This window comes from Equus przewalskii, chromosome 13 (genome assembly GCF_037783145.1).
Source record: "Equus przewalskii isolate Varuska chromosome 13, EquPr2, whole genome shotgun sequence".
NCBI classification, from domain to species: domain Eukaryota; kingdom Metazoa; phylum Chordata; class Mammalia; order Perissodactyla; family Equidae; genus Equus; species Equus przewalskii.
This window is the reverse complement of record NC_091843.1, coordinates 14,370,086-15,523,518: the sequence shown is the minus strand read 5'-3', so window position 1 is coordinate 15,523,518 and position 1,153,433 is coordinate 14,370,086. Positions and strand designations below refer to the sequence as shown.

The following is a 1,153,433-nucleotide window of genomic DNA, read 5'->3' as shown; positions in this document are numbered from 1 at the left end:
CACAACCGGAAATGGTAAATTCTACACACAAAAAAATCAGAAATTTTACAAATAAATAGCAAACTGATAATGCTTCTAAATTGGTTAGAAATTTATGAAGAGATTTAAACTTAATTTTTAATATGTTTATTATGTAGATACAGATATGAATTCTCCTCCCTCCTGAACTTTCTCTCTTACTATTTCTTCACCAGGCCTCTGCTCTTGTGTATAATCGTATATTAAAATGCACACCCCACACTTCTATCCTCGTCCATGCCCTTGCACACATGGGATCACTTGCTTGGACTGCCCTCTGGACAGCCACATCAAATCTTTTCCTATAATGACAAAGTGGAGGGTCATTAAGGAGTAAGATTATGTACACTTCTCATCTCTGTAACATAGAAACTTGAACTTTATTTTATTGTACTTCAATCATTTTATATGTGTATATTTTGTCTACACAATTCCAGATCAAGGAACATGACTTCTTTTATGTTCTCTAACGAAAGAGAGATTACAGGGGACTTATAAAATCAAAGCCTTTAAAAAACTCAGCAAAAGGACCATTTAAAAGCTACAATGCATAACATTTTTTGTAATATAGAAGATTATTTTTATGATACATTTTAATTCCCCCGTATTTCGTGACTTTTTTGAATGAGACACACACATACATATAAGTAAATGTATACATATGTATATGTATAAGCAAATTGTCACCCCATAATGAACTTCTGTAATGTATGGGAATATTTCCTATCATCTATTTCCCTTTCTTACTCCCTAAAATGACCCAGAAAACCCAATGAAATTAACATTAGGTATTTGTAAAACAGCTCAAAGGGGAGAATATTGGCAGAAGCTCAGGCTAGAACAGCTGTGGTGAATCAACACTAATCTTGCCCTGAATATTGGCTTTGGCGAGGACCAATTGATGAAACTTAGTCAAAGCTTCTTCTTGGTAAGGAGGGAATAGAGGCAAATTAGACCTCCAAAACATGTGCAGGAGAAGTATTCTTTCAATCCGTCCTTAGCAATTCAGAACAGCGGCAGACAGTGGGAAAGCCATGGACTGAATGTTATGGACTGAATGTTGTGCCCTCAGTGGTCTGAGCTTTAATCTCACCCATCCACAAGAGTTGACTCCAACTGAGGAATCTGATCTCATTTTTGAAATACAAATATTATTTAAAATTAAATAAATAATTCCCCCAGAATCTAACTTGAGGTAAGCAGTATAATGTGAAAAAGTAGCCGCGAACTCAATAGTGATGTGGTCCACTACTTTTTAATGTGATTTTGTGTGTTTTCTTTTTTTAAAAAAAACCTCTCCTAGAATCCTTAACCCTTACTCCCCAAACCTATAAATCTCTCCCCCTCCCAATCCACATAATTCTGTCGTGGTTCATTTCTGAAAGAGAGTAAAAAAATTGCAACAGCCTTTCAAAACTCTACAGTCTCTAATCGGATAAGATGGTGACAGAGATGTCACTTGAATTTCAGGAACAGCCCTTGCTTTCTAAAACAGCATCATTTCCACATAATACCACAAGTGCTAATGATCACCCAGAGTATCTGCTTGGGCAAGAGAAACTTCTTCGTCCTTGAGGTCATGAACGTTCATCTTTTTGGCCTCTGACTATGTCCGCTGTTCTGCCTTTTGTTCTTCTAGCATTTTCTCAGTAGATACCTAGAGTGGTATGTTGCTCTCCTTTTCCAGATCTGTTTTTCTTGATAGGATCACATTTTCTCTCTAGAAAAGAAAAATATGCCCAGGGAGATCAGCATATTCTTTTCACAGATGAATAAACTCCACACTTTGATGTAGCATTAAGTTAACAAAATACTCACTGCTTCCTAAAATATCTTTTGAGTGTCTTTTGTTAAGGAAATCATTATTCATGGCACTTGTTAAAGAACAGTAAGAGATTTTATTAAGGACTACCGTGAAAGGCGTAGGGACCACTGCAATGGGGTTTTGCAGTAGGGCAGAGAGATTGGGCTCCACTCTGAACACAACAAAGAAAAACGGGAATTGATAGCCAAGAAGCAGGGTGAAAAACTACTGAGAGCAAACGTGGAGATAAAGAGGGATTCTGGCTAAATTAACCTAATAGGATTCTTGCTAAAGACAAGCCAGGGTGATCAGACACCACCTGGGTGATGGTAGGGAATGAGAAGAGTGATCAGATATCAAGGGTATGGGATTCTGGCTAATCTGACTTGACAAGATTCGTGCTAACACTGGGCTTTTCAGGATGCCCAAGGACAGGACCTAGTCAAAAAGACCGCAGAGGGACCTGACTAGAGGTTGGTCAAGGACAGAGTCTTTATCACTTACCGTCCTGACCTGGGTGTGTATAAGCTTGAATTTGAGCAGGAGTAGAGGGTGAGTGGTGAGGAGTAGACATGCAGACTCCAAAATTCAATAGCTCCTTTCATCGATGGTGGTCACTTCTTTGTGTGACCTGACATTTTCTGTTTTCCTAAATCAGTCTGCGTGAAATCATAAAAGGTTTTGTGCCTAAATCTATACAAATTCATGACTCACATGAGCCTATAATGTATATAAGATGTATTGCAACTAAGATTGTTTCTTATTCTGTGATTTTATAGTTCTAACAATAAAGAGTCATTGACTTACCCCTAAATATCTAGTATGTGCAAGTACAATGTCTTTCGCAGAGTATATATAAACTTTTTTATTTATTTATTTTTTTAACCAAAACTGCTTTACCTTGGCAATACCCGAGAGAGTCAAATGACGTATTTTGCAAGGGAAACTTCAAAGATAATTTATGGAGCAATCCTGGTGGATAGTGCTATTCTCCTCCAAGGAAGTCACGAAACTTAGTATCGATTGCTAAGTCCAAAAGCAAAACAAAAATCTCGCTCTCTTCAAAGCAAACTAGAACAAAACAAACGCAAAGCTCTTAATGGTAGAAGACACTATTAACATAATTGTTTGGGTTTAAAAATAAATGACTCCATCATAGGCTGTTATCAAGTAAATAACCCAAAATTTTATTACCAGTATGTTTCCTCTTCATCTAGATTGAATCATTCTTGTTAAAGCTTTGACCTAACTATCATATGCCTGAGGTGACATCAGAATGGAACATACTGTCAAAACCAGCTGTCAGCATGGAGACATGGGGTGTGAAATGGAAGAAATAGCAGAAATAATCTCAGTGCCTGTTGACTGCTTTGGGAGAATTTGACTGGGCCACATCATCCTATACTGCCTAAGTGAAAAGGCTTTGTAAAAGCCATGTGCTCCTGTCTTTCATCAGTCTGTTTGACAGAAGAAGAGGAGCTAAGATGCTGAAGGAAAGGCTTCAAAGTGATGGGTGTAGGTGGGAGGGAGAGGAAAGGCCTTGAACTTGATGTTTCAGGCAGAGGTGTTGGGAAAAGAGGAGTGTTGGAGTCAGGAGCAACAGAATATTGAAAGGCTATGGCTCAAAGGATGTTTTCCAAGGGCTTTTCATCATTATTAACGGATGACTGAAATGTGTAAGGGAGTTTGTGTAGTTGGTACAAGGGTGAAGATTAAGATTTGGGGAAAAGAGTCATTTACATATGGAGTTTTCAAATCAGCTATACCAGTGAACTGCCAGCTATCCAGTCACTTGTTCTTTGTATAGGAATGGGATCTGTGTCTTCTTCAAAGTCCTATTATATTTTCTTCCAAGACCTAAGCATAGATATGTGTACACACGCACGCACACACACATACAAACACACACAAACACACACAGAGTCCTGGATATTTGGGAGTCTTCATAACTTTCATTGATATGGGGTGGTGATAGTGAATTTACTGATTTCAGAATTGTTGCTGATGTTTCTGTGATACATGTTTCAAATAAGAATCAGAATTTCTTCTTAAGCCTCTTCTTTGAAAGATCTCTAGAAAGATTTAGAGTGTTCACTTTGGTCTCCCAGCTTGGTATTTGGTCCTACAGTTTTCTCTTTTATAGGAAGAAACTCTTCCACTGTCCGAATAGCTGTCAGATGCTTCCCAGCTGTCGTGAGGAATCAAGAGAAATGCATCTGAACTTAATCTGATTTTCCTGGTATCCTTGTTGACAGACATCAAAAGGCCTGGGATGAATATCCTAATCTTTGGTTGTGCAAATATATGCATTTCTGTATTCCCCTAGCAAACTTCACAACAGGTTACAGATCTGTCCTCTGGCACTTCAACAATTCTTCTCATGGATAAATTTGAGAACTACTGCTTTATGAAGAGCATTTGGAGAAGTAAGCCTAGTTTGCAAATGGAGCATATACCTGAAACATAATATAAGATTGGCAGAATACATTTGTTGGTAGTTGAAGGCGAGAAGAACCCACTCTGAGCATATTCACAGAAGGAAATGACTTCTTTCTTGCATGTGGAAAACAATATTTTAAAGTCCTCCAACCTCCTTTATTCACCAAAACTTTGTTGAATACCTCTTACAGTATCAAGCACTAGGCGAGATATTGGGGAGAGAAAGTTGAATACGATGCTGTATTTGCCCTCAAGTCACTCATGGATTTGATGGCTGTTTGATGTTTTGTTTCTTGTTCTGAAAAATATGTGAAGGATATCTGCATAACAGGAGCAAGAGTACAATTAAAAAAGAAGAAAAAAACTCTAGATTGAAGGTTTTTTTGTTTGTCTGTTTTTATTGCTCCAGCTACTATATAGGCATCTGGGTATGAAACATGGGCATTCAATCACAGAAGGATTGGTAGAGTTACAGACCACCCTGATTTGCCCAGGACTAAGGGGTTCCTGGGCTGTGAGATTTTCAGGCTAAAACTGGGAAGGTCTTGGACAAACTTTGATATTATACCAAGGTTTTCAGAGGAAGGGATGTCTTGAACTGCTTAGCTCTTTAAATATCTTATTTTTAAACGGAGTATTCAATAAGAAGCTGATGGTTAGTCATTTTCATTGACAGAATGGCTACAAGACTGGGAGTGTATATAGAGTATAACATTTATTTTCAATACGATGTAGCTAGATGTAAGTCTAGTGATCAACAGTGAGTCCTTATGGGCAATCGTTGGTGGGAAAGCGATTTCAGTAGAATAAGAAGCAAGGCATAGAAGAGGAAAGAACCTTCCAAGGATTACCCTCTCTTGGAGTTTTCCAAATTGGTACTTATCATAATCGTTTATGAATATAAATTCCTGGGCCCACTCCCAAATTAATCAATCAGATTCTTTGGGAGTAAAGTCCAAGGATTTTTAGTTTTCACAAGCAATGCTCACTAAAGTTGAGGGATACCAGCTTTATCCTTCTTATTTTGTTTTTTTTTTTTAAATAAATCATGGAATTCTATCTAGGTCTATAGTTCTCATCCTGTCTGAGTTCTTAGGCTTTTAGGGCATTTCTAAATATTACTAGATTCGGGGGGTAAGCAAGCTTAAAAGGCTCAAAACATTAAATTGTAACTGTGAAAGATATATTAATCACTTCTTTTTGTCTTGCTTTTAATTTAAACATCCTTAGGACTCATTCTCTTTTCTTGGTGGTTCTTTAGGACTTCTGATTTCAGAGGAGAGCTGTTTACTGCCTGTACAGCTCACTCATGCATAACAATGATACAAAACCCTCCGTGTTCCCGTAAACATGAACTCTTTTTTGTTGTTGTTGTTATTTTATCTTTTGGCCCTGACTTGAAGGTACAATTTGCCTCTTATATACTCTTGGAAGAAAAACGTACTCTCTTCTCTACTGTCACAGGAACACTCAAATTTGTCTAACCATATGACTATTCAAGTTATAAAAAATGTAAAATATATACCTGGATCAAGATTTGACAAAGCAGATGTAAAATTTACACACTAATTAAATTTGGCACAGAGGCAGAGAAAATCACCACAATAGCCAACGTTAGAAAAGCGCTAGTAAATTCTTGTCCCCTCAAAATGAACGAAACCGTTGTAATGTTAAGGTAATCAAATTACGAGGCCATTAGACTGGGGTGGTTCTAATGCCTTGGTAACTTATGTAAGCAAACCAAAACCTAAGCCAGAGTCAGTGTACTCAAATCTGAGAAAATGAAACTTAAGAACAACAAATAACAAATAGTCAACTAGGTTTCCCAAATAAGGCAACTGTTTCAGTTATGGCCAATCAAATAATTTCCTTGCTTTTCTTCCACATCTTTATAGAAACTCCTCCCCTGTTTTTATAAAGCTCTGGTCAGTGGAACGCTCTTAGCCACCTTTGCATTGGTGCTGCCCGATTTGAATGGATGTGTGCTCAAATAAACTGTTAAAAATTTTAATGTGCCTCAGCTTAGCTTTTAACAATGTTTTAGGCCACAAAACTTAGGTGTGCAGGAAAACATAATTTATTTTTCCATAATTGAACATAGTTTGTATCTTAAGTGCTGTTGGCAGGAAATATAATCTTACATTTTGTAGCACACTCATATTTTAATAATCTTAAAATATCTTGTCCGCTGAACTGATTTTATGATAGATATGATACAGATTTTGCTCTATTTATTCAGCGTTTTTACAGTTCGGGTGTTTTTAGAAATCTCTTAACCTGCAATGAAGTTATACTTTACAATTCTGATGACTAATGAATTTATCTTTCTACCCCTTAAGCCAATGACTGTCATAGTGTGGTCCCCAGACCAGCAGCATTAGCGTTACCTGTGAACTTTCTTAGAAATAGACATTCTTGGGCCTCACCCCAGACCTAGTGAATCAGAAATTTGGGTGAAACTAAAGTTTGAGTATTTCTGGCTTAGGCATCTTGTGCTATGGTATATTATGGTCTCACCAACTCAATACCAGTGTTTTTCTCTCTTGAGAGATCCAGCATGAAAGAAATAGAGAGAAGATGACCAGAAACACGTTGTCATCCACATAGGTGTAATATACTAATTCTCCTCTTATCTTGAATGCTGGGACTATTTTTTGAAATTTATCATTGGAGTAGACACAGTGGGCCCGTCCAAGAGAAAATGTATCCACTATAAGTGTGTCTGCTATTCATTAACTTTGAATGACAGATCTAAGAAAGTTTTACTTTTTATCCAAAACATTGCAACTTATAAATCTTTTTCCAATGAGACTTTTGGGGTTCAAATTAGCTTAGGGGACAAGAGAAGATAAATTATTGTTTTAAAAATATGCTAGTGAAGTGTTCTTTTAGACAGTGATAAGGTGCGATACCATCAGCACGCAGCGAACAAACCCAGATAAATGATTTACCGTTTCCAAAAAGATGTGGGTAGAGGGAATACAGGCTTGTGGGAGACTGACCTTGAATTCTATCTCTTATTTTCGAAGGGATTTCTGTTTTCCATTCCATTCGACAACTGTGAGCTGCACCTCAGTGAACTCTTTAAAAAGAATATCAATAAAGATGCTTTGCTTTGCATTTGTAAGCCACACAGAAGCTACTCTTCTGTTATCTCTCACCTTCCAACTCTTCTAACTATGCTTGGCATCAGCAATAAAGCTAAGGCACCTGATACAAATAAAAGAAGCAATTAAATGGAAAAGTTTCTTTTCTCTCTCGTCCTTACTGGATAAGATATTTTAGACATAGTGAAAATAATCTCCCTGGTGCTGAGGTAAAGCAAGATGCTTCCTGGGGAAATACTATACTCCAAACCTTTAACTGATACTCAGAAACCCAGTCACATGGAAATTTTGGAGAGCATGGTGAAAGTAAAATTATGGTCTTTTTCTTTCCTGGAGATAGAGGAATAGATGGTGACTTACCACATATAGGCATAAAACACACTTTAAAAGAAAATCTAACAATATACAATATGCCAGTTTATTGCACTGCTTAACAGTGGTATACTAATAAGCGTAATGACATATGTATGCAGGTATATTTTTTTCCACCTAATTTCAGGTCAATGAAGAAATCTCCCCAAAGTTTAGATTAAGAGTCTTCAGTCTAAGAAAACCTGTGAAGTTGGAGTGATTACCCATTTATGGATGATGATACTCAAGCTCGGAGAAGTTCATCAAGTTGACCAAAATCTACAGTCTGTAATTGTTGGGTGTCAAGACTCACATTCAGGTCTGCTTAACTCCAAATGTCACACTCTTTCCACTCCATTACAATATACTGGGATTCTGGTTATTTAGAGAAGGCTTCCCGGAAGAGCTAAGGCTACCTTTTTCCTTTTCCTTCTTTCTCTTTGGACAACCTAATGTCTTGTTAATGACAGTTATTCAGAGAATCATTCTGAGATCTTGGTGGAGATTACAGTGTACAGTGAACTCAAACTTTAAACCACATTTGGAAATCACACCTGACATTTATTAGGAGCTCAGTAAATTTTTTTTAATTTCATTGGCTCATAGAGGAAGCAATGTAATTTTTATTTTTTTCTCCATAGGGTGGGATGAGACAGAGACAATACTTGATATCTCAATGTGTTTCCCTCTTTTCCTCATATGGGCCCAAGGCCTGAGAACTAAAGTACTTTTATTGAGCTCCATATATTTTGTTAATTGCGGGGAAGGCCAAAGGGGGACATTTGTACAGTGATGGATGGTAGTTGGTCTTTGGGTGGTGAACATGATGTAGTGTATACAGACATTGAAACATAATGATATACACCTAAAATTTATGTAGTGTTATAAACCAATGTTATCTCAATAAAAAAATACTTTAATAATAAGCACTTTTATAATTGAAAAAATCTCCTCACACTTCTGTGAGAGTTAGGCCTGTGAGGCCTTTGGGATTCAGCCTGCCAGCTTTTCAATATTGTAGAGAGTGAATGTTGAATGTTTATTTAACACTAATGACCCTTACTCAGGACTTCCTTTGTCAGATGTAGTTTCTATTGTATTCCTTCATTTCCGCAATTTATAACCATGTCAGTAATATTGAACATAAGAGGCTTTTATTTTAGATTATTGTTCCTCACTTGTTATCAAATTCTAATTGATTATTAGAAAATATCTTTAGTCTTTTCCTATGCATACCAACTATTATACAGCTGTTATTTCTTATAGACTACATAGCCTCTCAAACTTACTTTTGATTTCATCATTCCTGTAATTTGTCTTATACAAACAATTGTATACATATAGAGAAACTTCATATTTATTATTTTGCCTTCAAAATAATAATAGTGCAAATGACATTCATAGCAATTCAACATCATTGACTACTATAACTCCCAACTGCATACCCTAGGGGGAAACTGAAGAAAAGTATGTGTGTGTTTAAAAGCAATGGTATCAATAAATCATAAATCATATTTAAAATTTATTTTTTAGTCTCAGTCATTACATGGAATAGGGGGAGCATTTGCATGAAACCAGGCCTTTATTTTCTTTCTTTTTGGTTCCTGCTGTTTATTTTTCACTTGTAGTTATACTGTTTAGTTCATGGTATCAAAATCTCCTCCAAAGTAACTTAAATTAATTGTTGTATCATAAGTAGAACATTGCTATTAGAGGTGGGAAATACTAATCCAAATTAAATGAAGTACTGAATGAATACCAACATTCCAATCATGTAAATACGATCTAGAGAAAAAGAGAAAAAAATTAAATTAAATTATTACAAATCAGTAAAATTTACTTTTGAGTTGTTTTTCCAAGAAATACTGATGTGAATAACCACAAATTACTTTTGTTTTCCAGGGTAGACAACATGTGTTGATTTGCTGCCGGGTATCTATTCATCCATCTTCTGCTAACTGTATCCTGATTCTCCTCTGAGCTACCCATCATCCCCAACTCTCCTTCCAAGGGTTTCAGGCAAATTAACTACACTCCTAGTTCACGAGTGGATCATATGATCTGGGGTATAGCTAACCAGCATCTTGCATTCCCTGGGCAACAGCGAGTGGATCAGGGGTGGACCCACAGCCCATTGAGAACTATCACCTGGATATAATCGACATCTGTCAACTACTCCATCCAAAAACAACAGAATGCACCTTCTTCTCAAGCTCAGACAGAACATTCATCAAGAAAGACCACATTCTGGACCGTAAAAATGCGCCTTAACAAATATATGTATATATTTTTTTTTGAGGTAATATTGGTTTATAACATTACACAAAACTTCAAGTGTATGTCATTATATTTTGACTTCTGTGTAGATTATATCATGTTCACCACTGAAAGTCTAGTTGCTATCCACCACTGTACAAATGTGCCCTTTTATGGCTTTCACCCTCCCCCACCCCCATCCCTCATGGTAGTCACCAATGTATTCTCTGTATCTATGTGCTTGTTTGTTGTTGTTGTTGTTGTTTTATCTTCCAAATGAGCGAAATCATATGGTATTTGGCTTTCTCCATATAACTTATTTCACTTAGTATAATATCCTTAAGGTCCATCCATGTTGTTGAAAATGCCAAGAAATCATCATTTTTATGGCTGAGTAGTATTCCATTGTGTGTTTGTGTATATATACATGTATACATATATACGTACCACATCTTCTTTATCCATTCTTCTATTGATGGGCACTTAGGTTGTTTCCAAGTCGTGGCTATTGTGAATAATGCTGCAGTGAATATAAGGGTGCATGTATCTTTTCAAATTAGTAGTTTCATGTTCTTTGGGTAAATATCCAGAAGTGCAATGGCGGGATCATATGGTAGTTCTTTTTTTAACTTTTTGCAGAATCTCCATACTGTTTTCTGTAGTGGCTGCACCAGTTTGCATCCCCACCAGCAGTGTGTGAAGGTTCTCTTTTCTCCACATCCTCCCCAACACTTTTTATTTCTTGTCTTTTTGATAATGGCCATTCTGACAGGCATGAGGTGGTATCACATTTTGGTTTTGATTTGCATTTCTATAATAATTACTCATGGTGAACATCTCTTCATGTGCCTGTTGGCCATCTGTATATCTTCTTTGGAAAATATCTGTTCAAATCCTCTGAACATTTTTTAATTAGGTTGTTATTTGTTGTTGAGTTGTATGAGTTCTTTGTATATTTTGGATATTAACCCTTTTTCAGAGATATGATTTGCAAATACCGTCTCTAAATTGGTACTTTGTCTTTTTGTTTTGTTGATGGTTTCTTTTGCCATGCAGAAGCTTTTTAGTTTGACGTAGTCCCCTTTGTTTATTTTTTTCTTTTGTTTCCCTTGCCTGAGGAGACATATTCAAAGACATACTGCTACAACCAATGTCAAAGAGCATGCTGCCTATATTTTCTCCTAGGAGTTTTATGGTTTCAGGTCTTTAATTCATGTGGAGTTAATTTTTGTGTGTGGTATAAGATAGTGGTCTACCTTCATTGTTTTGTATGTGGCTGTCCGGTTTCCCCAGTACTGTTTATTGAGGAGACTTGTCTTTCTCCATTGTATGTTCCTGGCTTTTTTGTTGAAAATTAGCTGTCTATAGATGTGCGGGCTTATATCTTGGCTCTCAATTCTGTTCCATTGATCTGTGTGCCTGTTTTTGTGCCAGTGCCATACTGTTTTGGTTATTATAGCTTTGTAGTATATTTTGAAATAAGGAAGTGTGATACCTCCAGCTTTATTACTTTTTCTCAGGATTGCTTTGGCTAATTGAAGTCTTTTGCTGTTCCATTCAAATTTTAGGATTTTTTTATTCTGTTTTCATGAAAAATGTCATTGGAACTTTGACAGGGACTGTGTTGAATCTGTAGGTTGCTTTAGGTAGTATGGACATTTTAACTATATTAATTCTTCTAATCCTTGAGCATGGAATATCCTGCCATTTATTTGTGTCTTCTTTGATTTCTTTCAGTAATGTTTTATTGTTTTCAGTGTACAAGTCTTTCACTTCCTTGGTTAAATTTATTCATAGATATTTTTGCGGTTGTAATTGTAAATGGGATTGTATTTTTGATTTTTCTTTCTGCTATTTCATTGTTAGTGTATAGAAACACAACTGATTTTTGCATGTCAATTTTGTACCCTGCAACTTTACTGTATTCATTTATTATTTATATAATAGTTTTTTTTTTGGTGGATTCTTTAGTGTTTTCTATGTATAAAATCATGTCCTCAGCAAATAGTGACAGTTTTACTTCTTCCTTTCCAATTTGGGTTCCTTTTATTTCTTTTACTTGTCTAATTGCTCTGGCTAGGACTTCCAATAATATGTTGAACAATAGTGGTGAAATTGGGCATCCTTGTCCTGTTCTCGTTCTTAGAGGGATAGCTTTCAGTTTTTCACCATTGAGTACGATGTTACCTATGGGTTTGTCATATATGGCCTTTATCACATTGAGGTGCTTTCCTTCTATCCCCATTTCATTCACAGTTTTTATCATAAATGGATGCTGAATCTTGTAAAATGCTTTCTCTACATCTGTTGAGATGATCATGTGATTTTTATTCTTCATTTTGTTAATCTGGTGCATCACGTTGATTAATTTGCAGATGTTGAACCATTCTTGCATCCCTGAGATAAATCCTGCTTCATTGTGGTATATGATCCTTTTAATGTAGTGTTGTATTCAACTTGTTAACATTTTGTTGAGGATTTTTGCATCTATGTTCATCAGCGATATTGGCTTGTAATTTTCTTTTTTTGTGTTGTCCTTGTCTGGTTTTGGTATCAGGGTAATGTTGGCCTTGTAAAATGAGTTAGGAAGCATCTTTTCATCTTCAGTTTTTTTGGAAGAGTTTTAGAAAGATAGATATTAAATATTCTTTGAACATTTGGTAGAATTCACTGGGGAAGCTATCTGGTCCTGGACTTATTGGAAGGTTTTTGATTACTGGTTTGATCTCCTTATTAGTGATCAATCTATTTAGATTTTCTTTTTCTTCTTGATTCAGTTTGGAAGGTTGTATGAGTTTAGGAATGTATCCATTTCTTTTAGATTATCCAATTTTTTGGCATATAGCTTTTCTCAGTATTCTCTTATAATTCTTTTATTTTTGTGGTATCTGTTGTAATTTCTTTCTGATTTTATTTATTTGAGCCTTCTCTCCTTTTTTCTTAGTGAGTTTAGCTAAGCATTTGTCAATTTTATTTATCTTTTCAAAGAACCTGCTCTTAGTTTCATTGATCTTTTCTATTATCTTTTTAGTCTCTATTTCATTTATTTCTGCTCTGATTTTTATTATTTCTTTCCTTCTACTGATTTTGGGCTTTGTTTTTTTATTCTTTTCCTAGTTCCTTTAGGTGTAACATTAGACTGTTATTTGAGATTTTTATTGTACCTTGAGATTGTGCTGTATCACTATAAACTTCCATCTTACTACTTCTTTTGTCTATCCCATAGATTTTGGTATGTCTTGTTTTTGTTTTCATTTGTCTCTAGATATTTTTTTATTTCTCTTTTGATTTCATCCTTAACCTAATAGTTGTTCTGTAACATTTTATTTCATCTTCACATTTGTGACTCTAACAGTTTTCCCTTTGTAGATGATTTCTAGTTTTGTACTGTTGTGATCTGAAGAGATGCTTGATGTAATTTCAATGATTTTAAATATATTGAAACTTTTTTTGTGGCCTAATATGTGATCTATCCTGAGAATGTTCCATGTGCATTGGAAAAGAATGTGTATTCTGCAGTTATTGGATGGAATGCTCTGTGCATATCTATTAAGTCCATCTGCATATCTTAACAAATTTAAAAGAATAGAAAATATGTCTCCTCTCAGACTACAGTGGAATTAAAGTAGAAAGCAATAACAGAAAGATAGCTGGAAAATCCCAAAATACATAGAGTTGAAACAAAACACCTCTGACTAACACATGGGTCAAAGAAGAAATTTCAAGTGAAAATAAAAAGTATTTTGAATAAAATGAAAATAAAATATCAGAATTTTTGGGATGCAGTGAAAACAAAGCTTGGCGGGAAATTTAGAGCATTGAATGCATATATTGAAAAGAAGAAAGACTTAAAATCAATGATCTAAGTTTGCACCTGTGGAAACTAGAAAAAGAAGAGCAAATTAAATCCAAAGAAAGAAGAAGAAAATAAGTAATAAAAATTAGAGCAAAAAAATCAATGAACTTAAAAGCAAGAAGTCATTGAGAAAATATAAAACCAAAAGCTGTTTCTTTAAAAAGGTCAGTAAAATTTATAAGCCTCTAGCCATGCCAACTAAGAAAAAAAAAAAAAAGAGGTAGCACAAATTACTAATGATAGAAATGAAAGAGGGGTTATTATTACAGATCTTATGGTCATTGAAAGAAAAGATCATAAAGGAATATGATGAGTAACTCTGTGCCCACGGATTTGATAAGCTAGATGAAATGGACCAATTCCTTGAAAGACACAGTCTGCCAAAACTCCAACAAAAAGATAATGTGAATAGTCCTATATACTGTAAAGAAATTGAATGAATAATAAATAACCTTTCAAAATAGAAAGCACCAAGCCCAGAGTGGTTCACTGTTCTACCAACACTTAAGGCAGAAGTGATACTAATTCTCTACAATCTCTTTCAGAAGATAGAAGCAGATGGCATACTTCCTAATTAGTTTAATGAGGCCAGCATTACCCTAGTACTAAAACCAGGTAAAGACGTTACAAAAGGAAACTAGAGACCAATATCTCTCATGAACATAGATTAAAGAATCCTCAACAAAATATTAGTAAATTGAACAATGTATAAAAGAATTCAGTGATGTATAAAAAGAATTATGCACCATGGGATAAAATGGGATTTATCCCAGATATGCGAGACTGGTCCAACATTCAAAAGTTAATTAATATAATCCATTCCATCAACATGCTGAAGAAGAAAAAATCACATGATCATATGAAGAAGTGTAGAAAAAACATTTGACAAAATCCAACATCCATTCATAGTAAAAACTCTCAGAAAATTAGGAATAGAGAGTAACTTCCACAACTTGATAAAGGACGTCTATAAAAACCTACAGCTAACATCATACTTAATTGTGAGAAACCAGACACTTTTCCTCTAGTATCAGGAACAAAGCAAGGATATTTCCTATTGCTATTCCTTTTCAATATCATGCTGCAAGTCCCAGCTAATGCAATAATAAAAGGAAAAGAAATGAAAGAATGAAAGGTATGTAAGTTTGGGAAGGAAGAAATAAAGAGTCATGATATCTAAATCTATTTCATGATCCTAATTAGATCCTTGATCTAAAAAAAAATACTATAGAGGGCATTTTTGGGACAATTGGAAAAACTTCAATATGAACTATTTATTAAATATCATCAAAATTAAATTTTTGGTTATGATTATGGTGTTATGGTTATGTAAGAGATATTTACTGAAATATATAGAGGTAAAGTATCTTAATATATGCAACTGACTTTCAAAAGTTTTGACAAAAGTATGTGTGTGCTCAATGACACATAAACATGAATGAATTTATTTTGTCTTCCAACGTGGCAAAGATTAGCAAAAATGCTAATATCTGAATATGATAAAACTATATGTAGGCAAATTCATATATAACTCATTGAAAAAGAAATTTATACCACTTTCCTGGGAGGTGATTTTGTACATTTAAAAAAAATATTTCAAAATATGTGTATATACTTTGACATAGTGATACAACTTCTAACAATTTATTCTATTAAAATACTCAGAAGATAACACATAAACATACATAAAGATATTCCTTGAGAAGATATCTACAATAAAAACAAAAGAGAAAACCTAAATTTCCACCGATGGTGGGCTGGCTTTACGGAAATTTCCAGGGTTGGGCATGTGTATTAGTCCTGACCAATCAGAGCACTGTGTCTTTCCACTTGCAGTAATTGGTTCAGGATTGGGCACACCATCTTACCAAAATAAACCTGAGACTTTTGCTAGAGTTTGTGGGAGAAAAACATTTCCTCTTGTACTGTATTTGAACCTGAAGGAATGTAACCCAAAACTTGCAAGAACATGTCATGGAGAGAGACTTTTTTGAGAATGAAGCCAGCACATAGAAAAGCAGATTTAAAATATGGAGAAAGACTCATTTAAGGACCTGGCTCCATCCATAATTGAAAGTCTGGGCTCTTTCATGAAGTAACTCACTAAGTTTTTTTTGTTTGTTTTTGCTTTTTTTCTCAATCCAACTTGAGTTGCATTTTACGTCACTTGGAACAGAAATCATTCTGACCAGCTAATATTTTCAGACATGAGAATTAGAAATGTGCAAACATAAAGGATATGTAAGCATTCCTTATGTTAAGTATGGACCCATTATTTGCATTTGTAGTCAGAAATCAAAATTGCTACTAAATAGAGTTTTAAATTGACATAATCATATCCTACTGCTTTCCAGTGTTATTTTTAGTCTCTGTTTCTCTGCAATTATTTTTGTTTCAACTGTTCAACTGGATGCATCATAAAAAAGGAGTCAGTAAACATTCTCAGGTTGTTCTTTTTGTTTGTTTGACAGATATCACCAAGCTTGTCTATATTACAGTGATTCCCTCTTCTATTCCCTACTGAGTCACCTTCAGGCGTGTAGGGCAGCAATATAAACTGTAATTCACATTGTAAATGGAGTAGGGATGGCTCCAGTGAACCAAGGTGAAAATAAAAATTTCTCGTGTTTGGAGATGGAGGTTGGCATCTGAAGTATTGAGACTCTCAAAATGATTTTTTCAGTGGTTTCAAATGTTTTAAGTATCCTGGTGCTGTGGGTATGCAATATGTCATGTACAAGCTGATTTCTTCCATCTATCGGTCCTTTTTAAACTCAATACTTCATCATTTTGTGAAATTGTAACATTAAAAATAAAATGAAGCTGGGGCTTGCCTGGTGGTGTAGTGGTTAAGTTTGTGTGCTCTGCTTTGGTGGCCCAGGGTTCACGGGTTCAGATACCAGGTGCAGACCTACACACCACTCTTCAAGCCATGCTGTGGTAGTGTCCCACATACAAAACAGAGGAGGATTGGCATAGATGTTAACTCAGCAACAATCTTCCTCAAGCAAAAAGAGGAAGATTGGCAACAGATGTTGGCTCAGGGCCAATCTTCCTCACCAAAAAAATAAAATAAAATAAAATAAATAAAATAAAATAAAATAAAATAAAGTGAAGTAACATATGCCTTTGAAATTAAACTCATTATTTTCAAACTTGGCTCCTTGTAATGGTGCTTCAGGCATGCCACAATGTTTTACTGTTTTTCTTTGACTTAAAAAATGTATTTTCAGTATTTTAGTGGGTTGAATGGTGTCACCCCCTGCCAAAACATGCCCAAGTCCTAACCCCTAATACTTGTGATTGTGATCTTATTTGGGGAAAAGATCTTTGCAGATGTAATTAACTTAATGATCTTGAGATGAGATCATCCTTGATTAACTAGCTGAGACCTAAATCTAATGGCAGGTGTTTTCATATGGGACAGAGAAGGGGGAAGGTCATTTGACAATGAAGGCTGAGACTGGAGTAATGCAAGCACAAGGAACACCAAGGGTCCCCAGAAGATGGAGGAGGCCAGGAAGGATTCTCCTCTGGAAGGTTTGGAGAGAACACTACGTGCTGACACCTTGATTTTGGACTTCTGGTCACCAGAACTGTGAGAGAATAAATTTCTATTGCTTCAAACCACCAACTTTGTGGTAATTTGTTACGGTAGCCACAGAAAACTAATACAAGCATGTCTGTGAACTAACTAAGATAAACTCTGAAATCACCTACATACATGTATGATCTGCCAGATCTGGACACAGTGGAGATCACTGGTAAGTTCTTCATTTCAGGAGATCCGATTTTGTGCAGGACTTAGATATCTGGATAAAGTTTACCTTACCCTTCATAGTTAATGGAGTACTATCCGAAGATTTCACTGTAAGATGTTAAAATACTGGTATTTTGCAATCAGTCATCTCAGTGAATCAGATTGTTTAGTTAGATCTCTTTCAGATGCAAATATAATAAACAGAAAGAGAGAGGAAAATAATTTATTGGTTTATAAAACTTAGAAGTTCTGGAGTAGTGTGCTTGATTCAGAAACTCTAACACAGGCTTAGAATAAAATTCAAATTCCTTTCTTAAGAGTAAAAGCTCTTAAAATATCTGATTTCTTCCAGTTTCTTCCTATTCACTTACCTTATCTCTTTTCATTCCTCACTTTATCCACACCACTCCAGCTTCAGTAAATTTCTTGAAGTTTCTAGAATAGATTAAGTCAGTTAAGCTTTATAGCTATGTCTATTTGCCTGGAATGTTCAATCCTATGCCAATATTCCTCTTTTTGCTTGAGGAAGATTGTCCCTGAGCTAACATCTATGCCATTTTCCCTCTATTTTGTATGTGAGATGCTTCCACAGGGTGGCTTGATGAGTGGCATGTAGGTCTGCCCTCAGGATCCGAACCCATCAACTCCGGGCCGCCAAAGCAGAGTGCACAAACTTAACCACTACACTAGTCGGCTGGCTTCTCATCCATATAGTTTTGATCCTGATTCAGATGTCACTTCAGAGAGTGAGCCTCTTTGGCTAATCTATCTAAAATAGACTGTCTTTTATCTATCGCTTGATAACAAACCACCATAAAGCTTAGTGGCTTAAAATAACCATTTATTCTGATAATTCTGTCAGAATCAAGTAAGACTGTATGGGTAGCTTGTCTCTCTTCTATGTGGTGTTGGCTGGGTGGATCGACTGGGGCTGGAGAATCAATATAGCTTCACTCACTTGTCTGGAGTTTTGATGCTGGCTTTCGGATAGGACACCTCAATTCTCATCTATCTGGCTTCTCTCTTCACATGATTGCTCATCTTTTGGACCTTCTCTTTCTTGTATCTTGTTAGACAGTAGCTTTCTTCCAAGAGTGAAAGCTGAAGGAATCAGGGCTTTAAAGGCTTGTGTTTGGGAGTCCCAGAATGTCATGTTCACCTCATTCTATTGGTCAAAACAAGTCATAAGACCACCATAGATTCAAGTGGTGGGGAAATAGAGTTCCTACTTGGTGGGGATTGCGTCATGTGTGTACAGGGCTTGAATAATTGTTGGTGACCATTTTTGCAGATAATCTACCACATCCACCTCTGGCTACACCCCCCCCTTTCTCATTTGTTCTACTTCCTCAAGACCCCCAAATCCTATCCAAATATATCATCAGGCCCCAAATTTAATGTCTTGTGATCTATATCTTCTCTAGAGGGGTAAATCTCCTTTGATGTCGTTCTTGTTGATCTAGAGATTTGTGAACTAAAAGTTGGACTAAAAGTTGAACTACAAGTCAGGTTATCCTCTCTCCACACCATCATATAATGGTGAGACAGGGGCAGCCTAGCTGCAAGAGACGCTCCCATTCAGCAATAGGAGGAAGGAAGACACATAGCAGTCACTCGTCCATAGCAATTCTAAAATCCAGCTAGGCACATGTCACCCATTCCCCTATTCAAGAGAATGTTTTACTGGAGCCTGGTTCTCCTGTTCCCTGACAGTGGTTCTTCAGTGTGTTCGCGGTTCAGCTGCTTTCTCCTCCTGCTTTGTACCTCCGCAAAATTGGGGGCCCAGAGGCCTCTCTTCATTTTCATCTATCTCAATCCCATTTTGCCTAAGCTGGTAGTACTTCTACTAATGTAACTCTCTCAAAATATTCATGGACTTTTCATGTATCTTATCAGGGTTCACTCCATGTCCCAAAGTCACACTAACTTTTTTTATTTTCTCTACTTTGGTCATGTCAGGCTGATATAGGACATGCCTAAAGATTCTTATCCTTGTCTTAATTTAGCCAAAGTATGTAATAAGCATTACTTTAATTCTTCTGAATTCTTAACAAAGGATCTTATGGCCACACTATTGATTTAGTTTTTACTTGAAGGCCATTTCTTACTTTGAGAACATTTTTATAACTGGAAAAAGTGTCCTGGGTCCTCTACATTTCCTTTAAATTCTTCTTGTATATAGAGCAATTCTTTAGTTTCTCTGTCTCTCTTTATTATACACAATTACAAGAAACCAGTTGGCACTTTCAGGCTTATGCCTAAAGATCTTAGCTAGATTCACAAGTGTTGCCAAACATTCCACCTCTGTGTGTACAGGCCATCCTTTCTCCAGTCTTTAATAGTGTTCTTTTCAACACTCTTCAATCTCCATTAATAGTTTCCCACCTCCCTTCAAACCTCCACCTGTCACTCAATTCCAAAGGCAATGCTATGTGTTTTAGTTTTTGTCAAATCAACACTCTAATTCTGTTTCTGTACCAGTTTCTGTTTCACTTATCTACTACTGTAAAACAAAGCACCCCAAAACTTAATGGCTTAAAAGAACAATCACTTTATTGTCCTCAATTCTATGAGTCAGGAATTCCAGTAGGGTTTAGTAGAGATGATCTATCTCTGTTCCACATGGTAGCTGTTGGCTGGAGTGCCTTGACTAGGGCTAGAGACCAAATATGGCTTCACTAATGGGCTGAGGACCTTACTACTTCCTATGATGCTTCAGTTCTCCTCCTCATGTCTTTTCCTTCTGTCTGGCCTCTTATCCTTCAGGGCCTCTGTCTCGCCGTAGCCTCTCTCTCTAGCACGGTAGCCTAAACTTCTTTATGTGGGGTCTGGTTTCCAAGAGTGAAAGCAAAAGCTACAAGGCCTCTTAAGATGTAGGCTTGGAAGTCTCAGAATATTACTTCTACGTAATTCTATTGGCCAAAAATAATTACAAGTTCAGCCAAAATACAAGTGGGAAAATAGATTCTACTTTTTGATAGGATCAATGGCATGCTTGTAGAGGGACATGAGAAATTCTTGGCAACTACCTTGGTAGATCGGCCACTTTTTTCTATACAGGGACAGATAGTAAATATTTTAGGCTTTTATAGCCACATACAGTCTCTGTTGCAAATTCTTTCTATCTTTTTAACCATCTTTTACAAATGTAAAAACCAGATTTGATCTATGATGTGTGGTTTTCCTACCTATGTTTTAGACAATATAGCACACACACTTCATCATTCTTTCTTAGTATACTTTGCTTTATTCATTACAAGGCCCTGTATCACTCTAAAATTATTTAAATTTTTAAAAATTACTCTTATCCTCACCACAAAGTAAGCATCATGACATCAAGAGCCTTTGTTAACTGCCCTGGTCGATAGTAAATGTTCAATAAATATTTGTTGAATGAATAAATTAGTAAATGAATATATCAGAATTTATGTTTACTTTTTCTTGTAGACCTATCTTCTATTCTGATGGAGTTATTCTCAGGCTCTATATAATGTTAGGATGGCTACAAATAGCTTTAGGCCCAACACTGCCAGGTGCAAATCCAGTGGCTCTCTCAATAATTGAAGAAAATTTTTCAGGGTTTGACTGTTTCACGATCTCAACTGGGTCAGATCCTCTGTTTTGGAGCAGTTACTAGCACCAGGAAAAACAAGGTCTGATTGGTCAAACCTGACTCACGTGCCAGGGGTGAAATTATGAACATTTCCAAATGTGTGAACTGAAAGTTGGGTGGGAAGTTCCTAGAGGAAAATCATCTTGCTGGATGAATGATGAATAGATGCTTTCCAGCCAAAATATGTCCAAATCATAGACTTTTTAACCTAACATTCTTCAACTTTAGTGGAATAAAATGCTGAAATAGATTGAACCAAAGGCTGTTATATGACAAAACTTTTCTCTGCATCTCTAATTTCTAATTGTTGATATCATGAAAATAGCTTTATTTTTCTAACTTATCGACTTTAAAATCAGTGAGTTTATACTTCTTAAAAAGTATATACTATATTATAGGGGGCCGGCCTGGTGGCATAGTGGTTAAGTTCACTCTCTCTGCTTTGGCAGCCCAGGGTTCACAGGTTCAGATCCTGGGCACGGACATATGCACCGCTAATCAAGTCATGCTGAGATGGCATCCCACATACAAAATAGAGGAAGATTGGCACAGATGTTAGCTCAGCAACAATCTCCCTCAAGCCAAAAGAGGAAGATTGGCAAGAGATGTTAGCTCAGGGCCAATCTTCCTCACCCCCTGCCCCAAAAAGCATATACTATATTATAAAATAATACTGTTGTCTGCCTTATTTCTGAGACTTTTCTATTTGGTTTAACTTGAGGAGAAAGTAGTGGCAGTGCTGTTAAAATAAAATTGAAGGGCAGTGATTTAAAATTAATGAATTGATCACAAGTACTATACTTGTTTTATTAGGATTTCCTGACTCTTATCAGTTACTCTAAGTTAGCGAAGGATATTGCCTCAGTGGAGAAGAAACATCTTTCCTAAAGCAAGAGCTTTCAGTCAGAAATCTATTTTCTCAGAGAAGTTTGAAAATCCATTTTTTGACATGCTGTTTAAAATCATTATATTTTATCTGACTAGTGTCTTGAAGAGAACTTACTAATATTCGCTTTTTAAGACTTGGTGTATTGAAAATCAATTTTTAAAAAAGTACTTCATGTTTGAGCATACATTTCCTACTCTTCCCCTAACATTTGAGGCAAAATTGGTGTGGAAAACATCAGCATTTTGTCCTTTCCTATAATAGCTCTTACGTTCCTATAGTTTCAGTTATAAGCCATTTCCAGCTTAAATTTTTCAGGCCGGATAAATATAGAACAGATTCTCATATTCCAGTTTGTAATCACTTGGCAGTGTTTGCCTGTCTCCCTTGCTAGGTTGGCACTTTATTTGTATACTCTGAATTAGGTGTTTCCTCACTCAATATTAGATGTTAGTTATGCGCTTTCTCAAAGATTACATGGCTAACAATAGAAGAGCAAAGATGTGGTTACCAGTATTATTTAGAAAACATTGACTTCAAGTTTCTACCAAGCCTTTTGTAGGTTTTTCTAAGAACCTTTTTGGGAGTGTAGGCGGAGTTGACTAGATGGTACTATTAACAAACAACCACGACTGATGAAATGACTATTTCAGAACGCCTCTTTCCAACCAATTTAGAATCAAAGCTATAATTCTGAGAAATTGCATAAGTGCCAGTTATTCCATGTTGTTTTCAAGTCAGTCTGCAATATCGTTATGTGCTTGAACTCCCTCTATAATTTTGTACACAACAAAACAAGAGGATTTGTTCTCCTTCTTTTCTGTTTTGGTAAACACCAACGTTGATAACAACCAAACAAACAACAGTTCCTCTCCTATTCTCCCCTTCTTTTAACCTCTCCCCATTTAAGTAAGTATGTTTGGAATCGGGACTATAAACAACCCATCAGAAAAAGACTTTTCCCCCCTTTCTCATGCAGTGAATTACAGCACAGCAGGAGTGTATTTCAAAGCGACATGTACAGAAGAGACTGCCAAATGGTTTTGCTCTAAAGCCATACAATCTATGGACATCTCACAGTAACTTTATTTTATTTTGAGTTCTTGTTCTCTCTGTTTTTCTATCTATCTCTCGTTTTACAAAAACTAAGTCTTCCAAGCGGCCACCACAATTATGTAAAGACACAAGAAATACATTGTTTTAGTTATCCCAAGACTAGAGAGGAATTAGCAATCCATATTGATTATTCTAACTTCTCAGTCTTCTCTGAAAGCTATTTGATGGTTCCTTCTGATAGACGCCAAGGTGCCATCACTTTTCCACCAAGTACCATGCAGCTTTGTTTTTTGTTTGAGCCATCTGATCAAACCGGTTCTGTCTTCTTAGGTTGAAATTAACAAGGCATATACCCTGAGGCATAGACCGTGTCTACAACAGTGAGGCACAAACGAACTTGAACATGAGGTCAATCAAGTGCGCCAAATACATCACACAGTGATTCTAAGTCTCAGGCTGCGTCTGTAATTGCCCCTTGTTCTGTCATTAGGGCTCCCTTACAAGTCATTATTTTGAGTCAGCAGAGCTCCAGGGCGTATTCTTCCTGATGGTTCGTATAAGGTTGAATTGATAACATAAATATCTCCCAGCACAAAATACAAGGAGCAGGTATTTAGATTAGCTCTAATAAAGTGTGCAGCTGTTCAGTCTTTTTATGAATCTTGGCCAAAATAATAATCACAACTTTCAATATGGGTTCTCCTTCAGTAGCTCTGTGAAAGAGAAACTGTTTTTCTAAATGAGTGGACATACACGCTATTAGAATTTCCCTGTCTGCTCTTATCCTAGATTGTTTTTGCTGGGCCAAGACCAATGCTATCCTGATTTCATGGGATTTTGCCTTAGTCAGCACTGCGTAAAAATTATTCCATTTTAAAACAGAAGCATCATTTATTCATTTGTTTTGTGGAGAGAGGTGGTGTGAGTTTAATGTTGAAAGAATAGACTAAGTTTGTGGCCTTGAGCACATTTTTAGAAGTATTACGTTTCCTGGGAAAAGGAGAATTCAAATCCCCTGCTCAATAGATGGTAGCTGTCAGGGCTCAGAGGAGGCTTGTAGAGACGAGTGTAATGTGGATCCTTCATGTAGACATAGCCTCTGGACAAAAATAAAGTGGCAGGAAGGTTGAGGAGGGGAGACCTGAGTATTTTGGAAATACCCATGCACTCAAAGGAGGACACAAAGATGCTTTTTAAAAAGTTACCAAATGAGGTGAATCAACACATCTGAGATCAATTACTTAGCATCGGAAAGGGCATTTTATCTCTTTGAATACCTTGTCTCAATTGTAAAATGAAGGAATTAGACTATAACAGAGAAATAGTGGCTCGTGGTCTGTATCAGATTCACAGAAATGTTGCCTTTGAACTGTGCTGTGTTTTCTAAAAAACGTGAATTGGTTGCTAACTTTTAAAAAACTTCCATCATAAACAAATATCTCTATCCTGCATGGATAGAGGATGGGTTGTTAGAAAATGCGGAGCTAGTCCAGACCAATAGGCTCAAGAAACAGATGGAAAACTTTTTTTTCCAGGTCACCCTGCATGGTACTTCTCCAAGAACTTCTTTCAGGCATGAATTTTAAAAATCAGAATATGTCACCTAAAAGCCTGGATTTGTGTGTCAGTTATCCACTACCATGATAATGCTGTGTAACAACGAACCACAAAACTTCAATGGCGTGCAAAAGTAAGTTTATTGCTCCTGTGTCTGGGATGTGATGGGGGTTAGCTATGTGACTTCACTGATCTTGGTGGGCTCACACTTCTGGTTGTCAACTCGGGCAAATAGTCTTTTCTCCACATCCCTGTCTCTCACACACATCAGGCCAGCTGTGGAGTGTTCTCATGCTGATAGTAAAAGTAAAAGAGAACACGTAGAAACATTTAAGATCTCCTAAGCTGGGCTTAGAAGCTCTGGCCTTATTGTCACCTGTACGTCATTCTGTTGGTCAAAGAAAGTGACATAGGCAATTGCTTAGTCAGAGTATGAAGGCACTGTGGCAAAGGGCATAGACACAGGAAGAGGGGTCATTTTTGTTATCTAGCACCTTTTGCTTAAAGAGTCACATCAGACAATATTGGAGTCACACTTCAAACATGGCACTGATAGGTAAGACAGGATAGCAGCTGCCAGCTTTAGATGATCACACATTTGCCAGTTTGTGACAGTGCCAGCCCACTCCCTCTTAACTCTCTGAGGCTGAAACCAATGTTGGTTCTTATCTCTCTGAGAATAAGACTAAAGAGACAAAATCGTGCCATTTGCAACAACATGGACAGACCTTGAGGGCATTATGCTAAGCAAAATAAGTCAGACAGAGAGAGACACATACTGTATGACTTCACTCATATGTGGAAGATTAACAAACACATAGATAAGGAGAATAGATTGGTAGTTCCCAGAGGAAAAGGGGGTGGAGAGAAGGTGAAAGGGGTAAAGGGGCATTTGTGCATGATGACTGATACAAACTAGACTGTTGGTGGTGAGCACAATGCAATCTATACAGAAACTGAAATATAATATTGTACCCCCAAAATTTACACAATGTTAAAACCGAATATAAACTTAATTAAAAAAAAAAACAAGAAAAATATGTCTTTATAGAAGGGGAAAAATTTCAATAGATATGAACCACTGTGGGAAGGGGAGGGAGAAACGGCCAAATTTTTTTCTCATCTCAATAAAGTTGGGAACTTTATCTATAAAAAAAAAACAGAAGTAAGAGAGTAAGATTAAATACATCATTGTACTTTTGCAGTAACTTTGCTTAGGGAGATTTTTTTCCTGCTTCCAGGCCATTATGAAAAGCGGGCCAATGAGAGGCAGACCAAAATGGCCTTACAATTTGTTTCACACATAGATTGCTTCATTTACTTATGCCGTTTGTCTAGATTCTAGGGTCATCTGAGTTTGGGGCACTTGACCCAGATCGCTTGTAATTTTGAAACATTCTTCATGACTTTAGAATTAGGGTAAAACAGACTTGTTGGAACTCTTGACAAAGCCTGACCGAACTGAAAGTTCATGATAAAGTGGTAAAATTTCTAAAAGTATTCCTGTGAGAGCTGGAAAGAGCTGTTAGTTAGAATTCTTGTAGACACAGTACAACCACATGTAATTGATTTGCTCCATAAGCATTCATTTAACTCCCTTCATAGACATAGCGTGCATGGAGGATGGGCTCTTAGAAAAGGGGAAGCTAATCCAGACCAGTGGACTCAATAAACAGATGTAAAACAGTTTTCTTTCCAGGTCACTCTGGATGATACTCCTCCAAGAACTGCTTTCAGCCATGAATTTCCTCAAAATTCCTGATCCTTCCACAAAACGTTTTTATTTTTACTGTTATTCAGACTTAGGTAAAGATATGTTGAGATGTTCCCAAGTGCTCTTCAAGACTGTTCTTCATCCCTCCTTCCTATCCACTTCAGGGCCTCATTCCATTTCTTATTTGTTCCTCTATTATTCATCTTTCTCATGCAGCCTTTTAAATATGTATGAGTATGTATGTGTGTATTCGGATATGCCTGCAAAACTATATACAGTTTCCTTGCATCACCATTATCACTACGGACTCTATCACATTTGCATGTTTTGTAGGGCATAGAGGAAGACAATTAGGACAAGAAAACCAGCTGAGGGGAAGTTGAATTGGTCAAACAGGCAAGCTGTTGGACAGTTAACCTACCTTCCTGCCTCAGTTTTCTCATCTGTATAATGGGGATAATGGTTTGTAGTATAAACAGAATAGAACCCAAATCATATTATTAGTGTTTGCTATTATTATTACAAATACTATTGCTGTTGTTTCTAGCCCTGTCATTGGAGAAATTCTGTAGAAACACAAAGATAGAGTTAACATGATTTGAGCGTGTGCTTTTAGCACCTTTTTATTCCTGCTTTCCATTTGGACCCTCCTGTCTACCTGTTTTCCTATTAAGGGATGTTTCTTTGTTGTGCCCTATACTAGGGAAATTTTACTTTCCTTAAGTGAATATACTTAAAGAGCTATTTTTTTCTTCAAAAATATATATACCACCCCATTACTAGGCTTTGGGATGAGACTTGTAAGTGGTACTTCCCCCACCCCTCCATATCCTTCTGGAGTGAAGGAAATTGTTCTGTAAACTAAGGCTTATTGTTCTTCAGGCAGGTCCTGCCTGTGGTGAGCTCAAGATTCCCTTTTATAGTCATTTTTACATATGATGTCCTGGGAAATCCTACACTTTGCTGAGGACTTTATATTTTTCCTCAGACTAAGAGTCATCTGACCCTTGATGGTCTTAGTGCCAATACAGTACCTTTGCGTGGTGGCTTCACCATCATTAGCAAGGCCATTTTAACACTCTCCGTGGCAAGAACATGCAGAGAGGGATGTGTTATTGCTCGTTGCTTGGTGATGTCTGATGAGTAAATATAAGCATCGAGCTCAGTTTATGCTCCCTTAATATGTTCCAAAAGCCCTCCATCATTATCTAGAGCAGTGTGTGTTCTGAAGATAACCTGTGCAGGGTGTTTTCTTGCCAAAAAAAAAATCTATAGTCAAATGTATTTGTGAAGGGTTGCAAACTGCTCCCCTCAGAGCAATTCGGTTACAAACAAAAGAACACTGGCTACCAAGGCGCAGTGGAATTCATTAGAAGGATGAGGATGGCTCAGAACATTGAAGGTAACCTGAATTACCAGGCCTTGGGAGAGAGGAGAAGCCCATTAGCAGGAACAAAGCAGTGACACTGATTCTTTATCAAAGCAGTGGCATGAAGCATCATGGTACTGATTCTTTATCCTTGTGTCGAACTGCTAACGCGGCACATTCTTAGGAGGGAAAGCCTGAGTGGCCACTAGTTTGGGAAGGGGTTATAACCCGAGCACTCTGATGGAAAAATCCCAACACAGGCAGCCGTCCTGCTCCCCAAAGGAAAAGTGGTGAGGTATAGAGAACAGATATTTCCTATACATCTCCCTTTTGGAATATCACAATGCATGTTAGCTCTGCATATTCTCTGCAGGAAAGAAACCTATACAACCACACGTATCCTGGTTGTTTTTCATATTTATTTATTTATTTTGTAATATCTATTACCTTAGGAGAGACTAGGACTCCTTCGAATGCCCTCTGGAAATGCTGACTTATATCTCTTGGGCATCACACTTTAATCTTTGATTGGATTCCTCCCGTGCTGTATATTACAATTTCCTAATCCTTTGATAGGATTATCCTGACAATTTCTCATATTTTAAGATATCAACGACTGTAGGTGACATGGGTGTTTGCTTCCTAATCACTTTGAATAAAACAAATATTTCTAAAGATGCTGTTTTGGAACCATTCATCTTCCTTTTCTCTATGCCACTATCTTGGCCTACGATCCTTCTCCCATTTCTGAAGACTCTCTCCTTTAGAATGTCCTTTGCATTCTCTGGCTCACCTTGAGCACACTACCCTCAGCTTTTAGGCCTTATCGATATATGGCTCCTGACGAAGGCTTCTTTCTTATGGCTTTCTGTTTTTCCAGTTGTTGTTGACCTTGAGCCCTTCTTTGCGTCTCAAGTGGACACATTCTGTAAATACTGCCACTTACAAGATGGCCCACACCTGCCCTGCATCTCACTGCTGTCTCATTCTTTTGTGCATGTGTCACTTTACTTATTGACTATTTAATCTTTCTTCTCTCCAGGGTCCCTCAGTTATGCTTTTTCAGGTTGTTTCAGGATTTGCCTTGTAATAGCAAATTCTGAATTGGCAGAAACTCTGGAAGGAGAGAGAGATGATTCACAGATTTCAACAATAAAAACTGTTTACCAAAGGTCATCCAGTAGTCTTGGGGATAACTCAAAACATCAGTTTTCAAGATACAGGCAAATGTGTTCTTGACTAAGGCTTGTTCAATGATTGCTGACATATTCTACAGTTACCATTGGGTAATCATCTAGCTGGCTAGTAAATGATGATCATCTTTTATGGGGATGAGGTTTATATACATCCATCAAGCTGTTTTCAAAACTTTCCTTTTAGATTTCTTTTCTGTCAGTTTCCCACAGCCCATCTTCTGTTCTGCTCTTGTCTTTCTTTTCTTTTCCATTAAAATTGGAAAGAGACACATAAATTGGCTGCAGAAAATGGACCCTTGTTTTTTTTCTCTCCTTGAGGGTAAGGTAGTTTACTACCAACCCAGTACTTTTTTTTAAATTAACAAAGCTCCTAGTACAAAAAAAGGATAAAAAAGGAAAAGAAGAAAAGCCCTTCCCATTCTGATTTCTGACATTTGCCCAGTGACATTCTCAATTTACTATACAGTGACAGATGACAGAATTGAAAGGACTTTCTTTAGCCTTGTGCCCTGGCTTTATGCCATAAGCTCTATCTAATCTTTTCTAACAGACATCCAGGCTTTGTCTGCATCACATCAGTAGACACAGTGTTTCAATGTCACTCTTTATATTCTCTCTCTGGATCTTCTTCCAATGTGGTTCCTTACTTTAGTTTGGGACAAAGGAAGGGTTGCTGGAAGATAATGGACAAACCAGAAATAGATATGGAGAATTGGATACTTCTGACTATTCTTCACAACTCTGTAACAGATGTCATCTCTTTCTGATTCTCAATATAAATGACAGCAAACATTTAATCTTCACAACCAGCTGAGGAGGTGGAGGTGACAGAGACCTAATTAGTTGTCCCCCAATAGACATTCCCTGGATTCCCCTTTTCTTCCTTTAGTGATAGGAACCTAGGTATAGCTGGACATATGACCAACAAGTGAAAGACTACATTTCCCAGCTTCCTTTGCAGCTGCTATGACTATATGACTGAATTTTTACCAATGGCACAAGAGTGGAAGTGATATGTGCAGATTCTGGGTCATAGCATTAAAAGGAAAGTGATAACTTTTCCTTTTATCACTTGCTGCCAAACAAGCCAACCCAAAATTTAGTGTGTTAAAACAACAATAATTTATATTTACTCATAATTTTGGAGGTTGACAATTTGGACTGAGATCAGCTAACAGATTCTTCTGACATTATCTGAGCGTATACATCTGTGCTTAGCTATCAGGTTGGCTGGGGACTGACCATCAGCTGAGGTGATGAGGATGGTTGAGCTACAAGTCTTTCTTCATCCAGAGGGCTAGCTAGCCTGGGCTTGTTTACACAGTGACTGTCAGGGAACCAAGAAAGCAATTGGAATAGTGCAAGTCCTGTTGAAATCTGGATTCAGAACTCACATATGCTGTCTTTGGTGCATTCTCTTGGCTAAAGTAAGTTGTAAGGCACTCAAGGATTCAAGGAGTGGAGAAATACTCTTTATGGGAGTTACAGCAAAGTTATTCCTTGTGAAGAGGCACAGATACAGGGAAGAGTGGAGAATGGTGATCACTTTTCTAGTGTACCTCACCTCCTCCTCCTTTATTCGTTTTCCCACTGGCTGGTACATGTACATGATAACAAGAGCTTAAGAAGTATTTTTTGAGCAAAATATGGAAGCCATATGTTGAGGATGACAGAGCAACATGATAGAGAACCCTGTCCCTGACACCATAAAGCGGCTATAGTAGAGTGTTATGCTCAGCATGTCATTCGAGAGAGAAATAAACTTTTATCTTGTTTGAGTCAATATTATTTTACAGTCTGTGCTAAAGAAACTGAACCAGAAACCCAACTATGACTATACCCATTTTGCAGATGACAAAATTGAGCCTTAGAGAAACTAAGAAATTTGCCCAAAGTTACCTAGAAGATAAATAGCAGTGGCACCATTTGAACTCAGGTTTGTCAGATTCCGGAACCCACGTGTTTAAGTTTACTGTATTTGAATATTGCAACAGGATTTACTTTTACTTATTTACAGGGAGTAAAACTTGGAAGATCTGTTTTTCATCTTCAGTAGGAATTTATGGCTTCTATCAGATGAGTACAATAAATTTAAAGTCTCAATCAATTATTTTTAGTTCAAAATATATTTGTCCTGCATAATTGGAGAAAAAGATATATCTACTGGAAACTACCTGTCTATCTCTCTATCTATCTAATCTTTAAACATGTAAATATTGGTGCTTTGACCAGTCAGCTTTTGTATTTCATCCCTTGGGAGTTTATGTTGTGTAATCAAAGCCAACCTTGAATGATCAGCCAGTCAAAGAGAAAATATACAAAAGGTCAAATAATATTGGATACTATTGCAATAGACATCTCAAGTTGAGTGTGTCAAGAGACAGAAAGGCTTTGCATTTATCTTTTCTTGGGACAGAAATTACAAAATAGATACAAAATGGTACCAGCATAGCAGTCAAGCTCAGGCATTAATGGATGGTTATCTGTAACAGCATTTTCCACTCCTCTAATCAAGGTTGAGAATAATCATTTTGGGGGCTTGTGTAGGGATGTGTTGAAATTGGGAATGGAAGCTGTTTTTTGAGGTTTGGTTTTTGTCTGAGTAACAGGTAAAGGAAAGTAGTGATCCAGAGCAACCATTCGCCAATACTTTGCTTCCTTATATGCTGGACCACTGTATCGTTCCTTTGGCTTGGTCTAAAGACTTAAAACTAAATATTTCTATATTCAAGTGAAGGTTTTTCTATGTCAAGTTATTAGAGGAAAAAAAACACTCAATGCTGCCTGTGTAGAGAACTGAGAATCTTCTACAATTTCTTTCAATCCTTTGTGTACATGATGAGCTAGAATAACCTCACTGAACTGAATTATCCTTCCATGATATGGTTCAGTGAATGCCATTATATTTCAGCACAGCTTGAATGATTTTTAATGCCAAAAACTTCAGCAAGAAATACAAATGTTACAAAAATATTGAAACAATACCATAAAAAAGCCCAGGATCATAAATACTTTACTTTGCAAGGTCTCAGAGGTCAAAATAGCAATACTATGGAAAATTAAAATGCTCTCTGTGTGAGTGCCTTTCAGGGGAAGCCCCCCCCCCGCCCACACACACACACACAACAGTGGTTGACTATTAAAATGCACAAAACCATTTTCCCGTTGTATTTTAGGCTGATTATCGAAGAAAAAATAACCATTTTCCTGGAGAAAAAACTTATGGAGTTATTCATCTGTGTGTTTTCTTATTTGGTTTTAATTACAGTTTAATTAAATGAAAATTATAGCCTGTGAAAGAGAGAGATGACTTTTATGTGAATTACATCCTTAACCAAACAAAGGAAAATGATGCACGGATAGAAGTTGGCTGAGGATTTGGATTTGAACAAAGTATCAAAAACTGTTGCCTAAGAACAGAGGCTTCGAATCTGAGAAACCTCCTTTGAAAAGAGTGCTTTTGAGAGACAGTGCTACAAGTGTATGTAAAGTGAGTCGGGAGAAAGAAAAAAAACCACAACACCTCGGAAGATCTGTGCACAGAGCTCTGAAAGGTTGTTCTTTATTCATCCTGTGGTACTCAGGTGTGTGCCGGCTCCTAATGGATCTGCCCACTGTGGGTCAAATCCTTTTGTCAGCTGGCTTTCCTGGGTGATGTGTCAGCTTCAATTTAACTCAGTGAATTCATGGAAAAAGATTCTAACCTGATATTTCTAATAAAGAGAGGTGGCCCAGATGTTTGGAAATAGCAGTTTAACAAAGAAGGATGGCTCTGTGTGACCGTCTAGGGCATCTCATGTTTTCAGAGCCCTCACTGTTCTGGCAAGCCTCTTTCTTCCCATCTCTCACATATTGTTTGGGTTTCTCATTTTTCACGTGCACTTTAGGTAGCTTGCTTAGTAGAACTATAGTGGGTTCCATTATTTCTCAGCTTCGCTTTAAAAAGTATATCAAAGAGTCCCAAAACAGTCCTACTTATATGGCCAATTGAATTTAGACAAAGGTGCAAAGGAAATTCAATGGAGAAAAAGGAGTTTTTTCAAAAAATGGTACTGGAACAATAGGATATGCATGTCCAAAAAAGGAACCTAGATTCATACATTGCGTCTTACACACAAATTAACTTAAAAAGTTTCCTAGACCTAAACGTAAAACCTAAAATTACAAGACTTACAAGAGAAAATCCATAAGGATTAGCAAATCCTTGGATTAGGTAAATATTTCTTAGATATGACATTAAAACACAATCATAAAAGAAAAAATGAAAAATTGGACTTATTCAAAATTAAAAATGTCTGCTCTGTGAAAGACACTATTAAGATAAGGAAAATCTGTGGGTTGAAAGAAATATTGCAAAGCACATACCTGACAAAGGACATATATTTAGAATATATGAAGAACTTTCAAGATACAATAATAGGAAAACAGCATATTTGAAAATATGGGCACAGGTTTTGCATAGACAGTTCACCAAAGAAGATAAATGAATGGCAAAAAAGATAAATTAAAAGGTGTTCAACACCATTAATCATTAGGGAAATGCAAACTAAAACTACAATTATACTACATACTTATTAAAATGGCTTAAAAAATCAAGTATGACAAAACCCAATGCTGGTGAGGATGCCAAGCAACTGGACCTCTCATACACTGCTGGTGGGAATATGAAATGGTACAGCCACTTTGGAAAAGGGCTTGTCAGTTACTTATAGAGTTTAAAACATGCTTACTATATGGTCCAGCAATCCCATTCCAAAATACTTACCTAAGAGAAATTAAAACTTATGTTCACTCTCAAACTTTTATGTAATGTTTATAGTGGCTTTATTATTTGACAAAATCTGGAAATTGCCTAATATCTTTAAACTGATGGATGCGTAAACAAACTGTGTGGTGCATCCATACAATGGAAAACTACTTAGTAATAAAAACAAATGAACTCTTCATACATGTGTGTGTGAATGTACATCATATGTGAAAGAATCTCACATGCATTAAGCTAAATGAAAGAAGCCAGACTCAAAAGACTGCAAACTGTGCGATTCCATTTATACTACATTCTGGAAAAGGTGAGACTATAAAACAAACAACAGACCAATTGTTGCCATTGGCTGGGGGTTGGGGAAGGCTGGGGAAGAGAATGATTAAAAGGGGCACAAGAAAGGTTTTTGGGGTGGTAGAGCTTTACTATATTTTGATTGTCATGATAAGTATACAACTGTACGTTTTTTAAAACTCAAAGAACCTTACACTGAAAACATCATGTAAATTTACAAAATGTAAATTATAACTCAATAAACAAAGTATATCAATTTGTTGCATTGACATTAGTATGTGCACGCATGCACACACACACACATGCACACACACATACAGTAGAATTCTGATTTCCTCTCCAGCATCATCTCCTATTTCTCTCACTTGTCCTCTAGCCGTACGAATCACTCAGAAAGCCCTTAATGGACCTCGTGGCTCTATATCTTTTTCCTTACTCGAGGCCTGCCTGGAATGCCCTTGCTCCATTTGTCTGCCTGGTGAGCTCCTCCTTATTTTTTGAGCTCTAAGTCAAGCTTTCTGCCCTCACCGAAGCTTCCTATCCCCTCAAGACAGTGCTCCGTTATCTTTGTTCTCGTCTATTAGCCTCCCTCCATTCTTCCACTTAGAGTCCTTTCCTGTGACTGTTTGATTCCATGTTTATCTGCCCTAGTAAACAGTGGATTACTAGACAAAACTCCTCGTTTTATAAAAATTTTCTATTTCTTTAGCTCCTAGCACAGTGCATAACGTATAGTGAGTTCTCGGTGTATTTTCCTTGTGTGAACTAATGAACAGAAGCATACTTTCTTGGGAAAATATAAAATGCTTGCCAATTGTATTACACATTCATGTCTTTTTAATGTTTGCTTCCAAATTGAATTGTAAATATATAAACTCAGGTTCATATTCACTCACATGCATTCAAGGAGTACAAGACGTAATTTCTTAATAATACATTTTTTAATTTTAAACACCATCTAACCTTCACATTAAAAAAAAAAGCAAAACAGAAAAGTGAAACAGCCACTTATAAATAAGCTTGGACTACTGATGTCTTTCCATTGTTGGAACATTAACTTCGCTTTAGTTTAGGATAATAAGGATAGGAGTATGCTGCTCAGAAGCGGTCCTATTTTTGTCGTGTTAGAACTTCATCTTCAGACTTTTGGAGAGCATAAGCAATCGATTGGTATCTTTATTCGTTTGTGTGTAATAAACATAGCATGGGAAAAACAAGAGACATGGTTAGTTACAATCGCATGTGAAATACGAAGTTTATTAATTCTGGCCGTATCACTATATTATGCTTGGGAACGAAAAGAAGTTCAACATCTATTTTTGATTTGTGGCCAAGTCTCATGAGTGTACAAAGAGGTTGACAGCCCTTGACTGGTGGTCATTACTAATTTAATAAGCAGTCTTCAAAGCTTTTGCGGATACAAAGGAATCTGAAGTTACATGTGTAATATGCAACGTGCGCAAAATACTTAATTCTATTCGCTTTGAAACCTAGAGGACAGTTATTAAAATTGTATGGTGCAAATTAAAATTTAAGATTAAAATACAAGATCAAAAGAATCATTTTTTTTTTTCTCAGCGCTATTAAGGATCAGCTTTCTGAATAGAGAGACTCAATGTTCAATGTCGTGTCCTTTCTCTCTGGAGAGCCAGATTAGAGCTAATCAGAAGTGACTAGAGAAACATATCTTTCTGTATTTTTTTTCGAGTGGGAACGCTTTTTTTATTACTTTTTAATACATAATGTAATTGTAGTCACAGGGTATAAAATGCAAGTCAAATAAGAGTACGGACAATTTTGAAGAAAGAAGTGTAATGTGAGAAAAGATAAAATTTGTATCAATGACATTCTTAGAACTCTGAAAAAGTGCATCATTTCATTACATAACACACTTGCAACAGGAGTAAATGCAGACTCACATGCAAATTCACCTCTACTCTCACCTATTTATGATTTTAAAAATACACTGATAGTTATTTTTTGTGAGCCTTTATAAATGTTCCAGCAGCGTGTAGGATGAGTTATGAAGAGTGACTGGAGAAGTCAACAGCAAAACTCTTTAGCTTGTGGTTGTGAGCTGACAGCCCTAGACCTGACCACATCTCATATTATACAATGGGAGTGTTAGACATGGTCCAGGACAGAACACCTCCTGTGAATGAAAAAATTTCCATCTCTACTGAGTTGTCTCTTTGGCCCCTATACAGAAGGCGACATGGACTTAGATCCCTTTTCTTACATGGGGAAATTTCAATATCAGCATAAGTATACTTAGGGGCCAGAAAGCTCCTAAAGTTAGCCATGTTTAAAATTCAGTGCAAGTCAATAACTTTTATTTCATTGGCAAAAAGAAGCGGTCATAATAGCTTAAGCAACTCTTCTTTTTTTATTGTTGAGTTTTGCTTTTCTGAATATTCAAATCTTTAGAATGTTCTTTTACTGAAGTTTTGAGGACAGCACATGATAAACAAACTGCTCTGGGTGACTTTCCTAAACATAAACTTGCCAAGCCATAGGCAGGGTGTAAATTTTAACCTTCACCATTGTTCCTTTGTTTGTTAAACAACAAATTTTGAGTGCCTGAAGTTTACTGGCACTGTACTTGGCTATAATCTTGTAAAACTAGGTGACTATATAAGTTATTGTCTAAACCAGGACTTTTTGAGGGTGAAGGTGGGTCTATTAATGTATTTGCCCAGAAAATAGTTATAAACCGGGTGTGTCATGGGCAAACTAGGATGTATGGGCTCCCTAGAATAGTGATTATTGTCGTTCAGAGGTAAGCCTGAAGCAAAGCATGACCCTGAAGTGCTTTATGTTATTAAAAATATTACATTATATTTAGTGTGAGTTATAGCTTATCACATGGTAAGGCAGTTTAGTAAGGCAGATAGTTTGGCTCTGGAGTCTTGGTTCAAATTCCAGTGTGTACAAATTATTAGTTGTAGAACCATGGGGAAGTTTCTAACTCCATTAAGCCTCAGGATCAACATTTATTTTCTGGAGGTAACAAGAGTATGTTTACAGTAGGATGTTGCTATAATGACAAACCAAGGCATCCACGAAAGGTGCCTGGCACAAAGTCAGCCCCACAGGCAAATGTTCAATAGATGGCAGTTATTAATGTAGCATGAATTCAGACCAGGTCAACAAACCGAAATGGGAATTAACAAACTATTCTCACTGTAACAATCTAATCAAGCCTAGTGGAAAGTAGTAGGTGCTCAATAAATTCTTAATGAATGAAAGAATGAATGAGAATGGGAAATAAAAATTAAACAGAAATATTCCATAATTCCGAACTACTCTAGATAAACAGTGATTTACTAGATATTTGTTCTCACTTTAAAATCTCAAAACTAGTTTGAGTACATAAACTCCAGAATAAAAGAGGACGATATAACGCTATTGCTCTAATTCAGTAGGTCTGGGCCCTGGTTTCACATTGACATCAACTGGGGTGTTTTAAATACTGACAGCTGGGCCCCAGTACCAGCAATTCTTATTTAATTGGTTTAGGGTTGGACCCAAGCACTGGAATTGTCCTCCAAAATATCCTCATATTATTTGATTGTACAGCTAGGGTTAAGAACCACTTAGGGTTTGCACTAAGTAGGTAAAGTATTGCATTTTTTATTGGGTGCCATATTTTAGGAGAAACGGAGCTGGTACAAAGGAGAGGGGTTGTGATGGCAGAAGGTTGAGAAATCATGGCCTGGAAGGAATTGTGGAAAGAATTCAAAAGGAAATTTAGAGGGTTAAAAGCCAGGGTCTTCCTCCGCCTGACTTCTTTTGCTTAACATAATATCCTTAAGGTCCATCCACGTTGTTGCAGACGGCAAAATTTCATCTTTTTTATAGCTAAGTGGTATTTCACTATACATACATACAACACCTTCTTTATCCATTCATCCATTGATGGGCACTTAGGTTGTTTCCAAGTCTTGGCTATTGTGAATAATGCTGCAATGAACATAGGAGTGCATATGTACACCTGAAATTTATATAATGTTATAAACCAATGTTACCTCAAAAAAATTAATTAATAAAAAACAATAAAATAAATTTAAAAAACCAGAAACCAGGGTCATATACTCAAAGACATAAGATTGAAGTAGTCCAGATGGGGAGTCCACATTCTATTTAAGGTGGTAAATTATTTCATTGTGGGAATTTTGTTATGTGGGCCCAGTGTAGCCATATCTTCAGATTTTATAAGAGGAGACAGGAAGCAAGGTTTTTAAATGTGAGATTATTTCTTTTAAAACACTTGGTGGTCCAAAGTATATTTGTAGATCTTGTCTGGCTGTCATGTTGTCTCTTGGTTTATGCCAGGCGTCAGCAAACTATGGCCTAAATGTCAAGTCCAGCCTGCCACCTCATTTTGTATGGCCTGATAGAAATGGTTTTTACACTTTATTAACGGTAGAAAACATCAAAAGAAGATTAATATTACATGATTTGAAAATTATATGAAATCTAAGTTTTAGTGTGGGGTACAACCATGCTTATTCATTTACATATTGTCTATGGCTGCTTTCATGCTACAAAAGCAGAGTTAAGTAGTTGCAACAAAGACCGCATTCTCGTCATGTTGAGTGTACTAAAAAGTGCAATGATACTGTTATAACTTGACAGAATTTCAAAATGCATATTATTGTACACAATATTTACTTTACACTACACTATTTATTTACCTTTACATATCTACACTTACACTATTTATTTACTTTTTATTTGTGCATGCTCATTATATCAAAATGAGAAAAGTAGACTTTATACAGTAGGCTGAATATCTCAAAAATGTCCATGTCCTAATTTCCAGAAGCTGTATGTTACCTTACATGGCAAAAGGGATTTTGTAGATGTGATCAAATTAAGGATATTGAGATGGAGAGATTATCCTGGAGTACCTGGTTGTATCCAATGTAATCACACAGGTGCTTACAGCAGGGACATAGGACAGTCAGAGAAAGTGATGTGATGACAGAAGCAGAGATTGGAGCAATGCAAGCAAGAAGCCAAGAAATTCCAGCAGCCTCTGGAAGCTGGAAGAAGCAAGGGAAAGATTCTCCCTCAAAGCTTTCAAAAGGAACTGGCCCTGCTGATAGCTTGAGTTTAGCTCGATGAGACTTGTTTCAGACTTCTTATTCCCAGAACTGTAAGAGAATAAATTATGAGTTGTTTTAAGCCACTAAATTTGTGGTAATTTGTTACAGAAGCCACAGGAAACTAATACGAAATATCATACTTTTAAAGCACAATGAAGTGTGAATTATTTTATTATTGAATTAGGTGACCCAAATTGTGTTTATTATACAGTGACCATGCAGATGTGTCAAAAGACTACAATATCTAATGATATTACCAGAATAAGCACCCATCACAATATTCCCAATGCACAGGAAAGCAATGGTCAGGAAAATTAGAAAACTTTGCAAGAGGTTATCTCATCTCAGCAGAAATTCTTCACAACAATGAAAACTAAACTTGAAGCTGCAAACAGAGTAAGTAAACTTTGCAATGGCTCATTTGTTAACTAAGCGAGAAAAGTCACTCCCTGATGGTGTGTTAATTAAATCTGGATGATTGAAACAACGAAAGAAATGTATTTAGAAAAAACAAACTTGTTTAAGACTATTAGCTTTTCAGTGAGAACAGTTGCTTAAAGAGTTGAAGACATTTGGAGCAACGTCAATAGTTAATTATAAAACAAGGCAAACAATTTTGAGTAGTTTTCTTTAGTTATTGGTGAGTTTACAGATGCTACCATATTGCTCAATTATTTATTTGAGGAGTCAACACAAAGTTTGAAGAGACTGAAGAATTAATCTGTATGGAACATTTACAGGCAAGAATTTTTTTCAAAGACATTAAGAAAAACTAATTCAGTACCACCTGAAGTAGAATCTGCTAAGATGTGTTATAACTGAAGGTGGTAAACATATGTGTGGAATAGGAATAGGTTTAGTTGGACAAATTTACAAAGCTTGTGAAAATATGTAGTGTTTAAAGGCCATGGCTATTCATCGTGTTATTCATTGGCAAGTACTTTGCAGAAAATATTTGAATCTATCATGTGTTATTGAACTGGTAATGTCAGTGGTGAACTTCATTCTCTCTTGTGGACTTACCCATCATCATCAGTTTTGGGAATTTTTGTCAAAAATAGAAGCTAAATATCATAACTTGCCCTACTACCCGGCAGTCGGATCACTTAACAGGGATGAAATTTCATCGTGATGGTTTGAGCTCAGGACTGAGACTGAAAGTTTTCTGAACAAGAAGAATGATCTTCAACTGTTATGGAACACTGCAAATTTCGGAAATTAATTTGCTTTGGCTGAAGACTTGATAATGTTGTGTAACGAATTAAAACTAAAATTGCAAAGCAGAACAGCACCCTTATATATGAAATTTATACTGCAGTAAAGATATTTTGACAACAACTAACGTCGTTTGAATCACAAATAATGTCAAGCTTCTTTATACACTTCTTTTAGTATTAAGAGTTAAAACAAGAAGTAAGATCCTCAATCCCACACACATTTACAACGGGTATATTTCTCAAGCTAAAACTACAGATCTAGTGCATTTTTCGGACCTCAATATAAATGAAAAGGGAATTTCTATATTTCAAAATCCATTTAACTGTACAACTGAGGAGCTTCCACTTAACCTTCAATTGGAAGTGATTAATCTACATTGTAATGACATACTGAAAGACAAATACCAAGAGAAGAATCTAATAGAATTTATAAATGTCTTCCAAATGATGAATATCCTCAATTAAAATTATATGTTCATGAATTAGTATCAGTACTTGACAATACTTATCTGTGTGAAAAGACCTTTTCAAAGATGAAATTGGTAAAATCTCATTACAGATCAGCATTAACAGATGAACATTTCAACTGCTTTTTATTATAGGGAATACTAACTTTGAACACCATTTAAGTGAAATGTTATCCCTCCCTCATGTAAGTGAAATGTCATCCCTCCTTCAAAAGAAAAGAATTCCAGTCTTCTCATTTGTAGACCTCTATTACAAAACATACTCAATTATTTTTACACTTTGAATTTTGTAAAAAACAATGTGGAAATTTGCTTTTTTCTTTTATTATATTACTGACTATATAATGTTCTTGATATTGCTTCTTGGTTCACAAAGCCCAAAATATTTACTATCTGGCCTTTTTCAGAATATTTTGCTGACTGCCTATGCTGATTCATGTGGACTTGAGAGTATGTGTAGGGGTGGGAGGGATGGGGAGAAGAAGGGAGTGGGGGAGTAACTTCCCATATAAATCTAGGATGATTTCCCTGTGTAGGGAAATAAATATGGACACTAACCTAATCATATTGGAAGTTCATCTGCTCTCTAGCTGGCCTCAGACAAGCCCTGGCTGGAAGTCCTGTCCAGCCCAACAATCAGGAGTGGATGAATCAGGGCAGTAGAGAGAGAAGATGCATTTGAAACTTCAGACCAGGGGAAGTTAGTGTACTACTACTCTAAATAAATGTCAAGATATTTGAAGCCGACCTAAAGCTTCCTGCCCATACCTCCTCAGGCATTACAACTGCTGAGCACAAAGGGTTTCCAGTTCCCTGAGGATTCTCCCTGGTAGCCATAGCCTGCTCTTCCCAGTGCCCTGGCAGGCTTGAGGGGCAAGAGAATTAATGATCCCTGGGAGCGACTCTCAGCCAATGATCCCTCCAGTGGGATGACTCAGAGACACGTGTGCCACACTGATTCCCAGCTTCATCCCAGTGGGGACAAAGACCAGTAAATTGTCAGAACAAAGTATATTTTATAGGCTGCCTTACTTTCTTTGTCTCTTGCTCTTCTACCAGTGCCTACTGGGGTCACCTCCCAAATAAGACATTTGTTCTTGAATCCTTTTCTCAGGGTCTGTGACTGTTCACATATCACATGGAATCCAGACTTTTAATATTTTTGCAAAATATGTATGTTTTTTTTTTTGAGGAAGATTAGCCCTGAGATAACTACTGCCAATCCTCCTCTTTTTGCTGAGGAAGACTGGCCCTGAGCTAACATCCATGCCCATCTTCCTCTACTTTATATGTGGGATGCCTACCACAGCATGGCATTCAAAGTGGTGCCATGTCACACCCGGGATCCGAACCGGTGAACCCCGGGCTGTCAAGAAGCAGAACGTGTGAACTTAACCGCTGCACCACTGGGCCGGCCCCCCTCTATGTTCTAAAGGAAATTAAGAAAAAAATCTTGTTTACTGTAGCGTCAAAAAGAACAAAATACTTAGAATACATGTAACCAAGGTGAAAGATGTGTACACTGAAAACTACAAAACATTGCCGAAAGAAATTAAAGAAGATACAAATAAGTGGAAAGACATCACATGTTCATGGATTGGAAGACTTAATATTGTTAAAAATGGACATATTATCCAAGGCTAGCTACAGATTCAATGCAATCTCTATTAAAATCCCAATGCCATTCTTTGCACAGATGAAAAAAATATCCTAAAATTTATATGGAATCTCAATGGACGGCAAATAACCAAAACAAATCTTGGGAAAGAAGAACAAAGATGGAAGCATCACACTGCCTGATTTCAAAATATATTACAAAGCTACAGTAACGAAAGCAGTGTGATACTGGCATAAAGGGAAACAGATAGAACAATGGGACAGAATAGAGCCCAGAAATAGACCCTGGTGTATATGGTCAAATGATCTTCAACAAGAGTTCCAACAAGACAACACAATGGAGAAAGGACAGTCTCTTCAGCAAATGGTGTTGAGAACATTGGATATCCACAAACAGAAGAATGAAATTGGACTTTTACCTTATACCATATACAAAAACTAACTCTAAATGGATTCAAGGTCTAAGTATAAGACCTAAATCTGCTAAACTCCTAGAAGAAAACATAGGGGAAAAGCTTTATGACATTGGATTTAACAATGATTTATTGGATATGACACCAAAAGCACAGGCAACAAAAGCACAAATAGACAAATGGAACTATATCAAACTTAAAAATTTCTGAACATCAAAGGAAACAGAGTGAAAAGCAGCCTATGGAAAGGGAGAAAATATTTGAAAATCCTGTGTCTTATAAGGAGTTAGTATCCAGAATATACCAAGAACTACTAACTCAACAACAAAAAAACAAATAACCCAATTGAAAAATGGACAAAGGGCTTGAATACCTATTTCTCCGAAGAAGATATACAAGAGAACAACAAGCATAGAAAAAGATGCTTAATATCACTAATCCTTAGAGAAATGCAAATCAAAACCACAGCGAGATATTATCCCATACCCATTTGGATGGCTATTATAAATAACAATAAAAGCCGGAAAATAAGAAGTGCTGGCGAGGATGTAGGGAAATTAGAACCTTTGTGCACTGTTGATGGGAATGTAAAATTGTGCAGCTGCTATAAAAAAGTATGGAGATTCCTAAAAAATTAAAAATAGAACTACTATATGACCCAATAATCCCACCTCCGGGTATATACCCAGAAGAATTGAAAGCAAGATCTTGAAGACATATATTTGCACACCCACATTCATTGCATCATTATTCACATAAGCCAAGAGGTAAAGCAACAAAAATGTCCACCAACAGATGAATAGATAAAAAAATGTGGTATATACAAACAATGGAACATTTTTCAGCCTTAAAAAAGAAGAAATTCCTGTCACATGCTACAACATGGGTGAACCTTGAAGACATTATACTAAGTGAAATAAGCCAGTCACAAAAAGGCAAGTACTGCATGATTCTGCTTACATGAGGTATCTAAAGTAGTAGTCAAATTCATGGAAATAGAAAGTAGAATGGTGGTTGCCAGGGGTGGGGGAGGGGGAAATGGGGAGTTGTTGTACAATGGAAATAGAATTTCAGTTTTCCAAGACGGAAAAGTTCTAGAGGTCTGTTGCACAACAATGAGAATATACTTACCACTAATGAACTGTACACTTGAGAATGGTTAAGATGGTAAATTTTATATTATGTGTTGTTTAACACAATTAAAAATGTTAAAAAATGAACTTAAAAAAAAATCTATGTTCTACCAAAGCATTAAAACTAGGGGTGGGTGGTTGTATAATCTCCTTGTTCAGAAATATACTCTTAACATGTTTTATATAAAAGATAAAAGCAATATATACTTATAAAATTAGAACATTTAAATAGTTTTGGTAAAAATATTGAAATTGAAAATCCACATCCCCATCCCTCACCACAGTTAACTGTTATTTATGCTCTTATGATTCCTCCTACAGAAAGGAGACTACAGGGGGCAAGCGAGAGAGAGAGAAGGACAAGTGGGGAGGGGACATAGAGTGAGAGATCAATGAAAGGAGAGGAGAGAAGTTTTTGATGAAAGGCTGGCTACTAAATAAGGTCAAATATTTCTTTAAACTTTGCACCAAATAGTAATTCCATCTTTGAGTATCTTCCAGTAACAACCTATAGTTTCTACAGGTATATTTAAATGATGATGTTGTCCTGTCCAGTGAATACGCCATGGATTAACTCAGTTAATTCACCAGTAAAGATACAAATGAAGTCTGTTAACTGGGAATAGTGACTAGCACTGGAACTCTCACTATAGCTCTCAGGAGAATATTTTCATCCCCAGAGTGGCCAACAGTTTTACAACTAAGCCTATTAGAACTTATTTATTAAAACTTAAGCATTTATCAGTCAGTATTTTCAGTAGTTTTTTGCCATGTTTATGAAAGCATACCGTTGCTGATAATATTTTTCTAAAACAATCTCTGGTGTTTTTATGATTTTTTTCCTTATATTTAAATCTTTGATTTTACTGACACATTTTAAGGAAAGAATGAAGCAGAGAAATAAGGTAGTTTTCTAGAGGTGGGTTCTGCAGCTTTTAAGATGGACCACAGATTAATGAGAAGGAGCAGCATACTCACACAAAAGACCACACAATGTCTACAGAAGAGACGTGGCCATGCAAGACAGGTGCTTCTCTTGGCCTTAAGATGGTGAATGATGTCAAGCAGCTGTGGGTGATTTATTCCTCACAACAATGGGGTCAGCTGGGTCTGGAAAGTTTAGTTATTGCCAAACTGCAGGCCTTTTTGACTTCTTTTATGAACCCTCTCAGAAAGTGAACACACACCACTAGGCATTTTCATTTACAGAATTATATAGAATCATCCATGTTCCCTGTATCAGCTCCATGTCATGAGGGCCATATCAGAACCTAGGACAGAAAAAGTAACATCAGCACCCAGGTCTTCCCGAACAAACATCTCAGCCTCTATTTTCATCATTCTGGAAATCATTTCTTCTCAGCTACCCATGTGCCTCAACAGACTACATTAACTATAACCTTTCCCGCATTTATACAGAACACCTCATGACAAGATTTCCATGGATGTTTAAATCAGTTACTGAACTGCATTCCTTTTTATTTATTTTTCTCTCTAGCCCTTTTTTGGTACTAGACTGCTTTAAGTACGATTGCTTTCTATTACATTTTTCACTGTGATTGGCTAGTTTCCTCTGCTAACCTTTATTTTTCAAGTATGTTCTTTATATGGGTGCATGACGTTTTCCCTATAGAAACTGTTTTGAGTGTTCTAGCACAAGGTTATTCACTATAACCGGAGGGAGATTGAGGAAATCAAAGAAATGAAATGACTCAGTGCTTGATTTCTACAGTTTGTAAGCTTAATAACAAACCATTCAGTGTTACAATGCTGCTATATGCCTGCCAAAATGGAAAGATGAATCTCATATATTGATCTTATGTGTGTGTGTATACATAAATATGTGTATATATATATATATATATGTAAAACCTCATTATTTTTAAGAATTATTGAAAGGCAAATAGGAATTTTGGTGGAAACTTAGGAAGTATAAGGTAAAAATCAGAAAGTGCTTCGCAGAGTCTGTGAAATACTACAAAGCAGGTATGTTGAGTTATAGAAATCCAACAGAACTTAAAGGCCCGACCCAGGCTCAGAATCCAGCTGGATTTAGGTTGGCAGGTCAGATGCGGGACTTGGGAAAGCTGAATTACTGTGTATAATTATGGGTGAAATTATATTGGGGGATGAGGACCTGAATAAATGGACCAGGCAGATGGGCACTACCTTGACTGAGAGGGGAAATTTAACTCTTGGGGCCAGAGCAGCTTAAAAGAGAGTTTGCTATACAAAAATTACTAAATTTAAATTATTAAATAATTATTAGTAGTAAGTTATTTGCCCTAGAGTATTCTAGGACCTCTCTCTCACTTTGTCGTCCTTAGAATATCTTTAATAGACACTCCATTGCTCACTCATGTTTTGTGTGTAAGTGAATGATTCTTGGTAAACGTGAAGAGGGGAGCTGAATTCTATGTCTGGGTTGATACAACGCAAGGCCAGATTATACGGGAAAGCTGGAGCTCAGATAGAGGAAACTCTGAAAGTGTGGAGCACTGGGAAATAGCAAAAAGTTCCTGGAAAAACCTGAAACTTTCAGGGCTGAGGAATTAGTGGCCTCAAACCTGAGACTGTCAGTTCATATCTGGCTATGCGGAATAATTAGAAAATTACAGACACGCTGTAAATTTGGAGTTGGAAAAAAGCAAGGCCCAGATTAGAGTGGAGGGATCTTGCAGCCCTATCTTTGTGGAGTCTGGATGGTGGCGGCGGGGCTATGGGCTCACCTTCCCCTTATGCTCCTCCACCCACCCTGAGGACCCTTAGTGACTGTCCCACACTCAGTGATGTGGGCTGGGATCTCTAGTTCAGAGCCCACAGGCTCAGTGCCCGGTACCCAGGCCTGCCTGAGGCAGCTGTGGGCTGGGAGAGATGGAGATGGAGCTCTACTTCCTGAATAGTCATAGTATCCCATGGAGGAGCCCAAACTCAACTTCATGGGCCATTTTATCCATTTTATTCCTCTAGCCATGCAATGGCAAGTGGATCAAAAAGTAAGAATATGAAAATTGACCTCAGGGTTGGGTCAGGTCTCCCCCCACCCATCACAAGACAGCCTAGCTGTGAAGTGTTTCAGGAATGGGAACATTTTCCTGAAAATGCACAGAGACATGCTATGTGAGCTTTGTGCATGGTGGGTATATTTTTTGGGGAATTGCTGTGATGGAGCCAAGGATGGCTGTGATAAAGCTAAGAATTACTATTGCTTAAGGATCCTAATATCTGGGGCACTAATCTAGGAACAAACTTTGAAGTTGACAATGATGTCATCCTGATGGATGAGCTCCTACTGGAAGGGAAAGCCTTCTCCATGCAGTCTTCCCAGTGCTTGGCTGGATGACTTCTTTGCAAATAAAGGGATCACCCAGATTATCTATGGTGGAAATGTTCACAGTGTAACTACACAGTGCCCAAGGAAAACTGAGTCAGAGTGAGGAAGATGTGGGTACACTGAGTGGGATATGAGGAAACAGAATGAAGAGATGAAAGAGTACTAGCTTGTCAGAAGGAATAGAATGTCCCTAGTTTCCCTACCAGAGACTCCGGCCTTGTGATCTTCATGAGCTTAGCGGAGCCAAGACAGGTATCCTTCAGGGACACCCTCAGTTTATGCACCGTGGGTGGGTCCTGCACCTTTTCCAGAGGGTACAGTGCTTCTGCGGCTCATCTTGGACTTCTACTCGGCCCTTTGAAGCCAAAGTAGCCAAAGGCACCAAGTGTTTTCTCATCTTCATCCACCTACACTGGGACAAAGGCATTGAAAGGCTGAGTGCAGCTGGCAAAGGTGTTTGCAAGGGGATGGAAACCACCGAACAAAGAGGCAAAGGTCTTATCAGAGGTTCCTATGACTGGTATGGTGATAGCCCCTGGAGCCTGCTGATTAACCACTGATGATCTTCATGCCTAGAAGGGGACAAGGTAGGGGTGACATGGTTCATCCTGGCTCCACCTCAGTTCCTTTGCCCCACTCTAGCTGCTGTACCATGGGCCTAGAAAGAAAATATTAATTCTGATAGCTGAACTTTTTCTTATTTCTTGTCTCTAATGCCCTCCTCGTGGTCTAGTTTAAGTAACTGAGAGATTTCTCTCCTGAGTCTCAGACCCTGTTTTGGTCTTTTGTCTTGTTCTCTATCACAGCCTCATGTGAAGCCTAAGATTATAAACAGAGCAGGATTTAGGGGGAGTGTTCAAACCCATTCCCATGGGGAAGCCTGGCCACAGAAAGAGACCCATGCAGGCAGGGTGGTCAGGAATGGCTGTGTGAGAGGCCAAGACTGGATCATGGTTAAATTCAATGGTGGTCATCCAGGCAAGGGACATCTCAGGGGGGCAGAACTTTCTGGAACAACCAGGAAATAAGCAATATTGAACTGAGTTAGGACTAAAATGAGGTGAAACTAGGACTTGAACCAGACCAGTTTGACTCTAAGATCTGTACTCCTGACCTTAACAATGTTCACATTTTGCCATATTTGCTTTATCTATCGACTCATTTATCTATGCTAAACCATTTGCAAGTAAATTACAAACATCTAGCCACCTCATATCTAAATATTTTAGTGTACATATTCCAAAAATAAATAATTCTCATATACCTAAGAAAACTGGCAATTCTTTAATATCGTCTAAATACAGTCCATATTCAAATTTCCTTTTTAGTTTCATTTAATCTAGAATAGTCCCTAAACTTTCTTCTTCTTTTTTTTTTCTTTTAAATGATATTGACTTGTGAAGAGACCTGGCCAGTTGTCATGCAGAAAGTCTCCATTGTGTCCTGATCTCTCTATTTTTCCATGGTATGAACTTGTTGTCTATATCCTGTTTTTCTTGGAACCTACAAGGTAAATCTGTACATTTGGTTCAATCGTGAATGCTACTTTTGGCAAGAGTACTTCAGAGGTGATGTTATGTGCCTCTTGTTACACCCATCGGGGACCTTTAGGTTGTCTCATTTTTAATGACGCTAGCCTTGATCATTTGGTTAAAGTGGTGACCATGATATTTTACCTTTGTTAAGGTTCACTTTTGTTTTATTTTATTTTATTTTTTAAACTAACAAATAATCTGTAGGATGATACTTTGGCAGGATGCAAATGTTCTGTTCCCCAGCAACATCTCACCTTATGGGCTTGATGATTATTGTCTGAATCAATTATTATATTGGAGACACAAAATTCTGGTTTTTTATTTCTGTCATTCCTTCTATGCTTGTTAGTTTATATTCTCCTATTCTCTGAGCTTCTTCAATCCATAAAAACCAAAGCTTAAATTCTCTTGGTTCAGCAAATGCCTTCAAGGCAAAACTGAGCTTAAGAGTTCTGCTTATCAGTCTGGGCTCCTGCCTCTGTTTAATTGTGAATGAGCCTGAATGTCCCTTACTTTCTTGTAAAGTCATCAATAGACAAAATATTTTTATATTTCATCTAGAATATTTAGGGTAAATCTAAGTGTATTTTCTCCCATGAGTCCATTTATTTTTAACCTAGTAGGGTGAGCAAATTTTCTTTTTTCTTTTTTTTCCTTCCTCTGTTTGGAATTTATACATCTATATCGATGTTCTAAAGATTTAACATGCATATTTGACATAAAATCTAAAATTAATTTACATCTCTTCCTCCTTCTGAGAACTCAGACAAAAATTTTTACATGCTGCTTCCTGGTATTTTAATTTTACCTTATTTTCCCTTTCCATTAGAAATTACCTCTGCTTATTTTCTTTTATGGTGTTATGGACCAAATTGTGTCTCCCAGAATTCGTGTTTAAGCCTCGACTTCCAATGTGACTATATTTGGAAATAAGGCCTTTAAGGAGGTAATTAAGGGTAAATAAGCTCATAAGGCTGGGGCCTTAATCTAATAGGACTAGAGTCCTTAGGAGAAGAGAAAGAGACACCAGGAGTGTACAGGACAGAGAAAAAAGGCCATGTGAGGACACAGGGAGAAGATAGCCTTCTGTAAGACAAGGAGAAGTCTCGCCAGAAACCAATCCTACCAGCACCTTGATCTTGGACTTCCAGAACTGTGAGAAATAAATCTCTGTTGTTTAAGAGACCAAGTAGTGGTATTTTCTCCTGGCAGCCCAAGCAGACTAATACGTATAGTCAATGCTTTTTTAGATTTAGCAATCTACATAGCACTTTCTTTTCTCACCACTCCTTCCTGCTGCTCCTTCCTTCTGAGTTTAAATTCCCCTTCCATGAAGTGCGTCCTTTGCTGGTTCTTATAGCAAACCCATTTTTCCTCTCTCTTATTCTTGACCGAAAATTCTTTTATGTTGTCTTCATCTAGAATAATAGTTTAGCTGGGTAATAGTTATCCATAATTTATTTTAACCATTTTATGCCAATACTTTCTGGGCTCTGTTGTTGCTACTGAAAAATTTATTAAAGATATCTTCTTTTTTAAGGTAATCTTTTTCTTTCTCTTTGGACACTTTTAAGAGTTGTTCTTTGTCTTTATAGTCATTGTACCCAGGTGTGGATTTTGTTTTACTTTTCTTCTATTGTATTCTGTATGTTTCCTGAGCCTAAGGATTCTTGCATTTAGTCAGTTATGGGAAATTCTCAGTCGTAATCTTCAGTATGTCATGTTTTCCCATTCTTTGGATTCGCTTCTTTGTATACTCCTACTAAAGATGTATCAGACCTTCTCATTCTATCCTTGATGTCTCTTACATTTTATTCCAAATGTTCTTCTATGTGTGCTCACGCCTAGGCAATTTCTCTACATGTTTACATGTTTAGAGTTTCTTTACACGTTGAGAGTTTACTAAATCTCTTTACAGTGATTTTATTTGGTTTATTTCCAGAAGTTTAACTTGTTTCATTTTCAATTTTGGCAGATTTTTAAATTATAATTTGTGCCTTTAATTTTCTTTTTTCACGAATATGATCATTTCAAAATACTTAACTCTGATAACTTTATTATCTGAAGTTTTGTGCGTCTGTTGGGTTTACTGACTTTTGTTGCGGTCTATTGTTTCCTGGAGTATTTGGCAACTTTGCGTTTTGTGGGCTTTTTGTTAGAAGACCTTATCTGTGACAATTCGTCTTTTAAGGAGGTTTGCATATGCTTTTGCCAAATGCCATTAATTATTATAATTGCCCTTATAAAGTTAATTTTTCAGCTTGGTAGGGTCCAGGTCAAGCAAGTAGCTTAAATCTGAACCTCTGGCTTATGAATTCTCAAGGAAGACTTTTTTTCAATCAGAACCCAATCTTCAATTTCCTTTTCACCCCCTTGTACCAGCTGTTAGGTGGTAAGTCATTTAATAGCATCTTATTGATTTAATAACCACTTAAGCATCCAGCCTTCATTGAGAATCTGTGTGATAACATCTCTTCCTCTTCTGTATTCTCATGACCTTCAAATATTAAATCCCTCGGTTATGAGAGCAGTAGCCCTCCACACAGTTTCTATGGAGTCAGCTCACGTACCAGCCCCTCTGCTTTTCCTGTGGGAGAGCCAAATGCATGCACAAAACACATGCACATAGGTACGTTTTTTTAAAAAAAACTGCTCATTATATTTCTTCTAGAATTTCTTTGTACTTGGGAACAGAAGGTTTTTAGTCAGTAATACTGTAGAAATGGAAACCCATGGTGGTTGTTAGACAAACCCCAAATTGAATGGGCTACCTTGCAAAAAGCAAGTTCTCAGTCAAAAGAAGTGTATGCAAAAGGCTAAGGACCACTTCATTGAAAACATATAGATGGTTGAGCAAGATAATTTCAACTCTGAGATTCTTTGATAGAAAGAATATAATGTGAATTATAAAGTAAGTAAAGGAAGACATTCAGTCACTGGTGTGCTGGAAAGCAGACAAAATGAAAATAAACAAAGCCACATATTTGTTGTGCTTGCTGATTTCCATGGTGTAAATACTCTCACAAATGGCCAATTTCAAATTATCAGTGGTTTACCAACTAACTCACAAAACTCCTGAAAGTTTAATAATTGGTTCTTGGAAGCCAGGATGACCAACTCCAGCACATCACTGCATTTAATCCATATTCCTGGATAATTTTGGTGGTAGATATGGCGTTTGTGCTTTTTCTTGGTTCTAATTTTCTGTGTCCTCCTTTGTTGCTTTCGTGGTAAAGGAAAAAGAAATACAAGTTTAAATTTCAAAGTTTGCTTTAGAACAGGGACCAGCCAACTTTCTCTGTGTAGTGCTCGGTAATAAATATTTTAGGGTTTGCTGGCTACATACAATATCTTTTGCATGTTCTTCTTTTTCTTTCTTTGTTTCTTTTTTAGAACTCTGAAAATTTAAAGACCGTTCCACAGCAGGCCCTTAGCTGGATTTGATCCAGGACTGTGGTGTGCTGATCTTTGCCTCTGCTCCAGAAGCTTGTGATTATTGCTGCCTTAAAACAAACTTTTGTTGAAATTTCAGAGAGAGATGAAAAGAGAATCATAGTCTCTATTTCCTAGCTTCTTGAACCGTTTTTATAGTTATCAAACCGAAAAATTTTCGCTGGCATCCTTAAGCTGGGACAGTCTATTTTGATTCTGATTCTTTGAAATTATCTTTATAATAAATGAATACATATGTCACTACAGGGAAAAGATTTAATTTTTAGAATTTTCTTTTCAAGGTATCTTTGAAATATTTGTTTTTTCCTTTTTGACACTTTTTGAAGGCTCCCCAAGTAAACCAAAATGTTAGAGCATATGGATTATTTGTCCTTATCCAAATGCTTGAGGTTATTAATTTTTCTTTGTATAAAAATGTTTTTACATCCTTCCAAACAGGACATAAGCTTCCAGTGGTAGGTAAGACTTGAAACCCTGTGGCTTAACTACTTTCTATTATTTTAAGGACTGTAGAAATTGATGGATTATCATCAAGAAAATGAAAATAGGTTTTAGAACTACTTTGCTTAGAGAGTTGAGCCTTTCAAAGCATACCCCCTCCTCAAACACCAAGTATTATGTGGTTTAAGCTCCTGTTATTTCTGCAAAGAGCTTAAAAGACTGACTGACCAGCATGAAAAAGCAATAGAGCATTAATTGAACAGATTTGAAATAATTGAGTTCTACATGTGTGAAGAACATAATAAAGGATGTTATCAAAGTTTCACATGTGGATATACCATTCCCAAAACTGCTTATGAAAATAATAGACTTTGATGCTAAGAATGAAAAAATACATGCTTTAAAAATTCATTAGGAAACTTCCCATAAAAAATGAACCCTAGAAATTTTTCCCTTTCTTTAGAAATACCTTCTGACGGGCTGCAGCTATCAGTTTCCAGATTTGTGTATCATTGAAGCAAAATTGTTGAAGATACAGGGCATTGCACATTGAATACAGAAAAATTCCATTTCCTAACAGAAGTCAAAAATAGAAACGAGATCAAATGAGATCAAATGAGAGAAAGAGGGCAACTGGGAGAAGGAAAATGGAAAAGAAAAATGTTTTTCTTTTATCTATAAAGTGAGTCTAAGCAGCAGAATGGAGATGGTTGTCAGGATAAACAGCAAGAAATCAGAGCTGAAGGCACATTATATATATTCTTTGTTAACTGATCACTGTGCTAGTTTGTTTTAACTCAGAAATGTAGTCATCACAACTTTTCAATTGATAACTATTTTGTGTAAACTGTTATTTGAATAGTTGAGAAATTTACCTATTTTTACAAGATGAGCGAAAGCTTTAAGATACAAATCAATACTTTCGTAGTTCTGACAATTATGAACTTGGCAATCTCTTAAAAGCTCATCAAAAGATTTTGCTAATGCCTTGGTGAATACTGAGAAATAAACATCTATTCTTTAAGAGTAATGATGATAATCCACATGATGTGTATATTCTAAAGCAAAAAACAATTTCCACATGTCACCAATGGCTACCTCATAGAAGATCGTCTCTAGGTTATCACACATCAGTGACTAAATTCTATGGTATATTACTCCCCTTTTTGATAAAAGAACAAGTTAGTTTACCTTTTAAAGACTATGGCAGGTAAGGAAGGTATTCATCCATTCAATGAGCAAATGTTCAATGACTGCCTTTTGTTCTGAGCACTAGAAATAGAGCAGTGAATAGAACAAAGTCCATAATTTCCTAGAGCTTATAATCAAATGTTCTGGTCAGAGTGGGTAGGAGGAAGGAGATAGTACACAAAGAACACATATATAATACACCAGTCGCTGATAAGTGCTAGAAAGAAAATAAAGAAGATTAAAGGAAGTAGAGAAGGAATGTGGTTGTGATTTTATATGGGTGGTAGAGAAGTCCTATCTGATATAATAATGTATGATGGTTAATTTGACGCATCAATTTGCCTGGGCCATGGAGTGCCTAGACATTTGGTCAAACATGATTCTGAATATTTCTGTGAGGGTGTTTTGGACTAGGTTAACATTTGAATTGGTAGACTGAGTGAAGCAGATTCCCCTCCCTAATGTGGGTGGGCCTCATGTAATCAGTTGAAGGCCTGAATAGAACAAAAAGGCTGACCTCCCATGAGTAAGAGGGCGTTCCCCTCCCCTGAATGCCTTTGAGCTGGGACATGGGTTTTTCCTACTTTTAGACTTAAACTGAAACATTGGCTCTTCCTAGGTCTTATATTGGCACTTGAACTGGAGCTACACCATCAGCTCTCTTGGGTCTCCAGTTTGCCAACTGCAAATCATGGGACTTGTTAGCCTCCATAATTGTGTGAGCCAATTCCTTGTAATAAATCTCTGTGTGTGTGTATACATATGTATATACACACATACGTATACACACACACATACACATGCTATTGGTTCTGTCTCTCTGGAGAACATTGACTAATAGAACTAAAAAATTGCCATTTGGCTGCTGTCATAATAATAATTGATTCATGAAAGAATTATTAATGGATATGAAAAACAGTGGTCGAAAGTTTAAGGAGTAAGAGAATATTTACATAGTCTCTACGTATCTCCTCATAAGAGCCTTATCAATTACAAGGGGTAAATGCTCACTTTACAGCGGAGCATGCTGGCAGACACCACTTTAAACAGTTAGTCCCAGTCACAGGACTAACTGATAGCATGTACCGCCTGATAGGATGCTTTAAGAAGAACTTTACACCACCTTATCACCACTGAGGTTCTCCTGCCAGAAGTCCATAATATGAATCTAATAAAGAGGAAACATCACACAAATCCAAATCGGGGGAGATTCTACAAATAAGTGGACTCTTTAAAAATGTCAATCCAATGTCTTGAAATATAGAAACTCAATGATTGTTCAGATTAAAGGAGACTAATGTGGCAGGACAACTGAATGAAATGCATGATCTTGAATATTCTTTTACTAAAGTAATTATTACTGGAACCATTGACAAAATCTGAATAAAGTCTATGGATTAGAGAATAGTCTTGTGCCATTTTTAATTTTTGTATTTTAATAATTTGATATGCTTTAAAACATATTTGATATGCTTTAAAAGAACATGCCTGAAAATGACAGTGTGTAGGTGGATAAATATCACTATGGTTAAACTTATTGTAATATCTGTTGAGAATAACTACAAATGGGAGACTGTTCATATCATCATCAAGCTTACTGACTATCTGCATTTCAGATCGGACATGGCCCTGGCCTCAAGGATACAAAAGATATATGATCGGGTCATCACTTTCAAGGGCTTTAACATTTTATTTAAGAAGAAAGGATGCACATGTGGAAATTTAAATATCAATGCGAAATAACATATACTAAGTGCTGAATGAATGTTGCCTGCACATAACACCATAAGAATACCATAGATAAAGGTCTTAGACAAAGGAATGAGAGAACAAGTGGAAAAAAATAAACAATGAAATCCACCTCTGCTTAGTGTATGGAGTTAGCTAACATTTCTTTTTTCTAAGACTGTTTGTCCATATGTGACGTTGAATAATAACAATACCTGCTTTGTAGTTTAGTTGTTGCTCCCACTCTTCCCCCCACCAATGCCCTCTATGAAAGCAAGACCTGTGTCAGCCTCTGTCAGTATCATATTACCACACTATAGGTACTTGATAAAATATATGTGGACTGAATTAATGAAACTTCTGGGAAGTAGAAATGATTTTTTAAAATTTGATGTCTTAATACTGAGGATAAGAATTCATATATAATGAGGATATTCCAAGCATTTTGTCTGATAGATAATAAAAAGAATAAGAAGCTGATAGATATTACCATCACCTAATCTGACACTCTCTGCAGAAGTGTTGAAGAAAGGATGATGCTTCTAACTGTGGAAGAGATGAGTGAACAGGCAGAAAGAATGGTGTGAGCAGACTTCCTAAGGGAATGGTGACATCTTGTTCTTGCACAGTAAGTAGAAGAATTTGACTGAGATGATTTATCCAGTGTGGCAGTGGTAGTTAAATTTAGAGAGGTAGATAGACTTGTCAATTCCTGTGTTCTTAAGTGAGGAGATTGGACTTTATCCACTGTCTAGTGGGGAAGCGTTAAAGGATTCTGAGTAGCAGGTAATATATCCTAAGCATTAGGAAGATTAATTTAATAATAAAATAATGAAGTTATCAGAGATACAACAAACAGCCAGAATATTAGTGAAATAACATTTCATTATTATAATGTAGCTATGCCTGCCTACTATTAAATATATCTGAAATTTTGACATTTTGCCAATAACAGTTGTTTTTTTAAAAACCGTCTTTATTCTATATAATTATCTTGCCAAAGACTGAGGTACATATGACAAAAAGCATGCCAGGCAAATCTTGACATTGGTTTACTCTAGAAGCTAAAGTGGGTTGTGTGTAACCTCTGGCCTCCTTTTATTTATTTTAATTGTGACTGAGACATTCAGGACATTACCACCAATGACTATATTAATAACCATCATAGTTATGGTTACCTGGAAGCAACAGATATGCCCAAGGAAACTTATTACTTTATAAGAAGTTCATCTCCGAATGTCTTCCAGACATGATGAAACATTTAGGGTCTTGGTTATGTCTCAAGAGTATAGCAGGTGTATAGCAAATGGACGTAGGAAATGCAAAATTGCTACATTTCAGATGGTTGCCATAAGTCATCTGTTACATGCTGACTGCACCCATAAAATACCTCAATTGTGTGTAGTTCCTTAGGGATTGCCTTTCTTCCACATACAAATAAGAAAGAGATTGGTTTGGGAAAGTCGTAACAGATGATCAAGCCAGGTAGTTAATGTGAGAAGGATGCAGAAACTGGGAACTCTCTATCATACAAATGTTTTCCTAGTCTTGCCTAGTTAGAGGGCAGGGTCAACAGAACTGGTGGAAACTTCTGTTTGTTATATGTATACGGACCTTGTTGACTTTCTGTGTGAATACCTATTTGGGCCGAAATTATTCAGTTGGTTCATTTTTCTAAATCCACAAAATCGCACAAGCCATCTGTGTTGTATAGCCAATGGAACAGCCAGACTGGTTGGATATTTTGATGTGACGTTGCTTAGGCACCAAGTCAGCTGACTCACATGCTATGAAGAATATGGGAAACATTACTAAAAGCAACAACAAAAACCCTAGAAGTATTATATTCACATCACTGACTGCTTGTACATTTCAAATTATAATTAGAGGAAAAGTTTAGATAATAGCATTTCCTTCACTTCCATTACCACATATACAAAAAAGATGCCTGATATATCTCTCTTTTCTAGAACTATATATTTCCCTTGATTTTTAATTTCACATTGATTATCTAGAAAGAGTGTTAGAATTCTGTAATTTTAATTAATTTTTAATTCATTTCCTATACGGGAAAACAAGTAGTATATAGTAAACTCATGTTTTAATATGCATTTTCTCTGTATGAGAAAACCTCCATGAAAATAGTTTAAAGACTACCTTTTCCTGAATTCTGTTGTGAGAAGGGGACACAGCTATTTTCTGTCTATTTTAAAGGCCTCCCTCAAGGAAGCCTGTTGCAGAGGGGTCAGCTTTGCAGGACGAGGTGAGGATTCCTGGAATGCACATTTTTGGCTTGGGTAGAGAGTGATACTCTTGTAGAGGACTTAGATCTCAAGTCTGCAGTGACTGATATGTGACTTAAGAGCCTTAAGGGAAGTGATTTGTCACTGAATGTCATGTGCAACTCTTCAAAGGGACTAGCGGGTGAAATGGAGAGATATCATACAATGTCCCTTCTTTGTTCCTAAGGATACTAAATGAGCAGTTCTTCTGAAGTGGAGTTGTGGGTTTAAGACTGGTTTTACCAGTTATCTGGAATCTTGCTGAAACATCTACATGGTCATGTTTTCATTCCCTAGGAAGAGAATAACCAGAAAGCTTTTAGTTCTTACCTCTTTTGCAGGGATGGTTTTTAGGAAGCATGATTTTGTCAGTCCTGTTATTTTTACTCCTCTCTTCATAGAAGGTAGAAGGGTGGCAGATGTCTGGAGAAAGTGCAACAATCTGGCACTTATTGCATGTTATATTTCTCTCTAAAATAGTTTATCACTTTTTATATCTTAGGGGAAAATCAAGATTAAAAGAACAATGGACTCCATTTTCTTTCTATTAATCCATTTTAGTAGCTATGCATGTGTGTTGATATATCAACAGCCATATAACAGTAATTTATTTTACCTGTCTCATTAACAGTGTACAAGAGTCTATTATTGTATAAAGAGTGTATAAAATCTATAACTACATTTTGATAACTTGATTCAGTCTTGTGTTTATTGATAGAACAAATGGATGTTAAAATTATGCACTTGTAGTTGAGAAGATATGGAGTTCTTACTGATAAAAACTATATCTTCTCCACTATCATCTTGAGAATACCAGGAATTCTGCCAATAGAAGTACACTCATTTGCAATATTCAGTATTTTTTTCAGGTGGTTTCTTAAGATGCTATCAAAGCAATAATAAACACCAGGACACTTCCTTTAAGGTGGGAGTGGTAGAGCCCATGCAAAGGTATTGACTACAGATTTTGTGGTTGATGAAAGATGTCAATGATATTTCATAATCTTGTCTTTATTCCTCATTGCACTTGGAATCAAAGTATATATCTATATATACAGTCATGCATCATTTACTGACAAGAATACATTCTGAGAAATGTGTTGTTAGACCATTTTGTTCTGCAACCATCCTAGAGTGTCCTTTCACAAACATAGGTGGTATAGCCTACTACACTGCTAGGCTCTGGTACTAATCTTATGGGACCACCATCATATATGCAGTTTGTGGTTGATCAAAATGTCATTACATGGTGTATGACTTATATAATGTTTATGTCTTCTGAAACTTTGCATGTTGAAACCCTAATCCCAGAGTGATGGTATTTGGAGGCGGGGCCCTTTGGGAGGTAATTAAGTCATGAGGGTGGAGCCCTCATTAATTGGATTAGTGCTATTATAAGAAGAGGCAGGAGCTAGCTAGCTCTTCTTTTGCCATGTGATAATACAGCAAGAAGACTACCATCTGTAAGCCAGGAAGAGGGCCCTCACCAAGAACCCGACCGTGCTGGCACCCTAATATCAGACATCTAGCCGCCAGAACTGTGAGAAATAAATGTTTGTTTTTTAAGCCACCCAGTCCCTGGTAACTTGTTGTAGCTGCCTGAACTGACTAAAACAACATATATATTGACAGTCCCTCAATTTTAAACCTACTCTACTTTATGTATACATTTTTGGAGCTTCTCTTCTAATACTTAACGGTTTGGCAATGAGCCCTAGTACTTTGAGTTTAAAAGAGAACAAATTATTTGAGAAATATACCTGGGATGTTAGGAGGAATATAATTTCCTATAAAAAGACACATATTGTTCACTAAAAGGCCTGTACTATTAAGATCAAAAATCAGCCTGTGGTTAGAAGCAGCAACATGAATAAGTGAAATTTTTCTTTTTGCTGACCTTTTTGCCTGCTAAGGAAGATGAATAAGGTACAAAGAGTAGAGAGGGGAATAAAGTACTCATTTGGTTTTTTTTTTTGCACTAAATGTTTCTTTAAACAAAAGATCAATTCAAAGAAGAGGAAACATAGAATTGTTAAGACTCTCCATTTAAAATAAATGCTCAGTCAAATGAAAGAACAAAATGTGGACACTGGGCATAGATTTCCTACAATCCTGGGCAGGTGTTGGGGCTATAAACTGTGCAAGTAGCCACGTAACAAAGCAGCATGAAGCCCAGGTATGTTTACAAGGGAACATTCACATCAGGTCTTGGCAACTTGAATTTAATCTCTCCTGAGCCCCAAATGACTGATGAAAGATGATTGCTGGAGGGTATTATTTCTTGATCTTTAAAGACAGACATATCATGCAGCAATACAAGATATTCAAAAGCCACTATAGGTAAGCAGACCAGATCTTATTATGCTATCCAAACTACCTGAAGCTGGGTGTACAGATGTGGTGTATCAGCTCCCCAAGGATGTTGGCCCCACGTGGCACCCATCTGATTATGGCTATCATTGCTTCCAAGGGTTGTGAACTTTGACAAACCATGTGGTGCAATGGTCATTATTAAAAGGGAGAGTTTGACTGCCGCCTGACTTTAAGATTTCCATGATGTTTTTTCTTGTTTCTGAAGCAACCGAAAACCTACCTGGTTCTTTTTTTTTCCAATCTGTGTCCAAGCTCTTCTTCCCAGCCCTCACATTTTTTCATTCTTTTTCCTTTCCTTTCCTTCCCTCCCTCTCTTCCTCCATCCTACCTTCTTTAATTCATTCCTTCTTTGTTTCTTTCTGTGTTTTTTTCTTTTTGAGAGAGAGGAGAAGCAGTAGAAACTAAAGTTTCTTTTTCGAGGGTAAAGATGATTAATTAATATTGCACTCTACAAGTTTAGCAGGAGAGTACTCACTAAACAAAATTGATTAATACCGTAACAGTCATCAGAATGCAGAATGTTTTGCTTTCCTTGGCCTGAAAATCCTTTGCTTAATTTTCTGTTATTTCACTTTAATAACAAATCTCCATCATGAGCAGCATTTTGCTGTCCTTGCCCTCTTTATGTTTTTAGACTACATGTTAAAGAAGATAGTCATATATTACAATCAATTTTATGAATATTTTGCACTAGAATAATTGCACATAACCATGAAATAAGCTTATTTTGTTATTCTTACAGAGGAGAATAGGTTCTGGTAGATTCTTAATATTTGAGTTGAGCAGAATTATAGGGCATTTATTTTTAGTGATATGTAAATGCTAAAAATGGAAATGAGTCATATGTATTCATAAACATTAACAGTGTTTATAATATTGGCTAGTAAGGACTGTATCAAAGTCTTGATTATGTTCATAAAGATATCAGAGGAAAAAGAAAATAGCCTTGTGTTTGAGTTATATGTTTATGCTGATCAGGATCCTCAATCACCACGTAGGTTATGGAATGATTTTACATTTTCTCTTTTGTCTGGGCCCTTATTTATATTTATGAGTATAGACTTCCTTTTCCTGTTTTCCTGTCAAAGTAACTTACAGTCTCATTGTAATGTAGTGAACAGAACTAACTTGGAGGCAAGACAGTTTCCCTAATAAGGTCTTAAGCAACACAACATAACACATTTTGCAAACTCTTCTGACTGTCAAGACTCTTGTAATGCATCAAGATGAGAGATACACAGCAATTGTGTTATTAATTATGAAGAATAAAATTGCTATTGCTGAAACATAAAATACTTTGCATCTTCAGGAAAAATGTTTCAGGAAGAAATGATATAAATTTCAATTAGAGAATAAATTCCACACTATAAATTTGGTCTAAAATTAAATATTTATTTTTATACATAGCATGACTGCAAGTTTACTGAATGCAGCCATATGTTTGATTGGTTGCCTTGTCATCAAGGAAATAACTGGTTTCAGGAGGGTGATGCTGTGAATAAGTCTAGGGGTGCTATAAACAGTGTATATTTCCTATCGTAGGGCAAAGTTTGGAAAACAATGTCGTGATCATCTATCAAATTGAATGCAAAAGTTTTGATAAGCATTGGACTGGAAGTCACTCAGACTTCAAAATGTTTCATGGGGGTTAGTGTTTCTTTCTCAAGCTCTTTTTTCTCTCTACGTTGATCACTGTTTGGAAAGCTCATATTCGAGTATCTTAGCATGCTTGGATTGTCACAATGAAATATCATAGACTGAGTAGATTAAACAACAGAAATTTATTTTCTCCCAGTACTGGAGGATGGAAAGTCTAAGATCGAGGTTCCTGTCTTCCAGACTTGCGTCCTCACTGTGTCCTCACACGGGTGAGACAGAGAGAGAGAGAGAAAGAGAAAGAGAGAGAGAGGCATCTCTTTCTCTTCCTCTTCTTATAAGGCCACAGTTCTGTTGAATTAGGACACCATCCTTCTGACCTCATTTAACCTTAATTACCTCATAAAGGTTCTATCTCCAGATATGGTCATACTGGGGTTAGGGCTCCAACATGTGAATTCGTAGTGGTCACAATTCAGTCCATGACACCAGGAATTGATTGCTTTTGTTCCATTTGTGTGTATGAATTTATGTTTTCATTTACAAGAGAGGTGTTGGCACTTTGAGTAAATAGAGATCAGCATCAAGTCAAGCAAAAATCACCACTCATATTAGACAAAAATATTGTCTAATAAATAAAAATATTGTCTCCAAGTGTTGTTTAAATTCTATTGTTTAAGTGCTTTTACAGTAAGCAGGGTTTCTCAACCCTAGCACTATTAACATTTGGGTCAGATCAGGCACTTCTGTGAGGGTGGCTATGCAATTTATGAGGTTTAGAAGCATCCCTGTCCTCTATCCACTAGATGCCAGTAGCACCCTGCAATCGCGACAACCAAAAATTTCCCCAGATGTTGCCAAATGTCCCTACGGGGAAAAATCTCTCCCAGGTAAGAACCACTGTTTTATATAAAAAGTTAATAGTTTTTGAATTTTGAGGGATTATAACAAACAATAACATTCTTTGTACTTTTTAGTAACCTTAACTAATTTCTATATATAGGATTAGTTAGGCACATTGGGATTGAAGAAACAAAATATGAGTCAGCTCCAGTAACTCCCAAGCCTAGTCCCCCATAGCCGCTACTCATGTCACATAAAATAAAATCCATAAATTTTTACTGAGGCCTGTAAATATGAAGGTTTTCATGATGTGACCTCTGCTGATAGCTCTCATCTTACCTTCCACCATTCATCCCTTGCTCACTGCAGCCACCAGCTTCTCTGACTGGTCCTTGAACAACACAAGCTTTTCCCTGCCTCAGTGCCTTTCCACGAGGTATTCTTTCTTTCTAGAATGTTCTTCATACAGTTTTTGTACAGCTCCCTGAAAATTGTCAGTCAGGTTTTAACTCATATATCACCCCCTCTGAAAACACTTTTTCACCGTCCTATCCAGACACAAATTCTCACTCACGCCACTTACTATCTCTTCCATTGCTAGATTCCATTGCTATTCCTCACAGCATTAACACTATTGGAAATTATGCTGTTTATTTTTTTCTCTCTCTCCCCTTCCCATCCATTTGTACTTCTCTTGAATTTAAGCAATATGAGGGCAGAAATCTTGTCTCTCTTGCTCACACTATTATCCCAAAGACTTAGAATGTACCTGACACAAAATCGATACCTCAACTACATTTGTTGACAGGGAAATGTCTGAATAAAGAGATTTTTAGAATTACTTTTAAGGTCTATTACTACTGAATACAATATATATTCACATATATATTTGGATGACTCCTTTCTCTTTGAATGCCACCCCAGCCATCCTTGAGAAGATGAGGAAAGAAAGTACCCCCCAAAATAAAATGTTGGAAATATATTTGTATTCCTTTATCTCGAACTACTTATTGAAACTCAAGAGAGGCTTAAAGCACACAAATCCTATTCTTTTTCAAAAAACACATACTCATACCTTTGAGAATGTGTCATCTGAGATTTCAGACATACATGAATAATTTTTAGCTGTTTTTCATTCATACTTTCCAGATATGAAAATATTTTAAGAGAGAGAATATCCACATCCCCCAGCTTGAAAGGGCATTACCGATACCAAAAATTCTTGCAAAGCGGAGTAATAGATAAGAACTCCACAGAACTAGATTTTATTTGACAGTCCCGAGATTTTTTTCAATGACTGCACAAAAGCGTTAAATAGAAATGGCCTAGGGATAGGCATTGAATCAATATGCACCAGTAACTTTGTGAAATCAATTTTTTGCTCCTCAGATACAGGAAAATTGATGTAACCAATCCTGCATAACTCCTATTAATTGCCCACAGTGACAGAAAATTTATCAATTACTTATTGACTTCTTTGAGACCATGGGAAAATGGCAATAGCTCAAAAGTTAAGTGTATAATATGGAAGCTTTCCCTAGCTGAATGAAGGTGTAACGAGAAACCAATCAGATTTTAAGGTGCGTATCTCTATATTTCGTTTCACACATACATGTCTCTCTCCCACTGGCGTCTTGCCTCAGACAGTAGGTATCTCAGAGATGTCTATCAGTTAAGGTTTATGATTGAATCCCTGCTAATAACATTAGTGGTAAATATTTTCTGGTACTTACCGCATGCTAAGCATTCTGCTAATCAAAAAACACAGGGATTGGTACAATAATTGTCTTCAGATAGTATCAGAAGAAGAAACTATAAGAATGTGCTCTGCTGCAAGAAATGGAAAAGCTAGCAAACAGGAGCTTAAGCAAATGAGATTTACTTTATAAGTAACATTGCCCAGGTCTGGTACATTTGCTACATGGTGTCCCAAGAAAGACTTTGGTCTTCCTACTCTGCCATCCTTAGTGTGTGATATACTTCCTCATGTGCGACGTGAGGTACCTTTCAGGTATTATGTCTACATTCTAGACAAGCTACGGAGGGGAAGGGTGAAGAACAAAGGACCAAAATGGAATGCCAGCTGACTCTGCCCCTATTTGAAAGCTTTCTTGGAAGCCCCACTCGGGGACTTTCTCTTACTTCTCAATGACTAAAGCTAACCCAGGGAAAGTTGAGAATTAACTGGGCACGTTCATACCCAACATTAATTGGCATATATCTCTAAGGACAAGGGGAGAATAGATATTGAGTAGGTGATTTATAGCATCTGCCACTGAACCCAAGGCTAAATAAGGTAAAGAAACTTGCCAGAGCCACAAGGCAAATGAAAGGAAAGCCGACATGGGCTTTGGGCCAGGTCTATCAAACTCCAGCACTACTCTTTTGACTGTACTCAACAGTCAGCAAACTGAGGAGATAAGATTCTGTTGGTGTGTTTACTTTTCAAGTCGAAAATGAAGTTGCTTCACAAGAAACAGAATTGTTGAGTTCAAACACTTTTGGGGAAAAACAAATTTGACTTATTTGCCATTGATCAGAATAGAAATAAAATATCTTACTTAGTGATAATAGGCACAAAATTAGAAATGCAACTAATGAATTTGACACTATATCTTGTTCTGCTATAGCACTCATTTTTTTTCCGCTGTAGTGTGCATAGATATGGTTATGTGTTCTTTCTTTTTCTATTTTTAAAAATATAGTTTAACGAAATAGGTTAAATTTAATTTCTACAAATTTTTTTCCCATTGTTTTATTTTTTTTTAATGTAAAAGCTGTCATTCAAGACAACCCAAACATTCTAGAATAGAAGACAGGTTTGAACAATCTGACTGTTTTGCTGTGTAGATGGGAATTAGCTAGTCCAGGTGTCCTTTGACTGAGGGTAGTTAAGTGTCCAGTGTAGAGTTACACTGCTATTGACTGGTAGAGCCAAGGATTTGATCTATGATCTACCATATCTCTTTTCTCTTCTGTAGATTTGCTTTGATTTTATTTACTTCATTTTTTTTTATTGAGGTCATATTGGCTTACAACATTGTGTAAATTTCAGGTATATATTACCATATTTCAGTTTCTGTATAGACTGCATTGTCTTTGCCACCACTGGTCCAGTTTTTATCTATCACCATACATATATGTCCCTTTACCCCTTTCACCCTCCGCTCACCCGCTTCTCCTCTGGTAACCGCTAATCTATTCTCCTTATCTGTGTGTTTGACTTAACTCTTTTTAAAGCTCATTGTTTCCTTTATTATTTCTATCATTTTTTAAGTGTAATATCTTCCTCTTGCTTTTCTAAGTGCTCAATTAATGTTAGTTGACTAAATAAATAAATATTCAATAAGGTTATTGTTGACATATAGAATATATACGTACATATGCATCTCATGCTATCTTATGCTCTTTCTTAAACGTAACAGCTTAATTGAGACATAATCCATTTATCATATAATTCACTTATTTTAAAGTATACAATTTAAAGTATATTCACAGACTTATACAGCCATCACCATAATTTTAGAACTTTTCATCACTCCAAAAAGAAACTCCACTTCTATTACGAGTCACTCCTCATTCCCTCCCAATCCCCACACCCCTACTTCCTAGGCAGCCACTAATCTATTTTCTGTTTCTGTAAATTTGCTTATTATGGATGTTTCATATAAATGGAATCATACAATATATGGTAGGATTCTTTCCCTTACTACAGTGTTTACAAGTTTCATTCCAGTTGTAGCATGTATCAGCACTTCAGTCATTTTTATGGCCAAATAATATTCCATAACATGCATGGATATACCACATTTTATTTATCCATTCTCAGTTGATGGACATTTGGGTTGCTTCCAATTTTTTCAGGTATTATAAATAATGCATCAATGTGCAAGTTTTGTGTAGATGCATACTTTTGTTTCTCTTGGATTTAGACCTAGGAGTGGAATTACTGGGTCATATGGTAACTCTATGTTTAACTTTTTGAGGCACTGAAGATTGTTTTCCAAAGTGACTGCACTGTTTTACATTCTCACAAGCAGTGTTATAAGGCTTCTATTTCCTTTTGTTTTAATGTTGTTTATCATTAAATATATGCTTGCCTACAAGCACTGTATAAATTTTGGGGGAAGTTTTCCTGATATTTTCAAAGGAAGAAAAGGCATTCTTCTTGGAAAAAATCAAAGTTGGTCACGGGTTGGTCAGGAGAAGAGCCTGACTCAATGTGATCAATTTACCTGAGGAGTGACTGGAATCTTTTCTAAAGAGAATGTGAGAGGAGGGCTGTGAAATGCCCAAAGACGTGTTTAATGGCTCAGGACAAGATTTAATGAATGAAGACTATCTATGGTGTTTTCACGTTTTCAACACTGTAGAGTTTGGTTTAGTTATCTTACCTCAAAGAATTCCCTATGAAAAAACATCTTGAGTTTTTTAATAGTCATTAACAAGTCTTAAATATTATTGTTTGAAGTTAAGCAGAGATGGGGCCTACAAATTTATATTTAGCGAAAGACTCCAAATATGTCCTTTAAAATCCCAGTATTTTTATCATGGCTGTATGAAAACTTCCTGAAGGGAATACCTTAAAATGCAGGCTAAAATTCATTTTCAAGATCCATTCTTGGATGCCTAACCAATTGGATTAACTTAAAAGAGTGTTGGACAGAATGACATTTAATGAAATTCAAAATGCAGAATATAGACACATCGCTTACTTAGTAAAAGCCTCCAAAGAAAGAAAAACTTATCTCTAGATGCATAGAAATCTGCCAATGAACAAATTGTATGTTTGGATTCTTTGAAGTTTTAGATGCTACAAGGTCAATTTTTTTGTTGCAAGAAGGAAAAGAGCAGCAGGAATAGCAAATAATAAAAAATTTAAAATGACCTCAAAATAATTTTATAATAAATGTATAAGCAGATAATATGGGATAGTATCTATTTTTATCTATAAGTACTACATTATGTCATATTATGCTAAAGGTAAATTCCTCTTTTAGAACATATATTTTTTTCAGGAGAGAATCTCCCTTTTAACAAAAAGAGATGAGAAGTTTACTTTGTTGTCATTTTTGCAAATGTTACCACAATTTTCCTACTGGACTTCTACAAATCCATGAAGTGACTTTTGCAATATTGTGTTATTTAAGTTAGGAAAGCATCTTTTCCTCTTTTGCAATACTGTGTTATTTAAATTAGAAAAGTATCTTTTCCTCTCCATTGTTGTTTTAAGAGGCATTTCCAAATTCTTTTTTCTTTTATCAGAAGACAGTTAGGAAGATATCATCCAGAATTTTATGTCTAGCTAGTCTTCCTGCTTTTATCTATGGCCTCTTTTGAATACCCCTTTGAGGCACTAAATCCATTTAATACCTTTGCTTTGAATGCACACTAACACCTTGTTAAGTAAGACCATCAAGCTTTTACTATTTGCCAATTTTTCATGCCTTCTAATGTGCACAGGCTAAATTTCACAAACCTATTGAAAAATAATCCTTAGTAACACGATTTTAATGGTAACAAATTATACCTGTAATACTCCTATATAACATTCAAAACTCATCAACACTTAAGTTTGGGGTCCAGGATATATAATATATTCAAGAAGAAATTTAAAACAGGTATTTCAATGCACAGTCCATTGGTGATGAATGAAATACATAATGTATGCAGAAGTAATTGATTAAATTAGTGCTTAGAGGAGAGATGGAGATGGAGTTAAATGTGAATTACTTAGGGGAAAAATCCTTTTATTTAAAAGTCTTGAGACTACCAAATAATTAGCACAATCAATAATTTAAAAAGCATCAATAATAAATGCACTGAAAAAAAAGGAAAATGGCCAAATCAAGTCCAGTCACGAGATGTTTCAAAGTAAATAGAGCTTTATAAGGAAAAAAAAGTAAACGTAAATATTGCTGATGATTTCAGTGGAATTTCATAATGTGGGTTCTGTGCTCTTGGGCTTGGGGTGGATATGGGTGAAATGACTAGGCCAGAGAGAGAGAAAATTACTCGTGAGATCCTCCCACAGAGCTCCTCAAAAAAATGTTTTTGGATAAGAAATTGTTCTGCAGCTCTTGATGCAATTTCTATTTATAGTCTATTATTCTTATACTGTCTTAAGAAGTTAATTTTAATAATCTGTGTAATGAAGTTCTAAAGTTATTCTTAAATAAACCACTACCATATCCATGGTAACAAGAGATTACTTAAGATCACTGTACAGTACATGGAATTCTTGGAAGTTCTTCTAATTAAATTCTATTTTATAGATCCATTCAACTGCTGTGATAACAGGTGGTGGCTATTCTTGGTCTTTCTTCAGAAAATAATATATTTGTTAATTGTATTGTCTCTTTTTTGTATAGGGTTACCATGTAATTTATTATACAAACTACGTCACTTTTTAGGAGTGAAATGGGAGGGGCACACTATTATAATTATGTCAGAAAAAAATGGGTGTAGAGTGGGACTTAGGCAAACTGGGACATGTGGTCACTCTATGTATGAAGATTTTCTTTTAGCGAAAATCCATATTTAACTTGATTTCTCCAAACTGAAAACAACCAAAATGTTTACCAGCTGTAGAATGGCTAAATAAATTGTAATGTATTTATACAATGGAATACTGTACAACAAAGCAAAAGAACGAAGTACAGCTACATGCAACAGCATGGATGAAACTCAGACATAGGTTGAGTTGAAGAAGCAAGTTTATATTTATATGATACTCAAAATGACCAAAACTATTATGCGGTAATGAAGGAGAGCATAATACTCTCTTTTGATGAAGTATTAATAGGTAGACAGTATAAGAGGGCCTTCTGAAGTTCTAGAAATATTGGTCTGGTTGGTAATTAGATATTTATACACATATAAAAATTCACTGTCTTATGACTTGGGCACTATATTGAGTTTAAATTATACCTCAGAAAATGTTAAACAAAGGGAAGAGATGGTATTCCCAGACATATCAGAGCACTGTCATCAGAATAAGTTAAATGGATGCTGATCAGACAAAAGTAAGAACAAAAATGAAGTACGTGCTTATTTCCTGGCCCTCTGTCAGGTGAAATCCCCATATGATCCCTCCCAGAGGTACCTTTCCAGCTAATCTTAAACTTTTGCAGTGAAAGATGCTCCCTGCTCTTCACTGAATTTAGCTTTGTTCTTTCCTATTTAGGAATTGCTCATGCTGAATTCTGGTTCTTAAATATCCTTTCTCTCAATAACTGCCTGTCAAAATCGTCCTCATTCTTCCAAAACCCAGCTCAAATACTCACTGCATGATTTCTCCCTCAGTCACACACAGAGAGATTTTCTCTGTTTTTCATTTTGTACCCAACTTTGGTCCATCTTTCTTTTTTCCAGTTTTAAAATTCTCCATTCAACAGATGCATTGGGCCTTATGCTTGGAGAAGAGAATCTTCTGTTCTGAAGAAAACTGTAGTTTCTTACATAACGGTCATTTCCATATTATACCTTCTAATGTAGGTATTTTGTGTCCCTATCAAAAGTCACTCTAGTAGATTAAATACTCTTTAAAGGTAAAGAAAAGGCGCACCAACTCTTACTCATGTATACATCTCCCATAATGCCTTAGCAAGAGTAAAAATAGGTAATGAATGTAGCAAATTGAAATAACTTCATTTGGTTGAATTGCTCGAAAATTTTCTGTGGGAAAATATTATAATGGATTTCACAATTTGGTTAACAATGGGTGGCTGATGAGATTAGTTAGTGCTTTTAATAACTTAGATTTCATTGTAAAGAAAATACGCCACTTATAATTTAAGCTTTTTCCCAATAGAATGACTTCCCCAGGTTTGAGCAGAACCTGTACAAATTAAGTTAATGTAGCGCAAATGACTTCTGCTTCCCTCAGTTTCAGATACGACTCCTTCAACCATTGGGGTACAAGGTAGACAGGATCTGTCACCAAGACCCCTAGGAGGTGAACTTTTGTATGTCATACTGCTTCATTTCCAACACGCCCATGTGTTATCCTGAAGTCTTGTGCCAAATTCAGTTTGAATTAGATTCAAGTCACAGAAAATTTTTGGGGAGCTAGTTTATAAATTTTAAATTAAATGGTTTTATTTCTTTTTGGAATTCCCCTGTTGTATTATTATTTGTCCTCAATTATTATTAAGATTTGTATTAGTTTACATAAAAGATGCTGTCAGATGCAATGATAGTCTATTCTACTGTGTTGTATAATACTTCAGAATTTCTTAATTCCTCATAGTCACTGTTACATTTAGAGAGATCTCAAGTTCTGTGTATATAAAAACTCACAAATGGATAAGTAACATTAAAAATAAGAATATACCTACATATTTGATTCAATAAACAAATCATTTAATGAGTGAACTAAAATTAATTGCTCCTCTATATTTCTTGTTATGTAGATAGAACAATTCAATATATTTTAGGATATAGTCATGAAAATGATCTTTATCTGGGAATTTGGTGTTCTTCGCTTATGAAAAATATTCTAATTTTTTTAAAAGGAGGTAGATGGGAATTTCACAAAGAATACTTACTAAAAACTGTGAAGTCCCTGTCAATGAGAGATTGGTCTTGGTGATCTCTTAGAACATTTATAACTCCAAGTGTGTGAGAAGGAAATAGATAAGTGTCACAGAATTGAGATCTTTATATAAGAAGAGCCTATAAGGACTAGGATAATAATACTAATAAAAGCTCCAATTTATTGAGCACACACTATTTTCCAAGAACTTTGCTAAACAGATTTAAATTGTTCTATGATGTTCGTCATATAGTAAACACCAAGTGTGCATTTTTTTCAAATCTCAATAAATCTAAGTTGACGACAGCATTTCCAAAACTGGCCAAAAGTCCAACATCAGCCATTTTCTATTGGTAATCCTTGTTTTTTCTTTTGTAGTATATGACAACAGGACGGGCCTTGGTCTTTAAATCCACATTTGATACTTTGGCAATTTTTCTTTTCCCTGGGCCTCTGTGATCATTTGGGTGCCACCGGTGCACCACTTCATGTGGGGAAAGTCTGTCAGAGCGCCTTCACTGAGATGCCATGACTACATGGTCTTGTCTTCATTTTCACCCCAAACATAATCCTTTGCAATGTCTCTTACCTTGAGAACGTGGCTTTTCGTCTGCTTTAGGGCTCCTCTACTCACGGTATCAAGTTCCAGGATATCCAACACACTTGAAATCAATGCCTCTACTCTTTCACCTCTGACTCCCCCAGCATACATTCCATCACCACAAGCTTAAAGGCCTATTAGGGTTTAACTTCTCAGCTTTTAAAAAAAAACAACTTTAAAGGTAACTTCTAGGGAAAGGAAAGCCTAGAATTTGGGGATACAGGCCTGAATACCCTCCTGAACATTGGAGAGAAGAGGAAAAAACGATGGGAGTTTAAATATTCTATTTTGTTCCTTCCTAGTAAGTCTATAGAGGCAAGAAACAATCTGTCAACGAGTTATCCCAGCACATGATTTCTCAAGAAAATTTCTTTCTACCATACTTTACAAATATTGAATACTTATAACAACATTATAACATAGGAATTATTGTCCCATTTCAAAGATGAGGAAGCTGAGTCTTAAGAAAAGGAAGTGACAGTCCCAAGTTTATGCTACTAATAGGTATGGGAACCATGGTTTAAAGTCTAGTCTGTCTAATTGGAAAGGTTGTGTTTATAGTCACTATAGCATCCCACCTCTACAGTATCAGTACCTGATCATGAACAATTCACCCAGAATATTCTGAACACCTGTGTAGGATGTCTGCAAATATTTTTTGTGTGTGAACATAAGAGTAAAGTAGTCAACACATCTGACATCGTATGGCATGATTTAGATTAGAGTTAACTCCAAGTTCAGTTAATTCATAAAAATTTGTAAATAGGGGGGCATCAAGACCTACGAAGGTTCTGAGATTTTACCCTATTTACAAGATAACAAGTTACCCTGCCACAGTTTCATGGATGTTTCCAGCATACAGGAGGTGGCAACATGAATGGTCCTAGATTGATGTCTGCACACACAGTGGGTTGCTTTACAAGACAGAAACCCTGAGCTGAGAGAACCCAAATCTTTGATAATAGGCAGCAAGCCTTACTGTTCTTTGCTCTGGATGAAGATATTCTATCTCCAGAGGCTGTTCACCTTACAATTGTCTTGGATGTGATGGTCCAGAATGAAAGGGCCATCAGTGCCTTGCTCATAAAATGTGCACAGATGGAGGAGATCCATGGATAATTATCTCCCAACTTTACCACTAAGATACTAAATTGATTGGAAAATATGTTGAAATAAGTGGTGAATTTCCTGTGAACTCTTACTTTCCTACATCGAACTAACTGGTGGCTTTGGAGTTGTATAGACACAGCCTAATTATTGTCTTTTCAGTAAAGTGTACACTTATGAGAGCAAAAATTCACAATGTAAATCCCCACAAATGTCCCATAAGTAAAGTAAATGAGTGTCGATGTTTGGGTTTGAAGCAATTATTAAATGCGCTCAGTGTTGAAAACACATGCAAGAATGCTGAGGACTGTGGTGAAGAGGAAGTGTACATTCTGTTTAAAGGGAGAGGATGACTTCGATTTGGTTGGTTGTTGCCAGGTTGTCCGATTATTTAAGAGAAGTTAGAATCCAGTGTGTAAGTAAAGTCTCCCAACTTTCAAAGTAGGCAACTTAATAATTTCAACAACAACCTCAACAAAAATAGAAAACTGTTGTATATATATATATATATCATGTCATGTATCTATATATATATGACATGCAAAAGTGTGAACAGACCAGATTTTGCCTGCGACTTCTTAGTTTTCATCCTCTGATTTAGCATTTTCTAGGAGGAGAAGCAGGAGAAGAAATGGAACACAGGTCCTGGCTCCCCTAGGTCTGAGAACGCTCATATGATTTAATGGGATTACAAACGATCCAAGTAGATTGAATGTTCCCAGAGATATTCGTTTTCATTTCTACTATTCATTAATTTTACTTCTTGTTGAGCAATGCTGTAAAAAGGACCCCGTGTACAGTTTTTCCTGTAGTGTTTGAATAACTTTGGCTTAAAAGATACTGAATGCAGCAACACTTTTTAAAAGAAAAAATAAACATCATCTCTTGTTGCCATACAATTTTTCCTCCATTTTTTTTGACAACCATCAGCTACTTATGCTTTTCATAGTGGTCTGTATTTGAGAAGACAAATTCAAACCACTGGTTGACAAGACATGTAAAAGAATGGATCAATTTTGACTTATCCAAGTGCTTTTACTGAGCTGTCAGGATTAGCATTCTTCCACTGTGATTTAAATAGTGCTTGAGAGGGAGTAACCACATATTTCAGGCAAAGAACTTAGGAAAGGCAAGGATATTGTTCATTACAATGGAGTATATGATAGAGGTATTGGTCTATGTGTAGAAAGAATTGAAGATTTAGTGAGGAGTACACACATTGTTGAAAGCCTCATATTGTTTACATGTGTCTAAAATAAAATGAACTTCGTGTAATATGTATAAAGTACATATATATAATAAGCTACATATATTTTTATTGTGATTTAATATTATATATAAATTCTATATAAATGAACAAGATGAATAATGTACAGACGATCCTAGGAAACGCAGCTCCATAAATGAGAAAATTATGTTTGCAATCTGAAAGCCTGGAATTTTTCTGTCTATCAGGAACATATTGGAAGAATGAGGAGGAAGGCTATAAGGTACAGAAATTTTACTGGGAAGTGTGAAACTTGGATTCTTGTTCCAGTTTTGTTACCATTTGGCCATCTGACCTTGGGAATGGTATTTCAATTCTTCAGATTTCAGTTTTCATACATGTAAAATGAATGGGTTGAACTAACTGCCAATCTGCTAGGTAGTTGGGTAGTTGCAACCTTCTGCTATGTTTATGCTGAGGCCTCTCAGAATGCAGAGTGAAAACAGTTGATCCTTGGGCATCTAATGAAATGCCCTACAAGCCTTAAAGTCGAGATTTCAAGCGCTCCCTTGCTCCATGGGCTGTATTTATCTCAAAGATGTATTTTATTTGATCCATGTAGGGTCTTCAATTATTTAGAAGCATTTGATAAGATTGTTAAATTAGGATATTGCGTATAAAAATCTAGATTTCTGTTTTGTTTAGATTTTCTTTTTTAATGGGCAATTTTGTGTCCACATTTCTGTCTGTTAACCATTGGCAAGAGCCAGGCAATAGCTGTCCCCTTTAAATGGGGCAAGTGCTCACCCATTCTGAAATCAGGAATTTTAAGAAGCGCTGGAATAAGCATGATGAGAACAGTTCCTTTGGAAGTAAATACAGGGACATCAGACAAAATGGTGAGCAGAAGAAGGAATGGAAAATGTAGACTGGTTGGAAATGTATTCTATGAATCAATGTTAATTGAAAAAGGGTTAAATTAGAATATAGATAACATGATGTAAAACAGATTAAAAGGAAGATTGGTATAATTTAAAAGCTGAGGAAACTGAGACCCAGACAGTTGTATGCCTGATATTAAACAGCTGAAGACAAAGGCAGGATTTGAACCTATTTTTACTGACTTCTGGTCCAACTCCCTTTGCACGTCTTCTTTTTTCCTCTTTCAAGTCACCACCTAAAAAAGGCTCACAAGGGACCCTTATTGAGACTACACACTGACTGCCAGGCAGCTCTAAGTGTCAAAAAAAATGTCTATCAGCCCTTTTAGGATTGAGTTCTAGAAGAGATAAGCACTCAGAACCAAATGTCTGGCATAGAAATGGCACCCTAGAGATATTTTTTGGACGAAGGAACCATTATTTACCCCCGACAAGTTCCAACATTTCATTTTAAACTGGATGGCCCTCCTCTGATGTGTGAGAAAGGCAGACAAGCCTCATTATATCCCATTTGAAAGACGTATGTAGTGGTTGGGGATGGCTGGAGAGAGGAGATTTGCATGTAACCATAAGGAAAGCCACAATTAATTACATTAAATAATTTCATTTACTAAGCAGAGATTTTAAATTATGGGACAATTATTGGCTAAAGTTTAGGTGACACATTTATCCTTAGTTACCCAAAGTTGGCTTGCTTTCTTCATCATCCGTTCTCTATTTTGGAGTTCAATCAGGATGGAAGGCTATCTATAATGTTCTACAGAGCTTCATCATGTTAAAGACTGCTGTAATCGTGCACAGTACAGGATCTGTTGGAAGAAAATAACCTACGCTATTGAGACAGAAATTTTTATCAATATTTCTAACAGTGCCTTAAAGGGATAATGCCCTAAAACCTCCTGTTGTTTTTTCATCATGTTTTTACATTTAGGGCTGCATGGTTAACACCAATTTTATTGAAAAGAGAGGATTGCCATTTTTAAACAAATGTAATAGCATGAGGTAAGCAACATTATTATAGATTAGGGGTTTTAAAATTTAGGTATCTTAAAGTATAAACTCAAATTCTAAGGTAAGAATTAAGCATACTTAATTTTCTGAAAAAGCCAAAATTTAAGGATGGCTTAATCTATTGTCAGATATTAGCTAATTTCTGTCTGTGTCAGGGGCAAAAGGATTTCTCTCTGATGTAACAGATATGAAGTAATATTGCAGATATGGGAAAAGAAAGTATATATACTGCTTCTAGTATATTCTTCCACAGAAACAATAACCAGAATTTAATTTGCATGATTGGAATGATCTTTCCGTTATTATGCACCAAAGGAATAGCTGCTACCTTGCATCCTGTCTGGAAGAAATGTTGTACATATGAAAAAGAACATATTTCATTTACAATTTCAGTGAACATATTGCACAATATTCTTTCTTGTAACCTTATTTTCAACCTAGGTTAACATCATCATCATCATCATCACTATCATGAAAAGCTAATAAGATTCATTATTGTTATTGCAGGCTATTATTAGTCTCTGCCATTTCCAAGGGAAAAAGTTGAAGTATCTGTTGGTGCCATAGTTCTCTCATTCATTGGCTGTTGGCCTTGCCAATCTAACCCCAAAGACAAGAAACCAACCAATGTCTGAATATGTCTTCTCTTGTAGCTGCTATTTTTCTTATAGATGTTTAGTGGGAGTCGTTATGGAGCCAGAAGACTGAGAGGAAAAATGTTTTTTTCAAAATTTCATTTAATGAAAATTAGACTGTAAAACATACAGGTTTGGAACCAACTTAAATTTACATTATAATAATTAAATATCCACAGAGTTAGGGGCACTTCTGACCTGAAAATGTTGGTTGAATGCTATTAGCATAATCCTAGAGGGGATACCACAGCTAAAGAAATTTTACCAGCATTGTGGAATATCGGATCCAAAGTCTCTTTTGGTATACTTCTGATGAAAATACATGTTGATATATTAATGAATGATTTATTATATGAAATCAACCTAAAATGTTACCTATTTTTGTATTCAGAAATTCACTTGACGTTTGTTGCGTTTCGATCTTTGTAATTTAATTAAAAGATCATATTGAATCTACTCTTTGTTCTTTAAGAATGCTGAAGAATTAAATTCTGCTATGATCCAGAAGGCTTCTGTATACACTAGTAAAATATAAAATAGAGGTGTGGGTTGAGTTCAAGATGGTTTGATTAAATTTGAATGCATGTTTGCAATTTTTCAAGGTGTTTTGTTTTATCCAAGCTGCTTCACCAAACCTTACTTTATATTAGTTTATTTTGTTTTCCTGTCATGAGGATGTTTTCCCCCCTATCTTTTGACCTTTGAAATTTGCACCTGTTTTGTGGCAACCGCTTTTATTTGTATTCAACTCTATTCTTCTCCTGGAGATTACATGGCTTCTTTTCGCTGCCACATTATTTTTCTTCATCTTACTTTTCAGTTTTCTTTTCTAATATTTATGGATGATTGGCCTTCTGAATTTTATTTTGGTATTTCACACAGTTCCTCTGTTTGCTTTATCTTTTAACAGTACTTTATATGAAATATAGTTTTATTTCAAAGACATAATAGACATAAAAGTCAATTGTGACCTCAAATCCTAATTAGCCACTTATACTATGCCCATTATTTCTGTAGAGATATTCAATGGATATCTCGTTCTTATTTTCTACTGAAATATAAATTAGAAAATATACTCACTTATCGTCTTTAGATGCGTCTTTTATCCTGTTTTTTCTCACAATAAAAAAAGTAAAACAACAAAGAAAGTTAAAGGGGAGGAATAAGAGAGCAATTAATTATAAGAGAGAATGAGAAATATTGACTTTTGAAAGGCCAAGCATATTTCACGTATAACACGAAGATAAGAAATGATGAAAAATGAAATGTGGAGAAGACTACTAAAAATCTCCACAATTCTGGTGAAAACACAAAGAGGAATAAAACACACGCGTTACTCCTCTTCAGTCCTTTGTGACTGCACACAGGCTTCTGCACAGAGCTGTAGCCACTGATTATAATTACTTGAAGACTTTATTTCCAACTTCTCATCTTTCAAATGCAAATTAATGGTTTCTCTGACAAAAATAAAAGTCCTTGACACTCTCTTGAAGAAAGACTTAAGTAAAATGAATAATCAGTCAAGATGAACAGCCTGAAATTGTCAAGAAAGGATTCACAGATTCTACTTTTCCAATAAAGTAGAAGGAACCATTGGAAAATAACACCCGTTTCAAAAGAATCATTTTATTACAGACAGGTAAAATAATAATATCCAGGCAAGATCTAGTGAAAGGGAATGTCTCTGTGAGGATGGACTGATTCTACTGTCTATGATTATGCATGGTGCTGCCTTCACACGAAACATGCATATTTTCACATTTATAGGTATTTCAGAGAAAGTAAGTCCTAAAATATTATATTACCAGAATTAATGCTTCTACTGTTCCTTTCTAACAGCAGCATGTGCTGTTAAAGAAAAAAAAAGACAAAGCTTAATTTAATTGATTTTCTAGTCAGATAATTATCCTCCCAGTCTCGTCAAATGTATGCTTGGTGTTAATTTAATTTGATTGAAATATTGCAAGTTTCTTCTCCCCCTCCCCCGCAATTTTTCTCTTTTCATTGCATCTTTGGCAAATTCAATTTCTATGATTTATCTTTGTTTAGTTTCTCTTTCTATATGTGAAGTTCTTTTTTCACAAATGTTTCAAGTAAGGATGAGGAAACTTCAAAACATTAAGAGATTTCCTTCTGGTAGAACAAGCAGACGTACTTGGGAATGGCTGACAAGATTTCTCAAGCTTATTCCAATGGTCTAACAGCAGATGCAAAAATCTAATTTTTTACTCCTTTACATGCAAGCTTATTTTTACTGTGTCAGAAATAGTTCCTTTAGGCATTTGTGCACATCTGGCTCTTAAAAAGGATAGTAATGAAAATGAAAATATGTTAATGCTATCATTCCAAAAAGCCACCATTTGGTAAGTACCTATGATGTGTTGGGAACTGTGAAAGGCATTTTATGCATATTGTTTTATTGAATCCCTATGGAGTCCCATGAAATGGCTGATATTATTCCATTTTTAAAATAAGTACAATAAAATATAGAAGGTAATGTCACTTGCCCAAGATCACATAGGCAAAAAACCATTATTTTTTAAAACTATATATATGTGTGTATTTTTTGTTTTATAGTTTTTATAGATATAAAAACTAAGTCATTATGATCGCAAATCCATGCTAATTCAGCTGTAATAAGATTAAATATTTTTAGAAAAATAACCTTATATAGCAATTACTAATGGAGGAACTTCAGCCATCCACAAAAATGTATATGAATATCTTAAAAGGTGAAAAAGTTTGAATTTAAGGGTTGTATAGTTGTTATGGTTAGCTATGGCTGTGTGACAACCACCCTAAAACTTAGTAGTATAAATAACTGTCATTGACTATGCCCACAAGTTTGTGGATCAGTAGATTAGGCAGGGCATGGTAGGGATGACTTGTCTGTGCTCCATGATGACTTAGGCTTCAGCAGGGCTGACTCCATTGTGTCCATATACCAATGGCTGGACTCTTTGGTTCTTTTCCATATCATATCTGCTGGGTTCTGGAATATCCAAGATGGCTTCTCCACTCACATGTCTAACTGGGCTGGAATGGTTGAAACTCATCAGACATCTTTCTTTTCTTTATGGGACCTCTCTAGATAGCAAGCTTGGACTTCCTCACAGCTTGACTGTCTGAGTAATTGAATTTCTTACATGGCAGCTGGCTTTTCCCAGGGTGAGCATTCTAAGAGGCCCAGGCAGAAGCTGAAGTTATCTAAGGAACCAGTCTTGAAAGTCCCAAAATGTCATTTCCAGCTGCATGCTGTTGATCAAGGGTATGTGAACTTCCTGTGGCGTGAGTAGCCATGTTGACGACTTTAGCTATTTTGCCAGAGCTACACTAAAGATATCCTCCTGCCAGGGGAAATGGCCCCAGCAGTAAGAGTCTGAATCGGGCTGCCTTGGTGAAGGACTGCAAAAAGGAAAAGAGATGAAACAGGAGTTCTCACGTCAGAGATCTGTGTAGTAGAGGATGCCCCATACAGCATCCTTCAAAGATTGTCAGCTAGCTAGCCAGAGAAGCAATGACAACCACCCTAACATCAGACTGTACTTTTGTCCAGTTAAGAAATGAGATGTTGCCCTATTCCCTTATCTATCTCGACATTCCCTACAGGTGAACCAGCAGCTTGGTGGAGAGGTGCAGACCCCTCCCCTCTAGTTTCAAGACCTTATGTCAAAACTTGGTGCATGATTTACATATAATCATTTTATGTTAAAATCTTATAGTGTGGGGCCTGCCCGGTGGCACAGAGGTTAAGGTCGCTCACTCCACTTCCATGGCCTGGGGTTCACTGGTTTGAATCCCAGGCATGGACCTACCCACCACTTATCAAAGCTGTGCTGTGGCAGGCATCCCAGATAGAAAGTGGAGGAGATGGGCACAGATGTTAGCTCAGGGCTAATCTTCCTAAAAAAAGAAAAAGTTATGTGATTGAGTATGTATTTTATTGATATTTATAAATATAAATTTACACTTATTACTATAAATTTTTTATGAATATTATTTATATTATAAATTATATGCAAATATTTTTAATTCTTCACTCTGACTTTTTAGTTCACGCAACTGAGAAAGGTCAGACAAGAGTGTTTGCTTCTACTGTAGTTATGAGTCTGGATTTAGGAAATGACATAGCCTTTGGAAGTGCTGCTGACTTTTGGGCAGGTTTTATTTTGCAGGGTGTTGGGTAGGAGGCATGTATAGAGAAAGGAGTTATTTCGTAGAGAGAATCAGGTAATAGGAGCAGACACAGACTATATGAAGGGAAATAGAGAGAAGATGCCAGACTGATGACTGATTTCCAGTTCCTGATTCTAAGCCTTCGTGAGGATTGGCCTTGTTTTCTGACATTGATCGCCATTATATAATCATATATCTTTAAATATAGTTCATGTCTTTTTCCTCAGCTATACGACAGTAATGATAATTAAACACTTCGAACAAGACCTCAGGATGTCGATTGGAAATATCTGATAGACATTTCTCTAAACACGTACTTGATTTGAGGCCAATCTACTGCCTGAAAGCAACTTCTCTGAATGGGACGTGATGTGGCCAAACTACTGCTAAGATCTAAGATCGTATAATCTTCATAGAAATAGAAAAATCTCATTTTTCATTCCCAGGAATTATACCTATCAGAAACTGTTCTCTGTTATACTCTTTTAGGTCCCATCTATGATTCAAGTGGACCAAAATCCACTGAAGAGAAATTCTTATATTCAAGGTAATTGTGCTAGTTAATCAGGGAGCTGGAAAAAACCCAGAATATCTCATTGATATAAGAAAATCAATCTCCTAACTCTCTAAGCTGTTTTTCTTGTTTCTTTCCATTTGTTCCTAGATACCATTACCTGTTGGATTCCAAGGGCAGTTCTGGTATTTATCTTTTGAGGCGATTACTTTATTTTAGGCCCGGACACTGGAATAAAGCATTTTTCACTAATAAATATAATTTATTTTCATTTGGGATCTTGGGTTCTTACTAGGTGAACGCTTACTAGATTGAAATAATAAATACACTTGAGGACGGGCATATTGCAAAGCATTTTTTTCTTGGTGTTCTTGAGATGAAAGCATTTATAAAAGCATGCGACCAACGGATTTGATTTTCCCTACTGCTGCTTGTGAGCGACCTTGGGCAATTATCTCTCAGCTTGCCATGACTGTGTGTCAGTTGAACTCTAGAAGCAGGTAGAAGCTTCTGAGCCTTGGAGCTCTTTAAAGATCCTTATATTGAATCTGTTAACCTTAAGCAACAAAATCTGAATTGTGTCTCCGTTTAGTGACAACTAGGATTTTGGTACTATCGACCATTTCAGATATTAAAAAGGCATATTCCGATATATTTGACTGGCTTTGAGTTATTTTTTAGGACAGAGGCTCAGTTCCAAATGAATGTTGCAAGCTCTTTACAATGTTAAATATAGGCTAATTCGTGTCAGGTAAATAAGATATGAATGTAAGAGAGATTTTTTTAAAAGAGCCACTGATTTAAAATAAGCAGATCATAAAGCAATGAACTCATTTGATTGGCAGGCATTTGATAGACAAACCACTGATTAAAGTTTTGGCATCTCAAACACAGTTTTGGCATTGTATACATGTTTTACCTTCAATTTGCCTTCTGAGAAACGGACCTACAATTTGTGATTACAAATGTTTTGAAGTCTTCTGAGACAGTTTTTACATAATTGTAGATTATTCTCTTGCTGCCCTTACCCCATACAAATTCTTATTCTAAGTAATATAATTAGTGAAAATTAAAGGAAAAATGGATTCATTTTTAAGGCTGTATGTCTCTATATCTATCTATCTATCTGACTGTCTTTCTCATGCTTAGTTAGCACTTCATGTTAAATGCAAACGGATAATAGAAGTAGGCAGAATAAACTAGGAAGTAGCTAGTATCCTGAATTTATTAAAATTATGGAAAATTACAGTTCTATTCCCAGTGACTATATTATACTAGAACAAAGATATAGTTTCTTCTTTTATATACGTGGTTAAGGAAGAGGAGAGTCCCTCCAAATCATTTATATCTCTCTCTCTCCTGTTGGTTTTAATTTCACCTACAGTATGCATCCTGAGAATTTATAGATGGTAATTCTTTCTAAAAGGAATGAAACAAGTTCTTAGAAAATCCAGGTGTTTATCATCATTCCCAAGATGAGCACAAATAGGAGCTAGCTCATCCAATAATGATTGATCTGTTACGACTCAGATAGAAAGCTCTTGATATTTATAGAAAAACTATGAGACTAAGAGAATGAGGCTATCATACTAAGATATATGTTCTGCTACTTGCATTCCATTTGAGTATCTTTCAGGAAAAAAGCCAACTAAATACCTTCCAAATGTGTGCCATGTTAAAATTGATTTGACAAAGATATGCTTTTGCAAGTAATTTGATTACTGTTCAATACATTAACATATACTTAGTTTACTTCTGCCTTTTAAAATTGTGATTTTTGAGCAACTTAGTGAGGAGTCATAATTACATCTTAATATTTAATAAGCAGTGATATTTTTATATGAGGTTTCATTATAAGTGGGCGCTCAGTTGCATATGATGGGTTTTGTCATGTGACTTCTTAAACTTCTGCATTTAATTGTTTCATTAGCAACTGAATGCCTTAAATCAAACCTGAGATATTCAATTTTATTTAAACTTGAAGCTCTGAGAATGTTTTATTTGAAAACTTGACTTCTTTCCTTTTGTGACTCTAATTACTATTTCTTCACTTGGAATTCTATTTACACAGTAGAATGTAAGAGACTGGGGATTAACAAAATCTTGAAACCTGGCACAAAATTGTTTCAGGAAGATTTGAAGCAAGGAAAGGATTTGTTCCTCTGATTTAGACAGCAGGTAAACGTGCAAAACTGTAAAGTATATGCAGCCTAAGATGCTGAGTCAGTTTTAAGATTAATTTGGTGAAAAAAAAGTATTAGACACTAGTAACATTTCCTGAAGTATGATCTGTGGAAGGCGAGTCCTGCAAAATACTTTGATAAAAAAGATTCTGTGGTCATGTAAATTTAGAAAATGCTGATAAGATATCTCCTTTCTGGAGATTCACAAGTCCTTAATTATATTAGATGTTATGAAAAGTTTACCAAAAAATCAAAAACTATCCATATAAAATGTATTTCCCAAACCTTTTTGAAATAGAACTTAAAACATACTATTAACATCTTATAGAATAATTCCTAAGAGTCACTGTCCTAGAACATTATAGGAGGCGACAGCATCAGATAGCTAATTTACTGACTAACTTTGAGGTTACAGAGATACAGAGAAAGAGAGAGACCATCTTTATCTCTATAGAGAGATAGATATATAGATACCTACATATATCCATATATAGAGAGATAAGGATACAGACGGATAATACTGAGGTATTTTTTTAACTCAGAAATTGTCTTTAAAGGACTTTGAGATCTTTTAGAATGACGTTATTGGGTTAATATTGATAATAACAACAATGAAAATAGCTAAAATTAGTGTTCGTGCTACGCCTTGTTGATGGATGTTCCTAATTTATTAGATCCCTTCCTTATTTTGAAGGTAAGAAGCAAGTCAGAGGGATTAAGTACCTTGCACAAAATCACTCATTATTAATGGCAGGGGCAGGTTCAGTCCACAGGCTGAACTTCAGTCCACAGCCCATGGGTTTTCATTATACTGCAGTCCCTTCACCTACTGAGCTTTGGTGCCTCTCAGGGGTAGACTGAGAGGTGGGAGGGATTAGATATCCAACTGAAGTAAGGCATGGTCAAAGAGCATTGAGAAAGACTTGGAAATTTAGATAAGCACGGAATAGATAGTTAAAGGATATATTAACTAAGACTATCTACAAAGTAACATTTTAGAGAAAGAATAATTTAAGTTTGTTGGAGTGGTCACTATGATTACAAGTAATCGGTTATGTGATTTTCCCCATGGGCTTGCAAGCAATTTGACAGAACACTATGGGTATCTACACAGCGCCATTATTCCCAATCTAAGATCCGTAAAAAAGCGTTTGCAAAAGCCCCTTGGCCACCTTCTCCATCTTGAAGATAGGAAAAGGGGAAGGGAGCAGAGGGTGTGTCAGTGCTTTGTCACATTTATTTGTAGTGCACATGTATTTATTTGACTGATGTATTAGAAAAGTTAAGAATTAATTCACAGCAAGTATTATCTAAAATTACTGCTCTTGTAATTAGAAACTAAATGTTATGTTACAAAACTCAGTCAAAGCTTACATTTCTTGGCCTGGTAGAATTTAACGAATGTACTTTCCTTCAACAATTTTGTATGTTAATGTTATAGTAAAAACAACAGCGCCTAATTTTCTGATGTGTCAAATCATTGGACTGGATAACTTATCAGATACACTTCTAGTTCCTGCTTTCATTTTCTCTTGGTTATCCACATTTGTTGAAACTTTTCATTTCTCCAAATAGTTTTCAGATTGTGTTCTGGAATTTTGAGCTTTTGATTTCTCCTAATGTCTCTCTACAATGAGGATAGCTGAAAAGGGATTGGAGGAGAGTCCGGATATGTTGCATTTGCTATGGCATGTTAATTTTCAAGGAAGAAAATTTTCAGAGGAAGAGCCACTGCTAACTTTAGAACTGCACTGTTGAGTAAGAAGCTGCTAGCATAGTGTGACTGGCCTGAATTGAGAGGTGCTAACGGTGTACAACACATACTAGATTTCAAGGACAGTACAAAAAAAGTAAATCTCATTAATAAATTTTATCTTAATTACATGCGGAAACTATAATATTTTGAATATGTTGAGCTATGTAAAATATGCTATTAAAATTAGTTTCACCTGTTTCTTTTGACTTTTTGAAAATCTAGTTACTAAAATTTTTTTAACCTGCACATGTGACATATTTATACTGGACAGTGCTGCTTAAAAATTATTATATTTACTCAATGAGTTTAAAAAGTCATAATTGGGCTTAACTTTGAGGCTTGAAACATTTGGGAGTTAGACTAAATAAATTTAATGTATGACTAAAGAGGAAATTCTAAAAGCATAATTAAAAAGGATCCCAGTTGTGTATATACTTATCTCCAAATGCATCGGATTGTATAAATTAAATATGTATAGCTTTTTGTATGTTATTTATACCTCAATTAAGTGGTTTAAAACAATACAAATAATCTCAGTTTTAACTAACTATGGCTACTCCGGGAATAATGCATATGCATATGTGTGTGTGTGTGTGTGTGTGTATTAAAGGTTGCTTAATTCAAGAGCTTCCTTTAAAACAACCTAGTTCTTTAATAGAATTATTTTTGTAAAACACTTAAACTGAACCTAACTAAAATATCATCAGTTGGGTTCTTCTATTCTAACAAGACTTCAAGCTAATTTAGCAGGAGTAACTAAATCTTACTATCCCTGATTCATTTTGCTTATACTCACATTTCTTTTGTTTAGCTGGTATGGCCAAACCTAAAAATGTACCTTGTTATGTTTCCATTTGAACATCCTGCTATGCTTCTGAAATTGAGTTTATGAAAGTATAAATGAGAAAAATTATTATATTGTATTTAACTAATGTCTAGTGTTTGAAATCCCTGAAATGTTTGTGTTGGCATTAAAAACATAAAGTTTAAATTTTCCTATATGAATAAGTATGAATTTATAGACATATAAAAAAATAGACCATATCTGCTTTTTTCAAGAAATCACAAAACAAAATTCTATTACAGCCAAATTACAATAATTTTGAATTTTCCTTCAAATATACATGCTAGATCTTAGTTCCAAAGGATACAAGTGAATTTTCTGTCTTTTATTCTAGTTCTACTCTACTGATTCTGTGATGGGATTGACCTTATTTACTAAGAATAAACATATAAGAATGTGATTTAAAGTCTATAGAACTTCAAAAATGTCTTTAAATATAATAATATTTTAATATAGGTACATTATTTAAATTGCTGGTTATCAAATTATGCACCAGAAGGAAATAATTAGGATAATTTGTGTCATTATTAATTTCCCTCTGTGACAGAGAGGTGTGGAAAATAGGCCACAGAGCTACAACAGAAAAGTCCCAAATTACTTCCGCTGGTGTTTTCTCAAGTCATACGATAGCTTTGTACGCTACAGTTCAGTCTAGCCTGCTTGTGCCAGAGCAGGTTTTCCTGAAAGACTCACTTTGGCCCAAGTGACCTATTTTGTTTTCCTTTGAGTGTCTAAGGCTTTTCATTTGAAATACTGTACCTCAGAATGTGAAAGTGAGTGACGTGAACGGACGTGACCTAACCCATTTCTCCTCCTTGTTCTTAGCCTTGTCACTTCCTCTCCAAACTAGTTTCTCCAGGCCTGAAAAAAGAGAAGAATTACTGGAGAGCAAGGTTATCACGCTGGCTGGCCCCTTCCTCTGTAGCATTTCTGTTAGGCATCCATATAAGGGTTTCTGAACTCTCAGTGCAGCTTATTATTATTCAGCAAATACTCTCCCAGTCAGCCAGCAATAAACTGTACCGGGCCCCATGCTGAATCTTTTACATATATTATTTTATAAAACTCCTCACAAAAATCTCGAGAGGTAGATAACTTGTCTAAGGACATGCCAGTGGTAATTAGCTGTATTAGTCAGCCCTGTTGGAGACAAGAGATAAAAAGCAAACTTAAATTTAAGTAAGAAGAAAAAAATAAGGAGGTGATTTATTGACTTATATAACCAAAAATTCCAGAGTCACTGCTGAGTTTAGATATAGCTGCTTGATTCAAGGGGACCAAATGATATTCATTAGGACTTGGTTTCTCTGTATTGCCCATCACTGCCTTCTCATGTTTTGGCTGTGTTCTCAGGGAGGCAATCCCTCCTGTGGTGGCGTGCTGGCTGGGGCAGACAGACTGGGACAGCTTCTCTAGTGAAAGTGAAAACCTTCATTTCTAGCAATTTCCAGAAAAGTCCTGGGGCTGGCTCTGATTAGACCTATTACAGTCATGTAGCCATCTGATGTTCATAGGACAGAACGTATTGAAAGAGTTAGGCTTGGGTCACTGGAGCTGGGGTCAGGTAAGTCCTTTCCTCCAAACACAGAACTTAGAATAATGTTGGGCTGAACTCCTGAGCAAAATGGAGAAGCTGTTACCAGAAGAATAGAGAGTTAATATGGGCGGCCAATAATCACAGATGTGCGCTATGGAGGCCAACCAGGATCTGAACCCAGGTTGTTTATCATTATTATTCTCATTATTATTATATTCAAGCTCACAATGGCAATACTATACTACACTCCCTCCAAACTAAAATGTTCCCTTCTCTAAAAGTTTTGCCCACTGACTAACATCGCTTTCTTCACTAAAAAGTAGCATGTACATAGCCTGAGTCATTCTTTTCAGCAAATTAATGTGCATTTTTGCAATGAGACTCTATTTCTTTTTTTTTTTTTAAGGATTGGCACCTGGGCTAACAACTGTTGCCAATCTTTTTTTTTTTTTTTCTGCTTTATCTCCCCAAACCCCCCTGTACACAGTTGTATATCTTAGTTGCACGTCCTTCTAGTTGTGGGATGTGGGACGCCGCCTCAACGTGGCCTGACGAGCGGTGCCATGTCCGCGCCCAGGATCTGAACCCTGGGCCGCCGCAGCGAAGCGTGGGAACTTAACCACTGGGCCACAGAGCCGGCCCTGGGACTCTATTTCTTAAATTCACAATAAGATAATGAGCATCTGAGGAGCAGGAACCACCCTTTCTTCTTCTTTTGGACAGTGCACAATGCATGTAGACTAATATGAATCACAGAGCAAAGATTCTTCACATATGCAGCAGTCTATGCTGCGCTTCTGAATTTGGTAAGTACATCTTGACTTCAAAAAAATGCGAACACTTTGATTTCTAATAATTTAACAAACAAGCATCCATAGTCTTTTAGGATACCATACTCTGAAAAACTGCTCAGATGCTTAGTATCACAGACAGATGTTCTCAGAGTTTAGGTGTTATTCTCAGTAAATTTATGATGGTTTTTGACATTTATGAGTAAGTCCCAAATCTGGTACATACTTGCTATAATATTTGCAGCTTTTGAAACAAAGACTACATTAACTATTTGAGAAATAGAATTAGCTTGGTTTCTCTGTTTGTAGCGGGAAGAATAAAGGTTTCCATTCAGACAGGAGTCTTGATAGTTATGTGGACCTGGACAATCTCAATGTCACTGAGCCTTAGTTTTCAAAATCTAAAGTGATGTGGTAGGATTTGTAAAATAATATATATGAAGTGCCTAGCTCAGAGCACAGTGCACATAACTGCTCAATAATAAATGCTTTCCTCCTTTCCTCTTTCTTCCCTTCCTCTTCCTTGTCATGTAATTGCAATGATCAAATAAGGCACGACCCATATTTTGGCATACTTGCTTATACGTTCAAGCCCCTGTGAGGGACAGCAAAAGATAAATTGCAATATTAACACTGTACCTGAGTCTGACGCTCTCTTTGTAGAGCAGCCTAGCACACTGATGCTGACATATTTGTGTCAACACTCCATGACCTTGCTTAGTTGGAGACAAAGGAGAAGGCTACCTAACATTGATTAATGCCCCTGATAATTATTTCTTCAGTGTGAGTGCTGATCTCCTCTGTGAATACCACTTTGAAGCAGATTTTACTCAGATCACTTTGATGAACACTCATTGAGTGCCTTCTTCCTATAGTCGGTCTGCCTGGGCTCACGTCCCACTTTGCCCCTTACTAAATCTATGTCTTGAGCAAGTGATTTACTTTCCTCATCTGTAAAATGTTGTGATTGCAGTGCCTACCCAAAGGGTGGTTGTACAGATTTAAAGAATTAGAATGAGTACTGCTATGGGCAGTACTCAATCAAGGTTAACACTGAGCCATCATTATCAAGTGAAATAAGAAGATGAGTAAGAACTTGTCTTTACCCCCTAAGTGTTCCCATCTAATAATGGAGAGAGAGAGACATATTCTTAAATAACTCGATTGCTATCTAAACTGTGTGCTAAAACAGAGTAAACAGGGATTCCAAATATGGTAAAGAAGAAAATTAATTTTCACTAGAATTAACCTTATCTACCTGAGACACAATTATCTTTTTCTGCTGTTGAAGAAGATATAGAATGTGACTTTATTGTCGATCTGTTCTAATAGCTTATTCTATAGCGTGTGGTCTTGAACTATGTCACTTTTTACATGTACCTGTTATTTATCCCCAACAAGGTGGTTGCTTCTTTGTGACCAGGAATTCGTAGACACTTGGTGACTTGTTGGATTGAGTTAATAAAATCATACTTTACAAAGTATGAACAAGAAAATTTTGAGTTTAGTAAGCTAGACAGCTAGTGTTAATTTATGGAGTCTACAAAACCAAATTCTCTGTACGGAGACACTTATGCATCCAGGTGGCTACAAATTTTGCTTTTTTGAGCTGAGCTATTAAAATATGCAGCAGCTGTTTCTCAAGGAATAGCAGCAAAGCTATTGTTGTTGAATTTGCAGATAGAAGTAATTCTTAGGACATTGTTAAGAAAATATTCTGACATCATCTGCAGATCGGCAAAATAGCATAAGTTTGAATCAGGTAGCCCCAAGTTGAGATTCTGAGTCCACCCACTTCTTATCCTTGGAAGCTTCGACAAGGTGCTTAGCTTTTCTAAGCCTCCAAACCTTCTTCTATAAAATGGGGATGTAATAACCACCCACTTGTAAGAAGTGAATGTTGCAGATAAAGGATTTAGCCAGTGTCTGTCACGTAGCAAGTGTACAATAAATGGAAGTCATAATAATGATAGTCATTTATTGCTTGGGACAATCATGTTCATATTGTCTATCAGTTCAGAAGTAATTTTCTCCATAGGAAGATTAGACAGGTTTTGGTCCTGAGAAGAAACAATGTTTGTCCACAAATGACCATTTTCCCTAATGTGTTCCTAACTGGCTCTGAAAATTACAAAATAGCTTAAATACTCTGAGGGGATAGTTCCATCTGTTCAATTTTTAGATCAAATAAGGAGTAAACCCAGATTAGAAAAATATATGGAGCACGAGGGACCCAGTAATGTCTCCTCTGTAGTCCTAGTGCCTGTCTTCTGTTTTATGATTAAATATTAAATTTTACAATTTTCGTCCTTCCCCAGTTTGCTATCTATTACTAATAACCAAAAGAGCATAACCTAGAATTCAGAATGAAGAATCTGGAGCCATTTGTTCAGTGTGACCTTGGGCCAGTCATTTACATTCGATGTGCCTCAGTTTCCTCAGTGTTCTAGAAAATGAAGACAGTAATGAAATCAATCTTCTAGAGTTGTTGCAGGCACTAAATAAATTAATAGATCTAAAGCCTAAAAATAACACTGAGCACACAGCAAGTGCCATAAACTCTCTCTTCCTGAATGTAATCTATTTTCTACCTGACATCTACCCGTGATATTTCTGTACTGCCTTCACAATTTTTCCATACCTACAATATTTCCTTAAATCAAATTACTTAGCTTTACATTGAGGATTTATAGCTATAAAATCATGAATTTTATGTGCTTTGTATATTTTTATCATAATACATGAAATAAATATATAACTTTATAAAAACAGTTGTTCATGTATTACCCAAAACCTCTCACATACTACCAGTATTATGCACATTTACAGTTTTGTGCCACTTTTTTGGAGCTTCAAACTCACCCAAAACTATCTATTTGCAAACTAGGAAAATACATGTGTTGAGAGAGAGAGGCACAATAAATGAAGCCATACTAATTATAGCCATTTTTTATTAAGGTCAACTTATGTTCATATTGTTTATCTATTCAGAGATAATTTTCACTTTAGACTAATTAGACACTTTTGGTCCTGAGAACATAGAATGTTTGTCCACAAAAGACAATTCATATACAGAATACACACATACGTATGTATGTACAGTCATGTGTGGCTTAACAATGGGGATATGTTCTGAGAAATGCGTTGTCAGGTGATTTCATCATTGTACAAACATCATAGAGTATACTGAAGGGGAACAAAATTTGCCACTCCAAAGTGTGTCTCTGTAACATAAGGATCATTTTATGCTGATTATTTTTAAGAAGGAATAGACTCAGTAACTTTTTCTTGTTACCTCCCACTTAACTGCCTAAAAGAATTCAGAGAAAAAAAAGAATCTGTCTCAGGAAGTGAGCTATCACCTTAGCATAACATGAATAGGTAGTAGATATGGAGGAACCTAGAAAAGCCTTTTGGGCTCCCCTCTGTGTTTTTCTATTTCTCTCTGGCCAAATAAGCATTTGTTTGCAAACTTGCTTCTTTTCACCTGTGAATTGCCTTCCTTCCCTCCGAAGTCCCTGACTCTCCCCTCTCCAAACATCTTCTTTGTCTTTAGCCAAGGATGGTATTTAAGGTGAGGGCTTTGGGCATTTTGGTGAGTTACTCAGTTCTCCTGGGTTTCTCCCATGTATACATGTTATTACACTTTTGTTTGTTTTTGTCCTGTTTATCTATTTCATGTCAATTTAATTCTTAGACAGCCAGAAAAACCTAGAAGAATAGAGAAAAATCTCTTCCTCCTCTACACTACTTACACAAACCTAGATGGTATCGACTACTACATACCTAGGCTATATGGTAATCTTGTGGGACCACCATTGTATGTGTCATCCATCGTTGCCTGAAACATCATTATGCAGTGCATGATGCTATCCATATGCATGTACATATGTATATACACACATGTGTATGTGTGTCTATATATGTATTTAGGTAAATATATATAGATATGGGTATAGATAAATATATGTATTTTGATTAGTATATATAGATATTGATAAATATATAGATATAGATAAATATGTATAAACCTATGTAGAGAGATAGAGAGAAAGCTCTAGTGAGGCCTTAAAGAATGCAAATAGTGAAGAGATTAGGGTGTAATTTTCTTTGTAATGTTACATTATTCATATCTAAAATAGTTTAATATTTGCGTCTACATGATGAACTTTAGCAATGGTCCTGAAAGCACTCTTCAATGGTGATAAGGTACAGATTTATCCTCTTAAATACTTAGCACTATCGTATCCCATCTGACCTTAAGAAAATGCCAAGTAATTCTCTAGAAATAGAACTATAAAATGGTAACCTCTTAGAATGACAGCTCTCTCTGTAAAGGATCTCCTAATCATTTACATTTCTCAGTAGAAATCAATAGCTAACTATTGTTTAATTGGTGAATGCGGTGTGGCCTAATCGTCTTGATGAAGTCCTCCTTCCAAGAGGTTTATCCCTTGGGATGACAGGAATGAGCCTCAGGAATAAGGAATTAATTGCAGAAAGATAATGAGCATAGTTTCAATCAGGCTGAGGGGGAGAGACAATGGGATAGAGAACTCAAATCTCAAGGTTCTGATTTATCTACTTTATTATTAATTAGCACAAAACATTAATGAAGCATGACACCAAACTAGATACTGTACAAAAGATACAGACTGAACTTATTAGCAGAGTCAGAAAGCGACAAACTTAAAACCGAATCCTGGTCTCAAGGCTTTCATTTAGAATCTGAGAAGGAGAAGTGCCACACAGTGTATATAAAGATTGAAGATGTTTTCTAATTTCTTCCTTTCCATAGGCAGCGCCTTCCCCTCTTCTTTGGTCTGAGTGGAGGTTCACACCTTTATGTCAGACGACAGAGGTAGGCATTGTCTCCCCAAAACACCTTAACTTGCTCATGTTACAAAACAAAACAGGGCCAGCCCCTGAAGCCCTAGTAGTTGAGTTCAGCACATTCTGCTTCAGTGGCCTGGGTTCAGTTCCCAGGTACAGACCTACACCACTCATCTGTCAGTGGCTATGCTGTGGTGGCAGCTCACATACAAAAACAGGAAGATTGGCAGCAGATGTTAGCTCCGAGCGAATCTTCCTCAGCAAAAGAAAAAAACAACAGTGAATAAATAGGCAAACAACGAGAGAAAAAACCATTCTCTGATGTTACCATTTTTCTTTTTAGACAAGTAGGTAAGTTCAGACAATTCATACTGCCACTTAATGGGCACCTTCACTTAATGAGTATGGAATCTTAGGCAAAGTAATCTCTCGAGGTCTTAGGTTCCTGATAAGAAATGGTGATACCAATGCTTACTTCATAGGGTTGTGTTTATCTTTTAATTTATGTGGTAAGAACACTTAACATAAGATCTACCAGCTCAACAAATTTTTAAGTCCACAGTACAGTACTGTTAACTATAGGCATAACGTTTTAAAGCAGATCTCCAGAACTTATTCATCTTGCATACTGGAACTTCATACCTATTGATTAGCAACTCCCCATTTCCCCCGACCTCCCCCCAGCCCCTGATATCTGCCATTCTACTCTCTGCTTCTATGAGTTTGACTATTTTATGTACTTCCCAGAAGTAGAATCATGTAGTATTTGTCCTTCTATGACTGGCTTATTTTACTTACAAATTCTTCAAAGTTCACTCATGTTATTGTGTATTACAGGATATCCTTAAGGCTGAATAATATTCCATTGTATGTATATGCCACATTTTCTTTATCCATCCACCTATCAGTGGACATTTAAGTTGTTTCCACATCTTGGCTATTGCGAATAATGCTACAATGAACATTAGGGTGCTGGTAGCACTTCAAGATCCTGATTTCAGTTCTTTTGGGTGTATGCCTAGAGTGCAATTGCTGGATCATATGATCATTCTATTTTTAATTTTTTGAGGAACCTCCATACTGCAACACTTTGCATTCCCACAAGCAGTACAGAAGAGTTCCCTTTTCTCCACATTCTCATCAGCTTTTATCATCTTTTGTCTTTCTGATGATAGCCATTCTAACAGTCACAAGGTGATAATTTCATTGTGGTTTTGGTTTGCATTCCCCTGATGATTATAGATGTAGAGCACTTTTTCATATACTTGTGGTCATTTGTACACCTTCTTTGGATATTTGGGCTTGTCATTACATGGCCTTTACCATGTTGAAGTACATTCCTCTATACCTTATTTGTAGAAAGTTTTTATTATGAAAGGGTGTTGAATTTGTCAGATACTTTTTCTGCATTTATTGAAGTTATCTTGTGATTTTTGTTGTTCATTTTATTAATGTGGTGTATCACATTAATTGATTTGCAAATGTTGAACCCTCCTGCATCCTAAGGCCCTCTTGAACATGGTGCATGATTCTTTTAATGTGATGTTGAATTCAATTGGTTAGTATTTTGTCGAGGATTTTTGCATCTATATTCATCATGCATATTTGCCTGTAGCTATTTTTCTTGTGGTGCCTTTGTCTGGCTTTGGCATCAGGGTAATGCTGGTCTGAAAGAATGAGTTTGGAAGTGTATTTCCATTTGTTTTGGAAGAGTTTGAGATGGATTGGGGTTAAGCACCACTGAAGCCATCTGGTGCTGGGCTTTTCCTGGTTGGGAGGTTTTTGATTATTGATTCAGTTTTCCTACTAGTAACCAGTCTATTCAGATTTTCAGTTTCTTCATGAGTTGGTCTTGATAGGTTGTATGTTTCTAGGAATTTATTAATTTTTTTTTAGGTTATTCAGGTTGTTGGAGTATCATTGTTCAGGGTAAATACTTATGATCTTTTTTATTTCTGTGGCATCAGTTGCAATGTCTGCTCTTTTATTTATTTGGGTTTTCTCTCTTTTTTTCTTAGTTAGTCCAGCTAAAGGTTTGTCAATTTTATTTATCTTTTCAAATATCCAACTCTTAGTTTTGTTGATATTTTTCTATTCTCTATCCATTTATCTTTAATCTTTATTATTTCCTTCCTTCTGCTAACTTTAGGCTTGCTTTCTTCCTCTTTTTCTAGTTCCTTGAGATATAATGTTAAGTTGTTTATTTGAGACCTTTCTTCTTCTTTTTTTTTCTTTTCAAAGATTGGCACCTGGGCTAACAACTGTTGCCAATCTTTTTTTTTTTCTGCTTTATTTCTCAAACCCCCCGCCCCACCCCTGACACATAGTTGTATATCTTAGTTGCAGGTCCGTCTAGTTGTGGGATGTGGGACAACACCTCAACGTGGCCTGATGAGCGGCGCCATGTCTGCGCCCAGGATTCGAACCCTGGGCCACCAGAGCGGAATGCACGAACTTAACCACCCGGCCACGGAGCTGGCTCCCCCTTTCTTCTTTTTTAATAGAGAAATTTATTGCCATAAACTTCCCTCTTAGCACTGCGTTTGCTGCATTGTGTAAGGTTGTTTTTTTTAATGGTCTTTTTTTGGTGAGGAAGATTGGCCCTGAGTTAACATCTGTTGCCAATCTTCCTCTTTTTTTTTTGCTCCCCAAAGCCCCAGTACATAGTTCTATATCCTAGTTGTAAGTCATTCTAGTTCTTCTATGTGGGATGCTGCCACAGCATGGCTTGATTAACAGTGTGTAGGTCTGCACCCAGGATCTGAACCAGTTAACCCTGAGCTGCTGAAGCAGAGCACATGAACCTAAGCACTCAGCCATGGGGCCGGCCCCGGCATTGTGTAAATTTTGGTATGTTGTATTTTCTTTTTTCGTCTCAAGATATTTTCTAATTTCCCTTTTGATTTCTTCTTTGATCCACTGGTTGTTCAAAAAATGTGTTGTTTAATCTTCACATATTTGTGAATTTTCCAGTTTCCTTTCTGCGACTGATTTCTAGTTTCATTCCATTGTGGTTGGAAAAGATACTTGCAATGATTTCATTGTTCTCAAATTTAAGATTTGTTTTGTGACCTAACATGTGATCTATCCTAGAGGATGTTCTGTGCTCTGGAGAAGAATGTATATTTTGCTGCTGTAGGGGGGAATGTTCTGTACATATGCTGACACCAAAATGTACAGGAAAAAACACTTCTCTGTTTTCTGTCTATTCATAGAATATTTATACTCCAAATGTGTGTGTCCGGCAGAGGGGAGGGGCATGTTCTCACACCAAGCAATTCTGTGATACTAGCTGGATGTCCAAGAATTTAACTCGGTTCTGACACTATCGACCTAGAGTTAGCATCAGATCCCACAAGTTAAGGGCTCAGTCCCACAAGACTGCTCCCCTCTCACTTTAGATGCCAATCACAAGTCCAAGTTGTTATCTGTGCTTCTGATCAACCAGGTATAAATCGGAGGTTCCCATGACCTCCTCCTCAGGTTTGATTAATTTGCTAGAATGTCCTGCAAAACTCAAGAAAGAAGGGCCAGCTCTGTGGCCCAGTGGTTGAGTTTGGTGTGCTCTGCTTCAGCGGCCCAGGGTTTGCAAGTTCAGATCCTGGGCATGGACCTACACCACTCATCAGCCATACTGTGGCAATGATCCACATATAAAATAGAGGAAGATTGGCACAGATGTTAGCTCAGGGCTAATCTTCCTCAGCAAAAACAAAAACAAAACAATACAAAAACAACTCAGGAAACAGTTTATGTAGTAGATTACTCACTTATTATGAAAGGATGTAACTCAAGAATAGCCAGATGGAAGAGATGTATAGGGCAAGATATGGGGGAAGGAGCATGAAGCTTCTATGCTCTCTCCAGGAGCACCACCATCACAGCACTGCCATGTGTTCACCAGTCTGAAGCTCTCTGAACCCCATCTTTTTGGGTTTTTATGGAGGCTTCATTACATAGGCATGATTGATTAAACCATTGGCCATAGGTGATTAATTCAACCTCCAACCCCTTTCTCCTCTTTGGAGGTTGCAAGGTGAGGCTGAAAGTTCCAATCCTCTAATCATGTGGTTCATTCTCCTAGCAACAAGCCCCCACCCTTAGAAGATTTCCAAAAGTCATCTCATTAACATATGTGGTTCATAAGATATGTGATTGAAAGGGGCTTGTTATGAACAACAAAAGACACAAAATTTTATCTTTATCACTCTGGAGCTCTTTCAGGAACTGGAAATAAAACTCATGCTGCTGTAGCTCTTATATTGGTAATTGCAGGGGTTTTAGGAGCTATATGCCAGGAACTGTGGACAAAGACCCAAAAATATATATCTTATTATATCACAATGTCACAGATGTCATCTATCCTGGAGAATGTTCTGTGTTCTCTTGAGAAGAATGTATTTTGCTGCTGTAGGGCAGAATGTTCTGTACATGTCAGTTAGGTCCATTTGGTCTATAGTGTTGTTTCAGTCTGCTGTTTCATCATTGATTTTCTGTCTGGTTGTTCTATCCATTATTGAAAATAGAGTGTTGAAGTCTTCTACTACTATTGTATTGCTATTTCTTTCTTTCTTCTGTTCTGTCAATGTTTGCTTTATTTATTTAGATGCTCTGATGTTAGTTGCATATATATTTATGATCGTTATGTCTTCTTGTTGAATTGACCCTTTTATCATTATATAATGTCCTTATTTGTCCCTTCTGATAGTTTTTGGCTTAAAGTGTATTTTGTCTTATGTAAGTACAGCTACCCCTGCTTTTGGTTGCCATTTACATGAATAATCTTTTCCCATCCTTCACATTCAGCCTATGTGTGTCCTTAAATCTAAAGTGAGTTTCCTGTATATAGCATATACTTGAATATTTTTTTTTCGTCTATTCAGCCATTCAATGTTTTTTGATTGGGGAGTTTAATCCATCTAAATTTAAGGTAATTATGGACAGGAAACGATTTACTATTGTCATTTTGTTCCTTGTTTTCTGTTTCTGTTGTTATTTTGTCCCTCTTTTGCTATTTTCCTTTGTGTTTCATTGACTTTTTTGTATTGATATGTTTTTATTCTTGTCTTTTCTTTTTTTGTGTAAATTCTATAGGTATTTTCTTTGTGGTTACCAAGGGGCTCACATAAAATGTCATATAGCTGTACCAGTCTATTTTAAGTTGATAATTTCCATTGCATGCAACAACTCTACACTTTTACTCCCCCAACCCTCTTTAAGTTATTGATGTCACAATTTATATATATATTTGTACTGTGTATCCATTAACATATTTTTCGATTATGGTTACCTTTAATACTTTTGTCTTAGCTTCTATACAGAATTAAAAGTGATTTACCCACCACTGTTACAGTAACACAGTACAGGCATACCTTGGAGATACCCCAGTTTGGGTTCCAGACCACTGCAATAACGTGAATATTGCAATAAAGTGCATCACACGAATTTTTCATATACATATGTACAAATAAAAGTACATATAAAAGTTATGTTTACACTATACTGTAGTTTAAGTATAAAATACCATTATGTCTAATAAAATCAACATACATACCTTAATTAAAAAATATTTCATTGCCCAAAAATGTTAACCATCATCTGAGTCTTCAGCGAGTTGTGATCATTTTCCTGGTGGAGGGTCTTATAAGAAACACAATATCTGTGAAAGGCAATAAAGTGAACTGCAATAAAATGAAGTATTCCTCTATTTTGTATTTATCTATATACTTTCCTTTATCAATGAGTCTTATACTTTCTTATGCTTTTGTGTTACTGTTTAGTGTCCTTTCATTTCTACTTGAAGAACTAAATTAGTATTTCTTGAAAGGAAGGTCTAGTGATGTAGAATTACCTCAGCTTTTGTTTTCTGGGAAAGTCTTTATCTCTCCTTCATTTTTTTTTTATTTCACAATAGTCAATTTTCTTTTCTTTTCTTTTTTCTTTTGTTCAAAGCTATTCTTTTCTTTTTTTCTTTTTCAGGTGTACATCATTATATTTCGATTTCTGTGTAGATTACATCATGTTCACCACCCAAAGACTAATTACAATCCATCACCACACACATGTGCCTAATCACCCCTTTCACCCTTCTCCCTCCTGCCTTCCCCTCTGGTAACTACCAATCCAATCTCTGTTTCTAGGTGTTTGTTTGTTGTTGTTTTCATCTTCTACTTATGAGAGAGATCATACAGTATTTGACTTTCTCCCTCTGACTTATTTCACTTCACATAATACCCTCAAGGTCCATCCATGTTGTCACAAATGGCTGGATTTCATCATTGCTTATGGCTGAGTAGTATTCCATTGTGTATATATACCACATCTTCTTCACCCATTTGTCCATTGATGAGTACCTAGGTTGCTTCCAAGTCTTGACTATTGTAAATAATGTGCTGTGGTGAACATAGGGGTGCATGTATCTTTATGCATTTGTATTTTCATGTTCTTTGGATAAATACCCAGCAGCAGAATAGCTGGCTCGTATGGTAGATCTATTCTTAATATTTTGGGGCATCTCCATACTGTTTTCCATAGTGACTGCACCAGTATTCGCTCCCACCAGCAGTGTATGATGGTTCCTTTCTCTCCACATCCTCTCCAACACTTAATTGCTTCCTGTCTTGTTAATTATAGCCATTCTGACAGGAGTGAGGTGTCTCAATGTAGTTTTGATTTGCCTTTCCCTGGTAGTTAATGATGTTGAACATCTTTTCATGTGCCTGTTGCCTATCCATATATCTTATTTGGAGAAATGTCTGTTCAGATCTTTTGTCCATTTGTTAACTGGGGTGTTAATTTTTTTGTTGTTGAGATACATGAGTTCTTTGTATATTTTGGATACTAACCCCTTATCAGACATATGGTTTGCAAATATCTTCTCCCAATTGTTAGGTTGTCTTTTCATTTTGTTGATGGGTTCCTTTGCGGTGCAGAAGGTTTTTAGTTTTATGTAGTCCCATTTGTTTATTTTTTGTATTTTTTCCCTTGCCCAGTCAGACATGGTACTTGAAAATATGTTGCTAAAACCAATGTCAAAGAGCATACTGCCTATATTTTCTTCTAGAAGTTTCATGTTTTCAGGTCTTACATTCAAGTCTTTAATCCATATTGAATTAATTTTTGCATATGGTGTAAGAAAATGGTCTACTTTCATTCTTTTGCATGTGGCTGTCCTGTTTTCCCAACACCATATATTGAAGAGACTTTCCTTTCTGCATTGTATGCTCTTGGTTCCCTTGTTGAAAATTAGCTATCCATAGAAGTGTAGGTTTATTTCTGGGCTCTCGCTTGTGTTCCATTAATTTGTGTATCTGTTTTTGTTCCAATACTATGCTGTTTTGGTTTCTATAGCTTTGTAGTATATTTTGAAATCAGAGATTGTGATACCTCTAGCTTTGTTCTTTTGTCTCAGGATTCCTTTCGCTATTTGGGGTCTTTTATTGTTCCGTATAAATTTTAGCATTCTTTCTTCTATTTCTGTGAAGAATTTTGTTGGAAATTTGATAAGGATTGCATTGAATCTGTAGATTGCTTTAGGAAGTATGGACATTTTAACTATGTTAATTCTTCCAATCTAAGAGCATGGAATATCTTTCTGGTTCTTTGTGTCTTCTTCAATTTATTTCAACTATATTTTCTGCTTTTCAATGTCTATACATTGAAAAGTCATTCACCTCTTTGGTTAAGTTTACTCCTAGGTATTTTGTTCTTTTTGTTGCAGTTGTAAATGGGATTGTATTCTTAACTTCTCTTTCTGTTTCCTCATTGTTAGTGTATGCAACTGATTTTTGTATGTTGATTTTGTATCCTGCAACTTTACTGTATTCATTTATTTTTTCCAGAACTTTTATAGTGGATTCTTTAGGGTTTTCTATATATAAAATCATGTCATCTGCAAATAGTGATAGTTTCACTTATTCTTTTCCAATTTCAATCTCTTTTATTTATTTTTCTTACCTGATTGCTCTGGCTAGGACTTCCAATACTATGTTAAATAAGAGTGGTGAAAGCGGTCATCCTTCTCTGGTTCTTGTTCTTAGAAGGATAGCTTTCAGTTTCTCTCCATTGAGAATGATATTAGCTGTGGGTTTGTCATACATAGTCTTTATTATATTGAGGTACTTTGCTTCTATGCCCATTTTATTCAGTTTTTATCACAAATGGATGCTGTATCTTGTCAAATGTTTTCTCTGCATCTATTGAGATGATCATGTGATTTTTATTCTTCATTTTGTTAATGTGGAGGATCATGTTTGCTGTTTTGCAGATGTTGAACCACTCCTGCATCCCTGCAATAAATCCCTCTTCATCTCAGTGTAAGATCTTTTTAATGTATTGTTGTATTTGATTTGCTAGTATTTTGTTGAGTATTTTTGCATTGATGTTCGTCAGTGATATTGGCCTGTAGTTTTGTTTTTTTGTGTTGTCCTTATTTGTTTCTGGTATCAAGGTAATGTTAGCTTCATAGAATGAGTTAGGAAGCATCCCCACCTTTGCAATTTTTTGGAAGAGTTTGAGAAGGATAGGTATTAAGTCTTCTTTGAACGTTTGGTAGAATTCACCAGGGAAGCCATCTAGTCCTGGAGTTTTAGCTTTTGGAATGTTTTGTTTACCGTTTTGATCTCCTTGCTGGTGATCACTCTGTTAAAATTCTCTATTTCTTCTTGATTCAGTTTTGGAAGGTTATATGATTCTAAGAATTTATCCATTTTTTCTAGATTAAGCAATTTCTTGGCATATAGCTTTTCATAGTATTCTATTTCTTGGCATATAGCTTTTCATAGTATTCTCTTATAATCTTTTGTATTTCTGAGGTGTCATAATTTCTCCTCTTTCATTTCTGATTTTATTTATTTGAGCCTTCTCTCTGTTTTTCCTGGTGAGTCTAGCTAAAGGCTTGTCAAATTTGCTTATCTTTTCAAGGAACCACCTCTTGGTTTCATTGATTTTTTTCTATTTTTTTAATCTCTGTTTCATTTATTTCTGCTCTGATTTTTTTTATTTCCTTTCTTGTGCTGATTTGTGGCTTTGTTTATTCTTTTTCCAGTTCCTTTAGGTGCACTTTTAGATCGTCTATTTGGGATTTTTTTTGTTTGTTGAGGTAGGACTGAATTGCTATAGACTTCCCTCTTAGAACCACTTTTGCTGTGTCCCATAGATTTTGGCATGTGGTATTTTCATTTTCATTTGTCTCCAGATGTTTTTTGATTTCTCCTTTGATTTCTTCATTGACCCAATCATTGTTCAGTAGCATTTTGTTTAATCTCCACATATTTGTGGCTTTTCTGAATCTCTTCCTTTAGTTGATTTCTAGTTTCATACCTTTGTGATCAGAAAAGTTGCTTCATGTTATTTTGAATTTCTTAAATTTATTGAGACTTGTTTTGTGGCCTAATATGTGATCAGTCCTGGAGAATGTTCCATGGGCATTTGAAAAGAATGTGTATTCTGTGGTTTTTGGATGGAATGTTCTATAAATATTTACTAAGTCCATCTGGTCTAATGTGTCATTTAAAGAGAATGTTTCCTTATTAATCATCTGCTTGGATGACCTATCCATTGGTATAAGTGGAGTGTTAAAGTCCCCTACAATTATTGTGTTGCTGTCTATTTCTCCTTTTATGTCTGTCAATAATTGCTTTATATATTTAGATGCTCCTATGTTGGGTGCATAGATATTTACAAGTGTTATATCTTCTTGTTGGATTGTTCCCTTTATCATTATGTAGGGCCCTTCTTTGTCTTTTGTTACAGTTTTGTTTTAAAGTCTATTTTGTCTGATATAAGTATTGCTACTCTAGCTTTCTTTTCTTTGCCATTTGCATGGAGTATCTTTTCCCATCCCTTCACGTTCAGTTTGTGAGTGTCTTTAGGTCTGAAGTGTGTCTCTTGCATGCAGCATATATATGGGTCTTATTTTTTTATCCAATAGGCCACCCTTTGCCTTTTTTTTTGTTGGAGTATTTGGTCCTTTGACATTTAAAGTAGCTATTGATAAGTATGTACTTATTGGCATTTTGTTCCTTTTTTTCTGAGTGTTTTAGAAGTTCTTCTCTGTTCCTTGCTTCTTCTCTTGCTCTCTGCCTTGTGGTTTATGGCTTTCTTTAGTGTTATGTTTCAGTTTTTTTCTCTTAATTATTTGTGTATTTATTATAGGTTTATGATTTGTGATTATCATGAGGTTTATATATAAGAACCCACGTATCTAGCAATCTATATTGAGTTGATAGTCTCTTTAGTTTGACTTCTTTCTAAAAGCTTTACTCTTTTACTCCCCTGCTCCAACATTTTATGTTTTTGATTAGATATCTAACCTTTTTTGGGGGGTATGTTTATCCATTACCCTCTTATCATTGAAATAGGTAATTTTAGTGCTTTTGTCTTTTGACCTTCATATTATCTTCATAGGTGGTTGACCTGCTACCTTTACTGTATTGTTTTTCCTTTATCTGTTGTTTTATTTGCCTTTTTGTTGTTGTTGTTGTAATTTTCTTGTTTCTATTTTTGGTCTTTTCTTTCCCACTTAAACTTCCCCTCAGCATTTCTTGTAAAACTAGTTCCTTGGTGATAAACTCCTTTAATTTTTGCTTGTCTAGGAAACACTTTATTTCTCCTTCCATTCTGAATGATAAGCTTGCTGGGTAGAGTATTTGTGGCTGTAAGTTTATTACTTTCAGCACTTTGAATATATCATTCTCCTCCCTTCAAGCCTGTAAGGTTTCTGCTGAGAAGTCAGTTCATCTCCTTATGGGGTTTCCTTTGTATATCACTAGTGATCTTTCTCTTGTGGCTTTTAAGATTCTCTCTTTATCATTAATTTTGGACATTTTAATTATAATGTGTCTTGGTGTGGGCCTTTTTGGGTTTATCTTGTTTGGTGCTCTCTGTGCTTCCTGTACCTGGATGCCTGTTTCCTTCCTTAGGTTAGGAAAGTTTTCAGCTATTATTTCTTCAAATAAATTCTTGCCACTTTGTCTTTCTCTTCTCCTTCTCAGACACATAATACAAATGTTAGTGTCCTTCATGTTGTCCCAGAGTTCCTTTAGATTGTTCTCATTCTTTTTAATTTTTTTTCTTTTATCTGTTCAGCTTGAGTGATTTCCTCTAGTCTTTTGTCCAGCTCACTGATCTGTTCTTCTGTATCATCTACTCTTGAGTCCTTCTAGTAAATTTTTCACTTCTAGTATTGTAGTCTTCATTTCTGATTGGTTCTTTTTTATATTTTCCAATTCTTTGTTGACATTCTCACTGAGTTCATCCATTTTTCTCTGAAGATCAGTGAACATCCTTATGACTTTTTGTTTGAACTCTTCATCAAGTACATTGTTTGTTTCTGTTTCATTTACTTCTGGGGCTTTGCCCTGTTCCCTTGGTTGGAAAGTGTTTCTTTGCCTCCTCTTTTTGCCTCTTTCTCTGTGCTTGTATCCATGTGTTAGGTGGGTCAGCTACATCTCCTGATCTTGGAGAGATGGCCTTATGTAAGAGATGCTTTATGAGGCCCAGCAGTATGCTTCCCTTTCATCATCTGTTCCAAATGTTCAAGGAGTGACCAGGTGTGGACTACGTGTGTCTTTCTGTTGTGTCAAGGTTTTCTTGCTACAGGTTCCCAGGAAGGCTAAGCTATCCCCCTTGCTGGCTGGTTGAAATGTTCTGCTGCATGTGGCTGACACCCTTCAGTCTGGACTTTTCAGATTTATCTTGTTCCTTTATTTGGAATAATTTCCATGTTTCTTCATTTTCATTGACTCTCTATGTTGGAGTCTGCACATTAGACAAAACAGTCACATCTCTTATTCTTTATGGACTTGTCTCATACAAGAGAAGATCCTCACCCATCAGTCTGACCAAAGATTCTAGGACTCTCAGGCTTTTGTGCTTGTCCAGTCTGCTCTCTTTTTTTCTTAGTGGCCCTAGGTGTCTAGATTTTGCTTGGTCCCATCAGAACTCTTAAATAAGCAAGGCTGAATCCAATTCCTGAGGCAGCCCTCAGATAAGTTGGGTCATTGGATGCTCTGTCCAGCTCTTTCCTTCCCCGAGGAGAATCTAGAAGCTGGAATTTTTCATCTGACCACTCTGTGCAAAGCCAGGGGGAGTGGCTACAGTGATTATCAGCCTGAACCACCATCAATGTTCTCACTGGCCTCTGGTAGCTAGAATTTGCCATGTCCCATAAGCACTCTGAGAGAAGCTAGACACAAGCCAGTTCTGGGAGGCCCCAGAAAAGTTGGAGAATTGGGCACACAGTGCATCTCTTTCCCTCCCCAGGAAGAAACTGAGAGCTTGAGTTTTTTGTCACAATCATATGGTGCTATGCCAGAAGTAAGGATTTTGGCAAGAGGATGTTTCAGATTTTCCCACCAGCTTTGGTGTGGCTGGGTTTGTGCTTATTTGGGGTGCAGGAGCCTGTTAGCTAGTTTCTGGATTTCTTAAAAAGGGAATCTGTCCAGGTATTGTTGTTGAATCACTGTGTTTGTTGGGGGAAGGAGGGTCCAGGGCTTCTTATTGCACCATCTTGCTGACATCATTCACCATCATAAGATGCTTTTGAGAAGGAAAGGAGATAGTAGAAGAAAAATTCTTAGCACTTGGCACTGCACATGTCAAACAGTCAATAAATAAATGCTTATAGTGATATTATTAAAATATTATGACTGCCATTTCAGTCCACGTTTCATGTTAGGCTGTAGACAGTGAGAACGTGCCCACAATAAGTTCTGAGCAGCCAAGGGCAGTTGAAAATAGTATAGGAATGGCATGAGTGACCAAAGTCATCTATAGTATAAATTTGCCTGTACACACATATCTGGAATCAACAGCAGAATGAGAACATTAGACTAACATTATAATTTGGTAAATATTTATTAGACGTTAACTAAATTACTAGAGGTTGGAAGGAGAATAAGACAAGGTCTCTTCCTTAGATGAATTTACATTTTAGCAGGAGAGAGGCATATCACCAAATAACTATCATGTAACCTAATCAAGTGCCCTAGAAACACACAGGATTAATTCTTAAAGGTGGGACAGAGAGAGTCAGAGAGAACTAAAAAGCAGGAGTTTGCCAAGTGGACAAATAAAGGAAGGATATTCTAGGAAGAGCAGTGTCATTGTGGAGTGAGCTCTGAATGACTACAGCTATGTGTGAGTGTATGCCTTAGAAGTGAGTGTGTGTGTGCATGTAAGGAGTATCTAGAGATGAGGTAAAATTTATTTGAGAAAGGTCTTGAGTTTTCCAACTGATATAATCCAACTTTTGCTTAGAAAGTAAACTGTGATAGAAATGAAAACAATGCATCAGCAAGAGGAGAGATTGGGGACAGGAGCTGAAATATTTTGTGTATAAATTAATGCTGGATTGAAGAGAAGAGAGGAGGAGGTTTTGAATTTGGCAAATAGAGAGTCATTGACAAAGTTTTCTAGATAAATGTCAGGGAATTTCTGACAATAGTATCCAGAGGCTTAAGGAAGTAAGAATGAGTAGTCTGTGAGAATATTCTATTCATGTAAGAAGTTTTATCATCAAAAGAGGCAGAGAAATGGGGGTAGGAAGCTTGAAAGTGAAGCTGAATGGAAGAAAACATTTCCTTATAAGAGACTTGTAATGTTTGTAGACAGAAGTAAAGAGATAAGAGGGAGTCAGGATGCAAGAGAAAGCAGCTAATTGATGAAGATTCAAGGAGTAGAACAAAAACAGTAGGACAGACGTCAGGCATGGTCTTGGAAGAGATTAGGATTAGCTTTTTCTCTAGTAAATAAAAGAAGATGAATTAAAATGTTAGTAAGAGTAAACTTGCTGACCTTTCCTATTTTTTTAAATTTCTCTTTGGATAAAATCGATGTGATGACATCATGAACTTTCGACATATAAGACAAATGGGCTACAAAGTCATATGGATGTGGATTACAAGGATAAAGATATTTTAGAAGTGAGGGAAAGAAACAGTTGGTGTGGATCGTGGCTTGTGTTCCTCTCGTACTCTCAGCAAGAAGCATCGAGTCATGTGTTAAGTCCAATTTCAATTACATAAGCCCCAGAAAGTAGCATATCTACATGTCCTACCTCTCCATGGTCCTGAATTACTTTTATATTTTATTAAAGTTATGAGATTTATCTCCCATATTATAAGGATACCTCGAATCTCTTTTATAAGCTCACGGATGAAACACGAATATACTAAGGATGTTTCAGAAACAGCATAGATATGGGAAAGATGAGGCCATATCACTGATTACTTTTAAATGATCAAAAATTAGAAGAGATACCACAGGCATTTGTGTGCAGTCTGGACATCTCGAAGATAAGAAAAGGCCTTTAGACTGTAGCAGGTGTCTGCCACAGAGCAGTGGCAGCCTGAGAGAGCACAGAGAATCTGTGACACTCACAGCTTTGAAGGCTGTTGTATGTCACGGTTTGCTTCAGCAATTCAATAAGTCAAGTTCAGAGTCTCCTAAGACTCTTTAACTCTCAGCCCTAATTTGTTCCTCTCTGTGGTGAAATTACTCGTAATGCTAAAAGACACAATCCCCTCTTGATATGGTCACGAATTGACTAAATCCAAAAGCCAACATAACTGACATGAAGTTTAGCACTGTCCTTTCTAAGAGACTAAGCTCCAGTATAAATCTCTAGACATGGAAAGACACAAGAAAATTATTTTTCAGAGTCTCTGATTAAACATGATAAATTAGTTAAGTGCTACCATGGAGATTTGTGCTGTAGAAGGAGAGTTCAGAACTCCAGTGAGAGCTTATTGGAGACTTTAAGAAAGGAATAAATTGCATCTGAGAGAAACTTACACTTCAGCAAAAAAATAAAATAGACTACAAGTATTTGTAGAGATGTGAGAAGCTATAAATGGGATTTTGTTTATTCTGAAAATGTAAGTGGAGGGCCTTTGTTTTGTAGGGAGTTGCAAGATGACATTCCGAAGGCTGGAGAGAAAGTTTGACCACTAGGTAGACAACAGCATTCTCCAAGTACAAGCCCTCCAGACTGGAGTCTGGCCTATTTAAAATAGAGGAATCACAACACGCTTTGAATACGGTCATGTTATGTGATTCCTTTTGCTTTCAAGAGGACCTAATAAGGTCACTAAATGAGAATAGACGCCCTTCCTCACCTTTTCCTCTCCTTTATCAATAACCTTGAAGTGGCTTTTTGTAGCTCCCTTTAGTCAGGACTTGAAATGCCCCCCCTCCCCAAACCCAAGTCTTCCTTTCCCATAATAATGAAATGGGAAGACATCTCTTTGTTTATGAACTTTCTACACAGATGAAATTCTTGTTGAGCCACAATTGGTAACCAGAGCTGAAGGCTTGACGATTAAATCCCTCAGGAAAATACATGAATAAAAGTAGAAATGTTACGGGCTGATTTTTTGACTAAACTTCTGCCAGCTCTTGCAATGTTTTATGAAGAGATGCTGGCATATTCAATAAATCTCAGCTGGCTATTGTCCAGGAGAAATTATCACCAGCCTGTTGAAGGATCTCTGGCTTCTCCTTAGGAAAGGGAGGGGAGGAAGAATCGTTCTGGTTCATTCTGAGTTGTGCATTATACATTAAATTAAAATATATGTCTCACCCATTTAGCAGTCTGAATAATAAAATCTGTATACAGCTGCAACAACTCTGCTCTATGCATTTTAATGACTGATTTGTGAATATACCAGAATTATAGCTGCTCTTCAAATATTTTCCTTTTTTAAGAAGTCACAAATCCCTCCCTTTAAAAATGCACAGACAAACACTTTATAATCTTTTAATAATTTGTACTAAAGAGTTTTAAAGCCTAGAATATGTGGAACTTATGTGTTTTAGGACCAGTAAATATAATGGGCTTGTCAATATGGTATTCAAATAACTGTCAAAATATTTGGAGTGTCTCCAATGAAAGGAACCTTACTTGATTTCTGCATTCAAATGAATTCTAAGTAGAAAAAGTGATATACAGTTCAAAAGGAAGCATTAGACTAGAAAGCACCTTTCCATTTCTCTAAGGAATTGTGATCTACTGCTCAAATAGACTTTTAAATGGCTGCCGAGTGTTCAGGCTTCTCAGATGTTCAGACTCAAAGCAGTTTGAACTAGTTAAGTAGAGTCACAATTAGAATTGTAATTTCTTTTCTTTCCATTTTTAACCAATTGTGAAGAGAGTTAATAAAATTGAGAAATGAACATCTGCAACCTTTAATATGATAACTAGTTCTTGGAAGACTGAAACACTTTATTAACTTCCAGAGGTTGTTTTTCTAAACATAATGCCAGTTTTGATATAAGAGCTCTGCACTTTTTGTGTGATGACCTATTAACCATAAACCAGAAGATTTATCAAATGGGTTCTAAAAACCACGCGATTTAGACTCAACTTACAAGAAAAAAAGGACACGACAAAGGTAATAATATAATATCCTCAATGTTTTGTTGAAACACAAAAATATCTATTAGCCAAGCAACCAAAAGTTTAGGATGCTTATGACTGATGCAAGGACATTCTCAGTGATTTGCCATTAATTCAGATGTCCATTCTTACATCGGAAACAAGTCAGTAAAACATGAAGGTGTATAGGATCTTTACCAGAGCAAATGACCAGAAGGAAACCCCTTTATTGTTTGCTCATTTCAGCCTCAAATAACCCTCAGTCTCTTCACAATGCACCCCGGGATCTCATTTCACAAAGCATGGCTTCAAAAAAACCAATTTGAAGATTTTTAGAAGCTGGAAAATAAAGTTTTATTTCTGAATGTATTAGTGGTTTGTAACACTGCAGATTCAGGTTTCTTTCTAAGCAGTTTTTTGCATCTAAAGTGATCTAAATGTTTGCTATGAAGATTAATTTAGAAAAGCCCATTTGGAATTGTTGTCCTAGAGCAGAGGTCAGTAAACTTTTTCAATAAAGGATCACATGGTAAGCAATTTGGGCTTTTGGGACCCTCTTTGTCACAACCGCTCAACCTTGCCACTGCATAGACAATCTGCAAACATATGTACGTGGCTGGTGGATTTGGCCAGTGAGCTGTTCTAGAACAGTGATTCCTGATTGATGTTCCTGTGTGTTGGGGAGGGAATTTTGGGAAATTCATTGGTGGAGAAAAGTTAAGAGAATCTCTACTGGAAATTTTCCTCTTTTTTCCTTTCAAGAGTTAACAGGAAATCTTTTTTTCCTCTTCTTTTTTTGGGAGGAGGGGCTGAAATAATAATTTAGTGGGGTCTGTAGTTCATTAAAAAATATGCAAAAGGGGCCAGCCCGGTGGCGTAGCAGTTAAGTTCATGAGCTCCACTTCGGTGGCCCTGGGTTCACTGGTTCAGATCCCAAGCATGGACTTACACACTGCCTATGGAGCCATGCTGTGGCAGCTGTCTCACATATAAAATAGAGAAAGATGGGCACAGATACTAGCCCAGGGCCAATCTTCCTCAGCAAAAATAGGAGAATTAGTGGCAGATGTTGGCTCAGGCCTAATCTTCCTCAAAAAAAAAATATACACACACAAAGTCAGAAATTACATTTAAGGTTATGTATCATTAACATCTATAATATAAAATAGTGATGTCCAATAAAAATAATGTACAACACATGTGAATTCAATTTTTTTAGAAGCCACATTAAACAAAGTATAAAAGGGTAAAATTTATTTTAGTAATATATTTTATTTAACCCAATATATAAAGATATTATCATTTTACCATGTCATCAATATTAAAAATTATTAATGGGATATTTAATATTTTTTGTTCAAAGCCTTTGAAACCCAGCATGTATTTTACACTTACAACTTGGACTAGTTATATTTCTAGTGCTCAATCGCCACATATGGCTAGTGACTACCATATTGCACAGTGCAGGAAAAGATCATATAATACATTACTTATACTCACTGGAATATATTTGACAACAAGGGAGGTAGAACATGGGACAGATTCATGCTCTCTTTCTCTTTCTCCATAACACTGAGCCTGGCAGCAGCCTAAAATATCTTCACAACACAGCATTTTAGGAAGTCACTGCCAATCAAGAGAGCTGGCATTTAGGATGAAACCTCTCTGTCAATGTATATAGAGACCATAAAGTGAATTCAGCCACATAATTGATCATTTGAAATCTCAGAACTCACTTCAGCAGTTATTTTCTTTTATTTGTCAACCAGGGGTCAACAATTTCAATGCCAGGAGAGACCAGAGATAGAAATGAGAGAGTCCAGCTGGGAGAAGACAGTAGAGAGTCATGGGCCCATCTGTGGCACATGGCAAGTATATGCCGTCCTCAAAGTATCCACATTCCCCAAACTAAACACTGTCACCAAACAAAACACATCTGCAAGACCACCACTGGCTGGCCAGACTCATTGGTTTGCAGGCTCTGGGTATACACACTAAAGCTTAAAGATGTGTCACTATTCCAAAAGAATTAACATGATTGGATTGAAACCCATCAATACTTGTCTGATCTCTGCCAATTGTTTTCTCAGGTGCTTTGACCCCAGACTCACCTCTCTCTCTGCCCTTCTGTCTTGCAGGGTATCCTGCTCACTTTGCTCAGAGAGACTGCCCCAAGTTCCCTTTGCTCGCCATTTCTCTTTACCACCCAGGAAAAAATGCCCCTCTCTGAAGCCCTCCCAATCTCTCATGTTCATAGCCGTGCAGATCCACAAAGCCGAAATTCAAAACGCTCTGAAAATGAAAAGCTTTTAAAAACTCACCTGGTGATAAAGTCTTGCCTGATCTGAACCCATTTATCAGCAAAACCGACTTCATTGGAGGTGACTCTCTTTATAGGTCTTTATTTAGCTGACAATTGTGAAAATTCATAGTGTAGAAATATTAACGTTTTTGAATATAGGGGCTGCCCTGGATCCCACTGGGATGGTTGATGTTCATACCATGTTATCTTTCTAATATCAGAAAATTCTGAAACACATCTGGTTCCAAGGGTGACTTTCTTAGTGGTCTTTATTAGTAGTAGTAGAAGCAGTAAGAGTAGTAAGTTGCTATTTAGAACTAAATATGCTCCAAGTACTTCAACATATTTTAACTCCTTTATTCTGCACAGCTACCTTATTAGTTAGGTATTATTATTACCTTCTTTTATAAACGTGAAAAGTAAGGCATAGTGGAGTTAGGTGACTTGCCTAATGTCACACAGCTCCTAAGTGGCACCACTGAGTAGTGCCAATAATCAAACCCAAGCAGACGGACTTATAGTCTGTAGTCTTCACCGCTGTCCAAAAGTGCCTCTCTAGGTTTTTGCTATGGGTCCCCCTCATTTGACACTTAATATGTGAATGTTCTGTCTCCTGAACTAGAATTCCTGCTCCTTGTGGGTAGGAATTGTCTGCCTGACACTTTCCACCTGGTAAGGGTGAACATAGCACTTATAGCAAAGAATCAATAGATTCAAAAGAGAGTTCTGAATTTCAGGAACTCACTACAGATTCTGCAGATTGTGTTCCCTTTTGTTCTGTCTTCTGCAAAGCTTATTTAACTTTGCATGACCTGACAGTTATTAAACTCTGCCTCCCTCAGTGAAAATAAACGCAGGCACAACCATATATGCTAACACTTCAACTACAATGAATATGAGGTCTGCTTCTGGTTCCCACTTATTAAATGTTTACTCTGAACTATGCACTGTGTAATAGCTATATATGTCTTATTTTAATTTATCCCCTACAGTTTCTGGGGAGGTGCTGTTACTATTCCCATGTTGCAGACGAGAAAAATCAAGATTTGGAGATGTGTGACCATGATGCCAGGAAGTGATGAAATTGTATTAAAATTTAGGTAGTTTGACCCCAGAGCCCACAGTCTTTTTTCATTGCTTTGTCTCTGGCTGTCTTCTGAGACTACTTTGTAGGATGTTTCTAGAGTTATATTTCTAAGATGCAAGTCACTTTTTAACTTCTGTCTTCCTTTCTATTCACATTTCCTGCCACTCCAGTTGCATTGGAGGACCTGACAATTTCCGAATATTTTATCCTCCCACCATCGACAATACTCATTAATCCTCATAATGATATTATGGGTTTGTGCTATTGGTGTTTCCATTTAACAGATTGGGGAATTGAGGCTCATACATGTTAAGTAATCTTCTCAAATTTACCTAGATGATTTGTGGCTGAACTGGGATTCAAGCACAGGTCAGCAGATCTAAAATCTCACATGCTTACAGCCCACGTTATCCTGTCACTTATTGAACTACTTCATACTGTTTCATCACTCTCAGAACAAATCACCGTTATTCAAAAAATACTAAAATAATCCATGGAACTTCTTTTAATTGAACTTCCTACCTGCTGACTCAGTGAAGAAACATGACCTTAATCGAATATTCTTCTTGGATTCCCTAGGGGTGTATTTTTGGTCTTTGCATACTATATTTCCTATATGCCCCTGATAAGCCTATACATTTCATTTTCAAAGCTAGAGCCTTTTTCCTATTAATCATATTTATCAGCAAAACACAGTCAAAGTCATTGAAATAAAAACTAAATATAATAAGAGGACAAAGGTTGAATAAAAATGTTCTGGACAAAAGCCCTTTGACTACAAATGGATGCCAGATTGGGAATGTAATTTTCCTTTAAAAGTGATTAATCATAGCAATCACCAGTAAACAGTAAAATATATTCATGTGTCACCTCTTTATACGTTAAAAAAAGATCAGATCAACCCAGCACCAACTCCTTCTGTCTAACTGTTAGAATATTTTTTTAAGAACATCAATGTACTTTTTCAAAAAAAGAAGACCTTATGAGCACTTTGATTGATTGGAAGTTAAAAAGAAGAGGAGGCTTTTTCATTTCCTTGGGCTTAAGTCCTGTGAGGATGTCTCCAGATCTTCAAATAAGTCCCTCCGAGGGAGAAAAACTCCAGCTCTTACAACGTACAACCTTGGTGCCTGGGGACTGCCTGTCACCTCATGTTGGAAGTATTTGGTGAACTATGCAGATCACGAAGATTGGGTAATAAAAACTCACCATCATCCAACCAGGGAAATCTATTACTCACCTCTTCTATTAATAGAGTTAGAGCTTCCATTTCACACTGCAAAAGGCTCAGATTTATTTTGCTTACTTGAATCTCAAAGCTTGAGTGGGCTCCGATTTGGGAAATGTAAATTCTGCTTCCCTTTAAACTAAATAATAGTTCTATTTATAACGCTTGTCATAGCCTTTACACTCCTTTTTTACATACAAAATGCTGCAATGCATATACTTACTCGAATGTTTTTAGTAGAATATGTTTAGCACACTGATTTATTAGAAAATAGGAAAAAAAGAACCATGCTTGCCTAGGGGGAGGGAGGTGTTGCGGAACTGTTGCCCATTCTACCTACTTATAAATGAGAGGCAAAAATCCATCCTGTTCATTTGTAACTTCACGTGGAGTCTTTCTTTTGGTTGAGCTGTTTGATTTGCTAGTGGAACCGTGCTGAGGATTCTGTTTTAAGACAGTTCCATTTCTCAGGATGCCTCCTACCTTTTGTGGATCTATCATTTAGAAAAATGGTGAATAGCAGTTTAAGCAGCTAATAGCCAATTGCAGTTCCCATTTTTATCTGTGGAAGACAGTTTCTCTGTTAAAATGGTAACAGTCAAATACAAATCTAACCTAACCAGCCATTGGGTGGCACTGTTGCTCCACTGAGTTCTTGATTAACGAACATTTCTCTTATACTAAAAAAAGGAAAAGAAATGAAGCATGATCGTGCCTTAAAGAAAGCAGCATTGTTTAAACAGGACAATTGGCTTTCCTCTGTTTCTTTCAGTCTTTCTATCCGCTAAACACCCTTTGACCCAGGAATGACAAGTATGCTTGAACTCAAATGCCAATATCAAGTGTTTAATAGATGCTAGCTAGAGCCCAGTGTTGAGAAGGATTCTGATGCCCTAGCTAAGACAATGGGGAGAATGTTATGGATTGATTAACAATGTCTGCTGTGGGTACAGATATTGGAATGGTGACATACTTGCCATTCTTGCTTTAGCCTACATTTTGAACTCTATATACTGAGGACCTATGGTAAGAATAAATTCTGCACTACCATAGGGGATAGTTAGAGAAAATATAAGTGGAATATAAAAAAATGTTAGAGTAATGACAGATGACATGTTGAGGGTCACATTACTGGAGCATATATGACCTGAATTATAAGTGTTCTCTTTTCTTGCCTCACCTAATTTAGCCAGAGTTTTGAAGATTATGAGAAAATAGTGTCATTACCACAAGGAGATTAATAGATTCTGGCTGATTGGTGCTAGACGATAGAGGCCAAAAAAAGATGTCTTCATCACAATATCACAAACCTCAAAGCCCAAACTATATACTCATCTTAGAGTTTAAAATGCTGTGTTTATTTGATTTCAGATCTATTATGGTTTTAATATTTACCATGAAAGAACTATGACTGCCACATATGTGTGATTCTATGAGTACATGAAACTTTCTCTACCTCCTATAAAAATCTTACAATATTCCTTGACACTGGGGTATTTATCAAATGGGCTATGCAGCAGAGTTTTCTATGATAATGGAAATTATCTATATTTGAGTTGTGCAATAGGGTAAGAATTAGACACGTGGCTACTGAGCACTTAAAATGTAGCTAGTGTGATTGAGAAACTGGATTTTTCATTTTTATGTAATTTTAACTATTTTAAATGCAAATGTAAATAGCCAAATGTGGCTACCAGCTATTGCATTGGACATTGAAGATTTAGCCACTGCAGAAATTATTAATACTGAGATTTGAAAAATACACAGCCTATCAAACCAGATGGCCCTTATACAAGCATAATAATGCCCAGTAAGGATAGTTAAGGTTTATTAAGCATTCACTACATGTATGGCACTGTACTAAACATTTTACATATTTGATCTTCCCAACAACATATGGGGAAAAGCTTTTATAACTATCTTGGAGATGAAGAAATTTATAGCAAAGTAATAAGCACTAAAATAGAGACAGATCCCCAACTGAGATATGTTGGCCCTCTGTGCTGGCTGATAGTCTGGTTTCCTTCCAATGAATATGGTTTAGACATGTATTCATTGTTTATTTAGAAAGGGGGTTGAATCTGCGGTTGGAAAGGGTAGAGGAGGATAGCAGTGGCAGCTTCAGGCCCACTCTGCGAACAAGATCCTCTTCAGAAAGCAGTGTGGTGGCCAATATGTTTCTTGGAAGCCCCGTCTTCCTCCCTCCCGTCTAAATAGCTCATGGAAGGATTCCCTCTAACCAAATAGACCTCCTTCCTGGGAGGATTGCTAGCAAATACAATTTCCTCCAACTCATTACATTTTCAGCATTGTTCTAATCTTCTTTATAGATAAGCCTCCTGGGCAATCGCCTATACCTGGCTCTGAGGGGATCATACAGCTAAGGTTCTGCTGTGGCCAGAGGATGGCAAAGCTTTACTCTTTGGGAGGAAATCAGTGATGGCTTCTGGGGTGAACAGAATAATGCCCTCCCCACCAAAGATGTCCACGTCCTAATCCGCAGAACCCATGAATATGTTACTGTACATGGTAAAAAGAATTTGCATGTGTGATTAAGTTAAATATTTTGAGATGTGATGATTTTCCTGGATTACAGCAGGTAGGCCTGGTGTAATCACAAAGAACCTTATAAGAGAGAGGCATGGGATCAGAGAGGAGGCAATGTGATGATGGAAGAGAGAGAGAGATGAGAAGATGCTTTCCTGATGGCTTTTAAGATGGAGGAAGGAGCGAAGAGACAGGGTATCTAGGTGGTGTCAAGAAGCTGGAATAGGTAAGGAAACAGATTCTCCCGAAGAGCCAGCAGACCCATTTTGGATTTCTCACTTCTATAACTGTGAGCTAATAAATTTGTGTTGTTTTAAGTAATTAGTTGCGTCAGCAATAGGAAACTAACATGGCTTTTAGGGAGACTTTTGAACAGTCTTAAAGGATTGATGAGCATTGTCAGAGAGACAGGAAGGGTGTTCCAGACAGAGGAATGAGCAAGTTCAAAGGCATGCAGCTCCCAAGAAGCACTCAGTGCCTGAGAACAGTGTGTATCTCAGGTAGCCTGTAGCTCAGCTGTGTTTCAGGGAAATAAGATGCAGAGCTCTCGTGCCACTCCCACAACTCTGCGGTTCAGGAAAGGGAGCCTTCCAAATTCACAACTGATCCCTAGCATTATGAAACAAATGCTAGGGCCAAGCTTTCCTCTTCTGGACCACACGTAGACCTCAGGAGTCTCCTGTGGTTTTCTTCCATGTATTTCTCTTCCCACAGAGATCAAGAGAAAAACCCATAAATATGTGCTACAGGAAACGATGAAGGCTCCAGAGCAAAGGTGGCCATTAAAAATAAGAAAATAACTTGAAAGAGAGAAAGCTACTTCTGTTACCCTTGTTATTATGTGCCATCTAGTCGGCTCTGACTCCAGGTGACCCTATGAATAAGTGATGTCCACAGTGTGCTGCCTTTAACAACCCTACTCAGCTCCTGTAGACTCGTGCCTATGGCTTCCTTTATGGAGTCAATCCATCTCATATTTGGTCTTCCTCTTTTCCTGCTGCCTTTTGCTTTTCCCAACATTATCGTCTTTTCCAAAGAATCCTGCCTTCTCATGATGTGCCCAAAGAAGGACAGCCTGAGTTTTACCATTTTTGCCTCCAGCGACAGTTCAGGCTTAATTTGCTCTAGGACTCACTTGTTCATCTTTCTGGCAGTCCAAGGAATCCATGGATCACTCCTCTAACATCACACTTCAAATGACTCAATTTTTTCCTGCCAGCCTTCTCACTGTCCAGCTTTCGCACCTGTACGTAGTAACTGGGGATACGAGGGTGTGGATAATCTTGAACTTGGTCCCTAAAAACACTTCCTTAGACTTGGTAATCTTTCCTAATTCTTTCATTCTTTCATTGCTGCCCTTCCAAGTCTCAGTCTACTCTTGGTTTCTGGGCTGCAGTGTCCATTTAAATTGATGACTGAACCCAGGTAAACAAAGTCTGTTACCTTGGATAGAATTTTTTGCTAGCATTAGGAAGTGAATGAGAAGAGAGAAAATGATCAATTTCAGATTGGACAAAGTCTCCTAAAGGAAATCTTTTTTACCCTTATAATGTATCTTGTCCTTTTTTCACATTTATGTATGTTTTCTAGCGGGATAGTGAAGAGTAAAATTAGTTAAGTGATTTTTTTCTTAAGGAAAACCTTTTTTCCCTTTTGGAAAACTTTTTTGATAATCCAGCTGTCTTGGGGGAGAAGCAAGTTCTACAAACCTGGATGCATGAGCCCCAAGTTTTCAGAAGCATATGAAGGGGCTCAAGATGCAGGGAGAAGATGAACAGAGAGGAGGCCAAGAGGAGATTTTACACTTCACGATGTAGATTTCTTGTCCCTAGACATCATCAGGGAAGAGTCCAAATGTCATGGAATATTTGGTGGGTTTCTTGTAGCACCTGGTGAACGTAGTGAGCTCTACATCTGAGATTCTTCTGGAGAGAAACAGAAAGCAAGTACAGACACAAGCAAACAGGCCCCATGGACAGTTAGGTTTTTGCAACATTTGTGATTTTTACACTTTATCCAGCGACTTCTCTCTGCATCCATGACACCATCTCTAGTTTGTTCAGAGCTCCCAGGGAATTGGTTGGTAAACAGGGCAGGGGCTCAGGTGAAGTGAGGGAGGTGAGTGAAGCACTTGCCTAGCATGCAAAATTTAAAGGACACAAAAAATTCAGTAGTTAGGATAAATGATATTTAAATACAATACTTTTAAAAATAGAAATTAATGTGAAAAAATCCACAGTGCCATGCTCGAGTCTGAGGCAAAATGAAAAATCGGTAACACTGACCCTGTCTTTCTTTTAAAGTTTTGACGTCACCATGAATTTTCCATTAACTTTGATTTCTTAAAAAACAGTGCAATAAAATATTCTTTATCTTGATTGTTGAGTTTTTTGGCATCTCCTGTCATGGATGCTAGATGGTCAATAGCAAGCAGGGAGGTAGGAGGCCGAGAAAATTAAGAGTAAGGATTCACCACCTAAATTTGGTAGGTTTTCTAAACTTTATTATATATCAGCTAAGTATGGTAGGTAAGAACTGATTCTTTTAGCCTCGTTTGATGAGGAGAACAAGGCACAGTGTGGTAAAACGTTTTGTGTGATGAGTCAGCGCTAGAACGATGTCTTCTTAATTCCCAGGTCTATATTATTCTTGCCACAGTTTGGGTAATTTCTTGGCTGACATTTATGATTTCCTTCTCTCTTTCTTTTATTACTTTATTTTCGTGGCTGTTTCTAGTTTGTATAAGAGTGGGAATGTGTAAGGATGTGAATTTAATTGTCTTTTTTCTTATTTGCCGATGTTACTCTCACTCATATGTAAAAGCAGAAAAACAGTTGCTGCACCATTGCTTTGCTATTTGCACTATTGCTTTTTTTGGGGAAAAAATTCTTGCCTACGTTTAGTCCCAACATCTAAACACAAGAGCTGATAGATTCTGGTAGAAGTCATCATTTACATTTTGATTTAATTATAGTTTAATTAGGATATCTTCCATCGGCATTTTTTTATTTTATTTTTATGGATAAATGATTCAGTAATGAATTATAGATAGATAGATACAGATAGATGGATGGATAGATAGATAATGAACAGTGGTATGTGTTAAATGTCTCAATTTAAATGAAGGTTACTTTTTGTTTTTCCCAAAGTATTGCCTACTTATAAAATATCAAACATTAGCTAGCAAATGCTGTATTTATGGATGAATTTGGGGCAATTTTTATTATTCATACTTAATATTACCTTCCCATGATCTAATTTTTAATGTACGATTCAGTCCTGATAAATATAAAAAAAAGTAAAAATAATAAGAGGAGAAATTGCTTTAATGCAGTAGCATATGAGGGTCAAACTGTTTATTTTTCTTTGCCCATAATGCGGATGCTTCAGGTAGCTGAACTCCTGCTGGATGTGTAATGATGAGGAACCTTTGGACTGAGCCTATGAAGACACAAACAGTCTTCACAGAGACTAAGTAGGAAAGACCCTATGACTTACGCATGCTGGGCGTGTTCAGAAGATGACAATGTGATCACAGGTCAAGGAGAGGAGGAATAGATATGCCATCGAGGAAGATGACAGCTGGGAGATATGACAAATCCCAAGTAACTAGCCAAAAGGCAATGAATGGGAGAATCCACCTCTAAAATCTGGCTTTGGGTTTAGGACCATGGGCACATGCTGCTGGCGAGATAACATACCCCCTTTACACAGAATCTGTTTACCTGCGACAGTGGGGTACTGATTGCCTTGGATCTAGAAGAAACTAAATGTTTGTGTCATGTTTGCACTTCACTTGAAGTGACACAGCACAGTGGTTAAGGACACTGAGTGCAACTGGAACGTCAGCTCTTTCACTAACCAGTTGTGCCTTTGGCTAATCCGCCTAACTTCTCTAAAATGAGAGTGGTGACAGTAGTTTCCTCACAGTGTGGTGATGGGCATTAATTGAGATAATAGACTTAGAGGATCTTCCGACAGGGTAGCCAGAGTGATATTCTAAAACATCATAGACACAAGGCCCCTCTGGAGCTGACTCTTGCCTTGCTGACCTGACTATGAGCACTTCCCTTCTTTTACCGTGTTCTAGTCCCTCCGGCTTTTTAATTTTTTTCTGTTTCTTGCACACACAAAATCATTCCTACAGCAAAAATCTTATGCTGACTGTTTCTTCCTCTTGAATATTCTTCTTCCAGCTGTTTACAGAGGCCTCCCCTGACTGCTTAACTAAAACGCAGTCTCTCTCCACCCCAAAGTGATCTCCTATTCCTTTACCCTATCTTATTGTCCCCACAGCCACTATCTGAAATTGTCTATTTCTTTCTAAGAGAGAAAGAAATTTATTTTCTGTCACTATCCCCTTTGCTTCTTTAGGCATGTAAGCTCTGTGTGAGCTTAGACTTCACATGGGACCTTGTCTGTCTCATTCGACATAGGATGCCCAGTATTTAGAATAGTGTCTATAAGTAGGCACTCAATTAAAACTGTATTGAATGACCGAATGAATGAGCACAAAGTTTATTGTTCAAACAAGACTGTCTCTTATTTGTTTCTGTGTTGGTGATACTATTTACACAAACGAGATGGCAAATTTGAGCCTTGTAAGTGTTGTTCAGTGGCTTTGCTCAGTGTAATTCCTCCCTGAGGTCCAGGGGGTAAGGTCCTTTTTTTCTGAGGATTAGAGGACTATTTGCTTTTACTGCCTGGAGTATGTCCTGTCACAGTTGATCATTTGAACTTTCATGGTATTCAAGTGCTGATGTGGCATTTAAGATCTTAATAGCAAAAGTAAAAAGAATATTTACATAGTTCATAAAAGGACACCCTATGCTTCCTTTCTGCATTTTACAGCACCTCATCACGGTGGAGAGTGGATTCAGTGATGCACTAAGTTTTATATTATCTCCAACTTGCACCACAGTTAAATGACCACCCTGGCTTTAAAACTTCTTGAAGCAAATCACCCATTGCCACCAATACTAAGATGAAACTTCTTTTTTAAATCTCAATAAGTCCCCCAAATGTTATGCAAATTGAAAAATACTCCTGTCAAAAGACTGTCAGATAACACCTCTTATTCCCAAGGACTATTTGTAAGCATACAGAAACATCCAGAAAGAAGTAATAAATTGTTCTAGTGCACTGTTCTGGCAGCCATTAATAAATCAATATGAAGGGGAGTTCTGAAGGGCAAAATGTTGCTGTCGGTGGGTGTCCGATTTAATTTTGCTCTAAATTAATATTTCGAATATGATAAGTGAGCTGGCAGGAACAGATTTCATGATTAATTCTATGGAGTCAAAAATGCTTTGATGGCACTTTAATAGCTCCTCACTGATCTAAAAGTGCCTGAAACAGGCTCACGTGGGTAAGCTCACAAATTGCATGATAATGTGGATCCCACCCAAGGAGGAGATTTACTTTTTATTTTCAAATCTCTGGCGTACCTTGGGATAGACGTGTTTTATCATGCAGGCAGAGACGTTTTTATAGCATTGTGAGCCATGGCTGAATGATGCATGTGGAATAAGTGAGCAGAAAGTGCCATTAGAACCCTCCTGTAAGTCCTGCCTCCCTGAAGCCACATAAATCAGCTTTCAATGGAATCATTGCTCCCCTCAAGATGAGGATTCCTAAAATGAAAAAATTCTATTTCAAAAGAACCAGTAAGATACATACAACCTGAGCTCATGGATGGGAAACAAGAACAGAATCTGAGCATTTACTTTGGGTTCAACACTGACCTATAACTGTTGCTAGCGTGATAGGCTTATCGTTACGTGAACTGGGGTGGCTACCACTGAAATTTTGTTAAAAGTTTATTGAGCACATTAAGAATTTTGCTACATGATGTGACATGAAGGATACAGGCAACAGAGTCTTTACACTCATGGAGTTTATATTCCAGCGTGTGAGGGAGATATAATAACACCACATACGGAAAGGCTGAATGAAGGATTAAATAAGTGCTTTGGGATCTTATGGGAGGACAGAATTAGCTCTGTCTGGGGACTTCTGTGCTTCTTCTCATTCTTAAAGAATGAGTAAGACTTTGATGGGAGTGCACAGGTATTTTAAGCAGAGAAAATGAAGGGGAAAAGCATAAAAGGGTGAAAATTCTTGGCATGTTTGAAGAATGATAGGTAGTTCAGTATGACAAGAGCACGGGGGTTAGGGGACAAAAAGAGGCAAGACTGGAAACTTAGTTTGAAGCCAATGAAGGGTTTTAAACCTGATGTTAAAGTGAGCCGTATTCTTGGGCAGTGAAGAATCAGAAATGGCTTCTTGAGGAAGTAGGATCATGATATACACTTTAGAAAGAATACTGCGGAAGCCATGATTATGTTGGGAATTACACTGAAGAAATCGGAGTTTCATCCCTAACCCAGATTTCTGCTCCTCCTGGGATTAGAGGTCCCATTACCTAATATATCTGGAAGAGTAAGTTTGTGGGGAGGCTGATAAGTTTCAGCTTTGGCTAAATTGCATTTCATGACCCTATAGGACATTAGAGGGACCTCAGAATTCATTAGCAATGCAGATGTATGGATGTGAGCTCAGATGAGATGTCTTGGTTGTAGATATAGGTTGGAGATCACCAGCTTGGATGAGATCATGCAGGTAGAGTGGGCAGAGTAGGAGAGAAGACGTCGTGGTCTAAGCCTTCAAGAATATGAACATTTAGGGATGAGCTAGAGAAGAAAAGATCCCAAACAGAAGGAAATCAAACGTGAGGCAGCATTTCAAAAAATAAGGATCAGCAGGGTTAAATATTATCTAGGAGTCAAGTATGAGAAGGACTAAGACCTGTCTATTGGAATAAGCCACAAAGGGAGTTAGGTGGTGGCACACCCATAAAGGTTTGATATAAGTGGAATCTAGACAATAATAAGTAAAAGAAAGTGTGGGAGTTAAGAAGTTGTGAATATAGACAATTTTTTCATTATTATGTTAACCTTTGATCAAAAATATTGAGTCTCCTCCTCACCAGAAGAAAATCCAAACTTGTTACTTTCATATTCAACATTTTTAAAGCCTTTAGCTTAAGTACAGTGTTTTGGGAATAAGCTAAAGCTGAACTGTCTGTGGTCACCACGTGTACCCTTCCTTTCCCTCAAATGAGGGGTGCCTCATGCATGAATTGTGGTCCTTCCTGCCTTGTGAAACTGTGGGTGCTATAGACAGTTATTAAAGTGGAAAGAAATTTCTCTCCCTTAGCAATCATTTTTACATCTACTAAGGGTCCCTTGACTTGAAAGAAAGCTCCTCATTGTCATAATCAATCAGTGTTTATTAAAGAGTTCATGGAATTATTTGCAAGACCCAGTAGGAGAAAATAAAGAATTGGGACTTAAGTTTGACTTGATATGTGGGGTTTAAAAAGAAATTTCTTATCCTTAAATCATCAAAGTTGTCAAACCAGACTATGTGAGAGAGATTTCCTTGACATTCAATCATTTTCTTATTTTCTTGAGAATTTTTTTTGTTGTTCTATGTTTTAAACAATTTAATTTTCTTTTGTCTTGAGCTGAACATTAAAGATTTGGAGATTTGTATTCATGTTTGAGAACTTTGGTTGTAAACTTAGATTAGAGCATTTTATAATATAAAATGTCACCAGCATATTGATCATTATTAGTTCAAGCTCTTTACTTTAAAAAGAATATTTGTTCTAGAGAATTCTACAGGGAACACCTCCTAGTAAGCCTGGATCCTCCTCATAGGTATACCAAAACTTACATTACAATTTTCTTCCATTAACTTCCAGACAGGTCACAAACAATACCAAATAAATGTTCTAGCATTCAAGTGTGTATCTTGAGGCTCCCAATGTGGAGACGTGTCTTGGGACTAAAACTAGTCTTTATGAGAATGTGTTGTCTCTTCTATGTGGATAAATAAAAATAATAAAAGGGAAATGATAAACCAATTCCTTTATTTAGATTGTTTTGAATATAGGCTAAACTTTGAAGTTGGAGATACACTCATTCATCTTTATAGCTCACCAATGCCACAGCAAACATGAAGGAAAAGCATTCGCATGTTTGCTGTTTTTCCTAGAAGTCTGTGTAACATTTAATTTATTTGATGGTTGAGTAAAATGTGGGTAAATGCACATTTGCATTTTTTTTTGTTTTTTTACGTGGGAGTCTGTTTTTTTTATAGGGAGGAAACAAGAAAAGCTAACAGCTTTGATTAGGTCACCCACACTTAATTTTCTTTTAATCTGTTCACTTATTTGTTACCTTTTTCTTTCTTTACCTTTGCCATTTCAAATTACACATCAGTGAAGTTTAAGATCATTTATTCTGCATTGGCATTAAACTTTGGCTATTAATATTCATTGAGATCCTTGAAAATTGATTAGTAATTAAGTTCCAAAGACTTATCTGTGAAGCTGTTCATTCACTCTTCTTTTGTTTAATAGTCTTCATGTACATAGCATCATTCACTTATTTTCTCACTCCTCTCTCAAGGATCTCCCAACAAATTATTGCTTAACAAACTCGTGTATTTTTGGCTTCACTGGCATTTCTAAGCTGTGTAGCTATGAATCTCATATCTAAGTTTGTAAATTAATGGGTAAGGGAAACATCCAGGCTCATATGAATGAATCTCTTTTTGTGTGCTTTAGATCTAACAAAACTGAAGTTTAAAGATGAAACCTGTTTTGAGGATCAGATGTTCATTTAAGTTGGCTTTGCCGGTTGACAAATCCTGCCTGAGATGCAAGTAATGTAGGGTATGTTCCAAGTCTTCAAAAGCATTTTGATGACTGAGATTTCTCCATCCAAGCTAATAAATTCAAACGTTATATACAAGACACTAAACCCAGCCACCTCCATCTGGCCATTAGCCACGTGGAATACTTGTTTCTTCAGTTTTCCAAAGTTGTTCAGACTTAGAGACGCTGTCTTTTCCTAGAAAGGTCCACAAGAAACTGAAATGTCAAACCAGAATGCTAATTTGTTAATTTACCTGGAGAAATAGAGCTATCAGGAGGTCCAGATATTGTTCTAACTTAGCACATTCTCCCCTTTAGGCCTTGGGGTATCAGGATAGACTTCACAATCATCTCCCAAAATTGCATGAAAAATTGTATGCGCATATGCAAACCTGTCCCCCCCCCCCCTTGTTGAGAGGGCCACGGCTTTCTTTGAATCTCGAAGAACCCATGCAGTAGGCGAACTGCAAATGAAACCAAATTCTTGAAGATTTCTTGACAAGCATAGAACCAGAAAAAAGGAAAGTCATCAGAAAAGGTAAATGTTTAATGGTACTGCCATTATATAGTACACTTTCCGGGGCAGACAGGATCCCTGTGCCCAGCAGGGTTCCTCCTCCCCAGACAGGCTTTCATGTGTACCCCAAGTGTTTGGTTTTGAGGTATATCTTCTCTAAGGCTTCCATCGCTGATCAAGTTCTCTTCTGTTCCAAAGTCTTTCTTGAGGTATGTTGCCATCCTTAATCTAGTTAAATTCAATTTTTTCAAGCCTGAGAACTCTTCCATATGTTAAAGGTGATGTTATTAGCTGATCTATGTTATATTGGTTTTATATTTTCAATTTCAGAGGACAATCTTTATTGTCTTATTTATACAATTTGGCAGTTAGGTGAAGACAAATCATTATAATCTCAAGGTACTGGCGGCATGAATATCAAGAGTTTTATTCCTTTAGATTCGGAGGCAGCTCCTGTTGTAATTCATTTATCCTTGAAGGAAAAAAATCCAGCTTTGATCAACTCTACTTCACATTTTGAATTTATCTATCCAATTCTTCCTTGAACAGTCATGCCAGATGATTGCCAAGTTTGGCCTTATAGATTCACTCTACTTTATGTTTGTATTCTGCTTTATTAACTTCTGATGTCTGAAAAATTTTTTCTTCCTACTTTCATTGGGTTTATTATGCCATTCTCTTCTCTCTTCCTGAGATAATGTTTGATTTCTTAGCATTCGGCCTTTCTTCTTTTCTATTATATGTATTTAAGGTTATACATTTTCTCAGAGTGTGGTTTTAGCTACATCCCATATGTATTAATATGCAGTATTTTTATCATCAAGTCCAAAATATTTTCTAATCTCAATTATATTTTTTCTCTGATTTAAGGATTATTTAGTTCATTTCTTAATTTCAAACATATAAGAAATTTTTAGTTATCTTTGAACTAATTTCTAAGTTTCATTGTGGTTAGAGATTATGCATGTAGAATTTCAATCTTTTGAAAGTTTTTGAGACTTGTTTAATATTTCAACATATGTAGGTTTACAAAAATATAGCCTGTGTACTTGAAAAGTATATCTTACAGTTGTTGGGAGCAGATATTTATCCGTAGATCAAGAATGTTAATAGTAATCAAATCTTCTCTATCTCTGTTCACATCCTTTGCTGCTGCTTCTATCAATTACTGAGAGAAATATTAAAATCTCTTAAAGTGACTGTCAATTTGTTTATTTGTAGGTCTGCCAATTTTTGCTTTATAAATTCTCCAGATTATGATATCAGATGCATCTAAGTCTAAAATTTTAAATCTTCCTCATGAATTAAAACTTTTGTCATTATGTGGCGAAACTCTCGTCTCCAATAATGATTTCTGTTTTAATATGTATTTGTTCATTATTGGTATAGTCATCTTGGGTTTCGTTCCCTTATTATTTAAAAGATCTATCTTTATTCTATTTTATATTTCTACTTATATGTCTGCTTTCTTAGGTTTTAGAAAAAAGATATAATTTGGGTTTTTTAATTTTGCAATTGTCTTTTAACTGAACATTTATCCATTCATACTTACTGTAATTGGTAATATTTTATTATCTGTCTCTTTAAACATGACAGGCACGTCGTTCAAACCTATATCTGATAATTACAGTATCTAAATTGCTTACTGGTTCTTTACAATATCTGTTGTTTCTGCTGGTTTTCTGTCATGTTGCCTTGTTTCTTCAGATCTAATCATCTTAGACTGCTTGATAGTCATTGCCCTTGAAAATTATTTGTGGTGTTCCCTCAAGTCTAATGATGTATCTACATACCTCCAGAATGACTCTGCCCTGCTCTAGCCACCACCATGTCAGGGCTGGTGTTTCCTTGGCTGACTCAGTCTATGTATTGTCTTGGTTACAAATTCCCATGGGGTCGTGTCTATGCCCACAGTTCTAAGGGATTTTTTCTCCTTCCCTACTTTTTTTCTTTTCTCCTGCTTTGCTCAACACCAAAGGAAACATTTTTAACTCTTGTTTCCAGAGGGATGGTTGATCCAAATAACCTAGCCTGCAAGAGATGGAAGCCTGCAAATTCTTCTCAATGTTTCAAATATATGTGAACAGTTAACTTAAAGAATAAGATGCTAGCAGACATATTTTGGTGGAAGAGTGTGCAGGGATAAAGGTTCAGAATTGAAGTAGAATCTCAAGAGCCGAGAATCTCAAAGTCAAGACAAATAGCAAGCAGTTTTCATCCACTCGAATTCTCTGAGTTTTAAAATAGCACTGTAGAGGACTTAATTTCTTTCTTTTCCTTTTATTCTGATTAGTCACTAAACACCTGGGGCAGGAATGGGGAAGAGGAGGGTGTTGTTTAACTTCCCAGGTCACATTATTTTCTTCTTTTATGTTAATAAAAATCAGAGTTTCATCAAAATTAAAAATCACACATGTGTATTTCATGACTTCTCAACCTCAGCACTATGGACATTTTGGGCTGGATAATTCTTTGTTTGGAGGGCTGTCCTGTGTTAACGATGTTTAGCAACATCCCTGTCGTCTGCCCACTAGATGCTAGAAGAACCCTCCACTGGAAGCTGTGACTGCTAAAAATGTCCCCAGAGATGTCAAATGTCCTCATTTGGGGGGAGGGACAAGATAGCCACCAAGTGAGAACCAATATATCCTAATATTAAATAAGTGAGTTTTTGTAGGAGAGTGAAGGTTGGTTTTTGTCTTATATTTGTAAAAAACAACCCTTGCTTTAAGTGAAATTGACCAGTTTTTAAATTTACAACCTGAACTGTGAAAATCATAGGATTCTCATTTGCAATGATATTTCTCCAGGGAACACGTACCTGGTTTTTCCTTTATTGTTGAGAGGATCATTGAACTCATTCAAAGTACCTTAGGTTGTCCTTCCTGTAAATTGTGACCCTTCCTCAAACTCCAGGCCCTGTGCTTGGTTCACTGACTCAACAGCCGCTCATGGTCACTAAGTGCAGAGCATGGTGCCAAGTGCTGAGCATGCTCAACAAAGCTGAACACTTGTCCAGGTGGGTGTGCTTGCTGCAATTTTCTGCTGCTTTATTGCATAAGTTTTAGTCAAATGGTTAAGAGAATGAACCAGGAGTCTTTCTGCCTGGGTTTGAACCCTGGTTCTGCCATTTACTAGCTTTGTGATTGTGACCATAGGACATAATCTCTATAAGCCTCAGTTTTTTCTTTATAAAGTAGAAATAATAATGATATGTATCTCATGAGGATAAAACTAAGTAATCATTACAGTGTTTAGAACTAGTTACTGCTGTATGAATGGCACCTATAATATTTATTATGTCTGCTTTTTAACCTCTCTTATGTCAGCTGAAATAACTTGTTTTCTGTATATTTGTTAGGACCTTATCATTAAAATAGAAATCATGTAAACAATTGCAATCATTTAAATGATAAATATAAAATTATCATATAAATTATTTTTATATTTTAAAATTATAATTTGTGAACTATAGAATATATGTTATAAGTATGACATTGGATGCTTTATTAATTGTTAAATATAGGACTACTTTGAACTAATAATTTTGTTGCAAGATTAAAATTACATCTTAAAGTGAAATATTTTGGAATACTTGTAAAAGTGAAATTGATATTTGCATTATATGAAACTGTTTTGAAAATTTTCTTTCAATTTGCCGAGTTTTTTAAATTAATATATCAAAGTTACACAAAAGGCCAGGAAGAATTTTATAAATACTTCAATTTTAAGAATAACATTTTCTGATCTTTTTCTCATATGCTATTGAGACACTTATTATCTTGGATCCTAAAATCAGATAGAGAAAAGGAAAACATTTCTGTAAGGTTTCCTCACATTTATAAAACACTCTCTAATCTGAATAGTGTACTACTGGATACGGCAAATGATGAGATAAGCACATCCCATGAGTCTAATGCTACTTCTATATTGCTAATCTTTTCAAACAGAAAGTATGTTTCTCTTCCTAGGACTTAAAGCAGGCTTAAAAATATTTCTAATCTCACTTCTAGTTTTAACATATTGGAATAAAAACTGACAGTTCCCGACTTGTTGTACAAAAGTTTTAGGAGAAAAACAAAAAATACAAGTGCCTATTTAATGAAACCAGAAGTCAAACAACGTTTGAATAGATCAGGAAATACTACCAAGTGCAGTAAATATCACAGATAGCTGTGAAATAATGGTGAGAGAAGACGAAAATGGATGCAGGACTCAGACAAAGCCAAAAGTGTACTGTTCTCTGAAGTAAGGTGCACGCCCTGTAACAACAAAACCCCTTATGAACAGGAAGGACATGATGAAATAATGCCAATATCTCCTGTTAGCACAGAGTCTCAAGAAGCTAGCTGAGTTTGAACAAAAATCACAGGGACTTACCAATTTTCAGGAAGTAGTATATCAATGAATGGAGGAATGAGGAGACAAATCTTGCATTGTGAGAAGTGCCACACTGCCAATATGGGGTTGTTGGGAAGAAGTAAATATTAAAGGAATTCACAGTATGGTCTTAGTACATAGGATCTTCTGCTAGTCTGTAACATGGCCCTGGCCTCCTTTCCCCAGTGAATCTCCTTTAAGCAGATGCTCTAAGTAGTCATGTCACTAAAAGAAACCATAAGAATGACCTTTAATATAAATAAAAGTTGTCTATATGAAGATAATGGGAGAAAATAGGAAAAAAATAAAGGGAAAAAATGACAGATGAATAATATTCATTATAAACATGTTGTGATGGGACATGTAAAAATTGTGAAGAAATATATTTATATTAAAAATTATGGCATCAATCAATAATATAAAATAAAAATCCAAAATAGATTTTCAAGAGGGAAGATAAAAATATGTCCAGACAATAGAAAGAGATTAAATGTAAGCTGGTGGAGCTTGGGAAACAAAAGGAAAGGGGGAAAAATCACAAAGACAGATTGAAAACAGTGCAAAGAAGAGATACTGCTGAAAACTTATGAAGTACAAAGACCACAGAGTCAAGTGAAACAAACAAATAAAATGGAATAGAACAAAGAGTTTTTAAAAACATGTTCGAGAGAAATTTATAGATCTTGAGCATAGGCAAAGGAGATGCAACATTTTTAAAACTGGTGTTCTGGAAGAAAAGAATAAAAATAATGGGGCAGGAAAAAATATATGTCTATTAGAGAAAAACCTTTTTTAAATAAAAGAGGACTTAAATTTATAGTTTAAAAGGTTAAAATGTGTATCAGAAAATGTTTATCTAGAAAAACTAATACTAAGACCTATTGGATTTTAATGAGAAAGAACAAATCCTTTAGGCAATTAGACAAAAGATTGAGTCACAAATTGGGGAAGAAAGTAGTGAGTAATCAGATGTGCCTCATACTCCCCATGGCAAATCTTAACGCCAGAAGTCAGAGGTGCAATGTCTAAAAGCCCACAGAAGGCAAAATGTGCCCCAATGATTTTATGTCCATCTACAATGTCACGCAAGTATAAATATAATTAAAAACTTATTTGAATTTTCAAAAACTCAGGGACTATGCATTCCATCAGTACGTATTAAAAAATACGTTCTCAAGGAAAAACCTAAGGCAAAGATAAAATTAATGAAGAAATTACAGTAAAATACTGCTGGTGAGCATTGAATCCATTTAATTCTAGGACTAAGTGTAAAGAAGTGTGGAGATCATGGTTACAAAACAGAATGTAAATGTTAGAAATCCTAACAAGATGGATAGTTATCTTAACATAGCTGACCTGCGGAGGGGATGGTGGAGAAGATGGTGATCAGAATACTGATTTCTTCGGTTTTTATAGAGGTAGTATAGTACAGCAAATGGTAGTCAAAAATCAAATTTGAGACTAAGCAATCAAAGGATGGAGCTATAAGTATATTTAAAAGTTTAAAGGTAAACATGAAGAAAAATATTATCTACTAAAATTGAGTACAAGAGAGTTTGGAAAAATAGTAAATCTTTCATTATACATGTGAGGAAGTAGTAAAAATTACCTTAAAAATAGTAAATATTGTCATATACTTAATATGATATAACCTGTGTTGTAAAAGTAAGGATTAGTGTTTATAGTTATAAACTTTGTATTAGCTATAAACTTTAAAAATCATCAGAAAAAAACTATAAAACAAAAATTAACAAAAATATTCATGAGAACTGAAAGCATAACATAAAATTTACTGATACATATATTCTATCAAAAAATGTAACTTCACAAAATTTAGCTATTAAAATGAAAAGATGCTCCAATTGCATCAAAAGAAAATTAATCTGTAAACTATATATAAAAAAGTATGAAACCAACTGCTTCAAAAGATTAAGAATAAAAAGATGACCAAAGATATTCCAAGCCAAGGCAAACCAGAAAGCAGTGTTGAGATGTTAATATCAAAACAAATTGAATTAACATGTTATCCCCCTGCCAGAAAAAATCACTGAAGAGAGTCAATGAAGGGCACCTTATCATGAAATAAGGTTTAATATAAATGAAGATGTGTCAGTTGTGCAAATCTACATATTAACTACCGAATCATCAACAGTAATGTAACAAAAGTTACAGGAAATACAAAGAACAGTCAGGAGCACATTAAGATCATATCATTTTAATTTGCTTGTCTTATTCTGACATACAAGTGATCAAAAAATAAGTAAGGATATGAGAGATCTAAATCACATAACATTTAATAATATAGATCTAATTGATTTTCATAGGACTTTATACCCAGAAATCTAAGAACATACTTTCTTTTCAAATATACAATGAAAACAATCATAAAAATTGATTTTATATTAGGCCTTAAAGAAAAAAAACCTGAGTGTTTAAAAAAATAGAGCAAAAATTCTTTGATCACAATATAATAAAGCTAAAAAGTAATAACTTTACTTACCAGATAAAAGAAAAACCACATAAAAATTAAGAAAATTAAAACTCCCTCAGTAAATTTTTTGGACCAAGCAATTGAAACTGCTTCAAAGAAGCAACTGAAACCAAGATTACAGCATATCTAGAAAATAATGATCATGAAGATATCACATGGGAAATAGCAAAAGCCATGCTCAGATGAGAACTCACAGCCCTGCACACATACTAACACAAAAAATAAGTAAGATAAAAATCTAATTGGAGAAGTTAGAAATAAACAAAATAGCTATAGAGAAAGCAAAAGAAAGGGAGTAATAAGCATAAATGTCAAAATTAATTAGGCAAAAACCATAATGTAGAGAAACATTTAACTGAAGATAAAACAAATGGAAAAGCAAAATAAGACATTGAGAAATAACACAAATGGAGGTGAAAGTAACAGAAGTATAGAGAAAGAACTTTTCTTAACATGAAAGGGCAAAAAGAACAATGGAAAAAAATCTTAAACTTCTGTAGCTTTAAAATACTAAGAACAGATCTAGTCAAACAGATAAATAAAAACAGGTAATAAAATAATTAACAACATAAAACAGGTAAAAAAGTAGTCATGTTTTCTGCCTCAGAATTTTTCTCTGCTTTGAGATAAAAATAATATGTCATAGCCTTTGTAATATTTTATTTGTGTTGCCATCTGCAATTTGCAAGGTTAAATTTTAGTATTTTCTTTTTGAGATCTTACCAGTGTTATGAATAAACTGACAAATTATATATATATATATATATGTATATGTATATCAGACAGAGAAATGGCCTGTAATACTACCATTTGTATCCACGCTCTGCAAGCTCTTGTATTACACTATTTCTAGGGCTGTTAGACATCTCACATCCCACTGATGGCTCCTCAGCATCAATTTACAAATAATTCTAAACTATAACTTTAGCACCAAATGGATCCATTTTCTATTCAGTATTACCATTTATACTTAAGGTGACCATAAATAATTATCCTGGGACAACAGGTATAAATGGAGACTGTCCTGGTTTACCATCCCATCCTGCTCACTTTACTTTCAAAAATATCTTCACTTGTTTGATAAATGATGTGATCATTCCATTCATAACACTGCTGATCAGATAAAACCACACACTGAAAACTGGAGAAACTCCTTACACCTTACTGTCACCTCATTAATTGAGATTGGAAAATCCTTCTTCTGTATGCTGCCACACTCTGCTCTTCTACCCATGGCAGACATAGTAAATCAGCCACAGACTCTTTTCCACCTATCTTACACTAGGTTTCAAAATCCTATTCAACACACCATTTTAAACAACTACTCTTGGTCAAAGATGACATGAGTTTTCAGGGCTGGCCTGTGGGCATAGTGTTTAAGTTAGTGCATTCTGCTTCAGTGGTCCAGGATTTGTGGGTTCAGATCCTGGGTGCAAACCTACACCACTCATCAAGCCAGGCTGTGGTGGTGACCCATATACAAAATAGAGGAAGATTGGCACAGATGTTAGCTCAGCGACAATCTTCCTTACCAAAAAAAAAAGAAAAAGATGACATGAGTTAAGAAATTCTTTTGTCATCCTTGTGTGATATATTATACTCTACTATAATATCTTCAGTTAAATGGGGTTTAGTCCAGGCTATTTAAATCAAAGTATTTATTGAAGCCATACCACATTTGAGGCTTTAAGAAACTAATTTTATTATTGATTTTACTTTAGATATTCAAAATTAAGTTTTGTTTTTATCAAAGGATATACATAAACTTTAAAGTACTTAAGTATACATATAGTTTTATCAAGTATATGCATATAATTTCTCTATAAGACATTTTATGAAAAATAACCTAAGAGATCTAACATTCTGAGAGTAAACATTTGCTTCACTTCCTCTCCTCTCCCTCTTCTCATTAAGATACCCCACGCTAACTGTGCTTAGCGTCCCTCAGAAAGATTTTTTCTTTTACCCTCAGAAGAGAGTAGAGCTCTAGTCTCCTGCTGGAGTAGGGGAGATCCGGCAGTTAACTGCTTCATAAGCAGCTTCCTGTTTTGTGTAACACCTTCATCACCACTCCCAGGATTATGTGGTGTAACCAATTCCTGAGCTTTTGCAGTTGTGAAGTATAAGTTAAGTTGGTTTGTAGATTTCTTCCTTGGCAGCTTAGTAAGCAAGTAATTCTATGTCACTTACCATCATTTATCTGCCTTTTAGTTTCCAAAGTGTTGGGGCGTCCTCCCCCTTTCCCATTATCTTTATCTTTATGGCTTTAGGCATTAAAAATCATTTGCTGTCATTCTATTGGTTCTTGGAGAAAAACAGAGATAAAAGTGTGTATTCAATCTACCTTCTTACCTGTAAATCTCAACCTTGATTTTTAAACTTTTTTAAAGGTGAGAAACCCTTTTAAAAGTACAGAAGGGGGCCATCCCGGTGGGGTAGTGGTTAAGTTGGCATGCACCTCTTTGGCAGCCTGGGTTTCACAGGTTCGGATCCCCAGTGTGGACCTAGCACTGCTTCTCAAGCCATGCTGATGTTTATTGGATGCCACATAAAATAGAGGAAGATTGACACAGATGTTAGCTCAGCGACAATCTTCCTCAAGCAAAAAGAGGAAGATTGGCAACAGATGTTAGCTCAGGGCCAATCTTCCTCACAACGACGACAACAACAAAAAAGTACAGAAGGTTAAAATGTAAAACAGATATAAGTAGGGATGGCCTGATTTTAGGGGGAGAGTTCTGGACATAATCCTGCTTTATATGTTAACAACCTCTATCCTTTCCTTACTATCTCTAAAAAGTTTCTATGGGCTAAATGTAATTTATGTATTTCAAATCAGTAATTTTCAAAAATAAGTTAGCAAATTACCAATAACTTTAAACAATTTATAGTTTAGTAGGACTAGTAAAATAAGCACGAGCATATTTATAATATAAGATAGAGTAATATTAAATCATTAAAGAGTGAAAAACAAATGATACATAGATTCAATGCAATCTTGATAAAAATCTCAGCAAGTTATTTCTTGGATATCAACAAACTGATCTATAGTTTAAATGGAGAGGCAAATGACCCAGAATAGCCAACACAGTGTTGAAGGAGAAGAACAAAGTTGGAAGACTGACACTACACAAATTCAAGACTTGCTATAAAACTATAGTAATCAAGACACTGTGATTTTGGTGAAAGAATAGACAAATAGATCAATGGAACAGAACAGAGAGCCCAGAAATAGACCCACATAGATCTAGTCAACTGATCTTTGACACAGGAACAAAAGCAATACAATGGCGTCAAGATAGTCTTTTCAACAAATGGTCTGGGAACAACTGGACTTCCACATGGAAAAAAACATAACCTAGACACAGACTTTACACTTTCACAAAAACTAACTCAAAATGGATACAGACATAAATGCGAAAGGCATAACTATAAAAATCTTAGAAGATAACATAGGAGAAAATCTAGATGACCTTGGGTTTAGCGATGCCTCTTTAGATTTAACAACAAAGGCACGATCTATGAAAGAAATAATTGGGAAGCTAGACTTCACTAAAATTAAAACTTCTGCTCTGTGAAAGACAGTATCAAAAGAATGAGAAGAAAAGCCATAGACCATGAGAAAATATTTGCAAAAAACACATTTGATAAAGGACTGTTATGCAAAATATACAAAGAACCTTGAAAACTCAACAAGAACACAAACAACCTGATTAAAAAATGGGCCAAAGACCTTGACAGGTCTTTGTATAGATGTATGTATAGATGTATAGATGACAAATAAGCATATGATGCCCCACATCATAAGTCATCAGGGAAATGCAAATTAAAACAACAACGAGATGCTGCTACATCCTTATTAGAATGACCAAAATCCAGCATAGTAACACCAAATGCTGGCTCTCATATATATATGAGAATATATACATAAGAACAACTGTATGAGGAACAGGAACTCTCATAAATTATCGGTGGGAATGCAAAATCATACAGCCATTTTAGAAGACAGTTTAGTAGTTTCTTATAAAATTAAATAAACTCTTTACCACATGATCCAGCAATCATGCTTTTTGGTATTTAACCAAAGGAGCTGAAAATTTATTGAAAACAAAAACCTGCACATGTATGTTTATAGCAGCTTTATTCATAATTGCTAAAACTTAGAAGCAACCAGGATGTCCTTCAGTAAGTGAATGGATAGATAAACACCCAGACGATGGAATATTACTCAGTTGTAAAAAGAAATGAGCCATCAAGCCAGGAAAAGACATGGAGGGACCTTAAGTACATATTACTAAGAGAAACAAACCAATCTGAAAAGTTTACATACTGTATGACTCCAACTGTATGACATTCTGGAAAAGGCAAAAGTATAGAGACAGTGAAAAGATCAGTGGTTGCAAGTGGTTGGAGGGCAGGAATGATGAATAGATGTAGCACAAAGGATTTTGGGAGCAGTGAGAATACTCTATATGCTACCTTAATGATGGTTACACGTCATTATACATTTGTAGAAACTCAGAATGTAGAAAACCAAGAGTAAGTCATATGTAAACTATGGACTTTGGGTCATTATGATGTGTCAATGAGGTTCATAAGTTGTTAACACATATACCACTCTGGTGGGGGATGTTCATAATGGGGGAGGTTATGCATGTGTGGGGGCAGGGGACATATGGGAAATCTCTGTACCTTCCCATACCCATAAATTTTGCTGTGAATCTAAAAGCTTTAAAAAGTAAAGTCTTAATTAAAACATTACAATTAATAGTCTGAAGAAAAGAAGATATGGTGGTTTAATTCCTGTGACTACATGATTAAGAACAAATGTCTAGCATATCACGGGGGCAATTTTAATAATAACCAAAAAACAGCTGCCTATATAAATATTCTTTATTCTTTGGTACTATGCTAATACATACATATATATTTACATATATATAACATTATATAGTACACTATATGTTGTATTATATTACATATATATGCTATGCATACTATGTGTATATTTTAGTATATACTATATATATATATATTTTATATATATATATATTTTATATATATATATATATTTTATATATACTATATATGCTAGCATTCTCTCAAGGACTAAAGAGGTATAGTTAACATTAACATGGAAATATTTCTTTTAATTGATACATTAACTTTAGGTTAATTAAACGAGACTAGAGTTAAGAAACAAAACTTCTGGCTATTAGTTATTTGGATGTGTACTGCCCCCAAATAATATCAGCTCAAGGAGAAAAAGGATCTGGTCCTTTCAATATGCCATCTTCAGTTTCCACAAATTTCCTTGAGTAATAATCTACTGCATACTCTTTTTTCTATGCTTCTTGTCTAGTAAATACATCAAAGTTCTTAGAATATAGTAGCTGTAACATCATATGTAATGAAAAGCATTGTTCAATTTCATAGGATAATCTCATACTTCATATCTAGTTATTTAAAACACAGATGGGCAGATGGCTTGGTTGTGTAATATGTGAGAAAATAAGCTGCCGGCAGATATTAAAAATGGCTTGCCTCTCATAGAGATTCATTCCACTTAACCACAAAAGAAAGCCTATTAATTAGACTTTTGAATCCCATTAAGAAAAACAAATACCAATACTTAACTACTCAAATATGACATGATGGAAAATTGCTAACATAATTAGATTTTTAATAGTGTTAATGACTCTTGTATCTTATTAATAAGAATTAAAACTAATGTAATATTATATGAAGAAAAATTGCCACTGTATGCTCTTCAACAGGGAAATGTAGCACGATTATGTCTATTTCCACATGAAAGGTTTTAATTTTTATTCCCTTGCAGTTGGAATATAACTCACATGTTCCTTGGCTTAATATATTATCCCCGACATTATGTGACAGAAGGTCCTACAAGTACACCATTTAGGTCTGCGGTCTCATTAGAGATCCTAAGTCAAGCATGATGTTGACTCTGGATGTAAAACTATCCGTATAAAACGTTGAAATGTCTTTTCCCTGCCCTCTTTCTCTACCTTTTTGCAGATTATCACTCCTTCAAAGCCTTATTTCACTGCTTTCAATTTTCCCTTTCATTAGCCAAATTACATTCACTGTTTATGCCATGCAATTTGTCATTTTTGGCATGGTCTCTCCCTCTTTAGTTATTCCATAGACGTAAAAAGCATGTTTTAGTGTCCAGTGAGTATGTCTCATCAATTAGCTAATAAACCAATACTGTTTATTTAGCATCTTCATGTCCATCATGTTGAAAACACTGAGTGTCACCAGAGACATTATTGAGGAAGGACATGATCCTTGTACTCAGAGAGGGTGTTTATTTGCTCAAATTATATAAATATTTTAGAAAGTTTTTTTTTCTTACAAACTTGAAGGTGCAATATTCATATTTCTATGAATCCCTCCAGCTAGCTGAATTCGCTATTCTAGCTGCCACGAAGACAAATGGATGTTGGTTTCTAAACCAGGAACCGAACAGAACATCTGAGAAAATAACCAATATTTGAGACAGATGGCTTGCCAACCAACTTACAAACTGACCAAATACATACAGATTATCAAAAATTCAATGGAATGACTTATGATGTGACCAAGGCACACCTCAGAGATATTGTGGGCTCAGTTCCAGACCACTGCAATAAACTGAACATCGCAATAAAGTGAATCACATAAATTTTTTGGTTTCCCAGTGCATGCAAAAGTTATGTTTAGACTATGCTATAGTCTATTAAGTGTGCAATAGCATTATGTATAAAAAAATATACTTACCTTAATTTAAAAAATACTTTACTGCTAAAAAATGCTAACCATCATCTGAGCCTTCAGCGAGCTGTAATCTTTTTGCTGGTGGAAGGTCTAGCCTTGATGTTGATGGCTGCTGACTGATCAGGATAGTGGTTGCTGAAGGCTGGGGTGGCTGTGGCAATTTCTCAAAACAAAATAGCAATGACGTTTGCTGCATTGATCAACTCTTCCTTTCAGCAACTATTTCTCTGTAGCATGAGATGCTGTTTGATAGCATCTTACCCTCAGTAGAACTTCTCTCAAAATTGGAATCAGTCCTCTCAAACTCTGCCACTGCTTTATCAACTAAGTTTATGTAATGTTCTAAGTTCTTTGTTGTCATCTCAACAGTCTCCACAGCATCTTCACTGGGAGTAGATTCCATCTCAAGAAACCACTTTCTTTGCTGATCCGTAAGAATCAACTCCTCATCTGTGAATGTTTGATCATGACATTGCAGCAATTCAATGACATCTTCAGGCTCCACTTCTAATTCTAGATCTCTCACTATTTCTACCACATTTGTAGTTACTTCCTCCACTGAAATCTTGAACTCCGTCACAGTCATCCACAAGTGTTGGAAAGAACTTCTTCCAAACTCCTGTTAATGTTGATATTTTGACCTCTTCCCACGAATCATGAAAGTTCTTAATGCTATCTAGAATGGTGAATCCTTTCCAGAAGGTATTCCATTTATTTTGCCCAGATCTATCAGAGAAATTACTATCTACAGCAGCTGTAGTCCTACAAAATGTATTTTTTTCTTTCTTTTTTTTTTTAAAGATTGGCACCTGAGCTAACAACTGCTGCCAATCTTCTTTTTTTTTTTCTGCTTTATCTTCCCAACCCCCCCGTACATGGCTGTATATCTTGGTTGCAGGTCCTTCTAGTTGTGGGATGTGGGACGCTGCCTCAATGTGGCCTGACGGATCTGAACCCTGGGCCGCCACAGCGGAGCACGCGAACTTAACCACTTGGCCACGGAGCCAGCCCCCAAAATGTATTTCTTAAATAATAAGACTCAAAAGTCAAAATTACTACTTACTTCATGGGCTACAACGTGGATGTTGTGTTAGCAGGCATGAAAACAACATTAATCTTGTTGTACATCTCCATCAGAGCTCTTGGATAACCAGGTGCATTGTCAATGAGCAGTAATGTTCTGAAAAAAATCCTTATCTTCTGAGGAATAGCTCTCAACAGTGGGCTTAAAATAGTCAGTAAACCATGCTGTAAACAGATGTGCTGACATCCAGACTTTATTGTTCCATTTATAGACCAAAGGCAGAGTAGATTTAGCATAATTCTTAAGGGACCTACGATTTTCAGAATCGTAAATGAGCACTGGCTTCAGCTTAAAGTCACCAGCTACGTTAGCCCCTAACAAGAGAGTCAGCCTGCCCTTTGAAACTTTGAAGCCAGGCATTGACTTCTCCTCTCCAGCTATGAAAGTCCTAGATGGTATCTTCTTTGAATACATGGCTCTTTCATCTACGTTGAAAGTCTGTTGTTTAGTGTAGCCATGTTCATTAATTATCCTAGCTAGGTCTTCTGAATAATTTGCTGCAGCCTCTGTATCAGCACTTGCTGCTTCACCCTGGACTTTTATTTTTTTAAGGTTGGCCTTGAGCTAATATCTATTGGTAGTCTTTTTATTTCTTCTTCTTCTTCTTCTCTCCAAAGCCTCCCTGTACATAGGTGTATATGCTAGCTGTAGATCTTTCTAGTCGAGTCATGTGGGATGCCACTTCAGCATGGCCTGACGAGGAGTGCTAGGTCTGCACCCAGGATCCGAACTGGTGAAAGCCTGGGCCACCCAAGTGGAGCACTCAAACTTAACCACGTGGCCATGGGACTGGCCCTTCACCTCGCACTTTTACGTTATGGAGATGGCTTCTTTCCTTAAACCTCATGAACCAACCTCTGCTAGCTTCAAACTTTTCTTCTGCAGCTTCCTCACCTCTCTCAGCCTTCAGAGAACTGAAGAGAGTCAGGGCCTTGCTCTGGATTAAGCTTTGGCTTGAAGGAATGTTGTGACTAGTTTGATCTTCTACCCAGACCACTAAAACTTTCTCCATGCCAGCAATAAGGCTGTCTCACTTTCTTATCATTCATTTGTTCACTGGAGTAGCATTTTTAATTTCCTTCAATAACTTTTCCTTTGCATTCACAACTTGGCTAACTGTTTGGCTCAAGAGGCCTAGCTTTTGGCCTATCTCAGCTTTTGATGTGTCTTCCTCACTAAGCTTAATCATTGCCAGCTTCTGATTTAAAGTGAGAGACGTATGACTCTTCCTTTCACTTGAACACTTAGAGGTCATTGTAGGGTTATTAATTGGCCTAATTTCAATATTGTTGTGTCTCAGGGAATAGGGAGGCCTGAGGAGAGGGAGAAAGAGAGGAGTGGCAGGTTGGTGGAGCAGTGAGAAGGGATACAACATTTATTGGTTAAGTTCTCTGTCTTATAGGGGCATGGTTCAAGGTGCCCCCAAACAATTAGAATAGTAACATCAAAGATCACTGGTCACAGATAACCATAACAAATATAATAAAGAAAATTTTGAAATACTACGAGAATTTAAAAAATGTGGCACAGAGACACAAAGTGTGCAAGTGCCCTTGGAAAAATGGCACTGATAGACTTGCTCTACTCAGGGTTGCCACAAGCCTTCAATTGTAGAAAACGCAATATTGCAAAGCACAAGAAAACAAAGTATGTCTGCATTTACTCTATCTCAGTACTGGCATGTCACTCTCATGTGATTCTATCAGCTGGTAGACCTCTCCTACTCAAAGGATGGTCCTTGGGCTGGCAATGTCAGCATTACCTAGGAGCTTCCGGTAAGTGCAGCATCTTGGGTGCCATCCCAGAGATTCCAAATCATCATCTACAATTTTACAAAATCCCCAAGTTACTCTTATGCACCGTAATGTATGAGAAGCACTGAACTGTCTTTTCTTGAGTAAGGTGAAAATTTACTTTCACTAAGAAAAGGGGAACTGATAGTGATCCTGTTCGGATCACACTGAGAGTACAATGTTTATCTGAAAGCAATAATTTAGGCAGTGTTGCTAGAAACTGAAGTTATTTAGGAATAAAGTACTCAACATAATGAAGTAATTTGAAAATATATGGGGCTTTTAACTCTGACTGTGCATCTAGAATTGCCTGGGGAGCTTTTAAAAATATCAGTGCCTGGGTTCCACCTCCAGATATTCTGATTTAATTTTTCTGGGGAGTTTCCTGGGCATCAGGATTTTTTAAACATTCCCAGATGATTTTTATGTGCAGCTAGGGTTGAGAACCACTGATAAAATATGAGAAATGGTTAAGATAACTTGGGTTAATTAGTTCGAGGAAGAGAAAACTTATGTGGATAACCATAGGACAGATTAATTTTGTGTAGTTCCAGGAAACAGGGTTGGACTAAGGACAGACAGTAAGGATTGAAGACCAATATGAGAAGAATTGCAGTAATTTGAGCATATGAAACAAAAATGGGCATCTTTGAGGGCACCTGTTGAGTTCAGGCAGAGACTGCATAGCCAAAAGGTTCTCAGGGACACCTTAGAACACTCATGCATTTAGCATTGGGCATTAAATCAGTGGGATACAGGATTGTCAGACTACATGATAATAGAAAAATAGTAAATACGTTTAATGAGCACTTTCTGTACTGGGCACTTTATACAAATTACCAAATTTCATCTTGATCACAATTCTATGAGCACAGGTCCTTTGACACTGAGGCTTAGAGAAAAATTAATTACTTGCAATTACAAGTTAATGAGTAACAAGAACAGGCTTCAAACCAAGATTGTCAAACTCAAAGTCCTGTGATCTTACCCCCATACAGCTTTTACCACGATGCTCATGGATACTCCATTTTGGGACTTATGTGTGCCATGCAGCAATCACTATACTATTTACTTAAAGATCAAATTTAATGGCCAGGGTGGCTTATCTAAGCAAACTCCTATTAACGTTGGAGAATTTTTTCCAGTTTTACTGAGAAATAATTGACATACACGCATAGAAGTTTAAGGCATACAGTGTGATGGTTTGATTTACATATTTTGTGCAATGATTACCACAGTAGGTTCAGCTAGTATTCATCTTTTCGTGTAGGTACAATAAAAAGTAAAGAAAGAAGAAAAGAATAAAGGAAAAACAATTTTCTCCTTGTGATGAGAACTCTTAGTGTTTACTCTCTTAACAACTTTCCTGTATATCATACAGCAGTGTTAACTATCGTCATCGTGTTGTACATTGTAACCCTAGCACTTATTTATTTTACAACTGGAAGTTTGTACCTTTTGACCACCTTCCTCCAATTTCCCCTCCCCTCAAACCCCACCTCTAATAATAGTAAGTTTGATGTCTTTTTCTATGAGTTTATTTTAGGTTCTATATAAGTGAGATAATACAGTATTTCTTCCTCTGTCTGACTTATTTCATTTAGCATAATGCCTTCAAGGTCCATCTATGTTGTCACAAATGGTAGGATTACCTAGTCCTTTTAATGGCTGAATAATATTCCATTGTATATATATACCACAGCTTCTTTATCCATTCATCCATTGATGGACACTCAGGTTGTTTCCATGTCTTAGCTATTGTAAATAATGCCGCTATGAATATGTGGGTACAGATACCTTTCTGAGTTAGTTTTTCTATCTTTGGATATAGTCTCGAAAGTGGAATTGCTGAATAATATGGCTGTTCTATTTTTTTTTGAGAATCCTCCATATTGTTTTCCACAGTGGCTGTACCAATTTACAATCGTACCAAAAGTACACAAAGGCTCCCTTTTCTTCTCATCCTCACCAGCAATCGTTATCTCGTCTTTTGAAGATGGTCATTCTAACACTCATGAGGTGATAACTCATTGGAGTTTTAATTTGCATTTCCCTAATGACTAGTGATGTTGAGCATCTTTTCATGTACCTGTTGGCTTTTCATATATCTTGTTTGGAAAAATGTCTATTCATGTTCTTTGCCCATTTTTTAAATTGGATTATTTGGGGTTTTTTTTGCTATTGAGTTGCATGAGTTCTTTATAGGTTTTGGATATTAACCTTTTATCGGGTATATGGTTTGCAAATATTTTTTCTATTCCATATATTGTCTTGTTGATGGTTTCCTTTACTGTTCAGAAGCTTTTCAGTTTGATGCAGTCCCATTGTTTATTTTTTATTTTGTTGCTTGTGCTTTAGGTGTCATATCCGAAAAATCAGTACCAAGACCCATGACAAGGAGCTTTATTCCTGTGTTTTCTCCTAGGAGTTTGTTTCATGGTTTCAAGTCTTACATTTAAGTCCTTAAATCATTTCAAGTTAATTTTTGTAAGCAGTGTAAGATATGGGTCCAGTTTCATTTTTTCACGTGAATATGCATTTACTGAAGAGACTGTCTTTCCTCCTTGTTCAAACTTGGAAAATAGAATGTCTTTGAAAGAACAAGCCTGGGTTAAAGGATTGAGAATCTTAATTAAAATAAATAAGTAAACAGAAGAACAAGTAATAAAACCAGGTAATTTGCAATACAGACACATTTTGTTATAATTCCTTTTTTTCCCCCCCTGCTGTGATTGAAAGCATATTTGTTTTTACTCTCTCTTTTTTTAAAAATTGTAATCTATGTTAGTATTGCAGAGCTAATTATGAGTCACCCAAGTGTAACCAAGGAGTGCTGAGGGCTCCTGAAATAGGACAAAGGAAATTCATTAAGAAATAATGTTGAGCTTATGGTTTCAACAGGTCATTAGAAATGCTAAACCACAGAACACCGTTGCCTGAGCTGATACCAAATTCAGTCATTTATCAGTCCCAGGATTCTGAACACGTGGTCGTCATCGGGCTCCTTAGCCCCCAAGGAAAAAGTCAGCTCATTTCCACAATATGAGTCTAGCGTTAGTATTCCATCCTTTATATAAGAGACACCAGCCGTATATTTCCTCCATTTCAAGATACCATGCTCAATATGCATGTTAGGAGCCTGGTAGGCTGGGAACCTTCAGTTTTCAGCTGGAATATACATACCTTAGGTGTGAACTCAAGTCATTTCCTCCACTCTATTTTCTCTGTGAAAGTACACTGTGGCCTGGCTTTTGTCAGCCATTTATATGAGAACTTCTTAATAACAGGCAGGGTGTAAATATCTGCAATCAAAAGGTGACTATTTCAGTGTTGTATTCCAATAATTCCAGGTACTCTTACTCAGAGTCATAGCAGAGCAGAGCAGAGCAGAGACAACTATTACTATAGGGAATTTCCTGGGTGTATGAGGGGATCAAAAGACATTTGTTTCACATCATTTCCATAAAAAATATTTTTTTCTGAACAGTCCAGTACCACCAACACTAAGATGCAGAGGCAAGGAAAACAGTAAACTTTTTCTATAAAGAGCTAGAAAGAAAATATTTTAGACTTTGTGTGCCATACAGTCTCTGTGGCATATGGAGAACTCTGTCGTTTTAGTGCAAAAAAGCCATGGGCATTATGTAAGCTAATAGACATGGCTGTCTTCCAATAACAGTTTATTTATGGATAACAAATTTTGAGTTTCTTATAATTTTTACGTGACACAAAATATTCTTCTTTTAACTTTTTCCCCGACCATTTAAAGTGTAAAAAGCATTTTCAGCTCATTGGGCCATACGCAACTCAGGGGGCTAGCTGGATTTGTCCCACGGTCCACAGTTCGCCTGTACCTACTCCACTCTCGTAAGCACTAGATGAATTCCTAGAAGAGTAGACCTCTGAATTTAACTCTTTAGATTGATTGATTGATTGGTTTGTTTCTTAATTTATTTGTTTATGTCATGCTGCTACCTATATACGCCTTCCCAAAGAACTTTAGAGGTAAGAGTGCATGGTAAAATTCTCACCTCCCTTGAGTGTGACGTGGTTTTGATTCTTGGCCAAAGCAATAAGACATATAACGTGGTAAATGACTTTGGAGTACAAGGGCCTGAATTCAAGGCACTCCCTGACCACGTGACTTTGAAAAATTACTTTGTGTTTCTGACTCTTAGATTCCTCATCAGCAAAATGAGAATAAGAATTATCAGAAAGTGAGAAACAAAGAAGTTTCTCTGAGTAGATTCCTTGTCATTTCTGGAGTGCTGTACAAAATGTAATTTGTTATTATTAAAAGTGGAAATAATATTAACTTACATTTGTAACAATAATAATTAACAATTACAGATCCGCCTATGGGCTAGGCTTTTTTTTTTTTTTTTTTTTTGATGAGGAAGATTGGTCCTGAGCTAACATCTATTGCCAATCTTCCTCTTTTTGCTCAAGGAAGATTGTTACTGAGCTAACATCTGTGGCAATCTTCCTCTGTTTTGCGTGTGGGACACTGCCGCAGCATGACTTGATGAGTTATGTGTAGGTTCACACCGGGGGATCTAAACCTGTGAACCTCAGGTTGCCAAAGCAGAGCATGCAAACTTAACCACTATACCACCGGGCTGGCCCTTAGGCATTTTTTTTAAGGGCTTTACATGTATTGACTCATGGAATCCTTACAAGAACCATATGAAATGAGTGTTTTACTCATTTTTTACTTTTAATATCCCCATTTTACATATTTGCAAACTAGGGCACAAAGAGATTAAGTGATTTGCCCATGGCCTCACAGCCGGTAAGTGGCAGAGAATGCATTTGAACCCTGCACTCTTGTTCCTAAGTCCACACTCTTCGCTGCTACATATTCTATTTCATATTATGGTCTAGTCATGTGCCACACACTGTACTAACCATTTCACATACGCTGTGTAATTGAATGTCCACAAATAGCTGATGATGTAGACATGGCAGCGTAGTGGTTCTGTGTGTGGGCTCTGGAGTTGGGCTTCTTGGGCTCAGCTTTCTTCTTCCCACCTCTGTGTGACTTATCTCTAAGCCTGCTTTTACAGGGAATGGTAATAATAATAGGTACCTTATGAGTTTGTGAAGATCAGATGAAATATTGGACGTGACATACTTAACATAGTGCTGGAATATAATTTTATATCTGTTCTTTCACTCACTTGCTCATTCATTCATTCATTTCTATTTCTTCCTCATCACTATAGAGACAAATTTTTGAGCATGTTGTTCAATAGTAGAGTTAATTAAAAATTCAAATAATGCAAGCATATATTTTATTTCCCAAATTATGGTATATGAAATATCTGGAAGTAGGTTAATCTGGCCACTTAATTGAGAATATACTAATATGGAGACTGATATAAGTTTTGGTTTAAATAGCTAGTTTCTTGTTGTGATACACTCCTGAAAACCCAGTGACAGCATGCATGATGTCTACAACAGTTTGCTGATTTTGACCTTGACAGACAGAGCACTTGAAGGATGTCTACCTTGAAGTTGAGGACTGAATGTATTGGTAGAAGCTTTCACTATCTGGCTTATACTTGATGATGTTATTTGAAAACAAATGACTATTAGTAATAAAAGTTTTAGCATCTATGCTAAAGGTATCTATGAAAAGACAAGTTCTACAATACATAGGAAATCTTAAATGTATTTCTCAACATCTTCCATAGATTAACATGATTAGAATTTGCAAATATCTTTGAAAAACATCTGGAGTAAAATTTGGAAAAGAGTAGGGATAGAATCCGAAGATCTCATCTCCTGACCCCAGTTGTTTTCTGTTACCACATGCTGTCTCATGCATTTAGTGATTCTGCTTCCTTGAAAGCCCTCAATATTTCAGATAAAAGATCAAACTAAATGTATACATCATTAAAATATTATAGGGCCCCTGAAATAAAGAGGTCTATGAGATTTATCTTTTTATCACACTTTAAAATAAAGCCTTCATAAGCTATTAAGCAGGTGTCAGCCATTTTTATGAGCTCTGTTTTATCAAAGGAATTCAATCTTATCTTTTATTTATGTGATGTATTAATTGATAGGAAAGATCACTTATTTCAACTATTAGATTCAGCTTCGTAAAACTGACACTTTTAAAGAATACTAATCAAGTATTGCTCCCATATTGGCGCTCGGCTCTTAGCGACTGGTTCTATATCTGAAATTTTTAATTCTATTGATAGGAAATAAATTTTTAAAAATCTAAATACCAGTTTGACTGTCTGACTCTATGAGATGAGCTTCTACCAACTGTAGCTCTCCTCTCCAATAGTAATGCTAATGCCAAACTGGATGAGGGAGTAACAAGGCCAGTCTCTGAAGCAGTGAAAAAGAAAAGTATTTTGCCAAGAGAAAATTCTCCGAGAGAGAAAGGAGGACTTTAGATAGAAAATTGCAGACATTTATAGGTTATTCCTCGAGGGAGTTGTGGAAGTTATTGTTAAGGAAAGACAGCAGACTTTGGACAAGATACAAATATTGATCCTTTAACTGAAACAGTGGCTGAACCTGTATCCTTGCTCGTTACAACAGTCACTCCGAGCGTAGAGAATTCCGACGCTGTCCCTGGTGCTGTAATTTCAGTTTCTGACACTGCAGGTGGAAGCATCATCAGGAAATATAAAAGCGAGATGGATTAAAGGGAATTAAATTGGGAGACTGAAGTGAAAACTAGAATGTATAATGCATCTTTTGCAATGTTACCCCTGATGTCTTTTTTCATTTCATAAACACGATTTTTGGTATCTAGATTTTTTAAAAGTTAATTAGTTTGACTTGTTCATCTCTGTGCCTCTTTATGCACAACATAAATTAAAGTAGGGTTATTGCCATATCACCGACTCATTTGGTCAAAATATATGGCTGAATTGGATCATCATTCAGGTTGGAATAAACACTTTAAAGCCCCAGCTGGCTTGTTTACTGATGATACAAGTAACAATGCAAATGTATTAACATGTCGTAGAGGAGACATACCCGTTTTGTTGTTGTCATGTCACCCAATTGGAAAAGACACAGGAGCACTTCTGATCAGTACACATCCATTCCTTCATTCACATGGTCTTTACCATAAGATTATGATGTGTACAGCTCTGAGTCATATTCTGTAGAAGGTGCAAAGATGAACATAATGATGAGCGGGGCAACAGACATAACCAAGTAACTCTGACAGAAGTTAAATATGATAAAGACAAATATGCTTTTGTAACCACAAGTACAGTAAATGTTGTGTATGAGGAAGTTAGGGTTGCTATGAGGTAAGTTTGTGGCTCACCAGCTGCTTATAGGAGGAAATTAATTTCTACTGTGCTGCTCTCTTTAGGGAAGACACCTTGATTTTCCACAGTCTGCATATCTTGGAGCTGGTAGGAGATGTTGACGTTTTTAATTCCCCTTTCCACTGCCAAACTATTGTTTTGGGGAAAGCCATTCTCACATGAGGCTCGTGCTACCTCACTGGCCTTTAACTGAGTGTGATCCCCCAACCTCGTATATTTTGTGAATTGGCTCCTGCCTCAGTCTCCCCTTCTACTCCAACTGCTGTCAGCTACCTCAGATACTTCAAACACTTGTATGGCCAGCTACCTGAATTCCTGATCTTTTCTTCTCCAGAGACCTTCATTTCCATTCTCTGTTAGTCAATCTGTGGCTAAACACCGAAATGGTGTAATTGTTCAGAAATATCTTATCCCTGGAATCTTAAAAGTTAGTGGCACATTTTTTCACAATAACCTCTCTGTTTTCCATTTTCTTAGTACCTTGATGTTAATACTCCTACTGTTTAAATTCATCACAACCTCCAGTTCCTAGGCTCCTCCTAGCTTTAATGTCTTCCCTAGCCCTTCTAGACCTCTCGATGCATCACTTCAGCCCCTCGCCTAGATACTCAAATCTCTTCCTCCTCTAACCATAGTCTAACTTCTGCCCTATAACTTAACCAGATTTGACCCTTGAAGGGCCACATTCAGTAGACACATTTGGGTCCTTATCAAACATACACTTTCTCTATTATTTAACACTGATGACATTGCCTGTACTCTAAAATTCTCTCTTACAGATTTTTTCTGCTTGACTCTCTCTTTTCTGACATTTCTTCTCAGCCTTTCTCATGGGATCCTATTTTTTCTTGATATCTGCACACTTTATCTTCTACTTCTACGTACTCTCCTGATTGATCTTGCCAACAGGCACAACTTCAATAGCCTATAAATTAGTTACACACAAATATGTATTTGGCCTCAACCTCTCTCTGGATCCAAAATCATTCTATTCAATTGCCATGATATTCTCTTTAGGTATATCAGCCACATCATTCCGCAAAGAAAATCCATCATTTCCTTCATTCTACCCCTAAATGTGTCTTATTCCCATATTCCCGATCAGCAGAAGTCACTACAATCCAAACATCATTACCTAAGCTGGAAATGTGAGTCACTTCAGATCCTTCCTTTTTCTACGTGTCTCCACACAGCCAGTCTATCAAAAAAGACCTATGGATTCTTCTTCTTCAATATTTCCTGAATCTGCCCACTTTCCCTCAACTCCCACTCCCTCAGTTCAAGTTATCTTCTCCTGCTTCAAATATTGCCATAGTTTCTTAAGTTATCTCCTAACTCTAATCATTACTTCTCCTGTCTGTCTTCTGTACTGATTACTATAAAACTAATAAATAATTAGCTATTATAAAAATAGTACTTAATTCTGTCCATCCTTTCTTTAAATCCTATAATGATACCATATAGTCAACAGGATAAAGTCCAAACCTGGTGTTTTCACATATGAAGACTGTCTCTTTCACGCTTTCATTTCTAACTTGTGTCATCTCTTGTAGCTCCCTCCACTCCCAGATACCACAGAGTCTTAGTCATGGAGAAAAATAGGATGCTCCTAGAAGAGCCTGGCTATCTCCAGTGTTGTGGCGAATGGGCTCTGGAATTGGATTCTCTGCGATAAAATCCAGCCTGTTTGAATTTGGACAAATTGTTTACTTTTAATCCTTTATATAAAGATGATAATAGTAAATGCCACACAGTTAATTGAGAGGATTCAAGGAAGTGTCCTCCATAAAGCACCCAGCATAAAGCCTGACTTGTGGTTGCTCAATTAAGGTAAAAATAACAAAGAAATTTCCTCCTATCTTGATCCAAAATGTTCTTTCATCCTGGAGTGTACTAACCAAATTCTGGGAAACTCAATTCAAATAACTTTTTCTCTAGGAAGTCTTCCATGACCACTCCCTGATTCCTCAGGTTCTCTTCCTTCTTATTCCCAAATTCATATAAACTCTCTCTGTCTCTCTCTCTCACACACACACAGAGACACACACACAAACAACACATCTATTATTGCACTTGTCACACTGTATTATAAATATTGTCTTCAGTCTTCACACACTTTCTCCTGGACAGTAGCCTTAACATGGAGATCTGCATCCCCACTGTCCAGCACTTTACTAAGCATGTTGCAGATGGTTGAATGAATGACTACGAGCATAAGAAACAGAGCAGTTCTTTTAGATAGTCCAAGTCAATCTGTACATATGGACTAAACTTGAATGTAACATAATAAACATAGTTTATGTTTTTATTTTCATGTTGTCATCTATGTGGTTCTAAATTCTTACAAATTTCTCATTAACAAAAGATGAACCTAAGCTAAATACATGTTTTAATGCTCTGTTTCCTTCTGAGATGTTTTAGGTTTAATGAAACCTTGAGAAATAATACTCATTTGATAATAACAAAACAGTCTGGATTATTAAAAAATAAAGGATAACAAGGTGGTCTGTTGTAACGTGGAATTACATCAATGAACTTTGTTGGTGGTGGTGCCATGCCGTTGATTCCAGCTCTTCGCAACACTGGGTACAGCAGAGCTGAACTCTGCCTGGTCTTTTTGTGTCATCCGCTCACTTTCTGGCACTATATCAGACAATACTCTACTGTTATTCATAGAGTTTTCATGGCAAATTTTCTCGGAAGTGTGTGGCCAGTTCCTTTTTGATAGTCTGGAAGCTCCACTGAAACCTGTCCACCATGGGTGACCCTTCTGGTGTTTGAAATACTGGTGGTATAGCTTCCAGAATCACAAAAACACAGCACTGCCACCGTATGACAACCGACAGACAGTGGTGTGGTTCCCTGACTGGAAAATGAACCCAGGCCGTGGAGGTGAGAGCGCCAAATCCTAACCACTAGGTCACCAGGGCTGGCTAACGAGCTGTTTGTGTTATTTCATGATTAACCAATAGTTTTCTTGGGTATTTTCGTCTTGGCCAAAAGATAATACTTTCTCAATCCTTCTCTCTTATGCCTCAGTGATGCTGAGACTCTCTGGGAAGCAGAAAAGCCAAGGTCATTGAAAATAGAATGAGATGAGGGAAGAGAACATTTTAATACCTTTGTGTTCTTTCCTTTACACAAATATTTATAAACTGTCTGTAGAAAAGCAGATGCCAACTAAAAGGCAGGCTTAGTTGCAATGTCCTCCCGTCATTCTATTTTCTTTTGTTTAATTGAGAAGGAAGATGAGAAAACAGGATAGGCTCTCTACTATTTCATGTGGTATATCTGGCAGCTGGAGACTAGCAGTGGTTGACAAAATGTTCAGTTAATTGAAGCCATGTAGTGGATATTGATGAGCTTTCTACATTTAATGGAGAAATAAATCTGCTGCTAGAGAAAAAAAATACAAATGGCTCTTTGGCTGATATATGTCCACACTATCCTCTTCAGGCAAATCAAAAAATAGTAATTACTTTCCCAGATATAATACACTAATGCTGAATTGCACTCTACAGAGCATTTCAAGTTTAAGAAAAATAACAATATAGCTTATTCCTCGATTTTTAACTGTTAGATACAATGAAAACATACTGAAATGAAAACATTTAATTCACACTGCAACCTGTTGGTGACAGCAAAGTTACACAAATTCTAGCATGGAAACTTACATTCAAATGAGACTATTCAAGCTTTCAAAATATTTATAAAATAATGGATAGTACAGGAGATGTTTATTAAATGTAGCTATTATAAATACATTTAAAACTCTGGTTACTCTTGTTTATATACTACTTTGGACCTACTGAGATTTTAAACATAAAATGGTTTAGATAAATAAAAATTGTGGATATTCTCATAAAATGCCCTGTTCCTTTCAAAAAAGGGAAGCATTTACTAGCTCATAAGCAATGCCATTTATCAAAGAAAAAGAATTTCTAATGACACTAAAATAGTGGGGGCTGAAAGGCATTAGTATTAACTGTATTAAAGTCATTATAGTGATATTTTAAAAACTCACAAATTCTCAAAACTATCTTAAATACCTTTAATTTTGTCTATCTGGAAATACTTGCTGTCTTAAATTTAACTGGTTAGAAAGTATTTATTTGCCTCCTCTTTCCCTTTCAATAAAACCAGTTAGGAAAATTTCTGCCATTACACTATATGAAAACCAGGCACCAGGCTCTCAGTTACAGGGCTCAATACAATTTGTGAATATAAATTATTTTGATTGTATTTAAAAGTTATAGTAGCTAAAAACTCTCTCCATTCTAGACTCTGGTCCATTCTGTCTACTATTCTCTGTTAAATTTCTCCTTTATCTGATTTCCCCTCCACTGTTGTCTCCAAAACTTCTCCCTGCAGTTAGAGGATCTTTCCTCCACACCATCTCTTTTGTTCTTTCCTTTCTTAAGGATATTTTAAAGTTCATATCTTCATGCCCATCCCTCTCTCCTCCATTGCTCAAGCCTATGTCCTAAACAATTTTCCAGGCACTGAGAAGTAGCATGAATACTGTAAGAAATTATAGGAAGAGTCACAGAAAGATTTCAATTCGAGGTATAACTGATTGATTTCCAAGACTTCCTGCATCTCTCTGTTGAGAATGATTCTGAGACCATGGCCTGGTCTCAAGGGGGAAGGCTGCTATAAACAAATACCAAATTAATGTAGGATGGGATATGCCATCCTTAGCAGAAACACCTTGTGGGTTTGTGAAAATACAGATTACTGGTCCCACTCCCCAGGGAGTATATGATTCAGTATATCTGCGGTGTGGTCCAAGAATTGGGACTTGCTACATGTCAGAATGATGCTGATGCTGCTGGTTCAGGGATCGCACTTTGAGAATCACTAATCAAGTGTACTGTTTCTTGCATTTCTTTTTAAAAAATCTGTGTGTGCACGCACTTGCATGCCTGCACTGTGTTTCTTAATCAGGAATACCTTTGAGTGTCAGAATAGCTTGAGGATTTTAAAAAACATAACTGGATTCTGTCCAAGAAATTCTAATTTCATGTATCTGGTGTTAGATATTCATATAGGCATCTATGCTTTTAAAATCTTCACAGATAATTCTGTACACCATTAGTTAAGATCTATCCCTGCAGGCAGATATTCTGTCTATTTACAGTGATATGCACAATGGCCAGCATATATAAGGGTTTTGTATGAGTGTGATTTCATAATGTTAATATAAGAAAAGTCGTTAGTAAGAACTGCGTTTCAAATATCAGCAAAACATCATAGAAGATGCCTTGGAGAGCATCGAGAAAGGGAACAAAAACAAACATAGTGAGTGACTGTGTCATGGACTGCTTCCTAGAAGTGAGCGGCTAGATCAAGAGGGAGCGTGGGGATTTCATGAAGAGAAAATAGTGTGTTCTAGTGAGAAATAGCACTGTGGCTTGTAGAACTTGACAGTGTGGCTGGATCTGTTGTTCAAGGAAACTGTAGGGGGAGTATTATCGACATAAGTCCAAAAATATGAGTAGGGGCCAAATCATGGTGGGTCTTGTAGGCCATGTTACAGAGCCTAGGCTTTTTCTTAAGAGCACTGGGGATCCAGTGAAAGATTCCAGATGAGGAATATCACATTCAAAATTTCATTTTAGAAAAATAATTATCTGACCTCAGTACAAAAAATAAATTTGGAAGCTGACGTATCTGGAGAAAAGGAGACAGGTGACGAGGCTATAGCAACAATTCAAGAAAGATGATGGAGGCTTCATGAAGCTTCAAATAATATCTGGCTTAATTACTAATAATTCCCCAGTGCTTATAGCAGAGTGCCTGGCATGGAGTAGGTAGTCAAAAGAGTTTTTTAAAAATAAATGATTGGCTGAATTAGAGAAGTAGAAGTGAGGCTGGAGAAGACTGGATGGGCTAGGATTTCAATTATATTCATCGAGTAGAATTAAATAAACCTGGTGATTGATTGGTTTGAGGAATGAGGGAGAGGGAAGAGCTGAGGGAGAGTGAAGACATATGTATTAGATGACTAGAGGGTAGCACTGGACACTGAGATAGGGATATAGATGAGAGAGTCCATTTCAAGGGAGTGGGACTGGTTGGGGTGGCAGTGACATTGAAAAATTGTGAATGTAGTAAGAAAATCAGAAGAAGAAGGTACCACAGAAGCAAATAGATGAGTGCTTAATGAAGGAGCAAGTGGCCAACATTTTGCAATGGTACTAGAAGGTCAGATAAGATAAGTGGTGAAAACATCTAGAGGATTTTGGAACCAGGATATTGATGACTTTGGCAAAAATTCACTTGTGTAGTTGTGAGGTCATTTTGCAGAGTTGTGAGAGTTGAAGTATGATTGCTGTGAGAGTAAACAGCTCTTTCAAGAGATTTGGCTGAGGATGGGAGAAAAAAGATAAAGCCATAGTTGGAGAGTAATATAGTCAAGAGAGCATTTTTTTTTTTAACTCAAGTTGAGCTGAGTTTGATCATGTTTACGTATTTTTCCAGGTTTATTGAAATATAATTGATGTATGACATTGTGTAAGTTTAAGGATACAGCATGATAATTTGATACACATACATATTGAGAAATGATTACCATAATAAGTTTAGATAACACATCTATTATCTCACATAATTACAATATTTTGTGTGTGTGATGAGAACATTTAAGATCTAGTTTCTTAGCAACTTTCAAGTATATAATGTGGTATGGTTAACTGCAGTCACCCTGCTGTACATTAGATTTCCAGAACTTATTCATCTTATAACTGGAAGTTTTCACCCTTTCAACAACATCTCCCCATTTCCTCCATCCCTCAGGCCCTGGCAACCACCATTTTATTCTCTATTTCTACGAATTGGATTTTTTTTCTTTTAGATTCCACATATAAGTGAGATCATACATAATTTGCCTTTCTCTGACTTATTTCACTTAGCATTATACCATCAAGGTCTATTCATGTTGTTGCAATAGGCAAGATTTCCTTCTTTTTTATGGCTGTGTAATATTTCATTGATATGTACTACATTTTCTTTACCCATTCATCTATTGATGGATGCTTAGATTGTTTCCATGCCTTGGCTATTGGGAATAATGTTGCAATGAACAAAGGGCAGGGTTCAGATATCTATTCAAGATAGTGATTTCATTTCCTTCAGATATATTCCCAGAGGTGGGATTTCTGGATCATATCATGGTTCTATTTCTAATTTATTGAGGAACCTTCATACTATTTTCTATAATAACCACACCAATTTACATTCCTATCAACAAGGCACTAGAGTTCCCTTTTCCCTACATATTTGCCAACCCTTATATCCTGTCTTTTTGATATTGTAGCCATTCTAACAGGTGTAAGGTGATACTTCATTGTGGTTTTGATTTGCATTTCCCTGGTGATTAGTGATGTTGAGCATCTTTTTATGTAACTGTTGGCCATTTTGGATGTCTTCTTTAGCAAAATGTCTATTCAGGTCCTTTGCCCATTTTTAAATCATATTATTTGTTTTTCACTATTGAGTTGTGTGAGTTCCTCACACATTTTGGATATTAACCTCTTGTGTGATATATGGTTGCAAATATTGCCTCCCATTCCATAGGTTGTCTTTTCATTCTGTTGATTGTTTCTTTTACCATGCAAAACTTTTTAGTTTGGTTTAATCCCACTTATTTTTGCTTTTGTTGCCTACGCTTTGGTGTCATATGCAAAAAATTTCATTGCCAAGACCAATGTCAAGGAGCTTTTTTTCTATGTTTTCTTCTAAGAGTTTTATGGTTTGATGTCTTACATTTAAATCTTTAATCCTTTTCCAGTTAATTTTTGTGATAGTATAAGATGGGGTTCAGTTTCATTCATTTCCTTGTCAATATCCAGTTTTCCTGGAACCATTTATTGAAAAAAATATCTTCTCCCAATTGAGTATTCTTGGCTTGCTTATCAAGTACTAGCTGACCATATCTGCATGGGTTTATTTCTACGCTCTCTATTCTGTCCCATTGATATCCGTGTCTGTTTTTTTCCCAGTACCACGCTCTTGATTACTATAGCTTTGTAGTATAGTTTGAAATCAGGAAGTGTGATGCCTCCAATTTTGTTACTCTTTCTTAAGATTGCCTTGGCTATTCATGATCTTTTGTGGTTCCATATGAATTTTAGGTTTGTATTCTCTGTTTCTTTGAAAAATACCATAAGAATTTGATAGGGATTTCATTGAAAATGTAGATGGCTTCAGATATTATGGACATTTTAACAATATTAATATTTCTGATCTATGAATATAGGATATCTTTCCTATATTCATTTATTTGTGTCTTCTTCAATTTCTTTCACCAATATCTTATACTTTCCAGTATGCAGATCTTTCACCTCCTTGGTTAAATCTATTCCTAAGTATTTTATTGTTTTTGATGCTATCGTAAGTGAGATTGTTTTGTTTCTCTTTTAGATATTTTATTGTTAACGTATACTTATGCAACTGATTTTTGTGTGTTGATTTTGTCTCCTGCAACTTCACTGAATTCATTTATTATAACAGCCTTTTGGTGAAGTCTTTAGGGTTTTCTGTATATAAGATCATGTCATCTATAAACAGAGACAATTTTACTTCTTCCTTTCCAATTTTGGTGGCTTTTATTTCTTTTTCTTTCTTTACTGCTCTGGCTTGGGCATCCAGTATTATGTCAAACAGGAGTGGTGAAAATGGGCACCCTTGTTTTGTTTCTAATCTTAGAGGAAAATTTTTCAGCTTTTCACTGTTGAATATGTTGTTAGTTGTGGATTTATCATATATGGCCTTTATTATGTTGAAATATGTTTCCTCTATACCCAATTTATTGAGAACTTTTATCATGAAAGGATGTTGAATTTTGTCAAATGCTTCTTCTGCATCTATTGAAAAGATCATATGATTTTTATCCTTCATACTATTAATATGGTGTATTGTATTAGTTGATTTGCATATGTTGAACCATTCTTTCATTTCAGGGATAAATCCCACTTGAATATGGTGTATGATCCTTTTAATATGCTTTTGAATTTGGTTTTCCAGAATTATTTTGAGAATTCTTGCATCTATATTCATCAAGGATATTGGCCTATGGTTTCTTTTCTTGTAGTGTCCTTATCTGTCTTGGTATCACAGTAATGCTGGCCTCATAAAATGAGCTTGAGAATGTTCAGAGTCTGCTACCTCAATCCCAAAGCTCTCAGGAAAGCACTTTTGTCTGTGCATGGATGCCAAAGTACTGTTGGAGGGGGAGTACGGGAGGGACATCTTGGCCATTTTGCTGATGTGACTCAAACATGTTTAAATATTAATAGGAACAAGCCAGTAGAGAAGCAATGTTTTACAATTCAGAAAGAGATACAGGTATGTGTGTAGATTTTTAGCAAACATTCGACATAATTCTTCTCTAAAGTGGTCTATTTCTTTTTTGCAGTAGTAGAGAAAGATCAGAATTTATATGATAAATTTGAAGTAAATAAAAAAGTTGGTAATTACTACTGTGGTAAATGGATGAGAGAGCTGACTCAGGAAACAGAAGGATGAGGGTGGGGAGCAGTGTTGATGGTTCAGTTGGGATTGCAGACCAGCATCCATAATGATTACAATATATTCCAGTTTGCTATGTTGACCCAAGCCATATTCTCTGAGCATGCAAGAGAGTTAGATGTAAACATTGGAAATATTACAGTGAAAATCAGTTGAGAATATTTTAAGGGAGAGTCTAAGTGGTTGATGTGAAGTCTAAGTTGAATAGGAAAGGAAGAAAAAGGTCTCGGATGGAGCCGACAGAGAAGGAGAAGTTAACGGGTTAAAGGTCCAGGAGATCTCAGTGAGTGAGAACAAGTGTAACATGACTCATGCTAAAGTTGGAAGAAGAAAACACAAAGGATTGGAGGATATGGAGAGAGGGAACTTCTGAATTTAAGAATTTGCAGTTTGAGGATGTGTTGCGGGAAAGATCAAATTTTAATTTATATACACATAAATCAACAGAACTCTAAACTCCATGAAGGAGAGGGACGGTATTATAGTCAATATTCAATCAATATGTTGAGTCTTTTCTCTCATTCATCTCAATTAAAGCACTTAACAAGTTGAACTAGTTTTTCTCCTTCAGGACCCTGAGTCAGTCAGCATCTAGAGAAGCCAAAAATATATGAGCTGCTCTGTGCTCTTTGGGAGGCATAAGTGAATTTATAAGTGGTTACCAGATGGAGATTGACAAGCCCTGATGATTTTATCTGTCTGGGTAACTTCTCTATAAGATGTAGCACAATACTTTGTGTACACAAAAGAGTCTGTGTGATAACAAATATTTGTACATTGCATAATACTTTCTTAGGCTTTTTCTCATATATTATCAAGCTTGATTTTTACAGAAAACTCTGTAGAGGTATGTACAATTTCATTGCTATTCAACAGATAAGGAAAATGAAACATATACTATTCAAGGATCTTATCCACAGTCTCAGGGTTAGATAATGGCCTAGCAAGGCAAAGAAACCAGATCTTCTACCATATCGTCCAAAGCTTTACCAAGCCTTTTAACACTGTAAAATAAACATCTGCTTTTGCTAGTTCCAAAGGAAATTTTTGTTTGGTTATTCATGTTGCTGCTCTTGAACTAATTGAAAACTAATTTAAAATTAACATACTCTCCTTCTAAAGGTGACTTTACAAGATACTTTTGGGAAAAAGATGTGATTAAATCTAGATGCCTGGGGTGGGGCCAGCCCTGTGGTCTAGTGGTTAAGTTCAGCATGCTCCGCTTTAGTGTCCTGGGTTCGGTTCTCAGGCATGGACCTACACCACTCGTGGGCAGTCATGCTGTGGTGGTGACCCACATATAAAATAGAGCAAGACTAGCACAGATGTTAGTTCAGGGCAAATTTACCTCAGGAAAAAAAAATTCTAGATGCTTGGGTTTCTCCCTCTCTGTAGCAATAATAGAAGAATTTATCAATGTTGTAATTCCTGGGCCATAAATGCCATGTGAAAGTAATGTAAAGGGAATCTAGAACTTACTATTCTGTTTCCTTCAAAAAGAAAGGACTTCTCCACTCATATGATGGAAAGGGAAAAAAAGATAAACAGATTGAAAGGCCTGTGACAAAATGCCATAAAGGAACTGGACTGATTCACTAGCTCTTGTATTATTAGCAAATCCAACCCATCATCTCACATGTAATTACATGAAACCTCCTCTCATTCTCTTGTGATGAAACAAGATACCATACAATGGATACCACACAATATAATCTCACCTGTTGAATTGGCAATTGTTGAAATCAACATTTGACTGTCTCTAAATTTGGATTGCAAGACATTTAGCAACTGTAAAGCAATTGTAGGTAGACTGACGGATAAGCGTCCACGGTGTGTCAATTCAACCTGTCTCTGATGATAACACATACTAGGCTACCTTTGTAAGACAGACACAGACCTCTGGCAGCCACTCAGATATTAAGGAACCAGAAGGTATATGAAGTGCTTGGATAAACATCAAGAAAATTGAGGTTTCTTAAATGGACAAATATTTCTGTGATTCTTATCCATAATCTGAACTGTACTAGTCTCATAAATTTAATACATCATTCTAATATTAATATATTTATTTTATCCATTCATTAGAAGGTTAAAGTGGGAATTTCTAGAGAGAAACAAGAAGTGCATGGCTGGGGTCACTGATGTACAGATACCTTTCTTGGCTATGAAGGGACAGGAAGCAAGTGGAATAAGTTGTTAGAACATCGTTTCACATTCATTCAACAACAAAAATATCTATCGAACATTTTACTATATCTCAGATACTGAAATATGCAACAGGGAAAAATCAGACAAGATTCTTGTGTTAAGAGATGTTAATGCCAATCTGTAGCTCTTGGACCTTTTAAAATGTTTTAAATGGTAAGTCTCAGAAAACAAATTACAAGCATCCTAATACTGGCAAATTTCTCCTGCTGGAAAATGCCCTTTATTTCATTATAAGAGCTAAATTTGATCATTTATTTTCCTAGCATTTCAGTAGTTATCCAAAAGATGAGTCCCAAACCAGAAAACACAGGGGTTGGCCCAGCGGCATAGTGGTTAAGTTCACACATTCTGCTTCAACAGCTCAAGTTTTATGGGTTTGGATGCCAGGTGCAGACCAAAGCACCACTCATCAAGCCACACTGTGGCAGCATTCCACATGCAAAATCTTTCTCAAACAAAAAGAGGAAACTTGGCAATGGATGTTAACTCAGGGCCAATCTTCCTCACCAAAAGAAAAAAGAAGAAAGAAAACGCAAATTTCACATGGTAACCATATCATCAGATATTTTACATAAATGCAATATTTTGGAATTTCACAGAGAAAATGCTTTCACTGATTAGGAAGCCACATAAAGCTACCTTTTGTTTTAATGACATGCCACTAAATTTAATAGTCCTAATATTTTTGTACATGATTTCCCTCTACCTGGTGAACTTCTTCATTGAGACTTTGCTCAGAACTCACCTCTAAGTCTTTCTGAGAACTTAGGTGGAGTTAGTTATTTCCTGCTCTGTTTCCTAGATCTTAAGCTCTGGGAAGACAGTTGTGCTTAGTATGGTCCCAGCTGAACAAATCAAGAGAAAATGTATATACTACTGATACAGCACTATTCACACTAGAGTTATTATAATTATTTCTATGAACATCTACACGAAATCTCTGGGCAGACACACATTATCATAAGTAAGTGTATAATTAACTTTATAAGAAACTACTTGTTTACAAAGTTGCTTACCATTTGGCATCAATACGAACAGTGTATCAACAACAAACAACAGAGTTCCAGTTGTTTTCCATCCTCTCCAACACTTGGTATTTTCAATGGTACTAATTTTAGCCATTCTAGTCAGTGTATAGTAATACACCATTGTTGTTTTAATTTGAATTTCCCTCAGTTAATGATGCTGAGCATCTTTTTACATGCTTTGTTTTCTGTTCCTTTGGATAAAGTTGCAATAATTTTTACCAATTTTTAAATCAAAGTGCTTGTCATCTTATAATTATATTGTAAGAATGCTTTGTATATTTAGGATAGAAGTTCTTTATCAGATATATATGTTTTGCAAATATTTTCTCTCAGTATTTGGCTTGCCTTTTCAGTTTATTAAAAGGATCCTTAGAAGGGCAAAATTTTTTATTTTGCCGAAGTCTATTTATCAATTATTTCTTTTGTTTTTTTTTTCTTTTTGCGTCTTATTTAGGAAATTTAAGTGTAATCCAAAGTCACTAAGATCTCCTATATTTTCTCTGGTTTAAGAGATTCACATTTATGTCTATGATCCATTTGGAGTTAACTTTTGTATATGATGTAAAGTAAGGACTGAGATTACTAATTTTTTTTTGCATATAGATATTGAGTTGTTCCAGTACAATTTGTTGAAAAGACTATCCTTGCCTCATTCAATTAACTTGGAGTGTTTAAATAGGCAAAATCACTTCCTTTATTCAAAATGAATTTTTTGTAGACAGCGTATAGTTGGATCTTGCTGTTTTACCCAATCTGACAATCTGCCTTTTAATTGGTGCATTCAAGCCATTTCCATTTAATATTATTAACAATATGGTTGAGTTTAGCCAGCCTTGGTGGTCTAATGGTCAAGATTTACCACTCGCACCATTGTGGCCAGGGTTTGTTTCCTGGTCAGGGAACCATATCGTCTGTCTGTCAGTTGTCATACTGTGGCAGCTGTGTGTTGCTGTGATGCTGAAAGCTATGCCACCAGTATTTCAAATACCAACAGGGTCACCCATGGTGGACAGGGTTCAGCAGAGCTTCCAGACTAAGACAAACTAGGGACAAGGACCTGGCCACCCACTTCTGAAAAAAATTGGCCCTGAAAACCCTATGAATAGCAGCAGATCATTGTTTGATACAGCCCCATAAGATGGGAGGATGGCCCAAAAAGACAAAGAAGGGTTCTGCTCTGCTGTACACAGGCTCGCTAGAAGTCAGACTTGACCCACAGCACTAACAACAAGTGGTTGAGCTTAAATCCACCATCTTGATATTTATTTTCTATAATTTGTTATGGCTTTTCTTTGCTTCTTTTTCTTTTCTTTCTGCCTTTTTTTTTTGACTAAGTAAATTCGCATGATTCCATTCTATTTCCCCTATTGATTTTTAGCTATACATATTCATGGGTTTTTTTTTAGGGTTTACCTCTAAAATTTACAATAAACATCTATAACTTACTACATTCTGCCTTGTAATAATATGTCCCTTCACGTAGGTCATATAAATCATGCAACAGGATCCTTCCATTTTCTCTTTTTTGTTCTTTGTCTTCATAAACTTTAGTTCTATATAAATTATAAACAGACGTCTAAGTTGACTTTTTTTCTTTCAGGACTTTGAAAGATGTCTACTTCATTGTTTTGGCTTCCACAGTTTCTATTAGAATGATGCCATCATTCAATCTTTGTACTAATATATGTAAAGTCTTTTTTTCTTTGGTTGTTTTTAAGATTGTCTTTTTATCATTGGTTTCCAGCAAAATTCATTATCAAGTGATTGTTGTGGGTTTTTAAAAAGTGTTTATTCAGCTTTGATCTTCATGGGTATACGTTTTATCATATTTGGAAAGTTAAGGGTCATTTTTTTCATACATATTTTTTCAGCCCCCCCCACCACCCCGTTTTCCTGGGAATTTAATTATTTGTATTGTATATTATTATTACATGTATTAGATGTATTATTATATGTATTATATACATCTATTAGATAGCTTGATTTTTTTTTAATCCTTTTTCTCTCTGTCCCTTATTTTTAACAGTGGCAATTGTTATGTCTTCAAGTTCTCTGAATTTTTTCCTTTGTCCATGTCTAATCTATATGATTTTTTAATTTTTTTTTTGCTAATATATTTTTTTTCTTTTCTTTTTTTTTAAAGATTGGCACCTGGGCTAACAACTGTTGCCAATCTTTTTTTTTTTTTCCTGCTTTATCTCCTCAAACGCGCCAGTACACAGTTGTATATCTTAGTTGCATGTCCTTCTAGTTGTGGGATGTGAGATGCCACCTCAACGTGGCCTGACAAGCTGTGCCATGTCCACGCCCAGGATCCGAACCCTGGGCCACCACAGCAGAGCTCACGAACTTAACCACTTGGCCACGGAGCCGGCCCTGATTTTTTAATTTTATATATTATATTTTTCATCTGTATAAGGTCCATTTGGGATCTTTTAGATCTTTCTCTTCTTTTCCAAAGTATATTCATAATATATGAATACAATATGATATATAATGTATATTAAATATAAATAGTATACACACATATTATTCCTAGCTCTGTCTACTGAGAGGGCCTAGAAGCAGCAACATCCCATTTCACAATGAGCACACCCTGTTCCCAGATCTTAGTTTCTAACACCATTCTCCCATAAAAGTAACCAGGGCTTCTTGGAAAAATGACTGATTTTAGGACCAGGGGAGTGGATATACAAGATGAGCATAGAGCATCCTGTGGTAAAAAGTAGGAAGTGCTCAAAAATCAAAACGATGGAGGCATGCCAAAGGGATACAGGAGCCAGCTAAAAGGTCTCCCAGTGATCAAAACTGGAGCCATTTGAGAAAAAACTAAATTACAGTATTGAATAAATAAATAAATGGGGGAGAATAGACACATCTCCCATACAGAAGAATACTAAATGATTCATGTGGATATCTACCCATCCCTTAAGGGTATAATGCACACAGTGATTTCTTCAAAGAAATGTAGTATGAAAAGCTGGAAAAAAGAGTAATTTTATAGTGGAGAAATGTGACAAACACTACCTCAGCTAAGTGATCAAGGTTAACACCAACAGTGATAGTCAAGTCGATAGTACAAAACCTTGATATGATGCAATGAGAGTGACACTTCACCTCTGTAGTGTATCTCCTACAACCCACGTTCTTGTCTACCCATGAGAAAAACATCAGACACAACCAAATGGAAGGAATGTTCTGCAAAATACCTGACTAGTACTTATCAAACTGTTAAGGTCATCAAAAACAAGGAAAGTCCAACAAATTGTCAGTCTAAAGAATTCTAAGAGACAAGATGACTAAATGTAATGTGGTAGCCTAAATGGGATTCTAGGTCAGAAAAAGGCCATTAGGTAAAAACTAAGGAAATCTGAATAAAGTATGAACTGTAGGTAAAAATAGTGTATTAAAATTGGTTCGTTAGTTGTGACATATGTACCATAGCAATGTAAGCCGTTAACAATAAGGGAAACGGTGAAAAAACAGGGAACTCTGTAACATCCTTGCAGCTTTCCTGTAAAGTGAAACTATTTTATAATAAACATTTTCAAATAAAATATGGAGACTTTATTTGGATCCTGATTCATAAAAGCATATATATATATATATATACACACATGTGTGTATATACATACATATATATGGATAAATATAAAATATGAAATGTATATATACATAACAAGTATATATCTATATACACATAAGTGCATTACAAGACAGTAAGAAAACATGCAATAATTAACAATAATTTTCCAAATCAGCATTCAAATTTTTTGATTGTATATATGCATACACACATACATTATCTCTATCTATTTACATAATCAGAGGAATTTGAACACTTATTTGAGGAATTATTATCAATTATTCTCTTTGCTGGCTTCCATAATAATAGTACTATAGCTATGTAAAAGGAAGAAAATGAGTATTTTCAGGTTATGTACAGATAAAATGATAGGACATCTGCAATTTTCCTAAACCAATCTTGTGTTGGGTATGGCAGATAGGATTCAGCGGTGTTAGAGACATAAAACATGACTGGTCATGTGCTGATGATTGTTGAAACCAGTTCATGAGAACACAGAAGTTTTATATACTAATCTTTTACGTTTCTATATATATTTTAAAAGATCTAATAAAACTTTAAAATTAATCCAAAAGTGAAAAAAAACCCCAAGTAGGGAACCTTGCTTTACTGAAGATCAAATCTTGATATAAAGCTATGATAATTAATCATTAAATTAAAGATAAATCAATGTACCAGTGGAACAGAATAAAAAGCTCAGAAATAGGTCCATGCCTATATGAACACTTGTTTGACAATAAAGATGTCTTACAAGCCTCATAACATACAGAAAAATCAATGCCAGGTGAATCATGAACATAACTGTGAAAATAAAAACAATGAATTTTTAGAAGATAATAGGATATCTTCATGACTTCTAGAATAGGAGAAATTCTTAAGTAACACATAAAAGGCATTAACCACAAAGGAAAAGATTGTTAAACTGACTACACTATAGACATGAATTTCTACTCATTGAATGAACCAATTGAAATTTAAAATACATTTATTTGACAGAGAACTAATATCCATGACAATAAAGAAATTTTCCAAATCAAGAAGATAAAGATAATCCAGTTTTTAAAAATTGGAAGAAATTTAACAGATCTTTCACAAATATAAAAATCCAAAGAACTAATAATTATGAAAATGCTCAGTGAAAGGCAGATTAAGATTTCAGTGTAATACCATCAAGAAAAAAATCTGACAACACAAAATGTGGTGAGAGTGTGAAAGAACAGGGACTCTCATACACGGCTGGAAGGAGAGTAAATCGGTACGTTTGAAAACAATGTGGTATATTATTATTTATAATGCCCAAGCCATATAAATAACTCAAATATGTACCTACAGTCAGAAAACTATATAAATTGTGATATATTAAAAAAATTAAATACCAAAAAAAGTTAAAGTGACATGGATACCTTCAATCTTGAATGTCAAAAATGTAATTTTGAGTAAAATGGAAGCCATAGTTTTTCCATTTATATAATGTTAAAAAATAGGAGAAATTATATTGTTTAGGGAAGCATAGTTACATAAACTACTTTTTAAAAGGCAAGGAGATAAATAGCATAAACATCAAGATACTGGTTACATATAGGTGAGAGGGAAAGCACTACAAAGAAAGGGCATGTGGGGGATTCTGGCCTATGAAGAATACTTTATTTCATTACCTAGGTGATATTTACATGGACGTTTACCTTACGACAATTGGTTAGGTATAAATTTATATGTTGTGTATCTTCATATATGTGTATTTTTCATGAAATGGAAAAATGTGAGAATAACAAAAAAGGAATTGGAGACAGAGAGTTTAAGGAGGTTTTCTGAAAAGGGAGTAGAGAAATGGAACAGTACCTGGAGGAGTAAATGGCATCAGAGAGGAGATTATTTTTAGGATGGGAGCAATTATATCATGCTTTACATTGGTAGAATTTATTCATGGAACATTCCCCTTTACAAATGGATATAACCAGGGACGTTCAAAGGGTTCACTTTTATGCATCCTCTATTAGGCTACATGAATATGGAAATGATTTGACACTCTGAAGCTGGTGTTGATATAGCCTTCTAAAATAACTCTTTAGATAGGTGGTATTTTTAAATAAATTGTCACTAATATTTTTTCTTTTTATATCTCCCTACCACTGTAGGGGGAAACCCAGAAATACAGACGGTTGATAATTATAAATCAATCAGATACATATACATATATATATATATATATATATATTTGTGTGTATATATATATATACACACACACACACGTATATATATGTATTTTTGTTCTATAACTGAAGCATATTGTATCACTTGACAGCTGAGTAGAAGGAGTAGGGTGGTGGGGCACATGGAATTAATTTCCAGGGCAGGAAATGCAATCCCTTTGCCCATTAATGGATCCTCATCCTATCTCCCACTCTCCCCTCCAAAAAAGGAAATGGGAGTTCTACATGACATATTTTCACGTCTATGAGCAAGATAACCTTGTAAAACCTTTCAAATTGAGGAGAAAAATAAATAATTCACATTAAAAAAAAAGTGTTTTAAAAAGGAAATGTGAGGCTTTCTCATTTATTCTCAAATACTTGGTGATGGACAGAGTATGTGCTGTATTTTTTCTTTGTTTGTTCTACTGGAGCAGCTCATTCCACACAAATTTTTTATGGGCTTGTAATTCTCTTTTTGCCTACTTCAGTGTAACCTCCTCCTTGTTGTCTTCTCTGTCTTCAACATTCTTCCTTTAAATAGTCAAAATTACTTCCTTTGTTGGTGTCAACACATCCTCTCTTCTTTCACTACCTTGAATTCACATGCATTCAATGCCTCAACAGTTCTTAATATTTATTGGGTAATATTTAAACAGTGAAAAATTTCTAAACATTTCCTTGCAATTTTCATAATCCAAAAATAAAGATGTGTCTGTATTTCGAATTGTTTGTCTCTTTACTAGGAGTCTTTGACTCTGATCTTAATCTGTGTTTTATAACATTATTTCCCATATACAGCTCTCTTGACGTTATATTTGGAAAGATACCATAATCCATCTTTCTCCTCTAATTTACCCATAACACTATTTCCTTTTATTGCTTAAAAGGGCTCAGTATCATTAACAATGGGATGCCTCTTATTTACAAAGAATCTTTATTTTAAAAACAAGACAAAACTATTCTGATTTGGTTACAATGACCACATGGGACAGCAAGTATTTATCAGAGTAGGGAGCCTATTTAATCTTAATCATGTGGACAACTGTGAATTCATGAAATACCAGAAAGTTAAAATTTCTTCAAAGAAGGAAAAATGTAAACTTCCTAAGAATGAAAGGATTATTCACAGGCATTGAGAATACAAACTGCCTTCTACAAAGAGCCACAGAGCATTTCCAATGCACTATCATATATGTTTGATTATACTGGGCGTCTACATGTCATCAGCCAGGATATAAACAGAGTAAAACTTGATATGATAAACAGAATATTGCAATCCAGTCATGATGAGTTATTTGAGAAATCAATAGGTCTTTCCTGAAAATAGCACAGGAACTGGCAATAGGTAACGATATTACCCAAAGGTAATCCTAGCAAAGGAGCACATTAGTTCCTTCTCTTTACATTAATATTTCTCTTTTTACATAAGATCTTCAAACAAACATAAATGAAACAAAAGCAGATTTTAAAAGGATGTTCGCCTTTTACCCTCCTCCTGACTCTCTAGTGAGCTGACTAGTAAAATCTAAGCATTAAAAAAATTCCAGTGGGGATGAATTGATCCACTTCTGACTGAGACTAAAGTCACTTTCACCACTTCAGCAGATTAAATGACTGTTTATTGAATTTGGGGTCACTTGACAGAAGCTGTTTGACCTCAGGTCTTCTCCATAAGCCTCTCTAGCTGTCTGACAGAACCAGGGAGAATGCCAGGATAGGGTCTGTGCAATTGGGTGATATTTTGGGGGAGGTAGGTTTATTTTACCTGATAGTACATGCTGGATAAACTAAAGGTGCAATTTTTTAAAAGCATGTGTTTTGGAGCGGGCCCCATGGCCTAATGGTTAAGTTCAGCATGCTCCTCTTCAGCGACCCAGGGTTCGGTTCCTGGGTGTGGACCTACACCACTTTTCGGTAGCCATGCTTTGGTGGTGACCCACATGCAAAATAGAGGAAGATTGGCACAGATGTTAGCTCAGGGTGAATCTTCCTCAGCATAAAAAAAAAAGGATAGGTTTTAAAATCAGACAACTGATTTTAAATCCAGGTCAATCATTTCCAACAAATATGACCTGAAGCAATCCCCTAATCTGCCTAAATCTGTTTCTTCATCTATTAAATTTGAATCTTCCTCAACTTGAATGGTTTTTAGCAGGATCACATGAAATGCTATATGTAAAGCTTCTAATTTGGTGCCTGGCCCAATAAGAGTGTTGACCTCCATTTTCTTGGGGTCTGTTTGTTTCGTTTCCTTAATACAAAATGTATATTCCTCCTGTTCCTGTGCTAAACAGTGTCCTTTTCTGAATAAACATGGCTCTTTCTTTCTGTAATTAATGCTCTGACCCACTTCCAACATTCAGTCTAAATGTCTACCTTCTCATCTTACCCAGAAAGACCAGAATTAAGTCCAGCTTCTTCTCCCATCTGCCACTGGTTCTCTTATCATATCCATTGCTATCTGGTGTGTAAGAGCCAGGGCAACAAATCCAAATATTGCCCTATGATAGTCTTGGCTCTACTTCTAATTACCTCTAGGCTCAAGAGGAAGAAGTTATTTTTTCCGTAGGGCTTCCTGTATGATTTTATTGGCAATTATTACCCATTATGCAATAAGCTCGATCAGCTTCCTGTGGCCCAATCTAGTAATTGTCGTGGATCAATACATCAGAAAATTTCCTTACAAGGAACAACCAGATAGCTGCTTACAAAGGCATTATCTCCAGCCTCAATTTAGTGTAGGTGGGATACTTTCCCATATACACTGCAGTGTGAAAATATGTCTCATTGACGTGGCTATTATTCTAAGTCCAAGACCAAAACACTACTGAATACATTTCTTGCATCCTTCTAATGTCAGTACATCTTCATATGCAAAGTGAAACTGCAAATTCCCAAGTGATTAGCATGCACTTCCCTTCTTCCCATTTCTATTGAGCTGGAAATGGAAACCATTCCAATAATAATCTGTTGCATAAAAGCACAGAGTATATATTCCATAGCTACAAATCAAAGTTATCACCCTCTTCTTCCTATGTCATTTGACCCAGGCAAATGTAAGTACGGGATGCTTTGCCAACTCTTCTTAGTTTTAAGTTCCCTTCTTTGGGATGGACTCTACCATTTGCCCTTCTTCCCATTTAAACTCTCTTGGGATGGGTCTCTTGCAAAGAAAATTACATTGTGCCTGCTAGAAATAAACAGTTTTAATTTTACCTCTTAATCTTCACTTTAACTTTCATCTTGAATTTCCCATTTTCAAGTATCTGACTAAATTGATTTGATGCTTAATGCTTGCCAAATAAATAATGAGGCTCTGAATGAGTCCATATGTAATAAGGCAAGGATTTCATTATTCCTAACATCGTAATAATCAGGCAATGATTAAATTATTTCTAACATTCTTAATACCGATGTGAAAATATGCTGAAGACCCAGAACAATTTAAGCCTTCCCACCATGTTTGTATCAAGCATTTCTGTTTCTAGCAGTTTATCACAATGTTGCAGGAAGTGGTCTGTAAGGGTTTATGCTAATGAAATGGAAAGAACTCATCCACAGGTGTCCCCCTTTATCTCAGCTACATCTTTAAAATCGTTTACAAGTTTCATGGTAACAACCCTAAGGACCACCAGCAGGAATGCTGATTAACACTTACTGGGGGGAAAAAAGACTTAAATAATCAAACAATTTGCAAATTTTAGAAACCTAGGCAGATGTTCAACTTATGGTTATGTTGTGGATGGATAGGGGGGCAGCTCTGAACTGAAGAGTGTCTGCCTGCTCTTCTTCATTTGGGGTAGAGAGAGACAGACTCAGGTATATCTTCCAAACAAGGCGACTCAAATCTATCTCTAGCATAACTGGCATTCCTTCCAATATACAGAAATCAGATGATACCCATTGCATCCAAGAGAGATGCTTAACTCAGATCTCCGAGTTATGTTTGTAGTACATTTGGAGTCTGACAGTAGCACCACCCAAGAAATGATTTGCAGCTTTAATGCGTGCCTGCAGGATGGCGATATTGATGAGAAATCTGTATTAGAGCACCGTGAATCATCATTAAAAGGCATTTAAAATTGGCTTGTAAAATATGGCTTTTGCTGTACTCTGTGCACTCTCCTGGAAAGATAAAGTAGTGTATTAAAATGATGATATGGATGTTAATAAATATGAAGTCATGGCTACTCTATTAGATTGGAATATGGCAAAAAGAACCCCTACGGTTTACTCTGGAAGTTAGAGGTTCTGTTTTTATTATTGAATCCATAAAAGGCATTTTAGGATGGTCTGGAGCCAAAACATAACTTTTCCAGCCACTAAGCTATCCACTGGTCCAGAACTTTAATTTAAACAGACAAAATGATCTATTATTGTTTCTGTTGTTTGTAACTCCCATTTGTGGATTTTATTATAGTCTGGGAGATTGTTGATTCTGGACATCAAGTGATTTCAAGCTGTCTGAATCTATAATGTGAGGACTTCCTGAACTGCAACCAATCCTGCATTTTTCAGCAAAAACAGCTTGGAGGTGTGAGGGTGGGGTTGAGCGGGGGGGTAGCTGGGGGGAGTAATACAAACCTGGTATTATTCTGGGGGAAAGATGCAGTGCACTGAGATGTACCTAATTCTCATTGCAGTCATTGTACATCAAGATAATTTATATTTAGTGATCAATCTAGCATTTAGTATGTGGCATTTATCTTATTAGAGCCATCAATTTAATTATATGTGAAAACATTCAAATTAGCAAACACATGAAGGAAAACTACTTGTGCTTGGAAGAAGATAAGCTTATATTATGGTTAATGTATTTATCCATTAATATAATCATTATGTAATTTAAGACATTTACTTTCTACCAAAGTATCTTGCTAATGTGCGTTAAAACGCCTGTAGTTTTCAGAACAGTTTCTGGACTTAATTCTGCTGTCTTTCCATGGTTTACAGTATCCAATTCTCCTCATTCACAGTTGTTTAAACATTTTCAAGAGTATATGTTTTGAAATTATATTTAGCCAGAATATGTTGCTGATTGTTATTAAAATATTTATTTTTCTGGAATAAATGGTGTTTCTAATTTACATAATAGTCTTAAAGGATGCTGGATGTCAACATCCTAACTGTGATCTGGCTTCAACAAGCAGCTGAGTGAATCCTTTGGGATTTAGAGAACAGCCATATAATATTTATATAACATTCCATATTGTGATCCCTTCAAATTGTTGCTAAGGGAATTTTTCCTCACCCTTACAGGGTGTATCCATTCTTTTTGTCTATCAATTGATCACCCTAACTTTTACTCAATATGTCATTAAAAAATCACTCTTTGACAATGAACTTTACCAAAACTAAAATCTTAAAGTTCTCCTAAAGATACTTGTATCCATTTCATATTGACATTTGTATACATCCTCTTTATATGCATCTATTAATTTGTTAAATCAAGTCCTGGATACTTACAGGGATATTCTATTCTCCATAACTTTGCACTATAAGTAACTAGCCTAAGAACTGGATGTCCTTGAGTCAGTTCAGAACTAACCTATGAAGAAGCTTTCTGCAGCATTTGATATTGTGAATATTCCTTTTCTTGTTTCTCTTAATTTGGACAACACCGTTCTCGCAGCCCTCCCCCTATCTCAGTTTGTGACACTCTAGGCATTCCTTCTGCTCCCTTACAGGATGATGTTCCCAGAATCCTCTCCTGTTTATCTCCTCTTCTTACTCTGCACATACTCCTCACTCGGGGATAACTGGCAATTCTCTACTGGATCTCTCTTTTTCTTACTTCTCTTGTTAGTTGAAGATCGTTTTTCTCCATTAGTGTTCTCCTTCAGTCAGTCATTCCTCAAATGTAAAAAGTCTCTAACTAAATTAATCACTTCTCTTCTCCCTGACTCTTTTTCCTCATTCCTCATCTTTGTCTTGTTATCTGTAATTCCCAAATACATCCAAATCTGTAAATCTTTCCATTGCTAATAATCCCATTACTATTGACCTTGCCCAGATCTCATCATTGCTTGCTTAAACAAGTGCATGGATTTGCTACCTGATTTCCTGACCTTTATTCTTAACATTTTCTTGACTATTTTTCATATGTGTCTACAGTTACCTAAAATGATTTTTGTAGTCTTTATTTTAAACTGTCTGTAACTCATGATAGGATTGACTTCTTTCTCTTCCCATTACTCCTTCCTTGGTTAGGTCTCTTCTGGTTTTCTTCGTATGTCTCCACCTCTCCCTTCCAGGTCTATCCTGTGTGCTCCTCTACATTTGCCAATTCCATAAATGTTGGTGTTTCACAGTCTCCATCTTTATCCGTATTTTCCTTTCATTCTATTTCCTCTAACTTGGGCAATCTTAAATACTCCTAAGGTTTCTATGACCACCTCTTTGCTGATGAATCTCAAATTTGTGTGCCCAGTCCATATTGAATATCAACTCCCTCTCAGATATCTATCCCTATTTAAATATTCCACAGGAATGTTTCTTCCAGTTAACACGTTCAATACTGAACTCATCATTTTCTTCCAAAGCACAACTCCTCTTTCTGAGATCCCCATCAGAATGAAAATGTAATCAGCCACTGCTAAGCCAGAAATCTTGGTATATTTCTTAACTCCTCCTTATCCCTCACTTCTCACACCAGTAAGTCCGGTCAATTCTGTCTCCTAAATATCTCTCCAAACTGTACCTACTATAACTATCCTATTTTAGATACTCTTATCTTTTACCAAGATTATTGCAGCAGCCTCCTGTCTTGTCTCCTTATCTCCAGTTCTACCCCTCGAGCACTTCTCTATATATAGCCAGAATGATTTTTCTAAAGTACAAATATGATTATGCTACTTTTATGCACAGGCTTTTTCAGATATCTATTGCCCTCAGAATAAGGTCCAAACTCCCTAACATGGCTTAGAGAATACTTCACAGAATGACTCCATCTCTCTCTCTTCAGCCCAGTCTCTTCCCCCCCACAGCTTTCCACTCTAAGCCCTAGTCAGACTGAACCGCTTTTGGGGACCTGGACTGCACGTGCTCTCTTTCACCTTGGTACAATAGATTTATATGTGCTACTTCCTCTGCCTAGTGTATTCTTCCCCCCACACCCTCTTAATGTTTTACTCTGCTCGTCTTTCAAGGTTCAGTTTAAAGAATATGTCTAGAGCTCTTTCTTTGACCTTGGCAAGACTTGGCTAGGTGCCTTTTTACTGTTCTTTTAAAACACCTTCTACTTACCTCTGTAACAGTACTTGGTCTATCATCGTGTGACTGCATGCTGCCCTTCACTTGACTGTGAGTGCCTTGACAGCCATTCATCAGAGCTCTGCCATTCATCAGACAAAGCACCTGGCACAAAATGGGTGCTCTATAGGTGTTTGTGGAAAGAACAAGGGAAAGTGGGTAGGAAATATGATTCAGATTTCTAATTATTTAAAACTATGATTCTCCCTCATTGTCTTTGAGAGAAAAGCCAAGGTCCTTAGATATAGTTTGGTTATTGGCAATCTTAGCTCCTACCACACCCCGTGGGTACCTGGCTTTTGCTTATAAACGAAACATACAAGTCCTCAACCATGCTATGCTCTCTCTCATGCCTTGAACCTTATCTTTCCTTTTTTCCTACCTGCCTTTTATATATGATTCTAGATTCCCCTTAAATGCCACTTCCTCTGCCTCTGTAGGGTGCAGTTAAGTGCCTAGTTCTTAGTACTTCCTCTACTGCCCTGCACACCTTCCTACTATAATCTTTATTTGATTGCCTAGTAATTTGTTTATATATGACTACACCATGAACTTCTGGGACATAGCATGGAACTTAGCACCCTGGAGATGGTGAGTGCTTAATAAATACTCATTGGATCAATGAAACAGGAGGGCAATATTTTGCTAAGGGAACATTAGCAAACATTAATGTTCACTCTAGGTCTAATCTCAAACCACAGATCTTATCTTTAAGATTAAAGTAAAAGAGAAATCTAAGAAGATGCCCTTAAAAATAACAGATGGCATCTTATCAAGAAAGAAAATCTTTTGAAACTGAAGACTCCCTAATATTTATATAAGATATAAATATTAGCCCTAACCTCATCATTTGGGGTATCATTTCTGAAATACTCATGTATAAGACACTGTGCTATTAGTTTAAAACAATTTATCTCATTTAATTCTAACAACCTTAAGAAGTAGATTCAAGCATTATCTTTTATTGAGAAGGAGGAAAATTAGACCCAGAGTAGTTAAGTATCTTGCTTAAGGTTTCTCTGTTATTAGTAGCAAAACTAGGACCTAAGCTCAGATATGACCATCTCTACATTCACTATACAACACAGAATTTCTTGGCTCAAAAAAGGCATCGTGTTTTCTAAGGGATAGAAAAATTTTCTGGCAAATAATTTAAGATATGATCCCCTATGACCTAAGCCCCAACCCTTATGTATAATTATCTTTAAAACAACAAGTGAAAAGAAATTTCTATGGTTTGTACACACTCTGAAGCCTGGTAAGCTGCAGTTACGATGATAAAGACAAGTATAGACCAAGGAAATTACAATACTTAACTCCTTTATAGTGCCTAGAATAATGTGTCATTTCTCCTAATTAAAATTTGTTGAATTACTGAATAAATAGCACAATAGGACAAATATTATACAATACCTCCTTGGAAAACTATATTTCAATTGAAAAAAGAAAATCAGAAGTGGAGTAATGGATACAATACAGGCAATTGTTCTAATATCAAGAGGAGAGTGAACTAGAAATCCTGCCCATTGTCAGTACAGAAGATGGTCTATGGATCATGGATAAGACTTCTGGAGACCACAACTGCCCACCAAGTATATCTAGGAGGACGGAAGTGTTAAGTACACTGATAAAGCAAGGATATATCAGGCTATAAAAACTTGCGTTGGACAGGGATGCAGCCCTTCTAGTGTAATTGTCTTCAGAGCCTTGTCAACTTTCTTTGCTGCTGATTGGTTCCTCACATGGCACACAAATGGAGAATTGGCGGATATTCATTTTTAGGCCACCATCTGGCAATTACATTTTGCTGAAATCACTTCAATCTAGTAACAGAGGAAGCACTATCACATCTCCAAATATTTTACTATGGCAGAAATAATAGCAGTTGGAGTTGTAAGTAATAAAAGCTCTGTATTACAGAAAGTAGAGTAGAGGTTACCAGGGGTGGGGAGGAAGGGGAAATGGGGAGTCATTGCTTAATGCATACAGAGTTTCTGTTTGAGGTAATGAAAAGTTTGGGTCATGGATAGTGGTGACAGTTGCACAACATTATGAATGCCACTGAACTTTAAGCAAAAAATCTTTAAACTGTTATATATATATTTTACTACAATATAAAAAAATTAAATAATGTAATGTACTCCCAAACTGTTGAATTGTACACTTTAAATGGGTGAATTGTAGGGTATGTGAATTTTATTTCAATATTTCAATAAGTTGTTAAAAAACAGCTCTGCATTAGTTTCCTAGGGCTGCTGTAACAAATTACAACACACTGGCTGGCTTCAAACAACAGAAGTTTATTGTCTTATAGTTCTGGAGACCAGAAGTCTGAAATTAAGATGCTGACAGGCGTGTGCTCCCTCTAGGGCTCTAGGGGAGAATCTTTCCTTACCTTTTCCTAGCTTCTGGTGGCTCTGGACATTCCTAGGCTTGTGGCTGCATCACACCAGTCTCTGCCTCCGTCTTCCCATTGTCTTTCCCCTTGCAGGTCTTCTCCTCTTCTGTCTCTTATAAGGACACTTATTTGATTCTGGACTACTTGGATAATCCAAGATGATCTCATCTTGAAATTCTTAATTACATCTTCAAAAACTCTATTTCCAAATTAAGTCATGTTCAGAGTATCTAGAACGTGGATATATCTTTTGGGAGGCCACCATTCAATCCACTACCAGTTCCTATCCTCAGTGAGCATTTATTGTGTGGCAGGCACTAGTTGCTAAACATTCCTACTTTAACCATTTAAATTTCAAAATAGTCCAAAATGAAATAGGAGTACTATTGTCTACACTTAACAGATGGCATAACTGTGACCCACATAGGCTAAATAATTTGCTTGGGGCCAGCCCAGTGACTTAGTGGTTGGGTTTATGGGCTCTGCTTTGATGGCTCGTGGTTTCATCAGTTCGGATCCTGGGCATGGACCTAGCACCACTCATCAAGCGATGCTAAGGTGGTGTCCTACATAGCAGAACTAGAAGGACTTACAACTAGAATATACAATTATAAATTCTGACTAATATTAGTTATTTCTGAGAAATATTAGCCATTTTATCTGAGAAATAATAGTTTAGATCTGGATTTGGCCAACTTTGATCTTAACCTCTCCCTGAAAATCTCTTTCATCAAGAACATAAATGTCTGGCCCTGTGGCCGAATGGTTAAGTTCACATGCTCTACTTTGGTGGCCCGGGGTTTGTGGGTTTGGCTGCTGGGCATGAACATACACACTGCTCATCAAGCCATGCTGCGGTGGTGTCCCACATAGAAGAAATAGAATGACCTCCAACTATGATATACAACTATGTGCTGGGGCTTTGGGGAGGAAAAGAAAAGAAGATTGGCAACAGATGTTAGCCCAGGGCCAATCTCAAAAAAAAAACCCAACAAAGATCATAAATGTCATAAGCTGAGATTTATAGATGTGTAAACAGTGCTAATTATACAATTCAGGGGACAAGGAGAGGTTTTGTGTTACAAAACCTTCAACCAAGTGCAAATCTCCCACTTCTGACGTCAGCTTTAAATGACATAGTAGTCCTGCCTCTCCAGAAAGATGTCCAAAATCAAATCTATGTAAGTGAACACTGTGAAAAAGAAATAACTGGAATAACAGGAGTTGGGTAGTCTTTTGTTTTTTACCTAAATCACTTTTTATTAAGACAGCTTTTGAAAGCCATTTCTGTTAAAATTTACTGCAATGGAGAAACATGATACCACAATTACTGTATCTAGAAGTCATCTTCAATCCTGAGGAAAATACAGGATATTCAGGGCCTGGGAGTATCACAATTTGGTTACTCCAAAGTGTCTTGTCACAAAAGATGAATGATGGCTCCACTTATCGATAGAGCACTTAGGAGCTCAGTTTCCACCACACTAATATCCAAAGGAGCAGCCTTCATACTGTGGTTTTGTATTTCCTCCATCAGTTTAATTTCCTTGCCTTTTCAATTTTACTTTCTGACTCTCTAAGTTAATTTTCATTACTTCCTTTGGTCTTTTCCAATTAAATCTCAATTTCATGATCTGTCTCATGTTGCTATCCACTGGTGCATTATTTAGTAACCAACTTTTTCCCCCTAGTTCATGGCTACAGAACTAGTGACAAAATAGTGCTGTTATTTACAGAATCAAAATGTTTGCCAGACAGCATCCTTCACTTATCTAGTTTTAAAATCGTTTCCTGAGCATTTCATATGTAAACTTATGGATTTTTTCCTTCAAGTTTAAAAGACCATTACTTAAGAAGAAAACAAAGGCAAGAAATAAATTTGTTTTGGAATAAGGACAAGTGATTAATGATTAAGGCATTGGCGATTTTGCTGTGGAAAACTTACATATGTAATCTAGAGGATTTGAAACTTGACCAGATAATCCTTATGTTACGATAAGATAATTCCAGCTTCTTAAATTTCAAAAGACCACTGGAAAATAAATAATCTTTTCTCATGTTTTACAGGGAAAACTATTTGCAGGAAAAGTTCTGATTCAGGTTTCCTAAGATTGGTTGAATGCATTTATCTGAATTAATGAGGAAGCCAACTAATAGTAACAATATCTAGTATTTATTGTTAGAATGCTCCAGAACTTTTGCTAAGTGTTTTTTGTACATTATTTCATTTAATCCTCCAAGGTAAGCACTATTAATATTCCTTTTTTTATGGATGAAAAAACTAAGGCGCAAAGGAGTTAAGTAGATAATTTGCCTTCAGTTGCATAGCTGGTAGGTCATGGAGCAGTGATTGGAGCCTTGTTCTGATTCCCTAACTTAGCTTTTAAACCACTGACAGTAGCCCCACCTAATAGCCCATGTTTCTTCAGATTGTAAACGGTTCACTTGGATGGCTGCAATTAAAGTTTGCTGGTGGCAGCTTACATCCCCGTATGGATGGAGATTTGTTTTGTCCCTTGGTCTGTGAATGTCTCCTCCTTCCTCTCTTTAGAAGATGGACACCCTTAAACACATTTCTATGACAATTCTGTGACACTGTCACATCTGCTAACATACAGATTTGTGTTTACACTTCCATGACTGGCGATCTCACTGCCATGAGACAAAACCACTGCGTTTCTGCAAACTCCCTTCTCCCTCGGGCCTTGGTGTAGCAGTCCTTCCTCAGGCTAATCTCCAGTCACACAGCCTTGGCCACTAAAGACAGGGAATTTTTGCCTGGGTTAGAATGGTGGCATTGGGTCTGTGGACAGTGAAGAATGAGTCTTTCATGATTAAGTATCCTGAATCTCAGCCAGCTTCTTCGTGTAGACCCCAAAAGAGAATTTGGCCTCAAGTAAATTCTTTCCTTTCCAAGTCTCTAAGTTCCATGAACTTGGGCTCTAGTTTATGAAACTTTTCCCTAACTTTCATTATTTAGTATGCTGGGAAAGCCAGAAAGATTTTGCTCTGTTCTAATGCTGGTGTTTGGCTGACCTACAAAGTGAGCACGAGTCACCTAACAATGATCGAACCAAAAGATGACAGATATGTGGAGTGAGAAAAACTCATGAATCAAATCCAGTTTTAAGCAAAGAAAACAGTTTACTGCAACACATTGGCTGAAAATGTTCATACTAAAGGTAGTATAGCTTATGGTTCAGAGATATCTGTCCACTTTACTCTTTGATTATCTCAAGTGCCAAAAATAAGTGTCTAGTACATGCTAAATACTAAATATTTTTGTTGAATGAATTTTATTGTCTGAATTTCAGGGATTTGTAAACTGGGCTTAAAGCCCTCCTCTTTCACTAAGTATCAGTGTGAACTTGAGCAAACTAAATCACTTTTTTTGGCTTCCATATCCCCATCCATAAAATGGGAAGTATAATACCTTCCTAACAGGGTGGATGTAAAAACTGTAATATAAGGCACAATCTTAGAACAGTGCTGGCTTATGAGAAAGTGAACCTTGACCAGTAACTACCATCATCATCACCCCTATTGTTACCATTGACCTTATTAAATACCACTACCATGCTTGTCCTTCCTGTTCTCTAGGCAAAAGTAAGAACAAAGAAAATGCTATGTCAATGGCCCAAAACCATGGGACTGAATTTTTGGTTTCTTTAATGATGAAAAAAGATAGTTTATTAACATATTAATACGTGATATTTTCTGAGTGCTTTCAAACTTCTAAAGACTGAGGATGTAAGTATCCCTATCTCTGCCCACATACTACCCCTTCTGGAAGGGCTGCAAGGCTTCAATTTTGGGCTCCTTTGCTTCACCAGAAAGGAAAGGTTTATATATCTCACGAGCTGTTTTAAAGCTAACCCCTCCCTAGATTTTTCCCAGAGAGGGAAAGGGGAGCTTGGGATGGGATGGAGAGCATATTCTGCAAGGAAATAGAAAAATGATCTGTCCTGAAGAAAACTTGGAGGGTTTCATTAGTTTCCAAGGCCTGGGGCACAATTATATCTTTGTTTTCTTTTGTAAAAGGATTCCCCGCATCTGGTTAATTGACACATCCATCACCTTACATATTTATCACTTTTTTGGGGTTTGGGGGTGAGAACATTTAAGTTCTGCTCTCTTAGCAAATTTAAACTATATAAAAGAGTGTCATCACTCATAGTCACTATACTTTACATTATATCTTTTACAATTATATATTTAGTACAGGATTTCTCAACATTGGCACTATTGACATTTAGGACTGGATAATTCTTTGTTGGAGGGGAGGGTGCTGTCCTATATATTGTAGGATGTTTAGTAGCACCCCTGGCCTCTACCCACCAGATGTTAATAGCATCCCCGCCTCCAACTGTAACAACCAAAATGTTTCCAGACATTGCCAAATATTGCCTGAGGGACAAAATCACCATAGTGCTAAAGCGGCAAAATGCTTTCAATGTATGTACCTCTAGAGGATGGAATCTCTGGAGCCCAGGAAAAGATCACTTAGCTTTCACAACTGGTCAAGTTATTTTGTATATATGGGTCACTGCCAACAGTTAGAGGTGAGTAGGAACTATACGTCCTCACCCAGGCTAGCAACACCATCAGGTGTTACGTTTCAATGACACCCAGTCAAAATCTGGCACACAAGCAAATGTTTTTAATAACTAGGAGTATAACAGTCATACAGCCTCTTCCTTATGCTCGGTAAAGACTTTCCATCCTTTTAGACCCTCTGAAAAGTCCCATTGTGTGAAAGATTCATTTCCACGGGGATACAGCTGGATCAGCAAGACTACTGTTTGGATCAGGCCACAAATGCCTTCATTTTCAAGGGAATACACCGTCAAAGGACTTCCAGATCTGGAGTAAGAATCCAAGGCATTAAAGTGTTGAGTTTATCAACAATACTTTTCAACAAAGTGTTCTTTACAAAGCCACTTTTGTGGCTTTTCAACAACCAAAGCTCATTTTTAATATCGTTTATGCCAATGCATAAACACTGTGGCGAATTTATATAGTGATGTTTGAAGCACTAATGGAGCCTCCTCTGAAGTGGACACAACTCATTAAGAACCTTTAGGTGCTAATGAAACACCTGGAGTATGGATTTCTGATTAGGGTACCCCAAATGTTATTCAACTACTCTTACATTGTAGACGAAAGTTATTTTAAATAAACGTTCCTCACACAGTTGATACTGATGCAGTGAAAAGAAAATTAAGATCACTGCACCCAAACTTGAATAAAAGGAGTACCTCTGGGCATATTGGGTCAGAGAGACCTGGAGACAAGAGGCCCTTCTTGAATGTTTTTGGAGTGGATAAATGCTGATATTCAAACGTGCCTAGATTTCTTCTCAAACCTAGAAGGTAGGACCTAAGTTGCATTTGAAATCAGTAAGAAACAAAAGTATCTTTATATAGGGGAAAGATATATTTCTCATCTGTCCAGGGTGACCCAACAAATCTACACTTGTTACGTGGGTCTGCTCTGAGTTCTGTATTGTGAAGTCTAGGTTCTTTGTACACCTTGATAGCCTCCAACTTCACGATATCTTTCTTTTCTTTACGATAATTAGATTCTTTTGGCTATTTCTTAAATGGAAATTCTAGTTCCAGCTGTAAAATTCTGTTTTCATTGTAACAAGTAACTTGTAATGACAGAAAACAGAAAACCTTGCCCCAAATGGTGTATACAACAATTGATATATTTTTGTTTTGCCTGGCATTTCAGCATTCAAGGCTGTATCTACATATGCCCGAGAAAGCCCTATAAATTGAGATTCTTGCAGAGAGTATGAAAGATTCATACTTTTTCAGTAGCAGATGTTTTTGTGTCACCTCTGCAGATATCGAGATTTCCTAAATCTCCTATAATTATTGATCCAATCTATTATAAGGCATATTATGAGAATAAGCGTGAAATTTGGCGCTTGCTTTTACTCCAATTAATAATTCTGAGCTGGATTTGAACATTATTTTCAGCCAAACAGTACTTACATGGGACTTTTCAATTTTGTTTGCAATATTGACACATTGGAGTAGAGATCGAAGCTTAGTGCCAAGACTGGACTCTCACCACAATGAATTATTTTCTGTTCCCCTAACATACTTGCTTCTAAATTTTTTGTCTGTTTGCAATGACTTTTTTTCTACCTGAAATGAGTTTCTTTGTTTCTTATTTTTTTGGTTATTTTGTCTTTATCCCACAAGATCACTATCCTACTCTGCCCTTTTCACCTTCTCCAGAAGTGGGGGCTCCACTCATTGTTATGTCATCCCCCCTCCCATGAGCCCTTCCCTTCACTGCTGAAGCTGTCCTAAAACCATTTATTTTCCTGGCTCTTTCTGCACCTCACTGCCAGCTATTTGGAGTCAGAAAATATGCTTTAGTCATTACTGCATTCTTGGAAACCAGCATAGTCTATAGCATAAGATGAGCTCAATAAATATATCCTGAATTGACATGGAATTAAAATTCCATTTTTCTTTTAATTTGCATATTCTGATACTTTGGAATTACTTGGTGCTCTTTAGTTTACAAAGTAAGACATTTAGGGGAAGGCAGAGGGAGAATCCCTTTAGGAAAGCAGTTGTAAGGGCATTAGACTACCTTCACCAGCCAGCTCTGTGTGATAGGGCAGATGGCATATGGTGGAACAGGCTTTGGGAATGCTGATATTGGTGAGGTGTGACACAGAACAGAAGGTCGAGGGAGTACAATAATAAGAGACTACGGGCATACCTTGTCTTATTGCCCTTTGCAGATAATGTGGTTTTTACAAAGTGAAGATTTGTGGTATAGGGGAGGAAGACAAATCCTCTACCTACTCTAGGTCCTTCTGACTGGCCTACGAATTAAACTGACGCAAGACAGGATAACAGAAGAAAATCAAACAACTCTTTATAACATGAATACACTGGAGAAACCCAGGAAAGCTGAGCAACTCTCCAAAATGGTTGAGGCTGCCAGCTTAAATACCATCCTCAGCTAAAGACAAAGGAACAGATGTTGGGAGTAGTGGTTTGGGACTTCAAAGGGGAGGAAGGCAATTCACGTGGAAATGGAAAAGCAAGTGTTTTGTAAACAGAACTTTGATAAGAGTGGGCTTAGCAAGGATCCTCACAGTCTATTGATACCCAGAGTCGTCTGTGGTGATGACCTGTCCTGGCCACGGGACTTTTGTTTTAAATTTCTTTTAGGCAGTGAGGGGGGGAAGCCAAAGTTTCTTTCAGAATCTTTTGTCCTTAAAAATAATCAAGGCAAGATAAAGAAACACATTTTGGGATGGCCAATTCTGATCCCCCACAGTGGTAACCCTGCATCCAGCAAGTCTATCGACGCCATTTTTCCAACAGCATTTGCTCACTTCATGTCTCTGTGTTGCATTTTGGTAATTCTCAAAATTCAAACTTTTTCATTATTATATTTATTATAATAATCTGTGATCAGTGATCTTTGATGTTTCTATTGTTATTGTTTTGGGGGACCACAAACCATGACCGTATAAGATAGTGAACTTAATCCATAAATGTGTGCGCTCTGACTTCTCCACCTACCTGCTGTTCCCCTGTCTCTCTCCCTCTCTCCCTCTCCTGGAGCCTCCCTATTCCCTGAGACACAATATATTGGAATTAGGCCAATTAATAACCCTACCACGGCCTCTAAGTGTCCAAGTGAAAGGAAGAATCACCTTTCTCACTTTACTTTTCATTTGTTTATTTATTTTTTGCAGTGAAGGATTCACCCTGAGCTGACATCTGTTGTCAATCTTTCCTCTTTTTTTTCTTCTCCCCAAAGCCTTGAGCACTGCTGTATATCCTAGTTGTAAGTCTTCCTAGTTCTTCTATGTGAGCCGCCACCACAGCACAGCAACTAACAGATGGATTGTGTGATTCTGTGACTGTGAAGAGAATCCGGGCTGCTCAAGAAGAGAGGGTGGAACTTTAACCACTAGGCCATCAGGGCTGGCTTGCATGTCTCTCACTTTAAATTAAAAGCTAAAAATGATTAAGCTTAGTGAAGAAGGCATGTCAAAAGCTGACATAGGCCAAAAACTAGGCCTCTTGCATCAGTTAGCCAAGTGTGAATGCAAAGGAAAAGTTACTGAAGGAAATTAAAAGTCCTACTCCAGTGAACATACAAATGATAAGAAAGCAAAACAGATTTGTTGCTGATATGGAGACAGTTGTAGTAGTCTGGATAGAAGATCAAACCAGCCAAAACATTCCCTTAAGCCAAAGTCTAATCCAGAGCAAGGCCCTAACTCTCTTCGATTCTGTGAAGGTTGAGAGAGGTGAGGAAGCTGCAGAAGAAAAGTCTGAAGCTAGCAGAGGTTGGTTCATGAGGTTTAAGGAAAGAAGCCATCTCCGTAATAGAAAAGTGCCAGGTGAAGCAGCAAGTGCTGATGTAGAAGCTGCAGTAAGTTCTCCAGAAGACCTAGCTAAGATAATGAATGAGGCTGGCTACACTAAACAACAGATTTTCAATGTAGATGAAAGAGCCTTCTATTATAAGATGTCGTCTAGGACCTTCATAGCTAGAGAACAGAAGCCAAAGCTTCGAAGGGAAGGCTGACTCTCTCGTTAGGGGCTACTGCAGCTGGTGGCTTCAAGTCAAAGCCATTACCATTCAGAATTATTCTAAATCTACTCCTCTGCTCTATAAATGGAACAACAAAGCCTGGGTGACAGCACGTCTGTTTACAACATGGTTTACTGAATACTTTAAGCCTACTGTTGAGACTTACTGCTCAGGAAAAAGGAATTCTTTTCAAAATATTACTCCTCGTTGGCAATGCACCTCCTTACCCCAGAGCTCTGATGGAGACGTACATGAGATTAATGTTGTTTTCAAGCCTGCTAACTCAAAACCCATTCTGTAGCCCATGGATGAAGGAGTAATTTTGACTTTCAAGTCTTATTATTTAAGAAATACATTTTGTAAGGCTATAGCTGCCATAGTTAACGATTCCTCTGATGGATCTGGGCAAAGTAAGTGGAAAACCTGGAAAGGATTCACCATTCTAGGTGGCTTTAAGAACATTTGTTATTCATGAGAAAAGGTCAAAATATCAAGATTAACAGCAATTTGGAAGCAATTGATACTAACCTTTATGGATGACTTTGAGGGGTTCAAGATTTCAGTGGAGCAGGTAACTGCAGACATGGTAGAAATAGCAAGAGAACTAGAATCAGAAGTGGAGACTGAAGATGTCACTGAATTGCTGCAATCTCACGATAAAACTTCCACGGATGAGGAGCTGCTTCTCATGACTGAGCAAAGAAAGCCGTTTCTTGAGATAGAATCTACTCCTGGTAAAGATGCTGTGAGGACTATTGAAATGACAACAAAGGACTTAGAACATTACGTAGTCTTAGTTGATAAAGCAGTGGCAGGGTTTGAGAGATTGACTTCAATTTTGAAAGAAGTTGTCCTGTGGGTAAATGCTATCAAGCATCATCACATTCTACAGAGAAATCTTTTCTGGAAGGAACAGTCAATCAATGCGGCAAACATCATCATCGTCTTATTTAAGAAATTGCCACAGCCACCCTAACCTTCAGCAATCCCCTCTCTGATCAGTCAGCAGCCATCAGCATCGAGGCAAGATACTCCACCAGCAAAAAGATTATGACTCACTGAAAGCTCAGGTGACAGCTAACATTTTTTCGCAATAAAGTATTTTTTAATTAAAGCGCATTTTTTTCGACATAACGCTATTGCACACTTAATAGACTATAGTATAGTGTAAACATAACTATGTTTTCTATGCACCAGGAAACCAAAAAATTCATGTGACTTGCTTTACTTCAATGTTCACTTTTTTTGTGCCGTGGTCAGAACCAAACCCGCAATCTCTCTGAGGTCTGCCTGCATATTTCATGATATTCAGTAAAGTTACTAAGTTCATGCAGGCTAAAATTTATGAGATTTCTTAGGAGAATAGAATGAGGACAGAGCTTCATGTCCAGACTTGATGCAGGGTTCCAGGGAATGTCTGTGGAAACACAGGCCTGGAGATAGGGGGACAGTGAGAAAGCAAGATGGGGTAACTGCAGAACTCTATGCATTTGTGCGTGTGTGCATCATACACGGGAGCCTGCATGTGTGTGATTAGTAAACACTAGGAACACACACATTTTAAAGTTTAGAGCATTCGAGCCAATTTTCTGAAATCTCCCGGGGACAGAAAGGCTCCCAATTCACACAGGTTTTGGATACATCACTTCTATTATCTCTTTTGATTTTCACGTTAACATAATGAAGTAGGCACAAACTAGTCATTGTTATTTTACAAGTGAGGAAATGCAACTTTGAGAGGTTAAACAAATAATAGTAATAATAACAATAATAACAGAGGCAGAAGTATGTGCCAGACATTGCATGCAGGCTGCGTTATCTCATTTAATTCTTTTGAAGAAAACAAGAGTCTCCTGCTATTACCGTACTCACTTTACAGCTGAGGAAACGGAAAGGTTAAGTTATTTCCTCAATGTCACACAGGAAGTAGTAGACTGAGAACCAGATCTGTGCAATTCTAAAGCCTCTATAATTAGTCACTATGCTATTCCACACTAAGCTTATGAATCTTAAAATCCAGTTTGCTTCAGCATTGCTTTTTTCCTAGTCCATTTTAAACAAACAAGTAAACCAAAAAAAAAAAAAAAAAAAAGAAAGAAAGAAAAGAAAAGAATCCAGGAAATGGTTTTACCCCCCATTTTAACATTTGCTCATTCATTTTAATCTTGCTCTATCACAACAAAGGAGTGCGGAGGTTCCAAGCACAGCCCGTAACTTCCTCCATATTCAGAGCCGGGCCCTTGCATGCCATCAACTAGCCACCTGCTCTGTTCATTCTGCGTGATCACAGACAGCCAGAAAGCCTGCTGTTCCTTCACCTCCTCCTTCTTTGCATTTCAAGAGTTTCAGGGTGCCAGCAGACAGGAACTCAGCCCTCCCACCATGTGCTGAGAAGGTCACCATCCCGTCCCTCCCAAACGGTGAAAGTGAGGTACAGGGAGGAGGAACAGTTTTCTAAAGGTCACCCTGAGCTGGGAGAGGAGCCCTGGGGAACCGGATACCCTGCCCAGCAGGCCCGCCTGCCTCCACCTCAGCTCTCCTCTTGATTTTCTAGATAAGAGAACCAGTCATCAGGCACGGGGGAGACGGGTTGTAGCATTTGATGATAATGGTTATCACTGGAGGAAACTGGAAAGAAAATTTTTATCGGCTAAGCAATTCAGGCCTAAAAATATTTCAGAATGGTCAGATTTTCTGAGTTCAGTTAGGAAGAATTCTGCTCCCCCTCCCTCTTCAAAACTGATCCCTACCAAAAGAAGGAAGCTCGAGGAAATCGCTCAATTTACAAATTTGTAAATAAATAAAAACCTAGATAGAACATGGCTAGATTTTCTTTTCAGAAACTGGTTTTCTGACAGCTATAGAATTAAAATCTCTTTACCTAGGAAGATGGGGTAAAATCTACGTTTTACTAATCCTTGGTTTCTTAATCTTCAGTTATTTCCTTTCCTTCCTTACTTTTGTCATATCCAAGTATGGTTTCTCTGTTAATGTTTTAAGTTAAGTTACTTATTATTTTTCTTTAAATTGATAAAGTTTTAAAAGCTTAAATACTTTCTTGATTATGCTTCCAATATGCATGTCCTAAAATCTTCTAATACACATTATATAAAAACGTAGTTATTAAAATAAAATGTTTGTTTATATAATACCTAAAACCATCTCACGTATCACCAGCAGTGTACTTCCCACCTCTTAGACACTGTTTTCTAATTATTAGGCTGGGAGGGGACAATAGGTATAATTCTACAAGGCTTAAGGAAATGTATTAAGGATCATGGAACAGCTGTGGTCTCTGACAGATGTTATTTACAGATAATATACGGATATGTGTGCATCGTCTTTGGTCTCTTGATGGCAATGTTGATTATTTTTACAGTAAGGCATCTTTTTTCACCAAAGCAGAGAGGCGGATTTAGAAAGTAAACCAGGGGCTGGCCCTGTGGCTGAGTGGTTAAGTTTGCATGCTCTGCTTCGGTGGCCCAGGGTTTTGCTGGTTCAGATCCTGGGTGCAGACATGGCACTCTTCATCAAGCCATGCTCAGGCGGCATCCCACACAGCACAAGCAGAGGCACACACAACTAGAATATACAACTATATATGGGGGGTGGCTTTAGGGAGAAGAAGAAGAAAAAAATTTGCAACAGATGTTAGCTCAGGTGCCAATCTTTAAAAAAGAAAAGAACGTAAATCAGGTTGCCCTCTGTTGTATCAGCAGTCTGGAAACTGAGAAGGAAAGTCCCTTGTCAGCTCAGAATTCCTTTCTACATGTATTCCTTTTACTAAAGATATAGACAATGTACCTCATTCTTAAATAGGATTTCATGGGATCATACCTTATTTACTTAAGACTTACATTTTCTCTTCCACATAAGAGGTATCTATCTCCCTGTTCATAGTCCTGCTTCTCTCCTGCTTACAGTGCTGACACATTGTATAGTAAGAATTATCCTTTCTCTAAGAGAGGTCTGGTCTTTGCCCATGGCTCCTGGGAGATGAGCTCTAGGCCGTTGGAATGTCCAGTCTGTTAAGAGGGTCTTTGTTTACCTTGGGTCTTTGGGCCACACTGGACAGTCTAAGGATGTGATTAATGGTAAAGGCTTCAGGCCGTGTGGTATCCTCTCCGCTTCTGGAGGGGCGGGAGACTAAAGGGTAGGTACACAGGCAGTCAACTATGTCTATTGAGTCCCAGTAAAATCTCTGGACATCAAGGCCTGGTGAACTGCCCTGGTTGGCAATACTCTGTGCATATTGTCACACATTGCTGGGATAGGTAACTCTGCCCGTGATTCCACTGGAAGAGGATAATTGGAAGCTCCACATTTGGACACTTTCTAGATTTTGCCCCATGCATCTCTTCCATTGGCTGACTCTAATTTGTTTCCTTTCACTATCATAAAACATAACCATGAGTATAGCAGCTTTCAGTGAGTACTGTGAACCCTTCTAAAGAACCACTGACTTCAGGTTGGGCACTGTACACACACGATGTCCCCTAACAACACAAACATAAAAAGCACTCCATCAATATTGAGAGGTGCTGTAAAATCATAGTTGAAGAGCTTTGAAGTCAGATACACTGGCTCTACCATTAACCAACTGTGTGATCGTTGACAAGTTACTTAATTTCTCTGAGTTTCTTTTCATAAAATGGGAATAGCACTATTTTGCACCTTCCAGGGTTGTTGTGAGAAATCACTAACAGTGCTGTGCTGAGCCACATTAGAACGTGAGGCAAAAGGAAAGATCAGTAATGCTGATCTAGTCTTTGTTTAAAATTTTTATATTTTGTTCATCATGGATATTTTGTTAATATTCATTTTCAAAAAGTACTGCATTAAAATATTATTTATCTTCATTACTAAGTTTTGGATGGCCCCTCAAATTTTGCACTTGAGGTGACAGCTTCACTCACTTCACCTTAGTCTTGGCCCTGGGGAGGATTAACAGTAATAATTAAGGTAAATTACATAGCACAGGGCCAGTACCATAGGAACGTTCAATAAATAATATGTAATTGTTGCCGATATTATTATTGTTGTTGTTATTGTTAATTTGGAGAAGATTTTGGAAATTTAGCACTATGTTAATGGGAATAAAAAAATCATAACTATGTCAAGGAATTGAGCAATATGTTCGGTTTAAAAAGAAAGATCAAGAGCTTATTCCCATTAGCAACCTGCCAAGACCGGGCAGTGTACATGAGTGTGAGTGCTTATGCATTAGTTTTCTAATTTATAAAATGAGTAATGCCAGTGAATAAGTTGGAGGCTCTTTATGAATGTTAGCTTTATAAAAAGATGTTGAATTTGTAAAGATTATCTTTAAACAAATAGCACATTCAGTATCAATAAATTGAAATGCTCATGAAGTATGATCTTCTAGTTAAATGGATTTGTCCTGAGAATTTCTTTCAGTTTCAGCTTCTGCTATTGAAAAGTCATAAAACATATTCATTAACTTCCCTGCCATTGTAACTGAAGTGGATAGAGCGTAACAACCTTGTGGCACTGTTGTGGACGGTCAGGTCGTTGGTTCAAAATATTTGAGGTGTTAGAGACAGAGCTGTGATGTTTGAACCTAAATTCCTAAGAGAAGATAGCTTTTTCTCTCACGACTTGGATCTTACTTTTGGGGGAGAGTAAATAAAAAATAAATTCCTGCTGTAGTATTAAAAAAAATAAGTTTATGGTCTTTGTTCCAAGTTCCTGGTACACAGCTCCCCAAATGCCTGGAACTTACTCTTTTGTGTGTGAATGACATGATTCACGGCAGGGGTGGGGCTGGGGGGTCCAGATAGCTTCAGCATGAGGGTACCAGTCACCAGAAAAAACAACCAAGTGACTGGAGAGTCAGAACTTTTAGCAGCACCTACCCATCTTGGTAGGAAAGAGGCTAGAGATTAAGTTCAATCAGAAATAGCTAGTGATTCAATCAGTCATGTCTATGTAATGAAACTTTGATAAAACCCCTCAATGCCAAGGTGTAGGAGCTTCTGGGTTGATGAACACTTGAAGGTGATGGGAGGGTGGTGTGCCTGGAAAGCACCCAGAAGCTTTGGATGTCCTTCTCCCCATATCTTGTCCTGTGCATCTCTTCCATTTGACTGTTCCTGAGTTGTATCCATTATAATTGACCAGTAAATGTACGTAAAGTGTTTTCCTGGGTTCTGTGTGTCACTCTAGCAACTACAGAACCTGAGGAGGGTGTCATGCCCAGATTTATAGCCATATGGATGGCCCCTGGGACTTCTGAGACTGACATCTGAAGTGGAGGCAGTCTTGTGGAACTGAGCCCTTAACATGTGGGTGTGTGCTACCTGCTGACAGTGTTAGGATTTAATTGTTGGACACCCAGTTGGTGTCAGAGAACCATACACTTGCTAATATAATTTAGTTGAGTTTTCCCTTGTGGAGGTTCTTCAAATAGTTGGTGGTTATTCTAGTTTTACAGCTGCATAAATACGTTGGTATGGCCAAGGCTTATCTCTGTTTTCCTATTATTTCTATTGATTCCCCAAAGTAAATTAGCATTTCAGTAAGGCTTTACAATTGCAACAACCGATGAAATTCACATAAATAAAATCATCACATCTTTTAATGTTGTATAAATAACCAGTTTATTGGATGCTTTCCATCAATTAAATTGGTATCATTTATGCCAAGATGAGATATTCCTACTTCTAAGAGACCTATACAATATGTTAACGTATAAGTACCCATGAAAACTAAACTCAAGAAAATGGGAAGGAAAATTGAGAAATGAAAGGGGTATATGAAGTTTGACCCAGCGTTACTCAAAATGTGATACTTGAACCAGTGGCATCTGTATCACCTGTGTCCTTGGTAGAAATGCAAATTTATTGGCCCCCTTCAATTTACGGAATCAGAATCGAAGGGATGGGGTCCAGGACACTGTGTTTTAATAGCTTTCCTGGTGACCCTTATGCACGGTATAGTCTGAGAACCACTGCTCTCTATTTAGTTTAGTCAAATGTAAGTTCAGGTGAGTAAATCAGAGGTAATGAGAAGCTCAGATTAAACAGGAGGGTGATCAACTGTCCCAATTTGCCTGGGACTGTAAGGTTTTCTGAGATGAAGGACTTTCAGGGCTGACACTAGGTAAATCCCAGGCAATCCCAGACAAGGTAGTCATCATGGTCAAATCATTCTGTGCCTATTTTAAAAGCTAGACTGCCTTGCATTTCATTTCGTCTCTGTCAGATATCCTTTATTCCCTGACTGATTTCCCTCAGGCTCTGGGCATGACCAAATTAATATGCCTATCTTGTGGGTCATAGATTTGGGGAATTCAATAAGGTAGTTAGAGTTGACATTTTGTTCTTGCCGTAACTGCTGGAGTTTGATTACACTAGAGTGTGTGATCCATAACTTGCTTCTCTACTTAATTCTCTCTCACTTCAATGTCATGTGTGTAATAGGGCTCAAAAAAGGCAGAAGCTGGGAATCATTTTAAAGTTCTTGAAAGTCACTTAAAATTTGTTTATTTTGTTTCATTGTCTGCTTCTATTTGTTCTAGTCCAGGTTATTATGAATCCCTCCTTTTGTTTCCTGATTGAGCAGGTATCTTCATTAATAGTATAAATTTGCACTTATGTCAATGAGTTTCAAATTTTCAAAGCCTGTGTTGCACATTGATTTCAATTGTAGAGATTGCAACAGTACTGCAAATGTCACTGAGAGTTGATTAACAGAATTAACAGCTACTAGTAATTATGAGTGCCATGTTTACTTTGTGTGGCTTTATTTTAATGCATACTTTGAAAGCCTGTTTCTAAGGAAATAGAGTAGAAAATGTTCCAAAGAAATGAGTTTTATCTTTTGTGAAGTTCAAAGCAGAAGCAAAACAAAACAAAACATTTAACAATTTCTGTCTGTCTCTAATGAAATCTAATGGGTTGGTGGGTGTGTGTTTCTTCAAACATAATAACTCTGGACAAATTATTTGTTTTTAATGTCATAAAAACCCATGTTATATTACTTGGCTTTCTTAAAGCTCTTACAATGAAGACTCAATTATGTTGCATTCACAAACAATTAGGTTTGACTATTTGAATGCAAACTATTGTTGCCAACATTTGCAGCATTTTTTAACCGGTAAAAACATTCTGTTTTGTCTATTAAAATACTCATTTTGTAAATTGTTTTTCATGTGATTTAGGCTGTAGCACAAATGCTTTCTCTCTCTCTCTTTGCGGCTAATTTTTTCCCTGTTTATCCACACAAGTTACTGGATAAGTACAATGAGTTATCTCTGATATATGGGCTTTCTCTACTGAATCACTGACTCAATTTCAAGTGTCCAGTTCAATGGAGGAGTCATTTCTCAAGGCTTTAATATGCCCATTTGGTAGTCCTTGAGTAACTTCAATCTTCGACGTGTGCCAGTTTGTATGCTCTAATCCATGGCCATCAGTAGTGTCCTCCTCTTAGAGTTTGGTCTGGCCCAGAAAGCAGGGTTTTGTTTTATTCTAGGTAAAATTTTAAAGTCATCACATATGATTAAAACTAGGTGTAGTCAATTAACCGCCAAAAATCTCTTAGGAAAATGATATGTTGGAGACCAACATACTATTGTTTCAAACCTAATACAACATACTATTGTTTCAAGTTCAATAATACTGTATTTTTTTCCTAACCACGGAAAAGATCACTTGTTTTCCATTGAGCACCAGATGAAACATTTGGATCATGTTCACTGGTCATGATGAGCACAACTACATATCCTCAAAAATTAGGAACAATATGAGAGGCATGTCTATTAGAACCACCTGAGGAAATAAGATTCAATTCTCCCATCTCCCATCTCCCTCCCACTCCACGCCTACCTGAGTTGAGGGCAATGGCAGGCTGACCTGCCCCCTACTTAAATTGTCATTCATTCTCTCCCCTTCCCTTTACGGTTCCATTCCTTTCTCGCTCATTTAATTCTCCCTATAAGCCTTTAAGAATGAGGTCTTGTTTTTCCTCTCATTTGACAAATAAGCCTAAAAAATGTTGAAAGACTGCCCCAGTCACTCAGAAAGTGAGTAGCAGGGCTGATATCTGAATCTAGGCTTCCTAACACTGAAGCTTTCACCTTAGCCCCTGTGCTGTAATGTAAAACATGCTCATGAGTAGTTTGCTTTGGTAATGTCTAAGAGAAAAAAGGACCAAAAACAGAAGGTAGTCTGGCACCCTGAAACATACATCCAGTGAGAATTAGGTCACTAACAGTCTTGTCACTTTTTTGCTGCAATAGTCTTACATATATCTGCTAATCATGTACCTTGACTGCTTTTCATTCTATTTCTTAAACCCTTGGGGCTAGGTTTCCAATGTCACATCTTTCCAATTGAGAGCAAAGTTTTGACATTACTATGGCCCTGATATTGGTTGAAAGAAATTCTTTGACAGTCCTTGCCAAGTTCAAACCAATGATGGAATGAAGGTCTTATCCACGTGGCTTTGTTTATTGTAATATATTACATTCCATTGGTAATTTGCAAATTGGAGAGACTAATTTACTTGTATTTTACAGGATGCTGAAACAAATTAGGCTAACCAAGATCTTTCAGTTATATCAATGCTAGCTATAGCCATCTTTAGGTGTCTTATTAATTTTGTAAGCACAAAAGCCACTGTGAAGTTTTCCACGCCACAGTTCAGCATGTACGTCTGCTCCTTATCTAAGGTCTGCTTTCCAAGTTAGAATGCAAACACAAATGTATTGGGCTGCACATTATATTTGGGGCTTCATAATGTAAGAGGTATGAATGCAATGATTCATAAACTGAAATACAAGCTTCTAAGCCATCAATGAACTTTGAGGGTATTGCAGAAACAAAATCTTAGGGCTTCTTGGTATACCAGCTTTTTGCTTCATTTTAAAATCATTTTTTTTAAAGAAATGAAAATTTACTAACCTTTCACTCAACACAAAATAGTGATGAGATCCTAGTTCATTTATATTCAGCTGGAGTAACATATTTATTCAGGTGCCAGATGTAGAGTGTTAATGGATTAAAGTATATGGGCAAAGTGGGCATTTGTACTGTAAATGTTACTTAAGTGAATTTGGCCTGCAAGAGTATTATTGATTTATTTTATCTAATTTGGTTTGTATTGCAATTCAAGCTCAAGATTGAGGGTTGAAGTCATCTATCTTCTATAGGTGAAATGACTTCAAGTCACAAGGGAACTAAACTAAGTGAATAGGAAGTCTCTTGCTTTGAGGAAGCAAAGAGAGTGGAAATGATTTCCAGGGAGGTGGGGGTCTGGAGAGGGAAGTGTTGTTCTCCTGCCAAGGACACTAGGAAATCACATTCCACCAGGAAGAAAACATGCAACCACCACTCAGTGAAACATTTTGATTTCCCTGTCAATGTTAAAACAATATCCTCTTAATAGCTGAAGAGTGGGACTTTGCAAAGCTAGGCATGGAGCTTAGCATCGATCACTTAGTAAATCAGCAGAGCAGGAAGAAAGGTGCCTTATTTTAGCTGATGTACAAAGCACCCTACTGAGTGTTTCATGTCCGCTCCTCAGTTCTCCAATTGTCCAGGCTTATGAAGAAAGAAGAGAGCGGCTGGTGAGCACAGAAGAGCTTAAGTTCTCTTTTAATCATTTTTTTTTGAAGCTGTTATGAAATTGCTGAATACTAAATTTCTTGTTGAATGATTGACCATGAATGATGAAAACTATAAACTGTGTAGTGCCATTAAACTATTATGAGAATATCATATTATGTGGCTCTAATCCCCATAATTATTATAGCCTGAATTTACGATGAGCATAAAGAAAGAGAAGGCAATAAGTATTAAAAAAAATAAAGTTGTAGGAAAACAAACGACTTTGGTACAATTTGTTAGTTGGGTCCTCTGACACATCCTTGTGAAATAAGGAAGGACTCACATCCTCTTCAATCAAGGAGAGGGAAACTGAGGCCTAGCGAGGCATGGTGAGCAGTCCAAGGCCACCCAGGGCAACTGTACAGTTTTTCAGGTGGAAAAGCAATCTCGCACACCTATCTTTGTCCCCCGGCTCCTCCGCTTCTGGAGTTGCAGAGAGATCTATTAATTAAACAAAACAGTCAGACAGCTCCCCAGGAGCCTTTGGATCTGAAGTCTCTAATGACTCCATGCAAAATGTCCCAGACCCAAAACATCTGTTAGGGAGATATAGTCAAGTTCCACTCCACGGTCCCAAGTTAACAACTTACTTTGTTTCCTTTTATTTTTTTTAAGTGCATAGCATCTGTCTATGTATTTCAGGGGACAGACCTTACTTTTAAACCTCAGCCAGAGAACGTTATATAGAACACTCTCCACACTTCACTGTATGTGCTAATTAGAAGCTTCTTACACAAGCACATAAATTCATTTATACACTGATGAATTTTCAGTTGCCAAATAGCTCCCGTGAAAAGGCCAGAAAAGTAAAAATAGTCAGTCTAATGAATTTAACATTTATTTTTATGCAAGCTTGGGTAATTTTTAGAATTGTTTTCTTTTTGGAGGAATGATTTGCATGGGCAATGCATTTGTTTTCTGAGACTTTTGAAATACTATTTCCTGGAAAAGCAAGGCAAATTTTCTTGATTGAGAGGCATCCAGCAGATATGTGGAGTTAAACCCCAAAGACTAGAAGTGAAAGGAAGAGAGATCACCCGTGGCTCACACATTCGCAAGGCCTGGGGCAAAGAATGAAGAGTATCAAAGAAAACATAAAGGTGACTTAGGATTTCACTGCAGCGTGGGGTAAATTTGTCTCCAGTGCAAGCCCTGCAGCTGACAAAGAGCAGTCACCCAGTTCCCTTTCTGTCGCATCCCTCCAGAGGGACAGAAGGTAAATGTCGGTCTTATTTCTCCAACAGAAATGCAATTTCATACGATGTCCCTTTTAAATCTTTCCACTTTTTTCACTTTCTTTTACTTCACCCTCATTAGATACACGAACACATGCGTGTTTATCTATTCCTCCATCCGTCCATCAATCAAGTATGTGCAGGGGCTTCCCCTTGGTCTGGCACTGCTCGGTGCCAGAAGTCACAGAAGATCACTGTCTCATGAAGCTCACGATCTTATGGGGGAAACATATAATTAAAAAGTAAACAAATCCTTAGTAAAGATAAATATGAATAGAAAGAATTGTTAGCCTATAAATATGATAATAAAGAATTATTGGGAGGAACAGGGGTCCTTAGGATAAGAGATTGATGATGAAAAGGCCTCCCTAGTGAGATGAGTTAAATTACTTGACTGATGGGAAGGAAGTAACCATGCAATACTTTGAGGAAAGAATCTTCCAGGAGGAGGGGAGGACAAATACAATGGCCTTGAGGCCAGGACAATTTCAACAAATGGCATAGAGTTTCAAGTATAGTGATCGTATGTGGACTCAGTGGAGTATGGTACGAAATGAAGGCAAGGAGGTGAACGGGGGCTAAATCATGAAGAATCTTATAGGCCATAAAAAAGCACGTGAATTTCATTCTTTATTTAAACTTTGATACAGTTTTCTATATCACATCTATGTGGTGAGCATTGCACCAAGCACTTTATAGAAGCTATTTCATGTACCTTCACAACAATCCTAAGAGGAATACAACAATATTATTTTGTGGATGAGAAAATGAAGACTCAAAGAAGTTAAGTAAATTTCCCAATGTTATTTAGCTAGTAAAACGTGGAGCCAAGATTCCAAGCTGGATCTAGCTCCACGGTCCGGGCCCTTGTCTACTCTCCCCCTTCACTCCACTTCTCCTGTATCCTGTTTCCCAGAACTAGCTGGTATGCTCTGCACATAATGCAGGTGAAGCATACACAAAAGCAAATATCTTCTGAAATGGGAGACCTGAGATGCTATGAGCCAGAAGAAACTGCCTGTGAGGAAAAGCAGCATCAAAAATGACAATTAATGGTAGCTGGATTCTGAGTGGTCTCTGCTAAGTTGTCTCCCTTACTTCATTTTGCTTTCTCCATCACAGCTAGAGTGAAGATTTTCGTGATGTCCAGAAGTCATCATTATATATCTATAAATACGTTATATGTATTACATTAAGGAAGACTGCCTTAAAAAATGACCAAAGAGGGACTAGCCCCATGGCATAGTGGTTAAGTTCACGAGGTCCGCTTCGGCCATCTGGGGTTCACCAGTTCAGATCCCAGAGTGGACCCACACACCGCTCATCAAGCCATGCTGTGGCAGCATCCCACATACAAAGTAGAGGAAGATGCACATGGATGTTAGCTCAGGGCCAACCTTCCTCAGCAAAAAGGGGAAGATTTGCAATAGATGTTAGCTCCGGGCTAATCTTCCTCAAATAAAAAAATAAATAAATGGTCCATGAAAATTTCTGGACCCACATGCTGTTCCAGAACCTTGTAGTTTCCCATCAAGGGGGGCAGTCTATTTCTCCTCCTGGTGAAGATGGCAAGGCCACTGAGATTCAATGAATAGAATGTGGCAGAAGAGCTGCAGCAAGACTCGTGAAGCTAAGCTAGCAAATTTAATACAGCCCTTTCTCTCTCACTCTTTTCTTTCTCTCACTCTCTCATACTCTCTCTCTCACTCACTCTCTCTCTCCTCGCCTTTAGAATTCAGCAATCACTTTGTGAGGAACCCCTGCCACATGGAGAAGCCATGTGTAGTTGTTTCTACTAAAAGCCCCAGTTAACGACTGAATCCACAGATAACTGCCAGAAATATGAGGGAATGAACCTTCAGATGAGTCCAGCCTCTTACTTTCAGGCCACCACAGGTGATATTCAGTGGAAAATAAATGAGAAATACCCACTAGGTTTTACCCAAATTACAGATTTGTGAGCAAAATAAATGTTACTATTGTTTTAAGCCACTAATTTTTAGGGTAAACTTGTTATACGATCAAAGCAGTTGAAACACACACACATACACACATTCTTTGAATATGCCATCTATATATATAAACAAACATACATAAGAATTAAAAGTAGCTTTTAGGAGACTATCCAATTAATATGAGGAGATGATATATTTATTTTATTAAAAGAGGTAGTGTTGAAGTTAGACATTGATTTGAAGTAAACACCATTTCCTACCAGGGGTGGCCTTCGGCAGGGTAGTTAATCTATCTAATATTCATTTTCTTGTTCTATTAAGTAGAGACAATAATGGCTCCTATTACATAAGATTGTTGTGTAAGATAAATAGGATCATATTTATATATTTGTTAGTACCGTGGCTGGCACATAGTAAATACTCAGTAACTGTCACTATAAGATAAAATTTAAAGTTATTATTATTGTTATTGCTCTATCATTGGGCATGGTCCCAGTTTACAACTTACATCTTTTCCTCCAGGAGTTCACCTAAAAAGATTTCATTTCTAAGTGCCACCCAAGGAGTACTATTATCTAAATAGCTTCTGAAGCATGTGGGAAAATCAGAGCTGTGGATAATTAGAGGTCAGCTGATGGGGTCCAAGAAAAGATCTTTTACAACATCTTAAGGGGAAAGAGAGCAAAAGGCCTAGAAACTAGAAAATGTTCTTCAAGGCAGAGCAAATATACATATTTTCCATGAACTTTATCCAGTTGCGAATTCAATATGAAACCCTAGAAATATGAGTGTCAATGACATTTCTTACCAATTAAATTTCATCTCAGCACAAATCAGATGGCATAAATCAAAGACTTTGAGGAAAAGAAGGTCATTTTCCATAAAACTGTGTTTTCCCCTCTGTACAAACGCCACCTTTCAGGGTTATAATTGTATTTTATAACAATAGGGCCTATTGTCATGAGATATCATAGCTTAGCCTTTTTTGTAGAGGAGTTGTTGCTGATGATTCAATATTATTCCTTCCCATTTGCACTGCTTTGACTTAACATGTCATTTCTTACAAAAATGAAGGTAAATCCAGATAGTTCTGGAAAATTTGATTGGTTTACTGGTATCCTGTTGGACTGGGAAAACTCCTAACTATACTGTGTGTAATGGCATGCTGTCACCTGTCACTTGCTGAAAACATAAAATTCCCAAACATAGTGCTACCGACCTCTATGAATCCAAGCCGCGTCTACATTTGGCCTTACATACTGCACCATTCCTCTATGGTAAGTAAGAGAAAAATCCTCCGAGTCTTTTATTGAATCCCTGGTGCCAATTGTTGCAACATTTAGTGCAGACACCCTGGTTAGTAACCTCTGACCATAAAAAGGGCAAGAGGAAGGAGCAGAGGAAACCTAAGGCACTGTCTAACTTGGCCTTGGAATGGTAAGGTTGAGCCCGGCACTCTGTGAGCACCCTGTGCATCTGGCTGCTGTTGTCCACTGAGATGCCACTGAGACCCTCAGCACTTAACTCCCCCACTTAGAAGCTTCATTGAGTGGCAGGAGGGAGTTGTTCAAGTCTTCACTAGTGGATGCAGGAAACGTCTGAAATCCAATCAGATTTTCCAACTTTGGGGAGAGTTCTCACCTCTGGTTAGACAATGCTGGATAGATGCTTGATCTTTCTTATGAATATTCTTGTTCACTCCTACTCATTCTCCAGTAAACATTTTTTGCTCCCCTCTTACTCATCCTCCTTTCCTTTTTAAACCTTATCTTCCACCAAGCTAGTTGATTGTGTTATGAGGAATCACAGCACCTTCTCTTTGCTTATATTATCACAAATATCCTACTTTTATTGCTATTATCTTGATCTGTCTTCTTCACTAGACTGTACACTCCACAACAAGAAAGTCTGTGTCTGTCACTGCACCCACGGTCTTCCCTAGCACACAGCCTAGCAAAGAGTAAGCACTGAAATAGTGAGCATTAAAAAGAAAATACATAAATGAATGATGTTACCAGATTCACAGGACATTAAAGTCCTAGTAATTGGATGAAGCATATCCATGGCTTCAAAAATGAAATTACAATTTAATTGAAGGAACAGTGTAAATACACAGTTGGTATTTAATAACAAGCCCTTAAAACCATAACATAACATAATATAGAGTAACGGGTGCACTGTTGGTCTCCTTGCCTGAAATCTCTTGGCTTTCTCATTAGCTCCCCAATACTGTCACAAATCTAGAATTCATAGGAATTAAAGGAAATACTGCAGTAGTCTAAATTATGTGCATTTAAATTCTAGCCTTGCCTTATATCAGCAGTGAGCCTTGGTTTCTTGTCTCCAAAGTTGTGCTAACAGTTTGTACCATTTTAGGAAGATTAGATATTATATACACAAAGCACCTAGCACAGGGGTCAGGATGTGGTGAGTATGCATCGTATAAAACTCTTCTTGAGAGCAGTACTGTATTCTCATCTTCACACACTTTCAGTGATTCCCCACTGCCAACCTAAAGAATAGGATTATTTTGCTTGGTATTCACGAGTCCCACGGTGGGTTCCTTCTTTTCCAGCCTTAAATGTCGCTACATTCCTCCTATTTCAGATTATCCATCCAATTGTCCAACTCCCTCTTCTCCAGTGTGCTTGGAACCTTCAAGCTTTTGTGCCTTTGGTTCTGCTGCGTTAACACGCTGGATGATTATTTTTTACCTGCTAAAATTTCTTTTATGATAAAAGGTCATATTGAGTAGTGTTTAAGAAGATGGACTCCAGATTCAGTCCACTTGGGTTCAAATCCTAGCTCCTTCATACGCATCTGTGACCTTGGGTGACTTATTCAACATCTCCATGCCTCAATGCCAGTATATATAATTGGGATAGGAAAACATTAATCTCCTAGAGCGACAAAGATTAAAAGAATTCTCATATGTAAAGTACCTATAACCGAGCGCATGACATGAAGCAAGCACTGCATGGAATATTGGTTGTTATCCTGATCATTATCATCAACACCTTTTTTCAATACTTCTCCATAATTCTTTCCTTTGTTATTTGTCAGAGTATCTGCTCTTTCTTTGGTGATATACTAACATTTCTCTCCTATCTTCATTACATAACTTGAAAAGTTATGTTTAATATTAGAGTATATAGCTTGAATGCTTACCACCACCATAAAATTCTGTTTCTTTAGGGAAGAAGTCATAATGCCCTCTTCCTCATCTCTTTTGGCCTTAGAAGAATGTTTTCTCAAATACTCTACACCAGCTAAGTGTGAAATGAGCAAGAATGCATGTGTCTGATTTATTGTTTACTTCTTCATCACCTGTGTTCTTGTATGAGAACAAGAGCATCAACCTTGTCTGTCACTGCTAGAGTCCCAGAGCTTAAAACAGTGCCTGGCACAAAATAGGCACTCGGGAAACATTTGTTGAATGAGAGAAGTGAATGAATGAATCAATGAATGAATGGATTAATCAGTAAATCAAGATATCCATATTTGAGGTTTCTTTTTTTTTTTTTTTTTTGAGGAAGATTAGCCCTGAGGTAACTACTGCTAGTCCTCCTCTGTTTTGCTGAGGAAGCCTGGCCCTGAGCTAACATCCGTGCCCATCTTCCTCTACTTTATAGGTGGGACGCCTACAACATCATGGCGTGCCAAACGGTGCCATGTCCGCACCCGGGATCCGAACCAGCGAACCCCGGGCCACTGAAGCAGAATGTGCAAACTTAACCACTGCGCCACCAGGCTGGCCCCGGAGGTGTCTTAAAATTCTCCCTTAATGAATTAGAAAGCATGTGCTTCAGCCCTTAGTTCCCTGTGTATTTCCACACACAACATGCTATGTGTATGCAGAATGCAAAATTGGAATCATTTCCAGAATTAGGATGTAAATTGGACATGTGGGCAACTGCCTGACTAGGCAGGGAGATATTTGAACAAAAATATCTTGCCTAGAGAAAAGCAGGTGGAATTTGCCTTTTCAACATTTTTGTGCCAAGCCAGATAATTTACTTCTCACCTGGGAACAATTTCCTTCCCGCAGCCATAATGTGAGTTTCACCACAGCTGTGGAGCTAAACTCAAAGTCAAAGTAGAGATTGCTGCGTCACTTGCTGGGAAATGACTTTTTAGTTTGAGTCTGCGTCCTTGTCTGGTGCTTTCTTATTTGTGTTTAAAAACAGGGACTGAAGAGATGAGCATATCTGTTTCTTGAGTGTACAAGTAGAATACGCCGGAAGGAATTTGTGTGTATTTGTGCGTGTGTTTGCGTGTGTGTGTGGGGGGGGGGGGGGCTTTAAATTCCTGGACTCTTTATCATGTCCCAATACATGCATTCTGACTTCTGTTTTTTCAGCCATGAAGCAGTAGCTGCATCTGGAGGTGTGAATTATACATTTGAGTTAACGGTATTTAACAGAAACCAACATTTTTTTTTATCTACTATATCCAAAATTCCAAGACAACCAGGCTGATCAGTATGACGCTGGTATCTTCCACCTCCTCTGTTCCTTCTCTTCTAAAAAATTTTCCATTCTTAGCATCAGATAGTTAGGCTGGAGAATAAAATTAATTGCTCTCCATACTGCCTTCTCATATTGCTATTTTTTTCCTCCTGATATTGACATTTCACTAGAGGAGCAGAATTTTCTAAGTTGTAATCTTAGTGATAAAGAGCAGGACAAGGTTAGACTAGGGGTAGAAGGAGGAATGTGCACATTTTTTCATGTCAAAGTCATGCAAAGAGTCACTAAAGTTCTCCAGTGCTGAGTCAGAGGCTTTAATAACAGCCTCCAGTTTCCAAAGGCCATGGAGACAGTGGCATGACACGTGGGCACAGACGGGGACAGTTGCCTCAGGCATTCATGGTTATGTTATGCCAGTCCCAGAAACTGAAATATGACAGAGAGAGAACAGTAGAAAGATGTTTTCCAACATTGCCTGTGAGTAGGTAAAGAAGGCCTGCAAAGGATGATTGGATATTGACGTGGGATATTCAATATACAATTAGAGATCTACTCCTCTGTATATTCGAGACATTTTGGTCTCAGGAGTCTGTTTTTTTAAGAAAATACACCACATGTGTAATACCAAATATGACCTATTAACTTAGAAATTAGTTGGCCTAAGGCCAGAACTATAGTAGGGGACTATCAAATAGCTCATCTTCAGTTGCAGAAGCTCAAAGTACAAGAAGACAGTTGAAGAGACCTCCAAAAATAAATTTCACATGCCCGAAGGAGATGCATGAGCCTTTAAGACAGAGATCTGTGCTCAGAATCTAGGAGTGCCTTTACCATGCTAGCCTCAGGTCACTTAAGAGTGAAAATAAGTGACAAAAGATAAGCTCTACACAATAATATTCAAGATCCTCCTGTCCTCACCTGACTCTTCAGAAGGAAAGGTAAGTGGGAGCAGTTCAGAAATGTCTTTACTGTATAGAATCTGGGTATTGAGCATAGCATAAAGAAAAGAAAACTAACAAACCAAAATGACACCACCAATCATAATCTAAAGCAAGGATTGGCAGCGCTTCTTTTCAATAAAGTTTTATTGGAACGTAGCCACTCCCATTCACTTGAGTATGGCCTGTGTTGCTTTTCCACTACAATAGCAGAGTTGGACAAGTGTGACAGGGATTTGGCTCACAAGCCTAAAATATTTACTATCTGGCTCTTAAGAAAACAAAAGTTTGCGATCCCTGCTCTAAAAATATCTAGAGGAGTTATGTTGCCTTACACAATGTATTAAACGTTGGAGGCAGCAAATGGCAACCTGTAAAAGCCTCCTAGGAATTGTTTTATGACTATAGGACATAAGGAAAATGCAAAATGCATGTTTGGGATTCCTCATTGGCAATAACTGAAGTCATACATGGTTTCTAGTTTCATTTGCTTACAGTAATCACCAAAGTAAGTATCGGTCAGCTGCCTCAGGCTCAATTAATGCTGAATGAGATCTTTTCTTAGTTTTTACCGCCGTCAATCCCTGTCTGATGATATTTACCATTTGTTCTTCCACCATTTTCTTAAACCCTTCGAGCTGCTGCAAACCTCACATTTCAAAATACAACGTGCTAAGTCTGTCTTTCATATGTGCAGACGGGCCAACTATCATATACCTGTTGAGTGTGACACATGAGTCACACTCTTCAGCAGAATATAAAAGGCTAGAAGAATGACTCTCATTGGCTGAAGGAAGAAAATATGCTGAGAGCATGAAAATAATATACTTTGATAAGAGAGTTTGTGTGTGAGATTGTGCAAAAGAGATTATTTATGTATTCAGGAATAGTCATGTGGTGCATAGGGTTTTGAAGGAAAGCAGATTTTGAAAAGTTTTGCTATAATTAATCAACAGGACTATATCTTTACTATTTCTTGAGGGCATAGATTTAAGAGGTTTTTAAAGTATTTTGGTTGTTGGGCTGGGATAATTTGAGTATATCCCATACACCAACTAGACAACAAATTCCCTCAGCTTCTGCAGGCTGCCTTGTCAAACGGGGATTAGGTCTATATATACAGGGTTATTAGGAGAATGCCTCAGAAAATGTATGAGAAAGCAGTAAGTAAGCTGATTTTTCTTAACACCATCTGTTATTATCATTGCTCTATTTACTGTGTTGTCATGGCTAACCGTCAGAAAGTTTTCAGTACAACCTTGAATTAACTTGACGTGATTGGGTCTCACTTCAATCACCTCCTCATACAAAAGACCCCTGATAGTGTTCTGAGCAAAAGTCTTGTCATCCATAGAGCTAGGACTGGAAAATTACATGCTTTAGGCAAATAAAGGGAAAAGGACAGCATTTCCCATCTCTGACATGACTTCACATTGTCTTTTGAAAATTTAAGCCCCAGGATACATTATGTGCTTTCTTCTTTGCACCTGGTCATACACCTTTTAGTAAATGCTTGCTGTTAAAATGATAAATGGATGCTATTAAAATACTTTAATGCATAGTGTACCAAAAGTGCCTACTTAAAGGCTAGTTTCCCTTCAGAATTTTGAAGAAGATGCCTTCTCAGCTTTTCTTTCTTGGCACAATTCTTAAGAGAATGGGAAAATCTTTATGCCTGTGTTCCTCTAAACATCCACCAGAGATAATGCTTTATTCCTGTAAAAGCTTCAAATGGCTTTAATTAGATATTCTTAGTTAGTAAATAGCTCACCTCTTCTACTTCTTCCTCCTTTCCCAAAGGGTTGTGACTTTGGCAGAAGGTGAAGTGACATGGATTGTTTGTATCTCATGCCCTTTCGTTTGGCTTTTCCTGCCATTGTTTTCAGAGATGAGATTCTGTAGTGCACGTGATTTCTGGATGAAAGATGTGCTAGTTCACACATTTTTTAAAATTTCTAAAAGTTTATGTTGGAAACAAAAAAAAGATTTTGAGAAAAGCCAATAAACACAAAAATCAGTGATTAACTGAAATTTTTCCTGTTTTAAAATATACCCAAGCCCAGATCTCTGGAATTATATGAGGACAAAGGTGTTGTGAAGACTCACAGGTCTACCTGTGTGTTCTCCTTGAAATTCCCTTACCCTTGATACTGTATGTGCTTAAATGTATTTGTAATATCAAGCTATAAGGTAACCAAATTTTGGAATTTTACTAATTTTGCTTGGAAGGCACAGCCACTTTCCCTTAAATAGCAGAGTAATTTTATCAGTGTTAATCAAACACAATTTTGGAAGCCCCAGATGAAGAGACCATCATTATAGATTGAGTGACTATGTGGAACATATAAAGCTAATGCTCATTAGAGACACAATTGTTAATAGTTTTAATTAGTCATTAAAAGCTATTTGGTGTTTGTATCTAGCATTTGCTCTCATTTGAATGCTTTTCCAGAATCTATGTACAATTCTCAGACTACAGTAATACAATACTAAGATAAACTGAATCCAAAGTGATGATTCATGTATAAAGTATAGCTTTATTCATGGAAACAAAAGTTTGTACTTTATTCCTTTATTTTCTTCATTTTTCTGGGGAAAATATAGAAGTATACTTAAAAAATAGCAACAATTAATTTTCCTCACTAAAAGCCTGAACTTCATAATATTTTTGCTTTCTCTCCAAATTTATACTTCTCAATTTCAGTTTTAATTTGCTAGAACAACAAAAGAGCAAAATCTTCTACTTTTAACAAGTCCTTCCTATGTGCCTGAATAGCAACGAGCTAGCAATAACTTCTTACCTTTCCTACAACTCCCATTGCCAAGTATAGGCTATTTAGAAGTTGGTACAAAGTGAAAATACATACCTGGTTTCCCACAGGCAATCGTCTGAAATGCCGTCTATCATTTGTAATTTCTCTGACATTATTTGGTGGTTATGATTTATCACCTTGCCACTGCATGAGTCAGCCGTGAAATCTCCATGACTCAATGGCACATAACAAAAGCAATCAGGAAGGTGACATTTGAATGAAGGGTTGGTGGATGGGTTTGAACATGATTTCATTAACTTAAAGAACTAAGGCAGAGTAACTCCCCCAACTTTTTGAAATTTTATAAAGTCAGCATTTCTATTCTTTCTCTTCATTAGTTAATACCTCTGAACTTGGGGAAAATTACCATCAATTGGAGACAAACAACAAATATAAATTTATGGAGAGTGATGGTATGGATTTATTCTTATTTTGCATTTAATCTTATACTTTTCCATTGCGTTCAGAATAGCCTTGTTGTAATCTTGCAAATAAATTTTCTACTGCTTTTAAATTTCCTTGCTACCCACATTATTTTTACTAGGTGGTAAATTGTAGCAAAATGAATTTATTCTTTCAATAAATATTTATTGAGCCTGTATTCTGTGTCAAGCATTGTGTAAGACAATGAGGTTGAAGCAATGAGCAAGGCAGACACTGACTCTCCCTCTCAAGGAGTTTCCAGTCTGGTGAAATGAGTGAAATGGGTCATATTTACTTTTCTAGGCTAAGTGCCATTAAGCTTGAGTGGGAAAATACCCATTTTCAAGTCTTAAAAAATATTTTTAAACAAGCAACTTGACTTTGCAGCACTTGAATATTTATTTCAAGCTACAGCTATCCTCATATGGAAAAGTAGAACAAAGCTTGGCCCATTGACGGAATATGACTGGCCATCCGGGAACCTGCCCCCTTTTATCCCTGTGGACTCTCTACTTTGACAGTTTATATTAAATTCTGCTTCCTTATTTTCCAAATAATATTTAACCTCTTTTGAGCTAAGAAGAGAAGTACTGGGTGAAGTTCTTAGAAAGTTTCGCCACTGGAACTCAGTTTATCAGTTGTAAGTATCATCTAACAGCATTGGCCAGGAATCATGATATGCTTGTCATTGCATCCAAAGGAGATAGAGAAAGAAAAGATAGAATTTTCAGAGAAAAGTCAGTGTCATTAATGGAAACATGACTTAAGCACAAATTCAAAAGGAACCTCCTTCAAACAAGAATTGTGGTTATTCACTTTGCAATTAGCATCACCTGGGATAGTGTCTGGAAGAGAATGGCAACAGTAATACTGTCTATTCTTTCTTGAAAGCGTATTGGGTGTCAGGCATTGTGCTAAATATTGAGTGAGAAGTACTGATGAATTGAGTCTTTATTGTACAGAAATAGTAGAGGGGCATAAAAATTAGCTGACAGAACCTGCAGAGGTTAATATAAAAATTTTGGAAGAAATTGTGCCAGCCTCTCACTTCTCAGGAGGGAAGGATGCCAGACACGAAGAGAATAGACAGTACTTTGGAATGGTTTGCACCTTTTCAACTATAAGTAAGTGTAGCCAGGAACTCAACAGGAAATTGATTAAGAACAACTGGGCACTCCTGGCACAGCTAGCCTAAGCATGCTCCATTCTTGGTTGGCTTCACCATAGGATACCACCTCATGGAAATAACATCATAATGAAGAAGACACAAACAGATGAAGTAAACAGTTATTCTGGATGTAGATACATCTTGCTTTACCTTTAGGAAAGGTCTAAAGAAGAATTTAGAATTCAGGTTAAGAATTAGGTCATGAAGAGAAAATATGATTTATGTACAGTATACAAATGTAAACTTGAGCCTAAACACTAGAGGAATATTCCTGGTACTGATCAGTTGCTGTTTTTCTCACTGCTCAGTATATGGCATTAAATCATGAAATTATTTTTTCAAGTTGCCTCACCCAGTCTACTTTTGGATTGGGTCTTAGGGAGAAAGCTTAGGAAATAGAAACTCAAGATTGGGAAAAGTTTGAGGTGTTTGCTTTCTTTTTGTGTTGGGACAATGTTTCAAGCGATCTGTCTCTTCAATCATTCCCCCTGGTATTACGTCAAAGGGCTGGGCCTATCCGTATCAGGAAGATTGATTAAGGAACCAGCACCAAGGACTTCACATGGATTATTTCATTTAGTCTTCAAATCAATCATACAATGTATAAATGATGATTCCCATATTATTGATGGGTTAACTAAGGTTTAGAGAAGTTAGGTGACTTGTTCAGGGTCATAACACCTGGTGTAGTGGCATCAACTTTGTATAATTCAGACTTGATTTTAAAGTGAACCATGAACAGATGGCCAGAAATAAGTAATAAGCAAAGGTCTTAAGACACTGCACCTGGTTTCCAAAGGAGTCAAATTGATTTTTATCACAAGTAAGGAAGGGTTAGGAGAGAAAATTGACGTTGGTTACCAGATGCTTTTGGTTGGATAGAAGTTTTAGCATTAAAGATAAAGTGACTGAAGACTGAGACAGAAATTCAAGGGAGAAATTCTTGGCAGCACTAAGAGGAACAGACCTGTCAGGGCAAATAGGGATCTACAGGTTTTGGGGGGTTTTGTTTGTTTGTGTTTTTCTTCCAGGCAACTGGCTGTAGAATACAAAATCGTACCCATAAAATCTTACATGTCAGCTGTCATCTCATCCAACACCACAGCCCCCTCACTGTTCAAGATGTCCTGCTAATGTAAATGTAAATGAGACTGAAGAATTGGTTCTATAAATCGAGCTCCTGATGAATTAACCCCTTTTCCCTTCCACAGTACCTTGTGCTCAAGCCCAAGGGTCCATTAACTGAACACATAAATGGAGCCTCACGACCCTCAAAATCTACTCTGCATGCTGTGCCCAGATGCTCATGGTGTCCTTCCTCTGTGCCCACATGGAAATCCTCCTGGCATTTAAGATCATCATGTCCCTCAAGCCTTCCTGTCAGAGAGAGAAGAGCCCTAAGAGAAATGCTGCAGATCAGTGAGTTGGTAAACCAGCTAAGGAAACAGTGTTATAGCCCATCAGACCTCTGAAAATATCCCACTTTGAAGATGTAAGAATGAGAGCGACCCATCTGAATCAGGATCCAGAGAAGCATTTGATGTGTAGGCAAGATGAACTTTTTAAATGACAAGAATTCTTCACTTCACATTCTGACCTCAGAAACAGCTTTCAAACTGAGTTTCAACACCGAGGCTATAAATTATAGCAATAAAATATAATATGGCCAAAAATTATTGAGTACTTATGTGCCTGGTACTGAGCTAAGTGTATAACACGTGTGGTATCATTTAGTCCCTCAAAATCTCCATAAGAGCTTGGTGGTATTTTTATTTCATTTTGCAGAAAGGAAAGAGGTACAGAGAGATGAAACACCCTGAGCAAGATTATAGAACTAGTTTTACAGCCAGATTCAAATGCAGATCCAAATGGCTCCAGAGCCTTTGTTCTTCAAACATTAGATCACACTGCTTCAAAATGAAAGCCAGAAAGCGACACACAGGAGGTGGGTCTAAAGAAAGCAACACTTCTGAGTACCTACTGTATGCTGGGTGCTCTATCAAGAAAAACATTCATAATAGTAAGTGTATGCTATGTGTCAGCAAAGCCTGTCCTGGACATGGTGGGACTCAACTCATGAGAGAGTCTGGTGAACTTCTCTCAGGTAAGGTTTAGTTCTGGGAGGCAGAATCTGATTCTGATTGTTAAATAGTGCTAAATTTATCCAGAGACAAAGCATTAATCAGGAAAATGGAATGGGAAATGTTCTGTACAAAAAATGACAGCTGCAGCTTGAAGGAAGAAAACAGAGAGATCATGTGTAATCTCCTGTGGGTTTTCAAATAAAACACTGGGCTCAAAGTACACGTGGAATAGATTTGATAGAGAAAAGCATGTTAAATTTTGGAAACCACTAAACAATAGTGGGCTATAGGGGCGTGAATTGATAGGCTTGCTTGAAGCATCAGTACATTGAAATATTTGTGTTATTTAACAGTAGACTGTTATTCTTTCAATTTTTATAAAAGAACTACAATTGACCTTTGAGAAGTCTGCTGACAGGAAAACAGGTATAAACTGATGGTTGGCCTTATCAAGTTTAAATATTTGAAAAGGTATAATTCATGCAAATGTTTAGCCGTTTTTTTTTCATTGTGCAAGGGCAAAACCTGCCCAGGCTGGTATTTACTTTTCTAATTAGAAAAGCTTGAGTGATGTGAACAATTAAGATAATACAATACCTTTACAAGATAATTAATCTTTTCTTTGTGATTCAACCTACCACATCCCAAGCTGATAATGTTATTTACATCCCAGTTAAGAGTATGTTAGAATGTAATTGGAGCCATTTGCTTTGACCATCAGAGGAGGAAAGATCATGCAATTTGCATCTCATATATCTAGAAATTAAAACTGAAGGACTGACCACTTGACACCACGGAAGTTCCTGAAATGAAGCCTGCTGAGCTCAATTTGTTGTGGCGGCTAAATGAATCCGCTCTCCAATTTGAATGCATGATGAAACTCCTATTAGGACATTGCACTGTAATAATTGACAACATAATGAAACTGCCAAAGATGAAATGCAAATATCTCTCTACTGACCCTTCAGAACTGTGTTCTCTACTTAGAAAGAAGCAAATGCCTTTGCCAGACAAGAAACATTCCCTTTATCCTACCTCCCCTGTATCCATCAGGGAATGCTGAGACATTCTTTTGGAAACCCATCCTTTAGAAGCAACAGCTGAGAGTTAGCAGCAATAGTAGCTTGCAGAATTTGGGACAGTATTAGCAATAATATTTGAAAACCACTACTACTGTCTTCTATCATCATCATTTTACAAAAGAAGTATATTTTTAGCACTAAAAAATTTAGAAGGATATTATCTCAGGGTAATAATTTCATAGAATAATTTAGCTTCATGGGTAAACAATCAAAAAAAAAAAGCTTTGATTTTTTCAGTTTTGTGAGTTTTGCCTCTGATCCACGAAAGCTTGATTAGGCATCGGCACTGATCTTTGGAAATCACTAATCTACATACACTGGCTCTTTTTTTGTTTTGTTTTCTCAATTAACCTCTCGACCCATTATAATTTGGCCTCTAATCCTTTTAGGATGCATCACATGTAACATCTTCAGTTGCTGACTCTGTGGTCACTTGTCTCAAAAACTGGAACTCTCATCAGTATTTGACACAGGGAATCACTTCTTCCATCTTAAAGAAACTCTCTTCCTTTAGTTTCAAGTACCTCATGCACTCTTAGCGTCTCCTCTCTGAAGTCATCTTTTTCTCATTCACTTCTGCAGTTTCCTCTTCCTTTATTGTTGAAAATTTTTGTTTTTCAGGGTTCTGTCTTAATCCCCTTCCTTCCTTACTCTGCACACTCATCCTGGGTAATCTTTTTTACTCCCATGGATTTAACTAGGCACAAATCTTGATATCTAGGCCAGACCTCACTTCTGAGTATCAGATCCATATCTCCAACCATTAGACATTTCCATTTGAATGCCGCAGAAGCACTTCAAACTCACCAAGTCCCAGACTGAAGTCATCATTTCTCCCTATCCTTTTGTGATCCCTGACTCTGTAAGGAGAATTCTTATTCTCCCATTGTCCAAGTCACAAACCTACATATCATTTTGACTCCATCACCAAGGCCTGTTATTTCTACCTCTTAAGTCAGGCCGTCATTACCTCACGCTTGGATACCTTCTATAGTTAGCTAAGTGATGTCCCCACTACCATCTTCACCAAACCATTCTTTTTACTGTAACCGGAGTGTGTTTTTAAAGCACACATCTCATAATGCCACTAGCTGCCAATGCTCCAATGGCTCCCCATTTCCCTCTAGATTGGGTCCAGACTCCTTGACTTGGCTTATAAAATGCTGTACCACTCACGAGCTGTTCCTTTCTTATAGCTCCATCTGATTGTCTAATTATCCACAATTTCTTTACCCCGCCTTTCACCTGCACTTAACATTAGACAACATTCAACATCGTTTCAAATACATTGTTGCATATATTATTATAATCAATGCAGTGATTTTTATTTCTCCTTACTTAAATATTTTTAGAGACCAGCATATGTATTATATAAAATTATTATGAGGCAATGAAATATAGTGGTTAAGAATGTGGGCTTTGAAATCACAAACCTGGATTCTAATCATGACTTTCCTAAATAGTATCTGTGATATCGATCATAATAGTGAGCTACTTCAAGACTCAATTTCCTTATAAGTAAAATGGGGATAATATTACTATGTTTTCCTAGAGTTGCTATTTGTATTACATGAGATAACACTAGTTAAGTGTTTAATACAATTGGGCCCATAGTGTTATTATAGTTTTTGAAGTGATGTCTGAAGCATTTAAACTACTTGTTGCAATATTTAATATTCTCCCTACCTCTTCATACTTATTCAACCTAATCTCTCCTCACATACTAAAGTAAGCCTTGTCTATCATTATCTACCCTGGCCAGTCTTGAGACCCAAACAGGCAATATTAATTCCTTCCTGTTTGGGCTATTCTCCCATCTAGAATGCATTCTTCCCTTCCTTCTACTTGGTGATTGAAATTTCACTGATCTTCTTATTTAGGTGCGTTAGTTTACATTCTTCTTCTCCATGAAGCCTTGTCAGATGTCCATTGTTCCTTTGGATTTTTCCTTTCTCAGAGCTCCTCTGATAATTGGTACAATAATACACACATTGTCTTAGTTCTTAAAATACTTCGTTTGCATAAAAAATTAAGCCCCTTCTGCTCTCTCAGCAGCATCTTGTGCTTGTCTGAGTACATACCTGAACTGAATTTCAGAGTGGTCTCTGCAATGCACTATTCTTTTCCTACCCTCATCCCCTTAGCAGATATTTTCAACTACTATTTCTAGATCTTTATTTTAAATGTTACTTGTTAAGGATAATATTGCAATTTCTTCTCTTTTTTTAAGCATGAAAAACAAGAAATGGTATGCTTAAGTATGCTGGTTTTCTTTTACTTAAAATTTAAAATCTAGAGTCTGCAGTTTATCCCAAAAGAAAAATTGTACACTGCTTCTTGAATCTTACCTTCTTTGGATATTTTCTAGATTTGTGATTACTTTCTAATTTTCAAAAGTTTTGCTCTGTCTGAAACAGTTTTGCAGGTGTCACGCTTTCTCAGGAAAGATAGCTCTTTATTTCCTTACAAAGATGACAAATGCAAATCTGTATCACAATACAATTTTACCAAACATCATAAATTCTCACATCTTTCCTCTGCTCCCCTTACTATGGTAGATGGATACCCTTAGCAAGGAAAAGTTGAAGGGAGGGCTACTGAGGTGACAGAATGTGAGAGAAAAATTTTCCTGCACTATTTTCTCTTAAAATTCTGGTTTTAGACAATAACTCACATCTGCACACTGGAATGCAAGCCTTCCTTCACATTCTCTCTACACAAGTCAGACATTATAAATTTCTTATTTCTCTCTCTAAACTGCCCCATCTTCTTCTTATTCACCATTAATATTTTCTCTCCCGAAAATTGGCCTTTGGGTAGCATTTTGCTTTGCATCAAAACCGGAAATCTAATCAAGGAGGATCTTAAATATCATGCAAATATTCACTTGGAATAGACATTTTTCTCTTGCTTTTTGCCAGGATTGTTTATGGTTGGTTTCAAAAAAGATTTGGGACTTATCATGCTGTGGACTAAAAGCATTTTTCACTTTCTGCCTCCTTCCTTTATGTGGAAAGAATTGATGTCTTTGAAAATAAAGAAAGGAGATGCACCTTTTTGGTGTGGGTTTTATATTATACAGTTCTGGATTCTGCACTATGTCCAAAATGACAAGGAATTATTTTAAATGTCAGCTTCCATGAAGAAGCTTGGAGGAGTGTGTATGTGTGTGTGTGTGTGTGTGTGTGTGTGTGTGTTGGGGGGGCTGGTGTGGGGGCAGGGAAGAGAAGGGGCTCTATTTTCCACCCAACAATAGACAAAGCAACATAAGTTTGTTTAGTTTTACCCTTTTATATATTGATTGACTCCCTCTTAAGATTGTCAAAAAAGAGTTCTGCAGCAAACGGTTTTAAAAGCCCAAAATAGGAAGAATAATTTCAATTAATCAAAACAGCATGGGATATGTTGTATGTGACTGAGAATGCTTTTTATACAAGTTCCCTAAAAAGAATTTGCATTTTGGATTTTTCAGACTGAACTACTTAAAATGTGAACTGAGTCTGCTACTCCTGTGGGCATCTCCTCTGTAGTTGGCTTAGTGATTACTCTGTCACTTCTTTAATTTCTATCCTTTAATGAGGACATGCAAGTGTGCCTATGGAATTTTCATATTAATGTCAGAGTGATTTAAGGATGGACTATAGTGTAAAAGAAAGAAAAAAAGTCCCTCTTCCAGGTTCAGCTTTCTATTTAATTCTGTGGCTAGTGACAGAGCTGAGAGCCATATGATAGGGAGATTCAGCTTCTCCTCCAGGCGTCTCCTCTGGGGCCTTTGGGATAGAACTAAGCACAGCTATCTATAAACCAGCTTGTCCATCTCTGGGCCACCCAGCATAATTGGAAGCACTGACTCTAGGCCAATTCACCTTTGGCTAGGAAGGCTGAAGTCAGGGCTTCTAATAATTGCATCTGATTACTGCCTCCAGTTTGAAGATAGAGAATGAAGCAAAATGGATGAGCATCTCCATCCCATGTGGAGTCAGTTGAGGGCAGTAATCATGGAGAAAGAGATCTTTGGTTTGGTTCGAGATTCCTCTTTAATTTCTTTAACGAAACAGGGGAAATGTTTGATTTTCAAATGTACTTAGCTCTTTGTTATAGGTGATCCCATGTACAAACAATGCAATGGGCAGGCACTGCATAAGTGATGGCCTTCAGGCCATCAGCATTCCCTCCTTCTTGTCACAGAGAAGGCTTAGCCAATCTTGTATTGATAAATATCAGGATGACATGTCAGATGAATTATAGAGTTCAACGTAGATGACTGCAATGCTCATGTATGTGTGCTCCATTTACATTAAAATACTCTTTAGTATTCCAAGTGAAAAGAACAATAAACTTGGGCTTGGGTTTAAACCATTTTTGTGAAAGTCTGATCCTTGTATGCAACAGTAATAATAGTATCCTATTAGCAAGGAGCGAATTGTATTTAAACAATAATTGCAGACAAATGACGTGTAAATCAATATATGAAAAGGCATCAAGCTGCATACACTATTGATTTTCTGCCATGTTCTTCTCTAGGTTAATGCTCTGAAAATATGATTTACGGTGTGGTTTTAATGAGTCGCATTCTTTTGGATATGATAAAGTTTAATGGGAGTTAAAAAGGTTTAATTCGAGTAGTACTGAACAACTTGAAAAATGCGACTCTGAGCCTGCCCTGATGGCCTAGTGGTTAAAGTTCGGCGCTCTCATGGCTTCGGCGGCCTGGGTTCGTTTCCTGGTCATGAAACCACACCACCTGTCTGTCAGTTGCCAAGCTGTGGCAGCAGCTCACTTGAAAGAACTAGAAGGATTTACGACTAGGATATACAACCATATACTGGGGCTTCGCGGAGGAAAAAAAAGAGGAAAATTGGCAATAGATGTTAGTTCAGGGCGAAACTTTCCCTGCCAGAAAAAAAAGTGACTATGAAATTACCCCAAACTTGACGTTGTTTTAGAGAAATAATAAAGATGCACATGGAGAAGTACATAACTATCCTTTGTTATTTTGGAAACAATTGCTAATTTGTAAAAAGTGATGCATTTTTTTAATATGAAAAAATTTTTGTTATTTTTGATTTTTAAAAATGACTTTAAAATATAAAACAGGGCAGGTGCTGCGACACAGAAGGCACTTGGTGTCGAGGTAACAACCCTGCACCAGGGGGGCCAAAGAGCAGAGGAAACGTTGTTTGGTCTGCACATCAATAAAATTCAGTGCGGAATTTGATGTGATCTGAACCCGTAAACTAATTTATGAAATTCTCAGTATAATGAATACCCTTGTCCAATCAGGCATAAAGGCTGAGATTTTTACTAATTTTGAGACAGTAGAATGTAATATCAAGAGCAGACAAAGGAACTGAACCATGCTTTAACACCAGAGATTAGCAGAAATCTTGCGAAATTCTCAGTCATTAAATTTGTATCTTTTAATAATTTCTACTGCAATCTTAAGGTCAAGAAGACTCCAGTGACATCTGGATTGAGTTGTGTTGAATTAAAACGTGTTGATACTTCACCCTATTAAGAATTATAGACAGAAAAATCTTTCTCTCTTACAACATAAAAACTAAATTGTACCTGTTTAAGGTATACAAATGAATATTTGAAGTTATGTAGTTTATATTCATAACAGTACAAGAAGATGATTAATATGGATTTACCATCATTTCAGCTACTAACACCTGGTCTACCTGATAACAACTCTGGTAATTACACCTAAAAAGTACTAAGTATGGTCACTGGCCTCAAGGGAAAAACAGACTAGAGTTAAAATCAATTTAAATTTCTTTATAATTCTGTAAAGTGGTAAACTGATTTTACAATAACATGCCTTTAGGTGACCTTCATTACACTGACTATAACATATCTTTTTCCTTAAACCAATTTTTAATGTTTTAAGATGTGTGCAGTGTAATTTCATGTATTAACACTAAGAAGAAGAAAAGAAAGCTATAATTAATGAAAGTTATTACAGAGGAATAAAAAGAGACAAAACAGTCCTTACTGGCGGATTATATGATAACAGATATATTGACTCTAAGAAAATTTATAGATAAAATATTAGCATTAATTAGAGAGTTCAATAAGGTTACAAGGTCATATATGTCTATGTATAAAATATACATATACACAAAAATCATCATTGTTCGTATATACTAGAAATAACCAATTAGAAAATAATAAGAAAGAGATTCTATTAGAAAAAAAGTAAAATGTCTGAAGAATATAGACTATATCTAACAAAATATGTACAGGAACCTTATGGAGCAAATTATAAAGCACTTCGGGAACATAAAACTCTTAAAAATCAGTACTTAAACTCAAAGTGATTTCAATCAAAATCACAATCCAGTGTCTCACAACATATAACAAACCAGTTGTAAAGTTTATATGAAATAACACAAGATGGAGGAGATGCATGTCTCCCTATTTCTTCCACTGCATTTACAGCATAAAAACCTTGTAGATGATATATAAAACAAACATTAGAAAACTCTGAAAGGGAGAGAAGATGGTAGACTAGTTAGGAACATCAGGACCTGATGAACCACGTGCTGGTGTTCCTAGCGTTTTCTTTTTGCCTCATGTATCTTGGACTGGATGATGAAGAAACTTTTAACCTAGAATGGGAACAAACAATTTTTTTTCCTTTCTCTCTTTATTGAGGTAGAATTTACATAACAATAAAATTCACTAATTTTAAGTGTGCAATTCTATGAGTTTTAACAAATGTATATAATCATGTAATCATCGCCATAATCATGATTTAGAACGTTTCTATCAACACACCCAAATCATGCTTTGGATGCTATTATAAATGTTACTTTTTAGATTTTCATTTTCAATTATTCACTGCTTATATATGGAAATACAATTGATTTTTATACATTGACATTGTATCCTTTGACCATGTTAAATTATCTTATTAGTTCTAGCAGATTTTCCTTTTTTTCCAAACAAACTTTTAAAAGCCCCACAGAATGTTTGCTATCTCTAGCCAAAGGAGTAGGAAAGGGGCAGCAAGGCAGACACTTTGGGACAATAACCACCCAACCACCCTACTGCAACTACACAGCCCAGAGGAAGCTGTAGCCCTAATCCATTCCCATAAACCATCAGAAAAGGAAAAAGACTGGCAAGACTGGCAAGTTTGTGGAACAACCTCCTAGAACTCTCATCTGTTGCTGATGAGAGTGTAAGTCAATTTAACCACTTCAGATAGTAATTTGACAACCTTTACTACAGCTGAAGATGGACATACACTTTTATATAGCAGTTCTGCTTTTAAGTGTATCCCTAGTTAATAACTAATACACATGCGTAAGAAGACAAGTGCAAGAATATTCTAACATTATTGACGTGATGATTAATTTTATGGATCGACTTGACTGGACCGTGGGGTGCCCAGATATTTGGCTAAACATTCTTTCTGGGTGTCTCTGTGAGGGTGTTTCTGGATGAGATTAGCATTTGTATCAGCGGACTGAGTAAAGCAGATATCTCTCCCCAGCGTGAAAGGGCATCACCCAATCTGCTGAGTGCTTGAACAGAACAAAAAGGTGGAGAAAGGGATAATTCACATTCAATTCTCTCTGCCTGACTACTTCAGCCAGGACATTGGTCTTCTCCTGCCTTTGTACTGGGACTTACACCATCAGTGTGTGTGTATATGTGTATCTATCTATCTATCCACCTATCTATCTATATGTATCTGTATACACACACACATGCAACAAAATCAATCCTATTGATATAGGATATATATATTACATATAATTATATATTATATATAATATATATATAATGTCCTGCTGATTCTGTTTCTCTGGAGAACCCTAATAGAATTGGTATTAAGTTTTTTAAAGGGAGGATATAACTATATCAATCCCTATCAACTGAAGAAATAAATTTATAAAATATATTAAATATTCTTTTGTATGAATATCAGTTACAGTAAAGTAGAACTACATAGATATATGTCTCAAAAACAACACTGAGTGGAAAAAAGGATGAGTGTAAGTACAGGATATTATTTACGTAACACACAAAATGAAACTTTATCTTTTTATGTACATATCTCTCTGTATATACGTATCAATATATGATATGTTTATTTATCATAATGTGTATAACAATGAAAATAAACCAAATTTAGGAGGTAGTAGAAGAGAATATTATTAAGGAGTGTTATTCAGAGATCTTTACTTATATCTGCAAAGTTTTTTTTGTTTTTAAAGATTGGCACCTAAGCTTACATTTGTTGCCAATCTTTTTTTTTCTTCTTCTTCTCTCCAAAACCCCCTAGTACCCAGTTGTATATATTCTAGTTGCAGGTTCTTCTAGTTGAGCTATGTGGGATGCTGCCTCAGTGTGGCTTGATGAGTGGTGTTCGGTCTGTGCCCAGGAACTGGCGAAGCTCTGGGCCACAGAAGCGGAGGGTGCAAACTTAGCCACTGGGCTACAGGGCCGGCCCTGCAATGTTTTAATTCTTTAAAAATAATAAATGGAATTTCTAAATCTGTGAATAGTGAACTTAGATGCTAATTTAGGATTGCTCCCAACCGAGGACAACTATAAAGCATGGACATGATGCAAAAAGCAACTTTTTGAAGGCTATGGAGAGTGAACAAAGTAGGCAGACTCTGACGGAGAAGGTGTGCATAGAATAGGAGAGCTGAACCAAAGAAGGTCTAGGCCTTCTAATTTTGAGGTGGGTCTAAGCACAATCAGTATACTGTGGGCAGTGCGGCAGGACCCTGGTGGAACCATGACAATCGGAGAGAGTGACAGACTCTCAGAAGATGAAGAACTAGCGAGGAGATCAGCAATTCTGTTTATCCACATCTCTGACTCTTGAACCAAAAATTTGTGAAGCAGATACAAAGATGTTCAACTAAAGAAAAAAGACCTGAATTAAAGTCAGAGCAGTTTCCCATGAAATCGTGTGAACAGTTCAAGTCCAATCAGTATAACAACGAATAAAAAAATAAAAGAAACTATACTCATAGAAGAAAATAACAGAATCCAGAATGTCTAACACTTAACATTCATACTGTCCAGGATTTAAACAAAATTACACAAAAGATAAAGAACCAAAACAAAAAACAAAACAAAACATATTCACAAGAGAAAAGAAAATTAACCAAGTTCAACCCTGAGATTAACTAGATATTGGAAAGATCAGACAAGGATTTTAAAGCAGCTTTTATATCCTAAATGAAGTATGACAAAATATGCTCACAATAAAAGAAAAACAGGAAATCTCAGTTGGTAAATAGAAACGTTATCTGAGATTAAAAAGGAAAAAAATCATTGTATGAATTTAACAGCTGAAAAAGATGACAAAGGAAAGAGTAAATGAACTGAGAAACAGAATAATAGAAATTATCCAGGATGTCAGAGAAAAAAAGTTGAAAAACATGAACCTGAGACGTGTTAGATAATATCAAATTTCCAGTAGGTGTATGCCTGAAATATCAGAAGGAGAGAAAAGATTGAACAGAGTAGAACAAATTTTTGAAGAAATAATGCTTTAATATTTTCCAAAGATGACGAAAAAAAAAGTACCAATAAAAGATGCTCAACAAATACAAAGAAAAAAACACTAAGAGCTTATGCCTTATGCTGAGGCACAATACAGTGAAACTGCTGAAAGCCAAATGAAAGAGGAACTTTTGAGAACAGCAAAAACAAACAAACAACAAACTAAACTTATCTAAGCAAACAAATAAACAAAAAACCCCCCCCAAAACATTGCATGTGGGGATCAAGGATCTAACAACTGACTTCCATCAGAAGCCATGGAGGCCAGAAAGGAGTGGAAAACATTAAAGTGCTGAAAGAAAAAATTGTTAACCTGGAATTCTAGATCCAGGGAAAATATCCTTCAAGAATCAAGGTGAATAGACATTTTAGATCGAAAAAAATTAAGATAATATGTTACCGGCAGATCTATACCACAAGAAGCTCGAAAGGAAGTTCTACAGGATAAAGGGAAGTGACATGAGATGGAAACCTGAATCTTCATAATGAAGGAAGATATTAGAAATAGTAAATGTGTGAGTAAATGCAAAAGTCCATTTTTTCTTTTTTTAAAATAAATCGCACAGTGGCCTAACAGGAAAATTGCAACATTGTCTTTTGGAGTTTATAACATAGTATAACAACACAATTTTAAGATTTCTATATTTACGTGAATTGATAAAAATTAACTGTAGATGAGATATGAAAAGTTAAAAAGTATATTGTAATCTCTGCAACAACTTAAAATGAAAATAAGCAGAACTATGCCAACGTAAAAATTAAAATGAAATTTTAAAAAATATTAAAATCCTAAAAAGCAGGCAAGGAGAAACCAAAGACCAAAGCAACAACAAAAGAAAGGAGACAGTAGAAAACAAATAAAATGGAAGAAGCAAACCAAGAGTAGCAATAACCACTTTAAAGGTTAATGGACCAATTAAAAGGCAGAGATTGCCAAAATGGTTTAAAAAACACAGGACGCAGCTACACCCTGTCACAACTTGGTCTGCTTGATTATTTTACAACCATTGCTTCACACAGTGATTGTCAATTATCTCCAACTCCCAAATGCTACAAAGGCTATCTAATATGAATTAGCTCAATTTTACTGTGTATCTGGAAGTAATAACCGGCTTCATGTTTTCTTTTATTGTTCTTTCTTTCCTTTTTTTTTTTTCACTCTCTCTAACGTGTCATCCCCAGGGTGGAACATCTCCAACTATTTTATGCTTTTATGTTTCAATTGCCAGAAGAGAGCTCTGAGCAGCCCACCTCCAAGCCAGGGTATCTTTAGTTTTTCTAATTTTTCTTATTTTGGTAAAATACACATAACATGGAATTTACCGTCTTAGTTTTAAATACATTCTTAATGTTGGGCTGCCATCATGACCATCTGTCACCAGAAGACTTTTCACTTTGTAAAACTGAAACTCTACACCCATTAAATAATAACCGCCATTCCCATCTTGCCCCCAGCCCCTGGAAACCACTATTCTACCTTTTGTTTCAATGAGTTTGACTAATTTAGATACATCATATAAGTGGAATCATAATGTATTTGTCTTTTGTGACCGGTTTATTTCATTTAACATAATGTCCTCAAGATTCATCCATATCAAAGTATTTGTCAGAATTTCCTTTCTTTTTAAGGTTGAATAATATTCCATTGTATGTGTATACCCCATTTTGCTTATCCAGTCGTCTGTCAATGGACACTTTGGTTGATTCCACATTTTAGCAGTTGTGAATGATGCTTCTGTGCACATGAGTATACAAATCTCACTTCAAGGCCATGCTTTCTTTTGAGTAGATATATGTAGAATTGGAATTGCTGGACCAAATGATAATTCTATTTTTAATTTTTTGAAGAAACACCATACTGTTTTCCACATGGCTTTATCATTTTACATGTCTACCAGTAGTGCACAAGAGTTCCAATTTCTCTGTATCCTCACCAACATTTATTATTGTCTCTGTATGTGGTTTGTTTTTTTTGATAGTATCCATCCTAACAGGTTTGAAGTGGTATCTCATTGTAATTTTGATTTGTATTTTCCTAATGATTAGTGGTGTTGAGCATCTTTTCATATACTTGTAGGCCATTTGTATTTCTTCTATGGATAAGTGTCTATTCAAGTCCTTTGCCTATTTTTCAATCAGATTCTGATTTTTGTTGTTGTTGAGTCTTAGGAGATCTCTGTATATTCTGGATATTAATCAGATACATGATTTGCAAATATTTTCTCCCATTCTGTGTGTTAACTTTTTACTCGGTTGATAGTGTCTTCTGATACACAAATTTTTTTAATTTTCATGAAGTTCAATTTGTCGATTTAAAAAAATTTATTGAGGTCATATTGGCTTATAACATTGTGTAAATTTCAGGTGTATATTATTATATTTCAGTTTCTGTATAGACTGCATTGTGTTCACCACCAATACACTAGTTTTTAATCCATCACCATACGTATCTGCCCCTTTACTCCTTTCACCCTCCCCCCACTCCCTTTCCCTCTGGTAACCACTAATCTGTTCTCCTTAACCATGTGTTTGTTTGTCTTCCACCTATGAGTGAAATCATATGGTGTTTGTTTTTCTCTTATTTCACTTATCATAACACCCTCAAGGTCTATCCATGTTGTTGCAAATGTCACGACTTTGTCTTTTTTAATGGCTGAGTAGTATTCCATTGTATATATATATGTATATATATATATATATATATATATGCTACATCTTCTTTATCAATTCATCTGTTGATGGGCACTTGGGTTGCTTCCACATCTTGGCTATTGTGAATAATGCTGTGATGAACATATGGATGCATAAATCTCTCTGAATTGTTGATTTCCTGTTCTTTGGATAAATACCCAGTAGTGGGATACCAGGATCATATGATATTTCTATTTTTAATTTTTTGAGAAATCTCCACACTGTTTTCCATAGTGGCTGCACCAGTTTGCACTCCCACCAGCAACGTATGAGGATTCCCTTTTCTCCATATCCTCTGCAACATTTGTTATTTCTTGTCTTGTTAACTATAGTCGTTCTGATGTGTGTGAGGCAATATCTCATTACAGTTTTGATTTACATTTCCCTAATAATTAGTGATGTTGAACTAATTGCCTGTTGGTCATCTGTATATCTCCTTTGGGAAAATGGCTGTTCATGTCCTCTGCCCATTTTTTTTTTATCAAGTTGGTCATGTTTTGTTGCCAAATTGTAGGATTTCTTTGTATATTTTGGAAATTAACCCCTTGTCAGATACATAATTTGCAAATATTTTCTCCCAGTTGATGGGTTTTCATTTTGCTGATGGTTTCCTTTGCCTTGCAGAAGCTTTTTAGTTTGATGTAGTCCCATTTGTTTATTGTTTCTTTTGTTTCCCTTGCTTGAGTAGACACAGTATTCGAAAAGATACTGCTAAGACCAATGTCAAAGACTCTTTTGCCTCTATTTTCTTCTGGGAGTTTTATGGTTTCAGGTCTTACATTCATGTCTTTAATCCATTTTGAGTTAATTTTTGTGTACAGTGTAAGATAATGGTCTACTTTCATTCCTTTGCACATGGCTATCCAGTCTATTTTTTTCTTTTGCTGCCTGTTTCTTTGGTCTCTCTTCTCCTTCTAGAACTCCCACAATGTGTATGTGGGGGAGGATCCACTTGATGGTGTCTCACAAGTTTCTTAAGCTCTGTTAACATTTCTTCAATATTTTTCTTTCTGTTCCTAAACTGTGATGATTTCCATTACCCTATCTTCAAGTTCCTTGTCTTTCTTCTGCCTGGTTGAATCTGCCTTTTAATCCCTCTAATGAATTTTACACTTCACTTATTGTACTTTTCAGCTCCAGAAGTTTTTGGTTTCTTTTTATGTTTTCTCTCTCTTTACTGATAGTTCCTTTTTAACCATACATCATTTCTTGACTTTTTCCATATCTTTCTTTCATTCTTTGAGCATCCTTAAAATAAGTGTTTTAAAATCTTTCTCTAGTAGATCTACCTTCAGGTCTTTCTCAGGGACAGTTTTTGTTGATTAATTTTTTTCCTTTGAATGTTCCATACTTTCTGTTTCTTTGTATGCTGTGTGATTTTCTTTCTTTCTTTTTTTTTTTTTTGAAAACTAGACATTTGAATCCAATAATGTGTTTAACTCTGAAGATCATATTCTCCCCCTTCTCTAGAGTTCACTAGTTTGTTTTTGGGGAGGGGGAGTTGTTTGTTTATTATTTTTGTTTTTGTTTTTTAAAGTTTGGTACCTGAGCTAACAACTGCTCCCAATCTTCTTTTTTTTGTTCTTTCCTTCTTTTTCTCCCTAATCCCTCCAGTACATAGTTGTATATTTTAGTTGTGGGTCCTTCTAGTTGTGGCATGTGGGATGCTGCCTCAGCCTGGCCTGACAAGTGGTGCCATGTCCATGCCCAGGATCTGAACTAGCAAAACCCTTGGCTGCCAAAGTGGAGCGTGCAAACTTAACCACTTGGCCACAGGGCCGGCCCCGTATTACTTTTGTTTTTTGATTGTTATAGGCAGTCTCTGTGTCAAGGATAAGTCTGAGTTATAAATATAAGGTCTTCTTGGGTCTTTTCTGGGCCTGCACATTTCTCTGGCCAGGTGTGGTGACTTTCTAAATTTCCCAATGTAAGCAGTTGCTTTTAAATGCCCTGGTTAGCCTTTAGGGCTCAGATTAAATCTTACCACATCACAGAGATGTTTTGACTACGACAGTAAGTTCCCTGTTATTCTTTGTCAGACTCTTGCTTGTTTCCCTTAAAGCTCTTATAACATTTTATATCTGTTTGGTTTTTTCCTTTTTCTTTTTGCTCTTTTACACAAGAATGCCAACTACATCAATTTAGGGACCACATCTATCCAGTTTATTTTTGTTCCCAACACCTTGTTCAGTTCCATGCATACAGTAAACTCTAAATGAATCTTTACCTAATGAATTAGCGAGTAAAGATAAACTAAGAAATGCAATCACCTCATTGTCTAGAGAGGCATTCGAGGAGTAATAGGTAAAATAGATTCAGAGGCTATTTTTATTTCTTCAGATACATTTACATATTTATGTCAGTCAGGATAGGTTAGGTGAGGGCTGGCCCAGTGATGTATCAGTTAAGCTCACGCACTCTGCTTCAGCGGCTGGGCGTTTGCTGGTTCAGATCCCGAGCACGGACTTATGCACTGCTTATCAAGCCATGCTGGGTCAGGCGTCCCACATACAAAATAGAGGAAGATGGGCACAGACGTTAGCTCAGGGCCAATCTTCCTCAGCAAAAAGAGGAACGTCTTACATGTAACTTCTGTTCGCATTTTATTGGTCAAATCATGTTCTTGTATGGCCATTCTTAACTTCAGGAGGGTGAGACAGTACAATCCTACCATATGTCCTGAAGGAGATGGGAACAAGGTAGCAGTGGGATAGTAGTAATATCTGCCACACTGAACAAATTGAATAACATACTCTGCAGAGTTAATCCTTCCATTTCATCCTTGGAAAAAGTGCTACTATGTGCCCTGAGAGATGTGTAGGGGAAATAGATCTTATCCAATCTCCTACATTTCCTGTGGTCACTAAAAAACCATTGAAGTACTGCTGAAATAATGCTCACCTCAATTCTGCAATACATAACAGTTAAGTGCAGTACAGAATCATGACATAATGAGTAATATCACAAGTGAAGGCTCTGTGAAATCAACCAGATACGTGCAACTCATAAAGATTGGAGTTTTCATAGAAAAAATTAATAATCTGTGTCTTCCACTTAATTTTGCTTTGAACCTAAAACAGCTCTAAAAAATGAAGTCATTTAAATAAAAAAAATTACTAATGAAAACAACTAACAAGAAAAATAATGAAACGACCTACAAAGAAGAAGAAGAAATAAAGACCACATAGCAGGTAAGGAAAATTGAATGAATAAAAGTTTATATAGAATAGGCTTCAACAATAGAAGACAGTACTATACTTAGTTTGGTGCAGATGTCAGATTACATAGCAATGGGCAGGTTACATGGTAGTGGAACTGAACGACCACAAAAGTAGTTGGAATTGTGTTTTGTAATCAGTGAGAAGTCACTGAAGGAAAGATGGGGGAAACATCATGCAAAGCAGACTTGCAAAAATTGAGTAATTTTCTCCAACTCATTTACCTGGAAGTGGACGAGTTGGGATTTGAAACAGTGGGCCTAACTGCAAACATCTGTGTCCTTTACATTGTGTCTTTATATTGTCTTAGATTAAAGGAGAAGGAAACTAAAGAATATTCTAGAAGTTCCATGATAAAGGAACCGAAGGCAGGCCATAGGAATATAAAGAAAAAGACATCTCAAAGCAATGCACAACTTGATAATATATTCAGTCATTTCTAAGAAAACAAAAGTTAACCATACTCTCTGTAATAAATAAAAATGTAAAGGAATTCCCTGAAATGATTCTCTCATTAACTGTAGGTAATGAATAGCTGGAACAACACTAATTTATTTCTGGATACACCCACAGGCATTAAGAACTATTTAAAATATTTTTGCCTTCAAAGCATTCTCCATAGACTCAATTAAAAACTACCAATACAATTTCTACTAGTACCGGGGGCAGAAAGTTTTGCAGGTTTCCATAGAAGTAGCCCCTAGGAAATAGTTTTGTTTCTAGAGACCAAAAAAGTCTTATCCAAATAACTAAATCTTTCTTTTGACTTTACTTTTTTGAGTTCTGTTTTGAATGTGTCTATAGGTAATACGTGTGTGTGTGTGCAGAGAGAGAGAGGTAGAAGGATGGAGGAGTGATAAATGTAGAGTCCATATACATACATACATATATATATATATATATATTGCCCTTATGTAATCTTTGCAATGAAAGTAACTTGACAGATTTCATCAGAAGAATAAAATGAGCCCAGTAGAAATACAGTTGTTGTTGCTTTTTTTCATATCATAACTCTAAAATTGCACCCTGAATGCTACTTCCTCAAATAATGTGATGAGAGTTGGGAGATCTGAATGCATGGCTAACATTTAATTGTGTAACATAGCATAAGCCACTTTGGGGTCTTTAGGTAACACTTGGGGAAACCAGTTACTGGCAATCGTGAGAGGAAAGTACAGTTGAACTGGGTAGTCTTTAAGAAATCGATATTCTAAGATTTTATAATATTTATGAATCTAGATGCCAAATAAAAATAATTGTTGAAACATATGGAGATCTTAATATGTGCCGGGCACTGTTCGAAGCATTTCATATCAATTTATATCAATTGACTCATTTTATATACATATATATAGTGGCAATCCCATTGTCTTAGCTCGGGCCGCCACAGCCTGGGTGACTTAAACAACAGAAGTTGATTTTCTCACAGTTCTGGAGGCTGGAAATCTGAGGTCTGGTGCCAGCATGGTCAGGTTCTAGTGAGAGCTTTCTTCCTGGCTTGTAGATGGCTGCCATCTAACTGTGTGCTCACATAACCTTTCCTCAGTGTACACACTCTCAAAGAGAGAGAGCAAGCTCTCTGGTGTCCCTTCTTATAAAGGCACTAATATCATCACAAGGGCCCTATCCTCGTGACATCATCTAAATCTAATTAGCTCTTAAAGGCACCATTTCCAAATACAACCACATTAGGGGTTAGGTCCTCAAAATGAATTTTGGAGGAACACAATTCAGTCCATAGCACCCATGAACTAGGTACTATTATTATACATATTTTAAAATTGGGAAACTGAGTCACAAAGAGCTTAAATAACTTGATCAAGGTCACATAGCTTCAAATGACACAACTGAGCATAGTCAATGCTCTTAAAAAAATGTTGTGGTACCTCTCTGAACCTATCTAGTTTTGAAAAGATGTACGTGACAGAGATATACCAGCTGCTTCTCACTCATATACCTTTCCTTACATTGGCAGGAAAAAGTAAATAATGATAAAAATTACAAGTTCATAGATCTGAACTGTCATAGAGTAATTTCAAGTTGAATTGGCACAATTCATGATTTGAGGCGTATAAACCTTTTTAAAACACGTATTTGCATTTTTAGAAGACTTACTGAAATTTCTAAAAGAGGTAAAGATCGAGGACTAGAAATAATATTAGCACCTTTGACTAAAATTCTGTTGCTTGTTTAGAGTATGCTGGACTATACAAAGAACCTTAGATTTTGTAACCGAAGAGGTTTTGCTTGAGAATGACTAAAATATCAGGAGTCTAACAAGAAGAGCCAGGTTGGAAAACTGAGGAGCAGGAAGAGAAAGTTTTCTTAGTGTGACGAAGATATTTTATAGTTTGCTGCTTTGCAGAAACTTCAAGGGAACTAAGGATGTAGAATGGTGGAAATATTTCCCTAGGGATCACCTTCAGAATAGTCAAAAATGAAAATCTGGAGGACTTATCAGGCTTTCTTTAATCTGATATCAGTAAGAGGAGAGCCAGCATCTGAGAATGTTTTCCTAAAGGAATTATATCAGAAGAGCCCAATTAGCCAGTTTAAGGGTAAAATTTCAAATGGTAAGAAACACTGAGGATGTCTTCCTAACTGGGTTTTTAAAACATTGTCTAGGTATAGGAAAAATAACTTAACTTGTGACAAAAAGTGGAGTTTCTGCTAATAAGTTTAAGAGTGAACACATTTCTCCATCAATAAGAACCTACTGGGAAGTGGCAATTTCATGTTGCCTGATTTTATTCTGGAAAGCATTTGTCTTCAACCTCTGCTCAGAGTCCCTAATTCTGCAATAGAACAATAATAAATAAGCCACTTCAAATTCACGTACTCAGAGCCAAAATGATGCCAACATTAGGAATATTTGTTTATTATGGTTTGAAATATTCTGAAAGTACTGTTTTGCCTATAGTGGTTGACAGAAAATAGAAACTAAAACTTCTTCTTAACAAATATTAAAAACAAATTAAGCTCCTAAACATGATATCTAAGTACGGTAGTTTTTTCTGAGTGTGTGAACTTTATAAAATATACTTTAAAATTATGTTAGAAGCAAAGTGTTATAAAAGATCACCTAACAAACGAAAATTTTCTTTCTGGTCAGTGACATGATGACCTTTGGATTGCCTGCTTAGAATTCTAATAAGTTTGCTTGGTGTTCAAAAATCATCAGTTACAGGGCCTACTTGTTTTGTGATATAAATGGGGTACATAAGTTTAGATTTCAGCCTTAATTCTTTGAAAGACTTTTAGAGACACTTGATTTGGCTGTAAGTTGATTCTTTGTTTCTGGTTAAATATGTAAGTCAAACTTGATGAGACATTGAGGAAGTTTATGACTAGGAATTAATTTATTCAGATCCTGATAGGCAAGAGCTTGTGGGGACCTGGAATTGGCCACCCCAAGATATGTCTCTTTGGAATCAGTATTATTTGAAGCTGATTGCTTTTGATAAACTGGGACAGGGAAGGAGGAATGGAACTTGCCCTTCGTTAGCACACATTTACATTTGTAAGGTAAATCTCTATCTGTAAAAGGCGCCTCCCTCTCTGTACCAGGAAGAAGAAAGGAGATGACCTTCTCTCTAGAAACTCTTAATCAATACCAAAGGCAAGGACTTAAATCTGCATTTTATTATGCTTGTCTGGTAACCTCCTGTAACTGACTTCCCTCCCCCTCCCAATGTTGGCATTTCTTTAAGGATTAAGCATCTTTCCTTAGGCTAGGAACTGATTGCTGAGCTCACCTGTGACCACCCAGCTCCAGACAATCGACTTGCCTCCTGCTACGCCCACCGAGATAGCAGACCACTACCTGCTGTGTCCATCAAGCACTGTGCCCACAGGGCAATCTTGTGACTATTGTGGGAGGGACTTTTCAATCATATGTGAAACACCCCGTTTGGGGGTATATAACCACTCTGTGCACCCCACTTCTTCGGTGCCCTTTCTTCCTTCGGGAAGAAAGGCCCCGGGCCATGGTTCCTCATAAAGCTTTCTTTAATTTTCTCTTGCTATTCTGTCTCATGTGAATTTAATTCGTTCTCCAGCCAGACAAACCCCCATTTGGGAAGAGGAAATGTCTTCCTCCCCTAGAAGCTTCTCTCAGCTAGATCCTATGTTTGTGATAATTCCTCTTGGAAACTCAGTTGTTGAAACAGAAAGTCATTTTTAAAGGTACAGTTGATAATCTATGTAGGGAAGTCAGAATGGGCTGTTTCCTTTAAGCATTGATGATTAAAGGGTGGAATTCAAGGCTTTTGGTGTCTTATATACTAAGCATACTTTCTTAATCATGTATTTGAAGAAAAAAGTGAAATCTTTACAAAAGAACTCAGGAGGCTGACTGACATTGTATATTTGTGCATTGATTTTTCCTTCATAAGAAATGGAAGGAAATAAGAAAAACTTTTGATAATAGAATAATAGAATGAAAAATATTTTGTTGAATATGTATTTTTGCAAATACTTGATTATAGTCTTATCTGGAGAATATTAATCATAGCTACCAAGAATAAAGCATATTAAACATGAGATATTTCTTATGGAAAGTTCTTAGTGAAAAACATATGTGTGTATATATGTAATATATACATATCCATATATTTATTCACATAGATACATATTTATACACGCAAAAACTTAGTTTGGAATGTCATATAAAGAGTTTTTTATTTGGTCCTCCCAAAAGCAATAAAGCAATAAAAGCTGCAGATTGTAGTTCCGAAATATTTCAAAGGAAGAGAGTGATGGGGTTCAGGGCAGGCCGCCCCAAGATGTGCCACTCTGGTGTGCAGACTATTTCAAGCTGGAGACAATGAAGGCCCAAAAGTCTCAGGAAGAGCATCTGACCTTCCCCCCCAAACTGCCTAAGGGACTTTAACATTGAAGGCCTGTTCCAGGAAGGAGCTCATATCACGTGATAGCTATAGTGTGATGTAAAATAGGTGTGATAAAAGGACACCAACAAACCCATTTTTTGGGCCTAGCAAAACCTATTTAACAAACATTTGCATTCCATCTCTATGTAAATTGTCTTCCTCCCCTTTGAAGTCCCAGATCACTATGTCCTCCTTGTCTGTAGCTGAGGATACTTAAACAGGCAGACTCACCCAGATGGCTGAGTTACTCAGTTTCTTCTGGGTTTCTCCCACATATACACGCTATTAAATTTTCTTTGATTTTCTCTTGCTAACCTGCCTCTTTCATTATTTGACCAGCCATAAGAACCTTAAGGAAAAGCGGTGGGGGAATTCTCCCACTTCCCCCGACGAGAGCATTTTTGGAAGGGACTTATTCAACTGAATCATTCTTTTTGCTAGTAATAATTGATAACTTTCCTAACTGAATATCACTAAAATGGATTAGCTCTTTGCACGACACCTAGTAATTATCTCCTGGAAAATCATAAGAAAGCACTTCTCACCAGCACATTTTCGTTTGTCCAAATAATTTAATCAGAATATAGTTAGGAAAATAAAGTGTTCAAAAGATCGAAGCACCAAAATTCTCCCTTAAGTATTTATTCTTGTGATTATGGGCTAAATAAGATGTGCTGGATGCTAAGCTTGCGACATTAATCCATTTTCATGATTTCCAGAAGTAGGAAGCCATTTTCAGGGCCGATAAACAGTTTAGAGGATGTGTGTTTGCAGATGCTGGGTCTGCTGATTTAGTGATGCCCTCTCAGGGATGTGAGTTGTGGAGCCCTGGGGAACTGTCTCAGCCTTGGATGTGCCATTAAACCAGATGGCCATGCACAAACAGTACTTGGAGTAAGTACTTATAACTTAGTAATGCAAATGCAATTCTAGTAATAAGCTTCTCTAAAACCGTTCTTGGAATGCATTTTAAATAACAAATGTACTTACAAACACATCATTCTCCCTTGAAAAGAGCTTCAGGGAAGGTTTAAAGGAAAGAAGACTGGGAGTTCATGATCCAGACAGCAAATGGGGCAAAAGAAGAAATACCATATTTAAAGAAGTTTGTGTTTATTCATGTGACTAAACACTCTTGTTTCTGCTCAGTTTGGCATTAAAAAAAAGCAAGAATTTCATTCATTAAAATCAGTGTTAACAAACAAAACCCACCCGAGGAAATTTTAAAGATCTTGTTGGCTTCATTCAACAATTCACCAGTTGAGCAGTATCCCATCTAGCATACAGAAAGCTCCAAAGAGCTGTAAAAAGTGAAAGACTCTTTCAGACAGAAGTTGGCAGGACAAAGAGGTTGCTAGCAAAGAGTAGACTGTTTGTGGCAAGGTCACCTTCTTTTAGGCCATGGAAGGGGTCTGCCAGGCAGATGACCTCACTAGTGCTGACCAGGTGATTCCAGACTGACTAGTAAGATTCCACTCCTAGGGGAGGTTGAAACTGTAATTAAGTTAGGTATTAAGCCTTTATTTGGTGATGTGGAGCTTAGAACAAGTGACTCCATTTTGGGCCTGTTGTTTCTTTTTTAACGCCTTAGACATCTTGCAAGTAGCATGTGGGGCTTATAAAGAATCACAGTATATTTGATGGAGGCAGAACAATACTTTTTAAGACTAGATTATTTTAAAATGGATTGTATGTGCATCAAGAAAGATGGAAATATTCACAAAAGCCTTTTCCCGTTGGTTATTTGAAGATAAAGGAAGGGAATTAGAAAAGGAAAAAATATAGAGAAAGGGGAAAAAAACATGAAATAGGAAAATGCACATGGTAAAATGTTAATGTGAATGTAAAAGAATAGATTATGTAATTATATTTATAAAATTACTGCAAATATGGTATTAGACAAATATTTACATTAAAAATGTTAGAATTGACAAAAGCATTTATTTCATCAGGTGATTTTATTATAGATTTCTTTTGCCTTGAATTTCTGTTTTGTTAAAATGTTCTTGCAATAAAATTACACCTTAAAAAATTAACACGATCAAGAGAATGAAAAGACTAGCCATAGACTGGGGTAAAATGTTTGCAAAAGGTTTTTAGGACTTTTAGGGCAGTGAAACTGATCTGCATAATACTATGTTGATGGATATGTGCATAGGGAGGGAAATAATTTTCCCTCTACTCTTCTAGGTTCTTGACTTTTATTACTTCCTGTAATAAAAAGATTAATAGGAGGGGCCTACCTGGTGGTAGAGTGGTTGAGTTCCCACATTCTGCTTCTGTAGCCTGGGGTTTGCCAGTTTGGATCCTGGGCACGCACATACACACCACTTATCAAGCCATGCTATGGCAGGCATCCCACACATAAAGTAGAGGAAGGCAGCATAGATGTTAGCTCAGGGCCAATCTTCCTCAGCAAAAAGAGGAGAATTGACCCCAGATGTTAGCTCAGGGCTAAACTTCCTCAAAAAAATAAAAAGATTAACAGGAGAAAAACAAACAGAAACTTAATAACATGTATACCTCTTGTATACTTGGGAGATACCCAGGAAAACTGAATAACTCCCTGAAATGGCTGAAGCCACCACCTTAAATACCATCTTCAGCTAAAGACTAAAAAAGATGTTGTTGGGGAGGAGCCACTTATGGGAGGTTATCAGGCAAAGCACAGTAAAAAAAAGGGCAAGGTTGTTATGCAGATTTAAGTCCTTGCCTTCTCTATTGATAAGCATTTCTAGAGATGAAGTCCTTCCCTTCCTCCTGTACACAGAGGAGAGACATCCTTACAAATGAAGATTTCCCTTATAAATGTAAATACCTCTTACAAAAGGGTGACTTTCACTTGGTTTTCAGAACTTCTCCCGTATCTGCTGTTTTTTAAAAAATAACCAGCTCAAAATAATCCTTATGCCAAAGAGGAGTATTTTGGAATGGCATATTCTGTTCCCTCTCACATATCTTCATATCATTGTCCGAACCTGTAGAATGTACAACACCAAGTGTAACCTGTATCGTACACTATGGACTTTGGGTGATGATGATGTGTCTATGTAGGTTCATCAATTGTAATAAATGTAGCACCCTGGTGGGGGATGTTGATAATGGGAGAGGTTATGCATGTGTGCGGTCAGGAGTATATGGGAAATCTCTGTACTTGCAGTTTTGCTATGAATCTAAAACTGTTCTCACAAAAATTAAGTCTTAAAAAAAATTAACATGACAATGACATGCCTGGAATCACTTTGGTAAATGCATTATAACTAATTCCCTTTGTTATCTGGCAAGTTGTAACAGCAGTCATCCCACAGAGAAATGTACATATATAACTGCCTCCTGACTGTTCTCCCGTTTCCACCCTTGTCACTCTGCAGTCTAGTTTCCTTACAGCAGGCAGAGTGATCCTTTTAAAGCGTATGTCACAACATGTCACTGCTCTGTTCAAAACACTCTAATGGCTTCCCACCTCAGAGTAAAATCCAGAGTCTTCCATAACTGCTATGCAATGTGCAGCCTGCCTCCATCCACCACTTCTCTTGATTTCACCTACACCTGGCTCATTCTACTGTAGCCACATTGGGCTCTTTGCTGTTCCTTCCACACATGAAGAGCACTCCTGCGTCAGATCTTTGCATTTATTGGTCTCTCTGTCTGGATCACTCTTCGCCTTCACACCCCTGCCCAAGATAGCCCCATGGCTTCCTTGATCATTTCATTCAGCTCTCTGCTCATGTCATGTCCTAATGGACACTTTTCCTGAATACCCTTCTTTTCCGATTATACTTTATCACCTTCCTCAGTTTTATTTTCCTTATATTTCTTCATAGTACTTATCAGCAAGTGAAATATTACATTGCAGTTTTTGTTGATTATCTATTTTTTTCCCCACTAGAATCTAAGCTCCCTGAAAGCAGAGGCCCTGTTGCTTTTGTTGCCTGCTATATGGCCAGAGACCAGCACAGCTCTTGGCCCTTAGCCACATATAAGAAAGAAGTATATTTCTCGTCCACCAGATCTTCCCCAACCTTAGATGTGTACTTTGCAAATAAACTGCAGACTTTCAGTTCAGCTTCTTGTCCTCTTGCTCATCCTTGAATCAGCCTTATCCACTGGACTCACACCATTTCAGGAAAGGATTTTCTCTTCCTCCAATTCCTTCCTTCCTTTGTTCATTTGTTGCTTCCTTCATTTCTTCTGTTCTTTCTTTTTAACTATAAAACTTATCAATTTTTTCTCATCCTGTTACTCTTTCCCATGTCACATCTCCTAAGATGAGATTCCTTGTACTTATAATGAAGACAAGACGTAATTTTTATGAATGACTGTGAGTAGCACACTTATGTTTCCTCCCTCTCAATACTGTACAGCTTTTGCCGGACCTGGCAAATACACTTGCTGGAGGGGCAAGTGTGTTGATGGTGGACCAAGATTTTGCTTTGTTTACATTTTTCATGCAAACACTGTTTCTTTTAAAACTTTTTAAAGTTTACACCTAAAATTTCTACTAAGAAAATTATTTCATGTAAATTATTTTTTCTTTTGATTAATTTTTATCTTCATTAAAGTTGGTAGATGTACATGCTTGGAAGCCAAATATTATGAGTTCCATTTCTAATAGAATGGTGACTTTGATACCCCAAGTAACATATAAGTGTGCTGGATAATCTGTAACAATAATATCGAGGAACTAGTAAGAAAATAAGAAATCTTCTGATGCTAAAAATGAAGCAAAAGCAGAAGCTATGAGATCTATATATAACTTTGGCACCAGAGGGGAGGAAGGACTATTCCTCTGCCCTCTAGGTCCTTCTGGCTAGTCTAGGAATTAAATTGACATGAGACAGAATAACACGAAAAAATCAAACGAAGTTTAGTGACATGTATACATGGGAGAAACCCAGGAAATCTGAGTAATTCACCAAAATGGCAGAAGCCACTACCTTAAATACCATCTTCAGCTAAAGACAAAGGAGGATGTTGGGGGTAGTGGTTTGGGACTTCAAAGGGGAGAAAGACAATTTACATGGAGATGGAAAAGCAAATGTTTGATACACAAATATTGCCCACGCCTTGTAAAGACAATGAGAGATGGAGAGGACTTTGATTAAATGGTCCTTGCTAGGTTGCTCCCTGTCTATCACACCTAATTTATATTATACCACGGTTACCTTATGATATTAGCTCCTTCCTGGAACAGGCCTTTCTATCTTGAATTCTTTAAGGCAGTCAGGGGGAAGGTCAAAGTTTCTTCCTGAGTCTTTTGTTCTTAAAAAATAATGAAGGGCCAGCCCAGTGGTGCAGTGGTTAAGTTCCCACATTCTGCTTCAGCAGCCCGGTGTTCACCGGTTTGGGTCCCACGTGTGGACCTGAGGACTGCTTGTCAAGCCATGCTGTGGCAGGCGTCCCAGATATAAAGTAGAGGAAGATGGGCACAAACGTTAGCTCAGGGCCAGTCTGCCTTAGCTAAAAGCGGAGGATGGGTGGCAGATGTTAGCTCAGGGCTAATCTTCCTCAAGAAAAAAAAGTGAACAAAAAAATAATAATCAAGCCAAAGAGACACATTTTGGGGTGGCAAATTCTGATCCTCCACAGTACATTAGAGATGTTTAGTAAAGTGAATGAAAAGTTCATTTTTTGAATGAAACAAATATTAATTCTGAGGTTTTAAGGGTAAGAGAAGATGAAACAGATATAAATTGCACCATTGTCTTAATGTTAAAGTTAAATTTATATACGTTCAATTCTCTGCTACATTTGCTTGATCTCACCCAGGCCAAATTCTTATTTTAGAAGTCCTGCAGCCTTTTGTGTACTCTTTAGGCAGATTTATGCAGGTAAGATTGATGCGGGGTCGGTGAGCCGAGGAGTCGAAAGAAAGATTTCTTAGACTCTCAAGATCTGGCAGTAGTGCTCTTTTATTTAGAGAATAGTGTGGAATAGCATGGGGACAGGACCCATGGGCAGGCAGAGCCGCTGCGTGGGGACAGGACCCACGGGCAGTCAGAGTTCCTGCTGCTGCCCCGAGTTGAGGGTTAGGGCTAAATTTAAGGCATAGGTATATGATTCATCTCTTTACAAGACAAAGGAAAGAACATGAGAAAAAAGTTAAAATGGTATCAGTGCAGGTGGGGTCTGGTCATTGAGTGATCCCATGACTTTTAGACAAGAATCAAATCGGATTAAGTAAAGGTTAGAAAGGTTAGACGCCACCACCCTAAACCAGTTACATGAGATTGCCAGACAGCAACCAACTTAAGTTCTTGCCTTCCCCATTAAGAGCTTCTAGAGATAAGACCATTCCCCCTTCTTCCTGGCACAGAGAGGGAGGCATCTTTACAGATAGAGGTTTCCCTTAGAAATGTAAATGTTTCCCAACAAAGGGGCAAACAAATTCCACTCCTTGGAGCCTGAATCTCATCTGTAGTTTTAAAACTAACCAGCCTAAAAATCCTCATCATAAATCGTTTTAAAATTAAGCAGCCTAAAAATCCTCATCAAGATGTCTGTAAAATAGTATTTTCTTCTCAAAGAGATAAATGAAATCTTTTAATCTCTTTCTTTGGCATGTAACCGTTACTTGTATATATCATTCTAAAATCCTTAATCTCTATTGAACCAACATAAAAGGCAGTCATTTCTTAATTGTTTCTGTGCTTCCCTGTACATTTATGATGTAATAACTTCTTCCAAAGCTAAAACCTCCCCCCTCAGGAAAGTGTCACATTTCACAAGAAAAGTGGGTTTTCTAGAATGAGAAACAATTGCCTAATTAGCAAAAGAGTAGAGGCATGTCAATTTCAAGGGTAAATTCTTATTGGATGCCAGATCATAAGACTGGAACATTTGCATCTCGTCACGGCAGGTTTCCTTTGTCTATTTTCTCTAAATACCATTCTGTTCAGTGAGTTCTGTGAGTTAAGGTATATATTTTCATAAACTGAGATGCTATTTATGCTCTGCCCCCTTAGCTGACAATGAGCTATCTGGAAGTTAGAGGTTTGTAGTCAGTCTCTGAATTGCCAAAAGCTATAGTCCCAGAAAGAAGCTAAATATAGTGGTAGAGATGATAATTTATCAGAGTGGCTGAACATGTAGTATTCAAATCATTTCTGAATTATAATATATTTAAATGCAATCCTATATCAACCAAAATGATGACAAATCATGGAGCTGTAATTTATGTTCACTAATTTAGAACCATACATTTAAGCAAATTCATTTACAATAACAGTTCTACTTAAAATAATACGCCACAAAAGGACGATCAGCCAAATAGTATCGTGCAGAGAGGTTACTCCACAGAGGCATAAAGTATTGGTTCATTACTTATACAAACAGAATTCACTGAGATGGAAAAATGATTACTACTCGACAGAATTATTTTATTCCATTAGTTTAAGGTAGTATTAAACATAAGTTCATAAGTAGTGACTTGCCAGATGCTTTTATTGGAACAGTTGATTTGTTGCTTATTTTGAGCACTGATTTTTATGTGATTTTAAAGATCAGTACAAGTTTTGAAACAGGACACACTGAAAAAATTTTAAAACATTTCATAGTTATATAATTTTTTTAATTAATTAACTTTATTTTCATCTTTACTTACATGTTTAAAAAAAATAGGTTACTATGAGGGTGATGTCTAGCCAAAATGCAATTGAAAAAATCAAAACATGAAATACAAATTGTTTGCCAATTTGGGTTCTTATGCTTCCCAATTCCATTTGTTCTTTCTTCCCAAAGAAGTAACATTTGTTGTAGAAAACAGATCTGTCAAGTCAGTTTACTGACACCAGTATTAAAATTTTAAGAACTTTTTCTTTTTACTAAAAAAAGAGGATTTAAGTAATTTGTGTAAAATTATAGGCTCACTAGTATATTTATAAAACTATTTAATCTTTAAGATACGAATAATATTAGATCAATAGTCCAAACTTCCATGCAATGAATATGTTTTCTACATTCTTATAGCTTATATGTATTTCATTATGAAAAGAATAACATTTTAATGTTAACTTTTATTATGAAAGAAAATAGAGATGTGTCACAACTAGTTGCCCCAAGGAACTCAAGGTGGGTTTGGAAGCATATAACTGCTTTTCCAAATTGTTTTTTTCCTTTTGTTATGTTAAGGACGTGCAATCACCCACACCCTGAACCAGACCAAGCCTCAAGTGAGAGCTATACCTATGACCTTTGCCTTATTTTTAATGCTAATATATCTCCTGGAGGAGCTTAGCCCTTATTACGGTAACCTGCAGTGTAGGTGGAAGCATGTTTTCTAGCTGAGCCTGCGCAAGCAAATACCCACCTCTCCCTTTTGAATATTCATTGCCTATGTGAAATAAATGTCCCTGCTTCCCTTTGTTTGGGAACACCATGACTCTGGAAATGATTTCACATGGTCTCCTATTTGTTTCAAATATACCTTACTTTGTGACACAACTTCTGGTGGAGAGTCTGATTTAACTCTTCAGGAGGGAACTCACTTTGGTTTCAGTAACAATGGGAGATTTAGAAACGTTTGGTCACTGGTCTTTGCGGAATGCATAACCGAATAAGGAGACTATAACTGAGCACTTTGTCTTTCCAACTTTTACGATGTTTAAGATGCACCTAGGGTGTTTGCTAAAAATACTGAAATCTCTGCTTCTCAGCTAACTTTCCAAAATGAAAAGTTCCTAATCAAAATGGGAGGAGCAATGCATGAATAAAGCCAGGATTGAGGTGAGGGTGGGGAGATCTGAGAAGGTGAAGAAGAATCAAAACTTGTGTGTAGACATTAACAAGTAGAGGAGCATTAAATGGGGACGGAGTGTGGGCTCTGAACACAATTATGAGCTTGCCTATTTCTTATTCTGGACTCTACTGAAAGGTAAAGAACTCCAAGACCTGGAAGTACAATGACAGTTGTTAGTGTATCCCAGGAGGAAGAGTTAAAGTGTGGTGGATGGTGTGCTGGGCATTCCCAAGACCACTCTCAGACCCAATAATTCACTAGAAGGACGCACAGAACTCCAAAAGCTGTTACACTCACAGTTATAGTTTATGACAGTGAAAAGATACAGATTAAAAGCAGGAAAAGGAAAGATGCAGAGTGAAATCCGGGGTAAAACACACGCAAGTGATTTCTGTTGTCCTTTCCTAGAGGAATGGCGTACGCAGTGCTTAATTCTCCCAGCAACAATGTGTGACAAATGTGCTAAGTGTATTGGGGGTCAGCCATGTGAGCCAGCGCCACCTGTGTGATTGACCTGAGTTATTCAATCTTCAGCCCCACAGAGGTCAGATTGATATAGAATGGCCCAAAGCCTCAGCCACACAAGAACGGATATTCACCATAAGCCACATTGCTAGCATAGCCAGCATGGCCCAAAGCATCAGGTATACCCAAACATTTTTACCTGGCAGGATGTTCCAAGCCTTCAGAAGGGTTACTTCCAGGAGCTGGTCAAAGGCCGGTACTTTCTTTAGAATATGTGGGGTTGAGGAACCCAGGCATCCTGAATTAATCCTTTACTGCACAGACGGTGATGTCCTGAGGGAATAACCAGATCATGATGGAGCCTGCTAAGCTTTACCAAACATACCAAACATCGTACAACAATTTTTGATGTGGCAGTGACCAATAAGGCCAAAAAAGAGAAAGCACATCTACTTCTTCTGAATCAACTGGGACAGAAATACTTGAAGTTTCATAATGGTTTTTTTAATTGTATTTTATGTTTTGAAAAGGGAGGAATATGTGAAGAGCTCACAATCCTAATGACATTATGAAAAACATTTGGTTTTCTGATGCCTTAAACTTCTACAGTGGTGGTTCTGACATATCACAATGAATGTCTCAGACTAGAAGAACATTTACGATCAGAGACCAGTAGTTAGATCAAGAGGACTTTAAAGTGAAGTGAGAAAGGGAGAGTACGTGATGCCCAGAAGGAACCTAAATCATTCTTCCTCTAAATATCTGCCTGGCTAATTCCCCTAGCCACTTCAAGGCTTTGATCAAATATCACCTTCTCAATGATTTCTACCTTAACCACCTAATTAGGCTGAACCCCAAGAAATTGCTATTTTTGTAAGTCAAAAACAATTTCATAGGGTTCAGTCTACTATGTGACTGCAACAAACTCTCTCAACTCCTGCTCCCCAGCGTTCTCATTTCCCACTTACCCTGCACGACTTTTAATTATTTTTCCATAATACGTAACCTCCATCTGAAATACTATATAAGGAAAATTCATTGAATTTGCTCTTTATTATCCATCTCACTTCTGCTACAAAGATACATGAACATAGAGATCTTTTTTCCTTTAATTTACAAATGTATTCCAAGAACTTAGAAAAGGGCCTGACACAATGTTACTAAATTACTATTTGCTGAAAATATGAATGAACAAATGCTATCGCTTAGAAAGCAATAAAGGAGTTATTCAATCACCTATTTAAGAGTGGGAAATATTTGGAAGCAATTCTTAGATATTCTGCACTGGAATGACCTAATTGCTAGCAGCAAAATTCTATAGTCAGATAAAGGTTTTGAATCCCATCCCTGCTGCTAACAAGCTCTGTCAACTTTGGGCATTCTTTTTTAAAAAATTTCCCTAAGCCATAGTTTGCTCATCTTTACAGTAGGAAAAATAATAGTGCTGTTGTATAAAACACAACTCTTTCTGTTCTGTCTTACAGACTGAATAAGACATATCTTTTTATTAAAAGAGAAGAGCTTTTACAATTAAAACCAATAGGATCAATATGGGTATAGAGAAAAAAATACAGCAATAGGAGGTTATATATTTGTTCAAAATATGATAAGCAATGAGGGCCAAGGGAATGTAAACAGAATGCAGCAAGAAGGAGGGAACTGAGTAACACAAAGAATGACTCAATGAGATTCTAAATGTTCCTTGCGCGTGGTAGAAATGTAGATTTCTACATTTCTAGAAATGAAGACAAATATATGAAAATTTTAGCAGCAGAAAAATAAAAATCATGCACTTAGAGTAACAAAACTCACCAATTGTAAGATGGAAGTGACCTAATTTAAGAGTAATTCTGGTGGAAAAGGGTTTATGACTTTCAAAGATCTAAGCCAGTTTTAACTGTCACCATGGCTTTCAACTGGTCCACCAAATCTGTTGCAGTGAAATTTCTTTTTTGTTTTATATTGTTTTGCTGCATCACATCTTCCTTTTAGAGAAGCTCTTTTAGGAGTATCTTGGTGGGAGTTAAGCCTCCTTAACCTCTAGGATGCAGCCAGGTAGTAAGGAAGATATTTAGGCTTGAATAATTGCCCTCGGAGAATTTTTGAATCTTGAACAAGAGGTACATGACGGTTCTCTTTGTTCTTTCCCATCTTCAAGGCCTGGTTGCCAGCCTGCCACTGATTCTGAGAATCTCCAATATCTTTCAAAAAAATTTCATTTTTTGTTTAAGACAGTCAGTCAGTTTCTGTCACTTGCCACCAACAACTCTGACTGCTAGATGTGATTAGTTCTAGATGTAGGGTCCTGAACTGAGAGGTTACCAGGATAAGAGACTTACTGTGATAAAACCAGGCAAACCAATGTGAATTAGACCCTATCTGGATGCTACAGTTTAAGAACAACATTGCTTCCTGAATCAAGTTACCATCGCTCTGGACTTGAGTTTCTGTCAAGATGATTGAGTAAATAGTCAGAAAATTCTCCCACAATAAAATATGTAGATGAAATATAACAACTAGATAAAATCTAACAACATCCTCTCAAATGCTAAGCTTGTGAGAATGTAAGGAAATTTCCCAGTGGCCCAAAATAAAGAGATAGCTCAAAAACTCTGGAGTAGTTAGCTGTGATTTGCCTGGAGGTGTTTACCAATCTTGGTAACCAAAAGGCTTGTCTTTTAACGGATAGTTGGAGGCTGAAGAGAAGGCCTGGTTCGGGGGGTAATGGGGAATCCATGTAGGAGTTGGAATTGACAAAGCTGGGAATCTCAAATGGCCACTTAACCTAATGAAAGGGTGGAAAGGGAAAGAAAATGTTCTCCACACTGCAAAGAAAGATAAGACAACTTAGCTATTTTGGCTTGAGCTCTCGACGGGGAAAAAAAATGCCTCCCCTAAAGATATGCCCGCATGCTAGTGTGTAGTTAAAACTTCCACTTCCTTTGTAGTCCTGAAAACTTCTAAATGAGTAATCAACATAAAGAAGTTTCAGGTTGGTAGAACACGAGGATGCTTGGCGGGAGCAAAAACAAATTCTGTTCTGAGGGATGCTCTCGACCCAGGCTGCACAGAACTCCCATGGGTTAAGTCTGGGCACTCCAAACTTACAGCAGTATTAGACCTCAAGGATCTTCAGATAACAGAATTATGCAATAAGGATGTAAGAGAAATATTCTTAACATGTTTAAAATAGGAAAAAGAATCACACCGCCGTTTTTGAAATGAGCACAGATATATTTGGAAGAAAAAGACTTGAAAAAATGTAATAATTTAAATTAGAAAATGCAACGGATAGGTTAATGGCAGATGGGACAAAGTTAAAGACATGTTTAGCAAATTGAAAGACAATCTGAAGAAATAACCAACAGTGTAATATAGAGAGACAATGCGATGAAAAATATGAAAGTGAGGAACAAAGAATGACAAGCACTAACATGCATTTAATTAGAATTTCACCCAAATGCACAAAGAATAAAGAATGAAGAAGGGCTAATATTTGATGAGATAATGGCTGTTTTTTTCCCAATTTGTTCACTATCAAGCATCCTCTGATTGAAAATTCCAGTAAGTCCCCAGTAGGCAAAATATAAATAAATCCACAGCAAACTTATTTGGTTCTCTTACTGTTCTAAAGCTTCTTCTGGATCTGCCTTCACCACACCCAGCCAGTCATATTTCCCACTAGTAATAACATGCACACATAGTTATGGTTACGAAAATTTGCTTGTTAATATATATCATTATTAGTGTTTGCTAAAAATTTGCTTCTTCTTAGTATGAAGTGCTTTTTTTTCTTCTCTTCTACTTGTCAAAATCCTATGTATTCATCAAATCCTTTTTCACAGATCCTACACTGATTATTCTAGTAACACTGATCTCCGTTCTCTGAAGTCCTATTATACTTACATAATGCAGCTCATTCATTCATTCATTCATTCATGGTATTTATTGAGAATCTGCTCTGTACTAGCTGGATACTAGGTCCAATAATAAATTAGACAGAAATATTCCTTGTCCTTAAGAACATTAATATTCAGCCAGAATGACGGTAAAAATAATTAGAATACAGTGATAAAGTATAAATAATAAACTGCAAAATGAACACATATTAGGATAGAGTGGGGAAGGTAATCAAATATATGGGTCAGTGACAGTTTCCTAAGGGAAGTAATATTTCTGCTTATACATGAAGGTCAAGTAGAATTATCCAGGCTCAAGTATGGATTTAGGGTGAAAACAGTAGTAGGAAGATTCAGGCTGTGGGACTAACATGTTTCACATTTTTAGAGGCTTAAGAGGTTATGAAGTTCTAGAAACTAAAGGAGTTTAACATGGTTATAGCGTAGAGCATAAGGCAGAGAGTGGTGATAGATAAGTCTAGAGTGATGGGCTGGACAGGGTGTAGATCTGGGCGGGCCACGTAAGCCATGTTAAGAAATTTCAACTTTGTCCTAAAAGCACTGGAGAATCATTAAAGGATGTGATAGGCGGAGGTTATGTTATTGTATTTCTGCATTAGAAAGGTGCCTTTCGTTGCCATCAGGAAGACAGATTAAGGGAAGGGAGACTAGACAAGTACTGGACAAATCTGCCAGACATTTGGAATGCTTGATCACTTTTCTCTAATGTTTAGCTGTATGTTTATTTTGTCTCTCCAGTTACGTTATAAGCTATTTAAGAGCAGAAACCATGGCTTATTATTCTTCTCTCTCTACCAAAACTTTTAAGTCATCAGTAGCAGGGCCTCATAAATATTTGCTGGCTGACCGAGTCTTTGGATGGAGTTATTCAATCATTGAGGATTTGTAAAAATAGCCGGCAGAAGATCCAGGATGAAATTCTCCATAGTTCAGTTTTCAGGGTAGTACTAAAAATGGTACTGTGATGCAGAGTTCTCAAGCATTACCTCCTCATAGTGGTCAGAATAGTGAGCTATAAACCTGATGATGAAGAATGAACCAGTAGTTACAGCAGTAATCTTGGCTCTAGGGCAGGAAGTCAATGCCAGTGACAAATTGCCAATACATGACAATTTAAAATCCAATAAGTGAAGTTAACAAAGTTGCTTTATAGCTCAGTGGACTCATGGGTAGGGCTGGAAGCCATTTTCATCCTGTATCATCAGGCTGGCTGTCTTATGGGCAATATAAATAGCAATCTGGCAAGGAATCAGGATATTTATTTTGAAAATAAATGATAAGGGTGTATTTAGGCTATGTCTGTATGTTCAATGGAGCAAAAATTAGAAATGTATAAAGCTGCTCATCCTTTTGAAGGAAAAGACAGCAGGGGCTAAATGAAATTGAGGATCTTTTTTAAAGGATGGGAAATCTATCTCCTCATCCAAATAGTTTCTGTCTTCAATTTTGGGAAGTGATGAACATAATTCCTTCTGAGATCCAACCACTGTATTATTTCTTGAATTTTCTTTGGGTAATTGCCCACCATGAAACTAAATCCAATTTATATTGTGTGTGAAATTTTACGTGAGGATTAAAAAAAGTTTTCCTGTGAGAGCTAATTGTGAGTTGTTTGTTTTTTACAAATCTAAGCATGAAAACCTTTCAACACAAAAAGTGCTTTATCTAGCATGATGTGTTCAATTTTAAAAAGTGCTTTGGCTGGTATGATGGGCTCATAAAGTAAGCTGGAGCTAAAGATTTTTATATAGGGAGATGACAAACTAAAACAGTGACATACATTACTTCCCAAGAAGCTTATCACAGGTGTATTTCATAAAAATAGATAATATTTATTGAGTATATACAAATCTAAGTTTTGTATTAAACATGTTATTTAATTATTTCATGTTCACAACAAAATTATGTAAGAGGTGCTATTATTACTCATATTTCATAGGTAGGGAACCAATACTCAGAAGGTTCAGAAACTTGCTCAGTAACCCAAAGATTTGAATTCAGGTCTCAGAATCTAGAACTGATACTTTTAACCACCACACTAGTTAAAATCATAATTAAATGCTCCAAAGAAAGGAATATCACCTGTATTTTCCACCCAGTTGGGTGGCAGGCACCATTGTCCTCATTTTCCACCAATGTAGAAAAATGATTATTGGGCACAATTGTGTAGTGCAATCTGCTACCATTTCCAAAGGATTTTTATCTAGCTCTTAGAAACATTAGGTTTAGAGTTCAAATTTAACAAGAGGATGTGATATTCACCCTCTTGTTTTCCTGAAGCTTTTCCCCATGCTTTTATGGGTTTGAGTGTCTTGCCCATCCCCCAGCTGCTACAGGTGCTTCCACTAATGGGTCACATCTGCAAACTTCTTTGGGCGACTCCTCCTCAGCACTCAAAACCAAAATCTCTGTTGAGTCTCAAACTGTAGAATTCTCTACTTTCTACCACACCCACCTTTGCCATCAGCCTTTTTTCTTCTCTTATTTGTTTTGACTGTCTCCAAACACATTTAGATTCTGTTATGCAAAGTCGTTGATCTCAATTCTCCAATTTGCCTCTCCCTAAACATGTCCTAATTTTGCATTACACATATACGTGTACACACACACAAGTGCACACGCTCACTCTCAAAGAAGGGCTAGGCTGATAAAGCCTTCCTTCTTCCTAGAAAGTAAGCGAGGAGAAGACAGTTTGCATGGTCAAGGACAGAACACGCTCAACTTCTTACTAAATGTTGTTACATTTATAATAATATCACCACTGAATCTTTTGTGTTTTTTGGGATATGTGACCAAATTTTGTGCAGATAATTATAACTTTTTTCTTTTTCCTTTATGCTATTTTATATCTAGTCTATTTAATATTGCTCACAATTCCTAGAAATATCATATATATTGATGGTGGGCATTCTTGGCTTATGTTTTTAACGAAAATGTCTCCAAAAGGGTGAATGTGTGTTTTTACGTGACTATGACAAGCATATTGAGTCCTATTTTACTGTATGTCTTATCAGAATGAGTGTTAAATTTTATAAAATACTATTTTAAGTTTTGGTACAGTTAGTTAAGTATACACCTTTAAACTTTTAATATAAACATTTTCTAATACTGAACCATCTCACAGCCTAAGGCTGAATCCTATTTACAATTCTTTTTAATAGCTTCTGAATTAACTTTACTGATGTTAAAGTTAACTAAAACTCCCTCAGAGTTTTAGTCTTGATATTAATAAGTGAGCTTTGCTTGTATTTCTTGTTCCTCCTCCCTCCCTCCCTCCCGCCTCCTCTTTCTGTCTTTCTCTCTCTCTCTTTTTCTTGAGGCTATCTTTGTTACACTTCAGCATCATAGTTAGCATGGCTTTGTAGAAAAACCTAGGAATAATTTATTTTAATTATTTAAAAAAATTTTTTAATGATCTGGGGCAGGTTCCTGAAGATTTGATAGATTTCAACTGTGAACCAATCACAGCCTCATAACTTTTAGAGGGATCGCTCTTTGACCACATTTTCAATTACTTCTTGGGAGACTGTACGGTCTTTTGCTACCTTCTGAGATAAATTCAGAAATCTACACTTCCCTTCAAAATAACTTCACCTAAGCTTCGTGTATTGCAATTTAGCATTTATTTATATTTATGCAGCTGGTTGAAATCAGTATCTACAACCTTATTTCTTTACCTTGCCATGCTACAGACCCACTTCCTGTAACTATACACATCCATGAGGGTCTTTCTTTAACCTCACGTGTAAGCATTGGCATGGGCATTGAGGTCCAGGCATGTTCCCCTGGCTTATCCACTCACTCAGAACACATCTCTTCAAGTATGAGATTGTTTATTTGCTCCTTCAAGGTTGTGCCATATACAATGGTAACCTCTGTTCTAAAAAAAAAGTTTCATATTTTTTTTCCTACACTCTCCCTTGATTTGGTTCAAATTTTAATCTTCATATTTTGTGGTTGGGGTTGTAATTTCCTAGTTTCACTGAAAATGGGGTTTCCTTCACTCATTTTGTTGCTTTGGTTTTTCATTTGGGGGTGGGAGTTGCAATAGCAGTGTCTCTCCCTATTCAGTTTTAAGCAGAAATCTCAACTATCCCATTTTTTTTTATTGCACCATCATTACCTAGGTAAAAAATTAAAGTCGCATGTTTGCTTCCTCCCTAACTGCCCCATCGTCATATTATATTAAAAGGAGTTAATCATCACAGAATGGTTTCTATGTAGAAGTTGTTTTGTTAAATTCTGTGTGGGCATCAAGTTTAACCCATCCCACCATCCTTCACTTCCCTTAGTCTCCTCCCCTCTTCATGAAGAAGTTTATCTTGTGGGATGATTTATATTGACACAAGTAATGACGATATAAGGCAAAATGTGAGAGAGGACCAAATGAATGTGCTAACGTAGGATGGAAAGCTTGGGGAATGGAGAGGCAGTGTAGGAATGAACTGTTCTTTAGAAGATGGATGGAATTTCAACAGGTGGTGCGGACATCTCATTGGTGGAAAGAGCTGGCACAAAGGCACAAAGATGAGGAAGAGTGTAAACTGGAGACTGGCTGGTCCCCCAGAGCAATTTCAGGGAAGGAGGAGGTGATGCTGGTGATTTAAGGAGTAGTAACAAAAAATAATCTTGATATAGCCTACTTATTCAAGAAACTGAGTGGTAGCTCAAAGGAAATAAACCTCACATCCAATCAGTTGCCATATTTCACTTCATTGAATAAAGCCAGCCCTTCTTTTTCTTCTCCACTGTCAATATCACCAACAAAAACAATAAAAATCATAAGAGCATGTTTTTTGAAGTCTCATTGTATGCCAGGAACTGAGTATAAACCTTTGAAGTCTCATTATATGCCAGGAACTAAGTATAAACCTGACCTCCAGTATCTTATTGATGTCTCCTAAAACAGTGCTATACAGAGGGCATTCTCATGCTCATTTTGCTGTTGAGGAAGTTATGGCACAAAAAGGTGAAAGAACTTGATCAAACTGCAAGCCACGTAAATACGTTAAGGATGGCGTGGGTCAGGGTAGCTTGTCTATAAAGCATGTTTGTATTGACTACACAATTCTACTTCCACTTTGGCTCAAAGAAATATGTTTCTAAAATATTACTTTCTGATTATAAATGCAACTCACTCATTTGGGAGAATTTAGGAAAAACAAAAGTACACACACACAAACTAGTAAAATTATAGCCTAATTAATTTTTAAGGTTTTAAAAAAATTTCCCTTCTTTCCTCTAATTTAACTTTTCAGGGCTAACTATTGTAATAATAGTTTGTAAGCCATCCTTTGCTTCAGCACATATTTACACACGCATGACTTCACCCAGCTTATTTTATTGACCACTAGAATGTTTTAGACATATTTCCAGGTCAGTAGATTTACCTCATTGTTTTAAAAATTTCTGAAGTATTTTGTTTTAGGATCTACAATTGCTCTATTAATGGATATTTAGAGATTTTAAATTTTGTCTTTTTGTTGTTGTTGCTGTAATGAGCTTTTTTGCGAACATAATTAAGTTGCTATATCTAGTCATTTACACTACAATTCTATGGGCAGTTTAGTGCTAATGGTTTTAGTATTGCTCAGTTTGTTGGGCAGTAGACGATACACATTTATAACATTGATAAAGGGTACCACGTTAGACTCAGTTGTGCAATTTATCACCCAGCAAATGACTATGAGAATACACGTTTCCCTATTTTATTACCCACACTGGGTGTTTTAATCTTTTTAAATTTTTAATCTCATGAGACAGGCAGAAAAACCTATATCATATTTTCAAGTGGTTAATATTTTTATATGTCCACTGGTTATGTGAAATTTTTATCCTGGAATTTATTGTTTATAAATTTTTTTCCTTGGGATAATTGAACTATTTAGAAGTTGATTTGAATTTTATAAATATTGACCTTTGGTCTTTGCAGATGACAAAATATTTCCCCTATTTAGTTATTTATGTTATAATTTTGTTTATGGTAATTTTTAATGGAAAAATACTACATTGTTATAATTCAAATCTGCTAATTTTTTTGTGTGTGGATTCTGAGTTTTGTATCATTCTCCTCTATTCAGCTAGTAAATTTTTTATATCTAGATCTTTAATCCATTTAGCATGGATGTTTAGATGTGTGTGGTATAAGATAAAAAGCTAATTCTCTTGCCCACTAAAGATCGTTCAATAATTCTCAAACCATTTATTGACTAAGCCATATTTTCCCACTGATTTGACATCCCATTTCCATCATACACTTTGTTTGACTCTATTCTGACTTATTTATTTCACTATTCCTATGCCATTAGCATACTCTTTTAATCATAGAAATTTTTAAGAATATTTTGATATCTATTGAGTTTTTTATTCTTCTTGATCCTTTTTTTCTCAAGATTTTCCTCTGCCTAACCATCTCCTTTGTCTTGTATTTTGTTTTGCATTCTTTTTCAACTTTTTCACTTATACGGCAATTTTTCAGGTCTTGTCCTGGACTTCCTTCTCTATCTCTACTCTGTCCATCTGGGATTTCATCTACTGAGTTTAGGAGAAAAATCCACTAAAAAACTACTGAGCTGCAATCTCCCTTTGACATTAATAAACTTCAAATATTTTTATGTAACCCTGTCTCATCTTATCTGCCTTCTTGATATTTCCAACTTGAAGCCCCACTGGGATGTCAAACTCAACGCATTTAAAACCAAACTCAGTGATCTCAAATCTCCTTCTCACTTCCAGGAACCCATGCACAATAATATCTTGTTATAATAATACAGGTGGGACATTTTTAGGACCTAGGTTTCTGATTTTTAAATGTCATCACTATCATTATAATGAAGATAAATAACCCTTCACTATGCCAGGTACTGGATTAAGTATTTTACATACATTCTATCCTTAATCCTTGACTCTTCCCTATCGATTTTTTGGTATCATCCTCGTTTTATAAACATCTTAACTGAGGAGGAGAGAGGTTAAAAATTCCCTGCCAAAATCATACCTAGTAAGTGGCAGAGCTAACATTTATGGTAAATCTACGTACCTCCTCAACCCTTATTTGCTGTACAAAGCTGCCTCATGTTGGTTGTGGTGGTCAGGTGAACAGGACCTTGGAGAGTGACAGGATGGGATGAGGTTGGAAAGTGGTGGTTAATTTTATCAGAATCACGTCGTAGGCTTTTAAAAATTATTCATTCTTCTCAAACTTATGAGATTCACTGAATAAATAAGTATGTATTATCGCAAGATTTTCTAAAATATCTGCCATACTTATATTGTTCAGAAAACAAGTCTAATTCTTAATAATTAAATACTAAGTAAAATGCCTAAGTAAAATGGTCTTCCCTTATTTAACTTAAAGTAACTACAGATAACTTCAATCATTGCATTTTTTTTCCTCACTGTAATGGCTTGACTATGTCAAGTTTTAATATATATAAGATACATATCAAGGACATAATATATTAGACAAGTACAACTCTTCAATTTCTTAACTTTTAAGATACATAATTGTTCCACTATGAAGACTTAAATGAGGATTGTCACTTTCGTAATTAATTCTTTTTGTTTCATCCTTCTTACTAATTGAAAATAGGCTTTCAATATAAAATGCTTTGAAATTGGATGAAGAGACAGAATTGGAAATGAACTTAATTAACTACAAACTGTCCACATCCATCAGAGTTTGACAGTGCCTCGGTAACACACAGAGTTCATAATTTACTTGAGATCTGCTGTAATGCATATTCCATAAATTGCCCAGAAGCCATGCTCACTGTGCACAGAATTTAGTGCTGGGCTATGAAGTGCACTGGGAGAAAATTGTCCCTTCAACACAAACTATTTGGGGAGGATATACTTTAGATTTGCATTTAGGCAACTAATAAACTTTTGAAAATAAGTGCTTTGCTTTTTTGCCCTGATAGAATTTGACATAGGAATAAAAGAATGTTTAAATGTATTTTCCAGCATTTAAACATTATAAGGGGCATGGTTACGTCTGTGTGTTTTGTTACAGAGTCTCAGAGAGTCAGTCTTGGAATATATTAAATATTACAGGTTATAAAGAAAAATTTCTGTCTATGTAATTCCATTATCTCCCTCTTTGTATTATAAAAATAATTTTTTAGATGTTCAAAAAAGAAGATACTATTTACTGATTAGAAAATTGGTTAAAAATACTTGTTAGTATTTTGCAAACTGTCTTTTATTTCTGGTTTTCAAGGAAGAAAAATATATAATTATCCCTGTTGAGGAGAAGAGGAGAATAGTTGATAAAGATTGTGACATAGATTTGGCTAGACCACATTACAGCACTATTTTGGCCAAAGATATCTATAATTCATACCCAACAATCATTCTTCATGTGCAGATATCCTTAGCATATACTCAGTTTCCTGTATTTTCCAACTACTTAACAAATATAGATGGCCACCATATTATTATCAACCGATTTCAATTCCTGAACACATAGAATGCTTAAAAGAGGAAGAGAAGTAACATTTATTACATGCCTCCAATATGCCAGTCATAAAAACCCCACAAGATTATTATTGTTTTTGATCCCTGTGCAAGAAATGTTGCAAGTATTTTATGAGTTATAGGAAAAAGTCAAGAAGAGGCAAGTCAGCCATGTTACATAAATGCCCAGCTCATATCAATGCATAGATAATTTCTGGTTTCTGGAAGAAATAGTAGTTGGTTAACATAATCCTTTATTGGCCATGAGCTGATCACAGAAATCTTACATGGCTATACAATATCTCAGAAGAAATGATTCTCAAGTCAGTGCAACAAATAAAAGTGGTATCATCACTGACCTATGTTTACCCACATGAAAATCTGGGCAGTTTTGGGTAGGAGTGAGTGGTATGTCTGAGAGGGTAGGGATCAACTTAGCTATTGGAAAGAACGGCAGAGCAGAAGAACACACTATTGTGGGTGGGGGGGAGGGGAACCCCAAAAGACCCATCAGATTTTTTTAAATTAAAGAAAAAATCTTATTCTAACGAAGTTGCCATTTCCTCATTTTTAAAATGCATTAATCCTCCTGAAGGAAGGTAAGATTTACTAATAATCAAATGCAAAGAAAAAAAGCGCATCAGTATATGTTTACGTTTTATTTATTGTTTTTTTTCTAATAGGAGAATTTTAATCTACTCAATTTTTCTACTGTTAAGTGGAATAAAACTTTAGGCTGATGGCTAGAAAAGGCATTACAATATTTTTTTCCTTTTTACAATCTTTGAAAAAATTATAATATTGAACACTACTTGAATGGAACTGAGTCTTTGGGTATAAATTTGGGCTTGATAAACAAAAAAGTAATGGACATACATCTGTGATTCCAGAATCTAAGACATAAGATGTTGCTGATTTGGGGGACGAATGTGCAAGAAAAAGTAGGAAATGTTTCCTCACAAAGTAAAATTTGTAAATAATAAAAGGGCCAACTATGAACCAAATAAAATCAACTGGAGTTGACTACTAAAAAGATAAGATTGACCAGGAAATTAGTAATGAATAATCATTATCATATAGAACTTCCGTCCAAACTAAAATAGTTAATATAAAAATCTATCTAATTCTAGTTCCTTCAGTCATTCATATGAATATTATGTGACACATGGTTATACAAATGTGTATATCTCATTTTGTCATAAGACAAAAATATATTTGAAAAAGAACTAAGACACTTTAATGTACAGAAAATGTGAGGACTAGTGATATATTATAACTAGAAAATCAAGAGCCTTTTTAGATTGTAACTGACTTATTGATGGCTGAAGCAAGAAAGGCAATGTGTGATCTCACATAAGTAAATAAATTTAGGGGTAAGGACACTTTCTGAAATGGCTTGAATAGGACAGCTGGGGTGTCACCCAGACATGGCTTATAGCTTCTCTGTCCCCAGCATTCTTTTGTGTTTTAACGTCATGTGCAGCCTATAAAGAGTGGCAAGATGAAGACAGCATCTCCAGCCCATATGGTTTCAAGGACAAAATTATTGGGAATAATTTCTAACAGTGCCTTTGTTAGAAAACTCCGACCAAACTTCAGTTCTGATTGAGTCACATTTCATTTCTGATCAACTACTGAGACCAGAGGATGGCTGTGTGCTGATGGCTTAGACGGAAGCAAGCCCCAGCTCTGGACTGGGAGTGGTGTCAGTCCCAACCCACTGCAAATGTTCAGATTAGAGGAAGGTGGCTTCTCAGAGAAAATCCAGGAAACCTCTCTACCGGTTGGGTGAGTTGGTGCTGATTGTGAAGATATGTTCTTCAGGACTACTCAGAAAATATGAGTGGCACATATCCTCTTCAATTGCAGCAAGGAGATTTGATGGTTCTTAGAGAAGGAAACCTTACAGCTATTCATTAAACAAATGTTGTTGGAGTAATTACTGTGTTGCCGACGCAGCCCTAACCTCAGGAAGGCTACAGTCTAGTGGGGTCCGTGGCACATGGTTCAGCTCACTTCCACCACTATATCACCCCTCACAAATAACTACTTGCATGAAATTTTTCATAGTCCATTGTGTCACCTAGAAACAGAGCTCAAGCAACATATAAGCAGTAAACAAATGTTCTGAGTATGAGGAAACTAATTTATACATGTATCTTCAACTACAATTTAAAAAATATAGGATAAGAAGATAAAGAATGATACTAAATTATTTTTTGTCCTGTTTCAGAAGTAATGCTTGTATACCCTGATAAATTAAAGGTCTATAAAATATAAATGTGTATTGTGACAAATTAAAAATATTAGGGAAATGCAAATTAAAACCAGAGGATGATACAGACCTATTAGAATGCCTGCAATAACAATAATAAAAAAAATCTGACAATATCAAATGCTAGTGAAGATATGAAGCAACTGGAAATCTTATACATTGCTCCTGGGTGTCCAAAATGGTATAAACACTCTGCAAAAGTTTGGCAGTATCTAATAAAATTAAATGTATTCTTACCTTATTACCCAGTATTCTCACTTAGCTACTTACCCTATATAAATAAATCTTTTGTTCAAGCAAAAACCAAATACAAATGTTTAACTAGAGAGCAGCTCTACTCATAGTTATCAAAAATCTAGAAAGAACCCAAATGTTCTTTAAAGGAGAATGGATAAGCAAACTGTGGTACACCTATACAATGGAATACTACACAAGCAATAAAAAGGAGAAAACTATTGATATATGCAGCAACATGAAAGAATTTCAAATGCTGAGTGAAGGGCTAAGCCCCAATGGCTACGTATTCTATGATTCTATCTACATGACCTTCTGGAAAAGACAAAACTATAGGGAAAAATAATAGATCAGCGATTTCTAGGAGTTAGGAACAGAGGGAGTGTTTGACCATAAAACAAGGTGGGATCCATGAGGGATTGTTTAGGGTGATGGAACTGTTTTGTATTCTGATTGTGGTGGTGAATACACAAATCTACACATGTTAAAACTTATGCAACTGTACACCAAAAAGTCTACTATATTTATCAAGAACATGCAAATTAAAACTGCAATGAAATACCACTTTACATCCACTAGAATGGCTAAAATTAAATATACAGACAAAACCAAATGTTGAAAAGGATATGGAGGACTCATACATTGGTTGGAAATCAGTGTGGGAGTTTCTCGTAAGGTTAAACATACACCTACTCTAGGAGCCAGCAACTTCAACTCTAGGTATTCACAAGAGCAAGGAAAACACATGCGCACAAAAAGACTTGTACATGAATGGTCATAACAACTTTATTCATAATCACCTCAGAAATATAATACTGTGCAAAAGCAGCCAGGCACTGATGAGTATAGACTCCATGATTCTATTTATATGAAATATAAGAACAGTCAAAATTAATCTACAGTGATATCAAAGAGAGGTTAGCTCTGCGCAGAGGAATTTACTGAGAAGGGGTGTGAGGGAACTTTCTGGGGTGCTAGAAATGTTTTATATCTTGATTGCTTTGGTGGTTACACAGATGCATACACTGTCAAAACTAATGGAACTGTTCACACTTAATATCTGATTTCGCTCAATGTAAAATTTACCTCATCAAAAAAAGTTTAACATATATATGATATCATATATCAGTGAGAAAGCTATTACTTAGGCCAAATAAGAAAATTAAATTGTGAGATGGTCGTTGACATGCATGTTTTGTTGGACATTCAATCAGTTTTTAATTTTTGTTTTAAAGTTCATAAGCATTGAAGATCCCCATTCATAGATTCATAAAGATCTATTGTTGCAAATTGAAAAATTATATAGAAGGGTAAGAAGTAACAGATAAAAATGTGTCACCCACACCCCTACCCATTTCCTCACTCTTCAGATGAGCGATGAGCAAGGTGTTAGCAGTTTGGTATATATTCTTTCTGAACTTACAATGTACCATCAACTAAAGCATCAGATCTAAAGCCTTCAGCATATTATTCCAGGGCAGACTACATGGCACTGAGATTCCTTCTCCAGCCTCTCTTGTTACAGTCCCCTAAGGGTCCTATTGCTCCAGTTACACTTGACTCCTTGCTCTTTCCAGACTGTCTTACACTTTGTCTTATTGGTCCCTTTATTGATGCTGGTCTTGTTACGTAGAGTTTCCTTCCACCCCAATGGTCAGTTGATAAAATCCTAATCATCCTTCAAGAACCAGCACAATTACTATTATTTTCTGTGCCCTGTGTAACACTTGAAGTTTTACTACATTACTTCATTTGTCTCCTATTTCAAGTGTGTATCATTCTCCCTGTACTGTAAGCTCTTTATTTATTTCAGCTCTTTTGAGATGTAACTGACAAATAAAATTGTCAGAGTGTATGACATGATGCTTGATATATATATATATACCTTGTGAAAGGATTCCCCCTGTTAATTAACACATCTATCACCTCACATATTTACTCTTTTTTTGGTGAGAACATTTAAATTCTACTCTCTTAGCAAATTTCAATTATAGAATTCAGTGTTATCAACTATGGTCACTACATTATACATTAGATCTTCAGAACTTTTTAATCTTATAACTGAGAATTTGTACCCTTTTACCAGTCTCTCCATATTTACCCCACTCTCCAGCCCCTGGAAACCACTTTTCTATTCTGTTTCTAGAGAATGTAACTTTTTCCTCCCAAGATTCCACATATAAGTGATACCATGCAGTGTTTGTCTTTCTCTGTCTGGCTTATTTTGCTAGCATAAAGCTCTCCAAGTTCATCCAGTTGTTGAAAATGACAGGATTTCCTTTGTTATTAAGGCTGAATTCCATTGTGTATATGTGCATTTGTGTGTGTGTATATATATATGTATCACATTTTCTTTATATATTCATCTGTCTGCGGACAGTTTGTTTCCATGTCCTGACTAAGAGGTATCTGTACATGGCAGTACAAACATCTCTTTGAGATAATGATTTTGTTTCCTTTGGGTAGATACCCAGAAATGGAATTGGTGGATCCGTATGGTAGTTATATTTTTAATTTCTTGGGGAAACTCCATACTCTTTTCTGTAGTGGCTGTACCAGTTTACATTCCCTCCAACAGTGCACAAGTATTCTCCTTTCTCCATATACTCAGCAGCATTTTTTATCTCTTACCTTTTTGATAATAAATATCCTAATAGGTGTGAAACAATATCTCATTATGGTTTTGATTTGCATTTCCCTGATGATCAGTGAAGATGAGCATTTTTTCATTTACCTGTTGGCCATTTCTTTATCTTCTTTGGAAAAGTGTCTATTGAGGTTCTTTGCACGTTCTTTAATTGGATTATTTGGGGTTTTTGCTGTTGAGTTGTATGAGTTCCTCATATATTTTGGATATTAACCCCTTATCAGATATGTGAGTTGTAAATATTTTCTCTCATTCCATATATTGCCTTTCATTTTGCTGATGGTTTCCTTTGCAGTGCAGAGCGTTTTAGTTTGATGCAGTCTTATTGGTTTATTTTTGCTTTTGTGGCCTTTGCTTTTCATGTTAAATCCAAAAAATCATTGCCTAGACTGATTGATATCAAGGAGCTTACTTCCTCCGTTTTCTTCTAGAAGTTTTACAATTTCAGGCTTTATGTTCAAGGCTTTAATCCATTTTGAGTTGATTTTTGTGTATGGTGTAAGATAGAAGGCTAGTTTCATTCTTTTGCTTTTGGCTGTCCAGTTTCCCAAAACAATTTATTAAAGAGACTATCCTTTCCCCATTGTATATTCTTGGCTCCTTTGTTTCAAATTAATTGACCCTATATGCATGAATTTATTTCTGGGCTCTCAATTCTGTTCCATTGATCTATGTCTGTTTTTATTCCAATACTATTTTGACTACTATCTCTTTGTAGTATATTTTGAAATCAGGAAGTGTGATGCCTCCAGCTTTGTTCTTCTTTCTCAAGATTGCTTTGGCTATTCAGGGTCTTTCATGGGTCCATACAAATTTTAGGATTGTTTCCAGTATTTTTGTGAAAAATGCCATGGGATAGGGATGGCGTTGAATATATGGATCACTTTGGGACGTATGGGAATTTTAACCATATTAATATCACCAATCCATAAGCATGGAATATCTTTCCATTTATTTATGTCTTCTTCAATCACTTTCAGCAATGTCTTATAGTTTTTAGTGTACGGATCTTTCACCTCCTTGGTTAAATTTTATTCCTAGGTATTTTATTCTTTTTGATTCTATTGTAAATGGAACTGCTTTCTTAATTTCTCTTTGTGATAGTTTGTTGGTATATAGAAATGCAAGTGATTTTTAAATATTGATTTTGTATCTTTCAACTTTACTGAAATTGTTTATTTCATTCTAACAATTTTTTGGTGGTGTGAGTTCTTTAATTACATGTTTATCACTCATTAATTTGTCTATGCTTCAGAAGTACATGGCAGGGGACAGCAAAACTACAGCTCATTGCCCAAATTTGGCCCACAACCTGTGTTTGTAAATAAAATTTTATTGTGACACAGCATGCCAGTCATTATGTATTGCTTATGACTGCTTTTCTTCTACAATAGCACTGTTGAGTAGCTGTGAAAAAGATTCTACGTCTTGGGAACCAAAAATAGTTACTCTCTGACTCTTCATAGATAATGTTTGCTGATACTTGGTATAAAGTTTTGCACGTAATGGGTGTCTAATAAATGCTGGATGAAATTTGCACATGGATATTCTGTAGCTGATATCACGCTAAAATATAGCCCAGAACTGAGAATTTTAATGACCCGATTGTTTTTATCACTGTAATGCCAAATCCTGTTGGATCGTTGTCTGCCTCTGTTCGGATATTTTATTTGATTTTGCGCAGGCAGTCTGTGTCTGGGTAGTGGAGGGGAAATGGCAATAAAATAGAAGGCAGAATTATTTTCGCCATGCCAGTTTATATTGGCATGAAGTTACCTCTTCCTCCATAAGGAAATGTTTTTAGGGGAAAAGTTTTATATACCATTTTATGTAGATGCATCAAAAATGTTTTACTGGTTACTGTCACAACAACCAAAAATATGCTTTGAAAAAAAATGCTTGTGCTGACAGGAAATACTGCCAGAATAAAAATCATGGTTATGATCATTTTCGTTACAGGAAGAATTTTGTTTGTGCCTGATACAGACCTTAAAGTTTCTCAAAATGCTTCTAGCTCAGGTTTCCATGAGGATATCACTTCTTCTTTGAAAGAGTTGAAAAAACTATTCATGTAATATTTTAACTACCAAGAAGTGGCTAGAGTTTACATCTTGAAACTTCGCTTTCTAAGATCAACCTTAAAGATATGTTTGAGTAAAATTCCTAGTTCCTGGAAAAGATAGCCAAGCAATAGCCTTGTCTAAAGAAGATTCTAATGAGATGAATTTTTACACTTGAAGGGGGAGTTTACAATTTGCCTTCAGAATTTTCACTTGTAGATAAAACTTACCTAAATCTGGCCTGAGCACATTTGATTATTTGGAAAATATGCAACTACAGTGAAATACAAAGCCTCTGGGTTTTGAAGACAGAGGGCAGAGTCATGTCAAATCCTACCATATATTAGTATTTTGTTGTTGTAATATCATCATTGACCGACTTCCCCAAGTCACAACCACTCACAATAAAATGTAAAACAGAGATAGTAAAACTCATTTCATGCTTTTGTTGAAGGAGTTAAATAGGAAAACATAAAGAAAAATGGCTAACAGGTCTTGACCATTATAGGGAATCCATGTATGTTGACAGACTAAAGAACTAAGGTCTAGTTTAATGATCTCATAGAAACATTTTCAGATATGGTCCCATTAACCATCAGGTAGCCAAACTGTGTCACTTCCCCTTCTATTTGCAGATCTCAAAGTTTCAGAGAGTATGAAAGCCTTGACAATCATCTGTTGCCACCAAAATTACCATCTAGACTGGCCTTTTATGGATAATTAATCGTCATTGCAAATAAAGCCTACCAAATTAAGTTCTGGTAATAGTTGGACACTGAAGAACAAAGAGCCATCACCAATTTACTCTTCTAAAATTACCTTGCCTACCTTCAGAAGTTGACAACTTCCAAACTGAATCTTGAATAGCTGTAACTTCAAGGAGAAAGAACATCTCCTTCATTACCAAGCCCTTAGGTTAGTGAGGTTCTGTGCCTTCACTTCTCCTTTATTCATTTCATATTATTCATTGCTTTCAATTAAACTAGCTGGATAAAGCCCTTTGATGGTTCTTAATCATTTCATTTCAAAATATAAGTTTGCTGGCCAAGCACGTTTTCTAGAATTCTCCCTCAAAACCATAAACTAATTGGATGTTTTAAATTTAAAATGAGAAATGATTAGAATTGCAATAAGGTAAACTTAGGAGTAGGTCATACCAATACAAGTACCTGAATGTGTCATGCTTCTGGGAAAGACCTGAACAAATTAAGATTTAAACCTTGGCATTAAGGGGAAAGTCTAGATTTCAGCACTGTGCTTCAGAAATCTTAAAGCATTAAAAATAATAGTTGCTGGAAAGATCGTCTATGAAATGAGAGACTTTTCACACATCTCAGTCAGGGGTCAAACACGCCAGTGTTTCTAGATAGTAAATTTACCACGTGTGGCTAGGTATAGGAAAAGAGTTATAAATCTCTGTTGAATTCAGTTGAGTAATGTCACTAGAAAACACATGAATTCCACAGAGGTGAAAGCTAAATTACCTTTCCTTCTTAATCAATGTAGACATACAATTGTAAACATGGCAGCCTTAAAGTTTCTCTTTTTGTACTCGACAATTTATTAGTGCCTGAATTATCTGAGTAAATGACTTTGTTTCTTCAAATCATGAAAATTTCTTCCGAAAAGCAATCCCTTTTTATTAAGATAAGGAAAACTTAGGCTTTTTGTATTTGTTTTTTAATTTAAATATTTGTGCAGGTATTTGTGCTTCTCCAAAAAAGTATAGCTTATGCAATTTTGAAGTTAATCCATCAATAAATTATAAATTAACACAATATTATTATAGTTTATGTGACGGGTGTTTAGGCAAGCCAAGACTTTGCTTGGACAAATAAGTTAAGCAAATATAAAAATAGAGCTGAATAAATGAGAGTTCTATTTTCTGGAATAACCTCTCTTTCTGTGGTAAAAGTGAGTTGTAGTGATTTGGAGAGGTAGATGTGAGCAGAGCTTCAGAGAGGTAAGATTTCAAAAGTGGGCAGAATTTTTAAACGGCAGAGAAGGAGTATGTTTGAAGGACTGGTTTTAGGCTAAAGGGGCAGCATGACCAAAGAGGAGAGACAGTTTGGGGAAAGGAGGAAAACTGTTTGGAGTCAAGTTGTCAGGCAGAGAAATAGTAGAAGAAGATTACCAAGGAAGAAGCTGAAAAAGTGGGCAGACACTTAACTAATGTGCTGAGGTGTGTCAGCAACTGTGACAAAATATTATGTTTGGGGATGTTACCCAAAATTTTAACTATTAATTTTGGAAGAATCAAATAGCCGTTAAATGTTTTCAAGTCTAGTGTATTATATCTTATTGTGTCCATTTTGTAAGCCAAGAGAATTTAGATATATGAAAGTCCACTTAAACTCTTGAAGCATTTAAGAAAAATATTACGGATGGAAAATTCTCACTTTTTAAAATCTTAGAGCAAGTATATTTAGGTAAAATTACAATTGCTATCACTTTAGCTAACATATGCTAGGTACTGTCGTAGAATATACACAAGCCTTTTAGTTTAAAATGGCTTTTTTGGGAGGGGAGAATCCACAAGTTATATCACCATATGGATGAGAAGAAAATCATACAACCATGATTTTAAAATAAAGGAAAATTACTCTTCTCATTGTTGGCTTCTCTTATATGAGGGTACACTTTCTGAACAGCTCCCTACAATGTTTTATCCAATTCTGCTCAAGAGAATCTTTATTTTAGGCTTCATCTGCCTACATAGGGAACACACATTTGCTCTATTACGTAATCCCTAAATGCGTACGCTTCATCCCAATACAGCTAAAACGGGTATGGTGAGGCATTTTATGGTCAGATTTTACTCTACACATCCTTAATCATACATGAATTATTTCAGCATATAGAAAACACCAGAAGTGATCATGTGGTAAAAAGAAAAGAAAACGCCAGCACCTCTTTTATCAGGGAGGGGAGTGGGTGCCAGTATCTACACCATATTGTCTTGGTAAGGCTATCGCTTATAGTGCCTATTCACCTGATCACAGGCTATAGGGCAAGCCAGATTGCAAGTACAGTCATGCACCCCATAGTGATGTTTCGGTCAACCACGAACCCGCATATACAACAGTTGTCCCAGAAGATTAGTACCTTGTAGCCTAGATGTGTGTTAAGCCATACAGTCTAGGTGTGTGTAAGTCCACTCTATGATGTCCACATAATGACAAATTGCCTAATGACACATTTCTAAGAATATATCCCCATCGTTAAGCAACGCATGCCTGTATATGCATTCCTTTCCCATGGTCACAGATATTGGGTCTATGATAGGTCCGTGAAATAAGGACAGTCAGTAAAAACTTCCCTGGGATTTGTTAAATGAATCCAAAGAAAGCAGGGTTCTCTTCTTTGGGGATCACAAACTATAGCTGCCACTGGTCATCTGCCACATGTCAAATGGGGAAACCTGCCTAGAATGAAGTCCCTATACACAGGGAACCAGCCAAGAGAAAGAAAGAGGCCAAATGACATTGCTGGAAGCCTTTAATCTTGTGTTAAGCCAGCTTTACCTACCCATGCACTTCCTAGATATGGAACCCAATAAATTCCCTTTTTTATTAAGCTTATTTGAATTAGTTTTATGTTACTTAAAACTGAGCCCTGTAGTACAGGGCTCAATTCATCAAAACAAGTTAGTAAAATTTAAATACCTTTAAGAAAAACCTCATTCTTTATCTCTTTTTAGTGATCAGAGAGACTAGATCCTAAAACATTTATTTTGTTGTAGTTAGTAAAGTATCTGGGTATGAGTCCTTGGAGGACATGGCTTGCAAAATTCTGGGGAGAAATCAGATAATGTGTAATAAAGCTAAGTGAACTTATGAGAATCAGATGGGCATTTCTATTCTACAATTAAATAAGTATTTGCCATTATAAGCCTGTCAATACAGTCAATTTCACCTGTTACCATGAGACATCAGCCCTTTGTGATTTCATTAGAGTGTAGGTCAATGGGGCCTCTCTATAGAATGTGCTTCAAGGTTTATATTGGGGTACATAATTGTATGACACCGTTCTCTAAATAAGGTCTATCTGAAATGTTTATAATTAAATCTCTTTGGATAGACAACTCAAAAAACTTCTTATAGGAAACTTTGCTCACAAGTACCAAGTTTATTCAGGGCTCCAATGCATTGTTTAGAATCCACACTGCATGAGAGGAAAATGGAACTGTTTTAAAGGATTTGTTGGATTTAACCTGAATTATCAGATATATAGATGTTTTCTGAGGATGGCTTTGGAAATAACTAAGCTTTTCAAAATGAGTGCTTTGGAAAGATTTAAGAAGATTTGGTAAATACATATACTTGATGCGACTCCAGAAAATTCGAGACAATGTGGTTAACAAAGATTATTTATTCAATAGGCTTCTGTAATACTTCTATGCCTTTCTAATGGGAATTATTTTCATAAAGCACTCTAATGACATACAGTCTTTGCTGTTATCAGGTTTATATTTAAAGGCTTCACTTTTTTTTTTTATTAATGTTATGATAGATTACAACCTTGTGAGATTTCAGTTGCACATTTTTGTTAGTCGTGTTGTGGGTACCCCACTTCCCCCTTTGTACCCTCCCCCCACCCCCCCCATTCCCTGGTAACCACCGATCAGATCTCCTTGTCAATACACTAACTTCCACCTATGAGTGGAGTCATATAGAGTTCATCTTTCTCTGACTGGCTTATTTCGCTTAACATAATACCCTCGAGGTCCATCCACGTTGCTGCGAATGGGCCAATTTTGTCTTTTTTAATGGCTGAGTAGTATTCCATTGTGTGTATATACCACATCTTCTTTATCCAATCATCAGTTTCTGGGCATGTAGGTTGGTTCCACGTCTTGGCTATTGTAAATAATGCTGCGATGAACACAGGGGTGCAAGGGACTCTTGGGATTTCTGATTTCAGGTTCTTAGGATAGATACCTAGTAATGGGATGGCTGGGTCATAGGGTATTTCTATTTTTAACTTTTTGAGATTAAAGGCTTCACTTTTATACACCACATATGCCTTAGGTATTTTTACTATTTCCATAATTTATTAACTATTGGATTTCTAAACTGCCATCTATACTGAATTTGAGAAGTTACAATTCTCCAGCCCATGTTGGAGACTTGCCAAATTGTATTAACTTTAGATGAATGGGATCTCTACTTTCTTGTGCACCAATTGACGATAGTACGTTCTAAGCACCGTATCACATAAAGTAGATGACAGTGGGGTGATATCTAGATGCAGAAGCACAAATATGAATAATGGAACTGAAGAATCTATAATAAGTTACTGCAGGTGGTGACTCCAGAGGAAGACAGTTCTGTGTAAAAACAGCAGCAATTAATGACACATGAAAAAAAAAGCAGAGAAAAATTCCTTTGTCACATCTAACAACCTAAGTCACCAGGGCTATAAAAATATTAAGTATTTTAATATGCATTATGAATTTTAATTTTTTTCTAATATCCTTGGAATGCTTTAAACTAACTTTTTCAGAATAAACTTGAAGGCTAATTCAGTTTGGTCCACGATCTTATCCAGGGGCAACCTTCAGTGCCGTGGAGTGAGACAGAGATAAATTTGAATTACCATAGAGTTAAAAACACAATGTGGAGGAACTTAGCTCCACGAGTGATCAAGTTTACCTATTTGTTAAAAGATAGTTATAATGTGTATTCCATGGTTAATAGTTGTAGTTGTGAAAACTGTACAAGACTATAATATCACATAAAAAGGACAGCTACAACACAATTCGTGTCTCCCTGGTAGAACTTATGGGCATTGCTCATACTTTTGGGACTGAATCTAATCTGAACAAACTTCAGTGCATGGAGGCAAGTGGATTGTAGATCTATGTTGACAAGAACCAAACAAACCTCACTGTAGACAGGAAGACCCTATCTGATCAGTTATCTGTATTGCTTTAATGATTCAGATGAATGGGTCATTATGCTAGTCATCTACTCAGTTTAAAATAACTCCACATACAGATATGTTACTTAAACTTAACTTTGCAGATACTGAAGCTTTATCAAGAACTATCTAGCAGAGTGAATGGAAAAAATGTCTTTGAATGACAATTGCAAACCTCAGAAAATTCAACATTCTCTCATTAAATCAAGTCCATTTTATTTAAATAGACTTTCTCAAAATAAAATCTAACAAAATTAAAAATAACAACCATCACCATCAAAGCTTTTTCCCCTTCTCATGTCTACTGTGGCCTACATCTGATAGACATCACTTCTGCTCATATTCCATTAATGAAAACTAGTCCATAGGTCCCCAACTTAATCATAGAAGGGGCTGGGAAATGCAGTCAGTCTTCCTGGGTGTCCAGTAAGAGGAAACAGGATGACACAGGTCTACAGAGATTCTGCAACATTGTATATTAGCGAATGCTTCCATCATCTTATGACACCAATATTCTCAGAGATACTTTTATTCTTTCCAGCTCAGAAGGAACTCTTTTTAAGAAATTGAGTGTTTATTGAAGTTCATTAAATTGGCTAGTGATTTCACTAGGAAGTTTTTGCCTAGTTGTTTCTGTTTTACACTCATTTAATTAGATAAGGTCACATAGTCTCAAACTAAGCATCACTCTATACATCATTGTTTACATACCTCTGATCTCAGTTTGGTTCCCATACCTCACTGGCTTGTGATGGTTTTCGTGGAATTGTTATAAGATGTAACTTGATGCAGGATCAGTTAATCTCTACTTCAAAGTTCAAACTTCCCTGACTATAATATTCAAAATACAAGGCAAATATTTCTAAGCAATCATGAGTCTTCCCTTTGCTCTTCAACATACTCAATCAGACACATCTCTTCCAGAATTCTTGAAGACTATTATGAATCTTTACTGAGAATTTTCACTGAAGAGATGTTGTAGAAATTTTACCCATGGCTTCACGTGGAAATCTTCCTAAAATTGTTTTTTGGTCCCCTCTTCCTTTCTCTGGTTTAACTCGCAGCATACAGTAACAATCTCTGCTTCTCAGTGTCTTCGGTCTCCTAACCACCTTGGTTGTCTCCATCTTCACCTTTCCTCCTTCCATCCTTTCCCCAACAATACTCCAGCACCATGCTTCTGACAGGTGAACCACCTGCACATTTTTCTCTTATCATTAAACAACAGTTAATTGACTAATTTTACAGCTATTTGACAAGCTGTAACAGAAAACAAATGTATCTTCAATGAAATAAATTGCTTTTTCAAGTAAAATTTCACTGAGCAAGGTGTTAAAGTATTATTACATGGAACACTCTAAAGTGTAAAATTTGTTTCATCTCTTTTCTTATGATACCAGCTTGCAAAAGATGCTGGCAAATATTTTCCTGTGGAGGATTTCACCACTTCCTAAGGGCATTCTTATTTTAGCCAGTATCACTGCTTAATGCTATTGACCTTTCAATAACACCCATCATGGAGGAGTTTTTTTTTTCCCAAGATGCATTTCATTAGGAAAAAACCCTCAAAACCATGTTAAATATACACTTTTGTTCATGTGGGCTTGTTTGCTAAAGATTTGCACAAGCCAAGTTTTTCTTGTTTTTGGAACCTCTTAGATTACTGCCTGTACTTTATACTTGAGAAACATAGTCTTGTTAATTTTTCAATATTTAAAATTTTTTCATTCACTGATGATTTATAACTGATTTGAAAAATATGTTCAATTGTTTTTTCCTTCTATATTTTAACAGGCTTATGAGGTCTTTATCTGAACCAGTATATAGTGGTGTACTGGATCTTTTTTAATAACAAAATGATTAGAAATTATAATCTATCACACATTTTTTGAGCTTATAGTTTCTTGCACATAATCAGTCATACATATGTAATAGGAATGTTTTTATTACCATCTTTACTATGAAAAGTAAAAATGATATGAAATGTAATAAAATAAAAGAAGGAAGAGGACACACCAAGGGGTCAAATTTATGTTTTTCTCCTATATCCCTGAATTGAATAACTGGAACACAGACCTCCAAAATGTGCTGTGAGTTGACTGGAGTTAGAAACTTTTAATGACAGCATGACAAGCATCTGCTTGTAGGTGAAAAAAAAGCTGCACACAGCAGTTGCCTCCTTATCTACAACTGTTACCTGTATTTGGCTAGGGACACCCTGGGGGTGGGGCTGGTGAACCCGAGGAGCAGGAATGCAATGGAAACCAGTATATAGTGATCTCTGGAATGAAAACTTGATTTAAAAAAGACTCTCAAGAATAAATACCTACATGATATTTTAAATAAGCATTATAACTATCATAAACAAATATTACTGATGAACTAAACCATTCATAAATGTTCAATCTTCGGGATTGTTATATAACATAGACTAAAGGTGGCCAGTTTCTTTTTTCTTTAAGTGTTCTGTTACTTTTACGATCCCACTTTCCTTTCTTGTCTTTCTGTGATCATGAAACGTCTATGGCAACCAAGGGAGGATGAAATAAAAGGTCCTTTATGTCTTTCTAATTCACCAGCCCTAAAACAAACATCTTGAAAACATTTCTTTCACAGTGAGGGATTAATTCTAGCAATCAAAACCCACCAGCGAATGTGTCAAACACAATCAATCCTGGCATTTGTGTTATTACAACGTCAATATGATACCTCTGTTGTCCTAGAAAAGTTAAACCATCATTGGGATTATCGATACTGGTACTTTGCTTTATTTAAGAAATTGATTACTTTAACGTTGCAGAATGGAAAAATAAACTTCTTGCCGATCAATAAAACACTATACTCTCCCGTGCACTCCTTTTTCCCCTGATAAATGCTCTTGATAAGTGCTACTTTTTACTGCTTGCCTAGCTAACAGATTCTACATGTTAGGTTTGAGCAGCTGTTGCTGACACACTGTTCCATCCTAAATGTCCTGTTTCCTTTTCAGCAGTTCAACAACAGTCTGGGTACCCAATCATGTGCTGAAGGCATAAAATTATTTTGATAGGAATTAATAGAGAATACTAGGCAGCAGATGATATAAGCCTGTCTGAATCATGCCTACATTTTAAAGAAAACAAGAATTCTTAATGGGAATAGTTACAAGGCCAGAGAAACTGACCAATGAACATTACCCCCAGTACTTCATATCACCTAAAGATGACATGGATAAGTAAAACTTCTAAAATTTCAAAAGCATTGAGCCATTGATTCTAAAGTATGGCATGCTATAAGCTCACTCCTCTTTCTAGTGTTAGCCTCTGTACATGTGTGTATAATGTATATATGAATATATACTCACTCTATAAATAATCTAAAATCAACAGTATTTGTTTGCCTTAATTTTAATTAATTAATGCCTTGTATGCTTCCTAACATTATATATTTTTCTCCTGTAAAATTCTTAATCTCATGAGATCAAAGGCTCTGTAATACAAGTGGTCTTAATCAAATCAACATGACTGCATGTTTGTTGAATGAATGAGTGGGCGAATAAGCAAGTGATGAAGGAAAACCACATGGTAGACCCTCTAAGTAGAAAAGGTAAAGTGTAATTCTTCATCTCTTCTAAAAGTTAACAGCCATTTGGAGGGCAAACATTAATAACAAACTAAAAATTAAATAATTCAAGACAGTGACTATGCTGTAACAAGGCAAGGATTCTGTGCCAAGTGAGTGGCACAGACCATTTTTAGAATAAAGATTGAATCACCAGGGGCTGGGCTGTTTGAGGAAACATTTGTGGAGAACATGGAACTTGAACTTAATTATTCAAAAAATGTCAGTTGAATGTCTGCTACGTGCCATGTACCATACTAAGCGTTTGACAGGCATTATTTTATTTAATTCTCACATATCCAGGAGGTGAGTGTTGTGATTGTCCTATTTCACAGGAAGACTGAGGCTTAGAGAAGCTAACAACTTGCACAGAAATAGGAAACAGTGAAGACAGGATTCAAAATCAGGTGTTGAGACAGTGGACCCCTTTGTTCCTACCTGTTATCCTAAGTGTCCTTCCTAACAGGGTCTCAAAGAAGAGATAACATATGTAGATGAAAAGGGAGGGGCAATAGGATTACAAGCGTGGACACAGTAATTCACATGACAACTTCAAATACTTAGGAAACCAAGCGTTGACAGCCTGGTTATCTTAAGGCTGCCTCATCTTGAAATAATGAAATGATGATGATGACTACAGTGTTTTTTTGAATTCGTTCCATGTGTTGGGCACTGTGTTAACCACTTTATGTGTAACGTCCCATTGATGCCTTACTTCAGCTCTGTGATTTGGTAACAATTTTAATTATAGCAGCTAGTAGGGGGCCTTCAGGGCCAAGTTAAGGGGCTTCTCTTTCATCCTAAATATAGAGAGATTCAAGATTGTCAAGCAGTAGAATGATCCAATAAATCTCATCAATATTTTGATGTCACTATTTTATTATACATATTTTTAGTGACTATTAGTGAAATTTTATAAATATGATGCTTTAGTAACAGTAATCTACTATGATTGGGCATACTGGATTTTTCATGTGTGAGAATGAATACGTGCATTTGTGTGTGTTTTGGCGAGAGGAACAAAATTCTCTGAGAATCTGAAAGCAGAGATTAATTCAGAGACTAGAACAATAAGGCAAGTGTAAGATGATAATGGCCTGAAAAACACTGATAACATTAAGAATGGAAAAATGAGATTGATTGTATACCTGGAAGGAAGGATTAAAAAAAGTAAAAAACTGAATAGATCTTGAGCCGAAGAACATAATGAAAATCATTCTGTTTCAAGTTGGGAGAAGAAAAGAAACTTCAAATATATCAATTGGAAACTGGCTGCTGTAGCAATAAGAGTCTTTCTACATACCAATTCCCCATATGCTTCTTATGGCTTGAATTTGGGTGCTTGCTTTTCAGAGCTACACAGACTCTACGGGAGCTCTCCAGTTTCTTACAGGAATTTCTCTTGCCCAGGACCTGATTCAGGACATGTGTAAATCCTGTCTGTTAGACAGGACTGTTTGTTTGTTTGAACCAATTTCTCAGTCCGAACTAAACCAGTGAACAAGGTGCAATGGAAGTCTGTTTTCTCCGTGGCTTCTCAGAATGCATTGTAGCACCCAGAGCAGCTGGCAGGGAGGAATGGAGCAGCATATATTCTAATATGGTTAACTTATTCTAATGAGCTGCATTCTCTAAAATCAGACTTGCTGATGTTGGCAGGAAATAAATTTAACTCCCCCGCACAAATAGATGCAAAGCTGAATTCCCTGATACATTTCATTTTCTACAAGGTAATCAAGATTCATAAAACTCCTATTTAGGATCAGGGCATCAGGAAGTCAATGTCCTTGAGGGAAACAAAATCTTCTAACGAGAATTGCATTTCAATGGTGTTAATCTCACAGGATCTGATAAATGGACACAGTGGAGTTGAATCTTATTTGGCTTCATTGTCCTTTCTTCTTTTTTGCCATACATTTCATTCAACATCAAGGTAATCAACTACATAAAATCTGCACTATTTGTTTCTGGCCCAGAAAACACTACTAGTGCCCTTAATCAAAAAAACAGGGGATGAAGTTGATAGCACATTATTTGCCAAGGTTATCAACGTCTTCAAAATTATTCTAAGTTCTTAAATCTCCCTTTCACGGCCCAAAGTCAAATTAACACCTCTCCTCTCTCCACTTTCCCTAGAACTTCATTAACTTCAAGACACAAAGTGATGAGACCATCCCAAATCTATCCTTTCCACTGTTCCCAGCCCCCAAAGCACTATCATCAATAGCTCCCTGAATAACAACCCCTTAAGGAAAAGCAGAGTTTGGGTAGCAAAATGAGCGCTAGTAAAGAGAAGGCTGAGAATATGATCACATATAACTTTCAAAACATGACATACTTTCAACTATTCTAATAAAACTCTTGCTGGGGCCAGCTCCGTGGCCGAGTGGTTTAGTCCCCACGCTCCGCTGCGGTGGCCCAGGGTTCGGATCCTGGGCACGGACATGGCACCACTCATCAGGCCACGTTCAGGCAGCGTCCCACATCCCACAACTAGAAGGACCTGCAACTAAGATATACAACTATGTACAGGGAGGTTTGGGGAGATAAAGCAGGAAAAAAAAAAAAGAAGATTGGCAACAGTTGTTAGCTCAGGTGCCAATCTTTAAAAAAAAAGAAAAGACACACAATGCACTCTAAACAAGTCAAGGCTCTGAGACATCCTGTGATGTAAGGACTCCTGTTTAGCCTTATAAAAAAAAAAAATAAAAAAAAAACTCTTGCAAAGTCCTGAGTACATGTCTGGACTGAGGAGCACTCAGAACTTCTAGGACAAGCATTCTGAATTGAAAGGCAAGATTAATGACATTAAATAAATCTGCCACTTGTATTCGATTGGAGACAAGTTTGCATCACTGAAATGAAAACAATTAATGGCACATTTAAAATTCTTCCATTCCATTGGGAAGAAAAAGCTCTGCTCAGGAAGTCAACTCACCCTCTTGGATTTCATGGGCACTTAGGACACTGGGTGCTTTACGAAATCCACTGTTTGTAATTTTGAAATCACCAGTGCTTGTATCTGTGATCAGGCAAGTGTGAGATGATAGAGGAAAGGACTATTTTGGGTGATCAAAGGAGTAGTAGTAGTTTGACAGGCATGTAGGGAAATGTGGAAGTGAACTATGAAAGGCAAAATATATTGACTAAATATTTGGTTATGGGAAATATAATTTCTTATGTTTTGATGTATAAAGAATTGATCTGATGAGATGGTGGTGTTTATAAATGTGTTTAGTAAGGGTTTTACCATCTACTCTTAGATATTAGCCAGAAGACAGTCAAGGTGAGATATATTGTCATTACCCTTGGAATAAAATGCAGAATCCATTCCATGACCTGTAAAGCCCCATGTGAGTGATTCTCAACTGATGTGTAGATACCATTTCCAGGGATCTGATTGAATTGGTTTTAGGTATAGTCTAGGCATTGGTATTTTATTTATAAGTTTCTCAGGTGATTCAAATATGCAAAAAGGATTGAGAAACATTGCCCTCCCTAACAGAACTCTTGATTCTCTCTCTAGCCTTATATTCCCCACTCCCACAATACTCCACTCATCAGTAGTCTACCCAAATTTAGACTAGGCCAAGCTCACTTCCACCTTAGGATTTTGTATTTGCTGTTTTGCTTGGAATGTTCTGACATTGACCACTACTTCCCTTCACCATTCCACACCTAGTAGATAGCTACATGGTCAGCCTCTTCGAATATCACCTCCTCAAAGAGGCCATTTGTAACCTATGTCTAATCTAAGATTTCCCATCTCCATCACTCTTTGTCCCATCAAACCCTGTTTTATTTGCTTTATGGCATTAGTCACTATTGGAAATCCAGTCATTCCTTTCCTTGTTTACTCGCTGACAGCCTTCACTACAAACTAGAGAACATTGTCCCTGTCATTCTGTTTACTGATGTATCCTGAGTGCCTAAAACTGTGCCTGGAACATAGGCATGTTCATTAAATATTTGAGGAATGAATGAGTGGATGAAATATCAACTGAAAAAGACAATGCATCGGAAAAGCATTCTTGACCATGAATTACATTGGTCAGTAAATGCCAATGCCTGCCTTATATTACAGAATATATTTAATCTCCTTTCTACTTACAGTATTTTTCTTCCCTAGGCCTTTCTTTTAACTTTCTCAAGCAATAAGTGAAACAGACTTTGGATCAAAGAATATGCAGCACATGTGCCAATGACCAAAACAATTTTCTATCAGAAAATTCAATCAAGGCTTCTTTAATCAGGACATAAATCTTTCAGACACACATCACAGAATATACCACATCAGACCATAACTGCCTTTTTTTTTTTTGCTTTTTCCCCTCATCCATTTTGCAATTACAACCTCTCAGTGATAGAAGAACAGCACTGAAGTAGCAGAGAGAAAGCAATGCCCTGAAAAAGCAGTTTTAAACATGATGAACTTGGTACTTTTGGTTTATCTCAGTCTGCAATTTCAGCTCTCATGGGACTCAATGAAATGGAATCAGGCAATGTCGATCAATAATCTGAAATTCTGTTGTAAAGGGTATGGTATTAAAAAAACATTAAGAGCCAGAGACTGTCTCAACTCTTCCTTCTTCTATCAGCAACACCCTCATTTCTCCCAGGCCTATGGAATTTTTTAAATGATGGTGAGAACTCTTTACTGTTTGCATTCCCTATTTTCCTCTAGCCCAGGGAGAACACTTAATGAGAAGAGGCTCAGTTTATCCCAATCAGTCTTTTCAGCATTTTCATACACTTGTCTTAAAGAGTGGCCACAGGGAATTGGTTGTATTGGCGATAAACATATTCAAAATGATGAAAACCTGTAAAAAGAAAAAGCTTATCAGATAGTATTTTTTAGTATAAATGAATAAAATCTTGCTATTCAGGGAGATTTAAATGGAAATATTTGATTATCTTATTTAAGCTAATTAAATGGATAAGTTTCTTTTGTATTATTTTTTGAAATTTGAAGAGTTTAGAATAGGCAGTGTTAAAAATCATGAAAGTGGAAGTGGAAGGTACACAGAAGAGACATCATATTCCATAAGCTACAAGAAAATTGGCTCAAAAGATCTCTTAATTGTTCCCAAGAATGATGCATAAAGTTTTCCATAATGTAGCCAAACTATGGAGTTGATGGCCAGAAATATAATACGTCCAACTCCGAAGCCATGCATTGACTTCTGGATGGGATACCAAAGCCATAACAAATGTTCTTTATAGGAGCATCTTATATAACATAAGAACACTTATAGAAGCATTGTTCTACTCCAAATGTACAAAAACAGTGACTTTTTTTAGTTTTTTAGTACATATAATTTATTTTTATAAAATGAAATTCTACTGTACATTCTGTTCTGCTGATCGCTTTGAAGGTTTTTTTTAATTTAAAATTTTAATTTTCATGATTTTTTCAAACATCCAGAGATCCAAATACTCATCACCTAAATTTAACAAATGTTGCCATTTTCCTATATTTTCTTCAAAGGATTCTCTCATTTTTCAAATAAATGTAAAGTTGTAGATACCATTTAAACTCCATCTTGAATTACTCTCCCCTACTTCTCAAAGCTAACCATTATTTGGAGGTTATAGGGTATCATTCCCATAATTCCTATCATCTATCTTCTAGGTCTCTTAATTCCTCTTTCATGCTTTTTATCTCTTTGTCTCTGTGGGCAGTGTTTTGGGTGAATTCTTCAATTACTAGCTATGTGGTTTTGAGCAAGTTCCTTCACCTCTCTATACATCAGCTTCCTCATTTGTAAAATGTTGACAATAATAGTGCCTCCTACCTCTTGGGGCTTTTACAAGATTGAGTCACTTACAAAGCATTTAGAAAAGAACCTGGCATAAAGTAAGCATATATAAACCTTTGGTAAATTAAATTACTCAATAATCTATTTCAATTCATTATGTTTTTCTTTGTCTCCAAACTAGAGTTTATCCCATCTATTGTAATTTTCTTTGTAATTTTAGTATGATTTTCTTCATTGCCAATATTTCTAATTGGTTCTTTTTCACATCCTACAATTGTTGTTTTATTTCTGCCTCTGTTTCCTTCACAAATTCTTGTCCTTTTAAAATGGATGTTATCTTTTCATTTACTCATTTTATAGATTTGTTCAGAAGGTTCTATGAAATTTATTTCATCAGGAATAAATTCCTATTTAGATTTTTGTTTGTTGGCTCTCATGTTTTTTTCACTTTTTTATTTTACTTTTTACTTCTTTATTTTTTTTTGCTCTACTCCTTCCTCAGCTTCTCCCCAAATTATCTATCTGCCCACAAAACCTATGTTAACAACTTGGTGTATCCTTTTCATATTTTGCTTAACACACACTCACACAGATTTTGGGACATATTTTTATACAATGACACGTATCTATGTTTTGTGGAACACTGGTAGAAAATATTAAGGGATGTTACGTGAGAAAAGTATCCGTAATCAAATAGTTTGGGGAAACACTGGATCAAACAAAATTGAATAGGTTTCTCTACTACCAGACTTCTTAGTTTGTACACATTTCTATGATAAATGCACTATTTAGTATTCATCCAAGTCATTTGACAGCAGAACTCTTTCTTAATAGGTAAATTCATATATTAGTATTATGAGGAACAGACTTTGGGAAACACTAACCTAACTCTATCAACAAGTATCATTTTCTCTTTAACTATAAATTCAGCTTTTGTCCATTTGGCGACCAGACACATTCCAAATCAAGGGGCCGAGAAGCCATTCTATTAACTCGACACCAGCTATTTATTTTGCATACATAACCTGGGTTCTTCTCCCACTGCCTGGTAACCAATTCCCTGCCTAAAGGATCAAGTATCTGTCTTGGTTTCCTGTCCTGGACTTTGACCTGAATTGTCTTTCCAAAACCTCAGGTACTGACCTGAAACCCAACCTTTTACTTCATGTCCTTTTTAAATTACTCTCTCATTTTTGTGTGACCCAGAATACAAGTTGCTATGGTATCCAGATTTTCATTCTCAGTTTACCTCTTATCAATATGTAAATTAAGAAGGTAGTATAGGATAGATTACAGAAGAAAAATATAGAATGTAAAAGGAAAAATCACAGAGAAGAGAGTTTTGATTTGGGTATTTATTGAAGTAGGGACATAGCATGAGTTGAAAGGCTGTTCCTTTTTATCTATCTTTAGTGTTCCTCATACACTTGATGCCAAATTGAGTGGGTGAACATATAAAAGCATGTAGCATTATGCTTGTGCAGTGTAAGCAATAAATGTTAATTCATGTTCCATTCTTCAAGTAAGCTCATAAAACCAGGATTTCTTTGTTTATAATATGAAGAATATCTAGGAAACATAGTGGGAAGACATAAAAATGTGTGGTACTTTGATGGATAAATTCATGTCTCTTAAAACATAATTGTACTTAGAAGTAACCTAATATACCCCCAAATAACATGAAAACTAGAATTATCAAGTGTTCCAACTCTTATGGATCCCATATTATATGCCAAACACTGCACTAGGTACCTTACATACATATGCTAGGTAATAATCACAAAAATCCTATGAAGTTGCCCAGGGTCATATAGCTATTACATGAAAGTGACTAGATTCAAACCCTGACAGTTGGTAAAGTAGCCCTTATTCTACTCTCTGTGCTACACTTCCTCCATATCAACTGTCACTTAGTAGGGAATATGTATTTAATATAAGAGATTTGTTAAAATAAGTGGAAAACAAAAACTAAGAGGATATCATATCACCTTTTAGTCAGTAGACTATGCCTCTCATCTCATGTTGTCTCCAGTCTCTACAAGAGTGACTGCATCAGACATCTAGACAATTATTTTTTCAGGAAAATATAAATTCAGATTATATTTTAAGTTTGCAATTTTGTATGGTCAATAATTTCTGTAGAATGTCCTCTTAAAGCAAAGGAGAGATAGAGACTCTAGAAAATTATTTGAGTGGAAGGCAAATACTTTAGATGTATTGCAGAAATTGAAGTCAATAAATACTCAAGAGAGTAATTGTCAAAGAAAGGGAGAGAGAGGTGCAAATGCAGTAAATTCCAAGAAATAAAGTCTGGTCAAACACAAAATATATTCCTCTGCCAAGAGTAGAATATTTCTGACCTCTGAACATGAGAGTCATGACTACAGGGAATCAAGAATAATAAAAAAGGGGCCAGCCCCATGGCCAAGTGATTAAATTCATGCACTCCACTTCAGCAGGCCAGGGTTTCACTGGTTCGGATCTTGGGAGCGGACATTGCACCACTCATCAAGCCATGCTGAGGCAGCGTCCTACATAGCACAACCAGAGGCACTCACAACTAGAATATACAACTATGTACTGGGAGAAGAAGAAGGAAAAAAAAAAAGAAGATTGGCAATAGATGCTAGCCCAAGTACCAATCTTTAAAAATAAAAAAGAATACTAAAAAAGACAAATAATAATTAACTGGTAGTGAAAATAATATCTCAGTGGTAATTAATTTACACACAGAAAAAAGATCACTACAAGTTCTGCCACAGATGGTGAGTGAACAATGACTACTGAAACAGCCTGAGGATGCAGCATTAAGTTTTTGTCATCATTCTTTAAAAGACTGAGGATGAAGTAAGAAGGAAAATTGGAACACTGAAGCCTTGCACTCCACAAGAGTGGTAGAAAGTCATGTATTCCACAAGATTGTTACTCCTGCATGATTATATCCACATATAAAAGCTAGTTGAGCTGTCTTCAAAATGATCAATAAATCTGACAGAGATGCATTTGCCAATTATTCCCAATCAATGCAAGAAAGAATATGTGTTTGAATAGAGCAAGCAAACAATCACAATTCCCTTCTCTCCTGAATACCACAATTACCTGTAATTTTTCAAAACAAGTCTTAATTCTTTTTCAGCCTCCAACAAGTGTCTTTCATTTTGTTATTCATTAATGAAAAATCAATATGAGGCCAGCCTGGTGGCTTAGTGGTTGGGTTCACACACTCTGCTTCAGTGGCCCGGGGTTCACAGGTTCTGATCCGGGGTGCAGACCCAGCACTGCTGGTCAAGCCATGCTGTGGTGGCATCCCTCATAAAATAGAGGAAGACTGGCACAGATGTTAACTCAGGGCGAATCTTCCTCAAGCAAAAAGAGGAAGATTGGCAACAGATGTTAGTGCAGGGCCAATCTTTCTCAGACACACACATACACACAAAATTTAATGTCAAAATTATAGAATTTTAAAACTAACAGTTACCTAAGAAATCATCTGGAGTCTAGATTCTAAACTAACATCCTCATGAGGAAATCAAAACCAGCTCAGGCTGTGACTCATTGACGGTTATGAAGTCAGTTACTTACTGGGTCCTCAGTCAGTCCTCAGTCAGCTTCTTGTGTTATATTAGAAAGTAAATTAACTTATCATTCAATTGGCTAGGGCTAATCTCTCTCACCCTCACCGTCTCCCTGTCTCCCTTCCTCCCTCTCTACCCCTCTCCTCTACCTGCAACACAGGAAATTAAAGGACACAGGAAAGGAAACAGAGTGAAAATAATTTTTCCAATGCTTTTTAAAATCTTACTTTGTATGTATACAAATCCACCACAGTCCAATTTCTGTTGGACATCTCTTGCACTATATTCACGTTTAAATAATTTACATATATCCAAAACATAATTAAGATACGATAACAGTTATTTACAATTATTGAGATACCTGTTTACTTCTACATTTAAACCTGCATGTAGTTTAGTTTTGTTTAAAGTGTGTCCACATTCTATATCATGTATATGAAATAAATGTTCAAAATGAAAAAGAAAAAGAACATAATAATGCTATCGAAAGTAAATTCAATCAAAATAGTAAAATTTGAAGAGATCGTCTCACACAGTGATATAAAACAGAAATGGCTTGAACTTGAGGTGGAAAAAAGTAGAATTTATCAAACAGTTCTCACCTTGGGGGTCAGTTAAGGTTTTGCACATGGAATTTGGAGCAGTTTGGTGGTTTATGCTTGGAAGTTGAAAGTCAGTAAACCCTGGGCTCCACATGTTTATCTCATTCTGCTTAGCAGAGCAATAATGGTAATTCCTTGGTAGTATCTGACTTGAATCTTTTGACATATCTTGAACTCTAGTTCGATATCCACTACGAACATCAAGTGATCACTTTTTTGCTTCAGTTTAGCAGCCAACACTCTCTAAAATCAATTTTCAGAAAAAGCCATTTTCATATCGTAAATTCATAAGCTTTTAATTTACATTGTAAATTTAATTGTACAATATCTTGGAAATTTTTCACATTCCTTTTCTCCGTTCACTTTCTGAATATTCGCTCTATCATTCTGCAAGCCAGACATTTAGAAAGGCCTCACACTCCTTACATGTCTTCTTGTGTTTTGGAAAGAGTTAGACAGTTACGTATCTGTGTCCATTTGTTGTGTACCAAAACATGGAAAATGAATAGTATTTTGCTCTTTGTGTTCTGGCAATGTTGTATAAATTTAAAATAAAAAAGTATATTTAGTTGCTTAATATTTTCTTTCTTTTCCTTCCCAATGCCCAGCACATACAAAACAAAACAAAACAAAATACCAAATAAACAGAAAACGTCTTATTGAGATAATAGTTGGGTGAACTCATTTCTCTTGTCACTGTCAGATGCAGCCATATCATTGTTTCCTATATGGAAGCAAACTGGATTTCCTGGCTTATCAGTTGCCTGGTTTTACAGATGTTTTTTGCCTCATTTTTAACTCAGCTGGGGAAAACACTAGTTTTCTAAGCTTTTCTTTTTTCTTGGACCCATGATAAAAATAAGTCAAACACATCTGAACAGCAATGCTGTTAACAGAAATAAAGTTAATCAAGAGAGTTTAAGGGTTTTTTTCTGCCTAGTAAATATTAATAATACACACATTTTTCTTCTTATGAGTGCAACATCACTCAGTCATTGTACAGACTCAGTGACCTGAACAGGGAGGCATTTGATATCAATAACAGCTCAAAGTGGTTTGGCCAAATTTTCATGACACCAGGACACAAGTCAACGTTTTAAAATACAAAACCAGTGTTCTTGCTCTGTCCTGTAAAGTATGAAAATCCAACTGCAACTCGTTTCTTGTTGCTGCTAAGCAATCTTTTTATTTATCTCCTGCTAGCTCCTCAGTATGTGTTCAGCCTAAGCTATTGCAGACCTTTTCTCTTCTCCTCTGGGCTCGAATATCTCCTTGCTCTTCTCAGGAGGGGCTCCCAGCCCCTGTGCCTGGGAAGGCTGAGTTCAGGAGCTTCCGCTTTCATCTTTGTCCCAACTCAGGCTGTCACTCTGCTCTTACAGCTTTCATCTTTAAGTCTCAGAAAAATCTTCATCTCATCTTTTTGTGTCTAAAGTCAAACCTTCTTTTCTGACCTCAGATTCCATCATGTCCAAACTCCAAAGACACTTTGTTACCATTCTAACCCAGCTGGTTTTGAGCTCAAACTCTCCCTTTTACCTGGATCTCTTCTCTGGGCTTCACGCACAATCATACTTTCCCTGATGTTCTCCTTCTCATTCTCTTCTCGCGGTGTGTGACGCTCTGCAGGGCACATTTCCTTTGAAATTCGTTGATAATGGTTCCCTCCTTTATTAATGACTTGTCTTCTTTGCTTGCCCAAAATTCTTCTAAGAACTGTATATAGGCCCTCTTTTTTTTCCTATTGGATATGCCCTAAATATCAAATTTATTTTCTGATGCCAAACTCAACCTCACCCAAATCTAAATGTGTCATTCTTAGTCACGGCAGCTCCAGTTCACGTCCCTACAATCGTTCAGACATTTCAATTTTCCGTCCAAATCAACATACAATGATGGTTCTATCAAGTAAAGCACCTAGTTTATAATTGCAGTAGTAAATAGGCAATTTACTTTTTATTTGGTATTAACTCTATGATTTTAATATGCTATGTACAAGTACGCCTCGGTTTCTTCCAGTTTTGAACTTCTGGGTTTTCTGTGGGTATAATTACCTTCAAAAGGTGACACAGTTTTTTATTTGATATTCTTACACTTAGCCTAAAAGCAATAAAGTGTTCTTGGGCATAATGAGGTTCAGATCCTTCTAACCCTGTAATTCAATGATTCCTTGTTTCTCGGCACTATATACTTAGGTCTGAATTTATAAGATGATTAGATTCATTTAAAAAAACCCGACAACTTATTCCTAAATCCTCAACTCAGAATTATTTATTTTTCACAATATATTTAAACAAATAAGAGATGCATTCTGGCAGATTAACAAACATCAGTCAATTACTTTTCGAGAAACCACACTACTCTGGAAAATAAATAGTTTGAGGATAAAAAGTTAGACACAAAAGTTTGTTCATGAAATAAGAACTTTCACTGATGATTTCTAATAGATCTATAATTCTTAGCTCTATTTTTCTATAGCTTCATCATATACACTTATTTAATACAAACTACATCCTTTCCGTAAGGTGATGCCTGAGTCCTATTTTGACCCCAAAGTTCATTGTCTTTCAGTGCTTTACTTTGGGGGACTCCCTCAGATGCTTTTCATCTGTCATTTCATTTAGAAGGTTTCAAAAGGAGTGTACTTGGTTCCAGAGTCAATGGAGGTCTGCCTCGAAGCATATGGACAAGGACGTCTCCAGCACACTGGGAAGAGTCCTACAGCGGTAACTTGTCTACCCACCATCTTCTGTGCCCACCCTGCCAGGGAAAGCCCCCGACAGCTCAGCAGGTATTTCGAAACACGTTATTCCACAAAAGTTTACGTGTATTTTTATAGAATATTCTTCATTACTATATGCCACAAAATGCATAAATTTATCATATTAATATAGACATGCAAAATTTCTTTTTTACAAAAAGAGTCCCTCATAAAAGGTAGACTTAGACACCGAAGCATGATCTTAACTTTTCTCAATTACAGCTCAATCTAATCCTTGTCTTCTCAGCAGGTTTAAATGTGGAATACTTTTTAAAACTTTAATTTTTACCTCATCTCTTTATATCTGGAATAACAATTAAATGGAATTTAGGATTTAAACAGACGCATAGTGTTTTCATCTCAGTGGGCAACGTGCCCTCATCATCTACTTTTGTCATTTTTCTCTTTTTCTGTCCTCCCCAAATTAAGTCTTCATTCTTTGCAATCTATTGTATTTCATAATCTATACTCACAATTCAGAACTAAAAATCATGGCCTTACACTGATGATAGTTATTTCATAGCTGAGTCATGTTTCTCAATGAAACTATTATCTAATTTAGGATGGAATTTCTCTTATACATTGATATCCTCTAGGCATGAGTATCTTATTGAGCTTGCACAATATATTTAAACATGTGTAAAGCACCAACAGTAATAGGTAACTCAACAAATATGAACAAGTACACACTTGTACTCCACAAATGTCAAGTGCTGGCCAAATCAATGGTATGAACCCATTGTTTTGACCAAAAAAAAGAGCAGAAGCTTGGATTCTATAAATCATGACCTTTATTGGCAACAAATGAAGATTTTATTTTCACGTTGACTTTATAGCACAAAAAGGAAAGAAATATAGGCATACCTTGGAGATATTGAGGGTTCCACTCCAGGCCACTGCAATAAAGTGAGTATCACAACAAATCAAGTCACATGAATTTTTTGGTATCCTAGTGCATATAAAAGTTATGTTTACATTATACTGTAGTCTATTAAGTGTGCAACAGAATTATGTACAAAAAACAATGTACATACCTTAATTAGTAAATACTTTATTATTAAAAATGCTAACCATCATCTGAGCCTTCAGTGAGTCAAAATCTTGTTGCTGGTGGAGGGTCTTGCCTCGATGTTGATTGCTGACTGATAAGGGTGGTGGTTGCTGAAGGTTGGGGTGGCTGTGGCAATTCCTTCAAATAAGACAACAGTGAAGTTTGCCACATTGATTCTCTCTTCCTTTCATGAAAGATTTCTCTGTAGCATGCAGTGCTGTTTGATAGCATTTTACCCACAGCAGAACTTCTATCAAAATTGGAGTCAATCTCTCAAATACTGCCACTACTTTATCAACTAAGTTTATGTGATATTCCAAATCCTTTGTTGTCATTTCAACCATCTTCACAGCATCAGTACCAGGAGTAGATTCTATCTCAAGAAACCACTTTCTTTGCTCATTAGTAAGGAGCAACTTCTCATTCGTGAAAGTTTTATCACGAGATTTCAGTAATTCAGTGACATCTTCAGGCTCCAATTCTAATTCTAGTTTTCTTGCTATTTCCACCACATCTGCATTTCCTTCCTCCACTGAAGTCTTAAACTCCTTAAAATCATCCATGGGGTTGGAATGAACTTCTTCCAAAATCCTGTTAACATTGATATTTTCACCTCCCTTCCCATGAATCACAGAAGTTCTTAATGGTATCTAGAATGGTGAATCCTTTCCAGAAGATTTTCCATTTGCTTTTCCCAGATCCATCAGAGGAATCGCTATCTATGACAACTATAGCTTTATAAAATGCTTCTCTTAATAAGACTAGAAAGTCAAAATTACTCCTTGATCCATGGGCTACAGAATAGATGTTGTGTTCACAGGCATGAAAATAACCTTAATCTTGTGCATCTCCATGAGAGCTCTTGAGGGACCAGGCACATTGTCAATGAGAAGTAAAATTTTGAAAGGAATTGTTTTTTCTGAGCAATAGGTCCCAGCAGTGGGCTTAAAATATTAAGTAAACCATGTTGTAAACAGATGTGCTGTCATCGAGGCTTTATTGTTCTATTTATAGAACACAAGCAGAGTAGATTTAGCATAATTCTGAAGGGCCCTAGGATTTTCAGAATGGTAAATGAGCATTAACTTCAACTTAAAGTCACCAGCCGCATTAGCCCCTAACAAGTCAGCCTGTCCTTTGAAGGTTTAAAGCCAGGCACTGATTTCTCCTCTCTAGCTATGAAAGTCCTAGATGGAATCTCCCTCCAATAGAAGGCTCTTTGATCTACATTGAAAATCGGTGGTTTAGTGTAGCCGTCATCACTAATTTTCTTAGCTAGGTCTTCTGGAGAACTTGCTGCAGCTTCTCCATCAGCACTTGCTGCTTCACCTGGCACTTTGATGTTATGGAGACAGCTTCTGTCCTTAAACCTCATGAACCAACCTCTGCTAGCTTCAAACTTTTCTTCTGCAACTTTCTCACTTCTCTAGCATTCACAGAATTGAAGAGAGTTAGGGCCTGGCTCTGGATTAGACTTTAGCTTAAGAGACATTGTGACTGGTTTGATCTTCTATCCAGACCATGAAAGCTTTCTCCATATTAGCAATAAAGCTTTTTTGCTTTCTTAGTCATATGTTCACTGGAGTAGCCCTTTTAATTTCCTTTGAGAACTTTGCTTTTGCATTCACAACCTAGCTAACTGTTTGGGGCATGAGGCCTAACTTTTGGCCTATCTTGGCCTTTTGACATCCCTTTCTCACTGAATTTAATCATTCCTAGCTTTTGATTTAAAGTGACATGGCAACTCTTCCTTTCACTTTAACACTTAGAGGCTACGGTAGGGTTATTAATTGGCCTAATTTCAGTATTGTTGTGTCTCATGGAATATGGAGGCCCAAGGACAGAGAGAAAAACAGGGGAATAGCTGGTCAGTGGAGCAGTCAGAACACACACAACATTTATCGATTAAGTTCACTGTCTTATGTGAGCACATTTCAAGGGACCCAGAACAATTACAATAGTAACATCAAAGATCACTGACCACAGATCACCATAGCAAATATAATAATAATGAAAAAGTTTGAAATATTGTGAGAATTACCAAAATATGACAGAGAGACACAAAGTGAACAAACATTATTGGAAAAATGGCGCCTATAGACTTGCTTAATAGAGAGTTGCCACAAACCTTCAATTTGTAAAAAATGCAATATCTGTGAGGCACAGTAAAGCAAAACACAATAAAATGAGATATTCTATGAATGTCTTGGCCTATGAAGAAGTATAAACATAAGTCTTCTTGCTTTGAACAGACACAGTCTTTCCTTTCATCTCTATACAGATTTACGACGTTGGTATTTTTTCATTGTCTGTCCCGGTACCTGTCCAGACTCATGGGTATGCCGAACCTCAAGAGATTCATTCAGGTCAGTGTGAGAGGGGTGGTGGGAACACATCTGCCGAGTGGAAGTAAAACAGAAACAGACCAGATGGCAGGAGTAATGAGAGTGAAGAACAGAAAGGAAAATTCCCCAAAGATCTACCAATGGCATTACTACACCTGCTGAGAGAAAAAAGGACTGAAAAGGGACTCAGCATGGCTTCCGGACATCTGAATGAGCGGACTCAGTCAGGGTTACTCTGCAAGATTAGATTTAGAGTTGGTTAGGAGTGGGGAAGGGATGGAACAGGAAGAAAGATATGGACATTTTGCCTGATTTCTCTTTCAAGAACATTTCTCCATCTTCGGAAGCTACAAATATTTACCAGCAATTAATATGCCTCTGGTGCCAATCAGCATAAACTCTGTAAAAAGCAATTTTTTAAAAAAGGCTCACCACTACCACCACCAGCAATAGTCTCTTGCCTTCACTGAAGCCTTCTACAATTTATAAAATAGAAAGAAAATAGCTTATTTAGTTTGCCACAGTCTGCAAAAGTGAAATGAAAACATTCAGAGATTCTAAAGATGTTAAAAGATTATTGCTTTTGCATCATTTACTGGTATAGAATTGACAAGAAACAGGGACTTTCTTAGTTATTTTACATAGAAACAGTAGGTCACTGAAGTAAAAGGCATCACATATCTTTTTTATACTAAACCATTTAGAATATGTAAAAGTAAAATCTTTAGATCTCTTTTCTCTATCACAAGGAAATTGCTAATACTGATGACCAGTACTGTTTTACAGAGAACAATAAAATAATTTGAACATATATTTCTATATGTGTATATATGTGGGAAGGAAGACAATTCCCAGGAAAAAGAGAAGAGAATGAAGAGATAAGCCAAAGCAATAATCCCACTGCTCATTTATCCCTGAAATTTGAATTATAAAAACTTGGAGTGATATAAAAACTGTTTTCAACTTTTTCCCCTTTTCGTTTGATGAGAATGAAAACAAAATGCTATTTTACATTGAAAAATATGCTTACAAAAGAAGTTTGAACCAGCAGGCATTATTCCAGTAATTACAAAAATTGGAAATGAATAAATTGACTGAAGAGTCAGGGCAGAGGGTAGCAGGGAGATGAAAGTTACCTGCTGCCTGCTCGATATAGAGAAATAGCATTATAGCAAGGATAGTGATTATATCAATTTTGTGCAGACACACACACTCACAGACACACACACACACTCCAGTTGGCCTAAGGTCTCTTGAAACCATTTAAAATTAGCTTCCAATACTATTTATTTAAAGGCATTTCTTATCTTCAAAAAAATCAGCAATGAAATATTATCTTGTGATGACTTGCAATGTTATCCCTTACAGCAGAAAGTAAATTTTGTAAGAGTTTAGTGTAGTTTATAATTTATCTTAGGGCTTCCTAGAGTAAATATTAAAATTTGGCATAGCTGCAATTTGATGGAAAGGGCAGCTTGACAACACTTTTTTATGCTGAAATTTCCCTAATTCTATGTTGAATAGGGAGGCTATCATAGAATTTGAGGGATTTCGCCAATATTTCTGATGCTTGACCTACATATTGAACAGTATGTTTTCATGTTCCTAGTGAGTTTTCCCAAAATACAGGGCTTCCTTTTCTGCCAAACTAACAATTCTTCCCCAAAAGATACAACTGAATGATACAGTGGAACTAAAGATAATGGTATTTGTTAGAAATACAAGTTTCTCATAAACAGAGCAACTGATATTTATTAAGTATTCACGATGTATCAGCCACTAGTTTAAGGGTTTTACATGTATGACATCATTTAATCACACAACGACCTCATGATGGAGATATTATAATCATCCATATTCTGTAGGAGAAGAAACAGACAGAGAAGGACTAAGTACTTCCTTGGGCTCACATAGCTAGAAAGTTGCAGAGCTGGATTTGAAGCCAGGCAGTCTGGCTCAGCAGCTTAGGTTTAACCATAATGCTACCCTGACTTCCAGCCAGGACAGCCCTGATACTTAGGAAATACCATTCTAGTGTCTGACTCTTCCGCTCTGAACACAGGTTATATCTCCAATGTTGATCGAAGACGTGACATCAACAATTCATGAATATAGTAACTCAGTTAATATTTATTATTAGAGTCATAGCCATACAATAAATGACATGCAATGAAATGTTTCTAAACTAGCTAAAGACACATATAAGACTTAGATTTATGAAACAGAAAATAAAAGTTCATAATAATTTAGTACAAAATATAATATAATTGAGAAAATAAAACAGTTTAAAAACGAGTAGCAGAAATACATAAATAGCAAAGAATTGTCTTTATTTAGCAAAGCAGTTTGGAAAAATAAATAACCCATATGCTTGCCAGGATAGACTAGCTCTGAGGCAAAGAGACAACATTAACTCAAGTGTTCTATACAATCAAGTAAGAAGAGTTTTGAGTTTCCCAAGTCCATCCATCAGAGAGGGGTGAGGGGACCAGGAAAAGAGAAAGAGAAGGGGAGGAGAAGACTTAGTTTCTACCTAGAATATGACTAGCAAGAAATTCCTGAAGGTGGAAATGGCTGAAGGACTTTTAAAATTAGGACGTCTATTATTCAATTTTAAGTTATCTGCATAGTAACGCAACCATCCCCTGACCTGGCCTTATTACTCTAAACAAGTGTTTCTCAAAGTGTGATATTCAAGTGTGATATTCTGATCCACAGTCTCAGCTTTATGCAGAACTTTGTTGGAAATGCAAATTTTGGGGGAACCACCCAGATCTCCTGAATCAGAAACTGGGGATGGGGTCCCAAAATCTGAGTTCAACAAGCATTCCAGAGGATTATAATATGTGCTAAAGTTTGAGAACTTCTGACCTAAACTTAGTAAGAAGTCTGCTGTTTCCTCAGCCTTGTGTAAGTGGTACTTCAGGAAAAGAAGAAATTAGGTCACAGTCCAGCAGAGATGCCATGAGCAAGGAGTGAGATGCAAAGTAAGGAAAAGAATTCACCCAAGATCATGAAATGAGCCAACAGCAACGAAGTGTTCAAATGCATGATTATTTGTCAGTCCCAAGAGACTCCACAGATGCTGTGAGAGACACTGAGTTTACCAGATTCTGTGGGATAAGGATTTAAGACAAGTTTATGAATCTTAAATGATGGAGTGACTAATAATAAATAGTATGAAGATTTGGGGAGTAATGCATAATATCTAACAGTTATTCGGGAAATTCTCTGTTTGGATAACTATTTATTCATAAATAAAAATAATTATCGATTTCCTTTTTGTTTCATTTAAAAAACACCTAACCCATCGGAAAACAATTTTGTACAGGAAGAGTTTTTGAACTTAGGTATCACTCTGAGAGAGGAAGTAATTCACACACGGGTAGGTGGCTTCTTGTGCTTAGTTTAAATTTAATACAACTTAATAGTTATAGGATTATCAGTATTTTTTTTAAGGTATTGAAAACGATGTGTTGTGAAGCAGCCCAAAGAGTTGTTCCAATCTGGGGAGTGTACAAATCTCAGTCATCGGCTAGGGAACCTACCGAGAGGTTTGCCTGTGGGGACCATTCTAGATTGTGGATAGAGAGGTGTTGAGAAGCTAGAGTTGTTCTTCATTGGGCCGCTGGGATGGAAAGCACCATATTTGATTAGAGCTATTTATAAATGTTGATAGAGGTAGGGAAGGGGGAGCAGGAATACAGTCAAAAACTGCAGTAGGATATGTGGAAGGTAAGATGCGCTGTATTGCAGAGATGGACAATTACTACACTGAACAGGATCCATACTACCGTCTTCTCATAACCGTCCCTTGATTTTCATCTGAAGAATCAAATGATAGAAAATACAACTCAAACTGACCTTTGCTCGCCTCTCAATCCTTAATCCTCTAGAAGAGCTAGACTTTACCCCACTCTACTTCCACTTGCCCCACACACACATCCAATCACTCCCCAAGGAGGTTCGCGACTCTGGTCGAGACAATCAGGTCATCCTGTTTTCTAGTGACAGTGTTTGGTTCCGGGATTCAGGGATAAAAATGCAATCCAGCCACCCAACTGGAGTTCTGAGAGTCAGTTCTAGGGTTTTGTTTGAACTATTGGTGAGAATAAAGCGCTTTTTTCTGCTGAATTCGAGCTGTGAGTGTAATGCCTGGATCTCGTGGTTGTTGTTTGGCATTGTAAGGGGGCAGTCTATTTGAGAACAGAGCCAAGAGACAGGCGAGCAAAGAATGCAGAATGATAAACAGCTCCTGATTGCTATTAAGTCCTTTGATACAGCCACACCCGAAGTTAAAATTCTCATAGCACATTTCAGTTTTGTGAATAAGAATATATTTCCTTATTACTTAAGCCAATTTAAATTGAATCTTCCAATATTTGAGAATGAAAGAAACCAAACTAATATGTACCTAGGCCCTAGAGTGAGAAAAGAGCAGCAAAACCATTGACAGGTTGATTAGAAAACATGTAATACTGGGCTCCAAGAAATGTGGGAAGAAGTCTGTTTTACTTAAATTAGGCTATGTGACTAGAAACCTATAGGGTTGTGAGCACAGATTTCTGTGTTTGCTTATTAGGGATTCTTGAATACACTGCCTACAATGGCATGACCAATGTTGGGCTAAGTGGGAAATATCAATGTCCCAGTTCTGTAATATCCATACCTAAAATCAATAAATTCTCCTGAGTTTCTGCAAGCCAAGTCAATAGTTAGTACTTTATACTTTACTCCCAAGAACTGAAGAACCACGGCTGTTGAAAAGGGAATCCTAATATTAGTAACTATTGCGAAGCTTTGTCTCCACCCATTTCTGTTGATTTTCACTCTTTCAACACACACTTATGACTGCTGTCAGCAAGTAACTGCAGCTTCTCACCTATAGGCTTTATCTGGCATCCTTAGCTCAAATATGGGGACGGCCTAAAGGCTTAGGAAGTAACAGCCCCCAAGAAGCAATGCCCAAGCAATGATGGAAGGGAACAAGAGGATAAATGCCCCAGCTTCCTCACTGTTGGAATGGGACAATTCCAAGGCATGTTCTATTCCATCTCCCAGAGGTGGCAGGCTTTGGCCTCAATTATTAACAATGCAATAACAAGTCCCTTAACTCAGCCTGTTTTGGCTGCTTCCCCTTCCATATCTCATTTTGCCACTTCCCCATCATTGCTTCTGAGATCACCTCAAAAGTGAATTTCTCACTCTCAAATCCTTGCACCCACATTTTCATTTTTTTATTAAAAATAATTTTCCAATCCTGAGGTTTAATATGATTGCATTTTTTCTCTATCCAACAAACCTTATTCGAATATTGTGTGCTCTTCCAAAGTTCTGGAACTTGGTCTTTGTAGATAATGAGCAGATATTCAATTAAAGAAATTGACAAAGCCAGCTTGTATCTTTGCAAAATCATCCAAAAATATTTTCTGTAGTAGAAAGATACATTCTTTCCTGTAGATAACAGCAGAAGAGTTACAATAAACTAACACAAACTTTGCTATCAGAAATCTGTAAAGAAATTGTCAAGAAACCGTAGCATGAAGTTTAATAGCTTGTGAACCATTACTTGTTTCTAGTTACTAGTTTGGCTGGTAATTATCTGTTATAGGACCAAAAAGAGCAGAGCCTGCTGAATTCCCAGTTTCTAGGAAGTTGAAAAGAAAATCTCAAAGGAGTAAAAACCCTGAAGATATCTATGCTTGAAATAAGCAGAGATTTGAATCTCTGTTCTCGGGAACAGTAGGTTAGATCCTGGGTGGGAAACATTCACCATGGGATAATAATAGATCTAGCAACAGGCAGAAAAAAATACATCAGACCGGAACATATTGCCCATAGGAAAAGATAACAATCTTTATTGGGCAACTGGGCATTAACCAGTAAAACGCTCCCCCACTGCATCCTCTGACACTTTGTTAATATTTTACTTCAGTTTCAAAATAAGGGCAAATATCATATCTTCTGCAAACTGAAAAAAATAATAATAGTAAACATAGTAATAAAATCTAATTCAACAGCCAATGACCATTCTACTTTCCACTTCGTAATTCCATTACACTCATTTTTTTTACTATCTGCCCTCTCTTTAAATTGTCAGATTGATTTGAGATTCAATGAAAATCTCATTAAAAATATTTTTGGAAGCAATCCAGAGAATGAGAAGGAGAGAATGACCTGTAGGTGGTCTGGAATGCTCCGGATACGGTGCTGGTACAGACTTACACTTTCTGAATACAGCAGCCCCTGATCTGTAGTTTATACACCTCATTATTCCTGGGAGTTGCATGACACATCTGTCCCATAAAAGAGAAGAGAAAATCTTAAGCTTGTGAGGTCTACATGACCGTTTCCTTCAGTCATCAGCAATAAAGTTCCAAGACTTGCCATAGTGATTGGCCCTGACCCCAGGGTGATCCCAGGCAAGGTTCCAAGCTGAAACTCTGCCTTCTTACAGTGACTGCATTGAAAACACAGTGTGTGTCTAATAGGTTGGCTGGATCAGCCTTATTCCATAGCTTGCAATGTGTGTATATGTGATAAAAAAAGATGAAAGAGCTCCAATCTAAGTAGGAAATAAATACACAGAGGGACATAGTTCACCTAATTCACATAGCCTCTGCTGGAAAGTAAAAAAAAAAGTAACTATTTCTCTTTTTACTTCTATAAATTATATTGTAGCACTGCTATTCACTCAATACAACACGTGCATGTGCACACAAGCACACACCTGGATGATTGTAATCCAAAGCTAAATCCTCTAAAGAGAAGGAGAAGAGGTTGTATTGAAGTATAGAAAAAAATGTTTTTAAATTGGTTAAAAAGAAATTATGGGACAATCACAAGCTATTATAAATTGGCTCTCTTTTAAAGGACATGAGGCATAAGAAGTTATGGGTTGTCTAATGCAATTCCTCGTGACTGAATTTATACTCTTCAAGATTGGGCAATTTATACTCAAGGACTGTGCTTTATCTTTTATTCAAAAGAGACTGGAATTTTTTTCTCATTTTAGAAATGGAGAAAATTAGTCAGAGAAGGTAGTGTTCCCAGACCGTTATCTATCGGGAAAACACACACATATATACAATTCTTGACCCAACTGTGGCGTAATTTTTAGCACAAATGTTAAAGTGAGAAGTTGATGTGTTGTTTTCAGAATAACTAAGTTATCTGGCCAAAACAAGATACACCTGGATTCACTCTGGAGCTGGTAAAAACCAACTTAAAAAAATTTTCTTAATGTCAAACACATCTTAGTGTTTAGCATACTTAATTCAAGAACTCTCTAGATTCTCCAGGAACTGGAACTTTAGTTATATAATTAATTCTACTACTCTTCACTGAAGCTATCACATAATGCTGATTTCCATTTAGCATGCAAATTCCCACCCCCCCCCCCCCAAAGGCAGTAAGGGCCATATGGAGAACAACAGCTTTAGGAGGTCACCATCTTTGAAGTCACTTCAGGTTCCCTTTGGCAGAGATCTACATGAAAATATTTTCACAAAATTTATCTTGTTTAACTTATATGACTCCTTATAATACATCATGTTTCTTTTTAAACAGGGTCAACAAGACACTCGGAGATGTTCTTGATAAGTTACAGTCTCAGCTTTCTATCTTTCCTTTGCATGCTTTTCCTCTCCTCTTCCACCACAACTCAGATATTTTCCATTTTTCCTGTTTTAATAGTGTTCTTAGTTCTTAATATTTCAATGTAATATATCCTCTTGGAACAAATACAAAGTAGTCTATTTGCTACTAATGATGTCATTGATTATTTCCTGGTTGTCATGTAATAGACATATTCCATACCTTATCATGTTATTTCTGCAGTATTTCTATTTCTTCCTATTCTGTAGCTCTACTCTTTTCATTTTATCCTTAACTCTCTAGTTGCTGATCTTCAGTCTCCTTAAATAACCATTTTTCTACACTTTCTTTTCATTTTAATTTTTTTTATTATTGCAGTAGCATTGGGTTATAACATTATATAAGTTTAAATATTGATATTTCCAAATGTTCTGACTTTAGTAGAAGGCTTCTACTTTGCTGCATTCTGTCTGGGACCCTAGTTGACAGAGGTCCACCATCTGGAAGGTTGCTGGTTTTAGTGGTAGGGAGAGGAAAATTAAGGAGTTGAGCACCAGTCATTAAAAACTTAAACGGAGATGTGAAACACACATCACTTTTGCTCACATATCCATGGCCAAAGCAACTCGTAGTGCCACGATTTCAGAGGATAAAAGTTTAGGAGAGCCAGATAATTGTGAATAGAAGTAATGTCTACCATAATTTCCCTATGAGGTAGAATACTCATAGTGTATTTTATAATTGTAGTGAAATCTTTTAGTTTTTGACTACTAACCCCATTCCTTCCTTCTCAATAGTACCACAATTATTAACGGGGGAGAATTTTCTCTCTCCTGTTTTGTATGACCTTACACGATGGATGTAAAAGTGAATGGATCCTCCCTCATACCCTAGAAAGCAGCCAGACACAGAACCTAAGCTGAGTCAATTAGATGATTTTCTATAGGACTTGAGGTCTATGGATTGATACAAAACCAGGATGAAGGATGGAAAAATCATTCATTCTGACAGAGCAAGCTGACTCAACTGTTGTTGCTACTATGATCACTGCTCTGGTTCCCCTTCTGGAGCACTCTAGAAATCTCTTGTTTCTTCTTTCTAAGCCAGTTCCACCTATTATTCTGTGAACTCCCTCATAGCCTTTCAATATGTTTCTTTGCGTAAGGTAGTGGAGTTAGATTCTGTTGCTTACAATCAAGACTTATACACACTACTTACAAATTATTCTGAAGGTATGCTGGGAGCAATTATGGTATCCAAATGTGAAGTTGTAGGATACATGTGTCATTATATAAAATTTATAGATAAGATTCAGAAATAAACTAATAACAGTGTTGATATTAATTTATATAACTTTTTAAAACAATGCAGTAAAAGATACCAAGAAACCATAAGAAAGCCCACAAGAGTCTCCTAAAGAAGTATGAAGACTCCTTTGCTATAGGATGCTTCAGCTCAGATTGCTTAGCACCCAGGTTAGAATCAGCTTAGTGATAATAGGATAAGCACTTCACTAATGTGATTCTGAATGAGCAATTTTCATATTAATGGCTTTCTCACTGTATTAATGAAAACACAATTTGCCACTATAACGGGGACATCACTTAAATTAGATCAAAATTGCTAACATGAACAAGGCTGTTAATAAAGCATAGCTATTGTATGTGGCTAATGGTTTCCCTATTGTATTAATGCTCTTATATCCCCAAATTTGTATTACATTAGAAAAAACTGCCATTTTATTGACTGCTTGAGAATGTCCCTTACTGTAAGTGCAAGCCATTGCCATCACATTAACTTTGCGTAGTGCTGCCAGTAGCTGAGCAGAAATAAAAGAGAAAAGAAAATTCCACAAATTGGAAATAACAGTAAGCATTCTTCCTTAACCTGGGACTGTTACACTCAGTTGTCTGATATAGATCATAAGGTGCTGAAGAGAAAGAAAACACTGTAAGGAAAAGAAAAATTTAAACACTAGAATCACATGCAAAATGTTACATTTTCTTTGTCTTAGTTTGCTAGGGCTACCGTAACAAAGTGCCACAAATTAGGGGGCTAAAACAACAGAAATTTATAGTAATCTCCCCTAACCAGAGGGGGATATGTTCCAAGGCCCCCAGAGGATGCCTGAAACTACGGATAGTACCAAAGCCTATATATACTATGGTTTTTCCTATACATACAGACCTATGATAAAGTTTAATTTATAAATCAGGCACAGTAAGAGGTTAACAACAACAGCTTCTCTTTGGCATATCCGAATTGCCAGCATCAATACTCTTGCACTTTGGGGCCGTTATTAAGTAAAATAAGAGGGACTTGAACACAAGCACTGCGATACAGAGACAGTTGATCTGATTATGGAAGACGGCTACTGAGTGACTAATAGGCAGGTAGCTTATACAGCGTGCACACACCAGACAAAGGGATGATTCATGTCCTGGGAGAAACAAAGCAGGCTAGCACAAGATTTCATCACGCTACTCAGAACGGCGTGCAATTTAAAACTTATGAATTGTTTATTTCTGGAATTTTCCATTTGGTATTTTTTGGACCGTGCTTGACTGCAGGTAACTGAAGCTGCAGAAAGAGAAACTGTGGATCGGGGGGACTACTGTATTTTCTCCCAGGTCTGGAGGCTAGACGTTCCAGATAAGAATGTAGAGATAGCGGTTCTTTCTGAGGGCCATGAGGGAAGGATCTGTTCCAGGACTGTCTCCTTGACTTACAGATGGCCGTCTTCTCCCTGTGTCTTCACTTAGTCTTCCTGTTGTATCTATCTGTGAGTCCAAATTTCCTCTTCTTGTAAGGATGCTAGACATACTGGATTAAGGCCCACCCTAATGACCCTCATTCTAACTTAATCATCTCTGTAAAGACCTGATGTCCAAATATGGTCACATTCTGAGATATTAGGGATTAGGATTTCAACATATGAATTTGGGGAAGGGGGACACAAATCAGCACATAACAACCTAAGTTTTAATTTTCCGGGCATATATAAACATGTATCTATGAAATGTTTATATGTAAAGTTTAGCACAGGTAAGATTGCCGGGTTACTTATAATTATTTAAAGGGTTCTGATTTGTATTGTATACAAATATTCCCAAAACTAAACTTGCACATGAAACAAGATTAGTGGCAGTTAGCTCACCACTGATCATATAGCCAAAGCTAACTGAAGGTTAGTAAGGCAGTAGAAATAGCCACTGTACTCTATGTGTACACAAGAAGGGAAACTTAAAAAGAGGAAACACTGAAATGATAAGTGGCGTCATCTCTGTTATTTGTGTTGCCAGAAATATAACTTTTTACTGGATTAAATTTTTTTTAAAAAACCTCCCCATATTATTCACTAGGAATTATTAAAGATGGTCTCACTACTGCTAGCTGAGATGAGGCATGGATTTCTAACAAAATGTAATGCCTGATAATATGGTGCAGACCCAGCCTGAGCTTTGAAAGGAGTCACTTTCCCTTGGGAGGAAGTAAGTTGTATTGATTTGGTTGAACTGTCTTCATTCATTCAACAGAACAAATACTTAATGAGCACTTAGTATGTGCCTGATGCTCTTCTTGGTGCTGGACAAAAGGAGTCAATAAAGGTCCATGCAGTAGGATCTATTAAATATTTTAAATAGATGCTGATATTTCTTCATATTGGTAGGATTTAAAAGAATCACCACAGGACTATTTGGTTAATTTTAAATATGTCACCAATGAAATACACCGTTTGAAAATAAATTCATGAGACTTAACTGTTATTTAGCTAAAGAGACCATATGTCTTAAATATTCCAATTTCAAGTATTCTCTTCCATTCTATTCTAATAAACTTTGAACTATCTGAGAAATCTCAATAATACTGGTATTTAATATTTGAAATCTTGTAAACGAAGGCAAAATCTAATTTCTGCTTCAGAATGAGTTGTTGAATAATCATCTTTCCTCAACACCTTTTTACATAAAGCCATGAAAGATGAAATCAATAATTAAGAGTCTTTAAAACAATTTGTTGGGGCTGGCCCTGTGGCCAAGTGGTTAAGTTCACATGCTCCGCTGCAGGCGGCCCAGTGTTTCGTCAGTTCGAATCCTGGGCACGGACATGGCACTGCTCATCAAACCACGCTGAGGCAGCGTCCCACATGCCACAACTAGAAGGACCCACAACTAAGAACATACACCTATGTACCGGGGAGCTTTGGGGAGAAAAAGGGGAAAAAAAAATTTGTTTTAACTCTTTTCCCTCTAATGTTTTATTAGTTCCAAAGAAAGTAAGAAATGAAACAGCTTTTAACATTATTTCTTTTCATTTCTATTGTTTTATTTTACATAAACAAACTATGGATGTTATCAAAGAATAAAAATGGCACACAAACAACACCAGGATGAAGAAAAGAAATGAGAATTTTAGATGACTTGAAAACTGAAAAATCAGAATAATCATAATAAATTAATTTTATAAATGTAGATTTTTCAATTGATTTTCTTATATTTTCATATAAATCAATAGCCAATATACATCTTCTTAGTAATACAATTGATTTTTAACAAAATTTTCATCATTAGTACCTATGGAGAATCATTTTAGTGTTTTCTTCGTTCAACAGGAAAATCTTGGTTATTGACCAGACTCAGTAACTTGTACCAACTTATATAAAACATTTCTAATTTGAGAAAACTGAATGCAAGCTGTTTAATTGTGAAGTGATATAACGTAACATAATCCTCAAAGCATGTACTTGAATATAGTACATATGTATTTGCATAGTAATGAATCCACAAAATAAAGTATAAGGAATTAGGTGAAAGCTAAAAATGAAATAAGATATTGCCAGCAAGAAAACATGTGGCTGCATCCCATTAAATTTAAATGAAAACTCTTCCTTTGAAACTCATTCTAAATGCATTTTTGTACTTAAAGAAAATAGTATTTGGGGAAAATATTTTCTAATCTTAGGGTATAACAGATTGTATTATATTGCACTTTATTCCTGACTGGAATAAGAATCTACAAATGTCTTAAATAATAATATTTTTCATTTACAAAGTCCTTCCTTTCACAAAGCATTTTTGTATGTAAAATGAAACAAATGAAATACATTTACTGAACATTTATTATATGCTAGGAACTTCCTTGGCCTTTTACATGCATTACCTCATTTAATCTTCACAACTCTGTAAGATAAAAACAATTCTCAATTTCTAGATGCGAAAAATCAGGCACAAAGAGATCAATAACTTTCTCAAAGTCACACAACTAGAAAACATAGAGGAGAGGGTTTAATCTTGGCAGCCTCTCTCCAGAGCCGGAGTCCTGAACCATCAAATTGTGTTGTCTTTGTGTGCTGCCGCTGTTGATTCTCGGGAAAAGCCTATCACATTGTTACGAGTTGATATTATAATAAACTCTTTCAGGGAAGTTTTGAAGCTTCTCTGTGTCACACAATTAATATATAGTAGAGCCCACTTTTGGCACCAAACCTTGTTCGTCCAGATTCTTGACAAAGTCGCCTATCTAGATAGCATGGCCCTTTCTTCCCTCATGCTCAGGGCTCAAGGTACGAGTATCTCCTTAAAAGAGTTCATCTTCTCCAGGTCCTGAACTTTGAGACCTGTGTGATATACACAGAAAACCATTCCAACCCTCCAGAATCACTTTAAGGCACCTCAAATTTTATGTGAACATACAACAAAGGGATGCTTTGTACCATCTTAATGACACTAAATACTGCACGGCGATTGTAAGACCCTTTTCTTTGTATCTATACACGTCTTTGTTCCCTACCCGCAGGCCTTTCAGAAATACATTTTTACAAAGCTTGAACAGCAACCTGAGTAGTAAAAGTGAGGTATCCAAATATATGGGTGCTGACCATGTTGGCAATTTCTATCTTAGTTAAATATCATGCATCTATCCATTCATTCATTCAACAAATATTTATTAATCTAAAATGTGAAGGCATTGTTCTAGGCACTGGGTTTACAGCAGTGAAAAAGTAGGCAGAAATCTCTACTTGCATAGAGCTTACATTTTAATGAGAGCAAATGGATGATAAACAGAAGAAACAAGCGCAAACTACAGAGTGTGAGAGGGTAGTAAGTGCTAAGAAGAGAAACAGCAAGGTGATGCGATAGGGATTCCAGGCACGCGCCACGGCAATGTTAACTAACGAGATGAGTTCACTTCCTACTGCTGCATAACAACTTACCACAAATGTATTGGCTTAAAAGCAACCCTTATTTGTTATCTCACAGTTTCTTTGTGTAAGGAGTCCAGGCATGGCTTAGCAGGGTCCTCTGCTCAAGATTTCACAAGGCTGAAAGCAAACTGCTGGTTGGGCTTCAGTCTCACCTGAAGGCTTTACTAGGTAATAATCTTGAGTTAATTTCCTTGCAGCTATAGAATTCATTGCAACTTGCTTCCTCAAAGCCAGCAATGGAGAGAAACTGACAGTCTCTGCTACTCAGAGTCTCTGACTTCAGAGAAGGCCTAGGCCCCTTTAAAAATCTCACCTGATTGGGTCAGGTCTACACAGGATAATCTCCATTTTGATCACCTCAAAGTCAACTGATTAGAGACCTTAATTACATCTGCAAAATCCTTTTGTCTTTACCATTTAATACAACGTAGTAGCAGGAGGGCTACCCCATCACCTTTGCCATATTCTGTTGGTTTGAAGCAGATCATAGGTTCCACCACTCTCAAGGGAAGAAGTTATACAAGGGCGTGATCACCCTCAGCATGTCACCACTGGTGGTCAGGGAAGGTCTCACTGAAAGGTAATGTTTGAGCCAATACTTGGAAAACATAAGGTGCAGAGGCATGTGAATGAGACAGTTTATAGACAGTAGGAATAATATGGATAACATTCTTGAGGCTGACACTTCCCTTGTGCATTCAAAACAGCAAGAGGGCAAGGCAGCTGGATCAGAGTGAGTGACAAGAAAGATAGGAGGGAATGGATTCAAACTGATAACAGAGGGCACATCATGCAGGGTTTATGTAGGGTTTTGGCTTACTGTACAGGAGACAGGAAGCCATCGAAGTTTCTTAGCGCAGGGGTGACAAGATCTGTCTAACCGTTTTAGGAACATCATTCTGGCTGCTAGTAGACAAAAATGGTAGGGGTCAGAGGGGAAAGCATGGGGTCATTTAAAGGCTATTACCATAACGTAGCCGTGCACTACAGTAATAGTGATGGAGGTGGTGATAATTGTTAGTTTCTGATATATTTTGAAGGTGAATACAATAGGGCTTCTTAAATGATTGGATATAGGAGATGATCGAAATAAAGGAATCAGAGCTGTCATCAAAGTTTTTTCATAAACTCTCTGTTGCAACCATTTTGCTTAAATTCTCAACGCATCACAGTATGTACTATCAATATGACATCATCTAGGATGTTCTCTTTGATTACTTGGCCAAGTGAGTTTCTGCCAGGTTTCTTTACCATAAAATGACTTTCTTTCTCTCCTTTCCATTCTCTACTCTTTGGAAGAATATTACTAAGTGCAGCTCACACTCAAGGAGCGGAGACTTAAGCTCTACCTCATTGGGGATGGGGTGGGGAAGATTTCTTCTCCATGGAGAGTTTTTTTCATCTTCCATTTATTTATTCATTCAATCATTTATTTATATATGTATGGATTCATAGATATTTATTTTTTGCTTTGTGTACCTTGTATACCTTGTGTATAAAACATATTTTATGTTTTATAATCCAAATACTACGTTATTGATTTTATTGCTGAAATTGACCCAGCTTTAGCTATCAGGAGAGATTTCAGGTTTATTCCTGTGTGATCCTAATCATTTTGGTTTTTTGAGCTCTTCCTTACTTTTGAGGCATTACTAGATGCTTCAGGCTTATCTTACATATTCCTTGCCTTAGCTCTAGAATTAGCCATTTCTCCAGTGAATTCTAGTTCTTTCTTGGAGAGAGGTATTAGAAATCAAGATCCCTAGCATTGGGTGCTGGGTGTGCTTGTTGCTACACAGCACTATTCTTAGTAGGAACATATTTTGGAACAGTATACATGCCCATTTACAGTGGATTAATTAAATATACGTCATAAATCCATAGAAAATGGAATACTATGCAATCATAAAAATAAGGAAGCACTATGATGCTATGAAATTAACTTCAGAATATAGCAGTACATGAGAAGAAAGTAGTGTGTGCATGTCATGTTATATATGCACATGTAAACCATTGTATAAGAGGAAAGTAAAGAAAATTAGGCATATGTACAGACACACACAATATCTAGGAGAGTAGTTTCTATGGAAAGGAAATTAGTTTCTACGGAAAGGAAAACTTGGTAACTATGGAGTGAGAGGAGAGGGAGAATTTTCACAGTATATACATTTTTACACCTTTTGAATTTTAAACTAATATCTATTCAAAAATGTCTTGGCTGGAACACATATTTTTTATGTGACTGTACTATCTACCATACCAAGATATTAGGCAAATAAGAGGGGACAAAATCATGGTCTCTCAGATATCATTCTTGGTTATCGTTATCATCTCTCCAACTAAGCTGTACATTGTTTTACGGCCTGCGCTGCCTTAATTTGTTTTCATGCACATCTCAATTCCCTTCTTCTGTATCACATCTTCTGTGAAATCAGGCCAATTTAATTGTCTTGTCTACAGTAGGCAATACATTTTACATTTACATTATCCAATATGACTGGTATCCTTATAAGAAGAACTCACATGGGGAGAACACCATGGAAAGATTGGAGTCATGCTGCCACAAGGCAAGGACCTACCAGAAACTAGCAGAGAGACCTGGAACAAATCCTTCCCTAGAGCCTCTAGAGGGACATGGCCCTACTGTGCCCTTGATTTCAGATTTCTGGCTTCCATAACCGTGAAACAATAAACTCCTTTTCTAAGCCACCCATTTGTGGTACTTTGTTTTGACAGACCTAGGACGCTGATACACCATCCATGCAGCCATATTTTTGTCCCTCTCTTTCCTCATTAACCTTGTTAGATGCCCAATGGTATCATTACTTAAATAGCAAAACAAAACCATAAACATTTCTTGAGTTTTACTCAATGCCAGACACTACGCCAAGAGTTTGACATACACATTATTTCATTTTATTCTTATACAGACCTGTAAGACAGGTTACTATTATTATGCAGATTTCAGTTATGAGAAAATAAGGCCCAAAAGTATAAAGAGCTTCCCTATGCTCGTACGGGTAGAAGTAGGACTCAAACCAACATCTTTCTGACTTTACTTTCTAAACTCTATGTCTGTGACTTTTTTTAATCATGCCACATAACTAAGCATTTACTTACATATTTTTTTGTATTATTCTCAAGATATTTCCACATCTCACACCAAGGGAAATAACAGCTAAAGCTTATCGAGTGCTTCTTATGAGCTATGCAGTCTGCACTTCCTCTTGCTAAATGTACTTCTTACACCGACCCTGTAGGGTAGGTTCTAGAATTCTATGTAGGCTCAATTTGCAGATGGGGAAATTTAAACATAATATTTTAAACAGCTAACCTAAAGTCAGGCAATGCCAAAGCCAGAATCAAACCCAGTGGTGGGACCCCAGAGTGTCTACTTCTAAGTGCTACACTCCACCAACTTCTTAGTGGCATCTTTGAGAACAAGGACCAAGTTTCATATCTCAACTGTTTCCTTCTAGATCTACCACAAAGCTGGAAAGATAATAAGTTCTAAATAAATTTTTTTCACGAAGAATAGAAGAGAATCCCAGGGAGAATGTGACGAATTGCTTGTGTTGCTTCCAGAAACCAGTCTGGGTTACTCACTACAAACGGGCACAGATTGCCTTTTCTCTCATTTGAGAGTTTCCTCCCAACCTGGTGTAACATTCAGCAAGTAATACCATTTAATCAACACTAATGGTTGAGAGCCTCTGCAAAAGTTTTCTTTTTATCAGGAGAATCCTTTTAAACAAAAGGGGATTATTCATCTCCAAAATGGATTTAATGAAGCCAACAAATTAATCTTTACAGACGTTTTTACTATGATATCACCAGGATAAATGAGAAGATATCATAAACATTTTAGAAAGGGAAGGACCTATTACAAATTTTGATATTTGCACAACAAATTGATGCTGAAAACTAGATAGACAATTGTGAATATTCCTTACTAAAGTGTGTGTGTGTATATATATATACTTTTTAATTGCATTCTGTAAGTATGCTAGCCCAAGGAGAAGAAAGTGTTAAATAAGTATTACATAAAGAAACTCAAGGTGCATTTCTTTCATCCAACTTTTCCCCAAGAAAACTTTTTTTAATTACTATAGATGTGACTCCCATGTACTCCCTAATTTCATTTTTAAGCCAACGGGAAATTCATTTCCTACTGTTGTTATGAAACCTCCAAAGTTAATTACTGAAGATAGTTGGATTATTTTTTGCTTATCTTTATTCTGTTGGGACTATATACCATTTGCATGTAGCAATGTAGGGTGAGTTCACTTCCGACACAGTCAATTATATAAGTCTATCAACAGCTATTTTATTATGGGAACAATAGAGACAGACGGCTCGGACTCTGTGATGAATGTAGATTAGAGAGAGGTCACCCTGACATACATAATTAGTTTTGGAATGTTAAATTAATAGGTAGAATGCCCCTAAGGCAACCATACATTAAGGCTGAAGCTGCAGGATCTGGAGTCCAGCTCCTGTCTGCTGTTGTCAGCACTGTCACGGCTCAATGAACTGCTTGTGAAATGGCATAAGGTATTATGGCAAAACTAAATGGCTGTAAAAACAAAATTTGCATAATACTATGGTCATACTACATATATTTTCCTTCAGAAACATTTGCGCAGCTAAATTATTATGCAAATTCTTAATAGGGGGTTGGCTCAAACAGATAAATCCCTGGGCGCCTTATGAGAACTAAATAGATGTTTACACAGGGGTTCAATAAACAATCGATGATAATATTCAGAGAAATATTAAATTTCTGGTCTGTACTTGCTGTAGATATCAGCTTAGATTGTGAAGGTGAAATAAAAGACATTTTTTTCCAGTTATAAATTATTCGTTTTTCCATCCACGTATAGGTGAACACTAATATCTGTGTAAATGTTTATTTCAACTTTATCACAACCTCTGAGAATTCAGTGAATACTCACCCAGTGAAAGCTTCAGTGTTTCTAAGTCTGCCACAAAACTATTAGGTTTGTGTTTGCTTAATTTAGGTAGCTTTGGGGTACAAGTTACAGATCACCCAAGAGACTTAATGACTTGAACCAATCAAAGTGTGTAGACTACACTTGCCAAGAAGGCCAGAGACAGGGAATTTCCAGGTTGCTCTAGCAGCTTTGTGATGCAAGCAAGGACTCAGGTGATTTTCGTCTGTCTCCTCTACCATTATCAGCACACTGGCAGTGTTCCACTCTTGGTCACAAGAGCCATCAGTTCTGGGTATCACAGGCGGACACCACCAAATCTGGTGGTCATTCAATTCCCTGGTAAAATACTAAAATGTAAAATGTTTTTAGGAGATTAAAAACACCTCAGCAGACTTCCCCGAGCATTTACTTGGCTATAGATTGGGTTCCTTGAATAAGCATGTCCTAGCTTCAGGAAAAGATGGGAAAGTGAGTAACTGGCATTTTCAACCTGTTTAGTGTGAGAAAGGCTCTATCAACAAAGCGAAGGTAGATGTGATGGGGTAATGGTGGAGGGCAATGGCCAACTGGTATACAGTCAGTAATGTCTGCTCCAGCATCATGCTTTGAAATTTATATCTATAGACGTGCAATATGCTGGTCTTTCAACAATATAGACACCTACCTAGTTAGGCACAGAAAGAAAGACTATGAAGCGTCAACCAGATAGAGGTTGTCATTTCTAAATGTTCATTTCAACTTTGTCACAACCTCTGAGAAGTCAGTGGATACTCAATCAATAAAAGCTTCAGTGTTTCCAATGCTGCCATAAAAATATCAGGTTCGTGTTTGTATAATTTAGGTTGCTTTAAAGTGCGAGTTACAGATCACCCAAGAGAGTTAGTGACTTAGACCAAAAGAATCTGGTCCAGGCAATTTTGAAAACAAAAAAAAAGCTGGTCATTATTTTCTCAGAGATAATGACAGTAAAATAAAATGTCACAGAATAACTATCCCCCGACATTACATAATGCCAAAGTAAAACCAATTATTTATTTTATAATCATTATTTTCTGGAAAATAAATATTGGAAAAACACTGAGGTCTTTTCAAAAGCTGAAGACTCTGATTCTATAGTAACTGAATATGATGGCGAAGCATTTCATCTTATACCAAATGATTGATCAACTACAGATTTAATCCTTCCATAATATATATCTCTCAACATTCACGCTACTCTAGTACTGTATTTATTTCAATTCTTTCCCTGTTTATAAAATTTTTAGACTAACTCCTAATTCCCCCAAGTCTTGCTGATCTCACAAAACCTAAATGATCCCTAAGTTAACCACATTTTTCTTAGCAGAGATGAAATTGTGTTTCTGTTTTTCCAAGGAGAGATATGCAAGATGATTTATGTGTGTATTCAGCAAACAGGAAATTAAGCAGCAGCATTTTTGATACCCTGCGTTTTGTTCCTGACCCATTGGGTAACATTCCACCAAGGGCTACCACTCACCACAAAAAAATGAAATTAAAGAAATCCGTGTTGCTTCTATACACAGGTGTGATAGATAAAGCACTTAAAATGTTATTATGCAGAAGATGACACTGTTACCTAATTTTCAAATCTGCATGTACAAATATAAGGTTTTTTTAGTGGAAAAGGCACAGCTGGTCCTGATTTTCTTCTCAGCAAATTTCTATACTCTTTTTAGACAAACAGAGTCCTGAAATGCTAGATCCAGGTTAGATTTCCAGATATCAGAGTTTAGCATAAAGATAGAGTAGTACTGATCTATAAGTTGCAGAGCATGAAGTAATATTTTAGCAATAGTTCCCAAAATAATAGTGAATATTGAAACTAAAGACTTATAATGTAGAATAAGTCTCAAGAAAGAAAATCTGTACCTGTAGGCACACGTACACAAACAAAGGTAAGACATGTGAGTCACAAGTTTTCACTGGACAATCAAAGGTGGTACTTAATGACATGGCTCAACACATAGCCCACAGCCCATTTTACGAGGTTCCTATTACCACATATATTTAGGTGAGGAAGACAGCACTGACGACTCAGGTGTCACTGAAGAAAATAAGCTTGACATCATCTATAGAAGACACCTTCTTTCTTAGTAATCATCAGAGAGAGTCTGCCTCTAACTTGCTTACGTGATTTTCTCACTCATTGCAGGAATGGGTTCCAGTCATGCGAAAAAGTATCCAACAATGGAGAGCAGAGTTAAGGAATATAGTCCCATGGTAATTCAGAGAAAAAGGATGTCAATATTGTATCCTTCCCTTTATCATAGTTTTTGAGACCAAGAATATACAGGAGCAAAGTTATGACACACAAGGGGTTTTCCAAGAGGCAGAGGAGCAAATGCCTATAACTGTTACAAAATGATTGTGTGGGTAGAGAGAACCCCTTGCTATGGGAGACCCATGGTAATGTCTTAATTCAATAGGGCACAGTTTACAAGAAAATCATTTAAAGATTAGAATTTGCACAAGACACATACAATCTAGTGCCACTGGACTAAATGTGGCCCACAGATGTCTTATGTTTATCCAGTGCAATGTTTAATCAAGCTTTGAGCATCTCTAGTCAGAGAGCAAACACCATAGCTCACAGAAGGTGCCACCTGGCCTCTTCCCATGTTTAGGTCAACCGTCTGGCCACTAAAGGCATTTGAGGTTCCTCTCCTATTATAGGTACATGGGTGCTTCTGATCTAGATGGAATCAGCGTTCATGGCTTGGTGAGTAGAGTGCAGAATGGATTTCTGCCCTAATTCACCCCTTTTGTGCAGTTTATGATCCTCACAACCATACATAATGTCCATCTATTTTATCAAACCATGAATCTTCAGCTAAAGGATTTTGTCACACTATTTTCTGCAGTTTTGAAAACAATATATTTTCCCATTTTCTCCATATAAAATCATAACACTGAATAAATCTTTTCAAAGAATAGAACATTCTCTATCCTCCATGAAATTCAGATATGCCCAACCCCCATCACACCCTGTTAAGAATCACTAATGTAGAAAATGCATTAGGAAGATAACTCTAAATATGTTAAATCCTTTTTTCTTGACTTCCACAAACTTGTAATTTTTTTGTTTGCCTCAATGTAGTTTTTACCATTAGGTGCCATCTTTTTATTACGATATGTCTAGAGAACATCTGACCCTGTTAATCTTGTTGATAGATCCAAAGGGGCCCACAATAACTGCTCGTTGTTGCCTTCCTTTCCTCCATTAGCACATCATGTGTTACTACAACATTTGGGGATATCTAGTAAATTTAACACTGTTTACAACATGCAGCTGTGTTTTCTTCCTAAAAATAGCAAAAGCAATTGCGAACAAGTCCAAACTACAAAGAAAAATTCTTATGACTACTAATAAAATGCACCTATTATTCAATAGGAAATAACCCAGTTGAGGGTTCTTTTTTTTTCTTTTCATGATTGATCTCATTTTCTATTTTATAGTTTCAAGAAACTAATGGAAAGCTTTACAGAACTGTTTTTTCTCTACAATCTAGATGTTGCTAAGATTCTCATCAAACGCAGTAGGTTGATGACAGGTACAAGGAAACGACAGACATTTAAATGATCCAAATTATAATTGGTAATTAGCTCGCAAATTATTCCTGTCTTTTTCAGTTGGAAAGAGGACACATTTTACAGTTATGTAATCACCACAAAGAAATATAAATATCCTGTTTGGACCTAATATTCATGTGGACTATAACTTACAGTTGCTGAAAATGTGTATTTGCCCATATACAATAGAAATATATATAAAAGGCATTTTAACAATCTTGAAAGGAAATTTCCTTTTAAAACTTACGCCATTATAAATAAGGGTCCTTGAGAAAAATTCTGACATCATAAGCTATCATTATAAATGGTTAGTTTTATCTAGAACATCTCTGTACTAGGAAAATTTCTTTTTTTCCTTCTTCATGATTTCAGCAACTGTACATATTTTTCATTTTAGTCACGATTACATGCTAATCAAAACTAGCAATATAATCTAGAGAGATCGGGAAATTAATTAGGTACATCGCATTTCTATTCTGTTAATCTTCTCTACGTCTTCAGCTAGGGAAAAGGAGCCCATCACTGACTGATAAACCAAGGAGATTCTCTTTGCTTTATAGAAGGATCTACTACAAAGGCTGGCGATGGTTTATAAATCTTTTAGTCCCGTCCTGACATAGCAACACTCCAATGCCGACCTTGAAGTGGAAAGCATTGTACTCTGTGGAAATCAAGTAGAGGTATTACCATATTAGCTGATTTACTTACCTGTTTTGTGTATTTTAACCGGGGCAAACGGGAGGAGGGAAGATAAGGAGGTGGGACTATTAAAGCTACATGGAAGAAGTGGCAGAAAACTTCAAAGGATTTGAAAAGACGCTTTGTTACCATACCACTTCTTTTTTTCCCTCCGTATTTCTTTAAATTTTTATTTTATTTTTTAGTTGAGATATAGTTGACATTTTAACATTGTACTAGTTTTAGGTGTAAACACAATGATTTGATATTTGTTTATATTGCAAAATGATTACTGTGATAAGTCTAGTTAATGTCAATCCCCAAACATAGCTACAATTCTTTTGCTGTGATGAGAACTTTAAAGATCTACTCTCTTAGCAACTTTCAAATATACAATACAGTATTGTTAACTGTAGTTACATTACAGCTCCAGGACTTAATTATCTTATAACTGGAAGTATGTACCTTTTTACTACTTCTAATTGCAAACAATTTGAATGAAGACATCTTGGCAAATCTGTCTGCTAACTTCAATAAAATGGATCTAATCCATAGGAAAGTTTGAAACATAAATCCAGGTTGTTAACTTTTAATTTGAAGGTGAATGTTTCAAAAGGGAAAAGGACAATTTTTTCCTTCCAAAGTGATCAGAAATATCCCAATAATCAAAGACATTCCTCTTTCTAAGTCAGATTAAAGAACTAGGAAGTCATATTACAATAAATAGAAAAGATGCCACAGGTGCACCAGAGATTCTTGAGAACACAGTGAGTTGAGTATAATAATTCTCTAGAAGTTTGGATAATTGGTTTGAGTCATCTGGAATCCCATTGTATGCCACTGGCTATACACATCCCCAATAAAGGAACTAACGTTTCTTGTTATTAAATGCTGACTGACGGGTATCTGCATCCACCGTGTGCTTTTTGTTCTTAACCAAAATACATGTTAAATTTTCTTTGTCTTGGAAATATTTACTTTAAGAAACTGAAACAAGCATTTGCAGTTTAAATGAATTACCATTCTAGAAATAAAAAAAAATAGAAATTTTGGAAAAATCTATTTCAAGAAATCAGGGCATAGGGCTTATATTTAATAAAAATGAACACCATGCTGTCATTAGCTATCCTAAAATGCAGTTTAGTGTCTTTAAAGTGGTTCTCAAATACCTCCCATTCAAACGATTATTAGGAAAACACTGATTTCAATCACTCATGAGTCTGACGTGCTATAGATACATTTAGGATAAAAGAAGTGGTACGTGCCACTGAACTTTACACTTAAAAAATGGTTAAAGTGGTAAATTTTAGGTTATGTACACTTTACCAAAATAAAAAAAAATAATTATTAAAAAAGTCATGTGACAAATATTTAAGGTGAAATAGCAGTTTGAGAAATTATTAGAATCAGTTGTTTATCATGTCTCATTTCTGGGAACTGTCCAAACCATCATCTTTCTATAGTTATCTAGAGGTCTATAGAATCTCTGAACACTGAAATGGCAATGATTATTATTCAAAACATAGCTTCAAATTTCACCATCTATAGCAAGCTTTAGAGAACTGGTTTTCACATCCTTTTGTTTTTGTTGTCACTTCCTATCCTGCCAATAGCAATTATATGGCAGCAGTAAATTGAACACAGAGATGTTAAAGCTTTGACAAGTTCATTTCATGTTTTTTTTCCTACAGTTGTACCTTCTTCAATTGAATTTCCTCCAGAATATAATAAAATTCTGAATCTATGTCCGCTTCTGAAATTGGGAGTAACTTTGTTACTGGCCCTGAGAAATTTGTTCTCCATTTAGAAATGGATCAGCTTCACCACTTGAACGTGGATGTGAGCAACGTTCCAATCTTTAGTCTGATTTTCCTAGAGACTATTTTTGCATTGCCAGGATAGGAATGGCCCACAGCAGTGAATTTATGCCTCTATAATGAATATGGTTAGTCCACAACCGCATGCCAAGTACATGTTCATATCATCTTTATGACCCATGTAATATGTCACGGAGCTACAGGCTGAAAGGAAACTAATTAACCTTTAATGAGATGAGGACACTGTAGGACAGTTGGCACTATGGAAGGGCTACAATTCCCAAACTGAGACATTCACCTGGGCTCCATGCCACTATAGATCTACTACCTATGTTTGGCACCAACTTTCTCTACACTGTTTTCCAAGTCTGTCCACAAAAACCAAGCAAAATAAGTCAAAATGTTACCCAAGGGGAGCTTACCCAGCTGGGTTGATATAGGGAATCTGGAAATAAGTGAAATTTCTAATATAGCTGTCCTCAAAGTCTTCTCTAGTTAAAGGAAATTATACACTTTGTAAGCTCATCACAGATCATTCTGCGTTAAAGGACTTTAACCATGCAGGTATGAAATTAAATGAACACTCTCAAACCAAACAGTAGCATTAATATGCTCACTCTCATCACCTCGGAACATGACACATTTTTCAATATGTTTGATTCATATTAAATTTCAATTGAAGATAAAGGTTCAGTGAATTGATCTATACCCAGTTTCCAGGATTCACATAATTACTGAAATTACAGATACAGAATTGGTTGTCTGACAAATGTGCAAAAGAATAATGCTCACAAAGTGTTTATTAATGTTCTGAAAGTTAAGAGAGAAATCTCTTTGGAATTGTTTGACCTCCATTCTTATCATACGAGTTGACAGTTATTCTAGAAAGAAAATACAGAGCCTGTAAAACATCTTTCTCTTCATATTGATCTTTCCATTGAATCCGGACAAGCATTTTTATCCAGTGGCACATTAATGTGGCAAACACATTTATCTGGGAAGGAGTAATGATGTCATCTAGGCTTCTCCACAATCACCTGTTAGATTTTCCACATGTGAAAAGGGAAAACTCCATTTCTTTCTCTTAGCTCAAATCAGGCTGCAGTAAATTATAGTGAATTAATGTCCTTCCTTTTATTTATTACACTTAAGTAAGACCAGTTCTCAATTATTCTTGTTTGTAAACTGCATTCATGCTATGTGATGGAATTAAGATGATTAAGGCCTTAAATTCTATAGACTGTTTAATGTATAAAATAATGATGTTACCTCATTATTAGTGACTCATTTTATGCAAATTTCCTTCTCTTATTAATTCTAGTATTTTCTCAGGTCTAGTTTTGAAGGCCACATAACCAATAATTTGTTTTTCCAAAAATAGTCTGCTTTGCTGATCACCAGAAATATTGGCTTCTCTGGAGTTTGTTTAGAAGAGTGGAAAAGCATGACAAGACACTTTGGTTAAATAGTAGAGGAAACATGCTAACAATTTTAAACCAGTTTGATCGTATCTTTAGCATCAGTGAGTTATATGGAGGGAGGAATTATGATCTCAGGATGAAATAGTTTGTACTAGTAGAAGAATTCAGGAGAATCCTTCCACTTCCCATCACCACACACACACACACACACACACACACACACACGCACAAAGATGCTTTTTGTTGCTTAATGGAAAATTGCCTAGTAAATGGGAGGGGAAATTTACTGACTATATATTTTATCTATTTCTTAGGAATATAGACTATAAGAGTTGCATGTAAAGGGTTCTGAGAAGTCACCTGGTTCAGTGGCTCTCAAACTTTAGATGTAAGAATCACTCAAGGAGCTAGTTGAAAGTGTAAATGCGCTAGGGCCCACCTCAGGAAATTGTGATTTAGTGGACCTGGGATGAGATCTAAGAATTTGTTTTTAAAATAAGTACCCAGGTACTTTTGATGCAGACATTCCATGGGTCACTGAGAACATCAGTCTACTACCTCATTAAAAAATATGCGTTATCAGTGAGCCAGCAGCAGTCACCAGCCATACAGCCAGCAGCACTGGGGGCCTGTCCTGCCCACCTGTGAGCTAGCAGCAACTGTATGCCACCAGGGCTTGCAACCAACCACCTGGGAGGCCTGCGTCACCCATGACCATGCTCAAGGCAGTCATGCACTGATGGGCAAGACAGCCAGCCTGTGCTGATGGCTTGCCCCATGCACCAGTGAGACCATAGCAGTCGTGTACCCCCAGACCTAACAAACAGCTATACCAGGGGCCTGCCCCACCCAGCAGTGAGCTTGCAGCAGTCATGTGCCCCTGGAAACTGCAATCAGCCACACAAGGGGTTTGACTCACTCCCCAGTGAACCTACAGCAGTTATGTACCACCAGGCCTCACAGCCAGTCATGACAGGAACCTGCCTCATCCAATAGCATGTCCACAGTAGCTGCCTATGGCCAAGCCTCTCAAACGTCTGGCCTGGGGGCCAGCCTTGAATACCTGCACACCCACAGCAATTGCAGCCCTGCCACAACAAAAGGGTACAAGCAGGCCACACACAGGATGCCCTCAGAGCATTTGGCATGGGAGAAAAGAGGGGAGCATACTGCTGGGAGCCACAAGACATCTCCTATAAAGGATCACTTTTCCAAGATTGGGAGGTGTAGCTGGTATACCTAATACATAGAAATAAGCACAGAGAAGTAGATAAAATGAGGAGACAGAGTAATATGTTACAAATAAAAGAACAGGACAGTTCCTCAAAAAAAGAACTAAACAAACAAACAAAAAAGATAATCTACCATAAAGAATACAAAGTAATAGTCATAAGGATTCTCATCAAACTCAGGAAAGAATAATGAATGCAGTGACAACTTCAACAAAGAGTTAGAAAATATAAAAAAGAACCAGTCAGAGCTGGAGAATACAATAACTGAAATGAAAAATTCATTAGAGGGAATCAAGAACAGAGTAGATGACACACAGGAATAGATCAGTGATCTGGATGACAGAGTGGAGGAAATCACCAACATTGAACAGAAAAAAGAATAAAAAAAACAAGGACAGTTTAAGGTACCTCTGGTACAACATCAAGTACTCACACTGTAGGTGTCCCAGAAGGAGAAGAGCGATGCAAAAGGATAGAGAACTTATTTAAAGAAATAATAGCTGAAAACTTCCCTAACCTGGGGAAGGAAACAGATATCTAGATCCAAAAATCACACAAGAGTCCCAAGCAAGATGAACTCAGAGAGGCCTACACCAAGACACATTATAATTAAAATGTCAAGAATTAAAGATAGAGAATTCTAAAACCTGTAAGAGAAAAGCAATGAGTTATGCACAAGAGAACTCCCATAAGACTATTGCCTGACTTTTTAGTAGAAAACTCACAGGCTAGAAGGGAGTGGCACAATATATTCAAAGTGCTGAAAGGAAAAAACCTACAATGAAGAAAACTGTACCTGGCAAGATCAGAATGGAAGGAGAGATAAAGAGCTTTCCAGACAAGCAAAAACTAAAGGAGTTCATCAACACTAAACCAGCCTTACAAGAAATGTTAAAAGGACTTCTTTAAGTAGGAAAGAAAAGGCCACAAATAGAAATAAGAAAATTATCAAAGAAAAAATATCACTGGTAAAGGCAAATACATAGTAAAGGTTGTTGATCAACCACTTATAAAGCTAGTATGAAGGTCAAAAGACAAAAGTACTAAAATAATCTATATCTACAATAAGAGGTTAAGGGATACACAAAACTAAAAGAGATAAAATATGGTATCAAAAACATTAAGTGAGGGCTGGCCCGGTGGCACAGCAGTTAAGTTTGCATGTTCTGCTTCAGTGGCCCAGGGTTCGCTGGTTTGGATCCCAGGTGCAGGCCTACGTTCTGCTTGTCAAGCCATGGTGTGGCAGGTGTCCCACATATAAAGTAGAGGAAGATGGGCATGGATGTTAGTTCAGGGCCAGTCTTCCCCAGCAAAAGGAGGAGGATTGGTGGCAGATGTTAGCTCAGGGCTAACCTTCCTTAAAATAAAGAAAAAAAAAAGGAAAAAGAGGAAAAACAAAGAAATGAACAAACCATAAAGTGTGTGTGTGTGTGGGGGGGTGAGCCCTACATAAAAATGTAGGGCTTTTAGAATGCAGTCAAACTTAAGAGACCATCAACTTAATATAGACTGCTATATACATATGTTGTCATGATGTACCTCATGGTAACCAAAAACCAAAACCTATAATAAATCCACAAAAAATTAAAAGAAAGGAAGCTAAACAACACTAAAGAAAGTTATCAAATCACAACGGAAGAGAGCAAAAGAAGAGGAAAGAAACAGAGAACTACAAAAACATCCAGAAAATAGGCAACAAAATGACAATAAGTACATGCCTATTGAAAATTACCTTAAATTTAAATGGACTAAATGTTCTGATCAAAAGACATAGGGTGGCTGAATGGCTAAAAAAAAAATAAGACCCATATATATATGCTGCCTATAAGAGACACATTTCAGAACCAAAGACACTCACAGACTGAAAGTGAAGAGATGATAAAAGATATTCCATAAAAATGAAAGCAAAAACAAAGCTGAGGTAGCAATAAGTATATCAGAAAATATAAACTTTAAAACTAACAAGAGACAAAGAAGGGCACCACATAATGAGAAAGGGAACAATCCAACAAGAGGATATAACACTTGTTAATATCTATGTGCCCCACATAGAAGCATCTAAATACATAAAATATTAACAGACGCAAAAGGAGAAATTGACATTAAGACAATAATGGTAGGGGACTTTAACACCCCAACTACATCAATAAATAGATCATCCAGACAGAAAATCAATAAGGAAAACTTGGCCTTAAATGACATATTAGACCAGATAGACTTAATAGATATATACAGAACATTCTATCCAAAAAAGAAAAAAGAAAAAACAATACACATTCTTTTCAAATATATACGAACAGTCTCAGGATAGATCACATATTAGGCCACAAAACAAATCTGAATAAATTTAAGAAGACCAAAATCATATCAAGCATCTTTTAATATCACAACAGTATGAAACTAGAAATCAGTTACAAGAAGAAAGTTGGAAAAGTCTCAAATATGTGAAGATTAAATAAAACGCTACTGAAAAATTATTGGGTAAACAAAGAAATCAAAGGAGAAATTGAAAAATACCTGGAGACAATGAAAATGAAAAAATAACATAACAAATCTATAGGATACAGCAAAAGCAGTACTAGGAGGAAGTTTATAACAATAAAGGCTTACCTTAAGAAACAAGAAAAATATTAAACAATCTAACATTACACACAAAGGAACTAGAAAAAAGAACAAACAAATTCCAAAATCAGTACAAGGAAGGAAATGATAAAAATCAGAGCAGAAGGAAATGGACCCTAAAAGAACAACAGAAAAGATCAAAGAAATGAAGATCTGGTCCTTTAAAAGAATAAACAAAACTGACAAACTTTTATCTAGACCCACCAAGAAAAAAAGAGGGAAGGCTCAAATAAATAAAATCAGAAATGAAAGAGGAGAAATAACAATGAATACCACAGAAATACAAACGATTTTAAGAAAATACTATGAAAATCTATATACTAACAAATTGGACAATCTAGAAAAAAATGGATAAATTCTTAGAACGATACAACCTTCCAAAACTGAATTAGAGAAAATAGAAAATCTGTATAGACCAATCACTAGTAAGGATAGCAAAACAGTAATAAAAAACCTCCCAAAAAATGAAAGGCCAGGACCAGAAAGCTTCCCTGGTGAATTCTACCAAACATTCAAAGATTTAATACATATCCTTCTCAAACACTTCCAAAAAATTGAAGAGGAGGGGATGCTTCCTAATTCATTTATGAGGCTAACATTACCTGATTCCAAAACCAGACAAGGACAATACAAAAAGAGAAAATTACGGGACAATATTGCTGATGAACATAGATGCAAAAATCTTCAACAAAATATGAGAATATCAAATACAACAATACATTAAATGATCATATACCACAATCAAGTGGAATTTATTCCAGGGATGCAAGGATGGTTCAACATCCACAAATCAATCAATATGATATGCCAAATTAACAAAATCATCTCAATAGATGCAGATGAAAGCATTTGACAAGGTACAGCATCCATTTATGATAAAAGCTCTGAATAAAATGGGTATAGAAGGAAATTACCTCAACATAAAAAAGGCCATATATGCAAACCCATAGCTAACATCATACTCAATGGTGAAAAACTGAAAGCTTTCCCTGTAAGAACAGGAAAAAGACAAGGATGCCCACTCTTTCCACTTTTATTCAACATAGTATTGAAAGTGCTAGCCAGAGCAATTAAGCAAGGAAAAGAAATAAGATGCATCCACATTGGAAAGGAAGAAGTAAAACTGTCATTAGTTGCAGATGACATTATTTGTATACAGAAAATCCTAAAGAATCCACCAAAAACACTATTAGAAATAATAAATGAATACAGTAAAGTTGCAGGATACAAAATCAACATACAAAAATCAGTTTCATTTTTATACACTAACAACAAAATAGAAAGAGAAATCCAGAATACAATCCCATTTACAATCACAACAAAAAGAATAAAGTACCTAGGGATAAACTTAACCAAAGAGGTGAAAGACCAGTACACCGAAAGCTATAAGACATTGTAGAAAGAAATCAAAGACACAAAGAAATGGAAAGGTATTCCATGCTCATGGATTGGAAGAAGTAACATAGTTAAAATGTCCATATTACCTAAAGCAATTTATAGATTCAATGCAATCTCTAACAAAGTCCCAACAATTTTCATAGAAACAGCACAAAGAATCCTAAAACTCATATGGAACAACAAAGGACCTCAAATAGCCAAAGCAATCCTGAGAAAAAAGAATGAAGGTGGAAGTACCACACTCCCTGGTTTCCAAGTACTCTACAAAGCTATAGTAATCAAAACATCATGGTACTGGCTGAGAAACAGACACACAGATCGATGGAATAGAATTGGGAGCCCAGAAATGAACCTACACACTTATGGACAGCTAATTTTTGACAATGGAACCAAGAATACACAACAGAGAAAGGAAAGTCTAGTCAATAAATGATGTTTGGAAAACTGGACAGCCACATCCCAAAGAATGATGGTAGATTGTGATCTTACACCATACACAAAAATTAACTCAAAGTGGATTAAAGACTTGAATGTAAGACCTGAAACCATAAAATTCCTAGAAGAAAACATAGTACACTCTTTGACATCAGTCTCAGCAATATCTTTTTGGAAATATCTGCTCAAGCAAGGGCAACAAAAGAAAAAAATAAATGGGGCTACACCAAATCAAAAAGCTTCTTCCCAGCAAAGGAAACCATCAACAAAACAAAAAGACAACCTACCAATTGGGAGAAGATATATGCAAATCATATACCTGAGAAGGGGTTAATATCCAAAATATATAAAGAACTCACACAACTCAACAACAAAAAATCAACAACTCAATTTAAAAAATGGTCAGAGCATCTGAACAGACATTTTTCCAAAGAAGATATACAGATGACCAACTGGCACACAAAAAGATGTTCAGCATCACTGATTATTAGAGAAGTGCAAATTAAAACCACAGCAAGATATCACCTCATGCCCATCAGAAAGGCTGTTACTAAAAAGACAAAAAATAAGAATTGTCGGAGAAGATGTGGAGAAAAGGGAACCATCATACATTGCTGGTGGGAATGTAAACTGGTGCAGCCACTATGGAAAACAGTATGGAGATTTCTCAAAAAATCAAAAATAGAACTAGCATATGATTCAGCTATTCCGCTTCTGGCTATTTATCCAAAGAACATGAAAACACTAATTCAAAAAGATATGTGCGCCCTATGTTCATTGCAGCATTATATACAATAACCAAGACTAAGAAACAACCTCAGTGCACACTGACCGGTGAATGGATGAAGAAGATGTGTTATATATATATATATATATATATATATATATATATATATATATATATATGATGGAACACTACTCAGCCATAAAAAAGATGAAATCTTGCTATTTGCAACAACATGGATGGACCATTATGCTAAGCAAAATAAGTCAGAGAAAGACAAATGCTGTGTGATTTCACTTATATGTGGAAGATGAAAAAACAAGAACAGCAAGAAAGAAACACATAGATACAGAGAAAAGACTGTTGGCTACCACAGGGGAAGCGGGTCAGGGAAGGCAAAAGTGGTAAAGGGAGAAGTTTGTATGGTGATGGACGGAAACATACTTTTGGTGGTGAATATCATGTAGTCTATTTAAAAGCCAAAATATAGTGATGTACCTCTGAAATTTTGATAATGTTATAAACCAATGGTACCTCAATAAAAACAATAACAAGCAGATAATGAAAATTAGAAAAAGAATATGGGTTCTGAATCCTAAAGTGAATATGGCATAAGGAAATCTCGGAATTAGATTGTGGCAGAGCCCTTTGCCTTGAGGCTGCTACTAATGAAGACTGCTGGGGATAATGCTGATTTCCTGGGAGAAGCTACATAATTTGTATAAACCCAGCAGGCATATCAGGAGAGAAAAGATGAAATCCAAACTTAGAGATACTTCTCTGAATGAGAATTGTCTGACCCCCACCAAGGCTCTGAAGCAGGAAAGGACAAAGAGACTCCTAAATGAAAACTACCTGTGGGGGCCGGACCCATGGCCAAGTGGTTAGGTTTGGGCATTCCACTTTGGCAGCCCAGGGTTCACTGGTTTGGATCGTATGCATAGACCTAATGCCACTCATCAAGCCATGCTGTTGTGGCATCTCACACAGAAGAACTAGAATGACCTACAACTAGGATATACAACTATGTACTGGGGCTTTGGGGAGAAAAAAAGGGAAAGATTGGCAACAGATGTTAGCTCAGGGCCAATCTTCCTCACCAATTAAAAAAAAAAAAAAGAATAGTGATAACCTAGAAAAGATGACCTTAAACTATACTTTAAAAAAGAAAACTACCTGTGATGAGGAAAATGGTTTGGTGGTCTGAGAATAAAACAAGAATCTCCGAATCTGTAGAAGAGAGCGGCTAATAGTGGATTATCTTTAGGACCCCTGTGAGTAGTCAAGCGATTGAATACTTCTCATTTTGAAGCACGTCTAGCCCTTCTCTCCTTTCGGAGGGTTTAAGTTCCCAGGATTTACAGATATTCAGGAAAGTGAAATGAGGCCTAAAGAGAGAGAACTAATGCTCTCCCTGCTAATGAGGACAGATCAAGGATCAAATGATTATTAGGAAAAATGAAATAAATGTATTCCTGGTTTATGAAGTAGGGCAGACACGGTACAGAAGACTAAAGGAAGAGAGGAGTGAGCCTCACTTTATTTTGCTCTTCTTTTCTACTTGGTAATTCACCAGAGGAAGACAATGACTATCAATTTTGGGCAAGAGGAGTGTCTCTAAGAATTCTAGCAATATATTCATTTTAATAAAATTTGATTACCATAGAATAATTTTGAGTAATTTTATAGTTTGTGATACAGGAATTTTACTGTCACTTAAAGTGACATAAGGTAACTATCAAATCCATTTTTTAATAGCATGGAAGATATTTTTACAAATTTTACAAATTTAATCTTCCCTTAAAATAATTTTACAAATGCTGATAAACACACATCATCAACTGATCATTGCTATGTTTTACCAACTCTCTTGGTCCAATAAATCAAAAACATCAGAGTAAATTCATTTTTCTTCTTTCTCGTTACAAAAACCACTCACGTTAAAACTTAACCTTTACCTGTACATTTATTTTTCTGCAAGTTATTTCTCTATCTTATAATTTATCTTCAACAGAAAGAAATCTGTTCTCTGTTTCTCAACATTTTCCTCCTACTTTACCTCCTTGGTCTGAACCACTGTCTGTGTGTTTATCTTCCTTATATATTTAATGCCTCTTTAAACACAGTTTGATTTATTTTCCTTTAAATTAAATGTAAGGCATTTAATTTCTACTTTCACAAAGTAAAATATTACATTCTCCCTTAAACTTGGAAAGAATGTCAGAATATGGTTTATTCATTCATTTATTCAAAGAATATTTATTAAGCACCTACTATGGACTACACACATTCCAGTTGCTATAATGCTATTAAAGCTATGGTGCAAAATATCATCCCAGAACTCAACATTTGACCACAGAAAAATACACACTAAGCATGTATTATTAAAAGGATATCAACCAAAATCCAACCTTTCTATATTAAGATAATGATGAACAAATTTAGCATTGTTGTGAAATCTATTTCTGATGACCTATCATTGTTATATTTGGCAAATTGCATTAAGAGTAGAGACACATTCCCCCCACCCTCAAATAAAAAGAAAGAAAAGGGGAAAAAAGGAGAAATTCTCAATGCCTTCATCCAGTTAATTCCATCCTACCAAATCTTTCACAAGTAGCTTTGGTGAGAAATGTCTTTTTCATTAGGAAATCGTTCTGAGAAAGCAAAATTAGTTTTTGTATAAGCAACTAGAATTATTTCCTCTTGTGTTCTATGATGTATTATACTGCAGAATTGCTTATAAACAGGTTTTTGTAAAATCAATAGCAGTTTAAAGAAAACTAAAAGTACCTAGCCATAAGGTACTTTCCAGACTTTCATTAAAATATTTTGAAAATACGTTTTCCCTACAACTTTTATTCTTCATTATCTCCTAATTATCCCTCAAGACATGCCTGAGAAAAACTTGTATAACTCTCATCTCTTGACTTCTGGGCTTCAGACAGTGTGAGATGTTACGTTTATCATTATTTTTATTGTCACTGTGATTATGTCTTCATTATGATACCTGAGAAAGCGGAAACTAAGTTACACTGCTGTACGCATAACTGCTAGTACATAATAGTGGCTCTATAATTGTTTTTGAATGAAATGAAGTTTTTAGAAAACATAAATATGTAAATCATATATTAATATTTAATATATATAATACATGATGTATAAATATAAATTTCTCTTTCAAAATAATCACTGATAATTTGATTATGGTATAACCTAAGAATGTTTAGGAGACAACAAATACATAGTACTATAATAAATATAAATGTATAACATATTTTCCTTAAATTATCTATTTTATTAAATTATACATATCCCCGTTTTGTTTTGTTTTGGCTTAGTATTTGCTTGGCATATCTTTTTTATTGTTTTGATTTCAATCTATCTGTGTAATTATATATAAAGTATATTTATTGTAAAGAGAAAATAGTTATCTTGTTATTTTTTTATCTCCTTAAAAGAAGAGATTATGGGGCTGGCTCAGTGGTGTAGTGGTTAAGTTCACACACTCTGCTTTGGTGGCCTGGGGTTCGCAGGTTCAGATCCCAGGTGTGAAACTATACACCGCTCATCAAGCCATGCTGTGGTGGCATCCCACATACAAAAAAATAGAGGAAGGTTGGCATAGATGTTAGCTCAGGGACAATCTTCCTCAAGCAAGAAGAGGAAGATTGGCGACAGATGTTAGCTCAGGGCTAATCTTCCTCACCAAGAAAAAAAAAGAAAGAAGAAGAGATTAGGATGGAGACACATGCAGAGAGGGAAGACTATGTGAAGACATAGGGAGAAAGCTATCTATAGGCCAGAAAGAGAGGCCTGGAACAGAAGAAACCATTCTTACCAATACCGTGATCTCCAGAATTGTGAGAAAATAAATTTCTGTTTTTTAAGCCATCCAGTCTATGTTAGTTAGACAATCATAGCAATCTAATACAGATTAATTATGTCCAGTTGCACAGTTGTGCTCCATGTGATGTCAGCCAGGGTTTCAATCACATAGGGCTCAAGTGGGCTCATGTGTCCAAGATGGCTCAGGAACCTAACAAGTACATAGTGCTGTCAGCTGGTAACTCATCTAGGGCTGTCAAACAGAGCCTCTTTGATTTCTCCTCCATATTGCCTCTCCACGTGACTTGGGGTTCTCATAGCATGATGGCTAGATTCTAAGATGTAAGAAATGGAATCTACCAATTATCATAAGATCTAGGCTCAGAAGCATTATTTGCAGCACATTTTATTCATCAAAACCAGTCTCAAAGCTAGCTCAGATTCAATGGGAAGGGAAATAAGCTCCACCTTTTGATACGAGAGAGGCAGCTATGTTCAAGAAGGAGAAAAATTCTTAGAAGCCATCACTGGAGAATATACAGCACAGCACCCTTGATTTATTGCATTCTACCATGAATTTGGACTTTTACTACTTCCATTTCACTATATTAATGCCTTTAACCACCCTCCTAGCCTTTATGCTATTATTGTCATATATTAATCTTCTATGTATGTTAGAAACTCTAAAAAATATAGTTATTAATCTGCCCTTAGTATGTTTCATATTCACATATTTATACTCACTTATTCACATTTATTCTTTCCAGGGTTCTTCGTTTCTTCCCGTGGTTTCATTATTCACATCAAATGATTTCTTTCAGTCTGAAGGACTTTTTTCGTATTTCCTATAATGTCCATCTGTTGGCAATGAATTCCCTTGGATTTTGTTTGTTTGAAAATGTGTTTCACTTCTTTTTTTTTAGATTAAAGAGTGGCACCTGAGCTAACATCTGTTGTCAATCTTTTTTTTAGTTTTTTTCCTTCTTCTCCCCAAAGCCCCTGAGTACATAGTTTTATATTCTAGGTGCAGGTCCCTCTGTCTCTGCTACGTGGGACACCGCCTCAGCATGGCTTGATGAGTGGTGCTAGGTCCACACCCAGGATGGGAACTGGTGAAACCCCAGGCTGCTGAAGCGGAGCAAGCAAACTTAACAACTTAGCCACAGAGCTGACCCCTTAACTTCATTTTTGAAGGATATTTTTGCATGGATAGAATTCTGAATTGGCAGGTTTGTTCCCCTATATCGACAGATGTTATTTCATTGTCTTTTGTTTCTACAATTACCGTTGAAAAGTCAGCTGTAATCTTATTAGTTTTGCATTTTTACATGTAATATGTTCCCTATCCCAGTTGTTTTAAAATTTTTTTCTTTGCCTTTAGTTTTGAGAAGTTTGACTATTTTATAATTAGATATGACTTTCTTTTTATTTAACCTGCTCAGGGTTCCTTAAACTTACTGAAATCTATTTTGACGCTTTTATCAATTTGGATAATTTCTTAGTAAGCATCTCTTCAAATAATGCTTCTGTCCTTTCTCTCTTCTTGGACTCCAATTTTATGCATACTAGTCAAGTTGACTACATCTGACGTGTCTCTTATGCACCGGTCTGTCCTATTTTCTTTTTCACTGTGTGCTTTAGTTCAGATATTTTATTACTCTGTCTTTATGTTTACTAATCTTGTCGTTTTTGGTGTTCAATCTACTATTAAAGCCATCTAATAACCTCTAAATTTTAAATATTGCATTTTTAAATTCTAGAACAAGGTTGGCAAAATACAGCACATAGGCCAAAAACAGCCCACACCTATTTTTGTAAATCAAGTTTTATTGGAATACAGCGACGTCCACTTGTTTATGTATTGCCTATGCCTGCTTTCACACTACAGCAGTGGAGTTAAGTACTTGTGACAGAAACCATGTGGTCCACCAAACCCAAAGTATTCACTAATTGGTGCTTTACAAAAAAGTTTGCTACTCTTGTTCTAGAGTATCCATTTGTTCTTTTATATGGATTCCAATTCTCTGTCAAAATTCTCCACCTTTTCATTCATTTGGTTCATCTTTTCTTCAGTTATTTTAACATTTTTATAATTATTTTAAAGTTCTTAACCACTATCTCCAACAACTGAATAATTTCTAGGTCTGCTTCTATTGTCTAATTTTTCTCTTGATTTATAGCCACATTTTCCTGACTCTCCTCAAGTCTCAACTTTTAAGAAATTATATTCCAGTCCTTGCTTATAAAACAACAATAGTGACTGAAGTAAACATTACTTTTATCCAGAAAGGATTGGCCCTTTCCTTTATTAAGCACATAGTTTGAAGGGCCATTTGCAATTCAAACAAATTAACCTGTGTTGTGCCCAAGATTCTCCTTTGGTAAGACAGAGTCCACAAATGTCTCAAGGGCAAGCTCTGGAGTGTGTTATAGTATCTGTCCTCTAGTGGCACTTTTTCTTCTAAGCACCATTAGGTGGCACTATCCCTTCTTTCACTGTAGCCTTCCCTGGCTTTTGGTTGATATCCTGGTATGTTGCTGCCTCTTCTTCCCTGAAATATCGCCTTTGGAGGTTTTGAGCTTAACTATTTAGCTTCCTACCTCATGCAGATTCAAAATCTGGGAAAAAGATTCAATGTATTTTTTGCAAGCCCCTTCCTTTAGAATAACTTTGATGCTGAAACACTTTGAGACTGGGAGTTATTTCACTGTGCCTTTCTGGCCAGCCCCCAGCTTTCTGCACTACCTTAGCACTCAGCAAATTTCCTGTTGAAAAAACCAGCACCAGTACCTTGGGACTCCTCTAGATTTTAATTTGTCATGCCAGACAACATGGCCCAAAGTCTCTTCTGATTTTCCTTTTCCCTGTTAGAGTTGTTCTGCCTCTAGTTATGGATCCTCAGTCCAAGAACATTCCTCCAGGGGAATAAATCCAGTTTATGATCTCAACTAACCCAGGAAAGCTCTTCCTTCTCTAGAATTTAATTCATGTCATCTTGTATGGTTCCACGGCTCCACAATGTTTTTAGAAGTATGATTTTTATAATTCACTCATTTCTTTCAGTTCAAATGATCACTTCAACCTACTACATCTTACTTGGAAGTGGAAATCCCAAATTAAATATAATCCTAACTGCTATATTTAAGAGCCTGAACACTATAAGCTCCAACTTACCTTTCTGCCTTTCCCTATTACTGCTCCCCAGCTCACATGCTATGTTACAGCAAAATTGGATTTTTTAGTGTTTTTTTAATAACACACCACATTTTTCTTCCTCTGAGTCCCTGCTCGTGCTGGTCTAAGCAGCCTGTGCCTGCTGTAATTCGGTATGTTCTCAAAGTCTCACTTTAAAATCACTCTTTTATGCAGTCTTTTCTTAAATCCTTAACTGGCAATGATCCTTCCTTGCTTTAAAACACTTTCAGATGTATTTTACCTTCCTTACAATACATAATATTTTCTCTTATCTTCTCTCTTTTTATAAAAGAATTAATCATCTTATTCCCCTCAACAGGCAGATTATAGATGCCTTACACATAAGACGTAGGCTAGTCTTTACAAGTAAGGACTATGCTTAACTCATTTTGTAGGTCCTTAAATATTTTGCACATAAAAGGTTGAGAAGGGACAACTAATCCCTGACAAGTCCTATTCCCTCATGACTGTCTCTGCCTCTGTGCTAAGCAGAGAATCGCCATTTTTAAAATGGCTTTATTGAGGTATAACTGACTTACAATAAACTGTACACATTTGATGAATACTCTGACAACTTATGACATAAGTACACACCCATGAAACCATAACAGCAATCAAGATAATGGACATACCTATAACTGCAAAGTTTCCTCATCTCCCTTTGTAATCTCTGCCTCCCACCTCCAAACCCAGGCAACTACTGATCTATTTTCTGTTCCTATAGATTTATCTGTGGTTTCCTGAATTTTATATAAACAGAATCACACAATGAGTACTCTTTTTCTTTGGCTGGTTTTACTCAGTGTAATTATTTTGAGATTTATACACGGTGTTGCATGCTGATGCATATTTGGATTGCTTTCACATAGTGATTATTACAAATAAAGTTATTATGAACATTCATGTACATGTCTCTATATGGACATGTTTTCATTTTTCTTGGGAGAATATCTAGAAGTAGAATGGCTAGATCATATAGTAGATATATATTTAATTATTTAAGAAGCAGTAAACCATTCACTTTAGAAGGATTTTACCCTTTATCACCAGTTTATAAGAGTTCCAGTTTCTCCTTTTCCTTGCCAGTACTTGGTATAGTTAATCTTTTTTATTTTAACTATCCTAATAGGTATGTAGTCATGTCTCATTATAGTTTTAATTTGTGTTTCTCTAGTAACAAAAGATGCTCAGCAATTTTTTGTGGGATTATTTGCCATCTATTCATTTTTTAACAAGGTGTGTACACACACATACAAACACACATAGCCACTGTTGATTAAACCTTAATTAGTTCCCTGACCCAATATTGGCCAGACTGCCTAATTTAGGAAGAAGGATTTGGAATTTAGAAAGAGAATTCATCTCTTTGAGTGACTGATAATATAAAATGTTATCAAAGACACGGTGGACAGCCTTCTTTCTTTATAAGTCTTTGAAGCAAAGGAAGCTAATTTGCAGAGAGAATGAAATACACACCTAGAGAGAAGAAGAGAGATACAAAATACTCTTTCAATTCTACGTATCTTTCTAAATTCCAGTTCCCATCATTCATGAATCCCAACTGTTTTCTGACTTCAGGCCTCAGAAAGTGCAACTTTCTTCTTGTTGACTTAACCCAGCTCCAATTTTCTTCTGTAATTTGCAACCAAAGTTACTCAAGAAATGCTTGTTTAATTCCTTAAACATCTGTATAGTGTTGGCAGTAGGTTTTAAAGATTTAATGATTATTTCAAAGCAATTCAAACATGTATTCTTTAGTAAGGTGCCATATTTAGCAAGTATAATTTCGCTGCAGGTAAATATACCATACTTCATTGTTTTCATTTCTAGTTTATAATAATAACCTCTGTATATAGTGTTTTCACAGGATTAATGGCTGGTTGGGGTTAATGGCTCTCAGCTATGCCATGGGCCATCAACTCTTCTCAGTTGGCCATTAATCCCCAGGAAATGCCTTGTACCTCAATCATTATGGTTTAATTAGGTCATTAAGAAGCTGCCGGTTAATTGCTACATTACAAGCATCAAGAGATGGGCAGGTGGCTACAAATACCAGAAGAATCACAGCAATCACAAAAACAGAAAAAAATGATTCATATGTATATGTGTGTGTTTGTATGTGGAAGATAATAATTAGAGAATGCTTCTGTGTTTTCACCTGATAATTTTCAATGAAGATGTTTATATAATTACAAAATATTTTTGAATGAGAAATATAATTGTATTAATAATCCTTGAAGAAGATATCGAGTTTCAAATTTTACAAAGAATAATTGACTAAAAATTTCCCAAGTGTGATTTTAATATCGTAGAATTGGAATAGTTTCAGATCTGGATGTTCCATCAACTAGCTACCCTAGCCTCTTTACACACTTTGTTCTGCATCTCAGTCCTCTCATCTGTAAATTTGGAAAGATGGACTAAAATTTGGGGTGTTCTGAGATTTTTTGTTAAAATTTAGCTATTGAAAAACATATGTAAGCTAAGAAAAATTTTAGTCTTGCATTAGAAATATGAATTATATTAGACTTTCATTGAATCCTGTTTATCTTATCTCAAATTGAGAATATAAAATTATAGTTTTCACAAATCATTAATATCAAGAATGAGTTTTCACTATATATCCTAACATATATTAAAAAAATAATAAGAGAATATTGTGAACAACTTTATATCAATAATTTTAGCAATTTATATGAAATAAACAAATTGCCTGAAAGATACAAACTAGCAAAGCTCTCTTAAGAATAAAGGGATAGCCAACGTAAGTCCCATATCTATTAAAGAAATTTAATTTATGGTAAGAATTTTTCCCACAAAGAAAACTCCACAACCAAGTGGCTTCACCAAACATTTAATAAAGAAGTTATGTTTATTCTACACAAACTTTTCTAAAAATGTATATCTAGACACATGCTTTTATAATCCCCTTCTTTTGGAAGAGAATTTTTATAAGAGAAGAGTTTAGTCATCAGTTTTAATTTGATAAATAAGATACTTCAATTTTGACACCAAGGCTCTGAACTTGATAGAATAGCTTATGCTTCCTTTCAGAATAAACTTATTATTAAATAAAGAGAAATACTTAATATCAACATTAAGAAAAACTGTGCGTGAACTTCAGGATACAAGCTACTGATACCACACAATATAAAAAAGTTGCAAGAAGGGATATCTAATATAAAATTAATATAAGGAATTTAGTTTCTCATAATATGACACTACAGGAAATTATACATGGACTGTTTTTCTAAAAGACATAATAGATTTTGAGGACTAAATAAGTAACTGAGCAAATGTTTAAGGATAGAGTTTATTTTTTTAATGTAGAAACTAACATATCTTGAAGCTAATTTAGTTTAGAAACATTTATTACATGTTCATTATCTCATAGTTGAGAATTTATGCTGGGAAAACAAGATGAAATCCAACGAATTTCTTAAAACTAGATTGCTTTCTCTGTCCACATTTTCCAAATGGCACAGTTCATTGCATTCTTATTCATTAAACAGAACTGGTTTTTGGTTGTGTATTTTACAGTTGGAAACATTTTGTGCTCACGAGACCATTACTCTACACACGTCTGTAATGCAGATAATAATAACTGACAATCTCAGGACCAGAGAGAGGGCAAACACATTGGAAGGTTTTTGTTAATTAGTTAACGAGGCCATTAGAGCAAAAGTGTATCTGAATTATGTTTTTTTAAAACTCAAAGGAATAAGAGTTCTACATTTTTTATCCTAGAAAAGAGTTCAGTCTAGAGAACAGATCAGCCTAGTTGGAAATCTATTCTATGATACCAGAATTTCTCCATAGTACACTACTCTCAATATTAAGATTTTAAAAGCCAAAAAAGCTTTGTATTTGGGGAAAGGATGGGTGGGAGATGCCATATCCTCTTACTTCCAGTGTATCATGATGCTGACTTTGTTTCTGCATTCTCCTCTGCTAGAATGTGCTCATTCATTCATACATTCATTCATGCAGCCAATATATGGGAACCGCCATGTGGCAAGATCTGTTCTAAGTCCTGGAAACACAGTGGGTTACAAGACAGACTAGGCCCTAGTGCTAATGGTGCTTATATCCTAGTAAGAAAGGAGAATACAATGAATAAACAATACACTTTCAAAGAGTTTTAAGTACCATTCAGTGAAATAAAGCAGGAAGGTTACATTATTTAGATTCGGTTATGAGAGAAGTGCTGTTAAAAGCAGTGCCATTTGAGCTGGGATTTGAATGGGCAGAAGAAGCCACCCCTGTGAAGATAAGTAGGGGAGAATATTCTGAAGTAAAGTGGAAATGAGAAGGTAGAGATGGGTAGAATGTAGTGGATGAGATAGGAGCAAGATGAGGTGAAATCAGCAAGGGCTTTGTAAGCAGCTGAGGAGTTGGGGCTTTATGCTAAGTACATTTGCAGGCCATGTGAGAATGTTGAGCCAGTGGACATAAGAGCACGAAATTGCAGAAGAGGTCAAAACAGACAGTACAGATTTGGGAGTCATTGGCATATAGATTGTAATTAGGATCATGAGATTGAATGAAAAATGTAAATAGAGAACAGAAGCAATGTTGGAGGAAGTAGTCAAGAAGATGTGACAGTTGATTGACCCAAAAGCTGGACCTGGGCAATTGGAGGCTCCTCATCCCCTCCCATGTCCTTGGTAGGTGCATTCCACTTGCCTTTCCCACTCCCAGAAGCTGCCTCAAGGACACAGCTTTGAAACAGTAATGTGATGAGACTATCTGGACTGTGTACGAGACTGAGCCCAGTTAACGCCTCTAGATAAACTTTTAAGATTCTGGCAGGCAGGTGTGAACATCTACTCATCTTGTGGCCGCCTGAGACAACCTTCATAAGTAAATTCATTGCTTATTAAGGCTGCCACCTACCAATCTGGAGCGGTCCACCTCTTTCTTCAGTCTCTCCCTGTCCTCTGTGTACAGGGGCTGGTTTCAGATTACGCCTGGGAAGCTTCAGGGGTTACAAAACCACAGCTGGGGAGCCAGCCAGGAGACCAAAGAAATGAGCCTTGGGAAAGAGGCATTCACAGGGGAGATCCTGAGTTTGCCATCAATCTATACGTGAGGAGGAGTGGCCCATATGTTAGATGCTTGTGGACCACCACATGAGTATAGGGACATCCCCAAAGCGCCAGCTGATCTAATGCACTTGTCTGAGGAACTGCGCATAGCACATTGTGGCAAAGAAAGAAAATGAACAACTGCCACAGTGGGCTGGGCTCTACTGTGGGCATTTCGGCTGGCCCCTGATGCCCAGCTAGACTTTGAAGCTCAAGCTAAAGAATTGGAAGAGCTGAGGTTAGAGAAACACGTGTGGTTGTCTACTACTCTGCTAACTTCAGGGCTGGCAGACTAGGTGGGAGGGAAGGATAATAAGTTAGAGACCTAGCATGCCATTTTGCAAAGCTAGGCAAGCACAAGCTGCCACAGATTAAGATCTGAATGCTTGTGACATAGCCTGATTGGGACACTAAAATGTAGAATGCCTGGGAAATGATGAGAATAAAAGGAAGATATTCTGGTGATTGATGAGGACACGGGCAGAACAGCCCATGCCATCAGACCCCTAATATGAAGGAAAACAAAAGTACCCTGGCAGTGACCCCAGCCAGTGGGGCAGCCCCCACTAAAGGAAACGTTCATGATGAGAGAATATACTTCTGCTGAGCTTATTGATATAGCTGCAAGTTCCAGCAAAAGGCCAGGGAAAGTATCCAGGTATGCTTAGTGTGGCTACAGGATCCAGGGTAGCAATGGCATTTCTCTAAATGGGCAGGAGGCAAAGAAAATGAGCAACAGCATCACACGTCTTGCCCTCCAGTGGGGTCTGCCTGGCACTCAGGGGTTTGAGGTACACATTCCCGTATTAATTGGATTATTCTACCTGCAGGGAGGCTAGGCCCAATGAGGAGGACCTCTCTGGTCATGCAGAAACCTGGAAATTTACAGAGAAGGTAAAACAAATCCTTCGGGAGTTGGAAATGAGACAGGCAATCTATGCCCCTGTCTTTGAAGGCCCCGATCAGGCCACATTCACGGCAGGAATGAAAGTTAAGCGACTCCAGTCTACTCCCAGCACCTGGTACGGGAAACTGATATCCACGCTGAGCCCAGTTGTGAGACAAGATATTTATGATGTTGGGCAATCCATTGCTGATCTGAGGGAAACTGACAAATCTTGGGAATGGGAATGGGCTACAGGAAAGACCTGAGATGGAGAGGAAGCTCGGAAAGCCAAGGAGCTATCCCAATAGGCTGTAAAGGGTCTGGTAAAAGTAATCCAGAAGCAGGTGTAGTTTGACCTCATTGCTGCTGGGACCCCACCTGAACAGATAGACCTACAATACAACCCCATGTTAGCTGGCCTGTGGAAAGCCTTAAAACCTGGATAAAAGTTCAGACCTGCCCCATCTGCCCCTACTGCCCCTGATGCCCTGGCCTCCTCCAGCAGAGGCCTCACGGATGCAGTCCTATTCAGGGTAGTGCTTCCTGCACTCCTGGTTTAGGATGCAGGCAAAGACTACCACCAGGTGAGGGCTGTTGGGGGCAATCAGAGGCCCCATTTTGAGCTCAGTGTTCATTGGTCCTGCAGAAAAACAAAGGGTGATAGCCCTAGTGGATACTGGAGCTGAATGTATTCTAATACGTGGTAACCCTCAGAAGTTTCGTCATCCCCTCAGCACCATTAATGGGTATGGGGGCAAACAGTTGCGGTTAGGGAGTTCCTTTCAACCCTGCAAATTGGACATACTCCCCTCCCCTCCCCCCTCCAATAATACAAAGTTTTTGTCTCTCCAATACCAGAAAACATATTGGGCATTGCTATCCCACAAGATCAAACTCTGTCTATCAGTGACTTCTGCCTCTAAGTTAGATTAATCAAGCCAGTGCTGAGAAGAAATACCAGCTGGGAACTGGTAAGCCTGCCACCCCCAAGAAGAGTGGTAACTGTCAAACAAGATAAAATTTCCTGGGGGGAATAAGGAGATAGGAGAAACTATCCAAGAACTGCACCGGGTGGGTATTGTATGCTCGGCCCATAGTGCTTTCAACAACCTCGTATGGCCAGTAAAAAAGCCAGATGGCTCAAGGCAGATGATGGTGGAATATTGAGAACTGAACAAAGTAGTGCCCCCCATCCATGCGGCTGTGCCCAACATCTTAGATACCTTAGCCACGGTCCTATGAACGTACCATGCTGTGCTGAACTTAGCAAATTTCTTTTTCAGTATACCCCTGGTCAGTGAGTTACCAGATCAATTCACCTTCATGTGGGAGTGACAACAATGGACATTTTAAGTGCTTCCCCAAGGTTACCTGCACAACCCCACCACATATCATGAGATCGAACCTAAGAGCTGTCCCTGTTCTCTTTCCCCACATCAGTAAAATGGGCCCATTATATTGATGACATAATATTAACACGTGGAAGGCTTGCCTCTGCTGGAGGACGCTCTGCAGGCTTTGCTGGAACATCCGTGAGGGAGAGGATGGGCAGTAAAGCCACGAAAAATTTAAGGTACACGTCTGTCTTCTTGGCAGGGATATACCAAGTATAGCCTACTGCTAGTAAGTCTGTTCTTTCCTCTAGATTTTCATGTATTGAGGGAGTCTGAGTATATTAAAGTACGCCTATCTGTTGATTTACTTGTAAAATGCAATTAACAACACCTGCCCTAGCTACATCAGAAGATTATTGTGAGAGGGTTAGAAAATGCTTTGAAAATATATAAATTGGTATAAATATGAGATAATATTAATATTTAATACTTGACATTTTCCATAGCACAGTCGCTTACAAGAAGTAGGGCTTAATAAATAATATTACTATGTTTCCCCAAGATGACCCATAAGATATGATACTTTAAAAAGAATGACTAACAGAATTTACCAGTAGAAGAAAGCGAGGCTGCAAATGTCTCCAGGTGTTGCAAATAGTCATTATGGACGACTGCGGTTCACATGCCACATAAACACATGAATAAGTAAGTAATGTTCTGTCCAAATAAAGTCTGTAGCCAGCTGTAATTTTAAAGAAATAAACTCTTAAAGGAATAACCAAACAAGACATACTTTATTTTAATTTTCTCTTGCTCAGAAGGGAATTTTACTCCAACGCATAATGAATGAGAGTATTTCCCAGGTCACATTGATTTCAGTACTAAAATTACAACTCAAGTTATACAGGAATTCATCTATATGCTGTGTCTTTACCCAAATTCAGTCAACTACCTCTTCATCTACGTTTCTCAAGGTTTTCTAATCCTTTGTGGGTGGCAAAGAGCAAAGTTTTATATAGGCAAGGCCAACTAAGATTAAGCTAAAATGAGGTGCCAGAATTTTCGTTTTACAAGAAAGCAGAGGTAGGAAAGTCTCTCTCAACCTCCCTCTTAATCTCACTGTAAAGGGAGTCAGGGTGCTAAGGGAGAGTAGGAGTAGAGACTGTGGGTGTTGTCTTAGGTCATTCTGTGGGACTTTGGTTTTCAATGCAGGTTTTGCTTAGAAGGTGATAATCCGCTAATTATTCCTTTAACAAATAATTATTGACTATGTGCTATCCTTGTGACTCTCATCAGGGACAATTTTGTGCTCCTTCCCAGGAACATTTGGCAATGTCTGGAGACTTTTTTTGTTTTCACACTCTGCTCACTATAATTCTAGGGGGTAGAGGCCAGGGATGCTGCAGGACAGTTCTGCATCCCCCACCAGCAAAGAATTAATGAAGCCTGAAATATTGATATGCTGAGGTTAAGCTGCTCTCTGCTAGCCACAGTACTAGCTGCTAGGTTATAATGATGAGCAACACTAGACATAAAAGCATCTTGGCTTTATGGCACTTACAATTCATTTGAGGGGAAAAATCCTTATTCAAATAATAGTCTAAAATGTATTTTAAAATATAAATTCTGATTACTGCTTTGAGAGGGTAGAAGATCACCTTATGAGAGCACATACAACAAGAGGATTTGACCTACTCAGGAAAAGCAGTTACAGTTTAAAAAAGTAACTAATAATAGCTAAAGTATCAGAATGTTTTAGTAATATGCTTTTTTTCTGAATTTATGACTTCATGATTTTAATCATGTCACTACTGCTCAACTGGCTTTTGAAATATTTTCTTTGGTTAGGGTAATAAGATTGTATATAATCAAAAGCTTATCTTATCTTTGCTATGGCCTATAGTTACACATCCTGAATTTAATATGTGGTGGTAGAGAAAATGTTGAAGATATGCTTTAGAGATAGGCTGCCTGGTTTTTGCTCTAGACAGGACTTGTCAACATAAATATATTTATATTTGTATAATATATATAATATACATGATTTATGCATTGTTCTACCTTAGCATTTTTTAGGATATTGGCTTTTTGTTATTCTCTTCTCATACAGAAGTCCAGACCAAAAGACGTGATCTTTTGAAGATGTTAATTGGTTTTCTTTTCGACATGAAGCAATTACTATTCTTTGAGATAATTCATTACATTTTCTCATTATCCACTCATTTCTTAAGCCCATCAATCTGTTTTTCAGATCCCTGTTTCTACCACAACTATTTTATGCAGGATCTTAAAGCCTCAGGTCATATTTACTTGTCATTCTTCTAAATTATGGGCAAAACCAATTCTTTCATGAAATTCTCTTAGCTCTTGATTTTTATTATATCACCATTTCTTCTTTCTTGTACTCCTTAGCCCATTCCTTCCCTGTCTCCCTTCCTGGTTGTAATGCCTTTTCCTGCCCTGATATGTATTCAATCTATGTACAAAATTCAGTCGTTAACAACTTTACTCTCCGGTTCATACAGAACTCACCTACCTCTGTGGTTCATACCATCTTCTTCTTGGGGTACTGGAAACACAAAGGCACTGACAGAACCTGTCTAAATATCTAAATATTTAATATTCAAACCTATTAATACACAAGTAAACTTGGATGCTAAAGCAACTCAACCTGAAATTATTCACACATTCTTAGTTGATCGTCATTAAAAACTACATCTCCAAACTTTATAACCTTCACCTTCAAGATCTTTGCAGTGTCCCAAATCCAACATTTCCATCAAAGTCTCAAAACCGACCTTTAAAAAGAAAAAAAAAAGTTTCCTCATGTGAAGTTGTCTCTGTCAATTAGATTCTTATACATACATTCACCAAAGCTACCACATCAAGCCAGTCATTCCTATTCCCATGGCCACCTGTCCAGCGGTGGTCTCATGATTTCACATCTGACCAATTGCATCTTTGTTTTAACTGGTAATCTTTATCTTTGTAAATCACTACTTCCTCCTCCCAATAATTTATTTTACACATTGTTGACAAAGTAATCCAATATTCCCCAAACACTATATCAAATACAATAGTTTCTTCCTCAAAAGTTCTTCAGTGAATTCTCTTTGCCATCATAATAACGTTCACATTTTTTCTTTGTTCTACATATGCCCTCATACAAATCTTCCCCTTGAAGTTTTCTTGAACACATTTTTCTTTAAATTTCCTTGCAATAATCCTTCTCAGAGACTCCCAAAAGACTTTTGGAATACAGTTCCTTTATGATTGCTCCTTTCTCTATATTTATTACACATACCATGTACAGTATTTGAAACTTCATTAAACTATCGTATACTATTAATTGTCTTTGTTCTGTTCAACTCATTTCTCTCAAATTAGATTGTAAGATCGTATGGATGGGATGTAGGCTTTAAACTCTTTAAAGTTTTCTTTTAAAACATTTTCTCAGGGCCAGCCCAGTGGCATGATGGTTGGGTTTGCATGCTCTGCCTTGGCGGCCTGGGGTTCAGGGGTTTGGATCCCAGGAGCAGACCTACACACCATTCATCAAGCCATGCTATGGCGGCATCTCACATGCAAAATGGAGGGGGACAGGCACAAATGTTGGCTTAGGGACAACCTTCCTCAAGCAAAAAGAGGAAGATTAACAAGAGAAGTTGGCTCAGGGTCAATCCTCCTCACTTGCTGTCCTGCTCCCCCCCTCCCCCCGCAAAATATGTGAGGGACTATTAAGATTAGAAAGTGTCAAAACAAAAGAAAAAACATTTTCTCTTCAGCCTCTAGCCAATGCCCCAAGTCTAGTGAGCATAGAGAATATTTGGTGACTATGTTAATGATGCTTATTGCTTATTACAGGAGGCAAACTATTGCTCACTATCATATAATAACACATAGAGAGAGGATAAAACAATAATTTTAAAATGTAGAAACATTTTTAGTTCTAAATTAATTTAATATTTGAAAGATTCAATAGTAGGCAACCTTTACTCAATAGTGTTGTAGGCTCATCTCAGTTTGGCATGATATATTAGGCTTCCTTTGTTCTTCAGGGAAATAGACTTCAGGATGAACCAATTTCAAATATAAGCACAGATTTATTTTATTTCCTCATAGAAAACAGCTCCATAAAATACTTAAAGAAAAAAACAAATAGTGTTCGGTGTTTACGTATTTTTTCTCTATACTTTCTTCTTCCTTCAAATTTCAAAACCTAGTAGAATTGAGATATTCGTAATTTTGTGACAGCCACATAGTATATAATTCTTTCAGTAGAACTTCTATCCATTCTTCTTAAAGCCGTACATATCTGGAATTAGGAAATTAGACTCACTGGTATAAACTCGGGGATCAAAACCCCTTATAAGTGCCAAAGCATTCATATGAGACTGGCTTTTTCATTTCCTCACTAAGGATGTAGAAGTATGTTCTACATCCTGAAGATGATAGGCTGAGTCCATGTATGGCATGGATGCAAGCAATAGTCAGTGGACAAAGAAGTAGGACATAAAACCACCTGAGTTGGTTGATTAGTGTGCTGTAGGGAGAGGAGCTGATGGCTGATTTTTCTCTTTGCTTCTGATTCTGCTCTTCCACAGCCAACAGCATATGGACATTATTTGCTAGACTATTCTGCCCATGCAATTTTTCACTTTGATTCAAAGAAATGAAAACTGATACTGCTCTCCCCCACATTGATAGGAAGAAATTAATATGATAGTGAAAATATTGCTGATTCCAGGGACATGAAACATCAAAATGTCTCTAAATTTCAGGTGATTACTGGTCATTATAATGAGGCCTGAACTTGAAATTATTTTTAAAAGTGAATATTGAGAACTATTTGGAGGAAATTTTAAATAGATGGCACTAAAGCACCTTTATGAAATTACACACAAATCAACACTTGCAAAGTCTACATATCTTTAATTATCATTATATTCTATGTTAAGTTCAGAATATGGCAAAGAAAAAATTAAGCATGATCCAAAATGAATGTGTAATGGTGACAGCAATATTTATGTTACTGTCTATGAATACATCATTATGGTCTTTTGGATAAACCAGATACCCAAATATAGAAGCAAATTCAAATAAAAAGAAAAAATTTTAAAAACATATGAATTGGGTTATATTTTCGAGTGTCATCAATTGTTATTTGATAGTTCAATAACAATAAATTATGTTCTTACTTTGTAAGATAAGATTTGGTAAATCAAATCTCTATTCATTCATAAACTTTTCATCGCCTTCTTATAGAGAATCCCAATGTACAGCACTATGCATTTACTGCTATTTAACTTAAGATGTTAGAAAGTGAGCTTTATGAAGACGTTAATGTCTAGCCATAGTGATAATCAATTATAGGTAATACAGATATCATCAAATATCTAAATAATTTTTAGTACATATCATGAGCTTAGTCCTTTCTTCATTTATTATTAACGTATTACTTATCCTTTATGAGTACTTCATTTCTTACTTACTATCAATTCATTTTGATGTGTACTTACAGGGACTGCTGCAAAGTTAAGCTTTAAGTTTGCTCTGTGTCCGCAAGCTTACTTCATTTCTATAAAACATATCTGTTCCCAGAAACTGTGAGCAGTTTAAGCATAGAAACTAAGTGATATTCATCTTTTTATGCCTACAACAGCAGCTGGCACCTGGCAGGCAATGGGTTAATGTTTGAAGAATGATCAAATGTGTAAACTAGAAATTTAAAATAAAAGTTGGCAACCAAGAAGTTGTCGTGGGAAAATTAATTTACAAAATTAAATTTGTTTATCAGTCCAATGTGATTTTTGAAGTAAAATTTTTCCCATTTATAACTATGAACTGGGGTTCCAAAAATTAAAATCCAATAATTACTTTAGATGTATATTTTTAATGATTTTATGAATCATTAGTGATTGTGACAAACATATGTGGTTGAGCATACTTATTAAAATATTTTGTTAGTGGAGGGTATGCACAAAGATCTAATTACAAAGATGTTTATCACTAAATTGTTTATGGTAGAGCATAATTCCAAAGAAATGTGAACGTCAATAGCAGAAAATTGGTTTGATAAAATCATGCTTAAATATTAAAACAAAAATTGCCATTTAATAGCATGAAAAATGAATACTATATTAGATAAGAAAAGTATGACAAGATTATATGCATAATATAACCCCTTGTTTGTAAAAATAAAATCTAGATATAATTCCAATAGGATAGAAGAACAAACTCAATGGTAAATGGAAGTTTTCTGTGGGTAAGGAAATAGCGTATTACTTTTTGTTTTTAACCTTTTGCTTTTTAGCATTTTCTATAATAATCCTATAATAAACATATGTTGCATTTTTTAAGTGTTACTTTTTAAATTGAAAAAATGACCACTGGTATAATGAAAAGGTTTATTTTATGTGATTACATAATTCATCAGAAAGTATTCTGTACGCAATTTCCATATGATTTTAGGAAAAATTTCTTTTTAATTTGCTTGCTTATTCTATCCTTTATCACCTCTAAACTAAGCTAAATTTCAAGCTAGATATTAGATTTTCTCAAGTTGAGTTCTCAAAAACAATGTAAAATTCAATCTGAAAATCAAATAAATTTAACAGAGTATTTTACTTTATGCCCAATATGCCCGAGACACAAAGACAATCATATGAGTAAGACACAGCCTCTTTCCTTAAAGACTCACAACTAAGACAGAATAAAACAAGTGCACTTAAAAGTATGGCAGAAAAACAAGGGTCATCGGAAAGATATGGTTTTAGATGTGACACTAAGGAATTTCTAAATGTTTGCCAAGAAAGCTCTAAAATACAAAACACATCCAGGAAAATCACAAAGCATCAGGAGCATAATATTATAAAAGATTATATTATAATGACACCTCCAACTTATTTCTTTCAGGATAATTACAAATAAATAAAACACATTGCATTCTGTTTGTTAGTTTAATGCTTTCCGCAGTTTCACTTCCCTTAAAACCACACTCGTGGCTATTAATGGATTATTCTCCTCCAGCGCTAGATCAATTAGAGGAGCAAATTGGAAAAAGGCAGGATGTAAATCAATTCTTTTTCGAACACAGAGGGCAAGTAGATGAACCAATATACATCCCCTAAAGTCTTAGCAGCAAAATAATTTCTAACTCTAGGAAGGATATTTGGAAAAAAACAGCATAGCTTCGATTTAATACTGACTTCCGTTTCCTTTAGATTTTGTTTGTCTTTGATAAAATACTCTGACGCATTTGATTAGCATAATTTTAATAACAAAAATTTTGAGAATTGAATGGTCATTTCTGAATGCTTATCCACGAAACTAATAATAATTATTCATATAAACTAAATGAGTAATTCATCAAACTTATAGTAATTTTACTATACCACCTTCAGGATATATTATGCTTAGTAACTACAAAGTAAATATTTAAGTGCAAGTAGCTGAGAAGACCAACCAAAACTGGGAAATATTAAATCTTTTCCTTAGAAAACTAACCAGCTTTTCCTAAGGTACATTGAAAGTTCATCTTGAATTTGTCATAGGTCAATGAATATTAACCACTGCTTGTTTTTCCCCCACATTGTCCTATTTATCCTTATATTTATATGAAGCAAGTTCTATTTCCTAGTTGTATAATTGGAAATTACCCAGCTGGACAAAGACCAGAGCTATCTCAATGTTGTATTCATCACCTAGAGCACGGTTGGCCTTCAGTCAATGTTAAATATTAATAACAATAAAAGCTTCCGTAAGCAAAGCCAGACAAAGCACAGGGGAATATGAGCAATCACTCATTCCAACACCAACAACTTCACCCCGATCAGGAAAGATCATCCACAAGAGAAGAAAGTAGAATTCCTCCTCCCGTTCCAACCCCCTCCCTTTGGAGTTAGCAGACTGCATTATGAGTTTTGTAGGGTATCAACTACAAGATCTAAAAACCCTCTAGGAAATGAGTCGAGACCACTTGAATTAGATCTCTCAAAGTCCTATATTTTAATGATTGTTGTTTGTTTGTTTTTAGACACAAAGGTAGATTCTAAGTTGGGCCTGGCTTCTTAATTTTGCGCCATTTGCTCCATCACTCTTAGATCAGCAAAGGAACAGAGACTAATGGTCATTATATGAAAACTTAGCAAAAAACCAGCTTCTACAAAGAGCTCCATTTGCAGCCTGGCTCTTACATCATGATTTCTAGGGTTGCCTTCTAACAACATATGGGAAAGACATTAAGTGTTCCTGAACTACCTTGGCGAAACCGTAACTGTCAAATCTCTAGCCGAATATCAAGGACTATATTTGGCAACCATTAAATAAATGAGTAGGTTTTGGCAGGATCAACAATTCTATGCTCTCTTTCTTTAGAAAAAAACAAAACAACAAGTTCAATAACTTCTTTAAATAGTCTCAATCCATATAATAAAAAGTATCCTTTCCTATAATTGAATTGTCATTTTTTCCATTTATTTTCCTTGATGTTGTCCTTGTTATTTTCTATTGCTATCCTTCAAGATGATAAATGGAAAACAGAAGGCTTGCACTAATTACTGTACCATAGTTGTCTTTCACTCATGTTAACTCAACATGGCAATACCTTGCATCTTAAAGGCTAAATTCATTCCACTCTTTGCTTCCTGACTTGTTACAATTCATATGGAAGCATAATGTGACAACAAAACTCCAGCTCTGAAACCCCATAGTGTGTTAATTAAAGAATAGTGCAGGGAAGTAAAAGATCATCTTTAAGGATCAATTGATTCACTTTTTGGTGATCAATAGACATTCAGGGGTTCTAATCCTTCATAGACAACACCCATGTACACAAGAAATCTGGCACCAGTGGACTGTACCAAATATAAATGAGAAAAAGAAATCTGACCTCACAATTTGGTAATATTTACACAAATTACACATTCAAGGTAGTAAAAATGAATTGTTCCTTTACGCTGGATATCTCACACAGTGAGTATTCTTACACTTGGACTATATCACATACTGAATATGAAACTACAGGTTGTGCATGAAAGTGAACACATTGAAGTAGCTGTCCCTAGGCTATGACAAACTGGCATTGCTATCTGGGTTCTATCCTTTGTGCAGACCCACATGCTGTTACAGGCTCTGGGCAGCTGCTGTGCAGAGACCAAGCAGGCGGCATGGAGAGGAAAGGTGGTCTCTCGACCATCTGGTGATCAAAGACCCTTGGGGGGCTCATATTAGGTCACAAGCTTCTCTGCCACCAGATGACAGGAACTTGGCCAAACACTCTTTTTTCATTTCTCACAGTCCTCTTGAGGCAGCATGTGGGGTGTGTGGCTATGTCCCTGTATATGCATATTTGGCCTTTTGCAATCCATTCTCAACAGAGCAGCCAGAATCATCTTTATAGAACATAAATCAGATCAAGTCACATTACTGCTTTCCCACCGCACTTAGGACAAAATCCAAACTCCTTTGCTTACCAGACCCTGCCTAATCTGGTTTCTGCCCAATATCAATTTCTTTCCACATCGCTTTCCCAATGGTTTGTTAGGCTCCAATGTCTCTGACCTCCTTTCTGTTTCTTGAATAAGCCAAGATTTTCCCCATTTTTGAGACTTTGCACTCTCTTTTCTTTATGCCTGGAAATTGTTTCCCCAGCTTTTGGTACAGCTCTTACTTCTCATTCTTCAGATCTTCACTCAGCTGTTACCGCCTCAGGGAGACTTTCTGTGACCACACTCTCTGAATCACTCTCCTGGAATTATTTGCCATCTTTCTATATATTTTCTTATGTGCTTACAATAATCCACAATTATTTGCTTTTAACAATTCGGGGGAAGTTTTGTTGTTACTTTTCAGGTGTTCCTACCAGAATGAAGCTTCACGAGGGCAGCAACCATCCCCCTTTTCTTTACTGTTATATCCTCAATTTCTGGCCCTTAGCAGTGAGTCAAAAGATATGTGTTTTGTTGAACAAATACATGAAGGGATAAGTGACTGGCTGAATGACTTAATGGGAAATAGCGACCAGTAGTGTTTGGATATAATTCATAACAATCATAAATTTTTTAAAATTAAATTTATTATAAATCCCACTTTCAACTAAGAGTTGGTCTATCAAATAAAGCCAGTTTTTCCCTTTTATATTTATCTTTCCTAGAATTTATATACCGTAATTAAGGAAGAAAGAATGTATTATGTTGAGCACCTATACATTAATTGTTATATGTACACTATTTAATTAAACCATCTCAACCACTCTGTATGGAGGCATGGTACATGGGGACACAGAATGCAAGATGTGTTAAATATCTAGATGCTTCTACTAATAATTTACTACTAATTTATCATTATAACGTTCAGATTCAAGCTTAAGTGTATCTAACTCCTTGGGTTAATTTTACATTATATCTTGGCTGCTTTTATTGCCAAGGATAAATAACATCAGGCAGACTCTGGGGAAAGACTTAAATCAACTTAAAAACTTCTTGCTATGTGGATAAAAACCAAAAGGCATGCCATGACGCTGATATGTATAGTCAAATAACCAGTGAGAAATAAAACCATTGGGTGCTTTATAGCATCCTTCAGCATAAGTTTTTGAATTTTTTAATTAGTTTGTTACTATATCAAGTAAACAGAGCTGAAAATAAATGTTTCCCCAAAACTGGACTATATAAGCTTAGCCTACTAAATTATGCTCTAATGATCAGAAAGGATGAATTCAGTGCTAAGGAAATATACCACAATATCAGGGGATGTTTTATTTACTCCAACCATCTATCCAATTATCAAATCTATATTATTTCTTAGTTTTATTGGTTATGATAATGAAAAATAATATTTGTTTATCATAATGTCCTATGTTATCTTAAGTGAGAATAAGAGAATTTCCCCAGGAGAGGGACTAAAATTCCCTATCAGTAAGAACTTGTTTTACTATGTCACAAAAGTTTAAGTTTCCTAATAACTTTTTTTAAGATGACTTTTCTAAATAAATCATTGTTAGAAATACATTAAGGGAGAAAGCAAACCTATGACCAAGATAGCTTCTTTCCTACATATTTTAAAATCTGGAATAAGCCAGACACAGAAAGAAAAAAAAAACCATAATAATCATTTCACTATGTATATGTATATCAAATCATCATGTTGTACACCTTGAATGTATACAATTTTATTAAAAAATAAAATGAAAGTAAAAAATCTGGGTTGGAGCACAAGGAAAAGTAGCAAGAGCTAGATCTCCAAAGAAATAAAAAGATTCAGACTGAGGATAAACAGAGAGCCCGATATTCTGTTATTTTGCAGATGATGGAATACCGATTCTCCATTTCTCATCAGAAGTAGTCGTGGGGAACAGAGCACTTCTGTAAGGGTGGACCTCCAAAAATCAGCTCCCCCTTAAAAGCAATGGCAAAATCTATCAAAATCAACTTTTTCAAAGCTCAGGAAATTAACCAAAGACTTGAAACAATCCGAGGGGCATTTATTCAAGAAAAATGGCTGAAAATAGTAAGAATAAGGAGCTCTGTGGTGTTTTCATTTCCTCTATGCACATACTCCTTCCCATAGCTCTGTGGTAGCCTTGAAAACCAAAAGCTTTGCATCCAAGGTAGCTGTGAAAAATATCAGCATAATCTTTGCAGGAAACAGAATGGTTCAGAGTTTCTCAAAAGTCTCATTTCCAAATAACTGTCACTATTTTGGCCCTCCTGGAAGCTCCCTTGAAAAGTCTCATTTTCTCATAAGGGCTTATCTTTATTTGACCTTATTCAGTGGGCAAAGCCTCATCCCAAGGGCATCACTACAAAACCATCAGTAGCAGTTATTTAATACTGAGACTGCCTAAAGGTGTGATACTAGTTCGGGCAAACAAGAGGTTAGCCAAACACATAAAAGGAAAATCTGAGGAATGAGATGCCCATGAGTGACTCTGAAAATCTCCAACATCTTCCTGGGGATTTAGAAGGCCATGTACATGTGCACAGATGAGTGTGTGCCTAGGAAAGACCAATCAAGGCCATAATATCTTACTCTGGCTGGCCATGACTTCTGCATAAGATGAAGGGAAAGGCTAAGGCAGAGTTGTAAACTGTTGGAGCATTGACAGTGTGATCACACACACAGACCTCCTTGGCAAAAGGTGAGAGATGTATTGATTTAAAGCATTTAAAGAAATTTCTGTCCAATCAGTAGCTGACCACAAAGCTACCTGATCAGTGACTTCAACGGCCACATATCACAAAGAAAATAACCTTTAAAAAATTACTTAATGAAAGTCACTAAACAAATGAAGAGTAGCAGCAGCAGCAACAACAACAAGAAGAAATTGCAATAACAACAAACCCCAGGTGGGTGGGGAATAGTTGCCTAGGTGCCACATTATATTATTTTTGATAATAAATTATGAGATGAAGACAGAGGAAAGTATGGTCCATACACAGAGGAAAAAACAGGTCAATAGGAATGTTCTTGAGGAAACCCAAATATTGAACTTAATAGACAAAAACTTTAAATTGCTATAAATATGTTTAAGGAATTAAAGGAAGCCATATGTAAAGAATTAAAGGGGGCCAGTCTGGTGGCATAGTGGTTAAGTTTGTGCACTCTGCTGCAGTGGCCTGGAGTCCATGAGTTTGGATCCTGGGCATAGACCCACATACTGCTCATTAAGCTATGCTGTGGTGGCATCACACACACAAACAGAGGAAGATTGGCTCAGATGTTAGCTCAGGGACAATCTTCCTCAAGCAAAAAGAAGAAGCTTGGCAATGGATGTTAGCTTAGGGCCAATCTTCCTCGCTAAAAAAAAAAAGAAGAAGAAGAATTAAAGGTAAGTATGACAATGATGTTTTACCAAATGGTGAATATCAGAAAAGAGATATAAATTCTTTTGAAAATGGAAATTCTGGAATTAAATAGTATAGTAACTAACATGAAAAATTCACTAGAGGGACTCAACAGCAGATTTTAGCAGCAGATAAAAGCACTGACAAACATGAAGATAGGTCAGTTGAAATTACTGAAGCTGAGGATGGAAAGAAAAAAGAAGAAAAAAGCAACAGAGCCTCAGACACTTGTGGGACACCATCAAACATACCAACATATCCATAATAGAAGTCCCAAAAGATAAGAAGAGACAGAAAGGAATAGAAACAATATTTGATGAAATAATAACCTAAAACTTCCCAAATTGGATGAAAAACTTTAATTGATACATCCAAGAAGCTAAAAATACTTCAAGTAAGATAAACTCAAAGAGATCCACATCCAGCTACCCCATAATCAAACTACTGAAAGAGAAAGACAAAGAGAGAATCTTGAAAGCAACAAGATAAAAGTTATTCATCACATACAAGGGATCCTCAATATGATTGAGAGCTGACTTCTCACCAAAAACCATGGAGCTCAAAAGGTGGTGGGGTAACATATTAAAATCAGTGCTGAGAGAATAATAATGTCAACCAAGAATTTAATATTCAGCAAAACTATGCTTATAGAATGAAAGAAAAATTAAGAATTTCCAAGATTAAATTTTAAAAAAAGAACATGAGAGATCTTGTCACTAGTAGAACTGCTATACAGGAAATACTCAGGAAGTCCTTTGAACTGAAAATGAAAGGACACTAGACAGTAACTTGAATCCACACAAAGAAATAAAGAATTTAGGAAAGGCAACTGCATAAGTAAACATAAGGCATAGTATAAATGTATTGTGTTTGTAACTCTTTTCTTCTTCTACCTGATCTAAAATATAAGAGCATAGAGTAATAGTAATACAACTGTATTGATAAGGCTCTATCACACAAAGATATAATTTTTATGACAATAATAGCACAAAGAAACAAAAGCTATTTTAGAGAAAATTTTTTGTATTCTATTAGAATTTACTTTGTATTAATCCAAACTAGATTCCTTTAAGTTATTATCTTTAATTTCCAGGGCAAACACTAAGAAGAAAATAACTTTAAAACGTAGTATAATAAATAACAAGATATTTAACACAAAAAAAGGCAATATGGAGGAATAGAGGAACAGCCACAAAAAAGATTAACATTTAGAAAACAATCACAAAAAGGGTAGCTACAAATTCTACCTTATCAGTAATTTTATTAAACATAATGGATTATACACTACAATCAAAAAGGAGAGATTAGAAAAATATATAACAACAAAAAACCATAATCCAGTTATATGCTATCTACAAGAGACACATTTTAGGTTCAAAGACACAATAGATTGAAAGTAGAAGGATGGAAAATATATATACCATGGAAACAATAACCAAAAGAGAACTTGAATGACTATACTAATATAGACAAAATAGACTTTAAAGAACATTGCTACCAGAGAAAAAAAGGATATTTTATGATGATAGAGCCAATTTCTCAGGAAGGCTAATGATTATAAACGTATGTGCACCTAACAACAGAGACCCAAACCAAAGGAAGCAAAATCTGCCAAAGTGAAATGGAGAAATAGATGATTCAAAAATAATAGTTGGATATATCAAAATCCTACTGTCAAAATGGCCAGGACAACTAGACAGAAGATCCTTGAAGGAATAGGAGACTTGAACCATGCCATAAATCATTTAGACCTAACAGACAGCTCTAGAACACTCCACCCAACAAAAGTAGAATTCATATACATTTCAAATGTACATGAAACATTTTTCAGTAAACACCATACATTAGGCCATAAAAAAAGCCATAATAAATTTTTTAAAAATTTAAATCATTCAATATATGTTATCTAAACACAATGAAATGAAATTAGAAATCAATAATAGAAATAAATTTGGAAAACTCAGTAAAATGTCAAAATTAGACAATATATTCCTATATAACCAATGGGTGAAAGAAGAAATCACAAGTTATAAAATACCTTGTAATAAATTAAAAGAAAACACAGCATACCAAAATACTGGGATTCAGTTAGAGCAATTGTTAGAGGAAAATTTGTAGATGTATATGCCTATATTAAAAAAGAATAAAGGTACCAAATTTTAGCCTAATCTTTTACTTTGAGAAAGTAGAAAATAAGAGCAAACTAAACCCAAAGAAAGTAGACGGAAAGAAATCATAAAGATTAGAGAAGAAATAAATGAAATAGAGAATAGAATAATAACAGAAAATCAGCAAAACCAAAAGACATCCTTTAAATAGATGAACAAAATTGGCAAATCTTTAGCTACACTGAGCAAGAAAAGTAAAAATCAAATTACTAAAATTGTGAATAAAGAGGAGACATAACTACCAATACAAATTATTATAAGGGAATACTATGAAAAAAGAGATTGCTAACAAATTATATAGCCTAGAAAAAAATGACAATTTATGAGAGAGACACAAACTACTGAAACTAACTCAAGAAGAAATAGAAGATCTGAATAAATGGGCCTATAAATGTAAAGAAGTTGAATGTCACCAAAACCTCCTCAGAAAGAAAATCTCAGGCCCACACAGTTTCACTGGTGAATTCTACTAGATAATGAAAGGATAAATAGTATCAATTTTCCATCAAAACTTCCATAAAATAGAAAAAGAAAAAAATCATCCCCACTCTTTCTATGAGACTCTGATACTAAAACCAGACAGAGGCATTACAAGAAAACCTTGGACTAATATCTCTTTTGAATATAGAAGCAAAAGTCCTCAAGAATATGCTAGCCAACTGAATCAAGCAAATCTAAAAATGTTTATACACCATGACCAATTAGAATTTATTCCATGAATGCAAGGTTGGTTTAACATCTGATAAATCAATCAACGTAATACACTACATTAACAGAATAAAGGCCATAAGCCACACAATTGTCTTAATAGATTCAGAGAAAGCACTGAAAAATTTGACCACCCTCTCAAGAAAAAAACTCAACAAACTAAGAATAGAGGGAGATTTGGACCTAATAAAGGCCATCTACAAAAAAACCCCAAAAAACCCACAGTTAACACTATACTTAGTGGTGACAGACTGAATGCTTTTCACCAAAGATTAAAAACAAGACAAAGATGGGTCTGTTCTCATCACTTCTGTTCTACATTGTACAGAGGGTTCTAAAAGGTCAATTAAGAAAGAAAAAGAAATAAAAGACATCCAGATAAGAAAGGAAGAAGTAAAAGCTTCTCTATTTGCAGATGACATGATCTTGCATTTAGAAAGTTTTAAGGCAACCTCTAAATTGCTATTAAAACTAAGAAACAAGTACAGCAAAGTTGCAGGATGAAGAACCAATGTAAAAATTCAATTTTATTTCTATATACTAGCAATGGACAATCTGAAAATAAAATTTTTTTTTTGAGGAAGATTAGCCCGGAGCTAATATCTGCTGCCAATCCTCCTCTTTTTGCTGAGGAAGACTGGCCCTGAGCTAAGATCTGTGCCCATCTTCCTCTATTTTATATGTGGGACGCCTGCCACAGCATGGCTTGTTAAGTGGTACATAGGTCCACACCCGGGATCTGAACCAACAAACCCCAGGCCGCTGAAGCGGGACGTGTGAACTTAACTGCTGTGCCACCGGGCTGGCCCCTGAAAATAAATTTAAGAAACAATTTCATTTACAATAGGATCAAAAAGAATAAAATACTTAAGAATTTAACAAAAGAAGTGCAAGAATTGTACACTAAAAAAACCCATAAAACTTCGTGAAAAAGCTGAATGAGGATCTAAAGATATGGAAAGACATCCCATCATCATGGATCAGGCTTAATGTTGTTAAGCTGGCAATACTCCCAAATTAATTTTCAGATTCAACACATTCACTGTCAAAATCCTAGCTGCCTTTTTTGCAGATAATTTTTAGCTGATTCTAAAATTCGTGTGGAAATGCAAGAGAACCCAAACAGAGAAAACAATCTTGCAGAAGAACAACAAAGGCAGAAGACTCACACTTCTCAATTTCAAAATTCACTACAAAGCTGCAATAATCAAGACAGTGTGTTACTGGTATGTATATAGGCATATGGGTCAATGGAATAGCATCAAGAAGCCAGAAGTAAACTCTTCCATTTATAGCCAATTAATTTTTGACAAGGATGCCAAAAAAAAATCAATGGGGAAAGAATAGTTTTCTGTTTGGGTTGATTTTTTTTAACAAGTAGTTTTGGGACAACTCGATATTCACATGCAAGAGCTGAACCCCAACCATAGGCCATACACACAAATTATCTCAAAATGGATCAAAGACCTAAATTTAAAAGAGAAAATTATAAAACTCTTAAGAAAAAATGTAGGAATAAATCTCTGTGATCTTAGGTTAAACAATGGTTTCTTGGATATGATGCCAAAAGTAGAAGCAAAAGAAGAAAAAAATAGATAACTTCGACTTATCAAAATTAAAATCTTTTGAGTTTCAAAGGACAACTTCAAGAAAGTGAAAAGGATAATCCATACAATTGGAGGAAATCATATATCTGATAAGAGATTTATATCCAGAATACATAAAGAACATTCCAACTCAGTGATTAAAAGATAAATAACCCAATTAAAAAATAGGCAAATAATTTGAATAGACATTTCTACAAAGAAGACATACAAATGGCAAATAAGCACATGAAAAGACATTCAACATCATTAGCCATCAAGAAAGCGTAAATCAAAACCACAAGGAGATAACACTTCACACCCACCAGGACAGCTATTATCAAAAAGATAACAAGCACTGGCAATGTTGTGGGGAAATTGGGACCTCATACATTGCTAGTTGTAACATAAGATGGTGCAGCCACTTTGGAAAACAGTCTGGCAGTTCCTCAAATGGTTAAACAAGAGTTATCACATGATCCAGCAATTCTACTCTTAGATATACACCCAAGAGCAATGAAAACATACGTATACACAAAAACTTATACAGAATGTTCAAAGCAGCATTATTCATAATATCCCCCAAATGTAAATAACCCAAATACCTATCAACTGCCGAATGGATGAACAAAAGTGATGTATCCACACCATGTAGTATTACTCACCAATAGAAAGGAATAAAGCAATGACACATGTTATAACCCGGATGAACCTTGAAAACATTATGCTAGGTGAAAGAATTCAACCACAAAGTTCACACATAGCCTAGAATGCCCATAATAGACAATTCTACAGAGGCAGAAAGTAGATTAATTGTTGCCAGGGCCTGGGGAGAAGAGGAGTGAGAAGTGGGTGCTAACGGGTTTGAGGATTTTATTAAGGGGGGATGGGAATCTTCTAAACTTAGTGATGATGGTTGCAAAACATTGTGAATATACTAAAAACCACTGAACTGTACACTTAAGGGTGTCTTTTGTGGTAAGTGAGTCATATATCAATAAGGCTATTATTTTTTTTAAATGTAGTTGTGGGATATGAGTGGGACATGCCCGTTTTCAACTGGCAGCCACTGAAAGAAGGTATTTCAACTGGCATCGGGCACTTTGTTATATTATCCTGAGGTGCAGTCCCCTATACTATGCAGAGGGGTATGGGGTACTCCTCCCTACTAAAATCAGGGCTGTGATCCGAAGTAGTGATGATGAGTGACTAAAACCCAAAATAGGTCCACCACAATTATTAACAACCTCTCCTAAATAAATAATCTACATGGAGTAACTAAGAAAGTTGAAAAAAGTAGCTATGTATGCTCATGTTTATCACTGATATTTCTAACCCGAAATTTGTTTGTGACTGTGCATGATCAGTCTGAAGCATAGGAAAATCTTGTCATTGGAGGAGTGGAAGGTCTCAAAATGGTAGAAGAAAAATGAGTTGTTATTTAATTGTAAAAAAGGGAATTCAAATCAATAAGATCTTTTGAAAATATAGCCAATGTAGAGAGAAGGCAACAGAATTGTATATTCTATTGGAACATATTATACCAATGGAATATTTTGCATTCTTTCATCTCCAGGAATGAGGGGCACCAAGAACACAGTGGAAACAGTACCAAGCAGTGCTGTTTAAGCACAAGTTTGTCAGTGCGTAAGTCATTCTCTGTTGTCTTGGTGTTAGGAGCCCCACCCTTAAGTAATATCACTGGAGAATAAGCACTTGTTTCGATGAAGTCCATATTAATTAGGGTCATCCTAGTTAGCTCTACTTTGGAGAAACACTTGGGAAGAGTTTGGGAGGGAATTATAACTCATGAATAAAATAAATTCACAAAGAAAAGCATTTAAGTAGTGTGCATAAAATGATAAAAAGTATTTGGGGCAAAAATACATCTTGTCACAGAAAAAATTTGTTTCTCTTAATGATTTTGTCAAAGCCTGTGTTGATAATAAACAATCTAGTTGCACACCCACATTTTTGCATCTTTTAACTGACTGTTATGACTAGAAAGCATAGTAGACATGCAAATGGAAGAAGTTTATTTTCCTAACAACCTATGTGAGTGAATTTGGGATTGAAACATCCCAAGGAGTATAGCAACCTACTTCTTGGATAGCACTCCCTGTTCCAGCTACTACCAAGAGCCCGCCTAGGAATAGAATGGAGAACCACCTCAACCACAGGTAAAACTTCTGAGTTTGCTTATGATGACCTTCCCTAGAATTTTGTAGCTACAATATTGTTTATTTGTGCAATCACAGTGCCTTCATCACCTCTTCTCTACCCTCACCCATCATGCACCCATCTAGATATACGCTTAATAGAGGCTACAACCATCTTTATTTCATTCATCTCGCTAGTCTATACCTGAAATGGAGAACATTGCCTAAGACATAGGTTCAAAATAAACTTTTATATAATTAATAAATGCTTAATAAAAAGAGAAAATAATAGAGGATAATTATGTAACCTAAAATATGCCTAGAATTTATTTTTCTTATATTTCTACTTCCTATTATATTTCATTCCCATGCTTTCAAGACTGGAATTTTATTACTTTATTGGTGTTTTGATAGTTTATTTTGCTGAAAAAAATCAAAAGTGGATGTATTGATTGATTGTCCTACCCAACTTCTGAGTTTTTTTGTTTTTGCCCTAAAAATGCTAATGTACTTATCCCAGGTTTTCACCCTTGAACTACTTTTCTTTTCTTTGCTAGGAGATTTCATCTTTGTCCACAGTTCCAATGACTGTTTTCAATGGGTAGGTTCTCAAATATTTATCCCTAGCCCAGAATCTGAGTTGCAGATCTGAATGTCCACCCTGTTTATCCATCCTAGATGACCATAGACCACAAACATAGCATGTGCACATTTAAACTTATCATTTTCTCTATGAACTGGTTCTCCTCTATTGTTTGCAACATCTGTGAAGTAGCATTATCTTCTTCCCAGTAACCTAATTCAGAAACCTAAAGTGATCCTGAGTAACTTCATTTCCTACACTTTCTCCCTGCATACACTCAATCACAAACTCTTGTTTATTTCATCTATCCCTTCTTATTTATTGCCATGACAACTACCTTAGTTCAGAAAAATCACCATTTTCTTGTGGGTTGTGGCAGCATCCTTAACTCATAGCCTGTCCTTTCAATTCACCTCCCGCTCTGTTGCCAGAATCACTCTGCCAAAATACAAAACTGATTGTGCTACACCCCTGCTTAAGATACGGCAATAGTCTGCCTCCTTAGCAAGACATAAAGTCCTTTATGATCTTGCCTCACCTACCTCTTCAGCATGTTGCTACTCTTTAATATGTTTCCCATTACCAAGTTAGTTCTTTTTCACATCTTTTAACCTCTGCCTCAAACACCAGTATCTCACTTCCCTTCTCCATCCCTCAGTCTTTCTATCAATCATAGTAGCTTCATGCAACAAAAGGTACGTGTCCACCTCAGTCAGCCATTACAGCCTCTCAGGTACCCAGGCAGATGGAGGCTATGCACAAATGTGTATACCTGTAGTCTCATCAGTGGTGTAAGAGAACACAGCAAATCATTCTCTGCTTCTTAAACCCATTGCCTGGAACTGATTCACACACAACAACCCCATTTATATTTCATTGACCAGTGCAGGTCCACGGCCATGCTGACTTCAAAGTGGGCACAGAATTGCAACTCATCCATTTGTCTGAAAGGCACAGAGCCAGGCGTTTTATTTTTTGTATTGTTTTAAACAGTACTAGTAAAATCTCACCTTTGCACTACACTCATCCTTTAAGATTTAGATCAGGCATCAACTTAATGGGAAGCCTTCTTTGTCCATTTGCTTTTTTCTGCACATCTTTCTCAGAGCATGTATCAAACAATTGCAATTGTAGATGATTTGTTTTTGTTATCCTCAACTGACAACTCCATGAGGACAGAGGCTATATTTTATGTACTTCCAGTTCCTATGTTGTGTGATGTCCAGGACAGTGTAGGTAGATAAATATTTGTTGAGTGGATGAATGAATGAGTGAATGAGTAAATTTTAATCAGTTTCTGGAGATCCAATTCTGTGAAGAAGCCTGGTCCATCAGGACCCTCTTTCAGAAGGGTGCTCCACTTTATCTAAAGATAAGGTGACTCAAATTGAACCTAAGGCGAATTCTAATATATCACATCTTCTATCTAAAAAAAATTAGAGCTGTGCATATTCTTGCAACCCTCCTCAGATATGATTTCCTCTGAAGCCTATGTATTTCACTCCATCCCATAATGGTAACACAAAGGAAAACTGATTCTGTGAACTCTAAGCCTTGTAGAAGATTGTGAAATCAATTATACGATAAATAAAAATGAAAGATTTTGTCTAGGAGATTGTTCGCTGGGAAAATAGGTCAGGACCTAAGGAATTATTTTTGTTTACATCACTGAATTGCAATGATTAGAGGAGTATGGCAATACAGAAATAAATAAATCCATTATTAGACACATACAAACCACACATAATTACTGATTCATAATTTGGGGGGTGTTGTTTCCCACCACTTTGGATACACATATCTTATATTCTACTGGGTTTTAATCTTTAAAAAAAAAAATAAAGGGGCTGGCCCCGTGGCCGAGTGGTTAAGTTCACGTGCTCCGCTGCAGGCAGCCCAGTGTTTCGTTGGTTCGAATCCTGGGCGCGGACATGGCACTGCTCATCAAACCACGCTGAGGCAGCATCCCACATGCCACAACTAGAAGGACCCACAACGAAGAATATACAACTATGTACTGGGGGGCTTTGGGGAGAAAAAGGAAAAAAATAAAATCTTTAAAAAAAATAAAAATAAAATAAAGCTTTCCTCTTGTTTAAAGGAAATATGGATGAAACAAATGTCAAGTCAGCCCAACCTAACTAGCTAGTGACCAGCAGGAATGAGTCTTTGAGAATCATGAACTTTACTCAAGGGCCCCTTGGACCTATGGCCAATACTTTCCATGAACGCATTCTAGGACAGAGCTGTGGGTGACCTGCCATGTACTGTTTTCCTACTAAATTTCACTATAGATCACATGATTCAACAATGTATAAGCTTCAGAATGAAGTGAGTTTTTAAAAGTCTGTGTTAAGTTCTGATTTCCCAGAATTAGAAGATCTGAAAAATATATTCGTATATTTTTTTCAAGAATAAAATAGCAGTCAGTAGCTAACTTTTTGAGTGGTTATTCTGTACCAGGATCTGCATACTTTATCTCATTAAATCCTCATTTTGTTACTATTTTTATCCTTACCTTGCAAATAAAGAGAGGAAGGCTGGGAAAGTATAAATAAACTGTGTAAGGTCATACGTTCTGGAACCCTCTAGTACTATATCATTCTGCCAGTACTCATGATATTTCCAGATGACTTAGATGATATCTCAGAATTGAACAAAGGTTTTAATTTCCTCATCATTTAAATCTGCTACTTTAAAACATTAAGTGTAGGGATAATACTCTGGCAATGAACTCTTGGTTTTTTTGACAAAGTCTGGCCTTGACCTATTGTGTTTGATTAGCACAGTGTTTTAAAAAAAGGTTTTTAATGCTTTGAAGTTGAGATGCCATTCATGCTCCCTTCCCACGCAACCACTCCCTGTTGTCACATACCTCTGTAAGTTACACATTATTTTAATAGCCTCTGAAGACATTTGAGTTTATCATATCTCCTGACACAATAACATTTTCACCCACATGATCTCTTTGGTTCCCCTCTTATATTCAGTTTAGTCTCTGACATAGTCCTGATTTCACTGGCAGAGCCCATAATCATCCCACCTTTTCCATTTTTAATAAAAATCCCCTTTACCTCAAATTCTGTTAACATGGTCATAACACATATTCATTTAATGTGACTCTTTTGTAAGTTACATTGTAATATTAATAGAAAAATTGTGTTAAGAAAAGAGAAGCAGAGAAAGCCAATCTCACAGAATGGAATTTCAGACTGTCAGGTTAATGGGCAGTATTTTGGCAGATATAGGGCTTTCAGTGGTCTCCTCAAATCCTAACTTGTTGGAGTCCATTTCTGTATAAAATACAGCCCAGAAATGCCCACAGTCTCATTGTTGACCTTTGTCTGTTAGGTTAATTTCTTCTACTAATTGAATTATTTTGATACTCTTTCCTTCAGCTAAATTGAAAACAGAAATTGTACTGAATGATTTTTCTACTCATATTTATAACACAGGAAGAATTGATGTTTTATTTTTGCCTCTTTTAAGAACTCTGACCAGTTGTCAAAAAGTAATATACAAGTAGTAATTAATGTGCTGTAATTTACTTACGTATAATTCAACTTGTTAGCAGAATTCTAAAATTTTATTGGAAATTTTTATCTTTTAGGTCTACATACCATAAAATAATGTCAGAGAAAGTGTAGAAAATATTTATCAATACATGATTTCTTTTTTGTTTGTTTTCTCTATGTAAAGTAAATGGTGGGAGAGCTAATTTGTTCTAACTACCTTATTGGAATGTCTTTGGAATATTTTTATAATCTGTAAAAGATGTATCCTACATTCCAGAGAATGATCATATCATAATGAAAACATTAGCCTTCCTGTCAGTTTTCAACTTTCTAATCTTTTAGAATTTAGATCAAATTCTCTGCTTGAATTGACAGTCCCTACCTAATCCCTCCAAATTCTGGGAGCTTTACATATTATCATTTTAGCACTTAATGGAATATAACTATACACAGTGCAGACATAAATTCAAAATGCCTATAATTAAACAGAATAAACTCATTTTTTAGGGATGTGCCTTCATACTAAAGACCACTCAAATTACTTGAGGAATTTCCTAAAGAGTAATCAAATATTGTTTGTGATACATGTTTTTCTCAATTACTTAATGTGCCTTGTTTGAGGGGTATTTGCATCTGAAATATTTACCTTCCTTGCAATCACTTATTTAGCTAAGGAAAAATATATTACCTGTAATAAAGTGTCTAGGAGCTAAATAAACATTCCTCTCTCTCTCTGGTCAATAAATTTAGGAGAGCAACTTTTAAAATTCACCTGACTCCATTAGTAGCAGTCAATCAGCCTAAAATTATCCACAGATTATTAATGCATCATTTCAAGCCAAAAAGGGCTTGATTCACCAGGAAAGTGTGGGTTTATTGGCACGAAATGGCTCTGCTAACCAAAAACATCAGAGTCATTATTATGTAATAATAATGTTGATTGGACTTAGAATATTCTGGATTTTAGGAAAGGGTGCGGAGTAAAGTGTCCTGTGCCCCACAGAATCAGTATCCTTTCCACTTCTCTTCTGCATTTGTCTACATTCAAAGTGAGGGTGCTCATCCTTACAGGATATGATTTAGATACTTTAATAAGGTGTGAGTGAGATTTCAGCTCTGCAGTGGAAACACAAGAATTTCCTTCAGTCTAGTACTTGATTTGGTTTATTTGTGCTTCAATAAAATCCACAAATCCTCACAATGCTATTTTCTAAATTTCTATTGGATTTTTCAAAGCTTAGAGAAAAGTTCATGAGATTTTCAGATTAACGTAGCTAAATAGAAATATTTTTATTGATATATATTCTGAAGATGTTTCTCCCATGTGTATACTACTTAAGTGTTTCCTGATCACTCATAGCCAAAGTGGCTTGAGTATTAGAGCCGACAAAGTGAGAAAATAGAAAAAAAGAACATATATACATTCAATGTGTGTGTATCTATATACATATATATATATATGTATACATAAATTTGAGCTTTATAAGAAGCCATTATTGTGCCATTATTGGAAGGTTTTTATTGAGTATTTTTTTAACCTTCTCCTTCCTTGAAGACAGGAAAAAATATCTATATATATAAATTTACTAATTCTGTAAATTAATATATAAGTATATAATTTATTATATATAACTTACTAATATATACTTATTAAATATATTTGCTTATATTTACTGAGATATATATATATATATATATACATCTTGGTAAAAATACTCATGCCTGAAAGCTGACAGCAAATTACAATCCTCTAAAAGCATACAGATAGCAATCAAATTAATCTTCTTAAAATATTTCCAGTCACATTCCTTCCCTGTCGCCAAACCATTCATGGATTCCATTTACTTAAAAAAAAAAAAAAAGTCCCACCAACTCCTTACCCAGACATTCAAAGCTCCCCATGGTACATGCCCAACCTCTGTTGGCAACACTTCCCACTCTGTCCTTCTCACACAATATGCACATCTTATTTCTTATTTTTCTCACTCTATTCTTCCTTCTCAAAATGGCCATCCCTGGCTTTTTACATGTCTAAATTGTACCTACCCTCCAAGGGCTAGCATAAATCCCACTTTGACCAGGAAGCCTTTCCTGATTTTATCTGGAGGCGCTAATTTCTCATGCTTCTGAACTACCAAAACATTTTATTTCTGCCTCTCACTACACTCATTACTTTTTATTTTGTATTGTACTTGTTTTCATTATGAGCCATTACCTTCTTTAAGCAAAGTCTGTATCTGAGCATAATTGACCTTTGTATTCTTCACAATGCGGTGCATAGTATGTCTCAACATATTTTTGACTCATGCAAGGCCGTAATAGCAGAAAAGTTACTATGACAACAACAGTCATGATTACTAACATTAATTGAGTAACTTTTAAGTGCAAAACACTGGGTTAAGAACCTGTCACTCACCAGGGAGAAACTAAAGTATATAAAGTATAAAAATCAATTTCCTTGAATGTAAAAATTCTGGGTATGTGTCTGTCCAAAATTACCACTAAATAATTTTAGGAATGATCAACAAAAAGACAAACGCTGTTTCTTTGATTCAAAGTGAGTACTATAACATTGTGTGCTACTTCAATGATAGCTCAAAACCCTAAACGTTCCCCACTTTTTTATAGTTGGGAAGATTTTCTAAATGATATACATTTTAAAGAAAAGATCATCAATTTCTGATGCTGTTCACAACCACAAACCCTGAGAAGGTGAAGGGAATGCTGTTAAATGCTACTGAAGCTTAGAAAAAGTGTTTTCAGACCTCATTCATTTCCTCTGTCAGAAAGGAAATATTGTGTTCAGACAATAGGAAAAGAAACTAGTAATAGAAATTGCTGCAAATTCTGTTTGTGTTGATCCTTCAGATTCAAACCTTTCATTTCATGGGCTGTGGCCGTTAAGAAGAGAGCTGGGCGGGCTGGATTATTCATTTCTATAATTAAAGAGATACCCAGTCATTGAAATATAATGCCCTTCTCTGTGACTGACAGCCGCTATGATTGGATGTTAGCAATGGGCCACATGGAAGATGAATTCAGGTAATCTCCATTTTTTTTTCCTCCTTCTCTCAGAAATGCCTCAAATTGACACTAATTTGATAGTCTCAAATCCCAGAGCCCCTTGGATACTGAGAATGGAATGTAAAGAAATTCTCCTTGGTGTCAGTCAGTAACTTTCTCTTTTCTTTGGGTTACAAAAGGTGATTGACAGGAAGAGAAGGACTGCTCAGTGCTACAACAGAGAGGAACCTGAAAACTGCAGTAGCAGACATCTGCTGTGGATTTTTTTTTTTCTAATTGGGACCAGTGATGATGAAGAATAGATGATAAGAGTTCATGGGCAGATGAATAACTTTAACAGCCATTGTCAAAGTCAGATGGCACAACAGAGAAGCCCCAACTAAAATAAAGCCATAGATCGCTGAAGATATTTCCCTTATTCCCTTTATCCATTCACTTAAGATAAGATTAAGGATAAAAGGTAAAAATACAAAGACACCTACTCTGCATTTTTCATTGCCTAGGACTTCCCCATAAAATATATTATCCCCAACCCCTTACTCTGTGCACATTGTAGTTGAGTAGTAAATACGAGCTGAATAAAAGAAAGAGAGGAAAAAACAGAAAAATATACTCTTCCTCAAAAACAAAACAGTAAAGCAAGTTGCCTATTTGTAGTATTTTAAGTGAACTGCAGATGACCTGAAAGAGGGCACACACAAACGCATGCTGTAAGTGCCAGAGATGAATACTCTGAGTGGAACAGAGACGGCCACTGGAGCAGAAGTAGATGCAGCCGCTGTCAGCACTCATTGCTCTGCTCTCGTCAGATGAGTTTTTGCGCACCAGCCCAGATCCAGCCAGATCTCAGGCGCTTGATTTTGCGTTGCCTTATAGTTCATTTACACTTGCAGCATTATCTGGAAAAACTTGCTCAATACCTGTTTCAAGGAATATACATTCAGTAGCAACAGGGCAACAAAAGCAGAGCAAGTGGGCAGGTATTACAAAAACACTGTATCCAGCACTCTAGAAAGCAGTTTTACCCCAAATAGCACTTTCCAAAGACAAGAAAATCAAAGCAGAAAAAGAAATATATTATATTACCACTAGTTTAGAATTCCAATTAATTCATTACCTAGCATAAGCATTCGAAGAGGAAATCTGAATTATATACGCTTTGGAATATAAACTCCACATGTTTTCCCTGCCCTCCTGTCAGCACCCAGAAGACTTCCTAGTATATATATAGCTGGCTTACGATTATTTGTTGAACTAATGAATATGCAAAAGTATTCACAATGCTGGGCCATCTCCCAGATATTGTTCGGAGCTCAGATGATCCAAGACTCACCCAGAAATAGAAAACACCCTGGGCACTTCCAGTTCCACACTGGCTTCTACATATTTCCTACTTGATTGCTTTAGAAAATCCAAGCAGGGCTTGTTTAATTCACAGCAAGTTTTGCAAGTTGCTAAAAACACAACTTCAGCTCAAACCCTTGCCCTTTTCATCTTCACTATCTTATACAATCTTATGTTACATGTTCTTTTATTACAAAGGCTTCCTTTTACACCCTCTGAGGAGAGAGTATGCATGAGGAGTCACATTTGAGTTGCAGATACCACCTGGATGCAGTTCCTTTGTGCTATTGTCTTTCGTAGAAAATAGCCTGTCAAGTCTGCTAAGAGAAAGAGTTCAAGGTCAAGAATAGATTCTCCAGCTTTGCAAAGATACCGTTCCCCATCCCATGGGTAGATCATCTTAGTATAGAAAGAACAAGACTGTCAGTAGTGCTGAAATGACATTCTGCCATGTACCAGTTACACCAGCAGGTGACCTTCACAGGGAAAATGTATACCCTTCATTCACTCATTTACTCAGCAAATATTTTTAGAGCATTTAGCTCATGTAAGCTCTGTGCTGTGACCTTGGTTAAAGAAGAGCATACACCGTTCTTGCCTTCAAGGAGCTCACAGTCTAACAGCGGAGATGCAAGGGTGATCCTTGGCCAAATTCCTCCTTATGGGACAGAAAATGCTGCCCAAAATTGGCAGAGGAAAAAATGACTCTGTCGTTCTCCCTACCCGAAAATGACGATGAAAATTACAAAGCATGTGATTATTCATTTTAACTTAGTTACAGTAATTTCTGTGTGCCCAAACATTATAATACAACATAAGTAAACAAGTACTGCAAGAAATATAACATATAATGCACCAAAGTTCCTATTAAAACTCTGTTTATCCAAAAACTATTCTTTTGCTCTATTTGAATGTTGCCATTAAATATTAGTCTTCTCTTGGGGCTGGCCTGGTGGTGCAGCTGTTAAGTTTGCACCCTCAGCTTCAGTGGCCCCTGATTTGGATCCGGGGTGTGGACCCACACACTGCTTATCAAGCCATGCTATGGCAGGTGTCCCACATATAAAGTAGAGGAAAATGGGCATGGATATTAGCTCAGGGCCAGGCTTCCTCAAAAAAAATTAATAGTCTTCTCTTTGTTAAACCGGCCTCAAATGAGATGATGGAATCATGACTAGATTTTATCACTGCTAGTCATTCTGCCCCAGGGAAGGTATTCAGACAGGTGAGAATTTCTCCCCCTTTTGTTTGAATTACTCACCTGTGTCACCCAAATCTTCCAAAAAAGGAAAATAAAAAAAAGGCAGAGAGCCTAACATTGCTTACATTTAAAAATTCCTCACTGGGAAAGGACTAAAACTAATGCTATTTGACTTAAACACTCTTTATTATCACTCACAGCACTTAATAAATCAGTCAACAGTAGAAAAATGCTTTGACAAGTTCTATTTCTTCATGACACAGAATTGCATCTCATTACTCATTATAAAGAACTATAGAGGCGGGTTCAAGATGGCGAGGTAAGAGGACCCTGAACTCACCTGCTCCCCAAACACACACCAATATGTGAAACAACTTCCTCTGAAGAAAACTTAAAAACTAGCTGAGAAACTCCTGGGTGAAGGAGAGAAGGCCTACACTGAAGCGGGGAGGTGAGGCTGGGGCACAGTCTAGCCAGAAACCCCAGCCCAGCACAGCACCCCACAGTCAGGAGGGAACTCAAAACCCTGAGCTACTCCCTGAGGAGGGAAAGGTTTGAACCCCTGCATCAGGCGCCCCTAACTTTTAAGACCTGCACCTGAGAGACAAGCCCCTAAAACATCTAGTTTTGAAAACCAACAGCCGGCTTCCATGAGACCCCCAAAGCTAGAGAGATGGGAGAGAAGAATGGGCGCCCCCGGACTCCTCTGCTCCAAGAGGCAGAGTGGAGGCCGCTGGTGGAGGGGTTCCTGGCCTCGTTGGGGAGGCCCATTTACTGGTCTCCGAGAGTGGGCCTGGCGGGCAGGCATCTGACTGGACACACACTTGAGGCCTGCTGGGGAACTCTGCAGGCCCGGAGCCTGGCGGGCGCCGTCTTTGCCTTGCTCTTGCCCTAGGATGCCTTTTTTTTTTTTTTTTTTAAAACTCTAGGCTTTTTCTTGTTGCTTTCCCTGTGGACGTCATCTCTATGTTCTCCTGAGCACTCCAGAGTGCCAGTATCTCCCAGAGGGGGACTTTTACACGCGACTGGCGCCCTGGTTTTTACTTCTGGTGTCCCAGTCTTTCTAGCTGCTGCTCCGGGGATGTCCCTCGATTGTAGGCTCTGCTGGGCAGAGGGGCTTGAGTTTCTGGGTCCCACAGAAGTGTAACAAGGGAGAGAGTTCTGGGCAGGCTACCACCTCTGGACACTGCACAGACAGCTGACTGAAACACCCCCCCAGTTTTTCTATTAAAGAGACCTGTTTGCTTGTCCAGAAGCTTTCACCTGAATCTTAAAAAAAAGAGAGAGAGAGAGCTCACAGATAACAGAGAACAAATTGCTGGTTGCCAGAAGCGAGGGTGAGAGGTGGGCAAAATGAGTAAAGGGGGTCAAAAGGTACAAGATTGCAGTTATAAAATAAATGTCATGGGGGTATAATGTGCAGCATGATTGACTGTAGTTAATAATACTGTATTGCATATTTGAAAGTTGGTAAGAGAGTAAATCTTAAAAGTTTTCATCACAAGAAAACATATTTTGTAACTCTCTGTGGTGATAAATGTTGGCTAGACTTACGTGGTGATCATTTCACAATATATACAAATACCGAATCATTATGTGGTACACCTGAAACTAATATAAAGTTATATGTGAATTACACCTCAATTAAAAATTTTTAAAAAGAATTGTATTTAGGCTTAACCCAAAGAAGAGAGTCACTTCTGATTTCAGCAAGTTCTCCAAAATGGCAGGCGAGCAAAAAAAGTAATCAAAATCCAGTAAAGTCAGTGCTATGATTGATAACATACATAGTCCCATGAAAGGAGCCTCAAATCCTGCCTTCTCAGGGCAGCCTTCCAAAAGAAGGTCATTGCTAGGATGAATCTTTCATGCTGAATAGGAATTATCCAGGAGAAGGAGAGAAGGAAAAAAAAAGGAAAATGATTCAGAAAGAGAAACAGACATACCAAAAAATAAGAAATTGCATTAAAATCTAACTCAGAGGGAAGAAAGACTATGTCCCACAATGGGCACTAGAAGAAGTTGAATTTAGCTAAAATACATATTAAAATGTAAGTTGAGGTATGTGCGGAGGTGGAATTAGGGATGACAGTAGAAGGCGCAAAAAGTTAGACAAAGAATAGAGAGATAAAATGTTCAATAGGTTGATAGGTGGGAAGCAAGTTTGGCCAAGATCATGAAGGATGTTATAAAACTTTGATATGAAATTTGAACTTGATCCACAGAATGGTGACCTACGAATAATTTTAAAGCTTCTCAGATCTATGATTGAGAGAACCCACTGTGACTCCAGTGTGTAGAAAGGGCTAGAGATGTGATAAGGGTGCAGACTGGAAGGAATCAGGAGGTTCTAACGCTTATTGAAGATAGGCATGGACAGGAACTGACAGTTTTCAAAACATTTAGATGACTGAGATAAGATGGAAGGCGAGGGGAAGGGATGAATCAAGTGTGTTTTCAAGAAGAATGTTACTAAAGGTTAATAGTCCTCTGTTAAAAAATGTCCAAGTCTAAAAGAAAATATATTATTTTTCTTTTTTAGAAAGTATATTCTTTTTTTTTTTTTTTAAAGATTTTATTTTTTCCTTTTTCTCCCCAAAGCCCCCCGGTACATAGTTGTGTATTCTTCGTTGTGGGTTCCTCTAGTTGTGGCATGTGGGACGCTGCCTCAGCGTGGTCTGACGAGCAGCACATGTCCGCGCCCAGGATTCGAACCGACGAAACACTGGGCCGCCTGCAGCGGAGCGCGCGAACTTAACCACTCAGCCACGGGGCCAGCCCCTAGAAAGTATATTCTTATAGGATCTTATCTAAGCTTTGCAGCATTCATTTCCCAATAAACAAGACTTTTCATAAGATAAAAAAATCTTAGACTTATAAATCCAACTTCACAAAAAAGGAGAATAAAATTAAACATAACCCAAATAAAATAAATTACCTGTTTATTATTTTACATGTTCTTAGCTATCTATACACTTGTTCTTTTTATGTAATTTAATAGGTTTATTAAGGTATAATTAACTACAATAAAATATACCCATTTTTCATTGAATAGTTCAATGAGTTTTGATGAATATATACTCTCAAGCAAACACAACCAAAATAAAAATATAGAACATTTCCATTACCTAAAAATATTCTCTCTCTTCACTGTCAGTCTCACCACCGCTCTCAGACCCAGACAGCTACTGATCTGTTTTATGCCACCTTAAATTAGTTTTGACTGTTATGGGATTCCACATAGATAGATAGAACCATACACTATGGACTCTTTGTACCTGACTTCTTTCATGCAGCATAACGTTTTTGAGATTCATCCATGTTCTTAAGTATATCAGTAACCTGTTTCTTTCCTGAGAAACTGAGTGTTTCATTGTATAAATGCACCACTGGTTATTTATCTACTACTCTGTTGATATATATTGTGGTTGTTTCCAGTTTTTGACATTATGAGTAAAGCTGCTTGTACATTCACATAAAAGACTTTTAGTGGATATATAGTTTTTCTCTAGAATCCTCGTGATTATCTAGTTATATAATAATGCTACTTGGGAATAAAGACAAATGCACTTCTCCCTTTCAACTTTGTACACCTCTTTTAAAAAATTGCCTCATTTCACATCCTGAGAACTCCTGTGTGTATAATATTGGATAGAAGTGGTGAGAGTAGATCTGGTCTTTTTTCCTAGTCTTAGAGGGAAGGTATTATTATTGATTTTCAATTATTAAGCCAGTCTTGCATTCCTGAGATTAATCTCAATTGGACATGATGTATTGTTGTTTTTGTATTGCTGGATTCAACTGGTTTATATTTTCTTAAGGCTTCTGTGTATTTGTGCTCATGAAGAATATTTATCTTAATTTTATTTTCTTACAATTTTTTGTCTGGTTTTGGTAATATGATGATTCTAGCCTCATAATGACTATTTTGGAGTGTACACTGGACATTTTGAATATTATACTATTGAGTGTCTGAACTTTGTTGTCTTACTTTAAAGAGAGTTGAGGTTTGGTTTAGTAGCAATGAAGTAACCTGAAGATGACCTTTTACCTATTTAGGATTTTTCCCTTTCCTTCCTCCCATCCATTCTTCCTCCCTTTCTTTCTCTCTTTCTTTTTATACATTCTTATGGAAGGTCTAGAGTAGCCATTACCCTAGAGTTTTTTATTTTTAACTACTACTGAGTCATCATCTTTCTGGGATTTCTATCAATACCTCAGTTTTCCAAAGAGGTCTCTCAACTCTGATTGGTTAGAAATTTAATATCTCCTGGCTAAGTGTGAGCTCTAGACATCGTTCATCTTTCAGCTCCCTGGTAGTTCTTTGCCCAGCCTCAGGGAGATTCACCCTACACATTCACAGTTTAGTGTTCAGCAACAGATTCAAGGGGATCCTACTCTGCGCTCTTTTTCTGTGTAGTTCCCTGCTCTCCAGTACTCTGCCTCACTAATAACACCTGCCTCATTTTCCCTGAAGTCCAAACACTATGTCCTCAACCAGTAGGGTCACTGTCCTCTAGCTTGGATTACCATCTCTGAGCCACCATGTGGAAAGTTTTGGCAGGCAGAAATCTAAGGCAACGGGAGAGCTCACCTTATTCATTTTGTTTCTTTTGGATATCACACACTTGGCTAATGTCTAAAAAAAGCTTTTCATATGTTTTCCAGTTTTCTTATGTTTACAGTGAAAAGTCAAATCCAGTATTAGTTACTTCAACATGGCTGTAAGGAGAATTCTATTAGTGTATTTGTATTACAGAAAATATTATATTAGATAGAAGAATGCTAAATGATGTCACGCATTTCCAATAGACTTTTTAAAATAGCTTCAGCAAATTTGCACATTGTAACTCTTACTCTCAATGTCTCCATTTCTTAGAAAACAATTATCTAGTAACATAAAGTATTTTATTTTTCTGGAAGTTTTAGTCATAGGAAAACGTAAATTACAGATAAGGTGAGTTTAAATTTATGCGAGTTTTAAGAAAATATTTTTTTCTAAGTCCAGTCATTGAACAAGTTTACTAACGAATTCTCTGTGTCAAGAAACCTATGTAGGAAAGGGGGTTACAAGTCGCAGCTGAGATCTGGCAGAAGGTATGGGGGAAAAGAGAGCTGATGAAATGTGTAGACTGACAGGAGTGATGGGTAGTGGGAAATCTCACAAAGCACCAATCAAACCCTACTTCAAATATCCAATTTAAAAACTTGACGGATAAGAAAACTGTTTTCTTTGTGAGTTTTATAATCAGGTGAATTTTCCTTCAAATATTATAAACAAACAAACATTCTTTTTTTTTTTTAAAGATTTTATTTTTTCCTTTTTCTCCCCAAAGCCCCCCAGTACATAGTTGTATATTTCTCGTTGTGGGTTCTTCTAGTTGTGGTATGTGGGACGCTGCCTCAGCGTGGTCTGATGAGCAGTGCCATGTCCGCGCCCAGGATTCGAACCAACGAAACACTGGGCCGCCTGCAGCGGAGCGTGCGAACTTAACCACTCGGCCACGGGGCCAGCCCCACAAACAAACATTCTTGAACACACGTCTCAAGGATGTAGTTTCCATGTCCTCTTCCATGAGATGACTGGTGAATTAGTTTAATCATGGAATTAGGTTAGTGTAAATGCTAGGTTGACAGAACATCATGTAAGTGATATACTTCTCGAAAAATGTAGAAACGATAAAACAACTCAAAAGAAGGATGGGGAAGTGAAAAGTAGGGAGGGATGGTAAGTTCTTTGATTACCTAATCTTTATTAGCCCGATGTTAAATTAATTATTTTAAAGCTGATAAATCAGGAAGTGGGATCATAAGCCTATTTAAAATAAAAATAAACACAAGGAGAGATAAATTATTGACTAATATCAGGTGGTAAAAGAGAGAGAAGAAAAGGGAAAGGAAGAGGAAACACTCTAAATTTTATCCTTAATTTTAGAATGGAATAGAAATTGTTGAGAGAAATAAAAGACTGAAGGTCTTATGTAAAGTTATAGTTACAAAAACAAAACAAGAGAAAATTATAACTTTCTAGATGTCAGAAGATTGTGAACAAAAATATTAAATAAAAAGCAGACATAGTGTGAGACCTTAAAAATATATAAAAATAAAAATTTAGAAAGGCATAACATTCTATAGCAGGAGAGTAAACAACTTTCATATCCTAAATGATAATGGGCTTTATCCAATTATTATGAAGGAAAGTGATGTTCAGATTGGATCAGAAAGCAAATCCAAACACTACTTTTCATATAATTAGATACATCCAAAGAATGTAATTCAGATGAGGTGGAAACAAAAAGGTGGACAATATATTCAAATCAAATGCAACCAAAGCAGAATAATGACCTTAATATCAGATAAATTGGAATCAAGCCTAAAAAATATTGAGAAAAATAACAAAACTTTATAATGCTAAAGATTGTAGTCCATGATGAAGATGTTGTAATTATGAAGATCTGTTCTCTAAGTAACACAGAATCAACATCGTATAAAACACATATTATAGAAAATATAGAGAGAATTAGACAAAAACCAGTAATGACATCAAAATTCCTGAAGACTATAATGCGGAATACATATTGAAAATTTCCAGTAAGATATTAAGTTTAGAACGTATTTTTAATTTTTAAGAAAAAAGCTTTCTCGTGAAGAGGCTCTCGATCTAGAAAGTCCTACCTAATTCTATCTAAACCTTCCCATTCTTCTTGAACCAGTAGGTTCTCACTTCTTTCTTATCGATAAAGGCATGTCATGCCTTTCTTGTGTTCTAGGCATATGTATTCATTTACCGTGTTGTCTCATTGAGTCATCACAAACCCCTATGTGGTATATACATACAATGGAATATTATCAGCCTTAAGAAAGAAGTAAATCCTGCCATTTGTAACAACTTGAAGGACATTATACTAAGTGAAATAAACACAGGACAGACACAGGAGGAAAAATAGCACATGATATGGCTTATATAAGAAATCTAAAATGGTCAAACTCATGGGAGCAAAGAGTAAAATGGTGATTGCCAACACCTGGGGTGGGGGGTAGGGGGATAAGGAGACGTGTTAGTCAAAGGGTGCAAACTGTCAATTATGTGAGATAAGTAAGTCCTAGAGACATATTTAGAGTCCTAGAGAACTATTAACTATGGTTAATGGTGTAAGACTGTATACTTAAAAACGTGCTAACAGGGTAGATCTCATGTTAAATGTTCTCACCACACACACAATAATAATAATAATGAATAAAAATGGTGGGAGGAAACTTCTGGAGGTCATGGATATGTTTCAAGCATAGACTGTGGTGATGGTTTCGTGGATATATACTTAACTCCAAACTCATCAAGTTGTATACATTATATATGTACACCTTTTTGTATGTCAATCATACCTCAATAGATTAGTTTTAAAAAATCACAGATAAAATAAGGAAACAAATGAGGCTCATAAACACTTATTATTTGCTCAAAGTCACCTTGCTGGTAAGTGGTAGAACCAGGATTTAAAGGCAGCTGTTCTAAGCCTCAGTTTACCTCTAAATCTATTCCAATGTAAATGGAAATATCCTTTTTCTGAAATCACATAGCTTCATAGATTAATAAATAGAATTTAAAATATTAAGTATATATGTTTATCTATTCTATCACCATGTTTGTGTGTTTAACTCTTCTCTATTTCTCCATCCCAGCGATTCCTCCTTTGGAGAAAGAGCTGTATCTCACATTTTCTTTGTACTCATCACTGTAGGTGAAATAATACTATCTACTAACTCAGAAACTGAAATAGTAAATAGTGTTCACATGATTTGGAGAAATATGAGGTTTGTGTAGGAATTCTTGCTTTTCATGTTATAGTTCTGGATAAATTGATAGCATAAGCAGGAAATCAAAAGACAAAATGTACAAATTAAGCATCAAAGCTTTCTTTCACACTTACTTTCTTCTCAACTTGCCTTCTTTCCTTCCTTCCTTCCTTCCTCTTGGTCCCCATTGCCCAAGTTCATCACCCACCAACTGACAAACATGTGTTGGATAAGCACACTTTTTATTTGTATTTTATCCTGTAAGATGATTTTTTGTTTTATTTTGAATAAACGGCACATGCTATAAATCTTCCTCTTTTTGTTTACTTTATCCAGCACTGTTTCTAAGATACATCTATGTAGCTGTGTGTATATCTTTTTGAGTTTTGTTTTTCTCCAGTGCTGTACAGTATCTCTATAGGATCACGCATTTTATTATCGGCTCTCCTAAACTGGACATCCAGCCTTTCTCCAACTCCTTACAACCACAAACATCACTCTGAAGAATAACCTCATTTGTGTGCCCTTATAGACCCATAGGAGAACTTCTTTGGGACATAGGAGTGACATTTGTACGTGATATGGCATATATAAGAAGACTTAATTTAACAAAATCAGTTAAATTAAATCATACTGCTTTCAAGAATGATAACCGATTACACTTGCACTAGTACAGGAATATTGTTATAACCCCATGTGTAACATTCCAATTTTTGATAACAAAAAGAATATGAAGTGACATCACATTGTTCTTTTCCTCCCTCTGAAAGATATTCTCTTAAGATAAAACAAGGGGCCGGCTCCGTGGCCAAGTGGTTAAGTTCGCACGCTCTACTGCTGCAGCCCAGGGTTCGGATCCTGGGTGCGGACATGGCACTGCTTGTCAGGCCACATTGAGGAAGCGTCCCACATGCCACAACTAGAAGGACCTGCAACTAAGATATACAACTGTGTACAGGGGGGGTTTGGGGAGATAAAGCAGAAAAAAAAAAAAGATAAAACAAGATCTTTGATATCATTTTTTACAGGAAACACAGGGCATACTTTACATAACTTAGAAATCCAGAGGAAAAACTGTTCTGTTGTGCACTAATTGTTTTATCAGAAATAGGCTGTTTTACAGCTAATTAGGGGGTCAAACATGGATATGCAACTATATCAACAATTTATTCTGTATTGCTACCTTTTAAAAGAGCAGACAATATTCAGCTCACTCCTAATTACATAGGAGACTGAATCACAGTTCTTTAAATGTAGTAAAAAAGAACAATGTGTCAAAGAGGGAAACCACTCCTTGACAGTCTTATATAAAATATGACAGAAAATTCAGCCTGGTTTAGGATTTATAAGAAAATTATCCATAAATTGCATTAATTAAAAACACGCATTAACTATTGTAAAATTAACTGTTGAAAGGGGGGAAAACATGTATCAATTAAGCTTGAAGAATTTTTAATTTTCAAATCTGCCCAAATATTATCCATTAATAGCAGTTCTGAAAAACATCTTTTTGAAAAACAATGATAGTGCTGCTGAACTAGAAATCCACTTTTTTCCCATAATTTCTTCCTTAAACATTTAATAGATATAAATAGAGTTCTAAATTATCAGTATAATTCATAGGTAAATATATCAAATTATTTCATCATTAATATATACCTGATTTTTAAATGGATGAAATTGATTTTTGACCAGAAAATTACCGACCTTTAAATATGAATATTTTATAATAGTAATTTATCTTTTCTTCACTGATGATAGTATAGCTACATACAATAAACAGAAATCTCACAATCTCATTCATCACTGCATCTCCAGTGTTTATAATACTGTTTGGTATAGAGTTGATTCTGAATAAATATTTATTAAAAGAATATATTTTAATATATTTTTCTGGTATCCAAAGTGTAATGGGTTTAGAGTTAGGATTTATGGGTTTTAGTTTGAAATCATTCATTTACGGTAACACTGAGGCAAAATAGACTCAAATTCTGTGTGATCAACCTACCTTCTGCCAGGCAATGAGGTTATTTCAAAGCTGTTCTGTTTTCATAAGAGAAATGGTCTGGCTCCTTTAGTAAAGCATATTTTAAAAGAAAGAGCTATTCAACAGAAGGCAGTTCCATGAAAGAGCTCCAAGCATGGAAATCACCTGATTGCTTTTGAAAGGAATAATCTTAAGAAATAGGATAGAGGTAGGGCACATGAAGGCTTCAGACAGTAGGTAATAAGCAGCCTTGGGAACCTATGAAATAAATCTAAAGCAGGCTCAGAAATGAGAAGAAGGTAACTGCATTTATCTAACTACAGATGTAGTTTAAGAGACTTAAAATGGGGCATTGCAGTTAAGAAGAGGTTGAGATCTGAAATCACTGCTGGGGTAAAAATTACAGCTCCATCTCTTCTGTGTGATCTTGGGCAACATTTTAACGCGATCCTCATCTACAAACTGGAAATAATAATAATAATATTATCAACCAATGTGGGTTATTGTGAAGATTGATAAGTTAATGCATGTAAATTTCATGACTTGTTAATAGCACTCAATAAATATTAACTTTTATCATTGAAATATTCTAGCTACCTTTTAAGACATCAACATTAACACATTGTGTGTATATATATATATATATGGTAGTATATTTTAATTTCTATATATTTTAACTCTAATATTCTCAAACAGCATAATGAAATGGAACTTGCATTTTAGAGAACTTGCATAGGAACTGTGTGTTTATAGTTGTCAGACTTTCATTCCTTAAAAAAGCATTAGATTGGGATAAACCACCTTAAAAGGTCCCTTGGTTCCAAGGGCATGGACTACCGTACAATACTTGAACCACTCGTATTATATTCCAAAAACAAAGATCATGTGCTCTGGATCATTCTGTCTTCTGAAAACTAAAGTAACGGCACGTTCAAAGCAATATTTTATGGGAAACCACTGAGATCCTGATGAGAAAATACATATATATATGAATTATTTCTTTCTCATTATCTTTCTCCATTAGTTATTTTCAAGCCGTCAATATATACAATGTCCAAGTGGGAATTGTTTATCGGATTCTAAAATCTATTTATGCATTTTTCAGGAACTACCAAATATCACATTATATTTTCTTTTTTATTTACCAAATGCTGTCTGACACATCTCCTTCTATTTAAAAATCAAAGGCTCACCCAAGAAACTGCATCATTCCCTTGGGCGAGAATATCTGTGACAAATGTCCCAGTACTTGAGCTGCAGAGAGAATTAAGAATGCATTAGCTATTTAGCATTCCATGAGTGACAAGCATACTCAGGCCTCAATGTTGAACAAAACAGAAACCGTAGCATATAGACTTTAGGATCAACTGCGTCTCTAGTTTGACATTGATAGCAGTTATGGGAACATACTGTAGTGTTCTTGAAAAATAAGACCCCTTTTCTGATATGACATTTATCTGAGTTATAAAATAAAACAAACCCCTCAAAACAGTGCTATACTTATTACAACCTTTCTGGAGCAGTATTTAGCAACATGTATCAAAAGGCAAACATCTGGATGATCTCTGATCTGAATGACCATTTCTAGAATTTATTCTAAAGAATGAGAGAGGTGAACAAGGATATTCTTTAGAATGCAATTACAATCCTAACCACAGCAAAAAAGTGGAAAAGATGTAATTTTTCAATGGGTGAAAACTGATTAAAATAACTATAGCAATTCATGCTAGAAATACTATGTAAGCAGTAACAATTATTTGTGGAAATACATGTATGTAATTATATGGACAATGCATACCGATACACAGAAGCATTTATGAATTTTTTGTGTGTATCTATACTGATTTGCAAAGATGTTTACAACATATCTGTAACATGAATCACCCAAAGTTTTTTGCCTTTCTGTGGTATTGTTTTCTTCTAAAAACCAATTACACTGTTTCCAGTATCTGTGTGGTAAACTGTGGAGAATCCCAAATTTCACCCCTTGTCTATACAAAGGCCATCTTTCCCTACTCAGGTTTTTTGAAAAGCAGGAAGTTGATTTCGCTTTGCTTCTGAATCAGTTTATACTGCAGCTTTAAAAAATTTATTTATTTAATTTTTGAATATTTAATATATTCATAAGCTTAAAATGTCAAAAAATACATGAACATATAGTTTTTTGTCATCCTTTAACTTTCAACTTACTTTTGTCATTGTATTTGAAGTGAATTTCTTGTAGATAGCATATTGTTAGATCATGTTTTTTTATACACTCTATCAATCTCTGTTTTTTAATTGGCATATTTAGATCATCTACATTTAAGGTAATTGGTATGCTATGGCTTACGTCTGCCATTTTATTATTTGTTTTTTGTTTGTTTCCTCTGTTTCTCTTATGTTATTGTACTGTGGGTTATTTTTTTATTATTTAGGATTCATCTTGATTTACCTAGAGTGCTTTGGAGCATAGCATTTTATGTAATTTTCTTAGAGGATACTTTAGGTATTATAATATATGAGATATCACAATCTACCAGTATTGACACTTCACAACCTTGAGTGAAGTATACAAACCTTACTTCATTTAGGTTCTTTTATCTGCCCAACTTTTAAATTATAATTGTCTTAAGTATTTCCTCTATGTAAATTGAGCACCACATCAGATGATGTCATAATTTTTGTTAAACTATCAAATTTGATTTAATAAACTTGTGAGAAGTGGGTTAATTTCTTATACGTACCTCTTTTTTTAATCATACCAATGTTTTTCTTTTTTCCCTGAAGTTCTAAGACTTCCTTTGTTATCATTTCCTCCTGTTTAAAGAACTTCCGGTAGCCATTTTAATAGTAGATTTGCTAGCAATGAATTATCTTAGTTTTCCGTCATCTGATTTCCCCTTCATTCCTTTAAACATATTTTTTACAGGATATAGAATTTGCACTTGACAGTTCATTTCTTCAGTATTGGGAAATGTGTTCCACACTGGGCATCCCTCCGCCCCTTCTTTTAGTCTTCAGGCTCCTATTCTATTCACAATAGTTGTCTCTCAATGATTACAAATTATCATATCTTTATGCAAAGCAATGTGTCAGAGGTCTAAAGCTCTCCCTTTGGTGCCATGTACAGAGAGCCTTGCCTTTGTCAACATAATGCTTACTGGGACTCTTTCCTAAACAAGACATCCACCAGTACATAAGCTTTAAGTAAGTGGAAGCCTGGCAACCAACTTCATAGCATTTATTTTCCTGTTTTGTATGTAATAAATTTTTATGAAGTTAAAACTGTTGCAATAAAATTGCATTTAAGTTAATTTTAAAGCATTTATGTGTATACTGGTATATGCATATAAGAAATCGCAAACATGGTTCTCAATTCTTGTGATGCATTAAAATAACCTGGAGCAATTTTGAAAAAGGCTGATGCCCCTAGATTTGGATTTAGTTTGTTTGAGAAAGTCTCAAACTTTGTGTTCTTCCATTCACAAAGGTTGTAATCTCAAGTAATCTTGGATTCCTCTTGTACCTTCGTTTTTTATATAACTAATTCCTGTATACGCTTTTGTGGAATTCTTTGCAATATCCACTTTTTCTTTCTGTATTGCCTAACACTATGCTAATTCAGACTCTCATTAACATGATGATGGAGTTGATGATAATGATGATGGTGATGGTGACGATGGTGATGGTTATGATTATGATGATGAAGTTGATGATAATGATGATGGTGATGGTGAGGATGACGATGATGGTGTTTACTAGAATATCATAATAATGGCCTCTGATATAGTCTAAGTTTTCTCATGGCACCAGGTCTATAACTGAAATGAGTAATAGGTACTATTAAGTGAAGATTCCTAATACACCAAGCATTGTGCTAGATATATTGTGTTATCTAGATTGACAAAAACCTTTAGATATGTATTTTATTTTCTTTCCCATATTACAGTGGTGGAACTGAAGCACTGAGTAATTAAGAACCATGTTTAAAAATTGCAAAATGATGAGTAAAATCCAAATCTATTTGATGTTGAATCGTCTTCCACTAAAACATTCCCCCCTCTCACTCATTCTCATTCTGTATAGAGTACTCCTTTATGTTAAAATTACATGCTTCCTTAGTCTTCTCTAGTCTACTGCATGTTCCCTGAGGACAGGAATTTTATGTATCTTTCATACAAAAATTGTCCTGTAAATTTTGCTGACTTTAAATTATTTATTGAAATTTACATAATAGAATACGAAGTAAAGTTTATTTGATATTTGCACCCTTAATTTCCTATATTTTCTGAGGTTAAATTTTTCTTTGAAGTAAAAAATGATCCTTCATCTTCATTTTATTAATTTGCTTAGAATACTCATTATTTAAATGTGGTGTAAAGATAAATGTCAGCTCCTGCATGATAAAATCTCCATGATTCCAAATTAGTGAATGAAAACATTATGAATGAGATTATTTAACTGCCAAAATTGACCCTTCAAAATTAAAATTATCTTATGTGGATATTAGATGCTTTCGATATAGCCTAAGGCATGTATTATTTTTATAAGTGTAAAAAATTACTTTAAGAATTGGAAATACAATTTTGCATCTATTTTATTATTCTAATTATATGTAAAATATTCACAGCAAAAGATTGAGAGGATATGGTACTGAAATGTTACGCACTTATGGGATGACAGGTGATTTTTTTTCTATTTTCTGTGTTTCTGTATTTTTAAAATTTTTTAAAATATATTTTATAGTTGAATGGAAGATAGAAAGTATATTTTTAAAAGAGCAGCATATTAAAACTAATTACATATTTTCCAATGAAATCAAAGGTAAATATCCCAGGAAAATCAAAAGAAGTTGATGATTTCATTTTTTAAGGATCACAAGCAAACAATAGGAATGAGAGCCAAATAAATTTTATCATCAACTGAAGAATGTTAGGATTTTGACCAAGATGTAGAAAGTTTCAAAACATTATAAATATTGAAACAAAGGAATGATGAATAAAAGGACAGGGATAGGTCCCAAGAAATATCTCTTGCCATCCTATCTGAACAGAAAGTTGCTCAACCAATCATAGCCCAAGGCTCTACTGGGCGACTATTTGTTTGGAAGAAGCTACAGAAACACAAAAAACAACTAGAAAATCTCAATAAGCATGCTTTGTGAGACAGAGGAGGCATATCTAAATCATAATAAAACTATTGTGATATATGTCACCTAAAGATCTACACTATTTACTAATAAGTTTAACCATTTTTCTAGAAATAATGATCTATTTTTATTATTCCAGGACACATATTAGTATAGAATAGATAAAAATGCTGAAAAGAGATTTTAAAGACCAGCTCATTAACAGTTCCCTGATTATCTAGCAAAAAAAAAAATACAAGCATACCAATTATAAAATGTTCATTAAGTAATTTTGCAAATATTTGCTGAGTCCCTGGTGTGGATAGGGAAGGTACATGTTTCTGCCAACACCCTACAGCAGAAATCTTCATGCATACGAAAAACTGAAAGAAAGCCAGCATAATGGAGCACAGTGTGAATGAGAAAGGAAAGTTCAGTGAGCTAAGACCTGTAAATCATGTTCAGTAGAAAATAGTCATGGGACATAATTCACATTTTAAATGATGTATTATGATAAACTCATGTAATTGGGGGTGGAAGGAGGTGGTAGGAAGTATATTAGATAATTTGCTCAAGTTAGGGAGGGGCCACCATTTGAACTCAGCTTTTACTTCATGCCGCATATTATCTTGCCTTACCACTCTACCAAGCTGTTGCTCTATCTCTCATAAAGGGGGTACTATGCTTGCCTCTGTGGACTTGAAGAGTATACATGAATCTTAAAATTCTCTTTGAATTTGTAATCCAATTTGAATATGTAGACATATGGCTAAAGTGATACACAATATTACACACCACCACAGTCATTCTATGAGTAGTATGGTCCAGTTCAAAGGATGTCTTCATTGAGGGGAGAAGACAATCTGAATCAGTTAAAACTAATCGGTCCTATGGTTTTAAGAAGAAATATGTTATAATTATATGACTGCACATACACACTCATGTACATGGACCCACAAAGATAATCCAATATGGATTATCTACCTATCAGTGGAGAAGACTAACACACATTTTTCAAATATATAATGATGTCCTTTCTGGTCTGTTTCTTGCCCTCACTAAAGTCATGTCCCATGCTTGAGAAGCATGTTTATAGATCTCTGGCTTCATAGTCACAAACTCAGCCACTGTCTCCCAAAGCATTGATACTTTGCATGATTTCTGGATGTCAACTGGCTGGGACCTGACCTCCACCAGGAATCCTGCCACTCTTCTCTCAACCAAGGTTTCCAGCATGAACTCTCCCACCTTTCTGAAAAGCCTTCTCTTTGGGTATTCTCTATTACAAGAAAAAATATCCTGCCTCCTCTCAAAAAAGCAGCTCTGTTTACGGAGGGCATGAGGCAACATTTTGTGATCCCCTGAGGCAAATAGAGCCCTATCGCTCTACATTTGTATATCTAAGAGGGCTGTGCCAATGACTCCTCACAAGATTTTGAAAGCATAATAATTTAAAATTTTAATTTATTTTTTTAATTATTTAAAAAATTTTATAACAAAAAGATTAAAAATCTACATTATATTACACATACACATAAACATGTCATACTTGACAACTTCATATGATATTATATACAGAATATAGTGATAATGCATAGACATTAATACAAATAGTGGAAAAAGACCTCCCTGTGTCAAAATCATGTTAAATTATTTTTAACAACACTATATTTTAAACACTATAGGAAAACCAAGTAAAAGGACTAACCAACAAGGACTTACTATGCAATTAGCAAGTGTAATTAAGAAAAGATTGGAAATTTTAAGTTCTCATGAGTTATTAAAAATAACCTATTTCAGTAAAGATAATGTATATGAGGTGCTACAACTGTTTGTAAAATGCAGGATCCATGTTAGGTTTTGACGGTCCTGGATGGTTGAATCAAAATGGTAGTAAGACTAAAGAATCTAGAACTGTATGATAACGTACTAAACAAAAGGAAATTAGAGACCAAAAAATCAAAAGGGAAAATGTTTAGTAGATGAGAAGAAAAACCCCCACAGAAATATTATATTTTATCAGTATTGAAAACCAAATGGTTTGGGCATTTTAATAATCAGTGACTAAGTGTAATTTGGGGGGAGGTGGTTGTTGATGCATGTTATAGACAATCTTGAGTAAGTTTGAGAATCAAGACTACATCCCAAGATCCAATTGCTTTCACATAAAAAACAAAACAAAGAAAAATATGCATTCAGCATTATGAGTTCAAATCTAATAAAATTATATTGGTTTGTAATGGAAAGCAAATACACCAGTAAGTGGAAAAAAATATGATGTCTATATTCATTTAAAATGCATGTCATCTGTTTTGTAAAGATACTCAGAGGTATTTTTGTTTGCTGTCTTTTTTTCCCTCTTTATTAAGCCATTTTAAACAATTACCTAATACTACTTTTCATTCAACTTAAACACGTAATAAAAATTGGTACATAGTGAAATTTAGGTCATATTTATACTTGAATTGATTGAAAAATCATCATGTTAGAAGAATAGCTTAGTATCATCCAGCTTGCGATTAATACTATCACGCAATAAAAATCTTGAAATGTTCATATTATCCTTAGTGTTATGGGTTCAAGACCTATGCAAACGTAAATATTCAAACTATAGGCAATAGAAGTTAGAAGCTGAATTGAACATCTGTGTCTTTCCTTGGGTGAAACCTGGTGATGGAAAAGAGACAAAACTTTTGTTTTATAAATGTCTTTGACTGTCTTCACAAAGGAGGACTCCCCAAATATAAAGCAAGCATAGACGTTATGTTGTTGGCATCATATAGAAATAATATGACCTACTACATGGGCATATTAAACCACCAGCCCCAATGCACACACACACACACTCATACACACATACTACCTTTGGGATAATATGTCCTCTTTACTTGTTTGTATTTTGGACAAAATTTCATTCTTTATTTTTCATCACTGTATTTTGCAGCATGCTCCTATTGTGGCTCACCAAAACTAAGCAATATTTTTAAACAATGTTTTATAACTTTAGCTGCAACTGTCACATGTTTTCAGATAACAGGTTAAGGATTTTATTCAGGCAAGAGAGAATAAAGCTGAGATGTTAGAGGAAGAAAAACAATCAGATTTTTTTAAAAAGAGAGTTTATCGTACAACACAAACAGCCTTAATTAGGGCAGAAACACCAGATTAGAAGGCTCTGCCATTAGAAAGCAATCTTGAAAATAAATACAAAAGTAAGTACCTAACACGTGAGAAAAACCAAGATGTGCTGGTGGAGAAGAGACATTGAACCAAATGTAAAGTCAGTCCTCCTTTCTCATTTGTTGGTACCTTATTCTTTAAAATTGTGTATAGTAAGAGTCTACATACATTTTCATTCAAGTGTTCATTCAATATCTGTTAAATATCTAAAAACTTTGAATCAAGTGAGTAGTGGGGAGGAGAAATGAAAAGGAATCGCTGTTGGAAAGATAAGACACTAAACACGTATAACTCATTCTGTATTGAAACCACGGAGAAGACAGCAGACTAAGTGCCAAAACAAATACTAGAAAGTGAGCACTAAAGGAGGTTAGAGGAGAGAGTGATAAACGTATATTAGCAGAGAAGACTTAACAGGAACACGATCTTGTAAAATGTGGTTAAGAATTAGGTTTATGATTAGTGGAGGTTTTTCTGGGTAGGAAGTCCAGCATAAGCAGTGGCACGGAGGCAGGAACATGCTAAGGAACATTACGTATTTGGGTGATCTTACAGGATGAGTTGTATTAGGGAGTGCGAAAGATAATGATAGGAGGAAAAGAAGTACCGAGCATTTATTGAGCATTACTATGCACCAGACACTTTACAAATTCTCTCAATAACATCATGAAGTCAGTACTATTATCTCCATTTTATTGAAAGAAACAAAAAACTAAGGAGATAAATTTGAAATAGCTTAAAGAAACTTTCATAAAAGGAAATACTATGTGCTGTGTGCTAGGTGAGATAATCTGCAGAGGGAAATGCAGACAGCTAAGAAAGAAGAGAATATAAATTGGGAAGTAGGGACAATACACATTTTGTGATTTAAATTTCATTTTTCATAGACCACTGACTTTTTAAAAACTAATCTGTAAAGTGAATTAAAGAATGCCAGTCTAGGAAAATTCTTAGCTTCAGTGAATAAATTCACAATATTAGCACTGAACGGTGAGAAAGCAAAATTGCTTCTCTTTTAGGTAAGAGCATAACTCATTTGATATAATTTTTTAAAAAATTTCATCCACCATGCAGATGCAAAAATCTGCCATACGGATTCTACTGTCTGTCAGTGGCCAAGTCGGCATTATACATAAAAAGTCACTTAATTTTCCTCAGAAATAAAATGAGAGAAGTACAGAGGACAGAAGAACAGCTGGACATACCTTATAGTGGATAATAGACTCGGTCACTCTTTTTCTTTGCTCGAAGTTTGTAGAACTCTTAAATTCCTCAATCCTTTCTCTTTCTCCCTTTCTTTCTTCCTTATTCTTTCTTTCTCTCTTGCTTTCTTTCCTTCCTTTTATTCTTTATTCTTTTTTATGATTTGGATGCTGGTAAATCATACTATAGAAAGTGCAAAGAACACAAAAATTATTATGCGGTTATAAAAATAAGAGTGTAAAAGCTGGTAAGGATCTGAAGTAGATGCAGGGTAAGCTTCAGCTGAAGAACATACAATTAGTATATACAGATTTAATTTTTTAAATGTATTAGTGAATAAACGCAAACTTGAGGAACAGGGTACAGGCATACCTCGGAGATGCCATGGGTTCCATTCCAGAATACTGCGATGAAGCAAATATTGGAATAAAGTGAGTCACACAAATTTTTTGGTTTCCCAGTGCACATAAAAGTTACATTTACGCTGTACTGTAGTCTATTAAGTATGCAATAGCATTATGTCTAAAGAAACAATGTATATATCTTAATTAAAGAAATACTTTGTTGCTAAAAATTTCTAACCATCCTCTGAGCCGTCAGCGCATTATATTCTTTTTGCTCATAGAGGGTCTTGCCTTGATGTTGATGGCTGCTGACTGATCAGGATGGTGGTTGCTGGAGGTTTGGGTGGGCTTCCTCACCTCCCTCAGTTTTCATAGAATTGAAGAGAGTTAGGGCCTTGCTCCGGATTAGGCTTTGGCTTAAGGGAATGATGTGGCTGGTTTGATCTTCTATCCAGACCACAACAACTTTCTCCATATTAGCAATGAAATTGTTCCCTTTCTTATCATTGTGTGTTCACTGGAGTAGTACTTTTCATTTCCTTCAATAACTTTTCCTTTATATTCACAACCTGGCTAACTGTTAGGGGTAAGAGACCTAGCTTACGGCCTATCTTGGCTTTGAACTTGCCTTCCTCACCAAGCTTAATCATTTCTAGCTTTTGATTTAAAGTGAGAGACGTGTGACTCTTCCTTTCACTTGAACACTCAGAGGCCATTGTAGGGTTATTAATTGGCCTAATTTCAATATTGTTGTGTCTCAGGGAACGCAGAGGCCTAATGAGAGGGAGAGAGACAGAGGAACGGCAGGTTGGTGGAGCAGTCAGAACAAACACAACATTTATTGATTAAGTTCACTGTCTTATATGGGCATGGTTTACATTGCCCCAAAACAATTACAATAGTAATATCAAAGATGACTGATCACAGATCACCGTAACAAATCTAATAATGACGAAGCTTGATATTGTGAGAATTACCAAAATGTCACACAGAGACACAAAGTAAGCAAATGCTGTTGGAAAAATAACGCTGATAGATTTGCTCAACCAGGGTTGCCACAGAACTTCAATTTGTAAAAAATGTATTATCTGCAAAGTGCAATAGAACATGGCATGCCTGTAGTTTAGCTAAATTTGTTCTCTTATTTGGTAACTATGGTAAAGAAAACAGAAAAGACTTTTCTAAAATTGGATTTAGTTACATAGTATCCATGGTTTTAGGGCCCTGCTTTGGTAATTTGACAAGTTTCACTTAGAATTACAGATCTGCTGAAGGAATTCATGATCTTACATAAGGTGAAAGAAGTTAGTAATCTTAGCCCAGTACATGGATGTTACAAAAAGTAATAGTAATGTCAATCTCAAATAAAAAGATTTCATCTGGATCAAGTTCTTCACACAAGTGCTGTCATTTGGCAGCTCTCAGCAGCATCTTTTGGCAACTATTAAAATGTTTCTAATATAAAGGTAAAAATTTCGTTCTAGGTTATACTCTCTCTAACTGCTAATTTTTAACATAAAATATATGTTTCCAGTTTTCAAAAATGTTTCCAATAAATCAAAGAATATGCGTGAAAAGGAATTATTATTTAGAATATAGAATACAAGTCACTGATTTATCTGAACATCTCCAGAATCATATGGGTAATATGAGATTGAGCAATTTTTATTTTAAAATAAGACATGTATTAGGCTGAGAAATATTAAACTACAAATTTTGTGGGTTTAAAATGGAATAAGGCATGTCTACTTCTGGTCAAGATGAATAACAGACTAAATTTACTCTCCTACCTGAATCAATGAAAAAAGGGAAAAGAAAGAAAAAATATTAAAATGGCAGTTTTCAAGACTGGGCACCAGACCCCCAAGGACTGTGATCCGTGAGAGCTGGTAAAGAATTAGATCAGCCCTGTGTTGACCCCAGCTTACAGCCTTGAGAGTTTCTAGGCCGTGGTGCAGAGAGCGCAAACTCAAGCAAAGCCCTGTGGACTCCCTGCACTGAGAAGATGGAGATGAAAATCTGGAGAGACCAACGTAGCTGAAGTTCATAGGACAGAGAACCAAAATGGAGAGAGTTGCACGGTGAACTCTTGAGATCCATAGAGGATTTCCTCCAAGTATTCAGCTGAGTATTATGGGAGGAAACTACCCAAGGTTGGAGAAAGAACCATTAGAAAGGATTAGTGAGGACAGTGGCACCAGCCTCTGGAGAACAATATAATTCAAGGGGCACTGGGTGGATTACATAGAAGAATCTGATTCCCTAGTAAAGACTAATTAAGCTAAACATATCTTACAAGCAAGAATGAAAAGGATATCAAACTATTTCTAAGTAATTTAATTGCATTCTAGAACAAAGCTCAAAAGTATATATAGGAATATAAAAATATCCAGCACGCAAGAAAGTAAAATACACAATTCCTTGTGATTTTCTTTGTGAGCAAAGATTACCAGCCATAAAACAAGTATCAATAAATTTAAAAGGATTCAAGTCATACAAAGTGTGTTCTCTGACCACAATGGAATAAATTAGAAATTAGTAATCAAAAAAGTCTCTGGAAAAATCCCCAAACAATTGGAAACTAAATAACACGTATATAATCCATGAATTAAAGAAGAAATCAAAAAGGAAACTAAAACATAATTTGAATTGAATGAAAATAAACACATAACCTATTAAAATTTGTGGAATGCCACTAAAAGAGCTTTTAGAAGGTAATTTATAGGACTAGCTACCTATGATAGAAAAGAAGAAAATTCTCAAATAAATGACATCGTTTTCTCTATTAAGAAACTAGAAAAAGGACAAATAAAACCAAAAAAAGAAATAAAATAATAAAAATCAGAGCAAAAAAAATAATAAAATAGAAACAGAAAGACAATATAGAAAAATCAATGAAACAAAAAGCTGTTTCCTGGAGATTGAAAACACTGAAGAAGTTTCTCAAAAATGAAAGGTTCCTAGCCACAGTGATCAGGGTAGAGGAGAGAAGATACTTATCAATTTCAGGAAGGAGAGAGAATGACATCCTGACAGATTCTACAAATATTAAATGGATAATAAGGAAATATTATGAATAATTTTGTCTACAAATTGTCAAGATAGAGGAAATGGACACACTCCTTGAAAGATACAAACTATAAAAGCCTATTCAAGAGGAAACCTGAAAATAAATAAGGTCACGGGGATGTAATGTACAGCATGGTGACTACAGTTAATAATATTGTACTACATATTTACCAGTTGCTAAGAGAGTAGATCTTAAAAGTTCTCATCAGGGGGCTGGCCCCGTGGCCAAGTGGTTAAGTTCACGCGCTCTGTTGCAGGCGGCCCAGTGTTTCGTTGGTTCGAATCCTGGGCGCAGACATGGCACCGCTCATCAAACCACGCTGAAGCAGCGTCCCACATGCCACAACTAGAAGGACCCACAACGAAGAATATACAACCATGTACTGGGGAGCTTTGGGGAGAAAAAGAAAAAAAAGTTTTCATCAGAAGAAAATAAATTCTGTATGTATGGTGACAGATGTTAGCTAGACTTAGTGTAGTGATCATTTTGAAGTATAGTCAGCCCTTAGTATCTGCAAGTTCCGTATCCACAGATTCAACCAACGGCAGATTGTCTGCTATGTTTATGATCCACAGGTGGTTGAATCCATGGATTCAGAACCAACAAATATGGAGAGCAGACTAAGAGACTTGAGCATCCATGGAAATTAGGATCTGCAGGGGGTCCTGGAATCAATTCCCTGCAGATTCTGAAAAATGACTGTACATACAAATATCAAATCATTATATTGTACACCTGAAACTAATATAATGTTGTATGTCACTTATACCTCAACATAAAAAAGAAGAAACTTGAATAGATTTATGTGTATTAAAGGAATTAGATTTGTACTTAAAAATCTTTCTACAAAGAAAATGCCAGGCCCATTGGTTTCTCTGGTAAATTCTACCAAACGCTTTTTAACACAAACTTTTCCAGAATATTTAGAGGAGGAAATACTTTGTAAGTTTCTTCCCAAGGTCTGAATTACCTTACAAAAAAGAAAACTATAGACTAATATTCCTCATGTATACATACACTAAGATTTTTAAACATCTTTTAACAAATCAAATCCAATAGTATACAAGGCATAATACATCATGATCAAGTAGGGGTTATCACAAGAATACAAAGTTGGTTCGACATTTGAAAATCAGTCAATGTAAGTCACCAAATTTGCAAATTAAAAAAAGAAAAGCCTTACGATCATCTCAATTCATGCAAAAAACAAAACAAAACAAAACAAAATCCAGTTTGCACCCCTCATAAAAATGCACAGCAAACTATAAAGAAACTCCCTCAACCTGATAAAAACTATCTATGTAAAACCTACAGCTAATATCATACTTAACATTAGGTGAAAGGTTGTATGTTTTCTCCCTAAGATTGAACAAGACAGGGATTTGTGGAATGTACTGGAGGTTCTAAGCCAGAGCAATAAAACAAGAAAAATAAATAAGAGAACTTCAACTGGGAAAGCAAGTAATAAAACTGTTGTTATATAGAGATGACATTATCATCTATAAACAATATTCTAAGGTATCTACAAAAAAGCTACTAGAACAAGAAATTAGTTTGGCAAGATGTCAGGCTACAAATCAATACACAAAAAGCAACTGCATTTCTATATAATAGCAACTGGAAATTGAAATTTAAAAAAATACTCTCGAAGAGAGAATCAAAATTATTAAATATTCAAGGTTCAATATGACCAAGAAATGTGAAAGACTTATCCAGTGAAAACTACAAAACATTAGGGAGATGAATTAAAGACAAATGAAGAGAGAGATATATCTTGTTCATGAGTTGAAAGACTTAATATTGCTAATATGTCTTTTCTCCCCAAATGGACTATAGAGTCAGTGAAAACCAAAATAGCAGCAAATCTTTTGATAGCAATTGACAAGCTGGTTCTAAAATTTATATGGAAATGCAAAGAATCTAGAGTTGCCAAACAACATTGAAAAAGAAAAAAGTTGGATGATTAAGCTAACACTACTTGATTTCAAGTCTTATTGTAAAGCTACAATAATTGATACGGTGTAGCCTTGGCATAAAGAGAGGCATATACCTCACTGGAACAGAAAGGAGAGTCCAGAAATGGACCCAAACATATATGGACAATGGCTTTTTTATAAAGAACAAAGGCAATTCAGTGGAGAAAATACAGTATTTTCACCAAATGGTGCTACAACAATTGGATATTCATACATACACACAAAGACGTACTCTGATCCATATTGCACACCATAAATCAAAATTAACTGAAAATGCATCATAGACCTAAATATAAGTTCTAAAACTATAAAACTTCTAAAATAAAATATAGCTGAAAATCTATTTGAACCACTCAAAGATATGTTAGATATGACACCTGAAGCACCATCCATTAAAAAAAATAAATTAAATAACTTGGTTTATTTAAGGTTTCTTGGTATTCGAAAGACATTCACAGGAGAATCAAAAGACAAACCACAGACTGGTAGAAAATATTTGCTCAGCATATATCTGATAAAAGACTTGTACCAAGAATATATTACCAACTCTCAAAACTCAATAATAAGAAAACAATACAAATACAAAAAGTGGGTAAATTATTTGAGCAGACGTTAAACCAAAAATGATACATGAATGCCAAATAAGCACATGAAAAAATGCTTAACATCACTAGTCATTAGAGAAATGCAATTTAAAACCACAATGACAGACGGTCATATGCCTTTAGAAAGCTGAAATTAAAAACACTGAACATACCAAGTGTTGGCACCATGTGGAAGAGGTGGGATTTTCATACACTTCTGCTGTGAATGTAAAATGGTACAACTACTTTGAAAACAATTTGACAGTTTCTTAAAAAGTTGAATGTACACCTATTCTATGATCTAACCATTCCAATCCCAGGGATTTGTCACGAGAAAAGAAAGCATAGGCCATATCAACACTTGGACAGGGATAATTATAGCATCTTTTTTGGAATAGCCAAAAACGAGAAACAACAAGTGTCCATCAATAGGCAAATGGATAAACAAATTGTAGTGTATCTATAAAATGGAATATTACTCAAGAATAAAAAGGAACAAAGTATTGATTCATTCAGCAACATGTCTCAATATCAAAATAATTATGCTGCGTGATAGAAGCCAGACCAAAAAAAAAGAAAGCTAAATATTATGTGATTCCATTTATTAAAAACTCTCAAAAATACATACTCATCTATAGGGATAGGAAGCCTACCAATTATTGCCTGGGGATGCAAGAGAGATTGCAACCAGAGGGAGGCATTACAAAGTGGCAAAGAAAACTTTTGCGGGAGATGCGTATGCTCATTATCTAGATTGGGAGCATGGTTTCACTCATCAACTCATATCAAACTGTACTCTTCAAATAGGTGCTGTTTATTGTATGTCAATTATACCTCAATAAAGCTGTTAAAAAAGTTGCAATTTTGGCAGTTTCATACGTTCAATCTATATAAACACTTCATTCTATTTATTCATATATATATATTTTGAAGGAATAGGACAGGCTGTATATTTATGATATTGCTTTGAAATTGCTTTGTTGCTAAATTCCTATTAATTCATTTAATTGTTCCACATATATTACTGAGTGTCTATTGAGTGTCAGAAATTCTCTGTGAAAGCTTTTTGCATTGTTTTAATTTTTTTTTTTCACGTAAGCTTCTTTTTAAAAGCTTAGTACAGAAAAATCATTCCAACTAATTTAGCATTCTGGTTACTTGTAAAACGGCCAATCTAAGAAATTTAGAATTAATAGAATGATTAAAATAGTGGCCTTGTAAAGATCAGTTTTATTCTTCTACTCTGTCAATATCCTTGATGTTCTTAACAAAATTACTATACAACTTTTGCAAACGTGTAGTTCTGTGACCGTGCAGCCACTTAAGACAATATTTGTGAAATGCCATAGCAACTAAAGAGAAAGGAGTCAAAGCAGATCATTTCATTCTCTGGCTTAACAAAAATATTTAAAGCAGTTAAGTGACTCGAGGATTAATATAATTAAGCAAATCATTAATATTTTAAAGTATTATCAGGAGAGCTAATCATGTTTGAAAACCTATTGTCCAACCTAATCACCCTCAACAATGAAATGATCCAGCAACAACAGCAAAACATACAAGAAGTTGTCTACACCGATCTCTGTGGTTTCAGAAAATTTTATCAACTTAAATCATTGATCGTTAACTTCAGAGGTCCTTGAGAAAGTCATTCAGAAGCCTTTATGTGCTGATAATATCACTTAGGAAACATATTCAAGTTATCCTAATATTGAAAGCAAGGTGACTCGCAGCAATTACAGAGATAAAGTGGACACCAGTCACTTTAATAACTTTTGAATGAAATATTAATCAGACCATTTGTAAATATTCAGAAAAGAAAGTGATGCTTCTTTGGTGGCAATGTGGTTCCACTAAAACTAGTCAATACAGACTAACTTTGTTTCTTTTCCTAAATTGTCTACCTGAGAGTGATTAAGAGAAAGCATAGAAACCCCTGGATTTTAGTAAGGTTGCTGTCCATGTTTTCCACCCTATCCACGTGTGTAAGATAGAGGAATGAGGCTTTGGTGATAGAACATACTAGTACACTGAACAAACAGGATCTATGTGATGCAATCAGAAAGTATCTTTATTTTTATCTCTCTGGTCCTTTAAACTTACTCAGAGAGGGTACTTCCACTTCCGTAGATGAAAACTCGGGCAGCTCCTTGACTTTTCTGAACCCTCCAGGCCAAATAATTTTGCAGCCACTTTAAGCTGCAAATATACACTCAATTCAGAAATGAAATATAAGTTCACATAATAATAAAACTTCTATATTTGATTCAAAGTAGCTAAAATAATCTTCCCTCACTCAAAGAGAACATTCTAGGTGGGAAGCCGAGGAAAGGGACACAGTCCTTCTCTCTTCCCCCCTATCCTGCTTACTGCAGTTTTTTTGGCATCGTTAAAGTCAAAGTAGAGAGAGAAATGATATATCAGACAGCAGGAAAATCCTTTCTTGTCTCGTATGTCTTAAGATGGTTTCATGTTTTTCAGACCTGGCAAATGTTGAAAAATGCGTCTTCCATGAATGCTTCTGTGGGTTCTCCAGAGGCTCACAATGTAATCTTTAATCTGCATTTCCTAGATAATGAATGTTAATCTGGTTAGACCAATCCCCCCTTAGTCTCTGGTTTCCTGGTTTGTTTTAGGTAATACACTCTACCTAGACTTTCACTATTGGAGAATTAATGCCCCTTCAGGCATTCGTCTTGGAAATGTTTTTAAATGGCTCCAGTCCTTCTGTTTATCTCTGCCCCTGACTCCATCTCCATCTCATTCATTTTCTCTCTCTCTTTCCTGTGCACATCTGACCATGGAAAACACATACACATTATTTGCTCTGTGGGGATGCAGGCAAATTGGCAAATTCTAGAGCAATAGAAACTCCTCCTTTGTTGTGCCACCAGCTACGCGACCTATTTCCAATCCTCTAGATTTCTCAGACAGAAGATCTCTTAACTGCAGTGGCTTCTATCAGGCTCATTCCTGTATAAATAAATAGGTTCTGGTACCAGTTCCAATGTGTGGGAGGGTCCCACACCAATAAGCAATTCTTGGGACACCAGTTGGGTGTCCTAGAATTCAACTCAATCCTGACACTATCTTCCTGGAGATAGCAGCAGATTCCACATGTTAAGGGTTCAGTCCTACAAGACTGCCCCACTCCACTTCAGACGCCAGTCGAAAGCCCAGGTCATTATCGGTAGGTACTTCTGACTGACTGGCTATAAGTCAGAGGTTCCCAAGACCCCCTCCTCAGGTTCAATTAACTTGCTGGAGTGGTTCGCAGAACTCAGAGAAACATTTTACTTACTAGATTACCGGTTTATTATAAACAAATGTAACTCAGGAATAACCAGGTGGAAGAGATGCAGAGAGTAGGGCATGGGGAAAGGATGTGGAGCTTCTGTGCCCTCTCCAGGCACCCCACTCTCCCAGCATGTGCACATGTTCACCAACCTGGAAGCTCTTTAAATCCCGTAGTTTTGGATTTTAAAAGAGGCTTCATTACAGTCATAATTGATTAATTCATTGGCCATTGGCAATTGATTCAACCTTCAGCCCCTCTCTCCTCGCCAGAGGTCTGCAGTGGAACTGAAAGTGCCAACCCTCTAGTCACATGGAACCTAAGCCCCCATCCTTAGATTCTTCCCAAAAGTCACCTCTTTAACATAACAAAAGACACCTTTACCACTCTCATCACTTAGGAAATTCCAAGGGTTTTAGGAGCTCTGTGCCAGAAATGGGATGAAGAACAAGTTCGTATTTCTTACTATAACTCATAATATCACAATAACCTTCTCTATTTTGATTTGTTTCACCTCATACACCCCTCAGTTCCTGTGGGGGTGGAATACACTGCTCCATTTTCCAAAAAAAGTCATCTCCTGTCTTCATTTTTGCCCCTTTTTGTAACCTCAGTGTGATTGAAAGATTTTTAAGAGTTAAATCCTTTGAAAATGCCAGTCTGTGTAGTTGTATACTGTTCTGTCTTTATGTCTCAGTTGAGATCTCCACTTTAATATCCTGATAGAGTATGTAGTTGTGTAACTATACCACCACACACAGAACACTAATTACTGGATCCACTTCCATCTGGAAGGTGTCTCTAAAGGCCTGTGATGGGTAGCTGTCCTGTTCAACATCTGAAATAAACACTATGGATGAAGATAGTAGAACCTTGTTTATCAAAGCTTTAGATGTCAAACAAAGTTGCCTAAGATAACAAATTTATGAAACTAATGAGATAAAATTTAATCAAAATAGGTGTATAATTATGCATTTAGAAACAATAAACCACTTTCCTAGAGGTGGTAGAAGAGGGAAGATGTCTGGTGGCAGTGAGTCAAGACGGCTGAATCCCAGACAGCTCCATCAAAACATAGTGCCTAATTTGACAGGCTGCTTTAGGATTATCTCTTGTGTTAGACTTTTCAAGTTGCAATTCAAAGAAATCTTGCTCAAATGGCTTAAGCAAGAAAGGGAATTTATGTCTGTAGTAGCTGAAAAGTCCAAGGATAGGCTTCATCCTCAACTGGATCTAGGTGGTGTGGGGGATCTGTTTCTCCCTACTGCTCACCTCTTCTTTCCTCTGTAGTACTTTATTTCTTGGATAAAATGCATATAATAGCAAGATGGCCACCTGTTACTCCAAGATTATGTCTGTGGTTTAGCAATGCTGATAGAAAGAGAGATTTCTTTCCTCAATGGTTTCAATTTCAGTTTCAGGTTAGCTCAGAAAAGCCATCTTGAGTCATATGTCGGTCTCTGAACCAGTTGCTGTGGCCAGTGGTTGAATTCAACTCCACCTCAGTCATTTGAACACAAGAATGACTAAAGGAGGCCCTCCCCATGGCCAAGTGGTTAAGTTTGCGTGCTCCACTTTTGTGGCCCAGAGTTTCACTGATCCTGGGTGTGGACACAGCACTGCTCACCAAGCCATGCTGAGGTGGCGTTCCATGTAGCATAACCAGAAGGACCTACAACTAGAATATAGAATGATGTACTGGGGGCTTTGGAGAGAATAAGAAAGAAAGAAAGAAAAAGAAGATTGGCAACAGGTGTTAGCTCAGGTGCCAATCTCTAAAAAAAAAACAAAAGAAGGGAGCATTGTCTTAAAAAAAAAAAAAAGCAAAAACAGAAAGAATGACTTAAAGGACAGCAAGGATGGATAGCACCCAAAATGAATTCTAGATGTTGTTACCAGAAAAGGAAGAATGGGTGTTAGGTAGGCAGGAATGAAGCTCCCTACAATATCTGGACACGTTGTTTTTAAAGAATTTGACAAACTGTTATGAGTTAAGTGAACTATGGATAGAATTATAAAAGATTTGTAAACCATCTCACATAAGAAATTAGTGAAGGGGCCGGCTGGGTGATGCAATGGTTAAGCTTGCATGCCCCACTTGGGCGGCCTGGGGTTTACCAGTTCATATCCCAGGCATGGACCTATGCACCACTCATTAAGCCATGCTGTGGCAGGCATCCCACATATAAAGTAGAGGAAGATGGTCACAGATGTTAGCTCAGGGCCAGTCTTCCTCAGCAAAAAGAGGGGAATTGGTGGCAGATGTTAGGTCAGGGCTAATCTTCCTCAAAAAAAGAAAAAGCAAAAAAAATTAGTGAAAATGTCATGTTCTGCTTGAACTAGAGAAGGGTGGGGCAAAGGGTGAGGCAGTAAATGAGAGCTGTTTTCAAACATTATATAATATTTCAAATACTATATAAATCAATATATAAAATGGAGATTAATCTGTCTCTAGAATGCAAAACTCAGACTAAGGGTTGGAACTTATAGGGAAATTTATTTTTATATAAACTTATTTTACAAAAATGCATAGCAATGTCAATCAATTGAAATAAGATCTCTCACAGGCAATGTATTTCCTGTCACTAGTAGTACTCAATGTAATGCTTCAATTATTTAGTTCAAGCAGTGTAAGGCTAAAGTTGTAGTAACAAATTCACATTTACTATTCAAAATGGCAGAACACGAAAATGAACTGGACCACCCTGCCAACTTTGTCTCTCCTAGCGACATGTAAGGACAGTAATAACGCTACTTTCAAATACAGGAGTGCATATTTTCTCACAAACATCATTTTGCACTAAAATTTTATACATTGTTCTAACTTTTAATATTTTCTGCCCTATAATAAGAAAACTGCTAATTCAGACTTAGCTTTACTGAGGCTAAATTTCACAATTTTATAGTTGTAATGTTTTTCTTCATTTATTCAGAAAACAAAAGTTCAAGAAGGCAAATAGTGAAATAGTGAATTTTCCTTATGATATTAGGAATCAATTTGCTAAGCAGAATTTTGAGTGGGACGAACTCTGCTCACCCCATTCAGTAGGCATGACTAATGTTTACTTATCAGCCTCTTCTCTTGTTCTAATTATCTATTTATGGGTCATCATTCACTAATTTGACTTGTGGAGGAGTTTTGAGTGTAGGAGGCTAAGAATGGGTCTGCAAATTCAAATTCAGTATTCTTCAAGAGCCTTAAAAATTAAAAGCAGTCTTGTTTTTTTTTTGATTTATTTATAAGCAGTCTTTTTTTTGCATGTAAAGAATCATACTCAATATTAAAAAAATCTACAGGTAGAACATTTTAAATTATTTTTCTGTGACATCTAAGAGGAATAAATTCTTTCTCTTTATGTCTGAGTACACATACATACACACACACGTGTACACAGATACATACACACTTATTCTTGAAAGTTGAAAAAGGAGTAATTTAATAAAAATAAATAGGATGAAGAATAGAGGAAAGAAAGAACATGAGGCCTTCACCTGGACTAGAACTATAAAGTCATCAGGATCTGTGCTGTCCAAGAGGATTACATTTCTTTATGTGTGTATGTGTCCATATGTTTACACACATAAATTTATGAACATACTACTATACATAGTTCTTTCACAAATATGGGCAATAATTTCAGAGGAAACTGAAATTAATATACCATATTAGATATCCTAATAATGGCATTTACCACACTCATAATCCCATCCAGGCAGCCATGTTTTTACCACATAAACCTCATCTCACATGCCATGCTGATGGATCTAAGACTGGGCAATACACCCAAGAAAAGCCAATCTATATCTTGCCTGTGACCTATGACAAGGCTATTGTGAATTAGCCAAAATTCCTTGGGCCAATCAGATTTCCTCTCTTGGGAATTTGAACTAGAGGGAGTGGAGAGAGTTAAGCAGGAAGAGATCTGTAAAGGGGTACTTCATGATGAATTATGGCAAAATGAAGTTATTATTAAGCAGAAAGATTAACTGTTATGGACTGCATGTTTATGTCCCCGTCACAATTCGTTTGTTGAGACCCTAACCCCCAATGATACGGCGTTAGGAGGTGACAGTCTTTGGGATGTAATTAAGGTTAGGTCAGGTCATAAAGTGGAGCCTCCACAATGGGATTAATGCCCTCATAAAAAGAGGAGGGTACAAGAGCTCTCTCCCTCTGCTCTCTGCCACGTGAAGACACAAGGACAAGACTGCTGTATGCAAACTGGGAAGTGGGCTCTCAACAGACATCTGGATCTGCTGGCCCCTTGATCTTGGACTTCCCAGCCTCCAGAACTGCCAGAAATAAATGTCTGATGTTCAAGCCACCCAGTCTGTGATATTCTCTTATAGTAGCCTGAGCTGATTAAGACAATGACTAAGACAAATCAGCAGAAACTCAAAATAAGTTTATCGATAAGAGGGTAGGAATCAATCATCTGTAGAGAGAGTTGTAGTATTCAGAAAGATACCATGGAGAAAGATAGAGGGGAAGTTCAGCCCTGGAATTAAATTCAAATAACATGCTAGTTCGAGTTCAGGTGAATGCCCAGCATTCTCTCTTTTACTCTTTCCTTATCATATTATTTACCTTAAATTCTTCATTCTTGCAACTCAAAAATATTTTTTAAACTTATCGAGTCAGCATAAATAAGCGGTTAAGAGGGAAAAAAATAAATTAGAGTTCAAATTGCAGTTCTCCTCTTTACTAACCATGTGACCTCAGGCAAGTTACTTAATTGTCAGTGGCTCAGTTTCTCTCTCATTTCTTTTTAAGTCAACTTTATTGAGCTATAATTTACCTAAAATAAAACACACTCACGTTAAGTGTACAGTTAGATGAGTTTGAAGAAATGTGTCTATGTATATCCATTGTAACCACCAGCACAATCAAGATATAGAATAGTTCCTTCCTCCAAAACAGTAGCCTCATTCCATTTTGTTGCCAGTATCTTGTCTGTCTTCCCCAGACACACAGAAACCCCAGCCTCAGGCAAACACTGATCTTTTTTTCTGTCAGTTACATTAATTTTCCTTTTTCCAGCATTATATATAAGTGCAGTCTTACAGAATCTTACAAATTCATGCATGTTGTACATTCCTTTTTATTGCTGAGAAGTATTTCGCTGTATAGATATGCCAAATTTGTTTATTTAGTCATGTGTTAGAAATTTCCTTTTTTTCCTGTTTATATTTTGGTTATTAATAAAAGGCTACTATGGACATTTGTGTACAAGCCTTTTTGTGAACCTATTTTTTTCATTTCTCTTGGATGTTATATTGAGAAATGGAATTCCTGAATCGTGCATGTTTAACGTATAAGAAGCTACTAAACAATTCTTCAAAGTGGCAATGTATGAGAGCTTCACTTTATCCACATCCTCACCAATACTTAGTAGCATCAGTCCTTTTAACTTTTAACCATTCTGGTTGAGGTCTACTCATCTCACTATGCTTTTATTTTGCATTTTCCTGAGAACAAGTTTGAGCATTTTTCAAGAGCATGTTGGCCATTTGTATGTCTTCTTTTGTAAAGTGTTTATTTAATTCCATCTATTTTTAAATTGAATTATTATTCTTGTAATTATAGAATTGCAAAATATCTATAAACATTCTGGATATAAGACTTTATTAAATATAAGTATTACAAGTATTTTCTCAAACACTGTGACTTGCCTTTTCATGTTCTTAATGGTGTATGTTAATAGCAGTGTTTTTAACTTTGATAAAGTCTAATTTATAAAATTTTTATAATTTCTGCTCTTGGATCCTGTAAGAAAATTCCTTGTCTAACCCCAAGATTGCGAAGATTTTGTCCTAACTTTTATTGAAAAGGCTACTAACCTTACATCACTGAAGTATCTTGGAATCTGTTTTTAAAATCAATTGGCCATATATGTGTGAGACTATTTCTCAACCTTATTCAGTTCTATTAATCTTTATTTCTATACTTATATCAATACCACACTGTCTTGATTGATGTAGCTTTATTATAAGTCTTCAAAAACAGGTCCTGTAAGTCCTTTAACTCTGTTTTTCATTTGCAAGATGATTTTGGTTATTCTAGGTCCTTTGTTTTTCCATGTACGTTTTAAAATAAGCTTACCAATTTCTCCAAAATCCAGCCACAGTTCTAATAGGAACTATGTTCATACTATAGGTCAATGTAGGGAAGTCCAAAAGCAATGAACATGAATTTAGTCTTTGATTTTTCTCAACAATGTTTTTTAGTTTTCAGTGTACAGATATTGTACATGTTGTATTAAATTGATTCTTACATATTTCAAGTTTTTGATGCTATTTTAAAATATATAAATTACATATATGTGGCTGTATGTGTACATATACATATACATATGTATATGTATATATATCTTTGTTTTATAATTTTTCATCGGTAGTATTTAGAAATACAGTTTAGTATATTTACTTGTATTTTTTCATATTACTAAATTCACTTATTAGTTCTGATATCTTTTAATTTTTGAAACTTCTTAGGATATTCTCCATAAATAATCCATATTGAATGATGATAAAGACAATTTACTTTTTCCTTTCCAATCTGGTTGACTTTTAGTTCCTTTTCTTATCTTATTGCAGTGACTGGGCATCCCAAACAAAGGTGAATAAAAAGGGAAAGAATAGATGATGTTAATTATTATGAATAGATGTTGAATTTTCAGACTATTTTCTATATTGATTAAGATGGTAATAAAACTTTCCCCTTTAATTATGTTAATATGCTAAATTCCATTGTTTGTTTATTAAATATTAACTCAAAATTGAGTTCTTGGGATAAAATCCTCTTGGTCATAATATATTGTCCTCTTCATATATTGCTGGATATTCTTTATAATATTCTGTTAAGAACATTTGTGTCTTAGTTCATGAGAGATATTTGTTTCTCCTCTTCTTTCTTTCATGATGTCCTTTTCTGGTTTAGTATCAAGATAATTCAGGCTGTATAAAATTAATTGGGCAGTGTTTCCTCTGACTTTATTTGCTGAAAGGACTTGTGAAGTTTTGGTGTCACTTGAGGTCATTTCTTCCTTGAATGTTGAACTGACAGGTACAGTCATCTGGGCCCATGGTGTTTTATTTTACTTGTAGGAAGAATTTTTTTTTATTGTAAAATCAACTTCTTTAATTGACATATGATTATTTTGAGTTTTCTGTTTTTTCTTGCGCCAGTTTTGGTTATGTGTGTGACTCCATTTCTTAATTCATAAAATAGGGATAATAACAGTACACCTTCATGAAGCTGTGAAGGTTACATGAGTTCATACATTACAAATACTCAAAGCAGAATCCGACATAGGGGAAATATACCCATGCACAGCTATTAGCTATTAAAATACAGTAATTATTATTATGCACTGAAGTGAGATCAAAAGCACACAGGATACTCTATTATTCAAATCCTGAGAAGTAACAATTGTAACAAAAAACAACAGTTACTTAAATCTATTGAGCTTGTGACATATCTCTGACTCATGAACAAATTGTATTCCTAATAATTCCAATGGAATGCCAAGTTAAATCATTAGAAACCATTTCAAATAAATAAATTGAAAGTTTGAAAGTCTTGTGTAAGTAGAGATTTAATATGTCCTTTGTATTTCCAATTCTTAATTTAAAAAATATAGATATCACTGAGACATGGAGTTTCACACATGATGTTAAGACTGAAGACAAAGAATTATACAACAAATGCTTAATGACAGTGCTTGATTCATATAGAATTGAGAATGCTCTTGGTTACTAGCATAAAAGCATATTAAAGTGACTTAAAAAAATGCAACATATTGGTGTATATAACTAGAAGTTTAGAGTTACTGTTCGCTTCAGAGTTGATTAATCCAAAAGTTCATTGATTTCTTCAAATTCTCAATTTCTTTCTCTTTCTCCTAACTGTCATATTCATCTTAAAACTAGATCATAAGCCAGCCCTGATGGCCTAGTGGCTAAGTTTGGCACTCTCACTACTGTGGTGGCCCAGGTTTGTTTCCTGATCACAGAACCACACCATCTGTTGGTCAGTTGCCAAGCTGGGGTGGTGGCTCACATAGAAGAACTAGAACGACTTGCAGCTAGGATATACAACCATGCACTGGGGCTTTGGGGGAAAAGAAAAAACAGAGGAAGATTGGCAACAGATGTTAGCTCAGGGCAAATCTTTCCCTGTAAAAACAAAACAAAACAAAACAAAAAACTGGATCCTAAATCCTTTCTTCCACATTGAACAATTCTTTCCTTCAGTTTGTTTAGGTCAGGGTTAAAAAATATACCATCCTTGAGCCAGTAATTGCCACCAACTGAACACAATACCCTTAATAGTTCAGGCCTAGGTTCCTTAACAACCTCCTGCAAGCACAATGCTGTTACCATGACTAGTTTAGACTACACAGGGTTCCCTGTTGGAGATGGAATCAATTCCATAAGTTACACTGCAGTTATATAATGGCATAAAGGTGAACTAGATGTTGTGTGTATCATTTACAATATCCACTATTCTTTATCCCACTATGACAGACACTGCTATTTCCCCCCATATTCCATTGCTACCTTCTTTCTTAGTAAGAGAATACTCATATCTTTAGCCATGTACGTGGCCACATTACATAGTTACTCTATCTTCCAGGCTCACATGCAGCTAACTCTGTCTATATGGTTAATTTCTGGTCAAGGAAATGTCATGTGCAACTTCCAGAATATGTTCTTAAATAGGGAAAATGTTCACCTCATCTTTCCATCTTCCTGAAGTTTGGGTATCAATCTGATGGCCACAGCTTGAATAACCATCTGGACCATGTTGAAGATGGCTGAGTAACAAGGAGCCACCCCTGATGGTCATGGAGCTCGAATCCTGCCCTGGATTATTTAGCCCCAGACTTAATTTTCATGAGGGATAGAAATAAATTTGTATTATTTTATTTCAGTCATTATTTATTTGAAGCATCTAGGCATTTATAGATAAATGGAATCTTAATTTATACTTAATATTCCAAAAATTAATGTCTGGATTATATTATTGTACTTTTGGAAGACTCATCGTAATAGTATTAATTGATTGGAACCAACATTTTGGGGGTGTACATCCCAAAACTCTATATCCATAGTTCAGTAATTTCCTGTAGCATTTTTAAAGATTGGCACCTGAGCTAACAACTGTTGCCGATCCTCTTTTTTCTTTTTTCCTGCTTTTTTTCCCCCAATCCCCCCAGTACATAGTTGCATATTTTAGTTGTGGGTCCTTCTAGTTGTGGCATGTGGCCTGATGAGTTGTGCCATGTCCGGGCTCAGGATTCCAACCGGTGAAAGCGTGGGCTGCCAAAGCGGAGTGCGGGAACTTAACCGCTCAGCCACGGGCCGCCCCAAGTAGGTTTTTTAGTATGAGAAAAGTCTCTGACTTTCCTGAGGCAAATACCTGCAGGCTATTAGCGACTAAATCTTTCCGGAGTTCAGGATATACGTTAGCCTATGTTTATTTATATATTAATACTTGCAAAACCCACAAAAAATGAACTATATAAGTAGGATGTCTTTCTGTTATCAAACCTGAATGATAGCTATAGGAAATCAGTGAGTCTCATTTATTTACTCTGTTCATTCCTTTGCACTTCTGTTTTTCCAGACTCCTTCATCAATTTCACTTTAGTTTATCTCAGTTTCTATTTTTGGCACTGGGATATACTGATGCTTGTTTGTTTGTCTCCTTACCTCCCCCTCAAATCCCTTCCCGCTCAGTCCCTCTGGGAATACTCACACTTGAGAAAATCCATCTTCTACTACCATGAAAACATTTATGGGGGGCCTAACATAACTGATCTTTATCTTTATCTTGCAAGTTGGAAAATTCAGTTACTTTGGCAACAACTCGGGGATTAGCTAGGTGGTCCAAGTTTAACATAGTAGAAAACTATCAAAAACACTTTTGTTCAAGATGTTCAGACAGTTAATAACAGAACTTCTACCCACGGAAAACAAAGTCCCCCAGAGAGGAAGCGACGTCCTGAGCCAAACTTTACGACGCGCATTCCCAGGAGGGAGGCAAGGGGAATGCGGTCCCCGGCTCAGCCTGGCTGCCTGGCCGCCTGGCTGCCTGCAGAGTGGCAGTGCAGAGTATCATTGCAGCGCTTTTTCAGGGAGTAATGTGCTGCACTGGTTCGGGGCTTTGTCTTTATTCACAACACCTTCGTGTGTGTCTCAGCAGGGGGTACTGCACAGTTGCCTGCCAGCCTGTCCTCTTTGACTATCTGCCAATTAAACCGAATGCTAACTCTCCATGAGTGAGAGAGAGAGAGAGAGAGAGAGAGAGAGAGAGAGAGAGAGAGAGAGAGAGAGAGAGAGCAGAGAAAGGCACACTGAGATACAGAGGAAGAAAAACCACGCAAAAAGGAGGGGGAGAGAGAGGGGGAATAAGGATGCTCTCCAGCACACTCATATGTTAGGTCTCTGTGCGAAGGCGGAAGGCTGCAGGAGCGGCATCAGCAAGCTCTCGGGCAGTGATTCTAACTATTGCCCATGAACACCGTGGTCAGGACGACTTTGAAGAGGCGATTTATTACTTATGCAGAGAACACTCTAGCTCTGCTAAAACTGGGAGTGCAAACACTCCCTTGTTTTCTAATTTAGAGACTTGCATCTTTTCAACACTCAATACTATCAAGACACTGCTACTACAGGTAAGACCCAGTTAAGATTTATCTGTTTGTGACATTATTCTTTAACACATTGTAATCACGACTACTTTTTAATGTAATGACTAATATATGTTGATCTGCTTTTTCTTTTTCTTAATTATTAGTCTCCCTTCAAGTAAATAATTTTGTAAGAAACCTGCAATTAAATGAAGGAACAACTACTAAATCTTTCCTAGGAGGAATCTACATGATTGTTTGTATTTCATGAGCTCTGAGTTCATGGTTGGGAACTTGATCTAAAACTGTGATCTGAGATGAAATTATAATAGATGTTATTTCTGACTGTACCAAATTATTCACTATCATTTGTAGAAGTCATGATCCTTCCTTGCCTCCAGTGTTGTGCGTGTATATATGTGTTGTAGTTATTTTTTTTTTTTAAACTTTTACAGTTTGGGGGAACCAATGATGAGGCATGTATAACTTGCAGAGTTTGATTAAATCATTACGATGTGGGGTGATTTACTCATTCAGAAACATGTGCTGTGGTAGTCTTACTGATAAGGTATTATCACAAGCATATTTGTGTATAATTAACAGGTAGCATAAATGTGTGAAATGTTTGTGATATTAAGAGAAAATGCAAGGGTGTTGATAATTCATTTACTATAACGATATCATTATCTTGTTTGTTTTTATTAAAATTTACCTTTGCTTTTATAACTCTGCTCCATCTTTACTTGTCACTATTTTTTTTATAAGATTAGCTCTTAGGTGAGGTCACTCAATATTGCTGAGAAAACTGTAATCACAGAAACATACTAAGAATGTGTTACGATTCCATAGAGAATATAGGAGCGATATTGTCAACAGGTTTGTAAAATTTCGGTCTGCTGAGTTTTGACAAGAGCATCTTGTAGTATTCGTCACTTGTAACTTGGATTACATTCTGCTGTCACATTCAGGTTCCCAATAACTTAGAAGTCTAATTACATTCCTGTATATGATCAGAGCTAAAAGCACTAGAAAATTTTAAGAATAAAGTCAGTTTTTACTTGACATTTTAACTTAAATTAACCCCAATTAATATATATATTTTCTATCCTTGTGTTTCTGTAATGGTCTTTGTGTTTACCGTATTTTATATAAGAGTTGCTCCTAATCAAATTCCTTCACAAGAAGTATTTAAATGGTAATAGTCTGGAATCATTAGAGTGACACTTGGTAGTCAAAACGATTAACTCTTGCATACAATAAAATATGTAGCATAAGATTAAAGCAAATCCTAGAGGAGCACATGTTTAACAGTAAAGTATTGTGAAAATAGAATCATTTGCATGCAAAAATACATAATTCATTGGAAGACTTGTGATTCCTGTGCATGACTTATTTCATTTTCCAATTTCACTTACAAAAGGTTTAAATCCAGGGGGAGTGTGTGTAAAATATTCAACTGACTGAGGATCTGAAAATTAAAGGAGGAAAGAATTATGGCTGCAGTGACTTTTTTAGGACTGTTGGGAAGTTGGTAACTGGCATGAATGTAGAGAATTCATTTTAGAGTTCTCCTAGGGTGCACTGAAAAATCAAGAAAAATTGATGTGGAACATACGTTAATATGCAAAAATGTTCAGAAGAAAGAGGTGAATGATGAAGGAGTAGAGAGGAGGTTTATGGTCTGTAAAGGGTAAAATATTTTCAGTAAACATAGAGTAAACTCTATATTCTTTCTTTTATGACTGGCAAGAAAAAAGAGGTATCAAGAATACCATTTCTCAGGTATGGATGAAATCCTAATGACCGAACATCAGACTGAAAAATAACTGCTCATTTTAACTAATTACCATATTTGAATATTCAGTTACCAAAGTTACATCTTGCCTGAAAGATTTCCTGGAATTATAAAGTTAGAGAAGTTACTTACAAACTATTTAGATTTTTAAGAGTTTGTTAATGTTCATGTTTTTTTAAATTCACATGACAAATGAGTTTTCCTTTCTTTCTAAGGAATACATATACTCAAAAAATTGGTATATGTGCTTTAGTTTTGAAACTTTTCAATATTAGTTTTAAATTACTTACCCAAAATTGTATAGACTAGTCATCTCTTTTCCTTTAGAAAGAGAAATGTTCTAGATTTTCTTCTTTGAAATACTACAAAAGCACCATCTTTGTATTTACCTGCGTCAGAGCAATATGCATAATTATGTGATTTATAAACATTCAGCATCGTGCTTATTTTGTCCTCATTTCTCCAAGCTCTCCAGTTTTTCCGATTGTGTAAGAACTTTAAAAATGTTTGATAAGAGTAAATTCATGATTAGTGTGATTTTCAGGACCTTGGAATTTTAAACTATTCAGAGAGAAACTTTTTTTAATTATAAGAAATATTCATCCTCTTAATAATACTTTAAAATCATTATCCTAAAGTTGCCCAAAACATATTATCAGGAATATTCCCTGCTCACTATTTCTTTATAGTTTCAACTTTCTAGTTGAGAAAGTTTGAAAAAGTTTCCTTTCAGTATCATTTTGTACTGAGCTGGATCACAATTTGGAGGTTTATCTGGATCTTTAATAACATGAGATTAGATGATATAGCCATTATTACACTTTCTGTGACATTTGTTGAGGTTTAATGTGGCACAGAGTGCATTAGCTAAGATGGAGCTTGGTTACGTTAGTTTTGAGGCTTTGGCTGAAGTAACAATAGTCAAAACCAAAAGAATTTATTTCCTTGTTATCTGAGAGGCGTTTAAACTTTGGTATCTGCATGTATATTACATAAACTATTTGTAATTTGTTGAAATAGATTCTGTTTTCATTGATGTGGCATTGGTCTACTGAAATGTTCCCTCTTGATTTTCTACAGGAATTTTGTTGTAATAGTTCTGGAGTATCACATGAGTCTTTCATTTGAAATCATGGACAGTGTCTCTGAAATTACAACCCACCATAATTCCAAGCCCTTTTCATGATGACTTTAGTACTGAAGCATGAATAGAAAGAGCTACAACTAAAACATTCTGAAATAACAACAAGCAACGCTAGGTAATAAGAGACCTCCAGCTAGTTTTCTGGTTCAGTTACTTCACTTAAACATATTGCTACACTGTGGTATGGATCCTAGAAATCAAAGCTCCTTGCTGATATGGTTGACATGGTAGAACCGGCAAGTAACAGCTTCCTCATGCTACCCCCTGGCACAAGTTAATACTGACCCTTAAGAAGAATTTTTTGGACTGAAATAGTTATTGTATTTTAAGTTATCTAAATGTACAATATAAGAGTCTGTCCAGATAAGTTAAGAATAATCATAATTGTAAAAATGCTGATTGGCTGTTTTGAAGTCAATTGCAGTCTACATTTTAAAGGTGATGTTACAGAAACCTGAAATAGTTGTAAACATCCAACGTAAAAAATCTGATCTCTATATTCTTTTAACCAGATAATTAATAATACTTCTATGCACGTATTACACAACCATCTTTAAAAATATAGTAACAGGTGCACTCTGCTTTAAAGAGTTCTGGTATAGGAAAACCTGTTCATTCAATACAATGCTAAATTACAGTTTTTTATTAGCTTTAAAGTATTTTTCCAATAAGCCAGTCAAAATAATTTTTAAAAAACAACCTTATTTAAATACATTCAAGACCATTAGTTTTACTTAAAAAATCGTTTTATTCACACCTTTTTAGAAACCTAACCACCAGGCAAAGTGAGGTAGATTTGCAACCACAGTTACATGAGTTTGTGTGTGAACTCACAAATGGAAACAATCCTAATTTTAAAACAAAGTGCCCATTATTTACTTTGCTAAAACTGTGTACATGCAAAATGGCAAAACTGTCTTAGTTTATTACAATAGTTTGTGTGTTATATGATAGCAGTATACCTAACAAGGTAAGTGAACTTGTACGTATGTAGAAGTTTAAATTGTTAGTTTTGTAGTTTATGAAAGTTGGAGATTAAAGAGTTTTCCTTATACGAACTTTCTTTATCAGATTAAAGGATTTCTGACATTTCAGGAAAGTTCTGTTCAAATTAGCTCCTAGTGTTTTCTTTAATCTGCACAGGCAAAACTTAAATGCTTTAAGGTTACTCTTAGAAGCTTACAGATTCCAATTAATTAGTTTCTGCTGATGGATACATACATTGTAAATAGAAACCATTGGGTTCCAATAGAGAGATTAATTCAATTTCTACAAGAGAAGGCTGAGATCAATATTCTCTTTTAAGTATTATAAGAAAACATACTAACCATTAGGCAATTATTTAATGAAGGCAAACTTCTAGTTGTGATTAAAAGATTATATCAGCACTTCAAAAGAGAGCGTATAATGCTTAAACTGCGTTTAACAAACATGAAATGTGACTTGGGGTCCTTGAAAATTGATATTATTCCAAAGATTCTTTTACTTTTTTGGAATGCAAATAATAATTGATTTTTCACAGAAAATATTATAAAGATAGATTAATTGTCATGTAATTCAATTTGTTATTATTTCGTTCAAATAGTAATCAGAACATCTAATTTTGTGAAATGAGGGAAAGACACATGACGAGCATTTTAGTAAAACTACTTCAGTTTAAAATATCACCTTACACCCCTGTTTGCTACAATAAATCCCAAATCATATTTGAAGAATACATTTCTCATCGTCTTGAACACCTATATAATGTCATCACCGTATCTTCATTTTTTAAAATCTAGGTCTTCTAAATGATGTTTCATTTCCAGCTGAAAACATGTGGTAAGTCCAGATGTTCAAACACAATCATTCCCCAAAGGCATACAGTTACAGGTTTATTCAAGGATGGGTATGTATAAATATACACATCAGATCCCTAATTTAAAATTAGAACACAGGCTGTGAAGAGCATAAAAATGATAAGAGACCACAGTTGGTTGTGTAAATTCCTTGTTTAAGTGAAAATGCGCTTTCTACCCCATCAACGTAGCACATCTGATAGAGTCAATAAATTCTTACAAAAGTGTTGACATATATGTCAAAGGGTAGGTAATAGATACGACAAAATTATCTGAGTGAGAAATGTGATTTACCTGGTAACCCTATTTTAAATAAATTTTCAATGGTAGCATTGGTCCAGTTGGGAAATTCTAGTGTTCAAAGGGTTTAAAATGATTCATTCCTCAACTAATTTACAGTGATTTAAGGCATAAAGAAGTAAGTTGATTATAGGAATAATAACTTAATTGTTTTGATTTCCTAACACTTTATTCAAACCTCAAAATAACAAGAAGAAAATCTGAAAGGGAACTTCTTTCCCTAAGGAAAGCTAGCAATTGCTAGCTAAGGATATTTATGATGCTTTGCTGGCTAATTTATCCAGACATATAAAACAAAAGCTAGTGGTACATGATGGAACAATAGTGAAAACAGCAGACAGATTTATGAACCATAGGGCGACTCTCCTGGGACTCCCCCATAATTGAGTTCTTTAAAATTATGCATTTCATTGCTTTATATTTCCCTTTTTCTTTCTATCGTCTTTTTATAGTCGTATTTCCAAGAGTCTGAACAAGGATAAGAAAACTCATCTTCAGCATTTTCTTAGTTCAGAATTTATTATGCATGTTGTAATCAGATCTCCCAAACCACTCAATAACTTTCCCTCTAGTCCAAGCCCTGTCACCAAGCCAAAACTGGAATGACCAAGAAAAACTCCACTATCGGTGACTGGTGCATGGTGTTAGTTTCCACTTGTGTAGAAAAGGAAATAGATTCTGTCTGGATGAGGGTCATGTTATAAGAAGCAAAGTCTTACAATCGAATTAGCCCCTTGATTTAAATTCATCTTACGTCAATCTTTGGCCCACTCTACCTAAATTAATGGAAGCAAGTCTTACAAAAATGGGGGAAAATAATTGAGTCTACTGCAAAATTCCATACAAGGGTTAGAAGCATATGGCTAGTGTAATAGATACAAAATAGTCTTCCTTATTTCTAATAGAATGAGGTGAAGGGAAGGAAGAAGCCAAACAGATTGAATAACTGCTCCCACTGTCTAAACATCAGAGTGAGTAGGCCCTTGGTCAAGTTGTTATTAGAGAAGTATTGCCTGAGCAAAGGCAACTTTCATAATACCTAATAACTATTACTACTGCTTCTGATATTGCTGCTACTAATACTCATTATTTTACCATATGCCATTCTAGACACTTTATATGCATTATCCAATTACAAAAACTGTATGAAATCAAAACTACTATTCCTGTTTAAAAATGACCAAATAGACTTGTTTAGGTTGAATACCTTGCTCAAGGACTTATGTCTCCCCAAACCTGTAACCACTAGTATTTGATATTTACTATTTTACTCTAGGAATCTGCATATTATTTAGTAGGAGTTAACAAGATACACAATAGCTAGTAGAAAAACAGGAAGCAATCATAAAAATACAAAGCTTAAAGGGTTTTAAAAATTTACAACTAGTAGGGGCCGGCCTGGTTAAGTTCGCACGTTCCGATTCTCAGCGGCCCGGGGTTCGCCTGCCCAGATCCTGGGTGTGGACATTGTGCTGTCGTAGGTGTCCCACGTATAAAGCAGAGGAAGACGGGCATGGATGTTAGCTCAGGATCAGTCTTCTCCCCCAACCCCCCCAAAAAAGAAAAAAGAATTACAACTAGTAAATCAACTTTGGTAATCAATCCTTACTAGCATCTGTACTGATTTTCATTTCTCTTTTCTAGTCTATTTTTTTTTTACAAATCTGCAATATATACTTCCTAAAAATGCTGAAACTGAACTGAGTACAATTTTCTTTTTCATTCTCAGAATTTATAAAGTAGGTATTTTCAACCAAATTGTCTAAATTATGGACATGTCAAACATCAATGTTATGTCCTGTCATAAAAATGCAAATAGGTTCTCCGTATTGTTCCTTAGTGCCTCTAGCCAAAAGCAATGGATCTACTTGCGACCTTTAAGTCTGGCTGGTTCATTGGCCAAAGAGTTACTGCTCCTGCAAACATTCTTAAGATTTGAAACTGGTACCATCTGTGCACTGTAAATTGCAACAGTCTGTTACATTTCTTCAGTCAGGGTCAAAGTAACCTAGTCAACGCCACTCTTCACTTCAGATATTCCCACTTGAATTCCTTTGGAAATCAAGGACCTTGATCATTACAAATTATTAGCTGAATGATCTCAATTCATTTCATGAAGTCATTTTAAAAAATTATAGATGATATAGAATTTACAGATACTTTACTCATTAAAACTGCAATGTACATCTGCATTGTAATTATAAATCATTGCCATTGTAAGTCAGCAAACTTTATGATGTTTTTTATGGGAGAGAGTCCAAGCGCTTGCCTAATTAGTCCTCTCATTTAAATCTGACAGTTTATAGCCCACTCTACTTAAAATAATGGAGGTTAAGCCTTACAAGCCTTCATTTCACGTAACTTTTCCCCAGTCTTTAGTTTAGAAACACTTGTTTTGTGTATTTGTTTATTTTGTTTTTTAGTTTGAATAATTAGGTAGATAGATAAACAGATAAGCGTCTCCACATAGAAACTCTAAGATTTACTGATTTACTTGCTCAGAATGAAGTTCAAATGCTATCATAAGTATCTGCATTTGGCAAAATTCAGAAGGTTTTTCTACATCTAGCAAAATTTAATATATTAAGAGCAAGAATTAGAAAAGGTCACAAGGAAGAATTATATTTTAAAAGTAATTCCTAACTTTCTTAAATTTGCTGAAACTACATTTAGAGTAAATCAGTGCCTTGGAACAATATGAGACATTCTTGCACTAAATTGTTTTGAATCCTATCATGCAACAGTTACTCGTATGTTTCAGGGATTATCAAAATTTAGTCTTCAATTGTGTCTATGTAGATTTCTTTCCTCTTTTTTGGTGAGCTAGCTTATTGTAGTCTTGCTCTTCTTGATCATTATTATCAGAATTCTTTGTAAGCATGTTTGGAGGATACGTAGGCTGATTGAGTAAATGAGCACTTAGCAGCTACACTTTCCTTGAAAATTAGATGAAACAGTACTACCTCTTAGCCTTCGATGCTGTTTTGACAAGGTGACAGTAGCCACAATTCTCAGCTGTCATCATGTTAAGAAACAGGAACCAGTTGGTTATCTGTAGATTTCCCACCATAACTGTGGTTCCAAACAAGCATGGAGGCAAGCAGCTGGAGCTGTGGGTCCTAGCCAGATTCATCAAATATGCACATCAAGGATATACTAACAGTGTTTGGCTATGATTCATGTGTGTATATGAATCAACCGAATGTTGGCTTAAAATGTTGGTTTAAAGATTAATGATAAAACAATAAAATAAAGCCATTTGGAGTTATAACCCAAAGTATAAATAAATATCCATTATTCCATTCTTATATAAATAAATTATTGAAAAACAATGGGAGAATAGGCAAATCTCCTGTACAAAAGAATTCTAAATAGTTTATGGAAATGCTCAGCCCTCAAGAAGGGGGAGCATAACTTTCCATTCCATAAGTGTCGGATGCTCCTAAAGACTTTGTTCCATAGAATACAGTATGGAGAGGGCTGGAGGGCAGAGTAATTTTATAGTGGAGAAACCTGACACACGCTATGTGAGCTGGTGGTCAAAGTCGATATCAACAGTGTGTCAAATAAAAACAAATCCAGACTTAGATAAGGAGAAACTTTATTCAAAAAGACTTGTTCATAGGGAGGACACTCTGATCTAACGCATCAGCAAGTGCCTCGGAATCAAACAGTAAAAGGCTTTTCTTTCATGGAGTAAGGAGGGCTGAGCAGTAAGTCAGGGAAAGTTGGGTGTTTGGGGCTGGATTATGTTCCCCACAAAATTCCTATGTTGAAGCGCCAACTTCCAGGACCTCAAAATGTGACTATATTTGGAAATAGAGCCTTTAAAGAGGTAATTAAGGTTTAATGAGGTCAAATGGATGGGCTCCAATCCAATCTGACCAGTATCCTTATAAGAAGAGGAAATTTGGACACACTATGAGACACCAGGAATATGCACATACCGAGGAAAGATCATGTGAGGGCGTAGCGAGAAGACAGTCATCCGCAAGCCGAGGAAAGAAACTTCAGAAGAAATCAAACCTGCCAACACGTTAACCTTTGACTTCTAGCCTCCGGAACTGTAAGAAAATTTATTTCTACTGTTTAAGCCACAAGTCTATGATGTTTTGTTATCATAGCCGTGGCAAACTAATACATTGGGCAAACGAGGGGGAATAATGACCAGGGGGATTTGATAGGAAATGTGTCTTACTATGGTCAGCTGATTTTCAGGCAAAGCCAATAAAGGGGACATGTTCTGTATTTTAGTGTTTGCTCAGGCTTGAGGGCAAGCAAAGTTCAGGGGTCTGTGGAGAGGCGAGAAGCCTGACAAAAGCCTGGTCAAAACAAAGCAGAGGGTAAGGAATGGGCAATTGTGAACACTTGGTCATGTGATGTCATGTTGATACTATGTACCCTTGACATGATGTGATGAGAATACACTTCACCTTTGTTGTCTTTTTCCCAAAAACCCGTAACCTCAGGATAATCATGAAAAACAAAATCAGACAATCTCAATTGAGGATATTCTACGAAATACCTGACCAATATTCTTTAAAACTGTCAAGGTCATAAAAAACAGGAAAAGTCTCAGAAACTCTTGTACTCAACAAGAGCCTAAGACATGATTAGTAAATGAAATGCGGTATCCCAGATAGGATCCTGGAACAGAAAAAAGACATTGGGTAAAATTAAGGAATTCTACATAACATATATACTTTAATAAGTAGTACTGTATTGATATTGATTTGTAAACTGTGACTGATGAACCATCATAATGTAAGATGTTAGTAATAGATAAAACTGAGTATGAGGTATATGGGAATTCTGTTTTATCTTCACAATGTTTCTGTAAATCTCAATCTATTCTAAAATAAAAAGTTTGCAGAGAAAAGCAATGATAAGTAATAACGAAGAATCTCAACAATAGCCCATTTCAAACAACAAGGCAGCACAAATCCATCATTAAAAAGTTGAAATATTGCTATGTCTATTATAAAACATGATTCAACTACCACTTTAGGGGATTGTAGTTTTGGTAGAAAGTAAAGTATTTCTGCATTGACCAAATTCTATGAAAGTAACATTTATTTGCTTTATGCCAAGTGCCAATCAATGCAGAGATTAGAATGCTAACTCATGTGCATCCACTTCTAGAGCATCTTTTCCCCTTGTCTCCAAACACAACTTCACTTGGCCTGGATGGCCTCCTCCACGCAGGCCTTCACAGATTACCCTCAATGACCAACGTATTCAGGCCCTTTTTTGGCAGAGTCCCTTGTTGTCCTCAATGCTAAGCCTCCCTCCACGTCCTCCTTACTAATTGACTCATCTATTACTCTACTTATTTAGAAAATTATTTTTGCATTCTTGCAGTACACATAAGACTAATTGCAGTCCATCTAATAAGTAGCCCACCTTTTCCCTGTACGAAATTCCAGTAGCAGCAAGAACAACGTCTCTTCTACATAACTACTTTTCTTGTACTTTACTCAAATAAAAAAGTCACTTTTTGGGGCGGGCCCTTTGGCCGAGAGGTTAAGATTGTGCTCTCTGCTGTGGTGGCTCAGTGTTTCACCAGTTTGAATCCTGGGCTCGGACATGGCACTGCTCATCAGGACACGCTGAGGTGGCGTCTCACATGCCACAACTAGAAGGACCCACGACTGAAAATGCACAACTATGTACTGGAGGGCTTTGGGAGAAAAAGGAGAAATGACATCTTTAAAAAAAAAAAGTCACTTTTCTTTCTCCATCTGATAGTGTTCTCTCCATGTGCGAAGAAATGAATGCCAACTTTGTTTCTAAGTGTCAGGAAGCATTGTCTCATTGCGGTATTTGCATTGATGAAAATACTTTTATGAACCATTGTTAAATCAGAGCTACCTCCCACTTAAGAAATCACCTTGCAAAGATACTGGAGAAACAGCATTTGTGTCTATTGACTTGAGAATTTTATCACGCTCTTCACTTGGCATTTGTGTTTAATTCTGACTAGCTTTGAATTTTTAAAAAATCATTTCTCCTTTCTTAAGGATAATCAAAAAGGGAAATAAGAAGTTGACTGGGCAAAAGATAGTCATTTGATTTTACTGGTTATTTGTCATATTTGCTGCTCACTTCATAATTAAAATCTGATTGCCAGAGGAAAAAACAATAATCTCCCAAGAATAATAATGTTGTTATTTGATAGATATTTTTGTTCTTTGAAAAATGGATTCGTGTTGGCAAGTTTGAATTATTACAGCCATAGAACTTTATTTTTCCTAGGTTCAATAATTTAATGTGATTAGCCTGGAAAATTCATTTGGAAAATGAATATAATATTTCAGTAACTCAAAAACATGATCTGTATGTATGTATTACACTTATAGTTTAATTAGGAAACTAATGAGGTGCGATTGGCAATCTGATTGGTGAGGAACTGGTACAGTAAGTTTCTATTAGCAGACTGGAATATTTCTCATCGAGCTCAGCATTCACCCAACCTCAGAATATAGGAATTATTACATTGGACACCTGCCATCTTGGCCTTTGGACACCATCCTCCTGCAAAACCACCAAATTAATTATAGCTCAGAGTAAGGGAGTGGTACTGGAAGATTCAACTACTTGTAAGTTTACCTTAGAAGAGCAAACTCTGGAACAGATTAAATGTGGCGATTACTTAAATGTAAGTGAGCTAATTAACAGAAATAAAGTTTGACTGATACATAGACGAAATTTGTTTATTTAGCTAGAATTCGCATTTTTATGAGTGTGTATGTATATATAATACATATATATTTGTAATATACAGTATGGTTGGTGAACGGAAGAGACTCATTTTCAGTGATAGTAACTTTGTTTTCCAATCAGAAATATTTGTCACCTCTCTAAGCAATTCACAAACTTGTTGATGTAATTATACTGTGACACATGTTGTTTTCTTTTAGCACCAGTGCGCTTCTCATTATTTATAGCAAATTCATATCTTAAAGCATTTTCCACGCTTACCTGCCAACTGTGTGAGTCCTGTTCCCACGAACATAAATTCTAACGATAATTCTATCAAACGCAAAGCTTGAATTGACAGAATGAATCAACAGTCTCATTGTTTGTTTTGAATAAAACCAACATTCCATTGTTAGATTTCTTTTTTTTTTTTTTTAAAGATTTTATTTTTTCCTTTTTCTCCCCAAAGCCCCATGGCACACAGTTGCGTACTCTTCGTTCTGGGTCCCTCTAGTTGTGGCATGTGGGACGCCGCCTCAGCGTGGTCTGATGAGCAGTGCCATGTCCGCGCCCAGGATTCGAACCAACGAAACACTGGGCCGCCTGCAGCGGAGCGCGCGAACCCAACCACTCGGCCACGGGGCCAGCCCCCATTGTTAGATTTCTTTTTGATATTATTGAGCCAAGTTCAATTATTTATAAAACAGTGGATTTTAAATCTAGTCAATAAAAGACTTAAGATGGATTTTTATTTTCTAGCTAAAAGCCAGCAAATTTGTCTAGACAATAAAGCCGGAATCAGAAATACCAGTAAATGTACCAGTTTTTACTTACTAATGAAGCTAGTGACAAAAACAATGTTAGTAAACATAGCTACCATGTACCAAACATTGTATGGTTTACCATATTGTTGTAGTTTGCCCTCTTAAAAATCCTGAGTTTTTATTGCTGCAGTTTTTAATGATGAAGATTAGAGTCCAAGAAGTTTAATAATTTGCCCAAAGATCCAAGTACAGTGTGTGCTGAAACTGAATTTGAACCTAGGGCAGCCTGATCCAAAGACATGCCTTTTGTTGTTTTGCTGGACTACAATTTAATTACCTAGGAATGAACAATGCTTTACATGGAAAAGAAGGAAAATTGATGAAAAGGGTGTGAAAATTAGTTTGAAGTGAAATGAAATTCATTGTAAAAGAACAATGTTGGGTCGTCATTTCTACATTGCAAAGTAACAGAATACTCTGATTATTTCATAATAAACTGTTTTCCCCAAATGACTGCTGCTATAGAAAAAGAAGTACACCTCTCCTTTAAAAAATATGGTATGTAAAATTGAAATATTATCAGGTAAAAGTGTCACTTTTTCTATTAGATGCTATATACTATATATAATGATGTATTATTTAGAATTATATATGTACTAGGAGGAATTTTTTTTGTGGAATTCTTTCTGTGTAGTAGTAGCTTAGATCACTAACTGCTTGAGATGGGGGCAGGCAAATTAGAAGGGGAAGTAGCAGAGAAGTTCAGTTAAAGGCAGATTGAGCCAATTGAAGATCAATCCAAAACGAAGGCTTAGAGCTCTAAGTAGATAATGTAGATCAATAGAAAATATGATTGGACTGTGAGAGGTGTGATTTTTCAAGCTGCTTTTCAGGAAACTATCTATTGTGTAAATTAGTATCCCTGAGTTTCTTTCTTTTTTTTTTTTTAAAGATTGGCACCTGAGCTAACAACTTACCAATGTTTTTTGTAGGCTTTTTTTTGCTTTTTTCTCCCGAAATCCCCCCCAGCAGATAGTTGTGTACTTATAGTTGTGGGTTCTTCTGATTGTGGCATGTGGGATGCTGCTTCAACATGGCCTGATGAGCGGTGCCATGTCTGCACCCAGGATCCGAACCAGCGAAACCCTGGGCCGCCGCAGCGGAGCCCGAGAACTTGACCACTCAGCCACGGGGCCGGCCCCCTCCCTGAGTTTATTTCTAAAATGTTTGTTTCAGCAAACAATTGAGCACCTATTGTGGTCAAAGTAAAATGCTAGGGGCTGATGATATAATGGTGGACAGTCGTTTAGCATGTGACGATTAGCCGCTAGTCAACCCACAGTCATGCATAACCCAGTGTTGACTGAATGATTAGAAACCCCGAAAATGGATTATGTCAATACACTGATCAGGGCTGCAACAGCCCAAATACCAGGTGCTACAGAGGTCCCACCTTACCTAGTCATGGAGGGTGTGTGAGTTTAAGTTATATCTTAGCTATAACCTAACGGACGATTGAGACTAAAGCACCTTCATCTCTAACCCATGCTTGGTCATCTTACAGAAATTCATTTCAGATGCAACAGCGTTACTTAACAAAATGCTTTCTCAAAAACTCTTTTAGAGAATGAGCTTGGAGGTCTGGGTTTGATACACTCTGTTTCTTTCCAGCTGTGTGTTACATTGGACACACTTTTGTTTCCTCTTCTTTAAAATAAGGATAATAATTGTGCTTATCTTATAATTTGGCGTGAGAATTGAATGGTGTATGTGAAATTCTTGCAGCAAGCAAATGTCACCAAAAATTATTACACTATATTTACATAGAGTGAACAGTTTTCAAAGAGTAGTTGAATAGAGTGATTAGCTCCTTAGGTCAATGATTCATGAAGAAATAACAGATGACCTCACATATGAGAATCATACACACACAAAGATTAATCTTATTTTGAATGTGAAATCTTAAAGATATTAAATGAACTAAAATTCATATGAGACCTCAATCTTTAGAGAAACTGAGATCACCTTACTTTTCATTAGTAAAAGCAAAACTTTCATATTTATATCTTGAAGAGCATTATAGAAGGCATTTTTTCATTGTTATTTAATACGGTTCTTGGAAAATGAACCATCCATCATTTCCTTTTGACTACAGTTAAGGTATTGAGTGAAAAAGTGTGAATACATGAACACAGCATGTTTGTTCCAAATATCAGGATCCCAAAACAGTCAGACTTTAAGTAACTAATGGAGAAACTTGAAAAGTCTGTAAATTTTCCTTCCATTTAAAGTCTCTTTGCACACACTATGGATTTTTATAGCTCCAGAAAAATATATGCATTTCCATGCTGATATAGGCTATTCACAAAGCTAAATTTCATGAAATAATGTGAGTTGGAAATACTTTTCTCTAGCAAGGCATCTTAACCTAGGGCTCATTATTGATCTAGGTTCTGTCAGTGGATGGGTCAAAGTGTCTGTGCACAATTATAAATTGTCCTAATACTTGATAGCTATGTACTCATGCACATTTTCTAGTTTTTGGCTTTCATCAGATTCTAAGACAGTGTGACTTTGAATGGTTAAGAGCAACTGTCATAAAAGACATTTCACAATTGCATCCAAATAAATGAAGTTGTTTGCCATAATGCTTTGTCTTCTGCCTTTATTTCTTCAGATGTATGATATTCTTCATCAATCCCTTTCACATTCAGAGCTTCAGGATCACTTCATTCTAGAGAATTCACAGGTATCTCTCTGGAGTCCCAAGTTTTCTCTCAAGCATCAGCTAGTGGATAAACATCACCAACTGGATTAAACTCAATTGTTCTAAGACGCCAGAGCTCATCTTCTTTCAGACTTGCCTTCCTCATTCTTATTAATGGAAAAAACTCCTAAATAATTTAGCATGGAGTTTTTCATATGCTTACTTATCGAAATAACTCGTCTTTCTTTAGTTGTGGTGATCGCTCATGTGTCCCATAATAAAATGGGACGATGGCATAAAGATGAAGTTTTGTTGACAATACTGAAATTACTTGAACTAGATTCATCATGAGGGCTACATTGAGTCAAATTTATATTTTGAGGTCCAGTACTTTTTTTAACAAAAGAAATACACGTTTGTTACACATTTTCTTAAAAAATCCAAGTAATACAGGTGGCACCATTGTTCATTTCATTATTTAATCATAAGAAATAAACTGTAAAGTAGCCAAGGAGGAGCACACAGAATGTCTTATTTGAATGAAATAGGATTAGTTAATATACTAGTCTGGGTGGGCTGTATCAGTCAGCATTTGATGCGTAACAAACCACACAGAACTTAGTGGTCATTTTTTTTTTCTCACAAGTCTGTAAGTTGGTTGGTTGTTTCTGCTGATCTGCTCTAGTCATGGCTGGGAAGCTTGGGCCTGCTTATGCATGTGCAGTCACCTGGCCAGTCAGCCAGGAGTCGACTGGTCTAGAATGGTGCTGGCTGGGATGACTCAGCTCTTCTCCACATGGTTTTCTATCCTGTGGTAATCTAATGCAGATGTGAACTCATGGCAATAGCTGGTATCAAACAGAAATATAAATATGCAAGTTCTTTGTAAAGCTCCTGCTGGTATCAAATTTTTTTTTTTCCTGAGGAAGATTTGCCATGAGCTAACATCTGTTGCCAATCTTCCTCTTTATGCTTGAGGAAGATTTGCTCTGAGCTAACATCTGGGCCAGTCTTCCTTTATTTTGCATGTAAGTCACTGCAACAACATGGCTGAGGAGTGATATAGGTCCACACCAGGATCTGAAGCTGCTGAAGCAGAGTACACGAACTTAACCACCATGCCATGGGGCTGGCCCCTGGTATCAAATTTTCTATTGCCCAATTAACCTAAACAGTTAACATGATCAACCCAGATTCTGTGTGGTCAGGCTCTATCAAAGGGCAAGGATGCAGAGAGGGCATTAGTTGGAGCCATCAATGCAATTAAACTACCACAACTCAAGTTATGCTATAGTAACAGATGACTCCAAATCTCAGAATTGACACAGATGACAGAGATTTCTCTCCCTGCTATCATAGTCACTCATGAATACAACCTGATGGAGGCTCTATATTAATTTAAGATAATATGCAGCATTGTTTTTAAAAGAAATGATTGGAAACAATCTAAATTCCCATCATGGTGGGACTAGTTAACTGAATTGTGGTGAATCTATTTCATTGAGTATTATGTAGCTATAAAAATTATTTAGGAAAAAATGCACTGATATGCCAACATTTGTAAGACATGTATTTCAGGAAGATGCATAAAAAGGTGAAGAATATGTTAGCCTTGGCGTCAGAAAGGACAGGAAAAAGATTCTATGCACGTACACACACGTGCAGAGGCTTCTTGGGTGTTGATAAAAACTAAAAATGGTGGGATGGGAATAAGTTGGAAGAAAGCCAGGAGTCATAGGACATCTTTTCAGAGAGTATCTTTTTCATGCTTTTTGAAGTTTGATTCATATAGTTTTATTATTTATTAATAAATAAGTAAAAAACAAATTATTAAAATAACAATAGTCGTAAAAAGGGAAAACCAAAGAGCATAGATAGTTGCCAGATATCTGTATTCTAATCTTGACCTACTTCTTACGGGTGAGAACTTTATCAATTTACATAACTGCTGTAAACTAGAGTCTTCCTAAAAGTAGGGATACCAATAACAATATCCCCCCCAATAACTGTTGTGCAATTTAAATGGGAGGATCCATGTAGTGCACTTAGCTGGTGTTTGACGCATAGTAGCTGCTTAATGAGTTCAATATTCTTGCTGCCACCACTGTTCATTTTATTATTTAATCATAAGAAATAAAGGGTAAGGTAGCCAAGGTACAAGTCAAGTGGATTTCCACTGACCATGTTCTTCTAGTGGAAAACACTAGAAAACTCTCTCTTTTTAATGCCTTGCTTGCTATGTAACCTTTGCTCTCTTTCTGACCTCTTCCCATATCAATATTATTGAAAGGCCAAAATCAACAATTAAAACGCGGCATACACATACAGTAATCATATTCTTTAACATCATGATAGAATTCTCAGTTACTCCTTCCTTATGTTAGCTGCTTGAAACAAATAAATTCAAGAAATTTCTCCTTGTAGAGAAATCAGTGGGATGATAATTAAGATTTCTAGTGGAGGGAATTTGGGCTTTTTTGTTTGTTTTTGGATCTCGGTGGTTTCAGATGTTGCAAGTGTTAAATATTATGGAGTCCTTTGCTGAAGAGAAGTCTTTAATTTTTTATATAAATGGCCACATCAACTTTTCATTTTAAAGCTTGTGCTTTGAGGACTCTTGTTTCATTAGTCTAGGAAGATTTTTTTCGTTGTTTGTTTTAGAAAATGGAAGTATCTTCCCCTCAGTCAAAAAAATTCAACATAGATTATCAAATAACATCAATGGATCAGTGTTAATTTTGTTAACGTCAGTGTGAACATCGGAGAAAATATTGTTAATTTTAGAGATGGCTACCAAAGTTTTATTGAGGAGGGCAGTGCCCAGGATTTGCGTATACTATATTATACTACGTACTCACCTCAGCCTGCAAAAAACAGGAAAATAAATGTAATAAATTCTTGATAATCATTGAATCTGAGTGATATAGTAATTTTGAGGCTATTTTTAAATTTTCATAATGACTTTTTTTTAAATCTAGAAAAATTCTGTACTCAGATTAATTCACATGTATCATTTTTATTTGAGTGTCAAAAGACTCAACCTTGAACTTTTACCTGATGTTTTAGGGATGTGATTTATGACAGAAAGCCATCTTTAGAACTCCAATAATCAGAATCCACTGAAAGGAAAAGCTTGGTTCTACATAAACATGTTGGCACAAGAGTATGCATTTATTTACTTTATGTTCAAATAAAAGGGTAAAAGAAAACACAAGCTAAGTTTTAGCTCTATTGAACATTTTTAGTTTTTCAAAAAATGTCTTTTCTTTGTCCTTGTACTGTCTGGCAGAACACGCTCTGTTGGCTGCCTCCTGTGTCAGGTTAATGACGTGTCCTTCAGCAGGGTTTTCCTAACTACCCCTGCCATCCCCCCAGTACAAATATGTTTCACGTATTTTTCTTTTAACAGCATTTACCATATTTTATGATTATTGCTTGTTATATTGCCAGCACAGAGGTGTGCTTAACAAATATTTGTTGAATGAGTAAGTGAATTAACATAGAGATGAATAACCACTTCTAAGATCTGGGTAACCCAAGGGTGAAAGCTATGTCTGCATATTTCCAGTGCTCAATGGTTCCAAGTATATAGAATCATTTAAAAAATATTAGATATCGAATCTTGACTTCTCAAACATGAGGGCACTCAGGTAAAGCTTGAACTACTCCAGGAGGCGGCCACATCATAATGGAGTTCTGCTATGGCCAAGAAACTAGTGTTTTAGTTCTGTGCCCAAGTCTGAATTTTCATGTAGACAGTCTTGTACACAACAGGTCAGCCACATACAGTCATACCTCCCGGCTCCCAAAGTATTCTTCCATGTGGACGTCTGTGTTTTACAAAGGGCAACTCCGAATCAGATCATGTTGATTATGCTGGCTCGTTCTGGTTAGAGTAAACACTGACATAGGGAAAGATGGAGGCAATCAACCAATACTTGCAGCCTAAGATGTTTCATGCATAAGCATCCTCAGTCTCATTGTTATGTATCTTGTTAAGAGTAAAATGAACATGGGTATAAACAAGGAAAAGAGTTTTACGCTTACTCCTTAAAAACAGAGAGAATGCCATGTAGAACGTAAGCTAAGAAACTTCAATAAATAACCAACAGTACATATCTTTCAAGGAAGAATTCATTGCTTATTAATCACAAACCAGGTTCTATAATGGTTTATACTTGTTCCAAAGTCCTATTTTTCCAACCCCCAAGTTAGCAATGTTTTTTCCTAATTAAATTGGCTTTCTTCCAGCATGCCTCAGAATAGTCACCAAGATTTATTCTTCTTATTTTTTTCCATGTGGCAAAAAATATAAACAGCAGGTATAAAGATTTTCCTTCAGCCATACTTAAAATTTTAACTGAAAGAGTCCTCCTTGTATTAATGTATTACAGCCTCTTGACAAGATAATGCTTCTCTGATGTTGTGTATCTCATCTAACCTTTTGTCTTTGTCAAGAAAAGAAAGATTCTTTGTGGAGATATCTCAGTTTAAAAGAATACAGTTTGTCTTTTTAACAGCAGGTCAGAGAGTTGTGGCATGCTATGTGCTGTATTTTGGCACAGGCACAGGCCACTTAAAATGAAGTGCTTCATTTATAAAGTAAGAGGAACACGAGCTAAATTTGTGTTCCTAAATGCAAACAGAGAAGTCAAATAAAGGTTTTAATTCAAGTAAAAAACCCCAACTTGCAATGTTGTTAGGTTTTTGACAGTTGCTGATTGAATTGGCCATCTTTCATTAGTCACAGGAAGAATTAGAGCCTTTCTGGAATTTAATTTCATCAGTGATAGAATCAGCTGTTGTTTGTCCTTAAGTATGCTTGACTTGTTCCTCTGATTAGTACTAATCCTTAATATTCTATTCTTACTACAATCTTAGTGTAATAGGAAACTACCCAGTTATAATTTCACTTACAACTTCAAGAGGACCACTTTTATTTTCATTCTTCATGGCTTCTGAAAAAAAAAAATGCCCTTTTAAACTCAATGAAAATTAGTGGACCAAACCTATACTCTCAAAGAAATTAATTTTCCCAAAAAACAAAAACTAAATGTTTATTATTTTTGCAGAATTCTATTGTCCCTCCTATTCTGATTCCTCTTCAATTAACATCAAAATTATGTTTGTCTTATCAACTCTATAAAATCGATATACTGTGTTTCAGTAACATATTATTTGAACAGAGTTATCAGTATTTTAAAGTATTTTTCTTAAGCTGTTCATCTAAGAGAGTAAGTATCTTTAGACAAGTGTTTCATTTACTTTTGTGGCAATTAGTCACTTTACTGCTGTCATTGAAAATTAAGGCACTTACCTTTTAAATTTACCAAGCAGAAAAATGACTTGACATGGCATATATCCTTTATTCTAGAAAATGTCTACATGATTGTTTGGAACATAAACATACTTTAATCATCAACAGTTATCCTCTGTGGCGTACCTAGGTGGGTAATAATACATGGAATTCTAGTAATTCTAGCTTTGCATTGTTAGTCTTGATTTTAAAATGCTTATTATTGTACTATAAGTTCTTTCACCAATCTGGCTCTGCCACTCCCTTTCCCTTGATTTTACTCTCGTGGAGTCTAAAGCTTAGAGTTGCAAAGAAACCCAGTGATTTTATTATACAAGAAAAAGTTTCAAATTTCATTATTCTTTAAGTGGATATAATCATTGAGGAAAGTTTAAACTATTTTCCCTAATGAAAGCCTTTTTTTTGGTCTAAGGTAAAAGTTTAAATGTTGTTATTAAAGATAAACCACTACAACTAATGATGTGAGGTAACATTTGTGAAAACAGATTATCTAAAATCAGATTTAGATCATATAATCAGCTTTGGAACACATACCATCTTGTAATGTTGTAAGTTCCAAAATATGAATACTGGGAATCTCTTTATAATCACTAAATTCCTGCTAACCTAAAATAGTAGGTGAGAATTCTCTGTTCATTTGAGTGTTCTGATTAAAATGAATTTATTCTTCTAAATATTAAAATATTATGAAATACAAAGTATGCCACATCTAGTTTTATTTTTCTTTGGTAATTCAACATATATGGTTTATATATATAATAATGTAGCATATTTTATATATATATAGTTTGTCTTCCTGAACATTTGTACTCTAAAATTGCTGTGAGCTTTCCAGCTGTTGGTATTCTAGATAAAGAAGACATTGCTCTTGTGAATAATTATTCCGTGTATGGTTACTATGCATATCCTAGGTTGACACAATAACAGTCTTAGGAAATGGTAAAGACCATATGGATCATCTAATGCAATTACTACTCTGTTATATGGCCCTCTTTAAAATATCTTCAATAGTCTGCCAGCCAAAGCCCCAACACCTCAATGATAGGTCTGTATCTCCCAAGGCAGCACAATCCATCAGGTTACTAGAAGTTTCTTCCTTGTAGCAGGCAAAAATCTTCCTCCTTGTAGTTTTCACATGTTGGTCCTTTAATTTTATCTCTATATAGACTACTACCTCATTCTTCACATGGTAGGACTTCCTGCATGCCATGTCATTCGTTCTCCCCACTGCTCTGGGAGGGAGGTATGAGTGTTACTACTCTCTGACTAAGGACATGGAGAAGCAGAGCTGTCGGGTTAATTAATCAAGCCACACAGCTGAGATTACACTCCAGTCAGTTTACTTTCCATCCAGTCTTCTTTTCATGACACTTGTATTTTTCTTTTTTCTTATTTGAATAGAGCCAACAATTCCCCAATGAAATTCTGTATTTACGGTAAATAGGTTTTATGGCATGGTTTTGGTTTCCTTACCACCTCGACCAAGTTCCCTTGAACAGTTTGTGTTGGTCTCTGGCTTAACTTGTATCCCTTTATTTTCTGCCTTCCTCTCTTCATGCTTCCCTCCAGCCTTCCTATAAATATTGGTGCAGCAGCTACTCCTTGCTCGGCACGAGGCATAAAATAGTGAATAAGACTGATATGGTCTATGGCTTCATGCAGCTTACAGTCTAAAGAAGAAGGTAGATTTTTAAATTAGTTGTAACAAGTGCAGTGAAGAAAACAAACTCAACACCAGGAATAACAGGAGGAATTTTTATACATTTGGACAAAGGAGATGTTAGGGCGTGCTTTCTTGAGTAAGGACATTTCTTCACTCTTCAGCTTTAGCTTAAAATTTCAATGATTTCCTTAACATCTCACTTTAAATCTCCTTTAGGATGCTTTTTCCTAATTTCCAGTCTTCCTTCTCTTTGTCTCCATTTCTACATCCAACCACATTGCAACTTAGTTAGCCTGGGCTTAATGCATTCTTTATATTCATAGCAACTACATATTTGTGTCGTAACTCTGATGAAAATAAACTCAAGATAAATGTTGACATTTGCTTCCCCAGTAGAACACAGGTTCTGTAAAGAGGCCATGCTTATTCATATTTATAAATGCAAGTTTTAGTATGGTGTCCAGCATATAGTACGTACTCAATAAATGCTTTCCTAAACTGAAATAATAATCGATCTTTAGTAACATCCTTCGAACATATCCAAACCAACCGTCTTTCATCTTATGTTTTGCCGTCTTTACATTCATTTGTTCAGTCAGTACTTACTGACCATTTACTACAGGCCAAGTAGAGTGGTGGGCACTGAGCAAGATTGTTAAAGTCCCTGCCACCATTGAACTTACTTATTTTCTGGGACTGCCAGTCTATAAACCTTAGAAACTCCTCTACAGGCTTATAGTATTTTAGGACATAATCTCATTGTCATCATATTATTTTATAATAACTTCTCAAGTTACGTTGATCAAAGTTTTATGATTCCTAATTTTTTCTTGGATTTCCCATAGGAACTTTCAATGTAGAACACGAATATACATAGTGAGAGAGGGAGAAAAGAGAGTGTGAAAGAGAGGGAGAGAGTAAGTTCAAGGGTTACAAGAGAAATACAGTACACACACACACAAACACTCACAAAACAGCTGGACTGTATCAGTTTCCTTTTGATGGTCTTAACTATAAAGTTAGGTTTTATGGTTATGAATATAGAGAATAACTAATGAATGGAGACTTGTATTACTTCCTACGAAGCCTCTCTAAATCTGCACTAGTGCTCCCTGTCAAAGCTGGATCTAAGCTTTTGCCTGCTGAGAACATGACTTTGTTCTCATTAAGTATTCCCCACCACCAGTGCACGTGTTCAACATAACTTTGGAAAATGAATCAAGGAGACTTCTAATGTCGGGTTTTAATCAATGGCCAATTCATTAATAAAATATCATGGTAGTAGTTAGCAATATCAGTCTGCCTGGTCCTGCAGACTTCATATCCGCGTCTCTATGTTTGGGTTTCATGCATTTGCATAACCTGCCCCAGCCTGGTGTATTCTGTGCAACAAGCTGTTTTCTCCTCCTCAAAACCTGTTTTTGAAAAAGTGTTCCATGGGGTTTGGGAGCATCAGATATTTGAAATGAATGGTGCAATAAATGTTAGTCTTTTTCTTTCCCCTCCATACGTCATTACTAGGAGGGTAGTAAAACCAGTGGGACAGGAGTATATGGGTAGTTAGGCTATGGAAGCACATGGACCTCCACACAAGTGTTCTATGAGAAGCCAAATGTGATCTCTCCTAGACCATGGGTAGGGCTTCCATTCCGTGCAAAACAATATTCTGTGATTACAAAAAGAGCTACTTCTAGCAAATAATCTTGTTTAATGGAAAAGCTATGTTATAATCCCCCAAATTCCAAAATAATTATTAGAAAATGCAAATAAATTGCATAGGAACAGAAGAATTGAATATTTTACTAGGAAAAGTAAGGGTTTTTTGTTTGTTTTTTTTTTGGTTTTGGTTTTTTTTCCCGCTTGATATATTGGACAAAATTTCTTAAATGATTATCTAAGTGAAAATGGCCAGGGGTGTTTCATGTGATAAATTGGTAAAATATTCATTACTGGGGAACAGAGTTAAAGAAAGATTTTGTGAGCAAGACACTATGTGGTAAAGTTTAATATGTATAAATTAAATCTTCTACTTGGAAGTATACTAATAAAAGCAATGAATTAAACATCAGGATCTAGAGATTTGGGTTTCTTAGTATGGTGTAACTCTATTTAGCAAACCCTAATTTGCTTAACACTGATGCTACCAGTAAAATTAATAAGTGGAAAAAGTTATCCAGAAAAATCCAAGTGTATAAAATATTAAACTTTAAAATTTAATAAAGATATAGTACCATATTCAAAGCTGGAAGGAAAAGAAACTTGATAATTTAAATGTGTCATGGCATTATTGCTATTTGAGACACAGGAAAACATGTTACCAATGTAAAAGGGTCAGTCATGCTTTGCAGACCATACTCAGCAAGAATGTGTTCTCAGAAAGAAAAATCTCTCATTTATCTGCCAAAATTTTGAGATTTTTAGGTATTGCATTTCAAAGCCATCTAGGCATAAGCCATATACTGGTATTGACTACCAACGATAAAGTGAACAATTTCACAATATATTGAAGACATGAGTGATAAATGTGTTATTTTCCTTTTTGCTCTCCAGTCAACAGAGTACTTCTTTCTTACACTAGAGGTTTTAATAAAGTATGCGGGAAAATATCGAAAGCTATTTAAATGTCAGGCCTTGTTCTAGGTGCTGAGGATACAAAGGTGACCGAGATAGTTGTGTATTCAGCCATTGTGGAACATGTACTCAAAGGAGACAGATAAAGAACAATAAAATAAATAAAGTAATAAGTGATAAAAGAATAAAATGAAAAATGGTGTGATGAAAGATAGGATGTGCGTGGCGGAGGAGCACCTATATCAGGTCACTTTTCTGTGACCTGTAAGTCCATATATACATAGGAATAGCAAATCGAACCTTTTGGTTATAGTTATTCCCATTTAATTGGGACTTAAATGAACTAATTTGGGCGGACTTTCCATGTTTTTCCAATTACAGAATTGATACATCTAAATATGATATTGACATATTATAAAAAATCCCGGAAGTCCAATTCTGATGAAAAAAAACTGGCCCACAATGGATATCCTTGTACAGATCACGGTATACATTTTGTTTTCTAGAGTGACCCCCCCTGGTGCTTCTTTTTAGGAACCCATTTTCAAGCAATTGCATTATTCTTAATAAAAGCATTATCCACCAGATGCTGAACAGACTGAGAGGGAATGTTATATCTGTTAAAAAATTTACAAATCAGAAAGGTGCTTTGTTATTTTGTTTGCTTTTTGTTGTTGCTTTTGTTATTAAGAGAAAGCATGACTTTAGTTTTAGAAAGACTGAGTTTGGAAGGAAAAGAGACATTCAAGAAAGTTGAAGAGGTGGGACAGGATAAGGCAAACAGGACCAGACAAGGATTCTAAAGTGGGAGGTTTAATTCTGGGAGTTATCCATATGTTCATATATATATCTCAGTTAAAAAAAAATGAGTCAGGTTTGTGCGGGCATTGGTAACTATTAAAAAGAGAAGTCTATTGGGGCCGACCCTGTGGTGCAGCAGTTAAGTGCACACATTCTGCTTCAGCAGCCCGGGATTCACTGGCTCGGATCCCCGGTGTGGACATGGCACCACTTGGCAAGCCATGCTGTGGTAGGCGTCCCATATATAAAGTGGAGGAAGATGGGCATGGATGTTAGCTCAGGGCCAGTCTTCCTCAGCAAAAAGAGGAGGATTGGCAGCAGATGGTAGCTCAGGGCTCATCTTCCTCAAAAAAAAAAAAAAAAGAGAGAAGTCTGAGAGTGACAGGTGCCAGATTTTAGGGGAATTAGTGATGAATAAATTGCAAGAAGAAGGAAATGGTCCACGGAGATCACTTTCTTAGAGAAGCTTAGTGGTAAAGACCAGGATTCCAGTGATGGAATGACCTAATAACCCACCATGTTGCATCTGTTTTAGACATACATTTTTAACATCATTGGAATTGGGATACACCATAAAATTGACAATATTTTATCATTAGAATAGATTTTTTTTAGTGAAGTATGCAATCACAGTGGGTCTCATGTTGATGGTCTTTTTAAATTTGATTAAACAATTATTCTGTCCATGGTTAAGTACAATGACTCGTTTGGGAAGCTTTGAGCAAGATAATTAACCTTCAAGAGGCTGAGAGTCTTTGTGTTAAAAGCGGAATAATATAAAAGCAATTCATGGAGTTAGGAAGGCCAAATAAGATAAATATAAGATAAATTATGTACAAGTGCTTTGTGAAATGCAAAGGGTTACAAACACACAGAGATACAATCATCATCATTAGTCTTCGACTAGAGAGGGCTTGCTCTTTGGCTAGAGGGCACAGTATGTTCAAACAAGGAAACCTGGATTGATTGTGCTGAAATTATATGAAAGCATCTATCAGCTTCCACTCATCATATAAGGCACAACAGAATGTAGGCAAAAAGCAAATTAACGCACGAGGTTTTTTCCCCAAGCATAAAGGTACGGATTGAGATTTTAAGGTTAGTTCCTAAATGTAACCCACTGATAATGGAGCATACCAAGTCTGAGCATGTTCAGTCATTTGAATAATTTGATTACACCCAATTTTATAAAAATGTTTTTAAATTCTCAAAGTTAAGTGAGACTTTCTTTTGCTCTATAGTCCTTCCTGGGTATTTGACCATGGTCTCTAATGGAAATTCCTTTTTTTTTCTGGTTCCCTGTACTATCCAAGAAAGAGAGCTATCACTTCAAACATAGTCTTGTCACCTGTCAGAATCTCATACCGCCTGAAGATGTAGTGGAAGAGATAAAGAATCTGACTCTACAGTTTCCAACATCAAAATGGATTGAATGATTGCAGGCACAAACGGCAGAATTAAGAAACCTTACTAGGAGACAGCTTTAGTTTGAGACCTCAGGCAATCCACTTAATCTCTCTCCCTCTCTCCCTCACTTAGACACCCAATCTGTAAAATAAGTTTTATGATTTCTATCAGCACCTGTGGTTATGAAGTCACAGGGCATATATTTTTGTTGGTTAGAACATAATCTGCATACATGCTTGCATAAAGGATTTAGGATTTGGTTAAAATCAAATCATATAAAAAACAAATAGGTTGAATATTTGTCTATATAACTGAGTTTTCCACAACAATGGCATTGTGGTGACCTGTAATCTGTCATGTTTCAACTAACATCCCATGGACAGAGAAATAAGGAAGAAATAGAGGCAGAGAAAAGCTCAAGTACATGGAGGAGAACTTATCGAACCGGTAGATGCCTCCCTCTGTTGATTGAAGCGTATGTGAATAAGTACTAGAAATATGGTGAACACTGAATATGTACTAGCTTAGGAAAATGAAAATGTATTTGGTTAGGGCCCTCATTAATACGGAATTAAGGGACATGGTTCTTATAACAGCAGAGGATTTCTGTGTTATATTTGCTTCCTTTATCTTGCAATTTCTAAATATTTTGTGGCATCAAACCTGGCATTTTATGGTTATTCCCACATTCGAAAGAAAGCAAACATGATGCCATTTACTGGAAATTCCTAGTAAACTTTCCTTTTTGTGGCCATTCCTCATTCTCCTTGTTCCTTTCTCACAGATGCCACTTTAGAGATTCCAGTTGTTGCTAATAGAAGGTTAAGGTCATTTGTTCCTCTCCCATTGCCAGAAAAGGTCTTTTTCTGCTGCTTTCATTAGTAAGGCTCTGGCATTAATGTCTTTATATTTCATAGAATATTGAGAAATGTCAAATACAATAAATGGCACAGTCTTTTAAAGGAAATCTCTATTTTCACGATAGACATTTAAAAACATCGATCGTGGAGTTCCCTGAACAGAACTATCTTTGTCAAGCGTGTTCTTGTCCAATTCTTTATGGAGTTCTCCTTGCCAGAAAGCCTCCCTAAATATCAGTTGCATTATGTCACTCTCTACCTCAAAAATCTTTCCTTGCTGTTCATGTCTACATAGAATAGAGTCAAAATTTCTTTCCTTTTCAAGACCCTGCTCTTATCTCAACTCAAGCTTCCTTTGCAATGGTGTTTTTCTTGACTCCTGTGAAATGAAACCATGGCTTCAGCCAGACTGGTGTCATCATGGAAAGAGTAGCCGCTACTTTTGGAGCACTTAATGTGTACCTACTCCTCACATAACCCCATGAATTAAGTATCTCCATTTTAAGGTAAAGGACTAAGAATTTATAAGAACTAATTAGGTAAGAACTGAGAATTAATCCATATATGATGCCAGCATCTGTGTTTCTGCCTACCAGGGTAAGAACAGTCAACAAACTGTGCATGGGAAATGTTATCTTCCTTCATCTCTACTGCCCATCCAAATCTCATGCTTTATTTCAGTTCTAGTTGCAACCTTCTGCAGATAGCTAAAGATGGGCATCTCAGTCCTTGGCAGTCAGTTTCTTATACCTTAAAGTGTATACTGACATAGGAAACCTCATCCAATCTTGTGATGTCTCTTTGTGATCTTTGTTTCCTTTTATGGACATTACTCCTTTTTGGTCTCCCACTATCCACTCACTCTGGTTTGGACAGAAATGCTCTATTTTTTTCTGGGAAACTAACCCCTACCTGTGACTCTTAAATTTTGTCTTCACATGTAATTGACTTCATCCTCTGGTCTAGGTGTGAAGAGGGAACTGAGATCTGTTCAATGAAAGCGTAAATTTTCCCTAGAAACAGTGGTTGATTCAAGGAAAGACGTGTGGCATAGTTAGAGCCAACAAAGCGCAATGAGACTTCTCTCTGTAGAGGGGAGTTCTCTCACTCTACTGGGACTGTGACAGTAGGAATGATATGAGCCTGGAATCTACTTGAGCCCCCTGCCTGAGACTGAAAATAATGTAGCAGAAGGTAGAACAGAGATATAGAAGAAAACTCATCTTGATAACAGAGTTTGAGCCCCTGGATCAAACTTCACTTGAAGCTGGACTTTGGATTTTTAGTTACCATAGTCAGTAAATTCCTTGTTTTGTTTAGACCAGTTTGTGCTGGTTTTCTATCTCCTAAAACTGAAGACCTAGACCAGGGTTGGCAAGTTGAATAGCTGCGACAGGGACTGTACGGCCTTCAAAGCCTAAAATATTTATTTTCTGGCCATTTATTTTAAAAAAGTTGCTGACTCTTGATGATCACTTTATAAAGAATTAACGTGCTTTTTCTGTTTTCTTTCTGCACGTTGACTTTTAAGACATCCTTTTAAACACATCTCGTAAACATTCCCTTTAAGACAGGAATCTAAATATCTGTTATTTGAGTATCCCCTCCCACTTTTCACCCCCTTGCCACCCTAATCATAATGCTTAGCATTGTCAATAAACATCATGTGAATTCAATACATATTTATAATTCTGTGCTTTGCAAAGTGTGATCTGCATACAGGAGCCAGTCTGTGAATGCTTTGTCAGTGTAAAATAAGCATAGAATTAAGAGAAGGCATTTAGAAAGTTTAATAGCAATTTGATATTTATTTGTCTCCAAGTGTGTGATCATTTTTCCCTAGAAATTAATTTTATTGCATTTTACAAAAGTATTATCCTGCAGTGGAATGTGGGACAATAACTAGTTCTTCAACACAGATAGTTTGAGAATCACTGTGTTAAATAAATGCCTGAATACCTAGTTATATTTGAATACATATATGTGTATTATATACTATATATATATAAAATATATAAAATATATGTACATATTTCCTTCCTGGGTCCTGAATTTATTAAGGACACAGTTATATTTTATTTCTTCTTGGATTTTTCTCAACATGTGTTTCACCGTCAAACTTAGTAGGCTCTCTATTCTTATTTACAGAATTGAATAAAATTACAAAACAGTTGCAAACCGGAGGGAAGGATTGTGCCTGTGGGGTTCTGTTTATTTGATGCTGTATTAGAAATGGATCTTTGCCTCCCAATGCAAGAGGTCCAATTTTCTTTTAGAGATTTATTCCTTCTTAAAATAGCCTCAGTGTTCCCTCGGGGATCCACATTTCCCCCACTGATTCATATGGTTTGGCTGAGGCATTATTATCTGTTTCATGGGTAGTTGACATAACACAGGGCTACAGCCGTTACCATATTAGATTTCCTTCTCCTCAGTGATTAGTTCAGGTATGGGCTGGTGAATGAAGTCTGTAAATTAGAGCTTCTGCTGGGATTGCTTTGGCTAAGAACATGAATTGTTTTTGAATGTTGGCTGTTTTATTTTCTATTGTACTGTTGATTCCCAAATGGTATATAGCCCCAGGAGATGCTGATGCTCTTCTTATAACCTCAAGGGAGAAACTCTAAGGGAATGAAAGAAACATGTGGAGGTGTGTAGGGTTTAGTCAGAAGAGAAACTGAGTCCTTGACGACATTCACTGAAGCCCCTGAATAAAGCTTCACCTGAAGCCTTCCCAGCCGCTGTGCCTTCTAAATACGTGAGGCAATAAATCCTCTTTCCGTGTTTGTTTGTTCCCCTTAGCCAGGTTCTTTTGTTTATTGTAATTCTTTCCAGAGAGAAAGCCCGGATACAGATACACAGTTTAAGGTCATATTTAAACTAGCATTTCTTGATAAATAACTGCTTCCTATTGAAATAAAATTGAGGTAAGAAACCTGGAACTTTAATCCTTTTCATATTGTTGAGTTGTTAAAGATGAAAGAGTGGAACTTTCATCTTGAAAAAAAAATTTATATGTAGAAAGTTTTTATAAAACAAAATAAATTGATGATTCATGCGCGATAAGCACCGGAAGGACTAAGAATTCCTGAAAAGACCTTGGAAAAATGGAACAATACCTTAAGTACTTCTTTTGCTCCTTCTAATCCAGCTACATATATTTTTAAAACTGTGGTTGATCTTCTGCATTATCTAACCTAATGTGGTCAGAGTCTACCCATTAGTCTTGAAAACTCAGATTAATGGGTAAACTCACTGACAAGCTTTTCTCACTAATTGGATTGATATTCCATAGAAAGAGCTTTGAGGAGCCAAGAATTCTCATCGTAATGATCACAAGTGGACATTTACTGAGCCTGATTTCTGACTGGCTCATAAGCTCTTTCTATACTTATTTGTATGTTGAGAAAACATAAATATAAACACATACATACTTGCCTACGTCCTAGGTGCTCTTCTAAGTTTTCTAAGTAGTTACGTCCATGTATCCGTATATCTTCATGCCTATGGATGCATCTCATTTAATTCTGTAACCACTCTAAGAAGTGGCTACTGTTATTAGACCCATATTCTAGAGGTGGAAAGAAGACACAGAAAAATTAAATAACTTAAGTAAAATATTAAGGTCATGAGCTACTTAGTGGTTTGAATCCAGTCTGGCTCTCAAGTTCCTACTTAAGAACCTCGCTATCCTGCCTATACCATTTGTATGGAATGAAGGACTCGTTTTACTTTCTTAGAAATAAGTACAGTCAAATTGTTTCTGGAGGTTCAGTCCTTGCTTTCGCGCTGGTCTATATAAGTCTGCACATTCTAACAGGCACACCTTTTCAGGCTTCCTTCCCAAATTTAATTTAATACTACTTGAAGACAGCAACTTGATTCATAGATATTTTTGTATTCCATATTGTGTGTGTGTATGTGTGTGTAAGTGGCAGATATTCAGCAAGTATTCAGAATTTAATTGAGAATTTCGTTGCTTGTTTGGGTGGTTTTTGTATTATTATTATTATAATTTTTATTTTGGTAATATGTACATGATGGAGTTGCACTTGATTGATTCAGAAATAGGCACACTAAAGGATACTTAAAGATCAGTAACTAGTTTTGGAGAATAATGAATTTCTAGCAGTGGACAAACTCTCAAGTCAGAGAACCTTTTGCAAGCTCTCTCTTAGAAATACAAGGAAATCTGTTCCATTAAAAAAGTTCCCTGGTGCTTGACAGATAAATTCTGAGAATCTCTTGGAAGATCTTACGTTTACTTGGCTGCTGACATTAAAGATTTTGGTGCTTCTATGTATTAAGGATCACAGACGCGCACACACACAAATAACTATTGTTATATGTCTTTTCTGTGCCCCCAGGATATCCATAGAAGCATAGAACGAAAACACTGACAGCCCACCTCATACTAATCAATGCATGCAATCCAGTGTCTCTGATGTTGACAAATTGGCTCTGGAAAATAGCCCTTGTCAGCAATATTACCTTCAAACAGGATGGACGATACAGACTTTTTGAGTCTCCTATAGAAATTTGGCCTGGAGCCCACAGTACAAATTGACAATCTTTTCTAACAGTTTCTAACTATACAGTGGTTTGGGACTTAACGTAATTGCACTGTAAGCCTCAACTCATTTCTAATATGAGCCTTAGGAAGGTTGAAATCCTCATCTTACAGGTGTTTATATATTCATCCCAAAGCAAAATTGTTAACTCAGCATTATGGCTTAGAACGTGAATCTACAAAAGCCAGAAAACTCGACGTCGCTGCTCCCAGAGTGATTATAACTCAGCCCCTTGCACTTAAATAGCTTTTTATTTGATCAGATATAATCTAAGCTGGCTTTTTTCTCAATATTTACATGAAATAAATTTCTTAAAATGGAAAAATGGCTAGTTTTTAATTTGTTTTTACAAATATATGCTAAAATTTAGTTGGCCAACAGCTTTTTTAAAGCTACGTAATTTGATGAGGAAGGTATAAACAGATTTTAAAGTTACCGGTTGCTGGTAAAGAAGGATGAAGTGGAAGAAAAAGTGGTAACATTTGGTATATAATCTTCAGGAAACAGAAAGTCCATATTTTTCTTGGATTTATTCTAACAAAAAATTTAACAGTGTTCTTCAAATTAATGGAGGCATGAAAGTAGAGAAACTTGTAAAAAAACGAAGAATCTCTGTATGCATAGAGATTCTGATTCATTTGATCTAGAATGTGGTCATTAATTTGCATTTTTATAAGCCCTTCAAATGATTCTGATACAGGTGGATTAAGTAATACTTCCCTAACTCTACTCTAGCAGATAACAATGTAATCACTTCTGTTGTCAAAATTTATGTTTAGTATACGTAATCACACAGACTAAAATGGATCAGGTTATAAACGCATATATATATACATGTATCTATACATATATAGAGAGAGAGAATGAAAGAGTGCTACTTCACTGCTAAGAATATTCTAGAAGTCATAAGTTATACATCTCAATTTTCTATGTTAACATATAGCATCTATCCAGTAATTAAGAGTGTTAGGTACACCTAAAGTCCTGACAAAATTAAGATGTCATTTTTAATTTTGATAATGGAACTTATGTGCACGGTTATACAATTTTTAAAATTTTTTTAGGGGGGAAATGAGAAAGGTTCCAATGAAATAATTCACAAATGAATATCACCTCTTGGTTTTCTGTGTTGTGAAAATGTATCATATAGAAGGAACTGATTGTGTGAATTCTCTCTTAGGAGAAAACATCAAATGTCCTTAAGTCTCAGGAACACCATAAAGTAAGTGATTAAGTAGATCTGTGAGTATCTTGTCTAGAAAAGCCAGAGATTTTTCAGGGAAAGTGCTCATGGAATAAGACTTGTAACTTCTTTTGTTGAAGAATGCAGATGGTAGAATTGCACTAATTGCCAGCAGAGATGTACAGTTTTTGAAAATGAAATTGTACTCTCATCAGGCATTATACATATTGAACAAGAAAGGAAAGGCCAAAGTGGATAATATTCTTTTGAAAACTGCTGTATAAGCTCTACAACACATTATAGCTTAGCTGGTAAGTGCTAAGAGTAGTATTTTGCATAAATATTCCACAATATTGAATATATTTTTCTCTGCCTGTAATTAGGGCTCTGATTTACTCAGAGAAAGAATAACTATGAGGTAATAATTAGAATGCATGCCTTGTAATTGCCAGAATATACATCCAGTTTCTTGATTTAAAAAAAAAAAAATTAATCACCACACACACACATACCCTACCTACTTAAAAGAAAGCACAAAATGTTTTTAGATAAAATATTAGCTACAAGCATGTGACTTTTATAGATTTATTGAATTAAACATGAATTTGTAAAAGTTATTTAAATTTCGTGTCTGTACACACAAGTACTAAATATAACTGTGGGACAGGTAAACTATTTGAAACCAAATTATTATATGCAAAATTCTTGGAAATTTTTATTTTATAATCCAAGTCAAGCAGCATCAGTTCGGTCAGTGCTCTCTGCTTTACACACAGTGCTAACATTTGAATACATTTTTGAGCCCTGCAGGCAGTTAAGTGTCTTCTGGTGAAACATTTGCACAAGTTTTTAGGTTTTCACCCCTGCGTATACTTTGCATGTTTTCCCTCTTGGGGTAGAGACCGAGCAAATCCAAGGGGAAGTGTCTAAATTAAACCAATTGTAATTTCCTTCGAAGTAAATGCATGTTAATGATTCAGTGGCTAAAACTTAGACTGTTCTGAGAAAATCAAGATGTGCTGGTAAAATGCTTTGCGCCCTTGGGCTGTGCTGGATTTTTCTTTGTATCTCCAAACTAATCCCCATGGGGAAGGGGAGCCAGAAACTATATTTGATATATTTTACAATGTCATAAGTAATGAAATGTGAAGGTTGCTTGATTTTCTTATTTGGAAACCCATCTTTCTGAAATGAGAATAAGTTAATTTTAGAGTTAAACTACCCATTCCAAGAATTGAGTACTTCCTCAAACATTTCTCTATCGTTTAACTCATTCACCTTATATATGCAAAGTTATTCCTCATACTTCCATGACCCCTGTTATAAAATCTTACATTTTTATTCTTCTTTTAATCACTTCTAAGAACTTCCACCTCCACCAAATAATGTTATACTAATTAACAATGCAGTTATACACCGCTTTACGGGGTATAGTGTATGACTTTTTTTTTTCCCAATATAAAATTAGGACAATTTGGAAAGTACTATAAAGTATATATGAATATTAAATCATCTAATTTATACCACCTAGCACTCAGTAATTTAAAAGTGTTTTCCTTTTATCATTGCGTTGATCCTTTTGATTACCCTGCTGAGTAGTTATTAAAGTAAATTTGCCACTAGTTGGTAGATGATAAAATGAAGTACACGATGGCCAAGGACTGTTCAGTCATGAATTTGGTATTAAAAAAAAGGTGTCTTTAAGACAGGGCCAGCAGCTTTCATTTGATCAGATAGATATTTAATTCTGTTTTTGAAAGTTAGATGCTGCTGGATGTAATATGCTACTTTTGGTCATAATCGTGACTTTGGGTGAAGAAAACAGTGACGTATGTGAGGACCTGCATATAACTTTTAATATTGTAGTTTTAAATCGAATTGTTCTCTGATCTGGCAAAGAGAAATAGAAGGTAGAGGAGGCTGAGGGGGAGGAGGGAGAGGAGGAGAAAGAGGAAAGAAAGAATTCTAATATGGGCTAAAGAAGGATGCTTGAATATTCCATATACCTTATTTGATTCGTATAGGGTTATGTGAGCAGCATTTAAACCTTTCTAGGATATATTTTGCTATTATGCCTTATTGGATTAGGTATATCCTGAATTTGAGTGAACTTTGAGAATTAGAACCCATAAAGTCTTTAAATGACTACTCACCAAGACATAATGAGATAATATCGTCCTGTGAGAAGTCTGAACTTGTTTTGTGATATATGAAATGTCAGTCTTTGAGAAAATGTAAAGATGGAGTAAGAATGCAAGTAGGTTCTCTTGGGGTTGGCCCCGTGGCCGAGTGGTTAAGTTCGTGCGCTCCGCTGCAGGCGGCCCAGTGTTTCATCAGTTCGAATCCTGGGTGCGGACATGGCGCTGCTCATCAAGCCACGCTGAGGCAGCGTCCCACATGCCACAACTAGAAGGACCCACAACGAAGAATATACAACTATGTACCGAGGGGCTTTGGGGAGAAAAAGGAAAAAAATAAATCTTTAAAAAAAAAAAAGAATGCAAGTAGGTTCTCTCTATACACTTTAGTAAATGTTGACGATAATGATAATAATAATAAATTTTAAAGAGGCAGCAGATTTATCTGCAACTTAAAAGGGACTACCAAAACACTGCACTGGGTGTTCTGTGGTAGTCACAATCCTCAAAGATAGGCAAATTGCCAACATGTCTGTTTGCACAATATAAGCTGACACGCTGTCCACTGGGACGAGGGGTGACCGAGCTGGAGACCACGTTGGCTGAACCTCGTCACCCTTTGCCAAAAGAAAACAACGAACTGCTCAACCTCAGAGATTCAAAGCCTCTTTTGATTTAATTCCAAAATCAGCTAAGCTCTTTGGCATAAAATAAACCTTTTCCCAGGCATTCGGTAACAACAATCATTTCCCAGGTTTGTTGTAATCATAATTCTCCACAAGACCTCAGTAAGCTTAAAAAGTGTTTCCAGACCTTTCCTGGAGGAACAGGCTTTTCTCTGTATTCATTCTGGGGAGAGCATACCTGCACTTGTCATAGGTGGTTTTGCATCTGAAAGTAGTAAAGACAGGCCTATTTTTTTTCCTTTTCTTCTTTTTAACACATTCATAATGCTCATCTTTCTTCCCATAATTTAGAGAATTGCAATTGCTTCATTTCTAAAGCTGCTCTTTAAACAAATCCAAATCATGGGATTCTGGAATTTGAACCTCTTTTATATATTTGGAAAATATGCAAATGAAAGGATTGGTGAGCTTGCGTTACAACAAAAGTGAAATAAAGTCACCAGCCGTGAAAACACAAGATAAAATGAACAACAAAGGAAGCAATGGCAGGGCGACAAAGAGAGAAGCTGAAGGAGATTGTGATTATTTACCCTGGCAGAGAGGACAGAGCCACGAATAATGGGATGCTGAAATGTGAGGGGGAGAGAGAATCCTGATAGAATGTGGGTAAAAAATGTTCTGACAGAGAGAATTGGATTCAGAAGTACTGTCCTAAGGGAAATGGTGGAAAATCCATTACTCAGGGCACAGGGAACAGGACAAGACCCAGCCCTGCAAACTGTTGCGGGTGGTATTCTGTATCAGCTCCCTGGGGAAGGGAGTAGAGAAGCTTTTGGAGCAATCTTATTTCTGTCACTGTTTTTGACCAGTTTCAAGTAACTGGACCATTTTTAAACCAATGTACCTGGAAAAAGTGAAACCTAGGGAACTTATGATTTCAAAAAAGAGGGGAATATATGCCGTGCATTTACCATGATTCATGAGTCCAGAAACAATTATCAGGAGGATGCGAAGTAGAACAGTCATGACTTGAGTCCCCGTGGACTGGGCAGTGCCCTGGACCTGGAGGATATATCCAGATGTCTCTAATGAGCTTGTCTCCCTCTGCTGGAAGGGAATTATCTCTGACACAGATAACCGCTCTTTCAATTGTAAGAAGTTTCCCTGACAAACAGGAGATCCTTTCATAAATAATAGGAAATAAAGACCAAGAACCATTTTTCTCATTACCTCTATTCCCCATAGACTGTTTCTCTTGAATGATTTGAAACACTGTAGTAGAATCAAATATTTATATTAATAAATGTAACCTGAAGCCCCATTCTGATTTACCTACCATAGCTGCAAAGTTGAAAAGAGTGTGCACTAAAAATGTCTGATCAGATTCAGGCAGACCAGGGTAGAGGAGGAATAAGGAGGAGAGAATACCACTTGTTGCTCTGTGACACCCAGCAAGTGTCTTAGTTTCTCTGAGCTAGCTTTGGCAATATTTAAATATATTCGTGACTATCTAAGAGGACGTTTGAAACAAGTAAGTGTAAATAAATATTTGACATCACTATTAACATTTAGAAGGATTTCAGCAACTGATATTTCCAGTTTTAGAAACCTGCTCTCAGAGGTTCACTATAGGATTTGTTTGAATGTGTCTTGTCAACTATGTCTTATGAATAGTTCCTTCTCTAGTTCCCCGTTTTATTCATCTGTAAAATTAGGGGCTAGGAAGAGAGAATGTGTCATATAAGATATTCCAAATTGTTAAAAGATCATACTCCTACACTTTTGGTGGCAATGTGAACTAATATCATAAATTTGGAGGATAATTTGTCGATGAACAAAATAAAAATGCGTATATCCTAAGCCCCAGCAGTTCTATTTAACCATTACTGGTCCTTTTGGAGCCTTTAATATTCCTAACTATACTAGAAATAAACAAGAAGGGAATGAATTCAGTAACATTCCCCAAACCTAGTTGATTGCGGAGCCCTTTTTTGGCAAAGCATTTCCTATGACAACTATTCAGTGGAACATATTTTGGGAAAAGCTCATCTGGGGAGTAGGCAAAATTTGTGGATGAGAATGGAGGAACTCACACTTACAAATTAGCTTCTACATGCCAGGTTCCCTGGTAGGTGGAAGAAGGCGATACAGTGGCATTCAATAAGAACATGATGAATAAATGAATGGATGATACTGTCCCACTTGATCCTCATAACAATCTTACAAAGTAGGTATTAGTGCCATTTTTTAAAGTGAGGCTGCCAGGGGTTTAGTCATCCTAGCAAAATTCAGCAGGTCTGAGTGGTAGACTCAGACTTCCATCCAAGTGTGCTTCTCTCTCCTCCTCGTTCTTCTCATTATCCCGTACTGGAGAAGGAGGGCTGCTTGGGGCAGTGGGAGGCGGGGAGAGAGAAAAATTCTACAGTCCTGAGAGACTGTCTAAGGACAGTCAAGACAGGAATTTATAAATCCATCAGTGGATTTCAAATGATGCACATAGAGTTAGTCTTCAGTTTTTGGTATACTTTCGGAGAATATTGCATCTTCATGAATGGAGGAAAAATTTACATCACATAGCATTTGATAAACACAGCCAAGTGATAATTCTAAGAAGTTATAAAGGCTGCAAAAGTCTAAATAGAAAGGAATAAATGTTCTAAGCTTGTTAAACGCATTTAGATAAACAAATGGGTAACATAAGACTAGCAGCCATTCATTCAGTACCCACTTTACCCCAGATGGCTATCTTGCTCACATTCTGTCAGACAACTTGCTAATAAATAGTTATGCCTCTGCATCAGGGATAAGCTAACTTAGACTCAGAGAAGTTGAGCAACTTGCCCAATATTCTTTAGTAAATAAACTGAGATTTGAACCCAGCTCCAGTGAGTTCTAAGGTCCTTATGCATTTTATTATAGCGTGTAGTTATATGGTGGAGGGGAAGACCCTTCGAAACGAAAGTCATGGAGTGCCACTTGATGTTAGCTACCGTGATGTTATTACAAATTGAACTTTTGTGTTCTCAGGTGAATAGGTTTGAAGTGTCACCTGGGTTTTCAATGTTTGTAGTAGGAGAAGGTGTATGGGTGTGTGTGAGAGAAAGAATGCAGGAGAGGGCAAGGGAGGGGAGGGAGAGAGATGGCAAGAGAAGGAGAGGAGAAGAGAGGGTTCCATTTTATAAGAGGCCATTTATCATGCATTGTTAAAGTTAATTTTGGAGGGAGATGGCCAGTGACCCACTCTGTGAAAGGTAATAAATTAATAGTGGTGGATTTTCAAAGCTGGAATCTCTCTTTTGTTAATTGTGGGCATTTCATTCAGAAGTATATCATGCATCCCGGCTCCCACATTTTAAATTAAATTTCCTTATTACTTTTTAAGTAGCTTGTCATGGATTATTGAGTATTTACTGTATGTTTATACTGTAATTCTCTGAAATGACATACAGTAATTGCTTTAGCTACTGCATCTGATGTCTAATTACTGTAAATGCATGTAAAGAAGTAATTAAATGGAAAAAATAAACTTTTTTTCATAACTTCATATTACAGATGAAGCAGAGGATGTTGGTTCTTTCTCTGGTTTTGGTAAAAACAAATGAACTCACATGCAAGCCAAATGATAAATGAGCTACAGGGATAAGTTGATCTAAGAAATGACTTGCTCAGAGTTCTAGCTAAGTTGCATTGGAGATGGCAGAATGACCCTGAACCTGAGCACAAGCTGTGAAGTCATGCTGTCCCTTTGCATACCCTAAAGACAAGTCAAGGCTTTCACTGTTCACACGTGTTCCTCTTCCACCTTACAATTCGAATTCAGAACGCCGCAGGACCTCTCAAGACATTTTGCATAAAACTGGCCTCTAGAAATTTCTAGTCCAATTGCACAGGGAAAAAAAGCCCGTTAAAAATGTCACCAAAGAATCATTTTAACAAATATTTAATTGAATTTTGCAGCGTCTGGTCATTTTTAAAGTGATTTGCAAATCAGCAACCTCTCAGTTTTATGGATGATGTTAACTATTAAGAGCACGATGATGAGAGAAACCTGGAGTAGGAGTAACAGGGACAAGGTCTATTTTAACATCAAAAACAGCAGCACTGGACTGGTTAGGCAATGCCCCAAATCGTCAAATGGCCTTCTTCCACGGGAAAAAGAATCACAGCAGGATGAACGTAAAGCAAGATCCGAAATTAAAGACTGCATTATTCCTCTCATCCTTCCTAGGGCAGGTGAACACAGAGGGGCATTTTCAACCACTGAGATAATAATAAAGGTAGACACAAAGAGCCCATTGCAATCTTGCTGCTGTAAAGTTTAAGTTGATCCAATCTTTTCCTGACCTTTTGAATTGCCAATTGGAAAAACACGCACAAATGGCCCTCAGCTGAGAAGCATCTCAGTGAGACTTCCAGACAACCTGTGGTCATCCCCTTGAGCAAGGAGTTTGAAAAGGGACAAGATCCGTATCCCGCCTCTCAGAAGGGGCAACTTTCCACTCAGTGGTTTGGTCTGGAAGTGTGTCCCATCCTGCTGTCAGATTCCTACTGGACTCCATTATTTACCTCCCTTTTGAGCGCAGTGGAAGTATTCTGTTACTGCCCCCAGGTTGGCAAATCTGACACTACAAGAAGCCAGTAGTCTGAACTTAATCAATTTCATTAATGTGAACAAAGTTGGCTTTTTGCCTCCATTACAACTGGGTAAAATTAATACTAAGAGATCAAAAGAAGGTGTCCCTTGGCTACACTAAAGAATAGGAGTGGAGAAGGGAAATCCTTGGGATCCTGTAGCAGTGCTTGGCAAAATTTTAGATTTATAATCCTTTCTTCTATTGTAGATGCTCATTATATGAACTTTAAAAATAGCCGGCAACCAGTTGTTCAGCTTTCTCTTCACCAGCCCCATTTTTCAGTTCTCTGAAGTAACCCTTTGAGGCATATTCTTGGGAAACATATTTTAAAAAACATGCATTTTTTCTTTTCTTTTTTTTTTAAAGATTGGCACTTGCGCTAACAACTGTTGCCAATCTTCCTTTCTTGTCTTTCTTTCTGCTTTTTTTCCCAAATCCCCCCGGTACATAGTTGTATATTTTAGTTGTGGGTCCTACTAGTTGTGGCACGTGGGACGCCGCCTCAGCGTGGCCTGATGAGCGGTGCCATGTCTGCGCCCAGGATCCGAACCAGGGAAACCCTGAGCCGCCTCAGCGGAGTGCGCAAACTTAACCACTCCACGGGGCCGGCCCCGCATTTTTTCATTAATTTATTCACTCACTTATTTGTCTGTCAGTAGGTGTATTCATTTATTCAATCAACAAATGTATTTTTTCCAGTTTTATTGAGAAATAATTGACATACATCACTGTGTAAGTTTAAGGCACACAGCGTCATGGTTGATGGTGTCAGCCACTGTGCTGGGAAGCTGATCATATTTTCTTTAAGGCCAAGTCATAGCAGCTCACCTTCCCCAAAGACATTTGATTAAAAAAGTCACCTGTGAAAAGAGGACCTTCTGGATAATCTCTCTGGATAGACTTGTTCACATATTTCCCTTCTTCTGTTTGTTAGGAAATGGAGTTAAGGAAGTTTAACTTATAGGTTCAATGACCATAGGGACATGTCAACACTAGGGTAGTCAATATTCTAGCTCATTATTATCTATAGTTTGTCAGAAAACGAATATGTACCTTGAATTTCTTAAAACTATGTGAATGGAGTTTGACGTATTCATCTTCATGGCAGGAAAAGTAACATTAGAAAAATAATAATAATTGCGAACATATATGTCATGATTTCTGGTGTTCTTCTTGACATGTATGTACTGAATTATGTGTTATTATTATTACCGCTTACAGACAAGGAAACTGAAAGAATGATTCAATAACTTATGCAAGGTCACACAATGGTAGCAAATGGCAGTGATGTGATCTGAAACTAGGCAGATTAGCTTCACAGCCTGCATTCATAACCACTCCATATTGGCCCTGGAGATATGACCTAATAAAATGAGACCAACCCTGTAGAAGCAGCACCAAAAGAACCAGGATTTGGAGTCAATAAAGGTGGTAGCTTCAGATTTACATGAATCTGAGAGGCTTAAGGATAGCTACTATACGTTTTTTCTCCTCTGACCATCCCTCTTTCTACACCAGCCCACACAGATCCACATTAAAAAATATTGTCTCCAATTAAACTAAAACTGAACTTCCATCATTAGAGATTAGTTTCTGTATGTTAAACTATAATACGGTTAATGATAAGAGTAATATGTTATGCATTTTAATTTAGGATAAGCTGATTTTGAATTATTTTGATCCAATTGAACCAGCATTACTGAACATATACCGGGTAATAGCAACTGTACTAGGATCAGAGTGTGCACAGAGGAGATTAGGTGCACCTGCAGAAAACTCACACAAAGACAAAACTATATCTTTGCAATCCAAGCTTTTGAGGATTCCACAGCCTCACAAGGATCTAGGTTAAGTCTATGTGTCTGAAGAGGAAAAGTACTCAACAGACAAGCAACATGTTATGTGATGTGAATAGAGCAAGTCTCATTTTGCTTGGAGATGATAATTGATGGGGGTGGAGGTCGGGGGGATGCTTCATAGAGAAGGTGAAATCGGAATTGATCCTGGAGACACAGATTTTTGTCAGGTGTCAGGAAGTATTATCATGGTTGTAAGTTCTAGGAACAAGGTTAGGCTGAAGGCAAGGCTGGCACAACTCCATATTTTCATTGCTTCTCTGTGTGTCTCATTGTCTTGTTTTCATAATGGTTTGATATGTTTCGGTCTATATTAGTCAGGGGACATTTGTAGGTAACAGAACTATTTTAGCTATGTAGGAGTCAATTAAGTGCTTATGGAAAGGATTAAAAGGCTTGAGAGCAAGCTCCAGGATGGACCTCCGAGATTGACTCTCCAACAACAACACAGAGCTGGCCTGCCCAGGGTATTGTTTCCCCTGCAAAAAAGGAGGAGCTGGGGAAACATAAAACTGCTGGTTCCACCTTAGCTGTAATCTGGGAATCAGGAGCCTGATTCCAAACTTCTTGACTTCAGAGTCATGCCTTGCCAGCCACTGCCCACTCAAGCCAATATGGCTTTCTCACTGCCGTTCTTCCTAAGAACTCAGTTCTGAAAGTCAAGTTTCACAATAGTGAACCTAACTGGCAGAACCTAACTAGGTTCTAGAACTTACATCTAACTAGGCATCTAGAACTTTCCATGCAAAGGAACCTGGGAAATGTGGTTTTTACCTTTGTAGCCTCAGATGTGCAGGAAGAGTCAAGAAAAGGAAACTGTAATAGATGTTAAGCAGCTAATCTACTCTATCTGCCACATCATCACTTTCTGAGAAGTCACGATGTCAACATATTATGTTAAAATAGTTGAACAGTGGCTACTTTTGGAGAATCTCTTCTAGACCATAGGGTTGGAGGAGAGATCTATAAAATAGTGATGTCACATGCCATAGCATACATTACTAATTGATCTTTGGACTTTTTCCACTGAATTCCATTAAGCAACCTCCAAATACTTTTCAACCAATTGCCCAAAAATTGCTCCCAAAGTTGACACATTAGATAAAAATCCATTTGACATTTCTGGCCAGGGTTATGGAATATAGAAAGACAAGCCAAAGGCAATCAAAAGATAGCCAGATAAATTGGGGGTGCTAGAAAAGCAATAGATTATGCTGTGCCTCCCCACAATTTTGTTTAAGGCCACCCCAGGAAGAATAGTTTTTGTTTAAACCACTAAAATTATTTATACCTTCCTCAACCAAGGAAGATTATTTTTGAGATCTTGGCTAGAACTTTCTACAGCAGTAGAAAAAGTGGCATTATGACCTAGACAGAGTGACTGCATCTAACTTAACTACGCCTGCATAATTGCTGGCAGTGAGCTGCATTCCTGCAATTAGGGCTCTTCAGCCAGGCTGGCAGCTGCCCAGAACAATGCGAGTGCATTCCATTGAGCCTGTGGAGAGAGCAGGGGATGGGCCACATTGTCAGGCCTCTTTCATTTGAGTTACAAGGGGAGCCACGTCTGGACCATGTGGATAATTGTTTGTTTGCTTTTTTGTCACATTTGGAACCAATGTAAATAAACCCAATCTGTAAAAGAGAAAGCGAAAGCCCAAAGCACCTGGAGTGTTTTGATGGTAAACTGAAAGCTCGTTGGCAGCCATGAGGGAGAAAATGACAAATGCCGCCCTAGTGGGAGCAGGAGAATGGATTGAATGGGCGCTCCCTGATGATGCTCCATTTGTAATTTTCTTGAAAGATAATAAGGACCCATTAAGACACAGTCCCTGGAATGGAAGGAAAAGGTGATCGGCATTGGAAATGTTACTTAATTGCTACTTATGAAATACAAAATATCTACCTTTAAAATATGAGTTGGTGTTAAGTCATTTGTTTAAAAGGGGAAATAAATTAAGGTGTTTGTGTAGACATAGAATGGAGATTTGTAATAAAACAAAAAACTCCACTTGTAAGAAGGTGACACAGCCTGTCCAATGCAGGGTGGTATCTCCAGTATTCCTATCCAGGAGGGCCTGGGCCCAGGAGCAGAGAGCTGGCTGATGAAGAGTATCAGGCGCTTATCTCAGAATAGCATTTGCAGAGCTTTTTATGTAAGATTAAAAAATGAAAAAGCTCTTGGCCCTATAAAAGAAATGGAAGAGAGAAGTTTATGTGAGTCACTTTTCTCCCTTCTCCCCTACAACTGAATGTCTTTTCCATACTGCCACTGCTAGTGGCTTTTTAGTCCTAGATAGCTTGAGAATTTGGTAAAATTGCAGATTGTGCCAAGTTTATCTCCATAAGCCACGGCCTGCCATTTTCTTAACCTTTACCCTCTCCATAAGAAAGCCCATTCCCCTGTGTCCTTCCTATACAGAAATATCCAGCCCATTTACTCCCTGCCTTCATCTCTCATAAAAGAGTCTGTTTTCTGGAAATAATCAAATAGCACTTCTTAGTACCTTCTTGTGAATTTTTAACTGCAATATTTCTCTCAGAAGCATCTCTAGTGACAGGAACTGTGATTGATAAAATTTTGTCTTTTCGTATTCTCATTGGTGTCACCTATTCCCTCTTTCCCTTCCACAAATAGTTTTGAGCAAATATACCATACGCTAAGGTTACAGAGAAAGTTGAGATGCAGACACCATCTTCAAGGAGATCATAAGCTAGTGGGAAAGAGAAATCCATGGTATAGTGCAATAGGTGCTACCATTCAGGTTGAAGTGAGTGCTAAGAGAGGGGATCGAGAAAACACTTTCCCCTGCCTCGGGGCATCTTCCAGGAAGTGACATCTGCACTGGAGCTTACACTGAGCATGGTTAAGGCAGTGAAGAAGAGAAGGGTGCGTTTGTCAGAAGGAACTTTGGATGTGAAGGTACAGACACCAGAGGGAGTAGTCTCATGAGCAAACACTGCCCAAACTACCTGTTTCACTGACAGCCCAGGGCTGCTGTGATATTAGATTAGATGAGGGCTGCGTCAGGAATGGAGAAGGGTTGCAGATACCTTCTTGAGAAGTCCTGACTTTGTTTTAAAGGTGTTGGGAGTCCACTGAAGGATTTAGAGCCAGGGAATGATTGAAAAACACCGTTTTGATTCTCTCTCTACTAGCACTCATGTCGGAAATTCCTGCCATCACATCTCCTTGCTTGTACAAAGAGGGAGTTATTTCTGTGGAGCAACAAGTGTCACCAGACAACAACAGAGGTGCTGGACTGATGATTTCTGAGAAACCCTGTGCAAAACAAGGTTAAACCAATGTCTTTACTACAGAACTGCCTTTATTGTGCTAACAGCTATGGAATTACTCCAAAAGGGGAGATTAAAAGGGAATGGAATTAGAAGAATTAATTTTCTGAGAAAAACACTTTGAAAGTCATTCTTTCCAGGACTCCTCTTTAGAAACCCAAGTGCTTTAGCTAGAATTTTTAACCTGTTAAAACTGAGATTCTGAAGGGGAACTTTTGTGTTTTAAACTTGTAAAGTTTTTATACAAACCCAAGGAGAGAAGGATTCATATAGTGAATCTCTGTATACCCGTCTCCAGATTCAATAACTGTCAACATTTTGCTACCCTTTCTTCATTTATCACACTCTCTTCTCCACTTCACTTTGTGTTGTTATATACTTTAAAGTGGTTTGCTCCTCAGGAAGCATAAATGTCTGGTGGTCTCACTTTTATGATGCAAAGATTGACCCTTGGTTCAGGTGGCTGTTGCCCGATCCTTCTATCGACAAGTTCCCATCAATCTTTTAGTAGTACTGTTTCATTTAGTTATAGCACTAATATTTCATTAGTGGTTGAAAACTAGTGATTTTTCTCTATCATCTTTTCTATAAAAAAAGATTTTATTTTTTTTATAATAAAATCTATAACAAAGATTTCCCAGGCGCATCTTACACATTCCTTGCCCTAGATTGGAATCACCCATTTTTCCTAAGCAGTCCTGGTTCCTTTTGTTCAGTGACCTCCTTCCAGGCACAAGAGAATGTTTATTGGCTTCTAGTTTCCTATGTTGCCCATAAGCAACCTTTCAAAATTCTTATTATTAGCTTTTGGTTGATCGTTTTTGTTTCTTTTGGCAAAAATAAGAAGATGTATATCCATTTGCATTTTCTAACTTTCTGCCACGAAAGTAGCATGGTATGTTCAGTATTCCACCCTTTGTTTTGTTTTCTTTTCTTCGCTTGCTAATATATCTCCATATCGTTCCATGTGGCTACATGGAGTGCTTCTTTATTCATTTTCAGTTTCCTAGTACTCTGTTTTCTGGATAGTTTATTTAATCAATCCCGTCTATATAGACATTTGGTATTATTCCTATCATTTGCTGTTGCTAATAACACCACAGTGGATAACCCTGTATATAAATCATTTTCTATTTTTTTCAGTATGACTTTGGGTTGGGTTCCACAAATGAGGATTATTCAGTCAAGTGGTATCTCCTATCCAATTTTGCTAAATATTTCCAGATTCCCTTTGGGAAATCCTTGGGTATTATGCCATTTTGCCTTCCTACCTTCAAAGTATGAGCAAGCCTTTTCTCCTGCAGTTGCAAAAGTGGAATATGTTGTCAACTGAATAGAAATTTGGTGACCTGATGGGTGAGAAACGGTACCTCATTGACTTTTTTTTCTTATTTTCAATGATCTTGAGCATCTTTTTTTGTGTGTGTGTGTGAGGAAGATTGGTCCTGAGCTAACATCTGTTGCCAATCTTCCCTCCCTTGTTTTTTCTCCCCAAAGCTCCAGTCCATAGTTGTATATCCTAGTTGTAAGTCCTTCTAGTTCTTCTGTGTGGGATGCCATCACAGCATGGCCTGATGAGTGGTGTGTAGGTCCACACCCAGGATCCAAACCAGTGATCCCCAGGCTGCCAAAGCGGAGTGTGTGAACCCAACTGCTACACCACTGGGCTGGCCTCTTGAGCATCTGTTTATCAGAGGGGTCATTTGCTTATCTTCTTTCTGAAAAACTGCGTGTGTGTAAGTTTTGGGAGAGAGAAGTTTCATAGAGGAGGAGGAGAGAGTTAAGTTTAAGAGTATAGTACCTTCACACCTTCAACTGACACTTTTCTCCCTGCCATTTACATTGGAGAGAAGGCTAAATAGGGGACCCTCACCTCAAGGTGGAATCTTAGTAACTAGGCAGCAATTGAAGGTTACCAAATCCTTTCAGAGTGCCATGTTTAAAGAATAAGATCCCTTAGGTGAAATTGTCCAATCTCTCCTCCTTTTTCTTCCTCCTAATTGTTCTTTCTCTTTGACAGATCATGGAATTTGAAGGCAGGATAGGTCCTTTGAATCCTTAAAATCCAATGCCTTTATTTTACGGATAGACTAGACTGGTGACCAGACTCTTGTTCTCTCCCTTTTTTCATTTATTGAAGTGTAGTTGGCATACTATATTATGTTAGTTTCAGGCATACAACATAGTTATTTGACATTTATATACATTACAGACTCTTGGTCTCTTGATCAGTTTCTTGTCTGCATTTCCCCAGTGCCACCTCTTCCCCTCATCTCCACAATTGGGTCTACTGGTTGTAATAAACAGTATTGCTTAGTTCTCTTTGGGTTAAATGAGAAATAGGAAATATAAACTTCTCTCTTTCCTGGGATGGTAATATTTCCTATCCACACCCAGTTACATTTTCACACCTCTTTATGTATATGAACCATTAAAAATGCCAGTCCTCTCAATTCTAAATGCCAGCTATTCCTACATCGTCTTGTGTTTGTCTTGTCATATAAATTGCCCTTCATTCAAGAGGAGGGGGTCAATGAAATCTACTTACTGCTTTTCAATGCATTGATTATCACGTGCTGCTAATTGTCAGAAAGAACCAAGAACACCTTAACTTCTTTCAACTTTATGAATATGACAAATATAACACTACTTAGACAAACCACATCTTTTGGAGGATTAAAAAATATGGTCACTATACTTTAGGAGATTATGATGTAGTTGGAAAGATGACGTATCTGAAGGCAGATTTTGTTGTGCAATGCAGAGGATGCCTGTCATCATGAATGCTGCCAAGTTAATGGCGATCAATGCAGAGCCATATAAGGGACTGCCAAGTGGAGAGTGTAGGCTAAGGAGTTAGACTTCTTGTATTTAAAATCCAGCTGCATGACTTATTATACCTTTGTGAACTTTAGTTTCTCATCTACAAGTGGATATTAAGCAGAATATTCACATTTTAGTGTTCCATGAGGCTTCAATAAGAAGAGCTTAGAAGTGCCTCATAGTGAAAGCTCAATAAATGTTAGCCATAACTCTTAAGGTGGCTTAGAGAAGTTTAAAAAAAATATGGGAGGAAGGGCACCTGAGAAAAATTGTTGGATTCAGTCATTAGCAAGTCTCGGGTGACTTTCAAAAGGGCAGTTTCCGCCAACTGGAAAGGCAGGAAGGCAAAGTGCAGCAGGTTAAGCGTAAATAGGCAATAAATACTTGCCATAGAGAAATCAATAGAAGCAGAAATCAATAGAGCCAAGGAAGTTCATCCATTTGAGATACTGAAGAGTGAAAATAAAATAATAAAATAAAGTCAAATGGTAATGTGATAAAACAGATTTTCTCTCTTCTCAGGAAAGGTTAATGCTTAAGAGTAGAAGGCATTTAACTGACCGGGGTGAGAGAGCACGGTTTGGCAAGACTGACGGTGCTTTAGGTTAATGCCATAAGAGTCTTAAGTGAAACTAGAAGGAGGCTCGTTCTTAAGAGCCGCGTGCCATCAGATTTATATCCTGCAGGATCAAGGGCATTTTCTTACTAGACAGAGTAGCTTCCCACTATATCTAAAGCTAAAGGACCGTAAAGAATTAGGTGACCCCGACTAAAGGTTGCGCAAAGCCGTGGCATTAATGAATTAAGTTGCAGGACCTTAAAATGTGTTTAGCTGTCATTTGAACAAATGGTCTTAAGTACAGATTAGGCCCCGTATGGCCTCTGCTGGGAATGTCACTGGCATCACTATGTTCATTGAGGATTTCAGTAGGGAAGAAGTGAGGATGGCTAGTACCAAATATGACCGTTTGTGCCAACATAGACATATTGAAGCAATATAAAAATAATTATCTGTTTAGTTTCTGGCTTCAGTACAAAAAGTAGCCTAGAATATAAAATGTCATGTTTACTCTTCAGCAACATTTTTCTGTCCTTGCAAAGAGTTGAGAGGTTTGGGTTATCATTTTCTTTAATGTCAAAGTCCTGTTTTAAAAGCAATTATAAAATACAGTAGCAAGCAGATGTCCATTCTTCCAGGCTGTTGTGATGAGTTCAAACAAATCTGTCATAACAATTGTATTAAACTATGTAATCTGCTCAGTGAAGCAAGTAAAATATACCAACACAGACAATAGCCAGAGGGTCATGATTACTGTAGTTATAATGAGAGAGTTATAATAGCCTTGCATGGATAAAAATGTGAGGTCCTTGGAACCAGATCATAGATAGCATTTCAGTTTACCACTGGGGAATTTTCTTAACCTCTCTGATTCTTAGTTTCCTCCTCTCTGAGATGGAAATAATAATCCATAATATTCAGATTGGTGAGATAATTAAAGAAGATGAATACAAAGTGCCTCACATATTATGTAGCACATTACTTCTTAAGAACTGCTATAGATCCTTAGTATTACTTCTACTGCTTCATTTACTTACTCTGCAAATTTTAATCTCAACTCAATCGAAGGGTGCAAATTCCACGGGGTGCCGTCCAAAGCTACTTTTGAAAAATCCTTTGGGATGGTACATCATTGAGGACAGACACACTGCCTCCCAGAAGTCCAAACCCAGTTCTCTCTCCAGCTCGGGGGTAGGTGACTAGTCCTCTGGTCAAGTATTGGACATCCTGGCTGGAGGAATTGGCTCACATATAGTATAAAAACTTATCAGTTTCTAGAAAAGCATCATACTCAGGGAGCTGCACTTAGGAACTAAGACTGACTGAAGAAAGGGAGATTTACATTCCCAGTTTACTCATCCACTGGAGTCAGGCCGTTAGCAAGCTGGCCTGTGTATTCACGTGCATGACAAAACGTTAATCCCTCTTTTCTTGTTTGAGCATATGTATTCAAATTGGCAAAAAAATTGTGAGAAAATACCGATTTCTGGTGCTTTGGCTGGTTGAAACAAACAGGACTGGAAACATCTGGCAACTAGACTCATAAATTCAGAAGGGTCGTTTTGTGTATGTCCCTGTTTTGCATCATGTTTCAATTATTAGAGACAGGGACATCTACTGAAAATTTAAAAAGAAAAACAAAGGGGATTTAAAATCTTTTATAGGCCTCTTTTCAAGTATGGCTGAATATCTAATCTAAGTCCTTTATAATTGAAGCCTTAGCCTTAAATGTTTTCTCTGATTTCCAAAAATGACTTTGCTGAATTTCTTTGCCTCCTGAGTAGATCTGCTCCTTAGAAAACTCATCTGCTAAAAGACATTCCTGTGGAGATAGACGTCCAAAAACAAAAACAGTAAACGTTAGAGGCATTTTTCCTGCTAAAGCCCCAGAGGCAACAATGTTATCTCTAAATCGGTAACACAAGCAAATTAATCTGATTTGCATGTCATCTGAACAGAGAATGGTTTTGGATAGCTCTGGATAGTGTAGTTAAATGTTGGCCTATAAAGGAGAAGAGAAAGTATGTTTAAATAATTTTTAATGTAAAAGAGTAAAAGTAATGGAAAATGTACAGATCTTTCTTTAAATAAAAAGTATCTACTGTTCTATCACAGTGATATAATACATTATAAAAGTGTACAGCCTAACTTGATAAAGCAACGGGCTTAAAACTCTGTTTTTCTGGAAGAGAATATAACTTCGGATCTTAAACATTCTCAGGGATCTATAACAGCCATGAAAATATTCATTGGTCACTGTACCTAGAGCTTAAAATAAGTCACGAGTGTGGGTGACCGATGAGAGCCCTACACATTTTACCTTGCGCTGTGCCTGCCTACATGTTTAATTTATGTAGAGCCCTTTTGGGAATATTGTCGGTTTTTGCCAAAGACACATTTTCGAGTTCAGCATGTCTTTCATCAATGTTATCACTTAAGGAAGTGGTATGACTGTTATATCAATATTTTATATAAACATAGGTCATTTCTAGTGACAAAAAGAACTTTAATCGCTGAACCTGAGCTTCATTTGATTTTATTTATCTGAGGACAGCTTAGTATTCCATTGAGTTTCAAACTGGATTTAGTTTTTCACATATAAACATCTTTTAAAAAATCACTTTTTACCATTTTCCAGATTGATTCCCACTATCAGCACCCCCACCTCTTCTCTCCTAAAAAAAGGTTTGTTACCAGGCGAATTGCAATCTGCCTTTGTAAACAAAAACAAATTTAATAATTAAAAAAACACATTGGTGGGGCTGGCCCAGTGGCGCAGCGGTTAAGTTCACACATTGCGCTTCTCAGTGGCCTGCGGTTTGCCCGTTCAGATCCCGGGTGCGGACATGGCACCACTTGGCAAAAAAAGCCATGCTGTGGTAGGCATCCCATGTATAAAGTAGAGGAAGATGGGCACGATGTTAGCTCAGGGCCAGGCTTCCTCAGCAAAAAAAAAAAAAGGAGGACTGGCAGTAGTTAGCTCAGGGCTAATCTTACTCAAAAAAAAAAAAATATATATATTGGCCCAGGGCTCCTAATGTATTTGCTCCAAGAGAGAGAGCACTAGGGAGAAGTCTTGCTTCCTTTGATGACCTAATCTCAGAGGTCATGCAGTGTCTCTTCTGCTTTATTTTATTGTTGAAGGCAGTTATAAAGTTCTGCCCAGCTTGAAGGGGAGAAAAAATAGACTCCACCTTTCAGTGGGGGAGTGTCAATCTTACATTGTAAGAAATGCATGTGGGATGGGTTATACATTGGTCCAGGCTTTTTTGCAAAATACAATTTGCCATCCCAAGGACCCTAGCTTGCTAAATTTAAGCCCTCACTTTCCTTCTTGGCTGTTACCCTTGTGCAGTGAACAACCTTCGTAATCATACATGGCGACTTTACTTAGGGGGTCAAGAAGGCCTTTGTTTGATACCACTTATCCCACTCTTTAGCCACATGATTTAGGAAAGTTATTTGCAATTTCCAAATCTAAATTTCCCTACAGTATTGCAGTGAAGATTAAATGAGGAAATATATTGAATGTGAATAGTATAATGCTCAATATAAATTTCCTGTTACCTTTGTATGTACAACTCTATTAGGTTGAACCATATGAAACTGCCATCTTTGGAATTAAAAAGGACCCAGTATTGTCAATTTCGTATGGTCCAACCTAATACATTTTTAGTAGATAAATAATTGGTAAAATATTTTATTTTGTTAAATCATGATATCCTCAAATTGCATAGAAAATGTGTCTTAAGCTATTTCTGACTTTAAATAGAGACTAATAATGAGCTTAAGTAATACTAGAAAATAAAATAAAATAAAAACTGGTTGGAGGAATTGCTCATTTGCCTTTTAGTTCCCCAAATCCATTATGGATAGGATGATCCATAATTCATAAGCGTGTGAGAGCCTCTTCTATTATTATCATGTTTTTAATTGGGCTGAGGTTGATAGTTTACATGTTGGTTAGACAAGGAGAATCATAAATTTGCTACTTTTTTCTTGTCTCTTTTTTCCCCCCTAAACTTAAGTTTCCAAACAGCTTACTCTATTCTTGATTAAAACTTTTGCCTTATCTACATCCTTTTGAGATCCGCCCCTCAATGGCTAAAAGGCCAATTGTTAGCTCAGTTTTCCCTGTTCTGGGCATCAAGATTTGAACTCATATCTTCAGAAGTGACAGATCAGCCCATTAATCTGTTGTACCTTCCCTGGCTCTCTGCCCAGTTTTGCACATTTAGAATGATTCATAGTATTAAAATTTTCTACATTATTCAGCATTGGCAATCCATCATCACAGCAATTATACACCTAGCCTCCCATCAGTCCAAATGGGTTTGGATAATGAAGCTTCCCCAAAGCCTCTCCATTTCAAAACCATGTTAAAGAAAGGTACAGAATTCGCAAAGCCATATTGGAAGCATAATATAAAGGCAGGAAGCTTCTCTCTCCTGTAAGTTTTTTTTTTTTTATTTAAGAGCAAGAGGAAGAAATAAAATGCTGTCTGTTGTCACTTCTTGAAAAGAAAAGGATAAGTAAGAAAAAAATGGAAATAGGGAAAAAATGAAAGGTATCGTTTTATTCTTACTTGATACTTTGATGTTTCTGTTTACATTGAGACATTATCAATTACTTGAAGAGTCATCTTTTGTTGTTGCATTGATAAGGTGACCCATCATCAGTGAACAAAAGAAATGCCAAAAGAGTCACATTGATTCATTTAGGGAAGAACAAACGCCCCCTGAAAGTTCAGAGTCCATCATGGCCGGTTCTTGGTGAGGTTTGTCATATCTGTAGTTCTCTCGCTCCGCACTCTTTTCCCACAAAGCATTCTCAATAATTAGATAAACAAATTGAACAGTAATAATTTTAGTCAGTTACATTTAGGGTGATCATACATTAAACTTGCCCAGAATGTTCTGGTTTGCTTCTGTTATCCCAGTAGCCTATCTGATTATTACCCCTTTGCACTCTCAAAATTATCCCAGTATGGACAATAATGTATAAAATATCCCCCTATCCTTGAAAATTATGTTATCTTCTTACATTGAAGCAGAGAAATAGAGAGAGAGATCCATTCATAACCAAAGTAGATTAGATGTCTTCAGTTAAATGGATCTCTGTATTGCTGATAAAGAATCATAAAAATAGGTTTATCATAAGCAAAGAGGATTTATAATAATATTTTAACAATCCACTCAAAAATTAGTAATGAAAGGACAAGAGGTAATGTTTTCATTCCTTTGACACTACTAAGATACAATTAATGAATAATGCAAATCACAGTTAAATAGTCGCTGAAGTCAAACCCTTTAGTTAAAACTTTTCCTTTCTTCTAATTACTGATTGATATTTCCATTCTCTCTCTAATAACCCTAGCAAATGACCTCCAACTCTATTTGAATATTACCGGTCACATGGAATTTATACCACTTCTGGAATTCTCCTAGGTAGCTCTAATTAGTAGCACATTCTTTCTTGTATTGAGTTGAAATCTGTGTCCCCATAACTTATATTTATTATTCCAAATTCTACATTCTAGTCTTTTTCCTACAAAGCAATCCTTAGAAGTTTGAAGTACTCAGTCATATCTTTTAGGAGTCACTCTTCCTGGTTGAACACCTTATTCTGACTTTTTTTTTGGTTTTCCATTTTTCTATTCTTTTTTTCAGTGCCACTGGATGAGATTCAGTTTGTTAACGTTTCTCCTGAAATGCCATACTCAGCTCTACAGATGGTTTTGTGAAGCTTAGGTGATAAATTTCTGTTCAGGTAGCAAAGTGTGTGTGATATAAAAAAAGAGTTACTTAATAACATTGATTTCATATTACAATATTCTAGCCTCAATGCTGAGAATTTCATATTAATTCTTAGTCAACACTAATTCTAAGAGGTGATTATAGCAATTTCCCTGTTATTTTTGTTGTTGGTGCCGTCAAATCAATTCCAACTCCTAGCAACCCTGTGTACAGCAGGGTGGAATCCTGCCTAGTTTTATACAACATCCTCTCACCTTCCAGCGCTATATCAGACAACACTCCACTTTATGGCCAGTTTTTTCGGAAGCGGGTGGCTAAGTCCTTCTTCCTAGTCCGTCTTAGTCGGGAAGCTTTGCTGAAACCTGTCCACCATGGATGACCCTGCTGGTATTTGAAATACCGGTGGCATAGCTTTCAGCATCACACCATCAGGCAGCAGCCACATTGTGACAACCAACAGACAGGTGGTGTGCTTCCCTCACCGGGAGACAAACCTGGGCCTTGGCGGTAAGTGTGCCAGTATCTTAAATACTAGACCGTCATTCCTTATTATACAAAAGAGGAAATTGAGCTAAGAGAAATTAGATAAAATGGCTAAGATCACTCATGTAAGAAGTTACATAGAATATAGGACTCAAATCTAGATCTGCCTGGTTCTAAAGCTCAAACTTTTAACCATCCTCAACTTACACACATTCTTTTTTCAGATTGAGTACGTTTCCATTAAATTCCTTATTATTAGAATGATTAGGTTTTCCCTTTTTTTTAAATCTTGTTAGGACTTTTGAATTTAACTTCTCTCATCCTGCATATTGGACACCTCTTGTAGGTTTTTAATTTTTTTTTTTTTTTTTTTGCTGAGCAAGATTTGCCCTGAGCTAAGATCTGTGCCAGTCTTTCTCTTCTTTGTATGTGGTTTTCTGCCACAGCATGGCTGACTAGTGCTGTACATCTGCACCTGGGATCCAGATCCATGAACCTGTGCCGCCAAAGTGGAGTGTGCTGAACTTAACCACTGTGCCATGGGACCGGCCCCTCTTGTGGCTTTTTGTCACCTGCACATGTGTTCAATTTACTGCAAATGTCCTTATCCATATTCCCCAGAACCACTGGGAAGATGTGGAGAAAGTTAGAAGACCATTTATAATAGTGAGAGATGACGAGTATCTGGACAAAGACAGTATCAGTGAGAATGGGTTCCACTGGGTTGGTACTGATCAGGTATGGAAGGTGAAAGAGGCAGAGGGGCCAAAGCCATCTTCAAGGTTTATAAATGAGATGAGGTGATGCTGATGCCAGCAACAAGGAATAAAGGAGGCACAGGCTGGTGATTGTTAGACAAACTCAGATTTGAAAGAGCTGAGGTTCAGTGCATGCAAGACCTCCAGATGGACATCTTCAGGATGGCGGTGGCCATGTGGGGTGATATCGGTCTCATTTAGGACTAACTTTATGGTTTTATGGGTGGGACTGAAAGTAAATTCTTTTTTTCCCTCCAAATAAGTGGGCTTTTGCATGCGGAAAGCAGACCCTTTGGGTATGGGTCAAACACAAACTTTAACATCCTTACCTTTCCTTCATAGGGAAGAGAGGGTTACAGTTACTCACCACGCCAAACCGAATGGCTCAAACCAGTAGCAGAACAAGATTCATTGGCAGTGGGAGTGGAAGGGTGGCAAGATGCTACTGGGTCCTTCTTTCTTCTGGTTAGGAGATAAACACACTTTCTCTCATCAAGCTCAACTGTAGCATTATGGTGGGCACATCTCCTGTTGTCACCAACTTCCTTGAATAGAGAACCACTGTGTCTTGTCTCTTCTGAAACCACTGGATACAGTCTTATCTTTTATTAAGAAAGGTCAGACTTACCAGTCACAAAAAGCAAACTCATCTTTTTATGATCTATAGCAAAAAAGTCACATTCTCACATTTTAAATGTAGTGTCATCTGTACTATAAAAATGTTAAATTAGCCAAACTTCAGCTACTTTGGGGTGTAGGACGTTGACTAAAGAAAACAAGTCTCATTCAAAGAGATATTCACTTGGAGGGTCTGGTTGGGGGATGTGGAGCGGGGGTTGATCTCTAGAGGGAATTATTGTAATGTTCCTATACCAAAACAGGGACTGCAGTTTAAGAAGAAAAAAAAAAAATCCTGGCTGGAGATAAAGATGTAGAAATACTTAAGAATGTTTGAGATTATCTGGAGCCATGGGACAAATGGAACCAAGTAGGGTTGGAAGAAAAGATGGCAGATAATATAATCCTGGAAGATAAAAAATTGGGAACAGAGAGAAGAATAGGAGTGATGAAAAAATAATAAAAGAGAAAGAAGTTGTCAGAGAAGTAGAAGCATCAAAAAAAGCAAACCTTATTAGTCAATTTTGACAGGCCTTTTTGATCCTCGCTTGCTAAATATTTCCACAGCTTCTCTCTTCCTTTTTTTTAAAAAAGATTTTATTTTTCCTTTTTCTCCCCAAAGCCCCCCAGCACATAGTTGTGCATTTTTTCAGTTGTGGGTCCTCTTCCTTTTTTTTTAACTAATGAAAAATTTCAAACCTTAACTACAGTTCTTTTTCTTGTATAATATTGACACAAGCAAAAATGAATTAAAAGAGAATAAATTTGAACTCATATGTTGATACATTCTTGCATTATCAACCCTAACTACTCGTGTTTTTGGTGTATCAAGAGTTTCTCATTTTAAACCTTCAGTTTTTCAAAATAAATTTTCAAAATAAATTTGTAATTATAGCAAAATGCTTGTTAAAATATACCCCCAAAAGAAAAAAATAAATGCAAACACAACAAAGACATCTCATTTATTTTCACAAATCTATATTTCTTTTAAGACACTCTCACTAAAATTTCCAGAAAATCCAATGAAGGATCTGCTGGAGATTTCAGTGATGAGAGATTAGGGACAAGTCTGAAATTTCAGCTTCTGAAGTCACAACTGATTTTATTGTAAGAAATTTTAGATACAATTTTAGATTTAATTTAGAATTATAAGAGTTCAGTTTTTTATTGAAGTTGAGAAACATTTTGATAAAAACAGTATTCCATAGAAGTCCAAGTGACAATTACGCGAACAATTAGCTCTTGCGTTGTCCCACACAGGCAGCTATGAGCCGTGCAGTTAAATGGTGAGCTCTGAATATGCCACAGCTGCAAGTGCTGCTGGCAAAGCAACCTGCTTTGTATGTAGTTATGTTTACTGGCAATTCTTGAACTGCCATAAACAAGGGAATAACAACCGAGTAGAGGGCAATGTTTCAGCGTGGCAGGGTAATTACGGAAATAGTGCTACCAATAAAGTATGGCAGCTCACAACTTCATATCCTCTGTGGAAGGAGGCTTGCGGGGAGGGAGATGGCCATTGAAAAATGGAGGGGGCAAAAAAAAGGCCTTAAGTTTTGGTTTTGTGCCATCCTTTTGTGATGTTCATGCCTTTCCCTTTTTTCACCTGGCACCTCCAGCTGGTGAGGGATTGGGGAACATTAATCTCTAAAATGAACGGTCATTCAGTAGCAGTGGGCTACGCATAAATCACCCAGTTGACTCTCAGGAGACATAAAGCTATTTTCAGAAAGGTCACCTTAAAATTTAGCCATCATTATGTGAAGAAAGCAATCACGTATGATGTTGTCAGCAAATGAAGGGACATTTATTTGCCTATAATAATAACTACCTCATTGAGTTGTCGCTTGGAGACAAAATTATGCAACACGGGCAAAATAGTTTATTTAGTGAAACAAACTAAAACAATTACTCTTTAATGAAACAAACTAAACATAGTAGATGTACCTAAAAGGTAGTTCACAGTAGTGTGGGAAAATCATTTTGACTTGATTCTCTTCTCTGTCACTTATTTTGAGCCTTAGTTTACATATTTGGCAAATGAACCTAATAATATTACACAGGATTGTTGAGAAAATTAGAAAAAATGTGAGTGAAATGCCTAATACATTTTATGGCAAGTAATCGGGTCCCCATAAATGAGAGAGGGAATAAAGAAGCGAAGGAAGAAAGGAGAACTGGGGAGAGAAGTAATGTCTGTGTGCCTAGATGGTGTGCCTCTTCTTTCTTTTTTAGTACCATAAAAGATCTAACGATACAGAACTGTTTTGGGGTAAATTGTCATGAAGAGAGTACATTAACTCAAATTGTAAAGATTATAACAAGCAGAGATTCAGAGGAAAATATTGCAAATCGGGAAAAGGACAAAATCTATGCCACCCAATCACAAAATTCCAGGCCTACAAGGAGAATGGTGGTAACCCTGTAGGGCACGAATAGGCAATTAGCATGGGAGGAGGAAGGTTGAAAACTGCAGAGAGGTCAAAAGATGAAGGAAAGAGTTTGGATGTAATTTGGTAAACAGAATATAAGGAGGCAGAAAAGGTTTGGGGATAGGAAAAATCAAAATGATACCATAGGAGAGATTTTGTTTGGCGAGAATGTGAAGAATGAATTATGAGAGAATCTGAAAGCAGGCAAGGCCATTTATAAGAGATCATATCAGGGCCAAAGCTCACAATTGTGATGCCTTTGCCAAACCCTTGAAATCACAGGCATAAAAAAGAAAATAAATACGAATATTTATGCCAGTAACTAAAAGTTAATATTTTTTATTATAAAAAGCATTTAGAATTAAACTTGTTGAGATCTAAATGTGAACAATATAGATTTTTTTTCCATTTCTCTTTCAGTTAAAACATCCAAGTGGCTGTGTCTTACATATTTATACTAAATATGTAGTAACAGTTTAAGAGAAGATACAGAAAAGTCACACCTCAAAATGTGTTTAACTGTAAACACAGTTATTAACAGATATCAAGGTTATACTAAAAGAAATTGTACAAACATCCTTCATTTATCTCTAGGGACTTAAAAACTTTTGTGTTGGCTTGAGTTTCTTTTTTTTTTAGGGTAAGTAGAAGTAAATGCTGACACATCTTTGCCATGTGACACATGGCATTCCTTTGCTTTTGTTTTAGCTTATTTCAGTAGTTCTCAAATATTAGGGAGCTTAAAATTATTATAGAGAGTTGTATATACAGACTCGTGTACATTTTGTAGGAGATTTAGGGGATTCTCAAGAATAATTTTGGCCATAAGGGATTTGCAGTACTCTAACTTGATAGCATAACCTGGATAGGTGCCATTGGCATGTGATTTGAAAGAATTCAGAAAATAATATTTAAAAATTCGGGGCTTACTTTGTAGGATAACTTGTAGAGTATAGGCCATTTTGTATTCGAGATTCTAGGTGAATAATGCCAGTACTCTATAAATGTTAATTGATTTTTTAAAAAATTCATCAAATATCCTTATGTGAATGCTGTGATATAAATGTAAAGCAGAGCTATCAGGTTAGAGAAGCAACGTTGTAAAATAACTCAAAGTCGCTGAAGATGCAAGAATTTAAATATAAGAAATGGATCCTGCCCTAGGAAGGAAACAAAATGAAAACCAACTCAAATTGCAGTCTCACTACAGGTTTTTGGTCACACAAACATTAGATTTCCTGCTTGATCCTGAAATTTCCCATTTGACACAAATGTATATCAAAGCAGATTAGTGTAGATAGACATCATATTTCTTTAAAGAAGACTGGCAAAGGACTTAATCCTCAAGTAGCAAGTTTGAAAACACTAGTTATTTTGTTATAGCCTATTGTTTTTGTGTAATTCAGTGACAGTTTAGCATTGATACCCACTGCTGGCCTTATGTTCGCGCATCTGCTGTGTGAAGAAAACATTTTTCCCTTAAAGTAGCATCCGCCATACTAATTGTTTCCCCTTTCAGTTCATGTTAAGCATTAGATGAGCAATTTGTCTCTCAAGGCATGTACATGAAATCATGTGACTAAAGCAATGGCTTCCTTTTCAATAGGATTCAAAGAGTTTGTTTGTGGCTCTAGGACACTGTGATCACCTTCCATCTGTAGTACTTGTCGCTATTAAATCTGACCCAAACTGAATCTATACAGCTCAAACGAAGCAGTTCAAATATGCAATACTCCATCAATCGACTCTTCTGTCTACGTGACACCGATGTGACTGACTAGGATGAAAATTATCTGTTACTTGTTTGTGTGTCATATAGACACCATTAACAAGATACAACTATGACATTCCTTTAAGCATTTTTATGTTTTAAACTCCTGAGAACCATATTTTAGAGCATTTCTGAACTGTTTCCATTGTCATTTCTCATTTGACTCGTATGTTGTGTTTTCCTTCATGTACAAACATTTGAGAAAGTCCTCATTATCTTGTTTTGTTATGTAACTGCATTCTGCTATGTTCACATACTGTACCAAATACGACTTCTGTCCTGTGAAATTTGTTCAGACTTTGTGACACAATATTTGGTCACTTTTGTAAATGTTCTGTCTGATCTTGAAAAAAAGGTACACCGTGCAGTTGTTGATTGCAGTGTTCTATATTTGGCAACTAGGTCCAATTTGTAAATTGTCTTGTTCAAATTTTCTTTTAAAAGAAATTTTCTTTTAAAAGAATATTAAATATTCTTTTAAAGAATAGCACTGTTTTGGTCCCCCTAGTACTATGAATGACCAAAGACTCTAAGCCACCATTTTCTGCTTGGTTTCTAGGCCTCTCAGCACCACCACTCCCCACCTCCACTGGCACAGATGAACGCAGAGGAGAAAGCCAAGCTTACTGCAACACAATCCCTTTCTTTCTAAGATCTTGACCCTTCAAGGTTGGCTGCTTTGGCTACTCAAACAAAGATTTAAAGAAAAAATGTCTCTTGCTTTTGTTCTATTAGAACAGATGTGTGCAAGATATGTTAATATCCTTAACCATTTATTCTCTCTTCCCTACTCCACCTTTTGGGTTAATGTTTACTTTTGATTCTTCATGTATTTTAAAGGCAACAAGACAGTATTATTGTTTGATGCAATCAGTATTCATTTAGATTTATGTATATGTTTAGTCTGTTTATCCTTTTATGTTCTTTACTTCTATCATTTCCCTCCTTGCTTCTGGGATTATTTTCCTTCTGTCTAAAGAAGTCTTTTTAGCTTTTCTTTTAATGTAGGTTTATGATTGACAAATTCTCTCAGTTTTTCTTTTTCTGAGAACACCTTAATTTTACCTTAATTATTGGAAGGATATTTTCACATGATGGCAGTTATTTTCTTTCAGCACTTTAAATATGTCACTCATTTGTCTTCTGGTATATATCCATTTCTGCTGAAAAGGCAGCTGTCACTCACCGTGTGCATTTTTAAAGATAATGTGTCTCTTTTCCTTCAATTGCTTTTGAGATATTTAAAAAATATTCTTTGGGTTTTCACAAATTTTATGATGATGTGGTTAGGTATGGATTTCTTTGCGTTTTCCCAGCTTTAGTTTATCGCCCTTTTGGCATCATTTGCTTGGGATCTTCCTTCAGTTTGGGACACTCTTGGCTAATATTTCTGTAAATATTGTTTTGGTCCTATTTTTTTTATGAGATCCCAATTGTACTGCTTTAGACTTTCACCTTTCTTAAATGTCTCATGTTCTTTTCTGAAAGTTTCAGATTGTTTTTCCAGTCTTGAATCTAGAAACCTATTGACCTCGAGTTCATTAATCATCTCTTCTACCTTTTATAATTTTGTTGTTAAACTCATCTCTCAAATTCATGGTTTTAGTTATTCTACTTTTTAACCTAGAATTGTGATTTGATTTGCTTTTATAAATACCAGTTTGCTAGTAAAATTCTTTATCTTGTCATTTATTTTCTTACTTATCTCTGCTATTTTAAAATCTATATCTGATTATCTGGATCACCTGGGAATCTGATTTTATTGGTCTTTTTTCTCTTGGTTTTTGGTCATTTGTTCCTGTCTACTGGCCATTTTTCATTGAACGTAGCAAAAATTGTTTAAGCTCCGGATTTTATCTTTCCAGAGAAGATTTGCTTTCCTTTTGGGAGACTGTTAGAGCAGGGATAGGTGACCTTCATCAGTTAGGGACTGAGATCACTCAAGGTTGAGTTTCATTCTTTGTGACATCTGGTTTATTTCTGTTTTGTCCTCCTGACTAGCATACAACTCATCATGAGTATTGACTAAATGCCAACATTCTTTCCCATAGCTCCTCCTCCTTCATGATCTTTGAGTTCCAATTTTGTCTCTGGTTCTGCTTAGCTTTCTAGCCACTTAGGAGCCACTTTTTGTTTGACTTACTAATTCTTGCCTCATAAATAAGAATCAGCAAATTACTTGAGGTAAAATCAATAAAGAATAGCACTGTTTTGGTCCCCCTAGTACTATGAATGACCAAAGACTCTAAGCCACCATTTTCTGCTTGGTTTCTAGGCCTCTCAGCACCACCACTCCCCACCTCCACTGGCACAGATGAACGCAGAGGAGAAAGCCAAGCTTACTGCAACACAATCCCTTTCTTTCTAAGATCTTGACCCTTCAAGGTTGGCTGCTTTGGCTACACTCGGATGCTCTCAAACAAAGATTTAAAGAAAAAAGTCTAGGGGCTGGCCTGTGGCCGAGTGGTTAAAGTTCTGCACACTCCACTCCAGTGGCCTGGGTTTGTGGGTTTTGATCTCAGCATGGACCTGCTTCACTCTTAAGCCATGATGTGCAAGCGTCCCACATAAGAAAAATGGAGGAATATTGGTGCAAATGTTAGCTCAGGGGTAATCTTCCTCAAGTGAAAAAAGAAGAAGATTGACAGTGGATGTTAGCTCAGGGTGGATCTTCCTTACCAAAAAAAGAAAAAAAAATTTTTTTTTAATCTGGATTTCATATTTATTCTTAGTAGATGGATACTGACCTGTATCAAACTACTTCATAGTAATGAGAAATGGAAATCTGCCAAATTCCTAGACAGAATACAGGCTCATAAGAATTATTTTTAGCCATAGCATAGAGGAGAGGCTAAAGAAGCAACAACGAAAAAGTAGAAAAGGGGGAATAAAATAGAAAAATAGAAAAAATATTTCTTCAAAATATATTTGTGGTAGAAAAACTTAATCCATGTTAACTTTTGTCAGTCCTTGGATGATGATTATGCATCAATTTTAAAAAAATTTATGTCCAAGGCACCATATGAAAAAGATAGATAGGGAGAATTGTGCAAAGCAGGAAGGAATTTCCAGTCTCTAATTCCCAAAGTTCAAGAAAATAATTCCCCACGTATATATGAAATGTTTGTGTCAGTTCCTAGACCTGCTAAGCCATTTTGAATGAAGTGAAATAAGATTTATTGCTACTACATCTCTGAAGCTATAAAAAAAAGAAAAGACAATTGTTAATTTTAGTTCGATGTAATTCTGAGTCAGAAAAAGTTACCACTTTTGTTTTATACAAATAAATTTAACAAATCACTTATTTATATTGCCTAAGAAATACAGTAAACATTAACTCATTTAACAAAAGAAGAAACAGTTACACTTGAAACTAATATAATGTTATATGTCAATTATACTTCAATAAAAAAAGAAGATAGTTAAATGCTATCACAAATTCAAATAGAGGTGACAAAAATTTGAATCACCTGAAACTATATTTATTTGGGTAATGCTAGAGAAAACATTTATTCTTTCTCCTCTAACACACTTTGAAAGCAGTAGTCAGACTGGGGAATTTAAATGCCATTCTCTACTAAAAGGAATTGCAGCTCCTTAGAGAAATGGCTAATTCAAGTGTAGGGCAGAAAACAAAATAAGTCTGGAACATATTGTCATACCAGAAAGCAAGGAAGCCTTGATAGACTATTAGGGTCTCTTCAAAAAGGCTGAGTAATCAACCTGAATAGGTTCTTCTAATCAAACATTCAAAAATTTGAGCATCAGTAAGAATAACAACTGGAATATGTCTGCATCCATAAGTTTATAATGGTACTAAATACAAAAGCAAACAAAAACCCACTGTTCCTTTTTGTAAGATGCTAGAGAACAAACTCAATATTTTGAAAACTGGCAAATGAAAGAAAACAATCAAGTATTTTTCCTGCATTTATTATGTAAACTGTGCCTCAAGGTAACCAAATAGTTGATAAGGGAAGAACGTTACTCTTTGCTCAAGTATTTCAGCTAATAAATAAATAAGAAATGGTAAGATTAAGATATCACTATTTTGCAAACTAAAATGAAATCATTGATCTAGGCAATGATAATCAATGATTGGTAACGTTTCAAAAAGACACATTACATACTTCTAGATGGAAAAACACATATGTAATTTTTCATGGGAGAAAACCATACTACCTATGATGTAGTCTTACCCCCCCCACCCAAAATCAAACCTGAATCTCATCAATCCTCTAGATATAACTTAATTACCAATTTAGAGAAAATACAGGGGACAGAGTTACCTGCTAACTCTGCAAGAGGACACAACAGGAATATCCAAACTGTGGGAACTGTATGGGAAAACATTCTGTTTTATGCAACAAAAATGTATAAGGAAAACGGAGGGATAATCTATATGTTAGGAGATGATTAAGAAACCTATCTGTAAACAGACTTTATTTAGATCCTAAACGTAAAGGATTAAAGTATCTTAATAAGAAAATTGGGGGAAAGTTAATATTGAGCAGATATTTGATGACATTAAGGAATTATTATTAAATTATTTTAGGTATAATATTGGTATGTAGTTATATGTTTTTGATGAGTCCTTATCTTTTATGTATATAAGATGACATATTTACAGATAAAATGATATATTTTGGATTTCCTTCAAAATAATCTGTAATGAGAGGAATTTGTAGAAATATAAATGAACCAAAATTGGCCATGAGCTCATAATTGTTGAAGCTATGTGATGGGTACATGTGGCTTCATTATACAATTCTCTCTACAGTATGTCGACATGCAAATAATCAGAAGAAATATGACACTATATATTATTTTAAGCAAAGTAATAGGTAGGAGGCATTTAAGAAAATAATTTGAACAGCCCAATTTTTCTGCAGGAAACAGATCTTGCATATAAAATTGCTTTTCTGAAAGCCTTACATTTGTCATTACCAAGATCGTTTTCATAAAACAATATGTCATGTTGTCTTGAGTAATCCAGTTCAATAAACATGGGCAATTTATAATCCAAAGGAGGGAGAAACACTTAGACTACTTTACTACCCACAAATACTCTAATGGGGATCAATCACACCCAATTAAAACACAAGGAATTATGAATCTTTAATAGGTTTATCATGAGATAATTCAGCTGTTAAGTCCTCTTTAGGTTCATGCTAGGCAGGCTCTCTCAAGCTGGAAACTAATCATCTTCATGACATCATTTTCAAAGAGGCTTTGCGATTTTTGTTTGAAAAGGGCACAAAAGGGCTTTGCAATTTGCACCAGAACTAAATTTCTCATGTATTTACCTGAAACTTTCAAGCACTGTGCTGCTCATATGCGTCCATGTTTACATTAAACAGAATAGTTTTGATAACATGAATTAATGACTCTAAATAAACTTAACCACCTGACTTTTGTATGGTATATGTCCCTTTATTAGCTTAACCTAACCCTTCTCCATGGCCCTCACTTAATCTAGAGGTCATAGTAGAAGCTACTGCTTATTAAAAATAAAACTAAAATGGCACACCAGATTTGAGCCTTTTCTCCTTGATCTCTGTAACATAATGGTCGAGAGAGCAGACTTCAACATCAGGCCTTCTGGTGTGACATCTTCTAGGTGAGCAGTCTCAGCAAGCTCTCCACGCCTACTTGTCTTCATCTGTAAAATCGTAATAGCGCCTTCTTTGTGTATTTATAGTGAGCGTTAAATGAGATATTAGAGGTGAAGCATTTTAAACAGTGCCTAGTGCGTGAGTGCTCTCAGTAATTGCCTATTCGTGTAGAAAAACAGTAGTAGGGTAGGAAAACAGAAATCTTTTCTTCTGTGGCTGAAACACATGATTTACAAAGACCACAGTAGAATGATGCTTTCCTTTTTCATACTCTGCCAGGGCAAAGCCTTCCCTTGCCCTGTGTGTGTGTGTGTGTGTGTGTGTGTGTGTGTGTGTTTAGTGTGTTTGGTGGGGAGGGTCATGTGTGGACATACAAATGCATCTGTTGCTTATTGGTTTTGAAATACTCTGAGAGGATGGAAGAGAAGAAGGAAGGTTCTAGTCATATTGTTTTTGGCAAGAATATTTTCTTCTATACTTTTTAGGTCTTCTCAACATTTAAAAGCAACTTTTTGCAGTGTTAAGAGGAATAGTCAAGGAGTCTTGTTTGAAACAGTTTGTGGAATCCCAATGGCCACCTCCTCTTCATTGAAGTTTTCTCTGCATTGCTAATTTTTTTCCACAAACGTCTGTTTAGAAAAGATTTTTCTCCTAGCTTTTCCTTTCACTCTAGCTATGGCATATATTTTTTGTAATATAATTATACTTGTATAATGAGTATAAATAAGTCATTAAGATTCACAAACATAATGCATAATTAATTGATGTGATTACATAAGAAATGAGCACACAGAATACATATTTGTATGTAAGTCTATTCAACGACCCTAGGCACTAAAAACTCTAGAGTTTAGTTAGCACGGTGAGAAGCAACCCCACTTATTGATGCCTACAGCCAGATGCAAGATGTTACTAATGAAGAAATTTCTCATACTGTTTCTACAAGTGTAAAAAGTTAGTAGTTTTGCAGGTGCCTTCTAATTTTAACAAATTTATAAAAAAGGTATAATGATTTTGTGCAGTGAGGTGATACTCTAATTTTAGCCTGAGATTATCACCAAATTTCAAAACAGTTGATAATTTTTATAAAAGATCTATTCTGATGTTTTATATCAAGTCCAAATTGCTTTTGTTTCTCAAGGAGATATATACTTAAGGTAGTTTGTTAATTTCTGAATAAGTCTCCCTTTTTTTTTGTAATCTAAGAAATAAATTTCTACACTCATTTTTTCATTCATTCATCTATTCAAATATCTACTAGGCCCTGTGTGGTGTGCCCACGTATGTGTGTGTACCAACACATACACGTATCTGCACCCTCAAGGTCTGGATATGTAATGGTGAGTATGGCTAATATGATATATGCTTATTTATCATATTTCTTTTTTCTTGCATGAAACCGTGAAATAAGATGGACCACTTAACATTGTATTCAAAATACATTTTGTTCTGTAAGTACAAATAACTCTTCTAAGAAAAGTCATTGGATCATATTGTAAAGTCTCTTAAACTCTAATAACAGGACAGATGCTTAGGCAAATGAGTCACTTCCGTAGTTTCCCAAAGCTTAAAAGATTTATAGGAAACAAAGGCTCTACTTTTTCCATCTTATGTTACAGTGTATTACAAATACAAGAATGGAACAGCTCCTTCTCTCAAGAAAAGCATTTAAGTTTCTCATCCAAAATACTGAGAAATACCTTTCTCAGTCTCTGGTAAGGTACCCTGACTCACTCCTCTTCTTCTGGAAGATGGAAGAATATTGTTTTACTGATAACAGTTCTATAAAATTGACTTATTTGAGGTTGCCTGTTGGGGTGGCTAGAATACTGGCCTTATAAACCTGGCCCATTACTAGATATCTGGCATCATCTGGGCCAAGGGCCTAACTGTGCCCCTTGTTTGCTAAAGCTCTGCCCACACTTGCTAAAATAATTCCCTGTATCCACCATGGAACTTCTCTTGCCTGCTGCCAGAAACAAGACCTTCTGTGTACCTGTTTAGACTTCTTTCCATCATTACTTTTAAGTGAATTTTACACTATTTGTACCACCCTGGAAGATATTTCCCTCTTTCAACCTTAGCTAAGCCCCTAGTTTTGACAGTCATTATCATAAATTTGTTCTACAAAAAACTTCGAAGCAATCAAAGGTAAAAGATTGCCACATACTTTGTAACTCTGGGATAAATTTATAGGGGTGTGCTAAGGCTTATGCTATCGTGCCAGACCGCCAGGTTGGAGACCTAGCACCACCACATCCTAGCAGAGTGACTTTGGGGAAATTACCTAAATGTTTTGTATTTCAGTTTTCTCGTCTGTAAAAAGATAGATAATAATAGTGGTTAGCTGATAGAATTATACGCGCTTAACGTAGTGCCTATGCATAAGAGCTCAAGAACTCTTAGTGTTATTGTTAGGTCCAGGGGTAATATTAAAAATATGTAACAACTTGTATGGGCAGGCATTTTCTTGCTAGGTTTGCGTGATAACTACCAAGGGCACCAGGTCATACTGTGGGGTCCATACCTCCCCCCTGGGGGGAAACTTGGAATTGGGGCTGAGTCACAATGAGATGGCAAGTCACAAGGTGGCACCAGAGCAGTGCATACTAGCTGAGTAAGCCTTCTGGAGTATCTTGAGGGAAGAAAGAGAAGTACACTGAAGGCAAGAGTGTGGGGGGCACTGATTGAAACAGGTACCTACCAGTCAGAAAGGATCCAAACCACAGTGCTGGCTCCTGGAGGCTCATTGCTATACCTGTAATTGCTGAATTGAGAGGATTTCTCATTGGATTGAGAGGATGTCTAAGGATGAGTGGGGCTCAGGGTAGTGACTAATCTGACCATACCTGAACACATGTGATATATCAGCCTTGATCATTCCCTAAGTTCTATTTATTAAGGCCATCATTACTTCAAAACAGACTTTGGGTCTCTAGTGTAGAATGAAAATTAGATACATAATGTGGACGACACTTAGTTTATTAATCCTTAGTAATTGGTTAACTGCACCGAAATCTCATTTGGATATACATGCTTATTTTTTTTTTTAAAGATTTTATTTTTTCCTTTTTCTCCCCAAAGCCCCCCGGTACATAGTTGTGTATTCTTCGTTGTGGGTTCTTCTAGTTGTGGCATGTGGGACGCTGCCTCAGCGTGGTCTGATGAGCAGTGCCATGTCCGCGCCCAGGATTCGAACTAACGAAACACTGGGCCGCCTGCAGCGGAGCGCGCGAACTTAACCACTTGGCCACGGGGCCAGCCCCTGGATATACATGCTTTAAATCCTATTTTTCTCCTGTAGTAAAATAACAGTCCTACAATAGGATGTGTAGTTAGATACTTTCTTTTTAAATATTGAAGAGAGTGTATTTAATCTTGAAGAGAATGATGGGATATTCAACTCAGAAAACACACCCATTTGGTTATATTAGCACAAACTCAGAACAAGCATTCATATGTAACCTCTGGCGGTGATAAGAGATGATCTAGGAACAAAAACTCTGAATGAAAATGCATTGTTTTCTGCTTCAGTGCATTTGTGCCCTGGGATAACCAGAAATAATTATTGAAACAAGCCTCCTGTTAATAATAATTACACTTCATTCTATGACAACAAGAACAAACAGCAATTATCTATAATTTCTCATTTGCAAAACGCTCTCATTATGCTAAGACTTCTTGTCTGTATTTGATAATATTATGTTATGTGTGTTGGAAAAACTCTATACCTTTCTTTTTTTTAATGTTTCAAACTATACTGTGCAATACTTGATTGATACAATGTAGGCTTAAATGATTCCTGTTTTAAGGCAAAACAGCTTCTTTGGGCAGCATAAGTTATCGAAGAAATAATGTCTTTTGGATTCCTTCAAAGAAGACAAAATAAATAGCACTTGTTCCTATATCAGAAAAAATTGGATTAGGAAAAGAGAAATAGAAATCAACCAGGCTGTCATTACAAATAGATTCTTAAAAAACTTAATATATATGAAACTTAATATATATATAAATGAAGAAGTATTTCCATTTTGATGCCTTTTTACATACTGATATGTTATCTTACATTCCTACTTTGCATAATCCTTAGTCTGCATTGCCTCAATAATTATGTACTTAACTTGAACACAATAATTTTATTATTCTCATATTTCTTCATGTGCATTATTGCGTTTATCTTGATAGATTATAAGCTCTTTGAGGAAAGGAATAATTTAATTCCCATTTGCTTCAGTTCTCCTCTATATTATTCAAATTAGTGGTTTGAATAACAGTTTAAAATTTTATGCTGCGAGTGGCTGTTTTTCAAACAACCAACTGGCTCAGTGGGTTGATTATTTTACCACACTGAGCACTAGTTTCCTCACCTAGAAAAAGAGAGATGATAATAATACGCAGTTCTCATGGTTTCTGAGAGTCTTGAGTGACATCACACGTGCAAAGCATTTAGCACAGTGTCTGGCACAAAATTAAGCTCTCGCTCAATACATGCTGTGATTTTATTCTCATAACTATACTTATGTCACGTTCTCTAATACCTAAGTCACGTTCTCTAGTTTCATTTTTATGAAAGACCAAATTGAATTAATTCTCCTTGATCCAGTCTAAAGCTAATACTACCAATGAAGTCTCTTAAATGAGCTCTGGTTGTGTAAGTAGCACTATATATAGACATAGTCCCAGTTTGAGAGTGACTTTAGATTTGAGAAAATGAAAGCAAACTATACTACTGGAAATATGAGTCAAGATTTCTGTCTTATAGCTATATTACTTCTTTGAAGAATGATGTAAGTTTTGGGCTATTTTACATGGTCCACACAATGTTGATGTTATATCTTGAAATCTGCCAAAGTAAAATGTTGCGTATTTGAGTTATGAATGAATCCTATTTGCTTCCTCCCTAGAATTTGGTTCCCAGAGCCAAATAAGCTTGGGCAATTTTCCAACTGATCAAACTAATTTTCAGTAGTATTGGCAGGCTACTTACTTCAAAAGTGAGGTACTATCTAAAATAATACCAGCTAATCTATTTAGTCCCCTATTCAATTCATGAAAAACAAAACAGTCTTAGATTCTTTATGTAACAAAGCATTTTCTTAAAGGAAAATAAAACTTTGAGTTAGAAGATTATCCTTTGGTGTTAATTATTGCTTGTTTGCTTGGAAAGTTTAATGCTATGGCAGAATTTCTTATAATTCCCGAAAAGGTAAGATCATTCTAAGAATATTTTAAAATCTAGAATATAAATTTAAGGTACCCCAAAAATGGCCAGGGATGGTTCAGTTACAGTAAAGCCTTGCTAATTCAGATGGTCTGATGGAAACTGCGCTGAACTACAGGACACTTTAAAGAAAACATAGATGTCTTTCTTTCAGCTATAACCAGCAGGTCAAAATAACAATTAATAACATAGTTGGTTAACGGGCTTAAATAAGGATTTGAATGCTGCATGCACTTAAATGATTGCCTTAGATAAGACCTAAATAAGTTATCTGCAACTTGTTTATAGGGATCATTTGGCCAAAGTTTCCTTCATAGTGAAGGAGATAATATAGTCAACTCTTATTTTCAAGCATCTTGAATTTATAGAAATAGTAAACATTTTAGAATAGTAAACAATAGTAAACTCTTGTCAATTTGGGACTTGGTGCTCTATCTTACAGAAAATCCAAAAAGTTCACCAAACCTGATCTCCATATTTAGAAACACTAATTTTATGCATCTAATATTTTTTTAAAGCAAATAAGAAACCAATATGTATATGTGATAAAAGAAAGCTGCTTTGTGCTAAAATAGAGCCCTAAAGTCTGAAATTTGATTCACTTTTCTTTCACCTCTCCTAACATGGTTTACATGTTTAATGCTCCAGGACTATAATTTAAGAGACCACTGGGATTAAAAACATAGCAATATTCTAGGTAAATATTTTAATTTCTATAAAATCATTTCAAGTTTGGAAACATAAGTAATTTTCTTTCCTTAGAAGCTTGATAGCATCATCAGAGAAAGAAAATGTGTGATGAGTTGAGAAGGCAAAGATTAAGAGAAACAATGTTTCTTTTCAAATAAAGAGTACCCAGGTTTAAAAAATAAACACAACTGAGTTTGAAAACTACATGCTAGTGCTCATAATTATTGGGTGGCGAGGATGAAGACTTTTGTGTTAATGAATGTGATTTATAGCCAGATGTAGAGATGTAGCTCCATTATCATGCCGTAGCACATCCATCATACGGCTGTATTGGGGTACTGCCTTTTAAGAGCTCTCTTGCACACACTGATATCTGTGGAGCAATATACCCACTGAGATGTCATGGCTAATGGTCAAACTGGAGAGTTTGTGAGTTTGTTTTCAGTGCTTAAATGACCAATTCTCCCTGGGACAAGCTGCTTCAAGGCCCCAGCGTGGAAGGAGACAGTTCTTCAGGATTTTGTATTGATACAATCACAGCTAATGCCTGCAGGGTGTCAAGGGTGGGCGTTGCACACGCCATCCCACAGAAACCTTATAAAAGCGCCGATGCCGTCATAAGCAGCCCCAGGTGCTGCTCTCATCCGCATTTTATGGAAAATGATGCTTCTGTTAAATTGGTCACAGCAAGGTTGATCAGGCTAGTGACTTTATTAGCCATTTTGCCTGTGGCTTCTGCCCCCTACCTCCTGCCACCAAGGCACGGCCCTCCTCCAACTACTTGGAAAAAAAAATGTAATTCCAGGCATAAATGTATTACTGGTGCATTTGCCCCAAGGGTGAAAAGAAACCAGAGCAAAAACCAACCTAAGGACCTGAAGATTTCTATTTCTGCTTTTACCTTTCTCGCTCTGGGCAGTGTTTGCTCTCCCAGACCTTAAGCTGTCAAGGTAAATTTGAACAATTTGGAAAATAAGAGGGCAATGTTGAAACTGGAGATAAGTTTAAAATTTATGAGAAGTTAACTTCTAATACATTTTGTTAAATTAAAAAAAACTTGAATATAAATTGGAGTTACATATCTACTTCTCAGCCAGGATTTTAAGGTATTCATCAAGGGAAGAAATTTCTTAAATTGGGAAAAGATATATTCAGACCAATTAATAGTCCTGCTAATGACATATATAGTAACCCCCAAACTTGTTCTCTGAGCAAAATGACTGGGAAGTTTTATAAAATGTTTTGAGGAATGACATATTTGGCAGGTCTCACATCCGTTTGTCCTTTTGTCCTCCCTGAATACGACTCAGCCCAATATTTGATAAGCAGCCATTCTGAGGCCTGGAATCAGCTGGCCTCTGTAGAATGGCAACAACAATAGCTAAACATTAATTGAAACTTGAATTCTTTACATGAATTATGTCAATAACCAACATTTTAATAAATCTGTGAATAAGGTAATATGGGTATCTCTACTTTCAAACTAGAGTTTAAATGATCTTCTGAAGCTCACATAAATAGTAGTTGGAGATTTGGATATAAACCCAGGCAGGCTGACTCCAGAGTCAATGATCTTAAGCTGTATGTCACCTCTCCCTGATAGGAAGATGGGGTGGGGGGTGGTGGTCTCCTCACTGCAGATGGGTTTATCCCCCTCCTAGAGCCTATATAATCTGTTAATCAGATGTCAAGGTCAGCCTTTGGCTGTGTTCCTCAAGACATACACATATATACACATGTATATTCATCACATATCATGCATCTCTATATATTATCTCTACCATCTATTGCATGTATTTAAATTTAAATATTTATCTTTCTCACTTATATAGTGCTGATAATATCTTATTTCATGCTCGTTTAAAAAAAGCAGAAAGTATATTTTTACTCTCATTTTAAAGGTTAAAAAAAGTGATAGCACAGAGAGGATAAATGACTTGCCTACTCATTTCCCAGAGTTTCATTGTCAAATGGTTGATTTTCCCTTAAAAAATACACTGGGCTGGCCCGGTGGTATAGTGATTAAGTTCTCGGGCTCCACTTCAGCAGCCTGGAGTTCTGGGCCCAGATCCTGAGGGTGGACCTATATACCACTCATCAAGACATGCTGTGGCGGCATCCCACATACAAAAAATAGAGGAAGATTGGCACAGATGTTAGCTCAGGGACAATCTTCCTCAAGCAAAAAGAAGATTGGTGGGCTGGCCTGGTGGTGCAGCTGTTAAGTTCACAAGTTCCATTTTGGTGGCCCAGAGTTCACCAGTTTGGATCCCAGGTGTGGAACTACGCACTCCTTGTCAAGCCGTGCTGTGGGAGGTTTCCCACATATAAAGCAGAGGAAGATGGGCACAGATGTTAGCACAGGGCCAGTTTTCCTCAGCAAAATGAGGAGGATTGGTGGCAGATGTTAGGTCAGGGCTGATCTTCCTCACCAAAGCAAACAAACAAACAAACAAACAAAACGCACACACACACAAATATGGGGTCTTTCAGAATGCTTTCTAATTGTTATTAGCAGAGAGTACTGCTTTGACATTTCCTTAAAGATTATGCGTGAGATTAGCCAAAGGGAACAGAGGATGCCCTGCATAAACTAAAGGTTTGTGTCCTTCAAGTACGGTGAATGTTATTTCAATTTCCTTCTTTTTCAGGAACTATACGATCTTCACTAATTGTTTACTGATGTGCATAGGGTAACAATTACCTGTTTTGTAATTAATTATTTCCCCAATGATTAGACTATCAACCAGCCTAATTTAAACCTGCCCTTAATCCTTGACCAGGATACAGATTATTAGAATGAGTTTACACCAAATATGTAAAATTTACGTTACATGTGATAACAAAATATTCTGACAGATCAGCTTGGTTGAAACCATCATCTCAAGTTTCCATGCAGTTAAAAACCTAAATATCTTATTACTGATTCAGAAGAAGAAACATTTGAAATATTTAGAATTCCTGAGCTGAAGTTCACAGTCATATCATCATCTCTTGAGATTAATAAATGATTTTGCACTTGCTGCTGTCACACCGTGTCATAGTAATTTATAGAGTTAGAATCTTGGAAAAATTAGAGTTCAGGGGTTTTCTTTTAAAAGGCAGAGTCTGGCTCTTCTAATCCTTCACTCCACAAAGATGTTTCTTTTAAATTGTTGTTATTGATAGAAACACCTCCTACTAATTGATACCATTGCTTGTACCACTTTTCTTTCCAAATAAAAAACTAAATGCACACACAGCGAGGATCCCAGTCGCAATGTATCTTCTTTTTACCTTGTCTTTATATCTTTCCATCTGACTCCCTCCCAACCATGCTTATGTTGATGCTTTCACTTTTAACTGTGGATATTCAGTTTTAATACAAAGGGAAAACATTCAATTTAAAATCGGTATTTTCAAAAATGCAAATTTGTTCATATTGTTGTTAATCCATTTTCTTAATCTAAGCAATTTTTCCATGTCCAAAAAAAAAATAGCAATGATGGCCTGGTAGGTATTTGGAAATTAAGGACCTTTTTAGTTTTGTTATTCTCTGAATCCCTTGTAAATACGGAAACATTTCAAGTTTAATTTAAAAGATACAGTAGTGGACTGTGCACAGGAAAATATTTTTCACAACAGCAATTATCCTGCAACTAATTTGCTTTTAGAGCTTTATGCCTTTAGGCTAACAAACAATCTGAGTTTGTTTAATCTTAATTAAACTTTTCTCTCAAAATTAAGTTGCTCGACTGGCAAATGAAAAATGTTTTCCCTTTGGACTTGTACATACATGAATTAAAACACAGGATGCTTGAGGAAGACTGTCGCTGAGCTAGCATCTGTGCCAGTCTTCCTCTATTTTGTATGTGGGATGCTGTCACAGCATGGCTTGATGAGCAGTGTGTAGGTTTGTACCCAGAATCCAAACCAGCAAACCCCAGGCCGCTGAAGTAGAGTGCACGAACTTAACCACTATGCCACTGGGCTGGCCCCCAAAACATATCTTATTGCATAGATATTAATTTGCATTTCTGGTTCAGTTCTTTTAATATATATGGCATAAGTTTACTGTTGTCAAAATGTTACTAGTTGTGAAAGGGGACAGGGCAGAGCAATCAGAACACAATTATAAGTGCTTAACACTGTTCACTGAAACTGGAAAGTTGTACTACATTTCATTTCTCTGGAACTGAGATCATATCTTCTAGAATTATCTGGATGAATCTCTGTTATAGACCCACCATTCAGCATCAGTTCATATGTCTGACTCTCACTCTCACTCTTTCATTATGACATCTTTGTGCCCCTAAAATTTAGCTCAATAAGGTTACAAAGTTGGTATGAAATAAATGTTCCCTGAATGAATAAATGAATTAATTAGCCTATTTGTAAATTTTGTAGAACTTAATAAAGCTACACCTGTTGATTTTTATCTCATGGTTTTGCCATAATACTGATTATCTAAGCAAGTTATATTACCCCAGACATGGTTAAATAAATGATGATAAAAGAAAGCTGACAATGCTTTACATGACTTATGGCAGATTTTTTTTTTATCTTTGTTCCTGAAAAATCAACCAGATCAACCATCAAAATTACTGGATGAAATTCCAACAATACTTCCAAAGGAATTACAGTGAATTTAATGAAGTCATTTTAAAGTCCATTTGGAAATAAAACAGCTTGTAAGAGGAGCAAAATATATATTGTTGACATTACGTCAAATATAAAAATCAGTGTCTCAGGATTGATAGCTTGACAATATCAAGTTTGACTATCCAGGAAGATGCATGTCTCCAAATTTATTAATTTTGTTTTAATATCCTTCAGTAAAACTCTGTGGTCGCCTCCATATAGGCCTTGGATCTCTGCTAATTTTGTGAAAGGTATTTTATGTAATTTTTTGCTATTGTTTATAGTCTTTTATTGTATTTTCTAATATTCTGATGTTAGTATGTAATAAAGTAAATTATTTTGTTTGTATTTTTTGCCAACCAGTCATCTTACAGGTATCTCTTTTGGATACTTTAGATATCTAATAACATGTACAAATACACATTTTGTTTCCTTCTTTGAAAGAATGAGGGCTTTTCTCCCTGATTTTACCTGATACATAACATGGGCTAGAAATTTTGAAATATTTTTAAATAATAAAGATGAAAGAGAATATTCTTGTCTGGTCCTTAGCTTTAGTGAACTTGCTCCCAGTGTTTCAGTGTTGGGTGTGATATTGGATATGAGTTTCGTTAGATAATCTGTATTATGATAAGGGTGGATACATACTAAGAAGTTTTTTTTCATTAAGGATCTTATCAATTGCTTTTAGAGTCAGCTCAGTCAGGCAAAGTTTTCCTTACAATATACTGTGATCAATTATATTACAAGTCTTGAAATTAAATATTCTTGCATGTTAGGGCAAACTCTTCTTGGATATGATGAATTCTTCTGTTAATACATTGGGGAGTTCAATTTGCTAGACTTTCACCTTTTTGATTTTCATGTTTATAATTATTATTGGTTTGAAGTCTTCTGATTTTGTGCTCTCTGAGATTTTCTTATCAGTGTTATGCTCAGTGTATAAGACACATTGGAAACTTTCTCTTTTTTTATGCTCCAGAGGGCTTATATATAAAAAAGACATTACTTGTGTTTCAAAAGCTCAAAAGAACAGAGCTATAAAACTGCGTGGACCTGAAGCTATTTTGGGAGTCAATTCTCTCACTGCTTTTCTCAATTTCTTCTCCGTTTATTGGTCTATTCCATTTTCTACTTCTTGAATATATGTTAGTAATTTATGTGTTTGAGATTTTCACATTTGTCAGCTCCCCATTTTCCCTAGCCATTCTTATAATTAAGGAAAGTATTTTGCATTCTGATAGCATCTTTTCCTCCTTCTCATCTCTCTCCTTCTGTTCTCTCTCCTCATCATCATAGAGAACTGATATTAAAATTACTGATTCTTCATCACTACCATTGTCAGCAGAAACTGACTTTGGGATCTCTGCCAGCCACCATGCACCATCAGGAAATATTTCAAATCCATAAACCACAAGTATACAGCCCCATCGCATATGCATGATAACATGCCAGCTAAAATGTTATTAACTTAGTCAACACTTGGAGAGTTTTTTTACATATCTGTAAACATCTGCTCATTTCAAAACACTTTTAATTGATCGAATATTTATCATTATGTGTAGATGTGCCACATAGCAGGCAAAGTCATTGAAGTGTACCACAGTGAAGATTAAGAATTCCAGTTACACTCAAGAATTATTATACAACAACTGAAATGATTGAAATAATGATCACAGGGGAAATGAAGGTATTTCTTTTGAACTATGTAGACACATATTTGATCCCTTTGGTAGAATTTCTCCTAGATCGTTTCATAGAAAATCTAAACTTGTAAAAGGATTATATTAAAAAATTAATGCTCTTTCTTTGAAAGTTTTTTTTCCTTCTTCTTCCATATACTAGGCCCTATTCTAGGTGCTGAGAATAAACAGAACATAGTACAAAATAAAGTCCTGCTTTCAGAGTTTATGCTAAGGTAGATGGAAACAAACAATAAATACACAAAATAAGTGTCAAGCAAAATAGTGTAAGGGGACAAAATGATGGAGTGGAGAAGGACCTTGTTTTTGATAGGGTGGTCAAATATATTTTTCCAATGAAGAGACATTTGAGGAGAGACCTGGAAGAAAAGGAGGAAGTCATGGACAAATTGAAGGAGGCACTTTCTATGCAGAAGAAGCAAAGCATCAATTTGGGAGAAGGTCTGGTGTGCTTAAGGAACAGCACGAAGGGAGGTCATTGTACCTGAAGCAGAGTGAGTGAGGATGAGGAGCCAGGAAGCTATATCGGAACAAATCATGTGTATCCACATGGGGACAGATCATGTCAGGCTTTGTGGGTCCATGATGAAGCCTGGGAGTGACATTTGAGTGTTATGAGAAGTTGCTGAATGGCTTTAACACCCTTCCAGAGTTCAAAACTATAATCCTGTGCGTACCTCAAGAAGAATCATCTACCTGCAGATAATTCCCATGTTGATGCAAACAGCAATAAAAAATATTTCCTTTCTTTTTCTAGAAGTAGTCATAGAGGGTGGATCATCATCTGTCAAGGAGGGTGGAAATGTAAGAAATAAATTCTTTGAACTGGGTGGACTCAAAGAGTATTTCCTACTCCAAGATCTTATGATTAGATGAGCCTGCACACTTCATAGCCCTCTGACAAGATTATTAACTCTTACGAAGTTTTGCAGACAGCAAGTAAGGCAACATGGAATATTGGCATAAAGAAAAGGACGTTAGGCTCAGACTCTGGAGATTTAATTCGAGTCCAAATTGTACTTCACGTCAATCGTGGAACATTGGGTATGACTTGTTTCCTTTTCCAGGCCTCCGCTTCCAAACAAGAAGTTTTAAAGTAGGTAAATTGTTAGGATTTTTAGCAACACCAGAATTCCATGATGTAATACAATGCCCATCCACATTCATCTATGCCCAGTTTTTTCATTCCCTTTTCCTCACAGCTTGTGTTCTGCTTGTTCTCCCTGTAAACTCAAGAAAAAGCTGACTTCTAAGCAAGATATTATTTAAAGCATAGCCAGCAATTAATACCACTTATTTTCATGATGTTTCAAACTTATCAAAAATTCTATCACCTCATTTCCACATCAAAATAACTCCATGTCAGGGCTGGCCCGGTGGCATAGTGGTTAAGTTTGAGTGCTCTACTTTGGCAGTCCAGGGTTCGCCAGTTTGGATCCCGGACACAGACGTACACTCTACTCATCAAGCCATGCTGTGGTGGCATTGAACATATAAAATAGAGGAAGATTGGCACAGATATTAGCTCAGGGACAATCTTCCTCAAGCTAATAGAGGAAGATTAGCAACAGATGTTAGCTCAGGGCCAATCTTCCTCAAGCAAATAGAGGAAGATTGGCAACAGGTGTTAGCTCAGGACCAGTCTTCCTCTTCAAAAAATGTATATATATATATATATATATATATAGAACTCCATGTCATAGTAGGACAGATATTACTATTACTTTTTAATAGAGGAGCAGTTTAAAATATCAATGCTAATGGGTTGTTCAGCGTCACAAAGCCATACCTATTAAGTGAGGGATGAAACCTGGCTTTTATTTAAGCCTTTTTATGAAGGCCCAGCTCTGACTGAAGTAGAATAATCATCGAATCCTAAGTAGTCTCCTCTAGACATCTGATCAAGATGTAAATGGGGAAAGCCTAACTCTTATGTTTCATCTAACTGGTAAGAACATGGGAGAATGAGGCCAGAGAAGGATATTCCTTAGATTCCTGTATCTTATTAAATAATGGTTACCTTAACTGGTAAGAACACGGGAGAATGAGGCCAGAGAAGGATATTCCTTAGATTCCTGTATCTTATTAAATAATGGTTACCTTAACTGATCTGTCCTATTGAGTTAGGTTTTTTTCTACATGTAAATTGCTTTTCCCACTAGGGCAGTGTTCGCTTTAGGTTTCATTCTCTCCCATTTAATATTTCGGCCAGAGAAGACAACATGTGACTCTGGTGTTTAGGTAAGTTATGGGAGTTAAATATTTCACAGTTCATTGTTACACCAAGACGTGTGTCATATCCTCTATAGTATCAGGTATTTTCTTCTTCCCAAAGATGGCATTCTTGTTTCTTGTCTTAAGCAGGTTCCTTATTCTCCATCAGTGTGGTCGTCAGAGCACTGTCTTTGTCTGATAAAACAAAATCACTTAAGAGCAGATGAAGCTGTAATTACAATCAGAGTTCACACTTGCGGGAGATGAAATAAAAATTAAAAGTACTAACTTTGTGACATTTTGATTATCTGGAAATTTTCCCAGTCTGACAGATGACTGTAGGGGCACACGGCTACATTTAAACGTAGAGACAAGAGGCTCCTTGTAAATCAAACAAAATTGTTCCGGACTGGGTTTCGCATGTATTTGCTAATCCTCTAGTTCTTGTGGAATTCTAGATTTTGATTAAAGATTTAGTTATGAATAAAGGACATTTTTTGCTCAAATTATGCTTGATAAAATGAAAAAGTAATACTTCTATGTTTTACAATGAAAAAAAAGAAACAAGTCTATTTTCTAAGGAGGAAGAGGAGTGGTACAAGTTTCCAAGTTAAAAAATTTACATGTTCCTGTTTATTTAAGAACATGACAAACCGAATAACAAAGTCCTTCTGCTTCACAGGTGGCTCTTCAATTAAGACACCATTGTGTTCAGTATTAAATCAACATTCACGGAGTCATAGTCACTTTGTTCACATCCTCCAACTCACACAGCAGGATCTTCTGACATTTTTCAAACAGAAATGATACAGCCACCAGTTCAGTGACTCCAAGAGCAACCAACAGAATCCAGACTTTTTGTAAAGGAACAAAAGAAAATCGAATGCAACTTCTCTCCCCAGCCTTCTTTTCTTCAACTAAGCTTTAATGAGGGAGTGATAGCATGGTTTGGGGAGAAAGGACCAGAACATCTAAGAACCTCCCCTTCTTGGCGGCTCTTTAAGAGAATGGGGCAGTCATACTGACCTCCCACTAGTTCAGTGCCTTCTTTTTTAACATGGCGGATTATTTACTATTGAGTACGGAAAAAAAATTAAGTGATAATTGGGAAGACAAATTAGAGTGTAACACAGCATTATACAACTATAAAGTCAGGCTTAAATTTACAATCCATGCTCGTTCTATCAGATTCTTCTTTAAGGCTTTTGTCACATTCCTGTTACTTCACAGATAAAATATACAACCATAGTAATTGTTTTCTGCTGAACTCAGAAAAGAAAGTCACATTTGCAGAAGGAGACACAATTTTTTTTCTATTTTATTTTTCATACTCTAAACGACATGATTTAGTAAACTGAGTATCTGTTGAGAAATCAGATTTCAGGTTCAGCTCAACTACTTCCTATTGGACACCTGGGGCAAAAACTTAATCTTTCATGTCCTCATTTTCCTTATCTTTAAAATGGGGAAAATAATATCTGTGACATGAACTCCACAGGGAATCATGGGGAGAAAAATCTGTGACAGTCCTTGAGCAGAGAGAGAGGGAGAGAGAGGGAAAGTTAGCCGCAATTATCTGTGGAGAAATGAGACAGCTCTGGCAAAAGCATAGTTGTGAGTCACCTGAAACTCAGAAAAGCAATGATAACAGTAGGTATCATTTATTCAGTGCTTACTCTGTGCTGGACTCTATGCTAAGGGCCTCCCATGCATTTCTCACAATTACTCTACCAGGGGGATACCAAGGCTGAGAGAGGTTAAATAACTCAATGAATGTTGATACGTTAATATGGCTCAAAACCTAGTTTGTCTCTCTCCAGAATTCTTTAAATCACCTCCCTTAACCTCTTTAATATGTTTGCCTCATTTGTTCTTTCAGCTCTTCAGGGTGATCAATGTTACGTAAGAGTTGCGTACAAGTGACTGGCATGGGACCCTCATTTGCCTCTGTAAATCATCTATTAGAAAATCACAACAACTGAACATTTGTATATGCCTGAAAAGATGAACTGGAAATAAGATGACTAAAAATTAAAGAGTGCTTATTTAAATCAAACCAACTTATACTCTATCTTTAAAATGAGCAGAATTGGGAGGAGGTAGATTTTAAGTATTTGATCAAAGCCGTGCTACTCAGCCCCTGCAGAAATGGTTAAAGAAGAAGAAATTTTTTAGAAATGGAAGCAGAAATAAGTAGTAGGGTATCTTCAGGGACAGAATAATCCTTACATTACTATATTACACAGTTATCTAAGTTAATTTTTTACTCATTGATAAAAAGAATCACTTACTGGATGTAATCTCAAAATCTTCCAGATTTGTTTCTTATGTAGAAAAATCAATACCTTATGTTGGATTTACAGTCTAGGCAACTTTTTTCTTTTTTAAATCAAATTAGTGAGTGAAGAATTTGTCTTCTTTTCTTTCATTAAGGAAAACAAAGAAGGCTTTGAGAGTTGTAATGTTTTAAAGTTTCGTAATTGACTTGATGGATTGTGCTTAATTGATTTAAGGTCTGTACTCATAGTTGGGCTGGAAAGGTTGCACCAGACAACATGTTGGGAGCTAAGTGAATAGAAAAAAGCTTTGTCTGCGGGGCTAAGTATTTGAATGCAAAGCCAGAGGAGGAGATACTTTTAAAGAAAGGATTAGAGTTAACTTTTCTAGAAATGTCTTTTATAAATGAGTCGTTATTATTGGAAGTTCTTTGTTTTATAGTTAAACAACTGCTGAGCAAATTTTACAGGTTAATTCAGACCCTGGGAAAAATAAATTAACTCCATTGGACTTCAAATTAATTTTTCATTATGCAGATTTTTGTTCTTGGCTCTTTTTTTCCTACCAGTCTTTATATACCCTCTTAATGAAGTATTTCACCACCCTCTTTTCTACTCTTCCCTTACGACAGTGAGTCAGACATTCACAGCTTTCTAGTAGACTCACTTTCTCTGTATATTCACTTAGTGCCAGAAACTCAAAATGGAAAACGGAACTCATCCTGCTTCACGCACTTCCTTTTTCTCCTATCTGGTAATAGCAGCACTGTTCTTTTACACATATAGAAGCAATGCTGTCAGCCCGTCACAATGCTACTAAATTCCCACATCCAGTCAGTCATAGGTTTCTTCTTTATCTCCAAACCAAAGTGAGAACATTATGACCTTTCATGACAAACTCTTCTGAGATTAATTCCCTTAGAAGAGCAGCTGAATACATCTTCCCAAGGTGGAGCTCTGATCGGATCACTACTATATTAAAACAAAACAAAAAACAAGTCACTCCTAGCAGCACCATCTATTTTCTGCTGAGTAATGGTCAAAGTATTGATATTCAGTGCATCCTACGATCCACTTTAATCTCTCTTATCTTATCCAGCTTTCTTTCTCACTCTTTGTCTTCACTCACCACATGCTCACTCACCAAGAATGAAAAAGGTGTGCTAGGGGTCCTCAATAGCCGCAGGGGTGATAAGGGTGATGGCGAAAATGATAAGGTGCTGGTACAGACAGAAGTCAACAGAATTCTGGGCCCCAACTCTGGCTTCAACCAGAGCAGCTTCTTATTTATCAGACTTATAAACTGAGCTACCATTGCAGTTTTCGTCTGGAGAATTAAAGTTTTAAGGATTGATGCTTCTGACAAACATTCATAGCTAGTATTTCCAAACCTGATGCCTATTGCTTTGCTGTCCCTAGGTGTTGATGTGGGCTGATTTCTCTTCCGTGAAATCCCTTCCACTCCCATAGCTACTTATAAAAAGAATAGCCAGCATCTATCCAGTCCAGACTCGTGATATTTTTTTCCGGGAAGCTTTCTTGAATTTTTCTCAGTGAACTATGAAAACTTCCTGCTCTGAACTTTTAAAGCAATTTGGATGTGTCCCATTCTCTCTTGTACTCAGCATGTGATGCAACTCTCTAAGTAATTTATGACCAGTTATGCTTGGAGAATCAAGAAAGTTTCCATGAGGTGTTTGCGTTTTTAAAAATACCATTTCATTGATAAAGAATAATGTTATAAAATTAGATATGTGCAGTAATATCTTAATATTTTACAATCCTTTCAAAATACATAGAAAGACAATAAAACTTAACATCAGAGTCAATAAGAGGCTTTTTAAAAAGTGTTACATTTTCTAGGTTAGTAATTTATTCCATATAACAGAGAAACCTGGAATATATTGATTAGGGTTTAAATCATCTGTTTCATTTCTTTTAATCATGCATTTCATTTCTTAAATTAGAGTAACATGATTTTTCTCTCTATTCTGCTGGCTCAAGCAGCATATGGCCACCACCTTGAATGGATCAGCATATCCTCCAAGTGTTCTCTGGAACTGTTCCTTCCTTTTGACATTCTTGTACAATTCTTGTTACTTTATGTTCTAATCAATCCATGCTGGCCAAAACTGCAATTACTATTAATCAATGTGCGTATTGACAGAGATGGAGCAATAATGAGAAACTGCTGATCGGTAATAAACATGTTTGGGCCACATTTTATAAATAGCTTGCAATAAGGGAGGGCTGGTCTTATTGACTAATTCATAAATGACTTACAATCTATTTTCAAGGCTTAACCAGGCAAGAGCATTTCAAAACAAACAGAAGGGTGGCTATATTTCTAGTGAGAAAAGCAAAACTTTTGAATTATTATTGAGAGCACGAGTGGAATAGGGGTGCAGTGGGGGACAGGGAATGGACATGAGGACAAGTCAAGGTTTATGCAACAATAACACAATGGTACTTTTACTCAAATTTGTAATTTCAAAACTGGCCTCTAAATCTGGTCTAACTTTAATTTCCTATCCAGCAGTTAGGCCTCATTTAGTTCCAGGAAAAGTTGTCTTTTCTTATTTTTAACTGGTTAACTTTTACTTACTCCTCCTACTTATTTGTTCTTAAAACCACTATAGTTTTAAATTTGCAAATTTTGCTTAATGTATCCTTTTTCCCTCTTCCTGTGTATCAAATCCACCATAAATGTAAAACTTCACCCATATGTGGTCTGTGTGTGCCTAATGCATTTACTCTTTTTTCTGTGCAATTAGTCTAATACAATAAACTTGCCCATTCTCTAAACCCTTCATGGGCATTTTAATAACCTCAGCAAGACAAAAAACTAATTGAGGGCAAGAACTAGGTCTTAAACTTCATTCACTTCCATATAGTTCTCAGAAATATACTAAGCATAAAGTACACTCAAAATTACTTACTAAGTGATAGACCTTATAGCTAAGATTGGAAACTCAAGGCTTACCGGAGCCAAGTATGTAACGTAAACGAGTAAAATTAACAGATGTATGATATGAGAAGGCAACTCAGCTTCAAAACTAGAAAGTCTTTGCAGGTGAATGGGGGCAGTGGTTGCATGGAAAATATGGATCCTGTCTCCAGACAGTAGCCACTATTCAGCTCTAATTATTTGTTGCTGGAAGAAAACTTGGACCCAGTACTATGAAATAATGTAGTTTTTCCAGGGAAGCTATTGTCAAAATTCTATTAGAATTTCTTAATTTAAAATTTAGGCAATTATTTCAATTTAGTCTATCATAAAAGCAAATAAATAATTAGATAATCTATTGATTGCCTCTGTCCACATCCTACCAGTTATGAATGTCAGCTTTAGGGGAAACTAATCTTAATACATTGTTAATATTAGTGATTTTAAGTTCTAGAAGTTTGTATGTATGCATATATAGTTGATAGTTCAGTGGATAAATGTGCCATTTTCTTAGGAGAAACCAAATCATTCTGTGTACTTCCAGTTTTCATGTTGAGAGGTAAACATATTTTGAGTTAAAATGATAATTTGCTAAGAATATGCCATAGGATTTATTACTCTCTCTTCTACTGAGGAGATTATTCTCAATTAAAATATGTCTAGTTAAATTGCCTTTTAGGACAAAATACAGAACTAAACAAAAAAAGTTTGCTAACATAAATTTGGAGAAAAATTCTTTTCATTAAATTCTCTGGTAAGCTTTGGAATTACCAAGATATTCTTGCAATGTTTCTCAACCATCCGATTTCCAGATTTTTACTACTCTGTTCCAGCCATAGGTGAGTGAAGGGAGTGAAGTACAATGAAAGGAGACCTTAGAACTATCAGTATGTGTTTGTAAAAATGGAGAAATGTAAAGATAGAAAGAAGCCTATGACTCCCTGCTTCCCAGTACTTTCCCATCAATTGATTAAAGAAACAAAACAAAACAACAACAAAAAAACTATCACACTTAACAGAATAGAAAAAACGAGATGAAATTAACCCACTGTTAAGCTATTTAAGCTTATGTAACCCACTGGAGCTGTTGAAGGGTACAAACTTATTTTAAGCATCCTCAAACACTTCTTTTTGTTTGGGTATTACTTGCTTAGAAAGTATGTTTTTAAAAATGATAGTTAAAAAGACTCTAAATGAATAAGTTTGTACTGTACCAAAAGGAACCCGTTCGAAAGAATTAGGTGGCAAAAGGCATATCTTTCTCTTAATAGGTGATACCTTTACTATGATATATGCTGTCTGGTGATGCACTATATTTACTTTAAATGAAATTCTTTGATGCAGTGTTTCTTTGATTTATTAGGTGGGTTTTTGATTTAGTAGGAGACAGTTTTGAATCAGATGGTGAGGTTGATTTACTAGAGAAGGTATTTGATTTGATAGATGATGTATCTTCTTCAGTATTCAATAAGTAATGATTCAATAGTGGATGTCTGATTTGGTAAGTGAACTATTAGATTTGATTTTGATCTATTTTCTCAGTAAGAGATACATTTATTTTAATAGTTGATGTATCTATTTTAATGTAAAATGTGTCATATTTATGACTCCATGTTCTTTTTTCCTGCACTTGTGATTTATGAATTTGACTACTAATATATATGTTTCAATTAAAGGTAATATGGAACATTCATTACATTCTACCATAGAGTTAAAGTATTCCAAAGTTATCTGAAAATTTTTCCTCTTTCCTGATAAGATGTTTGCAGTTATTAAGGTGATAAAATAAATCTCAGCTCAAGGAAATATAAGCATATCGTGGCAGAAACACAGCATGTGTGTGTGTGTGTGTGTGTGTGTGTGTGTGTTTTGAAATCAAAGTTAAGTTACATTACAAATTTAGGTTAGTAAATGTCAGATCGTCCCTTTTCCCTTTATCCCCCCAACAGTGGCTACTCAAGTTACTGTTCTGTTTCCATCTTCTCTAATAAAGAGCTTGCTGGTGATTTTCTTTTTATTTACAAATACGGATTAGTTATGACTTGGTTTAGATTTACTTTCAGGTTTTCTTAGCATCATAGCTTAATTTTCTGAACCTTAGAGATTGATAAATGAATTACTATAAATTTCAGACAACAATTCTACTTGACATGTTTTTGAACCAATGTTCATAATATTTGCTTAAAATATGGCTCGCTGGATCTGTGATTAGAAAAAGTATACACTTCTACCACGTGAGCTGAAATATACGATTTGAAAGAAGCAAAATGCCTGACATATGTCATCTTGGTGCAGAGTTTCCTTTAGCTTTATCCTTGTGAATGTGCTATCTAGGTGGAAGTCTACCTGCAGTTGGTAACATCGAGGAATCAGTCTTCTGCTTTTTTTCCTTTTGAAAGATAAACAATATTATTTTAGGAAAACTCCAGGGAGTTTCAACCTGGGCAATATCACCCACAAGGGATTGAAACCGATTCTTGGTAGTGGTGGTGGATGGAGTCTTGGTCTTTCTTACTCATTTAATGTATAAAGAACGAGTATATATACAACACGTAAATAGATACATAGCTTATCTGTGTTGTCAATATTTCATTAGGTGAATTGGAGACTAGGAAAAATGTCAACAAAGGCTCTTTAGAGGGGCAATGATGAAGAAAAGGTTAAGAAATACTGTTATAGGGGATTGAAATATATTTAAATATTCTATGATTCACTATATGTTCAAATACTAGATTATGCCACATAACCTGAGCAAGACGTGAGACTATAAAGTAGATGGTTGATACTAGTGACAGAAAAATCTCCTGCAGCCTCTATATTTGTTTCTGGCATTTCTGTGCCATTGGAGGGTGAGCTGAAACCTAATGGGACTCCACAGGGAAATCACATGCTTCCTTCTGGTCATTTAGGCCACTCAAGCCTAGAGCAAGGGGAATGAGCTATAGAGGGTTCATGAGGAATGGGAAAGGGGAACATAATCACATCCTAACATTTGTTTATAGTTTCAATGGTGCGCCTTCATGAAGCCTATTCAGCCCAGTGCTTAGAGAAATTAGCTTCATCTCTAAAAAACAATCTGCATTTTCTTCTCAAAATAAGAAACTTACTAAGACAGATTAATATAAATTAATATAATACATTTTATTTCCAGGGGAAACAAGTTATCTTTTCAGAAGGCACTTTTGAGTGGCGCTTTAGCCCCTTCTCTCCCAGCTAATTCGTTGTGTGGACCATTTCCCTAAATGACTCTTAACAAGTGTCCAGCCCACATCTCTCCACCATCTTCCTCCAACCTCTTACCTACCCTTTTCTTCACCAAGTAGCTCTAAACCCATATTAGTATGTTAGTTGTGCTCTGTCATTTGGTTTCTTCCATTCTGATCCTCTATCCATTATGCTAATCCCACAGGCATGATGAAAGCCCCCAGTGGTGCAGAACAAAAGCAGAATCTGCCTCAGGAAGCCATAGAAGGAACCGTGGTGGACAATTATACTTTCAAAATTTTGTCAATGTCATACAAACATACCAATACCTCCTGGAAAACAGAAAAAGCAATCGGCATGCACAGTTATTCCAAACAATCTTCCACATGCCCTAAGCATCCCCTAATCCTTGTCCCAAAGTCTCTGTTTAGGCTGTAACAAAGTCCTCAGAGAGTCCCTCCATTGAACTTCTCTCTATTCAAATCATACCTCTCCTTAAAAGACCTCCTCAAGTCCAGTCTCCGCCAGGAAATCTTCAGTGACTAGCTCTTTAATTTCTGCTTTTAGGAGCTCCTTCTGCACCTACGTAGACTCCAATACAATTAAGTTTTCCACAGACTTCTAGATTTATTTATGTGGATTTTTTTCCATCTTATTTAGATTGGGTATTTCACAGGAAAAGATCGTGTTCTTTTCTTTGTGTGTGTGTGAGGAAGATTGGCCCTGAGCTAACATCTGCTCCCCATCTTCCCCTTTTTGCTTGAGGAAGATTATTGCTGGGCTAACATCTGTGCCAATCTTCCTCTACCTTATGTGGGATGCCACTACAGTGTGGCTTGATCATCAGTGCTGTGTCCGTGCCTAGGATCTGAACCTCCAAACCCCGGGCCACAGAAATGGAGCCCACAAACTTAAGCACTATGCCACTGGGCCAGCCCCAAGATCGTCTTCTAAAGATGTAAGTTAATTTCACAAACAAAGACAGTAAATGAAACAAAAAATATTAGGAGGTCCTTGGGTAAGACACGTTGCAGCTAAATGTCTCCTCAGTATTCTCACTCGCTATATTCTCAACCATTCTCTAGGAATAAATTAGGGAGATAATGAAAGAAAACTGTGTGAGAAAAGACAAGTTTGCAAAAGGTATGTTTAAAAAGCAAAAGAGGTAGATGATTAAAACAAGTAAAGCTGAAAGTCAGACTAAATTATACACAGTCTTGCTATGGTTTTGACATCCTTCCTGCCCTTACTTTTTAATAGTATGACAATTTATCCAGTTTCAACAGTAGTATTAAAATGTTGTACCCATGAAATGCAACCACAAATGAGGCCTAAAAGTTGAAGGAATTTTGAATTGTCAAGTAGTGCATGGATCATTAACCATTTGCAGGAAGAGAGGGTCCAAAAATAGATTTTGACATAAGTCAAGTCAAGAACGTGATTCCTGAGCTTGTTCTGAAGACTCTCTGGGCTATTTAAAGTATCCAGATGGAATAGATTTTACCAGTTCATTTTTCTAAGCAAAGTCATATTTCTTGAAGGACAGGAATAGTAAAGGGTGCAGAGAGCAAAACGCCAGTTTTACGTTACAGTGAATTATTAAGACGTGACATTTACAATTTAAAATAATTTTAAAGATGACTGTTATGGACTGAATCGTGTTCTTCTACAATTCATTTGTTGGAGACCTCAGGACCTCAGAATGTGACCATATTTGGAAACAGGGCTTTTAAAGAGGTAATTAAGTTAATATGAGGTCATTAGTATGGGCCCTAACTCCACATGACCGGTGTCCTTATAAGGAGATTTAGACATGCGGAGAGACCCCAGGGGCTCTTGTGCCCAGAGGGATGACCCTAGAAAGAGGCAGCAAGAGGACGGCCATCTGCAAGCCAAGCAGAGAGGCCTCAGAGGAAACAGCAGTGCTGGCACCTACTTCTATTGTTAAAGCCACCCGGTCTGTGTGTGTGTGCGCTTTTTTTTTTTTTTAATGACAGCTCTAGCAGACTAACACAATGATCTAGAAAAAAATTCTGTTGCAAGCCTGTTCTAAATATTAATCTGAATTGCCTAAGTACAATTATGCTAGCATCAAATTATTTTATCTTTAAGGGTTATTATGGTTTGAATATTTGCGTTCCCCTAAAATTCATATTTTGCAATTCTAACCCATAAAGTGATGATATTAGAAGATGGGGCTTTTGGTAGGTAATTATGTCATGAGAGTAGAGCTCTCGTAAATGGGCTTAATGCCCTTATAAAAGAGGCCCTAGAAAGATCCCTTGCTTTTCTGCCCTGTGAGGACACAGCGAAAAGATGGCTGTCTATGAACAGAAAGTGGGCCCTCACCAGACACAGAATCTGCTGGCACCTTGGACTTTGCAGCCTCCAGAACTGTGAGGAATAAATTTCTATGGTTTATAAATCATCCAAAGTATAGTATTTTGTTATAGCAGCAGAAACAGACTAAGACAAGTGATAACTGAAAAAAATTGGTTTTTTTGTACAGTCATTTAAAAAGTGAGTTCTATATGTCTTTAATTTTCAAATATTTTAATTTAAAATGTATAGTTAAAATAATTTCCTACCCATGTCTACATCCTCACTATAATAAGAATGATTGAAATGTGAGGAAGCCATGAGTTTGGGAAGTATCACATATATGTAGATAGGAAGTTTTAGCTTTTCCTACCAAAGAATAGTTACTTTTATGTGGAAGTAGATTAGGCATTTTATTGATGAATTGTTAAGTTGCAATATTTTGACTGTTGTTCAAGGTATATTAAAAAAATTGACCATTGTCTTCCAGGAACTTAGAAGTAAACAGAAAATTCATTTTAATGTTGAGGGTGCTTCCTGCCCTTTGAAAATCAGAAAATTGTTCAGTACAGAAACCACTCAATAATTCTCACAAAATCTATTTCTGTTAGCACAATTAGAAGCATGGCAGATTTAAATACTACTTTGCAATGATTTGTCCTGCATACGTTTGCCTTCTGCAGGAAAATATTTTTTACTGCCACTGACCTAGTAGTGCCAGTCATGACCTAAGAGCCAACATCTCACGTAAGCCACCAAAACAAAAAAAGAAAAAACCGAACTCAACATGGGCTAACACCCACCCACTCACTCCACCCTCTGTCTTTCATTCAACAAATATTTTTTTTGAGACAGGCCTACTGTGTGCCAGTTAGGAAAGTTATGCTACAAAAGTAGCAAAAATGTCTGCCCTCATGGAGCTTAACCTTTTTTTTTTTTTAAAGATTGGCACCTGAGCTAACAATTGTTGCCAATCTATTTTGTTTTTCTTTCTGCATTTTCTCCCCAAATCCCCCAGTACATAGTTGTATATTTTAGTTGTGGGTCCGTCTAGTTGTGGCACTTGGGACTCCACCTCAGCGTGGCCTGATGAGTGGTGCCATGTCCGCGCCCAGGATCCGAACTAGCGAAACCCTGGGCCAACGTAGCGGAGCGTGGGAACTTAACCACTCGGCCACGGGGCCAGCCCCAGGAGCTTAACCTTCTGACGAGGGAAGACAGACAGTGAAAGGTAAACGTGATATGTGCAGTATATCAGAAGGTGATAAGGGCTGTGGAAAAAATACTTTAAAAATAGAGCAGATATAAGGTCTATTAGTTAAAAAAAGTAGAGCAGAATAATAAGAGGAGAGGAGAGTATGGGGAATCTGGCAGTTTGCAAATTTAAATAGGATGATCAAGGTTGACCTCAGTAAAGTGGTGATGTTGGAGTGAAAACATAAAGGAAGTGAAGAGAGCAGCTCGTAGCTATCTTGGAGAAGAGGATTCCAGGCCCAGGAACAGCCAGTGCAAAGACCCTATGGAGGGAAGTAGCCCAACTGTTTGAGTAAGAGCAAAGGGGCCATTGCGGCTAGAATGAAGGGAACCAAGGAGACAGAGGTAGGAATGTGATTCAGAGAGACGAAGGGGTGGGGTTTGGGCAGGGGGAGCATGTAGGGCCTTACAGGCTGTTCTAGGAACTTGGGCTTTGAAGCAGAGTGAATTGGGGGAGCCATTGCAGAGTAAGTGAATGGTGTGATACGATCTTACTTAGAGTTTAAACTCTGGTTTTTCTGTGGAAAAACAGACTCTGGTGGTGACAAGGAAAGCAACAGGGAGACTAACAGATAGATGACTGCGCCATTCCTGGTGAGAGATGGTGATGACTATGACCAGGGTGCTAACAGGCTGACAGTGAACGCAGTGTTGAGTGAAAAGTGTTGAGATTCTGCAGAGACACACACACACACACAGATATAGATAATAACCTTTTTTCTTCTGCTAAATTTTATTATGAAAAATCTGAGTGTAAAGAAAAGTTATAATAGTACCATAAATATTCATTACCCAGCACCTAGATCTAGCAATGTTTAAGATTTTATTATATTTATCTTTAGGAAGTATTTGAAAGTGGTAGACATCACACCTCTTCATCTTGTCATATTTCAGCATCAGAAAATTAGAGTTATGTACTATCACTTGATATCCAGTTTATTTTCAAATTTTATGGATTATTCCAAAACATCCTTTACAACGTGTGTTGTGTATGTGTGTGTGTGTCTGTGATTCTCAGTCAGGATCTAATCCAGGTTCACGCTTTGTATTTCAGTGTTAAATCTTTTATAATTTGAAAGAGCTGTTTGTCATTAGGTTTTCTATAAAATTAGAACGTTTGTCTTATGGAAAATTACACACGTTAGACGTTCCTAGTTGTTAACAGTGGTATTATTTAACTTTTCCTGTATTTCCTGTAAATTGGAAGTTAAATTTAATGTCTTGGTTAGATTCGGATTTAAATATTGTTGGCAAGGAGACTTCATGTGTGTAGCTATGAGCTTGATAATGTAACGTATCAAGGAGCACATAATGCTGAATTATCCAATTATTAGAGGTGCTAGAATGATGTACAGTTAAAGGTCACTTGAAACATTCCTTTATTCTCTGTTGTTACTTTATCAATTTGATGTAGTTTGATTATTTTTTTCTTTCAATTTTAAGGGTTTTTTAAATTTTTATATTTTGAATGTATAAAACAGTTTCATGGTTCAAAAGTCAAAACTACACTATTAAATATACTTAGAGAATGTACTTAGAGAAATCTTGCTTCTATCCCTATCTGCTTTACTCTGTACTCTTCCATCCATATAAACCAGGGGCTGACAAAATTTGTAAAGGGCCAGAGAATAAATATTTTAGGCATTACTGGCCATATGGTCTCTTTGGCAATTACTCAACTCTGTTAGTGGAGTGAGAAAGCAGCCATAGACATTATGCAAATAAATGGGTTAGGCTGTGTGACAGTAAAACTTTATTTATTGTAACATGGAGCGGGCTATGTTTGGCCCACGGGCCGTAGTTTGCTGAAGCCTGCCGTCGCTAACCATTTTTTAAAATTAGCTTCTGCCTTATTCTTCCTGTGTTTCTTTTTACATCTTATTTTTCTTCCTTAAACAAAAATGGCATATATATACACTATTTTGTACTTTTAAAATTTTGTTTAAATCACACAGAAAGGACACTAACACAATATTCATGGATGATATCTTCCTCGTTCTTTTTTAAAACTATATAGTACTTCACCGAGTGAATGTACTATAATTTACCCAACCAATTTTTTTTGGGCATTTGAATTGTTTTCAATCTTTTACTGTTACAAATAACAGCTGAATAACCTTGGCATATGATATGATCAAATATACGTATATATTCCCAGAAGTAGACTTATTGGGCCAAAAAGAAACATATTTTTGGGTCTGTTCAATGTTACAAAATTCCTTTTCACATAGGTTGCACCACTTTGCACTCCCAATGTCAAATATATGAGCATGCTGGTTTTTTCATAGTCTTGCCAACAGACTGTGCTGTCAAGCTTTTGAACTTTTGCCAACATGATACATGAGAAATAGTATCTCAGTGTAGTTTTAATTTTCATTTATCTTATTATGAGTGAGACTGAACATCTTTTCATACATTGAAAAGCCATTAGCTGTTCTGTTTCTGTGAACTGTCTGTTCTCTTTGCTCTCTTTTTTTATTGGGTTTCAGCATGTATTTTCAAATTAGAGCCAACTGAGTTTCCTAACAGATTGGATGTGGTGTGAAAAAATAGATAAATTAAGTATAACTCTAAGATCTTTATATTGAGCAGCTGGAAAGATGAAGCTGCTTGGGTGTGGGGTGGTGAAGGGTATGATCAGAGCAGGGTTGGGTCATCAGTCAAGGGACTGAGATTTCAGTTTTGGACATTGTTGGGTTAAAGCTGTCTATTAGACATCCTGCTGGAGAGATGGAGAGGCATAGGGTGTATGAGTCTGGATATGGTACAGAGACCTGTAGAGATGGAAAACCAGGAATCACTGGAGTGGAGATGCTAGTGACTTCCATGAGACTGATGAGGTCACACAGTTAGTGTGGGTAGAGAAGAGAAGAAAACCAAGGATTAAATCCTGAGTCTTTGACATTTAAGGTTAGAGAGAAGAGGAAGCTCCAGCAAAGCATCAGTGACAGAGAAAAACGAGGAGAGTATCATGCCCTGAAGCCAAGTGAAGAACTTATATCAAAGAGAAATGAGTGACCACGGCTAATGATAAGTCCAGGAAAATGTGGATTGCTAATTCAGCGTTGACAAGTTGGAAGTTCTGTTCTCCTGGAACTCACTCTAGAGCCTCAATTCAGAGCCTTCTTCCTCCACTCCCAATTTTGCCTGGCTGCCTCTTTTGTCACCTTTAAAATTGATTTGCACAGTGAAACCTTTCTAGACTCTCAGAATAGCACATGCCCCTGTTATTTGCTCTCTCTGCCCCCAGAATTCTCTTATATAGAATTTGTTAGTCTCTCCTGAAGCCATAAGTCTTTTTCTGACACTAGAATATAGGTTTCCTGAGGGCAGGAGCCATGCCCCTCTTCTTTACAGCTGAATTCCAAGGTGACTTTGTAGCTGCAAAGTACTCAACACATATTTGTGGAGTAAGTGCCATTATACCTATGTGTACCTTTGTATTCCATCCACACACATGTAAGTTATGTAAATGGCCACTCTTATTTTTATTCATTTAGTACTCTCAAGACCTATTTTTCATAAATAAAAAATATATATACCAGATGTTTTAATGATGGTAATATAATGCCATTTTGGGGTAAATTGTATGTTGGGGACATATTGGTATCTACACAACACAGATGGAAAATGATGATTTTATAACTAAAAAAGGGGTCACGAGATAAGACTAAATCTTCTGTGTACAGCTCATTTTGAGCATAAGTAAGCATCTTTCTAGGAAAAGTCCGTATCAATCTCTCTGGAAAAAAATAAAAATTGTTTCATACTCTAAAATGACTATTAGTGAAAGGTCAAGCACATAGACTTTGAAAATCAGACCTATTACTTGACCAAAGCATTGCTTCTTTTGTAAATAAGCTAGTAATGGTACCAAAATCGTCCAGGTGGTAAAATCTGACCACTTAAGGGGTTATAACAGATCAATTTTTAACTTAAAAATTACATAATCCTAAAATTCCCAATTTTGACTGTGGATAGAATAGTGTTTTAGGGAGTGTTGGAGGAGACAGAGGTAGAGGGATGTATGACAGTGGTTATATGATGTAATGCCATGAGGCTTTGGAGAAAGGAGAGATTAATGTTGACCGGGGTGGGAAAGAGGATGAATTGTGTATTGTAGGTGTCGTTTAGGACAGGTAGGGCCACCTCATTGATTTGCAATCTGTACAGTTGCACAGGGCCTCCCACTTAGGACCCCATGCTTTGTTTTAATGCTCTGCTGTTGCCGCTTTGAAATGCTTAATAATACCTCAACAAGGGGTGCTGCATTTTTATTTACAAATTGTGTGGCCACTCTTGAGGACAGATGATTGTAGGAAGAGTCACTGTAAGAAAGTTAAGAAAATATCATAAGCAGAGGATTGTAATTGGATTGTGAATTCAGTTTTATTGCAGTAAAACGTTCATAGAGAAGCAAGAGTACTTTTCAAAAGAAAGGGAGGGGTGTTAGTCCTGAACTTCAGCAACATAGTACAGCTCATTTCTCTTTACTCTCATCTGTCACCTGTCCTTTCAGGTGCCAGCTCTTTAGTTCTAAATTCATATTGAATTTGTGAAGCTGCCGTTTATAACATCTACATCTATCTATCTATATGCATTTTAATGACCGGGTTCTGATTTACACAACTTGATCAATGCTGTAGTGCTAACGTCTTAAGGACTCCGGATTCATTTCATCGTGAGCTAGTTATGCAAATGAAATCAAATGACATAGGAAGAGAAAGGGAGAAGCAAAAGAAACACAAAGTCCTAGTAGCCCATATTAATTGCTTGCTGTAGCTCTCTTCTTTCATATCATATCCTACCCAAACAGACTTGGAACTTCCAGACTTTTCAAGGCAATACCGTGATGTCCTCAACCAAGCTTCTAAATGTTCATTAGTAATTGTGCATAGTCAGAATTACCATGATGTGGCTAATATTCACAGTCAAGATATGTTCAACTACTATAAATCTTGCACACAAATGTAGAACAGTGAAGAAACAACAAGGGTGTGATATCCTTACCTGGAACATGACAGATGTTTCTCATTTTAATAAGAACTGACTTGTGTGCTTATGTCAGAGTCAGTCTAATTGTAGCTCATCTTAAAATTTAAATAATTTCAGACAGTTTCTGTTCACTTCAGATAAGTATTCTCAGTAATAGTAACACAGTGCACACTACATTCAGACCTATAAATGTCCATATACAGTGGCATGACCCAAAAAGAAGCCCATTTCTCGTCAAAAGACAATAATGTATAGTCAACTGATCTTTGACAAGGGAGCAAATGCAATTCTATGGAGAATGGATAGTCTTTTCAACAAATGTACTGGAACAGCATGTAAAACAAAACGTTCCAGACACTGGCCTTACACCTTTCAGGAAAATTAACTCAAAAGAATCATAAATCTAAAGGTAAAACATGAAATTTATAAAACTCCTAGGAGATAACACAGAAGAAAATCTAGGTGGCTTTGGGTTGACAGTGAGTTTTTAGATACACTACTGAGAGCACAATTCATGAAGGGAAAAATTGATAAACTGGACTTGATTAAAATTTAAAACTACTCTGCAAAAGACACTGTTAAGAGAATAAAAAGCCATAGACTGGAACAAAATATTTGTAAAACATAAATCTGATATAGACACATATAGGACTTCCATCTGAAATATGCAAAGAATTCTTGAAACTCGACAATAAGAAAAAAATTAACACAACTAAAAAGTGTGCGAAACCTCTCAAGAGACACCTCACCAAAGAACATATGAAAATGGAAAATAAGCATATGAAAGGATGATCAACATCATATTCCATTTGGGAATTGCAAATTAAATAGCAATGAGACACTGCTAGACACTATTAAAATGGCTAAAATCCCAAACAGTGACAACACCAAGTGCTGTCAAGGATATGGAACACCAGGAACTCTCATTCATTGCTGGTGGGAATTCAAAATGATACAGCCACTTTGGAAGACAATTTAGCAGTTTGTTACAAGACTAAACACAGTCTTACCATATGTTAAAGCAGTCACGCTCGTAGGTAGTTACTCATAGGAGTTTAAAACTTATGTCCACATAAAATCTTCTACGTAAGTGTTTATAACAGCTTTATTCGTAGTTGCCCCAAATTGGGAGCAGCCAAGCTGTACTTCAGTAGCTGAATAGATAAATCAACTGTGGATGTACATTGTATGATATACCCTTACAATGGAACACCATTCAATGATTAAAAGAAACGAGCTGCAATTATTTGATAGAGCAATGAAAAGACCTGGACTAGCCTTAAATGCATATCACCAAGTGAAGAAAGGGCTACTTACTGTACTGTTCCAACCATGTGACATTCTGAAAAAAGGCAAAACGATAGTGAGAGTAGAAAGATGAGTTGTCACCAGAGTTCAGGCAGGAGAGGGGGGAGGAATGAATAGGTAAAGCACCGGGGACTTTTAGGGGAGTGAAACTATTCTGTATGACACTATCCATCTAACTATCATTGTGAATACACAACATTATCCATTTGGCAAAACCTATATAATAGACAACACCAAGAATGAACTCTAATGAATGTAAACTATGGACCGTGGTTAACAATAATGTACCATATTGGTTCATTACTTGAACAAATTACCACACTAATGCAAGATGTTAATAATAGGGGAAAGTGTGCAGGGGGTTGAGAAGGAGAGGGGATGTATGAGAAATCTCTGTACTTTGTACTCAATTTTCTTTAAAAGTAAAACTTCTCTAAAAAAATAAAACCTATTCATTAAAAAAAAAAGAGTCATGGCAGTCTTCTAACAAAAGTACTTCTTCAGATTGATTATTTAACTAAACATCATGAATTTTAGTGGACATAATATTACATTTAATTCAAAAATTATACTGTTAAGAATTGAAAATATGCAAAGAAGGAAAGATGTATCATGGTGTAGTTGAAATACCAAAAAAGTTGAGTCAGAAACTGGAGTTTTGACCCTAGCGCTGTAGCTTATTAACCTTTTGCATTGGTTGAGTCTATTTATCTCCCTGAGCTTTATTTTCCAGGTGCACAAAAAGATCCATGGTGATGCAGAGGGTTTTTCCAGGAGAAAATGGCCAGCAGGCTTCAGAGGAGGTCTCATGGAGAATTTGCCCAGCCTAGGAATTTGCCTTTCAGGCTCAGAAAAATGAACATGTGGATGATGGCTCCTCTGCAAGTGATGTATAAATGCAGACAGCCCCTTTATCATTTAGAAAAGGAAATAACCATTTAGACTTGGGATCTTTCAAAGCCCTATGACAACTCAGTTTCTTCTTATAGGTAGACCTTCAGAAAAGTAAGTCAGTGTCAGAAAATTTCTTGGAGGATAAGCTTAATCAGACCAAAGAGAGTTCAACAAATTTAGAGTTTAACACTATCAAGAAAGAATGCCCTAAATTCTCCACTTTTCATTGGGAATGGCCTTTCCAAGGGACTGGATACTCAAGGCCTTTTAGCTAAAGGGGGGTCCCCATAATTGTATGGCCATATCTGTGTTGCCTCTGCAGTTATCTTTTCCTCAGATTTCCATAGCTCTCCAAACCTCCTTTTAAGTAATATCTTATTTCTTTAGATTGGTGACAATAACTTCAATCAAGAAGGAGAGCTTTCCTCTCTAAGGGAGCTTTTGTGTATCTAGGCTCCTGTGGACTCTGTGCTGATGGAATTGTGTTTTAAGTATGTGTCCCCCTATTTGACTACTTGGGTTCAAATCTTGGCTCACATTCTCTACCACTTGCCTCTTCTATCTATTAGACCTTAGGAAATATGCTTAACTTTCTAAGTCTTAGTTTTCTTGCCTTTAAATGGTGATAGTAGTAATGACTATTTTATATTAATTTTATAAAAATTGAATGAAATTATGCAAACAGAGCACATAGCTCAATTTCTGAAATCAATTAAACATTCAATAAATATTTCCTGTTTTTATTGTTAAAAAGCAAGCTTATTTCCAAGTTTTTGGGGATGCTTTACCTTTCGTCTTCAAGTAATCAATCAAATATATGACTATACTCCTTTGCAGGAAAATTTCTTTGGAATCAGCATCTAAGGTTTTGAGCACCTTGACACTTCTTGAAGTCCATGTGGTTTAGGTGGGGTTCAAACCCAGTTTCAGGGTAAAATATGTTGATTCATATGGTACGAAATATGAGTCAGTCGACAGGTTAAAATTCTCCTGGCCACCGTGGATAGAAGCTTGCCTCAGGCAGCATGCTATAATAATAAGATGGGCAAGCAAGAAGACAATCAAAAAGAATTTAGATATGGGAGGATGAGTTTGAGAATAAAACCAATGGAAAGTAGAAATGAGTATTGACTAGCATCTGAACGTTTCTATCAAGCCATGCCTGAAAGTAGTTAGGCTTTTCACTTAGATGAACCAACATTTTTTTTTTTTCTTGAAGTAATTTGGGTTGGATTTTCTGTTACTTGCAAACTAAAACTCCTTAACTGATGCAGCATATGGCACAGGGCTTTTTTAAGACTCAAATGAGAGAACACATAACAACACTTAGTAAACTGGTAAAAATGGAATGAAATACATAACAGTGTGACACTTTTCCCATACATTTTTGTGCTGTCATCATTTGAAAGTATAATCCTTCACAATCAGAATATTCTTAGTTAAATGAAGAGAAAGAGATGTGATGTTACTGTTTCTCACAAAGCACCTGCTGGGCTGGTGTTTCTCCTCCTGGTCAACAGGCCACAGAACTGAAAACCAAGCTGAGGAGGGTGTAGTGTGGTCACTCCCAACTCAGGTGTGAGAAAGCAGTCTCTTGAAAGTAGGAAGAGGTGAAGAGGCTGGATCACACGGCAGCAGAGTTCCTGTAGCTGAGAATGTTGCAGCACTGCCTCCTGGCACTTTGGTCTACTTGTGGATTTCAGATGCCTTGAGATAACATGGAGACGGACCACATACACAGCTGGGGCGAATGAGATGCACTCTTGAACAAAAGGTCCCCTGACTGTAGAATTATGTTTCTTACGTTTTTCTTGTTTTACAAAGTCTAATTCTATTTCCTATGGGAAAGGGACAGTATGTTTATATTTAAGTAAAAAAGCCTCAACCAGTACTTCTTTGACGTTATATGACTCACAAGAATTATTTGTGGTTCTGACTAAATGTATTTGGAGATTTCAAATAGTCACTAACAACACTTGTAAATATTTATTATAAAATATCACTATAACACAGATGTAGAAAATATAAATATGTACGTGATATTTGTATGTATACTTACTTCTAATCTTTTAAAAATGAATTTTTTTTTTTGAGGAAGATTAGCCCTGAGCTAACATCCACCGCTAATCCTCCTCTTTTTGCTGAACAAGATTGGCCCTGAGCTAACATTTGTGCTCATCGTATTCTATTTTATATGTGTGACGCCTGCCACAGCATGACTTGATAGGCGATGCATAGGTCTGCACCTGGGCTCCAAGACTGCGAACTCTGGGCCACAGAAGCCCGGGCCACTGAAGCAGAGCGTGCAAACTTAACTGCTACGCCACCGCGTTGGCGCCTTAAAAATCAATTTCAAATTTCTCTTTTATTAAATGTAAAACATTTTAAAGTTTGGAATAGTTTTTAATCTATGATATTATCTTCATTTGTTTGTGTGTAAAGAAGAATGTTTGCAGAGGCCATTGTGAATCTGAGTAGTAGAATTCCATAGCTCATTTTCACTTTGCAATACCAATGCTCTATTTACAATTTTTGGACCAATTTTTAGTCTAACAGCCTTTCCTCAAAACATATTGTATTTGTATATATATATATATATATATGTGTGTATATATATATATATATAATTTCCATCTCATCATTTCTATCATCAATTTTATGACTGTATATATTAACCCCAGTTAAATAAGCTGTTTTGTCCAGTTTTACTCTTATTAAATATTTTTCACTTAAAAATACTCATTTGAATTAAAAATGTACCCTGAGACATTAGCACATTCAAGTAAAAATGGCCTTGAAGAGTGACCACATCAGGAGTAAGTAAACAAGTAGTTAATGCCAAAAGTTTTCCCAGAGGCCACTTAGGTGGAATAAATATGTAGGGTGACAGAAGAATGTTTGAATGAGAGACTTCTATCTCTCTTTTTCTTTTCTAGTTCCTTTTCATCTCTCCTCCTCATTGCCACCACGGTCCCCATGCTGAACCTGGCCTTCGGCAAGCACCATACAGTAGTGCCTTTTGCTCCAGACTTAAACAGCTCTTTTCCTGTTAAAATCTAGTTATCTCTGTGTCCTTCTCTAAGAACCTTGCACGAAAACACATGTGATAGCATCTCCAATTAATTAGCTCACATAATTGTGTTAATGGCTTAGGATTTTGTTTGTTTGTTTTTTTCTTATTTTAAAAATTGTCTCCTGGGAGTATTTGTTTTTTGGAAAGGGGACTCCTGGAGACTTGAAGACAATACCATAGATTAAATCATGACTGGTAGGAATTTATGAGGCCTAAGAGAGAGAGAGAGATTATGAAAGCTCATGGGGAAGGAATCTTTTATAACATTTCTCAAATTGCCCCAGATAGACAGCCTTCCCTCGTTCACACATAGGATAGATCCTAATGCAAAGCTACTAACCTTTTTGATGCTGTTACTCACATCATGAAGTCTCCACGATGTAAAAAAAAAAAAAAAGAAGAAGAAAAAATAAAAGTTGGAAATAAAATGTGAAGAGATGATTAATATCTTTGTCTTTTGCAGGAATTCATGGCTCAGATACAGGGTCACTGAGATTTCAAACCTGGTACATTAGTAACAGCACAAGACAAACAAAATACAAAATAGACATGACAAATTTGATTTATTCCAGGCAGAGATTTACCAACTGAGGATTAGCTATTGTTATATGAAATTATAATTGTTGCCATCACATATTGGAGAAGATAAACAATCTCTTATTCACTTTGATTTTCCATGTCTAAATTTAAACTGGAAAAATGCTTTCCATTTACATGGATTTAAAGGTTAAATCCTATGACCAAAGTAAAAATAAGCAGGAAAAAATGGAGTTTGATTTAAGTAGTGTTGCTAAACCTCCTCCATGTCATTCCAAACGAAGTGATTCATTGCTTGGTTGTGAGTCAAGACATTTGATCATTATCAGATTGTTTATTGATTTATTTCTGGATTAAACTGTTTTTTGCTGCATGCAAGACCAAGTTCATTTAAATGAGGTCAAGATCTTAGCTGGTCCCTGTACGTGTCTCGCAGTTTTCCTCCTTCAGATGCCTTCTCTCTGTCAGATGCTTGTCCTTGGAGAAGTTTTTGCACATTTCCCAAGGAAATGGGAGGAGGGATTTGCTGAAAAGGTTAGTGGATGAATCAGTAGTTAAATTATCTTCAAATATTTAATAGGCCTCTAAGGTATTATAGTTCTCTGTGGATCTGTTTGACTGCTATTATCAATGTTTGGTGGCTAATTTTCCTCATCAAAGAAATGGAATCTTTGCTGGCCTATGCAAAATATGCTTAAACTTTCATTGTTGACATTTCTGCTGGTGGAATAATCAATGTGATTACTAGGATTATCCTTGGCTATGGCTAAGTGGACTCAAAGTACCAGTTAAATGACCAGGATTTTCTTCAAAAGTTCAAAACTTTTAAAACACTTCTCATATAAAATGTTCAGTGAGGCCAATCTCAGTTAATAAATAATATGTAAAAAATTAAATCAGTGAGAAAAGCTCAAAAAATTTTTGATTTAGGCATTTAAAGGAGTATCAACAGTAAAAACCTGTTTAGTCAATACGTTTTAGTCATGAAATATATTTGATAGGCACACTAGACATTAAGGTACACGTATGTCCCTTTCTGATAGGGAGTTAGATGGGGTTAGTGAAAAATATTGTATTAGCTATGATTCTTATGGTCAAAATGATAGGAACCAAATTCAAACAAATTTAAAAGCAGAAAGTGCAATTTATTGGCTGATAATGTCCAGGAAAAAGTAGAATAACCAACCCAAGTGTAAATGCAGGAGTCCTCCTTGGTGCCAGGGACCCCGGAACCGGGAAACCAGATGCCATTGATATCATCTCAGCCTCTTATATCTGCTCCTCTCTTTCACTACAGACCAGCTTTGTCCAGATGGTAGTATCAGAAAAGAAACCACTCTGGCTAGTTACAACAGAAAGATGTTTAGTACATTTATTAAATAGCTTATGGATGGAGGTTGAAATGGATAAATGATATTGAGTAATCCACAATACACATATAGTCATGAAATATGTCTGGGATGTCCTGCGTTTACAGTTTAGAGATGCAACTATTAGAGATTGACTCAGTGCTCTTGCAAGTTTTAAATTCCCAGGGGAGGACCTGAGAATTCACTTCTTCTTCTCTTGATATGAGCTCTAGATCAATCAACTCTGGTCAGAGGAAAGGGTCATTATATACAAAAGACTCTTTCCTGTGGTGAAGATAGGGACCATAGTTGCCGGAAAAGGAGTGCTGGGTCAACAAACACATAGGTTTTCATTGTGTGTCTGTGTGTGTATGTATATATGTACGAATTTGTATCTATATGTGTATATGTACGTGAATATTTAGATATGCAAATACCTAAGTTCAGATATACTGTAGTGAATAGTAAATGCTAAGTAGGTGATAGTGTTGTTAGAGAAATTTGGAGTTCGGAGTTTGTATAAAAGTTAGGCAAGAATGTTTTCTGCTGCTGAGCCTTCAAGTTGTGTATTTCTCAGGTAAGGGTCAGAATATAAACAAAGGTGCGATTTGGGGATCATAGCTGACATTTCCTAGAGGCAAAGAAGAATGGGAGAAATTTTGGAAAGGAAAGCTGGATCCAGATTTTACCAGTCCTTGAACTACTAGGAAACTTAATGTTCTTTTCTAAGTAATGTATTATTCATGAAGGCTTTAAACACTATTTTTGGAGGTTAATCTAGGAGTGGTATGAAACACAAATGTGGAAGAAAACAGATGCAGAAAGACTAGAGAGGCGAAAAATGCAAGCATTCCAGGGATGAATGGATGCAACTGAACTAGGATAGTGGAAGGAACAGTGAAAAAGATGAGATAAGTGACAGTTCTAAACATTTTGTATTTATTTCACATTTTTGGAAAATGTATAAAACTTCTTAAGATAAAGGCACATCAAAATAGCAGAACACAAATTCCTTTTTTTTTTGGTGAGGAAAATTGACCCTGAGCTATCATCTGTGCCAATCTTTGTCTATTTTGTATGTGGGATGCTGCCACAGCGTGGCTTGATGAGCAGTGTGTAGGTCCTCACCCATGAACCAAACCTGCGAACCCCAGGCAGCCAAAGCAGAGCACGTGGACTTAACCACTACACCACTGGGCCTGCCCCAAAACACGACATATTTTTAATGCACTAACACTCTATATTGCTACATACACTTAATAAAATGATATATTTAAGTTTGGAAAGCCATGGAGAGTTAGATAAACCTAATTTTCCAAAGCAAAATTATGCAAGTTAAATTATTGAACAGGAGCTAACAAAGCTTCCAATTAGAGAGAGGGGAAAGCAGACTCCCTAGAAATTGGCTAGGTAATCAATATGCCAACGTACCATTTCCAAGGAAAGCAGTCTTAGAAGATGCATAAAAAGTCGTAATTTGTAAGGTATTTTGCCTGGCATCAGAAGGAAGACTTGAAAAGCTCACATTTCCTAAGGAGAAAAAGGCTAATTAGATAAGGAAGACGTGGAATTAAATAGCAATGTTCCAAAAGTGTTGGCAACTACTCCCATTGCTTGCTTTCCTTTTCTGCATAAATGGACCTGTTTGAAGATGGTTTTACCCTCACATCAGTCCGAAACATATTTTTGCCTCAGCTTTATCCCTTGCTATTCACCATTCAAATGGCTGTATGCATTTTAGGGAAAGTCTAGTAGGCAGGAAGCAGAGACAGCTGGCGGAGAAACCATTCTCCTTCCTTCCTTGACTACCTTAAATTTACCTTCCTGATTATAGGAATTAAAATTCAAGATGATTTGTAACAGTCATTTTAATTGTGTTTTACCACTCTTGCTTTTTAATGAGAGTTAGTCTGAAATAAGAAGATTTGTAACAGCCCTGTTTCTCTGCTTTCTTAGAAGGATACACATGAACAATCAATACACAGTAATGAAATGGAACACTTGAGTCGTGGATTTTTCAGATTCAAATTTCACTGAGAGCAAAGGCAACAAGAAAAGTTTGCGATCCAAGCATCTCTAGAAAACAGACATGGTGGTATATTATATAGCAATCTTTCTAAATTCCCATGGGCCCACACATTGGCGTGTTTACAAGGAATTGCTCTTCAAGTTAATTCTGTAGCTATGTATCTATGTCATTTACTTGACCTTCCTTGAAAGTTATGTCGTATTCCAAGTTTGATTATTTCTAGTTTATAACTACAATATCTTACAGTTTTATTATGATCTTTAAAAGTGTATCTGGAAAAGTTACATGGCTTTCTTTTCCATATTACCCACGTAAGAAAGATATCTGAATGCTTTTCAATATAGAAATCATTCACCTTTATGTGAAATGTTAATTAGTGCCTATAAAACAGTAGTCTCATGTGTTTATGATTTGCTACTTTAAAGCATTCATTGATGACAAATTGCCCTTTATTTATGCTGAATGCTGTTCTTTTTCGTTTGTTTCCCCTCAGATAAATTAAAAAATATAATCGTGGCCTCCAGTATTAAGTGTAATTCAACAGCAGAGAGGATAAGTCTACTTCTTTTCTTTTCTTTTCTTTCTTTAGCTTGGTTCAGAATATAAATCGCAAGAGGCTTAAAGCCTCTGTTTCAAATGGCCTTGCTTATTCTCGGCACGACCTTGAAATAAATTTATTGTTTTTCATTTATATTTAAGGTCAGATGAAAGATAAGCTAGGATCTATTGCACTGGCTGTAACAGCCAATAAAATATTTCACCACGGTCTGGGGAATACCCGGTACCTAATCAGAAAAAAAGTGTGAATCACAGTCTTTTTCAGAGGTTACCATTTTGTATGACATATAAGCCTAACATAAGAAAATCACTTATATTCTTATGCACACAGCTAAAGTTCGTATGATAGAAGATAATAGAATGATATAACAGTTTAGGAATTCTTTAGCTGGACTGGCTGGTAAATTGGAGAATTACAGCATCTTAATGAATAATATTCATTAAATGAATATTTGTGTTAAAACTAAAATGCTCTCACTAATAAAAGGGCCAGTACACTTCGTTTCATCTACATCATGGATATGAATAGTTCTAGAACCAAATTGTGTAAAATGGATGAGGCAAAATCAGTGATTAAATACCTCCCACCAAATGCCCTCTTAATATTACTCTGTAGCACACAGATCATGTAATAAATAAATTCAATCAATTTTCCTCAGAAAATTTCTAACCTTTGAAATCATATTTGTCACATATAGTTTACATGCAAAAATTCACCAATTTTAATCGTGCAATTTGATGTGTTTTACCGAATATATACAATGGTGTAGCTCCCACCACAGTCATGATATAGAATATTTTCATTACCCCAAAAAGTGCCCCGTGCTCTTTTGTATCAATTACTCCTCTCATTCCTTATTATATACTTTCTAGACGCTGAGTTTTAGAGCTTTGCATTTCTTAGAATGTCGTATATAAATAGAATCATACGTATGTAGTCTTTTGCTCCTGGCTTCCTTTAGCTAACATAATGCTTTTATATTTAGCTGTGTTGTTGTGTGTGTCAGTAGTTGTTCCTTTTTTTCTGAGAGTTACTCATTGTTTAGACATATATTTTCATTTCAATAATGAATAGAAGTGGTAATTGTGCACATTCTTGCCTTGCCCTTAATCTTAATATGAGGCTAGCTATAGGTTTTTAGATGTCCTTTACAAGGTTAAGGAAATTCCTTTCTATTTCTAGTGTGCTGAGGATTTTCATCATGGATGGATATTGAATTTTGAAAAATATTTTTCCTGCATCTGTTGAGATGATCATGAGAATTTTCTTCTTTGTCTTTCTGATATGTTGAATTACATGTATTCCTGGAATAAATCTTACTTGCTTCTGATTTCTTATTGTTTTCATATATTGCTAGATACAGTTTGGTAAAATATTGTTACAGATTTTCATGTCTATGCTAATGAGGTATATTTGTAATTTTCTTTTCTTGTAATGTCTTTGGTTTTTGTTATCAGAGTTTTACTGGCTTTCAGGTTTTCAATGGCAGCAAAACAGTTATTATCAGAACTTTCTAGATTCTGTTTTTATTTCTACATTGAGCATAGGTAGAGTAGAAAGAAGTGACCTCCTCTTCTGGATTCTGGAAGAATTTGTGAAAAATTGGTGTTATTTCCAGTCTTGTGGGACGGATTTTAACTATAAACTAATTTCTTTAATGACCTTTTGTGGTTTGTGCTTGCAAAGAATTTGTCCATTTTATCTAAAGCTGTCATATCCACTGGCATAAAGTCATTCATATACTCCCTAATTATCCTTTAATATCTATGGGATTTATCCCTCTGTCCCTCTTTCATTCCTCATATTGGTAATTTGTGCCTTCTCACTTTTTTTTCTCATCAGTCAGGCAATTGGTTTGTCCATTTTATTATTCTTTCAATGAACCAGCTTTTGGTTTCATTGATTTTCTCCATTGTCCTTACCTTTTTCTTTTATTTTTTTAATGCTTTTTGATGAGGAAGATTGGACCTGAACTAACATCTGTTGACAATCTTCCTCTTTTTTTTTCCCTCCCCAAAGTCCCAGTATATAGTTGTATATGCTAGTTGTAGGTCATTCTAGTTATTTTATGTGGGACGCCGCCACAGCATGGCTCGATGAGCAGTGTGTAAGTCCACACTCAGGATCAGAACCAGTGAACCCTGGGCTACCAAAACAGAGTGCGTGAACTTAACCACTTGACCATGGGGCCGGCTCCTGTCCTTACCATTTTCTATTTCATTTACTTCTGCTGTTATACTTATTTTCTTTCTTCTGCTTACTGAGCTTAATTTGCCCTTCTGTCTTAAGTTTTTAAAGTTGGGGTCTTAAATCATTAACTGAGCCCTTTTATCTATTCTATTATCAATGTCTAGTGCTATGCATTTCCCTCTGTGCGCTGCTTTTCCTGCACTCTACAAATTCTGATATTTTATGTTTTGATTTTTGTTTAATATAACATACTTTCTAATTTTCCTTTTGATTTTTGCTTTGATCCATGAATTATTTAGAGAGCATTGTTTAATTTCCAAGTATTTTGGAGATTCTCTGAAAATCTTTTTGTTATTGAATTCTAATTTAACTCCATTGTAGTCATAGAAAATATTTTCTATGATTTCAGTCTTCTTAGATGTATTAAGATTTGTTTCATGGCCCAGAATATAATATGTCTTGGTGAATATTCTGTATGTACTTGAAAAGAATGTTTATTCTGCTTGTTGAGTAGAGTGTTTTATAAATGTCATTGGGTCAAGATGGTTGATAGTACTGTTTAAGTCTTCCACATATTTACTGATTTTCTGTCAATTACTAAGAAAGGCATATTGAAATTTCCAACTATAATTTCCAAGTAAGTCAAGGGAGGTTTTACACTGAATACGGGAGAACTGGATGTGAGAACTGGGTCCTTCAAAATGTGAATAGGAATTCAACTGGATTAACTGCACAAAGGGAATCTTAGAGGAAAATACATGTACATTAAAAGTTAGCTGAAAAAAATTACAAAATTTTACCCATTTTATAACTACAGCTATCTTTACAAAATGCTTTTGTTCATAAAAAAAGAATAAGGAGAGATTAGAAAAAATGGTATCTGAGGTATTCATGAACATTTCTTACTTTATTATTTTGTTAATGCTGCTTTAATGCAACTTGTATAATAGAAGAACAATTAAAATTTAGATTTGGTATTCTAAGGTAGTAAGTATCTTGATGTATCCAGAATTTAATTGCAAAAACAAAAACAAAAAACCTTTTTGTGGAATATGCATTAGGTCTGAAGAAGGAGGAAACTGGGAGATTTGAAAGCTTAACATTATGGCCAGTCCATGAAGAGTCTTGTAGGCCTGCTAAGGGCTTGAGACTTTATCCTGATGGCAACAGGAAGGAATCACTGAAAGACTTCAGGGAGTGAATGATGGCATGATATATGGGATTTCTTAAGACCACTTTGGCAGGAAAATAGAGGATTGAAGGCAGAAAGCAGCAATTAAGCATTTAGAAGTTCCTGTGATTTCACTGAAAGTCAATAAAAGTCTAAATAGGAGGGGGTTGCCCAAATTCAGGGAAAGATTTCTGAAGAAAATTCGTTCTGGGATCATTTGCAGGTGAATAATTAGAGAGGAATGTTCCAATAAATTTAGGATTGATGATAAGTCGCACTAGAAATCAAGCTATAAAACGAGAGAATCCTTATTAGGGAAGAGGTAAATGCTTTGTTAGGTTTTGAATATATGAAATTTGAGTGGCCTGTGGAACTTCCAGGTAGAATTCAGTAGACGGCTAGAAATAGACCTTTAAGGCTTGGCACTGAATCCTGGAAATGGGTGAGATTTTTTCAGAGAGGGAGAAAAGTGGTGAAAGATAGTTTTCTGGATGATAGGATTGGGAAGACGTGATGAGGAAGGGTTGAGGCAAAAGACACAAATGTATACCACATTGGCCACATCATGGTGTTTATTTTGTGAGCAGGTTAACTGGCTCTGTTTAATGAGCAGCAAAATTTTACCTAATTCAGCTCATGCTATTTTCTAACCAAGATGAAATAAAATGAAAAATCTTAGGCTTACATTTCTGGAATCATTTCCAGTTTCAAATAGTTTGGCTTACATTTTGAGCCAAAAGTCAAAGAGTTTTTTTCCATTTCTAATTACAGGGCATGATATAATACAATTTTCTCTAAATTAAATCTATTAATCTTGATCTTACAAGCCCTCTTCCTTTCCCTCTCCTGCTCAAAAAGACAATTTTACAACAAAAGTAGGTATGAACCTGAGGGTTTTCTTCTTTGGGTAGCTGAATGATCTAATTGGATGAGCATCATTAGGTTTAAGAATTCATAATTATTATGGTTTTTCTGCTGAGTGACTTTCTTTATTTCAAAGCCTGTTAGAGAACCCAAACTCATTCTCATATCCCCCTCATCTCCACTACCTCATCAGAACAGATAAGCCATTGTTGAAAATGCTGAAGTCAAGAGCACATTGATCTTTCACAGTAGAAGCAATTTCCTGTGCTCAAAAACTTGTAATGAGATTTAAAAAATACAAATAAATCTAATATATCCATAGTGGAGATTACAAAGTTGGATAAATGCAGACAAACGGCTGTTTAAACTGTCGTAACTTTCTCTAACATCCTATTGTTAATTTGCCGGCAGGTTTCTATACTCAGGGAGTAGAGAGGATCTGGGGTAAATTTGTACTTTACCTAAAATATAGCGCCTGGAGCTGAAATGTATACATAATTGACTGTCATTTGAAAAGGGAAGGCCCTGTCTTTTATAGTCTCATCAATATTTTAGAGACTAATTTTATTTCAAAATGTGAGAAAAATTTGTTATTTTTAAGGGCCTAATTTTCTAGTATTACAATTTGTTCTATGAGAATACTCAGGACCAATTTTTTCCCCCTCAAATAGAAGACATATGCTGTTCTTTAATTATTGAAAGACTTCTGGTCTATTAAAACCTTAAGAAAAATTTTAGATTGTCAACTTTGAAGATTTTCTTTTAGAAATTCAGCAATCTTACCACCCCCTACCAGTAATAATATGGCTATAATCAGATCAGAGATGGCAAAACACACCATCCATGCTTCAAGTTATCACATGCTTTTCAATTATTTCATATTCAAAAGAACATGAGGAAGCATGTTCCTATTAAATGTGTGCACTATTTAGCCACCCTGCCCCACCCCCCACACCATCTGTTTCATTTTATTTCTGGTGGGGTTATCACACTTGCTGAGGCCTTGCCACTTAACCACTGGGCAAACGAAGTTGTTTCCTTGAGGGTCTCTCCTTTTTCTTTCAATCTGTTCACTCTACCTGACATACCTCTTCCAGGTTAATATTCCCCAAAAGGCTGTCTTTGATTATTTTATCAGGACAAGGTGGTCTGCCTTTCCCCAACTTTGTATCTGGAAACTATGAGAGAGAAATAAACATTCTAACTGAGAGATAAGAGACTAAATTGGCCTAGGACTGAAACAGTAAACAGATGATTATTGATAGTCAAAGGGGAAATATATATATTTTATTTTACATTCAAACTTATTGAACTCCTCTTCCCAAAATAAGACATAAATTCTAATTTATTTAACATCGTGCTCTAGGAAGATTTTAGTACTGAACAATGATAGTTAAACTTCATTTCTTACTTCTGCTGCTCCCGCCCCCTGTCCGTTCACTAACACAGCCTTCCATTTAACCATCCATCAACTCCAGGAGTTCTCTAAATACTTCCACCATTCTGTCCCTTTGCTCATGGAGGGTGGTGTTGTCACATGTGTTCTACTTTGCAAAAGCCTGTGTATCTGATAAGATAGCCCTCCAGTATTTCCATGTGTGCTCTCTGACATCATCAGACGGAAATAGCAGATTTGTCTTTTTGTGGCTTCCTCGTCATCAGTTTGTGCAAACCTACAAGCTATAGCAAATTGTAGCTCTAAACAGAAGAGGAGTAAAGATCCAAGGCAACCTCTGACAGTACTCATTCGTTTTATTCAATAAACAGTTGAAGGCTTATCACTTTTATGATCTACAGTAAATGTACAATGCCAACAGTTACTGAGCTCTTGCTTTCCCTAAGGCACTGTATTCAGAACTTGACATGCATCCTAATATTTTCGTTAATCCTCAAAAAACTCTCAAAGGTAGGTGTTATTACCCTCATTGACAAAATAGGGAAACTAAGGTATGTAGAGGCTAACAAGTTTACCAATGCTGCTCAGCAAGGAACTGGAGGGTGCCATTAAACACAAAGCAATTCTGCCCCACTGTCACACAGGTCGCACTTTTTATTCATGGGTTGGAGTAACAAGGACTTCCCAAGATCACTACGGTTTAAGGCACAACTGAAACTGGGTACAAGATCTCTTGAGATCTCTGTTCTTTTATTTTTTGATGTTTTTTTCTTAATATAAATTATTCAATTTATTGAATATTTAATTACTGAACAATAACTTAGTGAATTATTCAATTCTCTGTTCTTTTCATGACTCCTCACTGTCACAATGATGTCCTTCTTCAGTCAGTGATTTTGACTTTCATTGGTAAGTTTCAGCCAAAAAAAAAAAACCTGTGCAATCTTGTATCTTTTCAAAAGTAATTCTCTCTTGCTTTTATGCCTTCACCCAACGTTCTAAGTGCATAAAGTCCTCCACTACAAGTCGAGAAAAACTGTCAAGGTACTAGCACTCCAATAACTTTATAATGTAATATTACACAAATCTGTGTCCACAGCTCTATTTATTTAAAGGAAGTTGCTTTGTTTGAGCTTTATTGTGTTTTTAAGCTAAATGAAACACAGAAAGCCTTGATTTAGTGTACAGCATGGGTTTGCCAACACTACTTCAAATTAGACCTGCCAGCTAACCCCTATTTCTCACCTGTGAGTCTAACAAATAAATTATAAATGTTGGCACAATGTTTATATTATTATTTTTATAGCCCACAATTTACAACCCTGGCTGTCCTTGAGAGGCTCGTGTGTTTGTTACACAGTCTCCTCCAGGGACGATTCATCGAATGGCGACTCGACATCTGCGCTCAGGGAAAACTCAGGCTCGTTCTACTATATTCCATTTCCCAAGAAACATTACTATTCCTCATTGATTGTGTACAGAGGATTAATTATGCTGTCACTTGGTGTATTTACCTCCTTGGTGGTTGTGTTGGCTCGCTGACTTTAAAACGGTCAGTAGACGTCCTGGGGCAGAACACATTTGTTTTATAAGCTGTCTCAATGCTGCATGCTGCTCCCAGACAGGAGCTGTGTCTGTATTTCCAAAGTACCAATGGGACAGGAAAAGTCTTCATCAGCTGCTTATTTTGAACTGTTCAAGAGAAACTGAGTTGATGTATTTTTCACTAAATTAACTACTCGTTGTTCACAGTGATTAAGAGAAAAAATATCCAGGCTTGATTCCCAACTTTACCAGTTATTGGCTCTGTGAGTCAGAGTGGGCGAGTTACTTAAAGATTCTGTGCCTGAATATCCTCAGCTTTAGAAACATGGGTAATAATGTCCACACCACAGAATGAGGAGAGGAGTAAATAAGATAAAGCAAATCACCTAACAGAACGTCTAGTAAGTGACACTCAAAAATGTAGCCGTCATTTTTATGCCATTATTATTGCACAGGGCTGCTGTGTAGGGAATCCATAAATATATAGTCACTAGGGCAGTGATTGTAAGCTCTGTTCTTTCTTTTTCTTTTTTAATGATATATCTAGGAGCTTAATCTCTGCTTACCAATTTATACAGTATATCTACTTTCTTTTCCTCTGGCAGCAGAAATAAGTGACCCCCATTCAAAATATTCCTTCTTGGGCATTTTTTTCCTTCCCAGCACCTGCTGTAAAGACTGTGCTCAAATAATTGTGAGTTTTACAACTGTCTGAAAGTAGGGCAGTGATTAGCCTTGAAATATGATTCTTTCTCTCCATTCGTATCACTTAAGTGAGTTTCTTTGGACATTGCCCCCATCATCAAACAAATTTATCTCCCTCTCCCCAATACTGAAACCAACACTGGGATTTCTGAACAGCACAGTAATGTAATAGATCTTACCAGCTGGACCGTTAGCACCGTAAGCCCCAGAATGCATGCCATTTCATCGCTTGCCTACAGTCCAGCAACAACCTTGTTTCCCTTCTCTAATCCTTGCCTTGCAGATACTAGTGTACTCTTTTTAAAACTATAAATCAAACCACATCACAATCCTATTTAACATTGATCAATTCTTGCAACCACAATGGGAAAAAAACCCAAACTCCTTAGCACCGCCTGCATGGCCTTCCCTAAGGCAGTTCCGGCCTTCCTCTCTGATTCAGTCTCCTGCTCTTTCTTCCTTGAATACTAGGTTCCAATTTCTTTGATCTTCCTGCTTTTCAAAGGCACTAAGTTCATTACGGACCCAGAGTCTTTGCACTTGAGTCTTCTCCTAGAAGACTTTTTCTCAGGTCTTCGAATACCTTCCAAAGTCATGTCTTCAGGTTTCTGCCAGCACATCCTTTCCGTTGACATACCTTCCTCGATCATCTTCCTTAGAACAGCTGCCCCTCTTTTATCATTCCCATCCTCTTACTCTGTTTCTCGTGGTACTTATCACTATTTGTGATTTTAATGTTTTTTGTATTTATTTATCTATTATCTGTCTCTCCCACTGGAATGTAAGCTGTAGGAAGGCAAGGATTTTTACAGCCCAGAGCATAGAACAGTGACTAGATCATAGCAAATATGTAGTCAAGAATATGAATGAGTTAAAAAAGAGCCTATCATGTATTAACTCAGAAGTAACCCAAACATTTATTATTTCAAACACAGATAACAATACATTTTGTCTTATAGTTAGCTTGCTTTTTTCGCAAGAGTGGCATCCATTCCATTTATTGTAATTCACCTATTTAATCATGCATATATCATTTAATGAATAAGCCTTTTATTATAGAAATATATTTTATCATGAAATCCTTTAAAAATCTGCTAGATGAAAATTAAGAGCCATGAATCATTTAAATCACTTCAGTATTTTTAAGGTTATATTATTCACCTATATAGTACCAAGAGTCTGACCTACTATTTTGATAAAAGTCAGTGAGATTCCTCTTACTGAAACAGTATTTTTACACTACCTGAGTTTTTAATATACAGTTTTGAGATTGTGAAGTGTTGTGACTATGATATCTTGTCAGTGTGGCCAAATTTTAGCTAGGACTTGGAGTTATGTGAAGTAAAAAAATAATTTGTATGTAGTTCAACACAGTTAGCTCTGGGCCAGATAATTAGATCATACCATCCAAACATGGAGATTCAGTATAAGTGAACTTAAATCAGCTTTTGAGAACAAACCAGTAAAACAAAATGAAATTTGTATTAAACTTGAGACCTTAAACTGTGGATATTAGAGTCGATTACTCTCTACTGTCCTGCTCATGCAATCATCTTGACATGTAGAGCAATTTAGTACTCTTTCTAGAAGTTATTTTCCTCCAAGGTTAAATTACAGGTCTGTCCCTTTATAATATATTCATTACAGTACATTTTAACAGGAAACAATGCAATCCTTAGCAAAACCTTAAAGAAAAAGCTGCTTTCACTAAAGATTTTGAATAATATACCCAACATTTTGGGAGAATGTAGATTTAGATGTGTCAATATGCAAACAGTTTCATAGAAATAACATCTTCAGAAATAATTATAATGTGCTTAAAAATAAGAACTACTTCCTTACAAAAGCTCTTCCCCTCCCCATGAGAGATGAATTGAAAGAATGAAGGAGTCTCTCTTTTGACCTGTTGCCCTTTATTAATTATCTTATGTATTCCCACATCCCAGGAAAATCTTCCTGGAGATTCTCAATGTTTACTAGGTGAGCCTGCCACTTCCCCTGTACCTGATTACAACATGCCTCTCTCCCTAACCTTAGGAAGAGATGCACTGTCCAAGATCTGCCACCAATTGTCAGTCTTCTCCCAACATGGTCTCCACTTATGTCTCTACCATGCAATTTAGCATTTAATGAAATGTCCAATGTCTTCAGATGTATTTTTCTTTATTCTCAAACTAGATAATCCACATTTTAAAATGTGTAACCATGGTTTATTAGTATTTTTTTTTTTTAAAGATCGGCACCTGAGCTAACAACCATTGCCAATCTTTTTTTTTTTTTTTCTGCTTTATTTCCCAAAACCCCCCCGTACGTAGTTGTATATCTTAGTTGCAGGTCCTTCTAGTTGTGGGATGTGGGACGCCACCTCAACATGGCCTGACGAGTGGTGCCATGTCCTCACCCAGGATCCGAACCCTGGGCCGCCACAGCGGAACGCGCGAACTTAACCACTCGGCCACGGAGCCAGCCCCTATTAGTATTTTTTAATTTTTTAAAATATCTAGCATAATAAAGATCTCATTGTAGACACTAATAAAACAAAAAATCATAAGTATATTCAATCTAGGTCACAGTACATGAGTCATCCTTTATGTTGGAATATCAAAGGAAGGATTCTAAGTTTTGTAATCTTTGACCACTTATTTTAAATCACATAGTCCCAAATTCCAAATCTTACTTTTTAAAAAAATTTCTCCATAGTCCTTATCATTATTTTGTTTAGTTTATATTTTACTTATTCACTTTGAGTATTGAAAATCTTCCCCAGTGGAATGTAAGTCCATAGGGGTAGAAATTTTTGTTTAGTTTTTTCACTTTTTTAACCCCAGTGACTAAAATAGTGACTGACACATAGAAGGTGCTGAATAAATATTTGTGGAATGAGTGAATGAATGACTAATTTCCATATTTACAGTCATGAGAATTTTATCAATGCACTCTACATTATTTATGGAAGAGATATATATATCTTCTTAAGTGAGCAAATAAATGAGCAAACTTTTGTGATAAGATCGTAATGTCAATAATACGTCCCAATATATTTACTCACTAGTAATATGCATATAAAATATTTTAATATTTTGGAAATCAGACTGCATCTTAAAATTCACATATGCATGTAATGTAGTGATGTTTTAATTATTTTTCTCTCTATCGAAGCCTGTTAGTCTATGCTTTGTATGTAAGAATTGAAGGACTGTGATCATTTGCTGTGCATTGACGATCAGTATTGTATCATAATTTTAGCTGTGACTGTGGTTATTGGTAATTGTAACGGTCAGCACGACTGACAGTGGTAGTATGAAGTAGGTCTGGTGCACAGGGAAGGCACTTTCTTTCTGAAATTTTCTCACCAATTCAGATAGCTGCTCCAAGATACTTGCCACATTTTGCTACTTAACACAGTCCTGAGAGGTGGTTATTTTCAGGTGATGTTAGTTAAATAGAAAAGAATAAACTCAACTTTTATTAACTTTATTTGCATATTCCTTTTTCCCCCAGTTTTATTGAGATGTAATTAACACACAGCACTGTGTAAGTTTAGATGTACAGGATAATGATTTGACTTATATTGTGAATGTATATTTCTTTGAAAAAGAAAAAAGCTAACTAAACAGCAGTAGGTCTCTCTTACATTTAGTAAATTTAAGTAAAACATCTGTAAGGATGACAAATAAAATAAATAGAAATATCCATGTATAAATTTCTAGGTGTAAACTCAAAATGCACGTCTTGGCTCAAATTCAGTGAGGTTTGTTGTTAGATGGTAAACATAAATATCATTTACTGAGCACTTACGATATGCTGGGTACTAGGAAAGGTGCTCTTCATTTTGATTTCTGCTTTATGGGTGATGAGACTGAGACTTAGAAAGGTGAATAACTTGCCCAAGGTCATACTTACAGTCAGCAGTGGCCCTGGGATTGGAATCAAGATGCGGCTCCATTCTGCTTTGAGTCCTTGTTCTCTCAATTACAGTGCTGGCTTCATTTGAGAGCAGCTTCAGGCAAGTCCAGTGGAGCCTGCCTTCAGGAGCAAGGCCAGCTTCATGGACAAGCGATCTGCATAGTTGCCCAGATCCCCGCACTTAAAAGGGCTTCCTGCTTGGTTTAAGGCTCTGCTCTTGCCATTTTGAAAATGGTAATAATTTTGAACAAGCAGCCCTGCATTTTCATTTTATACTGGGCTCCACAAATTAAGTAGTCAATCCTGTTCAGTAGCTTTAGTACAGGAATTTCACAGAATAATTCCACCTTGGTTATTGCTTATTGAATTATTTTCCCTTTGAAAAAGATATCTAAGCAGACTAAATTTTCCCCCAAATATGGATTTGTGTTAGTCAACTCTCCCTGTAATCCCATTTCCAATGGACATAATCTCATTATAACTCTACCAGGCAAATGCTCCTCAGCGGCTCTGTTTTAGGCTTGTCAGTCCTGAGGTCCCCACTTAATGTCCACCTGTGGATTAACTCAATTATTTTTTTCTTTTTCAGAAGATTTATTATAGGGTACTCTCCTTCCTCAGCCAATTTTCTTCTTCAGATTATGTCCAAGGCTGTTAATTCAATTGTTTATTCAAATAGGAATAAAAAAATAATTGCAAAGGTCATGCACAGCCACCTGTTCTAGGTTCCAGCACACTCTCCAGGGAGCAACTGCTCCTCAACCCCTTGATCAGAAGAAATGTGCTAACCCAGTGCTGCACTTGCTCTTGTAGTTATTCGTGTTATATTATTTATTTCCTCTCTCTTTTGCCATCTAGAGTTATTATATGCTTTGAGTTGCTAAAGGGGCTTTTACGAAAGCAGGAGAAACGCATTTATGTCATATGGAGGCTGCATGCTAATTACTAATCTGGCAGGGTGTAATAACAATACAAAAGCATCAGTGAAGAGAAAAAATGAGCAGAATATGCAATTATTTTATGAAAGAGTTTCTTTCCTGGAGGAAGAAATCTGCACATTTACCATCTGCAACAAAGGAGATGTTGAACGGCAGAAGTGAATTACCCCAGCTCTGTATGCATGTGTATATGGAATAGGATGAACTTAAAATGACATTAAGTAATTTTGTTACTGTCGAAAAATAAAAATAAAGAACACCAAAAGGCATGACTACTATAGTGAACTCCAAAGATGTATTTTCAAAGTTTTTTCAAAGGACTACAGTAATTCCTTTGAAAAATCACATGTAATGTGAAGTAGTATAAATTTTCCCAGATTAAAAAAATATTGTATAGAGCTTTCATTGTTCTTCATAATGCATGTGAACTGAACAACTGCAATATGCTGTAAGGAAAAGGAATCGGTACGTTACCACTGCAGCCTAAGAGAAAGTTTGTTCCTAACAGCACATTTATTGAAGAAGTTAAATAATCTGGACAAGATCCCTGGTCAGCTTTTAGTTAGTCTTATTTTAAGTGACTATAGAGTTCAAGGGTTTTTGTGCCAGCTTCAAAACTAATATTGAGTGCTTACCTTAGTTTCTGTAAGCCCCTTTCAAAGACTTTCCAGAAGACTAGTTACGTCTCTCCACCCAAAATTGCCATCTAACTGGGGAATAAAAATATTACTTCAGTAACACAATCTAGTATTTCTCTACTCTTGGAAGTCCAGATTTGTTGTTTTTTTTTTTTAACATTCAGCATGCTAAATATGGATATTCTTTTAAAATGAGAAAGAATGCACCCTTGAAGATATGGGGACATAAACTTGTACTGATCTTAATTGCTTTGTGAATTCCAACACCCAGTGGCATCACGTGTTGCATCAGCCTAGACTTCTCACAGAGCTTCAGGGAGCGGTTCAAAGATTACGTTTTAGTTTGGGCTGGATGCCAGAGCAATGATTAAATTAACAAGGTTGGAGGACAAGCATGTTTAGGAAAAAGAAGTGCATAAATCACATACACTATTGTTACCCGTATGCTTTCTCTTGAGGTTATTTCTGTCTTCAGTTATGCCTTACAGGGAGTTGGTTATTTAATTCTCTGTGATTTTTTGTTTTGTGATAAAAAAAAATATTTTAAATGTAATTCAAGTATTAACTGTATTGAGTAGATGTCTTTAAGCTCAGCTGTGAGTGACCTGTGATGTGGTCACGTCAGAGAAGTCTTCTTTTCTGTCCCTTACAGACTGTCTGCAGGCGACATCAATTTGAAAGATGTATGAGGCAGAGTTGAAGCGCATCACTGATTCTCTCCCTCTATTTGTAAGCTTTTGGAGGACATCCAGTCTGGAGGGATTCAGTCTATTCAACTAGATTTTTAAAGTCACTAGTACAGATTGCTGCTTATTAAGCACACAGTGACTGAAAGAGGCATGTGTTTGTCTTATTCTGTTGATTTCACGATGATAGAATAAGCAGAATGCACATGCACCATTAGGCAGTTTGAGAGTTTTCCTTATAATGTGAACCTTTTTATAATTGGATGATTTTTTAGTATGCTCTATTATATTATTTTCATGTTCCTCTACTTTTTTATTGAGTCTAGTTTATTGCAAGTATATCTTGTAATATGTTTAAGGATGAACTCTTTTCCCTTTTTTCTCCCATGTATCTGGATTATTTAGCATCTTACAAATAATACACAAGTCTAAGTGTGATTCGAATTTCAGTATTCTTTTATTGACCAAGCTTTACGTTTAGTCCAAATTCATTTTATTTAAGACAATGGGTTTCTCAAGAGGATGCTTATGAATCATGCCTAGACTAATGATAAAGTGAAAGAAAGTGAAGATCTAATAACTGTATTCCTGTTGATCTTCTGCACCAATTCCTGATTTCTCTCCTCTAGTGTTTTCTTTTGGAACTAAAAAAGGATCATAGTGTTTCTTACAGGAGAGGCATTGTTTCTTTTCTGAATTGATGAACTTCAAGGCTATTAGCGTCAACAGCCACATCTAAATTGTTTTGGTCCCCAGAGGATTCACCATGGCCTCCTTCTTCAGGCCTTACCTGCTCTACATTATGATGTTTCTAGTCAAGCAGTTCAAGTCTTCGTTCTACACTTTGTTCCTCTGTTGGTCTTTCATAATAGATGTTTTTCATATATAGATGTTTCAAGGATGTTTATGATTACTTTATTAAGCAGGACTCACCTCACTCCTTCAGTCAAAAACTACTTTTGGATACCAATAAAGACAATTTAAATAATTTATTAATGTATTTATTTGGAGCAATACAACTACTAAAACTTGGGAAATAACTGTTTTGTCTACAATAAACCGTATTTCCGATTATGTTCTGTGACTATCACATGCTGATTTTTTGGTAGGAGGTTAATTATTAAACATAATCAGAAGTTAACTGGTGAAAACAGTGATGTAGAAAGACTTTGTTATCCTGCTTAGTGTAATGCCACTTATTTTGTTGTGGGTGAAGTTCATTCACATGAGAGGTTTTAAGCTGTCATGTCATAATGGAGGAAAAAAATGTAGTCAACACCTAATTTCTTTAAATATTCATGATCTTTTAACGTACAATGGTCTATCTCTGTTGATTATTTCACATATTCTGTAGACTCAGAAATTATCTTCCTTTTCAAGTTAAAGGGCAATGGCAACATGTGTTCCAGTGAAAAACAAGGTATTTAACAAGATTATTGATTGAGAACTGAGTATTAATATATTCTAAAAACCTTTTACCCTCCAGACAAAAGATTCTTTGCCTGCATTACTTTATTTGATTCCTAGTAGAATCCCATGACAGCTGGATTATTGTCCCCACTTCACAGAAATGCAGACAAACTCATACACGTTAAGAGGCAGGGTCAAATCCAATGCATATTTGTTTGTTCTAAAATAGTGCACTCATTAATGAGCAACATAATTGCTGATGTGTAATTTAATTTTGATATTTTTTATTGTAAATGTAATAGAAGAAAAAATGTTACTCAAAATAAAATTGACCACTGCTTAATGTTTCCGTCACGGAATCTTCCCCTCTCTTTTCATCTGATCTGTTCACTCTTTTAACAAATCTTCTATATTCTCAACCTCATCTCACAGCTCATTTCTACATCATGGCTTTCCTGGTACATTTGTCACAGGAGATCAGTTTTTACTCTCTTACCGATTCTTAGATCACATTCCCAAGAGAAGAAAGTTGATAAGCTCGATTCATATTTCAGAATGATGTCACAACAAAAGTCATTGCTTAATCTATTATTTGGTTGCCTTTGAGTCACATTTATTCTGGGTTGTGTCAACTTGGACTGAATATGGTGGATCGTGTGTCAACATTGCTGTCTTAAAGTTACCCCCTCAGCAAGTCTCTGGGATGATCATGGACACCTGGAATAAGCAGTGGGCACTTGGGGGTGGGATGGGCAGCTGAGGGCTGCATACCTTTCTTGATATTTATCATGACAAAATTTAAAATAGTCATCTTTTAAAATAATAAATTGGAAAGACGTGTTATTGTTAGGAATGGAAATGGCATATGTTTCATTCAGTGCTCACCTTTCATTTGGTACTAAGAGAGCTTGCACGGCCACTCAGATAAACTCAATACAAAAAGCTCTCAAAATGGAATCCTTCGTAATCCCTGAAAACTCTCTGGGAGCACTTCTGGATGAGGAGGCTTGACTGTTGCCTGTGCCTTCTTTCCTCTCTACAATTTAGATTCTTAGTTGAATTTCTTTAAGAGTGCTTTAAGAATTTCTTTAAGAATTTCTGTTAGAGAACACTTTAAAATACAACTACCTTATCTTAGCTATCCTCTACAAACTTGACTTTTGCAGCTGAGGAGCAGAGATCCAGAAAGGGAATCAGCTAAGAGAAGGTCATCTAACTAGTTAGAGCTAAGAATTCAAATACCTTGATTATCAGATTTGTTAGTTTTCCTTAAACCACACTGCTTCTGCCCAAAGCTAAATTTTAAAATGTTTGAATAATATGGACATAGCTATTATTTAGTATGTTTGCAAACAAGGTGAATTAACTGAGTATTCTGTTTTCTGAACAGATTTTTATATCACTTCCTTGGACTGTTACTTTTTAATATTTAGAAAACCATGAGCTATACTGTAATGAAAACTGAATCAAACTTATTTTGAATCTTTCTTTGATTCAGAAGGAACCCTTGTGAACACCTTTGAATTCATATAGTTAGAAAACTGGATTCAATCTATGCATGACCTGGAAGCAGTTTTTGATTTAAATGAATGCTGATTGGCTCAGTCTAATCAGGCTGCTGTAACAAAATACCAGAGACTGAGTAGCTTATAAACCACAGAAATTTATTTCTCACAGTTCTGAAGGCTGGGAAGTCCAAGATCAAGGTGCCAGCATTATCACCACGTTCTGTTAAGTATCTTCTTCCATGTTCATAGCTTGCGTCTTCTTGCTGTGTCCTCATGTGATCGAAGAGACGAGGAATCTCTATCGGGCTCTTTCATAATAACATTAATTAATAAGGTCGCACCTCCTAATACCATCATCTTTAGGGGTTAGGATTTCAACATATGAATTTGGTGGGGACAGACTCATTCAGACCATAGCACTGATGTTATCTTACTTGTTATTCATCCTTTTTGCATGAAAGTGCAGAAAGTCCCAATTCTGTAGCCTCTGTGTATCTGTTCCATTGGCTCGTTCCTCAGCATCGATAGGGATAACATAGGGAAGAAAGTGAAGGAATACAGCAATTTATTCCATCAGCTGTGCAGGCTTCTGCTTTCCTGATTCTGGGATCTACGGTGGGCTCCACGGGCACTTGGAAAAGTTCTTGGCTGATCTAGGTCAGTAAATTGGTTCAGCGACCCAACCTTCCTTGTTCACTTTGCATTTTTCTCTCTCGAAGACGAGAGGTATATTAATACAAACAAATAAAGCAAAACTAAAACTGTAGACCAGCATTATTCAATGGTAATATAATGTGGGCCACAAATGTACTTTTTAATCTTCTGATACTCACATTGCAAAAGCAAAAAGGAACATAAGAAATTAATTTTAATAATATATTTGTCTAGTGTCAAAATGTTTAAATTTCAATGTATAATCAATGTAACATTATTAGGGAGATATTCTATATTCCTTTTTTCGCATTAAGTCTTTGCAATCTGGTGTGTGTTTTACTCTTACAACACTTCTCAATTTGAACTAGCCTTATTTCAAATGCCTGAAAGCCAAAAGTGGTTCATGGCCGCCATACTGGATAGCTCTAAATTCTCTCTTCCAATCATTCCCTGAGGAAAGGGAGTGGAGATGATTTCATCGCGTTCATTGAATACGTTATCACAAAGCCTTACAATGACAATTTCACATACAGCAATATTTATTGGAACTTTTCCTTAAGATATATGCAAATCTTTAGCTAAATGAATGCACATTGCTAAATTGTTTATGATAGGAAACTACACAAATATAGACATACCTCTTGTAGTTTTAATTGAAAAGAATAACTAACATCTATATTTTTCATAGTAAATATTAATAAGAAGAAAAGAAAACAATATTATCTTAAAAGAAGTTAGAAAGCAGCTTCTAAATTGTAATTCCATCTGTGGGTATTAATTTTCCTTTGTGCCAACATATATCTTATTCTAAATGAACTACTGTTCACAATTTTAAAAATCTTTTAAATTTAAGCATTTACCATGATAACCAGTTAAGATGAGAAAAAAAGCAATATGCAGGATAGATATGTAACTTGATCTCAGCTTTGTAAAAAGTATATGTAAATGTACACAAAGGAATCCAGAAACATGTGCTAAGTTTCTAGCAAGTGTTTCCTCTAGGTAATAGGATTGGAAGGGCAAGGAAAGAAACAGTCAAACTTTTCTTATTTTGTGTAATTTTTTTGGTAGTGAGAGAGTTATGCAAGTTTTTACTTTTTTGTTTTGATATCTTTAAAATTAGATAAAAAAATCTAAAAGTGGATAATTCATTTTTTGCCATTCGTTTTATTGTTAGCATTACGTTGTTACCATATTTTTTGTCATTTTGCTGCTCTGTCCTAAATTAACTCTATTTCTGAGGCTATTGGAAAAGTTCAAGCAGATGCTGTGAGTGTCCCAGCCTATTCAGATAGTCCAGATAGTGGAAGGATCTCTTTTGCATTTATTTCCACATATTTATACCATGTAAAAATAGTGTAGTAACTCCATAGTATTTTCAGTTCTTACAAGCTTTGGAAGGACTGGAAACCACTAAAATCACCATTAAAAGGATAACAGTTTAACAAGCAAGACATCTCATTCAACAATTGATTGTGTTCAAAGTAGATTCACTTTCTCTTAAAAGGAAGCTAAAGAGAGCCCTTGATTTTCTGGAGAAACAAAGAGCTTATGGGTATTTTAAAATATTGTGAGCATATTATATTCAGTTAGTGATAAAGAAAACATTTATATGATATGAGTTTGTCACCAAGGGTACAAATACTCCTGGATTAAAACAACAACAACAACACTTCAAGAGGCCGAGCCATGAGAGGATTGGTTGGAAAAGCAGACTGTACTCTTCAAGGAGAGTGGGAACCCAGAAACTTAAACAGATCACAGGAGCATTTAACTGCCTTTTCCCTGAGGCCTCTGCTTATCTAGTAAATTGGGTTTAGTTGCCCTGCTGAGCTTGGGGAGGAAAGTCAAAGTCAGAGCCTGCCTCCCCGGGCTGGGAGTCCAGAGGAAGACCAAACCCAGATTAAACTGGAACCACAAAATACCACACCTGCAGGGTGAGAGGAAGAAATGTTGACCCCCATCCCCAGCAATGAAGATGAAGATGCAGGGAGAGTATCCGTCTACCTAAGTAGAGCAAGGAAAAAAACAGAAAAAGAAAAGAAACGAAACAACTCTTGTGTTGTGGCTGCAACTGGTAAGTCATTATAAGGGTTTTGTCTTTTACTCTGAATGAAATGAAGTCTCTTGAAGATTCTGATCTGAAAAGGGATAGAATCTGAATAAACTTCAAAAGTATCTCAGAGGCTGCTGTGTTGGGGACAGACTGTAGGGGGAAGGGTAGATGCAGAGAGGCCAGACAGTGGCCATTGCAGTAACTTATCAAGAGAGGAAGTCCAGACTGAAGTGATAGTGGTGGAGGTGGTGAAAAGAGGTCACATTCTGGACATCTTTCAAAGAGACAGCAGTTAGAATATTCTGTCTGTTTGACTATAGAGTGTGAGCAAAAGGAGCACTTAACATGAAAATAATTGAAAATACACATTCCCTACAATTCAGCAATCCCAACTCTAAAGTATTTATCTTAGAGATATTCTTACCTACATGGACAAGGAGACAGGTACAAGAATATATGATTCAGAATTGTTATTATTGTTCATTTTGTTCCCCTCACCAGGGCAATAGATAAACACAATGTGATATATTTAAATCATGTAATACTAATAATTAAAGTCAACTAAATCTAAGTGTATTAATGTGGCTGAGATAAAAAATAAGGTTTGGTGAAAAAAACAAAATGAATAAGTACAGGATAACACTCTTTATGTGAATAATAAAATCTGCAATCTAATATTGTATATTGAGTACAAATATATAAATTTCAAGAAACACGCAAAAACTTGAACTGGAAGGATATGCACAGCCTCATGGAAGTGGCAGATTTTCAGGAATGAAGGAAAATAAGAAAATAGAGATGGTTATATGGACATCTGTTATAATACTCTATATTCCTCTGTGTTTTCCAGACTTTCCTAAAATTGTTCAAAGGCTTGAGGCAAAAAATCTGTTTAAAAGAAAATTTTAACCAACAAAATCACAAGTCACTTGATGAACATGGATATTATTTTATACAAAGTTAGTTCCCATGCTTGTAGATACTCAGATTCTGTTCAATAATTTTGGCAAAAATTTATTGAGCACCAAGCACCGGCAAAGCAGTATTCCAGACATTGAAGGGATAGGATATTATCCAAACTCCAAGAAACACACAATCAAGTGATGTTTCCTGTTTTTGATACAATAGAGTTAGAGTTTCTCAAATGAGAAAAATAAGAGAGTAGCCAGAGTAAAAGAGGTATGTATTTATTCTGATTGGAAGAAATTCTTGAAGGAGGGGAGAGGAGGAGGGCAAGTGCATGTGAAATGAGGTTAGAAATGTATTCACTTGATAGAACGAAAACAGAGAGGTTGCTGATTCCACAGAATCACAGAAAGAAAGCGAAGCATTTCAAGTAAGTAAATGCAATAACTAAAACAGGGAGCAAAACAACTCAGAACTGAATCTCAAGCCTAACCAGCCTAGCAGAAAAAGAGTGTATTCTGCAATTTTTTTCCAACAGGAAAGTTGAGTTGCAGCACCTGAAATTTCTGTCATTCTTAAACCTTAGAAGTACCTATGTTAAGCTTATCATAATTAAATAAAACATGAAATGTTAAATAACATATGTGTGGATACATTATGTATGAAAACACTACTATACATTATGTATGAAAGGTCCACTATGCTACAGAAATCTAAGATATGTACTCAGTTTTACAAATGCATTTATGGGAATCTAAGAATAATAATGAAAGCTGTCTTTTAATGCACACTCAAGGCGATGCATAGTAGAAATTAAACTATTAAACTACTTCTAGGCATTATATTATTGAGTTTAGCCTTAAGAGGTTGTAGGCACTAATATGAACCCCATATTACAGATAAATAGCATGAAGCTTAGAGAGAATAAATGAGTAGCTTAGCTAGTAAGTGGTTCTCCAAGGTTCTGTAATCCAACCATTGGAGCTTCTACAGCTATAGGTATCTATGCTCCTCCCCAGGATGGCAGTATAACTTGGTGGTTGATTTTTAATTTGTAATCAGGGGGATCTGGATTCACATTCTGGCTCAATGACTTACTAGCTGGGTTACTTTGAAAAAGTTGATTTTTCTGTCTCCTATTTCTCATTTATAAAATTATGGTTATACTAACTACATTAGAGATGTAGGAACATCGTGAAAATTAGAGAAGTAATGCATAGCTTTAAAAGAGTTCCTAATGTCTAGAGAACATTTTTGAATTTCTATTATATATTTTTAAAAGTTAGCATCATCAGGTAAATGTGAAGATACTGGTCTTTCTCAGGTTGACCTCTCAAATGAGTCACTGTTAGGACACAGGGAAAAATTAGGACACTTGCCTTGCTGAATATCATTCTGTCAGGAATAGTTCTGTCACTATTGGGGTTGAAGTACATTCTTAACACATTCAACATATTAAAAATCATATTAAAAATCTAAGTACGACTAATATTCTGGTATTAAGAACAGATGAAATTTTGATTGCTACAACTGTCTTTTGTAGATGTGAACAATTGAGAGATCATTATAATAGCATTTTTGTTCACATATTTAATCATTCATGGCATTCCATTGACCACTCCACAATATTAGAGTGTGACAACTGATGATTTCATTTTTCTGTAATTAGATCTCAATTTTTTTCTTTTCCTTCTTTACCTCATCTTCTTTGTCTGGGCTTTTGTTAAAACCTCACAATTATTGGAGAAAGATACTTTGTGAAAGTATAGGGGAGCTGTTACCCAATGGTCCATATTTAATGCCTAATGAAGAAGAAAATAATATTCTTTTGAGATATACTAGTCGAATATTTTATTGGATTGAGAGTAAATCGTGCTTTCCAGATGATCCTCGTTGTCACTGTACACAGAAATTATTTTGTGAAGTATTGTTTTTTTATTGGTGTCCTCATAGTCATGTGATTAAACATTGACTTCCAGTGTTCTTTCAGAAATGCCGAAAACAATAGCCAATTTAAAACTTGAAACACACACACTCTCCTCTCATGCTCTCTGTGTCTGTCTCTGTCTCTCATGCCTTACCTATCAAATGAGCACACATTTAATTAGGCCTCAGTTAGCTTTTCTAAACCAATTTATCTCTCACTGTTCCTTAAATAAACTCTTTATGAAACTAGACTGTATGTATGTAGCTGTCTTCACAAGAAGGGGACAAGTTTGGAAGAGTTGTAATCTACTCAGTTTTACTCAAATATGTAGATACTCAGTGTAGTCTAAAATTACCATTATCTCTTATAAAATAATCTTGGTTGAATTAAAGGTAAAATCATTCATAAATTCAAGCAAAAGTGCGCTCTTATATGATTTTAACTCACTTTGCTCTAAAAACCTCACATTAAAGCAAGCAAGCTACATTATGACCTGATTATGAGAGTCAAATCTTAATGCCTCTTGGAATAGATGTTCTCATGAAAATAAGCCATGGAAGGATGAAAATAACGAAACTAAGAGAGCATTGAATATATATTAACAGTTACCTGATCTCTCCTTAATCCCTCAGTGTTCAATTCCTCGCTACTGTCTTCTGTGTAAAGTTCCTGAAAAACAACAAGGAAAAGATATTCCGTTTCTAAAAAAGAATTGATCAAAATGGATCACAATCTTAAAATGTGCTATTAGGGAGAAAATATAGCGCCTAGATAGGCTATGTTCTCTGAAATCTAATAGGGATGGATTAAAATCCTGGTGACTCATTTAATAGGTCTCTTGTTTTCCTATCTTAATCCAATTCAAGACCCAGCTCTGCGGGCTTCCTTATTCACAAAGCCTTCCACACGGAACACCACAGGCCCATCTTCTTCTCCAAAGTCCTAAGCACTTATTCTTAACTCATTTTTATTTTATATATAATATTGATCTTTACATGTAACAAATATACTGAATTAATTAAATAAATTTATATATATAATTTAAGTTTAGGCTTTCCAACTAGACTATGAGCCACTTGATGGCAGACAGGGTAATGTTCCTCCTGGTGACTGGTAGAATGCCTTGCACAAAGTTTGTATTCGATAAACATTTGATTTCTAAATTGATAGAGCTGTTTAGACTCAAGAGAGAAGATTAAAACCACTGACCCCAACCTCATAAGTTTAAGAGAAGCAGAAGAAATGTTGATGTTGAATCAAGAGCAGTTTCAGTAATTGCTGTTAGGATTGTTAAAATTGGGATCTAAAACACATCCCCAAATAAACAAGTTTACAAAAAAGCAAAAATAAAGGAAAGTAGGAAGGAAAAGAGAAGATTATGACTTAAGAACAATATTAACCAATATAGAGCTGATGATTTGATCCAGATCAAAGAATCCTGCCTAAATGTTTTCAATGTTAAGACCCATTCTACTTTAACCCATGACTCAAGCTTTATGTGTTAGCTTTTCTTTTGTTCCCAAGGGAAAGAAAAAAAGTTGTGCAAGTGCTATTTTCAGGCTGAGGAACACACACTTTTTAAAATGGATTAGCATTTCCAAATTATTTATGCCCTATCTACTTATATTGTTTGTGCCAGATATCCAGATTTTACATCTGAATAATAAAGAAAAATGTGTATTTTTTGAAAAGTTGAAATTTTACTTCAAAAGTGGGAAATTGAGATCATTAATGACTACTCTAAACCTTTCTGCACATTTCAAATAAATTCACACTCACAGCTTGAATGTCCTGTTCTACTCCTGTCACGGCTGCTCCTTCAGCCCAGACGCTTTTTCCTTGCTTAGTCCACAGCACCCCCCTCTCTTTTGCCTCAATAACGTTTATTTATCTTTCAGCTCCCCTTTCAAATGTCACTTCATCAGAAAAAACTCCCTTAGTTTTCTCTAAGCCAAGGTCACCTTCCTTTATAATAAACGCTTATAGATAAATGCTTCCTTCATTTGGAACCCTTATCTAGTTGCTAAATGCAGGCTCATTTGGGTGATAATTTGATTTATACCTTGCCTCTACGGTTAGACTAGAAGCCTAGGGAGTGATGATGAATCATAGATATTCTTAACCACACAATGTTAGCTACAGGACAAGGTAGGTGCCTTTACTGAGTAATAAACTGGAGTGATTTACTTGCAGCTATAAATTAATTTTTAAAGTCCTGCAACGTCTTCATTTCGATGTGGCATATGTTCTGTGAAAGTTCCCAATTATTTTGGTATCAGATTCAAGATTGATCAATATTTTTTAATTTGTCTTGAGTAATCATTTGTTAAATTCATAATCTTTGCTTCCTTTCATTTGAGCAGGCAATAGATCTTCTTACTTTATAAGATTAAAAAAAATTTGGATAAATTCTAAAACATAATTATCTGCTTTGATCTTTACAACGTATGTAACAGCAAATAAAATTTTTTATTAACATTTTGTTCTGTATCCAGCATATAGCATAGTGGATAAAAACTTGAGCTTTGCAGTCAGACATGTCTGAGTTCTGATTCTGCATGACCTAAAGAAGGTTCCATAACTTCTATAAGCCTCACTAACCTCATGAGAAGTGAAAATATGACTATCTCACAGTGGTGTTGTGAGAATTAAATAGTGTAATATGCATAAAAGTCCTCACAAATTGGCTGGCACAGAATGAGCCATCAGTCCATTTTAATTGATTATTACTTATTAGAGCATCTTAAGAGGGGAAAGACTGAATGTTATTTCTGTGCTTCATAGATGTGAAAACAATCACATATTCCAGTTGAAGATACATTTAAAAAATATAACATACAAAGCACTAACTCAGATAAGCAGAGTACCTTCTATTACACATCTCTAAAACCCAGACCACCTTGAGATACTATAGCAGGGGCTGGCAGACTTTCTCTGTAAAGGCCAAGTAGTAAATATTTTCAGTTTTGAAAGCTATAGAGTTTCTGTCACAGCTACTCAATTGTGTTGTCGTAGCATGAAATCGGCCACAGACAACAAGTAAACAAAGGAGCCCAGCTGTGTCCCAATAAAATTTTATTTACAAAAGGAGGTAGTGGATCAGACTTGTCAACCCTTTCACTATCTGAATATGTGTGTCTCACTATATAATTGTACCACAGGTAGTCATTTAACATTTGTATAATACATTTCTGCAATAACACTGAAACTTTAATGGAACCAGAGTGCTTAAAAGGTAACCTTTAAGAAATATTAATGCATATTTCAACCTTTATGCACATTTGAATACATGTAATTTCTAACCTCAATTGTGAATTAGCTGTTTACCAAAGACGAGATTTATTTTCTTCAATGGCTGTGGGTAAGTCAAACTTATTATTGCCTTTCACTGTGGCATAGTGCTTTGCAAATAGTAGATGCTCAATTCATATATACATAAGAGTAAAAACTAATAAAAGACTCGCATTTGCCTAGATACAATCTTGCTCATGCATCTTTAAACTCAATTGGAGACAATATCAATTAGTGCAAGGATCCTGGGCTTTCAATCCAAACATGTCTATGTTCTTGTCCAGATGTTCATCTTGCTGGCTGTGTATCCCTTGATAAGTTCCATTGTGAGACAAATAATAATATTTACCTTAAAGCAATGGCTGTCAATCAGCAGGCAGTTCTGCCCCCAGGAGGCATTTGCAATGGTCTGGAGACAGTTTTGATTGTCACAACTTTGGGGGAGGGGGTTGCTACCAGTATCTAATGGGTAGAAGCCAGGGATGCTGCTCAATGTCCTGCGATGCAAAGGACAGCCCCCTCTCCCTGCAAAGAATTATCCAGCCTCAAATGTCAATAGTGCCAAGTTTGAGAAACCCTGCTCTAAATGTTTGTGTGAGGATTAATTCATACAGCGCTGTAAAGGTTTAGCAGAATGCCTAGCTCAATAAATCTTAACTATTAATAAGACCGATTTCTGTTGACTGGTAGAAAATAAACACTTAAGCAAATTTTGAATGAACACAAACATGTATAAAAATAAATGAACTCTCCATGCTAGAAGCATGTTGATGCATTTATTTGGATTAAATAATAAAATTGATACCTACCCATGTATGTATTGACATCTGGATTCCACATGCTCTTTGTGAGCCTTGAAAGGTTTTGAATGAAACTTGCCTGTTCTGTCATTGTCATGGTAAATGTTTTATCTTGATGTTAATATCTAACTTGCTCTAAATTCATGTGGGAAATTTGAAAGTTCTATTTCCTATCTTAACAATCAATGACAACTTAATCAATGCTGCTAAAAACAAGCCCCAGTTCTTATGTAGCAGGAAAGTAAACAAGCTGGAGAATTAAAAGTGACAGAATTTTCACATCAAGAACAGAGAGCATACTTCTGTTTGCAGCTAGCTAGCTCTTCTGTGATTGCAGCCTGAAAGGTTCCATCTGCTTGGTTCTTTCCTCAGGGGATTGAAGCACCTTGAAAAGGATAAGGGAACCTGAGCATTCGAAAGCATTCATAATGTTTCATATCATTAGGTTTAAATTAAGTAAATAACAGAATACAAAACTGGTGATATATTCTGAGGTTATGCTAATCAGAACTTGGGATCTCCAGCACTCTTTTCAGAACCTTCTTCCCCAGCAGTAGTCCCGCTGCTTCTTCTTTCACCTGCTTCTAGATGCAACAGCAGGAGGAGGCAGCCATGAGGAAGAAAAATCTCTGAGGTGGTACTTACCAAACAATAACAGCAACAAAGTATGTACTCCTATCTTGAAGCTCATGTTCTTACTCAAATGCAAGTATGAGTCAACAACGGTTTACTATCAGCAGTGAAAGTGGCTGGGATTGTGCCAGTCTCCCACTGCATCCTGGTAGGCAAATTCACACATATAGGTGTCAGTTGCTACCAAATGGGTGAATCCCGTTGGACTGATGGGTGACGTCTAAGGGAAATTGGACTGTTCATGCCCCACCTAAAAGGGTTAGTGAGTATTCAATTGCAGTTATTTTTGGCCATATAGATCCAATGTTGTCAGGTCTCCTAATTTTTTTCAAGAAAGCCGGAAATCTGAGTGTTTAAGGTTAGCATAAAATGATCAATCAATGAGACTTAAATAAATATATGAACAACTAAAAGTTAATGTAAAATGGTACAACCACTTTGGAAAATTGGCGATTTCTAATGAAGTTAAAGATACACCTATCATATGATCCAACAATTCTACTCCTAGATATTTACCCTACAGAAATGAAAATATATATATCTACAAAGAATTTATACAAAAATACTACAGCAACTTATTTCTCATAATAGTCCCAAACTGGAAACAACCCCACCACTGCTCTTCAAGTCATTGTTCAAATGGCATGTTTCCTTATTCTCCTCTAAATATGTTTCAGTTTTGTTTGCATTCTGCTTAGATGGACCTTGAATCAACTACAAGATTTTCAATGTGCTTTGACACCAAAGAGCACGATGAAGCTGATCTCTGCTTTATGTTCCTTTCTATGTTTCTATAGATGTAGTTAAAGAAGATGCTAGGTATTTTGATAGTTATATCTTTCCATTGATTCATATTTTTCCAATGATTCATATAGAGCATGGTTTCTTATATAGTTCAAAAGCTTTTATATCTGCCTCTGATAGACCGTCATTTTTTATTCTATCCTTGTACAAAAACATTCTTTGTTTTGTTTTGCTTTGCTTTGTTTTTGCTCAAATGGCATAATGCAGTTCATTTTAATCTTGTTGAATTTGGTTTTTCCATTTCTGCAAGCTGTTTAACTATATGGAAACTGTTGTTGAGAGGCAGTACTTTTAGGAGCACCAACATTGTAATTATTTCCATCATGACGGACATATACTGTATGCTAAGTGCATTTCTGTTAGTTATCCCATATAATCCATGAAATGGTAGATGCTCTTTCCTCAATTATATGTAGTTTTATAGATGATGAAACTGATGCTCACAATGGTTAACTCACTTGCCCAAAGACACGCAACTAGTAAGTGGCAGAACCAGGACTGTATTCTAAGTCTACCAATTTCAAAGTCCACTCTTAATCATTATAATATTGCCTATCTGAAATCTGAAAATAATTCCTTCTGTTTATTCCATCCATTGGTAAAGTGTAGAGTAAGACGTGGGTCAAAGTCATAAAGTAATAAGAAGGTTACTCTTGGGTGACACACACATGTATCAGTTTAGCTTAAGTAAGATAACACTACCAATTAAATTTATAAAAAGGAATTTCGCCCACCTTAATTTTTAAAATTTTGTCCAGAAGGATATAATTAGAGACTTGGACAAACATATTTGGACTTCAGCATAACATTTATGTCTATTTACAGTTTCAAGCCTTGTTCTAGTAAACTCATGTGGCTATGCTAAGACACTTTTCTTTCCACTCACATTGTCACATTTCTGAAAGTAGGTTACATCTGAAAATTAAAGTATACCTTTAATGTGGTAGTATTTCTAAGGCTGGAGTTATAACATGATGTCTTATTGAGGAACTAGAGTAACCTGTCCTAGAATCTTTTGAATGCTAAAGGTCACTCTCTGGTCTGTGGTTATCAATATTCATTTATTTTGTTTCTTTTTTCTTTGCTTTTGAGGAAGATTAGCCCTGAGCTAACTGCTGCCAATCCTCCTCTTTTTGCTGAGGAAGACTGGCCCTGAGCTAACATCTGTGCCCATCTTCCTCTACTTTATATGTGAGACGCCTACCACAGCATGGCTTGACAAGGGGTGCACAGGTCTGCACCCGGGACTTGAACAGGTGAACCCCAGGCTGCCAAAGCGGAACGTGTGAACTTAACCACTGTACCGCCAGGCCAGCCCCAATATTCATCTCTTTTGCCTGTTGAAAATCAGAGCTGCATTTCCCTTTTCAATTTTCCTGCATCCCTCTTCTTGGCCCTTTATTCTATATGATTAACTCAATACGGAATTTTCAACCTTATTTGTTAAGTTTTCTCACTTTGGAACGTAGTAATCACAAACCAGACACAAATTCATCTAGAGCAGAATAGTTTACATGGACAGTCCCCTCAACGACCTCTCTCAAGTGTTTCTTCTACTCTTGGAATGCTATGCTTTTGAAAAAAAAATCTTTTTACTTTGTTAGGCCAAAACACTTCCTTGCTTTGTTCCTGTAAATATAAAAACCTTGAAAGATCTTTTGTTTGTCCTTGTATCCTTGTAAACATCAGCTCTTTGGATTTCAACTTTCCCGACCTCATTTTTAACTCAGAAACTTCCATTTGTCTGTATCCTTTGCACACGTACCTTAAAAATCTAAGGTTAATACAGATTTTCTTCTTCAACAATGTTTAAGAGCAAATACCTGGCATTTTGGAGTATTTATGGGTTAGACATTCTAAGTACCTTGCAAAATTTACCTAATCAGTACCTTGCAAAAATTGTAAGTTATTTACCTCTGTTTGACAGATGCAGAAATTGAAAGTTTAATTTGCTCAGGTTACACACCCATTAAAAAAGCAGATCTGATTCATCGAACTCCAAATCCAGCTCTTAACAACATTCTTGCCAAAATCTCACTTTCTGTCAACTCCTCTTCTACCTTCCTACCACCTTGCCAGACTTCCTCCACTACAGAATAATACCTACTTTTCCTTTCAACTTTAAAAAAGAATTCTGAAGATTTTGGAATCATATGTTCCTTCTTTAAGCTGGTCATATTTGTCATCTAAGGGACAATTCAATAGTTTTTACCATATTGGTATTTAAGAAATATTCTTATAAGAAAATTCACGTAAAATGTAAGATTTATACCAACTTTTCATATTTCTCCAATAAATTGACCTGATTCTTATCCTTTGTTAGAAGTCAGATATATATCACAAAGAAATAGGCTACAAGGTGCAATACTATAGTTTACTAAAGAGATGCATATTCAAATACTGTAAGAGTTGGTAGAAGCGTGGGGTGACTTCCAACTGGGCGGGTGTTAGCATCATGGAGGAGCTGGTCTCTTCCTTCACTCTTTGTAGCAGAGATCATAGTTTTCCACCAAAACCCATTACCTTCTCTCCATATAATAATAGGATTCTGCTGGATACATGGTTAGATTTAATTTTCCAGGCTCCCTTGCACTTTTTTCTTTTTTGACCATGTGACTAAGTTTTCTCCAAGGGAATATAAACAGACGTGAAGTAGCCTCCAAACCAGGGCTTTTTAAAAAGCAACGAGTCTCTTGAATGTTCCCTTTTTCCTTCTAATGTCTGGATTTAAACAACCAGAAGGGCCTGGTGGGGTGTCACAGCTAGGAAAGAAAAGGAGCCTGGTTCTTGAATCAAAACATGAATAAGATCTACAGCAAACCAGGAACACCTGCCTTGTATTGTAAATGAGCAAGAAATAACCTTCTATTATCTTAAACCACTGATACTTGGAGGGGGAGGAATCTGTGATGACAGCTTAGTTTATACTCTTTCAAACATTTAATAAAATGTATCTACCAACTTTCATGATTTTATAACTAGGATGGTTGGGGAAAACTGTGTTCTAGGGGGCCCAGCCAAAAAATATTATAAAACATGCTAATACTGTGGAAGAGATAGTGAGCTCACAAATGAGAAAGTGATCAGTTCTGCCTGAGAGAGTTTCCCAGAGCAGAAGACTTGAAGGATGAAGGTAAATTTTCAAAGAAGTTGGAGAATGACAATCTAGGAAGTGAGAATAGTGTGCATCAAAGGCAGATAGTGGCCTGTTCCTGTGAAGTTTAGTTTGGTTGAAGCACTTGGCACAAAAGAAATGAAGATGGACCCTGGAAGGAGATTAGGATGGGGAGTTAGACTGAGGCAGATCTTGAAGCACTTTCAGTTCCATGTGTGGTGGGCAGAATAATGATCCCTCCAAAGATATCTATGTCCTGATCCCCAGAACAGTAAATATATTAGGTCACAAGGAAAGGTGGAATTAAGGTTGCAGATGGAATTAAGATTGCCAGTCAACCGACCTCAAGATAGGGAGATTATCTTGTATTACCTAGATGAGCCCAATGTAATCACAAGGTCACAGTCCTTAAAAAAGTTAAAGGAGGAGGTGACTATGAGAAATCAGAGAAATGGCAACAGGAGAGGACTTGGCCCCATGGTGCTGGCATTGGTGACAGAGGAAAGGGCCATGAGCTAGGGAAAGCAGGTGACCCCTGGAAACTGGAAAAGAAAAGAAAATGGTTCTTCCCTAGAGCCTCCAGAAAGTACTGCAGCCCTGCCAACACCTTGGCCTTGGCCCAGTGAGCTCTGTGTCAGATGTTTGATCTACAGAAAATAAATTCGTGTTGTTTTAAGTTGCCACATTTGTGATAGTTTGTAATAACAGCAGTAGGAAATTAATACCCTGTCCTAAACCTGTCCTTAGAGAACAGAACAGCATTGGGATTGGAATTGCCTCAGAGCTTGAAAGAAATGTGCAAAATGGGTTAATTGGGCAAGACCAGAAGAAGAAAGTCAAGGGCCTATTTTAACAGATCAGACCTCAAGTAAGATGTTGCAAGAGCAGAAAGAAGGAAGCAGAGAGGGAGAATATTCTAGGCAATGAGAATACACTTAGTTTTGGGCCCTGTGACATCCAGAAAGTGGAGGGGAAATTGCAATGCATTTTGAGGGCAATGTATTGTATGGGCTTATATAGGAACAGGAGAATAATTCAACCTGGGGATACTTTTCAAGATATTGTTAACAAATATTGGTAACAAACCAAGAATTTTGGTTCTTGTTCAAGCTTCTGAAGCGTTTGTAAATCTCTTGGTGCTTTCCCTTCCGCATGTTATTTTATGCAGAATGCAGTTGTAGCTTTTCTCTGGAAATGCAGGCCTATGTAAAAGTGACATCTTGTGTTGCTTTGATGCATTGCATTTCTAGTTTTCTCTGGCATGATTCCTCTGTTCTGGAAACTCCCGCTTTTAGTTCCTTTACTAAACAGAAAACGAAGACTGAACTAGAATCTCTGCAGTGTAAGGGATATGACTTATGATATAAAAAATGTTGGGTTATTTTCTATCTTATTTACAAATTATATGATAGAGACAGGTAAATCATTCCAAGGACAGAATTTATATAATCCATTACATTGACTTGGAGCGGATTCTGAAACTGAGAGAGAAAAGTTTGATGTTTAAAAATTAGATTTTGCAATTATTATGAAAAGGCCTTAAAATAGAAAATCCATTGATTCAAAATGGCTTGGAACTAGCTGATTTTCTAGAAGCTACTTTCTGGAAATGTTATTTTTTGTCACTAATAAGGCCCTTGTGGTCCCAGGTGTGAGTATATTATTCTATCTGTTGCTATAAATTGCTTTCACTGTGGCGTTTGAGTGTCGATGACAATTATATCAAAACATGCCAATTCATTTTAGTTAGGCCACAAATAAGATGCTCATCCATTGAGTAAATAAAAAACCATACAAAACCCCAGAGAAATCTATGTGATCAATGAAATTAATCTTGAGGGTGTTGATGGTTCCTCCTTACAGTTAAAAAGCTGGTATCAGAAATGCTAGGGAGGGAAAAAATCTTTTCAGTGTTTTGCTAAGGATTAAGTTAGTATGATGAAATCTAGAATAATAAGGAACAGAAAAGAATATATGGTAGAAAATGAAAAAGAAAACTAAATGAAAGGAACAGCATGGGCATATGACCACCTCAGATGAAGAGTAAGAGAAAAGCCCCAAGCTTAAAGCTAAAAGAGAAAGATAGGTCTCAAATCCCGAATAATAAAACCAGGGGACTGCTGGGAAGAAACACTCTGCAGAAGAAAGGAAAGGTGCTTAGATCAAAGATAGATGATATGGAATCTTAAATGAAGGGGAAAAAAATGGTTGTCAAAGAGAAAGAAAACCACAGAAGCTACAAACCTAGTGTCGGAGAACGTGATTACAGATCCCAACCTCAGGATGAGAATGAGATGGAAAGCTGTAAGGGAAGGACATAGTTTCACTCGTATAATTCACCTAGTAAATTGCATCATGTACAAACTCATCAGTCACTCAATACCTACAGCCCCAGCAGGATGAGTGAAATACCAACTGTTTGATGTGCTAAAGGTCAGATGGGTTAGAGAATCAGACGTCTGGATTTGAAGCCAGCATTTGCTTTCTTATGTGATCTTTTCAAGTTCCTTAATTCTTCATCTTGTTTCCTCATCTGTAAATTGAGGACAATTGCACCTTCTTCAGAAAGTTATTTTGAGGGAGAAGTGAGATGAGGAAACCTCCTTGTCCCTGGTTGACACTAAAACTTCAATTAATAATTTCTTGGGGGAAAGGCAGGTACTGGTTTGAATTCTTTCTGCCCAAGTAAATGGTAGAGATGTAAGGGACTAGTAAGAGAAATAGAATCTAAAATTGCTTCTATATCACTTATGTGGAGGAAGGGAAGACAGCATCACCACCATCACCCCCATTTTTGGTAGAAAAAGCTAATCAAGGACAATAGAGAATTGAGTTTGAGGCAGGCCACTAGGCAAAAGGTAAGAGTTTTATATCTTTAAATATTTTCCTTTTGAGCATATAGAAGTTGTGATAGGAAAAATATGCAATTGCCTTTGTTTCAGGGTTAACCCTACAAGATCAGGCATCATTTACCGGACACAAAGTATGGTCTGTGGGCCACCTGCAACATTGTTCATTGTGATGCCATTTCAAACTGTGAAGTCCTGGAGTCACCCAGACTTTCTGAACAAATCTCTAGGCATGGGGCCCAACAATCTATTGTTTTTTAATAAGGAGGAATAGGTTTTGGTGGTGATTGGGTGGTATTTTTGGAAAAGAGAGAAAAGGGTTGGCCTAGGGCCAGTTGCTGAGATCTCTCCTGGTGATTCTTTGTTTTTTCTTAAGATTGGCCCTGAGCTAACATCTGTTGCCAATATTCCTCTTTTTTTTTCTTCTTCTCCCCAAAGCCCCACGGTACACAGTTGTATATTCCATTGTAGGTCCTTCTAGTTCTGCTGTGTGGGACACTGCCTCAGTGTGGCTTGTTGAATGGTGCTAGGTCTGCACCTAGGATCCGAACCCGTGAAACCTTTGGCCCCCAAAGCGGAACGTGCAAACTTAACCTCTCAGCCACAGGGCTGGCCCCTCTCCTGGTGATTCTGGTAACACTGTACTGCCTCTGTACTAGTTGTTTTCAGCAGCCTGTACTTCCCGTAGCAGCAAACTGGATTTGGGTTCTTGGCAAGTTTCCTCAACCTTTGCAATTACATACATTGGTACAGGAGGTGACTACTTTAGCAGGGTCCAAATATCTGTTTGATACGGCTTGTTATGATACTTCCTACTGGAAATAATGTTACCACTACAGGGTACAGGACAACCAGGGTGGGTCCATGGAACAGTTAATAGGTAAGGCCAAGAGGTCCATGGATTGAAGTGAGGTATATTGTATTATTAGAGAAAGGCAGCTGATGGTAGGAGAATTAGAATATGGGATCAGGAAAACTTCATCAGCAAAGATTCAGAAAACTAAAGAGAAGTAAGAAAATAAAATAGAGTTTGTTTAACCTCCTTTCATTTTATGAGCTGTGTTTAGATCAATTCAAATACGTTGGACAGATGGAAGAAAGTGACCTACCACACATAGTTCACACCTGGAAAATCTCTTGCTCATTTCGTAGGCTTTTTATATGTGTCTCTAACCACTCTAGAATCTTCAATCACCACAACCAGCCCACACAGAGATGATCATTTCTTTCTTTGTCTCATCACTGTGCCTTGTACTTTGCTGTTTGTTTCATGCCCTGGAAAATGGTGACCCCTCCCTTGAAGACTGATGCTAGGTCTCATTCATCTTTATACCCCTAATTCTTAGCTCAGGGCCTCGCACATGATAGGAGACCAAAACATATTTGTTTAATGGCTGAAGTTATGGTGAAAGAAGTTGAATAAGTGTTCTCTATTTTTAAGGAGGACCATTTTAGTAAGAAGGTAAAGGCAAGTACACGAATTACTATGTTATAAGGCAGAGTAAGGTTAGAGTCCTCAGAGATTTCATCTAATTAAGGGGATTTCAAAAGGCTTCACAGAAAAGATGGTGCTCAAGATAGGACTTAAGGAATTAATAGGTTTTCAACAAATGGAGTGTGTTTGGAGGAGAACAGTTATTTCAGATAAATGAAACAGCAGGAACAAAGGTAGAGGCAAAAACTCAGGGAATATCAAGTGAACAAAGCCAAGGCTATTCTGATAGAGTTCATTGTAGGAATGGCAATTCGATTTTATCTCATATACCATATATGACAACCGGTAGAGGCCCCCTGTATTGAAAAGAACTCCTTGGCTAAGTCTGGGTTAGCATGCAAGAATATCATAATCAATAAAAAATAGTTGCCATGGACTCAGGAGATTACAACCTCTGAATCAAGGCACTTAAAGTCTACCATCTCTATATAACTATGAGAATAGTAACATTCTTTCCACCACTTATATTGAGCATCCAAACTAGATACTGAACATATACAATGGTAACCAGGAAAGACCATTAGGACACCTAAAAAAATTAGTCATATGGGGAATCTAATCAATAAACAAATATTTTCACAAATAATTGTGGACCTGTCCTAAAATGAGAGTCTGAGGTGACATCCCTAGCCAAGTGATCTTTCGGCTGTTACCCAAAGGATCTCTCTCCCTAGTTGGGACATAGGAAAGCCAGTGCTCCTTGACATTTATTGAGTGATTCAAGTTCTGAGGCTCCTATAGCTTCTGTGTCAAAGTTTTAGATAAAGACTGGGATCCTCACATCTCTCTTTTTTAACCTATCATCCTCACAATTAGTTAAAACATCTTTGATAAGTAGACACAAAGGGAGTACATTTTCTTAAATTACTAGTTCTCATAGTGTGGGCCCTGTGCTAGCAGATTAGTCTGACCTGGAAAATTGTTAGAAATACAAATTCTTGGGCCCTAATAAACCAGAAACTATAGAGGTGGAGCCTGGTGAACTGTGTTTTAGCAAGTTGGCCTTGGTGATTCGATGTACTTCCCTGGAGTAAAATACACACTTTGGGACAGGAAGAGGGTTCTCAGAAAGGGGGAAATTCCTCCAGAAGAGTTACTTTCCCAGTGACAAAAATGCTGTGAAGATGTAAACTAAACTCCTTATTGACCACTTTTAAGGCACAAAGGGTTTGATGGCAACATATTCTGAGACATAACTGTTAGTTGTTAAAGAAGCAGGTGTCTGATGGATGCTCCATTTACTTTTTGCAGTATCCTAAGAAATGTTATTGGTCTTTAGGAGATATTGACAAATCATGACTGCTATCTGTAAGATAAAACAGGGGTTTTTCTCCCCCACTTGAAGTGTATTTGTGTGTGTTCACTTTCATAACATTCTCAAAAAGGTGAAGAAAAAACACTTCTTTTTTTTCTAAGATTAGCCCTAAGCTAACAACTGTTGCCAATCTTCTTCTTTTGTTTTTTCTGCTTTTTCTTGCCCAAATACCCCCAGTACGTAGTTGTATATTTTAGGTGTGGGTCTTTCTAGTTGTGCATGTGGGATGCCGCCTCAACGTGGCCTCCTGAACGGTGCCATGTCCGCGCCCAGGATCGGAACCAGCGAAACCCGCCGAAGCGGAGTACGTGAACTTAACCATTCGGCCATGAGGCCAGCCTGAAAAAACACATTTTAAGAAATTCTGTTACAATGGATATAAGAAATCACTACAGTACCCTGAACTGGGCCCCACAATGCTTAGTTCAAATGGCAAACTAAGATGAAAAATATTACAAATATTTTACGATTATAAACTGAAAACTGCTAAAGATACCTTCTCCCTCAGTAATGTTTTGTGCTTTAAGAAGGTAGAAAAAGAGAAATATTTAAGTTTTGTTTGACTACAGTACTTGGGTCCTGCGAAAGGTACTGGTTATGGGTAGCAAACTCTCCTCTCTAGAAAAGCTGTGAGACGTACAATTATTAAAGACAGCATGAATGTTTACTCTTGGTTTATCAGTGTCATCTAAACCCTTGCTACTCAAAGTGGCATCAGCATCACCTCCAAGCTTGTTTGAAATGCGGAATCTCAGATCCCACCCAGACCTACTGAATCAGGATCTCCAGATTAACATGATCTCCAGGTGATTCATATGCCTATTAAAGTTTGAGAAGCATTGAAACACTTGCATTATCCAAGGGCAAAACATTGACTGGAAAATTTTCTGATATGGCAGTATTTAATTCCTATAGGTGGTGGAGTTCTGGTATCAACCCAGGCTGTTTCTACATGTTAATCTAAAAAAGGAGGATTGAGGGGGAAAAAAAGGATAATGCAAACACTGGCAGCAGAAGACACTCTAGAGTTCAACATAAAATGATCGACAGATTTCAAAAACCCAAATCACTATAAGTAAAGGTGTTTGAAAATTGTTTATTGACGAAGAGTAAGGGATAACCACTTGGTCCATAATGGTACAATAGCTCTGGTGTTCAGAGCTATCTTATATAACATTTCCCGTTAGAACAGAAGTCTAAACAAATTCCTTTTGCTAAAAAGAAAAGCCTTAGAAGAAGAAAAAAGATAACTAATTATACCTGAAATTTGCACAATGAACTGAGAGTAATACACCTTTGAAAATCAAAGGATTATTGCAGCCTATTAACAGTAAAGATGTCTACTGTACTAGAAAAAAATTTTAATTTTTAGAGTTTATGACTATGCTAATTCCCCAAACAGATACTTGGGCGACATTTATGGTAACTGAGGAAAATTTTCTCTCTCTTTAAGCACTGGAATTTGCATTTTCTAATGTCACATACATGGTAAAACATTGTCATGGAGGGAGTAAGTTATTCAGAAGTAGATTTAACCTACAATAATATCAACACTTTCATTTCAAGCTCATTGATTTTTTTTTTACCTTAATGAGTACTGGAATTAGTAGAGTACAAAAAGCTCTATATCGGTTGAAAATCTTCTCACAACTCAATTTAATTTAATTTGAAAATAGCTGTTTTACTGTCTCTCAAACTAAATTTAAGAAATCAAACAGAGCATTAACATGTTAATTAATAAGAGGTTCAGTGGGAAGGTAGGAAATGATTAGTTGCATTACGATTCCTTCAGATTTTCTCTAGGAAACTCATTAAAGGGCTCTTCAAAAGTGCTTTTCTGAAAAGATGACAAACACATGGCACATGTTCTTCACAAATCTCAAGGTGTAAGGACTATATCTGGCTTCTCTCCGCAGTGTAGAGGCTTAGAGGTGTGTTCAAAACGGGAGACTCACCTCAGTGGCATTTAATAGGTTACATACAGCATGTCCCAGGCCAGGCACATGCTCCAATTTGGGAGGGAAGATCAAACTCAATGCAGTCAATGCAATGGGGAGCCATTATCTTTGGGTTCACCAAGGAAGAGATGGTCCATGTTTTTCTTCTAGGAATCAGAAATGAGATGAGGAATTCTCTAAGTGACCTATATTTTATAGCTCTTTACATTTGGCAGAAAGTTTCCGTAAATATTAACTTATTTGATCTCAGTCACTCTGGTAACTGGGTGGGGTGAACATAGTTCCAAGAGGAAGCAAAGTGCACTCAAAATGGTCCAAGCTCACTTTAGCTTTCTTGTTGTATGTGTTTATAAACTTGAGCTTCTTTCTCTTTGTCTCACACTCTTTCTCTCTATACCTAAACATACATTTTCCATAAAGTACTTTAGATGCTTAAACAAGTATATACAATTCCAGATAAAACATACTTTAGATATCAGGATAGTAAAGTAAAAGAATGTCCGTTATGAAATTAGTACTCAACATACCAAAGACTTGTGTTCTTGCTAGAGGAAGACCCCAGGATTGGATCTCGCCTTTGTACCACCCAATGGAGGAAAAAGAATAGTAGCATTTAAGCAGCGGTTCTCAAAAAGTATGGTCCCCAACCAATAGTATCAGCATCACTTGTGAATTTGTTAGAAATGCTAATTTGGGGGCCCCACACAAGACTTAACTAAATCAGAACCTCTGAGGGTAGGACCTAGTTGTCTCTAGTTTAACAAATTCTCTAGGTGAATCTGATGCCTGTTCAAACTTGAGAACCACTGCACTGTTGAGTTATTCGTAAGATAAAAGCAGTTGAGCACTTACTTATGAGAGGATTATCTCCATGAGATAAGACCTTTACTATTTGGTTCACCTTTGCATTCCTACCACATGTGACAGAACCAGGCATATAGCCCACACTTCATGCATTCTTGTTGAATCAATAAACTATTCCTCAAGATATCTTCTAAAAGCTCCTGTAAAGTGGGTACTGTTTAATGTGGCAAACAAATTTTTAATTGTAAATAGAACAACACATTTCACAGGACTTTTGTAATAAGTGGAAATATAGGCATGAGTGAATAAAACATTGCATGGATAGTCAGTACCATATAAGCTGGAACAGCTAGTCTCAAACTTGGCTGTTCAAACCCGGCCTGATCATCAGAATTATCTAGAGTGGCCACAATAATTCTGATATAATAGGTCTAAAGCGGGACCAAGGAATGGGAATTTTAAAATACTCTGTAAATAATAATTTATATGTGCATATGTGTATATATATACACACACACACACATACGTGAGTATATAAACACATGCACTCCCATACACCCATATTCTGTTTTCAAGAATTATGTACTACTTGTGTATTTTAACATATAATTAAATGTACACACATATTTTATTGAAAAAATAGTATTGGCTTGTTTGAAAACAATTAAATGCAAAAATTTACAAAAGTGAAATATCCCCCACTCATCTCACTCTCAAGAAGAACAAATGTGGGGCCAGCCCAGTGGTGCAGCGGTTAAGTGCACACGTTTCGCTTCAGCAGCCTGGGGTTTGCCGATTCGGATCCCAGGTGTGGACATGGCACCGCTTGGCAAGCCATGCTGTGGCAGGTGTCCCACATATAAAGTAGAGGAAGATGGGCACAGATGTTAGCTCAGGGACAGTCTTCCTCAGCAAAAAGAGGAGGATTGGCAGCAGTTAGCTCAGGGCTAATCTTCCTCAGAAAAAAAAAAAGAAGTAAAACAAATGTTTACAATTTGGTAGTTTTTAGTAGTTCCAAGTATTATTCCTGAACCCAAATTTGCGTGTGTTAACACAAAACTAAGTGCATTTTATTTACAATAGAAAAAAATGTATAAAGATATAAATATATATCAAAATATTATATAAAATATATTAAGTAGAATTATGTTTACTTTTTTCTGACTTGCAGTTTTTCACTCAACCTTCCACGACAATAAAAAGAGGGGTAACTCATTCCTTTTAATGACTGTACGATATTCTATAACATAAATTAACTGTACTTTATTTAATCATTTCTCTATAAATTCAGTACTATAAATAAGATTATAACAAACATCTTTACAAATTTTTTGCTGGAGAGATCTTATAAATGGAATTTGGCATCAAAAGCATGAGTATGTAAAGTTAATTAAAATATAAAACATTGAATTTAAATGACTTTAAATGAAGAGATATTAACGAGAACCATTTGGAGAATGAATGATCTGAGAACCACCATGTTTGAGCGGTTGACCCGGGGGGGAGAGGAGAGGAAGGTAAGTCTTCTGGATGTTGACTGTGATCTGATTTCCTTTTTCCTCTCATCCGTGCACTGGGCAATTCTGGCTCAGAATCTATCCTCACGACCTTATTTAATATCCAAATCTCACCTTCAACATAAATGTGGTATACTTATGTTTATTTTGCGATAATTAAAAATTTACACAATATGTTTTAATATTATAAGGTCTCAAGTTAACTCTCCTCTTTTCTATTTGTGTGCAACTAATAAGATAGCCAAACTAACAAGACAGAGAAACAGAAAAGGTATCTGGAAGTCTTGACAAGCAAGAAACTAGATTACAGTAGCTATTTTACCCCATATTTTCATAATTTGATTAAAAATTTTTTCTTATATTTTAATACTAGCAAATTATAAATCAGCTAACCCAAGTTTCAAATGTTTTATGATTCTGTTATGATATTTAATAAATAAAAATTGATTTTGCTTTTATAATTTTGTGTTTCTTTAAAGGATTTAAACTTACTATTATAATTCACTATTTAAAAAAATAGAGTCCACAATATCTTTGTGTAGGGTAGTCTAGCCAATCCATTTGGAATATTAATCTTTAATGTGCCTTTTTGGGTTGATATTTTTTTAAAAAATAAATAATATATTCCTTGATCTTCCTTTTATATTAACCATGTTCTTAGATTTTTTTTTTCAGTTTAATAATCTTTAGTATCAATTAGAGAGATACATACAGAGCTATGGCAGAGTTTAATCATTAATATTCATGGCTCACTATGACAACTATAGATAGTACCAACAAAGAAATGTGGCATTTTCCTAGGCTTTGAGATTGAGCTGGACATAAATATCTACAGGATAGCAGTGCATTAAATTGATGCCATACATTTACTGTACAGTGCTATTATTTAGGAAATTAATTAAATAAATTCCTCTAAATTTCAAGCACATAAGTGGCATCATTCTGTGCTTTGCTCTTGATAGAGATTAACCAATGTAATCCTCCTGTAAAATAGATGCTATTATTAATCTCACTTTCTCAATGAGAAAACAAAGAAACAGAGATGGTAAGTAACTTGCCCAGGGTTTCACAGCTAGTAAGGAGCAGAGAAGAGACTCAAAACCAGGCAGTCAGGCTTTAGAGTTTGTGCTCTTAGCCAGTAAGCTGCCTCCCTGCACGCTTCCAAACATGAAACCTCGATGGGACAATTTAACCATTCTCTTATATCTCAAAACTTGAGCTTAAGAGAACAAGAGAATAGCAGTTGTGCAAACATCTAATCTTGATATTTTAAAGTCTGTTAAAAAAACTTCTCAATAGACAGACTGTCTAAATGGTAAAGGCATAGAAAATAGGGAAGGTGGGAGGAAACTTCAAAGAAATTGGGGTAATTTTGCCTGGGAACAAATGTAGTAATCTATATAAAAAAGCATAGGACAGAATAAATAAGACCAGACGAATGGTCTGATGATCCACAATCACAGCCTAATTCTATTTGAGGAAGGAAGATTTGTAAAGATGAGTTGGTGGGAATCAAGAAAATTAAAGTTTCTTTTCGTTCCAAGTATTATGAATGTAATAAACTTAGATGAAAATCATAAACTGGATTAGCTCTTGATGTGCAAAGTGTTCTCTTCCCACCTTTTTTGAGAAGCCATGAAATCAATTGCAACGTTATAGTGCAAATTTAGAATATACACCAAATACTCCTTTCCAACAAATTTAATTTCTCATGTTTGTATAAATAGGAAAACCAGAAAGAGCTGGCTTCTTTGCCATTATCTACCATTCATCTATTAGAAAGCTTTGTCCATTTTGCTAAAAAAGGCTCAGCAATCTATGCTCTAAAAGCATAAAATTACTGAGTGCTAAGTGGTGAACAGTGTTTAGAAACATCGTTGCATTAACTATTTTCTGCCTAACAACCTGGACCTTAGATAAAGATTGAAGTTTACATAGTTTTGATGGTGTTTATCAACACTTTGAAGTTTTAAAATGAAATGTTTCCACACCAGTTGACAAGGTTTCCACTTATGAGCAGCCCAATAAGATAGGCTGCTTTTTAGTGTTTATCCAAACCTGCAATTTTGGTGTAAAACTTTCTCTTGCAGTGAATGATGGGACTAAGGACAGGTTTAAAACCTGCTTTCCCCGCAAATTGTAATTGGCTAAAATGGAACAATTTGGTAGTATCTTATGTAGAGGGAAAAGTCAGAAATTAGACTTAAAAGTAAAAGACAAGTGGGCATGTGGGCAAATATAAGGCTGCTGAAAACCCTACTTTATATAACTTGTATTCATAACTAATGTGCCAGACCAAAAAAAACAAGAATATGAGTTTCATTGTTTTACACTCACGCAAAATAATGAACACTGAGCCAGGAAAGCTTTCAGATACTAGACTGTAAATTAGCATCTTTCACGTTTTGACCAAGCAGCAGAACTTCATACAGTTGATCATTTCTCCTTGAAACACCTTCATGACTTGCCTTCCAAGGCACCGTAAGCTCCCACCGTAAGCTCCCACACCTCACTGGCATTTCTTTCTTCGTCTCCCATGTTGGTTGCTCATAATTCTCCCAAGTTCTAAAGGTTTCAGTTCTCAGCACCCAGTGCTCTCATCTTTTTCCTTATAATCCATGCTGATTCCAGAAATGTGTATGAAACATTGTCACTTAATTAATTTGCCTAATTTATTAAAAGACATTAATCCTTTAGTAGGTAACATTTTGGAAAACTGAAGAAATATACTTCCAGACAATATTCATTATCCCAATTATCATATGTCAGACTCTGTGCAAGGCACAAGGTACGTAACATTTTATTTAACATTAATGCAACCCTGTTAGGTAAGGAGTGTGAATCCCGTTTCACAGATGACCAGTGTCCCCAAGGTCACTTACCCAGGCATAATAATAACTGGTATTTCAATACTTACTTTATGCTCCCTGCTACCTTAGCTCCTTGATTTACTTACCCAATAATCCTGTGAGATAGTATTATTCACATTTTACAGGTGAAAAAACAGGTTTATAAAGTCACTAACCCAAGATGGCAAAACAAATAGGTAGAATACTTACAATTTACTTTTTTAAACTCCAAAACTTGTTGTCTTTTTTCATGTCAGCTAGTGTCTTCTGAGGAGGCGAAGAAGAAACAATGTCTAGATAAGCTATGGAAAGACCCGGATAAGACATAGATTAGCTAAGAAAGTAGTAGGAACTAGGTAATCCAGGGTCAACAACATGACTGGAAACTTCGCCAAGTAGATTTAAAAAACCCCAAAAAACGAAAGAGTGACTATAAGGATTGAATGCTGTCTGTTTGTAATTTTGTCTGATAAGTCCACTGACAGGTCCTACCACATGTTCTCTAAGTTAAAACAACACTAATAACTACTCAAATTCTTCCATTACCATGAGAGCCATTTCTCTTGATTTGCTGGTTTTTATTCTTGATAAATAAAGATTCATCTTTAAATAATAACTGGCTTTCCTTAAGGGTTCGATGCTCTACTCTGATCTTAAGTCATGTGCTAGAACCACTGTGGTTTGCAATTTGCAAAACTAAAAAACAAAACAAAAAACTATGCTCTTTATTGTTAATTCCACTTTTCTCTTTCTTAAGGTATATTTTTAAAGTTTAATGGTATTAAAGTGATAAATTTAGCTGTCCTATAGAACTGATTGTAAAAATTGTACACTTAGATTATCTCTTACATCTAAGAAGTTCATATTCTAATTTACTCATTTAGTCATTAAATGTTTATTGAACATCTACTATGTGATAGACTCTGAACTGTAGACATTAGAGGTATGAAGAGATCCAGCATCTTAGTTCCTGCTTTAGAAATTAATGGCCAAACAATAGAGGACACAGATAAATAAGAAAATCTGAAAATAAGTATGTAACACACACACACACACACACACACACACGTATGCACACAATGAAAAGTAACAGATAAAATAAATTGACAATTTCTCATGAAATGAACTCCAGGGGTAAGGCAAACTTAAATGTTGGTTGAATAAGCAGTTCAAAGATTTTGATCAGTAAATGATCAGCAGACATCAACATGTATGCTTGGGAATAAACTCAACTAACATGATGAGCCAACAACTCAACTAGGTGGAAGAAAAATTGATAGCTTAGAGGAAGAACACAAATTGTAGCCAATGGGTCACAAGTAGTTGACAGGCCATGGGCATAAGTCAGTAATTTTAACAGAAAGGATGGATTTGAGTGTTGAATCCAAAGGGTCTGTCGGAGGACCTCAGGTGAGAGAGTGGCTATTGTCCAAGAGATCATTCAGGCAGATTTTGTAGAGCAGAGATGGTAGATAGCCACCACAGAGCATTAAACCCCAAGCACGGGGCCTTTCTGAGAAGAGGGACCTGTGCAGCTGTGTTGGTGGCATGCCCATGAAGTCTGCCCTGCTCTCACATATGGACTTATTAATTACCCTCCTCCTTTTTTTTATGGCCGCCATAAATAAAATAGCAGGCATTTCTACCCTGGGCTAGCAGCACCACGGTGCCATTGATGGGGGTCTTGGCAGGGGCCTCACACTCATGTCTGAGTTGGGTACCAATCATGTTCCATCATGGCAATTGCAAGTCTTTGAAGGTTGCCTCTCAGCCTTGAGTCAGGGCAGCAGGTTAATGGGAAGGGGAGATTGACTTCCCTGCCCCCTGCAGGGGCCCCACATCTTCCTTTTGCACACAGCTGACCCTCTGCTTAAGGCTGGGGAAGAGGATTGAGCTTTAGCTTTCCAAAACGGTTGGAAAACCTCTTATTATGAACCGTGGCAAAGAAGCAAGTAATGATGTTCATTCCTAAGCCCCTGTATTTTGGCAATGAGGTAGGATTTTAATATTATTTTACTTAATAAAAAGAAGGCAAAGCAAATGTAACAAAATGTAAGTAATCATTAATTATGGTTGGTGACACATGGGGTTTGCTAAGTTAGTCTCTGTAATTCTCAGCTTTCTTTTTTTCCAAATTCTCAATTAAAAAATAAAAGATTAAAAAACATTTTATTTAATGAGTAATTTCAACCAATTTACCTAGGAGTTTGAGGTATATATATCCTTATATTACCTTTTAGCCTTGTGTGTAGTATGAACACTCTTCCCTCTCATTGTTTTTCCACATGGTCTCACCATAGCTAATTAATTGTCAGTTAAAATATCTCACCAATATAGCAGGATTCATTCATTTATTCATTCATCCATTCCACAACTGATTGAGTATCTATATGTGCAGATACTATGAGTAAAGAGATAAAAAACAGAATTCTTGCTTCTAAAATGCTTGAAAACACATAAACTAATGATTACAAAATAATGTGGTAGGAGCATAAAAGCCTAGCATGTCATGATACTGGACAGAACTCCTAATCCACATTGGGAGAGTACAAGAAGTGTTTCTGGAAGAGGCGGTATTAATTTAGCTCCTAGGCCTCACAGGATGAGTAGCAAATGGCTGTGCATAAAGGATTAGGAAGGACATTTCAAGTAAAAAGAACTGTATACACAAAAGAAAATGGCAAGTTCAGAATGTTGCAAAATGTCTGGATTGAATGGAGGGTCGGTTGCATGTGGAGCGGTCTTGGGTGACTTTAGAGAAGGAGGAAGGCATCAGAATAAAATGGGCTTTATAAGTCTTTCATACTTTCATAGGTCTCTCTCAATCTCCCTGGCACTTGCACAAAACCTGTAATCACGTTCTGGCAAAAAATTATAGATGGAGATATTTATGTAGGTAATATATTGGCAGATACAGTGGATTCATCAAACAACATTCATAAAACTTTTGTCTAGAAGAATGGAGGAAGTCTAAATGGATCTTATATAAATCTAAAATCTTCCACAGTTTGGAAAGCAAAAATCAGAGTTACTCAGCTTTATCTGGATTGGATCAGCAATCTGGATGAAATACTTTATATTAAACTTTTCCCACACGAGCCTATCTTCTCATGATGAAATGCTTCCTCAATTTGTTCTGAGTTACTGGGAAGGGCACTTTTCCAATACACAGAATGAATCTGGGAAATCAATCTTCGAAGCATTTTGCCCTTGAGCTATCCGTATATGTGTATGTATTTATAAAAGAGAGGGAGGGTTAAAGGTTTTCTTCAGTTGTTTATTCTCACAGGATACATCCAGTATTATGGCAATGATGCATTTCTTAATAATTTCCAGAGTAACTGGCCTCTAATTTGATTGTTTGAAAGTTTAGGTTTTCCTATGCACATTTTCTTGAGGCAAGGAAATAAGCTTCTATATTTTACACACACACACAAATATTTGAATATATAGATACATACATCCATGATGCGAATTCAAATCCAAAAGATATGCCAATGTCAGAGCTTATTTTGAGAATTAGACTGTATGATTATCAAATATAGCATACACAACTTTCAAAAGAAGTAACCATTTGATCCTTGAGCAGCAACTAATTCTATGTGTCCAAATATGATAGGATGATTTTTAGCTCTCAAAACATATTCTTTGAAAAAAGGGACACAAATTTCTGTAATGATCTTAAATAAGCGTGTTTGTGAGAACCATTGCTTTGTCTTCTCAGCACACCCTTGCTGAAAACCTAAGGAGGCTTGATTCTTCTCTCTCCTAATGGTCCTTTCAGACATATACTTTATCAAATAGCAGTAGCTTAAAATACTGTCTTCAGGACTGTCAAAAAAAGTGACAATATTAAGTGATTATGTGCTGATGGTGTATGTTTCTTTGTTGTTAAAAATAAATTCATATTTCTTTTTTTTAACTCTTAACTAAATACTGAGCAGCTAATACATGAGACAGAAGTTAGACATTAAGGAATTTTAATTCTGACATTGTCTCTTGCTGTGAGGATTAAATATGATAATTCAGATAAGACTCTTAGCATAATGCTTGGTACTAATGAAATCGCGTCTTTTATGAGCCTCATGAACGTGAGAGAGAATATGGGTTGTTTTTCCAGTCCAAAGAACTATTCTGGAAGATCACTAAGAATCAGGGGTTATTCTGATATAAGGTTAGTCTTTGATGGTGTATCAATAGGATATTCTGGATCATGCTGTAGAAAGAAACAGTCCTCAAATCTTAGTGGTTTAACCCAACAAAGGTGTATTTCTTTCTCATTCCCAATGAGGGCCAGTAGGGGGCTCTGCTAATTATAGTTACTCTCGGATCTAAGCTGGAAGGCACTCCATCTCTGATGACTCCCAGAATTTTCTTGGCAAGGGGAAAGGAATATAGTAAGTGGATCATTGGATCTTAAGCCTTCAGTAAGAAAGTAACAAGACTCTTTTGGTCCCACATGACTGGCCAAAAAGAGTCACAGCCTGTTCACCTACATGCAAACAGGGTGGAGGAGTACAAATCTACCACATGCCCTAATGACGCCTACCATCCCCTTTTAGATTAACTGTGAGACCCATAACTGTGGAAAAATAAAAAGTCTTCTCTGTTAGACATTGTGAACAAATGCATCCCTATTCAGTAGGAATTTCCTAGTATTGGGGTGGGGGGCGAATTTTACTACCTACTCTCATAAGAAGTGAAAACTTCCTTATAAATGCGTATGGCTAATATCCATATTTCTAATTCCAAAGGAATCAGAAACAAACTCTGGCTAAACACCCAGTTCCTTTACTCCATATGCCAGGAACTCAGGAAACTTGGGAAGGACAAGATGCCACAGCACATCAATTTGATAATAAGGCTTGGAGAAATGTGATTTTCAAAGCTTGAACCTATCAAACTGATTCTAGTGTTTGCCAGCTCCACTCTCACATATAATTTTTCAACCGGGACAGGATGACAAAAAACCCTGCAGCAATGTGTCTGAGGTGTTAATATGGAATGCAGGTTCAGATTGCAGATGGGTTTTGTTTTGGAAGCAATGAGACTGCCACACACAGAAAGACATTTAAAACATTACCTTAAGGTAAACAAACACCACTTTTTGAGGGTGCCTCATCATTAACCTTGGAATGTTGATATGCCCAGGGACAGAGAAGCAGAAAACAACAAGATGACAGGCTATAGAAAAGGCAAAGAATACTTGTGATTTGTGGTGTGTGTGTGTGAGAGAGGCAGAATGGGGATATTTAGCAATGGAGATGAGTGGTAGCTTCAGAATTTTTGTGTTATATGGGGATCATGGCATGTGCCATCTGATTTGTATGGTAGCGGCTTGAAGCTGCATTTTTGTATCACTTTATATTGATTATCCAAATCAAAGAATGGGGGTACGTAGAGATAATGGGGTGGGGTTATGTAGGCAAACCAGTTAGTCACCCCTGAGACTCCACCACTGATGGGGATCAAATATTTTCTATTTTTCAGGCTTTCCCTTTCCGACCCCAAACAGCAAAGTAGTCATTGTTATTATAGTCTAGATATTGCTCTGAATTTCTTCTGAAATGGTAAACATCTAGATTTATTTAAAAACTATTTCTGCATTCTTTGCAATGTTCACAACATAGTCTTGAAGTAGCTGAGTGATATCTTTTTGGGTAAGAAGAAGTTGCAGCCTGTTTGTTCCCACATATGATATTGCTGGCAGGTCAGCCAAGTCAAATACTATTACGATGTGACAGTGTTGTCCTGCTGTACATTACAACAACAATTGGTATATCACAAAAACAGATTTCCTAGCCCTGGCTGATAGCCCATTTACTCCAAGTAATAGTTGATAAAACACAATTGCAAGACAGCAAGAGAATCTGGACAGTGCCTTGGAGTTTGCTAAAACGGACTTGGCCTGTGGCTCTGTGCCTCATAGCCGGCTGTCTTTTCACTACCACATTTCTTCTTCCATGAATGTTATTTATAGCTTTCAAATATTTTCAAGGATAAAGCGGCAGCACAAACAAGGCATTTTCGGTGCTACTCCGATGATGGGAGCACTCAGAGAAATAACTGTTGTAGTAAGATAATCACTTTTTCATCCTTAAGGATGCCCATTGTGAAGGAGCAGGCTGCCACTTCTTACTGGCTATTACACAGTGGTGACAATGCCTCTTCCTGCTGTTCTTTTAAAGAGGACCTCAAATTAAACCTATTACACCTTAGATCCCAATTACATGGAAATCCACAACCTTTCCGAAATGTGTCTAAGCAAAAACATGAAGACCCACTCCATTCAATATTCCTACTAGCTGGTTTAGGGTCTTGACATTGCCTAGTAAGAAGATTATAGAAATGCCTGAAGGACAATTCTGGGTCTAAAACCAAATGCCCCCACGTGCATTACAATTGCCAAAAAAAAAAAAAAATCCCTTTCATCTTTTTATTAATTGTATAATTAATGCATTCTGTGTACTGATAAGAATAATGCCATGTAATTAATTTTTAAGAATTAAAAACTTGCCTTTATCCAGCCTCATGGTCTACTTTCATGTTTATAGCTGTGAATATAAATCCTCTTATCTAATTATAACATGACTGGTTTCATTGTTGAAACAAAGCAGTTCTTTGTCCTTTTTTATTTGATTATGTAATATTTATTTTATTATATTAATTATAATCTTTCCAGGAAAAAAATAAGAGCCAAGGACTTAAAATTTTAAGTCTTCCAAAGCTTATCAGGAAAATGCCGTGCTGCTTTGGATAAGGTATGATATTTCATTTGTTTTCCGTGTCTGTTTTTGTCTTCCATGATTACCCATTCTGTTTACCAAAAGGCTCAATTAGCATTTGAATAGTGAGCCAGAGAGCAGACAGGTTGAGAATTCTTATGGAACTAATTTGGCAGCACTTCTCCTTTCCCCTTCTCCCTTCATAGCCTTTTCTTCGCCTCTAATCAAGCTGCAGTTATTAAAGCTAGAATAAAAGACCTGATTTTCCATTACATTGATGCATGCTGAACAGAGCCTTGATTCGCTTTTTCTTTCAGCAATGCTAATTGGACTCAAAGGAAATATTTAGTTTATAATAGCGAATGAAGAATTTATTTAATTTTAGGAAAGGAGAAAATCAGCAATGGAACTAGCCAATATATATATATGTTTTTCTAACTGTTCCTTTCCTTTAAGAGTATATATCTTAACGCTTCTTATAAATAACAGAGTTATTTAATTATCAATGCTAATAGCTGCAGGTTGGGGAAGTTTGCAATCGACAGGGAAAAATTTCTCATCTCTGCTTGGAAGAAAAAAAATGTAATGTGTTTGGGAAATCTGATTTCAACTATGCCCCACCAATATAAGAAAGAAAGAATTTCAGCACAACTGTTTTCAAGTACTGTTTGCACTTCAACAGCTGGAAATCTTCCAGACTAAGCTCTCATCACCAATCACTCTCCCCATCAGATAATGGGCCGGCATTGTTCATGGGACCACGCTGTTGAGATAGAACATGCATAATATTTTACACAGGAAGCATGGTTAATATTACATTAAAATGTCATATCATGCTGGTCTGCATCACTGAAAGCCTCACTTTGAGGAGGAAGTGCTCATTTGAAAAGTATGAATCACCGAATTAACGGAGCTGCAGCTCAAAGGAAGACAAGCACATTTTCAAGTGGGTAGAGGGGATTTTTGATATACCAACTTATATATAATGTTCTGTTTAGATACTACATAGAGATTAAAAGCAAATTCTCCACTTAGAGAAATGTTTGCCCCTATGTCAATGTGCAGAGCTTCCAGGAATGTTTATATTTTCGTATGATGCATCTCTTCCAATTATAGATTTGGCAGGAATCTCCTTGCCAACTATTTAACAGAAGCAAAACAAGACTTCGTTTGAACATTTACTATTTAACTTCTACCGACGTCTCAAAATGAAGCTTTCCACCTATTCTACCGATATCAAAATGCCTTATTTCCCAGAAAGTATCATGCTCTTGCCTCTGGGCCTTTGAATATACTCTTCTCTGTTCTTGGAATTCTTCTTTTCCCTCTGTGCTTGGCTTCCTTCTATTCATTCTTCACGACTCAGCTTAAAAATTACTTCCTCTGAAAGTCTTCCTTGGTCCTTTATGCCAAATCCCATTAAAATATCACACAATCACCTCCACACTATATATAACTATAGGTTCCTTAACGCGTTAGTCTAGCATTTCTCCCACACTGTGGTTACACTTTTACTATAGAATCTTTTTCTATGGCCTCTGGGAACCGGTCGACGCCTGTCTTACTCATCGTGTCGTGTTGCCAGTGCCTAGTACAATGCCAGGCAGACTGGAGTTTTGCTAAATATGTGTCGAATAAATTGATTTGAGGGAAATAAATTCAAGACTCAGTCTCACTTGGAAAGGTAAAAATTCCAAAGAGAAATTTTAGTCCATTTATTGATTTCCTTAAAAAATGGATTCAGGTTTTGATAATCTATAAAATTAAATCACCTCAGGATTTTAAATCACATTATTGGCAAATGACATTAAAAATATATATACTAGCTGACACTACTTAATGTGTCTCATATTAGTACGTATTTATTTTAATCCTTGCATCTCTCTTCTCCCTTTGTATAGTCACTGGAAACAATATTAATTGGATTAATGATTCCCAAATTAATAACTCCAGTCTGGAGCTCTCTCCTGAGGCCCAGATCCCTTTATCAAATTGCCTATGTGACGTCTCAAAGGTACCTCGTAGTCCACATGGCCCAACTCATGGTCATTCTCCCAAATACCTGGTCCCCTTCCAGAGTTCTTTTCTTGGTAAATGTCAGTATCATCTATCCAGCTGGGCAAATCAGAAATCTTAGAGTCATTTGGTTTACCTCTCTTTGCTTAATTGCTCCTATCCAATCTTATGAATCTTACCTTCTAAATACATATCCTTCTGATCTAAGCTACTTCCCTCATGTACTCCAACAGTCTCCCAAATTGATTTAATTAAATTTGTTATTTTCCTGCTCCAAGTCAATTGCAGTAAGAAAATCTTCCCTCTGCCAAATTTAAGCATTTCATCTTCTTTCTTAAAAACCTTTCATGTCATCCCATTGCTCTTAGATTTAAAATAAAACTAACCTCGCCTACACCACTCTGCAGAATTTAGCTCCTACCTACCCCTCTAGCCTCATGTTATACCACAGTCTTCATTGCTGCTTCTGCTCTAGTCACACTTTTTAAGAAGTCCTGCTTGCATGCCATTGGCTGTTTTCTCCCATGTGCGTTTGCATATTCTGTTCCTTCCACCTGTAACACACTTCCTTCATTCTCTTTCCCTGGTTAATTCCTCTTATCTTTGAGATTTCTGATCAATTTTTACTTTCTTAAGGAAAATTAATCTGTTATTTATGATTAGGTCAAAATATTAAAACATTTAATTTTCTTTTAACATTCCTTGTCGTGCCTCGGGGCTACATTTACAAGATGATTTGATTAATAATATCTGTTTCTTTGACCAGACTGGGCTCCACGAGAGCAGGGCCCATGTCCAGCACAGTATTGGCACATAGTAACCGTACACTCCATGTTTGCTGAATGAAGAATAAATAAGTGAATGTATGCCAGGTACTGTGCTAAGAACTTTAGCCGTTCAATAAATATTTGTCAAATAAATGAACTGTTCAGTAGGCTCAGTGTTTGGCAACATGGAAAACAACTAAGCATTGGACTGTTTTTCCCTTCTTAAGAAATCTATTATCATGATTTCTATGCAATCTTTCCAGGTAAATCATTGTTATGACAATGTCTGAAAAGTTCCTAGCATTGTCATCTTATGAAATAACAATTGAGCAGATATTTGTGCACCTTTCAAGTATGATTAGTTTATGAGGATAGAGAGAGCCTGAGGACTTGAAGTGAAAGAAAAGAAGAGAAGTAAATTAGCATTTATGATGTCCCCTCCTCCGTCCTTTCCTCCATACATTTTCTGATAATTCCAAAGATATTATTATCTATTCAGTTTTGAAAATAAGGAAGCAAAGTCCCAGAGAGAGTAAATAATCAGCCTATATCAGACTACCAACATGTAGTGATAGTGGAATGCAAATCTGTCTGTAACCTTCAGCCTCCACACAACTTTTCTTTATATTTCATACAGGTACAATTTGAATGGCACAATTATAATGCATTTACCCAGACAAAATCATTTACTCCTTGGCAGTCAAGTTTGTCAGTCAGTTTGTGCACGTAGCAACTATTTTCAGTTCTATTTTAACTCCGTTAATAGTAAGTAAGCCCTTGTTGAAAGTGTATTTGTATTTGTTTTTCAAGCACTATTTCTCGCTCTTAGCCTCTTCAAGATAATTATATTTGGCTAATTTGTCTCTTTTTTCAATCAAGATGAGTAAAAATAATGTTTATTCACCTTTGATATATGCTTTTAGTGGGTTGAGTAGTGTCCCTCCAAAATTCATGTTCACCCAGAAACTCAAAGTGGGATCTTATTTGGAAATAGGGTCTTTGCAGATATTATTAGTTAAGGATTGAGATGATAGCACAATGGTGGATTTAGGGTGGGCCCTAAATCCAATGACTGGTATCTTTATGTAAAGATGAGAGAATATAGAGACACAAAAAAGAGAGTGATATAAAAGTGGAGACAGAGATTGGAATAATGTGTGTACAAACCAAGGAATGCCAAGGATTTCCAGCAACCACCATGAGCCAGAAAGTAGCAGGGAGAGATTCTTCCTTAGACAATTGAGAGGGAGCATTGGAATTCTCGTCTCCAGAACAGTGGGAGAATAAATTTCTGTTATTTTAAGCCAGTCAATTTGTTGTAATATGTTATGGCAACCATAGGAAACTAACGCAGCATCCTGAGTTACAATAATCCATTTCACTTTAGGGGAGAGTCCACTTGAGAGATGCCTCTGAGATATGATGTTCCTACGGGCTCCCACTCTTGCTATCTTTTCAAAAGCATATGGGGAGCTGACTTGTTAGGAATTTTTAGTAGCTTTAAAACAAGATGGGCAGAATTCTTGGTGTCAGTGGGCTTTCAAACCAGGATGGATCTAGGAGACAAAAGTGCTATTCACCGTGCCTAAACCTTGCCATCTATTTTAAGGCAAGAATATAGATAGGTATAAGGTATTGAGTTATTTTCAAGAGGCAGCCTAAATCGCTAAGAACCTAGTTCTTTGTGGAAGACAGGAGGAAAAAGTAGGGCAGGTCATTATGGAAAAGTTGATGTGTGCATATTTACCCACTCTGCCACTTGTCATTCACTTCTTGGTCAGCTGAAACAGTTAAAAAAAATTTTTATAAAGGACTAAATAAACCATCTCTGGCATTTAGAAAAATTTCCTCTGCTACGTGTGTCTGTGTCTCAAATTTATTCTCTCAATTAAACAAAGATAAGGGTGACTTCTTTCAAAATCCATACCCATAAATTCAGGAGGGAAAACACTGCCTGAAGGTAAATTTATTCAAACCTGTGATACAGACCAAGTCTGTACAGAGCAGAGGATGTGCTGATCACGCTCTTGGCTTCAGAAGATACAGATCATTAAAGCTCCATCCTGGTGCCTGTAGCTGGGTTGTTTATTACAAAAGTAAGAATCACTAACATGTCCTCTTTGCTAGAATCATAAATCTGAAACTTCTTCTAAAAACTGGGATTTGACAACTGCGATACCATAGCTCCCCCTGCTGTTCCGATTCGTATTGTCAGCTGCCTCTGGCAAAATCATTTCATGCATTTCCTTTCCATTCTGCCCTCCTCTGACTTGTTTCTGATATCTAGGTTTCCGTTCGCTTCTTAATTCTTCATCTCACCTTTCGGGGCTATTTAGCAACTCAATGGCAATTTGAAAATCTGTTTTGTGTGATCTTCACATTAATGTCATCTTTCACTCACAGGCAGTCTCTAGAATGATTCTGCTTCTTTAAGATCATTTCAATCACTCTGCTGGACACCTTCCATCCTCTGCCTGATTCCTCTGAAATGCAGTTTCTACTTACACGGACCCACCAACTATGCAAACATCTCTGCACTCTCATACAATAGTTAAATCAACTGGATGCAAAAGAAAGGTGAATAAAACCAAAAAAGTGTCATTAAGAATTTTAGAAAATAACCGTAGAACAGCATCAAAGCACTTGCAAATTCTTCTTTCCAAATTAACACTTTATCAGAATAAGGGAGACTACATTACCACTGGCTATATTTTCATTTTTATAAAGTAATTTTTATGACTGTTTAAGGAAAGTCTGTATACAGTCATTCCCTCCATTTTTTGTATGAAATAAAGTTTTCTTCATCTGAGCCAAAACTCTGTCACTCCGGACAAATGAACTTATATATATATAAGTTTAATTTATGACTTGAGATACATTCTGAGAGGTGCCGGGAGCATGAGTTATGGGTGGTTGCAGAATCCTGATAAAGTAAGATCTAGACCCTGAAGACATTTTCCTAAGTGAAAATAATGTATACACAGGGGATAAGGAGCAAGTGTGCACTTTGACAAGAATAGATGGAAAGTTAAATAACTTTTAAGGAAGACCAAGTGGAAGGTGTCATGTGGTATTTGTACTCATCAACCTCCATGTGTGCCTTACTCACTGGATTGTACGCTAGTTGAGGGCAAACATTGTAAGTGTTTCTCTTGCTGTTTCAGCATCAGCACAAATGTGTTTGATGAATTTTGTTTGGTTGAAAGAATTAATGCATGAATGAGGACTGCAGGGCCTAAACTCAGGCAATAAATTAATCTTTTCTAGATTAATCTTGTAGGGTTTATTCAAAATGAAGTCGAACAAAATTATGATTTTAGTCATTAGCTTTCCACTAAATATTTAGTTTGTTTTGTTTACATTTCCTCAAACAGCGGGCAGTACCTTTTTAAAATATCCTACAAACTTCTTGGGATGGATATAATAAATATGTTACCAGATTCAAATAAGTATATTAGATATTCCAGAAGTCAAAACAAAACCACAAAGGAAATCATATATAAAATATTTAATTTCTAAATTGTACTCTACAAATAAACCTTTTAAAAAGTTGGTTAATAAATATTTATTAGCTAATCTTTGTGGCTTGTCTCCTTTGAGCAAAGCACAGTGCTGACAGTTTTCAAGAGTTGAGGACCTCAACTGGTGAAATAGTAAACCCCAGGGCTGCTGCTCCGAACGAGCTTATCAAATAGTGTTTCCTGGATACCCATCCCTGAGTACAGCATACTGTGGGAGATCTGCTTTCAGCTAGAGCCAAATGTGAGAATTATGGTTCTTTTCAAAAAGCAAGCATCCTAAACCCCTCCCACTGCTGCAGTGCTGGGCAAACGCAGACCTCAGAGCCCAAAGCCAATAACCAAAAAAGGTAGAGAAAGCCTAAAGCACGAGGATGCAAAGGGGCTGAAGGAGCACAAATAACTAAAACTAGACGCCTCTTTGATGACAAACACCTGGAGGCAGGCCTTTCCACAGCACATCACAGGAAGAGTGCAGCTGATAAAGCATGGCCCTAATAGGTACTTTCAATCATTGTAGACAGAGAATGCAGATTCTGTTATTTTTGCTCTCTGTCAAATTGTAAAACAACATATTCTGACTGTAAAGAACGATTAAAAATACTCTATATTCCTATGCTCATTCATCGTCACTCCTAGATGAAACTACTGTGAACAATTGCATAAATTTGCTTATAGATCATTTTTTAAACACGTTTAAGCTTAAAACATATAATCATTATGTAAAATAGCAATTTCTCTCTCTCTCTTCCTCCCTGTGTATGTGTATGTGTGTGTAGACATATGGTTTAAAAAACAAATGAGATTTTATAGCATTGATATTAATATCCTGACAGAATTAAGTGACCATTCTTACAGACTGACAAAAGACAAAAATGCTAATTACAGGGAACACAAAGACGAATTAGCAGACCCTATATGTACAAAGGAGATAAGAAAGAAGGAGCATTTGGACAAAAATTGAAATAATCTATTTTTAGTGTACTTGATTAGGAATTATACACACTTCTTAGTGAATAAGAATTTAAAATGTATATCATAACTCTGTTGGGTTTATCTATATTTTGTCTGTTTTATTTTAATACTATATATCGTACACTACACACACACACTCAATACTGTAAATTTAGTCATTGTCAATCTTATCTTTCACAAGTTGAATAGTTCTTTAACATACTGTTAGATCGAGACAACCCCACCTGATAATTACTAACAATGTTCTGATTCCTACCGTGACATGATCTGGGAAAGTCATCTGTCCGAATGTTGCCCTAACAGAGTTTATTCATGTCTGAATACGCTTGCATCATAATTATGCCAGCATTTCCTCCATTGGTGTTCCATGGAATATTTTTCCTCAGGATAGTAAGAGGGGAGCTATGGGGAAAAATGTTTCATGTAAAATAAGTTTGGGAAAGATGGGTGAAACGAAGTTTAACAAGGTTAGGAATTCTTAGCCTTGATAAGATACTAGTGTTTATTATGCATGCCAAGGGGAGATATAAGACACCTGGTCTCCTACATGAATTTATTCAAGGAGGCTTATTTTGATCAGTGGACCTATTTACGATTTCTAGAACTACTACTCAAATGGATCCAGTTTGAGAAGTGTTGTTTTAGTTCTAATAGTGTACAGCACATGTATTAAGATTGGGGTGATGAATCAGAGCATATCCTGGGAAAATTCAAGCTGAGACATATTTTTAGAGGAGGCAAAGAAAACCCAGTAACTTCTGTATTTGCGAAATAAGTCCATCTTTTAACTTATACTTTTAAAAAATGTTAATATATTAGAGCACAAATCATTTTTCCTTTGAGTATCTATCTGGAGACCAACAGCCAGAAGTTGTAAAACCCCCAAAGGTAACTTGGCAGGAATGCTAACATTCTCTGTTGTACAAAGTGTACATCTATCTTTGTGAACCAAAATATCCTTTGTATAATATATTTCAAAATGATGAATACTTTTTACTTCATTTTAAGTAGAGCATTTCTTCTAAGTTCATGGTAGCTTCAAGAAAAAAACTCATAGCTGAGCCTGAGTTTAATCACTTGAATCCATTTTGTTCATGAGTGTTAGATAACATTCATGTTTTCACAATATGTATATATAGCATCAGATATTCCTGTAAATATTTTGCTCCATTTCTATTTGGTAGTTATCCTTCTAACAGTGTTTGCTAAGTAGAGGTGTTTTTATACCTTTGTCAATGATGGTGCTGAAAAGAGAGAGACTCAGTTGGCAGCAAATCTACTTAGAATATATACACATTGCCTTTGGAATCAAAGAAATGTATTTCAATGGACAATATTTATTTTTTGTTTTCATGAATTCCTTTGGAATTGAACAATTTATCAAGTATAAAATGGTAAAGAACATGGATTCATTTCACTGCAACATTTTATAAAAATGAAATATAACCCTTTCTCAAGTAAAGTGGTAATGGCCAGCCTGGATCCGAACTCTAAAATCTGAGATATGTATTCAACAAGGTTCTCCAGAGAAACAGAACCAATAGGATATAAGATATGTATATACATATATATACACACACGGATAGATAGATATAAAAAGAGACGACTTATAAGAAATTGGCCCATGTTATTATGGAGACTGACGAGTCCAAAACCATGTTGCTCTATTAAATTTTCAACTAATAAAAATAGCTTCTGAATACAGGAAAAAAAATGAATTCCATTCATTATGATAGTAAGTAAATGAATGAATATGGGAAAAACAATCAATTTTATCATGTTCTGCTAATTTTATCTATCATGTAAAGCTAAACAAGACTCACTTATCTACTAAATGATTTAACATATATAAAGCATTTAAAAATTTTCTCATGCAATAATATTATTTCTTTACCCTTTCCCTGATAAACAAAAACAAACTCTCGAAACTGTAATTCACAAATCTGAAAAAAAGGTGTAGTAATGCGAGTAAACTATTATTTGAGTGAATAGAAAAAAAGTGATATCAGTAATAAAACATCAGCTGCCAACTATACAGCACCTACTGTGTGTTGAGGATTATAACACTCTGTTTTTCGAATTATTCCAGGGTACATTTTAGGAGTCACATCTGTTGTCCAGGGATCTATTTTTCCCTCAAGCCAAGGTGTGGAGTCAGCCAAATTTGAGCTATAAGGGTTAAAATGGAGGATAGTTAATTTCCTCAAAAGAAATATTAGGCATCTGTTACCAAAATAAGGGGATTCATACTTAGCCAGAAAATCATGATTTTACAATTTCCGACGTTTTAAAAAGAATCACTAGCATGTATATATTTAACATAATTTTAATCCTCAGCCTTCCCCCACTGGTAAAGGTCTGGGATATTATTTTGTTTAGTACCTCTTATCTTGAATTCTCAACTGCTGTCTGGATCCTCCATCCTACCGTTTTTGCTAGTCCTTTACCTAAAGCCTACCATTATATGTAGATATTTGCCAGTATTCCACCCCCTGCCCATTGTGCACTTTTTCCCTTAAACGACCATTCTGAGGCAGTCAGATTGTTGTTGATTATAATAAGGAGAGTGGACTCAATCCTACAACAGCTTTCAAAGTAAGAGTGGTAAATATTCTCTCCAGTTCTAATCTCTGAGCCATGGTTCTGGCCATTGTCCTGGCATAATGGAATCTACCCCAATGTTTTCTGAAAAAGGGCAAATAATATTATTCATTGAAGCTGAAATGTTTTAGGAAAAATTAGACCATCAGGGAAGTTTCGTTATTAATTAAATTTATAGATCTATCAATTAATTTTTCACCAAGAAGTTTTCTATCACTGGTCCAGAATATAGATTAATGATGATTATTTGCAAATAGATGTTTTCTCTTACAAAAACAAAGTAGGAAAACCAAATATTAAATGGTTCTACCTCAAGGTTTTCAAAGAGCCTTATTTATATTACTAAATGAGATTAAGTTGATAGTCAGTTATTTTCTCTAGACACATACTCGCACAACATGTTATTATAAAATTCAATGAAAATAAATTACAAGTAAAAAAAGATGGAGATTTATTTTTGAAATCTGTTTTCATTTAATACTGTCCTGCAACTTTGACGTTAGGTAGTTTTGTTTTACTAAACAACTGAAAATTGAGATGCTCTGAGGAAAATAGATGTTCATATAAAGTTGTAATACATATGTAAAATATTTTCACGAAGCAAATCAAATCTTACAATATTGAGCACTTTTTACATCCACAGTAATGCAATATTAATCACCTATTAAAGTTTGAAAGCCACAAATACAAGAAAATACTTTTTAAAACTTTAAGGATTTTAATGAAATAGTTTGTGAAAGAAGAGAGAAAAAGTATTGAATCAACATTCTTTGAATAAAGAAGACTAAAAGTGAGCATTTTTATGTGTGGCTACTAGAATGGGTCGTCACCAGAAAATGTGCTAGCTGCTTATCCTGCAGTCACTCTGTCATATCTAGGCAATGGAATTTTGATTCTTGGAACCTATAATTAAAGACAGGTATCAATGAAGAGGAATATGAATTAACTGCTGAATATTTAGGATGAAATTTTATATCTCAATGTGCATTCTCTAAGACAGTTACAAAAAGTATATTTTTGATAAAACTGACAGTTTTTCAGTTCAGCAACTTGTTGCTACTCATTGCTTCTATTTTATTCAGGTACTTACAATTATTTCTGTTATCCTGTGTAGAAAAGTGATGAAATATTTCCAATCAATATATCACTGATGACAAACGTGATATAAAAAAGTCAAAGTTGCAAGCAGATATTCAGCCTATAATTGCTTCACTAGATCTTGGAGCTAGAGACTTCACTTGACTTTCATCTCCTGCCTTTAAAAGATTTGGGGTTCTGGACTCCTATCCCTGAAGATGTTACATAATGTGCTCAATATCACAAAGCTAGTAAGGTGATAAGGACTTTATTTTAGTTCTAACCAGCACGGCAGCACATCATGCTTTAAAACAGAAACAAGGAAAAACAACAACAAAAAGCATTACACTTTATTTAATTGTTTCTTCTAATAGCAGAGCTAACAAATCAAATTCCACCTTTCCTAAAAGCCATTAAAAATTAACGAGAAGCATATAAAAAAGTTAATGGCTGATTGAGCCATAATATATTATTCATGCAATGTTGGAACTATCTATGGTACATTGTTCCCCTGAACATAGGGAACAAAACACGTTTTCTCTGTATAGAATTATTTGAGATGGCATAAGGTTGAATGAAGCATTGGTCTCATTCCAAGTAATATTTCTTATCTCATTCTATATCTATGATGAACTTTAAGTAAATATTTAACTAATTTTTACAACTGTTATTATAAAAAAGTTCACAAAGAAATGAGAGAGAAAAACCATAAAATTATAAAGAATTAAGACAAGCCACTCAGATTGTTGTACAGGGAAAAAATGCACCATCAGAAAAACAAGTAGGGATGGTACAATTTTCAAGAAAGCTATATCTCTTTCCTAATTTTACTTCTAAATGATGCTCTGACTTTTGAAAGTTTTCTTGGCTGATTTTTGACCCTGATCAGAGGAATTTCTCCTTGTAATGGTAAGGGATACTTGCTATCTTTTGAACACATACCATGTGCTGAATACTGGATTGCTAACACTGCCCTGAGCTGTGATAAATGTCTTTAGCTTTTCATCATTGTCATTAGATTATCTTCAGAACACATTATATGTATAAGATTAATCAAAATATAAATATCCCTGTAATAAAGTAGATCATGGGAAAGAATCCTTCTTATAGATAGTAGGAACATAATTGATCACATTCCTGCTGGCCTATTTGAACAGAATATTTCAATATGAGAAAGCTACCTGGATTATGCCTCATAATTTCTTTTTTGTGAAGGATAATGTGTATGCTTTTTGTTATTTTAAATTTTAAATGTTACATTAGTTCTTAAACAACGTTTTCTTTTTTATTTATCCCTGATATATCTTTGTGAAGCAGTGTTGGCCTTATTGCAAATATTCATCATTACATCTTCAAAATGAATTACTCTGAAAAAATGTTCTGAAGACTTTTTAAAGAGGCACTTTTTATTGTAATCCCAGTCCAGCTGTGATTATCTTCCCACGAGTAGCCCCTTTTCTCACCTTCATTGGAAGCAGGACTTAAAAACAATCATAAAACAGATCAAATTCCACAATGCATTAAGAAGAAATGAGTATGTTACTGAAATATCAAAGAGAGCTGTAGCCATGAGGCAAAACTTCATAAAATCCCCTTTAAAACTCTGCTTTCTCCACCCACCACCCAGAGTTGCTTTGCCCTCAAAACCATCTCATCTCCCGCTTCGTCTCCCTACCTGCTGTGGGGCGGGGCAGGGAGTAGGAACTGGAAGCCCTCGGCTTCATGCATCCCATGAAACTGCACCACAGAGGGAGAAAGTCTGCTAGCCTGTAAATTGAATCTTACAATGATATGGACATGAATTCAAATTCCAGTCCTGGCACTTAGCAGCTGCGGTTCATTTGGAAGATTTTTAATAGCTGTGAGTCTCATTGTTTTTTTTTAAGTTGTAAACGTGGAATTTAATCTCTTACCTCATAAGATGGCCGTGAGGGTTAAATGAGATGAGGTAGGTAAAATGCTCAGCATATGTTAGGCTTTCAATAAACATTAGTTTCTTTCACTGTTTAGACTGTAACGAGTAGACTTCTTTGTCTATATCCCAGGGATACTTGTTTCCTGATCCTTCTTGAGAAGCTTGTTGCTCTCGCTTTTCTATTCCTCTGTGGTCTCAGCGAGTAATCCTCCTGTTCCATGTACAGATTCTGGGAAGTCTCAGTGAGTGCTGACTGCATACAGCACTCCAACAAAAAAGCAGAAAGCTTATTCGTACCCTGTGGAGCCAGGTAAATGTTTAAGAGCCATAGGATGAGGAGGGTGACTTTTTTTTTTTTTTTTTAAAGCAGTTGACATTCCTAATCCATTGAGTTAAGTGACTATAATTCACTAGTTGTTCTGCAGGGGGTTTTGGGAGCATGGCAATAGCAAAGTTAGTTGTTTTGATATATCATTTTATTCCATTAGTTACAAAATACAGGATAAAATTTAATACAAGGTGCCCATCCTTCCCTTGTCTTTTCTTTCTTTTACTCTTGTACTTCTTGTAGTGGACATTTGCTCTTTTCGTTTGTTTTTATTTTTTTGCTGTTAGCATTCATTCCCGCTGTTTTCATCAAAGCTCCTCCCCTAGTCTAACTCCTTATGATTTGGATGATGCAAATTCTACTTGTGTCTCCAAGACTGGTATTCTGTTTGGAGCCGGCCGTTCAGACAGTTACATTACAGAAGCCATACTGGTTGATTCAGGATAGCCTGAGATCCAAGAAGAGCAAGTACAACTGTTTTACTGCTAGGAGAAAAGAAGACAGCCTGTTGAGTCTGGCTTCTTTTTCTTCGCATAATGCTTTATTCATGCTGTCGAACCCGAGGGAGGTGATCAGAAGCTGGAGATGTGCTGGCAACTTTGCTGCTGTGGAATGAAGACAGAGGAAACAAAGTTAAACAACGGAAGAAAGTAAAATTCAACCCCAGTGACATTGCATAAAGTCCTGGATCAAGGTGTACATGAAACTTCCGTTAGACTTATTTATGTGAGCCAGTGAATTCCTCTTTGTTTTTGTTTTAGCCAATTTTACTTCGATTTCTATTCCTCACGATATAAACACTCTTAACTGATCTTCCTTATCTCAATTTTTCTTTTGTGAATAGTGATTTCCAACTCATTCTTTTCTGCTCTATTCTGTTTTTTTTCTCTTTTTCCCTCATGTAATATTTCCCTCCCTCTTTGTTACTTCACAGTTTAACTTCAGTAAAATTATGAAAATAGCCCCACATGAACCAAAATTCTTAAAATCATTTATTTATGATATCTTTCCTTCCTCAAGGTCTTACTTGCCCTTTATATCTGATGTCCCTTCAAGGCCTTTAATTAATTTCTGTCATGCTTCTTAAGGGACCCTGCATGGCACCATGCACCCCATAAGCACTCAAAGTATTAATTGGAATTAATGATAATGATCAATCTCATGAAGCATTTTTAACTCTGTCCTTGTTCACCTGGCAAGCTGTGAACATGAAAGATGGGCATAGAACTAGCCACCAGGAAGCAGAGTTAATGAGCAGGGACAATGTCTAATTCTATATATTTTTAATCATGTCTATTGCAGTTAGCACTCCATTTAAATTAATAACATTAAGAGCAGAATTGGCAGTTCCCTTGTAAGATAAGTCAGTGGGTTCCATCCTAATAGGCAATGAGCCATTAGGTCATGACAGCCATATTTTTATTTGTTCTTTCTCCCTCCTTTGGCTTTTCCGTAGAAGTGCTGAAGAATTCTTTTAAAATGCTTTAGAATAATTCCCCATTCCCTGATGTCTTTCAAAAGCAGGTCACATATTGGATTCTCTTCCAGGGTATTTCATGTGGATTTATAAAGCCATTTTCATATAACCTGGGCCAACTATCTTCATTTTTATTCTGAGACACTTCTCACCTCTCTGAGATACTGCTTCACTTGCAGAAATGTGAGCTGGGCAGAAGCCAGCATGGGGAGAGTGAATGTGCATGGTCTGGACATGACATACATACCTTTCCAGGATCAGCTGGAGGCCTCAGAGTGGGATCAGCTTAATCCTTCATTTTTCCCTGTTCTCTTTCAGTCTTTGACAATGTGTATAAACGCCCATAAGGGATAAAAGTAGTTATAGTGCTTGCCTTCTCCTTAAGTGGGTTGTCACAAGGTGATCACAGGAGATGACATATATTCTTCAATTACACTTTGGGTCTTAATTTTCCATACTCCTTTGCCCTAGGCCAGTTATACTGATATAAACTACTCAGTATAATTCAGATTTCTTCTCCACTGTGTTCAATGTGATCAAATTATGCTTATTTAAAGAAATCACACAGATAGACAGATACAAAAAAGACTGGAATAAAATACGCCAAATACCGCATTTGGTTTCTCAGGGTGTTAAGCTAGGTGACAATTATTTTTTTTAATTTACTTTCTACTTTTCTGGGTGTCTATATTTAATAACCATATGTTAATTTTTCACAATAAAATTTTCAGTAAAAAGAAAACACATTTTTCACTCTGGTTCCCCGATATTCTTTTTGTTGTGTTTTGTGTTTAGAGATTTCTAAATGAATGCGCCCATCTAGTTATATACAGAACATTACCCTGAATTAACTATAAGAGTAGCACAGAGAAAGAGTATTCAGTTTAAAATCACAGTAGCCATTGCTGCCTGTGAAGGCTATGGCATAATTTTTCTTTAGTTAGAATAAATAGCATTGTTTTAAATCAAATGAAGTTGATGGGCTATTTGCTTTTGTAAAATAGGCTTTGGACTTGGCAGGAAAAGAACGAGACGTAGAAATGTAGTGAAGATTTTGGAGTGTCTGAGATCTTCCTGAACGTGAAGGGCTGTGACCTTACTTCTCTAGGAAGCAGACAAGTGGAAGATGGGCAATGAGAAAGTCTGAGATTTCCTAAGAAAATTTAGAATAGAGACTCCACCCACTTTCTTTTGACTTGAAATGCACCAAGAAGAAAATAACATAAGATCCTTGACTATCAAGAAGAGGGGAAGAATGAAAGTAGAATTCAATGAACTGATTTCCTTGTTCAGTTTTCCCTTTCAAAAATTAGTAGATAGTTACTTCTTCTCCATAGTGAATTTTAAAATGTAGTAATTCAATACAATCTGATTAACGTGCAGAGGCATGATAGAAAATTGATTTATATATAAATACATTATGTATTTAAACTGCTTTCCTAAGGTGAGTCTTCTAGTAAATCTTACCTTTGCTGAAGAACACAGTTGAAGTCTGAATGGTTGAAGCTGTGCTGGGATAACAAGGTTCATTTCGCTTCACCAATGTGATGCGATAGATATTTTATTATTTTGCTTTTTTTGAACAATTTTTGTTGGTTAATTAACATTACCCCACAAAAGTAGATAATCATCATGAAAAATCTCTGAAAGCTTTTTATTCCCAAAAAAGCAAACATGTGAATCTTGTTTGAAGGCTTTTTAATCTTTGCCATATATAAAAGCTTTGATGCTTTTTTTAAGCTATAAGGAAAAAATGACTCCCAGCTTCATGGTTCCAGAAAATGGAATGTAAGCCAATGAAAGTAAGAAAGATCTATTAATGATAGTAATATGTAATGGTGAGGCCATCTGATTGTAAAAGATCCTTTTCATTTACCATAAGATATATTGACACTCTACTTTAATCCTTGGGATACACATGCAAAGTCACTGTAAAACACTTTAGACATATGTAAGCCTAACTCTTATGTTTTTAAGTTCTTGTTACTACAGTAATGAACTTCAAATACATCAAATAGAAAAGATCAGTCACAAGCTTATACACTTTAGAAGTTTCTCTGCTAGGAGCACACGCTGGACTTACAGGGATACTTTATGACTGGTCTGTGGGGGGAGTCTCCTCTGAAACTGGATGAAATGTTAGACTCTTCTTTCTTTCATGTATTAAGGTAAAGGAACAATTTTAGTGAACTATGTATAAGTGACTATTCCCTACCGGTCACTGAAATTTACAAATTCCTGTGCCAGTGACCACTTTGAACTTTTAGTTTCTTGAAAATTGAATGCATTGACACGTTATGCCATAAAAAATAAATTTGTTTGGATTGCTCCTGGGAGAAAAAGGACAGCCCCATAGTAAACAGCATGGCTTTAAACGGACTAGTAGTGGTAAGAAGAGCTATTACTAATCAAGAATGTTCTGGAAAGTTTTTGTTTTTGTATTTGTTGTTTTCTGAAAACCACATCAATGATCGATTATTCTATTAATTTTCATAACGTTAATAAAACAATCAAATTGCTCAAAGTACCCATTATACACAACTCTGATGCTGTCAGAGAAAGTAAAACACCTTCCTTTGTGATACAGCACATTTGTAGCTTATGAATATTAACTGTTAGCAAAGAATGAGAAACATCAGAAAGAAGAGAATGACAATTTTCCTTTTGAGCTTTTAAAAGATTTCTGAGACCTCCTCCTTTTTTTCCCCCTGCCATATGAATCAGGAAATGTGATTATAATTCAGAAAGAATTATACACTTAACTGTATACTTAAGTAAGAGGTTTGACTGGGCTGTTGGCTTTGAGGTTCAAGTGGCATTTACAAAATCAAAATCATGAGACAGAGAGAACAAGGTTACCATTACTGCAGCTGAGAGACTCAGACAAGTGCCCAAGGGGAGTTAATGTGGTTAGGGTTACCCATGTTAAGCCGTATCTCGCAGAACATTCTATCTTGAGCTGTACTTCTATTTACAGGAATAGGCTAATTCATTTATGTCAAATGTGGCTTTTGGATATTCACTTTTTTTAATGTCACCAAAATTATCTCAGAGGAGCAGTTCTGACGGGTCAATCGTTGCAGATGGTAAGTGCTTTGTTAATTATACAGAAATTTAGAAACAATTGTAGAATGTCTTGCCTCAGGAGAAATTCCTCTCTTCCTGTTTGAGAGCTGCTTCCCTCTAACGAATTAATTTTGTGTTTGTGAATAGATAACAATCTCTGCCACGTGGTAGAAATAACTCCTTGCTCTTTGCTCAAATATGCAAGTGTAAATAAGCAGAGAATATCACAAATAAACAATGCCATTCTTTTTTAAATAATGCAGTGTGTGTAATTAGGAGTATGCAATTACAACAGTATATAGCTCTCAGTGTAACAATTAGGTTTTCAGTAAAATGTAATTTGTTCCAATGTAAATGTTTTTCCTCAATTCAGAAGATTCCCTTGAGTTGTTTCCATAAGCATATTTCTGCAAATACATGCCGTTGTGTACTTTGTTCCAATATATAAATCAAAGAGGACAGCTCTATTATAATAGATATGAAATTTTCAAAGTATGAGGGTTCCAATGTTATCTTGAGATAGGATAGTAGGAGAGATGACTTTCTGGGAACTGTTGACATATAAGAATGCCTATGTGGTAGATTGTAAAATAGTATATACATTTACATCTCATCATTGTGTATATATCATTATATATATATCCCTTTGCAACATGACTTTGCTGCTCTTTCCATTAAGAGGCAGAGTCTTGATCCCCACCTCTTGAATCTGGGCTGGCCTGTGACTTACTTTGCCCACTCTGGTCTAAGTGATGTTATTTGACTTCTGAGGCTAGGCCTTGAGAAAGCTTGGAATGTGGCCCTGAGACTGCCGTGTAAAGAGGCCAGACTAGCCTGTGGAGGAAGAGAGGCCAGGTGGAGAACTGAGGCCCCCCGTGACAGCCAACACCAACTGCCAGATGCGTGAGAGAGGCCTCTTGGGTCTGCTTCCTCACCCCTAACTGAATCCTGCCAATTGAATCAGCCCAGATGAAATATGCAGGTGAATTCTCCAGCCAACTAACAGAATTGAGAGAAATGACTAATTATCATTATTTTAGACTGGTTCTATGCAGCAAAGACCAGTTGAAATAGTTCTTCTAGTGTTCTCCTCTCACAGTGTTTGGCGCTACTATTTAACGAATTTTTGATTTCCCAGTTATTTAGGCAACTTGTAAAGTTTACTCTATTTATAGAGTTGTGAAGCATTGTCACAACTTTACTAGAAGGAGAAAATGTCTAAGAAAAACCAAACCTTAGTACAACAAAATTTAAAGTAAGTTAGAGATTAGAGATCATTAGCCCCATGGGTTGAAAAGTGTTCTTGGCTTACTGAGGGGAAAGGATGAGGATATTCTTCAGGGCTATTCCAGTGGTTATGGGAGTGGCAGGGTCTGATTTCTCATGCTTGCCTCAACCATACCAACTCCACTTTTATTTAAAGCATTCCTGTGTGCAAAAATAATTCCCTGACGTATAAAGTGTAAAAATACTGCAATCCAACACTTACACTTTGCAGAGAAGTGTATGAAGGCTCAGAAAGAGGAAGTAATCAGTGTTATCACTTATCCTCAGTTATGACAAAATACTTCATCATAATGATGTTAACTTGTCTGTCGCACCATGCATGGTGGCTAGAGGTAAAATCTCTTAATGATTTGCCTCCTATCTGTTTCTCCAGGCTTCTGTCTGTCTCAGTCTCATAGGTCATCAGACTTCTACCCTGAGGCTTTCTTTCCCCTAACTCAATCATGGAGCCCTACTATCATGCATGAGGTTCTTTCTCCCCACCTCCCTGTCTTGGGACTGGATATATTACTACATACTACCTCTATCCCACACCACCTCTATCAGGAAACCTTCTCAGCATCAATCCCACCCCATCAATCTAAGTTATGCTGGTGTCCTCTTCAGCATATCAATTGCCTCTTTGCACCCCAAATATGAAGTTCTACAAGGTGTGGTAACCTTGTGTTTGCTTTTCCATTATCAAAGTGTAAGACTTTGAAGACAAGAAATATGTCTTTGTATTCCCTTGTCTGACGTAAATAGAAAGCATATGACAAATACAGGTTGGATAAATGGACAGATAAATGAAGCTATGAAATTTCTAAGGGAATGAGGGGGCTCTCTTTTACCAAACTTATCAAATAAAAGATTAGCTACACACTAGGAATGTTAGCCTATTTTCTTATATTCACATATAAAGAATCAAATACAGACTCTTAGAAATATTCTCTAACGAGGCACAATTCAATTATTTTAAATACCAGTTTCTAATTGAACCTTATCTTGACCCAAACTTGCTTCTTCTGGTGTTCTCCTACCACAGTGTTTGGCAATACCATTTAAGCAGCTGCCCGGTACGAAAGACTTGGGTTTTATTCCTGACTCTTCCCTCTCTCTTAGCCATGACAATCAGGTAAACTATAGGACTAGTTGACTCTGCTCCTTTTTGTCTAGAGAATTCATTAAGCCGTCTGCACCTCCACGATGTCATTGCTGTGGATGATCATCATCTTTTGTCTGGATTATTCCAAAGCCCCCTAACTGGGCTTCAGGCCTCTGTATTCTTTAATCAATTATATACATTACAAGAAAAGTCTTTCTGAAAAACAGCTGATTATGTCACTCTCATTGCCTGAAATCTCTCAATGGCTGGAGGATCAAGTTCAAAACTTACTATGGAAATGAGTGAACACTATATATCCCACCCCACCCACCTCATACACAATCTCATCCAGTCATCTACAGTTACTTGATAATTAACTCATTTAGTCATTCATTCTTTTATACATTCAGACATCCCAGTAATAAGTACTTCGTGAGCCTGGAATTGTACTAGTTGCTATGGATTTTTATTTAAGTCAGAATCAATTTCCTGTCCTGCCTTATGTAATAGGTGGGGAGGCAAACAAGTAAATATCGAATAGTGATGCAAGGAGGAGTCAGAGTGGTATTTTAGACAGAATGAGAAGGCAAGACCTCTCTGAGATGATATTTGAGCAGAGATTTGAATGAGAAGAGCTGAGCTATGCAAATATAGGGGAACATAGAATTCCAAGAAGGAAGAAGAGTGAGTCTAAAGGCTCTGAGACAAGGTCAGACCAGCAAGAATGATTTTGTGGGTAGAGTTTACTGAGCAAGAGGCAGAGTCACAGGAGTTGGGATTAGGAACGAGGTCGGGGACAGATTGTGTAGAGCTTTGTATACCAAGTGTGACAGGAGGACTGAAGATTTTAAACAGGGAAGGTTATGAAGAGTATATATACCTTTAGAAAGATCCCTTTGGCTGCTGTATGGAATATGCATTCTGGACGGTGCAAAATTAGAAATAAAGAGATCACTTAAGATGCTGGAAAATTTCAGTTACTTTGCATAATTTCACTAATGAAAAAAAAGTCAGGAGTTAAAGAAAAGTGAAATTTGGAAGCAGAAGACCTGAGTTCAGATCCTGGCAGTAGCTTTTACCATATCCCCTGGGTCTATTATTTATTTGCTGACGTCCCCAATGTCTTCACTTGTGAAATACGTTTTAACAGAAATGAAAGGATCGAACGGGGGAAACGTGATGCGTTGTAAACTATAAGGCACTAACTAAATTTGAGTTATATGATTAAGACTGATAATTTCCACTTCTCAGGCTGCTGCATACCTCTTTTTTAGTTAAAAATCCCATGATTTTAAATTTTATGTTTAGCAATACAGACACTTCCACCAACATATATCTGGTAGGTTTTCATTACACTACACAAGTAAACTGGGAAGGTCTTTCTGGTTTTGCTTTACTAGGAAAGCTGATGGAGTAAATGGTAAATATCCCTGTAAGAGAAAAAACCCTTTAAGGAAGAATATCTTTGTCATGGGATAAAATTCAATTATCAAGTTCATTTGAAGATTTTTCCAGTTGTCTATTGCTATGTGACAAACCATCTCAAAATTTAATGGTGTAAAATAATTTAATTATGCTCATAGATTCTATGGGTCAGGAGTTTGGATAGGATACAATAAGAATGCCTTGTCTCTGCTCTGTGATGTCTAAGATCTCAGCCGGGGAGATTCATATGGCTGGTGGCTAGAATTATGTGGAGGCTTTTTTTGCTCACATGCCTGAGACCTGGGATGGAAAGATTGTAAGGCTGGACACAGCTAGGAATATTGACAGCCTTCGTGTGGTCTCTCCATGTGACAATGGCTTCTCTCAACATGGCTACCTTGAGGTAGTCAAACTTCTTACTTGCAACAAGAACAAAGTTCTCACAAACGAAACAGAAGCTGCATGGACTTTTGTCACTTACCCTCAGAAGTCACATAGTGTCACTGCAACTATACCATATTGGTCAAAGCAGGCTGAAGCCAATCCAGGTGCAAAGGGAGGAGATGTGGACTTCACTCTTCATTGCAGGACTGTCAAGAAATGTCATGTTTTAAAAGCTCTACACTGTTTCACTGAGGAAACTTAATAAATAGCTTTTTGTAATAAAAGTAAAATATATGCTAATCAAGTCATATATTATTCATGTGAAAGTCATTGAAAAGAAAATAAAGATTTCCTTTGAACTTTAGTTTTTTTTCCAATGAATTTTTTCCAATGCATCTCAAAAGAATTGAGACGGAGAGAAAAATGTAGTCCCCTACAAAATCAAGTAGGTCTGATTTTGCAAACTTACATAAAACTTTATTTTATAGTAACAATAATGTTTTCAATAATTATTAAGAAACAGCAAATATTATTAAGTAACAGCTGTTCAAAGTAGTATATCAACTTACATAAATTACACATTGAAATCGCTCAAATTTAAGAGGTACATAATCTTACTATACCCACTTCAGAAATAAGTGAACTGATGAGGCTGAGAGATGTTAAGCAAATTTTCCAACTTTATTGTTTAATGAAAATCACATAATTAATTTTTAAAAACATCAAAAATTAAAAAAGAACCAAAACAATAAAACTCTTTGAATCAAAGTTATAGCCACATGCACAAGGAAGATGAGAGTTTCTGGGAGTGGCAGCTAAGCCAATCTGAAAAAATAAGTTTCCTAGAGGAAATGGCACCTGAAATTAACCTGTTTTCTCTGAGTTTTATTGAGATATAATATGTCACTCTATAAGTTTAAGGTGTACAGCATAATGGTTTGACTTACATATATTGTGAGATGATTACTGCAATAAGTTTAGTTAACATCCATTATCTCATATAGATACAACAAACAGAAAAAGCAAAGACGGCAAAGAATTTTTTTTTAGTTAATCTTAAAGAGTAAGTAATATTCATCTCAGCAGCAGGGTAGAACATTTTAATCTGAGAGCGTAAATTAAGGAAGTGGCGAGAGATGTTACTGGAGAGGTAGGCAAGAGTTAAGAAATGAAGGAATTTATTTGTGACATTATGGATGTCAGCTTTAATGTCTAGTTAATGGATATAGCAGACAAACATGGTAGCTTGTCTTGGATATCCTGGTTTATACCTAATGTTTCAGAATAATTACTAATTGTGTCCCTTTCACTCACAGAATGTTCTGGTTTCATGTGGAACCAGAAAAATGGTGTAGTCCCTCTAATAAAAGGTATCATCAATAGTTTTTAAAAGGAGGAAAGGCATTTTGATTTGTGATTTAGAGAGGTGATTGGCATGGCCCTGGAAAGAGTAAAATTGTTAAGAAATTTCTAGGGCTGATTGCAAAGATCCACAGTGGAAATTTTGAGATACTAAATTGTAATAACAATGAGGAGAAAAGTATAGATTGCAGATATCTAGTCATACTTGTTGATTGGCTAGATTTAAAGAATAAAGGAGAGGAATCAGGCAGACCTATTTCCTAGATGTTTCATCTAAGTAACTGGCTGATCGTTAGATCTTAAACTGAGGTAGAGAACATCTTCCCTGTCAGCTGTTTTGGGTTTATTATTGGGGATGGGGTTGAAGTGAGTGATAAAAGTGATCTTAAAGGCTATCTACTTTGTATGAGTATAATGAGGTTTTGTGCAAAATGTTGACCCTAGACCAGTGGTCACCAAACTTTTTTCAGATTGTATATAAAAATTAATGTTAAAAAATAAAATAGAGCAAGCTCAAGAATGAAGTGGACTTGGTGGGAATAAAAGAAAGCAGATTTATTTTTCTTTCTTGCTCTGACCTGAAATTTCAGGTTGGTCCTTAAGCTTTCCCAGTAATTTCAAAGGTTTTAACAAAAGTACTCGTTAAAAATGTCCAGTCCAGACCATTGTTTCTTAGTGTTAATATGTCATCCAATTTAAATGTTCTCCAAACCACCTTGAGCCCTACTTAAACTCAAAAGCTTGCGGTGAGTTGGGATGAGAATGGGAGTGGGAAGTGGGCTCCCTAACGTTCTTCTTCACATCTTCCTCTGCCATGCTGCTTCCTGTCCTCCAGGGACGGGCAGAAGAGCAAGGGGAAATTAGGGCAGACAAGGGCTAGAATGAGAGCATCGTAACTTTTATCAGGGTTCTCTTGGTGAAGTCTACTTCTACACTGTGGAATCTTTTGTCTTTTAGAGCACTTTTGTCAGTTCCATTGAGCTTCCTCCCTCTAGGGCTCTCAGTGCAGTTTGCTGGTACGGGCACTGCCCCGCTGACTGTCTGTTTAGACTTCCCCTCAATGCCTGGTCTCTGGTAGAGTCTTCACAACTATATGAAGACCATTTAGGTAAAGTCCATTTCAAGACTCCCTAACAAAGGCCTAAGGGAGAAACATCTGGCCTGCCATGGTGGGAATGTGACTTGTTCCTATAATCGGATGCTATCTTCACTCTGCTACTGCAAGTCACTCTAGTCAGCCTCACTCTTACAGAATTCTTCTGAACTAAGCCCCTATGTTCCTCAAACTACAGAGGTACCTAGCAATCTCAGTGTGGTTCTTTGAAGTCCTTGTTTGATTAGAGGCCACGGAGGAAGAGAAGATACCCTAATCTTCCAATACTTCTCTCCATAAAGAAATTCTATCTACACTCTCTCTGATGGATTTTCTACCTTTCCGTCATGTCATGCATTCCTCACCTGAATAATGAGCCAATGGTTACTAGACTGGTTTCTCTGTTTCTTAGCATATCTTGCATAGCTATCTGATCTGGAATCTATTTTTTCAGGTTTTTGAGTCTAACCCTAAAGACAGTAAGGAAATTTGCATTCAATATTCTGATATATTTACTATCATATTTACTCACATGTCAATTATACAGACAACTGAACTAAGGTAATATACAAAAACTGGAGTATATTTAAGAATTAAAAGAAGATGAAAAATATTTAAAAATGTATTTAAACATTATTTAATTAACAACAAAACACTATTTTATCTCAGTAAAACTCTTAATACTTTCCTACTGATTATAAAATGATTGACTTTTTTTTTAATCTCTTGGAAAAAAATCCCTTGAAAATCTTGGATATAGTCTCCGTGATACAGTGATTAAATAGATTTTAAGTACAATTTATGTATTTATTTATTATAATTATTTTTGCTAAGGAATATTAGCCCTGAGGTAACATCTATGCTAGTCTTCCTCTATTTGTATGTGGGTCACTGCCATAGCATGGCTAATGAGTGGTATAAGTCTGTGCCCGGAAACCTAATAGGTAAACCTGGACCACTGAAGCGGAGCATGCAGAACTTAACCATACACCATGGGGCCGGCCCCCAATTTATTTTTATACTTGATATTAATGACTTCTATAACTGAAAGACAATAGCTCCCCAAAGTACAGAGATATAAAGAGAAGAATTACATGGTTGGTTGTGCTTACTATATTATTAAATCATGATGCATACCTTTCAGTTATATCTACCAACTATGTCATAATTTTTATTTAATTTTTATCTTTAAAATTTCTGTCTTTTCTTATATAGATCACCTTTTCTCATAAGTTGGAAAGGCTTACAATTTAGTGTATTTTAACAAAATGGGTTCAAAATACATGGAAACTTTTTCAAGTATAGATTAGAAGATTCTGTTTCCATTTTTGGTGTGCACATATGAAAGTTTGTGTGGTTGCAAAATCACAAAACAATCAAAAGACTTCCAAGCATCTGTTTTCTAAATAATTTCCCTTTGCGTAAGTTTTTTTTTAATAGCAGCGGTTGTCTCATTCCTTGTTCAAACTACACATCTGACTCAAAGGGCAAGATTGAATGCTCATTTTTCAAAATTATTTTCTAAGTTGCATGGTTTTGACAACCAACCATCATTAGAAATATTAAATACTTATTTCTTTTAATAGCGGTCTTTTAAAAATAAAAGCGAATAATTGTTTTATCACTGTATATTTTATTTATTTATTTTTACAGTGAGATGACCAGTGAACCTCGTGTAATACAAAAGATTCTTATAGTCTCTCTCTCAGTCAGAACATATTTTCATAATTATTATTAAGTTGTCTTCACTGGGCTGTTTCTAGAACCTGCATAATTCTAGTCTCAAATTATTTGCTTTAATAGCTTCCCGGCTATTGGACTAACTTCCAAGGGTTGTTATAGTTCCTAGACTTACTCTGGAATCTCTCTCTCTCAATTCTTGCCAGATAATCTGTTCCATTAGTGTTTAGCCTTGCAAATTTAATTTTTTTTTTCTCCCTTAAAGCTTTTCTTTCTTCACTTACTACTGTTCAGGACATGCTTTTGTGGATATGTTGTTTCCTTAATAGCTCCCTTAGTTGTTATTTTTATATGTGAAATGCTATCTAGCAAATGCATATATAAGCTAAGAAAGGTTGGAAAAAATTGTACTTTATTTATTCAACTCTACAACAAAAACGACAATTTGTTCAAATATGCATTTCTTCAAAATTTTAGCAATATTTTCAGTGCATCCGACAACACTATTTGCAAACAAAATAATGCAGTTTAATTTAGTACCAAATCATTTGCCATACATTGTCTCAGTCATTTTTACTGTGTCAGGAGGAATTAGTGTTTCCTCAAGGGAAAGATTTTGTCTTTCCTGAGGAAAAGACTTCAAAAGAGACTGAATGTTTACTTAAAAACTATCTTGCTAACTGTAATGGTGTTATTTTAATATTATTACTTATATCTCAAAGCAAAACATACATGTAAAACAAATTTCCTCTGTATCTCAAGTGACCTCTAGATAATTCTAAAACTTTCACCAATTTCCTATTAGATCTGACGATTTATTTTAACCAGTACTGTGGTTGATGAGAAGTTTGTACTTAATGAAGAGTAAACAAAGTGTTAGCGTGGTCGTGTTCTTGTTGCTGACTTGGGCTTCCATTATAAGTATTATCTTAAATTTATGGTTTATGTGCAATAATCTTTTTAAACCACATCATCAGTTTAGGGATGTTAGTTTGTTTAGAACTTTAGAGCATAACCCATAAGTCCACCTAGCATGGCCTACATAATCTTCCATGTTTCAATATGCTGAAAGTAAACAAGAGTGAGGGTGTTTCAACCACTCCCCTGGAGAACGCCCCTCTCCCCTCAGGATAACTTTATGGCACATCACATGTGATGGTCTGTCCTACAGACTGCATGAGGGCCCAGAGTCATTCCATATATTCGATATCACTAAAGCCTTTTTTCTTGTTTTTGGATTATATTCTCTAATATGCTCTTTGTGCTCACTAGCAATTTTTGTACATCCCATGGTGTCTTCTTCCATTCAGCCTGTTATAACAAAATGCCACAGACTGAATGGCTTATAAACAACAGAAATTTATTTCTCACAATTCTGGAAGCTGGGAACTCCAGGATCAAGGTGCCCACATGATTGCCGTCTGGTGAAGTTTCCCTTCCTGGTTCATAGCTGGCACCTTTTTGCTGTGTCCTCACATGGTGGAAGGGCTAGGGAGCTCTGTGGGATCTCTTTTATAAAAACACTAATCCCATTCTTGAAGGCTCCACCATCATGTCCTGCACACCGCCCTGAGGCCCCACCTCCTAATACCAATGCCTAATACCTAAAACTTCTTAATATCTTCAGAGGTTAGGATTTCAACATATGAATTTGAGAGGAGACACAACGTTCAGGTCATAGCACCTGATGTGCACACGTCACACTTTTTAGAATTTTGTTCTAGATCAAACTCCTCCAGAGATGGGGAACTCACTTCTAAACAAGAAAATTATTCTCACAACTCTGAGAAGTCCTCACTGCTGGACATTCCATCCTCATACTGATCCAAAATCTCTGTACTGATAGCTTTCACCTGCTAATCCTAGGTCAGCCAAACATGGCAGACAGAGAATGAGAACCCCTTAAATACTTCATTATTTATCTAATGCACATCATTTGAGTTGCCAAATGTTTGAATGGCTGAAATACTTATCAACTTCATCTAAACATTGATTTCTTTCATGTATTTTCAAAATAATTATCTAATAAAGTATAAATGATAGGTTAGTATTACATGACAATCTGTTCTGAAACTCCATTTCATCCCTTAATTCACTAGTAGAGAAATTTTGTAATTCTTCAGGACAGTTTTTCTGAATTGATCCACAGATATTCTGAAACTTAGATCTCTTTAGCTGTTTCGATTCAGTTGGAAAGAACTCACTTCCTCCCTGTATGGATAGTACCTACACTAAAAATTCTTCCTTCATTTCCATGACATGAATTGATGCTGTCTGTGAGGCGAAGGCTTACTCTTGAGCCTTTAACGTTAAACTGAGATCAGGGAAGACACTCAGCTGGAGGGTTTTGTTATGAATGCCATACAAAAGGTGATACCTCAACATATCATCTCAAAAACTCCCCAAATTTGCCATAATGTAACGATGGACGTAACCTGACGAGAGCCCACTGCTTCTGGAGGTGTGATTTTAGGCTCTGAACAATAAAGATGAGAACAGTGAAAGGCACACAGTCAAAAAATCCCACATATTCAGCAAATGTTGTAATTCTAGAGGTAGCAGTATTAGTGATTGTCCTTATTAAGGGTTTGTTTGGGCCTTATAGACTTCTAAAAGCACAGCATATTTTTCTGTAGGTTTTTTTTTTTTTCTTGAAGACAAACTCTCAGCACAGTGGTTTCTCATCTGGTGACCTGAGAGTGAACTCCCCAGTGGGTTTTCAATAGCTGCTGTAAGAACAGGGTCTGTTTACTTTTCATGACAAGGCCGTAAAAATGGGTTTATTCTAGTTGTGATTATATCTCCTTTACCCATTCACATAAAACTAGGGTGACCTTATGAAATGCCCCCAAACTGGAGCCTTTTAAGAGTGACAGCATATGCTAATAGCAGTCAAGGTAGGACAAGAGGCGTAAACCAGGACTGCCTCAGGCCAGCCTGGATATCTGATCATCCTATGTAAAATGTGTGATGGCCAGCAAGAAACAGCCAGCGAACCCCAGGCTTTCCACAAAAGTGCTCCCCTAACCTGACTACATCAGAATCCCTGGGCTGCTTGTTAAAAATGCTGATGCCCTGGCCTCACTCCCTAGATGATTAGATTATCTATATTTTTAAGTCCCTGGGTGATTCTGACGGCAACAGCAGTCAACTAAAACTAGTGTAGGCTCCTTCCCGTTGAAATCCCTCTACATTTGTATCTCACGGTGGAACTGCCATGCACACTTAACCTCTTTATCCTCCATCGTTTTTTTAAATCTAAGAAGCATATTTTCCACATTTTAAAATCCAGATAGATCTTAGAATTGATGGCATCTTAAAATCAGGACATCATTTTCAGTGTCTGTGCATTCATGGACTCAGTTTGTTCCCGGAGGCATAACTGAACTGTAGCCCATGGATATTGGTTTTTTCAGTCAATAAACTGTTTGAAGATCAAATGAAGGAAGAATGTGAGACCTAGTTGTGTCTGAGGATTTTCTATTGACATCCTCAGATAAAATTAAGAAAACAGAAGCATCAAATTTTACATAATGGGTGTTACCAAACCTGAAAAAATTTTCCTGGAGGCAGTACTGGGGGGCTCATTTAAGAAATGTTTCATTACTGGTGAGTTTGATGGCACCAGAGGATGATACTCTGTAGGAAAACTCAGGCCTTCATGACTGAATTGAAGAATGATTCAGAACGATTGGATACAGGGTGAAGACGTTTTAAGAATTTCTTAAAACAATTATTTACCCTAACTTTTCCTTTTAATGTGCAAGAATATGATAAAAATCTAAGTGTGGATAAGTCTAAGAGTTCTTTCAATTAAAAATAACCAATTCAGGGTGGGAGAAAGGGCAAAATGGTGAAGGAGATTAAGAGGTACAAACTTTCAGTCATAAAATAAATAAGTCAAGGGGATGCAATATACAGCATAGGGAATATGATCAACAATATTGTAATAACTGTGTCTGGTGACAGATGGTTGCTAGTCTTATCAGGGTGATCATTTCATAATGTATATAAATGTCAAATCACTATGATGTACACCTGAAACTAATATAATATTGTATGTCAACTATACTTCAATTAAGAAACAAGGACAATTAAAGATAGAAAAATAATAAAAATAGCACATTCAAATTGATAAAAAGTATGATGTTTATTGTTTATTTGCCAGATTTTTTTTATTTCTCAGTGGTACATAAAAAATGTTGTATTGTAATTGATAGTGTCCGAGACTTGATGACACATGGTATAGGCACTAGACAAAAGGAAAAAATAAGTTAAAATTTTTGACAGTTTTGCGGGCTCTTCCACTCAGGGAGTGAAGATGTAACAAGGAGCATTGTAGTCAGTTCATCTCAGCTTCTCTGTACCTCTCATGATGTGAACATTTCCTCACAAAGTGTGTTAATTCAGTGTTAAAGGTTTTTTAAGTATGTTCCTTTAAAATAAGCAAAGTAATTATCTGAAGCTCTATCCAGAATGTTCTATGTTAGGAAAAAATTAGCTGGGTGATTTAATAAATTTTCAAGGGTAGTTTTGAGGCTGCACAGACCAGAACAAGCCAATGCCTGTGTAAGACATGACTACACTGTACAACCACACACACACACACACACGCACACACACACACACAAGAAGTAACTCCACTCCCTGCCAAACTTAATAGGAGGTTTGCAAAGTTGTAAACCACCAAAAACAGCCAAGAAGAGGGCATTCAGGTCTGCATAAGTAGAACATTTGGTCCCTGCCCTCATCTTCCACAACTTTCCTCTCCAGTTGTGTTTCTTTTCAGCCTATACAGGAGAGCCCAGCTGCCAGCAGACAACAGGCTGAACGGCAGCCAGCCGCTTTATAACTGTGTTAGCCAGAAGCCCTCATGAGAAATATTTTTCCTGGAAAATAAATTATAACATGTCTAAGTGGTGCCTGACAAAGCTAAACAGGAGGCATGCTGCTCTATTGCAAATTCATCTGCAGTCTCTGGGTAGAAAGACAAATAAAAGCACTTCATCAAAATCAGTCACAGAAACCCAGGAATACCCATAGGAGACCACTAAACTCTAAATACCAATCAATTTCTCCAACTTTTTTTGTCAAACTTACAAGTCCTTTTAAGCACTGTCTTCTTGAACTGCCAGGCAGCAGCAAGCTGATGTGGAGACAGATCAGAAGGAGTACAGTTTGGGGGCCTTCTCTGACACAGTGGTTTATCTAGCTGAGGACCCTTATTGCTGAAGGGATTTTTCAGCCTTAGAGTATCAGTTAAGGTTAAGGCTAAAAGCCTGCCTTTACTTCTATATATTCACAATATCTCTGCTTGAAGAGGTTTGCCTAAATAGACTAGGAAACAATATAAATAGAAAGTGCTTTAAGAAGCTACCCTTCTGACTCAAATTTATAACTGCAACTCTGAGAGTAACTCAACATGTAGCCTGTACTTAGCGTTACATATTTTAATATTTGCTGGTCCCATAACAACCACAATTGCACTGGGGGAAGGTATGATTTAATAAGATGCTAGTCTCAGTATTAGCCTTGATTGAATCCAGGTCTTATGATGGTATTTATCAAAGTATTTATGATGCGCTAATTATGCTTAAGACACTTTGCTAGGTACAGCAGGGATGCATCATAATCTCTGCCTTCAAGGAGTTTATATTTTCATTCAGGAACCTAACAGTCAGAAGAGATGGTTTTTCTCCAGGCTATGCATTTGACTAGCTGTGTGACCATGGAAAAGTCACTTAGCTTTTCTTAGAGAAGCTTTGGCCATGCAATTTACATATAAAGAACCTCATTTTGGACCATAGATCGGAAGAGTAAAAGAACGGAAGGAAGATGGACTTTGAGGCATCGGAATATGGAAAGCTTAATCATGATGATAAGGATGGAAAGAAGTGGATGGATCCATGAAATATTTTGGAGAGAGACCCAAGAGTTCTCCCAAACATTACTTGCGAGGCTAAGGGTGTCCTATTAAATTTACACTGATTCTGTGGAGCCATAGAATGTCATTTAATCTCACTGGACATCAGTCTTCTCAATAATCAAATAGAGGTGATACCCCTATGGCCCATCTCTCTCCCAAGAATATACTAAGCAAAAACAGATAATAGGTGTGAAAATAGTTGGAAAGAAAAATTATTTTCAGATGTGCAAGGCAATATTATTATTTGCAGAAAGGTTTTCAGTGCTAAGGATCCAGGTAAGTGGGCCACTCAGCTTTTAAATGGTCTCCTCTAATAACTGCAGCCATATGTAATTTACGTAATATAAAATTAAAGACACTAAATTAGAAGAATTAGAAAAATATGACTATTTTCTTAAATGCATCACATTCAAATTAGAGAAATCTAAGGCCCAATAGCACAAGGTCAAAGTAATCTTACTCAAGCCTGACTTCAAATTGCCTTAATTTATGAAATAGATTTATCCATGAGGACATTTCTAAATGATGTTATGCTCGAGAAATATCCATGAAATTAGAGTGTCTATATGTTGATAAACTCTAATTTGGCCCAGATTGTACTAGAGTTATTAATTTTTCCCCGTGGCTAATAACAAAACATAGTTATGTTAATAGTATACAGTAATCTGATTTAAAAAAGAAGAAAATATGTGTTCTTTGCACACATATGTGAACCACTGGGCTGACCTACGGCATGACTTAGGTCAGACAGAGGAGCTCTTGTTGTATGAGTACAATTGGTTAACAACAACAAATGAAAAACGAAAGTCATTTCAGATAGCTGGGAAATGTTTTCAAGTTTCATCTTGAACAATAAAATGCCCAGTAAAGTAAAAGATTAGCTGTTCATATTTTTAAAATGTAGGACAAAAAAGGCAATTGTGGTCTGGTTTTTTGAAGAATGACTCAGCTGCAGATTTCTTAACTGTGTAAAGTTATAAATAATTCCATAAAATGGTTTCTTTCTTAAAAAGTAAAAGTTAGTAACTCTGCCAATATTGAACACATGTTTTATGACTCTCACATAGCTCTATCATTCAGAAACTCACCTGTTTTTGGTCATATAATAATATATATCTTCATACACGCTATGAAAAATCTCATAGTTAAAAACTGGCTTGGAAACAGGAAGCTTATCAAAAGTTTTATAATTAAAGCAAAATTTAAGTAAATGGTTTAAAACATGCTTCATAGACGTTGGTTCCATGAGCAATCCTCAAACCTACAAGATCTTTTTTTATGTTGTACATTTCTCTCTTAGTAGCAAACTATGCTATTTTAAAAGCACTAGAATATATAAGAATTTGATGGCAATTATGACAAAGGGTGGATTTGACATAGCCTGGTTGGTTAATGTTAATAAAACGGATTTGTTTTATAGCTGCAGGAATATTGCTCTATACCTAAATGTATGTGTAGTTTAGACTCAGAAAGATTGGAACCAGGAACTGGAAAGTCATCAGCAACCTTGTCATACTCCGAATTTCTGGTTTATTCTTTTTGTTTGTGTGTTTTTTCCTCACCATACAGTGGCTTTCTCTAATTTTTGCTTGCTTGTTTTGATTTTTGTTTTTCTTGCGTGAGAACAGGAATTTTGTTGTTGTTAACACCACTAACCAACTGACTTGAACCCCAGTGACCCAACTCAAAAATATCTCTTTAAAAAACCTTGGTTAGTCCACTGTGCGAGAGGTATGTACTCTTCTCAACTGGTTTGGCTGGGGAGGTGAGCTCATGTTGTCCAAACGTGTAGAAGCGAGTGGGAGGAGGAGAAATTTCCTAAAAGTTGTAATTGGGCTGGGCAGATGCCCAGAAATGTTCTACTCCATTGTTAATTCACCAGTGTTTATTTTCATGGGACGTAAATGTTAAAATGCTGGTGGCTCACTGCCAGAGTTATTTCTTGGTCTGTTTTAGCTTCTCTGTGATAAGTGTATTATACATATGAAAAGGGAAACTTCAAAGAATGAGAATCACATTATTTCCATTTGGGACCACGTTTGAAATGTGGCCAGTCAATAATCAACTACAGTTAGTTCCTATACATTGACGATAGTTAGTATCTGGGGAAATTAATCAAAAATAGTATTTCAATTAGCAGAAGAAACAGGATGGATTTGAATCTTTTCTTCTTTTGAGGAGATTGACCCTGAGCTAACATCTGTTGCCGTCTTCCTCTTTTTTTTTCTTTTTTTCTCCCCAAAGCCCCAGTGCATAGTTGTATATCCCAGTTGTAGGCTCTTCTAGTTCCTCTACATGGAATGCCTGCGACACCATGGCTTGATGAGCAGTGCACAGGTCCACACCCAGCATCAGAACCAGCAAACCCTGGGCTGCCGAAGCAGAGCTCACGAACTTAACTAGTCCTCTATGGGGCTGGCCCCTTGAGTCTTAAATAATTGTAGCAAGTCTCTAGAGAAAAGAAATTTTGTAAAAGAGTATTGTCGGAGACCAGGAGGAGGGGAGAAAACTAGACTTTTGTTGCATATTTCAAGTATCAGCCTAAACGGTTAACTGAAAATCAGGAACTTCAGCTCAGTTCTAAATATATATAAATCATTTCCCAAATCCTAAATAACCATTATGGTTACAGTTATCATTATTGAAATTACTCCTATGTGTGAAATAGGATGCTTGTTTACCTGCAATATTTCATAAAATTCTATGGAGTGGAGGTATATTTTATATTCCCATTTGAACGTCAGCACATTTAAAAGTTGCTTGTGAAAGGCTGTGAAACTAGGGAATAAAAGAGCAAGAATTCCAACCCAATTATATCTGAAACCAGAGCCTAGTTCTTCGCCCTGTGTTATACCACCTTCAGGTTTTTTAAATGCTTACTCATATTTTTAAAAAAATCTGTCAGATACATATAAAAGGGTTTATCATATCTATCCCTTTCTTTCTATATGAGATTCTGTTAATTGCTTCTAAGTGTAGTATTTAATGTTTAACATTTTGTCATACGTTAAAAAATTATACCAAGAGTTTTTACTTATTGTTTGCAAATGTTTTTCCTATGACTCCAAATATTATCATAACTAAGGATCATGTAAATCGATTTGTGAAATTGACGGCAAATTTAAAATCATGAGACAAGAATCATCTAACAAAAAGGTGAAAGAAAAATATTAAAGCATATTTAAAAAATCAGAAGTGTAGAGTTAGAGAAACAAATTATAAAATCTTTTTACCAGAATGTCTTTCATCTCTACGTGTATATTTAGTTGTCTTTTCTATGCATTATAATTTGTAATTGATATGGTTGGTACCTAAAACTCAAACAGTTACCTTACCAATTTTTGTTTCTAGCTTTTTAGATTTGTTCCTTTCCCTATCATGCCTCACCATGTCATTACTGTCACCTGATTTAGTTCAACAGCAGTCCTCTAAAATACTCCATCCCAGAATTAAAAGGCCACTAAATTCAGATTTCCTCTATCCAAATGGTAGTGAAGGTTAGAAAAAGCAATAGCTGTGCACAGTGGAGAAGTTGATCACAGGTATTCATTCCAAGATGAATCTTGGGACACATTTCTTCATAGGATGAGTGTGATAAACCAGAATATGATTAATATAGTGTTCTGGGTCAGGTGGTTAATGTTTGATAAATGTGAGTTAACCTGAGAAACTAAGTAATGTTAGAACCTTTCTGTAAACAGACGAATAAGATACATACTTTTGAAACACAGTCCGATTGTAAGGTGGCATTCTTACCTCACATTGCAACCTAGCCAGCAGCGTTTATGGAATACATAATGTCTATAAGCACTGTGCCAATGAGGCATCAATTATAGGTCCTTCCTTAAGAATCTTACAACTTAATAAGGAGTTGCAATTTTTGAGTAATTCTAAAATTGCTGAGACACTCAAAAATAAGTGAAATTAAAATTAATAAAATTAGTTTAGAATAAGTATGTTCTTAAAGCAGTATAAATTGTTTATTTACAAAGAATGTAAAGTACAAATGTTTATTTTTAGCATTTTATGTGAGTTTATATTATGCAGAAGAACACATGGTAAGTTAAGATGTAAAATACCAGTATTCAGTAATAAAGACAACTATTTAAAAGCAAAAGGTGAAGTAAATTAAGAATGGATGCTGAAAAGCAAAAATTTAAAGCTACCTCAAATTGAATAAGAAATAATATTTTTATAGGCAGCAAGTGAATATTTAAAAGCCATCAACCTCATCTCTTGGAAACAGATATGAACATATTTGAACCGGAGGGTGACATGATGTGTATGTTTAGTCGAGGCATTTTTGTTAACACTTTTCAACAGTTTTAATCACACGTATTCAGCAGCTCATCTAATTGCCAAATTATGATCTACCCAAATAGCCAGATTTACCTTTTATATTGTTTCTTACATAATCATTTGGCTGGATTATTCCAAAACTCTCAAAATTATGAATGATGACTTTGGAAGAATTTAAATTGGCTGATCATAAAGAACAATGCATTCTTTAATATTTATTTTCATAAAAATCACTAACTTCAGAGAATGTGTTTTAAGCAATAATGTTTTCTATACATCCTTCATGACATTTCCACCTCCTGAATATGCTTACATTATAAACTCCTAGAATGAGTGATTGAACAAAAATTTAGCACAATGTGACACTATGTAATTTTTGCCTCCATAATAACAATTTTCTAAATTGGTGGTGGAAATTGATAGACCTGTTTAATAAAGGCCTGTGTATGTATGTACTTTTACAAGCCTGTAGCTATGATTCATTTACAATTCAAGGAGCAATTGTTTCAAGAGCCAATTAAAAGGTAAACAAAAAAAATACTTCTTTTGCTGTGAATATCAATATTTTAACTAACTTTCAGAATCATTAGATCTAACACTGATATATAATAGCTATACTATTTTTCTTTCATGAATATTATTAACTGAAAGTTAGGAGAGACTCCCTAAATTAATTAATGGATTCTTTCCATTAGGTGTGTGAGTGAGCAAAATAGTCAGATTCTCAAAAGGTAGATACTCCTTGGGCTAGCCCCATGGCATAGTGATTAAGTTCAGTGCACTCTGCTTTGGCAGCCAGGTTTGCAGGTTCAGGTCCTGGGCCTGGACCTACACCACTCATCAGCCGTGCTGTGGCAGTGACCCACATAAGAAGTGGAGGAAGATTGGTGTAGATGTTAGCTCAGGGCTAATCTTCCTCAGGGAAAGAAAATTAGATATTCCTCAATATATTTTTTTATAAAATTCTTATTTTCTAAACATTGATGAAAATCATTCATTACATCCAGTGTCCCACATCTGTTAATAAAAACATTTTGAAAATCCAAATGCTACTGATTTTGGTTCACCACCACCTGCCACCTTCATCTGAGTGTGACATCGACAACCAAGTTCTTCTACTGTCAAGCTCTGTGGGCTTGATCTGGATATTGGTTCCCTAGGACAAGGCAACCTGACACCTTCTTTATGCCCAAGATAGTTAACAAAATTCCATGTATATAATATGTTCCCTCTCAACAGGGGTCTCTTCCTTTCTTTTCTTCTTTTTTTGTTTTTTGATGAAGATTAGCTCTGAGCTAACATCTGCCGCCAATCTTCCTTGTTTTTGCTGAGGAAAACTGGCTGAGCTAACATCTGTGCCCCTCTTCTTCTACTTTATATTTGGGATGCCTACCACAGCATGGCTTGACAAGCAGTGCCATGTCCGCACCGCACCCAATATCTGAAACAGCGAACCCTGGGCCGCCGAAGCGGAATGTGTGCACTTAACCGCTGCACCACCGGGCTGGCCCCTTTTCCTTTATTTTCAAATAAATATTTTACAAGTAACATTACTGAAAAATTTTTCATGGCCTAGAGTGAGATATCAAATGTTGTGCTTTCATTCCCTCCTCTTGTTGTGACATATTAAAATAGTCTATCAGAAATAAGATAGTTGAAATCTTGTAGTACCTACTGTATTCTTCCAGAGACAATTTATTTAGTTCACCATTTTTCAGATGAAGCAAAGAATTTGATACAGAAAATGGCCAAGAAATTCTCATGATCCATGAGGCAGAATTCTCTGAGTATATTTAGGAGAAGAACAAAAACATAACATCCAAATGATTGACTATCATTAAGTGTAGGTAGTATGAAGACACTAATACCCATAACATGATTACCTCTACTTTACTCATGAGGACATTGAACCTAGATCAAGGGATTTCTATCTAGATTTATTTGCCTCCTATCGAAGTAGTATTATCTGCCTCCAAATATTATATTCTTGAGTTTAACTAAAAAATGCCATGGTGAGATTTTTTAAAATAAAGCTAAGAGTAGAAAATGTAACAAACATAACAAAAATAATTTATGATATATGATATGTAGAGTTGGTGAGCTCTCTAAAAATTTATCTAACAAGCATTTAGGCAAACAGCCACACATTAGATATATAGATAAATCCCTGAAATATATATTTACTAAGAAGGAAAGTCAAAAGTCTGACAGATACCTGACTATAGATGTCGTATATGTCCTTGTCAGTTGCAAAAAAGTAAGAATGTTTTTTGTAAACATAATATCTGATAAAATATTAGAAAAAAATTTGGAAGACTGACAGCTGAAAGACATACAGATTTTCAAGTTATTCACGTTATTGCTGCTGGAAAGGATAGTTTTGAAAGAAGTGCTTTATTTAAACACTGTGAATTAGAGAGTAGGGAGAACAAGGAAGTAAGAAGTTTCCGCAATCACAGGACGTCTCTTGGGCCTGGTTCTTCCATTTCCTGTCTGCGGGACTTTGTTTCAGTCATTAACCTTTCTGAGCTTAGTTCTCTTTTGTAAACAAATAAACAAATGACACAGAATAATCATATGTTATTTGGAGACTGAATTCCTTAAGAACTTGTTTGTTCAAAACATTTGGAATTCGAGGAGAGCCTTGGCTCCATATTATAGGTATTTCTGGTTACCAGCTCAAACACCATTGTCACTTTACTTGACTCATCAGATATCAATGGCTATTTCTTTAGAAAATATTGTCTATCAAAACCCAAATCTAAAATCAACAAAAAATAACAATATAATTTATTGACCTGAAAATACTATATTGGCAATAATAACGATGTTAATGATAATAGCAAATGTTCACTGGAGACAATATTTACCAGGTTCTGTACGTGTTATCTCATTAGATACTCCCAAGAGCTCCATGAGTTAAGGCCTGTGGTCTTTATTTTCCAAGCTTCCACAGAATGTGGCAAAGGCAAGATTTGGATGAAGAAAGCCAGACTCTGGAGTCTGGGATGTGAACAATGATGCCATCCCATCTTCTACACAACCATTCTGTGGTGTTCAAGGCCTTTCCCATACTTCAAAACTGTGTGTGTTTGTGTGGGTGTGTGTGTGTGTCTTTGTGGTATGCGTGTGTTTTAGAATAGAAGTACCCAGTAAATGAGAAGGCCTCAAATATTTTTGGTACTATTCACCATTTTTCTCTTTTTATGCCTCATGCTTCTAATAAAAGAATATAGCCGAGTCCCATAATTCTGTAAGGTCTTCTGTCACACCATACCATAGGGCTCTGATTATATACTCATCTTCCCCACTCAAATACAAGCTCGTTGAGGTGTGGACCATATTTTGTTCATTTTAGAATGCCCATAATGGTTTTCATAGTGAATTCTGAACAATGTATTTAACAAACACTAGCAGCATGATGAACAGTCCAAGACATGTAACTGTTTAACTCTACTCCAAGAGGCACAGAACTACTTAGATATATCAAAAGAGAATTTTTGTATATATGCTTTATACAAAATTGACTTGCCTTCAGTGAATGAAAATCTGCAAAACTAAATTAGGACAAGCTTATTACATTACATAATTATTCTTGAATATGTAAAATCAAGTAGTTCTCAGATCCATTTTATATAATACTCCTTGTACCATTTAACATTTCTAAAACAATCAACATGGTTCCACGCTAAGAATATTTCAATGCTTAGGTTCTCTCAGAGTGAATGGTATTTCAGAATATTACAAATACTTGAAGAGGTGCTTTGCAGAGCAAATGCCAGCTTTGAATTTACAATCTGTCCTTTTAACCTCTGATCATGTCAGGGATAACAATATATTTTAGCACTTCAGTTATCCTCCCAGATAAGTAATAACCGTCATATGAATCATTAAAACATGTTAAGGCATTAAATTTCATTATAGCAGATCTTATTAGAGAGTTGCATTAGTTTGTTATCAGACTTTTTGCAATAGTAGAAAAAAAAGATCAATTCTCAATAACTCTGTACTTAAAATTGCGTAATGATGCTTATCTAGGATATGACAAACAGATTAAATAGTATTTTCATTGAGTGATTTCTCATTTTGGACTACATTGTGAGGACCCAAAAGTAGCAATAAAAGCTTTTCTTCAGACAGTTCCATAGTATGCAAATAGACATGGTGCACGCTGCTTTAATAAATGCAGCACCATCGTGATGGTTTGAGGAGTGCTACCTGTACTTAACACATCCATCCATCTTAGCATTCTTGCATTTATTCTGTTTAGAAGATGGCTAAATCTCAGTGGAGAAAGCTTTAATTTCCTTTCAAATGTCATTGGCTTGGAATGCTTTGATCATGCTGAAATTTGTCCAACCCCTGTCATGGCAATTCTCTGATGATTTCAGGCTGATTTGCTTTGTACATCAAAGGCATGAAAGGACCATTCTACAACACATGCTTTTGGCTCCACGTTTTGAAGTCTCTTGAATGCTCATGAGACACATTATTATTAGAAGGGGACCACTGTCATACACTTAAAAAATATGATGACTAGTTGCACCCAACCTTTATTTGCTTTTTCTCAACAGTAAGGGTTCTTATGTGGCTATCCCTCAATTATTTTATTATTGTGTTCCAATAAGTAGTTACTTTAAAAATATAAAAGATGATTTCTAAGATATGCTCTTATGCTAATATGTCAAATTTTAATTTCATCAGATATAAATCTTTTTAAATAATGGAAAATTTAAAAGTGAAGAACTAAAATCAACAGGTATTTGAAATGACTGATGATCACAATGGTTTACAATCCACTAGTTTCTGATCTTACATTTCAGATATTGTAATAGAAAATGTTCTAGAGAAACAGAGGCAACTCTTTGTTACTTTATCTATTTATTTGAGGATGCATGTCTTCAGTAGATCTTTGGTCCTGTTTGCTGTTTTTCTTTTGGTCATTTTCATTTGTGTGAGTGTTAAATGACCAGATAGTGAACAGAAAAAATAGAAATATGAATTAAATTTGAGTTGTCCAATGAATATTTCTAATAGGATGTTAAATTCAAAGCAAGTTTTACTATTGATTTTTATAATAACAAACCACAATGCTAGAAAATGTGATATTTTCACCCATTATGATCATCATCATCATCACCGAGCAAAAATAAGTAATGCTGGTAATAGGAGTGTTAGACTTTAGCTGTGATGGATAGATTATCAAAATAATGACTAGTGACATTAATTAGGCACTACAAGGTACCCAGCACTTTTCTACTGCTCAGTTTTCAGAACTGTCCTATGAATTAGATTCAATTATTATCATGATTTTAAAGATGAGAAAACAGAAAGGTAGATAAATAAACTGTCCAAAGTGTAACAGCAGATGATCATTAGAGCCCGTTATTTCTAGCCTTTGTGTTCTACGGTCTTCCATATAGTATATTTTCTCTTCGCTAGTATTAAGATATTTTATGATAATGTTAGATTTTAGGTTGCCTCAGTGATACTTTAGTCTTTCTCACCTAAAGATCTGTTCAAATTTGGAGCAATCCAGTCAATAATTCAAAATTTTCACTATTGAATTTTGGGGTAAAGGATGTACACTGTTTTATAAAGATTTAAAAATGGCTATAATGAGACAATTCTATTACTTAAAAATTACAGAAATAGTTACTTTCTATTTGTTTATTATTTAATGGAAACATTTAGAGCATGTTTCTCTTTTAAACGTTTTTATTGTTTGCAAATAAGAAATATATATGTACATACACAGGTCAATATATATTATAGGACATGTACAAAGTAATAGAATTTTATAGCATTGCATGTTCAAAAATCTCTGATAATTACAGCACATTCCCAATTCAATGTGATAGCCACCATTAAATCTTATATGTGCTATAATTACTGATTTAAGCCTGTATACATTATAATTATATGTTGTGGTTCTTCAGTAATTCATTAAAAGGAAATTGTTAAAGTAGTCTTTGGTGAAATGCCTGTAATATCAGGTCAGTTAATATTCGACACCTATAGTTACCTGTGCAGTGAATTATCTTAAGACCTTATGACAGCAAACTACAGATATGTCAATTGAATTATTTTTGTGTTGGTTTAACAGAAGTACAAATCCTGAAAAGACTGAGAGATCAGATACATCTAAATATTTTGGAAATATGAAAATATGAAATGCAATGTATTTTTCAAAATGTGTTAGGAAGTGAGTAGAGTTAAATGAAGATAGGTTTAAATGAAGATAATTGAGGGTAAAGAAGTAATATTTTAATCCCAAATTCTATTCATAACAATTATTGTAATTTTCCTTAAGCCTTGTGAAACGTGAATCATTGCAGCTGTATTTTAAGGTTTTATTTTATAACTTGTCTTATTATTACTAATTCCATTTTGTATTTGTAGTGTTTTAAAAATAATTTAATAAAATAATAATTCACATATTAAAATAAAGTATATAATATGAATGACCTGAGAGCTAAATGACTAACTCTTCAGACATACTGCTGAGAATTTACTGCCATAAACAAGTTGAGTACCAATCCTGAGAATATAAATGTATGTAGTGACAGAAAATCTAAACCTCAGAGGTCATTGTCCACTCCTTTTCTTTAGTCAAACTTTATGGTATCAAAATACCATGTTATCTAGACCTCCAATATTACTGAAAAATGATTTCTCACCTAACTTACAAGTTACACACAATATACATTCTATATCAATGTATATTATAAATATAGGCAATTATAATATATTTAAATTATATATTATAATATACATTAACATAATATGTAACATACATATAAATATTTTTATAATATGTTACATATATAACAAATTTGATATCTAGTACATAACTTATATCTGTAAAATCACAATATACCTTATTTCTTCTATCTTGTGGTATTAACCGATAACTGATTTGAGGGGGAGAGGTGATACACTAGATGTGTATATCTTGATTTCAGAAACACTAAAATATGGGAAAATGTTCATCTAAAAGCCAGGAACATACAGTGTATTCTCCCAAATGCAAATGCGAACCCAAATGTTTTGTTGTGGGTTTGTGGAAACAATATATTCATGTAATAATTCCTTGGTTTTCACTGCTTCTTTGAAATGAATCAATTCGGTGCATTCTACAAAATGGCAATGATCCCCATGAGTTCTGAACATTATCAAAGCTTAAGAATGGTATCAAGTAGAAAGTGTATGATTTGGACTAATTTCGAAATGATATCACATATCTAAGCTGGGTGTGCTGTGCATTTCCTACATTGTTAATGGTTTTACAACAATTACTCTGTTTCTCTGTTTACAAGGAAGCAGCCCCTCTTCATTTCACTCCCGGCTCTATGGAAATGCCCTTTGTAAGAAATCTCGATTTCGTTCCCAGCATAAATGCAAGCTGACTGGCACCAAGTCTATGAAGTAGAACATTTATACAGTATATTGAGCCAAAACAACTCACTTATAAGAGAAAAACAATCATTTCGGTCTGTGAATTGGTTTCCCATGTTGATTATAGTCACATTAAATAGAACCAGCTTTGATGTCCATGTTTAATTGTTCTCTAGTCGTCTCCTCATAATAAGTGGAAATAATACCAACTCTTATGCAAATAGCAAGAAAATAAATGAGACTAGAGCTAAAAGTACATTTCCTATACCCTGGAGAGCATTAAAAAGCCTTTTTAGAAATTATTAAATAAAGAGTCTGAAATGTCTCCATTGTATACAACCACAAAAGCCAAAAAAGTTTACCTTTAGACATTGCAATTTAATCTTATTTCTTCGTCTAAATGGTGGTCAGTGTGCAAGTGTAAATTTACACAAGATAATATTCATGGCAAGGATATAATTTCTTGTCCATAGTCCAGAACAAACCCCCATTTCTTAAGAAACCATTTATTATAAGCCTTTTTAATGGAACAGTAATAGTTACCATTTAGTGAAGTCCTATTATGTGTCTATTATACTTTTATTTGCAATACACACATTTTCATTAATTCATATAACAACGTATGCATTATTGTTCCCATTTAACAAATAGGAAAACTGAAGATCAGAGAGATTTTTATGCATTCATTAATTTAACAAATGTACATTGAGTTCTATTATGCTAACATATTTGCTAGTAAATAAATTAAACATATAAAAGTAAATAAGTTTGTTGTATTTCGTGATCTCTCTGAGCCTAGTGCTTATTGAGAGTTGGTTAAATAATAGGCTCAATAATAAGCTAGTGAGTACTTGAACTCAGCTTCCAGTGCTTTACTTCTATACTATAACTTGTGGATAAATAGAACATACTAAGTGGTTAAAGTAAATCCACAACAAAAGTCTATGTACTATCATGATTTTTATTCTTGCTGTTTCTATCTTCAGACTGTTTAAATACGCATTTGTTTCATTCGATGTAGGGTATATGTTATTTCCAATCATGGCTATGAGTGAGATATTCGCAAAGATGCAATAAATTGGTATTTGATTTGAGCCTTGACTTGATCTTGGATTATAAAGGGTGAAAAAAGTGTGTGTTGCTTTAACACATAGAGGAGGTTTTATTAATATGCTGAGAAGCTATGTACCATGTGTAAATGGAAATCTCTCATTGTAGCATTCTTTCATGGTTCTAAATGGTGCCACGACTGAGGTCATGCCATGATGTTTAGCATGGTTTGTGAAACTGTAATAGCTTGGCTTTTTTGACAGATTTTTCATTTAAATATTTGGCTCCACTTATAGAGGAGGTTGCCATCATTTGTAAGCTTTCCTCTTTTTCGTCTTGTAATCTCTGCAGGATGAAAAATGTTCTGATGCTATGGAAATTATTCCAGCACAGATGCATTTAGATTGCTGAAATTGCTTTGGGTTGTTTAAAGCAAGACATTTTTTGATTGTTTCCATGATGATTGGATGCTTCATTAACCCCTTTATTGTTGATATCCTATGGAGACTCGATATGTAGTCTTAATTATTTTAAAAGCCAATTCTTTGTTATTTAGCTGGTGATTAAAAACACATTAAAAAATGGCACAGAAAGACTATTTTTGTTCATTACCAGACCTGAAAACCTAATCATGTGGTAAGAGACTAATTTTTGCATAATTCTTAAAACAATAAGTACACTATGGTAGAAATTATTCGTGCTGCCTATATCAGTTAATTAACCAAACCGCACGAGAGAGAGTGAGATGATTATTTTCTATTAATCAAATGGAAAAGTCAAGAGTAGACACTTTTATCAGTGCTTTTAAGAAAATATCTCAGAGCGAATTCAGGAGATGAACTTAAAATATTTGAATGCAAGTAAAACAAATGCAAGGAAGAAAAACAATGCACTGACAGCATATGAAGTCAATTTGAAAGAAAGAAACAAAATGTCCACTGATAGAATTATAGGTTTTAGGGGGAAAAACTTGAGGGCAGAGATATCATGTCTATTAGGGAATGTGTGTTAAAACATTTCTCAGTAAAATATATCACACCTAATCCTTTCATAAACACGACCTGTTTACCTTTACGTTTAAAATGACACTTAAACATTTGTTTCACATTATTCACATACTGGAATCTTCCACTGCAAATAATCACTGCAACTTGAATAATAAAGGAAAATTTGATCATCCTGAATATGTGTCAGAAGAAAATGGTATATTCAACCTGGAATATAAGATTATCCCATTATGTACCAGTTGCTACAGTTGCTAAAGCTTTTAGGAGGAGTAAATCTTTAAAAAAATTTTTAACTTCAAGTTCCCACCTCCTCTGCCCGCTCACCAAAAGCTTTTCTTTCACAGTAAGCAAATGTTCTGTAAACTGTTTCTTTTTTAGCTAAAAAGCCCCCCACACACACACATTTATTATGTGCCAGGCAATGAATTCAGTAGCTTTATATATATTATCATTTTAATATTTAGCCAAAAATTTACCAGATAGCTATTATGTTCATAATATAGATGAACGGAGACATAGAGAGATGAAGGTTTAACAGTTGAGATGACAGTTGTTCTCCTCAGATTTTGTTGAATTCCAAAGCCAATGAACTAACGACTGCGCAGTACTGCTGCTTGCCTACCGAGACTTCATGCCTTCTCTTTCAGTCTGTGAGAGGCAAGGATCTAAAAATAAGATTATTTTTTATCAAACACACATTATTCATAAAAATGTCAACTTTAATCTTAAAACCCTAGTCTTTCATCTTTAGAAAAAATATCGTCATGTTCCGTGGACTCTGTTATTGATTTGACGGTTTATCTTGTTATTGTAGTTAGTGACCAAGGCTCTGTGGTAGGGTCCGGCATTGGCTCCTGTGTGAGTCGTTAATATGATATTGGATTATGTTAATATTGCATTAATTTCTTCCATTCTCCAAAGCGGCACATGATCTTGAATTCTAACAGGCAAAGGTACAAATTTGAGTTACTAAAGTCAAGCTCACCCTTTTATTTTACTGTATTCTGGTTACGCATATGGGGATGATCGAAATACTCCTTACAATTGAGATTTGGCTTTTCGTTGTTTATCTGCATAAAGGGAGCTAGAATAGTTTTTTATCTTTCACATCTGAGTGATATCTAATTTTAATTTTAATTGAAGGCATGTAAAACAACTGGCTTCTGTTAAGCGTCAATTGGATTTTATATAAAAATAACAGTCTCCATCAATAAACTGACCAGATGGCAACTTGAGTATGGGAAGGAGATAGATGGCTTTCTAAAACGAGGGATGCCCCACATAATGAGGGTCAGTTGAGAGGTGTGAGTGTGATTTGATTTGATGAATAATAAATTCACCTAAGTTACACAGTAATTGTGATGCATGAGTTTTCGCTGCAAATTTCTAGAGGATCAGTCTTACATGATGGAACACAGCTGCCCTTTCAGAGCAGTTACCTTAATCGATCATATTGGAGGTCAGAGTAGTTTAAAGGAATGGGCAAGCCCTGGGGTGGAGAGAGAGGGCACACTGTTCAAAGCTTTAAGCAACTCTGTAAACACAAACTGGAAACATTACAACAAAAACCAGAAATGCCCCTCTTCTCTCCCAGGACTTGACAACGGCCTTTTCTGCAGGGTAAAGGCATCTATTTGTCAGACAGAGCAGAGCAACACAACATTCATTTCTATCTTTAATGATCAACTATATCAATTACTTAAAGCCTTGTGACACTTCTGAGCTAAATATAAGTGCGAACATAGACAATATAAATACATTCACTGAGGTTTTGGCCTCATTTTAGAAATTATGTCTAAAAACCATTTTCAATGAATAATGTAACATTTTTAGAACCAAAAATTGGAAAATACAATGGGTCTTAAAATGGAGCTTCGTGCTTGAAATCATCTGAATTATGAGACTATATGCAGCTATTTTCTGTGAAAAGAAAAAGAAAATTTTCCAATGGGTGAAGTCAGAGTTAAAGCAAATAATGAACTGAGAGATGGAATTAACGACCAAGTAAAGACATTGCTTGCCCTACAGAAAATTCGGGAATGTGTTTGCCCTTCAGATAATTAAAAATGTAAACATTGGGAGTTACACGTTTTGGCAGTTACATGCTTTTCTCCTTTTATTAAAAATATAGAAGGAAAAATATTTCAAAGTGGAAAGAAATCCCAACTCTGAGAATTAAATTGGAAGAAGGTCAATCCTACATAACAGAAAATGAAATGGAGAGTTGGCAATCATCCAATGAATTGGATGGTATCAATCCAAATAATTTAATACAAATAAAATACTGTAATCTTAGTGATTCAAGGAACAAGCCACGATCATAAAAGCAGCATCTCATTAACTTTTTAAACTGACATTCATTAAAATTTTAATTCTTCAGTCCCACTTGAAGATCACTGTAATAGCAGAAGCCTGTGGTTCATGCCAACTCTATTGCACAATAAAAGAAATGGTACAGTGCAGCTTCAGGGCAAGTAGATGCAAAAGGACACAGTAGTTTTCTAACGTTACTTCAAGTCTTAAGAAGGAAGACAAAAAAAAAGCTTATGCCTAAATGGTATTTCCTTATATGTTTAAGATATTTTCTTTTCAGTTGTAATATATTTCTTTGGACATGGTCAGAAATTAAAAATGAATATTACAGTCTATATTATAAAACTACACGTTTCAGGTTTTCACTTATCTTTGCACTTAATTTTTAAAAAACAGCAATGGTTATAATACCAATTTTTATATGGTTATGTAAATTGAATTATTGTAAGGCAAACACCTGGGTCAAAAAATAGAGCTCTGTTAACTGCCTCAGAATCCTCTCCTTGCAGGAAAGCGACTTCTTTCCTGCCTTCTATGGTGGTTACTTCTTTGTATTTATTATTTTATCATCCAAATGCACATCTCTAGACCCTATTTTTTAATCTTGCTTCTTTTTTAAAAATCAAAATTTTAAAAATTTCTACAGTTTCCACCTTCATCGTCTTTTTCTCCCATTTAATTTATCTGTTGAAGAAACCAACAATTGGAATTACAATACTGATATTACAATATGTGCTAATATTATAACCACCAATAAGATGAAAGAAAATGGTTTGTAATTTTTATGCATATTCTTTTCGTATATGTACATTGCTAGAGCATATAGCCATTGTATATTATGCTCACTCAAGTTAAACTCTCATTTCGTTTTGGCTCCATGAGTCATTATATATTTAACGCTCACCGTCAATCTTTATGTTGATGTCTTTCTAGTCCTAGGGTTTGTTTAAAGCTTTCTCTTGTAAATTCCTAAGGACACTGTTGTAAAACCAAAGTTCCCTGAGTTTTGCATGATGTTAACAGTTCAGCCGTGCATTTTATACCTGAAGATCAATTTTGCTGGATAAAAAATCCTTTGTTCACATTTTCTTTCCTAGAGTGTCTTTAAAACAGCATCATTTTCTTCTGTCATAAAAAACGTCACTGTCAAAAGTATTGATAATCTAATTTTAACTTGCTCTTTTTTGCCTGATGCCCTGCAGCTTTTTTAAAAAAATCTTTTTTCTTCAAAATTTGCTAATTTTACTAGAATATGTTTTGGTGTATATTGCTTTGGGTCAAAATTAAGAGGCACATGTTATGTCCTTTCAAGATGTAGTTTCATTTTTTAAAAAAATTTCAAGGATGTTTCTTGTTTTTTGAATTATAGTTTTCAGTACATACTAAATTCTATTTGCTGGCTTTGCTTTTACTTCTTAAGGATTCTTGTTATCTATGTGTTGGAACTTTTTTGGGTCTATTTTCAATATTTGTCATTTTGCTCAAAAATTTTTTCTCTCTGTATTAATTTCATTTCTATTTTTACAATTGTCCTCCTCTTCAACTTTTACTTATTTTGTTTTGATTTGTTTGCTCCTGCCCTCTGGTTTTGTCTTTATTTCTGAAATGAGCTTTTGGGTTTTTTTTTTTTTTGAGGAATATTAGCCCTGAGCTAACATCTGAGGTCAATCCTCCTCTTTTTGCTGAGGAAGACTGGCCCTGAGCTAACATCCGTGCCCATCTTCCTCTACTTTATATGTGGGACGCCCACCACAGCATGCCTTGACAAGTGGTGCATAGGTCTGCACCTGGGATCTGAACCAGCAAAGCCCGGGATGCCTAACAGAACATGCAAACTTAATCCCGGGCTGGCCCCTGAAATGAGCTTTTTTAAAAAAATCTGTAATTCTTGCCTGAGTTCTGTCACAACATGATTTTTTTCTAATTAAGATTTATGCAGTTATTTAATGTTTTCTAACATTTTCCTAAAGCCTTTCACATATTTCAAAGTAGGTTCAAGTTGTAATCTGTTTTCTGGGCAATTTTTTCTGCTTATTTCACTTTCTGTAGAGGTGTTATTCTTCTCAACATTCGCTTTTTTGCCTTGTAGCAACTCCTTGTTGAATGTGACCCTGATACTTTGCTGTAGCTCCTTTTAAATTAAAATTAGTTTCTTTGAAATGTTATAAGGTGCAAATCAGTTTAGCTTTCTTCCTTCACGGAGTTCCCTCTTCCGTTATTTTTGTGAAGGGTTAAAAAATATGGCAACTTTCTTTCTGAGATTTTTCTGACTCTTTCCCCTTCTGCACTTTGATCTAAGCCCTCTCTTTTCTGCATATCTATTGTCCCTGTCCTGTTGAATTTTGCTAGTTCGCTCAGATGTTTGCCCTTACTGTCCTGGAAGGAAGCCCGGGCTCATGAAATTGCAGAATTTATGCACCTGGGTTCTTGGATTACCCTGTGGTGAGTTCCAGTGAAAACCTACTGGCTCTTCTGGTTTCTTCGATTCTCAGGTCTCTCAGAAGCCCCACTGTTTTCCTCTGCTTTCTTCAGCCGTCCTTGATATTATCCAGGTTCTCTTGTGGTTTTCCCTATCTGCTTGTGGTTTGTATTCCTGTATATTGTAAATGTTGTCCGTTTGTTTTGGATTTACTATTAGTAGCTCTGTCTGCTTTTAAATGGAGATTCAAGGAGAATCAGAATCCAAAATTGTCTCAGAATCCCCTCAGTAATATTAATATTAATAGTAAAATTAACTCCTTTTTCAGTTTTTATATATGCTAGCTATTGTGATAAGCAGCTTATTTTACATTACCTCATTTAATTCTCAGTTAGGAGCTCTTATAACCTTTATTTTAAAGACGATTTTAAGAAAAGATAACTACCCAATATCTCACATGTAGTGAGTATGGAAACAAGATTCAAAACATCAGTCTAATTAATTTTTAAATTCTTTATAACTCTGGCATTGACAATGTGTATTAGAGTCCCATTTACCATAGTGTGCAACAATATTTCTCTAAACCCAAAGTAATTTAATTTTTTCATATTTTTGCTTTAAAAAATGGTAATTCATTTTCTCACTAAACTCTAAGGGTCATACTAATAGTCAAATCTGCTATTATCATGATAGCTGTTTCATTTTTCTCTATGATACTACTCTTGTGTGTGTAATTGCTGGAATGAAGTTCAAGAGAGCTTTTCTTTTAATTTCACAAAGTTCCCTGTTCTGTTGTTTTTGTGAAATATTCAGAAGTATAATGTCTTGCTTTTATGAGGGCTTTGGCCATTTTCATATGATAATTTTAAAAATGAGATAGAAAAGGTAAGAAGTGGCTTGTACAGCCAATCAAAAGACTCACAATTCTAGTTGCTGTAGCTGCATAGGACTGAGAGACAGATATAGGCACAAAGTAGTTATTATCCAAAATGTTGCAACATTCTTCCCTAGTAACTTTTGGTAATGGCAACAGACCATGATAAAAAAGGACTATAGATCTTGTCCAGAATCCTTATCCTTTGGCATTTTATAGGTCTCATCACCACCATGCAAGCCATAGCCAGATATCTTAAGAACCGTCAAATATGCTCTTACATAATGATTTTATTTCATAAGTAAGGGAAGCCTATTCTTCCCACCTCTTCACCTTTATCCTCATCCAAAATGGCTATAAATGCATCAAAGCTGAAAATTCTCTAGAACTTTGTAACCAAAGTGATTTGGTGGGAACAAAAGAAATGACAGAAAAGTCCTTATGAAAATATTGAAACATTTGGTTTGGAGAGAAAGTGTTATTTCTATAGTCAATAAATTGAGATAAAAGCACATTCAAAATTTTGTCTATTTTTATTTTATTTTCATTCTATTTGAGGATTATTGCCTTTCTACTGGATTGATATGCATCCTAGAGCACCCTATATCAACAGGTTTCTGATAGTAGAACTCGAATATTTTTTTTCCAAATGCCTAATATTATGTTACAAGTCAAATACTGGCATTAAAAGATATTCTGAAACTTAGTCATCTTCTGACTAATGGATGAATTAATCTTCATTACTTTTGTTAAATACCAAACTTATAAAAGCCTACTTTCAATGCCTTAATTTTTTGTTTTCTTTCTCTAACACTATTTTATATAAGATGACCATATTCTCTTAATGAAAACGCAGGTTATGTTATATAATAAGTAGCTGAATATCTGAAAATAGAATTGTTCCAGAATTTTGGGATATGTGGTCATTTTAGGTAAATAAGCCTATGAATCTTGAGCAAAATTTTTACTTATTTATGGAAAGAATTAATGAAGACTACAGAATCACTGAACTACCATTTCAGTTATTTTCAGACTAAGAATATCACATGCCAAGATGTTCCCCACAAGTCTCAGATTCATTTGTAGTTGATGTGAGAACTATGCTGAGGGCATAATATAAATTATTATACCTAGAAAACCTATTCTTTTTCCGAGGTAGAAACCCCAAAAGTGCATGCCGCTTGATTGTATTATAAGATTCATAACTAGTGGATTATTGCTAATAAGCAGCTAAAACTATTCCACTTGTGTCTCCATGTTGATTAATATCCTTCAGACATATTGTCTTTTATGATAGCATCTTTACATCTTTATAACAGAAATCATCACTGGAAATTGGAAAGCAAAATAATATTATCAGGTTTACTTTCTTGTGACAGCTTAGCCACTATTCAGATGAAATTATTAATTTCCAAGTCATTCCACATTCCAAGGAGGAAGTGGCTAATTTGAATTCCCTTTAAACTTTGTGAGGAGTCTGGCAATATGATGAGCCAAAATAAACATTTTTTGGTAAAACACCTGGTTTTCACATTGATCATACTCAGTTAAAATGACATTTAAATTAAGATTTTGTTCTCCCTTTAGTTGGACTTCAGCAGTAATTGTGTCTATTCATTCACCCGTTCTCATTTCTTCAACAAATATTTTGAGTATCTCCCTCTGGTCCTGCGCTATGCTGGACACTGGCAATACCATGATGAGCACTTACAGACACAGTTTCAGTCCTCTTGACATTGACACTGAAGTGGTAGAGACAAATGTTACATTTTCCGTTGTGTAGTTATTTGATTTAAATTATAATTTTGATAGAGTATCTGAAGGGGAAGTTTAGAGTCTAGTGAGAGTTCAAGAGAATTTGGTTTTGTTGGGAAGATATAGAAACTGATGTGATTCAAGAATATGCAGGAGTTAACTAGGGAAAGACGAGAGGGAAGAGAATTCCAGGAGAAAAAACAGCATTTATTAAAAATCTTTCGGAGTCTATGGGCTCAGTTGGGTCCAGTTTTGGAAACATTGGACTTGGGATGCAATTATATTTTAAAAAAACTTCAAGTAATTAGAGTATATGAATCTAAAGCTCAGGGTGGGGTAGAAAACAATTAAAGACATAGGTGTGGATGGAATTCTTAGGGAGCACATAGACAGTGAAAAGAAGAAATGGATTATGATAGAGCCTTGAGAAATTATGACGGTAGTACCTTGGCAGAAGCAGTTGAACTTGTGAAAGAAAGAAGAACCAGAAAGGCATGAGGACCATGAGGTGAGCGTTCTGAGAAAAAAGAAAGAGCTCCTCCTTCCCCAAAGCAATGGCATCCCCAAAGCCCTGCCTTATATCTTGTACCAGCGGTCTTGTTGTAGAATCAGACAATTTTTGTATCACTTATTTATTTGCAACATTGCTAGAAATATCCCCAGGCTTCAAAACGCACTGTTGTGGAAATGCAGTGGGTATGCAAAAGTAATTAATAGAATTTGTTACTGAAGGTCTCGGTACAACTATTCCATTTGAAAATGCTATATCCTAACATGATAAGTTAGTGTGGCTTTCCTATTAGCAAGTAACAGGCTCCTAACACCCTTTCCTATTCTATGCCTATCATGGAGGTGGGCTTACTCGCTGGCCTTATTATTGCATTTCATCTGATCTGGGTTGCCCAGACTCCACATAAGATGAGAGACAGCTGAATAATTGAAAGCACATAAAACTTGTATACTGTCAGGCCTTCTTTTTAGCATCTAGTCTGACAAGATGATTCAAAAAAGTAGGATGATAAATCCTTAAGAAGGTAGGAGGAAAGCTCTCATGATTGAGTCTTCGAGATGGACAGAATCTGGTACACAAGATTGTAAATTATAGAGATCATCACTGATGTGATGATCTTAGCATGAGATGGTAACAAGTACAGCTCAGCATAGAACCTCAAAAGTGGCAAAATGTTTTGAAAATTAAAATATTTTTATTAATCCCTCATGGATGACAACATTTGGCTGGATACCTAAAATTTATATATTAGATCAACATGTATTAGTTCTTATTTTTCTATTTAATGAACATCAGAGACTAAGGTCAAGTAATATTTGCTATTATTTAAAATGATGTAATAATTTTTGTTTTCTTGGTTTAGTTTTAGCTAATTTTGCCTTGAGAAAATTTAGTTTATGACATTGGTGCTAACAAGTTTCACCTATATCAAATCATTTTCTTGTAAAACCTGACCTTTGCAGAAACACACTCAGAAAGTTAGGAGGGTTTGGAATTAATCCAAATGACAACTTAAAAAAAATGTTTCCCGATTGATTTGAATCTAAGCATAAAGTCTATATTGTCAGGTTGCAAACTTTTATACATAGTATAAAATTCTTCATTTTTTCCAATTCGTATGACAGGCACAAAATCTTTTCCCCAAGCAAAATAAGAATAAGAGTAAAAATAATCCCACACTACATACAGTCAGAAATTTCAGTATTGGAAAACTTTCCAAAAGAAAATGACTTATCATTAGATTATTCATTCTATTCCCTCAAATGTTGCTGTTTCTAAAACATTAATTTGAATGAAATGAACAGTCTTCAAAAACTAGAAAAACAATCTCAATTACATTGAAAAATAATTAATTTTTAATCTGTAAGCATAGGCCAATTAATTGTATTTTATTTTCCCAAATATTCTCTTTAAATATTGAGCAAATATGAAACATTGGTTATGGGGAGAGGGTAGCTCTTCAGAAAACTATCCTCATTAGAAACATCTTTTACAAACTCAAAACTTATGACCTAGATTCATTTAAGATATAAATGGCATCTCTTCATTCTTACATGTTTTTATATTTCTGACACTCAGCACTGTCCATTGTTAGGGTTAATAAGTGCTTGGTAAATAGGTAAAAATAAAAGCATAATGCATTAATAGTTTCTAGTTAGAAACTATGAACTTTTAGAAAAATCGAATATTTTGTTTAGACCAAAGCAGTCATTTAGGCTAGAATGATTAGCCTAATGCAGAGAAACTGCATTGTCATTTCTTTACCTTTACAAGAATGAGACATAAAGCCAGCCCCTGACTGGGACATGAGCATGGAGAGATTAGAAGTTAAGATGCTCTGGGGTCTTTTTGAAGATGGTTACTAGTGGAGAAGAGAGCGATCATATTGTGAAAGGGTGACAAGATGAAAGAAGCTTCTCTTCACAATCAAGATCAGAAAGAAAATTGAAAAAGCAATGGAGAAAGAATTTCACAAAATGTTAGGCTTACGTTAAGGGAAAGGATATAAGAAAGAGCTTTAGGGTACAAAGTAACCCTTACCTAGGACCATCAAGAATTGAGCTTGCTTACAGAGAACACACACACACGCACACCCCCCCACATACATACACACACATACATTCCATACATAAAAAGTGAACAACAATTCACAAGCACTAGCTGACATTACATTACATGATGTAAGATTTTAGGTATTGTGATAGAAATGGCACCAGTCATACCTTAATCAATTCACTGTCCCGGCATCTTACTTCTCTCATAAAATATGGGCACAGCATCTCCATTCAGCTACACAGAGGTCTCATGTTACTTTCATGTATTGCTAGTCACATTAGGGAGAGAAATCAAAGTAAAGGGAAGCAATGTGACGGCTGCAAAACAAACAAGATCAATCTTGACTTTCTTTTGAAGTCTAGAAAGAAAAAGAAGACTTGATCAATCAACACATATTTATTGAGTGAAATATCTCATTAAATCTTAAATGTTAATTTTGACCTGAGAATGTTTTTACATTCTCTCATTAGCAAATATATTTTATCTGCAAGGTCTTATGAGCTGGTAGAACATTGATTGCCAAGCGTCTTGATATATAATCGTATGGAATACTCTTTTTAAAAAATTTGGATAGTCGAGACCACTGTCTTTTATGTCTATTATGGGTAATTAAGTATTTGACTTTTCTAAGAAAAATTTTCAGTATCCTAGTCAAGGATAATAAATGAGCTTTACAAATCCCAGAAGAAGTTGAGAAGGGAATTAAGCAACCTATTCTTGAGTCATTTCCTTTTTGTACACCTTAATTATTTTAAGTTATTTTGGAAGTTAAATTTTCTCTTGCTAGCACTAGCATGCTCATGAGAGAGGCATTTATAAATAAATAGACAGTCTTGTGACTTGAGACAGTTAACGGAGTTTCCAAAGACATTTAACAAGTGGAAAATTATTTAGCTGTTGAAATGATCTGGCTTATTCTGTTTGTATTTTCAAAATTCCGTTGTATTTTCAAAATACGTAGGCCTCTTTTGAGAATATGCTAAGATGAAGTATAATTTGTCTCTTAAAGCCTGAATTTGTGTAGCAACTCAATTCAGACTTTAAAACTTGTGGTAGATTTTAAAAATTCACAGTTAGTATGGAGGAAAATTTATGGGGAAAGCAAGGGAAAATGCCTAGGAGTGGAGGGGTGAGTAATATCCATTAAAAAGAAGTGATCATCAATAGGCCAATATTTGCTGATATGAAGGGTATACTGAGCTTCTAAAAACAGTAAGAAGTGCCGAGTTCCAGTTAACGAGTTAAAATCCTTTCAAAATGTCAGAGAGACAACCTAACGAGCCTTCTCCATTTCTAATTCTACACACTAACAAGGTTAATCAAACCATGAAGTAACAGTGAGGGCTTTCACAATTAATGTTGTAAAATACATAAACCAACAGCTAATTAATCAGCCCTAAGGTCACTATATCGCTTGCGGAAAATTAGTAACAGCGAAGATTCATGACAGAGAGAGAGAGATGACAGGTCATGCTCCGTGAGTTTCAATTTTAACTAGCAGACTGTCAGAGTTATATCCAAGCTGCAGTAGTCTTTTTTTTTTTTTTAAATTTTACCAGAAGTAGAGGCTTGAATAGCATTAGAAACAATTATATTTTGAACATATTTAGAAAGTTCAAGTAACTATGTCCTTTGTAGTTTTTAACTATGAGAGGAGACAAGAAAAAAATCATTATATTTGTGTCTCGGATGCTACTCCAAATAGCATTTCATCAGCTTATTCGTGAAAGAGAAGTTGGGTTAAATACATGAAACAAGTTTACTACTGGATGATATATTTAACCTTTCAAGCATTTTAGCATAAAAACGTCTTACTTTCCTTTTTTTTATGCATGCCAATTTCCAATTAACATACCACTCAAGAAAGAGAAAGATGAGAATCAGAGAGCTGAACCATAAGAAATTAACTATATGAAAACATTTCTGTAAATCCTTTTGTTTTAGGTATAGAAACTGAAATTATTAATTGCAAACCTTATTTCTTTGGGGAGTCCACATCTGACATCCTAAATAAAAGGAAACAAAGGTACTATTTCAAGTGTATCACTATAGTACAAAATGATTTTGAATCTCCTTCAAAGACTAAGGAAAATAGGAAGAATGAGCAAACTATAAATAAAACATTGATATTTATGAGATCCTGTTAAAGCAAAAAGTAAAGAAAGTCGTGATTCTAGGGAGAAGAGATTCTGGGTCAACAAAAATAATGAAGAATCTAAGCCATTATAGTATTTGTGGGTTATGTGGCCAGAGAGATGTTACATCTTCGAAGAAAGAAAAGAAAAAATAGACAGATATGTAAAACACATATTTAATTTTTGAATGATTAAATGGTTAAGTGATAAAACGATTCAGTGAATGATTTCTTGGTTTGTTAGGTAATAGAATTGCAGTAAGAAGTTTGATTATTTTATAATCAAGATTAAGTATAGCTTTCTAATCATTTGCAATTTAAAACTATTTTTATATATAACCTATAAGGCTTTAAAATTTTTTTTTTTTAAAGATTTTGTTTTTTCCTTTTTCTCCCCAAAGCCCCCCAGTACATAGTTGTATATTCTTCGTTGTGGGTCCTTCTAGTTGTGGCATGTGGGACACTGCCTCAGCGTGGTTTCATGAGCAGTGCCATGTCTGCGCCCAGAATTCGAACCAACGAAACACTGGGCCGCCTGCAGCGGAGCACGCGAACTTAACCACTCGGCCACGGGGCCAGCCCCTAAAATTTTTTTAATATTAAAAAAGATGAGGGAGAAACAACAACAAAATGGGTCATAAACCCAGATAATCCTGATTATAATTAAAACAAAATTTAAAATAGGATGACAACATTATAGAACAATATCTAAGGAAATGTGAAAGTATCCTGAGAAGCTGATTCTAAAATTTTATAGAAATTCAAAGAGCCAAGATGTTCTTGAGACAGAGCAAACTTGAAGTAGTTAGTTTATCAAATACCAAAGTTTAATTATAAAGTATTAGTAATTAAGATAATTGGTACAAAAGTAAATAGCATACTGGAAAAATTATAGAGAATTCAGAAGCAGACCCAAATGTATAGAGACCCTTGATGGTTTTTTTTTTTTTTTTTTGGTGGGGAAGACTGGCCCTGAGCTAACATCTGTGCCAATCTTCCTCCACTTTATGTGGGATGCTGCCACAGCATGGCTTGATGAGCGGTGCTAGGTCTGAGCCCAGGATCCGGGCCCTGGAACCCAGAAACCGGGCCTCTGTAGCAGAGTGTGCGAACTTAACCACTGTGCCACAGGGACAGACCCGGGACCCTTGATTTTTGAGGTAGGTGGCACTGCAGTTTTTTGGTTATGTTTTTTCTTTGCTCTTTTGTTTCAATTTGTTACTTGTTTGATGGGAGAGAGGAAGGAAGGGAGAAAAGAGAGAGGCAGAGGGAGAGGGAGTGGGAGGATGAAGGAGTGAGAGAGGGAAGTCAGATAAGACCAAGTGCTGATGAAGATGTCTACCAATGGGATCTCTTATGTATTTCTTGTAATAGTGGAAATTAATACAACTTGGGAAAAAATTATGTTATCTGGTAAGTTAAAAAAAAAATGCACATCCCAATACTTAGATCCCTATAGATACCCCCTAGACTAGAGAGATATATGAGTATGTTCCTATACAAGCATATTTAAGGCAGCTTTATTCATAATACCCTAAAACTTGAAGCAACAGAAATGTCCACCAAAGATAGAATGGATAAATTGTGAACATTCCTACATGATGAATAGCAATTACAATGAATAAACAATATCTTTATGCAGACAGCGTGGATTTAGCTTCAAATATGATGTTGAATAAAAGTAGCAAGACAAAATAATACATTTCACAGTTGCTAAAATTATAAAGAAAAGGAATTGTTAAAAAGTCAGGCCGGCAGTTGCTTCTAGCGGGAGGAGTAGAGGTTTGAATCAAAGAAGGTGTGCTGGGAACTTCTGAGTTGCTAGTATCTTTAAATACTTTTGATCTGGGTGTTGAGGACATTGTTACTTATTTTATAGTATTTGGTAAGCCTTGAATTTAAGCTTTATAAACTTTTATGTATGTATATTACATTTTACAAAGAAAGAAAGGGTTAAAATAAAAAAGAAAAACTTCCATCTACTGCCTTTCCCAGCTCTCCAGTGTCAACAGTTAAGTTTCACTGTGATCTCCTCAAGGTGGAGAATACTATCCGTTAGTATCGTTTATCTGTTTCTCTCCGTGTGTTTGTCTTTCTGAATATACACACATATTTAATTTATAAAAAATTGATTAAACTCTGTGCACTGTCCTGCCCCTTGATTTTTCCCGCTTAGCTATCTATTGGGGTACATTCTATATCAGTGCGTAACATCTGCCTACTTTTTAAAAACAATATTATATCATTTTCTATATAGATATAGCACAATTTATTTAGCCACCTATGCATATATAGGCATCTTGGTTATATTCAGCTTTTTTTTCTATCAAATAAAGTGGCCATTAGTATAGTTTTATATAAAATTTGGTCAGACTTTGCAAATGTATTCATGGAGTTTGCATTGAGATTGCTGCCACAAAATATTCTAGTTTGATACTGTGACCAGTGTTCCAAATTGTCTTCTAAAAAGGTGGCACCTATTTACTTTTCTAGAAAGAAAAATAAGAAAGTGAGCTTTGAGACTTTTAGAAGATTGTCTTGAGACCCTTCATCTTGGCGGAGTTTAAAGACCTTTGAAACTTCTTTCATATGTGCAAATATCAGTTGTTTCAGGTTTTCAAAATTAATGATAAATCTATCTTAAAATAAAATGAGCTGCTTTTGAAAAATATTCTGCACTAAATATTAAAGCAACATGCAAAACAAAATTAAAAAAAGTAAGAGAAGAAAGAAAACATCCCACAGTATCCAATCACAGAGAAGCATTGTCAAGGGTAAAGGAACACCTTTTGCAGCATCTCCCCCAGAATATACATAGCTAAAGCAGAACATATACAGCTAAAGGCGTATGTGTGTAATGTACACACACAGCTAGGGAAGAATCACTGTAGCAAAATAGAATCATACTATATTTTTAATGTTTAAATTACATTTCTTATATTTGAGACAAAAAGAAGATATATAGAATTTGGAGGCAAATAGAAGGAAATGTTAAGGTACAGATAAATGTGAGTTTTTTCCCCCTCACGTAAGATATATTAGCTCAAAAGATCATTCTCATGTGAAAAATATCATAAAATAATAAGAGAGTTAAGGGTCTTTGTACACTTTTCAATATTAGACAAGATTTGTGATTCCCTAAAGTGAAAGGTGGGTATAATGGCCCTCATACTATTGCCAGCTCTCCTCTATACATTACCTACTCTTTTATTATTATATTAACAAGTGACAAGGTTTAAACCATTTGTGTTCTATTTCATAATTATGATAAGCATTTGTGGGGGACGCTATTATCTGATTAGTCATTCCATCTGTACCACTAATCCTTTTACCATGACATCTTCATACTTTAGGTCCTTATTTGAACTCATTATTTGGATGCCTGTTTTTTATAAAGTAGTGTTTGCAATGTTGTGCTGTAAATAATCCTACGTACATTTAAGGGAAACCTAAAAATTGTAGCGTATATGGGCCAACGGAATCTAACTCTCAGTTGTGAGTTTCTCAACAGCAAGTGAAAACTTCAATGATAATGGTAACAAAGCTATCGAAACACTTAAGACTGATCATTAAATATATTTGCAGGAGTTAAAAATCTCAAAGGAGAAAATTCTTTAAAATCTTAAGGGAGAAAGTACTAGTAATTCACAACTCCCTCTTCTCATCGACTTTTCTCTTTTCTGTTCCTGCTTTCCCAGCTGACATCTATCTATATCTATCTATTGATCTGTCTATCATTCTATCTTCCTACCTATCTATCTATCTATATCTATCTATCTATCTCTATCTATCTATCTATGCATCTGTCTATCTATAAGTATGGTATAAAGTGCTTATTCTATGTAGCTTTTTTTCATTATAAAAAGAGTTCTAGTTTTCAATGACTTTATAATTCTTCTTGGCCTTCCTACTTGGGATATTTCTTCCAGTAGAACAAGAAAGAAATAATGGTTGAAAAATAATAGCACATAATTTAAGCAAGATTACTCCTCTAAAACAGGCAAAACCTGGACCAACATATAATTATGCCAAAGGCTGAATATGAGTTTTATGTGTGTATTTTTTTTCCTGTGTAAAGACCAGCAGTAATAGCTGTCATACATTCAGTTAGAATATTATGCCAAACAATTCTCATGGGACACTCCCAAAATGACGCTAAAGTCCTTAATAAACTTGCAGTACCCTTTTGCATAAAGCTCAGATGATGTTGGCAAGTGTCTGTCCTACCCAGAGAAACTACTTTATCCTCATACGTGTCTTGGAGTTCACACGTACACACACACACACACACACACACATACACATACACACACTCCATCTCAGTGTATAACTAAATCAGAGGTGAAGTGAATCTGTCTTATTAGAAAGAGTAAAAACAGTTTTCCTTGACTCCTATTCACGGGTATAATGTGATTTCTTGAAGAATGAGATCTTAATTATTATGATTTATTCAGCATAGGAGTTCAAAGTTGTGCATTTTACATTTTGATTTGAAGATTCAAAAAGCCCTTTGCTGTGAAAAAAGCCATTTCTATGATTACTTTATGAAATACAGTTCACTTGAAAATTGAGTATATATAGCAAGTAAATTTTTGACTTTAAAAAGTGAGCCTGCCTTGCATTCTAACCTCATTTTTTTTTTCTTTTACATTTGATCCCATCTTTTCCTCCTTTCTATGGCTTTAATAAAATGGGAGATGAATAAAAAATGTTTGTGGGCCTGATTATAAAACAGTGAGCGTTTCCTGGATGGGCACATGCACATATGAATCACCGCGCAAATGGATCTTTGATTACTCTATAGCTTTATGCAAGTTATGATTTGTGATATCAGTGAGGACCAGAAATCATTTTCAATATTTTCATTGCAGAGCAGATCAAAACTACTATGGAAAAACAAGTCAAGTGTTGTGCTGGCTGGTTGCATTCCCTATCATTACAGAGCACTTTAGGAGGTCCCCCTTTATTCATGTCAGCTGTATGGTTTAATTTAAAAGTAATTCCAAGCATTTAACACGCTTCCTTCATTTTAAAGAGTACTTCTTAAAAATGAAAAGGATTCAATCACTTTTTGGAGACAGACAGAGGGTACAATATAAATGTAAGTCCCATCAGTGCAGGTCTGATGGTTTCTGATTTAAATAGTTTTTATTAAATGTGAAATGTCCAAATTACCTAATCATTGTCTCCTGTAAGATAAACACAGTTTTCCCAGGCCTTTCTCCAGAGTCTTATCTCAGAGCTGCAGGATGTCAGTTGATAATGTTGCCTTCATGTTAGACAAGCAGACAAAATAATTTGATTGCACTGCTTGCCATGTTGTTCTAAGCAGTTCTTTAAGAACTAAAACCACTTTGTTTCTGGTGGCATGACAAAGCCCATTACTTTCATTTTTTTGAACTCCTTAAAAAGCTTCAACATCAATAAGACTGCTTTCTGAGCACACTGGTATAATGTGTTTAGTCTTGTCTAGTCTATCCATCCAGGGGTAGACATAAAACAAAAGTTAGGATGATAGGAAAAATGTTTTTCATGCTGCAGAAACATGGCAAAATTACAGGTAATTACTTTTTAAACTGACAATCACTGAAGTGAGTGTTTAAAGTTAAATTTTAAATAAATTATTCAAACCTATAAACCTATATCCAAATGCTAGGCAGTAACTTCTGCACTGTTTGAATAATATTTTGCAGTAATTGTACAAACAGGGTCTATGAAAAAGTGATCAAAATAATCTTTACCAGTATTTTCTGAGAGTAAGAGTAAAATATTTTAATTTTAAAAACATTTAGTGATGTCTTCTAATTATTTTATATGGGAGAGAGGAGCATAGGAAATGTAAAAATCAACTTAATATAATTAGAGCTTCATTTGAAATAGGAGGGTAAGTTAAGTGATTGGGTATTTCTAAAGGATAAGCAAGAAGAAAAACGAGTCCTTGGAAAAATAGATTTAAAATCAAAGGTTAAGATCAATGGACTCCCACTTTGTGACAGCATGCAATGAACACATTTTAAGTCTTAATTTCCAATTTATAAAATAGGAATATGTAAAAGCTACATGAAGGTAAGTTTGGAGGTAAAATTAGATCGTCCAATGAAGTAGCTTTGTACTGACAGTAATGGACAGAAATCAGCATGGTCCCTGTCCTCAGGGAGCTTGCATTTTGATCCAGGGAGTAAAACCATAATCAAATCATTGAATACATAAATGTAAAACTGTGAAATGCAGAAGAGCTGCATGCGTCCATGAAGGTTTAGGTTAGAAACAGTGTGACGCACTTAGGGAAGTTAGAAGAGATTTCTGTGAGGACAAAGATGTGCCGCAGTTTGATTGAGTGAACTAGGTAGATAAAGGAGGGAAGAACATTGCAGCTAGAGGGATTTAGTATGTAAAGAGACTGCGTAAGGGGAGCCTGAAGGAAGAGCAAACAGTTTAGAGCGAAGGGAGAACATGGAGGGAAATGAGATTTTAAAAAGGGTAGATCATATTATACAGGACTCCGGAGGACATTGTGAGGACTTTTGCCTTATCCCTGCAAGCAAAGCCTTTGAATGGTTCTAGGAAGAAAGGTGATTTCCAATCTGCTCCTAAAAGAGACCAGTTTGAGCCATGATAGGAGGGGGCTGGGTCTGAAAATGTGCTGGAAATTTTCAAACAGCCCCAGAGCTAGTTGCGCAATGCCGGTTGTGCTCCTCATCCTTATCATCACCACATTCTGGAGAAAATTTCACCTGTTTTTCTTTTTCACTTCTTTTTTAAGAACTAGGGCTAGGACGAATGTACATGTGATTGTAATACACAATCGTAAATAGGTGCCAATTTATTGGTGCAGTGACATTGTAGGACAAATTTTTCAACAAAAGGTCCATTAGGCAGTTATTAGATTTTAAGTATGAAGGTTCTTTCTAAGGGAAAACAATTCTTGTACTCCAACACGATAGTAACTCTACTCTCATTAATTGTGAAAATGCATTATGTGAAAAACAAATATGAAATATGTTTAAATGAATACGTTTATAATTTAATTATAAGAAAAATACATTTATGCCCAAGATTTATCACTTAATCTTTTTAAACTACATAGAATGGTTGAATCGATATGATCCCATTGAATAACTCAAAACAAAAACAAAAACAAAACCCCTGCACACTGATCCTATAGCCTCCAATTCAGGAACCAATGAGAAAAATATGTGTGATAGAAATATCTGCTCCTTTGGATTCCCCTTTAAGAGATATTGCCATTCTTGCCACTAAACAACTACTCTTAGGCAAGTTTACCTAGCTTCTTTGGGATGCAGAATCTTCATCTGAAAAATGAAGGCGCTGACTGGAATGGCCACTAAGATCCATCTAAAATGGTGCTATTAGGGACCCTTTAAATTGTGATTATGACAAGACTCTCAATGAACTGCTGTTGGGAGCCAGCCATCAAAACCATCTCCTTCTGCTCATCTGAGCACCAGTACTATAAAAGAGCACTTCGGGGAAACTGCCAACAAACTATATCATAATGAATATACCTTTTTGTTCCCTCAGTATTGGTTATCCAAGTTTGAATTTTTCAAGGTATACCCTTTGTATTTTACTGGCACAAAATTCTTTGTATCTTCCATCAAATTACAATCATCAAGTGTAATTATATTATGTTTTCACACTACTGTTGATATATGATTTCTAAAATAGCAAACCTAAGGCAGGGTGTTTTTTGTTTAATCTGAATTGATGTGCACATCTGGTTAAAAGGTGTTGCCCCTGCTTTATCTCTAAGTACTTGACTAACTTCTTAAATCTGAAAGATCAACACTAATTTCCAGTGTTTACCAGCAATCATAGATGACTAGCAGTTAAAAAGCCATCAGCCCTGTCACATTTTTCAAAAGAACAGAATCCATTTCCAGATGGCCCTTCATTTGGCTAATGGACAGCCTAAGGGGATAAAAATGTCACCTGTTGTAGCTAGTCAACAATATTAATAAAAACACAAAAATAGGCAATTCATGCAATGGCAACAACCCAAAATCAGATTTATGGGTTCCTTTACTGAGTTAATTTGCAATGATCATCATTATAGCATTTTAAAGTTTCCAATTCTTTTCTGAATTGTTTAATGGTATTTTTAAAAAACACCAAAAGAGATATTACAAAATAAAAAGTTATTTTTAGAAGCTAAGAAATGTTTAAGCATTTGTACCACATAAATGAATAAATAGATTTTAAATGTATTTCTCATGTGTAAGAGAATAGTCACATAAAGAAATATCCATACGTATTTTTTGAAACTCTGGTAAGATTTGGACAATTTTACCTTTTCTAATTCATCTTCTACTAAATTACATTTTACAAACTAGAAGCCAATACAGTTCAATTACTGTTTTTCAATAGGTGGTTTTTCTTTTCCCTTTCTCTAACTTTATACAAGAGATGTCTTCCATCCGCAGTGTGTTCTCCACTTGGAAAAATCTTACTGATCATTCAAGGTCCGTATCACAGATCCCCATCTTTAAATTTCCACTATTTGCATCCATGTTTCCAGGGACTGACAAGGTCACAGGTGCTCAAAAATGAAATGCATGGATGGTGAACCGTTGCAAGGAGAGTTTTCGGAAGTCATGTTTTCAGGTCGTCTACAGACATGGTAAAGCAGAAGATGTCGAATCTAATCTGAAGGACGACTCAAAATCATAAATATATTAGTTATATTAAAGTCTTACGAAATCATTTTCTTTTAATTTGTATGGAAATTTTATATTTTAATTACTATATAATAGAGAAATGTAGCAAGGTGGTATATATTGAAAAAGTCCTCTAGAAATAAAACAAGCCAGGCCTATTAGCCTCTTCTACCTTATTTTTTCTTTTGCTTCACTGAAGTAAAACCAAGACACTCACATTGCATAATTTTCTTTTTAATGGCATCAAAATATATTACAAAAATGATGTTTTACCTACTTCAACTAATAAAAATCTTTAATTTCCTATTTTTCTGGTGTGCTATAGTTTTTCTTCTTAAAAATCATAGGGTATATTGAAAGCAAATGTCAACAATATGCATGCATAATATCATTCTCTCTTTTGACCCCTAAAGGACAGGGTAGAAGTTCAACAATCTCCATAGGTCACCGAGCAAGTCACTAACAGAGAAGTGAAGTAGCATTTTTCTTCCAGGCCTGATAATGATGCCAATGTCCACTTAACTGCCTTTAATGATCAAGAAGGGGCATAATTAGCAGTGGGAGATCTTCCCACCCGTAGCTTCACACATAAGAAAAAACCACAAGAAACTAGTTTAGATAGTCACACAGTTAAATCTACTGTGAATGGAAACAGTGCCTTATGAATTTATTGCTTTCTTTTTGATATTTGCCCTAAAGTATGTAAGAAAGTTTTCAGGGACAGTTTTAAAATTTAGTTATAACAATAGGAACTTTGGAGACAATGCAAAATTCTCTTAAATAAAGTAAGATTCCAAATCTAACATTATACAGGCAGTCGGGTGTCCTTCAGTTGGAATAAAAAAAAGAAAAACAAAAACCAGCCTCTACGTTGGCATTTTATTTTGTGAAATCTTAGAAACAGGATTCCAGGGTAACTGACCAAGAGTTTTTGCCAGATTCCTTATTGCATTCTTCACAAATTCAGCAAAAAACATTTCAAATAATGATATTTAAGTAATTTTCTAGAAATCTTTAAGGTGCCACAGCACATCAAAATGATAAGAGATCTTGTATTGAGAAGTTATATTTTTTCTACTTTTCTCTAAAATCAAAAAGTAAAAACTAAAGTTTCACACATGCACAAAAGAAAAACCTTTATAAAGCATGAAGTGAAACAACCCACATAAACAACTGAGAACAACAACATTGCAAGAGAGACTTTATGTGTCTGACCCTAGATGTTCATTTGGGAATCTACTTTCTACTTTGAGTTGGCAGAGGCCCGCGTTACCCAGTAGTGACTCTGAATGTCATATATTCATTTTTTCTGTATGCAGCTCCATAACCCACATTCAAGCCTTAAAGAAAGGGCTTGTTGGCTAAAATTCCTGTGTTCTGGAATCATCAGCAGGGATATAAATGATGGCTTCTTATCTGTTCTAAAATTGTTTACAGAAAGGAAACCATCACCACAAAAAGAATATTTAAGGGCACCCCTCTAACTGATGGTATTTCTAGATTTAGGTTTTTTTTCCTTATCATTTAAATAGTAAGTTATCAATATTGACCCAGCAAGTCATACAAAATTTAGTCAACACCAAATTGCTTAATTTTATCTTTTATCTTGAAAATCATAGGGGCCACGTAGAGTTTGATAGTTTTGAACCTCAGGTAAATATATTTCAGACTTTTATCTCTAACATACCTCTTTTTCTGAGCTGCTCTTTGCAGCAGTTTCAATCCACTGTTTTCCAGCACATGTCTTTTGTCTGTAGCTACTGTGCCTTATGGCAGACAAACTGGAGGAAAAGATTCCAACCAGAAAGAGATATACTTCAGGGTTTGCAAAACAGATAAACGAGGAGGCCAGCTATTACATTTTCCCAAAAACTTTTGGCAGTTAATCTCAAAAGGAATCAGGTCAAGAGGTGAACATATTCCCTCTTAATAGAGGGCTTAACCATAAAATGCTTTAGGTAGACTTGGTTTCTAATTACTTGTTAGTTCTTATAACTGCATTATAAAATAGAGCTTATTGTAATATCTAACACCAAAGGCTATTATAAGGATTGCATGGGATGATTCATTTAAAATATTTAGCAGATTATTTAGGAAATAACAAATCTTCAATCAATGTTAGGTAATAATTATAGTAAGACACATGGGAAATAATTAATTATGTAATATGTTGGGTGAGTATAAGGGCTTTAAGTTTTAATTACATATATAAATGTCTCTTCAGGTTGTGAGATGTTGAAGTCTCCCTTTCTGCGTAAATATCAGTACTTTAGGAAATAGGCCATATAAAATGATTTTCTTATCTACTAGTTGTGATCGATATCAGTTTTTTGAGGGAAAAAACCCAATAAGGATAGTATTTTTATTCTTAACAAGACAACTATTGCATTGATAGAGGTACGTTTTAAAAAAATAAAGTAAGAAAGAAAACATAACCATTCCCCTCTCATTTTTATGAATACACTACAATCTCATTAGATACGTACTATTGTATTTCTTTGAATAATTCAGGGACTAGCAAAAGAACATCTGTGTAACAAAGCATCACCACTTAAAATTTAAATTCTCGTAAATGAGTTAAAACAACACAGTACTACCATCAATATCATGGAATGAGTCAATTATGAAAATGATCATTCTCATTTAACAAAGCCAAAGGAAGATATTACAAGGATGCTGCCAAGGTCACTGTGAATCATGAGTGAAATGTATAGTCTGCTTTGAGATTAAATTTTGTTGCTAATTTTTACATTTCGATGGATCATGCAGTAAATACCTGGTGATAGACTTAATTTCCTAAATGCCTTAAGATGATCTTTTCAAAGACTTCGCAAACATTTATTTGCTTATATTAATATTTTCCCCAACATTGTAATTGATCAGTTCGGGGACTGCATTTATCTTATTCAATGCTGTATCTTCAGCTCCAGCATTCACACCTGGGGTGCAGTAGGTTCTCAGTAAATATACCTGTTAATAGACAAATCAATCTTGAAGCATAAAGCAAGACAAGACTGAGCAGCTGCTTCTGTAGTGCTGAGTATTCATTTTTTCGAAGGAATACGAAAATTCCCTTAAAAAACCTTAAATGAGTATGCGCAAAGGAATGTGTTACTTACTAGGGGGGATATAAATGATGAGTTGAAACTTGTACTTTGCCCCCAGGAATTTACAATACCATTGGTGAACTAACACACTACAGTAAATTATACATATATTATGAAAAGGAAAAATAAGTAGTGAGGGCATAAAAATCAACAGTGAATGAAGAAATCAAGACTGGTTCTGGGGCTGGCCCCATGGCATAATGGTTAAGTTCGGGGTACACTGCTCCAGTGGCCTGGATTCCTGGGTTTGGATCCCAGGCATGGACCTGCACCACTCATTAGCCATGTTGTGGTGGCAACCCTCATATAAAGTGGAGGAAGATTGGCACAGATGTTAGCTCAGGGTTAATCTTCCTGGCCAAAAAAAAGAGAATGGTTCTGGAAGACTAAGTAAATGAGTCTGCCAGTGGTGATAAAAGGAGAGTTGTGCAGACAAAAATTCAAATGGAAGCAAGATCAACTTGACATGGCCCCATACTGGCTGTAGAAGGCAAGAAAGATTGGAAAAAAGAGAGAACCAGAGAGAGAGAGAGAGAGGGAGAGAACGGAAGCAAAGGAAACTATGGTTTTAAGAAAAATAAATAAGAAAAGTGAGGAAGAAGGAGAAACTGATTTGGATGTAAGTGGAAAATGATGCATTTGAGGTATTGTGTCAGGCTTATTTTCTAGGATCCTGTTTTAGCTAAGTGCATTAGTGACAATTTTGCTACTATAATATAAAATGGTTAGGGGAGCACTGAGGAATGTGTAGGTGAAAGGCTAGGTAATTGAGATTTATTTTAGTGAAGAATGAGCTTTCATATTAGCACCATGCTGAATGTGATGCTGTTAAAGTTCATTATATTGTTGCCAATTATCTGACAATTTACTGGTAAATGTGACAATTTGACCTACATTTAATAGTGAGTGATAAATCTTGAGTAGGTGATAATTTTACTCTCTCATATCAATATTTGCATATAGCATGAAGTGTGTATTCCGTGGACTATATGTTTAAGTATTGACCCGTCACAGAATTACAGGCCTGCTCCTGCTGTGCAGCAGGCACTCACTAGGGGCCGAACACAGTCAAGAGTAAAATTAAGTTTACAATTTGAGAGAGAGACAGACACACATTTAATAAAATGTAATCTAGTATTTAAGTACTTCACCAGTGTAAAAAGTGACCAGGACTGGACAGAGAATAGAGAGGCATTTCTGTTGAGTTGAGGAAGATTCAGAAACCTTCACATAACAGGTTTCACTTGAGATTTGCCTTAAACAATGATCAGTGTTAGGATAAATAGAAAAAACGGAAAATATAGAAAGAAGATAATGAATAAATTATCAGAAGAATTAACATATATCATTTGTTTAATGAATGGTATGTATCAAGAAGGAACTTAAATACTAGTTAGAAATAGAAAAGTTGAAGGGAAAACATACTGTGCTTCTCAATAGGTAGAAGTGAATTATTCAGATGAATGGGATAAATCGTAATAACCACACTTAGACCTCTGGCAGGCAAGAGAAAAATGCTCACTTCTTTGTGCCTAAGCAACAGATTCCACCAGCCTAGATGTCTGTATAGGGGCTTTACCAGAAAAAGTGTCATGTTCAGAAAGCCTAGGTAACCTTGAAATTCAGTGAGGAGTGGTATTTTGCTAGGTGCCATATAACAGAAAGGTCTAGATCAATACAGTACTGCAACCTGAAGAATCCTTTTTACTCAAAGAGCAAGTGAAGATATATACAAGGCAGTATATACACACAGATACATATATGTATAAATATATAAAATATATGTATTTGTATTCATCCACATAGATATAGACATACACATCCATGTAAATGGACAAATGCCCATGTTTGTACATGCAGATTTATTTTACTCTCTTTTACAGACTCCAGAAGATTCCATGGCATGTTACACAAAATGATTTATTCCCTTATGGGGCATTTTTTCCATTTTTTTGCTAATACAGTAAATAATATGATAAACGTCTTTGTACATATAACCTTGCCTACATTAATCTTGTACCTAGTAAATATTCTTCGTTTTTTTTTTAAAGATTTTATGTTTTTCCTTTTTCTTCCCAAAGCCCCTGGGTACATAGTTGTATATTCTTCATTGGGGGTCCTTCTGGTTGTGGCATGTGGGACGCTGCCTCAGCGTGGTTTGATGAGCAGTGCCATGTCTGCGCCCAGGATTGGAACCAACAAAACAGTGGGCCGCCTGCAGCGGAGTGTGTGAACTTAACCACTCGGCCACGGGGCCAGCCCCTAAATATTCTGACATTTATTGATTGTTTTCTTAAAATCTCATTGTCTCAAATTTGGGCGGATACTAATGTTGTTAGGAACTAATAACAGATGTTTTTTTCTTTCTAGTATTTACAATTTTAATTATTCTGCAGGTTTTAAAACATTAGAAAAGCTTTATAAAGTAAATTTAATTGATAGCAAATGTCCTTGTAATGATAATAACTTCAACAGAAATGCTCTTAAGAATCAATCTCTGTATTTTCTGTGGATTTCTGATAGATGACATTTAACAATTTAAGAAATATTTCTTCTATTCTAAGCTTATTAACTTAAAAAAATCAAGAGTAGCTGTTCAATATTAATGTTATTTCTGCATCTAGTGAGATGATTGTAAGAATTTTTTCCTTCTTCAATCTCTTAACAGAGTAAATTCCATTAACAAAGTTCCAGATGTTGGCTCATCCCTTAATTCCTGGAATAAGCTCTAATTTGTATTTGTGTCTCGTTAACTTAATGTTCTATGGTACGAATCTTACTGATCTTGTATTTATATTATTTATATTTTTACATGAGTGTTTGAGTACTCAAATGCATTTCCTTTGAACTTTATTTCTGTAGGTGAATGCAGATTTTTTTATCATTTTATGTTCCAGTTTAATAACATGGATTTTTAAAATTCTCATCTCTAATAATATCTGGCCTTCATACTATTTATGGAGTGTACCCAAATTTTCTTTTTCTTTCTAAGTTTATTTTGGTGACTGACATATTCTTAGAAATCTATTAACTTCATTTCACTCATTTACTCTAGATTGTTAAATTTATTAGTGTAAATTTACACATTTTACCCAATTACTTTTTGTAAAAAGCATCGTTTATGACTTTATGATGGTAAGATTCCAAAACAAGTTATTCAGACTCATGGACTTGCATCGCTCTTAAAACGTTCTTCTTCTGTTCCCTGAAGGCATATTCATAGTTGACAGATTATCGCAGTCCATTAATTTGTGTCAGAAGGCAGATGTGTTTTTTTCGCATAAAATAATGTTATATTTTAGAGTCAAATCCAAATTTTACATTCTTTTTTTAAAAAGACAAAATAGACATTCAAAAGTTTAGCATTTGCTCCAATCCTTTAAGGGATACGCATGCTCTTCCTTTAAATTAGAAGTATGAAGGCAGAACGTTTTAAGAATCGCAGGGGAAAGCAACTTGGATGGAGAGACAGAAAATATATGTCAGGCTTGCTATTGTTTCTCCTTCCCTCAGCTCTAACAGACATTGTTAATTAATGGATTTACTAGCTATTCCTGACGTGGCTCGCAAGAGATTACTATTAGCAGGATAGGATCTTTTATTCTTGCACAGAAAGTCAAGAAAGTTAGTTTTGAGTTTCTACCACGATTCTGACCATCACTTTAATCTTGAGTAAGTCACTAACTTCCTCTGTAAAGGAGGCCATTAAAAGTTCCCACTGGAATTTGATGGGTAGTCTTGTCAGGCTACTGTAGGAGGCCAGGATAAAGCAGTAGAAGCATAGGACATCTAAATAGATTTACCACGACCAAAATTGTGCAAAATCTAACCAAAGAACACCCTTTAGACACTACTACCACCAGTCTTTCAAGTATTAATGTGTATTTTTTATTGATGGAGAGAAAAAACATATTTCAAAATATATATAAATGGGAAAGAGCTTAAGATGACCACAGACCTTATGTAAAATCAAATTCCAAGTCAGATGAGGGTGCTAAAAAATAAATTTAGATTAAAGTAGGTAAAGCTAGGAGATAAAGCATGGCATTATGACATTATTCTGTCCTAAAATACAGTGTTTCATCAAGTACATTTTTCTTTATTGTAGCTTTTAATCTGAATAGCTTCCTTTTATTCCCCACAGCCCCTCAAAATATTCTTACAAGTTCTCCTTAATATAATATTATGGCAATCTATGATGGTTATAATTTTTACCTGGAATTTCAATATCATTTTTCTGATTGTTTTCTTATCCTGGTGGAATTTTCTAAAATATTTGTTTAAGTTGCTGCTACTTCTATCTTTTTTAAGTCTAAAACCTGGAAACAGAGAATAGTGACGTTGCAATATCTGGGTTAGTATAACGTGTAGGTCCCATATTCCTTAACATTAACCATTAAGGAATAATAAAACTCCAGAGGGGAAAAGACTCACTTAAAATAGCTGGGGTTTAAAATTATATTTTGCAGACTGTTAATTTATCATATGGAGTAAAGATAAGCCATAGATAGGAAATGGAAAGTCTACAGAATGCCTCTATGTTGCAGTAAACTTAATTATACAGCACGCCATAAAATGACAGTAATATTAGAGAGGAAAAGTAACAATTTCAGATGTGCAATAGCTGCTTTTTACAAGGAGACCAATTACATCAAGCACATATAGCTATTCAGTCTCATACTGTCTTCCAGCAAGAGCCAGTGGGATTCACAGTCAAGCGGAGAGAGAAATTCAACTAAGCAGAAACCCGCTTAGTTCAGGAAAGTCTTTCCTGTACAAACCGCTGCATGTTAAGTGTGTTCATTTGCTAATACATAGTAAGTATCTAATATAAAAATTCACATTTCATCTTTAAATGTGTATGTACATGTGCATATAATAGCTTCATTCAAAACCATTATTAATGGATGGATTCTTGGCTTTTAAAGGGCTCTGAAATACTTTTTACTACATCTGATCTGTGTGTACATCACATAGAATGCCCTTATGAGGACAGCATCCTATAATGAATTTAACAGGATGAATCTTAATGTTTCTGAAGAAGCTTTTATGTAATCATGCCAAAAATCTTTCGTTAACAATATCAAGGATTATTACTGACTTTTATTTTAAATTAGAGAGATTATTATTGACTTTCTGCCTTCTACTATTATTTTCATTAATTTAAGGGAAATTAACGTAATATCTTTCCTGGTATGTTGGTATTGAGTTTCTTGTTTATTAGTTTATTAGTGTACCAGTCGCAGCATTGCTTGATATCTGTGCCTAAAGGTTTCTACAAAGAAGATTTCTTGTCACACAAATCTTGTTTAGAATGATAGCTCTGCCACTTATTATCTATGCGACCTCAGGGAAATTCTCTAAAATTGCATCTGTTTCCTTATCTACATCATTGGTATATTAATGTCCACAGGTTTTGTAATTGTTATCCAGGGTAGAAATAATACACATAAAGCTCCTACTACATTGCTGAGCACACACTAAGAAGACAACATACTGATAGCTGTTAATTCTTCTATCATCATGTACATGGTTTGCTGCACAAAAGACTGGAGTCGTAATTTCAGTTTTAAATTTCTCTGTTGATTTTGGGCAAATCAGCCTCTTTGAGGCAATGATGATATCACTGACTTTCATCAGATTATTGCAAAATCTCCAGATTCTATTAAAGAGGATATATACCTTGATGCTACATATATTGATGTCATAAAAATAAAATAAAAGCTACATAGAGTTGTGTTTCAAGAAACAGAGAAGTATGGTTGTGGCATAAAAATATCAAAGATTACTAAGTAAAATGTTACCTGGCTGAAAACATAACATCAGTGCCTTTGAGGCTAATGGAATTGGAGCAGAGGAGTTATCTAAAAGGAATGATTAGAGTGCCCTAATTCTGTGCTCATGGAGCAAAAGAGAGGAGTGGAGGGAGAGTTTAAGAGGGAGTGGCCCACATTCAGCTTTGATAGGACACAATGAATCTCCTGATAATCCTGAGGAGAAGGCACTGGTGGATGGATAAAATCTGATGCTTCCAGTGTCACTGGCAATAGGTTTCCCTCAGCTGGACCAGAACTCATCTCCCTCCTTGTTTGTTAATGCCTACAATTCTTTTGTCAGGCATCAGAGTTTTTTGTTGTACAACTCGAGGGGTAAAACAAGCTTAGTGCTTTTGACTATGTCTCAAGATAATCTGTTAAGCAAGTTCCTCACGTTATCCCTCCGCACACATGTATGTCATGGCCTATACCTAGAAACTGCCTGTTTGTAACATGAATACACTCTCTCCTTCCCTTCTTTCCTCACTCCTTTCTTCCCTCCTACTCATCTGCCTGCTCACCTTGCTTCCCTCCTTCCTTCCTAATATTTATCAGGAGAAGGAGTGTTCATTTTCTTTTTTAGGGAATAGTTACATCTCTCTTTGTCTAATATTTAAGAATGTTAGGGCTAAGGATTATATCCCTAAGTTTCTTTTTTTTTCTCTGGTAATACTTGGTAAAATGATAGACATATAACCAACAAGTGACATAATGGACAATTTGTAAACTAAAATCAACTTCCTTCTATAAATGTGAATATATGTTCCTTACGGATAAATGGAAATATTCACTCACATCTTAGAAAGGTCATTGGCCACATATGCCATGTGGCAGATGTGGTGAAGTTAAAACAGAAATAATAGGGTATTCTTTTTTGAAGACTGCAAAGTATGACAGGGTAGCTGTAGGATGACTGAGATAATTGGTAATTGTCTACTTTGAACTTGACAGTGTCTTATGCTCTTAATATACATTAACTCTAATCTTACAGCAACTCTGGAATGGTGGTGTGGTCCATCTTACAGAAAACAAAATAATCATCAAAAATCCAGGATTAAATCCATAGTCAATAATAAATAAGCAGTAAAGTGAGCATTAAAGTTATATATGTAAGTGATTCTACGATAACTCTAGAGCCAATGGAAACAAATTTTACTACCTACTTCCAATTTTCTATTATCATAGAGACATATAGTCTCTGTTTTTTGGCACCTGTAAGAGTTATTACAAAATAAAGGAGAGATAAAACTCTGAAGATATCATTGTTTTTAGATACCAATTTTTTAAAAATGGAAATCGTAACTTTCACACTTGTAGGCTATAAATTGTCAATAAGAAGAGATCAAAGGTATTTCAACGTGTTGTCATTCGAGACTTAAGTAGTGTTTTTCAGATTGAAGTAAAGAATATATCACCAGCTGTGTGAGCTCAGGGGAAAAAAATATGTAGCAAGAGTTCATTATTTTTCTCCATTTCTAGCCACTGTCCCTATTCAGGTATAGCAGCACAGATGGTGTTGTGGTAAAGACACATAACACTGTCAGGAGCTGTAACATATGGCACAAATCTGGCATTCCACATTCCCACAAGTTTCAAGGTTAAGGTAGAAACTTGTCACTTTTCTGACATTCAATTAACTTCTTTCCTTTGTTTTTACATTAGAGTATAAAAGGATCTTTTGAGATAGTTTTCCCATAGTTAACTTATTTTCATGACTCTACCTATTTTCTTTATTTCATTAACATTCATCTAATGATGTTTTGAATTATTTTAGGATATCCTGTGTTATGTCATAAGTACGTTCTGAAAACTTATTTAATTAGGAATTGAATTATATTTAAATGCATTACAGAAGATTGACAAAGGGGTCAATGTATAATGCTTTTGCAAAGTCAAAGTTATATCTTCCTTCTCGTATATGCAGTTTTCGTATATATTGTTTACCCGAAGTAAGAATGTAAATATACTTATTTTCATTAGTCAATTATAAGTTTGTTGTTGGGTATATACATGAGAATGTTCTTTTCTGGAACCATGGATCACAAAGTATCATAGGATTATGATATTCTCAAAAACAACATGATGAAAAAAATCCTACTAAGAATGAAAAGGCAGGAAATATTAGGAAATAAAGAAAAAAGTTTGAGCGGCATAAAGCACACATAGAAGTAAGTCCAAAATCACAAGATCTCCTTCCAAGATTCTTCCTTTGAAATTCAACTAAGGCACTCGTGTTCTCTCTCATGTTCCTCATCCAGATGCCCCTTCAGCACAGGGAACAAAACAGTGAACCATCTTCCAGAGAAAAGAACTCATTAGAGAAATTTAAAATATATATCTGAAATAAAAGGTATTTAACTCAAGATACTATGTTAAAGGATATTGATTAGTGTGCTTCCCCATGAAAGACTGAATAATTTTTCTCTTGTGGATGTAGAAAATAGAACGAAACAGAATGAATCTGCTTTTAAAATGAGCACCTTTGGAGTAGAGGCATAGAACTAAGCTGTTTGCCTGCAGAAATGTATCTTTAGTTTCCCAAAACAGTGAACTACAGAGGCTACTGTTTATGAGGAGCCAAGGGCTGTGCTACATTTAGGACAACATAAAGTGTCTTTCTAAATATCTCTGAACCAAGATAGATTACTAGGCAGACATGTTGTTTCTCAAATTCTGTTTCTCTCAGAAAATTGACAAAATCTGCTATATTTTTGTGGACAAAATAGGAAATATAAATGAAAGGACAGTGAGTATAACATATATATAATGATGAATCAGGTTCCAGAGAAACCTTGAATGATAGAAATAACGGGAACAAAGCTAGCAAGTTGAAATTGAAAAAGTTTCATCTACAGCCCAAATAAACATATATGGAAGCACAAACCAAAACGATTGAGTTCTTATTATGGGAGGTAAACTTAGAATCAAAAGTGTCAGAAGTGTAATATGATCACCAAGAAGTTCACTTGACTGTAGTTCACATTAATAGGGCTATTGTATTCAGAAAATGGCTTAATAGGCATTGCATAATTTGGGTTTTATTATTTCTCCAGCTGTATTCTTTACTATCCATTTAGCTTGCACTCTGGAATCCTATCACATTAAACTCTGATTTGTTTCTCAAAGAAAATGTGCTCTCCTATTTGAGATGTGGAAAGTCATTCTTGCGTTGATCCTTCAGGTTTCCCCTTAGAGACCCCATAATCAAGTTGGTTTTCCCTCTTATGCATCCTTGTTGCACTTCATACTTACTAATTCTATCCCTGATCACACTGCCTTGCAATTGTGGCCTGGCTTGCTTGATTTCCCCCATTAGACTTCAAGCTTTATGGAGGCAGGGCCATGTCTATTTTGTGATCATCATTGCATCTTCTGTGCCTAACGGTGTGTCTGGAACACAAATACCTATTGAATAAAAGTATTCAAATAAGTAAAGAGATTGTTCAGTCCATTGTGACTGTGCAGACAAACTGCAAAAGAAAGTGCTCTATTCTGAAATATTGCATGTAATGTTAAGTACCTGGCTAAAAAATATACCTGTAGGAGATGTTACCAATAGGAAGAGGAAAAAATATTCACTACAATGACAGAATAGTTACCTTTTTAGAGGAGGAAGGACTATTCCTCTACTCTCAAGGTCTTTCTGGCTGGTCGAAGAATTAAATTGACATGAGACAGAATAGAAGGTTAAAATCAAGCATATACATGGGAGAAACACAAGAAAACTGGGTAACTCTCCAAAATGGCAGAAACCACCACCTTAAATATCATTTTCAGCTAAAGGCAAAGGGAGATGTTGGGGGTAGCGGTTTGGAACTTCAAAAGGGAAGAAGGCAATTCACATGGAGATGGAAAAGCAAATGTTTGATAAACAAATGTTGATCATGCCTTGTAAATACAATGAGAGATGGAGAGGACTTTGATTAAACGGCCCTTGCTATGTTGCTCCCTATCTATCACACCTACTTTATATTATACTACAGTGATCTTAGGATATTAGCTCCTTCCTGGAACTGGCCTTCTATCTTAAATTCTTTCAGGCAGTTAGAGGGAAGGTCAGAGTTTCCTCCTGAGTCTTTGTTCTTAAAAAGTAATTAAGCCAGAGAGACACGTTTTGGGGTGGCAAATTTTGATCCCCCACATCTTCAATAAGAGAAGCATTAGAAAGGACATGTTATTTTTTTTCACAGATGAATGTACCATGGAAGAACCATTATATATGTTGCATGCAGCATCTGAAGACATAACTAATCCTAATAGATAGAAGTAATAAAGAGATGGATTCTACTTTGATACAAGGAAGTATGGTCTGATAATTAGCCTGGTCAGAAAATGGAATGAGCTTTTCTGGCACAAGTTGTTTGTCATTGGAATGGTCACTTTTGTGGGAAGAACAGGAGAAGCTCATGAATTCATGAATTAGGAAGGAAGACTGCATGGCTTTGTAAGGGAGGAAAAATCATTTTCTCTTTACCTTTCTAGGTTCTTGGCTGAGACTCCTCTGTAATAAAAGGCAGATTAACAGGAGAAAAACAAATAGAAGTTTACTCCTGTATACATGGGAGAGACTCAGGAAAACTGAATAGCTCCCTGAAATGGCCCAAGCCACCACTCTAAATATCATCTTCAGCTAAAGACCAAAGAAGATGTTGGGGACAGGGGAGCCAGTTATGTGAGGTAACAGGCAAAACAGTAAACTGATGGATGGCTGTTACGCAGATTTAAGTCCTTGCCTTCCCTGTTGATGAGAGTTTCCAGAGATTTAGTCATCCTCCTCTTCCTGGTAGACCCTTACAAATGGAAGGTTCTCTTATAAATATAAATGTCTTTTACAAAAGGGTAACTTCTATTGTACTCAGTTTTCAGAGCTTCTCCTGTGTCTGCTGTTTCTTAAAAATAATCAGCCTAAAATAATCCTAATGCCAAAAAGGCATATTTCAGGGTGGCAAATCTTGCTCCCCTTCAGTTTCTAAGACATATTTAAGATTATGTGAGATACATATCTGAGATTATGTGGAGCAACCACGCTAAAAAATAAATAAATAAATAAAGCAGAAGAAACTGGAATTGTAAATAGTTTTGCTCCGGTTGCTGTTTTTTGAGGTGACATTCACCAGCCCTTCTTGTGGTCCAGGTACTCTCTTGAAGCCTTACCATGACAATCATAATGCTTCTAAAAGTGAAGTCTTCATATCTGCTAATCTTGGGGATATTTAACTTCCCAATTATATGTCTATCTATACCTATATCTAATTTTGTGTTTTAATTGGATATTTTTAATTAAATGAAAATGTACTTATTTATTAAATACACTGTGCTATGTGTCAGAAACAGTTCAAGTGTTTCATGAATATGAAATTATTTAATCCACATGGTAGGCACTGTTTTTATCCCTAATTTACAAACGAGAGAACTGAGGCACAAAGAGGATAATAGACCTCCAAGGTCACACCGTGATAACTGGCAGCCAGGCCTCCAGCCCAGGTCCTCTTTGTAGTGGGATCATCTGAAGGAGCAGCCCTGGCCAAATGGCTACCAGAAGCTCTAGGACATTCTTTTTTTTTTATGAGGAAGGTTAGCCCTGAGCTAACATCTGCTGCTAATCCTCCTCTTTTTGCTAAGGAAGACTGGCTCTGAGCTAACATCCGTGCCCGTCTTCCTCTACATTTTTTATATGTGGGATGCCTACCACAGCATAGCCTGCCAAGAAGTGCCATGTGCACACCCGAGATCAGAACTGGCGAACCCCAGGCCGCTGAAGCGGAACGTGTGCACTTAACCACTGTGCCACTGGGCCGGGCACTAGTACATTCATTTTAACTGCTGTATACTATTCTCTTATATGAGCATCCTGATCTAAGTGTTTTAAAGCCTTTATTTTCAAACTTTATCTGCTGTTTTAGGGGTACTCTTAATAAGCAGCATATCATTCCTTTTTAGTAAACTTATCCAGTCTGATTATGTCTTTTAATTGGTGAGTTTAATCAATTTATGTTTATTTTCTTAATAGGTATTTTGGGTATATTTCTTCAATCTGACTTTGTATTTTCTATTTACACCCTTATTTTCTTGGCTTTTTTCTCTTCCTTTTGTGGCTTTAGTTAAGTTGAATCTTCCTATGTTCTCCCAAATGAATATTATTGTCTTTTCTCTGCAGGTTTAGAAAATACAGATTATATATTTCAATGCTAACTTTAAAATTTTAATATTCATGCTTAACAATATATTTTGATCCAACAAACTTTATGATTATGCAATAGTTCTATCTCTTCATAAGGACTTCAGTATGTGTTAACTATTCATTAACCATTTCTCAACAACTTAGTGCTTACTTTTTCCTTAAGTACTACACACACACACACACACACACACAGATCATATATAAAAGTCATTAGTTATTGAATATATCCACATATTCTAAAAATGTCTGTTTCAGAATTATCCTTTTACTCAATGCCTTTCCTCTGGTTGCTCTTTTCTTTTAATTAAAATCCATGCTTTAATAATTCCTTTTCTGAGAATTTATGTGATGAACTCTTAATCTTTGTATGAGTGGTTTAACTGGAGATAATATTTTAGGCTGGCAGTTAGTTTTTTCTCAAGCTTATGAAGGTATTTCTTTCATCTACTTCTGTTGCTATGGACATTTTCCTTTGGTTTAAGTTTTTTCCTTGCCAGTTAATGCCTTTTGTTTCTGGCTTTTATGATTTTCAGTTTCATTGACCTGTGCAGTTTCTCTATCATGTGTAGGTGGGTGTTTTGATTGATCTATCCTGCTCAGTACTTGGAGCGCCTTCTGAATCAGAATAGCCATGCTATTCCTTGATTCTGGAAAATCATCACCATTTATTTTGTTCAAATATGACCTCCAGTCCATTCCCTTTATTTTCTTATAAGATATATGCTGGAGACTCCATTGTATGCTCTGTATTTCTTTAATTTTTTACATAATCTTTATCTACTTGTGTTTAGGGGTCGTGTTCTAAGTAAATTCCTCAATACTATTTTCAAATTCTGTAAGTTTCTCCCAAATTGTGTCAATTGTGTCTAGAGTTTAGTCTGTTTATTCAGTTTTTTTTAAAAAAATTTATTTTAGTGATACATGCTTCTTTATAAAGATTCCTTATGATTCCTTTCCTATCCACCTGCTTTTCTTTTATCTCTGTTTCTTTCTTTCTTTTCTTTTCTTTCTTTCTTTCTTTTTTTTTTTTTTGCTGAAGAAGACTGAACCTGAGCTAATATCCATTGCCAGTCTTCCTTTATTTTGTATGTAGGCTGCCCACCACAGCATGGCTTGATGGGCCTGTAGGTCTGTACCAGGCATCTAAACCCATGAACCCCGGGCCGCGGAAGCAGAGCATGCAAACTTAGCCACTATGCCACTGGTCTGGCCTCTGTTTATTTCATTTTTAAAAATTGATATAATTGTCATTTGTCTCTTTGAGGATTGTAAGCTGTTATTAATGTGTTTTATGGTTGTATTCATATAAACATTTCATCTTGGGTAAATTCAAGTTCTGATTGGTGATTTTCAGAACTATTTTTCTTGGCATTATATTTCTTAATCTGTTTTGGAAATATGGTTGACAGCCTTCTTTTGAGTGGGAGATTCTTTGTTTCTTTCTCTTCCTTTCCTTTCTCTAGGTGTGTTTTTCCTTTCATATTAGTCAGTTTGGTGGGTGCCTCCATCTTGCCCTCCAGTGCTTGTTCAGGTCCCAGGCCTTATGGTAATCAATCCTTATGGTAATTATGGTAATCTGACTCAGAGGCAAGTGACATAAATGGCTACTGAGCAAGTGAGGAACTTGCCTCATTTCTCATTTATGAGCATGTATCCTCCTGCCTTCATAATTTCACAATTCCATGTAAGTGGCAGCCCTAAGGAACAGATTTTTAGTTTCCTCTAATAAGCATTAGGAGACCTGCTTTAAGCGTCAGGTCTGGCTCTATAAATCCATTTTCTGAGAGCACCTTTAATCCCTGTGGCCCCAGAAAAACTGACCTCTTATCTCTGCCTGATTTTGGACTTTAATCTCAGAAGAACAGATGATGTAGTCCTACTTATCAGCTTATATTTACGGCCTATGAAGAAGGCTGTCCAGTTTGTGAGGCCAGCTATATCTTTATACTGTTTTCTGTTTCTATTTTATATATAATTGTTAAGTGATTGGGGCCGGGGTTATATCATAGTGTGACTTTACTGCCTTCTCGACAATAACCCTTCTAAATCATCATTTCGTCATCTGTGCTTACCTTTGTTTATGATCATGGAGGCACATTATTTATTTCAAGATATTGATAAAATGAACAGAACTGGACTTTAAGTAACATGATATTGCTTGTGGAAAGTCAAGTGTGTATATACTATACAGTAGATTGTATAGGGAAAAGAAAGAGGAGGGAAACAGTCCTTGATGGTATATCTAGGGGCATCAGTGAACTGAACTCAAAAGGATTATGGTTTGACAACCATCTGTAGGGTGATCTAAGTGGCAATGAGTTTCAGCAAAACAACATCATCTGTAATAAGAAATTAGTGTTGTTAGCTGAATACCATTGATATTGTTGTTTGTATTTACTTTGTAAATGTTCTGGTTACATAAATGCACAAGAGTCCTACACATATAGACTCTAACTTCACGCTGAATGTGATCTTAATTAACCTATATAATAAATACAATGTTAAGTAAGTACTATATATATTTCCCTTTAAAGGGAAATATTTCAACTTTGAGTAACATTAGATTGTATGATCTAATCCTCACAATAATTACGTTAGGTGGGCTCAACGTTGATTTTGTTCCTTACCTTCATGTGAGGAAACAGAGAAAAAAGGTTAAGTTATTGTCACAAAGTCCAGTAACTAGTAAATCAGGCTATAAATCTGTTTGCAGAACTCTTGTACATAATGACTATGAAATGTGCACAGATGCAGTGGGGAGATGGGGAAAAGAAGGATCCATTTGTCAGAGAATGACTTTCTTTCAACAAAGCTTTAGCATTAACTCAGCTCGCATCTTTTCTCTGAGCTCTCCTATACATTGGATTTAAGGATAGACTGACCCTGGGCTCACCACTGCGCAAGATCAAAAACTGAGAGGGAGGAAAAGGTAAACCAAATGATATAAAAAAGAAATTATAAGATATCGAAAATCCTTAGATAATCAGTCACTCAAAATATATATTATAGTCATCCTTAAAATTGTCTGTATTATTTGCTTCTTCACTTTTTTTCTGGGATCAAGTATTTTTAGGTACAGAGAAACTTTCAACATTTCCAAGAATAACGTTGGGAGGGGGAAAACATTGTAAGTGTGATTCTGCCTGTGTGTATTTTAAAATGGTTTAAACAAAGGAGAGAACGACATTCAGGTTTTCTGAAATTAGATAATTATAAAACTCTACTGTAGAAAACTTTACGATGGCAATATTGTTTGAGCAGAAAATTAGAATTTCCTTGAATATGAAGCTAGTGTAATACTATTACAAACTCCCTTTTAATCATTAAGTTTTCACTGCTATAACCAATTTAAAATGTAACTTTTCTTTTTGGAGTTAAAAACTAATCTTACTTTACTTCAAATAAATTATTTGTCACACTTTTGAGAGAGTTTCACAGGGAAGAAAAACGTTCCTTGTTGCCTTCCCTCTTCTTTTTTAACTGAAGGAAATAATATATTTTATAAAAGTTCTGATGAGAACTCTTCAGTAATAACTATTTCATGTTATAAAACAGAAACTAGATGTTTAATATTTTTTAATATGTAAAATACTGTGTCATATCTTGTTAGAGAGGGAGAGAACCGATTGGTGGAAATATATTGCTTCTTGCATATAACTATATTTCAACTCTTTGGTAATAAGCTTAATTTAAGGTATGTCTTTTTTATTATCATTACGAAAAGTCATAATCCAAGTCCCGAATTTTGGTCAGATGGCTTTTACTTCAGATTTTTTTTTTTTTAATTGAGTTTACGATAGGTTACAATCTTGTGTGATTCAGTTGTACATTAATGTTTGTCATTCGTGTTGTAGGTGCACCACTTCACCCTTTGTGCCCACCCCCCACCCCACCTTTTCCCTGGTGGCCACTAATCTGTTCTGTTTGTCCACATTTTTAAATTTCTCATATGAGTGGAGTCATACAGAGATTATCTTTCTCTAACTGGCTTATTTCACTTAACATAATAATTGTTGCTACAAAAAGATAAATAGATAACTATTAAAATTTGGATAACAATTAAGTAAAGAAAATATAATTAAGTATTAAAATTTTAGTGAAGGCACTTGCCACAAGATAAGAAATTTTTTAGAACAATTGATATCTTAAGCATGTTCAACGATAGCTTACATTCTACTGGTTATTTAAAAATCAGATGTAAAAATGCTAAATAATAGTGGAAAGCAGATAGCACATGTCCAGCATTCAAAATTTTTTGTCTTGGAGACAGCAAATCATCACATGAATAGTATAAAATATATTCAGCCATTACCAGTAAGTCTAGGTTAAAAATATTTCCCCTCCATCCTCTTACATTAATAGGAATGTGCTGAATCTAACATTGCTTGGACATCTAAACTGCATCTGCTAGACTGCCTCTTGAATTCAAAATACGACAAAATCTTTGTATTCTCTTTTTTGGGGGGAGAGGGAGGAAATATGTGTGCCAGAACTAAGAAATACTGATGATATAAAAAATATGATTGGCAAGGTAGGAAATCACCAGCTTCAAGGTAGTCCTTCTACTGACTATGTGTTCAGTTCAGTCACCTGTTTCATTCATTTTTAAATTACTTTATGATGTTCACTAATATTAAGAAAAAATCCTAATAAAATGTAAGAAAACTATTAAGGGTCAATTATATTTGGCATACTGAGTTTAATAGGGCAGAAAATATTCACTAAAAACTGAGAAAAGAGCATTTTGCTTTAACATATAATACTTAAAAAATTTTATAGGTTATTAATAGGTGCAAGCTTTTAAATTTTTTTAATAAATGTTCTAAATACATCGACTCAATTTATTCTGTTTAAAGTAGATAGCATATAACTTCATTTTTATATGAGTTGACAACAACAACAAATGAACCATAACACACTTCCTGATAATTCTGGTTATTAGGCTTGTTGACAGTAAAACCCAAAGAGATATTGGCAGGGCATCAATTATCAGCCACGATGCAAACTTTAAAATAGAGGTTCTTCATGCTATTTTATAATATCATCCATGTATTTAAGGGCTAGTGATGCAGCATGGCAAACCTGAATATACAACAAGATAAAGTGAATTGAATTCTCTTCTTCGATATTTGTTTTGTAGCTCTTTCAATTAAGACTTTATACACACACACACACAAACACACTCACACTCAATTTTAGGAGAATCAAAATTAAACCTCTGTTGTTTTTACTAAATGTTTAACATTAGTAACATATAAATATTATATGATATCTATATTTGTATGTAAATACTGTACTCATAAAATTGGAAACATTTTTTGCATATTTAGTATGTACCAACCTTTTTCTGAACGCTTCAAATGTATTGACTCCATTTATCCCTTATGAAATGGGTAGCTTATCATTTCATTTTTAACAATGAAGAAGGAGAGTCATAAACTTGGTGTAACTTGGTGAAGTCAAAGTGCAGTTAATGTCCTAATGTATAGGGACACACGTGCGTAAAAACGCGTAACAATTAGAGTGTGTCATGAGCATACTCTGTGTTTTCTCTTACATGTGCATTCCTTCTCCAGAGTTTGGGAGTAGTCCTCTGGTACAGGGAGCAGGGACGGGGTCTCTGCCACTCTCGCCTTATCCTACAATTCTGTCTTGTTTTGTCTCCTAACTCTCTCACAGCTCCTTTCTAGGCTCCTTTTATTTAAATGTTGTGGTCCTCAAAAATCTGTCCTTCACTCTTTCTCATTTGGTTCTAATGCTGCACGTTAGATCCGCAGAACTTACTCCTCTTAGAACTGAAAGTTTACACCCTTTGACTTACATCTCCCCCTTTGCCTCACCCCTCAGCCCCTGGCAACCACCATTCTAATTTCTGTTTCTATGATTTCGGGTCTTTTAGAGTTCATGTATAAGTGATAACCTGGGGTATTTGTCTTTCTGTTTGACTTATTTCACTTAGCGTAATGTCCTCAGGGTCCGTCTATGTTGTTGCAAATGGCAGAATTTCTTTCATTCTCATGGCTGAATAATATTACAGTATATATCTGTATCTGTCATATCTTCTTTATCCATTTACCCATAGATGTTTACTTAGGTTGTTTCCATATCTTGGCTATTGTGAATAATGTTGCACTGAACATGGGAATGCAGATATCTCTTTGTTATCCTGATTTCATTGGGTTTGCTGAATCATATGATAGTTCTATTTTTAACTTTTTGAAGAACCTCCATACTGTTTTCCATACTTCCTGAACCGATTTACATCCCCACCAAGAGTGCCAAGTGTCCCTTTTTCTTCACATCCTCCCCAGCACTTGCTATTTCTTATCTTTTTGATAATAGCCATTCTAACAAGTGTGAAGTGCTATCTCGTTGTGGTTTTGATTTGCATTTCTCTGATGACTAGTGATGTTGAATACCTTTCCAAGGCCTGCTGGCCATCTGTATGTCTTCTTTGGAAAAATGTCTATTCAGTTCCCCTGCCCATTTTTTAATCAGGTTGTTTGGGTTTTTTGCTATTGAGTTGTATGAGTTCTTTATGAATTTTGGGTGTTAATCCCTTATCACATATATGATTTGCAAATATTTTCTCCCATTCTGTAGGATGCCATTTTTTCTTGATTGTTTCCTTTGCTGTGCAGAAGCTTTTTAGTTTGATGCAGTCCCAATTTTTTGTTGTTCTAGTTTCTTGTGCATTTGGTGTCATATGCAAATAATTGTTGCCAAGACAAATGTCAAGGAGCTACTTCTCTATGTTTTCTTCTAGGAGATGTGTAGTTTCAGATCTCATGTTTTATCCTTAATCCAGTTCAAGTTCATTTTTGTGAGTGGTGTAAGATTAGGATCCAGTTTCATTCTTTTGCCTGTGAATATCCAGTTTCCCTAACACCATTTATTGAAGAGACTCTTCTTTCCCTATTTTGTGTTCTTGGCTCCTTGATCAAGTATTAGTCGACCACATATGTGAGGGTTTATTTCTGGGCTCTTGATTCTGTTACATTGGTCTATATGTCTGTTTTTATGCGGGTATTGTAGTTTTTGATAACTATATTTCATAATATTATTTGAAATTTGGAAATGTGATGCCTGCAGTTTTGTTTTTTTCTCAGGATTTCTTTGGCTATTCAGTTTTTTGTGGTTCCATATTAATTTTAGGGTTGTTTTATCTATTTCTGTGAAAAATGCCATTGAAATTTTGATAGAGTTTGCATTGAATCTGTATATGGCCTTGAGTAGTACGGGCTTTTTGACAATATTAATTCTTCTGATCTGTGAACACAGGATTTCTTTCCATTTGTTGTGTCTTCTTCAATTTCTTTCATCAAAATCTTATAGTTTTCAGTATACAGATCTTTCACCTAGTTGGTTAAATATATTCCAAATTATTTTATTATTGTTGATACTATTGTGAGTGTTATTGTTTTCTTTAATTTTCTTGAGTTATTTCATTACTAGTGTATAGAAATGCAACTGATTTCTTTGTGTATTTTTTGTATCCGGAAACTTTACTGAATTCGTTGATAAGTTCTAACAGTTTTTTGGTGGAGCCTTTAGAATTTTCTGTATAAAAGATCATGTCTTCTGCAAACCGAGACAATTTTATTTCTTCCTTTCCAATTTGGGTGTCTTTTCTTTCTTTTTCTCCCCTGATTGCTCTGGCTTACGTCTTCCAGTTCTGTGTTAAATGGGAACAGTGCAAGTGAGCATGCTGTCTTGTTCCTGATCTTAGAGGAAAGACTTTCAACCCTTCACTGTTGAGTTTAATGTCACTGTGCATTTGTCATATATGGCCTTTGTTATGTTGAGATATGTTCCTTTTATACTCAATTTGTTAAGAGTTTTTATCATGAAAGGGTGTGGTATTTTGCCAAATGCTTTTCTGGCATCTACTGAGATAATCTTATGATTTTTATCTTTCATTCTATTAATATGGTGTTTCATATTTATTGATTTATGTATGTTGAACAACCTTGCATTCCAGGGTTAAATCCCATGTGATCATGATGTATGATCCTTTTAATGCACTGCTGAATTCAGTCAATATTTTGTTGAGAAGTTTTACATCTATATTCATTGGAGATTTTGGCCTACAGTTTTCTTTTCTTGTAATGTCCTTAAATTTCTTTGGTATGAGATTAATGCTGGCCTTGTAAAACCAGTTTTCGAGTTTTCTTTCCTCTTCAATTTTTGGAAAGAGTTTGAGAAGGATTTTTGTTAATTCTTCTTTAAATGTTTGGTAGAATTCACCAGGGAAAACATTTTGTCTTGGCTTTTCTTTTTTGGGAGGTTTTTGATTACTGATTCAATCTCCTTTTATGTTATTGGTCTGTTTAGATTTTCTATTTCTTCATGATTCAGTCTTGGTAGGCTTTATGTTTCTAGCAATTTATCCGTTTCTTCTAGATTATTCAATTTGTTAGCATATAATTGGTGCCAGTAGTCTTCTATGATCTTTTGTATTTCTCTGGTATCATTTGTAATGTCTCCTTTTTCATTTCTGATTTTATTTATTTGAGTCTTCTATCCTTTTTCGTTAGTTACTGTAGCTAAAACATTGTCAATTTTGTTTAAACTTTTCAGAAACAATCTCTGGGTTTGGTTGATCTTTTTTATTGTTTTCTGGTCTCTATTTTGCTTTCTTTCATTCAGATCTTTGCTATTTTCTTCCTTCTGCTAACTTTGGGCTTAGTTTGTTCTTTTTCTGATTCCTTGAGGTGTAAGATTAGGATGTTTACTTGAAATCTTTCTTTTTTCTTAATGTAGGTGTTTATCTCTATAAACTTCTCTCTTAGAACTGTTTTTGCTATATCCCATAAGTCTTGGTATGCTGTATTTCCATTTTCATTTGTCTCAAGATATTTTTTGATTTCTTCTTTGACCCACTGGTTGTTTAGGAATGTATTGTTTAATTTCTGTATCTTTGTGAATTTTCCAGTTTTCCTCCTATTATTGATTTCTAGTTTCATACTATTGTGGTCAGAAAAGATACTTGGTATGATTTCAGTCTTGTTAAATTTCTTAAGTCTTGTTTTGTGACCTATCATAAAATCTATCCTGGACAATGTTCCATGTGTACCTGAGAAGAATATGTGTTCTGCTGCTTTTGGATAAATGTTATGTATATATCTGATAGGTCTATTTGGTCTAAAATATAGTTCAAGTCCAATATTTCCTTAGTGATTTTCTATCTGGTTGATTTATCTATTGTTGAAAGTGGAGTACTGAAGTTCCCTACTATTACTGTTTTGTTGTCAGTCTTTCCTTTCAGATCTGTTACTGTTTGCTTAATATATTTAGATGCTCTGATGTTGGGTGCGTGCGTATTTACCATTGTTATATCCTCCTGATGAATTGACCTCTTTATCATTATATAATGACCTTCTTTGTCTCTTGTTACAGTTTTTGGTTTAAAATCTATTTTGTCAGATATAAGTATTGCTACTGCAGCTTTCTTTAGTTTTCTACTTGCACGAAATATCTTTTTCTATCCCTTCACTTTGAGCCTATGTGTGTTCTTAAAGTTGAAGTGAGTCTCTTGTTGGCAGCTTATATTTGAATGTTTTTTTAATTCCTCCATCACTCTATGCCTTTTGATTGGAAAATTTAAGCCAATTACATTAAGAGTAATGATTGATAGGTTAAGGACTCAACTGATGCTATCTTATTAATATTTTTCTGGGTTTTTTAAGTTCCTTTGTTCCTTTCTCTCTCTCTTGCTGCTTTCACTTGTGAATTGATAATTTTCTGTAGTGGTATGCTTTGATTCCTTTTTCTTTTTCTTTTGTGTATCTACTCTCAGTTTGTGCTTTGTGATTACTATGATGCTTACATAAATTATCTTCTAGATATCACAGTCTATTTTATTCTGATAATATTTACTTCAATTGCATACGCAAATTCCACCCTTTTGTACCCCACTTTCTGTGTTCTATATGCCTATTATCTAATGTATAGGTGGGTGAGAATCCTTCTGGAGCCCTTGGCTTATGGTTCTGGATCCCACAGCTCCCACAACGGTACTTTTATCTATGGATTGATGCCAAATTGTTATTATGGAATTCGGGATATTGGAAAGGGCATCTTATTCAATCATGTTGCTCCAAAGTCCACTTCTTCCCAGAGTTTCATATGTAAATATCTTTTGGATATCTTATGAATATACCACATGCATCTTAAGTTCAATATTCAAATCAAACTTATTTTCTTAAACATATTCTCCCTCCATATTTCTGCTCCTAGTTAATGCCATTGAAACCCAAATCAGTGAGTTGATTAGTGACTTTTAAAGTTATCTGGAGTTATTCCTGGCATATTGTCAGTCACTAAACTCTGTCTCTCTTGCTTTTAAAATATCTTTTTAAATCATTCATCCTAAAAGAGGTCATATTTTCTCACCTAAATATTGCAAAACCCTCCTAATATGTTCTGCTACCACCCCCCCCCCCATTCATTCTCTATTGCCATTAAAATTATTTTCTGGTAACTAAAAAAACAACAAAAAAAGCATTTTATTTTTCTACTTAAAACATTTTATGGTTATATTGTTTATAGAAGTAATTGTCATGATGGACAAGGGAATTTCCGAAAGGTGTAGAGAGTGTAAATATAGAATATATCCAGACTTCAGATACCATATATGCTCTTTCCTAAACTAATCTAGACATCTGTGGCTTAGGCATCATGACTTGTCACCCCTTTTCCGCTTAAAAAAGAAAAGCATACCTTGTACCTCTTTTGGCACATTACATGAGTAAGTAGAAATTTGGTGCTGAACAAAAGGACCACTCAAAATGTTGGCATTAGTTTGAGAAAGTGAATGAATCTAATGACTAGATAAATACCTTTGTGAGTCAGACGGTTTCCAATTTTCTGTTTTCAGTAAAATTCACGTGGTTGATGACTAAAAGTAATTTTTGAGATACATTATTATGTGATTTTGACATAAAACTCAGGACTTATAAGAATTGAATACCAGGGTAGAACATAATTCTTCTTATATCCATCTCCATACAATTGACCAAATTCTCAAGACTTACTTCCATAAAATGAAAATAAGCAAAGATTTGATGCTTATTTTATCAATGACATTTTTATTCATGGATATATGAACTAATTATAAAAATGTCTTATCACAGCTATTAAAGAATACAACTCAAATAAAATTTTGTTATTTTGAATAATTCTTGATTGAAATCTATAATATTTTATGTTTTACGGTAGGAATAATGATGCAGAAAGTGCAGTTTAGAGGAAAACAATATCTAGAGTCTTGTAGACATAGAAATTTCTTAAAATCAATTTTTATCATTTTTAATGGAGAATTAGGATAGAATAGACTAAAAAATATTCCAGGATATGAATATAATATCAGAAAAATAATTCTGTAGGGAAAATGGAATAGAAATATGAAGTCAAGAGGAAAAATGAATGATGTAAACTTTTTGACTATTAAAGAAGAACTGGTTCATGTGTTTTCAAAATAAATGATGATTTTCATATTAACTGTAGAAATTGTTTTGTTCAACATAGTTAAGATTTATTTTAACTGCAGTGTTATTTATAAATCCCTAGAAATTACATCTTTTCCTATTAAACTTACAGTGAAAAGCTTAAGACGTCAACTTAATTTTAGGGAATTTGTCAAGCAAAAAAAAATAAACAGAGACAGTGAAACAGAGAATCAAATCAAAATTCTTTATTTAGCTACACAGTTATCATTTTATCGTTCTAATCTTATGTCCCACCACTTACTTCTCATGATCCAGTTGTGCCCGACAAGTCATTGTGGCTTTACTGGTCTCATGGATTCTCCTTGGAATTGTGTTCCATCTCCTTTTTACTAGATGGAAACTGTATGTAACTTTTATGCCAATCACCTGACAGTCACTGTCACATTGTAGATTTAGGTTAATAAAAATAGTTACCATTTACTGAATTCATTAGATGTACTAGGCAGTGTGTGAAGCATTTGACAAGCCTCACTTTCTTTAATCCTCACAACAACCCTACTGATGATGGAGCTGAAACTCAGAGGTCTGAAAACTTATCTAAAATCAAATAGGAAATGAACCTTGTTGATTTAAATGAATAACTAAATCAATGCTTGGCTGGATTGGTTTTATACCATTTTATCTGCTTCTATGACAATGCATTCTTTGGATGTGTAATTTCTGAGAAGTAGTTCAGGCTCTGTGAACTGTTTTGCTTTCTGTTTTTTTTGTTTTTGTTTTTTAAATAGGAAGTCATTACACTTTATTGCAATTACCTGTTTAATGCCCTCTACCTGGATAACTGATAAGCTTCACTGAGTCAAGGATTATGAATATTACATTCACCATGCCCAGTACTGAACACAGTGCCCAGCACATACTGTGTTCTCAGTAATACCTGTTGAATCCACAAATGGTCCACTTCATTTAGGAGGAATTTTAATCAACCCTAGTGGTCTTAGATCTTTAGGCACCCTATTTTCTAATATGTTGTTTCACTTTAGTCATCCTTGTATCATATTCAGATATGACAAAACCTTGTATCATGTTCTTAATTTTGTCATATCTGAATACGCCTGTATTATTCCTTAATATTTCTCTTTACATTGACTACTTTTATCTCTACCCCATGTATTTACAAAGGAGATTTTTTGTCACCACTACTGATTGAGTACCTGTATTGCTGATCATAAATACAGCAAAAGCAAACACAAAACAGTGTTATTAACATTGAACTAAACATTGTCATTAGCTATGCCTAAGTTTCCTTGTCTGTCTGTTAAAGTGGAAGATTATAAGCAATTAAAGAGCCATTAAAGACAGACTAGCACCAAATTATTAGTTTCACCTTGATTTAATCAAGATTGAAACAGCGTTGAAGAGGGACTTACTTTTTCTTTGTGTTATTCTATTTAGCTCAATGGTGTGCCTATGTGACCCTAAAATTATCTTGGGTACTATACTGGATGGACCTTGTAAAATGCTTAGTCTAGTCCCTGGCACATCTTATATAGTCAATAAATATCATGTATTCAATAAATATAAATATTTATTATATTCAATAAATAGAAATATTGTTATGAATATCCTACACATTTGTAAATAATACTCTCTTGCTCCTATGGAATAGGATCAAATGGGACCCCTGTCCCTAGAGTTGTAGCTCAGTGAGACTGTCAATCCTTTTTAAGTAATTTCTGCCCACTACCACGCATGTTGTTTATAAGATTTCTGGCAAAGAAAGGCACTGAAAATTTCTGCAGAGTATTCAAGTAAATTGAAAAAAGAGTAGGAAAGAGGGCTATATTGAGTTTGATTCACTAAGGAGGCAAAAGCTACTGGATCAATGACCACCTTCAACAGAGTGAGAGTTAAGCTTGCCTCAAGATGTCACACTATTAAGCAAAGAGCAATGGTGTGTAACAATTTCTGGAAACTGAAAGAGAAGAAAGGAAATTGGACTTCTGGCAGCTTGCTCACAGTTATTCAAGAGGTGGACATTCTCCATACTTAAAACGAAATAGTGATTACAAGTTTATTGTTTGATGCAATAGATGCTGCTGAGAAATTGTGTTTAATTTCAATCATACTGAATATTCATTGAGAAAAGTTTATTAAAAATATGCAGAATCTCTTCCAAATATAGATAAAAAATAAAATGCCATACATTTCATAGTAACAAAGTTGTTCTGCCTTCTATATTTTACTAAATTTCCTACTTTAAAAATCAAAAGGCCAGAAGTATCAGGATTCCCCCAAACACTCTAATCAGTGTGAATCTCATGCCCAGACTAATTATATTAATTAACTAATTAGATTAATTAGGGACAAAATTAAGCACGAATATTTGTGAACTCATAGCAAATACCCTTGTACATAACTAAAAAGATAAGTTTGTGACCTGGGTGTGTTGAATTGTCACCATCTGTAGAAGAGATACCGTCAGAACACTTTAGAGGGTCCGGTTGAAGCTGACATTTGCAAAAGAAACTGAGTAATGAAGTTTGTTGTAATTAACAATGAAGGAGAGAAAATGATTGGAGATCCAGAAGTTGACAAAGCACACCCTATTTATCAACTCCCTGTTCAAACTGTGCCTCTCATTTAACACATAAATACCACCTGTGTCAGTGCTTTTCTCTCGAAAGCCTAAAATTGTCAAAAGCTTGTTTTCAGAGAAATCGGCAGTCTGTGCCATTGCTTTAACGTAAACGGACGAGGTTGTCCAGTCTCAAGATGGCTAATGTATATAGGGAGTATCCAGAGCACCTATTCACTGAGAGAGTGAGTCAAGTCCTTTGATGACTAATATCTGTTTTTGAAGCCTTTGAAAACTACTAACACTTTTAAAAAGAAAGCAACTCACATTTGGAATGATTATTCCTTATATTTTGAAATGACATACTTGCATTAAATTATTACTTGGTTCATGAGTTGATAATTAGGCCCGTGTCTTATTTTTGTTTGTTTATGATAGTAAAATATGCATAACATAACATTTTTGTGTGTACAATTTTAAGTGTGCAATTCAGTGTCTTTAACTACATTCACATTGTTGTGCAACCACCACCACCATCCATCTCCAGAACTCTTTTCATCTACAAAATCTAACTCTGTTCCCATTAAACAACTCCTTATACCCCCCTCCCCAGTCCATGGCAACCACCAGTCTACCTTTTTTCTCTGAGAATTTGACTACTTTAGGTACCTCATATAAGTGGAATTTCGTAATATTTGTCCTTTGTCACTGGCTTATTTCACTTAGCCTAGTATCTTCAAGGTTAATCCATGTTGTAGCATTGTGTCAGAGTCTCCTTCCTTTTTAAGGTTCAAATATTCCGTTTGACGTATATACCACATTTTGTTTATCCATTTATCTGTCGATGGATACTTGTTTGCTTCTACCTTTTGGCTATTTTGAATAACGTTGCTGTGAAATGCACAAACAAATTTCTGTTTGACTCCTTGCTTTCAACTTTCTCTGTATATCCGGAAGTAGAATTGCTGGAGCATATGGTAATTCTGTTTAATTTTTTGAGGAGCTGCTGTACCGTCATGGCTTATTTTTATCCAAAGGAATCTATACCGTTTTTTGTGTTTCTGTCCTCATCTCACTCTCTCTACATCACCCAGCACCACATACACATCACACACACACGCTCACGCGCACACTCTCTCTCCTTCTCTCCTCTTTATTCAGATTAGTTTTAGCAGGGGAGAGTCATTATAAAGCCCATTAATCTTCATTTTTCACAGCAAGATTCATTTTATAGAACTGGAAGATGCAGAAATGGAACTACACAGCACTTCGTCAGCAGCTAGGATTTCTAAATGTGATGCCGAGTGAAAATTAAACACAAGAGACCAGCCAGCAGCTCTAATAACTCAGTAATTTCTAAATAAATAGACTGAGATTGATGGAAATGAAAACAGTTTTCTCTAACAAGGGAAAGTGCGCAGGGTAGTAATATTTGTCTCAGATATGCTTTGCAGAAGGGATTAAAATTCCTGAAAGCCTCTCATTTCCCCATCAGAGAATTTGTTTCTTCTATCAGTCAAATGGTTGTTAATTATCATATTTCAAGGAGCAGCTCATTAATTCATTAACTAAAAATAACTAGATATTTATGTAGGAAGATAACACGTATAACGAATAACCTGAACAGCTCTGCCGATGTAAATTGTCTTCCAGTTTCATGGAAGTTTTGAGAGGTGATTGCATGCTGAAAGTTTATACCAGCTGTTAACTTCCACTTGAAGAATTTAAGAAATTTTGAATTTTGGAATGAAATAAATTTAAAACTACATCCCCTAGGAAAATCCTTCTCTTTCCGTTTGATCAATTTTGTTTGGCTGTTAGGTGTTGACGAAGAAAAGTACAGGCAAGGGAATAAGAAACTGGCGAGGAAAGAAATAAAGTATTAAAATGACAAACTAGGTCAAGGACCTTGAAAAAGGGAATATGGGGGAAAAAGCACCAAGAGAACTGGGGACCTTGTCTTTTCCCTCCTCAATTCTGAAATATGCCCCTAATTTCAGGAAAAAAAATACACGTATGTTTAGCATACTATTTAAAAAGCTACTGCTGAAAATTTAACTCTTTCACACTTAAAATAGCAATGATTGAGAAGTGTAATTTGTTTCTCTTTGTTTTGTTGTAAAGTATTTGCCAAAGAGCATATATGATGTATATTTATGATGAATTAAAGAATAGTGATTAAAGAAACATTAGTATCCCTTACTCAACCAAGAAATTTATTGTTTTAATTTAGAGAAAACTTGATTTACCTTTTAAATTTCATGATAGAAGTTATGAGTATGTTTTTCTAGCACTGACACAATTTCAACTCCTGTGTTTTATTTATATGTAAGGAACAAAGTTGAGGTCACCTGAAAAAGGAGATTTTAAAGCAGGAGGTTAAAACTCAATTTACGTAATCCTAAAATGCTACTTTCTCCTATCAATAAAGGAGGAGCAGTCTCCTCAAAGACGGTGACATTCCTACACTGACGTGAAGAGCTCTGACCTTTGCCCTTGTCCTCACATTTTCCTTGCTGCCTACCTCTGAAGAAAATTTCATGTGTTGCAAAGATACGTGAGAAGTTATAAATCTGTTCGGAGAATCTAGTTTAGTTTTCCTTTTATATTTCTGCAACCTTAATGGAGATGAGAATTTGTAATGTATAACTATTGGGATGGGCCCTATGCCACAGTAAAACTGAGTTTGACTTTACAACTTTCCAGTTTTCACTATGTTTGCTATGTGACGTTTGCTATGATCCGATGAAGGTGGGACATGTGTTCTCTCACCTATGAGCATACACAGATGTCCAGAACATTCTCTCATACCTTCTTTTCTAGGCTTACCTCCTCTTCCTCTTTCAGGTCTCAGCTTAGTCGTCACTTCCTCCAGGAAGCTTTCCCTGATCCCATAAGTGCAGAGTATGTTGCTGTTCCTCTATCCTCCCATCATTCCTTATGCTCCTCCGTACCCTGCCTCTCAGCGACTACTGTATTTGGATTGTCTGTTAATATAATGCGTTTCTCCTCACTAGACCTGCTAGTTTAGTAATGGCAGGGATTCCACCTGGTGTAAGTTATATCCCAATGAATAAGCTTGCCCCATAGTCGACAGCTATTTATTGTGCAATCTCATTATTCTTCTCTAAACAGAAAACATCCATTCTGATCTGTGCACGGAATTGCCTACATTTAGCATTTAAAATGTACGTTTATCAGCTTTCACAGCATAGCCACTGAGTCTAGAAGCACAGATAGACACATTTAAAAATGGTGTTATATTGTTTCACTATTTTACATGTTGTGCTTGAGAACTAAGGGATTTAGTCTACATCAATGCTTTTCAAAATTTAATGTCCATATCATGAGGAACCTGTTAAAAATGAGATTCTGATTCTGTGAGTCTGAGGTGAGGGTGGAGCTTCTATATCTCTAACAAGCTCCCAGAGGTTATTGATGCTGCTGTTCCGTGGACCACACTTTGAGTAGCATAATTTTACAGAAAATCTATTTGCCATTTTATCCTCTTTAGTTATTTCTTCAGGACACAGATAGAAAGAAATGAACAAAAAATGGGGGGAGGAGGAAGAGAAGGGAGAGGAGAAAAGGAAGAGGAAGGGAAAGAAGAAGAGCCATCCTACTAACCCAGGACAACGACAGCCACCTTCTCTTTACAATACGTCTATGTAGAAGCTTTGCATTTGGAAAAAGAAAGGCATTAGAACAACACTACCAAATTATAAGCTAAGGCTTAGACCAAAATATGCTTTTGGTAAGCATTAAGCACCTCTTTTAGAGCATTGAATACAATTGCAAACTCCTGTGTCCAATGATAGACTTTAAAATAGCAGGGATGAAAATCAATGATTAATAATAAAGAGAAAGAAGCTGGCAGAAAAAACTACATTCTCAGAAAAGAATCCAAAATCAATAAAGCAAAATTGGAGGAAAATAAGAGTTTGATGCTCTAGGAGGAGGAATGAGAAAAATATTTTGTAGTAGAACAATAGAAGGGAAGAAACCCAGGGAAGAAGGTTCTGACATCTAAATTCATCTTTTCAATATATATTAAGAATATGTACTAATTAGAAATATATAAACATGTATAATTCTTATTCAAATGTTCCTTAAATAGCCAAAAACTACCTCTTTTCTATTACTCTGGATGGTAATAATGGTAGGAATAAAGCTCTGGTTTGATTTTGAATTCTCCTGTTACTTCTTTGTATTTTTTAAGTAAAATGATAAGATTAAGCAATTAGTAAATTGAGGAGACCAACCATTTTTAAGTGAAATTCCAAATAACAATAATACAGCATAGAAGGAGAGATGTATAAATGCAAAGTAACTGCTTTAATATATATGGCTATATCCTGTCTCTATCATCTATCAGCCAGTATATTCCAAGTGTGGCATAGAAAAGGTAAATGAGTCTGGCTTGGCAATTGACTTGCAAATAGCATCACAGGCAAGTACAATTCAATGGAAATCTACGGAAGATAGACATTTCTCATTGACTTTCATTAGCCATGCATTCTGATATATGAGTGAGCAGTCTGTGCCTCAGGGTTTGGCCTTGTCTTTCTGTGGGAGAACTAGCAGAAAAAGGAAGTTTAGTAGATTCACATTAGGGAAATGCTTAAAAACAGATAGTGTTAATTTTTCCCTAAATCACTGTTTACAAAACAAGTAGAATAAATAAAGGAAGAATATCAACTTTACCATTCTCAAAGCTATGTTCCTGAAAATAACTAGCAATGTTTCAGTAGAGTAAAAATTCCTCTTCAGTGAAAGGATTTATATTTAGCCAGAATCACATGTATAGATAGGTTTTCCCTATAGGTAAGTGTTATCTATCTTTCAATCCTGGACCCTGCATTTTATGAGAATATGGTCCTAGAGTACTTTCATGATTCACATTTTGCATAAAACCAGATAAATGTTGACAAGTGAGAGATTTCTATTCACCTGCCAATGGGCCACTCGCTACTGTTATTAGTAAGAACACATTTTGCAATTTGAAATTGTGTGATAACTGACATACTTCACATTATTTTGGATTTTGCACATAAAATGGGTTTAACATAAATTTTATATTACACTATTTTAAATTAATGTAATTCAAACTAATATACACATACATTTTTAAAGACACATTTGGAGCTTGTGCTGTCAAGTATTTTATCCTCCAAACTTGACCTAATTTAACCCCTCCAGCTGATATGCTTATGTCCTTATCTATTTGTTGACCCTCTGGTGTTTCTTAAAGAAATTAAAGCTGAAAGAATTAAATGCTTCTATGAGATAATAACAAAATGCTGACCTTAGTATTATATGCTTGGATATCAAACCTTATTAGAATTGTTACTTTTCTTCAGTCTTAAATTGCTAATATAATTAGGTAGATTAATGACTTTTAAATTTTACTTCATTAGCTGAATATTCATGCATGGTTCTTATTATACATGGTGTTACCATAGTTATTTTCCTTTTAAGAATGTGACTTTTGCAGTACTTATCAAGATGATATTATTACACAAAATCTGACACTAGAGGCCTATTTAGCACACCCAATAATTAAGATTACTTGAAAATTGCTAAAAGCATATATTGCCATGAAGAGAAACATCTATTTAATAGTCTTTTCATTTTTGTTGAAAAAACATTCTATCCTTCTTACTAAAAGCTTCAGGACTCTGTAACATTATCAAAAACAATGTCGTCCCAGTTTACAGAAATAATGGATAGATATCATAAGATATCATAAGATCATAAGATAAATTATCAAATAATCCTGACAGAAGAAACAACATGTGTCTTTTTTAAAGGTTATTTCTGCAACACTCTTTAGAGTGTCTGTTTTTGTTGTTTTCTATCCAATAATGAGAAAATTCTAGACTTAAGAAGTAGCAAGTAGAAAATATATGTCTACCATCTAACTTATGGACCACCTAAATTAGGTTTCACTTTAAGGAAATCTTTTGTAGAAGAAATGGCTTAGAGATCCTTCCTATAAGTAAGCATTTTTAAAATACAAGGCCATAACTAAACCAGTACTTTGCACAATTCTAAAAACGATAGTAGTTTTTGAATTTGTATAATGAGTTCTTTAGAATAGATGACTACAGCCCTCATTTCTCTCATCTGAGAAATCCAAACTGTTATTACCACTATTAAATCTAATCATATTATGTCCTAAAACATTATTTGAATTCATTGACGTGAAGGCAAATGAACATAAAATGTTCTCTTAAGTACATTGCAGAGGAAACAAACACCCTAACCATTATTTCTGACAGAGGACAGAGCATTAAAATGCTGCTAGATGATAGCCCAGCTTGGGCTTACAGAATTAATGAAGAACAAATGTTGTAGGTGACGTTTAAGCATGACATTCTCTCTGTGGGATGACCTTCATTCTTCCTCAGTTAGCTAATGAGGATTTCTTTGTTATCTCTCTTGCTGAAGGACCTCAGGGCCTTGTATCATTATTGAGTGAACACAATGTCACCTCGGCTGGCAGAAATGTTTCGTCTCTTGTCAGGAAGAGAAGTTTCCTTATGTCATCTGGAGAAAGCACAACAGAGGGATGAGCAGTTGAGAGCAGACATTTCAATCAGTAAACTCAGCCCAGTGGAGATGTTTAGCCTGCTGAAGTTGTTCAGATCAGAATATTTAAACTCTGGTGTATCTCTTAGAATTTAGGATGTTTGTTGTGGATGAGGAAAAGTCACATTAATCTATACTGAGGATATTTCTTATCTAGTAGTCAATATTATTTGGTTAGGAGAACATCTATTTTTTATGATGTTATGCATAAATAAGTATATGGGTACTTTTGATCCCCGAATTACATTGACACAGCATCTCTAACCCAAATTCCCTTATAGATTCAGCTGATGGGCACGAAAAGAAGGAAAAGAGACAGGACAGGAGAACTATGTAACAGCTTACCAAATAAAATGCCAGCATGACATCTTCCTTTAGAAGCTCAGTTTAACAATAAGCACAACAAAAGAGCTTTGGGGAATACAAATGTATTAGTGCTGTAAAAATGAGGACATCAGAAGGTGCTATGTAAATGACAGTCATAACTTATATCAGCAAGTCTTTTGGAAGGCAGGTTTTCAGGGAGCTTAAATATTAGCTCTGACTCCTTGCATTGAAATGCATTAGGATGTAACTCTCCATGGGATAAATCCCATCATTTAACTATTGAACTTTCTCCAGTCTTCTGACTGCTATCCAGGGACTTGTCAATATAAAGCAGTAACAAATAGAAAGTATAAAATCCTTGTTTTTTATGATTAACGGCATCAAATGTTAAATGCTGAAGTTACACAAATTTTTAATAGGAAATAGCTCCATGTTTTTATTTATTTTTCTTTAAAGGATTAAATCATAAGAAGGTTTCAGCCAAGGGGTTCCATGATACAGCTCATAAAGATTTGACTTTAGGTTGCTAGAATAGCAGATCTGGCTACAACAATGTCTAACCTATAAACCTGGACAACAGAAAAACTTTCTGAGCCTCAGTCCCTTCTTCCATGGAAACGGAGACAGAAAATGTACTGCAGGTCCTAGAGGGTAAATTAAATGAAGTACAATATGAGAAACTGCTTTGGAAACTTAATTTAGGGTCTACCATTGTTTGTCAACAAATTTTGTCAATGACCTTGATGCTTCAATCAAATAGATTGAGTTGACAATTCTGGCCAAACTATGGAAAATGTATAACTCATATATAAGATTGTGCTAAGTGGCTAACTGACTGGGTATATTAATCGTGTTTCTAGCTTCTGTAAACTTGGTGCTTTTATATCTGCCGTACGTGCATATGCTGGATATGCCTCGTTCTAGACAACTTGATAATATACTTGAGTCACCTTACCTTGGCCTCCTGCCTCCCTCATCCCCTCCCCCTCAGATGTCCTCCTCCCCGGGATGCACTTCTCAAATACAAAACAATCAATACAGAGTACACACCCCCAGCCATATATCTTATTGGGCTTTTACAATTGGGCCACTATACACCTGGTCTAACCACTGTAGAGCCTGGTACCTGAGAACAAGGGCAATCCCTGTGCTTCACGGCCAGCTGACATTATTCATACTAGCCAGTGCGAATCCTGCTAACCCTATCCCAGTCATCCTTTCTCACAAAAACCACAATAAAGGTTCTTGACCACAGTTCCTCCCTCTCCTCTGTCTTGTGACCAACCAGGGTACTTCCCTTTGTGACCCCCCCTGTGGCATGGCATGCCCCTTCCTCTTGGGAACTGTGAGGAATAAACTTTCTTTTCAATGGCAGTTGTCTCCTGATCTATTGGCTTTACTATACCTTAAATTTCCTATTAATATACTATATTTAAATCACTGAGTTGTTTTTATACCTAGGTGTGGTTAAAATTACTCTAATATATTAAAAGACATAAAAAATAGTTATTTAGATAATCTGCCTTTACCATGGTCAAGTAGTCTAGCAAAAGAACTCAAGGAGTATTCTGATAAACATGGTTCAAGATATTTTTTATTTAGGTTGTCTTGCTTTAATTTTCCATATGGATATTTTTTGAGCTACTCATTTAAAATATTTACAGGTATAGGTAGGAAGAATTACTATTTTCTTTCCTTTTCACTTATTCAAAATTCATTCAGCAAATACTTATTATGTACCTATTACAGTGCTAGGCAGTGTTCTGGATGTTGAGGATGTAATCATTATCAAAACTGACAAACATCTCTATTCTCATGGGACTTACATTCTAGTGTGGAGGCAATGGCAAGATGAAGATACTGTATTTTAACATAAGATAGTGTTAAGTGCTAAGAGGAAAAGAAAAATGCAGCAAAGAGTGATATCTTATGTTGATGTTTGTGTTTCTGTGTGGGAGATGGGGAGAGTTAGAGAGTAACCAGGCTCTCTGAGAATGTGATTTTTGAGTAAGAATTTAGAGGAAGTCAGGGAGGTAGCTATGAGGATATCTGGAGGAAAAGTATTCCAGCCAGAAGAGCAGCAAGTCCAAAGATCCTAAGTGAAGAACAAGGTCAAGGATCAGAATAGAGGCTCCCATCACTGGGGCATAACGAACTGGAGGAAAAATGGGACATGAAGACAGAGGGAAAATGGGAAAGAAAAGGAAGACCAATGGGGCCTTGAAGGTAGCACGTGGAGATGGGAAGCATCTGGAGCAACTGACTGATATTTTAACAGAACTACTTTGGCTGCTCTATTGAGGGTATACTATAGGAGGTCAAGGACAAGATCAGGGAGAGTTAGGAAGCTATAGCAACCACTGAGGTGAGAGAGACCATTGTGACTTGGGCAGGAGAGTGGCAGGGGGAAGGGTACTTTGTGGCCAAATTGTTTAGAAGGAAAAATCAGATGAACTTTTTTAATAGATTGTATATAGAGTGTGAGAGAAAGAAAATCAAGAATGGCACCAAATTTTTAAGCCTGGAAGTATAGATTTACTATCCATTGAAATGATAATTTGAGGGAAGGGAGATGGATTTCAGAAGCTCAGTTTTGGCCTTATTAAGTGTGAGATTCTTACTGAAAACCCAAGGGGAGATGTAAAATAGGGAGCTTGATAGAGCATGTGAGGTTCATGGAAACACCCCAACAAGATGTAATTTGGAAGTCACTGACGTATCAATTATATCTAAAAGCATCAGACTCAATCAGATCACCTAAGGAGCAAGCTTATATGATACAGGTTAATGCATTATCACAAAGTGAACACCCATGTAACTACTACCCATGTCAGAAAGGAACATTATTAATATCCCAAAATCATCCCTCATGTCACCTGCCAATCACTACACGCTTAAAGGATATTTCACTGAGTATACTTTTTAGTTTGGGAGTTATTTTCCTTCAGCACACTGGAGATATCACTTCAAATTCTTTGCATTTCATTTTTCCTGTTGAGAAGGCAACTGCCATTCTGTTGCTCTTGTGATCAAAATATTTATTTTTCTCCCTTATGGCTGTTTTAAATTTTTATCTTCTTTTTTGTCCTTCAGATGTCACACTTTGAGGTGATTAGGTGTGGATTTCTATTTATTTCTTCTTTCTTGCATTTGTGGGGCTTTGTGAATATTTGGCTTGATGTGTTTAATTAGTTTTGGAAAATTCTTAGTCATTATCTCCTCAGATGTAATTTTTATCTCATTCTTTTCTCCTTTCCATATGTAGATCCAGACCTTCCTCTTGTGTCCTCTATAGTCTTATCTTCTGTATTTTCTATCTTTTAATCACTCCATTCTTCTTTTGGGTATTTTTTAAAGTATTTTTTCTTTCAGTTCATTAATTTTCTCTACAGCTGTGTCCAATCTGCTCATGACCCCATCTATTAAATTTTTAGTTCAGTTATTATAGTCTTGAGTTCTAAAATTTCCATTTCTTGAAGATTGTCTGCCAAAATTCTCAATCTTGTCTTTTATCTCCTTAAAATAGTACACATGGATACTTTAAACTTGGGACCTGATGATTCCAGTAACTGGGGTTTCTGTGTGTCTGTTTAATTGTCTGCTATTTCTGCTAGATTTTTTTGTTGTTTTGGATTTTTAGAGCTTTACTTGTCTCATTCCCTTGTGTGCATAGATATTATTTATTTTGTATTTACAGAATTGTTTTTAGAAGTATTAAGACCTAAGATGATATTACATTTTCTTGAGAGAATTACCTTACCTTATCTTATTAATTCATTATTTTCACTTGCTCTTGCCAGCATCTGGAACCATATCACCTCAATCACATTTTGGAGATTGCCTTAATCATTAAGGTGATTCAAAGCTGAGCTGAAATCCTGATGAGCACCGTCTTCCCTCTCTTTCTCTTACTACTAAGGTATAGTCATTTGAGACACAAACCCAGAGTAGAGAAAGATTACCTGTTGACAGATAATCTGCTGACATATACTCTATTCTTAAACCCAGGTGCTCGCAAAAGCATTACTCAACCTCTCAGCAATCCCTGCATGGATGGTAAATTCCCACAGGGGGGAAGCAATCATCAAATACTGGGCACACGCCTTAGAAATTCATCCTCCCCCGAGTCCTGACCGTGGTATCCTGGAAAATATATATCCCTTGTCCAAGCAATAATTTGCAAGCTACTTCCTAGTATGATTTTAAAATAAAGCCATTGTGGCTGAGTAGCTGATTCTGAATAACTTATTTAATCTTTTTCTTTCACTTCAAAGAAAAATTCCTTAAACTAATTTGAGCTTAAAGATATTCAATGCTTCCTGTATTTGAAAAGATCTTAATGGACAGTGTGTCCATAAATAGGGAAATCCCCATGAATTTAATTAGATTGATTTTTTAAAGCCCCATATACTTTTTGGGAATTCATCCTTTTTGAACTGGGGTCACCTGGAGCAACAGAGAAATTCCAGACACTGGCCTCTGACCTGCATTTGAACCTCAGTTCTGCCATTTACTAGTTCTTTGACTTTGATTAAATAACTCATTCTCTCTCCGCCTAAGTTCATTTATCTCTTAAAATGGGGATGGTATCATTACCTTTCCATACTACAATTAATAATACATAACGCATACTTATTAGACTCTTAAAAATAATCAGTTTATTTTCTTTAAAATGTCAAAAAAGATGCTGTCTTCTTTTGTGACCTTTAGCCAGATACTTATTTTAAGAAAACACCATATAATGAAATCCTTAATTACTTTTTGAAATATATAATCTGTTTATCTTTCATGCAAAAGATATGAACCTCTCTATAATTGCTCCCTGTATTTAAACTTCACTTTGACCCCAAATAGATGGAACATACCCTAAGACTTGTCCCAGGTAAGGAAGGAAGATGATCTGCAGAGTTTCAATTTGATCCAGAACTTGAGCTCTTAACAGGGGTTGTTACACTGAGCGTACTCGTGAAGCCTGACTCAGAGCTTTGTCAAGGCTAGAGTGGATAGGGAGGGGCATTTGGAGTCTCTACATTGTGGAACCCTCATTGCTATAATGACTAAGGAGTAGGAATGCCTCACAGAGAACACAAATAGTGAAGGAAGAAGTACCTTCCATGAATCAGAACCAAAATGAAAACAAGATAAAATAAAATAAAATATAAAATAAAATAAAATGGCCTCTGGTAGTTTCAAGTGTTCAAAGGACGTGCTGAGACTAATTGTGAAACCTCTTTTTTTATTCCCATAAACACCTCCGAATATGTATTGCCTTTCTATGACATTTTTAGCACTTTGAGGATGGTCCTTGACCTACATAGAAATTTGGGGAATAAGAGGAAACCTAAATAACCTTCACTCACTTCAAACATCACAAAGCCCAACAGATATCTAAGGGACTTGCCATATGGTGTTTGAGACTTTGTGTCACAGAAAATATGAACAGAAATTTGCTCAGCTACAAAACCATTCCTGTGTTTTGGGTACCCATTAGGAATGCATTCTCTTGCAGAATGCAGAAAATCTAACAGTGGCTCAGATAGGAGTTTGTTTTTCTCACGTATCAGCAAGTACATATGTAGGCATTCCAGGACAGATTCAGTTGCTTAGAGGTATAAGCAGGCATCCTGACTCATTGTATTGCTGTGCCATAACATCCTTAGCATAGACTTTGGGACTTCTGCTTGCTGCCTCATGACCATAAAATGGCTACTTCATCTCCAGACATCATGTCTTTACTTGAAGAAGGAAATGAGACAAATAGTGAAGGGATTTCTCCTATAAAATCTTTGCCTTTTTGTTCAGGAAGGTTGCTCTTTTCCCAGCAACTTTAGTTCAAATCTCATTGGCTATAAAGCATGTCAAATGGCTTCTCCTAACTCCTAAGAGAAGTGGAAAATGGAATACTTTTCTTTTAGTCTTGGCAGTAGAAGAGTACAAGTGGAAAGAAATCTGAGAGTGGGTTTTGAGGGTGACAACTATAGTATTTAGCACAATGTACAAATCTGAATGGAAGACTTGACTTTATATTGTCCACTATAAATTATTCTCTATATCACCCTGATATAAACTGATGGAGCATAAATTTCAACATGAACAAATACCGTGCAGAAACCTGATAACTGTTGTCCGACATGCATCATGATTTCAGATATCACTCGTGCAATAGGAGTACTGGTATTTCTGTGTGCTCTCTCTAGAACATTGCTACGTGCCTTATGCAAGAATTTGCCGTAGGTCAAATTTAAGTATGTTGAGTGTTGGGTAATCTAAAATCCACTGGTGTATTGTTACCAGCTGGCTTTCCAGTATGCTTACTTTAAATAGCTTGAAATTGTTCTCCATATGTGTGCTGTATCATATGAATATGCACATCAAAAAATGATGGTACAATAAAATAATATTCTGAGTATAATGAAATTGATTGCTTATTTATAATAGGATCTATTTAATTTTTCATTCAACTATTTTTGAAAACAAACAAAAATGTTCAGGCATAGGTTAAGCATATAAAGCTTCATATTTTTGTCCTTGTCTGTTTCATATCATTAGGTTATCACTAGCCATAAGATGATATAGTACATCACAGGTAGTGTAATCCATTGCAGTAGGCAGTATGTTAGAATGTTGGAAAATGAAGAATTTATTCATTCTCTTATTTGGCCACCTGCTATCATGTTGAAGTTAATAACCCAAGACTGAAGAATGAAAGGAAATGCAGATTTTAAAAGCAAAGAACTGTTATAATTTGTATTACTTTCTGAATAAAAGTCTGCATTAAAGAAAATCATTTTAATTCATGCAGGGTTCTGAGTCAAGGTCTGCAGCTGTTATCAGTAAGGAGACTTTCTGATGGTTAGGTAGATTTTTGTTTGTTTTGTTTTGTTTTTCCTATTATCCATTGATGAGACCCATTGTCTGATTCCCACATGCACCTCAAATGTTATTTGAGAAGCAAAGGCTTTCAGTTCAGAGAAGAACCATAGAAAGAAAGTGGTAGTGGTTTAAATAGAAATAAAAATACCAGAATGCAAAAGAATAAGTAGAAGTATATGTAAAACCTAAATGTGAAAATATATCCAGGCCACTTGCTATATTAGTGATATGATAATAAGTTAAGGACCAATTAATCTCTAGAACAGTGCATTGGGTTTAGAGTCATTCTGAAGTCACCTGAAAGTCAGTTTTTTGAAAGTGTAAATCAAAGCTGGCTCTAGAAAAAATCAAGTTTAAATCTTTGCCTTTTATTTTCCTGTTTCACAAATTGGTGGACTATGGTCTAGTCAGAAACCTATTTGAGTACATACGGTAGTATGGAGATTTCCACACTGACTTTGAGTAGATGTTGTTATTAGTGCTTTATTCTTCAAATATCTCCAGCATTAAAAAAAATCAGAAGTATGTATGCAACAAAAGAGGCTCAGCTGCTTAAAGTTTATTTTCACATTCACAGCTTTTCTAAACATTCTAAATTACCAGACCACTCTTTAATATGTCATGATTTTTGTTTGTTCTCATAGATGATACTTTATTATATTATAATTTACTTACTTTATTGTTTATTTTTACTTTATTACTTTATTATTTATTTTTGATTTATTATTTTAATCTCAAAAAAAAGTCAAGAATACATTTTAGTTACTAGTTATTAGCACACACGTCTACTATATGTTCATTTAGAGTCTTTTAGGGGACACATTAATACAATAAAGAACAGATGAGTGAGCATATGGTTTGTTAAATCCTGTTTATAATAATTAGATCCAGATCATATTTAAATAAAGGGTCAGTGGCCCATAAATTGGAAACTCTGATTTAACACTCTTTAGTGGTAAGAGGTTAGTAGCATTACTACCAGTGTGAACAGAAAAGCCACATGCTATGAAACAAACAAATCTAATTATTAAAATGTTGAAACAACACTGCATAAGAAGGTAGCATGTTTCAAAAATATGTTTAGTGCTTCTATGAAATCTTTACCAGATGGCCACAATTGCTACCAATCCACGACAGATATAAATGTATTTCTCAATCTAAGATACACGGATAGCATCGAAAATGTGTGGACAACAGTTAATACAGATATTGTGAAAACACATGTATGCTAGCAGAATAACTATGCAACTTCTTTTTTTTCAAACTTCTCATATCTTACCTAGTTTGGAAGGGTCATGTGTATTGACTTCTTAATCTAATAAATCATTGAAAACGTATTGAAGTTTTTATAGTACAGACCATTTTGGGATGACTCCTTTAGAAACCATTTCCCCAATACGTATTGGGTCATTGCAAATGTACTGAATTCCCCAAGTCTATTCTCTGAACATGGAAAGCTTTGTGATTTTAAGGTAAGTTTGTCAATATAATATGTCATGCTTTCATTGACAATTAGAAACGATAATCAGAGATAAATTCTGTAAACTACAATAAGTCAAATATACAGCAATCTATAAAGCCAAGATACAAAGGAGATAATAAAAAACTCATCTGTGGCATATTTCATGTAGAGTTTATTTTTACTTAAGGCGTCTGCCTGGCATTTGCACAATTTAATACAACTGTAATAGTAATAATTATGTTGATAATAATCATACACCTTGAATGCTTAGTATACAATAAAAGCTTCAATATTACCTTGTCAAATATCCTTCTCAGAAGTTCAATTTATCATCGGCTATAAATTTTTATTTATTTTCCCATTCCACTCTTACACAGTGCTTAAAAATACGTATGTAAGCATAAAAAAAATCTTTGAAAAAGTATGTATTTGCATCAAATTTTTTTTTGCAAATAATGTACACTCAATGCCCATCTTGAGGAATCACAGTTCAAATTAGTGTATTAGAGTCTTCAAGTAATACTCTAGAAAAAATTCTGTTTATTGTGGTCAAAGCCCAAATGTATTTTCCTACAGGACCCTTTTTTCATATCACACTATCAGCATATTCTCAAATTTCAGTGCTTTATGCAGCATAGTTGAGGAAAATTACCTTGGCTTACAAAATTTTTCGCTTATGCCTACCTTTAGAATCACTATTCATTCATCATATTCACAGCAATCTCCTAGATAAGTGTTGTTCAATTCTTCTCAGAATTGCCAGATTCGGTTTTGTATGGTCTACTTCGGTTCCAGTGAACCCTCAACATGGAAGAAGAAGCTAATAATATCCATTTTATCAGATGAATTCTAAGTCTCAAAAAATACTAACATAGATCATTGAGGCCTGTAAGTAAGGGTGATTTTATACGCTTTCTTTACACTTCACATTAAAGAATGCTACTCAGTTTGGAGGATTGCGATCATTGAAAGAGTTACCAGTAATCTAAGGACACAATAAAAATAAAAAATGATAGGCCTAGAGAAACAAGAATGAATTAGAAAGAAATCCAGATTAATAGAGGTCACACGTAAAAATTGAAGATAACACCAATGTTAGATAACTTGGTGGGAAATAGCATGAAAAATGAGGAGAGCTCACTACTGGAGGGTAAGAACACCATGGGCAATGTGTGGGAAAAGGGATTTGGAGGCGATGGTTGCCAGGGAAACTGGAAACCCAGTACATGAGACTAGTTTCTCTGATTGCCAAAACAGGGTGGAATTCTAGAGATGGACGTTGATGTAAGAGTCTTGTATTGTTTCAGTTGAGCTTAATAAGACTCATGGAGTGGACCCATATGATCAGTGCTGCAGTTTAGAAGTTAAACTGATACTGATTTTGAATTCTAATAGGAATCATAGTGTTATTAAAATAGACTAGTATGAAAAGCGGGTGTGAATGTCATTCATGACCTACCGCCTAGACTTTACCAAAGAAGGGGAAATAGGCCAAAAGTAGTTCACGGTACACTATTCAATAGCAGAAGATCCTTGAAGGAAAGGTATGGCTAGCTTATTTTGGTTACTAAATGCATTAAATGTGTGGATAATTATGGAAACTAGAGCTGCCATCACTTAAGGTCTAATTTCCCTTGGAGGCTAGGTTATTCTGGAGAGGTGGATGATTATGACTGTTTTTCCTTAGAGGGAGGACTCCAGCAAACAGTATTAATAGCAGACAGGATTTTCCTGGGAAATGTCAGTTTCTCAAGTCCTATCACCTCCACCTGTTTGTCTTAACTTCTTCCTGTTCCTCTGAATCCCCTCCCACAGCTCTTCTTAGTTCAAAGGTACTGAAAGTCCCTTAGACTTAGCATCTCTCCAATTCTCAGAAGCCTGGGCCCTTGGAAAGGGACAAATACATGGCTGAGTTGGAAATTGTGATTATGAATAACTCTCACCTTCTTGCACTTAGTGGATGCCCAGTAAATTGTAATTGAATGAATTAATTTAAAAAGTTGTGATTGGATTGCTGTCATTAGGACATTTACTTATTTCCTGAAAATGATTGAAATTCTCCTGGATCCATTTACAGAGAGGTCCAAGCCATGAAGCATCAGGTTAACACAGGAGTCCAGATAGTATCTTGTTTTGTTATTATTTTTTGATGGAACAATTCCATATTTCTCTAATTATTCGCAGACAATTTTCAAAGGAAAAAATCCTCAAATAAATGAAAACAAAGTAATTCCTACATCTGGACATGTATTCTAGAAATATCTTTTGAATTCTGTTTATCTGTGAAGGAACTGCTATTAAGTATAGAACCTTAATATTAGCTGTAATTTGAGGTAGTCTTGCCTTTTGTGAATATTTTTCAGAGATTTAATAAGAATACAGCCCCTTATTGCTAATGGAAAGAGGAAACTTCACTAAAATGAAAAAAATTTGCAATATTTCAAAAGTGCCATTTGTCATTTTCAAATTCGTCCTGGGTGTTGTATAGATAACATATATGTTTTCTTTCTTCTCATTGCCTGGATAGATCTGAACTTACCCTAAGGCTGAGAAACCAAGCAGAAGCACTTAATTTGTTCAATTACCTTCAAAATTTCAATGACATAACATTCTGGCTCAAATTGGGCATGTTATAAAGCATTTTCCTTTTTTGCTATTATAAAGAATTATTGTGGGGCCGGCTCCATGGCTGAATGGTTGAGTTTGCGTGCTCCGCTGTGGCGGCCCAGGGTTCGGATCCTGGGCGTGGACATGGTGCTGCTCATCAGGCCACGTTAAGGCGACGTCCCACATCCCACAACTAGAAGGACCTGCAAATAAGATATACAACTGTGTACAGGGGGGCTTTGGGGAGATAAAGCAGAGAAAAAAAGAAGAATTATTGTATTAGGGTATTATAATTTTTTTTGTCTTTTGTAATATACCCCTTTTCTTCCTTCAATCATGCAGTATAAAATAAATAGAAAACATTTTCATTTTATTGGTATAAAATGTGAACATATGATTTGAAAAGGTGTAGATTTCCACATAAACTTCTCATTAACTATAATAAAAAACATTATGTATACTTGTTAGTTGTAGTAGTATTGACCCCACCTAATCACTTCTACTTTTTTATTTTTAAAAGTACTTTAGTGGTCAATGTTTTATCTAATATCTGCACTTGTGGATAAAGATTCTCTTCCCTAGACTATGATGCTAATTTTAGAAATAAATTTTATAAACGTGCCATGCACTACACATGTATAAAATTCTTCTAGGCTGGTGTTAATTCTGTGGCAAGAACCAAAGCATTGATTATCAAAGTTATGGATATAGAAAATGATGAATCCAAATTTCCTTCCCTAGTATTGTTAGAAATCTAGAGATAGTTTTCTCTTGTTATCTGGCTTAACCACCATATATAATCACAGGCCAGCTTTCATAATTTTTAGTGGACCAATGTATTCACAACGTGTTTTAGCTTATATTATTAAGCAATTGTCAGAAAGGAAGAAAAAAGTCACTAAGTGCTATTGTTCCAAACTCAGTTGGTTTTTCTTTTGAATACTTCAGTTGCAATTGATTGTCTTTTTCTAACAAATGACCATCTTCCAATAGAAGAAAATAAGCACAATTGCAATCATCACTAATGTTGATTTTTATTTTAGTCGAAAGGTATCAACATTATGTGGGACAAGAGAGTAGATATTTTTAACAATGTGTTGTAAAAAAAAGGAAAATGAAAATATGGCTAAAGGGAAGTAATTAGAATTAAGAAAAAGAGAGGGAAAATATTATTGTAATAAAGTAGATATAAGCTGTGTATAAAGCTATACCCCAAAGAATATTTACTTAAAAGTTCTGATATTTTTCATTCTGAAGTATCTCTTAATCCAGTGAGTTCATATCAGCTCAGCATCTTGTTAAAATGTGGGTTGAGATTCAGTAGATTTGGGTTGGAGTCTGAGATTCCAACCAAAGACTGCTGATGTTGACGATCTGTGCCCAAAACTTTGAGCAACAAAGGTTTGGAGAAGAACCTGAGAACACAACTCAAAAATCTGGACTGCCAAACACAAAATTAAGCACAAAGATTTTAACTAGTTAAATTGTAGGGATAAAAACAATGCAAAATTTTAGGGTCCCAATAAAAACATATGGAACATAGTAGACATTGGAATACTAACTTGTAAATCTTGTGCAGTATGCTATTGAATGGCTACAAAATATTTATACAGAATAAAAAAAGGAAGACAAATGCTTGTTGATTCCTTGGAGGGTGAAACATTGAGCATGTGAATTTTATTTGAATCATTCTTAATCTGACCTCTAAAGATGGACTTCAAAGTGTAGCCTCCTAAAAAATATTTTAAGGATTTCATTGTGACTATGTGTGCAATTTTTCAGGGGAGAGGGACCATAGATTCCAGATGTCAAGTGGTTCTAGGAAAGAGTCTGAGGAGATTTTGAAGTCTGATTCCTCAGTTATCAACTTCAGGAAGAAAAGAAGTGGCTGCAGCACCAGAATCATATCTATATCTATGCATATACACAGTATACACACATACATACATATATGTATGTAGATGTATGCACACACACAGACATACATAAACATGGTGTGTTTATAACTTTCTAACATACTTAAAGAAAATCATTTATTCTTTTGTTAAGAGTCAAAATAGTTATTTTTATTTTGGTGTATTTACTATCTATGTTTCTTTTGTTTAATTATATGTAAAAAACAGGTCTGAGGCTGGCCCAGTGTCTGAGTGGTTAAGTTCGGGTGCTCTGCTTCAGCAGCCCAGGGTTCTCCGGTTTGGATCCTGGCCACAGACCTACACACTGCTCATCAAGCTGTGCTGTGGTGGCATCCCACATGGAAGAACTAAAATGATTTACAACTAGGATATACAACCAACTACTGGGGTTTTGGGGAGGAAAATAAAAAAAAGAGGAAGATTGTCAACGATGTTAGCTCAGGCTCAATCTTCCTCATAAAAATAAAAAAAAAAGGGCATATAATACGCACACTGATATTGAGGTATAAATGGTCTGTAGCTTTGTTTCAATGCGTCTGGGACAGAAAATAACTATGCTTATTATTTATATATTCTTACCCACATTGATCTGGAATTCTAACTATAGTAAGTATAAGTAAATTTATCATTTTGAAAATAATTATATTTCAGTTTTCTTTGCAAAAAAGTTATATGAACAAAACATGCAAAAATACAATTCAGAACTTGAAATTGCGTTGTCATAAAATTGGAAATAAAAAAGAGTGATCAAACTATATAAAATTTCATAAAGTGCACAAAGCTAATTTACACTTGTATATGTGATATTTCTATGAAATTTTATAGTAGAAAGTTATTTATTTAGTCACTCTAAAAGCTAGAAGAAGCAGCTCTCAAATGAACGTAGACTGTTTTGGGAAAAAAAATGAAAAAAATCAGTAACAGAAAGTGAAGTATAAGATTATCTTCGAGCATCTTTCAATCTGATGAGTTATTTCTCATTGGCTAGCCGTTCTGCATTTCCAAAGAAGATGGAATAGGAATTTAAGGGTAATAGGAGTAATTACGTGGAATAAAGGTTTTAGTTAACTTAAAATTAATTTAACAGTCTTTTAAGAAAGAATGTGGGGTATCTCAAAAGCCACTTATCGTAAACTATGGTCATAGTCTATTTGTTTGGAATTGGCAACATTTCATATATATATCATATTGTCAAAACTCCAAATATGTATATAAATACAACTTAAATACGTATTAATTTTAAGATCCCTATAGGGGACAGCCTTGTTATTAATACAGCGAAGAGCAGATGCTGTAGCATATGGCATACTAACTCATATTTATGTTAATTTTATGTAAATAGGATTTTAATACAGCAACATTAATCTGTTGTTGCTTTGGTTTTCTGATATATCACTTTACCCTCTTTTTGGATGAGATTAATGTAGGTAGTCTAGACTTTCTCAGAAAGTCCCTTTTTAGCAGTGTAAAGAGCAACGATTTACTTAAATCTTTAACACATATGTTTAAATAGAATGTCGGATCCATAAAGATACCAAGAATTTATCTAAATCTTGTTCTCTTGCTTAATTGAAACATATTTTAAAAAATACAAGTAAGGAACAATATTGATATCAGTGAAGAAAATAAACCTGAGTTTTATTTCAGCTAAATAGCTATCAATTGGACAGGTAAACCAGCCTGGAGGAAAACCCCGCAAATTATGTTCTTGATTTGGGGATGCTATTCCAAGTGTGTACACATTTCTTCTATTTTAGAAGTTAAAATATTAAATGGACACTATTTTTATTCAGGATATTCTGGTCAATTGTTTTTAAGGTCTTATCATCTGCTTTTAGGTTTGAAGCACAAAGACATAGCCAGTGTGTGTGTGTGTGTGTGTGTGTGTGTGTATATACACACAACTTATTTATAAATAAATATATTTATATTTATTTATTTATATTTACTTATTAGTAATTCAATTTTAAATAAATGTTTTTAATTGAGATATAATTGATATATCATATTAGTTTTAGGTGTACATTTTATTAGTTTAGGTGATTTGATATATGTATGCATTTTGAAATGATTACTACAATAAGTCTAGTATTTTTCTTGTGATGAGAAGTCCGCACATCTACTCAGATGGCTCCTTGCAAATGTTCCGTACAGTATTGTTAACAATGGTGAGCAAGCTGTCATCCCCAGGACTTCCTCATCCTATAACTGGAAGCTGGTGTCTCTGAACCACCTTTATCCATTTCACCAGCCTCCTGACTGCCTCCTCTGCTAACCACCAGTCTGTTCTCTGTATCTATGATCTCAATTTTTTTGTTTAGATCCCAAATATGAGTGATATCTTACAGTACTTATCTTTCTTTCTCTGACTTATTTCACCTAGCATAATGTCCTCAATATTTTCTTATTCTTACAGTTTTCAGAATAGACTTATAACACCTAACATCATCATAGATGAAAAATAATAGAGGAAATTTACCTCTTTAATTTACTCAGAGTTGTATTAACATTATACTGAAAGAAGATAGAAAATGGACTATTTGATAGTATTTTGATATTTATTACAAATTAACAGTAATTTATACTAAATTAACATATTGAGTTTTAACTTTATTTCAAATTGTATTATGAGCCATAATATAATTACACTATATTTAATGTATCTTATAATTCAAGATGAAGGGACATTTTTATTTTTTTTTTTTTATTTTTTTTTTTTTATTTTTTTTTTTTATTTTTTCCTTTTTCTCCTCAAAGCCCCCCCGGTACATAGTTGTGTATTCTTCGTTGTGGGTTCCTCTAGTTGTGGCATGTGGGACGCTGCCTCAGCGTGGTCTGACGAGCAGTGCCATGTCCGCGCCCAGGATTCGAACCGATGAAACACTGGGCCGCCTGCAGCGGAGCGCGCGAACTTAACCACTCGGCCACGGGGCCAGCCCCAAGATGAAGGGACATTTAACACAGAAAATGAGTCACCAGAATCTCACTCCCATATGAAACTGTATTGGTTTGTGATCTGGATTTGGAGGAGTCTGAGAAGAAAATTGCTTCTAATATTTGCCCGTTAAAAATAATGATTTTTGAGGTGTTTAACAGACATTGTTTTTAAAAGATCAGGTTTATATTCATGTAACGATGAAGAAGAAATACATGCTATTTCACTGTTGTGGTTTGATCAACTCAATCAAGATCAAGTCAAATCTTAAAAAAATACATAATTCTAGTCTAAGATGAGGAATTAATGTAATTTAACCAAGTATAAAGTCAATTTCCATAAGCAAAGGAAGCCTGTAATGATTTAAGCTTATGAATGACAGTTTTTGTGAGCAATTGATGGATATTTGAATAAAGACCAAACACCTTTATGGAAGAGAATGACACTAAGCTCCTAATTCCCAAATTTGTGGATAAATCCAAATTTCAACAAGTGATTTTTAAGCCTTTGGACTCATTTGTCATGCATGTAAAATCTCTTTTGTAGAAGTTTACATAAAAATGTATTTAAAATGCATGCTTAAAATGAAAACTTTTGTTATTTGATAATATGGGAAATGATGACACCGAATACTCCCAGATTAATTCTGAAGAAAATATCAATTCTCTATTAGTATGCCTAATGTTGAAATGTAAATGATGGGTCAGATTATCAGTTTATCATGACTTGAGAAGAATGCATTATTTAAGGAAATATTTGAGGCAGAGAGCAATTTTACCAAGAGAAAATATGTGCCTTATCACATGACCTCACGCTATCTTTATAGAGCAATGTTTTCCTGCCTGCCTATTCAAGTTACCATTTCAAGTGTAATCTTAGATATCTTATAAATATTGAGGTCAAGAATTGCTGCTATCCCACAAAAACAGTTTCAACTGCTAAAATTTAACTACTTTGGGAACATATGATGAGGTGTGTAAAATCTTGCAGATGGAATCCTGGGTTCTTCAAATAGCCAAGTCGGTTTTTGTAATTGTGGTAAATACTCAATTTGTTTCAAAGGATATATGATACCCTGAATTTAAGTGGCAAAGTTATCTCATCCTGCCTCATGATTTATGTAATATTTCCAGAAGTGGGCAGTGACAAACCTCACACAAAAAATGCAATTGATTTTATTTGGGGTGTTTAAAAGTTTGGCACTATGAATGCCATTCTTGTCCATGGATAGTCTTTTTAGCCTGCTGACAATAATTTTTTTGTTTTAAACAACAATCAGAAGTACCAAAGAGAATCCGGAAGTTTTGCCATACATATAATATCCTGAATGCCTGAAATAGAAAATAATTTCCTGACAGATATACATTCATGACGTTTAATTTGAGAAATGACAAGAAAGTGTGGAGAGTCAGAAAAGAAAGCATGTGTAATATCCTAAATTACTGAGTAAACGTATTGATAAATGATATACTATATGAACACAAAAATAAGAGTCATGTTGTTAAATGATTAGACATTTTATTCAGGAGAGAACCCGTCACTTTGAAAGGTTAATAAATTCTCTTTATTCTCAAAACCTGTGATTATTGGGATGTCCTGGGAATTTACCATCCAGCCACTGTGAAGGGACAACTCATGTCATCATCAGGAGAATACGATCAGATCATATATCTTTACTTGACAAGAGCTGGCAGTTTAATCTGACAAGATTCTTGCCGATGAGGACAGCTTTAGGAGTTCCACTGCTGTGGTAGACATTTGACATGTCATTGAGGACGTTGTGCAGAAGCCTGACAATAGACCAGGGCTTGCTAATGCAGTTTAGGATTGCTGTAAAAATTTATTAGAAACCAGAGACTGTAAAATTACTAGACTTCTTCAGAACTGTTTTTCTTTCCCTTGTTGAATATTTATGTGATGTTTAATGCACAGCACATGTTTTAAAACTTGTTTCCTGATGGTGTAAAAGAAGTCTATTATAATGCACATGAAATTGCACAGAATTCAATTAAATGCATGAGAGAGTAAGTAGAATGTCCACCTGTAAGCCCATTTTGACAAGATTTTTTTCATTGATGGTTTTGGTGTCTCTAAGTATAAGGAGTTTCAATAAGGGCACTTATGTTTTAAGAAACAAAAGATATTTACATTCAAGTGGGGAGTAATTTAACAGAACTTAAAAGCATGTGTGACTTGGAGTAGAGCATTCTATGTGTTTGATTTAGAAGGAATGAAGAAAAAGTCTAAACGTAAAGCTACTATTAATTGGCAATGCAATGTGGCTGCTGGGTGATTCTACCCATATTAAGTCACTAAAAGAAAACATAAAAAGGCAAAGTAGACACATTACTATTCTATGTCTGTTTCTGCAGTACACCAGATCTTTAAAAGGTATTTCCAAATAGTGATGTGGGTCAGCTAATTCCTAGCTGTAAATCAGAAAACACCATCCCTTTTCACAGCTCCTAATGTGTCTGAGCAACAACTTAAGGCAAGCAAGAATACTGGTAATATATCAACAAATAAGACCAAACTTGCCCACCCACCCCTCAGCACACACCTATCATATTGAAGGCAATCTTTTAGCTGCTATGGAAATGCAACTCTAAGAGACAGGCAAAAATATGCAGCACAAACACTTATGACTTTCAGAGTGATTCATCATGAGAGAGAGAATCTCAAGGTGACTGGTCAGCATGAAAGCATAATTAAAGGAAGAGATATATTGATTTGAAATTCAGCCACTCTACCTCCCAACTGTACTTTAGGATCTTATATGTATCTCTCACCTGATAAATCCATTGTATGATTTTTTTTTTAAACAGTTCTAACCATATTATTCTCTGCTCTCTATTCAGTCTTTTCCCAACCTCTTCAGTAAAGAATAAACCCCATTCTGGCTGTCCTCAACAGGAATCCTTAACTCTGTGTCACTTCTCTCTGCCATAAGTACCTGGGGAAAGGTGCATGAGATTATTTGGGAGGAAAGAAACATATTGGAAACAGTCTGAAATGGTTGAAAGACTGACAGGACGATCCAGCATACCTACACGGAAAATATAGTTTGGCAGTCAATCCGTCATTGCTTTATTCCCCTTTAAGAATGGAACAACATTTGCCTTGAGGATTGTGACTACTCACTGAGCTGCATTCCAGCCTTTAGCTGCATTTCCTCTGTATTCTGCAGACTTGGCACTCTTATTCCACTTCACACTAATTGTGATTGCTGACTCGTGCCTGGATGGGAGACTGCCAAAAGGGCAGGTATCCCAGAGAGACATCATTACCCAGGTTGGCAAATACCTGAGAGCCCTATTTAATGATACAATCTTATTTTTACAGCATGGGGCAGGCTTCCATTCTCACAGCATCAGTTCCTGGCCATAATATTGTTTGGCAAAAGCCTTTTATGGTCTTCTGCAAAATAAAAAAATAAACCATGGGGATATAGATCAATGGTAGATGATCAGATACCTGGGAAGAGTTGGGAAGATGGGAATTGCTTTAGGGTAAATGTATTTATCTAATTGCTGAACAATGAAACTTGAGGCCTCGCCTAGAATAACTTGAGAAATTATATACATAAAAAAGAGCTTTCTGGAGACAGCCAGGACTCCTTTTTATACCAACTTTGCTCGGATATTCATTCTGGAATTGAGGTCACTGCTAAGTCATTGAAAAGTAGATAGAATGGGTATGACAAGGGACAGAGGAACTTTTTAGTACCCAGCAGGATACACAGGACAGTCTTTATATTCATTGTTATATTTTAGTATTGCATGCTCAAAATATTAAATGTACTCTCTATTTGCAAAATCATTTTTAAATGAAATATAATACATGTATATGGTAAAAAAAAATCTAACAGTATAATGAAAAGTCCTCCTCACTCATATCCTGAATCCACATCACCAGTGCCAATCATTGTTAAAAATTATTTTTGTATATTTCAAAAATTGTCTGTGTATGAAATTGCACCTTAATATGTGGATGTATCAAACACACACAAACACCTCTTTAAAACACACAGATCAAAGCAGAGTACACATATGTTTATTTTAATTTATTTTTGTAGAGATTGTATATGTCAACACATATGAGTCTCTTGCTTTCTTTTGAATAGCTGAAGAGTAAGATGATACTCCTTGTATGGATTTGCATCAATTTAATAGTGCCTTTAAGGACATTTATTATTCGCACTTCTAAAAATGAATCATCTTGTATATACGTCTGAACATTTAAAGGAGAAAATTGGTCGGATTAATTCCTGGAAATGAAGTTACTGGTCAATTATTTTTTAAATATATGATTAAAATTATTTTTTTAAGTATGTGGTTAAATCACCCTCGAAAATTGCCCCGATTGACACCTGCAACAATAAGTATGAAAGTGCCTGGTTTTTTGCACCCTTGCTAACACTGTGTATTTTCAAACTTCATCTTTTTCAACATGATAGGTGGAAAGTGGAATCTCATTTACATTTTTTAAAGTGCCAAGCTAATGAGTGAATATGAGAACTTTAGCAACATTTTAATGTAGGTGACTCAAGCGTATCTTCCGACTGTAAAAGTTAAGAGACTCCATTTCAAACCCACAAAATTGCTCACTGTATTAGTGACTATGCATGTGATTCTATTTTAGTCCAGATTAAATTAACCAGCATATAGATTTTATTTTAATAGACACTAATTCAAGACCACCAACTGAACTTGTTGCGGATAATTGTGGTTTTGAAAATTAATGGTTAAAGAAGGGGAAAAATTTTTTTAAGAAGATTCTAGGCAGATAATTACACTCAATTTAAATCAATCTTTAGTGGGATATCTTAAGTATCTAGCTGCAGGCAGGTATTATGCCAATAGGATTTTTATAGCACAAATCCTGAAGTGCAGAAAAGTTTCAAGTCACTGAAAACAACTGAAAACAAAAAAGATTTCTTTATTGTGGAATTAGTATAGTTTTATCACAAAAGTGAATTTTGTCAATAATGACAGTATCATAGCTATTCATAAGTCTTAAGTATTCAGTCTAAAAACCAAAATACATAGTAAATATCTATATTGTACCAATTTAGTTGCTAAGCCATCCATTTAAACTACGTCAATCATGTGATTTTTTTTTTTATTCAATGATGCAGGTCAAAGTTTGGCTCCTATTCTACTTTTTCCAGACCTTTAGCTCACAAAATATACCTTCCACTTGCTAGTTAAAACTCATCCGTTGTTTTACAGATGATTCAGGAGAGACAAAGGAAGACAAAAGAAGCATCTTAACCTCTATGTAGGGCAAAACCTTACCTAATATTATTTAATAGTCTTTTTTTTTGTGACACATTTTAATTTTCCACTCCTGAGCATGTTCTTCTTGTCCTCTTTTCTTACTTTTTGGGATTCTTGCTTAAGAACAAAGCCCATATTTCTTAGAACATTCGACTTTATATTTTTAGAAGGTAAAACTCTTGCCAGGCAAGAAATGTATTGATACTTTATGTGGAAAGAGTTAGATTCTTAATTTCCCATCTGCTGTCTCATGCTCTCTTACAATCATTTCTCAAATAAAAATTCTCTCAACTTGAAGCTGCAAGGTAGGGAGGATAATCTTAAACTGCCAGTATATAAATAAACAGCTCAGGTAGAAAGAAGCCTTATATCCTAATTCATGTTAATTCCACTATTTAGGGATATTTACCAAAAATGTTTTTTTTTCATGTATACTTAAGTGACTATCTAAGGATTTAATTTCATGCTATAACTTCATTGCAAAATGCAGTGACAAGCAATGCCAAAATGTAAATATCTTATTTACACAAAATGCATTTTTCATTCACCTGTATGTCCCATGAAGAATGTGATCCAGGCTGTGGGGGCCTCCATCATATTGTCTGTTTGAAACATAGAGTTAATTTCACATTGTGAGAAGGGAAAAGAGAGATCGGAGCATGGACATTTTGTTGCATCTGTCTGGAAGTGACATACATGACTTCAAATAAAATTTCATTAGCTAGAATTCATCACATCATCTGCCTAATGGTAAAGGGCTGTGAAGTCAAATATTATGTTTGCACAGAAGGAGAGGAAAAGAGGATATTGGTGAAGACTAGTAATTTCTACAAAATTACTTTTTATAAAAAGGACATTTCCCTAAATGGTATAATGACTTATTATGAAGCTGTAGTAATTAAGAGAGTGTACTATTGACAAAGAGTTGAACCAATAGACCAATGAAATAGAATAAAGAGCCCAAAAGAGATTCCTGCAAAATTAGAACTTTGATGTCTCACAAAGGTGACTTTCCCATTAGGGAGAAAAGGAGATGCCATTCAGTGGAAGTGGAAAATGGTTGTACAAAAGGAAAACGATGAAACTGAATCCTTATTTCATACAAAAAATTATCTCACTGTTTATCAAGAGTGTTAAATGCAAAAGAAAAATTCAAACACATAATATAAAAATATAGATAAATATCATTTAGAACTTGGTTAAGGAGAAAGTTCTTACACAAAATTTTAATTTATATTAAAATTAAGAGCTTTTTTTATCAGACACCCTAAAAAAATTTTAAAAATGATAATAATCCCAAAAACTACAATAAAAATGTGAACACATTTTCAATGCACACAACCACCAATGGGAGGGTAGATTAACGTACTATAACATTTACACAATGGATTGTTTCCAGCAGAGATGTTAAGCAAGCCATGTCAACAATAGGTGAATCGTAGCAATATTATATTAAATGAAAAAATCCCAAACAACTAGATATAGCTGATGCCCTTTATATAAGTTCAAGATTTAAATATAATAGAAATAAGAAGACTTACAGAATACGTATAAATGCAATAAAACTATATTAAAAGGAAAACAAGGAAATAGCAAACACGTGATTTTGTGTTGTTGAGTGTATTCACAGATATGTACTATGTTATTAAAAGTCGCTAACTAATAAGAAGATGTTGTGAATCAAAGATTATAATTAATCCATTCTGTTAACCAAGGCACTTTAATAGAAACCAAAGTTATATTATACATAGTTTTAGGAAAGCATTTCCACAAACATAAAACAGAGGCTCTGATTTAATGAGTATTTCTGTTTAAAAAAATGGAAGTGTTTAGTTAGCCGTGAGCTCAACATGAGCTAACCGAATACCATAGTTGCATGAACGGTTAAAGTGAATTCGGTGAAATGAAGATTTGTAACATTCTTCTCAGGCAAGGTCATTTTGCCATTCACATCTCTCTACTGTAATCTCAAGCTAAATACTACGAACAGCTGTGAAGGCAACTTTTGAGAGGAGTTTTCTCAAATAAGAAACTCTTGGTTGCCATACAGCATAATAATTAAGGACATATGTGTTGATGTTTTAAAATATAAATTCAAATCTTTGTTTCAACCACTTACTAGATATATTGGACAAATGACTTCATTTCTCCTAACCTCGGGTAGGACTTCCTCCAGAAGCTCTAAGGGAGAATCTGTTACTTTCCTCTTCTAGCTTCTGGTGGATGCTGACAGTCCTTGGCTTCTGACTGCATTACTCCAATCTCTGCCTCTTCAGTCATGTTGTCTTCTTTTCTGTCATCAAATCTCCTTCTGTGTCTCTCATATAGACAGATATGATGGCATTTGGAGCCAGCTGGATAATCCAGGATAATCTCTCCATTTTAAAATCCTTAATGGATCTCATCTGTAAATCCTTTTCTGCCATATAAAGTAACATTCACAGGTCACATGGAATAGGGTGTGGATACTTTTGGGGGGGTGAAGGAGGCAAAAATTCAGTCTAGCGCAGGTACCTTGAATTAGAAACAGTTGATTTGATCCTATATGTTTTAACTGATCAAGCCAACAGTTTTAGAAAGCAAATCTATTCACATGTTATTATAATTTTATGAGAAGTTAATGCTCCACCATTTAAGTCAATATACATGGTGATTAGAATAACCAAGATTATCTGTATCAGAATAATCAAGATTATCCAATAAATATTAATGACATTAAATATTATAGTATGTTGTTTTACTTAATTAACATAAGCTTAAAAGTTCTTAGTTTTTCCCCACGTAGGCCCAAGTTAGGCTCAGACATGCAAAGAGGAAATTTATTAATTTTCTCATAAAGGAACTTGTTTTTCACAAGTCCACATTCTCACTTATTGTAGATAACTTATCCATCTTAGGTAATTGATCACTTAACTAGTTTATAAGTCAGTCTACTTTGGGTTACTACTTAGTGTTTTCAGAATCCCTTATGGTCCCTTCTAAAGGTGGGTTATGTCATTCTGGCATCAAGCTGGAGATGAAGTGGGGTCAAGTTCTGAATCTTTTGCTCTGTTTCTACAAACTCCATGGAGTTGTAACTTGGTTCTCCTGGCCTCCACATCACTTTCTGGCATCCACGAATGAACCTCAGCCCTAGGGTCTGAGGACTCTGTGTGTCTTGTCCTTATCTCAGCCTTCTTGGGTCTATCATCTTGCTCTCAGCCATGTCTATGGGGTATAAATGCGTTTTCCCATAGTTTAGACACAGACTTTTTTCTGAAGATTGGGATTTTCCAGTCTATATCCTGAGTAGCCTAAAATATAATCCTTTCTGCTCAGAAAGTCTACTGAAATTTGTGTGTTTTCCTTTTATTAAATTATTTTATTGAGGTCATATTAGTTTATAACTGTGTAATTTCAGGTGTACATTATTATATATCAGTTTCTGTATAGACTACATTGTGCTCACCTCCAATAGTCTATTTTTTATCCGTCACCATACGCATATGCCCCTTTGCCCCTTTGGCCCACTCCACCACCCCCTTCCCCTCTGGTAACTACAAACCTATTCTCCTTATCCATGTGTTTATCTTCCACATATGAGTGAAATCATACGGTATTCATCCTTCTCCATCTGGCTTATTTCACTTAACATCATGCACCCTTAGCATCACTTAACATCAAGATCCACCCATGTTGTTGCCAATGGGACGACTTTGTCTTTCTTATGGCTGTGTAGTATTCCATTTTTTGTATATATATATACCACGTCTTCTTTATCCATTCATCCATTGATGAGCACCTGGGTTACTTGCGCATTTTGGCTATTGTGTATAATGCTCAAATGAATAGGCTGCATAAATCTCTTTGTATTGTTGATTATATGTTCTTTGGATAAATACCCAGCAGTGGGATAGTTGGTACTTCTATTTTAAGTTTTTGAGAAATCCGCATACTGTTTTCCATAGTGGCTGCACCAGTTTGCATTCCAACCAGCAGTCTATGAGGGTTCCCTTTTCTACATACCCTCTCCAAAATTTGTTATGTTTTTGTCTTGTTAATTATAGCCATTCTGATACATATAATGTTATCTTCTTTGGAAAAATGTTCATATCCTCTGCCCATTTTTTGATCGAGTTCTTTGTTTTTTGGTTGTTGAGTTGCATGAGTTCTTTGCATATTTTGGAAATTAACCCCTTCTCAGATATAAGATTTGCGAATATTTTCTCCCAATTGGTGGTTTTGTTTTCATTTTGTTTCATAGTTCCCTTTTCCTTACAGAAGCTTTTTATTCTAATGTAGTCCCATTTGTTTATTTTTTCTTTCATTTTCTTTGCCTGAATAGACACGGTATTCAAAAAGATGCTGCTACAACTGATGTTGAAGAGTGTACTGCCTATATTTTCTTCTAGGAGTTTTATGGTTTCAGGTCTTACACTCAAGTCTTTAATCCATTTTGAGTTGATTTTTGTGCATGGTGTAAGATAATGATCTACATTCATTCTTTTGCATGTGACTGTTCAGTTTACACAGCATCATTTATTGAGAGACTTTCCTTTCTCTATTATATGTTTTTTGCTCCTTTGTCAAAAATTAACTGTCCATAGAAGTGTGGTTTTATTTCTGGGTTTTCAATTCTGTTCCATTCATCTGTGTGTCTGTTTTTGTGCCAGTACCATGCTGTTTTGATTACTATAGCTTTGTAATATATTTTGAAGTCAGGAATTGTGATGCCTCCAGCTTTCTTCTTTTTTCTCCGGAGTGCTTTAGCTGTTTGGGGTCTTTTTTGTTTCATATAAATTTTAGGATTCTTTGTTCTATTTCTGTAAAGAATGTCTTTGAGATTAGGACTGGGATTTCTTTGAATCTGTAGATTGCTTTGGGTAGTATGGACCTTTTAAATATGTTTATTCTTCTAGTCCATGAGCATGGAATATCTTTCCATTTCTTTATGAGTTCTTCAATTTCTTTCAAGAATGTCTTACAGTTTCCGGTGTACAAATCTTTCACCTCCCTAGTTAAATTTATTCCTAGATATTTTATTCTTTTTGTTGTGATTATAAATGGGATTGTATTCTTGGCTTCTCTTTATGCTTGCTTTTTATTAGAGTATAGAAATGCAATGGATTTTTGTATGTTGATTTTGTTCCCTGCCACTTTGTTGTAGTTGTTGGTTATTTCCAATAGTTTCTTACTGGAGTTTTTAGGGTTTTCTATATATAGAATCATGTCTTCCACAAACAGTGAGAGTCTTACTTTTTCTTTTCCAATTTGGATCCCTTTTATTTCTCTGTCTTGCTAATTGCTCTGGCCAAAACCTCCAGTGGGATGTTTTTGATTACTGTTTCAATCTCTTTACTTGTGGTTGGTCTATTTAGATTGCCTATTTCTTCTTGATTCAATTGTGGGAAGATGTATGAGTCTAAGAATTTATCTATCTCTTCTAGATTATCCAATTGGTTGGCATATAGTTTTTCATTGTATTCTCGTATAATCCTTTGTATTTCTTTGGTATCCATTGTAATTTCTCCTCTTTTATTTTTAAATTGATTTATTTAAGACTTCTTTCTTTTTTTCTTAGTGAGCCTGGCTAAGGGTTTGTCAATCTCTTCTCAAAGAACCAGCTCTTAGTTTCATTGATCCTTTTTGTTGTTTTTTTAGTATCTATATCATTTATTTCTGCTGTAATTTTTGTTATTTCCTTCCTTCTGCTGACTTTGGGATTTGTTTGTTCTTCTTCTACTTCTGCTAGGTTTAGTTTAAGATTACTTTTCTGAGATTCCTCTTATTTGTTGAGGTAGGCCTGTATTGCTATAGATTTCCCTTTTAGAAGCTCTTTTGCTGCATCCCATAAGAGTTGGTATGTTGTGTTTTCACTTTCATTCATCTCCAAGTGCTTTTTGATTTCTCCTTTGATGTCTTCATTGATCCAATGGTTGTTCAGTAGCATGCTGTTTAGTCTCCACGTATTTGTGTCTTTCTCAGTCTTCTCCTTGTAGTTCTTTGTAGATGATTTTTAGTTTTTAGCCATCTAGTCATAAAAGATGCTTGATATGATTTCAACCTTCTTAAGTTTATTGAGGCTTGTCTTTTTTCCGCACATATGGTCTATCTTTGAGAATGTTCCATGTGTACTGGGGAAGAATGTGTATTTTGCTGTTTTTGGATGGAATGTTCTCTGTATATCTATTAAGTCCATCTGGCCTAGTGTTTCATGTATTCCACCAACAGGAATGTCCCTTTTACCATTATATACTGCCCCTCTTTGTCTCATTTTTTTATCTTGAAGTCTACTTTGTCTAATATAAATATGGCAACATCTGTTTTCTTTTACTTGCCATTTGCTTGGAGTATCATTTTCATCCTTTTCCTCTGAGCCTATGTTTGTCTTTAGTGCTGACATGTGTTTCCTAGAGGGACCACATTGTTGTGTCTTGTTTTGTAATCCATCCAACCATTCTGTGTCTTTTCTTTTCTTTGAGGAAGATTAGCCCAGAGCTAACATCTGCTGCCAATCATCCTCTTTTTTGCTGGATGACTTGATAAGTGGTCCATGCCTGGGATCTGAACTGGTGAACCCTGGGCAACCAACATGGAGAGTTTGAACTTAACTGCTATGCCACCAGGCTGGCCCCTACTCTGTGATTTTGGTTGGAAAATTCAATTCATTTACATTTAAGGTGATTCCGTCTTTATGAGGGCTTAATGATGCCATTTTGTCTCTTGTTTTCCATTTGTTCTATATTTCCATTGTTTCTTTACCCTTGTATTTCTGACTGCCTTTTCAGTTAAGTGGTTTTCTCTTTGTGATTTGTGGCTCTGCTCTGATTTTTGTTTAGTACTTACCAAGAGGTTTGTATAAAACATCATAGATGAGCTACTCCATTATCTGATAGCCTCTTATCTCCATTAGCTTAAAGAAGTTCCAACCCTTTCCTCTTCCTCTTCTGAGTTGTTGTCACAAATTAGTCTTTTTTGTGCTGTGAGTTTGTGACTAAATTGAAGTGTTTATAGTTACTTTTGATGCTTTCATTCCCTTTATCTTTTTTTTTTTTTTGGTGAGGAAGATTGGCCCTGAGTTAACACCTTTGCCAATCCTCCTCTTTTTGCTTGAGGAAGATTGGCCCTGAGCTAACATCTGTGCCAATCTTCCTCTATTTTATATGTGGGTGGCCACCACAGCATAGCTTTGATGAGTGGTGTAGGTTCGTGCCTGGGATCCAATCCCATGAGCCTTGGGCTGCCAAAGTGGAGTGCACCAAACTTAAATACTAGGCCACTGAGCTGACCCATTCCTGTGTCTTTTGTGTTATAATTAAGTGTTTGCTAATCTGTTCTGATAAGAGAGCTATAATTTTCTGATTTTGTCTGTCTATTTATCTTCTTGCTCAAACCTTTGTAAACTTTTGCCTTTTTGTTTCAGGTAGGAGGTCTTCCTTCATCATTTCTTGTAAGGCAAGTCTAGTGCTGATGAACTCCCTCAGCTTTTGTTTATCTGGGAAACCTTTTATTTCTCCATTATATCTGAAGGATAGTTTCTCTAAAGAATTCTTGGCTGAAAGTTTTTGGCTTTCAGGATTTTGAACATTCTGTTCCATTCTCTCCTAGCCTGTAAGGTTTCTGCTGAGACATCTGCTGAAAGCCAAATAGAGGTTCCCTTGGAGGTTATTTTCCTCTGCCTTGCTGCCCTTAATATTTTTTTTTTTATCATTGACTTTTGCCAGTTTTAAAATTATATGTCTTGGAGATCTTTTTTTTGATATAATTAGGAGTTCTCTTGACTTAACATACTTGTAAATCCAGTTCTTTCCCCAGGTTTGGGAAATTCTTGGCTATTATTTCTTTGAACAAGTTCTCTGCTCCTTTCTCCCTCCCTTCTCCCTCTGGTATACCTAGAATCTATATGTTGGTTTTGCTATTTGAGTTGGATATTTCTCAAATAATTTCTTCATTTTTTAGAAAATCATAGTTCTCTCTCCTCCACCTGAAGCATTTCTATATTTCTATCCTCTAAATTACTACTTCTGCCCTCCATAATGTCACCTCTGTTTTTTGCAGTTTCTTGATTGTTTTTTTATCTCATTAATCATCTTCTTCATATCCAGAATTTCTGTATTTTTTTTTAATGGCTTCAATCTCTTTGGTGATGTATTTCTTCTGCTCACTAATTTTATTCCTGAGCTCATTGAACCATCTTTCTGAGTTTTCTTGTAGCTCATTGAGTTTCTTTATGACTACTATTTTGAATTCTCAGTCATTTAGTTTGTAAACTTCTCTGACTTCAGGGTTAGTTTTTGGAGAGTTGGCTCATTTTCCTTTGGCTCCAAAGTGTTACTATAGTTCTTCACAGTGTTTGATGAATTTATCCTTTCCTGGCACATTTGTGGTGGTATAGGTCACAGATTCCACCTGTCACCACTGAGGGGAAGGCAGGAGCTTTGTTTTTTGATCCTGCCCCATCTGCAGGTAGTTGTGCCGGTAGGGCTGCTCTGTGTTTGTGCAGGCTGGCCACAGCTGCTTGGCAGGTTGCATTCATGCAGGCAGGGCCTTTGTGCTCTGTAGCCAGGTCACTCTTACATGTGTGTGGCTGCTGCACTTGGCAGGGGACTGGCTGAGCTGCTGCACTAGATGGGAAGGCTGCTTTCTTTCATGCAGGCCAGTGCTGTGCTCATAGGGTGTTCAGCTGAGCTGCTGTGCTTTGGGCGGGGCATCTTCATGGGGGCTGAGTTGCTGCCACTCATGGGGAGCATTCTCACAGGCAGAGCCACCAAGGCACTGTGCTTGCTCCTGCGGGCTGGGCTACATCTCCAAAAGTGTTCACATATGGGCTGGGCTGCCCTGGCCTTCACTTGCTTCTTGCTGGCTGCTGTGTTTGAATCCACAACCCGGATCTCTGCTTCTAGGTGGGAGGGATGTACTCACCTAGTTCCACTGCTTCCTGGGGATATAGTCCACCCACATTCAGATGTATGGCTACCTGGATCTCTCAGACATTCTGTTGTGCTGTGTAGGGAATCCTCTGTTGGTTAATGAATGTCTAATTAGTTGCAATTTAGAGGAAAGAAACAGGGAACAACTCACTCTGCCATGATGCTGATGTCACTATTTGAGTTTTCTATCATAACTTTGTCCTTGCAGCCAACCTCCTTGTATCTTGGGACGTTCCTGGAGAGGTAGAGTGTATACCACTTAGACTCCAGAATTCTTATGTAGTTTAGGGAGGATATGGTGTTTATGTCATCCTCTCTTCTTGATGATTTACAATATAGACAAGGGTCAGCAAACTATGGTCCATGGGCCAAATCCTGCCACTGCCTTTTTTTGTATGATCCTCAAGTTAAGAATGGTTTTTATGTTTTTACATGATCAGAAAAATTTTAAAAAATATTTCATGACACAGAACAAGTATATATGTTTCAAAATTCAGTGCTCATAAGTATATTTTTTAAAGATTTTATTTTTCCTTTTTCTCCCAAAGCCCTATGGTACATAATTGTGTACTTTTAGTTGTGGGTCCTTCTAATTGTGGCATGTGGGATGCTGCCTCAGCATAGCCTGATGAGCTGTGCCATGTCTGTGCCCAGGATTCAAAGTGGCAAAACCCTGGGCTACCTAAGCAGAGCACGCGAACTTAACCACTCAGCCATGGGGCTGACCCCCACAAGTAAAGTTTTATTGGAAAACAGCCACAATCATTCATTTACATATTGTTTATGGCTGCTTTTGAGACACAGTGGCAGAGCTGAGTAGTTGAGACAGAGATCATATAACCCCAAAAGCCTAAAATCCTTACTATTTGGTTTTTTAGATAAAAAGTTTGTTGACGTCTGATATAAATGGTTTGCTTTAAGGACTCAAACTTTACTCTTTATATGTAAAGATAAACTTGGAATGGATAAAAATATAACAAAACTTTTTTTCTCTCAAATTATTGGCCCTTACAATTGAAAGCCTTGGTTTTCATGAATATTATCTCTGTAATACATTAACAAAAATCTAATTAAGGGCTCAAATAGCCAAAAATTTGTCCTCCTTCTCTTTATTATTCACACCTTGAGGGCAATAGATGAAGAAAATCCTTGCTATTTTTAGGTGATGGTTAAGGTTAGGGAAAAAAGAAATTGAGCGGCCCAGTTTAATATAAAAATTACCTCCACTATACCTCAGAAACAGGCCTTGGATAGCATTAAACAAAAAAATTAACAGTTTTTTTCCCTGTGCTTTCAAAACCATGTAGTTCTTTTAATATACTTTAGGGGAAATTTCTATCTGCATATGATCATATTGAACTGATAAATTAATAAACAAGATTTAATATTATGTTCTATTCAATATGAGGATGAGTAGGCAATTCACATTACAGCAATTTATTTGAAGCTGGCTAAAAAAAATTAACCTTTATGAATAAATTTAACGAAACTTGGCTTGTGCTTTACAGAGTCATACCTGCCTGAAATGATAAGAAATTATGTTTAGGTTAGAATTATACATGATAAAATTATGTGTTCATTCTTCAATTAATTGGCAGAATTTTCATTAACAGTGATAAAAATCTTGACAAATTAAGATGATCATCAAATTAAATCCTAAAGCCAAGAACTATAAAGCTTACAATCCTTTTAGTTTCTCTCTCAAGATTTTTAATATATCTCAAATTTGCTGTCCAATCATATCTACATACATGCATACATACACACACATATACATATATACACACATATATTCACAAATACATACATATATATGTATTTACATAAATAATATATATAGTAAAGATATGTCTGTGTGCATGTGTGTCTGTGTGTATCTATACCTTATATTAGCATATACACTTATATTAGTCTGCACACCTTATATCTATCAGTGGATAGATAATAAGTCATCCAATTTACACATCACAAAAATAAAGACAAACAAACCTAATCGTTAGGCTATTTGTTACTTGTTGGTACTGTCCTGTCAATTCCTACTCTTAGTGACCCTGAGCATAGCAGAGTGGAACCTCTCCAGTCTTTTTGCACCATCCTCTCATCTTTTGGCTTGATATCAGACAAGGCACTGCTGCTATTCATAGGGTTTTCATGGCCAATTTTTTCAGAAGTGGGTGGCCAGATCCTTTTTCCTAGTCTCTCTTAGTCTGGAAGCTCTGCTGAAAGCTGTCTACCATGAGTGACCCTGCTGGTATTTGAAATACCAGTAGCATAGCTTTCAGCATCACCGCGGCACACAGGCACTACAGTATAACAACCCACACATGAGTAGTGTGGTTCCCTGACCAGGAATTGAACTTGGTCCAGGGCAGTGAGAGCACTGAATCTCAACCACTAAACCACCATGGCTGGCTGTTAGGCAATAGTTGAACAAAATTGTGGTTTGAGGTTCTAAATGCCTGATTATCAAGTCTGTTTTCTAAGGCAACGTCATTTCAGTTTTCTGGGAAATATTACCTTATAGATATAGAAATGACATGACTTTTCTTATACATTGCATCCAGGTCTCATTCATCATCTGTAGAAATACTGAATCTATTATGTTTTACAAGTGTATCCTATTTTAATTTGGTTTAGGAGATAGATTTTCAGGGATGAATTAGAAGTTATTTTTCAACTTCTAGTTGACAATAAAATACTACATAGAAGTCGATCTCCAACCCTAGTTGTCAGTCACAAGCTTATTTTAATAGATTTATTTATTAAATCTATATCTCACTTTTTTTCATTCTACAAATCTATTTGAGAGAGATTTAAAAAAAGGTTTGGCAGGGAGAGAGTAAAAGAGGTGATAGAAAATAAAATTGAATTTATGCATTTATGTATTTTTTCATATGAAAAGTATCAATGTGCTTTGAGTTAAAGAGAATTGTTTTACTTTGAAAATAATTTTTCCAATTCTCTTTCCAAGATGTGACATCTTCAGTTATATTGTCCCAATAAATTGGATGCACTTATCAATACTTGTATTGTTCTTAGAGATAAAGAAAGCCAAACTCTTTCTTTAAAAAAATTGTCATTCTTTTGAATCATCAGCAGTAGCAAAAGAATTCTATGTCTTATAGAAAGTCATTGGTTAGATGGTTCAGTAAAATAGTAGTCTTTCTTGTTTTACAAAGATTTATTTTAGTTTATCATGTTAATATTTAACAGGAGGGTACTTTTAAGAGGCTGGGTAGATTCTATTTTATGCTTCATTGCAATATATACATATATGTCATAAATGATATGCTATTTACTATCATACATGAAGATAATGATTTATATAGTTAGGCTTGAGAAATTGCTACTCAATTATTTTATATAACAAAATAAATGATTTAGGAGAGTGTATTCATGTGCACGGGTATGCAGTACTGCTACGAAGCATAACCTGTGGCAGAGGTCTGGGTCTGCGTCCCAGCTTCTTGTCACTCTTAGACAAATCCATTTTCTGACACTCAATTTCACCATTTGTAAAATGCCAATTACATAATATTTTCATGATGAATCAAAATTATATCAAATATATACCATATATTTAAGTCTTAAAATGTAGCGCCCATCGACTCCTTTTCCCAACTGTTTACAGTATGATTTTAATTACTGTACTCAATTTTTAAAAAAGAACAATAATCATCATTCAATATAGCCTTTAAATTTTGACTCCTAAATTTTGTCTTGACCAAATAATCAATTATACCTGAAATCTTTCTTTTTCTTTTTTCTTTTTAAGTTGACTCATTGGAGCTAAACAATCTTAGAGTAATTCTTACTTATGGTACAATAAACACAACATTAGAGTATAAAGAACTTAGATATCCTCTAGTCAGCCTTCTTATGTAAACTCAGTTCACAACATCTATGATGATGTTTCATTCAGCCTAACATTTTGTAGTCCATCATGAAAAAGACCCCACAAGAATTCCACCCTGGAGGTTTCTATCACTATTACTGAGCCAGGAACTATTCTAAATTCCCACTTACTCTTTCATTTAATGATGACACCAATTCTATGGAGTGGGTACCATTGTCACATTGTTTTAGATAACAGATGTGGAAGCAAAACAAAGAATGGTTAATAACTTGGCCCAAGTTACGCAGCCAGCATGAGCTAAAACTTGGCAATCTGAACTGAACTGTTAAGCATTACAATAACATGGATGGGCTCAATTTTATAAATGTTCTTTGTAGAATGTAATTAAACAAAAACTATATTCCGAATGAGGTTTCACCACAGCAAAGGACTTTGCTCGTTTTGTCCTGAACACATTAATAAAGATCAAGAAATAACGTTAATTGCTTTTTTCTCTGTAAAACAGGGCAAGAATATTAATTTTGGGAGACAACCATCTATAGTTTCAACTAAAGCATAATAAACTTCCTTTTAAAATCCAGAGGGACTTTAAGAAATTCCTTCAACTCTTTTATAAGACCTATATATCTGAGATAAGGAGATGAGAATAGTGAATAGAACCCTTTTTTTGAGAGGAAAAATACTTAGTAGAGAGAGGAAATGCTGATCTGTCTTCTTTCTGGACTGTGGCGGACAGTTCTCCCATAAGAAAATTCAAATAGGAAAAATTGTGGAAAAATGCAAGGATTTTAAAAATGAATTTCATTTTTGGTCAAGTGGAAATGACTATCTGAATAGGTGTATTGAAAAGGCCTTTAGAAGTGAATCTAGTATTAGCAGAAAAGAGTGCCATAATCTGTCATGCCTGCCATGGGCTCAGCAGTGGGTACGAACAACATGAATTGCCATATATTTACCATTGCTCAATGTTGTACAACCTAATCTAGCACCTTTTAGTATTCTGTGAAATACCAGGACAGATAAATGCAGAGTCATTAAGAAATAACATGAAGAACTTGCTTCTCTATACCTATCATTCGTGGTTACTATGTAATAATAAGCCTCACTAGTTATCAGTCTTCTTTAAGAGTTTCATCTCCATACTTCTTTTTATTTTTTCTTTTTGAGGAAGATTAGCCCTGAGCTAACATCTGCTGCCAATCCTCCTCTTTGTTTGCTGAGGAAGACTGGCTCTGAGCTAACATCCGTGCCCATCTTCCTCTACTTTATACATGGGACGCCTACCACAGCATGGCTTGCCAAGCAGTGCCATATCCGCACGCGGGATCTGAACCTGTGAACACAGGCTGCCAAAGTGGAACGTGCAAACTTAATTGCTGCATCACCGGGCCGGCCCATCCATATTTCTTGTAACCCTACTTTCCACTGTCCTCACGTCTTCAAAAATACCCACCCCTGATACGTACACAGAGCATGCTAATTAAGCATCTTTGCTACTGTGCATTGGTAATACTTTTTTCACGAGAAATGAATTCTATCTATATAGGGAGTACGTGCATCTTACCTTAACTGAATCCTGACTCCCTTAGGATGTTTTTCCTATCAAATTCTTAAGAGAAACTTGCTTTCCTCCATGGCCCACATAGCTAAGGAGAGAATAGTAGCTTCAGCATCCTTTTCACTCACCAGAGCCTCTCAACACTGTCACTCTTACATCCTCACATGAACTCCTACTCCTTTCAGAGCCATAACACTCAGCAATCTGCTTCTCGACACAATTTCTTATCTATCAATATTAGAGTCATTCTTCCTTGTTCACTGAATATTTTGGTACCTGTTTCACAGTTCTTTTTTTTTAAATCACTTCAATGGTCTCAGTGTTTTAAATATGACTATGGAAAATCTGTGCAGTTTCTTATCATTTCATATCATGTGATATGATCCTTTTTCAATATCAGTTTCCCCTCCTAATGTCACATGATGAATTTTATCCTTACTCATTCTACTTCTGAAATCTACAGGCCCTGAAGTCCCAATCTCTGATGATAGCCTTCATATCAAGTTTTTGTTATTATTGTTTATTACACCTCCTGCAATCGTTCAACTTCATTAAGATCGCCAATCCCCTGACTCCTTTTCTTCTGTATATTTTTACCTGCTTTCTTAAATAGCTTAGTCTAAAATACATATGTTTTGGAAATATCCTCAATTTCTGTGCCTCCTTTATTTTTCCAATTCACCATTCTGAAAAAAAAAAAATGAGACTTTGGGTGAGTTCAACTGTTCATCTTCTCTTCAACTTCATCTGGGATGCTCAATGCTCTTAGAAAAACATCAACACCACCACTGTTTTAACAGTATCAGATTTGTTTTCTCCAGCTTCAAGGGGCCCGCAACACTGTGGAGATATTTTTTAGATTCCATGTTCATTCACAGAGAAAAATAGCAGGCATAAGTTAGAAACACCTTCAGCTTTCTGCCGTCCCATGTCCAAATTTTACAGATTCACATCCATCTCTCTCTTTTTTTGCAATTAAGATAAAAGCGATGTCCTTCCTCATCCTGCTTACTGCTCCGCTTCTGTGCTTGAACTCTTCCACTCTCGCCTCCTCAGGGACCTCACACTGTTAATTTTCTCTCTTTTTCTGGTATCTTCAACCACCTCCTCTACTGGCTTTTCCCCAAATATAGACCAAGGTTCAAGTTTTCTTTCATCTTTTAAACCAATTCTCACCAATTTTATATTCAAACTCTAATAACACTTGCTCTTTCTGTTTTATTCAAGTTTCCTGAGGGAACTGTCAACTACACTGGCTATTCATCCTTTATCGGATGTAATTGCTTGCCTTCCGAACAACTGCAAACTGACTTTATGTTTTCTACGGTACTTCAAAGTTTTTCTCAACAAGGGCACTCTTGTTCCAAAATCCAATAGACAGGTTTAGTTCTTTTCTTACATCATGTCTCGTAAGTGTTACAAATGGTTTGACCGTTCTTTTTTTTTTTTTTTTTTTTTTGCTATTTCTTAGGGTATAATTTACATACAGTAAAATCGACCCTTTAAAGTTTTGAAAGTTTGAAAAGTACTTAAAATTGTATAACCACCATTAAAGTCAATATGTAGAATAGTTTCATCGTCCTTTGAATTTTCCCTCTTGCCCTATGTAGCCAATCTCTCCCCCTACTCACACCGCTGGCAACCTCTACTCAGTTTTCTGTCCCTACAATTTTCCCTTTTCTAGAATGTTATATGAATGTAGTCATACAATACGCAGTCTTTTCAGCCCAGCTTCTTTCCCTTAACATAGTGCATTTGATAAGCACTTCTCCATCCTGTTGTGCTGTGTATTAGTAGTTTATTCCTTTTAGTGTTGAGTAGTATTCTATCGTATGGACACACCAGTTTGTTTAACCATTTACTGATTTAAGGATATTTGGGTTGTTTCTAAGTTTTACCAATTAACAATAAATCCTGTTTAAACTTTAGCTACAGATGTTTATGAAAGCATAAATTTCCACATACTTTGGATAAATGCCTAGAGGTGAAACAGCTGTGTCATTTGCTAAGTGTATGTTTAGCTTTATAAGAAAGAGTTAAAATGTTTTCAACATGGCTGTAACTTTTTGCACTACCACCTGAATATTGGGAGAGTTCCAGTTGCCCCACATCCGAGCTATTATTTGATATTGTCAATTATTTTTCTTTTCTTTTTTTCTCAGTCAAATAGATGTGCAGTGGTATCACACTGTGATTTTAATATGCGTTTCCCTATAAATTTAATGTGGCGGAAGATATTTCCATAGGCTTATTTGCTATCTGAATGTCTTCTTACTCAAGCCTCTGCTCAAATACTTTGCCTGTTTTTAAAATTGGGCAGTTTGTTTTCTTGTAAGAGTTTTGAGAGTTCTTCATACAGTAAGGATAAAAATCCCCTACCAGGTATAATATTCACATATATTTTACCCCAATCTATGGCTTGCTTTTTCATTATTTTAACAGTGTTTCCAAGAGTAAAATTTTCTAGTTTTAATGAAGTGTAGACTTCTTTTTTTTCTTTATGGATTGTGCTTTCGATGTCATACCTAAGAAATCTTTATCTAATATTTTCTCCTATGTTTTCTTCTAGGCATTTTATAGTTTTAAGTTTTACTTTTACATTTATGACCAATTTTGAGGGCTTTCTTCTTTTTTTTGATGTGTGTTATGGATTGAGGTTTATTTTTTGCATAGGAATATTAAATTTTTCTGGTATCACTTGTTCAAGACTACTATACCCTTTCTGCCTTTGTACCTTTGGGGGAAAAAAAATCAACTATATTTGTGTGGCTCTATTTCTGGACTTTCATATTCCATTGCTCTATATGCCTTTTGCCAGTACTACACTGTCCTGATTACTGTGGCTTTATCATTTGTCCTGAAATCAAGTAACATGAGTCCTCTGACTTTGTTGTTCTTTTACAAAAAAATTTTGACTATTTTAGTTTCTTTGTATTTCCATATTCATTTTAGTTTCAACTTTTCTCTAAAAATAAGACTACTAGTATTTTGATTGAAATTGCATTTAATGGATCAATTTGGGAAGAATTGGCATCTTAACAGTATTAAATGTTCCAACCAATGAATACAATATATATTTCCATTTCTTTAGTTTGTATTGTTAATCAGTGTTCTGTAGTTTTCAGTAGATATTGCACATAGCCTTTTTAGATTTATACCTAAATACTTGGTGTTTTCAGTGTTATTGTAAATAGTACTTCTTTATAATTTTAATTTTCAATTGTTCATTACTCATATAAAAATATGATTGATTTAAAAAAATATTGATTGTGTACCCTGCCCACATGCCAAACTCACTTCTAATTTCTACTATCTTTTTTGAAGATTCTTTAGGATTCTCTACAAAGGTAATCACACAATCAGCAAAGAGAGTGTTTCATTCTCCTTTTCTAGTCTGTATGCCTTTTCTTTTCTTTCTTCTTTCATAGGCTGACATTTCCAGTGTGATGTTGAATCAAAGAACCACTCCTTTTTGCAACTTTCCTTCCTTGGCTTTTCTGACACCAATTTTTTTTTCCCCCTGAAGGGTCATTCTAGCTCTAATGACACCAATTCCTATTGAACTTTTGTCTTACCTCTCTGACTACTCCTTCTCAATTGTTTTCCGTCCTCTTTCCCCTCTTTTTCTAAATGATCTTTTTTTCCTCATTTTTTCCTCCTCAATCATACATGTCCCCTTCAGTTAAACTGTCATTTAACTCTCATGATTTCCATGTACATCTAGGTCTAGTTTACTGCTGATGCAGTCACTCTTCTGAATCCCTTATCTGCTTATCTAATTACTCTGACTGAATATTAGAACTTATTTTCTCAAAGACATTTAAAATTCTGTAGGTCTAGAAAGCAGATTTTTTCTTCTCTCTCCTGTGTTTGCTGTCATAACGAATAATTCCACCAACCACTCAGCTACTCAAACTAGAAACCTGAGAATCTGGTATGATGACTCCTTTATGCTTAACTTCTATGAGATTAAACAAGATAAAGCTACCTTTTTATTTGTCAAAATGGTTAAATATTGGCAATTTTATATGGTTCCACCTAATATATTCATTCAACTACTCAGTTCTCATGAATATCTGTGAAATTAATCCACTCCTCTTCAATCCATTGCCACTACTTCTACTATGGATTTTTATCATCTCTAACTGGAATATATGATAATAGCCACTCAGCTAGTCTCTCAACTGGCCTTTGTCTAGTCTCCCTCGTGTCCTCTCCAATACATTTTTCAAAGCGTAGCCAGCCAAGGTAATATCTGGTCATGCTAGCACTCTTGGACAAACACTTCAGTTTCTCCTCAATACCCTCAGTAAAATCTAAACTCCTTACCTCTAATAGGAACCTATGTGATATGGTCTCAACTTATTTTTTTTCTAATCTCTCTTCTCACTATGCATCTCCTATTCCTCAACTTCTGTTCTTTATAGCATCCATTCTCTCCAAGTGATTCTAGTGAAGGTGTGGATGCATTCTAGAGAAATAATACAGTAGGGCCTTCACTATAGGTTGAGAGAAAATCATTTTTCCATCTTGCTTACATAGATAATAGTTTCTTAGTCAAGTAATCCCCAATTTTTTATGATTAACTTTTGTAGATTTATCTGGCATGGTATTGTTGACAGCCAGATATTATTAATAAGGCATCTTTATTTCTATCTTGTCTGTCTGTTCTATTAACTTGTGCATCCTTGAAACAATCAAGAATTTTTGGGCTTCAAGTTTTTCATCTATATGCAGAATATTATATTTTATCATCTGGTTGTTGTAAGGCTCAATGAGAATGCATATGGGAGGACATTTTATAAAATGTGAGGCTCTTTTCAAAATGCTTGTAAGTGTTATTGCCTAGTATGGTTAAAGTCCTTTCATTTCTTATCTATAAATTAATTTACTGTAAACCAAACCAAGAAAGCTGCCTATTATAATTATAAAAATTTCATACTGTTTGCCGCATTTCCATTGTAACCATGTGGATATATTTATCACCAAGATTTATATGAATTTTTTTAAAAAGAATAAACGTTGAAAGAAATTTGCATGAGTGAATTTCTTCTGTATTAAAGGCAGTAAAGACTATATACATTAAATCTAATAGGACATCTCGTCCACTCAAACGACTTTATGATTAACAGATTAAAGTAATTCTTATACTGGCACAGTTATAGTCTCAACTTTTAGCAAACTTAAAATAATAAAAATGCATGATAATTATGATTCATGTAATTCAGTACCTCAAAGATTATCTATTTATGTAAGCTCCTTCCATAGTTTAACAAAGAAAATTTTAAAGTTACTTGTTTTCACATCAACTATAAAGAAGTCTTACTGTGTCTTGAATTTTGAAAAATTAAATCAACAGCCATCCATGGCCTATGAATATTTGTAACATATTGTCTATGCTTTGCAAGTCACTTAACAGTTGCATTCTTCTAATTTTTATATACCTATACATATATTTGGAAACAATAGGCAAAATGAAGAAAGGCAATATCTAAATGTATATCCGATATTGAGCTCAAACATCAAGACAATGACGAAGAAAAAAATATCTTTATGGCAAGGAAGATTTTGCAGATAAAATTTATCACTTCAAAAGGTACCTATTTTTCTCCTCTAAATACACATAAATGCACGCCACTCTAGAATAGAACATTTGAAAGGACATTTTATAACAACCCTAGAAAAGTTGGTGCTCAATAAATATTTGTTGTTTAAGTGAGTAAATAAATGAATAAATTATCGATAACTCAGATGTCTGACAAACTTCCTTTAGAAAACCTCTCTGATGTCTTTCATCAAGGATCTTATGTTTGCATGCTCCTTTTTTGAAAAGACAAACTCTTAAAAGATCGCTAAAACTTGAATTTCATATTGTGGTCTCTCTGTCTGTAAAGGCAGACTAATCAGTCCCTCTCTCTTTCTCAAAGTCTCAAATTGCATAATTGCTTTAAATTGTGATCACCTGACCAGATGCCTGAAAATTACCTGATCTATTTAATATAACTTGTTTAGCTGAATCAATTTAATTTCCAGACCATATGTTCACACAATTATTTCATTTAATCCATTTCAAGGTGGCTTCCTCTTTTGAGCCTTGCTGATTCACCTCCCTTTGATTGATCCAGCTCTAGAATAAGTAATGACCTACATGAGAATTTTAAAATAACACTGCTGAAATATCAAAAGACACATTCTATTCATCTTCTCTGGCCAAGCATTCCAGGAATAATAATTGGTCTTTAAATTTTATGTCTTTCCTTTTTCTTTCATAGAAAATGAAAGGCTTAAAAAAAGGTATGTCTTGATCATACCTACAAGTTAAAATATGAATATTGGATTATCACTGAAGGTACCATAAATTCCAGTTAAATCAAAATATGATTCATTACATTTTCTACAGTAATTTATCAAAAGTCCCTTTCACTTTTACACGTGCTTTGTAAAGCTGAATATTTAACAAATATGACAAAAGATGATGTAATTAACCATTTTCCACTTAGATATTTAGGCAGTTTTGTTTTCTCATCTTTTCACATTAATTTGGCTTTTAAAGTTTTTTTGAATCTACCTGACTTTCAGTAGTTTTGGCTAGATTATCACGTTTTTTTCAAAATGTAATTTTCTTAGGAAAAATAATGGTGATGTGAACCACGCCATTCTGATCTGTATAAATTAAGCCCAAGTTTCCTCTTGTTCATGCTGTCCCCTTTAAGATGGTTTTTATAAATAAAGGGAAGTGGAGGGGATGGAGGGAAACTATCTCTGAATTAATTTTCCTCATTCCTAGGATCATGATTCAACCACATTAGACTTTTCTTATATGAGGTTTCCATAGCGTCAGAAAATTTATTATGCCTGTCTCTCTATTACAGATAGATAGATAGATAGATAGATAGATAGATAGATAATTAGATATGAGAATATGACAATTTCTGTACATCATTTTCTTACATGTGCGATTCTGACTTACCTTTGATAAACTCTTCTTCACTCATTAACTGGAATAGTCTAATATTACATTTCAATTATTGTTTGGGGATATTAAAAAAATAAAAAACATCTTCAATGTTTCAGATAACACATTAATTATGAAATCTTTGTATTTCAAAGAAGAGCCATTGATATTAAATTTCAGATCAGTGACAGCATATTCTTTCAAGAGGATGAAGTTGACTTCTGTAGCTGACTTTCAGTAAGAAGAACTAGCCCCAGCTCTGCGAATACTGTAACCTTACTATGCCCTTAACCCACTAAATCTAACAGATGGGTGGAAAATTCATTAATTTTCACCATGGAGTATTGCATCATCTGAGCTCTAAACAGATATGAATATGTGAGACCTGTCAACTCCCATTGATTTACCTTTCTCCCTCCTGCATATTTTAAATGCTTCTTGTTAATGGAAAACACATTTCTCAACTTGATTCCCTACAGTTTCAAGTAATGAGAAATTATTTGTTGATTGACTAAAGCAACAGATATGATATAATTTACAGGGTATCTGAAAAAATATCACATTATCTAAAAAATAGATGTCAAATTACATTAAACCTAAAGAACTGTAAGTTGTGTGATTAAAAAAAAGTGTCACTTGGGGACCTGCCCAGTGGTGCAGTGGTTAAGTTTGCACATTCTGCTTGAGCAGCCCCAGGTTCACCGGTTGGGATCCCAGGTGCGGACCTATGCACCGTTTGTCAAGTCATGCTGTGGCAGGTGTCCCACATATAAAGTAGAGGAAGATGGGCGCGGATGTTAGCTCAGGGCCAGCCTTCCTCAGCAAAAAGAGGAGGATTGGCAGCAGATGTTAGCTCAGGGCTAATCTTCCTCAAAAAAAACAAAAAGTATCATTCAGTCTGTAAGCTTAAATAATATATTTATTAATTCAGCAAGTACTGTTAAGTGCCCAGTACATACAAAATAATATAGGGTAAGAGATCTTGTCAGGGACCTATCAAAATCCTCTCACCTGGAACATTTCACTGCATATGCGCCAACTCTCAACTGTCAGTACTTGGAATTCTTTGTCTGGGGACTTTCTCTGGCCTCCCGGCTACCTTGTTACCTGTGGGACAAGCTGGACCACTATCTCCCCAGAACAGTCTTAACCAAAGACTGATGGGAGTTGATATATAAATACCCATCTCCTTGCCCCTTAAGTGGGATAACTCTGAGGTACATATTTTATACTGGGTCCCCGATTTTTCTAGCAGGATTCAGTTCATTTATCCACAACAATAACTTGCCAAAAATAAACCCTTAACTGGCTGTCTTCTCTGTCTCGACTCCCATTCCTCTAGTATTATTTCCAACGAAGACATTTCAAAATAACTACATATGCTTGAATCCTTAAATTGGGGTGGCTTCTCAAGAAACCAGACTAAGACAAATAAGTATCAATGATATAGATACAGATTTACGCAATTCATTATCATCATCATCATCAGGATCAGATCCTGGTCATCGATTCTGAATTGAATTTTAAAAATAATTCATTAAACATGTTGAGGCCACATTTTTTAGTCAGCATCTCTTCCTGTTCAAATCCCCCTAGTAAGTTTTAATAAATAAAATTATAGCAATCCAGGGAAAAAATTCATTATATCAAGGAACATGAACTAATGAATTTTGTATTGATAAATAATTTATTAGTAGAGTAGTATCTTGTGTCTTTTAGACTTTAAAGTATGATTAATAAAGAAGAATTTGTCTCAGTTTTTATTTTGGTATCCTTATATCTATAGCCAATTTCAGTTGCAAAAAACACAGTTTTGTCTTTATTTTGCTTTAAGAATAAAAATCTGCAAACTAAAAGTAGGGCTTTTTAAAATAATGAAATACTTACTTCTAAATATTTCTAAATTATTCTAATTCAATTTTAACTCCTAATTACTCTTAAAAACTCCGATTGTTTGCAGCATTAAGTATATCAGAATATTTCCCAAGGCTACAAAAGATGTCAATGAAGCAAATGAAACTGAAGCTCTGGATACTGTGCTCACATCGTTAAATGTTTTATAAAAAATTACTTAAAAATAGTTTAAGACTCAAAAGAATTTGCAAAAATGATACAGAGAGCCCCTACATACACTCAGGTACACTTCATCCAGATTTCCCTGATTATAATCTCTTATACAGCCATAGTTCATTGTTAGAACCAGGAAACTGACATCAGTATGATACTATTAACTAAAATACAGACCTTATATAGATTTCATCAGCTTTTACATGTACTGTGTGTGTGTGTGTATGCTTCTATGAAATTTCATCACAGGGTAACCATTTCCACAATTGGGAAACAACTGTTCCATCACCACAAAGAAACTATTTAATGTTATTCTTTAATAATTACATTCTTTCTCAACCCTAACTCCTAGAAATCATTGACCTGTTTTCTACCACTCTGACTTTGTCACTTTTAAAACATTATATAAATGGAATAATACAATAGGTAAACTCTTTGAGACAGGCTTTTTTCATTCAGCATAATGTCCTTGAGATCCATCCAAAGTTGTTTCAAGTATCAATAGTTTGTTGCTTTTGATTGCTAAGGAGTAACTCACATGGATGTACCGCAATTTATCTATTTAGTGTTTGAAGGACATTTGCTATGAACATTTGTGCACAGACTTTTTTGTGAACATAAGGTTTTATTTCTCTAGGATAAGTACTTAGAAGTGTATTTGCAGAGTGTACTTATGTATATTTTAGTTTGTTGTTTTTGTTTTAGTTTTTTATTTTGGTGAGGAAGACTTGCCCTGAGCTAATATCCATTGCCAATCTTCCTCTTTTTTTGGTTGAGAAAGATTGGCTCTGAGCTAACATCTGTGCCAGTCTTCCTCTATTTTGTACGTGGGATGCCTCCACAGCATGACTGATTAGTAGAGTAGGTCCACACCCAGGATCTGAACCCACAAACACTGGCCGATGAAGCAGAGTACACAGAACTGTAACCATTAGGCCACCGGGCCAGCCCCTATATGTTATTTTTTAAAGAAACTCTAAACCGTTTTCCAGAATTGCTGTACCATTTACACTCTCACCAACAATGTACATGAGATTCAATTTCTTTTCATTCTCAATATCAGTTAAATGCTTTTTTGACTATCATAAAAATCACATGATCACTCTAGAACAGTGATTTTCAAACAACCTTTGTTGTTTATGCATAAAATCACTCAGGGAGTTTAAGATGCAGATGTCTCCATTATAATTAATGATAAAAGTTACTGTTGATTGAGTCTATTATGGGCCAGGTTGGCCCTAGGCTGTTTAGTTCCCACAACAGCTCTTTCAGGTAGATTATTATTACCGTCTTAATGATAATGAAAATTAAGCCTCAGAGTGATTTAATAACTTATTGACAATCATATAGTTAAGGAGAGTGTCAGGTTTCAACTTCAGTTTGAGTTCAAAACCAAAGCTATTTCATTAAGCCATACAAAAGATAAGAGAGACTCAATGTTGCTAGGCTGTAATCATGAGTTGAAAATTACATAAGTTCATAAATAGGGGCTGGACATGGAAGAATGGCAGCAATTAATTTGGTGGGATGAATTTTTCTCTGCTAAGGTTAGTTTTTAAAATGCTGATGGCTAATTTGGAAGGTGAAAACAGTCTAGGCCCTTCCAAATACTTTTGAAATATAAAGATCAAGGCACCAAGTTGTAAAGAGTAATGTTTTGTAGAGAAGAATGAACATTTTCATTAAATATGTGTCTCAAATGTACGCAAGCCATGTTATTTCTGATATGAGAAATTCACTGAAATGATACAAATAAAAAAGATACTTTAAAAAGTAACTGAGACATGACTCTCTCTCTATTAAATTTGGAACATTATGTCTTGTAGCAAATTTATATCTTGTAGAAACTAAACTTTCTAGACAAGAGCTCCTATGAGTATCAGATAATCAAAAGGCCATAATCTCATTCAAGATAGAACATTTTTAATTGAAGATAATTGAGTTTTCTATTACTTGCCATAGTCTAAGAAATGATGCTGCATATTCGCTTAACATAACAAGCATCCCATTTAAATGACATCTATGTAAACAGTTGATGTACAGAATGATGTTGGATTTGTACTCAGTCTTTGCTGACAAGTTAGCATCTGTCCTCAATCTGTTTACAAGAATGAGCTCCCAGGTTATTGTTTGTTTATTTAAATTATTGCAGCTTTTTTTTATGGCAACAGGGAGACTTACTGGAAAATATACTCTCTTCTAACCTCAAGAATTATAGTTTAAAATACCAGTTTGTAGGCTCAATTTTTATCTAGATGTACATCTAATTTACCTAGCCTGGAGCAGTAAGGTAATATGTCACCACACAAATACATCATTCTTCTGGAAAAATACTGTTGCTTAAAAACTCCATCTCAAATGCACAATCTCTGCCCCTCCCCCCAGAATTGGAAATGAACCTTCACCAAGTCTGTCCTAACTACTAATAACCCAAAGGATATTTATAAGCTGTGTTTCCCTTCCTTTTGCTTGTGTATCTTAGATTTGTTCCGTATAGGGCCCAGGAAGTGTGGTGAAACTTGCTACAGCTGATTTAACCGGATAGAGCAGAAGCGTAAAATGTTAATCCAGCCCCACTGAGTCTTTACTCATAGCCCCCTGATGGCCTCCACTACACTTGGAAAATAGGCCCTGTAACACCAGGCGGGTTCTGCCTTCTGCATAGCTCTAGCCTCATCCCTCTCACACCTCTGTTTATTTATTTATTTATCTGTTTTTGAGGAAGATTAGCCCTGAGCCAACAAAGATCCTCTTTTTGCTGAGGAAGATTGGCCTTGAGCTAACATCTGTGCCCATCTTCCTTTACTTTATGTATGGGACGCCTGCTACAGTGTGGCTTGATAAACAGTTCGTATGTCTGTGCTTGGGACCCAAACCAAGGAACCTGGGCCACCCCAGAAGAGCTCAAAATTAACCTCTAGCCACCAGCCGACCCCTCCCATCTTCCTTTATTGATCCTGCTCTTCTCTTGGGCTTTCAAATGGGCATAGCTCTTTCCTGCCTCAGGAAACCCACACAGACATTCCCTCTTCCAGAAAGGTTCTCGTCCAAACTCCAGCTGGCCTTATCAATGCATCCCTCAGATTGACTTCCTCAGACTTCCAAATCGACATCAATATTCCTGTTATGCTCTCTCATATATCTTCCAGTTTTAGTTCATAAATACAATTACAAAATGTAATTGTTATTTGTGTGACTATTTGTTTGAAGGTTGATTTCTACAGTAAAGTGGAAACTCCATCAGGGAAGGACAAATTTTTTCTCTACATATTTAGTGCCTTGCCTGAAACCAAAAAGATTTCAATAAATCTTTATTGTGTGAATCATCTGCCTGCAAATACTTATTCTGCTAGCTTACAGGACATTTCTGAAAAGGTCGCTGTTAAACAAACTTGTGGTTTTAGATAGGATCCAAGGTTAAAGCCAGTCAAGGATCAAGTTTCCAAATGAGGTATTCATTAACTTTGAGCAAAATTGCACTATAGCTCTCTGTAGTCTGGAAATACACGTTTCTTAATCAAATTCACGGACAATGTTATAATTATTGGTATTATTATATGTTCTGGCTAATGTTTTATGTACAATGCTCAACAGAGGGATTCTCTCCGACCAAATAAATATGATTCACTACAATTTGTTCCGAAAAAAATGGTGTAAGTACTATTGGGATTAAAAAACAAAAAAAATTATCAGTGGGCTGGCCCTGTGGCATAGTTGTGAAGTTTGGGGTACTCTGCTTCAGTGGCACAGGTTCACAGGTTTGGATCCCAGGTGCAGACATACACCACTCATCAGCAATACTGCCGTGGTGACCCACATACGAAATAGAGGAAGATTGGCTCAGATGTTAGCTCAGGGCAAATCTTCCTCAGGAAAAAAAACACAAACATTATCTAGGGCAAACATTAATCTTTTATTTCATTACACTTTTGCCTTACATTGAATGTTTTACTCCCATTTTCCTATATTTTGGGCATTATGGCTGTAATTGAGACTTTGTAAATGTAATGTTACTTGCATTCTTTAAACAATGAAGTGTTTTCTTAGGAAAAAGATTAGATTAGATTTGGTAAGATATTGCTATGATAAAGATGGCTGTGCATATCTTATCTGAACAATAGATGGAGGGTAAGAAAGGCTTTGATCATTATATTTGAGTGACAAAATATTTTAACTGTTTACAAATTTTAAAGGTTCAATATGACTTGGTCCAAGTGACATTATTTATTAATACAATATTTGGCTGTACATATATTAATATAGCTTTGGTTTGATATTATTCATACTTTTCCTGAATTAAGGGATTAATGTATATATTAAAATTTTATGTAACATTTTAACCCTAAAAAATCTGTGGATACTTTAAAGATATTCTTAAAACATTACTTCCTCATGGACCACTAACAGAAAACTCAGCCATCTGGGGAAGTAATAGGCTTTCACTGACATAGTTAGGAATTCTAGGTTTCAGCATAGAAACTTGACAATCTTATGACTTAAAACATATTTAAAATATACTTATTATTGTTTAATACAATAGACATGAACAGGATTCTAAGTGACTCCAAATATATAGATTATATGTATTATATAAATTATATATATAAATGTGTCATACTTTTTATATTTCTATAGTCTCCAAGATCATGCTAGAGTGTGATCTTAGGCCACAATTTTATTATGATGTGAATATGTGATTACTTACGATAATATGAAGGCAATGCAAATATTTATTTAGGTTAATGTCATTAAAACTATTCTCCCTATCATAAAGAATGATGACTTTTTATCAAAATAAAGAGCGATTTGACATAGTCACTTTTCAGTTTCCTAAAAGAAGTAAACAAAATTAAACATATCCTTATTTTCAGTTTCCTTAAAGTACAAAGCCATACATTCTCCTATAAGAAAATAGACACTGGATCAAAAAAGTAATGGATATTTGATTTTCCTACATACTATCTATCTAAAGTGTGTAGACCTATGCAATCAATATAAATAAAATAAATTTTCCTGTCTATAACTGCATCAAATGAAAGTAACACTAAATCAGAAGGTACTTGGGGACTCTTGGAATTAGATTATGGTCAATGTGATGCATATGAAAACCACTTTATGGGACCGCAAGGGACGGCTTTGAAAAGACAGCCATCCTCCAGAACATTCGCATGTGTTAATTAGAAAACCAGACACCTCTCAAGTGGGCAATTCTATAGAGGATGCACCAGGGTCAGTAGCAGCAGGGGCTGAGATCTGTAACATTGATTAGCAACTTTGCCAAGCATTCATCCCTGGAAAGGTAGTCCCAGAGCAACTGCAGCAGGGTGGAGACCCCGCTATTATGGACGTTTTAATGATATTCAGAAAAGATAAGAGAGGTCAACACTTCACCCAACCTTCACCCAAAAATAGGGCCCCTACTGCCACCTCCACTTCCACCCGAAGAACAGGCCCTCCCAGCATTGCTGGAGAAGCCCGATGACAGATAATCAAATATTTCATCAATATTCTTGTCCTGTTTCCTACAGCCTTCGACTCAGCATGCTTCTGTCATTCCGAGTTTATTGAAAGTTAGCTGAAAATTACTGCATGTTTTTCTACCATTTCAAACTAGTGAACTTGGAGAGCACACAGCTTTGAAATTAAATTCAAGGGAGACTAGTTTTTGCATAAAAGAAAAAATATCCTAACAGGTGTAAGAAAATGGGATTTACACAAGGAAGACAGCGGATGTTTTATAAAATTTGAATTGACTCACAACAATGAGCAGTAGCTTAGGGATTTGGCTTTAAAGATGACGATGACAGTGTCATGCTGATGTGTACGAGCATCTCCCAAAAATTGACTGGCTTGTGTTTGTTTAGTAAAGATTTCCTACAGGTTATTCCAGTTAAGCTTGATAGCTTGTTAACAAAGAGTTCCTGCCCACGGGCACCTCATAGACATTTCAAGTTGTACTCAACGGTAACATAAAATTTGCAGTTAGACAGAAAACAGTCTGTTTATCAAGCCTTTCTGAGTTTCCCACCTTAGGTGCGTATTTACAAACCAAATTGACAACACATCATGTTTTGGTTCCCATCTCAAATGCCAGGACAATGCAGCAGGTGAAAATCAGACATCAATAAAAAAGACAAGTTTACCTCTAGGTGCGATTTTGCTGTAATTAGTATGAACTCAGAACGCTTCTGTCATTTTTTTGATAGGCTGATAATTCTGAATTAACATACAATGTAAAAAATGCTTTGCCACTGGAGATTTAGGTGGCAACAATTCTGTGAAGGAGAAAAAAGTGTTATTTCCAAATACACAACATTTGTTTTACATTTTTTAAACGTGTTAAACCAAAGCATGTCCAGTTTGTCCAAGATTATAATTTTGATTGGTTTTCCCTCTAAGAGAAATTGGACCCTTAAACAGAGATTGGCAATGTTAATAGACCAGTCCCATGAGAATTCGTTACCTACACGTACACTCTAAACATAAGGGTTAAATGACCTGCTATTGCTTGCTTAACATTTTTTCTACTTTGCCGAGGAAGACTGGGCCTGAGCTAACATCCATGCCCATCTTCCTCCACTTTATAAGTGGGACGCCTATCACAGCAGGGCTTGCCTCACGGTGCCATGTCTGCACCTGGGATCTAAACTGGAGAACCCTAGGCCACCGAAGCAGAATGTGCCACCAGGTCAGCTCCTTGCTTAACATTTTAATTCATAAAAATTGTCAGCATTTTAAAGAGGCTTCAGTGTAGTGGTATGATATTTTTAAAGAGAGTTAGGAAAAGAGAAAATAGCAAAGATATCACTAAGACTGAAGCTGAGTTAATAAATATCAGACAGAAGTGAAATTAGTTTTACAAGTTACTTTAAGAATAAAAAGAAAAGCAAAAAAGCCACAATACGCTTCTAATTTAAGGAAAGATTATGAAGTGGACTTCATAGTAAAGAGCACTTGTAAATAAAATAAGAATAAAAACACAATCAGACACAATCTTGGTCTAGACTCTCATGGCCATGCACAGAATAATTTCGATTTGTAAAGTGAAACTTACATTTCTAATCCTAAAATTTAACCCGTGGTCATTACCACCCTCAGCACCAACAGCATTAGCACCGTGATCATCACCACCATCACTGCTGCTTCCCGCTCATTCTCAACTCGCTCCTCAAATATTTGAAAGCCTATTATGAGCCAAGCACTTCCCAAGGGCATAGCACAAATAAAAGGTGAGTCTTGGCTCCAACTTCAAGCCTATTTCTCCTGAGTGCTTAACTACTTGTAAATGTTCTTAACTTACTAAAACTCATACGTCTAGAATTCCGAATGTGCTAAAAAATTATTTTAATAAATGGTCTTAAGCATATATAGAACAAAAAAAGGTATTTCAGTTCTTAATTAAACACATTGGTTAAGTTTATATTTTTTAACAAAGATAGCAATTGGTGGTCTTGCTTTTGAACAGAAAAAGAAATTTTTTAACTAAACTTTTTCTTTTGAGATAATTGTAGATTCACTTGCAGTTCTAAGAAATAATACAGAGGGATCCGTTGTGCCCTTTACCCAGTTTCCCCCAATATGGCAAAACTACTAGCAAAATGTCACAACCAGGATATTAATGTTTTTCTTTTCTGTTTCTTTTTTTTATTTCAGTTAACATTGGTTTACAACATTGTCTGACTTTCAGGTGTACATCATAATATATTTCAAATTCTGTGTAGATTACATCAGGTTCACCATCCAAAGACTAATCACCACCCATCACCACACACAAGTGCCTAATCACCCCTTTTGCCCTCCCCCCTTCCCCTCTGGTAACCACCAATCCAATCTCTGTTGCTATGTGTTTGTTTGTTGTTATTTTTAATCTTCTACTTATGAGTGAGTTCTTATGGTATTTGACTTTCTCCCTCTGACTTATTTCACTTAGCATAATACCCTCAAGGTCCATCCATGTTGACGCAAAAGACCAGATTTCATCATTTCTTATGGCTGAGTAGTAGGCCATTGTGTATATATACCACATCTTCTTTATAGGTTAGTTCCTTGATGGGCACCTGGGTTGCTTCCAAGTCTTGACTATTGTGAGTAATGCTGCAATGAACATGGGGGTCGTGTATCTTTATGCATTTGTGTTTTCAAGGTCTTTGGATAAATACCCAGCTGAGGAATACCTGGTAGATCTATTCTCAATTTTCTACGCAAAACTCCATACTGTTTTCCATAGTGGCTGCACCAGTTTCCACTCCCACCAGCAGTGAACAAGGGTTCTATTCTCTCCACATCCTCTCCAACACTTGTTTCCTGTCTTGTTAATTATAGCCATTCTGACAGGACTGAGATATATCTCATTGTAGTTTTGATTTGCATTTCCCTGATAGTTAATGATGTTGAACATCTTTTCATGTGCCTGTTGGCCATCCGAATATTTTCTTTGGAGAAATCTCTGTTCAGATCTTTTGCCCATTTTTAATTTTGTTGTTGACTTTTTTGTTGTTGAGATGCATGAGTTCTTTGCATGTTTTGGATATTAACCCCTTATCTGATATATGGCCTGCAAATATCTTCTCCCAATTGTTAGGTTATTTTTTCATTTTGTTGATGGTTTCCTTCGCTGTGCGGGAGATTTTTAGTTTGATGGAGTCTCATTTGTTTATTCTTTCTATTGTTTCCCTTGCCCAGTCAGACATGGTATTTGAAAAAATGCTGCTAAGACTGATATCAAGAGCATACTGCCTATGTTTTCTTCTAGAAGTTTCATGGTTTCGGGTCTTACATTCAAGTCTTTAATCCACTTTCAGTTGATTTTTATGCATGGTTTAAGATAATGGTATACTTTCATTGTTTTGCATGAGGCTGTTCAATTTTCCCAACACCATTTATTGAAGAGACTCTGCTTTCTCCATTGTACGCTTTTGGCTCCTTTGTCAAAAATTAGCTGTCCGTAGATATGTGGGTTTATTTCTGGCCTCTCGATTCTGTTCCATTGATCTGTGTGTCTGTTTTTGTGCCAGTACCATGCTGTTTTGGTTGCTATAGCTTTGTAGTATATTTTGAAACCAGAGAGTGTGATACCTCCAGCTTTGTTCTTTTTCCTCAGGATTGTTTTGGCTGTTTGGGGTCTTTTGTTGTTCCATATAAATATTAGGATTCTTTGTTCTATTTCTGTGAAAAATGTTGTTGGAACATTGATAGGGATTGCATTGAATCTATAAATTACTTTAGGAAGTATGCACATTTTAACTAGGTTAATTCTTCCAAACCAAGAGCACGGGATATCTTTCCATCTCTTTGTGTCTTCTTCAATTTCTCTCAACACTATTTTACAGTTTTTGGTGTACATATCTTTCACCTCTTTGGTTAAGTTTATTCCTAGGTATTTTATTCTTTTTGTTGCAATTGTAAACGGGATTGTATTCTTAATTTCTCTTTCTGTTACTTCATTGTTAATATATGGAAACACAACTGATTTTTGTATGTTGATTTTTGTATCCTGCAACTTGACTGTGTTCATTTATTATTTCTAAAAGTCTTTTAGTGAATTCATTAGGGTTTTCTATATATAAAATCATGTCATCTGCAAAGAGTGACAGTTTCACTTCTTCTTTTCCAGATTGGATCCCTTTTATTTCTTTTTCTTGCCTGATTGCTCTGGGTAGGACTTCCCATACTACGTTAAATGAGAGTGGTGACAATGGGCATCCTTGTCTGGTTCCTCTTCTTAGAGGGATAGGTTTCAGTTCTTCTTCATTGAGAATGATATTAGCTGTGGGATTATCATATATGACATATATTATGTTGACATATTTTCCTTTTATACCTATTTTATTTAGAGTTTTTGTCATAAATGGTTGCAGTATCTTGTCAAATGCTTTCTCTGCATCTGTTGAGATGATCATGTGATTTTTATTCTTCATTTTTTTAAATGTGGTGTATCATGTTGATTGATTTGTGGATGTTGAACCATCCCTGCATCCCTGGAATAAAATCCAGTTGATCATGATGTATGATCTTTTTAATGTATTGCTGTACTCAATTTGCAAGTATTTTGTTGAGGATTTTTGCATCAATGTTCATCAGTGATCTTGGCCTGTAATTTTCTTTTTTTGTGTTGTCCTTGTCTGGTTTCAGTGTCAGGATAATGTTGGCTTCATAGAATGAGTTAGGGAACTTCCCCTCCTCTTCAATTTTTTGGAACAGTTTGAGAAAGATGGGTAAGGTCTTCTTTGAATGTTTGGTAGAATTCTCCAGGGAAGCCGTCTGGTCCTGGATTTTTATTTTTTGGAAGGTTTTTGATTATTGTTTCGATCTCCTTACTGGTGATTGGTCTATTCAAATTCTCTGTTTCTTCTTGATTCAGGTTTGGAAGGTTGTATGTTTCTAAGAATTTATCCATTTCTTCTAGATCATCCAATTTGTTGGCATGTAGCTTTTCATAGTATTCTCTTATACTCTTTTGCGTTTCTGAGATGTCCGTTGTAATGTCTCCTCTTTCATTTCTGATTCTATTTAGTTGAGCTTTCTCTCCTTTTCATTCATGAGTCTAGTGAAAGGTTTGTTAATTTTGTTTATCTTCTCAAAGAACCAGCTCTTGGTTTCATTAATTTTTTCCATTTTTTTTTAGTCTCTATTTCATTTATTTCTGCTCTGATTTTTATTATTTCCTTCGTTCTGCTGATTTTGGGCTTTGTTTGTTCTTCTTTTTCCTGTTCCTTTAGGTGTAGTGTTAGATTGTTTTTCTGGGATTTTTCTTGTTTGTTGAGGTAGGCCTGAAGTACTATAAACTTCCCTCTTAGAATCACTTTTGCTATATCCCATAGATTTTGGCATGTCCTATTTTCATTTTCATTTGTCTCCAAGTATTTTTTGATTTCTCCGTTGATTTCTTCATTGACCCAATCGTAATTCAGTAGCATTTTGTTTAATCTCCACATTTTTTTGGGTTTTCTGATTCTCTTCCTGTAGTTGATTTCTAGTTTCATACCTTTGTGGTCAGAAAAGATGCTTGGTATTATTTTGTTCTTCTTAAATTTATTGAGACTTGTTTTTTGGCCTAATATGTGATCAATCCTGGAGAATGTTTCATGTGTATTTGAAAAGAATGTGTATTCTGCAGTTTTTGGATGGAATGTTCTATATATATCTACTAAGTCCATCTAGTCTAATGTGTCATTCAAGGCCAATGTTTCCTTATTGATCTATTTGGATGATCTATCCATTAGTGTAAGTGGAGTGTTAAATTCCCCTAGTATTATTGTGTTACTATCTATTTCTCCTTTTATGTCTGTTAATAATTGTTTTATATATTTAGGTGCTCCTATGTTAAGTGCATAGATATTTACAAGTGTTATATCCTCTTGTCACAACCAGGATATTGACATTGATAAATTAAAGATGCAGAAAAATTTCATCATAACAATCCCTCCTATTGCCCTTTTATAGCCACACTTACTTCTCTACCTGTTCTCTCTCCATCTTATTCCTAATCCCTGATGACCACTGATCTGTTCTCTATTTCTAAAATTTTGTCATTTCAATAATGTCATATAAATGGAATCATGTAGATCATATAGTATGTAACCTTTGAGATTAGCTTTTTTTTCCACTCAGCAAAATTCCCTGGAGAATGAAAGTTATTTTGTGTATCAGTAGTCCAGTCTTTGTTATTGCTGAGTGGTATCCCATGGTATGGATGTACTATAGTTTGTTTAACTATTCATCATTCAAGGAGCATCTGGGTTGTTTCCAGTTTGGGGCTTTTACGAATGAAGCTGAAAAAATTCATGCACAGGTTTTAATGTCAAAACAATTTTCATTTCTCTAGAATACATTCTCAAGAGTGCAAATGCTGGATCATATGGTAGTTACATGTTTAGTTTTACAAAAAACTGCCAAATTGTATTCCGAATAATTCGAGATTATTTGCCAAAATGGCTATATGATTTTACATTCTTATCAGCAACATGAGTGATTCAGTTTCTCTTCTGTCTCATCAGCATTTGGTGGTGTCAGTATTCTTTATTTTAGGCATTCTGATATGTGATATCTCATTGTAGTTTTAATTTGTATTTCCCTAGTGGCTAACAATATTGAATATATTTTTATATGCTTCTTTGTCATCATCTTTGGCGAAATGTCTCTTCATTGTCTGTTCATGCTTTTGCCCATTTTCTAATTTTTTTTACTGCGGAGTTTTGAGAAATCTTTATATACTCTAGACAGTAGTCTTTTGTTGGATAATTGATTTGCAAATATTTTCTCCCAATCTGTTTCTTGTCTTCTGTGTGTGTGTGTCTGTGTCTGCATCTTTGTGTGCATATGACTTGTTTTTTAATCCTTTTAATAGGATCTGTTACAAAGCAAAGACTTTTAATTCTGAAGAAATTCAATTTCTTTATTTTTCCTTTTATGGGTCATGTATTTTATGTCAAATCTAAGAAGTTTTTGCCTAGCTCTAGGTCCTAAAGATTTTCTCCTGTTTTTTTCTGAAAGTTTTATATTTTTACATTTTAAGACTGTGATCCATTTTGAGTTAATTTTTGTATTAAGATATGAAACGCACATGGAGGTTGGTTGATTGATTTACCTATAGGTGTCTAATTGTTCTAGCACCATTTGTGGAAAGGCTGTCCTTCCTCTATTAAATTGCTTTTGCTCCTTTCTCCTAAATTAGTTGGGCCTATTTATTTGGTCTATTTTTGTTCTCTGTTTTGTTCCATTGATCCATGTGTCTGTTCCTCCACCAATACTGTACTGTCTTGATTCTTGTAGCTACATACTAGGCCTTAAGATTGGATGGAGGATTCCTCCCACATTCTTCTTCTTTTTCAAGTATATTTTATCTATCCTAGGGTTTGTGCCTTTCTAGATAAATATTAGAATAAATTTGCCTATATCTCGAAAACAACTTGCTGCGATTTGGGTAGAAATTACATTAAACCTCTAGATCAATTTAAGTAAAATAGGCATATTTTCTATGTTGTCTTCCTATACGTAAACATGGTATTTTTCTCCTTTTCAAAAAGTTTTTCTTTCATAAGCTTTTTGTAAATATTAGCATGTATATCCTGTAGATTAAGTACAATTTTGTTTTTCCTGAGGGAGATTGGCCCAGAGCTAACATCTGTGGCCAATCTTCCTCTAATTTTCTGTATATGGGATGCCACCACAGCATTGCTTGATGAGTGTGCAGAGGTCACCCTGGGATCCCAACCCACGAACCCCTGGCCCAAAAGTGAAGCCCTTGAATTTAACCACTATGCCATCGGGCTGGCACCCTCAAATACACTTTTGAAAGGTAAAATACTTTTTTTTCTGGTTATTTTAACTTTATTTATAAATAAGAAAAATTCAACCAGCATTAATTTAGGGGAAGAGAAAGGGGTTTAGGAAAAAAAAAACAAAACTACGGGGCAGGAAAAGGAGTTGATGAACATCCAAAAGTGTAGGAGGAGAAAGTAGGAAGAGCTAGCCTTCCACCGTGTGCTGAATTTTCTGGGAAGATCCAGTTTTCCAACGCGTGCATGTGCCAAATGTGCTTCTGTGTCTCTATGGCTGAGGGGCCCTTCCTTCCTGCTCCCTGGCTGGTGGGTGGCCACATGACTGAGAGGACACTGTAGTGACTTTAGAGCAATCCCTGGAACCCTGTCTGGACACAGACATGGGGAGTGCCATAGATTTACCCCAATCAACCTCCCACCTTCGCAGTCACTGCAGTGAAGAAGTTTTTAACTCTCCTGTGCTAAGTCCTTTGAGAATTTCCTCACTTTCATGAGCTTGTCTGCGTTCACTGTGGGCCCAGTGGTGACCAAAGACCAGAGGTGTCAGACACACGAACCATAGGCTCTAAGAGTTTGTCACCAGGGACATCTATCCAAGTCATCTCCATGGCCCTGGGGTCTGTTGGTGAGCATGTGATCAGGAAGTCAGGAAACGTGATGCTAGAGTTGGCGCAGGAAGGGCCACAGACATTTTTGAAGTGTTTCTGACTGTACTATTGAAGTCTTATTTTTCTGTGAATACACCACTCATTTGTAAATTTCCATTAGGACAGACAAGGGACTCAATGTCAACAGAGTTAAAGATGAAAAGCAATCTGCTCTTCCAAAAATAGTATTTAGAAGCTTCATTTTTATAAGGTATTAGAGAAACTAGCACTATTCATCCAAGGTACTAATTAATTATTGTGTGTTTACTGCCAAGTAAGTATTTAAACGTCAATAGAAACTGTCTGAAGGCGAATATCAAACCATATCCACAGCAGGAATGTCATGCTGATTCATTTTCTGGCTCCATACAGATATTTTTGCTTTGGCTTACTTTGTTTTATCCTGATCATTCTGGACTTTGTAAACATGGTATTTTAAAGTACATTTGCTCTGGAGTCAGATAGAAATTATTTTGAACCCTTGTTCTACTGCAAAGTTGATGTATAATCTTAGCCAATTTACCCTCTTTGATTAGTTTCCCCATCTCTTACATGAGAATGATGGCATCTCCTTCCTGGTGAAGGAGGATCCTAATTGTGGTGATTAAATGTAGTGCTTAGCACATAAGCATTTGATCGTTGGTGCATTATTTCTTCATAAACTTACGTGAAGTGAAAGGTTATTCTTATGATGGAAGCAAGTTAAGCAATAGTACAAAATGTAATGGAACAATCAGGAAGGTAGATTCATAAATATGGCTTCATTTTACAGGTTCTAAGAAGGTCTTTAACCCCAAATGTCTTTCATAATCTTTGATCCATCTAAAATCCTCCCTTTAAATTGAAGCTCTATTTCTATTATTTTTCTCACCAAATTCAAATACTCCTGGGCAAAATAAGACATAAAAACTTGAATAGATACTAACAACATTTTATAAATTGCTTTGTCAAGATAGTTTCTACATGCAACATTTTATTATATGAGAAAAGATATGTTTGTGTTTTGAAGCATTTCTCAAGAAAATAAGTTTTGGATGGGGAGCCTTGAAGGTGAGAAACTGGCCAAAGGCAGGGGAGAATAGAACAGGACCCAAACATCTATTTGCTTATTTTCTGATAAACACGACCAAACATGAACCACTGATTCTCAACCCTCCTGCATTTTAGAATCATCTTGGGAATTAAATACGTACACACACATATGCACAAAGACACAAATACACATGCATACACACACACACACACACATACATAATATGTCAGGGCTCTACCCTACAGATTTTATTTTTTTTTAATTGGTCTGCAGTGGGGCCAAGACATCAGTATTTTTTGTCGCTTCAGCCTATCTCATGATTCTGCATGCAACTATATTTGAATTGTCCTCTTTATGAATTACAGAAATTGAATGGAGTGAAGGGTTTAGGTACATTGGAGTTGTCTCCAGATTGAGATTCAAAAGAACCAGTTTCTAAATCTGAACTTTGTGAAAATAATTTGACTTTTCTAGATTTTCTCCTCATTTGGAAAAATTAAATAATTAAAATTAAAAAATTAAATAATTCAATTGCATTTAATCCTAAAGATCCTTATTGTTCTAAAATAGCTTGATTCTAAATATCAAAGACGTTTCAAATTTCTCCTTCCTTTGGCTATTTGAATCAACATTTGCATATAAACTTAATATGACAGATTCTCCCCTGAAAGGGTGTTAGATTAATGGGTGGTTGGAGATAGTTTATATACCCCATCCCCAAAGAAAATATTTATCGGACATTCTGAAAGGGATCTGAGTACATTAGGGAAAATAACATTTCCATTCCAGATTCCATACTGATCCATCAAATCTGTTCGTCTGCTGTCAGCAGAAGTTATTGCCAGATGCTTGAGAGGAATGGCCAGAACTTTCCTGAATGCCACCAGTTAGCTGCACAAAACTTGACTGTGGGGAACGATTCTCCCTTGTTCCTCCAGATACTGCTCAGACTTTATGAACTATTAGCTTTAATTACACTTTTAGTAGTGTGGCTCTGAGAGTAAGGATCAGCTACCCTCAAATCCTTGGCAAATAAGTTATAAAAATTCAGTTGCACAATTAGCTTATCTGCTTCAGTAACGGATAAATGTTCCAATGTGTTCGAAATAATCCCAAGAAATTATTCTGGAATCAATTCCAGCATATCTCCTCTTCTGGAACTATAGTGCTTTAACAAATTTCAACTTAAAAAACATGTAGATTTTGATGTTTTGATTAGGGAATAAATACAAGTAGCTTCAAGTTCAGAGTGAATGAGTGTGAATGCATGAGGACATGTATGTGTTTAAGAATTTTTAAAAATTTTATTTGTGTTTTAATAATGGAACAAAGCAGAGATTTAGCTAAAAATAATGGCAGCAGAAGCTATACTCACTGCCAAGGGTGCTTGTTTTGGCTTCTCTAAAGTTGAAACTAGCTCAGGGCATAAACAGGCAACTTCATGAGAAATGGAGTACCAAGTCCTCCAAGGCCTAAATCAAGCAAAGATCAAGTTAAATGCTTAATAAACCTCTCAAGCAGATTTAGACAGTTTCAATATGCTAACTGTTGTATAAGATTATTAGGTAGAGAATGCAAAATCGGATCAAATCATATTAAGGCATATGAAAGACATGGAAAATGGACAAAAGCAAGAGGCAGGCTTCTCCAAATGCTCTGGACTGTACTTCAGTTCAGGCATTTAGCATATGCATTTTCTGAATGGCTTCTTTCAAAAAATACTTTCAAAGATAATTTAGACTTGAATAAAATTTCCAGTTGTTTTAGAGCTTCATAGAGGTCTTACTTTTTTTTTATTTCAGAGGAAACAAAAATTTTAAACTTCTTACAATGTCCATATATTACTGTTAAATCTGATACTGTAGAAAAAGAAACCGCTATCATCTTTTAAAGGTTTCCACCTAGTGGCAAAGTTATTATGAGCAAGAATAGGATCTCAATGATTAAAGCAGATAGGAACAGTAACATTAAGCAAATGTTTCACACTTAGTCTTTAGTGAAGTTGAGAACCAGGCGTCAAATACATTCAAGATGCTAATAACAAGTGATCCACTAGACGATGGCTTAGAATAAGACCACTTTCTTCTTTTAGATTTTTGTGCTTAGATTGCTGCCTCAATTGCTGTTAGAGATGCCATACCTCTAGGGAAACTGTAAGCAGTGGTTTGTTTTAGGCTTCAGAGAAAGATGCAGCACTTTATAAAGTGGTAATTTTTCTTTTAGATTAAAAACAAACTGTTGTACATGTACTCCGATTATTCATAGTGAAGTGCAAGTGAGTGAGGAGATATGAACTCTTGCCATTAGTAATCATACGAATTTCAGTTAAGACCACTTCTCTAGGTCTCCTATACTCAGTAAAATGAAGGAATTGAAATTAAATCTGGGACTTTGCACCAGTAGCCATGGCTCAATCTGGCTTTTTGATGTGTTCTGTTTAATCTCTAGGAGGGAGAGAAGGGGAGGGGAGTGGACTGGGAGTATTTTAACTTTTAGGTAGAGCAGGCACTCTATACGATGCCCCAGTCACCATCAGTGCCTTGGCACACTAGCTGTTTTCCTTTTTATGTTAACCATCTGGACACTGAAGACATTTGGGTTTGTGTCTCTCATTCTGGATGATTTCTAAGGTGACATCTAGATTTAACACACTCCAGAGTTATCTGGATACCATGCAAAATCAACGTTGATGGCTTATATTTATTGAGTTTTTATTATATACCAGACAATGCACATTTTCTAAATCCTCACCACCACTCTAGGAGGTAGACATCGAGCATTTCTATTTTCCCAGTGAATGAAAAAACCAAAGTTCATGGAAGTTAAACCATTTACCTGAAGTCTCATGTCAGCAAGTGGCAGGACAGGGATCCTGGTATATTGCAATCCAGAACTCAAGTTGTTACATGTTCCAAACTAGAGATATGGCATCTATATTCTATGGTTAATTGGACACTCTGTACCTTGCCTCATAGTATACCTCAATTTTGAAGATGCATGCATGGAAACAAAGAGACCATCTTTTACTTTGTGATGTTTGTTATTTCTTTGTGCCTACTTTGTTTTACACAATTGAAACATATTTATAAAAAGATAAGAGTGAAGAAAAAGGCAGAGAATTGACATGTTTTTTTATTCCCCTAAGATGCTGTGACAACTTTAGTATTGACTTGTGTAACAACATGTTCCAAAGCGCATAGAACAGAATTTGAAATTTCTCTAAAACAATTACAGCATTTGAGTGACATACTGTTATGAACTGGTCCTTTGATTGTAAGGAAGATATTTGTTTACCAGTGGGACCAACATGTTCCATTAGTCACATGATTGGATGCAAGAAATGTGGGCTTTAAATGTTTACATTATTTAGGGCTATCTCCTCTTCTAAATATGCATTTTAACAACATTCTTCATACATTGGCAAAGGAGAAAGGAGATGAAGTATCTAATATGGATACTTCCTGTGGACGGTCACATCTAAGAATCACAAATCCAGTGATTAAAATGAAAATATTGCCACAAAAATTTGCCTGTAACATGACATTCCTACAAGATATGTTGTATATTAATCATACTCAATGTGTGTGATTTGTATCAGTCCTTTGTAAAGGAAAGGGCAACGCAGTGACTAAAAATTTCACATTGCTTTTCCAATAAGATTTTACTATGTTGTTTTCCTGTGAAAATTGCTGAAGTCTTCCTTAAAACGCCAAAGAAATTCTAAGCACATTCAGGCACTTGTGCTCATTGTGTTTTTGAAATTGCTCCACACTCTGCTCTGAATAAACTGACCACTGGGGTTAATAGTCATCAAGCCAGGGCTTTCTGACCTATTGGAAATTTAGATCTTTGCTTACTTCATACTGCAGCATCCTGTGCTGGTCCTCCAAGGATTTACCACAAAATGTAGAAAGCAATTACAAACTTGGGAAGAGGTGAAGCCAGAGAGAGTAAGATTAGCTTCCTAAAATTTTCCTTTTCTCCTTTTTAGCATTAGCATTTCCCTCCACAATGAGTTAACAGAATGAGGTAGAGAAAATTCTCCCATAGTTTGGAAAGTTGAACCTCTCTTCTTGCTTAGGTGATAGCACTGACACTTCACACAGAGGGCTAATTTACATTTAATGCTCTGGAAATTAATTACAGAGAATAAAGATAATTGTAAAAGCACCCCCCATGTGCACTTCCAAAAATAAACAAACAAACCACATCATGATTACTAAATAGCCATCTAATGCTTAATTTTATGCACAGTGGGAAGGGCACCAGTAGTCTGGAAACGGATGGTGGGGAGAGAAGAAAGGATACTAATTTGAAATATGTAACAGCAGAGGCAGTTTTATGTGGTAATGACCTGCAGCTTTCCCAGCAGGAGTGGAAGTCCTCAAAGCCTTATGCATGGAATCCAAGGACGCCTTTACTAGAATTTGGGTCTAGCCAGTCAGCCAAATGATTTAAATGATGATTTGCCCAAGTTCAAGACTTTTTCTTATGCCAGTGGGTGGATATGCGGGCATAAGCATATTGCTTTTCCTGTTATAATAAACTGGATATGTCTTATTCAAACAAATTCCCCTGATTAAATTTATTCTTTTAAATAGAAGACTGAGATTCATTTGCTGGGAGAGGAGGAGTCACAATGTGATCAAGTGTGTGTTTGATATTGTTTTAGAAAATTGGAGTGTAGAACTAAATTTCTTTTAAATGCTGCAGTTAACCTCAATGGGGCAAATAAAACCCTTTGTCAGATGTCCCTCCATGGCCTCTACTTATTGGAATTATGATGCATAGAGGCCAAGAAAGAAGAGTAGCATAGGTAAATAATTTCTGTTCAAATGTCAGATTATCAATAAGGCTTTTGTTCCCTCATTTTTATTTAAAATAAACCTTTCTCCCTACTCTCACAACTACTTCTTCACTTGACATTAACTGTCTCACTTTCCTTATACTCAGCTGTCATTATTTATTTATTTGTTTATTGATGGTTTGCCCCACTAGAATGTCAACTTGATGAGGGCAGGGAATTCTGTGGGATATATCTGCAGTTCCTAGATCAATGCCTGGCGTAAGATAGCAGCCAAATATTAGATGAAAGGCTAAGCAGACTTAAACCATAAGTCCTTTATTTTACAGGATTATCACACAGAATACAATCATACACCGACTCTATTAATCAGCAGACAGGGCATCTCAGCCATTAAGAGAAGCCCAAGTTACTTAATCTTTAAAAATTTAAGAAATCCCAAAAGCAGAGTTGTAAAGCATTTAAAATGGATTGAAGTGTTATGCTGAACAAAATTAACTCTTTTAACTGAAAAAGCAATGCGAAAGAATTGTTAAGATAGGATATTTCTAAAATTTATAAAACAATCGATAGTTCACTACAGATGATAATGAAACATGGATTTAAAGTTCTCAGAGTGTCATGACAGTAAACATAACCTCATTTGTCAGTAACATCTATAGTCTAAGCAAGTATTGTTGTTGATATGAAGTACAGAGCAAATGTCCCTTCTTTCTCTAAGTCTCTGCCTTCCCTATCCTAAAAATGGTTTCAGAACTTTATTGCAGCCTACCTGACAAATCTCAGGTACCATCTCCAGCCTTCAACAGACACGTGGCAAATCTCTAGTCTAAATTTTAGACACGGGAAGGAGCAGCAAACTCTCAGATATAGCATTGGAGTAGCTGCCTGTGATATCCTGGGCAGCTGGCTTCAAAATGGTCATGTCCAACAGTCTTTTTAAAGAGTCATGTCCTGTCAAATAGGGTACATATTGGGTAAAATGTATGAGTTGATAGTAAAGTTAACTTTGGAAATTGTTTTTTTCACTCTGTAGTAGTTTCCTGGGGCTGTTATGACAAATAACTGCAAACCGGGTGGCTGAAAACAACAGAAGTTTATTCTTTTACAGTTTGGGAAGTCAGTATCACTGGGCTGAAATCAAGATATTGGCAGGGCCACATTCCCCGTGGAGGCTCTAGGAAAGACTGTTTTTCCCTCTTCTATTTTCCATTGGTGGCCAACATTCCTTGGCTTGTGGCTACCTCACTCCAATTTCTGTCTCCATGGTCACATTGCCTTCTCTTCTATGTCTCCAATTTAACTCTGCCTCTTTAAGAATGTTTGTGATTGCATTTAGGACTGACCTGGATAATCCAGAATAATCTCTGCATTTCAAGATTCTTACTTTAATCACATTTGCAAAGTCCCTTTTAGCAATAAAATGCAATATTCACAGATACCAGGGATTAAGATATGAACATCTTTTGGCGGAAAATATTATTCAGCATACCGCAGTTCAACATCTGACCCACAAAGATTCACATCCATCCAACATTCAAAATATATTCATCTCATCCCAATATCTTCAAAAATTTCAATTCATTATAGTATTACCTCAAATCTAAAATATTATCTAAATATTATGAGATCAAAAGTTCCAAATTTCATCACCTAAATAATCTAACTCAGGTATGAGTCGTAGTCTGGATATGATCTGTTTGCGGCAAAATTTCTTTCCAGTTCGAGATCTGCGAAACTCAGAAGCAATTATCTGTTTCCAAAACACAGTGGTGGGACAGGCATAGGATAACAGTTACAGACATTCCCAATCCAAAAAGGAGAAAATTGAAGAAAAAAGAAGTTATTATCCCCAGGCACTTTCAAAATCCAACCAGGCAATCTCCATTAGATTTCAAGGCCTGGGAATAATCCTCTGTGGCTCTAGGCTCTGCCTTTTGGACCCATGACTCTGGTTTCTGCATACACAGAGCTGACCTCTGTTCCTGCACCCATGACTTTGGCCTCTGGACCCAAGGATCTCCACTTGGAGTTATACTTCCTTCATTTTCTCCTCTCTTTGTCACTTCCAGGCTAAGCTGGCAGTGTTTCTGCTGGTAAAATTCTGAAATCCTTATGGGTCTCTTGTGTATGTCACTGGGATTCACATCATTAGACAAAAGAGCCCTCCCCACCTATTTTCTGGATAATCCCATCTCTATTCCATTGAGATGTTTGAGCAGATCCATAAATCATGTGCTTAATCTCTTTAAGGGTGCTCTATGTGAGAGAATACTCAGAACTTTTCATTGTTTTAAGGCACCAGTCAATGGTTTTCAGCCATATCCTTGGCTTTATATTCAGACTTGACTTTCCTATCAGTAAATCTCACAATTTTGGCATCATTTACAATCTGGATAGGCTGAGAATTCCATTTTAGCTTAACAGTTCTTCCCTCAATTTTTCTCTTTCCTCTCACATTTTACTACAAGTAATAAGAAGCAAACAGGCTATACCTTGAACACTTATCCTGGAAATCTTTTCAGCTACATGTCCAAGTTCAGTACTTACAAGTTCTGCTTTCTACACAGCTGTAAGCACGATTGTGCTAGACTTTCTGAGTCTAATAAAGAATCATCTTTCCTTTAATTTCCAGTAGCATGTTCTTTATTTCCTTCTGAGCCCTCAGTGAAAGTGCCTTGAACATCCATAGTTCTGCCAGCAGTCTGTTTAAGACAATCTAGGCCTTTTCTATCAAGCACCTCAAAGTTATTCCAGTCTCTGCTCATTACCCAATCCCAAAGGCGCTTCTACATTTTAGGAATTTGTTCAGCAGCATCCCACTCTCAATATCAAAATCTGTTTTAGTTTCCTATGGCTAATGTAACAAATTACTACAAATTCAACAACTTAAAACAACAGAAATTTATTGCCACAGTTCTTAAGGCCAGAAGTCTGAAATCAGTATCGCTGGACCGAAATCCTGGTGTCAGCATGACCACACTTCCTCTGGAGGCTCTCGGATGGAATCTGCTCCTTGCCTTTTTCAGTTTGTGGTGACTGCTGACATTCCATGGCTGTGGCTTCTGATCACATTTAAAGTTTCCCTGGAAAACCCAGAATAGTCTCCTCATCTCAAGATTCTTAATTTAATCACATCTGCAAAGACCTTGTTTCCGTATAAGGAACACTTACGGGTCCAGGACCTGATATATTATTGAAAAGAAAAATTGTGGTGTTTGACTTTTCACTCGAAATAACTCAACAAACTTCTTTTCCTCTCAGGAATGAACACTTAATCCGCACCTCCTCACTCCTCCAAAATCAGTCTTGCCCCTACCTTCCCTGTTTTCATAAATGGCATCATCGAATGATTAGGCCAAATATTTAGGAGTTATCATGCAGTTTTCCCTCCTTTACCTATTATGTTTAAGTCATCAGCAAGACTGATTGACCAGCACAAAAATCGTTACTTTACTCCTTTTCCAGTGCTACCATCCCAGTCTAAGCTATTGCCATTCTCTCCTGGACATTAGCAGTAACCTCCTACACTGTCTCCTAGCTTCACTCTCGCCTCCTAACAATCCACTTTCCCTACGATAGCCAGAATTTGATCTTTTCAAATTCCATCAGCTAATAAGTCTCCTGGTTAACACCAGTCTTTGATTTTCCATCATGCTTGGAATAAAACTGAAATGTCTTACTGTTACTTGAAATGCCCCATAGAATCTGTAATCTAATAGATTCACTTTTCTACTTCAAATGCAGGCTCTTTTCTTAACACACAGTAAGCTAAAACAATCATTTCTATTCTCAAAGGAAAGAAAATGTTTATTTCAAAGGAAACTTTTTGCACTTTAAATAATGTCATTTAATTGTATATTTTTACCTTGCCTTGTAAATAACATCCTCAAGTACTTTTTACAAGATATTTAGAAATATGTGGTTTCAATTACATTTAGATGAACCTTGTGCTTATTGCTTAATCTGTGGTGGGTACTTTACTAATATTAGATTTGGACCTACCACTGGCTTATCAATTATCACTTGCTAAAGGTGTAGCTTAAAGTTTTCATTGTCAGGTCAAAAATCAACAGTGATTTATAGAATACCTGTGATGTGTCCAAACTTACACACATAGCAATTTGGAAACATATGCAAATATATATTTCTCCTTGACTCATGGAAGCGTCTCCTTTTTTCAATCTTGTCATTCATCGCCTCAAAATTAAGACAAATTATAAAGTAAAACTATCCCGAAATAAAGTTGTCAGTTTACAAAAGAACACACACACAAAACGGGACGTTATAAACACTTTTACTAGGAGCTTAAAAAAAGCGCAAAATTTAAAAATTGTACCTTTTGCTTGTCATATTGGTACAAAGGTTAGTATTTATTGTTAACGCAAGTATGGAAACTAGAGTAATTCAAATACAATGTCCTTTCACATTGTGCTTGTACTTGCACAGCTATGCTGGAGTTATTTGACAAGAATCATCAATGCTGTCAAAATTTTCATACTTTTGACTATAGCTCTTCCATTTAGCCTAATAAAATAACCAGATATGTGCAAGAAAATTTATGTATAAGGGCATTTGTTATATCATTGTTTACAAGAATGAAAATTCAAAAGAATCTGAAAGTTTCGAGGATTGAATGACTAAATTATGTTACATCCACATGCTGAAATACTACATGACCATTTAAAATCACGATTTAGAAAAACATTTTGTGACACAAGCAAATCTTCAGGATATATAATCAAAGCAACTTAACAAACTTTATGTGCTTTATGATACTGCTTTTTTGAGATACGCACACGTAAAAACACACTTCCAGAAGTGAATGATACACACATACATACAATGGAGGTATTAATAGTGATTTTAATTTTCTTCTTAATATTTTTTCTCTTTTCAACATTTTGTGCTGATAATGAACTGTTTTTGTAACATACTTGTTAAAGAGAAAAACTAAGAAAATTTGTGCATTGTAAATAGTTAGTGGAAAGGCAAAAAAGACCCCTTCTAGTATCAGAGATGCAGAAATATTCACCAGAAAGAAATTGAATGCTCTTTTCTCTGCTATAGTGGGGGACGAAAAGTAGATAACCAGAGGCGGAGGTGAAAGACTGTGTAAGAGTTGATGATCTCTTACCTGTTATTCCAATCAATAATGCAGAATCAGAGGCCAGCCCGGTGGTGTAGTGGTTAAGTTTGTATTCTGCACTTCAGTGGCCCAGGGTTTGCAGGTTTGGATCCCAGGTGCAGACCTACACACTGCTCATCAAGCTGTGCTGCTGTGGCTGCATCTCACATACAAAAAATAGAGAAAGATTGGCACTGATGTTAGCTCAGGGACAATCTTCCTCAAGCAAAAAGAGGAAAATTGGCCAGAGATATTAGCTCAGGGCCAATTTTCCTCACCAAAAATACCTCACAAAAATGCAGAATCAATATTCTTAAAATTCCATAAAATTACACACACAAACACACACATATATGTGCTAAGTAGTCAACTGTTATCTTGTCAACAGAACAAAGCAACAACAAAATAAATCACACTTAAATAAGACTAAAAAAATATTTTGGATTAAGCCTTTTATCAAGGGGTGCTGTGAGGAAGAGAGAAGTTAAAGATAAAGATACCTCCCTAATTTGGAGAGTGCTGATAGTGTCATACTTAGAATTCATTCTGTTGGGGGAGGAGGCTGGTTTGGGAAAACTAACCAAATTTATGTGTTTAGGGAAATATTAATATTGTGTTTACGAATGCCTGTTTTGCACCTTAAAAATCTTATGAGTGTTAGAATCTGATAGTTAATCTAATAATTTAGAATCTAAAAAAGTCATATTAAAATCAACTAATTTTAAAAAATGACAATCCATTCTTATTAAAGGAGTCAAAGAAAAAGTATGATAGGCTCCAGATCCTGAGCCCTTTCTTCCCATCCTTTCTATAACCACAGTATCCTTACTCTGAGGAAGGAACTCGTACATTTGTCACATTGTATAAGTTATCCAAAAAATTGTCTTCTTTTCTTCTTTTTATGCACTCACTCAATCATATTTTATTCCTTTCTTCACTGTTTCCCCTTTTCAGAGCCGGAAGTACTGTTAACCTACCAGCTACACAGGACCACCAACTAACAAAATCTATGTTGTACGTTTTCTAGCTCCCTGTATTTCTTTAGGGATGTCTGTGAAAAGAGCTTGCATCAGATCCAAGAGAAATGGGAAAATGATACCATTAACTCAAAATTTTCTTAAATAAATACTATTATATACAGTGCTATACAACGTGTGTAAGTATTAACATTCCTAATTGTGCATTTATTTAACATATAGCATTTGTTTCATCATAAAAGCAACTAAAAACCAAAAACACAATCTAAATAATGAACACATACACATACGCACGTGTATGTTTTCAGTTTGTTTTAGATCTGGTGTCTATCGTACTTTTTCTTTGATTCCTTGAACAGGAGGGTCTAGATCAATGATTAGTTAGATCTACTGTAAATGATTCAAAGGACTCTGAAATCTAGGTTAGACTATGTCTTTGAAGGACATCTTCAACTTTTCTAACATTCCTCTAGCATTTCTTTGCACTCAGAAGTTAATCAATCAATTGCAGAAGTGTCCTGTAGGTCTTTCACATTCTTATGTCCCTTCATATCCATTATGCTTCTATTTTAATAAATGGTATTTACGAGTTAGTTCCCTTCATTCAATAGGGCTTATAGCTCTGTTAAAACAGGGAAAACTTCCTTCATCTTTGTATGCCTGAAATCAAGCAAAGTGCCTGGCATGTAATAGGTTGTATGTACTCACAGTGAATATTAAAAGAATATTTTGAAAATGTTATACAAAATCAAAACTGGAATTTCAACAGTGATGTCCCCAAATCTCTGCCCATTTACTTTCCAGAGTAACTCAGGTTTAACAGAAGGTCTTTGTTAAGCTTATTTTAAAAAGAAAAAAAGAAATAGGCTAATATAATTATGAAGAATATTTTAAAGATGTAAAATACTTCTGGAAATTGTAGGATAAATTTAAATATTCACTGCAAGCAGATGGAGTTAAATCGATTCAGTAAACTCTATTTCAGTTTACATCCTGCAAAAAGACAGCTAATTGAAAAAATTACTTTTTATATATGTTAAAAATAATCAATTGCAGAAAGAATTATTGTCTTGACCTATATGCAAGCTAAGAGTTTTTTAAAAAGCACAAATACACGAAGTATGGGAGCATGTGTGTGTGTGGTATGCACTTATGTGCTCCTAGTGTCAGAAAGCATCAAGACAAAATCTGAACTTAATTCTAAGATAAAAGTAAGGAAATAATGCAATGAATGTAATTATTTTACTTGCCTTTGTCTTGTGAATACATTTGGGAGAGCAGGAAAATGTCTGCTTGCACCTATGCTTAAATAATTCAAACCTTCCCCATTCCCTAGGTAATATGGTGTTTTTGCTTGTTTGTGAGCATGTGGCCTCTTTTCCTAGAATATAACCCAAACAAACAGATCCTATGCAATCTGTTACAGGCTTTTTAATAGAAATAGTAGATTTAAAAAAAAAAAGTGTATCCTACCAATGCTGGTAAATTGTGTAGCCAGTTTTCTACTCTATTCTTGAATTCCCTTTCACTGGGACCTTTTGATTTTGGGGACTACTATGCGGGCAACTAAAATACTACACAGATGTGGGAATTTCTCTCAATCATTAACTGTAAAGTATAAGCTGCGATTAATGTCTATCATCAAATTAGGTGATAATGTTAGTTTTCACACTTCAATTCTTAGCTTAATGCTTTAACTATCCTTATTAGGGGCTCCTAGCACATCAAAAAAGAGACCAGTGACTGGATAAAGAGGATATGCTGTGTATATATATATATATATATATATATACATACATATACACATATATATATATACATATATATATATATATAATGGAATGCTACTCAGCCGTAAAAAAGGATAAAATCATCCCACTCACAACATGGACGGACCTTGAGTGTATCATGTTAAGCAAAATAAGCCAGATAGAGAAGACAAACTCTGTATGACTCCACTCATATGTGGAAGATAAACAAACACATGGACAAAGAGAACAGATTAGTGGTTACCAGGGAAAATGGGAGTGGGGAGTGGACACAAAGGGTGAAGTGGTGCACCTATAATATGACTGACAAATAATAACGTACAACTGAAATTTCACAAGTTTGTAAACTATCATAGCCTCAATAAAAAAATAGACATCAGCAAAACAGATGATTAGCTCTCCGGTCAATTTGCTAGGTTCCAATAGTAGTTTAATTTGTTCACAATACATTTCTAATAAACATAATTGTCATTTATTTAATGAGCCTAATTTTAGCATGAACACAAAAATATGAAGTAGGTAATGTGTACTATAATTTGCTGCCATATATTCTCTCTATGCACAAGTACTCATAGGTATATATAGATATATATTATTTTCAATTGCATAAAAGGCATCACTTTATAATTCAAGCTGAATTGCCAAATTCCTTATTTTAGTCTCCAAACCATCTTTTTGACAAGCTTTCATCAGTCTAGCAAATATATGTCTTCTTAAAAAAAAATCCTACAAAAGCTTACTGTCTGGGTTTTCTTTTGACTGCCAAGAAGACAGAAAGGGGAAGATTTAAATGTCTATTGCTTACAAATACCTAGAGAGGTCATTGAATGATAAGAATTAACTGTTCTAATTTTCCTAATTGGTGTTTGCCATGTTTAACCAGCAGAAATTCCATCTTCCTACACAGAAGAGAAGCCTCTCTTATCACACAAGTTGGGTTTTATTTAAGCCAGTAAATTGTACATAATATGGTACAGCGGATTTTCTTTCCAATTAATTTGTCTTTTCTAATTGGTTTGATAGGGAAACTAACACATTTAACACTCAGGCAGATGCTTAGAATGTCTTTAGGGAATTGACCACTTCATTGCAGTTAAAAGGTGTATTATTTGGAGGCGTCAATGGATGCTAGATCTCCTGTTATGTTTTGGACCTTGGTACTAAGTTGCAGTAGGCCACAATCCCACTGTTAGCCTTAATAGGATTAGTCTGGATATTATCAAAAGAACAATTAACACCTGCAGATATGATCGCAGATGGCATCAAAGAGTAAGAGGAACTCAACTTTACAGGGCCACTCATCTCAAGCTTTTATATTGGGTGTGCCAGTACAAAAGTGGCTACAAAATTCAGGGACAATTGTCCACCTATTAGTGGTACAGTATGAAAACTGGTATGAAATTAAGTCTTTCTTTACCTTGCTTAATTCTGAGAAAAGAGCTTTTATTTGATGGTCCCCTAATAACTAGCTCTGTGACTCTAGGTATGTTATTTAATTTTTCTGAGCATAAGTTTCTTTACCTGTAAAATTGAGACCACCAATAGCACCCAGCTCCTGGGACTGTTATGAGGATTAAATGAGGTGATCCAGGTAAAGGGCATAACCCTATTCCTTGTGTATAAGTGTGGGTCTTTATTGGACTGGTGTTTATAATGTTGTCTTTAATGATTTTATAGACTCTGCAGGGAAGCTTTTAAATAAGAACTTACTAGAAATACCTTGTGCTCTTGTTGGATACCGTTAGCCTAATTTCCAAAAAAGGTTTATAATTTTAATTATGAAGTGACAGTAAATTTTATTATATGCCTTTTCAACTTTGGAAGTTCTTTTTCCCTTCTGCTAGTCTAATGTACTTCATCAACAGATTAGACATCTTGGAATAATTTAATAGTAAATTATTGTTTTTGATATACTGCTATTTCAGTTTGCTAATAGTTTGCCTCAATTTTCAAATGACATTATTGTATAGTTTCCTTTGATTATAGTACATATCTCCATCTAGTTTGTGTTTTAGGGTCTTGCCAGCCTTAGAATGAGTGAATTGCAGATATTTTGGGCTTTGCTATGTTCCGAAAAGTTTAAATAGCTGAGGAATTATCTATGTTTGACATTTATAGAATTTCACACGTTTATGAGGAAAGAGCAGGAAAGGGAAGAGAAAATCCTTGATTCCTTTTTCTGTTATTGTTTGGTTGTTTGTATGTTCACTTTTGAGTCTATTTGGGTAATTTATATTTTTCTAGAAAAATCTAGAAGTATAGAATTCTAGAAAAGCCAAAGAGGCCCCAAAACAAAGTAGGATCTAGAATCTAGACCTTTAAAAGATCATCCAACCAATTTTGATGATAGAAAATAACCTCTCAAAAGTCAATTTCTCTTTAGGTTTCACAAAGGAATTTCACATGTATTTACTAGTATCCATCTTTTTGGTCCTTCTAAACAAATTTCATGGTAAATCATTTTAAACACAGGAAGCAAAAATTTAGACAATTTAAATTCAAAATCAAAGGACCAGCACTACCTCACACCCATTAGACTGGCTAGTATACTAGCTAATATACTATATATATAGTATAGTTATAGTATAGTATAGTTATATATATAAAACCCAGAAAATATCAAGTGTTGGTAAGGATGTGAAGAAATTGGAACACTCATGCACTGTGGATGGGAATATAAGATGGTGCAGTCACTGCAGAAAGCAGTATGGTGACTCTTGAAAGAATTAAAAATAGAATTATCATATGATCCAGAAATTCCACTTGTAGGTGTATAGTCCAAAGAATTGAAAGCAGGGCCTCGAAGATATATTTGTACTTCCACATTCATAGCAGCATTATTCATAAGAGCCAAGAAGTGGAAGGAACCCAAGTGTCCATAGGTGGATGAATGGATAAACAAAATGTGGTATATGCATACAATGGAATATTATTCAACCTTTAAAAGGAAGGGAATTCTGACAGATGCTATAACTTGGATGAACCTTGAGGACATAATGTTAAGTGAAATAAGCCAATCACAAAAAGACAAATACTGTATAATTCCACTAATACGAAGTACCTAGAGTATAAATTCATAGAGACAAATTCATAGAGGTAAAAGGTAGAATGGTGGTTGCCAGGGGCTGAGGAAAGGAGATAATGGGGAGTTATTGTTTAATGGATACAAAGATTCAGTTTTGCAGGCTGAAGTTTCCGGAGATAGATGGTAGTGGTGATGGTTGCACACGATATGAATATACTTAATACCATTGAACCGTACACTTAAAAATGGTTAACATGGTAAATTTACGTTATATGTAGTTTACCACAGTTTAAAAAATGTTTTTTTAAAAATCAAATGACCAGTTAGTGACAGAGCTAAACCAAAGAATGCCTCCTAAGCTAGAGGCATTTGAACTATTTTTGAGCACCCTGAGCCTAACAAGGCATACTCCCTCCATACCTAGTCCTTAACTATATTTCCAGGGCTTATTTTTGTGTCCTTTTGTCCTTTTATATATTATAAAAAGAAAAGAAAAAAATATAAAAGTTGAAACATAAGGCCCTAGGGCAACACCTAATAATGTTTCAACACCTAATAATGTTTCTTCCAAAATAGGTTTTTATCCTATGAGAATGTCCCCTCTAGGGAGCCATGCCTAACATCCCTAACACTTCACTGTGCGTACCTCTCCTCCTTTAACATACTCACTGCATCCTCATCTTACTTCTTTATACCTCTTATCACTCCATATTCTAAATATCTGCTTGTTTCCTCTTTCCCTCTAGAATGGGAATCTCTGGAGAATCACCAATAAAAGGGTAATGACCTGAGTTCTACCTTCTATTTCTACTCTCATGCATGGATTTGAGTTGCTTCGTGGTTTGTCTTCCCCATTGGTCCAGAGACTTTTGTATACATGCAGCAGAGTTAATAAATCTCTGAGGACTTATTCTATGCAGGATGCTATTCTGGGTTCCAGGGAAATAGCAGTATAAAACATAAAAATATAAAAAGCCCCAAATCTCTGTCCTCTCGCATTATAGAGGAGATAGACAATAAAGATAAAGAAATGCAGTGCATATTATGATGCATGTGTGATAAAAGGAAAACAAAGCACGGAAAGGGATATAAGGTATGTAGGACATTTTAGATAAGGTGCCTGGGAAGGTCACACAGAGTACATGGGTTTTGATCAAAGACCCAGTGAAAGGGAGTGTATTAGTTTGCTAGGGCTACCACAACAAAATACCACAGGTGGCTTACACACAACAGAAATTAATTTTCTTATAGTTCTGGAGGCTGGAAGTTCAAGATCAAGGTTTGGATTTGGCTCTACCTTATTGGCTTCTTCTTAATTTATTAACCTCTTTAAAGATCTTTTCTCCAAATATGGTTACATTCTGAGGTACTGGGGATTGGGACTTAACCATATGAATTTGGGAGGGGCACGATTCAGCCCATGGCGGGGAGGGGTGGAGTCATGTAGCTATCAGCGGCAGAACATTTCAGAGAGAACAGTAAATGCAGAGACCCTGAGGTAGGAGCATATCTGAGAGTGTTCTGGCACCATCAAATAGGCCAGTGCAGCTGAAACAGAGCAAAGAAGAGAAATATAGCAAATTACACCAGGAGAAAATAAGGCCAGATTTTGTGTATCATTACATGACTTTCCCTTTTCATTTTGAGAGAAATGGAATACCATTAGAGGGTTTGAGCCAAGGACACATGTATAGACGTATAATCAGCCACAACCTCTCTGACTGGTGTGCTGACAATAGACTAAGGTAGAGGGGGCAATACAGAGGCTCTTGTAATAATCAAGGTAAGAGATAAGGTGGCTTAGTATAGGGTTGTGGCATGGGGAGAGGTGAGAGGTGATCAGGTTCTGGAATTTTGTGTGTATTTTGAAAGTTGAGCTAATAAGATTTACTGGCAGACTGTATGTGTGGTATGACAAAAGAGAAGATTCGTGGATGCTGAGCCACTGGAAGAATATAGTTGTCTTTAACTCGAAGGGAGGAATACAGGTGAAGCAGGCTTGGAGGAAATAGAGAAATAGAGGGGGAATTTGGTTTTGAACATGTTTAAATTTGAAATGTCTATTAAAATATCTAGGTAGGTACAGCAGTAGACAATTTCACATTCATATATATTATATATATACATATAAACACGCACATAATATATGTACTTAGCCAAGTGTAAAGACAAAGAGCCCAATAAATAATAGCTGTAAGTTATAACTACGATGATGTTATAACTATGTGAAGGAGAAAGAGAAGTAGGAAGAAGGGAATAGAAAAGAGAAATAAAAGAAGAGAGATTGTTTTCCCTTTACAAAACTTTCAAAAGACTTGATAAGAATTATGAAAATCATGAGAGTCTTAGTACTAGGTGTTCTGTTAGAAAACATAGATGTAGTATAGTACCCGTATTCTGAGAATTTACAACTTATGTCAAGGTGACCCCCACACATATTGGCTCTTGTGCTTGCCAGCCTTCCATGCCACGTGTGGGTGAGCGAGCACAAGAAGCTGTATTCTTGGATAGCTGTTGGCCTTTTGATGAAGTGAAGATACTATACTTTCTTGTCTCACATCCTTCAATAAAGCTAAATGCAAGTCGTGTTTTATTCAAACCTGTTTGTGTCCTGTGAGTCTGACAGCCAACTTCTGACTGCAGTTGTGCTGCGTCAGTAATATGAAGACTCAACAAAACTCCCCTTGGAAATCAGGAACTGCAAATTCCAGTGCTCACAGAAGCCATGCAGGTAGCATAAATGAGAGAATGTTTAAGTAAAGACCTGAAAGAAGTGGAGAAAAGGGTTGTGGCAGGCCGAATAATGCCCTCCCTGCCATGTGATCAAGTTAAGGATCTTGAGATGGGGAGATTATCCTGATTATCTGGGTGAGCCCAGGTAATCAAAAAGGTCCTCCTAAAAGGGAGGGAAGAAAGTCAAAGACAGAGATGGTGATTTGACAAAAGAACCAGAGGTTGGAATAATGAGCTTTGAAGATGAAGGAAGGGGCTATGAGCCAAGGAATGCAGATGGCATTTTGAAGCTGAGAGTGGCATGGAAGCAGATTATCCTAAAGAGAAAAGGAACAGAAAGAACACAGCCTGCCTCCAGAAGGAACATAGCCCTGCCAACACTTTGATTTTAAACTTCTGACCTCCAGAATGTAAGAGAGTAAATTTATGTTGCTTTAAGCCATTACCCCTTCTCAAGGCCATAATGATCAATTTTTTAACTGAAATTCAACTTACAAAATAAGCACCCACAAGAATAACCAAGGACTAAGTATTCAGGGTTCAATTTAGACTATTGACTTGCACTTTTCAACTACTATTAGACTATGATTTCCAGGAAAGTATTTTGCTTACTATTTTGTGTTACTAAAAAAATGTAATAAAAGGCAGAATGTCAAGCGTCCATAATTTTAAATGCCATATATAAATGGTGTGAATAATAATTCTTCCTAATAATAATGCTAATTACTTTTAGGTAAAACTGAAAAGAGGAAGGACAATGGGTCAATTCTTTGTCACTCATCGTTGATTTTCACCACCGCAAATTTATGTCTGATTTTAAGAGGCAGACTTCCTAATCAGTTATGATAAAATATTTTAGAAGTTCAACTTTCACAATTAACCATGACATATGAGTTTCCTTGATTTTCAGTATGAAATTCGCTTCTACAAATTATAATCAGTGTAAATGGGGAGAACCTTACCAGAAGGGATACATTTAAATTACTCTCTCTCTAAAATACTGATAAATTTTTAATGATATGCATACAGAACCACAACTGAAATCTGAAATAAATACATGTCAAAGAATTATTAATCAATAAAATTATCTAGAAAACTAGTCAATCTATTAACATATGACAGTTATATGACTGGCATTCCTTCCATGTTAAGCATGCATCAGTCCAAATAAAGAATCCTTTTCCTGCATTATAAATTAAGAAGGAAAAGGTAACATGAGGACTTGACAATTCTTAAGAATTTCTAATTATCATTTTCCAAATCTCCAATGCAATCCTTCAAATTAAACAGTGCTATATTTAGCTAATATTTAATCCATTTCTCCCATAATTTTAGAGGTCACACTAATTAAGATAATGCTTAAAGCATAATGTAGATTGGATCAGAAATATAAACCTGGCCCAGTGGTATACTAGCTAAGTTCATGTGCTCCACTTTGGCGGCCTGGGGTTTGCAAGTTCAGATCCTGGGCACAGACCAGGCACCACTTGTCAAGCCATGCTGTGGCAGTGTCCCACATAAAATAGAGGAAGATTGACACAGATGTTAGCTCAGCAGCAATATTTCTCAAGCAAACAGAGGAAGATTGGCAAGAGATGTTAGCTCTGGGCCAATCTTCCTTACCAAAATGAAAAAAAATGTCTATATAAACCAATCATAGTCAGAGCTAAACATAAATGCTACTCTTAGTTCAAGTTAAGAATTCCTTACTGGGAGACTTCTGTTTCTGGCTGAAAATGGAGTAACAGGGACCAGATTTACCCTCCTGCCCCAAACAACCAAAAACAAGGAAACAAACCAAAATATATGAAACAAAATGGTTTTCAAGACACTAGATAGCAGGCAATGAGGCAGAGTGATCACTGAGAGATAAGAGATAGAACCTCATAGGTTATGCCTCACATGAGAGGGTCCAGAAAGAAAAGTTGCAAGAGAAAGAACTCCAGAAAACTATAGAGGGGACCAGGGAGTGTTTCATAGAGTACTAATCAACACATTGGGGAGGAAACTATCAAGGCAGGTGAAAAAACCATCTGAAAGGATTAGTGGGAAGAATACCTGGAATACACACATGGCTGGAAACATTGCCTGTCCTCACCAGCCAGATTAGAAAATTCATAATTTGCATGTCATTGGGTGGAGTGTTAGAAGGGTCTAGCCTCAGTAGTGGGGAATAACTAACCCTAGACTAAACACCTCGCTGGTCCTGTCAAATGATTTACAGGCAAGTCTCGAAAGGATGAAACTGTTTCCAAGTAACTGTGTCCTACACAATGCTCAAAAATATATAAAGGAATACAAAAATATATTCACACACAAAAATTCACAATGTTTGGCAATGTCAAAGATTACCAGGCATACAGAAGGAAAATATGCCCCATAATGAGGAGAAAAATCAGTAAACTGAAATCAACCCAGAACTGACACAGATGTTATAATTAGCAGTAAAACCAGTAGTTACAATTTTATTCCATATGTCAAACATTAAGTAGAGACATAGAAGATATTAAAAGATCCAAATCAAATTTCTAGAGATGAAAACTAAAATATTTGAGTTGAAAAAATACACTGGATGGGCTTAATGGCAGAATAAACATTGCAGAAGAAAAGATTAGTGAACTCGAAGATTTAGCAATGGAAACAATCTATAATAAAAGAAAGAGAAAAAAGAATTTTTTTAAAAAAAACAGAAAGAGCATCAGTGAGCTGTGGGACAACTCCAAATGGGCTACCCCAGTACAAGAAACATGAAGAAAACTACACTAAGGCATGATAAAATAAAATTGATCAAAACCAGTGGTGAAGAGGAAATCTTAAAAGAAGCCAGGAATAAGAAGTCATCTTACATACAGAGTAACACTGATATGGATGACAGTAACACCTTTCAAGTACTGACAGAAAAAAATGTCAACCTAGAACGCTATACTCAGCAAAAGCATGTTTTAAAAAGTGAAGGTGAAATAAAGACTTTTTCAGACATAAGAAAGCTGAAAGAATTCATCACCAACACACACACACACACTAGAAGAATTGTTAAAGGAAAATGATACTAGGTGGAAATATGGATCTACACAAAGGCATGATGCGCATTTCAATATACGAAACTGAACACCTCCTGAGGGAACTGTTTCCAGAGTTGAATGCTGCAGGATATGCTTCAAAGTCAACAAACCAGGCCAGGCTTTCTCAGGTGTTCAGTAGTTTTGGCTGAATCACCACGTGCTTTATCCTGTATCCTGTTGCAGTTTATTGAAGTTTACCATTCAGTTATTGGCTCCTCACACTTTTGATTTCTTTTCCCTACCTTAAAGCCTCTAAATGCTCATTTATTTGCTTATGTGTTTCCCACATGTTATGCCCTTCCTCTATACTTTTTACAATATTCAGCCTAGCCATAGACTTTGCCTCAGTCAAAGTGAAAGTACTCCATTTGGCCTTGTTATGGTTACACTTAAGCTACATACATTTCTTAGTAAGACTATAGAGGAGTTAGCTGATGCTCTGTTCTCTAAAAGAAAAACTACTTCTGGATAGAGAATTGAGAATATAGGAAGCAGATGAAATAGCTAATAAAGGCTGTATAATATAACCCTGTGTAAGCTGCCCTCTTCCTGCCCTACTGACCCCATCTGTCTTCTTGATATCTGTTACACTTTGATGAAAATCTAAGGTTATCATATGGCTAATAATTGGCATGTGTCTTTAAGTAATCTTCAGTACCATGAACAGGCCCAGGGCATGTTTCTGATTACTTGCTATCAGGCCAGACAGAGATGTGGATTCTCCCACAATTCCCAACTCAGAGCAATTTGCTGGGTCAACTTTAACACCTTCTGAGGGAACTATAGTGAGTTTTTATTCAGGCAGTCAGTGTTGCAGTGTGAACAACATCATCCAATGGCTGTACCAAAGACAGTGCCAGGTATATGGCCACAGACTACTTTTTACTTTCTGGCATCAGCATTTTTTTTTTTTTTTTAGAAAGATTAGCCCTGAGTTAACTACTGCCAATCCTCCTCTTTTTGCTGAGGAAGATTGGCCCTGAGCTAACATCCATGCCCATCTTCCTCTACTTTCTACGTGGGGTGCCTCCCACAGCATGGCTTTTGCCAAGCGGTGCCATGTCCACACCCGGGATCTGAACCGGCGAACCCCGGGCCGCCAAGAAGCAGAACGTGCAAACAACTGCTGTGCCACTGGGCCGGCCCCTGGAATCAGTATTTGATGGAACAAACTTACATTCTGTGAGCAGGCACCATAAGTTTTGATGCTTCCAACCAGAGCACACTGTTCTACCACCAAGGCATATAGCTCCTGCATTCATTAACTTGGGGAGCAAGACTGAGTATCTGGCCCAGTCCCTTATAAAATTGAATAAGAGAGCCTCATGGGCTGTGTCTTGCCCTTGCTCTGAAGAAGGCTTTCTCTGTGTTCCAGCTCCAGGAGAGTTAGAAAACATGTAGCAGTCTGATCCTAGTCCAATAAGCACCTTAACAGGATGCCCAAATATGTCTCCATTATGGCCACGTGGACCAATTCTTATGCCTTTCAAGCAAGTAGATTCAGATCCCCAGCGATGAACCCAGAGCCTATGGAAACCATGAATGAGTAAACCTGCTCCCAGGAACCCCTCTTTCCCCCACACACAGACCTAAAGGGCTACACTTGGTGATTTAGTTTGAACCAATTTGGAGGGACCATTTGCAGGATTATATGTTCCCTCCACAACTGTTATTTTTTTTTCTTGAATTTTTACTTTATATTTTGTTCAAATCAGGGTGTAGACAAGGTCCACACATTGCAAGTAATTGGTTGACAGGCCTCTCAAGTCTCTCTCTCGTCCCCCCACCTTTTTTTCCCCACAATTTAGTATATTCACAGAGTTGTGCAACCATCATCACAACTTTAGAACATTTTCATTACTTGAAAAAGAAACCCCGTACCCGTTAGCAGTCACTCACCATTTGCTCCCAATCATACCAGCCCTAGTCAACCAAAAATCTACTCTCTGTCTTTATAGACTTACTTAATTCTGGAAATTTCATGTAAGTGGAATCAAACAATATGTGCTTTTTTGTGATTGGTTGCTTTCACTTGGCATAATATTTTCAAGGTTTGTCCATGTCATGGTAATTATTAGCACTTCTGTCTTGTTATGGCTAAATAGTATTCCATTATAGGGATATGCCAATTTTGTTTATCCATTTATCAGTTGATGGATATTTGGGCTATTCCCAGGTTTGGGCTATTGTGAATAGTGCTGCTATAAATACTAATGTACAGGTTTTTGTGTGGACATATGTTTTTATTTTGGGGGTGATATACCTAGCAGTGGAATAGCCAAACTGCATGGTAACCCTACAGTTAGCCTTTAAGTACCTGCCAGACTGTTTTCCAAAGTGGTGGCACCATTTTATATTTCTGCAAACAGTATATAAGGGTTCTGATTTCTCCGCCATCTTGCCAATGTTTGTTATTATCTGTCTTTTTGATTACAGCCACCCTAGGGGGTGTGATGTGTTATCTCATTGTGGTTTTAGTTTGCATTTTTCTCACGGCTAATGATGTTGAGCATGTTTTCATGAGCTTATTGGCATTTGTGTATCTTTTTCAAAAAAATGTCTATTTAGATCCTTTGTGAGTTTGTTAGTTGAGTTATTTATCTTATTGTAGACTTGTAAGCATCCTTTATATATGCTGGTTACAAAGTCCTTTATCAGATATGTGATTTGCAAATTTATTCCATCCTACAGGTTATCTTTTGACTTTGATGATGTTCTTTGAAGTATGAAAGTATTAATTTTGATGACATCCAATTTATATATTTTTTCTCATCACCTGTGCTTTTTCCATCATATCTAGGGAAGTTTTGCCTAACACAAGGTCACAAAGATTTACTCCTATGTTTTTCTCTAATAGTTTTGCAGTTTTGACTCATATTTAGGTGTATGATCCACTTTGAATTCAGTTTTGTGTGTGGTGTTACTTTTGTTGATTCAGAACATCAGATTTCACCATTAAATGGACTATTGGAATCCAGCTTTGTCTACTCAATGCTACTCTGAATGCTGGACTAACCCATATTAATTTTCATGTGGAAACACAGGAGTATCTCCAGGTCACTTGACCATCCTGGAAACGTATGACCTTTACTTGTATCCCTTCCTTGGTAACACTGTGGAAATCATTTGGTTTCCGCCTAAAATTCCTACTAGATCCCTCTTTTACCAGGACCAATAATATGGTGCATTCTACCCAGGACCTCTGATTCCTCCTGTCATCCGCTCCTAATAATTGAAGCTGTACCTGAGTGTACTCCACAGATCATGCCAGTTCCCTTATATGGTACACTGGGGACAGGTCATCAACACAGGCAGTATTTGGATTGGGTAGCCTCAGGTAACCACTAATGCAAATTCCTTCATCATAAAACAAGTTTGTCAAGATTTTTTTCAACTTTTGCACTTTTTTCACATTTATTTTCTTTTTGTTTAAAAGATACATTACTGACTTTAACCCAGTGAATGGGCATGGATAGACGGAAAAGTGAGAACAATGGTTTAAAATCACTTTCTGCAGTGATAATTCGTTGGAGATTAGATTCTATGACATCTCTCCAGAAATTACAATGTTCTCTATAATTAATCTGATAACAGATTTTATACTACACAATTAAACAAAGCTTTACCAATATCAAACCTAGAGCAATAGATGCAACTAAAGGAAGAGTCTGAACTGTAGCCAGCATAATTGCTACACCTAAGACGTTGTGATAAACTAAACACATAAGGTTTATGGTGCTTTTTCAGTACTATAAAATATTCCTATAAAAAATAAAGTAATATTGTCCTAGACAGCACATAAAATGGTATGGTCATTGCCTGTTAAAATGTCAGCTTTATTTTTTCTCTCAAGTGGTGTAGGTGGAGGTGAGGGTGTAGGCAGGAAAGGTGTGCACTGGAAAATCCAAACAGTTCAAAAAAATGGATGAATTCCTACACTATATATGTGTTTTTTTCAGTGACTTGAGATAGAAATGAGGAGGCAAATCACAGGAAAACAAAAAAAACACAAAGACTCATAATTTCTTTGTAATATTAAATCAGCACTTGAGAAATGAAAAGAATTGGTTTCATAATATTTAAACTATCGGTTTAAAAGTAAGAACAAGGAAGAAAATAAAAAGAAAATAGAATTTGTTATCCCACTGGATGATATTATTGCAAATTCATAATATTACTTAATTCATGAAATTCATTTGAAGATAAAAATTCAAACCACTAAATTCTTAATGAATAGAAGTAAAACTGGGAAGAACCCTTAATAGGCTTTAAAGCTAAACTTTAATTTTTTTAAAGTAATGTTATAACAAAAGGAAATTCAAAGTCTTAAGTTTCTCTGCACATAACCTTTGGTACAAATATAAAGCAGTAATGTTAATATACACTACACTGTACTCATTGTAAAAGCATGCAATGGTCAAGATGTTGGACCCTGAGTGTTGAAACAATACTTATTCCCGTTTATGTTGCCAAGAACAATCATCTATAAAATAGACTTCTCTTTAAGTATCATCATCTAGTATTAAATGTATCCAAAAACATACTAATTTTTCTTTTTTTGTGTTAAACAAGAATCACTAATCATTCTATCGAAAACAATTCAATACTCTTTTTCCTTGCCAAATTTACAGTGACGTATCTCTAAGAAAATTATTAGAGGATTAAAAATGAAAAGTGGTGTATCAAATTTAATGGCTACTATTCCAAAAACTTGTCCTCCAAATTCATAGCAAGGTAGTGCACTTAATGATGTTTCCACTATCACATAGCAAGGTTCCATCTGTCGTACAGTGTTTTCTCACAAGACTATGACTCCCTTCAAAATAGTATGTAGATTTGAGTCTAATAATAATTTGCTTTAGGACTAGCCTTGCTCTATATAGGTTTGCTTTGTCTGTCCATAAATAGACACAAGTTCTAAGAACTTGATATACAGAAGGTTCTCCACTTAACTCTACAATGCTGCAAAAGTGATAGGCAGTCAGTAGAAACTGTAGTTTGAATTTTGATCTTTGCCCCAGCTAGCCGTACAGGCACACTCTCTCATGCTGCTGGGCCTCGGTGGTGAGCTGCAGCTCCCAGTCAGCCATGCCATCATGAGGGTAAACAACCAATACACTTGCAGCCATTGTGTTCCCATACAACCACTCAGTTGTTCACTTTCAGTACAGTAGTAAATTACATGAGATATTCAACACTGTATTACAAAATAGACTTTGTGTTAGATAGTTTTGCCCAACTGTGGTCTAGCGTAAGTGTCCTGAGCACGTTTAAGGTAAGATAGGCTAAGCTCTGATGTTTGGTAGGTTAGGTGTATTAAAAGCATGTTCAACTTAACAATATTTTTAATTTAAGATGAGTTTATCTGAGCATAACCCCACTGTAAGTCAAGGAAGATATGTATTTGTAAAACAAAACAAAACTTTATCTTTTGACATATTTTAAGTTGAAACGCTACTTATCAGGATATATCATTTCCTTTATTTAAAAAAAAGAAAAAAAAACAGCGCTAACAAACACCAGTGTCAAGCGAAAAGGAAGCACATACTTCTGTCTTCTCAACCCTTATGTCCCCCCACTTACTCCATCGGAAAGTTTGGAAACCCCTTCATAAAACATTTAAAGGAATTGCATAAATCGAGAATCATAGCCTCTTCCTTTTTTTATCCTAAGGAATATCAGCATCCTCTTACAATAAGAGACACAATAATGAAACCCATTGCTTCTAGAAAGGGCATATTTTGATGACTCTGAACAGGTGGCAGGGAGACTCACTAATATTCACTCCACCTTTTACATGGCTTTAAAGCAATTATTGTGCGGTCCTGCAGTATTAGCATCACTCAGGAGCTTGTTAAAATGCCAATTCTTAGGTACAACCATATGCATACTGAGTTAGAAACTGTAGGAGTGGGGCCCAGCAATCTGTGGTTTAACGAGCCCTCCCGTGATTCTGCTGCTGGCTGAGGTTTGAGAACCACTGCTTTGACGTGGTGATGTGGAGAGCAGGACGAACTACCCGTGCTGTAAATCCTGGTTCAGAATCATAAACTTCAGTGTCATAAAGTAGGCTGGGAATCTTGTTCTGGAACTTCTTAGGAGTATGAGACAAGGTAAGATCCTTTTCTCACTTTTCTTATTTATAACGTGGGGAAAAATGCCATATATATATATGAAGAGTTATTTCAGGTATGAAAATAATGCAGGTAAAAGACTCTCTACAGTGTCGCTCAGTAGCAGGCTATTATTAATGATTGCTATTATTAAACTAATAATATTATTAAACAAGCAAACGAATAGACTCTGTGATTGTTAGTCCTCTTCTCTTAAAGTCTGAATCAAGTTCTCTGGTTCTAGTTCTCCTTTGCACACCCAAGTTCAGGTATTAGTCATAGAAATTCTGTTTAATACGCAAAAGTAGAAGATGGCAGGTTTCCATTCAGACAAACCAAGAGGCCTACAAGCGATTGACTCACTCAATAGATGAGTCTCTCCATGGGTCCATCTTACCTTAGAGGGCCTAGCACAGACTCTCCAAAGATGAATTTTTAAAAATTTGTTTGAAGTGATTAAAATATTAACAAGACAGTGTTCACAAAAAGACCATTGGCCAAAAGAGTTCAAGTGTGTGTGGTCTCAGAGGAGAGCAAAAAAAACAAAGCCAAACTAACGACTAAATCAGTAAAGGAGAGACAAGTCTTTATGTAGCTTAAGTATCTAGAAGAAAACTGACTCCTGAAGTTTTATTCATTTATTCATTTATTTGTTAAGGATAAATATTTGTTTTTTAAAGATATCATCACACCAAAAATTTATTTTTAAAAGTAGTTTTCCATGCCTCAAAGTCCCCTGTTTATTTAAGATTGGTATGCAGTGTCTTAGAAAATCTATTATTTTGACTTTGCTGAAACGTATCTCTTTTGCCTCTTGAAATTCTTTAAGTCACACTGCGGGCTGTTAAAGTCTCTCTCTAAGTCCCTGGGCAGAGTGTGCTAATGTAGAGCTGGAGTTTTCCAAAGGAGCTGTCACAATCTGTTGACTCAATGATCTGTTCATGACACCTGAATGCTCACAGCAGAGCCCCTTCAGCTCGCTGCTGCCACGGCTGGCCCACTGAGGATGCCGGTGTGTTGTAAGCACCCTAATCAGCCATTAAGGTTACGTTTATTAGTGGCTTCTGCTGACAAAACAGGGCTCTAGGGGAGCATGATTCAGTCTAGGCAAACTCTGACAGCTCAGAAGAGTCATAGTGTTAAGGAACGCCACATCTTGTTACAATAAAGTAAGAAAAGGAATGTTGTTCTGCTTTCACTTTCACAGACTCCTATGCCCTATTATGCAAAAAAGTTTACGAACAATGATTTCCTACACTGCACCTTCATTTCTCCCCTCTAGTAGTAAGAAGATTTAAAGTAAATCAACACTCCATCTCTTCTCGGTGTACTAAGATTAATTTCTTTGGAAATGTCACATTTAATTTGCTGGAAAAAGTCTACTGAGCAGACATAACTTTAAAAAAGTTTAATAGGCTGGCAATACAAACATTGGTAATGAAAAATAAACGTCTTTAAACTCAACTTGTGGCCCACTCCTGTGGGATCTCAGCCCGGTGTGGGGCATTTTGCCTACATGTCCCTTTGCTCCAGACAAGCTTTTAAGATGTAAAACAATGCAAGGCCTTCTATTGTTCAATACTGACAGACTTCTTTTAAACTCATATGCTCAATTTGTGTGTTTTTTTCAGTTAATGGGGTATTGATACTACACAGTCAGCCATTTTAATTCCACCTGGAATTTTAGTTACCCAATTGTTCTTGGAGCCTACCTGAAACCATTGGAAAAGCGCACTAGTTTGTTTTGTGAGAAAGATTGGCCCTGAACTAACATCTGTTGCTAATCCTCCTCTTTTTGCTTGAGGAAGATTAGCCCTAAGCTAATATCTATGCCAGTCTTTCTCTATTTTGTATGTAGGTCACTGCCACAGCATGGCTTCTGATGAGTGGTGTAGGTCTGTGCCTGGGAACTGAACCCAGGCCGCCAAAGCAGAGCATGCCAAACTTGACCAGTAGGCCATGGGGCTGGCCTCAGTTGTTTTTTTTAAAATTTTCCCCACTATTCTGTAATTGCCACGTAAGTAAGATTAATCCTACCTTGATTGATATTGAAAAATAAAACATTGTACTGGAGTAAAGCAATCCATTACAGAAGGAGTTATAACATACCAACACTATATTTGCAGAAGAAAAAATACTGGAACAAATATCCTTCACAGAACAACTCAGTTTTATAAAATTGGAAAAATAACAATGTTTGAAGAGCATATACATGCATCTGCATTTTTGGTTTGACATAAATAGATAATTGAGCTGCCATGTTTGGACAATATCACTGAAGTAATTGATTGCTGATCAGTTATTAATATTTTCATTCACAGAAGAACTCCTTGGAGAGTTAGAGAAAATACTTTTATTCCTGCTTGTTTTGTATAATGTATTGCTACATGTGGATTTGTTTCCCAATGCTCTCATTTTCACTAATGGCACGTCTGTTGAAATGTATTTCAGCCTGTCTTATCTCCCACCCTGAGCAGCTTCATGCATGGGATAGGCTAATAACTTCTTATTCTTTCCAACTTGTACAATGCTTCCAGATGAGATTGTTTGAAGCAAAATTTTTACTATGTCACTTGCTTGCTCAAAAATCTTCCTTGGTTTCTTGGCAATAAAAATAATACAAAAACTCAATAACCTGTTAATTTAGAACCTTCCATGATCTGGACTTGATATAACTATGAACCTCATTTCAAATTCTGCTCTTCATGCCCTTACAACCAAAACTGCACTTTGGCAGAAATGTCCTTGACCTATCTCCACTTAACCTACCTCCACTTAACTAGTTTATCAGATTTAACCATGTTCTCCATTCTTCTTTCTAAATACATGCCTGATATTCACCATATGTTCCTCACACGCAGATAGTAGGCTGGGTACTATTTGCACTTCCATGTCATCAATCAGTTGAGCAATATGATTACCAAGAGCTGGTTGTACCCAAAACTTATTTATACCACTGGCTAATATTTATAATTATAAAAAATTAATTACATAACAATCATCTCATAAATATGTTGAAAATGACTTCTTTTCCTCTGAAGAGGAAATTATATACTTTGTAAATTACTGATAAATTCCTATCTCCCAAAATATTGCTGTCAACTCAGTGTCACAAGATAGCTTTAAAATATTGGGAGAAAATCATAGAAAACTTCTAGAAAATCATAGAAAGATTCTGCATTTACATTTCTAGTCAAATATCTTTAGGTTTCACTTGTGACATTTTAAAGAAATTGAAAATATAATTCTAACATCTCATATCTTGGGTGTGGTTCATGCAGAGAAGGTGACATATTTGCAAGAAGACCACATACGAAAGTGGATTTAGTGGTGACAATTCTTTGGGAAAGAAATTATGGATCCTGTAGACCTCATACATATAGTGACAGAAAGAGATAAATCTAAACATGATGTAGAGGAAACTTTACCAAATCCAGAATTTTTAAGAAAACGGATCTGTTTCTACCTTTTATTATGAGCATTTTCAAACATTTTTGGTATGCGTGGTCATTTTTTATTGGAGTATAATTGACATTCAGAAAAGTGCACATCTCATAAGCGTGATGAATTTTCATAAACTGTACACATCTGTGTCATAAGAAAGAAAGCATTATTAGCGCCCCAGGAGGGCCCCTTGTTCTTCCTTTGAGCCGCTGCCCCCTCATTCTGCAAAGATAACTGCTTCCTTTAACAACATAAATTAGCTTTCCCTCTTTTTGTAATATATATCAGTTGGCTATGTTATTTTGTCTTTGGTTTCTTTCTTGTGTCGTTACATTTATGAAATGTTTATTTCCTCTAACTCTAGCTCATCTAGTGTCATTGGGGCAAACTATTCTTTGCATCCTGCCAGAGCAGATACTGGGTGAATTTAGAGAGAAAAAAAGGTTTTTCTTTGATCTTGCTTATATTTTGCATTTTATCACTCAATTCCTTGCTACCTGGACTGCTTTTGTTCTTTTTAAACCCCTATCTATTTCAAAATGTAATTTCTGTAAAATTATATGCATGACCCTAATATAATTATAAAAATGAGCACGTGCCAAAGCTATATTTAACTTACTAAGGAGGGAAGCAACAAGATGGTGAAGAGAATTCAAAGAGCAATTGAGGAACCTAATAAGTATAGAGATTGAAGGGAAAATGTTAAAATAAGATTGCTAGGTGAGATGCGAAACTGCTAACTGTCTTACAGGGTAAAAATCTGCTAGTTAACATGTAGCTTCATAATCTGTTCCCTAAATAATAGTTAATAGAATGTTGAACAAAGTTTGATCCAAGAAAAATTAAATAGTAAATAATTGTTGGGTGGGTCTGTTGGACAATTTTCCAGGATAACACTGATGGGACACACAGATGTCATATTGTCTTATTTCCTATCCATCCATCAAAGTCAATTTATATCTCACCTTCAGTCTGAAGTCTTTATGATCACCCAGCTGGAAGTCACCTCTCAGGCCAAGGAGCACTGGTAGTTCATGGAATATGTTCAATATGAACTTGGTGGATGGATAATTGTATTCTGCCACTCTAGGGGCATATCACTCCTTGAGCAGAAATGGCTAATTAAGAACATAATTAAATTTTAAATTATAGCTGGAGAAATTGCACTGTAGAAGAGAGATAAATTAGAATACATCATGGTGCAGTTAGCAGGTTTGTGTTCTTAAAACGAGTAAATATGCTGTGGGAAATAATTGATTTATAAAGTACTCTGCTTTTTCAATTTTCTTTTTTCTGTTTCAACTTTTTGCCCTTTCTTTTGACTCTGCCCTATTGAAACATTCCATGTGTGATTCTCCCTTCATTTTAGTCTTATTAAGCAAAACTTAGGGACCATCTATCTCAAGTTCTACTTTATCCATTTTCCTTCCTTTGTCAGAGCTTGGGAAGCCAGTGCTGGGGGTCTAGTGGTTAAGATTCAGCACTCTCACCTCCATGGCCTAGGTTTGTTTCCTGGTGAGGAAACCACACCACCCTCTATGGGTTGTCACACTGTGGCAGCCATGTGTGGCTGTGATGCTGAAAGCTATGCCACCAGTATTTCAAATAACCTGCAGGGTCACCATGGTGGACAAGTTTCAGTGGAGCTTTTAGACCAAGACAAACTAGGAAGAAGGACCTGGCTAGCCACTTCCAGAAAAAATTGGCCATGAAAATTCTGTGAATAGCAGTGGAGCATTGTCTGACATGGTGCCAGAAAGTGAGAGGATGGCACACAGAAAATATTGGACAGCGTTCCACTCTGCTGTATACAGGGTTGCTAGGAGTCGAAGTCAAGTCGACAGCACTAATAACAAAATGGAATAAGTGGTTGGAAAGGCTGTCTTCAGTTATATTAAGTCATGGGCCTTTATGGTCACCAGGTACCCCTCTGGTTCTGTCATCCCCTCATGCCATTTTTATTGACCACTATCCAGTGCTCACTACTGATCTTATTAGATTCTTTGGACTTTGTTATTCTCGCTCTTTTAGTGTTCACAAAAACATTCTCTTCTACAAAACTTTGTTAGACACTAGTCTTTTCTCTTTAGTTTTTCTAGAATAATCTCAATAGATCATATCATTTAGGGGAAATGTATGTGATTCATCAATAAGTCAAATTTAATCAGATGTTGTTTTTCTTGTAACTAAAAAAGTCCTGGCCTTGCTAAGCTGGTTTTGAATTAGATTATATATACTGTTGCTCAGACCTCCTTTTCTTATTTATTTATTTTGGTGAGGAAGATTAGCCCTGAGCCAACATCTGCTGCAAATCCTTCTCTTTTTGCTGAGGAAGATGGGCCCTGATGTGAGATCCCCCATTTTATATGTGGGACGCCTGCCACAGCATGGCTCCATAAGCGGTGCGCAGGTCCATGCCTGGGGTTACAAACCTGTGAACCCCAGGCTGCCAAAGCAGAGCGTGCAAACTTAACCACTGCACTGCCATGTCAGGCCAGCCCCCTTTTCTTGTTTCTTATACCTCCAAATGGAGTTGATAATGCAAGATGAGAGGTGGAATGACGCACTGTAGAACTTATCTCTTTCTCTTGGAACTCTCAACTGAAGTATGAGAAGTAATTGACAAAAATCCCAGACTCCTTTTTGAGTGAAAATCTAGGAAAACAGTTTGGTGATAGCCCAAATCTGTGCCGTGTAGCTGTATATGGTTATTTGAATTACAATTTAAATAAATTAAATAAAATTCAAATTTGGTTCATTAATCACACTAGCCACATTTCAAGTGCTCAGTAGCTACATATGGCTGCCATACTGAACAGTGCAAATATAGAACATTTCTATCATCACAGAAAGTTCTATTGGACAGTCTGACCCAAAGCATGTGGTAGATGTTCAATGCATATATGCACACTGGTGACCTCAGTTACATTTTCAGGTAAAGTGCTTCTTGCTTTTTACAGAATTTTACTTACCTGAGTTCACTAGGGATTGGTACTATCAAATGGGCTAATAAATGAGTTGGAAGAGACAGCCCTGTGAAATCTTTCAGTGCGCAGATGAAACTAAGCTCTTCTGGGAGTGAAAATGCCAAATTGAAAAACTATGCCTGAAGGCTTTATGAGGGGGCAGACATGCATCAGATGAGCTTCTCTCTAAGCAAATTTAATGTAATAAAGTTAGGTGGAAATGATTCCATCATTACAGAATAATGGGTTTTGTTTTCCTGGTTAACCACTAACAGAACAATGTTGGCTTCATTATGTAGCATTCTCTAAAATGACAAAATTTTATTGTAACTCAAAATAGTAAAAATAAATTTGGGCAAATAAATGATGAAGAAAATATTTCCATTGTGTGTACAATATTTAATGCTATGGATCTGTGGGGAAAAAACTGCACAGAGGTGACGTTTTAACTTGTTTTAACAGATTAGTCACAATTTTCCAACTAGAAATCAAGGAAAAGGCAATCCTTGTAGAGGGATCAACATAAGCAAAAACACAAAAGCATAAAAGAGTGGAGTGTGTTGTTTGAAAGACAAATAGTTCTTTGTGGTTGCACCAAAAGTGCATGATGTAGTGAGGTGATTTTAGAAATGAGTACTGTAGGGGAGGAAGACATTTCCTCTTCCCAAATGGGGGTTCGTCTGGCCGGAGAACGAATTAAATTCACATGAGACAGAATAGCAAGAGAAAATTAAACAAAGCTTTATGAGGAACCATGGCCTGGGGCCTTTCTTCCCGAAGGAAGAAAGGGCACCAAAGAAGTGGGGTGCACGTAGTGGTTATATACCCCCAAACAGGGTGTTTCACATATGATTGAAATGTCCCTCCCACAATAGTCACAAGACTGCCCTGTCAGCACAGTGCTTGATGGACACAGCAGGTAGTGGTCTGCTGTCTCTGAGGGCGTAGCCAGAGGCAAGTCTATTGTCTTGAGCTGGGTGGTCACAGGTGAACTCAGCAGTCAGTTCCTAGCCTAAGGAAAGATGCTTAATCCTTAAAGAAATGCCAAAGTTGGGAGGGGGAGGGAAGTCAGTTACAGGAGGTTACCAGACAAGCACAATAAAATGCAGATTTAAGTCCTTTCCTTTTGTATTGATTAAGAGTTTCTAGAGAGAAGGTCCTCACCTGTCTTCTTCCTGGTACAGAGAGGGAGGCACCTTTTACAGATAGAGATTTACCTTACAAATGTAAACTTGTCCTAACAAAGGGCAAGTTCCATTCCTCAGAGCCTCCTTCCCTGTCCCAGGTTATCAAAAGCAATCAGCCTCAAATAATCCTGATGCCAAAGAGACATATCTTGGGGTGGCCAATTCCAGGTCCCCACAGTACCAAGACTTAGTACAAAAGTCCTGGGTAATATGCTTGTCTTAAAGGTGAAGAAGAATAACCATTAAAAGGAATTATTTAAACAGAATAATTAATAATCTGAGTATTCTTAGAAAGATAGCTCTAGGAGTAATGTAGATCAGTAGTTCTCAATGGGGGTGATTTTACCTCCCAGGGGACAATTGGCAATGTCTAGAGCCAGTTTTGGTTGTCATGATGGGCTGGGAAGTGGCTACTGTCATCTGGTGGGTAAGGAGTAGTGTTGCTTCTAAATATCTTATAATGTTCAGGGCAGCTCCCATCACAAAGAAATATCCAGCCCCATTAGTGTTGATAGTGCCAAGGTTGAGAAATACTGATGTAGATGATGAATTGGAGGGATACTTGAAACAATAAAATCATTCAGGATGCGGATACAGTAGTGCATTTAAGGAATGATAAGAGGAATGAAAGTTACACTAATATGTTTGCTATTCTTAAGTTTGGAAAGACAAGATGATTACGGAATTAATTGAATGTTCTAAATAAAAATAAAAGGAGCCCATTGTCTCTTTTATATGTTTTGTATAACTTATAGAATGATTTACTTGCAAATGTAATATGAACTGAAAATAAAATTTAAAAAGGATATATGCTGCCTTGCAAGTAAAATTAATGGAAAAAGACATACTGAGACATTTGGATTTTTTTTAATTATAGGGAAAAATTTCATACTTTTCTAGAGAGAATATAGTTACCTAAAAGTGCAAAGGGAGTTCAGCATCAGGATTCTCCTCTATAGCATTAAATTTCATTAGAATTTGAAGGGAAATGGTATACAAAATTTCATGCCCAAACAAAGTGTCTTTTATGGGCAAAGGCAATGGAAATACTTTCAAATTTTACAAGTATGGGGACCTGGAAATGGCCACCCTAAGATATGTCTCTTTGGCATGAGGATTATTTGAAGCTGGTTTCTTGGCAGACAGGAAAGCAACTGAAAAGTAGAATTTACTTACCCTTTGTAAGAGACATTTACATTGTAAAGGAACTCTCCATCTGTAAAGATATCTCCCTCCCTGTACCAGGAAGAAGGGGAGATGACCTTGTCTCTAGAAACTCTTAATCTATCAATGGGGAAGGCAAGGACTTAAATCTGCATTTGTTTATTGTGCTTGTCTGGTAACCTCCTGTAACTGACTTCCCTTCCCCTCCCAACGCTGGCATTTCTTTAAGGATTAAGCATCTTTCCTTAGGCTAGGAACTGATTGCTGCACTCACCTGTGACCACCCAGGTCAAGACAATAGACTTTCTTCCTGCTACGCCCACTGAGATAGCAGACCCACTATCTGCTGTGTCCATCAAGTGCTGTGCTGACAGGGCAGTCTTGTGACTATTGTGGGAGGGACATTTCAATCATATGTGAAACACCCTGTTTGGGGGTATATAACCACTATGTGCACCCCACTTCTTCGGTGCCCTTTCTTCCTTCGGGAAGAAAGGCCCCAGGCCATGGTTCCTCATAAAGCTTTGTTTAATTTTCTCTTGCTATTCTGTCTCACGTGAATTTAATTCATTCTCTGGCCAGATGAACCCACATTAGCTAGAGGAAAAGTCTTCCTCCCCTAAACAAGGCTCAAAATATATACGAACAACATACCCTTCTTGAAAAGATTACTTTAAAATGATAAACATTGTAAACAATAAAACTTTAAGAACTTAATATACAAAGGATTTGTGGCTCTTTTCCTATTTGGTAAACTCAAGAATTAAATTAGAGTTTTTAATTTTAGCCATGTAAAATGTAAATCCAGTACACAGCTTGATCCTGCTATTCTTACCTCATCTATATGTGTTTGTTTTTTTTGTGTGGTTTTTTATTTTTTTTTAACTATCCAGGGATCAGCACATTCTGCACTTTATGTAGGATCCTTTTTATGGTTTGATCACTTAGAATGATAATGGTTCCCATTCTGCTGGAGTACTTGCTAAAATGGCTAAGAAATTGACTACTTGGGTCATTGCCTGCTATAATTGCCTTGCAAAGTTTTTTTTTTATATTTTGTTTCTATATTCTTATCCCTATGAATGAGGAGTCTCATAAAGAAATATGGTATCAATTGTAATTGTACTTAGGTGATGTGCCTCTGTATGTTTAAAAAAATTCCATTAAGTAGTCTTGAGTCCCTGGATTTTATTTAATAATGAAAGTCAAATAAAACAAATTATCTCTATTCAAGTTCTACTTATTTAATAACTCCTTTTCCTTGTCTGGAAGCAGAAAAATTTTATTCTTGTGCAAGACTCGAGAGATTTCATAAAAATAATGGTAATGAATGAAAGTGTTTAAATATGATCTGGAAGGGACAGTGAGGTGTTTAAAATATATTTGAAAATGACTCTGGTGTTTGTTATATATTTTTAAAGCCTGAGATTTCTTATCAATTTGGGAATACTTCATGGGATTTTGGCAAAATTTTTAATGTGTGTGTTCTGGAATTTTTAGTTATTTTACATAAATTATTAAAGTCATTTTGAAATGGTACATAAGAATTCCATATATTAGCTTTGAAAGCAAATAAAACTACATCTCTATGCATTAAGTCAAGAAGACAGAACTCACTCTAGGTTTTTCACACAGAGTTAATTTTTTAAAAAATTTTGAGGAAGCTTTATTAATGCTTGCTTGTTGTTGTAATGGCCAAAAGAAATGCTGAGTACTTGCTTTTAAGTTTTCTAGGCTAATATTACCCCAGCCATGCAGTGACAAAGTCACTAGTATATCCTGGTCTGAAGTAGACCAAGAACTTTAAAAAAATTTTGTATTGAAGTACAATATGTGTACAGAAAATTCAATGAATTTTCACCAAGTGAACATCCCTATGTCACCAGCACCCAGATAGAGAAACAGATCATTCCTAGCACCCCAATAGACCCTTTTCTGCTTCCTCCAAAAGTAATCCATTATTGTAACTTCTTACAGCAGAGAATGCTTTCATTTTTTAAAAATTTTATATAAAAGGGATGATACAGTATGTGCCCTTTTATGTCTGACTTCATTTCAATATTATGTTTGTCTCATTCATTCATACTGTTGCATGTAGTGTAGACAGTTATATCAATTCTGTGTAGTGTCCCATTATGTGAACATACTTCAATTTATCCTTCTAATGTTAATGAAGATTTGAGTAATATCCAGGTTTCAGCTATAACAAGCAATATGCTATGAACATTCTATTACATGTCTTTGGGTAAACATTTGTACATTTTTATGATGAAGCTATACCTAGAAATGGCATTTCCGGGTCACAGAGATTGCATATGTTCACTTTCAGTAGAAACAGCCAAATAGGTTCCCAGAGAGGTTGCACCAGGTTTACCTTTCCACCACTGTGTTTGAGAATTCTGCTTGCTCTATTATATCCTCCTCAACACTTAGTGTCTTCTTTCTTTGATTTCTGTATTTTCTGGGTGTCTCCTCGAGGGGTTATTGAGTAGTATTTCCTTTGGTTATAATTTGTATTTCCCTGACGGCTTTTCATATGTTTATTGGCCATTTGTGTCTCCTCCAAGAGAGAGGTTTTCAATGCAGAGAATCATTTACAAAAGTTCTAGATGGGCAGGGAAGGCAAAGAGTGGGTTTTACCTCAAATCAGGGAGCTGCTTCTGCCTCTGTCCGGGGGAGCACTCACAGCTGAGCTATGCCACTGCTTCTGGAATGGGACTGCCTCAGCTGCCGCTGGAGGTACTGAGAATGCTGGAGTCTACACTTCTCTAGCAGTGGCCTTTCTGCTGCTTTGAGAGTTGCAAACAGAATGATTTTTGTGTTACTTCTGCTTTCTAAATTCCTACCAGTGCCTCCCATTCATAGAATCAATCAGAAACCTAGGCAAGAGAATCTAGAAGTGTCATTTTCAGGCCTTCAGCACACTACCCTTCCTTCCCAGTGAAGAGAAAAGCTTGGAACGTTCAGGAAGCAAGCTGCATACTAAATGACTCTATCTGGCCCCGTGGCATTTACCTTAGCCCTCTAAATATCAAGGAGCAGGGAGGTTCATAAGGGCTATTGCCGTAGAAATCTGTATGTAAATGTGTATGAACATTTTCAGGCAGCTGGTTAATCAATAGTTTTCATGTATGAAAACAGTTTACATAGTGCTCTAGAAAAGCAGAAAAGAAAGCACTTACCCTCACAATTCTTATAACTTCTTAGTGAGTGAAGAAAAGCACACATGGAATGTCAGTGAATAACACAGAAAAATGGGAGGCTGAATTATGATAATAGCTATGAGTTTTAAATGATTTATCTGAAAGCAGGAGAGAAGAAATGACAGCTAATGTAGTTGGGCATGCAGTGTGGTTGAGCTTTATCTCAAAGTGTAAATCACGTTTGAAGAGGTAAAGGGAAGAAGAAAAAACTTTCTGGGCAACAGGAGCAATATGAGTGGAATAAAGAACACAGAATTGAGCTATGGCATCTTTACAAAATATTGAGATTCTATCTTACCTTGACTTGAAGTACGCTTTAGAAGAATATACCAGAATCAATAAACTAAAATTTTATAACAAGATTGCTGTCAACTGGGGAATCTGGAAACCACACTTCAGTAGAAATCAGGGAAGTAAGATGTTTAGCTCAGAGAGGAGAAACCTAAGAGGAATGCCTTTGACGTGTTATGGAGAAGAAAGTATAACCTTTTATTTGGTTGTTCGAAAACAAAGACCTCCTATCAGTGCACTAAAATTAGAGACACTCAGCTGTAAGTTCAATGAAAAAGAGTTTTTTAAACAATTGTTATCTAATAATGAAACATACTGCCTCATGTAGATATGATGTCTCCAGCCCTAAGCTTGTCTCACAGGAGTTGAATGACCGAATATACCAGAGAAAGAATTCCTGCAATCGGAGTAAAGAAGATGATCACAAATTCCTTTTAATCTAAAAAAAATAGTTTGGGGTAGGTAGGCTGGTGTTTACCAAGAAAACTGAAAGCTAGTTAGTTTACAGTTTAGTAATTGGTATAAATTAGTTTTTCTTACATGCCTACTTTGTGCCAGATACTATCCAGGGAACTGATGAATAAAATAATTCAGTGTTCTCTGAGTGAGAAGGAACCCTAGTCTTATAAGATGCACCATGACAAAAAATGAGTCTGAGGCAAACTAATGTTAAGAAATTCTGCATCCATTTACCCTCTTAATAATAAAAATAATTTACAGAATATAAAACACTTCCATGGCTCTGTGATATCCTTCAGTAAACAAATTTGCTTAACTTCGGTCTCATCCAATATTTTCCAAATTTATCTCAAAAAATGATCTTCTTTTAAAGTATCATATCAACATTCTGGAAGTGTTGTCCTCACAGGACTAATTTTTCTGGATACCATTTTAATTGTAATCACAACTACTGCCTATGGGAGTCTATGGTCTAGTGTCTAGTAAGGGAAATAGACAGTTATTACATAACATGAAAGCAGTGCTATAGGGTGGACGCACAGTCTATGGAAATGCATAGAAGGGCTCCTAATGCAATCTCTATGGCAGGGAAGAATTCTTGCAGCAGGTGATACATACCTAGGACCTATCAGATACTCAGGAGTTATTGAGGGAAAGGGAGGGAAAGATTGTTTGAGACCTAGGAAACTCCAAATGTAAGGGCCTACAAAGAAGTGATTTTGATACATTCGTGAAAAGCATGGCAAGTTTTTAAAGAAATGCTTCATAGAGACTTGATATTTAAAATATTAACATAGATTTGTCTTGCATCTCAGATTTTCTTGCAAGGTCGCTATAAAGGTTATTGAAGCACAGAATTATACTACTATAAGTGTGGGAAAGAAGCGTTGCGACCCTCTAGTCAGAAGTCTTTTCTAGGATGGTCTAATATGAAACTATCCTTTGCTTAAATGTTTTTAGTCTCTGAGAACACTCTATCTCATAATGCATTTTCCCCCTTATATTAAGATGAAATCAACCGTCATGTAACTTTCACCTGCCCCCGTCTGCATTCTTGAGCTGCGTAGAAGGACCTCTGGGCTTTATTACTTTAGAAGTGCCGGAGTCATTTTCTGTTGGTGATGGAATTTAAAATCAGATCTGTTTAACAGAGTTTTCAGTTGCTTTGCCCATTCATTTAATATTAGACATTTCACCACTTTTAACATGTGAGATATATCTGTATGTCTTCAAGTTTTCTTAGGACTACAATATAAATATTGGGTTTTATATAACCTTTTATTTATCAAGGGAGCATTTTGGGGATTTGGTTTCGGCATCTTTTTGTAAAAATGTTAGATCTTAGGAACATTTTCATAATTCAGCAGGGTCTGCAATGTTAATGGACCTGAGCAGCAGGATACTTGGACCACATACTATAATTACTCCTCAGAGTGCTTGTAATTTGAATTCCAGAGCCTAATGCTGGCTGGAATTCATTTGTTTTTCTTCTCTTATTGAAAGTGATTCACAGCGGCCTTCTGATTTTGGAAAACTATTGCTTTTGCTCAATTCTAAGTTGCTACTCCAAATTTAAATTAAAGTATATTAGTGGAAAAAAGATGATAGGGATTGAAAAAAGTAATGGTGCAGAAATAAATATCTTCTATGAGCCAAAGATTCTTTTAAAAGCATTTAAATCACTCAGGGACAAATTAGAGTTTTCTTTCTTCTCCTTCATCTCAGGCTTCCAGTATTTGTCTAAGGAATATATGTTCCTCTCTTGATTGAAATTAAATAGTTGAAAATTACTGAATAACTTCAAATTCCAATTTAAACATGAGATACATGAAATATAACTTGATACTTTGTGTATAAGTTGTGTGTGTGTGTGTAATTAGCATCTCAAAATTAACATGTATAAACCTTTTCTTTAAACTAGTTAAAATTACTTTGGATTAGCTTTGAACAGAATTAGAATTTTAGATATGCTGTAGTTCAGTTGAAGCAAATTCCATGATGTTATAACTGAGGAAACTGAGGCCAATAAAAGTTATATGATTAATATTACAGTTAGAAGTGGAAAATCTCTGAGGATTTTTACCTTGCATGGTTGGTGTGCTTTTTTACTTGGTGATAGGCCAATAATGTCAAAATAAATGTAAAAATATTTTGACTGTTCAAATAGTGATAATAGTTTTATTTGAATAAGTATGGGCATGTTCAAAAAAAAAGAAGAAATCTAAATTTTAAAATGAAACCTAAATATTAAATGATGTAATTCTCATTATTTCTAATTTTAGTGGTTTATTTTTTTCCCATCAGGAAAATCATCTTTTGGGATCTTACCTTATGAAGAACTTCTAATGGTAAGGACATTTAATTAATGAAAATTTTCTAAAAAACAATAACATGTTTATTGCGTGACATTATTTATATTTCCTAATAGAATGTCCAATATACAAAGAGCAGAGAGAAAGTAGATTGCTCCTCTTCTAAAGGCACTTTTTTCCCCATTAACCTGTTTTATTATTTTATAGTACTTATCACCACCTGATTTTTATTTATTTTTTATATCTGTGTTGCCCATCTTTGCCTCTAGAAGGTACCTTCTGGGAGAGCCAGAATGCTTGCTTGTGGATGAGCGTCTGGCATGTAGCAGATATTTGTTGAATGCATGCATTAATGATCAATAAAATGATCACCTATCATGTGCCAGCCACTGAAATGGATTGCTTCAATGAAACGTTCCCATTTATCCTCGTAGTAAACCTAAGAGTTAGGTAGCAGCTCCATTTTATAGCTAAGGAAACAGTCTCAGAGCAGGAAAATTATTTGCACTAGATTATGTTACTATTAAGAAGATATTGGAACTTGAACTCTTGTTTGGCAATTTCAAATACCAAGTACTTTCTTCGTTGAAGCAGTTATCCTGAAATCCAAAAGGTTAAAATGCAATGGGGAAAAAATGAACAGGAAGCTTATGCAAAGGCCAGAAACAACATTTAAACACAAAATTTCCCTTTCAGAAGACCCCACTGATCCTGAGCTATCTGAATATGATGCTGGATAATCAATGCCCTAGTTTCAACTTAGCTGTGTATTTGATGCATCTCTAGCAAAAGGAATAAAATTTTGGAAATGAAGTATGACCTGGTCATAGTTATTTAGGTACTTATTAATAGTTTTGAATCAATATTTGTCTTATTAAGTATATAGTCAGAACATTGGTTTGATAGGACAAAGTTAAAGAAAAATATAAATTTTAATTCCAAAAAGAGCCAGTTAATTTCCAGATTTTTATATTCCAATTAGAGATCATATTTATCTCAGCAATTGTCTCATTATTTTTTAATTCAACTTTTTGTTTTGAGATATTATAGAATTGCTCACAGTTGTAAAAGCTAATATAGAGAAACCCCATGTGTTCTTTACCTGGTTTCCCCCAGAGGAACATCTTGCAAAATTATACTGCAAATCACAGGTTATTGACATGGATATGTTTAATATATAGTACATTTGCATTGCCACAAGAATCCCTCCTGTTGACCTTTTCCAGCCGTACTCACCCTCTGATCCTCCCTAACGTCTAGTAACCACTAATCTCTTCTCCATTTCTAAAATATTGTCATTTCAAGAATGCTATGTAAGTGGAATCATGCAATATCTACCCTGACAGTTTTGGCTTTTTTTCAATCAGCATAATTCCCTGGAGATCCATACACATAGTGTATCAATAGTTCATTTCTCTTTATTGCTGAATAGTATTGCATGGTATGATTGTACTAGAGTTTATTTAACCATTTACCCATTAAAGGACATTTGGTTGTTTTCAGTCTTTGCATATTATGAAGAAAGCTGCTGTGAATATTTGTGTGTGGGTTTTTTTTTGTGAATATAGGCTTTCCTTTCTCTGGGATGTCTCATTATATTTTTTAAGTCTAAACAAACAGAAAGTGATTTTAAAAATTATCATTCACATGGGGCTCCCATATCACAAGAATTAACTAAATCAGGATAAGAGGGAGATGTAGAGTAAGCTAAAAAGAAATTAAATAACCGTTTTTTATTGATGTATGTAACCATCCTTACTGTTACTGTTGTTATTATATGAAAGCTGGTGTTTCTCTGAAATTAATAATCTTGACTTGTTTATTGAAGAAACATGCGGTTTCCTCATCATGTTCTCTTCCTTTGAATTTTTATATGCTGAGCATTAACCTTTGTTTATCTTGCCACTTGTATACAATGAAGTGAGTGCCAGGTTTATATTCATAGATCAATTTGAAAAGGATTGGAGCTGTAGCATTTCTCTTAAGAACTAAGGTCCCCTTCTAATTTGCTGGGGCACAACATGCCAAAATGTCAGGGTGTGTTTTATAGCATTTATTAATAATCTACATTTCTCTCATGAGGTATATTTGCTGGTCTGGCAGCTTGTCTCTACTCATCTAACCTTGAACTATAAGAAAACAAACAATATCTTGCCAAATAGCAGTATGGGAAGGAGACTATTCTAAGTAATTCAAAAGTGTAATTAAATGTGTGTGTTCATATAGATAGATAGATAGGTGTAAAGAGAGAGATATTCGTGTGTGTGCATGTATTTGTGTGTGTATATACATATATATGTATATGTATATGTATTTATATATGTATGCTACAAACAGCAAAAGACTTCTCTATTTTAGAAAAGAGAGAACTTTTCTAAACTAAAATTGTTTTAAGAGAGAACTAAAATTTTACATGTCTTATTTATATTCTATTAAGGTAAGTTGGGAATAGACCCTAGTATACATATACTAATTGTAAGAGAGAATCGGTATTTCTCTACCAAGTTTTTAAAACCACACAAAATTCAGAAATTGCCATACAGATTGCTGTTTTTTCACCCATTAGAATCAAGAAAGACAAAAATACTGATTTATTCATGGATTTAAAAAAAATATTTATTGATCATTTTCCTCGTGAAGGTTCTAATCTAGGTGGTGGGAAATCAAAGTGAAAAAGTTCTTGCTAATGGAGCTCATATTCTAGTTGGGGGAGGTAATCAATGTGCATGTAAATAAATGAAATTTTCAAATACTTCACTGTGAAAAAATAAAATAGGGTGATGGGATTGAGTGGTTAGACAGAGACTGATGATGCCTATGTCAGCTTGAGTGGTCAAAGAAACTTCCCTGTGGAGGTAGCATATGGGCAGAGACATGAATGTTAAGCAGAAGCCAGCAATGCAGAAACACAGAAGTAGAACATTCCAGGTAGAGGCAATGGCAATGCGAAGACCTTAAGATGGGAAAGAGCTGGGGGACTTTGAAAGATCCATGGATTTAGCTCTCTCAGTCTTAGAAATTAATTATCTGGAGCCTGACTTTTTGAAGCCAGAGTCTTGATGGGCAGTACTGGTCAAATGCCACCCCAACACCTAGATGTCACTTACTAAATGGACAAAGAGAATAATTTTCATGGTTGAAAAGATGTGACATATACTAGAGAATCATGCAGAAATCAGAAACTGGAAGAACAGAACACTGAAGTGATGAATGGACATGTAAACAAAGAAGCAAGGAAAATTTGAGGGAACTTTAAGCATTTCAGTTTGATTGACTAGTTCAAGGAATAGCAATGGGGCTAGGTGGCTGAAGGAGTAAGCAAAGGGAAGAATAGTAGGGGAAGAGGTCTACAGACCCAGATGTGTGTAGGCTTTAAGCTCTTGTTGGTTTTTAAAACTATTTTTGTCAGTAAATCATAATGGCTAAAAAATATGGATTCTGAAACCAGGACTCATAAGATTGAATCCTAGTACAATCACCTGTCAGCTTAGAAACTTGAGCAAGTTACTATTGTTGTTTGAGCCTCACTTCCTGGTCTCTAAAATGGTACTAATATTTGAAGTTACCTCATATGGATTTTGAAGTACTAAATGAATTAGTTTGAATGAAATGTAGAAATATTGAAGGATTTTATCTATGGAAGTTACAAGATATTGCTTGAATTTTAATGAGATCATTCTGGCTATTACGTTGAGATACAATGAGGAGTGAGAGCAAAGTTTGAAGTAGGAAAACCAGTGAGGAGGCAATTTAAATAATCTAGTTTGGAACAAGTTAGTGGCAGTGGGAAAGATGAAAAGTGGTCAGACTGACTTGTGAATCAGATGAGAGATATGAGATAAAATAAGAAGGCAAGAATGACTACAAGTTTTCTGGTATAAATAACCAAAAAGAGAGACTAGTTTTCACTGAAGTTTGGAAGACACAAGATGAAGCATGCTTAGTAGGAAAATCGAAATTCTGCTTTGCACTTGTTAATTTTGCAATGCCAATTAAACATCAAAGTGGAGATGTTAAGTAAGCAGTTGAATATTTAACTTAGGATTCAAAGTCATGAGACGGGATGAAGTCACCAAGGGAATTAATGGATCAGAAAAAAAAAAGAAGAAATCCAAGAACCAAAGATTGGGATACCTCAATCTTGATCAACGAGATAGGAAAATAACCTGAACATTAGATGAAGAAAGTGCTTCCAGGTGGAGGGAATGGTCAACCATGTCACTTACTGCTCTTGTGTTAAGTATGTAAGGCTGGAGAACTTATCATTGGTGGGGGTGAAAGCCCCATGAAAGTAGGAGAAAAATTGAAAACTGAGCAAAAAAATTGAAAATGAAGTTTTGAGAAAATTGTCTCAGTGTTTTTCTGTAAAGGAGAGCAAATAAAAGGAGTGATAGCTATAGGAGAGATGGGAATGGGAACAATCTTGTGGAGAAAGTATAGCTGATGATGAAAATGAGTGATATTCTTGAAGAGGTAAGAAACCATTGGATCTGGCTCATATGCAGAGAGCATTAGATGGGAGTGTTGACATATCATCTATTTCATTAAGATCAAAGACAGAATAAAGGGATACAGAAGTTGATAGGAAGGTGGGAGTTTTGGGGAGCTCCTTTCTAGTTGCTTTGATTTGCTGAGTGAAATGAGAGACAAGATTGTTAACTCAGAATGTAATTAAGGGAGAGATGTTGGAGGTTTAAAGAGAAAAGGCATGATACAGTTATCTATGAGGGTAGGAAACTTAATACAAGCACCAAGCAGTATTAAGGAGTCACTTAAAATTCATGTTCAGCTGAGTGGGTACACGTTCAGAGTTGACAGAGAGATGAATTTCATTGGGGTTGTGGTTTTGTCAAGTGGATATAATAAATCAAGAGATGAACAAGAGAGTTAAGGGAGTATGCTAGTGTGTAATTATAATGATTAATCATGGAAGTTAAATTACATAAGTTTAAAATGAGGATGAGAGAATGAAAAGTCAAAGGATCAGTAGATTGTATGGGTAGAAAGAATCATTGGAGTTAAGGTACTGAAGGGAGAGAGCAATAAAGAGAGTTAGCAGTGATCAGAAAGTAAATGTTTGAACTTGTGAATATGGAAATGTTACTGTTATATGTACATCCATGAGAGAACTTGGGTGAGGTAGGGTGGAGACAAGATCATTAGAGGAGAAGATTTCAAAGTACTATAAAGTTAGAATGTTGAAAGAATAATCTCCTATAAGTTGTTATCACTTAGATTTAAGACTGGAGAGGTTTTTGAGAGAGTGACTCAGAAACTAAAATCTTCAATAAATGAGGTGAAATTACATGAGGGCCAAGAACTGACTGTAAGAAGGAGTTGTATGTAGTAGTTAGTATCTGATCAGTAATGCTCTGTTCATTTCACAGTAAAGGAAGAGGGAGTAATCTGGAACTGGAGATGAGATATAAAGAGGACACTTAGCCCAACACCAGGCCCCCAGGGGTATGAGGAAAGGGAGAAAACACACAGTGATCTACTGGGAAAGCATTATTCTTAGAGAAGATCTGCGTTCCTTTGAGTGAGATGATGAAGGGAACATTGAGAGTCAAGTGGAGGATACTGGGCATTTGGAAGATAATGCACTATGAATTCCACAGAGCACAGTGGGCAAGTTTTAGGAACTGTGGAAAGCTGGGAGAGGGGGTCTAAACAGGAGATATTCAGAGCCTAAAGAGGTGAAAATGTGGGGAATGAAAGGTGAAGTTGGGGGCTTCTTACGGTGATCTGAAATAAACAAGAACAAAGGGTATAGAGGTGGTGGTCTCATAGAAGGTACAAGTGATGAGAACCTGTGGGTATCTTGGGGGATCCCCTGTACTACTTCTGAAGGTAGTGAGAGGCAGGGAAAGTTCAGTATTGTACCAACAAATCTCTCTCTTGACCACAGTTGCTGAAGCTTTCTACACCTGATGAAAGGTGGTCTTAATTTGAGTGCAAAAAATTAGAAGTTTTTAGTGAATTTCTGGTTTATATATTATTCATTTTTAAAGTTAAATAATAAAAATATTACTTGTGTTCTGATCCAGACCAATTCTAATCACTTAGACACCACATTGGGATGGTAGTCCCTATCCCAGAATTTCCCATAAAGTTTCACATGTTAAATAGGAATCTTGTTTAGATAAATCTCAAATTATTTTCCCATATTTACTTTAAACAATGGGTGGTTATGCTCCGAAGCCATCGCTTTTGTATTTAATTTCTCCATTGACTTGATTAAGCGCAATAGTTGTTCACTCCGAGATTTCGCTCACCAGGAGGTTTCTCACAACTCTCGTCGTTATCCTTTCTCTCCTCTTGGTCGTCTGGCAATAAAATCATAATCCTATCTTTTACAACATCATAGGCTGATAACAGCATGAACACACTCAGAGGATTCTTGCTCTCATTAAGCTTTTAATTTCTTTATTGACTTTAATTAAATTTTAGAGGCTTTTTGATAACAAGAAAGACACATGTTTGTATATTGGATTAATAGCATTGTATTAGTCAAATTCTAGATGATATTTTGAGAGAAAGCATAAGCTTTTCTCTTATCCTAGAATCACAAATGTGAACTTTTCCGTCTCTGAATTTCTCGCTTTTAAAGGGGAGGGACGTTCTGTTATATGAACACCATAAACATTGCACTGCTTCCTTGACAGAGCCTAAGAAGCAGTGACTCTCAAGTGAAGCTTTCTAAACAATATTTCAGCTGATTTGCTTAGTGTAAATTGTATTGAAGAGTGCCTATGCTTTTAAAATGCAATGAGGATATTTACTAATTCAATGAACAAATATTTATTGAGCACCTCCAGCATGCTATGCACTCTTCCAGGCAATGAACAGTGTTGGTGCTTGAGGGAAGAAATGTACCTGCTCTCACAGAGCCTATATTATAGTAGCTGAGATAAACAATAAACAGGTGAACTCATTTAAATAAATAATACATTTTAAAATAGTTATGGGAATCATGAAAAAAATTAAGCAAGAATACATGATGGAGTGACTGGTGGGATGGGGGTGGAGATAAGAGAAGGTGGTCAGAGAAAGTTTCCCCGCACAGCTGATAATTAAGACAAAAGAATCATTAATTTATTACATTTAGTCTTTCTCTCTTTAGTTTTGGTAAGCTCAATCTGCATATTGAGTTAAAGTAGCATATAGACATTTAAAATTAAAGCAAATGGGAAGAAATAAAGGTTTATTCAAATGATAAATCATTTCCTTTATTTTTAAAAAACACCCAAAATCAAATCTTTTAAATTATTATTTGAAGTATTTGAAAGAATTAGAGTATTGCCATAAAAGGGGAAATAAAATAGATTGAAAAGCATAGAACTTGAAATTTTCTCCATGGTAGATAATATTCTGTAGCTGCACTACCCAACATAGTGGATGCTAGTCACATATGGCTATTAAACACTTGAAATAAGGCTAGTTCACATTGAGATATGCTGTAAGTGTAAAGTAAACACTATTTCAAAGGCTTAGTGCAAAAAAAGGTAAAATATTATTTTTTTATTGATAACTGGTTGAAATGAGAATATTTTGTATAGATGAGGTTAAATAATACATATTTTAAAATTAATTTCACCAGTTTCTTTTGACTTTTTTAAATGTGGCTACTACAAAATTTAAAATTCTATATGCAGCTCTTTTTTGTGGTTCATTGTATTTCTGTTGGTCAGTACTGCTGTATAGAATAGCCAAGGTTTGATTAAGCATATTGAACAGAATTTACACCCTAGTCATTTAAATGAATTAAATGCTCATGAAAAATGACATGTTTTCAAATTTAGATGATGAAATCCAAATATAAATTTATTTAAGCCAAGATAATACTGAGGTTATATTATGTTAAAACCATATCTATTAACATTGGTAATATTAACATAAAATAATCTTTGAAATCTAGTAATTTTTTAATTCTGTTAGGAAAAAGAACCTTCTGATTTGTTGGGAGACTTGAAATGTCATCTAGAATAAGTAAGTACATTGATTAAGTTGAACAGATAATTTTTCATTCTTCATGACCTGCAGGAACCAGCACTAAAATATACCTATCTTTTCCAGGGATCACCTTTGGGTAAAAATAACTGTTAACTTTCATAAATGAAATTATTATAACTGGAAATTGCAGTAATATTTTTAGTCTGATCCAAATGCCTTTGCACACAGACTTTGGTCTAAGTGATTTAACTAGCCACACAAATTGTCAGAAAAATACTCTCCCTAGGTTGAAACAGTCCTGATGAGAAAGGGATATCTTCTGTTGTTGTTTCCAGTTTTTGTTTGCTTGCTTGTTGCTTGTTTTAAACAGCTATTTCACACACTTGTGAGGCATGTTTTAAAGGCAGAAATACTTAGATGTAAAATATTAAATGTGTGACAGAGATACTAGTTCAATATTATCAGTTTAGTTCAAGTTGAAAAGACAAATCCAGTTTTAATTAAAATCCTGATGGACATCAGCATCATGGTGGAGTGAGTTGCTCCCTTTGTCTCTTCCCTCTGAGTTACAACTAAATGGACATCCATTAATCAATAGAGGATTCCCTACACAGTACAACAGGATGTCTGCAAGATCCACTTAGCCAAACATCTGAAGGCTGGTGGACTGGATCCCTGGGAAGCAGTGGAACTGGGTGAATGGACCTATCCCCCTCCCTGGGGGCAGTGATCAAGGTCATGGTTCCTGACACAGTGTCTGGCATGACTGTAAGAGGAGGTGGTGGCAGAGGGGCCAGCATGGAAATGTTTTTGGAGTGGTGTCCCTGCATGCAAGAGTGCCCACTGTACTTGAGTGGCCCTGCCTGTGCCAATGCTCTCCACACAGTGGTGCCAGCTCAGCTCCCCCAGAACTGGGCCCTGCCCACCAAGTTCAGTGACTCAACTGAGCTGCCAGCAAGTGCAGAGCAAGCCTGCATATGAAAGAAAGTGCCCCCCTCCACCTAGCCCAGCAGCTCAGTTGGTCCCCTGTCAAGCACAACAGTTCTGCTCAGATGAGAGTGACCCAGCAGTGGAGTACAGAGGCCCCAATTGTGTGTGCATGAGTGACCCACCAAACAGCTGTGACAAGGCCATTCAAATGGAGAGCAGCCCTATTGACACAACTTCCAGCAGATGGGGTACGATCAGAAAGAAAAGCTCCTGCTCCCCAACAGTGGAGGCAGGTAGAATCTGCAACCTGATACTACTACAAATGTGCTGGCAAAGGATCAATGCATCAAACAGCATGATGAACTACAGTAACACTTCAGAGCAGAAGGAAAATTACAAGTCTCCAGAAACCAATCCTTAATTCACAGTAATTTGCAATCTAAATGACAGAGAATTCAAAATACTTGTCATAAAGAAACTCAATGAGTTACTAGGAAACTCAGAAAGACAGTTCAGTGAGCACAGGTATAAAATTAATGAGCAGAATGAGTACTTCATCAAAGAGATTGAAGCTCCAAAAAAAAAACCCAAACAAACAGAAACTTTGGATATGAAAAACACAATTACTTAGATAAAAATAATGCAGAAACCATAAAAAATAGAGCTGACATTATGGAGGGCAGAATTAGTGATTTTGAGGATAGAAATATAGAAATGCTTCAGGTGGAGGAAGAGATAGAACTAAGATTTTTTTGAAAATGTAGAAATTCTTTAGAAATATCTGACTTAATTAGGAAAGCAACATAAGGATTGTAGGTAATACAGGGGGAGAAGAGAGGGAGAAATGAGCATAGAGCTTGTTCAAAGAAATAATAGCTGAGAACTTCCCAAACCTGAGGAAGGTACTGAACTTACAAATACATGAAGCCAATAGAACTTCTACTTACATCAATGCAAAAAGACCTTCTCCAAGGCATATAATATTAAAACTGGCAAAAGCCAATGACAAAGAATACATAATAAGGAGAGCAAGGCAGAAGAAAATCTACAAAGGAACCCCTATCTGGCTTTTAGTGGATTTACCAGCAGAAAACTTACAGGCTAGAAGAGAAGGGAATGACGTATTCAAAATACTGAAAGACAAAAACTTTCAGCCACCAATCCTCTATCAAGTGAAACTATCCTTCAGAAACAATGGAGAAATAAAAACTTTGCCAGATAAACAAAAGCTAGGGGAGTTCATTGCCACTAGACCTCCCCTACAAGAAATGATCAAGGATGCACTGATACCTGAAATAAAAAGGCAAAGGTCTACAAAACTTTGAGCAAGGAGATAAATAGACAGACAGAATCAGAAAACTGCAGCTCTGTTTTAGAAGAGGATAGCAAATATATAATTATAACTTAAAAGATAAAGGGAAGGAAAGCATCAAAAGTAACTATAAACACTTTAACTCAGTCACAAAATCACAACACAAAACAGAATAACTTGTGACAACAATAACTCAGAAGGGGAAGGGGAAAGGGATGGAACCTAATGGAGATAAGAGGCTATCAGAAAATGGGCTATCGCATCTATGATCTTTCATACAAACTTCATGGTAACCACTAAAGAAAAAATCAGAGCAGAGCCACATATCATAAATAATGAGAAAACTGAGAAAACTGTCAACCTGAAATGGCAGTCAGAAAGAGAAGGGAAAAGAAACAATGGAAATATAGAACAACTGGAAAACAAGAGACAAAATGGCAGTATTAATCCCTCATATATCAATAATGACTCTAAATGTAAAAGGACTGAATTCTCCAATCAAAAGACAGAGAGTGGATGGATGGATTAAAAAACAAGACCCAATAATATGCTGCCTCCAGGAAACACATTTCAGCTCTAAAGACAAACATAAACTTAGAGTAAAGGGATGGAAGATGATATGCCAAGAAAAAGGCAAGCAAAAGAATGCAAATGTTGCCATACATATATCAGACAAAGCAGACTTGAGGATTAAAAAGACGATGAGAGCCAAAGAGTGGCAGGATGTAATGATAAAAGGGACATTCCACCAGGAGAACGTAATACTTATAAATGTATATGCACCTAACACAGGAGCACTAAAGTATATGCAGCAACTATTAACAGACCTGAAGGAGGAAATTAACAGAAACACAATAATAAAAGGGGACCTCAAAACCCCAGTTACATTAATGGACAGATCATCCAGACAGAAAGTCAACAAGGAAACAGTGGCCTTAAATGAAATACTAGACCAGATGGACTTAATACATATATAGAGAGCACCCCATCCCAAAACAGCAGAATGCACAGTCTTCTCTAGTGCACATGGAACATTCTCAAAGATAGCATATATTTTGTGAAACAAAGCAAGCCTCAGTAAATAAGGAGCTTGAAATTATATCAGGCATCTTTTCTGACTACAAGGCTGTGAAACTAGAAATCAATTATAAGAAAAAGACTGGGAAAGTGACAAATACGTGGAGACTAAACAATGTGCTACTGAACGACCATTTGATCAATGAAGAAATGAAGGAGAAATAAAAAATACCTGAGACAAATGAAAATGTAAACACAACATACCAACTCTTACAGGATGCAGCAATGGCGTTACTAAGAGGAAAATTTATAGCAATACAGGCCTACTTCTACAAACAAGAAAAGCCTCAAACAAGTAATCTTAAACTACATCTAACAGAACTAGAAAAAGAACAACAAACAAAGCCCCCAGTCAGCTGAAGTAGGGAAATAACAAAAATTAAAGCAGAAATAAGTGAAATAGGCACTAAGAAAACAATAGAAAGGATCAATGAAACTAAGAACTAGTTCTTGAGAACATAAACAAAATTGACAACCCTTAGCCAGACTTACTAAGAAAAAAAAAAGGGAAGAATCAAATAAATAAAATTAAAAATTAAAGAGAAATTACAACAAATACCACAAAAATACAAATGATTTTAAAAGAATACTATGAAAAAACTATATGCCAAGCAATTGAATAACATAGAAGAAACAGATAAATTCTTAGACTCATACAACCTCCCTAAACTGAATCAAGAAGAAACAGAGAACCTGAATAGATCAATCACAAGAAAAGATATTGAAACAGTAAACAAAACCTCTCACAAACCAAAAGTCCAGGACCAGATGGCTTCCCTGGAGAATTCTACCAAACATTTGAAAGAAGATTTAACACCTGTCCTTCTCTAACTATTCCAAAACATTGAAGATGGAAGCCTTCCTAACTCATTCTATGAGGCCAACACCACGCTGATACCAAAACTAGACAAGGACAACATGAATATGGAAAATTACAGGCCATTATCACTGGTGAGCATAGATATAAAAATGCTCAACAAAATATTGGCAAACTGAATACAGCCGTATGTTAAAATGATCGTTCACCATGATCAAGGGGGACTTATACCAGTGACAGAGGCATTGTTCAGCATCCATAAATCAATCAATGTGACACATCACATTAACAACATGAAGAGTAAAATTCACACGATCATCTCAATAGATGCAGAGAAAACATTTGGCAAGATCCCAAATCCATTTGTGATAAAAATTCTCAATAAAATGTGTATAGGAGGAAAGTACCTCAGTGTAATAAAGGCCACATATGACAATCCCATAGCCAACATCATACTTAGTGGTGTAAATCTGAAAGCCATCTCTCTCAGAATTCGAACAAGACAAGTGTGCCCACTCTTGCCACTCCTATTCAACACAGTACTGGAGGTTTGGGCCAGAGCAATTAGGCAAGAAAAAGAAATAAAAGTGTTCTAAATTGGAAAAGAGGAAGTAAAACTCTCACTGTTTGTGGATGCCATGATTTTATATATAGAAAACCCTAAAGAATCCACCAGGAAACTATTTGAAACCATTCAAAATTATCAACAACCACAGCAAAATTGCAGGGTACAAAATTAACAAAGAAAAATCAGTTGCATTTCTATACACTAATAATGAACTAGCACAAAGAGAACTCAAGAATACCATCTCTTTTACAATCACACAAAAAGAATAACATATCTAGGAATAAATTTAACCAAGGAGGTGGAAGACCTATACACTGAAAACTATATGACATCATTGAAGGAAATTAAAGAAAACATAAAGAAATGAAAAGATATTCCATGCTCATGGATTGGAAGAATGAATGTAATTAAAATATCCATATTACCTATAGCCATCTACAGTTCAATGCAATCCCAATCAGAATCCTAATTACATTCTTCACAGAGACAGAACAAAGAATTGTAAAATGTATATAGAACAACAAAAGATCCTGACTAGCCAAAGCGATCCCGAGAAAAAGGAACAAAGCTGGAGGCATCACATGCCTGACTTTGAAATTATTGTAATCAAGATAACATGGTACTGGCACAAAAACAGACACACAGATCAATGGAACAGGATTAAAAGCCCAGAAATAAAACCACACATCTATGGACAGCTAATCTTCAACAAAGGAGCCAAGAACATTCAATGAGAAAGGAAAGTCTCTTCAATAAATGGTGCTGGGAAAACTAGACAGCAACATGCAAAAGAATGAAAGTAGAGCATTATCTTACACTATATACAAAAAGTAACTCAGAATGGATTAAAAACCTGAAGGTAAGGCCTGAAACCATAACACTCCTAGAAGAAAATGTAGGCAGTAGACTCTTTGGCATCGGTCATGGAAGCATCTTTTAGCATACCATGTCTACTCAGACAAGGGAAAGAAAAGAAAAAATAAACACATGGGACCACATCGGACTAAAGAGCTTATGCAAGAAGAAAGAAACCATGAACAAAACAAAAATACAGCCCACCAACTGGGAGAAAATATTTGCAAATCAGATATCTGACAAGAAGTTAATTTCCAAAATAAATAAAGAACTCATTCAACTCAACAAGAAAATAAACAACCCAGTCACAAAATGGGCAGAGGATATGAACAGACATTTTTCCCAAGAGGATATACAGATTGAAAACAGGTACATGAAAAGATGTTCAATATCACTAATTATTAGGGAAATGCAAAACAAAACTGCAATGAGATATGACCTTACACCTGTCAGAATGGCTATAATTAACAAGACAAAAAATAACATGTTGGAGAGGATGGGGAGAAGAAGGAACCCTCATACACTGCTGGTGGGAATGCAAACTGGTGCAGCCACTATGGAAACCAGTATGGAAATTTCTCAAAAAATTAAAAATAGAACTACAATATAATGCCACTATCCCACTACTGGGTATTTATCCAAAAAACATGAAATCAATAATACAAAGAGATTTATACACCCCTCTGTTCATTGCAGCGTTATTCACAGTAGCCAAAACATGGAAGCAACCCAAGTGCCCATCAACTGATGAATGGATAAAGAAGATGTGATATATACATACAACAGAATACAACTCAGCCATTAAAAAAAGACGAAATTGTCCCATTCACAGCAACATAGATAGACCTTGAGGGAATTATGTTAAGCAAAATAAGCCAGACAGAGAAAAGCAAACACCATGTGATTTCACTCATATGTGGAAGATAAACACATGGATAAAGAAAACAGATTAGTGGTTACCAGAGGGGAAGGGCATGGGTAGGGGTGGGCAAAAGGTGTAAAGGGGCATGTATGTGTGGTGGATAAAACTAGACTATTGGTGGTGAAACAAAATAAAATAAAATAAAGCCCTTAAACATATAAAGTTTCTAACGAGTTCTTTTCTTGATAGAGCACTATAATACCCACTCTGGTAAACATTGTTTAGAATTTCCAAATGATAGGGTTCTTCCAGGCTAAATGTGGTTCTCTTTAACAATGAGTAACTGGTTGTTTGAGTATGTGTTCTTGTGATAGAAATCTCTCTTGAAGGATTATCTATTTTCCACTCTATGCTTATGTCAATCTTTTGTTCATGCTGATAAAACTTATTTATAATCTTGCATAGTGATTACTATTACTGCATAACAATTACTGCAGTACTCAGTGTCTTAAAACAGTTTCATTATCCATTGGTTAAGAATTTAGGAAATTCATAGCAGAAGTAGATTTTTTTTTGGTTTAGCGATGTCTGGGGCCTCAACTGGACTTAACATTTGAGGGTGAGTGACTGTATCACCTGGAGGAGTGTTCATTCATAAATATGGTGTTTCATTTTAAGCTGTCAGTTTGGACTTTAAGTTGGACACTTGAATGGTGCATCTACATGAGGTGTCTTCACATGTCTTGGGCTTCCTCACAGCATGAGCTTCTCAGAATGGTTAGATCCTTACGTGGCAATTCAGAGTTCCACAAGTGAGTGATCCAGTGAGAAAGACAGAAGATGCCTTGGTTTTTATGACCTAGCCTCAGAAATCATACAGTGTCACTTCTGCCTCGTTTTATTAGTTGCAAGCAAATCACAAGCCCACTCAGATTCAAGGGAAGGGGGGAACATAGACTCTACTTCCTGATGGAAGGAGTGTCAAAGAATTTTTAGACATGTTTTAAAACCATCACACACTGAGGAACAAATCTCTCTCCAGAATGAGTCCTGAAAGAAAATTATAGAATTGTAAATGTAGATACTAATGGAACAGCTCCTCTTCTGGTAGTCTAATATTGATAACTACGATTTTTATTACTGGATATTGGGAGTGGTAGGGGAAATGTTCTTTGATCCATTAAGAAATTAATAAGTATCTAATTGTGTTGAAACTTGAAAAGAGGATTTGAAATCTAAGCTTTCAGCATCAAATCATTTTTGCTTTCACTCTAACAACTGTCATTTTCCTCAAGCTTTATCTTTTTGATTAATTCTGAAAAAATGCATTAGTATTCCATTTTTTGAATAAATACCTAGATGTAATATTTTTATATATAAAATTAACCCATACTGAACGAGACTGTGATTTTTATGGAATCATTTCTTTTATTATTTAAGATTTTGATATTGATTTAGGATTATTTGCTTCCTTATTTTTAAAAGAGTCACTCTCCTAAATGATGATTGAAATTTTGTGTGCTCATCTGTAGCTTTCATGTAAATATAAGACACATCTCCAGGTTAGTCCCTCAGAATAGTCCAGCGACTACAAGGATATGAGCTCTGCTCTTAAGGAATTTCTATTCTTAGTGGAAAGATACATACAGTATATAAATACATACATAACAAAAAACACTGGGAAGTCATTATGTTTTACGGTTTCGAAAAATAGACTGAAAATAAAATAAGGTGATGTGATAGGAATGGAGAGGAGCTGTGATTTTGCTTTTAATTAGAGCATCAGGGAAGATCTCAATGGAATTATAATATCTAAACTGGAACCTAAATGACAAGACAGCAGTAGTTTTGTGAAAATTCTGGGGGTAACGGAGACAATGATGGTTAATTTTGTGTGTTGCCTTAACTGAGCCAAGGGATGCCCAGGTAGCTGTTAAAACGTTATTTCTGGGTGTGTCTGTGAGAGTTTCTGAAAGAGATTAGCATTTGATTCAGTAGACTGAGCAAAGAAGTCTGCTCGCATCAATGTGGGTGGAACTCATCCAGTCTGTTGAGGGCCGAAATGGAACAAAAAGACAAAGGAAGGGCAAATTCCCTCTCTATCTTGTTTAGCTGGAATGTCCACCTCTTCCTGCCCTTGGACATCGCAGTTCTTGGTTCTTGGGCCCTTGGACTCAGACTGAATTTTACCACTGGCTTTCCTGGTTCTCCAGTTTGCAGAGGGCAGATTGTGGACTTCTAGGTCTTTATAACCACATGAGATGATTCCTATATTGAATCTCCTCTTACATAAGTCTATATATATCCTATTGGTTCTGTTTTTCTGGAGAATCCTGACTAATGCAGAGACCATTTCAAGTAGAGCAGCCTTACTAATCACCACCATTTTTGGTCTTAAAACTCCAACCTCATCGAACAACTTGGTGTTACTAGGACATGAAGTGGTTTCACCATACCCTAGCGCTTTCTCTTTTTGCCTCTCTTGCACTTCCCTTTTTAAGCAAGAAGAAAAACAAACAAAAAATAAATAAACAAAGAAAAATGAAAACTTCTCTTAAAATCCAACTCAATTAGCAACTTGACTTTTTCTCACCTTGCAAAATAGTCACCTTCCCCCTATCTTTTCAGAATGTTTAAAACACTTATCATATTGTATCGTTAGTGTTTCTTTTGTTATTTCCTATTTATTTTTATCACTAAATGTTGAACTTGACTGGGGAAAATCTGCTTTTTGTGTGTGTGTTTCTGTCTACCTCAGTGTTTGGTACATAATAAACTCGAAAAAATGTTTCTTTAATGTAGTTTTGACTCCAAAATCAATTTTCTTATGTTAAAAGATTTCTGTTTGATATTAAATATTTCCAAGAGACTTTAGTTCCTTCAGTTATACTTGACCATGTGTTTTTGTGTCTCTGCTAATCCACTGTAGGTGGCATTATGAAAACACACCTGATAACTCCCCTGGAACAATTTTTAAACTTGAAAGAGGTTTTAATGAATTGACTGTATTTTTCAGTCAGTGATGAAAAATATCCCTTGAATGAGAAGATTAATATTTGTTAAATGGGATTTGCAGCTTTTCTAACACATTCTACCAACTAATCACCTCCTGTTAAGTGTAAATGTGTTTTCAGTGTCCTGCTATACGAAGAACTACTCAATTCATTCTTTGGTAATTATAGGTTAGCTGGTCTATTAAGAACTGTGAAATAAAAATAATAATGATGATAAAGCCATACATTTGCATTCTCATGAAAGAAAAATCTAAAGGAGGAAACATACTGCGCCCCCTTTTTCACGAAAATCTTTCATCCTAGTATCTCTCCTGTTTCTTGATCTGCTCCTTTATTGCCCACCTTGGGTTCTCTTCCTATTTAACTATGGTTCTTATCTAAACTTCAAACTTTTTTTGCTTATTTTCTCTCTAAATTCTTACTAGTTAAGAATGCAGACCCTAGAATAGGAGTGATGATAGTAACAGCCGATAACTAGACTAGACTTTGGAGTTTTTAAAGAAATTTCCTCATGTATAATATTTGATGCAGCTTTTATTCCTGTGAATCTATTGCCTGAAAAATAATGTTTTTAAACTATCTATCTGGATTTTAATTTTCTATATCATCCACCTCACTGATATGCTAAGGTTGGTTTCCTGACTGCTCTGCAATGATGCTGTATTGATACCTTCATCCTTGTGATCACATTTTTTATTTGTTCTCATTCCACTCCCCTTACAAAATGCTCCTTATCAGTCTTAAAATTTCAAATTCTACCTCTGTGAAACATTTCCTCAGCCTCATCAACATTTCCATTCTTCTCACTATATTATTAGGGGAGCTGACCAAATAAAGTTATTATATTCTGTGCTTTTAGAGATTTTCAAATATTTATAAGTAATATCAGAAATTCCTCAAAAGTAACCATCATAACCTAAAATTCTTATTGCCTAATATATTGTGCTGTATATAACAGGTATATAAAAAAGCTTTGTGGCAAATTGATTTTCAGGACAAATAGTTTAATTAAGTAATTTGGTAAACCAAAATATAAATGAAGAAGATTTTTCACATATTCTAATAAAATATAAGTATTCGTGTATTAAAATCCAGTGCCATTACCCTGTGGCACTGTAGAATTTCTAAGTTCCAATAGTCCCACTAAAATCTGCTTGAAGTCAATAGGTTTTACACAAAGGTAAAGTTTGAATAAATTAATCTTGGATTAGGAACAATATTCAAAGAACAGATACAGTGCAGAACCGGAAGACTGAAGAGCTACTCAAGAGAGATTGTTAATAACACGATGAAGATGGCAGCATAATTCTTGTTGAGTTGATAACCTTTTTAATTGGATGTTGACACATTCATTCAACTGAATTTGTCAACTTATTGAATTGCTGACCATCAACTTAGAAATTCTTATTTCAGCTAATAGATCTAAACTTAGCTTACTTGCTGTAATAGGATTTATGTTGGATGACACAGTTTTTCTTAGAAAATGGGGAAGGGGAAAATGGGTGATGTCCATTCCTTTTATCAATCAACGTTTTCTCTGATCAGTCAATGTATAATCATTGAGTACGTCTTAAGTGCAAGATTCTCATAAATGCAGATCTTATGGTATGTAAATAAAAACAAAATCCATGTAACTTTCAGCCAGGGAAAATATTTAATGTAATTAATAGAAAATAAACTTGATACCTAGGTTTTTTGGCTCAGAGTAGGATCTTCATTTTTCCAGGTGGTAAAGATTCTTCCACTTAAATGGTGTGGCTTACAGGAAGTCACATCATTGAAGCAATTGAAGCAAGGGTTAGAAAAAGTGCTGCCTTGCAATCAGGGAACTGAAAAGGTGAGGGGTGGAGAGATAGTGCCTTATAGAACATTCACCGCGGTGCAATTAAGAAGAAAAATTCTTAGATGATAATAACTGAGATAGAAATTTATTAGAAAGTATTAGAAAAATGTAAAAACTAATGATAAAGAGTCTACTTAGAAAATCAACTTTAACAAACTGTAGATATAGACAGATATTTATGCAATTAATCATTTAGACTGTATGCATAAAAGTGACAGCTCAACACAGACTGGCATAAATGATGATTGTAATACCCAGAGTAACAAAACAGCATAAAGTAGGAGATATAGAGAGAAATTTTGGCCCTGATAGGTCATACCACAGAAACAATCCTTAGAAAGACTTGCTTAAGAATTTCCAATGCTTACCTCAGAAACCCACTATTTAGCATGATTTTACATATAATTATGCTTAAATAAATAATATGATAAATAAAAATCTGTTAGGAAATTCTATCATTCCCAGCCACTTGTGTTACTATTATGATAAAATTCATTCTTAAATAATCTATCCAATAATTAAACAAGAAAGTCTGGACAGGGCAAACCTCCTTTCTCTCTATTACTGTTACAGTTCAGGTGAGAAGGTTATCTTAGAAGTATCCCTAACAGAACTTTGCTTCAGTAAGGCTTGTTTCTGTCCCTGTGCACGATATTTACACTTAAAGCTACGGAGAATATACACTGGTGTTAAAGTATTTCTGCAAGGAGCTATTAGACTAGGGTGGCTCTAATATTTGGTAATCTACATAAGACAACCAAACCCTAAGCAAGTGTCAATGCACTCAAATCTAAGAAAATGAGACCTAAGAACAACCAATCATGAGCAGCCAACTAGGCTTTCCCAAATCAGACAACTGCTTAAGCTATAACTAGTCAAATAATTTTTGTGCTTTCCTTCAGTGTCTTCTCTATAAAAACCTTGCCCCTAGCTCCTGTTCGTGGAACACTTCAAACGACTCATGGTTTGGCACTGCCCAACTCAATTCGATGTGTGCTCATATAAACTCTTGAAAATTTTAATGTCTCAGTTCACCTCTTAACACTGGAAAACATGGCTAATTATAAGATGAATTTTCCTTGTGGAAATTAAATCCTATCAGAGGGATTTTAAAAAAGGATTCCTTATTATATGCTAAATAATTTAAGCCCATATATTATTAAATGCCAATTTGTACAGTTTTAATTTCTATAGAAAATCTGAAGTGAGAGTGATCATTGCTGAATGTCAGTGAAGACTATTTTAGTTGCAAGGTACAGAAAATTCAGCACAAAGTGGTTTAAACAAAAGGCAAAATCATTATCCCTGGTAGCTGAGACTTCCAGCAATATGTATAAACTTATTAGCTGTTTGATTCAGAGGATCAAACAATGTCCCTCAATCTAGTTGCTCTCTCCAAGTCTTTGTTCTCTTTCATATTAGCTCCATTCTCAGACAGACTTCCTCCTTGTGTTTGCAAGGTGGCTGCCACCAGTCCAAGTACTGCAGGGAAAGAAGACAAACTGTATGAGAAATCTCAGTAAAAGCTGCAGAATGTCCAATTGGTTCTTGAGCCAATTACTGAACCAGAGAAATGTGAGGCTGTTATTGACCAGGCTTGACTCATGCCAGCCTTGTACCTACAAATGAAATCAGTTTCATGGGACCCACAGATATTGAGAGTAGGTGATAAATATTTCCCAAAATGAGAATCAATAAACAAAACGTACCTTAGCCACTACATGGTAGAGCTAGAATAACCTGGGTAACTTTATAAGGGAATCTGGAATAGTTTCACCTTGAAGAATGGATGGATGTGGCACTCTTTACCAAATAAGAAGGATTCAGAATCTTGACTGAGATGGCTGCAAACAGAGTTACTGTCAATGAAGATATCTCTTTTAAAAAATAAAAAGATTATGCTAAATGTATATAAACTAATAAAACTTAGAAACTTTTACTGTCATAATTAATTATACTAAATAATTACAAACTAATTTATTTATTCTAGAATCAACTATTTCCAAGTTCCAGGCAAACAGGAGAGAAAGGTGCAGATTATTTTCCTTCTTAATTATATTTTCCATGTAGGCTCTGTTTTCATTGAAAAGTTAAATTTTAAACAATACATTGCTATTGTGCCCTCAAGGTCTCTTGGGAATTTTCTTTGGTCTCTTGAACTTCAAGTTTACACAAAATAAGTGAATCAAAAGTGAATAGATGGAAAGTCTGCCAACTTGAAAACGTACGCTACACTATAGATGTTGTATCCTGAGTTTTTATTTTCTACAGAGCCTGTTAAAAATCTTTAGTGCTCAATCATTTAATTGATTTGGTTGATTTGTGTGTATTGGATTAAGGCAAAGTTGAAACTATCGCTTGTAGTGTGATTTAGCAAAGAAACATGCTCTGGGATCAAGGAGGAGAGAGTAGGGAAGGGGAGTGAAAGAAGAGATAGCGAAAGGAGAATAGACTGGAACATCCTCATATGCCAGATACGAAAGATTCAAATATTTCTTGATCTGTAGAATGTGTGAAGTGTATTTCTATTAGAATGGAAATGCCTTGCATTGTGAGCTTTCTGCTTTATAAAGAGGGCAATTGGTTTTCCATTCACGCTTCAGCCTTATCTTTTGTCATCAAAGGTGCTGCTATTTTGGTATCAGATCCTGAAATGTGATGACAACGTATGACCTTCATAGACTCTGAGTGGAATCCAGTGAGTGGTATATATGCTCCACACCTGTGTTTCTCTCAGACACAATTACTTATACTCAGGATAACTGTACATCAGCTGTGTTAAGGATGTTGTATCATCAAATGATAACGTGATCACAGCTTTTGACACTGATTTTCCTAGCTATGGCATCAGTTTTCTTATAAACTTATTACCTTCTTCTTTTCTTCCATTTTATTTTGACTGTGAGGTTAATTTTCATTAAAGCTGAGTGAAATACTGAAGGGAAAATATAGACTCTGACAACTTGAACAAGAAAAGGAAAAGAAAAGTGGCAGAAGATTTCACAACAAATGTAAAGGAAGACAAGGCAACTTTGACTATGTGGTTAAATCAAAAGCAAAGGAAATAGATGCTTGGAGACTCAACTATGAGGAAATACTGGAGTTTATCTAGTGTTCTTAAAGGGAAGTTGAATGGATCGCTACTTACTTTGCCTCAGTGTCTATTTTATTTAGCATATTAGGCAACTGGGCAATGAACAATTAGAATTGTCAGTTAATTTTTAAAAATTATGATAACTGTTTACTGGAAAAGATTGAATTGTAGATAATAAGATAAATTAATCCTTTCTGGTTCATTCATATATTTTTCTACATAATCTGCCCAAAATTTAGGAATATATTACTTGAACTTTAAAAAATATAATTCATTATAGATGACTGTCTTATTTAAGTAGATGATTTCTAAAGAACAGCAGTGTGTATGCATGTATGTATGTATGTGTATGTGTTTTATTCTTTCTTTTTAATTCAAGCAATTTTGTGTTGATGTGACTTATGATTGGGCTGGTCTAGAGTAGTGATTACCCCAGAAGAACTACTACTTTTAATGTTGAGGACAGGATTGTAAAGCCAAACAAATTCGAAAATGTCAGGCAATATATACTCTATTTCAACAACTGGTAAGCAAATGAGTATAGGTCCTTTATCCTGGAATTTAGAAGATTAAATCAAATTTGCCCAATTTTGGTACATATTCAAAAATGTCCTGTTTGTTTTATGCTTCTGGTATTTATACGATAAAAGTCTTTTCTGTATTTTGAAACAAACAAAAGACTGTCAGGCATAGAAGTTTCAGAGACCTTAAGAATCTGCAGTGACCAAATATTTAATATAATTTGAATTTTCAATTTTCCTTCTTCTCTCTGAAAATAGACTTGATAAAGTTGGAGGATTACTTAAAGTTCACATCTCAGTAATGTCATTGGCATCATTCAGAGATTTCAATATATAAAAGCAGTAATAGGTTAGAGAATACTATGTTGATATCATATTTGGCCTAAATGTGATTTTTTAAAAGGATAAATTTTTGGATATTTTTATGATTAAAAATTTGGAAAAGTTGGAAATAAAATCATTAAAGAAAATAATATTGAAAGCATTCATAATCCTGTTATTCAGAGAAAATACTTTTTATATTTCAATTTATTATGACTTTTGCATAAATACCAATTTTTTATTTGAATTGAGTTCATATCATGTATGTTTTTGTTTTTACTTTAAAATTTAATTATAATTTCCTATATTACAGAATATTATTCTCAAGATCATTTTAATGAATACACGATATTTTAGACTTTGGATATGCTGTCATTTATTTAAAATTTCCCTGGAATTTGGATATGTTGTTCTTTTTTCCATTTTAAAAGAAAATTATAAGTATCTGTGTACACTAATCTTTGCAAATCTGATCATCTTTAATATGTGTGCATGTATATAAAAGCAACTTTAAAAATGATAACTGGCAATGACTTTTTAGATACAACAACAAAGGCACAATCTATGAAAGAAATAATTGATAAACTGGACTTCATTAAAATTACAACCTTTTGCTCTGTGAAAGGTAAATGTCAAGAGAATGAGAAGACAAGCCACAGACTGGGAGAAAATATTTGCACAAGACATATCTGATATAAGACTTATCCAAATTATACAAGAAGCCTTAAAATTCAATAATATAAAAACAAACAACCCAATTAAAAAAATGGACCAAAGACTTTAACAGACACTTCCCCAAAGAAGATATACAGATGGCAAATAATCATTTCAAAAGATGCTTGACATCATATGTCATCAGGGAATTACAAATTAACACCACAATTAGATACCATTGCACACCTATTAGAATGGCCAAAATAAAAAACCTGACAACACCAAATGCTGGCAAGGTTGTGAAGCAATAAGAACTCTCATTCATTGCTGGTGGGAATGCAAAATGGTACAAGCTAATTTGGAATACAGTTTGGCATTTTCTTACAAAACTAATCATACTCTTATATGATCCAGCAATCACACTCCTTGGTATTTACCCAGAGAAGTTGAAAACTTATGCTAAAGACTTATGTCCACACAAAAATCTGCATGTGGGTGTTTCTAGCAGCTTTATTCATAATTTCCAAAACATGAAAGCAACCTAGATGTCCCTTGGGGGTGAATGGACAAATAAACTGTGATACATCCAGAGTTTACAGTATCATTCAGTACTAAAAACAAAAAGCTATCAAGCCATGAAAAGGCATGGAGCAAATGTAAATGCATGGAGCAAACTTAAATGCATAGTATTAAGTGAAAGAAGCCAATCTGAAAAGGCTATATATTGTATGAGTGCAACTATAAGACATTCTGGAAAAAGCAAAACTGCAGAGGCAATGAAAAGATCAGTAGTTGCTGTGGGTTAAGGAGGAGAGAGGGATGAATAGGCTGAACACAGAGGATTTTTAGGGCAGTGAAAATACTCTGTATGATACTATAATGATGGATATGTGTCATTAAACATTTGTCCAAATGTATAGAATATACAACATCAAGAGTGGGCTGCAATGTAAACTATGGAATTTGGGTGATTATGATGTGTCAATGTAGATTCATCAGTTATAACAAATGTACCATGAGGGTGGAGAATGTTGATAATGGGGTAGGCTGTGTATGCGTGGGGCCATGTTGTAGATGGGAAATCCCTGTACCTTCCCTTCTACTTTACTGTAAATCTAAAACTGCTGTAAAAAAATTGTATTAATTAAAAGAATATGCTAACTGGATAGGCAAAGATAGTGTCACATTTTAATTTGCATTTTACTTCTGATAGTAAATGAGAAAGGAACTTTTTTTAAAGTATATTATTTATTCTGAATTTCTTTTTTTCCTGAGGAAGATTCACCCTGAGCTAACATCCATGCCGATCTGCCTCTATTTTATATGTGGGTCGCCACCACAGCATGGCCGCCAATGAGGGGTATAGGTCCATGCCCAAGAACTGAACCCAGGCCGCCAAAGCGGAGTGTGCCAAACTTAACCACTGGGCCACAGCACCTGCCTCTGAAATTTGGTTTTTCAATTGCTTAATTTTATAATTTGCCCCATTTTCTATTATTTTTTAGTATTTTATTTTTTCAGTACCTATATTCAGTCCTAAGATCCACTGTGAAAGTTTTATGAAGACTAGATGCATTCTATTAATGAAAGAAAATTAAGTAGCATTCATATCCAATTCATGAGCTAAGTCCCCTTAGTTTTCTTGCTAAAGACTTCATTCGCAGAACTTAACCTTGTCCAAACTGTATAACATGCAATTTTAGTGGCATTGCTGAAGACAAGTCACTATTAATCATCGAGGAGATAATCTAAGGGAAGCGTCTTCAGTTGAGCTTTCTATTGCCACACATTTTCTAGAATTTCGTATTTGTTATTATATTTTGATAATGGATCAAAAAAAGTTTCAACATGAAATTGAGATGACACATACACTTTTTCAGGGTCCAAATAATTTTGACACATCAAAAAAATTCATGTAATTATATTTATAGACATGCTCAAAATACTATGGATTTGTCCAAATTATCATGGATCTGTTTTAAAAACAAACAAGCCAAAGAACTTGAGATCTTCTAAAGATACTGTATTAGTCAGCAAAGGCTGCCATAACAAAATACTACAGACTGAGTGGCTTAAACCGCGCAAATTTACTCTCTCATAGTTCTGGAGGCTAAAAGTCTAAGATCAAGATGCTGACAGAGTTTCTGGAGAGAATTCTCCTTCTGGCTTTCAGTGGGCCACCTTCTCACTGTGTCCTCACGTGGTCTTTTTTCTGTGCTTGTGCTGACAGAGACAGAGAGAGCACTCTCTTTCTATAAGGACCTTAGACCTATCAGATTAGGGCCCCTCTTTATGACCTCAGTTAGCCTTAATTACCTCCTTAAAGGCCCCATCTCCAAATATAGCCACATTGTGGGCTAGAGCTTCAACACAGGAATTTTTGGGAGACACAGTCAAGTTCATAAGTGATAGAGCTTTTGCTAAACTAGTTCATAACATATAAGAGAAAGAAGAGATTCTGAGGCACTGGACTTGTAATAAGTAAAATTTGTAAAATATCAACTAGGAATTGACATCAAGATAAAGAGAAGAGTACAATAAACAAACTTCTCTTTCCATTCATCCACAGTTCACCTCAGTAAGTGGGACCTTCACAAAGCCCTGAGTGACAGTGTATTATGGCATTTTCTCTTGCTGCTCAAGAGCAATGCAATGTAATCTAGGCAAAAATGTACAGTTTATTTTAAAAGTTATAATGTATGTAAGCATATATCAGGACTTTTCAGGAATAACAAATCTTTCATTGTGTCAAAGTAAATGCAGAAAATGCCAGTTTTTCTTTATTCTTTTCTGCTTATAATTTCTTACATATTTACAGGTTAGAACAAAATTATTTGAAATGTAGTCTCCAGGAGCCCATCTGCCACTCTCATTCTCAGACTCTGTTGGGTCAGCTCAGAAGTTTTGCTATAAGAAAATGTTCCCCTCTAAGACCATTCTAACAGATGGTTATTTTGATGGTTTTCCAGATTATTCTGTGTTTTAAAGTGAATATATTGCTGACCATCTGAGAAAGTGCCTGCTGAGAGAGTGATTTTTTTTCCTTTGTTTTTGTTTTTTTAATTTTCATCCACCTGAAATATCTATTCATGAAAACGACTTTACGGGAAACGATGACATCCCCTAAGGCAATCCCATCACATTATCTGAAGTGTAGCCACACTACAAGCAGGAGCTGATCTGGGGGCCTAATAGAGTTTCTGATTTAGCAAAGCTTGTATAACATATTATATCTCCATTTTCAGAGTAATGTTCTTCTTTCCTTCATCCACAGCTATGTTAGAATGGTAGTCTTGAAAATGAATATCTCTTTTCTCCGTAGACATTATAGTATTTTTTAGGCTAAGAATGTAATTTTTTCTGCTGCCTGCAGTCACAGTAGTTTACTGTGTATGGTTTTGTGGATTTGCCTGTGTATTTAAAATCTTCAAATTCATGTTGTTGTTTGATTGAATCATGTTATGAGTGTATATCAGAGACTGCAGTTTAGTTTTAGATATAAGCATTTTCTTTATTTTAAAGGTTCATTTTAATGTATTATTTTGTTCCTTCTTTCAGAATTAATATGAAATTATGACATTAAATGTTATGAAGTTGAGACACATGGTGTTATAAGCAAATGTAATGAGAGAAAGGACAATGATTAGCAAGGTCAGGGAAGGCTTTCTTGGGCAAAAGATTTTCCCCGGCTATCTGAACTGTGAGAAGTAATTAATTAAGCAAGGGTATGGTAAGCAGAACCAGAATTTGTGGCAAATAGTAGGCCACTATTAAGGCTTTTGAGATTTTCCTAAATAGAGGAAAAGACAATGCACAAATTTGAACAAGGAGTTACTTCATCTGATTTACATATTTAAGTAGACACTTTGATTGCTCAGGAATGAACAAAGGGTATCACGAATGGATGCAAGGAGACCATTTAGAAAGCCATTACATTCATCTGGGTGAGAGAGAATAGAAATTAGTCCAGAGAATTGGAGATGTTGCTGGAGAGAAATCAGTGGCTTTAGGAAATTTTTAGGAGATAAGGTTGATAAGACATGCTGATTGATAGGATATGGGGAGTGAAGAAGAAGCCGATATTAAAGATGATTCCATTCTGAGGGCAATCATTCATCAAATTTGGGCAGAGAGATTATAAGCGTAATTTTGAATATGTGGAGTTTGAGATGCTCTTAAGACAACTAAGTGTTGGACGTCAAATGAGAAGTCCAATGGAACTAGAGCACAGAGGAGAGAGAAATATTCTCAGTTATATATATATTATATATAAAATATATATATATGAAATATATACATAATATATATATATAATGTGTATGTGAGATTACCTGAAAATATAATACAGAGTAAATTTAAAAAAGAGTGTTAAGAAAGTACTTCAATTTACGTAGAAGAGAGATCATACTTGTTTATCATAGTTCCAAAGTAAATTAAGATCGGTAGGTATAAATTACAGAGAGGTTAATTTCACATAAGCCATGGAAGAGATCTTTCAGACCCTCACGACTCCAGGAGTAGGAAATTGGCTTCACAGGTGAGAATTCCTCATTGCCTCATATGTGATAGAGCAACGACTAGATAACGAGGATGTTTTAGGCTTTTAATGCCCTTTTTTAGACCTGATATTTCTATTATAAAATCAAAAGAAATAAAATATTTTCTGTTTTTTATTTGTAACTTGTTATAATGAATATGGATTCTTTAATTACTTTAAAAGAATAATAAAGATGATTAAAAGAAAGTTAAAAAGACAGATGTAAGGAAAAAAGAGAGTTGACAAAAGTCAATAATTTCTAAATCATAATATACCATCCATAGTTACAAAGTTAATATCACCATGCTTTAAAAAATCCCAATTTAAAACAGAGGTTTGATGACACCATGAATCCCAAGGTTGGTTATCACACTTAGAGAAATGGAGAAATCATTCCATGTTGCATTTAAACTCTATAGAGCATTTTGCAGTATCATTTAACTAGTTTCAAGTTTTATGTCCATCATAGTAATTATCCTCCCAAAAAGATACGGTAAAAATAGAGCAGTGGGAATAAGTCTGTAGATCAAGTTTTAAAAGGTGCTGTAGGAATCACATAACCCAACAAATTTGGTATATGGCACTTCTCCTATGAATTATTCATGAACAGAGGAGTGCTGAATCGTTTACTGCATTCAGCAGTGGAGTACTTCCAAATGCTGCATGAGGAATCATTGCACATTTGTGACCAGAGAAGTAAACATGTGAGAGCAGTAGTTTTTCTTTTTCTCTTTTCTCTTTTTAATGTCTAAAGAATGCTAGAGATGCAAGATGACAAGTTTCTATTCAACATCATACTTCATTGGCTGTATTGAATATGTTATTCCTGCAGAATAATACACTATGTTGTATGCAGTAGAAAGATTATATTCTTAATTATTGGATTCTACTCTGAAACACTTTAAAACTTAGTTCTTGTCAATCCATACTTTTAAACAGCTGCTATTAAATTCTTGGCTATTTTCAAAGAGGAAGAATAAGCAAAACCCATGAGAAATTGTGGGACAGGTAGTAGTGTTTCCTATAACATTTTTAATATCTGCTTTTTTGTGTATGGAATATAACATTTGCTGAGAGTACTAATTTCAAACTTTCTTCTAGTGCAGTATTGTCCAGTAGAATTATAATGGGAAACACAAATGTGAATCACATATGTAATTTTTAAATTTTGTAGCCATATTACCTACTTACAGGTGAAATTTTTTAATAATATTTTACTTTAAGAATTGCATAAAAATGTTACTTTAACATCTAATCAATATAAACATTATTTATGAGATTTAACATTTTTTTTTTTGTAACAAGAGAACACTATGCCCTTAGCTCTGTGTGCCAGGCCAGCTCTTATCAACACCATTAGAGTTGGCTAATTCCTGGTTATAAGAGGCTGACTTTCTCTTTCTCAACAATAATGATGGTAGTGATGGCAATAGCGAATAATGCGTTTAGTGCTTATGTTGTGCCGGGTACTGTTTTAGATGATTGTATGTATTAAGTCATTTAATCCTCACAACACCATTAGGTAGGTACTATGATTTGCTCCATTTTACAGATGAGGAAATTAAGACATCGGTAAGGTGAGTAACTTAAGAAAGCAACACGGCTGGTAATTTATAGAGACCAGATATATCACCTCCTTCTTACACACCCTAACATAGCTTCCCAACTGCTCTAATGTCAGGCGACTTGGCCACTTATCTTGCATTACCTTCCTTGTGATGAATTCTCACAGGCACAACTCAACAGTGCCTTGTCTTCTGCCAATGCTGAATCCCTCTTTCTTCCCGCCCCAGGACGTCTCTCTTGCCACTGACGCCCACTTAGTATCTCTGCATGAGCAACCTGGAAGGGCAGGAGAGCTAAAGCTTTTGGAGCCAATATTTAACCAGTAGTGCTAAGAGCTGGAGAATATTCTCCCTTTCTTCATCTACGTGGACTGTCCTGAAGTGTGGTAGTTCACATAGCCTCCTAGAAGACTCTCCTGCAATCAAGCAATGAGGTGTGCTTGACTTAAATATTGGTGGTTTGCTCTCCCTACATCCATGACTCACTCAAACTTCTCCACAGTTCTGCTTCCTTGGAATTGTACTCCCTAATCAGCTAGTAGTCTGCAAGCTTTTACACCAGATTTTATTTTTTGGAGGACTCAGGCAATATGGGTCCAAAGAATGAAAACTTCACCTAGATTGTCTCATCTCCTCCCTGCTTATCAAAAAGAACATAGAGGTTGAAAACCTTGGCCTTAGCAGAAGACAAACCTCAGTTGGAGTCTAGATATTGCCACTAATAAGCAATGTGACCTTGTGCAATTTATTTAATCTCTCTTACCCTATCTTAAAAGTGAGGATAGTAGTACTTACTTTAAATAGTACTATCTCCTTATCAAGGGTTATGACAATTTTAATAATGTGGTATGACTAGCACACTGACACATAATAACATATAAGTATTATTTTTATCATTAATTTCCCTCAAACTTGCTCCTTCTTCTTTTTTCTGCTGTTTGTTAGTGTTAATACCATCTAACCTACCGCTCAAACTACACATGTCTTAAAGAAATCATTGAGTCTTCCATGTGCTTCAACTCTTTCTTCCTCCAAATTTTCACCACATAATTTCTCAATAAATCAATGTTTATTTTACCTCTCAAATTTTGTCTCACATCCATTTTTTTTTAATTTTTATTTTTTTCGGGTGTACATCATATTTCGAATTCTGTATACATTACATCATGTTCACCACCCTAACACTAATTATAGTGCATCTCATCACATGTGAGCCTAATCACCCCTTTTGCCCTCCCTCCTCCTTTCCCCAATAGTAACCACTAGTCCAATCTCCAATGTTATGTGTTTGTGGGTTTTTTTTTTTGTCATTTTTATCTTCTACTTATGAGTGAGATCATATGGTATTTGACTTTCTCCCTCTGACTTATTTCACTCAGCATAATACCCTCAAGGTCCATCCATGTTGTCGCAAATGGCCGAATTTCGTCATTTCTTATGGTTGAGTAGTAGTCCATCATGTATAAATACCACATCTTCTTTATCCATTTGTCCCTTGATAGGCACCTAGGTTGCTTCCATGTCTTGGCTATTGTGTATAATGCCGCAATGAACATAGGGGTGCATGTATCTTTATGCCTTTGTGTTTTCAAGTTCTTTGGATAAATACCCGACAGTGGAATAGCTGGATCATATGGTAGATCTATCCTTACTTTTCTGAGGATACTCCAAACTGCTTTCCATAGTGGCTGCACCAGTTTGCACTGCCACCAGCAGTGAACAAGGTTTCCCTTCTCTCCACACCCTCTCCAACATTTGTTGTTTCCTGTCTTGTTAATTATAGCCATTCTGACCAGAGTGAGGTGATACCTCATTTTAGTTTTGATTTGCATTTCCTTGATAGCTAATGATGTTGAGCATCTTTTCATATGCCTATTGGCCATCTGTATATCTTCTTTGGAGAAATCTCTGTTCAGATCTTTTGCCCATTTTCTAATTGGATTGTTGGTTTTTTTGTTGTTGAGCTGTATGAGTTCTTTGTATATTTTGGATATTAACCCCTTATCTGATATATGGTTTGCAAATATCTTCTCCCAATTGTTAGGTTGTCTTTTCGTTTTGTTGATGGTTTCCTTTGCTGTGCAGAAGCTTTTTAGTTTGATGTAGTCCCATTTGTTCATTTGTTCTTTTGTTTGCCTTGCCCGGTCAGACATGGGACTTGAAAATATGCTGTTCAGACCAATGTCATAGAGCATACTGCCTATGTTTTCTTTTAGAAGTCTCATAGTTTCGGGTCTTACATTCAAGTCTTCAATCCATTTTGAGTTGTTTTTTGTGCATGGTGTAAGGGAATGGTCTACTTTCATTCTTTTGCATGTGGCTGTCCAGTTTTCCCAACGCCATTTATTGAAGAGACTCTCCTTTCTCCATCGTATGCTCTTGGCTCCCTTGTCGAATATTAGCTGTCCATAAACGTGTGGGTTTACTTCTGGACTCTCAATTTTGTTCCATTGATCTATGTGTCTGTTTTTGTGCCACTACCATGTTGTTTTGGTTACTATGGCTTTGTAGTATAATTTGAAATCAGGGAGTGTGATTCATCTAGCTTTGTTCTTTTTTCTCAGGAATCCTTTGGCTATTCGGGGTCTTTTGTTGTTCCATATAAATTTTAGGATTCTTTGTTCTACTTCTGTGAAAAATGTTGTTGGAACTTTGATAGGGATTGCGTTGAATCTATAGATTGCTTTAGGAAGTATGGACATTTTAACGATGTTAATTCTTCCAATCCAAGAGCACAGAATATCTTTCCATTTCTTTGTGTCTTCTTTGATTTCTTTCAACAATGTTTTATAGTTTTCGGTGTACAGCTTGTTCACCTCTTTGGTTAAGTTTATTTCCAGGTATTTTATTCTTTTTGTTGCAATTGTAAATGGGATTGTATTCTTAATTTCTCTTTCTGCTACTTCGTTGTTAGTGTATAGAAACACAACCGATTTTTGTACATTGATTTTGTATCCCGCAACTTGACTGTATTCCTTTATTATTTCTGAAAGTTTTTTAGCAGACTCTTCAGGGTTTTCTAGATATAAAATCATGTCATCTGCAAAGAGTGACAGTTTCACTTCTTTTCCAATGTGGATCCCTTTTATTTCTTTTTCTTGCCTGTTTGCTCTGGCTAGGACTTCCAATACTATGTTAAATAAGAGTGGTGACAGTGGGCATCCTTGTCTGGTTCCTGTTCTTGGAGGGATAGCTTTCAGTTTTTCTCCATTGAGAATAATATTTGCTGTGAGTTTGTCATATATGGCCTTTATTATGTTGAGGTATTTTCCTTCTATACCCATTTTATTTAGAGTTTTTATCATAAATGGATGCTGTATCTTGTCAAATGCTTTCTCTGTATCTATTGAGATGATCATCACATCCATTTTTCATTAACCTTGCTATCTTCATTTTGACAGGCCTAGTCCAGGCCTTTCCAGTATCTCACCATAATTTGGGATAATAGTGTACCAAGCCAAATGATCTTCCTTACCCACTCTTCTTAACACATCACAACCTCTCCTTTATTTTCCTTAGTCTTTTAAAGCACAGCCCGATTTCAACACTAATAATACTGCATTGTAATGGATTCTTTACTTCTCTATGGCTCTCGAGAGTTCGTCAACATTGGCATCATTGACATTTTGGGATGGACAATCATTCCTTGTGAGGGGGCTGTCCTTTACATTGCAGGATATTTAACAGCAACTCTCACCTCCATCCAGTAGATGGTAGTAGCACCCTCTCCCCAGCTGTGACAAAAAAAAAAAAAAATTGTCTCCAGACATTGCCATATGTCCTCTGAGGGGAAAATCATCCTGGTTGAGACCATTGCTCTAGACAGTGAGCCCTTTATAGACAGGGGTTGTGTTTTATTGACATAAATCCCTACCACCAAGGCTTATGTTGGGAGTATGATAATGTTTAATACATAGTTGAACAAATGAATGAATGAGTTTCCTCTCCAAGGTCTTCTTTTTTAATCTCAGGGCCACCCCTTTTATCTGTGCTTCCATAGCTTTTAGCATTTGACTGTGCATGTATATTTTCCCGATTACATGGTATGATATCCTTATATCCTCAGCACCCACAGAATGAATGGAATATGTAGGTTCTCAATAAATACCTAATCAATTATATTTAATTAGTAAGTTCATATCTATAAATCATTCTATGAATATGTTCAGACCATATGTTTTTCTCATTTTTAAGGTACTATATAATAAAAATTGTATTCTTTCACATTATGCAGGATTTCTCCTTTGAGGCACTTATACCAACTGTAATTAACAACTAATTGTGTACTTAATTTTTTAATATCTGTCTCGATAAGTTATGTGAGAGCAAAGACCATGGCTGCCTCTTTTGTTTTGCCTCCCAAGTGGCTAAAACAGAACCTTGTGCAGAGTACATATTCAGTAAATTGTAAATCTTTGTCCAATGAATAAATGAATGAATTAGACAAATTAATGGTGCTGCTCAATGAAACAGAAAGCTTATATACTTGGAGAATTTGGCTCAATATATGTATAAGGGTTACCTGATTTATATGATGCAGCAGTCTTTGAACCTATATTATATTATGCCATTTTGGAAAGTTTCATCTTTGTCAAATTAGTGAACAAGTAATTTGCCCCTCTAAATTACTTCACAAAATAGAGAACTTGAGGCTGTCATAAGTCGATACAGATGTTTGATATCTCAGACTTGTAATCTCCTGTAGCTCTGCATGTTCATTTTTTTCCCAGTGCTAATGAATTAGCCCACAATCTTAATTGACATATTGACCTTGAAAACTCCAGAAAATGATCTCATCTGCCAGCTTCATTATCTATGACTTTATTAGCCGAGGAAATTTGACAATAAAACATGAAACAATCATAATCAATCTACATTCTGATGCTATAAATTATACTTCTATCAAATAAAAGTAACCAGTGTAATCCCTAACACTGGATCTCACAAAAATATTTTGTTCTCATATTCCAAGTATAAAATAAATTGCTTTATTCTGTTATTGTCTGAAACTGCTTACTAACCCATATAAGTATTTCAGGGAATAGAATATTGTTTAAAACCCTAAATTTAGTGTCTTTTCAGAAATGTCCTCACAACAGAGGAAACCAGCGTGCTATCTTAAAGAATATTAAAACTAAGAGAAAAAAAATTCTCTTCTTATACACATTGCTGCGTATTTTCTTTCTTTACCATGGATTCCCGTTGTTCCCAATAGGGATCTCAATTTTAGAATATGCGGTAGACATCTATACTGTAGAAGCTAAAGCTCAAAATTGTTCAGGAGAAGCTGAGAGATGGCCTTTCATTTGACAAGAAATTGGAAGCAAAGAAATCATAGTAAACAGCCTGCAATAAAGGACTTTTAATGGAAGTATGCCGTATTTTTTTATTAACTGACTTAGAATGTTCTGATAGAAATATTATGCCAAAACAAATTTGCAAGTGATTCTAACCATGAACAGTCATATTAGGCACCTGTTGACTATTCTATACTGTGTGTAACTTAATGAAAAAGGCAGTCATTTCTCACAAAAGTGTATGACTAGGATCCTGATAGGGAGTTAAAATTACAAAAGTAATAAATTGTCATTTTAACTTAAAAGCTACCTATATTTATGTAGACGTTTTATTTTAGCTGAGAGCATCTCTATTATATATGCTTTTGTTCATATTTAGCTTCTAGCAAATATACAAGTATTTTCCCAGGACATAATATGAGTTATTATTTTATTTATTTTCATTGTCAGTTGAATCAAATCCAAATTCCCAACATACTAGTGGTCAGTCGGTCTTCTGTCTGCCTTTCTACCCTCACTCCCTTTTGTCTCTTTGTTCCTGTCTATGCAACTCTGCACAGTATGAAGGCACACGTAGTGCCTAAGCATGCAGTCTTTCTAGTTATGCTGCTTCCTCTGCCTGGAATGAAACCCCCACTGTTTGTACCCCTGGAAAACTCTTCTTTGCCTTTCAACTCTCATCTCAAGCCAACACCATCTCCTCTCTGAAGTCATCATTGACTCTTCCACGCAGACTTAGCTGCTTGTTCCTCCTCATACCTAAATCCTTTTTTGACCTTTCCCCTCCCACCATATTCACTCTAGAACAAATTGTCGGAGGTGTTAGCATCGACATCAATGGACCTGTGCCAGTTGCCCCTGTACTTATCAGACTGCATTTAGAAAATAGCTCTAATTCTTGGCTATTGTAGAGCATCATTGATGTATCAGAGCATGTTCAGAGAAGATAAGGATCTGAATGCCATGATATTATGAGCTTCTATTTCTACAGTTATAAATTGGGGGTTGGTACTGTTATAAAAGTGAAATGAAATAAAATAACACAGAAAAGTGCTTTGTTAACTTAAAAAAGGAATTTTGATAAAAGTGCTCCATGCCTGTTTACCAGCTTTACCTCCTTCTATTTACTACCCATAATCTTGAAAGGATAGACTCCCCTGGATGCATTTATTTCCTGTTTATAAATAAACTTGTAATGAAATTATTGGTTTTTATCTTTTATTTTTATGTTTTTATTTTTATTTTATATCCTTGATTGGAGTGTAAACTTCTTAATGACAGGAATTTGTGAAATTATTTCCATGTCTGTAATACCAGCACATTAACAGTAAGCACATAGTACACAGGCTTTGAAGGAATGTGAAGAAGAATTGGAGAAATTGAGTTTCCACCAAGGAAAAACATTATTGTATTCTTTCAAATAGCTGAAGGGCCATCATAGAGAAGACTGGTAACTTCACTCTGTTAAGCTCCAAATAGTAGCACAATGAAAGGTGAGGGTAGTAGAGTTCACGTCAGTATTGAGAATGTACTGAAAACTTTAAAAGAGGAAACACAAATTGCTATCCCAATATCCAAATAACCTCTGCTAATTGAAATACATGAAAGTAGTTCATACAAAAGATTATAAAATAGAAATAATTAAAAAGATATAAACTAAAAAATAAAAGCCTAACCTTCTTTCTAGAAACTGCTATTTATAGTATCATTCAAAAAGGTATTATGCACATAAGTGTACGTATATGAACATAGGTACCTCATTAAAAATAGTTTACACTGAAATTATACTTCCTACTTCTGTTCTGAACCCTGTCTCTTTTTATCTATAATATCCACTGCCAATCCCTTGTTGGTGGACATTAAATTATTGAGTTTATTTGTTAATATAAACACTATTGTAATGAGCAGTCTTGTACATGGATACTTTGAAGTATCTTGGAGACTTTTTCTAAAGATCTAATGTTAAAAGGAAACCAAAGAAGTAGACTTTCTTTTGAGGTAACGATTCGTTTATCAATGTAACTTTTCAGAGGATTTTCTTTGAGATATTCCCGCATTGGAAGTGAGGCTAGACTAAATGATCCCTAAGAACTCTTCATAATTCTAATATAATAATTAACAAATTTGTTTGTTGCTGTTTACACTAAGCAATGCTTCTCAACCTTAGCTGTATATTACAATCATCTGGAGAGCTTTTAAAAAATAATCATGCTCAGATCTCAGCTCTGATGAATTAAATCAGAATCTCTAGGGATGGGATTTGGGCTTCTTTAAAAGTTCCTTGGTTATTCTAATATGCATTCAATGTTGAGAATTACTGACATAAAGGTCAAGTCATTAACATTATTTAACAATAAGATTGAAAAAAGAATGGCAGCGACAAAGGTACAAGTAGAGAATTGATTTTATTCTCTTCTAGCAAAATGTGGGGAGTATGACAGTCATTTAAAGAGCAGAAAGAAAACTAGAAACTTAAGTAATGCCAGTATGGGACTTTGGTAAATGCTGGTCATTTTCTCGGAGGAGTTACTCCTGTTTTCCCCTTTTCTGTCTGCTTGTGCCTTACACGGAGGAGGAAAGTGTCCATATCTGCCTGCACTCTTTCTCATTGTTATTCATTGGTCCAAGGAAGCCAAGATGGGCATCTCAGTTTATTTAATCAGTGGTTCTCTACAAGAAGGTTAGGAATCATCTCTGTGTATCAGAAACGATATGTAGTAATGTCCATCAGAAGAGATTAGTAGGCTTCTGTCAAGGTAGACGCCGCAGGGTAGAATGAAACCTGAAGCTAGGTTAAGTAATTGGGTTCTTGTTCAATAAAAGTGCTTGTTTGTGCTGTGTAATGAAAGATCTTTGGTGCAATGGATGTCTGAATCCAAATACCCTTCGGATTTTCTGATGGATAAAGAGATAAGGGTGAAAGGGATTTAATTTAGAACTATTGAAAAACTTTAAAAAGATTAGAAAAATTGGTAAATGCACTTTCTTTTTTAAAATCAGGATTCTTTGTTACTTATCAGGATCGGTTATTTTTTAAAAATTGACAATACAGCTTTTTTGTTGATTTTTTTTGCCTTTTATTTATGTTTTCCTGTTTTCCATCATTAACTGACCTTTAAGACTCAGGTTATGAAGAAGATATGGAGAGACTGTTATCTCCCGGGCCATGCACCCTAACCTGAATTTAGGAAGTGATAACACTTTTGGGTCTCACGAAGTGTCGCATCACAGTGGTAGGCGAGCACTGGTGAATAGAACAAACCGCACAGCTTGCTCCAGTGTTAATTTTTTTTTTTCCATAAAGTCAATACTCACTGGTGTATCTAAGCTTAGGTTAAAAAGAAAAATTGACATTTAAACCAATTGTTTTTAAGGACACACTTTCAAAGCATATCTAATCCAAAAATTCATGTGAGCAATCAGAGCCGTGTGGATGTGGAGTAGTGGGTGGAATTTGGTGAAATATATTAATCTCAAAAATAAAACCGTTCATGCATTGACTTTTTAAAGGATTGTCCCAGCTAATTTTAATAAGTGATTATTTGAATCTATTTACTTTTTTTGGGATAAAAATTCTGTTAGAGAAATGAGAAATAAAAAAGCCCTTTTCTTTTTATTCCACTCATTTTATTTAACACCTGATAAAATAGGAGACTTTCTTTGGAGAAAAAGTAAAGTCATGGATTCACAACTTGAAGGGGTGGTCCACAACTGGGATGGAGGGAGAACAAGTCTCTTAACAGGATCTGTTTTTAAACTCCCTGCACTACATAGCACATTCAGAGCATTTTGATCCCTGGTGCAAATCACGTACCTCTTGCCCTCTCAGCCTCTTCGTTTCACATCTATGTGTCATACTCTTTAACCCTCCCTCTACTGGGTGATGTTCTTATTCACACTTCATCTACCTTTGTTCTTTCCTCTGCCTTCCCCTCCTCTCTTCCCTTCTCTCCTCTGGTTATATATAACAGACCAAGACCATTTTGTGAGTCAGAGTTCTAGTAAAATAGATTCTTGTTGAAATTAGCTTCTTGGAGTTGCCTAGTGAGCCACACGAAACAGCAGAGCTGGGAAGTAAGAACACTGGGTTGAAGCAGAAGTTCAACTTAAAAATTTGTGTGCAAGTCTTGGCAGCTCCCAAGCACTGTAGAGATACATTTTCTCTCAGCAGAAGGTCAAAGGCACAACGTAGATGACACACGGCAGTGCTGAAGATGGGAGTGTCTCTTGTTGAAAAACATTGCTCTCAGCCTCCGGATGTCGTGTGAGGGGCTGAATTAGCAATACTTTTAAAAAGAGATGAGCGTCTTGGTGAGTAACCTTCCTTTTGTAAAAAATTCAGGAGTTGGACTTCCCGTTTATCTCTAAATGAGGAAGGAGACCTTCTCCATTTTCCCTGACTAACTCTTGACTTCATTTTGGAACTGACAAGTTTAAACAAGATGAGAATCAGATTGCCTCTGCCTATCTCATTCTTTCGGCTCCAGCCGACAGTGTAATTAATGTTGCTGCGGGAGAAAGAAAAAGCATTCTTGATGAGAACATTTTTCCTGTCTTTCATAGGTACCATTCTCGAGAGGGTGGCCGGTCTTTTTGACATATTACTAGGCCAGGTATCACACACAGATGTCCTTGATGATTTTTTTGTGTGTACGCTAATTTGTAGCTAAGCCAAAACCACTTTTGTCTTTTTATCTTTTATGGTACACAGAAATTGATAATTACCATACTGCAAAAAATTAGCATCCAAGGGAAAGAAAAAAAAAATCACACACACGCTTGTGCACATAGTTTCTTCAGCTGGCTTTCCCTATAATGTATGGTTTTGTTTAGCATGTTTGTTCTCTGAATATGTTTCTTTGGGGAAATTAGCTACAACAAAGTGCTAGAGTTATACCAATAGCTATCTTGCATCTGTTATAACTAATTCCCCTCAGTTCAGTGTTTCATTTCTTCTTACCTAGACTATCAAAATAGTCTTTCAACATCATTCCTACAAATTGCAGTAGACTTCCCATCTTCTCTTGCTAGTTAGGTTTTCTGCTCAGAATCCTTCAATTTCTCTTTCTTACTTATCAAATCAATTATGAATGCCTTATCTTGGCACTTAAGGTTGTCCATAGCTAGGCCCAACATGTTTGATTTCCTGCCCTGATATTTAGATGCTTCCATCTCTGGTATCAAATTATATGCATAAGAGTATTCAGGCCTCGTCGATGATATCAGTCAACGTGATTGCTTTCGTGATTCACATAGATTTACTGTAATTCTACTCATTTATCAAGACCCAGTTTAAATGTGATTTCATCTGTATTTTTTCTTCCTCATTTAAACTCTTCCCAGTGTCCCCTAACCACCACTTCCTACCACCATGGGAACACCATCATAATTAATTTCTAATTTTTTCTGACTGCTCCTGTACTATTGCAAATGCACAATACCTTGTGATGTGTTTATTCACAGGCATATCTGTCTAGCTTACAAGAACCACATAATAGAAATAAAGTCTCTCTTTGTACCTAATATACTCACTACTTAAATAACTCTTTCTAGATATATTAAATGGTTTAAGTACTTATTATAGAGAATACATATAAAGATTTTTTCTTATGTTTATCTTTTGAGGAGCCTGAATAGATTATCATGAAAAAATTTTTACTAGGAATGCATTTGATGACTTCTATAGATGAACTTGCATTCTGTCAAGAAAACAAACCAACATCTGTTTTCAAAGGCAGAAAATTTTCTTTTTTCTTGATAGTAATAATGGGAAACACTTTAACCTCCCATCTTTTAGTCAAAAGTGGAACGGTGTTATTTATCATGCATTGATTTGTTGTCTCTAAACCTGCAAAGGTGATTTGGCTATTTACAGTCAGTGTAAGATGTTATATATGTTCAGGGCTGCAGATGAGGACCATTAGAATAAGTCCTCTGGGAATTCTTAGATGTGTGACGGAGACATATTATACAAGTATTTATGGATGCAGAAGAAGGATAATATGGCAAGATATAAGATGGCTCCAAACATGAGCTATCTTCTAGCATAATTGATGTCATAACATTATCTATAGAAATCTATGTAGAATCAAATTCCAAAATTCTTATTTTGTGATCATAATTATATTTTGAAGTGATTTCTGTGTATAATATGAATCAATATTTGATCTAGTGGGTCCTAAGTATGCTAGAACTTTTTAAGCATTTGCAAGTTGGAAAAACTGAGGAATATGACAGGCATGTAATCACTCTTTTTCACTTTGAGTTTTCATGAAATATTTTTAATGTTTATTATGAGTTTATTATAAGTAATAATTTTCTTCTGTTATAATTAAAGGAATATGCAATTGATTATTTTTTTAGAGTGTACAGTAAAAGTAATTAACATTGTCTGAGTACATGTACTCTGTGTACAATTCAGAACAACACAGGGTATACTTGCATAGAACGAGGATGTCCCATGATCCATATCAAATGGCTACAAAATATCTATTGAATGTTACCAAATCTTCAATCAAAAGCTAATTGGTTGTTACTTTTTGCTTTGAAGTATCTTAATTTTAATAGATTTTATTATATTATAAATTCATATAATAAAACAATTAACTCTAATTTTGCTAATAAATTATTTATTGAGTTAATGAAAATAATGCACTTAGAAAACTGTGTTCCACAAAGTAAACATTCAGTGAATTTTTCTCATTGCTATTAGCATTATTTATTTCAGGGGCTGACTGGTATGGCATGTAATTTATTTAACAGATCCCTATTAATGGACACTGTTCCTAAAATTCACATTGAATTTTAATTGAGTTTTCTCAGTTAAATTTTTGAATTTAATTGAGCTTTCTGATTCAAGTTGTTTGGTGAGTGAATATAATGTTCTCAATTTTTTAAATGATTTATAATAAAACTTGATATACTATGCATAACTATACTAAAACCAAATTCATTTTTCTTTGATGATTCAGGAATCACTTTAGTGTCTCACTACACTAGGTTAATTATTTTGACCCTTAGTTTCCATGCTGCTATTGGTATATGCAATTGTTAGTAATTATTTTTTATTAAGAAATACTTTTACTAAATATTTTTTTATTTTTATTAAATATCTATTTTATTTATTTAATAATTTTATTAAAGAATATTTTCAGAGAAGGAAAAGACCTTCATAAAGGTAAATAACCTAAATAAAACCTTTACATCCATCTTTTTATTATTTTCCTTTTTGTTCGAGTGAGCTTGTGATCAAAACCAAGAAATTGCCTTTTCTCAAGAGACATATAGTCTAGTGGGAGTAATGCATTAAACTAATAACCACTAAAAATTCCCATCTTATTACATCTCTCTTCACAATCAACTCACTAACTAGTTAGGAAATTAAACTTTTAGAGATTCCTCTGCTGGTTTTCACAGGCCTGATCACTACTGGGTACATAGTTAAAGTTAGTTTCCTCAGCCTGTACTTTGGAGAATGAACCATATTGAACCACATCCTTCTTGAAGTGTAGCCTTCAATAACCAACTAACTTTTCTGCTACTGTACCAGATTTTCTATAGATATTCACTTCCATTCCTGCCCCCTTTATTCTATAAACCACAGAGTTGAAAGCCTAAGAACTATATTTTCCTAAAACCATTGTGAGCATTGATTCCACCAATGAGAATTGCTTACATAAGATTTGGAAGAAGATTACAGAAGACTACTTGTTCTGATAGTAAAACGCAAATGTGTGAGTTTCAGTAGACATAAATTTTGCATCAGTCATGGCTTTCCCCAGCGAACCACTTGCCTTGTTATTACAAACAGCAGTGAGTATTTGGGGACAATTCCTGTAGAACCAGTGAAGACCTTCCCTGACCTTCACTCCTACAATGTGTTGAGCAGTCTTATCAGCACTTAATACTCTATATTAAATCATTTTCTTCTTGATATACCTAGAATAGCTTTGTTTTCCTAATTGACCACTGACTGACATGCTTTAATCATAAACGTTCAACAACAACACAAATTTTGCTTTGCGTGTGATCTGGTTGGTTAAAGGCACACCTCTATTTGGGACCCCAAGTGTATCCCTCAAATTTAGAGAACTTAAAAATTTGGAAACCTTCTTTTCCCTCTCCCAAATTTAGTCACTTACTTACTTGGATGAAATGTATTTGTCCTAATCAATCTCCTTTTCATCTAGTTTTTCTTGATATATCACTCACTTCAATACTTCAATTATGAGATTTTCCTGGCTTCAGAACCATTTTTTGGAGCTTCCTTCTAAATGTTACCTTCTGGTTGTCCAAATCAGACCTCTAAGCCATCATTTCTAAGTACCAGAGCCATCATCATCACCTACATGCAATTTTTACCTACTTTACTTTTTGTATTAATATTAGTGTTTTTGTGTTTCAATCAGAAACTTCTTTTTGTTCTCTTTTTCCCTGCCTATACCAAATTATGTCAATTATTTATTAAAAACCTGTTACACCTAAATATTTATTTTTTTATTCTCATTGTCATAATGCCAACCATTAGACAAGACAACTTCTGCTAAATAAGTGTGAATTACAATGTTTTTAAGCTTAAATTTTGCTGGAGTACCTGGATCTTACAGATACTGTGGGCTGCTGGTGCATGCAACTATAAAGATGTGAGAGAATTATTTTACTATCAGAAGAGATATAGTAAAGAAGAAAAGAATAGGAGATTCAAATATTTGTCAAAAATCAATTGGCATCCCATAGGTGGTTTTATTTGTTGAGGAATGGCTTCATTAATCAATGAGCACCATGAAGGCATGAACACTATATTTTTATTCTAAATAGTACCAAGTGCCTGGCATATAGCAGATACTCACTGAATATTTATTGAATGACTGAGTGAATGCCATAAACATAGTGTCCCAAAGGAAATAATCACACTCTAAATGATCAGACTATATGTGAACCATTACATTATTTCTGATATATTAACAAACAAATGTATATTTCTATAGAGCATTTTGTATAAGTATCACATCTGTTTATATTGCCTGTCTCTTACAGTAGACTTTGATTTACACTGTTTTATTTATCTCTATATCCCTGATGCTCATAGAATAGTGTACAGCACATAGTTGATGCCCAACTAATCCTTCTTTATGGATGAATATTTCTAGGTAGAATGCCAGGCTAAATATTATGGTATATGAGGAAAGGTTAAGAAACTAAGGGTATTCAGTGTGAAATGGAGAAGAAAATAACATAATACTTTTAAAATATTTAAAATGTTTTAATATGGAGGGGTATTAAACTTGATTTATATTATGCCATAGTCTTGAACCTGGGCCAATAGGTGGAAGTTCTGGGAGCAAACAGTACAGAGGTATGAAGTATTGTTATGCTTCCTATTGGCAATACATAGACTATTTTATTTAATTTTATTATAACTGTATGTAAGTGATATCATATTCATGTTACAGCTACGTTAATGAAATAACATTAGCTTCCATAGCAAACACGATTATAATAATTTATAACTAAATATATAATTATAAATATATTTATAATTAAGTAAAATTCAAAAATGATGTTCTCAATTGTCAGACAGCCTCCTACCTGGTAATCAAGAGACCCAGGCTCTCCATCTTGTAGTTTTTGCTCTCTCTATAGCCTTAGGGTTCCTTGCATTCAGCCAATGAATGGGGAAAAACATGGAAGATTCTGTTTGGGTGGTTTTAAGACTTAAAAGCCGTGTACATCACTCTCAGGTTGATTTGAGATCAGTCTCGTGGCCACATGTAACTTCCAGAGAAGCTGAGAAATGCAGTCAGGCTGTGTGCACAGGAAGAAGAAGAAAAAAGTTTAAGATGCATTTGTATATTCAGTCTCTGCTAGTATGTAATTGTTTAAGCCTCAAGATTTAAGTAGAGTTCTGTCTCACTCCAGAATCACCAAATTCTTACTGCCATAGGATGTTGGCATCATTCAAGTACCAGGAGCTAGTTGCATGTAACAGAACCTGGATGGCTTCCTGCCAGACTTGCGATTAGGGCCATTATCACTACCCACATGCAAATTATCTCCCCTGACTTCACTCCTTGTATGAATGAAATGCAGAGGTGGTATTTACATTAGGTATGCTCTCAGACAAGATGACCTCTAAGGTTCACATAACTTCAAGGTTAAATGCTCAACTTTGGATTCTACTTTGCTTAATAGGCAATGAAGGGAGATTGCAAGGAAGGTTGTGGTGTAGGAGGACTCGGAACACATCTCCTCCCATGGACATAACCAATTTACAACTACTCTCAGAACAATTACTCCTAAGAGAGAACCAGAACTTGGATAAAAAGAACCCCCACAACAAGGGACAGTGCTGACTAAGATGGAAGAGGCAGAAATACCTTTTTGGAGAGGAAAAAAGCCAAATTCTATTCATGACACTTCATGACAAGGAGCAATATTAAGCTATATAGGAGATCTGCCCCACCTTCCAAAGCCTGAGACAACTGTTTGCCACCATGCTTGAGGCTGGCCCCGCCCAGCTGCACTATTGAGAGAGCTGACAATAGTCTTGTAGGCCAGAAGTCTATAGCTGTTGTAAGACCCTGAGCCTAGCAACCAGCCATGCTGAGGGCCTACTCAATTAACAGAAAAATTGCAGCAGGAATGCATTATTAGACCTTGCAGCCAGCTATGCTGTGTCTCCCCCAATCCAATAAAGTGACTTAAGGGGCCATAGCAGCTGCATGAAGCTGACCCTTATAATCAGCTGGCCAGGAGGACAGCCTAGCCTCCCAGTGCACCTGAAGTAAGAGGAACCCTGACACGACAGAAGGAGACACGTAGCTCCCACAGGGGATACTCCTGGAACACTTGGAACTGGTGACAAGAAGGAAGCACATTGCTGGGCCTCATAACGCATCTCTTACATAAGGCTACCTCTCCCAGATTGTGAGATGTAGTTGATTTAACTGAAACATAGATAAAGCACAGAGGAACAGGCAAAATGAAGAGACAAGGGAATATGTTCCAAATAAGGCATGAATCCTCAGGAAAAGAACTAAACAAAACAGAGATAAACAATCTACCTGATAAAGAGTCCAAACTAACAGTCATAAGTAGGCTCACTGATCTTGAGAGAAGAATAAATGAATACAATGAGAACTTCAACAAAGAATTGGAAAACATAAAAAAAAAAAACAATCAGAACTGAAGAATACAATAATGGAAATAAAAAATTCACTACAGAGAATCAATAGTAGAGTAGATGATACAGAAGAATGGATCAGCAAACAGGGCAAAACACTAGAGGAAATTACCCAAGACAAACAGAAAAAAGAATTAAAAAGAACAAGGACAATCTAAGGGACCTCTGGGACAATGTTAAGTACACTAACATCCATATTATAGGTGTCCCAGAAGGAGAAAAGAGAGACAAAGGGGTAGAGAATCTATTAGAAGAAATAATAGCTGAAAACTTTCCTAACCTTAGGAAGGAAACAAGCATCCAGGTTTAGGAAGCACAGAAAGCACCATACAAGATGACCCCAAAGAGGCCCACATCAAGACACATTATAATTAAAATGTCAAGAACTAAAAACAAAGAGAATTCTAAAAGCTGCAAGAGAAAGGCAACAAGTTACATACAAAAGAAGCCCCATAGGGCTATTAGCTGATTTCTCAACAGAAACCTTACAGGATAAAAGGGAGTGGCACAATATATTCAAAGTGCTGAAAGGAAACATCCTACAGCCAAAAATACTCTACCCAGCAAGGTTATCATTCAGAAGGGAAGGAGAGATAAAGCAATTTCCAGAGAATCAAAAACTAAAGGAGTTTATCACCAATAAATCAGCCTTACAAGAAATGCTAAAGAGACTTATTTAAGTGGAAAAGAAAGACCACAAATAGGAATAAGGACATTATCAAAAAAAAAATAATATAATCACTAGTAAAGGCAAATATACAGTAAAAGTAGCAGATCAACCACCTATGAAGCTAATATGAAAGTTAAAAGACAAAAGTACTAAAATTATTTCCAAGACAAAAGGTTAATGGAAACACACACACAAAAAAGAGGTTAAATATCATCAAAAACATAAAATTTAGGAGGAGGAGAGTAAAAAAGTAAAACTTTTAGCCAGAAGTCCAACTTAAGAGACCATCAACTTAATATAGATTGCTATTTACATAGGTTATTATATATGAACCTCATGGTAATCACAAACCAGAAACCTTTAATGAATACACAAAAATTTAAGAGAAAAGAACCCAAACATAATACTAAAAAATGCCATCAAACCACAAGGGAAGAGAGTAAGAGAAGAAGAAAGGAACAAAGAAGAATTACAGGGATGCAGGGATGGTTCAACATCCACAAATCAGTCAACATGATACTCCACATTAACAAAATGAAAAATAAAAGTCACACGATCATCTCAATAGATGCAGAGAAAGCATTTGACAAGATACAGCATTCATTTATGATGAAACCTCTGAATGAAATGGGTATAGAAGGAAAGTACCTCAACATAATAAAAGCTATATACGACAAAACCACAGCCAATAAAATGCCCAGAAAAAAAACCAAAATGACAATAAGTACATGCTTTTTAATAGCTACTTTAAAGGTCAATGGACTAAATGCTCCAATCAAAAGACTTAAGGTGGCTGATTGGAAAAAAATCACGACTCACATATATGCTGCATAGAAGAGACACACTTCAGACTTAAAGACACTGACAAACTGAAAGTGAAGGGATGGAAAAAGATACTCCATGCAAATGGCAATGAAAAGAAAGCTGGGGTAGCAATACTTATATCAGACAAAATAGACTTTAAAACAAAAACTATAACAAGAGACAAAGAAGGGCACCACATAATGATAAAGGGAACAATCTAACAAGTGGATATAACATTTGTAAGTATCTATGCACGCAACATAGAAGACCCTAAATATATAAAGAAATTATTAACAGACATGAAAGGAGAAATAGACAGTACACAATAATAGCAGGGGATTTTAACACTCCACTCACATGAATAGATAGATCATCCAAACAGAAGATCAATAAGGAAACATTGACCTTAAATCACACATTAGCCCAGGTGGACTTAGTAGATACATACAGAGCATTCAACCCAAAACCCACAAAATGCACATTCTTTTCTAATGCTCATGGAACATCATCCAGGATAAATAACATATTAGGCCAAAAAACGCTCAATAAATTTAAGAAGATTGAAATAATATCAAGCATCTTTTCTGACCACAATGACAAGATACTAGAAATCAACTACAGGAAGAAGACTGTAAATTCCACAAATATGTGGAGATTAAATAAAATGCTACTGAAGAAAGATTGGGTCAATACAGAAATCAAAGGAGAAATAAAAAAAATACCTAGAGACAAATGAAAATGAAAATACAACATGCCAAAATTTATGTGATACAGCAAAAGCCGTTCTAAGAGGGAAGTTAATAGCAATACAGGCCTACCTCAACAAACAAGAAAAATCTCAGATGAACAATTTAAGAGTGCACCTAAAGGAACTAGAAAAAGAAGAACAAAAAAAGCCCCAAAGTAGTAAAATGAAGACTAAAAAAAAAATAGAAAAAATCAGTGAAACTAAGAGCTGGTTCTTTGAAAAGATAAACAAAATGACAAACCTTTAGCTAGACTCACAAAGAAAAAAAAAAGAAAGCTCAAATAAATAAAATGAGCAACAAAAGAGGAGAAATTGCAATGGATATCTCAGAAATACAAAAGATTATAAGAGAATATTACAAAGAGCTATACACCAACAAAATGGATAATCTAGGTGAAATGGATAAGTTCTTAGAATGATGCAACCTTCCAAAACTGAATCAAGAAAAAGCAGAGAATTCAAATAGACCAATCATCAGCAAGGAGATCGACATTAATCAAAAACTTCCCCCAAAATAAAAGTCCAGGACCAAACAGCTTCCCTGGTGAATTCTACTAAACATTCAAAGAAGACTGAATATCTATCCTTCTCAAAGTCTTCTAAAAAATTGAGGATTAGAGGAAGCTTCCTAACTCATTTTATGAGGCAAAAAGTACCCTGCTACCAAAACTGGACAAGGACAAAACAAAAAAAGAAAGTTACAGGCCAATATCACTGATGAAAATTGATGCAAAAGCCCTCAACAAAATACTAGCAAATTGGATAAAACAACACATTAAAAAGATCATACACCATGATCAAGTGGAATTTATTCCAGGAATGCAGGGATGATTCAGCATCCACAAATCAGTCAACATGATACTCCACATTAACAAAATGAAGAATAAAAGTTACGTGATCATCTCAATAGAGGCAGAGAAGGCATTTGACAAGATACAGCATTCACTTATGATGAAAACTCTGAATGAAATGAGTATAGAAGGAAAGTACCTCAACATAATAAAGGCCGTACATGACATACATACATGACCAAAGCCAATTCATACTCAACAGAGAAAAACTGAAAGCTATTCCTTTAAGAACAGGAACCAGAGTATGATGCACACTTCTGCCACTCTTATTTTACATAGTATTGGAAGTCCTAGTCAAAGCAATCAGGCAAGAAAAAGAAATAAAAGGGATCCACACTGGAAAGGAAGAAGTGAAACTGTCACTATTTGCAGCTGACTTGGTTTATATATGGAAAACCCTAAGGAATCCACCAAAAAACTTTTAGAAATAATGAATGAATACAGTAAAGTTGCAGGATACAAAATCAATATACAAAAACCAGTTGCTTTTCTATACACTCACAACAAAGTAGCAGAAAGAGAAGTTAAGAATACAATCACATTTACAATTGCAATAAAAAGAATAAAATACCTAGGAATGAATTTAACCAAAGAGGTGAATGACCTGTACACTGAAAACTATAAAACGTTGAAATAAATTGAAGAAGACACAAAGAAATGGAAAGATACTCCATCCTCCTGGATTTGAAGAGTTAACTTGGTTAAAATGTCCATACTTCCTAAAGCAATCTCCTGATTCAATGCAATCCCTATGAAAGTTCCAACAATATTTTTCACAGTAATAGAACAAAGAACCCTAAAATTTATATGAAACAACAAAAGACCCCGAATAGCCAAAGCAATCCTGAGAAAAAAGAACAAAGCTGGAGGTATCACACTCCCTGATTTCAAAATATACTACAAAGCTATAGTTATCAAAACAGCATGGTACTGGCACAGAAACAGACACACAGATCAAGGGAACAGAATGGAGACCCCGAAAATAAACCTACACATCTATGGACAGCAAATTTTCGACAAGGGAGCCAAGAGCATACAATGGAGAAAGGAGAGTCTCTCCAATAAATGCTGTTGGGAAAACTGTATAGCCACATGCAAGAGAATGAAAATGGACCATTATCTTACACCATGCACAAAAATTAACTCAAAATGGATTAAAGACTTGAATATAAGACCTGAAACCATAAAACTTCTAGAAGCAAACATAGACAGTAAATGCTGACATTGGTCTTAGTAGCATATTTTCAAGTACTATGTCTCTTGTCTGACTGGGCAAGGGAAACAAAAGAAAAAATGAACAAATGAGATTACATAAAACTAAAAAGCTTCTATGCAGTAAAGGAAACCAAAACAAAACAAAAAGACAACCTAACAATTGGGAGAGGACATTTGCAAACCATATACCTGATAAGGGGTTAATATCCAAAATATATAAAGAACTTAAACATCTCAGTAACAAAAAAAATCCAATTAAAAATTGGGTATAAGATCTGAACATTTTTCCAAAAGAGAGATGCAGATGGCCAACAGGCACAAGAAAAGATATTCCACATCACCAGTTATTAGGGAAATGCAAATCCAAACTACAATGAGATATCATCTCACGCCCATCAGAATGACTATAATTAACAAGACAAGAAATAACAAGTGTTGGAGAGGATGTGGAGAAATGGGAACTCTCCACTCTGCTGGTGGAAATGCAAACTGGTGCAGCCACTATGGAAAACAGTATGGAGATTACTCAAAAAACTAACAATAGGACTACTATACCATCCAGCTATTCCACTGCTGGGTATTTATCCAAAGAACATGAAAACATGAATGCTTAAAGGTATATGCACCCCTATATTCATTGCAGCGTTATTCACAATAGCCAAGACTTGGAAACAACCTAAATGCCGATCTATGGATGAATGGACAAAGAAGATGTGGTATGTGTGTGTGTGTACATATATATAAACAATGGAATACTACTCAGATATAAAGAAAGACAAATACTTGCCGTTTGTGACAACATGGATGGAGCTTGAGGGTATTATGCTAAATGAAATAAGACAGAGAAAGTCAAACACATATGATGATAAATAGAAGATAAAAACAGCAACAACAATAACAACAAACAAATACATACACACAGAGATTAGATTGGTGGTTACCAGAAGGGAAGGGAGGAGGGAAAGGGGCAAAAGGGGTGAGTGGGCACATGTGTATGGTGGTGGATGGGTCTTTGGGTGGTGAACATAATGTAGTCCACACAGAAATCAAAATATAATGATGTACACCTGAAATTTATATAATGTTATAAACCCATGTTACCTCAATAAACAAAAAAAGGCCATGAAGAAACCATTGAATGTTTTTAATGAAGAGAATGACTAGATGAAATCTATGCTTGAGGAATATTATTCTCTTCTGTTGCAATATACATTCAACTCCGTTAAACAGAGTGCCTGAGATTCAATAGTCTCTTTTGAGAAGAAGAGTAAAATGTTGAATAAACTAAATTAGAGGAGAATTAGTTCAAAACTATTTCACTCCATTTAGTGTGTGTTGGCAAATAATCCTTAGAAATTTAAGGACTATACCGGATTGCTACCATGGGTGATCTGTAAAATATTTATTTTAATTCCACTTGTGTATCTAATTATAAATGGTTGCATCAAAATCTGTGCTATTCTGAAATTTAAAATATCATGATAAAGTGTGTATATTTGATGAGATTATTATTCTTATATTTAATGAATAGAAAAAATGAAATTAATGTTAAATAAATATAACAGTTCTGTCCTTTCTTTGGGATTTTTGTAAAAAAGCCGATAAAGTTATATTGTTACTGATCAATATATTGCACTGAACATATACTCATCTATTTTTTCCAGTTAAGGGAGTTTCTCTATGGTAGTTGATAATATAGTTCTATTTCCACAAGAATCTTTAGCTTTATAAACTTCCCATGAATAAGGTTTTGATAGACTATTGTATTTTTGATTTATAGTCATTTATGTCTAAGCAATTTTATATATTTATATTGCCAATCTTCACAGGCCAATCTATATAATATTAGTTTTTTGTGTATAGTTTTGTTCTCAAACACTGTATATGATATTATATTGTTGCCCCTTTGAGGCTAGCAATCACATCTTTAATAATTTTATAATCCACTATACAGTAACTAATATGGAATTGTGCATTCACACAGTACACAAAAAGTACTTACTAAATGAATAAAATATAAATAAAATGTAATCATTTGTTAACATATTAAAATTAGTATATTGATGCAATGTGGAAAAAGAACCCTTGTGTTCATGTTGAACAGCCAGCTCAATTTCACTTATGTGCTAGAGAATATTTTCTTAATAAAATTTCTATTTGTGTCACATAGTTGCTAAAAGTAAACAGTAGAGCTGTGGGCAATGAAGAACTGTACTTTTTAAAGAATACAAACCATATAAGAGAAGCATTGCAACATTCGGAAGATGAGAGATGAATTATTGAATAAACTAGAAAAGTTCAATTTCTTTTTAATACTATTCTTCAGTGAATTGTTTGTGGTTCTTATCACATGGACTCCAGTATCACAGAAGATAATATTACAGCAAAATATCAGTATCTGTCTCTGTATCACTCCTCTCCTCATGCTATGTTACCCTCTCTCCCTAAATGATCAGTGCCATCATGACCCTACTTATAAAGAATTAAGGTACTTTAGGTCAGAATTCTGTAATAAGTCATTCTTAGTTCTGTTCTGGAAAATTGACTTGTGACCTGTACCCTGTAACAGTGGTAACTAGATCCCAATTTTAAGCCACTTTTGCTTAGATCTCACCACTCTCTATGCCTCCCAACTTCAGAGTCTTGAATCCTGTCTCTATCCATTATTTTCTGTCGAAGACATTGTTACCTGCTTTTAGACTTTCCTGATGCTAATTACTTGTTTTTCTACCTTGTAGAATCTCCAAATGTTGCTTCCTTCAAAACAGCCTTTTTCCATGCTCTGCATGCATATTGGATTAGCCTTTCCTTCTATATTAGAATTCCTTCATGAAGTTTATGTCAACTGCTTACCTAGATTACCAGATCTTCTATTGTGTCATCTCAATCCATATCCATGGTTATGAGTAATAAAAATTTAATGTCATCCTACTGAATCTGGACTAAAACCATCAAAGGAACAAAAAGAAGAAAATCTATGTCAGCTGTGTAATTTTGTGAAGGATGCATGGCATACACTAAATATAAATGTTTGTTATGCATAATACATACAGGGACAGACTGAAGAAAAATATTGGCAAAAAAGAGTGTGATGAGGGGCCTGCCGGTGGCGCAGTCGTAAAGTTTGCATGTTCTGCTTCTGCAGCCTGGGGTTCGCTGGTTCAGATCCTGGGTGTGGAACTACGTACCACTCGTCAAGCCATGCTGTGGCAGGTGTCCCACATATAAAGTAGAGGAAGATCAGCATGGATGTTAGCTCAGGGCCAGTCTTCCTCAAAAAGCAAAAAAAAAAAGACTGTGGTTAATGGCTTTTATTAGAGATTTGACAGAACCCTATAAATATTCACTAACTTGGTGCTGTAACATCTAGAGGTCAGAAAAAACGGGGATAGATCTGTATCCCCCTCCTTAGAAGTCCTTTAAGTGCTTTAGATCAATGTGCTGGGTGAGTGCCCGAAGAGCATACATGGTCACTGGAAACAGAGAACTGGTTGGAAACATCACCTTGATGTAGTGAAGTTCATTCGTGATCCCCTGAGCAATGTCACCAGAATGAGGGTCCCACACAGTCAAACCATTTATCTGGAGTTGCTGTCAGGTTAAATAGAAAACTAGAAAGAATAACTCAGCAGTTTTGTCAAATCCAGAGCCAACACTTTGCTCTTTTGGTCTGCTTATGTACGAGAACCCTATGGACTCTCCACTGGCTCTTGGGTCCTAAGACTGAGAAAGTAGTAATCAAACAGCCCTGCAGCGGATCACATCATCGGAGGAGTCCCTGTGCACAGTGAAGCATCTCTCCTCTTCTGGCAGTAAAACTAGGCTACTTGTTAATGACTAATAAACACTTCTAAAAAGAAAAGTAATGATAACATTAAGCCTGTGAATTTTTCAACAAAAAATGAAATATAACATTCATGGGACAGAAACATATTTTTTACAATAAATGTTAACTACAAAAAGCAAAAAGAAAGAACTGGCACAAAATAGATGACTTTAGAATTGGATATTTCAAAAATGAATATTCTATGCAAATATTGGGAGGAAAAAAAGACAGACTCTACTACAGAAAGTCTAATCAGAAAGTCAATGGAGAATGAACTTGAGAATCTCAATTTGCAGAGAGAAGAAAAAGATAAAAATAGTGGGGAAAAAGTTTATTCCCATTTATAAATAATTGGTATTCCTGGAGAAGCGACTGGAATAAAAGGAAGAAAGGCAATATGAAAGATAAAATGAAAGAAAACATTTCTCAGGAGATTGATGTTTGAACTTTAGGCATCATTCAGGCAACCAATAGATGAATGAAATTAAGAACTACAGAATGGGAAAATTGTTGTATAGAACTCTTGTTTATGGATATTCAAACAACTTAATCATTGAATTAAATATAATTGTTGAAGTACGATATAAATCTTTATAAGTATGATTAACATACTAGGCTGAAAAGCCAGAAATTATTCCTAAGAGAGAAGATAGGCGATGTTTTTAAGTCACTAGTAAGTTTTCAAAATGTTGTTTATCTACGCACATTGTTTTTCAGAAGCAGAAAAATCTATGTGGGAAGGCAAGATACAGGTGTGAGAGAGGTTAAAATTTGGGTTAGTGACTGACAGAGACAGAACACAGTGCAGGAATTCAGGAAAGGTGAATCATTCAAAGTGATCAGAGAAATCATCAGGAAAGAAATAGGACTTGAGAGTAAGTTTCCAAGTAATTTGCAGTTGAAGAGATCTAGGGGTAAATTCTGCGTCTGTCGTATACTAACTTGAGACCAGAGACTAGATATCTGATTTCCCTGGCCCTTATTTCCTTGTCCATAAAAAGGGGAACAATGAAAGTACATTGTGTCATGGGCTGTGTGCGAGGAATAAGTGACATATTGCACGAAAAGCATCTGACAGTTCTGCACATTATAAACTCTTAATAAAATTGTCATCAATATCTATTGTTTTTGTTATTCTTATTTCCTTGGTCTATATTAAAGGATATTCTGGAAGGGATTTTAGTGTAAGCTAAGTGTTTTCATTGGATGAAGCATGATATCTTGGGGACTATGAGAAGTATTTATTAGTTATAGGATATAACCATGCTCTGCATTTGAACTTCAGATGTGATTTGTTTGACTTGATGTCTTAAAAATGGCACTAACTTTTTGATTTTCCATACCTCTCTCCTTTCTGTATAGTCTCATACCCAGCTTTATAGAACCATTTAAATTGCCTCTTTTAACTTTAAAAAGCCCAGGACCATTTATTTCTATAGCATACACTTTAATTGTTTTTAAAAATGCAGATATCCCTGGTAAGTGAAGCACTTTAACATATCCCTGGTCATTTTAGAAATTTTTTATTGTAAATATTGATTAAAATACAAGACTGAATGCAGATTTTGATGGTAAGGTATGGAGGTGGCAGGTGTGAAGGAAAAGGACCTTGAAGACATTAAGATTCACTAAAGTACCCGTCATAGAAAGGGATAGATGTGTAGAAGCACAGGGCCCGGAGCATTGAGGACAATTTTTGCTTGATGTTACAGTTTCCTTTAAATAGGCTTAGGGATATATCTGAGTCAACTTGACAAGTTGCAAATTTTGGTTTTGTCATTAAATGAATAGGAGAATCTTTTCAAAGCCTTTCTTGTCTTACAAAGAGGTCATTTTGCACCCTTCATCTGAGGTCATTTACCAATGTTCACTGATTCTTGGTATAAGGATCAGAACTAGGCATCCATCAGGAATTTTGTGGCCAGAATGGAGTGCTTTCTTCAAATACCTTCTGACATTTCATTACGTTTTTAAAAATTTATGGGTATATTCGTTGGAGTTATGAGAAAGCAACAACATAAATTCTGGAGAGCTAGAGTTCAAACTAAATCTAAGAAACTTCTTGTCCAGTTTTAAACATTAGTCAGAAACCACTTCCACAAGTTCCCAGCCATTGAAATCATTATCAATCTTTTCTGTTTAAAGAAATGGAATTTATTTCCCTTCAATTGAATTTTCACAAGGAACTCAACATATAAAATAAATAAAAATTACAGCAATTTTGAGGATAGGGTGGCTGCCTGGAGTTCCTTCTCACCGTTTCCCCTCTGGCCTCAGTCCTCAACCTGCTTGGCAGCTCCGGAAAGCTACTTGAAACACAGTTTGCTAACTGTCAATATAAATTCATCTTAAAATCTTGTAGAGTTTGGGAATTCTGACCCACGAGAGAGACTGTTTTAATATTGGGTTATCTTATTTTTTAAAATTCACTGTTACACACCTTCTCTTATTTCCCTGTGATATATATTCTAGTTTGTACTCTGTTACTGACCTACTTTGAGATATTTAATAAATAATTTCACCTCTCTTTGACTTTATGCCTCTGTTTCCAACTCACTTATCAAAACACTATTAATCATACTACTGTAGAAGGAAAAAGAGCAGTTTATTTCCTTTCCTAAATCGAATATACATACATAATAAAGACATGGAAATGGAAGCTATTTTTTGGAAGATTCAACCATATCAGAAATAGGGGCAAGAGTTACAGAGAGAAATTGTGTGCACACATACCCATGCATGTGAGAGGGAGAGAGCAGGGTGAGCATATATTACTGCCCCTAACATGAATCATTAGTCTTATATGCCCGATAACACTTGGATATTTAAATACCAAACCAGAGCACTTGTTCAAAATTGGAGTCTTGCTTCAACTATCAGTTTGAGGTTAACATGGTGATTTCAGACTCATGATAACTATTTTATCCTGCTCCTGATACTTACCTGATGCCTGACCCTCATGTTTGTGTGACCTGGCCTGGAGAACGCTTTGAAGCACTATGGGGTCATGATCAGAGAAGAATGTACATTTACAGAAGATTAGCAATTGGTAAGCTAGAAGAGAAAGGATAAGGTGAATTAGAAAATGCACTTTGTAAACCATTATAATAATATGGAATGAGGTGCTAAGTGCTTGGATTAAGATAATATTAGAACTGAAAATTGTGGTGACATTTCAAAGTAAAATTAATAAATCTTAAATACTAATTGTGATGAGGAACAAAGTAAGAAATGATGTCCAGTTCTTGAGTTTGGTAGATTAAGAAAATGTCTGTAGAGAGGAAATTCGGGAGTAGGTACCAGTGTTAGTTAATTTTACTTGACATGGATTATGAACTCTGAACAAATTAATTGAACTGAGATGATCTGTCAGTTTTTGTAGATGGCAGACTTTTTCTAAAGTATTGAAACTTAAAGGTAATAGTTGAAGACTCTGACTCTGTAGCCAATCTCTGAGAAAAAGATTTGATGTAAAAGGGGAAGATGACCAAGAATGGCTGTTGGAGACTGCTGGAATCCAGTGAATTGGAGAAAATCTAGTAAAAGAAAGAGAGATGGAGGTGGGGGTGGAGGGTAGGGAGTGTGGGAGATGAGGTGTATGCTTAGAAAAGAACAAGAAAGCCTGGGCAGTGTACAATCCCTGAAGCAAAGAAAGGAGAGCTTCAGGAAGACTATGTTCAAAAGAAGGTAGACTGAGAAAAAGGCCTCAGAAAAAGCCAAGAGCAAATATAATCAATTTGTATAAAGCTTCTGCTTTGGTCAAACAGTTTGTCTTCTGCTATCAATTATTTAATTACTCATCTCCATGGTTTCATGGAGAATTCCCTTTACACTGTATCATGAGCCTTTCCTTTTAAAATACCTAAACAAAACTATTATCTTTTATAATTGATACCATTCATTAAAGTTATTAATGAACTATTCTGTAATAGGTGCGTATATTGTATTATTTTAATTTTAATTTTAATTTTCATGTATGTATGTGTATATAACTTCACTTAAGCATCACAAAAATTATTGCATTGCTTTTGTTTTATACACCAGGAAAGAGTTTTGATAGGTTGGAAAGTATAGACTTAAAATTGACATCAATATATACAAAATTATTTCTCTAAGCTCTCTCTCCCCACCTTGGTACCCAATACCTGGCTGAATAGCATGAAATATATCACAAGTCATAATATCAGATGTGTTGTTTTATCACATAATGGAAATCTCACTGTATTGTAAGTACATTCAAGGTGAGAATGTCACAGAGGGGAACACCGAGTGGACATGTTTAGGCAATGATTTATTTGTACTGAGCTAACTTTTAGGGGTTGTTATCTTTCATGTGTGCAATAGCAATTGATAAGACAGCCTTTAGTGATTTTAAAAGTGTGAGTAACATTGACCCAAATATAGTCTTGCAAGTAAGTTGGGAAGTGTGTGGAGGGAGAGAGGAGGTAAAGTGTGTGAGAACAGGAAGATGGATTTTCTTTGAAGCTGTTTCAGAATGCTTTAACCTTTGAGGTTTTGCTTGGCTTCGTTGATTGTTGCAGATGGTTATCTCACAGAATCGGGGCAATACCAAGCCCAGGCAGTTATCTGTATATCTCTCAAGTCTACTAGGAGCTTCATCAGTTGACTCCACAACGTCTTTTACTTTATCTAAGGTTAAAATTTTAGAATAAAATTCCAACTTGGGCTTTTCCATATTTTCATCCTGGGACTGGGACATGCTCTATCATTTGATGACAGAAAAGGAGAAAACATATTGTCCAACTCTTACTCCAGATGTTCTTAGAAGAAAATCTAGAATAAGAAATTTAACCAAAAATTTTAAGTAAAAACAAACATAAAGGAACTCTGTGTAATGAGAAATACTATTTGGGCAGTTTCTTAGAATAAAGTTCATGATAGAGTTAATGCAATCTAACCAATTATTGAATGCAATGGAATAAAGGATTAACTTGGAAAAAGAAATCTGCCAGTACTAAAATTGCTTTTGAGTCACTACACATTTGGAGAGAGTTCCAATATGTGTACGTTATTTCCTTACTTTCATAAACTTGTGTTTATATTTCAAAGATTGAGTAGCTATGGGATGATTTAGAAGCTTTGCAGTTGCAGTCACAAAACTTTTATAAAAAATTTTCCTGAGATTATTAACTATATATTCCTGTGATAATCATAGTTCCTTGCTCTGAAACTTGGGGATTCAACAAGATTAGTAATTGCAAACTATAAAGAAGAGTTGAGGTATATGTACCTCTCTATCTCACCTCTTCCCACTCTCTCTCTCTCATTGTGTTCCATGAACACTGTCCTTTCTCTCCTCAGCCATAGCAAGCTCTTTCCAATCTCAAGGCATTACACATACTAGTCCCCAACTCCACCTTAAATGGCTGCCTACTTTTTGACATTAGATGAAAGCTCAAATCTTCCCCTCTGTTCCACATGCAACATGTGTGCACGCACACACATACACACACACACAATCTTTTTCTTCATAGTACTTAGGCTTAGATGAAAATATCTTGTCTGTTTTTCTTACTTATTTTGTGTCTCCGTCTATTAGAACAAAGTTCGCGCAGAGCAGTAACCTTTCTTGTCCTCTCCTGGTATTCCAATGGGAACTCAATAAGCATTCGTTGAATGAATGTAATCTTTTACCAAGGCAAAGAACAGAACGGTATGCCTAGATCCCCAGGAAATGTTTTACAGTTATATCTTACTTAACATTTTCCTAATATTTTGTTCACTTTGGCTGACAGATATTGGCCGTTTCTTCATTAGCCAGTGTTAAGATGAGCTGGACATACACAGGTAAATGTCATTCCAGTGAAGACTAGCATGGAACTGAAGATTATTGTAGACATATTGCTAAGAGGGTAGCAAATTTGTGTTAAAATTACTTACATATGCTCTTTTTTAACCCCTAGGTATTGTGCAATCTGCATATTTATTATTAAATTTAGCTTAATGCATTGTTGCCATTTGCTAAATGTATTTAAATCAGTTCCTATATTTTCATGACTGAAGATAGATGTTGATATACACATGCATAGTGGGGTTGGGAGGCCAAAATACTTATTTGTGAGTCACTGCATATTTAACTATCAATGATTTGTATTTAGAAAGCATTTATATTTAAATATGTTCTATGTTAGACAACTACCAAACGCCTAAGCCCAACTGCATATTTTAAATTTTCCAAGGATAGTTGAAAGTGTAAGACAGTAATTATCTTTTTCTGATGTGTTGGTGCTATTAAAATCGTATCATGATAACTTATCATTTACATATAAATCTTGTTAAAATTTCAAAGCCCGGTGCTGAAGATATAAAAATAAGTATATTTAATATAATTGACATAAGATTGCTATTTTCCACAATTTTTCTGAAGGTAATAAGAGAGATCCACTTTTGCATGCCTCTTCAAACAGCATTTTGAATTCTATCAACATCACACTCCTTTTATCCCCAGTAGTTGAAGTCCCAAAAGAGTATCTCACCACAAAAATAACATCTGAAATATCAACTCTATGCATATAAATTCAGTTGGAAGGAGAAAACTCTTCATGACTTTAGAGATGTCAATTTTATTACAAACTGTTCCTTCTACACACAGCTATGTGAGCATGTGAGAATATGTGGGTAAATTAGTGTGTATTTCTTTCATTTTCCATTATCACTCAGTGTGTCAAAGAAACAGAAATGCAGGTATACCATAAAATACCGTAAAATCAAGAGTTGCCACAGACTATATACCTGTTTGTGTGTGAATTCTTTATACCTTAACTTCTACATTTACGGCAGAGAACTCAGGTTAACAAATGATATATAGATGCTCATTGTCCCAAAGTTAGATTGATCTTTCTCTTTTTTTCCCCTGTTCTTTCTCTTGAAATCTTACAAGCCAATCAAAAATGTCCTACCTCTTTCTCTTCTCTCTCCCACATATTGCACACACATACACGATCTTAAAAACCAAGATTTCTAATTTTTTCTTCCTCTTTTGTCTTTTAATGATCATTAGCATGATCCTCTCAGTCATTAACATTTAAAAGCATGGCTGTGTTCAAATCTATTTTCCCCTCACGTTATATATCCATTTAGTAACAATGATGAATTAAAATCCTTCTATGGCACATATGCATCCAGTTCATTACATTCTCACTATTGGTCCCTGGATTAAGACAATTAACCTGGACTGCTTTGTGCCATTCCCCCTTTCCCCCCTGCCCTGCCAATCTTTCCTATATAACTCACTAGAAAAAAATAGAGCACCGCTAAAATTATGATGCTTGTTGCCCCACAAACTCTCCTTGATTCTTCATTCCAGAAAAAAGAAAACCGTACTCTATTTTTTTAACCACACTTCTAAATCAATCAATCAATGAATCATGCATGTAACAAAAATACAAACTGAAAAATATCTAAAAAGGGGAATAAAAATTCCTCTTCACTACTATCACTTTCTTATAATACTGCTCCCTTCTCAGTTAACATTTAATAATAATTGAGATGGCATGATTCCACACCTAGTTTTAAAGATCACGTGTGTGTGTGTGTATAAAATAGTTTTGAGCATATTAAAAACAGATACTGGTATGATGTATTCACTATTTTCTTTGTAATGACTGGATGAATTTCAATTTATGTGGCCATTTTTTCATTAAAAGAGTAAACAGAGTGTTTTGAACATAGAAACCTTCTATACACTTGCTAATTGAATTGTTTATATTTTACCAATAGAAGATCAAATATTACTAAAACATTTTACTTTAATTTGTGACATTTTGGATGATTAAAAATAATTAAAACAGTTTTCTCTAGGTGTCTTGTTTACTGATAGAATCATAGAGTCTTAGACTTAATAGATGCTCAATAAATATTTGAGCCATTTAATACGTGTATGATATTTACAGGCATCATTTTAATTGATTTAAAGGACTTGGGGACATAGAATAATATTTAAAACATATTTTGATATATCTTTATTTACAGTTTGGATAAAGTTACCTTCATTGCAATATATGCTAAGTAAGGAAAAATTACTTAGTGGAAATAAAAAAATATTTTTCTTCCTTCTTCCTTTCTTCTCTTGTTACTCTTCTTATCCTATGTTCTGATAGCTGTTACTGAAGTTTAAGGATGTGTATTTTTCACAAGCCCCCTACATAGTTCATATGCACACTTAAATTTAAGGACTACTACACTTTTGTGGTATGCAGTTAACATTACTTAATCTTTTGTGATTTAAAATTATTTTTTTCAGATTTAATTGAAATCTGTCCAGAATTTATAAAGAATTGTTACAACTCAAAAACATTTCCCTGATGAATAATAATGTTGAGTACATTTCAAGTGCTTATTGGATTATTTGTATACCTTTTTTGAGAGAAATGTCTATTCAAATTCTTTGCTCATTTCTAATTGGATTCTTTGTTGAGTTATAAGAATTATTTGTATAATTTGGATACTAATTCTTTATCAGATATGTGATTTGCAACTATTTTCTCCCATTCTGTGAGTTGTCTTTTCACTTTCTTAATGCTGTCCTTTCAAGCAAAAATATGTTTTTTGTCCAATTTTTCTATTTTTTTCTAATGTGGATGAATTTTGTCTCATTTTTTTGACTAATTGTCATGACTGGAACCTCTAGTACAATTTTGAATAGTCTTAATCTTAAGGGGAAAGTATTAATCTATTACCATTAAGTATGATGTTAGCTGTGGATTTTTGTAGATGTCCTTTATCAGGTTGAGAAATTTCGTTAGTCCAAATTTGTTGAGTGTTTTTAACATGAAAAGATGTTGGATTTTGTTAAATGCTCTGCGTCTATTGAGATTATCTTGTGATTATTCTATTAATACTGTGTGTTGCATTGATTGATCTTTATATATAGAACAAATCTTGCACTCCTAGGATAAATTGCACTTGGTCATAATGTATAATCCTTTTATATATTCCTGAATTTGGTTTGCTAGTATTTAGTTGAGGATATCAGTATCTGTATTAGTAAGGGATATTGGTCTGTAGTTTTCTTTTTTTTCCTTTTTTTTTTTTGTGATAGCTGCCTGGTTTTGGTATGAAGTAATATTTGCCTTATAAAATAACTTGAGGATTCTTTCTCTATGTTTTGGAAGAGTTTTCGAAAAATTGGGGTTAATTCTTTAAACATTTAATAGAATTCACAAGTGAAGCCATGTGGTCCTGGACTATCCTTTCAGGGATCTTTAAAAATTGCTACTTCAGCCTCTCTCCTTACTACAGGTTTTTTCAGTTATCCTGTTTCTTTTTGAGTCAGTTTTGGCACTTTGTCTTTTTTTCAGGAATTTGATCATTTAACGTAGGTTATGTAATTTGTTGGCATGTAACAAGTACCTTTATAATTTTTTTAAATCTGTAAGTTTGTTGGTAATAGCCCCTATTTTATTTCTGATTTTAATAAATTGTTCTCCTTTTATTTCTGGTCAATGTAGCTAATGTTTGTCAGTGTTCTTTGTCTTTTCAAAGAATCAACATTTGATTCCATTAATTTTCTCTATTGTTTTTCTATATTTATTTTCATTTATATTTGGTCTGGTCATTATTTTCTTCCTTCTGCTTGCTTTTGGTTTGGGTTGCTCTTATTTTTCTAGCTTCTTAAGGTGGGGAAGTTTAGGTTATTGATCAAGATCTTTATTTTAGTATAGGAGTTTATTATAAGAATCCATATAGGAGTTTAAAGCTATAAATTTCTCCCTAGGCACTGCTTTCACTGCATCCATGTTTTGATACATTGTGTTTTTGTTTTCATTCATCTCTAAATATTTTTAAATTTCACTGTGATTTCTTGTTTAACACATTAGTTATTTAGTAATGTGTTCTTTACTTTTCACATATTTGTGAATTTTTCGAATTTCTTTCTGTTACTGATTTCTAATTTCATTCCATCGTACTCAGAGAAAATACTTTTAAATATTTCAATTCTTTAAATTTATTGAAGTTTGTTTTATGGCCTAGCATATAGTCTATTCTGGAAAACGTTTCTTGTGCACTTGAGAAGAATGTACATTCTGTAATGGTTGAGTAGAGTGTTCTTAGTTGTCTGCTCAGTCTATTTGTTTTACAGTGTTTTCAACTCTTCTATTTCATTCTAATCTTCTGTATAGTTTAATCCATTATTTAAAGTGGGATATTAAAGTATTTATTATTGTTGAATTGTCTATATCTCTCTTCAGTTTTGTCGTTTTTTGCTTCACGTATTCAGGGTTTTGTTTTTAATTGCAGATATGTTTATAATTGTTATACCTTCTTGAAGGATTGACCATTTCACCAATATAAAATGTCTTTATTTGTCTCTAGTAACAATTTTTGTCTTAAAGTCTCTCTCTCTCTCTTTTTTTTATTAGTGTAGTCACTTCAGCTCTCTTTCATTACTGTTTGCATGGTGCATCTTTTTGACCATTTTATTTTCTATTTTTTTTATTTAAAATGTGTTTCTTATAGATAGACTATAGTTAGAACTTGTGTGGTTTATTTTAAACTATTCTGCTAATATTTGCCATCTAATTTAAGAGTTTAATTCATTAAATGTGATTATTAATAATTTAGGATCTACTGCTGCCATTTTCCTATGTTTTGTATATATCTTACACATTTTTTGTCCCTCTATTCCTCCATTATTCCCTTCTTCTGTGTTACATAGATATTTCTGGTGTGCCATTTTAATTTCCCTGTCATATCTTTTACTACATATTTTGAGTTATTTTCTTAGTGGTTGGCTTGGGAACTAAAATTAACATCTTAAATTACGACAACTTAGTTCAGATAAATACCAACATAGTTTCAATAATATACAAACGCATTGCTCCCACATAGCTCTATTCCCCTCTTTTGTGTTATTATTGTCATATGAATTGCATCTGTATATACTGTGTATACATCAACACTAGTTTATAGTTATCTACTTATGAAGTTGCCTTAAATCATATACCAGAAGAAAAACATTAAAAACAAAAATTACATTTATATTGCTTTTCCTATTTACATAGGCAGTTATATTTCCTGATGTGCTTTTTTCTTTATGAATATTCATGTCACTGCCTGGTGTCCTTCATTTCAGCCTGAAGGACTCTCTTTAGCATTTGTTGTAGTGCAGATGATAAAATCTCTCAGCTTTTGTTTATCTCACTATGTTTTAAATTCTCCTGTATTTTCGAAGGATACTTTTGCCACATGTAGAGTACTTGGTTGATATATTTTGTTGTTGTTGTTGTTCAGCCTTTTGAGTATGTCATCCCACTGTCTTCTGGCCTCAGTGGTCTCGGATGAGAAATCAGCTATTAAAGTTATTGGGGACCCCTTGTACATAATGAATACTTTCTCTCTTACTGTTTTCGAGATTATCTCTTTTTCTTGATTTCAACAGTTTATAACACGTATAGGTGAGCATCTTTATATGTTTGTGCTACTTGGAATTTGTTGAATTTCTTAGATATGGAGGTTATTATTTATCGATGTTTTAAAAATTTTCACCATTGTTTCTTCAAATATTCTTTCTGTCCCTTTTTCTCTCTTTTTCCATTTGGGACTTCTGTTATGCATATCTTCGTATACTTAATGATATTCTACAGACCCCTTAGGCTTTGTTCACTTTTCTTCATTCTTTTTTCTTTTTGTTTCCCAGACTGGATAATTTCAATTGATCTATTTTTGAGTTCATTGACCCTTTCTTCTGCCTGCTCAAATGTGCTGTTGGAACATTCTAGTGAATGTTTCAGTTCAGTTATTGTGCTTTTCATCTCTTTAATTTCTATTTGTTTCCTTTTTATAATTTCTACTTCTTTATTGATATTCTCTTCTTGGTGAGACATCATTCTTCCGGTTTCCTTTAGTTTTTTTCAGTGGTTTCTTTTAGCATCGTGCACATGTTAGGCAGTCAATTCAAAGTGTTTCTCTAATAAGTCCAATGCCTAAGCCTCCTCAGGGATGATTTCTGTTAGTTAATTTTTACCTTTGAATAGGTCATACATTCTTGTTTCTTCATACTCCTTTAAATTTTTTATAGAAAACTGGAATATTTGAATACGTAATTGTAGTAACTCTAGAAATCAGATTCTCTTATTTCTCTGAGTTTATTGTTACTGCTTTTTGTTTGTTTAGTGGCTTTCCTGAACTAATTCTATAAAGTCTGTGTTTTCTTTTGTGTGAGGGCAGCACAGTTGTCACTCAGTTAGCTTAGTAGTCAGGTAATAAATGGAAAGAGATTTCCTTAAATGCCTGGATGTGGTAAGTCTCCTACTCTTTGTGAAGAATCTCTCTGTGTGTGTTGGAGTGTGCCTTTAGTGCCCAGGCAGACAGTTTAAAACTCAGCCTTATTCTTCAATTCTTACTTGTGCAGGGCCTCAAATACAGCTAGAAATGAGAGTATAGGGCCTTCTCAAGTTATTTCTGGGTGGATACACTGTCTTATTCATGCTTGCATACCCCTTTGCATGCATATGACCTTCTAGATTCACAGGAATTTAGAGCTTTTAAACTTCCCCTATAGACATCTTATTCTCTAGATTTTTCCTTTTAAATGTTTTTGATAAACATTTTTTTCTTTTTTTTTTTTCTTGCCCCAACTGTTTTAGTCATCTTGGACATCTGTAATATTAAATAATTGCCACTGATTCTTTTTCACAAATGCCCCTTAGGAAAAGGCTGTTTACACTGGGAGATCTAACTCTCAGTTACACCAAGTAAAGACAAGCATTGTCACTGGAGCTTTCCAGGGAATTTCCAGACAGGTCAAATAGTGATAATTCGTTGAGAATGAGGCATTGGAGGCTCTCCAACCATGTTGTGCCTCCTCCGATGGCTCCTAAGCTATTGGGTTTCAAGTCTACCACAGAGGAGAGAGGGATGGAAATAGGCCAAATTAAAAATCCGCAGTGCTCACTGTTCTTGCCAAGATTCAGCTAGGCTTTTAGATTAAACACTCCTTGGTTTTTAAAAGCCTTTGATTAGTTTCAATAGTTCTAAAAAAGTTGATTTTGATGATTTTTCTACTGTTCTCATTGAATTTATGGAGGAAAGGATTTTTTGAGTTCTTTACTCCATCATTCCTGCTGATATCCAGTACAGTATAATGTAATGTCCTCTTAAAGTAAATATTAATAATTTCCGCTACAATTAAGCAACTACTGAAAAAAAATTAGTTGATCAAGAATATTGAAATTAATTTTGGGGAAGTAAAGCTGAATCACAGGACTCAGTCTAGCTGCCCTTAGATGGAAAAAAATGAAACATTAAAAAACTAATAATCTATCCTCATATCCATTGCCACATAGGTTTCTGATATATGCAAAGAAAGTACAAAATAAGTCGTTAAAGTAATTAAATGTTTTATTTCTATGTTTCCATATCTTCAACAGAATAGACATCTTAGGCTAACTTCAGTTGTGCTGAGTAATTTCAATTAGTAAAAGTGAGAAAATATATTCATATTTTACAATGTATAATTGATGACAATTACACAAACATAATGTAATGCTTTTACCCCTTGGCATAATAGAACAGTATTGTGTAAACATCATTAAACAATAAAGCATCTTCAATAAAATTAAACATAATTTTGTTTATACCAAGACATGGAATATAAAAGCTATATTTTTAAATGAGAAGTTTAAAATAGTCTGGGATGAATTTTGAATATACTAGTGCAATTTCCATACGTGTAGGCAAAAGCAGCATGGTATATATCTCCAAATTGGTTAGTCTCCATTGTGACACAGTATATAATCATGTTAAATAATTTGTTTTAACACTGGATTGATAAAAATGAAAGCATTTTTTATTTAGTACAATAGAAAACATTTTAGAATTAAAATAATTCTAAAGCAGATAAATCCTCTAAACTAGAATGAAGTTCCAAGCCCAGTTTCTTTGGTTTCCTTTCTATGTATATTTTAATATTTTTATTTAAATTTTTTCTATATATATGATTAAAACTCTTTGGTTTTAAAGCAGTTTATTTTTGTAATTGTCTCTATCAGCATAATCAGTATGCTATGACACGTTTTTAATTTCAAATTATGCTTAGAATGATTCTTACATCGTTTTCCCTTATTGCCAGATTTATACATATAATATAGTCATGTGCCACATAATAATGTTTTGGTCAATAACAGACTGCATATATTATGGTGGTCTCATAAGATTGGTATCATATAGCCTAGGTGTGTAGTAGACTATACCATCTAGGTTTGTGTAAGTACTCTCTGTGATGTTTGCCCAATGATGAAAATGCCTAACGATGCATTTCTCAGAACATATCCACATGATTAAGTGACGCATGGCTGTATATATTTTTATTACATAATTATTATTAATTATATATGTAAATCAGTCAATAAGGAAAGACAAAAAGAATGCAGGAATTACTCTAAGTACAATGTTTATATTCTAAGTATAATGTGTATATACACACACACACACAGAAACTTTACATATCTGTTTACTGCACCAGCATTTGGTGTGTCATTTAGAGCTCTTGCCTTGGTTGCAAGAATAGAAATCAAGTTTACTTTATCTAAAATTATTGAAGGTGTATGTGGAAGCTCAAATGGTTGACAAGAGTTAGGAGTTTAGAGGAAACAGAAATGAACAGAAACAAAGGCAGATCTGGAGAGCCAAAAGGCCGGGAGCTGGAAATAATATTCTCATGGAGTAGGGAAGGAAGGAAGGGAGGAAGACTAATGAAAACAAAATGGAGAAAAATATCAGAGATATGCAATAAGATTTTCCACAACTGAAGGACCTGACTTTTTAGATTGAAAATACCCACTAAAGTCTCAGCAAGTTAAGTGAAAAAGAAATCATACTAGGCATCTCATTATGAAATTGCAGAATATCAGGGTTTGAGAAAAGATCCTAAGTAGTCTATGGAAGATTGCTATCAAAATTCTAGGGTACGTAAATAGCAGCATGGGTTATTAGGATTAGCCAAGTGACAACAGAAGATGAAAGTTGAATTAGAACTACTTTTTTGCATGTAAAAAAAAATCACCTCTAAAACACCTTTAGAGGCAGCTAATTAACAAAATAATGGGGTAAACTAAGAAGAAAAAGGAGGGGAAGGAGGAGGAGGGGGGATGGGAGGTTGGGGACAGAGCCCAAAAACCACATAATCAACACAAGAAAGATGCTAAGGCCAGATTTCGTCATTTCTTATGGCTGAGTGGTAGTCCATTGTGTATAAATACCACATCTTCTTTATCCATTTGTCTCTTGATGGGCACCTAGAGGTTGCTTCCAAGTCTTGGCTATTGCTTATAATGCTGCAATGAACATAGGGGTGCATGTATCTTTATGCCTTTGAGTTTTCAAGTTCTTTGGATAAATACCGAGCAGTGGGATAGCTGGATCATATGGTAGATCTATTCTTAATTTTCTGAGGATACTCCATACTGCTTTCCATAGTGGCTACACCAGTTTGCACTCCCACCAGCAGTGTACAAGGGTTCCCTTCACTCCACATCCTCTCCAACGTTTGTTTTGTTTCCTGTCTTGTTAATTATAGCCGTTCTGACTGGAGTGACAACATAGATGGTCCTTGAGGGTATTATGCTAAGTGAAATTAGTCAGAGGGAGAAAGTCAAATACCGTATGATCTCACTCATACGTAGAAGATAAAAACAAGACAAATAAACACATAGCAATGGAGATTGGATTGGTGATTACCATAGGGGAAGGGGGGAGGGCAAGAGGGGTGATTAGGCTCACATGTGAGGGAATGGACTATAATTATTTGTTGGGTGGTGAACATGATGTAATCTACATAGAATTCGAAATATATTGCGATGTACATCTGAAAGCTATATAATGTTATAATCCAATGTTACTGCAATTTAAAAAAATTAAAAATTTGGGGCCAGCCCTGGTGGCCAAGTGGTTAAGTTCACGCACTCCACTTCGGCGGCCCAGGGTTTCGCTGGTTCAGATCCGGCCACACTGAGGTGGCATCCCACATGCCACAACTAGTGGAACCCACAACTAAAATATACAACTGTGTACTGGGGGGATTTGGGGAGAAAAAGCAGTAAAAAAGATAAAAGAAAAGATTGGCAACAGTTGTTAGCTCAGGTGCTGATCTTTAAAAAAAAATCATCATAATAAAAAAATTTAAAAAGAAAAAAAGATGCTAAGGGAATTTTCAATTTGATGTTCAAGGAAAATCCCACAACAGCTATGCAGCAGGCTTTGGGGTACAACCGATCACAACCTGTTTAAGTATAGTGAGAGAAATTCTAACCTTTTCTAAGCAAGTTTAGAACTGAATTAAATATGAATATAAAAAAAGGTAAGCAAATGCAAAAATGAGAAATTATTCCCTTCGGAAAATGTAAAGATTCTCAAAGAATGAACTTTAATCATATTTACATTGTCATAAAAATATAAACACTGATTCAATATAATTTAAAAATATATTACAGCTATGTTGGATGCATGGAAGAATCAGAGGTATGTAGGTATGTATACACACATCTGAGGAGTGTAATAAATCCATATATATATATTCTCTATTAGGAAGTCAATAGATGAGGTCTAAAGTTGTGGATCCAGAAAGAGTGTTAAAGAATTGGAGTTGAAAGCACTTGGCTCTACGTAGCAAGATGAGAAAAAGAGGGATAGGTGAAATGGTGAGCCATTTTTAAGTGTAAGCTTGGATGCACTTTCTGACTTTTTAAGCTGTGTGCAGGTGTCATTTTGATAAAAATAAAAACTATTTTTGAACGATATTTTAAAAAATGCTTAACATCAATATTATAGAGCCCATGTTAAAAGATAAAAAAATTAAAAACCACAATTTTTTCACTTGTTATTAGAATTAATAAAAAATGTCATATTGGATACTTATAAGGCCATGGAATTGTAAATTCTCAGTCTTGCATTACCAAATAGATAGGAAAGCTTAAATTTATTTTTTCTTACTACAGTTTTACTTTTGAGATATACAAAAACTTCAGCAAAGCAAGTACATAATTAATGAATTAAACAATTCTTAAACATACAGTTCTGAAAACATTAAAGACTTGTGTAGGAACCTAGAAGATAGTGGCTGAAATTAAGGGAATATAAAAAACTACTGGAGAAAAATTAAGAATTTAGAAATTGAGAAACACATTTCAACTGCTGAATTTTGATGGGGCAATCAAGTGAATTCTAAGTTCCAAGTATTAAATATAATACCTTCACTTTTGGAGGAATGGTCTAATATAATGCATATGTGAGAACTTTGAAAAGCCTACTAATCCGGCTGCTATTATGTGTCCGTGTGTAGTTGCCAATCTCAGTGAACAAACATATTACTTCTGACATAGTTTCAATTCTGCAATCTCTGTAATATGAATTTCACCCAAATCCTCAGACTGCAGGCCTACCCAAAGCCAAACATATTTACAGGACTTACCTGAAGGGATTTAAATATGGAAAATCAAATACAGGTTATTCACGTGGTTTTAGAAAACCATTTGTATATTAAACTATTACTGTGAAATTACTGTTGTCTATTAGCAGCGTTTAGAAAATTTTGTGTTGGAATAGAACATATGATTTCCTTTTAACTCTACATTGAAAATCTTTGAATCTAGTTTAGAAACCCATTTCCCAAATTAAGTTTTAATAGAATTTTAAAAGGATTCAAGTTGTCTCTCCTGGCCATGGGTTGTTTTTCTTTTTCTTTTTTAACTCTTACATACATCTTTTTAAAAAACAATAATTCATTAAACAGCTGTTTGGTAGAAAAACTTGCTCTGTATCAAGCAATGCCCCAAGAATAGAATCTGATAAACATCTGGCACCAAGGTACCACCCTAAAAAATTTACTTCGTCATACTGTCTCTACGCAAGAAATGTTAAAGTTCTCATGATAAAATTTTAACGTGGAAATTATAGTACTTTATTAGAGGGAGCCTTGAAGAACTGACGTTTTCTCTACGTCCCTTAGACTTGCTTTGGCAACGCTTCCACCAATCCATTTCAGAGCTGTTGTCACAGTTTGTGCCATAGTCACTTGTTCAGTTACCTTTGTATGTCTCACTGAAATCACTTACCTTGTGGAAGTGTTGGTTTCTGAAATCAGCTGCTCAAAAAGGGACAAAACACTTTTAGATATTCAATAAAGAATTTCAAAGTTGTGGAGCATGAAATAATGTCCATGAGAAGAGACTCGATCTATAAAATTGGGTGTATTTATGTAGCGAATGTCTCAGAATAACACGGTAAAGGGAAAAAGCAAGGTGCAAGATGTGCATAAGACTATAAAAATATAACAATAATAAATATATTAGCATGTGTGTAAAATATAAAATAAAGATACACAGCAAATTTATGATTTGTGGTTAGCAGAAAAGGTTAGTTTTAATGAAATTGTGATTAAGAGTGAATTGGAACTATAACTTTTCTGTAAAGTATTATCTCTTTTATTAAGTATAAAAAAGTATGTATAGCCAAATAGCAATATTGACTAATTATTGTCTCTACTACTTTGTGTTTTTAATATTTTTCAAAATAAAAATTAGAGCCCATGTTAAATATTTACTCTCTACTTTGAAAAAATCAAATAAATTATTTTTAGTATCTAAAACTTTAATCTTAAAATATTTAGAAATCCTATGAGTAGAGGAAATACATATTTTAAACCTAAGAAATTACAATGGTAACTGTTCTGACGTGAGTAACTCTTTTAACAACTAGTAATGCCACCTAAGATATCACTTGGAAAATAGTGTGTTACATTTAGTTTCCTTTTGAATTTTCCTTTAGTTAAAGAAAGACAAATAGTTTAGAGAATATTTTCTGACAGGAAGGCCCTGGAGAGAAAATTGCTATGTGTAGCACACATTTAAATGATATGACTTTCCATAAAGTTTTGGGTATCTATTTATTCTTTGAATAGATAAAATAAATGCTGTAAGAACCTGTGAGCACCTGTATCAAAGAGCAATTGCTCAGTGTGGAGAAAAGTGCCAGAACTCAACTTTTCCAGCTAATAAGTCTGCCAGTGACTAACAGAATGAGGAAAGATATGTAGGAACAAATGCGATTATTATATATATTGAGGATTTTGAATTTGTTGAGAGAGATCATGATATTTGAAACCAGACACATAGAAAATAATAATTTAAGGACTGTGATAATACAACCTATTACTAAGTTAGGCTGGAAAAACATTAGTTAGAAAAAACAGAAAATTCTTATCCCCAAATTATATTTTCAAACTGTATACTTCGTAATAGTAGCTCAGAGTCAAGGACTTTCTCTTCCAGTAAAGGTGGATTAGCTAGTTCATACCAACCCTGTCACTGAAGACACTACAATCCCAGAAGAAATTTTAGAAAACAATCTTGTTAAAAAGGCCGAACACACACACACACTTGCATATATGTATGTATGTATTTACCTATAACTTCGCCAAGATCTTGGAAATTTCCTGGAGGCATTTACCAATCCATATGAGGTAGCTGAGAAGCTGAGCTCTGCTTTTGGAAAACTTAGAGTTCGGTGGCCCAATGTGAGAAATCAGAATCAGTTTGTATTGCAATTGTAAAGTGCTGTACTCTGAAAGCAAGCATGTCCTCAAAATTGCCTGGTCTTTGAAAGAACTGCTTCCCAGCTTCATGCTATTTTGGTAATTTGGAAAATCTCAAACTGTTAACAAAGATTAATAGAATTCCTGATTTCTAATTGTCCTAAATAGCTGGCAAAAGCATGCAGACAAACAAAACCAAGCAAAGGACTGATCTTTGACTAAAGGTAGCATCGTTCTTGACCATAAAATATTTCTACAAATGACTTTTCAAATGTAACGTTCAGCACACCATCAGAGATAACAAGGAGAGAGAAGACTCAAGACATCATGGGAGGAAGCAAGGCTCTTGGTATTGTTTTGATTATTCCTAAAAGAGAGAATAAGAGGTTATAACTTCCAAACTATCAGAGGGAAATACTGGGTGATGCATTATTTTCTTCTTTTTTTAATCAATGCAAAAGAAGGCAAAAGATGAAAGGCTAAAGAAACAGAACAGGTAGGACAAATAGAAAGCACACAAAATGTATGTAAAATTCTTCAGACAGAGAAAGACCAATACTGTATGATATCACTTATATGTGGACTCTAAAAGAGCTGAACTCATAGAAACAGACTAGAATGGTATTTACCAGGGCATGGGAGGTGGGGGAGATGAGGAGATGTTGGTCAAAGAGCACAAACTTCTAGTTATAAGATGAATAAGCTCTGGGGATGTAGTGTATAGCATGGTGATTATAGTTAATAATACTGTGTTATGTGCTTGGAAGTTGCCAAGAAAGTAGATCTTAAATGTTCTCATCACACGAAGAAATGGTAATAATGTGACATGATGGAGATGTTAAGGTGGTAATCATCTTGCAATATATAAGTGTATCAAATCATCATGCTGCACACCTTAAATTTACGCAATATGTCAATTATATCTCAATAAAACTGAAAAAATAAGTGTTAGCTTTAAAAAGAAAAAACCTAAATGTCCATAATTATGTTACATTTAAATGGAATAAATGTTTCAGTTTAAAACAAAGTCAAACTGGAGAAATAACAAAATCCATTTTTTGCTTTTTAAATTTGCTCATGAAAAACACATCTATAATTAAAAAGAATATAGAAAGTTTGAAAATAGAATGGAAATGGCTTATAATTGAAAACAGTAAACAAAAGAAAGCTGATGTTCATATTTATATAAGGAAACGTAGGCTTTCAGGCAATAATCACTATAGAGATAAAGAGGATTATCTCTATATATCAAAAGGATAAAAGGCTAATGCTTGAGGAAGGCATAGCAGTTCTAAATTTGTACGTAGCTATAACATGGCCTCAAAGTACACGAAGTGAAAATGGACAGAACAGAGAAAACAGGAAAATCCATAATCATAGTAGAAGATGGTAACACATGTTCAGTGTGTGAGTAGAAAAAGATGACAAAACTTGAATAAGTATATACCATAATTGAGTAGCCAATCAACAAAATTGATCCAATCAACTTTTAGTATACTTCCCCCAACTACTGCAGAATATATGTTATTTCAAGCACACATAAAATATTTATAAACATTAACCACATTATGAACTAGACATAAGTCTCAAAAATTGCAAGGGACTGAAATTATATAGCGTGTATTCTCTCACCACAGCCCAATTATGCTAGAAATTAAAAAAGAGAGAGAAAGAGAAAATTCCCATGTATTTGGAGTTAAAAAATGTCCTATTAAATAACCACGGAAGAAAGAGTAGCATGGAATTGGAAATTAGAAAATATTTTAAACTGAATAATAATGAAACACTTCCTATGAGAAATTGTGGTACACAGTTAAAACTTTGCTTAGGGAAAATTAATAGTCTTATACATATTTTTTTTTAAAAGAAAGAGACTGCATATCACTAATCGATGTAACCATTTTATGAGGCTAGAATACAAGCAATATAAAGCCAAACAAAAATAAAAGGAAAGACGTAATAAAGGTAACATTAGAAATTAGTAGAATTAATAAAACTATAGTAATAGTAGAAATTTGTAAAAGTATGTATGTATATTTTTATATATCACATATATGTATACAATAAAAAATGCTCAACTGTTTTTAATAGACTTTGTTGGTGTGCGTGAACAAAATAAAAGAGAGAAGACAAAATTAACTATTATCAGGAATGAAAAAATAAACATCACTATGGATCCTCTAGAGTAGATATCAAAAATATAAACAAAGTTATAAAAAAACTATGCCAAAAATGAGAATTTGAATGAAATGGACAATTTATAAAAATATACACCAAAATTGTCACAAAAAGAAATAGAAACCTGAATATTACTAAACTTACTAAAGAAATTGAATCAGTAGTTAAAATTTTCCATGATGAAAACCCCAAGCCCAGTTGCTGTCACTAGCAGTTTCTAACAAATAGGTAACTAGGCATGAAATTTAAAAAATACTAGTAATTCACAAACTCATCCAAAGAATTAAAACAAAATAAGGGAATACTCTCTCCTCTGTTTTTTTCAGGTTATCAAAACTTTGACACTAAAACCCAGCAAGTAAGGATAGGAAAGGACTACTGTTAAATAATTTTAGCCATAGTCATGAATGCAAAACTATTAAGGGAAATAGAGCCATATCTATACAAACAAATCAAAAGTATGCTCATTTGGGGCTTATTTCAGAAATTCACGGTTCATTTAACATTTGAAAAATCAATAAATATAATTTGCCACATTACAGAATTAGAAAACCTCACATTATCTCAATAGATAAAGAGGAAACGGATTAAATTCAGAATCTATTGACAATAAAAGAAAAAAAACTCAGCAAAGGAAGAAGAGAACTTCCTTAATCTTTATAAAATTAAGGTGGATACCTACAAAAACTTCAGAGAAGACAATTTACTTAATAAACTCTAAAAAACATTCAAATCTTTCCCTTCAAGAACAGGCTTAAGAGAGGATTCCCAGGGGCCAGCCTAGTTGCGCAACGGTTAGGTTTGCACGTTGCCCCTCAATGGCCCAGGGTTCACCATTTCGGATCCCTGGTGGGGACCTACGCACCGTTTGTCAAGCCATGCTGTGGCAGGTGTTCCACATATAAAGAAGAGGAAGATGACATGAACGTTAGCTCAGGGCCAGTCTTCCTCAGCAAAAAGAGGAGGATTGGCCACAGATGTTAGCTCAGGGCTAATCTTCCTAAAAAAAAAAAAAAAAAGATGGATTCCCGTATCATCAAAATTATTTAATTTTGCTCTGGAAGTCCTAGAGAGTGCAATCAGGCAAGAAAAAGACATAAAATGTAAAAGGATTAAGGAGGATATACCAACTTTCATTTAAGCAGGTGATATGATTGTGTACTAGGAAACTGGAAAATCTAAAAGCATATTGTTAGAATTAATAAAAGAGTTTAGCAATCTTCCTCACTGAAGATTATATGTTCTATACATAGAATACCTGATTATAATGAAAATTGATGAATAACAGCTCTATGCGTCATTGAAATGAATCTTAGAAACAGTTTTTATACAGTTCAAAACAAAGATAAACAATCATGTTTTAAGCATGCATACCCAGCTAGTAAAACGATATAAGAGGACGTAAGAATATAAAATTAAAGGCAGAATAGAAAGGCACCATGACTGGGAAGAGATGGAACGGGGAGGGCAAGGCGCTTCTAGACCGCAGGCATCTTTGCTGTGACAATCACGTGCCTAATTTTTTTTATAATAATGTGTTAAGCTAATCATTCATATTTTATAATCTTTCTTTTATGTATGTTATTTTATAAAATAAAAAGTTTTAAAAATAGCTTGCACTCTGGGAAAGGTTGGAAAGTTAGGAATATGGAAGTGGACAGAAATGAAAATTCAGCCCCATTTCACAATCAAAAAGTGCTTGATAAAGTAGCTGTGTAAAAGATATTTTACCTAAAGTTACATTCTCTAGTTTAAAAAAAAAATTATGTGCTTTCCTTCTGTAAGCACCAAATACAAAAGGCATAAGGAATATTCAAAGCTTGTCACCTTGTTTTGAGATTTTATGACTCATAGTTAAAAGATTTTTTGAGCAAACATTTTTGTACTTTATGGAAACGGAGCTGAAGTTAAATTTGTGTCATCTGGAGGAGAAAAGAAACTTAAGCATGATTTAGACTTAATTATATATATTTCATGATTTCTATAATTAGTTTTAAGAAACTGCATTGTCTTTCAAAGAGTGTTTACTACTAAAATGTGTTTTGGTTTTAAAAATGAATAAATTTAAAATAGATAATTGTATGTAATATTCTAGAAGAATATTTCTATTAAATTTTTTGTGAATTTAGAAAACAATGGCATCAGTGACACTTACTGATACTGTACTTTACAGCTTACAATATGTTTTCATCTCCCAAACCATCATAAAAAATATATAGTGAAACATTAATGAAATTACACTTTTGCTGGAAATTAGTAGGTACAGTTTTACTTTTGGCTGAGTTTGAGAGGTATATATGCTATGACTATACAGTAGCTACGCATGAGTCATTTGTCTGTTTTTAAAGAAGGATCAATATCCAATTCTCAGATGAAAGAGTCTTTTTTTGAAGATGGGGTAGAGGATGTCAAACCTAGTTAACTTGATCTATTATAAGATTATCAAAAATATAATGGATGACAGCATTAAACTATTTTATGATTACCACTCACAGGTGGCTAAAGTTTCATAAAAGCATCATTTACGGTGTAGCACAGTCTTTAGTTGTTTGAGGAGCAGTGAACAAATCTACTGGAATTTATGATATTGCAGTCACCCAAAAAATGAGATAGGAAGTTTTCTAAAATGTAAAGATCCACACAAAATATTATTTTCTCCTTTTAGAAGTCATTTGGTAATAATTCTTTTGAATCTATGTGTTAGCTACCATAGGAAAAGCATCAGAGAAAAGAGATTTCTATAGTAAATGTTCTGAGAATTAAAACGAAAATTTTATTCATGACACCTAATATTTTAACATGTTTAAGAATCGTGTTCATGGCTTTTTTGTTTATTCCTATCACTATCCACAGCTGCCTTGTCTTGAAAATTAGGCTGTCATAGCACACAGAATGTTCCAGTGCTTGACACTTGTAAAAAATAGCTATGTTTCAGATTAAGAAGGACTATTTTATAATTTCAATTTGATGTACAAAGGTCATTTTGGAATTCTAAATTAGGAGCAAAATATTTAACATACAAAATGTATTATTGGCAATGCTCTGCAATAAGAAATTGCCAGACCACCACGGACACGATTTAATTTGTTCCTAGGAATCAAGCAAATCTACTGTTTTATTCACATATAACTAATATGTATCTGCTAGATGTGTTCTGATACAATTCTATAACACAACTTTTGATTTCTAAATCATAGTTCGTAGAAGTTGCATATTTCATTAATTGCATTATATTTCATTAGGAAAAAAATACTTGCAAATAAAACTGATTAAGAAAAAATTGGATTTTTATTATGGCCATCACATTATATGAACTTCTATGAGGAAAAAGCTTATAATTTAAACGAAGAATAAAATTATCTTTTCCAAGCTAACTATATATCTTAGGGATATGATATCAATGAAAATTCATTTATTTTAGATTGCTGTATAATTACATGCTTTCTAGGAATTTTAAAATTAATCAAATGTATGTTTTCATGATACATTAATCCAGGTGATTGTCATTCATTCCCTAAATAGTCACTGAGTATATTTCATGGTGCTTTTCTAGGCGTTGGAGATAAAGTTGTGAAGAAGTCAGACAAGTTGCTTCTTCTCGTTATATTCTGAAGAAGAGAGAATAAAAATAAATAAACTAATTAAGATCATTTCAGATAGTGACAAGCTCTATGGTAAAATAAAATCATGGGCAATGACAAGGCCTGCAGGTGTGCTTATTTAGATATTGTGGTTAATTAAGTCATTTTTGAGATGTGGCAGTTACATGAGCTGAATCTTGTACTAGAAGAAGTTGGCTATACCAAGGTCTAGAGAAAGAGCTTTCCAGGCAGAGTGAATGGTGAGGGCAAAAGCCATAATGTAGGACTAAGCCTGGTAATTCTGAGGGCAAATTGTAAAGCCAGTGTTGTTGAATCCTAAAGAGCAATGGGGAGAATGAGAGGATACAAACTCAATGAGTGCACAAGGATCAGTTTGCAAAGGGCCCCTTTATGACATGGCAACAAGTTTGAATTGTGTCTCTCCATATAATGGGAAAGGCATAGTATGATCTGAGTGACATTGCAAATGCATTTGATTTTGTATGGAGAATGAATCACAGATACCAGTTACGGGTTATTATTCTGGTTTAGGCAAAATGTGTTTGCAGTAGCTACAAATACTGCAATTGTTTAAAATTATCTTTGCCAGAGGCTATTTATCTGGAAAAAAATCTCAGGAGAGAAATTGATTTGAATCTTTTTTTTTTCAGTTCCAAGTGGTTTGAATGATATGTTTAATCTACGTCCTATACAGCCTTTTGACAGTAGTTTTCAGCTTGACATAATAAAGGAAAAAATAAAGCAATGACATTCATGTGCATTTTGCCAACATTTTTATGAGAAATAGTAGTTTATAAAGGAAACTAGGTTAAGCTAAAGGGTTCTATATTTGACTTTCTCTCTTTTTTTTTTTTGTGAGGAAGATTAGCCCTGAGCTAAAATCTGCTGCCAATCCTCCTCTTTTTCTGAGGAAGGCTGGCCCTGAGCTAACGTCTGTGCCCATCTTCCTCTATTTTATGTGTGGGACGCATACCACAGCATGGCTTGATAAGCGGTGCATAGGTCCTCACCCAGGATCCAAGCCAGCAAATCCTGGGCCGCTGAAGTGGAATGTGCGAACTTAATTGCTGTGCCACAGGCTGGCCCCTATTTTTGACTTTTTAAAGAAAGAATAACAGCCTTTTTAGAGGGAAAAAAAGTCTTTCAAACCTATTATTTGTTTTATTCAAATTATGAGCTATTGCTCCTTCTCTTTGCTATGGTAAATCACTAATTTTCCTAACCCCTAGCAGATGCATCTTCAACTCAATAACTGATTAGGTAGAGGCCCTCAGACTTGTTTGAGGAAACATTGTTGCAAAGAATATTAATAGGCATGCTCAAAAAAGAGGGTCCCATTCCCACTTAAATCAGTTGAGCGTTTAATGTGGTAACCTACATCACCGTATATTTTAAAAAGAAACAATGCAAGCAGAACTTCTCACACAGATTTGCATACGGGACAGTTTTTGCTTTCCAACAGTCTGTGACCCAACCCTATCCAGCAGAACACCATTTGAAAAGGCAATCAATTCAGATAATTAATAGAGGCATAGTCCTCTTTATGAACACTGGGACTTTATTATCCTTAGGTATACACAGGTATCATTTGGCCCTTATAAGCCTGGCTAGGATAAATAAATCACCATATATATATGTATCAGTGTCAGTTTTCTACACGTGGCTTTATATGAGCTATTTATAGTTGCTTAAAGAACATACTTCCTGTTTTTGCTCAGTAGGATACACAAACTACAGATTTTTACTATTCTATGGTGAGCATGCTATCAGCATGCTTCCATTAGTTCTTCTCAATCTAAATTGTGAAAACTGGTATGCTAAATAAATAATTGCAACGCCCCTATATGGCCCTTCCCTGCATGTGGTTAGCATAATGACTATTTCACAGCTTCCTTGATTATCTCGTTACTGTGTGGGTTTTCCCTGTGGGCTATTGGGATTGACTAATATTGATTCGGAGTTGTTTAGGTTCAGTCTTGCTTCACAATAGAAGGTTGGTTAAGGATATCTTTTTGTTCTTAGGGAGACCATGATTCTTTCTAATAACAATTTCTTTACTGTGCTAGTTTGCCTTCTTATTACATAATTACTTATACCATGATTTTTACAATTTTATATTATTCTGGAAGATAAAATGTAAAACATATGTTACCTACAATGCATAGCTACCTCCATTTGTCATTCATCATGAAATGCAATCTTTTTTATTAATTAGAAATAAATAATAGTCCAAATGAATTATCAATGGATAATCAACCAATAGATTAGCAATTTTTAATTGAGGATTATTTGAGATTGGTATTATTCTTAGGGTTGATTCATTGAAGGAAAGACAATGTGTGTTACAGCCAAGCAAACATATTGGGATATTACGGGAAGTGCAAATGTTTGATAATATACTAAACACAATTATCATGATTTTTAAAACTAGGATTTTTTAGTCACTAAATATAGAAAAGCAGATAAACAAAAAGGAATACTTGTTCTGGACATTAACTTAGAACTTTCTCATTGAAGCATTTTCATAAACATTTGTTTTCAACTTTCCAACAATAAAAAAGCTTGATGGAAATATTGTTGTACTTTTATTTTGGCTTTGGCCTTTATTTACATTTTAATACTCTTAAAAACTTTAGGTAAAATCTATTATGTTCTGTTTGTCCTGCTTTGTTTTTTCATATTCAGATTTTTAGCTTAGTGCTAAAACACTTCTAATGTTATCAAGCAGAGGAAAACACTCATAAGAAAAAGTAAAATAATCTTAAAAACATAGTTTAACGAACCTCTTATTATGATGAGATGGTCTCTCCATATGTTCTGCCTAGCCTTATTACTCAATCACTGATACGAATGCCCCTTCTTCTCCGTGCTATGGCTTGTCTCTTTATATTAGTATTCAGTGTCTCTCTTCCAGAGTTCACCGTTCAAAATTATGACATATTAATCACAGACATTAGGGATGGAAATGATCTATTACTGTAGGTCACCTAATACCCTCCAGAGGCCAATCCTTCTTGCTGTATTATCCAATGCTTTTCATGGGTTATTTTAAATGACTCAAGAAATGAAGATTTCCCCTTTTCCATATTATGCAACCGGTTTCCGCATGGAATTCACTCTGCTTTGATACTCTAACCAGTTGCTAACAAGCAAACCATTTCTTGACACATGTAAAATTGCACAGATTGTAATACCTAGGGCACGTTGTGCTCTTTAACACTGTTATTAACATGTTAACAGGTGGAAACTTATTATCATCTGACTGCTTGGAGTGTGAAATGTCTTATACTCATTTCATTTTCAATTCTTTGTGGTTTATGGTTACACTTGATTAAAGGTGGTACTGTGAACATTTCAAGTTGTTTTAATTCAAGATAAAAATGCTGAGGACTACATTCAGAAATATATTAGATATTGATTCTCACGTGGCCTTAGCACTTGTCTACCCTGAATTCAAGTATAAAAATTTTGAAACAGTATGGGAAAAGTGGATTAACTTATAACCAAACTGCAGTCAAAATTAGTAAAACAGATGCTGTGGAAGAGTGACAGAGCCATAACAGAGAAATGCTAGCAGGCAACTTAATATACCGATATGTCTTCAAATACAGAAATTGAGGAGGTTGATGATGGATACTGTTCTTTTTAGGTTATAGCTTATATTCGTTTACTCTGATATTTGCAAGCTAAGTGCATATCGAAGAAGAGTGGTGACATTAGGGATGCTGGTGTAAAAGAAACATCTGTGTCTTAGATGTGCCTGGTCTACATTTTTAAAAATACCTTTTCCTGATTTCTATTTGTTTTCTGATTTGTTCCCATAACCCAAAATGGGAATGTGTCAATCAAATACCAAACAAAAACAGTACTTGGAAATAAATATAGTAATTCTATCCTAAGTAACATATAAAGGAAGCTTGTCCTTATGCCTTAAAACACTCCTTATCTTGAATATAAATAGAAAGTTGATACAGTATGTAAGCATTTGAAGCATGAATTCATGATGGTGTTATCAATTAATCCATATCTCCTTTGTTATGGCGAATAAGTTATTGTTTCATAATGGGTCCAGCTTGATTTAATCTAATTTACTTGTCCTCAGGCCTAAACATGGAGCCTAGCCAAGAGATTACTAATAGAATATGCAGAAAGAAGCAGGGTAGAACTCACTCCCCAGAAATTCTAGTCCTCTGGAAGCTTCATCTTTTGCTACAGTGAATGTGACCACATGTCCTCATGTTGTTTTGTCCTGCTCTCAAATTTTCACTCGCAAGATTATGCACTGTCTCAAGATTTCTCAAGAGAAGTATGTCTGACTGAACCCAAGGCATACGTCTCTTGTTTCAGTGTGCTGGCAAGGAGAATCCGATTTTGTTGATTTTTGTATTGATAGGATTTAAACTACCTCCCACCAAGCCTGTACACAATTGGAAATTTTCTAAAGAGGTGTGATTATAGAAAGTGGGAAGAGGTGAGGAAGAGGTGAGAAGAGGAAGATATTAGAAAGCCAAGGTGAAAATCACTTCAAACACCTATGTGTGTCAGGAATTATACTAGCTACTAAATAAAATTAAAAGGAATAAGATACTGGGCCAGCCGCAGTGGCCTAGTGGTTAAGTTTGGCATGCTCTGCTTTGTCAGCCTGGGTTTGGTTCCCCCTATGCCTCTCTGTTAGCAGCCATGCTGTGCTGGTGGCCTGCATACTAAAATTTGAGGAAGATTGGTACAGATGTTAGCTCAGGGTGAATCTTCCTCTGAAAAAACGAACGAACAAAAGAATAAGATGCCATCTTTTCCCATATGGGTATTTAATAATCTACTGTCAAAATGTATTATAAAGGATTAATATATGTTTGAAATATAGTCACAATCTGAAAACATTTAATAATTTCTTTCCTCTGGATAACCATTATTAATTATTCATTGTTTGGAAAAAATGTGAAAAGCAAGACATTTACCTTGAAAGTTTTATTCTTAATGATTGGTCATGGGATATAATCTCCTCCTCTCTACTGTATGAAGAATAATAACAGTATGTAGCTCATGAGGCTACTTTAAAGATTAAATGAGGTAATAAATTTGTGGTGCATAGAATACATCTGGCACTTAATATTAAGAGTTCATGTTAATGAACTTAGTAAGAGTTCATGTTAATAAGTATACATGTTTCCTCTTATTCTTTAGAAGCAAAGGATTTTAGAGTGTTGTTGTTACTGTCACTACTACTATTATAATAATTATAATACTATTATTTTAATTGTCTTAGATGTAATACATAGTTGTGTGAAGTTGCCCAGTCTGAGTTTCAGATTAAATTTGATAATCACTGGTAATATTTTGTAAACATTTATTAAATATCTATTCACATATAGTTATATACAGCACATTTGCAATATACCTACACAGACCCTGTTTTCTGTTATCAAATTCAGTCTACAGTAATATCCATACATAGTAAATACTCATACCTAAGTTTATAGTCTTTGTTCACTGGCTTATTTTCTGCAGTTGCCTCCCCTTGCAAAATATAAGGACAGTAAAGGCAGTCATCTATTTCATCTTTACCAGTGCCTGGCGCATCTCCCCCATCACCACACACACACACAGACACAGACACACACACACACACGCACACTCGCCAGGGCTTTAAAATCAGCGCTTATATAAGACAGATGTTCTTAGTAGGTGATTATCTTTACTTACCTTTATGTATCTCATGCGTATATTGCTTTAGAGTGCGACCTAAATATATACAATCCCTAATTTTAACTAATCCTAAAAAATATTTCCTAATTTTATTCATTCTTTACTAGTAATGACTCCTAGATCCTTTATCTTTCTACTTTCTTTGCCGTGAACTTAGTTTAAGACCTGAAACCCCTTCATTTTATACACTGGTTTCTATAGTAGCTTCTTTAACTCCAATTTCTATCATCTCTAAGTTATGATCAACTGTATCCTGTAGAAATCACTTATGAATCCATATTGTCTTACCAAAGACAGTGTCCTACATGAAATCCTCTATTCATTTTCTTTCTTTTCCTTAAACTCATTAACAAAAATTGGTAGGAAAACATTACAGGTTGTAAAACAGCATGAGGAAGAGCAGGGTACAAAAATGAGAATGCTATTGTGAGAGGCACAGAGGAGAATCCTCACCTGATTACAACATGGGGGGACATACCATATTAAGTTAGATAATAGTTAATCTTAGATATGCAAGACTTGGTCTTTGATTCAATGAAAGATTTAATGTGGTGGAAATAGTAGCAGCAGTAGCAGTAGTAGTGTCAATGACATTTATTAAAAGCTCACTTTTTGACAGGCACTTTCCTAGCACTTTGTAACCATTATCTCATTTTTTCTCTTTATAACCCTTTAAGGGATCCACATCTCAAATACATAACGTGGTTAAAACTTGCCTTGTGTTTGTAATAATTTGCGAAAGAGAAAACTGAGATTTAGAGAAGTTAAATTAAATGTCTAAGGTTAAACAGTTCACAGGTAGCAGAACTTGTGTTCGAACTTGGGTCTGTCTGATGCTGAAGCTTGAGTGCTTCAGCACTCTGTACATCTCTGGTGTGATACACACATAGAAGATATTTGGTAAATAACTGAATGATAGATAAATAAATAAAATAGACGTCTATTATAAAAAATTAAGTTCTGAGAAGAGAGAAAGCAGAAATTGAATGACACAAAGGAATGATGTGTCTGTTCTTTAGCCTTATAAAATATGAAGTAAAGTCATTTGCAAGAAGTTAAAGAAAAGCCACCGGGATCTTGGAAGTGTCTTCCTATTTAACGGTAGAGAACTAATCTATGGATGAGACTGTTGGAGAAATGTCAGGGGGTTCTGATAAGATGTGGCCTGCTCTGGCATATTTTACAGTGATGGAGTTAAAATTATGTAACAACTTGACTGGGAAGTGATTTGGAGGAGGACTATGATTTGAATGGAATTTTGCCCACTTATTCAATTTACTTGTGATAAACATTTTTCTATCCAAAGACACAAAATACTCTTATAGTCTTCCTCACTCAGAGTACTCTGTCAGAAACCAAAATATATTTTATCTATCTTGTCAAAATAAATAGAGTAAAGATTAGTTATAAAAAGTAAAATTATGTGAAAAGTTCTTTAAGATAATATCCTCAATAAATATTTCAATTTTAGCATTGTATAAATGTTAATTTATACATAAATATGAACCCTTTAAGTAGGTGATAATGACAAATTGAAGAGTGTTGTGTAGTTTAGACTGGTGAATGATATTATTAGAAACCTAATCTTTGTACTTAGCAGGAAATACTTTAATAATGATTATAGACCAAGAAATAAAGCTGTCCACATTCATTTCTAATGCTGTTATTAAACAGCCAGTGACCATTCACACAGGACAGAAAGGAACTGACTTGTCATATGAAAAGCAGTATAGTTTAATTAAAAATGGCTTGAATATTTTCTGGAAGAAATAAGTTCAATAAGTGAATGGCTTTTAAAGTGGGATTTGAAAGAGAAAATAAGCCAGCCCATAAATTGAACTAGCTTATCTCAATCTTAAAATCTTAGTATATTTAATTCTACATAATCAAAGGTGATTATAGAAAGCTAAGTCAAACAACACCTAAAATAACAATTAATATCTCATATTTAAATATATTTTTGGAAAATAAAGTTTTGTTGTTTATCGTGATAAAATAAGCTTTATTGGAAGGGTAAAGGGCTGATGAAAATTGCTGAGTTTTCATAGGCAAACATGTATTTGTCCTCTTCCATTTTCCTTTCTTTTTTTGTTGCCTTTTATGGGAAGTTTTATGAGAATTGACGAGTTTATGTATTATTGAAAGATACTTGTATTTCCTAATAGACTATAGGAAGGCTTTACCAGCTAAACTTGTTCCATGATAATCTTACCATTAAGTTCAATTTCTATATCATGAATATATAAGGTTCTCATACACAGAGCACATATATGTTCCTCACTTGTTTTTTTTTTGACATAGGTTTTTTTATGTTATGGGTACTAATAAGTAATTCTTCCACTGATTAATATTGTAATGTCAGACACATAAAATGTACATTTATTAATCGCCTCTGGTCAGAAGTGAGTTGAAAAGGATTAATTCTTGTATCATTTCTCTACATCGGCCTAAATATTTACACTCAGATTTTATTAGTAGGTTAACTAGTTGGAAGACCTTAGAAATGTGAGGAGAATAAACACGCAGATGGTTTTATTAAATGGACAATATATGATAATAAGTACCTTGAAACCATAACAATAATAATAGCTATGACTTATTTAGTTCTTACTCATGTTAAATACTGTGCTAAACATCTTTCAAATTGAGTTATTTCATTCATTAAACAATTACTTGTTGAATGCCTACCATTGCTAGATAATGTTCTAGGTGCTTGCAATATTGCAGTGAAAAAAAAGGGCAAAGTTCTTGCCTTTGTGGAATGAATATTCTGCACGGGCTCAGTACCTACTGGAAAGTAGGTAATATTTTATCTCAATTTTTCAGCTGAGAACTCTAAGTTTTCCTCAGAAAGTAAGCCACCTGCCCAAATCACATTGCAAAGCCAGAATTCAACTCATGTTTGTTTGACTTCCAGTTCCAAGCACTTATGCATTGTACTATCCTGAAAATAAATTGGCTGAGTAGATTAAGTCACCGCATCAATACTAAACTTGAGATGTTATCTAAAATGTTATCAAAATATTTCATGCATTAATATTTTGCCTTTTGAATTATGCTTTAAATTTGTCATCTCTAGTTACTCACTTCTTTTTTGAGTTTCAGGTACCTCTGCCTATAAATGATATGGGCATTCCCTATGTGTGGTGCCTTGAATGGTCAAATATGTTGACCATCAAGAGAATCTTACACTACACAGGAGCCTGGATTACAGATGGATCCATTTAAAAGAATTGCTTTAAAAGTGTAAATTTTTGTTTTCTAAACAAAGTAAATCAAACTTATTCTAAGTGATTATTAAGTGATTATTATTCAAAGGGTTATTAAAATTGAATAAACACAATAGTTTAAAGTTCTAACTCATATAATAATAAATATCAAGTGATAAATATCAAATTTATCAAATATCAAGTCCCTTTTTAGAAGAGGAAAGACAGACATTACATTTAAATAGGTGAACAGTATGAAAGGATTATCTATCTGTCTCTCTCTCTCTACCTATCTATGTATCTACTAAAGAAATTTGTTCCTTCAGCCTCAGAGAGCAAGAACTGAGTCAATTTTAGAGTAAACAATGGGTTCCATTTCTGTGTTCTTCATGCTCTGCTGATCACAACCCCAAGAATGTGGCTAGTACCTAAAGGGAAGTATTTTTTGGATGTCTTCCTTTTGTTGTATGGGCTTCAGATAGTAATCAACTGCACTCTTTAATATAGAATTAGTTAATGCATTATATTGGTGAGGGAGAGGGTCCTGAGGCCTGTTTGTGTCCTAGGCCTGAGCAATTTGAAAAGTTGAGTGTATGAATAATCATCCAGACAGCTTGTAAGAAGGGGAATTCTGGGTTTCATGCTATTTGTAGGCACAGGATGGGCTTTCCCAGGAATTTTCATTTTCAGTAAGAACTTTAGGCAATTCTGAGAGAGATTGTTCCTGGTCCCTCATTGGGTTATTAGTGGCTTTACCGAGTAAACAAAAAGGACAGGCTTTTGCACGCAAAAAATATTTTTAAATAATTAAAAAAAAGTATAATGTGACTTTTCCTTCTCAAAAATTGTTCCTAGCATTTGTGACAGTTACTTACCTTTAATCTGCTTACATTGATAGAATTCATAAACTTCAAATGTCCTCACAGACCTACGCTGTCGTTGAAATATTCTTATACTTGAAAGTAAACAGGTGTCATAAATCCTTTCTCAATAGATCAAAGTATACATACACATACATTAATAAAATTAAATCAGATATTTAGAGCCAATAAGTTATCTATGAGATAAGGAAAGAAATGCTTGGTGAGTTTTCTTTTAAATTATTTTCTAATGCTGTCTTCCTTTTACAAAGTGTTTTTATTTTTGGGTGTGTGTTACAGTGATTTTTATAAGAAATAAATATCTGGTCTTAGTCTCTTTCTAGCACCCAAAGTTCCTAAAACTCTTGGAATTTCCTAACTGATAAGAGCAATAAAGGTGAAAGGAGTGTCTTTTGTTATTCATAACACGCCCCTTTCGAATATATCTGAGTTTGTGTTAATGAGGTGACTTTTGGAAAGCCCCTAAGGAGGGGCTGGTTGCCAGGTGAACCAATCATGATTAGAGGGGCGGAACTTTCAGCCCCAGCCCTGACTTCAGGGGAGGGGAAAAGGGCCGGAGATTGAATTCAGTCACCAAAAGCCAGTGATTTAATCTATCATGCTTGTGTACTGAAGGCTCCATAACTTAAAAAGACAAGATTCAATGAGCTTTCAGGTTAGTGAACCAGAATGGAGCCACGTGCTGGGAGGGTAGCACACTCCAAACTCCACAGGGACATAAGCTCCAGTGTTCAGGACCCTTTCAGACCTTGCCCTATGTATCTCTTAATCTGACTGTGCATTCATATCCCTTAATATCCTTTGTAATAAACCAGTAATCTAGCTAGTAAACTGGTTTCCTGAGTTTTGTGAGCTGCTCTAGAAAATTAGTTGAACCCGGGGGGGGGGGGGGGGGAGAAGTGGGGAGTCACGTCACGGGGAAGCTCCGATTTATAGCCAGCTGGTCAGTCGGAAGCACAGGAAACAACCTGGACTTGTGATTGGCATCTGAAGAGAGGGCAGTCTTGTATAACAGCCTTTAAACTAACCTGCGGAAGCTGACACTATCACCAGGTAGATAGTGTCAGGTTGAGCTAAATTTGTAGGACATCCACTCAGGGTCCACTGAGAATAAGAGAATTGCTTGGTGGTATTGGAAAACACACAGTAGACAGTGGAAATACTATATTCACTGAAAAACTTTTTTAACAATTTTTTCTTTCATGGCCCTATGTTCTTTGTGTAGATTTCGTATTTTGACTCCTAAACCATTTCTCTGTCTCGTTCTACACTTATTTTTCCTCCCTATTTTCTGCTACTCTACATAGCACCTACTACTTTACAAAATCACTTGATTTTTTAAAACATATCCCCAGTTTAGATTTTCCACATTATGTTCCCATCTATTTTGGTCTCAAACATGAGTATAAAATTAAATCCCTCAAATATTATAATACAAATCATTTGAGGATAATTTAGTATTAAAAAAGGAAAATGTATAAATATATTTTATGCAAATGTGTTTAAAGTGAGCTGTTTTTACATTTTTTACTTCTTATAATTCAAATTTTTCATAAAGAATAAATATTTTTATAATGTAATTTTCATTTTTATTATAGTAAGCATGTATATTTTTAAATTTAAAAATTTAATAAAAGAATATGAAAAAATGAGAGTTCATAAGAATCTTACTTATATTTCTATTTTTGATATTTGGATGTTTTGGCTGAGAAAAGAGTAGTTTGATTCAAATGAGGATAATAGTCTCAAGTGAAGAATTTTCTTTTTCCACACCAACATTCTTTGCAGTTTTTGTAACACCTACATTTTCTTATTGCCTGCCTTATGGTTCTGTTTGGAGCCATGCCAGTGTCATAAACTAAAAGACAAAAAACAGTGCAGTGGAGCTTCTAGTAATGGTGGAGCAGATAATTCAGATCAAGCTTTCCTGCTGAAGACAACTAGAAAAATTAGACTGGAGAAATGTTACAGAAAGCAACAGATTTAATAGGCAAATATCAAGGGGAAGATTCATGGCCAGAAAGTTTTCCCCTATGGGCGTTTTTTCCAGTTCCTGAATGGGTTGGTAAGAGGTTGAAGAGTTCTTTGGGGAGCTTCTTGGGGCTAAGAGGAGAGGGATAGGTGTTCAGGGTGGCACCACAGGGGTAAAGAAAAACCAAAAGTAGAACCCAGCAGGTATTGCAGCTCAGTTTTTTATTCTCTCAATATCTAGAATTGGATTGAGGTAATCTCAGATTGCTAGTGCCCCTAGGCACCTGACAGAAGCAAATATTAATACTCTCTCGAGTAAGATTTATCATATGAAAAGTCAAATTATTTCTACAAACATTTTTTAAAAATCTGGAACCCCATGAAAATAACCAAGAACAGGAGTAAAGAGCACAACATGAGGAAAAATAATACAAACAGCAGAAGATAGAAACACACCCAACTAAGTTTCAAATGGTAAAGTTATCAAGCACACATTTTGAAATAATGATCTCACTATGTCAAGAAAATTGAAGCAAAGATTGAGTATTTGCAGAAGAGTGGAAATTTTAAAGTACCAAATGGGAATATTAGAGTTAAATAAATTCAAATGAAGAAATCATTTGATGGGTTTAACACATGTTATACATAGTTGAAAAGAGAATTAATCAAATGAAGAATAGCTTAGAAGTAAATTTCCAGAATAAAATTCTGGAAAGACAATGAATGAGAACTACAGAATAGTGGTATGAGACATAGATGATACAAGAAGGTGTAACTCTGTATTTGGAATCTGAGGAAAATTAGATAGGAAATGGGCAGAAGCAATATCAGAAGAGAAGATGGCTGAGAAATTAACAAAACTGAAAAAAGGCATCAATTCACAGAATCAAGAGTACTACAAACTCCAATCACAATGAAAATAAATTGAAACTCACTTTTGTAATTAACAACTGCTGAGGTAAAAATATAAAGATCCAGAGTTAAAAGCAACCGGAAGTTAAAGACATGCTATGTTACAAAGAAGAATAAGATTAATTATTTGGTTTTCAATAGAAATGATGGAAACCAGAATAGAATGGAATGACATCTTTAAGTGATGAAAGAATATAAATATTAACCTATAATTTGATACTCAGCAAAACTAAAATTCAAAAATATAGGCAAAATAAAGATGTTTTCAAAAAAACAAGAAGCGAGAGAATTACAATAGATGCAATACTAAAAGGGTACTTCAGCAGAAGGAAACTTACCCTCTGTGAGGGCAAGAAATTACAAGAAGGAAACACTACAAGGAAGGGTAAATATGTGAGAAAACCTAGTAGAATATTGACTTCATTAAATGTTAATAATGATGCCTTACAGGGTTTAGCACAGCTTACAATATGTAAGGGATTTGGTAAACTGAGATAAAAAATAAAAAATTGTTCATAAATTTAGAAAAAATGAGGGAAAAACTGAATATTAAAAACATTCAAGCAAAAAAATTCAAGATAGAAAGAAAATAAGAAAACAGAACAAATGACATAAATAGAGAAGATTGAAAAAGATGGTGTATGCAAAGCCACATATATCAATACATATATTAAATATAAGTGGATTAATATTTCAATTAGAAAACAAAGATTTTCAGATTGGATAAAATAACAAAATGATGTCTAGAGTAACATATCAAATATCAAGACATATTATTTGAAATGGTGAATTGTATATTATGTAAATTATTTCTCAATAAAGTTGCTAAAAAATAAAGACATGTCAAAAGAAAAAGTAGGTCATACAAAGACTAACTTTAATAAAACTCATATAGAGATATATTATCAAGCTAAAAAGAATAACTAAAGTTAAGGGTAGGCACGCCAAAAAATTTTAATTCACCAGTGATCTATAACATGTCTAAAATTGTATAAATATTTTAATATTGGTTAAAATATTAAAATAAAATATTCACAGCACAATAGGAGAAAAAGTAAGTCCACAAACATAGTGGGAAATTTTATCATATTCCTTCAGTAACTGATAGAAAAAGCAGATAAAAAATCTGTTAAGATATTTGTAAAGCATAATTAGCAAACTTGATGTAATGGATATAATGTACAGAACATTACACCCAATAACTGCAGAAAATACATTCTTTTCAAGCAAACACAAACAGTTATGAAATTTGTATAAATACTGAGTTGTTAAGCAAGTAACCATTAAGGCCAAATGGCAGAAATCATAAAGAGAAAATACTTTCAGCATAAATAAAGTATTTTATATTGAAATAAGTTATAAAATTAAATAGCAAGCCACAGTATTAGCAATTAAAGAAAATACTTTTAAATAACTCAAAAGTCAAAGAGAAAATCATAGTATAAAATAGAACAGATTTTAACCTGAATGATAATAAAAATAGCATATCAAAACTTGTGAAAGGCAGAAAAATCTTTGCTTACAGAGAATTTTGGATTTAATTGCATATATTTGAAAGGAAGAAAGACTGAAAATCAATGAATCGTGTCCTTATTAAGAAGTTAATAATTAAAACAGCAATTTAAACTAAAAAAAGTAGGAGAATTAAAATAAGATAAAAGTAGAATTGATAAGGTAGAAAGAATGAAGAAAAACCAAAAGGTCAATAAAATTGACAAACCCTAAGTATGTTATAGACAGAGACAGACAGAGAAAGAGAGAAAGACCAAATGGCTAACTTCAAGATTAAAAATTGGACAACTTCAACAGTCCCTAGAGATTTAACCATTTAAGATTCTCAAAAAGGCAAAACTATGGAAGCAGTAAAAAGATCAGTGGTTGCCAGGGATTGAGAGTGGAAGGATGAATAATTGTGGAGGAAAGAGGATTTAGAGAGATTTTTAAAGGATATTTTAGTGTAAATATTCTGTATGATACTATAATGCTGGATACAGTCATTATACACTTGTCCAAACCCATAGAATCTAGAACGCCAAAAGTGAACCCTAATGTAAACTATGGACTTTGGGTGATTATGATGTGTTATAACAAAGGTACCGCTCTGGTGGGGATATTGATAATTGGGGAGATGGTGCATGTGTGGGAGCATAAGGTATGTGAGAAATCTCTGTATCTTCTCAATTTTACTGTGATCTTTAAACTTCTTTAAAAATTAAAGTTTTAATTTAAAAAAATCCATAGATACATTAAAAAGACAAGAGAATATAATGAACAGTTTTAAAAACCATGATATGACAATATGATAAACACAGGAGAAGTAGAACTTTGAATAATCCTATGAATATTAACTAAATTTAATCCCTAATTAAAAGCCTTTCTACAAACAACATTTTTCAATTTTAAGGAAAATATCACAAAGCTATACAAAACAAAAATCTAGGCCACATGCATTCATTGGTGAACACTTTCAAATATTTAAGCAATGAATAATTCAGTCTTGAATAAAAACTTCTGGAAAGTAGAAAATAAGAAAAGAACAGCACATGCTTCCAATTCATGTAATGAAGATGGAACACTTCAAGAAAATACATTTTTATGCCTGTCTTAAACATGAATGAAGAGTTCAAATCTTAATTAAAATATTAGCAAACTTAATTCAGCAATATGTAAAAACCAGGTTTGTTTTATTCCAAAAATGTGAGGTTCATTTAACACTGGAAAATCAATTAATGTAACATATTAACAGGAAAAAGAAAAATCATATCATCTCAAAAATGTTGCAAAGAGGGTTTGATAACATTTAATATATATTCATGATTTAAAAAATCTTGGAAAACCAAGAATAAAAGGAATCTCCAGGGTCTGGTTCAGTGGTGTAGAGGTTAAGTTCATGTGTTCCACTTGGGCAGCCCGGAGTTCACAAGTTCAGATCCCAGGCACAGACCTAGTACTGTTTGTCAAGCCACCTTGTGGCAGCATCCCACATAAAATAGAGGAAGATTGGCACAGATGTTGGCTCAGGGCCAGTCTTCCTCACACACAGACACAAAAGGAATCTCCTCAGTCTAAAAAATGCATATACCCAAAAAAGTCCCATAGCAAAAATAGTACTTAATATTGAAATTTTTAAAATGTTCCATTTAAAATGAAGAAATAGCTGATATCACCAATCAACATTTTACTGGAGACCTTAACAGATCAGTAAACCAAGAAAAAGAAACAAAAGGAATGTAATTGAAAAGGAATCCTCATTACTCTTAGATGATAACATATAGATAGAAACAAATGAATACAAACAAAGTACTAAAATCAACAGAGTATTTTAGCAAGCTTTCTGGATGCAAGTTAAAATACAAAACCCAATTTCATTTCTTTATAGCTATAACAAACAAAGTGAAATTCTAAAACAAGTTCGTTTAGAATAGCATAAAAAATATCAAGTAATAAATCTAGTAGATAAAGTGCAATACATCGCTATAGGAAACTACACAATTTTATTGAGACAAATTAAATTAAATGTAAGTATCTTGATGTGTGTATCATGTTTATGGAGTGAAAGATTCACTATTGTAAAGATTCTAATTCTCCCTAAACTTACCTTTAGATTCACTGCAATCTCAATAAAAATCCCAAAGGAGTTCTTATGGAACATGATGAGCCTACACTGAAATTTATATGAAAATGCAAAATGCTAATAATCATCATCACACTCTGCCTTGAAGAAGAGCAAAGGGGGAGAACTTGCTCTGTCAGATATCAGGACTAATATCACTTTGCAGTAAAGGAAACGTGTTATTTGTGCAAGAATAGATAAATAATCAGTGGAACATGAAACACAGCATAAAGTAGATCTGTTCATATATGGACATTTAATTCAAATGTAAGTGGTAATATAGTACAATAGGAAATAGTACCTTTAACAAATGTTGGTGGAACAGTTGATGATTCATATGAAAAATAGTGCAACTTGACTACTACCTCACATCATTTATTAAAAATGAATTTCAGGAAGTTATAAGTTTAGGTGGGAAATACAACATTTCCAGAAGATAATATAGAAGAATATCTTTACAATGGACTGGGACAATGTTTCTTAAATAGGATACCTAAAGCATTAACCATAAAGGAAAATACTGGTAAATTGGCAACATTAAATTCAAGTACTTATTTTCAAAAGTTGTCATTAAGAGAATGAAAAAGCAATTCACAGAGTGGGAGAATTTATTTACAATGCATAAGTGGGTGAAGGACTGGTGTTCATACTATGTAAAGAGCTTCTACTAATTAATAAGAAAAAGACAAAAGAACCCATGAGAAAAACAGGCAAGAGGCTTGAATAAAATATTCAAATATCAAATAAAAGTCTGACGAAGTTCTCAACCTCATTGGTGTTCAGGAAAATGCAAATTAAAACCTGATGTGACACCACTATGTACCCACTGAGATAGTTAAAATTTAAAAAGTGGACAACTCCAAGTGTTGACAAAGGTGTAGAGCACTGAGAGCTCTCTTACTATGTGGAAAGCAGAACAACTTTAGGAATTCGTTTAGCCCTCCTAAATGTGAATGTCTGCATACTCCATATCCCAGCAATTATACCCATAGATACGTAGCAAAGAAGAGTATGTGCATGAGATGTGTACAAAAATTTTCATAGCAGCATTATGTAGGATATTTGGATAAGTGTAATTGTCATATGTGCAAATAAATAGAATATTATACATCAATGAAAATTGAGTACCTATTGCTACACTGACCAATATGGCTGAATCTTACGAATATAACATTGGGTGAATGACATCAGACAAAAGACTATGTACTGTGTGATAATATTTATACATATTTCAAAAAATAAGCCGAACTGGTTTTATGTTTTAGCTTCATTGCTACAAAATATAAAGGAAATATAACGTGATTATCATGAAATTCAGTTACATTTTAGAAGTTGGGAGTAGGTAGTTATTGGGAGGTAACATAGGGGTTGGATTTCCAAGTTTCTAGGTCTAATGCTCTATTTCTTAATCTAGATGGTGATTACACAGGTATTTGTGGTAGATTGTGCTGTATACTTTTGTATATGAGATATTTTACAATACAAAGGGTTAAAGAAAACAATTTAGATTCAGCAACTTCTTTCAGAAACACCTAATAGATTGCTGGGGTGGGGATGAGTTGGGAAAATGGTACGTACTAAGAAACCAGAGCTCTGGGCAAGGTTACTTCCATGAGTGGCAACATAGTGCACTGAGGCAAATTACTAGAATCAAGACATGTCAATCAGGTGTGCAATTCTGCAGAAATAAACATTCACAGCAGCAGCTCTTTCAGCACTGCTGCTCTGGACAGAACTAACTAAAAAAGCCCAAAACAAGAGAAACTAAATTTGTGAAGGCAGTTTCTAGCTTTACATTCTGTCGGGAGATGTCCTTGCGCAGTTGCGTTTGAATATCTCCCACCTGGTCTCTCCAGGTGACCATCTCTAATGTGTCTGCAAGCAGAGCTTTCAGAAATGGGATTAATTGACTTTCGTGACCAATATTTGTCTGATCACTGAGACTGTGCAATGGTGATTAAATTACCTTCTAATCTAATTGAGAATTTTCACTGCTTGTTAGCAACGCTTACAATAAAAGCAGTGTTGCCAAAAGAAATAGATAGATATTTGAAGGTCAAATAAAATCATCTGTTCCCCACAATAGTTAAAAATCTTAAAATTGTGGTTTTAGCACATCTTTCAAATCTCGGGGAGGATTATATTTAAATTTTATATAACAAGCATATTTGAAATATTTGGCCATTAAGTTCAATAAACATATTAGAAAGCGTGTTGGACGTTAACGGTAAAATATCTAATGAGGTCAGCTCCACATCATCAGCCTTTTACATGTTACGTCACCCTTAAATTCAGGCCTCGTTTTTCTATCACCGAGGCGCTCCTGTTGCTTTAAAATGGTTTTCTCTATTTTATATTTTATGTTTATAAAATCCCCAAATGATCTCCTGCATAAAAATAACAATTATTTAGTTTCTGCTCAACATTTGCTCTCCCTTTTCTCAAATTCTTATTAATGTTGCCTTTAATTTTGGAAATTCTCCTTTCTATTTTCTTCCACTTTTTGTTTCTTTATGCCATTCTTACAGTAATGAAACCACAATTTGTGTAATAACTTAATCACCTTTAATATGATTTTTATTATTATATTCAAGCACTTTTCTGATTTTATTAATTTTTTTTTCCATTTTACTACTTATGAACACCTAAGTTTTGTCTTAGACTTTCTGCCTATTGACTTTATTGTTGCCGAGTCTCAATCACTTTGTGATTTTAATTACCATTTATTACTAATAGCTACCAAATCAATGTTTACACCCCAGATAGCTGTAGTACGCACTAGATTCATATTAACACTCTACTCTACCAAAACATTCCAGAACTTGGTAACTGGTAGGGCAGCCCTTTCACTTATTTATCCCAACGTTTGTTGACCACGTCTATTGTTAGAGGAGTTTCTAAGTGATTTTAGCAGTGAGGTTAGGATACAGAAATTATTTCGGGTGGGAAGAAATAATTTCAACTAAGTTAAATAGTCTGAGAAATTGAGGGATTCCAAACTCATGAGTAACTGTCCAACATCAGGGATCAGAAAAAAGGGATAATATCTTTTATAAAGTCAAATTTATTTGAATTTGTTCACATTTTATTAAATTTTATCTTAGTTTTATTTCACCTGAAACAGGCTCATTGCCTTCCCTGTATGAGTCACTATTCTATTTATTAAAACCCCCGGTACAATATACCTTAAAGGCTGAGATTCCTTTACCAATATCATTATGATTATGATTGTTATGAAAAAATTATATTACATACTCAATGCCTTAAACCTGAAAAAAGATACAAACAAAAAGATGTCCTTTTTGTGCTATGAAAATTGTGTGTATTTGTACCTCCTTGAAAACTTCTTAAAGTATATATTCTTAAGCTATAGAATGTTAAGTACGGAATGCAAAAAAAGTTCTGAAAGTGGAGGTGAAAAGTCTTAGAGTCTGCTTATATGAAAATTATTTAAATGTAAATTGAAACTAAGTGCAAAATATGTTTTCATACTCAAATGCAGACAGAAATGTTGGTATATTTTATTGGTTTCAGAAATTCTGAATCTTCAAGACCTGCTAAACATTTATAACATACTTACTAATAGTATAAAAACCTTAGCCTTCAGGGGCCGGCCTGATGGCGCAGAGGTTAAGTTTGCACGTTCTGCTTCTCAGCGGCCAGGGGTTTGCTGGTTCGAATCTTGGGTGCGGACATGGCACAGCTTGGCATGCCATGCTGTGGTAGGCGTCCCACATATAAAGTAGAGGAAGATGGGCACGGATGTTAGCTCAGGGCCAGGCTTCCTCAGCAAAAAAGAGGAGGACTGGCAGTAGTTAGCTCAGAGCTAATCTTCCTCAAAACAACAACAACAACAACAAACAAAAACCTTAGCCTTCAGTATGACACCCTCATAGCGTAAATGGGGTTCTCAAATTTGAGCAAGCATCAGAATCTCCTGAAGGGTTTGTTAAACTTTGATAGTTGGGCCCCACCCCAGAGTTTCTGATACAGTAGTAGGTCTGGGCTCAGGACTGAGAATTTGCATTTTTAGCAAGTTCCTGGTTGATGTTTCTTGGAAGCCCACATATTGGGAAGCATGGACATATAATAATACTTTCTTTCACACCTGTTGTAAAACATTCTACAAGTTTATTTTGCTACATTTATAGATATACGAGGAAATTAAAAAGTATAGCTTGATTTAGGATTGTATAATGCTATCCTTTTCACAAAATTCTTATTTAAACCTTGACCAAACCTTTTCTGCGTTTAAGATAAAATCATTTACACAAAGCTTTGGGGAGCAATTTTATTATATTAATTCCGAGATCAACATGCTCATTGAAATATCACAAACTTTCTAGTCTCCTCACTGGAAACAACACTATGCAAAGGACAACTTATTTGGAGAACTATTTCAGAAAGAACTCCAGCATCATGAGTGATTATTATGCACAGCAGGTGTAAATGAATTATTTATCAAATATGTTTTCATTATTTCTCAGTGAAAACATTGAAGATCTTCTTTCCAAGCACTCAGTTTCAACAATCATTTGTACACAGAGCAGGTCTTTACTTAGACAAATATTTATGGATATGCTTTCATATGAAAAATGAAAGAGCTATTACAAACACAAACACTGTACCATATTTTGAAAGCATAAAGTGAATAATTAGTAAATAATTATCCCATTTGATAAACAATTTTCTTCGTTTCTCACTTTACTTCATTTTATATTTTAACATTTGGCACTTTTTTAAGGGTTTATTATATACCCCTCTCTCAGAAGAAAAAAATTAATCTAAAATCCATAAGCTGTTTATGCAACTTGACATCACAGATATTGCAATGATGAGCTCAAAATTTTCAAGTAAGTGTCCATGAATACATATGCTCAGGGAAACAAGAATTTTAAGCATCTATATAAAGGTTTTACATACATGTATGTTAATGGTATGGGATCTATTAGTGAAATAGATCTACTGGATCCTCGCTAGGATCAGCGAGGATATGTTCGTGTGAATATGCACACACACACACACACACATACTCATACAACACAAACACAGACTCTGCTGGCACAGGGTACCTATTTCTCCTTCAAAAGAACCATAATTTTCATCATAAAATGGACTTGAACTGTGTAGAGTTCAACTTTTAAAATCTAAAGAGTCAAATTACAGCATAAGATTGTGTACTCAGTGCCAAAACTGTTGACTTACTTGAAAGGATATATTAAAACAAAATGTTGTAAAGAAAATTAAAAAGTGATTTTACAAAGTTGTTTAATTTGTTGGATCAAATCAGGTTAGAGAGTAACTTCAATAGTTTCATGTCGGGAACTTGAGGGCTGTGAGACACAATTGATCATGTATGTTATCATTCTTCAAATGGAGATAATTATCTTTGAAAATGAATTTGTTTGAATCCAGTTGCCTAGTTGTCCACCTATGCTGGATCCATGCCATTTCCCTCCATGAAAACAACTGGTCATTTCAGTAGAAAAATCAATGCACCTGTTTATTTGATATCTTGTAGGGTATATTTACTCTGCAAGTGATTCTTTCACAGTTCAAATAGTTTATTGATATCATGATATCTTAACTTTTATGAAATATCCCAAACTCTCCAAGACCAAACAAAGACTGACATGGAAGGAAATTTGTTATTACAAAGATGAAGACAATTATTTACATGCCATTCCAAACAAAATGTTATATATTATTTTTGAAGAAAAATAATTAGTAATATAAAATAAAATTAGCACAGTATCAAATCTAAATACTTCCTAATAAAACCAAATTTCACGTGACATTTTATACTTATTGGAAGAGCCGTCTGGTGGCCCAGTTGTGGGCTAACCATGTTTTATCAGGTTTTCAGCACACATAATTATAGTTGAAGAAATCTATTTTGATATGTCCAAATCTTTATGATAGTAAATTAAGTTTATAACTACTGTTTCCCAAGTAAAAGAAGTCATTTTTGGAAATCTGTTTCATTTAAATGAAATATTTAATTGTTGACAACAAAGCCCTGGACTTGAAATTGCATTTTCTTTCTATGTATTGAAATTTTATAGATGACTAAAGAAGACCAAACAAAACAAGAATTGTGCATCATCTTGTCAAACTTGTGGTCACTTGTTACCTTTCTTTAACCACTAATGCTTACCATAATTACAGAAAATGAATCGAAATGCATTATTGTGAACAGAACCCCAAGGCCTTTACTAAACACTGGATTTCATGTTAGAGTCACTTCAGGTATGAAAATATATATATAACTCTTACACAATAGTTTCCTAAATTTAGGGATATTTTATTATTATAAGTCACAAATAACAAGAAATCAAGCTCTAGTCATCCTATTATATTTTATGTTGGGCTATATGATTTAAAGAATTTTAAAACATTGAAAAATTACAGTGAAAATAGATGGGTTAGAGCTTTCAAAAATGGATGTCCCTGGAATAAGAAGAAATGGATGATGCATCCTAGGAAAGAAAGGGAAAGGTTCACTTAATCAGAGCTTTCAGATTATTAAGGGACATTGTACGATCTCTAGTGTATGCCTCTTTACTGCAGATTTAAATTTAAATTCTAACCTGTGGTTTGAAGTTAGAAAATAAGAGCTTTTTTCAAAGTAAGAGGAATTACATTCTATCACATATTACTAACAAACGTTGATGGATTTCTTTGAAGATGGAGAACTCCTTCACCTATTTTTAACTAAAGATGGGGAAATAGAACCCTTTTTCCAACACACAATCTTGTGTGCAAATATGATGACATAGAGAACTTGGATTATAAAGTCAGGTAGACATCGTATAAATCGCAGGCTACCACTCGTGAACTGCCTGATTGGTTATTTCACCTAGCTGAACCAATTTTCTCTTCTGTAAAGTGGGAATAAGATAATCTTTGTTATAGCAGTAGAACACTTTTTTTAAAAAACTCAAATTTCCTAGCATAGTGATTAACACTGGAGTACTGAATAATTGTTCTTTTTATTTCTTCCTTCATGGTCTTCCTGCAATCTAACACTGACATCTGTATGACATATATTTTTATTTTCAGTCTTTTCCAGGCTGTTTGTTTTTTGTTTGTTTATTGTGGGTATTAGTTGAGTTATCTTTGCGTATTTCCAATGCCTTTTGGATATTATCAGCTCCATCTTTTTTATTTCATATTGTATAAACCTTCTTGAGTGAAAAAGGAAATAAAACATTAATAAGAACATGAGTTACATGAAAAGTAGTGGCATTTTCTAACTGTCCATTTTATATACACAGGCTTTGAAGGAGCAGCCTGACAAATTTAACTCTAAGAAAGAAAAAGAGGTTCGACCATTTTCTCACAAGTAAATTAGTTGTCCTAAGGTCAAAATACAGCACTAGAGAACTTCTTACTTTTCAATTCAGTATACTGCATGATGCTTTAAAGTGTAAAACTTAGCTGACAATATTAGTCACATTAATTGACCCCTTCTGTGATTTCAAGTTCTAAAATAAAGTTAAAAACAAAGAGTCTGAAGAAATCTGACAGTGATCATACATATAAGAAATTATTGGGGCCGGCTCCGTGGCCGAGTGGTTAAGTTCACGCGCTCCGCTGCAGCGGCCCGGGGTTCGGATCCTGGTCGCAGACATGGCACCGCTCTTCAGGCCACGTTGAGGCGGCGTCCAACATCCCACAACTGGAAGGACGTGCAACTAAGATATACGACTGTGTACAGGGGGAGTTTGGGGAGATAAAGCAGAAAAAAAAAAAAAGATTAGCAACAGTTGTTAGCCCAGGTGTCAATCTTTGAAAAAAAGAAATTATTTACTAATTCTGCATCATTCAGCCATCCACCAGACAAGTAAGGGATTTGAACAAGAGAATAATCTTTCTTATAAAAGTTAATTTGAACATTGATGTAAGTAATTACCTTTCTGGAATTATTAAATTCTTCACTGGCACTCTACTAGTGGTTGTTTGTGTTGAATTCAGAGGGGTGAATAATTTAGCGTAAATGAAGAAAATATTATGTAAAGCCAGAACATATTTTCCTCCTTTTTCGTAAGAACCACCAACTATGAAACTATGTAGGTTTTTTTAATCTTTAATTACAAGTAAAGAAATGGATAATTAATTAATGTGTGTCATATTAGGAAGGAGAAAGGGAACATGTTGGCAGGTTAAGTATAAGAAGTGTGTTTTTTCATTTCAGCGTGGTAGACTTTAATCTAAATAAGTACATAAAGGAATCAATTCCAAGGAGATTCTTCTGGAGTTCACACATTAGAGGAAAATGCTGGCTTTTTTGTATCAGTTGGTATTCTGGTAATTAAGTAATAAGACTATGTCCTGCTGTTTATATAGCAACTCAAAAATGGTGTCTATTTAATTGTCAGATTGTTCCTTGTCAAGTGTATATGGTATGGCTGAGAAGACTGGAGAATCTAAATTCATTGCTCTGTCATTTGATTGCTGCCACCTGAGAGAAGACAATTAAAGTAAATTGGGGACATTTTCCAGAGCTCTAAAAACTGACAAGATGTGCTGTTAAGCCATCCAAATGGAACCTGACACTTGATCTGCAATTTTGCTGAAGAGGGGGGAGTGTAAATCACCAATATGAAAGGAAAATCTCGATGGCTGAAGACTATAGAGGTTTTTGTTGTCTCTTGAGACTAAGAGACGAAGAGGGGACCGTAGGTTAGCTATTCAACTTTGCAAAAATGTTTCAAATCCTTAAATTGTTTCTTCTTTCTAAAATGATAAAACCAAAATAACAAACAAAAAGAAAACCCCAGAACGAACAGAAGGGGAAATGCAGAAGAGTTTTGAAGCGGTAAACAGGAAATATGGAACTTTCAATAACCTGAATACTAAAGAGAATTTTCACACTCTCTCTTTCCTGAGGAATGTGCAGAAAACTTTGTATTTGATAAATAGGAATCTATATTAAAATATTTGAAAATTCTTTAGAAATCACATTCCGTCCACAGAATTGTTGCCTCCTCTGACACTAATGCGTGCTTTGTGCATGCACATAAAGGAAATTTTTTCCTAGTTATTTTCATTGCGATGTGAGGCAAGACAATTACATGGATCCTGATGTAGGTTTTGACAGTAAGAAAATTTCAGGCTGACATCAACTGAATACTGAAAAAGGAAAGAGAAAATTCCCAGCTTTTGCCTGATTCTTCAAGATCCAGTTATTAAAAAGATATTCATTTAACATCTATAATTTGCTAAATCTATAAGAATAAACAAAATTATGAGAAATGACCACTTTGGTCTTACATCAGAAAATGAACTAAACAGTTCCTCACAAACTCTGAACTGCCGTCATTTTGACCAGAGTAATATGAAGAAGACTGCATAAAATCTAAAATGGAATTGGATTGGGGCCAGATTATTGCCTTTAACTGAGTCAAAAATATGAATTTGATTTAAGTTTTGGACAAAACAAAAAAATCACAAATATACTGTAATGTCCTATCTTGTGGTAATATTACAGTCTACAGAACATAAACGTATTTATTAATGTAAACATTTCCTGCTGTGTGTACGTCATGGTTTCAAAACTATGGTTTCTAATATGGTTGTTTCTGCCTGGCAGGTATCACTTTATAACCTTGAACATCACAGTAGACTAGAGGTCAGAGAAGCTAATGGACTCTCTCTCTCCCTCCTCCCAGTTGCTCTCAACTTAGTATCACTCCTTTCCTTCCAAAAACAAAACAAAACAAAGACAAAAACCCTGAATCTTTTGACTTAAAGTAAATGTGAATATCTAAAGGTTTCCCCTGCACCCCCTAGGAAAATCTCTAAGGGAACATACAGAAGTATCCAGAGCATGTTTTCAAAAAGAAGAAGAGAGAAACCCCAAAGTCTATATTTAAAGCAAAAAATTAGCTTATTGGGAGCTCACTCTCTCTCTCTCTCCCTTCCCTTTCCATAGATAGATAGATAAATAGATAGATAGATGAAATACAAATATCTATATCTATATATACAGATACATACACATATATTCATTTAAAAGACTGTAATTCAATGCACAGTAGGAAAAATCTGAGAATGAGAATAATCAAACTCGAAAAAACTCAGATAAATAATTGTTTTTAGTGATCAGTATTAAATATTCAAAGTGACCAGGAATCCAAAATACAAACAAAAAAAATGCAAGCAGAAGTTGTCCTGGGGCCGGCCCCATGGCCGAGTGGCACGCTTTGCTTCAGCAGCCCAGGGTTTCACCAGTTTGGATCCTGGGTGTGGATCTAGCACCCCGCATCAGGCCACGCTGAGGCGGCATCCCACATGCCACAACTAGAAGGACCTACAACTAGAATACACAACTATGTACTGGGCGCCTTTGGGGAGAAGAAGAAAAAAAAGTTGTTCTATTTAAGCAAACGGTGATAACATTGAAGAAAAAAGTAGGATTAAAAGAATCAAGATATTAAGACAAACCTATGAAAATGAGAAGATGTAGAAAGACACATAAGCATGCATGTATGCTTAAATATATATTTACGAATATTTAGTTATTTATGTACATATATGTGTATGTATTTTATCTGAGAATATTTCTTTGTGTATTTTATTTTACATAATTCTATATTTGTATTAAAATCTCAAAGGTTTTAGTGATTTTAATTATTCTACACTTTATATATATATGGTTGTGTATTTTATTTATGTATAAACTGGTGATAAAGGAAACATTGGCAATTTCAGACCATTTTTTCATCTCTGAAATATAAATATGTATATATATATATTTTTAAAAGTGAATGCCACTGAAATAGTGTTAAAAATCTAAAAAAGAATAGATTAATCAGGATCGTGGATTTCCAGATGACCAAGATTCTATGTTGGCAGCACAGTATGGTGGTCATTTCTCTATAAAATCACAAATTGTTTTGTGTGTGTATGTTTATTTCTTGTTAAGTATATATATTTTCAGTGATTTTTTTAGAGTGGTTTTAGGCTCACAGCAAAATTAAGAAGGTACAGATTTTTCCCTCATGCCCTCACACACGCATAGCCTCATCCTTTATTAACATCCCCCAGCAGAGTGGTACATTTGTTACAATGGATGAACCTACATCAACACATCATAATCACCCAAAGTCGGTAGTTTACCTTATAGTCACTCTTGATCTTGTGCATGCTATTGGTTTGGACAAATGTATAACGACATGTGTCTATCATTACGATATCCTAGAGTATTTTCACTACCTTAAAAATTGGTGCTCTTCCTATTCATCCCTCTTCCTCTCCTCTCAACCCCTGACCATCATTTCTACTGCCTCCATAATTTTGCCTTTTCCAGACTGTCATGTAGTTGGAATCATATAGTATGTAGCCTTTTCACATTGGCTTCTCTCAATAATATGCACTTGTTTCCTCTACGTTTTTCCATGGCTCAATGGCTCATTTCTTTTTAGCGCTGAATAATATTCCATGGTCTGGATGTGCCACAATTTAGTTATCCATTCATCGGCTAAGGGATATCTTGGTTGCTTCCAAATTTTGGCAATTGTGAATAAAGCTGCTAGAAACATCGATGTGTAGTTTTCTGTGTGGGCGTAAGTCTCTGACATAAGTTTTCAGCTCCCTTGGGGAAATCACCAAGGAGCATGATTGCTGTATTGTGTGGTAAGAGTATGTTTAGTTTTTAAGAGGCTACTAAACTGTCTTCCGAAGTGGCTGTACCATTTTGCATTCCAGCCAATACTGAATGAGAGTTCTTACTGCTCCACATCCTCATCAGCATTTGCTGTTTCAGATTTTGTCCATTCTAGTAGGTCTGTAGTGATATCTCGTTGTTTTAACTTGTAATTCCCTGGTGACATATGATGTGGAGCATCCCTTGGTGTGCTTATTTGTCATCGCTATATCTTCTTAGTGAGGTGTCTGTTAAGACCTTTGGCCCATTTTTAATCAGTTTTCTTTTTCATAGTTGAGTTTTAAGGGTTTTTTTATGTATTTTGGATAACAGCCTTCTATCAGATGTGTCTTTTTCAAGTATTTTCTCCCAATCTGTAGCTTGTCTTCTCATTCTTTGACATTATTTCTCACAGAGTAGAAGTTTTTAAATTTTAATGAAGTCCAATTTACAAATTATTTCTTTCATAAATCATGCCTTCATGTTGTATCTAAAAAGTCGTCGCCATACCCCAGGTCATCTAAGTTTTCTCCCAAGTTATCTTCTAGGAGTTTTGTAGTTTTGCATTTTACATTTAGATCTGTGATCCATTTTGAGTTAATTTTTGCGCACATTTGCTCTTCATTACTTTTTCTATCTTCCTTCACCTTAGCTTCCTTCTGTGACCAATAATTTTCTGCTTGAACAGCTCTGTCCCTTTAGTACGAGCCTGATGGTGGTAAATTCTCCCAGGTTTTCTTTTACATTTTTTAATTTCTTTTACTTTTTCTTGTCTGAAAATATCTTTATTTCACCTTCATTCTCTATAGATATTTTTGCCAGAAGCAGAATTCTGGATAAGCAGAATTTTGTTTTGTTTTTCAGAATTTTGAGGATTAACATTCCATTGTTTTCTGGCTTTTGTTCCATTTTTTTCTGGCTTTTTTTTTTTTATTGATAAGTCAGTTTCAGTCTTGATTTCAGTGCTTTGAAGGTACCCTGTCATTTGCCCTGGGATAATTTTAATACTTTGATCCATTTTGAGTTAATATTTGTGAAGGGTATAAGCTCTGTGTCTAGATTCATTTTTTTGCACGTGGATGTCCAGTTGATCTAGCACCATGTGTTAATTAGGTATGTTTCTCTCGTAAAGCATAGGCAAAAAATTTAGGTGAAGCCTGTCTGTCAAATATTCACAGAAATCTATTTTAATAATATTCATCCCTTTCCAAACACAAATTTGTATAAGAACTTTTACAAAAGAGAACTGAGTAAAATTTTGAACATAAGTAAATTAATATTTGTCCAGGGGTAAATAACAAAGCCATTAAAAGTTGGCTTAAAGAAATAGGGAATTTGTTTACTTACGTAACTGAAAGGTGTGTGAGTTGTACTGGTTTCAGATAAGAGTAAATTCAGCATCTCAATGTATGTTACCAGGCTCTTTCTATAGTTTGTTTGTTTTTCCTTCTGTAACCATTCAGTTTTCAGCGAAGCTCTCTCTGCAGTACAGTAAGATGCCTGACTTACAGTCTCAAAACTCTTCCTTGACAATTTGAAGTGGAATTTTGGGACTAAATTTCATTAGCCCAATTGGAGTCATTTGCTTTGTTTAGAGGTGTGCAAGGCAGTGGTTGGCAGGGCTCAGCTCACATGCTTGATTTTGGGGTTGATTCAGCCTTACCTACATGATGTGGGCCTGTAATGGGAAGAATGGTACCCTGAGGGAACCTTGTATAACGTTACAAATATCTAGAAATGAATCTAGGAAGAAAGGATAAACAATGATGTCAACTGTATGATTTTGAATGCTTATGTGTAGAATGAGCATGTGTGCATGTTCAGCAAGAAATGAAAGAATGAAAAATTAGCAATATCGCCATTGTTATTTTTGTCAGGCGACGCGGCTCTCATCTTACTAAAATGAGTTTAAAATTCATAGATTTGTTTTTGCTATCCTAAGTAAACATGTCTTTGAGGAAAGCTGACATTTATTAGTAGCTTTGGGAATATCCAGCCTTTGGTTGTGACTGGTATTGTGCTTTGCTCTCCTCATTTAAAGGTTTTATACAAGCTTATTCTCAGCCCAATTCTTTTCAGACTATTTTACTTTTTTAAAAAAAAGGCTCCTTCCTTTTTCTCCTGTAATCTGATTTTGATGCCACCCTGAGCTGGTCCAAGAATTTGTCTTTACTAAATTAGTATCAATTTTACAACAGAATGTTCTTCTTAGAAGAAGAAACCCTTTGGTTTAACATATAGCAATCAGTGTTCTAAGAGAGAACACTTTCACTAAAATGTTGCTAAATGTGCTTAAGAAGCGAAGATAATGCTGTAGCTGACTGAAACTTTAAGCGTGCTGTTGCCATGTTGATCGCGGCTTCTCTATTCCATGTGATTGCACAGCTTTTGGATGGCCACATACACATGGATGGTGATGTTCCTGTGTACCCAACCCACTCCCGTTGCCATACCCAAGATTATTCTGGTTTATGCAGCGTTCTGAGTGTCCAGAAGGGCATTACAATGCTTTACCTATTAAACAATTAAATGGAACGTTGAACTCATTGCCACTCACAAAATAAATGATTTATTCACAAAATTTGGTACATTCACTATTATTAGTAACAAATTACTTAATGCACATTTCACAACCCTGTAATCATAGCCACAGTTATCCCGCATGACTGTTGCTTGTCCAATATTACTTTAATAGAGTTCTTATCTATGACACGTCTCTTTGCTGAAATTTCTGATAGATTGTAAGTAACTAAAGGGAAACTAAGGTGGTTTTATGAAAAAATTCTCTGGGCTAACATGTCACTCATGGAATAATAACCTGGAGTGGATGACAGTTCTCACACCAGCTGCTTGACATCTGAACAGCTGCCAATGCCCTAGGAAATGTCACACCATCAGATATAGGCTCTGAGTGTCTGAGTAGCAAAAATGTATCTGGTAGAGGCCAGCACCCCAGGCCATGACTAACACCCCAGGCCCCATCATTCCGTAAGCTTGAAGCCGGGGTTGAGCTGTCAGTTTAATAAATGAATAGCCTCTTTGTTTTGATCAGCATTGTCAAGGCTTATTTCAAAGAGGGACTCTGATTCCTCTCTCAGTCTAGCCCAGCCAAAGTCAATTGGTACAATTTCAAGGTGAATTTATTCATTCTTTATAAAGTTCTGTGCGCGAATATATCAAGACAGTTGAATAAATTGAAATAAATAGACTTGGAGTTACATATTCTCCCAGTAATTGAAATAGTTTCCCCCCAATATATTTATAGTAATAATTCTACCTTTATGAAACCTAGTCTAGCTACAGAAAGGAAAGCACAGAATTACCATTTTGATAACATATTTGGAAAATGCAATTGGGGCTAATATGTTGATAAGGGCACCTGAAAGTTGTCCTTGCCTTTAAACATTCCATGTTAAACTTTGAGTAAAGTACCAGCTTTACCACTTGATAAGGATGCCTGATTAGCCTACCTTGATGTGCAAATATTTACCTTGAATTTGGTCATTTCTAAATAGAAATGCCCAAACACTAGCTCATTCTGTCTGTTTTACAGTACTTTGAATTTGAGTTACACAAATACTCAACTAAATATATACACTGAAGTAAAAAATAGCAGTGGTGTTGCTGTCCATCTGAAATGAGCAAATCTAGTTAATTTGATGTATACAATTAATTTAACATGGGTTACCTCAGATACCATCATTCCAATTTTAACAATATACAATACGTCTTACTTGCAACTTCAAGGTTCACTTTTTTGCTGTTTTTTTCTTTATTTTACAAACAGGCAGATGCTGGATCATAGTCAGAAAGGGTTACTCTAACAGAAAAGTCTCCTGATTATAGTAGAAAAACCTCCCCAATTTTATCTGCATGTGATAGAGACAGAATTAATCTCGCACACTTACAGCATGCTGTTCTTAAAAGGATTTTCAAAGTATAAAATATCTTATCTGGAAAGTTTGGTTCCCCTTAAAACCATCAGTAAGCCTTGGGAAACGCTGCAGTCTGAGGTTTTGGAAGGAAAATGCTTTGACTTGATAATGAAGGACACCTGGGAGTGATTGACGTTTGCTAACAGAAAAGTCAAATAATTGAGGTATAATGGGACGAAGGGGTTTAGGGAACAACTTAGTCCAATGCTAATCCTTTGAAAACTTGAAGCGATGTCTATGATTTTTTTTCCCCTCTGACAAGCAATCTATAAAAGTGATCAAACTGATCAACTGAGAGTGCCATTTCCCTTCCTTTATCTCTTTTTATCTCATTCTTTTAAAGCAAATTGAAGCTCTCTCTTCTCTCCATCAGTGTGCGTATAAGCTCTGATGTGTGACCCATGGGCAAATCAGCATTTCTTAGCCACTGTCTGGAACATTATTATTTCATAAAACATAAACAATAAATGTGTGAGTTACAGTTAGGCTGAAGAGATGTACGGCTTGAATCATACAAATTTCAAAAGAATGTTTTTACCTCTGGGTCATTTTTTTTAAAAAACATAGCCAAGTTGATATTGATTAGAAGTCTTCTTTCACGACTCTTCAGGATAACCCAAGAGAATGAGCTGAAGATCTGAGCTCTGATTTTAGTAGGTAGTATCTGCACACTCGTAACACATGATCAGTGCAGCACCTTTGTTGATAGTGAACAGATGTGATATCTATTTCAGGGTTTGAGCTCACCTTAAATAGAAGGGAGCCGGTGGGGCCTGGAAGGAAACCATGCTGCTTTGGATGGAGAGGCTCTCTTGTTGGTTTAAATTACTTGTTGATCATCAATAGTTTAACAGGAGTAATGCTGTTCAGGAAGAAATGGCTGTTAAACCTAAAGAACTAATTGAGAAAATGGAAATGGCAGTCTTCTTCCATTTTTTAGTCTGAGTTAAACAACGAACAAAATGACCCCTCTGAACAAAAAAATGACCCCTCACATAAACAATTAGAATGGTGTTACCTCAGGAAACCATGTCTGAAAAGATAAAGTTTCTCACTGCCCACACTTCTTGCCTTGTTTTAACATGAGAATAAACAGCTATTCTTTTCAAGGAAATTTTTAGAGGATTTTCATATAAGGATTCTATTCCTTTCCTTGCCAGACAAAGGACTTTGAATAATTTGTGTCCTGAGGCTGATGGTCATCCAGTTTCTCTGTAATGTTGGTGGAAGCATCTGCTCTCTCCAGTATTTGGAGCTCCACGAAGAGCCTCTAGAAAAGCAATCAGCAAACTTTTTCTGTCAAGGGCCAGATAGTAGATATTTTAGGCTTTGTGGTCTCTGTTGCAACTACTCAGCTCTGCTGCTAGTGTGACAGCAGGCATAGACAATAAGTAAATGAATGAATGTTATTGTGTTCCAATAAAACTTTATTTACAGAAACAGGTGGTGGATCAGGTTTGCCTCTGGCTTGTAGTCGGCTGACTCCTACTCCAGAATAAGAAACATCTCTTAATGAGAATCTGTTGTTCTAATTTACATCAATACATTAATACAAGCTATTGTTATCACCCCTTGCAGTTGAGATAATTCCTGATGAATATTTGTACTAGCCTGTTAAGCTGTTCAACGCCCCCTATTAATCTGATCAATCTACTCTTACAATTGCACGACAAAATAGCAGTCATATACTGGACCTTAATGCTTAGGTTGCATGTCACAATATAATTAAGGTTCTCTAATTTTTATAGTGGACTTACTGTGGGTTAGACAGTAGAGATTACAATGCTTTCTATCACGGAGCAAAACAAAATCAAACCATCAAATAAACAAATTATTTACATTTGCGATGAGAGTTTTATAGGATGAAAACTAGGGTGCTGAGATTGAGAATAAAGGTGCTGGGGATTCTACTGTATATTGAGTGGTTTAGGGATCTCTTACATGTTTCTCTCTACCAGTTAGGAATAAACATATGGGAAAGTGGGGCCCTGCTTGGACATGAGTTCAGTGGCAAGAAGGGACTAATAAATTAGGATATTTAAAAAAATAACTAATTTTCTGAATGGGTGACCAAATTCAAAAGGCACAAAAAAATCTAGTAAAAGCAAATTTCCTTCCCCCATGACCCCAACTACAATTTTCCTTCCTAGCTGTAATAGTACTACCAGTTTTTTCATTCATTACATGAATGAATTTTGGTTCTAGAAAATGACTTGAAAAAGAGATATACCAATTTTCTGCCTTTATTATACATGCATACATCAGCATATACAAGCACACTAGTACATTTAGAACTTTAATGATGGATGTTTCATGTATTTCTGATGGTTTGCTATTATACACAGCTACAGTGAAAGTACTAGTACTTACAACTTTACGTGAGCTATCTGTGCTAGGAGGCGATACTCCGTGGGTCTCTCAATTTTCTACATGTCTTGTAAGCAGAGGCACTGGCTGCTGTTTTATTGTGGACTAGCTTATCAAGGTATCTTGTGTGTCAAACAGCCATGGAAGATAGAGATGGTGTCTCCCTCTGGAAGGAAAGCAGGTTTAGTTATTAGTCAGCATAAAAAGATTCAAATTCCTAAGCTCAGAGTTCCTCAGTTGTGATGCAAATTCATTACATATGCAGCATCCACCTGGGCCCCTCCATATTGCCTTTGTGGGACTTGAAGGGACAAGGAGAACTGATGAAAACATGAAGTTCGGGCTGCTTGCCATCCCCTGAGTAACACAGTTCTTCGTTTCTGGCTCAGGACTCTCTAGTCTTCTGCCACTATCCATAAAACTGACAGGCTAATTGTTATCTCCAAAGTGTAGAGGAATCTCAAATTTTTCATAGTTTATGATATTCTATAGGATAAATTTCTAGAATTGGAATTGTGAGGCCAGAGATTAAATGGATTATAAATATATTTTAATAATTATGTTAACATCAACATATACGAGACTGCCTGTTTGTCTTTCTTCATTCTCAATAACAAATTGTTATTCAACTTTTGATACTTGCCAGTTTGCTATGTGAAAATGATATCTTAGTGTGTGTTTAATTTGTACTTCACAATGAGTGAGTCAAATATAAACTCAAGTACTTAAGAGCTGTTTGTATATACTTTTCTATGGAATAGTCTATTTTCATCATCCCAATTTTTCTTTCTTTTTACTGATTATTTAGAGCTCTTAAGCATTAAGAAATCAGGCTTTCGTCTATCAAACACGTTATACACATTTTCTTCCAATTTTCAATTCTTTTTTTCACTTTAAAATTTTTCTTATGAATGAGAATTTTTAAAATTTTAAGTAGACAAATTTATCAATATCCTCTTTAGGGCTCCTTGATTTGTGTAATATTAGGCTTTTCCTACTCAAAGATTATGTAAAAATTAAATTTTGCTGTTCTTTGTACTTTTCTGATTTTTATTTCGTACATTTAGATCTTTGCTCCATCTGCAGAGTATTTTCAAGCAAAGATTATGATATTTTTGAAACAACCAATACCATGCTAGAAATCTTAATTGAGATTTGGAACAAAAAAAGAATTTCCTCGAGAATAACTTAATCACACACTTGAGATAAACTATTAGCTGAATTTACTAAACCGTTAAATTAAACATTTCAACTAATTACCAACATACTATTCAATTGTAAGATTTGCTTTGGCCACAAGCCTTCTTCACAGGGGGAGGGAATCAGGACATGCTGTATAGTGAGGTCATTTTTCAGGACTGGTCTTTTGATCATCTTTTCCTCTCTCCCTCCCTCCTTTCCTTCTCTTTCCTTTCTTCCTTATTTCTTTTCTTCCATCTTTCCTTCTTTTTTCATAAATCAGACAAATCTCCCTCAAAAACAATTATTACTGCTTATGACAGTGCTGTGCATATTTTATGAACTTCCGTGTTTTTCAATCTCTGAGATTTCTTCTTCTGTGTCTTCTCCTCTTTAGTGTTTCACTGCATTCGCCTGTACTTTGTTTCTTTTCTTTCTTGTGTTCTCTGCAGATGTCCACTCTATGCGTAGCCCTTTACTGCTGCTGTTTTTCAGAAAACCTGGATCCCCTTCTGCTTTCTGGGCTCTTTTTCCTTTCCTGGTTCATTCCCTAAATAACTATTTCTCTAAAATTTTCTGGGCTATTTCCTCAGGAAAAAAGACTGCAGATAATCTTAAACTTTACCCTCTGCCCCCTTGCTTTATGGGGTGGTTTTGTTGTTTCTTTCCTTTCCTTTTTTTAAAAAAAAAAATATTTGTAATTCGACTTCCTTTTCCATGTACAGTTGCATTTATTTCATACAATGGAAAAGACTGAAATTTTGGGCTAAAAGGGAACTACTCCTATATCTTTTGTTAATTATTTTCTTTCTCTTACTCATCTCTATACCAAACAGTCTAATAAAGTAATTTATATATGTTTACTTGGATTATAGTTCCTTTTATTTTTCCTTTTTCAGGAAGCAATGTAACCTTAACTATAGGAAGTATTATCTTTGGCACTGTTTTATCATTCGGCTCACTAATTTCTGGGCTGTGTCTCTATAATAATGCTTTTTGTAATAAATCTTTAACTTATACTGTTCAAATGTACAGCCTTTATTTCAGGTCAGATGTGCATTTTCTGTTTCCTTACCACCCCACTCCTCCTCTACCCCTTCCATCCTGCCCAGGCCAGAGAAGCCCTTGCCCCTTATCACCATTGATTCTGATGAGAACTAATCAAATTTGAGATTTCATAGATTTCATTTGTTAAAAGTTATCTCTGTATTTCCTTTCAGTTGTTTAATTCCATGCAAATCTATAGGGATATTGTGGAAAACAAAATAAATAAGCAGTGAGAATATATGCTAAGTGTAGGTCTGTCAAGTGAGTGACTTTTGGCTCAATGGAATTGCATTATTTGCATCAGAAAAACAAGGGAGTTTCACCAGATCTGTAGTTTTTTGACTATGCTGTCTAGAACCTCAGTGTTCATCATTAGCGCCCCTGACCAAGTATGTGGGCTGTATATTTCTCCTTCTCTTCTTCCTCCTCTTCCTCTTTTTCTTCTTCTCCTTCTTAGATAGTGAGTTTGAGTGAGATTGCATTAACACTAATAATTTCAATTTTATGCATTCGTTTAACTCTCTCCAGCTCATTCTAAATCTGCACAGGAAGTTTTGGGACCCTGAGGTTTGGTCTTGGTTCCACGAGTTCTTATTCCTTCTGCTCCCACTAGGCACTGCTATTTGATCATCAGGTCATTGCAGCATCAACTCAGTGCAGACTTCTACTGCTACTCTACGAGGTATGAGGGTCTCTTTTGATCTCAGCAATATATCATCATACTGCCTTCCTAGGAATACAAAGCTTGACACTGTTCATCAGCTCCACATCTCCTTTCTTAGGTCATAGCATCCTACCTGGGTTTGGTGCCTCTAATCTTGTTTAATACCTCCCCATCATCTATCTTCTAGCAAGCAGTCACAGTACTTTCTTTTTCAAATGCAAACTCTACTATGACACTTCTCTGCTTAAAAATATTCAGAGACTTCCCTCACAGTTAGAAAAATATCTAAAGTCCTCACTTTGTCCTCCAGGGGCTTACATGATGTGGCCCTAACTACCTTTCTACCATCATATCCTACCATTCTTCTCGCTCACTGTACTCCAGTCGGCACTGGCCTTCTTCCTTTCCTGAACATTCCAAATAGGATTCCATATCAGGAACTTTGCATTTGCTCTTCCTTCTGTTTGAAATGTTCTTACACTACAAATAGTTTCATGTTTGTTTCCTGTTATCCCCGACTAGAACGTAAACTCCACGAGGACCATGACTTCTTGTCGTTTCCTCACTAGAATAGTGCCTGGTATATGAAGGTTGAGGAAATATTAACTGAAATGAACAGGGTTTCTCAACATTGGCAGTACTGACATTTTGGGCCAGATAATTCTTTTGGCAGGTGGTGGTGTCCTGAGCATTGTAGGATGTTTAACAGCATCCCTAGATGCCAGGAGACCCCCAATTCATGACATCCAAAAGTACCTCCAGATATTGTCAAATATCCACTGTGGAGCAAAATCACTCCTCAGGTGAGAATGACTGAAGAAGAATAAATTGGGTATTATACACTTATCCAGGTACTGCTGATTCTCCGTTGCTGCTCCAAAGCTATGATAATGTTTCTACTCTTTCTGATATATTCCTTCTTTTGGTATTCTTTTTCTGATCAATACTATCCAACGACAATGATATTATGAAATTGTTCAGACCCAAGAAAAAGTACTGGTTTGATATTTTCATAGCAGAAGTTTAAAAAAGGAAACCTTCTCATTTCTGTCTCCAAATCTGAACCATTTACTTAAGATAATCCATGATGACTATTACTTTTCTCCAAAATTTTTAGATATTTCACCACTTTCCACCATTATAAGACTTTGAACTTTCAGAATTTGCCATGAAAAACTTCTCATTTGGGTATTAATAGTTTAGTATACCTAAAAATGATCCTTCTCTAATCTCTATCCCTACCACCCCCACCCCACGTTTGAAGTTCCAGTACCTTCCTTTCCACAGAAGAACTAATTTCTCTCAAAGCCAACTTCCACTTGCCTATTTACTCTGCCTCGTATCTGAGGCGATTCTTCACTGTGCCCTTTGCTCAAGTGGCAGGAGGTACTTTATGTGCCTAGAATTAGCTTTTGGCTGATTGGGGTGATTCTGCTGAGTCAGCTTTGGTCCTAAAAAAATGTTTACTGACATCTGATCTAAATTGCTGAATTTATTGGCATTAAAGATATTAATAATATTCGTGTATTCCTTTAATATCTGTACAATTTGTAGTGATGCCATTCCTCTTATTGCTGATATTGCTAATTAGTGCCATCTCTCTTTTTTCCTTGTGACTCTGGCTAGAGGGTTACCAATTTTATTGATCTCCTTAAAGAACCAGCTTTTGTTTTCACTGATTTTCCTACATGTTTTTTTCATTTCTATTTTATTGTTTTCTGCTTTAATCTTTATTTATTTCTTTGGGGCGGTCATTTGTCTTCTTTTTTTAGTTTCTTTAGTTCAAAGGCAAGATCATTTGAGATCTTTATTCTTTTCTACTACAGGCGGTTGGTCCTTTCCGTTTTCCTCTAAGAATTGTTTTTAGCCACATTCTACATATTTTAATATGCTGTGTTTTTATTTTCATTCAATTCAAATTATTTTCTAATTTCCTTTTTGATTTACTTTTTGACTTACGGGTTATATACAAGAGTATTACTTAGTTTTGACTTATTTAGGAATTTTCCAGATAGCTTTTTATTATTGATTTCTTATTAAATTCTATAGTGATCAGTGAACATACTTTGTCTAAATCAAATTTCTAGAGATTTATTACCTACCACTGAAGCAATACTCTTTTGATACTCTGCTCAATGCCTTTTTAATGACAAAGTTCTCTACTCTGGCTGGAAAGCACAGTTACGCTTCGCAACCTGTGTGATCTCCACAGTTCTCTATGTAATTCCCGTACTCTGCCTTGTGAACTCTAGCTTCCTTGGTCTCCCTGAACTCTCAGGTCCATTTCTTCAACATAGGAAGCCTTCCATATTTCACCTGCATTACCCCTCCCTGTGTCATGGCCTGAGAACTCAAAGTAGTAAGCCAGTGCAATAGTAGGGCCCAGTTCTTTTGCTTCTTGGTCCTCAGAGATTACCGTTCTCTGTTGCCTGCTGTCCAGTATCTTGAAAATAATCTTAAAATATATTTTATCCAGTTTTTTTGGTTTGTTCCTTGATTGGAGAGTAAGTCCAATCCCTGTTACTCTATCTTGACCGAGAGACCTCAAAACAGTTTTAAATTTACAAACATGGATAAATGTGCCAGCTTTAACCATGTATGCTATTCTGACTCCGAAGTCATCAATACTAGTCCTCATTGTCTTTTCAAAGAATCAAGTATCTCCTTTGAATGAATCAAATTTCTCATTCATTTGCTTCTAAACTTTTCTATCCATTTTTATGAATCCAATTTTTTCTTTAGGGTTTAAATCATCCCTTATATCTTTGACGAAAACTTCCCTGATTTGCTCTATCAATAAGCATGCACTGAAATGATATGCTAATTTTGTGTGAAATTGTAGTAGATATCTATGGGAGTGTCTGTTTCATCACCTTTCTTCTCAAAAGTCATCTCCCTACTTGCAAGAGTATGGCTCTCTTTTTACAAGGTCCCCTCTCACTGTCCGTGTCTGATTGAACCAAAAGTACTTGACCAAAAAGCAGCAAAATTAATTACATCTTAGGAATTTAGAATTGGGATTCACTGGTAGTCAAGCATTATCATTAGGGGCTGACTATAGTCTAGAAAGCAGGAAAAAAAAGTGAGAATATTAGTATGGAGAAAGAAAGATATGTATGAGAGAGAAAAGAGGGAAGTGAGAGAATATAATGGAATAGAACAGAAGACCAGAAAAGGAGAAAGAGGGAAGTGGGAGGAAAAAAAGAGTCTAAAGAGAGAATTAAATAGTTACACAAAGAGGATCAGAGTTGAGAGTTTTGAAGAATGCTTTGGTCTTGGTTCTTTTTGAAGAATGCCTTCCCTGGCTTCCTTGAAACATCCTGCAACCCTCATAAAATGGTTTACTCTCTTGCTTAAGGTGAATCCTATTACCTATAGTCAAAGATTTCTACCTAATATAGGGATCTAAATTAATTACTAAAACATAGTCACTTGATTCAGGAAAGCTATTATCTAAAGGTAAGCAAATGCTTAGTGTCAAGATACAGACTGTATATAAGCAATCGAAATTAAAAGGAGACGAGGATCATTGAAAATTTGTATCTGAGAAAGGCTATGATCCTTGAAATTTAAGAAAGATTTCCCTAAGTGGAGAGGATAAAGAAGGTCATTCCAGGAATGGGAAATATCATAAACAAAGGCATGGAGTTAAAGCACAACAAAGAGATGAAGAATTAATGTTTAACTGGAATGTATTTATATGGATGTGAGAGATAAACTTGTGTATTTTATGAGGCACAAAGGAAGTCTTTAGAATTTGGCATTAGACCTGACGGCAATGGGCATTGTTTTGGGTGATATATTTCTCCCCCACTGCCTTGTTTTTAAACAGACAACGGCATGATAAAGTATGCTTCTAGGAAGATTAGTCTGGTAAGAAAATACTGGATTGATTAAATAGCCTAGAGCCCAGAAGGAAGAGAATGGATTAGGAGGCTGCATCAATTAAGAGACATTTAGCTTTAGGTCACAGAGAAACCTAATGTCAGAGTCTTAAGAAAAGAGAGAGACAGAGAGACAGAGAGAGAATGAATAGAATTTATCAGATCACATAACTAAAAAATCCATGAATAGAGCTGAATTCAGAAAATTACAGCTTTGAAGGCTCAAATGATGTTATTAGGGAAAAGTTTTGTCTAACATTTGTCTTACCTTGTGTTGGCCTAACTCTACAGCTCCACATTGTCACATCTGTCAGTTCCAGACTTTCCTCTTTGGGTGGAAAGATACCTAAAGGAACTCCAGCATCAATTTCTCTAAGATTCATATCTACCAGGAAAGAATGGACACCTTTCTAGACTCATCCACAAATTCCTGGGCTTCATTCTGATTAGCCAGCATAGACCATGGGCTCATCCCAGAACCTCCACTCTGGTGAGGAGGATACAGTGCTTTGTTTGGTCATATCTGGGTCATATAGGCACCCACATGACATAGCAAGATGGAACGTTTATCTTTGGTTTGTTGCTCAATGCTAGCTAGTTTATCCCAAGGCCACTTTGCATATATTATTTCATGTTTCATGATGAGGGAAGCAGTACGATTTGTAAGATAGAAATAGTCATTTACTGAGTTTTCAGTCACAAAAATATATTTAAAAGACATGATTTTAGGTTTAAGATTTTTAGTATAGTTTTGTTTTGTTAAGCAATCCAGAATACAGTGCATATGACAAATTTCTTTTGACTATAAACTTTTACAACATACATAACCCCTTGAAATCAGGAGTTTGTAAGGGAAATACTGATACTACCTTAACTCTGCTAAAGTGAACTGTGCTGCTGTGATAAGAGGAAAATGTATATTTGCCTTTGGAAGACTCATCATCTTTCCAAATCATGATTAGTTGGTGGCAGGACAATATAACACTGAATTGTATGCAAAGATAGCCTGGATTTGAAATATGAATCTTTTGCCAGTGCAAGAGATGAAGATGACAGTTGTAATCTCTTCAGATTCATAATTTACTAAGTTGTAGGCAAGTTAGCAGTGATTGATCATCCCTGGGCAGAGTGTTAGCAATTTTAAAATCATTTTATTGCATTACGCAAATGTGAAGTTTAAAAGTTTTAGGCTATCCTTATCTCTACCTTAAGCAACTCTTAGAGACAGGCTTACCTCTAAAAACTAAATGTATACAAGGACATGCTTATTGCCATATGTACCTCTACCGTAGTTTATCATTTGTATATTGCATATTCCACAGTGGATTGTTTATGGTATGAAAAGCATTCCATTGTCGTGAGGACATAAAACACTTATTACAGAAAGAAGTATGGCAGAGAACTATGGGTTTTGCTACCAAATAGTCAAATGAAATTTGTTACTGCCTCTGTAGTCAACAAAGGACATTGAGATGAAATTATTCTGGGTATAGTAGCAGGGGCAGAAATTCTGAACTTGCTCCCTATAATAACTGAGAATCTATTTTGGTCTATCATAGCAAGGGATGTTTTCCATTCAAAATCATCAAGGAAAGGGATGAAGACAGCTGAACAACGTAGATGAAAGGATTCTCAGTGATGGTTTTGTATAGGCTTCTGCTTTAATGTCACCTAGGGAAAGCTTTGTCAAACTGGTGTGGTTTAGGACATGGCAGAGGGAGTGTCTTTGGAAACATCAAAGGACTTTTGCTTTTCCCTCAGATACCTCTGTTTCTTACCATATCTCTGTCTGGTAACTGCCGTTCTTAGGTGTGATTGTGTGATGAATCAGTTTAACAGTCTTAGCTCAACCTATATCACTTTGAAAGCTTACATGAAGGATTTAGTACTGTTAGAAGACAAACTGAGACGCATTAAATTTTTTAAGAGTTTACTTGAGCAAAACTCTGTTTGAATAGGGCAGTGCCAAGCTGGAAGTGGCTAAGAGTAGTCCATGGACAGCAGCTCTGAAAGAGACTTGTAGAGAAAAGGTGGAAGCAAAGGAGGGAAATTACTGGTTGGCTATAGCTTAAAGCCTAGTTCGCTGTGATTGGTTGCCCTTAGGTTTTAATTTTATAACCTTGAGACATTTACAGGCTTAGATTTTGGTTTGCTTGCATAGGCCACTACAGCATTAGAGCCATCTCAGGCTAATGGTCTCCTTGTTTAATTAATTTAATACCACTCACTGGGGAGACTCCCTCCCCAACCCTCTACTCCTCTACGATCACAGTCCCTAGGTGTCTGGAGGAATGTAAAATATCGGAGGTAAAGATCAATTTGCTGTAGCAATTTAGGAAGTGCGGTTATCCTCGTGACATTAATTCATCCATGGAAATTAAGTCAATATCCAAGATCATGTCTGACTTAACAACAGGGAGATTTTTCACAAAGGTATGTGTGATTCAAAAATGCAATATTTGTGTTCCTTCTTGGCTTAACACATCCTGGAACAGAAAGCAAGAGACATTACTACCCAAGATAGGTTAAAGCAAAAGTTTGGTAAGGGACACTTGACAAAGCGAGAGTCAGCAAGAAGTGCTTGTGGCCCCTCAGTCTCTCATTATCTGCAAAGAGGCTCTTGAATGCTCTGCTGGGCAGGCAGTGAAGGTTAAGTTCCAGAGAAGGAAAATTGACCTGCTATTGTTTACTCTTCCATTAGGCAAGCATAAGAAATGCTTGTCAGTGAGGGGGCAAATAGGTTATTTTTGGTGTCAGATAGACAGATTAAATGCCAATTGATTGCGTGAGATCCCTGGGAAAATTTTCACTCTTTCTTCTGGAAAGAAAGCTACAAGTATTCTGGGTATGGAGGTAGGAAAAAATTCTGGTCCTGGCAAAATGATCGTTCAGGCAACCCAGATTGGTGTTTAAAGGCATTTCAGGAAAATCCTTTTCATCACAGTACTGCAATAAATTCATAACTTTCTCCCCACTATCATCCTCTTAACACAACTTGTCATTCAACTTGTGTTGTCCCTCAACTAGCGTCTGTTTGACACTAGTGCTGTAGTGGCCTATGTATGGGTAGGAGAAAGTGGAACTTCATACACAGTAATCTTATCTCGTCTATTAATATTCTATGTAGATCATGCCACACACTTTGGTACCAGCACATGCAACTTCAAAAATCCTAAGTTCTACTTTTGGTTTGTATCTGAAGGCTGGAAAAGCAAGGAGTCTTCATTGTTAACATACTACTGTTTCAAAGGGTTGTAGTAACTGAGATGTAGTACTGGAGGCTTTTTGTTTTTTACACAAAGATATTCTAAATCACATGGGAAAAAAGGTGCACAGGAAAGGAAGGTGTTTATGCAAATATGCCCATTTGCAGCCATTCTGGCTTTCAGCCTCAGTCAGAATGGAAAGCTGTGAAAGACTGGAACTTGTTTGTGGACTTTGTTTCCTTTCTCCCTCACTACTTCTGCTCTGGTCCCACTGACCTCCTTGGTATTCCTTAAAGACACCAAGCACAGGTGTGCCTCAGACCCTTGTTTCTTCCTCTTCCTTCTCCTTGGCTGAAATGCTTTACAGCATTCTTCCTCCCTTATTCACTCAAATCTCTGCTCAAAGTTCATCTTATCAGTGAGGCTGTCCTACGCTTAGAATGCAGATGGGCAGAAAAAAGATGATATCAAGCTTCTAGGCTAGAAAACCAAAAGGGTAGTAATAAAAGTTACCAGGGATACTACAGACAAGAAGATGAATAAGTTTCGAGGGAAATGATTAGAACTGGGACAAATTGAGTTTTAGGATGGTCCTCTGAGCAACAGGAAATCTAGGCGTACAGCGTAAGAGGTCAGCATGGGAGATACAGATTGGGATTTGTCACAGTAAAGAGGCAAGTTAAAACCATTTAGACACCAGTATAGAGTGAAAGAGCTATGAGAGCCCAAAACAAATCTTCAGAAAAGCAAACTTCTAATGGGTGTAACTTGAAAGAATGTGAACAACAGAAGAGAAAAGGAAGCCAACACACAGAGAAAGAACATTGAGATCCTGGAGACAAAATTAATGAGTATAGCTAGGAAAAATATCAGGGAGGAAAGATTCAAGAAGAAAGTGATAGTCAACTGTGTCAAATAATGGCTAAAAGCTGGTCCTTAAATTTGTAAATTTTTAAGTCAATGAGAGAGAGTTAATTTGTTAGAAAAGTAGTTGACAATGGAGGTGGTGGGATGACGAAGTTGGAAAAAGTTGGCGTAGCTGGAACAGTCTTAGGTGGAACAAAGATACAGGTAAGGTTGGGTATTATACATTTGGAGTGAACCCATACAGACAAGAAATATAATTTTCTGTTGCAACATTCAAATGAGAAAAAAAAAGTGCAGGGGTTTATAAGAATGGAAATTGATGCAAAACACTGAAAGGGTAGGAAGGCAATAGAGTCAATGATTTATGCAAAATGGTTCTCTAAAGAATAAAAGAATTCTGAAAATTTTAGTTCTGTTTTGTACTTACAGTTAAGTTTGCGAGGTTGAGGACCACATAAGCAACATACTATTTATTGAGACTACAGTGTTGAGTACGGTGTTGGGTGCATGTAAAGCATTCGGTATACATAATGTTCTAACTGTTCTGTGGGTGATATTCATTGGAACAAATGTGATTTTGTAGCTAAGGCTGTCTTTTTCCACTGTTTTAGGTATCTACCTAAATAGCTCAGGGTAATTAGATTATTTTATTGTATTGCTAGAATCTAGGTGGAATAGAGTCTGTGTAGCGAATAATTTTTTAAAAAATATCTGTCTCCTAATATTCAAATGTTCAATATAATCTTGTGAATAATATAATAGTTACTATGTAAAAAGCACTTATCAAGTTCTTAGTATGTGCCAGGCACTTTTAAAATTTTATTTGCATTATTTCATTTGATACATTGAAAACAACCATATGTATCCCAAGCTTAGACATGAGAAAACTGAGGCATAGATAAAATAACTTTTCTAAGGTCAATCAGCTAGCAAATGGCTGAGCAGGGATGATGTATCACATTTCATCTATCAGATTTGTCACCCCACACACAAACACCCCACTCCACACCCTGCTGCTTTGGATTGTTATAATGAATACACCTTTAGTTTGGTGAGAAACTCTTTCATTATCCAGTTCTGCAAGTTATTGGATAAATTTTGTTTGCATTCCCACCAGTTTGTTTCTAAGTTCGTCTCCTTCTAGCACCTTCTCAGATGTAACCAGCCTTGAAGTCTCCTCTCAACTCTACAAATTCACTCAATACATTTTCTTCCAATTATCTCAGGTGACAGTTTTAGTAAATATTTTGCCACTACATGATAGGTGTCCCTGTTTTTCCATTCTTCTACAATAGTTTCCTTATCAATCTCCTAACCTCTTAAGTAAGTATTACTCACTTTATACCTGTTTTCAAAACCAATGCCATATATTTTAGGGTTTTGTGTGTGTGCAGATTTTTGTATCATTCAAACATTGCCTCAGTGCTCTTTAACCACCTGGCACATCATTCAGTGACATAGCTACTCACACATGTTTGAGATGGCTGTGGGTTGACTGATCTAGGCTGCAGTTACCTGGATTTGGCTCTAGCTACAGATTGGGCCCAAGTTTCTCATCTTTGGATGAACAAGCTAGCTGGGACATCTTCTTCAAGTAATGATAGAAGAACAACAAGCAGACATGCTCAATCATAGAGGCACACTCCAGGCCTCTATTGTAGCATGTCTACTAGTATCCCATTGGCCAAAGAAATTCATGTGGCCGTGACAAGAGTTAGTGGACAGGTAGACATGTTTCACCCGTCATGGAATCATGCCAAGGGTATGGATGCATAGCATTGCTATAGGAGGCAGAAGAATTATGGCCAATATTTAATTTTCCATAATGAGAATTTACCAATAGTCTCAAGATTTATGAAGTAGATATGACAGCTAATAACTCTTATGATTCTGACTGTGGTTTTATAACATAAATTAATTCTATAACTCTTGAACATTCATTTTAGAGACTATGAACTATGGAATATAAATTAGTAAAATTTATGTCTCACTTGGTGAATTGAACTTAGAGCATACAGATATAACAGTGATCATTTTTAACGAAATAAATATTTTGATTTTGTGCTTTCACAAAATTTCAGGGATCTAAAGCAGTGTATAGAACACAGTATGCACTTAACTTGAATCTTTAAATGTCATGTATAACTTGTTTTCAATTAATAAAAACATCAAATAAACCTCATCTAGGGATTTTTCATTATTTTCTTTTCAGTGTGAAAATTGTATATTTGCATAGTAAGTTAAATGCAAACCATATGAAATTTACATTTCTCCACTCCAAGTTCTACTCCCTTGTTATCATCACCTTCTACACGCTACTGCTTGTTGTACTTTAGCACATTGGAGTTTTAAGCATTGAAAAGACTTATGCACAAAACAGAGGTATTGTTTTTAGCCAATCTTCCTAAACAAACTCTCTGACTTTCAGCGATACAGAGTTGACGTGAAATAAAGTGTCCAAGTCATCAGAAGACTCACCAAATCTTTCAACCCCCACTGCCTTCCTCTCTGCCTGAGTGGTTGCAGTATTGGCCTTCTACTGCTGGAGGCTATAATTGGTAACACTCATATTAAGACAGAACTGTTAGATTTTTAAATCCTATGCCTCTAATTAATAACTATTCTACATTAAAACTAAGATGATCATTCCCCTGAAAAGGTAAAAGCTGATCTTAGTGTGCTGTGTCTAGCTAATCCTTTGGTGTACTCCCTGCTTTTGTAGGATCACACTGTGACTCCCTGGCTTTAGGCTCAAAATAAACTCAAATCTGTTCTTGTTCTCATTGAGGCATTTTCTAATTCAAATATCTCCTGACTTCTGGTTTGCATTCTCTCAGCTATTTGCCCTAAAATTCTGGTTAATAATCTTATGAAGTGTTTTTCTTCCCAGTTTTAGTAAGGCCCTGGAGGAATTCAGTGATTTTCTGTGTCCTTTTATCAATGTTTTCTTTGCCTTTTCACAAAGCACAGTAGAGCTGGAAAAGATAACTCCAGGAAGTCTAGGGAAGGTTGCTGGCCTTCCCGGCTATCAGTTCCTTGAGTTCACAACCCAGCTCTGGAGATGGTGAGTCTGTGGTTGCTGTTGGTCAATAGGGACCACATTTTCAAAGGAGAACTGAGTGTAAGGAAACACTAAGGACAAACTTGTACCTGCTGGCGCTTCTGTATCTCTCTCTACTTCTGACCAGCAAGGACTTTCAGAGCATCATGTCTGCTGCTTCATTTCTGCTTTGCAAGTCTCTTGCAACTTTACTTTCATACATCTCAGTCTTGGAATCACACAGGGAAGGAGATTCCGGGAAATGTAGTTTCCAGTGTAACCAAGTTAGCAATAGAACAGCCCTTCACCATTACAATAGACAGAAGTTTAGGATAAATGCTCCAAGACATGAGCAAAATAGAAGAGAAGAAGATAACACTTCTGCCAATAGTTACAAAAAAAAAAAAGGCAGCGTGATGGGAAATATTGGTTAGCATGATGTATTATGTATTCGTAGGAAGAGATCTTATAATGAGATGGTACACATTCTTCTAGAATAAAGGTGATGAACATGAAAAAATGAGGGGAAAAAGTGGTGTAGTTTTCTCCATCTCCTTTAGAATGTTATTTAGATATGAGGATATACAATTATTATATTATTGTTATATTATGTAACATAGGATGCTATATGGTTTTGTGATACTTAGCTTATCTAAAATGTTTCTAACAACTTTATTTTATTTTTACATTTGCTTTTGGTTTTACCTTTTACTTTTCTGATCTGATCAGGCTCTGATTCTTGTGACTTTTGTTTGAGATCTCTTAGGGGGCTTTTCCCAAGTCTTTGAGAGTGGCCCAGGGACTTGTTCAGCTGGGTATCCTTAGTACATGGCTTATTGGCTGGCACATAAGGGATGTTTAATACATATTTTATTAATGAAAGAATAAATGAACAAATGTCAGTATATATTTTTCCAACCCTAAATTCTTATACACAATATGTCTCTATAATACATAATATGTAATTCTATGAATACTGATTGATTATATTGACTAATGACTGAATGTGTAGATCAACATCTAAGATGTAGGTAGAACCTAATTTTATTTCAAACAGATTCATTAATTAGGAATAGTTTAGGCTATTAACAACATGGATAGCAATGCCATGATAATCTACTCAACCACTACCTTTTATATAACTGCACTTAATTTTTTCTGGGATGACGTAGAAATTGATCGACCATACAAGAAAATTGGAGCAATGTAATTCAAATATTAAACTAAGTAAATATCTAAGGGAAAAAAATCACATTTGAAGCTTTGGGGAAAAAACCTTCTTCACAATATTTAATGAAACTTACAGAGTTACTTTCAATAAAACTTGCTTCTTAAATTAATTTTGATCTCCAGATATGACTGATTTAGTACAATAGAATATTTAAAAGGCTCTTGTTGCAAGTGAAATTCCAGATTTGCAATGTCTAAGTATCTCAGTTTCATAAGTGGAAGAAGGAAATGCTATATTTACATGCAACAAATATGTTTTCATAAAATCAGGTAAATAATTCCCATAGGTCCTGCCTGAAAATTCCAAACAAATTAGAATGACATATACTAACTATAATAAACATGGAAACAATTTCAATGGCATAACATTTCCTAAAATTATTGTATACAAGAAGGTTTAGGAAGTTACAAAAAGGGGCCAGCCCAGTGGCATAGTGGTTGGGATGGGTGCACCCCACTTTGGCAGCCCAGGTTCATGGGCCCAGATCCCGGGCATGGACCTACAGCACTCATCAAGCCTTGCTGTGGTGGCATCTCACACACAAAATAGAGAAGGATGGGCATAGATGTTAGCTCAGGGCCACTCTGCCTCAAGCAAAAAGAGGAAGATTGGCAACAGGTGTTAGCTCAGGCCCAATCTTCCTTACCAAAAAAAAAAAAAGAATTACAAAGAAAAATATAGGAAATAAACTTCAATCCATTTCAGCTAACAGAAAAATCATGTAAATTAAAATTTTAAAGCTAGTCAAGGAAAAACAATTAAATAGATGGATGCAGTGAAGCGGGGCTATTAAATTTTCTACGTCCATAGGGGTGTTAGGCATGACATATTATGATAAAGATTGGATTAGAAGTCAAAGAAATTTTTATTTTGAAAATGAGAAAAATAACTTACATTGTGTAATTGCTTGTTCCAGTTTTTGGCCTCCTGCCTTCTTCCTGCCATGCTCTAGTAAACTGTATTTTAGAAAAGGGCATAGTATTATAGCATTTCACAATATAACAAGATTACATGTTTGTAGAATGCTAACCATGGCATACTTCTCAACTGTTGCTTATAATGAGTTACATTCTTCTTTGAAATCTTTAGTGTATGTTTTCCTATTAATGAAACCACAAACTAAAATCTCATGGATAAATATATATGATTGACATTTCCTTTGTGCAAGTAGATGATGTAATGTTAAAACCAGGGTGAAAGGCTAATAATAAAAAAATGTATTACAAGATACTTGGGTAATGTTTGAGAAATTTCGTGTTAAATTGTAGTTCAAATAATGTTAGTTTGATAATGTCTAATCATTTCTTTTAGATGTAAATCTGGTGTATGAAAATCAAAGTGTGATCAACTATAACAAACTTAGTAATAAAGTGAGTTTGAGAAAATTATCCTGGGATTAAACCATATTAAGTTAAATTGAAAATGTAGGAATGATGTTGGGAATATTGATTTGCTCTCATTCATTTAGTAAACATGTGAGAAACCATGCTGAGTGTAAGGGAAGATTATGAAAGTCTTAGTAAATTCTTCCTGTGCTTGAGAAAATAATCAAGTGATCCTAACTCAGTGACTTTACATTTTTAGAAACTAAAGGCATACATTTTCAAAACTAATTTAAAGTGATCATTAAAGCTTTTCAAGTAACGTGAACTATCCCTTTTTTTTGGGGGGGGGGGGTCATGGTTTAGGTTTAAATGCTCTATATATATAATGTTTAATTTTATGTGTCATGGTAATTAGATATTTGGTCAAACATTATTCTAGATGCTTCTGTGAAAATATTGTTTAGATGAAATTAACATTTAAATCAATAGACTTAGAGTAAAGCAGATGATTCTCCATAATGTGGGTGGACCTGATCCATTCAGTTGAAAGCCTTAGTTCCAAAAAAAAAGCCGATCTTTCCAAAAGAAGAAGCAGATTGCCATTGGACACAATATCAACTCTTCCCTGGGATTCTAGCCTGCCAGCCTATCCTGCAGATTTTAGACTTGCTAAGCCTCCACAAGCTCATATGCCAATTCCTAAAGATCTCTTTCTCTCTCCCTGTATATCCTGTTGATTTTGTTTCTCTGGAGAGCCCTGACTAATACAGCATGCTGTGGAGATACCACAGTTGTATTCTTTAAACTTTGCTTCACTTTTCATCAAAGGCACCATAAAAGTCAGAGGCAGGTGTGTGTGTTATTTTTAGTACAATTAGTTGTATTTCCTTGGGAAAAAAATGGGTTAGGAGTTTACATATGAGTGATTTGTAAAAATTTTTCTAAGTTTCATTATGGAATTATGTTTCTTGTTTATATGAATAAATAGTGGTATTTGATAAAGTTATACTACATAGAAACAAGCAGTAATTATCTATGACAACTGCATATGTCTCATGATTTCAGATGATTTATCTTATTTCTAAATCACAGTAGTGCTAAAAGGTAAAGGTTTAAATAAAACTTTTACTGTATATAGAAAAAATAATTTTTTATAAGCATAAATGTCCTTTTTATTTTCTTTAAATCTTTCAAACACTACTTAGTTTTAGGAAAAAAATATAACTCATTTATTCTTATACTCTGTCCAGTTTAAAAATGGGTTGCTAATTTGTCCTACTTAAAAGGAAATAACAAACATTCTTCTTCAGCACTCAGTTCCACCAAGTCAGGCAGATCAAAGAAGTTTTTCTGTGTTTGAAGCACTTCATTGAAGAAAAAGTCCCAGAAACCACATGTTCCATCTGTTCCTACTTGCCCTTTCACCAAAACTTCCCTTGAATTAAAGGGATGAAAAACAACTGCTTTTGATCACACATCAGAAAAGGACATCCTAAGTAATTAATAATTTCTGTCTGAAACAAAATATTGTCATTTGCATATGTAACCCATGGTGACTTTTGAATATTCTCCTTTATTAAGTTGGGTATCCATAATCTACTTGATGAATTGCCCTGTATACTTTACAGATTTGCTACCGTAAGAATAACAAAAAAATTAGAAACTTGAAAATCTTCCCAAAAGAGAAATAATTTTTGAATCAAGACAAATTATTGAGGGCCTACTATGTAATTAACACAAAATGCAAAGTTAAATCTTCAAATATTCTCATGTCCGAATTTTATGCCTTCAGTGTATTCTGTGTACAATATAAAAATTTCTTCTCAGAGAGTCAGTGAAGCAATTATCTATCTGTCTGGTTGTCTGGCTGGCTATTTATCTATCTATTATCTATCTAGAAAGATATACTATTTACAAAGCAATACTTTAGCTCTTTTACCTACAAAGAATAGTTATTTTTATAGCTTATTATGTTTCCAACCACATAATCAAATCAAAATAATCTTTCATCCTATTTTCCTTTAACTAAACAAATCATCAAGTGCTATTATTGAAAAATTGCCTTATCATTTTGAAAAATATCAAAATTTGACATGAGTGGCTTGTATAGTACAACAACAAATAATTATTTCTCTTGCATTAGGTTGAACTATACAGTCGCTCCTGCATGGAATTGTGTTTCGCATAGATGACCAAGCTTTCCAAACCTGAGTCTAGTTCTAGGGTGGAAAAATCTTCATCATGTGCAGATGAATATGAGGTAAAAGTTTCATGACATCAATATATCATGACCAGCAGACTCAGAAAGAAGCAAAACCTGCCTTGGCTCAAGGTTCCCTTAGGTGCAAAAGGCTCACAAATGATGTTGAAAAGAGTAGTACATTGATTAATGTGCCCGCTAAAAACATGATGATCAGGCCTACTGGTTGTCATGGCTCAATCAGTGGCTCAAAACTGTTAAATAAGTTTAGTAACTCTTGTTCCTGTGTAAAGAGCAAGAAGTGTATAGAGAGTTCAATAGGTATGGCTATTTAAATTTAATGAAATAACTTTAACTGAAAGCAAAACTTCAGTTCCTCAGCCATTAAGCAAGCCACATTCCAGGTGCTCAATAGCCACAGGTGGACTGTGCCTACTGTCTTGGTCAGTGCGGAATAAAACATTCTCCTGAACCCAATTTTTTGGTAAAAAATAATAATAATTCACATTTATGTAATTCTTTGACATTTAAAAGTGCTTTCTCATATACTACTTACTATTACAAAACTGATGAGAAGAGAGTTTAGAGGTTTTATTTTGCCCTCTCAAACCTGAGGTTCAAGGAAATTAATTCTATATGGTCAGTAAAGAGCAGAGTTGTGAAGTTAGCTTAAATATTCTGATTCCAAATCAGAAGAGGTCAGTTTCTCCTGTTTTTCAACCCTATGGTTAAAGCTAGGGTAAGAGATAAATCTTAAAAAAAAAAGATCCTAAGTGTTTTTGGTAAACATCAGCATAGCATTATTTGTATATATTCTTAAGGTGGTTATTCTGAAAAACACACTTTTTTATATGTGTAGATCTTTATATTTATTAGCTAACCAGTATTAACCTTTTATTGTTATATCTTATGTGTTTACGGTACTTAGCTGATACTAATTCTTTTTTAGATCTCATGCTCAACTTAAAATATTCACTCTTTTGTCTGTGAAGGAAGTGAAAGGCAAAAAATTTTATCACAGATTTTAGCATACTATTTGTTCATTGTTTTTGGCACAATTACTGTACATGGATTAATAATTATAATTTCTGAACCTAATAATTTATGCATTAATATTTTGTCCCTGTCATGTCTTTAATTTTTGCAATTAATTGTTTTAATAACGGAAAGGTTAATTGTGCTATTCATCAGAATTGCTCGCTGTGAAATGGTAGACAAATAAGAACCTTACAGATAAAGGGCATACTTACTAATCAAGCCTGTCATTTCTTTGGAAAGTAAACTTGCTGTGACAGCCTAATAGATTTATTTAATTTGCAAAATCTTGGGGTTCAGAAAAGTTTCATCTAAAGAAAATGGAGTTGTAACAAATTGTCAAATTTATATTTACACTCAAACATATCCAGAGCTACATACATTTATCTGTGTCTAGGTTTATGTATATGCACATTTTTGCACACTAAGTACATGTATACACAGTGTATATGCTCTTATTTATTAAACTATAACCTGGAAAATGAAGATTTTGTCCTAAAAGCATAATCAGATACTCTGCCTCTTAAAATTATTAGTGAATGGGGCTGGCCCAGTGGCACAGGAGTTAAGTGTGCATATTCCACTCCGGAGGCCCAGGGTTTGCTGGTTCCGATCCAGGGTGCCGACATGGCACTGCTTGGCAAGCCATGCTGTGGTAGGCATCCCACATATAAAGTAGAGGAAGATGGGCACGGATGTTAGCTCAGGGCCAGTCTTCTTTAGCAAAAAGAGGAGGAGTGATAGCAGACGTCAGCTCAGGGCTAATCTTCCTCCAAAAAAAAAATTATTAGTGCATGATATAATAAATAATATATAATATAATTCTTATGATTATATATATAATTGATATAATTAATTATATATATAATTGATATAATTATAATAGTGAATATAAAGCTAATGAACATTATTCTTATTAACGTTCCACTAGATATTTGGAATTTTTTAAAAGTATGATGATTGGGGCCGGCCCAGTGGCACAGCAGTTAAGTGCACACATTCCACTTTGGCGGCCCGGGGTTCGCTGGTTTGGATCCTGGGTGCGGACATGGCACCGCTTGGCATGCCATGCTGTGGTGGACGTCCCACATATAAAGTATAGGAAGATGGGCACGGATGTTAGCTCAGGGCCAGTCTTCCTCAGCAAAAAGAGGAGGATTGGCAGCAGATGTTAGCTCAGGGCTAATCTTCCTAAAAGTAAAAAAAGTATGATGATGATAATTATATGTTAGTCAACTTTTCGATCAACTCTGGAAAGTGCTAGAAAAGATCATGAAGTAGTGCAATTTTCAGACCTCTAAAACGGTGATTCAAAGTTTGGTCTGGAGCCTACTGGCATGAACGTGCATTTGGAGCTACCTTTGGGGGCTGGTGCAGAGACCTGGAATAATAGTTTCCTAAATTAGGTACAGGTTTATTTTCCTTTCACAAAACTTGAAGTCCAGAAATATGTTAATACCGGGTGACTGACTTCTAACTTTTTCCTCTAATATCCTGATTACTGGCTTCACCTACAAAGTTGCTTCATACTTACAAGCTGCTCATTAGAACACCAACCATTTCATTCATATTCTAGACTGCAGGAAAGGGAGAGAATATTAATGGTACAAATACAGCTGAGGTGGCTCCTTTAAAGAGTTCTTTGGGAGGCCCATCAAAGTATTACATTTATATATGTTGATTTCCACATACATAGAGTATACACATCACTCCCCCAAAGGGACAGTTCTAAAGTCTCATCGAGTTACTACATGTTCCATAAATTCCAGGACCTGAATGTGATGTATGACCTTCCCTGTCAGAGTTGATGTTGTGTCTAATAGTTTGAGCTATACAACAGCCAACTCACTGGAGATAAAATGGTGGAGAGAAATACTATATCAAAATAAAGATGCCCATTTGGAATATGGAAAACTTTGAATCCCAATGAGCATAAATAGTATCAATTACCTGTTCTAGAACAATTCCTTAGTTAGTTCATCTGGCAACCATAGTTTGGCCCTATGTGAGGATCTTCTGTATGCTATTCCACGGCTAGATCTAGGTACTGGAGAGGAAAGTCTTGCTGGGGATGGCATAGTTCACTTCCTGTTGCTTGAGGTCTAAGCCCCGAGGATTGTTTTTTACAGATTCACATCAGCCGGGCTTGTATTGTCTTGTTCTTTTTGTGTTTTCTACTTTCCAATAAATTTCCTTTCAAAAACTTAGTCGATTTCCAGTCTGTTTGCTTCCAGTTAATTCCTTGGTTGAGTAACCACAACCAAAATCTTGTTTTGACATAGTTTTAAACCTGACAACTCTTGTCATTTACTTTGTATTTGATAAGCTCTGTTTTTAATTACCGTGATCAGTCTTTTCCTTTCTTTTCCTTGAGATTAGCCATTAAGTCAAGAGTTTTGCTCCTAAGATCCTTTCTTAAACTATTGACCCTGACAACCATGGCTTGAGTAGAAGACAACAGCTTTTGCCACTCCTTGCTAGAAGGCTGAATACCAGCTTTATCTCCAGCTAAAGCTACAGTTTTAAAGCCACCACAGGCAACCATTTCCGTTTAGAGTCCAGAAGCAGTTGGTTTTTCCGTCTTGTAAGGTTCCTGCTTATAAGATATTTAGTCCACATAATTTGCAAGACAAAGGCAGAATTTCCTTCCATCTCTGTTTTCAGAATGGTTTGCCCCACTCTGTGTATCTCTGTTTTATAAAACTTTACTAAAAATGCCAAGAAGAGAACCAGGAAATGCCAACATGTCCTTGCCATTTACCTCTGTCATCCAGCTGGTTTCCTTTTCTAAATAATTTATAAACTAACAACATCTTGCCAAGACAATCTTTACTTTCTTCAAAGATAACATTGTCTAATGCCATTTTGGGTAAAGATTCTTTGCCTTTAAACATGGGTTTTACCCTTTCCTTTGGAAGCATTGATTGTACACATGGCCTAGTATTTGGGGACAGAGAAACATGTGTTTTATTCATGGCGCAAGAAAATCTAGTTGCATTACAGAAGCAACCACTCTAGTTAGCAGTGAGTAAGTTCTTAAATTCTAATGCGTGATGGTGCCAGTTCTTAATAGAAAAGTTTGATTAATAAGGGGGAGAAGAGAGTATAGTCACCAGTTCAACCCATTCATAGCAGGGTATTCCTATTCCAATAATTCCCACAGATCTCTGTCATCCATCCAATCATTCAATAAACAGTCATTGAACCCTATTATACGTTAGATGCTTTAATAGGATTGGGAAAACAAGAATGAAACAAGATTAACAATCCTTGCCCTCAGAAACCTTAAGAGATAGCATGGGAGGTAGACAAAAATTTAATTTGAAAAAGAAATCCATGTTGTTCTAAGAAATTTACAAGAAACAAACAAGGTGCTAAGATAGTGATGATAAACATTTATCCGATGTTTCTCTCGTTCCAGGCACTTCTCTAAGTGCTTTACTTTATGAGCATATTTAACCTACCAAACCCTATGAGATATTATTATCATCTCTATTTTATAAATTACGAAGCTGAGACACACAGAGGCTAAATATGCTGCTCGCAACCTCAGTTATTAATGACAGTGTAGATGTTAATACTGTTATTTTAGTACAGAACTCACACTCTTAATCATGACGTCACACTCTTTCACCAGACAACACCCGGGGAGGACTTACTTTAGACAGAAATAGGAAAAGTGAAGGTGACATCTGAGCCAGGACCAAGGGATGAGGAGGGAGCCATGAGAAGAGTGACAAAAGATCGCTTTAGGCAAATGAGACTGCGTGTAGGAGAGTCTCAAGATGAGAATGGGTATAGTACGTTCAGCAAACTGAAACAGGCCAGTACGTTTGGAGAACTAGGAATGAAAGAGGCAAGTGATGATGGATCACATGGAATTTCTAGGCCATGATAAAAATTTAGATTCTATTCCAAGTGCAAAAGGAAGCCATTGAAGAGTATTAAAAACCATTTCATCTGCTAAACATTGCTGTCCTTTTCAAGGTGTTTTGAAATTTCTGGAATATTGTAGCAGAATGGTTCAAAATGAGACAGTCTCTAAAAACATGGCATCTGGTCATTCTATTCTTCCCAGAAAATCGAATCAACATGATTTCAAGCATTTTCAGAAAAAGGCACTTTAGGCTGAAATCTTTTCATTCATACACATCCGTCTTTTGTCTTGTGGCTTCTCAGTGGAATACATAGCCACAAATACTTCTTGTTTCTTCAATCAGAAAGAAAGAAATGAACAGATGGGAGATCAAAGAAGCAGCTGAGCAGAGAATCTGGCAGAAATATGCAGCAATTTATAGGTAGATGAATAAAAATTTGAGGGACTGGTGTAGAAAGAGACTATAAAAATGACTCCTACTTTCCATCTTACAGATATCGAGATATTCTGTGATCTTTTCTGATAGGATTTGGTATGAATATGTGGCTGAGCTTTCTACTAGATATCCATCAGAAGTGCTTTTTATTAAGTATCAAGTGTAGTACCATCTCATGGAAAAGTACAAGATTGTTGAATTATTTAGCATAGAAGTAAAAAACAAAATGAAACTAAACAAAGAAATCTTTTATATGAAGCATTATCCCTTTAGAACTAAACTTGTAGTTTTATTGCTTGGGAGCTTATTGGAAAATGTGCTCCTTTAATTAGGTCCATTCACCTTCTCCCAGATCTAGCAGGAACTTCTACCAATGACACTATGCAACAAAAGTATTTCATTGGAAAACACACTTTAAGAGCAAAAGACTGTTTAGAATATTCAGTCTAGATCTCACTAATTACTGTCTACCTGTTGTGTTGCATCGCTCTTTTCCTTCATTCACTGTTCTGTGCTGTTTTATATAGACATATTGTAGTGTCCTTTGAAGTTAGAAATTGTTTTACTCATCTTTCTAGGTCTTACTACAGCATTAAGTGTACACTCAATAATTGTTACGCAAATAGCGTATTTGTTTACAATGTAAGACAAATAAACATTCTGATCATAATGTAATCTTTTCCAGTTCTAAAATTCCTTTCGTCTGTAGCCTGCATAAATAAGGATGTAAATAACATGTTGATTTTTTTAAATATATATAAAAATAAATCAGAGATTTTGGAATCGAAGTCCATTTAGTTACTTTCCATTTCCTACTTTCATTCTTCCCTCCAAGATCTGTTTGAGTAAAGATTTTTCAGCATTTCTTCTTTAAAGCTTTTTAACATATATTCATCAATTCCCATTACACTATTTTCTATTTATTCATGTCAGTGTTTAAAATTTAACTACTTTGAGAGAAGTTTCTCAATTTGATAAAGAACATCTATTAAAAAAATACAGCTAACATAACACTTGATGAGATACTAGAAACTTTCTTGCTAAGATCAGGAACAGGGTAAGAATGTCTCCTCTCACAGCTCCTTTTCAACATCATAACAGAAGTACTACCAGTGCAATAAGACAGGAAAAGGTATACAGATTGGGAAGGAAGAAATAAAACTGTCTTTTTTTTGCAGATGACATGATTGTCTATGTAGAAAATCTGAAAGAATCACTAATAAAAAGAAAAAACTCCTGTAACTAAGTAGTGATTATAGCAAAGTTGTAGGGTACAAAATTAATATAGGAAAGTCAATTGCTTCTCTGTATACCAGCAATGAACAAGTGGAATTTGAAATTAAAAACATAATACCATTTATGTTAGAATCCCCAAAATGAAATACTTAGGTATAAATCTAAAAAAGTGTACAGGATCTATAAGAGGAAAACTGTAAAAGTTTGAGGAACGAAATCAAAGAAGAACTAAATAAATGAAGAGGTGTTCCATGTTCATGTACAGGAAGCCTCAGTTGTTGAATGTGAGTTCTTTCCAGCACGATCTATGGATTTAATATAGTCTCAGCAAGTTTTTTTGTGGATATCAACAAATTGATTCTAATTTTTATGAGGAGGTACAAAAGACCCAAAATAGCCAAGAAAAGATTGAAAGAGAAGAACAAAGTTGGAGGACTGACACTACCTGACTTCAAGATTTACTATAAAGCTCTACTAATCAAGATAGTGTGGTGTTATGAAATAATAGGCAAATGGATCAATGGAATCAAATAGAGAGCCCCAAATAGACGCATGCAAATATAGTCAACTGAACTTTGACAGAGGAACAAAGACTCTACAATGAAGAAAAGAGAGTCCTTTCAACAAATGGTGTTAGAACAACTGGACATCCACATGCACAAAAAATGAACCTAGACACAGACTTTACACCTTTCACAAAAGTTAACACAGTGTGGGGGCCAGCCCAGTGGTACAGTGGTTGATTTTGCACGTTTCACTTCAGCGGCCCAGAGTTCCCGGTTCAAATCCTGGGTGTAGACATAACACTGCTTATCAAGCCACGCTGTGGCAGGTATCTCATATATAAAATAAAGGAAGATAGGCACAGATGTTAGCTCAGGGTTAATCTTCCTCAAAAAAAGAAAAGTTAACACAATATGAATCATACACCTAAATGTAAAATGCAAAAATATAAAACTCCTAGAAGATACCATAGATAAAAATCTAGATGGCCTTGAGTTTGACAATGACTTTTTAAATACAACACCAAAGGCACAGTCCATGAAAGAAAGCGCTGATAAGCTGCATTTCATGCAAATTGTAAACTTCAGCTCTGTGAAAGACACTGCCAGGAGAATGAAAAGACAAGCCACAGACCGGGAGAAAATATTTGCAAATGACATGTAAGATAAAGGCCTGTTATTTAATATATACAAATAACTCTTAAAACTCAGCAATAAGGGGGAAAACTTGATTTAAAAAAATGGACAAAAGACCTGAATAGACGCCTCTCCAAAGAAGATATAGATGGCAATAAGCACATGAAAAGATGTTCAACATCATGTCATAAGAGAACTGCAAGTTAAAATAACAATAAGATACCACTACACACCTCTTAAAACGCTGAAAATTCAAAACACTGACAATACCAAATGCTGACAAGGATTTATAGCAACAGAAACTTTCATTCACCATTGGTGGGAATGCAAAATGCTACAGCCACTTTGGAAGACAGTTTGGCAATTTCTTGCAAAACTAACCATACTCTTACCACACCATCCAGCGATCACATTGTTTACCTTAATGAATCGAAATCTTATGTCTACACATGAACTGCACACAAATGATTCAGCAGCTTTAGTTGTGATTACCAAAACTTGGAAACAACCAAGATGTCCTTCAGTGGGTAAATCGATAAATAAACTGTGACACATCTAGACAATGAAATATTATTCAGTGCTAAAAAGAGATGAGCTATTAAATCATGAAAACGTGGAAGAAACTTGAATGCATATTACTTAGTGAAAGAAGCCAGTCTGAAAAAGCTGTATACAGTATGATTCCAACTATATGACATTCTGGAAAACGTCACTCTGTGGAAACAGTAGAAAAGATCACTAGTTCTAGGAGTTGGGAGGGAAGTAGGGATGAAAGGCAGAGCATGCAGGATTTTTGTGTACTATAATGGTGGACACCTATTATACGTTTGTCCAAACCCATGTCATGTACCACACCAAGATGAACCCTAATGTAAAATGTGGATTTTGTATGATAATGTGTGAGTGTTGGTTCATCAATTGCAAACAAGTCAACCACTCAGGTGGGGATGTTGATGGTGGGGGAGGCTATGCTCCTGTTTGGACAAAGGACATATGGGAACTACATAATTTATGCTCACTTTTGCTGTCAACAAAACTGCTTCAAAAAATAAAGTCTAGTTTTTAAAAATTATTTCCTTTGAAATACATTGAGCATCTGGAAGGGCAGACGTCTTAACCATCGGTACTTCAGGGTGAGGCAGAATGCTTGCAACATAGGAGACTCTCAGTAACTATTTGTTGTATGAATAATATATACTCTGTCTCTCTCTAGGCAATTTGAGTCACTGCTATGAAGTTTATGTCATATTTTTATTAGATATCACAGATCGTGACAATGGATAGGGATTTAGGATAACGATGTAATACTAATGAGGAAAAATGTAATTTTGTTATTTTAAAGAAAGGATATTTACATTCCCAACTAAATATGTTTTTTTTCTAAAATCATGTATATGTTTTAATTTTATTAAAGTGTCTTTTAAGTGTCTAGGAAGAGCGTCATGGATTATCTCCTTTGAAATTTTGTTGTGATAAATATACAATTTTTAAAAAGTCCTTACACATTGATATATCCTTGAATTCCTGGGATAAATCCTACTTTATCATATTTTATGTATTTAATATATTGTTGAATTTTATTTGAAAGGACTTCAGGGCTTTTACATTTAAATTATTAAGTGAAAGCAAGCTACAGTTTTCCTTTTCTTTTTTGTGTAGTGACCATCAACAGTTTTTGTAAGTATAGCATTATCTTTAAAACTCTCTTTTGATGTGCCCTGAAACATTTATATGTGCTATAGGAATAATTTACTATTTGACATTTATATGTACTAAAAGAATAATTTACTATTTGACATTTTCACTGAAAATATCTACCGAACTGTCTAGGCCTGAAAAATATTTTGCTAATATTCTATGTTGATGACACTATCCATTTTCTACTTTAGTTTTACGCTTAATTTGAATTCACTTGGGTGATTTTCATCATGCATTCTAAGTCTCTCACTTTAGAATTTTCTAATTCATTAGCATTGATTTGAATATAATATTTATTTATTTTTATTATGCTCAATAGCTACTATTTTATCCAACTTTTAAAAATTTGTAGTTGAGTTTTCTTTCTAGCATTTTTTTTTGATTCTTTCTATTCTTTTTTTTTTATTGAGTTATTGATAGGTTACAATCTTGTGAAATTTCAGTTGTACATTAATGTTTGTCAGTCATGTTGTAGGTGCACCACTTCACCCTTTGTGCCCACCCCCACCCCACCTTTCCCCTGGTATCCACTAAACTGTTCTTAGTCCATAATTTTAAATTCCTCATATGAGTGGAGTCATACACAGATTATCCTTCTCTCGCTGGCTTATTTCACTTAACATAATTCCCTCAAGGTCCATCCATGTTACTGCAAATGGAATGATTTTGTTCTGTTTTGCAGCTGAGTAGTATTCCATTGTATATATGTACCACATCTTCTTTATCCATTCATCTGTTGCTGGACACTGAGGTTGCTTCCACTTCTTGGCTATTGTAAACAGTGCTGCAATAAACATTGGGGTGCATAGGACTTTTGGGATTGCTGACCTCAAGCTCTTTGGATAAATACCCAGTAGTGGGATGGCTGGATCGTATGGTAGTTCTATTTTTAATTTTTTGAGGAATCTCCATACTGTTTTCCATAGTGGCTGCACCAGTTTGCATTCCCACCAGCAGTGTATGAGAGTTCCTTTTTCTCTGCAACCTCTCCAACATTTGTTGCTATTAGTTTTAGATATTTTTGTCATTCTAACGGGTGTAAGGTGATATCTTAGTGTAGTTTTGATTTGCATTTCCCTGATGATCAGCGATGATGAGCATCTTTTCATGTGCCTATTGGCCATCAGTATATCTTCTTTGGAGAAATGTCTGTTCATGTCTCCAGCCCATTTTTTGATTGGGTTGTTTGATGTTTTGTTGTTGAGTTGCGAGAGTTCTTTATATATTATGGATATTAAGCCTTTGTCAGATATATCACTTGCAAATATTTTTTCCCAGTTAGTGGGTTGTTTTTTTGTTTCAATCCTGTTTTCATTTGCCTTGAAGAAGCTCTTTAATCTGATGAAGTCCCATTTGTTTATTCTTTCTATTGTTTCCCTTCTCTGAGAAGGCATGGTGTCCGAAAAGATCCTTTTAATACTGATGTCAAAGAGTGTACTGCCTACGTTTTCTTCCAAAAGCCTTATGGTTTCAGGTCTCACCTTTAGGTCTTTAATCCATTTTGAGTTTATTTTGGTGAATGGTGAAAAAGAATGGTCAATTTTCATTCTTTTACATGTGGCTTTCCAGTTTTCCCAGCACCATTTGTAGAAAAGACTTTCTTTTCTCCATTGTATGCCCTCAGCTCCTTTGTCAAAGATAAGCTGTCCATAGATGTGTGGTTTTATTTCTGGGCTTTCAATTCTGTTCCATTGATCTGTGCACCTGTTTTTGTACCAGTACCATGCTGTTTTGATTACTGTAGCTTTGTAGTATGTTTTGAAGTCAGGGATTGTGATGCCTCCCGTTTTGTTCTTTTTTCTCAGGATTGCTTTAGAAATTCGGGGTCTTTTGTTGCCCCATATGAATTTTAGGATTCTTTGTTCTAATTCTGTAAAGAATGTCATTGGGATTCTGATTGGGATGGCATTGAATCTGTAGATTGCTTTAGGTAGAATGGACATTTTAACTATGTTTATTCTTCCAATCCATGTACATGGAATGTCTTTCCATCTCCTTATGTCGTCATCCAATTCTCTCAGAAAGGCCTTGTAATTTTCATTATATAGGTCCTTCACTTCCTTAGTTAAATTTACCCCAAGGTATTTTATTCTTTTTGTTGCGATTGTGAATGGTATTGTATTCTTGAGTTCTTTTTCTGTTGGTTCATTACTGGAGTATAGAAATGCTACTGATTTATGCAAATTGATTTTATACCCTGCAACTTTGCTGTAGTTGTTGATTACTTCTAACAGTTTTCCAATGGATTCTTTGGGGTTTTCTATATATAAGATCATGTCGTCTGCAAACAGCAAGAGTTTCACTTCTTCCCTCCCTATTTGGATTCCTTTTATTCCTTTTTCTTGCCTGATTTCTCTGGCCAGGACCTCCAGTACTATGTTAAATAAAAGTGGTGATAGAGGGCATCCTTGTCTCGTTTCTGTTTTCAGGGGGATGGCGTTCAGGTTTTGCCCATTGAGTATGGTGTTGGCTATGGGTTTGTCGTATATGGCCTTTATTATGTTGAGGTAGTTTCCTTCTATGCCCATTTTGTTCAGAGTTTTTATCATAAATGGCTGTTGGATCTATCAAATGCCTTCTCTGCATCTATTGAGATGATCATGTGGTTTTTATTCCTCAGTTTGTTGATATGGTGTATCACGTTGATTGATTTGCCGATGTTGAACCATCCCTGTGTCCCTGGTATGAATCCCACCTGATGCTGATGTATGATTCTTTTGATGAATTGCTGAATTCTGGTTGCCAAAATTTTGTTTAGAATTTTTGCGTCTATGTTCATCAGTGACATTGGCCTGTAGTTCTCTTTTTTCGTGGTGTCCTTGTCAGGTTTTGGTATCAGCATGATGTTGGCCTCATAGAATGTGTTAGGAAGTGTTCCATCTTCCCTAATTTTTGGAATAGCTTGAAAAGGATAGGTATTAAATCCTCTCTGAAAGTTTAGTAGAATTCCCCAGGAAAGCCATCTGGTCCTGGGGTTTTATTCTTTGGGATGTTTTTGATTGCTGTTTCAATCTCTTTCCTTGTGATTGGTCTGTTCAAATCGTCTGCCTCTTCTTGAGTGAGCTTTGGGAGATTGTAGGAGTCCAAGAATTTATCCATTTCCTCTAGGTTATCCATTCTGTTGGCATATAGTTTTTTGTAGTATTCTCTTATAATCTGTTGTATTTCTGCAGAGTCTGTTGTTATTTCTCCTCGCTCATTTCTGATTTTGTTTATTTGAGCTTACTCCCTTTTTTTTCCTTGTAAGTCTGGCTAGTGGTTTGTCAATTTTATTTATCTTCTCAAAAAACCAGCTCTTTGTCTCATTGATCATCTCTACTGCCTTTTGCATTTCAATTTATTTCTGCTCTGATTTTTATTATTTCTCTCCTTCTGCTGACTTTGGGCTTCATTTGTTCTTTTTTCTCTAGTTCAGTTAGGTGTGCTTTAAGGTTGCTTATTTGGGGTTTTTCTTGTTTGTTAAGATGTGCCTGTATTGCGATGAATTTTCCTCTTAATACAGCTTTTGCTGTATCCCATATGAGTTGGTATGGCATGCTATCATTTTCATTTGTTTCCAGGTATTTTTTTATTTCTTCTTTAATTTCTTCAATGATCCATTGCTTGTTCAGTAGTGTGTTGTTTAGTCTCCACATCTTTGTGCCTTTCTCAGCTTTTTTCTTGTAATTAATTTCTAGTCTTATAGCACTATGATCTGAGAAGATGCTTGTTATTATTTCAATTTTTTTAAATTTGTAGAGGCTTGCCTTGTTTCCCAACATATGGTCTATCCTAGAGAATGTTCCATGTGCACTTGAGAAGAATGTGTATTCAGCTCTTTCAGGGCGAAGTGATCTGTATATGTCTATTAAGTCCAATTGTTTTAGTTTTTCATTCAGCTCCACTATTTCCTTGTTGATTTTCTGTCTGGATGATCTGTCCATTGATGTGAGTGGGGTGTTGAGGTCCCCTACTATTATTGTGTTGTTTTTAGCATCTTCCTTTAGGTCTGTTAACAGTTGCATTATGAATCTTGGTGCTCCTGTGTTGGGTGCATAGATATTTGTAAGCGTTATTTCTTCTTGATGAAGTGTCCCTTTGATCATTATATATTGTCCCTCTGTGTCTCTCTTTACCTGTCTTATTTTGAAATCCACTTGGTCTGATATGAGAATTGCAACACCTGCCTTTTTTTCCTTGCTATTTGCTTGAAGTATTGTCCTCCACCCCTTCACCCTGAGTCTGTGTTTGTCCTTGGGGCTGAGGTGTGTTTCCTGGAGGCAACAAATTGTTGGATCTTGTTCTTTAATCCATTTTGCCACTCTGTGTCTTTTTATTGGAGAGTTCAATCCATTCACATTGAGAGTGATTATTGATGCATGTGGACTTAGTGCTGTTAATCTGTCACTCATTGTCTTGTTTTCCTGCATTTCTTTTCCTGTTTGCTTTAGACTACCCATTTAATACTGCAATTTCTTATGCTGGGTTTCTTAGATTTTTCCTTATTTATGATTTGTGACTCTGTTCTGTACTTTATTTTAGTGTCTACCTTGAAGTTTGTATTTAGAATCTCGTGTATAATATAGTCTATTCTCTGGTGGTCTCTTACTTACTTGACCAGTACTGATTTAGACCCTTTGCTCTTCCCCTCCTAAATAATTATTTTCATTTTTTATCCCAACTCGTCTTATTAATTGGTAGTTAGAGTGTTAAGATCGTCCTTGTTTTGGTAGTTTCCTTACCTTTACCCTAATGCTATAATTGAATATTTGCTATCCTGTTCTGGTTCTATCTATTGGTCTCCCTAGTCTGTGGATTGTGTCCCCTTTCTCTCTTTTTTCTTTTTTCAGGTATGAGATCCTTCTTGAGGATTTCTTATAATGGAGGGCTTTTAGTTACAAATTCCCTTAACTTTTGTTTGTCTGGAAAAGATTTAATTTCTCCCTCATATCTGAAGGAAATTCTTGCTGGATAGAGTATTCTTGGCTGAAGATTTTTATCCTTTAAAGCTTTGAATATGTCACTCCATTCTCTCCTAGCTTGTAGGGTTTCTGTAGAGAAATCCGCTGACAGTCTGATAGGGGCTCCTTTATAGGTTATTCTCTTTTTTTTTTCTTACTTCCCTGAATATTCTTTTCTTATCTTTCCTTTTTGACAACTTTACTACTATGTGCCTTGGGGTAGCTCTTTTTACATTGACAAATCTAGGAGATCTAAAACCTTCCTCTACACACATTTCTCCGTCGATCCCTAGATTTGGGAAGTTCTCTTCAATAATTTTGTTAAGCACACTTTCTGCTCCATTTTCCTTTTCCATATTCTCGGGAATTCCTATGATCCTTATGTTCTTACTCCTCATTGAATCCATTATCTCTTGGAGATTTTCCTCATTTTTTTAATTCTTAGTTCTCTTTCTTTCTCTGTCTGGCACCATTCAGCCTGTTTATCTTCGATTATGCTAACTTGCTCCTCTATGTTGTCTACACGGGCATTCAGGGAATCCGTATTCTGTTTTATCTGGTCCATTGTGTTTTTCGTCTCAAGTAATTCTGTTTGATTCTTCTGTATGATTTCAATCTCTTTTGTGAAGTAACTCCAGAACTCGACTTGTTTCTCTATCTTTCTCTCTACCTCATTGAGTTTTTTGATTATAGCTGCTCTGAACTCATTATCACTTAGTTTACCTAATTCCAAGTCCTCAGGACTTAATTCTATATTTTTATTGTTTGCCTTCTGGTCTGGGGCTTTTATAAATTGCTGGATGGTAGAGGAGCAGTTTTTTCGCATGGTGGTAGAATTCAGTTGCAGTTACAGCCTGTCGCCACTAGATGGGGGTCAAGAGCCGCGTGTTATGAGCTCCCCGCCTTGGGGCAAGATGGCTGTGCCCACTGGCTTTGCCGGGGGGGAGGGGCTGTTACTCACACGCGCCAGTCTGGGTTCAGATCAGTTCTGTTCTCTGGTCTCCCAAGGCCCTTGATTTATGGGGTACCCGCAGATGGAAGCTTTCCCCCGAACAGCGGGTCTCCACTGAATCAGCGGCAGGAGTCCTGGATGATCCCCCGGTCGCGTGGCCCCTCCCCCGCTCCTTCCCGACCCGCGCCACAGCCATCACAGACTCCAGGGGACGGAGCGATGTTCTCTCCTACCGTTCCAGCGCCTGCGAAGGTGTACAGCAAGGTTTATGATCTCCGCCTTCTTGGTATTATAGGTCTCTAACGAGCTGGCATTATGTTTATTCTCTGAAATTCAGTTCTTCCAATCTTTTGTTGTATTTTGGAGGGGAGAGAATCCCGGGTCAGCTCACCCCGCCATTTTGCTCTACCCCCTCCTCTCTTTCTAACATTCTTAATTAGATTCAGAGATGATTAGTTTTTCATTTTTCAGAGAAGCAACACTTTGCTTTTGCACTATTCCTTCCTTTCCTTAGATTGTTTCAATGTGTTTTTTCCCTTCTAGAACTAAATTTTCTCAATCTAAAACATTTAGCATTATGAATTTAACTCTGACTAAAGCTTTGACCACATTTCATAAGTTTCAATATGTGGCATTCTCAAAATTTTGTATTCTAAGAATTGTCTGTAATTTCAAGTTTTCAGAAATCTGTTACCTAACTGATTTAGGAAGGTATGCTTAAGTTTTTTACGTTGCTGACATTTGTTATTGATTTCTAGCTCTATTTTATTATGATCAGAGAATGTGTCTTTCTGTTGCCCTAGGCGTCCCTGAATGACTAGCTGATTTTCTAAAAGGGAAGAATGGTATTTTAGGATTGGCTCACTCTACACATACCTGGTAAAAGTATTCACCGTATCTAGTTTTTCCACCTCATTAAGACATCTGAACTCAAAAGAGCATTGAAATTGAAAAGGAACAAAGTCTTAATTTTAGAAGTATAATTTATGAAGGAATCCCTTGACTTTCAGTGCCACTCTTTCCAGACGTTGCTTTGTAATAAATTAAGTTCTGTATGCTAGATCTGGTCTACGTTCCTGATGCTTCTTGTCTAAGCCAACTAGACAGCTTGTGCTTACTACCAGATCTGACATGCTTATTGGGAGCTAGCTCATAGCACATTTCTGGATGGTCTTGTATTTTGCTGGTGTAATAAATGTTCTAGGAGAAGCAGTGCTTTAAATTGTCCTGTTACACTCAAAAGACAACCTATTTTTGTGAATATGGGTCTAAGCCTCTATAAGGCTGTCTGGTGACTTCTGTCATACTCTGCTTCTGATTCTCGTTCACACTATGATGTACATGGTAGTTTCCGATAAGGACTTCTTTCTTCTAGTACCTATCATTTACTATGCCTGCTCTTTATTTGAGGTGTATAGACCATGTTTCACAGTATAGACTGTGTTTTAGCAGAAGTAAAATAAGCTATTTTATACTCATTGCTTTAATCTAAAAAAAAAATCAATTTGAAGTGATAATGATAGCAACTGATATTTCAGAACAGTATAGTTCTTTTTCAAGAGTACAAGGTGAATCAATGTTAATTTGCACCTGAAAACTAAGTGTTCTGAGAGCCTGGTTGATTTCTAACTAGCTGACCTTCAGCCCTAGTTAGGAAAAAAACAAGAAAACTTTCTTTAGATTGTCACCAGCTTAGATATAAACAAATATTGTTCTCAGTCCACACCACCTATAAAGTACTGTTTTAGTACCTACCAAGTAGATGATTACAAAGCAAGGATTATTTTTTTTTTCATGTTTACAGAGTAGACTTAGATTGGAGGAGGAACATGTGTGGAAATGGAAATGAAAATGCTGCTCAGAAATCATGCTTCAGCAAAGTAGGCCAAGCTAAATGTTGGATTTTAATAGCACTCTGCTAATTATCCATTTCTTTCTGTCTTCCACCACTATGTACTTACACATCTCATATAAGAAGTAGAACTTTTTGACATTTCCCAATATTTTAACCTGATAAACTGAAATTACCCTTTGGAAAGCATAATTGTGAGTAATAAAAAGCTGTTATATATTTGTACTATGAAGATATGTTTTAAGCACAAGCAGGATACTTTATGTCTTAGCCGTTCTTGTGCATCAGTTAAATTAGAATGCTTTGATATGTTAATTATTTATCATTTTAAATTATGTATCTTCTAAAATCAAAGAAACACATAACCTATAATTTATTATTCATTTAGCATGAAAACGTGTCTTTATTTGGCTCTTTCTCTTCTAGGTACAGATTTTTGTTTTGATGTAAAATGAACCAACATATGGCTTCAAGTATAGGATAGAAAAGTTGAGTTATTTAAAAAAAATGCAGACACAAAACCTCTATCATTTGTTCTTCAGAGCACTTTTACCATTTTATCTATCTTAATGATGTTCTGGGCCTGTTATATTAGGTACAGATAGAGAGATATGTATGGATATAGATATAGGTCTCTATATCTATGTATCTCTCTATCTGTGTGTGTATGATTCTATTTAGTTTCTGTGAAAATAAATACAGTTGAATTCAGACAAATGCTTTAAATTTATAGCAAGTTGAGGTGAATAGAGAATACTCTATATTGATATACGTAATTAAGTAGCATTTTGTTTACTTATAAGAGGCAAGATTTTACATTCTGATCCATCTTTAGTTTGCTCTGAAGGGAACCATGCAACTAGAAAAATACAATATCCTCTACCTTAGTATTCTAAAAACAAAGAAATTATCTAACTTACCATCTTATCCCTTAAGCAAGTTAACAAGAGACACTTAGTATTAATTGCTGATGTATATGTTAGTGATCAATCAAAGAAGAAAGCAGTAAACACATATACAAACAAACGTACTTTCTAGTTAGGAATTTGTATTATTTAGGAGTATTTATGTAAAAATTTGAGAGACAAAACTGAGGAATGGTTTTCCTACATCATAGCTTCTTCTCCACTTCATTTAATGCTGTGTTGGAAGTCATAACCCTCTTTTGTAACATTATCCTTCCAGAAGAAAAGGATACCACATTTAATGAATGCTTATTAATCATGAACACCTACTGTTGCACTCTTTATGTTTCATATTTTTCAGAGTATTTCTCTACAAATTAAACTTCAGAGTTTTTATTTTTTAATTTTCTTAATATTTTTTCATTGAGGTCATAATAGTTTATAACATTGTGAAATTTCTATTGTACATTATTATTTGTCAGTCACCATATAAATGCCCCTTTCAACCCTTGTGCCCACTCCCCAAGTCCCTTCCCCTCTGGTAACCTCTAAACTGTTCTCTTTGTCCGTGTGTTAGTTTATCTTCCCCAAATGAGTGAAATCATATGGTGTTTGTCTTTCTTTGTCTGGCTTTTTTCACTTAACATAATGCCCACAAGGTCCACCAAGGTTGTTGTGAACGAGACAATTTTGCTTCTTTTATGACTGAGTAGTAGTCCATTATATATATATATATATATCACATCTTCTTTATCCCATCCTCAGTTGATGGGCATTTGGGTTGCTTCCATTTCTTTGCTATAGTAAATAATGCTGCAATGAACATAGGGATGCATAAGTCTCTTTGACTTGTTTATTTCAAGTTCTTTAGATAAATACCCAGTAGTGGGATAGCTGGGCCATATGGAATTTCTATTTTTAATTTTTTGAGAAATCTCCATACTATTTTACATAGTGGCTGCACCTGTTTGTACTCTCACCAGCAGTGTATGAGGGTTCCTTTTCTCCACATCTTCTCCAACATTTGTTGTTTTTTGTCTCGGTGATTATAGCCATTCTAATAGGTATTAGTGTAGTTTTCATTTGCGTTTCCCTGATGATTAGCATTGTTGAACATCTTTTCACGTGCCTATTGATCATTTGTATATCTTCTTTGGAAAAGCGTCTGTTCATATCCTCTGCCAATTTTTTGATCGGATTGTTTGTTTTGTTGTTGTTGAGTTGTGTGAGTTCTTTATATATTTTGGAGATTAACCCATTGTTGGATATATGATTTGCAAATATTTTCTCCCAGTTGGTGGATTGTCTTTTTATTTTGTTCCTGGTTTTCTTTGCCTTGCAAAAGCTCTTTAGTCTGGTGAAGTCCCACTTGTTTATTTTTTCTTTTGTTTCCCTTGTCTGAGTAGGCGTGGTATTCTAAAAGATCCTTCTAAGACCAACGTCAAAGAGTGTACTGCCTATATTTTCTTCTAAGAGTTTTATGTTTTCACGTCTTACCTTCAAGTCTTTCATCCATTTTGACTTAATTTTTATGTATGGCAAAAGCTACTGGTCTACTTTCATTCTTCTGTATGTGGCTGTCCAATTTTCTCAACACCATTTATTGAAGAGACTTTCCTTTCTCCATTGTATGTTCTTTGCTCCTTTGTTGAAGATTAGCTTTCCATAGATGTGTGGTTTTATCTGCGGGCTTTCAATTCAGTTCCATGGATCTATGTGTCTGTTTTTGTACCAGTACCATGCTGTTTTGATTACTACAGCTTTGTAGTAAATTTTGAAGTCAGGGGTTGTGATGCCTCCAACTTTGCTCTTTTTTCTCAAGATTATTTTAGCTATTTGGGGTCTTTTGTTGCCCCATATGAATTTTAGGATTCTTTGTTCTATTTCCCTGAAGAATGTCATTGGGATTCTGTTTGGGATTGCTTTGAATCTGTAGATTGCTTTAGGTAGTATGGACTTTTAAACTGTATTTATTCTTCCAATCCATGTACACAGAATATCTTTCTATTTCTTTTTGTCATCATCGATTTCTTTCAATAATGTCTTGTAGTTTTCATCGTATAGGTCTTTCACCTCCTTGGTTAAATTTATTCCTAAGTATTTTATTCTTTTTGTTGCCATTGTGTCCTTGTGTTGTCTTTCTGTTAGTTTGTTGTTAGAGTATAGAAATGCAACTTCTGATTTTTGTAAATTGATTTGGTACCCTACAACTTTGCTGTAGTTGTTGATTATTTCTAATAGTTTTCCGATGGATTCTTTAGGTTTTTCTATATGTAAAATCATGTCATCGGCAAACAGCAAGAGTTTCACTTCTTCATTCCCTATTTGGATTCCTTTTATTTCTTTTTCTTGCCTAATTTCTCTGGCCTAAACCTCCAGTACTATGTTGAATAAGAGTGATGAGAGTGGGCACCCTTGTCTTGTTCATGTTCTCAGAGGGATGACTTTCATTCTTTCCCCATTAAGTGTGATGTTAGCTGTGGGTTTGTCATATATGGCCTTTACTATGTTGAGGTACTTTTGTTCTCTATTCATTTTATTGGGAATTTTTATCATAAATGGTTGTTGGATCTTGTCAAATGTTTTCTCTGTGTCTATTAGGATGATAATGTGATTTTTATTCCTCATTTTGTTAATGTGGTGTATCACATTGATTGATTTGCAGATGTTGAACCATCCCTGTGTCCCTGCTATAAATCCCACTTGATCATGGTGTATCAACTTTTATATGTATGGCTGTATTTGCTTTGCCAATATTTTGTTGAGGATTTTTGCTTCTATGTTCATCAGTGATATTGGCCTGTAATTTTCCTTCTTTGTGTTGTCCTTGTCTGGCTTTGGGATCAGGGTGATGTTGGCCTTGTAAAATATATTAGGAAGTGTTCTATCTTCTTCAACTTTTTAGAATAGTTTGAGAAGGATAGGTATTAAATCTTCTTTGAATGTTTGATAGAATTCTCCAGAGAAACCATCTGGTCCCAGACTTTTGTTTTCTAGGAGGTTTTTGATTACTGTTTTAATCTCTTTACTTGTGATTGCTCTATTAATATTCTCTATTTCTTCTTTGGGAGGTTGTATGAGTCTAACAATATATCCATTTCTTTTAGATTCTCCAGTTAGTTGGCATATAGTTTTTCATAGTACTCTCTTATAATCCTTTATATTTCTGTGGTATCCATTGTAATTTCTCCTCCTTAATTTCTAATTTTATTTCTTTGAGGCTTCTCTCTTTTTTTCTTAGTGGGTCTGGCTAAGGGTTTGTTGATTTTGTTTATCTTCTCAAAGAACCAGCTATTTGTTTCATTGATTTTTTTATACTGTATTTTTGTTTCAATTTCATTTATTTCCTCTCTACTTTTTATTATTTCCCACCTTCGGCTGACTTTGAGCTTTGTTTGTTCTTCTTTTCTAAATTATTTAGCTGTATCTTAAGATTGCTTATTTGAGATTTTTCTTGTCTTTTAAGTTGGGCCTGTATTGCTATGAATTGCCCTCTTAGGACCACTTTTAAGTATCCCATATGAGTTGGTGTGGTGTATTTTCATTTTCATTTGTCTCCAGATAATTTTTGGTTTCTCCTTTAATTTCTTCAATGATCCATTGGTTGTTCTGCTGCATGTTGTTTAGGCTTCAGTTATTTGTCACTTTCCCAGATTTTTTCTTGTTGATTTCTAGTTTCATAGCATTAAGGTCAGAAAAGATGCTTGATATGATTTCAATCTTCTTAAATTTATTGAGGCTTGCCTTGTTTTCCAACATATGGCCTATCCTTGAGAATGTTCCATGTGCACTTGAGAAGAATGTGTATTCTACTGTGTTTGCATGGAATGTTCTCTCTATATATATCTATTCAATCCATCTAGTCTAGTTTTTCATTTAAATTCACTATTTCCTTGTTGACTTTCTGTCTGGATGATCTATCCATTGTATAAGCGGGCTGTTATATTTCCCTGCTATTACTGTGTTGCTGTTAACGTCTCCTTCTAGGTTTGTTAATAGTTTCTTTATGTACCTTGGTGCTCCTGTGTTGGGTTCATATATATTTATAAGTGTTATGCATTCTTGGTGGAGTGTCCCTTTTATCATTTTATACTGCCCTTCTTTGTCTCTCATTATCTGTTTTATATTGAAGTCTACTTTGTCTGATATAGTATGACAACACCTGCTTTCTTTTGTTTCTTGTTAGCTGGGAGTATCATCTTCTATCCATTCACTCTGAGCCTGTGTTTGTCTTTAGAGCTGAGATATCTTTCCTGGAGGCAGTATATTGTTGGGTCTTGTTTTTTTTTTTATCCATCCTGCCACTCTGTGTCTTTTGATTGGAGAATTCAATCAATTTACATTGAGTGATTATTTATATTGAGGGCTTAATGCTGCCATTTTATCACTCGTTTTCTGGTTCTTTGTGTTTCCCTTGTTTCTCACCCCATGTATTTTGGACTACCAATTTACTTTGGTAGTTCTCTATGATGGTTTTCTCTTTATTTATTATTTGTGTCATTCTGATTATTTGTTTAGTGGTTACCATGAGGTTTATATAAAAAATCTTGTAGATAAGTTTGTCTATTTTCCGATAGCCTCTTATTTCCTTAGACTAAGCTGATTCCACCCCTTTCCTCTTCCTCTTCTAAGTTATTATTTTCACAACTTATTCCATCTTGTGCTTTGAGTTTGTGGTTAAAATGACGAGATTATATTTATTTTTTATCTTTTCCTTCCTTTATCTTTAATGTTATAATTAAGCATTGGCTAACCGGTTCTGGTAGAGAGCTGCAGTTTTCTGATTTTGGTCTCCTTGCTCAAGGCTTTGTAATCCCTTTCTTATTTTTTCAGGTATAAGGACCTTCTTGAGCATGTCTTGTAGGGGAGGTCTTGTGGTGATGAACTTCCTTAGCTTTTGTTTATCTGAAAACGTTTTTATTTCTCCATCATATTTAAAGGATATTTTTGCTGGATATACCTTTCTTGGCTGAAAGTTTTTGTCTTTCAGAATTTTGAATATATCATTCCACTCTTCCCTAGCCTGTAAGGTTTCTGCTGAGAAATCTGCCGAAAGCATGGAAGGGGTTCCTAATTTATTTTATTCTGACTTGCTGCCCTTAATATTTTTTCTTTGTCATTTACTTTTGCCAGCTTTTCTACTATATGTCTTGGAGAATGTCTTTTTACAGTGATATAATTAGGAATTCTCTTAGCTTCTTTCACTTGTATTTCCAGCTCCTTTCCTAGGTTTGGGAAGTTCCCAGCTATCATTTCTTTGAACAAGCTTTCTGCTCCCTTATCCTTCTCTTCTCCCTCTGGGATACCTATAAGCCTTATGTTGCCTTTCCTAATTGACTTGGATACTTCTTGGAGAATTTCTTCATTTCTTTTAAGTCTTAGTTCTCTCTCCTCCTCTATCTGAAGTATTTCTATATTTCTGTCTTCCAGACTACTAATTGTCTCCTCTATAATATCAGCTCTGTTATTCACGGAGCCCAGATTTTTCTTTACCTCATCCATTGTGTTTTTCATCTCCAACGTTTTTGATTGGTTTTTCTTTATAGTGTTAATCTCTTTTGTGAAGAATTCCCTCTGTTAATTAATTTTGTTCCTGATTTCCCTGAACTGTCTATCTGTATTTTCTTGTAACTCATTGAGTTTTTTTATGATAGGTAATTTGAAATCTCTGTCATTTACATTATAAATTTCTGTGCCTCCAGGATTGACTTCTGGGTGCTTGTCATTTTCCTTCTGGTCTGGAATATTAATATATTTGTACATACTGTTTGATGGTGTGGATTTTTGCCTCCACATGGTAATAGTATCAGGTTGCAGCTCCCACCTGCTGCCACTGTGTGGGGGTAAAGAGCTATGTATTCTGAGCTCAGTGTGATGCCTGCTTGTCTCTAACAGCTGCTGCTTTTCTGATGCTTGCACATGCTCTCTGGCCAACTGGCATAGCTGGAGTGCCTGGTGGGGGGAGGGGCACTCTATTTCTCCTGCATGATCCCATGGGCATTCTCCCTCTGCCCTCATTATCTGCTCTCCTGGTGTGCTGGCTTGATGATGACATTTCCACAATAGCTTAGTCACCTCTGTTTGGGGCTTTCCCATAGGCTGTGAGGGAACTTTGAGAGTGAAGTTGTTCTTGTGGAGCACCACCCCTCTCCCATCTCCTCTCAAAGCTGTGCATCCTCCTGAACCCTAGGTCACTGCCACTGGGGGAGAGAGAGAGGAGATCCTCTAAGTTTCTTCCACTTCCTCTGGGGGGTCCAGCTCCTTTACCTTCAGATGTATGACTAGATGGGTCTCTCAGACGTCTATTGTGTTGTGTGAATGTCATCTGTTGGCTTATGAATGTCCTTTTCCTCGTGTTTTAGTGGGTAAAGTCTAAGGTAAGAGCTCACTCTGCCATGATGCTGACATCACTCCCCAAGAAAAAGTATGTGGCTATTATACCCAAACCAAAAGTAGGCAGTGACTTGTTGGAGCAGTGAGCACAAGGAGCTTGATGCGGGTACCTTGCTAGATTCCATGGGTTCCTGTCTCTTGGAGGTCACCTCCTTTTGATCCTACTTGTGCTACCATATATATTAACAGGAGAGGCATCTCTATCAGCTCATCAAGAAGCTTTCACATAATTCGTTTTCAATTTGTTAAGAGGAAATATCTTGACTTCTAGTTTAAATGGCCCACATATATACAATTCTGGAGGTATCCTGGCTGCAAAGGACACCAGGCAGGTTCAAAGGAAGCCAAATGCAGAGGGCTAGAGGTTGTTGAGTGGGAGGACAAGCAGACAGGGAAACCTGAGGGGCAGACGAGAGGCCCAGACAAAACTTCAGGGTTTTGTAATAAGGACCTTCACCCCTCTAATTCGATTATGGCTTTGAATGTCATTCTAAAGTAGAGTGTGCTGAGTATATTTTCAAACCCAAAATAGGATCAAATGATTACAAAGTGTGACTACTTATAAGGAAAATGGAACAGAATGTTTGGCATTATAACTAATTGGAAATCCAGAATAATATATTTGTCTATACCTAATGCACATTAAAAAAAAAAGTGTTTTGAGGGCCGGCCCCATGGCCGAGTGGTTAAGTTCGCGTGCCCCACTCCAGGCAGCCCAGTGTTTCATTGGTTTGAATCCTGGCGCAGACATGGCACTGCTCATCTCGCCACGCTGAGGCGGCATCCCACATGCCACGCCTAGAAGGACCTACAACTAAAAATACACAACTATGTACCGGGGGGCTTTGGAAGAAAAGAAGGAAAAATAAAATCTTTAAAAAAACAGTGTTTTGAAGATGCTAGGCTAAACTTCAAGGAATCCCTCCAGTGTAGGATTTTGTATGGTTCCAAATAATTTGGCGTGAATATTTGTGTGAGGCAGACTCTTTGGAGACTTCAAAAGCCATTTATTACAAGCTCGCTAACTTGAAGGATGTATTGAGGGTAAATCACGAGGTGGAGTGGAAAATCTAAGTGTGGTAGGCAGACTCTACAATGGTCTCAAATGATCCCTACCTCCTGACATTCACATTAAGGTGTAAATCCCTACCCATACGTGTAGGTTGAACTTAAAAACTCGTGTCTAATTAATGGAATACTACAGAAGTGATGGGATGTCACTTTCAAGATCAAATTATATAAAAACAGTGGCACCTGTTTTGGGTACACTCTTTCTTTTTCTATCTGTCTTTCTCCCTCTCTGTCAGGTGTCTTGCACTTAGGCAATGAAAACTGCCATGTTGTAAAAAGCCCTGTAGAGAGGCCCAAAAAGCATGGTGAGGAACTGAGGCCTTCACTTTCAATACCTCAGGAGGAACTGAGACTCTCAGTTAAAAATCCCACGAAGACCAAAAGCCTGTGAACAATCATGTAAATGAGCTTGGAAGTGAATCTCTCATTCCAGTTAAACCTTCAGATGAGAGTATAGTCATGGCTTACAGCTTGACTACAACCTCATGAAAGACCTTGATTCAGAGGCACTCATCTAAGTTGTGCTTGGATTTCTGATCCACTGAAACTGTCAGATAAAAAATGTTTGTTGTTTTAAGCCACTAAATCTTGGGGTAATTTCTTTTACAGCAAGAGAGAGCTAATACACTAGGCAAAAGTAATAGTATATACAAAGACAGGGAGGCTAGGATGCTAAAAACTCATGTCATTCTATAAATAAACCTGTCATCATCTTGGTGTTTTCCAGACGTGAGTAGTCTAATGGTCTTTTATGCTGGTTCCCATTCCTGCAAGAATTTTCTGCTATCTTTAATCCGTTTATAAAACATTCACCAAACTATTTTCCCTATGAAATAATTTGACTGAATGATATGGTCAAGTACTAAAAGACTATTGTTAACCTTTTAAAAAGTTCTTTTCTAAGAACAGCAATATTTTATTGAGCATCTATTTAAATCGCCTTTACTGTTGAGAAAATTGGGATTTTTACCTCCATTATATTCTTGTAAAAAGATCTCATTGATAAGAGAGAAAAGTTACTTTTACCAACATTCTATTTCTCCCATCATTTCTTATTATGAAAGATAATAATCATACCTTATAATCTAGGCCAATATTCCCTGCAGAATATATCACTGTAACATTAAGCCTTAATATTTATTACCTGTTCTATCTTGCTGCTGACAGTCGTATTAATGCTTCACTTAGCAAGTTAAAAAGCAATACCTCAGTACTAGAAAAGATTGAGAAAATTCTTTGTACACAAATCAGCTGAAAGCATAACTTATCTGTTATAGCACAGGAAGATTAAACACATGGTCATAAAATTCTCTGCAATCATGGTAACTGGAGTCGAGGATGCCTCTACTGCTTTAATAAATCCTCTAAGTATGCTTTCAATCTTTCAGCAATTCCTGACAAAGCTTGTGTGCCGTTGTTGTGAATCTGCCTACCTCGAAAGTCCTGATGGTGAATATTTCATATGGCTTACCACTTCTCTATATCTCTAGTTTAGAAGAAGCTAACTGTACTGTTTGCTCCTGCTTCTTAATACCTTATTAATCGAAGATGAATTTGTACTTCTAACCTTTAGCTACCTAGTTTCCTATTATAGAAGATAAAAATTCTATTTTTTGAAAATGATGAATGAGGTGATTATATTTCACAAATTTTAAGGCCACAGACCATTAACTGAGTCACTCTGAAAACTTGTCATTTCACCCATATGTATACACCACGAAAGGAAAGGGTTGTGTTGTAATACTGACTATTGCCAGAAAAGATCCCTTACAAACTTCATATGAAAACTATTTGAGCAGGTATGAGTTAAAAAAATCACTATAAAATTAACCCTTTCTGAGAGAAATGAAGATATTGCTCATATTTAAGTTTGGATTTGAAGTAGTTACTTTCTCTTTATTCTTAGGATCCCTGATACAGTGTCAACCAGAAAATTATCACAAACCTATATTAGGAGAGTATAAATAGGTGAATATTCTTGTTCAACTGTATGTATATCTCTTTACTGCAGATTTCTGAGCTCAGGCAAAATATCAATATTGGAACATTCAGAAGAAATGGACTTATTAGGATGCTTCTCTTGCTGGATGTTTCAGGACAAGTCATTTTACTTCAACCTGTTAGGCACTGATTCCAATTTCTATTTTGGAGATCAGGGCTTGGCATTTCTCAGTGACAATTTAAGGCAGGCAAGGAAACAAAATAATTGCCAGAGTGTCTATTAAGAAATTCCATATTGCAAGTCACCACTTCTAGAACATTATCCCCACCACTTCTTTTTTTTTTTATTTTTCCTTTTTTCTCCCAAAACCCCTTAGGTACATAGTTGTGTATTTTCAGTTGTGGGTCCTTCTAGTTGGGGCATGTGGGATGCCGCCTCCGCATGGCTTGATGTGTTGTGCCATGTCCGCGCCCAGGATTCGAACTGGTGAAACCCTGGGCCACCGAAGCAAAGCATGCAGACTTAACCACTCAGCCACAGGGCCGGCCCCCCCCCCTTTTTTTTTTTTTGTGAGGAAGATTAGCCCTGAGCTAACTACTGCCAATCCTCCTCTTTTTGCTGAGGAAAACTGGCCCTGAGCTAACATTCATGCCCATCTTCCCCTACTTTATACATGGGACGCCTACCACAGCATGGCTTTTGCCAAGCGGTGCCATGTCTGAACCCGGGATCCGAACCGGCGAACCCCAGGCCGCCCAAGGAGCGGACTGTGCACACTTAACCACTGTGCCACCGGGCCAGCCCCCACCACTTCTTAATTCTAGTTTCTTCTTATGGAGCCATCCAATTCAACTGTGAATTATAGTCATGCACTGCATAATTATGTTTTGGTCAAAAACAGACCGCATAAGCGTACATGATGGTGGTCCCATAAGATTAGTACCATATGGCCTCGGTGTGTAGAAGACAAATTACAACATCAGCTGGAACTAAGAGACTGTCAGTGTTCAAGAAGTTTTTGGATTCTTCTATTTATAATTCTAGTCCATCCCCTTGGACTAGTTTGATCTCAGGTCAAACTAGTTTATTTTGTTAACACATGGATTTTCTCATTATAACATCACTAACGTTAAGAGGGGTTTTTATTGCCAGCCTTAACCAGATCCTCTGCTCCTTTTCATTGAACACCAACTGGATGTTTAATGCTCGAATATGGCTCTCTGTACCCTCCTCCTCTTCATCTCTTCTGTTTTTCTCTGTGTCTCACTGACTTAAGACATTTTATATCTAGGAATTACACCTATTATATTTTTATATGATATAATCTATTCCATTTCTGGTAATTACCACATTACTACTCAACAATGGGCATTCTATAGAGAAAGAGGTCTTAAATTACTTTATATAACTTGATTTACCGATTATTAGATTTATTAGGTTTCTTAAAAGATGCTAGTTTAGGTTAAAATGGTACGTCAGGAAAGATTTTACAGAATCCTTGTCTTCTGTTCGGTTTATAGAATAGAATAGAACTGCTCCAAAGATGCCTTTTGGTTGCTGTTACTTCTACTAATAAACATAAAATTACAGAATTACCTGAAGAATCTGTTGACTCCATGGTATAGTCCTCCTCGGATTGGATGTAACCCTCTTATGGCAGAGTAAGGGCAGAATAAGGAGATATCTAAGCAAACTGTCCAGAATGCACAGACCTGGCACCACCAGGAGTCTTTGGGCTTTTGCCTCCTTCCAGAACACAATTTCCTCCAAGCAGCAGTGTCAACAAGGAGACCAAGCCAAGCACGTAGGCATGCACCTTTCTAGGACATTATATATGTTGACTTGACTGGTGGCAGAAAGAGAATCACCAGGTCTATAGTTCCGAAGATGTTCTCAAACATCTAGTCTCACTAAGATGTCCATACATGAACCACTTAAGTGACACTAACTGACAGAAAGAAAAATCAGATCCAACGTCATCCTTCCTTTGCTGCTTCCCCCGCTTCTAGCCAAGTTTTTGTTTAGTGTCTCCCATAGGGTGGTCTTATAATATTCCCTTCTTTATGGCTATTTTAGGCCCACACTTCTGGTTCCTCCAGCTGGTCTATCTGTTTTAATGTCCTCAGAGTTTAGATTCTGCTTATGGCAGAGACTTAGTTTCTGTACTTTAAAAAAAAGTCCATTTTCATCTAAAACATTATGAAATATATTTTAGTTTTCTCCCTTCCTCTAAATACCCAGAACGAGGTAAGCTTTACTTTATTTAGGAGCTAAAAGATTCTGGAAAACTCACAGATGCTCCAAGAACTGCTGAATAGGGCATGTTTCTTATGCAAATTCAACAAAGAAGCTTGAAATATATACCCAGACTTTATATACTAAATAAAATATTGAGCTATTTTATAACATTAAAGTACAAAAGATTGTATCTCTAACTAGCCAGATTATCTCAGATTATAAATTGCTTTCAGTAATTAATAAATTGTTGAGAGAGTTGTATTAAAATCTAAATAGAAACCTAGTCTCAGTGGGATTCTTTATGTCAAGATATAATTGCAATATGGTACAACTCAATAAGACAATAAGGACTTTGTTTATTAATTGTTTGCTTAGCACTGTGTTAGGTCCTGCAGAGAATTAAGTAATATCCCATGCACTGTGCTAAATTTTTTTCAGTTTGTTATCTGAGACCTCACAACAACCATAAGAATTAGGAGAGCGAGACTGAAGTTAAGAGTTTACTTGCTCAGTTAGTCAAGAATTTGAAACCAAATCTGTCTGCCTTCAAAGTCTGTGCTCTAATCATCACTCAATCCTGCCTGCAAAGGATTTTATCTTTGAGACATCTCACACATAGTAAGAGATCAGTAAGTACTTGTTTATTAAATAAATGAAAGAATGAAGGGGAAAGAGAGCACAAGAATATAACTATTATGTGTCCTTGATGAATATGTACAGGGTTTTAAAACCAGTTACTATAATAACAAACTCTGCCCAAGATGTCTAGATTTCATTGCTCCAACTCTAAATGTGAAGGTGAGTTAGAGGAACAGTATGTTAAATTTGACCAGTTATTTCCTGGTAAGAAGGAAGAAGAACATCTTTAAGTTGCTAAAGACATTTAATATGTCTTTTTAAAAATAAATTACATTTTCAAGCAAATGATCAGAATTTATCAAATAAGAGGGATTAAATGTTGCAAATACTCACTATGGAAATACTGAATCAAATGAGATCATCTGTTTTAGGCTAGTTCTAGCTGTGAGCGTTTTGTGGGAAAGTTTTGTAGAAGTTCTATGTCTCAGGCAAGTAAAATGCTAAGGTGTTATAAATTTGGTTCTCCTGATTTTTTTTTTTTTTTTTTGCTGAGGAAGTTTTTCCCTGAGCTAACATCTGTTGCCAATCTTCCTCTTCTTGCCTGAGGAAGATTTGTCCTGAACTGACATCTGTACCAACCTCCCTCTATTTTGTATATGGGTCGCCACCACGGCATGGCCATTGATGAGTGGTGTAGGTTGTGCTGGGAACCAAACCTGGGCCCCTGAATCAGAGAGAACTGAACTGAACCACTAGGCCATAGGACCAGCCCAGTTCTCCTGCAATTTTGAGAATCAAGGACAAAAATCTTCCTAGACTCATTCTAAGATAAAGGAATATACATCTAGCCAGAAATAAAGATACACTACAAAAGATTGGCAAAATAGAATTGATCATGACAGTGTAGTGTTTCCTAGTGTGTTAAACTCATATAGTCCTGTGGAAATTTACAGTTGTTAGAGACAAGTGTGGATTAAATTTTCCTGAATAAAATTAATTTTTTAAAATCATTTCCTTAATGCTTAATTTTGTAGTGAGAATACTGTGCCCCAAAGATGTCCCAACTCTCGGAAACTGAAAATATGTTGCCATATGTGGCAAAAGAGATTTTGCAGATGTGATAAAGTGAAGGATGTTGATATGGGGAGGTTACCCTGGATTATCCAGGTTGGCCAAATATCATCAAAAGTATCCTTATAAATTAAAGAGGAGAGTCAGAGAAATTGTGATTATTGAACTAGAAGTCTGGGTGATGAGAAGCCATGAGCCAAGGCACGCAGCAGTTCCTAGATGCTGAAAAAGGCAAAGAAATAGATTCTGCCCTAGAACCTCCAGGAGGAACACAGTCCTGCTAACACTTTGATTTTAGCCTAGTGAGATCCACTTCAGACCTCCAGAACATGTATTTGTGTTGTTTTAAGCCACTAAAAGTGTGCTAATTTGTTACATTGGCATTAAGAAACTAGTACACTTAACACATGAAAAATTCAGCGTTACATTTTTGTACTTTTAGTAATACATCAAGCTACTAAATGTTTCTGTACTCTGAGCCTTGAAGGAGAAGATGAATGAGATGACACTTTTAACACTCTTTGAAGGACAAATAAGACCAGACAGGTGACGAATTCTTTTGGATTTGTCCAGACTTCCCCAGTTTTAGCACTGAAAGTGCCACGTCTTGGAAACTCATCACCTTCAGGCAAATCACCCTACACTAGGTTGGTCACCCTACACTAGGTTGAAATTCTAAGTGAGTCAGGCTGTGTCCTCACAAATAAAACAATGATAAAACCAGCCCATTTGTTGAGGGTCTGTGTTGCATTATATAGAGAAGTTGCATTTTACAAATGGATTGTATGGTAAAGCATGCAGAAGAAAATTGAGTGTGGTCAAACTTCATCTTGAAAATTCCTTAGGACGATTCCACGTTGAAGACAGGCATATTTCCTCTCAGCAAGTCTGACACTGCCAGTTTTTCTCCCAGAGCTGCGACAGATTGTTCTTTCCCTGGTTAAGCCCCAGAAGGAATTGACTTGTGTTTAGGGAGCATGTGGTATGAAAACACATAAAAATGGCTTATTGAGTAGTCTCAACTCAGTGGGGTGTTAACATGAAGAGTTTATTTTTCTACAATCACTGCTTTCAACTGTGATCTGTCAAAATGTCCTTATCGACATCACTGGCAGTTTCCATAATTTTCTATCACTCTGATTAATTAAAGTCCACTTCAATCAGTGTAAAACTTTTCTTTCATCCTATTTAAATATCATCTTCTCCCCATGTAGACTGGACCTGAGAGCCTGCCTACTGTGGGAGGGTCAGAGGGTGGGAAGAGAGGGAGGCATTTTCTGCTTCTGAAACTTTCTCCCTTCTTTCTCTTCAAGTCCTCCTTATACCAATATGCTGGTGAGATGAGGAAAGAGAAGAAAAGAGACAAATATCTCCACTCACTTGACTGCTATGTAGTCATTTTCTCTTGGTAGTTTCCACTTCTCTGCTTAGGAAGGACTTGTCTCTAATTTGCTCTTGTAGGGCATAGGCATGAATTTGCTTGAGGTTCACAGTGGACTTCTCCACTTCTCTTTGCTCTGGTCATCAGCAGTGATCTCTACAGCTTTCTTCCCACTACAGCATTTTGGTCTAGTAGGCAGCCAACTTGGGTGAAGCGCTGGCTTGGTGGCTCCAGTCCTGCTCCCTCTGTGGGTTCTGTTGACTCCTGGAAAATATGTACCTTGGATCGCCTGAACAGTGGGAGCACAGGCTGCTCCACTGCTTTGCCTTCCCGCTCTCTGTCATCCTTTCTAGTTCTCTTCATCTTTGCTCCTGTAGTCAGAGAATTAGCACAGCCAGGTTATGTTTAAGCAGATAGCACACCTGGAAACCAAATAATAGCCTTCTGCTTTCAGCCTTCCCATTCTCTACAAGAGATTTTCATGGAACTCAATCCCTCTTGGTTTTGTTGTACAAAGAGATGAAGTAATATCTCTCCAAAAACATTGAGGTGGGGAGGGTTGACTGTGGCCAGAACAGTTAAGGTAACTCATAGTAAATCGTAAGATGGGTTTAGAATGTGGGCTACTGTAGGGGAGGCAAAACTTTGCTTTTACCCTCTTAGAGTCTCCAGTTTGGACTGAGAAATAAATTGACATAAAACAAATTAACAAGAGAAAAGCATGCTGATATTTACATGTACATGAGTCACTACAAGAAAATGAAGACCCAAAGAAGTAGCTAGTCTGTTTGTACACGTTCTCCTCAGCCTCAACTCCCTGTCTCTGATGATGAGATTTTTTTTCCTGATATAAGGAAGACATCTTTCACATGGAAGTTTATCTTTTACTTTCATGAGGAAAAGAGGAAGTCAAAGTGCCCTACTTGTACTTGCTGTTTTTCAAGTGCTTTTAGCTGAAAATAATTCTTATGCCAAAGTGGCATATTTTGTGGTGGCGTATTCTTCCATCATTCAACACTTAGCATGTCTTTGTTCTCATCATTGGGCACAAGTCACCAATAATGGTCCACACATATCATTAGTTACTACGAATCATCCTCAGTTGGACAAGATGCTCCCCCTGTGAGAGCCACTCAGGCACAAATATAATAGAATGAATAGAGATTCGTGTGTCACATGCATGCTTACTCAGAGTGTGTCCTGATTGAGTGGAATGGTGTACAGAATTAGCTAATATTTGTACTGTTCTTACTTGATTGCTCTTAAACGGAGGGAAATTCATTTGAGCATGCATATGGAAATTTGTCTAGTTACGTATGTGTAAAAGGTAAATATACACTATAGTGAAAAATAGTTTTGGAACGACCAGACTGAAAAGCAGTTATGAAAATATATACTTTATCAGTTCGTTGAATTGCTTGAGTAAGAATATGGTGACAAATACAAAAATATAGCATGAGTTATAAGTAAGTGCAAGGAATTGAAAAGACTGGGGACACTGTAGACAAAAATTTGATGTCTTTAAAAGGAAATGAGCAAGAAAAAAGAAATAGGGAAAAAAGATGAATGGAAGGGAACCATATAGATTAAAAAAAACAATTATTGGGCAAATCAACCATTTATAATTTATGGACTTTTAAAAAAATTCAAATCAAAACAAATAAAAGTACAGAATTAAATAAATGCATTTATAATATGACTAGGGAAACCTAAACTCTGGCTTCATATTTTATAATATTTAGGAATTGTTTTGTTAGATTTTTTAAAGATGGGACAATGGCACTGTGTTTCTGTTTTAAATAGGAGTCTCTATTTTTTATTAAAAAACATTAAAATATTTACTGACAAAATGATAAAATGTCTGAAATTTGCTTCAAAACAGTCAGGATTCAGAAAGGGATGGAGACATTGATGAAATAAAATTTACCATGAGTTGTTTTGGCTGGATAATTGGGAGTTATACTATTCTATTTTGGTACATCTTTGAAATATTCTATAATAAAACAATAATTATTTTACATGGAAATACTGAGTTTTAGTGAATTTTATCCCTGTAGTCTTCTTAAGTGTTGTATTACATGACTGCTAATTCTGTGCTTTTTGGCAAGTGCTTGTGAGATGGACTTTTATCCCGAAAGAAAATCAGTAGTTCTACATCCTTAGAATGGAAGATCTGAGTACAGAAAAATAATGCACAGGTAGTCATCCAGTCCCCTCCTCTCCTTCCCCACCAAAATGATAGAAACATACATTCAGAATTTTAGGTGCAGATCACTTAGTAAGCGTGGATATATACTGGAACATCATGCAAACCAGATTCAGTTATATGAGAATTTTCTGCTTCATTCCAAGATTCTTAGAGATTCAAGATAGTTGTTTTGTTTCTGTAAGATTCAGCATGAAATAAGATTAAGTGTGAATTCAGAAGTCCACACTTGCCTTCTTTAAAATCCATCACGTCCTTCTGAGAACCACAGTGTCTGTATTGTACAATGAAGCTGCTGGTTCATATGCTAAAGTGAGAATACTGAATTTAGTCTAGGTTAAGCATGAGCTTAAAAAAGTTAGTTTTTTTTAAGCTCCCTGAGATATATCACTTTTTAATAATGATAAATATTTCTAGTTTAATTAAACATCTCACTAATTTATTCCAGCCTAATCCTGTATTTCTTAGTGATATTAGGGATGAGTATCTTAGAAGGATTTAAATAGACTCCATTGGGAATCACATAACATGCAAAATAATTTCAAACTCATCTTTTCTCCATACTCTAAGTGTCTTAATTTTCTGTTCATAAATCAATATATTTAGAAAAGACTAGAAAGTAATTTTAAGCAAATTAACTAATAATATGAAAACAATTTTGATTTATGTCATGTAAAAATATCACATTGTTTATACCTAAGCATATTTTATTTTTTCTGTAAATATTTTAGAATGGAATTTTCAAATAATGTTAAGATTATTCCAGATATGTTAATAGTTATACTGTGATAAAGAAGCTCCATGGTCAAAAATACTTATGAAATACTAAAGGTGATATGTTCCTTTTAGAAAGTTTTGGCACATGTTAGCAAAATAAAGGCTTCAATAGGCCTTATAGTAAAGAAATCTCTAATTTATTTAACTGAACATTTCTCAAGCTTATTTAATCTGGAAATATTTTTTGGAAGCATATTAAAATATTTCAGAACACTAATGTTCACAGATCTCAGTTTTCAAAATGCTGCTTGAAAGCCTTCTTAGCAACATGAGCAGAGTTTTAAAATAAATGCCTAGTCTATTTTAATATGTAAGTATAAGATTAGAAATTTATAGAAAGTTAAACTTATATAAAATAATCTTTACACAACAAAACAGAATTTATATTCTACATTTAGTATGCTTTATATATTCTATTGCGTATGCAGAGATAGACCTAACTGTAGATGAAACTAGACAATGTTTCTTTTAGGAGTCCTTTTTTTTTTTTTCTTTTGGTGAAGAAGATTGGCCCTGAGCTAACATCTGTTGCCAATCTTCCTCATCCTGCTTGAGGAAGATTGTTCCTGAGCTAACATCCATGCCAGTATTCCCCTACTTTATATGTGGGACGCTGCCACAGCATGGTTTGATGTGCCGTGTGCCTGAGATCCGAACCTGGGAACCCTGGGCTGCCGAAGTGGAGTACCCAAACTTAATCACTACACCACTGGGCCGGCCTCACTTTTAGGAGTCTTTTTGTAGAACAAGTGACAGAAGCAATAAGGGAATGAATTAAAACAGAGGTATTAGGGATGGAGAAGAAAATATGGATTTGAAAGTATTTAAGAGGTATCTCAGTAGAACTTGATGACTAATTGGATGTGGGGATAAAGGAGAGAAATTACTTGTGATTGGATATTCATTGGTGTCACAAATGCACACATGCTTACAGGAGGAGAGAAGATATAGCAGAGAGATGGTAAATTCTGTCCTTGTCTTGTTGGGATTGAGTTATCTCTAACAATCAGGGGCAGATGCACAACAGTAATTAAATCTATGTCAGAAGTTCAGGGGAAAGACTGGGACTAAAGCTAGGTAAGGCATTGTCACCATATAGGACATGGTTGAACATGTGGAGTCAGGATCATTCAGGAGAAGAATCTTTAGTCAGAAGAACAACGTGGAGTATGAAATCGTGGGCAATATAAACTCTTAAAAGGTGATGTTAGACAGAAAAGGGAACTGAAGAGGAGCCAAGGAAGAAATAAAAAGAAAGAGGTCTGTGTGAGGAAACCCACAACAGTTCAATGTCATAGTAACCAAGCTGCTAGAGAGTTTCAGGAAGAAAGGAGTGATTGACTATGTCAAAAAGTACCAAGTACCCCCAATCAGAGGAATATTAAAAAGTTGCTACTAACTTTGACATTTGGGAGCTCATTAGAGGATTTAATGAGAATATTTTCAAATTCTTTGGTAACAGAAGCCAAATTTCAAGGGCTAAGGAGAGGATAGGTAGTGAGGAATGGAGATGGTGGAAATGATTCTTTCAAGAATCTTAAATGCCTTGGAGAGGAGAAAGATTTGGTATCAACTGGAAGCAGTGAGGTATAGATGGGGAGTGGCGAATACAAGCACTTGTTTGTTTATAGGTGAAAAGGAAGACAGCAATGGAGGGGGCACAGAATAATGAGGTGAGTCCTAAGGAACACAGGAGGGTATGATGCTGAAAGCATCAGTGGATAAATTGGACTTGAATACATAATGGAACTCTTAGAAGACTAGAGGAAACACAGTGGCATACAGTATTTTGGGGTCAATTTCCCTGATATTACAGTAGGCAAATTTTGTGTAGAGAGTGAGGAAGCTGAGGGTCAAAAAGAGTAATGAAGGTTCTGGATTGCTGTTGAGGAGACTAGGAAGGAATGTCTTAACTGGTGAATTCTAGGGTGATTTCACCTGTCCTCCCCCTGGGGTACAATCACGTTATTCCAGTGCAGTATTTTACCTACTTTCTTCTTTCATGCTTTGCAATTTCTTAATTTAGTGATATGTTTAGGTATTCTGTCTTCATTTTGTTTTTGGCTTTTTATCCCCTCCCTTGCCTTTAATTGCTATAATTCCACATATAGCCTGTTGCTAGGATGAGCAATATATACATATATAAAGATAGGTATGTACATATAGGACATTTGGAAAAGTGAAAACCACAGCAAAGTGTCCTTATTAGAGGAGGTGGGTGTTTTATTTATTATAAAAGTGCTGTATAATCAATATTTTTAAAAAAGTGAACTTCTCTATCTTCTTACAACTTTAATATCTTTATTGTTAGTTGTATTTTATTATTTGCCCAAGGAAATTTTCCTTATTTGCCTCAAATGAATACGCTACTCCCTGCATTGAATACAGTCTTTCCTATTTTTTTTAATATTTAGAGAGTTTAGGACACATTACATTATAATTTATTCTTTATTAATTTACTTGTCTTGTCTCTGTACAAGATTGCTAAATCCTTGAAGGCAAGTGCCTTTTGAAAAAGATTAGCTAAATATTTATCACCTAGTTGACCTTAGAAAATGTTAGCTCCTTGGTCCTTCTCTCCCGCCTGCATTTTGTCTTCCTATAGAGAGCTAAACATGGGTCCTCTCACAGAGAGGTTCTTGTACATTCCATTTGAATTGATCAAGTTGTGTTTCCCTGGAGGGAGCTAGATTTTTGGAGAAGCTGCTGCTAGCTTGCTTCTTACAATTATTACCTATTAACCTTTACTTTTTCCTCTCTCTCTCTATCATTTTATATATAATTTAGGGCTAGCTATACTTTTCTTTCCAAGTTTCTAAACCGCTTTCACTGTCTCTGGGGTATTATTCTTTACCTGAAGAATTTTCGTGGGAAGAGAACCCACCTCCCACGAAACAGGCTGAAAATGTCAATGACTCATTTTTGTAGCTCTCTTACAGCTAGGAAGCAGCCTCAGAACGTGTCTTGGCCAATTTGACACCTGATGCAGATTTCATTTTGAGATAGCAATGCTGAGAATCTACTTTGGCTGTGGGGGTAGTAGTAAATGCAGCAATATCCAGCCTCCCTAGGGCTGGCCATGACCGGAGTTCTAGCAGCAGTGCCTGGTGCTCAGTACTGTTGGAGAACTGCTGGGGTTCACACTAACACTGCTTGGGTGCCCTCATTGGACTGATGTGGTATACGACTTTCACTATGCACCATTCTCTATTTTTGCCCATGCTTTTTAGCCTGGTTCTTGAATTTTCCTGCCAATTCAATGAACCACATGGTTTTAATTTGTCTTAATTTTTTTTAATCTAAATTAGTAAGAGTTGGTTTCTGTTACTCATTACAAATAACACTGATTGCTATATCGGAGAAGTGTCCTTTTTATTTTATTTTATTTTTGTTTAAGATGGCTTGTTCCTTGTGAAAGTCTGTTTTGTTTTTTTTTTGAGGAAGATTAGCCCTGAGCTAACTACTGCCAATCCTCCTCTTTTTTGCTGAGGAATCCTAGCCCTGAGCTAACATCTGTGCCCATCTTCCTCTACTTTATGTGTGGGACGCCTACCACAGCATGGCTTGCCAAGCGGTGCCATGTCTGCAACCTGGATCCAAACCAGCGAACCCTGGGCCGCGGAGAAGTGGAACTGTGAACTTAACCGCTGTGCCACCGGGCCGGCCCCCCTTGTGAAACTTTTATATAGATTTGAGATATCTAATTTGGTTTACATCTTTATTTATTATTAGTTCTAGGTAGTAGGAAAATTGTGTCCTTGTAAGTATTATATTACAAAGGTGTAACATGGTTTTAGACAGATTGTTATCAAAGGTATATATTTCAAAATTCAGTTATTTTTGTTCATTTTTAATCTTAACATGTCACTAATAAAAAGCTAGGAGACTTTTAACACAATTTTGTATAATTAATTAGGACAAATTATAGTTCATTTAAACTATCCTCATTAATTTTTGCTTGTGCTACGGTGTTAAAATACTTTGTGGGCATTTGGTGTGCACTCTTTGCAAAATGAGGAAATATAACCTTATCACCAGTTAACATATCAAGTGTCTAACTAAATTTAGCCGAGGCTTGTCCTATTATACAAGTTCCCACTTATCCAAGTTGGCTCCCATTAGCCACTGTGCCATAATGGCTTGTGGGAAGACTGAACAGAAAATTGAATTAATGCAAGCCATTTCTCAATCATTTCTCATCCTCATAAAATGATTAAAGCTGATGTAAGAGGGCTCATTAAAACAGAAAACATTAGGCTCATTAAAAAGCCATTAAACCATCTCACTTCTCTGATTTATTTTATCATAACCTTATTTGGCCATTGTTTAAAAGTCACTGCACCCCACATTTCTTTTCTTATCATTTAGGAAATGTTATTCAAAATGTACTCTCTGGCTATGTGGCCATTTGATCTTAAAATCATCTCATACTGCTGTTGCTTAGCTTATAACTCTTTGAGGCTAGCATCTGACTATAACTACTAATTGGAAATCAGCTAACAATACCCACTTGAAATGGATTTACCTCCCAGTATTTATTTTAGCTATTCTTAAGCTGCACAAAAGTTCTTAATCTTTTAACCTTGTATTATTTAACCTTGAAACTGAATTACTGCTTATACAGGCAAAGTGAATATCCATTGATCACTGTATGATAATAACGTGATTTCTGTTAAGCAGTAGTAATTTCTATTGCCAAACCAATAAAAGATCTAACCTGGGAAAATACATCTTTATGAGGGATTTCAGTGTGTACAGGCTATACTTTAAGTACGATGCAATTAGGATGCTAACAGGTTTTGTTTTTTTCTTTAAGAATATTTCCTTAATACATCTTTGCAAGTTTAGAGCTGATTAAAACAGACTTTAGTTTAATGAATAACACAGTACATATTAGAATTCATATAAGAGATAAATACATTATAACATATACTTGCATTAGGAAAAGTAACACTAGCCAAAGCAATAGACAAGCCATGAAATTTCAGTGGCTTAACCCTAATGTCCCGGTCTGATACTGGTTTTGGTAGGCTTCATCCATTTTATAACTATGCCTTGTGGAACGTGATGGACATGTTGATGCACTGGCCATATCCTTCCTCAAAGAAGGACTCATTGCATCTAAAGACTGAAGTAGATATATAACGGCACAGCCATTTTGATATGATGTGGGACACTCTGAAAAGGCCATTTTTATTTTAATCTCTGTAGCTCCCAGAAGGAGTAAATCAAGTGCCAGCATCTCAGCTTCAGTTTGTCCCTCTGCCCCTTCTTTTTTCTGTCCCCTCCCTGCCACTGCAGTGTTCTTGATCCCAGAGGCACTACTTAAGCATCCTGCACACTAAACTCCATCTCAGAGTTGACTTCCCAGGAAACCCAGTCTTCATTGTGGTCTATTATGGTCTTTAGTGCTGCTGAGGCAGGAAAAAGACGGAGACGGAAAGGACCCAAAAGTTGTCAGATGCCACAGGCTCAAAGTGACGCATCATTTCTATTCATAGACTATTGGCCCGATTTAGTCATATGGCACCAAATGAACTGCAAGGCAGACTGGAAATATTGGAAAACGTATGAATTCTTATTGACCACAGTCTCTACCATTTACTCAAACTTAAATGTCATTTTTGACACAGTGAAAATATTATTAATCATTGTAGTTATTACAAAACCATCTTTATGTCCAAGTCTTTTGGGTTTTTATATGAAATATTTTTGTCCATTATTTTGTGATGATTTAAGTTTTTCCTTATGCTTAAAATGTTTTCTTTCACATTCATTCTTGCAGTTTTGGCCTATGCGTAAAAAAGATGAAAACTAGGGAACTGACCTTTATTTTTCTACATTGTCACAACCTAATTGGATGACATTATACCTACTTAGAATCATGGTTTAATATTTTGCTAGAGTATGACCCCCCACCCAGTTAGTGAACCAAATTTCACATTTGTGGCACAGCAAAATAATAGCTATTATCCTAATGATCATACTAAAAAAGGACATTAAAATGATAATTAAAAATTATGGAAAACTAGCCATGTGATAAGCTACAATTGTAAAGGTAGGTAGTATTACTGTCCTTATTTAATAAGGAATAAAGAAGAGGTCTTGAGAATGTTGAAAACTCACCTAACATCAGCAAGGAGTAAGGATAGCTGGAGCTCCAATTTACACCCATCTTGCTCCAAAGCCTGTATATAGCTACTGTACTAGACTTCTTGGAAGACTCATTCCCTGAATGTTTTTCTCCAACCTTCTTTCCCCTTAAAGTCATCATGTAACTAAATGCCACTAAATACTTTCTACTCTCCATAATTAAACTCAAAAGAAAGGACTAGGAGTTAGCCTAGAAAATGCATTAGTTTAGAGAAATATCTGTAGAATAAACAAATGCCAATTTTCCCTTTCAAATACTTTTGAGTCTATATTTGTGTCTTAAAGATTTTTTTATGTCCTTGAGTAATTTGGGAAATTGGTCATTTGGTAAAGGTGTGACTTTTATAAATGAAATAACACTAATATTGATATTTCCACTTACTAATACTATACTGATATTAATAACACTCAGACTGATGTTTAAACTTACAGTATAAGTAGTTTAACTTCAGATCTAAATGAATTAAGAATTGTTTCTTAGTTTCAATGATTGAAGAGTGAAGTTGCAGTTGGATGAAAAATATATACAAAGAGATTGACTATCATTTGGAAAAGTCCCAGAACACCACCAGTTCATCAGCCCCAATAATGGTGCAGGTTAACTAAGCTCAGAATAGGTATATAAAAATCAGACACCTAAACATTAGTTTTTAAGAAGATATTTTTAGAATAAAGGTGTGAAGATACTCCCAATTTTTTTCTGGTTAGTATCTTTGTATAAATGTACATGGAAATTCTGACTATAGTTTATGTTGGTCTGGTGAACATGGTACAGCACAAGAGAAATCAACTGGATGATTTCAATAGCTCCCACCTGACTAACATAGCTTCATGAATCCAATCTATCTGTTATTACAATAGATATAATAGTTCCTCTCAGGTCATCCTCTTCCCACAACTAGGCTGGAAACACTGTCAAAGCAGCTGTTCTGTTGCTCCCTTTCGAGGCTTCCATTGCTTTCCAACCACATGCTTCTACATATACAAATAACCACACACATTTATGAGCACGTACACTCACTGGTATTTAAACTACTAACTTTTGTTTGGATGTGTTCGTAACTTCAAATTGAGTAAGCTAAACTTGTTCTGGAAGGCATTCCTTCCTTTCAAGGTTTCAATGCATAATTCTTCTCTGAGCCACTCAATATAACTGTTGTGGTTAAATTGACATCACATCCACCTAACATTTATAAGCATTTAAGCTAGTACATCTTGTAAATATTAGAGGAAGGATTCAAACCCAACCGTTCTGATTACCAAACATAATCGCTTAACAGTTTTCCTATATTGAGTGACTGTTCATCTTACATCCTTAAAAGGTAAGTATAGTTCCTTATTTTTAAATTTATGGAAGAACACCATATTTTGGCATTTTTTTTCTCAATAAGCTTTTTCTCTTTAGAACAAGTTTAGACTTATAGAAACTTATGAAGATAGTTCTCAGACTCTGCAGACACTTTCTCCTGTTATAAATATCTTACATTGGTATGGTACATTTGTTGCAATTAATGGACCAATGTTGATACATTATTATTAGCTGAAGTCTGTAGTGTATTCAGATTTCCTTAATTTTTGCTTAGTGTCCTATTTCTGTCCAAGGATCCCATCCAGAATACAACATTACATTTAGTCTTTGTATCTCCTTAGGCTCCTCTTGGCTCTGACAGTTTCTCAGACTTCTTGTTTTTGATCAATTTGGTGGTTTTGAGTATTGGTCAGTTATTTTGTAGGATGTCCCTCTATTGGGATTTGTCTGATATTATCTTCATGATTAAACTGGGGTTATGAGTTTTTGGTAGCAAGATCACAGAGGTAAAGTGCCGTTTTCATCATGTTATATCAAGGGTGCATATTATCAACATGACTTATCCCTGTTGATGTTAACCTTGATCACCTTGAACACTTGCTAATGTTTGTTAGATTTCTCTACTATAAAATTATTCTGTTTCCCTCTTTCTGTACTGTACTGTTTGGGAGGAAGTCACTATGAGAATCCAACACTTAGGATTGAGGATTTATACTTCACCTCCTGAGAGTATCTACATTAATTATTTGGAATTATTCTGCATGAGAGATTTATCTCCTCTCTCCCATTTATTTATTTTTAATCATTTAGCTATATTAGTACGAACATATGGATATTTACTTCATACTTTGGGTTATAATCCAATACTACTATATTTATTTTGTTTGCACAAATGGATTTATCTTGGCCCTTGGGGCTCTTTTATTTGGCTCCTCTATATTATGACATACCCCCATCATTGTGGTCTCTTTCTTTTTTTCTCTATCCTTCCCCACCCCACCCCCGCTTCTCTCTCTCTCTCTCTCCCCCGCTCCTTTTCTCCCTCTCTTTCTCTCCTTCCCTCCCTTTCTTCTATCCTACTTTCCACTATAAGATACTGCAAATTTTCTGCTGCAGTCCTGGAATCAGCCATTTCTTTAAGGATCCCTGTGTTTTTTTTGCTGGACAATGGTATCTGAAACCAATATTTGGGCACTGGGTATACTCTCCAACTCTAATCCATTACCACACAAATATTTCTGTATTATTCCCCTGCTTAATTGTAAATTCCTACTCCAGTAATAAGAAACCTGGCTCTGGGGCCAGCCAGGTAGCCCAGAGGTTAAGTTTGCACTTTCTGCTTTGGTGGCCTGGGGTTTGCCGGTTTGGATCCCAGGAGCAGACAAGGCACCGCTTAGCAAAAGCCATGCTGTGGTAGTTGTCCCACATATAAAGTAGAGGAAGATGGGCATGGATATTAGCTCAGGACCAGTCTTCACCAGCAAAAAGAGGAGGATTGGCAGCAGTTAGCTCAAGGCTAATCTTCCTCAAAAAACAAAAAATGAAAGAAACCTGGCTCCCCACATCTGCCATCATTTACCTAATTGTTCCTTTCCAGGATACATATATAAGAGTATCAGAATTATAAACTTATACTCCCACTAGAAACAACATTATCAACTAGACTACTGTATTTATGTACTTTTTTTTGCCTTTACTTTTTATAGACTCCACTTATTTAAAAGTTATTTCAGTCAGTAAATTTCCCCCCACCTACTCAAGTGAGGTTGTTTCATACAATTTTAGTGGAGTTAGATTATTTTGTTACAGTCTGCATTACCTCCTGGAAACCCCTGACATCCTAAATGATTTTTAAAATGTTGCACATATTAAGGTTCAATCTTGCACTATAAAATTCAATGAATGGATCTTGCTATTTGTGACAACATGGATGAAACTAGAGGGTATCAGCCTAAGTGAGATACGTCAGATGGAGAAAGATAAATACCACATAATTTCACTTATATGTAGAATGTAAAAAACAAAACTAAACAGAAAAAATGTATCTATATAAAGAACAAACTAGTCATTGCCAGAGGGGAGGGAGGTAGAGGGATGGGCAAAATAGGTGAAAAGGGTTAAGAGGTGCAGACTTCCAGCTATAAAATAAATAATTCACGGGGATGTAATGTACAGGATAGAGAATATATGCAGTAATATTGTAATAACTTTGTATGGTGACAGATGGTTACTAGACTTGTCGTGGTGATCATTTCTTAATGTGCGTAAATGTCAAATCACTATGTTGTACATCTGAAACTAATATAGTATTTTATGTCAACTATACTTCAATTAAAAGAAAATGCTCAATGGATTTTGACAAATATATAGTGCCGTATATCCACCGTCACAGTCTCATACACAACAGCGTCACTACCGTAAAAAAAATCCCCTGTGCTTCACTTATGCAACACTGCTCTCTTGGCCCATCCTCTGTCAACCAGTGAATTTTTATTGTCTCTGTAGTTTTACCCTTCCTGTAATGTCATATAATTGGAATCATACAGTATGTAGCCATTTCAAACTAGGTTCTGTGTCTTAACAATAAGTATTTGAAGTTCAACCATATCGTTTGTGGCTTGATAGCTCATTCTGACAATCTCTGTCTTTAATCAGCATATGTGAAGCATTCACATTTAAAGTGATTATTGATATATTTGGATTAATATCTGCCTTTTTTTTTTAAAAGATTTTATTTTTTTCCTTTTTCTCCCCAAAGCCCCCTGGTACATAGTTGTATATTCTTCGTTGTGGGTCCTTCTAGTTGTGGCATGTGGGACGCTGCCTCAGCGTGGTTTGATGAGCAGTGCCATGTCTGTGCCCAGGATTCGAACCAACGAAACGCTGGGCCACCTGCAGCGGAGCGCGCGAACTTAACCACTCGGCCACGGGGCAAGCCCCCTACCTTTCTTGTAATTATTTTTTATTCATCATGGTTGTCCTTTGTTTCCCATCTCCACTTTTATCCTTTCTCAGATTTTAACTAAGCACTTTATATAATTCCATTTTATCTCCTTTATTTGCATATCAATTATGGTTCTTTGAAAAAGTTTTAGTAGTTTCCCTGGAAATTACAATATATATTTTTAACCAATCCAAATCCTCCTTCAAATAACACTTTATTGCTCCACATGTAGTGCAGTTAACATAGAAGAGTATATTTAATTTCTCCATCCCATTCCTTATAACCTTGCTGTAACTCATTTTACTTATCCTTATCCTATAACCATTAAATACATTATTAGTATTATTCCTTTCAACAGGTAGTTTTCTTTTAGATCAATTAAGAATAGGAGAAGTAGAAGAATTTTTATATAAATCTGTTTTGTAAAAAATGTTTTACTTTTCCTTCAATCATTTCTCTTTTGATGCTCTTCCATTCTTTATGTATATCCAAGTTTTATATTTATCTCATTTTCCTTCTCCCTAAGAACTTCTTTTAAACATTTCTTACAGAGTAAGTCTGCTGTCAATGAATTTCCTTAGTTTTTGTTTGTTTAAGAAAGCCTTGTATCTCTTTCAATTTTAAAAGGTTATAGAATTCTAGGAAAACTATACCAATGTTATGTTAATAACAAAAAGTTTAAATGGTGGAGATAATATCATGAATCAATAAAGAATTTAATCCTACTGTGGATGTTCATAACAGCTCCAGTGGTTTTTCAAGATTCTTGGACAGTTGTCTATTACTCCACGGATAGAAACTTCCAGAATCTCCTAAGCAATATATGGTACAAAGAATCTCAGAGTAAGAAATCAGAGACATTGGTCCTGCTGTGAATTGACTGTGATTTTAGACACATCATTCAAGTCTTCATGTTGAAAAGGGAGCTGGATGGAGATTATGGTTTAATTGAACTATAAAAACCATTTAAGTGTTTACTTTCTGTTTCTATACCTAAACCAAGGACAGACTAGGCTCTTTAAATACACTCCAGAGAATGACACAAATGATCAGGACTTGATTGTAAGGGGTGAAAAATACCTTCTTGGACATGTTCAAAAAACTCATTTAACGTTGGAAAGGGAAAGGGAATTAAAGGGAAAGAAGTGCACTTTAAATAAAACACAATACACTGAAAAACAAGACCTACAAACTTTTGTGAGAAAAATAATCTATAGTTTTTCCCTAATTCTCTGTGTATTCAAATGTTAAACATTTATTAAGTTCAGAAGTAGATAAAGATACTTACAAAAGAAGTCAGTATATGTGGTTTAATTCAAAGATAGAATTTCTTTCCCTTATTTCTACCTATTTATTCATTGTATTTCCTGCTACTTTTTAAGAAGGAATTTCTCCTTCTGTTCATTATCATTGAATGATGATAATTTAATTTGTGAAAGTGCAGGTAAGCATGCAAAACAGATTTAAAAATTTGTTCCAGGTCTTCTCTGAGTGTGTATTCTAGAATAGTGACATTGATATTTACTTGCAGAGAATCATGGAAATGTGTACTACAAATACAAAGCAAAGCTTTATTACTATGGACTCATACACAATAAATATTAGAAATTGTTAAATATAGGATGAGCATGATCTTTGCATTCAAAGTAATTTGGTTTAGAATCCTGGTTGTCACCTACAGTGCGAAGTAGTGGACAAGTTCTCTCTCATACCGTACCCTCATTTTTTAATTAGATATTACCATTCCAACCTTAGAGATTGGTTGTGAGGATCAAATGAGATAACTTAAGTAAATAAACCACCTAGAATGGTTTTGCCACTCAGGAATGAACAGTACTTGACTGATATGATTTTAATGGCAACAATTATGATTATGATACCTTTCACTCTATAGTTGAAAATTGCATTAACTCACATGTTAAACTAGTTTTGCCTCTATCTGTCTCAGCAGAGTGGACAAATACATAAATCTCCTCAGGAAATCAAAAGTATGTTTTCAGAGAAAGAATGCAAGAACATAGAAGAATTTCTGTTTTTCTTATATGTGCATCTTTGGCGATAAGTTTTAAATATTATGCTGTCACAATATTTTAAAGCTATGGAACTGAGAGAGATTATTTCCTCTAGCCCCACCATTCAAAAGATGAAAGAATTGGGGTCATTCATCATTCATTCATTCATTTAAAAAATATTATTGAGCTCTCTCTGAAATGCTAAGGAATACATCAGAGACAAGTAAATGAATGATTACTAAATAAATGAAGGAAGGAATACTAAATAAGCTAATAAACAAACAAATGACTCTATCCTGACTCTCAAGTATCTTATACTCTAGTGGAATAGAAAGAGATTTATCAAAACAGTTTACAAATAACTAGTCCATGGAGACTGTGATATTTTTCATGGTTCATGTTTTCATGTTTGAGGACTAAAACCAAGATTTTCTCACTTTAAGGCAGTGTCCAGAAACACTTTATTGCACAGTGCATATATTCTCAGTTTTGTTGTTTATGATGAGAGTTTTACAGTTTTCTCTATCAAATCATTTTAAATTTTATGGCTTAAATATATTATGCTAATCAAATATGTCAGTAACATTTATCATATTTGCTTGATTCCATCACAAGATGAATTGTGAAACCTAAAATCTTTCAACATAATTATTGGTGCATTTGCAATTAAATCGTTACAGTATTCCAAATGATTATTTTTACAACTTGAGTGTTCAATAAAGCTTGCATGAACATATAAATTTGTTTAATATGTGATGTATATTATTAGTTTACCTGATACATAAAAATCAGAGACTCTCGTACTGACATAAATCAAGAGTTAAATAGCACATTTACTCTTAAATACACTTTCTAATTCATATTAATAGATAAATAACATGATTACTTTTCTCAATAAATTCTGACAAAAGAGAATGCTCTAGAAAAAAAAGCATGGCCACCATAATAACAACAACCCTTATGTGTTTATTCAGCATGTGTTTCTATGCCTCCAGTCCTGGTTTAGAACTTTACATTTATTAGCTCATTTAATCTCTACCTCAGCATTTGAAGTATGTACTATTATTAGTCTTTTTATATATAAACAAAAGGAAGCAGAGAGAGTGTAAATAACTTGGCCCAGACCCCATCTCTAATTAGAATGCTACACAAAATACATGATAGGTGGCAGATCTATTATACATACGGTAAGGGTTATAGGCATTCAGAAGCAGTGATCATGGGAGTGAGAAGATGAAAATTTTCACTGGATCTTTGCCCTAGGGTAATGGCATTGAAAAACCCAGAATTTAGATGAGGGTGCATTTGTGCTGCTGAGCTGTAAGTGTAATACTATATTGGTAGATTATTATTTGAGTAAAACCATGAGGAGAAAGTCAGGATAGGATCTGTGATCCATAGAGGCCATAAAGTTTCCTGGAATGGTAATTGGTTCAATCTCAAGTAATCTAAAAAGACGTGGAAGAAAAAGATGCAAATAATTTGTTTCCTTATTGTCTGTAAGAGATACTTGCAACTGTCTCCTATCTCATCTTGTAAAGGAACTTCACCTCTATTGGATACTATTTGAAACCAGAAAATCTTCACTTGGGTTGACAACCTACTTGGGCCTAGGACAGTATGGTCCAGTACTCTCTCATGCCAATGGGAAGAAGCAGACCTCCTTCTAATATTGATAAATGGTGGTACTCTCAGTGCTAGTTTCACAGATCTACTTGGGGATTGAAAATGAAAGAACAATGATACATATAGATGCTCCACAAAAGCTACAAAAACTAGAGCAAATCAGAACTCTTATTCATCATAAGTTATTGGAGACAGTTTCATAGATTTCATTTCCAAGTTTACCTTCAAGATAATAAGTGATCAATGCTTTCCACCCAATCCAATATCAAGAACCTACAGATAAAGTATGTTACAAAGGCAAGGAGTAAAATAATGGAGAGATGAGACCAATAATTTAAACTGATATTCTTAGCTTTATGCTGCATTCATTCTAAATTCTTCTGGCTTTACCAAGTTCTGGACATTGGGGAAAAAAAAACCACTCACTGGTTTTCATTGGTGTTAAATAACTCAATCAAATCCACTTAAACTCATCAGTTGCCTTGTCTAGATAAACTTAGTGTTTAGTGTCTCATCAAAAGAAAACACTGCACAAATCCTTAATCGTCTTTTCATTTTCTGTGTTTTCATAGTCCTTTACATTTTAAGTCAGTCCTTATCTGTTTACTGCAGGGCAATACAAAGTGACACTTCTTTGATGAAAGCAGGCATCCTATTCTATATGGTGGTCATGCAGAAGCTGAAGCATTTCGGTTGTAATTTATCACCTTCCTAATATCTCTGAGGTTTCTATTTTCCTTCTTCATTTGTTATTCAGTATATTTTTAGTGCATTTCCTTGATTTTTTGTGCTTAGTATAACTAGAAATTTACTCTTATGCTTCATAGAAATGTGAGACATAAAAGGATAATTATGGAAACTTTGTAGAATATAAAGTGGTACTTAAATACTTAATAATAATTAATAATTTTGTAGCTCAGAGAAATAAAAGAAGACTTCAAGCACATATTTCCAAGTGAATTATCTTCTCTGTCTAGAGCTTTCTAAATAGATGGCACCTTTGAATTCCTATTAGGCTGAAGAGAAATAAAACCATCATAAGAAATATCAATGTCAAAGTCAGAGTATAAATAACAACAAAACAACAACAACAACAAAGCAACAAGAACAGCAATAAAACATCACTGCCTAGGTTGAATGGAATTGTAAATATCTGTTTGTTATTTAAAAATATACAAAAAACATCTTGCCTTAAGAAGTTCTTGTATTTCCTTAACACACTTTCTTTGGAAAGTTAAAGCTATTATACTGAGACTTAAAAGACATTAATATTTGAAAACAGCCATTTAGAGGCATCTGCATCATAAGAATGTATGATGAGAAAAAGCTAAAATGACCGATATGGTTTTTCTAGCCTGTGAGAGTTGGTAGCTGAAATTGGGGCACTGTGGGGGCACGCTAGAAAATTCAAGGAAGACATGAGAAAAACAGCAGCAATTTAAATGGTCACAAGATAAACAACAAGTATACCAATTAAAAACAAAGGATAATAATACCTTAACATAAAATTTGATTTACAACATCGGATCTATTTTGTTGTTCTATAATAAATTGTCAACATAGCAGAAATGCTGCGTCAACAATCTAATTCTATACTTGATACATAAATATGACAAACTTCTCAGGTGAGAAAAACAGAAATTTTTTTATAAAATAAAACCAATACAATATCTCTTTTCTACTTTATTTCCTTTAATTTAAAGAAAAAATATAAGCTTATTTGTGTCTTCTTTTTAAAATTCAGTATTTTGTTGAGGAGCATTTTGTGCAATATCTTGCACAGTCATTTGAACTCTATAAATTCAGTATGCTGTCATTGTTCTTATTTACGTCACAGAAAGGTATTTGTGCATTGTGGTAGATCGGTCATTTGAATAATGAGGTAAAGGAAAACACAAGCTACAAGCAAGTAATACTTAATGGATACTTTTAATTAGTTGGCAGCAGCTTTTAAGAGTAAAGAAAAAATAAAATCATATTCTTCTTGTACGTTGCTACCATTCAAGCAAATATTATTATGCTAGCATTATATTTCCTTAGAAATAATATATGTTTTAAAAGATGGATGTAAATATCATATTTGATGCATTTAGAAAAGGAAGATAAATTCCTAGACCCAGCAAAATGAACTGAATACATTAAAATATTTCTTTTCTCCAACTTGTATTGAAGTGATAAAGGAAGAGATTTAGGATCATAAAAGGAATAGTAATAAAGGTGAGGTCCTAATTTACTTCCCAGTTTTATTTCAACTTAGTTCTTCATTGCTATAAGGCATAAAAGTTATTGAATTTTACTATATTCACCTCACGCTGGTTTCCTATCAAACAGAATATCAGTAGAACACCTCTGCTGAGCTACCTACATGAAATTGTCCTTTTGTATGTCTCATAATCGGTGGCGATGTGGCCAAGCATCTGGCGGTGACAAGCAGACGTCTTTGATTTATTGGCTAATATCACTGCTTGTTAGTGGATGGTTGAGCAGGAGACTAAAAGAGCATAAAATCAGAGAGAATAAATTATGAAGGCACCGAACTGTGCCATTATAAACCCTTCCTTGTCACAGCTGTGACATCTCATGGGAAATGGAGGATGACAGCAACGTTCATTCTTCAAAGGGCCAATACCTTCTACTTGTGATCCTGACCATAAATAAATAAATAAAGCAAACAAACCACATAAGCAAGTCGGAACTCGAATAGGAAATGCCTTCCCCTAAGTAGAGCACTTGGGTTCCAGTATTCTTCTTCTACTTGAAAGTAGAACAGAACAAACTTGACTTCCATTAGAAGTATTCAGTAGGAGGGGTCCAGGATAGTAAGTACATCTGTCGCTCGTGCTAGAACCTGAAAAGCTCAGGAGGTTGACTTACCCCACATTACTGTTTCCTTTAGTCACCATGAAAAGCTTATTCTTATTTAAATCGGTTACCCAAGTCCTATTTTAGTGATTCAATTTAGCCAATCCGTTCCTACTACAAATCTCTGCCCAGCAAACGATTTTAAGTTTACCTACCTTCATTTACTATTTGGTGAGACAATATTCCAGAGTAATTTAAAATTTAAATTGGGTTTTTAAGTTAATTTAATCTGTTGAAGTAATTAAAACACATCTGTGAATAAAGATTTGTTCAAAATGAAGAATACTAAGAAAACAACTATGCAATAGTGGAGAGAACATACATCTTGGAGTCATTTCTGAGATTTTTGTCCCCTAATATATTACAATATCTTAACATTTAATTAAGCTTCTTTGAAATGTAACATTTGCTTTCTTCTGTATTGAGATTTTATTAGCTTATAAATTCCTGAATTTAAGTAAGATTAAATCAAAGAAAAGGCCAAGTAAATGAGTATATCGTTCATTTTCACAGACACAATTCCAGCTGCATACATTCATTAATTCATTCCAAGAGTCATGAAAGGATAACTTTTGAGTTCAATCTTTTTTTTTTTAAGATTTTATTTTTTCCTTTTTCTCCCCAAAGCCCCCTGGTACATAGTTGTATATTCTTCGTTGTGGGTCCTTCTAGTTGTGGCATGTGGGATATTGCATCAGCATGGTTTGATGAGCAGTGCCAATTCCGCACCCAGGATTCGAACCAATGAAACACTGGGCTGCCTGCAGTGGAGCGCAGGAACTTAACCACTCAGCCATGGGGCCAGCCCCTTGAGTTCAATCTTAAGCATGTCATTTACATGTTAAATGTTCTTATCACCATCATAATAATAATAAATAAAGAGGGCAGGAGGAAAATTTTGGAGGTGATGGATATGTTTATGACATAGATTGTGGTGGCAATTTCATGGCTGTATACTTATCTCCAAACTTATCAAGTTGTATTCATTAAATGTAGACAGCAATTTTATCTGTCAATCATACCTCAATAAAGTGGTTTTAAAAAATTAGTGTGTATAAAGAAAAAAATTCATGAGAAGGAATGATTGGAGGTAAAGCTAAAGAGAGAAGTTAGGACCATATTATGAAAGGATGTCTGCCATGGAATGCATTGAGTAATTTATTAATTTATAGTCTGCCCTATTTTAGAAAGGGTTTATTCCTAATTACAAAGACACACAAATACAGCAAAATACAGTAAATTAAAAGTAGGTTTAAATATTTATAAAGAATAAAGCTAATACTAAAATATAAGCTATAAGCCTCTTTAATGTTCTAAAGATTGTTCATAACTTTTACTCAAAGCTTTTTATCAACCACCATGAAAAGCGAAATTGATCAATTGTAGTTTAAGACATTTGCAACATTGCAATAGAAAAAAAATGATAAGTTTGTGGGACAGTTTTTATATTAGTTTATGATATATTCCTATTATACCACACTAAAGAGTTGAACTGAGACAAAGCAATTCCAAGGGGGTAGGGTGCAGTGGATAATTAAAATATTGACTAGATGTGCAGAAAAGATGATTGTCTTCATGTAGTCATCTCGATTTCCTTGAATAGAGTCAAGGTTGACTTCCAAGTAAGTTCAAGACTTTTCCATGATATTTATAAATTTATTTAACAAAAATAATCTTGGGGCTGGCCCAGTGGCCGAGTGGTTAAGTTCGCGTGCTCTGCTGCAGGCAGTCCAGTGTTCCGTTGGTTCTAATCCTGGGCGCGGACATGGTACTGCTCATCAAACCATGCTGAGGCAGTGTCCCACATGCCACAACTAGAAGGACCCACAACAAAGAATATACAACTATGTACTGGGGGGCTGTGGGGAGAAAAAGGAAAAAAATAAAAGCTTTAAAAAAAATAATCTTTCTACCTATTTTTAAAATTTGTTTTCCACATTAGTGCAATATATCTGGATAGGGTTTTACTCAAGTTGGAGGGTACATCTGATATAAAATGTAATAATAGATATATGATCATCTGGATATGAAAAACTCACTTTGGTGTGTACTGATGAATCCTTCTAAAAGTGGTCATCTTCCATAGAAGCTGAAACTGAGTTTAAATTAGAGGCCTTGTAACTTCTGGTTAAGAGGAAGGTGTACATTAAAATCTTGTGGCTAAAAGGGCCCAGTGGCGTAATGGTTAACTTCATGCACTTCACTTTGGTGGCAGAGGGTTCATGGGTTCAGATCCCTGGTGCAGATCTACACATTACTCATCAAGCCATGCTGTGGTGGCATCCCGCATACAAAAAGAGGAATATGGGAATAGATGTTAGCACAGGGCCACTCTAACTCAAGCAAAAAGAGGAAGATTGGCAACAGATGTTAGCTCAGGGCCAATCTTCTTCACACACACACAAAAATCTTTCAGCTAAAAACACCAACAAATGCACCTGAATCAAAAGGCACAAGTACAATTTGTCCTAATTGCAGGTATTGATTTGGAATGGAGCTGCTGCTCATACAGCAACACCTTGCAGCTTGATCCAGGAAAAGCAGGGGCGGGAGCTCTTAGCTTATGTGTGATGGGTAATAATTCTAACCTGTAAAACCAGGAAGAGCAACTATTACAGAATATTATAGATGTGAGGCTGGAGCCTCAGAATTCTGATCTTCAAGAAAGGAAGTTCTACTCTTAAAAAATATCTTGGAAGATGCTGAGTATGGAAGGTCCAAAATATACATTTCTAATATAAGAGAATCCTGAATTGGCACATGATTGACTTCAAGCTTGACTGCAAGTGCTACCAGAATATTTGCCGTGGAATGTAAACTCAGGTAAAAAGAAATTTAAAGAAACAAAGGCAATAGGTTATGGTGAAGAAAGAAAGAACAAAAAATACATTGGCGGTCACAATAATTGAAACGGAGTCTGGGTTCCATCTTGAATTCGCCTTCTAAATTCAGGCAAGACTATGTCTCTTTAAATCTCAATAATATTGTTTAACCTTCAATGTTGTTATGATATTAAATGATGTAATATATAGAAATCAAATGTCAATAAAGCTTTATATAAATGCTTATTTTGTCTATATAACCCATAGACTATTTTATTGATACAACCCATAGATAATTCTGAGCTATAACCAGTTCTCCAGATAGTTTCAGAAATGATATTTAAGATTATATTTCCACTTCCTAGTGATTCTCTTCTGTCTCTTTTAAAGGTAGGTTAATGATTGACTTCAAGGATTTACTTTTAAGAAATGTAAATTATATCTTTTCTTAGAGCAAAATCATCAAACTCTTTCAGAATTCTTTAGATTGTAGCTAACACAAGTCATTTTGCGATTTTATTGTTTTATGTATATACCTGAATATTACCAGTAGGTAAACAACAATTTTACCCATTCATCTGATTTTCAGTAAAGAAACTAATTTAAAAATAATTTAAACATACACATATAAACATGCACATGAACCTGCATATATTTAAAGATTTAAATGGGGAAATTACAAAGTTTACATTTTTTTATATTTTATACATAATACGCATTTATATATAATATTATCCCTTGAGTATGTACTAACTTTAACTATATATACTTGAGTGCCAGTCACTATGCTAGGTGGTTTATATACATTATTTTAATCAACCTTCACAAAGTACCTAAAAGGTAGATATCATTATCCCAATAGTTCAGAAAAATGAAATAGCCAGCTAATAAGTGGAAGAGCTCAGGTTCAAATATGGATCTCTTAAATTTAAAGTCATTTTTTTTAATTAAGCACATCATTCTTTTTCATAAAAAAGAATTGTATAATAAAGGATTCTAAAGCCCTCAAATGTTATTATTGCGGTAATCTAACTTTAGAGAATGCCTGAGACAGTTGTCAAATTCCGGATCTTGAATCGAGCTGAGACTCCCTGTCAAGATTTCTAGTTATTATCTGTGGAAATGTTGCTTGTTTTCAAGGTGCTGACCTTCTCCCTTAAACATTTTGTTTTGGTTTCTCAGGTATATGGAAAACTGATATGAATATTTCCTATATTTGATGTTATCCAGTATTTAATAAAATATATGGATGTTTAGTTCCTTTATGGGAAAACAAAAAATCTTATCTATAAATGGATTTTGACAACCCAAAGGGCATTCTCAACATTTTCACGTGTAATGCGAGAGTGTGAAAAATATATACCTTCAAATAACATGATTCTTTGCATTGAAGAAAGCACTGATAATGATGTGGATAACTTTCCTATCAGGCTTAACTTCTTTGGTTTGAGGTAGCACTGCAATTAAAACATTACTGAGGTGAATTCTCAGTGGCTCAGCACTAGACACTTCTTACACACTTGAGTGGGTACAAGTGTAGCCATGTGCAGCCATGTGTGGTAAATCTGTCAGAACTAACAGCAGGGGCTCTGATAAGAGTCCTCCGTCAGTAAGCCTGGTGATAGCTCAAGGTCTTTGAATTGTTATCATAACCAGCACCCAATAGTGAGACCAATATTAAGGGTCTGTTCATAGTTCCTCAGTGTGTATTTCTGAACTTTCCATAGGTTTATTCTATCTTGGTCGTTTGAAATCATGTTGGAGTACAAACCTAAGCAGAGCCATTGTCAGAACTCAAGTGCTTTTTTTCCCCCTTGATATGAGACGGAAATGTGGTATATGAAGGAGGGTGCAGGAAACTATTTTCCAAACAGAATAGCATGTTTTGAGAGGCTCAAAAACAATCAACAGACTTTGCTATATTCCATTCGTATTAGGTAGCCATAATACACGAGCTCATATTTTAGAACATTGAGCAATTAAGTTACAAATTCCTCGTGCTAGGCTTCTCCAATCCCTACTTGGACTGCTCTGCTAGCCTCAAAACCCTGTCTCTGCTCCAGCCAGATTGGCCTACTTTCTCCACCTTATCTGCATCTTGCTTGACAGTGCCTGTGGTCTGTTCAGACAATTCTGCTCTGCTATCTACACCGTATCCCTCCCGATGATGTTTCCTGGCCCAGGTCTTTAATCTGATCCATATCAGTATACCCTTGAGAAGTGATTATTGAAAATTCCTTATTCATAACTTTTACCCATAACCTAACATCATGGACTTTCTTCTGCAATTTTGAACAAAGGTAATGCATTCTTTCTCACTAGTTCCATGATTTTAAAGATCGTATATCTGATAAATTAAGCTTGCATTGGTTTTTAATGGTTATCCAGTATGTCCATAGTTTATACCAAAAATAACTCTTTAATCCAATTGTAAATAAGCCCATGCTATATAATTTCAAAATCTGTGTGTGTGTGTGAATTTATCGCCATGTCTCATTTGGTAGTTTTGCCACCAGAGCAATTATGTCGGGAGTTATAAATGCAAAAGCTTCCAGGGACCAGGAAGGTAAAATAAATGAGTGAAGTAGGCCAAGTGTTAGAAAAGCAACAGTGCAAGCTTCAGCTGAAGTGACAACAGATACAAAACTGCAATGTTAGGAAATAATAGGGAGTGGTGGGGAATAGGGAGAACTGAAGAGCACATGCACTATTTAAAGTAGTCCAACGCTGTTCAGCTCTGAGGGTTGGTAGCCATGTGTTGACGCATGCTCAGATCTGCCAGATCTGCCAATGTCATGCGTAGAGAATTTGGAGATCTGGATTTATATGTGAAATTTCACAGTCTTTTCCTATCATGGCAGATAATTTATTGTAGAACAAGCATAACACGTCTGTTGGTGAACTTAGGCTAGTAGTTTGTAAATTCTGAATATTTCATATATTTGAGGGGAGATTCTAGAATCGAGAGAATGATGAAAAAAGGGACATTTTAAAAGAATCTAGGAAATAGTTATCTACTATTACATGTAAGTTCATTAATATTAGACAACATAAAACATATGTGTAATAAAATCCTATTTCAAGAATGTTCCAACTTGTGGGAAGAAAAGGATTATAAAGAACATGAAGAAACATTTGAGGGTAAATGAATACATGCTTTATCATTATGTATAATTATAGATGCTCTTTGGTCATGGTGATAAGTCAAAGCTTCTTAAATAGTACATTTTAAATATGTACAGTTTATTGTATGTCACTCATACCTCAATAAAGCTATTAAAAAATAATACCAGTATATCACTCTTTAAATGAATCCAAGATAATATAAATACCACAGCAATTTTTTACTTGTGGAAAATTTATACTCATTGATATGCATAGATTTTAAATGTACAGTTTGATGAGTTGTACAGACCGTTATAACCAACACCCCAATCAAGACAGAGAACACATCCATCAACAGAACAAAAGTAGCATAATTTCCTCATGCTGCTTTCCAATCAAACCAAACCTACCATAGGCAGGCAGTGGTTTGATTTCTATCATCTCAAGTTAGTTTTGTCTGTGATAGTGTATCATGTAAGTGGGTTCATCAGTGTGTATTCTTTTGTGTCTGGCTTCTTTCAACTGACAATGTTTTTGACATCCATCAAGGTTGTTATGTATATACGTGGTGTGTTAATTTTTACTGCTGAGTAGTGGACTATCCTTTGTTTATGCATTCCCCTGGGCTGTTTCTAGCTTTTGGCTATTATGAGTAAAGCTGTTATGAGCATTCTTATTAAAAGAAAAAAAAGAATGTTCCAACTTGGATGATAGCTGAACACAATGATCAAAAAGTTCATAAATATTTCCCATACTATATTTGCTCTTCCAGTCTAAAATGTACGCAAAGAATATTTGAGTAGAGGGTGAGGGGAAATATTTTGGCGTATTTTTAGAATAAATGTGCTGTCTTTTTAGATCTATCATTTGTTGTTTGTATGACATTGTGTAAGTCAACTAATCTTTCCAGACTTCATTTTTGTTGTTGTTATTGTGCATTGTTGGTTTAGTTTAGTTGTTTGGTAAAATAAGGACATTGTGAAAGATGAATTATGAAGTCCCTTAAAAGAGTAAAATGTTTAAACTATAGGTGAAATGATAACATCATTTGGAAAATTATGTGACCTTCACAATTCACTTGCTGTTTGTGGAGTGTTTTAAATTAAGGGGGTTGAAGTAAACCTCTCAAAGCTCTGGTATTGTCTATCATTATGATTTAAAGGAATAATTTGGGAATTGCATGTTACATCACTTTGGAGCCATAATCAAAAAGAAGCTTCACAGTTGAAATTGACAACAGATTGTTTCACTTGTGTTTTCACTATGCATAGCATTATTTGGTTTTCCTCTTTAAAATGTGGTATGGGCAATGCATAGTAGATGGAGTGTCTCCAGTTTTAATCACTTCACTTTTCATTTGAAAAGTAATTCATCATGAGAAGTCAGTGGGGTATAGAGAGCACTAATTGCAGCAAAATATCAAGGACAGTTTTCCTCTGTCTTAATTAAACATTAATGAGTAAAGTTATTTGCAAATGCATGCTGCAGGGATGGACTTGTCTATCTACGTTTGGTAAATACTGACACTAGGTGTCAAAATAAAGCACCTTAATTGATTTATACAGGAATAGTTTAAAAAGATTGCACCTCGCTTGAAATTTCCCTAGGTCTTTATAGAGGGGTTTCTGATAAATTATTTATAAAGAAACTTTTCCTGACCTGTCCTAATTACAGGAGTGATTGCTTCCAAACTAATCAATTTCATATAAATTTGACTTTTCTTCTGTTAGTTTTGCTGTCAACATAAAGAATTCTACAGTACGTGATGAGGAATCAAATTTCCTTATACTTTCAGAAGGAATATGCAGACGGGTGTCTTTTTCCTTGATTATTGGAAATATTTTGTAAGCCTAAGGAGTGCATTTAACTGAAATTTCAAATCTTAAAATAATGTTTTAAGTAACATTGCTCTTGATACTTTAGAGTGAGTAAGTTAATATACCAAGAAAAGGCATAAAATAAATTTTTTGGCTCTCGTATTAAGTAGTTCTGTAGATATCAAAAGGAGAACATCCTAATATAGTCTTTAGTTTAGTTGATATGTAATTTTTGACCAGATTTCCTCATACTTGTCTCTGAATGATTCTCCAGCAATGTTTATTTTATTAGGTATAATTGAATAATAATTTTGAAACCTCAAAAGTTATAGTTAATATCTTAAAATAATTAACTATACATTACATTAAGTGCTTCTAATTTCTTACATAAGAAGAGAAGTTGCCAATAATGCAGTCCAAACCTCACAGCCAATTTTTCTGTAAATCAGTATAGCGATGGAGCAATTTTCAGAAAATAACAGAAACACTGTGCATACAGTTTTAAAATATCAGTATGGTATTATATTTTTTTTAAAGGAGAGAAAAAAGAAAAAAATTTCCTGCTGTGTCTTAGAATGGCTTGTAAACTCCTTCATTTACTCTGTTTGCTGATAGCACTGTTAAATTTCACTCTAGATTTTCATGAAACTCCCAGTTTCCCAAACCATATGGCTTGATGCAGATAAAATTGGCTTATGGCGAATAGTGTAAACACACTTCACATTTTTCCACCTGTGAAACTAGTGAAGTGTTATGGTGTACATTTTTAAGGTTATTAGTACCAGGTTTTCAGTGGGTCTTTATTTTCAGATTCTTTTTGTCCTTCTGGACGACTTTATTGCTACATTTGAAAATAACAAAGGGGCCATTGCCTTTATCTTATGAAGCTCAGACTTAAGAAGAATTTCATTTTCAATTTGAGACTAAAATTAATATAAGGGACATTTTATATGTATTTTAGAAAAAAACTTTAGGAATTTTTGTTTTAAAAATGTAAAATAAATCCAGCATAGTCCCCTTCACTTTCTGAAAACCATGGAAAAGCAAGAAAAATAAAGGAAAACTAACACTAACTTCATCATTGAAAAAAAATTAAGACGTATCTGAAAGCACAAAATAGAAATAGAGTCAAGTCTTCCAAAAGCAGTAATGGTCAACAATGATGATAACGGTGATGACTTTTTTTTTAAAGATTGACACCTGAGCTAACATCTGTTGCCAATCTTCTTTCTCTTTTTCTTCTGCTTCTTCTCCCCAAAGCCCCCCAGTACATAGTTGTATATCCTAGTTGTGGGTCCTTCTGGTTGTGCTATGTGGGACACCCCCTCAGCATGGCTTGATGAGTGGTACCATGTCTGTGCCCAGGATCCCAACCAGTGAAACCCTGGGCTGCTGAAGCCAAGCATGTGAACTTAACCACTAGGCTACAGGGCCAGTCCCTGATGATGATATTTTGATATGTTATAGTGAAAGGACACTCTTGACTACAGTTACCAAAAATAGCCACACAAACACAAATTTAAACCCTGACAGACCCTGTGGTACAGAATCAATTATTTCTTATTTGCGGCAATGGCAGCAGGTTCTCAGGTGGATGGTAGCAGTTTGCCTGGACTTTGGTTCCAAGCACAAGCAGAGGAGGCAGGATACTGAACAAGGAATCTCAAAGGTTAAGAGATTTTGTAAGAAAGTCTTCTGGTGGTAGAAGTAGGAAAGAAACATTGTGGACAGACAGGTGAGAAGAGATTGCAAACTCATCATCAGTAATAAGAAAAATGTTTACTTGCTTGAGCATGAACATAGCTCATCTCCCATATGTAAAAGTTGAGTAATTAAAAAGAAACACACATGAATTCTATACAAATATAATGGAGTGAGAAAGAGAGAGAGAAAGAAAGAAAAATAACCTGTAAAGAACATTAACCAGAAAAATGTTTCCATGGAACAAATAAATATTGTAACTACATTTATTTCAATGAATTAAAACAAAACAAAGCCACTTTCAATGTCATAATGGCTTTATTGTTTTGATGTCTATCATCATGATGTACTAAATTTCCATAAGCATCAGATCTGTGTCTGGATTTCCTATTCCATTCCACTGGACTGCTATCCTATTCAGGTACCAATCGCACAATGATTTAATTAGAGACGCTTTAAAATAAATATGTTTGAGTGTTTGATGTGATTACCCATTACCAAACACACACACACACATTGTATTCTTCTGTTTGAGGATTTTACTAACTATTCTTCCTAGTTTATTCTTTCATTTGAGATTTATAATCAACTTTTTAAGCTCTGGAAAAAACCAAGTGGAATTATTATTGGGATCATGTTGAAGTTATAAATTAGGGAGAATTGACATTTTTATGGTGTCAAGTCTTCCTCTCCAGGATCTAGGTATATCTTTCTGTTTGTTCAAATCTACCTTTTATGACTCAGGAGTGTTTTGCAGATTTCTTATTAGGGTTTATGACGATACTTTTTTTCTATTGAAATGTACCTTTTTATTATTTTATTGACTTAACATTTTAAAGTAATTATTTCTTTACATTTTATATCCAGCTATTCTTCCAAATTTTTAAGTTATTTTTTATTGTTACTTTTAGGTTTTCCAGGTATACAATCAGATCAGCTGCAAATAGATACTTAGAGTAATCCCTCAAAAACAATGCTAAATAATGGTGAAGATAGGAGGTGCCAAAGTCTTGTACATGACTTTCTTGGAATGCCATTAAAGCTTTGCCAATAAGTAAAATACTTGCTTTAGAGCTGAGATATCTATCTCTATATAATTATATCAATGAAGTATCCATATATTCTTCTTTTATTTAGTGTTTTAATCCTGAAAGTGTCATGTCAAATGCTTTTCTGTGTATTCTACATAGAAAATAATATGGTGTTCTTCTTTTTATTTATTAATTTACTAAATTATATTAGTCTTTCCTAATATTAAGTTACCTCTGCATTCCTAGCAAACACTTAACTGAATCACAATGAATTATGTAGTTAACATTTTATTGGATTTTATTTCCTAAGGTTTTATGTATTTTTTTCTTCAGCATTTGTAAAAGAGATTTGTCTATAGTGCTTTCTTCTTGCATTATTTTGAATATTGTAATATTTTGAATATCTTGGTATATCTTAAAATCAGTGTTTTATTTGACTTAATATGAAATATTTGGAATATTTTCTTCCTCTTCAGTGCTCTGGAATTTGGTTGGTAGCTATTGATTATCTAATGTTCATATATTTTGTATGTAGAATAAGCCTATAAAAGTATCTGGATCTAGTTCTTTTTATGTAGGTGGAATATTTGGAAATTTCTTTTATGGAAACTGAACGGTGTAAAATTTTTGTATCAAATGTAATCAATTTTGGTTAAGTTATATTTCCAGAAATTTATCTATTTTAGGTTTTTAAAATATATTTGCATAGAATTTCTCCTAGTAATCATTTATGATTTTTTAAAAAGATTTTCTATGCTTTGCATTTTTGCTTTTGCATTCCTCCTTCTCTTTCTGTATCTGTGCTGCTTCTTTAAAAAAAAAAAAAGTGAGGTTGTCTAGTAGCTTGACTTTTTTGGTCATTTCTTTTCAAAGAATCTTGTTTTTGATTTGTTTATTAGTTCCAATACTTTCCTCTTTATAACAGTCTCATAAATTCAGAAAGTGTTCTCTAATTCTCTTTTTCCTCAAAAAAATGTGCGTAAAGATCAAATTGTTTTATAACTCTTTTCTAAACTATCTGGGCTGGTATTTTTTTGTGTGAAGATATTTAATGATTGACTCAATTGACAATATTTATAGTATACTCTAGGTTGTTTTCTCTGGGGGCCAGTGTTTTTAGATACAAAATTTCCAGATATTTATCTACTTATATATTAATCATATGTTTTCAAATTTAGTAGCAGAATAGTTATTTATAGTAAAATTATTTTTATATGTTTAATTTTTGAAATCTTTGTAGATATGTTCCTAGTATTATTTATTTATGTCTTTGTTTTTTTTGGTCAATCTTGCCAGGCTTTTGTTGAGCTTTTTCAATGAACTTTTTACTCCACCAAGAAAACAAAATATTTAATTAAGTAAAATCTCAGAGAATACTGAAAAAAACTACCAACTAATGAATGGAGAAACTACTCTTAAGGGTATTCATTGGGGCAAGCTAGCACTAAATACTTGAGATGATGATTATAATTCAACTAGTAAGAACAAAGACTACATCAGATGGTAAGTGGAATTCAGCCCAAGGCACCTCTCTTACCCCTCACAGAGACATATCCTGAATCAGTGAGTTGAGCAGTTAGGATGGATTGAGGTCCTGCTGTATCTGAGAAACACTGGATTCATTGGTTTCAAACTTCTTTCCCTTCTTAACCATGCTGACCATTTCTTGACCATCTCTGGTAATAAAAGGGCCATGTCACCTGGATTTTGGATATGAAATCTCTAGTCATGCCACAAAGCCTCAGACTCTTTAGAGATTATGCATGGCACAGGACCTTTCACAATGAATAGAGGCTGTCCACCCTAGGGAGTTTCCAAGTGGCAGATCTACCCGTGGCTTTCACACAAACTAAATGATTTAAGGATCAAATTGAAGTGGTAACGAAAAGAATGATACAGATGAAAAGAAAAGTTAGAATTAGTAACGATAAAGAGAAATTAATAAATTAGCAAAAGTAGTAGAATTAATAAATGAATTAAAGAGTTGGTTCTTTAAAAGAAAATAATCTATTACCCTGATCAAGAAAGAAAAGGAGAAAGCAAACATACAAAAGCAGTGATGATTTTGAAACAATCCCTTATGAGAAGAAAATTAAAAGTATGTGTTAATTCAACTCCCCATATATTAATCTGAAAATCTGGAAAAGTGGCTAATTTACAGAAAAAAGATAAATTCTAGAACTTATACTGGAATTTAAAGAAAATCTAGATAGATCAATTCCCATAAGAAAAAAGTAAAGTTTTCAAAAGACCCTCAACAATGCTCATCTTCAGTAAAAATTTCTGAAGCTGAGTTGATTTGACAAGTTATTTCTATGAAAACTTTAAAAATTAGAAACTCAAAGACAGAAAAAAAAGAAAGCTTCTGTGTGATGGTCAATGAAACAAGTAAAAAATTGATATTGAACCAAACAGAGAGAAAACATAAAGCAACAAATAGGGACAACTCTTATTTCTGGATACAACTGCAAACCCTCTGGAAAAATTGTAATTAAAATAAAATGTAATTGAAAAAATAATATGCTATGAGTGGCTGAGATGCTTTCCAGGAGTGCTAATATTGGGAAATAGCATAGCAACCATGTTAATTGAGCAAGAAAGAAAAGTAATATTATTTTTTTCCCATACATGCTGAAGATGTGTTCAATAAAACTCACAAATTCTTCTAGCTAAAAATAAAAACTACTAGAAAGTTAAGAATAAATGGATGCATAGTTAAATAGATCTTTTTCAGAACAAAGCAAGAAATTCTCCAATAATTAATGGAGGAACACAAAAAGCATTCTCACAAGTTACTAACAAGGCACGGGCTGTCCGTTTTTGGCATTATTATTAAACAATTTTGAAAATATGAACAAATTCATTTTGACAAGAGACAGAAATGAAATATAAAAATTGGATAGAAAAAATATAAATTGTTCTCATTTGCAGATAATATGACTATATACTTTGAAGATTCCAACTTAATTAACTAAAAAACCTGACAATTGCAGATAGTAAAGACTTCAGTAAGTTGGCTGAGAACTCTAATTTACAGAATTAAAAATAAAACTTTTGTATTATAAAACGTTTAATATTGTAGTTCTATAAAATATTTTAGTATCTGGTAGTATAAAATCATTACTATTTTTATTTTTTGCACATTTTCAGGCCATTTCTCATATCTTTCCATTATTGGAATAACTGTTGGATTGTCTTGTGATGTGAGCTTTTGACTGGGATGTTATTAAATTTCTATGACATATTGAATTAAGAAAATTAACCTCCCTATGTGACTGAATCTCTTTTAACAGTCTCTTATTTTAATCAAGTGTTGTTTCACATTCCTTAGTGGAAGATTCTGCTAATATTCATATAAATCTTGCTCATTTCTAAAGTTTATTTCTCATCAATTATATTTTCTTAGAAATACTGTTGGAAGTTCAGAAAATTTATGATATTTGCTAACTTAATTTTACAAGATTATCTTCCTAAAAGTCTTTTGACTGATACTGTTGGATTTTTAAGTAAATGGTATCTTCAAATAGCAATAAATTAGATCAATACATAGATATGTTTGTGCACACGAGTATGCACAATTGAATTGGCTAGCACTTCCACAGTAATTTGTAGTAATAGTGGTGATGGTGCACATTTTTATTTTATTATTTACTTTGTTGGGAATTTTTCTAGGGGTTTATCATTAAGCACAGAGCCGGCTAGTGTTAAATACACGTTTCCATGTGTGTATGTTCATGAGCTCATGAACCCGGAACATATTCCAGCTGTCTGCTACTTCTAACTGCCTTACTTCTGTTGACACCACGCTATCAGTAGCCTACCCTCAGTATCTCCTTGGACCTTTACCTGTCATTAATGGACTGCTCCTGTACTTTCCATCTTTAGAGTCATATATATGTATGCCCATTCTAGTCTATACCCACTGCCATCAGCCTGATTCAGTCTTTTAGCCTCTCTATTTAGACTGCCAAACTCTCCCCAATGCAATCTATTGCAAACAAAGTTAGATTCACATATTGAAAGCATAACTTCCATTACGTTACTTAATCTTATAAACAACAAAATCTCATTACTCCCTATTGTTCCTGGTTCCCAGACTGTGTTAGGATACTCTGGCAAACTATAACCAGTTGTGAAGTTTATTACCAATGATTAGTTACTGATCATAATTAAAGCCTAAAATTTGTGAGTTTTTTTTTAATTAATTAAGTGTGGACTTGTGCACATAATATCACATTTAATAGCTTTCTTTCCAAAATACTTTTCTTGAGTGGAAGGGAAAGCAAAAAAGGACAGGTAGTAATGAAAACACAGATAAAATTCAAAAATTGCACATAACCCACAGACCATGTTGTCTATTTCACAGCTCCAAGTGCTGAACCATTACTGACATACTATGAGTAGTTATGGTGCTTAGGAGTTATTATAATCTACACCATTATTTGTCTTACATCCTGGATTTTTATTTTATTTTTTAGTTTTCTTTTGTTTTCATCAAAATACATGGAATGTCTTGTGCATAAAATAGTCATCTATCTTGTGAGCCTCAGCGCGCACACGCGCACACACACACACACACACGTGCACAAAGAACCACCCCATGAATCCCTACTTTCCTCCTTTTCTCAATGTTCCTGCTCTTAGCTACTTCTTTTCCCTCTACCTTCACATGTCAAATGTTATCAATATTTCAGGACCCATTTCAAATGACATCCCTCCATGATCATCACAAAATTTCTTCTTTCTTTGACCCCCAACACTCCTTGTACTCTCTTGTAGACACATTATCTGGCCTGTGTTATAGTCATTTGTGCATTTTATAACTCCCTGCAAGACTGTAAATGTTTCATGTGTATCCATCCTGGACCCAGAAGAGTGTCTTGAAATGGAGCAAAACAGATTTAATCATTAGAGATATTTAAAATGCTTATGAAATACTTGATTCTTTTCCACACAAAAGAGAAAATACAGCTTTTTCCTAATGTTAAGGTGAGATTCCTCACTCGTGTTCCTTATAATATATTTTCCAGAAGAATCACATAAATCTACTGTTATGTTAAGGTTAACATTAGGTTCTCTACATGGATGCATTATTACCATAATTATGATGACTACTCACATGGGAATTGTTAAAATAAAACAAACAAAAAGGTTTGAGTTTCTAAGTAGTATAACTCTGTTTCAAAATGAAACGAACATGTTTTCTACCAATGAACATATGCTTCTAAATGTCCTCGCAAAATAGACTTGAGCCATGTTATAATGTTGTTTAATCTGTTGAACTACCTTTTAAATAAAGCCAACTTAACAGACACTCTGTTGATGATTTAATAACCTTGCATTAAAAAAAGTCCCAGGTAGTAATATTTAACTTCTAGAATAGTAGATAATCCAAAATAAGTATTTAGTCTTGGATAATAAATTGGAATTTGTGTTAGTTATAAATATATATCTTTAAACTCTCCTGTTGATGTACTTTTGACAAAATGAGGCCACCTTCAAATAAAGCTTAGTCAAAGGAAGATATTTAAATAAGCATGTATTATTGTAATAGCAGGAGAAATACAATTTGGGTAATTATATTTGAGAATTACTACTGTAAAGGCAGCATAAAACAAAAGCATAACATAGATGTTGAAGAAAAGTATGATGTTATTTATTATTTTACCTTTATCCTTCCTTTAAATTGAATATATACACACCAATTCACAGAAGAAAATGAAGTAATTCATGCAGGGATTTACAGAAAATAACATGGTGATATTTAAGTTGAATGGTTGTAAAGTTTCAGGGATTAGAGTTGCAGTGAAATGACAATTCAAATAGATTATCTGTGTTTTAAAAATATATTTTTTTTAGATATTTAGCTCCTCAAATTCCTGCCTAAATGTCATGAAAAATGCTAGAATACATTTTATGATAACTCTGTAATTCCAGGTTAACTTTATATTGTCCTGCGTATGTATTTTTTAGGGCTAGATAGTAAAGTTTGTAGTGAATATTCTTATTTTTGATATGTTTATTTTAAAAATTTCAATAAGCATTTCTTATTATATAGAGTTGAAAATGAAACATTTATATGTGTATATTATTTCAAAAAACATTGGGATATTACTTCTGTTCTCCCCAACACTTATGAGAAAGAATATAGTTATTTTATTCCTTAAAACCACTGTATATATTCTATTCTGAGGTTCATTCTCTAGCAGTCTCTTTTTCTTAAGGAATACATTTTGAATAGGGAGACACTGTAAGTCAGATATATTGTACGTATTAAACTAAGGCAGAAACTTTGAAGATAATACAAGGAACACATGACAAGTCAGACACTGAATTTCTTGCTTACCAAGAAGGAGCTGAATGGAATTTCAACTGTTTGGAATAGTACCAGATTGAGAGATTTGGAATTTTGGATTTTTCCATATCGTATTGTTTTTACACTTAGAAAAAGTATACTCCATTTATTAACAAATTTAAAATCCAGTAGAGCAGTGGTTTTGTCATGATTGAAGGAATTCAATATACCTGATGAAACTAATTTAAAAATTAAATGCTATTCAATTTATATAAATAAATGATTTAATCCCCGTATATGTTTTAACAAACATGCTGTATGATGATCATGAGAGTTTACGTAATAAAACTAGAGTAAAGGTTAAAGGTACAGAAAAAAATTATTGTAAAATGTACCAGCAATTTGCTATCAGTGGCACACCAAGGCAAACAGGGGCAGTAGAAACAGTCTACACCAGTAGGAAGGTTATTTAGAATTTCTGCAACATGGTGATACTAAAAAGACAATTTATTTTTAGTCAGTACTATTATCCTTTTAAATTCCCTATAGACAGTGTTCCTCCTTATTGCTTGCCCCCAGGGTGAATGGCTCCCACTACACTGCCCTCACCCATAATATGCCACCGCTTGTCACTTCTGCATTTGACATGATGAAATGGAAGGAAAATGTCAATTATTCTTTTAAAACGAATATTATATACAGTGTTTCCTATTGTGAATTTATAATAATGATAATCATACCAGTTTACTACTCTAAATTCCTTATCGTGCTGCCAGATCTCACTTAATTTTAATGACTACGTGGTAAGGTGATATTGTGATTCCCATTTAAATGAGATGCATGGAGCTTAAGTAACTTTTCCAAAACCACACAGATAGTAGGTGACAAACCTGAGACTCACCTCAAAAGTCTGTGCTCTTAACTGCTACGCTCACATGTCCCATTAGATATCTGGTAAGGAAAAAGGCTCGACAAAGAAACACCTACTATGCATAGATAAAATGGTGAGGTAATCCGCAGTGAAGTACTGATCGAGCTATGCTTTCTAATTTAACATAATTAGTATTAATTATTTTGGATAGTTATCATTGATTGTTTGCCTATTATGTGCCAGATATAAGAACTTTTCCTCCAAGATCTCATTTATTCTGCACAACAACCCTGTAAAGTGCTTATTATTACCACCTTTTTACAATGAGGAAAAGATATCTACAGAGGTCCCAAACTTAAGTGAATAGGGGAGCAGAAATTTAAGTTTAGGTCCTCCTCACTTCATGGCTCATGTTCTTAATTACAGAATTGAAGACTACAAAGTAAAAGCATAAGGAAAAAGAGGCCAAAATGTTTAATATTCCTTATTTGATATACAGCCAATTTTAGATTCACAACATAGAGCTTAACATTAACTCTCATATGACCTAAATTATTAAGCTTAACTCAGAATAGAGAATATCATGTTCAGGAAAACTGTACTTACTCACAAGGAGATGCTAAGGAATAAAAAAAATCACATTTGATAGCACCTAGGAAAAGTAAACATAAAAAATGTAAGTTTCAGAGGCAATAGTATAGTATTCTTTTTACAACGTAAGAGAAATTTCTTCAGATAGTATTGTGCTGGTACCATGTTTGTCACTAGAAGTAATGATTGCAGAAATGCAATTTCACAATGTGAGATTTTTTAGAGATGAAGAAATGCAAAATTGTTCCACAGCCACACGCAAAAATATATAACAAGATTTTAAAATGGCCAGCTTCCCATTGGAAAGGGTATTATTTTAATGGGGCAGTCTTCAATATCATCTCTTGAATTTGTTTTTTTCAGTCAGGATTTCTCTTTTGTAATATTGTGGAAATAAAAAGGAAAATGGATCCATTTTACAGCCCTCACTTTGGTCACACATGCTGGGCACCCATGACGCTTTTAATAGTTACTTGTTACCAGTTGAAGAAATATTTATGATGTAAAATGTCACAATTTGCAAAGAAAATGGAGTCCAAAAAGAAGTTAATACATTTAAAGGGTCTTTTTTCACTCTTTTTTCTGGGAATTTTGTGCTCTGAGTGCAGAAAATCTGATTATACATGATCTAAACTATATATTTTAAATGCCATATTCTAAAGTAAGACTCTTCTTTGCATAGTAATGCAAGGAGCAGAAGCAATAAAGATTTTGATGAGAAGTAATGCTATGGACAAGGGTACAAGGCCGAGAGTAATTATATGATCCATGGCCTTACAGTTGTTATTTCAATCTTTTTGTGAAGATGGAGTTAACCGTTAAGGATCTCATTTTCAATTATAAGGTAAAATGTCCCTTTAATCATCTCTCCCACAGAAGTGGCACAAAATCAATGTAAACTAAATGGAGGAAGGTATTTCAAAACTGTACTAACCAATTGTAAAGTCTCAATGATGCATATTGACAGAACTCTTCTCAGGTGAAGCTTTCCCGGGGCTTAATTTAGGAAACGATTAATTTATCATTACAGTAGGGTAGTGCAACTTATTGGTTAATAATATGAATGTATTGTTCAAATCCTCGGCTTACTCATTGGTGTGTGATCTTGTACAACTCATTTAACCCTTCTGTTTCTCAATTTCTGTATCTTAAAATGGAGATAATAATATTCTATATCTTGAGGAATTATTGAAAAATTTAAATGAATTAATACTTACGAATATGCTTAGGAAACTGCCTAACATTACTGAGTTCAATGCAAGTATATAGATACATGTACATGCATACAGAGAGTGCCTATAAGTATTGGGCATTTTTATGAATTACTCCATCTAAGAATCCAAAAGCTATTAACTTTACATAATAATGATTGTATAATTTACAAAAAGCGTTATCTCCATTTTAAAAATAAACCTAAGGCTCGGGGAACCTTGTAGTTTTCTCAAATTCATATAGTTAGAAAATCTGAGCTGAGGGGCTGGCCTGGTGACATAGTGGCTAAGTTCACGCACTCTGCTTCTGTTGCCCAGGGGTTCACAGGTTCGGATCCTAGGCACAGACCAACAGCACTTGTCAAGCCATGCTGTGGTGGTGTCCCATATAAAGTAGAGGAAGATTGGCACAGATGTTAGCTCAGCAACAGTCTTCCTCAGTCAGAAAGAAGAAGTTTGGCAGCAGATGTTAACTGAGGGCCAATGTTCCTCAGGAAAAAAAAAAAGAGAGAGAAAAAAAGAAAATCTAAGCTGAGAATAAAACCTAGTTTGCTTATCTCCAAAATATATTTATTTCTCACTAAAGGAGTGGTTTTGAACTTCTTTTCCACAATGTACAGAACAAATAATAAAGAGACATTTTATACTTTGGTGGTGAAAGAGACACCCTTCTAATTGTCCCCACATGTTTGGTGTTGCTAGTATCTTCCCAGTAATGGTCACCAGCCCCTTTGTGTTCTCTCCTTTCTCTGATCCAATCAGTGGACAATTTATCAATCTCATGAAACATGCTATGAAAAGCCAAACTCAGAACCCATCCTTTCTCACCAATAGTAGGTTTTCCATAACAAAAACACTCCCATGTAGAAATGAGTAGCTATTTTTCTAGTTTGTTGCACAATCCTAAAACTTATACAGAGAAGTAAAAACAAAAATAACTGGAAACTCTGCAGTGATTGCTTACTACCCAAACTCTTACAGTTTTGAGTGATGATGTTTTACTAAGGCAGCCAGAGGTAGAATAAGCTTTGGATTACAGAATCCAATGAAGCCCCGTTAGTCTTTGATGAGCCCCTTTTCTATCAATATCATTAATATGGGAATAAGGTTTTGTTTTTTGTTTTTTTTTTTTAAATCAGTACAATCATTTCATCTGTTGTAATTTATATGATAAAAGGAATTAATTTGCAAACCTCAGTACTTTACGTATTAATAGTAACAAATTATTTGCCACACTTCTCTATATTCAACTGAGACCCTCTAATAGGACAGTAGCGTATCACGAGAGCTCTGTTGAGAACTGTTTTGTCCCATTGCCCAAGGTAATGATCTAATGATTAGCACTTTTGACTCCTAAAGAGAAACACATAGGTTCGCTTTTCATTTTGCCACTAATATTTTTTTCTTTTTTTTACTTCTCTTTTGTCTGATCTCCAGTCTAGCTGTGGGTTAAGTTTTTCTTTATGTATAACTTTGATATCTTTTTTTAATTTAAATAAGACCCAAAGGCCTCTAATTCGAGGAATAAAGGAGTCACATAGGAACAGAAAAGGTGAAGAGAAAAAAAGGGATTGAAGTAAAGTAGAAAGGAATTTGACAAGAAGAGATACAAATCTTTGCTGTTTCCTATGTTACAAATCTGAACAAATCGAAGATTAAAAATCTTCTGTGCAATTTGCCTAAAGTCCCAATTCATCCTCAGATTTTTTAACACAACCAATTTAAACACTTTCTATTATCTCCTAGGATCAAAAGAATCAATCAACATCTTCTGAAGTCTTATGGGTCCTCAATCATGCTTGCCCAAGGCAATGAAAATCAAATCAAAAGCTGCTTCTATGGGTAGGGGGTTATAACTCAATATAACAGAAAAATACCACAGTAGTAAAAAATCTTGCATAAAATAAAATGGAATTCATGCTCATTGAAGACTATCTCCTTTCGGAGATAGTATGGAGATTTTCTCACTCTGTCCTTTTCCTTCAAAGTGAGTTTTTAAAATGTCAACCTGTTATTCTTCCTGAGGCAGAAGATTCATTTTGTAATGAGTCCAACCCCTATGTTCCTAACTTCATAGAGAACTCCATTTTGATAACTTGATGACATTCAATTTAGATTCTTTTTGAGAAATCAGTATTCATTTTGAAAATAATAGTGATCATGTATAAATATACAAACCTGCATATTTACCAACCTGATTGTGTGTGTCTGTGTGAGTGTGAGTGTGTGTGTGTGTGTGTGTGTGTATGTCTGGGTGATAGATAGCAAATATATTAGGTACAATAATAGGACTGGTCAAAAAGTAGAAATAAAAAAGATAAACTTAAAACAGTCTTTCAATCTGTATTTTAGATGTAGCTAGTCTGATCACAGTAAAGGAAAGCTCTCTAAAATGGTTTGTTTGGGGTGTTTCATTGCATATCAATCTGAACTTGCTGTCTTTATTATTATTGTCTCTACTTTTATATGCTGAATATAAAATGTATTGGAAATAATTTAATAAGAAAATTTGAGATTTTTGAATCTATCTACTTTTGTGAAATGTAAGGAATCCCATATTTCTGATTGCTTTAGATGAGAAAAACTTTTCCCTCTCCCACCATCAATTCTGTATTTATTCTTTAGCTTTTTGTGATTCAAAATGGTATGCACTAAAATCTTATTATTATTAAGATTTGTTACTACTGCTTGTTATTATTACTACTTGTTGCAGGAAATAGAACAAGTAAAATATTAACTTTTGATCACTTACTAAGTGTCTATAATAATTATTTAAATTATGATAGTGAAAACTATATTTATAGCCATGTCCACGGAGTGGTTTGGGGGAAGGGGGCTCCCCCACTCTGCTCTCATACTTTGGGGAAAAAAGGAAGCATGCTGTAGTCACATGTGTCTATATTATATGCACATGTTTATTTATGTTCCTCTCAAACTTTTTTTGTAGGGGTGCCACTGTGATTTAAGCATGGACTTTTTATTTTAAGAGTCATATGTCAACCATAGCATCTACTGTCTGTGTACAACTAGAAGGAGATTCAAAATTGTATTTATTTACACTGTTTATATCCACCTCTAGAACTAACTTCAGAAATATTGAAATTGTTAAGTTTAAGAAAGTTTATCTTATTGTCTCACATATATTAATAATAGCATACGTAGTTTCTTTTAATAGAATTTGTTAATCATTTTACAAAGGGCTATATATTTCCTAACATATCTACAATTATTTGAGGCTGGTGGTGTGTCGATGATGAGGAAGAAAATGAAACAAATGCTTTTGGTAAGGACAATACTGGATCTGAACACACAGATTTAGATTGTAATGGCTAGTCTAGATTCTATCCTGACCTCTGGGATGTAAAAACTGCTTTCAGTGAAATAGGAATAAAAATTGCTTGAATGTGATTTATGAAACATCATCAAAGTTGTGGTAGCTGCTATGCTTTAAGATCTATATTTAAAGCACTGCATGCTTACCTCATGGGAAATCCCTGCTTCTCCTTTGTGAATTTCATTTCTCAAGTTTTGCTTTGAATTGCAATATTTAAACAACAAAGTGAATCTCCAATCAAATTGAATTTAATCTGGAATAACACAAAAGCAATGCTGCTAAATTCCACTTAGCGTAATTCTGGAATGATAAAAGGTCTTCAGCATTTTAAAGGCTGGATCGATTTTATACAATTAGGTGAGCCAAGCTTCAAACTACGAAAACTTACCTAGTTATAGTTTATGTTTCTTTGTTTCTTTACTCTTTTTCTCATTTTGTATTCTCCGGACAAAATCTTCTGTCTCCTCAGCCTCTGCATTCAGGCACTGAGAGACTAACTCAAAATACTAAACATAAAATAAAACCGTGGGGGCCGGCCTGGTGGTGTAGCAGTTAAGTTCATGCACTCCGCTTTGACAGCCCAGGGTTCGCCAGTTCAGATCCCAGGCGTGGACCTACGCACTGCTTATCAAACCATGCAGTGGCAAGTATCCCACAAATAAAGTAGAGGAAGATGGGCACAGATGTTAGCTCAGGGCCAATCTTCCTTGGCAAAAAGAGGAAGATTTCGTGGTGGGTATTAGCTCTGGGCTAATCTTCCTAAAAAAATAATAAAGAAGTTTTAGGGGTGCAATACTTAAAATTCACACTTGAGGTAACCTAGAACATTATTTCACACCTTCTTCTCACTTTTCAAACCAAAGCATTCTTTCCCTGCCTCTTTCTTAGCTGATTAATCTGCTTCTTCTTTCACTAAGAAACAGAAGCAATCAGAGTATAGTTTCCAGAGGTTTCCACAGCCATGTGAAGTAACATAGTAACAGCTATGCCAATAGCCTTTGCCATCCCTTCTGTTATTATGGATGAGCTGTTTGTGCTCCCAGCTAAGGCTAAACTTTTCACTTATGGATCAAATACCATCTCCTCTGGACTATAAAAGGAAACGGTGCAATTGCCACCTCTCTCTGGCATCATCAAATTCTTCCGCTCTTCTGGATTGTTTTAATAAGCATCCAACCACACTATATATCTTCTATCCAGATTTTTTTTAAAAAGTGAAATTATATGTACTTATAACAAGATTCACGGCTTTTTTCCCCTTTGCTGCCACCCAATCTCGAAAGTAATCTCTGAGCTTCTTTTTGCATAACAAAAAACTTTAAATGTATTGTCATAAATAATAGGGCATACATTCTGGGACCTTTTTGGCAGTATAAAAGCACTGACAAAAATTTGGAAATTAAATATTTTATTTAATTCTGTGGTATGGCTTCTTTTTTCCACCAGACTCTAAAGTAGAACATAAACAGTATAAATAGTGTTCTTCAAGATCAAAGCTCATAGAATCCAGACATAGATTTTTATTCATTATGTGATTATTGTTGGTAAATGATTGTAAAGTGTTTAACCTCGTGTCTTGAATTTATCAAGCATGAAATAAATGTTTTATTGATCAGTAAAAAGGAAAACATAGGACCTCATACATAAATAAAACATTGCCCTTTAATCAGGATTTACCATTCTTGAATTGCTCATTTTCACACAATTTTCTCTACATCTCAACTATTTCTTAACACAGTCATTTTTCTTCAAGTTTTAATTTTCCATATAATCACAAAACTCTTATTAGTTTGTAACTTTAATATCTCCAAAATGCTCCCATGATGTGTAAAATTCATTTGATGAACACTTAAAAAAACTGATATATTCTTTTTTGGCTAAATTCATTGGAACAGAGAGGACATTTATTATGCACTGCCTTTTTGTTTCAGATTGTACATGGCTGGATATTTTCCCTTAGTTTCATTGGGCTTGGATTTGTTGTTTTTCTTATTAAAGATAGTTATAATTTATTAAGTTGTTGGATATAAGGAAACAATAACAACAAAAAAGCTAATACACAAAACTTATCCTCCAAATTAACAACAACAACAAAATGAGTACTTTTTATTTCATTTTACAAGAGGGATAAAGATTGTTCACTTTTAATGGATGATTTGGGGAAAGAATATTCTCTTCAGCCTCAGATTTATAGCATTTCAATTTAAAAATACTTAAATGGATCCATCTTATTCCTCTTTTGCTCATTTCAATTCCCTTCAACATTAGTTGCCCTTTTTAAAATTATCTAGTTATTTCTCAATTAAAGCTAAAAATTGTTCCAACTCCTCCAACTCTTGTAAATAGTTTGTGTAGACACAGCAGTCAAAATCATGGCAGCTGGAGGAGGGGTTGGGGAGGGGCTGGAGTGAAATAGCAGCAACACTAGTGGTCATGCAGGAAACTGGGACATTCCAGGATTGGTGGCAAATTATCGTGTGCATTAGTGGTTTGCAGCATGGGGTCTGGAGCTGACTTATTTCTGTTTAAATCTTGGCTCTCCAGCTTATTAATATAGCAACCTGGGGTAAATTACTTAACTGTTCTGTATCTTGATTTCCTCAACTTTAAAATGGTAATAATAATAGAATCTACCTCATAGAGTGATTGTAATGATTAAATGACTTAATATATATAAGCACATAAAAGAGATCCTTGCACATAGTGTGGAATAGTTATTAAGGAAGCCAAAATACAACTAGGGAGACTAAAACAAAGATGTTAGAGCAATTTGAAACCCCTGGCACCTACAGATACATCAAACATTAAACATAGCCAAAGACCTAGCCAGATTAACAAAAAGCACACTGAAGACCTATTTACCTCAGTTCCAATTACTCAACACATCATGTATGGCTTTCAACAAAAGAAACCACAGAGCATGCTCAAAGGCAAGAACATAATGTGACTAGAAAGAACAAGCATCAGAAACAGCACAGACATGACACAGATTTTGGAACTATCAGACAGGGAATTTAAACTAATTATGATGTTAAGTGTTCTAATAGAAAATGTAAATACTATGTAAAACAGATGGATAATGTATGAGAAAATGGAAACTATAAGAAAGAATCAAAAGGAAATGCTAGAAATTGAAAACACTGTAACATAAATAAAAACTGCTTTTGATGGACTCATTAGCAGGTTGGTTGTAGCCAAGGAAAGAATCAGTGAACTTGAAGATAAGCCAATAGAAATTTTCCGAACTGAAATGCAAAGAGAAAAAAATGAAAACAAAACGAAACATAAAAGAACTGTGAGAAATTTTCAGAAAGTTTAACAGAAGCATAATTGGAATAGCAGAAGGGGAAGAAAAAACAGAACAGAAAAAATATTTGAAGTAATAATGGCTACAAATTTTCCAAAATTAATGGCAGGCACCAAACCGGAGATATAGGAAGTTCAGAGAAAACCAATCAGGAAAAATTCTGAAAAATCTTATCTGTAGGCATGTCATATTCAAACTGTAGAAAACCAAGGAGAAAAATCTTAAAAGGAGTCACTGGAGGGGAACAACACCTTATATGTAGAGAAATAGGATAAGAATTTCTTCAGACTTTACATCAAAAAACATGCAAACTAGAAGAGAGTGGAGTGAAATGTTTAGGGTTGATAGAGGAAAGTACCCACCAACCTAGAATTCTATATCTAGTGAAATTATCCTTCAAAGGTGAAGGAGAAATAAAGACTTTCTCAGACAAATAAAAACTGAGAGATTCATCATCAGCAGATGTGCCCTACAAGAAATCTTAAAGGAAGAGTGTCAGAGAAGGAATAAATGAAGCAAAAATAAAAATTTTTATCTTTATTATTCTTAATCTAAAGTATAACTAACAGTAACAATGTCTGGGGTGATTATAGCATGTGGATAAGCAAAATGAAAGAACAGCAGTGTCATAAGGGAAGGGAAAAGAGGATTCGGGAATACTCTGTTAGAAGGTAACTATACTACATTTGAACTGAAATAATGTAATTTGAAGCTGGATTTGGATTAGTCAAAAATATATAATGCAAAATCTAGGGAAATTACTAAAACCTTTTAAAATGAAGTACTACTTGTATGCCATGAGAGGAGATAAATGAAGTAAAATAAAATGCTAACATAAAACTAGAGAAGGCATAAAAGAAGAGGAAAACAAAAAAGAAATGAAGACCGAATACAGTGAATAGAGTATAGTTATAAACATGATAGTTATCAATCCACCTATATCAATAATCACTTTAATGTGAATCTTCTAAATACATCAATTGAAAGACAGAAGTTGTCAGAGTGTACACAAGACCCAATTGTATGTTTCTTACAAGAACTTCCCTTTAAATATAAAAACTCAGATGGGGGCCAGGCCCATGGCTGAGTGGTTAAGTTAGCACCCTCCATTTCAGTGGCCCAGGGTTTTGCTGGTTTGCATCCTGGGCGTGGACATGGCACTGCTCATCAGGTCATGCTGGAGTGGCATCCCACATGCCACAACTAGAAGGACCCACAACTAAAAATACACAACTATGTACCAGGGGGCTTTGGGGAGAAAAAGGAAAAATAAAATCTTAAAAAATAAATAAATAAAAATAAACAAAAAAATTTTTTGAAACACAGGTTAAATTTAAAGAACAGCGGAAAGAGATATCATGCTTATACTAATCCAAAGAAAGTAGTAGTAGCTATATATAAATTTCAGCAAAGCATAATTTAGAATAAGGAAAATTATCAGTGATAAAGAGAGCCTTACTTGATGAAACATAAGCCAATTCTCTAAAAGACACAACAGTTCTGTGTACCTAACAACAGAGTATCAAAATATATGGGCAAAAACTGATAGCACTACAATGAGGAATAGAAAAAAATCACTATTATAGTTGAAGACATCACCAACCCTCTTTCAGTAATTGATAGATCAAGTAGAAAAAATCAGTAAAGATGTAGTTGACTTTAATGGCACTATCTATCAACTTGATCTAATTGATATTTATAGAATACTCCATCCAACAAAATACGTTTTTCTCAAGCTTGCAGGAAATTTGCCAAGATAAACCAGATTCTGTGCCACAAAATACACCTTAACACATATAAATGATTAGATATGATACAAAATATGCCCTCAGACAAAAATGAAATTAAATTAGAAATTAACATCTGAAAGATAGCTGGAAAATCCCCCAAATATTTGGACATTAAACAATACACTTCTAATAAAACATGGATCAAAGAAAAAAGTCTCAAGAGAAATTTAAAAATATTTTAACTGGGGAAAAATTAAAATAGAATTTATCAAAATATGTGGGAGGTAATAAAACCAATGCTTAGTTATAAATTTATAGCATTAAATACATAAATTAGAAAACAAGGAAGATAAAAAATCAATTATCTAAGATTTTACCTTAGGAAACTAGAGCAATTGAAGTTAAACAAGCAAAAAGAAAAAAACCCCAAACAATAAAAATTAGAATAGAGGGGCCAGCCCAGTAGTATGGTGGCTTGGTTTGCATGCTCTGCTTCAGTGGCCCAGGGTTTGTGGGTTTGGATCTGGGGAACAAACCTACATACTATTCATCAAGCCATGCTGTGACAGCATCCCACATACAAAACAGAAGAAGACTGGTATAGATGTTAGCTCAATGACAATCTTCCTCAAGCAAGAAGAGGAAGATTGGCAACAGATGTTAGCTCAGGGTCAATCTTCCTCACAAAAAATTTAAAAAAATAAAGTGAAAAAACAGAGTAGAAATCAATGAAATTGTAAACAGGAGAACAATATAGGAAATCAACAAAACCAAAAGCTGGTTCTTTGAAAAGATCAATACAATTGATAAATGTCTGAAGGCTAACCAAGAAAAAAAAAGAGAAGACAAATTAACAGCATCAGAAATGAAAGAATTGTTATCACTACTGAGCCCATAGACAATAGAAGCATAACAATAGAATTCTATGAATAACTCTTTGTGCCTAAATTTGATAACTTATATGCAATGGGTCAATTCCTCATAATACACAAGCTACCAATACTCTGACAAAGTGAAACAGGATAATCTGAAAAGTCCTATATATATTAAATAAATTGAATTAATAATTAATAATCTTTCTAAAAAGAAAGTATCATGCCCAGATGTTTTCACTGGTAAATTTTATCAAACATTGAAGGGAGAAAAATTATCCCCTTTTCCACAATCCCTTCCAGAATATAAAACCAGAGGAATCACTTCCTAACTCATTCTACAGAGCAAGCATTGCCTTAATACCAAATCCCATATAAGCATTCCAAGAAAGGAATACTATGGATCAATGTCTCTCCTGAGCATACATACAAAAATCTTCAAAAAAGCTGTCAAATCAAATTGAAAAAAATGTGTAAAATAAAATATACACAGGACCAAGTTGGATTTATTCTTTGTATTCAAAGCTGGATCAACACTTGAAAATAAATTCATTTACTCTACCACATAAATAGGCTAAAGAAAAAAAGTTATATGGTCTAATCAATTCATTCAGAAATAAGCATTTAAAAAATCAACAGACACTTATGATAAAAAGTCTCGGAAAATTAGGAATAGAGGGACCTTCCCCACCTTCATAATGAATATCTTCAAAAAATCAACAGCTAATATTATACTTAATGGTGAGAAACTGGATTTTCTCCCTATTCAGGAATGAGGCAAGAATGCCGTCTTTGAGCATTCCTATTCAACATCATAATGGAAGTCCTACCTAGTCAATCACACAGTAAAATAACATAAAGGGTATACAGATATGAAAGAAACAAATAATGCTGTCTTTGTTCACAGATGACATGATTGCTTATGTAGAAAATTCCAAAGAACTGAACAGAAATTGTTGGAACTAACAAGTAAATAAGGCAAGGTCAAAGGATACAAGGTTAATATACTAGCAGAAAAAATTGGAATTTGAAATTATTTTAATAGCATCAATAAAAGAGAAATATTTATGAGCCAGCCCTGATTGCCTAGTGGTTAAAGTTTGGTGTGCTCTGCTTTGGCAGCTTGTGTTTTGTTCCTGGGTGTGGAACCACACCACTTGTCTGTCAGTCTGTCTGTAGCCATGCTGTGGTGCAGCTCACATAGAAGAACTAGAAGGACTTACAACTAGAATATACAACTATGTACTGGGGCTTTGGGAAGAGGAAGATATTAGCTCAGGGCAAATGTTTCCCAGCAAAGAAAAAAAACACAATATTTAGATATTAATCTAACAAAATATGTACAGGATTGTTATGCAGAAAAGCTGTCAAATTGGTCAAATAAAGAAGATATAAATACGGAGAGATAGTCAGTGTTCTTGGATTGAAAGACAATGTTGTTAAGACTTAATTCCTTCCCAACCTGACCTATAGATCAACATGATCCCACATAAAGTCCCAGAAACTGTTTTGTAGACACCAACAAACTGACTGTAAAATTTATGTAGAAACACCTAGAATAGCCAACAGAATACTGAAGAAGAAGGAAAAAGTTGGAGGACTCACAATACCTGATTTCAAGATAATACAAAGTGACAGAAATCAAGACAGCATGGCATTGGCAAAAGAATAGAACACAGATCGATGAAACATAATAGACAGCCCAGAAATAGACCCACACAAATAGAGTCAAATTATCTTGACAATGGAGCAAAGACAATTCAGTGGAGAAGGGTAGTCTTTTCATCAAATGGTGCTTGAAATATTGGATTTTCATATATGTCTTAGTCTGCTTGAGTTGCCATAACAAAATACGACATTCTGAATGGCTTAAACAACAGAAATTTATGTCTCTGAATTCTGGAGGTCGGGAAGTCCAAGATCAAGATGCCAGCAAAGTAGACTGAGAGAAAGAAAGAGAGCACAAGCTCTCTGGGGTCTCTTCTTATAAGGGCGCTAATCCCATCAGACCAGGGCCTCACCCTTGTGACCTCATCTAACCCTAATTACCTCCCAAAGGCCCCACCTCCAAATACCATAACATTGGGGGTTAGGGCTTCACAGATGAATTTTGAGAGGACATAAATATTCAGTCAATAACAATATGCCAAAAAATGAACCTAGACACAGACTTTACACCTTTTGTAAAAACAAACTCAAAATGAATCATGAACCAAAACACAAGACACAAAACTGTAGAACTTTTAGAAGAGAGCACAGGAGAAAATAAACCTAGATAACTTTGTATCTAACCATGGGTTCTTACATACAACACCAAAATCATGGTTCTTAAAAGAAAATTTTGATAATTTAGACTGTGTTAAAATTAAAATTTCTGCTCTGTGAAAAACGTTGTTAAAAGAATGAAGAGACAATATAAAGACTGGGAGTAAATATGTGTAAAACAAATCTGTGATGAAGGACTTGTATCCAAAATCTACAAAGAATTCTTAAAACTCACTTAACAATAGAAACACAAGCAACTCATTTAAAAAATGAGTAAAATTGGGAAGACATCTAATCAAAGATGAAATATAGATGGAAAATATGAGCATATGAAAAAAATGCCCAACCTTATTTGTAATTAGGGTATTGCAAATTAAAAGAGCAATGACATACCAATGAGATTCCCATGGGAGTAAGGATTAACAATTCTGATACTGCTATATATGTATACTTGAATTAGACAATTAAGTAAATGGTTGGCAGATGGTAGGAGCCACGTTCTCATTGTTTGAGTAGGAGCTTACAGATAAGCAAGGGGAAGAGTTTTGAGTAATCTATGTGGTAATGGGCTACAATTGGAGATATGAGTATGGACTGCTATTTTGTAATATAGATACTGCACATAGAAATAGTTATAGATATATACACAGGTTATGCACACATATATTTCCTTGCTCTGTCACCTGAGAGAACATAGAAGCAATAATACCCCAGTGGCAACAAGCATACTTAGCACCCAGGGTTGGCTTTCTAATACCATTTCCCCCAAAAAAAGGAACCAAGAGTTCTTGGAAAAATAGCCGATACTAGGACTGAAATATACAAGATGAGGCTGCAGCATCCTATAATTTCAGAAAGTGATGTTCTTAAAAAAGCTACAGTGCAGGTTGTTCATCAAAGGGACACAAGAACCAACTGAAGGAGCTCCCAATGACCAAACCTGGAACAATTTGAACAACAAAAATATGTAGTATTGGATTATAACTCCAAGTATAAAAAAAATCCATGAGTCCATACTTATAGAAGTTACTTATTACATAAGTATATAAGTGGGTGCGAACAAACAAATATGCAGAATTCCAAATATTTGATACAGATACTCTGTAATCAAGGAGGCAGGGCATTACTTCTCTGTAAAGGTAGGCTATGCTGAGTGATTTCCTCCAGAGTTCAGTATGGAAAGTGGGGAGAGGCAAGAGTAACTTTACAGTGGAGAAACATGACAAACTCTATGTCAGCCACGTGATCAACGTGAACATTGACAGTGATAGGTCATCTTGACGGAAGGTGTCCTTAAAAAGATGTGACGAAATAGCACTTCTGTGATCTTCCTCCTCAATATCCATAACTCTAGTCTAATCATGAGAAATATATCGGACAAATCTCAGTTGTGGAACTTTCTCAAAACAGACCAGTATTCCTCAAAATACCTGATCAGTACTCCTCAAAACTATCAGGGTCATTGAAAGTAAGGAAAGTCTGAGAAAATGTCACAGCCAAGAGGAGTCTAAGGAGACATGATGACGAAATATAATATGGTATCCTGGATGGGATCCTGGAACAGAAAAAAGGCGTTAGTTAAAAACTACAGAAATCTGAACAACCTATGGACTTTAGTCAATAATAATATATTGATATTTGTTTATTAGTTGTAACAAATGTACCATACAAATATATGGTGTTAATTCCAGGGGAAACTGGGTGTGGCGTATATGGGAACTCTCTGTTCTATCATTGTCATTTTTCCGTAATTCTAAAATTATTCTTAAAAATAAAGATTTTTCTTTATTTTTAAAAATAAATTTGCTAAGGCCTAACCACTGGAGATGCTGATTCAGTAGGTCTGGAATGAGGTACTACCCATGTCATTTTTCAAAAGCTTCTGGGACACTAGGAAACACAGTCAGCATTAAGTGGTATGGGCTAGATTGTAAGTTCAGTGAAGACAGCCACCTTGTAAATGGAGCTCACTACTTTATCCACACAGCCTACCACAGCACCTAACACCAAGGAGACAGAAAATTAAATATTTCCTGAATAGATGAATTATACAATACTGCAGTGAGAAACGGGAGTAGCTGTTATTATTTAGCGGAGCAAAAACATACTTTTAACTTATTTCTAAAGATTTTTGGTGTAAGCACATTTGTTCAAAATGCGAATACATAATGAAAACATTTTCATTCCACATAACATCTCTGTTGATATGTGCAAAATGTGTATTTGCCATATTGTGCAAATAATTAAGCAATTATCATCTTTTCTATGTCACAATATTAGAATCTCTTTTGTGTTGATGAGAAAAAGATTAAAATTCAAAATGACATTGAGAATATAAACAGAAATAGTATGCTAACAAATAAAGATATTTTAATTTTATAATATTTCCACTATGCAATAGATACTATTTTCTTTGAAAAAGTTTCACATGTTTATACACAAACTTGTAACTAAACTGTCGTCTTCTTTGCATGCCCATTTATAAATGCCAGTGCCTAGCATAGTAGAAAGTATAAAAATAAAAGCTTTTGAAAAAAGAAATAAATGAATGAATGCATGCACTGAAGATCTGGAAAAATATTTGTATGCTAGAAATGACATTCCTGCTGAATTCTGATTCGATTCAATTACTGATTATCTCAGTTTAGTATCATCATTCACATTCATTGTATGTATGTTTGTATATGTATACTATATACATATGTTATATATATTAATATAAACATATATATTTAGGTTTATGTCATAATATTATTTACAAAGGAACCAATAAACAATGGGAATAATTTTAAGTGCTTGCCAATTACAGACTCAAACATATTCTGTTCAACTCTTACAAAGCAACTGGCCAATTCTTTGAAAATACTTGGCCATAATATCTTCCTTGTTCAAATTCTGATTTGGCCATTTTCTTCATATTAATATTTCCACCAGAGGGTGCAAAAGGGAGCAAAATTGAGACTTATCTCATATTTTGTACTAAAAACTAAAAATGAAGAAAATTTGAAATTGTTGGCTAAAATTATTTTTACGTTGCTGAAAATCATGACATTTAATTGGTTCATGCAGAATGTGAAAATAGCTTTATATCCAGTTTGGAGAGGCAGTACTGTATAGTAAAATGGTTAAAGATGGTTAAAGGCAACTAGGTTTATATTTGGCTTTGATTCTCCCTGTTGGGTTTTCATATTGGGCAAGTGGCTTAGGCCTCTCTAATCCTGCTTCCTTATCTATAAAATGTCTCAGGCACCCACTACAAATTCCAGTTTCTGTTCTTCACTATGCAGAATATTATTTTCAATTATAAAATAAATTCTTAAACAGGTCTACCTTTTTAGTTTATAGAGTTAAGTAAGATTTGAATGAGACAAGCTTTTTGTAAGCATTGAATTCAGCCCGTAACACATAGTGGTAAATAAATAGTAGCTGATGTTGCCTCTGTTTTGCCTTAAAAGTGTTCTGCACCCAGTTCCACTGTGGGAAGGGGGAGGTTCCCCACACCAATAAGCAATTATTGGACACTAGCAGGGTGTTCAGGAATTCAATTCAATTTTGACACTATCTACCTGGAGACACATCAGATTACACAGATTAAGTGTTCAGTCCTGCAAGGCTGCCCCCCGACCTCTACTTCAGACATCAGTTGCAAGCCCAGGTTGTTACCTGGGCTTCTGACCTATTGGCTATGAATTGGAGGTTCCAACAACCCCATCCACCTCAGGATGCCAATCACAAGGTCAGGTTGTTACCTGTCCTTCTGACCATAAATAAGAAGTTCCCCTGGCCCCCTCCTCGGTTTTGCTTTATGCTAGAGGAGCTCACAGAACTCAGAGAAACATTTTCCTTACTAGATTACCAGTTTAATATAAAAGGGTATACAGCCACATGGAAGAGATGCATTGGGCAAGGTAGGGGGAAAGGATGCAGAGCTTCCATGCTCTCTCTGAGCATGCCACTCTCCCCAAATCTCCACATGTTCACCAACCCAGAAGGTCTCTGAACCCAGTTCTTTGGTTTTCTTATGGAGGCTTCATTTCATAGGCATGATTGATTAAATCACTGGCCATTATCAATTGATTCAACCTCTAGCCTTTCTCCCCTCCCTCAAGTTTGGGGCTGGGGTGGGACACGGAGTGGGAGGATTGAAAGTTCCAACCCTCTAATCACATGGTTGCTTCTCCTGGCAGCTTGCTCCCATCCTCAGGTGTGGTCCAAAAGTCACCTCATTAACAGTAAAAAAGACACATTTATCTCTCTCAACACTTAGGAAATTCCAAGAGTTTTAGGAGCTCCGTGCCAGAAATGGGACGAAGACTAATATATTTATTATAAATTGCAATATCACACCCCCCACATTCTCCTCCTCTCCCTCCTCCTTCTCTTCTTCTAGCTCCTCTTCCTTCTCCTTCTTGATAGTGATATTATTAGTTCAAATGGACATGCCCCCCATTAAGACAGTTTCAGGGAGATTGACAACATCTAAAACGACATCATAGCAAGAGTAGCAGGAAAATGCCTGAATTCAGCTGTAAAGCAAAATCAGATGAGGTTTATAAGGTATATTATGAACAATAGCAGCACATTAGTATTAGCCAGATTAGTGCTCAAAATTCAAAGGTAAACAATGTTGGGGCACATTCGCTAGCCCTTTCAGGTAGGAACTGAGGAGTAGTGATACAACAAGCTAATATGTGGGACCAAACCATGCACATTAATTTTATCCATTGTGAATAGCTTCTAAATATGAGGTATTTAAATGAAGTGTTATTGAACTTGAGTGTCATTTCCTCCCTTTCTGAGCTCAAGTTATAAATCAGTCTCTTATCCCCACCCTGGGAATATAAACAAAGTACACTTCGGGCCTATATTCAGCAAGATACCAGGCATGTCCACTTAGACTCACTAGCCTCACAGAACTATTAGATACCAGGGGCCAGGGAGGAGTCTTGGTGAGGTCCCACTAGAAAATAATCACATTATATATGGCACCTCTGAACTCCTAAATATTTAGCAGGTTTCTTCTCAGGCACCCATTGTAAATCCCAGATGCTTTTTTTTTCACTATCCAGGATGTTATTTTGAATTTCTAACAGACCTAAAATTTTAACTTATGATTCACAATAATTCAGATCAAATTCTCATACCTCATCTCTTATAATTATCCCCAATACTCTTTCAAATGTTTTCAATGGCCTATGCCATCAAAGATTTACTGGAGGATGTGATCCAAACCCTTTGAAAAAATATTAACCATTAATTAATATAAAAATCTTTAGTTTTCTCTCCACGAATCCTGATACTTTCTTTTCACATGTTCCAAATGGTCAAGAGGAAAACAGACATGGCTTCTGATGGCTCCGTGAAACTTGTGTGATGTCCAGTGGACTCTATGCTTATAACTCATTTATTTCATACATGTAAACTTCCTATCTGATATCTAGAAGGATCCACCCATCCTCAGCAATTAATGCAGTTAATTCTTGTTATGAATATTTGATACATGCTAACCATCCAAGTGGAGATTCTCAATAATTGGAATCTACTTGATCTTTTGAGTGCAACATTGGCCCTAAATTCTCTGGATTAATGGCCATTGATGGAGCTAAGGCCAGAATTCCCAGCATCCCATGAACTATCCTTCCACTTCCTATGGAAAAACATAATGTGTATTATGACGGGAAAAACTGCTATGGAGCATGGAGGATGTCAGGCAATCCTCAATATTAAGAAATCAATGTATCTCCTCTCTAGTGGCACAGTGTCATTTAGACAGACTCCCAACACATAGCTACAATAAGGCACTATATTTTGTTTAATGTTTGATCTATGATTAGGAGCAAGGCAGATCCACGTATACTTAAGCTTATCTCAACAAAGGATATTTAGTTGCCCTTTTGCTCCTGCTCAGAGTACAAAGCCAACTCCTTGCCAATCTGCCAGTCATCAGTCATGTTAAAACAAAATTCTTCTATTTTACGTCACAGATATTTATGGTGGGTTTTCCAAAGTCTAAAGAAGGTAGGACCTTCAGATGTGGATTTTAAGAAAACGCGATGCTTTATTAACATTTTCAAAATTCCTTCCACTCCAGACTATAATTATTTAAACAGTATTGTCTGTGAAAATGAAAGATAATGAAAAGTACAACAAACTGTACTGTGTAAATATCTGGACAGTAACCAGAAGGTTAAGAACTAGAACGAGTTTATTATTCTTTGTAATAGATAGTACTTGTTCTCCAAAGTTTATACAAATGTCATTCTCTTTTGGAGAAGTCACAACAATGCAAATATCAACAAATCAGCAGGCATAACCATGTATTCAGGTCAAAGTTACATATAGTTATAGAGATTAAAAACCTATTCTTTTAGCTATTGAAATACTACAGAATATAGTAGTGTTTAGTTAGACTACGCTTTACAAACTGCTTGATGCTCTTGAGTAGCAAGGATATTAACTTAACTAATGATCCTTTAAATGGGTATGTAAAATATAATTTAAGCTACTTGCAACATGCAGAAGAGAAGCGTCATTTGTTACTGCCAAAAATCACTGGCATGTGGAAATCAGAAAATCATTAGCCTTGATAGGAATAGCTTAATACAACAGGGAAGAGAACACATTATTTAGAGCAGTTAAATGACAATTGATGCAACCACTGGTGAAATGCAGAAAAAAAGCTGAGATGATTTAGTGAATGATAAATTCTGCACTTAGTATTTACGTATGCAAAGGAACGGAAATCTTTGCTCATTAACCAGTGCACTTAGTTTGTGAGCCAAAATGCTTCAGGCTGTAGCCCTAATTGTCATAAATGTTAATCTCTGTGCAAGTTTAATTTAGGCTTAAGAAAAAATGTTATCCTGAATGATGAGTGATTCTACATCTTTTTCATTTTCCTCATCAGCCTTAGTCAGTTTACTTAAATCCCTGCTCAAATCTTTCCTCTTCCATGAGGTCTTCATAATACTCCCAGGTAAAATTAATCTCTCTCTCCCCGACACCCCAGGATGCCCCACTATCTTTACATCTATTATAGCAGTATGCCTAATGGCATACCTCATTTAGCATTGCCTTCTAGAGTGCCGATTTTTCATAGCCGTTTAGTACAGTAGGATACTGTGCTTTCCTCAGTTTGAATGGCGCTTGCCAATCTGTTTTGTTTATGCTCTTGAATCTCTTTACCATTAACAAACTGTTTTTCAGCTGATGATGATTTCTATTTGATTCTCAGCAAATACATTGAAAGTTTCCCAAAGTATAAAGAAACATGGACCATTTTAATGTCCTTTAAACACGAGGACGGCATGCAGCAACACATGTATGAGTCTTAAATGGATGTGCACTGTGCTGAAGGCCTGCCCACTCCACTGTTTGAACATCTGTAAAGAGTAAGGTGAAGTCAGTCAATTATCTCATACTTTTATGTTAATTTAGTTTTAAATCACTGTGCAGGATCACATCTCCAAAGGGGCTGTCACGACTTTGATTTACTTACTACTCTCATTTATGGGGCTCTCTTATACTCCATTTCAAAAGGAGTAAATGGGATATGACTTTATTTGTGTAGGTATCTGTGTACCCTTTAAGACGGAGGATTTCCCAAAACAAGAATCATACCTCGGTAGGGAAATCTTAACTGGGTATAAAGGCCAAGTGAACAACAGAAATATGTGAAGAGGACAAAGTTAGCATTAGAAACAGAGAATCACGTTAAGTATTAGTGACTGAAGAGTGCCTACCTGCCTAAAGCGGGCAATAGCTATTAAGGTATAATTGACAGTTTCTACAAAATAACAGAAATATAGTTTTTCCATGCCTTACAATATTTCAAGAGAAACCAAAAATGTTTTTCAAGAGATTTAAATATATCAACCATTTAATTTAAATTATAGTTATTTTTGATATTGCACAATTCAAATAAAACACTTCTGTGGATGAGATCCAGTTCATGGGCTACCTGTTTATGACCTCTGCCATAACTATTCTTCTCTTTTTCTCTCCCTTCCTGACTTTCTTCTTGCTTTTACTTCTTTTTCTTATTCCGTCTATCCTTCTCTTCCTCCGTATATGTGTTTGTGTGTGTAAACTGTATAATCAGTGACACGCAATCAAGTAGAAAATCAGTCAGGAAATACACACACACACAGAAGGAAATGACAATATGAAAGAAAGAGTAAATTAGGACAAATATAGATGTGGTCTTGGAGTATTGACCAATGTCATAGCAGGATCATAAGTTTACCTTTAACCTCTCCAATGGCAAATCAAAATGACAAATACAGCCAGTAATAAGACTTACAAAGCTACCATCACCACAATACACACACACAAACAAAAAAACCTTAAAAACTCTACCAACTTCTGAGGGGAAGCATGGATTTTCCTGGTACTGAATTCTGAGATAAAATAAATTTCCTGTACAATATCATACACAATGTCCTCAAGAACATCTCTACAATAAATATGAGTTTTGTAGGATCACTTTTTGTCATGTTCCTCTTTGAAAGACAAATCGTATTAAATACCAAGCAATTTTTGCTGTGATTTCAATGAGACGACAAAATGATGAAAGTCAGGCACAGACCTGATAACTTGATTGATCGTCGGAGAAATGAATAGAGTACATCTAACTCAAAAGACATTTTATTCATTTTTGAATCCTTAGACCCCATAACAAAGTTTTCTGTTTGTAGAAGATGCTTCATGAAAGTGTGAGGTGAAGACATGAATTGAATCAAGTACATATTTGATGATGGGGACAAAAAAGCATCACAAATACAAGACACCCAACTTAAGAAAAAAGCCTTTACACTCTATTTGTTACAGTACAATTGCAATTTAACTTAAAAAGTGTTTTGATATCTCATGGACTTTTTATTTACACAGTTAGAAATATAGGCATACTATATATGCCGACAATTATCAGTTGTAACTGAAAAAATGATAATGTTTCATAGCAGAATGCATCAGATCATTTTTGTCATTTTTTTTTAAAGAAAAGAAGCTACCCTAGAGCATCTTTTTATTTTACATTTTTGGAGTGACAAAACAGCCTACCCTCAGATCTCTGATACATGGCCCGATCCTAGCACCTACTGAATGAAGGAAAGGCACAGCTGGTTGTGTTTAAACTACATAGGCTCATCCTCAGCGTCCCAAGTAATTGAAGCTAAGGTTATACTTGCCCAAGGAGGAAACAGCCCTTTCACTGACTAGCTGTCCAATGATACATTGAACTTTTCCTTTCTCAAGTGTGGAACTAACAGTGAGAAGGACATTTAAGCTAGAAACTCCCATTTTCAGGCAATGCTGATGCATACCCAAAGAAAGCTAATCTTCAAGGAGAAGCAAGAGAATGGAGCAAATGGTATAAAGAGGAGTGAGGGGCTAGGACACTTTTGAAAAATGGAGAAAACTAGTTCTTGCCTTTAGTAGCTCAAAGCCAACAAGCATATCTAGAAAATTGTCTGGGAACACACCCACTCCCCAACTCCCGCCATACACACACACACTCATATACTCACTCACACAATTTCAGTTGCTTGGGAAGCTTGAGTGGATATCACTTTCTTGCTATTAATTAAATTGTCATGACTAGGATGAACTTGATGCAACTATTTAAAAGAAAAATTGAAATGATATATAAAGTAGTGGACTAAAAATAATGTATGCATGTTTTTTTCAGAACAATAATTATGAGTAATGCCTACTTGTTAAAATACACAGTTTACTTATTCTTAGCACTCAAGGAAGTTGATTATGAGGTCATGGTGCTCTGCCTGAGATCAGAGGAGAGCTGCATTTATAGTTGGCTTGCTCAGCACCTGTCCTCTCTGAGCATGGAAGCCTTTCTTCATAGAATTTGTTTCAAGACTGTAGCTTTTCTAATGTCTTCTGTTTTGTAGTGTTCCTCTTCGTGTTCAGAAATTTGAAAAAGTCAGCAGTGTTTTTGTTCAACCATCTTAGGGCTATTTCCCCATTCTTTGTTCATTTTGATGTAATGCTCAGCTGAAATTAATTTTTATGATATATGTCTTTCCATTACTTTCATACTTAAACAATACTCTAGTTAGCATTAAACCTGGAATTTCCCATAAATGTTGGTAGAGATTCTTCATTGCCTGGTTTATAAAGAAGTAAATTCTTTTGTTTTGCAGAGGAAAAGTCTGCGGCAAGATTCATTTTGTCATGTTTAGAGATTATCTGCATTCCTTTTTGGATCTTTGAAATTTGTATATTTTCTAAGGACATAATTTATATGATGGCCTCTTTACATTAACTTTGGCTAGTAAAGATCTTTTTGATCTATCTACTCAAATATTTCATCAGATGTAGAAATAGTCATTCTATCAACACATTTCTTCAATTCTAAGAAAGTGGTGTATTTTCATATTTCAAAGATTATAAAATTAGCATTTCCTTTGCAACTGGTGTCTACAAATCTTGCGACACCTTCAGGCACAACAGTCAATTGTGGCAAATTTGTCATTACCTATGCAGATATGAATTACACATGGAAGGAAACTGGTGAGCACTATTTTTTTTTTGGGTCAGCTGTTTGGTAGCTAGATCAACAATATAGTTACATTTTAGGGGAAATTTGACTTTTTTATTATTTCAGATATGTCTTTATGGATTTTACACAATGTTGTAGCTGAAATGAAAAGTTAACATATGTCCAGCAGATTATCTCTCATGTGCCAAGCAATGCTACTAAAGGTGCTATTGATTTCCAAATATAACATAGATCAGGGGGTGGGAAACTTCCTGTAATGGCCAGATAGTAGATATTTTGGGCTTTGAGACCATATTGTCTCTCTAACAACTACTTAACCCTGTTCTTAGAAGAAGAAAGAAGGCAAAGACAATATGGTAACAAGGGGATACGTCTGTGTTCCAACAAAACTTTATTTACAAAAACAGGTGGCAAGCCAGATATGAGCCTGAGGCCATAGTTGCTAACCCCTGAAATATATCATAAAATTTCTAGAATGAGGAGAAGTTGTTATAACCAATGGTTTATGAAGAACTCTTACTCAGGCATTGGGTATCACTCTATCAAAAGTTTCCAGCTGAATTTCAAATGATATTAGTGTTGAAAATAACATAATTCAGTTACATAATTAATTATACTATTTCTTAGAGGACTCATTTTTCTCTGTTTGACTAAGTATCTTGTTTTGATGTTATTATTTTCTCTTTTAGTCTTTTCTTTTAAAGATTGGCACCTGAGCTAACATCTGTTGCCAATCTTTTTTTTTTCTCCTCTTCTTCTTCTCCCGAAAGACCGCCAGTACATAGTTATATATTCTAGTTGTAGGTCCTTCTGGTTGCACTATGTGGGACACTACCTCAGCATGGCTTGATGAGCAGTGCCATGTCCGTGCTCAGGATCCAAACCGGTGAAACCCTGGGCCGCAGAAGGTGAGCGCATGAACTTAACCACTCAGCCACGGGACCAGCCCCTCTCCTTTTAGTCTTAAGTGAGAAGAGATCAATGTAAATATTTTTGCAAAAAAAAGACATGCAAATTCTCTTCATTTCCTCTCAATATCCTTTAGATGCTACAATTATAGCATGCTAATGCATTGTTTGATATTCAAAGCCCTACATAACTTCTATTAAGTTGTGTATCTTTTTAACCTCGTGAAGCAGTTCATGGTCCCACTACTCAATTCATGATTTCACTGCTCATTCACTTTACCATCAATAGCATGTTTTATTCTTATGAAAACTAATACATTTCTGTTACTTCCCAGAAATCGTAATTGAAATATTTCAATCTTGAGGATATGCTACTCTGTGATTCATGTCTTGAAATCTGCTTAGCTTGCTCAGGACCTGTTGTCTCTGAACATGGAAGCTCTTCTTCATGGAACTTTTTCCCGCTAACTATTTTCTAATATCTTGAGTTTTGTATTGTTCTTCTTCATCTTCAGAAAGTTGACCACTCCTGACAAATAAAATATCACTAAAAATTGAGAGTTACATACATGTCAATAAGTTGTAAAATCTATGATAAAAATAATGTGTATAAATATATTTAGGATAGTAAAATTTTAAAGAAAAGTTAAAGTGGTATTGTTGAGATTCTCGGCTCCCTTGACACCGCTGGTGAGATTTAAAATAATGTGTTAAAATGATATGTCCTTGCTTTAAAAAAATAGGAAATAGAGACTACATAATGAATCCCTTTCCTAGCTTGTATTCTTATGATCTAAACATTAGTTATAATAGATAAAATCATTTATTTAAAAGGATGCATATTTTAAATTCAGACCTGCCAGTCTTATATTTGTTGTTCTATATAATCTTCATATTTGATATTTATTGATTCTTGGATTCCTCATGCGATGCTGGGTTAAGGAGATTATTTTCCACGATGTTCAGTTGCTCCATAGTCACTGGTAATTATGGCTCTCTAGGCCAATAAACATCTGTAGGAGAGATACAGAATGGGATCACCCTAGAAAATCATGCCTTACTAAATTCCAATCCTATTAAGTTCATATCGAGCTTCACCTCTTTTGAATTGCATGGTTTAGGAAGAAGCAGATGGAATTTCAATATCCACCTGCAAAATCTACTCTATTAGTTAGGACTCTGATTTGATTGGCACAAAAACATAGCTGAAATTGGCTTATTCTAAAAGGTAAATATACCGTAAGATGTCTTGATCTTTTATGATATTTAAGGATAGCAATATTGCTGGGCTGTGAGATGAGAGAATGAAAACTTTCTGCTTTGTCTCTCAACTTTGCTTGTCTAGATATGTTTTATTTCTATCCTGTCACTTTACCCTGCAGATGCTTCCAACATCATCTGAGATTTTGATCTTACAAGTCAAGCTCTTAGGAAGAGACCAGCTTGCTCTGAGTCTCAAGTCCAAAAATATCAGGGAAGAGAATCTTTGTCCCAGCTTAGGTCAAGTGTTGACACCTGAACCAATCAAGAGCTACCAGGGGTAGATCACGTTGTAAAATAACGGCTTCCGTTGCAGCCATGGATGGTGTCAGGAGAAGCAGTTCACAATGGAAGGATGAGATAAATACTTGAAGAAAGAGTAGGTACTATTGGGCAGAAAAGTATGTATGTGACACCATATTATTCTGTATCTTTAATGACAAAGGTATCTAGTATTAGCAAAAGGTAAAGCAGCCAATAATCTACTTACTTTGAATTGGAAGAGACTAAGAGACTTTCCCATACAATACTATATTCCCTGACAGCTAGAGAAAAATAGTATTATTAGGACACCCAAAATTCAAAACATTATCCTTAGACCTCAATCTAGTTGAATACCCATGGTTTTATATGACAAAGCTAAGAATCAAGGTCATAAAGTGATTTTTCAAGATCACATTATTTGTAAGTGCCAGAAACCTCTAAGTTATCCAACAATAAATCCACATCTTTAATTATTCTTTTTGGGACTGGAGACTTGTACTCATTCAAATATTCCCCGTGACAGGCTTTTCAAAGTTTGGTGTCCTGATTCCCTGTATCAGAATAATTAAAAATACAGATTCTACTTCCCCCTCTCCTTCCCTCAACACTAAATCAGAGACTTCATTGATTATAATCGGTGAAATTGCATTCTTAACCAAGTCCTCTGGTGATTTTTATGCATGCTGAAGTTTGAAAACTACTGCAGTTTGGGACTCCCAAGTTCTTGACAGAAAAAGATTAGTTGACAAATAATTGAAAATAATATAGCTACAAGGACAACAAAGAATACCCAAAAGTTACTGAAAAGGTAGAAAGAACCTTCTTGATCTACTTCAGATTTTCCCCATAAACTGACCTCAGTATTATTTTTTTTTCCTTATTGAAATCTTTAAACTGCTCTTTCTATATACTGAACAAGGTGGTGTTAATTTTGAAAGGTGTCATTTTAAATGGGAACCTCGAGTAATATTCATGTATCGAGTCCACACATTGCCATTTAGGTAATATCAGGGTTATTTACAAAATGCTTTTCCATAGCCGTGTTTTTCCTAACTACTGTTGCATGCATTTGGGTCATCCCATTGGACTATGTTTTATATGCGTCTTAACGTTTTATGAATATACTCTAACATTACTGAAAATAAAATACATAAACTCGTATAAATCCTGTAGATGATTTTCTTTCCAAGTTTTAAATGATTGGTCTTTGTTGTCTAATTACAGAGGTATAAAAATTTAATAGCAATTCACATGCACATTATCATGGTGTTACTTGCACTTCCGTAAATCATTCTTTCTGGAGGAGTTTAAAGATTAACTTGATATTTTAAAGTTTATTGATAGATTTCTTTATGCTATAAAGGCAATTCTTTGTGTGTTTGTTCTTTGATGCGACAATCTAGAATAAAATGAAGTAATCTTCAACTCCAAAAACATAAAACAATAAAATGCTTGAATTACTAAATCTTCAACGTTGTTTTACATCTGAAAATTATATTGTAATTTACTTTTTAATGGTACCATACAGCTTTCTGTATCTATATATCTTTAAGATTTATAAATATAGTAAGGTAAAAGTCTGTATTTCAAATTTGATGCCTAATAAAATATTTAAAAAGCATTAATAATACATTACCCTGAAATGTCTTGATTTTTATGCTTTATGTAACAATTCATTTTTTAAAAAGCTTTAGAATACTGATTTGTGGCATTAAATACATCTTTTTTTCATGCTTTAAAAAATACTTGTCTAGTCACAAACACATGAATGCAACTCTGTGAATATGTAATCAACCTTTGAAATCCACATCATTGCAATGGGAAAATTGGCTAACTCACATCTCTGTTGACATTTTATATTTGGGAAAGATTGTAAAGCGTTTTATTCTCCAGAAGATCTCAAAGTCTAAAAGCAAATTAGCAGTTGTCAATTGTGCCATCAAATGACTGTTACCCATTTTGTTTAATTATATCAATGAGAACTCAAAAATAAAATTTAAGTAATAAAAACTTGCCTAAGCAGTCCAAGTTCTTAAGACATAGGATATAATTGAAGTGATTTATGTCAAAACTAAAATGTTGTGACATGTGAAATGTTAAATGTAAATTCTATAGGTTGCTTTATGTTTGAAATTGTATTCTTAGAGTAGTTTAGCCTATTGTGATGGATGAGTGAAGATTTTTGGATCTGTCCCTTGGGAAGAGGATATATTGACTATCTGAAGAGATTGCAGGGAAACTGAGAATGATTGATTGAGAAAATACCACACATTTAATACTTGATTAATCCTTGCTTTATAAGTCCATATCTGAGGGAATATTAGTCTAATTTTTTTTTGCTTCTTTTATGGCTTTCCAATATAATCTCAAAGGCACATCCACATATATTCATCACATTTGGAGCTTTAGAATATCTCTTTAGGACTCCAGGAATATATATATAATTTTTAATATCATGGGTTATGAATAGTTTATTAAGTTTTAATGTCCAGGTTAATGTTCTTTTGCATTTCAAAAATAACATGATTATTTTGACCTTTGAAATTTCATATTCAAGTGGCATTGCAGAACATTTTTAATGTTTTAAATCATTTCCTAGTTAAATGATTTTCTCAAGACTTTGAACCTTTTAACCTACTCTGTTATAAGATAGTTTTAAGATTGTATTCAGATGCATGTTGGAGATCTCTCATAGAAAGCCATAACAGAATAAAAAAGCAGTAGCCGCCTCTCCTAGAACACCTTTCCTATCCTAGAACATCTTTTATCACACTTATATTCCCCATCAGTTGTATCCTATTAGGGGCATATGCCAAATATAGGAAAGTTTCCAAACACAGTTCATCTTTAAAATGTGATTCACACTCTTCCTGCCTCTCATTGGCTAGTCCAGGCAGGAGTGCTTCTCCCAATAACAGTTCAGTCAGCAGTCCAATACGTGCTCTTGAACATGTGTTCTGTCCTAGACAACTCCAGTAGAGACAGTAATTTTTGAAAGAGGTATTCACAGCCAACAACTCAGTTTCCAAGACAGATTATATATGTATATGTGTACACATGTGCACACGCCCACACACGCACAGAGAGTCTTTGACACCATTCATCACTGAAATATTCTTCTAGTAGAAGTAGATTGGTTTTCTTACATAATCACGTTCTGCTGTGAAGTAATGAGAATAAGTTGAAAGTGTAAATATATCACGCAGCATGGGGAATTGATACATGTATGCTAACTAGTTTTGCTACTGTTGTTGCTGAAAATCAGGAGATTCTAGTGTGTTTGTTCCTAACTGTGTCATCTGTTCCCCTTATCTTTCAAGGAAGATAGTATAAAATTGAGACCTTATTTAGAAATGATACTTAAGATCTATTCAACTAATTTCTAATTATGGTGGAATGATACAGGTTCAGCATAGAGATCATAGTGTCTGAGTGAAATGCAGAAGGTGTGGAAGTCAGGCTGAAAAGTCTTAATATCCCAGCAATGGCCCTTAACAAGCTATATGATATTGATTAGCTCAACTAACCTCTTTCAGCTTAATAATAATATGTAATATGAGGTATGTTTTGAAAATGAAGAAAAATGCTGTACATAAAGTGCTGAGCATGGTGTTGGCTCATGGTTTGTATTCCTTATGTGTAGGTTTCTTTCTCCCATTTCTTCCTCAAAATAATGTGCAAAAATGTAGGTGCTTGGCATGTCATAAATTCCTGGCATTAAATGTATATTACCTTGGAATAATTAGCACCTTCTCACACTTTAAAGTACAAATCTAAACCTAATTAGATCAGTTTTACCTTGTGAAATATAGATTTAAAATTTTATCCTTTAGTTGCTGCATTAATTGACTATATCTGAAGTATAGATTTCTCCAAATTCTTACAAAATTATACTGGTATAGCATTTGTGATCATCAACTTTAAATGATTTTCCCCTCCCCCTAAAATGATAACTGAATTAGCAGCCATAATTTGAAAATTAGAGGAAAGCATATTTGATGCATTTTTTCTGAGTGGAAATTATAATTTCTCCCATATATATGTTGGAATGCCACCACAAATTTCTAAGGAGGGTTGGTGTTTGAAAAGTTATATAATCTTTCTCCTTACTGTTTCCTGTATGGCTTCCTCTCCTTAATGAAGGAAGGGATCTCACATCCCCTCCTTTTAGCACAGGGTCACATATCATACTCTGGCATGTAATAATGTCATTTGAAATTCTAAGGCAATATTTTACATGTTTTTAAAACATATACCTGCTTTTATATTCTTTAAAATAGGTTATATAGTATTTGAACTTCCAATTTATCTTAGTAGCATAAATACAAACATAAAAAAAATTGAAAGCAGTTACAGTATTTTACATTCTGATATGCCCCACTTTGTCCTTTGCCTTGAAACATTTTTTTTCCCTTTGAGAATCACTACTCTAGGGCTTGTAGTTTGAATATGACACCTCCAACACATTTATGAATCTATCATTTCTTCCTGAACATTACAATATGGATAATGGTCTCTGAAAAGATATTTAAAGAGAAAACTACTATGGTAATTAAGGAAAATTTTATACATAACCTCTAAATGTAACTATAAGTATATTTCTTGAATGGTGCAATATTAACATGCAGTCTTGTTTTAGAAAGGACATTTCCTTTTATTTTGATTTTGAGGAACTCTGATGGATTCATCTCCTTTTCAGAAAAGAGCTCTTCTTTCATGTGTGCAAAAATTCCATATTTAATGTAATTCCTTCTTTCAATATACACAAGACTCATATGTATAATGTAGTAGCATCTATGCCATTCTATCAGAGTTTATTCTTTAAAGCAATTTGGCATTGGAATTCTCAGGCTCAGCTGGAAGATTGCTGAGTATCATTTTCTTTCTATTGTATGTTTTTATTCACATTAAACATTAAGATAAGTCTTTGGGCTTTTTAATTTCTTGTCATATTTTGCAACTATTGAGTATATAACATAGGAATTAAGCTGATTTATTACTATACTTTAAAAGATTATTTTATTTGTGATAGAATTATCAGTCAGGACAACCTTAATAATATTTCAACCCTAATGTAATATCTATTAAGTTACGACGAGATAATTTATAGCCCCTGTAGTATCAGGAAAATAACTTTCAGATATTTTACCAGTAAAACGTATTCATTTGCCGCAAACTAATCTTTTCATTAGTGATGGGATTCATGTTTGAAAGAGAATGTAGAAATCTTCAATAACATCCGGGTGGCAAAATGTGATTGAAAGTCGCATCAACACACATTGCAATTGATAATCTCCATGATAAAAACACAACTAAAGTGAGAAAGAAATCAACATAATGATAACATATTTCTTCCTGATAATTTCTCTTTTCTATGAACAATGATCAGTTAGACCAATTGAATAGAAAACAGTGGTTTTCTACTTCTGTTACTCATCAGATTGCTCCCGATTGAAAAATACATATATTTATACAAATCTAGGCTTCCACTCCTCATGAAAGAGGGCCAGGAACATTTATTTTTTTAAAAAAACTTCATAAAAGAGTCTCACGTTTGACAAGGACCGAAAATCACTGAACATTAGTTGGGTGAATGCAAGGTGTAGCTGGGCGTTGGGTGGCCTCATGGAAGCATTTTGAGAAGCATGTCCTCTCTATATCAGTAAAAATGTGGAGATGGAATTTGGATTAAACTTTTTACTTTTACATTTGCTCTCCTGTGCCCAGGCATTTGATTCAGCGCACTGTAATGATCTGGCCCCAGTCTACCTCTCTACTCCGTTCTCCTGTCGTGTCCCTATGGCTTAGAGCACTCCCATCGCCCCAGCCCTGCTCTTCCTCCGATTGGGCAAACTCATTCTGGCTTCAAGGCTTTGCACGGTTCTACCCTCTCCTGCTGTGCCCTTCCTGCGATTTCACTTGATTTGCTCCTTTGTATTGTTCAGGGCACTAATCAGATGCTCTTGCTCAGAGAGGCCACCCTGGCCACCACCCCATTACACTAAGATTTTCTGTCATCTTTACAGACCTTATCAATATCTGAAGTAATTTTGTTTGTTAATATGTTTATCTGTTTATTATCTATTATGATGTCTCCTTAAAAGGCCCTGTTTTTTAGTACAGTTGTGGTACAGGAATGCACAAGTCAATGAAACAGAAACACATGGTTCAGAAGCAGACAAGATAATTTTATAAATTTTGTATATTATGAAATTGGCATTTCAAATCAGGGGAAAAAAATTTGTACTTTTTTTGCCATTTTCTTGGTTAAAAAAAGGAAAGTTTGGGGGCCGCCCCGGTGGTGCAGTAGTTAAGTTGCGCACGTTCCGCTTTGGCAGCCCGGGGTTCGCTGGTTCGGATCCCCGATGCGGACATGGCACCGCTTGGCAAGCCATGCTGTGGCAGGCGCCCCACATATAAAGTAGAGGAAGATGGACACGGATGTTAGCTCTGGGCCAGTCTTCCTCAGCAAAAAGAGCAGGATTGGCAGCAGATGTCAGCTCAGGGCTAAACTTCCTCAAAAAAAAAAAAAAATTAAAAAAAGAAAAGTTTGCCACTTTACTTCATACTCATATGCTAGATTGTTAAAGATCATTTCAGTTTGGAGGTGACATTTATTGAGCACTTATTAAGTGAAAGGAATTGTTCCATTAATGTAATCTTCTCGACAACCCAAATCCTATTATTATCCCTATTTTGCTGATAAAGAAATTGTGATGGAGAATGATTCACCAGACTTGTAAAGGTTATAATTCTGAAGACGTGAACATTTCCGGTACAGAGCTCCACATTTTTTTAAAAATAAATTTTGATTTTTGGGGGGGATGGGGTGGGAGGGGAAGGTGTGGTGAAAGAAATGAGAATATCTTTTTAAACTGCATAAAACTCTAGAAATAATCTTACAATCAGGCATATACATAAGTATATTTATTGCAGCCTTATTTTTTAGAGTGAAACAATGAAGTGTATGGAAGACTCTAGGGCTATTAAGATGAATGAGGATAATCCATATATGTCCATGATAGATATTTTGGGGAAACAAAAAAATTATAAAACAATATATAGTATGATCCTCTTTTGAAAGAAAATGCATATAATACATATGTATATAGAAATGTATTTTATAGAACTATGTAATAATATGCACTACATAAAAATGTTCTGAAATAATATATGCTAGTGATTAAACATGAGAAACGAGAGCTGGGGGAAATGACAGTAATACTGCTTCTTAAAACTTACTTTTCAGGGCTGGCCCCGTGGCCGAATGGTTAGGTTTGAGCACGCCGCTGCAGGAGGCCCAGTGTTTCGTAGGTTCGGATCCTGGGCGCAGATGTGGCACTGCTCATTGGGCTACGCTGCGGCGGCGTCCCACGTGCCACAGCTAGAAGGACCCACAGCGAAGAATATACAACTATGTACTGGGCGGCTTTGGGGAGAAAAAGGAAAAAATAAAATCTTTAAAAAAAAAACAAACTTACTTTTCTATTTTTACTTAATCGTTTTTTCTAGGTAATTATTCACTTTAAATTTTAAAAAGTAAGGTGTGTTTGGATTATTTAGAAAGAAAAATTAAATATTGATTTCTAACTTTGTTTTTAAATTTGTAAGCAAAATATATCCATTGTTTAAGTAACTTGAAATACAATACACAAAATATTGCATATAACCAAATGAGTCCACGCTGTTCATTGAGCAATTTCGTAATGTTCTCGTCTACCAGGACTTTGCATCAATGGTAATATTGATAATGAATTTATTTCTGAAATATTCACGCCTTTTCCCTACCCTAAGTCAAATAGGAGCTAATAATGAATTAAGAAATTATAAGCTTGTGCTCATATTCTGTCACTATGTGATAGCAGGAGAATCACGTTGCATCTTTCCATCTCCAAGATCAGTAATATAATACAGTGAATTACCATTTTAATCCAATGCATTTAAAAAAGATATCAATTTTTATGGTATAGAAATGCTTGTGGTGATTTGTAATATCAAATTCGCCCAACTCTGTGCAGTTCTCAGTGCCTCAGCAAATATTTGCATGTGACAATATGCTTGAAACCCCAGTGTGCTTTCCTGGAGCAGTATTTGAATTTGGTGTGTAAGAATTTCTTTAATATCAAATAGGCCAAATTACAATCCTTCTTCTGACATTGAATTTCTCGTGTTGCAGAGTCTCCTTTTCCTCATCAGCAAAACAGTGATAATACTATTGCCTCATGGGGTGGTTTTAAGAATTAAACTGATTTATGTCTTACAATATTAGTACAGATTCAATATATAGTAAGTTTTAAATAACTATTAGTTCCCTTCACAACCCCCATGAAAAGAAACTAAGCAAGGAAACCTATACCAATTTCATTGATGTGGAGTACATATGTCTTATTCAATGTCTACCTGACGCATATTCTATAACTCACAGCTTCTCATAATCAAAGATAATAAAAGATAACAAAAATAGCTCACCCACGAGAACAGAAAATTGGTGCCCATCAATGCTGTAAGACAATATTGTAGGATTTTACTCAAAGAACTTCAGTTCAAATCCTGACTTGAAACTTAATAGCTCTGACTCTTAGATTTCTTATTTGCAAGACAGATTTGAAAGGAACTAGCCAACTCAGCCAACAGGGAGGTGACGTAATCTCTTGTTTGAGATCATGGATTCAAGAGCTGAATTTCTTGGATTCAAATCCTGGAACCTCCACTTCCCAGCTGTGTGACCTTGAGAAAATTCCTGAAACTCGCTACATGAATTTTCTTCTTTGTCAAACACAGATAATAATGTACCCTTATCATAATGTTATTCTGAGGGATAAATAAGACAATATGCAGAAAGTGCTTACAACTGCATAAAGCAATCACTATAGAAGCGTTTGTCCTTCTACTATTTTTTTTTATCATTATCAGACTGTTTTGAAAATTAAAGTGAACACACAATACTCATAATAGTATGTTTATGGTGCAAAGGGTAACTTAGGGTCATTAATTTTGGACGTCATTCTCTTATTATCTATCCGTGCTCATAAACATTACATAAGTTCAAGTGGAGCTCAGAAAATTAGGGATTTTGTGCACTGAGAAGAAACAAAATGTTTTCTCAAATATTCACATGGAAACAAATTATTGACTTAAATTGTTGAAATCATACTGATTTCAAGTACGTTATTAGGAATTTCTTAAGCAGAAAATATTTCCAGGAATTCTATGACAATAGAATAATAAATATGTCAAATAACTATTGTTAACCAGGCTATATTACTTAGCAAAAATGCAAAGTGTAGATTCCCTTTTTAAACAATTATATAGATTTTGAAGACTATTTCAAAGAGAAAAATAAAAGTTATTTTTTCCATACCATTATTTCATTGCTCTATGAAGTTAGCACATAATAATTTTTGTTTCCTTTCTACTTTATATAGAACAGAACATCAATTTTCAGAAATTTTGATAATTAGTAAATCTATCGTGCTAAGATGAAGTGTGAACAATTAGACAAAGATATGCATGCATAAATGGAAACTTTAGTTTGTCATCATTTTTCTAGATTATAGAGAGATGCCATTTAATCTTTATTAAAATTTAAACTTTTAGGACAAAGAGAAAACAATATAATCATAACTGTGACCTTTCTGACATAGAGATATTCTAATTTGCAATTCATATAACCAGCATAATTTTTACTTGTCTTTTTATAAACTTATTTAAATGTGAGTTTTCATGCCTGGCATGATCCTAGCTGCAAGTGATATTAGACAAATAAATCAACTAAAGATGATAATGAACCAAATTATTAGATATCAGAGGGTTGTGCATTAATTATATCTTTGACACTGATTCCTGATGTAGAACTATAAAGCTGTATTGTTAAACCTCAACTCTTGTCCAGTGGAGTTGGATATGTGGATGATAATCCATTACTGATTATGTCCATCTGAACATGTAGAGAAGTATTCTGTTTCCAAATCCTTAGCTCTTACTGTTATGCCATCCTACAGTCTTTCCATAATTTTGGTAGGATCAGCTTTTATAGAACTTCTTATGACTTCTAGGATGAAAAAGTTATGGAAGTACAAGTCTAATAGATGTGATAAATTGTATTTCTGTAGAATTAAAGAAGGCCAATATTCTTCTTGATGTAAGCAAAGGCAATGAAAAAGACTTCTACTGTATATTCTTACTAAACCTCAGAAGTCTTATTTTTTTCATGCGATAGGATTGCATCTTATTATGTACTACTGATCATCATTCACAGAACTCTTGACTTTTCATGACTATATGATAATAGCAAAATACAAATTATTGCTCGACATTAATGACCATGTTACCAGCTTTCTAGTTTTCCAGTCTTACCTATCACAGAACTTTTCATCTTACCATACTGAGACAGAAGTATAGCTAATATACAATATCCCTTTCTCCCCATCAATTCCCAAAAGTCATTCCATAAAACCCTAGTTTCACATAGAGATCAGAAGTAGTTTCTATGGTCAAATAATTTATGGAGATACTATCTGCTATGTTCCGCTCTATGCAGTAATATTTCAAAGAGTCGGAGAGGTCAAATATAAGGGAAGCCATTTAATTATCTTTCAGCAATGTTATTCACTTTATTAGAAATAGGAATGGTTATTTTTCAATAGTCCACAAGCTTTATTGGACCACCCACTGGGAAATATTTCCTTACCTATTTTATTTGACTTAGAAATGTACTTATTTCTTTTTTAGATATGTACTTATTATTTTTGCTGTATTCCAGCCTGATATGTTTTCCAATTCTTCACCTTATTCATTAATTTCATCTCTCAAATCAGTGACTAATTATAGTCATTCACTGACTTAGCAAAATATTTATCGATGACTGCATGTCAGGTACCCTTCTAGGCACTAAGGAGATACTAACAAAAATTGCTATCCTATAGATTTACCTTTCTACAAGTATTAAGAGAACACAAAGAAATAAAAAATTACTAACTAAATATATGATATGTTACATGATAATTACAGTAAAGAAAAAGTTTCAAAGGGGGCTAGGAAGTGTGGTAGTGATTTTCAATTTTACATAGCGTAGTGAACACTGTGGAAGGCGAGAGAGGTAGAGTGAGTCATATGGCTATCTGAGAGATGAGTTTCCTAAATACAGGGAAGAGAAAGTACAGATGCCTAGAACTAGGTGCCTCCCTGATCCATTCAAAAAATAGCAAGGAGGCCATAAAGCTACAAATAAATGGGTGAGGAAAAGTAGAAGACAAGTTCAAATATGTAACAGGGATCTTTAAGGATTTTATAGGCCAATGTAAGGATATAAGTTTTTACTCTAGATGCATTGACAAGCCACTGGAGGGTTATGGGCAGAAGAACAACATGATCTGACTTATTTTTTATCAGAATTATTTTGACTGCTGTATTGGGACTAGATTGAAGGGGCAGGGAGTGGAGGAGCAGAAACAGGGAGACCACTTCACATGCTTTTACTCTGACTAAGGTGAGAGAGGATTTTGACTTGGACAAGATTATAGCAGTGGAGGCCATGGGGCAGGGTCAGATTCCTCATATTTTCTGAAGATATATTTACCAAGATTTCATGAAAGAATCAAGACTTTCTTGAAAGTTTGAGGCTTTAATCAATTGCAAGGAGAGAATTGCAATTTTCTAGGTTGTAGAGCACATTTTGCTGGGGAAAATGATGGCCTCAATTTTTACCATGTGAAGTTTGACAGTATAACATTGAGTAGGCAGCTGAATATAAAGCCTGGAGTGCAACATAGGTAGCCAGGCTAAGAGTCTTTAGCATAGCGATGATATTGAAAGCAATGGTATTGCATGAGATCTCTTGGGGTGTTCAAATAAAGGTAAGAGATGCAAAGGCAAATCTTAGTCTTGGGCTATTCCAGCACCGAAAGGTCCAAATATAGGGAGGAATCCATAAAGCAGACTGAGAACGAAAAGCCAGTAAGTCAAGAAGAAATCCACGACATTAGTGGGTACTCAAAGCCAAGTGAAGAAAGTATTTCACAGAGGAGGAAGTGATAATGCTTCTGGTATTTTTAACTGTATTTCTGAATATTGTCTTTTTATTTTCAGTAGTTTTTGGCCATCCTCACTATTTTTATTCATAATATTTTAGAACCATACCTTACTTAATGAACAATTTAAATAAATATAATTGATGGTCTGCTATGAATGACATGTTGGCATCTACCCATTATAGACATTCCTAATAATGAAACCTTTAGAGATCTCATGGTCTACCCAAACAGACCAACAATTTGACTTTACAAAGTGCTGTAGGTGAGATTCAGAACCTGAGTTCTGCGTAGAAGAGGAGAGTGAAAGAAAGTATGAGAAAAATACACCAAAAAATGAGATGTTGCTTTTGAAGTCTTAAACTATTATGAGTTTTTCAAGAAATAAGAAAGACTGAAATGATTCCAGGTAGAGCAAAGAGCATATACAGTGGATTTTGGAGGCATGAGAGGGCATATCACATTTTGGGGACAACGGCTACCTTGACGTAGCCAGGGTTCAGGGATATGAAATAGGTGCAGAAATTGAACTAAGAAGATAAGGAGGAGCCACAAAATGGGCCTCACGTGTGTACTAGGGGATTTTTGAAAGTCCCCGTAAGTGATGAGACTTATTAAAGAATTTCAAGTAATACAAATGAAGTTTGTGTTTAAGAAAAAGGGTATTGGTAGCCTTTTTGGCGTTAAACTGATGGTAAGTAAGATGAGTTACTAAGCAGTAGGAGTGTTTCTGGGAGACTAAATACAAGCAGGGGAAGTAGGCATCTGGAGAGAGGACTGAGTATATATATATATATGTACTACATATACAGGAAGCAGAATGAGCATGGCTTAGTGACCTATTGGAAAGGGTATAAGATAGATAAATCTAGAAGATTATCAGGTCTTTGTTAGTGAGAAGTAAACTAAAGAAGGAAAAGCTTGCGCATGCATGTGCATTTGTTTTATAAATGGAGCTCTAGAAAAAAGATTAGTTCAGTATTACAAAAATCTGTGTGCGGGTCAATGGGGCATGCAGAAAATAAAACGAAATAGAAGTCTAGGATTTAAATGAAAAACTCTCTCTGGAGGTATAGAATGTGACACTCTCCGTATATAGGTGATATGTGAAGCTATGAGAACAGACTGGAACACTCAAAAGAGCATTTAAAGTGACATAAGAAAAGAGTCAATGATGAAACACAGGGCAAAACACTGTTTGAGGAGTAGTAGAAGAAGAGAAAGCCAGAAATACACCTGAGGAAGCGTAGTATAGGAGGATGAAGAACAGGGAGAGATTTTTGTAGTAGGACCAAGGGATTGTGTTTCCAAATTAAAGAATACTCATTAGTATTGTGGGGGATCAGAATTTGCCATCCCAAAATATATCTCTTTGGCTTGATTATTTTTAAGAATTAAAAAACTCAGAAAGAGACTTTGACCTTTCCCTTAACTGCCTGAAAGAATTTAAGATAGAAGGCTTGTCCCAGGAAGGAGCTAAGTGGGTTCCGCCACTTTGGCAAGTGACTCAGTTTTCCTGGGTTTCTCCCATGTGTACATGATATTAACATTTTCTCTTGTTATTCTGTGTCATGTCAGTTTAATTCTTAGACCAGCCAGAAGAACCTAGAGGGGAGAGGAATAGTTCTTGCTCTCCTATAGTATCAAATATTCTCAAGAAATCCAGGGTCAAAGAGATGAGAATGTGAAAAAATGACTACAGGCTTTTGAAATTAGGGAAGTCATGGTGACTTGAGAAATTGGTGATATAATAGCTTTTCATTATTGATAGCATTTGTGAATAAATATTAAATAAACATGTTCTTATATAGTCACTGAGAATTGCATGGCAGTTGTATTTGAGCTATGAGAGTATTTCAAGCCTGACAAACTTTGAAAAGCCTTAGTCATCCACACGCAAGAATTTAGACTGCCAAAGCCCTGGCAAGTTTTGTTATACTGAGATATCATTTAAAGGCATAATTATAGATTTTGAAAATTAAGTTACCTCAAGTGAATTCTACGTGGTACATTGCCATTGAACTGGTAGTTTGAATAATTCTTTCCTTGTTAACGAGAGTCAATCTGATGTAAAGTTAAAGTGTTTATAATTGTTATTTCATAATTTGAAAAAAAAATTCTTAAAATAGTACATGCTTAAATGTAAAGAAAGTGCACTTGAAACAATATGAAGTTATGTAAAGTACAAGTCAATCACCTTCTACAAACTGTCCATTCTTCATCCTATCCTCTCCACCCCACTCATTGACTAACAATATGAATGAACAGTCTTTTGTCCCTACAAATCTTTCTTTAAGGACGTATCTATTATCACTATCCAACAGAATTTTCTGAGATGATAGAAATATTTTAATCTGTGTTGTCCAATATGAGAGGCACTAGGCACATGTGGCTATGGAGCACTTGAAATATGACTCACGACATTTTAAATTTTTTGTGATTTTAATTAATTTGAATTTGGCTGCGTGTGGCTACAGGCTACTAATGACTAATTTATCAATATTTTGAGGTTTTATTATACATCAGGCACTGTGATAAGAAATTTAGATGTATTAATCCATCTAATTCTCACAGCAAATATATCAGATGGGTAATATTATTATCTCCATTTTAGAGATGAGGAAATGGTTATAAGAAGTTAAATAAGTGATTTAATAACAGCACAGATAATAAATTCTGTGTTGTATATTCAGCACTTACTAGTACCAGTCACTGGGCTAAGTGATTGGAACTAGTCACTATTCTAGTACTAGCACTGGTTCTAGTCAATAATCGCATCTCCCCAGTAGTGTGTGTTAGGTTACTATCTCCACTTTTCAGGTTAAAGACAAGGCTTGTTAGAGGTTAAGTAACTTGCCTAAGGTCATAGTCAGTAAGTAGTAGGACCTGGACACAACAGACTGTCAGACCTCCAAACTTGCTTTCTTCACTTGCTTTTAAATATTAATGCTTTCCTGATAAGCAACAGGAAAGTCAGTATTCTGGCTGGGTCAAAATAATCACAAACTCATTTTCTTGGACTGCCTTTCATCCCTTCCCCATCGCCAACAGCAACAAATAGCACCTTGGCTTCTAAGAAAACTTCCATCTGTTGGCTCCCCCTTCCCTTTCCTACCAACAGGGAGAGAAAAATTCTGCCTCTTAATAAGTTCCATAAATAGTCTTACATTTTAAAGAGTGTCTCCATCTACACGTGAACAGAACAGTAGAAGAGAAAGGCTATTTGGAATGTAAGTGATTGATCCAAGCTCCCTTAGGGCCCTTGTAGCTATTAGAGCACCTTTGCCTCCCCTACTTCTCCTTTGTTGAGGCCACACCTGCCCTGGGCTGATGGAGGAGATTACTTCTACTTTTAGAAGAAACGTTCCCACTTTGCGCCAAGGAGGGAAATGTCTCATAATCTTTATGTAGGAAATTTGGCCGTATTACTCCACTGACATTCTCAGTCTTCCTGACTAAATATCGCTCTTATCATAACTTTTGGCAGAGCCGTGAGTTACAGACTTGGTATTTTAATGTGAAGTTTTCTTCAATAACTTAATAGATGACATTTTACAAACTAAAAAATGTAGGGTTTTTTTTTTTGCCTTCACACACTAATCTTGAATCTCTAAAAATCTATAATTATACCAATTAAAATCTAAACATTATTGCCTTAAGAACACAATATACTGTGATTAGCTGTCATAATTCTAAAATTCACTGAGTTCAAGTCATGATTTATTAGAGTCGAACTCATTTCTTATCTGAGTTATCCTTTTTTTTATTTGATTGATTGGCCATGTTGTTATTTAGGCTGTGACAGAGCATGGAGGAAAATTGTGCATGAGACATTAATCAGGAAATTATGCATTGCTTTCACAACTGGACTTTGCTTTGTAATATTGTATTAGCTCTTAACATGCAAATTATTTTAGGTAATTACCTCATTTTTCAGTGGCCGTTTGATGGATAGAAGTTTCATGCAGATTCTTCAGTGTAATTTAAAATCTGGCGATTTGTTTCTTTTCTTGTTTATAAAAATCCCAGTTTGAATTGTCATGCATCAGACTCATGGGGCCAGCTACAGAAAACCCTAGTTGTAGAAGCTCATTCTCCCAGTTTCTTTCCACTCTAATTCAAGCAGGCAACTTGAGCAAGTGTTAGAAAAAATTTTTTAAATGTCGTCTCCTCCCATATCTAAAACGGTGCCCATGATTTGTGTTTTCGTATCATTGAAATAAAAGCTGAGATACCTCCTAGCCCACGGATAGATCACGATGCATAATTATAGTGGAATTTATTGTCTTTCTAGCCAGTTCAACTAGCAAAGTTGTTGTTTTCCTTTTTAAAAAAATCAGCCTTAAACACTAACTGAGTATTGCACGTGACAAATGCATATCTCTATTCTCCAATTTTAATACTAAATAGTTTAGCTAATATTCTAAACAGAATAGCTTCAATTAATATTGTAATATGGTAAATAAAAATAGGTAGACTATTATTATATATGTCATAATGGTAGTTGTCAAACACATATAACATATTAGAAGACCTCTGATTCAGAATTATATTAGATATATTCATATATGTGAACTTCCCAGAATATTTAGATCATTCTTTCCCCATATTTTTCAATCCAGCATGTCAGGTAATCATGAATATTTGTTGTGATCTTGTCTCTTCAGAAACCTGCTGCTGTAAAATAGCTTCCCCATAAATGTCAAGTAATGTAAAATTGAATGCCTATATTTAAATAGATTTTAACAGATAATAAAACTCTTGAGATTAAAATGGTTTCATTCAGGGAGGCAGACAATTCTTTCCACAGTGTGCAATTTATGTGTCATGTTATGTAAAATACAATTTTAAAAATACTTTTTAAAAAGCACAAATGAAAAGTGTCTATTGAATAAAAAAAAAAAAGGAAGCTAGTGTCTCATTGCAGGTCTAGTTGAAAATGTGAAATATAATGACAAGGTACAAACTTCTATTTTCTAAACACTGCTTTGACTAGATTTGCTTCCTGCTAATTCCTTTGGGGGTTATTCCAGAGATTCAAGCTATCAAAACAGAATTTTACTCACAACCTAACCTTTCTTTATTTAAGACAAAACAAAAGAATTAGAGAATTTTGACACACTATTATATGAAACATAGGAGAAAATTGCTTTTCCATTTATAGGTATGCATTTGGCACTTTATCTCTGAACACCCAGATATATCACAGCATACAATTGGTTCACCAGCACAAAGGATGTATCTTGCCTCTTGAGAGAACAGCTACTGACAGTCTTTCACTCACTAAGTATTAAAATGGACATGTACAATTAGATGTCTGATAAATAGTATTTTTTTTGGAAGAGAATTTTTTCTACTAATAAATATTCAGCAATCTCTAGTGTGGTCTGGAGATAGGAAAGGGAGGGGCAGAAACCCCAATTAGATTGCCAAAATAGTTTATGTGTGAGTGAAAACAGATCTTAAATGTAAGGAGGTGACAGATGGATTCTAAAAGAGGGGCCACATATGAGAGATGCCAACGCTCCCAAGTCAAAGACAACAAAGGGCATATCTGAGGTCAAAGTTGCACTTATTGACTTATTGCAAAGAGGGACATTGCACACACTAGGCTGCTGGACGTCTATTAAGAGGGGTTAGAAGAGTTTTATGTTAGGATTTGAGCTTGCGTTAGGTGATTTGGGGAAGGATTCAAGGAGATGGAGATAATTCTGTGATTAGGTATCCTAATAATTCTTGTTTAAAAAGCAGGAGATATGAAGAAATTCTAAAGCTGTAGTTCGAACAGAAGCAGCAATCACTAATATTAGCAAAGATTGGGGGATGTTAGGTCACTTGTTATTTGAACAACATTCTAGTTTTTACCTGAATTCAGACAATATTATGGAGTTTTTTGTTTGGTTTGGTTTTGTTTTTCTTGATTCATCATAGTCACAGAGTAATCAAGACAGTGCGTTACTGGCAAAAGAATAGATAAATTGAACAATGGAACAGAATAGAAAGCCCAGAAATAGACCCACATAAATATAGTCAACTTATCTTTGACGAAGGAGCAAAGGCAATACAATAGAGCAAAGATAGCTTTTTCAACAAATAGTGCTGGAACAAGTGGATGTCCACATAAAAAGAATGAATCTAGGCCCAGTCCTTACACATGTCACAAAAATTACTCAGATGGATCATAGACCCAAACGTAAAATGCAAAACTATAAAATCCTGTGAAACAACATGGGAGAAAATTTTGATGACCTTGATGTGGTGGTGCCTTTTTAGATATAACATCAAGCCATCATCCATGAAAAATATAATCGATAAGCTGGACTTCAGTAAAATTAAAAACTTCTGCTCTCTGGAAGACAATATCAAGACAATTAGAAGACAAGCCACAAACTGGGAGAAATATTTCCAAAAGACATATCTGATGTGAGACTGTTACCCCAAATTAGGAAGAATTCTTAAAACTCAACAGTATGAGAACAAATAGCCCATTTGAAAAATGGGCTAAAGACTTTAACAGACACCTCACCAAAGAAGACATACAGGTATAAAATAAGCATATGAAAAGATGCTGCACATCATTTGTCATCAGGGATATGTAAATTAAAACAATGAGATACCACTACACACCTATTAGAATGGCCGAAATCTGCAACACTGACAATACCAAATGTTAGCAAGGAGGTGGAGCAATAGGAATACTGGTGGGAATGCAAAATGGTACACTCTGGAAGACAGTTTGGCCATTTTTTATGAAATTAAACGTACTCTTACCATACGATCCAGCAGTTGTCCTCCTTGGTACTTACCCAAAGGATCTGAAAACTTATGTCCACTCAGAAAACTGCATGCATATGTTTATAGCAGCTTTATTCATAATTACGAAAACTTGGAAGCAACCAAAATGTCCTTCAGTCAGTGAATGGATAAGTATACTGTGGTACATCCAGATAATGGAATATTATTCAGTGCTAAAACGAAATGAGGTATCAAGTTGTGAAGGAAACGTAAATGCATATTACTCAGTGAAAGAAGTCAATCTGAAAAGGCTACATACTGTATGATTCCAACTATGTGGCATTCTGGATAAGGCAAGATCTGTGGTTGCCGACAGTTAGTGGGGAGAAATGGATGAATCAGTGGATCACAGAGGATTTATAGGGCAGGAAATTTACTCTGTATGATATTATAATGATAGATATATGTCATTTTGCGTTTGTCCAGGCCCATGCAATGTACAATACCAAGAGTGAACCCCAAGGTAAACTATGGACTTTGGATGATAATGATGTGTTGATGTAGTTCATCCTTGGTAAAAAAGCAAAAAGCACCATTCTGTTGAGTGATGTTGATTACAGGGGACACTGTGCATGTGTAAGGGCAGGAGTTATATGGGATATCTCTGTATCTTCCTCTAAATTTTGTTGTAAGCCTAAAATTGCTCTAAAAAATAAAATCTTAAGAAAAAAGAATAGCTTTTGGTTTCACTGACTTTCCTGAATGATTTTTCTGGTTTTGTTAATTTCTGCACTTTATTGTTTCCTCTTGGCTATTTGCTTTGGTATTAGTTGCCTATTATTTTTCTAAATTTCATAAGGTGGAAGCAGAGGGAATTGATTTGAAACTTCTGTTATTTTCTGGTATAAGCATTTAATGCTATGCATGTTCTTCTAAGAGATGTTTTGGCTGCATCCCACACATTTTTATGTATTGTAGTTTTATTTTTCCTTCAATTCAAAATATTCCCTACTGTCCTTTGTGTTTACTTTTTTGACTCATGGATTTTGTTTTTTTACAAGTATGTTATACTCTGAATTGCACAATAGAAATACAGTTATTTGATCTAGTACAAACAACAGAGTGCTTGGACTACATAGAATGAGGCAATAATTATTACTAATGTGTAGTATTAATCACAGGACCAACACTAAAAGTAATTTATAGTGAGTCCTCTGAACGCTGGTTCAGAAGGGAAAATTACTGTAGGAATTATGTAAATGTTATATTTATGATGCCTACAACAAGTCTTTCTACATTTTAAGTCCTTAAATGCTTTTCTTTTCTACCAACTCTTCCTCCCTACTTTATTTTGCAGTGCCAGCATCTTGTACCACACTTTGATGCAGGGAGGAAAGTTTCTAATATTTTATAAAAAGTAATATGTTCTTGAATAAATGCTTAAAAAAATAAAATCATGCACTCGTTTGTGGTAACCTCTTTGCATTATTTACACCAGGCAAACAAAATTTAAAAAGGAAAAAATACTAACACTAGGAAAGTACATTATACATTCTTTTCGAACAGTGTGGTAACTGTCTGAATATTGTCTTTGAAAGAAAGGATTTCTTAGCGTCTTGATATTTCACAAATCAATTAGATATTGGCTAATTGCAGAATATGAGTGGGAGTCACTTTTTGTCTTTGTTAATGATTAAATGGAATTATTTGTGAGAACCTTTGCTCTTTCATACGTAGTCAATATATTGACAAGCATATTGGTTGCTATATATTTTTATGTCCTACATAAATTCCTAGAAATATTCTTGAGCTTTGTTCAAGACATGGTTAATTTTATTGGAAAAAGCTTGATCCTTTTGTGTCTTGCTTTTGATCTTTGTTAGATGGGACAAGAACTACCTCTGCTCTAGGATTAATTTTTTTTCCTACTGAGGCAAGATCTTTCTTTGTATTCTAATCAACATTCCTTGAATTATGAAACTTTCCACTCTGGATAATGGAAATAGGCACTCCTCTTAGTCTTGCATGAACATCTGGCACCGTTCCTTCTTAACTTTCAGGTGTTTCTTTTCCTGGTGGTGCACAATTTCTTCACAGGCATGCATTGATCAGTATTCAACTGAATACTCAAAGGGAACACTCTGAAGATATCTGGAATTCTGTCTCTGTGTATCTCTCTCCTCTGTAGTACTCTGCCCTGCAAACTCTAGCCACCCTTGTTCGCCTAAACTTCCAGCTCTGTCTCCTCAACTTAGCAAGACCACCAGGATCTGACTGAATGTCCTCTCCCTGCACCACAGCCTGGTAACTTTCTCCAGCTGAGGCAATCTTAGGGCTTACTACATCTGTTTCCTCTCAGGGCTTGCTATCCTTTTTCAGCAAAATGTTTTTCTAGGTGCCTGTACTTCTCACTGTGTTTTTATAAAAATAAAATCACAAAATGTATGAACATGCTTTGTAAACCACAAAGGTCTATGTCGCATTACATTATTTTGTTGCTATATAAGAATCAATTGAAACTTAATGGCTGAATGCTATAGAATATCTTACATTTTCCAAGATTAGCGTTATAAATTATTTCTAAAAGTTATGTTTTAAAATAAGGAAGCAAAGGTGAATATTATTATATGATATGGATATATGGAAAGTCAAGCTAATCTTGATGGTAAGAAAAATTACTTTGTGCTATAGATTATCCTGTACCACATATCTGAAACTCATCTTAGAGGCTCAGATTAGTTTATGTTGCATGTCTAGATGTTTCCATCTCATGACTACCCTAATCATTATCATCAACTTATCATTCTTTTATTCATTTTATTTTTAATCAAACAGAACAACTCTGTGATGAAACTTCTTTCTGTTTTTTCCACTAGCAACAGATCTCTGCTGAGAAGACAGTGCAGTGTCTCAGTTTTTGCTTACTTGAAGAATACTGCTTTTTACATAATGTAAATAAATATCGAATGTCTTTTTTTTTATGTTGCAGACATATGATGTCTGGGCGTAAGACCTGCAGTAATTTGCCTTAAGGTAGGAACACTTTCATTTTTTTGTGTTTCCATTTGTTCAGAGCTACCTCCACAAAACACAACGAAGGGCTTCTTCTGAGAAAATTGACCTTATCAAAATGTAAATTATGATGAAAAAACCCAGTCGCCTTGAGAGAAACTTTTGAAAGACTATTAGATATATCCCTTCTCCAAAGCTTTCTTTGGTGTCACCTTAAATCATAAATTACTAAGATTTTGCATAATTTTCACTTATGTTCACTCAGTTGGGTTTCTTCTTCATCTGCTCCATCTTCAGACACTTAATGAGTACAGTCTAATGCCAAAAAAAAATCAAGGATTGATTTTTTAATGCAAAATAGTGCAAATTATGTGATTTACTTGCTTAATATTAGATATTTCATAAAGATATTCCTAACAAAGTCCATGCAGACAATAATAGGAAGGCTAGCATGCAAAGAAGGGTTTGAACAGCTTTACATTACCCATCGGGGGCACCTAGTAAGTGAGGAACGTAACTAGGAAGTGGAGTTAAAAATAAGATATCATAATTCAAAATATGGAGAGTTGAATTGAAACTGAGGGAGAAGATGGTCTTAGGCAGACATGTTTATTGTATTTTATGCCAAAACATGCATTCCTCCCATGCAGATTTAGATGGGTAAGAACTAATTGGGAACAAATGATGGGACATGCTGACTACATGAAATGAAAATTGATATTGGCTAAGGGTCAACTGAGCACATCCAGATCATGTTGGTTGCTTCTATTCCAGTCCAGAACAATTGGCTATTCTGTTTATTCAAGCAATTTAGCTGTGTAGGGGGTGGGTTTGTGTTAGTTTTTTGACCATGTTGACTGGATTTTTAAAAGTGATTAAGATAGTCCTTGTAAATGATACCAAACATTAAGTTGCTTTAGTATTTGCATAATGGCAAATATTTCCTTTTTGTATTTGTTTTTATATGTAGCAAATTAAATGCCAAGTCAATCAAGTGAAATAATCTCTCTTTAGAAAATTAAAAACAAATTTGAAGAGCTCTCAAAGCGTGAAACTAAATGTCCAAGGGCTATGAAGGGAGAGTCCATGCAAAAGCATGTTTGAATAGGTGTAGATTGTCTCATCAATGTTGCACGTGTCCTATTGTAAACCGTGCAGCTCAATACAGCAGGTATTGCACATCTGCGCAAAAACAGGTAAACTGGTCGAAATCAGTAACAAACTGTGGCATCTCTTCATTTAAATTGGAAAACTTTTTTCTCTCTTTATAATCCTCTTCAATAAGTTATTAAATTTTTTTTTAAGATAGATGAGTTAAAAATATGTGACTAGGAGATGAAGATTTCAATCTAAATTATAATTATTTCCTACATCTGTTCTGATACATTTAGAATGGTTCGTGCTTGTAAATTAGGTGTTAATGAAATAAAAATGTTGTAACCATGTGGAACATCAGAATTGCAGTTGACTGAAGAAGATTCTGTAAATTCTCCAAGGATGCTGTACTGCAATGAAAGCTGTTGTGAGCTACCCACTATACACAAAATTATGTCTTTGTACACTTAACTATTAAATTTAAAGTAAAGACCTAGAAATTGCCAAAGGGAAGCGTTACTAAGACCTGCCTGATGAAGACAAACACTCTACTTTTCTTACTTTGTGTTTACTTTGTTTCTGAACCAGTCAGCTGCACATTGTATAAAAGGCAGTGTTTTATAGCCTTTTAATCCACTCCATACGGATGCAGACTGAGAAATGAGCCAACTGGTCCTTAGAAGATGAGCTGGTAGCAGCGATGGTCAGCCTGGCTTGCCTATCATTCTTCTTAATATCTTAATCACACTCTGTGGGCTGTTGTCAGGCAATAAATTCTACTGCTGCTGACTAGAGGATACTGCAGTTATATTTTTGTTCAACCAAATGCCTAATTCAACAAAATTTATATCTAAATGAGATATATTTCCATCAAAGAGATGAATAAACCCGTAGTGACTCATTCCAAAGAAAGTCTTCCAACACTGACAGTTTGGTATTAGTTTTATTAAATTAATGTGAAGTATTGGAAAGCAGAATTTTAAGGAATATGCTGTATAGTACATATACCCGGTGGCTCAGCGGTTAAGTTCGCACGTTCCGCTTCTCGGCGGCCCAGGGTTCACAAGTTCGGATCCCTGGTGCGGACATGGCACTTGGAAAATTTCAAGTAAATATTATAAAATTACTTTATACATCACTAAAATTTAATTCCAATTTTGTTCTCATTGTAGTCAAAAACATCTAATTCGTGTTATGTGGAAATATTTTTCAGTGCTTCAATCTTCTTAATTGAAGGTTGCTGATTAAAATAAAAGACTAAATTTGCAAAACTTTTAAAAGAGCTTACTTACATTTGCAAGATAACTTTTTTTACCCAAGACAATTTAATTTGAAAATTATGGTTATAGTCAAAATTCCAAAATAATGTGCTAAGATTTATTTAGATGCAACACCAATATAATTTTGGATTATTAGAAATTTTGAATAATCTTTCTTAAACTTTAGTTCAGGTTGTGCATGTGTGCAGCTTTGCAAATAAAAATGTCCTATTTAAGTAGACTAAATAAAAATAAAATGTTTTCGGTGATGCATCAGATAAGAGCAAGTTGTTGCTAATTCTCATCATGATTCACGAGTTATTTTGCTGAGTAGTTTTCTCCAGTGGGGTAAAAACTTCCAAGTATATCTCCTTTTACTGCTGGACTTGTCATTTGTTCTCTATGTTCTTATTTATTTTCTTATATGCTTCATATTTTCATTTGTTTCTGTTTTTGAAGAGAATAAACATTTTATCAAAAGTAAGGCTCCAAATAACTATCCTTGTGAGATTATTACACTTTTTTTTAAATGTTACATTTTTCTATTTGTTTCTGTACTGCTATTGAAAAAAGAAAAAGTGAAAAAGAAGAAGAATTCAGAGAGTAATTATTGACTAATAAATTGAATATTGATATACGGACAGACCACACAAGTGAAAAAAATATTAAAGGCAAAGCTTATGGCAATGCTTGCTTGATTATTTTATTGTTTTGATATATGAAAACCGACTTTGATAATCTTTTTCAAGCACTTAAAGCTAAATGGAAGGATTTTAAATTATATTTCCAAACAAAGTATTTTAGAAGTGTTAATTTACCAGGGTTTTTGTGTTTCTTTCAGCTTGTGCAAGATAAAGAGATAGTTTTGCCAATGAATTATATGTAAAAATTAATGATAGCTAGAATAAAGACTATTTAATTATAGTGTTCCTTCTTTTAAGGAATTGCTAACGTATTTGTGTTGCAAAATAAAAATTGGTGCAAGTACTTAGTTTTTGACAACTTTGAGTCTTACCAAACAACAAAAATATGTTTATTGGTTTATCTGAGGGCTTTAAATGTGTAGCCCAATATTCAAATTTTCTGTAAGATGAACATTTATTTTTCCCCTTACATGTTTTTTTTTCTTTTAGAATTTGAGCCTAGAATTGAGGAGCTAGAATAAAAACAATTTATCACTTATGAGAAATTCTCACCCTAAATCTTAGAAATCTCATTTTATGATTATTTGATTTGTCAAGCCATTGAAAACAAATTCACTTCACCCCCAAAGCATTTATCCTCATTATATTTTCTTAAATATATCAGAGCATAAGAGATAATAAAAGTTGCAAGTTTTGAAGCACATAGGTCAGTTAATCTCCATTGTCTTTTTTTTTGAGGACGATTAGCCCTGAGCTAACTACTGCCAATCCTCCTCTTTTTGCTGAGAAAGACTGGCCCTGAGCTAACATCCGTGCCCATCTTCCTCTACTTTATATGTGGGACGCCTGGCACAGCATGGCTTGCCAAGTGGTGCCATGTCCACACCAGGGATCCGAACCAGCGAACCCCAGGCCTTGAAGCAGAACGTGCGCACTTAACTGCTGTGCCACGGAGCTGGCCCTCGCATTGGCTTTCTTTCTCATCAGTGTTTGCTAACTTCACATATGAATCAGGTTTTCTTACTTGATACAGATTTCTTTTACTTGTGCTGTTCTTTCAGATATTACCCTATGGCTAATAAATAGATTTGAGAGGTTTTTTTACATGTAAATAAAATCAATTATATTATTTTATACAAAAAATGACTACAATGCTTTTGCTTTCAAGTTGTTGGCTTAAAATATATTTGAACTTAGAATCAATTTATTTGCTCTTCAAATTCAAAATGATTTCAGTTGAAAAGATAATTTGAAAATTCTGAACAATGCAGTGATATCATTCACATATATATTTCTCCAAAAATTAACTTGGCTATGAGAAAAAGAAAACCCCTTTTCTACAAAGATTTATTCTTTTCATTTATGCTTATTTACTATACCTGACTACCACACCCTTTCATCACTCATTCAAATTCAAAATTCTTATTCTCTAAGAGCTTTACTGTGTTTTCAAAGTTGATTTGAACAAAATGCAACTTTTATGACTCATCTAAATGTAGCACTTCCGGAATTCAGAACCTTCCGAGATTTACCTTGAAGGAAAGTTTAACAATATAAACAGGTCACTCAAACAACAACAGAAAAGCAAACAAAAAATACTTAAAGCAACCACTACAGAAATACTTTTTTGGCATGCTATAATCATTCCAAGCATTATTATATGAATGTCTCTTAAAAGTGTATTTATTAAATTAAGAATTCACTCTGAAAGGCTCTTGAAAGACATTTTTAATTAGTTGTGGCATAATGATGGAACTGATACTTAATCATTTTTTTCACAAGTAAACATTAGACAATAATTTAATTGGCTGATTCCAAGCAAATCATTCAGTATATTTCATGTTATTTTTTTGTAAGAGTAATGGAAGTTTTCTTTGTGTATAAAATGAATCTTTGAAAAAATGTGTTCCACAATATTTAGGAAGCACTTTCTTTATGTGTATTTTAATTTTTCAGAGGACGAACAACAAGTAACAGGCATTAATCAAAACAAATGAGGGGCCGGCCAGGTGGCAGAGCGCTTAAGTGCGCATGTTCTGCTTCTCGGGTGGCCCGGGGCTTGCCAGTCCGGATCTGGGTGCGGACATGGCACTGCTTGGCACGCCATGCTGTGGTAGGCGTCCCACATCTAAAGTAAAGGAAGATGGGCACCGATGTTAGCTCAGGGCCAGGCTTCCTCAGCAAAAAAGAGGAGGATTGGCACTAGTTAGCTCAGGGCTAATCTTCCTCAAAAAAAAAAAAAAAAAAAGTGAAAGTTATGGCTACTGAAGCAGAAATTAGTAAATTTTCATGATTCAGATATAATGGCATCTAGATTAGAAAGTATAAAAATAAAAAATAAAGAAAAATAGGACTGAAAGAAAAGGATTGGTCTAGATGCAGAATTATCTTCCAATTTGAGATGACTGTCTATAAATTTCTTAAATATCTCCCAAGAGACTTTGTATGTACCTTAGTAACCTGTTGTCGTCTTGAAAGATAGAAACTTCTCCATAAATATAATTCAGTATTCTCTTTTTCCCAATGTACATTAAACATCTTTTGCTTGTTATCTATTCCTTATGGTTGAGAAGTCACGTGTCTTCCATGTAGTGGAGAAACGTTCGTCGTCTTGAAGACGGCTTTCTACTGTTCTTCTAAGCGTTTAAATAAGCATTACAGCATTTTCCTCTTCTTTCTTTTTTCAGCTATTTATCACTACTTCTCTAAGCATCTACTTACTTATTAAATAAACATATGTAAACACAATACTAAAATGCTAGAAAATTCTAATGACATCCATGTTACATACAAGTTATATTCCCAATGTGTATTTATTAGGTTGATATTTGGACCTTAGAACATATTGACTAGAAAATGAGTGGTTTATTTATTTATTTATTTTGAAGAAGATTAGCCCTGAGCTAACATCTGCTGCTCCTCCTCCTCTTTTTGCTAAGGAAGACTGGCCCTGAGCTAACATCAGTGCCCATCTTCCTCTACTTTATATGTGGGACGTCTGCCACAGCATGGCTTGCCAAGTGGTGCCATGTCCGCACCAGGGATCCGAACCAGCGAACCCCAGGCTGCCGAAGCAGAACATGCAAACTTAATTGCTGCGCCACCAGGAGGGCCCCCAAAATGAATGGTTTAAATATGTTGTTGACTCAGGTTATATGGCAAAACATTTAAGTCATAGTATACTGAAATAGATTCTAGATTTGGATTTTATATTTCAAAAAAAAAGAAGGTAAATTGTTTTATTTTTCTTCCAAGCACTAAATGGAATGTTTATATTCATTTTTAAAAAGATATCACTGAATATTATGCAAGTAATGAAATTCTAGAATTTGTCGTTAACAAAATGAGTTCAAATTTCATTAGATTTTAGGTAATGAACTAGGCAAGTAAAGGTAAACAATCCTGTCCTTTTCACTTTAGGCTGCTGCTCTGTCGTTGACTACGCTGGAGGGTTTCCTACTTTGGGTCCTACTAAGTCATCTGAAAAACCAAATCATGGTATCGGGCCTTCAATTTGTCATCATGTTTGTAATTTGTTACCCCAGGGAGAAATTTCAACCAGTGTTCTGTGGCTTCTCTTTTCAACTGTAAGCCATTGAAAACGCTCAGGAACTCACAGTTTTAGTCCATGCATGCACACTATTTTAGGAATATTAGGAATATCATAAGGGGAAAAAATAACCTAGGGGTGACCGCAAACAAACAAAAAGATGCAGAATGGTAATTGCCCAGAGAGGCTTTATGGAATGAGGAGCTATTATTTTGACTTTGGGTTGAAGAAAAATATTTTCATCTACATTGTACAACACCCCAAATCTAATGCCAGAAATAGAGATGACTGAATATGGATTATACAATAAAAGAAATAATACTAATATATGACAAAATTATTTGGCATGATTTCATGGCTGCTTTTGTTTGATAACATATTTATTACTACAGGAATGAAATTACTATGACATTTTTAAACCTCTCATGTGGACTCAGTGCTAATCTTACAATTATAAGTGATGTGAGTACTTTGGAGGTTGGCCAATCTACTTCACTAAGTTAGAGAGACAAAAAAAACAGATGTTGATCTCACCATAGGGCACTATTCTGCCACAATTCTTTTTGTAAAGGAAATGAACAAACTGAAAGAATCAGTGGGGCCTTTAAAAAAAAACAAAAATAACTATCTTTGCAAGGAGACCCTTTTTCTGTGCAATAAATACACCAGAATTAAAATTTTAGGTATGGGAATTTCAATCTTGCACAGGCTTGTTTGACGCGTTAGATAGCTGCGGTGGGTACTGTCTTCTTCCTATTCTCGTCTAGACATTAGCTTTCCCTCCTGCTCCTTGAAAATCTTTCACTGCCCATCACCGTTCTAACAGCTTTGCCATGCATGTGCTTTGATTGGCAAATGCCTCTTAGTTTACATGCAATGTTTATTACTTTTCCCCTTTTAATTCTGGTGTATTTATTGCACTTTTATCAGATATATAATTTCTCTTAAGAATTAGTAACTAAAAACAAAGCTAAAAATAATATATAATGTAAATAAATTTTCAGATTAATTACAGTTTACTCATTAATATTTTATATCATTCTTAATATCAAGAAATAATTTCAAATATGGGATTTATGAAATAATATCTAAGCCATAGGGTATACAACTATAATGTCATATACGGCATATATAAACTGGAATGTGGATAACAACCAAATATTTTAGAAAAAGCTTTAAAAAATCTCTTAATGATAAGTAACTATTGGGGCCGGCCTGGTGGCGCAGTGGTTAAGTGCGCACCTTCTGCTTCTCGCTGGCCTGGGGTTCGCCGATTTGGATCCCAGGTGCAGACATGGCCCCACTTGGCAAGCCATGCTGTGGCAGGCGTCCCACATATAAAGAAGAGGAAGATGGTCACAGATGTTAGCTCAGGGCCAGGCTTCCTCAGCGAAAAGAGGAGGATTGGCAGATGTTAGCTCAGGGCTAATCCTCCTCCTCAAAAAAAAAGACTATTATTTACTTCAAGTTTTGAAAACAGTACTAGATGACTATAAATTCCAATGTTCATTAACTAAAAAGAATACATATTATTATATATAAGTGACCAAGAAAAACAGTTTAAGTTTTCTACTGTTTCATTATCCTTTTTTAGTTTGTATCCTGCTTTCCTTCAAAATTTTGGAGCAACCCAGTGTTTATTTCTGGACCCCCCTTTTTTTTTCAGCCAAACTCTCTTACTAAGTGTCTCACTCAATTCCATGGCTTCTACACACGATCTATTTGTTACATTGCCAGACCTGATCTATCTCATGATTTTAAGATTGTACATCTGACTTAGCATCTCTACGTGGATGCCATCTCCATTAGTGTGTCCTCTAAGTTCTATTTGAAGAATAGAGCTGTCCAGTTTGATCCATCTCTATGGCTCATGTCCTGGTTCAAGCGAGCACGTTTTCTTCTGGCAGCAGCTCTTTGACTGACCTGTTTGCTCTCACTCTTGCCCCTTTACATGTTTGCACTTTCTCTTCTCTTTGCAAGAAAGTTCTTACCCTGGCTCTGCCCTTGAATCTCACCCTTAATTGGGATGATGGTAAGAACAGCTCAGATAATATGTAGGGAATCATGTTTTAAATGGCAAAATCCTCTCTAAATATTAGGCTTTATTTTTCTTAACATGACATTTTGTACACACCCAGTGTGGTCCACAAATAAATTCATATTTCTCCCCAAATCTAGTCTGTCTGCAGTATTCCCTGTCCGTGATGACAACATTGTCCACTCAGTTATCAGGAGAGAAACCTTTGGAGTCATCTGTGACACCTTGTTCATTCTCAGCCTTCATTGTAAATCAATCACCAGATCCTGAAATTAACTTCTTTAATATATTTCAAACCAATCATTTCTAATGACAACCCTGTACTCTGTAGTTACATTATCTTTCAATGAATTGAACATTTACTTGATTTTGCTGAATACGCACTTCTTCTTATCTCCTACCAAATCTGTGGTCCACATAGCTACAATCTTTAAGATCTAAATTGGGTGAGGTTACTCCATTGCTTAAATCCTTTAATAGTGTTTCTTAAACTTTAATGTGCACTGAAATCACTTGGGAAGATTGATAAAAAGATTTTGATTAGTAACTCTGGAATGAAGAGTCTGAGAGTCTGTATTTCTAGTAAGTTCCCAGTTGATGCCAGTGCTCTGTGGATGATACTTTGAGTAGCAAGGATTAGATGACTCTTAGCTATACTTAGAATAAAAACTAAAACCCATCAATGGTCTATTAATTCATACATGATTGATCTCCTTCTTGCCTTCTTTAACAGCCTCATATCATCTCTTACCAGTTTCCTCCTCAATCTCAACATTCTGCACTGCCTTTCAGTTCCTCGAAGGGATGATGCTAATTTTTGCCACAGGGTATTTATACAAGCTCTTCCATCTTTTTGGAACAGCTCTTACCCAATATTCACCCTTTTCCAGGCGATTCCTACTCAGTTCAGATGTCTCAGCTTAAATTTCACTACTTCAAGGAAGTCTTATTGGACTCTAAATATGCGTCAATGCTTCTTCTTTTACTTCTTTATTATATCCTGTATTTCCCCCTGATAGCACATATCATATCTGTGATTAAGTAATCAATTACGTTATCAACGTTTGAACATCCGTAACCCCCACAGATGTAAGTTCATTGAAGGCAGTTTCTTTTCTCTGGTTCAGTGCTATATCCCCTGTATGTAGCACAGTGGGTGCTATATTTCCTGCCTCTAGCCACATAGGTGATATTCTACAAATTGTTGTTACCTGTGATTATTTATGAAGCTTATTTTCTTGGTAGGAGGGCAGGTTTTACCAGATTTAGAATTTTGAATCCTAATGAAGGTCCAGATATAGACGCTAATGGTTTTAGCTGCTATCTGATGAAGAAAGCAAAGAACTACCTGATAGTCACACCCATCAGTGGAGAACACAATGACAGATGGGAGAGAGATCAGTTAATTCTTGGGAAATGAGCTGGCACTTGGTCTAGCAACAAATAGTAACTAGTTACTAACAGTAGTGTGATGAGAGTAGATAGGATGAACAGGGCTGGGAAAGTTAGAGTATGAAACTAAGTGGAGAAGGTAAGAGAAGAATGACATCTGGGCTGTGCTTTATTGGCTGCAATGGAGTTGTCATTATCATTCAGAAAAGGAAATCACCATAGTTCTGAGGACCAAGGAGCCAGGAGCAGAGTGAAAGTATCAATTAACCATGGGCTGAAGGAATGAGGAAGAGGGAATGGGGGAGTTTGAGTTCAGAGTCAAACTAGGAGAGAATTACTGTTGAATGCCAAATGAACACACAGTGAGACCAGAAGTATAATAGCCTAAAGGTAGGATAGTTATGAAAATTGAAGATTGGATGATAGACCAGGGATTAAGGTGCACAAGACCAGGCATCTGAGATGAAGTCCTAGGACACTGCATGACTGCAGCTGAGTATTCTGATAACCACATCACATCTCCTTGGCAACTTCACTTTGCACAACATGTGATCTTTCTCGTGGAGGGCAGAGTAAAATGGGTAAGAAGCCAAAGTGGGGAGATGTGGTGTAGGCACAAAGCACCCACACTCAGTGATCAGAAGCAGAGGTGGCTTTTATGTCAGAGCGCTCTATTTGCCTCAATTAACCTACTTTGCTCTTAGACAAATCTCAAAGGAGAACATTGCGTGGTATGCTGGGATATGCCAATGCCCTAATAAATCCTTGCACAATTTTTGAAATAAGGGAAGTTGGCCATGGGGACCTTTCTTTTCTGCTTTCAGAATTTATTACCTGTCTCCTAATGGTTTCCTTTCCAAGTCTATTGGGTCTCTCCAGCTGTCCTAAACCAGTGCTTTTCAAAAATAAGCATTTGTCAGAAGCACCTGGAAGCCACGTTAAATTCAGATTGCTGCTCCCTCCCAACCCCGACTCAGAACTTCTGATTCACTAGGAATGGGTGGAGTCCAGTAATTTGCATTTATCTAGCAAGTTCCCAGTGGATGCTGATGCAGCTGGCCCAGAGCCACACTTTGAGAACAATTGCCTTAAACTTTCTACCCTGCTACTTTACCCAAATTTGTCATTCCCTGAGGCAAGAAGCCTATTAACTAAAATCACGTGATTCCCGAGATCTGAAACATATCAACTAAAATCAAAACTGTTTCAGGGCATATAAACTCGGCAAAATTTAGTCATCTGATGAAATGATGTATACAAATGTGTGAATGACTAATATCCACAACAATTTCTCAAGCTCCATTAGATTTTTGTTAATTGAGATGGGTCTCTAATGAGAAGAACCTTAGGCAATGTGACCAAATGAAGGGGAAACCTTTTAAATTTTGAGGAAGGATTTTCCTGGGCAGTGTTAATATATTTGGTACGACCAAATTGCTGCTTCTGCTGTAGTTCCTTCCTTCACTTCCAAATCCGTATCCTCTACAAATCTACAAGTCCCTTTTTTCTCATTCCAACTTTACCATTTCATTTCCAGCAGTTCTAGTACAGGTGCTGGAATGAGAATTGCGTGCCAGTGGAGAGGAAGATCCAGTGACACGCAAGTGAGTACTTTGTAAGTTGGAAACCACCTGCGCCACGTATTTTGGTCATCAGCAAAAATATTTCAATGTTGGTTAGGATTCATCTTTCTTCAAATATTTCCCCACATTTGAGCATATTACCTTGTTTAAAGTGTCTGTGAAAGAATTATTTATTTTTGTCTAGGAACGTTGTTCAGCATGTCACTTGTTAAAAAGGTAAATTAGGCTATAGAATATTGAAAAATTACTTTCTCTTACGTCACATGGCATTTCAATGAAAACATAAGAGAATCTCCCATTTGCAGGGGTTATATTTTTTAGTGGTGTCCTATTAGGTGATTTTTATCATAATAGTAGAAGTGCTGATTGCTGGCGTGACCTCAAGAGTGAAATCTTATCTCAAATTCCCTGGCTTGCTTTTGTATCTTCACCTCAGCCTTAGGTCAAATGGCCTAAAGCTGAAAATGATAATAGACTTTAATTTTGCAGTTTAGCCTAAATCAGGGAGACAAAACAGAGTCCACTGGAAGGAGAGCTAGAAACACTCTCAAAAGCTGTCAGTTATATGTTCCTATTAACTTTGTTAAAAGACACCTTGTATTTTTAAGAGAGTAAATGTGTTTTTAGAATTCAGAGCTCCTCAGTTTTCTTATTCAAAAGGTGTTTTTAAGTACTTAAGATACAGTAAGCATTCAATGTTTTTCCCACGTTTGTTTTTCTCTTTTCTTTTTTTTTAATCTGCCAGATTTGCTTTGTGTTTCTCCTTCCCTTTAATCACAGATAGAAAAGAGATTCTGTGTGTCACTTAGTAATTCTTTTGCCAAGATATCCTCAAGCATATTACAATGGACAGGGTAATTTCTTGGATTTTACCAGTTTAATAGCTCGACCACAGTTGGTATTTGGAAAATAGAAAGGATATTCAAATTGCTGCCATAAATTCAAACTATATTTCCTCTTATATATCAGTTTCGGGGGGATTTCCTGAAACATATTAGAAGTAAGTGAGCTTTTGAAATTAAGGTTCATTGTCATTTAGTATTATCTTGGTTCATGTGAATAAAAATAGGAAAACTAGGCCTTTTATTCTATTTCAAATTTACAATTTGATTACTATGATAATGGATTTCCTTAGCAGTTTGGTTTTGTCTCTGTCATATTGGGCCCTATTGCACAAGCCTTCTTTACATTGTTCTAACAGTTTATTAAATCATGTTAAAAAATCACACTCACCAAAATATTAAAATAGACTCATAGCGAATGTATATAATAGTGAATAAGCTTGAGCCTGCATACAAGGAGCTTATAGTCTTGGTAGGTTGAATTGCAATAAAGACTTTTCAGATGACGGAATTGAGTTCATTTAAAACCAAGCATAAAAAGTTTCAGATCCCTATGTTAAAAAAGGAAACCCCTTCTCTATTTTTTGACCCCTAAAATTCGCTTTTCTAAAATGACTCATAGGCAACTGCTACAACTATTCCAGGTACTCCCGCAGCTATTCAAATTAATCAAGTTTCTCTTCCTGCTGCTCTATCTACTTTCCCCGGCTCAGCTTCTCTAACCAGCTATTCTGTCTTTCCAAGCTACTCTGACTACTCCCACTTCCCTCCAGTTGGCCTAGCTATTTCAATTAGACAAGATACTAGGATTGAGCAAGCTTATCCTTCAAGTGAGTTTCTTATTTGTGTTTCTGACTTCACCCTATTCAGGTCCCTAAGATCCTTTTCTCCTTTCAGAACTGTGGTGGTCCTGTTACTGCACAAAATTGGAGTTCTCTTGCCCCATGCACATAAACAGACAATTAATTATGGCACCAGCCATTGGGAAAAGAGATCAGCTTCATTCTGCAAGATCAATCTGCAGGGAGAACAGGGCACGTGCCCTCAGATCTGTTTCTCTGATTCAGGGTTTGGTGCAAAATTTAAGAGGCTAGGGAGAATAGGCTGGCACGCCAAAACGCTAGCAGGACAGGTTTTGCTTGGTGGGCTTCAAGCATTTATGGTAAGGTTCAAACATTTATGACAGTGTTCTAAACACTTATGACGAGGCGGGGAAGGAATTTTAACACTGGATCTTCCTGAATGAGGGACCCTTTGCTTCCGATAAGAGTCTGACTTTCAAGTTCCAGTCTTGTCCGGCTCCTTGGGGTCCCTGGGAAGGGGGATCTTTGATTCTGTGGTCATTTCAGGTCAAGATTCTTATTTTGCACTTGCTCTGGCTACATGACTTTGCAGATTTTCTGAAAGGCAATTCTTAATCACTGTGTCGATAAGAGATGGAGTCAGTTGAACTGGTCCTGGAGGGCCCAAGGTTGCATTCCCCTCCTCTTCAAAAAAGAGTAATAGAAAAGAATTAGCCCTGGAACTCTATTTCCACATGCACCTACCAAATTAAAAAAAAATAAAAAGTGATAATACTCTGATATGGAATCTTACCCTCTTCACTTCTGATTTGGCCCCAAGTTAGTGCCTAGGGAAGAAATACAGACTATGATTTGGCAATCAGTAATTTAGGACAGGGCTTTGCAAACTATAGGCTATGGTTCAGATTCAGCCCACTGCCTGTTTTTGTACAGCTCTTGAGCCATATATGGATGGTTTTTAACATTTTTAAGTGTTAAAATTTAAACACTGGAAAAATGTTTGGAAAAAAACATTGGTTGGAAAAAAATCAAAAGAAGATTATTTCTTGACCTGTGAAAAGTATATTAAACTAAAACTTTAATGTCTGTAGATGAAGATGTGTTGAAATACAGTCAGGCTCATTTATTTATGTCTGACTTACCACGTTGAAGCTGAATAGTTACAACAGATACCCTATGACCTACAAAAGCTAAAAACATTTACTATCTGTCCCTTTATAGAAAAATGTTGCCAATTACTAATGTGGAATATGGGTTCTCGCTGTCATTCACTCCTGGAAATCATTTGGTACTTAGAGAAACACAATAAAATACAACTATATTCAACCTCCAATAACTGAAAAAAATTGAGAGTGAAATTATGTATTCTAATACATGTAAGCATTGAGTACCAAAGGCTTAAAAAATATCTGTGGGGGAAAAAAGCTTAAAGCTAAGAAAAATACATATTTTTTAATTCAGAGGAGAAAGCACCGTTATTTAATTTTACCAGCAGAATACTTTAGATGGTTCACTGAACATCTGTATCTTGAAGGAGCATCATTTCAGAAATTCTGAACCTGAGGCTCCTGGTATCGACCTTCAACCAGTTTCCTGACTCAGCTCTAATAAGGGCTAACAAAAGATCCCAACTCATTTCACCTGTCAACTCAATCTCGCCCAAGGCTGACAGAACAGTTACACTATGTGTTAATCCGTACCGTCTTTGAATCAGTGCATGGCAATTTTATGAGAGAAATATGACAAAAATGAAATATACGTTAGAAATTTATTTAACTCATCTAAAATAATTCTATTGAGATAATGTTTGAAATGATCTTTGAAGAATGGGAGGTATTTTGACAGGTGGAAATGGGAATTGGAGTAATATTTTAGATGGAGGATATAGGTTGAACAGAAAGCCATTGATGGGAGGGTATGGTATGTATTTGAGAAATACAAGTATTTCCAAGTGATTAGAACACATGGTACATATATAAAAACTAGTTAGGAAAGATAGGTTGGAATCATAGCGTGGACTATCTCGAATGTGAAAATAATATGGTAAAGCAGTAGAGAGCCCCTCAAAATTTCAGGAAGTAGAGGGATATGATCAGACCTGTGCTTTAGAATTGCAGTCTCTAATGTGGTGTGTGCATAAGCAGGGCTTGGCCATCACATTGCAATGGGATAGTGAAGAAAATATTAGAACTTCTCTTATTTGTTTTTAATCTACAATATTAAAATAATGAGCTTTGTAATACTTAATATATGCATTGCTCTGGCACTGATGTTTAGTCTGTCATATGGTCCTATGTCACATATGGTCAGTAAAGCATCCTTAGGGAAGTGTGGGGATTTCAAACCAGTGGGGATGACAGTGCACCCCTTATTCCTTCTAGCTTTCAATTCACTGTTACTTATTGACATTTATGTCTACTTGGTTAGTGGATTTACGTATTATGTTATCCAATTTTAACTAAGCTTAACTTTACAAAATGAATGAATGTTTTAAGAAAAAAGTTGAAGATCATTCTAATAATTCAAGCACAAGCCATCATCAAGGAAATGGCAGTGATGCCACAAATTTAATTATAAACATTGGTCATTCACATAATAAGGTCAAACAGGATCTAATCTGTCCACAAGTTGGCTAAAAACAAATTATTAAGAGGACAATTTGGTGTATACATAAATATGTGCTATTATTAGTGATATAAATTAGTAACCATGCTTAGGAGGCAATTTAAAATAATATTTTATCTTTATCTCACACTTCAAACATATCTATTATATTTCATTGTTTCATCATGTGAAAAATTTATTAGCCCAGTGGTTAATACACAGTGCTATAAATAAATACTATTATACAGATTAGGGGCAGTCCTCACAAACCTTTTACTCTTAGGTGTGATTAATGGAAAAACTTTGGAATGTAGTAGAGTAAAAATGATAAATCTTCAAGAAGTGACTCTAAATAAAGAGAGTAGTTGAAAGATGGTTTCAGTGGCCCTGGTATGAACTGGGATTGTGGCAATTATAAAAGGAAAGGAAGTAACATTTGCCAGAGATGTTACAGGATGACATGGATGAGATGGAGAAGTCAGAGAGCACAGTGAAGCTTAATGCACGAGTGACTGATGCCTTGATATCCATGCAGTGATGTCAAGTAGAGAAGAAAAGGTGAAGTTAGGTGCACAGTAAAGTTCTTTTTTTGTCTTTATTTTTAACAGAGAATTATTGAAAAATAGATTTCCTTGTTTTCATTAATGAATTTCTTGAATAGAATCTGGCAGTCTAAGTGAGCCCTGCAAACTGAAAAGCTAACAGAAGAAATTAATTGACCTATATTTTCAGTAATGATCTCCACATGAAGTATAGAGAGAACAGATGTTTTCTGTTTCAAGTTGTGTGTGTCCCCTTTATTTCTCCCTTGTCATGCTGTAGTAAGCATTGTTTTAGCAAATTTTTAATTTTGAGAAACATAATACACACTTTTGGAGGTTGTCATTTCATGGTACTTCGTATTGCAAGACTCCCACTCTGGACTGTATTTAAAAACTTGCAAGTTCTAAGAGTTATTTTTTAGTTAGTATGTAATCAAATCAATCGCTGTACCATATATTCGATAACTGGAATAGTTTCAAACTTCAACACAAATTAACTACACACTTTGATTTTTTTAATTTCTGTTAGTTGTGTGTACTTTGCCTGTTTGGGTTGCTGTTCATATGCATACAAATAAGATCGTTTGCCTGTATGATTATGAACTCTAGTACAATATTGTAGTGTAAAACTATTTCAAAATTTCTCTACAAGATGGAGAAGTGCCTTTATCAGCAGGAAAGAAATGATAATAATTGGCCATCAGGGTTGTTTTCATATGCTACTGATTGAGATCATTGGACACTCAGTGACCTCTCAGCTCCTTTCCATAGTGGCATCCTTTAGAGCCTGTGAATGGAGTAACTGATGTTGTTTTCCTCTTTGCTCTACTTGCAAAGAAGCTTACAATGAAATGTGTGACCCCCCTCTTTTATTAGCTGAGAAGTGTCAGGTGTCACGTGTGCTTCTTTACTCAGCCTTATACTTTCCTGAACATATTTTATCTTTTTTTCCCTGAATATGTTTGCTATATTTATTATGTAAGCCATCTAAAACCAATTGTGCAAATTTTTTATATAAATGATATTAATACTTCAAACATACAAAAATGTATAGATGATCCTAGAATATTTTTTACTTCTTGTGTAATTTTGTCAATTATACTGTGGCAAATACTGATCTTTTGTAGAAACGCATAAACAATAGACATAATCCAAATTTCACGTAAAAGTATTATTCTTTCAATTTTTAGAAAAAATAAAATGTGCTTTTCCTTTATTATAAGTAAAGCAAGTAATTATAGGACATTTTCAGAAGAGATAATAGAAAATAAATAGCCAGCCTTCTCAGTGATATGTTGACATACTCCTTTTTATTCCTTTGTGTATGTGTACGTGTGTGAACTTAAAGATACCTGAAAACCCGAGTACACCATTCTTCAAGATGTTTAAAATATCCTTGCTGAACTTTCACAGTTTTGTCACCCACACCTAATTCTTTAGCACTTTTTTAAAGCAACTTATATCCATCACACTTTCCCATAGGGCCAGCTTAGTTTTCATAGTAACAGTTTTATTTTTGCATTCATGTTTAATTGTTTTAAATAATCTTCAATTAAAACTTATAATAACACCTTGTGCAGATAATTTTAGGAAATACGTAGTTGAATCTTTGTAAGAAATCAACTCAACCAGTGGAACAGATATCAGTGGGCTTATTAGAAAAAGCCTAAGAGCCGTGATGATTGAGCAGCTATGGGGTATCAGTAGGTGAATTTTCAGTGTAATTTTGTCTGTGTTTAACTGGAGAAGTAAATATTAAAATAAAATGCGAAGATCTATTGTATATCAAGATTCACCTTTATTCAGATATTTGCCCTAGAATTTACTTTAAGTTACGAACACAACTTGAAAAGCTGTCATTGATGTGAAAAATAGGAGAACAAAAATAGGTTACCAAGTTCAATTGCATTGGGGGAAGGAGGTCTACCCTTTTCTATCAACTTCTGTATTTGAAAAAGTTTACTTAATACATTTCTTAGAAGAAATTATGGAAACTACTTATTTTTCAACATGAAATATTTTAAAACAAATTGCTGTTTAGTTTTCTTTAAGAATTTGAAAATTAAATGACAAAGAAATATTTTAGATCTACAGTAGAAGGTACGTTTTATTCTTTAGCTAATATACAGTTTTTAAACTCTGCTTCATAAATTTCTAAATCTCTTAGTTTATGTATACATCTTAGGTTATTTATCTTCATCTTTCAATTGAGCATTGTTATTAACATATTATAGTTAGGGTATTTATATGTTGAATTTCTATATTCTTGCCCTGTGTCATTTACAATCTAAACATCATATAAATAGGTTATCTCTAATAGGAGAAGTCAATAGGAAACATTTCCATTTATGATCTTAAGATGACATAATTTAAAATGAACGTTAATTTGACAGTGATAGAAATACCGAAGCATATTATGTAATAATCACATAGATGAGCATATTGTCATGCAAAGGAGTCACAGATATATACCACAAATGCCAGGCAAGGTTTATTGGAAAAAACTAGAAGCAGAGAAATAGAGTGCATGTATCACATGAACTCTAATTATTTCACCATTTAGTTCAGGCATAGATGGCCAATGTGCCAGTAGATAGGGACCCTGCCCATGTGATGCTTTACATATTTATAGTTTGGGGGCAATGGGAGCCTTATGATTAGAGAGGGGTCTTATTAGAAAGAGACAGCCTCTGGATCCCAGTGGCTGGCATCCATCTGTTCTTCTGTTGAGATAATTCAGACCTCCTGAGCCAGTTCGTTATTAAGACACAAAAAGTGGAAAGGAAGTAACCCCATTCCCTAGTCCAGTCAGTGTACATTCTTCATGGTATTCCGATACCGTCTTTTCCTCTTCTAGTCCAGAAAAAATCTATTCGTGTTCTAGATTGTCAAATATGTCATTCCTGGATAATTTCATATCTCTCACTGAGAGGAAAATGTAGCAATGCTGTTATCACTCCCAATGCTATGGTTCTTCAGAACCTCTTTGTACTGAAACAATATAAAAACAGTATAAATCTTTTTACTTGCAAAGTTACCTAATATCATTTATATAATTAAGGTTAAATCATTTGTCATGACAGTGCATCATCCATTATGCAGCACACGAATACTGGCTTCTAATAACTCTCTCAAAGGCTCTAACTGTGTTTTGTTGATGATGATCACAAATGCAAGTCTGACCTAGAGTATATAGGAAAATGTGAATGATATTTTTTTCTTGTCATGTTACATTCACTATTTAGAATTTTGTAGCACAAAGATAAACAATACACTTTTCAACTATGTGTTCTCTTGGGCTCTTTAGGCTCTAATCACTGAATTTTTAGAGTATTGCCAACACTCTTGACTTCCACATTACCACCACCAAGGAGGATTGGGAAGGGGCCTGTGGACAGAGTGAGAAAAGCCATTCTGTTCACACAAGGAATGTCCATCTTTTGTCCAACATGGGAAAACCAAACTAAGAGAGTAAAGCCTGACTGTATAAAACAGAGGCAAAAGAAAACATTAATTGGAAAGGCCCACTGGATTGTGGAGCAATGGTCTGAAAAGTTTTACGAGGAGATAGGGACACACACTCTTGGAAGACCACCTACCATGTGGTGTAGATTCTATAGAGCTGTTGATGACACTGGCAAAGTGTGAAAAAAGAACACCTACTCCCACCCCACCATCACTGGGAGCCGTAGAACAGAGGTAGTACTGTGCTGGGAATATGGACAGGCAACAAGCAACACATGAGCCCAAGCTTACAGGTCAGTGATTAGACCAGTGGTAACCAAGAGATCTGATCTCATCCTGTACCTGACATGAGTGAGAATCACTCCAAATCAGTATGTCAGCACTATCCTGGTGGCCGAAGCTCACATGATTCTATAAAAGAAATACTTTGGTGAGTGATTCATTTACCAGGCTGCCCTACTGGAATTGGTGCCAGCCATGGGGCCCTGGGACAACTCTATAGATTTGAGTCCTGGATTTTCTTGGGATATCTGGTTGACCTCACATAGGTGGGGTGAAGAAAGTGCCCCAATATGGAGAAATAGAGTATAGGTCCAAGGTCCAGCTCAGGACCCTGCCCACCCCCAAACTGGCCAGGATGGTGCTTCTGGCCCCAGCCAGTCCAAAGCATGAGAGGGGCACGTCTGCTGAAAAAGGCATTCTAAAGCAGAGGAGCCGCTCAGAACACTGGCACTCATATCTCCTCTACCCCAAAGAATAATATTGTTCTGTTCCTCTCCGTGGAAGCTGAGAAGTCCCATACAAAAGATATTCAGATGCCAAAGCTTGAGGGATTCCCAACAAAGTTGTCATGCCCCCTCTGTGAAGTCCCACCAGTAAACAAGGCTTGCTCCTGCACCTAGAACAATCAACCTTTCATATAGTTTCTCACTGTTAAGTGTGAATAAACAGTCAATAATCAAAATCCATTTGAGGAAACCTCCTATTTTGGGAAAAAAAATGGGAAAATTAATTCAAAGAATTTGAAGGGAACAAATAATGAGAGAAAGCTGAATACTTCAAAATCACTATATTGACTTTACTCAGAAAAACACACACAGAAATTGTTGCATATGGGTAACCACAAAAATATATATATGTAAAAATAGAACATTCTGAAGACAAAGAAGAGCTCATATAAATAAAAAATAATAGCATAAACATAATAAAAGGAAGATAGAAAAGTTAGAATAAAAATGGGTAATATTTCTTAGAAAATAGAGCTCCAAAGACAAAGAGAAAATAAAAGAGAACAAAAGGGATAAAAATGCTATGAAATGAGAAGATTAACAAGGAGAGCCAGTGGCCAATTAAAGGGAATTTCTAGGGGCCAGCCAGTGGCGCAGCGGTTAAGTGTGCACGTTATGCTTCTCGGCAGCCCGGGGTTTGCCGGTTCAGATCCTGGGTGCGGACGTGGCACTGCTTGGCACGCCATGCTGTGGTAGGTGTCCCACATATAAAGTGGAGGAAGATGGGCACGGATGTTAGCTCAGGGCCAGGCTTCCTCAGCAAAAAAAAAAAAAAAAAAAAAAAGAGGACTAGGCAGTAGTTAGCTCAGGGCTAATCTTCCTCAAAAAAATAAATAAATAAAGGGAATTTCTATTAGAAAATAGAATGAAGCTAAATTAACAAATAATAATAAAATCTAATTTGTCAGTACCAAAGGACATGCATTTCTAGATTGAATGGAAAAAGACTGCTGCCAAAACATATTACCAGGAAATATCAGAAGAAGCAGAATAAAGAAAAACTCTAAAATTTTCCAGACTGTGAGCAAACAAAAGGTAACAAATAAAAAATACGATATTGAAAGGATTGTATATGAGAGTAGTACCAGAGAGTTCTATTTCCAGCAATGTTGGATTAATTTTTTGAGGAGCAAGCCCCTTATCCAAAACTATGAGAAAAGCTACACACACACACATCTATTTAAAGACATTAGGATAACATGAGAGCAACCCCAGGTTTCCAATAAGACCCAGAAGAGCTACCTACTAGGAGAAAGAGCAAACAGGAAATAAATCCTCATAAGACTAAAAGCTCTGATCTAGTTAAAAGCCAGACAAAACAAATATGGTCTGCCCCTACAATAACCACCTGCCACAAAGCAAAATTAACTCCTTCCTGGAGGAAGATATCCAGAATCTCAAATTACCTCTATAGTTTTTATATGCAATGGCCCATATTCAATGAGAAATTATCATTCATGACAGAAGGCAATGAAACAATAATCAAAAATCAGAGAAAAAAGTAAATGGCAATAGCAATAGGCCCACAGGTGTTGCGTATATTGAAATTATCAGAAATGGGATTTAAAGTAACCATGATTCACATTTTCAAGAAAAATGGCTGACAGAAATCAACAGAAAGAAAAAAATCGAACAAATTCTAGTACAGAAAAATATAGCTGAAATCAAGAATTTGATAAAACAGGAGATTAGACTTGCAGAAGAGAGAATTAGTGAATTGGAATAATGATTTTGAAGCAAAGAAAGGAAAAAGAGATCTATGAGACCTAGGGAAAATTCCTAGCACACATGTAATTGTCCTAGAAAGAGAATAGAGAGAATGGGACTAATGAAATGCTTGATGTTTTATTTATTTCACAAGCATTTTCCAAGAAGTTAAAGATAAGAGCTAATGATCAGGGTGATATTTAAAGGGACTACCAGAAGAACAGCTGTGGAGAAGCCCTAGAAACAACCACTCCAGACTGCAGCAGGAGGACAGGTCAGTTTCATAGTCAATGCTTCCGAGAAAAATAAAAAGTGAACTCGTACATTGTACTGAATGTATACGTAATGTGTCTATATTGACAGTACATTTATTCTAGAATTTTTGGAATAGAATTGGAGAAAAGAATATACAAAACTAAGCAAATTAAATGAGTCAATTTTTTACTCCATGGAAAAAGAACTAGGGGCCAGCCCGGTGGCACAGTGGTTAAGTTCGCACGTTCTGCTTCGGTGGCCCAGGGTTTGCCAGTTCGGATCCCGGGTTTGGACATGGCATGCTGTGGTAGGCGTCCCACACATAAAGTAGAGGAAGATGGGCATGGATATTAGCTCAGGGCCAGGCTTCCTTAGCAAAAAGAGGAGGATTGGCAGCAGTTAGCTCAGGGCTAATCTTTCTTAAAAAAAAAAGAATTATATAAAGAAAGAAATGTCACCATCTATGAACCACTGCTTTTTCTGGAAGAAGGGGGAGAGAAATGTGTTTGAGGACATGATATACGAAAAGTTAACTCCTTATATTCCTTAGTAAATAGTCCATATTGAACGTCTAAAAATAAATAATAGCAATATAAGTACACTGTTTTAAAGTATGGAAGAAAATGTGAGAAAAAGGAAAATACTTGATTTTTGTTTTATTTTAGTGAAAAGGAAACATGAGGGAAAAAGATACAAATGGAGTATGCTGGGGAAACAAGATCTCGGTTGCTCTCTAAGCTTTGTAGTATACATACAGCTCCTTTATAAATAGTAGTATATGTTTATGTAATGTATATATATATAATATAGCATATATAGTATATATTATAAACTGAACTACAGTTTATATTTATATATAAATAGTATTCTCATAAAATAAAAAGTAAAGTAAGAAGAAATAGTATTTCGAGTTCTATGCATTGGTAACAGGTAAATGTAGGATTGCATGCCAGCTGTTTCACTTTCTGGCTGTGTGACCTGGGCAGGTTAATTAACTTCTCTAAGTCTCCGTCTTCTCCTCGTAAGTAAATAATAGTAGCCCTTGCCTTGTCTGTTTTTCTGAGGCTCAACTTATACAAAAATATTAGCACCTTGTCAGGCACATAGTGAGTGCTCAATAAGTGCTAGTTATTATAATCAGTAGATTAATAGAAGCAAAATAGAAGTGATTGTGGTAATATTAGGAGATAGAGTTTATTTCACCTGTTTAACATTAACTGTGTGCTTTGCAAGCAAGTTGGCAAATTAATATCTAGTAAAAACTGTAAATATGGTTCATGGCCAATGACTTTCTTTACTTTCCTCTTTATGCCTCCTTTCTCTCAATTAATGGCACATAATCTTGACTTTGTCTACATTTCAACCTTGAGCATTCTTTAAACTGGCAATGCCGTGTTCCAGCTGTCCCCTGATGTCTATTCTCTGGAATTTGTAAGTGGGCTGACATCTTTTGTCTTAGGATTGGGAGAAAAATTAAAGAGCTGTACCAGTCTGTATCTGTAACATCACTGATTTTCAACTCACATGTAGCTACTTTCCACACCCATTTTCTCTTTCAGCCACATTTCTTTGGTTAATAGTGATTAATGTAAAGTAATTTTAAATAAAAGTTTAAGCAAAACCCACAATATCAAAGAAGCGCTTGAAGTAATGTAATTGTTTCCTTTATTGCAAATTTTATTTTAAACCCTCCCAATTATCATCTTCAGTGACAATATAATCAGGACTTAATGCTGAGTTGCTGTTAATTTTTAATGCTACTTATGTTGTTTAATACAGTGTATAATTTGGCACTGAATCTTCTAGTAGGACTAAGCTTTGACATCCTCTGCAATCATCCACTGAAAACGAACATCTTTAATCAATTAGCCCCCTCCTGCATTTCGTCTTAGAATGTATATAGCAGTGAAGATTGTTTAAAATTTTGGAAAATTTATAAATGAGACTTCACTTTTAGAAAAACAAAAACAGAGGCCAGCCCAGTGGCGCAGCAGTTAAGTTCACATGTGCCGCTTCTCGGAGGCCCAGGGTTCACTGGTTTGGATCCCGGGTGCAGACATGGCACCGCTTGGCAAGCCATGCTGTGGTAGGCATCCCACATATAAAGTAGAGGAAGATGGGCACGGATGTTAGCTCAGGGACGGGCTTCCTCAGCAAAAAGAGGAGCACTGGCAGTAGTTAGCTCAGGGCTAATCTTCCTCAAAAAAAAAAAAAAAAAGACAAAAACGTTAGAAAGATACTAAAATTTTCTCCAAAGATTAAAAATATATAGTTATAAAATATTATAAAATAGTATATTTCTGAGAAGTCATTATAAAGTAATCACTTCTCAGCAAATTTTTAACTGTGGACTTTTTCTGTTAATCAAATGATGTTACTGGCGTCTAATTGCTCTAAATGAAGCTGAATATTTAGAATAAGAGTGTGCCCCTTTAGAGAAAAACATATATAATGGTGAAATCATAGTTCATTTAAATCCTCAGGAGAGTTTTTACCAACATGGTGGCTGGGAACTAGCTTTCCTGGGACTTTGACCTTGAGTTAAGGATGCATTTGTTAAAGCTTAGCTTATTAAGACAAGCTGTTGTTTTCAAATGGGTACGTAGCTCCCATTCCCTTGGGAATATGTAGGTGCCTGTCTAGTCTGGATTTCAAATACCAATAGAGAATCATAATTAGAGTATAGCTGCAGTTTCATGAATATTCAATCACTCCATAAAAAGAATTAACTTGAACCATAGATCAATTACATGAAAGTTGATAAGCTCCTTTAGCAGGTACGATATTTTCAGGGAACAAATTCAGGTGCAAAAGAAATGTCATTTTCTTTATTTTTTTCTATAATTCAAATTAATCATTCTGTATGATAGCAGAAAATTTAATATAGTGCAGTTTTTCTCAGTCATTTTAGTTTTAAACTCCATCATAGCCTGCTCTCATCTTTTCTTCTCTCATCTTCTTTTCCGTGAGATGGAATGTGCAATCCAGGGTTGGTGGGTGGGGTGGTTTCCATGACTTGCACAATGCTATGGCCTGAAAGAAGTCCCCAGTACCACTTTTTCATCCTCTGTGGCGTGACTCATCCACTGGTCCTTGTTTTATCTAATTATGAATGGTTGATATCTGCCACCAAGAAGTCCATGTCGCCATTTGGTCACTAACTCTACTGTCCACTCTAGCATCAGAGGATCAATCTCGTGGTCCCAACTTAAGATCTGTTTGGTATAATGCAATCTTCCAAGCTGTTCATAACCATACAGGAAAAAAACATGACTGCTCATTGCAATATATTGAGTTTATATGTAGGTTATGAAAGTCTCTCTCAGACTCTTTGGATGGCAATTCTGCTATTTTCTCTTATATTCTGAATTCATGGGGGACTCTGTGGCTTGTGTGCCTGACAAAAGGTGAAGTACAATTCATCTCTAATCTTTATTTTATTTATTTATTTATTTTTGAGGAAGATTAGCCCTGAGCTAACTACTACCAATCCTCCTCTTTTTTCTGAGGAAGACTGGCCCTGAGCTAACATCCGTGCCCATCTTCCTCTACTTTATATGTGGGATGCCTACCACAGCATGGCTTGACAAGCGGTGCCATGTCTGAACCTAGATCCGAACGTGAGAACCCCGGGCCCTGAAGCGGAACATGTGCACTTAACCGCTGTGCCACCGGGTCAGCCCCGCATCTCTACTCTTAAGTCCCCAAACCCATCTGGAAGTTTTATCCCACTCCCTAGCTAACCCTAGATGTCCTATAGGATGCATAGCTTCTGATCGATGTTTAACCCTTGTACGTTCTGCTCCAACTCCATTCCCTCTCTTGTAGGAGTTTGTTTAGTTGGAAGATGGCAGTGTCAAGCAGAGTAAGAGGGGAAAACAAAACCAACAAACAAACCCCACAAGTCTGCCTTGTGTCTCCCTATATCACAGAGCAACACTTCTTTGAAAGTTATGCTCAGGACTAATATCCTAGGAGTGTGATGAGCTTTGATTGAATGTTTTAATTAGAAATTTCCCCATAATACCATCACTGATGGAAATTATTATTTAAAAGCGAATACAACATTCTAATACTGCCAATAATTGTAATCCATTCAATCACAACCTTAAGGACATCAAATGTCATAGCAATTGAAAGTCAGGAAAGTGAGGAGAAAGAAAAGAAAGTGAGGGATAAAGGAATGCTGGAGCCCCACATCTTATACTATTTAGGCCCTGGTCTCTTCATGTTCTATTTAACCAACATTCATACAATCCACAGTCGTCCTTCCGCTATTACCAATCCTGTTTCTTCATATCTATTTACTTGCACTGTCCCCTTAACTCGTTTACCTGTGTTCCGCTTTTTAAAGCTCAAGCATGGTGCTTTGTATATACAGGTCTGTTAATACATGTCTGTATCATCGTATAAGTGAATATTGTATAAGTGTCTGCTCAATATTGTATAAGTGAAATTTTATTTATTTAAATGTTTTATTATTTAAAATACAGGTTGCAAAGTTTAAAAGCAATTAGCTTGCTGGTGTGTTTCAGGTGAAGAACCTGGTTAGAGTCCTTTTGGCAAAAGTACAAGGTGTAAAGGGTGGTTTGGAGTTGAGAGGCAAGAACAGAACACAAGTAAGACTGAGATTAAGATGGTTCATAAGTCAAGATTAAAGCCAGGAAGCAGGTTCAAGAAAGAAGGATTTAAGGTGAGAGTCAATAACTCAGAGGGGCTCTGTTTCTGATTAGACTGGGCTTGAGGAGATCACTGGTTTGGCTCTGTTGAGCAGTGTAACATGGTGATTAAAAATATTCCAGGGGCCCGCCCAGTGACACAGTGGTTAAGTGCACATGTTCCGCGTCGGGGGCCCGGGGTTCACAGGTTCAGATCCAGGTGCGGACATGGCACTGCTTGGCACGCCATGCTGTGGTAGGCTTCCCACGTATAAAGTAGAGGAAGATGGGCATGGATGTTAGCTCAGAGCCAGTCTTCCTCAGAAAAAAAAAAAAGAGGAGGATTGGCAGATGTTAGCTCAGGGCTAATCTTTCTCGGGGGGAAAAAGGTATTATATCTGTTCGTTCTGAGGTCAGCCTGTCCTGTACACAAATCCTCAATTACCCCTTCTGACTTCGTAAACATTTCCCAGGTTCCCTTTCTGTAAAATAGCAATGTTAATAGCACTTACATAGTAGGATTCATAGTGAAGCTCATGAGGTATATCAGAAAACAAATTGATTCTCCTTCTCTCTCATGGTTTATTTTGTGGGATCTTTGGACATACTGTGAAGTGGGTGACTAAATCATGACCAGCTGATTATAATTTCTCCCTCAGGCTGCTCACCTGAGGTTCTAGCTCCAATGGATGTTTCCTAAATGGAACTTAAACTCAGGGACCTGCACATGCACAAGCTCTATCCAAAGCCGTGAGAGCGAACTTAACAATATGTTTACATGGTCATGTTTTTATTAATTTTCAAAACTAAGATATCTTTCATATTGTTTTCTTTTTTTAAAGATTGGCACCTGAGCCAACAACTGTTGCTAATCTTTTTTTTTTTTGCTTTTCCTCCCCAAATCCCTCCAGTACATAGTTCTATATTCTAGTTGTGGGTCCTTCTACTTGTGGCATGTGGGACACTGTCTCAGTGTGGCCTAACGAGCGGTGTCATGTCTGTGCCCAGGATCCGAACCAGTGAAACCCCGGGCCCAGGAAGCGGAGAGTGTGAACTTAACCACTCGGCCATGGGGCAGGCCCCATTTCATATTGTTTTTCATAAATCCCCCTACCCCAACAAATTCCATGTTTCAGGACCTATATAATCTAATTCTGTCCTTGCACCAGGCTTTTTTTGCTGAGGTCACTTTACTCTTCGAGATATCCCTCCAGACCACAATCTTGGACAGCCATAGGCTGACATTATTCCAAGAGCAGGTCCATGCACTTCAAGTGTGATGTGACATTGGGCCACCATTTTCTCAAACTCTAGGGGAGGCATGTCATCTTCTCTGATCAGTTCCTTCTCCTCAATCCCACTCAATTGTATTGAGCCCGTGAATCAGATGATCTCACGGTGAACGGTCTTCTGAAAGCTATCCCTCACTAGGCTTTTACTCCCCATGGATTGGGGAATCAGGATTCATAACACACTATCAATTCTTTCCAAAGAAACGTTCTTGTGAATTTCCAACTTCTTCTGAGTATGTCCAAAATTTTTGTATAGTCTGGAGGTGGAGGTCAACTAAAAATCACACAACAGGTTCCTGGACACCTCATTTGTAAGTCCTGTTTTGGACAGGTAGCATATCACATTGGGAAGTTGAAGGCACTGAGGATCTTAGTGCCTCAGACGAACCGAGTGAGGATGCAGATGTTTTAGCAACTGATCCACATGTACAAAATTTGAAGAATATTTAGAAAGTTGTGAGAATTCAAAAAAAATTAGCTATTATCATTGTCAGAATGCCTGGCAGAACTGGCCCTCCATCCAGAAATGACTCTATACCCTTGAAATGATGTCTGGCTCATTGAAACACTTCCTATAGGAAACTAGAGGGAAAAGGTAGGAAGAATGGAAAGAGAGCTGACACCTGTACAACACGAATTTTTAAAAGACTATTTTAAAAGACTATTGCTTGAATAACATGAAAATAATATTGTAAGCAGAAACAGTCATATTTCTAATTTTGAGGTATATAATTTGCAATTTTTTAAGATTCGGGAATTCTATGTTCCAAAGTGGAGTCACAAGTTATTTTTAGAATGCTTTTTACATGTTCTTTCTGATAAGGATCAGAGCCACGTAATTTAATTGCGCTAAACTATTCAATTTGCATCTTCCCTCTAATAAAAATGGGGCTTCAATAAAAAATAAGTAAGATGGCTCTGCATAGGCACCACATTTAATTTTCTATTGTTTCCACTTCAGGTAAAATGTAAAACTATAGTTTTTCTTTGCAAAAGTAATTGTACAAAGTTAAGTACATTTAAATTCATGGAAACAATTTTTATAGAACAAAAGAAATAGAGGCAACTAGAATATAACAGTAGGTAGATTAGACTGAATAAGCATTAATAATTTTTATTTGACCCTCCTTGTTCTTTAGCATAATATTCTTTAATATAAAACAAAAGATGTAGGTGGGTTGTTTACTTGTTTTATATTTCATGTTCTAAGGAGAAATGCATGCAGCTAATTATCATGCTCAGAAAAGAAAACCATTCACACGGAAAATGAAACTTGAAAAACAGTATGCATATATTTCAGCTCTAATAGTGCAAGAAAGAAGTTACACATCATTTTTCTTAAGGTGTGAAATACAGATTCTTGAGAGTTCATATTCTTCATAAGTTATGTTGTCTACTGTGTATGTGGATCTCTTTAAATGTTTGAAAAATACTGTATTTTATTTTGCATTTTAAATCATGGTGCACACCTTCTCCACTTTTATATACATTTTCCTCTCATTTTGTGATATTTAAGTAAGAGAGAGACAAGAGAGCTAAGTAAAAGAAGTTTGTACTAAGGCAAAAATTATAGGAATCAAACTGTAGCTGAGGGTATGAATTTCTAGGTGAAATAAAGATGATGATAATAGTCATAATATAAAAGATAATAACAATAACCGTAATAGATATACTTGGGATTTTGTTCAACTTTCTTTCCTTTAAGATACCACAGCTCTTTCTAAGTATCTTGCTCTGTCCATGTAATTTGGCTGCGTGAGATTACAGGTCCTGCCTTAGAAGAAACATAACTTAGACCTTATCAATTATGCATTCCAGCTCCTTGGGTACTGGTATTGGTTCAGGATGCATGTCCCGAAAGTCCAAAATTCCCTAGTTCTTTTGAAAAGCTTACAAAAAATTATGTTATCATCTGGACATTTCCCGCTAGAAGGGCAAAATAGTCACAAGCTGCTGGAGATCAATGTTCCTAACATGTGAAGAAAGCCCACTTAATGAAGCCAAAACAGAGGAAAATAGAGAAAAAGAGCTGGAGACAAAGAGACACTCTAATAAGAGTTAAGAGATTTAGATTCAGCAGAGCCTAAAACTAATTCTGTTCTCTGGTCTTTTAATTGATTTGAATAAATCAGTTCGTTTTTTGCTTAATATCTTTTGAGTTGAGTTTCTTACACTTGCAACTAAAAGGTGGTCCTGATTGGGAGACAGTTAATTTGGGTCTAGAATTGTGTTAAGGGCTTACACAAATTGTCATATTGAATTTTACAAGTCTTGCGTTTTTAGTACTGGGGAAGTGTAAAGAAACAAAATGACTTATTCAAAGGTACAACTGATCACAGAAGGAATGAAGTCAGACAAGTGAAAAGATAGTCTTAACAGTTGGATGGAATGAGTAAACTGTGGATGACAGCCTCTGTGACCTTTTCTCTCTCCATTTCTATAATTCCTAGCTGATACACCTATATTATATTTCCTGCATCCTGCAGCTGTCCTTTTCATCATCTTCCTTTCTCCATTTTAGTTGATGGGAATTTTCACTATCCTTACCTTAAAAACCCTAAATTATTTTACTACTCCTGTGTCTATTCTACTTTCTCTACCAATCAATTTGTGACGAAGAAGTTCTAAAAAAGTCAAATATTTTAAAATAGATTACATTTGACTAAAATATCAAATATTGCGATACAGGATGTTTTCCCAAAAATCTGTTTGTATCAGTGTGATCATTTCATATAAATGCAAAAGCTATGTCTTTTTCTTTGTACTGTTCTTTATCCAAGTGATTATAAGGTCTTTAGTGGCTAAATGTTCATAAGTAATGATTATCATGATAACTTTTTTAATTTATAGTTTTTTTGAACTTTCTTTTTTGAAATAATTTTAGACTTATAGAAAAGTTTATTTCTGGTACACACATCACTCAGCTTCTCCTAATGTCAACATCTAACACTACTATGGGACATTTGTCAAAACTAAAAAATTAAAATTCATACTCACTATTAACTAAACTATAGGTAAAAAATTAAAATTCATACTCACTATTAACTAAACTATAGGTATTATTCAGATTTTACAAGTTTTTCTGCTAGTGTGCTTTTTTCTCTTCCAGAATTCCACTTTGTACTTGGTTGTCATGTCTCACCTTAGGATCCTCTAATGTGCGAGAGTTCCTCAGTCTTTCCTTATCTTTCATGATTTGACACTTTTGAAGAATGTTGGTTACTTATTTTGCAGAATGTCCTGAAATTTGGGTTGGTCTCATATTTTCTCATGATCAGATTGCCCAAAATGCCTAATTGGGCAAGAGTATCATAAAAGTGATGTGCCTTTCTCAGAACATCCATGTTGTTGATCGCAGGTGAAATTAACCAGATAGCTTGTTTAAAGTGAAGTCTGCTGGGTTTTTCCACTTTAAAGCTACCATCTTTCCTTTTATAATTGATAAATATCTTGGGCGAGAGAATTTGAGAAAATTCAAATTTCCTGTTTTTCTTCAGACTTTGGTCTACGTTCTCAAACTTGTTTTGACTTTTCTAGTTTGCTTACTTTTCCACACAAAAGTTACAATCAGCTTGTCCCTATCTATGAAAATGCCTGCTGGGATCTTGATTGATATTGAATTGAATCTCTATACCTCTTTGTGGAGAAATGACATCTTAACAATATCAAGATTTTGAATACATGGATATATTTCTCCATTAATTTATATTTTCTTTTATTTATTTCATCACTGCTTTTTAGTGTTTAGCACAGAAATCTTGTACATATTTTTAGATTATACCTAAATATTTCATTACTTTTGTGATGCTATTATAAATGGTACTTTTTTATTTCAAATTTTAATTGCTCCTTGCTAGTTTATATAAATGTAATTGATTTTTCTACATTGACTTTATCATATACTTTTGCCAAAACTCAATTATTAATTCTAGAAGGTTTTTTTGGTAAATTCTTTGGAATTTTCTATGTGGATAATCATGGCCTATGAATAGATGCAATTTCAATTCTTACTTCCTAATCAGTATGTCTTTTATTTGCTTTTTGGCTTTATTGCACTGTCTAGGGCTTCCGGTACATGTTGAATAGGAGCAGTGAGAGAGGATCTACTTGCTTTGTTCTTGAACTTAGAGGAAAATCACTCATTAATTCATCATTAAGTATTATATTATCTCTATGATTTTTTAAAATTTATTTTTCATTTTTACATGCCCATTCATTACAGGGTTAAGTTCCTCTTTATTAGAAGGTTGCTGAGAGTTTATATTATGAATGGATGTTAAAAATTTTCAAGTTCTTTTCTGCATCAAGATAATTATATGTATTTTCTTCTTTACTATGAAAATATGTTGAATTACCTTAATTCACTTTTACATATTGAGTTAGCTTTGCATTCATAGGTTAAAACTCACTTGATATAGCTATATTATCCTTTTTATATATTGCTAAATTTGATTTTGCTAATATTTTGTTGAGAAGATTTGTGTCTATGTTCATTTCTGCCCCCTCTCTCCTGCCTTTCTCTAGGTAAATTGAGACACCACACCCTCAACCCGGTAGTTGTCCTAATGTATAAAACAAACACCTTTATTAACCAGAGTGTATCTTCGAATAGCCTTACGCTGCTTCACAGGAAGTATAATGAACTTAAAACACGTATTTCTAATTCCCCTTCCCATTCTTTGTGCTATGGAGGTAGTAAATTTTACTTTTACGTATCCTATAAACATACATTACATTGTTACTAATTTTGCCATATAGTTAATTATCTGTAAGAGAAGTGAAAAATAAGAAGTAAATGAACTTCATCTTTATTCCATTTGCAGTATTCTTAATTTATCTATGTATATTCAATCTTCCTCTGGCATATTTCTTCTGCTTGAAAAGTTTCTTTAACATTTCTTGTAATTTAGGTACTTTGGCAATGACTTCTCTATTCTCGTTTGTCTGCGAGAGCCTTTATTTCTCCTTCATTTTTAGTGATTGTGAATTACTTTGTTTTAATAAACATAAATGTTAGAATAGTTTTAGATTTACAGAAAAATTGCAAAGCTAATAGAGAATTCCCATATACTCATACTTGTCTACTTCTATTATTAACATCTAACATTAATATCATACATTTTTCACAATTACCGAACCCATATTGATATATTTTTTTAACTAAAGTCCATAAATTATTCAGATTTTCTTAGTTTTTACCCAATGTCCTTTTTCTGTTTCATGATCACCACATTACATTTAATTGTCATGTTTTCTTAGCTATCTCTTGGCTGTGACAGTTTCTTAGTCTTTCCTTGTTTTTGATGACCTTGACAGTTTTGAAGAGGACTGGCCAGGTATTTTGTAAAATGTCTGTTAGTTGTAGTCTCTCTTATGCTTTTCTCATTATTTCACTGAGATTATGGCTTTTTGGGAGTAAGTCCACAGAAGTAAATTGCCATTCCCATCACATCATATTAAGAGTACATACTATCAACGTGAATTTTCACCATTTATATATCCTTGATCACTAGACTGAGGAAGTGTTTTTCAAATTTCTCCACTGTAAATTCACTCTTTCTTGTCCCTTCTCTGTATTCTCCGTATTCTTTGGAGGGAAGTGTCTATGTGTAGCTGTCACTTCAGTAGTTGAGAGTAATGCCACACCTCCTTGAGGGGGAATAATATACACATGTATTTGCAATTCTGCATGAGATATTTGTCTATTTTACCTCATTTATGTATTTATTCCCTCATTATTTATAGCAGTATGAACTCAGGGATATTTATTTTGTGCTTAAGTTATAACCCAATATTACTTTATTTTGCTCAAATTTTCCAGCATTCTCATTGAGAGCTCTTTCAGTTGGCTCCTATATCCCTTTGATATATCCCTGTTATTGCAGGTTTTAAGTATTCCTTTATTTTGGCACTAAAATATACTGCAGGCCCATTTTATATATTTCTTGCCTGTGCTAGAAACAGCCATTTCTACAAAGAGTCCTTTTATCAGAAAAATGCATTAGAAAACAAAATCTAGGTGTTAGGTGTGCTCTGTGCTTCCAGGGTATTATTGCTTCTGGGCCTCTCAGTTTATAGATTAAGGAAATTTAAAGATTCGTCTATGTCCTTACCTGCATTAATGACCATTCATTTTTGTTTCCTAATAGCATTCCATAGCGTGGATATACCACATATGTTTATCATTTCACTTATTGAAGGAAATCTTGGCTGCTTCCAGTTTTGCATAATTATGAATAAGACTTCTATAAACATTTGTGTGCATTTTTTATGTGTGTGTGTGTGTACATAAGTTTCCAGATAAGTTTGTCAAATATCTAGGAAAACAATTGCTGGTTATATGGTAAGATTGTGTTCACCTTGTAAGAAACTTATGAACTGTTGTCCAAAGTGGCTATACCATTTTGCAATCCCACCAGAAATGACTATGAGTTCTGTTGTTCTGCCTTCTCACCAGCAATTAGTATTGTTAGTTGTGTGGATTTTAGCCATTCTAGTATATGTATAATGATATCTCTTTGTTGTTTTAATTTGCAATTTCCTAAGACAAATAATGTTGAGTATCTTCTCATATACTTATTTGCCATCTGTATACAGTCATGTGCCACATAATGACATTTCAGTCAACCATTGACTGGTCCCATAAGCTTAGTACCATATAGCCTAGGTGTGTAGCAGGCTATACTATCTACGTTTGTGTAAGTACACTCTATGATGTTTGCATGATGAAATCACCTAATGACGTATTTCTCAGAATGTATCCCTATTGTTAAGTGACTCATGATTGTATCTTTGCTGGTAAATTATCTCTATAGATCTTTTGCCCATTTTTTAATTGTCACTTGTTTTCTTATTGTTTAATTTTAAATGTTCTTTGTATGTTTGGGATACCAGTCCTTTATCAGATATGTGTTTTGCAAATATTTTATCCTTCTCTGTAGGTTGATTTTCATTATCTTAACAGTCTTTGGCAGAGCAGTAGTTTTTTGTTTAAGTCCAATTATTTAATTGTAATAAAGTTTTGTTTTTTCATTGGTAGCTTTTAATATTATTTTTTTATGCCGCATGCTTTTGATGTTGTAGGTAGAAACTCATCACCAAACCAAGGATATGTAGATTTTCTTTTATGTTTTCTTCTAGAAGTTTTACATTATATATGGTTTGGCCTTTTATGTTGAGCTCTGTTATCCATTTTTAGTTAATTTCGTGAAATGTATATGGACTGTGTCTAGCTTGATTTATTTTTTAACCCATAGATCTCCAATTGTTCTAGCAACATTTATTGAAAGGTGTATTCTTTCTCTATTGACATCCTTTGCACTTCCATCAAAATCAATTGACTCTATATGTGTTGAGCGTATTTCTGAGCTCTCTATTCCTTTCCATTGATCTACGTGTATTCTTTTGCCAATACCATGCTGTCTTGATTATGGTAACTTTATAGTAAGTATTGAAATTGAGTAGTGTGATTCCTCCAAATTTGCCCTTTTTATTCTATATTGTATTGTTTATTCTAGGTCTTTTTCCTTTCCATATACACATTAGAATCAATTTGTAGATGTCTACAAAATAGCTTGCTGGGCATTTGATTGAAATTACATTGAAACTATAGATCAATTGGGAAATAACTAATATCTTAATAATATTGAATCTTCCAGTCCATGAATATGGAGTATCTCTCCATTTATTTGGCACTTCTTTCTTAGATTTTTTTTCATTGGTGTTATATATGTCGCATACAAATCCTGCAGACATTTTTGTTAGATTTCTACCTAAGTATTTCCTTTCTTGGGTACTATTTTAATTAGTACTTTTTAAATTTCAAATTCCAGTTGTTCATTGCTGGTATATAGGAAAGCAGTCAACTTTTATATGTTGATTTTTATGTATCACATGTATCCTGTGACCTTTATTAGCTCCAGGTGTTTTTGTAGCTTCTTTGAGATATTCTACATTCACAATCATGTCATCTATGAATAAAGAATGCTTGGTTTATTCCTTTCCAATATGTATACCCTTTGTTTCTTTTTCTTGCCTTATTGCAACAGAAGGACTTCCAATACAACACTGAATAGGAGTGGTGAGAGAGGACATTCTGCCTTGATTCCAGTCAAGAGGAAAAGCTCTAGTCTCTCACTGCTAAGCATGATGCTAGCTGTAGGTTTTGTAAATGTTCCTTATCAAGTTGAGGAACTTCCCTTCTATTCATTGTCTGCTGAGGGTTTTTATCATGAATGGATACTAAATTTTAATGTCAGTTGATCTTATCATATGATTTTTCTTCTTTAGCCTGTGGATATGGTGCTTTACTTTGATTGGTTTTAGAATGTTGAACTAATCCTGAATATCTGGGTAAAATCCCACTAGATCATGGTATATGATTTTTTTAGACATTACTGGAATGGATTTGCTAATATTTTGTTAAAGATTTTTGTGTCTATGTTCATGAGAGATATCAGTGTGTAGTTTTCCTTTCATGTAATGTCTTTACGTGGTTTTGGTATTAGAGTAATGCTGGTCTCATAGAATGAGTTAGGAAGTTGTGTAGAGAAAAGTTAACATAGCAGAGATAACTGCTTATCCTTGGAAAGATCTGCTTATAAGTCTGGCCCTTGGTTGGCATCTGGGAAGTTGGATTTGGGGAGCTTTCCACTCCTCCTAACTGATAAGAATGGCTCATTCTGCCTAATTGTTTGTATAATGTGGCTTATGCTAAACACCTGCTTTCCTTCTGGGAGTTTGGAATTTTGGTACATGCTTGGTAGAGAGTGCCTACTTGATCAGCACTCAGTGAAAACTTGGAGTCTCTAATGAGCTTCCTTAGTTGGCAACATTTCACATAAGTTGTCACAACTCATTGCTGGGTTGAATTAAGCATGTCCTGTGTGATTCTACTGGGAGAGGACCTTTGGAAGATTGCACCTGGTTTCCCTTGGACTTCACCTCGTGCACCTTTCCCCTTTGATGATTGTGCTTGGTATTCTTTCAAAGTAATAAATCATAGCCATGAGTACTAATATATGTTGAGTCCTATGATTTCCTCCTAGTGAATCATCAAACCTGGGGGTTGTATTGAGGACTTCCTACACATAAGTGTTTTTTCTTTCCATTTTCTGGAAGAGGTTTTAGACAACTGGTATTATTGCTGTCTTAAATGTTTGGGAAAGTTCACCAAATAAACCATCTAGGCCAAGTGCTTTGGCTATTAATATGGTCAGAACATCCTCTGGAATGTTATTAATTATTGATTCAATTTTCTTTTGGTAAATAAGGAAGTATTCATATAGTTAGTTTCTCCTTATGTTAGTTTTGGTAGTTTGTGTTTTTCAAAGAAGTGGTCCATTTTCTATGTCACTTTTTAATATTTTTTCTGGATATGTAATTTTTGTTTCACAGGTTTTTTTCCCTTTCAATACTTTCATGATACCATTCTATTGTCTTCTTACTTCCTTAGTTTCTGATAAGAACTCTGCTGTAATTTGCTTTATCTGTATATGTCCTTTCCCCCATCTGCCTGTTAGATTTTCTCTTTACTTTTGATTTTTAGCATCTAGAATATGATATGCCTAGGTTTCTCAAAAATAAATTATTTATCTGTTTGGTATTCTCTGAGCTTCTTTTCTCTGTGGTTTAGTTTTTGCCAGTAATTTGCAAAAATATCAGACTGTTTCTTCCGCCTCATTCTTTTTTTCTTTTTCTAAGATTCCTATTAAGCATGTTAGACTGTTTACTGTTTTCCCACACGTATTAGATGTTCTATACTTTCTTCTTCTTCTTTTAATCCTTTACTCTTTGCATTTCAGTTTGGGTAATTTTCAAGTTCATTGATTTTTTCCCTAGGCTATCTTGAGCTACTGATGAGCCATAAGCATTCTTTATCTACGTTACCGCATTTTTCATTGTTAGCTTTTCCATTTGACTCATCCTTATAATTTCTAAATTTACTGAAATTACTTTGCTGAAATCATTCATTTAATTTTGCATATTGTCCATCTTTTCCATTAGAGCTTTTAACTTATTAATCTCAGTTATTTTACATGCCCTGTCAGATAGTTCCAATGTTTGTTCCATATCTGAGTCCAGTTCTGTGGATTGCTTATCTCTTGCCAATGTGTTGTTTTATAATGAGGTTACTCTCATTGTACCACGGGTCCCAAATTCCTCTAGTGATGTCTTATGCTAGGGTGGAGGCTAGTTTGCCAGAGGGTTTTTCTCCATGTCTGTCTCACTCTCAGTTTTAGGTCTTACACTTGCACTTGCCATGCTCTTACAACACTCTCAGAAATATTACACGGTTACTTGTTATTCATTGTTTGTTAGCCTTGTTGTGGGGAGAGGGCAGTTCTCTGTTGTTCTGATTTAGCCTCAGGCTTAAGCAGACACTGTGTTCCCAGGTCTCAGGCGTGTGGCCTTGTAATGTTCCTGCCTTTCTCCCAGCTATAGATTTAGGCCTCATGCATATTCCTGTCCCTGTTTCTAGTGGTAGAGAGATGTTTCTATTTCCTTCTCTTAGATGCATTGGGTTTTCAGCAGTGACTCCAGATAACCAGTATTTTTGCTCTCCACCACCCCCCAGATTAATATTTATTAATTTTTTTGTTCCACAGAGGAACTAGAGTGGGAGGATCCAAGTGGAGTTTTGTGCCTCTCCTAGGCCTGCACCAGATTCTTCCTAGTTACTTTTGTGAGTACATAGTAGGGCCTTGGAGGAAAAAAATTGCAATATGTTTTTGACCACTTGGGCTTCAGACTCTCTTGCTGGCCTGTATTTTGCCGCCTTCAATTTCTTAACTAAACTGGCTGAATGCTTTCTGCTGTATCTGCTCTAGGAAAACAAGTTCTTGTGTCTTGTCTCTCCCTCTAGGCACATTATCTCTGTTTAGATTTTGGAGTAATTAGTTGCCCTGTGATGCCAGCTCTATGTTAATTGAAGAAAAATTGTAATCATTCAGTCTGTCTGGCTTTTAAAAAATTTTTTTTTAAATGTTGGGATGGGGACTAGCTCTCTATATCTCTTAGTGGTCACCAACTTACATCACTTTTATGAGAGGAAACTCCAGATATTTTTGGTTCCATTGTAGTGGAGTAATTTTGTGGTAAACAATGTATCATTTCACAAATGGAACGAAAGACATAGTCTAGGCCTCTGATGCCAAATTAAACAGAATATGACCTACTCTCCAAGTGAGTCCTAACTTATAACAGTAAGAGAGCCGTAGGAAATCCAAAACTACTATTTCTCATTACACTGCTCATAGGAGATAGACATGCTCTCACCAGAGCTCTGAGTTTATTATGTGCCTGATACTGTTCGTGTATTGTCTTATTTAATCCTCATAGCAATTATGAGGTAGGCAACAGGAAAATGAGTCTTAGAATAACTAAGAAATTTGCCTAGAGTTGCACATCTAGCAAATAGCGTGGATGAGATTTGAATCAAAGCAACTTAACTTCAGAGCCTAACTCTTAATCACTGAACTCCTGTTCATTTCCAGAGGAAAGGAATTAACCTTCAAATAGCCATATACTGGTGAATGAAAAATTACATCATCTACGTTCTGAGTCACTTGACCACTCTTTTGGAAGGTGCATAGGGGATGGTTTTGTCAGTTTGGTAAACTCAGAAAAAAACCACCTCTGTGAAATTTTTGAAATCACTCTTTGTTCATCTTTGTACTGGCCCAGCTAAAAAATTATTACTGTTTTGGTGTACTTAAATAGAATGTGTGTGTCAATCTAAAATATACACTCAGTTAGATTCTATTTTTAGATCCAAGCTAGCTACTAAGCTTTTCATTGTATGGTGAATGACTTTTTCACGATTAATTACTAATGTGATCCTCACTTGTGTAGAAAAATACTCTGGATAAAACTTCAAAATTTTAATGAGTAAAAGTGACCAACGTTTGACCTCTTTTCATAGAATCTTAATTGAACAATAAGTAGTTATCCTAAAATAATCATGGACTCCAAAGGGATGGTGGTCAAGATGATAATTGCTATATTAGGCTGATTGATTAAGGTTATGGAAAGTTATTACTGTGAGGGTGAAGGGTCACAAATTTACCTTGTCCTTAGTTTAATTTGAATTCTGTCAATAAAAGGGGAAATAATTGTGGTACTCATATTTTATTAAAAAAATCATTTTCTCTTACAATTAATGCCTTTTCATTCTGTACGCAATTAATCCAAAAATAAATTTTTGCCCACAGCCATCATAGAGAGCATTATCTTACAACATTTTCTAGGGTTTTTTTCCCTAGTAAATTAGTCTGTTGGTATAAACTACTACCAACTAAATGCTAAGAAATGTAATGCCCAGGATTGTCTTCATGTAATTACTTATTCAAACTTGATTAAAAGTTGGTAAAAAGGAGGAATTAACATTTATTCATCATTTTTTGTACACTATCGAATGTTCTAGATATTTTACATATATTTTATTTTACTATAATAAAATTGCATAAGACAAATTCTATTATTCCCATTTTATAGATAAGGAAACCAAATCTCAAGAGAAGCTGTGAAACTTGGGCAAGTTCACACAGATTTTTTAAGTGGCAGTGAACAGGGTCTAACCTGCTCTGCTTCATATTCATTCACTAAGAAAATCAGTCTAGCCAAAGGATGTTCCAAAATTACTTTTCAAAATTATTGGTGTAATTTTAAAAACCTGTTAATTTCTTCAAGGTTCCTAATCAATATGTAATCAAATAGTTATTGTATGTAGCACAATATCATGCAAAATTGTTCAGAAAACAAAAGAGATTAATACTTTTTCAGATGCCTCAAGTAACAGAGTGGTTACTCTGTTATCTCTTACTCTCTCTTGGCAAAACTATTAGCTTTGAAAACGTGTGACATTCATGACTGGAGGTGTTAATAAGGTCTCTTCAGAGATTTCAACCATAATTAGCCATAATTATTCAGCAAAATCAGACCAAACAATTAAAAAAAAAAAGAGAGAGCGAGAGAAAGAAAAATAATAAAAATACAAATGGAGATAGAAAGAAAGGAGCACTTCAGAGCCAGGCAGACCCAACTTGAAGTTTGGGCTCCAACACTCCCCAGCCATTTGACCTTGAGCAACCAACTTAACCTCTGAGCTCACTCTTCTAAGTTGTGAAGAGAAGATAATGATGTCTGCCCTATAACATTATTGGAACATTTAATTACGCAAATATTCCTAGCACAGCTCCAGCATCAAATGAAGATTCAAGAGCTGCTAATTTCTTCTTTTCCTCCTCTTATATTCTTGACTAATAATCAGCATCAGTTCTAAATTGTCCTTGAAATGTGGCCCCAGGCATGGGGCAGTGTTTTAAACCACACAGCCAAAAATAACATGGACCAGGGAAAAGCTATTTGATGTAGTAATGGTTGAAACTGCTGATGGCATCTTAATTTGTACTGAAGTAAAGATACAGGAATCCCTTAGGATGATGACTTTTTGAAGCTTTCAGGAAGCATTATTCTCCATAGGAGGAGAGAATTGCTTTACATTCTTCCCTTTTAATGTGTCTCATTACACCTTTTAAACATATACATTTCATTACACGCTTCCATTAAAGCATCCCATTATAACTTTCAAATATGTGCATCTCATTACATCTCCTTTAAGATCTTTACATATTCTCCATTTGTGGATTTCATTAAAGCCTTTCCCTTGTATATCTCATTACTAAATTACTTTCATGTATGTTATTATAACCTATATTTCTCATTACATTACTTAAACATGCACATCTCATTACACCTTTCTATTTATGCATCTCATTACGCTCCTCAAAAATGTGTATCATTTTACATCTTCCTCCTTTGCATATCGTTACATTTGTCCAATTATGCATCTCATTATGCCATTTCATTTGTGCATTTTATTATACCCTTCCTTTTATCCATGTCATTACACTCCTTAAACCCAAGAATTTAAGTAAACCTCTACTGTATGCCATTTTATGCACCTTACAGATATTATCTTCATTTTTCCATGTGTGCCTTTTCTGGTACCCCTTAAAAATATGAATCTCAGTCTGAGAACTGATGGCATTACTCTTCTTAAATATGCTTATCTCGTTACATGTTTATCATATTTTAGAAGATGTTCCTTTTACACTTTAAACTATTATTTTTCCTTTTCTATTGAAACCTTTAAGAAAAAGTGACTTATGCTGTCCTTGGTAACATCAAGTAATATATCCCATCACACCCTTCAAATAGCAAGATCTCCTTTATTATGACTGCCTTGCATCCTTGTTTTAAATCTTCTAGTATTCTTTTCAAATATGTGCATCTCATTGCCGTGTCTTGGATATACACTGCTGTCTACCCTCGACCAATTATGTTTCTTTTCCTTCCTTAAATCATCTCTATCTTAGATGGTTGGGGTTATAGTAGCATCTGATCATTATCCTCAGCCATGAGTGGAATTTCCCCTGTTGTTTGCTCTTCTCTAGGTTATTACTTTTCCTCTATACAAATATCCTCTCTCCCTGAGGCAATAGATGCCTTTGGAATACATTAAGTAGTCAAATATAACCAAATGGTCCATGTGTTACTTTACATAAATTCTATTTTATTATCAGAGCATTTCTGTTGTGGTGCTATTTAAAAGCATAAAAGTATTGAAATTTCAACATTCACTGTGCTTTAATTGTGTAGTTTTGTTAGCAGTAATGAAATAAGCTGTATTGGGGCATTTATTATATGGACCTTATAATCAAGATTTTACTAATAAGAAATCCATTGTAACCTAAATAATATATCCAGGATTCTGTAAATTTGAGTATAAATTGGGACAATTACTAAGTATAGTTACTTAAGAACATTTATAGATATTGACCCATCCAGCCCAGACATGCCCCTGTCACCAGAAAGAACACTGAATTAAATCCAATAGATTAGCTTTTATGTCACAATTCTCTCTTTTACTATGTGACACATTTTTATTATGTGGTAAAATTGCTTCATTTCTTTGGGTCAGTTTACCAATGCATCAAGCTAACTCTTACAGGTATAATCCATAAGTGTGTGTGTGTGTGTGTGTCTGTGTGTGTACATATATGTGTGCATATATATATATATATATATAAAAATCTCCTATAAAGCAGAAATACATTTTTAATCAATTCATTTTTTAAGATGGTTTGTGACATTTGGATTTCTTTTTCATTCAGTAATCTTTTTTCATTCAACAAATATTTCGAGCTCCTATTATGTGCTAGGTACTGTTCTAGTGCTAGGAATACAGCAATGAAAAGACAAGATCCAGATCTAATGGAAAATGTGTTCTAATAAGAAAATAGATAATAAATGAATATATAAAAAGGATGAAAAAAAATTCAGATAGTGAGAAATACAACAAAGAAAGGAGAGGAAGAACTTGGCATCAAGAGACAAACAACAGAGGGGAGCTATTATCACTCCAGGCTGAACGGACAAGGGAAGGGGCTGTGGTGTCACAGGAGCCAAGGAGAGCTGGATTACAGCTTGCCAGATAGGAGCTGTGCTTGTAGAGGAATGAAATCATTGCCAGAATTATAAAGCTGAAGAAGGAAGAAAGCAAAGGGAAAATACCCCAAGTTCTTGCTGCCCGTCCTCTGATCTGCTGGTGTCCCCCATTGTCTAAGTCCGACAGGAAAAGAGAGAGAACCTTGGTGATACAAGCTGTAGTTAGAATCTTAAATATTGTCTTAGCTATGGCCTGTGTTAGTTTCCTAGGGCTACTGTTACAAATTACCATAAGCTTGATGGCTAAAAATGACAGAGATTTATTCTCTTATCGTTCTGGAAAATAGACATCTGAAATCAAAGTGTCAGCAGGGCTATGCTCCTTTTGAAGGCTCTGTGAGAAAATCCTCGCTCTCTTCTTCCTAGTTTTGGGTGGCTATCTTGGCATTCCTTGGCTTGTAGCCGCATTGCTCCAATCTCTGCCACCATCTTTACATAGTATTCTTCCCTGTGTGTCTCTGCGTGCCCTGTCTTCTTATAAGGACATCAGTCATTGGATTTAGGGTCCATCATAATTGAGTATGATACCATCATAACTTAACTAATTATATCTGCAAAGACCCTATTTTCAAATAAATTTACATTCAGAGGCTCCAGTTGGACAAGAATTTTGGGGAGAGGACACTATTCAACCAAATTCAGAGTCCTTGTAGTAAATATTCCTGTGCAGTTATTGCTAAAAGATGTTTTATAGAAGATTGTATTTATTCTCAAAACCTCAATTGTAGAAATTATTCATATACTATTACAAAAAATTTCTTAAATCTATGAGGTCAGTTTAGGTCTGTATTGACGTATTCTCTCCAAATCCACTGCACTACTCAGACAAGAAAGTTTACACCAATGGGGCTTCAAGAGATGTTGCTGCTGGTGAAGTCAAAAGAGCTTACCCTGTTCTGCATAGCCCTTTATTACCTGTCTCTAACTTACTCTCCAACACCCCCTCATACTTCTCCCCTTCCACATTATATGTTAGCCACAGTAGTGTGTTTTTCTCCTTTTTTTTTTCCCCAATAAACTCAGGATGATCCCCTCTTCTGAATCTTTGCACTCTACTAGTGCTTTCCACACATTTTACCACGTCTGAATCTTTCTCAGTGTTCATCAGCTCATTTGTCACCATATTAAAGAGATATTCTATGAGCAACTATGAATCAAATAGATCTGCCAACACTATACCTTTGGAACTCTATCATAATTTTCCCTCATGATGATATTTTTTAGCACTTACTACTTACTACTACTTACTTACTTGATACCAGTGTATTTCCTACCTCTCTTACTGTGCTACAAACTCTACAAGGGCAATAGCTCTGTTACCCTTGCTTATCACTGAGTGTCCCCATCACCAAGAGTACTCTATGGTATTTAGTAGGTAAGTATGATTTGCATGAAATACTTGAATGGAGGAATGATTTTCCTGAATTTCATTACTTACTCAACCTTCTTAAAAAAATTCTGCCATCATAATTTATGTGACAAACAAGATAAATCTCTTTTAAATTTTAAAATGCATGAAGAAAATGTGCCAAAAGAGAGAGTGGCCATATTTCACATGCCTTGCTATTACCAAGAAGCATTAAACACCACAAATACCCACTGGGGTAGATACATTAGAGATACCACTTGGTGCAGTTTAATCATTGCAATTATATAGAAGCAATTTAGGTGGAGATAGTCTCATTATTGTTTTATGCTATGAACAACATTCTCAAAGTTTCTAGACTATTAAGCATGTTGTAGTATTTACTACTTGTATGTTAGGGGAAATGGCTTTATACAAGTTATAAATTTACTAAGTGGAAAAAAAACATGCAGAAAATCACTGTCTTAATGTCTTTGTCTTAGGATATACACAATCATATATTTAAAATGTAACATAAGTGCTTTCCTTCAGTGACTAATATTTTATTAATTGCCAGATTATCAAACTGGTAAATTGAATGTAGAAATTATAAAGAAATAAGGAAATGTGGAACCAGCATTTTGCCCTAATATTTTTAAAATTTATAATACAACTCATACAATATCAAAAAAAGTTGAAACTTAGTCTAGAAAAAACAATGAACCTGTTCAATAATTACTCAAAGACTTTTCTCCAGACCAAATTTGAAATATTTTGGAAATAGGAGTTGAGTATTTCTCTATTTTTTTCAGTTCCTATCTACATGTATAAAGATGCTTTTTAAATTTCCTAAAGTTCTCTTTCCTCTAGTAAGACCGAAAGTTTCTCACAAAGAACAAATGAATGAAAGATCTGAATAAGTTCATGCACTTGGAAGCATATGTGAACTCTGGGGTGTAGGTATGTTTAGTGACTCTTGGAAGACAGACATATAGATGAAATCTGTGTGTGGTTTTATACACAGAACATCATCTGACACATACTCGGGAGAGGCTCAGCAGAGATTTAAGAGAAACTTGTATCCTCAAAACAGAGATATATAGTAACTTTATCTTTTCAAGGCGCTTACCTAGAGAAAGGACTTGTGGCATACATATTAACTATTCCACACTTTTTTTGACATCACAAGGATTTTTATTCAAGTCCTTAGGACACACCACTACATTTACAAATGCTATCTCCAAACTAAATCAGCCCTTCTTACACACACACCAAAAACAGGATGTGAACTTGTTCCCAAACCCAGGTGTGCTTACTTTGCATTCTTTCCCAGTCCTGAAATATGCACTGTGTCATGTACTATGAGGCAGAAAGAGTTATGTAGTTATTGAGTCCATTTCACAGATGGGAATGCAGACGCTTAAAGAATTTTTCATACCTGAATTCATAGAGCTAATACATAGTGGAAGTAGGTTTTAAACAAAAGCAATCTTAACTCTAGAGTATGGGTTCCTAATCCATACTAAATCCTAAGTATTATTAGCTTACTCTTCATTTTAGGAATCCCTAAAATAACCTCCTAACTTACCAATCTCTAACAGAAATGCATTCCTTTGGGTTGAGACACTGTCTTCTTATGACCATCTCTTTTAAAATTCAAATAATCCTTAAAAGATTTAATACATTAAATTTCTATTTATTTGTAAGCACACCTATTCATGAAAGCAAGGGATATGTCATATTCCTACTTTAATCCCCAATATTTAACCTAGCACCCAGCCCAAAGTATGAGTATTCAGTGAATTGAAAATGCATGTAGAGGTCTTAAAGAGCAATATGAGGATGCTAGGCAAATGTCAGTGTGCGTCTATGTGTGTGAGTGTGTATGGAAAACAAAGAGAATGGATTCTGATATGAGGAGTGTATAAGAGAATGAAAGAAAGAATAGTAATTTCGCTCTCAGAAGAGCATAGGAAATGCGCTTATACTGATAATTTTTTTAATCCAAAAATAAAAGGAAGGGATATAAATAAAAAATAACCCTCTGTAAAATATAGAAAATAATCACTACAAATTCACTGTTGAGTGTATGGATTTGTTAACTATAATAAATTAGTAATAAATAATAAGTAAATTATATATAATGTTAGATTATATGTAATATATATTAGAAGCTTACTTATACGATGGAAAAAAGAAAACTTAGGGCAGGATAGGAAGGTCAGGAGCATAGGAAGGAGGAGCACAATTAAAACAGGATGAACAGTGTAGGCTTTATGAAGGAGGTGAGATTTGAGCAAAGGCTTTAAGTAGTTGAGGGAGTTATTCAAGTGGATATCTAGGTATTTTCTTTAAACTCTCATTCTAGCCAGAACAAACTTTTAGAGCAGAGATCTTCTTGTAGAAAGGCATCTAGCTTATTCATTGAACAGTAGTAGAGTGACCAACTTTCCCAGTTTGCCTGGAATTATGTTGATTTAGCAGTGAATGTCCCATATACTCAGCCTCAGGCAAACCAGTACAGTTAGTCACCCTAAGTCCAGCACAGAGGCCAGTGTGGCTAGAATGGAGGAGCGGTAAAGACCAATGAGATGAGGTCAGAATGGTAGTGGGAGACCACAACATTATTTAGCTTTAGGATATTGTAATAATGCTGCTTTGGGGTTTTAAACAGAGGAAAATATAATCTGAACATGTTTTAAAAGATCGTTCTGCAGTAGTATAAGAACAGAAGCAGAGAGACTAGTCAGGAGGTTAGAACCATCATCCAAATGAGAGATTATGGTTGAGATTGTACTGGTTTGCTGGGGCTACTTTAATAAAATCCCACAAACTGGGTGGCTCATGGCAACAGAAATTTATTGTCTCACAGTTCTGGAGGCCAAAAGTGTGAAATCAAGGTATTGGTAGGGCAATGCTCCCTCTGAAACTTGTAGGGGAAAGACCATTCCTTGCCTTTTCCAGATTCTGGCGGATTGCCTGCAACTTTTGGTATTCCTCCGCTTGTAGCTGTATCACCCCGTTCCTTCTTCTTCACGTGATCGTCTTTTCTCTGTGTGTGTCTGTCTCTGTCACCCAATTTCCCATTTTTTTTTTTTTTTTTTTTTTTTTTTAAAGATTTTATTTTTTCCTTTTTCTCCCCAAAGCCCCCCGGTACATAGTTGTGTATTCTTCGTTGTGGGTCCTTCTAGTTGTGGCATGTGGGACGCTGCCTCAGCGTGGTCTGATGAGCAGTGCCATGTCCGCGCCCAGGATTCGAACCAACGAAACACTGGGCCGCCTGCAGTGGAGCGCGCGAACTTAACCACTCGGCCACGGGGCCAGCCCCCAATTTCCCATTTTTATAAGGACACCAGTCACATTGTTTAGGGTCCACCCTAATGGCCTCATTTTAAATTGATTACCTCTGTAAAGACCCTATTTCTGAATAAGGCCATATTCTGAGGCACTGGGGATTAAGACTTCAGTATCTTTTTTGGGAGACACAATTCAACCCATAACAATTATAGAGGTCAAATTCTAGATATATTTTGAAGATAAAGCAGCCAATTTTCCTGACAGATTAGATTTGGGAGGTGAATGAGAGTGAAATGAAGTATATCTCCAAGATTTTAGACTGAGAAACTAAAAGAGTTGTTATAATGAAGTGAGATCAGAAAGGCTGTGAGTACAAAAAATTTCGAGGAAAGATCAGAAGTTCAATTTCAAACGTGTTGATTCTGGAATATCTGTTACCATCCAATTGAAGAAGTAAAGTAGACAGATATATATGTCATCAAATGAGAGAAAGTGAGAGTGGGGAAAGAGATGCTGGAATTTGAAGATAATATATGATATCTTTTTTGAAACTGAAAATAACTTTGAGATTATTAGAGTAGTATTATTAACGTCTTCACTTTGTAACCCAAAAAAGTGGGTGTAAGAGGAGTTTAATAACTCATGTATATCAGAAAATTTGAATGAAAGTCAGGTTTTTTTGTTTTATTGCTCTTTTGTGATCAAATTCTGTTTGTTTTAGAAGCATAAATATGGGGATTGGGAAGAAGTGTTGAGAACAGCAAGGCATGAGTCCCCTTGACAGGGCCAGGTTCAAGACAGGCTCTGTCTGCCCATGTGATCAGGGCTGACTCAACATCCGTGATTAGCCTTTTCCCATGAGGAGAAGGTGCGAGGACAATTTGGGTGGAGGTGAATTGTCCATGAGGGTAGGGGTTGGGTAAATTGGCTCTGGGATCCTCTGGACCCAGGAAAAGTCCAGAGGGCCCACAATACCCTTGGCCAAGAACACCTCAAGCTAGCTCTGCCTGTGCCTGGGACTAAGCCATGTTCTGGAGGGGGAACTATAGTGTCCTCTAGTTGGTAGGAAGGGTCCAGGTGATCAAGAGCAACCCTGTGTTTTCTAAGGTAAATGGGATCACCTTTCCTCTATACCATGTAACTCTTACAAGAAAAACGCTGAAGATAGAATTAGAGTAATGATAAATATTAATTATGTGGATAATATAGCAATACTCTACAGAATTTAAGTGAAAAACTATTCCAAAAATATTTGTTACATTTTCAGGTATGATGATATGTTAATATAGTGATTCAAAAGTATGATCTTTCATCACCTAAGTTATTTCCATTTATCTCAATTGGTGTCATTAAGTTCCCAGGAACAAACAGATACTTACTTTATTAAATATTAAAAAATCTCTGTGATACCTCTAGGAAAGGAGACTCTATTAGAGAATGAAAGATAGATTGACATAATATCCAAACATTTTGGAAAATACTAATTTGGAAATAAAAATACCTATTTTAACTAGAAGATAAAAACTTTGGAATAAAGTTTGCAATTGCCTTTAAAATTTGAGAACATGACTATAGAAACTCACTAAATCAAAGACTGTCATAGGAGTCAACACTGTCAGCATTTCTAATGGGTGGCTCCTTAGAGTTCCGGCATGCTATCTTTGGTGTAGATTGGCATCATAGTTTAGCTTTTCAGTTTCTTTCCAGCTCTTTTTCCCCTTCCACACACACCACCTATCTATGCCTACTTTATTTCTATCAAGCTGGAGACAAATGAGCTGAGGTAGAGGAAGAGGAAAAATTGACAGAGGATGCATTCCTGACCAGATTTGTTATATATTCTCGAACGGATAGGGAAACATGTCAAAGGATGACCAGAATCTATAATCTCTCAAGACACAAATTCTGTCTTTATTTGAAGTTTAAAGGAATTTAACCTTCAGAAAGTTATGCTTGGATCTAAGTTTTGAATGTCTGCCAGTACTATTTGATTATCTTTCCAACAAAGATCTAGAATGTTCCACATTAACTATAGTTCTTTTGTGCAAATTGCAGATAGGGAAAATATAATAAATAAAATTAAATTTATTCATATACATTTTAAATGTCTTAATATGGGCTTTCTCAATCTTAAAACTATTAACATTTGGGCCCAATAATTCTTCATTCTGAGAGCCTGTCCTATAGCACCCTCAAGTTGTAACAACAAAAATGTCTCCAAACATAATTACAAGTCCTCTGGGAGGCAAAAATTGCCTCCAATTTAGAATCACTCATCTAATAGAAAGGCAAATTATTCTGGATTTCTTTTTTTGTTTTCTTTATCTTTCTATTGCATTTAAACCTAGGTAGTAATGGCCATTTTACACTCTTCCCCCCCTCTATTTTTTCATCTTGGTACTGATTGACTTTTGAAAGTCTTTCTTCCGAAATTATTCAAAATTAAAGATCTAGTAAGAATTAGTTTTTCTGGCTTCCTATTAACCATAATTCCCTATTAGCTGGCTCTTTATACTTATCAGTGCAATGATAATTGATGTCTATAATAAACCCAAAGCCCTGTGAAATTCTCAAGTGCCTTTTGAACATCTAAAAGAAAATTAAGTTCCATTACATATGGTTTTAAGGTTAAGTGTATTTTATTCTAATGAAATTCTTTAAATATTGGAATTGTGCATGTATGATACAAAGAACTTCCTCGGTTCTTTGACCGGGGCTTAATGTAGAGATGACACTATTAAATCCCTTTCAGCCTGACCAAATTATTTAATGACAGTAAGATATCAGCTCCAGTCAGACTATAACTGGTATTTGTTGTTTATTTCTTAATTTCACATAGCACGCTATAGAAGACAGTTTCAAAGCCCAGACCACACACATTCCTGTGTTATCTTCTTCAAGAATTAGTTACAAGTTAGGAAACACAGGGCCTTTGACTTTGAAAAGATTATAAAGAAGACTTGTAGTTGCAGCTCAAAGCTATGCTGCATACATCTAAATGGGACTCCGGGCTTCACATAATAGGCTAGAGTTTATAGTCTGTTTCAGTTTCATGATGGAGCTCTCCGTAATTCCTAAGAAACTCAAGCAATTTGGCTGGTACTTGTCACGTAATGAGTTATCATCTCAAATGCCTACTACATCCTAAATTATACCATTTACTCCTTGGGCACGGAATGTACTGTTGGAGAGAAAAGCAAACTCATCATGGTGATTAAAAAATAAGGTATCAATATTATTCAGGATAAATACAAAGCAAATATTGAGGTAAATAAATTATGAATAGATACTTATATTTTCTTCATAATAAATGAATCAAAATAAATTCAAATAATTACTGTTAGAAAGATAATTTCTGTATCAGGTTTTTATTTCTTTCCTGACAGGATTTATGATGACTGATTTGTTCTGTGAGTCTGAGTATTTCTAAAATATGTATCTAATGGGATAGAAAATGATGGAAAGAGGATTTGGAATACTACTTTAGAATGAACCTAGCACATGACTTCTTGGAAGAGTCCTGGATGAAGTGAGTTAGCCATCCACGAGAAACTCTGAAGATCTGAAGATCTTCTAGTGCCTCAGGCAGAGGTATTAGGAAGTGAAAACCCTAAGGCAAGACGGAGCTTGGCTTGTGCCAGGAACATCAACTGGCCAATATGGGTAGGGCAGGAGAGTGAATGAATGAGAAGACCAATTAAAGAATGGGCGAAAGATTTAAATAGACTTTTTCTTCTGTATATTTAATTACCACTTGATGTCATATTCTTGCTCAAATATCACTTCACTCCCTCCTCTTTGCTTGGTGCTGTTAATTCATATAAATTACATCTTTATATCTAAGTTTAATAATGTAATTTTTTCAAGAATACCATTTTATAGATATTGTTTTTTGGAATCACAAATCAGTTAAGAGAAAAATGGAGAAAAACATATATAATTATAATGGATTTTATAATTCTCTTTACAATTACATTTACTGGCACTCTTTGTTTCATCATGTGGATTTGAATTACTGTCTGGTGTCACTTCCATTCAGCCTGGAGAGCTTCCTTTAGTATTTCTTGTAAGGCAGGTTTGCCTGGAACTAATTCTTTCATTATTTATCTGGTTCTGTCATTATTTTGCTTTCAGTTTTGAAAGATAGTTTGCTGGATTCTCAGTTGACAGTTGTGTTTTGTTTTCTTTTGTTTTTTCTTTCATCATTTCAAATATCATCCTGACTCTTGTCTCCTGGCCTCTATTGTTTCTGATGAGAAGTCAGCTATTAGGCTTAATGGGATTCCCTTGTGCGTAATGAGTCATTTTTCTCTCCACGCTTTCAAGATTTTCTCTTTGTCTTTATTTCTCAGCTGTTAAACTGTGATGCATCTAGGTGTGAAACTGTCTCTTTGTGCTTATCTTATAGGAGTTTGTTAAGCTTCTCGGATGTTACTGTTTTTCACCTAATTCAGAAAGTTTTTAGCCATTATTTCCTTGAGCATTTTTTCTGCCATTTTTTCTCTCTCTTCTCATTTTGATACTATTATGATACATATGTCAGTTTGCTTGTGTTCCACAGATCTCTGAGGCTGTGTTCATTTTATTGCTTTTTCTTTTCATATCTCAGATGGGAAAACAGTCATGTGCCACATAATGACATTTCAGTCAATGATGAACTGTATGGACAACAGTGGTCCCATAAGATTGGTACCATATAGCCTAGGTGTGTAGTACCATTTAGGTTTGTGTAAGTGTACTCTATAATATTCACACAATGACAGAATCACCTAATGACCCATTTCTCAGAGCGTACCCCCATCATTAAGCCACACATGACTGTACTTCTATTGATCTATCTTCAAGTTCACTGATTTTTTCTTACGATCAAATCTACTGTTGACTCCCACTCATAATTTTTTCATTTTAGTTATTTTCTTCTTATTTATTTATTTTTGAGGAAGATTAGCCCTGAACTAACATCTGCTGCCAATCCTCCTCTTTTTTGCTGAGGAAGACTGGCCCTGAGCTAACATCCCTGCCCATCTTCCTGTATTTTATATGTGGGACGCCTGCCATAGCATGGCTTGACGAGCGGTGCCATGTCCACACCCATGATCTGAACCAGTGAACCCCAGGCCACCGAAGTGGAACATGCGAACTTAACCGCTGTGCCACGGGGCCAGCCCTTATTTTATTTTCAGCTAAAGAATTTCTCTTTGCTTCTTTTTTCATAATTTCTACCTCTTTATTGATATTCTTTATTTGCTAGGTTATTATCATACTTTCCTTTCATTCTTTAAACATAATTTCTTTTAGTCCTTTGAACCTGTTTGTAATGACTGATTTGAAGTATTTGTCTACTAAGCTCAATATCTAGACACTTTCAAAGACAATTTTTATTGCCCACATTTTTCCACTATATAGGTCATATGTACTTTCATGTGCATATTTCATAATTTTTGAGATATTTTATATAATATAACAACTCGATTATGATCCTCATCCCCCAGAGTTGGTTGCCATTGCTACTTTATGTTTGTTTGTTTAGTGACTTATTTTTATGAATTCTGTGAAGTCTGCTTTTTCCATAGCGTGAAGCCTCTGATGATCATTGTTCAGATTTTTGTTTAAAAAAAACGAAAACACTTAAATCTGGATTCCTAAGCCACCATAGCTTAGTGGTCAGCCGATGATTGATCAGAAGTTGTGCTTAAGCCCACTGAGCTGATAAGGCTTCTATGCATTACCCATGGATCTATGTGTATCTTAGGGGTATTTTTAAAGTTCAAAGTGTTTACAAGTCCACCATGCATTCAGCCACGGTCTAGAGGCTCACAAGTACCCTCTTCTATTGCTCCTACATGGGCATAGTTTTGTGCAAGTATGTAGCCTTCTAGACAACCAGGCATAAGTATAATCTCAGCAGGGTCCTTTTGACTGTCTCTGTCTCTGTGTCTTCCTGTTAAATTTCTGGCCAGTCTGCTGTTTTGTTTGTTTCTACTCCTATCATAGAGATGTTAGCCTTCCCTGGTTTAATGACCACTATGATCTCTATGGTTCTTGGCAACATTCCTGGGAATAATTTTTTCCATTCTATGCTGCAAATAAAGTCAACCACCTCAGGCAAAGTCACTGAGCTGACTATTTCTCATAGCCTGCCATGCCTATCGTGGGCAGAACCTCTGTAGCACAAGGTTGAAGCTGTCAAGAGGATGAGAGCCATTCATCATCACAGGCTGCCCTGGCAATGCCTGGAGTGGAATTTTTACACCCTGTAGCTGGGGGGAGAGTATGGGAACTGCAGGTCCTCATGGGCTACCCTACCTGTCTTATCTATAGAGCTTCTGTAACACGGAGCTGGGTGGTTGGGGGTGGGGTGATGTGGCAACCTGTAGTGTAAATACCACAGACTCCCACTGTTCTCACTGAGTTTCCATAGATTCTCTTAAATAAATGCTTTCAATTTTTTATATACCTTTTGTTCAATTTCCCGAGACTGAAATTGTTGTTTTTGACAATTTTGTCCAGTTTTATCTCTTTTTCTGTGAAGAAAAGATTTGTCAAGCTCCTTACACAGCTATTCTGGGACATTTTGATTTATTTTCATACAGGTATATTTAAGGTAAGTAAAAGCAAAATGGCAGAATGGATTTGGTGACCTGTAAGGTCACTCTAAATTCTTACTTATTTATGATTCTGTGAAGCATAATATATATGGAAGAAAGATTCTTTCACCACTTACCTCCATGGATTATAACTTCTTTTACTGACCTCAATATTTCTTCCATCAAAGAAATTGACCACACACATGCGTTAATCACCTTTGGATTAATGATTACTTAAATTGACCAAAAAATTAGTTTTTCTCGAAATTTAAGTAAATACGAACATGTTAAGATGCTTTCCTTTCCCTCTTGTGCCTTTACCCAAATTTTTGTCTACCTAAACATTCTATGTTATTTGATTATGGAATGCACTGTTTCCTTTCATTTTTCCAGTGAAACCAACTTCAATCATGCAAGCAATCCAATTAAAATAGGAGAAAACTACCAAAATTTTGTGTCTCAACGGCCAAATAGCACCTTTAAGATTTGCATATAAGACGGGTTCAATTAAAATGGTAGCCATCCAAGGAGAAAATAGTATGGCAGAACTCAGCCAGTTTACAACAGTTTCCTTTTATGTTAGATTTCTCATCATTTCTCCTCTCTTCTCCCAACCCTGAACCTCTCCTTTAATCTTCGTGTTCTCCCTTTTCCTATATGTGGAAGATCTAACATGTCTGTTCTAGGTTTCCATTACTTACCAGCCATTATGTATTGCTCGGTATGACATAATGCACAAGTATTTCTATGATAGCACTAATTAACAAGCTCTTAAAATTAAACGACCTACCAAACATTGGCTATTTATAAAGAATTTTAAAAAGCAATCTGAAACAATTCATCAGAAAGAAAGTTAACAGGCAAATAATTTCTGAAATTCAGTTTGTGAGTAGGTAAAACTAAAATGTTTGAGTTGAAAGCAATTAGGAGAGCATATGTTATCCAATAGAGAACTCAGTGCTTGGAGTATTCTGAGTAATGATAATATGGCTCACCTTAAAAAAACAGCAGCTCATTATTTGGCAGACAGCCAAAGAAATATTGGCTTATATATGGAGCCCCTGAAAAGTATACAAGATGTAGGAATTAATTATCCTAAACTAGTTAATTGTTTCTTTTCACTCAGGGCATGAACCTATTTTTGATAATTGTTATTAATTAATTTCAGGGGGAAATCCATAGTAAAGGTCTCAAAAAAAAGAAAAAGGAAACATTTTCCTACTATTATAAAATATTTCAAAAAGCTTGACGCTTACCTGGCTTGCTACCTGTGAATCAGAATTTAAAATGTTGACCATGTACAGGTCTTAAGAAAATATCTGGAGTATTTTCTTCAACCTGAGTTATGAGTAGTGTCCTGGAAGATGTTCAGCTTAGTGTTGCTAAAAGAATAACTTTTGTAATATTGAATCTGGGTTTCTCTTTTCATTGGCCAGTTTCCAGGTCCTCTTCTTGCTCTACGCTAACTTATGCCAGATATGTATTTTCTTAGAGCAGTATCCTATTACTGATTGAAGACAATTTTTACACTTTGCCTCGTCAGTATCTCAGATCTAAAATCTTAAATTGGGTCTTTATTCAAGTGCATTTAAAGGTGGTTGCTATCCTTCAGTGGGCTCCACAAAGCACCTACTTTTAATTCCTTGTTATCTGTCTGTGTTGGGCTGCGGTTCTGCCCTGTTTCCCGCTGCCTCATTCGGTTGTCACACCATGTTCTCTTTGATCCAATTCATTCAACGTTTTGTAGGATCTGCTGTGGATTACAATGCTGAGGAATTTTTCCTTTTGCTGTCCTTTTTATCTTCATGAAAGTTTTGTAAGCAAATAAATTCTAAAATGTGTTTTTAACTGTATGTAAGTCATCCACTGGGGGACTTATAGACCCTATGATTTCCTAATCAACACTTTTGCCTTCAGAGTAAAGGATTTTAGTGCTCCACTATTCCATGCCTTGATGTATAGGCAAGAATTTCCAGAACTCAAATGTATATCTTATTTAAATTTTATTATGAAAAGAGAGTCCAAAATTTACTAGACAATCCATTTTTGAGGGTCAAGAGCCAGAAATGTTCCTGATGCTGGTAAAGAATCTGTGATTTATTGAAGTGTTTTGCATTTCTTCTTCTTGCAGTTTGTTAGGGGTAAGGTAGATAACTAGCTTGATCTAAATATCTTTCCAATAACTGTGCTCCTTTTGCTTATTAAAACAGCATGTAAACATTGTCTTCAGTGTCTGGCAGAGAATTTAACCTAGAATAATATTTTGCAAATATTCATGTAAAAAAATGTATCCTTAAGCTACACTAATACATTCAAATGATCATTTCTTTGACAAAGGGAAAAGCTATGGATGGCATATAATAGATAAACGTTAAGCAGAATTCAGGAATATTGGTAGTCTCATCACATAGGAACTTAAGTGAAGTTGATAGAACTTCATTGACCATTGAAACACGGGTCTAAAAGCAAGGGTTTGATATAAAGCTAGGGAATGACCATAACACAGATTGTTTCACAGGGTTAACAAGGGCATGTTCAAGACCACTTTTACATTATACTACATTAAATATGCTCTTTCTTCTATTGAGATTATATTCTCTTTGTCACCCAAATTTACAATTTGAAATGTTGATCAATTTCTCTTATTTATTGAATTTATTTAGTAGGACATGAAATTCTGCGTGTCACTCTAATTTTTTCATTCTTATTGCTACCAAACTGAACAAAATAAGATCCCTTCAGTAGCCTCTTCAAATGTTCTCCCTGACTCAAGCCACTTCTACATCCAACCCGTCATGTCCACATGTTATGCAAATATTCATTAAATGCTCTTTTTTTCTACAAAGAACCCCACTAATTTAACCCTTCCCAAACATGAATTACTTTCTTGTTACAAACCTAAGTCTAAACTTCTCTACGTAGTTTCCAATGATTAAAATAATGTGATCCCATGCTACCTTTCATCCATGTCCTCCCAACAGACATTTATACCTTCATCAGATTATTTTCATTTCTCTTCCATAAAAAACACTCTTCTACTTCCATTAACTTTATGCTTATTTTATCCTTGAATGAACATATGTTTTTACCAATTCAAAGATTAAATATTCAAGTTAAAATGCAAAGTTTTGTTTTCCATGAAAGATTTATTGATTGACCCTTTATTAGTAATTCTCTTATTTGAAAACCTATGGCATTTTTAGTGCATCATGCAGTTTAGTCCTTGGCTATGTATACTATTTTATATTGATTCTTCATCACTGTGTTATATTAGTCTTACTACCCAGTTTGGAGGGTCACCTAAAAGAAAATTTTAATTATCAATCGCTAGTCACTTGTCTTAAAGTTTATGGTATCATTCGTGTGGATTCGATTTGTTGGATAGACATTGATCCTTCTATTCAGAGAGGGGGTTTTTAAAAATTCTTTCAATCATTTAAGTGTCATAAGAGACCTATCTAACCAATTTAACATTATATTTTGAGGCTACTAATTTCCATTTGGATGTTCATTTCTTATCAAAATAATGCATTTAATTATTAATTCTAACAAATAAAAGAGAGAATTGTTTACCTTTATTCTGTTGTTTCAAAGAACGTTTTGTGGGCAACCAGGACAGTCTGAGTGAAGAACTGTTACACAGTGGTGCTCCCATTCATACAATGCCATCTGATGCAGGAGTTTGAAAGGAAAAGTGGGTTTTAATTGGCAGGTCATATTGTGTGAATGTGTTAATGTTATCACATTCTCTCCACTGTATGAACATGCCTGACTGACATTTGTCTGCTCTTCTCCAGTGATGCGTGGTTTGTGCATTGTGTTGGGCAGAGTTAGCTGCCAGACATTGTGACTGGGGAATCAAGCTGAGGCTCTTTATCTCTTTTTTGCATTTCCCCTTTTAATGTCTTTTATTTATTTTTCTAGAACAATTAACACAGTTATCAATGATAAATTTAGGGCTATACTAAATATAAATTTTAAACCACATATTTCCAGATTTGTCTAATTCCCTCATTCCCCTTCCCCCCTCAAAAAAAAAAAAAAAGAAAAAGAGTGAAGGTGGATCCTACTTCTTAATTCACCACTTTTATAATATCTTTACCAAGTAAAAAATAAGATTTCACAGTGTGTGCTTAATTAAAGTAAATGGAGAGTTTAAAAGATGGAAGAATCTTGTCATTTCTTAATTGTGTTATTGACTTACCTTATAATGAGTCTTTTCAACTTACCACATATAACACCATCAGCATTGGTTGCATCTATTTTAATACAAGTTCACTAAGGAAAACAAGATATCCTCCTTCACTGTTTGTTTCAGAACTAAACCCGTAATCTGTGGGTAAAAATCACCTATGTGCTACTTTTTAGGATTTTATTGGTCTCCGGTTAGAGACATGTGAGAAGTAAATTGATAACACCACACTTTTTTCATTTAATTTGAAGTCATTCTTAGATCACTTCAATATTCCCTGAAAAGGTAATTTAAAGAAGAAGTTATTTCATAATCAGGTATTTGATTTACAATTTTTTTCCAATGGTAAACTTAGCATATTTAATGGTTACAATGTAAGAGTAAAATATAGAATGGATAGGGGCTGCCCCTGTGGCTTAGTGGTTAAGTTCCAGCACTTCACTTTGGTGGCCTGAGGTTCACGGGTTCAGATCTCAGGCGCAGACCTACACACTGCTTATCAAATCATGCTGTGGTGGCATCCCACATACAAAATAGAGGAAGATTGGCACAGATGTTAGTCCAGGGACAATCTTCCTCAAGCACAAAGAGGAAGATTGACAACAGATGTTAGCTCAGAGCCAGTCTTCTTCACACACACAAAATAAAGAATGGATAGTACTTGGAAAAACTGTGACTTGAGATTAAAAAGTTGGGCAAAATGAAGATGGAATGCAATAGAAAGAAAATCTCAATCATTAAGGTATCTTCAGGAACACAATTGAAAAATAATTAGATAGAGGCAAGCCAAGAACCTAGGTAGAATTTAATCCAGTGGAGCAAGTAATCCAAGTAAGGCTAAACCCCTCCAAGTACTCTGGCTTCAGCATTCACTAGCATTCCTATGTCCTGTCCCCTTTACTAAAGACATTTTAATGAACAAAGCTACATCCAAATGATATGCTCAGAAATCATTATCAATCTCTCTTGATAAATCATTATCTGAAATCTCTCTTTCAGCGCTACCTACGAGGAAGAATCATGGGGAAGCCTGAACACAGTTTAAGTGGAAAACAAGGTGTCCTCATATAGGGGAAGGGCTTGGGTGAAGAATTGAAAGGAATGTCTGAGTCTAAGTGTTGTAGAGTGTGTGCAGCAAGTAGCTGTCTGTCCTTTCTCCTATGTGCTATAAAAAGCAAAACGTTCCACAAATCCACACTGGGAAAACAAAAACAAAATCATGAGAGGCATGATAGTAGAAGAGCCCACGTTACTAACAAAGCCCTAGAAATAGTACCAACTACGACGAAATCATATATTTAGTCAGCAAATATTTGTCTGTCTTCTTACATTAGGCACTGATGCTTGGTGCTTAGTGAGACCAATAAGTAAATAAATGTTGATTGTATGTATATATATTTCCAGAGTACTAAGAGTAGCAGGGAAGAGGATTTGGGTCAAAAAGAGTCTAAGAGGAGGAGATTCCTTCATGAGTTGATTCCTAAAAACTGAGCAAGCATGAGCCTCATTCTTTCCCCACTCTTACTGGAGCAATGTCAACTCTAAATTCAACTTCCTCTCTTTAAGTCTATCTTTGATTTTGCATAAATCACCCCCTTTATGCTAATAAGCACATTGTTGTATTTCCATATCAATTATATACTACAGGATTAAAATTTTAGTGGAAGAATAGTAGTGGACATCTTTGCCTGATTTTAGGGGTTTATATTGAATTCTTTAAATGTTTATGCAGATTCATAAAGACATTATAAAGAGCAGGTAAGATATATAGCATTGTTTTTCTACTGTCTACTATTTAATGAAAATTTATTTGAAGTACCAGATACTGTAAATTTAAGATTACTCTGGGTTTTAACTTGCTTCCAAAAAGTAGCAGTTCTTTTAAAGCAATCTAAATTTAAACTTTCCATAATCATAATAAACATTTCACTAAACTAATGTTATAATCAGAGTCATTTTATAACTTTTTCTGGAAAAGGGTAATTTGAGTAGTAACTGTTTTTCATAATATTGAAAATGCAGTCAATTTTTAGAATATAAAACACTCATCCACTTGGAGGATAAAGTGCTTTAGCATAGGTACTAAAGCTGTTCATTTTTCCCCAACACAATGACGGTCTAAAATAAACCAGATTCTTCATCTAAGGCAGAACATATGCACAAGAAAATATTGCTTCAAAAGATACGAAGCCTTAAACCTATTTCCCAAGATGTGATTCCAAAGTGCAGCAGGAGGACTGTTGTTTTGGAATATGAAAGGGAGAGATAACTGATGGTTCTGATTAAAGATCATTTTGAATTCTCTCTTTTTTAATGGAGATGAAGAAAGCACATTTTGTATGGAGTTTTGTTTTGACTCAGCCTGCCATGAAGCTGTTTAAATCAAGTCTTATACCCACATTATTTCGATTGCCAAAAACATCAAACCAGCAGCAAAGGAAAAGCTAACCTTGAATTTTCAGCTTGTATTTCAGCCTTATAAACAAGTTACCATGGAGATGATACCCAAGTGAGCTACAGGCTTGACTCAAAACAGCCACTGTGTGTGGACCGTCAGCACATATAACATGGCATCAGTGCTGTTCATGACAAAACCTGTATACATCCTGTGGTACTTAAAAGTTCTTCTGCAGAATGCCAGGTGAAAGCTTAAAATTTGTCAAAACTGTCATGGGTTCACTTAAAAGGCAACAAAATCCGGAAGGATAAACTAAGAATTGCATGTATGAATATTATGAATTTGTTAACAAATTTAAATTTTTTGAAGATAGTGATTTGAGGTTGTATTCTCTGAGCCACTTAAGGAAGATGCAGGCCTAGAAGAAATCTTGACTATAGTTTTAAATTATTTTCTTGAGCAAATCATTTCTAAGAAGGCTAAGTTATATCTGACAAAAAAAGCAAAATAAGTGCTGTCATTATGGACCACAATTTCTCTCTTCCACTCTTTGTATGGGCTGCAATTGGATGGAAACTGCTAACAAAGTAAAGAACAAACACAGATTTTAATGGCTTAGGTATCATTTTCAAAAAATTTCAAAACTATGGAAAATATCATCCCTGTATTCGGGAACTACTTATACATATCCTTTCTTTCTCTAGAATTTTTTTTATTCTAGCTCCCCTGTGAAAATATACATAAATTTTGGATTACTAATTTATAAGATGTTTAAGAATTGCATAATATTTTGGCTTGAAAAAGTCAAATATTTGCATTCTGCAGAATTTACAACCTTCAGATTTAGCTTAAGACATGCAGTTGATATCTACCTCTTTTTTCTTTTTTAATATCAAGATATATAAAAATGTGTTGTAAAAATCTTAATAGTCATCAAGAGACAAATGGCATATCCATTCTATGAAATACAATTTAGTAATTCAGAAACATTCAATGGTTCGATATATACTGTTATGCTCCAAGATGTAATAGATTTAATTATACATATGTGTGTATATGTACATAAAAATCATATCTAGTTATGGAATAAAATTATATATAATTATATTACAAGATGTAATTTTGAGCGAAAAAATAAGTTGCGTAATTATAGAGACACAATTATAACATTTATCTAAAAATTTTTAAATTACCAAATAAAATAGTGTATAGGTACATATATATGTATATAAATGCATAGAAAAAGATGTGGAAGACTATAAACCAAACTGATAAATTTAATGTTTATTTCTGGGTGGGCTAGGGGAAAGAGAGATATTGGTAGAGTTGAAGAATAAAGGACTGCATTATAGGACATATTATATTATCTAAAAAGGTCTTTGGTCTTATTTATATTGGTTTTTTTTTACAGTTAGAATTTATCCAGGTATTACTTAAGCAATTAATTTTCAAAGCAAAGTGACTCTGTGAGCACTATTTGAAAGAACTCTAGTCTTTCCCATGAAATTGTTGTGTCATTTAAAAAATGCTTATATATGTGATTTTAGTTTAGAATGGTGTTGTTTTATTCTATTATAATAAAAAAAGAACAGTTCCAGTGCTTTGCCACTTAAAGTATGGCCCTCAGTTCTGTACAATCAGCATCATCTGGCAACTTATTAGATATGCAAAATATCTGTCCCCAACTTTAGACTGACTGACTCTGAATCTACATTTAAAAAGAAAAATCCCAAATGTTTCCTAGGCATATAAAGTTTAAGAACCACCGTTCTAGAGAATTCTCTCTGGCATGAGATTTGCTTGCTACCTTACCCAAAATGGTCATCTCCTCACCCTTCATGTCGTGTTATTTACTCCTGAAAATGAAATTAAGTTTTTTATTGATCATCTTTGTACGTCTAGATCAGGGACCTTCTGCTCCACTTATCCTTTTGTTTGCAGTCTTTTCGTTTAAAAAGATAGACACTCTGTCATCTATACTCGTTTATTACGGGATGAAATTAATTAACCTAACTTGAATTTAGGATTAGAGGCACACACAACTCTGAATATATCTCCATCAAACAGTGATCAGTGAATGCTTATTGAGTGAAAGTGCCCCCCAGAGTAATTCATGTAAAATATCATTTGTATCCATGTAAGGCCACTGATGGTTTTGCCTGACGAGATTCAAATGGGCATTTGGGCAAGGTAAAGTGCTTTCAAATCAAATACCAATGGGAAACCTGGTTCACTTTACCATTCTTACAGAAATCATTAATGACATAGATCAGGTGTTCTCTACCTTGACAATACTGACATTTTGGGTCAGATAATTCTTTGTTGTAGAGACTGTCCTGTGCATTGTAGGATATTTAGTAGCATTTCTGGCCTTGACTCACTAGATGCCAGCAGCATCCCCCTTTCCAGGTGTGAAAAGCAGAAATGTCCCTTCTTAGCACCACCCCCAGTTGAAAACAGCTACCATTGGTAAATGCTATTTCGTCTTTTGTCATCATATTGATATCATCTATAACTTGGAATTGACTTCCCCATCTTAGACATAAAGATGTGGGAAAAGGCATATTAAGTAATATGTATTAACAAAACAATGCCTTCCAGGTTTCGCTCACTAGCTGCTTTCAAGGATTCCTTTTGCCTCTAAAATATGTGTGTGATTCTATCCACATTCTTTATCTGTTTCCTTACTTTCCTGCACATGCTCCCCTCCATTTTAATTTCCCTCATTACATTTCCTCCTCTCCTTTCCTTTCTCTTCTTGGTACATACCCATTTATCTTTTTGAATATAGTCATAGTTAATGGATTTTTACCAATATTGTTGTAGGTCTTATGTTTTAGTCTTCAAATTAGCATTTTTAGAAACACTAATATCTACCTCTACTAACAGAACAAAGAATGACAGCCCAGTAACATTGGAGATGACAGAAGGAGAAGCTGGTGCAAACTAAACTCCCCTAGAATACAATGAAATCAGCATATCTGAAAAGGATTAAAAATAATAAGTTTCAGGACAATTTCAAATGCTGTTTCACACTTTTGAATTAAAGATAAGGGAGTGAGAAATGGAATATCTACTCAAGGAGGTACCAAATTCTTCTGCTAGACTTGCCACATTTTCTTTTGCAAAATAAAGTATATAAAGCAAGCATTTTTATAGGTTATTGGTAGCATTAATGTGAAAAGTATAAGCTTTATTGCTAACCATTTGAGATGCAAGGAAGCTCTCTCTGCCACAGAAATTGGATGACCATGTGGGCTGACAGCTCCCTTGTGTTTTAAAATAATGCAAACAGTATTTTTTCACCCCAAACAAAATTGGTTAAAATTACATTTTCCCAAGGCATATGGAAATGGACTAATTTGTAACTTTCTAAAGCCAACACATTTATGCTTCAGAGATACATAATTTAGTAACAAACAGTAGACTGAATTTTGATCAGGTTTTAAAAATGGGTACAATAGCCTTCTCAGACTTCAAATGAGCTTAGAAAACTCTCTTGGTATTCTCTCCCTCATGAAATTGTAAGGGTAACATTCCCTTGAAGTTTTTTAGCAATATTCAGTTGAGAAAAAGTGAAAAGGTCTTGCATATTTGTGTAATATGTAAAGGCTCCAATGATTAAAACAGCCTTCAGACTTAATAGCAAGCATTTTACTTTAAAAGCAATAATTCTCCAAGAACCTAGAGGAAAACCACGTTATTGTGCTTTTCTTTTTCGGAATTGATGGCTACATTATATAAGGTAAGTAAGGAAAAGCATAATAACAAGCAGTTCTGATAGGAAAAAAATGTTAATGGAAAATTTTTTTTCTTCTTTATTTTTTTAAGAAGAAAATATCTGTATTCTCAGCATTAAAAAACAAGAGGACCACCACATAATGTGCTAATCCTCTAACTAACAGCAAAATAGACACAGTGATTTTTATAGCAAAGACAACATTGATAGAGACTCTTCTATCTTCTTTCTAAATGATTTTATAGGATATAAACAGATTGACAAAGCAGGGATCAGCCACGCCACAAGATATTATTATTATTAACGTGATTCAAACAATTGACAGGAATAAAGCAACTGCCTGATAGTATTACTGTGAGCTCTGGGCACCTGTTTTCCTCTGTTCCTTTATCTTATAAATTTTGTTTACCTTTCAATGCACTTAATATTGAAGATTGAAGGCATATTTTTGTGTAATTCATAATCTTAATCTTTCTCTGCCAGTTAATTTTTTTCAAGTTATAATCATTCTTCTAGCTGCTGGGAAAAAAAATCTATTGGTCAAAAAGGGTAAATTCATACTTATGCAATCATATATATTATTTTTAGACTTCATAAGTCTTAGAGTTTTATTTCCTTAAGTAAGATGAAAAAATACCAAATTGAGCAAATCCTCTGAAATTATTTTTATTTTCATTATTGCTCATGAGACTTCAGCAGGATTTGTGCTGTTCCATTTAATTATTAACGGGTGAGGAGTGATTGCAGAGATCCCACATGAATTGTCTTCCATGCTTCTTCCCTGATTCTCATTTTAAATGAGTAAACCTATTTAATGACAGGATTGCGATATTGGTTAACTGTGATTTTGATTCAGTAATTGTGCAGAAAATCTTATTTGCATATCTTTTCAAAATGTCAATTTAAAGTTCTGAAATGCTGACTGAAGTTGACCAGATTCTACATGGGAAAAAAATGCCATACATAGGACACATTAATCTCCAGATTATCTATCCATTACCCAATTGTGTAACCGGCACACCCAAAGTAGCATATTTGTTAGGAATAAACAATTGCAATGACTGCCAAAGGAAAAATTGAGAAATCCTTATCATTTGACTTTAATTATCAGATATAAACATCATAAAAAATGTATGTTTTTGTTTTGAGGCATTCAGAATGCATACTGCATTTATTTTTGGCTATTTACAGTGCTTTGCGAATGAGATAATTTATTTTCATAATAAGTCTATTAATTAGGTCAATGACAGAAACCACCTCAAAAGTGGCCTAAACAAAAAAAGACAGGGTGGGCGGTGGGGGGAAGGATTGGTTCACTTGAAAAATCCCAGGATAGTGCTGACTTTAGCTTTCGCTATACCCACATCTGCAAATGTCATCACAAATATACCCCTCTCCACCCTTCAGTGTTCTTTTGTTTTGTTTTGTTTTTACCATTTTGGTTACATTCTAAGACAGACTTCCTCCAAGTTTGTCAACAACCAACTCCAAACTTCAATCTGGTAGACTAAGGAACACTGCTTTCCTGGAAGTCCCAGTATTGGCCCTAATTGTTCCTGAATATGCCCACATGCCAAACCATAACGCTCTAAGACAGCTCTCAAAAGTATAGGGTGGTGGGAAGTGCAATTTTGGCAATCTTTGGGGATATTTCTGGTTCCTAAAACTGTGGGGGAAGGTTGTCACTGGCATCGAGCTGGTAGAGGTCAGAGATGATGCTAAATATCCTACAATGCACAAAACAGCCCCACACTCTAAAACAAAGAGTTATCCAGCCCAAAATATCAATATAGTCAAGGTTAAGAAATCCTTCACTAAAAGTTGTGTCAGTTCCTGTTGGCCCACAATGAGTTGTAGACAGATAGGAGTAAGAGACATTTATCCAAGAAAACAATGCTGTCATTAGAAGAAAGGACAGTAAATGCTGATTAGGCAGCAACTCATGTCAACAAGAGGGAGTATTTTTTGCCTCTGAGCTATGAGTAAGAAAATGAAAACACATGTAAGAATCAAAATTTTTAGTAATTAATTCTTACCTCAAATTTAATGGGAAAGTTGATTTTTCTGGGTTTTTATTAACTCATAATTTGTCCTTGACCTTGGTTGAGTTCCTGGGTGTTGGACAGTTTGCATTTTGCTAAGTTTATTTGAGTCAGAAATTCTGCACTATTAACATGTTAGTGGGTACCCTAAATTTCATATTTGGTAGAAAATACAAAGCATTTTTAATTATTCTATTTATAGATATTTTGTTGTCAGGTCAAATATTTTAGCTGAAAAGAATTTTATAATCAGAAGGGGAAAATTTTACTCAAGTGGCAAATTCTAGTTGTTTTCTTCCTCATTTTTTTTTAACTTGAGGATGGCATGCCAACTTATTTTCGTCTTATGTTAATTAAATTTAAAATGTTCACATGTTCATAAAATAGCTTATTGGAGTTAATAAGAGCTGAGTAAACTTTATAGCACTTTGGATTTATTTGTTTAAATGACCTTGGGTAGTTTATTTTGCAATTATTCTTTGACTTGAAATATTCCTGTTTGAATATTTCAAAAATAAATGTTTGTTTCCCTTCCTTAGATACATTATTAATTATTTAAAGTCTTTTCTTTAAGGAAAAAATAACACTAATGCTAAAGGTTATTTGAAATGTTTCTTCTGTGTGTGTGTGTTCAAGAAAATCATTAAGCGGTTTTACGTAGCAGGAAAGGTTTGATCCCAAGAATCAAGAACAAAAAGCAGAGAGAACACACCCTTCAAAAGCAAATGCTAAATTACTCTATGTTTTATGGTCAGATGTGTGCCCACATATATGTGACCACCAGTCAGACCCTCAAGCTTGCCTCCAGGAAAGTTGAAAGAGTGCATCTCACAGGAGAGGAAAATGCATTTAAAATTACTGCCGCCATAAAATAAACTGACATAACCCAAAGCAACACATAATGGAGGGAAAAAATCCTTCTGGGGCTCTGTCTCTCTTTCAGCAAAGATTCTGACTTTCTGTTTTTATTTCTTGTCAGTGATCCTGGGTATGTTTAAAATGACATAAAATGCATTCATTATGCCCCCAGATTCCAACTGCTTCAGCCTTTCTTGTACATTCCTCCAGAAACTGCAGACTTCTGGAATAGAGAGCAGATGTAGCAGCGAAATGACAGCCCTTGTGGGATTTTTGGTGGCTTCAAAAAAATCTCCAAGCAATTTTCTCTATTGCATCATGCCTAAAAAGCAGCTTAATTCCTCTGTTATGATTAAAGTTGATTGATTGAATTGATCTGTGATGTATCCTGTTTCTCTAGTTTACAGAGATGCTCAGGAAGAGTGAGGAAGCTGTCTGAACAGGATCCAAGTGCTTAATATATGCTGAGGTCCCACTTAACATTTATTATCTGTTATCGAAGGTAGGAGAAAAGCATGTAAATTATATGGATGTCTGATTCAAGGAAAGGGAAAGATAAATACTTATGCAGACGCTCAGTGATTTTCATCAACCATTTTCTAAAACATGCCCCATCTTTTTTTAGACTTATCAGTAACTTTGTAAGAAGCTTTTTCATTGCTGGGAAGTTAACCTGTTTTTACCTTACCATTGCTTACATTGGTAAAGAAATCTGAAAAACTTCAAGTCTGACTCTCAAAGTTGTTTGATAAATGTAATTTGCGATAAAATTAGGACGTTCACAAACGTAGGATACTTTAAAATTATTGTCTTCATGAATTTTTTTTTACAAAGGATTTTAAAAAAATTGGAGAGGCCAATCATTAGCAGATATTCCATTCAATTTTGGATGAGTGTCAAAATGAGGTGAGGCAATAGTTTTCAGTGTCTTGTGAGATACAGAATTTATGTAGATCTGTCACTAAATACACCAAAATTTTGATAAGAACACAATTTTTAATATGCAGAGAAAAGTTTAGATTAAAGCAGACTACGAATTGGCAAATTATAGCTTAATCTACTTTGAGGAGAAACCTTCCCCTTAACCAATTTAGAAATCCATTGACAATTTTTTGACTAACCTTTTTTGCTATTATGATATTTTTATTCATATGGAGGTCTAACCTAAAAATAGAATTAGCAGTAAACTTATAAAGGACAGAAATTTTTCAAGTTTTCTTTACTGCTAGGAAGCTCTTTAAGGAGCTGGCATCGTAGAAGCATATATCTGCTTAATTGCTTTTTCTTGTTCTCACAGGATCGAACACCTTTGTGAAAGAAACACTCAAACCTCCAGGTTTTAGTCTCAGCCACAGCTATTACACCTATAAACCAGATTTACGTGTAATATAGTGATAATACTAATTAGAATAATTCTAGCCACAACTAAAAGGACCCATAACTAAAAATATACAACTATGTACTGGGGGGTGGGGGGGCTTTGGGGAGAAAAAGGAAAAATATAATCTTTAAAAAATAAAATAAAATAATAATTCTAACTACACAAAGAATATCAATACAACAGCTAACAACTGTGAGCTTTTTATGTGCCAATCACTGTCTGAAGCCCATTATAATTGTTATCTTATTTAATCTCGTAACAACCTATAAGGGTGATACCATCAACATCTCATTTTATAGATGAGGAAAGTAAGACACAAAGAGGTTAATTAATTTCCTCATTCTCAAGAATTTGCTTCCTCTCTCTCTCCCTGCCCACTGTGTCAAGTTTGAATTGGAGCATTGTTTGACTTTCACAGCACGTGGGATATTATGTGGCCAAAAACAAAAAGAAACACCCCCCCCTCAAAGATTTCATTTTTTTATTTTACATTGCCTCAGAGCCACAACTACAAAGAGAAATGAATTCTGAATAGATGTACCTCTTTTTGTTTTTTGGGTTTTTTTGGTGAGGAAGATTGGCCCTGCATTAACATCTGTTACCTATCTTCCCCTTTTTGTTTGAAGAAGATTATCCCTGAGCTAACAACTGTACCAGCCTTCCTCTATTTTTTTGTACATGGGATGCTGTCACAGCATGGCTTGGTGAGCAGTGTGTAGGTCTGTGCCTGGGATCTGAAGCCACGAACCCTGGGCCAACGAAGCAGAGCACACAATCTTAACCACTATGCCACTGAGCCACCCCTAGATGTATGTCTTTTAAAGACTTTAGCTCTTTCCAATAACTCCCCTTCCCATTTTGTCCTTTCTACTCAAATTCAAATGTTTCAGATTCGGAATTAAATTAATCTTTGAACATAAGTGGCCACAATTTTTCTGAAAGCTGGCACTGTTAGTAGAAATAAAAGCAAAAAAAAAGAAGCATTTAGGATTTCCAGATATAGTATAAGACATTCTGTGAAATTTGAATTTCAGAGAAACAATGGAAAAATTCTAATATAAATATGCCCTGTGAAATATTTTGGACATATTTATACTATAAATTATTTTTTATGTATTTTAAATTCAAGTGTAACCATCTATCCTATATTTTTAATTACTATTTAATTGTATTCTAAATGTTAACTCTGGCAACACTATGTAATAGCATTACTAGTTTCCATTTCAGGCACATAAGTTTTTATTGTCGTTAATGTACTCTATCTGCTATTAAACATGCATTTATTTTTATTAGACTTCTAGAATTGTGCTAAATATGATAGATGATAACCTACCCTGTCTAATGTGTGAACCCTTCTTCACCATCCTTGATAATCCTTTCCTCCTGCCTGCCTGCCTTTGTTCCTTCCTTCTCCCCTAAATTTAACACATTTCTTTATTATTCAAAATAAAATTTTGTATTCCATCTAAATGTTTTTAGGGATTAAACATTCCCAATTCTCCCCTTCCCCCAACAAAACTATGTTTAATTTTTGTGATATCTTTCTTAGAATTCCTCGGTTCTTCCAAGTATGACACAGACTTAAAAGTCTCAGTAATTTTTCCCTTATTTTTTAAAGGGAGATTAAGGAATACTTGGCTTACTCTGGTTTTTTTTCAGTCCATTATTGAGAAGCTTTGCCCATATGAGCATGAGATCATTGCCATTACCATAGACACTTGCCTACGTGTCAGTATTATATCAGCATTTTACAGATAGGACAGCTTATTTTTTAAAAAACTGCATCAACAAAGCTCGATAGATGGTCCGATTCTATGGCTGACACCTATGGAAGCTATCAATGATTAACCACCATCCTTTTGCAAAAAAAGGATATCAGTATCAAAAACATTGATTTCCTTCTCATTACATTGCCCGAAAGCTACTACCATTCAGATGTCCATACCCAAAATTACCTTCTGTTGCTCTCCTCAAATGGGAAAGAGCTTTCAGCAAGTGGAACTTATCAGGATGGACTATCCAGCGATTGTTTATGTGGTGGAACAATAAGGACAAGTTGAGGCAAGGGATAACAACCTGACCATTGAGACAAGCCGCTAAGCAGATGATCATGGACTGATTATGCCCTCACAAACATGTTAAAGTGGCATGTTGGAGTGCTTTTGGCTGTAAGTAAAAGAAAATCTAGTTTCAGCAGGCTTAAACAAGGAGAAAATGTGTACATACTAATAGGAAATTGAAGACTGATTAATTCAATATCTCAACCATATCATTTACCAAATATCTTTTTTTTTTATTTCCCATATACAAAATTTCAACTTTAAAGTGAGAATATATATCTCAGAAGTGTTCCAGCAGACACTCTCTATCTGTTATAGGTCGGAAATACTTATTATTCTTGCTTAAATCATACATTTAAGGAGGGTGAATTAGGTTGACTCATTTAGATCAATCAGAATTTAGAAAGCGATTATATCTGTGGTCACCACTTACGGGCAGTTACCTGGAAAAATTAGCCTTCTCTCATCAAGAAAAAAGGGGGTATTCAATCACAAGTGTTATTATACATGGTGTTGAGGATAAAGAGAACATGGTTAGTTTTCTAGAAAAACTTATTGGTAATGGTGAAACAATTGCAATAATTGCTTGGTCTTCAGATTGTTTACCTATAGAACACAGAAGGAGAACTCCCTCTGGCTTAACTGTATACTAACTAGAATTCCTAACCTTTTTTTTTTTTTTTTTTTTTTTTGAGAAATGCAGAAGTGGCAGCAGTTCTGTGACATTTTGCTTGGGGCAGAGTAGACTATCACATGGTCAGTGAGTGCCCCATTTATTAGGCAACGTCAAGTGTTCTCAGTCTCCAGCAGGTGAATTCATTGCCCAGCAAGCCTAAGGGCTTTGGACTAAATTCCAGCACTCTTGTTTTGCAGAAACTTAAACCCTTACTTGGGCACTATTCTAAGTCAAAACTTTTGTTTTTTCTTCTCAAATCAGTGACAGGTTTCATTAGTATCAAATAGAAGCTATTGTGAGCTCTTAAAATACGCAGTACTGAAGCCATTAGGTACTGCTGCATTGTCAAAAGTATTTCACTTAAAAACAAATAGAACAAGTGGTCATTGAAAATTATTCTTAATGAAATAATTAGAATGGTCTTATTATTGATTCTTGTAGTTTTGGTACTCCTTCAGTGTTCTAAGAATATATAGGAGTTAAACCATTTTTATACTCTTATTTTCATTCTTTTAATGTGATTCTTCAATATACACTTGTCTTCAGTAAAATGCAGAGAGTGCTGCGCCTGGATTCCTTCATAATTATTGTTTTATTGTCATTATTTTCAAATCTTAGTGGGACGGGTGGGTTCCTAGTGTGACTTTCAATGCAGTGAATTTGAAACTCACTTGAAATCCATATTGTAATTTAATTTAATGACTTCATTTCGTTCTACAGCACCCTTTCCTTTTATGTTATAATATTGAAGACTGAGCATGTCTTAAATGCAAAAGGTTTGTCTCTTTTTTCTTGGTCAGCTTTATTGAGATATAATTCACATATCAAAAAATTCACCCTTTAAAGTGTCGAAATAAATTATTTCTGGTATATTCACCGAGTTGTGCCACCATAACCATGATACATTTTAGAACATTTTATCACCAACAAAAGAAACTCCATAGTACCCATTAATAGTCATGTTCCATTTGCCCCCAACAGCCAAAGTCCCAGGCAACCAGTACTCTATTTCTGTCTTGATAGCTTATCCTATTCTGGCTACTTCATATAAATGGAATCATACAACCTATGATCTTTTGTGACTGGCTTCTTTCACATAGCATAATGCTTTCAAGATTCTTTCATTGTATAGCATGTATCAATCCTTCATTCCTTTTTATTGCCAAACAATATTCTGCCTTATACACATGATTTGGCTCTTTTTAACACATGCTTTTTCAAGGTAATTTAATTATACTTTAATATAAAGATGACAAAATATAAATTTTAAAAAAGATCGGAAAGTTTGAAATAAATTGCGCAATTTAGATTGCTATCTACCCACCCTACCTATCCCACCTCATTGAAAAAAATGGGGCTGGGAAAACATATGCTGGAAATAGGGCACTTACAGATACAACATAATGGTATTATACTTTATCTTTTGAGATTATTAATGTCTGTCAATTTTTGTCTTTTACTTGCTATCTGCTGCCCATAAGTGATACTTATCACAGGTATTTTGTGTGTGTGTGTGTGAGGAAGATTAGGTTCTGCTAATGATGTTTAGGCATCTGTTGCCAGTGTCCCTCTCTTTGCTTGATGAAGAGTGGCCCTGAGCTAACATCTGTGCCAATCTTCCTCTCCTTTGTATATGGGATGCCGCCAAAACATGGCTTGGTAAGCAGTGTGTAGATCTATACATGGGATCCAAATCCATGAACCCTGGGCTGCTGAAGCGGAGTGCACGAACTTAACCACTACACCACCAGGCTGGCCCCAATCACAGGTATTTTTAACAGAATGTATTTCACGTCTCAATTCCCTAAATTCCCATTCCCATAGAAAACAATTTATCGGTCTCTTTGTCTCTTCTAGCTATCCAGACTATAGCCATAGATCCATGCGTGTCCTTATAACAAATATATTTATTAAAGGTATATTCTTGAGTAATGGCTTCTTTGTTGTTGAGAAGAATTCTGTAGATAATCAAGAAATTAATTTTTTCTCCCACTATCATATATATGTGTAGCTATTTACTATAATCTCTCTCTGTCTCCAAGTAGGTGATTATATATGTGTGCAAATGTATTCTACATGCATATCCCCCAAGAATTGATGTATAATTTTAATATGCCTCAGTATTCTAAATACACAGACATTATGTGTGTGTGTATATGACTATATCTATAATTACATCAGAACATATGGTTGATTTGGAAAGTCTTTCAGCATTTATTTCTCTTTAAATGCAACACTAATAATTTACTCAATATACTAAAAAATGTGGCAAGAGCATCCTGACCCTTCTACTGATTTTGGATCAAGACAGAAAGCGAAAGTTAAGAGATATGTGTAATCTTTGGCACAGTTATAGATTTTACTCTTTTGGAAATGTTTATTTTTAAATTGAAAACAGAATAGAAGAAAGATGCAAAGGGGTAAAAATTCCAAACCGTGAACTCTAAAGTTATTCAGAGAAGCTTTAAGTATTAGAAATAGATAGATAGGTAGATAGATAGATAGATAGACAGACGGATGGAGTGTATGTATACATACATAGATATAGAGATCACAGCAGAGAATTGCCTCGAATTGAGACATGAATCCTCAGATAAAATATACTTCAGAAATCAAGCAGGAAAAATATAAATAAGTGTACACCTAGAAGCTTTATTTTTTAAACTGCAGTTCATACTATGGTAAATGATAATGCAGAGAAAATAAACTAAAAATACATATAAAATATGTTAAATATAGAAAAAAGTGCATGAAAAAAGAAAAAAGCTGCCTAATGCTACTACAGTAGAGCATGATAATATTTACCTCACGTTTTAGAACAGAAAAAATATTATGTGCCTTGCTTGTTAAAATATAAAAAATGGCATCAGGAATATAAACACCAAATTATTAATAGAGGCTACTTCCAGGGAGAAACAAAGAGTGATAGGATTAGGGAGGTGTTCATAGAGGACTTGAATTTCATCTGTAATACAACTCTTATACTTTAAAAAAATATTGGCAAATTGTGAAAATATGAAATCTTGGTGGTTGCATATACCAGTTTATCATTCTTTATCATGTTTTACGTTGGAAAATTTTATTAGGAGCAAAATCCTAGAAAAAAACTATATGGACTTTGGAGCAGTCTTTCCAAATTGTGGTATTTTAGACCAGCCGTTTAACCGTTCTGTGGTTCCAGTTCCTTACCTGTAAAATGGTCATGCTAATTACGCATACTTGACAAGAGCATTATTGTGAGGGTTATTATGCTATAACACATAATAGTAAACACTTAGTAAATATTAGTCCAAGTCATCCTTACCAAGTAATAGAATTAAACTGTTTATTATGCATGTAGCACCATGAGATGCCTAACCAACCAACCAACAAGTAGGAAGTAAAACCTTACCAGAAAATGACGTGAAGAGTCATTTGAGTAGGGCAAGATTTAGGTGCATTACATAGTTAAATAAAACAATAAGACAATTAGCGATCATTGCCAAAGTATTACATGATATGGGGTATATTCTATGTTAGAGAACAAATGCTTGTGTCTGCCAAAAATTCCTATGTTAAATCCTAGTCCTTAATATAAGGGTATTAGGATGTGGGGCCTTTGAGAGATGATTAGGTCATGAAGGCGGAGTCCTCATGGATGGGATTAGTTCTTTTATAAAAGAGACCCTGAGGGCTCTTTTGCCCCTTTCACTATGTGAGGACACAGTGAAAAGATGGCCATCTATGCACCAGGAAAGAGAGGCCTCACCAGACATTGAATCTATCTGCTCATTCATCTTGGACTTCCCAGGCTTTGAGAGAAAAATTTCTTTTGTTTATAAGCCACCTGGTATTCTATTATAATAGCCTGTATGGACTAAGGCACTATATGAACAAAATGGATCTCTCCTTTCCCCCTGTTTATTTAAAACAAAACAAAACAAAAACTTATGTATTCTTTTATGGATTGAGTCTATACATTCTTTTTTTTCTGAATGATATATGAAACGTGAAAAGATATAGGATGCCTATCACATCTGTTGTCTTTATTGCACGCCATTTAATCTTAGTTTTGTTGAATAACTGTTCTCCCTCCTTGGGACTAACATTTCATAAAGGTAGCTTAGCACATGAAATCCTACAGCATTTGTTCATCATGAACAAATGCCTACTTATGAATTCTTGTCTCAGAAGCTAATTTAATTGGTGAATTCCAACTACTATTGCTTATTTCACACTTCAGTAGGTAAAGATGCATTAATAATCGAAGTTTCAAACTGTAATTAACATTAGCTTTAGGCTCCTGACAATGAAATGATTACATTTTAATATATGGGTTGATAAACAAAGTTAATCTAACATATGAATAAACAGCAAAAATAACTTACGTTTACTCTTTCTCTGCAAATTGATACATGCATTTGCCTGTTATAAAGCATGAGGAATAAGTGTGTCAAAGAGAAAGTTTATAGACTGTCAATACAATACCTAAACCATCAGTGCACCAAACTGAATTTGAGACATTTCAACAAAAACGTTATTTTTCTAGTAAAAATTTTAAAAGATGTTTTTGTGCCTGGCTTGATTTCCTTTCACAGTATTCTGTATTACTTAGTTATGATTTTGTATCTTATTTTACTCTGTTCTTAACTGAATTGATTATTTTATAAAGATCCCTGAATGATGAATTTGTATGCTGACATCTTGTTCTTAATCATAGCACACCATATTGTCCCAATGCTTTTGCCTGGTATTATATTACCTTTATGTTGAGAAAGATTACATTCATGAAATAATGTCAGCTCAATGAGGGACAATATAGTCTTGACTTGATCCTTTATTGTGTGATATTTTCTGGATCTTTCTAGCATATATTTTTTTTAAATAACAGTACTTAAAATAGCACAAAATCTAATAACTGAGGTTGCTAATTTTGGTACTTTAACATCCTCAAACACTTCACGTCTTCAGATGCACAAGAATAAGGAAAAAAAATAACTCTCTTTTCCAGAGGAATTGATTGCTCAGAACTCCAAAATGCATCAGTTGTTTTGAAATGTCCAAATGTGCACATTTTATGATTATTAAAGACTAGGATGGCCTTTTAAACAAGCTCAGAGAAAAAGAATGAGGTAACCAAAAACGTGGATTAAATACCTACTCTTATCTCAGATGTCAGACTTTAGAGCTAAGAAAAGAGGCTTCTTATTTCTCAAATCAGATTTTAATCATTATGAGAGCAAGCTCAAAGTCACCTATGGTTTTCGAAATCTGTGTTCTTTGCTTTCTGGTAGTAGCTAGAATTCTGTATCACATTGGGACTTAAGAAACTAATCAGGCATCTAATATTTCTCAGAGACTCAATGGAGACTTTAGCAAAGGTCCTTTTATTTAATCCTAATAATAAACTTGTAAAATGAATAATACCTTATATTCCAACCAAAAAAAAAAAAAAAAAAAAACCCACGAAGTTTCAGAGAAGTTCAGAGGCAGGATCTGAAGATATTTTTTTTATTGCAAAACAAGTGTTGTTTGTATGACACCAGATTTTCAACTGCCAAAGAAATTACATGTGGTTTATAAAGATATATATACTATGTGCCCATCCCTCTTTTAAATGCTTTATATGGATAATTAGATGTTTCAAACGAGTACTCTGAAGTCCAGAGAAGTTAAACTCATCCAGGTCTCACAAGTACAAAAGCGATTGAGACCTTGATTATTTGGCTCCAGATATGTGTTGTTATTAACCACATCATCTTATCTTTTACCAAGAAAGCATTTGGAGAAGGCACACATCTCACTTTTCTTTAAATACGTTATTATTGTTATGTCTAAAGTTATGACTGAGAGCATAATAAGGAGAGTCTTCCTTCTTCATCCCAAGATGATACTAATGTGCACTAGAAGTGACTGAGATGATTTCTTCTTCTTTATTTTTATCTTTTTTGCTTTATTCTAGTTATGATGATTGCATAATATCAGTTTCAATATTACACTCTTTCAGATCTCTTATCCATTAAGTATCAGATTTATCTCTTTTGTTAACTTTTAAGATAATCTAACCAGATGGCATTAAGAATACATTAATTAAATTAAGAGTTATAATAAAGCTATACAATATTTTTTTTATCCCCAGGAAGATTTAACATTTCATTCTCTTTCTTCTATTTGTGTTCAATAATCCCAAATGTCATGAATAATTACATGCAGTAATTTAAAAAAGATTCTCTGTTGAGATAGAAATTCTACCAGATGCTATTGTAATCACTGTTTCTTACAGTTTAAATTTTAGACAATTGTTTGGAGACAAATTAAAAGAAAATGGACATTTGTTGTATTGAAGCTACTTGTTATGTGTTATACTTGTGTTGTGATATCTAGTGTTTTGTGCCAACTGTTTCTCTTCAATCTTCATACTTGGTAACTGGAAATAATTCTAAACAAAATAAATCTTGGTTGTTAGTCTTAGTGACTAACCAGAAATATTTTAAATATTTGATGAGACTGTGGCATGAAAATGCTAAGTCCTGTCATAGTAAAAGTACTGTTTTAACCGTGAAATACCATATTAATTTCATGAACAAAACAACCAAATGTGAGATTCACATGACATTCCTACCTTGACCTTCTTACCTAGGTCTTGAGATTGCCACGATAAAGACTAAATTGCCAAGTGCTAATTCTCCAATGTTGTTCCAGAGACTCTTACATTTTATAATATCTCAGACTCACCTGAAGATGGTGTTAAAAAATAAAAACTCTCGGGGCTGGCCCCGTGGTCAAGTGGTTAAGTTCGCGCGCTCCACTGCAGGCGGCCCAGTGTTTCGTTGCTTCGAATCCTGGGCGCGGACATGGCACTGCTCATCAGACCACGCTGAGGCAGCGTCCCACGTGCCACAACTAGAAGAACCCACAACGAAGAATACACAACTATGTACCCGGGGGCTTTGGGGAGAAAAAGGAAAGAATAAAATCTTTAAAAAAAAATAAAATAAAATAAATAAATAAATAAATAAATAAATAAATAAATAAATAAAAACTCTCAGGCCTCAGTCCCAGAGATTCTGAATTAGTGGGAGTGGGACAGGACCACTTATCTTCAACAAGCACCCCCTTCTCCTGCTCCCAGTGCTTTTGCTAATGCAGGTAATCCACAACTCCAATTTTGAGAAATATACATAACATCCTGAGGATAGCTGTGAATCAGAATTACACAAGGAGTGATTTGAGCATTTGCATGCCAAGCACATGGATATGGTCATAGAATTCCACACCAGATTTCTGCAGCACGTCCCTGAATGAAAACCACTGGTCCACGATATTGAAGTCACTCATGAGCATCATCAGAGAGGCAAACTCTTTCTTCATCCAGCTCTTCACCCCCCTCCTCCTTCCTCTCTCTCTTTCTTTTTCTTTCATTTTTTCTAGGACTGTCTTGTTTAACAGTGCTTCATTGCCATTTTGGGGGGTTGTTTTTTGCATGAGATTCTAGAGAACACACTAACATCCCCCATGTTTATATAAACAGTCATTGATGGTAGAATTGACAGGATCTTGAATGCTATTTTTTTTTTAATTTGGCACAACACTTATATAAGACAAGTGACCTTTTGTCATTAATTCAGAGAATAGTCAGTACCGTTTTAATATTCAGGATAGTCGATTTATGGGATGCATTTTTCAGGCAGCAAAGATTATAACAAAATTATGAATCCAATCTCCAACTCCTACCCTCCCCACCAGTGAAACTACACTATGAATGGAAAAGGGCACCTATTCTCATGATGATCTTTAGACTGTCATCATCAGGGCTAATTCTAATGTCACACTATGGAAGATGAGTAGTTGAAATCCAATTTGAATGCATAATACCACATTTAATTTACACCACCACCTGTCAATAAGAAATAGACTGAGGCATATCTTCTGAAATATCCATAGGGAATATTCAATTATAATTAATCTTCGTATTTTTGTTAAATCTTTGTCCTGAAATGGATTGTTTGTGCCATTTCTTATTCTTGTAACAATCTGTCACTAGAAAGAATTTGAATTTTAATCTAATATTCTCTGAGAACTACAATAGAGGATGTTTCTTTTAATCTCCTCAGCACTACTATTGCTTGTCTATTTCATTTCTTTTCCATAGGTTAATTATGACTAAGGTTATGATCTTTGTGCAGGTGTAGGATACTTTGGCAGACTGCGGAAAATGATTTTCCACAAGCCATCTTGAATACAATATATGGCAAATGGGAAATTTCACTTTTTCTAACTTAATATTAATGAGAAGAAAAAGAATAATTTGAGTTCAAGTGATGCAATTGAGAGCATATGAATTCATGCTATCAGGTGCATAACTGATAAAACTACTTTTAAGCAAGAAACTGCTATATATAACCTAAAAACCATAAAAATAACTTGTGTTACCTCTAAACAGTATAAGATTGAGAAAATAGCTTTTCTAGAAAATTAGACACTCAATTTAGAAATGTATCTTCTTGAGTCAATTTATTGACAGTGGGGAAAATTTGCTTATTGTTCTTGACTCTCTTTTCATCACAATTTGTAAAATTAATGAGACTACAGCACTTTCCTAGCCTATATACTGTAGAAGTACATCAAAGGCTATCATGACTCTCCACTCCTGAGAGAACAAGACTGAAAGAGCAGGGACTTTGCTCACGTTTTAAGAAGCATGTCTTCATAGGTACAAAGCAGGAGGTCAGTGTGAATCAACTCTTTTGCAGGGAGTAGGCTGGGATTTGCAAGCAGCCAGTTTGGCAGACACAAGCATGACCACATCCTTGCTCTGGCACTGTGTGCGCTTGAGCAAGCTATAGACTTTTCTGAGCCTTAGCTGTTCTGATTTCTTAAACGTAAAGTAGGAATAATAATACCAAGTACAGAGAATGGTATAGGGTTTAAATGTGATGATGAACCTAACACCAAGGAAGCACTCAGAAAAGGGCAGCTAATATTTTATTTCTGTTACAAATATTTTAATTCTACTTCCGTAAAATGATTGGATTAGTTCTTTTAAGTGTTGTTGAAGGGGAATGGGAAAGAGAGAGAGAAATTTGGAATTCTTTCCACTCCTGATTTTCAGTGAGCCTGTATATTCTTTTCTTTTTTTAAAAAAATAAAAATCTTATAAAATCCATACAATACAAAGAAAGAAATTCCAGCCTAAACCTGAATAAGAATGAAGGATCCAGATTCTGGATCAACCCAAATTTGTTCATAAAGTATCGGACTGACCACCAAAAATAGTTGGTGCTATTTATGTATTAAAAAATAAAGTGAGTTGTTTCAAAAATCACTAAAACAACACCTAAAATATGGTGTACAACCAATAAATGTTAGCTCAATATGATTATTTTAAAATATACCTTTGATAAGGTGAATTTTAAAATGCAAATTTAACTTTGTTTAGGGAAAAATATGCCTAACTATAAACAATGAGACAACTGATAATCTGTTTTCCTCTCAAAAAGAAAGGGAATATTGTCAAGCTTTTATAGTCATTTGCTTTGAATGTATTCTTATTCAAAGAAGAATTTGAATGGTGCAGTACTTTTACAGAAATAAATGAATAAGTGATGTGTGATACTCAAATGACAAACTCTATCAAGTAAAAGTTGAAACTTTGTAACACTTAACAAGAGACAGTAGCAGAGCATGTGTGGTTTCAACATGTGTTGGAGGCCGATTGGCTTGTGTTTGCATGCTAGCTCCACTTCTTATAAGTTATTGCCTGTGCCTCAGTCCCCTGATTTGTAAAATGTGAAAAACCACTTCTTTATTCCTAGGTTTGCTATGAGGATTTAATGAGTTCTTATTTGTAAAACATTTGAAGTAGAAACTGGCACATAATAAGTGCTGTGTTAGTAACTATTAAGTAAAAGAAATACATTTATCTTTATATTGTATATTCTTTCTCCTAAAACAGAAATAATCGTTTTCCCCCTGATACAAACGTGTCCTTTCATACTCAGAGCAAAGGTCATCATTTGACTCTATTTCAAGAAATAATGAATGACTACTTAGGATTCTAAGTGTAAATATTCCTATTTTATTCTTCATGAAAATTCTATAAGGCATGGACTCTTATCCCCATTTTATAGAGGAGGAATGAGTGACTGATGAGTAAAACATTTTGTTCTAGACATTGTGCTGTAATCATATTCAAGGTGGTATCACCTTTTGCCCTGAGGCCACATTATGATGATGACAGATGAATTTCTATCCCCAGATTTAGCAATCCTGAGGATTAAGTTCATGAAAGGGAGCTTCAGTTTCATAGGAGAAGTTAATTCACCTCATGCTTCTCCTATGATGGCAGGTATGACCTCACCCTACAACCTGCAAAGGCTGTGGTGGCCACACATGGTCTGTTCCAACGTTTTTGTTCCTCTGGGGGCTCAAATTACAGTTACTACATTATAGTCACATAATGGATGGGAAATATAAGGCCATTTAGATGTTAGATATTTATATTAAATCGACAAAAGGCAAACACTTATCAGTTTTTTGCCAATAACAATCAAAGGAGATAAAAATGAAGATGCCTTTGGTTTCCTGAGATCTTTTTCAACCACTTGTAAGGATTTGAGTTTAATTCTTTTTTTTTTTTAAATCTTGAGAAGAGGTTTGAATTTTTCCCTTTGCATCATTGTATACTGCATTTTTGTCACATATCTTAACCTTCCTTCTTCGAACAGGGTGCTTCTTTAAGGGAGTGTGTGATTTTCATTTTGAGTAGCTAATTTATTTATCAGTCTTACCTGTAGATAACCTGTGACAGAGACAAGCTGCACACAGAGGAAGCAGACCCTTCTGTTCCCAAGGTGATTCATGTTTACTGACGCTAACCTGTTTCTTTCTATATTCGCTTTTCTTAAACCTGTCACCCAGCAAAAGAAGACATCCTGCTATTTGCTTTTCATTTCTTTTTTTTCATTTTAAATGACTAGTAGGAACTTCTTAATTAGAAACAAATAACAAGTATAAAAGATTGACAGTATGTGTTTCTTGATAAAGTAAGTTGGCAATACAGGAAAATCAAACACATATTCTACACAAAGAATGCAGATGTAAAAATGATTCAATTATACTTAAGCTTAATAAGTCAAAATATATTTTAATATTTACTATATAGCATGCAACCTACATTTAAAGAATCAATGATTGATAGTAATAAAGGACATAATGACAAATGTGAATTAAGCTTTATAACAGTTGCATATTATAAATGTTTATTATTAGCTTCATTTGTAGGCATTGAACATTAACTACAAGTGGTATTATTGGATAAATGCAATGTTTATGAAGAATAAAATTTGGAAATAAATATAGTATATCCACTTAAACAACTTGCCACATTTTAAATGAAAAGCTCACCTTTTTGAGACTCATGGAATTTATCTGTAATCTGCTCTTAAGGAAGTTCTGTCTTTGTGCTACTTTTCATGCAGTACATCTTTGTCTGTGAGCATAAATAAAACTTTTTTTTATTAACTTTTAAATATTCAGTAATTTTAAACAAATATATCTACATCAAATAAGTTTTTAATGGAACCTCTTTAAGTATCTTAAATACCTGAAAAATTGATTTTGTGCTCGTTTCCTATAATTCAATGGAGGTTTCAAATGAAAATTTGATATAGAATATCCAGCAAAATTTATAAACTTCTATAACTAGGAAATCAAAAGGCAAGAATCCTGAATTTTGTGTGGTAATTATGACAGGAAATTCCTTCCAATACTATAGAATTCCATAACGTCCTAGTCAATTCTTCAGCATTGCTTCAGGGGAAAAGTTGATCACGAACAGAATCAGATTCTATCTTGACAGAAAGCTTTCTTATAAATCTAACCCATTAATCAGATTGCTAAACCTATAAACAATAGAAGGGCACTTCTATTAAGATGTTATACATGGTCTTTTATCATTTTAAACCTAATATGGCATTCTATGTACAAAATAGAATGTTAATCCTTAGCTCCCAATTTATCAAACCTGTCTATCTCCCAGCCTTAGAAAATGGTATCACCCTTTGCCCATTTGCTTAGGGTAAAAATATAGATTATCCTTGATTTCTTTCACCCTCATACTATCAGGATGCTGTACAGATTCTATTTTTAAAATGTATGCTAGATCTTACTACTTCTTACTGTATCCACCATAATGCTAGTTCAACCCACCATCATTACTTGCAGGCAATATTGCAGTAGCATCCAAACACATATCTATACTTGTAATCTGAACTCCTAACATCTATTTTCTATAGGGTAGCTAGAATGATTTTTAAAATAATTGAAACAAATCATGTTTCTTCTCTACTTGAAATCTACCCTATAGCTCTATTATAATAAAAATGAAATCTAAATTCCTTATCATGGCCCAGTAGGATTTACATTATATAACCTGTCCTAGATCTCTGGATACTTCTTACCTTACTCTTTACACAACATTTACCTTTTAAGTTCATTCTTATCTTAGGACCTCTGCGCTCACATTTCCAGCCTGCCTGGGAAATCCTTCCCCATCATCTTTGCATAGCTTACTTCTTCGGTATGTTCAAGTCTCTGTTCAAAAATTATCTCTACTTGGGGCTGGCCCGGTGGCACAGCAGTTAAGTGCGCACGTCCCCCTTCGGCAGCCCGGGGTTCGCAGGCCTGGATGCTGGGTGTGGACATGGCACCACTTGGCACGCCATGCTGTGGTAGGCGTCCCACATATAAAAGTAGAGGAAGGTGGGCACGGATGTTAGCTCAGTGCCAATCTTCCTCAGAAACAAGAGGAGGATTGGCAGCAGTTACCTCAGGGCTAATCTTACTCAAAAAAAAAAAAAAAATCATCTCTACAGAGGGAGATGCCCTCTGCCCATTATTTCCAAAGGTCTGCTCGTAAATCGGCTCTCAGAGAAAGAGAGGGAGCTCTGATTTGTAGCGTTTGCCAATTTCCATGGTATACATACTCCCTCCTCATCCCCATGGCTGATTTCAGGCTACCAGTGATTTAAAAACTTACTTATAAAATTCCTGAATATTTCACAGTAGGCTCCCTTGAGCCAGTACAAGCTGGCTCCAGCATAACACTGAATCTAAAATAGCCAACTCCCCTACCGTCCTCATGCATACTTATCCTCTATGTTACTTTATTTTTCTCTTATTTGTACTGCCTGAAATTATGAGTTTGTTTGCCTATTTTCTGTTTCTCCTTGAGAATATAAATGCCATTAGAGCAGGGAACTTCTCTGTCTCATTCGCTACTATATCCTTAATATCCAGAACAATCACTGGAAGATGGTAGACAGTTTATAATCATTTGATGAACAAATGAGTCAAGTCTATGTACTATTCTCAGTGTCCCTCAAGAAAGCTGGAGTCTAGAGCTTATGCCTTCGAATTCTTCATGGCCATGTCTCCTTTTTGCCCTCTTCAAATAAGGGATAATCTGGGAAGAAATTCTCCTATGTTTTAAGGGAGCAGAGGAGGAAAGAAAGTTCTAACCACTTACCGAAACCTGAGCTCATGTGAAAGCTCTTTGTTATACAGATAAAAATCACTGCAACTTTTTTTTGAATTTTACTTTTGCATCCGGTTGAAACACCGCTAAATGACTTGGTGTTTAGATTTGTATGATCTGACCCAGTTTTCATTACTTAAAGCCTACCAATAGTTCACACTTGCTCACTTAAATCTGATGACAGTTAGCTTATCACATCCATAATTATCCTCTCTATAATAGTTACATAGAAAGAGAATCTCCTTAGCAAATAAAGGACATTTTGAAATCATTTTCTGCAAAGCCAACCCCAGTTTGACAATAAGTTGTATTGCCTTTGAATACCTTCTCCTATAATAAAGCCAAAGGGATTTTCCATTATTGCAAACTACTCGCATAATACCAGCAGGGTAAAATGGTGATTCTAAACAGAGTAAATAATCAGTGACTCAATGCCCCCATTTAAGTTAAGAAGTAAAACAATTGTGTTTCCCAGCCTCCCTCCTGAGGCCCATGAATGATCTATTTGATATATTTGGAATTACTTGTAGGTAACGAAAAAAATCCTCTGAGTATCTGAGATATCCTACCTCGTTTCATTAAGCACCTCCTGTTTGAAAGAGTGTTTTTGGCAATTTCCTCTACCTTCATGAATTGCCAACTCTGAGACCTGGAGAATTCTGTTCTGAACGTGCTCTTTAGTGACATGAAAACATCCAGCTGTGGGATACGTGCTCATCGTGCCTCAAGACAATGACCTTTCCAGGGGTATTTGAAACTTGGCTAGTTCTTTGCTATACTGGACATTTTGAAATTGGCAAGGACATTAAACTGTTACCCAGATATTGCTTTCCCCTCACTGCCCGCAAACAATAAAGTTGGCACAAAATTTTATTCTCAAGAAAATTATCAACAGTGTTTCCTTCATCCCAATTTTGCTGCTGCCTTAATAACATTATCACTAAAATAATTTTCTACTTTTTCTATAAATGCAGACATGTAAGTCCTCTTTTCAACCACTGAAATTCTGGATTGTTTAGAAACACTATTTGTTATTGAGTGTTTTTTTCCATGAGGAATAACTGATTTGAGTCTCAATTTGTACATTTTAGAAATGAGCATGTCTGCCCTTTACCCCAAATATGCTTTGAGATGTTAATAGTCACATTTTGGAGCCTACAATGATTCACAGAGAAGATCACAAGATAAATCTCTCCATATTTATATCTGCCAAAGAGAGAATTCTGTTTATAAGATCTCATCACGGAAACTCAGGGTAAATCCAGCTTCAAACAGAGGATAAGGTTTGCTTCACTACGGGGATTCAGAAGCTGCTACTTCCACATTTACACAAAATACACTACAGACAAGTCAGAATTGCAATCCAAGCAGTGACCTCTATCTGAGCCCCCATAAACCAGATAATTCACCTCTGCCCCAAGCAGGCTGCAGACTTTGGAGATACGTGATGCTGACAGCACGCAGATCTTCCCAGCAAATCGACTCACAGCTACGATTCTCCTCTCTGGAAAGAGAAATGCTCGGTGGAAATATAAACAAACCTATCTTGGATTTCCTGAAAGATCTGTTTGCTTTATAGAACTATCTGCTCACATGACAGTTTTTAAACATTGGTTCTCGAATTAAGGCTTCCTGGCTAGAGGTTGAAAGCTGATATTCATGTCTAGTCTAAAGGTATTATGGTCGCTGTTTTTTTTTCTTCTAACGAGTTGAAAACATATTTACTGTGTCAAAATATTTCTAATCAATAGGTACTTTTTTAATTGTGTGATAAACTAGCAGAGATAATTGCTTCCAAGCAGCATTTGGATAAGTCAGTAGTGGAATTATGAACAGGACGATGGTTTTTGAATGTGTATATTAAGTAGGCGTATTCTTTCCTCAGCATATGCATGCCCTAGCCACATAGAAGTAGTTATATTTCAGCATTGTACCAATACTTTTCTTTCATAAAAAGTTTTCTTATTTACTAAGCAGTCTAATTTACCAGATTGTTTGTGCTTATTTTGTTTATAAGTTTAGAGATAGTTGGCATTTTTTAATAGGAACGCTATGAAGTCATTTTGATTTGTAATCTATGGACAGAAATGATGTCACTCAAGTTGCGGATAAAGGGGGGATTCGCTAGACTGTAAATCCTTTGAGGAGAGTAACCATGTCTTCTTCATAACACGTATGAAACGTCTTCCTTTCTGCTCTTCTGTCTACTGGGTACGGTACCTAAGCAAAGGACTGTATGCTCTATGAACTTTTGAGGGATGAATGGAGGGTTATGGTTTATTATGATCTGTGTCTGAAATTTGATCAGCCTTGTGGTTTGGATTCCATGTGATGGTACTAGAAATATCCTGCCAACTTGGAACTCAAATAAAATGAATAAATATCAGTTGATAAAGTAGACAAATCCTTCACAAATTAAAGTGGGACTGTTACTAAAGCCAGATGAGTGAATATTGGATACACATGTGTAGAGCAAAAGCCAATTGGAACTTGAAGTTGAATGTCTTACAACTAGCTTGGCCAGTGTGGTCAAAATAGACCATCAATCCAAAACGACCAATGCCAGCACCAGTTAGCTTTAAATAGATGATGCCTCCTAATAATGTGAAAAGAAAGCCTCACTGGTAAATTTAACTCTACCTGAATTTTATCAACTGCTTCCTCAGATTTGAATATTTGTTTAAATAATACAAATATAATGACTATTGATATTTTTCCACTGACGACGTTCGCATGGTACTTGTTAAGCTGTAGTATTAAGGTGAAATGCCACAGGTCTGCATAATTTTTAATTCACTATAGGAAAATTTACAGCACAATCTATGGGCCCAAATGTAGAGACGCTTTGAGGGAGAAGTCTGCCCGCAAGTGAAATATTTGATGTACTCCCTTGATGGAACTTATGTGGATTATGAGAAATGAATGCTTATGTTTGTGAAGGAAAAAAATTATATTCAATAGATATTTGAGGTTCAAGAAACACATTGAGAATTCTTAAAAACAAATGCACCAATATTTCTGTAGGCTTAGAAAACTATCTAAAATATAAATATTTATATTTATTATATATAATTATATAGTTATATATAAATATATCATTTTATATAAATATATTTATCTAAAATCTAATAGTTTAGATAGCTATCTAAAATTAGAAACAAGAACAAGGCTTATGGATAATTGCAAAGTTTGTGATAACGTCTGTCAGATTTGGTATTGAAAGATTAATATACTCTTTTACAAAACAAAGTGAAAAATAGGAGTAATTATGTAGATCAGTGGTTGAGGGGAGAGACAAAACAGGAGGAGGAAGCGATATATCAGTATTAGAATCACCTGTGGAACTTTTCCACAGGATTTATCTTTCTGGACTTTTCTCCTTCAGATTTGACTGAAAAAATTTTGGATGGGCCTAAAGAGAGATATTTTGAGAAAGTTATTCTGATATTTCCCTTTCTCCTTCAACTTAAGTAACAACCCATGACCTAGAAGATGATAATAATGATGATAATAGTAATAATTATAGTAATAAAATAATGACAACTGATTGATGTAAGCAATGCTTCCGGTTTTGTTTATTCAGATAATTTTTCTATAATAACTAGCAAATCACAAAATAATATTCCAAGGGATATTAATAGGACTGTCTCAAAATTAAGCAGAGAGATATACAGATAAAGCACCGTATTCAAATGAGTTCTGGTAATATATATTAAAGGAAATTAACCAGTTTCTTTTCTGTGCTGCTTTCCAGATCTTTTAATATGCAAATATATATTGTGATCTTCTAAAGCAGGGAAATAGTAAACAACATATACTAAAATTATTTGACCAGAACATATTATCTTTCAGTATAATGTAAATTAGGATGGAGCAGAAACAAGCAATTAGTAAATTATTGCAAATTACTGGTCACTCTTTGAGTTGGCTTCTCTGAAGCTTGTAGCCAAATTGTTACCCATCTCAGGCCACAAGACAAGACTTTATATTAAATACTCAGTTTACTAATTTGCCTCAGATTTACCTGAATAGTCTATCTTTATCTCAATAATTTCACATTTATAACTTAGATAGAGGTCCAGAATCAGAAGAAACTGAGAAGAAAGTGCTTGTGAGCTAGGTAGAAAACCAGCAGAAAGCTGTCTGAGAAGGTGGGAGAGGAGAAAGAAGAGAAAAGTAACCATTTCTTGTGAGAACATGGAGATGGACATCACCAGTGACCTTGACTAGAGCATCTCAATGCATTGGGAGGGACAGAAACCAGACTGGAACAAGGGCAAGTGGAAACAGCAATGTGACAACTCTTCTTTTGTTTAGAATTCTTTTTTAAATACCTCTGTGCATAAACACAGTTCAGTAAAAGTAATTATGTGGGGATTTTAGAGGCAGATAGAAAGGAGCCACCAAAATGTGGACAAGGCATTTAGTATTCTGGTTTACTCCCAGAAATATTTAAAAGTACAAAATGGACTATATCTTTGGGCAATATCCCATAACTATTACTTTATTCATTAGAAATATGTATAGATGTGTCTGTGCGTGTGCCAAAATATTATGCTCCCCAAATACATTTTTAACACCTTTGTCGAAACACTTATTTCACTTTTATGAGGGTGGTGGTTCTCATTATAGAAATTAGCAATGAACCATGATTAAGGCAGAAGACAGTGAAGAGGAAAAATAAACAATTTTGGATAGGCAGAAGACAGCATTGTGTGAAGTGGATTGTGGGTGGGCCAGGGAACCTCTCTGTCACTCAATTTCTTCATCTATCGAATGAAGATAATAATAGCACCAAGTTCATAGGGTTACTGTGAAGATTCAATGTGTTAATACCTGTAAAGGCCTTTGAATACTTTCTGGCTTATAAGAGTTGTGCAACAAATGTTAGTTACTACTAAATGCTATTAAACATTGCTGTTATTGGTGTTATTCTTATAACTATTCTGGTATGAGTGACAGATAAACTCATAAATAAATACATAAATAACATTATTTCAGAAAGGATAGGAGCCACAAAAAAATAAAACTGCGCAATGGGATAGATAATAAAAGGGTGGAAGTCTACTTTAGTGAAAGTGATGTGGTCAGGGGATGACCTCAAATGATTTGAAGGAGAATTATTTTAATACACGTGATATCAAGATTTGCCTAACGTTACATAACAATTCTCAATGTAGACTTATGGATCAATCTGCAGTAAAATTTAAGCAAAATAAAAAATACAGCTGTTACTCTCAATGTGTTTACTATTTATATATTTACGTAGTATTCTAATGTGCCCTTGCATATAATTGGTACAGATATTGAATAGTAATCTCAACAAAAATGAAAACGTGGAAGAGTTTAAAATGAAGATGTTAGCTATCCGTAAAAGTATGGAGAGAGCATTGTTCCAGTTTTACTATAATACTGATGAAAAAAGAACAATGAAGTTAGCCAAGCTATATGGGAGTAAAGTATTTAGTGTACCAGTCATGAGCCCACATAAGGGGCTCACCTTTTTATCATATCATTGGGTACAAGTGAACAAGGTATTTATTATTTCACAGTCTAGTATGTTCCAGATAGACTCAGCCTCAATTTGTGTTTGCGTAGTGCAAAGTTCAATTGAGTTCTTCACATTCAGATATTTTGGGGTGAAACACACAGCAAAAAATATTCCTGCTTTTAGAAAATTTTGAGGTTTGAATCCACTGGTTTTGTTTTCTATGTTCATCCAGTTAATTATTTTTTAAAAATGAATATAGCTAACTTACAATTAGAGATATTCATTCTGAATAGTCAGTAAATAATAAATAAACCACAACACCTTTTTTAATATTTGGGAAATGTGAACATACTCATCTGTAGGATAGTCTAAGAAATCTATCCTACAATGAGCAGGCTCATAATTACTTAGAAATACAAATGTTGAGTCAGAACAAAAATGTCTCAGCAGTTCAATTTGGCAATGCGTATGTGTAAGTTCTTTCTTGTTTTTATAAATAACTGATGATTTTGATGGTTTCAAGATACAGTTGTGTAATAATTGCATGTCTATCATGATTGAAAGCATGAGTAAAACAAAATCTATGTAAGCAGGGGCAACTCCCCCTCCCTCGAATAATCGCACATTTGGTCGCATCTGGTTACTTAAGTGGTACAAAAGGCAAGAGCAAAAATACACTCCACAAATCGTTCATACTCAGAGAAATTTGAAATTAAGTAACAGCAAATAAATACTACTAGAATGCTCTCATATTTTTCATACGTTAGAAAGAATAAACAATGCATATATGCTTACTCTACTGATTAGCTAGTATTATGATTGACACCTTACCAAAATCTTAAAAACTTACCAAATCAATAAAATTTAATGCTGTGCTGTAAGTTTGTGCTACAAAGAATATTAAGAAATAGTCCTTGACTTCAAGAAATTTCTAGTTAATTTAAAATACAATTTTAGTCTTCAAAATTACATGAATGCTTTTTAAATCTACAGAGTGTGACATTAGGCTAATTAAAAAATAACTATCATGATTGAGTGCTTAGAAACTATGGCAACAAGTGTTTTAGAAATGGAATGGAAAATGTCCATACACAAATGTATATGCACATAAACTTATGTTGTCAAAACGTTACTGATATTTAGAGTTGAAGTCCAAAGACATAAAGTATGGTAGTTAGACTCTGTTCAAAACATCTCCCTTCTATTTTAAGATTAAAGAAATGCAGGCATAAAGTATAATCTTGTTTAGTTTTTACTAAAGGAAGAAAACACCTCTAATAATCTCATGAAAATAACTTCAATTTTATGAAACAACATTGATGTTTTTATTAAGGAAAATGCCACCCATTGTGTTTTCAGAAGCAGAAAAGATATTCATTTGGCTGAGTTTCTTTTCTTATATAAACTTGCCATGTGTGAATGTATTGTAACTTTATACCCCACTGGTGGAACCTACACAACCACATATTACAAAAAGACGTGCAATATTAAGTGAATCAGAACAAAATGAAAATCTCCCTCTGCACTGTCCTTGATCCTTTGCTAAAATGGAGATTCTATCATCCCTCTGTGGACTCTTCCTGTCACCTATATATTGGTATGGAGCCAATTTTTAGTATATACCTCAACAACATAGAGTAGTGGGTCTAAAACCTAATGGAAGACCCAACTAGCAATCTAAAAGAATCTATAAAATATAACTAGGAAGAAAGAGAGCATTCATTTAAAATTTACCCAAATATAGAGTGAATAAGATGAAATGCACCCTAAATACACTTGGGTCGAGAGAGAGCAGAAAGTACAAGAATGGAGCTGAGTAGAGGTCTTCACAAAAGAGCTTCCAGAAATGGCTGGATTTTAGCTGCCTTTTGAAACAGGACACCACTTGAGTTCACATGAGATTGAGGTTCACTAGATTCCAAGCCAAGGAAAAACTGTATTCAAATGTATAGATGTAGCAATGAGGCAAGCAGTTTGCATAAATGATAGCAGACTGATGAGAGTTGCTGCTAAGGGGCATTGCAGAGAAGAGAAATATGAATCTAGAGAAGAAAATATGAATCAATTTGAAGAACTCTGAGAATGTAAATGATGGTAACAATAGCAAGGATTTAGTTCTTTGACATGTGGCACATGTTCACATGCATCGTGCGATTTGATACAGACAAAACCATCTGAGAGAGAAATAGTTGACTACGACTTCATCTTATTGATGAAAGCATCAATGTCCTTTCCTCTTCTGTAAAACAGAAATAACATAGTTCCTATCTCCCTGGGCTGCTGTAAAAGTACCTGACATGATGCATGTAAACAGCTTATCAAGGTGCTTGGTATATTTCAGGTATTCAATAAATAATCCTGATATTAAAAAGAAAAAGTAAAGGAAGTTTAAAGATATTATCCCATGAGTCCACAGCTAAAAGGTAACAAGATTGAGACTGTGTGTTAAAGCCTTCTGACTCCACATTGATATTTTTTCTCATATTGCTATTTTTATATGAAAGATGCCAGGCTTATGAAATGAGACTTAATTATAGCTAATATGAATTTCTCAATTTGTAAATTTTATTAAAAGAGAAGAGAACCCGCTTACCTTTTTTTAATGTCAAGTTAATCTCTACTACAAGATCCAAATCAGCCTAAAGGAAAATAGCATCATCTTTGTGAACTCAGGATAAATCCAGTCAATGCAGATTTTTCTCAGCCATGATGGAAGCCCTCCCTCTTTGTTTCAGCCTGGTTAGGTCTCAGATCTAGGAGGCATATGTACGCCCACGGCATCTGTGGGAAGGAGGTAGGCGGCACTCAGTGGTCATTGTCTGTTCATGCTGTTTTCTCTGAACTGTCTATACCCCCATCTGATGAGCAGTCCACAGTGGCCACTCTTTAATCTCCCGTCAGTGATCATGGGGCCTCTGTAGGGCTGACCGTCGGCTCTTTTTTAGCTACTGAGAAGCACCTCTTAGAGAAGTATGGGGACGTTTGAATGCTCTGGCATACCTGCTGGAGGCACAGGAACAATCTTTGAAACTATATTTGCCTGGAGATGCTTCAGTGCCATCCATCTCCACCACTGTCACATCACTCTGTGTCTGTTCACCACTGTAAATCTTTTTGCTAATTTTTTTACCTGCAAAGTGAAACACAATTTCTGTCTGCGCTCATGCCCCTAAAACTGCCTGTGGTTTCTGCTTTTCCCCATCTCATTGGCTAAGACAAAGAGTAGGTAAGGGCATAGGGCCCCTTCTAGAGAAACACAATGAGATCTCTCATGCCTCTGCAATGAAGCAGAATACAAAGTCCAGAGACAAATCTAAAATAAAATGCTCAATTGCTTTTTGACAAAGACACCAAAAGAATTCAATGGAGGAAAAGGCAGGCTTTTCAACAAATCATGTTGAAACCAGATACATATATGAAACATAAATAACTTCAATCCCTATTTCACTCCATAAGCAAAAATTAATTTGAGATGTATTATAGACTCAAATAAAAAATTATGGAGACTACCTTTGAGACACTAGGATTGGCAAAGAGTTCTTAGACTTAACACATAAAGCACTAATACTAAAAAATGCATAAGGATAAATTTTTCTTTATCAAAATTTAAATAATTTGCTCACGAGAACAATAAGACAATGAAACAGCAAGCCATGTACAGCTAAAAAATTGGTAATAACGTGTCTGACAAAAGATTATATTCAGAATATATAATGAAGTTTATAACTGAATAATAAAAGGCAAACAACTCAGCTGGATAAAAATTTTGAAGCAACAATTAACACAAGAAGAAATGCACATATGACAAGATTCTGAAGAGCCTTCTTCATTGAGGAAATGCAATTAAAATCACAATGCGACACTGCTACATATACAACAGACTGAAGAAAATTATAAAGACTGACAACACCAAACATTTCTGTGAAAGTGAAGCAATTGGAACTCTCGTACGATACTGAGGTGTATATAAAAGAGGAAAAAACACTTTGGAAAACTGTGAGTTTTTTGTGTAGACAAAGTTATATCTCTCCTATGACCCAGCAATTTTTACTTTAGGAATTTACCCAACATAAATGAAAAGAAATATCCACAAAAACTCTCATACAAGAATGTTCAAGGCAGGTTTATTCCTAATAGTGAAAAGCTGAAGTATAGCAAATGTCCACAAACAGGAGAATAGATAAGAAAAGTTTAACATATTCATACAGTGGAATAGTACTCAGCAATAAATTACAGGTACATTATTACAACATGGATGGATCCCAACAACAGTATTCTGAATGAACAAGTCAGATTCTAAATAGTATGATTCCATTACATGGTGTTGAAGAATAGGAAAACTAATCTCTACATTGATAGTAACTAGAATAGTACTTTTTCTGAATGTGACAAACATTGATTGTAAAAGTCACAAAGTAACTGGAGTGATGGGAACGTTCTGTATCTTTATTGGGTGTATGAAAAGAATGTACATGTTTGTCAAAACCATTCAAACTCTATACTTAATATCTGTGCACTTCACTATATATTAATTATAGCAATAAAAATGATGTCTAATTTAATTTTTTTAATTAAAAATGCTTGGGGAAAAAAGTTTGTGAGTTTGGGTAGCCATATAGATGAATTTTGAGTAAACCTTGGTAATATTCAGTCACTTATTTAGCTATCAAGCTTTTAGTTGAGAAACTATTATGACATTTTTATGCTTATGCCCTAAAATTGATCTATGGTTTTTGAAGGATAGTTCATGTAACAGGAGAATTCGACTTTTTCTATATTGCTACAATGGTTGGAGAAAAGCAACTACAGGTCTTCCTCAACTTACGATGCAGTTATGTTCCGATAAACATATTGTAAGTTGAAAATATCTTAAGATGAAAATGAATTTAATTTTAATACACTTAATCTACAGAGCATCATAGCATAGCCTCACCTAACTTAAACGTGCTCAGAATGCTTACATTAGCCTACAGTTGGGCAAAGTCATCTAACAAAGCCTATTTTATAATAAAGTGTTGAATGTCTCATGTAATTTATGGAGTACTGTACTGAAAGTGAAAAACAGAATGGTTGTATGGGTACAGATTGGGTATAAGTGTATTGGTTGTTTACCCTCATGATTGCATGGCTGACTGAGAGCTGTGGCTAGCTGCCACCGCTCAGCAACACAAGAGAGTACTGTACTGCATATTGCTATCCCAGGAAAAGATCAAAATTCAAAGTATGGTTTCTACTGAATGTGTATCACTTTTGCACCATTGTAAAGTTGAAAAATCTTAAGTTAAGCCATTGTAAGTTGGAGACCGTCTGTACATTAATTCAAAAAATAGTATTCAAAGCTAAACCTTGATGACTTAGCTGTTTTCCAGAGTTCCCTTTTTCTGAAAGCATTCTAGTAAGAAGTGGATACCCATTTTTCAGAGATGCCCTCCAGAAGAGTCTCATAATGCACAATACATGAAAATAAGTCAAAAGGATACCCAGAACTGTATAATGCTTGGGTATGAAAAGGCCATTTGGATATAGTTTTCTGTATTGAACACCAAGAGATTTACTTTTTTCAATACCATTGGGTGATCAGCCATGAAATATGGGTTCAAGAATACTGAAATCACCATGGTACTGAGACAGAATATGATTTCAATTTGTTACTTAGCAATGGAATGGTTGCAGACTCTTTCAGTTGCAACAATTCAAATAGAATATAAGATAAAAAGTTGGGTCAGGGGCCGGCCTGGTGGGCAGCGGTTGTTTGCATGTTCTGCTTCTCGGCAGCCTGGGGTTTGCCGGTTCAGATCCTGGGTGTGGACATGGCACTGCTTGGCACGCCATGCTGTGGTAGGCGTCCCAAGTATAAAGTAGAGGAAGATGGGCACGATGTTAGCTCAGGGCCAGGCTTCCTCAGCAAAAAAGAGGAGGACTGGCAGTAGTTAGCTCAGGGCTAACCTTCCTCAAAAAAAAAAAAAAAGTTGGTTCATGCAGCTGTAAGTTCCCAGGTCAGAGCTGACTCAGGAAATTCATGAACTTAAATGATCTATTGGCCTAGAGTCAGTCTCTCTTCCTCTTCTCCTTTTCCCTCCCCACACTTGTCACAAGCCGTCTTCCTCTCGCTTTTTCCTTGGTTACAATTCTCTCTGTTTTAGTCATATTTCACTTCCAGAGAGGTGAGAGGAAGGAATTTTGCATCATTAGATTTGATAATCCAAGAGGAAAGAGAATGCTTCTCTCTCCCTTTGTGCAAATATAATATCCTAAAGGAAGAGTGTAATTGCCCTGTATTGGGTCACATGACCCCCAGAATTAATCAATATGGCCAGACAGATGAAGTACTGTGATTGATCTAGTCTGTGTCACGTGTTAACCATGTAAGTGGAGACTGGGACTTGGGAGGAGAAGGTAGGTCTGGAGTACTGTTATGGTAGTTGCTCTAAGACCACAAATATTGGGGGAAGGTACTTCCTGAAGGCAGTGAGGTAACTATTATCAGAATAATTGAGCAAGGGAAGCTAGGTGGATCCAAACAAGAAATATATAAATATAACAAGACATTCCTGTACATAATAAGTACTCTGTATCAGTTAGGGCCAGGGAGGTGACAAACACCATCCCAGTAATATGAAGGGGAAATTGACTGGAAAAATTATTAACCAATAACAAAGGATTATCTTTGAAGAGGTTTAAAGTCCTAAGAACACAGGAATAGCAGATACAGGGAGCCATTATTACCTCTAATGTTAAGGCAGAGCATCTTAGGAAGAAACCAAGTTGGAGGAGGTAAATTTCCCCCCCTAAACTGAATTTCAAAGCGTGTTGCAAGGGATCTGTATGACTGTGGCCCTTTACATGATGGAAATGGTTGTGGAGGTGCTGTAGGCCAGGACTGGCAACAAGAAACCCCAGACTAGGGTTCTTGAGATACTTTTGGGCTTCTGGGGTACTAACGTTGAAGACTCCTACCAGAATACTGGTGAAACCTACTAGGAAGCATCCCTCTGGGCTCCTGTTGAAACTTACTGGGAAACTGCTCAATAGGATGCTGGAGAAACTCACTCAAGACTGCACACCACTGAATCTCCTGCATACCTCCATTTGTTGGCAAGAAAGTAGCACCTTAGGTATAAGAAAGCAAGTACCAGACCAGGAAGAGAAATCCCTTCATTTTGCAGTGCCTCTCTGGTACTATCTATTGGCTGAACATTGTGTCAGCTGGCAAAGAAGAAATGTTTACAGAATTTAGCTTCATTTGCACAAAGTTGTGCAAAGAAGGGTAGATTTGGAGCTAAGAGGCAGTAAGTTGATAACTGACTCATGCCATTTTTGCCTGATAAATCTATTCCTCTCCTGTGGTCAAGCAATATGGAAAGTTGAATCATACCTTAAAAACAATTTACTGTTTTGCCTTCAGATCTCATTGTCATAGACCAAACCAAAATACTCAAATCCCAAGAAATACCACCACCATTACTACTACTGCTTCTAATAATAATAACAACAGCTAATGTTATAATGCCAATCCTTGGACCAAATGCTTTATATGCATTTCTTTCTTTAGTCTTCAAAACAACTTCATGACCAGCTACACTTATTAACTCCATGTTAATGATTAGTAAACTTAGATATAAAGGGCTTGAGGTCAGGGAGTGAAAGAACTCAGATTCAAATCTGGGACTATTTACGTACTGCATATTCATGCCCTGTAGGAAGTCACCATGAGAACCCTTAGATTGCTGGGTAAGCATGGAATCAGAAATATGGAACATGATGAACGAAATGTTAAAGAGCATTTGATGCAGAGAGCTTAGGCAGTTATTTCATCCTGTGTGTAATGAATGGTATTGTAGGAATAGTATTGAGCACAACACATCAGGTGTCACAAAATTAAATGCCTACAGGAGCCAGGCTGATAATGCTTAACGTTGAAGTGAAACTGCAATCAATTGTTAGTCATCCCTGGAGACTGGAGAGTGCATGCCCACATCTAAAGCAGCAGTTGCTCCTCGGTCTCATTGAATGACCACATTAGAAAATAAAATCAAGTCATCCTGATTTTTCAGGAGAGGTTATTAAGAAAAAAAGAGGATGTTTTCATGAAATATTCTATTTTTTTAAATGTTGGCAATTGATTAAAACAGATTTAAAAAGTCACTGTGGACCAAATAAGACCAGCTGGCAATGGCCTGTGGTCTACCAGTTTGATGCCTCTGTCCTTTAGTCATCTCGGGATAGAAAACATCCTGTCACTGGGACAAGACATATTCAGAATCTGATGTTGAAGACTTCCAGCTATCTTGATAATGTTTGGGTGGGAACTGCCAGTGTTTGCCTCTCCGTCTTCTCTTAACTCTCCAATCTTATTTATGAGTGCTGTATTCATTTGATCTAATAATCTATCCCATCGGGATATAGAGGACTCTGGATGGCCTGGAAACTACTCAGTTTTTCTGTGGTGAATTTGCAAAACTTTGGACTGATTCACTTTCAGCTTAATTTCATCATTTTTTTAATTTTGAGAAATTTTAGATATAAAATGTCAAAAAGCTAGAATAATCAACCCCTATATACTCATTACGCAGATTCAGAATTATCAAGATTTCGTTACATTAGCTTCATGTATATCTTTCCTAATTATTACTGAAGCATTTTAAATAAATTTCAGACATTATAATATTTAAAGATTATGTCTTTCAGTATACATTTCTAAAAAAAGATTTTCTTATAAAATTTGTTGTTCCAATAGTGCCATTAGCTCATCTATCAAAGTTAACAATATTTCATTCATCCCAGAATGTTGCATGTTTTGCTTTGTTCTCTTTGCTTCCTTGTGGTGTTATTTACTGTGTTGTCTTTCCCTCGTATTTCTTGTTAATGGATGTTAGCTCTAGAAACTTTGTTGGGTTCAGGTTTTAGTAAGAATACTTCAAGGAGGTGCTGGGTGCAGTTTAGCTTTTCGAAAGCAATCCTATTGCTCTCCTCTCCCGGTTCCCGGCTCAGCAGTTCATGGTATCCCCCAATTACCAACAAGCTTTTTAGTGTCTTACAACCCTGAGAGTGTCTTATCTGAAATCACAAGCAAACAAAGCAAATTCGCAGTGGGCAGTTTGCCCTTGATCTTTCCTCTGTCTTTTCTGTGACCATCAGTCATCCAATGCTTTTTCAGCGTCCTCTTCTAGGACTTACTCTCATCTTCCTTTCTGAAAGTTTTTGAAAATTGTTTTCCTCCATTCCCAAATAACAAGTGCCTTAGGAGTAGACATAACACAGGAGTACGTCTGGAAGGGAATATAATTCAAGAAGACTACACCCCTCAAAATAAATCAGTACCTGCTTTATCTATAGTCACTTCTACTTTTAAATTTGCTAGCATCCAGGAAAACAGTGTGGTAGGATCCTTCCCTTTACCTTTATCTAAACGTCCTCTATTGGAAAGAAAAGTCTGGGAGATCAATCTAAGTGTTTTAACAGCTGGGATGATATTAGTACATGGATACTGATTCTCAGTGGTTTGCAATGAGAGAAATTACTGGTACCCATCAGTTACCATGGAGTAGAGTTATCCCAACTATCGCTTCTGGAGACCACCTTACTTCTCTAACTTCATTAGGTTAAGAGAACGTTACTCTTGCCTTTACTGTAGGTTACATTACAATACTATTCTGCCCTTGACTGGCAAAGAAGGACACCATGCATGTTGTTTTCTCCCTTATTCTTGGGATTCTCCAGAGGTGGAGTTAGTCTTAGCTTACTCCTTCATATCTATTGTTCAGAGGAACTAAAAAATAAACATAATATTAAGTTCAAGCCAAGAATTATAATGCAACTGCTTTGGGGAATTAGTTGAGACCATTATCTCAAATTGGTAAATATTATCATTTTTTTTCCTAATTGTTCTCAATTATCCATCTTTTGATTCCTAAATTGCTAATTTGAACACCATTATAAAGCCTATGATTAATAAAAGACTTCATTCTTTCTCTATCATCCCCCTGGGAATATCTGTTCTTTCTGCTAATCTATGCGTATAATCTGAAAAAGGCATAGAAGGTGCCCAAGTAATATTGAGAAAAGAAGTGTCACCCTGTATTGGTTTGCCAGAGCTGCCTGCTGTAACAAAATACCACAGACTGTGCCCCTTAACCAACAGCATTTTGTTTTCTCACAGTTCTGGAGGCTGTAAGTTCAAGATCAAGGTGTTAGCAGGTTTGGTTTCTCCTGAGGCTTCTTTCCTTGGCTTGTAGATGGCCACCTTCTCACTGTACCCTCCCATGGCTTTTTCACTGACGTCTCTTCTTTTAAGAACATCTATCATATTGCATTACCTTACAATCTCGTTTAATAAGTACCTCTTTAAAGGCTCTATCTCCAAATACACTCACGTTAGGGTTAAGGTTTCAATATATGAATTTGGAGGAACACAATTCAGTCCATAGCACACTCTTGAGATTACTTTTTGTGTTCTATAAATGTTTATATAAAATAAGCCATCTAAACTATATTGGCTCCACATTTCGAGTATGCATGCCAAAGTCTGCTGGGATCACAGCCTGTCTAATAGTTTGCAACTGAATCATATTTACATTTGGTCATAGTTGACTGGGGAAATAATTCAGGTGTTTATCTTGTTTTGTGTGCATATATTTATAGTCACTCATTTATATAGTTAGTTATTCATTTAGTTATTTCTGGTTTTGATGATTCAATAAAGTAATCTTCTCTTCACTGTTACTCTCGTCCCCTCACAAAGATTGAGTACAACAGATATTTGGATGTGTCTTTATGTCTGACAATCCACTCGTTTTTTTAGGTTGAGATTGTTAAAATGACACTACTCCTCTGAAAGATAGCACTTTTTTAGCCACTTTCCTCTGTGTATAAATTTATATCCTTTCCTTAGTGTATGTAGGACGAGTTAGAAAAAGTGATTAGTGGTTTTAGTAGTTCCTTGAGATTCAATAAAAGGGGAGGCTCAGATAGAAGCAAGAAATTAAATCAGAGAGAGAAAGAGAGATTGGCAATAACAGAAATAAAATAGGACAGTGACTTGCACATAGAAGTCTGAATGAAAATTGAGTGAATTGATGATTGAATTTTACCAAAACTATGTCCATTCCATATAGAAGTAATATTCTTAATTGAAAAAGTGGGCTAGAAGACTCTTTTAAAACAATAGTTTCGGAGAATTTTTTTATGTTATAATGCAGGTTATATATAACACACATTTTTCAGTATTAGCTGTGTAAAAGTCACTCTTTTGCTTAGGGTCAAAAACTTACTTTTTGAAAGAGGTTTTCTTATTACCAGAGACTCTTCCTAAAGAAAGCTCACATTCATAAATTCTGGTGATTTGTTCCAAGTTTGCAACTCACGACAAACTAAATCCTAAACTGTCTCCTGTCTACCACGGGTTAAGACAATTAGCGACAATTTAGGGTAATGAAATTAGACTCTACTCAGGATAAATGGATGTCTTTGGTTTGCATGATAAGCTGTGACTCTGTGATGAGTGTGAAAGTATATGCGCCAGACAGAGGGGATTGTCACCTTGATTTTTTTTTTTCTTTTTTGAAGTCTGTCCCAGACCAGTTCAACTGTTAAATTTCAATTAAACTAAATTTGGTCAGAAAAACAACACAGAAAAGATTGGAAACCTAAGTATATTTCTTTTATCTAGCCTGAGCTGTTGGCAAAGCAAACTGGCTTTTCCATACTTGGCATTTATTAATAATATTTTGAATACCATTGAGCTTTTTAAGCTGAGTGTGGTGGAATTCTCTTGCGGGATTATTAAATGAGTCGATTTGCATTCTAATGAGAACAAATGTTTGGGATTGCATTGTTAAAATGCTAAAACGGTGTGTGTATAATTATTTTGCAGCTTAGATTTGCAGAACTCATTTCCCCAAACTCCTTTTTTTAAATAACTAAAGAGTCAGAGCCTACTGCCGGCTGGAGGGGAGGTGATTAGGGTAATTTAAACTGTTCACAAATGACTTTGCCACGGAATGAAAGCATTTCTTTGGCTTTGCCCGGCTCCTTTCATTATCTTTAAGCGGCCGCAGTGTGGAGTCCCATAAGAAGTCTCACCAAGCTCTCTTTCCTTGTACAGTTTCTCATTTGTATTGATTAATCATTTTGTAATTCCATTCTAGGTTGACTTGCTCATCTTTAAGGCATTTGCTGCTTTTTCTTTGCTTGTCTATCCTGTAACGGTCATGTTGTCTGTTCTAATACCTTAGCTTTATCACTGCAAGTCAAGCTTTAAAACATTAATCCCTTCATGCTTTAATTTCATATTCTATTACCAGAATGAATGCAAATACTGTTTCCTTTTTCTCCTTTTTAATCATCTTTACTACAGCTTTTGCATATGGGCCAATAGTAAAGTAAGCTTTTATTATTTAGAGTGTAACTCTGTTTTCTTTAGTAGTTTTTCAACTCTCTTTTATTAGTTTTAAATTCTGTTGACAAAATACGAATATTTACTTAAAATATCTTTAGTCTTAAAACTTAATTTGTTGTTGCCATTTTTAATAAAATATGCATATTGTAAATTAAAAGTCTTAGGATACTAATGGCACAGTTATGTTTTATTACCACATTTTCAAATATTTTGGTTGTTAGCTTTGACCTGAGTTCACTCTGATGAAAAAGTTTAGAAAGATGGTGGTTTTAGATCCCTTACATCATACAGCCTGAAGTTGGGAAAGAAACTGAAGGGGATATAGTCCACCCTACTCTTTTTGTAGATGACGACTGTGAATCCAGAAAAATTAAGTAATTTTCCTACAAACAACAAATAATTCTTTCATTATTCATTTTTTAAAAAAATGAACAAAACTGTTTGTAAGTTCATATTTTGATGACCAAGGCTTTATTAGCATAACTGATACTTTATATCTGTTGCAAAAGGTACATATTTGCATATATACATGCATAATACAAATATAGCTGTGTTGAAAATATTAACAGGGACATTACTTTGTAAAGAGCAAAAGTGTGAAAATCGTTCAGTAAAACCCTATTTTATGACAGTTACTAATTAATACAATGGAAGCAGGTGGCTTCAGTTAAAAACAAATGTTAAAAATTGATATTATTCAAATATAAAGAAAATGCCAGTTCATTAATATTGCTGATGGTTATTCCCTGCTTGAGACGTTAATTAAAAGCTTGTGATAATTGATGTCAAGACTTTTCATAATCTAAAAATTGGTACTTTGGTTCAAAGTTAATTTTTGATGATTTCAAGAGCTTAAAAATTTTTGGAATATGGCATGTTTTAAAATAGTACAGTTACAAAAATGGGGATATTTACATTCTCCTCTAACCATAATTTAGCTATTCTTAGAACTTTACACTGAGAGATCGGTTAGGATTCATTTGTTTGCAGCAGGTAACCAGAAACAGGATACAGACGAATTTAAAAAGAGCAGTGGAATCTTTTTAGTGCCAATGGATGAAAAGACCAGAGATGAGACTGGTTTCAGCCAAGCATATTGGTTTGATCTACATTAGTGATCTCAGCCCAAGACAGTTTCTTTGCATCATGTGGTTTTCTAAAGAAAATTAGTAGCTACTGGGAAGGACAGGGAATGGATGCTAGCAAGGAAGCCAAAAAATATCAAGTATATGGAATTAGCAGCAAAAGTTACTAGATCATAAATACTATCCAAGTTACCATACTGAACATAACTATGAAAACTGTGGGTCCAAGTTATCATACTGAACATAGCTATGAAAACTGTGGGTTCCACTCTCTCTATTTCTCTCTCTCTCTTTCTCTTTTTTTTTCTTTCTCTCTCTCTTTCACTACTTTTCCCCGTGTGCTTTCATCATGGGATTCATAGGATGCAGGAAGGAAAGGAGACCTGAAAAATGATTTCAAGTGAATACAATTATTCCATATTGACTTCATTTTACTTTCAGACTTAAGATACATGGCAGATTACAAACAACACCTTCTCTTGTATACAGAAAAATTACAAACTTTGTTCTCTACAACTTTGAATCCTTTAATCTTACTGTAGATGAATAGCTCCCTCCTCCTGCCCCCCAAAGCCTTAGTCTGTCATGACCTTTCATACCTGTTTTGTCTTTAGAAACAGCTTTGTAAATGTCACAAGCTTAGGATTCTTTTTAGAGGCTTTGGATTTCAGCTCTATAACCACTGAGTAATCAAATTCAGGTTGGTTGTGGTTCATGATATTTATTGACTGCTAGTTTGGCTTTAGGACCCTAATGCCATAGGTTGAAGTACCATATTGTCCTATTATCAAAGAAAGGCCAAAGGCTGTGGGTCTTGTTAGTTTCTCTTTTTTCTGTATATTTCCTGTTTCTTGAACTACCTATAACCTTAATAGTTTTTAACTTCATGATTTTTCTTCTGTCAATATGCAAGAAAACCAAAAGAAACACAGGCTTTGATCAATTTGCACCAGGATAATAACATCCAATGACTGAACTGAGGAATAATAACCAAAACTAGTCTTCAAATGAAATTGACAAGAGGGAAAATAGCTAGGCATTTATGCAAGCATAAGAAAAGCTCTTAACTTACAGAGATCACGAGCAAAGACAAAACTGAAAGTTGAAGGACCATTGATTGCAAAAAAGCAGTATTATGGATGATATTGATATTTCAGAATAGCTTAGAAAAATTATCATTCTCAAGAGCATTAACCTAATTTTTGAAATACAATAAATTGAGATAAAATCTTTATTAGTACTGATAATCTGGGTAATTGCATAAAATGTGCAAAAAGCTTCATGATAAGAAATTCTACTCAAGAGCCAGAGACTGTTCGTATCTGGCAAAAACCATGAAGCAACACTATGGGAGTTGATTAAGCAGCTCACCCATTGTATGAATGCAGTGAAATGTGTTGCCCTGAACCTGTTTCGCTGGTGCTTTCTAATTGAGCAGGTGTGCTGTTCAAAGGGTGTTCATTAAATGTGTGTGTGTGTGTCTGTGTGAACCCATATTTCAGGTTTGCCAAACGGCTCTCAATATTTCTGTGTTTAAAAATGAAAATAAATTCACGGGAAAACATGTTAATCCTGTAGTATTTAAATGAAAATCCATGTTTAGGCTCTCCACAGCTGAAAAAAATAGAGGGGCTTTTTTGTCTTACAAAAATTCATACCTTTATTTTTCCTTGGCTTTGGGACTTTAAAAAAATTGTAATTTTGCCAAAGCAGTGCTAATCAGTTTACCAAATATTAAAGTGAATTCAGAACTCTGACAATATTGTTTTGCAATGGGTGTTAATAATACCCAGGATTAAAATGGTTAGTAACACAATAAAGGTATTTAGCTAGCTTCAGGAATCTCCTACCAGTCGGTAAGACATGAAAAAATAAAGCTTCAGTGTAGACAAGCAAATTAATATACTTAGGAAAAATTAATCCTGAGTGGTTTTATAAGTTACTGGACTTAAACCTATAAATTATGAACTATGAGGGGATTTTCAAATCCATTGTGAACCATTGGCACAATTTTCTACTTTAGTCAAAGGCCGAAAAATTTAGGCGGCTTATTGAAAGTAAAACAGAATATCGTAACCACATATTCTTTGCATTGGTTTTGCATTTTACAACTTAGAAAATGCTTTGATATACGTTTTCATTAAGTGCTTACAAAATCCTTCCATGTCAGTAAATTTATGAATACCTTTTTTTTTACATAATAAGAAACATTAGTATAATGAGATCAAGTTACTACCTGAAACCACATAGATTGTCATGGCTAGATCCAAGACTTGAATACATGCATATCTGTCTTACTTCTATTATACTGAACTGTTCACCAGATTGTTACAATCACGGCAGATCAGAAAAAAGGCACAGCAGATCTAAAGAAAGTTTAGAGAATACAATGGAAAAACCAGGGAGTTAACAAGGGGTGTAATAATAAAAGTCTGGCATCATATATTAGTCAAATGAAACGTGTGCATTAAACACTGAATTAGGTGATGGCATAAATAAATAAGTGAATAAGTAAATAAGGACATAGGCTTGCCTTTAGATAACTCGCATATAATTGGGAAGAAAATGCACGTGCAAGAGAAAAACCATTCAAGAAGTTTGAGTATAAAATTTTGGGGTAGGACCTTGGGAAAGACAAATTGATTTGCACACCTAGATTCAGGTTATCCAATGCATAACCACTACTTACACGTGGTTATTGAACACTTGAAATGTGGCTAATGCAACTTGTGCTGTACTGTAGTGTTAAATATATAAAGATTTTGGAAACTTAGTGTGAAAAAAATATGAAATACTTTCTTAAAAAGTTTATATCATGAATGTTGAAATAATATTTTGGATATATTGGGTTAAATGAATATTTATTAAAATTAGTTTCACCCTCTTTTAAAACCTTTTTTAACATGGCTACTAGAAATTTAAAATAACATATATGGCTCAAATTATAACCTTATTGGATAAGAGCTGATATAGAGAGAATATGGAGCCCCCAGAGCTGCTTGGAAGGATGAGATGAGGAGCAAATATGGGAAGAGGAGAAAGGTAAGGAGTCGATGGAATAGTAGAATGCTCTTTGGTGGTACCTTTCATAGCTCTAAATCTTCCATCCAATCCAGACTACTGGCCACAAAACTTTCTCGTGAGCATTTCTTGTGAAAAGGTCCAGTTTTGCATATAAGACAAAGGGGAGTAACTACCCTATAAAGACATAGGGACCTACGGTTGAGGGGGCAGGGAGAATGTAAGCTCATCCCTATAAATATCTTGAATTAATTGAACTAATAGGAAAACTTTTGGACTTCATCACTCTATAAAATCAAAATTTAGTTATCCTTCACAAAGATGAGGGAACTACTCACTAGCTTTTGGGTTGAAAACACATTCTTAAGAGATGGAACAGAACCCTAAATATTGGATTAATCAATGCATCAAATAACATATATACTTACCAAGTGTTTCGTGCAACGGTGAAAATAAAAATGAACCCTACGTAAGTGATGTCATGGCAGTTAACTTAATGTCTACACTAAATAAATGAGCATTGAATGAATGCACCTCTTAAGGAACCAATAGTGAAATAAGGAAATCAGACTCATATGTGTATTACTGTAACATAAGGAGAAAGTGGTCAGTGTTATGAGGCCTTAATGGAGAAGGAAAGAATTTCCATCTGGGCATATGGTACAACTTCACAAAGAAGATGGCATTAAAATCAGTTGTTAAGGAAGTTCTTGGATATAGGTATGTACAGATCTTTGAAGAGTGTATTCTACATATAATTAACAAAGTTAACATAGAAGAGGACATTTAGTAGAAATGAATAGTTCAAGTTGTTTACAGTAAAGAGATTTTAAATTAGTGTTAGATATGGAAAAATAAATTTGGGAACATATCTCAGAAGACCTGCAATAGTAAGGCAGTGAATTTCAATGAGGAAGATAGGATCATACAGCAGCAATGTTAAAATAATAATAACAATAATAATGGGTTATTTACTTGTATGTAAAAAATAAGTTAACAATGTGATTAGGTGAAGAGAAGTAACAATAACAATTTAATCTTCTAATGCCTCATTTATTTTAGGTAATTCCAAAACAATTACATTTAGAATTTGGCATTCACTAATAGTTTCTCACATTTCTTTGTCCTTCTTCATTGGTCTAACCCATGAGGAATTATTCCTTCACTTCTGTATTCGGTTGAGATATTGTACCATGAGGCCTGAGATCTGGCTTCTTATGCAGCCATTGAAAAGCCAGATGAAACCAGCTGAAAATGGAAAGGCCAATGAGAAACAGGGCACTGAATGCATCTAAGCAGATATGTTTTCCTTCCTTTCTTCCCTCTGTGTACGGTTTCCAGGTATGGTTCTCCCTGCAGAGAACCTTCCATTGAATTTTCACATGACATGCAAACACATTTGTTGTGTGACCTTGTGTATCTCTTCACAAGCAATAGACATCACAGTAATGCAATTCATACTTTTCCTTGCCTCACCCTCTCCACTCGGGGATTACATCTCAAATAAATTATGAGAGCTTTAATTTTTGCCTCAGTGTGTGAATTCGGGGGCTTTTTTTATACAAGACTCAGGCTAAGAAAGACAGGGATGTTGACAAATGTGATGAAGTCAAAAGGAGGGCAGCAACACTCATGAAACATTTTTTAAGTGCTATCTATGTTCCAAAAATTCTTTTGTGGTACTTTACAAATTATCTTTGGCAGTCTTCACATCAGCTCTATTATTTCCATGTACAGATAAAGAAATAGGGATTCAGAAACGGTAAATATATTACTCAAAGTTAAACAGATAATGGGGGAGAGCAGGAAGGCTCAGAGAGTTTGGATAAGTTGCTTAAGGTCATAAAAACGGCATAAGAAATGAAGACTCAGAGAGATGAAATAACCAGTTTGATCCAAACACAAGACAAAGGGGGCAGGAAAGAGTTTCACAGTCTGACATGACTAACTCCATACATTGATGTCTCAACTGCTTTGTCTCACTCTCTCCCAGAGCAAAGAAGGAAGATGAGGAAATCTTGAAAGAGGATTAACATGATGATGATGGCTACATGAAAGAAAAGATGAGTTCAAGGGACAAAGGAGCTTTAAAATAGGTGAAGTGTAGGGCCGGTCCGTGGACGAGTGGTTAAGTTCCTACACTCCTCTTTGGTGGCCCAGGGTTTTCCCGGTTCTGATCCTGGGCGCGGACATGGCACCGCTCATCAAGCTATGCTGAGGCGGTGTCCCACATGGCACGACCAGAAGGACTTGCAGCTATAATACACAACTATGTACTGGAGGGCCTTGAGGAGAAGAAGAAGAAGAAAAAAAGAAGAAAAGAAGATTGGCAACAGATGTTAGCTCAGGTGTCAATCTTTAAAAAAAAAATAGGTGAAGTGTTTTCTTATGAAAAAGATATTTTAGATTTGGTCCATGTAACTCCAATTAGCAAAAGAAAGAAACAGCAAAAGAACCCAATTTGGCTCATTATAAGGAAAAACCTTTCTGAAAATTGGAACTACTTAAAAAATGCCAAGGACTTGTGATTTTTCTTAGGATCAAATCACAAGTTTGATTGATCTTAGGATCAATCAGAAGGATCAAATTGGCTCTGAAGAATTTTAGAAAGACCATGCTATGGAGAAAGTGTTGGACTAACTTATCCTTATAGTAAGCCTTCCTAATGAAGAGATTATATGATTTTGTGATTTTTGAGTTTGACTGTTTGAATGCACTAAAATTTTAAAAGCAAGACATTATAAATAGTTACTATGAATAGATACCATGACCTTTTGCCCCCAGATTTTGGCTAGGCAAAGATTTCCTTTTAATCATGCAGATGAATACTGGAAAATAGGCATCTCATTCACAGTGTCATGAGTTTTTAACCTTAAATTAATACAGTGCCCACGTCATTGTATGATTATTTTAGAAAGCATCAATTCTTCATTTTATAAGAATAATTGTATAAGGTCAAGGTAAGGTTTTCATGCTTGATAGAGAATGTGTTGGCATCAACTTTAACCCAATAATTGCCTTCTGTTACCAAGTGTATTATACATAAAACTTCAGTGACAAGTGGAACATATCAGTTTTGAGTAGGTGGTAAAAATACCAAGGGAGCAAATGTAGCTTTTGAGATCTAGGTTATATTAAATTATCTCATGTTTTAAAATAAGGCCTTCAAAACTAGATTTTCAACCTATTTCTATTATGAAACTTAACTCATAATAAAAAATAATTCATAATTATCATTAATTTCAACAAATCTTTTATATACTCCCCAAATAAATTAAGGTCTATTCAATGATAATTCTTTCTCGTGTCACATATAAACATGAAATTTTGTAAAGATGGGTATTCTCGAGCGAAGCAGAACCCTTACAAAGAGATGTCCCGAGAAAGTTATCCAGTAGGAGAAAAGGAGTCTGAATTGGAAATAGATTCTCACTACAAAAAAGGAAATTGATTTAGTTGAATGTTTTTCTTAAGCTTTGCGGAAAAACAAACTCATTTATATAAGTTGTGGATTTTCCTAGGCGTATTAGGATATCTTAGGAAGCATGGAGTTACAAACTCACAAAGAAGAATGTCTTACAGACTGCCTGCTGCATGTAATTTAAACTTTCAATTTAATCATCTTCCTTTGATATCTCTGGAGAAGCAATAAAAACAGCCATAGTCTCATCTAAAAATTGCAGACATTTCCTCTGCTTTCTAATCCAAATGCCTCATGTACATAGTGAAAGACTCATAGATTTTTTTCCCCTCTCAAAGGAATTACTTGTTTTTGCTAAATGAATCTTTTAATGTTTCTTTTAACCCCTCCCCACAAACATTTATTATTGATTATTACTTGCTAATAATTGATTGATATTGATGATACAGTAATAATTGATTATTACTAGGATGCTTTTCATCTCTTCACTTTCAGTTGATATCCCCTGATCTATCCCCTTCACCCCCTTTCCCATGGATGTGACAACCACAGTGAGATGAATAGGAAATCCTGTTTCAGGGCTTTCTCCTTGAGTTTCTCAAAGTATGTTGTTCCAGTAGCTCTTTTGTTATTTACCTGTCGTACCAACATAATTCCAGTTGTAGATCTTGTTCTGGAATGTAGCAGACTTGCTGTGCAAGCTAGGTTACTATTGTGAGTTACTGAGGAAAGTTTCTGAGTAGTTTTTACTCTCTCTTGGAGATCTTTCTGTTCAGGGAAGGTATCCCCATGAAATATAATAGAAACAGACATGGGCTGATGAAATAGATTTCCACATTGAGTTATCTTGGTTTACAGTCAAGTTTTATAAAATATATAGACCTTCAAGTAGCAAATGTTTCTGTAGTGTAAGGTTGTGTATTCGGCAGTATTCAGCAAGATGAGGATCACAGAGAAATTCTTTCATCCGATTTCGTCTCTAGAAATTAATGAGTAAAACATGACCCTTCTCACAAGACATCATGGTCTATTTGAAATAGATTTAAAATTTTATTATTCAAAGACTGTGAGAATGGATATTTCTATTTGGTTCCAGAGCAGGCGTTTAATATTTTAGGGGAGAATAGAAGGGTTGAATAGAAATGGGTTTGTTGGACTAGGTGACCTGAGGGTATAATTCTGATCAAACCAGAAATTTGGAAACCCACTGAGAAAATAAAATTTATTCTACTTAGTGTATGAAAGTTACAACTTTTTCTTTTGAGTAATTGACAATATTATGAAGAAAGTGATAATTAAGATGAGAATACAATGCTCCCTACGGTAGATAGGATTTTGGTTTCTATGATCCTCTCCTTTGCCCCCCTACCTGTTACATTACTCCTGTGTATGTTACCCTTCATGGTAACAGGGACTTTACAGATGGAATAAATGTCATGCATCTTAACATAAGGAGATTATCCTGGCTTATCCAGATGGGCCAATGTAATCACATGAGCCTATAAAGCTTAAGAGGGAGACTGAAGTGTCAGAAAGAGAAATGAGTGTGTTAAAGAAATGTGGCATGAGGAGGACTCAACCTTCTATTACTGGCTTTGGAGATGGAGAAACGAGGCTATGAGCCAAGGAATGCGAGAGGCCTCTAAAACTGGGAAAGGCCCTCAGCTGATAGCCAGCAAAGAATCAGGGACCTCAGTGCAACAACTGCTCGGAACTGAATTCTGCCAACAGCTTGAATGAACAAGCAAACAGACTCTCCCCTAAAGCCTCCAGCAAGGATCACAGTCCTCCAGACACCTTGAGTTCTGCTTGTGAAACTCTAAACAGAGACCTGCTGGGCCTGCTGGACTTCTGACCTACGGCAACTGTGGCATAATACATGAGTTGTTTTCTTAAGCTGCTAAATTTGTGGTAATTTGTTAAGGCAATAGTAAAAATCGAATACACTCCCCTACAGCTTTAGACAATCACATTGCTGCTCCTATACTTAAACTCATTGTGTGTGTGTGTGCATGTGTGTGCATGTAGATTGGAATTTCAATACACTCAGATGTTGTAGTCTCATTTCTTGAGTGTGCACCTGGGATTGGAAAAAGAATTTCTCTGACTTCTTCTGCACACAATTGGAAACTTATTCTCCTACTTAAAATTAAGCAGATGCACCTAAATTGCCAACATTCTATTTCATGTTAGTAGGATAATAGCAAGACAAATCCACAGGAATAATGTCCTTATTTCCTTTTATCCAGACTTATTGCTCACAGATTTGCTTAGTTGCTATTTTGGAGGGTTGGATGTGTTGCCATGAAATTGTTAGCCACATATAAAAAGTTATAGATCTTGTTAGAATTCACTAATATTCTCAGTTTTAGCCACCCACTCCAGAAGAAAATTACCATAAAAATATTAGTATTGTTGGGGCTGGCCCCGTGGCCGAGTGGTTAAGTTCCTGCGCTCCGCTGCAGGCGGCCCAGTGTTTCGTTGGTTCGAGTCCTGGGCGCGGACATGGCACAGCTCATCAGGCCACGCTGAGGCAGCGTCCCACATGCCACAGCTGGAAGGACCCACAACTAAGAATATACAACTATGTACCGGGGGGCTTTGGGGAGAAAAAGGAAAAAAATAAAATCTTTAAAAAAAAAAAAAAAAAAAATATTAGTATTGTTAATGCAAAGTGCTGTGCCTCTCTTTGCCAAAAATTCATATGTGTGTCTTTTACATAAATTTCCCACCAGAAGCCTATGGATTTAAAAAGAAAGAAGGAGAGCCATATATGTTATTAAGATGCACTTGTCTTTGTTTAGCTCTGGGGGTATGAGCTGGGACTCTTGTGATAGCCTTTTCTACATATCCCCAGCATGTTTCCGGGAGTTTCTCACTACCCTCAAGTAAGCAAGGTATTTTTTCCTCATCTATTGGGAGATTCTTGGAGTTAGTTTTAAGAAGGTCTTATTGTGCATAGCCTGATGCCCCTGCCCACACTGATAACTCACCAAGGGCTCAAGATTTTGTAATTCAGTCTGATTAGGCTGTAATCCACCACATTGTTACATAAAACAGTATTATGATGGTACATATTCAAGTAAAGCACCAACACAATTAAGATTAAAGAATGGGTTAAGGAAAAAATTGGGGGACAAAACACATTTTTTCTTCTTCTGCTCTGTAAACAGCAGGGTGACTCAGACATCTTCCTCATTAGTAAACTACCTAAAAACAATAGGCTGTAATGAGGTAAGTTGGTGGCTTCACATTACAGCATAGCTTGGGGGAGTGTGTGTTCTTTTGGTAAAGGAATATATTTTTATAGAAAAAAAATAAGTGTATCAAGTTAAAATCTCGGTGACAAACCAGTGCTAACTAGCACATGTCCGCATGTCACCAGAGGTGGCTGTGCCTGACATTTCCTGGAGGACAGCCTATAGTTAAGTAGTATTGAAAGGCACCACAGGCATTATAGCAAATGTATAGGGGACAATGAACAACAATGGGGCAAAATCAAGCTATTTGAGCTAATGGCTGGTGCTGTGTTCGGTGTATTATACTTGTGCCATTCATATCGCTATGGCTAAGGTTGTGTCAGTGTTTTCATAATCGAGCTACTATTTTAGAGGTTTATAACCTGGCAATAAAAATTGGCTTCCGGCAAAAACTTGACATACAAGACAAGACCTCAGCAAGAAAGTGATTTTTGAGAAATCATATTTTGTTGGGGGGATAAGGTATGGAAAATGTTTTGTTGTTTCAGATGTCCCTTTGAGTTTCTGAAACTCAAAATACAGCTCAGATTTGGAAAATGGCATTTTGTAAGTTATTAGACTACAAGGAGGAATCAAATTTGTGAAAGGCTGGTCAAACAATACTTATTGTTACAGGCTAAGCTCAGATCATTTTTATCTTTCAAAATGTTCTTTCTAGACTTTTCAAAGTAGGAGTGTGTGTAATGCCTCACAATCCTTTATTCTGATATATAGAAAGGCATGGTTGTGTGAAGATCAAGGGGTTAAAAGGAGTTTTATTTTCAGAAGACAATATGTTATGATATGTGGCTTGTTTTTTTGAAGTTAACCTCCTTAATAACACCTAATTCATTAATCCTATTATTAAATGTTATAGATTCATTGCATCTAAACATTGGAAGAAATCCAACTTTCATGAAGAGCTGGAAGATATATCACTGTTATCATTACCATCATCAGCTGTTCACTGCATCTTCAGTCTGTGCCCAGTAGTGTACTGGAGACTTGGATGCACTAACCTAACGTCCAGTATTTGACCTCATGGATCATTGATTCATATGTTGTCATAGAGAGATATATACACAATGGGGAATGAAGGTAAAAAGGAACAAAATTTACAAATATATATGCTATTGCCCACTAACCATCAATGATAGTTTTCAGACTAGAAATTTTAAAATCTTTATTTTAAACATTTACAGAAGGCTTAGGGGTCATTAGGTTATAAGAATTGAGGTGCAGAGCAAGAAAGAAGTGAAAGTTATTGAGACATTTGGGAAAAGGGAATAATGCTGAAAAGATAGAGGGGAAGACATGGCAGAGCAGCAATTCCTGACAACAGAGATGTAAATGGCGATTTTGATGTTGGCACAATTAATAACTAATATTAATATATTAATAATAATAAATAGTATTAACATTATTAGTAACTGTTTTTACTGATGACCGATATGTGTTAGGCATTGAGCTGCTTCACAAGCATGAGAGGACAGCTATTGATAAACAATAGCAGTTTTCTTACAAACAATTTTATTCCTTGTTTCTCATTAGACAAAGTCTGTCAAGCTTCAGAGTATAGAATAGCAACTATATGTCAAGTTAAATCTGGATACCCATGCTCTTGAAATATCTGTATTTTCCAAAGGGAACTGTAGTAGAAAGCCAGACCCCCTGACTTTTTAGTCAGACTAATGAAAGTTGTCTTATAAGCCTCCTAAAGCACATATTCTCTGTTGTATGGTATGGTGTCATTGTCGACACTTTGGCTGAATTGGTTTAAATAAGGCACATTTACTACTGCCACTTATGTTAATATGAAGTGGAAAAAATATTAAAATATTTCAAAAGCAGCATTGAAGAATTGAGACAGAACTGTAAAAAAATTAATTTGACCTGCTTTCATGTTTATCCAGAGTTGTAACAAAGACTTGACTAAATTAAAGAGAGCCCATTTGTAAATTATTTTCATGAAAGAGACAGAATCATCTCTGAGGTTATAAAAATTTTTCTCTTCGTTAATGAGAGCCATATCTTACCTTACTTTAAACTTTTCCACTTGTGTAAGTCTTTCAATGTGACTCTTTGTTTAACACTGAATCTCACATCAGAGACTTGACAAGTTGAGAGGTGAGTTATGTGGAGCAAAAAAATTAAGCTTGTCAGAAGCAGTCCTCCCACACAGAATTAAGATAAGATCTCAAATTCTTAAGTTCTCAAGATAATAGTTCTAAGGAGATATTTTTATCCATACCACCAATACTGAGTAGATTGTGGGAAAAATAGTCTTTCTCTCTCATGTTTGAGAGTAACTGTTTTAATAGAGATTCTGAAAGTTTTTGTTGAACTTGTCCTAAAGAGAGACATATACTGCTGGGATTCAGAGTTGTTGAAAAGTAGGAGGCTATGGGGAACACATTTGTATATTTCTAATCGTCACTTAGTCATTCACTTACCCTAGAAGTGAATGTATATATATTATCGTATTGAATGTATATATATCTTAATGTAATATAACAGGGATTGAGAGGATAATGGGAGATTTATTTAAAAGTATTGAGTTACATGTGCAAATGTGCAGTTCAAAAGGTAAAAAAGCAATAAAAGGTAATCTCCAAGGTGCAGAAATGAGAAGAAAACTCAAGTCCATAGTAGTGAACTAGACTTGAAATTGAAAAACCCAGAATTGGTCACTGATTTAACAGCTGGACTCTCAATGCCAACACAGAAATCTGAGCAGACAAAATAGACAGTGTACACAGCAGAAAACTGCAACTGGACTCCCTGTATAAAGGCTGACACCAGATAGGGGTTGTCTTTTCTGTGAAACAAGAACTAAAAAAATTCAACCACTAGCCATGGCCCTGGGCACAAAAACAAGTCACCCATCCTGAATCTTGGGTGCTAAAGTGGCCTGTGAGAATAGAACATCAAGCCTTCCAGTATAAACATTACTAATATAAAACTGGCCATGTGCTAGTAAAACCCTTGGTGTCCCAGCAAAGGCAAACATGAAACCACTCCAGTAAAGAAGTCCCTACAATGCATGACAGAGAGGGGGAAATGGTAGACAGGATACACAGAAACCCAGTACCAATACTACAGGTTAAAAAGTATTTGGAAGACTCTCAGGTGAGCAATTAATCTATATCATAGGTCTTTCTTTTCCCCTCCCAGAATCCAACTGTAAAAACCAAGAGTATAAATAGGAAAAAGACCAACATCAACTCTTGAAATGAGGACAATCTGCCATGCTTGTCTAGAGATTTTGATGAATAACTGATATATATAGTAAAGACAGTATAAGATTAAATAAAATACCAGTTTCTTTAAAAGAGACAAACTCCCAAATTTCACTCATGAAGAAATACATAACCTGAATAGTTCTATAACCATAGATATACTGAATTTTTAGTTAGAAACCTTAAGCCTGTATACACATAAACAAACAAATTAAAAAAAGAAAGAAAGAAATCGACAGACCCAGGTGGATTCACTGATGAATTCTCCCAAACATTTAAAGTAATAATTGCACTCTATCCAAACACTTCCAAAAAATTAAAAGAATAGGTTATCTTTCTCAAGTCATTCTATAAGGCCTCAATTACCCTGACACCAAACTCAGACAAGAATATTACAAGAAAACTACAGAGAAGGGTCCTCATGAGCATAGAAGTAGAAATCTAAAAAGAATTTTACAAAATAAATTCTAACAAAAAATACAAAGGATAAAACATCATGACCAAGTCAGATATAGCAAAGGAATGCAAGGTTGGTTTAACATCAGAAAATCAATGTAATTCTGACTAAAAATGAAAAAAAGATCTATGTAATCATTGTATAGATGCAGAAAAGGCATTTGAAAAAAAATGCAACATTGATTCTTTTTTTTGTGTGTGTGAGGAAGATTGGCCCTGAGCTAACATCTGTGCCAATCTTCCTCTATTTTGTATATGGGATGCCACCACAGCATGGCTTGACGAAGTGTGTGTAGGTCCACACCTGGGATCCAAACTTGCAAACCCCAGGCCACTGAAGCAGAGCATGCGAACTTAACCACTACACCACCGGGCTGGCCCCCAACATTTATTCTTCATTTAAAAAACTGATAAAATTTCTCAGCAAACAAGAAAGAGAAACTTTTCAACATTAAAAAAGGCTTCTATGAAAAACTTACAGCTAAAATCATAATAGTGGAAAACCGAGTATTTTTCCTTTAAAAATCACTAAAGATAGAGAAGTCTGTTCTCATCACTTCTATTCAACTTTGCTCTATATATTCTATGAGTGAAATAATGCAATAAATATCAATAAAAATCATAAGGCAATAAAGATCTGTAAAAAAATATACAGATTACAAAGGAAGAATAAACTTTTATTGAAGATGACTTGATCATCTGTGAAAGTAAATTTCTCACAGAATGTAACAAAAAATTTACCATCACTATTAAGTGAGTTTAGTAAAGTCGTAAAATAGAAGATCAGTATACAAAAATCAACTGCATTTCTACACACTAGACACAAACGACTGGAAATTAAAATTTAAAATAGCATTTAGAATAGAATTAAACATCTGAAATATGAATAATATGAAAAAAAGATTCACAAAACCTTTACTCTGAAAAATACAAAACTGATGAATAAATTAAAGAAAGACCAAATAAAAAGAGAGATGCATCATAATCCTGGGTCAGAAGACTCAATATTGTTAAGACGTCAATTCTCTCTAAGTTTGTCTATAGATCTACTCCTGGTCAAAATGTCGAAAGCTTCTGTTTTTTTTTTAACAGAAATTCACAAGCTGATTCTAAAATTTTTATGGAAACATAAAGGACCTTCCCACAACTTTGAAAAAGAAAAATAGTAGAGGACTTAACCTCTTTTAAGTCTTATTACAGACCTCCAGTAATCAAGATAGTGAGCTATTGACATAAAGGTAGACAGATGTTTGGAACAGAAAGATAGACGCATATGTGGTCAATTGAATTTCAACAGAAATGTCAAAGTAATTGAAGGGGAAGGAATAATCTTTTCAAACAATGATGCTGAAACAATTTAATGTCTATATAACAAACCAAAAAGAAACAAAAACCTCAACCCTCATCTCACCCATATGCAAATTTTACTCCCAATAGATCATAGACCTAAGTGTAAAACCCAAATTAATATAGACCTAAATGTAGTATGCACAAAAAATTTAAAATATAAAACTCTTTTCTAATAAGAAATAATTGAAATAATCAGGAAAATTATAAACTCTGAGACAAGAATTTTATACATGTTACAAATAATTGATAATATAGAGTGTTTATTTTTAACTTTAGAATAAAAGACACTATCAGTAGACTAATGGACAAAATAAATTACAAATGGCTAATAAGCCAATGAATACAAGTTCAATCTTTTTGCCAATAGTTCACCTCTAGGTATTTATGCTCTAAGAATATTCAGGCATGTGCATAAAGATTCATGTGAATACAAGGTATCATAGCATAATAGCTAAAAGTTAGATACAAATTAAATGCCTAATCTTGTGAAATTGGTTAAACAAATTGTGGAGCATCCATACAATGGAATAGATAATGCCATTGCAAAAACATATCTAAAGAGATAGGGAAATGATGGTAACATATTTATTTTGGTATTGCTACCAAATGTAACTTTAAATGCCAAATATAACTTTAAATATAAGTAGAGATAGGCTAGAGGCTTGTAAAGAAAAATGTTAATGGTAGTTTTCTCCTAGTACTGTGACTAAGGCAATTTTCACTTTCTCTTATTTTCTGTATCTTCCACACATTTACAGTGGCCTTGGATTGTTTTTTAATAAGTAACGTAAAAGTAAATATTGGGAGCAGAAACAAAAGAAGGCTTGAGAGGTTAAGTGGCAGGTTATGACATTTCTTTGATTCTTTAAGCAGTGGCGAACAATTGAAAGGAGCATAGAAGAAAATTGTTTCATAACTCATTGTCTAATTCTATATGTGATCTTATATGCTGCATATATGTGACTCTCTTCAGGATGTCAATGAAGTCTTCGAGCATTGGGGCTTTCTCCTTCATCTTTCTATCCACAGAAGCTTATACATGGTCATCAATGGTCAATAAGTACAACAATTTTCATATTAAAAAATACAAGAACTCTGAGGAAAATGACCATATATCTGCATTTTGCAATTACTACTCAGCCCAATACTTGAAACAATGTTGAAATTGACTTACCAGAAGGGTAAACTTGAAAGAATATTATGAAACTAATGAGGCTAATAATTTCCGGTTATATTACATTGGAATGGTTATAATAAACTTTCTAATTAGTGAGGACTTTTTACTTGTTGGCAATTCAAAATAGATATATGAGCATAAAGCATGTTGCAGGAGACATGTGTAATACTGGAGTTAATAGGGTGGAAAGTTCAATGACAAAACAAAATGAAATAAAACCTAAAAGTGTGTGAGACCAAACTTAAAAAGGTACACTAGAGGGGCTGGCCCCGAGTGGTTAAGTTCGCGCGCTCCGCTGCAGGCGGCCCAGTGTTTCGTTGGTTCGAATCCTGGGCGCGGACATGGCACTGCTCATCAAACCACGCTGAGGCAGCGTCCCACATGCCACAACTAGGACCCACAACGAAGACTATACAACTATGTACTGGGGGGCTTTGGGGAGAAAAAAGAAAAATAAAATCTTTAAAAAAAAAAAAAGGTACGCTAGATGACATCTAAAAAAATTATGAAATTTTTCATGACAGTGAGTGCAAAGCATTGGGATGAATGGAGAGGACAGGAAGAGGAGATGGATATACAATAGACTAGAAAATAATTAGTTTCTCTGAATTGAGTAGAGAGTAGAACTGTCTAATGAGTATTTTTCCCCAGGAAGTCAAATATTATAATCATGGACTTCCAACTAAGCATAGAATATTCTTGTGATTTATCTCACCACATCATGTGCATTAGATTTAAAATGCACAATCTCAGCAAATAATCAGAATCTTTCTCAGCATTCTTGGGTAGTCAGATGACTAAAGTTAAATGTCATGGGAGATAGCAAGATGCTACTGTTTAGCATATTCATTGGTATTTAATAAGGGTCTTAATAGGAGGCAGAAAGTACTCAGGTTAATTTTCAAAATATCTTATTTGTATTATAAACAAAAAAGTGACAAATATGCACAGCTATACTAAACATAGGAAAGATGACATTATAAAAATGTTGAATTATTTACTCATAAAGTACTAATAAAATAATTATGTATGCATGTATAATCTTATTCTGTCAGTTTTACTTAAATTATTTAGATTAGAAATAAGTACACTGAATGCTAAGATATCACATGCTATCCCATGATATTAATAGATAGTATTCTCTACTCTTTTATAACACCTTCTGTCTGTTCTTTAATTCAGCAAACATTTATTATGCACTAATGACATACTCAGCATTTTATTAGGGGCTGCGGAAAATGGAAATAGCAGAAAATACAAGACTTGTCTTAAGTCAGGTTTCTAGGAAGTAGAGCCTGAAAGTGATTGACTAAGGGAGTACTTCTAAGGAAAACCTCTAGAAGAAGAGGAGTGAAACTAGATGTTGTAGGAAAGGGGAATTGAGCAAGGATATAGTCTCAGGTAAAGTATAGCCTCGGTTTGATCCACAGAGAGCCCTAGAACATGAACTGCACTGCAGAATTGTTCCCTCATGGGAGCAAAAGAGCTGGCTCTGTATTCCTCATATCAGCCAATTATTGGCCATGAGGAGGCTTTGGGAGGGCTTGACTCCCCGGGGAGGAAATTCTCTCTAACCTAGGGATATTCCCCAGAGGAAGGGACAACTGTAAGCCATAAGCAGTTGGGAGAGAGTACACAGCCTGATTGAGGGAGTAGGCACTGAAGTAACTACCACAAGGTTTTTCCTTCTCCCTTGGCTGTTTACTTTTTAGTCTCCTATCTCCCCAACAATCCCAACATACACTTTTTTAAAGCCATGCCATCATTTTCATGTTTCTCACTCACATTTTAATATTGCTTGGTGAGATCCACTGGTATCTTAGGCCTTCTTCACCTCATGGGTGACACTTATGTCACCTAATAAGGTTGACACTAATGTCAGCTAATGAGGTTGCTGATTGGAGTCAATGCAACTTAGAGTAGTTGACTTCTCTAATCACATCCCTCTAACGACTTCCCAAATCTTTGAGCATGGCCTATAAGACTCTAAAAATCTGGGTCTCCAATACTTTTCTGATGTTCTTTCTCGTCACCACCACCCCTCGTACACTCGTTTAACTCCAGTCACCTCAGCCTCTTTGCTGATTCTGAGACATGCTAAGCATGCTCCTGCTCAAGGTCATTGCAATTACCGGTCACTCTAGCTAGAACATTCTTCTTGTCCAGTAAGCTTACTTACTTACTTCCTTTAGGTCTCTGATCAAATGTCATTTTGTCAGTTGGGCTTGTCTGATTATACAATCTAAAATAGCTCCCCAGTTAAACACATTCATCACCATCTGAAATATTATATATTTTTTGATTGACTGATTGATTGATTGATTGGTTGTCTAACCAAACTAAAATGTAAACATACCCACAAGAGCAAGGACACTATTCGTTCTGTTCACCACCGGTTCCCCTACACCTTGAACAATGTCAAGATCGTAGTAGATACTCAGCAAATATTCGGTTAATGAATAAACAGGTGTTGAAGGAGCAAAAAAGAAAATACTCTGTAATTGTCAGTGAAGGCCATGCTGGAATGACTTTTATACTGAAACTTTACAGGTAAGTAAAAGATTTACAGGTAGAAAAATAGACAAGAACAGTCCAAGCAGAGAAATGAGGCAGTGCTGCTAAAGCAAGAAAGTACAAATATCTCTGCAATTCTTTGCCCATGCTCTCTATTTTGGAGAGTCCATCATAATCACAGCAGGTTCTCCATGAGGATACCTCTCAGATCTATATTCTACTTTCCATTACAAGGCAACTTGCTGGATATTTCCACTTACATGGTCTGTTGTCCCCTTAAAACGACACTGTCTGGATTTATTCCTGTCCCCATGTCTAAGATATTGGAATTATCAGAGACACCTCATTATCTCTCACCCTCTTATCCCATCAGTTAATAACTTTTATTGATTCTTTCCTTATAATATCCTTTATTCTCTCCATACCCACTGCAAGATCTATATCCTAATATGTCGTGCTATATTTTCCTATTGACTAGTTTCTCTGACTCTAGACCCTTCCTGTTTAATTTATCCTGCCCAATATTGCCACATGAACATCTCTAAATTGTACTTTCAGCATGTCACTCAATAAAGTCCTGGAGTTATCTACCATGTTTATTTTCAAAGTCATAGCCTAATAATCAAGGCCATCAGGACTTGGTACCAACCAACTTTCCACTTTATTCTCTGTCTTCTTTCTTTGAGGTCTCAATTTTTTTCACATTTGTTTTCACTTAAAACTTGTCTGTTGTACTTTCACCCAGTTTCCAACCATCCTGGACTGCCTTCTCATTCTTATACTCTAAGTTTAACCTATCCTTTGAAACCTGGCTCAGATCTTCCCTCTACACACAATTGCCCTGACCAATCCCTTGAAAAAAGAGTCTTCTAAATACTTTGAACTTCTAAAATCCATTCTCTACGATTCACTTAAAAAGTAACCATTTATTTCTGTGGAATATATTCTCCTTCTTTTATATTAAAATATGATTTGAATTTCTTATTTTCATTTACCATTTGTCTTTTAATTTCTTGTTTCTCCAAGAGGATTTTAAGTTCTCCTTGGGGCAGGAATAAAATCATTGTGTAAGAACTCACTGCCTAGTCTCCCCTGTACCAAGTCACCTTATACAACGTTGTCAAACTAACCTCCCTAAATAGGTTCAACCACCCACAACAACCTCAGGACCACTCAAGACTGGACTGCAGTAAATATTTATACATATTACACTTTCGACTAAAAGCTTATTTACTACATTTTTACCTATAAAATTCCCATTCAGCCTTTAAGTTTCACTCAGGAACAAAATCATTTCAATTAAGACGAAGCTAACCTTTCTAGGTAGCTTTTGTTTCTCCTTCCCTTTTGTTGGCTCAGCACCATGGGTTTTCTTCCATTATAGCTATGATTCTATATATGAGTGAAGATTTTGGTTTGCAGGAATTAAGAACACAGGCTTCAGAGTCAGGCCTGGAGTCAAACTTGATGTTGCCCCTTTATTGTCTCTATGACCCAGGAAAACTAGATACCATCATATGTTGTTCTCACTTAAGTTCATGAAAATAACTTCGTGAGTGGATGAAACCAGCATATATTGTCTTTGTCATCCTGTAGGCTCTCTGCAGTAAAGTGGATAGGTCCTGTGGTGTTTTCTTCTTTTTTTAAGTTTAAAGAGTATATGTTAACTATATACAAACTGAGAAGGAAATGGATGGAGAGGGAGTTGCAGATTGGGATAGCTCCTCTAATTAATTCTTCAGGGAAAACACTCTCACTTTTGTTTTACATAATTTTATTCTGATTAATTTTCATAGCGCTTCTCTTGTCTGACACTTGCTTATCTGATAACAATGTGTGGTCGTTTTCTTTAGCCTTTTGAGAGCTCTGGATGATATCTTGTTACATTATAAAACTTTCTTACAAAAACATCACTAAAATACATATTCATATTTAATGTTAGAAATAGCAAACCTGGGATATTGTTACTCACCTGGCAGTTATCTTGCAATTAAACATGTATTTTACTAGAATGTGCCAGCGTTGATAATGTTACTGGATTTTATTCTATGTCAATGATCTCTTTAGCTTTTGAGAAATAAACTGCCAACTTCTGTTATCCTAGGCAATACCCATTTTTTCCAAGCACGTACAGTTCTAAAAATATTTAACAATGCAGCAAATATTATTAACTGAAAAAGGAACTACTTCTTTTAGCAAATTTAGTTGGAGAGACTTCATTATTTTTGTCAGTTGGAATGCTTCTGCATTCTAATAACAAAAACCCTAACTCAAAATGACAAACAACAAGGAGAATGTATTATCAGTGTAATAGGAATTCTTGATTCATGATGGGTGTCTGGCTTGGTTGATTTATTGGCACAGCAATGTGATCAACTACACTAGTTCTTTTTATTTCTGGTCTCTGCCGTCATAAACATTTGCTTCATTCAAGATGAATGCAACATTTCCAGCCATCAAATTTAGAAAGAATAACAAGAGGAAGCAAAGAGATTATCTCTTCCTTCATCCTCTCTTAAGAAATAGGAAAATTCCCAGAAACTACTCAACAAACTCCTCCCTGTTCCTCATTGATGAGATTTTGGCCCCATAACCATTTCTGGGCCAGTCAGGCTCACTCCTTGCCTGTGACAGGCCAAATTCCCAGGGCTGACCTCATAGTCATGCAGTCTGTGCAGTAGCACAGGACCCGAGGCTTAGAAGAGCGCCATTCTTAGTTTAATACACTGCTAGCGTCATATTGAAATTCTTAATAATTTTTTAACAAGGTGCTCTGCGTTTTCATTTTGCACTGCACTTCACGATATTATGTAACTGGTTCTACATATTGCGCTGAGGTAATTAGTTGTATGAGACAGGGATGGATTCCTATACAGAACTTGTAAGTCTCCAAGCAAGGAGGGTGGGAGGATGCGATGCTGGGTAAACAACCAACAGGTTCTATTCCATTCATTATTTGACTTTAGAACTGTTTGACTCCATTCTAAATCAGCAAGAGCAAGAACAGTTAGTGAAATGACCAGTTCTATACATATAGGAAGTTAATTCCCCAGGTTAAAGAAGTCACTAACTATAAACTGGAAATTAGTGGTGTAGTAGAGGGTTTAAAGGGAAGTGAGTAAGAGTTAAAGCATTTGTTCCTACATTATTGCTCTTGATAGCACCTAAATATCCTACATTTACCCTACCAAACTGGTTCTCTTCCATTGATACCTCTTTCCCAAACTTAACATATTACCCTCTTTCTCCTCCACATACACACATACACACACACCCTAAAAGTTTTCTATGCTTCTCATTGCTTTAAAAGAAAAGCAGCAAATCCTTAACTCAGATCCCGTATTACAAGGTCCAGCAAGATTTTGCCCTCTGCTTCTGCTCCATTACGTAGCATTTCTCACTATTTCAATCTCTGAGCCTTGGCCACCTAGGCCTTTCAGTTTCCTTAGAGCTCCATCTTGTCTGCAACTTAGTAACCTTTGTCATACTATTCTGTCTGCTTCCCTTTCCTTCCTCTCCTCCTTATCCTAGTGAATTTTTACTCATACTTAAGATCAAACTTGGTGTTATTTCCTCAGAATATCTTTCCTGCACCCAATTCCAGATCCAGTTATTGTTTGATCCAGTTGTTTGTTACTGGAGCATGTAGAATTATACTGCTTTCTTTCAAAACTGGTATCTCAGTTTGTATATACACTTTTATCAGTGTCTGAAATTTATAGATTAATACCAAGAGAGCTTAGCCTAGCCGATCAAGAATGGCAATCAAAAATCAGCTTCGTAAAGCTTTTTCAAAATTTGACTCAAATCTATTAGAACCACTAATGGGTAATATGCAAAGATAGAATTTGGGACACATCTGTAACTAGAGAATTTGTTATGTAGAGGATGTGAGTTAGATTAACTAAGCTTTATAATTACATTTAATTGATGTGTCATTTCACTCAAACATACGACGTTTGAGTCACTTATTTTGTGATTTGGATCTATATAACTGCTTATTTTGATTTAAGAAGGAAATCAACAAAAATAGTAGAATATCCTGATTCAGTGTCAGATTTATGTACGTTCTTTTGGCTAAATGATATCTAAGGTAACTTGAAGATCCTTTTAAATTCTACACTTTGACTGCTTCATTGAGTGCTTTCCAGTCTTTTCAATGTTTTTTGAAGCCTGTTATGTTGCTCACCAAACTCAAACACTGAAGTACTTGTGAATCTGATGGGCTAAAGATGCTTTCTAGTAAAGTCTGGGGGCAGATTTTTATTTCTCTCTGGCTTGTTGTCCTTCGTTAGAGTCAACTTTGCATTTATATTTGCATTAGGCCTCTTTTTAAGTGTTCACAATACGGTAGGTGATCTTAGTGCTAATTAAAGATGTGGATTAAGATAGAGCTGCAGTTTTAAAAAGGCAGTGTGTGTGTGTGTGTGTGTGTGTGTGTGTGTGTGTGTGTCTGTGTATCTGCGTCCATCCTTATACAATTTCATACATACGTGAACATACACTTTGGTGACTATCAGTGATTATACTGAATCCATTCATTCTGAATCCACTCATTCATTCATTCACTAGATACTTTTTGAGTATCTACTGAGTATAGGTGCTCATCTAAACATTAAAGATCGAGTAGTAAACCAAAAAAATACGGTAACACTGTCATGTAACATATTCTAATAATGGAGAAAGATAATGACAAGTAAATAAATATGTTCACATGATCATAAGCACTATGAAGATAAGATATTGGGTTAATGTGATAATTATGCAGCAGAGAGTGATTGAGTTAGGGAAGAGAGTTACTGTTCACATAGGGAGTCAGGGAAGATCCGTCAGAAAATGTGGTATTTGAGCGGCTTGCCCGGTATTGAAGTGGTTAAGTTTGTGCACTCCACTTTGGCAGCTGGGGAACCCTCAAGCAAAAAGAGGAAGATTGGCAACAGATGTTAGCTCAGGACTAATCTTCCTCACAAAAAAATCAAACAAACAAATAAAAAGAAAATGTGATATTCGAGCAGTGACCAAAATGATCGGAAGGAATGAGGAATTTGAAGATTTTAGGGAAAAAAAAACAATTTAGCTGAAAATAAACAAATTAGCCATGAAGTAGGAATTGAGTCCACCTTTAAATAGGTAGAGACTTGGATTCATTGGAACATATTTTCTAAGTCTAAAAAGCTTTGGTGTTACGTAATTTTTTTCTGCTTTGCAACTGCTTGAAAGGACAATACCTGTCTATTACTCGCGAAAGTCAAGGACTCTTCATTCTTTCCAGCTGAAATTCCTGTCCTGGCTGCCTCTGATTGACTGTGCCATCTTTTCAAATTACTTAACTTCTTGGATGCTATTATTTAAAAAGTTATTTAAAAGTTCGTTTTTCTTTTTCAAAAAAAGAACAGTACTGCCTGCCCCGTTATCTTGCCAGGAGGTAAGTTTATTAGAGAAACTGTAGAGGGTCATACTTACGGAGAAGACTGGATTTATAATTCAATATCTGTGAAAGCTTGGGCAAATTACTTAACATTCCTGAATCTCTGTTTCTGTTCTGTAAGTTATGGAATAGTAGAATCCACGTCAGAACTATTGTGAGAATGAAAGGAGATAATTTATGGAAAGCACCTGGCACATAGTAAGTACTCTCAATAAATTTTAGGTATGATTACTATTATTTTAATCAGAAAAGGTAATGACCAGGGGAGTTTTTTATAACTGAAAGAAACTCTATAAACAAAGGACATAATTATGTGTTTGGTAAGTAGTCACACAATAATTATTAGGTAGTGGTTTTAAACATTTTGCTAAAGAATTGTCTTACGTTTTTTCCTAATTTTTGACATATTTTGAGTAGAGAATTGGGCTGTTTTAGAACCATTATATTCCGCCATAATTCATCACTGTTTTTCGGAATTTTATGTCCAAAAATATCCTTTTCACTTGAGATACTAGACATGTAATAAGTCAGCATGTTTATTATCTCCAGGGAGGTAAGTATTCCTTGTCGTCTTATGGAGGAATGAATGTTTTCATCTGACACTCTAGTCTTAAAGAGACAAAGAAGTATTTCCTTCCTTATGCACTAGGTACAAGGTGAATGAAGATAAATGGAGACAGTTTTAGATACTCAGAGGAATAAGTACAGTCAGAATAAAAGGGTCACTTCCATTTCTAAGCTTAAGAAAGCTAGCGAGGCCACAATGAATAATTATATACTAAACGAAATGTGCAATTATTAATGGTACTGTCTCACTTTTAGCAATTTAATTGTCTAGCAGAAGACTATCCAAAGATACTACATTATATTCTCCAGTTTTTGACTTCTTTGCCTGCTGAAGCTTTTATAATGATTTACATTAGTAAAAGGCTTTCTCCAGTTCACTTAATTTAATCATTCTCAACTTATTCTTCCTTTGATGGAAAGCAATTAAAGAGAGTGTAGAGTTCCCCTAAATCAGAGTCCTCACCTCTGTAGACACAGGTGGATAATAGTATACACTTCTCAGCTGTGCACTTGCTCCAGAAGTCCTGTCCATAAGGTGGCAACCATAGATTATAGCCCTACCTTAAGGCAGGAAAGCCATCTTGTTTTGCAATATTAAAAAAACTAATGACAATAATAATAGCTAACGTTTCTCAGACACTCACTGTATGCCACACACCGTAGTAATCCTTCTATGTAGATTTCTTCAATTAATCATTTCCAAACTATGAGGAAGGAATGTGTATGATCCTTACACTATAAATGTGAAAACTGAGACCCAGAGAGGTAAAGTAACTTGCCATGGCCACACGGCCAGGATGTGTTGGCACCCTCATCCAAACTCAGACACCTTGTTTGGCCTTAGAAATTGTGCTTGTAGCCACATTGATCTCTGTAAGTCCAATTAGGTTATACTCTCATGCACAACTTTCCAAGAGTTTGCCCTCAGGCTTCACACTTACTGGCCGCAACGTCTGAAACCCTCTTTTTCCAGGTATTCATATATTTTACTCCCTAATTTCATTCAGGTCTCTGCTCAAATGGGACCTCCTTAGCAACCCTTCCCTGACCATGCCATTCCAAAAAAGTAGCCCTTACTACTCTTTTAACCTGCTTTCTTTTTCTTCATGTGTTTTACCATTAAGTGACACTACATATTATCTATTTGTTTAGTTAATATTTCCTCCACCCTACCCTAAGGATCTTGAAGACAGAGAATTTATTGTTGTGCCTGAAACACTGTAGGAGCTCTAAAAATATTTGTTGAATGGATAAATGTATGAATAAATATTAGATAATAAACAAGTGAGTGGCATATTAAGCACAGTGCCTGGCACCAAGAAAGCATCTAATAAAGGTTGGTTCATTTATTTTACAATTTAAAATAACAGTAATAATAATTATCATTATCAAAAGTGATGACAAAATATACTAGTGAGTAAAGAAAAAATACTGTTTTGAATTCCCCTGAAGAGACGCAAAAAGCTGAAGTAGAGTCAATAATAGATATAATTTTGCTAAAGAAGAGAAATATCTCATTATCTTCCTGGAAAAGGAAGAAAAAATATTCCAAGTTAAATCTATTCTTTTTAAATTATCAGTGATTAACGACCACTTCCAAATTCACATTGTAAACTCTAGGCACAGAAAGAAACAACATGTATATTATAGTAACATATTTTTCCTGTGAGTGGAATTTTAAAATTTGAAGTATGTCAGCCCTAGTTTGAAGAATATGTTATATACTTTATTTTGAAGCATGCATACATCCAAGTCTTATGGTTAGATAAGATAAAATAAGAATATAGAATGAGTTATATGTATTTGTGATATATTTTCTTCAACAGAGAGTAGAATTGTTCATAACATTCCTATATTCTTGAAGTACTGGATTAGTCAACATACGATAAACATAGAGAAAGGCAACTAACTTACTGAATTCCTGAAAGTGATGTTCACAGTTTGCAGTTCATGGCAACCACGCAATTTTTACTGCATGCATTACTTTTTAAAGACGTTTTGCTAAGCACAGTGCCAATTGATTGGCCAGCATTATTTTCCATAGCTATCGTAAAGTGAACCATGGATTTAGGTTATCACAATTCTCTGAGGAGTCAATATAAAACTAGTAAGTTTCCTGAATCACAGAAATGTCATTTTCTATTTCCTCAATTCAGAAATACAGATGCATCATCTAGAGAAAGATGACTAGACTATCTCTGACAATACTCCAAATTGTGAGAAATAATTATATAATTAACTTCTAGGCTCAGGAAATGCAGTGGTAAACAATATTAACAAAGTCCTTTCCACTATGTAGTACACATTGTTTGTAGCAGATGTGAACGGATATGGCTGCCTGGCTGATATACCTATGTCTTCCATGGGAACAGAGGAAGTCTCCAGTTGGCTGGCTTCTGCTATATTATTCTTAATCCTTCCATAACTGATGCTTCTAGAGATGGATTCTGAGTTATTCTCTGTAATTTTTAAATATATTTTTTACAAATCTGAAACAAAGTTAGAGTCCTCCCTCTGTCCTCTTTGTTGGTAATAGCTAAGGGACATGAAGCTTGTTAGCTGTTAGCAGCTACATTTCCTTCTATATAGATAAAGTAAGTCTACAGTGCGAGACAATGAAGCCAAAGAACGTGTAAAATGAGTAATGGCAGCAACCAGAAGCAGAACCCTGTGTCCAGTTAAATATGAAACCCAGATGTACCTTGGCCCTTCCAGTGGTTTGATTATATGAGATAGTCTAGTAATTTTTGAGCCAATATCTCTTTTATTTTTAGGAAGATTAGCCCTGAGCTAACTGCTGCCAATCCTCCTCTTTTTTCTGAGGAAGACTGGCCCTGAGCTAACATCCATGCCCATCTTCCTCTACTTTATATGTGGGATGCCTACCACAGCAAGGCTTTTGCGAAGCGGTGCCATGCCCGCACCCAGGATCCGAACCGGCGAACCCCGGGCTGCCAAGAACGGAAACGTGCGAATTTAACCACTGCTCCACTGGGTTGCCCCCCCCCCCATATCTCTTTTCTTGCCTAAACTAATTTGAGTTGTCTTTTTATCACTTACAACCAAATAAGTTGTAACTAATATTATTAGACCTACTATGTACCTGCTTACATCCAAATGTGCAATTGACAATTATGAACATCATCAAGAAATTTGAAGTGAAAAGAAAGAAAGCCGTTTTTTCCAACACAGAAATCACGTGTAGTCTTGTTAACAGTCATCACGGACGTTGAAACTATCAGCTACCAAAATCAATGAAGAAATTGGTATATGAAAACTGAAGGGAAAGCATAAGACCCTTCAAGTAAGAACAAATAAAGACTGAGATTGGGAATAATTAACATTTTTAAACTTTTAAGAGAAAGTATGGATTTCTGATAGCACACTCAATACATGGAGGTCAAAAACTGAAAAACAAGCATAAAAAGAAAAAATTAGAACTGAATTTATTATGTGTTATTGCAAACTGAGTATAGTGGATAAGCTATGTTGTAAAGGAGACACGTTTAGCTATTACAAATATGGTAACAAAGGTTTGTATGGGTGTGGTGGGGTAGGACTGAGGCAATGAGAGAATAATAAAGACAAATTAGAATTGAAGTGTCAGAGTAGCACAGAAATAGTTCAGAGAATTAAATACGTGTGAACTAAAATAATCTAGTGGCACTTAAATAGAGAAAGATGGACGTGAATATAACATTTGGAGAGGTAGAGGGCAAAAGTAAGTAATTGAAGCTGGATGAAAGCCTTGAGTTCTCCTAACCCCTGGTGTTAACACGATGTGCTTGGAGACTATCTGAGGAATCAGCTGACTAGCAAGGATCTTACTGGTAATAAGTAATAAGAAAATCCTTCTGTTCCTCCACTCAGGTCATTTATTTCTCTCTTCTTCTCTGGATAAGGTAGTCACTATTCACTATCCCCACTTCCTAACTGCCAAACGCAATGACTTTTCACATTTCATCCTCCCTAACTTTTCTGTGGTCTGTGAAGATGGACAAAAGCACATCCATCAAGATAGACATCTGGAGTTTGAAAAGTGCAAAGGAACCTCCTCCAAGGAAATTATTAAGTTTCTCCATGTCTGAAATCTAGCTTTCATGCCTTATCTCTGCTTTGATTCTTTCAAGTAGGAACCTAAACTGACTCATTGTTTGCTTCTTCTGTTGCCCCAAAGGTACTTACAGAGCAGCTTTTCAACAACGGATTCTATTTGAAGGGGAAGGTGGATTAAGGAAAACACCTTATAGGAGGTGAAACTTCCTTTGACCCACGTTTCTCTTCCAACAGATTCAGCCAATTCCTATTATGACCCACCTCAGTCTCAGCTTAGTCATTGCACTGTAATCTTTGATCTCTGTACTCTCCATCAGACTGGGAGCAAATGGAGGGCAGTGACCAAGTTGCATTCATTCACCTTTAAATTCTCAAGGATTAGCAGGCTACTTTCCACATTGTAAGTACTCAGCAAATTTTAGCCAAACTGATCAGATTTATGCCATTACTCCTATAGCATGTTCCACAATGCTCTATTGTAATATCTAATATGACATAATTTATTTTCTGTGAATTTATCAAAAGAGCGCTTCTTATGTTATTCATATTTTTGTTCTTTACTATCTAGTACATAGTAGGTATTTAAAATATTGCACTTATGAGTTAAGTAAATGAATGGACAAACAAATTAGTGAATATGAAATATGATGAAGTAAAATGATTATGTGACGTTTTAGACATAAGAACTGGGAGAATTCCTAGGAGTTGGCAGGTAATATATATCTTGTTGGAAAACATGCAGTTTGAGATGCAGTGGGAAATCCAAATGGACAGGAAATCTAGCCCAGAATCGTTTGTATTCTATACTCTGTGGTTCAGTTTCATCATGAGATAGTTTGTCTCCGAAACTTTGTTTGTTATGGTGTATCCACTTGGAGTAATCCTACTTTCGTCTCTTTTTTTACTCAAAGTCTTATTTTTCCTCCTGGATCCTATTCAGATCCCACGTCCTTCCAAAATCCATTCCCAGTTCTGTTTAATGGGATGCATTTTCCCCTCATCTAGACTATTTAATATTTCAGATAGGTCTTTATGGAAGCATTCAATACAGTCTGCCTGTGTTTATTTGTACATGCGCTATCATCTCCAGTAACTTTTGAAGCCTTGAAAAGCAGGAGTAAGTTTTTAATTCTATTTACACTTCCTAGACTGTCTTGCACAAAGAAGGTATACTATGTAGGTATATATATATATATCACACAATATATTATCTTCGTAGTGGTTACAAATGTGAGACTAGAGATTGTGTAAAAACTCAGCAATGTAAAAGCATTAAACACTTTATATGTATATTAGCAATATTAGAATAATAGATGTAGTAGATAAATATGTGTAGGAGCATCCAGCTTCGGGAAGTGGCCTGAGTATTACACCAAATTTAGTAACTATTTGGAGGAATCAAAACTGGTATTACAGGTAATATAACTTTTAGGTTATACCCATTTTTAAGGCATATGGAGTCAAACTTGGTCTCTTTTTTTCAGCTCAGGGCTTACATTCTGTAAGTGTGTGTGCTGCTGACCAGGATCTCCAGGAAGTATAAGGTTTGAAAATGTCATACATGCATGGGGTTTGCATAAATTACTTTCTAGGTTTTTTTCGTTCCCAAATGGTTTATCAAGCTTGGGAGAAAATATTATGCATAATTGCTACACCTTAGATTGCAATATACTATACCAAACTAATCATAGATATTTATAGCCTGCATAAACTCTGTTTGCCCATCCATGGCAAGCATTTAATAAAGCTAGTTCATCTGG

General features: G+C 35.6%; 1 long non-coding RNA gene and 1 pseudogene across 1 annotated transcript; one reads left to right on the top strand and one right to left on the bottom strand.

Moving 5' to 3' along the window:
* Positions 1 to 118,814: 118,814 nt before the first annotated feature.
* On the bottom strand, positions 118,815 to 142,289 carry LOC139075423 (tigger transposable element-derived protein 1-like; annotated as a pseudogene).
* A 260,804-nt stretch (positions 142,290 to 403,093) lies between these two features.
* On the top strand, positions 403,094 to 1,024,978 carry LOC139075052 (uncharacterized). The gene is made up of 4 exons (XR_011525080.1): positions 403,094 to 403,743; positions 767,062 to 767,105; positions 1,018,092 to 1,018,135; positions 1,024,533 to 1,024,978. It is a non-coding gene; the product is annotated as an uncharacterized lncRNA (long non-coding RNA).
* The last annotated feature ends 128,455 nt before the right edge of the window (positions 1,024,979 to 1,153,433 follow it).